Source organism: Lissotriton helveticus, chromosome 1_1 (assembly GCF_964261635.1).
Source record: "Lissotriton helveticus chromosome 1_1, aLisHel1.1, whole genome shotgun sequence".
Classification (NCBI taxonomy): domain Eukaryota; kingdom Metazoa; phylum Chordata; class Amphibia; order Caudata; family Salamandridae; genus Lissotriton; species Lissotriton helveticus.
This window is the reverse complement of record NC_136057.1, coordinates 193,520,001-194,673,433: the sequence shown is the minus strand read 5'-3', so window position 1 is coordinate 194,673,433 and position 1,153,433 is coordinate 193,520,001. Positions and strand designations below refer to the sequence as shown.

At 46.6% G+C, this 1,153,433-nt stretch overlaps 2 long non-coding RNA genes and 1 other non-coding gene across 7 annotated transcripts; 1 reads left to right on the top strand and 2 right to left on the bottom strand.

The window, feature by feature from the left end:
* Nucleotides 1–279,827: 279,827 nt before the first annotated feature.
* LOC144784384 (uncharacterized) lies at nucleotides 279,828–903,137 on the top strand. 5 transcript variants are annotated; one of them, XR_013601643.1, is made up of 6 exons: nucleotides 280,023–280,079; nucleotides 280,420–280,482; nucleotides 280,598–280,771; nucleotides 309,319–309,551; nucleotides 310,881–311,025; nucleotides 326,952–327,075. It is a non-coding gene; the product is annotated as an uncharacterized LOC144784384 (long non-coding RNA). The 5 variants fall into 5 exon arrangements; XR_013601650.1 differs by lacking the exons at nucleotides 280,023–280,079; nucleotides 309,319–309,551 and adding an exon at nucleotides 279,828–279,914; XR_013601642.1 differs by lacking the exons at nucleotides 309,319–309,551; nucleotides 326,952–327,075 and adding an exon at nucleotides 902,640–903,137.
* LOC144780037 (U2 spliceosomal RNA) lies at nucleotides 383,592–383,782 on the bottom strand. Its single transcript, XR_013600719.1, has one exon. It is a non-coding gene; the product is annotated as a U2 spliceosomal RNA (small nuclear RNA).
* Nucleotides 523,659–706,455, bottom strand: LOC144784519 (uncharacterized). Its single transcript, XR_013601671.1, has 4 exons — nucleotides 703,190–706,455; nucleotides 630,688–630,717; nucleotides 630,456–630,570; nucleotides 523,659–524,153 (listed from the first exon to the last, which is right to left on the bottom strand). It is a non-coding gene; the product is annotated as an uncharacterized LOC144784519 (long non-coding RNA).
* Nucleotides 903,138–1,153,433: the final 250,296 nt, after the last annotated feature.

The window sequence follows — 1,153,433 nt, the reverse complement described above, 5'->3', positions numbered from 1 at the left end:
GGCATACGGAGCATGCAAAGTTTGTGCTAATTCCTTTGCACGTAGTACTAGGGGGAGGACCGAGCAGATGCCTTGAACACAAAGGGCCCGATTCTCAGAACTAATTTAAGACAAAATCCTAAACTTACTACTTTTGGTATTCACAGAAGTTAGGATTTTGTCCTAAGTTTGTCTTAAGACAGACTTAAGACAGACTTAAGTTAGGATTTTGTCTTAAGTCTGTTTTAAGACAAAATCCTAACTTCTGTGAATACCAAAAGTAGTAAGGATTTTGTATTAAGTTAGTTCTGTGAATCGGGCCCAAAGAGCATAAACAAAAAGCACATTTTGTTGAACTTCAGTGGTGGTCCCATCCTCTTAGGACCACCCCAAGCACAGTTATTGCCAAAAAAAAAATCCCAACCAAAGGCCCTGCACATCATTATGGGATGAGATTAGCAGTGGGTAGTGAATATTATAGTATCCAATATCAAAATAATTCTACAAAGAGCTGCAGTTCACCTAGTCATTACTAGATGTCCCTCACGAGTCAAATGCAAAGCATTGAAATTATTCTTACATCAAGCTGCAGATCCACTAGTCGTTACTAGATGTCCCTCACGAGTCAAATGCAAAACCATTGAAACCCTTTCATCAAGCATTTGCATTTGACTTGTGAGGGACATCTAGTAACCACTAGTTGAACTGCAGCTCTTTGTAGAATTATTTTGATATTGGATACTATATAATATTCACTGCCCACTGCTCATCTCATCCCATAATACTTTGCAGGGCCTGTGGTTGGCAATGTTTTTTTGCCAATAACTGTACTTGGGGTGGTCCTAAGAGGTTAGGACCACCACCAAATCGTTCAACAAGATGTGCTTTTATATTTCCAAGGAATCTGTTTGGTACTCCCCCTAGGTTAGGGAGAATCCCAAAATCATCACCTCTCTCACAGCGTGTTAATTTTTCAGTCTGTATCTGCAGAAAAAAATATACTGTGTTAATGGATGGACCTAATCCCTCTCCCCTCCCCTCTCCTCTCCTCCCCTCCCCTCCCCTCCCCTCCCCTCCCCTCCCCTGCTCTGCTCTCCCCTCTCCTCCCAAAGAACTAGTGCGGGAGACTGTGAGTGGTTGCCATTAGGCAAGCCACCCTCCTAGCACCCATACCCAAAGCGCACCATGTCGGCGCTGTCACTATATTCTAAGCATGAGCGGATTTTGCGTATTGGCAATCCGCGGATCTGCGGATTTGCGTATTTGCGGATTGCGACAATACGCAAAATCCGCGGATCCTAGCGTATTTTTTTTTTGCGTGTTCGCACGGGTTTCCGCAAGTGGAGAAGTGTGGCTCACTGGATAGAGCAGGCAGACCCTGGAGCAGAGGTCAGACCCGGGACCAGGGTTCAATTCCCGACGCGGCAGGGTCTTGAGATCAATTGTCCACGGACTCGATAATTCTCGCTCCGGTGCCTGCCCTAATCATGGGTTCTCACTCTGCAACTCTGGGCATTAAGCTTGCTTAATCTCCACAACGGCCCCCCTGCGGCGGGATGCCTGGCTTTCACCTTGGGGATGCCCTATAGGGGCTATCTCACAGGGAAAAAAGCCAGGACGGGTTCCCAAGGCAAGCGCCGAGATGCCTCCGGGTGATTTGAGCGCTATATAAGAACATACAAAAAAAAAAAAGTTCGCGAGGGTTTTATTGTACAAAACGCTCGCGAACGTGCAGAAACCCGTGCGAACACAATGTGCCTACTCATGGCCAAACGGACGGGGCTTCCATGCGAGTGCACATGCCTCTTGTGTGTATAAAAGGTCAGAGGCCGATCAGAGCAGCAAATGAAGATACAGAGACTCCAGGTCACAGGAACAGCACAGGGATTGTGCTCGTGAAAGTCAAGGATGCAAAGGCCTCTATCCAGCATCACAGCTGACTTTCGATAAAGAAGGCACATTGCCCAGCCTCGACGACGCTCTCGATTGTTTCTGGGCTGATGAATGAGTCACTGCATTTGAGCTTCAACTAGTTCCAGCGACCATGTGTGTGTTTACAATGGCGCCAGCAAGCTGGCAGCGCCGTTGTAAAATAGTTACAAAGTTAGCTTGCACAGGAAGCACTTAGATAAAATAAAGCAGCACCTGCTTCGTTTTATCTAGTGGTTCCTGTGCAAGCTAACTTTGTAACTATTTTACAACGGCGCTGGCAGCTTGCTGGCGCCATTACATGAGTGGGTGGGGGTTCAACTTTTGAACCCGTTACATCCGCGGATTTTTTCGGATTTTGTGGAAAATACGTAAAATACACGGATTGCGCATTCACCAAAAATCCGAAAAATCTGCGGACGTAACGGATTTGCCGCCCATGCTTACTATATTCACTCAATAGGCGTCTGCTCGTTCTGTTGGGACGCTCGTGGTTGGGTGTTGCTGTTCTGGGTCCCTTGCCCAGATCGGTTGTGGGTGGACCGTCTTGAACCACTCTGACGGCCCACGGTCCGCCATCCCTCCATCCAGACGTGCGCTTCAGCCGGTGAGTGAAAAAAGTACGTCTTTTTATCATCCAGAACTGGCTCGCGCAGGGAATAGCATCATATACTTTATCCCTTGATCTCTGAGGGCTCTCTTGACACCTTCGAACGATCTGCGCTGGTGCTGTACATTGAGCATGAAATCTGGAAAGAAGCGTATTGTGGCGTTGTCCAGGTGCAGGTCTCCGGACACCCGTGATACCTGCAGGATGGCATCCCAGTCTCTATAGTTCATAATCCGGGCAATGATGGTGCGCGGAGTGGCCCCAGGCTTGGGTCTCCTCCCCAGCGCCCGGTGGGTTCTCTCCACCGTGAAGAAGTTAGATAGGTGCTTCGGCTTAAGGTGTTTAAGGATGACATCCTGCACAAAGCAGTCCATAGACGGGCCCTCCATGCGCTCCGGAACCCCTACGATGCGGATATTGTTGCCCCGCGCCCGTCCCTCCTGATCTTCAGGGTGGGCGGCAATGTCCGCCTGATTTTTCGTAAGCGTGGCCACCTGCTCCTTGAGCCTCTTTGTTTTGGATTGTAGGCTGCCAATGCCGCATTCCGCCTCCGCAACCTTGTCTGACATCTTACCAAAGTCCGTGCGGAGTAGGTTAACTTCCTCAGTTACTGAGTCCAACTTGGGTTCCATGGTGCCACACATCTTTTTAATAGCACCACGCATCTCTTTGATGGCCAACATGATGTCCCTAAGCGATGGGTCGGGCCCATCGTCAGCCGCCTCGCAATGCTGGCTCCCGCCTTGGTGGTCTTCCTCCCTCATCATGTTGACCGTGTATTTGTCAATGTGGTTTGTCTGGACCTGGGCAAGTGGTCTGTTGCGACCCATGGCCTTGGAGTCTACCTCGATGATCAATTTTGCCCGCAATTCCACTCTCCCAGGCCTATCTGATACGCCTGCGATAGGGATGCAACCGGTGCTGCACCACAAGGTCTCTTAGGGCCCGATTCACAGAATGAACTTAAGACTCAATCCTAAACTTACTACTATTTTGGTATTCACAGATTGCACTTACTACTTTTGTCATTCACAGAATGAACTTACTACTTTTGGTATTCACAGAGGTTAGGATTTTGTCTTAAGTTTGTCTTAAGACAAACCTAAGACAGACTTAAGACAAAATCCTAACTTCTGTGAATACCAAAAGTAGTAAGTTCATTCTGTGAATGCCAAAAGTAGTAAGTGCATTCTGTGAATACCAAAATAGTAGTAAGTTTAGGATTGAGTCTTAAGTTCATTCTGTGAATCGGGCCCTTAGTGTTCAACTCAATATCCGCTGGGTGGCCCTGCGCCCCACCCCGCCAATCTCGATGACTCTGGGCCGCCCGCGGCGCATATGGCTCCTGGATGAGGCAGCAATCCGGCGGCCCATGTGCACCGGGGGGCCACTGGACGTGCAGCGCCGGGGTCTCCTTGTAGCCCAGGATCAACTCGCTCTGCCACACAATTTAGGAGGCCTCAGTACTCGTTCCCACCAACGCCACTTATCCACACTATTGCAGTAGGGGTGACCCCCCACACCCCAGTCACTCAAGGTGCTGGGCTCCAATGCACATAAATGATCCTGCCGTCACTCCTCTGCCGCCGTCTCAGCCGCAGTGGGCCTGCAGTTATATGTCCTGACGTGCGGCGTGTACCACCAACCAGTGCCGCTAATGCCCCGCAGATTATACCATGATGCCTCCGAGAGCCGCCATCATGCCTGTCCCTTACGCTATGGCGTCTCTCCCAAACACTCCTGGGAGTCAGTTAGGGCCTCGCACCCATGTTGCACACTCTCCCGGCTGGGAGCGTCAGCACCAGGCCAGCTCACTCGCTTCCAGGCCCCCCAGGCTTCCCACGCCCGTGGCTCTTCGGATATTTCCTCCACCTCGCCTCCCCAGCCGCACTGTGACTTTCCCTACCGCCTACACACACTCAGCGCTACACACAGGCTGGCTGAGGCGCTCCTACCTTGGACACGCTCAGCACTTCTCGGCCCCCCCGCTCTCACCAACGCCCAAGAACGAGTAGGCCGCGCTGGGGCCACGGGGGATAGCAGCCACCAGGACATGGGGTCTACCTCTAAGTAGGTCGCGGTTACATCAGCTCCTGCACACGCGAGCCAACACAGCTCCTCACCCCCACTGCCCGTCAACAGCTTCCCGGGGTCCCCATCTGGTGCGAGGTTTCACTAGCAGAGCTCATCAATTGCGGGCGCCATTTTCCCTGTGCTGGACTTGCGGCCTGAGCTCCGATCGGCGGCCGGGGAACACCTGTAGGCAGATCTTTGCTGAGTTTGGATGCAGTCCGTCGCCTCCCCACAGCTTCAGAATTCAGTAGGTGCTGTCATTAGGACCGGATATTAACAGATTGTGAGTGTAATAGAGAAATCTGCTACCACAGCTCCTCTAGTGGGCGGCCATCTTCTTTGGCTGCAGACCATGCCCCCGTGAAACACTTTTTGAGCAGAGTGGCTCAGCGGTGTCAAAGTCCTTGTAGACACAATAACGATGCCGCTTATGTTATATGCTTTTATAGACTAAATCTATCTAGGGTCCTTCCACATAAATAGGAATCCAACCGTATCCAGTCACTTCTATGTTACTGCATAGTATGTGCTAGTAGCGTCCTCGCTCGTTTTGCATCGATGGGTCTCTATACTCAAATTTGAATCGAGACCTAATAGGTTACACTAAACTGAATGCCGAGGATACCATGCGGGTGTCTGTAAATATACACCTTGTTCTAGAATTTATGCAGAACACCACACGTCCGGCATAGCTCCCTTCTTCTTATTCTCATCTTATGGCACACCAGGGTCGATGTCTCCTTTTTCCCTACTACCAGTCGGTTTCTGGAAAACAAAAGAACATCTTTAAAACAGCACAGGAGCCTCCAGCAGCCCTGGAGGTCACCTAGTGCATGTGTGTGAGAAAGTGACATCTTTCTTGCATTGGTATGCCCCCACTTTTTGCTGAATAGCTGATGTGCTTTGACTGAGTGTGCCCTGGGTTCCTGCCAACCAGGTACCCAGGGTCTGTGTTCCTTCCCTAAAACTGTGTTGAAACCAAAACCCAATTGGCATCTCTGGCCACCTGTCAGCCGAGTAAGTAAATGGTACCCTAGGTACCCAGGGCATGGTGACCAGAGAAGACCCCTAAGGGCTGCATCACTTATTGTGCCAACCTTAAGGGCCCTGTACCCTGAAACCTACACACTGACTTTGCAGGTTGAGTGTCTAAGTACAGAACTAAACAGAGAGTCGATATGGCACACCTCCCTGTGTGCCATGCCCACAAACCCACTGCCCTGGCATACATCAGTCACCCCTCTAGCTGGGTGCCCTATACCAGTGGTGTGGGCACGGGTGCATGAGCCCTGTGCCCCTACAGTACCCATGGCCATCCCTGGGCACTATAAGAACAGTGATGCCATTAAGAGTATATGGTGCTGGGAGGTTGTCATCACAAACTCCACAGCACCATAATGGCTACACTGAAGACTGGCAAGTTTAATATCAAACTTCTCAGCACATTAAACCCGCACTGAGGCCAGTGTGGGATTTAATGTCAAATGCGCCAGAAGGCATCTTAGAGATGCCCCCTGAAACCTAACCTACAATCCAAGTCTGGTCTGAGAGGCTGCCTTGGCTGCCACACAGCAGACATGTTGCTGGACCCCTGGGTGGAGAGCACCCCGCTCTCCTGGGCCTGCAACAATGCATATCCTGGGCGAGGTGCTAGGTCTCCCCCCCAGGATGGGCAGGGGGAAGCTTCAAAGGCATGCCGCCCTTGCACTCTTGTGGGAAGACTGGCGGTAAAACCTACGTCGGAAAGGGGGGGGTGCCAGCCTGTGCCAACCCCACCCCTCAGGTGGGAGAGGCAAGGTGAAGCACGACCCCGGGCTCTGGCCATCTTGAAGATGGGGAGCCCTGCCCAATCACAGCTAGGCTCCTGCACCCTCCCACAGGAGAGGAGCAGACTAGGGGGTGTACCCACCCCAGAACAGGGACCTATTGGTCCCTGCCCTTGCCCTACCTGAAACTCCTCTAAATTTATCATTTGGGGGCACCCTTAACCTTCCTTCCTTAGATCCCGATAAGAAACCAAGAAAGAAGATCAAGAAGAAGAAGACCCGCCGTGCAGATGCTAACAACAGGACAACACCAACTGACTTGGCCCCAGCCCTACCGGCCTGTCGATCCAGGAACCTGCTCCTGTAAATCCCGGTGACTCCTGCGGACAGCAACCTTGAAAAACCCGGAGGACCTGCCTGCCTTGACCCTCTACAAGACTGGGACTCCCATGAGCGGAGACTCTGCTCCAACAGCAACACCCCTGGTGCCAGCCAGGAACCACGAATTCAGCCTACTCTGCACCCGCCGAGCCCAACCTGTGCCCGAGTGATCCAAGACCACAAGGACGTCCCCCCGGTGACTGGGACCCGAAGTCCAGTGGCCAAAGACCCTCCTCCACGAACCAGACGACGCCTGCAGCCTCAGAACCAGGGACCCCTCCAACTGCGACCAGCTGAGGGTAAGATTTCCTGACACCAAAAGACACCCCTGCACCCGGTGCCCTGTGACTCCCTGTGCCTTCCTTTGGGGTACCTACCTCTTCTCCAAGATCCCAAAATACCTCTCGAAGTGGTGGTCACTCCTGAAGAATCTCCGTCCCCGAGTCTGCAACCTTTATCCCTTTGTAACGTTCCCATTGGATAACATTGAGCGCCCGATTGCTCAAAAACACCCTGCACCCAGCCACCCGAGTGCCGCTTGAAGTGCAACTACTACTCTACTCTACTTCCCCACTTGCCCTGAGTAAGTGACCAGGAGCTCAGCTCCCACAGCCGTGTGGCCTGCTTCCTTGGAGCCACCAAACGAAGGCCCCCTACCCTCTATTGGATTGCATTGGGCCTACTCTCTCTGCATCCGGCTGCCCCTGTGCTGCTGAGGGTGTAACTACTGTACCTTTCCGAACCTGGGAGACACCTGAGTCTATACCCAGAACCTTAACTTCAGGAGTCGAGTACTCACCTGGAAACTGATAACTTACTTTCCTTCCGTAGGATAACATTGACTGGTTTGACTCAAAAAATCTTCTAAGTGTGAAGTTTTGAAACTTTAAAGTATTCATCTAAAATCAGCCTAGTAACAAATTTTGAATTACTCACATGTGATCAGGAGAGAAGCCAGTACTGTACCTTTCAGCCCAGTACTGAACCCCAAAAGTAAATATAACTTTACTTACCAGTAACCTGAATTTTTTTCCTTAGGAAACCATTGACTGTTTTTCTGTGAAATTTCTTCTGTCTATTTTTGCAAACTACAAATATTCCTTAAAACCTACTTTACCTGTGACTTGAATTTCCTTCCATAGAATAACATTGCTAGTTTTTCACTGATCTAAGTGTCAACTTTGAAAATACATTTATGTTCTTTAAAAACCACAACTGTAACCAAAACGCTTTTACTTAACTGTTTACAGCTTAGGTCCCGGGACTGAATCCAGGATCCAGTCCTGTGGTTAGAAAAGTAATCCTTAAAGTAATCAACTGCATTTATGCAGCTCAATGTTAAATTGTGTTTGGAATTGTGTTGCCTATTGCAACCACTGTAACTACTGTGCTTACAAAGTTTATTGTCTTTCTGCAAAGTAACTACCTGAAGTCACTCATATTGAGAAAAGTATATTTTGATACCTGTTGGTTCTAAAATAAAACAACTATATCTTTTGATATAAAAACAATTGGCCTAGAGTTCAGTTCTTAAGTGTATGAAACCTTTTGCTGACTGAGTGTGTACAACAAATGCTTTACACTGTCTTCTGATACTGCCTTACTGCTCGACCAAGCTACCACTTTAGAGAGTAAGGTCAGTTCTGACTTTAACCTCTGTTATACCTTTGGGGATTGTGGACTCTATACTGTACTGTATATATACTGTACCTTTCTTTGGTCCAGTATATATAGAGCCACTTTCTTACAATGTGTCCCTGGGAACAGTCCATACTTCACAGAGTCTGAGGTGATGCAGGTCGTAGGTATCCATGCCCTAATCTCCGTGCCTAGGGCCTTCAGCAGGTCCTGTGTATACGTGCACTCCCAGAAGAGATGATATGTCGACTTGTTCACAGTGCACCCTCTCGGGCAGGACTTGTATCGGTTGAGTCCTCTGTGGCTGAGGGGGGGCGCCAATCGGTTCGCTGATGTCTCTTGCACGTATCTGGCATTGGACAAGCTTTGGGGTCCATGTGACGGGGCGGCAGCCTCCAGCCCAAACTTCTTCACAAACTTCTCCACTACCTTGTAGAACCACGGAGTCTCCCAATTGTAAGGGATGGCGCTCACCCACTCTGCCCATCCGAGGTGCCGCCACGTTGGCCCCAGGAAGAAGCGTACCATCAGAAAGTCGACATGGCTCTCATCTTCGGTCCTCAGGGTGTTCCTCACACAGTGGCACACAAAGATTTCCCTCAGGATGGTGGCAATGTCTGGCAATCCCTTGCCTCCCTTGTCGTGGGTCTTGAACATTACCACCCTCTTCACTCTGGCCATCTTTGAGCTCCAGATGAAGTAGAAGATAATCCTCGCGATAGCCTGGGCCATTCTTGTCTGCACGGGCCACACTTGAGCTATGTACTGGGTCACTGGCAGGGTCTCATTCCGCAGGACCAAAGACTTCCATTCGACCATCAGCTTCCGGAGGCTCCAGAGTCCCAGCTTCTGCCTCACCTTTACCAGTCTTTCTCCCCACGTCTTCTCTGCTGCACCATCTCCCCCGAACCAGACTCCAAGGATATTCAGGAAGTCCCGCTTGATGGGGAATGACAGTGGGTCTTGGTTGAGGATCAAGTGTCCGAAGAGTAGGGTTTACGACTTGGCGCTGTTTATCTTTGCTCCTGACGCTTTCCCAAACTCTATACAAGTCCTCTCCTGCTCTTTCACAGATGGTCTGTCCGTGCAGAAGACTGAGACATCGTCCATTTAGAGGGAGCACTTCACTTGGCCCTGTCCTCCGCTTCCAGGTGCCTTCACTCCTCTGATGCTCTTGTTCTGCCAGATGCATTCGGCTAGGAGCTCGATCATGCAGATGAACAGAAGGGGGAGAGCGGGCAGCCCTGCCTCACCCCCGACAGGACGGGGAACGGGTTGGTTCTCCAGCCATTTACCAAAGCCGTGCTGGAGTTGTCTTTATAAATTGTGGTCTCCACGTCACAGAAGAATTCTCCCAGTCCCAGTGCTCTGAGTGTCCGGTTCAAGAATTAATGGGAAACGTGGTCGAACACTTTTTCCTGGTCCAGGCTGAACAAGGCAGTCAGGACCTTGTGGCCCTTATAAATTGATACTTGTATAGCGCACTACTCACCCGCAAGGGTCTCAAGGCGCTTGTACGAATACCGCTGTGGAACCCATCCTGGCTTTCCCTGTGAGGTGTTCACTCCTGGGCACCCCCAAGGTGGAGTCCAGGCATCCTTAGCGTTGTGGAGATTAAGCAAGCTATTGCCCAGAGTTGCAGAGTGGGACTCCATGATTGGAATAGGCACCGAGGCGAAAATTATCAGGCCCGTGGAATTTTGAGCCCAAGACCCGCCGAGGCGGGGAATTGAACCCTGGTCGCGGGCCAGACCTCTGCATCAGGGTCTGCCGCTCTAACCATTGAGCCACACTTCTCCACTTGATGTACTCGATCTTTTTCTGGACCAGGGCCAGGCTGTCCATGATTTGCCGACCCCGTATCCCACAGGACTGGTTCACATCACTTTATTTAGGCAGTTGGCCATCACCTTCTTCGCAAGAATCTTGTAGTCCACATTGAGGAGAGAGATGGGCCTCTAGTTCATGAGATCTTCTGTCTCTCCCTTCTGCTTGTACAAGAGTGTTATCATATTCTCACACAGGGATTGCAGCACACTGCCCTCACCCACTATTTCCTTGTAGAAGTACGACCCGATCAGCTCTTGTGTGAAAATTGAAACACAGTTTTAGCAAAACACTGAACCATTCTCACTATATTATTATGAATAACACTTACGAGAATTACAGTAACTTTATGAATATATTTACGGTAGATTGTAATGCTGTCTAAGCAAAACAAGTTCGCGGATAAAATATTTTCAATGCTAACAAAATACGGTTTTACCTATGACAAAGAAACTGAAGTGTTTGTGGGTCTCCAGTGGCTTCTGGGTTAGCAAATTATCCAGAAAAACAGCTGGCTCTTCTCAAACAGACTGCCCTCTAGTAACAGCAGATAGTACTGCACTGCTGCTTGGTGGACGTGTTCAATTTCCACGCAGGCAACATTGCGCAGTAGTGCAAATATGCCTGCAAAGACGCCTGCTATACAGGCAGGATTGTTTTTGTGCAGGAAGGGGTACCTTTCTGCACGTAAACAATCCTTTCAAACAATGGGGCAGATTTACAAGCCCCGGGCAACACTTTTGCGCCGCCATTGCGTCACTTTTGTGACGCAGCAGTGGCTTAAACATTGCAGCCAATTTACAATGTGACGCATCTCAGGAGATGAGTCACTTTGTAAAGTCCTGCATCATATTTTACCTGCGTCAGGTATAATATATGTAGGGTGGGCATTCCCACGCAAAAAGTCATGTACAACTGATGCAGTTAAATACACGTCACTCTCTACGCCTTCACTGCGTCAAAATCCCTAGGCTTGCTCAGACCAGGTGTAAGGAATGATGCAGGTCTTTTTGAATGGGACTCCCCCATCTGTTGTGGCGCATTGCTGGAGTTGCTTCACTTTCATGAGCAACTCCAGCAATGCGTCACTTTTGTGCCAACAGATGCGTCAGAATTTCTGACACATCTGTTAATCCTTGCACCATGGAGCACTGCATTGTAAATACAGCGGATCCATAGTGGCGCAAGGACATTCGGCGCTGAGGTAAAGCAACTGATGGATCTATGCAGATGCGTCAGTTCCGGTGAACAACCTTTACAACGCAACTTTTACCACGCAGTGCCTTTACGACGCAACTTTTACAATGCAAACCATTACAACGCATTGCGCTGGGGGGCGCTCTAGGATAGGGAATAGGTTTAATGTACTATCCAACACCTTCCCTACTATCCTTTTTAGTAGTAGTATACGCTTTATTCAAGATGACTTCTCATAAAAGCACAACATATAATCAAATAGTTATTAAATACAATACAAATAAAACAACTAGTACATTCATCAATATACATATACAATTTCTAAAAACAGTTGTGCAAGCAAATACGATACTATGTAATACAAGTTGTACATAAATATAAAACCAAGTTATATTAAAATCACATTAAAATTACATTAATGAACTACATTAGTAAACCCTACCTATCAACCTCCTCCTAATGGACCAAGCCCACCCCAAATATTTAGCCACTCCAAGAGCAATCGGCTCGTCAGTAGATGTACATAGAATTCTCATAGCCACTACACTACGTCGTGTCCCAAGATTTTTGCAAACTGGGGTTAGCCAAACCCTCCTTGGTAACGAATAAGCATCACAGACAAATAAAAAGTGGCCTAGACTTTCAGTAGCAGCTTTACACACTGGGCAACACTTAGAGGTCGGATTCTGCCATCCTGCAGTCAATATTTTTAAAGGGAGGGATCCAGACCTTAATTGGAAAAATAACTTCCTGTCCATTGGGGCAGTAATACTGTCCCAATAGTTTTCCAATGTTGGACAGATTTTAACTTCCAAAAAACGGCCAGCCATAGAATCAGATCTCGTGCCCCTCAAAAGGCTACTATCCACCCAATCCCAATATTGAGCCTTGAGGGTTTCTCTGCTTGGGAAGACTTCTCCCTGGGGATTATCCCACAGATTAAAAAGGCCCAATTTAATTAACATGGCCCTTAAATTTTTTAGCCAGTTGATCTTATGAAATTTGTCTTCCTTGATTATTGCCAGGATCCCATCTGCATAATGCTTAATCTCTGGAGTTGTCCAAAGACGTCTCCAGTGGAGAATGGGGCGCAATCGTGCTCTATCACTGATTGATCGTCTGCCTAGATCGGAGAGCAGTGGAATTAGGGATTGATCGTCTGCCTAGATCGGAGAGCAGTGGAATTAGGGGACTGGAGTTGGAATAGTAAATTAAACTGTTCACTATCCAGCGCCCAAAAGCATTATGCGTTGTAAAGGTATTCGTTGTAAATACCTCGTTGTAAAGGCATGCGATGTAAAAGCATGCGTTGTAATGTCATACATCCGTCAGTTCCATGTACATCTGCCCCAACAATTCCTCTTTCTAAGCGCACTTAGAAAGAGGAACCAACCAGGAGAAAAAAAAGTTATTTTGCCTCATTACGCCCCTATCGAGAACTCGTACAATTATGGTGCATTCACCGGGCAACCAGTCAATGAGTCAAATGAGTCAAAATACATGAGTGGATGCGTGGGAGCACCCATGTAACACCTTGCAGTGTAACACAAAACTGCATCTTACCCGCCTTGTGTTAATTCAGATTTGCCAAGCTACGCAGGGCAAGACCTCTGCGTGGCACAGTAAATCTAATTCTAGTTTTGGTTTCACCCTGTGTCTCCTTGCATGGCCCAAGGTCGACACAAAACCTTGATAGATCTAGGCCCAAATAACTAGTAGAAGAAACTGAAGGAGAGCTTTTGTGTCCTTATCTTTGGAAGTACTTTGAAATTAGGGCAGACCGACACACTCTCACTACAATGAATGAAAGGGGCAAAGATACCAACTAGCCCATGTTCTGAGGGAGGCTTTATGTTTTTTGGCATACATGCCAACATTTTCAACCTGGAAAGTGGGAGATTAACCTTTGTAAAATCTTAATGAGCATACAGCTTGCCCGCAAAAACAATTGTGTGGGAGATTTCACCAGCAACCATATTTGGGGTATATTTTTCATGCAAAAAGATATGTTTTTAGTGCCTGCCTAGAAAAACACCCTTTTTGTGGTGTTTTCATGTTCCGTATTTTTTAACCACATGCCCTAGACTAAGTTATCTAGCGCAAGTGGAGGACAGAAGAAAACTCAAGCAGACCCCAAAATTCTGACCCTGCATGCAGAAAGAACGCGAAGAAAGTTAGGGCGACAATGGGATGAATGGATAAATTGAATGAAAGTAGATGGAAGGTAGAGGTGAAGGATGGGTCACTCCTGGGTTGACTGCTGGGCAAATGCATGGATAGGCGGGTGAGTAGATGAATAAAAGAATGTATGAGTGCCGTGGGGCATGAATGGGTGAGTTGGTGGATAAATAGTGTATATGAAAATGTGTAAATGTATCAGTAAAAGCACATGTGAATTGGTGGGTGAATAGGTAGGTGAAGTGATGGATGTGTAAGTAATGGGTAATTTTGTACGTGGTGGGGTAGGTGAACTGATTAGGGGGCATATTATCAAGAACGGCGTTAAAATAATCTCCGCTTTAGCGGCAGGAAACTGCTGCTAAAGCGGCAATAATGGGCTTGATAATATGTTCTTGAGAATTCCAATAGAAGCCCAGGTTAACACCAGAACATGGGCTTCTATGGGAATTCACAAGGGCATATTATCAAGCCCATTATCACCGCTTTACCAGCAGTTTCCTGCTTTTAAATCGGCGATAATTGCCTATCGCCCCCCTTGGTAATATGCCCCCTTATTTTGCCATGTAATCCAATGGGAGGTGGTTTACATGGCTAAGATTGCCCTGCCCTATCAGCAAGGTTATCGCCATTTTCAATGGAATATCGCTGGAAACCAGCGATATTCCATTGAAAACGGCGATAATCCCGCTATCGCTGGGATTTTTATCTCCATGGTGTTAAGCGTTGTTAATACAACGCTAACATGGAGGTTATTGCCCGCGGTAGCGGGCGATAAATTTGCTCACGCTACCAGCGGTCAGGGATAGTTATCGCTGCCGCTTGCTAATATGCCCCAGAGTTCAGCCACTGTGTTGTGATTTCAAATGCACCATAATCACGCACAACTACAAAAGTCCCACATTGAGGACTGTGCTGTAAACAATATTGTGGAACTTGAGAGAGCACGTCTGCATTAGAGAGCCAGCGACACAGCGTGTTATTTAAAGCGCTCTATTCCAAAGAACACCTTGCTACAGCATGCAGCGCTATGGCGCTTGAAATATACGTAAATAAAGAAACACGAGGCCACTAAAAGGAAACATATGAAGGAAACCCAACTCAAATGTGCTCTTTTTCTCCACTGGGGTGTACGGAAAGGCACAGGCTGGCCGTCCTTGACTTAAATGTGGGGCCCACCCGTAGTCATACAAGAAGATGGCATGTTCAGTGAGAAGGTAGCTTGTTGACTGCATGCTGAAACATGTTATTTCGGGCACATCAGCCCACACGGTGCTAAAAGAGGAAATGTCATACCTCGGTGTAAACGTTACCATTTGTTTGAGAAATGGCAGTCACTATACCTTGTCAGCAAGTATTGCTTAAAGGCGATTTCAGATGTGCATTTTACAGAACAAGCCTTTTTTTTGTGGGTAGTTCTTCCATTTTATAATCTTGACACCGAGGTGCCTGCTTGGTAAAGTGATGGAAGGCAGCTGTTAAGGGCGCCATCACATTAATTAGATTGTTATCTTTCCCAAGAGCAAATATTACCTTTCTCTGCTTGTTTCTAAAGCAAGCACTTAAGTTCTGTGCCGCCAAGAAGCTTCCTCTTCCAAGGTCTGTTCTTTCCAATGGGAGAAGCAGGGCACGAGTTGGAGGTACACTCGGGTGGACGGCGTCCACCCACTATTTTCACAGGTTTAACGCCGTCCACCCTGCCAAGAAAGTTGGGGCCCACTGTAAAAATATGCTGAATTCGTCCCGGTGTAATTTGCAAACACCGGGACACATTAATCAGCGTGTGCACGTTGTGGACTGCTTTCGATAAGCAACAACGTGCAGGAGGGGAAGGGGCTTTCTTATATCTGATTCCCGCTGGGCCCATAACAAAGGCCGAGTCTGAGAGGCCATCAGGCCTCCTTTTGTTCAAAGTCTCCTGGCTGGCAGCAGTCAGGAGCCTCACACCTAGAAGCAAATGCAGCAGAGGGGAAACAAAGGCTCACACCTTGTTAGCACTTCACACATACTTAACAGAGGAGAAACAAAGGCTCACACCTTGTTAGCACTTCACACATACTTAACAGAGGAGAAACAAAGGTTCACACCTTGTTAGCACTTCACACATACATAAGAGAGGCAGATTTTCACTAATGTTCAGACTCTGTTTAGGTCCATATGCATGCACTCTAACAGCATCACGGGTGTTGGTCTTTCCCAGTATGTACACAAAATAAATGTAATTTATATAGTGCTTATTACCCTTGAAATAATGTAAGCAACACCATTAGGCGTTGGAATCATTTAAATACCACTATTTTACCTTTTAAAACACTATGGGTAGAGGACATTTATGCTTACAAAAGTGTGAATCTTCTGCCTAAATCAGGAGGGTTTCCCTATATACTCAAAATGTGCTCCAATGTACTCATGATATACATATATGTGAGGGCTTCAGATCTGATGTCACTTGCATTCTGATTAGCTAGGTTAGCCCCCCCACCTCTTTTTTAGGTCTCGGCTAGCGTAAGACTGGGCACATGCGCCGTCGAGCTGGCGAGATTTAATGAGATTCAGTAAGTTTCACTAGTGAGGTTAAGCCCCGCCCCTCTTTTCCATTGGCTGGCGTCACCGTTCATGCTAAACGGTGGCTAGCCATTGGAGAAGAGTTCCTAGTGACGTTCTTCTTTCTCTTTAAGCCCCGTCCTTTTCAGATTGGGTTCCTTGACTTACTGCTGGCGTAAAAGGTTTCTTATCTTCTTTATGGGTCCAGATGGCCCCATAAAGAAGATAAGGAACCTTTTATGTCAGAAGGAAAGTCAGTCTGAAAGGGACGGGGCTGTGTCATGGCGAGCGCTTGTTAGGTCTTGATCCCAGGGGAGAAGAGATTGTCTGTGGGATAAACCAAAACATTGAGAAGCAGTGTCGCTTACCAGATATCACTAACACATCGGTGTTGCAGCATGGAGCTGCTGCTGACTTCCTGGACCCCTCTTGCTGTCCCTGTGGCTCATGCATTCATCCTTCCAGGGGTGCTAGGTTTGGCCTTGTGTATTCGTCTACTCAAATATAGCAATCTATGTGGCTCATGCGCTCATCCTTCCAGAGGCGCTAGGTTTGGCCTTGTGTATTCGTCTACTCAAATATAGCAATCTACAGGGTTTCCACCACAGAATGCAATCAACATTTAACTTGTCAGCTCGTACTAAAAATGGGAAAGCAAGGGGCAGATTTATGTTGGACTTGCGCCACATTTACGCCGCCACAGTGTCACGCAACGGCGGCGTAAACGTGGCGCATCCCTAGGCAGATGCGGCACGTTGTAAAACCCTGCACCACATGTGGGCGTTCCGGCGCAGGGTGGGTGTTCCGGGGCATGTGCGCCTCGCAAAAGTGCCTGCGTGAAATCTACAAGATTTCACGCAGGCACTTTTAGGCCAATGCTGCGTCGAAACCCTGTGCCTGCTTAAAGCAGGCGTAAGGCTTGACGCAGCATTGGACAGATAGGGCCCCCAGGAGCATTGCTGGAGCTGCGTCGCACTTGCGACGCAACTCCAGTAATGCGCCCCTTCACGCATCTGTGCCGTTTTGCCCCATGGTGCGCCGTATTGTAAATGCAGCGCACCATGTGTGGCGGAGCTGCGGGGCACAATAACTGGCGCATCCCTGGCGATGCGCCAGTTATTGTAAATCTGCCCCCAAGGGTTTAGTTTATTGTTAAAGAACTAAAATATATATTAAGAAATAATGATAATAAGTGGCGCAACCGGTGCGAGAGACCATCCATAAGTAAGAAGAAAAAGCTTAGGTATTAGGCAGCTTCACATGTGCGTGTGTACACGTGTGTGCGTGTACACGTTTGTGAGTGTACAGGGCATGGGGTCTCGTATGGAGGTGCAGGAGAGTGACATTATTTGAACATTGCAGAAGCAAACGCTGTGAATGAAGAAAATCACGGACCCTGAAATTAAAACCAGTGTAGAAGCAACACAGAGGGGGAAAAGCAAAACAAAACGGGGTGCAGGAAGTAGCGAAATGGACAGGCAGGTGGGAGGGGAATAAGCCACAAGGACAGAGGGTAGACAGAGAAGAAGCAACACGGACCGTGGGCGGAGGGGGGGGACTAGTGGGGGGTGTAGAAAAATAGTTAAACAAGGAAAGAAAGTGATCCACGGAAGGAACGCACAATCTGTACAAATACCGTGACGCAATGAGGTGAAAATAACTCCTCAGCAGATAATCCCACACAGGAGAGTCTCCGGCTACAGACGCAGAGGGTGATCTGCAAAATAAAAAGAAAAAGAGGATAAATGAAAATATAAACTCTGTGTCTCCGTTTACACGAAATGCCTGTCCTTTCAGTCCTGCACTGCAATCACCCTTGCCAAAGAGGGGACAGTGCAGAGTATTAAGGCTCTATCAGTTCCAATAATGTATGTGGGGAATGCGTGTTTTCGCGCTCCACTTCCAGGTGCACTGCGCGTAGGGATTCCAGATCCCGCTTTATTTTAAACCATTCTTACTCTTCTCAATTTTTACTGCGTTTTTCACATTTATTTTTCATGCTTTTGTCGTTTCACACATCAACTCCACAAGTACATCGTCCTGTATTTCAGAAACTTCTCGTATTTCCTTGTGCCCTTCCGGACTTCTTTGAAAATAAGATCTTCATACACATAATAGTTCAGAGCAGCACTCTTTTATTTCATTTCTTTCCGACCCAATGCATTTCGGGCTACATTTTAGCCCTTCGTCAGGGGTAGCTGTAAATGGATAATTTTAAACAATACATTATTCCTACATAAAATCAATATCTTATTAAAAGTCATTTTAAAAGGACACTTTTATATACTAGCAATAACATTCCAAATCAATCAATGCTATTAAAATATACAACCAAGAAAGCTCTACGCTATACTTTGCTTGCTAAAACCATAAATCTCGACTTGGCCCCAAACCTAATCGTACACCTCTTGGGGGGTCCTTTTACTGGGCATTTACAAAACTTATTCGACACTCCATTTCTTGTATCATTGTAACAATTACGGTTACATTCGGGGGATTGTCTTTCTAATCGTATACATTTCACCTATTTTAACATCGAGTGCAGCATTCTTAAATAATCCTTTCCGTTGTTTCTATATTGCCGTGCCTCACATACCTGCTTGTTTTTCGTCATCTCTCTCAGCCCGCTGTGCACGCTGCAAATAATCTCTACTTTCACCTGTGCAAGTCTAACGTTTAAATAAGCACAACCTACTACACCCAACTCCTCCCCACTTAAACTGATTGCCCAATAAAAATCTAAACTGCATATCCCACAATGCATCCTGGTATACATGCCAAACTATGGTTCTAACATAAAATAATATAACAATACAACTCATGCTTGTTCCCAGTGTCCATTTTTTCAATGTATTTGTAATACTTCCATATACGTCTATAGTGAACATCAATAAAGATTGCGGCTCCCAACTTGTTGTTCAGCTTCTTGCGGAGTTGCGGCTCAACATCTTACGAATTTGCTTTACTGCGGGTGCAATAACCAGCGATAGGGCTAATTTTTAGTATAATGCATGTAGGTGGTCTGCACACCATTTTCTCCCATTATAAATTTTTTTACTTCAACCGAAAACTTTTGACCAATTGCGTGCTAACCAGAATTGTGCAAGCCGAAATACACTCAAGTTCAATAATGTATGTGGGGAACGCGTGTTTTCGCGCTCCACTTCCAGGTGCACTGCGCGTAGGGATTCCAGATCCCGCTTTATTTTAAACCATTCTTACTCTTCTCATTTTTTACTGCGTTTTTCAAATTTATTTTTCATGCTTTTGTCGTTTCATACATCAACTCCACAAGTACATCGTCCTGTATTTCAGAAACTTCTCGTATTTTCTTGTGCCCGATATTCAAGAGGGTGCAATAGCAATCCTGCAAAAAGACAGAGCGGTTGGGAGTTCTGGCCTTCGGTGCGTGCAGAGTATACCCACCCGTAATTTGGGTTCTCTATAAGGGTTCTTCACAGCCATTCTAGGCTCAGATACTGTCACATTGATGGACAGTGGCTTAATGACCCTTGCCTGACACTGGGGGGGCGGGGGATATTCTCAAGAAAGTGTGATAATCGTCTCAAAATTAGCTTAACAAAACTTTGCACATTGCAGTCTATCGCGACAGAATTACACTGTGTTAACGTGGTATTCTCAACCCGGTGGCACCATGCAATAGTCTCACGATAACGTGCCAAATGACCTCGTAAAAATTAACGCAATGCTGAAAAAACACAAAACACAAATGCGATAAATGTTGCGATGTGACCAATCGCGATGCAAAAATCAGTGATAACAAGCGACAGGCCTGCAATTCCCATTCGTTGTGCGTGAAAATGCACTATAAACGCAGAAACAAAAAAGGGCAAAAAAAAATAAACTATGCAACACCATGGTCATGGATGCACCCGGACCGATTGCAGAGAACAAAGCGAACCCCACAAGCCCCACAGACAACCAGCCCGGAACCCCGTGCGCAGGGAAGGCCAAGGAGAAGAGGAAGAGGAAGACACCGTGGCACTCATACTCTTAGGTTTAAGTGCCGCTTTTGACAGGGTCTCTCACACCGTGTTATTGCATGCTCTGCAATCCTTAGGAATAACTGGTTCTGCACTCAACTGGCTTGCTGATTTTCTGACTGATCGCACGTTCCAGGTCTTCTCCCCCACGGCCAGCTCCAATACTCATTTCTCACCTTATGGGGGTTCCTCAAGGGTCCATCCTTGGCCCTCTTTTGTTCAACATTCAGGTCAGACCTCTGGCGACGATTGCTGGAGATGCAGGGTTGTCCCTTTTCTCCTATGCCGATGACACCCAGATTGTTTTCTCCCTTTCTACTGAAAGGGCGTCAAAATCATATTCCCTTCAGTCTGGGCTGAGGAACATAACAGGATGGATGCAAGCCAACCTGCTCAAACTCAATGGTGAAAAGATGGAGGTGCTGATTCTGGGTAGGAACAAATACCTATGGGGACCTCAACACTGGCCGCCTGAAATGGGTGCTCTGCCCCAGCCTATTCATCAGGTCCGGAATTGAGGTGTTATAATCAATGACCAGTTATCAATGAAGCAATAAGCAGTGAAAGTGTCTTCAATCTGCTTCACTATCCTTAAATGGTTCAGGAAAATCCTTTGGATGTTGCCGTTGTCTACGCAAAGTACCGTGGTCCAGGCTCTTGTCATTTCTAGACTGGACTACGGAAACATTCTGTATCTAGGAGTCAATAAGGATGTGTTACATAAACTGCAGATGGTGCAGAATGTGGCGGCTAGGCTACTTTGTAAGGTTCCTATAACAGTTTCCATCTCAGGTTCTCTTAGGGATCTACATTGGCTCAAGGTTGAGAATCGTATTAAATTCAAAGCCCTGAGCTATATGTTCAAAATCAAAGTTGGTAAGGCATCCCAATACTTAAATGTTTTAGTTGATCCCTACCTCCCACCACGTCTCTTACGTTCCGCCACTCAGGCAAAATGTACGGTGTTTGTTCGGCACATACACTGCGTCATTGGCAACACAAACGAAAATATGGCAGTCCATCGTCAACAACGTGAATGCAGGCGGAGTGTCCATCAGGTCAATGGAGGGTGTCAAGAGGCGCTGGCATGAAATGCACAGCCAAACCAAGGATAAGCTTGCTGCCAACAGGAAGGCAGCAACAGCGACTGGAGGTGGGAGTCCTGCGCCACAGGAGGAGCTGGATGAGCTGGAGGAAATGTTGGCCAGTGTGAAGACGGTGCAAGGAGTTGGGAGTTTGGACACAACTCGACATGACCTGACCCAACAGCATCAGGGTGAGTAACGACCAGGGACTGTAGGGCTGGGGGGAGATGGGCACAATGGCACACATGCACAATCATGTGTATCACACTGCACACCCACAATGATTGTGGAACATGTTCCTGATACCCTTAGCACACTGCAGCACACATAGAAACACCAAGTAGGCCCCGGTACACTATGTGCACAAAGGGTCCCCCCTCCCTATCATCAATCTCACAACCTACCCATGCAAATGTGCTGAATCCAGCAAAGCAGCAGCTTTGTGAGCCACACTAACAATGCAAGTGGCACTGCACGACCAATTGCATGGCTGTAGTAAAAATCCATGACATGGTGCACGACACAACATGACACTGAGGTGCCCCAGTGTGGATCACATCCTCAAAGAAGCAGGTCACACTCTGACACATCCACATGCACATTCAACCCCTGATGTCAACAACACATCTGCAGACAAACAATACACAAGAGCACAAAAAATGACCCAAGTCGCCAACATCTCTGCACCCTAAAAGCACACAAGTCAAAGGCACACCGCCTCAAAGGGATAAGAGGCTGCTAATGTGAGCTGTGAGCTGTGAGCTGCAGGTGCGACCCTCCCACAATGCAGCACACACCCGAAGCAATCACAGCACATTAACATTTCCGAGGACACAACTGGTGCCGCTTGTGCATTGGAAGTGGCCATTCACATATGGCATAGCAGGAAACTATGAGATGACAATGTATGAGTACAACCTCACATCCGTCATGTAGTCGAAATGTCCACTGTCTTCCATCAAACAGCAAGCTCCTCAAAAACAGTCACAATGTACATTGTCATGCAGTCTGTATGTACACATGTACAATGCGTCAACATACATGGGACACACTATTAACCTGCATCTCCCCTTTACATTGCAGAGGGACAATCAACACCAGACCCGACATCTCTTCAGTGAAGATGAAGAGGACCCCCTGGCCATTTGCTCTGACACCCTCCAATGGCTCATGTCAGCCTCCGTACCCCACCCCCAGGAGCAGTGCAGCTCAGCTGCATCGAGGTGACCCCACCCCCTGCAAAGACCACACAGCAGGAAGCATCCACCACCACTGCTGGCTCCGAGAACCTCACGGACAGACACATGGCATTTCAACACCGTGTGTTAGCCTGCCAGAAGGAGCTGGATGAACAGGTGCGACTGGGTTTCAACCTCATGGTAGCCAAACTAGATGCCATACATGGGTGTATAAGCCCCATCAGGGACCACTTACAGTGACTAATGGACACCCACAGTCCGTTCCATGCTCTACATCAATCCTTGGCTGACCTCGCAGGAGCCATTACTTAGATACAAGAACGGTCTAGTCAGACAGGCCCCAGCAATGACAGCACAGAGTTGGCACAGATGCGGAGGACAATGGAGAACATGGAGCGGATACAGGCTGGAAGGATGGCTGCCATGGCTGAATATCAGCGAGATGTAGCTGGGATCTTCCATGCCTTGAAGATCCTCATCTGCCACAGAGGCTGTCCCAGATGACTGCTGCAGGAACTTCGACACTTACATCTCCGCCCCCTGATGTGTCAGTGGCACACAGTAATGCAGTCATACCACCTCTGCCCCCTGATATGTCAGTGGCACACAGTGATGCAGCCATACCACCTCCGCCCCTGATGTGTCATTGGCACACAGTGATGCAGCCATGACACCACCACACACACCTGACACAGAAGACATATCAGAGGACTAAGATATGGATGGTAATTACTCTGTGTGCAAAAGGAGGTTGTTGCATTCATCCCCGCCATATGGCCTGTTCCTTCTTGGTTCAGCACTCTGCATTATGCCCTGGAACAACAGCTTCCACTGTCCCCAAAAACACCCTGCGACATTTACCTGGACCCCGACATGGACTGGCATATCTGCTCTGGTTACCAATGACACAACAATCCGGCTGCAGACTGAACTCTTCCGATTAACTTATTATTCCACAAAGGACTCTGGTTGCCCCTCCACTGGGCAACCATGTAATGTGGGGTTTACATGGCCATACACTGCTCCAGCTCCGACACTCCACACAATGTGAATAAAACATTCCAAAACACACAGATGTGTCATGTCTATGTTCAATCCAGTATAAAATTAGGGATGAATGTTGGGATATTGATTGCACAAAAAGGTACACTCTGGGAAATGACATCAATGCGCATGTTTGAGCCTGAACCACATGGCCAATTAGATGACTGTGAAGGTGCGAACCAGCTGTGGCCTCATTGCTCATGAACAACAATCTCACAACCCCCCAACGTAGCCCCACATCCATGTATTATATAGGGTTGTATGTAAAAATGACAAATTCTGTAGCACGCCCAAAGTAGTGTCCCCATTACATGTGACAACAGAACATCTCTTCGCATACCCACTCACACTCAACTGTGTGGACACAGCCTGTTGTTGGGATGGATCACAATGATCCACAAGACAGGAAGTTGGACACCATACTCACATTGCTGAACACACGTAAGAGCACAGGTCTAGCAGAAAACATCCACACCACAATGTCTGACTCACAGAGGTGGAATTGGCAATAGGGACTCACTCCTAAGTGAAATGCATCAGTCAGTTCCTCCCTGTGTTCGAACAATGCTCATTGAGGCACACGATTTGTCATTCTAATCAACACTCATCACAGTTGAACACTAGTGAAGCTGCGTAGACTTTATTGGCATGTGCGTGTCAGTACGGGCAAGACAAGGGCCACAACAACATGCAGACCAATGCTTCAGACACTAACAGGCAGCATAGGAACATGGAGAGGTACAAGAAATGGGAGGTAAAATTGAACACCAATCATTACGGATGGCAACGGTATCAGCCCACCTTGCCTTGCTGGACAAGTCATGTGATGTTTGGCGTATGCTCATTGCCCCGTGTCAGGGGACAAGACTCACAGCCCATGGGATCTGCATTGTGCTGTACCACCGGACTGCCCTGACTGTCTGCTCTGAATGTGAACGCAGCTTCCTGGGAAATCAGCTCCTAGAGTACGTCGTTGTCGAGTTCAACGAACACGAGGACAAGCCAAACCATTAACTGGTCCGGACAGGTGTGCTCCATCTACGCCATTTCACCAATTTGCAACACAGATCAATAGGGGAGCGCCTCAATGTGGTCACTGCACATGAGAAATTGTGCAATCTCCCATGCCCAACTGCCAGCACATATGCCAGATATCAAGGCATCCCACGTACAGGTATCACGGTTACACTCCTGGTCGTGGGCCAAAAAGGGGGCGCACACACAAGTCATAATCTAGTTCAGCTACTGTTGTGTTGATAGGCAGACATCCATGGGCCACTCGAATGTGCATGATCGACAGTGGAACCAGGGCTGGACGCAGGTGACGTAGGCAAGACGGAAGTTCAGGCAGTAACTGATGCTCAACACTGCCAGTGGCTTGCCCCCAACAAATGCAACATACGTGCACAGTACAGTTCCACGTGACAGGGGTTGTGCATGTGCCCGGTATGTCCTGCCATTGCGTTGGTGGCTCTTGTAGTACCGGCACTCTTCTAACCTGCGGCAGTTATGTGGATGACATGCCACAGCTCGGAGCAATTAGTCGTATGGGTGTTTTGGAATTGTGGCTTGTTGTGTAAGTAAGTGTCTAGGGCATCCCATGCAGGGGTACCTCCAGCAACGACTTCTGTGTGTGGGGTGTGGATATGTTGGTCTTTCAGCTGGTGTGGGAGTCATCATCATCTGCAATGGTATCTCTCTCAGGGGGTGCCAGCAGCATCCTAGCCTAAGGTCGGAGGTGCAGAGGTCCTTCCGCCTTCTAAAATTGAGAAAAAGGAGCTTTTATCCTTGATTGTTAGTCTGACTACTGCTTGCATTCTGGAAATGTGATGTGGCTTTCGCGCTGCAATTGAGGCAAGGCCAAAGGCTCATGGTGCACCAATAGCGATACACACATAACAATTGGCATGTATGTGCCAAGAGCCTGGGTGGCCTTGTGCTCATTGTACAATCTCCCTCTCTCTCTTTCTCTCTCCCTCTCTCTTTTTCTCTCCCTCTCTTTCCCTCTCGCCCTCTCTCTCCCTCTCTCCTCTCTCTTTCTCTCTCTCCTACTCTCTCTCCTTTGATGAGCGCATGACACACCTCCTTATCTTGAATTTTGTCTTGCAGGCTGTGACTTATTGATTGTCCAGGGAGGACTGGCCATGACTCTTCTGAAAAGTTGTTTTGAGTTAAATTTGGATCTAATATTTTGTTTGGAAAATTCACAGATGAATGAATGATTCTCCTTTTTCTGACAACACATGAATGTGAATTGTTGTAATTGTGCGACAGCAAGCGAATTGTTTTGTGCATGATTTTGTTAAGGTGACGTGATATGTCTTTGTCTGGGCGGGCGGGGGGTGACCCTGGTAAGAGGGGCCTATGTGTTGTGGCTCTCTGGGGGCAACGAGATGCCTGATCAGTAGCTCCATGGCACCTGTTCTTCTTCATGTGTGGCTCTGGGCTGGGCTCCCTTTTATGGTGCAGGTTGTTGTCCAACTTAACACCAGGTATGAGCAGGTGTTAATTCCCTGCTGCTAATGCGCCTTATCGTATGTTTTGTGATCTTATCACCGATCTGGCTGGTCATTGAGAATGTTGCGAAGTGGTGTTGTCTCTGCTTTGTGAACGGGAACACCAACTCATCATATTAGCGTTAGTTGCCAGTGTCATCTGTTGCAATCATTTTTGCGGATGCTATTGATAGAGCGTAATACTATTCTGAAATTTGTTGGGGTACATCATAATCACAGATAGTCCGCACCCTCATATACATTCCGCATGATATTCATTTTGTTTAGTAGAGAGTGGCGTATTTTGGATTGTGTATTAATAGAGTGTTAGAAATTGCTTCCTTTAGGCCAAAAGAAATGTATTGTTGTTTATTCTAACATTGCTTCTCTTGATATATTGCAATTAGTAAATGAAAAGCTTATGTGATCAGTAGTAATGTGATATTAAATGCAAGGATGTATTCGATTAATGATAGAAATTTAGTCATGCTACTTGTAATGACGGATGTAACGTATAGGCGAAATAGTATTTTAAATGTTGCTTAAATGGTTTAGTTCATGTATAATGTGATGTGTTAGGTTTAAACGTGCGCCATATTAAAAGTCTGCACGTATAGATTTGCTAATCATGTATGAAATGTAACCGAACAATCCATAGTGATGCAACGTATTAACCTGAGTATACATAATGTGTAAGGCCCAATTGCATTTCATTTTAGAGAAAGGTCTATTTGTTCTTATGTTAGCTGGATATTGTAGGCTGAAATGTATTTTCCCTTGGGAACGCTCTTGTAGAATAGTCAGCAGTTTTCTGCAAATGAAAAGTTTTCTCGTTAACATGCTTCAGTTGCAGGTGCAAGGACACACGGCTTGTTAGGCAGAATAACCCTTTGCTTTAGGAGTTAGGATCGTAGGAGAAGTAGCCGTGGGAGTGCACAGGAATGCAGATATGATACTTTCATCGGAGAAGGAGCCGGGGGCCAAAGGTCGAACAAACGTGCTTGGATGAAGTCAGAGTTCCAGTGGAAACTTACGTGGAAAGAAGATCTGTCCAAAGAGGCGTGGAAAAGGCGTGTTCTACTATTTTGTGATTTTGTATTAGGGACAGTGCCCCAGAGGGAGGAGCAGTTGAGGACTAGAGGGGAAGCTAGAAGGAGCATCTTAGAACGAGCTCTATAGCTTTGGCTTCTTACCTATGCAAAGTGAGTACACTTCTAAGGAAGTCTTCACTACTGACATCTTTTTCTCTCTTGCTTGAGGATTGTGCTAAGTAGGGATGGCACCTTAGTGGTAGTGTAGGGATAGAATAATTGTTTTCCTTTCTAGGTTAATGAATACCAAATTAGAGATTCGATCAGTCATTGTGTGTTTGATGCTACTTGAACTAACTATTCTTTTTATTCTTTGGTTGAGCCTCCTTCGTAGCATGTTTGTATTAGTGCCCATCTATTTTCTCAACCTTGTGATGAGGTGGCTGTATCTACGGTTATTTTTGGCTTTGTAATAAACCCTGAAAATGTTATCCCGGAGTTAGTGGTCTTTTAGAGTTCCAAATTGACTTTTGTTTGATTATGTGCTTGGATTGGATTTTCTCCCCTTCACACTATTCAGCAGATAAAAAGTTCCTTGTGACCTGAGAGAATCCTTAGGGATGGTAAGATAAGATAAGAATCCGGCTTTATCAGTTGGTAGCACAGTATGATGGTTATCTCTGATAGTAAGGGGAGAACTAGATCAGGATAAGAGATTACTGAGCCACATAGAACCCAAGTGTTGATGATCCAGTGGATCGTGACCAGAGGATGATGGCGTTCGATGGAAACCTACGGAGAGTAACGGTGTGGCGGTAGTGGCAATTTGTGGTAGCGTGAGTATAAACAGGTTGAATGTGTGTTGGTTAGATTGCTGTGTTGTTCTGATTGTGTGTTGTCTTGTGGAGTTGGAATGAGAGTCGTGTGATTGTGAGTACTGGACTGGGAGCACGCGCAGACCAGGAGATCTTAGGCCCGACGAGTAGCTTGAGAAGTGGTGGTGTAGAAGACAACAGGAGTTGAAATGTCGACCATTGAGAGGGGAGTTGTGAAACTTCATCGATTACCCCTCCCGAGATAGGGGGAGCGAATGTGTGAGTGAGTGAGTAACCAATGCTGGTCGTGGGTTGCTGTATGTGGAACACGCGCAGACCATGAGATCTTAGGCCCGACGAGTAGCTTGAGAAGTGGTGGTGTAGAAGACAACAGGAGTTGAAATGTCGACCATTGAGAGGGGAGTCGTGAAACTTCATCGATTACCCCTCCCGAGATAGGGGGAGCGAATGTGTGAGTGAGTGAGTAACCAATGCTGGTCGTGGGTTGCTGTATGTGGAACATCGAGTGTTTGAAGCCTATCAGTTGAGGAGATTGTCTGGTCATTTTGCTTACAGACGATTGCCAGATTTGAGGTCAACAATTTCTAGAGACTGTCCAGTCGTTGGTGGACAGACAGTCAGAGAAGTGATCGTCCTGTCGTTTTGTGGACAGACGGTTACTTCAGAGTGTGAAAGGGACGCGTGTGAGAGTGAGAAGCGAATTGTGAAGGAGGGGAACTGCTGCTTGTGGAGGAAGAGTGACGTCAGTAGGTGCTGTGCTGTGATAGGTCAGTTGGTGTGAAGCCGCGCTGGTATTGGTGGATTGACATCAGGAAGTGAAAACAGAAAATATTGTGCGCGAAAAAAGTTGGTTTCATCATGAAATGTTTTAAAGTTTTACGACATATGTGTAGAGGTGATAGACAAGTGGTGGCTCGAGGAGGAGAAGAAGCCCCTCCCGGGGATACGCCAGCACATTACATGGCTAAGAATGTGGTATTGCATACTATAATTTGGCTTGAAAATTGACATAAAATGACGCAAGGAGAGGGAGAATTGACTTTCCCACATTATGGTACCTTTAGGTTGGATGTGTTGTACCAATTAAAATCTGTGATGTCTTCTTTGCAACCACTACCCTGACCAACCCAATTCGTAGCATTACATATATAGATTAGAGCAGCGTATGACAGAAAAAGAGACAGATGTCATGAAAGGGTGAAAAGCTCGATCAGGGAACTTCAAGATGCGAGGTGGGATGCACTGGAGAAAAGATGGAGGGTGGAAACAGAATGATAGGATGCCAGGAGATTGGGATCGGGATAACTCAGGACACCGATCAATCCTTAGGAACATAGCCAAAGAGAGCCGATGTAGGAAACAGAGTTGTGAGACTAGTGAATCGAGTGGCACGTCTATTCGAGAGATGTTGAGAGGTGCCATGAAGGCAAGGATGTTAGATGTGGTAAGGCTGAAAGCGGAGGTAGATTACATAATTAGCGGAAATTTACCCTTGGAAAGGATAGAACTTTATGAACAAGATGAGCTGCTCTTTGTAGCGAAGGATGTGACTCGAAAAGCAAAGCTAGCCCATGAGAAACTGGCAGATCTAGCGAGAAGGTATGAGGTGGATCTGTCCAAAACCAAGTCATTACAGGGAAGTCATAGGTTTCAGTACAGTGACCTGTCATGTATTCCTATAGGTTCTGAATCGATCCCCCTATTCCTGACCCTATTCTGGTTAAACTAACTAGCTAGTTAACTAACAGTCAGTCCATGAGGCAAGAAAAACCCCCATGATGCAGATACCGTTATCTGACGCAGTCACACTCCGGCACAGGAACGTGTTATCTGATTAGGTCATAACGCTTGAGATCTAATTAGACAAGCGACATTCCTCCAGCCCCTGATAAGGCATACGACGTTCTCATAACAAATCAAACCTATGACAACCTGGACAATCCGTGCGGCCATTGTTTTGATTTCACAGAGAACTTCAGTAAAAGAATGTGCTAACGAGCAAGTCGTATGACATCTTTATTGACGTATCTATGTCCATCCTTACGTCAATCTCGGCACCTTTAAGGTATAAATATTACCGATCTTGCCCTATGCAAACACACGCGTGGTGACGAGACGGAGCAGCCATACTTGCCGAAGCCCAGAAGCAGAGCAGACCCCGCTGGCAGCAGCCCCGCCTTCCTGACGCGCTGAGAGATGCGCTGCTATCTCCTGCCGAGAGACCCAGCACCGGCGCTTTCGGGCAGCCCTCGCAGGCAGCCTGGAATATCGAGAGCAGAGAAAGAGATACCATTCCTCATTCATCCTAACTTCCAGGTACAGAACTGAATAACCCCTCACAGAGAATTCTTTAGTTATTCACTTGGCAAAAACAAACTTAACTTAAACTGTAACTTTCTATTCCCGCCCACGCATTAGACTTAGGTCAGGTACACGGGGTAGGCGTATTTAGAAACACCAGTTGAGTACGTTTAGTCAAATGTATATGTGTATGTAAATATATTTTAATCATTTTAAACATCATATGGCTCAGAAACCATATCAATGTTTTTACAGTATTATTTTATACTATTGCTTCTAATGTATGCACTTTACTTAACTATAAGTATTGCAATAATATCGATCCATTTCTCATGTATGAGAAAAGAGACTGATCAATAAATAACACCTTTTTATTGAACACGCCCGTCTCTTCCTTTTCTCTACAATCTGATGAGACTAAGAATGCACGTACTGACTGAGTAAAATAATTGCCTTGTGCTCACACGACTCTGGAGATTGACTCTTGATTAGGGGAGAGCAAAGTTGTCATGTTCTATGGTTGTCAGAAACTAAATCCCTTCTTGTCTAATCAGGGAAGTTAATACCTACCTGAACATTCGAGAAAGTTTCTAGCGAACTCTGAGCTAAGCTGGCAAACCCAAAACTTTAAGTCTAGTATCGACAGTAGTAGACCTAGTTAACGTCTGGTCTAGGCCTTTACTGCTGTAGGTATTATTCCAATGCGCAGAGCCTATTGGGAAGATAGGAACTACACTACATGGCGCCCAACGCGTTTGGAAAGGGCGATAAAACTAACGTAAGACATTTAGAGTAACTCAGTCGTGCTTTCTCACTCAGACCCCTTTTTCCATTATACTCCAAAGACGTCTGGAGTGGGTGAAAGGTAATATCCTCCAAAACCTCGCAGGAGGGAACTCCTATGTATGGTTCTTGGTATAGTCAACGTTGAAGGATACAGTGTTCCAAAATATTGTGCATCTAATCTCTGTTTCCATAAGAAACCTGATCTGCAAACAAAAAGAATAACCTTTCTAACAGTAAAATGTCAGAAAGTGAAGACGAAAAAGAGGCATTTAGATTAGCAACTGAACTCGCAGCAGCTGATGCTACCATGCAGGCTGCAGATGGGGAAATAATACTCATCCCTGTCAACAAAAGGAGATCTATAACTCTAAAACTTATAGAAAATGGACTGACACCTAGAGGTAGCACAGTCATATTCGTAATTGAGGCACACGAATATCGGCAGACAGAGGTATACTATACATGGATACATTTTCCAGCAGCAAATGCTGTAACAAAGTACTTCCACTATTACAAAATAGAGGTACCACCTGAAACATACACTCCTTTCGAGGAGGTGGAAGTACCACTCAAATTCCAAGAGCATTTGCTCTTATTTGATGGCGCCCTAAAACATAATAATCACATAACCAGGCTCGGTCCTTTAGGTAGACCAGGAGCAACGTGGCCGGTCTTAGCCGGATACACACCACACCCAGACATCGAAGGGATGTCTACAGGAGAGCTGTTAATACAGCTAAAACAATTACTAAAAATTCACAGACAATTAGTCCAGTATGTAATGCGGACTTCAACAATTCAGCCAGCGATTAAACTTCCACAGCTGACCCCTCATCAGGGGAACACAAATAAAATCACACCACAGAACATCCAATCCTGCCTAGGTAAAGTTCCGGCTAAACGGGAACAAATACCATTCTGGTTGGCACAAAAAATAACCCAAATAGAGGCGGTGTTTCCTGACACCACCCCGCTAGAAAAACACAGGATTCTGACTATATGTCTCCCAATGGGAATCGCACCACACATAGAGGATTGTGACACTTGGGGTACAGTCTTTGCTTCTATCTACACAAAAACGCACGGTGTTCCATCCATTTCGGTAATACCAGATGTGCTAAAACAAATTCAAGACGAATACGGTCCAGAACCAGCTTTAACTCTTGGTATGAAATTACTAAAAGACTTCAAGCAGGTCTCGGCTATATTATTAGCCAACATAAAGGGTGAAGCAGCAAACGTGGCGATCCGCCAAAGGTTAAAAGAGACAGATATAGCAGACCAACCAGCAGAAATTGCCAGAATAATAGAAAAATCCTATGAGGAACTAGGTAGAGATAGTTTAGGTGGGATACCAGTAAAACCGCAACTGACTGAAAGTCCTGAAAAAATATTTTTTAATAATAATTCACCAAAAAAGAACTGGGATGGAAACAAACAATCCAATCCTAAAGAAAAGAAATTCCAGTCCAGAGGAAGGTCTCCTAGGCGAAGAGAAAAATCTCCAAACCGAAGACAGAGGTCACCGCAGAGTGACCCCTCTGGGAATAGATATAACCTTAGAAATAGGGATAATATTAAAAAACCTGATAGATATCAAGACATTGATACTCGTCCCTCTCAATCTTTTCAGACTTCCTCGCAGAAATCGGAAAGAAGAGGACGATCAGAACAAAGAGAAGAGCACGCCAAGTCCAAAGACAAGGAACCTGCTCAGCTAAAAAAGAAATTACAATTTCCAAAAAAGAAGGTAGCCAGTATCAAGGTAGTTAACAATGCCGAGAATACTGAGGACACAACTGAAAAACGGAGAGTGGGCTCAGACAATGCTAGACAGCGCAGCAGAGGTGAGCATAGCTCGCAAAGTCCTTATGAATCATCTGGAGACAGTGGACACGAATGAATATCTTCAAGTTGAAACTGCAGACACCAGAGTTAGCAAGCCCCACAAGATATACGAGATAACATTACGTATAGAGGGAGATAAGACTAGAAAAATAAGGGGACTATTTTGGGATAACCTCTCCAAGGGCTATGACATCCTTCTAGCTGAAAAAGACTGGCCTCCAGAGTTTGTTAGGCAGTGCCCTCATGGCGAAGAAATAATTATGCCTGCCTTCTCGAATCACATCCCGATTCATAAAAAATATACACTTGCCAGAAAGTGGGCAGTGGCTCTAGCACCTGCTTTATATAAAAATCATGTAGGATGGGATGAGGACTCCCCTCCTCACAAAATCCAGTTAAAATCACAACCAACTGCACAAAGGCAGTACCCAATTAAGCAAGAAGCTAAAAAACAGGTAAATGAAATACTAGATCAGCTAGAATACCAGGGGGTGATTGAAACTTGCACCTCACAAATGAACAACCCTTTGTTTCCGGTCTCCAAACCAGACAATTCATATCGTCTAGTTTTGGATTACCGACACCTTAACACATGTTGCAAAACTTTTGCAGTGCAAAACTCACACAGTGCTGCACTAATGAATAACATAGTGCGCAAAAAATACAAAACAACCTTGGACATCTCCAATGGATTCTTTTGTCAAAACATAGCACCAGAGAGCAGATATTTAACTGCATTCTCAGTAAATGGCACTCAAAAACAATTCTGTCGGTTAGCCCAGGGGTACAAGAACAGCCCGGGGGTATTCTCAGCGAGAGTAACAGAATTACTACAACTATATGATGATGAAGCATTATCTTATGTCGATGACATTTACTTAACAGATGATGACTTGGAGACTCACTTGAAAAGAGTGAACACCATAATACTTGGGTTCGCAGCAGAGGGTTACAAATTCAACTTTAAAAAATCCAGAATTGCCCATCTGACAGTCCTGTTCTTAGGATATGAATTATCAAGTGAAGGCAAAAGCCTGGCTGACAATTTCCTAGAGAAATGTGCCGTAATCCAAGCTCCTAAAACACTAAAAAACCTACAGTCAATTCTAGGCTTCCTAAATTTCGGAAGAACATACATTGCAAATTACGCAGAGAGGGTCAAACCCCTTTATGATCTGATAAAACCAGATTTTAAAAGATCCAATTGGACTCAAATTCACACAGAAATTTTGAGATCTTTACAAACAGACATGCTAATTAAAACAAAATTAGAAACACGTGATAACACACGCAACCTTGTGATCCGAGTCATCCCAGGGAGATGCGGATTCACATACCTGACCTCTAATGAGGGAGAAAAGGTACCGATTGCATTCAAATCACACTTGTACACAAAAGCTGAAAAGAAGTTCAGTAATACAGAGCAAATTGTTCATGCAGTTCAAACCGCAATAGCTAGAGAAAAAGATCAAGCTGACGGTAGACATATCACAGTCAGAACAGCAGAATCAGCCTTTGAAGCACTAACAACACCTTGTAATTTACCAACAACAACATTGAATCCGGAATGGATACAATGGGTGAATTCAATCACAACGGACAAAGTATACTACTACTTTGATCCAGAACTAGAAGAATTAAAAAATCTAAAATATGAAAAAACATATCCTCTGCCAATCGATATTCTGCCCTTACGACACTACGCTTGTGTAATCTATACAAACGGAAATGCTCAACCCTCCGTTTGGGGAGAACAAGTATACAACCCCACATGTGAGATTACAAAGGAAGTGTGGCGCGGAGGTAAACTAAGACCTCTATTAACAAAGACACACTCAGTAGAAACTAATTCAGAACAACAAACTGAAATATTAGCTTTGAAAATGGCGCTAGATAATGCGGATCACGAATTCCCGACACTTATAGTGTCAGATTCATATTACTGCGTCAAATCATATAACAAGGATTTGCAGACATGGATTCAGAAAGGTTACAAAGATGACACAACTGCACCAATAAAGCAGAAACTGCTCTGGGAACAAATAGCTCTTTTACAAAAAGAACTACCAAAGACTCACGTGACACATTCACTGAGTCACCAGCGTGATGGCGTTCACGTTGCAGGGAATTCATTGGCTGAGACAGCCACAGCGGCAGCCACTAAATCGGCTCCCGTAGTTCGAAAAAAGCGTACATTAAAATACATTGACGGTGAAACAGTGCTGGCGGTAAAAACGTCATCAAAAGGCGACTGCTCAGCGTTACCGATCAACTATCCACTCAATTACACATACATAATCGATGCAAACTCCGTCCCTTTTGCTCGAATCCCTGGAGTGGGGGATAGAGTGATTCCAAACATGGACAGGAGAAGCTTGTTAATCGCAGACGCTCATATGGGGGAGGGTCTCAGACACCTCAAACTAAAAGATTCTCTGGAAGAATTACAATCAAGGTACTGGTGGCCAGGCATGAGCCTGCATCACACCATGTTTGTAAAAAACTGCCCGAACTGCAACAGAGATCGCAGTGGGGAGAGAAACAGTTTAATACCTCGTCGTATCAAGGCAGATAATATCACCAGTAAAAAGCAGGGCTTGCCATTAACATACACAGGCTAGTTCCACTTATAATGTAGATCCTCAGCACTCGGCTGATGTCCGGACTGTTATACAAAGATTTGCGAGTCTAAATGGCATATACGCTAAGAGCATGCTACGTTTGACCATTGTTTTCACTCTAGCCCTCCGGCCGGGGGGGAAACATGGCCAAATGAGCACAGCCCAGCGGGAATCTTCTCACTTCCTTCCTGAGGGTACGGGATGGTGTAAAGAAAAAACCAAGGCAGAAAGCAATCTATAATGGAAAGGATATTAGGTTCGGGAGCTGGGTGGGTCAAACATCTAATAAGTGTCCAACGTAGTCTAAATAACTTGCCAAGAAATTCTCTGAAGGGATTCAGTCCGTACGAATTATTATTTGGAACTAGAATGATTATCTCTGACCTCGACAGTCAGACTTCAGTGGTTAAAGAAAAAAGCTTTGATGTCAAAGACCGTTTGGCTATTTTGCAGGACTTAAACAAAACAAGAAAAGACCTGAGCAACATACAGTTGAAACAACAGCCAACAACCACTGAAGAATCACCACCTGTCCCAGCAAGACCTGTCTGGATTCCAAAAGTCGGGGATCTAGTCAGGGAGAAGATCGCGGTAAAGAAGGAATTTGGGCCTTCTTACAGAAAAGCAGTTGCTGTCTTGTCTGTCAACGGGACAAGATCAGTTGTACTACCGCCACTTGCTGGTAAAAAGGAGAACCGAGTTGTATCCATCGACCTGGTAAAACCACAACATGTGGCCGATAACAAACAGTAGGCCAAGTGGACTCCCAATAAGTAGCAGAACACCAAGGTTTGCTACCAGTACAGAGGTCCTAACAAAGAGGCTCATCACATTCGAAACGCCTACAGAAGAACAACAAGGACTATGCAACAATGCAATAGAACTAAGACCTCTGAAAACCCAAATAAAAACATTTAGCAGAGACACACCAATCTACAATGAAGTACCAAGTGAAAATGCAACAAACAGAAATCCTGAAGCAATTGGAACAATTGACAGAACTGCATCCGGATACTTCATAAACTTCGATGATTCCTCTGAAGGCTTCAGTGAATCAAAGACACAGCCATCATCAAAAACCTTTAAAGACAAAGCTAAAGAACTTTTGAAACAACTGAAAGAAACATATCTGATTTCTCCATGGATTGAATTTTGGGTGGGTTTTGGTGCATTTATCCTCATACTTTGGCTCATCATGGTATTAACTTTGGGACGCTTCATTGAGGGAAAATATGCTAAAATGGACACAGCAAGTCAGAACATCAACTTGATCCTCAAACCACAAACATCTTCACACGTCGAGAAAAGAGAACTTTCTTCAGCCAACTTCACAGCCAATCCTATACTTGGTGGGGTAGCATGGGACAACACTGACTATGAAATTTATGGTCCGGTCGAGATCCTGAAATATCCACACCAAATTAAGATCTCCTTGAGTGACTTTGTGAAACCGAACTCATTTGCTGATGATTGGGACTTCGAAAGCATTAATAATATGATGTCTGATTTAGTAATGTCTGCTAAATTTACCAAACATGATTATTTGCAGGGTTCTACAAAATATGATAGTATGTATTGCTATAACCACTATGGTAACCATTTTCTACATAAATCTGCAACACCTAGAAATGTTTTAAATTATAATCAATGGGAACATTGTGCTACACCTCCAAAAGGGAGCTCAAGAACCGTTTATGACAAATATTCATATTTTTCAGGTTTTAACACAAGTAATGCTGAAACATTTTTATTTTAAATTGTCAAACAAGACAGGGATGAAAACCATGATAACCAACACAAAATTGATATATTCAGACACATTTTTCGAACAAATGAATACTTTTGGATTTGATTATTGGGACAAAAATGTTGAATTGAAAAGTGTTTGGGGTACAAAAGAATGGCAAGTACAGGGTATAGAATCACTGTTTAGAGCCTGCATGATCGCAGAACAAATGATATTTTTAAATGACACTGTCCAACAAACCACCTGTCTTGGCTTAGCCAAAATCAAAGACCTGAATAAACCGTCTATTCCAAAGCCAACAATGTTTAGCAATAGCTCTGATACAGATGAAGAGATAGACGTAAACCATATATTAAACCAAAACAGAACACATCCTGATTGGAAACAATGGTTGATCTGGCCCACAGATACTAATAACTGTCAAGACAGATTCCTGAATAAAACACAGGGGTTCAAAATGACCAGGCCAGACCCTAGATATCCCCAAAGACATCACCCAGGGATAATAACAACCTACAGTGTGGGCAAATTATGCCTTCAATGGCTACAAACCTCCACACTGGCAGAAATTAAGCAACACCTAACTTTACTTACTGATGGTGCTGACTTGCGTGATTTCATTATGGGACCACGCAAACAGCGTCAAAAACGTTTCATAGCAGCCTCTGTATATGCAGCATACAATGAGGCCTGGAAGGTTACTCAAATTGAGACAGCAGAGAGAATACGGGAAATTGACCGTATTAATTTGGAAAAATCACTTTCTGTAGTGGACAATGGGTTAATGACTCTGTCCTCCAGAATTTTTTCATTGGACAGCATTGTGTCTTCAGCAATCGATATATTATCGCAAGACTTACTGTTATTACAACACGGTCAGTCACAATTGCGTTCTATTGTACAGCTTGGCTGGACGTTACAAAATCTGCGTTCAGGCTATGTGCCTTGGCGTTTAATCAACACAACGTCACTATTCCAAATCTTTAACCTTACTGATAGACAAATCAGTATGGCGCAAAAGGGTGCTGATTATACAATCTTGAGCATTGAAAAACTAGAAAGATTACCAGTGACAATGTCAGAACGACCTGTCAGTGAATGGATAATCCATGGAATCATAAATATTCCAATCTCAACCTTCAGGTTTCAATACTGCCAAAAATATATACAGGCTGGCATGTACGAGAAATTGGGAAAGGGGTACCTTAAAACAACATGGGACCTGCCCTATTCACATGCATGTGTCAGTAATAAAGGACAGAAAGTGTTTCTTAGTGGCAACAATTGTGCTATGTCACTAAGCGGCACGCTTCTGTGTAACGGAATTAGTTTGCATGGAGCCTGTGAGGGGAATTCATACAACCTTTCATGTCACCAGCAAGGCGCACCTGCAACTGAGATAGAACCATTCTTTCAAAGACTCTATAATGGGAGTTACATTCTAATTGTAGACCGCAGATGTTGTAGTCTTACGCCCGGGACTCCTTATCTAGTAACTACGACTGCGAAGGTCAAGTGCTGTGGACGTTCTTTGTTCCCCAGCTCCCTTCCAGACAGGGAGGCAAGGGCATGACCCAGTTTGAAAATTACTTCTATTCGAATAGATACTTTAAGCAGAATGAAAACAGTGCTTCTTCAGACGCCTACAAGGCTCACGTCATCAAAAGAAACGTATGATCTACAAGTCGCAAGGACGACTGCAGAGATACATACATTATTATCAACTAATTCCCCCGTACATTTCGCGGAAATCCTGAGCGAAATCTTAAATATTTCTGATACCACTGGGGTCTCAAAGGTATTTAAGACAGTATTTTCGATGGCATTAACACCATTCAAAGCCATACTGGGTATTTTTCCAGATTTCGTCCATTCGATTTTTGGCGGACTTCCCCTGATCCTGGGACTAATTGCAGGAATCCTATTCTTAGTCCTTATTTTTCGTTATGGCAACCCATGTCACAGAACAAACTCTCGCGACAATGGAAGAAACAATCCTAGCCATTGGATACCGGGACCGGATATCAAAAATCCTGGGACTCTCCCGGCTTAGAGACTTGAACATGACTTGGTTTCTATCATTTCGACCAATGTGGCAAAGGTGTGTTTTACCTGTATTAAGGTGTCTGCTATGCGGAGAAGAATGCGTGTTAGACACCTGTCTGACGCTACAATCGGATGCGCCAGTGGATGCAGATACACTGTTGGTTCCTACCAAGGTTCACGCTTTGTGCTGCCCTCAAAGGCTGCCAATCCTGATGACGGCATTCGTGGAAGCTTCACCACTACGATTGAAGAGTAGTGAAGTTCAAGATGAAAGCAGCATCGATCAGGTACGACCTTCTGTCAGCAATGCGAATCAGAATGTCAATGGAGACAATCATGCGCATGAATGCATGGTTACACCTATTTCCGACTTAGTGGAACTTTCCCATGAAGCTGTTGACAGTTTTTTCGAAAGCCTAAATGATATGATGTTCTCTCCAGAACAGAAATAGAGACTTTTGAGCAAACTCGCACACGGCGTTCCCTGAATTCGGCCTTCAACTTTAAAAATAAAGTCACATGAACAATTTCACTCCAGTTCACGGACAGCAATTTTTTTCAGCAAGCCCCTTAAAATATTTTTCTATATATTTTTTTCCCGGGACACTGATCTTCTGCTTAAAGTAAGAAACTATTCCTAGAGAACTAAGATTTCTATTTTTAGATACTTTATAGACTTTAGCTGCCCGCTGGTATGTTCACAAATATTATGTGATGAAATGGTCTCGAAACTTTCCTTTCTGTATAGCCATATTAAGAGCCATTTCATGTGTATTTCTCATATACCAATTAAGCAATAATGTATACAAATGCGTATTTACTTTAGCATTATTATACAGCTTAAGTGCATACAATATATATGACTGCAATTTTTCAGTATATTTGAAAATTTCAAAATGCATTTATGTATTTTGGGGTGGTAAGGTATACACTATACTCTATAGTATGTTATACTATGTTATACTATGCATAGATTAGTAAATATGACCATAGTTAGCGTGGAGTGGGTGTCATGTATTCCTATAGGTTCTGAATCGATCCCCCTATTCCTGACCCTATTCTGGTTAAACTAACTAGCTAGTTAACTAACAGTCAGCCCATGAGGCAAGAAAAACCCCCATGATGAAGATACCGTTATCTGACGCAGTCACACTACGGCACAGGAACGTGTTATCTGATTAGGTCATAACGCTTGAGATCTAATTAGACAAGCGACATTCCTCCAGCCCCTGATAAGGCATACGACGTTCTCATAACAAATCAAACCTATGACAACCTGGACAATCCGTGCGGCCATTGTTTTGATTTCACAGAGAACTTCAGTAAAAGAATGTGCTAACGAGCAAGTCGTATGACATCTTTATTGACGTATCTATGTCCATCCTTACGTCAATCTCGGCACCTTTAAGGTATAAATATTACCGATCTTGCCCTATGCAAACACACGCGTGGTGACGAGACGGAGCAGCCATACTTGCGGAAGCCCAGAAGCAGAGCAGACCCCGCTGGCAGCAGCCCCGCCTTCCTGACGCGCTGAGAGACGCGCTGCTATCTCCTGCCGAGAGACCCAGCACCGGCGCTTTCGGGCAGCCCTCGCAGGCAGCCTGGAATATCGAGAGCAGAGAAAGAGATACCATTCCTCATTCATCCTAACTTCCAGGTACAGAACTGAATAACCCCTCACAGAGAATTCTTCAGTTATTCACTTGGCAAAAACAAACTTAACTTAAACTGTAACTTTCTATTCCCGCCCACGCATTAGACTTAGGTCAGGTACACGGGGTAGGCGTATTTAGAAACACCAGTTGAGTACGTTTAGTCAAATGTATATGTGTATGTAAATATATTTTAATCATTTTAAACATCATATGGCTCAGAAACCATATCAATGTTTTTACAGTATTATTTTATACTATTGCTTCTAATGTATGCACTTTACTTAACTATAAGTATTGCAATAATATCGATCCATTTCTCATGTATGAGAAAAGAGACTGATCAATAAATAACACCTTTTTATTGAACACGCCCGTCTCTTCCTTTTCTCTACAATATGATGAGACTAAGAATGCACGTACTGACTGAGTAAAATAATTGCCTTGTGCTCACACGACTCTGGAGATTGACTCTTGATTAGGGGAGAGCAAAGTTGTCATGTTCTATGGTTGTCAGAAACTAAATCCCTTCTTGTCTAATCAGGGAAGTTAATACCTACCTGAACATTCGAGAAAGTTTCTAGCGAACTCTGAGCTAAGCTGGCAAACCCAAAACTTTAAGTCTAGTATCGACAGTAGTAGACCTAGTTAACGTCTGGTCTAGGCCTTTACTGCTGTAGGTATTATTCCAATGCGCAGAGCCTATTGGGAAGATAGGAACTACACTACAGACCAAGAGTTAGAAGAGAAAGGAGTCACTGGGTTGAGGACTCGCCTCCGAGAATTGATTATAGGGCTGCATGCATGGATTATGCTTCATAGATGGGAGGAAAGGTGGTCCAAAAAAGAAGAATACCAGAAAGAGCGTGGGAGAGACGCCGCCTCCAGGAGGGGGGGTGATAGGAGTAGAGATGTATCCTTTATGAGAAGTGCATGTGCCTTGGAGTAGATGTGATTTGACAGCGTTCACAAATGATTTTCCTCGGCTGGGGGAAAAGCCAGTAGAGTGGTACAAACAGGTTGATCACTTTGTCAAAATCTCAAAGGAGTTGTGGATTGATTTGAACACATTGTTCGATATTGTAGTAGCAGGAGTGTTTTGTGGCATTTAGAGCTCTGAGTGAATTTTCCTGATTCATGCCCTTATATAGGTACAAGTCACTTTGGGCCCGATTCACAGAAGTAACTTAAGACAAAATCCTAAACTTACTAACATTTTCGTATTCACAGAAGGCACTTACTCATTTTGGTATTCACAGAAGACACTTACTCATTTCGATATTCACAGAAGTTAGGAGTCCTAACTTTAGGACTCCTAAATGCCTTCTGTGAATACCGAAAGTCCTAAAGTTATAATTTTTCTCAGTTTAGGAGTCGTAAAGTTAGGACTCCTAACTTTAGGACTCTTAAATGCCTTCTGTGAATATCGAAAGTCTTAAAATTAGGATTTTCTCAGGTTCGGAGTAGTAAAGTTAGGACTCCTAACTTTAGAACTCCTAAATGCCTTCTGTGAATACCGAAAGTCTTAAAATTTGGATTTTTCTCAGTTTAGTAGTAGTAAAGTTAGGACTCCTAACTTTAGGACTCCTAAATGCCTTCTGTGAATACCGAAAGTCTTAAAATTAGGATTTTTCTCAGTTTAGTAGTAGTAAAGTTAGGACTCCTAACTTTAGGACTCCTAAATGGCTTCTGTGAATACCGAAAGTCTTAAAATTTGGATTTTTCTCAACTTTACTACTACTAAACTGAGAAAAATCCTAATTTTAAGACGTTCGGTATTCACAGAAGGCATTTAGGAGTCCTAAAGTTAGGAGTCCTAATTTATGTGAATATCGAAATGAGTAAGTGCCTTCTGTGAATACCAAAATGAGTAAGTGCCTTCTGTGAATACCAAAATGAGTAAGTGCCTTCTGTGAATACCAAAATGGAAGTAAGTTTAGGATTTTTTCTTAAGTTAGTTCTGTGATTCGGGCCCATTGCCCTTATATGGGCATAGAAATCAGTCCCTTATTTAGGCATGGACCATGCAACCCAAATACAGGCATGGCTACTTCCACCCGTACCAAACGTCACAATGATTTCTTGGAAAATCGGCTTAAGCAGTCAGGGAACTTCTCCTTGCTTGAATATTGATTTATCCAAGAACTCATGTACTTTGCAAAGAACAGTGATTCCCTAGGGGTTCTTTCCTGACAATCATATGCCCGACAAACTGTGGCATTCCTAAACACCTTCAAGGTATAAATACACCTTCACTTGCTATAGCAAACTAAGGTGGTTGGGAGCAGTTCGACTATCTACTTGCCCGACGCAGCTCGCTACACCAAGCGCCGAAGGAAGCCGAATTTCCAGCTGACGCACTGATCAAGAGGCTGCCTTTCTCCTGCCGAGAATCCACCTAGAGAAACCTTTGGTAGATTCTTGGCAAAGAAAACAGAAAACTAAAACCTATGCTACACAATACTTACTTCTTCTACTTCTACTTACTAGACTTAGGTTAGGTACATTGGGGTATTTTAGAAGCACCAGTTGAGTATTTAGTCTATGTTATTTATGTTATTTATGTGGCTTAGAAACCATACAATGCTCTTACAGTATTATTACATATTTCCGTTTACGCTGTACACATTATACTTTGCAGTCTGCCTAACGATTGTAGCAGTTCACTTCTCTTGCATGAGAAAGAAGACTGTTCAATAAACCTTTTATTGAAAATGCCAGTCTCTCTATTTCTCTGCAACTCTGTAGAAACGAAGCAGGCACGATTGGCTGAGTGAAATACATATCTATTGTTTCCGCGACTCTGAGAGATATATTCTTATTCTTGGAAAACAAAGTTGCCATGTTTATGCGGTTGTCAGAAACTAATCCCTTCTTGTGAATTCAAGAAAGTTTCTAGTGACCTCTGAGCTAGCTGGCACTCACTATTAAGTTAAGTATATTCGATAGAGACCTAGTCAACCTCAGTCCTACGTCAAATCTATAGGATATATTATTTCAATGCGCAGAGCCTATTGGGAATATAGGAACTACACTACAGGAGATTTGTGGGCTGCTTGTAAGGTTGCAGTCGAATGGCCGACTTCAGGAACAGACAGGGATCCTGTTACGAATGCTCCATCACCTATAGTCATGAAAAAGTTTGAACAGGTAATCACAGGACTACATCTGAAGGTATCACCTCAAGACATTGATTGGGTCAAGATAGATCGAACTGTTCAAGAACTAAAAGAGACTGTGCATTAGTATTATGAAAGGCTCTTACAAGCCTTTAAACAGTACAGTGGGTTGGACACCTTACATCCTAAAGATATGGGACAGTTTGTTTTGAAATTTGTTTGGGTTTGAGACCAGAGGTTAGCCTCATGATTCAGCAACATTTGATTTGCTGGCAGAAACAAGCCAGTGGACGAAATTCTGGGGTATGCCAGGTACTGTAGTGATGAAATAGACCCGAAGCACAGGAAGTTGAAGGACAAGTTGCTGGTTCAAATGCAAACAGCTGACAAGGGATATCAGGGACAGTCTGATGGAGGGACACTAGGCAGAAGACAGGGAAATAACCAAGGAGGGAATCAGAATGTGCAAGGGCAGGGAAAAGGGAAACTGGTAGACCCTAAGACAGGAATGGATATGGCGAAACTGAAAAGGACCACTGCGTGTCATCTTTGTCACCAGATCGGGCATTGGAAACGCGTGTGTCCTTTGAACCCAGCAAATCAGGAGCAGCAGGAGGTAGAGATAGCAGAGGTACTTGTACCTGAAGTGGTGAATATCATGGTGAGACCGAGATCGAAGAAAGGGGGGACGTTGGGTCCACATGTACAAGTTCCCCAGCCACCTAGAGTCCAATAGGGAATTCGGACCTAACAGCAGATGCCTCTCTTTGAGGGGTATGACGAATACAGCCCAGACCGGTTGGCATGACTGTGCCTGGGAGGGGAGGAAGACTGCACTCTTGGGGCAGTCTTGGAGGTAGACCAGAGGGGACCGTTTGTAAAGGCGGATATTGACAGTCATCCTACCACCTTTTTGGAGTCACTGGTGCATCTCGGTCTAATTTGAGATCTGCAGTAGCTCCCAACCTACTCCTCTTGGGATAATCAATCCAAGTTGTAGGGGTGGCAAACAAGAGAATGACTAACCCATTGACTGAGTCGATTCCTGTTAGAATAGTAACCTTCCCAGAACGACACCAATTTGGGTTGTGTGACTTGAGTCCAGTGTGCTTGTGAAGAAGTGATCTATTGTACGTCGAAAGGAGTCGAAGTACCGATGAGGGATGATGATGCTACATTTAAGGTTGCACATCAGCACTTGTGTTTAGAAATGTACCCTGTGCTGACAGTGGAAGAACTTCCACTTGATATGAGCGACTCTGTCTCACTTGAAGTGTGGGACTTCAATGGAGAGGAAATTGGACTGATCAAAGGAGTTGAGCCAGTAAAGAGCCAGGTTAAGCAAGATGTTGAGTTCCCTAGGACACCCCAGTACAATTTGTCACCTGAGACTATTGCAGGGATCAAACCTGTAATTGAGTCCATGATCAAGCAGGGAATTCTGAAGGTGATAATGGGTAGCCGATGTAATTCCCCAATCAGGGGACTACAGAAGCAGAGCGGAAAGTTCAGGATCGTGCAAGACCTGCGAAAGGTCAACACAATAGTTATCCCCGGTTGTCCAGTGGTACCGAATCCATCAGTGATATTGTTTCAGATCCCATGTGAAGCTGAGTGGTTTACTGTAATTGACTTGTGCCAAGCATTCTTTTCAATACCTCTCCACGAAGAAAGCCAATTTTTATTTGCTTTCAGGCTGGAAAATCGGGTATTAACATGTTGTCATATCCCTCAAGGGTATACAGAGTCCATCGATCTTTAATCAGATCCTAAAGAAGAATCTTGAGAGTCTCGTAAGGCCACAGAACTAGGGGCCCGATTCACAGAACTAACTTAAGACAAAATCCTAAACGTACTACTTTTGGTATTCACAGAAGTTAGGATTTTGTCTTAAGTTTGTCTTAAGACAGACTTAAGACAAAATCCTAACTTAAGTCTGTCTTAAGTCTTTCTTAAGACAAACTTAAGACAAACTTAAGACAAAATCCTAACTTCTGGGAATACCAAAAGTAGTAAGTTTAGGATTTGGTATTAAGTTAGTTCTGTGAATCGGGCCCTCAGTTCTTGTGCAGTATATAGATGATCTCCTAATAGCATCAGAAACCGAGGATGCTTGCAGAATTGATACAATTGCCTTACTGAACCATCTGGCAGAGAATGGACACAAGGTGTCTCCAAACAAGCTACAGTATTGGTTGAGTTAGGTTCAGTATTTGGGTCATCGGATTGAGAAAGGCAAGAGGAAGGTGTCACCAGACCGAATTGAGGCAATTATGAATATGCCTGCACCGACCACTTAGAGAGAAGTCAGAATGTTTCTGGGAATGCTTGGGTACTGTCGCCAATGGATTCCCAACTTCTCTTTGCAAGCGAATCCTTTGTAAAGGTTGACGCACAAAGATGTGAGTAATCCGGAACCATGGGACCATGACTGACTAGTGGCATTTTTGAAATTGAGAGAGAGCACGTGTCGTGCTCCGGCATTAGGGATGCCTGATTACAACAAGGCGTTCTCACTGTTCTGTTGCGAGAGAGAAGGTTGCGCATTGTCAGTCTTGACTCAGAGTCATGGAGGTGTCCATAGACCGGATGCCTATTTCTCAGCTACTTTAGGTCCAGTAGCTTCTGCGTTGCACATGTCTCAAATCTGTTGCTGTAACAGGTGTCAGCATTGCAAGATGTGAAAGTATTGTGATGGGTCATCCTTTGACAGGGTATATGCGCACTCTGTTGAATTGTTAATGACCATGACCAAGACAACGCACCTGACCAATAATAGGTTAACGCGATATGATTAAGTCATACTTGCTGCAGAGAATGTGACAATAAAAAGGTGTTCTGTCGTGAATCCTGCTACATTGATGCCAGTACCAAATACCGATGATGAAGATTGTGAGGATCATGACTGTCTCGATGTAACTGAACTATGCACCAAGCCGAGACCTGACATTGTTGATGAACCTCTGCCTGACCCTGATGCAATTTTATTTGTTGATGGTTCATGCTTAAGAGACAATGTTGGTAAGTGGAGAGCAGCTTTTGCTGTATGTACCATTACTGGAGGGGTTGAGGCTGCTTGTCTAGAAGGAGTACATTCTACACAGGTAGCTGAAATCATTGCCTTGACTCGTGCCTGTTTGGCCGCTGATCAGATCCAAATTACTATATACACTGATAGTTAGTATAGGTTTTGTGTGGTTCACGACTTCGGAGAGTTATGGTCACAGAGGGGATTCATGACATCATCTAGTTCTCCTATCAAAAATGGGGAGTATGTAAGACATCTACTCGAGGCATTACGGTGTTCAAAATCAATTTGTGTGTGAAGTGCGCATCACATGGGAGGGGGACGGAGTTTGTCTCATTGGGAAACTATGCCGACGAAGTCCCTCGTTTTTGTGCAGAACAAGGGTGTATATTGACAGGAGATTACACAGAAGAGAGCCAAGGGAGAACCGAGCTCAACTTGATGTTAGCCATGGCAGACACTTGGAAGAAACTCAAGCGGCTGCAGGATGGGGTTTCAGAACAAGAGCGAAATGGATGGATCAGATCAGGGTGTGAGAAAGGAGATATTGATGTTTGGGTTTCAAGTGATGGCCGAGCAGTGTTACCAGAAAACCTATTGAACCCGATGGCGAGACAGATTTGTGGTTCAGTGCATTTCGGAAGAGGTGCGATGGTGCGAGTGTTTAGACAGATGTGGTACAATCCACGATTTTGCACGGTTACTGAAGCAGTGTGTCGAAGGTGTGTTACTTATCAACAGATAAATGCTGGAAAGAAAATTGTGGTCACTTTGAGTCATATTGGAAGGTTGGGATGCAGTTGGTTTTTATTGAGATGCCGCGGTGTAATGGGTTGAGGTACATTTGGTAGTGGTTTCTCACGGTGGGTGGAAGTTCAAGTTCAAGTTCAAGTTCAAAAGTTTGTATAGCGCGCTACTCACCCAGAGGGTCTCAAGGCGCTTGAGGGAGGGGGGGTACTTTACTTATCGAATATCCAAGTTTTTAGTTGCTTTCTGAAGGAGAGGTGGTTCTGTGTAAGGCGGAGGTGGGGGGGGGAGGGAATTCCAGGTTTTGGCCACTAAGTAGGAGAAGGATCTTCCCCCCATGGTGGATCTATGGATGCACGGAATTGCGGCGAGGGCTTGATTGGGCGATCGTAGTTGGCGGGTGGGGGTGTAAAAGGACAGGCGCGTGTTGAGGCATTCGGGTCCTAGGTCGTAGAGGGCTTTGTGTGCGTGGGTGAGGAGACGGACGTTATTCCCTTGCTGACGGGGAGCCAGTGGAGGTCTTTCAGGTGGCCGGAAATGTGAGCTTGGCGGGGGATGTCCAGTATGAGTCTGGCTGAAGCGTTTTGGATGCGTTGGTGTTTTTTCAGTAGTTTGGCTGTGGTTCCGGCGTAAAGGGTGTTTCCGTAATCCAGTCTGCTTGTGACCAGACCGTTTTTCTTGTTTCGGTGGTGGGGGAAGCTTTTGGGGGAGTTGCCGGTCTCCCGTGCGCTGAGGGGGACCGGGGAAGAATGATGGCGGCCGGTCGCGGGGCTCCTCTGTGCTGAGGGAGCCCCAGAGGCTCGAGAGGAGGCGGAGAGAAGATGGTGGCCGTTGCGGGGCTCCCGTGACCAAGAGGGAGCCCCGAGAGAAGGAGTGTGGCCGGCCGCTGGGGCTCCCGTGTGCAGAGGGAGCCCCGAGTGAGGAAGCTGAGCGGCCGAGAGAGGAGACGCGCTTCTCCCCCGCCGGAAGAAGCCTCAGTGAAGACGCCGCCTCACAGCAGGTATCCGGTGAGTGCGGGCGTCTCGGGCGGGGGTTTCCAATGTAAATGTAGAGCGGCCCCGTCTGGCAGCGGGCCGCTTCCCGGTAGGGACGCATTTTTCGCCATTTAGAGCCCAGAGAGGCTCATGGGCATAGTTGGAGCAGCAGGGCGGCCCCGGTTGGCAGCGGGTCGCCCCAACGTGAAGCAGAGCCTGTGTGGCTCCAACATGAGGGGGCATTGTCTGCAGAGCCTGTGGGCCTCCCACATGTGGGGCATGTGATGCCCAGAGCCTGTGTGGCTCCAGCGTTTGGCCATTTTTAGTTAGAGGGGGCGCCGGGGCATATTGCCGGTGCCCGCCCCCTCCTGCCTGCGAGGAATTTGCTTTTAGAGCCTGTGTGGCTCCAACGTGTGTCTTCAGAGCCTGTGGGGCTCCAGCTAGGGCGCAGTTTGCGCCTGAGGGTCAGTGAGGACCCTGTCGCAGTTTCTTTGATGGTTCTCCCAACTGCCCAGCAATTAGTGGGCAGCTGCACCGTTTAGGTCTTGGGATTTCACAGGTGCCCAGCAAGTAGTGGGCACCTGCTACGTTTAGGCTTATGCTGAGACTGGCGCTGCATGGCAGCGCGCCCTGACATTGAGACTCAGGGCATCTTTGCACCTACAAGGCCAGTTGGCCTAGGGACTGCCACAGGTGGTGGCTTATGTAAGGCTGTGCGCAAATGTATGGTTGTTATTCCTGCACCTCTGAATGTTTTTAGACATCATGTGACTTTTGCGCTACTCTATTGTTATGATACCTCTGAATGTATTTTTATTGCATCATGTGCTTTATTCTTAACACCGCTGAATGTGTAGGTTTATACATTATGTGTTTCTCTTTACTACTCCTCTGAATGTATATTTATGCATCATGGGTAATGTGTTCTTTCTTAGACCCCTAAACGCTGTGTGATACTTAGGTGGTTTCCCTTTACTACTCCTCTGAATGTGTTTTATGCATCATGGGTAATGTGTTCTTTCTTAGACCCCTAAACGCTGTGTGATACTTAGGTGGATTCCCTTAACTACTCCTCTGAATGTGTTTTATGCATCATGGGTAATGTGTTCTTTCCTAGACCCCTAAATGCTGTGTGATACTTAGGTGGTTGTTCTTTTTAGTACAGGTGGTCCTAGTGAGGTCCTGGTCCCCGGCGTGACATTCTCCTAAGGTGTTTAGGGATGCGTTGGAGGTACTTACCTGTTCCCAGTAGTTACTGGATGTGATCTATAACTGTTACTTTGTGTTACAGTGATTTTATACACTTTTATTCTAAGTTCTATAAGTACTATTTCTATTTCTAAAAGTGCTGATTATGACAGTGGCCCATGTGGCCCTGTCTTGTAAATAATCCCTTGTGAATATTGCCGTGTCAGTTGGCACCATGTACATGTGTGATTTCTATCTGATGTGATTTTTACAATACAAAAGTTATTTTAATATAACCTTGTGTGGAGTTCCTTTTGTGGTGTGCCTAGTATGTTGTTGCTGTTGTGCGCTGGCGCAAATGCTTTACACATCGCCTCCGAGTTTAGCCTTGCTGCTCGTGCCAAGCTACCAAGGGGGTGAGCAGGGGTTATCTTGGCGTGTGACTTCCTTGCCCTGACTAGAATGGTGGTTTCTGCCTGGCTTTGGCGTCAGCCTTAGCCTACCAGAAATAGCCAGTTCTAACATTGTTGGTCAGCGGTGCGGATTTGGACTTGTGTTTGCGCAGTGCCATAGCAACAACTGGCTACATTACAAAACTCTGCATTTTTCAGATAGTCACATGTTTGGGATTATTGTGTTGATTTTGTTTTTCTTCAAGAGTGTCATTTTCAGATGGTGTTCCTGCGCTTTATGTTTAGTGGCAGATGAGAGAAAATGACAGGGCGGGACGCCAGTAGAGAGGGGAGGTTCCCATAGATTAGGAATCCCTTGCTGGGTCCAGTGTCCAATCCCTATTCCTGTCCCTGTGTGGGTAGATGGATGAGAGGGAGTGTGGAGGAGAAATTGCTTGCTTGGGAGGGTGGTTATCCCCTGAGTGTAGTGTGTGTGTCTGTTTCCCCAGTATGGTAGGATCCAGTGGTGGCAGCTTAAATGTGTCCAGTGCGTGTAGTCCCATTCCCAGTTCCCAGAGTATGGTGCCTGGTGCTCAGTAAGAGGGTGACAGGTTGAGAGTCAGAGGCAGTGAGGAACTGTCTCACCAGTCTGGAGGGGGAGTGTGTGGATGAGTGGTGTCTTGAACTGGAGGAGTTGGTGTGAGTTTTTTTAAGGAGCTTGCAGCACGTGAGGTGTACCTCTGGTGGTGTGTAGGAGGTCCTGCAGAGGCACTGGACAAGAAGGTGGATGTCTGGCAGTGTGCTAGATTTCTTGCAGAGGCATTAGGGAGTGATTCTAAAAGTAGTGGCTTGTGTATCTGATGATCCTGTGTAGGTGAAGAGGTTCATGTGTAGCCCAGCTAGGTCCCATTAGGATGGTAGGGGTGTAGGGGCTCACGTCCTGTCTCAGTGGAGGTGGAGTGAGTGTGGGACGGTGTGTCCCACGTTGGCCTGAAACCCTGTCTCAGGGCCTGGAGGGTTCCCTAAGGGAGCGCCAGGTCAGGGGCCTAGGCTGTACTTACAGGTCATTTGAGGAGGATCTTCCTGTGTCTAGAGGATGGGGAGTGTCTGTAATCAGAACTCCGGGCGGTCCTGGTGTTGGGCAGTACCGTTCCTAAGTGGAGGGTGCAGAAGTCCTGGTTCGCTGGGCATTTGACCGTCGAGAGTGCTTGACCATTTTTTGGGGCCTCTGGAGGTCGTTCCCCGAGGAGGGGGGAGGCCAGGTTCAGGTTCGGCCTGACCTGAAGGGAAGGGCATCTGTAATCAGTGTCCTGACCGGTTTTTGGCTTCCAGGGGTACCGCTCCAAGGTGGGAGGGTGCAGAACTCTGGAGGGGGTGCAGAGGGACGGTGTCCTTACTTTTGACCCCGGTGCAACATGAGGGTTTAGATCCTAGGTTGGGAGGAAAGTGTGTTGCTGATACGCTGCTGGCGTGTGCTCTGTCTAGCCTGAGACATACTGAGAATCCCACTGTGATAGGGAGTACTGGAGGAATGTGTGTTGCTGATACGCCGCTGGCGTGTGCTCTGTCTAGCCTGGAACATACTGAGAATCACCCTGTGATAGGGAGTACTGGAGGAGAGTGTGTCGCTGATACACCGCTGGCGTGTGCTCTGTCTAGCCTGAGACATACTGGGACTCACCCTGTGATCATGGAACTGGAAGGGGGTGCAGAGAGAGGGAGTCCTTGCCTCTGACCCTGATGTAGCCGGAAGGTAGATCCCAGGTGGTAGACCAGTTGATGGAGTGAGGTCCCGATCTGGTAGGAGAATTGTGTTCTGGTGAGTGCTTCCCTGTGAGGGTACGGGAACCCAGAAGTAGAGGTAGGGTGGGGCATTCTTGCCCGTGACCTCTGGTCAGCCTGGGGGTGTGGACCCTAGGTTGTTGGATCAGTGGTAGTTGTAGCTACCCTGAGAGAGTGAGTGGAGATTGGCTATTGTGTGCCAGGGGTTACTGCCCCCCACTCTGTGGATTTGTCAGGACCTGTGGTATTCGGATGGCCTAGGGCCTGGTCCTGGCTGTGGATGACTAGAGAGTACCAGTAGGGTATCCTAGTTGTGCCAGAGAGCTTTTGTTGAGGGAAATCTATGTGGGTTCAGAGTGGCGAAAAACTGGAAGGTGTCCCTGCTCTGCGGGCCCGTGTCCGTGTTTTGTCGCCCAAAGCAAGGTAGCCCATCAGTGGAGTGATTGGTCTACCCTGCGTTTTGGCTGGAAGGGGGTTGTGTTTATTTATTTATTTATTTTGAAAGTTTTATATAGCGCGAACAAGATCTTCGCAGATATCAGAGCGCTTTACAGAGGAGGGGAGCATGTATACGCAGATACATCAATCATGTTAACAGTACATTGAAGTGATATCATAAAACAATCAAGTAAGTCAATTTCAAAGTCAAAAATAAAAATACAAGGGTTCGAACAAGTAGTACAGATGAGTATCGAGTCTTTGTAGTTTTTCCTCAGTAGTCGTTCAAGTGTATTTAGCCATGAGGATCGCTTTCACTTCTCTCTTGAAAAGTATGGTAGAGGTGATAAGCCTTGTTTCAGGGGGGAGCGAGTTCCAAATCCTGGGAGCCATTCCTGAGAAAGAGCGTTTAAAGGTTTTTTCCTTGCGGAATCTTTTAGGCTTTAGCAAAAGGTTGTTTGTGCCTCTAGTGTTTCTGGAGCCTCCAGAAATCGTCAGCTTCTGAGCGAGGTATCTAGGTGAGCTCAGGTGGACAGCCTTGTGGGTCAAACAAGCTATTTTCAGGTGTATTCTGGCTTCAAACGGCAGCCAGTTCAATGATTTGAAGTCAGGGGAAATGTGTGAGTGTTTTTTTGATCCAGTGATAAGTCTCGCTGCGGCGTTTAGAGAGGCTCTTATGGGTGCCGTAGTAGCTAGGGGGAGACCGCAGAGGGCGGTGCTGCCGTATTCTATTCGAGGTATGACTAGTGATTGTACCGCCGTCTGGAAGTCTTTGGCTGGAAGGAAAGGTTTAAGTTTCCTAAGGGTGTTGATTTGGTAGTTTGCTCCCTTAGTTGCTTTGTTGATGTGTTCCTGCATGCTGAGATTGGTGTCAAGTGTTATGCCCAAAGATTTCGCTGAATCCACGATGGTGGGTTGGACATTGAGCGCCGTTAGGTCTTTAAGCCACATTTGTGCGGTAGTGATCTTCGCTGGAGGTGAGATCAGAAGGAACTCTGTTTTTAGGGCATTGAGTTTGAGATGATTAGCGGCCAACCAAGATTGGGTGCTTCTGATCGTTGAGTTCAAGAGCGTGATGTCTTTGGGTGATTGTAGTTTGAGATAAAGTTGGGTGTCATCAGCATACATGTGGAAGTGTACATTGGATTCTTGCAGCAAGGTGGTGAGAGGTTCCATAACTAGGTTGAACAAAGTTGGGGATAGGGAGGATCCTTGTGGTACGCCTAGCGATACGGGTCTTGGTGCGGACATCAGGTTGTTGCTCTTGAATTTCTGCGACCTGTTTTGCAAAAAGGAAGTGAACCATTTGAGCACAGTTCCAGATAGGCCCATTCTTGTGTTTAATAGTTCGAGTAAGCTCTCATGTTTGACGGTGTCAAATGCGGAGGAGAGATCAAGGAGGATGAGGAGGCAGGTATCGTTATGATCTAGGATTTGGAGGGCGTCGTCGATTATGTGAATCATGGCAGTTTCCGTACTGTGATTAGCTCGGAAGCCTGATTGATGAGAGTTGAGGAGATAAATTGAGTAATGTGTTTAGTCAATTGTATTTGTGCGCATTTTTCCAGCAGTTTGGCCAGAGTCGGAATGTTGGTAATGGGACGGTAGTTGTTTAGGTCAGAGGGGTCGGCTGTAGGTTTCTTTAGCAAAGGTGTTACTTGTCCAACTTTGAGGGAGTCGGGAATTCATCCCTTGTTGAAGTGAGCTGTTGATAATTTTGGTCCAGAGTGGAAGGAGCGACGGGGTAAGGACTTTGACAGCGTTAGCAGGAAGGGGGTCCGTGAGGTGATTGGATGGTTTCAGAGTGCTGAGCAGTTTGCCAATTTCTTCTTCCGTGTAGGTGACAAAGGTTGACCAGGTTGCATTGTTTTTTGGTTTAGTGGGTGTTGGACCCGGTCCTTTGGGGAGGTTCACCCCGAGACTTTTTGCTTTTTCCTAGCCTGTTTCTGGAACCTGGGTTGGTGATTTTAGGCCTCTGCGCACTTTTTCACTGTGGTACAGTGTAAAGTGCGTGTGCTCTCTGTGTATGTGTGGTGAGTGACCTGCCCTCCCATAGGAATGAATGGGGAATATGTAAGCCCATGGTAGTTCCTGATGTGTGGGGAGTGCAGGGTCGAGTTTGATATGTGTGAACTTGTGAGAAGGAATGCTGCGTAATGGTGTATGCGGCATGGTTGTGTCTAGTCTAGAAGCGCCACTTTTAGAAGTTGGCATATTTGTGTAGTGAGTCTGCTGGCACGTGATTGGGTGGTGAGCCTGGCCCAGGAGTGCCTGGGCCTGCTTGTGGATTTATTGTCTGGTTTGAGTGGGACAGGGGCTGCAGAGCCCCCGGAGGAGGGGGTCGGAGTCAGCCCGTGGATGAAAGGCAGCATCTGCTGCCAGGGAAGCGGGAGGAGATAGCGTCTGATGGTGCAGGGCTGTGCCTGCCTGGCCACCCTGCTGGCTCCCCCTCCTGCTGGCCCACTGTCACCTCTGACCTGAGGCTGACAGGAAGAAAGAAACCAGAAACACCCCAGTGCTCCAGCAACCCCCAGAACTGGTTTAGACCGGGCTCAGGGCCCACTTGCACAAAGACTTCAAAGGACTTCAAAGACTTTTCTGTGTATAAGAAGGGGCTGTGTCCCCTTCCAAAATGTTCTTGTTCTTGTTTTTGACTTGAATCTACCAGGGGCGGGCGCTGCCCAGCTCCTGGATGCCTGGTGGACTTCTGGGGCACTAGCGCCTGAGGAGCGCTTTGATTGTACTTGTTGCTGGACTGGTGACCTTTGGCTGCCTTTTAGCGCTAGGAGCGCTTTATTTTTCTGTTGTAGCGCTTGGAAGCGCTTGACTTGCTATTTTTAGCGCATGGAGTGCTTTAAATTTCCTTTGGCGCCTGGGAGCACTCTAGCTGTGTTCTAAGCGCTTTGGAGCGCTTTGTTTCCCCCAGCGCTTGAGAGCGCTGTTTATTTGTTGGCATTTACAACGGGAGTCCACCCCGTGCTTCGGCGAAGAAACCGCCGCCGTGGCTTCGACAGCGCGACCAGAGCCAGTGGGCTCGTCAGGAGGGCCGCGCTGCCATTGGGTGGCCCAGGGAGAGTTGCCGCGCAGCCATTGGCTGTTCTCCGGAAGCAGAGGTCCGGCCCGCCGCCTGGTTGTGGGCGGGGCTGGGAGGACGTGTTGTTCCGCTTTCCCCTGCCTGGGGGAAGCTTTTGGGGGAGTTGCCGGTCTCCCGTGCGCAGAGAGGACCGGGGAAGAATGATGGCGGCCGGTCGCGGGGCTCCTCTGTGCTGAGGGAGCCCCGGGGGATCGAGAGGAGGCGGAGAGAAGATGGTGGCCGTTGCGGGGCTCCCGTGACCAAGAGGGAGCCCCGAGAGAAGGAGTGTGGCCGGCCGCTGGGGCTCCCGTGTGCAGAGGGAGCCCCGAGTGAGGAAGCTGAGCGGCCGAGAGAGGAGACGCGCTGCTCCCCCGCCGGAAGAAGCCCCAGTGAAGACGCCGCCTCACAGCAGGTATCCGGTGAGTGCGGGCGTCTCGGGCGGGGGTCGCCAATGTAAATGTAGAGCGGACCCGTCTGGCAGCGGGCCGCTTCCCGGTAGGGACGCATTTTTCGCCATTTAGAGCCCAGAGAGGCTCATGGGCATAGTTGGAGCAGCAGGGCGGCCCCGGTTGGCAGCGGGTCGCCCCAACGTGAAGCAGAGCCTGTGTGGCTCCAACATGAGGGGGCATTGTCTGCAGAGCCTGTGTGGCTCCCACATGTGGGGCATGTGATGCCCAGAGCCTGTATGGCTCCAGCGTTTGGCCATTTTTAGTTAGAGGGGGCGCCGGGGCATATTGCCGGTGCCCGCCCCCTCCTGCCTGCGAGGAATTTGCTTTTAGAGCCTGTGTGGCTCCAACGTGTGTCTTCAGAGCCTGTGGGGCTCCAGCGTGGGCGCAGTTTGTGCCTGAGGGTCAGTGAGGACCCTGTCGCAGTTTCTTTGATGGTTCTCCCAGCTGCCCAGCAATTAGTGGGCAGCTGCACCGTTTAGGTCTTGGGATTTCACAGGTGCCCAGCAATTAGTGGGCACCTGCTACGTTTAGGCTTATGCTGAGACTGGCGCTGCATGGCAGCGCGCCCTGAGATTGAGACTCAGGGCATCTTTGCCCCTACAAGGCCAGTTGGCCTAGGGACTGCCACAGGTGGTGGCTTATGTAAGGCTGTGCTCAATTGTATGGTTTTTATTCCTGCACCTCTGAATGTTTTTAGACATCATGTGACTTTTGCGCTACTCTATTGTTATGATACCTCTGAATGTATTTTTATTGCATCATGTGCTTTATTCTTAACACCGCTGAATGTGTAGGTTTATACATTATGTGTTTCTCTTTACTACTCCTCTGAATGTATATTTATGCATCATGGGTAATGTGTTCTTTCTTAGACCCCTAAACGCTGTGTGATACTTAGGTGGTTTCCCTTTACTACTCCTCTGAATATGTTTTATGCATCATGGGTAATGTGTTCTTTCTTAGACCCCTAAACGCTGTGTGATACTTAGGTGGTTTCCCTTTACTACTCCTCTGAATGTGTTTTATGCATCATGGGTAATGTGTTCTTTCCTAGACCCCTAAATGCTGTGTGATACTTAGGTGGTTGTTCTTTTTAGTACAGGTGGTCCTAGTGAGGTCCTGGTCCCCGGCGTGACATTCTCCTAAGGTGTTTAGGGTTGCGTAGGAGGTACTTACCTGTTCCCAGTAGTTACTGGATGTGATCTATAACTGGTACTTTGTGTTACAGTGATTTTATACACTTTTATTCTAAGTTCTATAAGTACTATTTCTATTTCTAAAAGTGCTGATTATGACAGTGGCCCATGTGGCCCTGTCTTGCAAATAATCCCTTGTGAATATTGCCGTGCCAGTTGGCACCATGTACATGTGTGATTTCTATCTGATGTGATTTTTACAATACAAAAGTTATTTTAATATAACCTTGTGTGGAGTTCCTTTTGTGGTGTGCCTAGTATGTTGTTGCTGTTGTGCGCTGGCGCAAATGCTTTACACATCGCCTCCGAGTTTAGCCTTGCTGTTCGTGCCAAGCTACCAAGGGGGTGAGCAGGGGTTATCTTGGCGTGTGACTTCCTTGCCCTGACTAGAATGGTGGTTTCTGCCTGGCTTTGGCGTCAGCCTTAGCCTACTAGAAATAGCTAGTTCTAACAGGTGGGGATCCAACGGAAGATTTTTTTGAGCATGCGTAGGATGTTGAAGCATGATGAAGATACGGCATTGACTTGTCTGGTCATCGAGAGGGAGGAGTCCAGGATGAAGCCTAAGTTATGTGCGTGGTCCGTTGGTATGGGTGCGGTTCCCAGGGCCGGTGGCCACCATGAGTCGTCCCAAGCAGAGGGGGATGAGCCTAAGATGAGGACTTCCGTTTTGTCCGAGTTCAGTTTTAAACTGCTGTTTTTCAGCATATCCGACACAAAGATGTGACACTCTCACAGTAGCTAAGCTAATATTGAGGGAGCTCATCCTGAGGTTCGGTTTTCCGACCTCTTTTGAGTTGGACAGAGGAACACACTTCCACAGCGAGGTCATGAAATTGCTTTGTGCCGCTTTGAATGTTGACCGGAGACTGCATTGCAGCTATCGACCAGAGGCTTCTGGGATTGTGGAACATATTAATGTGACTTTGAAAGCCCTGATGGCAAAAGTGTGTTCGTCGACATCTTTGAAATTGCCTGATGCTTTGCCTCTTATGTTAATGAGTATCCGCAGTGTCCCAGACAGGAGGACTGGGTTATCTCCTCATGAGATCTTGATGGGGAGGGTGATGCGATTTCCAGCAGTGCCAGCTATAGCTTTGATAAACATCACTGATGACTTAATTCTTGACTATTGCAAGGGACTAGCTGATGTGGTCTGTCTGTGTCCGAGCAGGTGCAGGCTGCAGCTGTCCCAGCCTTGAGTGATCTGTACCACGACTTGTGCCCAGGTGACTGAGTATTGGTCCATAAGCACATGAGGAAGAATTGTCTGGATGTCCGCTGGAAAGGCCCATACCAAGTGATACTGATCACGAACACAGCAGTGAAGTGTGGAGGATTGCCAAACTGTGTGCATGCCTCCCATACTCGCAGAGTTCCAACACCCTTGGTAGAAACAGCTCCTCTCTCGACTGAAAATCCAGCTGATGTGGCAGGGCCACAAGAGAGGACAAGTGAAGCTGTGAGGGTTGCTGACGTAGCTGGTTGTACACCAGAACGAGCTGAAGAGGGTTACATCAATCAGAACCCTAATATTGACTCGGCTGAAGGAAGTGTCACTGTAGGTGGCACAGAATCAAATTCAGTAGAAGAAAGAAGTGGTGCACAGGGTATACAGGGAAAAAGCGGGAGAGTCAGCAGAACAGAAGAGGTTTTAAATAAGTTTAAAAAGAAGATAACCTAGACCCGAGTCAAAGAAGAAGAAATTTAGGGACTTTCTGTAGAGGTAGGAGGAGGGCTAGGTAAGTCTTCGAACTGTGGGCCCGATTCACAGAACTAACTCGAGACAAAATCTTAAACTTACTACTTTTGGTATTCACAGAAGTTAGGATTTTGTCTTAAGACAGACTTAAGACAGACTTAAGACAGACTTAAGACAGAATCCTAACTTAAGTCTGTCTCAAATATGTCTTAAGTCTGTTTTAAGACAAAATCCTAACTTCTGTGAATACCAAAAGTAGTAAGATTAGGATTTTGTCTTAAGTTAGGTCTATGAATCGGGCCCTGTGTAAATACGGACTAAAGTACTGTAAATGGATTTTCCTGTTTTCCAGAGTGTTGTTTGGACTGATCTGAACTTCGCTTGAAAAGAGAGAAAGAGACTCTAAAGACTGAGTACTGAACAACTCGATAAAGACCATGGAGGCTGGAAATCCGAACCGTTGGTCTAAATATATGATAGGTACACTCTTAAGAGGAGTGATTATTTCAATCATAGGAGTGATTATAGTGTCAATAGTTGTACCACACAAGGTAGAAGATGTAGTTGTGGGGGGGAACTCCTACACCTAGGGGCAGATTTATGAGGCCCTTGCGCCACGTTTACGCCGCCGTTGCGTCACGCAAGGCGGCGTAAACGTGGCGCATCCCTACGAACGATTTACAACGTGACGCATCTAGGCAGATGCGTCACGTTGTAAAGCCCTGCGCCGCTTGTGGGCGTTCCGGCGCAGGGGGGGCATTCCGGGGCAGGTGCGCCTCGCAAAAGTGGCTGAGTGAAATCTATGAGATTTCACTCAGTCACTTTCAGGCCAATGCTGCGTCAAAAGCCTGCGCCTGCTTGAAGCAGGCGTAGGCCTTGACGCAGCATTGTGAAGATGGGCACCCCCGAGCCTTGCTGGAGCTGCGTCGCTCTTGCGATGCAACTCCAGCAATGCGCCACCTTTACGGCACAGATGCGTCACGCATCTGTGCCGTTTTTGCTCCATGGTGCGCCGCATCATAAATGCGGCGCACCATGGGTGGCGGAGCAGTGGCGCACTGTGGCGCATGTTAACTGGCGCATCCCTGGGGATGCGCCAGTTAACATAAATCTGCCCCCTAGTACTTTAACCAAGAAAGAGGGTATCATGGGAGCTGAAAAAGCTTCGCGAGCTCAAAATAGTTGTAGATTGCATGTAAATTTATCAAAAGGTGATTTTAGGCTTAATGCTTATGCCAAGCTGCTATATGAATATGTTGAGGCAATGGATGCGAAGGATTGCTATGTATGTATGCAGTTTCCTGTCTCCGCGGATGAGGGTATTAAGTGTCACCATCTTCCATTGACCTATGGGATTTTGTGTAGTTTGTTGCTAAGTGTGTTTTATGGACGTAGTCATTATGAGAATTTCTTTTCCAATTATGATGTAGTGCTTTCAGATGTTCTAGCTTCTAAGCACTTGAATAAGTATGATTATTACAAGCAGGATGATAGGCTTGGGAAGTATTTCATACCGACTTCAACGTTAGATACGTCATATGCCCACAGACACAATTTAACATGTTCACTAACTGATGTAGAGAAGAAATTTATAGGTCAGGTAGAAGATAGATATAGACAACTAACACAGACACGCCATACTGGGGAAAGTCCAGTAGATTGGACCGAGGAGGAGAGAACTCACAGAGCAAAGGGAAGCTATGGCCATATAGCTTTGGATATGGAACAGAAGGGGAAGTTGTGTGTGAAATGTGTGCAGACCTATTATGATAAGGTCTATGTGGGACAGAGTGTATGTGATCACGTTTTCACTATGGAAGAGTCTGCAAAGAACTTTCTGCAAGGATCGGTACAAGTGATACCAACCGCATATTATGTGTGTGGGAAAAATGCGTATGTGAGATTGCTTGTGAATAGGTATGCTTTATGTTATTTGGGTATTATCTTCACAAAGATCTATCATGCAGAGGATCTGGAACTTTTGGAAGGTGAAAAATATCAGAGAGATGCGAGTGCAGGAGCAGTAATTGGAGATATCTTTGGTGCAATGATTCCAAGTTTGGGAGTGACCCTGAATGATGTGAAGATTTTGTCCATACGCAGCAGGTACATCATACATCAGCAATATCCACAGATGCTGCTGATAAAGCAATTTTCCATGCTAAAATGCATATAACAAATTCAGAAAAAGTGATCTTTTGAATGAAAATTTTAGGCAATGAGAGAGTTGATGATTTTGGAATCCCCCCTAACCTAGGGGGAGGACCAAGCAGATGCCTTGAACGCAAAGAGCATAAACACAAAGCACATCTTGATAAACGATTCGGTGGTGGTCCCATCCTCTTAGGACCACCCCAAGCACAATTAATGGCTAAAAAACAATCCCAACCAAAGGCGCTGCAAAGCATTATAGGACGAGATTAGGCAGTGGGCAGTGAATATTATAGTAACCAATATCAAAATAATTCTACAAAGAGCTGCAGTTCAACTAGTCGTTACTAGAGGTCCCTCACGAGTCAAATGCAAATGCATTGAAATTATTCTTACATCAAGCTGCAGTTCTACTAGTCGTTACTAGATGTCCCTCACGATTCAAATACAAAAGCATTGAAACCCTTTCATGAAGCTTTTGGATTTGACTTGTGAGGGACATCTAGTATTGACTAGTTGAACTGCAGCTCTTTGTAGAATTATTTTGACGTTGGATACTATAATATTCACTGCCCACTGCTAATCTCGTCCCATAATGCTTTGCAGGGCCTTTGGTTGGGATTGTTTTTTTGCCAATAACTATGCTTGAGGTGGTCATAAGAAGCTGGGACCACCACCAAATCGTTCAATAAGATGTGCTTTTTGTTTTCAAGGCATCTGCTTGGTTCTCCCCCTAGGTTAGGGAGGATCCCAAAATCATCACCTCTCTCACTGCTGCTCATTTTTGAGAAAGTGCTATAAGGTCTTTAGCAATTAAAAATCTGATCCTTGAAGTGCTAAGATTGTGGCATTCCGGCTTGACAGAAGCCAGACTGTGACAATAAGAGTGAAGGCTGATTGAAGGCAGAGTCTCACATTATTTTGCTTATCAGGAGGTGATGGGTTTTGAGGAGCAGGACTGATATCTCTGAGTGTGGGAAACGCTGGGTTTACCTAAAAGTGTTGGGCTTGGGTCTGTGATTCCTGGCTTGCCTGGGACCTGGCTGATGCCTGGCTTGCCTGGGACCTGGCTGATGCGCTGAATCTGGTGGGGGATCAGCAAGGCTTTTCCTGGTGCTTGAGCTGCTAAACCTGACAAGGGATTCCTGGTTTATTCTGGTCAACCTATATTTTGCAGATTGTGTCAGCAATTTGGGCATGCAAAAGAACAGTGCTCAGGAGTGGCGTGTCCCCAAAAAATGCAATCTGTGTGGTAGCATTGACCATCTCTTTAAGGCATGTCCTAAAAGTAAGTTTTCATATGCGTCAGCTGCTGGTTCGCATGGACAATCTTCCCATATCACCCCTCCCGGTACCTCTGCCCCTGCTCCATCCTCTGCTGAGCCATCAACATCGGCACAGGCTGAAGTCACTGATTCATATATTTTGGGCATATTTGAAGGTATGGAGATCTGCAAGTGTAGTGTGCCTGAGGGGGAGAAGGAGGAGGACTGTGAGATTGCGGCTGTGCCTTCTTCCCAACCTGAAGAGCCTGACCCTGAGCAAATTCAGAAATAATTAGAACAAGCAGAAAAAGATAGACTTGAGTCAGAGCAAATGAAGCAGGTTATCCTGGAAAAACGTGCACGCTGTGAGGAGGCAAAGCTACGTGACTCATCTACTCCTTGTGCTAATGTTCCAAATCTGAGCCTATCTGTTGAGCCTTCCGCCGGTGATTCTACGAATCTCTCTAACGCCATTATTCCTCCAACAGGTCATGAATCCAGTGTGGCTGGCGCAGTCAGGGATTTGCGCAAAGTAGCGGAAGACACAACCGCCTCTTTAGCCTCAGCTGTGGTGGTCTCTAGTGCAGAGGCTGACATGGAACATAGTGGGTGGGCCACTTATAACTCAAAAAAGTGTAAAGGTTTAAAGCAGTGAACCAAATTCACAAAGTAAATACAAGACGGCGCACATCCTCCTTGGACCACCAAACAAGAAGGGGGAGTGTTGACCCCCTACTTAACCTCTCGAACTCCGAGGAGGCTATCGACAACGTTGCTCAGGTTATAGAAGTGCAAGATAGTCCGGTTATTGATTTGAAAGTTTCACCTAACTTAGAGGCTTTGCTTTCACAGGCTTCATTTGAAGGTGTCGACCAAGACACAGCTTCACAGTTTGCATGTGCTCCTCCTGTTGTAGTGCCTGAATCACAAGACTTGTAACATGGCTGTTGTTTTACTTACTATACTCATGGCAGTAACAATTGCCACTTTCAACGTTAGAGGTATGAGTGGGAAATTACGGCAACATATGATCCTTCATTATTGTAAAAATGTCCAAGCTGATGTCATTTGCTTACAAGAATGTCACCTTGGGTTTAAACCCAACTATTTTTCTTACCAATCCTTGTGGCAAAAAGGACCCTCTGCACGGTCAGGCGAGGGCAATAAGAATTATGGGGCTGTTATTCTTTTTCAAAATAAGAATTGGCAGATAATGGAAGAGAAATTCTATCTCCAGGGAGAGCAGTTCTGCTGTCTTTACATATGGATGGAATCCCTTTGAAGATATGTGTAGTTTATGCTCCAGCCAAATAAACAGAATGTGAGAATTTGTTTTCACTAATCAAGCCTTTTTTAACAGGTTCAACACCATTACTGTTAGTTGGAGATTTTAATTGCATCACCCATGGTAAAGACAGGCAAGAGGTACACACTGAGTACACTATGGATGTAACCTCAAAACTTTTAAAAGCACTAATGTATGACCTAGACCTATATGATACCCACATGAAATTGTCTCCACCAGGGACAGGTTTTACATGGGTAGCAGACCATGGAGGAGTCAAATCGCGTACTGATTATATATTTGCATCTAAGCACAACGTGGCACCGTCACTCCTGTTTCCTTTTCAGATCATCACTTGGTGTCCACGTCGCTCTCTGTTCCTGCCAGACCTCAAAGTAGTCCAGGCAAATGGAAACATAATTGTGCATTATTGGAACAAGAAGAGATTTGTGATAAATAGCCAAATGTTATGGTAAATGGCAAGCTCGCAAAAGTACCTACCCCACACTCTATCAATGGTGGCGCTGGATTAAACACCAAACACGGATTTTCTTCCAAACACAGGGACGGATGTGCACAAGTTAGAGTGGCAGGATTTTCTTAAGTTACAAAAAAGACGTATTTTATTGCAACAATTGGGTGATGCAGGAAAAGATGTAAAAGACGACGTCAGATCACTTGAGACAGCAATGAACGCATGGCTTACAAAGAAAAGCAAAAACAAAAATTTTCATTCTAGGGTGAAACATTATCAAGAAGATGAAAAGTGTACAACATTCTTTTTTTGCAAGGCAGCAACATCTCATAAACTACTCACTGCGCTTTTAAATGACAAAGGTGATAGAGTGACTGGGGTAGAACAATGCAAACAAGTGGCCTACACATTCTATTCAGCCTTATATGCCTCTCCAAGCCCTCCTCCTTCCAACGAAGACAGAGTTATACTGCGAAGCACTTCCAGAACATCTTACTGATGAACAAATGACGTTTTTGGGGGAACCTTTTGATGGAGAAGACTTTCTCGCAGCTTTGGGAGCTGCACCCAAGTTTTGGATGGGTTACCGTGGGAGTTTTATAAAAAGTTTTGGGGTGTGCTTTGTAAAGATGTTATGGACATGATTGTACATAGTTTTGAGCATGATACATTTACCATAGATTTTTCCACAGGACTCATCACCCTCCTTTATGAGAAAGAAGATGAAACATCTCTTCAGAACTGGCGCCCAATTTCTTTGCTCAACGTGGATTACAAGCTGGTTTAAAGTGTTAGCACGTAGGTTCCGCTCTGTACTGCGTACTAGTATCCACCAAGACCAAACATGTGCAATAAGGGGGCCGCACTATTGTTGACAGTCTTACGATCATTTGAGATGTTCTACATTACAATCTGGACAGAAACATCCCTTTGGGAATATTGAGTTTGGATTTTTGCAAAGCATTCAATAGTGTTTCACATGATTTCCTTTTTGCAGTGTTGTCCCATTTGCAGGTACCCCCCAATATCATGCAAATGTTACATATATTATACAAACAAGCAAGCAGCAAAGTGAGTATCAATGGTTTTCACACCGAGGCCTTTCAGATACATAAGGGGGTACGTCAAGGCTGCCCTTTGTCTCCCGCATTTTTTGTGTGCGCTTTGGAACCGTTCTTCTGTAAATTGCATAGTGATAAGGTAATTAGGGGGGCATTTGTACCCGGTGGTTCAGCCTCACAGGCCAAAGTAGTAGCATATATGGACGATGTTACAGTCCTATGCATCATTGCAGCAGCATCACGCACAGCTCTTTTGCACGCTTCATTATTTTCACCTGTTTCAGGTCTTGCACTCAATATGGAAGAAAGTGTGTGTGTAACAGCTGGCCCCTGGGACCGGTTGGAAAATCTGCCTGTGACTACCAGCTCGGAACCTACGAAGATTTTGGGCCTTTATTTTGCGTCACAAGGGCATATTCAAAAGAACTGGGCAATACTGCATGACAAAATACTAAAGAAAATATCTATGTGGTCTACACGTAAACTCACATTGGAAGGCAAAGTATTAGTTATTAAAGCTGTATCATTTCCATTATTACTTTACAATGCAATGAGTTTTCCTCCCTCCCCACAGGTGTTGCTGAAATGTGAAAAAGTGCTTTTTACCTTTTTATGGGGGTCTAAAATGGAACAATTAAGTAGAGAAAAAACCTGTAAGCATTGGAGAAATGGGGGGAAAGGTCTTCCAGATCTCAAGACTTTTTTGTATTCTAAAATATTTAGTCATACTATTTCCAGAACAGAAGAAGATGTTTCAACCACTGCTAGCTGTTTTACTCGTTATTTTACAGGTACTATGTTGCGAATGTTTGGACTTTTTACCCACTCCAATTTGCGGCCACTGGCTCAAACTGTTCCTCCTTTCTATGTGGCCCTACGGACATTTCTGCGCACAATAGACTTAACTGATCTTACCAGAGATATTTGTAAAGACTCTAAGCGCTTGAAAAATGCTTTATTTTGTAGAGAAAAACCAGTCATTATAGGGTCCCTTTCGGTAAAGCAGTCACGTGCGGTTTGGTGTATGGTGGGACACAGAGATCTTGGTCACAGCCACAAGGACATCGCCTTGTGCCAATGAAGAGGCAGTCTATCATTTGCTTTGGGGTTGCCAGTATGCACAAGACTTCTGGACATTGCTTCAGCCTTTCTTGCTTCACATTGCGAACATTTCCACTCTGACTTTTGAGACTATCTTGTATGGCTGGACATTGCCTACTTCCCGCGATTCGACCTGAAGCCTGGAGACTTATTAACGGTGGGAAAGAATCCCTTTGGGAAGCACGGAACCTTCTGTTCTATTTGCATAAGCCTTTTGATCCGAAAACGTGCAGAACTCTTTGCCTTGCAAAATTAAACACTTATGTGACTGCAGATCGTGAACTTTTGGGGGATGAACAGGCTTTGGCCACATGGCAAGTGCCTAAATGGAAAGAATGGGTTACTTGAAATTCTCGATGGTTTCTCTGTTGTACATGACCCCTGCCACCGGGGAATAAGGATTGGCACTTATATAGGTTTTTTTATGACAACATAATCTGCATCTAGGAGCGTCTGAGCTTTTATCTGTAACTCATGATCATATTGTAAAACACAATAAAGGTTTTCAAAACAGAACATAAAGATACCCGGTCCCTGAAGGGCAGATTGATTGAGGTGTTTTTAAATCGTTATTGCAGTAACATCAGGGGTGGGCAAAAAATAAAAAAACATCATTGGGATCTGGAATGGAAAATTATATAGTCATGCTTAAGGAGGATCCGGCTGGTGTAGGAGGCCTAGCAAACCCCACACAGACTTTCTCGCTGGGTGCAAATAAGGGGTTCTTAGTGTATACTGGACAGCCTCTTTTCTGCAGATTCTGCCAGCAATTTGGACATGCTAAGGAACAGTGCTCTGGCATGATTTGCAGGAATTGTGGGGGCGCGGATCATAAAGCCCATGACTGTGTAGTTCCTAAAAAATGTAACCTATCTGGCGGTACTGATCATCTGTTTGAAACCTGCCCTAAAGGAAGGTTTTCCTACGCTTCTGCTGCTAGTGTGCAGGGTCCTCCGCCTCTTTCATCTGCCCCGCATGTTGCAGCAACTACTTCTGATGGTGTTCAGGATGTTACTAACTCTGAGATCTTAGGACTCATTGATGGCATAGAAATTAGGAGATGCGGGTTGCTCAGGAGACTGCTGAGGGGGATGTGGAGGAGAATGATGAGGCATATAAGGTGGACCCTTCAGCACTGGACATAGACTTGCAGTCCCTATAGACAGAAGATGAGGAGAATGAGCGTGCTGAAACCCTGCGCCTTAAACAAGAGGCTTTGGATAGGAAGGCGCAGCACGCAGGTTTGTCCCAGACATAATCAGTTGTGGTTCATACTCCAGGTGTTGATCAGGTACCCTCAACGCCTGCAATTTCACTTACAGAGGTGCCTGAAACTGTTTTTTCTGTCATTTCTCCCACAGTGCCACCACCTCCTAAACCGCAGCGTAAAGTCAAAATGGTGGAAAAAGTAGCAGAATCCATTGTTTTGCAAGTGTGATCAAAAATCAGCCAAAGGAAATGGATCACAGTGGGTGGACCACTTATAGCACGAATAAGTGAAAATCCCGCACCACCCAACAAGTAGTGGACTCCTCTCCTTCTATCCACTCTAAGCGTCGCATTTCTTCTCTGGATCGTTTTTCTGGAGGGGAAAGGTTTGACCCCTTTCTCAGCCTCTCTGATTCAGAGGAGGCATTTCAGGAAGTTGCCCGGGTGCTAGAAATTACTGGCAGTCCAGTCCTTGACTTGGAGAGTACGCCAGATTTGGAGGGCCTGTTTTCGGCATCCACTCTCCACAGTAATGATGAAGGATCTAAGTCTGCATGTGATGTTGCGGGGGGAAAAAGCTCTCACTTAAACAGTGTTTTTATGGCGGTTTGTTTTCCTTTATCCATCATGGCCATATCCCTCGCCTCTTGTAATGTGAGAGGTTTGCCCACAGAATTGCGTAGGGGGACAGTTCTTGATTATTTTAGCAATACCACTTATGTTATTTGTTTACAGCAATGTTGGCTCTCTTATCAACCAAAGTATTTCTCCTTTCAGCAATACTGGCCCTATGGGCCCTCAGCATGGTCTGGGGGTGCCAACAAGAATGATGGTATTGTGATTCTTTTTTAAAAACAAACATTGGCAAATAATAGAGGAGAACATCCTGTAGCCAGGGAGAGCTCTTTTGCTGTCAATATTAATGGATGGCCTCCCTTTGAAATTATGTGATGTATATGCTCCAGCCACTAAGCCGGAGAGGGAACAGTTTTTTCACATCATAAAACCTTTTCTTGCAGGTGCCATGCCAACCCTCCTAGTGGGAGATTTTAACTGCATCTTGCATGTCAAAGATAGACAGGGTGCACAGGCTGCTTACACACTGGTTGTCACTTCTAAATTTTTGTTGTCTCTTCTTCATGATCTGGATTTCTGTGACACTTATAGGAAACACCATCCTCCTGGTAGCGGCTTCACGTGGAAGGCGGATCAGGGTAATGCCCGTTCCCGCCTAGATTTTGTTTTTGCATCAAAAACCATGAGTGCGGATAAATGCTGCCTTACACATGTACCTTTCTCAGATCACAATATTTTGGCAGTTTGGTTCACAACACCAGGCCGGCCTCAAAGGGGTCCTGGATTTTGGAGATTAAATAATGAACTCATTAAGGATGAGATCATTTGTGAGAAATATGTTCTACGATATCATGCATGGGCAAAGCAACAAAATAGATTTCCAAACAAGTACAAATGGTGGTGTTGGGTGAAACATCGAACCAAGGCCAGCTCAAATGCAGAGCTGAATGGGACGATTTTCAGAAACTACATCGACGCCTTATTCTTCTCAAACAATTGGGAGAGGCAGGCAAAGACGTTAAGGAAGATATTCGATTAGTCACGATAGATATGAATGATTCCATGAAACGTAAAAATAGAGCCACGATATTTCACTCTCGAGTTCAATACTATCAGGCGAATGAAAGATGCACATCCTTTTTCTTTAAAAAAGCTAAATCCTAACACAAATTACTGACAAGGTTGCGTAATGAAAAGGGGGATATCATGCAAGCTGTTCAACTTTGCCAACAAATAGCATTTGATTTTTATTCACGCTTATACGCTGCCCCACAACACCCTTCTTCTTTGCAGGTCCTTGAGGAATATTGTTCAGGGCTGGAGGGTGGTCTCGATGCGACCCAGATTGACCTCCTGGAACAGCCTTTTGATGGAGAAGACTTTCTGTTGGCACTACAGTCCTCTCCCAGAGGTTCTAGCCCTGGACTGGATGGGCTCACTTGGGAGTTTTACCGAACATTTTGGGCCCTGTTGTGTGTTGATTACATGGCAATGATTTATGCAGGTTTTTCTAATAACTTTTTTCTGCAGATTTCTCCGCTGGGGTGATCTCCCTCTTGTATAAGAAAGGGGATGAAACCTCCATGAATAATTGGAGACCAATCACGCTCCTGAATGTCGATTACAAATTGATAGCTAAGGTACTTGCACGCCGCCTTCGAGCAGTCATGCATGCTTGTGTTCAGCCAGATCAAGCGTGCGCTATCAGAAGGCTCACTATTGTGGATGGCCTTGTTACTTTAAGAGATGCGCTCTGGTACAATGAAGAAAGGGCGCTACCTCTGGGTGTTCTCAGCCTGGATTTTCACAAGGCTTTTGATAAAGATTTTCATGATTTTCTTTTTCTGGTTTTAAAAACAATGAATGTTCGCCTACTTTTATTAAAATGATACAGACCCTTTACCAAGGAGCTCGCAGCCAAGGGAGTATCAACGGCTTTTACACCGCTGTATTTCCCATTTGCACTGGGGTACGTCAGGGGTCTCCCATCCTTTTTGTTTGTGCGTTGGAACCTTTCTTGTGCAAACTTAGAAAGGACAAATTGGTAAAAGGGCTCTTTGTACCTGGGGGTTCTGGGGTCCAGAATAAAGTCGTGGCATACATGGATGATGTGACGGTATTATGTACTACTGCGGCCTCTGTGCGCAGAACTCTTTTACAATCCTCTCTTTTTCAGGAAGTTTCTGGGTTATGTTCAAACATGGACAAGAGTGTATGCTTGACCACAGGTCCCTGAGATCGGCTGGCGCATTTACAAGTAACAGTGACCACAGAACCCACGAAAAGTCTAGGAGTATACTTTGGGGGCCATGGGTATGAGGAACAAAATTGGAAGGAACTTCAGACTAAACTATTGAAAAAGCTTTCTCTGTGGTCTTTGCGAAAGCTCACACTAGAAGTGAAGGTGTTGGTAATTAAAGCTGTTTTGTTCCCCTTGTTGCTATACCATGCTATGGTGTTTCCTCATCAGCACAGCAGAATATTCAGAAAATTATTTTTACTTTCTTGTGGAATTCTCAAATGGAAAAGCTCATTAGGGACAAAGTATGTAGAACTTGGAAAGATGGAGGAAAATGTTTGCCAGACCTTAAGACATTTTTGTTGTCTAAAGTGTTATGCTATGTTGTATCACGCACAGATGAAGCTATGATTTCAGTACCTGGCTTGATTACACGATATTTTGTGGGGCAATGCTACAACATTTTGGACTCTTTACCCATTCTAACCTTTCTCCTTTGGCCCAAGTTAACGCCATACTATAAGGGGCTTTACTCCTTTTTTCAGACTTTGGACACTGAAACTTGTGACAGGGATGTATGTATTCACCCTACCTTACTGAAAAATGAGCTCCGGAAACAAGAGCAGCCGATCCTGCTGGGCATCCTGTCAGAGCCACAGTCGTTGCGAGTATGGTAGATGGTGGGCCACAGTCAATGGGACTTGGCTTGGATGGCTGCGCATGGATGCGTCCCTGTGAAAGTTTTTCAGCGTCAGCGAGGTTTGACCCCCACAGCATGTTGCCCACACAAAAGATGTGGAAATCAAGAAACTGTTTTCCATTTGCTAAGGGGTTGCCTTCATGCCAAGGCATTCTGGACTTTACTTCAGCCCTTTCTTTTGAACATTGCAGGCATTTCTACCTTGTCTTTCCATGCCCTTCTTTATGAACAGGACATTTCTGCACAATGTCCCCCCACCGTGTGGAGACTGTGGAATTGTGCTAAGGAGGCATTGTGGGACGCACGGAATCTGCTTCTTTTTCTACATAAGGACATGGATGCTAAGGCGTGCAGAAACCTTTTTCTTAATAAAATCATGACTTATGTTCATATAGATCATGCCACCTACGGACATGAGAAAGCTAACACTTTGTGGCAAATTAAAAACTGGAAAGGTTGGGTCACTTAAGACATATCTATCCATACTAATATAATAAAGAGAGAGCCCAAACCTTTGAGGCGGGTATTCTCAGGAACCAAAGCACCAATCACAACACCCAATACAGCGTTGGAAAGGGCAGTTGCAGCAGAAGGACATGGGCTATGCAGACGCCCACCATATACATTTAAAAGGTAAAAGAACCGTGCCTGCAAAGTAGTCCCTTGTGGGTGTGTCTGCGTTGTGCTGTGGGCTTGTGCTGGGGGCGTGACAAACGCTGGGGGTGTGTGGTACGTTCCGCACTTCATGCCATGTCTCATATCGTGTGCTAATCCCACCCTGCTCCCTTTAAATACCCCTGCACCCCATAATCATAACCACCCTTACTCCTTAAAATACCGCAACACCCTTAAACTCTAACCCATCTTAACCCTATAAATATACCCTGTACCCCAAAACCCAAACCTATCCCTAAACCCTAAAAATACCCCTGTACCCCAAAACCCAAACCTAGCCCTGAACCCTATAAATACCCCTGTAACTCAAAACCCAAACTTACCCCTGAACCTTAAAAATACCCCTGTACCCCAAAACCCAAACCTAGCCCTGAACCCTAAAATTACCACTGTACTCCAAAACCCAAACCTACCCCATAACCCTAAAATACCCGTGTACCCCAAAACGCAAACCTAGCCCTGAACCCTTAAAATATCCCTGTACCACAAAACCCAAACCTACCCCTGAACCCTAAAATACCCCTGTACCCCAAAACCCAAAACTATATCTGAACACTTAAAATAACCAAACACCCCAAAACATATACCTCAGTACCCCAAAACATATACCCCTATGCCCATACTTACCTTATCCAAACATTAAAAAAACATGTTTTGCCATTCATGCATTTACAACTAATTTCGTTGTAAATGTATGCGTGGTAAAAGCATGTAAAATGTAATGCCATGCGTTATAATGCATTGCGGAGTCATGGTACTTTCGTAATGAAAGTATGCGGAGTGATGGTATGCGGAAAGAAAGTTTCGGAATAATGGGTGTTTACCCTCCCCCGGTAAGTACATTGGTGGCACGGCGGCCCACATCTCCAGCAACATACTCATATTTTTTCACCACCCATTTGAAAAATGCACAGGTGTCTCTCATTGATGGCCAGCACCGACATACACTTTTAGACACACCTCCCGCAACAAGTTCTAGAATTGCGAACTTTAGAGCTCGGGATCTACGTTCGTATCTCGGCATCAGCTCAAAATCCTGTGATTCCAGGCAAATCACTTTGTCTCCCCGTGCCTACCACAAATGAATGTGTTCTTCTGTAATGTAAATTGTGCTCATGCCATGTTGTCGAGTTCGCGCTATATAATATTGCAAGGAAAAAGAAAGTAGGGAAACTCGAGTTCACACACTACTGAATGCTCACTCTTAAGTGCATCAGCAGTGCACTGTGAATCGGAGCGTTTCACAGGCCTGTCACAGATAAGAAATGCTATCCAAATGAAATCCTACAAAACAATATACTACTGGCCGGCAGCAATACATACCCGGACAACGTCGGGACGGGCTGCTAGTATATATATATTTTTTGCATATTTATATAGCGCGACTCGAACAGAAGATATTGGAGAGCTTTACATGAGCACCGCATTTACATTCCACGTTCAGGTACAGGGAGATTAAGTGATGTGCCCAGAATCACAAGGGGGCATATTATCAAGGGGGTGTATCTCCGCTTTTTTGGCTTTAAAAGCCAAGAAAGCGGAGATAAAAATATCTCCCTATTACCTAGCTGTCGCTAACACCAGTTAGCAACAGCTAGTAGGACATAGCGACCACTTTGCATGTCAGTGATATTTATCACTAATGACATGCAAAGTGGGCGTGCCAAGATGTTAGCGACTGGAAACAGTCGCTAACATCGCTATCTCCTATTACCAACTTTTGGAGATATTCGCGCTAAGCGCGAATATCTCCAAAAGCTAACACCTGCCCTGAGCAGTTCTTAGCCTTGTTATCCAATGGGAGGTGGATAACATGGCTAAGAGCAGTAGCTCGGTAATGCATGAATATCGCGGACTTTTCAGCGATATTCATGCATTGCGGCCGTTTTTTATCGCATTTGCGATAAACCTTGGTAATACCAATGTTTATCTGCGATAAAAATCGGCACAGCTCAGCGGTAAATTTTTGTCTCTAACCAAGCAATAGCGATAATTATCGCTATTGCTTGGTAATATCCCCAAGATGTGGATGCGACCCCGAGGCTCGAACCCTGATTTCCAGCAGCAAAGTCGGCAGTCTGGCCGACTGACCACAACCTTTCCCCAAATTTTGGCACAGTGCTAGCGATGTCAAAACGCAAGGGGGTATATTATCAAGGGGTTTATCTCCGCTTTTTTGGCTTTAAAAGCCAAGAAAGCGGAGATAAAATTATCTCCCTATTACCAAGCTGTCGCTAACACCAGTTAGTGACAGCTAATAGGAGATAGCGACCATCTTGGGCCCCGCTTTGCATGTCAGTGATATTTATCACTAATGACATGCAAAGTGGGCGTGCCAAGATGTTAGCGACTGGAAACAGTCGCTAACATCGCTTTCTCCTATTACCAACTTTTGGAGATATTCGCGCTAAGCGCGAATATCTCCAAAAGCTAACACCTGCCCTGAGCAGTTCTTCACCATGTTATCCAATGGCAGGTGGATAACATGGCTAAGAGCATTTGCGCGATAATGCATGAATATCGCTGACTTTTCAGCGATATTCATGCATTGCGGCCGTTTTTTATCGCATTCGCGATAAACCTTGCTAATAGCAAGGTTTATCTGCGATAAAAATCGCCGATGTGCGGCGATAATTTTTGTCTCTAAACAAGTTAGAGACAAAAATTATCGCTAGTTGTTGGTAATATACCCCAAGGTGCATTAGTGCCAAAGGGGTTATATCGATCGAGTCCTGTCGCTTGTTACTTAGACATGGTTAGTAGTTTATTCGTCAAAGGACAAAGGGGCATATTATCAAGGGGCTTTATCTCCGTTTTTTTGGCTTTAAAAGCCAAGAAAGCGAGATAAAATTATCTCCCTATTACCAAGCTGTCGCTAACACCAGTTAGCGACAGCTAATAGGAGATAGTGACCATCTTGGGCCCCGCTTTGCATGTCAGTGATATTTATCACTAATGACATGCAAATTGGGCGTGCCAAGATGTTAGCGACTGGAAACAGTCGCTAACATCGCTATCTCCTATTACCAACTTTTGGAGATATTCGCGCTAAGCGCGAATATCTCCAAAAGCTAACACTTGCCCAGGAGCAGTTCTTAGCCATGTTACCCAATGGGAGGTGGATAACATGGCTAAGAGCATTTTCTCGATAATGCATGAATATCGCTGACTTTTCAGCGATATTCATGCATTGCGGCCGTTTTTTATCGCATTTGCGATAAACCTTGCTAATAGCAAGGTTTATCTGCGATAAAAATCGCCAATTTGCGGCGATAATTTTTGTCTCTAAACAAGTTAGAGACAAAAATTATCTCTATTGGTTGGTAATATGCCCCAAAGAGTGACAGGTACGTTGTTACAGTGCAGATGGACTTTCCAGACGGGTTGGTGTCAGGCAGAACATATGCGTACTTCTCAGTGTTTAATGTGTTAATACTTTGTGTAAAAAACATTTGCTTATAAACGCCCTTATTTAAATCCTTGTTAATTGTTATTTAACTAAAGTATCCATAGCGTGCTCGTGTTGGCAACTTGTAGAGAAAACATAATTAAACAGACTGGGGCAGATTTACGTTGCCTGACGCATCTCTGCAAATCGGTAGAGATGCGCCAGGAAAGATACGGCACGCAAGTTCATCCTTGCGCTACCCATGATGCGCCGCATTTACAATGCGGCGCACCATGGCGCAGGAATGAACAGATGCGTGTCGCATCTTGGGTGTAAAGTTGGCGCAGTGCTGAAGTTGTGTTGCGTGCGGCACGTAACTCCAGCACTATTCCAACTTGCACTATCTTTAACATGGTGCGTCAAGCCTTACGCCTGCTTCAAGCAGGCGCAGGGTTTTGACGCATCAGCGTTGGGAAAGTGACTCAGTGAAATCTCGTAGATTTCACTGAGTCACTTTTCAGGGGCGTTCCTGCGACGGAACGCCCCCCCTGTGTGGACACGCCCACATGAAACCTGACGCAGGTTGCGTCACGTTGTAAATGCCTCGTAGGGATGCGCCACGTTTACGCCGCCTTGCGTGATGCAACAGCGGCGTAAACGTGGCGCAAGGGGCTTGTAAATCTGCCCAAATATGTTTTGTATTTATTTGTAAATCAGAGTTGTCCAATTCCAATTCCAATATTTCTTTATTTCGGTTGTTTCACCGTAAAAGAGCGAGCTCAAGCATATACAGACAAGGTAAAGTAATTTAAATAGTTTAAAAGAGAAAAGATTCATCTGACATAGTGCATTTTAAGTTTAAAAAACAATAAAAAGTCAACAACAATCCAGACTTAGGGGCATATTATCAACACAGGCGATAAAATTTTCGCTGCTTTTATCGGCAGAAAACTGCCGCAAAAGCGGCTTTAGCGGCAGTTTTCTGCCGCAAAAGCGGCTTTAGCGGCAGTTTTCTGCCGCAAAAGCGGCTTTAGCGGCAGTTTTCTGACGATAAAAGCAGCGATAATTTTATCGCCTGTGTTGATAATATGCCCCTTAGTGCCTAAGATTTTACATAGCTGGTCTAACAATCTCTGTGTTGCTGTGCGATATCCTGAACAAAAAAAGAACACATGGGGCCTCATTTATGAGGCTGTCCGTCACTTTTACGCTGCCGGTGCGTCACTTTTTGTGACGCACCAGTGGCGTAAAAAATGCACCTTGTTGCGCCATATTTACAAAGTGACGCATCTAGGTAGATGCGTCACTTTGTAAACCCCTGCGCCACATTATACCTGCGCCAGGTATAATGTATGCAAGGGCGGCGTTTTGACGCAAGGAAGGGTCGTAGAAGTGACGCAGTGAAATCTATGACATTTCACTGTGTCACATTTAGGACACCGTTGCGTCCAAATCTTGTGCCGGCCTCACAGCAGGCGTAAGACTGACTCAGGCCCTTTCACATGGGGCATGCCCCATGTGAAAGGACGCATTGCTGGAGTTGTGTCACTTTTGTGACACACTCCAGTAATGCGTCACTTTTGCGCTTACAGATACGTCAGAAATACTGACGTATCTGTAACTCCTTGCGACATGATGCGTCATACATTAAATATGACGCATCAGGAATGTCCCAAGGAGTGCGCACTGAAGTGACGCATCGCTGCTTTCACGCAGCGATGCGTCATTTCTCATAAATGAGATCCATGAAGTTCAGACTCATCGCACGTATTACAGGCTGGACATCCACTTAAATTACCCCCTGTCCATTTATATGTGAGCGCATGCAGGGGGAGGCAGCCGTGTAGGAACTGTACATATAATTTCCTGGCTAATTGTTATTGTTATTTGACATTTGTTAACCGCATGCGTGCGGGCGGAATTCCGCTCGCACGCTGAGATTTTTAAAACCGCACTTTACATGACGAGCTGGGCTCGTCATGAGCGTGCGAGGAGGCTACCTCATGACGAGCCCAGCTCGTAATGAGCGTGGAAGGGGTTAAGCACATATATCACCCTTAGGTCTCATAGCGCATACAAGCAATCACAGTAAGTCACAGAGAGGACGAGCTGAGGGCAAGGGGAGTTAGAATAATTCGGTTTTGCGTGACCTACGGAATTTCTTATGATCGCTCTCTGTTCTGAGGTGTAAGGGCAGCATGTTCCAGATTGTAGGGGCGATTTTGGAGAATGATCTGCCGCCATATTGGACGGTGCGGGTCTTTGGTATGGTTAGGAGATGTGTGCTGGCTGATTGGAGGGTTCTTGTGGGTTGCTACATGATTAGTTTCTGCGATAGGTAGCGGGGTCCTCACTACCACTCACCAACATTGCACCTCATTCTCTAAAGCACCTTTCTGACAAACATTTTATTTTTTTATAGCACTACTCATAGTTTACTCACACTCAGGGGCATATTACCAACAACTAGCGATAATTATCGCTATGTTGGCTTAGCAGCAATATTTTTATCGCTTAGGAACCTTGCTATTATCAAGGTTTATCTCCTAAGCGATAAAAATCGGCCGAAATGCATGAATATCGCTGAAAAGTCAGCGATATTCATGCATTACCGAGCTAATGCTCTTAGCCATGTTATCCACCTACCATTGGATAACATGGCTAAGAACTGCTCAGGGGCAGGTGTTAGCTTTTGGAGATATTCGCACTTAGCGCGAATATCTCCAAAAGTTGGTAATAGGAGATAGCGATGTTAGCGACTGTTTCCAGTCGCTAACATCTTGGCACACCCACTTTGCATGTCATTAGTGATAAATTTCACTTACATGCAAAGCGGGGCCCACGATGGTCTCTATCTCCTACTAGCTGTCGCTAACTGGTGTTAGCGACAGCTAGGTAATAGGGAGATAATTTTATCTCCGCTTTCTTGGCTTTTAAAGCCAAAAAAGCGGAGATAAACCCCCTTGATAATATGCCCCTCAGTTCTTTGATCTGCATGGTACACTTTCTTTGTAGCAGGCACATTATCCCTCTGCGCTGTGTGGGTGGCAGGAGTGCCCATGTGAGTTCACAGTGAGTGATGCATCAGTGTGAGAGTGAGGAGTGACTGCAGGGTGAGTGAGATGAGCATATGAATTTGGGTGCGGATGTAGGTGCAGAGTGGGATGAATGAATCTATGGTTAAAAATGGGCTTATTTGAGTGGGATTGCAGATTGAGCAGTGAGAGGGACAGGCGAGTGAAGTGTTACATGAGTGCAGGTTGAGTAGTGTACTTGTGTGACTGCAGGGTGAGGTACCGGGCGAACAGCGCAAGTGCATTGTAAGTGCAGAGTGATCACTGTGAGTGCAGGTCGAAGTAGTGAATGCTGTGAGTGCATGTTGATCAGTGTGAGTGAATTGTGGTCGCTGTGAGTTCAGGGTGAGCATAAAAGTGAAGGGCGAGAATGAGGAGAGAGTTGTCTGAATGCGGTGTGCATTCCCAGACGTAGTTACTCAGCATGTTATTGATAGCGGCCTAGGGTTTCAGATATGTTAAACTATTGCTATTAACCAGGGGTTGAGGGTGGAGGAAATAAATAATGTACTGATCTTGCAACAAACTTCCAGTTTTGTGATTAGGGTTGCCAGCTCATTATTTTAATGTCCCAGGCGGTACCTAAATCTGTGCATACTTTGGACAGCAAATATAAATTGAAAGCACTTTTAATTTTGTTCTAGGGCTGCCTGAATGATCCGTGCCAGACTTAAGACAGACTTAAGTTAGGATTTTGTCTTAAGTCTGTCTTAAGTCTGTCTTAAGACAAACTTAAGACAAAATCCTAACTTCTGTTAATACCAAAAGTAGTAAGTTTAGGATTTTGTCTTAAGTTAGTTCTGTGAATCGGGCCCAAGGTTTGCTGTGCTTAGAGAACGACAGAGGCACCTCCTGCAATTGTCTTTTATTATGGATTTGTAAAAATGTTCCTGCATGCTGTCGACAAATTGTTCTGCTGTGCTCAGCCAGTGATATGTTGTTGTTGTTTTTATATGTTCTCCAGAAAAAAAGATCTCTAAAGCTCATGTCTCATTGCAGATTACTATGCAAAGGCAATATACCGGACTGTATATCAGTTGGTGTTTGAAATTACTTATGGGTTTACATTCAGTGCTGTGATTGCTTTGGTTTTGCCCCCATGTGCTGAAGTTTCACTATGTCACTTTGCTAGTCTACGTAATAAGATCTGGAAGATGATTAGACTGCTCCAGGACAGTTAGCTCGTGAAATTAAAAAAGAATGAACACGTCGTACCACATCAATTTCCCCTCCCTTGCCCTTCCTACAACCCTCCGTTACTGCTGAACACCAGGCCAATTCCTCCCCAACCCTTCCCCACCCCCCTTTGAAAAAGCCTTCTTACCTGCTGGAGATTTCATTTCACAAAGTCCTTGACAGCCAGGCCACGGTAAAATACAGGAAACAAAGAAGAAAAGGCAGCAAGCAGTGGAATGCAGGAACTTTATGCACGCAAATTTCGCGGCACTTCCTACAATGTCTGCTGCTGTCCCATCATTGGTGGAACGCCAGTAGAGACGATCCTACCTGCTGATTAGCTGCTGCTTCTCAGAAGGTCTGCTATCAAAAATACCCATTTGAAATGGGTGACGACTTGCGATCGTAGCAGAGGACAGGATAAACAGATGTAGGATTTTACAGTGCAGTGCGCGCCCCCCTGAGATAGTGTTGAGCCCCCCAGGGAGGCGCGCCCCACAGATTGAAGAACTCTGATATAGAGGGAACCCTTCAGTGCACCCTTTCAGTTGTTTCCTGGGGCTGTCACTCCTCTGACGTTCCTGTTCTGTCGATGCGTTCGGCGAGTTCAATCATGCAGATGAACAGACGAGGGGAGAGTGGACAGCCTTGCCGGATGGGGGTCGGTTTTCCATCCGTTAACCAACGCTGTGCTAGAGATATCTCCATACATTGTGGTCACTACATCACCGAAGAAGTCTACCGGCCCCAGTGCTCTGAGTGCCCAGTCCATGAGCTGATGTGAATCGCGGTCAAAAGCCTTTTCCTGATCCAGGCAGACCCAGGCCGTCGGAACCCTGTGGCTCTTGTCGTACTTGATGGCGTCCCGGACCTGGGCCAAGCTGTCCACAATTTTCTGACCCGGTATCCAACAAGTCTGGTCTGGGTGGACTATCTTAGCTATTACCTTCTTTAGGCGGTTGGCCATCACCTTTGCAAGAATTTTGTCGTCCGCATTGAGGAGAGAGATGGGCCGCTAGTTCTTGAGGTCTTCTCTCTCTCCTTTCTTCAGGTACAAAAGTGTTATCATACCCTCTTGCAGGGATTGCAGCATACTGCCCTTACCCACAATTTACTCGTAGAGGTCCAGTGTTAGAGGAAGGGGACGAGCGCCTCTACTGGGGGGTCTGGAATTTGTCCACCATTTTGAAATGGTTCCTTATTACACTACAAAATATATGTTAGAGTTATGTTTACACGTTCCTCGGTCAGTTTAAAAAAAATTAATGCGGTACAGATATTGGAGACTGTCTAGATACTTGTAGGATAGTGAGGATCTTATTATAACATTGGCTGTTAGCGTGTATATAAATGTAATGGATAGAATGCTAATTAGGATGAAATTATCATAGGCCATCTTACAGAATCTGTGGTGCTACGTCTAAAGTCAAATCTCTCGTCAAATCCCTCGTGACAGTATGTGGCAATGGATGGCGGTGTGTTACATTGACGTCATAATTATGTATTAGAGGAAGAGGGATGAGTCCCTCTACTAGGGTGTCTAGATTCTATCAGCCATTTTGTAATGTTTCCTTACTATGGTACGATATGTATGTCAGAGTTATGTTTATACGCTCCGTTTAAACAACCTGTGTGCTGATAACAGTCAAACATGTGAAGTGAGAGCGTGTGTTAGAGAGAGAGTGTACGTGCATGTGAGAGAGTGTGTGTGAGAGCAAGAGTGTATGAATGAATAAATGAATGAAATAAAATTTCTATAGCGCGTTACTACCCTGAGGCTTCGTAGCGATTGTGGACCGGACAGCGAGAAGCAGATCAAATAGGGCACAGTGCTAAACAGGTGGGTTTTAAGAAGTTGACGGAAAGCCTGTATGTTTGGTTCTCCATGCAGAGTGGGGGGTGGAGAGAATTGCAGAATTTTGAGGCATTCAAGGAAAATGAACGTCCACCCCACCTAGATCGACGAACCTTCCTTGTGGTGGCAAGGAAAGCGGCACTAGAGCGAAGACTTCTAGAAGGTTGGTAAGAGATGACCAGGCAATGGGTAATGGCCGGGCCAGATTTCCAAATGGCTCTATGGACCAGGCACATGGCCTTAAATTGTATCATGTGCTGAATTGGGAGCCAGTGAAGAGTCCTCAAAGCAGGTTTTGCTGATTGTCTCTGAGGAATTTGGAGCAACTGGTGGGCCGCGCAGTTCTGGACCACTTGGAGTTTCTGGATGGTCGCCAGCGGGGCGCCTAGGTACAGCGCATTCCCGTAGTCCAAGCGGGAGAGTATGAGAGCTTGCACCATAATCCTTCTTGCCTTGAAGGGGAGCAGAGGAAGGATTTTTCTTAGGATACTCATCAAGCCGAAGCAGGCAGCGGAGAGTGTGTGTTTGTGTGTTCATGTGTGTGTGTGAGAGAGCAAGAGAATGAGTCATGAGGGAGGAAATTGAACTAAGCAACCGGTGCAGTACCTGATGTCACTAGAGGACAGTCTGCTTGACAACAACCAGCCGCTTTGGCGATATTTGCATATCCAGAAGCTTCTGCAAAGCCACAAACACTTGTGTTTCTTTGTCATGGGTACAAGAGTATATTTTAACATTGAGAATCTATATGTGCATCTGTTAGCATTACATTTCTTTTCTTTTAGTTATGTTTGTATAGTTTCAATAACTTTCCTAAGTATTTTTCGTAATACAATGCAGGGGAATAATTATCACACTACAGCAAATAAAGTCATGTCTTTCTTGTTGATGGTTATTTGCATAAATAAATGAATAAATAAATGATGTGCAGGAAGATGTCCCTTTCTGCACATAAACAATCTTTTTAAAAGAATGATGCAACGCACCTTCTATGTGTGCTGCATTTTGCAGCATACATAGAAGTTCCACAACGCCATTAGTGATTGTTTATGTGCAGGACACCTTCCTACACATAAACAATCTTCCCCTGCAATGCAGGCACCCTTGCACAATGGTGCAAGAGCGCACGTGTTGATTCTAGGCAGCTGCTACTAGCACCAGCGAAGGGTGAAATCCAGGGCTGCACCTTATTCTTGTAAATACAGTGCAGCCATGTATTAAGCCAACAAGGCTAACAACGCACTCCCTCACTTCAATGGGCCCGATTCACAGAACTAACTTAAGACAAAATACTAAACTTACTACTTTTGGTATTCACAGAAGTTAGGCTTTTGTCCTAAGTTTGTCTTAAGACAGACTTAAGACAGACTTAAGTTAGTATTTTGTCTTAAGTCTGTCTTAAGTCTGTCTTAAGACAAAATCCCAACTTCTGTGAATACCAAAAGTAGTAAGTTTAGGATTTTGTCTTAAGTTAGTTCTGTGAATCGGGCCCATTGTGAATAAGCCAGAATGGGTTTTGCTTGGAATTCCCATATCAACACCCATTGCATGACCAATTCAAGCAGATACCTGCATGAAAGGGTACCATATTTACAAAGCGGCATTAAACCATGCAAAGTGGCTTAACGCCGCATTGTAAATATGGTGCAGAGCATTGCCCCATCGGAACAAATTAAAAAGTGACATTCTGGTGGCGCAATCCCCTTGTCCATATGCCACTCAGTGTCTTCCCCCTGACACGGTTAATGCTAGTGACTCACTCACTGTGAGAAGGGATTTTTAATTTCTTTATTTTTATTTATTTATTTCTATTTATTGAAGTTTTGTATAGCGCTAGCTGGACCCGGGGGTATCAGAGCGCTTCACAGCAAATAGAGATATGCAACAGGAAAAATAAACATAGAAAAACAGGAATCAAGAACAACAGGTAGGAAATAGAGTCTGTAAGATAGCAACTTGAGCGCAATATGGGACGGAGTTCAAGAGCATATCAGTCGGCTCTGGATTCAGAAAAATATCGGACTTCACCATCAGGCGTGGGGTTCTCGTTAAGCACCGGAGCGTTCAAGGAAGAGGGCTTTGAGTAGCGATTTGAATTCGGGAAGGAGGCGGTCATTCTGATATGGAGGGGGGTGGCGTTCCAGATCCGGGTATTTACAAGTGCCTGTGGCCGCTTCGTGGTTATTTCAGTGTCTCTTCTATGTTAACAGTTGTATTAATACTCCTTACCAGGTCCTCAGCCATTAATATCTGGTTTGGGGGGCCTTGCCCCTGAAATAACAACATCAACAGAAGTTTCCGAACAGGTTGTATTGCCTTAACATTGTTTTAAACATTCTGTATTTGTATTTGTATTTGTATGTGGATTTATAGAGCGCGATTGATGCCCGGGGGCGTCCAAGCGCTAAGGAACCAGCAGATGATTTAGGCAGAGGCAGGGTTAGTTAGCAGGGATTACTGTGGAGAGTTGAAAAGAAGTGTCTTGAGCTGTTTCCGAAATGAGGAGAGATTGGAGTTAGCTCTCAGATGAAGAGGAAGGGCGTTCCACAGCTTGGAAGCGTTTTGGGCAAAGGTCCTACCGCCTGATCTGGCTCTTTTTATTCTGTGTGCGGTAGCCATAAAGGTCTGGTTTGAACGGAGGTTTCTGCTTGGATGGTAGTGGGAGACTAGGTCACGGGAGATCATAGGGCCTGTGTCCCAGAATGCCTGGTGGGCGATACACATGGCTTTGAAGTGGATTCTTTGGTGAACTGGCAGCCAGTGTAGACTGGTCAAGCCAGCTCTGACAGATTGCCGGCGTGGGAGCTGGAGCAGTGTCCGGGCTGCACAGTTCTGCACTGTTTGAAGTCTCCGCAGTGTATAATCCGGCGCAGCGAGGTACAGGACGTTGTTGAAATCCAGGCGGGACTGGATCAGACCCTGGATGGCCACCTGCTTAGCCTCCATGGGTAAAAGATGAAGAACTTTTTTAAGCATCCTAAGAAGGCCAAAGCAGGTGGCCGAAAGTTTGGTAGCTTGTATATCAAATGACAGGGATCTGTCCAGCCACACCCCAAGACTCCTGATGTTATCCTTAGGTGCTGGGGGGGTGCCCAGACAGGGTGGCCACAGGGAATTGAAGGAGCTTGGATCAGCGGGGCCTAGAAGCATCAGCTCCGTCTTGTCCCCGTTTAGCTTGAGTGATGAGGAGGACATCCAGCTCTTTACCTCCTTAAGACACTTACTGAGTCCTCCACTCATAGGCATGTTGGCCTCCTGCGCCAATGAGACCACCAGCTGGGTGTCGTCCGCATAGGAAATGATCTTAACTCCATACGGACGAACAACCTCAGCCAGTGGCCTCATATAAATGTTGAATAGCGCAGGGCTTAAAGAGGAGGCTTGTGGGACCCCGCACCTTAATGGTCTGCTGGTGGACACTGATTCACTGTCGAATACCTGAAAGGATCTGTCTTTCAGGAAGGACTCGAACCATAGCCATGCCTTGTGCTTGATACCAACGCTAGACAGACGGTTCAGCAAGATGTCATGGCTGACCGTGTCAAAGGCCGCGCTGAGGTCAAGGAGGATCACTGCCACTGATCCTTCTTGGTCCAGGATTTTTCTGGATTCCTCGGTGACTATGAGGAGGGCGGTCTCAGTTCCGTGCCTGGGTTGGAAGCCTGTCTGGGTGGGATCCAACAGTTGGTTGGTTTCTAGGAAGGTGACCAGTTGGCCGTTGATGTATTTCTCCAAAACTTTACTCAGCCAGGGAAGTAGGGAGATTGGCCGGTAGTTGCTGAAGTCTGATGGGTCCAGGCTGGGTTTCTTCAGCAGGGCTTGAACCATGGCCCGTTTCCATCCAGGCGGGACCGTGCCGGAGGAGATAGAGGCATTCAAGAGGTCCATTATGATGGGCAAAGTGACCTGAGATGCCGACATTATAATGTCTGGTGGAGCTGGGTCATTGAGGGAGCCAGATTTAACTTTCCGGGCTAGAGATTCCAGGGACACCAGATCAAGGGGGGGAAGTGATCCAGTGTGGAAGGAGGCTGTGGGGGAGGGTGTGCCAAGATTGTGTTAGTCAAGGCTGGGACGGAGGTGGCCAAGGGGGGGAAGGAGGCGTACATTTTGTTGACTTTTTGATGGAAAAAGTCTGCCACCTTGTTGCAGTGCTCTGAGGATTTGGTCTCAGGCAGGCTGGGTGGTAGCTTAGTAAGATTTTTTACAATTTGGAAGATCTCCCTTGGTTTTGATTTGGCTAAAATGATTTTGTTAGAGAAATATGCCGCTTGAGTGACTTTGATTTCTTCTTAGTACTCTTTAAGTAGCGTTCGATAATGAGTTTTTTCCATAGGTGAGAAGTCCAGATGCCATTTCCTTTCAGCTTTCCTGCATAGGTGTTTCTTTGCCCTAAGGGCCTCTGAGTACCAGTGTGCAGTTTTGTGGGAACGTTTCAGAGTGGTTTTTCTTTTGGGGAGAGAGTTATCAAGGGTTTGGGTGATCCAGTCTTCATATGTGTGGTTAGCTAGGCAGGGATCCTTATTATTATTGAGAGGAGGGCTGCTAGCGAGTTTGGTCATCCATTTATCGACTGGAAGGCGGGACCAGGCTCTGGCTATTCGACTGTGGGTCTGATGGTTGGGGGCTTAAATGTGGTCCAGGTGAAGGGGACTAGTAAATGGTCAGTCCATGGGAGGGGGATTGGTAGACTTGACAATTGCTGAACACAGGGTCCAGCAAATGGCCATTGACGTGGGTTGGAGACTTGACGATTTGGGTTAGTTGCAGAGCTGCTAAGTCATCTATAAGCATGGTTGCCGTGTGATCGGTTATGGAGTCAAAGTGAAAGTTAAGATCACCTAGCAGGGTGAAGTTCGAGGAAGTGCTGACGCGTTCAGCCACAATCGGAGCAAGAAGATTGTGGAATTGCTTGGGAGGACCTGGGGGGCGGTAGATTAGAGTTCCTGTGAAGCAGTTATTAGGGGAGAGTTCGAGGCTGAAGGCTAAGCTCTCGCAATCAGGGATGGTTTCCTGGATTACTCGACAGAGGAACTGTTCTTTATAGATAATTGCTAAGCCTCCTCCTCTGCCCTCAGGGCGGTCCTGTCTAATGATTTGGAAGCCGGGAGGGAGGGCTGTGACTACCGCAGGGTCCGAGTCTGTGGCCAGCCATGTTTCCGTCAGGAAAACGATGTCTGGCATACGTTCTTCCAGCAGCAGTGCAAACTCTGCCCTGTGTTTAGGCAGGGATCTACAGTTGAGCATGAACATGCGGTACTCGTGTGTTTGGTCTGGGGCCGGCTTAGGTTTAAGGGTTGATTGACAGGTGGGGCAAGTATGTGGGATGTTTTCTGCGTGAAACCGGGGCTGATAGCAATCCCTTCCATGGGGTCTCAATCCAAGGAGGGTTTGCGCGCTGTAATGATTGAGCTTTGTAACCTGAGATATAGGGGGGGTGGCCCTAGGCCCGATCTCGGCGCGGACGAGCGTAGACGAGCTTGCCTTAAGCGCGCCTTCGGCGCGCAATCGTCGCGCCCGCTGCGCTCGTCCGCTGCGCTTCCGGTAAATGCACATATTTGTAGTGGGGAGGAGGGGGGGCATGGCCTCAGCGTGGGCGTGTCCCGTGGCTGGGCGTGGCCAGAGGTGGCGCGAAAGAGTGAGGGAGACTCCCCGCTTCAGCGCTGAAATCCGCTGTGCGAGGCCCTCTGTGGCAAGACAACAGGAATAAGAATTGGCGAGTAAGTAGTAAAAATATGTTATCACAATCAGGTTTTAAAAGCTTTTCCAAGTCAAAATAGCTCCTACTCCCGGCTGTGCCTCAGGAGGTTCCAATATTAAGTATGGCGCTTGCAGTCAGCGTGTTTTAGTAGTGATTGCGGGGGGGCGTGGCCTCAGCGTGGGCCTGTCCCGTGGCTGGGCGTGGCCAGAGGTGGCGCGAAAGAGTGAGGGAGACTCCCCGCTTCAGTGCTGAAATCCGCTGTGCGAGGTCCTCTGTGGCAAGACAACAGGAATAAGAATTGGCGAGTAAGTAGTAAAAATATGTTCTCACAATCAAGTTTTAAAAGCTTTTCCAAGTAAAAATAGCTCCTACTCCCGGCTGTGTCTCAGGAGGTTCCAATATTCTACTGTATTAATGTCATTTCAAAGCAGATAATGTATTACAGTTTGCATTTTTTGTTATAGTATATGCTTCCTTGAGGAGTTTTGTTTAACATGTGCGAAAAATGCTGGCTTTTAAGGAAAGCTAAGTCAAAATTTAATAAATCTGTAAATCACAATTTTTCACGATGAGGCAGGATGGACAGGGTTTCCAAAAGGAGTTTTGAGGAATAATAATCTGCAGTGATGCAGCTCAGCATCATGTGATGCTGGGCAATAGCTCACTTAGGGTCTCATTTATGGGTTTTTTTTGCCACAGGGCAACGCAGCAGGCCATGCTGCTGCGCTGCCCTACGGCAAAAGAAAAGGGCGGGAATGCACTGTGTCTAGTAGATACGGTGCATTCCTGTCCTTTCTCTCTGCGCCTGCGCACTAAGGGCTGCGGTGCATCAATGCAGGCACCTTGGCACCATGGTGCAAGGGTGCCTGCGTTGTGGTGATGATTAGTTTTGTGCAGGAAGGGATACCTTCCTGCAAAAAAACATTCGCAAGAGGCCTTTTCCTCTATCTATGTGTGCTGCAGAATGCACATATAGAAAGAGAAAAAACGAGGAGAAAGGCATAGGTTTTTGGCGCTGCCTCAGACTTACGATTTCTCGTAAATCTGGGGCAGTATCAGAAAGCCATAGATGTTGATGTGAACTCCTCTAGCAACACCCATGGAACGCTTCTTTCGCGCAGTTTTTGCGTGAAAGTGGCACATATTTATAAGGCCATAAAAACCCACGTAACATGGCTTTATAAATATGCCAGTGGCACATTGCGCCACAGGAGCATCAAAACAGTGAAGTTTGGGCAGAGCAAATGTGCTGCTAGGGCCTCATAAGTGAGGCCTCAAATCTCTCTGACAGACCCCAGCGCACATTAAGGGGTTTGCGCTTTACAAAAAAGATTTATTACTATTATAATTATTACAGTGATGCATATTTAGCAAGTAAGATCAGTAACAATAATCAAAATGGTTTAAGGCAACTTTGGGCATTCCACCAAAGGAGTTTGGACTAATGTGTCAGATGATACATCACAAAGCTTATAGGAGCATTCACAAAAGCCAACCCTAGATAGAACTAAAATACAACTGTACAGGAGATTTGAGGATTCTCCTCAAAAGTAAAAATTAAAATAAATAGCCTGTTCTCTGACTGTATGTATCTGGGTTGTATGAAAGTGTAGATGTGATTGTGTTTGCGCTTATGTGTGTGCTAGTTAGTTGTCATCGTGCACAGCTCTCTCTGGCATCTCTCTAAAAGTTTACCATTTCTTAGCATCTGTTAGGATCCCTATCTCTCACACTGTTGGTTTCCTCTCCCTTGATTTAAACCTTCTGCTTTCTTTGCAATCTTCTTATATTGAAGCCTATTTTACTTTCCTGCTTCCTCTGACAAGCAAACACCTCCCACCTACTGCTCCTCTTTGAGTAAGGCTGTGTTGTTTATAAGTCAGATTCCCCACTCCCACTCCCTCTCTCTCTTATTCTCTCTTTCCACTGTCATGTGAGGTCTACCACTTCTATACATCGGGCCTGATTCACAGAATGAATTTAAGACTCAATCCTAAACTTACTACTATTTTGGTATTCACAGAATGCACTTACTACTTTTGGCATTCACAGAAGTTAGGATTTTGTCTTAAGTTTGTCTTAAAACAAACTTAAGACAGACTTAAGACAGACTTAAGACAGACTTAAGACAGACTTAAGACAGACTCCTAACTTCTGTGAATACCAAAAGTAGTAAGTTCATTCTGTGAATGCCAAAAGTAGTATGTGCATTCTGTGAATACAAAAATAGTAGTAAGCTTAGGATTGAGTCTTAAGTTCATTCTGTGAATCGGGCCCATCATTCCTGAAGTGCTATATAAGCCACCAATATATCATATCACACATCTCTTGGTCTATGTATATGGGCAACTATAGTTTTTTTAAACATGGGTGCATGTGTGCCTGGTCCTTATGCATGTGTTTTCTAGGCGTTGTGGTCTGTGTGTGCCTTGATGCCTGTGGATGTTTAGTTTTGTTTGCATATTTGTAGGTAGCCACCTATTTGCAGTTTCTAATTGAAAGTTCTGTAAGTATCTGGTATTACCATTACCCAGTTTAACCACACTTAAATTGCCATTCTTGGAGCATGAAAGACTGTATTGCCTTTGTCTGTGACTCAAACCAATGACCTATATGTTGTAGAGTTTCAAAGGGTGTTAAAAAATACTTGTTTAAAGATAGGAAAATAAAGAGATTAGCTACATTGGGGGATGTTCTGCTACCACATAATATGATTAAAAAGTCCAGGTAGACAGGCCACTATTAACCTATGTCCTCAGACACGACGTTGAACCTGTTCACCAGAACACACATGAATCCTTGGATTTCTCTCCTAAACCTGCTTCAGAAATCATGAAAATATTGCTCTTTTTATCCTTACTTTCTTCTATAATGCATAATGATGCACCAATTCCAAATAGAGGTTTTAAGATACAAAGCCCTGCTTCTGCTGTACATCAAACTGTTGTATTTCTGTTTTTAATATCATAGATTCTGTAGGCCTGCAAGTGAGCCAAGAATCACATCTACTAGGACTTCTTAGCGACCTCATAGACAGGCATCCATGTGGCCCAGCTACTTACCAGACCACAAAATACTCCCATCCATGACACTAGAAATGGCCAAGGAGAAGGAGATAGATAGGGAAAGATGGAATGACAAAGAGGAAGCAAAAGAGAGGAGGGGCTGAGGGCAGGGATAAACACAAGAGAAAGAGAGAACAATAGGGAGAGGTAAAGTCAGAAAAAGAGAGGGAGAGATGAGAAAATATAGAGACAAGGAGAGTGAGAGAAAAAGATATAAAGACAGAGAGAGACAGAAAGAAGAAGAGGTAGGGAAAATCGGGAGAGAGAAAAAGCATGTAAGGCAGAAAGAAGATGAGGTGGAGCGATACACCAGAAGATACACGGAACGGCGGAGCGAGAAAACAACAGGAAGACAAAGTGAGATAAAGAAAGTGAGAGAGTGAAAGGAAGAGGCAGAGAAAGACAGGAAGACAGAGATGAAGATCAGGAGAGACAGATAAAGGGGGAGGGAGAAATATGGGAGACCTGATGGTCAGACAGAGATGACAAGAAAAAGAAAGAAGGATGATAAAGACGGGCCAAAGACAGAAGTGAGAGGCAAAGAGAGACAGAATATGAGACCGGCAGAAATAGAAAGTGAGAGAGGGAGAGTCAAGGCATAGACAAAGAAGGGGAGGGAGAGATAACGGAAAGATTGAGGAAGAAACAGGAAGAGACATCTGTTTCTATTTTATTGAGTTATTCTACTATATATACTCCATCTACCTATCTTCACTTGCTAATATATGACCAGCAGCGGCTGGTACACAATGGCGGAGGAGTGTTGCACAAATGCCTGGCTCAGAGCCAGCAGGGGAAAAATAAAACGATGTTCTATCATCATTTTATTTTCCATTTACCGGATATGAGTCAGTGCGTGCAGGGAAGGGCGTGGCTGAGGCATTGTGGGGGAGGAGGAGTGATTTGTGCACTTCTGACTGCTCATGTGTGTTTGGCAGGCCGTCTCAGGCCGCCAAACATACACGCACTTAGGGGCAGATTTATGAAGGCCTTGCGCCGCCCGTGCGTCACTTTTTCCCATGTTAAAAATGACGCACCGGCGGCGCAAAGCCTTCATAAATCTGCCCCTTAGGTTCTCCAACCTGGCTGCATTGAACAGCCGAGCTGGAGAAACCCAACAGACTCTCTGTCCTGAGCGAAGCGTCTTTTCACCCCCTCAGGGTAATCCTTGGGCTGCTCGATTACATAGGGAGTCTGTCCCAGAGGCTGCTGGGATCAGAAAGATAACAGTAGACATGACATCACAACCACAGCAACATCCATGATACGCCCCTTTCATGCAAAGTGCTGCGTGAAAAGTGGCCGTATTTACAAGGACACAAAAAGCCATGCAGGGTATGTAAAAATGTAAATCTGGGGAAGCAAAATGTGCCACCGGTGTGTCACAAAAATTGACGCTTGTAAATATGCCCCTTAGTGCACAGGCAAGATCCAGTCAGTTCTTAATTTGTGCCAGTGATTGCAGATTGGTCCCACCAGCACCTTTTTTGAGACTGGCACTTCTTTTTCCTCAACAGATTTGGATCCAGAGCAAGAGAGAAAAAAAACACAAAAGTGCAAAAGAAGAACAAGGAGAAAGATGGAAGAACAGTAGCAAAGGGAGAAGGCAGGGATAAAACGAACTGACAAGAGTGAGATAGAAAGGAAGGGAGCGTCAGTTGGCGGATTAAAGAGGCATAACATACAATCAAAACTACACAGCCTTTCTTATTCAGCACTCCAACCTTTGGTAATGCCGGCTGTGAGTTTCAGAGCAAAACTTTGGACCCCGGAACTTATTGGTTTACAAATTATGCCCTGGATTGAGCTAATATCAAATACTTAATTCATTCAAATCTTTATTTCGGTCGATTACAACCATAAAAGATACAGTTAAAAACTTGTTACAATAAGAATATGTTCAAAGTAAGTCCAATAGTTACAGAACAGCATGGTAGGGCATTTAAATATGTGGCAATTTACATGATGCATTCCAAATACGCCAATAACACCTAACTACATCATCAATATAATAAAAAACATCTCAAAGCTAGGCATGGAGTCAAGATGGCGGGCTGACACCGCCGAGTGAAGGTTGCTGTACGGAGCCGCTCTGCCTGAGGAACGAACACTGCCTCGCACATGAAATAACTTTACTTTATCTGCAAACAAGATGCTTGGAAGAAGCTTGTAGACTGGGGACAAGAGGAATCAGTACGCGGCACTTATGAAGCATTTTACCGATGTTAGCAAACTTACAGTTGTCAGATCGGGATTGCCGACTCGGTTTTGCTTCTCTTGCTTCTCTGGCCCTGCATCACTGCATCACTATTTTGCTCTTTTTGGCGAGGTGCTCGGCGGCTGGGCTCCAGGATTTGGTCTGAATGTTGCGGGTTCTGCTTCGACACTGCGGCAGGACTCTGCTTCACTCCTGGAAGTATGCCGCGGCTAGCCTTGCTAACCTTGCTCGCACGCCAGGGGGAGTAGCCAGCTTGTCGGTTCCACTGCAGCTGGGAGCCCACCTGACACTACGCCCAATCAAGCGGAGTACGCCGCTGAGACCAAAGGAGACGGCAGCAGGGAGAGCGCCGATGTCCACGCGACAGACGAGGTCTACACGGAATCGGAAGACCTGTCAGACGCAGAGTCAAGCTCTTACAGGTACGATGGCGGCAGCAGCGGCAGCAGGGCTAGCAGTAGTAGTGGCGCCAGGCTCTAACAACGAGCCACAGCAGACTCAACAGACACACACTACGAATACTAATACTAACAATGTGAAAACTAAAAAAACTCAGCCTAACAATTCAAAAGCTGATGATACTAGCGCAGCGGACCCACGCTGTGATACGAAATGTGCTCCAATTATGAAGGGAGGTAGCTGTGCAGAGCCAAAAACTAGGTCTGAGCTAACAATAGAGGCAAAAACGAAAAAGAAAATGATCAATAAGGATGTAGCGATCAACGAGAACGCAACTACTGCTCTATCAGTCAAGATCTCAACTATGGCAGAAACCACGGCGGGGAATACTATTGGAGGAGTAGCGGACGAGGCAGTGGACGAGGCAGTCAAAACAGATAGTGCTGTGATAAAGAGTCTAAGGAAGGGATTGGATAAGCTGCCCCACACAAGCGTTAACCTGGGTTCAGATACCAATCTACTAACTCTGGATATATCGCATGGGTGCCAAATGACCATGCAGGGTGCAGAAGCAACTGAGGAATTACTTTCTATGGTACATGACCAAAGGGTGTATGTTGACGAACATAATGTTAATATTAATGCCCAATCACAGCTAGTAAATAATAAAACTAAGGAGAAACTATGCGGCGATGGTGATGGCCTATCGCAAGAATCTACGATCATATCAAAGGAAGACTCTAATGTAGAATACGATGAAATATCAGAAGAAGAGGGAGTAGACGAATCACTTAAAGCTTTAACTAAAAAAACTATAACAAGGAAAAAAAAAAGACGAAGGGCAAAACCTTGCAAAAAAATCTGCTATTAAAGACAGCTTCAAAAGAATTGCCAGGAAACAAGAAAAATCGCCTAATCGATGATAGCCCTCTGAGAAGATGGATAGAGGCAAAGGGAGGAGTCAAGACTATGGCTTTAAGACTCTCTGGCGCAAGTCCTGAGGATACGATCTGCATACAAGCTCCTAAATTAAACCACGCTATGGACCCCTCATTAGATTCTAGTCTAAGTGCTGTACCTCTAAAGCAAGTGGCACCAAGGAATACGACTTTAACAAACACCGAAAGGATTGGTGAGCCCAGAGCAGGGGGCTCCCCAACAACCCCAGGAACCCTAGTGATCTCTCCTACTCTTACTCTTATTCCTACTCCTTCTCCCACTTCCAATATTTCCTGCAATCCTCCTGTGTACATTGTAGAGGCCAATGAAGCTGAAGACCATGTTCCCGCTGTAGTAGCCAATAACCCTGATCAGTCAAGTGAAGACACGGAACCACTAATATTAAGTCTGAAGAAAACCCAACCACTTTTGGCTGAGACTCCTGACATTACCTTGGGATCAAATCTAGAGCAAGAACCTGTAGAGAAGGAGTTGGATGACTCAGATGTTAATCCTCCAAGAGCACTAGCAGGTTCCGTAACCATATCCGTACAAACACCCTCTCAAATGGCTTCACAAGATTCCTTCAACCCCCCCGGCCCATCAAACATATCAATGGTAACAATTATGCAGACGCTTCTAGAACAAAGAGCGGAGATACAACAACAATATCTGCAATTAAGAGAAGATAATACTAAACTGCATGAAACTATGAGAGATATTGGTCTAGGTTTGGGAGGAGTGACAAAGGATATTGAAGACATCAAACAACGAATTGTGGAAGTGGAAGAAGATGTGAATAAAACTACGTCCACTGCTAAACAAAACACACAAAGAGTTTCTAAACTTGAAGCTAAAGTGGAAGATCTCGAAAATCGGGCACGAAGGCAAAACCTCAGACTATTTGGCATACCAGAAGGGATGGAGGGGTCCGACCCGCGGGCATTCATGGTTAAACTCTTCCAAAGAGCCTTTATTGACCTCGCCGATTGGGACTGGGATTCCCAGTTACAGAGAGTGCACAGACTACCTCTGACTCAAAGAAGCACAAGCAGTAAATTTCCTAGACCATTTTTGATCTACTTCGGCAACTTTCTTTTGCGGCAAGCGGTATCATTTAAGGCCAGGCCCAACAATCCGGTCACCGTTGACAATTTTACTTTTTTTGTGAAATCTGACCTAAGTAAGGGCACAATGGACAAACGCTGGGAGCTTCGGAAGATGATTGATGCCTTCAAAAACTTAGGATGTATGGCCTATCTTCAAGAACCTGCTCGCCTTAAGGTCATTCGCAATGGTCAAACGTTTTTTTTCACTGATCTTTCAGCCGCTGAACAATCTTTGGAAAAATTCTCTTGGGAGAATGCAAAAGAAAATCCAAAAGAAAAAGACAAATAAGGAGATAAAATAATTGGCGCTCATGCATTAATGACTCTATTTCACTTTTCGCTTCTTTGGTGTTCAGCATATTGAACTCATATGTATTGAGCACATGGCTCACACTTTTTCTTTGTTTTGATGCACAACCATATTTATGGCTTGTATTATTAACTTTTTTTTCATGGGCGTCGCCAATCTTTTTCTCTATCCATCTCTCACTCTGTTGCTGTGTGTTTATGTATAGAGCAAGTTAAGATATGGCACGAGCGGCTCTCATGTATGCACCTTCACTACGCTGCCCTCTCACCGGCAGTAAAGATAGAGGGGTGCTCCCCCCTAAGGGACGGGCGGCTGCGAGGGTGGGGACGGGGATGTTGCAGGGGAGGGTGCGACATCCACTGTCGAGGGTGGGTGGGGGGTCTAAAAATGTGGAAAAAATTGATGGCAGGATTCGACTCTTTCTTAAATATTAGTAGGGTGGTAAATTTAAATATCTTGAAAAGAGCAATGATAGAGGGGAATTATAAAGACCAGAGAAACACTTCAACAATCAAATGCTTAAACTAAGAATATTATGTTGGAACGTAGATGGCCTAAATAGCAAAAACAAAAGGAATTTAGTACAAGAAGATATTAAAATGTACAATCCTAATATAGTTTTGGTTTCAGAGACCCATATCAAGTATCAAGATCGTAAACTACTATCACAGCTGAGATACGATTGGTTGTATGCTCTACTTTAAACGAAACCATTAGGGGGTAGCTATTTTAAAACAAAAAGGAGTTTCATTAGAAACAATTAAAACTGCCTCTGATTCTCGGGGAAGGTGGGCAATCGCACAGATGCAAGGCGACAATGCGAAACTGGTATTATGTGTAGTATACGGACCAAACATTGACGATCCCAGACTCTTCGAAGAACTAAGTATAGAACTACTCGAATGGGAGGGAGAAATCATTATTGCTGGGGATTTCAATTGTGCTATTGACTACAAAGTAGACTCCACTGGGCAAAGCAATTATAAAAGAATGCGCAAAGTAAGAGCATCAATTTTAGAATTAGCAAGATTGAACAACCTCAAAGATGTTTGGCGGTTTAAGCATCCTAAGTTGGCAGGCTTCACTCACTATTCCGTACCGCACAAATCCTGCTCTAGAATTGACATGATATGGACCTCTGATCAAATTTTAGAGAATTGCGAGATTGAAATTTGCCCCAAAGTTACCTCCGACCACAATCCCTTGCTAATAGAAGTTACCATTAAGGACCAAAATAAAAAAGTAACACGAAAATTTACCTTCCCAAGACACTTACTTGTTGATATTAGTTTTACTACATTAATTAAAAAACATATGCAGGAGTTTATCTCATTAAATATCAATTCGGCTAATATAAACACTGTATGGGATACATGCAAATGTAGTATTAGGGGGTTTGCTCAACAATATATATTTAGGCAAAATGCGGAGAGTCGTAAAAACAATAAAAAATTAACATCAAAGATACTAGATATGGAAGCACAACTCGCTGATGCTACACGGCACTCAAAAAACAATATAGAGAGGATTAGACTCAACCTGGCGGAACTGCAAGCCGGACTAAAAAAAACGTTGAGAGAAAGATTTATCTCAAAACTGCAAAAGTATAAACTAGATCAGTACGAAGGCGGCGATCGTATTGGGAAAATATTAGCTTTTAAAACTGCGGATAGGAAAGCCAAAACTAAAATCAAAGAAATAATAGGATTAGATTCAATCACTTATGAACGAGAAGACCAAATATTGAAACAATTTGTTAAATTTTACCAACAACTTTATACACCCGAGGCGATATCAACTAAAGCTGATATCTTACAATATCTTGATAGATATCTAACTCAACCTCGGGCGTTAAATATTGAAGTACTACAACAACTAAATTCAAAAATAACACTAGAGGAAATAAAACGTGCAATTGATAATTTACCCTTAGGGAAGGCGGTAGGCGAAGATAGCTTACCCGTGGAAATTTACAAACTCTGCGCGCAAGAACTCTTGCCGCTACTAGAAAAAGCGATTAATTCAATTATTGTTTCCAAGCAAGCTCCACTATCATGGAAAATTGCTAAAATAATCTTTTTTTTTAAAAAGGGGAAACCTGAAAAAGAATGTGGATCATACCGGCCGATTTCTTTACTTAATTCTGACTTAAAAATCTTTGCTAAAATCCTTGCCAATCGCTTAGCCCCTTTAATGCCGGACATTGTTAACCTTCAACAACATGGTTTTGTAATAGGCAGAGATACTACTATGCATGTCAATACTTCAATCACAGCCTTTGATGTAGCAGGAACCACCCACACCCCACTCGGTATGATTATGTTAGATGCAGAAAAAGCATTCGACCGAGTGGGGTGGGAATATCTCTGGGCAGTATTAAATAAAATGGGAATATCTGGGTCCTATTTAGATTGGGTAAAGTCACTCTATGATGAACCACAGGCTATGATAAGCTATGGCGGTAAAGATTCAGCTAACTTTAAGATTGCAAGAGGCACAAGACAAGGTTGTCCCCTTTCCCCATTACTTTTTGCTCTTTCTTTAGAACCCTTTTTAAATGCCCTTAACGACCAAGTTAATATTACCCCAGTGAACCATGGGGGCATAACTCTTAAAATAACTGCCTTCGCCGACGACATAGCAATCTATACAACAGACATTAATAACGCTATGCCAGAAATTATTAATGAAGCGCAAAACTATGGTAGAATCTCCGGGTACAAATTGAATGTGAGTAAAACTCAAATCATAGTCAATTACACCCCGGATGTCCATATCTTTGATACCTGTAAAGAGGCAGTTTATTTAGGAATTAAACTAACTGCCAAAGTGGGGAAAATTCTGGAAATAAACTATGAGACATTCCTAAAAGAAACTAGTATAAGTCTCAAGAAATGGCATAAAATCCCTCTCAGCTTACTAGGTCGACTAAATCTGATAAAGATGAAAGTACTACCTAAATTACTTTATTTGTTTAGAGCTATTCCGTTACAACCAAATAAACTTTTTTTTAAAAGGCTTAATGGTATATGTAGTAACTTTATATGGGGATACAAAAAAGCACGAAGGGCTATCAAATTCCTGGCACTACCCACTTCAAAAGGGGGACTTGCTTTTCCAGATTTTAATCTGTATTTCTTAGCTTCTTTCTTTTGTCGTGTAAGGAGTTTACTAAAAAATGAGTCATCTTTGTTTTTTCATCAATTTATGCTAGGCGCGGATTCCAATCAATTCCTACTTCGCGTCCATGATCCAAACTACTACAAGCGGGTCAAATTTAAGACTGCAAAACACGCTGTTAAAATTTGGGACAAAATCTTGCATACTAGTAAAAGTTCATTTTACAACGCCGAACTTAGATTATGGAGCAATCCTGGTCTCCCGGATATCTTTTCGGATGGGACGGGGAATCGCTGGATAAGACATGGTATAAACACGTTAGGAGATTTATATGGAATTAATGGTTTGATCGATTTTGAAAATTTGAAAATTACAAACGGTGTTACTAACGATATGCACTTTAAATATAGACAACTAAGAGACTTTTTTCTTAACAAAATGAAAATAACGGAAGTTATGCAATCAGATATTTGTGAATGTATTTATTCGGTCAAAAATAAGTCACTAATAAAACTGGGATACCAATTGTTAAGCAAAGACAAAGGGGAAAACAATACCAAAATTGCAGCCAGATGGTCCCGTAGACTAAATCTTGATGTAAACCCAACTCAGATTGGATATGCTTTAACACACCTAAGTGATATAGTACACTCTTCTAACCTTAGAATGCAATTGTATAGGACAATTACTGAGCTGTACTATACACCACAAAGAATATCTTTATGGACGCAAGGGAACTTGCCTTCAGATAAATCTAAATGCCCAAAATGCAATTTGTATGCTGCTGGCATTGATCGTATGTTATTTTCCTGTCCTGCATTCTCTACCTACTGGAATGGTATAACTGACTACTTAAAAAATATTGAGATAAAGATACCGGAACTTACTGTACATCTGGTTCTACTTGATATGCAAGAGGCTAATTACCCCAACAGGGACCTTATTACGATTTTGCTTTCATGTGCAAGATTAACTATAGCTAGGGCATGGATTTCTAAGGAACCTCCAAATGTAGCCGAATGGCTTGCTTTGGTTAGCGAAATCAGAATCATGGGACTTTCACTAGCTAAATACAGAGGCCCTAAGGCCCTTACTAGAAAAGAAAGGATCTGGAAGCATTTCTTTGAAGTACCAGAAGTGGCGACCATTTGTTAAATCTCCACTATGTTTGAAACTATTCTTTTGCTTAAATGATCAGTTTATATTTACTTCTGAATTGTCCCCATTTGCTCTCCTTATTTTCCCTCTCTACTTTTATTTGTACTTTCTAATGCTAAAAATGTATCAATTGTAACTCTATATGTACCAGATCTAAGGATAATGTATTAATGTAATACTCTGGTACTTGTCGAATCCTGTAATAAAAAACGATTAAATTAAAAAAAAAAATAATTAAAAAAAAAGGAGAAAAAAAAAAAAAAAAAGCTAGGCATTTTAGAAAGGAAAAAAATCAGAAATCCAACATTGTTATTTCCTATCATAAAATGTTTGTCTATACGTACGTTCAGTACTGAGTGTTTCATAGTTTCAGTTATATGATAACTACTAAAAAATACTACAGAACAAAAAGAGACACATAATTCCCAAAGAACGCAACCATTTTACTAAAGTACAAGTGCAGGGATCTTTACGCAGTATTTAATAGGGACGCATAAACCCTTAACAGAAAGCTTCAATCCAGCTTTATTCCTTATAAGATATACATTAAATAAAAAACTACTTATAATGAAGACGACCAATTGTGACAGGTCTGTCTTCAATATACGTTCAGCCTCACTACAGCATCTAACATCCAAGGGCCTTATTTATGAAGGACTTGCGCCACCGGTGCGTCACTTTTTCCCATGTTAAAAGTGACGCACCGGCAACGCAAGTCCTTCATAAATAAGGCCCCAAATTTTTACAAAGAGGCCAAACCCATCTTTTGCTAGCAGTGTCATATGCGGGGGAGAAGAACAATATATGTACATCATTTTCCTTAACCTCTTTTGTACATAGGACGCACCAATCACAACTACTATTTTTGTCCCATCGAGATTTGATAACATTTGTCTGTAAAACCCCATATCTAAATTTCATAAACAGGGATTTCGCTAGCTGGGGAAGTACCTCAACCACAAAGGGTTCAAACTGTGCTACATCTTTGAAAGCTAAGAATGTTAGTGTTAGAGACCCTACGGAAGAACCATGTACCACACTATTATTTACGTAGGTCCAGAAGGAAGACTTTCTTACAAGCTGAAGTCAACTGGGGTTGTTCCTCCCAACAATGGGATAAACCTAACTTTGTCATCCTTTTTGCAATGAGGCCCCCATATTTCCGTTCCATAGAGCGAGGCTGATTGGGCTTTATATTTAAATACCTCCAAGGCAGGAGAAACTGCTTTTGAAGCGCTGGCCCCATATTTTTTCAGAATTTTGGAGCAGATTAATCCTATTCTTTTCCATTTGAGGCTTCCAGGACAATTTAGTGTCCAGTGTAATCTATCCTACTATAATAAAGTAAGAACTTTCAGGCTTTGAGGCGGGTAAGCTCGGGAACCAAGGCGCCAATCTACACACCCGATACACCGTTGAAATCGTCAGGCTGTGTAGATGGTTATAGGCTATATAAATATAAAAGATAAAAGTTATTTACAAATTTTATATTAAAAAAAAAGTAGTCTCTCCAAAGTAGCGCCGGCCGCGACGTGCATGCTCTCGTCAGGAGCACGGGGAGGAGCGGCGTCCGAGGAGCGGCGGACATGGCACGGGTGAGGAGCGGTGACGTGAGGAGCAGCGGACAGGCCAGCAGCGGAGAGGCAGACATGGCGCGGGGGAGGAGCAGCAGAGGAGAGGCGGTGAGGAGCAGAGCGGCGAACTGAGGAGCGGCGGCTGAGGTAAGGCTCCGGGGACAATGTCGGGGCAGGCGGGTGTCGGGCCAGACGGGGGACGGGGAGTTACAACAGAACAGATCGGCTGAGGAAAGGCAATGTCGGGGCAGGCGGGGTGGGGGCAGGCGGGGGACAGGGACTAACAAGGTGACGGGTGGAACATTTTACACGTACTACTGTCCGACCTCCATTGACTCAGGACAGGCGGGGGTCGGACCAGGCGGGAAAACAGATCGGCTGAGGAAAGGCAATGTCGGGGCAGGCGGGGGACGGGGACTAACAAGGTGACGGGTGGAACATTTTGTCTGACCAACATTGACTCAGGACAGGCGGGGGCCGGGCCAGGCGGTAAAACAGATCGGCTGAGGAAAGGCAATGTCGGGGCAGGTGGGGGTCGGTGCAGGCGGGGGACGGGGCGGGTGGGGGCACGGGCTGCTGGGCAATGTCGGGGGAGGTAGGGGTAGGGGAAGCCTGAATGCTCCCAGACAAGGTTGGGACGGGCTGCTAGTCTATACTAATATAATAAAAAGAGAGCCCAAACCTTTGAGGCGGGTAATCTCAGGAACCACAGCACCAATCACAACAACCAATACAGCGTTGGAAAGGGCAGTTGCAGCAGAAGAACATAGGCTATGCAGACGCCCACCATATACATTTAAAAGGTAAAAGAACCGTGCCAGCAAAGTAGTCCCTTGTGGGCGTGTCTGCATTGTGCTGTGGGTGTGTGCTGGGGGCGTGACAGTCGCTGGGGGCATTCCATCACGAGTGTTGTTTTTTCTTCCCAGGTTCAATACATTCCTGCTCCCTTTAAATAGTAATTCAGTGGAGGTCCCATTCTCTTAGAACCACCCCAAGCACAGTTATGGGCAAAAATACAACTAAAAGGCCCTGCAAAGCATTATGGGATAAGATTAGCATCATTATTAGCATTCAGGAAAGGGTTTCAATGTTTTAGAATTTTACTCATCAGGGACATCTTGGGACGGCGAGATGAACTGCAGCTTGATGTATAATATTTTAAATGCTATTGCATTTGCCTCATCAGGGACATCTAGGGACGACGAGGTGAACTGCAGCTTGATGTGTAATATTTTAAATGCTATTGCATTTGCCTCATCGGGGACATCTGGGGACGACGAGGTGAACTGCTTGATCTCAAAATCATCACCTCTCTCACGGCTTGCTGGAAGCTAATTTCACTTTTGTGAAATTACTATATGCATTTTAGCATGTAGAAATACTTGTTATTTTACCTTGAATATATGAGGTTTCTGTTTTAATAATTGGAAATCTGACGGAACGAAATATAGCGGATTTATTGTACCAAGTTCGCGCCAATTCCGCCCACCCCTACTTTAAATACCCCTGCACCCCATAATCATAACCCACCCTTACTCTATAAAATACCCCAACACCCTTAAACACTAACCCATCTTAACCCTATAAATATACCCTGTACCCCAAAACCCAAACCTATCCCTAAACCCTAAAAATACCCCTGTACCCCAAAACCCAAACCAAGCCCTGAACCCTATAAATACCCCTGTACCTCAAAACCTAAACCTATCCCTGAACCCTAAAAATACCCCTGTACCCCAAAACCCAAACTTACCCCTGAAACCTAAAATACCATTGTACCCCAAAACACAAACCTAGCCCATAACCCTTAAAATAGCCCTGTACCCCAAAACCCAAACTTACCCCTGAACCCTAAAAATGCACCTGTACTCCAAAACCCAAACCTAGTCCAGAACCCTAAAATACCCCTGTATCCCAAAACCCAAACCTAGCCCTGAACCCTAAAAATACCCCTGTACCCCAAAACCCAAACCTAGCCCTGAACTCTTACAATACCTCTGTACCCCAAAACTACCCCTGAACCCTAAAAATACCCCTATACCCCAAAACCCAAACCTAGCCCTGAACCCTAAAATTACCCCTGTACCCCATAACCCAAAACTATATCTGAACCCTTAAAATACCCAAACACCCCAAAACATATACCTCAGTACCCCAAAACAGATACCCCTATACCCATACTTGACTTATCCAAACATTTAAAAAAAAAACATGTTTTTATCATTCATGCCTTTACAACTAATTTTGTTGTAAACGTATGCGTGGTAAAAGCATATAAAATGTAATGCCATGCGTTATAAGGGCATTGCGGAGTCATGGTACTTTCGTAATGAAAGTATGCGGAGTGATGGTATGCAGAAAGAAAGTTGCGGAATAATGGGTGTTTACCCTCCCCGTAAGTACATTGGTGGCACGGCGGCCCACATCTCCAGCAACACTCTCATATTTTTCACCACCGATTGGGAAAATGCACAGGTCTCTCTCATTGATGGCCAGCACCGACATACACTTTTAGACACACCTCCCACCACAAGTTCTAGAATTGCGAACTTTAGAGATGGGGAGCTACGTTCGAATCTCGGCATCAGCTCAACATCCTGTGATTCCAGGCAAATCGCATTGTCTCCCCGTGCCTACCACAAATGAATGTGTTCTTCTGTAATGTAAATTGTGCTCATGCCATGTTGTCGAGTTCGCTCTATATCATATTGCAAGGAAAATAAAGATGGGAAACTCGAGTTCACACACTACTGAACGCGCCCTCTTAAGTGCATCAGCAGTGCACTGTGAATCGGAGCGTTTCACAGGCCTGTCACAGATAAGAATTGCTATCAAAACGAAATCCTACAAAACAATATACTACTGGCCGGCAGCAATTCATTTCAATTCAATTCAATTCATAGTACAATATTTATAAAAAAGAGTCCACTAAACGTTGCAGTCCCTTAGGGGTTTGCGAAATTAAGATGATATCGTCAGCAAATATTAATGCTGGGACCAATTCACCCCCAACTGTGGAGAATCATTTTTACAGCTTTCCAAGTAATTTGGAATATCATTTACATACAATGAGAAGAGCGTGAGTGCCAGTACACACCCCTGTCGTGCTCCCCTTCTCACTGGTATTGCCTTGGTTAGTTCCCCCCTAGGTACCCATCTTACTTTAGCGAAGTTCCCTTCGTGGAGCCTAATTAATTGTACAACTAGTTCACCCGGCACCCCAGAGTGTTTTAACGAGGCCCACAACAGATACCGGGGTACAAGGTCAATTGCTGCCTTTAAATATAGAAATAGTTAACAAAAGAATGCCAATACTGTATGCTTTGGTTAGTTTGATTTTGAGCGAGACATACGAATTAAACAATATGTTTCGTTACACTTATTTTGTCTGAATCAATCTCATTTATTTATAACTAGCAGCCCGCCCCGACCTTGACCGGGAGCAATCAGGCTTCCCCGACCCCCGCCCGCCCCGACATTGGCCAGCAGCACGTGCCCCCACCGTGATCATTAGTTTTACCAGAACAAACTTTTAAAGAAAGGTTTTTCTTTTCTTTTCACAGCCTTGGTCCTGATGAGATCTCTTTAAACAGAACGAGTTCGAAACGTGTAGACCATATTTTTGAGCCATAAGACTGTTTGACCAATTCTATAATTGTTGAAATCTTCTTGAAAAATAGCCTATGGCATACTGTGAATAGTATAATTCCAGTGTAAATAAGGTGTGATGCTTGAGTATGTATGAGAGTGAATGTTTGGAGAATAAATAGATAGAGAATATGAATAGAAATGCTTTGTGGATAATGTTTTATGAATATTTTGTGTAATGCTGTATATGTTTTGTACAGATGGTGTTCGAAAAACAAAACATTGGTGAAAATATAACCAAAATAATGAAGTAAAAGTAATTATAAATAAATGAGATTGATTCAGACAAAATAAGTGTAACAAAACATATTGTTTAATGCGTATGTCTCGCTCAAAATCAAACTAAACAAAGCATACAGTATTGGCTTTCTTTTGTTAACTATTGGTCTGTTGGGAGCCCAGACTCAGTGGTGGTTTCTAGTTTACATGTAGAAAGGCAATATATAAACTGCCCTTCCTTATATTGATATATTTCCAGCATATACATGTGAATCTAAAAACTTGATAAAACGTGCTGGTTTTAATTCTAAACTAGCCTGGTATTTTGAAAGAACTTTGGTCTCTTCTATACACTCAATTAATCTATTTAAAATATGCTGGTACTGGCGCGGAGCCGAAAGCGGGAGGCACTGCCACTCGAGCGAAGGAGGCTGCACTAGAGAACTGCGCAATACAAAAGAGGACAGCGCGATATGTGGCGCTCTAACACCCCAAACTCACGCTAAAACGCTAAAACGCACCAGGTCTGAGAGGGGACAGCATCCCTAGCAGAGTGACTGAGGTGAGGCAGGACTCACCACCCCGGTGAGACAACAGGCAGCGGGGGCAGCAGGCAGAGCGAGCACCCCAAGCCCAAGCCCGAGTAGCCTTTAACACCTGCCCTGCGAGCAACACAGGGACAGCACACAGCGAAGTGGCCCGCTGAGCCATAGTGGTGTGAAATACCTCAGCTCGACAGCACACAGGCAACCCAGTACATCCCCTCTAAGAAAGCCGAGACAGTAAAAGAGCCAGTGGCCGTGCAAGCCACAAACTAGGCAGCCAGCACGCTGGCTGGGCCAAAGGCAAAAACAAGAACAAGACACATTAGAGAACCGAGCAGATACAGACAAGCTGCCCAACCACCTGCTGCAAAAGCAAAAACAACAAGCACACCAAAGGTGGCGCAAGCAGGAGGGAGGCTGATCAACATCCTGTCAAGGAGGGGCATCCGAACAATGGCAGGCAGCGATGGGAAGCTGACAGGCGATCAGCAGAAGAAACCAAAATTCGACAACCAAGGTTCCCCCACCAAAACAAGAGGTGAGCCGGTCACTCTGGAGACCATCCTGCGGAAGGTAAACGAAGGCAATGAGGTGGGGAGAGAGACGAAACTCAAGCTGGAGAACATGCAACTCGAGATGGCGGCCATAAGAGCGGACCTTCACAAAACAAATACGCGAATAGAAGCCGCAGAAAGCCGAATAAGCTCAGTAGAAGATGAAACAAGCAGGCACACCAAGGCCATAGCAGAGCTGAGAACAGCCACAAATGCTGTACAAAAACAGCTGGCGGAAAAGGACGACAGGGCAAGAAGGGGCAATGTAAGAATACTAGGAGTGCCGGAAGGGGCTGAGGATAAGGCAGGCTCCTGTGCCGCCATGCTGGAGGAGATGATCCCACAACTTACAGGCATCACCTTCCAAAGAGGCTTCGAGGTACAAAAAGCGTATAGGGTACCAGCAGGGAAACGAACCACAGGCAGAGGCCCGAGAGCGATAATCTGCAACCCACTGAGACTAAATCAAACGGAAGCCATATTCGCTTTCGCCAGGAAAAATCAGAATCTGACGTGGGCCGGCAACAAGATAGTATTGACTCAGGACTATTCAAAGCCGACAGTGGAGTTAAGGAAAGGCTTCCTGGCACAAAGAGACACCCTGCGGAGAAGGGGAGCCACGTTCAGCTTCGTCAGCCCAACAAAATTCAAGGTAACAGACAAATGGAAGACGATGTTTTTCGAATGCCCAGAGGCTCTAAAACGATACCTGCAAGGTCCAGCAGTGGAGGACATGGAGGAAAACAAAAGCCCAGGGGCAGCAAAGAGGAGCGCGTCGCCGCTGAACGAACAGTCAGAGTAAGAGGCACACGTTGAGCTTCAGCAGGGAAACACAGAACAGCGCATCTACCTCACAATGTGAAATCAAGGAATTGCCCCGGCAATAGAGAGAATGAAGGGCATAAAAGAGACTCGAGCAAAGAGACACACCAACAGCCAAAGAAGAAACCAACTCTACCTCAGGGATGATGCGAGCAGAGGAACTTTGTCGTCGCACACCCATTTAGCAAGTAAGGGAGGGAGGGGGGCGGGAAGGCGAGAGTGGGGGAGTGGGGAGGGGGGGAAAAGGGGGGGGGAGGTTCTATACATGGGCTTACTGACTATCTTTCCTTTCTCTGCAACTCTTGCATCTTTTACTTCTCTTTCATCACACTTGCATCAACTAGGAGCAAAGGCAAGCACGAAGACATGAATAGGCACATGGCGTGGAGAGCAAAAGAGCCTAAGGGTAGCCCACCAGCACAGCGAATGCAAAGCAGCATTAATGACACATAACAGCCAGAGTAGCATAGGGTCAGATATCAAAATAGTCTCCCTAAATGTCAAGGGGCTGAATAGCCCGGTAAAAAGAAGGAAGGTGCTCGAACACCTAAGGAAACTTAAAAGCGACATCTACGTGCTCCAAGAGACGAAACTAGAAGAGGCAGACATCCCGCGATTAAGAGCCAACTGGATAGGGGAGGTGGTGGGATCTCCAGCCCAGAACAAAAAGAATGGGGTAGTAACACTAATCAGCAAAAACTCGAACCTGTCTCTTACAAGCTACCAGGCAGATACCCAGGGTAGGACACTAGTGACCAGTCTCAAGAGAGCAGGAGAGACCTACCATGTCGCGAACATATATGGCCCTAACAGTGAGGATAAACAATTCTGGGAGGGGATAGGTGCCCAGCTACACAACCTACCAATGGAAGACCTATTGATCGTCGCCGGAGACTTGAACCAAGTTCTTGACCCAGCAATTGACAAACACCCATGCAGACGATACCCAACAACTAGCCCTAACATCCTTAGAAACCTGTGCTCCAAACTGAGGATTAAGGACCCGTGGCGCCTAAGCAACCCAGACGCCAGAGAATATACATTCTACTCCAACCCCCACAACTCCTACAGTCGGATAGACTACATACTAATGTCAGAAACACACACCCACCTCATAGACCACACAGAAATAGGACCCAGAACAATATCAGATCACGCACATATAAGCCTATCCCTATCGGGCAGACACAACGAAAAGCCAACACGCAGGTGGCGATTCGATGACGGCCTTCTTCAACACACATCAGCGAGGGCAGAGATAGACACAGCGATTAAAGAGTATCTGACAATCAACGATACACCAGAAACACCCAGAGAGGTACTATGGGACGCCCTAAAAGCGACCATACGGGGGACAGTAATGTCAATAAAGGGCAAAATGAACAAAGCAAGGAACAAAAGAATAGCCGACCTAGAGAAGGAGATCAAAACACTAGAGAACAGCCACATTGCTAGCCTAGAAGACAACAACACACTCACAAAACTAACCAAACTGAAGTATGAGCTCAACAGAATATTAAGCGAAAGAGCAGGGACCTGGATCAACAAATACAAATCAGTCAACCTATGCACTGCCAACAAAGCGGGGAAAAACCTAGCAACCTACCTAAAAGGGAAACAAAAGCAGCACACAATTGGGGCGATCAAAGACAAACACAACAAGGCCCAGACTGCTAATAAGGACATCTTGGAGGTCTTCAGGGACTTCTATGGGGGTCTATACACAAGAGATGACGCGCTAAAAGAGGACGGGGGCGAGGAACTCCTTAACAGCATAGCCACACCCACACTAACTGAACGAGAACGAGACGTCCTAGAGCTAACAGTTACGGAGGAAGAGATAAGGAAAGCCACGGCCAGCCTCAAAGAAAACAAAGCTCCAGGGCCTGACGGTTTTTCAGCAGGGTTCTACAAACAATACCTGACCACAATCCAACCCACATTGAAACAGGTATTTGAGGAGTGCGTCCACAAAGGACGCATGACCCCATCAATGGCTGAGGCAAACATAATAGTCATACCGAAGGAAGGGAAGGACATGACAGAGGCGAAGAACTTCAGGCCGATCTCACTCATAAATGTAGACTGCAAGATATACGAGAAGATACTAGCCAACAGACTTAACGCCTACCTACATAAACTCATACACAACTCCCAGGTAGGATACCTCAAAAACCGCATGTCCCATGACAACACCAGACTACTATGCCATATAATTAACCACTCGGCCCAGAGTAGTAAAGCTGCCGTAATGATAGCCCTAGACGCCGAAAAAGCGTTCGATAGAGTCTCATGGCCCTTTCTAGAGCGCTGCATGCGGAAATTCGGGCTAGGACCCAACTACAGGAGGATGGTGATGGCGCTATACAACAGCCCCAAGGCGCGAGTGGTAGTGAACGGCGGCACCTCAAACATACTAAACCTGGGCAGAGGTACGCGACAAGGCTGTCCACTATCACCTGGCCTCTTCCTATTGGCAATAGAACCACTCCTAACAATGATACGAACGAACGAAGACATAGCTGGGGTGCCGATAGGAGGAGAAAAATTTAAGCTAGCGGCGTATGCGGATGATGTTTTAATAATGACAGAAGACCCTGAGAGATCTGTCAAGGCACTGACAGACACAATTGAGAGGTACGCCCAGGTCTCAGGGTACAAACTTAACAAGGACAAATCAGAGTGCAAACCCCTAAACATCCACACAACAAGTGCAGTACTAGGAACGTCAGGCCTATTGTGGCAAAATAAACCTATTAAGTATCTAGGCATTCTCTTTGAGAGGAACCTGAGCACGACACTAGAACATAATGAACAGGCTACAATCCAGAAAATCAAGGCCAAAGTAGACGGGTGGTCCCCCAAGTTCACAACATGGTGGGGGAGGGTAGAAACAATAAAAATGATGCTCACACCAATGGTGAACTATATGCTAGCCATGCTACCCCTAACCAACACAGATGACTTCCACAAAAAGGTAGACAAGATACTGAACGATTTCCTATGGAGAGGGAAGAAGGCCAGAATAAGCATGCAAAAACTCAGACTAGCAAAGGAACAGGGGGGACTAAACATAACAAACTTCAAACGATTCCACGAGGCGTGCATAGCTAGACAGGGACTGCACTGGCTGGAACCAAGACAGGACTACACACCGGCATGGCTAACACTCGAACAGGGGTTGCTAAAAGGTATGAAACCCATCACCCTCCTCACGGCCACCAAACACCCGGCAATCAAAGACAACCCGGTACTCAGAAACACAAAACGAGCTCTGCTGAAAGTTGACAAACTTCTAAACACGAGCATCAAAGGAGGGCCCTTTGAATCCATCTGGCACAACCCAACCCTAAAATACAGGGGTAAGGTCCTAGACATGCACGACTGGTATAGCCAAGGGATATCCATAGCCAAGGACCCTAAGAACAAGGGCGCTGACGTAACATTCGACACCCTGAAGGGAGAGTACAGCCTAAACAGCGTAGAACTATACAACTTCCTGAAGATAAAAGTCGCAATAAGGAAGGCGAACCTCAACACCCAGACACCTTCGATAATACAGCTGGCTAACAGCCTGAACACGCTAGGACACCAGGTAGCACACCTCTATAAGATCCTAGGCCCCAAACACACCAAACTTAATGACAAGGTCATAAACTTCTGGGGGGAGGCAGCAGGTCAAGCACTCAGTGAGGACGCTAAAGCCGAGCTATGGAGGTCCACGAGTCGGAAAAAGGTGACGGCCACACTGAACCAGACAAAATTCTGGCTGATACACAAGGCATACTGGACACCAGCCCGATTAGCCACCGTAGGCATTAGAGACAGCGACGTATGCTGGAACTGCGATAAAGAAAGGGGAGATTTAGAACACCTCCTACTAAAATGCCCAAAAATCAGGGACTTCTGGGGGAAGATCAGAATACTTATCCACGAGATCACAGGCATAGACATACAAATAGACCTCACAAGCCTGGCCCTAGGGTTCACATCCCAGGCAATCACAAAGGCAGAGGATCGAGACCTCATTGATCTTCTGCTAACAGCCGCAGTCAAAATAGTCCTAACTAACTGGAAGGACACATCAAAGGCGGCTCCACAGGCGTGGCTCAACTGGGTCACGTTCCTCAGGGGGGCGGACAACATCACAGCAAAACACACACCGAAAACGCACAAGCAGGCGATCATGTGGGGGTCCTTATGTGGTAAATAAATAAATAATACCCTATTTTTGACTAGACATATATCATAACAGATAGCTCAATAAATAAGAGTCAAGATTCGAGGTAGTAGGAGTTTTTGCAGGTTTAATACAGCATAAGGACAGGAACAGGACAACCTGCATAGGAACAGGGGCCCAGCAGCTGCTGGGGCTGGGTCTGGGATGAGCGCGCTAACTTTTAATAACAATACATGAGCTTATATACAAAACGCAAACACATAGCATTACATTGCAGTAGGCGTAGCAGTGGGTGGAGCAGAAGGCGTGACGCGTAGCAGTCGCGAAAGATAAGAGTAAAAGTAGGTGTAACTGGGCGTATACATAGACATGTGGTGCAGACGTAACAGAATATGTCATGAATGGGGCGGAAACATTGGAGGGGGCTACCTAAGGAGCCGGGACCTCTAACCTGGTGGTGCGCGCAAACTGGCAATGACGTGTTACTAGGAGAAGCTGGGGGCTATGAACTCTGTGCTAGGAGCAGAGACTAAAGTCTGGAGGGTCGGAGCGACATGTACCTAAACTCTATCTAGTATCTGATGTTTAGAGAACATGTTGATATAAACTAGAAGTCAAGAGGGGAAAGGCTAACTTGATTCTAAGACTGGACCATGCATTATTCTACATGTAGTGCGTGATGGAGAATATTAAATGACCATTAAATACAGTATTTCTCTTAACATGGAGACGTGAAGGCTAGACAATGACGGAAACTATTGATGCAGTTCAGTAGCTTAGGAATGCAGAGAAGGAGGACTGAACTGATAACTGGAACTATAACATACTTTTGGCAGACTCAGAGGCAGAGCCAAGCTGCACCGGGCACTGCGAGGCAGGAAGTAAGTGAAAGGTCAAGGATACAGGTGGGGGCTGTATCGCTCCTCAGCGAGGACTTCAGGAGACAGGAGCTGAATCTGATGTCCGGGCCCTGTTGAGGCCTGGAAACGGGGACTTTATAATGGAATAACGTGCACACTGAGAAACGTGGCAACATTACTTTACATAGGCCTGATATTCGTAGTATTCACGAGGACTGGAAACTGGCATACTAGAGGTGGACACAACTGTAATTGCGTCATTAATCAAACATGGGGAATGCATATGCATATTGGTCATGCACACATAACATATGATGGATGATACGTAGGGGCACAGAACATGGCAAAATTTACTTTTCCACATTCCCTCCTTGTCACTACGTTTCCATCAGGAAACATCAATATTCATGATACCATCTATCATTTCATACAGTACCATTTGTTCATCTCGAATTGTCTTGGAACGGGATTTAGAACGGGGCTTAGGACTAGGAATACAAGAGGTAGCACAAATGCCGCAAATCGCAGGGCCACATTGTATACAGAGACAGCAGCTAAATATGATCGCTACTGCAATACCTAGAAAGGACAGGACTTTCCATCCCCATGCGGAAATTATATTCCAGAACCAACCGGACCATGTCCAGGTGCCTGGATCTTGGTGTAACAGATGGGCAATTTTATGGAGTCTGGTTATAGCTGAATAAACAGACGGCGCGTTATTTGGAATGAAAATGCAGCAACTAGATCCGATGACTCTACAGGCCCCGCCCCTATCGGCCAGTATGACGTCAAGGACGAGACGATTCTGGAGCACAACAATTCTCATAAAGGATTGCTCTTCGGTTAAGTTACCTAGAGCGGAGGCAGTCTCATCTACTACAGCTTCAAGGGTTCTTGTTAACCTACGGATTAGCTTACTATTTACAATTGTACCTAAATAAGGGAACACACCTTTATCAATATCAATGAATTGTTCTGCAGCAGTTTCAGTATAATCGACAATCGGGAGATTTCTCTTGTGTCTAGTATGTACTAGGAAGGAATTCCTATGGTAGTCAGGTGGGGCTAGAAAAACTGGTGGCAGTAGGAAAGCAATGTAACAGGTTCCCTCCCAATCGAGGGGCAGACGAACATATGCGGTCTGACCACAAACAAAATAAGAATGACGTGAAGCTTTAAAAATAGATTTCCCACTGTCACTATACTTGACAATAGTAGTACAATCACTATGTCCTACGTGTACGGAACCCTTATTTCGGACACATAATTCGCCTTTGACTGGTAGTACTGAAATAGCGGGTGAGTCTGAAGTAGTATCAGACTGAACATTCAGGACCATAAAATTCGACGAATAATTACCTAAATTATACACTTCATTTTCTAGATCTAACCCGGTTCTGTGGGGGAAACCTTGCTTGTCTGGGAAACATGTGCTGTTAAGAAAAGACATATCTGTTGAGGATGACGTTAACGTGGACCATGCTCCACACGAACCATTATGTGAGAAAGGATAAGGGAAGAGTGGCAGAACTCCCTTCGGCATCTGGAAAGGGGGGAGTCGACCACACACCCAACAATTAGTGGCATTGCTGGTCTGGTGTGAGTAATGTAACATGCGGATAAATTAGTTATTACGCATAGCGAGGCGGTATGAATATTCGTGAGGAGGCAGATCACTAAACGTGTGCTCTACTGTAACATTAGGAGGCTTATTTACATGAAGAACTGGGAAATATAGGAAAAAGGCATAACTGGTGCAGGAAATCATAATGCTGATGAATAATATGAAACTTAGAAAAACGATACATCTGATTGAGTTTTTACTAACTCTCTCACTATGGGGGTCTATTTTATACATGTCAGAAACAGTCTAACCGTTTCACCTAGGGGAGGACTTATACAATCAAACTGACTGACTTATTTTACTAGACCGTAGTTTATGCTTATACTCCTGCTGCGGAGTTTTCTCTACCAAGGGAGGGGTTATATCAATGTCATTTGCGGGACAGTCCTTAGGAACAATGTTCTGGCAAGTCTTGATATCCTGGGAAATGTTTTTAAAGACAGGTTTCAGTCCTTTAAAAAGTTTAACGTGAGAAAGGTGTATCCATCCTTTTCGGCCTTCCAACTTCACGGCTGTACGGGTGGTGAGGAGGACCTGACGGGGCTCTTTCCATCGAGGCTCCAGCGGACTTGATCTGTCAAAGTTACGGACCATCACCATGGAACCTGGAACGATTTCATGCGGTGCCACCTCGGTATTGTCTGGAAATGCGGCAGCAACCTGTGAACGACATGAGTTGAGGGCAGACATCAAGGAAGCTAGGTAATCTGTCAGCATATTACATGAAACATCGGTAATACTTCGGGTCTAGGAGTACCCCACATGTTAGGGGGGCGGCCGAATACGACCTCATACGGGGACAAACCTGATCTGGAATGTGCGACCATGCGCATATAAAACAAAGCGACTGGCAGAGCTACTAGCCAGTCCACACCCTTATCTTTACATATTTTTGCAATTCGAATTTTCAGGGTCTGGTTATGTCTCTCGACTAGACCGGCTGCTTCAGGATGGCGTACACAATGAAACTTCCACTGGTACCCTAACAACAGGGAAACGTGCTTCATCAACTCAGATGAGAATGGCTGACCGTTATCAGAATATACGACTCTAGGGAGTCCATATCGAGGGAAAAACTCACGAACCAACTGCTTGGCAGTGGTCGCGGCTGTGTAATCTGGGACTGGATATGCTTCTGTCCATCTGGACAAAGCGCATACAACTACAAGGACATACTTGAAACCTCGACATCGCTCCATCTGAATATAATCCATCTGGAGGACTTCAAAAGGGTGGTCAGGAGGCTGGAAACCACCTTGTTCCACCGGGACACTTTTACCTGGATTAAACTGACAACATATCATACAGGTACGGACTTTCTGCTTGGCTGCAGCTCGTAAATGCTTGTTGAACCAAATGTTCTGGATACTGTCTAACATAGCTTTTTCTCCTAAATGTGCTGGACTATGTGCGGTATTAATGATGACTTGAACCATAGAGTCGGGGAGAAACCATGTGGCTCTACCCTTCGTTAACCATCCTTGATCTGTCTGGACCCCTCCTTGTTCAGACCATTTCTTGATTTCTTCAGGAGTAGCATGTAACTGGATATCTATGACATCTTGTGTAGGGTCCTTAACTGTCATACATGTAGTCGGATCTGGAGTATGTGTCTGTGTCGGATTAGCTTGAATGTCTGGAGTCTGAGCTGTAAGCTTGGCTGTGCGATCTGCTAGATCATTACCTTGAGAAATAATGTCAGTAACTTTCGTATGTGCTTTGCATTTCATGATAGCAATGGATGTCGGTAAATGTATGGCATCTAACAGAGCTTGAATAAGGAGACCATGCTGAATCTTGGTTCCATGAGAAGTCATGAAACCTCTCTCCTGCCAGAGCACTCCGAAGTCGTGTACAACTCCAAATGCGTAACGTGAATCTGTGTAAATATTAACTTTCAGGTTCTTGGCGTGTATGCAGGCTTGTGTCAGAGCAACTAGCTCTGCTGCTTGAGCGGACAGGGTATCAATACGGTGTGTTTCAATAACTTCGGTGTCAGTAGTCACTGCATACGCGGCGACTAGTTCTCCTGTACTAGTTCTCATACATGAACCATCCACATAAAGTGTCAGGTCGGGATCTGGTAATGGAATATCTGTCAGATCTTGTCTTGGCTTTGTCGTAATGTTAACTACTTCCACACAGTCATGTGGGTCAGGATTTGAATTAACTGATGGTAACAGTGTAGCAGGATTCAGGACGTTGCAGCGTCTAATTTCTATGTGTGGCTGGAACAATGTCAATTCATAACCTGTTAAACGTGCAATTGTCAAGTGCTGAGTTTGTGTTCGGTTTAAAAGGACTTCCACGGAGTGTGGGACTTGTACTGTCAGGGAGTGTCCTAAGACTATGGAATCACTTTGTCTGATAGCTAGTGCTGTGGCTGCAACTGACTTGAGGCACGCAGGCAAAGCCTGGGCGACTGGATCTAATGTGCTAGAAAAATAAGCACAGGGCTTGTATTGTCCTGCTTGATCTTGTGTGAGAACAGATAATGCTGTACCTTCGCGTTCAGTAACGAAAAGTGTAAAAGGCTTATTGTAGTTCGGTGTAGCTAGAACTGGGGCTTGGCATAGGGCTTTCTTTAACTCGTTGAAACTAAGTGTATGTTCAGATGTCCAAGGGAGGACAGTCGATACGGCTGCCTCCTGTGTCGTTAACTGTATCAGTGGCTTGGCTAGAAATGCATACTGGGGAATCCATTGTCTACAATAAGAAGTAAGGCCGATAAAGGCACGTACCTCCTTCTGGGTTCTGGGCTGGGGAAGACTCGCTATTAACTGGATGCGGTCTGGTGTCAACTGCCTACCCCTCTTGGACAGCAAGTGTCCTAAGTATACCACTTGCTGGACACAGAATTGAAGCTTCGAAGGGGACACCTTGTGCCCCATCTCGGCTAGGAAATACAGAACCGTCAGTGACGCTCGCTCGCAATCACGTTCAGAACGGGCTGTGATCAGTAGATCATCGACATACTGGAGCAGGGCAGTGTCAGTTGGCATGTGAATGTTATCTAGTTGTCTCTTAAGTGCTTGACTGTAAATACTAGGGCTTTCTGTGAAACCTTGAGGAGCGCGTGTGAACATATAGCTCCTTCCATTTAAACAAAATCCGAAAAGAAACTGGCTGTCTGGATGAATTGGAACACTAAAAAATGCATTCTTGAGGTCTATTACTGTAAAGAACATGGCTTCGGAATCAATGGCTGTCAATAGGGAAGAGATGTCTGGGACAACTGGGTACTGCGGAATAATACATTTATTAAGCTCTCGTAAATCAATCACTAATCGATATACTGGGGGTGCATTTGGATCAGTACGTTTCATGACTGGAATGATCGGAGAATTACATACGTTGGAGTCAGTTTCTACAACCACTCCTTGAGCGATGAGCTCGTCAATAATTTTGGATAAGGCTGCTACAGCCTCGGGTGGCAATCTGTACTGTCTGATTCGGGGTAACACTACACCTGGTTTGAGAGTCACACGATAGGGTGTGATTTGCATGTAACCTACATCAGTTGGACCTTGTGCCCATAGATGCTGCGGAACATTAGACAGTCTGGAATCAAAATCTCGTAATACATAGTGACCCTTAAAGTCACGTAGGAACAGACGTATTCCCTCTGGGGAACAGCAAATGACTGCACCTAACTCTTTCAGTGTCTTAATGCCTAATAGGTTTTCTGGACATGACTTAGTAAGTAACAGATCAGTAGTACGGGACAATGGACCTACTTCTAGAGTAACTGGCTTTGAAATCTCATTAACGATAGGCTTTCCTGAAAATCCAAGGGAAACATTTCTTGAGCCTGAGAGCGGAGCCCCTGGAACTTCGGCGTGACTAATTGTGGTCCTACTTGCCCCTGTATCAATCAAAAACTTTCTGTCTTTCCCTAATACTTGACTGTGAACATAGGGACCTTCTTGATCTACAGGTATCTCGATGAGAGGCAAGCCTACCTCCCTCTCTAGGCTGTTTCATGAATATGGCTGGTACTCTGGATACTCAGACTGTGCATACTGGTACATCTGCGATGTAACATGCTGTGTTGCAGCGATAGGCTGCGGTACTGTAACTGTCTGTGGTGCATTCTGTGACTGAGGAGTCTGTGAAACTTGTTCTTGTCTAGGCGGACGTGGTCTTTCTTTAGTCTTACCAGTAGCTATGTTGTGTTTCAGAACTGCACACTCATTTATAAAATGACCTGGCTGTTTACAATAATTGCAATTCCCTTTAACGGGAGCTGCAGGCTGACTGGCTTGATTCGGACCCCTCTTCTGACTGTCTTGAGGAACAGATTGTGCAACTAGCACTTTCATTTTCGTGTCTTTCATACGTTTTCTCTCGTGTTCTTGCTCTTCCCTGATTCTATTCTGGTGGTACTGGAGCATCTGGAGCATCTGGGACGGAGTATTAGCTTGCCAGGTGCTTTCGACTTTCAAAACTCGATTTTTAATTGATGGACTTGAATTCTCGACTAATTTAGTAACAAAAAGGTGAGGGTATGACTCACTACTTGTCTTGAGACCACTGTTGATACTGAAACATTTTTCAAATCTAGAATAAAAATCACTAATATCTTCATCTTGCTTCTGTTTACAGGCTGAGATTGCATCCCAGTCTTCTTTTCTGGTTGTCAATAATCTGGGTAAAACTTGAATCAATAATTCTGGTAATTCTTTACATTTATCTCCAAGACCGGTACCTGGTACTCGTGCCTTGTCTTCAGCTTCTAGAACTGTCCAATCGATCTTTTTCTCTCCCACCTCCCATTCTTTTTCCTTTAGCTTTTCATACACCCCTGCGGGCAACAGGACCTTTAATATTTTAATGATATCTGGGTAAGTGTATTCTCCCATACGGAGCATGTCTTTTAATTCTCTATGGAACCCTGCTGGATCTTTGTCATGACAGGGAATTAATTTCTTCATTTCAAGGAGTTCCATCTTTGTGATTGGAGTGTATACAAACACTCGTTGCATTTCGCCACCCGTTCCTCTGACTGGGTGGACTTCTCGTAGCGGATTCTGTCTGTCTATGTAGAATGATTTACTTTCTGGGGGTGAGACATGAACAAAATGCGGGTTCAAAAACGTTCTATATTTGTGGCGCTGTTCTAGAATGACACTAATTAAATCGGTACCTAGACCTCTCCATCTGTACTGGAGTAACTCGTTCAGGACATCATGTAACGGACCTGGATCAGAGTGCTGACCCTCATACAGAGTAATGAGGTGCTGAATCATATACATACCCACCAGTCGCTGTTCGGCTGGGGGCATTTTCAGAAACATTTGTGCCACTATTTCGTCTGGAAAAGTGGTAGAATCAGTAATCCATCTGACTGCTGATCGGGCTATTTCTTGTTCATGCATAGTACTTAACTCACTATAACCAATTCGTGATTTTAGAATGTGATCGGTAGCTTGGAATACTTGTTCTAGGGAACCTTGTTCTGGTGCTGGATGATGGAAAATAGACTTGTGTTCTAGACGTAAATGGCGATCTGGAAATCTAGATTTTCCTACATACGCTATTCTGGCAGTATTCTCGTCGTCTTCCTCTTCAGGATCAGAGGTACTTTCTTTCTCGCTTACTTGTGCTGCTTTACGCTGTTCGTGTATCTTTATTATCTCTCTACGGATTTTCTTGTACATACTTTCCATGGCACTAATGGTATTGTGCTTTCCTTCGGCTATATTATCACTCCACTTTGTCAGAGTTTTCATTTCGGCTGGATCTTTAGACGGGTAATCTTGTTCTCTTATTAAACAATTAATTAAGAACTTTAATATCATACGCTGAATCTCGGCTTTCCTTTGAGACATGGCATCACTAATACTTTCTGGATCATCCCCTGTACGGATGAAACGATATATTCTGTCTAGATCTTCTTTCATATTCGGCAAGGTGACTAGATACTCGGTCACCCTCCTTACGCGTACTGAATATAAAACCATATTAAATTCGCCTGGAACTGGGTCATAGACACATTCGCCAAGGGTTTGCCTGATTTCTGCAACAGACTTATTACTTTTAGGAGTACGCTGTGATGCTTGAGCATGTAATTCGAGTGCTGATAAACGCTTGTATGGCGGCGGGGTTTGAGGAAGACCTCCCCCTGCGGCCCCTAAACTAGAATCATCAACTGATGCTTTTCGTCCTGGCAGGGTCGGTAATTGTAACGTGGGCTGGACTTGTATGGCGGGCTGACCCGGGGGGGCTGTTAAGGGCACCCCGGTGTCTGGAGGAGCAGGAATTACCTGATTTACAGGGACTGGCGGAGCGTGAACAGGATTTGCATATTCGGGGACTGTGTCGTCCAGATAGGACGAAATAAAAATATCAGCTGCGGTCGGTTTGTGACGTAGCTTGGTCGGAACTAATGGTGGCGGGAAATTACTGGATGCCTCTGGGGTCGCTTTTGGCAAGCCCTCAGCAAGAAGAGGATACATACCCTTAATAAGGGCATGCCTCTGTCTGTCTGACTGTTCAGTTCTAACTCGTTCACCTATCTCGATTAATTCTCTTTCTTGGACTCGTTCTTGGGATTCTCTACTTAGTTCTGACTTTCTGATTTCTTTTTCGGTTCTTTTATGAGCTTCTTTGCGCCATAACTCGATGGCGTCTTTCTGTGACTGTCTGGCTTTCTTTTTCCATAATGCTTCTTCTACTCGCATGATGCATTCAGCATCCCATGTACCCGATACGGGCCATCTATACTTTTCTTCTAACTGTTTGGTATAATCTACCCATAAATCTAGATACAATATGGCGCTTATGCCATGCTTCTGATACATAAAATGACCTGGACTGTCCCTGGGCGGGACAGGAACTGCTTCTTCTAACAAACCCTTTCTAGTTTTTAACTGACGTAGTCTCGAAAAGAGAGACATTGTAAACTTGAATCGGAACACAATACAATAAACGAGAAACAATAACAATTGGGAGAACAATTCAGGCATACCACGACATTGGAAATACATTGAACAACATCATAACATTACAGTTCGGACAGAAATATTACCTGGAATACTGAGAACAGAAACACAAGAATTTCTCGAGAACGGAACAGACTAGAGTTACTGGATGCACTGCTGAAACAGTACGGAACATACCGGTCCCATAAAGGGACGCATCAAGACCCGTATCCACCTAGGTGAACACTTCGTTTGTGGGCCTGGGTACCACCTACCCACGGACCAGAGTCAATTTAGATTGACCCTGTCTAGATACTACCCCAGCAATGGTACTCACCGGGCAGCAAGAACGGAAGGCCTTGGACTGGACTGGACTGCTACGACGACGGACGACGAACTTCGGACTTCAGTTACGGGTGGGCCTCCGGATACCTCGGACCTTGGACTCTTGGCTTGGGCTCTGGTCGGGACTCGCCGCGTTCCTCCACCGTCTCGTTTGGATGCTGGACCGCCTCCTCCGTCTCCTCCGTGGGCCTGAGGGATACTTGAGCAGAAATATCTGCCACTGCGCAGAAGAGTTCCGTCACGACTGCAGAGGGTCAGGGGGTCGGCGTGGCTTCACCGACGCGTGGGGAAAGGGCAAGTCCCTATTCGGGCGCCATTATGTGGTAAATAAATAAATAATACCCTATTTTTGACTAGACATATATCATAACAGATAGCTCAATAAATAAGAGTCAAGATTCGAGGTAGTAGGAGTTTTTGCAGGTTTAATACAGCATAAGGACAGGAACAGGACAACCTGCATAGGAACAGGGGCCCAGCAGCTGCTGGGGCTGGGTCTGGGATGAGCGCGCTAACTTTTAATAACAATACATGAGCTTATATACAAAACGCAAACACATAGCATTACATTGCAGTAGGCGTAGCAGTGGGTGGAGCAGAAGGCGTGACGCGTAGCAGTCGCGAAAGATAAGAGTAAAAGTAGGTGTAACTGGGCGTATACATAGACATGTGGTGCAGACGTAACAGAATATGTCATGAATGGGGCGGAAACATTGGAGGGGGCTACCTAAGGAGCCGGGACCTCTAACCTGGTGGTGCGCGCAAACTGGCAATGACGTGTTACTAGGAGAAGCTGGGGGCTATGAACTCTGTGCTAGGAGCAGAGACTAAAGTCTGGAGGGTCGGAGCGACATGTACCTAAACTCTATCTAGTATCTGATGTTTAGAGAACATGTTGATATAAACTAGAAGTCAAGAGGGGAAAGGCTAACTTGATTCTAAGACTGGACCATGCATTATTCTACATGTAGTGCGTGATGGAGAATATTAAATGACCATTAAATACAGTATTTCTCTTAACATGGAGACGTGAAGGCTAGACAATGACGGAAACTATTGATGCAGTTCAGTAGCTTAGGAATGCAGAGAAGGAGGACTGAACTGATAACTGGAACTATAACATACTTTTGGCAGACTCAGAGGCAGAGCCAAGCTGCACCGGGCACTGCGAGGCAGGAAGTAAGTGAAAGGTCGAGGATACAGGTGGGGGCTGTATCGCTCCTCAGCGAGGACTTCAGGAGACAGGAGCTGAATCTGATGTCCGGGCCCTGTTGAGGCCTGGAAACGGGGACTTTATAATGGAATAACGTGCACACTGAGAAACGTGGCAACATTACTTTACATAGGCCTGATATTCGTAGTATTCACGAGGACTGGAAACTGGCATACTAGAGGTGGACACAACTGTAATTGCGTCATTAATCAAACATGGGGAATGCATATGCATATTGGTCATGCACACATAACATATGATGGATGATACGTAGGGGCACAGAACATGGCAAAATTTACTTTTCCACACTTAGACCACTACCTGTCATCACACAAGCCACTGTAGGCGTGAACAAGATACATCAGAGGGCGCTTGCTGAAACAGTTTTGGGATAATAGAACACCGTGCACATCTCCTACTTTATCTATATCTCTCTCTACTGTTCCCCCGGGGCGCGGGGCACAAGATGATCGATCACAGAGACGTACAAATGCCATGGAACATCAAAAAGACGGAATACGAACTATGAGACTACGAACTGGCGAACAATCTCAAGAGTACGGACTATCGCTCCCCCCCCGCCCCCCCCTTCCCTCTTTCCTCCTTTCTCCTCTTTAGCCTATTCTCTTCTTTCTTCTTCCACTCATGTATAAGCCTCGTCCATGTATGTAAATTTATATTTTTTTATATACAATAAAGAATTTCGGAAAAAAAAAAAAAAAAAATATGCCTAGCAAAAACTTTTTGTAAAATATCAATTAAACTGATAGGGTGATAATTTGCTTGATCATAACGTTTGCCCTTTTTTAAAAATTGTCACGATTTCTGTCCCTTTCCATGTTTCGGGTATTGGTGTGCCTGCAACTATTGAATTACAAAAGAAGTTTATGTATGGTCCCCAAACTTCAGTGTCGTGCTTCAATAGATCTCCTGGAATTTTGTCGGGCCCAGGGGCTTTCCCCGGTTTAACGGCCTCAATTACCTTCATTGTTTCTTTTAGACTAAAATGCATATTGGCAGCCTTTGTGGTAAGCTCCAAGGGGCAGATTTATGAGGCCCTTGCGCCACGTTTACGCCGCTGTTGCGTCACGCAAGGCGGCGTAAACGTGGCGCATCCCTACGACCGATTTACAACATGACGCATCTAGGCAGATGCGTCACATTGTAAAGCCCTGCGCCGCTTGTGGGCGTTCCGGTGCAGGGTGGGCGTTCCGGGGCAGGTGTGCCTCGCAAAAGTGTCTGAGTGAAATCTATAAGATTTCACTAAGTAACTTTCAGGCCAATGCTGCGGCAAAACCCTGCGCCTGCTTGAAGCAGGCGTAGGTCTTGACGCAGCATTGCAAAGATGGGGCACCCCCGAACCTTGCTGGAGCTGCGTCGCGCTTGCGACGCTACTCCAGCAATGCGCCACCTTAACGGCCGTTTTTGCCCCATGGTGCGCCGCATTGTAAATGCGGCACACCATGGGTGGCGGAGCAGCAGCGCAAGATAACTGGCGCATCCCTGGGGATGCGCCAGTTATCATAAATCTGCCCCCAAATCTTTAGTTATTAAAAACTGGTCCCCATTTGTATCTGAATAAAGATGGGAAAAGTGTTCGACCCATGTATTTTCATCTAGGAAAAGGTCTTCCTGTTTTATTCCCTTTCGCTATTAATCTCCAAAAGCCTGCCTGGTCTTTGGACTTGGCTGCAGTTATTAGATCTGTCAAAAAATCCTCGTACCAGACTTTTTTTGCTTCTGTGAGTGTTCTCTTATAATTGTACCTTTTTTCCCTTGTTTCGGATATATTATTACATTTGATTGCCTGGATTAAATCTGTTTTAGCTACACGGCAATCTTTGTTATACCAGGGATTTCCCACCACATCATTACCTCCTCAGTTCCTCTCTTTATACATATATTACTTATAATCGGGGTTAAGGCATCTACCAAGGTGTTATGGAGGTCTAATGCTGGAATTTTTCCTACTGGAAAATTAAAAAAGGGTGTGATAGTATCAGCGAAGGTACTATAAATATTTATCATAGATTGGTTGTTACCTAGAATATAGGGCCACTTTACTGATCGCCTATTATTACTTATTATAAACTCATCCTCAGCTATGCCATTTCCTCCTTCACCCACTGAGGTAGATAAAAAAAAGTTGCAGTTTTAGTGTCAGCTGTAAAGGATGATAGTCGCTCTCGGTTCTAGGATATATTTTAAGGTCAAGAACATATTGCCAAAAATCTATTGATACCAGTATATAATCTATCTTACTCCGCGAGCTGCCTTGACAGAATGTATATGCATTTGGTCTATCTGAGGGTAAACGCCCATTACATGCCCGTTGTAAGCTTAAAAATTTGAGCCACTGCTACAGTACCTCCCTGTTGCTTTCTATAGCCGGAATGTTACTTGCCGTATCTTGTTCATAAAAAAGGTTATTAAAACCAAATACAGGTTCAAAATTGCAATTAAAATCGCCACCAACATTTATCCTTGGCCTAGGCTCTAATGCATCTAAAAAGGAGTCAAGGTGCTCTACTACTAATGATTCTTTATTAGCAGAGCTTGGCCTATTATAGATGTGAATAAAATATACATCCTTGCCATCCCGTGTGACCATTTTTAAGCCCACCAGATCCTGCGACTGTATGTACAATGGAACAATATAAATTTCGAGGGTGATCCTTATCCATATTAGGAGGCCCCCCCGATGGCCTGCCCCTTACAGACGGGCCGGCGTCCATGCTAAACGTCTTAAAAGCCCACTCTGTGAGGGGTTTTCAGTGACCAAGTTTCCCGTAGGAGAATTATGTCACTCTGTTCTATGTATTCCTTACATATCATGTCAGTTAAATTCCTGTTTAGCCCTACTACATTCCAGGAGGTGAGCTTCACTTCCAAGTTCTTACTTAATTCTATAGTTGAGCGTTGTTCGGGCCCCATATTCTTATTCAGCACAGTTAGTATATTGATGTCCATAGGGTGGTCTGAATGTAACTTTGAACAAGGAACTTGGGGAATCAAGACAAGCTCTACTCCCCCTTGCCTGAGTAACTCATTTATCCCCACCATAGAAGTACTCTGCGAGACATCTGTACTCTGTGCATATAAGGGTTGTCGAAGTTCTACAGAGGAATTTGCCTGGGGAATTGCTGAAATAATTGCTCTGTGTAGTCAGTCTAAATCATCTAGGGACGATAGTCCTTCAAATCTGTTTGAGAGTAGAACAGGTGTGACCACATTATTATTAATATTCCCAACGGATGGTTTATAGAAGTAACCTAGTGGGAGGGTACTGATACAAGTATTTTGAAGCAAAGTCTCCTCACAAACATCTAATATACTCCTGACCATCTGGGGGCATCTGACATTTATCACCACACAGTCTCCTCTTATGTTCTTTGCAGATTCACCCAACCACCCTTCTATTCGAACCATAAGAATATCTTCAGTGTTTAGTGGATGGAATTGTTTACATTTTGTTAACCAATCCACTGTTTTATTCCGTAAATTGGACCAAGTTTCTTTCTGTTCTCTTCTTAGGGCGGGGACTCCAACTAGCACTAGTACATAAGGGCAAGATGCGGGAGGTAACTGTAAGACATCAGTATTAGGTATTAGGTCTGTGCCTTTTGGGCTATGTATTACTGTCCTATCAGAATGGGTGTCTGATCTATCGGGGGCTATTTGTACTTGCGGTCTACTTATTGAGCTCCCTTGAATTATGTGGATGCTCCGTAGCCCACCCTCAGTATACCCCTCCCTATAGTGTACTGTGTTATTGAAGTTTATCTAGGGAACATTGCCCCTACTACTTATTTTATCCTTTCCAGAGGAGTCCAACCCCCCACTTGTGATTGTGGTTGCGGTTAAATTTGTATTTTGGGTCCTCCCTGCTGGACGATTGGACAGATGGGGACATCACTCTACTTCGAAGGCCCTATTATAATATTCAACTGCTCTATCTTATTGCCTAGCAGGCTTAGATTCACACTCATACAATCCTCTAACTCAGTCAGCCTTGCTTTAAACCCAGATTCTAGGGACATTTTTATTGTATGCTCTAGCCTTCCAACAATTTCCTCTATTTGCGGAATATGCGGGGCGTAGTCTACCTCGGTCTGTGTACTTACTGAATTTTTTAATACCGTTTGAAATTCTAGATTACGATCTGGTTTTGTCACTCGGGCTATCCCCCCAGCTTTCTTCACCTTTGAATTCCTCATAATAGGGTTAGCTTCTTTTTTGCCCGTTGTTCTTGTCCCTTATTCCCCATAAGCGGTCTTTGTTTTCGTAACCTAAAAGTCATACCGGGACTAGTTACGCTATTCATATCATCATGTGCCGCTAATGGGGAGATGGCGGGAGTATTAGATAGCCGTGACTCATTTAGGACTGTTATTGTAGGACTCAACGGAATTGTATGCAGGATGTCTATAGGTTTTGGGGAACACAACAACCTGCTTGTAGTCGAGTTTTCAGGTTCAAGGGATAAACTCCTTTCTACTAATTGCATTTCGTGATTCAATAGTGATTCTCCTCTAATGATGAAGGCATTCAATGTGACAGCAGGACTTTTACGTTTACTGATGATTTTATCTATGAGTGCTGAGCGTTACAAATATAAAGATGGCCTGGTGAACAATTAATAGATCACACACCCTCAGGGCAGAAGTTTACTTGAGGAATTAGGGTTACCACACAAAATATCAATCTACGAATATTACGGGGGTGGCCCCGTCCAGTCCCTGCCGGTCCCTGAAGGGCACAGAAGAGCCCGCCCTTGGTCGGAGTTTCGTCCGCGCTTCGTCCTGCGCGCGTCCCGTGCCGCGGGGTGAGAGGCAGCGCTATAAGTAGTCCTCCCCAGAGTGTGGCCGGTAGCTAGGTCTCCGTTGTTTGCACTCGGGACCCTCAGCCCTCCAAGAGATCTTCCGTATATAATCCAGCACTGTCCCCCTATGAAGGTGGCCGAATTTTGGCAGCAAAGATGCAAGCAGAAAGGCTCCCACACCGCAGGGGAGAGGCAGCGCTATAAACGCGATGACCCCGCCTCCCCCTCGCTCGCGGCACTCACAGCAGCTGTGGAAGGAGTGATGCACTCTGGGGTTAGTAGTCCTCCCCAGAGTGTGGCCGGTAGCTGGGTCTCAGGTGCGTGCCCTCGGGACCTTCAGCCCTCCAAGAGATCCTCCGTATATTCAGGCACTGTCCCGCTATGAAGGTAGGCGAATTTTGGCAGCAAAGATGCAAGCAGAAAGGCGCCCCAAATAATTACTTTTGCTACACCTGTATAGCTGTACACATCACATAAATAGGTTTTCAGCACTTTGAAGATGACACCAGTTTAAAATACAGCAGAGTAAGCTGTGGTGGGACTGGACTTCGGCAACCAGCTCAGTGAACTACTTGACGCACTACTCCACGGTGACTTTTGCTGTTGGCGCCCTATTACAGGTGCCGTACCTCTGGCTCGTGTCCACCCTGGTCGTATTTGGACCACTAACAATCAATTCTGACTCCGTGACAAATAAGTGGTATATGGCTATCCATACTGTCAAAAAACAAAACAAGTATGTGGAGGGTCAAGGGGAATATTTTATGACCTCTCTGCTCAATCCCCTACTCTAAGATACATAACACACAAGAGAGCAGACTAGGTCCGAAAAAGAGGGGGTTCAGCTGTGCTGGCAACTGTGCAACAGTGGGTGCATGTGTGAAAGTATGTTGTTGAGAACATTGGCTGGAAAAACTCCCATCAGACCACCCTTTATGGTGGATTTCGCGTCATGTGGGATGTTTTGCTGATCATTCCAAAACACATACGACCGTATAGTGCCGCTGTGATTATGGATGTCAGTAATCTAGCCATGATGTCCATTGTGGAGTGGTATGTCCTACAGTGCAGTGCTTGAGTGATAGTGATGAATTAAAAATCGACTACACAGGCGCTGTACAATATTTAAAACGCAAACTATGTCTCGCAAAATAAAAACACGCTGAGTAGTTTGACTACCCCTTGGCGCTGTGCAGAACGGTCGACATGTTTCAGCCTAAGGGGCATTGCCCCGGCTTTCTTCAGGACCATATAAAAATGCTACTGCAACAGTAAATGATGTGTTGAGTGAAAAGGACAAATGATGTACTAGAAAAGTTACATATCTACCGGGAATCATCACAATTGAATGCCCACTGGAAGAGGAGAAGAACGTCTTCTTCCTGGAAAAAATGTTAACAAAACACTAAATTACACACACGCAGCCATAAGAATGCACAGATACCATGCCAACAAAACACACCTGCCTGAATGAATTTTGCATTCAGCTTTGTATGAACAAGCATAATAGCTTAAACACCATGAAGCATTTCTCCAAGATGCTACTCACCCAGCTTTGTGTGGGTGAAGACCTCACCTCACCCGGCGACCGCTCGGGAGTATGAGGCCCCGCTCTATAGTGTAGAAAGAAGGAACACTGTAAGTACACAACTTTGCAGTGTCCATGCTAAATGCTCTACACATAAAAACCTTACAGACGTGTGATAGTCGCCCAACTGTTCAGGCCATAGTCCACCCCACAACCAGTCACTTAAAAAACAACGTACCGCTCTGGTGTAGTACATAAAAACTGTGAGTGATTTTTTGATAACTCCCAGGCACCTGCCTGATACTCGCAGTGTATACTCATTGAAAAGTGTTCTGAGAAATTAACCCAGGGATTGTCCATAATCAGGGGCTGTTGGAATGCCCGAAACTACCAAGCCAAACTGTCCTAAGCAGGCCTCTTAGTCTAAGTCAAAAGGGCTGAGGGGGCCGTCCAAACAAATCGGCTCGAATGAACCAAATTCAATTGCATCACTATCACTCAAGCACTGCACTTTAGGACATACCACTCCACAATGGACATCATGGCTAGATTACTGACATCCATAATCACAGCGGCACTATTTGGAGAAATGCTTCATGGTGTTTAAGCTATTATGCTTGTTCATACAAAGCTGAATGCAAAATTCATTCAGGCAGGTGTGTTTTGTTGGCATGGTATCTGTGCATTCTTATGGCTGCGTGTGTGTAATTTAGTGTTTTGTTAAAAAAATTTCTAGGAAGAAGACGTTCTTCTCCTCTTCCAGTGGGCATTCAATTGTGATGATTCCCGGTAGATATGTAACTTTTCTAGTACATCATTTGTCCTTTTCACTCAACACATCATTTACTGTTGCAGTAGCATTTTTATATGGTCCTGAAGAAAGCCGGGGCAATGCCCCTTAGGCTGAAACATGTCGACCGTTCTGCACAGCGCCAAGGGGAAGTCAAACTACTCAGCGTGTTTTTATTTTGCGACACATAGTTTGCGTTTTGAATATTGTACAGCGCCTGTGTAGTCGATTTTTAATTCATCACTATCACTCAAGCACTGCACTTTAGGACATACCACTCCACAATGGACATCATGGCTAGATTACTGACATCCATAATCACAGCGGTACTATACGGTCGTATGTGTTTTGGAATGATCAGCAAAACATCCCAAATGACGCGAAATCCACCATAAAGGGTGGTCTGATGGGAGTTTTTCCAGCAAATGTTCTCAACAACATACTTTCACACATGCACCCACTGTTGCACAGTTGCCAGCACAGCTGAACCCCCTCTTTTTCGGACCTAGTCTGCTCTCTTGTGTGTTATGTATCCATACTGTCGCCTTATTTAAGCGAGATTCCTTCTCGTGAAGTTTATTGGCCAATTTTTATTTCTTGTTGAATCGATTAAGAATTACAAGATAGCTCTCATTTGAATTTAAGAAGGTATTTAGGACTCTGTCATATATCTTCACTCTCTTGTGGATTCTCTGCACTTGGATTATTAGCAAACGCACTTTACCGTGGAGCCACTGCCTTAACAAAGACGAGGAGATACTAGGATCTTATTTAAGAATCTCGTAGTCAAGGACGTTCTTCTTCAGATCATCCTCCTTTTTGGCGATCTTGACTATCTGTGTTTCGGAAATTAACATATTAATGCCCTGACGAAGTTCCCACGGCACAAAAGGGAACGAAGCGCCTTGGCCGTGCCTTTTCTCACAGAGAATCTATACTCTGAATAAAAAAGAAGACATTTATAACATAATTCTTGTTCCTTTGACTTCATTGAGTGCACCTTCTGCTTTTGGTTATTCTATTGTGCTTCTGATTGTAGTGGTGAGAAAATAGATGTGGGCGAGCCACTGAAAGATTACGCCAGTTTTGTGCTGGATGACCTTTATTGTAGCTTCTACCAGCTATCCCTGCTCTAAGCAAGCCACCAAGAATTGAAGTCAAATTATTAGCCTTTACTGTAAACTGGTGAGATAAACAAATTCATATCGGGTGGCTAAGGTGAAACTACCCAACATGGAATCAATCTAAGCTTCCTCACCTGACCAAATTATGTGATCCTAGGCAAAGACTTTGCTTCACCATGCCAAATCTTTCTTTATTATCTCATATCAGAATTCCTTCAAATATGTGAGCTTAGAATGTGTGCTGTACAAAAAGCTAATGTGTTTGATTGAATAGACAGTAATGCTACTCCAAACACAATAAGACTACACGGCACACTTAAAATGGCCTGCAAAATCCTCCCTCTTCTTCTCCCTCTGGCCAAAGGTTCTGATTCAATCTCTCATACTCTCGAGACTGGACTACGAGAATGCACTTTATGTAGACTCCCCCGCCTCAGTTATCTCTAAACTCCAGGTAGTCCAGAACAGTGCAGCAAGACGACTGACAAGACAACCTAACAGACAATCATCAAAATCGACAATACGTTCCCTGCACTGGCTCCCAGTGCAGGAGCCCATCAAATTCAAGGCCCTGTGCATCACCCACAAAACTATGCAAGGGAATGGCCCCCCTATTAATTCTGCCCTGATTTGCCTCTATAAAGCTAAGAGGGAACTACGATCAGACGAACTGCGATTGGCTGACGTCACCAGAATGAAAATAGCCATAAGTGGGGGACGGCTACCTACGCACTATCTCCAGTCACCAGGTCTTCCGAAAACAACTCAAGACTTTCCTGTTCCCTTAAGCTTTTCGTCCTCTCACATGTTGGTCTTAGCGCTGGGACGCTCCCGGGTAGCCACGCACTGTATAAATGTCTTTCAATTCAATTCAGCACTTGATGCCTGACTTACTTCTTAGGGGCATATTTACAAACCCCTATCGCCACTACAATGTCACTTTCAGTGACGTGGTGATGGAGATAGGGGCCTTGCCTTATTTACAAGGCAGCGTTAAGCCACTGAACATGGCTTAATGCTGCTTTGTAAATAAGGCTGTTGTTGTTGTATAAACTTTATTTTGACAGATAATGTCATAAAAGCTGTAGAAAAACATTTTAAAAATACAAGCAGAATAAATGTAACATACAACAACCTTACAAACTTATATGAACAGACAATTCAATAGAATGGACTATCAGGCTCACGATCCATAACACAATTGTCATATTCAATTTATTAAAAATTGCTACACCACATATCAATAAAAATATACATTATATACAATAAAAATAGGGTAAAAAACTGTGCAATATTTCATCTTAATAGAAATTTTTATAGTGGGCTCTGGCAAGAGCCCCCATTGCATTTGCGTTTGGGTCTGGGCTACCCTAAAATAGCAGCAGAAATTAACAGATAAAGTGCTTGTGCATGTGGTCTAGTTTTGTACCTTGGCCAAACAACCTTAGGGTCCTACCACAATTTTGTCACAGCCTTGTTCGGTTCGTGCTGTGCCTATCTTGAGAGGGCTTTCCATCTAATAAACCATGCCTGGCTGAGGAACTTTGCCATGCAACAAGCAAGAAGAGGTCCAGGATTGGACCTGAGGATGCGCAGGCCTGCCTGGTAGTCCCGTGGGCCCAGTTGCTGACAAATCAACAGGCGAACATAACATGGGCAACACTTTCTAGCGGGGCTGTGCAGCATGGGCAATCTTTTGATGTCTCATAACTTGAGTGCCATTTTGCGGTCATCTCAAGGATAGGGAGAGTTCCAAACCTAAAATGTATATAAAACATCCTGTCCCTGGGGAGCTGGATTGTATCTAAAAAAGGCTGTTTGTGTAGGTAAAATTCTTCTGTTAATCTGCCCACATTGGGGTTGAAGCTTTCCCGTTGTTCCACCCATTCACAGTACAGACGTTTAAGCTCGTCTTTCCTTGGAGGTTCTTGCCTTCCCCAATGAGCTTGGAGCCCTATAGCTGTCTGCATTTTTCTAAAATTTGACATCCAACCTACTGCCGCCAGTATCTAACTGGATAATCTCAGTGAGAGCTTCAGGATAGGGGAGAAGCTCTGGGATCCACCTAATGTCAAATGTGAAAGCATTGAAATTATTACATCAAGATTTTGTATTTGACTAGTGAGGGATACCTAGTAACGACTAGTGGAACTGCAGCTTGATGTAATAATTTCAAAGCTTTTGCATTTGACTAGTGAGGGACACCTAGTAATGACTAGTGGAACTGCAGCTTGATGTAATAATTTCAATGCTTTTGCATTTGACTCGTGAGGAACACTTAGTAAGGACTAGTTGAACTGCAGCTCTTCGTAGAATTATTTTGATATTGGATACTATAATATTCACTGTCTACGGCTAATCTTGTCCCATAATGCTTTGCAGGTCCTTTGGTTAGGTAAATTTTCTTTTTTACTTTTGTGAAATGACTATATGCATTTCAGCATGGAACTTGTTCCTTTTTTTACATAAGGAAATCTCTGCCACTGATTGCAGGAACCTCTTCCTAAACAAACAAATGACTTATGTTTATGTTGACCGAGCACTTTGGGGGAGGGCGAGAGTGCCAGAAGCTGGTGCACTCTGGCATATGGACAAATGGAAGGGGTGGATCACTTAAAACAGGCTTCATGTTTGCTTCTTTCTGATGCATAATACCTTGCCACTGGTTTATAAGGATTGGCCCTCAAATAGTTTTTTTTTTTCTGACACCTGTGAGAAATGTAATTTTATAACAGGACTCTCACATATTATGAGCATACTGCAGGTTGTCCTTTTCCTGTATGTGTGCCTTTATATATCTTAAAGGTTTTCAAAATAAAAAAATATATAACCACAGAGTTACTTTACCAAAAGTATATGAGGTTTCTGTTTTATTAATTGGGAGTATGCCCACCCTAAACTTGGCATGAAAGGGGGCACACAGTGGGTGTTGCGGTGGGCGTTCAACTGCAACACCCATTGAAGGCACTGACACTGACACTGACACCTATTATCAAGTTTGGCGATAATAAGTGACAGCTCCGAACTTCAGTATTTCTCCTCGTTGTTGCCTTTCCCATGTGTGCTGCCTTGTGCAGCACACATGGAAAAGCAAAATGCCATGGTTTGTTCATGTTCAGGAAAGTGTCACTTCCTGTATGTGAACAACCCGTTTTTCAACGCTTAGTAACTTCCATGTGTGTTGCATGAAGCAGCACACATGAAAGGTACAAAATGGCAATTCACATAAACAAACCTCCCTGCTCAGCAAGGTTGCCAGCGCTGGCACTAAGTTGTGTAACTTAGCACTGTTGTAATTTGGCAGCAATTAGGTTAAGCATTAGCAGAAGACATCCTGTATTTAGAGACTATCTTGTCCGTTTTGTGGAACCCATTTTGTATTTCTGGCAGCCATTTTGTTTGCCATGTGCTCACCATGTGCTCTGTCCTACCTTTCTGTTAACTGCTCTTGAAATCTGCCTAGAGACGAGATATATTTAGCCTCTTCTGCTTCGCACATGCTCTGTTGATCTTGCAGCTGTTGTCAATCCATATCTGTCAGGATGTGTTTACTAGAAACTAGCCAATGTTAGATCCTCCTACTTGTCGACCCTGCATTTTCTGTGTGACCTTATATGTACCTAAAACTAGCATTTGTACTTGTACAGCCTTCATTTGAGCCCCTGTGTGGGTATAAAAGGACCAAGCTCCTTCCAGTCAGTGTACTACTTCAGGCATTACCGAAAGGTGCTGTGTGAATGTACTTCCACCTCATGAGGTTTAATAAACTCTGTCTTTTCTATTCCTATTTCTGTACCAACTTCTTCCTATTAGTCTGAGGACTCTGTGCAGAGAAGGGAGAACCCCTAAGCACTGGTAGGCCTTTCTGAGGCTCACCACCACAGCACCATCGCAAGGAGAACACCAGGCTGCACCATATCCTTGTGAATATGGTGCAGCCTAGGGTTTCCGAAGTGGTACCTCTCTCCGCTACTTACTTGAATATATGCCACTTTGTTTCTGTTTTATTAGTATGCATAACACAGAATTCACGCGTAAACTCTAGGATGAGCTATTACACCAACAACCCACTGATAAACCTATTTTATCTCTACATTCTAAAAAAGCACATACCCAATTTTAAAAAGTAAGCTTTGAAAAATATCAGGCAATGAGAGAGGTGATGATTTTGGGGTCCTCCCTAACCTAGGGGGAGGACCAAGCAGATGCCTTGAACACAAAGATCATATGATGCTCAAGGATTGTGGTGGCCCCATCCCACTAGGTCCACCCCAAGCAAAAATATGGGCAAAATACAATGCCAATCAAAGGCCCAGCAAAGCATTATTGGGCGAGATTTACGGTGCAGTGAATATTATAGCATTAGCTCTCAGCTGAGCCAGAGAGCCTGCCCCTTGAGGAATGTTTTGATATTGGATACTATAATATTCACTGCACTCTAGAATCTCATCACATGATGCTTTGCAGGGCCTTTGGTTGGGATTGTATTTTTTCCCATAAATGTGCTTGGGACGGTCCTAGGAGGATGGGACCACCACCGAATTGTTCAGCATGATGTGCTCTTTGAGTTCAAGGCATCTGCTTGGTTCTCTCCCTAGGTTAGGGAGGACACCAAAATCATCACCTCTCTTATTTTTTCATGTTAAGACAAACTTAAGACAGACTTAAGACAAAATCCTAACTTCTGTGAATACCAAAAGTAGTAAGTTCATTCTGTGAATGCCAAAAGTAGTAAGTGCATTCTGTGAATACCAAAATAGTAGTAAGTTTAGGATTAAGTCTTAAGTTCATTCTGTGAATCGGGTTCAGAGTTACTTGTTTGATCAAGTGTATGTGAGGTTTTTGTTTAATTAACGGGGATGTGATGCCAACTATGCCTATCCTTGAAAATGAGCAAAAATAGTGAACCTATGAAAAAGTAAAATATACCTAGTTGTGATATGTGTGGTTGTTTTAATTAAGTGCGAAAGGTGGATTGACTTTTTCCTAGCATACATGGAAGTTTTTGAAGAGGGCGAATGTTCATATGCTCGACAGTTGGCACTATTCAAGTTATCCTTGGGTGCAGTATGACTGAAGGAAGTTAAAGGTTTACTGGGGTGCACAATGCTGAAGATATGAATGTGTATCAGAAAGCTTTGAGTCAATTATTTATTTATTTGTGTATTTTATAAAGCGCGCAGCTACCCCAACGGGGTGTCCCGGCGCTAAAGCTCAGACAGCAGGTGGGAACAAGAAAAAGGATCCTAGCAGAAAAGAAAAGTTTTAAGGGATCTGTGGAATGCAGGTTCCGACTGGATCATGTGGAGAGAGAACGGGAGTTTATTCCATCGGTTGGTGGCACACACTTGGAATGTTTTGCCTCCCATTCGAGCTTTTTTGAATCTAGAGCGGAGAACTCTGGCGTTACAGTATGGGCGAAGACTCGATGTAAGGTAGACTGATCCAAGGCCTTTTGTGGTCCGGAAAGCCAGAGTCATGGCTTTAAACTCAATCCTTTTAAGGATGGGGAGCCAGTGTAATTTCCGCAAATACGGGGAAATGTGTTCTCTAAGTGAGATGCCGCAAACTACCCGGGCCGCGGCATTTTGAACTATCTTGAGTCTGTGGCACAGTCCTGCTGACAGGCCCAGGTACAATCCGTTGGCGTAGTCCAAGTGTGATGTTATGAGAGCCTGGACTACTGTTTTTCTGGTGTTACTGGGAAAGTAGTTGATGAATTTTTTAATCATTTTAATTTTGCAAAAGCAGGCGGCCGAAACTGTGTGAACTTGATTATGAAAGGACAGGCACTTGTCCCATCTGACACCCAGGTTTCTGACCGATTCCTTGGGGAAGGGAGCGGGACTCAGGTCTACAATTTACAACCATTATCTGGCTAATGCTAAATTGTGCCCAGTGATCAATAAGGTGTGTAACAAATGCCAAAAGAAGGGCCATTTTGGTTGTGTGTGTGTAAAGACCAATCAAGCTGAAGCGTAAATTGTGTCTTTCAAGATGAGTTGGATTTGGATGATGGAGTGGTATTGTATTGTGTGTTCAGTGTGACAGGGGTTGAGCTAAGGGTAACTGTAAGTGTTTTCCAATGAGTACGTTGACCATGGATGACATGGAGAATTGTTAAAAAAGGAAATCCTGAGTGCACCATGTCTTGAAACCTTTGTGATAAGGGAAATGTGTGTGGTTTTACTGGATGCAAGCAGGTATGGTTAGAAAGTGGTGTTAAGGCAAAGGAATGAACAAGAAGAATGACTCGTTGCCTGTGGTTCACAGGCTCTTAACCTAGCTGAAGTAAATTACTCTGTAATTGAAATTGAATTATTGGCATGTACCTGGACAATAGAGCACTTGAGGAATTATTTGTGGGGGGAAGATTCTTTTGCTCAGAAGACTGACCACAACCCTCTACAGCATTACATAGCCCCAGGTGGGGGCAAGGGGGAGATCTATGTCACCATGAATGGCCAGATTAGCTTCTAAGCTACACGCTTACCACTATGTTGTTGAATTTGTTCCTGGTGAATTGAATGGTCAAGCAGACGGGTTATCCAAATTATCATTGAATGACTGTCAAGGTGATGAGGACATGGATAATAATAATAATAATATTAAATCCACATTTGTAAAGCGCACAGGGTCTCTAGGCGCTGGTGGCCGTGGGGAAGATTAAGAAAGCCATTGCCCAGAGTCACATGGTGCTGGGCTAATCTGCCGCCCGTGCCGGGGATCGAACCATGATCCCCAGATTCCGGAGTCAGTCGCCCTAGCAGCGGTGTCACACCTCTTCCTAAATGGTTCCTGGATGGTGAATGTGAGGATGTTGTCGAAGCATTTTGGAGCAGATTTACAAGCCCCTTGCACCACATTTACGCCGCTGCTATGTCACTTCTGTGACGCAGCGGTGGCGTAAACCATGCGCCATGTTGTGCTGTATTTACAACGTGACGCATCTAGGGTGATGCGTCACGTTGTAAACCCCTGCGCCACATGAAACCTGCGTCAGGTTTCATGTGGGTGTTCCGGCACAGTGTGGGTGTTCCCTCACAGGTACGCCTTGTAAAAGTGACGCAGTGAAATCTACAAGATTTCGCTGAGTCACTTTTACGGCCATGCTGCGTCAAAACCCTGCACCTGCTTGAAGCAGGCGTAAGGAGTGACGCAGCATGTTAGGTATAGGGCACCCCCAGCCTTGCTGGAGCCGCGACGCGATTCCAGCAATGCGCCGCTTTTCCGCTGGGGGATGCGACACGCATCTGCCCATCCGTGCGCCACGGTGCACCACATTGTAAATGAAAAGGCGGGATTTCACTTCTAGAGTCTGCTTACCATTCTCCAGAATCCCGTCACAGGTCGACTGAACCTTTTTACCTGTCATAGAGTGAATTTAGGTAATCTAGTCACAGTTAACAGTTCAATCTTGAAATACCAAAATACCTTTCCCAAAGAACCACTGACTAAAGTCTGAATTTAAAGGGTTTATTACATAACCAAAAATAACTGCAGGTACAGGCACCTCAGCAAGAGGTTCAGAAGATTGGCTGCTGGCCCGATGACGTCTCCCCGGGCCGCGCTCTGATTGGCCGGCGGCCCGGGGAGCTGCTGAGAGAGAGACGAGCATGCAGGGAGCGGCGGGAGCCTACTCCGCGCCCCTGCGTCCCCCGAGATGACTGCCGCTTCCCCCCCGGGGCCCCCCAAGAGCGAGAGGGAGCCCCGGGGAGCGAGAGAGACCGGCGCGCTCGCCGACCGGTGAGTGATGCAGGAGGGGAGGCGGGGCATCGGGCCACATTGCCGGTGGCCGCCCCTCCCCTCCCGCGTGAGCACAGATGTGTTCAGAGGCCCGCGGGGCCCCCAGTGATGCCGGGTCCCCCGAGGGGGGCCCCGCCTGCCCACAGCTTCAGCCCCTGAGCCCTGAGAGGCTCCATCCTGGCCCGTGGGGCCCCCAGTGATGCCGGGTCCCCCGAGGGGGATCCCGCCTGCCATGTCTTGACCCCTGAGCCCCGAGAGGCTCCACCTCCGGCCTGAGCCCCGTGAGGCTCCTTCCGTATGTCTACCCCTGAGCCCCGAGGAGGCTCCACCACGTGTCCCTGGCCCTGCGAGCCTGCGAGGCTCCGCCCAGATATCCCCTGAGCCCCGAGAGGCTCCAGCCCTAGTCCCTGAGCCCCGGGAGGCTCCAGTTACATCTGTGACCCCCGAGCCCCGAGGAGGCTCCAACGTGTCCTTGCCCCTGAGCCCCGAGGAGGCTCCACCACGTGTCCCTGGCCCTCCGAGCCGTCGAGGCTCCCACAATGGCCCCATCCTTGCGCTACAGCTGCCCAGCACTTCGTGGGCAGCTGCCCCGTTTAGGTTTATTGTTGGCTACCCGCAGCCTGCCTTGAACATCGTGACATTGCCTGCTGGAAGTATTGATTAATGTTAATTGTGACTCTGAGAGTATTACGTATTGCCTTCTGATGACGCCTCTATTGTGTTATGTACTTTGTCATTCCTTCCCTCCTGTATAACCTTGCCTCATGTATGTTGATACTGGTTAGAGTGAGTTCTATTGCTAGTCCTGTGAAACCCCGGGGCGTGACGTATTCTAATGCTAAGCTCCTGGTGATTATGTGATCTAGTCCTAGTTCGAGGAAACTCCCAGTGGTTGTATGTTCCAAATGCCAACTCCATCATGTGCATATCCCTGGCAGTGGTCCCATGGCCCTGTCCTGTATATTCTCCCTTGTAAATCCTGCCCGTGCCTCTGGCACCCTGTAAGGTATGTGTTCCTATGTGTCCTTTTTAATATAAAAGCTATTTTCATATATGTCTTGTGTGGAGTCCGTTTGTGGGGGGCCCGGAAGGTTGTTGCTGGGGGTGCGGGCGCAAATGCTTTACACATGTCCTCCGAGATAGGCCTGGCTGCTCGCGCCACGTTACCTAGAGGGTGAGTAGCGGTTGTCTTGGTGGGTGACCCCCTGGCCCAGACGGGGGAGTGGTGGTCTCGGACTGACTCTGGCGCAAGCTCTGGTCGGCCGGGGATCCCACTTCCTACATTGGTGGCAGCGGTGGGATCCGGACTTGTGTTTGCGCAGTACCACAGCGATAACCGGCCCCACTACAACACTCTGCCGTTTTAGATTGTCGCATAGAAAAGAAACTATTGGTGCACTTTGCTAAAAAAAATGTTGTTCTGTGAAAAATGTGGTTCTGGTGCTTTTTGCTAAAAATGTCTGTTCTTGTGAAAAATGTGGTTCTGGTGCACTTTGCTAAAATGTCTGTTCTGGTGGAAAAGGTGGTTCTGGTGCACGTTTGTCAGGACTCAGGCTGTGGGTTCGGTCATTACCTGTCCAACCACATTAGGGAGAAAATCAAGACGTCCCCCAAACACGTGGACAGATAGAGTACAATCCTGGAGATGTAAGATGGCCGCCGTCGTGGCCAGCGCAAGAGACGATGGACGTTCTAGTCTTTCAGACCCCAGCTGCTGAGGTCGCTATGTGGAACGCGAGCGTTATGAGAAACTTGCACTTCACTGAAGACCCTAGCTGAGGAAGTTCGTCGTGTCAAGCTGTAGAAATTCGAGTCATAGTAGTTATTTGTTTATTATCCGGAGTGTAAGGAGAACGAAGACAGAAGCAGGCTCGGCGCATCTAGTCAAGCGCGAGCCTTCAAAACGTATGAGCGTTCGCCTTTCAAGTCGGAGCCCCTCTGACAGACTCAATCGGTCTGAGGAGCTTCCTCCATGAGAAGAGACGCTGTCACTGCCGCGTAGCTGAAGAGGAGCGGCTTCTGTGAAGGAAACGTCTTTCCGCTGTCAAGCCAGCTGTGGGAGTTTTCGTTGGTATCCTGTCAGAGTGTCCAAATCCACCCCCGAAGATAAGACCAGGCGAGAGGCGCCTGCAGCGCGAGTAGCCGAGAAGACAAAAGCTAAGTTAAAGTCTGCAATTACATTCAAATGGTATTTCCTATTACAATAAATATATATATATATATATATGTCTATTTAACCATTTTTCGAAGCTTTAGAGACTTAACCCAAAAAACAGTATACTGATTCATAAAAAACACGAGAGCAACAAACTAAGATAGACAGAAGAAAAGGAAATGAGAATACTTAGCAAACTTGCTGAGTAACAACTCTAGAACTGTGCAAAACTGAAAAAGAGAAAGAGAGAGACTGAGTTACTTATCAGCAAAACAACTATAAGTGAAAAGAGAGAGAAGAGAAGTAAAACACAGAATCCATTATAACAAGAATCTCAGAAACCAGTGAAGTAAGTGCGCTATCCCTATCCAAAAATAATTAGGTCAAGACTCGCTATCGTGATAAGGAATTAAACTAATCTATTGCTGTTTATTGTATATTAGTGACAACTGGTAGCTGAGCAGAAGCCTAATCATTATCTAAGAAGAGAGGCAAGGTCCAGCAGTACTAGGGTGGGTGAGCAGAGAAAAGACATGCATTCAGAATAGAACAGTGATAATGGATGGTAGGAGTGTAATGTTGTATTATTGTCTTTAGGTTCCACACATCTACCAAGCCACCAGAAGGCAGAGACCAGAGGGAACCAACGCTGGACCATTCTCTTCTCTGTTGTTATTTTATCCACACCCCCTTCCCTGGGAGTAATGTAGGGAGGGTTCAGAGACCTGACCCACCGACATTGCCCAAAGGGATTTGGGTTCTAGCATCTCTGTTCCCGTGCAAGACCTTGGTGAACCAGATAAGTTGTGCCCTGACAGAGTGAAGTGCCCAAGTAATCTTTGCACCTGAACAGAGATGACGGAGGGAATTGATGTCCAGTCCTTAGGTACAATCTTAGATGCTATTCAGAAGGAATTGGGAGCGGTGAGGGAGGAGAATCGGAATTTGAGGCAAGAAGTGATTAGTGCCAGAAAAGAAACTGCGGATTTGGCGTTAAGACTACGCCAACCAAGTAACTTAGAGAGAGAAGCCATGAACCCAGTTTTAGAGACAGCTAATAGGTCCACTACTCAAGTAATACATTCTCTCTCTCCGGTCATTCCACTGGCTGCTCCGGAGAGATTTAACGGGGATCCTCAGAAAGCGCAGATATTTTTATCACAGTGCTCATTACATTTTATGTGCCGCCCTTCAATCTTCCCCGACGCGCAGTCTAGAGTGGCCTTCATACTCTCATATCTTAGCGGAGATGCAGCTGCGTGGTCCATGCCCCTAGTCACAAGAGATGACCCCTTGCTACGGAATTTTGAGGAGTTTAAACAAGAGTTTCTAAGGATATTCGACCGACGGAGAATTTCCCAGGTAGTAGATAAGAAACTTTTAGATCTTCGACAGGGAAACCGAGACTTGATTGCATACCTGGCTCAATTTAATAAGCTGGTTGTAGAAACAAATTGGCCAGAGAGTAAGAGAGCCGCAGTATTCTACCGTGGGCTGAGAGATGAATTGAAAGACACCTTGGCACAGATTCTCAATCGGCCTACCGAAATCTCAGCACTGATAGATTTAGTGTTAGAGATAGATTTCCGTCAAGGAGAACGGCGTGGGGAGAAGAAAAAAGATTTTAAGACAATACCCCCGAGATTTGACCGGGCTCGGTCAGATGGCGCTAAAACCTCTGAAAATCATACAGGAGTTGAACCAATGCAAATTGGGACAATAAGGGGCCCACTGACTAAAGAAGAGAAGGAAAGAAGAAGGGCGAATAACCAATGTATGTATTGTGGGTCCGGAAACCATTTTGTCCGAGAGTGTCCGAAAAAACCCAAGGGTCCATTTAAGCCGAAGGAAAACTAATAGCACCGCCTGTGGGAGGAGTTGAACAGGTGAGTGCGACTCAGGAATTAACTCCACACGAACATCAAGTCGCAAATACACTACAGTCTGCAGAGCCGCATCTAATCTTAACAATGGAAGTAAAATTCGGACAAACCACTTTGACTGAAGTATCCGTGATGATTGACTCAGGAGCCACGGGAAATTTTTGTGATTTAAAATTTGCCACGAGGGTTGGAATTCAGGCGATCCGGAAGGCTAAGAGTGAACCGGTACGCGCTGTTGATGGGACAAATCTTTCTTCAGGTCCCATCGTGAGTCATACCGAAACTATTCAGTTAACGACCAGAGAAGGACATCAGAAGGAAGTTCAGTTCAATTTGATAGATGCCCCTCAATTCCAATTAATTCTTGGTCTCCCTTGGCTTACAGAGCATAATCCTACAATTAATTGGAGTTCCAGAACTATAGTGATGGATTCAAGCTACTGTTGTGAAAACTGTTTCAACCCTAGGAATCAACCCGAAAAGAGCACTCTAGCGCAGGCCTTGTGTACCATTGAACATTCCTTGTGTGTTATTGACGTTCAAGAAATACCAGAAGATTATAAGGAATTCGCAGAAGTGTTTAATGAAGTGGAAGCAGAACGCTTACCACCACATCGAGTGTATGACTGCAAGATTGATTTGGAGCCAGGGTCAAATTTGCCATGCAGTCGTGTCTATGCCTTGACCGAGAAGGAACATCAGCATTTAAAGGAGTACTTGGATAAGTATCTTGCCAATGGTTTTATTCGGCCGTCCCAATCGCCGGTTTCATCGCCTCTTTTTTTCGTGCCGAAGAAGGAGGGAGAATTGCGGACGTGCATCGACTATAGAGCCATAAATAAAATAACCAAGAAGAACAGATATCCTCTGCCCCTTATCTCAGTGCTTCTAGACCAAGTGAAGGGGGCTCGAATCTATACCAAGCTTGATTTAAGAGGGGCCTATCATCTAGTCCGGATGCAGGAAGGAGACCAGTGGAAGACGGCATTTCGGACAAGATTTGGGCTTTTTGAATACCAGGTGATGCCATATGGATTGTGTAATGCTCCAGCCGCTTTCCAGCATTTCATTAACGACGTCTTGAAAGAATTCATCGATCAGTGTGCAATTGTGTACATTGACGATATCTTGATTTATTCTTCCGATGTGGCAAGACATCACGAGCAAGTGAGAGGAGTGTTACGGAAGTTACAGGAAAATAAGTTGTTTGTGAAATTAGAAAAATGTGCCTTTGACGTAACCAAGGTGGAGTTCTTGGGCTTCGTACTGTCACCTTCCGGAATAGTAATGGACCAACGCAAGGTGGAAGCGGTAACAAATTGGAAATCTCCGAGAAGTGTGAAGGAAGTCCAAGGCTTCATAGGATTCGCTAACTTTTATCGGAGATTTATTAGCGAGTTCTCCAGGAAGATCCTCCCTCTCACCAAGTTACTGAAAAAAGGAACCTGGTTTGAGTGGTCAGAAGAAGCAGAAGGGGCCTTCCAATCGTTGAAGAAGAATTTTACCACAGCGCCAATTTTATTACATGCTGACCCCTCCGAGCCTTTTTATGTAGAAACTGATGCGTCCGATCAAGCAGTGGGGGGAGTGCTGTCACAGAGACACAAAAACACGGGCCAGTTGCATCCGGTTGCCTACAGATCCCGAAAACTATCTCCTGCAGAAGTGAATTATACCATCACAGAGAAAGAGCTGCTGGCAATCAAAGACGCTTTTAAGGAGTGGCGGCATTATTTGATGGGGGCTCAACATCAAGTAACGGTGTTTACAGATCATCGTAATTTAAAATTCTTGAAAACGGCCCGAACACTTACGCCACGACAGCTGAGGTGGTCGTTGTATTTTGCAGACTACGATTTCATCATCACTTTTCGTCCTGGAGCCCAAAATGGGAAAGCAGATGCGTTATCCAGAATTGGCACCGAGTTTCAGAGAACTTCCAACGATGTTCAGCCGATAATTCCCAGTGAAAAGATTGTTGGAGCCATAACCACCATTCAACTACAAGAGTCAATTGCGGATGTCATGAGCGAAGAGGCCATGCAGCAATGGGTGGAAGAAGACAGCAACAGGAAAATAATTCAACAATTACCCTATTATCAGGATGCCTTGTACCTGCCAACCATCGAGCTACGCCAACAAGTAATGCAGGATTGTCATGACGACAAACTGGCCGGCCACAAGGGAGAAGCTAAAACGGAGGAACTGGTCAAGAGACACTATTGGTGGCCAAAAATGGCATCAGATATTGAGACGTATGTGAAGTCTTATGAGATTTGCGCGCAGGGGAAGTCAGAACGGCAGGCACCAAAGGGTTTACTACAACCACTACCCACACCCCCTCATCCATGGCACACAGTTACATTAGATCTTATAACAGATTTGCCGGCAAGTCAGGGGTTCGACACTATACTAGTGGTAGTGGATGCTTTCTCAAAGATGGCCCATTTCACAGCCTTAAAAGGGGTACCTACAGCTAGACAGTTAGCAGAACACTTTAGTGCCCAGATTGTTAAAATACATGGAATTCCTAAAATAATCATTTCAGACAGAGGCCCTCAATTTGTGTCCCGTTTTTGGAGGGCTTTTATGGAAGGGTTGGGAACGGAAGTTAGGTTCTCCACTAGTTACCACCCCGAGACAGATGGGCAGACAGAGAGGGTAAATCAAGAATTGGAACAATATTTACGACTCTTCCTCTTAAAAGAAGAAGGGAATTGGTCGGAATATTTGTGGACAGCAGAGTTTGCTCATAATAATGCAAAGAATACCTCGACAGGGTTCTCTCCTTTCTTTGTGAATTATGGCAGACATCCAAATGCGACCATTCGACAAATGGAAGCAGCAGTTCCAGCAGTAAAGGAAGTCATGTCACATTTGTTTCGAATTCAGCAAGAAGTAATGAACAACCTACGATCGGCTAAAGAGAAGTACAAGGAATATGCTGATCGGAAGAGAAAAGCAGGCCCTCTTTTGGTTAAAGGTGACCGGGTTTGGTTAAGTACCAAAAATTTGAGACTCAAAGGAAACAGAAAGTTTCAACCACGATTTATTGGTCCTTACCCAATAAAAGAACAAATTAATCAGGTCACTTACCGAATTGGAACTGCCACCTAAGTTAAAAATACATCCAGTCTTCCATGTTTCACTGTTAAAAAAGGTTTCCACAAGTCTGAGGAGCCATCTCCCGCCAAAACCAATCCAGTTGGAAAATGGAACGGAGTTTGAAGTCAAAGAAATTTTGGATTCCAAGTGTTCCAAGGGCAAACTGTATTATTTGATAGACTGGAAAGGCTATGGTCCAGAGGAACGGTCTTGGGAGCAGGAAAAAGATGTTCATGCACCAAGGTTAGTGAAATCTTTTCATCAGAGATTCCCTACCAAGCCAAGAAGGGAAGGATCTACCTTGTTGGGGGGTACTGTCAGGACTCAGGCTGTGGTTTCGGTCATTACCTGTCCAACCACATTAGGGAGAAAATCAAGACGTCCCCCAAACACGTGGACAGATAGAGTACAATCCTGGAGATGTAAGATGGCCGCCGTCGTGGCCAGCGCAAGAGACGATGGACGTTCTAGTCTTTCAGACCCCAGCTGCTGAGGTCGCTATGTGGAGCGCGAGCGTTATGAGAAACTCGCACTTCACTGAAGACCCTAGCTGAGGAAGTTCGTCGTGTCAAGCTGTAGAAATTCGAGTCATAGTAGTTATTTGTTTATTATCCGGAGTGTAAGGAGAACGAAGACAGAAGCAGGCTCGGCGCATCTAGTCAAGCGCGAGCCTTCAAAACGTATGAGCGTTCGCCTTTCAAGTCGGAGCCCCTCTGACAGACTCAATCGGTCTGAGGAGCTTCCTCCATGAGAAGAGACGCTGTCACTGCCGCGTAGCTGAAGAGGAGCGGCTTCTGTGAAGGAAACGTCTTTCCGCTGTCAAGCCAGCTGTGGGAGTTTTCGTTGGTATCCTGTCAGAGTGTCCAAATCCACCCCCGAAGATAAGACCAGGCGAGAGGCGCCTGCAGCGCGAGTAGCCGAGAAGACAAAAGCTAAGTTAAAGTCTGCAATTACATTCAAATGCTATTTCCTATTACAATAAATATATATATATATATATATATATATATGTCTATTTAACCATTTTTCGAAGCTTTAGAGACTTAACCCAAAAAACAGTATACTGATTCATAAAAAACACGAGAGCAACAAACTAAGATAGACAGAAGAAAAGGAAATGAGAATACTTAGCAAACTTGCTGAGTAACAACTCTAGAACTGTGCAAAACTGAAAAAGAGAAAGAGAGAGACTGAGTTACTTATCAGCAAAACAACTATAAGTGAAAAGAGAGAGAAGAGAAGTAAAACACAGAATCCATTATAACAAGAATCTCAGAAACCAGTGAAGTAAGTGCGCTATCCCTATCCAAAAATAATTAGGTCAAGACTCGCTATCGTGATAAGGAATTAAACGAATCTATTGCTGTTTATTGTATATTAGTGACAACTGGTAGCTGAGCAGAAGCCTAATCATTATCTAAGAAGAGAGGCAAGGTCCAGCAGTACTAGGGTGGGTGAGCAGAGAAAAGACATGCATTCAGAATAGAACAGTGATAATGGATGGTAGGAGTGTAATGTTGTATTATTGTCTTTAGGTTCCACACATCTACCAAGCCACCAGAAGGCAGAGACCAGAGGGAACCAACGCTGGACCATTCTCTTCTCTGTTGTTATTTTATCCACACCCCCTTCCCTGGGAGTAATGTAGGGAGGGTTCAGAGACCTGACCCACCGACATTGCCCAAAGGGATTTGGGTTCTAGCATCTCTGTTCCCGTGCAAGACCTTGGTGAACCAGATAAGTTGTGCCCTGACAACGTTGCTCAAAATATTTGTTTTTGTGGAAAAAAAAAAAGTGGTTCTGGTGCTTTTTGCTAAAAATTTCTGTTCTTGTGAAAAATGTGGTTCTGGTGCACTATGCTAGAAATGTCTATTGTTGTGAAAAATGTGGTTCTGGTGCGCTGTGAGTTAGGTGTCCCTAGCTCGGGAGGGTAGATCATCCCCCTAAGTGCAATGTGTTTCTGGATTCACCAGAAGGGTGGGATCCAGTGGTGGCAGCGAAATTGTGTCCAATATGTGCGGTCCTTGTCCCTTCCCTAGAGTAATGGTACCTGTGCCACATGGGTCAGGTTCAGGAATCAGGGGCGGTGAAAACTGTCTTACCGGTCCGGGGGAGGGTGTGTGGATGAATGTTGAGGTGTGCTGAGTAACGGAGTGGAAGTTCTCTGGGATGGGGAGCTTGCTGAATCAACGATAATTATATCCTACCTACCCCGCTGAATGTGTTTGATGCATCATGTGTTCCGTACACCGCTGAATGTGTTTTATGCGTCAGGTGTCCTACCTTCCCCGCTGAATGTGTTTGATGCATCATGTGTTCCGTACACCGCTGAATGTGTTTTATGTGTCAGGTATCCCCCTCGTTGAATGTGTGTGAAGTTGTATCCCGGACAAGGAAGACCTGCTGGCGCTGCCGCGGCTTGCCTTGGGGAGAGCTGAACACTGAGACCTGCTGGCGCTGCCGCGGCTCATCTTGTTTGTATGTATGTTTAGTTGTATCCCGGACAAGGAAGACCTGCTGGCGCTGCCGCGGCTTGCCTTGGGGAGAGCTGAACACTGAGACCTGCTGGCGCTGCCGCGGCTCATCTTGTTTGTATGTATGTTTAGTTGTATCCCGGACAAGGAAGACCTGCTGGCGCTGCCGCGGCTTGCCTTGGGGAGAGCTGAACACTGAGACCTGCTGGCGCTGCCGCGGCTCATTTTGTTGAATGTATGTTAAGTTGTATCCCGGACAAGGAAGACCTTCTGGCGCTGCCGCGGCTTGCCTTGGGGAGAGCTGAACACTGAGCCCTGCTGGCGCTGCCGCGGCTCATCTTGTTGTATGTATGGTAAGTTGTATCCCGGACAAGGAAGACCTGCTGGCGCTGCCGCGGCTTGCCTTGGGGAGAGCTGAACACTGAGACCTGCTGGCGCTGCCGCGGCTCATCTTGTTGGTATGTATGTTAAGTTGTATCCTGGACAAGGAAGACCTGCTGGCGCTGCCGCGGCTTGCCTTGGGGAGAGCTGAACCCTGGGCCTGCTGGCGCTGCCGCGGCTCATCTTGCTGAATGAATGTTAGGTGCGGAACTGGACAGGGGTCAGAAGGAGTCTGACTCCTGGACATCCGGTGAACTTAGTTCCCAGGTGGTAGACCAGTGGAGGGAGGAAGTTCTGAAACTGGTAGGAGATCGTGTTCTGAGGGTGCTTCTCCTGGGAGAGCGCGGAACTTCAGAAGTAGAGGTAGGGTGGGGCACTCTTGCCCGTGACCTCTGGCCAGCCTGAGGGTGCGGACCCTGGGTGGAAGAGAAAATGGTAAAGTGGTACTACACGAAGAAAGGGAGTGGAGAATGGCTTTCGGGGGCCAGGGGTTACCACCCCCCACTCCGGGTTGGTATGGACCAGTGGTATCTGGGTGGCCTAGGGCCTGGTCCTAGCCGTGGTCAACTAAGGAGTACCAGTGGGGTAGCCTGGTTGGGCCTATGTTTTTTTTTTAATTATTCTTATTGTCCTTTTTTTTTGTAATTTAGTCTGTGTGTGTCGAGGAGATCAACGTGGCGTAGAACTGGATAGTGTCCCGGCAGTGCGGGCCCACGTCCATGTTTTTTTTGTCGCCCAAAGCAGGGAAGTCCACCACGGTGGTGATTGGCCTACCCTGCGTTTTGGCTGGAAGGGGGCCGTGTTGGACGGGGCCCTTCTGGCCGGTCCACCCCGGAAGATTTGCTTGATAAATGTGACCTGGGGATGGTGATTCCTCCTCTGAGTGCGTGGACATGGGTGAGGACTGGCCTCCCCTAGTAATGCATGGGGAATGGGTGTGCCCCTGATAGTTCCTGGTGCGTGAGGGGTACAGGCTCGAGTCTGGTATGTATGAACTCGTGTGATGGAATGCTGTAAGATGACGTATGCGACGTGTGTATGTCTAAAAGAGAAGTGCCACTTCTAGACATCGGTGGGTGTGTGCAGTAAGCATACTGGCGCGTGATTGGCTGAAGTGAGGGAGGGGCTGGGCCTGTATCCTGTATGGGTCTGGGCTGTCCTCCCACAATGCTGGCTCCACCCACCTGGGGTGCGTCTGGTGTCCTAACCTGGCCAGTAACAAGAAATTCCTGATAACCAGTTCTAGCTGGTTCTCCTCCTGCCTGCCCCTTTTTAGACAAAGGGGTCTCATGTATAAAAGGAGGGTGTGCCCTCTTCTCTATCTCTTTCCTGCTTGTCCTGACTGGCATCCTGCCAGGGGCATGCTGCTGCTTGGGGCTCAGGGGAAGGGCTGGCCTCCCTGAGCCCTGCCCTGCTCCTGATCTGCTGGGATCCTGGACTTCTTTGGGTCTCTGCTATCTATGGCCCTAGCGCTTGGGAGCGCTTTCCTGCTATCCTAGCGCCTTGGGGCGCTCATTCCCGCTTCTAGCGCTTGGGAGCGCTTTCCTGCTGTCTTAGCGCCTTGGGGGCGCTTCATCCCGGCTTCTAGTTTCATCCGGCTGTCCTAGCGCCTCGAGGCGCTGCCGTTCTGCCCCCCAGCGCTGGGAGCGCTCTATTCCTCCAGCCGGTGCCCACCCGGCATCTGCCTGTTCGTGGGAGGGGGCCCGAGCCCCCAGCGAGTGCCTACCTCGCTTGCGCCTTCCTGGCTGCCTTATCGAGGGAGCCGGGCCCTCGTCATTTTCCCCTGTGTTCACCGCCGCAGCCCGGGACCCCGTGTGAGGCCCGCCCCCGGGCCGTGCACTGATTGGCTGCTGGCCTGATGACGTCTCCCCGGGCCGCGCTCTGATTGGCCGGCGGCCCGGGGAGCTACTGAGAGAGAGAGACGAGCATGCAGGGAGCGGCGGGAGCCTACTCCGCGCCCCTGCGTCCCCCGAGATGACTGCCGCTTCCCCCCCGGGGCCCCCCATGAGCGAGAGGGAGCCCCGGGGAGCGAGAGAGACCGGCGCGCTCGCCGACCGGTGAGTGATGCAGGAGGGGAGGCGGGGTATCGGGCCACATTGCCGGTGGCCGCCCTCCCCTCCCGCGTGAGCACAGATGTGTTCAGAGGCCCACGGGGCCCCCAGTGATGCCGGGTCCCCCGAGGGGGGCCCTGCCTGCCCACAGCTTCAGCCCCTGAGCCCCGAGAGGCTCCATCCTGGCCCCTGGGGCCCCCAGTGATGCCGGGTCCCCCGAGGGGGATCCCGCCTGCCATGTCTTGACCCCTGAGCCCCGAGAGCCTCCACCTCCGGCCTGAGCCCCGTGAGGCTCCTTCCGTATGTCTACCCCTGAGCCCCGAGGAGGCTCCACCAGTGTCCCTGGCCCTCCGAGCCTGCGAGGCTCCGCCCAGATATCTCCTGAGCCCCGAGAGGCTCCAGCCCTAGTCCCTGAGCCCCGGGAGGCTCCAGTTACATCTGTGAGCCCCGAGGAGGCTCCAACGTGTCCTTGCCCCTGAGCCCCGAGGAGGCTCCACCACGTGTCCCTGGCCCTCCGAGCCGTCGAGGCTCCCACAATGGCCCCATCCTTGCGCTACAGCTGCCCAGCACTTCGTGGGCAGCTGCCCCGTTTAGGTTTATTGTTGGCTACCCGCAGCCTGCCTTGAACATTGTGACATTGCCTGCTGGAAGTATTGATTAATGTTAATTGTGACTCTGAGAGTATTACGTATTGCCTTCTGATGACGCCTCTATTGTGTTATGTACTTTGTCATTCCTTCCCTCCTGTATAACCTTGCCTCATGTATGTTGATACTGGTTAGAGTGAGTTCTATTGCTAGTCCTGTGAAACCCCGGGGCGTGACGTATTCTAATGCTAAGCTCCTGGTGATAATGTGATCTAGTCCTAGTTCGAGGAAACTCCCAGTGGTTGTATGTTCCAAATGCCAACTCCATCATGTGCATATCCCTGGCAGTGGTCCCATGGCCCTGTCCTGTATATTCTCCCTTGTAAATCCTGCCCGTGCCTCTGGCACCCTGTAAGGTATGTGTTCCTATGTGTCCTTTTTAATATAAAAGCTATTTTCATATATGTCTTGTGTGGAGTCCGTTTGTGGGGGGCCCGGAAGGTTGTTGCTGGGGGTGCGGGCGCAAATGCTTTACACATGTCCTCCGAGATAGGCCTGGCTGCTCGCGCCACGTTACCTAGAGGGCGAGTAGGGGTTATCTTGGTGGGTGACCCCCTGGCCCTGACGGGGGAGTGGTGGTCTCGGACTGACTCTGGCGCAAGCTCTGGTCGGCCGGGGATCCCACTTCCTACAGCCCATGCGACCGCTCTCTCTAGCTCCTCAGCCGTCTGCTCTGTCTCCTCCCTCGGGGTGCTGTCCCTAATACGAAACCCCACAATGTTAAGGTTACGCCTATAAATACGCCCCTCTAGAAGGTGTTGAGTTCTGTAAAATTCCGCACGGCATGGGTTCATCTTTGTCCGCTCAGTCGTCCTTGGGTCTCAGACTCTTCGTTCTTTGAAGCCTCTTCTGTAAATTCTTGGTCCACTCCTCCACGTCTGGGTCTAGCAACCTAACCTTCATACACAATGGGCCCTTCTACTCTACTATCTGCTCAATGAGGCACCTGCAAAAGAATACACGCAACTAGCTCACAGTCTACGAGCATTGAAACATTTCTTAAAGGTCACGTTTATAAATCCTGTCCACAATTAAATGTTTAAAACAAGACATTTCTCAACAGGCCTGCGCCGCTTCCATAAACTTAGGCCTCTGCTTGAATTATAGGCCCAACATTTACATTAACTTGTTCTTCTTATTTCACTAGGCCTCAAACCTTAAACAGTAAATGCATATTCTACTTTAAGCAAAGCATCATATAGATATATATGTAGTACGTTACGTTTCAGATAAAGCAGATCTCGAGTATACTTGCATTGTTAAACACACGTTGCATTAGGAGAAAGTTTCATTTAAAAAGCATCTATATATGTCAGCAAGCATGGATTGCACTTTGTAACGTTGGCTCTGCACATTCTTTGATACCAATTTACTTTAGCACTTCCCATACATTTGCATCTAAACATGATTAACAGGCCTCTATATATGCGGGTGCTGACTACTTGTACATATGCTGCACCCCTACAAATTTTACTTCAAATGGCGCTCTCTCATAAATGCGGCTCATCAGTGGTGGCGCATGGGTGGTTTAACGTGTCGCAACTTTTCTGGCGCATCCCTGCTGAATTGCAGAGATGCGCCAGAAGTTGTAAATCTGCCACTTTTTTTAATGCTTTATATAGCGCAAACTTCATCTGAAGGTATTAGAACATTTTACATGAGCACCAGTTGCGTTACAGACGAACACATTAATTTTGTTTGGCAGAAGGAGGTTGAGTCATTTGCCCAGAATTACTGGCTGTTGAGCGTCCCTGCCAAGACTTGAACCCGGTTTCCCAGCTTTGAGTTCGACCGCTCTAGCCATTAGACCACACCCCCTCCCTGCGTGGTTATGGGATATGCGTGCCTATGGCAAGCATTGTTCTGCTTGCGGGAAAACAGCATGTGTGGCTCTGCCGGCATTGTAAAGGCTGTTTCCATTGCTTTGTAGGTGGAATGTTAAGGGAAAGAGTAGAGAGGGTCATGATGGGGAGCACAATGTCTTCCTGGGTGTCCTTGATAAGGAGTTACTCAATGTTCTAGAATAATCATCTGGACTAAGGAACAAGGAGGAGGTTAGCAAGATTTGAGAGATGTTGGTACAAGAGTATGTAGATTACAAGTTTGTTACAAAATTGTGTTTTAAATTAGGTAATCTTTGTTTGTTTAGTTTGTAATTGTACTCTTTATAGTTGGAATGTGGAATGTATGGTGTGTGACGTTAGGGGTAATGGTGGCTCCCTGGCAATCAGGTGGTTACTGGAGAATATGCTAGAAGTTTCTGATGCTCTTTCCTCTTATTTGGACTAAAGCTTTTCAATGGAATTACAGGCTTGGATCTTCATTACAATATTTGTCCAAGAATCCAGGAGAACAAAAAAAGCCACCTACGGTCTTCATGGTGTGAGATTCCCTGGAGTCAGTGTGTGGCATGCAAGTCGCCATTTTGGTCACCATTTGAGTGGTTACCTGTGCACATGGTGACCCGGACTCTTCTGAGTAATCTTTATGCAGAGCAGCACTAAGGCCAAGATATGCGTTATTTTGTTAACAAAGACCAAACACAAAACCTTTTTGGGGATTTACGACCCAGCCCATATTGGTATTTGCGTTGGTTTGTAAGGAAATGCACCCAAACCTATGTATTTTGCAGACTACGATTTCATCATCACTTTTCGTCCTGGAGCCCAAAATGGGAAAGCAGATGCGTTATCCAGAATTGGCACCGAGTTTCAGAGAACTTCCAACGATGTTCAGCCGATAATTCCCAGTGAAAAGATTGTTGGAGCCATAACCACCATTCAACTACAAGAGTCAATTGCGGATGTCATGAGCGAAGAGGCCATGCAGCAATGGGTGGAAGAAGACAGCAACAGGAAAATAATTCAACAATTACCCTATTATCAGGATGCCTTGTACCTGCCAACCATCGAGCTACGCCAACAAGTAATGCAGGATTGTCATGACGACAAACTGGCCGGCCACAAGGGAGAAGCTAAAACGGAGGAACTGGTCAAGAGACACTATTGGTGGCCAAAAATGGCATCAGATATTGAGACGTATGTGAAGTCTTGTGAGATTTGCGCGCAGGGGAAGTCAGAACGGCAGGCACCAAAGGGTTTACTACAACCACTACCCACACCCCCTCATCCATGGCACACAGTTACATTAGATCTTATAACAGATTTGCCGGCAAGTCAGGGGTTCGACACTATACTAGTGGTAGTGGATGCTTTCTCAAAGATGGCCCATTTCACAGCCTTAAAAGGGGTACCTACAGCTAGACAGTTAGCAGAACACTTTAGTGCCCAGATTGTTAAATTACATGGAATTCCTAAAATAATCATTTCAGACAGAGGCCCTCAATTTGTGTCCCGTTTTTGGAGGGCTTTTATGGAAGGGTTGGGAACGGAAGTTAGGTTCTCCACTAGTTACCACCCCGAGACAGATGGGCAGACAGAGAGGGTAAATCAAGAATTGGAACAATATTTACGACTCTTCCTCTTAAAAGAAGAAGGGAATTGGTCGGAATATTTGTGGACAGCAGAGTTTGCTCATAATAATGCAAAGAATACCTCGACAGGGTTCTCTCCTTTCTTTGTGAATTATGGCAGACATCCAAATGCGACCATTCGACAAATGGAAGCAGCAGTTCCAGCAGTAAAGGAAGTCATGTCACATTTGTTTCGAATTCAGCAAGAAGTAATGAACAACCTACGATCGGCTAAAGAGAAGTACAAGGAATATGCTGATCGGAAGAGAAAAGCAGGCCCTCTTTTGGTTAAAGGTGACCGGGTTTGGTTAAGTACCAAAAATTTGAGACTCAAAGGAAACAGAAAGTTTCAACCACGATTTATTGGTCCTTACCCAATAAAAGAACAAATTAATCAGGTCACTTACCGATTGGAACTGCCACCTAAGTTAAAAATACATCCAGTCTTCCATGTTTCACTGTTAAAAAAGGTTTCCACAAGTCTGAGGAGCCATCTCCCGCCAAAACCAATCCAGTTGGAAAATGGAACGTAGTTTGAAGTCAAAGAAATTTTGGATTCCAAGTGTTCCAAGGGCAAACTGTATTATTTGATAGACTGGAAAGGCTATGGTCCAGAGGAACGGTCTTGGGAGCAGGAAAAAGATGTTCATGCACCAAGGTTAGTGAAATCTTTTCATCAGAGATTCCCTACCAAGCCAAGAAGGGAAGGATCTACCTTGTTGGGGGGTACTGTCAGGACTCAGGCTGTGGGTTCGGTCATTACCTGTCCAACCACATTAGGGAGAAAATCAAGACGTCCCCCAAACACGTGGACAGATAGAGTACAATCCTGGAGATGTAAGATGGCCGCCGTCGTGGCCAGCGCAAGAGACGATGGACGTTCTAGTCTTTCAGACCCCAGCTGCTGAGGTCGCTATGTGGAGCGCGAGCGTTATGAGAAACTCGCACTTCACTGAAGACCCTAGCTGAGGAAGTTTGTCGTGTCAAGCTGTAGAAATTCGAGTCATAGTAGTTATTTGTTTATTATCCGGAGTGTAAGGAGAACGAAGACAGAAGCAGGCTCGGCGCATCTAGTCAAGCGCGAGCCTTCAAAACGTATGAGCGTTCGCCTTTCAAGTCGGAGCCCCTCTGACAGACTCAATCGGTCTGAGGAGCTTCCTCCATGAGAAGAGACGCTGTCACTGCCGCGTAGCTGAAGAGGAGCGGCTTCTGTGAAGGAAACGTCTTTCCGCTGTCAAGCCAGCTGTGGGAGTTTTCGTTGGTATCCTGTCAGAGTGTCCAAATCCACCCCCGAAGATAAGACCAGGCGAGAGGCGCCTGCAGCGCGAGTAGCCGAGAAGACAAAAGCTAAGTTAAAGTCTGCAATTACATTCAAATGCTATTTCCTATTACAATAAATATATATATATATATATATATATATGTCTATTTAACCATTTTTCGAAGCTTTAGAGACTTAACCCAAAAAACAGTATACTGATTCATAAAAAACACGAGAGCAACAAACTAAGATAGACAGAAGAAAAGGAAATGAGAATACTTAGCAAACTTGCTGAGTAACAACTCTAGAACTGTGCAAAACTGAAAAAGAGAAAGAGAGAGACTGAGTTACTTATCAGCAAAACAACTATAAGTGAAAAGAGAGAGAAGAGAAGTAAAACACAGAATCCATTATAACAAGAATCTCAGAAACCAGTGAAGTAAGTGCGCTATCCCTATCCAAAAATAATTAGGTCAAGACTCGCTATCGTGATAAGGAATTAAACGAATCTATTGCTGTTTATTGTATATTAGTGACAACTGGTAGCTGAGCAGAAGCCTAATCATTATCTAAGAAGAGAGGCAAGGTCCAGCAGTACTAGGGTGGGTGAGCAGAGAAAAGACATGCATTCAGAATAGAACAGTGATAATGGATGGTAGGAGTGTAATGTTGTATTATTGTCTTTAGGTTCCACACATCTACCAAGCCACCAGAAGGCAGAGACCAGAGGGAACCAACGCTGGACCATTCTCTTCTCTGTTGTTATTTTATCCACACCCCCTTCCCTGGGAGTAATGTAGGGAGGGTTCAGAGACCTGACCCACCGACATTGCCCAAAGGGATTTGGGTTCTAGCATCTCTGTTCCCGTGCAAGACCTTGGTGAACCAGATAAGTTGTGCCCTGACAACGTTGCTCAAAATATTTGTTTTTGTGGAAAAAAAAAAAGTGGTTCTGGTGCTTTTTGCTAAAAATTTCTGTTCTTGTGAAAAATGTGGTTCTGGTGCACTATGCTAGAAATGTCTATTGTTGTGAAAAATGTGGTTCTGGTGCGCTGTGAGTTAGGTGTCCCTAGCTCGGGAGGGTAGATCATCCCCCTAAGTGCAATGTGTTTCTGGATTCACCAGAAGGGTGGGATCCAGTGGTGGCAGCGAAATTGTGTCCAATATGTGCGGTCCTTGTCCCTTCCCTAGAGTAATGGTACCTGTGCCACATGGGTCAGGTTCAGGAATCAGGGGCGGTGAAAACTGTCTTACCGGTCCGGGGGAGGGTGTGTGGATGAATGTTGAGGTGTGCTGAGTAACGGAGTGGAAGTTCTCTGGGATGGGGAGCTTGCTGAATCAACGATAATTATATCCTACCTACCCCGCTGAATGTGTTTGATGCATCATGTGTTCCGTACACCGCTGAATGTGTTTTATGCGTCAGGTGTCCTACCTTCCCCGCTGAATGTGTTTGATGCATCATGTGTTCCGTACACCGCTGAATGTGTTTTATGTGTCAGGTATCCCCCTCGTTGAATGTGTGTGAAGTTGTATCCCGGACAAGGAAGACCTGCTGGCGCTGCCGCGGCTTGCCTTGGGGAGAGCTGAACACTGAGACCTGCTGGCGCTGCCGCGGCTCATCTTGTTTGTATGTATGTTTAGTTGTATCCCGGACAAGGAAGACCTGCTGGCGCTGCCGCGGCTTGCCTTGGAGAGAGCTGAACACTGAGACCTGCTGGCGCTGCCGCGGCTCATCTTGTTTGTATGTATGTTTAGTTGTATCCCGGACAAGGAAGACCTGCTGGCGCTGCGGCGGCTTGCCTTGGGGAGAGCTGAACACTGAGACCTGCTGGCGCTGCCGCGGCTCATTTTGTTGAATGTATGTTAAGTTGTATCCCGGACAAGGAAGACCTTCTGGCGCTGCCGCGGCTTGCCTTGGGGAGAGCTGAACACTGAGCCCTGCTGGCGCTGCCGCGGCTCATCTTGTTGTATGTATGGTAAGTTGTATCCCGGACAAGGAAGACCTGCTGGCGCTGCCGCGGCTTGCCTTGGGGAGAGCTGAACACTGAGACCTGCTGGCGCTGCCGCGGCTCATCTTGTTGGTATGTATGTTAAGTTGTATCCTGGACAAGGAAGACCTGCTGGCGCTGCCGCGGCTTGCCTTGGGGAGAGCTGAACCCTGGGCCTGCTGGCGCTGCCGCGGCTCATCTTGCTGAATGAATGTTAGGTGCGGAACTGGACAGGGGTCAGAAGGAGTCTGACTCCTGGACATCCGGTGAACTTAGTTCCCAGGTGGTAGACCAGTGGAGGGAGGAAGTTCTGAAACTGGTAGGAGATCGTGTTCTGAGGGTGCTTCTCCTGGGAGAGCGCGGAACTTCAGAAGTAGAGGTAGGGTGGGGCACTCTTGCCCGTGACCTCTGGCCAGCCTGAGGGTGCGGACCCTGGGTGGAAGAGAAAATGGTAAAGTGGTACTACACGAAGAAAGGGAGTGGAGAATGGCTTTCGGGGGCCAGGGGTTACCACCCCCCACTCCGGGTTGGTATGGACCAGTGGTATCTGGGTGGCCTAGGGCCTGGTCCTAGCCGTGGTCAACTAAGGAGTACCAGTGGGGTAGCCTGGTTGGGCCTATGTTTTTTTTTTAATTATTCTTATTGTCCTTTTTTTTTGTAATTTAGTCTGTGTGTGTCGAGGAGATCAACGTGGCGTAGAACTGGATAGTGTCCCGGCAGTGCGGGCCCACGTCCATGTTTTTTTTGTCGCCCAAAGCAGGGAAGTCCACCACGGTGGTGATTGGCCTACCCTGCGTTTTGGCTGGAAGGGGGCCGTGTTGGACGGGGCCCTTCTGGCCGGTCCACCCCGGAAGATTTGCTTGATAAATGTGACCTGGGGATGGTGATTCCTCCTCTGAGTGCGTGGACATGGGTGAGGACTGGCCTCCCCTAGTAATGCATGGGGAATGGGTGTGCCCCTGATAGTTCCTGGTGCGTGAGGGGTACAGGCTCGAGTCTGGTATGTATGAACTCGTGTGATGGAATGCTGTAAGATGACGTATGCGACGTGTGTATGTCTAAAAGAGAAGTGCCACTTCTAGAAATCGGTGGGTGTGTGCAGTAAGCATACTGGCGCGTGATTGGCTGAAGTGAGGGAGGGGCTGGGCCTGTATCCTGTATGGGTCTGGGCTGTCCTCCCACAATGCTGGCTCCACCCACCTGGGGTGCGTCTGGTGTCCTAACCTGGCCAGTAACAAGAAATTCCTGATAACCAGTTCTAGCTGGTTCTCCTCCTGCCTGCCCCTTTTTAGACAAAGGGGTCTCATGTATAAAAGGAGGGTGTGCCCTCTTCTCTATCTCTTTCCTGCTTGTCCTGACTGGCATCCTGCCAGGGGCATGCTGCTGCTTGGGGCTCAGGGGAAGGGCTGGCCTCCCTGAGCCCTGCCCTGCTCCTGATCTGCTGGGATCCTGGACTTCTTTGGGTCTCTGCTATCTATGGCCCTAGCGCTTGGGAGCGCTTTCCTGCTATCCTAGCGCCTTGGGGCGCTCATTCCCGCTTCTAGCGCTTGGGAGCGCTTTCCTGCTGTCTTAGCGCCTTGGGGGCGCTTCATCCCGGCTTCTAGTTTCATCCGGCTGTCCTAGCGCCTCGAGGCGCTGCCGTTCTGCCCCCCAGCGCTGGGAGCGCTCTATTCCTCCAGCCGGTGCCCACCCGGCATCTGCCTGTTCGTGGGAGGGGGCCCGAGCCCCCAGCGAGTGCCTACCTCGCTTGCGCCTTCCTGGCTGCTTTATCGAGGGAGCCGGGCCCTCGTCATTTTCCCCTGTGTTCACCGCCGCAGCCCGGGACCCCGTGTGAGGCCCGCCCCCGGGCCGTGCACTGATTGGCTGCTGGCCTGATGACGTCTCCCCGGGCCGCGCTCTGATTGGCCGGCGGCCCGGGGAGCTACTGAGAGAGAGAGACGAGCATGCAGGGAGCGGCGGGAGCCTACTCCGCGCCCCTGCGTCCCCCGAGATGACTGCCGCTTCCCCCCCGGGGCCCCCCATGAGCGAGAGGGAGCCCCGGGGAGCGAGAGAGACCGGCGCGCTCGCCGACCGGTGAGTGATGCAGGAGGGGAGGCGGGGTATCGGGCCACATTGCCGGTGGCCGCCCTCCCCTCCCGCGTGAGCACAGATGTGTTCAGAGGCCCGCGGGGCCCCCAGTGATGCCGGGTCCCCCGAGGGGGGCCCTGCCTGCCCACAGCTTCAGCCCCTGAGCCCCGAGAGGCTCCATCCTGGCCCCTGGGGCCCCCAGTGATGCCGGGTCCCCCGAGGGGGATCCCGCCTGCCATGTCTTGACCCCTGAGCCCCGAGAGGCTCCACCTCCGGCCTGAGCCCCGTGAGGCTCCTTCCGTATGTCTACCCCTGAGCCCCGAGGAGGCTCCACCAGTGTCCCTGGCCCTCCGAGCCTGCGAGGCTCCGCCCAGATATCTCCTGAGCCCCGAGAGGCTCCAGCCCTAGTCCCTGAGCCCCGGGAGGCTCCAGTTACATCTGTGAGCCCCGAGGAGGCTCCAACGTGTCCTTGCCCCTGAGCCCCGAGGAGGCTCCACCACGTGTCCCTGGCCCTCCGAGCCGTCGAGGCTCCCACAATGGCCCCATCCTTGCGCTACAGCTGCCCAGCACTTCGTGGGCAGCTGCCCCGTTTAGGTTTATTGTTGGCTACCCGCAGCCTGCCTTGAACATCGTGACATTGCCTGCTGGAAGTATTGATTAATGTTAATTGTGACTCTGAGAGTATTACGTATTGCCTTCTGATGACGCCTCTATTGTGTTATGTACTTTGTCATTCCTTCCCTCCTGTATAACCTTGCCTCATGTATGTTGATACTGGTTAGAGTGAGTTCTATTGCTAGTCCTGTGAAACCCCGGGGCGTGACGTATTCTAATGCTAAGCTCCTGGTGATAATGTGATCTAGTCCTAGTTCGAGGAAACTCCCAGTGGTTGTATGTTCCAAATGCCAACTCCATCATGTGCATATCCCTGGCAGTGGTCCCATGGCCCTGTCCTGTATATTCTCCCTTGTAAATCCTGCCCGTGCCTCTGGCACCCTGTAAGGTATGTGTTCCTATGTGTCCTTTTTAATATAAAAGCTATTTTCATATATGTCTTGTGTGGAGTCCGTTTGTGGGGGGCCCGGAAGGTTGTTGCTGGGGGTGCGGGCGCAAATGCTTTACACATGTCCTCCGAGATAGGCCTGGCTGCTCGCGCCACGTTACCTAGAGGGCGAGTAGGGGTTATCTTGGTGGGTGACCCCCTGGCCCTGACGGGGGAGTGGTGGTCTCGGACTGACTCTGGCGCAAGCTCTGGTCGGCCGGGGATCCCACTTCCTACAGCCCATGCGACCGCTCTCTCTAGCTCCTCAGCCGTCTGCTCTGTCTCCTCCCTCGGGGTGCTGTCCCTAATACGAAACCCCACAATGTTAAGGTTACGCCTATAGATACGCCCCTCTAGAAGGTGTTGAGTTCTGTAAAATTCCGCACGGCATGGGTTCATCTTTGTCCGCTCAGTCGTCCTTGGGTCTCAGACTCTTCGTTCTTTGAAGCCTTTCTGTAAATTCTTGGTCCACTCCTCCACGTCTGGGTCTAGCAACCTAACCTTCATACACAATGGGCCCTTCTACTCTACTATCTGCTCAATGAGGCACCTGCAAAAGAATACACGCAACTAGCTCACAGTCTACGAGCATTGAAACATTTCTTAAAGGTCACGTTTATAAATCCTGTCCACAATTAAATGTTTAAAACAAGACATTTCTCAACAGGCCTGCGCCGCTTCCATAAACTTAGGCCTCTGCTTTAATTGTAGGCCCAACATTTACATTAACTTGTTCTTCTTATTTCACTAGGCCTCAAACCTTAAACAGTAAATGCATATTCTACTTTAAGCAAAGCATCATATAGATATATATGTAGTACGTTACGTTTCAGATAAAGCAGATCTCGAGTATACTTGCATTGTTAAACACACGTTGCATTAGGAGAAAGTTTCATTTAAAAAGCATCTATATATGTCAGCAAGCATGGATTGCACTTTGTAACGTTGGCTCTGCACATTCTTTGATACCAATTTACTTTAGCACTTCCCATACATTTGCATCTAAACATGATTAACAGGCCTCTATATATGCGGGTGCTGACTACTTGTACATATGCTGCACCCCTACAAATTTTACTTCAAATGGCGCTCTCTCATAAATGCGGCTCATCAGTGGTGGCGCATGGGTGGTTTAACGTGTCGCAACTTTTCTGGCGCATCCCTGCTGAATTGCAGAGATGCGCCAGAAGTTGTAAATCTGCCACTTTTTTTAATGCTTTATATAGCGCAAACTTCATCTGAAGGTATTAGAACATTTTACATGAGCACCAGTTGCGTTACAGACGAACACATTAATTTTGTTTGGCAGAAGGAGGTTGAGTCATTTGCCCAGAATTACTGGCTGTTGAGTGTCCCTGCCAAGACTTGAACCCGGTTTCCCAGCTTTGAGTTCGACCGCTCTAGCCATTAGACCACACCCCCTCCCTGCGTGGTTATGGGATATGCGTGCCTATGACAAGCATTGTTCTGCTTGTGGGAAAACAGCATGTGTGGCTCTGCCGGCATTGTAAAGGCTGTTTCCATTGCTTTGTAGGTGGAATGTTAAGGGAAAGAGTAGAGAGGGTCATGATGGGGAGCACAATGTCTTCCTGGGTGTCCTTGATAAGGAGTTACTCAATGTTCTAGAATAATCATCTGGACTAAGGAACAAGGAGGAGGTTAGCAAGATTTGAGAGATGTTGGTACAAGAGTATGTAGATTACAAGTTTGTTACAAAATTGTGTTTTAAATTAGGTAATCTTTGTTTGTTTAGTTTGTAATTGTACTCTTTATAGTTGGAATGTGGAATGTATGGTGTGTGACGTTAGGGGTAATGGTGGCTCCCTGGCAATCGGTTGGTTACTGGAGAATATGCTAGAAGTTTCTGATGCTCTTTCCTCTTATTTGGACTAAAGCTTTTCAATGGAATTACAGGCTTGGATCTTCATTACAATATTTGTCCAAGAATCCAGGAGAACAAAAAAAGCCACCTACGGTCTTCATGGTGTGAGATTCCCTGGAGTCAGTGTGTGGCATGCAAGTCGCCATTTTGGTCACCATTTGAGTGGTTACCTGTGCACATGGTGACCCGGACTCTTCTGAGTAATCTTTATGCAGAGCAGCACTAAGGCCAAGATATGCGTTATTTTGTTAACAAAGACCAAACACAAAACCTTTTTGGGGATTTACGACCCAGCCCATATTGGTATTTGCGTTGGTTTGTAAGGAAATGCACCCAAACCTTTAGCATCAAGTGGGGTGATATATGGGTAATATATGGGAATTCTGATGCAACCACCCATGATTTTTTTGTATTAAATCTGTTTTATTGACAGAATACAATACAAAGAACACATAGAAATTTGCCTACAACCCAGTGGGCTGGCCAGAAAAAGTGCAGCTGTGCAAACAAATAGTGATAATAACAGAGCTTCAGGTATTAAACACAGCAAGCCGCCTACAACCGAGCAGGGCCGGCCGCGTCTTAAAAAAGAGGGGGGCGTCGAAAGGTGCTAATTGCTAACCCTTGGGGTAAGTAAAGGATCAGAATGCCACAGGGCCATGACATGTCCTGTGGAGGCAACGGCCCCTCAATTTGCACTGTATTATTAAATCTGTGTATTATTGACAAATGAATGCACAAGCAAATATGGCACAATTCCACAAGGCCTCAGCCATGTAAAGCATCTGAAGTTGTGCAACTAGTAAACCGACAGCAACGTCTGCTGGGCCATGTACAAGGGTAAAGTCGATGCCGATGTTGAGACCACGCCCTGGGTGAACAAAGATACAGAAAAGCAAAAACCATAACCTCCCACCCATCCCCCAGACCCAACTCCCCCACGAACCACCTATCTCCCACCCACGTTCCAGGTCCAACCCCCCTACAGCAGAAGGACAGGCCACCATGATGCACCTCAGCTCTCAACCTGGGACAAGCGCAGCAAGCGTAGATATCTGGGACATGTAACCCCTCTAAATTCCGTGGCTAGTAAGGATAGAAACGGCTGCCACAGTTTCGCATACTTAGCACCTTCTCCAGCTTTAATAAACAACAGCTTTTCCATGCCTAAAACTGTCCAGAGACGATGCAACCACCCTTGAAATGTGGGAACGTGTGTGGTACGGCAGAAAGGCAAGATGTTCTGTATCGCTGACTCTAAAGCAATGGCAATCAGACGACCCCTGCGTGATCTCAATGGGTAGGTGATGGGATTAGGCAGACCCAATAAAACGTAGGAGGGGAACCGCGGGATTTCTGTATCAAAATGTGAATCTGCCTCATCGAGGACTAGTTTCCAGTACCCCTGGAGTTGGGCACAGTCCCATAGAAGATGGATTAATGTACTGTCTCTCCTCACCCAGGTCGCCTCCCTTGTGTGGTCTATCTCATGCAGCCTCTCTGGAGGGTAATACCAACAAGACATTATTTTGGTGAGGGTATCAGTCAGCCCCATGTGGTAACTTGAGTGCCGCGGACGATAATAAATGCCCTCCCATTCTTTAGTGCTAAGTGTACGCCCCAAGTCTCTTTCCCAGCGGGACCTCCCCGAGTTTTAGATGAGTGTATACCGGTCTAGGAGCATGCGGTACAAGTCCGAGATGAGTTTTTTATCCGCCGCCCGCGTGATTAGCCAATACTCAAATGGCTGCAGGCGACGATCCGCCTCCTCTCGAACCTGGCCGTTGAGCGCCCAATGCCGGGCTTGGAGGTACCTGAGCCGTTCTGATTCCGGCAGGCCATATTCCCATCGGAAGGTCTCGAACGGAATAATCCCCTCCCTCGTGTACAGATGGAATAAAAACCTGCACCTTGCTGGGCGCCACCACGCAAAAGCCACAGTATCTAGCCCGGGGCTAAAATCCGGGTTCTCTAGTAAGGGAGCGAGAGGGGACAGGAAGGTAGTCAGCTCCTGCTTGAGATTAGTGCTGTCCCACACTTCCAACGGCACCCTCGTAATGTGTGAGGCATAGAGGTTAAGGGGCCAATGCTGCCTATGAAGAGAGGGGATCTCCTGGAGCGGGCGGCCCGCCACCGCCTGGTCCTGAAAGCGCCAGTGCTTTTCAGACTCCCACCTGCTCCACTCTACAAGAGTCCGCAGTTGGGCCGCCTGGTAGTACAGCAGCAGGTCTGGTAGACCCAGTCCGCGCCCTTCTCGGGGGCAATTTCGCCAGTCTGAGCTTCATTTGTGGCTTTCTGCCGTTCCAAATGAACTGGGCAAGCTCAGATTGGGTCTGGCGGATCCAGCCGTCGGGCGGCCACAACGGAATGGCGCGAAATAAATAGAGAATCTGCGGGAGATGTCTCCTTCTGCCCAGCTCACTTCGGACCATGTGGCGCAGCCGTGCATAATTGATGCGGACCGTGTCATGCAGCGTGGGCGCCAACTGAATCCCTAAATACGGGATGGCAACCTGCGCCCAACAAAAGGGAAAGTGCTCCTGCAAGTAAGATCAAGTGTGCCCCCCCAAGGAAAGGTCCAGAGCCACCGATTTGGTCATATTGACCTTGAATCCCGACACCCGAGAGAACGCGTCCAGAATATCGACACAGGCCGGCAGTGAGGCACTGGGAGAGGATAGCAGGACATCGTCCGCATAGAGGCTTATGGTGTGTATGTAGGCCCCAAACTTAACACGCATACCTTCGGGTCGAGTCGCATCGCCTGCGCCAACGGTTCCATATACAGGGCAAAAAGCAGGGGCGACAAGGGGCACCCCTGTCTCGTACCTCGCTCAACGGAAAATCGGGGCGATGTACAGCCGTTGACCCTTACCATCGCCATAGGGCAGGTATAACAATTTAGGACCCAAGTGCGGAACTTTTCGCTCATCCCCGCCTTCACCAAAACCTGCTCCAAGTATGGCCAGTGGACTTGGTCGAACGCTTTTTCAGCGTCTATTGCGAGCATCATGTACTCGCCTGACGTCCGCGCGGCCTTCTCTATCAGATGTAATGCCCTCTTGGTGTTGTCAACTGTTTGGCGCTCCGGTATGAATCCTGCCTGATCTGGGTCAATCAATCCTGGCATCAACAGAGAAAGCTGAGCCGATAAAATGCTGGTGTAAATCTAAAGGTCGACGTTAAGAAGGGATATGGGGGCGATACACTTCACATCGCGTGTGGTCCTTCCCCGGCTTGGGGATAACCGAAATAGTGACGTCCAGGAGATCCCTCGGGATCGTTCCCGGTTCCGAGAAGGAATTAAAATGGGCGGTCAGTAACGGGGTCACCTGCGAGCAGAACGTCTTATAAAAATGGCCGAAAAGCCATCCGGCCCTGGCGCTTTTGCTAATTTGAGGCGCGAAATTGCCGTGATAACCTCCTCTGGCCTAATAGGTCATTCAACTGGTCCGCCTGCTCCAGCGTCAGGGCTGGGAGGGGAACCGACGCCAAGAACGTTTCTCCCGCAACAAGGTCAAGCAAAGAGCCAGCGTATAGGGAGGTGTAAAAATCACTAAATCTTGCTGCAATATCAGCGTCCTCCGTAACCACCCCTCCGTCTCGCGTACCGATCTCCTGTAGCGTGTGTCGTTGCTGAGCTTCCCGCAGCATGCGCTGTCTAATAGTCGCCCGCATCTATCTCCCCCAGTATAGTACATATGTTGCACCCTCAAGGCCTCATATTCTGCCCAAACCTGATCCAGCTCAGCCAACTGCTGCCTGACCAGTCGCAGCGGCCTCCATACCCTCGGCGCTCCGGTCCGTTGGTGCATGTGCTGTAATTCCCTCGTCTTTTGAGTGAGCTCTTCCCTCTTACGCGCCCTTTCCACATTCTCAGCCGCGGAAACCGCAATAAACTCGCCACGCAGTACCGCTTTAAGTGCTGCCCAGTGTGTTGCTACTGACGTGTCAGCAGTGCTATTGTGTGATAGATAGTCCCTAATGGCCACCCTAATTTTATCCACCACATCATTACAGTATAGTAGTGTGTCACGCAGTTTCCAGCAGCGCGTGGCTCGTTGCGCTGAAGGAGAACACCGCAGTCAGAGGCGAATGATCAGAAAGTGTTGCAGCGCCTATTTCTACCCCTGTCAAAAGTGCTTGAAGGGACGAGGAAGCTAAAAAATAATCCAAGCGCGCGTAGGTTTTGTGGGCGTTAGAATAAAATGTGTATTCCCGAGCACCTGGGTGAAAGCTACGCCAGAGGTCCACCATACCCATCTCACCCAGTCTGGCCAATCCGTCAGAGGAGAGAGTCCCTGCCTGAGAAGAGCACTGGCCTTATCTGTCCTGGAGATTATCCAACACTAAGTTCAGGTCCCCTCCCACCAGAATATGTCGATCGGGGGAAGCAGCCACTTCGCTAAGTGCCAAATGGAAGAACTTCTCCTGGCCTTCGTTAGGGGCATGGATAGAACAGATCGTGAAGACTGCCCCCCCCCAGACAGCAACCTCCCCCTCACTTCCACTCCCCTCTGCAGGACCTTCCCTCTGAAACGCTGGGCCACCAGTATCGCGACCCCTGCAGTTTTAGTAGAAGCAGAAGAAAAAAATTGATGCGGGAAGCAACGGGACCTCATCCTCTGGCAGTCCCTCTGCAATAGGTGCGTCTCCTGCAGAAGGCAAATATCAGCCCTAGAATGCTCCTGGAAAGAGAGGACAGCCTTTCGTTTCACAGGATTGTTAAGTCCCCGCACATTCAGCGTGAGGATTCGTAGTTCAGTAGCAGGCATAATTCACATCGAAGTCAACACTCTCTACTGCCAAGGGGTACTTAGCGCTTGCATCGGGCCCCCCCTGAAGGAACCAACCACAAGAAACTGAGCCCTCCGTCATCAAAAAGGGGTGTAGCCCTACAACTACACTGAGGGAACCCCTGGACCTGGAACCCCCCTTCCCCCATCCCCCAACCCCAACAGAACCCCTTGAAAGAAAAGCAAAAAACACCCAACCTTTCAGAAAGTACGTATTGTCCATCATCCGTAGGTGATTGGTAAATTACAGCAATGGGGTAAACTACTCACTGCATAGAGGCCCTCCCTCCCGCCAACAGCAGAATCCAAAACAAACTCTAGGACACAGCCAGATACCAAGTCCGTAGGGAGTTCAGCTAGGATGAGGCACTTCTAGTCCCGAAGAGACGGCCTCCACAGCTGCCTGCTGGCCATCCCGGACCACATCCGCAGGGGGCTTCCGGACACGGCGTCGCCTGGTCTGTTGACGCCATTGTGGTCTGCCATCCTCCGGTTCGATGCTGGGTACGTCCTCCTCAGTGACTTCTGCCGGGGGATCCAAACCTAACGGGCGACATGCCTCTTTTAATTACCGGAGCTGGTGTGGTTTATTGTCTCTCTTGAAGATCAGGCGAAACGTGTGGCCCCAACTATTAGAAATGTTATGCTGCTGGAGATAAGTCGTGACCGGCCAAAATGTCCTGCACTTCTGTAATGTGAGTGCAGATAGGTCCTGGTACAACACCGGGGATTGGCCCTTAAAAGATAAAGGATGCTGTTGTCTCGCCTTCTGTAAAATGTCTTCTTTCGTGCGAAAATCCTGCACGCAGGCCAGAATATCCGGAGGGGGAGCTGACGGTAACCTCGGAGGGCCCACTCTGTGTACCCTGTCAATCCTGGTCTCCGATCCCGCAGGGCGCCCCAAAAAGATGAAGACTTCATATCATACAAATACAACAGAAACCAGTGATACAAAACTAATTATATAAAATCATAAACAATTTTAACCAAAACAATCAATTTAAAATCAACTAGTGGCATTAATAAGTGTCATCTTTTTATATACATGTGTAAATTAAAAATTATATAAGTTTTTTATGAATTTGTGCCTTGGTTGTTCACTCTTATTGCGATCCCTTTTCCCTCTTTGTTGTTATTTTAGAATGCCTAGGTTTTATACACATATTTTGCGCCCTGGTCAGCCAGCGCTCTCCGGGGGGATCCCCGCGCTGTCCCGCTCCAACCAGCGACAGCCGTCAGCAAGTCGCGAGGGGAGGACCAGGGGGAGCCCGCTGCTTCGTATCTGTTGGACCTGGGCCTCTTGGCAGGGTCATCCCTGAACTTTTTGCCTTCCTCCAATATTCTCTCTGACCTGTTTTTGTTGGTTTAATGACTCTGGGCACTTTACCACTGCTGACCAGTGCTAAAGTGCATATGCTCTCCCTATGTAAAATGTAACTGTGATTGATTTCCATGATTAGTTCATTGGATTTACTGTCAGTCCTCAGTAAAATGCACCAGGAGTGCCAGGGCTTGTAAATACCAATACTGCTAGTGGGCCTGCAGCGCTGGTTGCGCCACCCACAGAAGCAGCCTTTTAAAATGTGTCTAGGGTCTGCCATTGCAGAACCTGCGTGCAGTCTGGTACTGTCATGCTGGCTGGGCAAGTGCACACACTTGCCAGCCCCTAAACCTTCCCTTAACTTCATATTAGTCACCCCTATGGTAGGCCCAAGGGCAGGGTGCATTGGAAGTGTAAGGTAGGACATGCCCTGATGTGTGTGGCATGTCCTAATAGTGAATTACTGCCAAATTCGTTTTTTCACTATTGTAAGGCTACCAGTTCCCTTTAGGCTAGATGGGCTGCTGGAATTATTACACTCTATAATCCCAGCAGGCTCAGGGAACATGGTAGAAATTAATGTTTAGTATGCCTGAACTCAGAATAATAAAATACTTCTTTTAGTAAAGTTTATTTTAATATCCTGTGTTTGCAAATGCTACTTTTAGAAAGATAGCATTTGCTTGCCTAACTATTTCAGCCCGCCTCTGCTTTTGTGTGTATCTGACTTTCTGAGTTGTATGAGTGACAGGGCTGGGAGGTGACAGGTGGTGAATGGCAGGATGACACCTTAGTGGGAGGTGGGAGTTTCCTTGAATGATGCATCAGGCTGTGCTCTGCCACCACAATGCTGGCTCCGCCCCCTGGGGGGCGACTGATGACTCAGCCTGCACCTGGCCCAGGAAGGACCGAAGCTTGTCAACAAAGTACTGGGGAGCGGCTGATGTGCCTGTCCTCACACTGAATGCAGAAGCCAGAAGTACCCACCACAAGTTATGCAAAGGCCCCCCTGGCCTGTAAGAACAAAAGAAACTGGGTATAAAAGTAGGAGCCCTGCTCCTTGTAAATCAGAATCCTGTTTTACCACAAAGAACCTCTGCCCGAATAGAAGGAGAAGAAGACGCTGGAAGGACTGGCCTGCTGCTTGCCTTGCTGAGGAAGGAGAGGAGAAGACTTTGCTAAAAGACTTTGCTGACTTGTGCTTGAAACTTTTCTCCAAGGGCTTGATTGAGCTTGCCCCCTGAACTGAACCCCAGTACCAGTGGGTTCTCCTGTGCTTTGGCTCGTCCCCTGCCTGAGGCCGAGTATTTCCTCCCGCCGGAGGTGAAGTCTGCCCCCTCTCGCCCCCTCCTAGGGCTGTGGTACTCGGGAGCCAGCCTGCCCTCTTGCCCTTGAGAGCCTCGCTCCACTCGGAGTCGCTCTCTGCCCCAGGGCTAAGGCCAGCCGCTCCTCTACCTCTGCCTGCTTCACGGAGCCCTTGAGGAGACTTCAGCCCCTCCCGCCGGAATCCCGGGGACACGAGCAGTCTGTAGCCTGCCTTGCTCTGCCCCCCCAGGAGAGGCCGCACCGCACTATGAAGGGAGCCCCCCCTCTGTGCTGTGCCTTGCCTCCTGGAGATCCTCCGCTTTGAGAAGTGACCCCTCTGCACTGATAAATTCCTGAAAGAAAGAAGCATTCCTGAAGACAACATCAGCCTTCCCTGTGCCTTGGCCCCAGAGGCTCCTCTCACCCCTCCCTGCTCCTCACTGCAGCTGAGAGGCCCCACCTCTGGAAAAGGTCCGGGGCTCCTCTCATCGCCTGCTTGCTGCTCTGCTCCGCAGCTCAGCCCCCACCTCTGGAAAAGGCCCAGGGTTTGTCAAGCCCCTCTCTGGTCTCCATTCCAAGCATACCGCGAGATGCGTGAGAGTTGGCAGGGGCCGAGTCAGTTTCACCCTTGAAGGCAGGAGAGGCGCTGCAAGGCGCTCCGAAGGCCGGGGAGGGTCCCAAAGCCCCAGAACAGAGAGAGACTATCCTTTGAAAGGGGATAACACAGAGAGAACACTTACAGAACTGTTTTTCTGAAGGAAAGCAATTGAATTATTTTCTTGGAACAAACAAACAACCATTGAAAGCTACAACTAAGAACCTTTGCCTATTTACAACCTGTGGTGCTACAAAAACGTTATTTGGTCTTGTGATAAGTCTGTTGAGTTACATATATATATTTTTTACATAAAGAAGCGTATTTTTATATATATTTACAGCCTGGTGTCCATTTGTGGGGGGATTGGTACATTTTACTGTGTGTGTGATTACAAATGCTTAACGGAATAACGCCTGGAGAATAGCCTTGGCTGCTCACGCCACGCACCTAGAGGGTGAGCAAGGGTAATTCTAAGGGGTCATCCTTTGCCCTGACTTGGAAGAGAGGGTCCCTGCTTGTCACAAGTGCATACTTGCGCCAACCAGAGACCCCCAATTCCAACATTGGCAGCAGCGAGAGGATTTGCGAATTTGCATTTGTAGTTGACATACAGTGAATTGCTGATCACCACATAGTGAGAGCAGACCTATAACGCAGCCACAGGTTTCCATTTCTATAATTTTGCTGGGAGATCTCCATGTGCTTTTGAAGACGTCATGCCTGGTCCAGTGAGGATGGAAAAGGCAGCAACCAGATGCCTGTCGCCAGAGGAGTTGGCAGACAGGGCAGCAGACAGGGCACATGCAATGGAGATCGCAAAGTTAGCTGGACAAATAGAATTGGAAATGCAAAAATTGGCAATGGAAACGCAAACACGCCAAAGAGCTCACTACTTCAGGATGAGAGAACTTGATTTAGAGCTTGAAGCCAGGAGGGCTTCAGCCCAACATCCAGAGATTTGTGTAGCTGGCGGATTGAGCGTTGCTGAGTTGGAGGTGGAGTCCAGCTCAGCTGGTGGCAGCAACATTCAGGTATCTAGTGCTGACAGCATAGTGCGCCCACCTAGAGATATGGCCCCTGACTTGGAGGGGGTTAACTTACACCAGGAGGTTCAAGGGCATGAGGTAGCTCCAGTAGTGCGCAGCGTCCCTGAAGGGAATAGGGTAGCTGGCGTAGGAGTTCATGGTCCTAGTGGTGGGAGGGATTCCCCCATGGTTGAGGTCCTGGTGGGTGAGAGTAAGGACCGCCCAGAAGAGTGTGGGTTGTGTGACAGAGACAGTCCACTACTGTCTGGCCAGTCTCAGGAGAATGGTGTGGAGTATGTGTGTGAGGCGCTGGATGAGGAGGTGAAGGATAGTTTGGTTAACCCTGCTAGGGGGCTGTGTAATCCAATAGTGGGAGAGCATATTGTAAGTCCCAGTTTTCCAGAGCTATGCCAACACCTGTTTGAGAGTGAGTTCTCTGACCCCAGAGGGCTCACATTGAAGGCAGACCTTGTGGTGGATTCCAGAGGGTCTGGAGAGGCATTGGGGTGTGATCCTGTGGGGAGTGGCACAGGTATCTTCCAGCCCAGAGAGGTGGAAGTGGCGCAGAGTAGCCCAGCTAGGTCCTGTAGTAGTGAGAGGGGTGTAGGGCCCCACGTCCTGTCCTTATGGGGAAGGAGTGAGAATGGGTTTTGTCCCAGTAGTGCCCCACCTCAGTCTCAGATCCTGGATGGTTCTTTAAGGGAACACCAGGTGGGTAGCCTAGGCTGTCCGGATGAGTCACCCACTGAGGGGGATCCCCCAGTGGCTAGAGAACGTGGAGGCTCTGTAAGCAGAGCTCCAGTAGTTCTGGTGTCTGGCAGTACCGCTCCAGTTGGGAGGGTGCAGAGGTCCGGAAAGAGGGGCGAGAGGGGGAAAGAGTCCCCAGTGGAAGAACCAGTGGGTCAGGGGCCAGCCAGCAGGGCTGCGTCCCCAGTGAATGACCATTCGGACACCACTTCTGTCCTGGGGATCTTCCCACACTGTCAGAGGGACAGGGTTTGGGAGATCTGCGCCAGGCAGACTGTCGCACGACACATGAGCTATGTGCCACCCTCGGGGGGGGCATGCGTGCTCCCCGGGAAGTCCTGGTGCGCCAGGCAAGTGTTCAACTGCAGGGTTGGGTCCCTGAGTTGGAGAGTCAGGTTCAGGTGTTGTCTGACCTGGAGGGTGGGACCACTGTAATCAGTGTCCTGACCCATGTCACTTCTAGGGGTACCACTCCAGTTGGGAGTGGGCAGTACTCTGGAAGGGGGTGCAGAGGGAGGGAGTCCTCGCCTCTGACCCTGATGCGGCTTGAGGGTTTAGACCCTAGGTTTAAGGGCCAGGTGCAGGTTGTCCCCCCTGACCTGGTGCCCCAGTTGCAGGATAGCACCCCTGAACTGGTGGGAGAATTGTGCAGATCACCTGCCACAGGTGCCCTGACAATTCTGGAAGGGGGTACCACTCCAGGTGGGAGGGTACAGAGCCCCAAGGAGGAGGACAGGGTGTGGGAGAGGCCACCCCCGTGTTGGGTCCAGCCGCCAGGTACAGGCCTGGGGCTGGTGGGTCAGTGGCAGGATGACATACCTGACCTGACAGGAGGGAGAGTGGACAAAGGGTGCCAAGCACCTGGGGCTACCGCCCCCCGCTCTCTGAGGCCACAGAGGTTTGGGAGCCCTGAGAGGCATGAGGCCTGGGTCTCAGCCCTGACTACTGTCAGTGGCCACTGTGATTTGATGACTATCTGTTGGGACACACCTGTGAGACAGTTAAGGCTAGAGGCTGCACAGGTGGTGTCCACAGAGGAAGAAAAGGGTGCCCCCTGGATTAGTTGGGTGGACCCTGAGAGTATGGACAGAGGATTTGAAATAGGTTCAGATTGGCGTAGAACTGGAATGTGCCCCTGCTGTTGCGGGCCAGGTCCAGGTTCTATCGCCCAAAGCAGGGAAGCCCATCACAGGGGTGATTGGTCTACCCTGCGTTTTGGCTGGAAGGGGGTTGTGTTGGACCTGGGCCTCTTGGCAGGGTCATCCCTGAACTTTTTGCCTTCCTCCAATATTCTCTCTGACCTTTTTTTGTTGATTTAATGACTCTGGGCACTTTACCACTGCTGACCAGTGCAAAAGTGCATATGCTCTCTGTTGGAACTGGGTAGCCTGGCCTAGGGCAAGACATATACTTCAGAGGCACAGTGTTAAGGTTGCAGACCACCCAAAAGTAAAACCACGCAATAGCACACAAAAGAAAACGCTACACCAAAAATGTAGGAAAATAAGTACTGCTTTATAAAAATAATATTCTCTTTGTTCTCAAGTTATACAGCTTAAGGCATATCAGATGACTTTAGAATCAGCAATAATACTTTTTGAACTGCTAAGCAAATTGTTATTTAAATTACAAGTTTCATCACATTTGTCAGGAAATCAATAAAGGCACTTTCAGGTATCAAATTACCACACTAAACAGTATTAGCAGTACACCTGTTATTAAATCAGTAATAACACTCTCAGATTTAGTAAGTGGAATCAATAATCAATAATACATTTCATTACATCAGTTTCAATTTTACTGACTTGGACTTTTCTTCAGTGCTTAAACCTCTACCTCTCTTATCTGCACTTTTATTCACAAAGTAAATGCACACCCAATGAGAGGTGAGGAAAATACTCAAATTCTATGTTAACCTCAACAACTCTTATGAGGGTCTTATTTTCTTCCCTAAGCAGCCGGTACCTTCAACATTCCCTTTACAGATTGCTTCATTCAGCTCCTCCCCACCTCCTGCATCTCATTTAAGGAGAAAACAACAATAAACCATGTCTTAAGGGTTTTGTGTACAGACCCTAGCGCCACCTTCCCACTTCAGATCATCTCCTTACTTGTGGGCAAAGCCTTGCAGCACCAGAGGTTGGGGGGGAAATTACCCGGGAGGCCAAGGGTGTCCGGCGTTGTCAAAGTTTCTCAGCCCCTCAGGCCCCTCCGCTCCCACCTCGCTCGAGCCAGCTCCTTATATAAAGCTCAAAACGGGTAAAGGCAATTACCGAAGGCCTCCCCTCCCGCTCACGCCAGCTACCGCGTGGCGCTTGAGCAGGGGAGAGAAGCAGGGAAGAAGCTCACAAGTGATTGCGGGATAGCTGGCGCTCCTCCTCATCGTCGGACGGACTAGCGCACTACTTCCCCACACATGCGCGGCTCACTCACGCTGGCGCCGCCTCTCACGTGAGCCTCCGGGCACTTCCTTAGGTCCGTCTGCACTGCGCAGCTACCGCGGAGAGACGCCGCTCCCTCCTCCTTACTCAGAAGCGGCTCAGAGACACTACCGCTCGTCGGCCTCACAGCGTCGCACACCATGCGCTAACACAGGGGCGGAACAGCCCAACTCCTCTCGTTCTCCGCTCCCTAAATCAGCGCTCAGCCACTAATCCAGCACAGCTCCTCAGACGCTGACTTGGGGAATAGACAGGCTTCTGCCCCTTCCACAGTGGACTCCTCCCCACAGCCAGAAACTATCCACCACAGGTAATGGATGACTCTCTGTGGGATTTTAGGTAGTTGGGGGTCGGGCACAGCAACCGGGGGCAGGATTCAGTAGATGACTGAACAAAGGGGGGGGGCCACAAGGTTAGCCCTAATCCTGATCAGCCCTTGTTCAGTATAAAAATCTCTCGCCAGTCTTTCTACTGGGCAGAGGACTGCGCTCTACAGCATGGCAGTCTCCTTCTCCTTTGACACCCCGCTCTTCCTAAGCTAGGGGTTGGTCAGGCGCCCAGGATCTCCCTTAAACGTCCACAGCGGGGACAGGACAAGGATCCTAAAGGAGGGGTAGAGGAGTGGTTTATTTAGGTAGCTTCCCCAGATCAGGAGATCACCCCTCACACTAGTCTCTCCCCACCTTCCAAGATAGCCTCTCCTCCAGCTGACTCTCACAGGTAGACAAAATGGCTGCCCCGCATTCCGCCTTTTATAGGCTGCCCTTCAATGGTCCAGAATGGACCAGAAGGTTCTAGAATGCCCTATGCTAGGCTATGGCCAAGTTCTAGGTGCGACAGTTGGGGCAGTTGGTGGCCACCATTTTAGGTGGTGCCAACTTTCCTGTCAGAACAGGCCTCAGGGCCTGAGGTAAAAGATTATGGGGGGAAAAAGAACACCTATCCCCTTGACCAACACCTAAAAAAATAGTAGACAGAAAAATAGTAAGGGTATGAGGGGCAAAAAGGGGACAAAATAAATAATAATGAGGAGGGACTGCGCAAAAAAATCCAGACAGGTCTAACACTCTCCCTATGTAAAATGTAACTGTGATTGATTTCCATGATTGGTTCATTGGATTTACTGTCAGTCCCCAGTAAAATGCACCAGGAGTGCCAGGGCTTGTAAATACCAATACTGCTAGTGGGCCTGCAGCGCTGGTTGCGCCACCCACAGAAGCAGCCTTTTAAAATGTGTCTAGGGTCTGCCATTGCAGAACCTGCGTGCAGTCTGGTACTGTCATGCTGGCTGGGCAAGTGCACGCACTTGCCAGCCCCTAAACCTTCCCTTAACTTCATATTAGTCACCCCTATGGTAGGCCCAAGGGCAGGGTGCAGTGGAAGTGTAAGGTAGGACATGCCCTGATGTGTGTGGCATGTCCTAATAGTGAATTACTGCCAAATTCGTTTTTTCACTATTGTAAGGCTACCAGTTCCCTTTAGGCCAGATGGGCTGCTGGAATTATTACACTCTATAATCCCAGCAGGCTCAGGGAACATGGTAGAAATTAATGTTTAGTATGCCTGAACTCAGAATAATAAAATACTTCTTTTAGTAAAGTTTATTTTAATATCCTGTGTTTGCAAATGCTACTTTTAGAAAGATAGCATTTGCTTGCCTAACTATTTCAGCCCGCCTCTGCTTTTGTGTGTATCTGACTGTCTGAGTTGTATGAGTGACAGGGCTGGGAGGTGACAGGTGGTGAATGGCAGGATGACACCTTAGTGGGAGGTGGGAGTTTCCTTGAACGATGCATCAGGCTGTGCTCTGCCACCACAATGCTGGCTCCGCCCCCCTGGGGGGCGACTGATGACTCAGCCTGCTTCTGGCCCAGGAAGGACCGAAGCTTGTCAACAAAGTACTCCTGGCTGCCCCTGTCCACACAATGCCGGCTCCGCCCCCCCGGGGAGCGGCTGATGTGCCTGTCCTCACACTGAATGCAGAAGCCAGAAGTACCCACCACAAGTGCTCAGGGGCTGGGAGCAGTTATGCAAAGGCCCCCCTGGCCTGTAAGAACAAAAGAAACTGGGTATAAAAGTAGGAGCCCTGCTCCTTGTAAATAAGAATCCTGTTTTACCACAAAGAACCTCTGCCCGAATAGAAGGAGAAGAAGACGCTGGAAGGACTGGCCTGCTGCTTGCCTTGCTGAGGAAGGAGAGGAGAAGACTTTGCTAAAAGACTTTGCTGACTTGTGCTTGAAACTTTTCTCCAAGGGCTTGATTGAGCTTGCCCCCTGAACTGAACCCCAGGACCAGTGGGTTCTCCTGTGCTTTGGCTCGTCCCCTGCCTGAGGCCGAGTATTTCCTCCCGCCGGAGGTGAAGTCTGCCCCCTCTCGCCCCCTCCTAGGGCCGTGGTACTCGGGAGCCAGCCTGCCCTCTTGCCCTTGAGAGCCTCGCTCCACTCGGAGTCGCTCTCTGCCCCAGGGCTAAGGCCAGCCGCTCCTCTACCTCTGCCTTCTTCACGGAGCCCTTGAGGAGACTTCAGCCCCTCCCGCCGGAATCCCGGGGACACGAGCAGTCTGTAGCCTGCCTTGCTCTGCCCCCCCAGGAGAGGCCGCACCGCACTGTGAAGGGAGCCCCCCCTCTGTGCTGTGCCTTGCCTCCTGGAGATCCTCCGCTTTGAGAAGGGACCCCTCTGCACTGATAAATTCCTGAAAGAAAGAAGCATTCCTGAAGACGACATCAGCCTTCCCTGTGCCTTGGCCCCAGAGGCTCCTCTCACCCCTCCCTGCTCCTCACTGCAGCTGAGAGCCCCCACCTCTGGAAAAGGTCTGGGGCTCCTCTCATCGCCTGCTTGCTGCTCTGCTCCGCAGCTCAGCCCCCACCTCTGGAAAAGGCCCAGGGTTTGTCAAGCCCCTCTCTGGTCTCCATTCCAAGCATACCGCGAGATGCGTGAGAGTTGGCAGGGGCCGAGTCAGTTTCACCCTTGAAGGCAGGAGAGGCGCTGCAAGGCGCTCCGAAGGCCGGGGAGGGTCCCAAAGCCCCAGAACAGAGAGAGACTATCCTTTGAAAGGGGATAACACAGAGAGAACACTTACAGAACAGTTTTTCTGAAGGAAAGCAATTGAATTATTTTCTTGGAACAAACAAACAACCATTGAAAGCTACAACTAAGAACCTTTGCCTATTTACAACCTGTGGTGCTACAAAAACGTTATTTGGTCTTGTGATAAGTCTGTTGAGTTACATATATATATTTTTTACATAAAGAAGCGTATTTTTATATATTTTTACAGCCTGGTGTCCATTTGTGGGGGGATTGGTACATTTTACTGTGTGTGTGATTACAAATGCTTAACGGAATAACGCCTGGAGAATAGCCTTGGCTGCTCACGCCACGTACCTAGAGGGTGAGCAAGGGTAATTCTAAGGGGTCATCCTTTGCCCTGACTTGGAAGAGAGGGTCCCTGCTTGTCACAAGTGCATACTTGCGCCAACCAGAGACCCCCAAATCCAACATTGGCAGCAGCGAGAGGATTTGCGAATTTGCATTTGTAGTTGACATACAGTGAATTGCTGATCACCACATAGTGAGAGCAGACCTATAACGCAGCCACAGGTTTCCATTTCTATAATTTTGCTGGGAGATCTCCATGTGCTTTTGAAGACGTCATGCCTGGTCCAGTGAGGATGGAAAAGGCAGCAACCAGATGCCTGTCGCCAGAGGAGTTGGCAGACAGGGCAGCAGACAGGGCACATGCAATGGAGATGGCAAAGTTAGCTGGACAAATAGAATTGGAAATGCAAAAATTGGCAATGGAAGCGCAAACACGCCAAAGAGCTCACTACTTCAGGATGAGAGAACTTGATTTAGAGCTTGAAGCCAGGAGGGCTTCAGCCCAACATCCAGAGATTTGTGTAGCTGGCGGATTGAGCGTTGCTGAGTTGGAGGTTGAGTCCAGCTCAGCTGGTGGCAGCAACATTCAGGTATCTAGTGCTGACAGCATAGTGCGCCCACCTAGAGATATGGCCCCTGACTTGGAGGGGGTTAACTTATTCCAGGAGGTTCAAGGGCATGAGGTAGCTCCAGTAGTGCGCAGCGTCCCTGAAGGGAATAGGGTAGCTGGCGTAGGAGTTCATGGTCCTGGTGGTGGGAGGGATTCCCCCATGGTTGAGGTCCTGCTGGGTGAGAGTAAGGACCGCCCAGAAGAGTGTGGGTTGTGTGACAGAGACAGTCCACTACTGTCTGGCCAGTCTCAGGAGAATGGTGTGGAGTATGTGTGTGAGGCGCTGGATGAGGAGGTGAAGGATAGTTTGGTTAACCCTGCTAGGGGGCTGTGTAATCCAATAGTGGGAGAGCATATTGTAAGTCCCAGTTTTCCAGAGCTATGCCAACACCTGTTTGAGAGTGAGTTCTCTGACCCAAGGGGGCTCACATTGAAGGCATACCTTGTGGTGGATTCCAGAGGGTCTGGAGAGGCATTGGGGTGTGATCCTGTGGGGAGTGGCTCAGGTATCTTCCAGCCCAGAGAGGTGGAAGTGGCGCAGAGTAGCCCAGCTAGGGCCTGTAGTAGTGAGAGGGGTGTAGGGCCTCACGTCCTGTCCTTATGGGGAAGGAGTGAGAATGGGTTTTGTCCCAGTAGTGCCCCACCTCAGTCTCAGATCCTGGATGGTTCTTTAAGGGAACACCAGGTGGGTAGCCTAGGCTGTCTGGATGAGTCACCCACTGAGGGGGATCCCCCAGGGGCTAGAGAACGTGGAGGCTCTGTAAGCAGAGCTCCAGTAGTTCTGGTGTCTGGCAGTACCGCTCCAGTTGGGAGGGTGCAGAGGTCCGGAAAGAGGGGCGAGAGGGGGAAAGAGTCCCCAGTGGAAGAACCAGTGGGTCAGGGGCCAGCCAGCAGGGCTGCGTCCCCAGTGAATGACCATGGGGACACCACTTCTGTCCTGGGGATCTTCCCACACTGTCAGAGGGACAGGGTTTCGGAGATCTGCGCCAGGCAGACTGTCGCACGACACATGAGCTATGTGCCACCCTCGGGGGGGGCATGCGTGCTCCCCGGGAAGTCCTGGTGCGCCAGGCAAGTGTTCAACTGCAGGGTTGGGTCCCTGAGTTGGAGAGTCAGGTTCAGGTGTTGTCTGACCTGGAGGGTGGGACCACTGTAATCAGTGTCCTGACCCATGTCACTTCTAGGGGTACCACTCCAGTTGGGAGTGGGCAGTACTCTGGAAGGGGGTGCAGAGGGAGGGAGTCCTCGCCTCTGACCCTGATGCGGCTTGAGGGTTTAGACCCTAGGTTTAAGGGCCAGGTGCAGGGTGTCCCCCCTGACCTGGTGCTCCAGTTGCAGGATAGCACCCCTGAACTGGTGGGAGAATTGTGCAGATCACCTGCCACAGGTGCCCTGACAATTCTGGAAGGGGGTACCACTCCAGGTGGGAGGGTACAGAGCCCCAAGGAGGAGGACAGGGTGTGGGAGAGGCCACCCCCGTGTTGGGTCCAGCCGCCAGCTACAGGCCTGGGGCTGGTGGGTCAGTGGCAGGATGACATACCTGACCTGACAGGAGGGAGAGTGGACAAAGGGTGCCAAGCACCTGGGGCTACCGCCCCCCGCTCTCTGAGGCCACAGAGGTTTGGGAGCCCTGAGAGGCATGAGGCCTGGGTCTCAGCCCTGACTACTGTCAGTGGCCACTGTGATTTGATGACTATCTGTTGGGACACACCTGTGAGACAGTTAAGGCTAGAGGCTGCACAGGTGGTGTCCACAGAGGAAGAAAAGGGTGCCCCCTGGATTAGTTGGGTGGACCCTGAAAGTATGGACAGAGGATTTGAAATAGGTTCAGATTGGCGTAGAACTGGACTGTGCCCCTGCTGTTGCGGGCCAGGTCCAGGTTCTATCGCCCAAAGCAGGGAAGCCCATCACAGGGGTGATTGGTCTACCCTGCGTTTTGGCTGGAAGGGGGTTGTGTTGGACCTGGGCCTCTTGGCAGGGTCATCCCTGAACTTTTTGCCTTCCTCCAATATTCTCTCTGACCTTTTTTTGTTGGTTTAATGACTCTGGGCACTTTACCACTGCTGAACAGTGCTAAAGTGCATATGCTCTCCCTATGTAAAATGTAACTGTGATTGATTTCCATGATTGGTTCATTGGATTTACTGTCAGTCCCCAGTAAAATGCACCAGGAGTGCCAGGGCTTGTAAATACCAATACTGCTAGTGGGCCTGCAGCGCTGGTTGCGCCACCCACAGAAGCAGCCTTTTAAAATGTGTCTAGGGTCTGCCATTGCAGAACCTGCGTGCAGTCTGGTACTGTCATGCTGGCTGGGCAAGTGCACGCACTTGCCAGCCCCTAAACCTTCCCTTAACTTCATATTAGTCACCCCTATGGTAGGCCCAAGGGCAGGGTGCATTGGAAGTGTAAGGAAGGACATGCCCTGATGTGTGTGGCATGTCCTAATAGTGAATTACAGCCAAATTAGTTTTTTCACTATTGTAAGGCTACCAGTTCCCTTTAGGCCAGATGGGCTGCTGGAATTATTACACTCTATAATCCCAGCAGGCTCAGGGAACATGGTAGAAATTAATGTTTAGTATGCCTGAACTCAGAATAATAAAATACTTCTTTTAGTAAAGTTTATTTTAATATCCTGTGTTTGCAAATGCTACTTTTAGAAAGATAGCATTTGCTTGCCTAACCATTTCAGCCCGCCTCTGCTTTTGTGTGTATCTGACTGTCTGAGTTGTATGAGTGACAGGGCTGGGAGGTGACAGGTGGTGAATGGCAGGATGACACCTTAGTGGGAGGTGGGAGTTTCCTTGAACGATGCATCAGGCTGTGCTCTGCCACCACAATGCTGGCTCCGCCCCCCTGGGGGGCGACTGATGACTCAGCCTGCACCTGGCCCAGGAAGGACCGAAGCTTGTCAACAAAGTACTCCTGGCTGCCCCTGTCCACACAATGCCGGCTCCGCCCCCCTGGGGAGCGGCTGATGTGCCTGTCCTCACACTGAATGCAGAAGCCAGAAGTACCCACCACAAGTGCTCAGGGGCTGGGAGCAGTTATGCAAAGGCCCCCCTGGCCTGTAAGAACAAAAGAAACTGGGTATAAAAGTAGGAGCCCTGCTCCTTGTAAATCAGAATCCTGTTTTACCACAAAGAACCTCTGCCCGAATAGAAGGAGAAGAAGACGCTGGAAGGACTGGCCTGCTGCTTGCCTTGCTGAGGAAGGAGAGGAGAAGACTTTGCTAAAAGACTTTGCTGACTTGTGCTTGAAACTTTTCTCCAAGGGCTTGATTGAGCTTGCCCCCTGAACTGAACCCCAGTACCAGTGGGTTCTCCTGTGCTTTGGCTCGTCCCCTGCCTGAGGCCGAGTATTTCCTCCCGCCGGAGGTGAAGTCTGCCCCCTCTCGCCCCCTCCTAGGGCTGTGGTACTCGGGAGCCAGCCTGCCCTCTTGCCCTTGAGAGCCTCGCTCCACTCGGAGTCGCTCTCTGCCCCAGGGCTAAGGCCAGCCGCTCCTCTACCTCTGCCTGCTTCACGGAGCCCTTGAGGAGACTTCAGCCCCTCCCGGCGGAATCCCGGGGACACGAGCAGTCTGTAGCCTGCCTTGCTCTGCCCCCCCAGGAGAGGCCGCACCGCACTGTGAAGGGAGCCCCCCCTCTGTGCTGTGCCTTGCCTCCTGGAGATCCTCCGCTTTGAGAAGTGACCCCTCTGCACTGATAAATTCCTGAAAGAAAGAAGCATTCCTGAAGACGACATCAGCCTTCCCTGTGCCTTGGCCCCAGGGGCTCCTCTCACCCCTCCCTGCTCCTCACTGCAGCTGAGAGCCCCCACCTCTGGAAAAGGTCCGGGGCTCCTCTCATCGCCTGCTTGCTGCTCTGCTCCGCAGCTCAGCCCCCACCTCTGGAAAAGGCCCAGGGTTTGTCAAGCCCCTCTCTGGTCTCCATTCCAAGCATACCGCGAGATGCGTGAGAGTTGGCAGGGGCCGAGTCAGTTTCACCCTTGAAGGCAGGAGAGGCGCTGCAAGGCGCTCCGAAGGCCGGGGAGGGTCCCAAAGCCCCAGAACAGAGAGAGACTATCCTTTGAAAGGGGATAACACACAGAGAACACTTACAGAACTGTTTTTCTGAAGGAAAGCAATTGAATTATTTTCTTGGAACAAACAAACAACCATTGAAAGCCACAACTAAGAACCTTTGCCTATTTACAACCTGTGGTGCTACAAAAACGTTATTTGGTCTTGTGATAAGTCTGTTGAGTTACATATATATATTTTTTACATAAAGAAGCGTATTTTTATATATATATTTACAGCCTGGTGTCCATTTGTGGGGGGATTGGTACATTTTACTGTGTGTGTGATTACAAATGCTTAACGGAATAACGCCTGGAGAATAGCCTTGGCTGCTCACGCCACGCACCTAGAGGGTGAGCAAGGGTAATTCTAAGGGGTCATCCTTTGCCCTGACTTGGAAGAGAGGGTCCCTGCTTGTCACAAGTGCATACTTGCGCCAACCAGAGACCCCCAATTCCAACATTGGCAGCAGCGAGAGGATTTGCGAATTTGCATTTGTAGTTGACATACAGTGAATTGCTGATCACCACATAGTGAGAGCAGACCTATAACGCAGCCACAGGTTTCCATTTCTATAATTTTGCTGGGAGATCTCCATGTGCTTTTGAAGACGTCATGCCTGGTCCAGTGAGGATGGAAAAGGCAGCAACCAGATGCCTTTCGCCAGAGGAGTTGGCAGACAGGGCAGCAGACAGGGCACATGCAATGGAGATGGCAAAGTTAGCTGGACAAATAGAATTGGAAATGCAAAAATTGGCAATGGAAGCGCAAACACGCCAAACAGCTCACTACTTCAGGATGAGAGAACTTGATTTAGAGCTTGAAGCCAGGAGGGCTTCAGCCCAACATCCAGAGATTTGTGTAGCTGGCGGATTGAGCGTTGCTGAGTTGGAGGTGGAGTCCAGCTCAGCTGGTGGCAGCAACATTCAGGTATCTAGTGCTGACAGCATAGTGCGCCCACCTAGAGATATGGCCCCTGACTTGGAGGGGGTTAACTTACACCAGGAGGTTCAAGGGCATGAGGTAGCTCCAGTAGTGCGCAGCGTCCCTGAAGGGAATAGGGTAGCTGGCGTAGGAGTTCATGGTCCTAGTGGTGGGAGGGATTCCCCCATGGTTGAGGTCCTGGTGGGTGAGAGTAAGGACCGCCCAGAAGAGTGTGGGTTGTGTGACAGAGACAGTCCACTACTGTCTGGCCAGTCTCAGGAGAATGGTGTGGAGTATGTGTGTGAGGCGCTGGATGAGGAGGTGAAGGATAGTTTGGTTAACCCTGCTAGGGGGCTGTGTAATCCAATAGTGGGAGAGCATATTGTAAGTCCCAGTTTTCCAGAGCTATGCCAACACCTGTTTGAGAGTGAGTTCTCTGACCCCAGGGGGCTCACATTGAAGGCAGACCTTGTGGTGGATTCCAGAGGGTCTGTAGAGGCATTGGGGTGTGATCCTGGGGGGGGGTGGCTCAGGTATCTTCCAGCCCAGAGAGGTGGAAGTGGCGCAGAGTAGCCCAGCTAGGTCCTGTAGTAGTGAGAGGGGTGTAGGGCCTCACGTCCTGTCCTTAAGGGGAAGGAGTGAGAATGGGTTTTGTCCCAGTAGTGCCCCACCTCAGTCTCAGATCCTGGATGGTTCTTTAAGGGAACACCAGGTGGAGAGCCTAGGCTGTCCGGATGAGTCACCCACTGAGGGGGATCCCCCAGTGGCTAGAGAACGTGGAGGCTCTGTAAGCAGAGCTCCAGTAGTTCTGGTGTCTGGCAGTACCGCTCCAGTTGGGAGGGTGCAGAGGTCCAGAAAGAGGGGCAAGAGGGGGAAGAGTCCCCAGTGGAAGAACCAGTGGGTCAGGGGCCAGCCAGCAGGGCTGCGTCCCCAGTGAATGACCATGGGGACACCACTTCTGTCCTGGGGGATCTTCCCACACTGTCAGAGGGACAGGATTTGGGAGATCTGCGCCAGGCAGACTGTCGCACGACACATGAGCTATGTGCCACCCTCGGGGGGGGCATGCGTGCTCCCCGGGAAGTCCTGGTGCGCCAGGCAAGTGTTCAACTGCAGGGTTGGGTCCCTGAGTTGGAGAGTCAGGTTCAGGTGTTGTCTGACCTGGAGGGTGGGACCACTGTAATCAGTGTCCTGACCCATGTCACTTCTAGGGGTACCACTCCAGTTGGGAGTGGGCAGTACTCTGGAAGGGGGTGCAGAGGGAGGGAGTCCTCGCCTCTGACCCTGATGCGGCTTGAGGGTTTAGACCCTAGGTTTAAGTGCCAGGTGCAGGGTGTCCCCCCCTGACCTGGTGCCCCAGTTGCAGGATAGCACCCCTGAACTGGTGGGAGAATTGTGCAGATCACCTGCCACAGGTGCCCTGACAATTCTGGAAGGGGGTACCACTCCAGGTGGGAGGGTACAGAGCCCCAAGGAGGAGGACAGGGTGTGGGAGAGGCCACCCCCGTGTTGAGTCCAGCCGCCAGGTACAGGCCTGGGGCTGGTGGGTCAGTGGCAGGATGACATACCTGACCTGACAGGAGGGAGAGTGGACAAAGGGTGCCAAGCACCTGGGGCTACCGCCCCCGCTCTCTGAGGCCACAGAGGTTTGGGAGCCCTGAGAGGCATGAGGCCTGGGTCTCAGCCCTGACTACTGTCAGTGGCCACTGTGATTTGATTACTATCTGTTGGGACACACCTGTGAGACAGTTAAGGCTAGAGGCTGCACAGGTGGTGTCCACAGAGGAAGAAAAGGGTGCCCCCTGGATTAGTTGGGTGGACCCTGAGAGTATGGACAGAGGATTTGAAATAGGTTCAGATTGGCGTAGAACTGGAATGTGCCCCTGCTATTGCGGGCCAGGTCCAGGTTCTATCGCCCAAAGCAGGGAAGCCCATCACAGGGGTGATTGGTCTACCCTGCGTTTTGGCTGGAAGGGGGTTGTGTTGGACCTGGGCCTCTTGGCAGGGTCATCCCTGAACTTTTTGCCTTCCTCCAATATTCTCTCTGACCTGTTTTTGTTGGTTTAATGACTCTGGGCACTTTACCACTGCTGACCAGTGCTAAAGTGCATATGCTCTCCCTATGTAAAATGTAACTGTGATTGATTTCCATGATTGGTTCATTGGATTTACTGTCAGTCCCCAGTAAAATGCACCAGGAGTGCCAGGGCTTGTAAATACCAATACTGCTAGTGGGCCTGCAGCGCTGGTTGCGCCACCCACAGAAGCAGCCTTTTAAAATGTGTCTAGGGTCTGCCATTGCAGAACCTGCGAGCAGTCTGGTACTGTCATGCTGGCTGGGCAAGTGCACACACTTGCCAGCCCCTAAACCTTCCCTTAACTTCATATTAGTCACCCCTATGGTAGGCCCAAGGGCAGGGTGCATTGGAAGTGTAAGGTAGGACATGCCCTGATGTGTGTGGCATGTCCTAATAGTGAATTACTGCCAAATTCGTTTTTTCACTATTGTAAGGCTACCAGTTCCCTTTAGGCCATATGGGCTGCTGGAATTATAACACTCTATAATCCCAGCAGGCTCAGGGAACATGGTAGAAATTAATGTTTAGTATACCTGAACTCAGAATAATAAAATACTTCTTTTAGTAAAGTTTATTTTAATATCCTGTGTTTGCAAATGCTACTTTTAGAAAGATAGCATTTGTTTGCCTAACCCTTTCAGCCCGCCTCTGCTTTTGTGTGTATCTGACTGTCTGAGTTGTATGAGTGACAGGGCTGGGAGGTGACAGGTGGTGAATGGCAGGATGACACCTTAGTGGGAGGTGGGAGTTTCCTTGAACGATGCATCAGGCTGTGCTCTGCCACCACAATGCTGGCTCCGCCCCCCTGGGGGGCGACTGATGACTCAGCCTGCACCTGGCCCAGGAAGGACTGAAGCTTGTCAACAAAGTACTCCTGGCTGCCCCTGTCCACACAATGCCGGCTCCGCCCCCCTGGGGAGCGGCTGATGTGCCTGTCCTCACACTGAATGCAGAAGCCAGAAGTACCCACCACAAGTGCTCAGGGGCTGGGAGCAGTTATGCTGTAAAAAGGGTCAGCCCCGATCGCACCCGATGCCCAGGCTGCTGGTGCAGGGCGACTCTTTGTTTCCTTCTTGAGTAGTTACCAAATAAAGAGACGGGCACTGGAAGTAGGAAGACAAGGAAAAAGGTTTATTACTCATGAGGAGAGCATGTCCTTTGGGACACTCAGCATGGTGTCTTCGGGAGGTGCTCTAACAAGTTTCTCTGAGGCTTCGTCTTTTATACACAGGTTTATGACACACACACATCCTTCATTATAATCAAGGCATTGTAAAGTATGGAGGTATTTCCAACACATGGCTACAGTAGGCCCTTATTCCCCCTGCAATAGGAGGGGGCTGTCATGCGGCTGAGTGTTCTGCTGATTCCATTGGAATGTGTGCTCCTGATCGAATCTCAGGGGTGGGGGTGGTCATGATCAATAGCGGCTCCTTTCAAGAGAGGCGAGTGCATACAGTAGTGGACAATGAACTGTATCCTCAGGCTAAGGGATGACCAGCGGTCCGTGCAGACATTCAGGCTCAGAGGAAGAGGTCATCAAAGGAGGGGTATTCACGGAGAGACAGGAGGTGTTGGTCAGGCGCGGGGTGCGATTCTTTAGGGACAGAGTCATGCGGGAGGGGAGGGCTCATGACTCGCGCATGTGGGAGAGGGGGCAGTCAGGAGGCATGGGGGAAGCTTGCAGGGTCAGGGAAGGGGCGCTGGCGATCGACCGCAAACTGAGAGACCATGGTACCTAAAATGGCTGTCGTGTACGTGTGTGCATGGGTCTATGCTAGTGGGACAACACAGTCAGAGTTTTAGCGATACCCATTCTATTTACACCAAGGGGTACGGTGAACATAAATGAACGCCGCTTATGTACATACACATTGCTATTTTTAACAGTCGCCGCTTTTTACATAAGCACGTTCAATTTCTACACAGTCGATGTGATAGGCAAAATATAATACATGTTAATTTACATTTGTTGAGTTCTAAATACGAGCCTAAAGATGGGCATAATATTTAGTCAGGGTTTAAAAGGACTTTTTCTCCGACGACATCAATATACAGTAAAAAGTGCCGTATGTGACCTTTGGGCTTGAGTGATCGATGAAACATTTTTGTAAGCAATAAAAATTGAGGGAGAAATGCAATTCGATGTAAACAACTAGTCAAGGGGTGAGTAGAAAGTTCTGGAAGGGGGGGTCTTAGCGAAAATGTCTTTTTCAACGACGAGCCACCACTGGTAGACTCTGATAGTCCGTTTTTCTTTTCGTTGGCGCTTTTGAGCACCGGCGGTGGAGCTATAAATCCAGCTCGGAATCATCCTTACACGTTGCAGGGTGCGATCAGTCCTCTGCTGTTAGATCACAGTCCTGTTTCCTAACTCATTTTCTTAGAGGTGCCTCATGCTGGGCACCTGCGTGTCTTTCTGTTTTTCCGTGGCAAAATCCTAGTCCATAGTCAAAGTTTATATGAAAAAAGTTTGTTGAATAACCGAGGGAAGAGAGGGCGGAGTGGGGCCAGATCTTCGAACACACCAAGGGACCAAGGGAGCAAAGGATGATGAGCAAGCAAGCCCAACAGTCGGACTCGAAAAAGGGGACGGGGACTTTCAGGCACAAGTGGGTCAGCAAGTCGAGGGCTTCAAGACAGCCCTTCATTCTTTCATCTGCCGAGATTGGGAGTTGTGCCTCGTCCCGCGTCTCGTTGCTCTGCGGCTCCACCTTTGGTTGCGGTCACGTGTGCTTCATGATCTGTGGCCAGGCTGTGCGTCGCGTCCAGCTCCTCTCCTCCGGTTATTATATCTTTAAATGAGTAGAAAACAAGTTTTTAGAACAACTGGCAGGAGAAGACATTTATACATCTTAATTCCGTCCCCAATCCTGTGTAGGTGGGGGATAAGTTCATCGGTCATAGTCAGAGGTCGTTATTTTATGGAGTCTGTAGGAGTGCATTGCTATGGAATTCATCAATGTACAGTGCTCATTCGTGACGTTCGTGGAGAGAAATTGGAACTTTACACACAGTGTAACATTATAGACAATTCAAAGTCGAGTCCTTATGTAGAGACTCGTTCTTCCCTGTAACCCAAGTATCGACAATCTTACATTTCCCTTCGGGGTTGGCTAACTCTTGTATGTGGGGCGTTATCGTCATTAAGAAAGGGGGTGGACGTAAGACATGCTCATCTTGGGGAGTGAACGTTAATCGGAGTCATTAATTTCGCTTTCGAGGGTAGATGACATGAAGCTGGGGTTAATCGGGGGAATGGGGACGTTTGGGCAGGGAGCTGGGGTCGATCGGGAGAAGTGGGATACTCTGGACATCCATGCTTAGGTGCAAGGGGGTGGGGCAATCGAGGCATTGGGGATCGCATTTTCTAACGAACTGAGAGACAGAAGACCATTGACGTTATAGTTCCCTTATAAAAGGCCAGATTAGGGGACATCCGTCGTCTTACCCGTCCTTTCCTTCATTACCAACTCGGGTTCTATTGTTTGCAGAAGGGAGAGGTAGTAATATGGCAAGTCTCAATCGTTTTTGGTTTTGGTCAATTTTGCTGAACACCTTTTGTGTTCGAGGAAACCCAATTATGTTTTGCGCCGGAGGGGCACAATGTCCTTGCATAGGGGGGGGGTTTAGAGAGAGAGAGTGAGAGAAAGAGAGAGAGAGAGAGAGAGAGAGAGAGAGAGAGAGAGAGAGAGAGAGAGAGCGAGCCCTAAATGGTCCATTCAGTACACGTATGACACAGAGAGAGAGAGAGAGAGAGAGAGAGAGAGGTGTACAATAATGGGCCGTTCAGTGCGCGCACAACACAGAACAACAGGGGTTAAGTAACCCAAAAACACAAGCAGAGGGATGACGCATATTCATGCATCATGTACACACAAATTCAGACGGGGAGACAGCACATGTATCACACACAAAGATCCAAGACAAGACATAAAACAGTTATTGGCCAAAATTATCTTTTCCTGTACGTTGTGCGCCTCTTAACATCCTAAGCTCTTTTTACCTTTTGTTCTTCTCTTTTATCGTTCGCTGTCTTCACTAGTGGCTTTCTTTGTACACACTCACGCCGTTGGCAATTGGTCACAAACTAACCTGGTCGGGCTAATGCTCACGGTGGTTTATCCGAGTCATTTTTAGCAAGTGCGTTTCCAGGCTGAGACAACAGTTGATGTCAATTGGAGAGCAAGGGGGCAGCTTTTAGTTATATGCCTATGTGGATGCGAAAAAGGAGGTAGTAGGTTTTCAAATATTGGCAATATCCCTAGTCCTCTCGGCGGGAAATACTTCTGTAACCCCTACCTCGGAATACCCTAAACTTTTCCCTATTTAGTTTAAAACGTAAGAATGCTTAATCATGTGTGTACATTATTCTTTTTGTTTTATTCGGTGTTTGTCGCGGTCAGGTACTATAATCAGACCCTTTTTCCCGTCTCTTCGTCCGCTGGATCACCATTGGCATTCCGAGGTGACCTGCAGAGAGAGGGAAAAAGAAGGGAGGGGAGAGCAGGCTACATTGATACGCACTCGCGCGCATAAACCCAGAAAGGTTTTTACTTACTGCGTACTCTGCCTATTTCCACAGGATGCAGTCACTGCAAACGGGGGCGTTTAAGCCCAGGTGGACCGTTAGTGTGATTTTTCTTATACAGGTAGCATATAAAGTGTGGGCTAAATACCTGGATCTCCAGCGGTTGCCTTTGGCTGTATAAAAAGGAAAAATACACAACTAAAATTCGACCCTTCATATTTGCAATATTTCTACGTGTTATACCTTTTCAACCCTTTATGTAATCGAGCTTGGTCATTCCACCTTACATTTCAGTTATATCGAAAAATAGGGGTTATTCATTCAAGACTTTATCAATTTACACGGACAATTATAGTTGCTTTCTCAAAAAATCTTTAATAAGAATGTCGATGCATAAATACGGGCCTACAACCCCGTGGACCGGCCACGGAGCAGGCTGGAGCGGAGTCAGTGGTCGTTTATTTCACATAAAAGGTGCGAAAAGCGCAATAAAATCATATCGAGACTCCAGTGTGAGCGAGTGTCGTAAGTGTTGGGCTTCCAACTTTCAGTAATCATGATGTGCAAAATTCAAACAACAATTCATTGTCCGAATGTTCAATTAATACCCATCTGATGTCAATTTACCGTCTGAACACATAATCAGTACCCATCCAATATCAATTCATTGTCCGAACCTATAACCAGTACCCATCCCATATCAATTCATTTCCCGAACTGACAGTACACATCTTGAATTCCTTAATTATCCGAACACGTAATTAGTGCACATCCTATATCAATTCATGCGGTTAAAAAAAACCTTCATACATAACTCATGACACCAGGGCCGAACAATCGGGGTACAACAAGGAGTTGAAAGTTTCATTTGCATCGGCGCCATTTTGAGTGCAGTCAGGCAGAACCAGGCATAGTCTAAATGTCTACTAACTCGTGGTTGGCCCAGAGCTTCCTTTGGCAGTCCAAAAGTTCCGTTAAAGGGCAAAAGAATGGATCGGTGGTTCAAACCATCAGTCAAAAAGGGGAGGGAGGCAACAATGTTCCTACCGGGTCATACTGTGCTTTCACCGGAACTGATCCAAATTGTGGTCTATAGGACTCTAGTCATTCAAACTGAGGCTGGCGCCAGCATGGGAGCGCCGACATCCTGCGGCTACATTTCCATCGTTCCGTGGGCAATCATGGCAGTCACTCCCCATCGGGGGTATTTGCGGGAGTCGGGGACTCCCGCGGCTCCTCTAGAATCTTCAAGGTTGTGGAGAACTATGACGGTGGAGTCAGTAAGTGACCGGGCCATTCCTTCATGCTGGGCCCGCTCTTGCCAGGTCGATCGCCATTTTGAGAGTTCGGCAGCTACCGGCGATCGCGGGGTAAAGCGAGCGGACGGGCTCCACCATGCCGGGCGAGGCGTTGCAGCATCGCCACAGTGGAAGAACCCTTTTCCGGGCGCCTGGAACGTTGAGGGTGCAGTTGGGAAGCCTCCACCTGAGGAGGCGGGAGAGGCCTGTTCGCACCGTCTCTCCCTCCCAGTGCACCCCACGGCGTCTTGCTTGACATTTGTTATGGCCGGTCCAGGCGATGAGGACGGGGGGGGGGGTCGGAGGCATGTGCGAGACATCCCCCCCAGTGTTGTTACAGCCATTATAAAAGAAAGAAGTGGGGTCTGGCGTGTTGTCGCCACCATTACGAAGGAGAAAAGAAAAATGGTCCCGTCCGTCTTTGGGCCGGGCTTCCGGTGGATGTCGGCCGGACGCCCCTTGCTGTGGCCCCATGAACGGGTTCCTTGGCTCATCGGCTGCAGCCGGATCCCATCGGCCCCAGCCCCCGGCCGTTGGTGGCCGGACCGGAAGAGCATGTGGCGGGACTACCTGCAACTCTCAAGGGCCACCGCGGCCGGACTGGGAGAGAGAGGGGAGGGTCGAGGACATTCCCCCCCCTGCAACTCTCCGGTGTTGTCAAGGCAATCCCCTGGCCGGGTCCCGCTGGCCTCGGCCTCTCCTCCGGCTACGCCCTACGTTAGGATCTCCTGGCCGACTGTTGGCAGCAGGACCCGCCTTATATGGGTTGCTTTCGGCTGGGCGTGGCCGAAACCCTGCTCCACTTTGGAAGGTTCCAGAGTGGAGGCGGATGTTCTGTTGACTTGCATTTTCCCCAGTTTATCGTTCTTATTGTTTTCCGGTTTCTCATTACGGGTTACTAAATAGGTTTTACCATTAAGTATTGTTATCGTTTTCCTTGTTCGTTATTTAATAAAAAGTTCATTTTTCATCAGTGGCCTACTGAATTCGTTTTCCTATTCCCTTCTTTCCAGGTTGTTTCATGCTAAAGTTTTTCTGTTAACAGGTTACAGTGATCACTTTATTATCTCATATGTCCTTTTCACTAGGGGTGCTCTCTGGTCGGGCCAGATGATCTTCCTCTAGTAAATGGTCCGGGTGAGACTGGCGTATCAGTCAGTGGGGAGTAGATAGGCATGGCAGATTACAACGGGGGACAAAGGTTCGCATTACCTACCCTTCACTACTTGCAAAGTTTTTCCTACGTTTCTTTGCAAACAGGGAATACCTCCAAAAAAAGAACCAATTCCCAAACAGTCAATGTTCGGGCAAACAATCAATCAATGAGGAACAAAACAGGTACGACGTGTTAAAGGTTTGCGTTACCTATCCTTCACTCTCTGCAAAGGGAGAGAGAATATTCCTATTCTTCCCCGTTTGTAGGCAGAGAAGATTCCTAAGAGAACCAACTTCGAACAATTCAATGCTCGATTCAATCAATCAATCAATGGGGAGAAAAAAATAGGCACGACGTGTTAAAGTTTTGCGTTGCCTACCCTTCACTATCTGCAAAGACTAAACAGAGTATGGCGACTCTGTGTTTGTTTGCAAATAGAGAATCTCCCAGAAGCAATCAATAGGCAATACTAGTATTTTCAAACAATCAATCAATCAATCAATTTCGCAATTTGTCGTGTGTCACGACCTTACCCGGACCGGACCATGTGGGCAGTTCTTCGCCTTCCTTTTTCCAGCGCCCGATCGTTCTCTTTCTTCATGTTTTTACCGCAGTATTCCTGTGGGATTCCAGTCAGGACAATAGGTCACTTGAGAGAGGTCCGTTCGGAATCGGTGAAGCTCATTCAATCGGCAGCCGGATGAGGGCCCTCTCAAGGCAGGTATACTCCAATCATTTAGATGTTCACCCCATCGTCTGGACCTCTCTTACCGGACCTTATGTCGCTGATGGGCCCCGCGTTTGGGGCGCCAATTGTAAAAAGGGTCAGCCCCGATCGCACCCGATGCCCAGGCTGCTGGTGCAGGGCGACTCTTTGTTTCCTTCTTGAGTAGTTACCAAATAAAGAGACGGGCACTGGAAGTAAACTTGTAAACTTGGGGATTTATAGAGCGCAATTGTTGCCCGAAGGCGTCCAAGCGCTAGAAGTAGGAAGTAGGAAGACAAGGAAAAAGGTTTATTACTCATGAGGAGAGCATGTCCTTTGGGACACTCAGCATGGTGTCTTCGGGAGGTGCTCTAACAAGTTTCTCTGAGGCTTCGTCTTTTATACACAGGTTTATGACACTCACACATCCTTCATTATAATCAAGGCATTGTAAAGTATGGAGGTATTTCCAACACATGGCTACAGTAGGCCCTTATTCCCCCTGCAATAGGAGGGGGCTGTCATGCGGCTGAGTGTTCTGCTGATTCCATTGGAATGTGTGCTCCTGATCGAATCTCAGGGGTGGGGGTGGTCATGATCAATAGCGGCTCCTTTCAAGAGAGGCGAGTGCATACAGTAGTGGACAATGAACTGTATCCTCAGGCTAAGGGATGACCAGCAGGCTCAGGCTCAGGATGTGCAGACATTCAGGCTCAGAGGAAGAGGTCATCAAAGGAGGGGTATTCATGGAGGGACAGGAGGTGTTGGTCAGGCGCGGGGTGCGATTCTTTAGGGACAGAGTCATGCGGGAGGGGAGGGCTCATGACTCGCGCATGTGGGAGAGGGGGCATTCAGGAGGCATGGGGGAAGCTTGCAGGGTCAGGGAAGGGGCGCTGGCGATCGACCGCAAACTGAGAGACCATGGCACCTAAAATGGCTGTCGTGTACATGTGTGCATGGGTCTATGCTAGTGGGACAACACAGTCAGAGTTTTAGCGATACCCATTCTATTTACACCAAGGGGTACGGTGAACATAAATGAACGCCGCTTATGTACATACACATTGCTATTTTTAACAATGCAAAGGCCCCCCTGGCCTGTAAGAACAAAAGAAACTGAGTATAAAAGTAGGAGCCCTGCTCCTTGTAAATCAGAATCCTGTTTTACCACAAAGAACCTCTGCCAGAATAGAAGGAGAAGAAGACGCTGGAAGGACTGGCCTGCTGCTTGCCTTGCTGAGGAAGGAGAGGAGAAGACTTTGCTAAAAGACTTTGCTGACTTGTGCTTGAAACTTTTCCCCAAGGGCTTGATTGAGCTTGCCCCCTGAACTGAACCCCAGGACCAGTGGGTTCTCCTGTGCTTTGGCTCGTCCCCTGCCTGAGGCCGAGTATTTCCTCCCGCCGGAGGTGAAGTCTGCCCCCTCTCGCCCCCTCCTAGGGCCGTGATACTCGGGAGCCAGCCTGCCCTCTTGCCCTTTAGAGCCTCGCTCCACTCGGAGTCGCTCTCTGCCCCAGGGCTAAGGCCAGCCGCTCCTCTACCTCTGCCTGCTTCACGGAGCCCTTGAGGAGACTTCAGCCCCTCCCGCCGGAATCCCGGGGACACGAGCAGTCTGTAGCCTGCCTTGCTCTGCCCCCCCAGGAGAGGCCGCACCGCACTGTGAAGGGAGCCCCCCCTCTGTGCTGTGCCTTGCCTCCTGGAGATCCTCCGCTTTCAGAAGGGACCCCTCTGCACTGATAAATTCCTGAAAGAAAGAAGCATTCCTGAAGAGGACATCAGCCTTCCCTGCTCCTCACTGCAGCTGAGAGCCCCCACTTCTGGAAAAGGTCCGGGGCTCCTCTCATCGCCTGCTTGCTGCTCTGCTCCGCAGCTCAGCCCCCACCTCTGGAAAAGGCCCAGGGTTTGTCAAGCCCCTCTCTGGTCTCCATTCCAAGCATAACGCGAGATGCGTGAGAGTTGGCAGGGGCCGAGTCAGTTTCACCCTTGAACCAAAGCCCCAGAACAGAGAGAGACTATCCTTTGAAAGGGGATAACAGAGAGAACACTTACAGAGCTGTTTTTCTGAAGGAAAGCAATTGAATTATTTTCTTGGAACAAACAAACAACCATTGAAAGCTACAACTAAGAACCTTTGCCTATTTACAACCTGTGGTGCTACAAAAACGTTATTTGGTCTTGTGATAAGTCTGTTGAGTTACATATATATATTTTTTACATAAAGAAGTGTATTTTTATATATATTTACAGCCTGGTGTCCATTTGTGGGGGGATTGGTACATTTTACTGTGTGTGTGATTACAAATGCTTAACGGAATAACGCCTGGAGAATAGCCTTGGCTGCTCACGCCACGCACCTAGAGGGTGAGCAAGGGTAATTCTAAGGGGTCATCCTTTGCCCTGACTTGGAAGAGAGGGTCCCTGCTCGTCACAAGTGCATACTTGCGCCAACCAGAGACCCCCAATTCCAACAATATCCCCCTCCGCCGTGGGCACCGTACATGCACAAAATGGCGGGCCGTCCCAGTAGCAGAGCGGGGCGGCCTCCCTCTTCTCAGCAACGCTGGCAGGGGGCCGCCTCAGGCTGCTTCCACCTCCGCTGCAGCGTTCTTCATTCCTGCTATTCCCTGGTGCCGTCGCTCAGTCGAGCACCCGTTTGCTCCCGGGTTTGCGTGCGCCCCGTCTCCACGGCCACACGTCTCCACCAGCCGCGCCGGCCCTGCATCCGCCGCAGGGCGCCTGGAGTCACCGGACCGAGGGCCTCCTCACAAAAGGCGCTCCCTGGGCGCTTAGAAGCTCAGCACACTGAACGGGCAGACCGACCGCTGCTGTGATGGCCTGTAAGCCCGTGCTGTAGCTTGCCGTCGGCGGGAGCTCCGGACTAAAGCGTCCGCTCACGCCGCCATCTTGGCCACGCCCCCTACCCATGATTTTTTTTTATACAAAACTCTATCTAATACCATTAGTAGAAAGGGCTTTGCAACAAAAAATAACAAAGCAGGCATTAAAAGGAGAAATGATTTCATTTCACTTTTCTTTCTGAATTGCATGTGTTCTGTACTGTTCAGCACACATACAAAGTAGGAGGAGTTGTAAAATGTGTCAAGTCATAATATTTTGTGTTTTAGTACAAAACCTAAGCTAGAGTCTCCCACACACACACACACACACTTGTATTATGGTGCAAAGGTGTGTGTGCGGCACTCAGCAGCAAAATTTTGTGCCGCGCTAAGGAGAGGGTAGGAGAGTGACATATCTGTAGATATATGGCGCTTTCATAGTCTCTCTGTCACGCAACGCAGTGGAGCAACTTTGGGTGTTGGGCTGTGTGGGACCTTAAATGGCCTTAACCCCTTTGATGCTCATGACGAGCTCAGCTCGTTATGAGGCACAGTAGAGCTGTGCTAATGACGAGCTGAGCTTGTCATAACAGGCACGGAACGCCCACGGGGGGCTAATTCCCCTCCTGTGCAGGCATTCTACAGGAGTGACGAGCTCAGCTCGTCATGAGCACAGCTCCACTGTGCAGCATGACGAGCTGCGCTCGTCATGAGCACCGCGGCGCCGCGCGCTCCTCACCCCCGCACCATGGGGGAATTAGCCCCGCGTGGAAGAGGTTAAAGTTCTGCTGCTGCATTATGGAAGAGAGCAAAGCTTATATAAATATGGGCCCCATCGTCTGTTTAAGGTGCAAGAAAAACACTGTACAAAAGAAAGTATACGGTTCTATGGCAGCTAGCAATGGACTTCAAAGGACCGAGCGTAAAATGTCATGTTTGTAGCAGTCATCTGGGCTCATGTCATGAGGGGACTTTAAAACAGTCTTTGCCCGTACTACTACTAAAGGCTGTGCGGGTATGATGCATGCGTTTTAGGTGTGAGGTAACAGACACTAAATTAGTTAGTAAATGTATACAATATTTTGCACTGTGACTACGAAGGGTCTTTATATTTTCATAATATTACTAGCAATGCTGTGATTTTTAGCATTTCTATGGTCAGTGCTGACAGTTAAACATACATGCCAGCAGACCCAATTCAGGTGGGAGACCCACAATTTTTTAAGACAAAATTTTTAGTTTTCTCAATTATCTCAAACCTAATAACTAGGCACACCTGTGTTTATTTGTGCCTCTCCAGAGATTTTGTCTACCTGTCCTACTTTCCTACTCTAAATCTGGGCAATTCCAAGAATTGGATGAGGTGGGCTTTCTCACGTAATGTGACATGCTTCATTATAGGCCGCCTCATTCCACCCTTGAAAGATGGTACTACGAGGGTGGACCTAACCTCAAGTGGGACTATCTTGAGAGAGTTCTTAGAAATTACTACATCTGGATAATTATCTGGGATCCTGTTATCTTTGCTAAAAACACCTTTGGTAAACCACAAGAAATACTTTATTAGGCGGTATCCTAGCTAACTTCTGTTTCAACTTAGAAATGCCCCAGATCTCTTATCCTTTTGTAAGGGCCTGAGGACATGGCTCTTTTCTCACCATTAGGTCTCAGTTTCCTCAGGTAACCAGTACTTAGTGCCAGGACACCCAAGGGTAATCGTGCGCTCTATAAGTATAAATAACATAACATAACATATAAAAAGTACTTCAGAAGAATATTCAGAGGATGTTTTTGGGTACCATGTCCCTTTCTTACTTCTGTGTTGCCAACATATTTCTGCCCTCAAATAGCCTATCTTGGTCTGGGGCATTCGTCAGGTCTTATCTTAGGATCCCTATATTAATCTATGTGGAATTATAAAGTAAAGGTACGGCAGTACACGGAGGCAGGGTAGGAATATGGAGGGCGAATCTCCTTAATGAATGTGTGACATCGGAGTTGCCCACCCCTGAACAGACCATGAGCCACAGGGTCTCTCTGGGTTAGGAAATTGCCTTTGATCTCACAGGAAGAGGTAGTTCCTTTCTCTATATTGCCACATGGATTAATACAGGGATCCTAGGGTAAGCCCTGACGAATGCCCAAGATCAAGTTAGGCTATCTGAGGCAGAAACATGTTGGCATCACAGAAGTACGTAAAAGCCATGCTACCCAATACCGCCCGCACAAAAACAATCATAAAATAATGGTGATTGGCTACTTCAATGTGTGCTGCAGAATGCAGCAGACATAGAAAAAGCAAATCACCATTATTGATTGTTCATGTGCAGGAAGGGACACCTTGCACATAAACAATTTTTCCCTGCAAACCAGGCACCCTTGCACTACAGTAGAAGGGTGTCTGTATTGGTGTTAGGCAGCTATTTTTAGTGCCAGCTCTAGGGAAAACACAGGGGTGCACTGTATTGTTGTAAATATGGCACATCCCTGCGTTTATGAAATGACGCAGTGCTGCACAATTCCTCGCAGCGCTGTGCCATTTCCTTGTAGATTTGCCCCATTGTCTGAAATAATCCCTCAGAACATGGGCAGGTTGACAGCTTTGTCCCTTTAGTTCATTGTAGGGAGATTGTGTAGGTCTGGCCTTATTTCAAAGTAGGAAGGGGTGGGAGCACGCTGCTGACCTCCCAGCACAGTTCACCCCTTAGCATTATGGTAAATGCAGTTTGCAGTGCTCGCTTACTTGGTATTTTGCTGGAGTGTTCCACCAAAGTTGGTGCAGATTAGTGCTGTCATCTCTAGACACATGTGTTTCTGGATTTTATCCTTCATCAGTAGAGATCAAAAACCATTTTCTGAGCAGGCTACCACAATTATTACAGGTCTCAGTACCTCTCACAGGCGCACAGGCGCATCTCCACTAGCTCGTCAGCTACATGACTCAAGGGAGCCTTTTGAAAAAGTACTTCGAAACATAAGAACACAAAAACACTCCTTCAGTTTCTTCTACATGTTATTTGTGCAAAGATTTATCAAGGATTTGCGTCTCCCTTGTACCAAGGCAAGGCAATGAAGGTGACGCCAAACCTAGAATTATATTTACCACGACATGCAGATACAGGGTCCTGCTTGGCTTTGTAAATCTGGTATGAGGCAAGGCAGTTCAAGTCGCTGCTTTATGAAACACTGTGCCTGGAAGGCATTACATGGGTGTAGCATGGGTGCTCCCAACCATCCAGCCATGTATTCTGACTCATTCCCGTGAGTGCTTCCACTCATCCACCCATGTATTCTGACTCATTCCCGTGAGTGCTTCCACTCATCCACCCATGTATTCTGACTCATTCCCGTGAGTGCTTCCACTCATCCACCCATGTATTCTGACTCATTCATGTGGGTGCTTCCACTCATCCACCCATGTATTCTGACTCATTCCCATGGGCGCTTCCACTCATCCACCCCGTGTATTCTGACTCATTCCCATGAGTGCTTCCACTCATCCACCAATGTATTCTGACTCATTCCCGTGGGTGCTTCCACTCATCCACCCATGTATTCTGACTCATTCCCGTGAGTGCTTCCACTCATCCACCCATGTATTCTGACTCATTCCTGTGAGTGCTTCCACTCATCCACCCATGTATTCTGACTCGTTCTCGTCGGCGCTTCCACTCATCCACCCATGTATTCTGACTCATTCCCGTGAGTGCTTCCACTCATCCACCCATGTATTCTGACTCATTCCCGTGAGTGCTTCCACTCATCCACCCATGTATTCTGACTCGTTCTCGTCGGCGCTTCCACTCATCCACCCCATGTATTCTGGCTCATTCCCATGGGTGCTTCCACTCATCCACCCATGTATTCTGACTCATTCCCGTAGGTGCTTCCCGTCATCCACCCATGTATTCTGACTCATTCCCAGAATTACCAACACAGGTAGACCTAGGAATGTGTCGGAATTGTGCAACTTCCTGTTAGGGCACAATGAGCAGAAATAGCTTCATTTCTCCTTGTTGTTTCCTCTTTGTAAATGTGCTGCATTCTTCAGCAGACTTAGAAAGAGGAAATGCCTCTAAGGGTTGTTTTTGAGCAGGAAGTTGTCAATTCCTGAAAAAAAGGAAGCACCTTTGTACCACAGCGCAATGATGCCTGAGTTGGCACCGGACTGCACCGCGTAGGTCAGCGCAAGAACACAGGAATGTGCCATATATTTATGGCTATGGTGCATTCCTGACCTCGCTCTGCTGCGCACGGCAGCGCAGTAAGTTACCTTTCTGCGTTGCGTGACATAATGATACATCTGAGCCTTTGTCTGGCATCCATGCAGTTTTTTAAAAATTTTACTTCTCTAAAAAACAGTTGTAACATTTCCAGGTCCCACTGGATTATGAGTTGCCTTGTAGAGTTTTTAACAGATTTTTTCAGTGCCCAAAAAAATCACTATGGGCCCGATTCACAAAATGAACTTAAGACTCAATCCTAAACCTACCACTATTTTGGTATTCACAGAATGCACTTACTACTTTTGGTATTCACAGAATGAACCTACTACTTTTGGTATTCACAGAAGTTAGGATTTTGTCTTAAATTTGTCTTAAGACAAACTTAAGACAGACTTAAGACAGACTTAAGACAAAATCCTAACTTAAGTCTGTCTTAAGTCTGTCTTAAGTTTGTCTTAAGATAAACTTAAGACAAAATCCTAACTTCTGTGAATACCAAAAGTAGTAAGTTCATTCTGTGACTACCAAAAGTAGTAAATGCATTCTGTGAATACCAAAATAGTAGTAAATTTAGGATTGAGTCTTAAGTTCATTCTGTAAATCGGGCCCTATAGAATTATCAAGCATTATGACATCTATCATTCCAAACCATTAGTTTGCCAGTTCCATCTGCTGGTACTAGGTGGCAGTCTACCTGACAACCACCAGCTGGTTTTTGGTAGGGTGACCAGGCGTCCCTGTATTGCCAGGATGGTCCCCGTTTTTAACCAGCTGTCCCAGTAAATTTCAAGAAATTTAGCTCATGTCCCGGTTTTTAGAGAGGGTCGACTGAAAACGGTGGGAGGTGTTTTTTATGTTTTGACTCCATTCAAAACTGGATGTCAACTCATCAATTGATTCTGAATCCCTCCAAAACTGAATATCTCCTCTTCTCCTCCTCACTCTCTCCTCCCCCGGTTCAATCATGGATGGATCAGATGAATCTACTAAACAATAAACCCATCATTGTCGACAGCGCAAAATCCCTTGGTGTCATTGTTGACAAAAAACTCAATCTAACTCCCCACATCAATTCTATTGCAAAATCTGCTCGTTACCAACTGCGCCTTCTTTGGGGAATCCGTCGCTTCTTCCCGGAGCAGGACCTTATAACCCTGGTGCAATCGCTGGTCCTCTCCAGACTAGACTACTGCAATTCTCTTCTTACTGGCCTCCCCAAATCTCCCCTGTCCCCACTTAAGTCTGTCTTCCATTCAGCAGCTCGTTTCATTTATGGGGCCAAAAGAAGCGATCACATCACACCGATGTTATCCACCCTCCGCTGGCTTCCCTTCGAGGCTAGAGCTATCTACAAGACCGCTTGTATCACCCACAAAGCCTTGCACTCCTCCTCTCCCCGCTACCTGGCGAATAAACTGAAACTCTCTGGAGGCTCTAGACCTTCACGCAATGCGGAGAATCTACTGCTTGAACCTCCCACTTTCAAGAAGGAAAGAACAATGGCCCAATCCTTTTCAGGCAACGCGGTGAGAATCTGGAACTCCTTTCCGCCTCAGCTCCGGACCACCGCCTCCTCCCAGGCCTTCAAAAGGGACCTCAAAGTTCTCCTCCTCCAGAGACACCTCCAAAAGTAATTCACGTCCTCTTGTTACTTGGAGGAAGACTTCCCACTACTGATAATTTCTACTTTCCCTGACCATGGAAGTGCCTTCCCAGTGTATTCCTGTGGTTGGAGTGTCTGCCTTTTTGCAGTATTTTCCATGTACTTGTGTTTGTTGCCCTTTTGTAACATGCACACACCACTTTGCCCTTGTAACACACGGTTTGCTACCTCTCGCATGTTTTTACCTTTGATACTTGCACAAGTGCCACCTTTGCCTACGTAACGCTTGTTCTTGTGCCTGAGTGTCTAGCACTTATTGCAGTATTATACCTCAAATTATACTTTGTTTTCTCTTGTAACTGCACACTTGTCACTTTTTCCTCTTGTGCACTTTTTACTACCTCATGTATTTTTGGTTGCTCACAATTTTTACTACCTCATGTATTTTGTTTGCTCACAATTGTCACTATTACCTTATGTAACGTAACGTATGCTTTTGTAATCTGTTCTTTTGTAATGTTTCTCATTATGTTTCATTTCTGTTCCTATTGTGAAGCGCGCCTTCGGGTAAAGTCCGCGCTATATAAAAATGCATAAATAAAGTAGGGAAAGTTAGCAGTTGTTTCAAGAAAGCAATTTAAATAACAGGCAAGCTACTGGGTTTAAAAATGACATTTTATGTATGTTCTTACTGCCTGTTCTGTAATTTTCTGCTATGGAGCGCTGTCAATGCTTGAAGAAAAAATGTAGTCCTACTTCTATTTTTGTGAAATGTCCCGGTTTTTTCGGCTTTAAAATTATGGTCACCCTAGTTTTTGGTCATTTGCATACCCAGAAGCCATTGCGAAACCACAAACGGATTAATTTCATTGTCATGGGCAAAATAGTATTTTTTAGGTTTGGGAATCGGGAATGTGTTAATGGTGTATGCGTTTAGTTTACCCAGTGCTACATTTATAACTTGGAGTTATAGTTGTAAAGTTACCATGATTTGCATAGGTGTTATTTATTATATCAGAATGAGGATATAAGTAGGTGCATGGCTTCATTTATTTAATAGTCGTTTCATTTATTTAATAGTCGTTGGACGGAGGATGGTCATACGCACTTCGTGTGGCGATGATTATCAATCGTTTGGTGAATTTTTGGAGGATCTCGCATTTAATGAGATCCATTTAAAAAATGGAATCAGCAGATGACCTGTATGAACTGGTCATAATTAATGTCGAGCAAAAAAAATGTTATGCATTTCTTAGCGGCGAGGTATTTTTCACGTGGGTGGTGGGAATCCGTTTTATTTTGTAGCAGTCCATGTCAGTGTGATCGATTTACGCGCGAAGCTCAGGAAACGCAGATAAGTGTAGCGTATGCAGTCTAGTTGTTGCACGTCACGTAGCCGTGACGTGCGACGGCCGTGTTAGCAAGCTGCGCGCGCAGCCTGCAGTGCGCGCGAAAGCCCCGAGAGTATCGGATGCGCCGGCCGGCGCTCCTCTGTTAATCTGTTGTTGCTCAATAAATAACTTTTCACTCTAACTGAGCAAAGTGCTATTATTTACCAGAGATAAACTTTACAGTGGCGACGAGGACGGGAAGACCCAACCAGAATCCAGGAAAAAAAAAAAGAAAATCGAACCCACCACCACGAGGGCTGCAGCAAAGCAGGCGACCCCTAATCCACGAGGACATAGCGCAGAGCGGCGCTACTGGGCCTGGGAGAGTGGAGAGCACAAGGGGGCAAGCTGAGCCCACCAAGTAAGACAGGCAGAGGAGCGTGGCAGTGCCACAGCAACCGGAGGGGCGGCGCAGCGGCCAGAGAGGCGGCTCTGCACACAACAGAAGACACAGTGCCACAAATACCTTCCCAGCACACCGTGGAAGGTAGGAACAGCGCTGGCTACTAAAGGGGAGGAAGAGGGGACCAGAACTAGGAGTCCCCGGGAGGACGCCTCTACAGAAGTGAAGGACAGTACCCCAGGGAGCCCCACCAGCAAGGTGACAGAGGTCAAGGAGGTGAGGATGAGCACACCGGCAGGATATGCAATTGCGCCGGTGCAGTTCCTACCAAAACCAGGCGAACCCCTGATGAAATGGGAGGATTGGAAGGAATACATCGATAATTTCATAGGGGTCCTAGAGGACGAAAATGAAGAGAAGTTCACCCCCCAAAGGAAAAAACGCATCCTGCTGCTGAACCTGGGACCGGAGGGTCTCAGGATTTACAAGAGTCTGGTGCCCAAGAAGAGAGAGGACACGGATACGGATGTCTATGCCCATGCGGTAGAAGACCTAGATGAGAGGTACCGCCCCACCATATGTGTGTCTGTGGATAGGTTCAACTTCCAGCAAAGGAAACAACGGGCTGGAGAAACCATAGAGGAATATGTAGGGGCCTTGAGAAAACTAGCGGCCCCGTGTAAATACGCACTGTGGGAGGATGAATTCATAAAGGACCAGATCGTGATGCACACTACGAGTACACAGGTCCAAGACAAGCTGTGGGCGAGCGGCGACACCACGCTCAAAGAAGTAATGGTCATCGTAAAAAGGGCCGAGCTGGCTAGGAGGTGTGCGGCAGCAACCAAGAAAGATGTGGGAACTCCTACAATGGTGAACAGGATACAAGAAGGAGACCACCGTAAGGACCAAAGAGGAAAAGACTCAGCAGCCAAAGGCACTAGCAGGTGGCAAGGGAAACAACCAGGGAGCGACAGCAAGAAATGGTGCTACAGATGTGGCAGTTGGTCCCACGATGCCCGTGACAGAAGATGCCCCGCGTTCAGAGCCAAGTGCCTACACTGCGGTATCCTGGGCCATTATGAAAAGGTGTGTAGGAAGAAACAATCGAAGGAAACGGTGAAATGCGTTGAGCAGGGTGAAGAAGATCTGGAAGAAGGAGCAGAAGAAGAGGTGATCACTGTCCCTGTATATATGACCAGGTAATGAGCATAGAAGGGAGGAAATCTACAAAACCCATCCTGGACATGTCAATGGGAGGAATCACCATCACCGTGGTGGCGGACACAGGATCCCCCTTCACCATCATCCAACAGGCAGTCTGGGAAGAAACATTCAGACCCAAGTTGGGACCGGAGTTGGAAAAGCTAGACATCAGACCGGTCACTTATAATGGGGACCGCATTCCAATGTTGGGGTTCCGCCGCCTACTGTTCGAATTCAGGGGCCGGTCAGCATGGTGCAAGCTGTACATTGCAGAAAAGGGACCCTCGGTCCTGGGATGGCTAGACCAGGGGGACCTAGGGATCAAACTGGATCCAGGAGGGAAAGAGCAAATATTACTTACTGAGCAAGAAGAATGGCCGGATCTGAACAAATGGAAGGAGAACTACCCGAAAGTATTTGGTGGAACGGTGGGACGGATGGAAAACTTCCAACACAGGATTGTGCTCAAGGAAGGGGCCATTCCGGTAGCCCACAAGGTGAGGAATGTGCCGATTGCAGTGAGAGAGGCAGTCCAAATGGAACTCCAAGAGCTGGAAAAGAAAGGAATAATCGAGCCGATAACCTGTGCAGAATGGTTGGCGCCCCTGGTGGTCGTAATGAAGCCAAATGGGAAGGTCCGGCTCTGCGTGGACCTGAGAGAACTGAATAAGAATATCGTTGTGGAGAAATTTCCCCTCCCCAGAATCGAGGAAATGTTGACCAAGACCAGAGGGGTACAGTGGTACTCCACTATCGACTTGACCTCGGCCTATCACCAAATTGCACTGCACCCGGACAGCAAACGGCTCACATCCTTCATCACCCCGTTTGGATGTTACCAATTTTGTCGTATGCCTTTTGGGCTGGCCTCAGCGGCTGCTGTTTTCCAGAAAATGATGCATCAACTGTTCAGAGACTGCAAGGATGTCCAGTATTTTCAGGATGACATCTTGGTGATGGGGCGAGACCAGCAGGATCACGATCAGAAGCTGGGAAAAGTGTTGAAAACACTAGAGAACAAAGGCCTCACGGCGGAGTGGTCGAAGTGTAGATTGGGACTGCAGTCAGTGACGTACCTAGGTCACGAGATCGGACGACAGGGTGTCACCCCCAAATTGGAGAATGTCAAAGCCATTGCTGAAGCACCGCCGCCCAGGAACAAGGAAGAGGTCAGGTCGTTCCTGGGGATGGCGGAGTACTACAGCAAGTTTGTAGTACACTTCGCTTCCAAAACCCACAATCTGAGGTTGCTGACCAGAGACAGCACGGTGTTCCAGTGGACACCAGAAGCCCAAGCAGAGTTCGAATTGATCAAAAGGGATGTTATCGGAGCTGTTCCCCTCAAGGGGTATGACCCACAAGGCACCACGGTACTGACGACAGACGCCAGCGACAAAGGCCTGGGCGCGGTACTCATGCAAGACAGAGGCAGAGGGGAGATGGAGACCATCAGCTTTGCATCCAGAGCATTGACAGATACGGAGAGCAAATACAGCGTGATCGAGAAAGAAATGCTGGCGGTCGTGTGGGCCATGATGAGATTCCGGCAATTTCTGTGGGGAACACGTTTCCTACTCAGAACAGACCACAAACCGTTGGTGAAGGTGCTGACGTCAAGTGGACATGCCAGTGCCACCCCTCGGATATCCAAGATGTCCCTAAAGTTGCTCGAGTTCAGGTATGATGTTGAGTACATTCCCGGGAGCCGGAACCGAGTAGCGGATTATCTGAGCAGGGCAGCTGCCATGGAGCCAGGAGAGGAAGACCCTGTTGGAAGTGGGGATTTGGTAGCCCTAATAGAGGACCATGAGAAACTGATCAGTCTGCAAGAATGGACAAAGTCATATGAAGAGGATACAGACGTAAAGGAAGTGAAGGGGTACATCGTACAAGGATGGCCGGACAAAAGAAGTGTGAGAGCAGGCCTCAAGCCGTACTTCGAAGTGCGGGAAGAATTGTCGTTAGGAGACAGAGGGATCTTCATATACAGAGGAGATAAGGTGATTCCCCCAAGGACCCTCACCTCAAAACTGATGGACTTGCTACACGAGGGACACCTGGGCATAGGGAAACTCAAGGCACGTGCCAAACAAAATTACTGGTGGCCAGGCATGGACATAAGGGCTGAAAGGCACGTTAGAGAATGTCCCCAATGTCAACGGGCGGACAAGACATTAAAACCATTGAGACCAGCGATAGGAAAGTTTGATCCCCCTTCAAATCCGTGGGAAGAACTATCCATAGACATCTTGGGACCGGTCCTAGACGACCAAGGCACACAGAAATATGTGTGCGTGCTTATGGACCGCTATTCAAAGTGGCCAGAATTGAGAGTAGACGAATCCATGGACACGGAGAACATCCTTAAGTTTCTGTCTGAGACCTTCACGAGGGAAGGAATACCTAAATCGATCTTGAGTGATAACGGACCCCAGTTCACGTCGGAAAAATGGACTAAGTTCATGCACAGAAATGGCATCACCGTCAAACACACCGCCATCTACCATCCGGCCGGAAACGGTTTGGTGGAAAGATTTAACAGGGTAGTGATGGGAGCCATACAAGCGGCCATATCAAGTGGACAGAACTGGGAGAAGGCGCTAGAGAACATGGTATGGGCCTACAGAATAACCCCCACTGGAACGGGGTATAGTCCATTTCAAATACTGAGAGGACGTGAACCTTTTACTCACGACAACAGGATTTGGAAGGAAAAGCTTATCACCAGTGAATGGTCCCCTGCAGTGGTGCGGGCCAACCTGGAAAAAGCACAGACAATTTACAGCAACCACTACAACAAACGAAGGAATGTCAAAGGCACAGGCCTGGAGCAAGGAGAGTGGGTAAGAGTAAGATTGGCCACCCTGCAGAAGAAGGGAGACAGCAAATACAGCAAGCCGTTGCAAGTGGTAGAAGTGTATGATCGGGCCGCCTTACTAAGCGACGGGAACGTGTGGTCCCAAGACCGCATGGCCAGGTGCAATAAAGTTTTGGACTGGGAGCCACAGAGCGCCGATTGGGAAGACAAGGAAGGCTCAGAAGTGGAGAGGAATCAAGCAGCCGCGGAACAGCAAGTTGAAGTGAGAGTTGGAACGGAAAGTGAGGAAGAAGGAGAAAATGGAAGTCAAGGATTGGAATGGGACAGGCTGGAGAGAAGCACGCATGAAGGAAGAGTTGAGAATGAAGGGACAGTAAACCCTGAGACGCAGAGTCAAGGGGCTATGGAGAACCCAGTCAGGGTTACAAGGAGTGGAAGGCAGGTGGTAAGACCTTCCAGATATCGAGATTTTGAATTGGACAATGAACTGTAAGTGACTCTTCCTTGTTTAATAAAAAGGGGGAGATATGTAGCGTATGCAGTCTAGTTGTTGCACGTCACGTAGCCGTGACGTGCGACGGCCGTGTTAGCAAGCTGCGCGCGCAGCCTGCAGTGCGCGCGAAAGCCCCGAGAGTATCGGATGCGCCGGCCGGCGCTCCTCTGTTAATCTGTTGTTGCTCAATAAATAACTTTTCACTCCAACTGAGCAAAGTGCTATTATTTACCAGAGATAAACTTTACAATAAGGACTGAGGAGCGCCTCGTTGAAGGAGCGGGAGTGCAAGATTCCTTCTAGCAGCTAGAGGTCAGGCTCCTCCAGAGCGAGAGAACAGCGTCCCCGGCAGATGTCAATTATCAGAAACAGATATTGATAAGTCGCAGCCCCTCGCGCGCTCTGTGCAGGACACAACCGGGTGCTGGTGTCAGCCTCGGGCACTGCGCCCCTGTGGTGTATACAGTGGTGCCTGGCAGGCTTGATGGCCTGTGGTAGGGCAGTCATTCAATTGTTAGGTTTCGCCTGCACAGCGGTTTTCAATATAAACTTAAAAGGGACTTACATTTGCCTCCTCTCTTTCCTGGCTTCTCATTGGTTCCTGAAAGTGCCACTTACCTTTCCTCCATTTCTGTTGGCTGGAGAATATTTTGCTTGTTCCTAGTCTGTTTTTCGTATCAGTTTCCCACAGCTAAAATACTGTTAACATCCGCTATAGTGGAACTCTATTTGCATGGTGTTTTGCATTTTACTCTTGAAGCATATTTCTATACCAATTTATAAACCGGGAGAGATTGTTGTTTGCAAAGAAGCATCTCATCGGCACCATCCAGGTGATCCCCAGCTCTGAGACAGCAGCTCTGGCCACTGCACCACATCCTTTCCCCTCCTGTGTTATATGTCAGAAAGATCTTTCCTTCTGCAGGACCATGATTGATGAAAACAGCTCTTTAGTAATTAATTAGACGAAATCGATGCATTACCAATGCTTGTTTTTTGGCAGCTTTGTATACCTAGAACTTGACCTGAAGGTACTGGAGCTCACTCCAGTTTTATTAGATAAGTTCACATAAATTTTTTTGTAGGCATGGGGCGACTGAGTGATTTGCCCAGAATCACAGGATGTTGAGAAGATGCCGAGACTCAAACCTTTTTTCGCAGTTCCAAAGTCGGCGGCCCTGGCCCTCACACACCATCCTCTCCAAATTCCGCAAAACAAATAATGGTTGGTTGTAGTCAGTGAAAAGTAGTGGGATTCACTCGGGATGATCGCATGCAGGTCTGGAGGAGAGACAGGGAAGGCGGCAGTGCAAGGACTAGGGTAACACAGGATGTAGGTGGGTAGGCCAGTGGCATCGTTTCCGTTGGTGCAGTTCGTGTAGTGGAACTGGCGCCTAGACGCTTTTGGGGGGGAGGAGAAGGGGGAGGGCAAAATCTTATTTTTGCTGTATTTTACAATTCAGACAGCAGCTAGAAGGCCCATTTCCTCCCTTGCAGTAAGGTCCATGATAGACTTGCTACATCACTGGAGTAGGCAGCAATGTTTGGTGGGGTGAAATAGTGAATAAACCAGAAAAAGGGGCATATCAGCAACAACCGGCGATAATTATCACTAACCGCACTTACCGCTAAGATAATTATGGCCGGCTATCACCGAATTTTATCGCTGAGATATCGTGTTATTTGCAACGATTATCTCAAAAGCGATAAGATTCCAGGCGCAAGCTGCCAATTGTGTGATAATCGCTGGAAATTCAGCGATAATCGCACAACGTTTGGGCGATAGCTTGCTGATAGGGCAGGACAGACTCGGCCATGATATCCACCTTCCATTGGATATCATAGTTAAGTCAAACTAAAAGCAGGCATAAGGAAAGTAGCGATAACCAAGGTTAGCGCTACTTTTCTTATCGCTATGCTTGTTAGCGTGCCCATTGATAATTGGAGAAATGTCGGTTAGCGACATTTCTCCAGTTATTTTGAGCTGGAACGCCCACTTTGCATCTCATTAGAGATGCAAAGGTGGGCGTCATGGGAAAGGGCGCTAAGGCAAGGATTCACGCGGTAGCGTGACCTTGCTGATATAGCGATAAAAGTATCACTGCTTTTTGGCCAAAAACGGCCGCAAAAGCGGCGATAATTTTTTACCGCCTTTTTATCTCGGCCTTGTTGATATGCCCCCAAGTGAGATGAAAGTTTGCTTTATTAAGACAGGTATGCAATTCTGAAACTCATTAAAACATTTTGCAATTTTGAAACTCATCCCCTCACTAGAAAAATAAACAAATCCTAACCCCCACTATTAACCTCCCCCTAACAATAAAAATCCCCAAACCATTCTTAAAACTTTCAAACTTCACAATCCCTTTTCTTTCTTCCACTGACCTTCACACATGACTCAACCATCGCTCCCCTATGTTCCCTCTGCCAAAGTCTACTCTACAATGCCCCCAACCCTTGGTTGTGCCTCAATTTCTGCCACCTGTCCTAAGCTAAAACCTAAAGCAATAGAACTTCAGACACCCCAAAAGCAAATATTTTAAAACAACTAAAATTTTTGGGACGGAGGGTGGAACAAGAATAAAAAAAACCTACCCTGACAGCATCAGATTGACACAATGAACCCAGGATACCCTCACAGCTTTCTGAACACCGTCCCAGCGCAAAAGATGAACAATAGAAGTTCCCCTATGGTCTGGACTAAACCATTTGCCGGAAGCTGCGCGGGGGTGGACATCTTTGGACAACACCCCAAGGAACGCTCATCGGGCAAAACGGTGACGCAAACAGGCCACGTGAGAGTAAAAGGCCACTTTATAAGGACAGAAATGCAGTTCGGAAACACATTAACATTGTACAATTTTGAAATTCATCACCTCACTAATACAATAAACAAATCCTAACCCCCCCCCCCACCTGTAGACCTTCCCCAACAATAAAAAATTCCCAAACCATTCTTAAAACCGTCAGGGCCTCATTTATGAGAAGTGTTGCATTGCTGCGGAAAGCAGAGATGCAACAATTTTCAGTGCGCCCTACTTGAGACACCCTTGATGCGTCATATTTACTGTATGACGCATCATGTCGCAAGGAATGACAGATACGTCAGTATTACTGACTTATCTGTCAGTGCAAAACTGATGCATTGCTGGAGTTGTGTCGGAAGCGTGACGGAACTCCACCAATGTTCCTTTCACATATGGCGCACCCCATGTGAAAGGGACTGTGTCACCCTTAAGCCTGACATGAGGCTGGCGAAAGGTTTTGATGCATTGGCGTCCTAGAAGTGGCACAGTGAAATCTTATAGATTTCACTGCACCACTCCTACAACCCTTTCTTGCGGGGGGAATGCCCATCATGCATACATTGTACCTGAAGCAAGTATAATGTAGTACAGTGGTTTACTAAGTGATGCATCTGCCTAGATGCGTCACTTCGTAAATATTGCACAACATGGCACATTATTTACACTGCTGCTGCGTCACTAAAAGAGACGCAAAGTTGGTGCAAAAGTTAGTCATAGTCACAAGATTTTATTAGGATCACATATCACCGAGGGTCTCAGACCACTAGCTAAAACCAGAGAAGGGAGGTGGAAACGACAGCAGAAGAGGAAAAAGTGATGAGAAGAGCCCGGTTTTTAGCGTTTTTCGAAACTGCCGATGGTCAGTGACCCTGCGTAACTGCAAGGGGAGTCCGTTCCACAAAGCAGGTGCGAGATGTGAGAATGATCTGCCACCGTTCCTGGCGATACATATGGGCAGGTACCAGTTGAGTCTTTTTGCTAAGTAGCTAGGCCCATTCCCGAGGATGGTCTCATGCACCAGACTGATGATCTGGAAATGGATTTGTTTCCTGATGGTGAGCCAGTGGAGGGCTCTCAAACTTGGAGCCAACAGGGACTGTGAAGGTAGATTTAGTACTAATCTGGCAACAGTATTTTGTAGCACCTGAAATTTAGTGAGTAGCTCTTTGTTAATGTAAGCCATAAGAGCGTTCCCATAATCGTGCCGGCTGATTATTAGGACCTGCACAAGCGGTTTTCTTTACTCTAGTGGAATCCATTGGAAAACCTTACGTAGGCTTCGCATTAATCCATAGCAAATGCCTGCTACATGGTTAACATGGTCTTTCATGGACAGTTTGCTGTCGACCATCATTCCTAGGTTGTGAACTACAAGTTTGGGGAACAGACAGGGGCAAAGATTCTGAGGCCACCAGTCACTAGACCAGTATTCATTAGCCTTCCCGAAGTGGATGATCTCCATTTTACTGGCATTAAGCTGGAGGTTGTTGGTTTGCATCGGGGTGCTGATAAGGACCATACAGTTTGTGTATCTGAGTTTAGTGTCGGATGGATCAGTGTCCAGGGTGATCAGTAGTTGTGTGTTGTCTACAAATGACACTGTGACAAACGCATGTGATCTAATTACCCTTAACAGGGGTGCCACATAAAGATTAAAAAGAGTGGGGTTAAGGTTAGATCCCTGGGGGACTCCCATATCTACCATGCGACTTTGAGAGATGGAGGTACCAGTTCGGACCATCGAAGTTCGGTCCGTTAGATAGTTACTGAACCAGTTTAGGGCATTTACCCTGATCCCTTTCTCCCACAGTCGATGTATTGGAGTTCTGTGGGAGATGGCATCAAACCCAGTTAACAGATCAAGTAGGAAAATCATAGCTGACTGCCTGTTGTCCTGGGCTAGTCTAATATAATATTGTCAACTACCTCGATCAGTGATGTTTCGGTGCGGTGGGCAGCCCTAATTCTGATTGAGAGGGTCCAGCACTTCATTATTCTCCAGGAAGGTTGTAAGTTGCTTGGTAATCAAGGACTCTAAAACCTTTCCCAACTAGGGAAGGAGAGAGATTGGTCGCTAATTGCTAGATTCTTTAGGATCATTAGAAGACTTTTTCAGGATGGGTTTGACCGTGGCTGCCTTCCAGATTATGGGAAAGGTGGCACCGTTTAAAGATAGATTAAAAAGGTAAGTTACACTTTTGAGGAGAACTGGGGCAATGTTGGACATGATATGAAGTAAGACAGGGTCAGTTGGGTAGCCTGATTTAATTTTGAAGAGGGCAGATGCACGTCCTCCTCGGTGAGTTCTGTGAACTCATTTAGATAATTTGAGATAGGTTCCGGAATGCTAACGGGTGCAGTCTTATGGAAATTATGAATTAGGAAAGAGGTTATAAATGGTGTTAATATTTTCCTCAAAAAATGGAGAGTTTGTTGGCCCAATCAGTTGAGGCAGGGTTTTCAGACTGGCAGGAGGGGGGACTTATGAATTCCTTTAATATTTTATACAGTTCTTTGTCTGAATTTGCGGCTTTATCGATTTGATTGCTAATATATCTTTTTAGCTAATTTTATGTTATCAATATAATGTCTGTGTATAAGGTCCCCCGCCTTATCTAGATAGGTTTAATATGCATGACTATGTTCTCTGCCCTTTAACTTCGAGCAGAAACTGGATGGCCATTCGTCTGACAGGAGCTTGCATCAAGCTATAAGGTATGCATTTTCCCTTCTCTGTCCGCACGGGTGGATGCAGTATTCATCTCTGTTGAGCTGGCATGCCTGCTCTTTGAATTCCAGTTTCATACTCCTGTCCCTGGTCTCTCTTGCTGAAGTAGGCCCCCTGCATAATATCTCGGATTACCTGCTGCAAGCGTTTATCCAGGGATCCTCTCTTTCTATTGGTTTTATAGTGGGCGACCTTGCCGGGTCTTCGTGATTTTCTGTAGATAGTTGAACTCCTTAGGCCCTGTTGAGCTTCATGTTGTTCTCTGTACACTCTTTGGAGCATATTACCAAGGGCGGCGATAGGCAATTATCGCCGGCTTAGCGCCCGTTTTCGGCCGCTAAGCGGCGATAATTCTATCGCTCTATTAGCAAGCTGTCGCTAACTGATGTTAGCGACAGCTTTTAGGCGATAGCGAGAGGTTTGGGGCCCGCTTTGCATGTCAGCGATATTTATTGCTAATGACATGCAAAGTGGGTGTACCCAACCTGTTAGCGACTGAAAGCAGTCGCTAACGTCGCTATCGCCTATTAGCAAGGTAGGCGTAGCGATGGAAATATTCCCTCTATCGCCAAAAACTAACGCCTGCTCAGACCAGTTCTTAGCCATGTTATCCAATGGGAGGTGGATAACATGGCTAAGACCATTTCGTCGCTAATGCGTGAATATTGCTGTATTCTCAGCGATATTCACGCATTTCGCCGCCGTCGCTGGATATTTTAGCACAATGGAGAAAATCGTTGCTAATAGCATGTTTTCTCTGCTCCGGCAGTGATAAAAAAATCGTCGCTAAGCCTATTTAGCTATAAATATCGCTACTTGTTGGTAATATGCCCCTTTGTGTGATCTAGGCTACGATCCTGCTATCCGGGCTACACATCCATGGAGAAGTGTGGCTCAATGGTTAGAGCTTGTTATTACTAGGGGGTAACCCAATTGGAGTCAAAGGACCTGGGTATCAAGTGTTATAGACAAAATGGTCCTAGACATTCATTTAACTCATACAGTGTAAGGTTATTTCAAAATATTCTTTTTACTTCTGATCACCATCCGATTAAATCCATTATGGTTGATACAAATCAGAAACACAACAGTTATATTAGCCCGGAATATTGATTGATGCAAGAGAAACACACTCAGAGTAAACAGCTATGTCTCCTCAAGGTCCGAGAGACTCTCTTATTTAATAAATGTTTTTAGAAAAAATGACATAATACACTTCCACAATATAATAGTATAGTTATTTACACAAGGGGTTCACTATTGAGTGACGTGCACAGAAAAGAGTGATAGTGAGTGCTCGTGAGAATAGAGTGACCTATTGGAAAATTAGAAGTTTTTCAGAGACTAAGTTTCAATCTTCAGTTTAAAACATGGGAGAGCCTGCCCTTGACGTTTTTTTTTTTTTTTGTCGCAAAAAATGTAACTCTTTCTTGCTGGCACGTGATTGAATAATCCTCCGTATTCTGATTGGCACAAGGGAAAGGGGATGTTGGGAGAATAATACAGGTAAAGGCTCGGCGGGGGGGACAAACAAAACTGTTGACGTTTCGACCCAAAAGTAAACAGGGTAATTGGTTTCCTCAGGGACGGGTCTTCATCAGGACGGGTAGGGGGTGGGAACTCAATGTGCACGAACAAAAAGCAACCCCACAATGGGTAGACACCCTTCAAAGGTATGCTACTCATGCGAAATCAATCAGCACCTAATAGCTATGGTAAGACTCAAGCTGCTCCACTTTGATCGCCAACACCACAGTGTGCTGCGCGTGAAAGCTCAGTGAATTTGATTAAAGATATATCTTGATCCAGAGACTGCGTTTAGTCAGCCTGACTCCGCCCGCACACGCTGAGACTGAAGCCTTGGTTCCAGAAAGGAACGCGGGAAACTCAATAGTGAACCCCTTGTGTAAATAATGTACTATTATATTGTGGAAGTGAATTATGTCATTTTTTCTAAAAACTTTTATTAAATAAGAGAGTCTCTCGGACCTTGAGGAGACATAGCTGTTTACTCTGAGTGTGTTTCTCTTGCATTAATCAATATTCCGGGCTAATATAACTGTTGTGTTTCGATTTGTATCAACCATAATGGATTTAATCGGATGGTGATCAGAAGTAAAAAGAATATTTTGAAATAACCTTACACTGTATGAGTTGAATGAATGTTTAGGACCATTTTGTCAATGGTAAGAGCGCCAGACCCTGATGCAGAGGTCTAGCCCGGGACCAGGGTTCAATTCCCCGCCTCGGCGGGTCTTGAGCTAAAAAATTCCACGGACCTGATAATTCTCGCTTCGGTGCCTATTCCAATCATGGAGTCCCACTCTGCAACTCTGGGCAATAGCTTGCTAAATCTCTACAATGGCCCCCACAATGCTAAGGATGCCTGGCCTCCACCTTAGGGGTGCCCAGGAGTGGACACCTCACAGGGAAAGCCAGGATGGGTTCCACAGCGGTATTCGTACAAGCGCCTTGAGACCCTTGCTGGTGAGTAGTGTGCTATACAAGTATCAATTTACAATTTACATTTACATTGAGAGTATGATGCTGCTGTCGCCCCATTAATCCTGCCAGGTGTGATATCTCCTCCGCCTTCTGTGGCCCCTCGGAGGGAGTGACTTGTTTACTGTGGAGAAGGATCTTCCTAGAAATCTTTTGGTAGGTCAACCTTTACTCCATCCTGCCGGAGGGTTGTGCTCTTAGTTCCTCATGGACCTCCTTTCTTACAGGATATCTCCCTAGTTGGTTACGATGTATGCTCTGGTTTATATTTTTTTCTCTATAGAGTCTTGCTGGGAAGTCCTATCTGACTGGGCCGTAAGTTGCCCTTTGTTTTAGAAAAACCAGCTGCCTTCAGTGCACCTTTAACTACGGGTAAGCGACTGAGTAGTATATGTGAATTTTTTGCCTTGCATGTGGGGTTGGTACATTTTATACACTCATTACTTGTCTTCTTTCCTTTTATCTTTGGCACTGGTTCTTTGTAGCATGTAAACTCCTTATACTTTTTTTCTTCTATACACCATTCTTTGGAGTTTTCTCATTTGCTGGTGTGGGACTTTTTTAAATGAGTTTTTGCCCGTTACCTTCAATTTGAGTTTTTGGGCAATGTCTACTTCTGCTCAACTATTTTCACTTGTGTTGTTAAGCACCCTATTCCAGTTTTATTGAATTTGTGTAAATATTTTGTATATATACAAACCCTGGTTTCCCTGGAGCCGATCATGTAGCTATTGGGTCTGAGTTAAGGAAGAATTGTCAGGCTGCTAGTATTGTCAATCATCTTTAATGTGTGTATTCCTTTCTGTGTTTGCAGGTGCACAGTCCCACACTCCTTGTCCATCCCCACCCTGATGAAGGTGTAGACCCGGCTGGGGCGATACAACGAAACGCGCGTTGGCGTTGTTCGTCTGGGGGCAGCTGGATTGTATTCACCCCTACCCCCCCGGATGACCTTTTCCAACTTGTCAACTAATCAATCTGTGGCTGCTGTGTATATCTTGATATAATTGTTGATGTGAAGTGCATGTGCGATGTTTTGAGTTGCAGTGATGAGTCCTGGATTGATTGACAGTATGAGTGTGATGTGTGAATCTGGTGTGTGGGACATGATCAATTGATCTATGTTTTATTTAAGTGTGGCTTGGTATTGTAATTTAATCTGTGTCTATAAACTGATGAAATGTGTCTTATAAAATTTGATAAAGAAAAAATGAAAGGATCAATTGTTTTGAATAATTCTATGTGTTTGCCTATCTTAGCTTTGGTCTGCTCCGGTGGGTTTTTACTAGTATCCGGACCCTCTCCTAAGGCCTTTTTCGAAAGTATTGGGCAGGTATTTCCTTGTTGTTGGTTGTCTTCATTTCCCCTGCTTACCTGCCTGCATCTCGTCAGCATTCCCCCATCTTATTAATAAGGTTGTACTCCTACCTATCCTCAATATTTTTGGAGCTCCTCCATTTGCGCTCGGCTTCCTGCTGGCCAATTCATAAGGTTTTAAGTCTTAGTTAAACCATGGTGATACTTTATGCTTGAGTTTAACTTTAGTTAGGGCAGCGACGCTGTCAAGTGCCTGAACGATTGCCTTCTCAAAGGCATCTGCTGCATGGTTTATATTATCGGTGTCTTTAAAGGATGGAAGGTTGAGGTGGGGTAAGAGGGTAGCTAGACTAACTTTTTTCAAGGGTCTACTCAGCTTCTGATCACTGATGCTGTTACTAAAAGTTGGAGCAGTCTGTAAACAAAATTTTAATTATTTCTCATTGAACTTCTATCTTTGCAAAAAAAGAAAAGTAGCTAGTGGATCATTATTATTTCTGTGTCAGATTCACTGCCACACCATTTTTGGCACATATATTGCCAGATTGCAGTTGCACCAGTGTGCATTGAACAAGCCTCCACATTTCTTTCATGACAGCCTGCTCGCATCGCATGCCTATTGCCTATCCTTTTTTGCATCACATAGCACTAGCAGGTATGCCCCAGAAGATCGTAGATTTAAAAACGTGCCAATACCAAATTCCAAGGTGTTGCCTGTCACAAAGATGAATACCTAATACATAAACTACCCGTACTTGGATTGGAAGAGGTAATTACAACTGAGTGAGTGATTATGTGACTGATAATGATTGATGATTCATGGGGTGCCAGACAGCAAAAGAGGGTGTTGAACTATAATTTGAGAACTTGCTTGAAATTATTTATTTGCAATGTTTAGTACCTAAGTGATGTGCGATAATTTTTTTCCTGGAGGTGATTGGCCTTTACAAATGTATTTAGCAAAAATTAATTAACCTGTACAGTCTACTCCCATGATCCTTTCTGTTTGTTCATCACCTAGGAGGGCTGCCTCAGATGAACGTTTGATTTACAAGACTGCCGAATTCCAATCTGTTGCTTGCATCAAACGGGAGATAGTGTACCTATCACCGTGCATGGAGTGGAACAGGCAACCATTGCACCAACAAGTGATCTGATTATCGAGTGATTGTGAAGGATGATTGATGATTCATGTAGTGGCAGACAGTGAGGGAGGGTGTTGAACTGTAATTTGGGAACTTGCTTGAGATGATTGGTTTGCACTTCCCCTGTGCTGGCGCAAAATTTAGCTGCCTAGCGCAAACATAGGCACCCTTGCACCATGTGCAAGAAGGAGCCCTTCCTGCACATAAACAAAATTTAATTGGCGTTTTGTATCTTCTATGTGTGCCGAAAGTGCTGAACATAGAAGTTGCAAAACTTAATTTTTCTTTAATGATTGTTTATGTGCTGGAAGGGACACCTTCCTGCACCCCCACGAGGAGCAACGCCTGATGATGAAGCATGACACTCGCAAGGGTGTGTGAGGGCACCAAGTAAAAAAGGAGGAATTCCCCTACCTTCACCACTATTCAACTTTATTGAGTGAACACCCTCACAAATTCCCCAACCATGATAGGTTGGTCTATCCTCTCTCCTTTAAGAACAGCAACCCCTCAGTGAGTATAACGATTGTCTTTGGGAGCTAGGGTACTGGACCACCTATTACAGTTTGGCTCCCTGTCCCCCCTCTTCATTGTGCTCTGTGCCTTGTTTACAAGGCAGAGTTAAGCCACGTTAAGTGGATTAATGCTGGTTTGTAAATAAGGCGAAGCCCATATCGCAAAACACAATGTCGTGACAAATGAAGATGTGGTGGTGATAGGAGCTTGTAAATATGCCCCTAAACCTTGTACTCCGCACGCACATCACACCACACCTCATAAAGCTCCAGTAGCTCCCTAGACACAAGAGAGTACAGTTCAACTTCTACACTTACACCTTCAAAAGCACTACACAACACCGGTGTAATAATCCAGTAAAGCTTGATTTTCTGAAGGGTTTATTGATTAGTATAGCATCAAGTCCTAGTACAGCAGTATCCAGGTTATAACTGACAAGCAGTGCAGAATGCTGCATGAGCAAAGCTCTGTTAAGAATGTAGAATGTATAAAGAAACATAACATGGCACATGCAGTTAAAGAGGCAAGGATACAGGTTACATAACAACTTAATTATAACAGAATATAACACATCTACCTCATTAAAATAAAAAAACAAAATTAAATTATACAAAATCTTGTAAAGCAGTAGGTCTTCTTCTGACGCGTATGTCATCTTTGACTCTTGATGCTACTGAGTCAGAAAAGACACTTGAACCAGCTCCACAATCAGAACTGTCAGATTGACCAAAATTATCTTGAGACTGGAACTGTACATCGTCTTGTGTTGGACACTTAGCAACCTTACCCACATTCCAAACCTTGCCATCTTGAGTGATGACTGAGTTACTGAAGACTGTTTTGATTTGAATTGGTCTACTAAATTTACTCATTCCCTTGCTAACTATATAGGGTTTCAAAATCCTGACCCAATCACCAACAGCCAAACTATGCTCTTTGGTTTTCCACTTCTTATTGTACCACACTGCTGACTTACTTTGTTTACAACTAACTTTATTCGCAACTTTTTTAATGTCAACCTCATCCTCTTCCGAATTTTTACACTTCTCCTTAAACCACCAAGGACATATACTTGAGGCAGGATCTCTACCTTTAAGTAATTTGAAAGGACTAACCTCCGTGGTAGTATGAGGAGTTATGCGATATGTCCAAAGCTTTTCCCTAAGAACATTTAACCAATTCCACTCTCCTTAACAGCATCAGTACCAAAACTCTTTAGTACTCGGTTAAAACGCTCAACCTGTCCGTTCTCATGTGGTTCATAAAGAGATGTCCGAATGTGTTTAATATTACAGGTCTGTAAAAATTATTTCATCTCAGATGAGACTAACTGTACTCCATTGTCCGACACTAACACAGAAGGGCATCCTTCTCTTGCAAACACTTCCTTGAAAAACGAAATAACAACCTCAGAAGTTACTTTAGACACAAATTTCACTTCTGGCCATTTAGAAAGATAATCTATCATAACTAAAGCAAAACGTGAGGCCTCTGGTAAGATATGAATAGCTTGTGCCCAGTCTGCAACAAAGTGAAAGATATGAAAAGGGCCTGAAATGTCAAAAGCTATTTTGTTCCAAGGAAACTCTGGCCATTCCACGGTCTTAAGGGGTGGAACATACAATTTCAGCATCTTATCATTGTTACAACACTCGCTACACTCTCTAACCGTACGGTCAACAAATCTATCCATCCCTGGCCACCAAAAGTTTAACCTAATCAGACGCTTCATGGCTGAGATGCCAGGATGAGTTTTGTGTGCTAACTTAAGTATCAACTCTTGTACACCACCTGGCGGAATACATTTACCAGATTTGAAAAACAACTCACCCTCACAAGACAACTCTTCTGCCACATTGTAAAAAGGAAGTAAATCATCCCTGACATTAGTTTTATTTGGCCAACCTTCTAAAAGATATGTCCTTAACATTACTAATTTCTCATCCTCCTGTTGACATTTCATCCCAAACTGTTCAGTGATATCCTGATACTGAGGAGAAACAAAATCAGCAAGACTTAAAACAAAATCAATCTCCCTAAGACAATTAACATTATCTTCTGTACTTACGCAAGGAAGACGTGACAGACTGTCAGCAGTAAAAAAAAAAATCCAGGAATGTATTCTAATGTAAAGTTGTATTCCTGCAATCTAGATGCCAAATGTGCAATTCTTGCCGTGGAGTTCCAACCTCCACCAACTGATAAAATATGTACAAGCGGCTTATGGTCGGTTCTCAGGATAAACTTGCTGCCCCAAATATAAATTCTGTAATGTTCAATGGCCCACACACAAGAAAGCAGCTCCCGTTCAATAACTGCATACCTGCGCTCCGTCTCACTCAACGTCCTAGAGGAAAACGCCACATTCCATTCAATAACACCATCTGTTTGACATAGCACACACCCCAAACCATACAAACTTGCGTCAGTGGTAATGATACATTTCCTACCCATCCTAAAAGGTTTCAGGGTTGGAGAATTTACAATATCATTTTTAATATCAGCGAATGCCTTTCTTGTTCAGCCTCCCAAATAAACGTGTTACTTTGCCTCAACAACCTTCTTAATGGCTCCATTTTTGGTAGCAAAATTAACTACAAACTTGCTGTAATATTCACACATGCCCGCAAAAGAAAGCAGTTGTTCTTTATTGCTTGGGGCTGGAGCGCTGAGAATGGCTTCCACATTCGATTTTTTAGGAATTAAACCATCTCCTGATAATGTTTGTCCCAAATACTCAACTGATTTCCTAAAAAGTTTGCATTTGTGTGCTTTGAGGGTAAGACCATACCTTTCTAGTCTACTACACACTTCATCTAAGTGTGAAGCATGTTCCACCTCATCTTTTGAAAATATCAAGATATCATCTTGAAAGCACTTTACAAACCTATCAAGGGGGCATATTATCAAGGGGGTTTATTTAAAAGCCAAGAAAGCGGAGATAAAATTATCTCCCTATTACCTAGCTGTCGCTAACACCAGTTAGCGACAGCTAGTAGGAGATAGCGACCATCTTGGGCCCCACTTTGCATGTCAGTGATATTTATCACTAATGACATGCAAAGTGGGCGTGCCAAGATGTTAGCGACTGGAAACAGTCGCTAACATCGCTATCTCCTATTACCAACTTTTGGAGATCTTCGCGCTAAGCGCGAATATCTCCAAAAGCTAACACCTGCCCCTGAGCAGTTCTTAGCCATGTTATCCAATGGGAGGTAGATAACATGGCTAAGAGCATTAGCTCGGTAATGCATGAATATCGCTGACTTTTCAGCGATATTCATGCATTGCGGACGTTTTTTATCGCATTTGCGATAAACCTTGGTAATACCAAAGTTTATCTGCGGTAAAAATCGCCGCATCTTAGCGGTAACATTTTCTCTCTAACCAAGCAATAGCGATAATTATCGCTATTGCTTGGTAATATGCCCCCAGGTCCCTAAAAATTTGGAACATAACCCGTTGAAAAACAGAGGCAGCAGATGCCAAGCCAAAAGGCATCCTTCTGTATTGAAAAAGACCCATGGGAGTGATGAAAGCTGTATACTTTTTAGATTCTTTAGTAAGCTCTATTTGATGATACGCAGACCTTAGATCTAAAGTGGAAAAAATCTGCGCACCATCAAAAAGTGAAACAAGCTGGTTAATGTTGGCAAGGGGATGACAATCAATAATGATATTAGAATTTAGAGCCCTCAAATCAATGCAAACTCTCAATTTTTGGTCAGGCTTCCGCACCAAAACTATGGTCGAAACCCATTCTCATGACTCAATAGGCTCTATAATGTTTTCTTTCAACAAATCATTTAACATTTCCTTTAATTCATCCCTAACATTTAGAGGAACCACTCTAAGCTTTTGTTTAAGTGGAAGAGCACCTTCCTTTAACACAATTTTATGTGCAAAGTTTTTCAATTTCCCTAACTGATCACAGAAAACCTTGTCAAACTTGTTGCTCCAAACTGAGATGTCATTTTTTCCTTCAACATTAGAACAAATGGAATTTATCATTTCTTGCTCACTACATAAAGAGATAGGATCTTTGGCACGTGGATTTAATTTGATGCCAAGTTCCCATTGATCATGCCACCCAAGAACATTGACTCCTTTAACAGCAATGTATAATTTGATATGAGCTAACCTTCCCCTAAAATGTAACGGAACCTTCAAAAATCCTTCAATATCAATCTTATTTCCATTGAAATCTTCTGCTAATATATCTGATGGTTGTAAGTTGGAAATATCACACACATTTTGTAGTTTTTCATTAAAATATTCCTTAGTAATTATGGTCCACGGGAAACCAGAATCCACCATAAGTTCAATAGCAATAGTAAAGATATGAAAAACACATTTGGGAGATTTCTTACTGGTTAACACTACACACCCACTTTGAACAATAGAAACAACATAACCACGATCAAGGTCCTGTTTTACTTCATCAACCCTACTAATGGCAGATACTTTCGCAGGAGTAGTAGTGTTAGTGGGTGTACGTGATTGTCCTGCTTTCAACTGGGCATTATAACATTTTTCCCTACAAACATTACTAAAATGTCCAATTCTTCCACAAATATTACATGTTTTGTTCATAGCAGGACAGCCCTGGAAAGAAGCAATGTGTGATTTGCTTCCACACCTATAACATGACACCGAACTATTAGTAAAATCCGTCCTTCTGTTATTAAGACTAAAAGTATTCTTCGCTCTCACATGTGTAGGAATAAAATTTCTGTCATCTACTTTGGGCTTAACCAGACATACTTCCTCTTCTGTATTGCTTTTACCAGAGCTAGAACTTTGTTTAACAACTATATCCATCCACTTTTCTGACATTTCAGTGGACTTGGCGATGGCAATAGTTTCTTCCAAATTAGGATCACCTATACACCATAATTTGTCCTGAACCTTTTTGTTCTTAACATGAACAATAATCTGGTCACTGATCATTTCATCAAACATGGCTCCAAAATTACAATGCAAGGATAAAGCTCTTAAAGCTGTGACAAAATCATCAAAAGATTCCTCCTGCTTTTGTGCTCTAGTATAGAATTTGAAACGGTTTAAAGCAATATTAGCTGTAGGCTTGAATATTTTTTCTAATCTGCCAAGAGCCTCAGTGTACACATTCATAGTATCACCACTACCAGAAGGCACTGATAACTGGGGTAAAGTTCTAAAAAATTCTTGCCCCTCAGACCCTATACAGTGCAATAAAATACTTTTTTTTCTTTCAGCTCCCATGCGCTCTCCATCTATAGCCCTCATATAGTTGAAAAATTCCTCCTTCCACCTTGACCAAGGCATGGGAGGATCACCCTTGATTTGTAAAAACTTAGCGGGAGGATCGAATTGCATTGTTACAGTAAAATAATTCAAAATGGGCCTACAATATACTAGAATATAACACAGTAGAATGAGCTTGCAGTGACTTCCAAAGAGAACAAGAACTCAATTACAGAACTGAAATATTTCCAGTGAGTAAAAGCTAACACACAAGAAAATAAAATAAATAAACAAATAAAGCAAATGAATTGTCAATGTACTTAAGGATGTTGAAAAGTCAGCAGAAATTCATCGATGTCAGCACATATATCAATGTCTTCAGGATCCAGTTGCTAGGAACTTCCCATTGATTCCCATGAAGAAACACATTAAAAGTGATGCTAAAATGTTCAAAAGTATTAAAATTAGCAACAGACTGTGAGCGCTATATTTTCCAATAAAGATAAAAAAAATAAGAAGCGCTGAAACACGATGAACGATCGCGTTATCTGAAGAAAATTTTCAGTGTAATGGTTGCCAGGTAACGTGTAAACAAAATGGTGGCACGTTGTACGTTGCGTGACTCACATCACGTGATGAATTCAAACGCTGCGCAATGAAGTCTTCTTCGTTCCTCCAGGCTGCGCGATGACGTTTCTTCCGTTGTGCTCGCCCGCATCAAAGGAAAACTTAACGCTGCGCGATGACATTTTTAAAGAATGCAGAGATGTTCGCGGAGCATTGAAGAGACATTCATCGAGCCCGAAGAGGTAAATGTTGACAGAAGTTACCAGGCAACAGAAAGAAAAGTTCCACAGCTGATGAAACGAACGTTGGAAGAATAAACAACGGGTTGCCAAGGGACTGGTGAGCAGCTATGACGAGTAGAATGCAGAAACAGAAAACATCGAGTTGCAGGTAACAGAAAATTAAATGATGCACACGATGTATAAATGAGTCCAAAGTACCTTAAAAATTCTGAATAAAAGGAACTCTTCATGGAAACAATAATCCAAGTAGTGGAAAGAAGAAAAGGTTCCTTTATCAAATGAACAGCCAGTAAAATCTTCAAGGATATCCAAATAGTTCCAAAAATTGCAGTAATGGGTCCAAACTCCGCTCCTGTGCTGAAGATGGCTGGAGAAAGGTTGTCCTCGTCGCCAAATTTTGTAATAATCCAGTAAAGTTTAATTTTCTGAAGGGTTTATTGATCAGCACAGCTTCAAGTCCTAGTACAGCAGTATCCAGGTTACAACTGACAAGCAGTGCAGAATGCTGCATGAGCAAAGCTCTGTTAAGAATGTAGAATGTATAAAGAAACATAACATGGCACATGCAGTTAAAGAGGCAAGGATACAGGTTACATAACAACTTAATTATAACAGAATATAACAACCGGCCCACCCTAGCTCATTAGACGCATCTCTTTTCATAAACCGCCCAGACACTTCCACTCAACTAGTCTCCTACTTGCACACATCCAACACAAAAAGCAACATCCAGATTCAATGGTCGGGCCTTTTCCTACATCACTCCTAAAGCATTGAAAAAATGTGGTTGCACATTAGAGCATTTTCCTCAATTCTTGAGTTCCACAAGAAACTGAAAAAAAACCTGGCTCCACATAATGTCCCTCTTGCTTACCCTAGGCGAGGCTATACACACAGCTGCACAGCACCAGGACACCCTTCTAGGTGATATTGTACTTTACAAATACTCATGACAAAACATCCCAGATGCAATTAAATTAAGAGGTGGGCGCAGACTTGTTATATTCCGCTTTAGGTGTCCGTATCTAGGTTTTCCTGCAACATGTCCTTATATAGGCACAATTCGCATTGCCCTTATATAGGCATAAGATCCTAGTCCTTATTTGGGCATTAGCCATGAGATCCCAATACATAGCCATACACCCAATACCTACATCCATCTACCCCAACGTCACAACGAGTTCTTAGAAACCAGACCCTTAAGCTCTTGTGAGTTCCCCTAGCACAGGATCATTGATTTCTCCAAGAACTCATTTATTATGCATGATCCACTATTCCTTAAGGGTTCATTCCTGACATCTTCCTCTGCCCCACTTTACGTCAATCCTAACATTCCTAGGCACCTACCAGGTATAAATATATCTTCCCTTGCCCAAGTAAGTAGGAGGACACCTTGACTTTAGAGGAGCCTGTGTCTCAGCCTGACACACTGACAAGAGACGCTTTCATCCCTCCTTGCAGAGAATCCAGCTTCCAGTGTTCTGACTCCCTTCGCGGGGTGTTAGAGTTCGAGACCCTGAGAGAGATTCCCACCTCTCTCATTCTCAAGGTATGGACCTGACTAACTATACCATACTATAGCCTACCATACTATGGAATACATCACCTACTTCTCACCTTGCACTGACTGGTGTCCTGACCTTGGTCTAGACGCTCCTCACGCCGCACGGCTCCTCGCGTGTGCCCGTGACCTCCTCCTGTTGGGCTCTCCAGCGCCCTTGCCGCGTTTCCTCCCCCCGATTCCCGCCGCTGCCCCCTTGTAGCCACGACCACTTTTGCCTTCTTTATCCCTTCCCATTCACCGCCCCGCTCCCGCCTCCCAGCTGCTCCTCCCTCCCACTTGGCCTCTTAAGGAGCACTCCGCACGGCAGTGAGTGTGTCCTGACCTTGGTCTAGACGCTCCTCACGCCGCACGGCTCCTCTCGTGTGCCCATGACCCCTGTCTCCTGCTGCCGCCGCGAGTTCGCGGCGCCTGCTGATTGCTGCTGCCACTTGACTGTATTTTTTCTCTCACTGTATTTCTGTTCGCCTTCTCTGTGACCCCCCCGCATTTTGTGCTGTATTGTTAGGCTTTGCCTCTCCGCTTTTTCCCCTGCCTCGCTCCTCCTGTTGGGCTCTCCAGCGCCCTTGCCGCCGTTTCTAACCCCCGATTCCCGCCGCTGCCCCCTTGCGGCCACGCCCACTTTTGCCTTCTGTATCCCTTCCCATTCGTCGCACCGCTCCCGCCTCCCAGCTGCTCCTCCCTCCCACTTCGCCTCTTATGGAGCACTCCGCCAGGACGCGCGCAGCGGGTGTGCCGTTTGCGCGCCAAAGGCAAGCCCGTCTGTGCCCGTCCGCGCCTGGACCGCGCCCAGCGCCAGGACCCCAGACCCCCGACGTGGCCAGCCAACCCGACAGAGCTACGACGCCGCCACCCTCCGTGCACTCAACACCGGCCAGACCCCCGCCTGCCACCGAGCCACCCCGAAACGCACTCACGGACCCTTCACCTGCCAAGCCTGCAAATTCACCTGTCTCTGGACCTGCACCGCTCACGCCAGACCAGGCACCAGCAACAACCACCTCAAGTGCATCCTGCTCAACACCGCTCTGTCCCCAGGCACACCGTCGAACTCTGGAACCTCCTCGACACAACGGCGCCGGACGTCGCCTTCCTCACGGAAACCTGGGGAACGCCTCCTCAGCCCACGACATCGCCATAGCCATCCCGGATGGCTACAAGATCACCCGGAGGGACCGCGCCAACCAAACCGGAGGAGGCATCGCCATCGTCCACAGAAACACCATCCGCATCACGACCAACTCCGACGACACTCGCACCCTCATCTACAGACCCCCGGGACAACGCACATAATTCAGCAAAGCCATCGCAGACTTCATCAGCCCACTTGCACTCACCTCCTCAGACTACATCCTTCTAGGAGACCTCAACTTCCACCTGGAAAACAACAATGATAACAACACCACCACCCTGCTGGACAACCTCGCCAACCTCGGACTCAAACAACTGGTGAACACCCCCACTCACTATGCCGCCCACACGTTTGACCCAGTCTTCTCCTCCAGCAACCACATCTCCTTCAGCCACTCCACCGAACTCCACTGGACAGATCACAGCTGCATCCACTTCAACTTCAGAAAAACCACGACCCACCACCACCCGCAACAGGCTCCCCGAAGACGCTGGAGCAAGATCACCACCAACCAGCTCACCACCTCGCTGAGCCAGAACCCTCCCACCACCACTACAGACTCCAACGAAGCAGCCCGCAACCTCTCGCAGTGTCTCACCAACTGTGCTGATGCCCTTGCACCACTGAAGAATCCTCCCAGCAGACCCGGCAGCAAGAAAGCCTCGTGGTTCACCAACGACCTCAAGAACTCCAAGAAATTCTGCCGCACCCTCAAGAAAGCCTGGCGTCATGACCAGTCAACAGAAAACATGACAGCCCTCAAGAACGCCATCCGCAAACACCACCAGCTGATCCGCACCACCAAAAGGACAGCATTCAGAGAACGACTGGACAACAACACACACAACAGCAAGGAACTCTTCAGCATCGTCAAAGAGCTCTCCAACCCCAGCGCCAACAACAACGACATCACGCCCTTGCAATTCCTCTGCGATTCACTTGCCTCGTTCTTCCACCACAAAATCGCCAACATACACAACAGCTTCGGCACCCAGACCACGCACCCAACCGCTGAACCAACGCCCCCCACCACCACCCTCTACACCTGGACCCTCGTCAGCACTGAAGACACCACCCACGTGATGAACACCATCCACTCCGGCTCCCTAGCCAACCCCTGTCCTCACCACATCTTTAACAAAGCCGACTCCATCATCGCACCCCAACTCCAGAACATCATTAACAACTCCTTTGCATCTGCCACCTTTCCAGAGAGCTGGAACCATGCAGAAATCAGCGGACCCCGCGGACCGTAAGAACTTCCGCCCCATCTCGCTCCTCCCATTCCCCGCTAAAGTCATAGAGAAGACCGCAGCTGACCGTCTTCCTCAAGACGAACGGCTCCCTCGACCCATCGCAGTCTGGCTTCCGAGCTAACCACAGCACCGAAACCGCCCTCATCGCAGCCACCGACAACATCAGGTCCCTGCTCGACAACGGGGACACTGCTGCACTCATCCTCCTCGACCTATCGGCCGCATTCGACACACTCTGCTACCGCACCCTAACAACCCGCCTCCACCACGACGGGATCCAAGGAAAAGCTAAGGAATGGATAACCTCCTTCCTTTCCGGCTGAACTCAGAGAGTCCGCCTCCCCCCTTCCGCTCAGCGGCCACCAAGATCATCTGCGGCGTTCCTCAAGGCCCCTCGCTCAGCCCCACCCTCTTCAACGTCTACATGAGCCTCCTCGCAGCCATCGCACGCCAACACAACCTAAACATCATCTCCTACTCTGACGACACCCAGCTGATCCTCTCCTTCACCAACGACCCGCCACCGCCAGAGCCAGCCTCCAGGAAGGAATGAGAGACGTCGCAGAATGGATGAAGCTCAGTCGTCTGAAGCTGAACTCGGACCAGACGGAAGTACTCATCCTCGGACCATCCCCCTCCGCCTGGGACGACTCCTGGTGGCCCCCTGCATTGGGCACCGCCCCCATTCCCACGAACCATGCACGCAACCTGGGGTTCATCCTGGACTCCTCACTCGCGATGACCAAGCAAGTCAACGCCGTCTCATCATCATGTTTCAACACCCTGCGCATGCTCCAAAAGATCTTCCGGTGGATCCCCACCGAAACCAGAAAGACGGTCACCCAGGCCCTCGTCACCAGCCGACTGGACTACGGGAACACCCTCTAAGCTGGAACCACAGCCAAACTACAGAAAAGACTCCAATGCATACAGAACGCTTCTGCACGACTCATCCTGGACATCCCCCGTCACAGTTACATCTCTGCCCACCTGAGAGACCTGCACTGGCTGACCTGCACAGCAAGAGGATCACGTTCAGGCTCCTCACCCACGCACACAAGGCTCTCCACGACTTGGGCCCCGAATACCTCAACAACCGCCTCACGTTCTACACACCCACCCGCCAGCTCTGATACGCCAGCCTCGCCCTCGCCACCGTCCCACGGATTTGCAGAACCACAATCGGAGGAAGATCCTTCTCCTACCTGGCGGCCAAGACATGGAACTCCCTCCATACCCACCTACGGCTGACCCAGGACCATCTCTCCTTCAGGAAGCAACTCAAGACCTGGCTCTTCGAGCAGTAGCAGCACCCCCTTTCCCCCCCAGCACCTTGAGACCCTAGCGGGTAAGTAGAGCGCTCTATAAATGTGTTGATTGATTAATTGATTGTACTACACTTAGGTTAGGTACACTGGGGTAGAACTAGTTAGAGAAGCATCATATGAGTACTCATATTTTAGCTTATGTTATTTATGTATTTGAATATATGTGTCATAGCTAAAAGATAATGGTAGCGCACAATTATATCTTTCTACTGCTTACGCTGTACATAATATATATTGCATACTGTCTTACGATTGTAACAGCTCATATCTCTTACACAAGAAACAAGACTGTTCAATAAATCCTTTTATTGAAATGTCTGTCTATTCTTTCTGTGTAACTCTGAAAAAACTAAGCATGCACGATTAGCTGAGTGAAACTATTATCTGTTGTTTCCACGATCCTGAGAGTGTTCCGATTCTAAAGGGAAACAAAGTTGTCATGTTAATGCGGTTGCCAGAAACTACTCCCTTATTGTTTACAAGGAGTCTCTAGTGGCCTTTGAGTTAGCTGGCACAAAGTAATTAAGTTTAATATACTTGATAGGGGCATACTGACCTCAGTCCTATGCCAAATCTATAGGGTATATTATTCCAATGCGCAGAGCCTATCAGGGAAATAGGAACTACACTACATGGCGCCCAAAGTTTGGTAAGGCACTAATTTAACGCTAGATACTGAGTAACTCAGTCATGCTTTTCTCAGAGACCCCTACTCACATAGTCCATAAGAGGTCTGGAGTGGGTAGGGTTAAATATCCACCAAAGCTGAATCGGACACAAATCCAATATATTAGCTGTTTGGTTTGTTCAAAGTTGAAGGATACAGCGTTCCAAAATATTGTGCACCTTATCTTTGTTTCCTTGAAAGTTGTTCTAAATTTTTCAAAAACAATGGGGCATATTACCAAGAATAAGCGATAATTATCGCTAAGCTTGGTTAGAGGCAATAATTTTATCGCAGTGCTTCGCCTATTTTTATCGCTTAGAAACCTTGCAGTTATCAAGGTTTATCTCCTAAGCGATAAAAATAGACCGAAATGCATGAATATCGCTGTAGAGTCAGCGATATTCATGCATTGCCGAGCTAATGCTCTTAGCCATGTTATCCACCTACCATTGGATAACATGGCTAAGAACTGCTCTGGGCAGGCATTAGCTTTTGGAGATAATCGCGCTTAGCGCGATTATTTCCAAATGTAGGTAATAGGAGATAGCGATGTTAGCGACTTGCATGTCATTAGCGATAAATATCGCTGACATGCAAAGTGGGCCCCAAGATGATCGCTATCTCCTACTAGTTGTCGCTAACTGGTGTTAGCGACAGCTAGGTAACATGTGGAAAAGTGAATTTTGCCTTGCCATATGTGCCTACGTGTTCCCCATCCTATGTTATATGTGCATGATCGATATGCATATATCCCCCTATGATCGATTAAAGACGCAATCATAGTTGTGTCCAACTCTAGTATGCCAGTATCCAGTCTCGTGAAAGCAACGAGTATTAGGCCTATGTTGCCACGTTTTATAGTATGCACGTTAATTCGCCGCATTGTCCCCGTTCCTAGGCCTCAAAGGGCCCGGACACCAGATTCAAGCTCCAGTCTCCTGAACACACTCCGAGGAGCGATGCAGCCCCCACCTGCATCCCTGACCCTTCACTTACTTCCTGCCGCGCAGCGCGGTGCCCGGCCTGGCTCTACCTGCCTGTCTGCCAAGAGTATGTTATGCTTCTAGTTATCAGTCCAGCTTTCCTTCTTCGCATTCCTAAGCTACTGAACCGCATAAACAGTTTCAGCTATAGTCTAGTCTTTCTGTCTCCATGTCAGAGAAATACTGCATTAATATTCATAGAAGATTCATAGCACACGCAATACATGTAGAATATATGCATGCACCAGCCTTAGTGCCAAGTAGCCTTTGCCCTGATAACTTTTAGATTCTATCAACATGTACTCCAAACACCAGATACCAGATATGATATAGGTACATGTCGTCCTGACACCGCAGACTTTAGTCTCCTCTTCTAGTGCAGAAGTCATAGCCCCCAGTTCTCCCTGGTAACACGTCATTGCCCGTTTGCACGCACCACTAGGTTAAAGGTCCCAGCTGCTCAGGTAGCCCCCTTCATGTTTCCGCCCATTCATGACACTTTTGTGACGTTCTCATCACATGTCTACGTGCACTCCCTGTGCACGCCTTCTTTTTCCGCCCATGTGTTCTTATCTTACGCTTGTCACTAGTTACGCCTACTGTATGTAATGTAATTGAAATGTCTTACTATATATATGTTAAACTGTAATGAAGCGCGCTGCAGCTGCCTCTCCATTTTATTTCAGGCTGTCCCGATCCAGTCCCTTCCCTTTTGCCTGAATAAAGCCTGTTCAACTCGGATACATCGGATCCTGCCTCTTATTTATTGAGCTATCTGTTATTGTTCATATATTCAAAAATAGTACCGGTATTTAATTATTTATTTACCACATAATGGCGCCCGAACAGGAACGAGCCCCTTCCTCACGCGCTGGCGATGCTACGCAGGTCCCCTGACCCTCTGCAGCCGTGACGGAACAATACCGTGCACGTGCAGATATTTCTGTTTCAAGTCTCCCTCAGGCCCACGGAGGAGACGGAGACTGCGGTCCGACATCCAGACGAAGCGGTGTGGAATGCGGTTTGTCCCGACCAGAGCCCAAGCCGAGAGAACAAGGTCCGAAGTATCCGGAGGCCCACCTGTTTCTGAAGTCCGAAGTTCGTAGTCCGACGTCGTAGCAGTCCAGTCCAGTCCGAGGCCTTCCAGTTTCTGCTTCCCGGTGAGTACCGTTGCGGGGGAAGTATCTAGACAGGATCATTAGTTTGTTCCTGGTCCGTTGGGTTTGGGTACGGAGATCCAGTCCGAAGTATTCACCTAGGTGAATATGGTATGACGTGTCTCTTTATGGGACCGGTATGTTCTGTACTGTTTTAGCAGTGCATCCAGTAATTCTAGTAAGTTCATTCTCGAGAAATTCATGTGTTCTGTTTTCAGTGTATCAGGTAGTATTTCTGTTCGAACTGTTATTAATGTGTTTTTATGTCGTGGTATGAGTGATTTGTATGCCATTGCATTACTGTAATTATTGTGTATTGTGTTCGGATCACTGACATAATATCGACGACACAAATATCGAGATACACAAATATCGAGTCAAAAATATCGATTGACAAAATATCGACTCCCTATCTTCAAACAGGTAAGTACCAAAATATCGACTCCAAAATATCGACTTACAAAAATATAGACTGTCAAAATATCGATTTTTTTAAATGTCTTAAAATTAAGTTAAAACTAATATAGTAATAAATATATTTAATATAAACTTAGAAATAATTAATAAAAAAATGTAATTTTAATAAATAATTTATATAATTAAAAAAATTATATCACCAAAAATTACACATATATATATATATATATATATATATATATATATATATATATATATATATATATATATATATATATATATATATATATATATATATATATATATAAACATATTATTAAATAAACATATATAACATTTTAGAAAATGTTTAAAATTTATTGTTACAACTATAGAGAGTTCAACATTAGCAAAAGTGTTGGATAGCGTAGAGGTAAAATTTACTACTCCCACTCCAGTGGGTGCAACAGTAGGGAAAGCGCTGGATAGCGTAGAGGTTAAAATTACTATTCCCACTCCAGGGATGTATGACGTTACAACGCATACTTTTACAACGCCTACCATTACAACAAAACTTTTACAACGCAAAAACTTTTACAACGCATACATTTACAACGCAAGATTTTACAACGCATATACCTTTACAACGCATACCATTACAACGTAAGTATTGGTAAGTATATAATAATTTTTTGAATATAAATTAATAACAAATATTATAATATAATTTAATATAATTTAATTTTATTAAATAAATTTAATTTAAATGTAATTTTACTTTATTTTTACAAAGTACCCCTGTACCCCAAAAACCCAAAACTGACCCTGAACCCTAAAAATACCCCTTTACCCATAAACTGAAAACTGACCCTGAACCCTAAAAATACCCCTTTACCCGAAAACTGACTCTGAACCCTAAAAATACCCCTATACCCCAAAAACTGAAAACTGACCCTGAACCCTAAAAATACCCCTTTACCCCAAAAACTGAAAACTGACCCTGAACCCTAAAAATACCCCTTTACCCAAAAACTGAAAACTGACCCTGAACCCTAAAAATACCCCTTTACCCAAAAACTGAAAACTGACCCTGAACCCTAAAAATACCCCTTTACCCAAAAACTGAAAACTGACCCTGAACCCTAAAAATACCCCTTTACCCCAAAAACTGAAAACTGACCCTGAACCCTAAAAATACCCCTTTACCCCAAAAACTGAAAACTGACCCTGAACCCTAAAAATACCCCTTCACCCAAAAACTGAAAACTGACCCTGAACCCTAAAAATACCCGTTTACCCAAAAACTGAAAACTGACCCTGAACCCTAAAATTAAAATATTTATCAATTAATCAATTATAATTAATTACCAATTATAGTTTAATTAATTACCAATTAATAATTAATTAACAATTAATTCTAAATAAATATCAATAAATAAATTAACATATTTAATTAATTATAATTAAATTACTTCCCACCCTATTCCCCTATAAACCCACAACCCGCTACAGAAAATAAATTACTAAAATTAAAATATTTATCAATTAATCAATTATAATTAATTACCAATTATATTTTAATTAATTACCAATTAATAATTAATTAACAATTAATTCTAAATATATATCAATAAATAAATTAACATAGTTAATTAATTAGAATTAAATTACTTCCCACCCTATTCCCCTATAAACCCACAACCCGCTACAGACTTATATTACACAAAAAATAAAAATTATTATTAACTTACCTTAAATTCGATATTTTTGTTGTCTATGTTATGTCTAGTCGATATTATGTCCATTCTATATTTTTGATTCGATATTATGTCCATTCTATTCGATATTAATTTTCATTAGTCGATATTTTTGTTGTCTATATTATGTCTAGTCGATATTATGTCCATTCTATATTTTTTACTCGATATTCTGTCCAGTCGAAATAAAAGACTCGATATTATGACTGTACACCATTGTGTTCACAAGTAGATTCCCGAAATGCCTCTGTTCTCGAAATTACGTCAGATAAAAACCAGAAAAGGGTTACTCGAAGAAGCAGTTCCTGTCCCTCCTAGGGACAGTCCTGGACATTTTATGTATCACAAGCATGGCTTAGATGCCATATTATATCTAGACTTATGGGCGGACTATACCAAAGATCTTGAAGAGAAATATAGATGGCCTGTATCAGGTACATGGGATGCCGAGTGCATCATGCGAGTAGAAGAAGCATTATGGAAAAAGAAAGCCAGACAGTCCCAGAAAGATGCCATCGAGTTATGGCGCAAAGAATCTCATAAAAGAACCGAAAAAGAATTCAGAAAAACAGAATTAAGTAGGGAATCCTCAGAGAAAGCCCAAGAAAGGGAATTAATCGAAGAAGGTGAACGAGTTAGAGCAGAACAGTCAGACAGACAGAGGAATGCCATTATTAAAGGCATGTATCCTCTTCTTGCCGAGGGCTTGCCAAAAGCAACCCCGGAAGCACCCCGTAATTTACCGCCGCCATTGGTCCCGATTAAGCTACGTCATAAACCGACCGCAGCTGAAATTTTTCTTTCGTCCTATTTGGACGACGCAGTCCCAGCATATGCAAATCATGTTCCGCCTATTCCGCCTGCTCACCCACAGCCTCCCGTTAATAATGTAATTCCTGTTCCTCCAGCCGCTGGTCCCGTGGGTCAAGTTAATGTGCCAGCACCCCCGGACCAGCCCACAGTAAATGTACCCGCTTTGCCAGTTACTTTACCAGCACGTACAGTATTTACCGACGATTCTAGTTTAGGAGCCGCGGGGGGAAGTGCTCCCAGCACCCCGCCTCAAGCAAGACGACTGACGCTGCATGACATAGCGTTACAGCGTACGCCAAAAGTGGCGACATACACAGATCTCAAGCGACTTCTTACTGACTGTATATATGATCCAGTCCCAGGCGAAAATCACATGATCCTATATTCAGTACGTTTAGGACGGGTTTCCAGCTTTTTGGACACCCTGCCCGACATGAAGGAACATCTAAACAGAATATATCGTTTTATCCGTACAGGAGAGAATCCAGGAAGTATTCACGAAGCTATGTCACAGAGGAAAGCCGAGGTTCAACTTATGATTTTGAAGTTCTTGATTAATTGTTTAATAAGAGAGCAAGATTATCCAGATAAAGATCAAGACGAGATGAAAGCCCTGACCAGATGGAGTGACAATATAGCCGAGGGAAAGCACAAGACACAAGGTAGTGTAGAGAGTATGTACAAGAAAATTCGTAAGGAAATAATACGTATACACCAGAAGGAGGAAGAAAAACGAGCAACCGAGAAAGAATATGACTCTTCTAGTGAAGAGGTAGACAGCGAGAATCCCTCCAGAATAGCTTATGTAGGTAGAACTAGACTTTCCGACCGACATTCACGCCTAGATTACAAGAAAGCTTTTCCTCCTCCAGCACCAGAACAGTGTTCTCTTGAGCAAGTATTCCAGGCCACCGATCAAATTCTGAAATCACGAATAGGTTATAGTGAGCTTAGTACCATGCATGAACAAGAACTAGCCCGATCAGCAGTCCGATGGACTAGTGATTCTACCACGTTTCCAGAGGAAATAGTGGCCCAAACGTTTCTGAAACTGCCCCCAGCCGAGCAGCGTCTGGTGGGTATGTATATGATCCAGCACCTCATTACACTGTATGAGGAACAGCATTCTGATCCAGGTCCGCTACATGATGTATTAAACGAGTTACTCCAGAACAGATGGAAAGGTCTAGGTACCGATTTAATTAGTATCATATTAGAACAGCGCCACAAGTACAGAACGTTTCGGAATCCACATTATGTTTCCGTCTCACCCCCAGAAAGAAAATCATTCTACATAGACAGACAGAATCCGTTACGAGAAGTACATCCAGTCAAGAAAGAGGGTGGTGGTCTAGAACGAGTATTTCTTTACACCCCTATCACGAAAATAGAACTCTTGGAAATGAAAAAGCTAATTCCCAGTCATGATAAAGATCCAGCAGGGTTTCACCGTGAATTAAAGGACATGCTCCGTATGGGAGAATACACGTATCCTGATATCATTAAAATGTTAAAGGTCCTGTTGCCTGCGGGCATATATGAAAAACTCAAAGAAAAAGAATGGGAGGTGGGAGAGAAAAAGATAGATTGGACAGCATTAGAAGCTGAAGATAATACACGAGTACCAGGTACCGGTCTTGGGGATAAAGCTAAAGCTTTGCCCGAATTGTTAATCCAAGTTTTGCCAAGATTACTAGCCACGAAAAAGGAAGATTGGGATGCCATCTCAGCCTGTAAACAGAAACAAGACGAAGATACTAGTGATTTTTATTCTAGATTTGAGAAATGTTTCATTATTAATAGTGGTCTGAAAACAAGTAGTGAGTCGTATCCCCATCTTTTTGTCACCAAACTAGTCGAGAATTCAAGTCCACAAGTTAAAAATCGAGTACTGAAAGTCGAAAGTACCTGGCAAGCTAATACTCCGTCACAGATGCTCCAGATGCTCCAGTATCACCAGAACAGAATCAGGGAAGAGCAGGAACACGAAAGAAGACGTATGAAAGACACGAAAATGAAAGTACTAGTTGCCCAGTCTGTTCCACAAGATAGTCAGAAGAGGGGTCCGAATCAAGCCAGTCATCCTGCAGTTCCCGTTAAAGGGACATGCAATTACTGTAAACAGCCAGGTCATTATATAAACGAATGTGCAGTTCTGAAACATAACATAGCTACTGGTAAAACGAAAGAAAGACCACGACCGCCTAGACAAGAACAAGTTTTACAGACTTCCCAGCCACCACAGAATGCACAACAGACAGTTACAGTACCGCAGCCTATAGCTGCCACACAGCACGTTACACAGCAGATGTACCAGTACGCACAGTCCGAGTATCCAGATTACCAGCCATATTCATGAAACAGCCTAGAGAGGGAGGTAGGCTTGCCTCTCATCGAGATTCCTGTAGATCAAGAGGGTCCCTATGTACACAGTAAAGTATTAGGGAAAGACAGAAAGTTTCTTATTGATACAGGGGCAAGTAGGACTACCATCAGTCATGACGAGGTTCCAGGGGCTCCACTCTCAGGCTCTAGAAATGTTTCCCTTGGATTTTCAGGAAAGCCTATTGTTAATGAAATATCGAAACCAGTTACTCTAGAAGTTGGTCCATTGTCCCGAACTACAGACTTGTTACTCACGAAAGCTTGTCCAGAAAACTTATTAGGCATTAAAACTCTGAAAGAATTAGGAGCAGTCATATGCTGCTCCCCAGAGGGGGTACGTTTGTTTCTACGTGACTTTAAAGGTCATTATGTATTACGTGATTTTGATCCAAGATTATTGAATGTACCACAGCATTTATGGGCGCAAGGTCCAACTGATGTAGGTTGTATGCATATCACACCCCATCGTGTCACCCTGAAGCAAGGTGTTGTATTACCACGAATCCGACAGTACAAATTGCCACCTGAGGCTGTAGCAGCCTTATCCAAAATTATTGACGAGCTTATTGTTCAAGGAGTGGTTGTAGAAACTGACTCCAATGTATGTAATTCTCCTATCATTCCGATTCTGAAACGTACTGATCCAAATGCACCTCCAGTTTATCGATTAGTGATTGACCTTCGAGAACTTAATAAATGTATTATACCCCAGTACCCAGTGGTTCCAGATATTTCTTCCCTATTGACAGCCATTGATTCTGAAGCTACGTTCTTTACAGTTATCGATCTCAAGAACGCATTCTTTAGTGTCCCCATTCATCCAGACAGCCAGTTCCTTTTCGGATTCTGTTTAAATGGAAGAAGCTATAAATTTACACGAGCTCCTCAAGGTTTCACAGAAAGTCCTAGCATTTACAGTCAAACACTTAAGAGACAACTAGACAATATTCACATGCCAACTGACACTGCCCTGCTCCAGTATGTCGATGATCTACTGATCACAGCCCGTTCTGAACGTGACTGCGAACGTGCGTCACTTACAGTCTTGTATTTCCTGGCCGAGATGGGGCACAAGGTGTCCCCTTCCAAATTGCAATTCTGTGTCCAGCAAGTGGTCTACTTAGGACACTTACTGTCCAAGAGGGGTAGGCAGTTGATACCTGACCGTATCCAGTTAATAGCACATCTTCCACAGCCCAAGACACAGAAGGAGGTACGAGCTTTTATCGGCCTCACTTCTTACTGCAGACAATGGATTCCTCAGTACGCATTTCTAGCCAAGCCACTGATACAGTTAACGACACAGGAGGCAGCCGTATCGACTGTCCTCCCTTGGACCCAGGAACATACACTTGTTTTCAATGAATTAAAGAAAGCTTTATGCCAAGCACCTGTTCTAGCAACACCGAACTACAGTAAGCCTTTTACACTTTTTGTCACAGAACGTGATGGTACTGCATTATCTGTTCTCACACAAGATCAAGCAGGACAATACAAACCCTGTGCTTATTTTTCTAGCACATTAGATCCGGTGGCCCAGGCTCTGCCTGCGTGCCTCAAGTCAGTTGCAGCCACAGCTCTAGCTATCAGACAAAGTGATTCCATAGTGTTAGGACACTCCCTGACAGTACAAGTTCCACACTCCGTGGAAGTTCTTTTAAACCGAACACAGACTCAGCACTTGACAATTGCACGTTTAACAGGTTATGAACTGACATTGTTTCAGCCACACATAGAAATCAGACGCTGCAACATTTTAAATCCAGCTACACTGTTACCGTCCGTTACTTCAAATCCTGCCACACATGACTGTGTGGAAGTTGTTAACACCATGACAAAGCCAAGACAAGACTTGACAGACATTGCATTACCTGATCCCGACCTGACACTTTATGTGGATGGTTCATGTATGAGAACAAGTACAGGAGAACTAGTAGCCGCGTATGCAGTAACTACTGAAACCGAAGTTATAGAAACACATCGTATTGACACCCTGTCTGCTCAAGCAGCAGAGCTCGTCGCTCTGACCCAAGCCTGCATACGTGCCAAGAACCTGAAAGTTAACATATACACAGATTCACGTTATGCATTCGGAGTCGTACACGACTTTGGAGTGCTCTGGCAAGAAAGAGGTTTTATGACTTCTCATGGAACCAAGATTCAGCATGGCCCCCTTATTCAATCTCTGTTAGATGCAATACATTTACCGACAGCTATCGCTATCATGAAGTGCAAGGCACATACGAAAGCCACTGATATCATTTCCCAGGGTAACGATCTAGCAGATCGAACAGCCAAGCTCACAGCTCAGACTCCAGACATTCCAGTTAACACGACACACACTCCAGATCAGACTACTTGTATGACAGTTAAGGACCCTACACAAGATGTCATAGATATACAGTTACATGCTACTCCCGAGGAAATCAAGAAATGGTCCGAACAAGGAGGGGTCCAGACAGATCAAGGATGGTTGACGAAGGGAAAAGCCACATGGTTTCTCCCCGACTCTATGGTTCAAGTCATTATTAACACCGCACATAGTCCAGCACACTTAGGAGAAAAAGCCATGTTAGACAGTATCTAGAACCTCTGGTTCAACAAGCATTTACGCGCAGCAGCCAAACAGAAAGTGCGTACCTGCATGATCTGTTGTCAGTTCAATCCAGGTAAAGGTGTCCCGGTGGAACAAGGTGGATTCCATCCTCCTGACCACCCTTTTGAAGTCCTCCAGATGGATTATATTCAGATGGAGCGATGTCGAGGTTTCAAGTATGTCCTCGTAGTTGTATGCGCTTTGTCCAGGTGGACAGAAGCCTATCCCGTTCCAGATTACACAGCTGCGACCACTGCCAGGCAGTTGGTTCGTGAGTTCTTTCCCCGCTATGGATTACCTAGGGTCGTGTATTCAGATAACGGCCAGCCATTCTCATCCGAGCTCATGAAACAAGTATCCCTTCTGTTAGGGTACCAGTGGAAGTTCCATTGTGTACGCCATCCTGAAGCAGCCGGTCTCGTAGAGAGACATAACCAGACTCTGAAAATCCGAATCGCAAAAGTATGCGCAGAGAAAGGCGTAGATTGGATGGTAGCACTGCCAGTCGCCCTTTTTTATATGAGAATGGTTGCTCATTCCCGTTCAGGTCTATCTCCGTATGAGATAGTGTTTGGTCGTCCCCCCAATATGTGGGGTACACCTAGACCCCGTACAATTACCGATGTTGACAGTAATATGCTGACAGATTACCTTGCCTCCTTGATGTCTGCACTACAATCTTGTCGTTCACAGGTTGCCGCTGCATTTCCAGACAACACCGAAGTGAAACCGCATGAGGTCGTTCCAGGTGACTTTGTACTTATAAGGAACTTTGATCGTTCAAGTCCGTTGGAGCCCCGCTGGAAGGAGCCCCGCCTTGTTCTTCTCACCACCCGGACAGCAGTGAAAGTCGAAAACAGAAAAGGGTGGCTACTTGTGAGCCACGTAAAGAAGTTTCATGGACTCAAAGCAAAGACTTTTCTCAAGGACTGCCCCGTTCTCAAGGACTGTCCAGACACTGAATCTAAACTTCCCCTGTTAGAGAAAACTCCGCAGCAGGAGTATAAATCCAAGTTGAGGTCTAGTAAGTCAGCCAGTTTAATTGTCTAAGTCCCTCTCGGGTGAAACGGTTAGACAGGTTCCTGACATGTATGAGATAGACCCACACAGTGAGAGAGTTAGTCAAAACTCTAAGAGATGTATCATTACTCTGTTCTTTCTATTGTTCCTGAGTCTTATGGTTACATGCATAAGTTATGCTTTACATTTATGTTTTCCTATTTCACATGTACATATGTTTTCTAATGTTACAGTAGAGCACACGTTTAGTGACCTGCCTCCTCACGAGTTATCCTATCGCCTTGCTATGCGTAATAATACTTTTATCCGAATGCTGCACTATTCACACCAGACCAGCAATGCCACTAATTGTTGGGTGTGTGGTCGACTCCCCCCTTTCCAGACACCGAAGGGAGTTCTGCCACTTTTTCCTTATCCGTTTTCACATAATGGTTACACCAGAATCCAGGCACCTGGACATGGTCCGGTTGGCTCTGGAGTATCATATCTGCCTGGGGATGGAAAGTATTGTCATTCCTAGGTATAGCAGTAACGATTATATTCAGTTGCTGCCTTTGTTTACAATGTAATAAACACAACAGGGATGCCAATACTGAAACAAAAAAATTATTCACTATCCTATAATGTGCTTCCTTGACCCGAAACCAGATTCAAGCAAGGGAAAATTTGCTCTTCAATAGCTTTTTATTTTAAAGTTACTTTTGTGCATTTATCAAAATCAATACATAGTACAATAGCACTCATTTTTAATACAAATGAATAATAGAATTACTACACATCCATTCAAACAATCATTCAAGAAACCACTCATATCACAGACGACCAAAAACGATTCATACGTTTTAAACCATAAACAAAGAAAATTAATAAATAGTAACAGAAAAGAGAAAGAAAAAAACAATATTTGGAGGGCAGAAGAGCCAAAGCCTACAAAAGATTTCAAAGGAAGTAAGAAATCAATAGAAAACTGTACATTCCTATGTGTCAACGTATTTGCTTTATCATTCATTAACATTTGTATTGTCCGGTAATGTACATGAGACTGGATCCCAGGTTAGATTATTTGAAACACCTGGATATCCAAGTAGACTAAAGTGGCTGGGCCTACGCGTTTCGAATCCCTTCTGGAGTCGCAAGAGGGATTCTCATCAGGGCCAGTGAAAAGAATCTGAAAGATTTAGAAGAAAACAAAAGAAAATCAGTAAGAAAACTAGTAATAATTAGTGGAGCAATACACATGGGCACACCAGGGAACACTGCTAAGTAATACAACACCAATCATCAACCCAGCTTACCGGGTTCAAGATGGAAGCGGTCGCTTTAGAATGAAAGAGGGGATGGAGGGGCCTTTGGGTATCCTGACCTAGTAGGTACAAGAACGGTAACTGCATTAAAAATGGGCCTCTAGTTCTCAAATTTCTAATGGTGGAAGGATTGGGGGTTAACTCAGGTTCTTTACCAACCTTAAGGAGTTCTGTTGACGTGCATCTTGGCTGTCAAAATGGTGGGGCTGCGTTCCTGAGTTGTTGAGTAGCCGTTATACGCGGTGCCTTCAAAACACAGGGATGAACATATGTTGAATTAATTCAAATGCAGGGGTCTTGGATAACAAGGAGAGGAGTTGCAAGCATGCCACTACTACCGCGTTTGCGTAAATGCTACTCAGGGTGTAATTCTTAGAGAACTGCATTACGCCTAAGCAGGATCCTGAAAAGTCTAAAACCGTATTTAGAACAAATGCCATGCAGCCGGGGTTTACAACAAAGATGGGCTCGGACTTACCAATTACAGTCATTTAGTGGCATCTGCCATCTCGTTTTCTCTGATTTTAGTAAGCGTTTAAAAACGGGCTGTCGAGTCTATCCCGTCTGCTTCTTAGAGGGCTGCCTTTGATTACTTTGATACCCTTAGGGGTTGAAGACAAAGAGGGCCTGCATTACACGGTCTGGAGTTCTAAAAAGCACCGCTAAAGGTTACAAGAACTCGAGGCACACACTTACTTGGGCAAGCAGCAGTCGCGTTCGAAGGCGGCGTTCCTTGGGGCGCTGATTACTCGGGCATGCGCTTCTCACTATCGGAATTCCGCGTAGTGCTGATCATTCGCGCATGCGCTGTCGCATTTAAATAGTGCCGCCTGGTGGGAACACTATCCCATGGGGCGTGCTTAGTGGCTGGTGGCGTCACGTAGGCGGTCACCCACTCTATCCATATGTGAGTTGCGGGCTAGAACTCGGCAGCCCAATCTATCATAGTTCAAAAAGGCACATATTTCTTCCGGACGCAGGCTCCTGCACTATTGTGAACTGAGGGCAAACAATGTGTACTAAAGGTCAATGGGGGCCTATTTAGGTGGAGTGAGTAGTTGAATATAAACATGTCAGCTAAAAATCCGAATAGGGGGAATAAATTGGCCTACAGGTACGTTATACATTGTATGACATATGGGAGCAACAGGGTTCACAGATTGTAAATTTCACTCAATTCATTGAGTCCAGATAGAGCTGTGTTAAATTTTACTATTAAATAGGCCTCTCGCTGTGCCAGCTTTAAGTTCTGGTCACCGCCTCTGGGGTCTTTCTCTACTTTGGAGATTATGGTCCATTTCAGGTCACTGATCTTATGATTGGCTTTGCTCCAGTGATTGACCAATGGGGCATTCTCCACTTTATTTTTTAATCTAGACTTATGCTGCGAAATGCGTTGACGCACTTCCTGGTTAGTTATTTTTTATATGAGAATGGTTGCTCATTCCCGTTCAGGTCTATCTCCGTATGAGATAGTGTTTGGTCGTCCCCCCAATATGTGGGGTACACCTAGACCCCGTACAATTACCGATGTTGACAGTAATATGCTGACAGATTACCTTGCCTCCTTGATGTCTGCACTACAATCTTGTCGTTCACAGGTTGCCGCTGCATTTCCAGACAACACCGAAGTGAAACCGCATGAGGTCGTTCCAGGTGACTTTGTACTTATAAGGAACTTTGATCGTTAAAGTCCGTTGGAGCCCCGCTGGAAGGAGCCCCGCCTTGTTCTTCTCACCACCCGGACAGCAGTGAAAGTCGAAAACAGAAAAGGGTGGCTACTTGTGAGCCACGTAAAGAAGTTTCATGGACTCAAAGCAAAGACTTTTCTCAAGGACTGCCCCGTTCTCAAGGACTGTCCAGACACTGAATCTAAACTTCCCCTGTTAGAGAAAACTCCGCAGCAGGAGTATAAATCCAAGTTGAGGTCTAGTAAGTCAGCCAGTTTAATTGTCTAAGTCCCTCTCGGGTGAAACGGTTAGACAGGTTCCTGACATGTATGAGATAGACCCACACAGTGAGAGAGTTAGTCAAAACTCTAAGAGATGTATCATTACTCTGTTCTTTCTATTGTTCCTGAGTCTTATGGTTACATGCATAAGTTATGCTTTACATTTATGTTTTCCTATTTCACATGTACATATGTTTTCTAATGTTACAGTAGAGCACACGTTTAGTGACCTGCCTCCTCACGAGTTATCCTATCGCCTTGCTATGCGTAATAATACTTTTATCCGAATGCTGTACTATTCACACCAGACCAGCAATGCCACTAATTGTTGGGTGTGTGGTCGACTCCCCCCTTTCCAGACACCGAAGGGAGTTCTGCCACTTTTTCCTTATCCGTTTTCACATAATGGTTACACCAGAATCCAGGCACCTGGACATGGTCCGGTTGGCTCTGGAGTATCATATCTGCCTGGGGATGGAAAGTATTGTCATTCCTAGGTATAGCAGTAACGATTATATTCAGTTGCTGCCTTTGTTTACAATGTGGCCCTGCGATTTGCGGCTTGTGTGCTACCTCTTGTATTCCTAGTCCTAAGTCCCGTTCCAAGACAATTCGAGACGAGCAGATGATGCTATATGAACAGATAGATGGTATCATGAATATTGATGTTTCCTGATGGAAACGTAGGGCACAAGGAGGGAATGTGGAAAAGTGAATTTTGCCTTGCCATATGTGCCTACGTGTTCCCCATCCTATGTTATATGTGCATGATCGATATGCATATATCCCCCTATGATCGATTAAAGACGCAATCATAGTTGTGTCCAACTCTAGTATGCCAGTATCCAGTCTCGTGAAAGCAACGAGTATTAGGCCTATGTTGCCACGTTTTATAGTATGCACGTTAATTCGCCGCATTGTCCCCGTTCCTAGGCCTCAAAGGGCCCGGACACCAGATTCAAGCTCCAGTCTCCTGAACACACTCCGAGGAGCGATGCAGCCCCCACCTGCATCCCTGACCCTTCACTTACTTCCTGCCGCGCAGCGCGGTGCCCGGCCTGGCTCTGCCTGCCTGTCTGCCAAGAGTATGTTATGCTTCTAGTTATCAGTCCAGCTTTCCTTCTTCGCATTCCTAAGCTACTGAACCGCATAAACAGTTTCAGCTATAGTCTAGTCTTTCTGTCTCCATGTCAGAGAAATACTGTTTTAATATTCATAGAAGATTCATAGCACACGCAATACATGTAGAATATATGCATGCACCAGCCTTAGTGCCAAGTAGCCTTTGCCCTGATAACTTTTAGATTCTATCAACATGTACTCCAAACACCAGATACCAGATATGATATAGGTACATGTCGTCCTGACACCGCAGACTTTAGTCTCCTCTTCTAGTGCAGAAGTCATAGCCCCCAGTTCTCCCTGGTAACACGTCATTGCCCGTTTGCACGCACCACTAGGTTAAAGGTCCCAGCTGCTCAGGTAGCCCCCTTCATGTTTCCGCCCATTCATGACACTTTTGTGACGTTCTCATCACATGTCTACGTGCACTCCCTGTGCACGCCTTCTTTTTCCGCCCATGTGTTCTTATCTTACGCTTGTCACTAGTTACGCCTACTGTATGTAATGTAATTGAAATGTCTTACTATATATATGTTAAACTGTAATGAAGCGCGCTGCAGCTGCCTCTCCATTTTATTTCAGGCTGTCCCGATCCAGTCCGTTCCCTTTTGCCTGAATAAAGCCTGTTCAACTCGGATACATCGGATCCTGCCTCTTATTTATTGAGCTATCTGTTATTGTTAATATATTCAAAAATAGTACCGGTATTTAATTATTTATTTACCACAAACAGGGCGATAAAATTATCGCCGCTTTAGCGGGAAAAATTACCGCTAAAGCAGCGATAAGGCTCTTGATAATGGGGAACATCCTTTACAACGCAACTGTTACAACGAAGTACCTTTACGACGCAACCATTACAACGCAACTTTTACAACGACTTGCGCTGGGGGGCGCTCTAGGATAGGGAATAGTTTCCAACACCTTCCCTACTATCCACGGGGACTGGAGTTGGAATAGTAAATTAAACTATTCACTATCCAGCGCCCCCCAACACAAGTTGTTGTAACGACTTGCGTTGTAAAACTTGCGTCGTAAAGGCATGCGTTGTAATAGCATGCATTGTAACGTCATACATCCTTGGTAATATGCCCCAATGTCCCTTAAAGGGGATACTAACACTGAGAACGGTGTCGCTGCAGCTGACCCAGTCATTACAGCTTTTAATTTTACAGGTTTAAATGAAACCGATCAGGGTGTTATAAATATCCCTCCAAACTTAAGGAGAGCCATCACTCTAAAACTTATAAAACACGGCCTAACACGAAGAGGTGTAGAGCAGTTTTCAGGATAGAGGCACATGAATCCTTTCAGACAGAGGTATTCTATTCATGGATTGTATTCCCACAATCAAATCCAGTAACATAAGTGTTTTACTTCTTTAAAAAAGATGAACCACCTGAGGAATATATTTCTTTCGAGGATATCGAAATTCCACTCACATACCAGGAGCATAATCTTTGGTTTAAAGGCGCCCTAAAACATCACAAAAACATTACCAGGCTTGGTCCACTAGGTAGACCAGGAGCAACATTGCCGATTCTAGCAGGCTACACACCTCATCCTGATACTGAAGAGATATAAGATGAGGAATTACTAACTCAACTACAAGAGTTAATAAAAATGTACAGACAATTAGTCCCGTATATCATGCGGACCTTCGCAGTCCAACCAGCAATGACCATTCCAAATAAAACCCCTCAACAGGGGAATACACAAAAAATTACTCCACAGACTTTACAACCAGTCATGGGTAAAATGCCCACAAAACGTAAACAATTTCCATTCTGGATAGCTCAAAAAATGACTCAAATCAAAGCAGTATTTTCAAATAAGACCCCTTATGAGAAACACAGAATCCTAACAATCTGTTTACCAATAGGGATCACACTACAAATGGAAGTCTGCACCACTTGGGGCACAGTCTTTGCTGCCATCCATACTAAAACACATGGTGTTCCTTCAATTGCAATAATACCAGATGTCACGAAACAAATTCAAAACGAATACGGGGCAGAGCCTGCTCTGAATTTAGGTAGAAAATTACTGAAAAACTTCGACCAGGTCTCAAAAATATTATTATCTAATATTAAAAGGGGGGCAGCATCAGTAGCGATCCACCAACGCTTAAGGAATTTGATGTAACAGAACATGAGCAAGAACTACCCAGAATAATAGAAAGATCTTATGCAGAATTAGGCAGAGACAGTCTGGGTAGAAAACCTTAGAAGCCAAAACTGTCTGAAGGTCCTGAGAAGGATTCTATTAAACAAAAACCTACATCTTCTAAAAAGAAGTGGGAAACTAATAAACAAAATTCAAAAGAGAAACGTTCTCAATCCAGAGGTAGGTCTCCTCAAAAGGAGCCCCCTGAAATGAGGTATAACCTCAGTAATAGGGATAGTTTAATAAAACCTGACAGGTATCAGGATACTGATACATGTTCCTCTCGTACCTTTCAGATATCGTCACAGACATCAGAAAGAAGAGGACGGTCAGATCACAAAGAAGAACGCGTGAACTCCAAAAACGATCAACACATTCAGAAAAATAAATCAAAACCTCAATTCACCAAAAAGAAGGTAGCAGGTCTGAAGATCAGACATGCCGAGAACACTGAGAACACAGCTCAAGAACGGGGAATGGGCTCAGACAATGCTGGGCAGTGCAGCAGAAGTAACAATAGCTCGCCAGAACCCGACGGAACTTCTGGAGATAGTGGACTTGAATGAGTACATCACAGTAGAGATTGTAGACACCAGGGTTAGTACTCCACAAAAGTTACATGAAATAACACTCTGGATGGAGGGAGACATACCAAGAAAAGTGAAAGCACTCTTTTTTGAGAAGCTCTCAAGGGATTATGATATACTTCTAGCAGAACAGGACTGGCCACCAAAATTTGTAAGGGAGCGCCCACATGGGAGGACATCATTATGCCAGCCCTCTCCAACCATATTCCAATTCACCTAAAATATAATTATGCCAAGAAATGGGCAGTTGCCCAGGCCCCAGCATTATACAAAAATCATGTAGGATGGGATGAGGACTCACCTCACCACAAAATACATCTAAAAAATCAACCTACTGCACAAAGACAGTACCCAATAAATCAAGAAGCTAAAAAAAATGGTCAGGGAGATCTTAGATCAACTTGAATACCAAGGGGTGATTGAAACATGCACCTCCTCAAAGAACAATCCTTTGTTTCCTGTATACAAACCAGACAATACATATCGTCTAGTTTTGGATTACAGACATTTGGGGCCGATTCACAGAATGAATTTAAGACTCAATCCTAAACTCACTACTATTTTGGTATTCACAGAATGCACTTACTACTTTTGGCATTCAAAGAATGAACTTACTACTTTTGGTATTCACAGAAGTTAGGATTTTGTCTTAAGTTTGTACAGCATTAATTAATAACATTGTGTGTATAATATATAAAACCACATTAGACATCTCAAATGGTTTCTTTTGTCAAAACATCGCAACTGAAAGCAGGTACTTAACAGCTTTCTCAATAATGGGTACCCAGGGTCAATTTTGTCGACATCCACAAGGGTTCAAGAACAGCCCGGGGTTATTCTCAGCAAGGGTAATAGAGTTACTACAAATTTATGATGACGAGGCATTGTCATATGTTGTTGATGACATCTATCTGACAGACGATGACCTAGATAGGCACCTGAACAGGGTGAGTACCATTATATTGGACTTCGCCTCTGAGGGCTATACATTCAACTTTAGAAAATCCAGAATTGCCCATCTCAATGTCATTTTCCTAGGATATGAGCTTTCGAGTGAAGGCAAAAGCCTGGCAGCTAAGTTTTTTAGAAAAGTGTGTGCTGCTCCAACCTCCAAAAATGCTGAAAAATGTACAATCCATCTTGGGTTTCCTAAATTTTGGAAGAACTTACATTCTAAATTACTCAGTAAGGGTTAAACCTCTCTACGAATTAATCAAACCTGAATTTTCAATAAAACATAGGACACAGGAACACACAGACATCCTGCGTTCACTCCAAGCTAACATGTTAGCAACATATCAATTACAAACACACGTAAATAAATGCAATTTTGTGATCCGAATAATTTCGGGTCAATGCGGCTTCACCTATTTAACATTAAATGAGGATGAAAAGATACTAATAGCATACAACTCACATTTGTATAAACCAGCAGAAATGTGCTCCACTTCAACTGAAAAATACTGACAGCAGTTCAAACCACTGTAGCAAAAGAAAGAGCACTAGCTCAGGGGAAACACATTATTGTTGTGACTCCAGTACCAGCCTTAGAGGTGGTTACAAAAGCGAGCATTCCAAATGCAAAAGCTTTACATCCTAGATGGATACAATGGGTTAATTCTCTTGCTGCAACAGATATTGAATATGTTTTTGATCCATATTTAAAAACACAAGCGTTCCTGAAATATGAACATGAATGTCCTCTGCCCACTGAACTTCTGCCTCTCAATCAGTACGAATTTATAATTTATACTGACGGATCAGCACAACCCGCTACAGAAAGTAAGCAAGCTTACAGTGCAGCGTGCGCAATTGTTAAAGGTCGCATGCACGATGGTAACTTCCGAACAAAGGTCACTAAAACTCATTTGCTAGGAGATTGTACAGCTCAGCGAGCTAAACTACAGACATTCAGACTGGCACTTGAAAGTACAGCTCGCAAATTCTTAACACTTATAGTGTGTAATTCCTTTTATTGCGTACAGTCATAATTAATATTTACAGAATTGGTTTCAAAACGGATGCAAAGATGCAAAAGGTGGCACAATAAAGCATAAACGCTTTAAGAACAAGTAGTTCAGTTAAGAAACGAACCACCAAAAGCTCATGTGATACACACGCTAAGTCATCAACGTGATGGCGTTCACACTGCAGGGAATTCATTGGCTGATGAAGCCGCAAAGGGGGCTGTTCGGAAGGCTTCCGTAGCTGCGATCACTCGTTCAAAAATGAGAATAGACAGTGAGCTATTGTTAGTTGTCAATGCTTCAAGCAAAGGCAGTGTTAAAGCGTTACCAAAGAAATTTCCACTCAAGTACTCCTTTGTAATGGGAAACAACCTTTACAACGCAACTTTTACGACGCACTATCATTACAACGAACCTTTTACATCGCAACATCCATTACATCGCATGCCATTACAACGCAACCATTACAACGCATGACACTACAACGCATACCACTACAATGCATGTCATTACAACTCATACCATTACAACGCATAACATTACAACGCATAGTACCCTTACACTATCCAACACTTACCCTACTGTTGCACCCCCGGAGTTAGAATAGTAATTTTTACCCCTACACTATCCAACACTTACCCTACTGTTGCACCCCCATGGAGTTAGAATAGTAATTTTTACCCTTACACTATCCAACACTTACCCAACTGTTGCACCCCCCTGGAGTTAGAATAGTAATTTTTACCCCTACACTATCCAATACTTACCATATATGCAATGTAATGTTATGCGTTGTAATGGTATGCGTTGTAAAGGTAGTATGCGTTGTAATGGATTTCATTGTAAAGGTAGTTTAAAAAAATGTGTTGTAATGGCATGCGTTGAAATGGAATGCGTTGTAATGGATGTTGCGTTGTAAATAATGCGTTGTAAAGGTATGCGTTGTAAAAGTATGCGTTGCAACGTCATACATCCCTTTGTAATTGATGCGAACAACGTTCCTTTTGCTCGAATCCCTGGAGTGGGGGATAGGGTAATTCCAAACATGGAACGTAGATTAGGACTGATCCTAGCAGCACATGAAGGGATAGCATGTGCCCATGCAGGTGTTTCTGCAACAGTATCTTTACTAAATAAAGATATTGGTGGCCTGGCATTAGGAAACAGACCAAAAACTATGTTTTGGACTGTGAAATATGCCAACAGATGAATGTCTCCACAGTGAAATGTCCTGCGCAGACACCCCTGTTGATTTCAGACAAAACATTAGCTTGTGTTTACCTGGATCACTGCTGTACCTTGCAAAGGGGTGGTAACTATAAATATATAATGGTCGCAGTGGATTCGTGCTCAAGGTTCCTATGGTTGTGGCCTCAGCGCTCGGTTGACGCTCGAACTGTTATAAAAGATTTGCGAGTTTTTATCGGCACATACGCAATTGGCACACTACATTCTGACCAGGGCCCAGCATTAAGCTCTCGGGATTACAAAGAAGCCATGGCCATTTTGGGCATAGCATTGCGGTACTCCTCTCCATTTCATCCTGAGAGAAATTCTGTAGTGGAAAGGAAAAACCGAGACATAAAGCAGTCTATAACAGCTAGAGTATTAGGTTCGGGTGATGGGTGGGTCAAACATCTTTATGGGGTCCAATGCTTATTAAATACTTTGCCAAAAAGTTCGCTAGGGGGGCACGCCATATGAGGTCCTATTTGGGACAAGAATGTGGGTTTTTGATCTCGATTGTAAAGGCACAGTGGTGGACAATAAACCCTCTGATATCAAAGATCGTTTGGCTGTTTTACAGGATCTAAATGAACTAAGATCAAAGGAAAGCAACATGTTCCTGAAGTCAACCACCACTGGGGAAAAAGCGGCAGTCCCAGCAAGGCCTGTCTGGATCCCAAAAAGTTGGGGATCTAGTCAGAGAGAAGATTGCTGACAAGAAGGAATTTGGACCTTCTTACAGACAACGAGGACCTGTGCTAGCCGTCCACGGAACAAGAACAGTACTTCTGCCGCACCTTGCTGGAAAAAAAGGAGAAATTATTTGTGTCAATCGAACTCATCAAACCACACTATGTGACCGATACTAAACAGTAGGCCTCTTGGACTCCGACCTAGTAGCAGACGCACTCCTCTCGCTACTATCCAAGAGGTTAAGACTGAAAGACTCATAACCATCGAGAATTCAGCAGTAAGAAATGAAGGACTAAGCAACAATGCTATGGGACTCATCCCTCTTGAAACTCAAGTAACAGTTCATCCAGATACACCTGTCTACACCAACGTTACATAACACGTGATCAGCTGGTTCCAGCAATTTCGGGGAATCTGATGCAAATCCAACAATTGACCGAACTGCTTCTGGCTACTTCATTAACTTTGATATGTTTTCTGAGTATCCAAGTGAGCCTGAAACGACGCCAGCCATAAAATCTTTCAAACAACAATTACAAGGCTATTTTAATTTCTGTAAGAGACTTATCTGGTTTCACTATGGATTGAACTATGGATCATTTCTGGAATATTTTTCTCTTTGCTTTTGCTAGCTTTAGTAATGACTCTTAGCGTGCTTATAAATGGCAGATAAATTTGTTTGGACACTGAAAGTAAAAAGGTGAACTTACTTTAAAGCCACACAAATCTTCCCATCGTGAACATGCCGGATGTCGCACCGCAAACAGAGATCCTTATATATTTTTGGTAAAATATCAAGTATCTATGAAGTTACATTTTTTAAAAAATTTTTATTTAAGTTATATAAAGGCACACATACAGGAAAAAGACAACGCTACAATATGCTCATAATATGTGAGAGTCCCGTTAAAAAAATTTGCATTTCTTGCAAGTGTCAGCTAAAACCTATATAAGTGCCAATCCTTATAAGCCAGTGGCAGGGTTTTATGCATCACAAAGGAGCAAATATGAAGCCTGTTTTAAGTGATCCACCCCTTCCATTTGTCCGTATGCCAGAGTGCACCAGCTTCTGTCTCCCCCAAAAGTGCTCGGTCAACATATACATAAGTCATTAGATTGTTAAGGAAGAGGTTCCTGCAATCAGTGGCAGAGATTTCTTGCAAAAAAGGAGCAAGTTCTGTCAGTCCAACAGGGATTCTTAATCTTTACCACAGTTCAAAAGTCTCCAAGCTGTGGGAGGACGTTTCTCAGAGATAGAATGTCCATACAGCACAGTGTCCCAATTCAGCACAGCAATGTCCGCGACATGGAGAAGGAATGGCTTTACTAAGGTCCAAAAGGCTTGCGCCTGCCTGCAGCCCCAGAACAGGTGAAAGACAGTTTCTTTGTGGCCGCAGAGGGGACGTTGGCATTGCGCTGATGGTGCCAATCCTCTGTGATGCTGGAACACCTTCACTAGCAGGCAGTTGTGTATGCTCATCCATGCCAAGTCCCTCTGGCTGTGTGTGAGATCTCGGTGACCCACCATTCTCCAGACACGCAAGGACTCTGGGCCCGATTCACAGAATGAACTTAAGACTCAATCCTAAACTTACTACTATTTTGGTATTCACAGAATGCACTTACTACTTTTGGCATTCACAGAATGAACTTACTACTTTTGGTATTCACAGAAGTTAGGATTTTGTCTTAAGTCTGTCTTAACCCCTTCGACGCTCATGACGAGCTGGGCTCGTCATGAGGTAGCCTCCTCGCACGCTCATGACGAGCCCAGCTCGTCATGAACAATGGGAATCAACAAATCTCAGCACAGGAGGGGAATACCATCAGCATTGATGTGGTTAAGCCTGTCTTAAGTCTGTGTTAAGTCTGTCTTAAGACAGACTTAAGACAAAATCCTAACTTCTGTGAATACCAAAAGTAGTAAGTTCATGCTGTGAATGCCAAAAGTAGTAAGTGCATTCTGTGAATACCAAAATAGTAGTAAGTTTAGGATTGAGTCTTAAGTTCATTCTGTGAATCAGGCCCTGAGACTCTGACAGGAGTCCCACTTGTTGGGGTTTTTCACGGGCAACCAAAGCCTGTTTCAGTTTTTTCGCAGGGGAGCATATCACTCTAGACAGTAAGCTGGAGTATAGAGTCTTTAGAAAGTTGCAAAGTCCATTATAATATGGGGGTACATTCAGTGCAAATGGTATTAAATTTGAGTGGGTAAACAATCCATATCCCCGCAGCATAGTTCCCAAGAAATACTTGGTGAAAAAACTTGGTACGGACATGGAATCAACATTCGTCTGTGAGACAGCATAGCATAATACTTTAGAAAAGAGAAACACTTCGATATTAGGCATACTCTTCCCCCCATTTTTCCAAATGGTGCACATCTTTTCCCTGCTCAACTTTTCCATTTTCGAACACCAAAGAAAAGAGAAGATCAATTTGGAGCATTTCTGCAATGTGCGAGCCTGTTGAGGGAAAACCATAGACAGGTATAGCCTGATAGGAAGAAGAACAGCTTTTGTTACCATGATCTTACCCTCGATAGTGAGTTTGCGCAATTTCCAGAAGGTGATCTTTTTTTCATTTTTTCCTGCACTTCTTTCTAGTTTTTCTCTATATGAGTATCAGCAGTGAAATGCACCCCTAGTATTTTTGTGGGTTCTTTGGTAACTGGAACTGGGAGATTAGTTAGCCGGTCCCAGGGACCCATAGTGAGACACACACATTTGTCCACATTTAAGCGGAGACAGATTGTGCATCCGTGCATAAGATTGTGACATCGTCCATGTATGCAACTGTTTCGGCAGGAGTACCACCCCCCCTCGATACAAGCACACCTTTAATGATTTTGTCACTTCGTAGCTTGCACAGGAAAGGCTCTAAAGCACAGACAAAGAGCGCTGGGGACAAGGGACATCCTTATTGTACCCCAGCATGGATGGGAAACTCTTGTGTGTGGAAACCATTGATGCTCACTCTGAAGCGTGCTGTGTTATACAGAGTGTGTAGGATGCTTTGGATATTTTGCGGTACATTCAAGCATTGTAGTGCATCAAAAAGGTATGGGTGAGCCACCCGGTCAAAGGCTTTCTGGAAATCCAGACTTAAAACCCCAAGTGATAGAGATCTTTCTTGAGCATACCGCAGAACATCCCTAATGGTAACCAAACTGCCAATGATGGTGCGTCCTTGAACTGCACATGTCTGGTCAGGGTGAATACATGAATGAAGAACTTTCCTGAACCTGCGCGCCAGGACTTTAGATACCAATTTGTAATCCATATTTAGTAGTGAAATTGGTCTCCAGTTTTGGAGTGATGTTATATATACAAAATTGCCATCGCAGAGTAAAAAATATAATTTTATTCTGATGTGACTGAGTCTTTAAGGTCTTCAAAGGAATTTTTACAATGATTAAGTCTCTCCTGGCCCCCTCAGTCACTGCCTAAATTGACCTCTCCAAGGACCTCTGTGACAGAATGGCAAATTTGTTCCTGTCTAAAATAACGGAAATATATTCCTCCCTGGAACTCCTCAATGTTGGGGGAATCAATGTAGGCCCCTCATCGCAGTCTTCGGTTGTGGATTATTTGGTTACTCCTGTAAAGGAAAGTCATTTATTCTCCTTCCCTCCTCTACGGCAAGAGGACACAGATTGGTTGCTACATGGAATCAAGTCTGGTTCCCGTTGAAGTCCTGCCCTTTGAAAATTCTGAAATTAGGAAGGGAGGTTATTGTTCCTCATTTAACCTCATTACTTAATACTGTTATTACTTACCCCATCTCTTGGAAAACTGCGGTGGTTAAACCCCTTTTAAAAAAGCCTTCTTTGAATCCTACTGAGTTAAAAAACTATTGTTCCCATCTCCCTTTTTTTCGGTTGCAGCTAAAATATTGGCGAAACACCTGAATTCTTATTTCAGTTCCTATTTAGAAGAACATCAGCTGCTCGATGGGTCGCAACGTGGGTTTAGAAGTGAGCACATTACTGAGACGGCGTTAACCTCGAAACTCAACAACATCCGGTGTCAGGTTGACGCAGGTCATCCAACACTACTGATCCTACTGGCCCTTACGGCGGCCTTCGATACTATTTCTCCTCTAAGATTGGTGGGCAGGCTTAAGTTAATAGGGATCAAGGGCTTGGCCCTGAACTTGCTCACCTCATTTCTTATGGACCGGTCGCAAAGAGTTAAGATGGGCCAATTCTTTTAAGGTCCTCCTAATCAGCTGGTCTGTGGAGTCCCTTAGGGAACCTCATTTAGCCCGACCCTTTTCAATGTATGATGAAACTCAAATTATGATATCTATTACTAACAGCGTAGAAGCCTCATCAAGGAATTTCAAAACCTGCATGCAAGCAGTGGCCTCCTGGATGGTTGAGAATTATCTCAGACTCAATGGGGACAAAACTGAGGTGTTAGGTTTTGGAAACCATCAGGATATCTGGTCAGAGGCCTGATGGCCAGACACGCTTGGCCCCTGACCCCGCCCCGGGTCTAGCGCTAAAAGTCTTGGTGTCATTATTGACAAGACCCTCTCCCTGGGCCCCCAGATTAGTAGAATGGCTTCCACCTGTTTTGGGATTATAAGGACTCTGAAGAAGATCTCCCAATTTCTCTCCTTCTCCTCTCCAAAACAGGCAGTTGTGTCCCTTGTGCTGTCCAGATTGGAATATTGTTATGCCCTCTACTTGGGTATCAACAAGGGGCTCGTGCATCAACTTCAGCTGGTGCAGAACGCTGCTGCCAGGCTGGTGATGAAGCTTACCAGACATGACTCAGTGTTGGGTACCATCAGGAAGCTGCATTGGCTATCCTTTGGCCGGAGAATCGCATTCAAAGCTCTCTGCCTTGCTCACAAGGCTTTCTATAATACTGGGTCTGAAGGCATCAAAAAGCTCTTTCACAGATATGTCCCCTCCAAAGAGTTAAGACCCACCAGCAAGAAATTGCTGGTAGTTCGGAGTTTTAGGAAAGTGAGATGGAGGGGCAGAGCCTTCTCTTTGGCTGCTGCCAAATTCTGGAATTTACTTCCCACCTCAATCTCTGGATTGGTAACTCATTCTCTCTTCCATAAAACCCTGAAGATTTGGTTGTTTACCCTTTCAACAGCATGACACTAGATACTTCGGTCTGTTGGCCCCTTTCCGTAGTGCCTTGATGCCCTGGGCAAAGTTTGCACTTTCTAAAGCTAATAAAATAAGAAATTAAACACAATTTAAAGAATAAGGCGGCCGAGCTGGGTCTTGGTGCGGCTTGTGGCCCGTGCCTCCCTGGAACTGTTTCCTTCCCTTCCCTAAGCAACGCCCTGCAAGCCCTGCACTGCCTCACACCAGTTTCACACCAGCAACTACCAGGTTGCCCCTCCTTCTACTTGCCATTACTCACCACTACCATCACCAGCATTTGGTGAGGCCATGGACCTCAACCACAAGCACCCCTGGAAGATCATACAAGGTGGACCCCCCAGGACATATACAGGCAAGGCTGCAGGGTGGGTGGATTACTTCTCCTAATCTTCCGCACACAATGTCGGCACCCGGCGTCCTCCACTTTCAGCTTTGTCAGTGGTCAGCCCAGTGTACAACTTACCTCTGTCCCCAGCCTTAGCCTTCATCAGAGGGGGAGCTCCCATTCTCTGGCTTCCAGGGTCAGGGGTCAGGGTTGCCTGGAACTCACCAAGCCATGAGGCAAAAGGAAATAAGGAGACTAAGCTACTGGCAGAGCAATTGGTAAGCAGCTGCTCAAACTATTACCTTTGTCGCAGCCTAAGCCTAAGGAGCAAAGCAGTAGAAGTCGCAAGGATGAGGTCAGGAAAGAACAGGGCTCTTGCTACAGACATCAAAAGTCAAAAGACTCAAAGTGACTCTGACTTGGAATCAATACCGGATGCTAAATGTTCTGCCTCATCAGCCAGTATAAAGGTCTGTCCCCCGACAGAACCTCTGAAATCTTGTTTTTCTAATAAACAGAGACAAATCTATTTTAGTTCCTTTGAAATATATGAAGTTGTTGTGCTTCCTTATTGATTAAGTGTTTAGGTTTTTTCATATTGACCAGGGAGAAATCAGGGGCATATTATCAGGAACGGAGTTCATATTATCGCCGCTTTAACAGCGGGAAACTGCAGCTAAAGCGGCAATAATGGGCTTGATAATATGCCGTAGAGAATTCCCATAGAAGCCCATGTTCACACCAGAACATGAGCTTCTATGGGAATTCACAAGGGCATATTATCAAGCCCATTATCGCCGTTTTAGGGGCAGACAGGGTATATTCCAGCCATTCTAATTATAATGGCAGATTGGTGCCTCCTGCATCTTCGAGAGAAAGTGAATGGCGTATTTGCCCTACAGTTTTTAAAAAGCTTTTTACAAAACGTTGACTCTTTGCAATCGAATGCTTTTCTTCCTGATTAAACATTCAACTTCCCTCATCCCTCAACTTCCCTCATTTTACAGTTGCAACTGGATACTCAAACTTTGACAACACGCGCTTTTCTTCATTGTTGGTCTCTTCACCTAAGTTACACTTTTCCTCCATTTTGTCATGGTAGTGCAAGTTGTAGCACAGATACCAAGAAGCTACTGTATGGTTGACACCTCTCCTGTGGCACAGCCAACCATGGTTCCATACTGTCCTGGAGTTGTCAGTAGATCCTCTCATCCTAATTCCATTTGTGTCCAGTTTGCTTCTAAGGCCTCAAGGTCAACATCACAAAATTACTCACAATCATTCCCTGGTATTGGAGGCATGGATAGTTTCATGTCAGTCTGCAGAAACTTCGAAATTTTGACAGAGGCTTCTCAGCCTATTCGCCAATCTTATTTCCCAGGGACCACCAAACTTCAAAAAAGGTTCCTTCAAGCAAGGGGACACATCACAAACCAAAGCTTCCCCTCTCCTTGGCCGCAAAGCAACAGCTGGGCAATCCAGCATAGCAACAGCTGGACAATCTTCCTTCTTCAGTTTCAGCTTTCTCCTTGGCAGAGGTTCCTTCTTCATTCCAGGATGATCTACCTTTCTGTTGTCAGGGGTCCTGTACTTATACCCCTAAAAGTCTTTGTTCCCTTTGTGCAAGTGGGCCCTGAACCCAGTCTGAACCAGTTCTGAGTGTTCCTTGAGCACTTTGTTTTCCTGGCTTCTCCTTTCTTTTCAGAGTGAGGGGCAGGGTCGTCAGCCGCCTAGCAGGAGGTGGGGCCAGCATTGTGGCAGGCAGGCACAGCCCTATTCAGGCCCAGGTGCTATCTTCTCCCACCACTCAAGTTGCAATGCAGTCATTCAGCCTAGGGCTGACTCAGCCAGCCTCCTGGGGAATGCCCAGCCCCTGTCACTCTCAAACCAGACAGTCAATACACAAACAGGCCAAGGCACACAGAAAGGGCAGACAAGAGAACATCAACTTTCTAAAAGTGCTGTTCTCAAACACAGGATTCAAAAACAACCTTTCCTAAAAGGTGTGTTATTAAATTCTGAGTTCAGGTATACTAGACTTTTATGTCCTATCGTGTTCCTATGGGAAGATATGCTGGTAGCCACTGTAGCCAGCATCCCCCATGATAGCCTATAGAGCAAGATAGATTTACAATAGTGAAAAACGAAAATGGCTATAATTCACTACCAGAGCATGTCAGCTGCACAAGTACATGCTCTACCTTTCACATACAGTGCACCCTGCCCAAGGGGGTACCTGGGGCCTTCCTTAGGGATGAACAATGTGCACAGAAAGGGAAGGGTTAGGCCTGGTCAGTGGGGACACTGACCAGGAGGACACGGCAGTTCACAGACTGCACACAGGCACTGCGGTGGCAGGCCTGAGACATCATTTTAGGGGTACTCAGGTGAGTACCGTGCTCTCCACACCACTGGAGTCAAGCTATCCTGGCTGAAGACGGCTGATAGCCAGAAGCCGGTCCTAGGATGCTTGATTCCGGTCCAGGAAAGACATGACTTGGCAGTTCGGGCTGGACTGTTCTCATGAGGCACAGGGTCATGGCTGATTTGCATAAGGCCATGTCTGAACTGGGGTGGTGTGGAGTGCAAAAAAACAATGGATTTAGGTTCAGATCTCTGTACTGGGGTGAATGTATGACATTGTTCTGCATTTTGACCATCAATTGTTGTTTTTGCATTTGTCACCCAGAGTGGGACGGGTATGCTCAGACGTGAGTCCCGTGCTCTCCACACCACGGGAGTCAAGCTATCCTGGCTGAAGATGGGTGATAGCCAGAAACCGGTCCTAGGATGCTTGATTCCGGTCCAGGAAAGATATGGCATGGCAGTTCGGGCTGGACTGTTTCCATGAGGCACAGGGTCAAGGCTGATTTGCATATGACCATGTCTGAACTGGGGTGGTGTGGAGTGCAAAAAAACGATGGATTTAGGCCCAGATCTCTGTACTGGGGTGAATGTATGACATTGTTCTGCATTCTGTCCATCAATTGTTGTTTTTGCACTTCTCAGGTGGGTGGCACAATCAGTGCTGCAGCCCCACTAGTAGCATTTGTCATCACCAGCCCTGGCACACTCAGTGCACTTTACTAGAGACTTCTTGGTAATACAAATATGCCAATCATGTATATCCAATCATAATAACAATTTACACAGAGAGCATATGCACTTTAGCACTGATCAGCAGTGGTAAAGTGCGCAGAGTTCTATTGCCAACAGCCACGGGTCAGGAAAAATAAGGAAGGAAGAAGCAAAAAGTTTGAGGATAACCCTGCAAAAAGGGCCAGTTCCAACAATCTCCATTTGACATTTGCCTTACACGCACGTACGCACGAGCAGACGCCATCTTATACCACATTACTGTAAACCCTTCTGTGTTTCCTATATATAATTTAACTTACCTTACACTATGGAATGCATTATTATTATTAATGTTTCCTGCTATGCCACTTTATAAAAAAAAGCTGTAGTGTTGCCCCCTTTTTGACAATAAATAAAAAGATGAACCAGGTGCTTTAAAAATTCACATTTTGGTGATAAGTGTAAGAGTTAGTGGTCTAGATTGCTGCCGGCGTAAACCAGACATGTCGCACCCACAGGCTCAGGCCAGGCGTGGCCCGGGGCAAAGTAATAAAAGGGGGTGTGGTCGCACAAGGCCAGTCAACCAACCGCGACACCGTGTGGCATTGTGTTTGTAGTGTTTTGCTGTCACATTGGTGTCACTACACTGGTGACGAGTGCGGAGCCGTACTCACACCCCGCAACCAGTGAAATCCCCACAGCCAGCGAGGTGCCGCAGACCCAACCCCGACATCATACACACCGTCTGTGTGAAGAAGAGAACCGAAGTGCTGTCCACGTTTCTGGGCCCCACCCCCCCGTCATCGACGCATCCCACGGGCGAAGTACCTGTGTGGGCGACAACGTGCACCAGAACAAAGATAAGGATATTGGTAAGAGTGCGCCCCCTCCTGTGTTGCACACTGTCCAGCCTGGCCCACGCACAATGAGTGCATCACTGCCTCAGGCAGCAGCTACACATACCTAGCTGATGCCCGCGCACGTGGAAAAGCAGGAAGAAGGAGATAGCACGTCTCCTACCCTCCCCAACCAAGGGGCAGATTTACAATACACTAACAGCACGGTGATACAAGTCATTTTGCTGCGCTGCGCTCCGTTAGTTTCAAAGCACAGGGATGCGACATATTTACATCAATATGTCGCATCTCTGTGCTTCCCCCTGCACTGGCGCACAAACTGCTACCATGCGCCAACGCAGGAACCTTTGCACCATGCAATGATGCCTGCGTCGTGGGGAAATTGTTTTTGTTCAGGAAGTGAACCCTTCCTGAACAAAAAAATCTGAGGTGATTTCCTCTTTCTATGTGTGCTGCAGAATGCAGCATACATAGAAACAGGAAACAAAAACAAGGAGAAATGAATGCATTTCTCCACTTTGCGCCTCCCGATGCCTCCCCTGAGGAGGCGTAGCATTCAGACTCATTTCTAGATTTACAATTTCTCGTGGGAACACTCAGAGCATCACCCATGGAACGCCCCTTTCACACGAAGTGCTGCGTGTGAAGAGGCCATATTTACAAGGACAGGAAAAGCCACGCAGGGTGGATTTTCCTGTCATTGTAAATATGAGGCTGGGAAATGCTCTTCCAGTGCAACACAAAAAGTGATGCACTGGCAGCGCACGGGGCTTGTAACTCTACCCCCAAGAGTTTTTGAAAATTGAAAGCCTGTTGAGGCCAACAGGGACCAGTGAAAGTAAAGGTCCAAGGCCACACCCCAGTATAAGCTTCCAGTAGGATTTTTTGTCAGCCCCCCGCCCCACATTGTGAGTGAAAGGGCACAGAAGACAAGGAGAAGAGTGCAGGGGATGACAGACAACGAAACACAGAAGGGGCACACTAAGATAACAAAGTGAAGGAAAGCAAACCCAAACCCCTTACTTCTAGTCAAAAGAACACCCAGGAGGTCACGATGGGCGATGACCCTGCTGGGAATCAACTGCCACTGAGAGTAATCACGCATGCCCCCACAGGGGTATTACCTCCATGCAGCGAGGCAGCCAACACTACTTCCGCATCCCCACGATGGAAGACATGGTTGGGGTGTTTGGAACTACTTCGTGGCAACAAGGGATGCGGATGGAGCGGTGAAGCGATCGCTGTTGCACCACTACACGGGAGAAGAGGTCTACCTGTTGTTCAAACACCTTCCAAACACGAGAGCGCACACCGAATATGAGGCCGTGGTGACGGCGCATAACCCACACTTTGATCCACAGCTGAACCCGGACTTCGAGAGATTCAAGCTGCGTCAGGCCCGGCAAAGGGAAGGAGAATCAATCAACACTCCGATGACCGGACTATGGAAGAAATCTGTGCCAAAATAATCCAAGGTGTTTCCAGCAAGATGCTACGTGGATTAATCCAGAGACAGCCGAACATACCCCTTAATGACATATTGGTCCTGACCAGAACACATGACCTATCGGCAGCCAGAGCAGACGAGATGGATCTAGCCCTCATGCAAGCCACAGAAAATGTCCGTAGCTGTCATGACTGAGCGAGTCAATGCAGTGAGAGCACAAGACATGGGAAGTGGGCAGGGAGGACGGCCACCACAAGCCCCCAAAGGTCAATGCAGGTATTGTGGGCGTAAAGACTACCCCGTCCAAGCGTGCCCTTCCCAAGGTTGGACATGCTCCCATTGCAGGGTTCCGAACCATTTTGCGTTGGTGTGCAGGAAACAAAACCAATGAAAAGGCAGCAGGGGGGAAAACCGATGCCGAGGATGGTGGGCCAACTGTCCAGTATCCCCATTACAGCGTCAGGCAGTGAAAAAGAGAACGAGCAAGCCACATACCAGGTGAAGGACACGTCCACAGAAGACAACGAAGTGGAGACGTATTTAGTCTCTTTTACACAAGAACTAAAGAAACGAAGAAGGCCACAACCCACGTGCACCATGAGAATAGCCGGAACGGAGGTGAAGGTGGTCATTGATATCGGAGCCTCCGTCAATGTCATGGGGATCCAACAATACAATCAATTAATACCCAGGCTGGGTATTAATTGATTGTATTGAGGGCAACACACCCCTGCCCCTATGAGGGGAGATGACCATGCCGATTCGGTCGGAGAACAAGAGAATCATGTCAACCATCCACGTGATCGACCAGGAGGCTGACACGTTACTCATCAGCCATACCACTGAGGATCTGGGCCTAGTGACTTTTGCAAAAAGCGTACAAGTAAACCAGACAGAAGTGCTGCTTAGCCAATTTTCAGACCTCTTCAAAGGATTGGGATGCATAAAGAGGGCCCCAGTGACTCTCCACATTGACCCAATAGAGGCCCAACAGCCCTGAGCCACTGACAAATCCCTTTTTATCTTGGGCCGCTATTAGAACAGGAATTACAAAAAACTAGAAGTCCTCGACTAGGTGTCCGGACCAACCCCATGGGTGTCTCCCATGGTCATCGCAGAGAAGCCACGAAAACCATTTAATATCAGGTTGTGCATTGATATATGCCTCCCTAACAAAGCGATCAGGCAGCAGCGGCATATTACACCAACGATGGACGATATAGTCGCTGACGTCAACGGGTCCAGGTGTTTTTCAAAACTGGTTCATTCTGAACGCGGGACACCACCAGTGTTATATTCCATATAGGTACCCCAATATAGGCATCACATCCTTTCACCTATATTTGTCCCTACTATACATACATAACTGCTGCTAGGACTGACCCTTTACCTAGTTACAGTACTCGTTACAGAATTTGGAGTTTTCCCTGAACAGTAGGCTCATACATATTGCATAAGGATACAGGATTCTCCGTAATTCAGCAGGACTATCATCTCCTGCATAATAACTATGTACAAGGTTAATTCCTGATGTCATTTTAAGTCAAACAGTGGCACAGCAAGGTAGAACCCCTGGGGATACCTTCAGTTATATCAACATCACATCTTGCTGAGATAGTCAGAGGAGATCATGACTTCCATGCCGACAAATTGACTCGAGACACTGAGATTTCTACATGCAGACACACCAGCTCGCAGCGGTCTGAACATCCTTTGCGGGGGGTCCAACTAGAGACGAAGACGGGGTCCCACCGTCTATCACTTCAGGTAATGTTGTGGACTTTATCCTAGAGAGATTCTTGGTTTTCACACCTACACTCATGCTAGATACACTCAGGTACATCTAGTTAGGGTAACATTGTAGGAGTACGCATTTTATTGTCATGTATTTCATATACCTGTCTGTACTCATGATTATAGCAAAATGGTCGAGATCTACCATACTTTCACTTTTCTAGTGCTTCTAATCACTTATATCTGTTACTGTCTGATGTTTGTCTCAGCACACCCATTTTACACTAGAATGATGAATGTTCAATAAATACTTATTGAAAACGTCCGTACCGTTTATTCTTTGTACATCTCTGAGACGAAGTGAGCACGAGTAACTGAGCGAAAAGTATTACACTGGTTCCACGATTCTGAGGAATCAGGGTTGTCATGTTGGATAGTTGCCAAGAACTATTCTATCCTTAACAAGAGGAGTTTCTAGTGGCACTGTGAGCTAGCTGGCATACAGGCCAACATACCCGGTGGGGATGTCTGTCTGGAATCAGTTCAGAGACCAAGTCCGCAGTGTATGTTGTCTAAGCGCGCAGATCTTATATAGATTTACAAGAACTACACGACACCAGCTGGTCCTGGTCAAAGTGTTATGTGGGAATCTAGGACCCTAGTGTATTTTTTCCCAATTCTTGCCCATATATAGGTATAAATCACCCAGTCCTTATATAGGCATAAAGAACCATTGCCTTATTAAGTTATAGCATGTGCATCCCTAGTACGGCATGGCTACTTCCACTAAATTCCGAGAATCCACATTGATTTCATGGTAAAACCAGCCTTCAGCAGTCAGGAACCTCCCCCTGCTTGAATACTGATTTATCCAAGAAATCCGGGAGTTTTCAAGGAACTGAGGCACTAGTGACGATATTATGTCCAATCATATGTCAGACTCGGCACTTTCAGGGGTATAAATATGCCTACATTTGCTCAATCAAATACACGGTGGTTCAGGAGCAGATCGACTAACTACTTGCCCGATGCCCTGCTGCTGCAAGTGCAGAAGGAAGCCGACCCCCCAACTGACGCACTGGGAGGCTGTCTTTTCTCTTGCCGAAAAATCCAGCTCCAGTGTTTCCAGGCTACCCTTGCGGGTTGCTGGGAGATCGAGTCCCGAGAGAGAGATACCAGCCCTCTTTCATCCTAAAACCAAGGTACGGAGCTGATTAGATCCCTAGAGAATTCTTGAACAGATTCTCGGCAGAGAAATACTAAAACTTAAACTACTCCTCACTTACTCCTCCCTCGTACTAGGCTTAGGTTAGGTACACCGGGGTAGGTGTATTTTAGAAGCACCAGTTGAGTACTTTTAGCCACTATTTTATCATTGTATGTATTTTATGCATGCTATGTATTTTATGTATATGGCTCAGAAACCATATAATGCTTTTACAGTACTATTTTATACTACTATTCGTATTATATGCAGTGTACTTCTTAACTAGCATTTCAATTGTAGCAGTGCATTTCTTATGCTTAAGAAATAAGACTGTTCAATAAATACTTTTATTGAAAACGCCTGTCTCTCTATTTCTAAAGCAACTCTGGTGAAATGAAGCATGCACCTCTGACTGAGTGAAATAGCTATCTATTGTTTCCGTGACTCTAGAGATACGTTTCATTCTGGGGGAACAAAGTTGTCATGTTATGTGGTTGTCAGAGACTAATCCCTTCTTGTTTATTCTAGAAAGTTTCTAGTGACCTCTGATCTAGCTGGCACTCACAATTAAGTCTAATATATTCAACAGAGACATAGTAGACCTCAGTCCTACGTCTAAGCTGCAGGGTATATTATTCCAATGCGCAGAGCCTATTGGGAATATAGGAACTACACTACAAAAGAGAGTAGATACATCACCACCTTCAGTACCCACCTAGGATTGCGACATTACAAATGCTACAATTTCGGTATATATGCTGCAGTGGAGGTGTTCCGGGAGATCCTGACAGACTTACCGGGTGCGCTGAACGTGAGTGATAATATCCTCATCGACTCCACCACCATGGACGCGCACTATCGGCATATGAGGGCCACATTAAAGCGACTCCAGGAGTTTAGGGTCACCCTACACAAAGAAAAACGCATTTTGTTTTAGAAGTAAATAGAGGGGCATATTACCAACGATTAGCGATATGTATCGCTAACTAGGCTTAGCAACTAAATTTTATTGCTAAGCATCGCCGGAAATTATCACTGAGATAACTTGCTATTAGCAAGGTTTATCTCCAAAGCGATAAATTTTCCGGCGATAGCGTGAATATCGCTGAGAATACAGCGATATTCACGCATTAGCGACAAAATGCTCTTAGCCATGTTATCCACCTCCCATTAGATAACATGGCTAAGAACTGGTCTGAGCAGGCGTTAGTTTTTGGAGATATTCGCGCTTAGCCCGAATATTTCCAACGCTACGCCTGCCTTGTTAATAGGCGATAGCGACGTTATCGACTGCTTTCAGTCGCTAACGGGTTGGGTACGCCCACTTTGCATGTCATTAGCTAAAAACATCGCTGACATGCAAAGCGGGCCCCAAACCGCTCGCTATCGCCTAAAAGCTGTCGCTAACATCAGTTAGAGAGAGCTTGCTAATGGGGCGATAGAATTATCGCCACTCAGCGGCTGAAAACGGCCTCTAAATCAGCAATAATTGTCTATCGCCCCCCTTGGTAATATGCCCCAGAGTTCTTTGGCTACCTTTTCAACCAGGGGGGGAATCCATGGCTATCAAAGATGCACCACCCCCCACGACGGTCTCAGAAGTGCTACGCTTCCTGGGGATGGCCACTTGCTGTGACCATTTTATTCTGTACCTGGCCACTATTGCAGAACCCCTACGATGCCTCACACACTCGTATGGAGATGGGAACAACAATAGGACGGAGGCGGCGTTCCAAAACGTCAAGAATGCCCTCCTTGACCATACCACCTTGGTATACTTTGACCCAGCCAAGCTCACAGAACTCCTCGTCGCCGCTAGCCCAGTGGGTCTGGGAGCAGTGCTCACCCAGGAGCAGGAACCTGGAAGGTAGGTGGCGTTGGCATACACCAGTAAATCTCTCTCTCCCACCAAAGCAAGCTGCACGCAGATTGAGCACGAGGCCCTGGCCATTCGGTGGGTCTGCCCGCATTTCCACCTGTATATCTGCGGCCGGCCGTTTGAGGTCAGGCCAGATCACCAGCCTCTTGTTTCGGTGCATCACCCCCCTCTGAGGATCAAACGAACGGCCATCGGGCTCCAACAGTATGAAATGAAAGTAGTGTATAGACCAGATGCGAAGAAACCCACTGATTTCGTCTCTCGACACCCCCGTCAAGTGAGCAGCAAGAAGAAACACAGGATGTCCAGGCACTTGAAGTCCACCTAAACATGATCTCAACAGTCGCGTGTCCCAGAGCACTAACCCTTGAGGACATCACAGGGGCTGCAGAAAGAGACCCAGTCATTGGAAAAGTGCAGTGCAGTCCAAGGAGGCAACTGGCATCAGTTTCTACAGACAGCTAACAACTTGTTAGGGCCAGAAAGAGAACACCTGGCAAAGATGTGGACGATCCGGAATGAGCTGAGTGCAACACAGGAGGGAATCTTTTTGCGAGGAGCCCACATAGTCATCCCAGTTGCTCTGCATCACCAGGTGACCCAACTGGTCCACGGCAGGAACCAAGAGATCGAGAAAATGAAGGCCAAAATGAGGGAGAAAGTCAGGTTCCCTGGACTAGAAAACCATGTGGAAGAGGTAGTGAGTAAATGTTTGTCGTGTCCGCTAACAAGCGCACTGGAGCGACCAGAGCCTGTCTAGACAGAAGACCATGGAATAGCCTTGTCGGAGAAGGTGAGCATCAACTTAGGGAGTTTCCCCGATGGCCAAAAACCCTGGTCATGGTGGACAACTACTCAAAATATCCAGTAGTGGAAGTTGTCAGCTCCACTGCATTCTCCTGGATTGCTCCAGTGCTCGAGAAGATGTTTCCGATGTTTGGGTGTCCCGAAGAACTCAACAGCGACAACAGGGCCACATTCCAAGGAGGCGAGTTCCATGATTTGATGCAACTCCATTGAGTGCATCATCGACGCATCACCCCTCAATGGCCACAGGCCAATGGAGGAATTGAAAGATTCATGTGGACCCTCAACAAAGATCCTACGCATTGCGGTGGCCAAAAACATTGATCCCGAGCATTACCTCCAACTGTTCCTTCGGGAGTACCGAAGTACACCACACTGCACCACTCACCAGGCGCCGTTGGCATTGATGTTCAATGGCCTGCGTCAAGATACCATCCCCGTCTGCCCCAGGTGGACCCCGCCACACCACAATGACGAAGAAGCACAAAGGGAGAAGCAGAACTTAGCTGCCAGCCACAAGAGAAAAGCCAAACCCTGTGATCTACAGCCAGAAGACCGAGTAATAATGAAGGACAGGAGACCAGGTGGAAATTTCTGAACCCCTTACGAACCAGGCCACTGGACCGTCACCGCTATCAAGGGCCCCATGGTCACCGTGGAGAGAGATGGGGAGAAGGTAACCAGGAACATCTCATGGTTCAAGGGGGTCAAGGAATCCTGGCCAACCTTGAGCGGAGAAGGAGCCGCCACAATGGGAGGAGGCGAAGGTGAACATGCCGGAGCGGAGCAGACAGACACTCCGAAGAACACCTGCACAAATACATCAAGTGGCTCAGTCCTGGAGAGCAGCACAACAGCGTTGAGTCGAGCAAGCCAACCCGCAACACCCTCAAGACTGTGTGGCCCACCGCTTGACCGGAGTCACCATCCCAGGTAAGGGCTAATGGAGATCCCTGCTCGTACCTGAGGCTCAAAGACTTTGCAAGCCAACTGACAAGTTCTAAACCAGCTCGTGAAGAAAAGAAAAAAGACTGGGTTGAGTGGGATGTAATGAGTTAGCGTTCTAGATTACGGGTGGCGTAAGCCAGACATTTTGCACCCAAGCGCTCGGGCCAGGTATCGCCCGGGCGAAGTAATAAAAGGGTCCATGGTCGCACGAGGAAAGCCACCCAACCGAGACACTGTGTGGCGTTGTGTTTGTAGAGGGCTACACCCCCTTTTGTGTCACTACAATGAGCATTCAGACTATACCTAGTGTAAATATTTCTCTCTGTGTTCATTAAAAGTCTGCACTACTTTTAACGAACACATATATTACCTCTCTAAAAGAATAATTATTTGTCACCCTGAAGTTGAGTGACTCCATTTATTTAAAGTTACACTCGCTCGTTAGCAGCCTTTATACTTGGTGATTAACCATTGCACACATTTACATTTCTTTCAGATAGCAGGCACGTAGGTGAGAAGACATGTTTCTTTTTTAGTTGTCTAACATCTGTTCCACAGCACAGGAGCCCCCCACCCTCTGTGAGTGGGCACTGGATGTCTAATCAAAAGGGGTACACCATGTTCCAAAAGAGGGGTGCCAGGTGTCACCCACTCACTGCAAGAAGGGAAAGAAAGAGGGGGGAAAACCCATAGTGGAGGGTATCCTAGAACCCACTTGTGAGAGGGAAGAACAAGTCTTGCCTTTTTTTGCCCTCACACACCCCGAAGGATGTCATACTTCATCATTGGACGTCAGTAGCGGCTCCTCTATAGGGGCGTTTGGGCGCCGGCCCCCTACTTTCTCGCCGTGCGAGAAGGCAGAAACAAATGGTAATGATTAACGTAATAAGTACCATTTGTTTCTGCCTTCTCGCACGGCCAGAAAGCAGAAGTTCCTGGTTGGGGGTGGGCGGTCCTGAATGAACAGAAAATAACTGGTACAACAGAGCACTTTACATACAGCCTGGGCTGCCAGCTACATCCCTTCTCTGCGCTTGAGTTTATCGCAAAAGAGAGTAGAGTGCGGCAAGTCCATCTCACTTTCCCAGACTCAGGCAAGCGAACAAGTAAAAGTAATATGTGACTTGTGACGTTTGGTTTACTCTGAACAAGGGCGTGATACATGCATATATTCCATCTGCAGTGCTAATCCATGTAGATAGTCATGGGTCACGTATGTTATGTTTACACTACACCTGCTTTTTATGTAGGCTGAATACAATCTGCTTGAACTGGCAGTTTCTGACACAGATGGGAAATGTTATGTTGTTACATATCTTTACCTAGTGCTGCATATGTTGATTCCCCTGCTGCTTGGCGCTGTACTGCTGGAGGCGCTTTATCTCTGTTCACAGGTGCCGATCCACAGAGGCATGTAAGAGTAGGTACTGGAGCACTCCTGTAGTACTGTTCACCTACTCTCACATGTTTCTGGTTCTGGACTCAATCATCTAAAATTTGGTTAAAATGGGAATATTCTTGTTATATTGGGCCCCCTTGTTTCTTGCCAATGTGCAGGCGCTGATCTGTGCAATAGACCCAACTAAAGACCAGAAGCAAAATTAACTCTGCAGAAATAAGCTGTGAAACTTAATATAGATGTGCTTGCAGACAAAGCTCCGCCTCCTTCAAAATAAATATTCACCCTGACCACAGTAGTTTGCAGTCTCAGCATTCTCCGTACTAAGACCCCCATGCCCCCAAAACCCTCTTTTGACGGTCGGGCTCGCTCGCCATCGGTGACAGGACTCATTACAAACTTTTACGCCTCACCACTTTCAAATGTCACCAGCTGCCACTGTTGGGCGTTGCTCTTCGTTGGGCCGGCGCTTCAGTGTCCTACGTGTCCCCCGAAGGGTCACTTTGACGGATATATTTTTAGAGAAATGCAGTTTGATGTATGCAGGTGTGTGCAGTGGGTCCTACATGGGGGGACCCGTAGGGCACTGCAGCGCCGGCCCAACGAGGAGCACTGCCCAATGATGAAGCATGACACCCTTCGGGCTGTGTGAGGGCAACGAGAGGCAAGACTTGTTCTTCCCTCTCACAAGTGAGTCCTAATACCTAGGATACCCTACACTATCATTTTTCCCCCTCATTCTCTACCTACTCGCACAGTGTCCCCCCCTTTTGATTAGACGTCTTACATTAGGAGCACGGGCACTGTGACTGGACAACAACTGGCGCCTGGTCCCCCTCTCTCTTTTATTGATACAGTGGGCATTGGACCCCAGTTATGGCAGTCTTACTATGGAAAAGAACATGGGGTGCACCACTGTTGAGCACAGAACAGGGCCCAAGCAATGAGGAGGGGGTCTAATGGGCTTTTTTGTTGTTTTTGGCAGAAAGCCTGCTTTGGTCAGCTGGCCTCGAAGTAACAGCCCTGTGGTGTGGACACAGCGGACGGCCTGTTTCGGAGCTGTAGGTATGATTGGTGCTGCCGCTGCATTAGAGGCCCAGGGCATGGACCAGTATTTCTTTGTGCATTGGAGCAATGGAACAAGGGAGCGGAAAATATTTATCCGGAGACGACTCCTTGAATTGGGCATCAGAGAGATGAGAGGGAGAGAGATATAGATGGAGAGAAGGAAGGGAGAGGGACTATGAGAGATAGGAGGAAGAGATATGTTGAGAGAAGGGAGGAACGATGAGAGAAGGGAGGGAGAGGGAAGATGAGAGAATGGAAGGAGAGAGATGATGAAAGATGGGAGGGAGAGGGAATCTGAGAGAAGGGAGGGAGAGGGACGAAGAGAGAAGGGAGAGAGGGGGCTGGTGAGAGATAGGAGGGAGAGGGATGCTGAGAGAAGGGAGGGAGAGGGACGGTGAGAAAAGGGAGAGAGAGGGCCGATGAGAGATGGGAGGGAGAGGGACGATGAGAGAAGGGAGGGAGAGGGACGGTGAGAAAAGGGAGAGAGAGGGACGATGAGAGATGGGAGGGAGAGAAACTATTAGAGAAGGTAGGTAGAGCGGTGATGAAGCAGGCATTGAGAGGGATGCTGAGAGAAGGGAAGGAGAGGGATGATGAGAGATAGGAGGGAGAGGGACTATGCGGATGTATGTCAGTACAACACGATCTTTTAGATCGCGGTACATGACAACGCTGCCATTACACCGCAAGTCGTTACAACGACTTGCGTTGTAGGGCATGGATTGTGGATATTATAATTTTATATTCCAACACCAGTCCACGTAACAGTAGGGAAGGTGTTGGAATATAAAATTACAATATTCCTTATACAACAGTGCCATCCAGCGCAAGTCGTAGTAACGACTTGCGTTGCAATGACATTGTTGTAAAGGCAACGCGGTGTAACACGACTATGCGAGATGGGAGGGAGAGGGAAAAAAGAGATGGGAGGGAGAGGGGCGATGAGAGATGAGAGGGAGAGGGACGCTGAGAGATGAGAGGGAAGATGAGAGATGGGAGGGAGAGGGACGATGAAAGATGGGAGGAAGAGGGATCATCAGAGATGGGAGGGAGATGGATGATGAGAGAAGGGGAAGAGGGAAGCTGAGAGAAGGGAGGGAGAGGGATGCTGAGAGAAGGGAGGGGAGGGACAATAAAAGACGTGAGGGAGAGGGATGATGAAAGAAGAGAAGGAGAGAGATGATGTGAGATTGGAGGGAGAGGGACTACGAGAGACATGAGGGAGAGGTACAATTAGATATGGGAGGGAGAGGCCCGCTGAGCGATTGGAGGGAGAGGGACGATGAGAGATGAGAGGGAGAGGGATGTTGAGAGATAGGAGGGGAAGGGACGATGAGAGATGGGAGGGAGAGGGACAATGAAAGATGGGAGTAAGAGGGATGCTGAGAGACGGGAGGGAGAGAGACGATAAGAGATGGGAGGGAGAGGGACGATGAGATATGGGAGGGAAAGGAATGATGAGAGAAGGGAGGGAGAGGTATGTTGAGAGAAGGGAGGGTCAGGGATGATGAGAGAAGGGAGGGAGAGGGATGATGAGAGAAGGGAGGGAGAAGGATGCTGAGAAAAGGGAGGGAGAGCGACTCTTTTTATTTTTTTATTTTTGTGTCCTCATACTGCTCATGATGGGATTCCTCCAATCATAAATAACAAGCAAGAACCTAGGAGGTCTATGGACCAGGCAACTAGCTGGCTAAACTGTCAAATCTATCTTTATGACAGATGGTGCTGCAGTCACCATATAGTAATATAAAAAAGAGAAGGAGAAACAAATGTGTAAGTAACCAAAGAATGAGAATGACAAAGACTTAATCAAGAACTGGTCAGACTAGATCCAGTACACATATTGTTTGTGAGTAACCATCAAAAAACCAAGTGATCAGTCCTATCATTTGGCCATTCACACTGTGACCAGGCGGGTCCTTGGATTATCTAGACCTCGTGCCACACAGTCAAGGTGAGTACTTGATATGGTCCACAGTCAAAATTGGAACTACCAATTGTTGGTCTGATAGTGATGGCTCAAAAAGGTGATAAAGTACAGTGCAACAAAACAGAAAAGGTGGTGAATCTAAAATAGGGTGATATGTCTAAACAACAACTTTAATAGAAACTAGGCACATCCCCTAACTAAAATAGGAACAGCGCAAACGACAGTATGGAACAATGACTATCGCAAAACGGGCCAACATGTTTCTGCCTACCGGGCATAGAGTCCCTTGGCATTCATCAGGGCCACTGCTCTCAAAAAGTTGCTACTGTTGGAATGTGTGTGAAAACAATAGTGAAAGCACAACAAAGTTTCAAGGTAGGAACGATAAAACCTGTACCTATTGTTCAATTACTCATCCTCCTAGTCAGTGGACGTTCAAAGTGATCTAGAAAGACACATATATTACATTCTTATGATTAAGTCATACACAAATGCTCTCTGCTTCTCTTACATCTCGAATAATTAATTCAAAAGAATCATTTCAAATTTTGCTTGCTCACCCAGCATGACAGGGGACTGGACCTCACCTCACCTGGACCGTGCTCAGGTATACGAGGCCCGCACTGTGAAACAGATAGATGTGAACAGGAACAGATATCAAAACTCAGTCATACTCACAGAGTCTAAGATAATCTATTTATTCCCCTATTCACTATATTACATCTGTCCCATAAAGAACTCCGTGGAGGAATAACAACCTTGAAATATGACTGGACACCCATTATGCAAGTAAAAGAAACCTGACTATCGGTCATCCATTCTATATACACTGTCAGACAGTACAGGTAATCATGAGAAACAAAGAATCTGAAACTGCTGACTGATTTAAAAGAAAGAGTCATACATGTCTTACTAAATGCCCCTCCTAACGTCAGTTCAAAAGAAATCCACTCCTAAACTCACCTCTCCGTCGGTGCCACCAAACTCGCCTGAGACTTGGGGGAGGCACCGAACTGGAGGGGGTGTGGGGTTAAATAACAGAACAGAGGAGCTATGGCTGAATACTTGAGGGCCAGCTGTGCACCTCCAGGCTTGATTGTTGCTAACGCTCCACGCTTGTTTTTACAAGACAAAACCTTTCTCAAGGATTGGTCATTAATAGCCTGGAGGTGCACGAGAGATTGGTTGATCCTCATTATCAGTACAGCTAAACGAATAGCTGATACTATCTTAATAGAAATTCAGGTTCTAGAGGCTTCAATTAGAGCAACAATCACGCCCACGCTGTTTAAGAGACAACAGGACGAGTCCAATAAAAATTCGACTGAATTTAAAGACTCTATCCTGCAGTCCAAGCTTGATAAGTTCAAAAAGGATCTCTCTAAATTTAAGCACGAGCGGGTATACCCGTATACTAGTGATAGTTATACCCCCCCTATGTTTAGGAACAATGGTAAAAATGTGGGTAATTATTCAGGCTCCAGTTCTGACGACAGTGATTCAGATAACACCAATCCACCACACTTTCAACAAAGGGGTCGTGGACGCGGGAACAGAGGTTTCCCACTTGGGAACCAACCATCCAATTTCCAACAATGGTGGCCACCTAATCCGTGGGGTTATCCACCGCAGCAACCATTGATGTATCCACCACCACCACCGGGACACTTTCAAGGGTTCCCCAATACATTCAATCCACAGCCTTTTTTAGGGTTTGGCACACGGAGGACCAGGGGCAGACGCCGGAACCCACAACAACCAGGGGTCCAGTGGCAGGATCAAACAGGCCCACACACAGGAACCCGCAGCCAGACAGCCAAAAACCTCCAGAAGGCAGGAACATCAGGGATTCAACCCTCATAGTTAATCTTTCCACCAAGACACTCACTCCTCTGGAGGAACAAGTTCTTAACAAGGGTTTGGGCTTCGTTATGATGAACAACGGAGACCCGTTCACACTTCAATGCGAACTAAGCCAATTCTTCAGGAAATTGAAACTCCACTACTTCTTTAAGAACAAAGTGGAGGATTGCGAAGACACTCCTGATTTGAATACAGGGTTGAGATTGAAATCTAAGTTCCTACCACCAGCACACACGGTCCCTCCACAGGTTCTAGCTTTTGAGAGAGCTGTGTGCGATGAAGTCTCCAGTTTATGGAAGACACAAGACAGATCCTTTAACAACATGTCAGGTCCAGAGCGTAAGGCTCTTAAAGGCCTAGCAGAAGACCAAACTATTACAATCAAACCTTCCGATAAAGGCGGGTCGATAGTCATTCTGAACACCGATGACTATCGATCAGAATGCCTTAGACAATTGGGTGACAGACACGCATATTTACCCTTACGGGAAGATCCTACAGATGGTCTCATGTCGAGGATAAAATCCATGGTAGAAGAAGCATTAGCAGAGGAATGGATTACTCCAAATGAAGGGGCCTATTTGGTAACAGAATTCCCGGTTATGCCTTACTTCTACCTCCTCCCTAAAGTACACAAGCCACAGAGACCGCCTCCAGGGAGGCCTATTATATCCGGCTTGGGTTCAGCTTTGGAGCCCTTATCTACCTTTGTAGACTTCTTTTTGAGGCCCATCCTGCAGAGGATGCCCACCTATCTGCAAGATACCAAGGACGTGCTAAGGGTACTCCCCGAAATTGACTTCGATCCTGAAAGAGACTTATTAGTCTCTTTCGATGTGGAGTCCTTGTACACTTCCATCCCCCAAGATGAGACTCTAAAAGTGGTTACATCCATCTTGGGGGAAAACATCGGTGACACTATCACTCCTATGACTTTTATCATGGCCTTGGCCACACTGGCCATGAAAGAGAACTATTTCCGTTTTGAGGACACAATATACCTTCAGACCTCCGGAACGAGCATGGGCAGCGTTTTCGCGCCGAGCCTGGCCAATCTCTACATGCATCATTTTGAGCAACAGCACGTGCTTACTCCTACCAACCCTTTTCAATCATCGATAATATGGTGGAAACGCTATATCGATGATGTGCTGGTAGTGTGGAGAGGGAGCCTTGAATCTGTTAGTGAATTCCATCTTTGGCTAAACGGCAGGAATCAGTTCCTCAGATTCACCTTTGAGGCCCATAGGGAGAGACTGTCCTTTCTCGATCTCTCTATCTATGTCACATCTGCAGGCTTGCAGAGTGAGTTATATAGGAAGCCTATGGCTAGAAACTCGTTACTGTTGTACGAGAGTCACCACCCTAAATCCTTGAGGGACAATCTGCCTTATGGTCTGTTTCTCCGCATCCGGAGGAATTGTTCCAGGATGGAGGATTTTAAGGCCCATGCCAATAATTTGTCATCACAACTGGTGGAGAGACACTACCCTAGACCACTTATCAAACGGTCTCTCAAACGAGCACACAACAATAATCGTGAAGCGCTCCTTGAACCGCCAGTGCCAAAAACTCCCACTGATAGACTGACACTTGTGAGCACCTTTAACACTAGAAGTAACAGCCTACAGAAAATCATTAAGAGGCATTGGCGCATCCTCAATCATGGCAATGACCAGATCGCACCGCCCTTGTTCGCTTTCAAAAGATCTAACAGCATTAGGGATCGCCTCATTCACACGCGCCCCAAAGATGTCCCTAAAAGAACTTTGGGCACTCTATGGGACTTACCACCAGCAATTGGTCATCACCCCTGTGGGAATTGTTCTGTTTGCGCATAAACAACACACTCCACCGAGATCAACATAGGCACTGACAGACCCTGGATACAAAGTCACTTCACTAACTGTAACAGTGAGAACCTTATATATCTTCTGACCTGCCCCTGTTCTCGTCAGTATGTGGGAATGACCACACGGAGGGTGCGAGTACGCATGCTTGAGCATAAGAGCTCTTTCCGGTGTAAAAAAACTATGACGCAATTAACAAGGCATTTCCTGAACGAACAACATGGAGAGTCCGACTTTGCATGGACTGTCTTGGAGAAGCCCTTCATACCCTCACATGTGAGGAATATTGCGAAATACCTGTTCCGGAGAGAACAACGATGGGTTTTCAAACTCTCCGCTGACACCAAGGGATTGAATGACCAGATACCATGGTATTCTTTGTAGAGCCCGTTGTCATTCAGAGACACTAGTATATATAGCAAGATTTGAGTCATTTCTAGCATATAGGCAGATGGCTATTGCTTTCGCCTTTAGTCACTTGCTTTTCTTTTCTATATGTACATGATAAGAGTGTTATCTGTGTGCCAATGACTTGATTTGTGCAATGTTTCTGTAAGATCTTATGGCACTTACAGGTTTTTTGATCAGGGTTTCATGGATGAGGTTATCCTTATATCCTTTTGGGCTTATCCTATATTGCTGTATCCTATACCCAACCAGCACTATCACTATGTCCTCCCTGCAGCTTCTGGGTTTTCTCCTGTATTTGAATACAGGACTGTATGTTTGGAATCAGCTACCACACATGACTGGGTTTTAGTCTCACTAACGTAATTACCTGGTGAGGACTGTTCCCAACAGCTCCCTAACATTGTTAGGGTTCGTTATATACAGTATGTTTCCAGCCCAGAGCGCTCGCACCACCAGAACTACAATAATGGCCGTTCTGACGTCCTATTGTTGTCCGGCGGAGTGATACCGGCTCTCGTTTTTTGATGTTAGTCAGTTAATGCCTGTGAGCAATCATCTTGCCATGTTTTCTGGGCATATCTCTATCTAGCATTATGCAGAAATCGAGAGGGATTGTCCAAAACTTCTGGTATACACCGTTTTTAATAATGGAAAATAACTTTTTAAAAAACGAAGGTAAAGTAGTTCCCTTCTCTGTTCTCTGCCAGAACTACAATAATGGCCGTTCTGACGTCATTTCGTAGTCCGGCGGAGTGATACTGGCTCTCGTTTTTTGTTTTTTGTTGTTTATGCCTGTGAGCAAATGCGGATGAGTCCGCTAAGGATTGAAGCATCTTGCCATGATTGCTGGACATATCTTCATCTAGCACTATGCAGAAAGAGAGAGGTATTGTCCATAACTCCTGGTATACACCGTTTTTACTAATGAAAATAACTTTTAAAATACGAAGGTGAAGTAGTTCCCTCCTCTGTTCTGTTATTTAACCCCACACCCCCTCCAGTTCGGTGCCTCCCCCAAGTCTCAGGCGAGTTTGGTGGCACCGACGGAGAGGTGAGTTTAGGAGTGGATTTCTTTTGAACTGACGTTAGGAGGGGCATTTAGTAAGAAATGTATGACTCTTTCTTTTAAATCAGTCAGCAGTTTCAGATTCTTTGTTTCTCATGATTACCTGTACTGTCTGACAGTGTATATAGAATGGTTGACCGATAGTCAGGTTTCTTTTACTTGTATAATGGGTGTCCAGTCATATTTCAAGGTTGTTATTCCTCCACTGAGTTCTTTATGGGACAGATGTAATATAGTGAATAGGGGAATAAATAGATTATCTTAGACTCTGTGAGTATGACTGAGTTTTGATATCTGTTCCTGTTCACATCTATCTGTTTCACAGTGCGGGCCTCGTATACCTGAGCACGGTCCAGGTGAGGTGAGGTCCAGTCCCCTGTCATGCTGGGTGAGCAAGCAAAATTTAAAATGATTCTTTTGAATTAATTATTCGAGATGTAAGAGAAGCAGAGAGCATTTGTGTATGACTTAATCATAAGAATGTAATATATGTGTCTTTCTAGATCACTTTGAACGTCCACTGACTAGGAGGATGAGTAATTGAACAGTAGGTACAGGTTGTATCGTTCCTACCTTGAAACTTTGTTGTGCTTTCACTATTGTTTTCACACACATTCCAACAGTAGCAACTTTTTGAGAGCAGTGGCCCTGATGAATGCCAAGGGACTCTATGCCCGGTAGGCAGAAACATGTCGGCCCGTTTTGCGATAGTCATTGTTCCATACTGTCGTTTGTGCTGTTCCTATTTTAGTTAGGGGATGTGCCTAGTTTCGATTAAAGTTGTTGTTTAGACATATCACCCTATTTTAGATTCACCACCTTTTCTGTTTTGTTGCACTGTACTTTATCACCTTTTTGAGCCATCACTATCAGACCAACAATTGGTAGTTCCAATTTTGACTGTGGACCATATCCAGTACTCACCTTGACTGTGTGGCACGAGGTCTAGATGATCCAAGGACCCGCCTGGTCACAGTGTGAACGACCAAATGATAGGACTGATCACTTGGTTTTTTGATGGTTACTCACAAACAATATGTGTACTGGATCTAGTCTGACCAGTTCTTGATTAAGTCTTTGTCATTCTCATTCTTTGGTTACTTACACATTTGTTTCTCCTTCTCTTTTTTATATTACTATATGGTGACTGCAGCACCATCTGTCATAAAGATAGATTTGACAGTTTAGCCAGCTAGTTGCCTGGCCCATAGACCTCCTAGGTTCTTGCTTGTTATTTATGTGTTGTTACTGGGGAAGTGAACCAGTAGTAGGTCTCTAAAAATCCTTTCCCTTTGACCCTATCCTCCCGGTTTGTTTTTTGATTCCTCCAATCATTCCATGCCATCCTTTTCCAGCCCTTGGGAGAGGCAATGGGAGAAAAAAGGAGCTTTCCCTCCAAGATAATACCGTTATCTTCTCCCAATCCTGTTCAAATTTCTTACGGCTCAGGGATGTTACCTAGGAGGCCAGGACTGACGGTACATTGGCTTAATCATAGGACCCGCTCTCCTTCTCCCTCCAGTTTAACAGAGCCGCCCAAATCTTGCCTTTGCTTCTTTGATCGCAAGCCATATCTGATTCACTAGTATAGGTAATATTCAAGGGAGGGAGAGGGACGATGAAAGAAGAGGAGAGAGATGATGAGAGATTGGAGGGAGAGGGACTATGGGAGACGGGAAGTAGAGGGATGAGTAGAGATGTGAGGGAGAGGCCCGCTGAGAGATGGGAGGGAGAGGGACGATGAGCGATGGGAGGGAGAGGGATGATGAGAGAAGGGAGGGAGAGGGATGAAGAGAGAAGGGAGGGAGAGGGACGATGAGAGAAGGGAGGGAAAGGGATGCTGAGGCAAGGGAGGGTCAGTGATGATGAGAGAAAGGAGGGCTATGGACGCTGAGAGAAGGGAGGGAGAGGGACGATGAGAGAAGGGAAGGAGAGAGATGATGAGAGATGGGAGGGAACGGGACGATGAGGGAAGGGAGGGAGAGGGACTCTGAGAGATGAGAGGGAGAAGGATGGTGTGAGATGGAAGCCTGTGCTGGTAGGGGAGAGGAAGGCAGAAGCTATCATTAGTGAAACTGGTGCAAACTGGTGCAGTGACACTTTTACCCAGGGGCCCTCTGCAGCACACTTATGAATGTTTTACAATAAAAAGTGGACATGGGGATTAATTTTCCGTGCTAGTCTCAGGGCAGATGGCGCTCCTGGCGCAGAAAAGGGGTTAGCATGCTGTAGCTCATTTTCTTTCAGAAAGAGACTTGTTTCAAGATTGAAGTGATGGTCCGACATGGTGGGCAAGAAGTGAAAGAAGCAGAGACAGTCTGCTTCTCAGGGCATCGGCCGTCATTAGTGCAGCAGGTGGAGTACATTGGGGCCCACAGCACCACAAGTGTGGGCAGTAGTGTTTTTGGTCAATTCTGATCTTGTTAATGCTTTTGCTTTTTTCACACATTTAGTGTGGATTACAAGCTGCATTTATTTATTTTATTTTAAGGTTTTATAGAGCGCGTAGTAACCCTAGAGCATCCCAGCGCTAGCGCAGCGCTGTAGGGGAGCACCCGTAAAATGATCTCATGAACCCACCCCCTGTGATCATCCCTCCACCTTCCACTCCAAAAACCTTACCATATAGTTTTGGAAGGAGGGGGTCTAACTTCAAAACAGTTTGATTAGGGGGGCTCAGAGCAAAACACATTGAAGACCTCTGATGTGCAGGACTGCACTGGCTCCTAGTGAGAACCTCTGGCACTGCACCCTTGGGGGTATATATGGTGCAGTGTCTCGCAGACTTAATTAGGGACCCCTAGTGACGAACCTGGCACTGCACCCCTGTGGTATACACAGTGTGGAGCCTGGCTGACTTGATTAGTGACCTCTAATAACCATCTATGCTAGTATTGCATCCCAAATCTGTATACAGTGTGGAGCCTGGCTGGCTTGATTAGATACCTCTAGTGACCATCTATACCAGTATTGCATCACTAGTCTGTATACTGTGCGTGCCTGGCTGACTTGACTGGGGGCCTCTGGTAGCCATCTATACTAGTAGTGAGTCCCGAGTCTGTATACAGTGTTGTGCCTGGCTGACTTGACTTGGGGCGTCTAGTGGCCATCTCTACTAGTAGTGCATTCCTAGTCTGTATACAGTGTTGTGCCTGGCTGACTTGATAAGGGACCTCTAGTGACTGGGGCCGTCTAGTAACCATCTATGCTAGTATTGCATCCCTAGATTGTATACAGTGCAGTGATTAGATGACTTGGCAGTAAGTTATTAGGCACTACTTGTTGTCACTGGTGAGATGTGCTGTGAATGGGTCAAGGTGGAGTGAGATAGGCCAGTCGCATCACCTCCTTTCCCATTGAACTGTTTTAAAATTCTGCAAAGGCCCTCACATGATAAAATGGTCTTTATACTTAATAGTCAGTATTCATTTTAACATTACTTTTCTTCCTTTGGTTGCTTTTATTAGCGCCAGCCATTAAAGCAGCTCTGGGGTACATTTTAAATTCCTTTATTCTTATGTTTGCAGTTTTAAATATGCACTGACGTGAGGATAAAATAAAGGCTTTAAGCGATTTTCTAGTTTTTCATGCTGGGACATTAATGTACTGTTCAAGCCAATAAACAATAGGCAGTTAGCAATACTAATGGCTGGTTCTGGTGGGTGTGCATGCACCTGGAATGGCTCGATCTGCCAGGGTTGTATGAATATTTATGGTGTGTGAGGACTGCTTTGTTCAGTTTGGGAATGGGACTGGACACCACCAGGCTGATTCAGTTTGAATGAGGCTACGAGTTGAACTGGACAGGCCATGGACAGGCCCAGGCCTGTGTTAGGGGTTAATGGGGCTAGAATGGGCGTGGCAGGGCCACACTGGTTCTGGTGAATGTGAGTGGGCTTGAAATACTTTGAACTGGATGGACAGGTTGTGATTGATGTAAGGGTCAGAGGGCATTGAGAAGGGGTAGACCTGCTGGAAGTGGGTAGGGATTGAACACTCTGAATCGGGCTAGCTGTTTTTGATTCTATTACAGGTCCGGAGGTTATGGATTATGCTATCTCTTTTTTACTGTAAAACACAGCAGCCAATGAAAACACACAATTAGTGAATATAAATGAATATAAAGTACATTGTCCATGATGCTTAGCATCTGTCATGCCTCCTTAGCTCCCCATAAGAGTCCTGAGCATAGTCTCTTCCTCCTCTCTCTTTGCTGTTCACAGCACGAGCTAAGTACCTCCTCGAATGCTTTTCACAGCGTTTTGATTGTGCTGCTTTGCCAGATTGTAATGCTAATTTGATACATGTGGATCGTTTGAGACTATTTCACTGCCTTTAATGTGCTCATATTTGCGATTTCGTGCTAAATTTGACGTTTTGATTGTTTTGCTTGTTTCATGAATGCGGAGTGATCGCGCGCCTCACGCGCTGTGATGGGATGCTCTCCCCCCTATGCCAACCAACAACCAAAATGCCAATACTGATAAAGATTTAAACAATTAAATTCAAAGGTGCAAGAATATCAAAACCGAGCAACCTTAAGCTCATTAGTAGTAATTGTTCATAATTTCTCAGTAGACATACATATACAGGGAACATATTTATACAAACAATTGTCTATACAAATATTTACAACCACCATGAAATGAATACATTCAACACATAACAATTCTCAATCACTCGCCATCCTATTTCAAAACACACTATCACATCCAATCAAACAATCCACATACATAAGACACAACAAAGTCCTTTTGGGACAATAAAAAAAAGATTTCTTTTGAAAACAAGGCCCTTACACCTACCAAACAGAGTGTTGATTTTTACCTATTCAGCTACATGCATAATATCATGACTTCCAATCAGCAAAATATTCTACTGTATTTAGCATGCTTCAATAAGATACAAATGTTTGGTGGTGTAAATTAGAAGGGTCTGCGCGTTTCAAACCCCAACCAGTAATGGGGTTCTCATCAGGACCGAGACACACTGTTAGGACCTATGCCAGCATAGCGGTTTTGCAGGCTGTCTACCGACCACGCGTTCAGCGCTTGTGTGTCCTGGGCTACCCTTTCTCCCCGCTGCCACTGAGGAAAGGAGATAATATCCTGAAACGCGTCTGGCTTTGGAGAAACATGAGATGCCTGGGTGTGAGCGAGATGACTGCTGGCAGGTTGCTCAATTAAAGAAAGCACTTCAACCATTGATCTTCTGTGTGGATTCCTCCTTTGTGCTTCCTGAAACGACGGATTTATGCGGCTTGCACGGCCGGCGAGGAAACCCACTGTTGAGAGGCGGGCCCGTTCTGGCTTCACATTGAGGTTAGGAGTGACGGGCGGAAGAGTTGCAGGAGCCTGTTCAGGGCGGGAACCTGCATCAGTGCGTTTGGACTTCTGAAAAGCAGGGCAGTCACAGTGCTTTCAAACAGGACATCAACTCACATGATTTATTATTTTGGGACAATTGAGAATGAATAGCGCACCCACAGGGGAGTTATGTACACACGGACTACAAATACCAGGAGGCTGCGAGAGCGCCACGCCCACTGTGGCAGGTGTTAGGAATATAAACTGAACGTGTGTAGCGAGCTTTTCATTTCTCCCCGCTGCCACTGAGGAAAGGAGATAATATCCTGAAACGCGTCTGGCTTTGGAGAAACATGAGATGCCTGGGTGTGAGCGAGATGACTGCTGGCAGGTTGCTCAATTAAAGAAAGCACTTCAACCATTGATCTTCTGTGTGGATTCCTCCTTTGTGCTTCCTGAAATGACGGATTTATGCGGCTTGCACGGCCGGCGAGGAAACCCACTGTTGAGAGGCGGGCCCGTTCTGGCTTCACATTGAGGTTAGGAGTGACGGGCGGAAGAGTTGCAGGAGCCTGTTCAGGGCGGGAACCTGCATCAGTGCGTTTGGACTTCTGAAAAGCAGGGCAGTCACAGTGCTTTCAAACAGGACATCAACTCACATGAGTTATTATTTTGGGACAATTGAGAATGAATAGCGCACCCACAGGGGAGTTATGTACACACGGACTACAAATACCAGGAGGCTGCGAGAGCGCCACGCCCACTGTGGCAGGTGTTAGGAATATAAACTGAACGTGTGTAGCGAGCTTTTCATTTCTCCCCGCTGCCACTGAGGAAAGGAGATAATATCCTGAAACGCGTCTGGCTTTGGAGAAACATGAGATGCCTGGGTGTGAGAGCGAGATGACTGCTGGCAGGTTGCTCAATTAAAGAAAGCACTTCAACCATTGATCTTCTGTGTGGATTCCTCCTTTGTGCTTCCTGAAATGACGGATTTATGCGGCTTGCACGGCCGGCGAGGAAACCCACTGTTGAGAGGCGGGCCCGTTCTGGCTTCACATTGAGGTTAGGAGTGACGGGCGGAAGAGTTGCAGGAGCCTGTTCAGGGCGGGAACCTGCATCAGTGCGTTTGGACTTCTGAAAAGCAGGGCAGTCACAGTGCTTTCAAACAGGACATCAACTCACATGAGTTATTATTTTGGGACAATTGAGAATGAATAGCGCACCCACAGGGGAGTTATGTACACACGGACTACAAATACCAGGAGGCTGCGAGAGCGCCACGCCCACTGTGGCAGGTGTTAGGAATATAAACTGAACGTGTGTAGCGAGCTTTTCATTTCTCCCCGCTGCCACTGAGGAAAGGAGATAATATCCTGAAACGCGTCTGGCTTTGGAGAAACATGAGATGCCTGGGTGTGAGCGAGATGACTGCTGGCAGGTTGCTCAATTAAAGAAAGCACTTCAACCATTGATCTTCTGTGTGGATTCCTCCTTTGTGCTTCCTGAAATGACGGATTTATGCGGCTTGCACGGCCGGCGAGGAAACCCACTGTTGAGAGGCGGGCCCATTCTGGCTTCACATTGAGGTTAGGAGTGACGGGCGGAAGAGTTGCAGGAGCCTGTTCAGGGCGGGAACCTGCATCAGTGCGTTTGGACTTCTGAAAAGCAGGGCAGTCACAGTGCTTTCAAACAGGACATCAACTCACATGAGTTATTATTTTGGGACAATTGAGAATGAATAGCGCACCCACAGGGGAGTTATGTACACACGGACTACAAATACCAGGAGGCTGCGAGAGCGCCACGCCCACTGTGGCAGGTGTTAGGAATATAAACTGAACGTGTGTAGCGAGCTTTTCATTTCTCCCCGCTGCCACTGAGGAAAGGAGATAATATCCTGAAACGCGTCTGGCTTTGGAGAAACATGAGATGCCTGGGTGTGAGCGAGATGACTGCTGGCAGGTTGCTCAATTAAAGAAAGCACTTCAACCATTGATCTTCTGTGTGGATTCCTCCTTTGTGCTTCCTGAAATGACGGATTTATGCGGCTTGCACGGCTGGCGAGGAAACCCACTGTTGAGAGGCGGGCCCGTTCTGGCTTCACATTGAGGTTAGGAGTGACGGGCGGAAGAGTTGCAGGAGCCTGTTCAGGGCGGGAACCTGCATCAGTGCGTTTGGACTTCTGAAAAGCAGGGCAGTCACAGTGCTTTCAAACAGGACATCAACTCACATGAGTTATTATTTTGGGACAATTGAGAATGAATAGCGCACCCACAGGGGAGTTATGTACACACGGACTACAAATACCAGGAGGCTGCGAGAGCGCCACGCCCACTGTGGCAGGTGTTAGGAATATAAACTGAACGTGTGTAGCGAGCTTTTCATTTCTCCCCGCTGCCACTGAGGAAAGGAGATAATATCCTGAAACGCGTCTGGCTTTGGAGAAACATGAGATGCCTGGGTGTGAGCGAGATGACTGCTGGCAGGTTGCTCAATTAAAGAAAGCACTTCAACCATTGATCTTCTGTGTGGATTCCTCCTTTGTGCTTCCTGAAATGACGGATTTATGCGGCTTGCACGGCCGGCGAGGAAACCCACTGTTGAGAGGCGGGCCCGTTCTGGCTTCACATTGAGGTTAGGAGTGACGGGCGGAAGAGTTGCAGGAGCCTGTTCAGGGCGGGAACCTGCATCAGTGCGTTTGGACTTCTGAAAAGCAGGGCAGTCACAGTGCTTTCAAACAGGACATCAACTCACATGAGTTATTATTTTGGGACAATTGAGAATGAATAGCGCACCCACAGGGGAGTTATGTACACACGGACTACAAATACCAGGAGGCTGCGAGAGCGCCACGCCCACTGTGGCAGGTGTTAGGAATATAAACTGAACGTGTGTAGCGAGCTTTTCATTTCTCCCCGCTGCCACTGAGGAAAGGAGATAATATCCTGAAACGCGTCTGGCTTTGGAGAAACATGAGATGCCTGGGTGTGAGCGAGATGACTGCTGGCAGGTTGCTCAATTAAAGAAAGCACTTCAACCATTGATCTTCTGTGTGGATTCCTCCTTTGTGCTTCCTGAAATGACGGATATATATATATATATATATATATATATTGCAGTACTCCATCCACCAACAATCCAATGCCACACAACGGATCAGGATAGACACGCGGACCCAATTTCTTATGTGCTTATTTATTAATTAAAGTTATTGCCCTGCATCCCATGCCGCCATGACCCGTTTCAGTCCTCACCACAGCCTTATAACCAGAATGGATGACTGGGTGAGATATGAAGATGACCAGGAGGAGATTTATTATGAAGGCCAGCAGGAGACTGTCCTTGAGGATAATATTGTGGAGGCCCTGGACGCTTCTGTCCAATCCTCGGTGAATAAGGCCATTGAGAGCACAGTCCCTCATACTGTGCAACAGGCATTAGCTGCTGCACTTAAACCTATCACTAAGCATCTTGAAAGCTTTGCAAAACGATACGGTTTTACTAAAGAAAAATCCAAGTCTACTCCTCCAACTCCCGGCACAGCGTCAGAGAGTCCATGCTGCCTGCTGTTGTACATAAATTAAGTAAGCAGCAGGACACGTCTTCCAGTAGTTAAGTTGGATTTATTAAGTTACAAGGAATAAGATAAGACAGCAGAGCACAAAGCCTCACTGCTGACCACAGACCAACTGCTAGGGCTAGAATCCCAACACACCAGATAGAACACAGCTAGGTAAGAAGATAGAAACACAAAGAAAGGACTAAAGAAATCAAGAAGCCATATAAAGCTAAGTATGAATTTACAACACATCTTCCCCCCTTACAAACAACACAAATGAAAACCTCAAAGACATAAGAAGATAAAGCATGGAAAACATGAAGAAGAAAACGTATAACACTTAGGAGGTCGAAGACCTCATGAACTTCCAGAACAGGGAGAAAAGAATCAGGATCAAGAACTGAAATAAGATGAAGATCACTATGACCACCTTCTCCCCTTCAATTGACAAAAATGAAGAGCCAGTGCACTCTCTACGTTCCATCATCGTGGCCACCAAAAACAGAAACAGAGAGTTCACTTTCTCCAATAATAATTGTCCATCGCAGATATTCACTATTTAGAAGATACAACAGTTCTGGAAGAATACTCCAGAAGAAAAATTTGGAACTAGAATTCTTTCAGTCCAAAAGTTAGTTCTGAACCAGGTGTACAGGTTCTGGATCTTTTCTTCGGGTTAAGAGCCTCAAATTGATTTTAGGCTTCCGAAATCTCTTACATTTAATTTCTCAAGCTCTAGTCCTTCACGAACCATGGTCGTGAACCCTGCCGGACTTGGGACTCTCTTCATCCACTCCCGGTACAGGTTGTAAGAGTTTTGTCCTCCACCGGTCCTGGAACGTTATCTGTCCACTCCCGGTACTCCTCCTCCAGTCCTGGCACATCCTTTGTCCTCTCCCGGTCCTAAATCTGGAAATTTTGTCCCATTCCAGTCCAGAGACATTCTTCTGTCCCCACCCAACTCTTGGTTTAGCGGGTCCTGGAATTTACTTTGTTCCCTACCAGTCCAGGGGCATTTTTCTGTCCCCACCCATCTTTTGGTTCAGCGGGTCTTGGAATTTGCTTTGTTCTCTTCCAGTCCAGGGGCATTTTTCTGTCCCCACCCATCTCTTGGTTCAGCGGGTCCTGGAATTTACTTTGTTCCCTACCAGTCCAGGGACATTTTCTGTCCCCACCCATCTCTTGGTTCAACGGGTCCTGGAATTTACTTTGTCGTCTCTCTTTTTTTTTTTAAACATATGTCCCCTTAAACCACAGGAGTCTCCATCCAGATTTACTGTGGCACTGGAGCCACCTTCACATGAGACCACTTCTGGGACCATTGTCCCCTCCTGGTTATGGGACCTCGATTTCAATATTGCAATTAGTAATTCATCTCTTTGAATCTACAGTCTTAACTCTTGCACAGGAACAACTCTTCATTCTCAAATTAGGACTGATTTTCTTCTGCCTCATTTATCTTGAAGCTTGCTTTTGCGCACTACCTTGACTTGCTTCAATGCCACTTCAAATTCCTCAATTTATGGTCAGTTTCCAAATTACCCAACTTTATTCCTTTTCCTGAGGTTAGGGGTCTAAATAGTGGCATCTCACTTAAAAACTTTCACAAACATTTTTTCCCTTCCTGCCTCACACTAACTTTCAAGCTGTTTCTTCTCCCTTCAGCACTAATCTTAAATAAAAAAAAAAATTGCTGTACCTTGAAAATCCACATGATGGCACTGTTAGTAAAGGATTAACAGACTTAATTTTGACTCATTTGTGCTTCGACACTTGACAGGTCTCTCTGCTCGAAAGAAATGACTATGCTCAGCGTATGGAAACTGTCAACATATGTGCTTAACATCGGTAGTGTTTGAGATTGACATTCAAGTTCGAAAACGCCGCATGCGTGTGAATATGAAGAGCAAGTCGAAATGACCAAATAACAAACCCGCATCTAATTCAAGCCCCTTGTGCTTCTCTCTCAATATTCGATCTATGCAGGCAGTCTTGTGATGGCAAAGGGAAGAAAGTACCTTAAAGATGTGCGAACTTGCAGCATAAGTGAATGTTTGTAAAGGCAGCCCTCCTTTCTCTCAGTCTATACGACATCGCAATCAGTCCAAATTTGTCAGTTTCCTTTTTTAGGTCGAGGGACCCGTGCTTGGCCGTAGGCCAGGCCGGAAGTCCGGAGACTTATTGTTTCTTAGAGTGGCTGCTTTATCCCGCCTCTCTTTTCGTCTCTCCTCCATTGGCTGGCTTCCTAAACGGAGGCCGGCCATTGGAGGAGAGAGCCGTCACTTCAATTTAGCCCCATCACTTTCGGATTCGGGGGCGTAAGTTTTGCTGTTCCTTAGACAGTGATGTTGTCTGTCACTCAGAACCACAAAACCACGCCCCCGATTCCGAACATTTTTGGAGCTTTGGGCCACCATTTTGTTTCCTTCGCAGTGAAGGTGAGCCGTTCCTCGCTGTCCTCTTGCCTTCTTCCCCCTGATTGTTTTGAATCCCATGCAGGGCCGCAGGCTTAGATAGGAAAGGGGCTACAATGGCTGCTCTCCGACTCAATGCTCCCCACACGTGCTCGCTGTGAGTGAAAATGGCGCAGGCACTCCGGGCCCCGCAATCCACTTCTCGAATGGCCAGATGAAGCACGCAGGTCTCAGCACCCTATTGTGGGGCGCAGCACCAGCACCAAGAGCCACCGATATGTAGGGAGGGTCTCACCACTCCAGGGCCGCTGCCCCCCAGGGCGTGATCGCCGGAGCTGCAGGCCGCGAACCCCCTCCCCGCCCAGGCCTGCAGCCGCGGGCCAGAGACAGGTCGTGCCGCCACTCACCGCAACTCGGTCGCAGCACAGTGTCTTCTTTTCGGGGGCAGTTAACGTAGGTGCTGTACGGAGCCCCTCCAGGCAGTCTCAGTACGCCAGCACATCTTCGCACTCTGCCACAGGAGGCCGCCGATAATACGGGCTGCTGAGTCTCCACCTCAGCCCTCTGCTGATGCCAGTTGTCCGATGTAGGCACGGGCAGCCTCCGGGCCCCAGTAGAAGTGGTCCAGCGCACGGTAGACGCCGTGGGCAGACCAGGCTCGCTACCCGGGAGTAGAGCAGGCAGCACCAGCCGCTATACAGTGTTGGCTGCCATGTTGCAGAGACGCAGCGGGGGCCTCAGCTGCGATGAATCGCCCACAGCTGTGACTCAGGCGATATTCAGCACCGTCACTCCCATGCCAGCACCAAGAGCCACCGGTATGTAGGGAGGGTCTCACCACTCCGGGGCAGCTGCCCCCCAGCCCACGATTGCCGGAGCTGCAGGCCGCGAACCGACCCCCCCCGCCCAGGCCTGCAGCCGTGGGCCAGAGACAGGTCAGGCCGCCACTCACCGCAACTTAAACACCCGCCAGGTCTGCTTCAACATCGGATTAGAATTCTATCGCATTATATGTCTGGATTAATGAAAAGTAGGATTGCGGAATACGTATTATCGGGTCACTGCAGGTTTGTAACACGCACTGATCACCACGGTTGACTTCACAGAAATGCAAACAAACCCGGTGGGGGGCAAAGGATAGCGCGCGTTACATCATCCGCGGCTCGGTCTGTGCTATCACCACCCTCAGGAGAGCTGCAGGACGAATGCGAGGATTGTGCCATATCCCCACTGCCTTCGGTGAGATGATGTTATGACCAGCACTGCCGGTACTGTTCTCTGTTTTCACTCCCTGTTGCTCTATCTCTGCCCCCTGCCTTGTCTCCCATTGTTCTTTCCATCCCTCTGCTGTTCAGCTCCTCTCTATCCCCACTGCCCTCGGTGAGATGACGTTATGATCAGCACCGCCGGTACTGTTCTCTGTTTTCACTCCCCGTCGCTCTATCTCTGCCCCCTGCCTTGTCTCCCATTGTTATTTCCATCCCCCTGCTGTTCAGCTCCTCTCTATCCCCACTGCCTTCGGTGAGATGACGTTATGACCAGCACCGCCGGTACTGTTCTCTGTTTTCGTGTAACATGTAACTGACTGTAGGATCCTGATTGTCCCTATCCCATGTATGTCCCAGCCGGTATCTGGCATGCTAACATGAATCATGCACTGGAACCAGAGTATCTAGGGGAGAGAAGAGATACAGTTGGAGGGAGGATAGAGCCCTGACAGGGCCTACCTGCTGTGCTGTAACCTAACGGCCTAACATGAAATAAAGAAGTTCCCTTCTACGTGGGTGGCTTATAAGAAGACTCTGCGCTTCTGCACTGACCTTTTCTTTCTTTGAAGAATGTAATGATTGTGTGTGACAACCAGAACAAACAGACGCACACAAACATACTCCAATACTCACTAACCACAGACCAACAGAGACTGGCATACATTTTCACGGGCACGTGCAGATAGTGACGCACCAACATGCACTGCTGATTGAGCATGGCACTAGCTGAGACACTGATCGCTATCACTGCACTACGCTGTTGCTCTGCAATGAAGACACATTGCCAGCTAGTGAGCGCAAGCATCTTTTTTTGGGTTTCATTTTGTAAAATTGACCCATTTCAGAATTCACACCCTCCACCCTCCTCATCATAGCTTCTGAAGTTGTGTCATAGAAACTGCGTTTGAAATGTGCACATCCTGGGAAAGCGTGTGACCCGGATCATGGCCCCACCCCTTACAGTCCCACTGCATGTCTCGTGTTTTCTTCTAATATCAGACATTTGGCACTGAGTCAGCCTGTGCAGTCACCCGCTGCCCTCTGTCAAGGCTGAGGCATACACACCTGGCACAGGTACAGCTCCTCGCCTGGATGCCTCTTGTGTTTACTCCCCTCGCAGTCTCTGCTTCCTGTCCCTCCCACAGCCAGTCTATTATTTCCCTAGACGTGTCCCTCCCTTACTTTTGTGGTCCTTCCATACCATCTTCTTATCTCTATTCTCTACCTAAGCTAATAATTACCCTGGTCCTACCTCTCTGACTTACTCTCTCTCGTTTTAACTCTTCCTCCTTTGCTCAGTCTGCTCACCCTTTCCTGCTCTTTTATTTTGTTCGCCTTGCATTGCCTCTATTGTTTATTCTTCACGGAGCTTTCCAAGGTGCTGCTGGAGCCTCGCTCAAGACAGAGTACAGCTGGAGTACTGGGGAGTTTGAGTCCAGCAAGTAAGCCCAGTCTGATGTTCTTTGCTGCAGCACACTTGTGAATTGAGCGTAGTTGAAGGCAACTAGAAATAATCGACCATGAAATATTTACATTTATTTATTTGCAGATTTGTACAGCATGAACCAGACACAACAAATTGTCAAAACGCTTTACAAACATTAAAGGTATAGAGCAAATCCACAGAAACTTTAAAAAAATATATTTTTTTAATCCTAGTTCTTACTTTCCATTTTGTACTTTCTTGCCAATTGTTTTCAGAAACAAGGGCTATTTTTCCTTTCCCCAAAAATATAACAATCACAAAAAAATCTTTATAAACCCAAAAATGTGTGGGCTGTGTGGGCTGTGAGAGCTGTGTGGGCTGTGAAAGCTGTGTGAGCTATGCGAGCTGTGCACTCATTTTTCTTGCCTTCTGCCCACTGATTCTGCCATTTTTTCTTGCCTTGTGCCCTCTGATTGTGCCGTTTGTCGTGCCTTATGTCCCCTGATTGTGCCGTTTTTCATGCCCCTGCCCCCCTGATTGTAATATTTTTGCCAGTGTTTGTTTGCTGCTGGTATTGCCTTTGCTTCTTCGCTGCCGTTATTGTCTTTGCCAGTGTTTGTTTGCTGCCGTTATTGTCCTTGTCAGTGCTTGTTTGCTGCTGGTATTAACTTTGCCAGAGCTATGTGGCCTGTGAGAGCTGTGTGGGCTGTGAGAGCTGTGTGGGCTGTGAGAGCTGTGTGGGCTGTGAGAGCTGTGTGGGCTGTGTGGGCTGTGAGAGCTGTGTGGGCTGTGAGAGCTGTATGGGCTGTGAGAGCTGTGTGGGCTGTGAGAGCTGTGTGGGCTGTGAGAGCTGTGTGGGCTGTGAGGGCTGTGAGAGCTGTGTGGGCTGTGTGGGCTGTGAGAACTGTGTGGGCTGTGAGAGCTGTGAGAGCTGTGTGGGCTGTTAGTGCTGTGTGGGCTGTGAGAGCTGTGTGGGCGGTGAGAGCTGTGTGGGCTGTGTGAGCTGTGTGGGCTGTGAGAGCTGTGAGGGCTGTGTGGGCTGTGAGAGCTGTTGGCAATGTAAATAACAATGCTATTTATTTATCATTAAAAAAAGAATAAAAATGTCATGAGCAATGCCAATAGCTCTACCTGTCTCTCACTACCTCACTCTCTATCTACCTCACTCTCTCTCACTACATCACTCTCTTTACCTCACTACTCCACACTATCTATCTCACTACCTCATAATATCACGACTTCTCTCTCCAAAACATCACTACCTCACTCTCTCACTACCTCACTCTCTATCTCACTACATAACAACTTCACTCTCTCTCTCTCTAACTCACTACCTCACTCACTCTTTATTTCACTACCTCACTCTCTCTCTTTCTATCTCACTAACTCACTTTCACTCTCTCTTTCACTACCTCTCTCTCTATCTCAATACCTCACAACATCACTCTCTGCTTATATCTCACTACCTCACAACATCCCTCTCCCTCACTACCTCACTCTTTCACTACCTAGCTCTCTCTATCTCACTACCTCACTCTCTCTCTCACTACCTCACTCTCTCTCTATTTCAATACCTCACTCTCTCTCTGCTAATGCAATAAGTCTCACATATGCAAACAATTAAGCTATTGCCAATAGAAATGACAATGCCATTTATTTAGGGATAAAAAATAAAAAAAATAAAAAAAATGCCAATAGCTCTAACTATAATATTGCCGAGACCATTGCATTGTAAATGCTTGTTTAATATGCAGTACTGAGGAAGAAACTATACACAAAATGGCCGCTTTACGTAAAACGTGAAGACGTACTGAAAGAATCTCGGGCCAAGCACTGGTAACTAAGCAACAAGGAGGAGTCTTGGAGAGTCATAACCTGTGACACGCTGACTATCCGCAAGCACCAACGGAGATTCTACTACGTCATCAGTATGAAGATGACAGCGCAGAGAGAGAGGATCACTCTGCCCAACTACGGAAAGGCAGACTCCAGTGAATTATCTAGCACAAGGCAGGCAAGCGCAGGGTAGGAATTCGCACCTGAAACGAAAAGTTATTCCTCATGCCTTGGTTTTTGTGGCTGTAGCGTCCTGTTTGTCCATATTCTCTTTCTGTTCTTCAAAGGGAAATAATTGTCAAATTTAAAAGTGTTAACAATCTCTTTACCAAGCATTAACAGTCTCTTCAAGTTGTTTGCGCTTCTGCTTATTAACACACGTTTACCAGGATTAATTTGCGGCTGATTTCTTTTACACTTGTTTTGTAGACTTTCCTTCTAGTTTGTGGCTAATTTCTTCAAACTTTCTTGCAAACACAGGTTTTAGTTACTTTTCTTCTTGTTACAAGCCGCAGTTAGGTGGGTTCTTTATTTGTGAGGTCTTGCTCATGCTGCGCTGCGCTATTCTTCTTCGGCTTCCTTCAGGTCTTGTTCTTTAGTCTGCTCCTCTGGTTTTCCTCTGGTCTGGTCAGCTTCAGATGTCGCCAAAATCGTCGCCAAAATGTTGTACATAAATTAATTAAGCAGCAGGACACGACTTCCAGTAGTTAAGTTGGATTTATTAAGTTACAAGGAATAAGATAAGACAGCAGAGCACAAAGCCTCACAGCTGACCACAGACCAACTGCTAGGGCTAGAATCCCAACACACCAGATAGAACACAGCTAGGTAAGAAGATAGAAACACAAAGAAAGGACTAAAGAAACCAAGAAGCCATATAAAGCTAAGTATGAATTTACAACACCTGCCCCAGCTGGAGAACATGAATATGCGACTGGAGGCAAGGCGAAAAGTAAGCAGAGGGTATTCCCAGATACTGACACTACCGACACCGATACGGACACTACCTCTACAGATGAAGAAGCACCTCCCAAGAAAACGGCGAAGAAGGTAGCTTCCTCCGCCCCTGAGGGGTTGGCCAATACCCCGCTCACCTTCAATCCTAATGACATAGTGCATCCAAGGTCTTCAGATTGGGCTTTGGAAGTTTCCGAATACCTTCACGGAAACATGTGCAAAGGTTTCGACAAAGTGGTCTGCAACAGGCTACGGTCAGATTGTCCTCGTCCTGATCTGCCTGATAAAGTAGCTGAGACTCCAAAGATAGATGTAAGTTTCAATGGAAAGGTCGGTGGTTCGAGTATTTGGCCCTTCCTTTTGGGCTTTCCCCAGCTCCATGGTGCTTCACCAAAGTGATGAAGCCAGTAGTCGCTCATTTACGGGAGCGAGGGGTACGCATGATCTTTTACCTGGACGACATCCTGATCATGGCTCAGAGTGCAGAACTGGTCTAGCACCATCTGCGGATGACGATGTCTCTGTTGCAGAGTCTAGGCTTTGTGATCAACCGCACCATATCTGCTTTGACCCCCATCGCAGGCGACATAGTTTCTGGGGTTTGTGATAGATTCCCAGTCAGCTCAACTAAGCCTTACCAAGGCGAAGTTGAAAAATCTCAAGAAGGAGCTCACTGCAGTTCTCAGCAAACAAGTGGTTTCTCTCAGACTTATAGCCAGAGTAGTAGGGTCATTGGCCCCGTCCATTCAGGCAATTTTCCCAGGCCCACTGCATTACATAGCACTGCAAAGGGTCAAGAATCAACACTTACAGAAGGGTCTGTCATATATAGATCTGGTACCATTATCACAAGAAGTGAGAGACGAGATGCAGTGGTGGCTGGGACATGTGGAAGCGTGGAACAGCAGAGCGATATTCGGTTCACAACCCGAGGTTATCCTTGAATCCGACGCCAGCCGTTGGGGTTGAGGAGCGCATTGTGGAGACATTTCCACAGGCGGAAGATGGTCTCCCCAAGAAATATCACTACACATCAATTGTCTAGAACTTCTAGCGGGTTCCTTTGCGATTCGGACTCTGTCACCCAAGCAAACTTCCTGTTGTATCCTTCTTCGGATGGACAACGTTTCAGCGGTGAAGTGCATAAACAAGTTAGGGGGAACGCGATTGTCCCTGTTAGTGGAGATTGTCAAGGACTTCTGGCACTATTGCCTGAATCAGTAGATCACAGTAATAGCGGAGTACATTCCGGGCCAATCCAACCTCATAGCGGATTGGAATTCCAGACACCTCAGGGATTACAGCGATTGGAAGTTGCATCCGAGTATATTCCAATGGTTACAGGAACTTTGGGGTCCTTGTCAGACTGACCTGTTTGCTTTCAGACTCAACCGGCAGCTTCCCAGCTTCTTCAGATGGAGGCAGGACCCATCGGCGAAGGTGACAGATGCCTTCCTTCAGGATTGATCGGGGGCATTGAATTATGCGTTCCCACCTTTCCTTCTAATTCCCAGAGTAACGTCACACATTCTCAAGCAACGAGGGGAGGTGATTTTGTTGACGCCCCTGTGGAGATCGCCACCCTGGTTCCCGGTGTTGTAGGAAATGAGCTGCGATCTTCCCAGGATGCTTTCATGGTCGACGTCCCTACTCCTGGGACCTGACATGGAACAGCATCTGTTGATTTCAGAAAAACGGTTGTCACTGATGGCATGGCGGCATTCCGGCAACAGTGGGATTTGCCGGGCTTTTTGGCGACAGCTTCAGCCTTCATCAAGCAGGCTTGGGCCCCTTCAACTAGGAAACGGTACTCTTCAGCCTGGAAAGGTTGGATGGGTTGGTGCTTGGAACGGCACCTGGATCCTGTGGGGGCAGGACTTCCCGATATTGTAAATTTTCTATCAGAGAAGGCAGCCGGGGGTTTGGCTTATCGTTCAGTAAATAACTTTAGATCTGCCATCCCGGCGGGTCATAGCCAAATAGATGGGAAACCATGCACCCTATGATAGGTAAACTTCTTAAGGGCATAAGGGTGGCTAATCCCCCTAAGCCCAGATACTCAGGCATATGGGATGTGTCTTTAGTCATTTCCCTCTTCAACAGTTGGCCAGAGAATAATCTTCTATCCAGGAAACAGTTGTTTGCCAAATTGGCGATGCTTCTATGCCTGTCAGCATGTAGGCGTTCCTCAGACGTGCTGTCCCTGGACATTACAGGTATAGTATTTACTCTGGAAGGAGTTTTTTTTACTATCATTGAGTATAATGCCTTTACTATCAAACCACTTCTGCGCTGGCTTGACATTCGTCGGGCGCTTTTTACTGGGAACTACAAACAGAGTACCAATCTGATCTATAGTATCAACATAGATTGTTACTGCCGCCACAGACCCAGCCACGTCCTTACATGCTGCAGAAAGCCTTAAGGTCTGCTCACTAAGGATTTCTTCCAATGCACTTAATCTTTGCTCGTCCACAGTAAACTTTGGCCACTTGAGAAACCTATTACAATTGGATGGTACAACTGTCTTGGTTAACAATCTCGAACTAGTGGAGGGGGTGTACTCCTTCCTCTGCCACAAATCCACCATTGTGAGGGACAAGGGGTTATGGTCACTGTCTACTGATGGTATAATGGCCATACCTTCCACTAACTTCCATGCCCTCCTATCCACCATTATATAATCAATTCTACTTTCACAGGAAACCCTGTTATATGTATTTGCCCCCCCCACACACCCCAGCATCAGAGGTAGTGTGCCCATTTACAGCTCTTAGTCCTGATTCTATCATTAAGGCATTCAGTTGAATGACAACCGGTGACCATCTCTTCACAGCATAAGCGACAGAGATGGAATGCCCCATCTGGCATCTTCCTCATAAACTCCAAGAATGTTGTCTGCTGCCAGAGGCTCGAACGAATAATTTAGGTCGCCAGCGACCAGAACTAAGGAATCAGAAGGACGCAACTGGAGCAAATCAGAGAGAGCAGAAATGGTGGAGGATTTCGCCCCCCCTTGGGTGCCTCTAGCATATACATTAAAAAATTCCCAAGTAATAATACCATTCATACCCTTGATGGAAAGTCTCATAACATCTAGTGTTGAACAAGTATGGTGAGAAATCTTAAGGTTAAAGTCTGCCCTTACCCATGCCATGAGTCCTCCAGAGGGACGACCTCGACCAACCGAGATAGCAGGTACATGAAAACAAGAGAAGCCTGGCTTATACAGGGGTTCGAGACACCAAGTTTCCTGAAATAAGCACATATCATACCCATCAATAAAATCATTCCAATCCGGTAATGAGAGCTTATTTCGCAGACCCGCCACATTCCACGAAACAAGTTTAAAGTTATTGATGGGATCATTACAGGGGATTAGAGCACATGGAGATTGATATAAATCCTGACTAATGATGTTATTAGCCCTCAGAGGCGCTGTAACAGGAATTGGTAACTCAGGGCCCAGAGACTGAGATGGTACAGAGGGAAAGGGGGAGCGACTACCCAGGGGATAAAAGGAACTAATCGATACTCCTACTCTATCCTGAAGTCAGTCAACAGCCTCCAAACAGTTGAAACAATTTTGGATGGGGATAGGGTCCAAGGATAAAAAAGGCCTAGGCCAACACCCCTGGGGTGGCCCCCTCCCATTCCGCTGCACTAATGTCCAGCCATCTGCTAATGGAGTGAAATGACCTGGGGGATAAAAATAAGTCAGTGGAAGAGAGCGGATGGTCGCTCCTGGGCTGGCGTATCTCCAGTTACAAATGTACTCGCCAGTTATGGGGTCATTAAAGTTAATCAGAATGCAATCCCCCCCTTATATTTTAAGCCAAATTGCCAACCCAAGGCACCCTCCGAACCATAAGTATTTTACACACTATGTGTGAAGGCAGTGGTCTGTTTATGTTTAACCAATGGACAACCCTGTTCCTCAGTGTTGTAGGGGACTCCTCATGCTTACCCAATTCTGGAACCCCTGCCAGAATTACCACAAATGGACATACTTCCGGGGGTAGATTTAAGATATTTTTCCACTTGGGAATCTGGGCTGTGGGGACCCCTCCACCCTCGCTGTCCTGAGGTACATTATGCTGGCAAGGTTTACTTACATTGGCAGCTGCTGAACCCTTGTTAAGGGGTCAACTGGAGCCTTATGGACAGCATTCAATGCTACCGCGTCCTTGAGGACAACCGGAGCATTTGTTCCTCTGGCTTTATCTAGTAATTGGGTAGCCATAGGAGTAGCATCCTTTAATAAGGAGTCAGCGATTCCCTTAAAGTCACGCTCGATCCGTTTTAAGTGCTGTTCAATCTTGCTCATTCTATCCTCCAGTGGATGTAAGAGAAGTCTAAGTGTATCATATATAACAGTTGACTCGGGGTCCGTCACCCCTGCCCTGTCGCCTTGGCTTAACCTCCCACTTGCGGCCTGATGCACCGATCTAGTGAGTGTTGGCTCAACTATAGATGAAACTAGGCTTGCAGAGTCACCCACAACGGGCTGCTCCAATGTAGCTGGAATTACTCTGATATTTTTTGGGGCTTTCTTTTTCTTTCCACCATTGTTAATTGACAGCCCTTGCTTATACTTAGGAATTGCCCCAGGGTCTCTCTCATGCAGTTGTCTAGTATTGTATACCTTAACTACATTGGGCACAGTGGGCAACTTGTGGGGAGATAGCAATAGCGATTCAGAAACTGTGGACTGTTCCCCAGAGGAAACTTGGGATGTATCACAAGGTGGTAACTGTAAAATGGGGAGTTCTATAATTGGCAATGCACCAATACCACTATTAAGGCCTTGATGGACAGGAGTCTGCGCATTGGCAATATGTCCCATTGAAGACCTTCTTGCATTGGCGAGGTCCTGGGAAACTCGTCGCTCCATTATCGTGATCCCCTCATCGATAACACAGCTCATCCTCGTTATAAACTGGTCCATGGTTCCCGTGAGGTTAGCAGTGTCCGCTCTCCCCTTGGCCTCCTTAGGGGGCATGAATATAAAAGCGGCAAGTCTGTAACAATAATTAAATACAATGTACTCACAAGTCAAGGCCACATATAAGCTTAAAGAGGGGTCGCCCGTTCCGTCCTAATCCGGGCTTGAACGGGCTTAAACGGGCCAGCCCTTGGCCCGGGCTTTGCCCAGAGACGCTCCCGCGCAGCGGGGGCCTTAGTCAGCTTTAAATTACGTATTACGTCCTGTGGGTGGGGCAGCCGGGCAGTGCAAACCAGGTGATGGCTGCCGAGCAGGGACTCCTGGGAGATTGAGTCCCTGCAGCGCCGCTCTCAAGGCTGCCTTGATGGTGGAAAAACACCCCCACAACGTCCTGAGCAGTGAGTGCTCAACACACCAGCAACTCCCGCTGACAACACACCCGAAGCGGCACCCGCGGAGCGGGTGCGGCGAGAGGTAGGCAAAAGGGCAGCAAAAAGAAGGGCAAAGGTTCCTCCAGGAGTTTTCAACAGTGTCCCGATGATGGGGGGCTGTGGCGGGTAATTTATATCCAGGTGGCATCCTGTGGGCGGGGCAGCCGGGCAGCGCAAACCAGGTGATGGCTGCCGAGCAGCGACTCCTGGGAGAGTGAGTCCCTGCAGCGCCGCTCTCAAGGCTGCCTTGATGGTGGAAAAACGCCCCCACAACGTCCTGAGCAGCGAGTGCTCAACACCCCAGCAACTCCCGCTGACAACACACCCGAAGCGGCACCCGCATAGCGGGTGCGGCGAGAAGTACGCAAAAGGGCAGCAAACAGAAGGGCAAAGGTTCCTCCAGGAGTTTTCAACAGTGTCTGCCTTTACTAGTAATGATAAGTTATGTGTTGTCCAATGTTTGAAAACATATGAGGAATGTACTCGGTCTTTGAGACCAGAAGGTGCCAATCAACTTTTAATTGCTGTACAAAAACCTTTTAAGCCTGTGTCAGCTCCGACTATAGCCAGATGGCTTCGGTACATTATGAAGGATGCTGGTATTGACACTCAAATGTTAGGAGCACATTCAGTGCGTGATGCTATGGCATCAAACTCCTATATGCTAGGATCTAATATTCAGGACATCATGTGTTGTGCTGATTGGTCGTCAGAATCGACTTTCAAACAGTTATAAGCTGGTGGGAGACATGACATCTGTTGTTTTTGATAAAAGGTTAAACTAGCATAATCCGAAGCCTCCGGTCCTGTAATAGAATCAAAAATTTACTAGCATTCGCGCCAAGAATGTTCAATTCTATTAAGGACACGGAGGGGAGGATTATCCCACCCGGCTATGTGACAATATGATTGTTCATGCTTAACCCACCCGTTGATGATAATAAAAAAATGACTTTTATAATAAGCAGATTTTAAGGGTTGTTCATATTTGTTTTTTCTAGGTGCAGATAAAAAATCTGAATAGCAAAGAAAGAGGAGGAAGAGACTATGCTCAGGACTCTTTTGGGGAGCTAAGGAGGCGTGACAGATGCTAAGCATCATGGAAAATGTAGTTTATATTCTTTGATATTCACTAATTGTGTGTTTTCATTGGCTGCTGTGTTTTACAGTAAAGAGAGAGATTGCAGAATCCTCGCCTCAGTGTCCTTAATAGAATTGAAAATTCTTGGTGCGAATGCTAGCAAATTTTTGATTCTCTCAATGGAGTTAGGATGCACTGGCTTGCGTCAGACTAACTTCTGAAGTGTGTTAATAAGTTTGTAGCCTTAGTCATAATATACAAAACGTATATTGTACGTCTCAAGTGGTCATTTATTCAAGTTTTACTTTTTTGTTTCACAATACAGCCCTAAAGGCTCATTTTCGGTTTTTTCATGCACAGGAACTCGAGGATGTCGTTGGTAACCTTTGAACCACCCTTAGCTCAAGTGAGGGAGAGGGGGCGGGGCTTTGAGCAGGAAGGACACATATCCCACACTTCCTTGTACAAGCGCTGTCCTTCCCAGAATCCATTGCGCAACAGATGCATATCTACAAAGCCTTCTGCAAAAGCTTGTCAATCATCCTTCGATACATGTGCCAGCACATTTAAAAATTGACTGTTGTCCCAGCCCCACTGGCACTAAAGGCATGGCTATATAAATCTGTAAAATAAAAATAAAAATTGAAGACCTCTGCTCTACAGGGATCTCTAATAAGAGCCTATGGTAATGTACCTTATACTCCTGACTCTACAGGGACATCTAGTAGTATCCTGCAGTACTGCACCCTTGTGTTGCTGACACTACAGTTAAATGTTACTTAAATTGTTGAGTTGGAAAACCCTCTATCTCATCTGCAGCTTATTTAGTAGTGGAGGGTTAAATGAACAAGCAATGACAAAGCCAAGAAGCCTCGACTTGTCAAATATGTATATTCAATAGTATGTAGTCATAAATAAATGTATTCAAGTGCTGAGGGCGTGACAATGAAAAGCTGAGTGCCAAACGATATGTACAGTGCAGGTAATACAGAGATGGTCAATAGATTGCTAAATCTATCACAAAAACTCGTGTCTAATAATGTTGGGATTTAAAACTTTCCAGACAATCCCCCTCCCACAGATGGTTTTGTCCTTCCTACCTACAATGGCAAACATTCCAGTTTCTCAGCAGCACATAGGAAAATAGTCGTAATAAATGTGTGATTAGTACAGTTGCTCTAAATAATGTGAATGGACCACATTTAATTTTCTGACAATTGAACCCCACAGCTGCTGAGCATTTTCCACCCTCAGTGCTGAGCACTTTTTTTTTATATTTGTGGCACTTTGCAATTAGGCCTTCATTACTGTTTGTTTGTTTTTTTACCGTAAAAGGTATCCAGGCCAAATATGGGTGCTTTTACCCACATCTTGGGGATCCTAAGGTTTGTGAATTCCCCTAGAAGGAACTGAAAAAATAGCCAAAATATAGTAATTGTTGTTGCTGTTGGTAAAATGGGAAGAAAGTGCTGTGAAAGAAAGCTTATGTTTTTATTCCTATGAACGGCATCTACAAAAGATTTGTTGTCTAAGATCGCCATCTTCCCAGCTTTCTGGAACAGGCAGCATTGTAAAAGAAAAATAATTATTTTTAACCATGATTTTTCCATTTCTCTAACTTGCAGTCTTTTGTTTTTTACGCTTTTAACCTACTTGCCGTTTGAGGCAGAAACAGGTGTGTAACCCATTGGTGAGCTTGGAAAGGCATACATTTCTGAAAACTAGAGAAAATTCTGTATTCAGCAAAAGTTCATTTGGGTACATTTCTCATGGTTTTCCAAAAGCTACTAATTATTGAACAGAAAAAATAGTGAAAATAAGTAGGAGAAAATAGCTATTGATGATAATGTTTTCATTTTTTGCTCTGGTGGTTGATTTGCAAAGTAACATACCATTGTGTCTGTCAGACCATTCTGTACTCAGGGATATATATAAGGGCAGATTTATGAAGGCCTTGCGCCACGTTTACGCCGCTGTTGCGTCACGCAAGGCGGCGTAAACGTGGCGCATCCCTACGAACGATTTACAACGTGACGCATCTAGGCAGATGCGTCACGTTGTAAAGCCCTGCGCCGCTTGTGGGCGTTCCGGCGCAGGGTGGGCGTTCCGGGGCAGGTGCGCCTCGCAAAAGTGGCTGAGTGAAATCTATAAGATTTCACTCAGTCACTTTCAGGCCAATGCTGCGTCAAAAGCCTGTGCCTGCTTGAAGCAGGCGTAGGTCTTGATGCAGCATTGGTCACATAGGGCACCCCCGAGCCTTGCTGGAGCTGCGTCGCGCTTGCGACGCAACTCCAGCAATGCGCCGCCTTTACGGCACAGATGCGTCACGCATCTGTGCCGTTTTTGCCCCATGGTGCGTCACATTGTAAATGCGGCGCACCATGGGTGGCGGAGCTGTGGCGCACTGTGGCGCACATTAACTGGCGCATCCCTGGGGATGCGCCAGTTAACATAAATCTGCCCCATAGTCTTTGTTGGTTGTCCAAGAACACATTACCCACAGCCAACAACTGAGGTGTAGCTTGTAATGATTTTTCATTGTGTTTCGACCATGCAGAAATTCATATGGTACAATCTAATGAGTGAAATGAAGGAGATCTATGTATTTTTTAAATGTCCACAAGATAGTTTAGGAACAGTGGTTATTTGCACAACTCCAAATTTGGAGTTACCCATAGTATAGTAATTCAGAGGGTATTTTGCACAATGTGATCTTTCTTGCACACTGACTTCCATTTGGAAGGCAAAAATTGAGAAAATTCCATTCATAATCATAAATGTTATACTTATAGGTATTCTGTTTACCCGCATCTCTCACGAAAGAAAAACGCTACTTCATGTGTGTTGTTGGGCCAGGAGCCCTTGAAACACAAGGGAAACTTCAGAAATCTGCAGGGATACTCAAAATTCATACCACCCACCATTGTTACGCTTCTCCCGATAAAAACAGTGCCTCACTTGTGTGGCTGGGCCTAGTGCACGTAGCAGGAATAGATTAAACCAGGGACCATGGGAATCTTGGGTGTCTAGTTTTCAGAAAGGTCTAGGGGCCTCATTTATGGGTTTTCTGCTGTGGGGAGTGCAACAGGCCTTGCTGCTGCGCTGTCCAACTGCAAAACAAAAAGGGCAGGAATACACCGTATCTGATGGATACGATTGGTATTCCCAAAATAGACCTTGGCGTTCAGCTAATGCCAATCTGATGCCGGTGGTCAGGATTAAAAAGATTATCTGGGGGGGGGAGGAGTTTCTGCTATAATACCATCAAGGAATGGAACTCCCTTCCACTATATCTCAGAAAAATTCCCTCCCTTCTTGAGTTCAGAAAACAACTGAAGACCTGTGTTTTTTTTAGCAGCAGTAGCCCTTAGCACAGTATGTAGCACTGGAAGCGCCAAGACACCTGAGGGTATACATGTGCATTTATTTAACATAAACTTAACATAACAGATTAGATGATATAAGGCCCATTACTGTCCTTTTCCCTTGTCCGGCGCACAATGGGCTACCGTGTGCCAACGCAGGCACCTTTACACCACGGTGCAAGGGCACCTGCATTGCGGGATGATTATATTTGTGCAGGAAGGAAAACCTTCTTGCACAAAAACAATCACAAGATATTTCTCTTCGTTGTGCCTCTCTTACCCCTCCCCTTGGGAGGCGTAAGTGTTTTGCACTGCCTCATACTTACGATTTCTCAGAAATCTGGGGCTGTGTCAAAAAGCACATATTTATAAGGCCATGTAAAGCCACGTAACATGGCTCTATGTGGCCTTATAAATATGCCGGTGGCACATTGAGCCACTGGAACATCAAAAAAGTGATACTCCGGCGGCGCAAATGAAGCCCTGGATCTGGTGGCCAGATCCACTAAGCTCTTCGGCTGTGCCAATGATTGCAAACTGAGAAAAGAAGGAATGCGGAAATGCAACAACATATCATGCTCAGAGTCAATGGGACAGAATCCCCTTGGGGCTTGTGCATAGTACCCATGGGCCCAGGAACTCCCCTAGTAACTTGTTTATTGGTTGGTAGCCCTTTGTGTGTGCACCCACAACATTGCAGGGAAACTACAATGCAGCCATATCTTTGTAATAGCTGATTTGGGAGTTACAATATTGTAAGGAAATTTAATATGAAAGAATGTCAAATTCTTTAAGAAAGTTTATTAATAGCTAAATACATATTTGTTGAGAAGCATATTACCATTTAATAACTATTAGAAAAATTGTGGTTATACAATATTAAAACAATGTCATTATAATAATTGGCATTTAAAAATGTATAACATTTTAAAATAGGTATTAAAAAACATTTATAAAAATATTTTATTTTTGTATACAGTCACAGAAAACAATTGGCAAGTGTTTTAGTTAAGTGAGAGAAGAGATTTTCGTAGATTTACAGAAATAAAATGTGGGGCCTCATTTATGAAAAGTGATGCATCGCTACATGAAAATAACGATGCATCACTTTTCATTGCACCCTCCTTGTGACGCCAATGATGCGTCACATTTACAGTATGACGCATCATGTCGCAAGGAGTTACAGATACGTCTGTATTTCTGACGTATCTGTAGTTGCAAAAATGACGCATTGCTGGAGTGTGTCACAAAAGTGACGCAACTCCAGCCATGGGTCATTACACATGACCATGTCCCATGTTATATGTTCCTGCATCAGTCTTACACCTGCCATGAAGCCGGCGTAAGATATTGATGCATTTACGTCCTAGAAGTGGTGCTGTAAAATCTTATAGTATTCACTGTGTCACTTCTACAACCCTTTGTTGTGTCAGAACTCCCCCCCTGCATAACTTATACCTCGAGCAGGTATAATGTGGCGCAGGGGTTTACAAAGTGGCGCATCTACCTAGATACATCACTTTGTAAATATGGCGCAACATGGCATATTTTTTATGCCACTGGTGCGTCACAAAAAATGATGAACCGGCGGCACGAAAGTGACGCAAGGGCCCATAAATAAGCCCCTTGATTTTATTGAATACACAAAGGCAAGTATTATGCATTCTTTTCTTGTGTTTACTCTATCAGCAGCCACGATAAAACATACTACATTACCCATGAAACCTAGAGAAAAAGAACTACCAATTGGTGTCACAATGCTAACTACCAGTTCTCTACAAGCTACCCTACAAACCGCTTGAGTTGGTGCAACAAGTACTCTTTTCTCATGGGAGCAGATCAAAAGTTTTGAAACATACAAGCAATAAATAGAATAACCATAAAAGCCATCTGAAAAGTAAAGAAATCTTTAAGTTCATAATAAATACTTTGTGTTGCATGTGAAAGGAGGTAAGGAAACTACACAAGGAAGATCCTGGTCAGTTCAAAACTAATCAAATCTCAAACGACAGTTGGCACCAGAAACATGATCCTCTGATAATCCATACTAAGTTGATTGATTTGTAGCTCCAATAGGTGCTAGAAAAGAGTAATGAGGGGAAACTTAGCAATTGTGGTAGAATAATCCTTATCTCAGTGTCTTTAATAAAATACTGTCTTTCACTAAAGTTAAGAAAATCTTTATTTCATTACAAGACCAGAGGCTCACATAATGCTTGTTTAAAGCATAGATATAATACAATTAGAAATATGAGGAATGGGTTTGTAACAAAAGGTTCTAAAAGTGGCAACATTAGACCAATCAGCTGGTCCAAGAATGGCCACCAACACTGCTCCAACCCAGAGGGCTTGTAAGGCTGTAGTTTCCCTTGTGGAGTGAGCCTCGAAAGGAGATGGGTCAATGCCCGCTAAATTCAGTATTCATTTAAACAAACAAGCCAAACTGGGAGAAAAAAACTGATTTGTAAGTAGTTCTCAAATAGATGATGAGTTGGGTTTGAGGAGGATGTTCTCCAATCATTGTTTTTCTGAATATACTCTTTTAAACAATTTTGAGCTTTTGTTGATGAGGAAAAGAAGGATAGAAAACTGATATTGCATTTGTTTTTTGTTCTTCTTCTGACCTGGAATAGGCACCAGAAGGAGTATATTGAACTAAAGACACATCTAAAGCTTTAGCACCAGAAAGACGTTTCAAAGGGGTGTGGCTTCGGAGCCTCGGCTGATTGCCGCTGTTCCCGGGAGCTCAAGACGTGAGGTTTCGGGATGGCTCCGGGCTCCTATTTCTTCTCCTGAACCCTGAAACCGCTTAAAACAGAGGTCGGAACCAGTGCTGAACCTAATGAGGACACAGGGAGAGCGCAGGGTGAGCCCAGTGCCTATATTTTAACCTATTTAGAGCTGTGTTTCAGCGAAACGTTGCGACTTCCATTTTGTTTTTCGGCGCGCTCGCGGTTTCCCGCCTGAACGCTGCGAGATACTATTTCCTCACAGAAAATACTCACTCCTTACAATGGCACCATTTTTTCTTTGATTTTGACCAGTCTGTTATTCTTTGGACTGCCAACATTTATTCATTTATGTTGCTGCCTCCTGGTTTCACATAGCCTCCTTATATAGCAACCAAGTTGGTTCTTAGTGTCCTGCTTTCGCCCATAAATCATATAAGGTGGTTTTCTTCTTGCTGTTCTTCATGGCAATGCCTCGCAACAACTGCAGTGGGTCCCTTTACTCCAATGAGGCGGGTTTGGAAGATTTTAACCCGTTTAACGTCCTACAAGATCCCATAGAAGATACTATTAGTGAATCTGCTGGTTCTAAGGGATCTGTTTCATCCAACTCCCATCTAGGGGCAAAACAAGGTACCAAAATCCCCTCTGCGTCCACGTCTACATCTGGCAAACGTGTAAAAGTGAATCCACCTTCTCCTGCTAATTTGTTATCTTCAATATCTATAGAGCTCATTCTTGATGAAATGTGTGCTCTCAAGCCGCATATGGAGGAAACGAATACCCGACTACAAAATTTGGAGGCCAACTGGTCGCTCACTACGCATTTATGGCCTGGCTGAAGGTCTTGAAGGCCCCAATCCAGTCTCCTTTTTTCAATCTTTCCTGCCAACCCTTCTGGGTCTCCCTGTCAACCCATCTTTGAATATTCAATGTGCACATCGTCTTGGTCAGATCTCTCGTTCTACATCATCTCCTATGAAACCTAGAGGAGGTATTCTGTATTTTCTAGAGTACACTGATTTGCTCAAAGTCCTCCATGCTGCCAAACAATGCGGAAAAATCACCTGGAACGGTTCTTCTCTATTTTTCGCCCAAGATTACACCAAGATAACTGCAGAACGTCGAAAAAGATTCTTGGAGATGAGACCTGCATTACGCAATCTGAATGCTAGATATGGCCTATTCCACCCTTGTCTCTTCAAAGTGACTTATAACAACAAAACAACTACTTACGAAGATCCTGCGCTACTACAACAATTTCTGAACAGTTGCAGAGTGGAATCCATGGAAATACCTCAGCCATGAAATACTTATACTTTACAACATGATATTGTTTGTTGTTTGTTGCGTTTCTTATTATTAGTCTCACTCCTTTTGTATTTTGTAGTATGTGTCATTTTGTATATTGGTATGTTCTTAGTATGTGCCTGGTTAAATAAGCTTCTTTCTTCTCCATTTATCAGGTTGCAGGTTTTGTGGTCCCTCACCGCTTTTCTTCAATTTCCTGGAAGTTGTCTCTCTCCTTGCCGTCTCGTTTTGGAGTCTTCCGTTCAGCATTTGATCTCCCTTATGTGGCTCCACCATCCCCGTTCGTATTGTTTTCCTGTGGTATGTCTTTTGTTACAGTATTTTTTTCATTGAATGTTTCTTCTGTTTTGTTCCTTCATTTTCTGTAATGTCTTTCCCTTTTCTTTTTTCCTGTATACTCTTGCTTCTTACCCTTTTTCTCAGTTTTTTTTCTTTTCAGGTATTCTCCTTAGCTCTTACTTCAACTTATCTAGCTTCCTGTTTTTCATTATTTAATTTTTCTTTACTTTCTCTCATTATTCTCCCTCTATTTCGTTATACTTCCTTGCAATGTACCATATGAACTTTTATTAGTTACTCATGTATATATTTGATTTTCTACACATTTTTAGATACAATTTAGAGTTTTAGATGTCACAAAAAATAGTATCTTGGAATGTTAAGGTTCTGGGTTCTCCCATTAAGCGTTCTGTCTTATCTAGCAAACCTAAAAGGTGACATAGTGACATAGTGTTATTACAGGAAATTCATATCAAAGATGCCAAAATTTCAAAATTTCGTCATAATTGGGTAGGCTATGTTTTTGCGTCTCCTGGCTCAGGGAAACATAATGGTGTTGCTATTCTCTGCCATAACGGTTAAATATCCAGCTCATAAATCAAAGATAATGACTCTGATGGCAGGTGGGTTGCAGTGTCTTTGTTGGTTAATAAAATCCCTTTAACTATTTTCAATTTGTATGCTCCCACTATACAAGACAAATTTTTTGGTCTCAGATCCTCTCTTCACTGATGCACTACACTGATGACTATTTTATTTTAGGTGGTGATTGCAATATGATTATGGATCCTTTTTTAGACAGAAAATCTAATTCTCGTTTTTCACCCTCACCCATCCACACTCAGTTTACCTCCACTATATCTCAAAGATCTCTTGTTGACTCTTGGAAGCTTTGTCACCCCACGCTACAAGAATACACATATTTTTTACATGTTCATTCTTCCCAATCCCGGATAGACTATCTTTATATTTCCAAAGCCTTGACCAGCACATCCTCCAGTCCGACATAGGTTCTATTTTAATCTCTGATCATGCTCCAGTTTCATTACATCTAGATTTACTCTCCCCCATAAAAGGTACTAGGAGGTGGAGGTTTAATAACTCTCTCCTTTTAGACACAAAATTCACGACAGCTTTCCTTGATTTTGCATCCCTGTTTTTTGCAGATAATGAATCTCCTCAGATATCCCCTCAATTGTTATCGGACACTTTTAAAGCTGCCTCTAGAGATTTCATTATTTCTTTTGTTGCCAAAAAACAACGCTTCGCTGCCCAATCTATAACAACACTTACTACACAAATTAAACAATTAGAACATTCTTATTATTTAACTAAGAGTCAATCTGATTTGACTAAACTCATTAAGGCCAAACTTTCTTTCAATAAACTCTATACAGATTCCACTAATTTATATCTACTTAAATCTAGTGCCAAATATTACAGCGCACAAAATAAAGCTGGCAACCTCCTTGCAAATTATCTCAAAGTTAAAAAAGAACGGACAAAAATAGATTCTATTGTAACCTCTTCCAACACTACAATCCATAAAGACGAGGATATTTTGTCGGAATTCACTAACTTTTATCAACAACTGTATACTCCGGAATCTCCTCCTCTATCAACTGACATTAATCACTATTTATCTCCCATCCCCTCAACCTCGTTACCAGGAGTAGACTTTTCCTCCTTGGAAAAGGATATACTTCCTAAAGACATTTAGGATTCCATTCAGACACTTAAAAAGGGTAAGACCCCTGGGCCTGATGGATTCACAATTGAATTTTACTCACATTTTTCCAATCTACTAGTTCCCAAGTTTCATCAATTATTTTCATTTTTTATAGCATCCAAGAAATCTGAAGGTTCCTTCCAGGAGGCTTTGATTTGCCTTCTTCCCAAAGAAAATAAGGATCACACTTTGTGTAAAAATTATAGTCCTATTTCCTTAATCAACCTTGATTATGCGATATTCGCGAAAATTCTCACGCTCCATCTGGATAAAATTTTACCACAATTAATTGGTAAAGAACAATGCAGTTTCATCAAGGACTGTCATCTTTCTGATAATATGCATCTCTTTTTTAATGTTCTTAGTAAATCCCATTCTTATAATCACTCATTGGCTGCTGTTGTACTAGATGCTGAAAAAGCGTTTGATAGAGTGAATTGGCAATTTATATTCTCAACTCTTGTTTGGTTTGGTTTTGGCCCAAAATTTCTTTCCTATATCTCGTTATTGTATTCCTTTCCTAGATCCTTTATCTTAGCCAATGGTCTTGTTTCTTCTTCGTTTCCTCTTTTCTGAGGTGTCCGACAAGGATGTCCTCTCTCTCCCCTCCTCTTCATTCTAGCATTAGAACATTTTCTAACAAAACTTCGAATGAATAAGACATTACTGCTTTCCCTTATGGAGATAAACATTTAAAATTTTCTGCTTATGCAGATGATATCCTTCTATTCATTTCCAACCCCCAGACATCTATTCCAGCTTTCCTATCAGAAGTTTCGAATTTTGCAGTGGTATCGGGTTACAAACTTAATGTTGATAAATGTGAAATTCTACCTCTAAATAAGTTTTACTTTCAAGCTTATTTCTTGGTTTGTCTTTTCATTGGAGTTCCACTAAAATCAAATATTTAGGTTTATGGTTCACACCCTCGATTAAGGATACTGTAGCACTTAATATAAAAAATGTACAAACAACTTTAAAAGATTCTACAACACGATGGCATCCCTTGTTCTTATCCTGGTGGGGAAGGCTGGATTCTATTAAAATGATGTTAGTCCCAATAATTTTATTTTTCCTCTCCAACCTTACAGTTAATATCCGGAACTCCTGTTATAAAAATATCTACTCTACTTTATCTCGATTTTTATGGCAAAACAAGAAAGCTAGGATGTCTTTCTCCAAACTTAAATGTCCTAAACATTTGGGTGAGGTCAATTTTCCAGATTTTTCCTCTTAACACACTTCATTTTTTCTTACTCATTCTGTTTCTTTGTTATCGGAAAGTATGTCTGATACTGCTTCTCAGCCGTTGTGGGTAGAGATTGAATCCTCCTTCATTCACCCTTTTACTTTTGAAGAGTGTGTCTCTTTATCACATATCCCAAAGAAGATGTCTCTCCCTATTCTGAAAAATTCCAGAAAAAAATGTCTTCCCCTTTTTCTAGTTGGTCTAGATGATCGTTCAAGATTCTAACAATCCCCTATTTGGTATAACCCGCTTAATAAAGTCAGAAATAGAACTCTTTTTTTGAAAGAATGGAAGGATCTTGGCCTTACTTGGACTCACCAACTTTTTCAAGAAGGTGTTTGTATTCCCTTCTCTATGCTCAAATCTCACTTTTTCCTTCCATTATCCTTCTACCCCAAATATAAGGTATTAGTACAGCAGCTCAAAATAGTTATGATACCCTCACACTTTCCATTACTCAAAGCAAATCTCCTCTTACTCTTCCTTTTTTATTCTCATCTTCCTTCGCATCCCAAATTTATAAAAAAAATACGAGATACCTCTATCACTCGAGATAAATCTAAGATATGATTGGGAATTGGACTTAGAGGATTCATTTTATATCCTAACCTGGCACAACATTTGGTCCAAAATAAGGAGGTCTTCTAGGGCAGCTTACACAACTCAAACTTTATTTTTTAATTATAATAGACTTTTGATCACTCCTGCCAAATTACATACAATAGATCCCTCTTTTCCCTCTACCTGCTGGTCCTGTTCGGCTGCAGTAGCAGATCTTAAACATATGCTTTTCACTTGTCCAATGATCCATACGTTTTGGTCCAAGGTATGGCAACAAATAAATAACATTTTCTCAACTCAGTTCCCCTTTACTTTTTCACAGATTTTTCTAGTTAGTCTTTCTGTGGTATGGTCTTCCTCTAATATTACCACTTCCATTGTTGACTTACTTATAGCTGTAGCATTTCAACAAATCACTAAATCATGGAAGAATACCTCAAATGTCTCCTTTCAAGCCTCTTGGTATGGTATTTGCTATAATCACAGATTAGACAGGACCTATGTTCACCCTATTACACTCGCTATCAAAAGAGATTTGTTATGGTTACCCATTACAAATTTCTTGGACATATCTGCTCAGTCCTTATCTTTACACACGCCTTGTATTGAAGAAGTACCCAAACCTCCTTGATATGAATAATAATTGTTTTGTTTTCTAATGTATTTTATCTCTTGGTTATTTTATAAAGGTCTATTAGAGGATCTAACATATACTACTTGTTACATTTTGAATGCAAAGATGTATTATAATATTTGACTCTCTCTCCCCCTTCCCGTCCTTTTTCTGTTTCTCTCCCCGGTTTCACTGTATCACTTTAATTTTTTGCACTATGTTGTATATTGATATTGTATTCTATTGTTATTGGGCCTGATTCACAGAACTAACTTAAGACAAAATCCTAAACTTACTACTTTTGGTATTCACAGAAGTTAGGATTTTGTCTTAAGTTTGTCTCAAAAGCGATACAATTCCAAGCGCAAGCTGCCAAAAGTGTGACTATCGCTGGAAATCCAGCGATAATCGCACAACGTTTGGCGATAGCTTGCTGATAGGGCAAGGCATACTTAGCCATTATATCCACCTTCCATTGGATATAATGGCTAAGTCAGATTGAAAGCAGGCGTAAGGAAAGTAGCGATAACCGTGGTTAGCGCTACTTTTCTTATCGCTATGCTGTTTAGCGTGCAGCTTGTTAATTGGAGAAATGTCGGTTAGCGACATTTCTCACGTTATTTAGGTGTGGCACGCCCGCTTTGAATCTCATTAGAGTTGCAAAGGGAGGCGTAGGGGAAAAGGGTGCTAACATGCGATTATTCATGTTAGCTCCCTCTTGTTAATAGGGTGATAGCTTTATCTCCGCTTTTTTGGCTTTTAAAGCCCTTGTTAATATGCCCCAAAATTTGGTTAAAAGCTTTTTAAACTGTAGGGCGAATATGTAATTCGCTTGTATCTTGAGGATGCAGGGAGCACCAATCTGCCATTGTAATTAGAATGGCTGGAATATACCCTGCTTGTACCTATATTTTCTTTTAAGTGAAATCTCCAAAAGGTTTTTGGCTACTTCTTCGGTGGGTCTCGACTTTGTTCCCCGAAATGGTTGATATACCATACATCCGAGAGATTGTCCATCCCAAAGAGGGTGGAGCAAAAGTCCAAGTATCACAATTAAAATGTGATGAATCTATTTATTAATCAGAGGCACCTTCTCTCGGGAGAGCTGAAGAACCGAGGGCCATATTATCAAGGGATGTATGACGTTACAACGCATACTTTTACAACGCATACCATTACAACGCATTTTTTACAACACAACATCCATTACAACGCATTCCCTTACAATGCATGCCATTACAACGAATATTGTTAAACTACCTTTACAACGCATTCCATTACAACGCATACTACCTTTACAACGCATACCATTACAACGCAAAAATGTACATTGTATGATTGGTAAGTATTGGATAGTGTAGGGGTAAAAATTACTATTCTAACTCCAGGGGGTGCAACAGTAGGGTAAGTGTTGGATAGTGTAGGGGTAACAATTACTATTCTAACTCCAGGGGGTGCAACAGTAGGGTAAGTGTTGGATAGTGTAGGGGTAAAAATTACTATTCTAACTCCAGGGGGTGCAACAGTAGGTTAAGTATTGGATAGTGTAGGGGTAAAAATTACTATTCTGACACCAGGGGTATGCGTTGTAATGGCATGTGTTGTAATGACAGCATTGTAATGACATGCGTTGTAATGGTATGTGTTGTAGTGTCATTCGTTGTAATGGTTGCGTTGTAAGGACATGCGTTGTAATGGATGTTGCGTTGTAAAAGTTTCATTGTAATGGTAGTGCGTTGTAAAAGTTGCGTTTGAAAGGTTGTTTCCCATTATCAAGCAAGGTCGATACATTATCTCCGCTTTTATCGGCAGGAAACTGCTGCTAAAGCGGCGATAATGGGCTTGATAATATGCCCTTGTGAATTCCCATAGGAGCCCAGGTTAACACCAGAACATGGGCTTCTATGGGAATTCACAAGGACAAATTATCAAGCCCATTATCGCCGCTTTAGCGGCAGTTTCCGACTGATAAAAGCGGCGATAATGTATCGCCCTTTCCTGATACTATGATCCTGATTTCTCCATGGTCAATAAGAAAAAACCTATAGACTCAGGTGCATATTAACAACACGTAGCGATAATTAACGCTAAACGCGCTTAGCATGGTTTTTTCTATCACCGGCTATCGCTGGATTTTATCGCCATGACAGCGCTGTATTAACAACTCTTTGCGCATTGGCGATTTAAATGCAGCGATAGCGGCCAAAAACCACTCCAACGCGAGAAATACTGAGATAAATGATCAGCGATAATGGCAGAGCTCGCTGATACTGAAGAGTGGATTTAACTTCACAATCCACCTCCCATAGGACATAATGCTGTCTGCTTTTTTGCAGACGTTAAAATCAGGCGTTAATGGGGGCTTTGCGCGAGTTCCTGCATCACTTTGCGGGCCGGCTGCCGGCTTGTTAATTTGGCGAAGCTGTGTCAGCAGGTATTGCAATGCTGTTTTCCCCAGGAATGCCTACTTTGCATCTAATTAGCAAAGCAAGACGAGGCGCTAGGAAAACTGCTGCTAACATGCGCTAATGCATGTTAGCCGCGCATTGTACATATTGCAAAATTGTGATCGCCGCAATATGTCAGTTGTTAATATGCCTCTCTGAGTCAATAAGAAAGCACAAAAACTTCAAATGTTTCAAATGAATTAAAGCATATTTGTCTATGTTTATTAGAAAACCAAGATTTCCCAGATTGTGTCGGGGGACAGACCTTTACACTGACTGAAGAGGCTGAACAATTAGCATCCGGTATTGATTCCAAGTCAGAGTCACTTTGAGTCTTTTGACTTTTGATGTCTGTAGCAAGAGCCCTGTTCCTTCCTGACTTCATCCTTGTGACTTCTACCTCTTTGCTCATTAGGCTTGGGCTGTGACAAAGGTAATAGCTTGACCAGCTGCTTGCCAATTGATCTGCCAGTAGCTTATTCTCCTTATTGCCTTTTGCGTCATGGCTTGGTGAGTGCCAGGCAACCCTGAACCCTGACCCTGGAAACCGGAGAATGGGAGGTCCCCCTCTGATGAGAGCTAAGACTGAGGACCGAGGTAAGTTGTACACTGGGCTACCCACTGACAAAGCTGAACGTGGAGGACATTGGGTGCCGAAATTGTGTGAGGAAGATTAGGATGAGTAATCCACCCACCCTGCAGCCTTGCCTGTATATGTCCTGGGGGGTCCACCTTGTATGATCTTCCTGGGGTGCTGGAGGTTGAGGTCCATGGCCTCACCGAATGCTGGTGATAGTAGTGGTGAGTAATGGCAAGTAGCAGGAGGGGCAACCTGGTAGTTGCTGGTGTGAATCTGGTGTGAGGCAGTGCAGGGCTTGCAGGGCATTGCTTTGGGAAGGGAAGGAAACAGTTCCAGGGAGGCACGGGCCACAAGCCGCACTGAGGCCTAGCTTGGTCGCCTTTTTTGTTTACATTTTGTTTATTTCTTTTTTTATTAGCTTTAGAAAGTGCAAACTTTGCCCAGGGGCGTCAAGGCGCTACAGAAAGGGCTCAACAGACCGAAGTATCTAGGGCCACGCACTTGAAAGGGTAAACAGCCAAGTCTTCAGGGCTTTATGGAAGAGAGAATGAGTTTCCAGTCCAGAGATTGAGGAGGGAAGGAAATTCTAGAGTTTGAACGCAGCCAAAGAGAAGGCTCGGACCCCTCCCCGCCCCTCTCACTTTCCTAAAACTCGGACCTACAAGCAAATTCTTGCTGGTGGGTCTTAACTGTTTGGAGGGGACATATCTTTGAAAGAGCCTTTTGATGCCTTCAGATCAAGTATTATAGAAAGCCTTGTGAGCAAGGCAGAGAGCTTTAAATGCGATTCTCCAGCCAAGGGGTCACCAATGCAGCTTACTGATGGTATCCGACTCTGAGTGATGTCTGGGTACATCCATCACAAGCCTAGCAGCAGCGTTCTGCACCAGCTGAAGTCGGTGCACGAGCCCCTTGTTGAAACCCAAGTTGAGGGCATTATAATAGTCCAATCTGGACAGCACAAGGGACACAACTGTCTGCTTTCGGGAGGAGAAGGAGAGAAATTGGGAGATCTTTCTCAGTGTCCTAAGAATCCCAAAACTGGTGGAAACCGTTCTACTAATCTGGGGGCGCAGGGAGAGGGGCATGTCAATAATGACACCAAGGGCCCGATTCACAGAACTAACTTAAGACAAAATCCTAAACTTGCTACTTTTGGTATTCACAGAAGTTAGGATTTTGTCTTAAGTTTGTCTTAAAACAGACTTAAGACAAACTTAAGACAGACTTTAGTTAGGATTTTGTCTTAAGTCTGTCTTAAGACAAACTTAAGACAAAATCCCAACTCCTGTGAATATCAAAAGTAGTAAGTTTAGGATTTTGTCTTAAGTTAGTTCTATGAATCGGGCCCCAAGACTTTTAGCGCTAGACCCGGGGCGGGGGCAGGGGCCAAGCGTGTCCGGCCACCAGGCCTCTGACCAGATATCCTGATGGTTTCCAAAAACTAACACCTCAGTTTTGTCCCCATTGGGCCCAATTCACAGAATGAACTGAAGACTCAATCCTAAACTTACTACTATTTAGGTATTCACAGAATGCACTTACTACTTTTGGCATTCACAGAATGCACTTACTACTTTTGGCATTCACAGAATGAACGTACTACCTTTGGTATTCACAGAAGTTAGGATTTTGTCTTAAATTAGTCTTAAGACAGACTTAAGACAGACTTAAGACAAACTTAAGACAGACTTAAGACAGACTTAAGACAGACTTAAGACAGATTTAAGACAAAATCCTAACTTAAGTCTGTCTTAAGTTTGTCTTAAGTCTGTCTTAAGTTTGTCTTAAGACAAACTTAAGACAAAATTCTAACTTCTGTGAATACCAAAAGTAGTAACTTCATTCTGTGAATACCAAAAGTAGTAAGTTTATTCTGTGAATGCCAAAAGTAGTAAGTGCATTCTTTGAATGCCAAAATAGTAGTAAGTTTAGGATTGAGCCTTAAGTTAATTCTGTGAATGCCAAAAGTAGTAAGTGCATTCTGTCAATACCAAAATAGTAGTAAGTTTAGGATTGAGTCTTAAGTTCAGTCTGTGAATCGGGCCCATTGAGTCTGAGATAGTTCTCTACCATCCAGGAGGCCACTGCTTGCATGCAGGTTTTAAAATTCCCTGCCGAGGCTTCTACGCTGTTAGTAATAGATATCATAATTTGAGTGTCATCAGCGTAGGATAGCACTTCCAGCCCAAAAGAACTTAGGACGCTGGCAAGAGGGACAACATCAACGTTGAAAAGGATTGGCTCAATGAGGAACCTGCATGCAAGCAGTGGCCTCCTGGATGGTAGAGAACTATCTCAGACTCAATGGGCCCGATTCACAGACTGAACTTAAGACTCAATCCTAAACTTACTACTATTTTGGCATTGACAGAATGCACTTACTACTTTTGGCATTCACAGAATGAACTTAAGGCTCAATCCTAAACTTACTACTATTTTGGCATTCAAAGAATGCACTTACTACTTTTGGCATTCACAGAATAAACTTACTACTTTTGGTATTCACAGAATGAAGTTACTACTTTTGGTATTCACAGAAGTTAGAATTTTGTCTTAAGACAGGGTCGAGTGGGAGGGGGGATAGCGATCCTTCATAAGGATCACTTGCAATGCCATATTGTACCCATACCCGACTTCCCGGATAGCTTTCAAGCACTTTACTTTACAATAAAGGAAGCGCAATGGCCCTTTTTTAATGGAATTTTAGTGTATCGACCACCTGGCTCAAGAACTCATTTTACACACAACCTTCTCCAGTCCCTGGAACCCTATTTCGGCCGGGAAAATTTTTCTATCCTGGGTGATTTTAATTATCATTTAGAACGGCAAGATCTATCTGATACATCATGTCTTATTGAGGCTCTGCAATCATGTGGACTCACGCAACGTGTTAGCGGAGCTACCCATCGTGCGGGCCACACATTGGACGGCATCTTCTCCAATGACCCTCGTTTGACTATCAAGGATCCGGTGTACCTATCTTGGTCTGATCATCTTGCGGTTCCTTTTCTTTTGGAATACCATAGGGTGGACTCCTGCAAAAAAGGGAATCACGTTATGGAAACTGCCAGAAACCTTAGGAGTATTAGCAGTGATTCCTTCGTGCCTTGGGCTGCTAGCCTTTCTACCACTGGCTTGGACAGCGTACAGACCGCACTAGGTCATTTTGAACAGGTTACTACTGAGGCCCTGAATAAATTGGCCCCAGTACAGTCCCGCCGCCGAGCCAGAAAGAGACCATCCGCCCCGTGGTTCTCGGATTCCCTCAGACTTCTCAGGCAAGAAGTGAGAAGAAAGGAGAGGCTCTGGCATGCTAGCTGGGACTTTAAGAACAAGGAAGCCCATAAACTCCTTGTTAGGAAATATAAAGATGAGATTGTGCAGGCCAAACAAGACTACTTTGTAACTCTGACAACCTCGCTTTCCTCGCCGAAGGAGCTCTTTAAAACCGTAGACTCTTTAATCAACCTGCAAGCCCTTGATCCCGTTATTCCCTCGCAGGACCTATGTGATAGGATTGCCTCCTTTTTCCACTCCAAAATACAGGATATCCACCTAGCTCTCGAGGAACAAAGAGTTTGTATCAGTGTGCCCACCGCTCGGGTTGAGATGAACATGATCACTACTGACTTCTCCCCACTGTGCACCCTGGACTCTTTTCCCCCGCTGGCCTTGCAAGATCTGGAGATCCTGCTTAATAAGATCAAGTCTGGCTCTCCCTTGGATACCTGCCCACTGAAAATCATCAAGCAGTGTAGGGAGACCCTCCTACCACCGTTGCTAGAAATTATGAATCTAGCTATTAAAGATGGTATTTTCCCTTTGGAGTGGAAGAAGGCGGTAGTAAAACCCCTGTTAAAAAAGGCCTCCCTTGATCCGGAGGTTCTAAAAAACTTCCGTCCTATCTCGCTGCTTCCTGCCCCAGCGAAGATGCTTGAGGCACATCTTAACAAGCATCTCGCTGTTTTTGTAGAAAGCTCGAGATGTCTGGACTCCTCCCAGCATGGATTCAGGAGGGAACACAGTACCGAGTCAGCCCTCACCATCGTGCTCGATAAGATCCGCACGTCAGTGGATGGGGGCCAGACCTCCCTCCTGGTCCTGTTAGATCTAACTGCGGCTTTCGATACCCTCTCCCCCTCAGTACTTACATCTCGCCTGAGGGAGGTGGGAGTGAGGGACGCAGCTTTAGATCTTTTGACCAGTGCTGTGTGGGGTCCCCCAAGGGTCGGCACTTAGCCCGACCCTTTTTAACATCTATGTGACCCCACTAGCCAGACTAATAAGATCTTTCGGGATGGAGGTAGTCTCTTATGCAGATGACACCCAAATACTCGTCTCTCTCCCCCATTCAGATGTGCTAATCGCCTCCAAGTTTAGATCTTGTATGGAGGCGGTTGGTCATTGGATGATTCAGAACTCTCTTAAACTGAATGGGGAGAAGACTGAGGTGATGGTGTTTGGGGGAAAAGAAAACATCTGGTCAGCCAACTGGTGGCCTGACTCCCTAGGCATATGCCCTTCCCCCACAACATCTGCTAAGAATCTCGGGGTGATGATAGACCCTGCCCTTGACATGGGCAGTCAGGTGAGTAGAACCGTTTCCACCTGCTGGGGCTTGATTCACACCCTGCGTAGGATCAGGAAATATCTCTCCTTACAGGCTAGAAAGCAAATAGCCGTCGCACTTATAGGTTCTCGTTTGGACTACTGTAATGCGCTGTATGCTGGGCTAAACAGGAGCCACCTGCAGCGCTTACAGGTAGTCCAAAACGCCATAGCTAGATTTGTCCTGGATATTCCTAGACGCTCCTCGGCCACTGCGGCCAGGAAAATGTTGCATTGGCTACCGGTAGAACATCGAATCCGATTTAAAGTCTTATGCATGACCTACAGAGCCATCGCTAAAAATAGCGACACGGGAATTGGGTCTATCATCTCCCACTACACCCCTGGAAGGAACTTGCGTTCCTCCAGGAAATCGCTTCTGACAGTCCCCCGCGTACGAAGAGCTAAATGGGGTGGCAGGGCTTTTTCCACTCTAGCCCCTAAATGGTGGAATGATCTTCCTTTGGACCTGAGATCCCTTCCGTCTTTACAGAAGTTTCGTACTGCCCTAAAAACTCGCCTCTTCCGGCAAGCCTATATGTAAGGACGTCTGTTGCAATTTTTGATCTCATTGTTAGGCGCCTTGATACCTGCGGGTTATTGTCTATGCGCGTTATAAATTTTTATCAAATCAGATCCCTGAGGATCTCCACAGAACAGCTGATTAGGCCCTTAATAGAATTGGCCCATCTTCACTCTTTGCGACCGGTCCATAAGAAATGAGGAGAGCAAGTTCAGGGCCAAGCCCTTGATCTATATTTCCTTAAGCCTGCCCACCAATCTTAGAGGAGAGATAGTATCGAAGGTCACCGTAAGGTCCAGAAGGATCAGTAGTGTTGGATGACCTGCGTCAACCGGACACCGGATGTTGTTGAGTACCGAGGTTAACGCCGTCTCAGTACTGTGCTCACTTCTGAACCAATGTTGCGATCCATCGAGCAGCTGATGCTCCTCCAAATAGGAACTGAAATAAGAATTCCGGTGTTTCTCCAATATTTTAGCTGGAACCGGTAAAAGGGAGATGGGACGATAGTTTTTAACTCAGTAGGATCCAAAGAAGGCTTTTTAAAAAGGGGTTTAACCACCGCAGTTTTCCAAGATATCGGGTACTGGCCAGAAGTAATAACAGTATTAGGTAATGAGGTAAGATGAGGAACAATAACCTCCCTTCCTAATTTCAGAATTTTCAAAGGGCAGGACTCCAACGGGAACCAGACTTGATTCCATTTAGCAACCGATCGGTGTCCTCTTGCCGTAGAGGAGGGTAGGAGAATAAATTACCTTCCTTTACAGGCATAACCAAATGATCCACAACCGAAGAGTGTGATGAGGGGCCTATATTGATTCCCCCAATATTTAGGAGTTCCAGGGAGGAATATATTTCCATAATTTTTGACTGGAAAAAATTTGCCATTCTATCACAGAGGTCCTGGGAGAAGTTAGTTTAGGCAGTGACTGAGGGGGCCAGGAGAGACTTAATCACAGTAAAAAATTCCCTTGGAGACCGTAAAGACCAAGGGCCAGATGTAGGTCGCCCAATACCGGTCGGTAACGGCCGAAAATCGGTAAAATCGGCCGTTACCGACCGGAATTTGGAAAATGAGATGTAGGTGCCAAAAATGTACCAAATCGGCAAATATGAATCGGTAAAATACCGAATCGGTATTTACCGAGTCCATATTGTCCGAAATCGGTATTTACCGATTCCTTATTTACCGAGCTCTTATTTACTGAATCGGTAAATAAGAATTTGTTAAAAATGCCCATCGAGATGTAGGAAAGGCCAAAAATACCGAATTCAATGAAATTCGGTATTGAAGAGTCGGTATTTACCATGGACTGAAAGCAGGTGGTAGCCAGGTGCAGGCTATAAAAAAAGGGCCCAAAATGCAACAGTGTTGCAAGAATGGCGGCATTCTATGTGACTGCAGTAGGTGGTGTGTCCCAGAGCAGTCTGTCCCGTTTTTTCAGGGAGTTCCTGGATGCCATGAAGCAGAGAATGGAACATTACATCCGGTTCCCTGACACACCTGTGGAACTCGCTAAAACAAAAACTGACTTCTATGGACTGGCACACTTCCCGCATGTGATAGGCTGCATAGATGGCACCCACATTCCACTATGCCCACCTGCAGCCACTGAACACATCTACAGAAATCGTAAGTCAACACACTCCATCAATGTGCAGGTGATATGCAATGCTGGCAACATCATCACAGACATAGTGGCCACATTTCCTGGGAGCACGCACGACTCCTACATTTTCCAGAACAGCGGAATATATACACGGCTTGTTGCTGGAGATTTTGGAGATGGATATCTGCTAGGTAAATAGGTGAAACACACCCTGAAATGAATGGCAGATGTATGTGTCATGTGTATGTAACTCATGGACCTCTCACTCCCTCCTAGGCGATAGTGTATATGCCCTTCATTCCTTTGTGCTCACACCGTACCTCAACCCAACTAACAGAGGCGATAGGCGCTACAACGTGGCACACAGGTCAACTCGCAACGTAGTGGAGCGAACATTTGGACTCCTCAAGAGCAGGTTCCGCTGCCTCCACAAGAGTGGAGGTGCACGACAGTACACCCCCATCCTGTGTTGCAAGATAATAGTAACCTATGCCATGTTGCACAATCTTGCCACCAAATAAGGCACAGAGGTGGAGGTGACACATCACGAGGACATTGATGATGACCAAAAACATGCAGCAACAGATGAAACATTGAGACGGACAGAAATTACACGTCGATATTTCTAGGTAATGTATGACACATAGGGCCTGATTCACAGAACTAACTTAAGACAAAATCCTAAACTTACTACTTTTGTATTCACAGAAGTTAGGATTTTGTCTTAAGTTTGTCTTAAGACAGACTTAAGACAGACTTAAGTTAGGATTTTGTCTTAACTCTGTCTTAAGTCTGTCTTAAGACAAACTTAAGACAAAATCCTAACTTCTGTGGATGCCAAAAGTAGTAAGTTTAGGATTTTGTCTTAAGTTCGTTCTGTGAATCAGGCCCATAGACAGGTATAGTGTTTGACGAGTGTAGTTTAATATTCACTACATCATCATTACATAGGAAAAGCCATTGCCCATCAATGTTCATGTCCATGACTGCTTGTGCTCAGTTGCCGTCACTGTGTGCAGTCCTGTGGATCTGCGGCATTGTTCAGTGCTTACGCCCATGCACTACATTGCGAGATTGATGTTCCTGGGTTTGAATATCTCGGCTGAGGCCTGACTCAGCATGGCTGTGCCTGCCGCTCCTGCGCACCTCTGGTACAGGTGTGCTGGAGCCACTCCTGCTGGTTGACCCCTCTGTCTCCTCCACACCCGTATCACCAGCATTGCCTGTGTTAGTGGCTAGCATCTGCTCCATCGCAGAGGTCACTCTTCCCATGCCCCGTGTCAAGTCTGTGCAGCAGTGCACAATTGCATCCTGCATGGCTATTGAGCGCCGGCAAAGTAGTGACGTAGCTGTAGCAAATCTGTTCATTGCCTTTGACTGCTGCCGCATATACTGCCGCTCCCTGTGACGCTGTAGGTGATCCCTGTCCAACTTATCAGACAGTACACCCATGTATGTAGAGATGTCTGTTATCCCCTTTGAAATTGCCTTCAAACTACATGCTATGTGGCCTATTCCTTTGTCCATGTTTGTCATTTTATTGTTCATGCAGTGCACCTGCCTATGCACGGCCAACAGTGCCTTGGCCTGCATGCGCAGTACTTTGACCATTGTGGCCTCCAGGCCACAGAATACGCTCCCATCTTCCTGACCATCGCCACCCTCACGTGCCCTCCTGCCTAGGACACTGGTGCGCGCAGAGCCTGCTGGAATCTGTGGTCTAGCCTTGTCAGCCACAGGTGCAATTGTTTGGTGTACAACATCCTCATCCTCTGAATCAGAGGTTTGCAGGATCCTCTGAGGGGGCACATCAGGCCTACTTGCCCTTCCCTGCATGGACAACCTGGACGTTGCTTTGGGTGTAAGCGGTGTGCTTACCAATTCAGGAGAACCAAACAACAGAGGTGATAGCGGAACAGGTGTTGAGGCTCGCTCTGGTGATGAGGCTTACTGGGTGGTGGTGTTGCCTCCTTCTACAGCGCTGTGACGTGTGCTTTCTTTGTCTTTTTCCCTTCTCTTAGTTGCTGGTGCCCTCTCCTCACTTGCTGGTGCTGGAGTGCGTGAGGACTCTCCTGTGGAATCAAATTGACATAGGGTCAATGTTGTTGTTCACCTGTGTGTAGTTCTTAAGTAAATTGTTTACACACCTTTGCACAGTGTACATTGTGTGTTTGGTGCTGTGTGTGGCATGCCTTGCTGATTCTTGTGCTGTATGCTATTGCATGTATGTACTCATGACTACGTCTACCATGATGCATTGCTGGGCCCAAGTATGATCTGTTCTGCAGTTTGATGATTCTACACTGTGGGGTACGGGTTCAGTTAAATGGTTGTGAATTCGGGGACATGCATCTTACCTTGTTTCTTGGTTGCTCTTGCTGTACTGTCCAGGTCTCCAATCCCATGGATGCATTCTGGCTCCATGGTGGTTTCAACAAGCTCCTCCATCTCAGTCAGTTTTGGTGCTTTGCTCCTGCCACCTCCTGTCACACCAGCATCCTTTTTCTGCGGAGCTATCTTCTTTTTGGTTATGATGCGCAGGTCATACCATCGCTTTTTAATGTCCTCGATCTCCCGGTGGGTCACACCAATGGCATTGACTTTGCCCTGTATGCCAAGCCATATGTTCCTCTTCACAGACTCTGCTACATGCAGAGACTGTTTACCGAATATTTGGTTGTAGTGACTTACAATTTCTTCTACAGCCACCTGAAGTTCTACTGGGCTGAACTTTATCTTTCTTTTGCGCTCCCCACCATCCTGTTGCCCTTCCTCTGACTCCATTCTGTTGCACTGCTTGGCTCTGGATGCTCAGCTCCTCTCACCTCAGCTCAATTGTTTGTTCAGTTGGTGTGCACCTGTATGGGTGTGGCCACTCCCAGGTACTGGGGAGGGGTGCTTCATTCTGATTGGTTGGATTCTCTGGGCCTCGGTTGTGGGGTGTGTAGGATGTCCCTGATTGGTTGGCAGGCTCACATGTCAATTTTCAATTTTTCCGATTCGGTATTTACCGATTCGGTAGTTACCGATTCGGTAATATCCGAATCGGTAAATTCCGATTCGGTAAGACCCATTCATTCCTATTGGCCTCCTGGCCCATTGTAATGAATGGGTTTTACTGATTCGGAATTTACCGATTCGGGATTTACCGAATCAGTAAATACCGAAATCAAATACCGAGTCATTCCGAATCAGTAACTTTTTCAGATTTTTTACCTACATACCATTTTCCGATTCTGAAACACCGATTCGATAAAGTCGGTATTTAAGAATCGGTAAATGGAAATTACCTACATCTGGCCCTTAGTCACATTAGAATAAAATAATACTTTTTCCTCTGTGATGGCAATTTTGTATGCCCTTAATTTAAACTTGCGCAAATCTCTTTCGGCAGGGTTGAGATAGCGGCGCCATTTCCTTTCTTGATGTCGGCATGCTTGTCTAAGTTTCCTCAGTCTCTCTGAGAACCAAGGGGCCGAGGGCCATTTTCTGGCCGCATAATGCTCTTTAAGAGGAGCAAGGAGGTCCAAGGCTGCTAAAAGCCAGTTGGAAAACTCGGAATAAGCTAAATCAGCATCCAAATGAGAGGACCATACATACTTGTTAAGCGTATTAAGGAGAGCCTCCTTATTAATAAGGCTAAGGATTCACCTCTTCTCCACCCTATTTTTAATATTGGGAGATATATTAGATGCTGTAATTTGCAGCTGGAATGGGATAGCATAGTGGTCAGACCAAGAGAGTTGAAAAAGTTCCTCCACCCTGATCCAGGAGTCGTTCGAAAAAATGCCTATCCAATATGTGTCCTGCTGTATGAGTAGGACTCAGAATCAGCTGGGAGAGGCCACAGCACTCCATAGTTACTTAAAAAGTTTGCGTTTCTGTGCATAGGGTCTTCTCCAGATGGAAATTAAAATCCCCCAGGAGTGTAAAATTAGATCTTGCCAAATAGGGCTCTATCAGATTACTAAAAACCTGGCTGAACATACCTCTCGGTCCTGGCGGCCGAAATGTCAGCACTCCAGTAAAGCTATCAGTTGAGATGACCTTCAAAAAGAAATATAGGGCCTGAAAGGGGTCGGAGGCAGTAGTAGGTGGCTCAGTGAGACAAGAGTAAGTATCCTTGTATAATATGGCAAGGCCTCTCCCTATCCTCCCTACCCTATCAAATCTAGAAAGGGCATAACCAGAGGGGATATCCTCATCCAGGTCTGACCCAGAGCACTCTCTGGCCCAAGTTCCGGTAATAAATATCCAGTCAGGCTTACGAAGGGACACAAAATCCCTAAATTCTACCTTGTTCTTAATCAAAGATCTAGCATTATTAAGGTAGCCCATAAAGGAATGATCAGGGAGCAAAGAGTAGGCCTGGTGTTTCTCATTCCAGGGATTGCTGACCGCGACTATCGGAATGAGTGTATTACATACAGTACACTTGTATGCCTGACATCCTGCAAGAACTTCCAGGTTCATAGGCCCACAGTACCACTCCCCCTGCCTATGTAGGTCAATGAGCTGTTCTCTAGAATAGCTAAGGGGCTTAATATGGTCAGTGGCAGATCGGCCAGGGTTCCTGGCGCAAGGCACAACCGGTGCATGGACAGGCGCAGACAGGCTCGCTTTTGGCATGTCCGCTGCATGTCTAGCCCAGCATGCCCTGAAATAGGCGGGGCCGGGAACAACTAGACCGCGACCCTGCCCCTGCAGACAGGAAGTAGGAGGGAGGGAGATTCAATCCAAGTACTCACTTCCCTCTGCAACAAACGGCAACGGGGAAGGAGTAGTGCCCCCACAGACCCTCGACCAATCAGTGAGTATGGCGGTGCGAGCTAACTGATAGAATAAACGCTCACCGTCAAAGAAGTTAACAATCACTATAAAAACCACTCAAAAAATGAAAATAAATGTTTAAAAGACTGTTAAAATAAATACAGGCAAGTAAGCAGCGAAACAGTGAGGCGCTTTAAGACTGAAGTGACACTGTAAGCCTCTACTGCATTTGTGTCCTCCCCTGGTGTGGAACTTCCATTGAGTCTAGCAGCGCTAGTAACTGCACCGCAAAGGCCCATCAACAACTGACGAGAGCTGCTCCATTCCGTACCGCGCGCCATTCCGTGTGTGTCATTCCGTACTGTGCATCATTCGTACCGCTCACCTCGCCCCCGGCCGGTTCCTTCTTCCTCTCCTCTTGCTCTTGGATACCACCGCCCGCTAGGTTAACACGCCATGCATGCATAGAGCTGTAGAAGTGGGAGTAGCAGGCCCATCCTTTGGCCTCTGACTTCTGGTGACTACTGCAGGGTCTGAGGGACCGGTGGACATCAGTGAGGCAGATAGCTAATGTCATTTATTTTACCGCAGGAGGCCGGTCTGGCCGCTTCTATTTGTACCTGTGCTGTGAGGCCGCGTCTCTTCTTCAGAATGCCTGGAAAGGGGTCTCTATGCCCATTAGGGAATTTCCGAATCTATAGACTGAGCAGAGGGATATTTTTTATGTTGTTGCTTTAAAGAAGAGGAATAATGGATATACTAGAACTTGTATGGTGTGTTATCCGCAGATCTGCCCTGCACTTCCTGGGTTTTAATTGTGTTTTTTCCCAGCTAATTACCAAACAGTTTCCTTATGCTATTAATTTTTTTTACGTTTCAAAACTTTGTTCAATATTTAAATGCTATACAATGAACATCAGATTCACTGAGTAGTTGATATTATGAGTTGAAGTGAGTCACAGATAATGCATCAGTATATTTGTTGGATCTAGGGTCAACAGTTCCCCGGGGGTAGCATGGCACGAGCGGGTAGGCATCCGAAAGCTTACGTGTAAAGTGACCATACAGCACACACATCCACGGAGACTGTAAAATGGGCACGCAATGACTGACGCCACTCCAGTGAGTATTAGTAAAAATCAAGTAACTTTTATATAGAGCAGGATCAGGGTAATCAAGAATTCACAATATTGTTAGCTTATTAGCTTTCCTTTAAAATACATGTGTTTTAATACTTGGTAATAAATACTAGATGAATAAATATTAAATATAAGATAAATATTAACTATTAGATAACTACAGGCCTGACCTTAGCCTTGCTTCTTGTCAGCACCTGCAAGGAATTCATTATAAGGACAACCAAATAACATTGCATCTCATTCAGGGTAACTTTGGCAATAAAGGCATGAATATCACCTTAAAAGCTTTTCATCAATGCATTTCAATAATCCTGTCTGGAAGGAAATAACGTTTCTTTGCACAGCGGTAAACATTTCCTATCTGCAGGAATTAAACAGTTCAACAGCAGAGAAGAACTTTTCATTAGGTATGCATCAACCTTTCATCCGGTAACACTGGCTCAGTTCACTAGGCAAGTACTCCCACCTCTTCAGGTGTTCTAACATTCCTTCTGGCCAGAATAAACATTTGAGGAATCAGGCAATGATAATAACAATCCCTTAGCCACAGTAACCATTTGCCTCAGGGGATAACAGTGGGCTTCCATTTGGCTTCTCACCAAGCAAGGGTGAGCTTTCCCTTAGTCACCGATAAAACATTTCATTAGGACAGAATTACCCATCTCATCAGGTAAGGATAACCTTTCATTAAATGTAGAACAGTTAGTTAACCAGGGTAAACCCTCTCAGTAGATAGGGACACCCCTTTCAATAGTTACCTGTAGGCCATCAAGGATTGCAGAACTAAACAGGACTAAACATTTCCTTTTGCACATATAAGCATTTCCTCATGTAAGGGAAAACATTTCATCATAACCCTCTGGTTTACCCCTTGGAGGTAAAGTAATCAACTTTTTTCAAGGTACACTCCTGCAGGAATAAACATTTCATTAATCCTGAATAACATTTCCTTCAGCATGTCTAAACAGTTCATCATAGATAATCATTCCATTGAAGACCCGACAACATATCATTAGGCCGGAATGAAACTTGGCTTATGCAAATAAAGCAGTTCCTTACTTAGGAATAACCCATTCATGGGTATAAATACCCATTTTGGTAGGTAAGAGCGACCACTTCATTTCTAGGTCCTACTAAACCAGGCCAAATTGAACATTTAAGACATTCCATTAATGGACCCCTAACGAGGGGTTAACTCAGAGCCCAACCATGGCACCTCCTCAACCTGGCATTAGGCTGAATTACAGCTCTCTGGCAGTAAGGCGATTTTAGACATTTCCTTAGATAACTGAGGGCATTCCTAAAGGCATTGCACATGCAGGATTAAACATTAAATTACCACATTGAGCCTATAGAACCCTGGTGCCGAGGGATCAATCAAGAGGTGGCACCTTTTCATTAAACCATGAAGACCTGCCTAGGGCAGGTTGGAAGAACCAGTCCCTCAACGCGGGGTTCACTTTACTATAATGCAGCCCCTCCCCCAAATAGTCTTACAGGGCTCCGGCCCAGTTCAGGTGCTTTAAGGGCTAATCGGGGCCAACAGGGCCCAACTACAGTTTCTCCCAGGGGAGGGGCGGCTCAGGGCCTCCTTCGGGGCCTTCCGCCCTCCTCCTAGGGGTTACCTTCTCTCTTCGGCCTTTCCAGGACCCTTGCGGAGGTTTCCGGTAAGGGAAAGGGCTCCTACTCCTCTCGGAGCCCTCCCTGATGATGACCGGCTGTTCCCGGGCCTTCTGCAGCCTCCACGGCCAAGGAACCACTCAGAATGCGGCGCAGGAGGGACTAGGCCGCAGCGGCCAATGACCGTGTACCAAAGGCGGGGGCACGGCCGGTGACTCGGTGCCCCCGTCACGGGACCTGAGAGGCAGGCTTCAAGTCCTGTCAGGCCTAGCGCGGCCTAACAGGAATTCCGGCGGCCCTCTCCTAACACCGGGGGCTGCCGTAACGGAACACACAACGGGGGCAGGAGAAGCACAGACGAACGCGGCGGCCTCCCCAGGGCTCAAGGAGCCGCCGCAAGGACTGCATGCGATTGGGCCTGGCGCGGCCCACAGCACCACAGCGGCGGGAATCGGGACAGTGCCCACAGGAGCCCGGGCTACAGCGGTGAGTACCCACTCCCAATCAGCGCTCCTCAGGGCACCAACAGTCTTGTGTGCCATAGCGCTGGGGGGATTCTAAGCAAGAGCGCTCTGGAAGGTATCAGCGCTTTGGCTAGCACCACATAGGGCACAGACGCAGTCTAGGCAATAGCGCTTCAGGGGACACAGCAGTTCTGAGGAGCGCAGCGCTTCCACGGGCACCGCAGTTCTGGGAGCTAGCGCTCAGACAGCAGTAGCGCTTGGGCAGTTTCCACAATAGCGCTCCTGGCAGCCACAGATCCTCAAATGACAGCGCTGGGCACTCAGGGTTAGTTAAAGCACCAGCGCTTAGCAGGCACAGCGCTTCTCAGGGGCCATTCCCATAAATAAGGCAGTTCAGGCAGTGCCAGCAGGACAGGTAGTCCAGGGTGCTAGTGCAAGGGAATAGGAGCGCTTAGCCAGCAGGCAGTTTATTTTAGTTGGAAGCAAACCAGCAGATCAGACAGGACAGGCCACACGACAGTGGCAGGGTAGCGCAGGGACCCAGATGGCGTCAGGGAACGCAGGGGGGGGTGACTCAGCGCCAATACCTGGTTGATCCCTCAATAGTCCTGTAGGTAGAAAAGTTTCTTCCTGGCGCTTTAGGTTTCTTGCGCCTTTGTAAATAGCAGATTCTTGGTTCCTTGAAGGGGGGTTGAGTTGATGGCTGGTATCAAATCTCCTCAGCCGGTCACCTCAGGTGGACTCTGGGTTCCCCTCCCGCCGGGCCAGATCAGGGGGGTAAGTTCAGGATTCCTCAACACTTGGAAGGCAACACCTAAGCCCTGTCACTCCCAGTATCATAGGTCCCTGACTAGGCCCCACTGCCTAAAACTCCTGCGTAGGTTCTCTCTCTTCTCTTCTCTCCTCAGTTCTCTCTGACAGGAAAGTTTCCCTCCCTTTCCTTTTATAGCGCCAGTTGACAAATGGCAGTGGCAGTTGGTGTCACCTCACCTGTTCCAGAAGGTTCCAGGAGGTTCCACCATTCTAACTAAGGGCAGGCTGGTATTTGCTACATTGTTTGAGGGGTCCAGCCAGCTCCTGGCTACTAGAATGCACCCACAAAGACCGTGCTGCAGTAGCAGGGGTCAGTGGCAGCCATGTTAGGGGAAGAGGGCACCTGCACCTTAATATTAGTTTAACATTACGCAGGGAATCTCCACTACACAAGGCCTATTCACTTTTGTTACAATAGGGGCACCCTAAATTAAAGGAATAAAAAGCGAAACATTTCTGGGAAAAGGGCCAAGTCCCACACATCTCCCCACCAGCCAAAATCCAGGGTAGACCGATCATCACCTTGATGGGCTTCCCTGCTTGGGGCGGAAAAAGGTGGACGCAGGCTGTTACTCCAATGGCATCCGCCAGCTCTTCGTCAATCAAACCACCCCACTGGTGTTCCCTAGTGGGATGCAGCCAGGACTGACCTCTAGACAATTCAGAAGCCTCTGGCCCTTGCTCTCTCTCAGAGTGGGGGGCAGTAGCCCCAGGCCCGTGGTACCTTTGGACCACTCTCCTTCTCAACCTAGAGTCTAAACCCTTGGGTTGTACTGGTAACAGGGGCGAGTCCTCCCTCCCCCTGCACCCCCTCTCAGAGTTCTGCACCCTCCCAACTGGATTAGTACCCCTGAGAGTCACAACCGGGGGGACTCTGATTACAGAGATCCCTCCCGCCAGGTCAGGCAAACCCTGAACCTGGCCACCCAACCCGGGATCTGCACCCTGTGGCTGGTCCGGTGCCAGAGGAGAGTCCTTCCTCCCTCCGCACCCCCTTCCAGGGTTCCGCACCCTCCCACCCGGAGAGGTCCCCCTGAAGTCACACCGGTAGGGTCCTTAGTTACCGGTAGCCCACCCTCCAGGTCAGGCAACTCCTGAACCTGAAACCTCAGTCCAGGTTCTACACCCTGTAACTGGTCAGAACCCCGATACGCTGCCACCATTAGGAGTACCTGGCACACATGATTCCAAGGCTTTCAGCTCTAACCCCTTTAGCTGAAGCTTGTGCACCAGCTTCCTTTCTTCCATTGCAAGACTCTCCCTCTCCCTCTCGTGCTCTAGCATCTTCGACGACGCACACCCCCCAGATACTCTACTCCCTGCCCCGGAACATCTTCCCGGTAGCACATAGCCAGACACAACAATGTTGAGTAGGCCTGGGTCTTCTGGTGCGCCCGCCTCCCTGGGTGTGACCTGCCGCTCCTGTTCCCCATCCCCTCTCCCCTCTGGGTGGGCTCCTACCCATGCCCTCAAAGCGGTACGGAGTTCCTTCTTGCCGGTTCTCTGCCCAACAGGCACCTCCATCCCCTGACAAAACTCCATTATGCCAGGTGGGGACTCCGAAAAATCTGGGAAAAGATACCAGGACGTGGGTGACAGGATTAGGTCAAACAGGTCTTGATACACTCTACAGGCTAGACAGTGGAGGGGTCAATTACTTAGGCTTGCACACACAATAGGTGTGTAGCCTAATTGCTGTGCACCCTGTCCCACTGGAGGGTGCTGCATGGTCACAGGTCCTGTATCCCACCGCTCGACACCAATATGTTGGAACTGGGGTCACCAGTTCCCCGGGGGTAGCATGGCACGTGCGGGTAGGCATCCGAAAGCTTACGTGTAAAGTGACCATACAGCACACACATCCACTGAGACTGTAAAATGGGCACGCAATGACTGACGCCACTCCAGTGAGTATTAGTAAAAATCAAGTAACTTTTATATAGAGCAGGATCAGGGTAATCAAGAATTCGCAATATTGTTAGCTTATTAGCTTTACTTTAAAATACATGTGTTTCAACACTTGGCAATAAATACTAGATGAATAAATATTAAATATAAGATAAATATTAACTTTTAGATAACCACAGGCCTGACCTTAGCCTTGCTTCTTGTCAGCACCTGCAAGGAATTCATTACAAGGACAACCAAATAACATTGCATCTCATTCAGGGTAACTTTGCCAATAAAGGCATGAATATCACCTTAAAAGCTTTTCATCAGTACATTTCAATAATCCTGTCTGGAAGGAAATAACGTTTCTTTGCGCAGCGGTAAACTTTTCCTATCTGCAGGAATTAAACAGTTCAACAGCAGAGAACTTCTTTTCATTAGGTATGCATCAACCTTTCATCCGGTAACACTGGCTCAGTTCACTAGGCAAGTACTCCCACCTCTTCAGGTGTTCTAACATTCCTTCTGGCCAGAATAAACATTTGATGAATCAGGCAATGATAATAACAATCCCTTAGCCACAGTAACCATTTGCCTCAGGGGATAACAGTGGGCTTCCATTTGGCTTCTCACCAAGCAAGGGTGAGCTTTCCCTTCGTCACAGATAAAACATTTCATTAGGGCAGAATTACCCATCTCATCAGGTAAGGATAACCTTTCATTAAATGTAGAACAGTTAGTTAACCAGGGTAAACCCTCTCAGTAGATAGGGACACCCCTTTTAATAGTTACCTGTAGGCCCTCAAGGATTGCAGAACTAAACAGGACTAAACATTTCCTTTTGCACAGATAAGCATTTCCTCATATAAAGGAAAACATTTCATCATAACCCTCTGGTTTACCCCTTGGAGGTAAAGCGATCAACTTTTTTCAAGGTACACTCCTGCAGGAATAAACATTTCATTAATCCTGAATAACGTTTCCTTCAGCATGTCTAAACAGTTCATCATAGATAATCATTCCATTGAAGACCCGACAACATATCATTAGGCCGGAATGAAACTTGGCTTATGCAAATAAAGCAGTTCCTTACTTAGGAATAACCCATTCATGGGTATAAATACCCATTTTGGTAGGTAAGAGCGACCACTTCATTTCTAGGTCCTACTAAACCAGGCCAAGGTGAACATTTAAGACATTCCATTAACGGACCCCTAACCAGGGGTTAACTCAGAGCCCAACTATGGCACCTCCTCAACCTGGCATTAGGCTGAATTACAGCTCTCTGGCAGTAAGGCGATTTTAGACATTTCCTTAGATAACTGAGAGCATTCCTAAAGGCATTGCACTAGGCAGGATTAAACATTTAATTACCACATTGAGCCTATAGAACCCTGGTGCCTAGAGATCAATCAAGAGGTGGCACCTTTTCATTAAACCATGAAGACCTGCCTAGGGCAGGTTGGAAGAACCAGTCCCTCAACGCGGGGTTCACTTTACTATAATGCAGCCCCCCCCCCAAATGGTCTTACAGGGCTCCGGCCCAGTTCAGGTGCTTTTATGGGCTAATCGGGGCCAACAGGGCCCAACTACAGTTTCTCCCAGAGGAGGGGCGGCTCAGGGCCTCCTTCGTGGCCTTTCACCCTCCTCCTAGGGGTTACCGTCTCTCTTCGGCCTTTCCAGGGCCCTTGCGGAGGTTTCTGGTAAGGGGAAGGGCTCCTACTCCTCTCGGAGCCCTCCCTGATGATGACCGGCTGTTCCCGGGCCTTATGCAGCCTCCACGTCCCGGGAACCACTCAGAATGCGGCGCAAGAGGGACTAGGCCGCAGCGGCCAATGACGGTGTACCAAAGACGGGGGCGCGGCCGGTGACTAGGCGCCCCCGTCATGGGACCTGAGAGGCAGGCTTCAAATCCTGTCAGGCTTAGCGCGGCCTAACAGGAATTCCGGCGGCCCTCTCCTAACACCGGGGCCGCCACAACGGAACACACAACGGGGGCAGGAGAAGCACAGACGAACGCGGTGGCCTCCCCAGGGCTCCGGGGGCCGCCGCAAGGACTGCATGCGATCGGGCCGGGCGCGGCCCACAGCACCACAGCGGCGGGAATCGGGAAAGCGCCCACAGGAGCCCGGGCTACAGGGGTGAGCCCCCACCCCCAATCAGCGCTCCTCAGGGCACCAACAGTCTCTTGTGCCACATCGCTGTGGGGAATTCTAAGCGAGAGCGCTCTGGAAGGTATCAGCGCTTTGGCTAGTACCACGTAGGGCGCAGAAGCAGTCTAGGCAATAGCGCTACGGGGGACACAGCAGTTCTGAGGAGCGCAGCACTTCCACGGGCACCGCAGTTCTGGGAGCTAGCGCTCAGACAGCAGTAGCGCTTGGGCAGTTTCCACAATAGCGCTCCTGGCAGCCACAGATCCTCAAATGACAGTGCTGGGCACTCAGGGTTAGTTACAGCACCAGCGCTTCGCAGGCACAGCGCTTCTCAGGGGCCATTCCCATAAATAAGGCAGTTCAGGCAGCGCCAGCAGGACAGGTAGTCCAGGGCTTCTAGCGCTAGGGAATAGGAGCGCTTAGCCAGCAGACAGTTTATTTTAGTTGGAAGCAAACCAGCAGATCAGACAGGACAGGCCACACGACAGTGGCAGGTTAGCACAGGGACCCAAGTGGCGTCAGGGAGCGCAGGGGGGTGACTCAGCGCCAATACCTGGTTGATCCCTCAATAGTCCTGTAGGTAGAAAAGTTTCTTCTTGGCGCTTTAGGTTTCTTGCGCCTTTGTAAATAGCAGATTCTTGGTTCCTTGAAGGGGGGTTGAGTTGATGGCTGGTATCAAATCTCCTCAGCCGGTCACCTCAGGTGGACTCTGGGTTCCCCTCCCGCCGGGCCAGATCAGGGGGGTAAGTTCAGGATTCCTCAACACTTGGAAGGCAACACCTAAGGTTCATCACTCCCACCCTCCGGATAATCACTGTCACCCTCTGGTTCATCACTGCCACCCTCTGGTTCACCACTGCCACCCTCTGGTTCATCACTGCCACCCTCTGGTTCATCACAGCACCCTCTGGTTCACCCCTGCCACCCTTTGGTTCATCACTGCCACCCTCTGGTTCACCACTGCCACCCTCTGGTTCACTACTGCCACCCTCTGGTTCATCATAGCACCCTCTGGTTCACCACTGCCACCCTCTGGTTAACCACTGTCACCCTCTGGTTCATCACTGTCACCCTCTGGTTCATCACTGCCACCCTCTGGTTCATCACAGAACCCTCTGGTTCACCACTGCCACCCTCTGGTTCATCACTGTCACCCTCTAGTTCATCACTGACACCCTCTGGTTCATCACTGCCACCCTCTGGTTCATCACTGTCACCCTCTGGTTCATCACTGCCACCCTCTGGTTCACCGCTGCCACCCTCTGGTTCATCACTGCACCCTCTGGTTCATCACAGCACCCTCTGGCTCACCACTGCCACCCTCTGGCTCACCACTGCCACCCTCTGGCTCATCACAGCACCCTCTGGTTCACAACTGCACCCTCTGGTTCACCACTGCCACCCTCTGGTTCACCACTGCCACCCTCTGGTTCATCACAGCACCCTCTGGTTCACAACTGCACCTTCTGGTTCATCACAGCACCCTCTGGTTCACCACTGTAGATTATGGGGAGAAAGCACACCTGCCCAGCCTCAAACGGGGGCTGGTTAATGTGTTACTGAATTTGACCTTCATATCCGGCACCTGCTTCCTTATCTGTAAGTGTTTCCTGTTGTGGTTTAATTTTTGTGACAGCCTGGAGCATTGTGCCATACTTGTAACTATTCTCTGACCCTGCTTCGAGGGTCAGAGCAGGGTCAGAAAATAGTTGCAAGTAGACAACAACTCTGGAGGCGCCGCTCAGGAAGCACTTACAGAGTTACAGCAGGCGCCAAGTTGAAGTTAATTTCTTTGTAACCATTTTATAAATGATTACAAAGAAATTAGCTTCAACTTGGGCACCTGCTGTAACCCTGTAAGTGCTTCATGTACTTCAGTTTTTGAAAATCCGTCCCGCACGCGATTTCGCGGATTTTTCTGCAATTTCGCGAGATTCGTGGACCGCGAAATTTCAGAAAATCCGCAAATTCCGCGAACGGAACGGATTTTACGCCCATGCTTACTATCCTTAGCCCCACTCTTTTTAATCTTTATGTGGCACCCCTGGTAAGGGTAATTAGATCCCATGGGTTTGGCACAGAGTTGTATGCAGACGACATGCAGCTACTGAACACCCTGGACGCTGATCCATCCGACACCAAACTCAGATTCACAAACTGCATGGTCCATATATGCACCCGGATGCAAACAAACCACCTCCAGCTTAATGCCAGTAAAACAGAGATCATCCACTTCGGGAAGGCTAATGAATACTGGTCTAGTGACTGGTGGCCCCAGAATCTTGGCCCCTGTCCGGTCCCCAAACTTGTAGTTCACAACCTAGGAATGATGGTCGAAAGCAAACTGTCCATGAAAGACCATGTTAACCATGTAGCAGGCATTTTCTATACATTAATGCGAAGCCTATGCAAGGTTTTCCAATGGATCCCACTTGAGTAAAGAAAACCGCTTGTGCAGGGCCTAATAATCAGCCGGCACGATTATGGGAATGCTCTTATGGCTTCCATTAACAAAGAGCTTCTCACTAGACTTCAGGTGCTACAAAATACTGTTGCCAGACTAGTACTTAATCTACCGTCACGGTCCCCGTTGGCTCCAAGTTTGAGAGCCCTCCACTGCCTCGCCATCAGGAAACAAATCAGTTTTAAGATCATCAGTCTGGTACATGAGACCATACTCTGGAATGGGCCTAGCTACTTAGCAAAAAACTCAACTGGTACCTGCCGAACAGAACCCTTAGGGCCTGATTCACAGAACTAACTTAAGACTAAATCCTAAACGTACTACTTTTGGTATTCACAGAAGTTAGGATTTTGTCTTAAGTTTGTCTTAAGACAGACTTAAGTTAGGATTTTGTCTGTCTTAAGTCTGTCTTAAGATAAACTTAAGACAAAATCCTAACTTCTGTGAATACCAAAAGTAGTAAGTTTAGGATTTTGTCTTAAGTTAGTTCTGTGAATCGGGACCTTAGATCAGGAACCTTGGGTCAGATTTACAAGCCCCTTGCGCCTCTTTTACGCTGCTGTTGTGTCACTTTTGTGACGCAGCGGCGGCACAAAAGATGCGCCATGGTGCGGGGTATTTACAACGTGACGCATCTCACAGATGTGTCACGTTGGAACGCCCTGCGCCAGAAGGAGGCGTTCCATTGCAGGAGGGGGCGTTCCGGCACAGAAACGCCTCCCAAAAGTGGCTGAGTGAAATCTACAAGATTTCACTCAGTCACTTTTGGGCCCATGCTGCGTCAAAACCCCGCGCCTGCTTGAAGCAGACGTAGGGATTGACGCAGCATTGTGGAGATAGAGCCCCCCAGAGCATTGCTGGAGCTGCCTCGCACTTGCGACGCAACTCCAGCAATGCGCAGCTTTTATGGCACAGATGCGTGGCGCATCTGTGTCATTTTTCCCACATGGTGCGCCGCATTATAAATGCGGCGCATCCAGGGTGGCGGAGCTGCGGCGCACAATAACTGGTGCATCCCTGCTGATACGCAGGGATGCGCCAGTTATTGTAAATCTGTCCCCAAGTATCTCTTTACTCCTCTTACGATACGTACCGCCAGGAACGGTGGGAGATCGTTCTCACATCTCGCACCTGATTTGTGGAACGCACTCTCCTTGCAGTTACGCAGGGTCACTGACCATCAGCAGTTTCAAAAAAGGCTAAAAACCGGGCTCTTCTCATCACTTTTTCCTCTTCTGCTGTTGTTTCCACCTCCCTTCTATGGTTTTAGATAGTGCTTTGAGACCCTCTGTGATATGCAAGCCTAATAAAATCTTGTGACTATGACTAACTTTTGCACCGCTTTTGCGTCTCTTTTAGTGACGCAGCAGCAGTGTAAATAATGTGCCATGTTGCGGAATATTTACGAAGTGACGCATATATACAGATGTATCACTTTGTAAACCCCTGTGCTAGATTTTACCTGCTTCAGGTATAGTGTATGCATGATGGGCATAATCCCGCAAGAAAGGGTTGTAGAGTGGTGCAGTGAGATCTATAGGATTTCACAGCGCCACTTCTAGGACGCCAATGCGTCAAAACCTTACGCCAGCCTCATATAGGGGTGACACAGACCCTTTCACATGGGGCGTGCCCCATGTGAAAGGAACATTGCTGGAGTTGCGTCACGCTTCTGACACAACTCCAGCAATGCGTCAGTTTTACACTGACAGATAAGTCAGTAATACTGACGTATCTGTCATTCCTTGCGACTTGATGCGTCATACAGTAAATATGACGCATCAATGGTGTCTCAAGAAGGGCTCACTGAAAAGTGTTGCATCTATGCTTTCGGCAGCGATGCAACACTTTTCATAAATAAGGCCATGACGGTTTTAAGAGTGGTTTTGGAATTTTTATTGTTGGGGAAAGGTCTACAGGTGGGGTGGTTAGGATTTGTATTAGTGAGGTGATGAATTTCTAAATTGTAAAATGTTTTTATGAGTTTCTGAACTGCATTTCTGTCCTAATAAAGTGGCCTTTTACTCTCACTTGGCCTGAATGCTTCACCGTTTTGCCCGATGAGAGTTCCTGGGGGTGTTGTCCAAAGATGACCACCCCAGTGCAGCTTCCAGCAAATATTGTAGTCCAGACCCTAGGGGAACTCTAATTGGTCATTTTTTGCGCTGGGGCGGTGTTTAGAAAGCTGTTAGGGTGTCCTGGGTTCATTGTGTCAATCTGACACTGTGGTCCTGTCAGGGTAGGGTTTTTTTATTCTTGTTCCACTCTCCCTGCCAATAATTTTTGTTGTTTTCAATTATTTGCTTTTGGGGTGTCTGAAGTTCTATGGCTTTAGGTTCTCGCCTAGGACAGGTGGCAGAAATTGAGGCAGTGACAGAAGGGTTGGGGGCATTGTAGAGTAGGCTTTGGCAGAGGGAACACAGGGGAGCGATGGTTGAGTCATGTGTGAAGGTCAGTGTAAGAAAGAAAAGGGATGGTGAAGTTTGAAAGTTTTACGAATGGTTTGGGGATTTTTATTGTTAGGGGGAGGATAATTGTGGGGGCTAGGATTTGTTTATTTTACAAGTGAGACGTTGAGTTTCAAAATTGTAAAATGTTTTAATTAGTTTTAGAACTGCATACCTGTCATAATAAAGCAAGCTTTTATCTCACTTGGCCTGGTTTACTTCACTAATTTTACCCGACCAACATTGCTGCCTACTCCAGTGATGTAGCACGCCTATCATGGACCTTACTGCAAGGAAGGAAATGGGCCTTCTAGCTGCTGTCTGAATTGTAAAATACAACAAAAATAAGATGTTGGTCACCCCTCTCGTCCCCCCAAAAGCTTCTAGGCGTCAGTTCCACTGCACCAACTGCACCAATGGAAACTATGCCACTGGCCTACTCACCTACATCCTGTGATACCCTAGTCCTTGCACTGCCGCCTTCCCTGTCTCTCCTCCAGACCTCCATGCTATCTTGCCGAGTGAATTCCACTACTTTGCACTGACTACAACAGCCATTATTGTTTTACGGAATTTGGAGAGGATGGTGTGTGAGGGCCAGGGCCGCCGACTTTGGAACTACGGAACAAGGTTTGAGTCTCTGCATCTTCTCAACAAGCTGTGATTCTGGGCAAATCACTCAATCTCCCCATGCCTACAAAAAAATGTAGGTGAATTTGTCTAATAAAACTGGAGTGAGCTCCAGTACCTTTAGGCCAAGTTTGAGGAATACAAAGCTGCAAAAAAAAAAAAGAAACGGAAAAAAACAAGCATTGGTAACGCATCGATTTCCTCTATGTAATTACTAAAGAGCTGTTTTCATCAATCATCATCCTGGAGAAGGAAAGAGCTCTCTGACATATAACACAGGAGGGGAGAGGATGTGGTGCAGTGGCCAGAGCTGCTGTCTCAGAGCTGGGGATCACCGGGATAGAGCCGATGAGATGCTTCTTTGCATACAACAATCTCTCCCGGTGATAAATTGTTATATAAATATGCTTCAAGAGTAAAAGGCGAAACATCATGGAAATACAGGGGCATATTACCGAGGAGTGCGTTGGAAAACGCACAACGCACATTCCCGTATCGCCGGCTATCGCTGGATTTCATCACCTTTTTAGCGCGCAATTATCAATGCGCATCAGGCAGGCGAATAGAAATCCGGCGATAGTCGGCGATATGGCACATTAACGCATGAAAACCATCTTTGTATTCATGCGCTAATGTGGGCCTTAATAATATGGGGGGTGGATTCAGCTTTATGATCCACACCTCCATGTTAACAATGCCTAACGCCTGGTGAGAGCAGGCATTGGGAGACCTACGATAAATGAGTTTATCGCAGGTCTTTTCCTCTCATCGCCTTCCTTGGTAATAGGGTGTTCCCACCTCCAACCACAACCTGCCGACTGACCCTGCTGTCGTTCGTTTTGTTTTCTTTTTCCAATCATTTGTGCCTGTTTTTATTTTCTAGTCTTTTTCCCGTGTTAAGCGTGTTTTTCCAATCATTTGTGCTTGTCTGCATTTCTTAGTCTTTTTCCCGTGTTAAGCGTGTTTTTCCAATCATTTGTGCTTGTCTGCATTTCATAATCTTTTTCCCGTGTTAAGCGTGCTTTGTTTACCATCTGTAATCTCTGCCCGCTCTGTTTCCCGCCTTCCTCGCCGCCCCCGCTTCCCGCCACTACCGCCGACCCCGCCCCTTTTTTCCTTCTGTTCCCTCACTGCTCCCGCCTCCCAGCTGCTCCGCCCACCCGCGCACTGCGCCTTATATGGCGACCGTGCGAACGCGCAGCGTTGACGCGCAGCGGGCGCGCCGATTGTGCGCCGAAGGCGCGCCAAAGGTAAGCCCGTCTGCGCCCGTCCGCGCCTGGACCGCGACCAGTGCCAGGACCCCTGGCCCCCACCGACGGAGGCCGACCCGACGAACCTACAACGCCGCCGATCTCATCGCTCTCAACACCGGCCGCATGCCAGGATGTCATCAAGCCGCCCCGAAGCACACCCACGGACCCTTCAGCTGCCACGCCTGCAAGTTCACCTGCATCCGGACTCACCCTGCACCAGCACTCACCAAGCCAAACACCAGCAGCAGCCACCTCAAGTGCATCCTGCTCAACACCCGCTCCGTCCACAGACACGCCGTAGAACTCTGGAACCTCCTCGACACCATCGCCCCTGACGTTGCCTTCCTCACCGAGACCTGGATGAACGCCTCCTCAGCGCCCCACATCGCCATCGCCATCCCAGAGGGCTACAAGATCATCCGGAGGGACCGCACCGCCAACCAGACGGGAGGAGGCATCGCCATCATCCACAGAGACACCATCCGCATCGCGACCAACACCGACGACACCCTAACCACCGCTGAACACCTGCACTTCCAGATCCACACCAACCCGAAGACCACCCTCAGAGGCACCCTGTTCTACCGACCCCCGGGCCCACGCACACGATTCAGCGAGGACATCGCCGACTTCGTCAGCCCGCATGCCCTCCCCTCCGCCGACTACATCCTCCTGGGGGACCTCAACTTCCACCTGGAGAACAACAACGACCGCAACACCATCAGCCTGATCGACAACCTCGCCAACCTCGGACTCAAGCAACTGGTGACCACCCCCACCCACCTCGCCGGACACACACTCGACGCCGTCTTCTCATCCAGCAACGACGTCACCTTCAGCCACGCAACAGAACTCCACTGGACGGACCACAGCTGCGTCCACTTCACCTTCAAAAGGTCGACGATCCACCACCACCAGCAACAGGTTGCCCGAAAAAGCTGGAACAAGATCACAGCCGACCAGCTCACCGCTTCCCTGAGCCAGCACCCTCCCGCCAGCTCAGCGAACCCCAGCCAGGCCGCCGACAACCTCACGAAGTGGATCAACAACTGCGCAGACGAACTCGCCCCTCTGAGAACCCCACCCAGCAGACCCTGCAGCAGAAAAACACCATGGTTCACCGACGAACTCAAGAGCTCCAAGAAGAACTGTCGAGCCCTCGAGAAAGCCTGGAGAAGGGAGCCAACCACGGACAACATGACCACCCTCAAGCTCGCCACCCGTAAACACCACCAACTGATCCGCGCCACCAAGAAAAATACATACAAGGACCGGCTGGACAACAACGCACACAACTTCAAGGAACTCTTCAACATCGTGAAAGAGCTCTCCAACCCCAACGCCGGAAACAATGACATCACCCCGTCGCAAGACCTCTGCAACTCCCTCGCGTCCTACTTCCACAACAAGATCGCGGACATACACAACAGCTTCAGCAACCAACCAACGCAAGCCACAACCGCAACAACGCCACCCACCACCACCCTCCGCACCTGGACTCCGATCAGCACCGAAGACACCATCCGCACAATGAACTCCATCTATTCCGGATCTCCGACTGACCCCTGCCCTCACCACGTCTTCAACAAGGCCGACGCTGTCATTGCACCCCACCTGCGGGACATCATCAACACTTCCTTCGACACCGCCACCTTCCCTGAGAGCTGGAAGCACGCCGAACTCAGCGCTCTTCTCAAGAAACCCACAGCAGACCCCACCGACCTCAAGAACTACCGTCCCATCTCGCTCCTCCCGTTCCCGGCCAAAGTCATCGAGAAGACCGTCAACAAACAGCTGGCCGCCTTCCTCGAGACGAATGGATCCCTCGACCCCTCACAGTCTGGCTTCCGGGCGAACCACAGCACCGAGACCGCCCTCATCGCTGCCACCGATGACATACGAACTCTGATGGACAACGGAGAAACAGCGGCCCTCATCCTCCTGGACCTCTCCGCGGCCTTCGACACTGTCTGCCACCGCACCCTAGTACAGCGCCTTGGCAACATCGGAATCCAGGACAAGGCACTGGAATGGATCACCTCCTTCCTCGACGGAAGAACACAGAGAGTCCGCCTACCACCGTACAAGTCAGAGGCCACCGAAGTCATCTGCGGCGTCCCTCAAGGATCCTCACTGAGCCCCACCCTCTTCAACGTCTACATGAGCCCCCTCGCGGCCATCGCACGCCAACACAACCTCAACATAATCTCCTACGCCGACGACACCCAGCTGATCCTCTCCCTGACCAACGACCCCGCCACCGCCAGAGCCAACCTGCACGAAGGGATGAGAGAGGTAGCCGAATGGATGACGACCAGCCGCCTGAAACTGAACTCGGACAAGACGGAGGTCCTCATCCTGGGCTCCTCGCCCTCCGCCTGGGACGACTCCTGGTGGCCCCCCGCCCTGGGCACCGCACCCAAACCGACGGACCAGGCACGTAACCTGGGCTTCATCCTGGACTCCTCCCTCTCCATGACCAGACAAGTAAACGCCGTCTCCTCGTCTTGCTTCAACATCCTGCGCATGCTACGCAAGATCTTCCGGTGGATCCCCACCGAGACGAGGAAGACGGTCACCCAGGCCCTCGTCACCAGCCGACTGGACTACGGCAACGCCCTTTACGCCGGAACCACCGCCAAGCTCCAGAAGAGACTCCAGCGGATCCAGAACGCCTCGGCCAGACTCATCCTCGACATCCCCCGACGCAGCCACATCTCCGGACACCTGAGAGATCTGCATTGGCTCCCGGTCAACAAGAGAATCACCTTCCGTCTCCTCACCCACGCACACAAAGCCCTACACGACCAAGGCCCGAGCTACCTCAACAACCGGATCAACTTCTACACTCCCAAGCGCCTCCTCAGATCAACCAGCCACGCCCTCGCCGCCGTCCCCCGCATCCGAAGAGCGACAACAGGAGGAAGGACCTTCTCCTACCTGGCCGCCAAGACCTGGAACTCACTCCCGACCGACCTACGCCTGACCCAAGACCACCTCTCCTTCAGGAAGAAGCTCAAGACCTGGCTGTTCGAGCAGTAACGGCACCCCCCCCCCCCCCAACCCAGCGCCTTGAGACCCTACGGGTGAGTAGTGCGCTCTACAAATGACCTGATTGATTGATTGATTGATTGGGAAACTGATAGGAGAAACAGACTAGGAACAAGCATTGTTAAATGCAGGAACATATTCTCCAGCCAACAGAAATGGAGGGAAGGTAAGTGGCACTTTCAGAAACCAATGAGAAGCCAGGAAAGAGAGGAGACGGGATGTATGCCCCTTTTAAATTCATATTGAAAAGTGCTGTGCAGGCGAAACCTAACAATTGAATGACTGCCCTACCACAGGCCATCAAGCCTGCCAGGGACACTGTATACACCACAGGGGCGCAGTGCCCGAGGCTGACACCAGCACCCGGTTGTGTCCTGCACAGAGCGCGCGAGGGGCTGCGACTTATCAATATCTGTTTCTGATAATTGACATCTGCCGGGGACGCTGCTCGCTCGCTCTAGAGGAGCCTGACCTCTAGCGGCTAGAAGGAGCCTTGCACTCCCGCTCCTCAGTCCTTAATTGCGTGTCCTGAGCTTCGCGCGTAAATCGATCACACTGACATGGACTGCAACAAAGTAAAACGGATTCCCCCATGTATAAAATACCTCGCCTTTTACAAGAGTATTAAGCTATGAAATCTCATTACTAACTCTTATCATCCCACATAATTATTCTACTGTTAAACAATTTAAAATGGATCTCACTTAATTAAAGATCCTCCAAAAACCTCCAAAAATTTCATTTAAACAGTTGACGGTCATCGCCACACGAACTGCGTATGATCGTCATCCGTCCAACGTAGATTAAGTAATTTGCCAATGAGGTAAAAAATCCTCCGCTTCATGTTATAAATAACACCTACGAAAATCATGGTAACTGTACAACTATGACTCCAAGTTATAAATGTAGAACTGGGTAAGCTAAATGCATACACCATTAACACATTCCCGCTTCCCAAAGCTAAAAAAGGCTATTTTACCCATGACAATGAAATGAAACTGTTTGTGGTTTCGCAATGGCTTCTGGGTATGCAAATGACCAAAAACCAGCTGGTGGTTGCCAGGCAGACTGCCACCTAGTGCCAGCAGATGGAACTGGCAAACTAATGGTTTGGAATGTTAGATGTCATAATGCTTGATAATTCTTTAGTGATTTTTTTGGGCACTGAAAAAATCTGTTAAAAACTCTACAAGGCAACTCATAATCCAGTGGGACCTGGAAATTTTACAACTGGTTTTTAGGGAAGTAAAATTAAAAAAACTGCATGTATACCAGCCAAAGGCCAAGATGTATCATTATGTCATGCAACGCAGAAAGGTAACACTGCGCTGCCATGCGTAGCAGAGAGAGGGCAGGAATGCACCATATCCATAAATATATGGCACATTCCTGTGTTCTTGCGCTGACCTACGCAGTGCAGTCCGGCGCCAACTCAGGCATCATTGCGCTGTGTTACAAAGGTGCTTCCGTTACAAGCAGGATTGGTTTTTTTTGCAGGAATGGACAACTTCCTGCTCAAAAACAACCCTAGGAGGCATTTCCTCTTTCTAAGTCTGCTGAAGAATGCTGCACACTTACAAAGAGGAAACAACGAGGAGAAATTAAGGTATTTCTGCTGTTTGTGTCCCTATCGGGAAGTTGCACAATTCTGACACATTATTAGGTCTACCCGTGTTGGTAAATCTGGAAGCACTCACGGGAATGAGCCAGAATACATCGGTGGTTGAGTGAAAGCACCCACGGGAATGAGTCAGAATACATGGGTGGATGAGTGGAAGCACTCACGGGAATGAGTCAGAATACATGGGTGGATGAGTGGAAGCACCCACGGGAATGAGTCAGAATACATGGGTGGATGAGTGGAAGCACTCATGAATACATGGGTGGATGAGTGGAAGCACTCACTGGAATGAGTCAGAATACATGGGTGGATGAGTGGAAGCACTCACGGGAATGAGTCAGAATACATGGGTGGATGGGTGGAAGCACCCACGAATACATAGGTGGATGAGTGAAAGCACCCATGGGAATGAGTCAGAATACATGGGTGGATGAGTGGAAGCACCCACATGAATGAGTCAGAATACATGGGTGGATGAGTGGAAGCACCCACGGGATGAGTCAGAATACATGGGGTGGATGAGTGGAAGCGCCCACGGGAATGAGTCAGAATACATGGGTGTATGAGTGGAAGCACTCACGGGAATGAGTCAGAATACATGGGTGGATGAGTGGAAGCGCCCACGGGAATGAGTCAGAATACATGGGTGGATGAGTGGAAGCACTCACGGGAATGAGTCAGAATACATGGGTGGATGAGTGGAAGCACCCACATGAATGAGTCAGAATACATGGGTGGATGAGTGGAAGCACCCACGGGATGAGTCAGAATACATGGGTGGATGAGTGAAAGCACCCACGGGAATGAGTCATAATATATGGGTGGATGAGTGGAAGCACACATGAATACATGGGTGGATGAGTGGAAGCACCCATGGGAAGGAGTCAGAATACATGGGTGGATGAGTGGAAGCACCCACATGAATGAGTCAGAATACATGGGTGGATGAGTGGAAGCACCCACGGGATGAGTCAGAATACATGGGTGGATGAGTGAAAGCACCCACGGGAATGAGTCATAATACATGGGTGGATGAGTGGAAACACCCACGAATACATGGGTGGATGAGTGGAAGCACCCACGAATACATGGGTGGATGAGTGGAAGCACCCAAGGGAATGAGTCAGAATACATGGGTGGATGAGTGGAAGCACCCAAGGGAATGAGTCAGAATACATGGGTGGATGAGTGGAAGCACCCACGAATACATGGGTGGATGAGTGGAAGCACCCACGAATACATGGGTGGATGAGTGGAAGCACCCATGGGAATGAGTCAGAATGCATGGGTGGATGAGTGGAAGCACCCAAGGGAATGAGTCAGAATACATGGGTGGATGCTTGGGAGCACCCACGGGAATGTGTCAGGATACATGGGTGGATGAGTGGAAGCACCTACGGGAATGAGTCAGAATACATGGGTGGATGCTTGGGAGCACTCACGGGAATGAGTCAGAATACATGGGTGGATGCTTGGGAGCACCCACGGGAATGAGTCAGGATACATGGGTGGATGAGTGGAAGCACCCACATGAATGAGTCAGAATACATGGGTGGATGCTTGGGAGCACCCACGGGAATGAGTCAGGATACATGGGTGGATGAGTTGAAGCACCCACATGAATGAGTCAGAATACATGAGTGGATGCTTGGGAGCACCCACGGGAATGAGACAGAATACACGGGATGGATGAGTGGAAGCACCCACGGCAATTAGTCAGAATACATGGGTGGATGAGTGGAAGCGCCCACGGGAATGAGTCAGAATACATCTGTGGATGAGTGGAAGCACCCACGGGAATGAATCCGATTACATGGGTGGATGAGTGGAAGCACCCACAGGAATGAGTCAGAATACATGGCTGGATGCTTGGGAGCACCCATGCTACACCCACGTAAAGCCTTCCAGGCACAGTGTTTCATAAAGCAGCGACTTGAACTGCCTTGCCTCATACCAGAATTTACAAAGCCATGCAGGACCGTGCATCTGCATGTCATGGTAAATATGATTCTAGGTTTGGCGTCACCTTCATTGCCTTGCGTAGTACAAGGGCGAGGCAAATCCTTGATAAATCTGTGCACAAATAACTTGTAGAAGAAGGTGAAGGAGTGGTTTTGTGTTCTTATGTTTGGAAGTACTTTGAAATAAGGGCAGACCTACACAATCTCCCTACAATTAACTAAAGGGACAAAGCTGTCAAATGGCCCATGTTCTGAGAGATTATTTCAGACAATGGGGCAAATCTACAAGGAAATAGCACGGCACTGCGACAAATGTGCAGCACTGCGTCATTTCATAAACGCAGGGATGCGCCATATTTACAACAATACAGCGCACCCCTGTGTTTTCCCTAGAGCTAGCACTAAAAATAGCTGCCTAACACCAACACAGACACCCTTCTACTATAGTACAAGGGTGCCTGGTTTTCAGGGAAAGATTGTTTATTCGCAGGAAGATATCCCTTCCTGCACATGAGCAATCAATAATGGTGATTTGCTTTTTCTATGTCTGCTGCATTCTGCAGCACACATTGAAGTAGCCAATCGCCATTATTTTATGATTGTTTTTGTGCGGGCGGTATTGGGTACCATGGCCCTTACGTACTTCTGTGATGCCAACTTGTTTCTGCCCTCAGATAGCCTAACTTGTTCTTGAGCATTCGTGAGAGCTTACCTTAGGATCCCTATATTAATCCATGTGGCAATATAGAGAAAGGAACTACCTCTTCCTGTGAGATCAAAGGCAATTTCCTAACCTAGAGAGACCCTGTGGCTCATGGTCTGTTCAGGGGTGGGCAACTCCGATGTCACACATTCATCAAGGAGATTCGCCCTCCGTATTCCTACCCTGCCTCCGAGTACATGCGTACCTTTACTTTATAATTCTACATCTATACTAATATAATAAAGAGAGAGCCCAAACCTTTGAGGCGGGTAATCTCAGGAACCACAGCACCAATCACAACACCAAATACAGCGTTGGAAAGGGCAGTTGCAGCAGAAGAACATAGGCTATGCAGACGCCCACCATATACATTTAAAAGGTAAAAGAATCGTGCCAACAAAGTAGTCCCTTGTAGGCGTGTCTGCATTGTGCTGTGGGTGTGTGCTGGGGGGCATTCCGTCACGAGTGTTGTTTTTTTCCCCAGGTTCTATACATTCCTGCTCCCTTAAAATAGTAATTCATTGGAGGTCCCATTCTCTAAGAACCACCCCAAGCACAGTTATGGGCAAAAATACAACTAAAAGGCCCTGCAAAGCATTATGGGATAAGATTAGCATTATTTTTAGCATTCATGAAAGTGTTTCAATGTTTTTGAATATTACTCATCAGGGACATCTTGGGACCACGAGGTGAACTGCTGCTTGATGTGTAATATTTTAAATGCTATTGCATTTGCCTCATCAGGGACATCTAGGGACGACAATGTGAACTGCAGCTTGATGTGTAATATTTTAAATGCTGTTGCATTTGCCTCATCAAGGACATCTAGGGACGACGATGTGAACTGCAGCTTGATGTGTAATATTTTAAATGCTATTGCATTTGCCTCATCAGGGACATCTAGGGACGGCGAGGTGAACTGCAGCTTGATGTGTAATATTTTAAATGCTATTGCATTTGCCTCATCAGGGACATCTAGGGACGACGATTTGAACTGCAGCTTGATGTATAATATTTTAAATGCTATTGCATTTGCCTCATCAGGGACATCTAGGGACGGCGAGGTGAACTGCAGCTTGATGTGTAATATTTTAAATGCTATTGCATTTGCCTCATCAGGTACATCTAGGGACGACGAGGTGAACTGCAGCTTGATGTGTAATATTTTAAATGCTATTGCATTTGCCTCATCGGGGCATCTAGGGACCACGAGGTGAACTGCAGCTTGATGTATAATATTATAATTGCTATTGCATTTGCCTCATCGGGGACAACTGGGGACAACGAGGTGAACTGCAGCTCTTTGTAGAATTATTTGGATACTATAATATTCATTTCCCACTGCTAATCTCGTCCCATAATGCTTTGCAGGGGCTTGATCTCAAAATCATCACCTCTCTCACTGCTTGCTGGAAGCTAATTTCACTTTTGTGAAATGACCATATGCATTTTAGCATGTAGAAATACTTATTTTACCTTGAATATATGAGGTTTCTGCTTTAATAATTGGAAATCTGACGGAACGAAATATTGCGGATTTATTGTACTAAGTTCCCGCCAATTCCGCCCACCCCTACTTTAAATACCCCTGCACCCCATAATCATAACCCACCCTTACTCTATAAAACCCTATAAATATACCCTGTACCCCAATTCCCAAACCTACCCCTGAACCCTAAAAATAACCCTGTATCCCAAAACTACCCCATAACCCTAAAATACCCCATGTACCCCAAAACCCAAACCTAGCCCATAACCCTTAAAATACCCCTGTACCCCAAAACCCAAACCTACCCCTGAACCCTAAAAATACCCCTGTACCCCAAAACCCAAACCTAGCCCAGAACCCTAAAACACCCCTGTATCACAAAACCCAAACCTAGCCCTGAACCCTAAAAGTACCCCTGTACCCCAAAACCCAAACCTAGCCCTGAACCCTTTAAAATACCCCTGTACCCCAAAACCCAAACCTACCCCTGATCCCTAAAAATACCCCTATACCCCAAAACCCAAACCCACCCCTGAACCCTAAAAATACCCCTGTACCCCATAACCCAAAACTATATCTGAACCCTTAAAATACCCAAACACCCCAAAACATATACCTCAGTACCCCAAAACATATACCCCTATACCCATACTTACCTTATCCAAACATTAAAAAAACATGCTTTTACCATTCATGCATTTACAACGAAATTCGTTGTAAATGTATGCGTGGTAATACCATATAAAATGTAATGCCATGCGTTATAATGGCATTGCGGAGTCATGGTACTTTCGTAATGAAAGTATGCGGAGTGATGGTATGCGGAAAGAAAGTTGCGGAATAATGGGTGTTTACCCTCCCCGTAAGTACATTGGTGGCACGGCGGCCCACATCTCCAGCAACATACTCATATTTTTTCACCACCGATTGGAAAAATGCACAGGTCTCTCTCATTGATGCCCAGCACCGACATACACTTTTAGACACACCTCCCACCACACGTTCTAGAATTGCGAAGTTTAGAGATGGGGAGCTACGTTTGAATCTCGGCATCAGCTCAACATCCTGTGATTCCAGGCAAATCGCTTTGTCTCCCCATGCCTATCACAAATGAATGTGTTCTTCTGTAATGTAAATTGTGCTCATGCCATGTTGTCGAATTCGCGCTATATAATATTGCAAGGAAAATAAAGTAGGGAAACTCAAGTTCACACACTACTGAACGGGCACTCTTAAGTGCATCAGCAGTGTACTGTGAATCGGACCGTTTCACAGGCCTGTCACAGATAAGAAATGCTATCAAAACGAAATCCTACAAAACAATATACTACTGGCCGGCAGCAACTCATACCCGGACAACGTCGGGACGGGCTGCTAGTAGATTAATATAGGGATCCTAAGATAAGAAATGACGAGTGCCCCAGACCAAGATAGGCTATATGAGGGCAGAAACATGTTGGAAACACAGAGTAAGAAAGGGACGTCACGTGGTACCCAAAAACATCCTCTGAATGTACTTCTGAATTACTTTTTTTTAAATAGCTAGGATACCACCTAATAAAGGATTTCTTGTGGTTTACCCTAGGTGTTTTTAGCAGAGATAACTGGATCCCAGATACTTATCCAGATTTAGTAATTTTTAAGAACTCTCTCAAGATAGTCCCACTTGAGGTTGGGTCCTTCCTCGTAGTATCATCTTTCAAGGGTGGGATGAGGCGGCCTTTAATGAAGTTTGTCATATTACGTGAGAAAGCCCACCTCATCCAATTCTTGGAATCGCCCAGATTTAGAGTAGGACAGGTAGACAAAATCTCTGGAGAGGCACAAATAAACACAGGTGTGCCTAGTTTTTAGGTTTGAGATAATTGAGAAAATTAAAACAATTTTTAGCTTAAAAAATCATGAGACTCCCACCTGAATAGGATCTGCTGTCATGTATGTTTAACCGTCAGCACTGACCATAGAAATGCTAAAAATCACAGCATTGCCAGTAATATTATGAAAATATAAAGACTGTTCATAGTCACAGTGCAAAATATAGTATACATTTACTAACTAATTTAGTGGCTGTAGCCTCATACCTAAAATGCATGCATCATACCCGCACAGCCTTTAGTAGTAGTACGATGCAAGCAAAAACAAAAAGTGGAAAAGGAGGAATAAATATATGGAAACTTCTCTAATAGGGGACTGTTAATTCTCCTATACCGGGGACACTGTCCACTCATTCAATATTATATAAATGTAAATACCATCACATATCATTGAAGACGTGATTACATATTTTATTTATAGTAATCAAAGGGTTGCCGCTCGCAGCAGTGTGGTGTTGCTTTGCTCATTTTACCGGGACATTAAGGTGCATTGAACGGGAGTGCGAGGACCAGCTGCCTCAAATCTTGACACAGCTGGGCCCTCTTCCCTCCCCTCTCTTGCCGGATTAAGACTGCTCGCGGCCCCCGCTCCGCGGGAGCCGCTCGCGGCAGTGTGGTGTTGCTTTGCTCCTTTTACCGGGACATTGAGGCACATTGAACGGGACTGCGAGGACCAGCAGCCTCCCAACTTGACACAGCTGGGCCCTCTTCCCGCCCCTCTCCTTCCGGATTAAAACTACTCACGGCCCCCGCTCCGCGGGAGCCGCTCGCAGCAGTGTGGTGTTGCTTTGCTCCTTTTACCGGGACATTGAGGTGCATTGAACGGGACTGCGAGGACCAGCAGCCTCCCAACTTGACACAGCTGGGCCCTCTTCTCGCCCCTCTCTTGTTGGATTAAAACTGCTCGCGGCCCCCGCTCCACGGGAGCCGCTCGCAGCAGTGTGTTGTTGCTTTGCTCCTTTTACCGGGACATTGAGGCGCATTGAACAGGACTGCGAGGACCAGCAGCCTCCCAACTTGACACAGCTGGGCCCTCTTCCCGCCCCTCTCCTGCCGGATTAAAGCTGCTCGCGGCCCCCGCTCTGCGGGAGCCGCTCGCAGCAGTGTGTTGTTGCTTTGCTCCTTTTACCGGGACATTGAGGCGCATTGAACGGGACTGCGAGGACCAGCAGCCTTCCAACTTGACACAGCTGGGCCCTCTTCCCGCCCCTCTCCTGCCGGATTAAAACTGCTTGCGGCCCCCGCTCTGCGGGTGCCGCTCGCAGCAGTGTGGTGTTGCTTTGTTACTTTTACCGGGACATTGAGGCGCATTGAACGGGACTGCGAGGACCAGCAGCCTTCCAACTTGACACAGCTGGGCCCTCTTCCCGCCCCTCTCCTATTCACTGTATTTAAACCACACCTATTATCAGTCCCGCGGGATGCGCGCGGGCACTCGCCGGGCGAAGCCCGGGCCAAGGGCGGGCCCTTTTAAGCCCGTTGTAGCCCGAAGGAGACTGGACCGGGCCACCCCTCTTTCATCCTGTCTGGCGCTCCCAGTGGTGTAACGAACTCCTCGTAAGTCCCCAACCCTTTTCATTTATTTAGCTGAGGGAATGGCTGGGCGGGAGAGCAGAAGCAAGACACTGACTTCAGGTGGCTCTGTGGCAGGGACATTGGATAATTTTATAATTAGAGCCAGCTCACTGGTATCGCATGAAATAACTTTGATGTAGCGGCGGCTCTCCTAAGAAATTGCTACAGCAAAGAGATCCTCGCTGAGACATATTGCGGATGCATGTACACCGGAGCGAAGACCGAACATGACTATTAATGAAGCCCCCGTGCCCCGTGATAATTTATTGACTACTGAGGTGTTGGACTTGGGCCTTAGGGCAGGTTCACCCCTAAACTTTTTGCTTTTATTTGTGACCCAGTGTTAGTGATTTTTGGGTCTCTGCGCACTTTTACCCTGTGTCCCAGAGTAAAGTGCGTGCATGTAGTATGGCTGGCCTGCCCTCCCATAGGAATGCATGGGGAATGTGTGTGTCCATGTTAGTTCCTGATGTGTGGGGAGTGCAGGCTCGAGTTTGGTATGTGTGAACTCGTGAGAATGAATGCTGCACGATGGTATGTGCGGCTTGTATGTGTCTAGTTGGGAAGTACTACTTCTGGACATTGATGTATGTGTGCAGTGAGGGTGCTGGAGCGTGATTGGCTGGAGCTGGCTGGCATGCCAGGCTCCAGGAAGTCTGGATGGGTCTGCCCGGTGGTGAGTGTGAGATCAGCATGAGTGATGTGTGGGAGGAGTATACCTGTGTCCTGGATGGGCTGGGGTTTTCCCCACACAATGCTGGCTCCGCCCCCTGTGGTTTGTCTAACGACCCAAGCCACCCCAGTGAATGAAAGGGGTGGTTGGGCCATCAAGGGTACTCCCAAGCCAGCTGCAACTGGTTCCCCCCCCACCCTGCACCTCCAAACAAAGGATTTCACAGTATAAGAAGGGGATGTGTCCCCACAGAAGTTGTTCTACTTTGGGATCCTTGCCAGAGGGGGCTGTTGCTGCTGCTGGGGCCAGGAGGACCGCCACTTGGACTGTCTCCCTGCCTGGAGACCCCGTGTGCTGGCTCTGGGCCCAGCCTTGCCCCCTGCCTGCCTCCAGACCCTGCTGGAGCTTGACTTTGTGCTTGGGGAGCGCTCTCCCTTGTCCCCTCAGCGCTGGGTGCGCTTTATTTTGATTATAGCGCCAGAAGCGCTTTATTTTCCTTATAGCGCTTGGGAGCGCTTTGCCAGGCCAAGCGAGTGCCCACCTCGCTTTATATTTTAATTTGGAGGCCGGTGCCCACCCGGCATTGCCCCGTTTTATTTAATTTGAAGGCCGGTGCCCACTCGGCATTGCCCGTGATCACCGCCGCAGCCCGGGCCGAGTGGAAGCAGCCGCTGACGTCATCGACCGGCCGCGCTGGAATTGGCCCAGCCAGCCGAGCCTCCCGCCGCGTCATCGGGGGAGGAGAGAGAGAAGCAGGAAGCAGCCTGCCGCGCCTCTGAGAGGCTACCGAGTGAAGGGGAGCCCCGCCCGCGGCCCCAGCAGAGTCGCCGAGGAGCCGTCCTGCAGCCCCAGACAGCCGGTGAGTGTCAGGAAGGGAGGGGCGCCGGGACACATTGTCGGTGTCCGCGTCCCCCTCTGCCCGGTAGCGCGAGCTCGCGCTAGTTTCTAGAGTGAAGCCACGAGGGCTTCAAAGGGGGCATTTCCTGTTTGCGAGCCTTGCGAGGCTCGATTGCCGGCACCCCTGTTTCGCGAGCCCTGAGAGGCTCGAGGCCAGTTCTTTGTTCGTGAGCCTGTGAGGCTCTTGGGGGCATTTGTTCTTGCTCTGGGTCCCCCGTGAGGGACTCCATCGTGCCTGCCATTGGGCTGACGAGTCCCGAGAGACTCGAGGGGCCAGGTCATCGTTCTTGGAGCCTGCGAGGCTCAGACCCGGCCCCATCGTTCTTTTGAGCCCCGAGGGGCTCTCCAGTTGTCCCTGTGTCCCCCGTGAGGGACCCCCCTTGCCTAGTGAGGCAGAGTTCTTGTTCTAGAGCCCACGAGGCTCCAACGTTGCCCAGCATTATTTACAACTGTCCAGCACTTAGTGGACAGTTGCTACGTTTAGGCTTTGTGTCTGGCTGTCTGCGCAGCCTTCCCTGACATTGAGACTCAGGGCATTCCAGCCCTTGCGAGGCCAGTTGGCCTGGGGGACAATTCTAGTGTTGTGCTACATGCACCCTGCGCAATTTATGATTTACTGCTTATGTGATTTCTGCGCAAATGTTCTACCTGCACCTCTGAATGTGTTTTAATGTTTCATGTGCAATTGTTTGTTAATACCTTTGCTAAAAGTGACCTGCTTAGGTGATTCTTCATGTTTATCCCCTTTGCTAAAAGTGACCTGCTTAGAGGATTGCGTATGTTATTACCTTTGCTAAAAGTGACCTGCTTAGGTGATTCTTTATGTTTTTATTCCCCTTTGCTAAAAGTGACCTGCTTAGAGGATTGTTTGATATTACCTTTGCTAAAAGTGACCTGCTTAGGTAATTGTTTATGCTTTTATTCCCCTTTGCTAAAAGTGACCTGCTTAGAGGAATGTTGATGTTTTATTGCCTTTGCTAAATGTGACTTGCTTACGTGATTATTTTAGGTTTCCTTCCCTTTGCTAAATGTGACTTGCTTAGGTGATGGTTTTCCTTCCATAGGTCCTGATGATAAGGTCTTAGTTCCCTGCGTGATTTTCCTACAGTGTTTAGAGTTGCGTAGGAGGTATTTACTTTTACCAGTAGTTACTGGTTGTATGCTACATTTACTATTTCTGTGTTACAGTCATTATATGTTTATGTGCTAAGTGTTATACCTACAAGTGTTATTTCTAAAAAGTGCATTCCCCTGACAGTGGTCCAGGTGGCCCTGTCCTGTACATAATCCCTTGTAAATCTTGCCCGTGCCTGTTGGCGCATTGTAAAGTGTGTGTCTTATCTAATGTGTTTTTATTATAATACAAAGGCAGTTTTTGAAATAACCTTGTGTGGAGTTTCCTTTGTGGTGGGCCTAGGGTGTTGTCGCTGGGGTGCGCGCGCAAACGCTTTACACATCGCCTCCGAGATTAGCCTTGCTGCTCGCGTCACGTTACCTAGAGGGTGAGCAGGGGTTATCTTGGTGTGTAACTCCCTTGCCCTGACTTGGAAATGGTGATCCCTGACTGACCTTGGCGTGAGCATTGGCCGGCCGGGGGTCCCGTTTCTAACATGAGGCTGTTGAGACTACACAGGTTTTGGGAATTGCAGCATCATCTGGTGATCTTCTGCTACCACTCATACCCCAGACTAATTTAGTATCTAATCCAGTTGATACTTTGGTAGTTGATAGTCCAGAAAGGCCTAATACTCGGCAGTTATGGGGGAAGCGGGAGGGGGCTGTACCTAAGAGGAAACGAGGTGCTCAAACCTATGGTGGGAGGAAGCCAAAGCATGCTAAACACTCTAATAATTCTGACTCTGCGGGCCTGGGTAATGCTAAGGAGGCTACCATAGTTATCACAGCACCTGCCACCCCCCCAGTACTTATCTCACCTACACCGACTCCTTGCGAGACAAATACTAGTCTCACAACACCCGGAAGGGAGGATCTCTCCAATTTGAACATGATTGCCCTTCTGAGGTCTTTACTCAATCCCTTGGAAGCTAGGCTCTCTCAGATAGAGCTGAGGTTAACGAAAATTGAAAAAGCTACAACAGCTACAGCAAACCGCCTGAAAACCGATAAGAGCATGTTGGTAGGTGAGGGGTCTAACAACACCCAGGGGGGAGCAATAATTCATAATCCCAACTCTCTATTGACTCCGGGTCACGTAGTGGCATGTACTTCCTATTGGAACCATTCCTCTCCTCTTCCTGCTAGTGCCCAAAAATCGGCTAATAAGCCTAAACTAAACGACATACCAGATGCCCAAGTGAGGTGTATTCCAACAAAGAAAGTTACAATTGACTTACCCCCAGACTCAAGCCCCTATGTAGTGGTCCTAACAGGGGTTCCTGAGTTAAATGACGCAGCCAGGGAATCCTTCATGTCCCTTAAAAATAAAGTTGCGGACTGGTTAAATAAAAATAGACCTCTTCCAGCCCACACTTGTAGTAAGATTCATTTGCTTCGAAGGGTGTCCTGGGTGGGCCACAGGCCAAAAAACATCACTGGCGACTGCATTTTGGTTAACTTCAGGGACCCAAGGACTGTAACCCATGTATACCACTGGCCGTATCGTGACTCTGGGACAACTATACAGTCACTCCCCCTATCTTACTTTTACCCACCTGCTTCTTTGTGCCCCAATGTTGTGTCGGAGGCGGACTGGGTGAGAGTGGAAGCGGGAGGGGTGCGCAGGGCGAATAGGGAATGGGCTGAACAGCCACACTTGTCCACCCACTTCTCAGACTATAATCGGTATAGCTGTCTGAATATGGTTGATTGACTGCAGAACAAGCAAGCGGTCTCTACGGTTCCCAGTCTAGCGGCTGGACTCAAGAACCTTGTTGCTATAGCTCACCAGTAATCGAGGAGACAGGACTGTAGGCAGGAGTCCGGATCCCATTGCTTTCCCACTGCCACAAGCCAGCCCACCTTCCCTTATTACAGACCAGCCTAATACGGCTGCAGGCCCAAATATCCTATCTATTCCCCTAGGCTACGCTACTATTGTAAGAGCAAATGAATTGGGTCCCAAGGCCCGGGAAGGGTTTCCTCTCACCAGTGGTAACTTAGGTGTACTAATGGTACTGTCTTGGAACCTAGCAGGCCTGCCCAACAAAATGGCTTGCCCGGAGTGAGGATCGCTTATAGATAAAAATGATGTATGTCTCTTCCAGGAGACTTGGGCTAGAGAGGACCAAATACGTGCTGGTTTTGCTTCATTTAATGTCCCGGCACGCTAGGGGGAGGGGGGGGACGCCCGTCAGGTGGCCTCATCATTTGGGTGGGTTCCCACCTGGGATGTAAGGCCAAGTCAGTGAATACCCTCTTTGAGGATGTCCAATGTGTTGTTCTAGAATGGCCTAATGCCTTTAAGCTTGCTCTGGTCAATGTAAATTCTCGACCGGTTAGCATAACTAGTGAGTCAAAAACCATTGAGGAACTGTCCATCTTTTTAAATCCCATCGCTAGTGATACTTTTTTTCTGGTTGGGGGCGATCTGAATTGCCACTTCGAGCACCTAACAGGCTTGAGGGATGGCGTATCCTCGGAAGAAGATGACTACTGGTCAATACCAGCAACCGAGGCGCCTTCGCCTAGGTCATGGACGCCTCTTGCCATTCAAATTACGGCATTAACACTCAACCACTCAATCAGGGCCTGTAATGGTCGTGTGCAATCGGACATCCCGCCCAAGTGCACGTACAATAAACCTGGACAGGAGTCACGGTTGGATTATATAATAGTCGAAACCAGACTATGGCCCAGGGTTAGAGATTTTAAGGTTTCCCCAAGAGTCGAGAGTGATCATAATGCGCTAATCTTGGAATTGTACCTGCCTGGAATTGGTAAAGATTCCTCCAACGGGTATGATGACACTGACATCAGGATGACTCTATCCAACGACAGACGTAGAGTAAGGTGGGATAAACTAGCAGCGCACCCCGAGGATGTATGCAAGCTGTACTTACGGATAATGGCAGCACTTGAAGAGGTTGGTGCTCTAATCGCTCAACCTCATCTCCCAGACTTTTATAATAAGCTTCAAGCCCTTCACGTGGATCTGATAGGCACCTTAGCAGAGGTATTTAATCCTTGCGCGACCAAACGGAACAAAAAGCGTCAAATACTTTTGTGGTACAATGCTGCCTGTAGAAAGGCAAAAGCAGAGTTAGTTACGGCTCTGAAACACAACAATAACACATCAAATATTAAAGCCACGAGATCAGAATATAAACGCCTGATTAACTGTGCTAAGGCAGAATGGGACCATGACAAGTGGGCCAATTTGACTGTTGCCCTTGCCACCAGGGATTCGCGTAATTTTTGGTCAATTGTGAATATGGGGTCCGGCGAGCCACTATCAGTTGTTGAACTAAACATAGCAGCTGAAGTGTGGGAAAAGCATTTCCGTGCCCTGTATTCGGTGGCCGATGGTGGGACAGTTGGGGACTCGGAATTCACGCTGTTCTCATCTATCCCACAGTTTGAGGAGGTTGATTTTACTACAGAGGAGGTTTGTGCTGCGATATCCAAACTCGCTTCTGGAAAAGACCCGGGTCTGGATAAACTGCCGGGCGACCTCTTCAAACATGAACCTAAGGTATGGGGCCCTTATTTATGCGTTATCTTTAATGCAGTTCTGAATAGAATGGCGGTACCCTGTACTTGGCCCGGCGCAAAGATAGGTCCTATATTTAAGAAGGGTTCTCCTCTGCTCCCAGCCAACTACAGGCCTATCAGCCTTATTGACGTGCCACAAAAGATCTTTGCGAGGCTCATTTTAGACCGCCTACAGGACTGGATAGATGACCATTCAATTCTTAGTCCCTATCAGGCAGGGTTTAGAAAAAATACTTCTACCACAGATCACATTTTTCGCCTGACCCTATTGTTTTGGAAATCGGTCAGAATAGAGAGCGGCAGCCTTTACACGGTCTTTGTGGACCTACGTGCTGCCTTTGATTTGGTGCCCCGGGGGAAATTATGGTCTGTGCTTCTTGAGCTGGGCATCCCACATCAACTTTTGAATATATTGATGAGGCTCCACGAGGCGAATTTCGCCCAGGTTAGGTGTGGGAAGAATGGAATGCTGTCATCCTGATTCCCCGTTGACAGGGGGGTAAGACAGGGGTGTGTTTTGGCACCCACCCTGTTTTGCCTCTATCTCAACGGGGTAATCGCCCATTTGAATGGAGTATCGGACAACGATGCACCTAAGCTTGCAGGTAGTAGGGTGCCTGCGATTATGTTCGCAGATGACACCCTCTTGCTGTCTAAATCTCCAATAGGGATGCAACGTGTGTTGGATGGATTTGAGGCATTCTGTGGCGAGCGGGGCTTGGAGATCAACGCCCTTAAAACCAAATGTATGATCTTTAATCCCCCCGCCACCACCCGTCCAAATCCTAGCATAGGTACCACTAGATTGGAAAGGGTCCAGGCTTTCGAGTATTTGGGGGTAACCTTAAATGAGAGCATGATGTGGGCACCCCAGCAAATTAAATCCCAACTGAAACTGGCCCAATTTGCATGCGGTATCCTCAACCTCTCCAACACGTCGACCATTAAACCCATCGGTCCAACCCTGGAGATTTATAAAATGCAAGCGAGGGGGGGGCGGTTATCTACGGTGGGGAACTTTGGGGCTATTCACTAACACTAAAAACAAATTTTTAAGGCAACTGCTGACCTTACCATCTAGCACTCCCCTCCTACCATTGAGGCTCGATTGGGGCCTCAGATCGATAGATGAGGAACTAGGCCTCAAACCGTTAAGATTCTGGCGTAGACTCTGGACAGCTCCTAAGCTTTTCAAATTACAGGCAGGAACTCCAAGAAATCCTAAGTCTACCCAATGCAGGGAAAATCCCATGGCTTATGTACATTAAGAACGAATGTGAGAATTTGGGAGTACCAGCACTGTGGTCCGACCCTGTGTCCGGCTGTAATGCGGTCTCACGTAAGCACCTGGCGAGACTGTTCTACGACAGCAAACTAACCGCCGTTCTTCACAACACCCACATCGGCACCCTATCTGAATCCTTCTTAATGGTTAAAGATTATTATCACTTTGAGTCAGTCATGGATGACATTTATCCTATTTTAACTAGAAAAGCGTACCTACAATGGAGATATGGCACCTTACCAATCAGAGCCTTTACCAGTAGATGTTCTGCAACGTTCCCAAAAAACTGCACGGGATGTAACTGTGAATTAGAAAATGATTTGCACATTCTTTTCTTTTGCCCAGTCTATAGAACGTCTAAGAGGTACTGGCTCATACCTCTGTGCAAAAATCTGGGTTTTACTCATTGCATGCAAGCATACAGAATTTTTAAAACAGAGTTAACCAGACCCATTGTATTTGCTGTCTCAAAATTTCTCACAGCTATGTGGCATAAGAGTAGGTTTTTAATTACTACTGCGTAAAACTGTTTACATTAGCACTTTATTGACAATAGTCACAGAGGACTGTCGTGTCATACTGTAAATTTTATGCTTTTATGATATAATATGTGAGGCCTTTTTTTTATATCTACTTGCCCCTAAATTGCTGCTAACTTACCCTGTTTGTTACTTGAATTTATGTGTCATCCATGCATATTGTATTTTAACTATGTCTGGAACGTCTTTTATGGCTGAATTTGCCGAAATAAAGATATATGAAATTAAATTAAATTAAATATAAATGTAAATACCATCACATATCACTGAAGACATGATTACATATTTTATTTATAGTAATCAATGATTTTTTTATCCTCTAACTTTGCATAAATTTCAAATTTACATAATACACATATATACATACATATGTACACAAATATATACAACAAGAATAAACAAATAGACAGAATTCATACAATTGAAACATAATCAAAAAGTTCCTTTTCACCCAGAAGAAATTAAAGCAAAAACTGAGTGCCCTCCAATTCATTCTAGGAAGTACACTTCGAGGTAGACAAACACAATCGGTTCGATTAGATGTAGAACCTAAATGTGAAGATTGTGTCAATGAATATAATTCCAAATTGATTTTAATAATTTGATCAGACTCCTCTTTGTGTAATGTGGTGACGCGGTCCGTTTCAGCCTTCCGACCAGTCTTGGCCTCCTCAGGACAAGGTGATTCAAGGACCTACAGAAATACATATAATCACACATGAAGTGCGCACCCTTACAACAACCTGTCATACTCTCTGTGCCACCATCATCCCAAAGTTTGTCACCGGCACCACGAAAGGTGAAAAAGCAACTCAAGCTAGGGAGGGGGAAAGGAAACTAAATAAAAATCCATAATAGAAATCAATAATTGAAAAGCGTCCAAGTGCTTCAACAACAGTAAAGCACATCCCTAGATGCTAAAAGATCTAAACAAGACATCAGTGTTCCACGACAACCACAATTGTACCCCCAAAGAAGACAATTCACACACAAACAACGTAAGGACCCCTAAGTCAGGTGTACTGTGAAGTTAGGTCGTATTTCACCCAACCTTACTGTGCCAGCAGGGAGAGAAAAGTATCAATTAAAAAGGCTACCCAGTAGCCACTCACTTATGCCACAAAGATCTGGATGAACCCTTCATATCAAGTCGCCGTATGTAAAACACTAAGGTGGGGAAACATAAGAAAAACTAAGACCTCTCCTATTGTTGTAATTTGGCAGCGATTGGGTTAGCATTAGCAGAAGCCACCCTGTATTTAGAGGCTATCTTGTCCGTTTTGTGGAATCCATTTTGTATTTCTGGCAGCCATCTTGTTTGCCATGTGCTACCACATGCATGCCATGTGCTCTGTCCTATCTTGCTGTTGTCTGCCCTTGAAATCTGCCTAGAGACAGGTTATATTTAGCCTCTTCTGCTTCGCACATGCTCAGTAGTTGAGCTTGCAGCTGTCCTTGCAGCTGTCCCTAGTCTGCAACTGTCAGGATGTGTTCACCAGAATTAGCAACTGATAACTCCTGCCACTTGTTGACTATGCATTTTCTGTATGACCTTATATGCACCTAAAACCTTCTTCTTGTACGTGTACCACCTTCTTTTGAGCCCCTGTGTGGGTATAAAAGGACCAAGCTCTTTCCATTAAGTGTGCTGCTTCATACATTACCGAAGGGTGCTGTGTGAATGTAGTTCCACATCATGAGGTTTAATAAATCATGTATTTTCTATTCCAGTTGCTGTGACAACTTCTATTCTATGGTCTGAGGACTCTGTGCAGGGAAGGGAGAACCCATAGCACTGGTAGGCCTTGCTGGGACCCACTACTACACTATGTAGTGTACAGTATACATGTGCACGCTATAAAAGCGACACTGGATGGCTGCATGGATGATAAACAACATCGCCGTCGTCTCTTACCTCCAGTACGACAAAAAACGCCTCTTGGGGGCACTGCCTCAAGCAGCTATGTTCAGTAATAAATACAGTGATTTCTATACTGTAAGAAAACAAGGGCAGGCGTCCGCTCCGACATAAGTACAACGTCGAGGCTGCCCTTCTCCCCCTCGCCGGGGCCCCAAAGATGAACAACCCCCACTCGCTATTCTCACCTTCCAAAACTCTCCTAAAGCAATCCAATCACTCCGCAAGATCTCCGACTTTCAAAGCAGCTCGCCAGCGCCCGACGCTGTGACTTCCTCTATTAAATTAAAAACACTGTGTCCCACGTGATGTGGACGCCCGTACGTCTGATTATCAAGGTAGAAAGTGGACTGAACTCACCAAGCCGGAAGGGTCGTCTACCCCTTCTAGTGAAGCATAGCGCTAATAACAGGACTAACTCCCTGGCGCCAAGGTCTACTACTCAGCACTATCGCGACAGTAAAAAAGACCCATAGCCAACTACAAGGGCACACACCTAATTCCTCGTGGGGCCAACAATGACAATAAATGTAAACAATGCATCAGAAAAGGGTAGACACAAATACTGATTGAGCAAATCCATCAAATGTAATCGAAGGAAAAAATTAAAAACTAAAAGAAAAATATAAATACAAGAAAGGTTGGGAGGTGAAGCACGAATTCCTCTATTAAACACCACCCAAGTGCATATATTCATCACAATAACCTAAAAGGCGAAATCAACACATACCCTATATACCGGTGACAAAACAACTTGGGGGCTTCAGGTAAGCACAGAGGTCGACATACAATCTAAGCAAGTTTTATCACAATGTACATCAACCTCAGTCCTCAAAGAATTGTAAAAGAGGACTGAGACTGAGACAACAAAGCAATTATATCTGTCATACAATACAAAGTCTCAACTCCAAAAATATTTTCCTAAAAACATAAAGCACAACACTTAAGTGGGGGAATAGTCCAGCTGAGTGTTATACATATTTACATCCAGGATGGAGCAACCAATATGATCTTTGTAGAGGAACCACCTCGCATCTTAAGAGCCTATTAGTGCCCATATTTCATCACCATCATTCAAACCCAATCTTGCAGTTTGATATTTTTCAATCATCCATGCCTCCAGTTTGTTTAGGGTCATCTGTAGAGTCACTTTACTTTGGGGTTTCACCTCCAAGAGTACCGACCACCTGATATCATTTTCATTATGGTTACATTCACAATAGTGTTGGACCAACGGGGCACCCTTTGTTTTGCACCTGATTCTTGACTGATGGTGCATTATTCTCATCTTAACATTTCGAGTTGTTTGTCCTATATATACTTTATCACAAGGACATGTGAGGGAATACACAAAATGTTTAGTGTTGCAGTTGGAAATACTTGTTTGGGTGTGTCTCTTGCTATTCAGCATCACAAATTTAGAATTGGTTGTATGTATACGGACCGCACAACCATTACATTTAAAATGTCCTACTACTGGTGGAAGACCGAACATGTTTCTCAGATTACCTTTCTGTGGGGAAGACCGTGTCGCTTTCACCAGGTATTGTCAGATATTTTTACCTTTGCGGAATGCAAATAGGGGCTTAGGGATATCAAACTGTTGCATTAATATCCAGTTCCTCAAGATAATCTGTTTGACTTTATTTGCCTTAGGATTGTAGGTCAAGATGCAAGTCATCCTATCCGTTACCTGTTTTTCCTTTGGGGAAAGTAGAGTTTCACGTGGCGTGAACCATGCTCTCTTTTCTAACGAGTTTTCTTGGATACCCTCTGTTGCATAGCTTAATTTGCAATTTTGCAGCATTTTCAAAATAATCCGTTTTATTTGTACAATTACGTCGGATCCTCAAAAACTGCCCATACGGCAAAATTTGAGGGTCCTAGTGTGTCCACTGGTGAAATGTAATAGGGTATTACGGTCTGTGGGCTTAGTGTAAAGACATACTTCTAGTCTCCCTCCTTATGAACTACCAGCCCGTCCCGACGTTGTCCGGGTATGAATTGCTGCCGGCCAGTAGTATATTGTTTTGTAGGATTTCGTTTTGATAGCATTTCTTATCTGTGACAGGCCTGTGAAACGCTCTGATTCACAGTACACTGCTGATGCACTTAAGAGTGCCCGTTCAGTAGTCTGTGAACTCGAGTTTCCCTACTTTATTTTCCTTGCAATATTATATAGCGCGAACTCGACAACATGGCATGAGCACAATTTACATTACAGAAGAACACATTCATTTGTGATAGGCAGACAAAGCGATTTGCCTGGAATCACAGGATGTTGAGCTGATGCCGAGATTCAAACGTAGCTCCCCATCTCTAAAGTTCGCAATTCTAGAACTTGCGGTGGGAGGTGTGTCTAAAAGTATATGTCGGTGCTGGGCATCAATGAGAGAGACCTGTGCATTTTTCCAATCGGTGGTGAAAAAATATGAGTATGTTGCTGGAGATGTGGGCCGCCGTGCTACCAATGTACTTACGGGGGAGGGTAAACACCCATTATTCCACAACCTTTTTTCCGCATACCATCACTCCGCATACTTTCATTACGAAAGTACCATGACTCCGGAATGCCATTATAACGCATGGCATTACATTTTATATGCTTTTACCACGCATACATTTACAACGAAATTCGTTGTAAATGCATGAATGGTAAAAGCATGTTTTTTTTAATGTTTGGATAAGGTAAGTATGGGTATAGGGGTATATGTTTTGGGGTACTGAGGTATATGTTTTGGGGTGTTTGGGTATTTTAAGGGTTCAGATATAGTTTGGGCTTATGGGGTACAGGGGTATTTTTAGGGTTCAGGGCTGGGTTTGGGTTTTGGGATATAGGGGTATTTTTAGGGTTCAAGGGTAAGTTTGGGTTTTGGGGTACAGGGGTATTTTAAGGGTTCAGGGCTAGGTTTGGGTTTTGGGGTACAGGGGTATTTTTAGGGTTCAGGGCTAGGTTTGGGTTTTGTGATACAGGGGTGTTTTAGGGTTCTGGGCTAGGTTTGGGTTTTGGGGTACAGGGGTATTTTTAGGGTTCAGGGGTAGGTTTGGGTTTTGGGGTACAGGGGTATTTTAAGGGTTATGGGCTAGGTTTGGGTTTTGGGGTACAGGAGTATTTTAGGGTTATGGGGTAGTTTTTGGGTACAGGGGTATTTTTAGGGTTCAGGGGTAGGTTTTGGTTTTGGGGTACAGGGTATATTTATAGGGTTTTATAGAGTACGGGTGGGTTATGATTATGGGGTGCAGGGGTATTTAAAGTAGGGGTGGGCGGAATTGGCGCGAACTTAGTACAATAAATCCGCAATATTTCGTTCCGTCAGATTTCCAAATATAAAAACAGAAACCTCATATATTCAAGGTAAAATAAGTATTTCTACATGCTAAAATGCATATGGTCATTTCACAAAAGTGAAACTAGCTTCTAGCAAGCAGTGAGAGAGGTGATGATTTTGAGATCAAGCCCCTGCAGAGCATTATGGGACGAGATTAGCAGTGGGAAATGAATATTATAGTATCCAAATAATTCTACAAAGAGCTGCAGTTCACCTCGTTGTCCCCAGTTGTCCCCGATGAGGCAAATGCAATAGCAATTATGATATTATACATCAAGCTGCAGTTCACCTCGTGGTCCGTAGATGTCCCTGACGAGGCAAATGCAATAGCATTTAACCCCTTCCATGCTCATGACGGAACGGTTCCGTCATCAGCGTCGGTGCTCCGGTGCTGATGGCGGAACATTTCTGTCATGAACCAATACGCCGTCCCTAGATGTCCCTGATGAGGCAAATGCAATAGCATTTAAAATATTATACATCAAGCTGCAGTTCACCTCGTCGTCCCAAGATGTCCCTGATGAGTAAAATTCAAAAACATTGAAACCCTTTCATGAATGCTAAAAATTATGCTAATCTTATCCCATAATGCTTTGCAGGGTCTTTAAGTTGTATTTTTGCCCTTAACTATGCTTGGGGTGGTTCTAAGAGAATGGGACCTCCAATGAATTACTATTTAAAGGGAGCAGGAATGTATAGAACCTGGGAAAAAAACAACACTCGTGACGGAATGCCCCCAGCACACACCCACAGCACAATGCAGACACGCCTTCAAGGGACTACTTTGTTGGCACGATTCTTTTACCTTTTAGATGTATATGGTGGGCGTCTGCATAGCCTATGTCCTTCTGCTGCAACTGCCCTTTCCAACGCTGTATTTGGTGTTGTGATTGGTGCTGTGGTTCCTGAGATTACCTGCCTCAATTGTTTGGGCTCTCTCTTTATTATATTAGTATAGATAACACAAAGGTCTAAAAAATTGATTTTCGAATTACTGTAAGAAATGGAAATTTTTAAATCCGCTTATCGGACATTGAGCCATTTATGAAAAACCATTAGTTGTTTTTCACTTCCTGACCATATCAGGAAGATATCGTCGATAAATCGACTCCATCGAACAATCTGTGTCTTAAAAGGTGTAGTCTAATGAAAAATAAAGTTCCTCTCAAATGCGTCCATTACCAAATTCGCAATCTCCGGGGCGAAACAACAACCCATTGCTATGCCTTTCACTTATATGAACAGCTCATCCTTAAAGGCAAAAAAGTTGTTTTTGAGGTAAATCTTGGCCACAGCGGAAATAAAATACGTAGGTACTGAATGTGGCCTGGGCCTCCTATCTAACACCATGTCTAATACTAACAAAGCCTCTTCTTGTGGTATGTTCGTATACAAGCTTTCAATATCAAATGTGACCAGCAACTGCTGGTCACTTTCGAATATTGAATATTCATTTTTAGCAATAAAGTCCATTGAGTCCCTAATGTAAGCTTTTGTCAACTGTACAAATGGTTTAAAAAAACCATATATGTATTTAGCTAATGGTTCTAACAAGGACCCACATGCTGTAATAATTGGTCGCCCCGGAGGGTGGCGTGTATCTTTATTGACTTTTGGCAAAACATAAATATTGGGGATTTTTTGTGTGGTCATATGCAGGTAGTCATATTCCTTTTTGCAAATATAGCCTTCTTCCAATGCTTGTGTGGTTAAATGCAAGATTTGGGCCTTTAGTCGTAAAGTAGGATTATCACTAATAGTAGTAGTACGGGCAAAGACTGTTTTAAAGTCCCCTCATGACATGAGCCCAGATGACTGCTACAAACATGACATTTTACGCTCGGTCCTTTGAAGTCCACTGCTAGCTGCCATAGAACTGAATGCTTTCTTTTGTACAGTGTTTTTCTTGCACCTCAAAAAGATAATTGGGCCCATATTTATATAAGCTTTACTCTCTTTCATAATGCAGCGCCACAACTTTAAGGCCATTTAAGGTATCACACAGCCCAACACCCAAAATTGCTCCGCTGCGTTGCGTGACAGGGAGAGACCATGAAAGCACCATAGCTACAGAGATATGGCACTCTCCTCCCCTCTCCCTAGCCTGGGCACAGAATCTTGCTGCTGAGTGCCACACACACCTTTGCACCATAATACAAGTGTGTGTGTGTGTGTAGGAGAGTCTAGCATAGGTTTTGTACTGAAACACAAAATATTATGACGTCACGTTTTACAACTCCTCCTTCTTTGTATGTGTGCTGAACAGTACAGAACACATGCAAAGTCAGAAAGAAAAGAGAAATGAAATAATTTCTCCTTTTAACGCCTGCTTTGCAGCCGAGTTATTTTTTGTTGCAAAGCCCTTTCTACTAATGGTATTAGATAGAGTTTTGTATAAAAAATCATGGGTGGTTGCATCAGAATTCCCATATACTACCCATGTAACACCCCACTTGATGCTAAAGGTTTGGGTTACATTTCCTTACAAACCAACGCAAATACCAATATGTGTTGGGTCGTAAATCCCCAAAAAGGTTTTGGGTTTGGTCTGTGTTGACAAAATAACGCAAATCTTGGCCTTAGTGCTGCTCTGCATTAGATCACTTCTATATATATCTGGGCCAATGGACACTCAGAAGAGTCCGGGTCACCATGTGCACACGTAACCACTCAAATGTTGCCCAAAATGGTGCCTTGCATGTCACACACCGACTCCTGTGAACCTTAGACCGTGAAAACCGGAGGTGGCTTTTTTTTGTTCTCCAGGATTCTTGGACAAATATTGTAATGAAGATCCAAGCCTGTAATTCCATTGAAAAGCTTTAGTCCAAATAAGAGGAAAGAGAATCAGAAACGTTTAGCATATTCTCCAGTTACCATCCGATTTTCCAGGGAGCCACCATTACAACCAACGTCACACACCATACATTCCACATTCCAAGTATAAAGAGTACAATTACAAACTAAACAAACAAAGATTACCTAATTTAAAACATCATTTTGTAACAAACTTGTAATCCACGTACTCTTGTACCAACATCTCTCAAATCTTGCTACCCTCCTCCTTGTTCCTTAGTCCAGATGATTATTCTAGAACATTGAGTAAAACCTTATCAAGGACACCCAGGAAGACCTTGTGCTCCCCATCCTGACCCTCTCTACTCTTTCCCTTAACATTCCACCTACAAAGCAATGGAAACAACCTTTACAACGCCGGCAGAGCCACACATGCAGTTTCCCCACAAGCAGAACCACGCTTCCCATAGGCACACATATCCCATAACTACGCAGGGAGAGGGTGTGGTCTAATGGCTAGAGCGGTCGAACTCAAAGCTGGGGAACCAGGTTCGAGTCTTGGCAGGGACGCTGAACATCTAGTGATTCTGGGCAAATGACACAATCTCCTTCTGCCAAACAAAATTAATGTGTCCGTCTGTAACGCAACTGGTGCTCATGCAAAATGCTCTAATACCTTCAGGTCAAGTTTGCACTATATAAAACTTTAAACAAAGGGGCAGATTTACAACTTCTGGCGCATCCCTGCAAATCAGCAGGGATGCGTCAGAAAACTTGCGACACGCCAAACCACCCATGTGCCACCACTGATGCGCCGCATTTACAATGTGATGCACCATGACACACGGATGAGCAGATCCGTGTCGCATACCCGGATGGAAAGGAGGCGCATTGCTGGAGTCGCATCGCAAGTGCGGCGCCTCTCCAGCAAGGCTCGGGGGTACCCTATGCCTAACATGCTGCGTCACTCCTTACGCCTGCTTCAAGCAGGCGCAAGGTTTTGACGCAGCATTGCCGTAAAAGTGACTCAGTGATATATTGTGGATTTCACTGCGTCACTTTTACGATGCGTACCTGCGAGGGAACGCCCACCCTGCGCTGGAACACCCTCATGAAACCTGACACAGATTTCATATGGCGCACTGGTTTACAACGTGATGCAACTCCCTAGAGGCGTCACGTTGTAAATACGGCACAAAATGGCGCATGGTTTACGCTGCCGCTGCATCACAGAAGTGACGCAACGGCGGCGTAAATGTGGCACAAGGGGCTTGTAAATCTTCCCCAAAATGCTTTGACAACATCCTCACATTCTCCGTCCAGGTTCTCATCACCTTGACAATCATTTAATGATAACCTGGATAACCCGTCTGCTTGACCATTCAATTCACCAGGAGCAAATTCAACAACATAGTGGTAAGCGTGTAGCTTAAAAGCTAATCTGGCCATTAATGGTGACATAGATCTCCCCCCACCCCCCTCCCCCCCCCCCACCTGGGGCTAACTAATGCTCTAGAGCAGGGGTCTCCAACCTTTTCTGTAGTGAGAGCTACTTCTGACCAGTGAAAATCGTCGTGAGCTACTAAAAGGCCAAGCAACTCACACATTTTTTTTAGAAACGCCACACGTCCAGTTTAATTGATTTTAAGCCTTTCTTTGGAGCCCTTACTGTCGTTTGAACAAAAGGGGCCGCACTTCCTCCTTTGAAGTGACAGACAGCCGCAGGCAAAAGCAAAAGCTTTTCTTGCTTTGAAGCATTCCTGGAAAGTACAACGCACTACTGCGGGATACAAGCCTATGAACTCCTTTTGTGATCCTCGATCGACTTGTTCACACACTGCAAAAGTTAAACCTCAACATATATTCCTTACCAAATGTGATTTATTGAAGTCTAACTTAGATGTGGTCATTAGTTTTTAAAAAAGAGACTCATTTTAGTAAGAAGAACCTCAGTTATTTCTCCTTCACCACATGCTGTTTTTTTAATAAAGTTTTACATTTTATACTTTGCATTGCATTGGTATGGTTTGTTGGGCCTCATCAGAACAATATAAAACCACAAATATACATTAAATAAATACCATGACCTCCACGAAGTCGATGTTCCCCGTAATGAACATGAGTGAGTGAGTGATGATATTTCTAAAGCGCACTAATGCCGAGGCGTCTTGGCGCTATGGAGGGTAACTGTCGGAAAGTGCTGGCAACTGTCCTATCGAGTGAAAAGTCACGTCTTAACTTCCTTCCTGAACCGCATGTGGTTGGAGATTTGTCTTAACTGTTATGGTAGTGAATTCCAAAGCCTCGAGGCCAGGTGGGAGAAGCTCTTCCCTCCCCAACGTCGTCTATTAAACTTGGAAACCATAGCCAGCCCATGAGAGGCAGACCTCAAAGGTCGGGTTGGGATGTACATGGTTTGATAAGTTAATTTTCTCCTCATAACACGCATTGATATTGCCCAGTCCCTTTGGTGATAAGTTGAGAACCGTGGGGGGAGGGAAGATGTGACAAGTCATTCTGAAGAATGTGTGGCGTGAGGACATGTTTGAAGGAGCAGAGTGATACAGCAGGCCTTTAGCCGGCCTTAAGTTGGAGAGAATGGACCGATTCACAGAATGAACTTAAGACTCAATCCTAAACTTACTACTATTTTGCTATTCACAGAATGCACTTACTACTTTTGGCATCACAGAATGAACTTACTACTTTTGGTATTCACAGAAGTTAGGATTTTGTCTTAAGTCTGTCTTAAGTTTGTCTTAAGACAGACTTAGGACAAAATCCTAACTTCTGTGAATACCAAAAGTAGTAAGTTCATTCTGTGAATGCCAAAAGTAATAAGTGCATTCTGTGAATAGCAAAATAGTAGTAAGTTTAGGATTGAGTCTTAAGTTCATTCTGTGAATCGGGCCCAGTGTCTTCTGGTGAAAAATTGCTAGGAGGGCAGCGACCTTTAACCCTGAGGTGGTACAGAGGGGTTTGTGGGCAGTGATCTGGGTTAATGGTCAGTGGTGGGCGCCAGCAATGAAGAGGCAGATGAATTTGGCATGATATGGGTAAAACGAGGCTGCGCCTGGGTGGCAGCTGCTATGCTTTGTTACCCCTAGTAGAGCACTCGCTGGGTTACGACAACAGCAACCGTTACTAAGAGGGGCTTGAAGAACCCTCTTAATCTCTGTAGCTTGCATCCCATACCCTTCCCTTTACACATCCTGAATGAGAGGCTGATTATAGACCAGGGGTCAGCACTGATCAAGCATTGGTTGAAGGACGTGTTACTTGATCTAACAGACTCGTGAACTACTGCCCATGAGACAATGGGTGTATCTGCACACCATGCGCCAATCAGGGACTCAGTACAACACTGCACACCTCAATGAGATGTTACTAGTAGTAGTAGCACTTTAAAGCACAGCAGAAAAGATGCACTCACAATTACCATCCACACACCTCCTGTCCCCCTGCAGTATTTTATCAAGACTATGCACCCGAGTTCAGGGAGCACCTTACAATTATGAGCTAGCAAAGCTTTTCTTTTGCGACCTTTGTACGATCATATGGACTGCTTTGCAAATGTACCTACATTATTTTTTTACTTTGGCGTTTTAGTAACACCGCACACGCAACTTTTCAGAGAAAACTATGGGGCAGATTTACAATCCCCTTGCGCCTCTTTTACGCTGCCGTTGCGGGGTATTTACAACGTGACGCATCTGCAAGATGAGTCACGTTATAAAGCCCTGCGCCAGAAGGAGGCGTTCCGGCGCGGGGGGGGGTTCCGGCACAGGAACGCCTCCTAAAAGTGGCAGAGTAAAATCAACAAGATTTCACTCAATCACTTTTGTGCCCATGCTGCGTCAAAACCCTGCGCCTGCTTGAAGCAGGCGTAAGGATTGAGGCAGCATTGGACAGATAGGGCCTGCAGAACATTGCTGGAGCTGCGTCGCGCTTGCGACGCAGCTCCTGCAATGCGCCGCCTTTATGACACAGATGCGTGACGCATCTGTGCCGTTTTTGCCCCATGGTGCGCTGCATTGTAAATGCGGCGCACCAATGGTGGCGGAGCTGCGGCGCACAATAAGTGGCACATCCCTGCTGATATGCAGGGATGCGTCACTTATACTAAATCTGCCCCTATGTGGCTTATGAAATGAAACTTATCCTGCAAGTTGGGGGAAAAAACTTCGCTCGAGAAGAGAGAAGTGGGAAAACTTGCAACCGCCACAAATTGCAGAAAGCTGGACCTGCGCAGAATTTTGCTAGTGGGAAAAATTGCAAAAATATATAAGGCTGCAGATGGGCCGATGGATGTGCAGATTTAAATAGTGTGGGACGGGTAATGTTTCATGCAATATCCATAAAAATGATTATTTTGATCGAAACAGAATATCACATATTAGAAATGGGACAGCATCACAGAGACTATTTGCAGTAATGTTAGTGAGCTGCTGCTGTGTTAAATATTGAAAACACACATCACTATCCCTGAATGTTGAATATGGTCACTCAGCTGATATGCGACTGAACCAAACATGCCCTGTGGCGCCGTGTATCACTAAAGTCAGGATTCACTTCTCTAACGCACGCCCCACAATGAGAACCAGGTGAGGGCAAAATCACTTCCCTGCAACTGCAGCTGGCTTCCCCTCCGACACGTGGAGGACAGAGCACCGCGTGTCATCACATGCGGGTAACAGAGCATGGGATTCTACGGGAGGGGGTCCTTTGTTAGACCGCATGATCCCATTGTGAATCTCCCAAGACACTGGCTAAACTGGGAAAAGGAACAACACACACCACTTTACACTCGAGACCACCACATCCAGTGCTGCCCGCCCAGCGCTCCATCATGCGGTTCCTGTCACCCGGGAGGATTATTTTTTTTACGAACAATACTATGCATGCATGCACGGATTTCAGGTCCATAATTACTATGTTAAGAGCATAACTCCTAGCAGTTAGTAACACAAGATGGTGTGATCTAAAGACCCGAGGAGTGACTGCGGCATGCAAGTGCTTACCGTTTGATATGCTCCTGATGAAATATGTTCAGAATCTAGACAGAAAAAGGCAGGCAGTGCGGGTTCGTAGCAGTTCAATACTGCTTGTGCCACCTGCATGCTAGCAGGCTTTAAGGGACGTGCTCCTCCAATCTGACCCGCCTGGCGCTTGCTCCGGCACACGTGTTGGGCAACCAAGACTGCGGGTGCCAGGCTGTGAAAGGCAGGTGGCGAGGTAACCAGTTCAGCAACAGCGTCATCATCTTTACCCCGACGTTCTTTGTAGAACCATGGGGTCTCCCAGTTGTACGGGACGGCGCTCACCCACTCAGCCCATCCGAGGCGCCTCCACGTTGGCAGCAGGAAGAAGCGTGCCATCAGAAAGCCGACGTGGCTCTCATCTTCTGTCCTCAGGGTGTTCCTCACGCAGTGGCACACGAAGGTCCCTCTCAGGATGGTGGCTATGTCCGGCACTCCTTTGCCTCCCTTGTCGCGGGTCTTGAACATCACTGCCCTCTTTACTCTGTCCATCTTCGAGCTCCAGATGAAGTAGAAGATCATTCTCGTGATGGCCTTGGCCGTTGTGGCCTGCACTGGCCATACTTGAGCGACATTCTGGAGTACTGGCAGGGTCTCGTTCCGCAGGACCAAAGTTTTCCCTTCGATCGTCAGCTTCCGGAGGCTCCAGAGTCCCAGCTTCTGCCTCGTCTTCGCCAGTCTTTCCTCCCAGGTCTTCTCTGCTGCACCTTCTCCGCCGAACCAGACTCCCAGGATCTTCAGGAAGTCCCTCTTGATGGGGAATGGTAGTGGGTCTCGGGGGGGGGGGGGGTCCAGTGTCCGAAGAGCAGGGTTTCTGACTTGGCGCTGTTGATCTTCGCTCCTGATGGCTTTCCAAACTCGATACAAGTCCTTTCCAGTTCTCTTATGGACGGTCCGTCTGCGTGCGCAGAATACTGAGACGTCGTCCATGTACAGAGAGCACTTCACTTCTCCTTTTCCTCCGCTTCCCGGTGCCTTTACTCCTCTGATGTTACTGTTCTGCCAGATGCGTTCCGCGAGAAGTTCTATTACGCAGATGAACAGGAGGGGGGAGAGGGGGCATCCCTGCCTCACCCCTGACAGGACCGGGAAAGGGTTGGTACTCCAGCCATTCACTGTTGCAGTGCTGGAGATGTCACTATACATTGTTTTCACCACGTCGCAGAAGAAGTCCCCAAGGCCCAGCGCTCTGAGTGCCCGGTCCATGAACTCATGGGAAACGCGGTCGAACGCCTTCTCCTGGTCCTGGCTGACCAAGGCCGTCGGGATCTTGCGACCCTTGACATACTCGATCGTGTCCCGGACCAGGGCCAGGCTGTCCGCGATTTGCCGTCCCGGTATACCGCAGGACTGGTCTGGGTGGACTATCTTTGCTACCACTTTCTTTAGGCGGTTGGCCATTACCTTCGCGAGAATATTGTAGTCCATTTTGAGGAGAGAGATGGGCCTCCAGTTCTTGAGGTCTTCTCTCTCTCCCTTCTGCTTGTACAAGAGTGTTATCATGCCCTCTCGCAGGGATTGCGGCATACTGCCCTTGCCCACCATTTCCTCGTAGAGGGTCAGCAAGTCCGGCCCGATCAGGTCCCACAGTTCGACATATAGTTCCACTGGGAGACCGTCGTTCCCGGGTGTCTTGCCTCTCTTGGAGGTTGTGGCGGCCAAGTGCAGTTCTTCCAGGGTGAAAGGCGCGTCTAGGCCTTCTCTCTCTTCCGGACCCAGTGTCTTTGAGATGCCCTCCAGGAAACTGTCCGCCTGGGCTCTCTCCGACGCCTTCGGTGAGTAGAGTTCGCCGTAAAAGTCCGTGACGACTCTCATGACGTCCTCTTTCTCACTTTGGAGGTTGCCCTCCGAGTCCCGAAGTTCCACCAGCGGTGTGTGAGTTGAGTGAATTTTCTTAAAGAAAAACGAGTTGCATTTCTCGCCCTTCTCTAGGTTCTCGGTTCTGGTCCTGAAGATGATTTTCTCGGATTCTTCCCTAACGTGCTCTGCGAGCCCTTTTCGGGTGTCCTCCAGGTCGTCATCCACGTCCCATCCCCTGAGCTCGAGTTCGTACAGTTGCTGCAGTTTGCTCTGCAGCCTCCTGAACGTCCTCTTCTTTTCCCGTACAGCAGCTCTGCTTGCATCCTGGAAGAAGCTCCGGAACCTGACTTTCACCCATTCCCACCACTCGCTGGCGGATTGAAAGAGGCCCTTCATGTCCTTCCACTCTATGTACGCGTCTCTGAGGTTCGCCACTAACTCCTCGTTGTCCAGCAAAGACCAGTTCAGCTTCCACGAACCTGGGCCTGCGGGGAACTTCCCTGTAAGTTCCCCCTCGAAACTGACTGCTCTGTGGTCCGAGAAGTGGACGGCGACCATGGAGCTTCTCCCAGGCTTTACTGTTGGGGAGGTGAGTAGGAGGTCGATCCGTGAACGCACGGATCCGTCCGGCTTGCTCCAGGAATAATTCCTGGCGTTCGGCCCCATGCTCCCGATGACATCCTGGAGGGACGCCTCCTTTATCATCTCCACCAACAGCCTGGACGTCACATCCATTCCTGCAGAGCCTGGCCCACTGCGTCCATCCAACTCTACTATGCAGTTGAAATCACCACCCATCAGAATGGTTCTGGAGGTCACGAGTTGCATCCTGAGCACCCTGAACATCTCGAGTCGCTCATTCTTCTCCGGGGGGGGCATAGACGTTGATGAGCCGAACGGGCTCACCGGCCCACGAGCCGTCCACGACCAGCACTCTGCCGTTGACCTGCTCGGTGACTTTGTCCACGGTGAAATGCCTTCCCCTGATCAGAATGGCCACTCCAGATGATTTGTAATCGTTCCCTCCAGACCAAAAGGATGGCCCGTGCGTCCACTGCCGTTCAAGCTGGCTGTACGACTGGGTGTACGGAATTCCGCATTCCTGCAGAAAGCAGATATCTCGGTTCTGGGTGGCCAGGAAGCGCAACGTGCCGACCCGCCTGACCTGATCCTTCATGCTTCTGACGTTTAGGGTGAGCAATGATATAGCCATTGTCTCTGTGCTATCGGTCAGTGTCTGGTTTCGGTACCTACTGGGGTTGAAGGCCCTGGGTGTCCCTACTGTGCTTGTAGGTTATCCTGTTCCTCCGTTGGCCCCCCTCCACTGAGGCGTCTCCTGTGTATTCGACGAGCTCCTCGTTTTCTACTACCAGGTCCCATTGGTCTGGTACGGCTATGGCCGCCAGGCTGTTGAGTTGGCGGTGGAGGTCCTGGAGGGTTGACTCCTCCTCTTCTTGCTTGTCTCCCTTTTCCTCCTCCATCTCCTCCTCGTCGCTCACTATGACGATGTGGGTGTCGTTTTCTGTTTCGTCATCGGTGCCCGCGTTGTTCACCTTCTTGCTCTTCAGGAAGTCCTCCTTCCCTTGTAGCTTCCTTTTCTGGGGGCCTGTCCGTTGGGTGTTTCCGTCTGGCCCCTCCACGTCTTCCAGTGTCTCCTGCTTGGATTCCGTTGGTGGTGGTTTTTGTGCTGCCGCCATCTGGATCCTTGCGCTGGAGCGTGTTTGCTCTTTGGCTTCTGCGAGTTTTATTGCTTTCTGGCGCAGCGACTGGGATTGTACTGTCACCCATGACTCCTCTATGGGCACCCAGTCCTTGCTGTCTTTCTTCTTTCCCTTTTTGTCTGTTTTCTTGGCCACCGTTGCCTTGGCAGAGTCCTTTTTCTCCTTTCTCTCCTCCTTGGTCTCTGTTACTGGCGCTGGTTCCTTTGCTCCGGTGTCCTCCTCTGGCGGTGCTGGTCCTTGCGGTGCTCCGTCCTTGGGGGGGTTCCGGTTGTTCCTTGGCTGGTGTTTCCTCAGCCGGCGTGGATTCCTTTGTGGGTTCCTTTGGCGGGGCCTTTACTGATCCTCCGTCCTCTGGGTTCCCTTTGGGGGTCCGGGGTTCCTTGGCTGGTGACGTCACAGTAGGTGGTGGTGGTCCTGTGTCCGGTCCTGCTTTGGGTCCCTCTTTGTTGCTCTGGCCTGGTCCTGTGGGGGTTGCTGTTTTTGGATCCTGGCCCTTCTGATCTACCTTCCCGGGTTTCGCTGATGTTTTTCCCGATTGGTCCCTGGCGTCCTTCAGGAGGGTGCTCAGGCTGGCGTTGGCTGTTGGCGAGAGCTTCGGCCTGGTCTGTCTCCATGGTTGGATCCAGGCTGGGCTCACTGCAGCGACCGCTGCGTATGTCTTCGGCAAGTCTGACTTGGGGCATCGGTAGTACGTGTGGCCCATCTCTCCACAGAGGTTGCACTTCCTGATCCCGTTGCATGAGCTTGCGTTGTGTCCGGACTGCTTGCATATCCAGCAGAATTTCACAGGGCAATCCCTGCCGGCATGGCCCGTGCCTTCGCACTTCCTGCAGGTGAAGGGTTGTCCTGGGTACTTGATCCTCCCCATGTCTGATCCTAGGTAGAAGCTGGCCGGTGGGTGTTTCATGCCATCTCTCCCTGCTGGGACTTTGTGGAGGTCCATCTGTGCCTGCCAGGTCGTGTTCCAAATTCCGTTGGGGTCCCTGACCTTGGTGTGCCCTGACAGGATGGTGCCGTACCTTTGGAGGAGCGACGCGATGTCCTTGTCTGGTATGTGGGGGTTGGTCATCTCAACCGTTATCCTCTTCTCTGTGGTTGCTGGCTCCATCCCTGCCGTTACACTGAATTTGCTGTAGGGTGTCTCCTCCTTCTTCCCCTGAAAGAAGTCCCAGTACTTCTTGAAGAGAGCTTGCGTGAAGAAGCTGAGGAGGAAGATCATTCCCGATGCGGATGCCTGGCAACTCAGTATCTCTTCCCCTTGGACCCCTGCTGGTTTGAGGATTGTTTTCACGAATGAAGCTCGCTCCATTCGGGGTCCGGTTTTGTCCTTTATCTCCCACCGCATGAGCTGGGTGTGCCGGTGGGTGATGCTGTACCCATTGAAGGGTTCTGGGGCTGTCCCCTGCCTGGTCCCTGCCTCACCCTTCCCTCCACTCCCTGGTTTGGCTGCCTTGGGGTTTCCAGGGGCACCTGTTTGCCCTCCTGGTGCCTTGGGCCCTGAAGCCTGGGGTACCGGGGTCTTGAGGGTGCCAGCCGTCCCTGCGCTGGTTCCCTCTTCAACGGGTGCCTCCTTACTCGCCGCCTTGCCGCTGTCCCCAGGGGGTAGAGGGTCTGGTTTCTGGGCGTCCAGCTGGGGGATGCCTTCTGTGGTGGCCACTGAGGGTTCAGTGTCCATGTCTTCCATTTGGTTGGTTGGGGGGATCACCTGGTAATTTATGGATTACCGCCGGATTATCTGGTTCACCTTTGGACCGTCCGCCTGGGGTGTCTCCCAGCAAACCTTAGAGGTCTGCAGTGCAAGAAACTCTGACCATTCACTCCCTAGAACTAAGGCAGGGTTATAGGTGTGTCCACCTAAGCATAAATCCCCTTACCAGAGCTCTGGGTGCTGTTCAGGCCTGTGAAGGATGTTAGGAGGTGTTTTAAGCCTCCAGCATTAGTCCACCCAAACGCCAGGAGAGAGAGAGTTAGAAGCGCGCAACGTTACCTGTGCTCTAGGAGCTGGCCGCAGGCCCTTGGGGGTTCTACTTTAAGTTCCTAGTGAACAAACAGGCACCAGCACGCTGGTGTCCCTCCTCCGGCTTAATTAAAAGCGCGTCGGGCCGTCTCGAAAATTTGCATAAATTTGCATAAAGCAAATTTATTCACTTCACAAGTCAAAGTCGTAGTATAATCCAAATCAACTATCAACTGCGCAGAAACCGCGCTGTGAAACTGATAAGAACAGATACTACACTTGATCTTAGCCAAAAGGCCGGGCCCGGGTTGCGCATGCGCATCTCGGACGTGAGAGCGTAGCTGGTAAAAAGGATCTGACACCGGTTAGCGACCTTGCCGTAGGACCAAAAATGATTAGAATGCAAAGTAAATTTTCAGGATGTTAGATTCAGTTAGGAACCACGCTGTATTAGCTACTTGTTAAGGTTAGCCCATCATATCATGTCCGAAATTGATGTAAATCTAATGTTCTGAAATTTGCATTTAATAATCGAGTAAAAGTTTTACTTTATTAAAATTTTTAATTTTGTTTCATATTTTAATAAATACGGCCAGGGGGTCTCAGATCCCCGGACTTCCAAAGAACTATGTGTTGACTTGTTCAATGGTCAGTTATCATTGCCACACGAAGTGCAAATGAACATCAACCACCATAAAAACAACAGTGGCTTATTTCTCATGATATCCCTCATGGTATTACGAAAAATACTGAGGAAAATTACACTGACTTTACAAACATAACTAAAAGTAACAAAAATATAATGCTAACACGTGCACATATAGAATAGATCCTGATTCTCAATGTTAAAATATTTTGCCCATGACAATAACAAATGGACGTGTTTGTGGCGTTGCAGTGGCTTCTGGGTATGCCCATTTTCTCAAAGCAGCTGGTTGTTGTCAGGCAGACTGCCCTCTAGTAAATGTTGATGACACTGCAGCTGCTGCTTAGTGGAGGAGTTCAATTGTTCCCTCCTCACTCACTCTCTCTCATACACACTCTCTCTCTCTCTCACTGTAAAAAAGAAACACTGGCAAAGCCAATGATTTGTAATTTTAGGTGTCATAGTGCTTAATAATTCTTTGGGGGGGAGGAGGGGGAGGGAATGATTACAATATCTCCGGACGAATCAGGAAATACCGATTGTAATGGGGGCGGTGGTGTTTACTTCACTTACAAAATAAGCGCATCAGCGCCTCGTTGGGTGTGTCAAGCGCTATACAAAAAGAATTACAATGCATTAAAAATCCCAGCCAGGCTCAGCTGAGGAGCCCTTGCAGGGAGGGGGGGTAGTATCGGTCCCATACTCGGTCTGATTGGGTCAGATGAGCAGGAACCCACAGGCCGAGCACAGAAGTCAGAGTTGGGGGCTTGGTCAAGGGGCTGCTGCAAGGGGGGTGGGGCACCAATGCCACCATTCCAGGCCAGGATCACACACCCACTTCTTCGCGCTTTATAAACAGTAACAGGATTAAATGGAAGAAATCCTTGTTCACTGCTGAAACCCAAGACTTCATGGAAGTGCAAAAACATAAAGGGCATGGGCTTAGTGGGGGAGAAGAAACTGGACGGGGGGGGGGGATTGAGGGGAAGAAGAAACAGAAATTTGGGAGGGAGGAGGAGATTAACACAGACTGGGGCGGGAGGGAAAAGAAGCAAAATGGACGGGGATATGATAGAAGGCCTGAAAACACGCAGAGTGCTTGCAAAACAAAAATGTTGCTATTAAATTGTGGGGCATATTACCAAGGGGGGCGATAGGCAATTATCGCCGATTTAGCGATAATTCTATCGCCCTATTAGCAAGCAGTCGCTAACTGATGTTAGCGACAGCTTTTAGGCGATAGCGAGCGGTTTGGGGCCCGCTTTGCATGTCAGCGATGTTTATCGCTAATGACATGCAAAGTGGGCGTACCCAACCCGTTAGCGACTGAAAGCAGTCGATAACGTCACTATCGCCTATTAACAAGGCAGGCGTAGCATTGGAAATATTCGCGCTAAGCGCGAATATCTCCAAAAACTAACGCCTGCTCAGACCAGTTCTTAGCCATGTTATCCAATGGGAGGTGGATAACATGGCTAAGAGCATTTTGTCACTAATGCGTGAATATTGCTGTATTCTCAGCGATATTCATGCTATCGCCGGAAAATGTATCGCTTTGGAGATAAGCGTTGCTAATAGCACGTTCTCTCAGCGATATTTTCCGGCGATGCTTAGCGATAAAAAATTCATTGCTAAGCCTAGTTGGCGATAAATATCGCTAATCGTTGGTAATATGCCCCTGAATGCGCTAAAATACCCAAGCCCTGTTCTGTAAGTTAATGTTATAAAAGCAGTGACAAGTGGTGCTGCTTTAAAATTAAGGGGCATATCAGCAACAGACGGCAATAAATATCACAAAGCGCGCTTAGCGCTATTATATTTATTGCCATCTATCGCTGGAATTTATCACTAGGTTGGCGCGTTAACAACAATACGTTACTCCAGTGCAATAATTTTCCAGCAATATCCAGGGAAAAGGACCAACTTTGCTGGAAAACCAGCAATGTTGCACTCAAAACAGCGATAGCCGTGATGATACGACCCTGTGATCGTATTACCATAATCCAACTACCATGTTAGGTATGCCTTAGTCAGGAATTTAACAGACGTTAAATTCCTGCGTTAAGGCATAGTTAACGCGATGATTATTATCGCTAAGGCTCTTTGCTAATATTGCGAAGCTGCCTTAGCGATAATTTCCCATGTAGTTTTCCCCAGCCTACTTTGCATCTCATTAGCGATGTTTATCACTGAGATGCCAGGCGTTGGGAATTCAGCAGCTAACATGCGCTAATGCATGTTAGCGCCTCCTTGTTGATAGGGCATTAAAATGATCGCCGCTTTAGTGGCAAAAAGTGCTGCTAAAGCGGCGATAATGCCCTTGATGATATGCCTCTAAATGCGTTAAAAGACACAAGACCTGTCCTGGGAGTTCAGTTTATAAATGCAGTGCTGAAAGCAGCGGGGGCAGGAGGTGAACAGCCAACAAAGACCAAATGCAGGCAGCCTTTGGTAGATTAATTGAAGAGAGGAGGACAAAAATAAAACCTCACAAAGCCACCAAATCTGCAGTCCCGAAGATGCGAGTGTCACGTAGTGATGTGTGGGGAGAAACAACCAGGTGGAGCACATTAACAATGGGGCGTGGGCTCCAGAGGCCACCAATAAACACTATAGGGCAGATTTACAAGCACCCAGCGCCACCAGTACATCAATTTTTGTGACGCACTGGTGGCGTATTTGAATGCTCCATATTTACAAGTACAGGAAAAGCCACCCTCCGTGGCTTTTCCTGTCCTTCTAAATATGTCCCTTTACACTCAGCATTTTGCATGGAAGCGGCGTTCCATGGGTTTTGCTATGGGTGTTCCCACGCAACACCCATGGAACCAGACACATTTCCAGATTTACGAGGAATCGTAAATCTGGAAATGCTTGTGAAGATGCGCAACGTGGAGAAATGTTTTCTACAGTACGCATTGAAAGAGGAAAATGCCTGTAGTGATTGTTTTTGTGCAGGAAGTTGCTCCTGCACGCACAAAAACAATCTCCCCATTACGCAGGAATCCTTGCACCATGGCGCAAGGGTGTCTGCGCCGGTGCATGGCAGTAGTTTGTGCGCCAGCGCAGGGGGAAGCACAGAGATGCAACATATTCTTGTAAGTATGTTGCATCCCTGTGCTTTGAAAGGGACTGAGTGTTGCGCAGCCAAATGGCTTACCGAATGCACAGAGTCAATTCTCGTAAATCTGCCCTAACAATTCTAAACCAGAAGCTGAGGCAATATTACAAGTAGTGCGCCGAAAGTAACGTATAAGGCCGATCGTGAGATGATCCATGAAACAGGGCCAGTCTCCAGGGCGTGAACAAAACAGCAAAAGGAGGGACAAATGTAACCTAATCACCAACCAAACCAAAGTAATTTCGAAAGGCACATGAAGGAACCAATCACTAGCCATGGGCGTGTTGCTACTCCATAGAGTATACAATGTCGAAAGACAGCGCATGCTCTGCCTCTGCTCCACTTAAAAAGAAATTTGAAAGGGTGCTGTTCCACAGATCATCACTAGGGGTCCTTCATCAAGTCTACCAGGCATGACACTGTATATACCAAGGACGACACTAGGAGCCAGCGGAGTCATATACAGAGTGCTCTGGTCACTACGACCCATATGTATTTAATTATAATAACTATAAATTGCCGGTGAAGCTGCTTGTATGCTGTATAGGAACTTGACTTTTAGTGATATGAGATAGCCTTCCAACATTAGCATATTCCACGAGATGCTTTCCACCAGGGCTTTAATTGGGGAAAAAACTGGGGGTTGCTCTAAAAGGAGCGGGGCAAACCTCAAATGGTTGTGGCCTATCTAAGTAGGGGCGTGGTCTAAATAAAGATGACTAGTGTAGCAGTACCCCCTGTTCTGACAAGCTGTCAGCTCTAGGACTCCTCAGAGGGTCATCAGATTTGGAATTCCCCGCTCAGGCTCGCTCTCTCCCCTCCTTATTACAGCAAGGCTATGTATGGATAATGCCATACACCCTCCCCAGTACCCCAAGACCGGTGTCGTCATCCCGGGAAATGCCAATGCAGACATCTCCCATATAGGGTGGCTTCGTGTGAGGCTGAGTGTTGTAGAAGCACTGCTACCAGAAGGCAACACGGGTTCACAGGGGTGAGTGTTAAAAAAGCTCCAACCCCGTCAAAACATGCCACAGAGTCTTCCTAAAATGCGGCTCACCTGGCATGGCGTCATGGCTGTAAGGACCAGTGTCCCGAATTTTGTAAAACAGGGGACCCCTATAAATTATTACGTTTGCTAATCATAGGGAAAAACTATGGTTTTTAGAGAAAGGACATTCAAGCGAACAAATGTGTATATATCCAGCCCTTAGTTTTGGTTATAGATATTCGACACTCAAAACAGCGACATCTTGTTAACCACAGAAAAAAATAATTTATGTATAACCACACTTGACACAAAATTATTTTTGGGCAATATATACCTCGTTATCTTTATTTTGTTATATTTGTTTTCCTTTTTTCCTTATTTGAAATATTTTTGGTTATTTTTTTCAATTCATTTGTTTTTATAAAAAACTTTTGGTATATTATTCACAGATCAATACATATAAAACAATATACAAACATGTGCAAAATATGTACATCACAAACAGAAAAGAGACAGAAAAAATTGTGTGCTACGAAATATTCAGTCGATGTATAATTGAGATAGGCAAAAGCGGAAGAATGGAACTACGCGCGTTTCGGCCTGTGGCCTTCGTCAGGTGACCGTCATTCGCATTTGACAAGACAAACCATTGTGACACATAAATCTAAAGAGAAAAAACATAAAAGTATATATATAAGTCGCTAACATATTCATACATTTAACTGTAAATAGTATGGCCGCCGGGCAGGAGCTCCTGGTCAGAGCTCCGAGTGCTTGGGGTTCCAATTATGGATTTAATCCCCGTTAGCACCCGCATCTTCGAGGTCACGTACATCAAAGAGTAACTGGAACAAGTAACTGGATGCAAAGCTAGTATTATTACCTGTTGGAGTCCGAGATCGCACGGAGATCGAAGGAGGGCGCCCCTTCTGTGCCGGACCTGTGGTGGTTCCACTGAGGAGCTGCACACCGCTGGACGTCGGAGGAGCTGCCTGTGATCGACTGCTGTGCGGAAGGCTGCTGCCCACTGGCGCTGGATGTTGGTGCAGCTGGAGTCGGGGAGCGCCTGGGGGTCGGAGGGCTCCTGTGCTCGCGCCAGCCAGCCACACAGTGAGTGCGTTGCTGCCTGCAGGAGGGCTCCGGACGGACTGGGGACCCGCCCTTCACCACCGGAGCGGTCCAGAGGGGTTTGAACCGCAGGAGGGCTCCCAGGGCTGCACCGGACGGAGGAGTCTCGCGAGCCATATGCTGCCCATGGGAGGGCTCCTGGCTGCGGTGGGTCTACCTGTTGCTGCAGGAACGGCACCACAGGAATCACGGCGGCATCGGGGGCTGTGAGAGCCCCCCCCCCCACCGCCCGCTCCACGGCAGTGACGCGGGCTGCTACATCGACTGCTGCAACCAGCGGAGATCGGAGGAGCGGAGCCGCCGGCTCCACAGCAGTAAGTTACGGCGGCATTGGAGGGCTGTGAGAGGCAGAGTGCAGGGGGCGATCTAGGAGGGGCGCCGCTGCCCGGAGAGCTGCCGGAGAGGAGCCCTGAGGCAGGCGGGATCAGTGCGGACGGCGGTCAACGGGAGCCTTGCCCTTGCCGCGCCGGGAGCTGGAGGTGACGCCGCCCAGGGGGTGACTGCCTGGGTGAGCCCTGGGGCGGTCGGAGATGCGCAGGGAATGGCTGGATGGGGGGAGACACACATCGGAAGGCACACTGCAGCATTCATTGAGGAGAAGGGGAATGCAGCCCCGAGACTCTGACCGTACACGTTCACTGTTCATCAACATGCCAGCTGTGTACACGGACTAGACCATCGGTGAATAACACTGCTACCAACATCGGCGCACTTGCTAAGCAGAGCTCACATGGAAGGTATTTATTTACCCCACTTGCCTGTAGACATATTTGAGAAACCCCCTTTGTGCAAAATGGCCGGGGTCATAAACCTGTAGTAATAAATCCCCTCCTTTACCTCGGGTGCTCACGAGGCTCTTCAACCTAACTCCCCCACACAAGTCCTCCACTGCAGAGATAAGACTCCCTCCCAGCAAGCCAGGATCTGGGCCTGCTCAAAGAGAAACTTCCCTGTTCTCAAAGCATCACAACAGACAGAGGACTACCGTCTCCTTCTTCCCTATTGGGCGGCCATTTTAGACTGTTTTCCCTCTCTCTTTGGCGGCCATCTTGGACTAGTCATTCCCACTATCTGGCCACTCCCTAAGACCTGGCCTTTTTAGACAGCACACTTTACATAGCTCTGTTTTCATACTCTTGGGTGATTAAGTGCCTGCCTATTTTTGCAATACTTTACCTCTACTTGTACTCTGTACATTTTACTTACATTTACTTTGTGTATTTAAACACTCGTGTGACTAAGTATCTGCCTTTAGTGCAGTATTATACCTCTATTTGTATTTTGTAAAATTTTTTTTTTGTAGCTTGCACACATCTCACTTTTCTACACGGGTAATGTACTGAGCGCTACCTCAAATTTCTCTGGTGAATCACTAGTATCAATATTGCTCATGCAGCCTTTTGGTGACACCGGTATTTGGTTTCAGTATATCAGCAATATTATTTCTTGATTTGAGTACTGTACCTCTCTGTAAGCTGCACCTAGTTCATGTCTATTCTGGATATGCACCGTTTGATACCATTTATATTTTTGTATTCTTGTTTATATCGGTACATTGTGTAAGCTGTACCATCTGCTACCTCATATATCCTTATTCAGTTGTGTACATTGTGTAAGCTGCATCCATTCTCACTGTTTATTTTTGGTTCGCACAGATTGCTACCTCTATATTTTGGCTATTTTTGTTACTCACTAATGTCACTTGTGTAACATGTAACATACTGTCGGCATTGCTCTTTGCACATGTGTATCACTATCATCCATCCTCCCACACCCACCTCTACCGCTACACACACCTATACCGCCATCCCAGCATGGAGTCCTTTGGCAAGCACATATATAAAATCAACTACCCATCCGCACTCACCAAAAAAGCTGCTAAACGCTTTAAACACAACTTCCTGAGGTCCCACCCTGAAACCCCCTTTGTCGACACCTACTTCTCACCGGTCAATGGATCCCTGAACATCGATATCATCTTCCACACCTCTCGCAGAGCTCAATGGAGAAAAACGTTCCTCACCCTACTCACTGTCTCCACCACCAGGAAATCTGCTCATGGCTTAACTCTCTCCATCACACCATCCCAACTCTTCCTAGGCAGAACCACCATTACTATCTACAATAACGGGATTGTCCTAATTCAATCCACAGACAGGAACCTGGAACTACTAGACAACCTGTTCCCCACTTTCAAAGAGAATCTCTCCAACCATCGGACCTCCACTCACATCCCTCCTGTAATACCACCCCAGACTTCACACCCCCCACCGACAAATCTTCTAACCTAGCTCAGCACCAGAACGACAAGCACCTCACCTCTTCCCTCACCACACCAGTCACTCACCCACCTGCTGTAACCACCCCACACTTCGCAATCACAGACTCAAATAACTTCCCATCATACACCAGCCGCCCCCACACTCCCATCCCGGGGACCCCCACTCATAACACTCCCACTCCTCCACTCCCCCCTGACATCACAGACCCCGCCCACAACCCCCCTAACGTAGCGCAGCACCAGAACGACACACATAGCGACAAATCCCACACTCTGTCCCCCCCTCTCTCAGCCCCCTCTCCCACACGCTAACCAACCATGCAGAGCACACCACATCCACTATCTTAACTCCCCCTCCCCACGACAGGACCATCTCCAACGCCAGCTCCCCACCCACTCCCAGCCCTCAATACCCGTCAGTCTCCCCCATCTCCACCATCATACACTCTACTTCCACCTCGCTCTCTCCGCCTGCCACGAACTCCCGCCTCCACGCCTCCAACATCCTCCGTACTTCATCCACTCCCATCGCCCCCTTACCCTCTCTCCTCCCTAACACCAACCCGTACGACGACGACAACACGGAGCCCTGCATGAACACCAACACCAACCCTCCCCCCCACCCGCACGATAAGCCCCAGGTCAGCCACTCACCCATGACTTCCACCCCCAGCACTAATACTTACCCCACACTGGACAAGATTATGTCATCCCTCCTACAACTCAAAGAAGAAATCCACACCATAAAAGAAGACATGCACACCATCAAAGAGCTACTCAGCACACCCCCTAGACTCACCTCACTCACCACCACCCCCCCTCTCAACTTGCTCCCCTCCCGTCCTATCGACGCTCCTAAGCCACGTCCCTCACACTGGACCGCGATCCATGCCCACAATCGCAACAAGCACACCCGCCGCACTCACTGGACCGCGATCCCTGCCCACAATCGCAACGACCGCCCCCGTCGTACATGCAACCCTCTCTCGGACCTCGACACTCTCTCCCTCCTCCGCTCCTACGACCCAGCTCCCCTAAACTTCACAACGGCCTCGCACCTCCCCATTCCCACAATACACTCAAATCCCTGTAGACCCTCCACTCTTAACAACAGAATATCTGTCCCGAATAACCTTAGAGAAGTCCCCCTCTCTCTAGTACCCTCCTCCTCCCCCGACACACCCCGTCTCAAATGCACTCTCCTAAACTGCAGATCGGCTTCTAAACACTCCTCCGCCATCGCTGATCTCATCCTAAAATTGGACCTTGACCTAATCATCCTGACTGAAACCTGGCTAACCGAATCATCTACACCTATAATGGACATTCTGGTCCCCCCTAACTACCACATCATTAGGCTTGACAGGTCTGGCAAGATAGGGGGCGGAATCGCATGCATTTACAGGAACAGCCTTTCTGTTCTGAAAGTCTCCGCGCTGTCCCCACCCATTCCAACTTCCTACGAATACATCTGCCTCGATATCATCAGTGATGGCAAACCGATATGCTCTCTTCATAGCATTTACCACCCTCCCAGAGACCACCTCATCTTCGCCCAACAAATGATGGACTTGATTTCTACCAACGCCGGACGACAGCTCTCCCAAATATACCTGGGTGACTTCAACCTCCATTGGAACGACCTCAATGATGCGGTGGTAAATAGTCTTAAAAGCTTCCTCAGCGCCCTGGACCTCACACAATTATGCAACAGCCCGACCCACGAGAAAGGCTCTATCCTCGACCTTATCATCGCCAAAGAGGACGCTACTCAACTTGAGTCTATTCAACCATGTGACTGGTCAGACCACCATATTGTCACATTCCACATCAATGAAAAAGTCAAACTCAACTCGGTTCAACCCCCCAGACCTAAAGTCTGGAAAAGAGACCTGAAAAAATTCAACCCATCCTCCATACCCCCGAACAGTCGCGACCTCCTACTCCCGCCTAAGGGCGTTACAGATGTCCAATCCCTGACTGACCACTATCTTAACGCCGTGACCTCAATAATTAATGAGGCGGCGCCCATGCAGCTAAAAAGAGTCTCCACTAAAAGCTCCAATCCATGGTACGACGGGAGTCTCAATGAAGATAGACGAGCCATGCGAATGGCAGAGCGCACCTGGAGGGCAGCTCCCTCTGCACTGCACCTGAAAACCCTGAAGAAAAAGAGAAACGCCTACTTCAGGAAAATAAAGCGCTCAAAAGCAAACTTCTTCAGCCTCCAGCTCGACCAAGCAAAAAATCGTCCTAGAAAACTGTTTGAGTTAATCAGAACACAAGCCAAGGAACAACCCCAACCTCTCCGTACTTTGCACGAAGCACCCTCCTGTGAAGACTTCGCCGCTTTCTTTACCCAAAAAACTGACAACATAAAGAAAGATCTCCGCGCTGACGCAAGACTCCACAACACACTCAACTGCATAACACCCACCAAACCTAAAAACAATGCAACATGGTCAACCTTTGAAACCTACTCCGAAGAAGAAATAGGCAAACTGCTCAGCACTTTGAAACCTTCCAATCATCTCACAGATCCCCTCCCTGCTAACGCTGTCAAAGACTTCGCCCACTGCTCCTTCCTCTCTGGACTAAAATCATCAACAGCTCACTCCAAGAAGGAACCATCCCTGACTCCCTCAAAGTTGGACAAGTCACACCTTTGCTAAAGAAACCTACTGCCGACCCATCTGACCTAAACAACTACCGTCCCATTACCAATATACCCACTCTCGCCAAATTACTGGAAAAATGTGCACAACTACAACTGACTAAACACATTGATCTGTTTGATCTCCTCAACCCTCATCAATCAGGCTTCCGAGCAGGACACAGCACTGAAACTGCTATGACTCACATAATTGACGACGCCCTTCAAATCCTAGATCGAGGTGACACCTGCCTCCTCATCCTTCTTGATCTCTCTTCAGCATTTGACACTGTTAAACATGAGAAGTTACTCGATCTTTTGAGCACAAGAATGGGTCTTTCTGGGACTGTTCTCAAGTGGTTCACCTCCTTTTTACACAACAGGTCGCAGAAATTCAAGAGTAACAACCTGATGTCCTCTCCAATACCTGTTTCGTTAGGCGTCCCCCAAGGATCTTCCCTATCACCAACTTTGTTCAACCTAGTTATGGAACCTATCACCACTTTGCTTCAAGCATCCAATGTACTTTTTCACATGTACGCAGATGACACCCAACTATATCTCAAACTACAATCCCCCAATGACATCTTACTACTGAACTCAACGATCAGAAGCACCCAATCCTGGCTTGCTGATAATCATCTCAAACTCAATGCTCTGAAAACAGAATTCCTGCTGATCTCACCTCCAGCAAAGATCTCCACCACGCAAACCTGGCTTAAACAGTTAACTGCACTCAATGTCCAACCCATCATAGTGGACTCAGCGAAATCCCTAGGCATAACTCTCGACTCCAACCTCAACATGCAGCATCATATCAGCAAAGCTACTAAGGGAGCGAACTTCCAAATCAATACCCTGAGGAAATTGAAACCCTTCCTACCAGCCAAAGACTTCCAAACTGCACTACAAGCACTAGTAATCCCACGAATTGAATACGGCAGCACCGCCCTCTGCGGTCTCCCGCTAACCACCACTGCACCCCTAAGAGCCTCTCTAAACGCTGCAGCCAGACTCATCACTGGATCAAAAAAACACTCGCACATCACCCCTGACCTGAAAACACTGGACTGGCTGCCTTTTGAAGCCAGAATACACTTGAAAATCGCCTGCATGACACACAAGGCCCTACATCTGAGCACTCCCGGATACCTCACTCAGAAGCTGTCAATCTCTGGCGGCTCCAGAAACACTAGAGGCACAAACAATCTGCTGCTAAAACCTCGAAGATTCCGGAAGGAAAAAACTTATAAACGCTCTTTCTCAGGAATGGCACCCAGGATCTGGAACTCACTCTCTCCTGAAACCAGGCTCATCTCCTCCATCACACTTTTTAAGAAAGAAGTAAAAGCTATTCTTATGGCCAAATACACTTGACGTATTAGCATGGAGCTGGAAAGACTCTACACAGAACTCTATGACTATGTATTTCACCTGTATGATTATTGCTACTGACTATCTATGTACGTATTCAACTGTAATATTTGTATTATTGATGTGTTGTACTACTTTGATCCCTCACGTACCTACCCTCCCCACCTAATATGTTTAATTCAACTCTCTTGTTGGTATTCCCGGCTTTGTAAAGCGCTCTGATATCTGCAAAGATCTTGTTCGCGCTATATAAAACTTTCAAAATAAAAATAAAATAAAAATCTAAACCAAACGGGGTCTGTGTTCTAAGTCATAGAATTTAGTTTCTTTTAAAAGCAGTTCGGTATTTATGATATTCAAGATTTGATCTAAAAGGATTTTATATTTACCATATTTGTTTTATACATTTTAGCATCTTCATTATAATTCATTATTTATATGTCAGTTCTTCATTGTATACATTGCTACTCAACCATGACATGCTTCCCTATATGTCCCATATTCGCTAATCTCTCAATTTTGGGGATGTGGTTGATTATGCACTGCATCCTCCAAATTTTAAGACACATGTCTTTTATTGATAAAAGCAAAACATAATTCAATATGTGATACGTTTCTTCAACACAAAAAAAGTATGAGATAATAATTAAGTGAAAAAAAGAAGAAAGAAGGGAGAGGAAAAATTAAAAAAGCCATAGAAGCATGATAGGAATTATAGAATACTGATTAGGAAAATAGTGATGGGCGATTTTAACTAAACAGTGAGGGCTTAAACTAAGAGAAAGGGATGTTCTGTATTCTTATATCCTATTTAGGTATCTCATGTTGTTTTGTTTTACGTTGAAAAAATTACTTCAAAATAGAGCTAGGAGTTATAGAGCTAGAGGACTAAACTCGACCAATTCTACCGATATCACAGTTATAATTACTCAAACACACTGTGTATCTTGTACCTTCAAAGATAATATCCAACGTAGGTAGAAATGCTCTCAAAGCACAGTTACCGAACAGTGTTCTCATCAAATATTCAAGCGTGGATGCTGTAACTGCTCTCTGCAATACCTAAGGTGAGGGGCAGTTAGATAGGAAGTGCAGGAATGTCAATGAAGGCTGTATTTGATGGATGTTCAGCTCTAAATAATATCAACTTCCTCACTGGGCAGATAGAAATTTGGTTTAAGTTGGTAATTATTATGTACCTTTAAATTTATTCTTACCATTTGTGAGATTTATCACAGTATGGATTCTTGTGGAATTTTCATTTATATAGAGGGTGGTAAGACATCATGATTCTGGTTTTTGTTACAATTAGTCTAGGGGTAAAAAATGAAAATGTATGTTCATTTACACAATAATCCAAAAGCAAAACAAGTTATTTAGTTTTCAAGGACAAAGGGTGTACAAGATATTACCTTATTTAGAGCTGTTTATATATTACAGTGTATCCAGTTGATGGTGATAAATAATGGTTGCTTTATAATGGACGCTGCGTGGCGTTATAGTAGGCCCATCTATTCTCTGACGACAATTAAAAAAGTCAGTTAGAGATCCAGTTATTTTGCAATCTAGAAAACGGCACGAGTGAATCTATTGTTAAACAATTACCTGTGATTTAAGATGGATTAAGGCAAGGATTGGACCGATTTCTTCTGGGAGGTATTTAATATTTTTCTGAAAAAGGGTACAAATGGAAGTATTTTGAGCCTTGCATGGTAAATACGCAGTCATATTGAACTAATAGTAGAGACCAGACCGAAGTGTGTAAAAACTACGCTTTATCTGAAAATATAGACTCATCCGGAGTAATGGCCAGCTAGTTTCTTTTTTTTTTATAAACTTTTATTGAAACCAAACAGACATACAACAAACAAAAAACCTCCACAAGGCAAATACACTTGAGGACATCATCGCGGATCCGTGAGTTGAGCTCCAGAGCGGGGCATAATCAATACAGTCGGGTATATCAGGGGTAGGGGCAGGTAAGGAGACATGCGACAAACATAACAACAATGGTAAATGAACGCCAATCAAGGGGACAGTGACTCATCAACAGACAGGTCGTGAGGGGGAGCACATATGTCACCCCTATACGCATCCCATTGGGACCAGATACGACCCCACTTCTTGGGACGCCCACGGGAAAGAAATACAGTCTTTTCTCGAAACATACACCAGTCCATGTTGTCTTCCCAGGCGGATATGGTAGGTGGTCTATTGGAGCCCCAAAGCTGAGCAATATCCCTCTTAGCAACCATGTTACCAAGGGTCGCCCAAGTGGCTTGCGAAGAATTGTAGTCGTTAGGCTCCCACACATTGAGCAGACAGCGCCTGGCTTCGGGCAGCAGGGACACACCCGTAACACTCTCCATAACAGCATGCACACGAGACCAGAATCGCGCCACCTCCGGGCATTCCCATAATATATGGAGAAAGGTGCCAGACATACCACAGCCACGCTTACATAACCCATCCACGGAAAAGCCCATACGAACCAAGCAAGGCCCAGTGACATACACTCTGTGGAGTATTTTCAATTGGACAAAGCGTAGGCGGGCAGGAATGGCGACCTCCTTGGGAGAAGACAAGGCAGATTGCCAATCTTCATCGTCAAGTTCCAGGCCGTCAGAGCACCACGCCTCTCTAAAACGAATCAGCAAATCCGCCCTGTTGTTAATAAGCTTCTTATAAATTTGGGAGATCGTACTGTCAGGCACATGACCATCGAGAATGCGATCTTCCAAGGGGGAGGATTCAGGGACGTCAGTGCCTACAGGGAACACAGACAACAATGCATGGCGGACCTGGGCATATCGAAAGAATTCCATGGCATTCAGTTCATATTCCTGACGCACCACTTCGAAAGACTTAATTGACCCCTTCGACCACAAGTCACACACTCTACTGATGCCAATCATGTCCCATTTGTCAAAGCCTTTCGTCCGCCACAGAGAACCAAGGCATTCCGAGGCATACAGAGGGGTGGTCAAGGTGAGTCTACCACGCCAACCCAAAGCAGCGGTCGCATTATGCCACACACTCACAGCAATCTTGGTGGGACCGGTCAGTGCTCCGCGGCATCCACCCGAGTAAAGTGCTCTACTAAAGGACCCTCCTGGAAGGATAAACTTATCCATAGCAAACGCCGGCGCAGGTCCCGGGGCGTATGTCGCGTGATTAATCGCGCTGAGCTGAGACGCCCAGTAATACCTCCTGATGTCAGGGAGGGCGATACCGCCGTCGTACCAAGGGAGTGTGAGCTTTGACAGAGCAATGCGTGCACGCCCATCCCAGATAAGGCGCCTCTGAAGATGTTCCACCTCACGGAAGTAACCGGGCGCAATCGGGTCAAAGGAGTTTTGCAGTGCATACAGGAAACGGGGCAAGGACATCATCTTAAAAAGCGCCGCTCGGCCAAGGGGTGAGAGCGGTAACTTACGCCAGCGAGCCACATCAAGTCGAAGCCTCTGTAGGGGGGGCAGTAGATTAAGTTCATAGCGAGTGGCAGAGTCCAATGAAACATAAATCCCCAGGTACTTAAAACCGGTCTGCGCCACCAGGATCGGAAATCTACGTGGCAGCGGAGGGAGAACTCCCGCCAAAACGTAGACGCAGGATTTAGCCCAATTGATGACGAGACCGGAGTTCTTGCCAAAGGAAGCAAGGACATCAAAAAGCACATTGAGGGATTTTTGAGGCGAGGTGAGATAGAGGAGAATATTGTCCGCGTACAGTGAAACGCGATCCTCAAAGTCGGGGGACCATCGAATGCCCCGCATAGACGGTTCCCAACGAAGCCACTCCGCAAGCGGTTCGAGGGCAAGAGCAAAGAGCAAAGGGGACAATGGACAGCCCTGCCTGGTGCCTCGTCCGAGTTCAAAGGTACAAGAAACCCGTCCGTTGACCACTACCTGGGCCAGGGGGTTTTCATAAAGAAGTTTCACCCATGCTATGTAGCCCGGCCCAAACCCAAATTTCGAGAGGGCAGCCCACAGGTAGGGCCATTCAATCGTATCGAAGGCCATGGTAGCGTCGAGTGAAACCAAAATGGCCGGCTCTGCAAGCGTCCCAGCTCTCGCGAGAACTCCATGGAGTCTGCGCAGATTTAAAGCGGTGTTGCGGTGCGGGATAAAGCCGGATTGATCCGGATGGACCAAGTCACCAATCACCGTGACCAATCGATTAGCCAAAACTTTCGCCAAGATCTTAGGCTCAGCATTAAGCAAAGAAATAGGCCTCTAGGAGGCGCAACGATCACGTGGTTTACCTTCCTTAGGGATAACAACGATAGTAGCAAGGCGTTGGTCAACGGGGAGGGAACCGTACTCCAGGGCCTCAAGAAACATGTTTCTGAGATGAGGCGCCATCCTGTCAGGCTGCAACTTGTAAAGCTCGATAGGCAAACCATTGGGGCCCATCGCTTTACCGGTATGGAGGGATCGAATCGCTGTTGCGATTTCATCCACTGATGGCGGGGCGTCCAAGAGGTCTCTTTCTGCGTCAGAGAGACAGGGTAAAGCAATGTCCTTCAACAGTAAACGAGAGTCCTCCTCATCTCGATCACAAACCGAGGTATACACAGTCTCAAAGTGATCCGCGAAACACTGAACGATCCCAGCGGGGTCTGTAATGCACTCACCATCCAGCTGCTCAACCACCGGGACCACACGGTTCACTCTCTCCTTCCTATCCAGCCACGCCAACAATTTACCTGCTTTATCACCCACATCATCCAATCGTCCCTGCTGCTCCCTGTTCATCATCTTTGCTGCGTCCGTGACAAGGGCCTTGTAATCCGCCTGCTTCAAAGCTACGGAATGCAGCTTGGAACTAGTTACACCAAGACGGAGGTCATCCTCCAGAGCAGCTATTTCAGACTCCATCCGAACAACCTCCTCAGTAGCGGCTCGTTTCGCAGCAGCTATTAGCGATAGAGACTGCCCACGCACAACAGTTTTGAATGCTTCCCACAATGAAACAGCCGAGGCGACAGATCCCACATTTTCAGCAAAATAATTCTCAATCGTTTTGACAAGGCCGGAGCGGGTCAGGGGATTATGGAAATGCCACGGGTTAATCGGAGCCACCCTACCCTCGACACCCACGCCAACCTCGAAACGGAGCCATAAGGGGGAGTGATCTGAAATACCCCTAGGGAGCTGACGGACTTCCTTAACAGAAGTAGACTGTACCGCTGGCAGGAGAAAGTAGTCCAGTCTAGACAAACTACCATGGGCCCCAGAGTGAAAAGTGTACTGCAGTTGTGTGGGGTGAAGCAGCCTCCAAGTGTCGACAAGCCCAAAAGTGTCAATAAAAGCAGACAACCATTGATGAGCTCTAGGTAAGTCCCTGGGTGGATACCGATCAGAAGTTCCAGAGACAACAGAGTTAAAGTCCCCACCTAGAAGCAAGGGCCCTACGGGAAGGCCTAGGAGGACACCAGACAAGTCGGCAAAGGTCGCCGATTGTAAGCCCGGGGGGACATAGATCGAAAGAATAGACAAGGTCTTCCCTTCCCATCTGCCCGTGATCACGGCATAGCGCCCCCTGTCGTCAAGTATAACCTTGTCAACTGCAAAAGGGAGAGAAGACCGAAGAAGGATGCCCACCCCCCTGGATCCTGAGGTAAACCCGGCGTGGGCCGCTAGGCGGTAGCCACGTCGATTAAGAGCCTGACAAGAATTGCCTATCAAGTGTGTCTCCTGCAACAACACAATGTCAGGGGAATGGCGTCTAAGGAATTTCAATACAATACTCCGCTTAATCCTATCACCCAAACCATTGACGTTCCAGGATAGAAGTCTCAACTCACCGCCCCCCATCCCCAATGCATGAAAGGAGCGGAAACCACACAGATCGCCACAATCAATACGCTGCCTTGTGAAAAAACATAAACACACCAACCCCCCTCCCCACCCCCAAACAAACCCAGAACTGTCCCCCCACCCTGCACCCCTGCGTTAGACTAAAAAGCCACCCCAACTTGCAGTGTGCCTGTCGCCCCATAGCTAAACTAAACTACGCTAAGAACCCAGGAGGAGGAAGAGTCCCCGAACCACCCCCCAACCCCCCCCCCCGATCCAGTACAGGGCCTAAGGAGTCCCAAGGCCAAACTCAGCTGATACATCGGGCAAAAGTCCTGGTGACGGGGTCCACGAACAATGTCCTCATTCGGCCACACCACCTTCAGCGCCGCCAGGATGTTCGGTGCGATCAAGTCCCTCAGGGAGCGAGTCCAGCCAGTCATTAACAGCTTCAGGGCGGTCAAAAAAGAATGTACGATCCCGGTATTCAATCCGCAGCCGGGTAGGGAACAATAGGGAGTACTTCAGGCCCAAGTCTCGCAATCGTCTCTTGACACCCTGAAATCCAATCCGCTGTTTCTGGACAAGTGGCGAGTAATCCGGGTAAAAGGAGATAGAAGCGTTCTCAAACTTCACCAGTCCCTTGTCTCTTGAAGCCTGCAACACTGCATCTCGGTCTCGGAAGTGGAAGAGCCTGGCAATAATGGGTCGCGGAGGGAAACCCAGCTTGGCCTTTCCGCCGGGAACGCGATGAGCTCGTTCGACCGCAAAAAACTTGGTGAGTCCCATGGGGGACAGATAATTGGTAACCAAGTCTTCAACCAGGAGATCCGCCCCCTCCGCCTCTGATCCCTCCGGAACACCAATGAGGCATACGTTGTTGCGGCGGGCCCTATTTTCATAGTCCTCAAGGCGACGAGCCAGTTGATCATGGGAGGATCGAAGAGTAGTGATCTCTGCCTGGGCGTCCGTAACATCCGTGATCAGACTAGAGGTCTTCAGGCCCAACGATTCCACCCTCTCATTAGTTTTCGAGAGATCCGCTCTAATCAGCGTGATATCGATGGCCACCGTGTCGATCTTGGTAGCCAGAGCCTCGTATTGTTGCCCCATAGAGGCCTGCATGGCAGCGATGGCTCCCATAACGTCCGCCAAAGATGGGTCCGAGGACGTCGGAAGGGGGACCTTAACAATGTCAGAGACTCTGCCAACAGGGCCAGGCGATCCCTTAGCATGAGCATAGTGGTCCATAGTGTTAGTCTGTTGCTGGCCACCACGGTGAGGCACCTTAGTCTTCCGCCTCTCGGGGGGCTGTCCGGTCGCCATCTTGAAAGTGGGACCCCGGAGGGGTCCCTGCGACCTGGTGAAAATGGCCGGGAACGAACGCCCAAACAGACAGCAAAAGAAAGTCCGAACAATGCTCACAAGGGCACACCGGGTTGCGAACAAAGCGCCAGGTAGTCCAAGAGAGGGGGGCGGTGGGCCAATCGGAGACCGCGAAAGACCGTACCTTTGCCAGAGGGGCCGGGAGCAGAAACGAAACTGAAAGTCAGAAGGGGCCGGACCATGCGACCCTCGCTGCCGTTGTTGATCAACTGCTCCACGGCCTGTTGCAAGAACCAAACCCCCGGATCGCCTCGGGGTGGGCCTCAGAATGTAGAAACAGGATAAAAGTAGATCCCGAAGTCCGAATTCGATATTTCGAAGTGCCCGATGATCAGCAAGGATAAGGGGTCAAGAGCCCGTCGACGATTTCAGGATGCAGACAGGATAATCGGAGCCAGCTAGTTTCTTAAACATGAGCTTCAAAATATTCTGAAATGGCAAAAGGATTTATTTAGCCCTTAGCTATTGGAAATGGGGTAATACTGCAGAGAAAGCCGAACATACGCCTTTTTTGTGTTGCTCGGAGGCTAACCATAACATACCTTGTTTATACAGCGAAGTCTCTCAAACGTTGTCCGGCACAGGTACAAGAAGGCCCGGCAGGGAACGGGCAAGAACAGTGCAGGCCTCCATCTGGGTGGGAGAGAGGAGCAGAGACCACTGTCCCCAGCGAGGCCATTTAGGTCCCCTTCGGGCCGTATAGGACAGCCGAATGATACGGAAAGACACCAAAAGGGCCAACATGGCATCTAAAAGACCAGCTCACAACTGGCCCTCAGTCACAGGCCCATCCCTCCCTGCCTGAGTGCCTTCCTTATCAATCTGACATTGGCCGACAGCAGGCGGGCAACTAGAGCTAAATTTGGGGGGGGGGGCTAATTCTTCCAGCCATAGGCAGAGTGGCTCCAAGAAGGGGTGAAAACACAACAAAGGCCTCATTAACAAGTAAATGGTCTTTAAAAGACCTGTGAAGTACTCGGGTGCGGCTGCAATTACACGATCGCCAGCCCGCCAAGCTGTCTCAGGCCGGGCTGACACACACGACGGGGGAGCTGAAGCCCGGTGAGCCCAATGGGTGATGCGCACCTGGACGACAGTCATTCCAGACTCAATAAGCAGCTGGAAGCCGGTTAGTTCTAATGGTACTCAGTATCCCGTTAGTCCACCTGCAGAGTGCACGGTGCACTGGGGGGGTGGGGTCTATTTCAGCCTCTGTACCAGCTGTCACCACCCCTGCGTACACATTGATGCAGCATATCCTCCCCCCGCACCCCTGGTGACTGCACCAGCCAGATAGATCCCAGGTCCAACAGAACAAGCGAGAAGCACCCCAAGAATCCGCCCCCCATTACTAGACAGGCGGTAGACACCCGGAGAGGATCGGGCGGGTGACTGGAAGAAACAGATATTTATTCATTCCCTTATAAAATAGAAACGCGCATTAGAGGGTGAAAGTTGTAAACCCTTTTATTCTGCTTTGTAAGGTACTAACAGCCCGTCCCGACGTTGTCCAGGTATGAATTGCGGCCGACCGATTGTCGCGCCCATTGGTCACACCCCTTGCTGATTGAGGCGCCCATTGTCCACGCCCCCCAGAAGAAGAAATATTGCCCAATAAAAATGACCATTACAAATGCCTAAATCCTAATATGTGAGTGCCCTCCATAATCTGCAGGAGAGTTGTTTGTATCACTGGAGGTCGCCAGTCCAGAGTGCGTTGGAAGGACCGAGGAAACCACCTGTTTTGTAGCAGTAGTATATTGTTTGGGGGGATTTCGTTTTGATAGCATTTCTTATCCAAAGTGAAACGCTCTGATTCACAGTGCACTGCTGATGCACTTAGGAGTGCACGGTCAGTAGTGTGTGAACTCGAGTTTCCCTACTTTATTTTTCCTTGCAATATTATATAGCGCGAACTCGACAACATGGCATGAGCACAATTTACATTACACAAGAACACATTCATTTGTGGTAGGCACAGGGAGACAAAGCGATTTGCCTGGAATCACAGGATTATGATCTGATGCCGAGATTCGAACCTAGCTCCCTAGCTCTAAAGTTTGCAATCGTAGAACTTCTGGCGGGAGGTGTGTCTAAAAGTGTATATCAGTACTGCCCATCAATGAGAGAGACCTGTGCATTTTTTAATTGGGTGGTGAAAAAATATGAGTATGTTGCTGGGGATTTGGTCCACTGTGCCACCAATGTACTTACCGGGGAGGGATAGTCCCTTTCTTGCTATTTCCGTGGAGGCGGGCCTTGTGTCCGGATGTGTGTGGTGCGAGGCCTGTGCGCAACAGAAGTGGAAAATCTCCAGTGGGCGCTTCAGGCGTCACCGGAAGTTAATGCGAGATTAGATTTCCTGCACAATGGCCCCTGTTTGCGCTCCTTCCGGCCATTGGGAATAGCGTCATGCCTGACCTACATACAGTAAAGCAGGTGCACGTCACTGGGAGCGCGGGGCAAGCCCACCCGGAGCTGGAATGTACAGAACCTGTGAAGAAAAAACTGTGAAATATTGTGCACAATGCTCGATTTTTTGTTTCGTAATCCCGCGCCCCGCACACGCCCACGTCCCCAGCACACGCCCACAGCACACGTTATGAGACATGGCATGAAGGGCGGAACGTACCATACGCCCGAAGCATTTTGTCACGCCCCCAGCACGCGCCCACAGCACAACGCAGACACGCCCACAAGGGACTACTTTGCTGGCACGGTTCTTTTACCTTTTAAATGTATATGGTGGCCGTCTGCATAGCCTATGTCCTTCTGCTGCAACTGCCCTTTCCAACGCTGTATTGGGCGTTGTGATTGGTGCTGTGGTTACTGAGATTACCCGCCTCAAAAGTTTGGTCTCTCTCTTTATAATATTAGCATGGAAGTGCAGGACGCAATCAGCACCTCTGGGGTCATGGCCGAGAATAATATTCAGTGAATTTCATGCTCTGATTGGTTGAAAGCCGTGATTTGTGGGTGCAGCAGCTGAAGGAAAAGCTCCCTCCGCCCGCAAATCCCGTCCCCCATTGCACCGAGCGCGAGGCTTGACATACATGAGGGTCCTAATACATTCCACTTGTCAACTTCACACGACATCTGAGCACACGAACCGACGCGCATGCTCTCGCTGCAGTCTAAGACGAAAAACAGACAACGGACTACCGCTGCCAGGCACGAAACACAGCCCCCGATAGAGACCCCTCAGGTTGAAGTACTGGAAGCCAGCCCCGGATTGGTAACGCGGGCACTCAGGCAATGCCCGAGGGGCCGGTGTCTGAGTTCCTGCTGTGGGCTGCTTTTTTGAGCAGTCTGGGGCCGATTTGGGCGCTGTCTCTATTTTCGGAATACAGCCAGCGGCCGCCCAGTGGGTGGCTGAGTGGCCTCTCTGCAGGCAGATGGACGCTCATTACAACCCCCCCCCAACCCCTCACCAACACCGCTGGTCCCCTACCCCCGGTTTAACAGGCAGAGGTATCACTCCCTTTGTCTCGCTGGCCGGCCCATTAATGTATGCACATACTGAGCGGGGCAGGGGGCCTCAGTAGAAGTGGCCTCACTTGTTCTCAGGTGTGTTTCACTTGTGTAAACTAATGCCTGCATTTCTTTTAATCCCCCCTCCTTCTTTTTAATGCAATTACGCTGAAGCAGTGATTTGAGGAAAGACATTATGCAAATGGATGCCGATTTTTTTTTTCGTGTGCCCGGGCCGATTTTTATCCGAATCCGACCCTGCTGGAAGCCCTGCTTTCCACAACGAATCTGGACCTAACATAATTAAGTATCTAACCGAGAATCTCACCTGCTTTTAACCGTATTATGTATCTGAGCACAGATCCGCCAAAAATTATTTGAGTCTATTGAACCTCATCGCCACTCAAAGTGCGCATGAAGTTCAACTAACACACCTTATGAATGAATTAGCTTCTAGGAGTAGTACTATCTATCACGAAAAATACTTAGGAACATGTAGAGATGTAGGGTCACCAATAAGGACACTGGAGCCTGTACTGTAATTAGTTACGTTTATTACTTATATTCCCTAAAGATCGCCGAGCCTCTGCTTGTGCTCCGGCTCTGCTCTTCGCTTTTCGCGCTACTCACGCGCATTGCGCGCGCAGCCAATCATGGCTGCCAGCACGTCACGTCGCCGACGTGACGTGCAAACACTAGACCGTCACTACATATCTCCCCTTTTTCCAACACATAACATTTGTGACTTACAGTCCGTCGCTCAGATCATAGTCTCTGAACCTTGTAGGCTTTACCACCACCCTGCCGCGCCGGGTCAGTCTTACCGGGGTGGTGTGCTTCTCTCCTTCGCTGCTTCTTCTGCTTCCTCGTGCCTCTACTTGTCCATTTACATCACTCAGGTCCTCTCCGGCCCTCTGCTCCTGCTCGATGCTTCCCGCCTTCACCTGTCGCTGTTCTTCTCCTCTCATTTCAGGTTCCGCCTCCAGATGTTCTTGTTGGCCGAGTTCAATCTCTCCATTCTCTTCATCTACTCCCTCATAGTTCCAAGATAGAATCTTATTGCATCTTGCCATGCAGTCCTGTGACCATACATTCCCATCACTTAACCTGGCCGCTCTGCCCATTATTTCCTTCACCTGCATGGGCTTGCTGTATTTGCTCTCTCCCTTCCTTTGTAGCATGGGCAACTTTACTCTCACCCATTCCCCTTCTTCCAGCTCATTGTCTTTCACGTTCCTCCGCTCGTTGTAGTGTTTTGTGTAGACCGCTTGTGCTTTCTCTATGTTGGCACGCACCACTGCGGGGGACCATTCGCTTACAATTGTTTTCTCTTTCCACACCCGATTGTATTGGGTAAATGGTTCGCCGCCGCGCAATATCTGGAAGGGGCTGTATCCGGTACCTGTGGGAGTTATCCTATATGCCCACAACATGTGCCATATGTCCTTCTCCCAATCTTTGTTGTCCGCGATGGCCGCTTAGATAGACCCCATCACTACTCTGTTGAAGCGCTCCACTTGACCATTCCCCGCCGGGTGGTATATAGATGTGTGCTTCGCTCTGATGCCATTTCTTTGCATGAAGTTGTTCCATTTTTCCGATCTGAACTGGGGGCCATTATCGCTGAGGATGGACTTTGGAATGCCTTCCCTCACAAAGGTGTCTGCCAAAAATTTTACGATGGTTTCTGTGTCCATGGTTTCCTCGATTTTCACTTCTGGCCACTTCGAGTATTTGTCTACTAGGACACACACATACTTTTGGACTCCTTGTGTGTCTAGGATCGGACCTAGGATGTCTACTGACAGCTCCTCCCATGGATTTTTCGGAGGTTCGAATGTACCCAGTGCTGGGCGTAGTGGTTTGAGTGTCTTGTCAGCACCCTGGCACCTTGAGCACTCTCTTACATGTCGCTCTGCTCTTATATCCATTCCTGGCCACCAATAATCTTGTTTGGACCTCAGCTTAAGTTTTCCAATTCCCATGTGTCCCTCGTGTAGCATGTCCAGCAGTCTGGGGATGATACTTGTTGGGGGAACGCGGGTGTGTCTCTTGTCAGGCCATCCTTGGGTGATGTATAGCTTCACTTCCTCTAAGGTTTGGTCTTCCGCATACGCCTGTTTCCACTCCTGAAGGCTGATGACCTTCTCGTGGTCCTCCATGAGTGCTACCCATTCTTCTGTTCCTGCCTTGTCTTCCTCACTCGGTTCCATGGCCGCCGCTCTGCTCAGATAGTCTGCGACTCTGTTCTTGCTGCCTGGGATATGCTCCACATCATACCTGAATTCGAGTAGTTTCAGTGTCATTTTGGATATGCGGGGCGTGGCATCCGCGTGCCCGCTCGACGTTAGCACCTTCAGTAATGGCTTGTGGTCCGTCCGCAATTGGAACCGTGTGCCCCACAGAAATTGTCTGAATCTCGTGGTGGCCCACACCACTGCCAGCATCTCTTTCTCTATCACGCTGTACTTCTTCTCTGTTTCGCTCAGCGTGCGTGAGGCGAAGCTTAATGTTTCCAGTCTCCCCTGTCCCCGGTCTTGCATGAGGACGGCACCCAGTCCTTTATCGCTGGCGTCTGTGGTTAGTACGGTCTTTCCTTGAGGGTTGTACCCTTGGAGCGGTATTGCTCCCGCTACTTCCTTTTTGATGATGTCAAATTCCCTTTGTGTTTCCTCTGACCAGCAGAATTCCGTGTTCTCTTTTGTCAGCTGCCTCATGTGATGAGTCTTGGAGGCAAAGTGCTGTACGAACTTGCCGTAGTACTCTGCCATTCCCAGGAATGATCTGACCTCTTCCTTGTTGGTGGGTGGTGGTGCTTCACAGATCGCTCTTACGTTTTCTGCTTTAGGAGTCACTCCTTTCACTCCTATCTCATGCCCTAGGTATGTCACCGAGTTCATCCCTATCCGGCACTTGGACCATTCCCCTGTGAGTCCTTTTCTTTCTAAGATCCTCAACACTTTCCCCATCTTCACATCATTGTCAGGTCTGTCTCTCCCCATCACCAGGATGTCGTCCTGGAAGTATTGGACGTCGGCGATATCCTTGAACAGTTGGTGCATCAGCTTCTGGAACACCGCTGCCGCAGAGGCCAGTCCAAATGGCATGCGGCGGTACTGATAGCACCCAAACGGGGTGATGAACGATGTTAGTTTCCTGCTCTCCGGGTGTAAAGCTATTTGATGGTAAGCGGAGGTCAAGTCTATGGTGGAGTACCACTTAATCCCCCTTGTGCTAGCCAGCATCTCCTCTATTCTGGGTAAGGGGAACCTTTCCACCACAATGTTCTTATTCAGTTCCCGCAAGTCGACACATAGCCGAACCTTCCCGCTGGGTTTCTTGACTACTACCAAGGGCGCTAGCCACTCAGCGCATGTGATGGGCTCGATGATCCCCTTCCTTTCCAGGTCTTGAAGTTCCTCCCGTACGGCTTCCTTCACTGCTAACGGGATATTTCCTGCTTTGTGAGCCACAGGTACGGCGTCTTCCTTTAGGACGATTTTGTGGGCGAACTTTTCCAGCCTTCCTACTGTGCCCCCGAACACCTTGGGGTATTCATTCCTCCATTTGTCGAGATCGGGCAACGCTTCCTGGTCCGTTAGTAGTATCTGTTCCTTGCCTCCCGGATCCAGCTTAATGCCCAGGTCGCCTTGATCGAGCCATCCTAGGACCGATGGGCCTCTCTCCGACACGTAGAGCTTGCAGTAAGCTGATCGGCCTCGGAATTCAAAGGTCAAAGGTCTGAATCCCGCCATTGGTATGCGATCTCCGTTGTACGTGACGGGGCGAATGTCTAGTTTTTCTAGTTCTGGGCCTAGTCGCGGTGCGAATTTCTCCTCCCACACTGCTCTCTGGACGATAGTGAAGGGCGAGCCTGTGTCTGCCACCACGCTGATTGTGACACCTCCTATTGCCATTTCGAGGACAGGTTTCATTGTCCTTCTTCCGTCTACGCCCAGGACTTGGCCTTCCGCGCTCAACACCTGATCATCGATGTAGATCACCGTGACGACATCCTCCTCTGTGTCTTCGTCTTGATCTTCGCTGCCTTGACCCACGTATCTCACCGTGCCTTTGGAGGCCTTCTTCCGACAGACCTTCTCGTAGTGGCCAATTATTCCACAGTACATGCATTTGGCGCGAAATGCGGGACACTTCCTGTCGTGCGCCTCATGCGACCAGCTCCAGCACCTGTAGCATGGCTTCTTGTTGCTCCCTGCTTGTTTTCCCGATGGGCTTGTGTTGCTCTGCCACTTGTTGGGTCCCCTCTCCATTGGCTTCTTGTTCTGATACTCTCTGCGAGGTCCTTCGTCGTCTACCTTGTTCACCATGGCGTTGGACGCTGTTTCTTTCCTCGTTACTTCTGCGCATCGTCGTGCTAACTCGGCCCTTTTGACGATGACCATCACCTCTTTCAAGTTCAAGTTCAAGTTCAGAAATTTGTATAGCGCACTACTCACCCATAGGGTCTCAAGGCGCTTGTGGGAGGGGGTGCATTATTTATCGAATAGCCAGGTTTTAAGTTCTTTTCTGATGGAAATGTGGTTCTGTGTGAGGCGGAGGTGAGCGGGGAGGGAGTTCCAGGTCTTGGCCGCCAGGTAGGAGAAGGATCTTCCTCCCATGGTGGATCTGTGGATGCGCGGGACTGCGGCAAGCGCTTGGTTGGAGGATCTTAGTTGGCGGGTGGGTGTGTAGAAGGACAGTCGTGTGTTGAGGCATTCGGGTCCTAGTTTGTAGAGGGCTTTGTGAGCGTGGGTGAGGAGACGGAACGTTATTCTCTTGTTGACGGGAAGCCAGTGGAGGTCTTTCAGGTGGCCAGTAATGTGAGCTTGGCGAGGGATGTCCAATATGAGTCTGGCCGATGCATTTTGGATGCGTTGGAGTTTTTTCTGTAATTTGGCTGTGGTTCCGGCGTAGAGGGTGTTTCCATAGTCCAGTCGGCTAGTGATCAGTGCGTGGGTGACCGTCTTTCTTGTTTCGGTGGGGATCCAACGGAAGATTTTTTTGAGCATACGGAGTACGTTGAAGCAAGAGGATGAAACTGCGTTAACTTGTCTGGTCATCGAGAGGGAGGAGTCTAGGATGAAGCCCAGGTTGCGTGCGTGGTCTGTGGGAATGGGTGCTGGGCCCAGGGCCGATGGCCACCAAGAGTCGTCCCAGGCAGAGGGTGAAGATCCTAAGATGAGAACTTCCGTTTTGGCTGAGTTAAGTTTTAGGCGGCTGTTTTTCATCCATTCGGCTACTTCTTTCATGCCTTCATGAAGATTGGTTTTGGCGGTGTTAGGGTCTTTGGTGAGGGAAAGGATCAGCTGGGTGTCGTCAGCGTAAAAGATGATGTTGAGGTTGTGTTGCCGCGCGATGGAAGCGAGGGGAATCATGTAAACGTTGAAGAGGGTGGGACTGAGTGATGATCCTTGTGGGACTCCGCAGATAACTTCGGTGGCCTCTGATTTGAATGGGGGGAGTCGGACTCTCTGGGATCTCCCGGCGAGGAACGAGATGATCCAGTCCAAGGCTTTTCCTTGTATTCCGACGTTGCTGAGGCGTTGTATGAGGGTGCTATGACAGACTGTGTCGAAGGCGGCGGAGAGGTCGAGTAAGATGAGGGCAGCAGTTTCTCCGTTGTCCAGTAGCGTTCGGATGTCATCTGTAGCTGCAATGAGGGCGGTTTCGGTGCTGTGTTTGGCTCGAAAGCCGGACTGTGAGGGGTCGAGGGAGTTGTTGGATTCAAGGAAGGCGGCGAGCTGGCTACTGACGGCTTTCTCAATGACTTTGGCAGGGAAAGGGAGGAGGGAAATGGGGCGGTAGTTCTGAAGTTCAGAAGGATCAGCTGAGGGTTTCTTCAAGAGGGCAGTGAGTTCGGCGTGTTTCCAGCTTTCTGGGAAGGTAGCAGAGTTGAAGGAGCAGTTGATGACATCACGGAGATGGGGTGCGATGATGGAGTCTGCTTTGTTGAAGATGTGGTGGGGACAGGGGTCAGTTGGCGAACCTGAATGGATGGAGTTCATTAGGCGGATGGTGTCTTCAGTGGTGATTGGGTTCCAGGCGTTAAGGTTGTTAGGGAGCGGTTCGGGTTTGGAGGTGGGTGAGGTGAGCTGTTCTTTCTAAATGTTTTTAAAGCTGTTATGTATGTCAGCGATTTTGTTGTGGAAGAAAGAGGATAACGAGTCGCAGAGGTCTTGGGAGGGAGTAATGTCGTTAGAGGCTGCGGTGGGGTTGGTAAATTCTTTGACGATGTTGAATAGTTCCTTGCTGTTGTGGGCGTTGTTGTCGAGTCGATCCTTGAAAGCTGATTTCTTGGTGGATCGGATCAATTGGTGGTGTTTGCGGGTGGCTGCCTTGAGGGTGGTCAGGTTGTCAGTGGTTGGGTTTTTTCTCCATGTTTTTTCGAGAGTACGGCATAGTTTCTTGGAATTCTTAAGGTCATCGTTGAACCAGGGGGCCTTTTTGCTACTTTGTTTGATCTGGTGGTTTTTTAGGGGTGCTAATTCATCAGCGCTGTGAGTGATCCATTGTTTGAGTTTGGTGGCAGCTTCGTTTGGGTCGGATGAGAGGGCTGGAGGGTTTTGGTTGAGCGATGTGATGAGTTGGTCGGTGGTGATTTTGTTCCAGTTTCTTCGAGGAATAGGTTGTGGGGGGTTGTGAGTCTTGGTAGTCATGTAGCTGAAGTGAACACAGCTGTGGTCCGTCCAGTGGAGAGCTGTGGTATGATTGAAGGAGATGTGTTTGCTGGAGGTGAAGATAGGGTCGAGCGTGTGTCCGGCTAAGTGGGTGGGGGTGTCAACAAGTTGTTTGAATCCGAGATTGGCCAGGTTGTCCAGAAGGGTGGTGGTGTTGCAGTTGTTTTTCTTTTCTAGGTGGAAATTGAAGTCTCCTAGTAGAATGTATTTCTCGGAGCGGAGGGTGTTTGGGCTGATGAAGTCAGTGATGTCTTCGCTGAATTGTTTACGGGTTCCTGGTGGTCTGTAGATGAGGGTGCCTCTAAGTGTGGTCCTGGGGTCGGTGTGGATCTGGAAGTGAAGGTGTTCGGCGGTCGTGAGGTTGTTGTCGGAGCTGGTCGTTATTCGGATGGTGTTCTTATGGACGATGGCGATGCCGCCTCCTGTTTGGTTGGTACGGTCTTTTCGGATGATCTTGTACGCGTCTGGGATGGCTATGGCGATGTCTGGTGCTGATGATGCGTTCATCCAGGTTTCTGTAAGGAAGGCGATGTCCGGTGACGCAGTGACAAGTAGGTCCCAGAGTTCTGTGGCGTGTTTGTGGATCGAGCGGGTGTTTAGCAGGATGCATTTCAGGTGGTTAGAGTCTGAGCTGTTTTTGGAGGTCGTGGATTTGGTGTGGGGCTTGATGCAGGCGAACTTGCAGCAGTGGCAGGCGAAGGGACCGTGGGTACGACCTGGGGCAGCTTCGAAGCATTGTGGTGTGCGTCCGGGGTTAAGGGCTAAGAGGGTGGCGGCATCATACGTTATGTGGGAGGAGTGCGGTTTGCGGGGGACAGGGGGTCTGGCGCTGGGCGCGGTCCAGGCGGGGAAGGGCGCAGACGGGCTTACCTTTGGCGCACCTTCGGCGCGCATGGGGCGCGTCCGCTGCGCGTGAACGCTGCGCGCGGAGGCATCTGTCATATGTGGATAGTGGAGGGGGAGGGGCGAGGGAGGGGCAGCTGGGAGGCGGGATCGGGGTGGTAGGCCGGTCAGGGAGTCACAAATGTAAATGTAAATGTAGTATACTTGTAAAGCGCACAGCTGCCCCAGCAACGGCGCGTCCCGGCGCTGTATAACTCTGGGGAACCCGTCCTGGCTTTCCCTGTGGGATGGTCCCTGCTGGGAGTCCCCAAGGTGGAGCCAGGCATCCCCGGAATTGGTGGGGCCGTTGTGGAGATTAGGCAAGCTAATGCCCAGAGTTGCCGAGTGTGATCCCTGATTAGAGTAAGCACCGAAGCGAGAATTATCGAGTCCGCTGACCAAGGTCCACGACCCTGCCGCGTCGGGAATCGAACCCTGGTCCCAGGCCGACTTCTGCTCTCGGGTCTGCCTCCTCTAACCAGTGAGCCACACTACTCCACAACAACAAACAATCAACAAAATGGCTGCAAGCCAAACGCCAAACACGATTGGGGCATACAGAGAATAAGCGCGACGGAAACGCTAGTGGCGCCGGCACAGTCAGGCAAAGATGAACGTTACAGGCAGATTAAATATCTAGCAATGCAATGCTAATCTATGCAATGCAAATCTAGTCAAAGCGCACTATCGTACTATAGCGCTAATATGCAAATAAGCGAGGCGATCAGGCACTAGGGATGTTTGGCAGCAATGCGAGCAAGCACACAGCAAATGGGAGGTATAGCGCTACGATACCACAAGCGCCGATCACACCAGGGAGCAGAGAGGAGCGACCGCTTCAGAGGGAGTCTGGACGGTCTGGATTGTTTCAGTGTAGTGTCTCCGCTGGCCCACAGTTTGTCCTGCACTGTCGTACACGTGGTGTGCATCACCACCTGGTCTTTAATGAACTCCTCTTCCCAGTTGTCGTATTTGCACGTGGATGCCAACCGCTTCAGTGCCGCCACGTATTCCTCCACCGTTTCTCCCTGACGTTGCTTCCTCTGTTGGAAATTGAACCTGTCCACAGAGACACACACTGCTGGCCTGAAGTGTTTGTTGAGGTCGTCGAGTGCGTGAGCGTATACGTCGTCGTCTGTGGCTGTTCTCTGTTTCGGTACTAGGCTCTTGTAAATTCTCAGACCTTCCGGGCCCAGGTTCAGTAACAAGATGCGTTTTTTCCTCGTTCTCATCTTCCAGGACTCCTATGAAATTGTCTATATATTCTCTCCAGTCCTCCCACTTCATAAGTGGTTCTCCGGGGCGGGGTAAAAACTGTACCGGCGCCATCGCGTATCCAGTTTGCGCGCTCATTTTCTCTCTCTTGACCTTGGGTTGTGCACTCCATTGGCTCCTGGGACTCCCTGGTGCGTCGTCCTGCTCTTCCTTGCTTGTTTGGGCGTGGGGACTACCTGCGTCAGCCCCCTCGCTCTTCGGCGGGTTATCCAGCGCGGTTCCCGCTGTCTTTTGGGCTACTGTGTGGGTTGGCGCTCTTTTCTGCTTGTCTCTGGGGTCTGTCCCCTCTTTGTCGTTTCCCTGTACCGCCCCTTCGGGTGCTTTTGGGCTCTGCCACGCTTTTTAGGGTACCTGTGCTGTAATTTGAGGTCCTCTTTGGCTCTCTGTCCTTTGGGGCTCTTGTTTGGTGGTCCTAGTAACACTGGTGCTCCCTGTGTTGTATTGTGGTCGCTCTGGTGGTCCTTCCTTGCTGGGGGGTCGTCATCCCATCCTCGTCGCCATTGTAGAGATGTAGGGTCACCAATAAGGGCACTGGAGCCTGTACTGTAATTAGTTACGTTTATTACTTATATCCCCTAAAGAGCGCCGAGCCTCTGCTTGTGCTCATGCTCTGCTCTTCGCTTTTCGCACTACTCATGCGCATTGCGCGCGCAGCCAATCATGGCTGCCAGCACGTCGCCGACGTGACGTGCAAACACTAGACCGTCACTACTACCGTCACTACAGAACATTATGGTAACTTTACAAATGTAAATAAAAGTAACAAAAAAATAACGCTAACACGTGCACATATAGAATAGACCATAATGTTCAATGTTACAAAAAACTATTTTGCCCATGACAATGAAATGGAAGTGTTTGTGGCGTAGCAGTGGCTTCTGGGTATACAAATTCCCCTAAGCAGCTGGTTGTTGTCAGGGAGACTGGCCTCTGGTGACAGCGGATGACACTGCAGCTGCTGCTTAGTGGACGAGTTCAATGTTTCCCTCTCTCTCTCTCTCTCTCTCACACACACACACACTGAGGAGCTGAGGAGCCCTTGCAGGGAGGGGGAAGTAGTATCGGTCCCATACTCGGTCTGATGGGTCAGATGAGCAGGAACCCACAGGCCGAGCACAGATGTTGGGGGCTCGGTCGAGAGGCTGCTGCAAGGGGAGTGGAGCACCGATGCCACCATCCCAGGCCAGGATCACACACCCACTTCTTCGCGCTTTCCTGACAGTTAACAGGATTAAAAGGAAGAAATCATTGTTCACTGCGTAAACCCATGACTTCATGAAAGTGCGCAAACATAAGGGGCATGGACTCGGTGACCAACTGGCATAGGTGCAAATTCAGGACGGTGAGTGTAAAATTCAGGACAAAGGGACTAAATTCAGGACAAAAGGTAAAAATTCAGGACAAAATTTTGGGACAAAAGGTACGTTTTACAAACACGGCAGAGGTGGTCGCGTAATAGTATATGTCAATAAATAACAACCACCTAAGTACAAGTCAAAATAAGTTTATATTAGGTTGAGACAATCGTGCACTTCATGGTTTTTCAGTATGGCTGCAGCTTGCTACTTTAGACGATTCAAAATGTGCATCTTGCTCCAGCAGGTACATTAGTCACCAGACAATGGTGAGCCGGTGTGCAGTCATAATATCGAGTTGTTTATTTCGACTGGACAGAATATCGAGTAAAAAATATAGAATGGACATAATATCGACTAGACATAATATAGACAACAAAAATATCGACTAAAATGGACATAATATCGAATCAAAAATATAGAATGGACATAATATCGACTAGACATAATATAGACAACAAAAAAATATAGAATTTAAGGTAAGTTAATAATATTTTTAATTTTTTGTGTAATATTATTCTGTAGCGGGTTGTGGGTTTATAGGGGAATAGGGTGGGAAGTAATTTAAATATAATTAATTAAATCTGTAATATAATAGTAATTGTTAATTAATTATTAATTGTTAATTAATTAAAATATAATTGGTAATTAATAGTAATTGATTAATTGATCAATAATTATATTTTCGTTAAATATTTTCTGTAGCGGGTTGTGGGTTTATAGGGGAATAGGGTGGGAAGTAATTTAAATATAATTAATTAAATCTGTAATATAATAGTAATTGTTAATTAATTATTAATTGTTAATTAATTAAAATATAATTGGTAATTAATATTAATTGATTAATTGATCAATAATTATATTTTCGTAAAATATTTTCTGTAGCGGGTTGTGGGTTTATAGGGGAATAGGGTGGGAAGTAATTTAAATGTAATTCATTAAATATGTCGATTAATAATAATTGTTTATTAATTATTATTTGGTAAATAATTAAAATATAATTGGTAATTATTCATATTTTAAGAATAAATAAATAATAATTAGTAAATTAATTTCTGTAGTGGGTTGTGTGGGGATAGGGTGGGGAGTAATTTAATAATAACTAATTAAATATGTTAATTAATTAAATTTGTTAATTAATTAATAATTGACCATTAAATAAAATGTACTTCGTAAATAAAAGTAATTTGTTTTGGAAATTAAATTTAAGTTTTGGGTTTTTGGGTAAAGGGGTATTTTTAGGGTTCAGGGTCAGTTTTGGGTTTTTGGGTAAAGGGGTATTTTTAGGGTTCAGGGTCAGTTTTGGGTTTTTGGGTAAAGGGGTATTTTTAGTGTTCAGGGTCAGTTTTCAGTTTTTGGGTAAAGGGGTATTTTTAGGGTTCAGGGTCAGTTTTTAGTTTTTGGGTAAAGGGGTATTTTTAGGGTTCAGGGTCAGTTTTCAGTTTTTGGGTGAAGGGGTATTTTTAGGGTTCAGGGTCAGTTTTCAGTTTTTGGGTGAAGGGGTATTTTTAGGGTTCAGGGTCAGTTTTTAGTTTTTGGGTAAAGGGGTATTTTTAGGGTTCAGGGTCAGTTTTTAGTTTTTGGGTAAAGGGGTATTTTTAGGGTTCAGGGTCAGTTTTTAGTTTTTGGGTAAAGGGGTATTTTTAGTGTTCAGGGTCAGTTTTCAGTTTTTGGGTAAAGGGGTATTTTTAGGGTTCTGGGTCAGTTTTTAGTTTTTGGGTAAAGGGGTATTTTTAGGGTTCAGGGTCAGTTTTTAGTTTTTGGATAAAGGGGTATTTTTAGGGTTCAGGGTCAGTTTTTAGTTTTTGGGTAAAGGGGCATTTTTAGGGTTCAGGGTCAGTTTTGGGTTTTTGGGGTACAGGGGTACAGTGTAAAAATAAAGTAAAATTAAATTTAAATTAAATTAATTTAATGAAATTAAATAAAATTAAATTATATTATATTAATATGTTCATTTAATAATATGTTTATATATATATATATATGTATTATTTTTGGTGATATAATTTTTTAATTTATATTAATTATTTATTAATATTACATTTATTTAATATTTATTTCTACGTTTATATTAAATATATTTATATATATTATTTTTAACTTAATTTTAAGACATTGAAAAAAATCGATATTTTGACAGTCTATATTTTTGTAAGTCGATATTTTGGAGTCGATATTTTAGTACTTACCTGTTTGAAGATAGGCAGTCGATATTTTGTCCCTCGATATTTTATCCTCGATATTTTGGTATCTCGATATTGTTGACGTCGATATTATGTCAGTGATCCGGTGAGCCACACCTGAATATAAGTGAGGCCGCTTTTATTGTTGATTGAAAACTACTGGATATACAAGGAACTTTGCAGTGACAGCCCCCTGTAACAAAACTGCCCCCGTCCCTTTCCAGCCGCCCAGGGAAACACCCGATGTCCGGTCCGGCCAGTCCGGTCTTGCTACCAACCTCCAATGGTGCCCCTGATCTTCGCTTAGACCGTTTCTCATGTGTATTTAATTTCTTTTATAGTGTTACTCATCCCAAGTATGTAGGGCAGGGTGTCGGAGTGTGTTACATCACACACACATTATATAGAGACAATAACTCATATTAACGTAAAATTCAATGTATAGGAAATGTTACTTAAGATAAAGGCTGCTACAAAGTGTAATCATTCTTTCATCCATCATTCAGTCTTTCTGTTATAATTGATCTATGTCTCTTTTCCTTGGCTGGGATTTCCCTGTTGCTCAGATGATGTGGCTGCTGTTATGCTTGGTGAAATTGAAATTGAAATTAAAATATTTATAAAGCGCACAACTGTCAGGCAGTTTCTTGGCGCTAGGGATGCAACCATAGGACAGTGGGAGGGAAAGACTGCTAGTGTGGGAAGGCTTGGGCAAAGAGGAATGTTTTCAGCGTTTTTCGGAACTCCAGGTAATGGGGGGAAGACCTGAGGGGTAGAGGGAGGGTGTTCCAGAAAGCGGGCGCTAGCGTAGAAAATTTGACGCCTCCTGCCTTCTTCTTCTTAAAGCGAGGGACAACCAATAGAGATGCAAAGAAAAGCGCAAGTCTCTACTAGGAAGGTAAGCCTTGACTTCAGAGAAGATAAAGCCGGGGGCTGTACCGGCCCTGGCCTGAAAAGTAATACAACCCATTTTGAACAAGGCACGTTCCCGAATGGGCAACCAATGTAACGCTTTGAGCAGCGGGGTGACATGATGCGACTTGGACAGATTGTAAACAAGTCGGGCGGCTTGGTTCTGAACCAGTTGAAGTCTCCGAAGATTGTAAGCTGGGACACCGGTATACAGAGCATTGCCGTAGTCTAAGCGGGAGATGACCATCGCAGACAGGATAAGTTTACGTGCAGAGAAAGAAAAGAAGCGTGACACCTTTCGAATAGTGCGGAGAGTAAGGAAACACAAGGGAACAACTGAGCTAATCTGAGAGTACAAGGTGAGGTGGGCATTTAGTTTTATCCCTAGAGTTTTAACTGAAAAGGAGGGGATAGGAGGAGAACCCAGGGATGGAGGCCAAAACAAAGAATTCCAGGGTGGTTAACATGTCAAAACCCACTCGGTTTTGTCAGGATTGAGTTTCAGATGGTTATAGTTCATCCAGTCCCTGATGAAAAGCATAACAGAGTGGAAATTATGAATACAATCTGGAGAGGAAGATAAATTAAAAATAAGCTGGAGGTCATCAGCATAGTTGTAAATCGTGACTTCCATCTGCTGAAGTGCCAAAAAAAGAGGGGAAATGTACAAATTAAACAACAGAGGGGACAAAGAAGATCCTTGCAGAACTCCACACTGAACCTTACAAGAGGGTGCAGAGAAGTTAGCCAGATGACGGCCTGAGTGCGGTCCCTCAGGAAAGAGGCCAACCAAACCAGAGCGGTTCCCCTGATGCCAGCCGCCCCCACACGGGAGAGAAGGATGGAATGATCCACCGTGTCGGAGGCGGCGGATAAATCAAGAAGAACCAAGGCCTGGGGTTGGTTGGTGTCCATGCCCTCTCTGAGGTTGTCCATAACAGAGAGGACTACCGACTCAGTGGAGTGCGCCGGACGAAAACCGGCCTGGCGGGAGGCCAGACAGCCATTCTCCTCCACAAAAGAGCTAAGTATTCTGGTAACATGACGTTCCAACAATTTGCCTAGGAAAGGGAGAAGGGAAATAGGGCGATAGTTTGCAAGTGAGGATGGGTCTGCACCGGCCTTTTTTAGAATAGGGATAATAGTGAAATTGAGGGACAATGCCTTGGGCGAGGGAATTATTGAGGAAAGTGAGAGGGGGGGAAGGACAGGCCAGATAGATTTGTTTTAGAACGTGTGCAGGGCAGATGTCGGATGGAGAGCCTGACTTAACCATTGAGAGAAGGGACAGGAACGTTTCTTTAGTCAAAGGGGGGAGGTGGTCGAGGTACGACCGGGGAGGTGAGGGTTATGGGTCCGAAAAAGAGGGAGAGGGAAGAGGAATGTTAGATTTGATATCTTTGATTTTCTCCAGAAAATAGCTATTAAGCGAATCGCAAAGGGCCTGGGAGGGGGAGGGTTTAAGGGTAACTCTATCCGAGTAGGCCAAGTCCTGCACAATGGAGAAGATTTCTCTCGGTTGATTTTCCGCGAGCAAGATTTTAGAAATACTCGGTCTTGGCAGAGAGAATAGCCTTCTTGTATTGGTTCAGGAGTGTGGTGTATTGAGTTTTAAGAATGGGACAATAGGCACACCTCCAAGCTCGCTCTGCTTGCCGGAGGGCCAGCTTTTTTTCCTTAAGTTCGGCGTTAAACCACCTATTGGCATCATAGTCACGCCTGGCAGTAACTCGCCTGAGTGGGGCCACCTGATCACAGCCTCTGGCGAGCCATTTGTTTAAAGAGTCCACTTGAGAGTGAGAGGGGAGGTCTTTAAGGTTGGGGCTAGAGGCTGAAAGGGAAGAACAGAGAGATGTCATATCAACATGGTTCCAGTTTCGGGCCCAGGTGTTCCTGGGGAGGGGAGGTTTCTTAACCAGACTGGGGTGCAAGGAAAACGAAATTAAGTAATGATCAGACCAGGCACATGGGGAGACCACCGGGGAGATAACGGGACAATTAAGCAACCAGACCTGGTCCAAAATGTGGCCATGGATATGAGTAGGGGTGTGAATATGGGGCAAAAAATTAAAAGAGCGAAGAGAATCCGAGAACTCTTTAGATAAGAGGTCCTCGGCAGGGTCGGAGGGCCAAAAATTAAAATCACCAAGCACCAGGATGGAAGAGTTATTCACTGCCAGAGTAGCCAGCAGGTCCTGGATAGCAGGGAGAAAATGCAGGATTGGTTGAGGGGGACGATACATAAGTAGATAGGTAAGAGGTGTGGAGAAGGAGGCAGAGCGAACGACTAGATAGTCGACCGTTGCGATGCATGGGGCTGATAATAGCTGAAAATGAAGGCCAGCACGGACAATAAGGGCAACGCCGCCGCCAGCCTTACCGACCGGTCGGTCGGCGCGGAGAGCGTAGTAGGAGGAGGGGAGGGGAGCTACGAGGGTTGGAAGGGAATCCGAACAGAACCAAGTCTCTGTGAGAAACAAAAGGTCAGGTTTATGCGTGTCAAGCAGAACAAAAAGTTCGTGGTAATGCTTGACCGCGGATCTAGTGTTCAAAAGGAAAACAGAAATTGCAGGGGTCGTAGAGAATGAAGGGGGCGACTCTGATGGAAAAGAGGAAGGAGGGACCGAGGCCAAGATGTGGGGAATCGAAGAAGTCAGCGTAAGGCCGAGTTTGGAGATATTGGCAATGATGGAATCAGCCAGGGTCCACGGACCCTGCAAAGAACGGAGCTGGGCTGACGAAAAAGTTAAAAATTGGGCAGAGTGAAATGCCCCTACTCCGGCCGGCCACGGACGGGCGCAGACGGGCTTGCCTTGGGTGCGCCTTCGGCACGCCCGCTGCGCACGTCCGCTGGCGTGCGCATGGGGCGTCCCTTTTGTAGGAATGGGAGCGCGATGGCTGCTGCGCTCACCCGCGACCCACCACTGCCCCACCAAAGATGGCGCCCGCAACCCCGTCAGCCCTCCGGAACAAGCGGCACTCAGCCGTGCCGGACCGGGGCTAGGGGAGCGGGAAAGGCAGGAGACAAGCAGCGGTGGAAGCTAAGGGACAGAACACAAAGTAATTTTAAAATTTGACAGCTAAAAATAAGAGGCAAGCCCATGCACGACCAGCGTCCGCGAACCCACTACCACTGGGTCTAGGCGTCCGCTGCGCATGCGCATGGGGCGTCCCTTTTGTAGGAATGGGAGCGCGATGGCTGCTGCGCTCACCCGCGACTCACCACTGCCCCACCATAGATGGTGCCCGCAACCCCGTCAGCCCTCCGGAACAAGCGGCACTCAGCCGTGCCGGACCGGGGCTAGGGGAGCGGGAAAGGCAGGAGACAAGCAGCGGTGGAAGGTAAGGGACAGAACACAAAGTAATTTAAAAATTTGACAGCTAAAAATAAGAGGCGAGCCCATGCACGACCAGCGTCCGCGAATCCACTGCCACTGGGTCTAGGCGTCCGCTGCGCGTGCGCATGGGGCGTCCCTTTTGTAGGAATGGGAGCGCGATGGCTGCTGCGCTCACCCGCGACCCACCACTGCCCCACCAAAGATGGCGCTCGAAACCCCGTCAGCCCTCCGGAACAAGCGGCACTCAGCCGTGCGGGACCAGGGCTAGGGGAGCGGGAAAGGCAGGAGACAAGCAGCGGTGTAAGGTAAGGGACAGAACACAAAATAATTTTAAAATTTGACAGCTAAAAATAAGAGGCGAGCCCATGCACGACCAGCGTCCGCGAACCCACTGCCACTGGGTCTAGGCGTCCGCTGCGCGTGCGCATGGGGTGTCCCTTTTGTAGGAATAGGAGCGCGATGGCTGCTGCGCTCACCCGCGACTCACCACTGCCCCACCAAAGATGGCGCCCGCAACCCCGTCAGCCCTCGGGAACAAGCGGCACTCAGCCGTGCCAGACCGGGGCTAGGGGAGCGGGAAAGGCAGGAGACAAGCAGCGGTGGAAGGTAAGGGACAGAACACAAAGTAATTTTAAAATTTGACAGCTAAAAATAAGAGGCGAGCCCATGCACGACCAGCGTCCGCGAACCCACTGCCACTGGGTCTAGGCGTCCGCTGCGCGTGCGCATGGGGCGTCCCTTTTGTAGGAATGGGAGCGCGATGGCTGCTGCGCTCACCCGCGACCCACCACCCGAACACCTGGCTCAAGGACTTTCTATTTACATTTTGGTGACAATTGAACAACCTACAGCCTATGTACAAGAGAACTAAGGAACCTACAAAGAGAGAAGAAACTGGAACTACTGAAGAGAACTTACAGCTTTGAGGAGAGATCGTGTTTAAAAGAGCCTACTGAAACTAAGCATCTTACTAAAAAGGAAACGCCTTGCTCAAACCCCACCAGTGTCCAGTGTCATCTCGGCAGCCTGCAGCCCAAAGCTTTTTACTTTCTACTGGCTCATGTGCACCTATTGCGGAGTTTGCTGCCATCTTACGGTCTTGGAAGAGTAATTTTAAAATTGGCAGCAGTAACTGGTGCTTGGGAAGTGACACTAGCGACGTGTTTTGAAGGAAACTGGCACTCATGTGAGAATTTTCATTTAAAATAAGCACAGCAGTTTGGTGAGTGGACTTCAGTAAAACAAATTTTATGGGGAGGAGAGCAGCTACACTCTGCGGGGCAGATTTATGTTGGGAATGCGCCACGTTTGCGTCACGCAACAGCGGCGTAAACGTGGTGCATCCCTACGACCCATTTACAATGTGATGCATCTAGGCAGATGCGTCACGTTGTAAAGCCCTGCGCCACTTGTGGGCGTTCCGGCGCAGGGTGGGCGTTCCGGGGCAGGTGCGCCTCGCAAAAGTGTCTGAGTGAAATCTATAAGATATCACTCAGTCACTTTCAGGCCAATGCTGCGTCAAAACCCTGCGCCTGCTTGAAGCAGGCATGGTCTTGACGCAGCATTGTAAAGATGGGGCACCCCCGAGCCTTGCTGGAGCTGCGTCGCGCTTGCGACGCAACTCCAGCAATGCACCACCTTTACGGCACAGATGCGTCACGCATCTGTGCCGTTTTTGCCCCATGGTGCGCCGCATTGTAAATGCGGTGCACCATGGGTGGCGGAGCAGCGGCGCAAAATAACTGGCGCATCCCAGGGGATGCGCCAGTTATCATAAATCTGCCCCTGCGTATTCTGCACAATTTTGTTAGGCTGAGTCTTGGAGAGACAGTGATGCTGGCGGTTGTGACTTTCGGAGTGCAAACAAAGGAGTGCAACTCCTGTCACGTTTTCTAGAACTGCTCCCTGTTCGAGGTGCCCTGCTGTGGCACTGGAGTGGTGCTGTCACAGCAATTTTAGCTGGGGTGAGTTTACTTTGCATTGTTTTAAACTTTAATGATGAAAGGCAGTGCAGACTTTCAAAACTTAAACGGCTGCGCAGACAAATTCAAACGGAACACGAGCTACTCACTGTTTCACACGCTTCAGCCGGACAGTCTTTTGTGACGTTTTCTTTGCTGCCGATACACGTTTTCCAGCGGCAGCGTGTGGAGAGCCACCCGGTACAGCGCGTGCCGCCATGTTGCTGTACTTCTACCCTGCAATTGTCGATGTGGTGCAACTTTTGCCAGTAAAGTTTTCTGAGCTTTGTAGTCCTCCGTTGGCCTGCCGTTTCTTTCGACGTTACTAATTACCTTATGACGGTGGGGAAGCATGCTGCGTGTCTTGTGTGCCCAGGTAATGAAGTCTTCTGCAGTGAACCTGCGTTCCGAGTGGCACGATCTTGCAACTATCTTCGGAAGAGAACTTGCTATACAGGCGTTTTTTTTTTGTTTGTTTTTTATAATTTTTTTTAGTCATCATCATTTCGTAGTTTCATGAATTCATTATTACACAGAGTGGATACAATAAATCATATAATTTCGACTTTAAGATCTAAGCAATAAAAATTACACACATACAGATTTAACATTCTAACACATAGATATAACTTAATCACCACATCGGATGTAATCCCACTCAACTCTCCTCCTATCAATCTTACATTCTCTCTACCTCGAGCCCAGCTCTATAGAGATATTACCCTTGTCTATTCCCTTCTAATTCCTCTCCATCCTTTGTTTCCACTCTGATACCGAAGCCCATATCCGTTTCCCCAACTGTTTTCCCTTCCATCCTTTCTTTTCATATAATGCCTTCTCTAAGTTATATGTGGCTAATAGCTGTGTCATCCATTGTTGAAATGTCGGAGGGTTTGGGTCTTTCCAAAGGGAAGCAATGCATATCCTACATATAGTCACTGCCAAAAATATAAATTCCAGATGGGTTACAGGGACCCCTTCTCTAGTGACTCCCAATACCATCACTTCGTTTGTTAAGCTTATGGGGATCTCTAGTGATCTATCCATAAACTGTTCAATTGAGCTTTTGAATGGATCTAAACTAGGGCATGAAGCAAACATGTGAATTGTATCTGCTTCCATACTTTGGCATCGCGGGCAGCTTATACCAATCGTTACCCCCAGCTTGCTATTCTATGTGGTGTGTAATATAGATCAAAAGCAGTCTTGTAGTATTGAGCCTGGAGGTTCGCTACTTTTAGTACTGTATTTGCAAGTTTAAGGGAGTTTTCAAACTCATTACCATCTGTATTTAATTTTGTTTTCCATTTTTCAGAAATTTTAGCCCGATCATCTTCCTTATAATGACTCAATTCGTCATATATCTGTGAGATTGAGCAACCATCCTTACTTTGCAATCGCTCCATCACTTCTTCTCTTTTGAAGTTCATATTACCCCCTTGTTTTTTAATCAAAACTGATCTGATCTGCAGATATTTATAGAAATCCCTACGCTCTAGGTTGTACATCTGCTGCGCCTTGTCAAATGTAAATAAACCTGTAGGGTCAATAAGATCCCCCACAGTTTTTACCCCCATCCTGTCCCATCGTTTCGTAACGTTGTCATGAAACACCTCCGGTAGCGAGGGATTCTTGAGTAGGGGAGTGTAATAGTTCATTCTCCCTAATTCCATCTTTTTCCGGACCGAGGTCCAGACTGAAATTGCAGCCCCCAGTGTCTTAAACTTCACTTTCTAATAATAATTAGCTTCGCTAAACGTTAACAACCATTGATTAGCCTCCATTATTACGAGTTCATATATATCAGGGATGCCCTCATTACCCCTCCACCTGTCTTCAGTGTTACCACCCAATAATCCTCTGGTGTAGTGGAGCACCGCTGCCCAGTAATATGCTTTAAAATCTGGTACTGTCAAGCCCCCCGATCTTTTGGTAGGGACAGAAACTTGATGGCCCTTCGCGTTTTACTTTTTGCCCAGATGAAGCAATTAGCAACTCCCTCAATTTCTATGAACCAATTGTTGTTAAATTTTAATGGAATTGTCCTAAAAAGATAAAGAACTTTAGGTAAAAGTAAAAATGTTATTATATTACAGCGACCTATTGCCATCAGGTGTAAATTGTTCATCCTATCTAGATCTTTTTTAGATTTTTGTATCAAGGGGGCCAGATTTTTTTCCACAATCTTTGTTAGGTCAGACATTATTGTAATTCCCAGATATACCGCCGAGTCTGTTACTCTGTGATCTGCCAATGTAATTTTGTTATTGATCACGATTTGCGTCTTGGCTTGATTAAGTTTGTAACCTGATAATGCCCCATAAATGTCAGCTTTGCCTTCTATTTCCACCAGGGCCGCAGCAGGATCTGATGATATAATAGCTAAATCGTCTGCATAGCCGAGTATTTTAGTATCATGACCATTCAGTATTATTGGTGGGATGTTGTTATTTAATTCTATTCTCCTGATAAAGGAGTCTATATAAAAGGCGAAGAGGAGCGGGGAACAAGGGCACCCTTGTCGAGTTCGCCGCCCAATGTTGATTATCCCGCTAAACTCGCCCATTGCTTTGAGTCTGATCTTTGGGTTTATGTATAAAGCCTGCAGAGCCCCTATGCATCCATTCCCAATATTTGCTTTTTGTAATGCGGCCCAAAAGAAACCCCACGAGACCCTATCAGCATCTAGCAATATAAGGGCCATAGGGTCTCGTGAGGCTGCTGTGCCATCAAATAACATGCATACCCTCCTGATATGGTCTGCAGTACCCCTCCCAGGAATGAACCCATGCTGCCTGGGTGAGATGATCTTGCCGATTATCAAACTTAGGCGGCTTGCTAAAATTTTCGAGTACATTTTGGTGTCACTGTTCATAAGACTTATCGGTCTATATGACCCCGGGTCTGTTGGGGGTTTGTTTTTTAAAAAATACAACCATTATGGCCTCCCCCCACGATAATGGTGGTGCTCCTCCCCTCTGTGTATGGATCATAAGTTTGATAATGTCTTCTTTTAATATTGGAAAAAATTTCTTATAAAACTCAATTGGAATAAGATCAGGGCCAACCGCTTTCCCAGCGAGGAGATCGCTGATTGCTCCCTGTATCTCCTCAGGTGTGAGACTAGCCTCCATAGCACCTTTATCCTCCATTGATAGTCTCTCTATTAGAGAAGATTCAAGATAGTGTTCTATTTCATCTCTGCTTGCCCCCCTATCTGATTGATACAACTTCTGATAAAATTCTTGGAATATCAGGCAGATTTCCTTAGGGGTGGTGGCTATTACCCCAGCCTCTGAGACTAGCTCTGATATTTCCCCTCTTGTTGCTGCCTGGCGAGTTCTAATTGCTAATGTACGCCCGATTTGCTCGCTGTATTCCTATTGCTCCTGCTTCCAGGCTAGGAATTTCCCAGCCGCCTTCGATGCGTACAATTCCCCTACTGCAGCCTTAGCTAATGCCAATGTCTGTGGGCCCGATTCACAGAATGAACTTAAGACTCAATCCTAAACTTACTACTATTTTGGTATTCACAGAATGCACTTACTACTTTTGGCATTCACAGAATGAACTTACTACTTTTGGCATTCACAGAAGTTAGGATTTTGTCTTAAGTCTGTCTTAAGTCTGTCTTAAGTCTGTCTTAAGACACACTTAAGACAAAATCCTAACTTCTGTGAATACCAAAAGTAGTAAGTTCATTCTGTGAATGCCAAAAGTAGTAAGTGCATTCTGTGAATACCAAAATAGTAGTAAGTTTAGGATTGAGTCTTAAGTTCATTCTGTGAATCGGGCCCTTCATTATCTCAGTAATATCTTGCTTCGCGCTAATTGCTTTAGTCAGCTCCTCTTCTAATCTAATGACTGATCTTATCTTCCCCTCTATCTCAGCTTTCTCTGACTTATTTCGTTTAATTGAAAAGCTCAAAGTCTCCCCCCTGATGCCAGCCTTCAGAGCGTCCCAGATCACCCCCGGCTGCGCGGACCCTCTGTTTATTTAAAAAATTCCTTGAGCCTACCTTCCATATGTAACACATAATTGTTGTCCTGTAATAAGCCTCTCTCGAATGACCAGCTGGTAAGTTGTGTCTGAGAATTTGGAACTGAAATATCTAGAATTAGGGGGTTATGATCTGACATTACCATCTTGGAGATGGATGTTAATGTTGGTGAAATCAAAAAATAATCTAGACGCGCTACAGCCTTATGTGGTGCGGAATAATATGTGCAGCCTCTCCCCAGCGCTTTCTGTTGTTCCCATATGTCGATAAGTCCATTATCTTCCATTAATTGTAATAGAGCTCTATGGCTCTTTCTTTTCCGGCCTGTAAACCTAGCTGGATCATTTTTCCATAGACCATTTAGCCCGTTTATATTCAGATCTCCACACATTATTATTGGGAGGGGCCAGTTAGCCATTTGTATATTAATTTGATTTAATATTTCCAGGTCATCGACTGTGGGAGCATATACAGAACACAAAGTAAAATTCAAACCCTGCATTTGGCATTCTAGCATAGCCCAGTGACCATAGGCATCTGCAAGCTGTCTTTTTACTGTCACCGCATTGGCCTGAGCTAATATCGCCACCCCTGTGTTCTTGTTCCTTGGGTTGTGCATACTAAAAGCTGATATCCCAGCTGATCTAACAAAAATTTGCGAGAGACCTCAATGTGGGTTTCCTGTAGGCAGATTATATCTACACGCACTGTTCTTAAATATTCCTTTACATCACTGCGTTTCTTTGTATCATTTAATCCACATATATTAATGGTAACTATCCGCATGAGGTTTCTTTAAATTCACATTTATTCCTCCTATGTACCACATTCTGGCTTTCTTTGTTACTTAATGATAATGATTTTTCTTGTCTATCAACCCCCACGCTCAACCCTCCCCATCCCAGCAACCCCTCCCCCCTCGAGCCCCTCCCCCACCCTCCCCCCTACCAAATGAAGCAAGCAGACCAAAGGTCTCTATGATGGGGTCTGGCAATCGGCTTCCTTTTGCAGTGTTTTCCGTGCTTTTAATACTTTGTGGTGTGCTGGATAATCCTTCTTGGTGTATTACCCTCTTAACTCCTGAGGTGCCGGGTTTTTAGGAACCCGGTGGTGCCAGGGGATAACACCCGAAGACCTCTGAGTTCTCCCTTGTTCCGGACCACAGAAATACTGAGTCTTCTAGTCACGGTCAAAGATCAAGTTTTATTGGTAGCTACCAAGTAACACGTGTCCCAGAAGTACACCACACGGAGAGTAGGTTCTCGGGAGACTGTTCGTTTTTACAGAACCAGCCTTCTCCTTATATACAAGATATATGGCTCCAAGCAAGAATTCTTGAGTTTATGATATGGCTATACACATATTTCTACAATAATACAAAGAGCGAAGTCATGTAAGCAAGCCCATATTTTAGATGTCCAGTTCGCTGATAGATTACCCAGTTAGATCTGGAACTCCCATCAGATATCGATGAAACACCAATAAAGAAAGGTACAACCCAGTCATAAAACTGGCCATAAACAAGGAACGTGGACAGGTGCATGTTTGCAGAAAGCATGGTCTGTATGTAGTGAATGGTTTGTGGAATGTTATGCATTGATGCTATCGTATTCGGCCACTGGGCGAGGAGCTGCCCAAACAGGTTTGGCTTAAGGCAATGGAGTCAGTTGGGACGGGTCAGGGGGAAGTCAGGGAAGGTGGACGTGTCCCTTTTGATCAAGCTCGACCTTTAATTGACTTAACATGAGGGCAAGATGTAAGATGGATGCCGTTCACAAAATGGAGTCTAAGGGATTGGGACGGAAACTACGATTTTGGGGTGTTGGCAACCCTCGATTGTGACGCAAATACATAGGAATGATGTCCTAATCATTATCGGTTCATAGACACCAAAATCGTCATGGTACGTTGAGGTTTTGTGACACGGGTATTGGACCTCGATACCGGGAAAACAACAGGGTCCAGATTTTCAGAACCACAGACCCTCCTTTTGCCCTCATATAAGGCAATAACTCATGCTAATCTGAGTCCAAATCGGTATGAAGAAATTCGTGGAGATGTTGCTGTAGCATCATTCTGTTACTCAGCTCCTCCTGTGACACAGGCTTCCGTACACACGAGGTAGCACAGAGGCCACATAGTGCAGGAGCACACTGTATACACAGGCAAAACATGAACAGAAGTGCCAAGATCATCCCAATGAAGATCAAGGTTTTCCATCCCCAGGCAGTGATCAGCTCCCAGAACCACCCCAGCAGGGACCAATCCCCTTTCTCAACGTGAAGGGAACCAGATATTTCGTGTAGTTTGGAGATGGCCTGGTATACTGTCGGTGCGTTATCAGGGATGAATATGCAACAACTGGATTGGATGACTCTACACACACCACCACGATCGGCGAGTATGATGTCTAAGGCAATTCGGTTCTGAAGGGTCATAAGTCGATCCGACTGAAGCTCGGTTGTCAGATTGCCAAGGGCTCCGGCCGTAGTAATCACGGCGGATTCAACTATCCCCGATAACTGGCGAATATTTCTGCTGTTCACCATAGGCCCCCAAAATGGCAGAAAACCCTTTGCGAAGTCAGCGAATCCCTGACCCGCGGTGTCGTCTTTACTCACGACACCCCTAGCTGTCCTTGTCCGATGGTAATCTGCTCTGGCCGTGTAGGTGGGAGGCAGCAGAAATGAGATAAAACATGTACCTGAGAAATCAGGGGGCAACCACGTGTAGGCTTGGTCGTGGCAAACGAAATACGTGCCTTTGGCTGCCAAGAGTATAGGGGAAGTTCGGGAAGCAAATACATATGTTTCCGTGCAAATGCTCTTTCCTAACTGTGCTGTGGGGTCCCTACCAATACCCTGTAAGCATAAGTGACCTCGGTGGGGCACTATCCAAACTGGGCGGGATTTCTTTGCTGCCTGGCTCTTGACCAGGTAAACCCCATGTTTAGTCACGTTCCAACGGGTGTAGGGACTGAGTTCATCTTTGGGGATTGCCAGATATGTGTCGATATCCCTACTCATATTTCTTATCCCTGCAATTAGTGCCTTGTTACTGGAATCGCTCACAGTGGAACGGGTCGGGTATGGTTCTAGGGCGAATAGGAACATGGTCTGGAAAGCCCACAGAGAACCATAGTAGCTGAATGGCAAAATGAAGTATGGGATCCCCTTATCGGTTGTGTGTGGCATAAGTCCGCATATCCAACAGTTTGATGTGTTCATTATGGACTGGTGTTGGTGTAGAAGCTGAATGAAAGAGTTGTTTACAAATTCGAGTCTTCGGGCAGACTCGTGTTCAGGTAGAGGGTGAAAGTAGTGTGGAGAAATAGTGGGAGGAGGTGGTGGCAGGGTGTCATTCGAAAAGGTAACTTTAAATACGAATAGAGTATAACCAGTAAAAAACACAAGTATGCTACATAACATTAAAACACATAGTATCAGGAATCTTCTTTTGGACAGTATCGTGCATAACTGTTTTTCGAAGTTCGTGAGTCTGATAGGTCTCTCTACCCTCGGAAACTCCATCCTCTAGTTGCTGCCCGCGGTGGTTGATTGATTCTCCCAGGGAGCGCGCTCTGCTCAGTCCGGGGTAACTCCCGTGGACCAATCAGAACCGTGGACCTAGAACTTCCCAGTTGCACTCCCCAGACTTCAACTGCGACCCTAGCAGCAAAACCGGATGGCGGTTCGAAAAATCAAAAATGAGCTAGTTCCCCTGAGACGAGGGAGCTGAAAAATCCAAAAATAGTTCTTAGGGGAAAAGGGAAATCACATTAGATCAAGCATTTATTAGTCTCTTTGTTTAGACCGTAGGTCGTACCGTCGTTTCCCAGGTACGGTGTGGTCTTCAAACAACGTCTCAGGTTCGGTAGTGTCCAATTGCATAGACGGTGACACAAGTCCTTGTAAAATATGATCACTCTCCTTTTCGGTACTAGTTTCTTTCAAACGTGCATCGCTGAAAGGGATGAAGCGAGGTACGGATTCTGTCTCAGAGTCGGCAAGTCCTTTGTTGACCCACCGGTCGTATGGAAGGGGTAGAGGGACCCGTTTACAGTGGGTCCCATGTACCCAGTTCTTCTTGCCTTCCACCCGAACAGCAGATCTCGTTGAAAGCAGCACTAGGTGCGGTCCGGTCCACCTCGGCTGTCCGTTGTTGGTGCGCTGGAAATTTCGCAACAAAACCCACGAGCCGGGTTCGATGAGGTGACCTGGATCGTCAGAGGCTGGTGGAGAGGAACTGTGAACCTGTTGGTGTAAAACACGCAATTTAGTTGTCAATTCGCACAAATAGTCAAGCAGTACGGGGTGTTCTATCTCGCTTAGTTTCTTGGGTCTTGGCACGCCCCAGACGTTGGCTGGGCGGCCAAACACGATCTCATGGGGCCTAAGTCCTAATCTGGAGTGGACAGTCATCCTGGTTGACAAGAGTGCTAGAGGCAAGGCGTCAGGCCATTTAAGACCTGTACTGGCTTGGATCTTGGCTAGTTTGAGTTTTAGAGTGCCATTGTAGCACTCTACTAATCCAGCTGATTGGGGGTGATTGGCAGAGTGGAATTTCTGGTGTATGCCTAAACACTCACACACTCTCTTCATCACGCATCCTACGAATTCACTTCCGTTATCACTCCAGACAATTCTAGGCATACCGAACCTCGGAAAGAACTCTTTGACGAGTGCTTTGGCAGTTGATAAAGCGGTATTGTCCTTAAGGGGGTACGCTTCCACCCACCTTGAAAAAGCGCAAACAACAACGAGAACATACTTCAGATTATTGCACCTCTCCATGTGGATGAAATCGAGCTGCAAAACCTCGAACGGGTACGTTGGAGGCGCAAAATGACCAGCTGGAGTTGGGGTTCCCCTACCGGGATTGTACTTCAAACACACCATACAGTTTCTGACCACGTTTTCTGCATATTTTGGGATATTACTATTCTGCCATACTGGGGCCAATAGTTTACATATTCCTTTCGAACTGATGTGCGCAATTCCATGAGCCATTGTTACTACTGCAAGTACGTATGCATTAGGTAATAGCCATCGCTGGTGTTCTGATAGTTCGACCCAACAACCATTCGCATCCAATCTACCTGTGCTTTCTCTCCATTCATTCACCTCGTTCTCAGTGGCCTCGGCTTGTATCAATTTTACGCTTTCAATGGTGTCCTCACACATTCCCACATCAGCAATCCATCTAGCGGGACCCATAACATACATTCGAGTCATTGTGTTCCTTGCAGTCTCTTTCGCAACCTCGTCTGCGAATGCATTCCCGCGGCCAACATCATCCTGAATCTTTTTGTGTGCACTGCATTTTATAATGGCGACTTGTAGGGGCAAGGTGAGTGACTCAAGGAGCTCATTGACTAGCTGGCCATGTTGTATCTTTGCACCATGGGAGGTAAGGAACCCACGTTCACGCCACAATCTCCCAAAACTGTGAGCCACGCCAAAGGCATATTGGCTGTCAGTGTACACATTCACTCGCTTTCCTTTCGCCAGCACGCATGCTCTGGTAAGCGCTACAAGTTCTGCGGCTTGTGCAGAATCGTGGGAAATACGTGCAGTCTCTACAATGGTGTGTAATGTCGTTACGGCATATGCTGTAGTCGTATCACCATTCGGCAACTTGAAACATGAACCATCAACCCATAAAGTATCATTGCATTCGGGAAGGGGAGTGTCCTGTAAGTCTACTCTCCCTTTAGTCTCTTCTTCTGTCCTGAAACAGCAGTCATGTTTGTCAATCTTGTCTGTCTCTGTCGGGATGGGTAATAACGTAGCGGGGTTGAGTGTATCACACCTCTTTATGTGGATGTGACTTGCTAGCAGGGTAAGTTCGTAACTGGATAGTCGAGCGCTAGTAAGATGTTGTGTCTTTGTCCTATTTAGCAAAATGTCTACTGCATGCGGAACCATAACGATCAGAGTGTTATTCATGACTAATCCAGCAGACTGTCGAATGCAGACAGCTGCTGCGGCGGTTGCTCTCAGACAACTTGGCAGTGCCTTAGCCACAGGATCCAGAGTTGCCGAAAAATACGCGCATGGGCGCTGTTTGTCCCCAAAGTATTGCGTTAAGACTGATAATGCACAACTTTCTTTTTCGTGGACATACAATGTAAAAGGCTTACTGTAGTTGGGGTTTCCCAACACAGGAGCCGAACACAATGCATCGCGCAACTCGTGGAAACTCGTCTGACAATCTTCAGACCAAGGCATAGGATTAGGCGTGTCTTTGCGGAGTAGTGCCAGGAAGGGTTTGGCTAGTAGTGAGAAATTCGGTATCCATTGTCTACAGTACGATGTAATGCCCAAGAAGGCTCGAACCTCTCTCTGTGTCCTTGGGGCACTTAGTTCTGTAATTGCCTGTATTCTTTCTGGTGTCAGTCTCCTTCCCTCCTTCGACAAGATGTGACCTAGGTAGGTCACTTCTTGTCGAAAAAATTGCAGTTTGGAAAGGGAGACTTTGTGCTTCATGTCACATAAGTGACGCAATAGCGACAACGTAGCTTCCTTGCAAATCTCTTCAGTGTCTGCAGCGATCAGTAGATCGTCTACGTACTGGACCAAAGTTGACCCATCTGGCAGCACAATTGTGTCTAGTTGTGTTTTCAGAGCCTGACTGAATATTGATGGGCTTTCGCAGTAGCCTTGAGGAGCGCACTTGAAGCGGAAGCTTCGTCCTCCTAAATTGAAGCCGAAAAGGTCTCTACTCTCTTCGGCGATCGGGATGCTGAAGAAAGCGTTCTTTAGGTCAATCACCGAGAACCAGGCTGCTGAAACTGGAACCATTGTCAATAAAGCAGTAATGTCGGGGACGACTGGAAACTGCGAGATAACTACCTTATTTACTTCTCGGAGGTCAATCACACACCTATACACAGGGGGCTGTGAAGGATCAGTACGTTTTAAGACCGGTAAAACTGGACTGTTACAAACGTTACCTGTTGTTTCTTCGATAACATCTTTATAGATCAAATCATAAACGATCGTTAACAACGCCCTCTCGCATTCGTTAGATATTTTGTATTGGGGAATACGTGGCAATCTGACGTTGGCTTTCAAAGTTATGACATACGGTGCTATCTCCAAACGACCTACATCATTGGAACCATTAGCCCACAGTATATCAGGAAGTGATGACAATTCGGTTGGAATACCTTCTTTTGACAAGTACATTGGAGAAATGACTTTTTCCCTAAAGTAAGTTGTACTCCCGAGGGAGAACAGTACAAAGTCGCATACAACCTCTTTAGCAAATCCAATCCTAACAAATTTTCACCGCAACCTGTTGTAAGAATGAGGGGTGCTTCTAATTCACAGGGGCCAACAGAAAGGGAAATAGGACTAGAGATCGGGTTTCTAACAGGGGCGCCAGAGAAGCCTACTGAGACATTCATTTCGCCAGACAAAGGTGCGCCAGGAAGTTTTGAGTGCATAATAGAACTTTTTGTAGCACCAGTATCCAGCAGAAATGGCTCTGACACTCCTGAGGTAATTACCTCGACATAAGGTCCATCCTGATCTACTGGAACTGAAACAACTCCCTCTCTTTGTCCATGGCTGTCCTAGCGATCGTTACCCTCATTGTCGTGTTCGGTGTATTAGTCGTCAGCATAGTACTGAGCTGACTTAGACGATGCGTTATTCTGTTGGTCAAAGCTATTCATGGAATTCTGAGGCGGAAAAGAAACTGTGTTCAGGGAGAAATTTCCACGGCCCCTACCTCTGGGGGCATGTTGAACACCTCTCCCCCTTACACCTGAAACACCGTTTTTTGCGTCGCGCAAGAGCCGGACAATTACCTTTAAAATGACCCTCTTCCTTGCAATACGCACATTGATTCGGGCCATACGGAACACGCTGATGGGAAAACTCGTTTCCTTGCGCGTCTCTAGAATACTGCTGATTCTGTTGATAATTGGGCTGGCTAGCCATACGAGGCGGATAGGCCTGTTGGAGAAGAACTTTAGTTTTTAAATCTTTCATCTTTTTGTCTGCCTTATCTAGCTCATCTTTGCGCCTGTTTTCGTAGTACTGAGCTGTTGCTAAAATCTGCGCTGACGTAGAGACAGCCCAAGCACTCTCTGAATCTTTTAGTTTAGCACACAGTTCGGGAAGCAGATTGTGTACAAACTTGTCTACAAACAATCTTTGGCCACCCTCGGTAGCCATATCCTGACCACTATGGTCAGTGAAAGTTTCCTCAAATCTCGTGAAAAAGTCAGACACATTCTCGTCTTTCTTCTGCTTGCACGCGGATAGCTTGTCCCAGTTTACGCGTACTTCAGGCATAATTGTCTTCATGTACGCAATAATTCTACCAGGAAGATCAGCTATTAACGGCTCAGGCTTGAAACCACCGACTTGTCTAGCATCTGTAGTCGCAATGTTTGCCCACGAGTCACCTAATTCTTGGTCATGATCCGTATGACGTATTTTACTCCATAAAGGATGTGGAACAACGTTCCCAAACAACATGTCTATATCCGCTAAATTCATTATACATTGAGCTTGCAGTTTGGGACAACTCCTTATAATACCCAGTCGGGTTTTTACGGGGATCGGGTAGTGCCTGCTTGAGTGCTAGAACTTCGGATCTTTTCCAGGGGACATGTACCCATACACGCTGGAAATGAGGCAGAACCGGTGGAACTGCAGTTGCGTCACCTTCCCTCCAGACCGGAGGAACCTCTCTCATGGGGTACTGTCTCGCTCTTTTCCTACTAGATGTACAACATTCAGATGATGACACAGAATTACCACCCGTACTTCGATGTGATAATAATATCTCTACTGCTCTTTCAACGTCGAGACCAACTATCATACCCTCCCCGAATTTAAATCGTAATCTACACAACTCTTGCTGGTTGCTCTTCTGACCATTATCTTCCAAATCCTCACACAGGAAAACACACATCTGCTCAAAGACGTATCTTTGTGCTGGTTCATCCCATTGACGGAAAACGTTCATGACAGACTCTACATCATATCTCGCTGTATCCATAGCCCAATTCCGTGCTAACTTATTCAATGATTCCCTTTCCTGATAATCAGGCATTTGGCTTCGTAATTGTCTTCGTTCCGTGTTAGGGGTCGTTTTAGGCGACCGAAAAAGTGGTGAAGGAAGGTTAGTAACAATGCTGGCCATTTTATGCCAGACGGAAGGTGAAAGTGGAGGAATAACTGGTGGTAGAACAGAGTCACGCAAAGCAGAAACAGAAATGTTCGTAGAACGAGTATCAGAGAGACTAGAAGGTGCGCTAGGCGAAATTTTAGAAGGAACAGTAGGAGAAGTAGATGTGATCGGTGAGCCTTGAGGAGGCTGCGCCAGAGAAACAGGAGCCAGCTGAAGAGTAGCCGGTGAGTGCGGTAAAGGAGCCTGTATAACAGCCACCAGAGGTGCAACTAAAGGTTGCGGAGGTGCTGTGGCGTTGTGTGCATAGGGTGGTGGCGAATTTAATAGGTGGGACATTAATGGATCTTTCTCGGATCCTTCCTTTTGACCTTGTCCCTTATTTGGCAGCATCGGGTAACATTTATCTATCGCTAGTTTCTTGCTCCTAAGCATCTGTTCGCTTTCCTGCTCTACCTCGTTATCTCTGTATGCAACGGCAGCTTGCACCATCGACATACCTCTTTTATTCTTTTTTGCTAATTTTATTCCTTTCTGTTTGGCTTCTTTGCGCCATAAGCGGAAAGAGTCAAACATCGCCGGCCGGGCTTTTTCCTTGAACAGTTTGACCTCTAAGTTATCTAATATTTCTGGGTCGAAACTACCGTATTGGGGCCACTTTAAAACACCATCCTTGCGGGTGTGTTTTATCCATACTTCGTTATATGTTATAGGACCTATGCCGTGCTTTACATAGAGCTCATACGTTGGAGTTCCAATTGGAGGAACCGGACAAGAATCCTCTAATCGGGAGTCCTTACTACAACCAAGACAAAACAAGTTTCCAAGTCTGCTAAAACCAGGCATCTTCGCTCACTAGTCTAGCTTCAAACTTCAAAGGATTATCTGTTACGATATTTCTCGTGAATACACGAGTCCTTCGGCTTTGGGGCTTGCAAGTACCAAATCAAAGCGTATCTCAAGGATACCAAAAATTAAGGACAAACTAAGGACTGGGAGACGCTCCACTTATACTTAACTGAAGTATTTGAAGATCTGTGACGTCGCTAGAAGACTCGTCTATCGTTTCGCTCTACCAAGGATCACTGGGTCCAAAACAAGGCGATAGTCCGGGCAGCAGTCCTTCGTAGCCGTCGGGATGCGGGGAACCTCGCAACAAAGACCTTCGGAACCACGTCGACATACAGGGGTCGCTGAAGTGGCTGGCCGTCCTCCGGAATTTTCACACGAAGCTCCTCACGAACATCTGGCTTGGACCGTCGCCGCTTGATATCGCCCCGAGTTGGGCGCCAACTGAGGTGCCGGGTTTTTAGGAACCCGGTGGTGCCAGGGGATAACACCCGAAGACCTCTGAGTTCTCCCTTGTTCCGGACCACAGAAACACTGAGTCTTCTAGTCACGGTCAAAGATCAAGTTTTATTGGTAGCTACCAAGTAACACGTGTCCCAGAAGTACACCACACGGAGAGTAGGTTCTCGGGAGACTGTTCGTTTTTACAGAACCAGCCTTCTCCTTATATACAAGATATATGGCTCCAAGCAAGAATTCTTGAGTTTATGATATGGCTATACACATATTTCTACAATAATACAAAGAGCGAAGTCATGTAAGCAAGCCCATATTTTAGATGTCCAGTTCGCTGATAGATTACCCAGTTAGATCTGGAACTCCCATCAGATATCGATGAAACACCAATAAAGAAAGGTACAACCCAGTCATAAAACTGGCCATAAACAAGGAACGTGGACAGGTGCATGTTTGCAGAAAGCATGGTCTGTATGTAGTGAATGGTTTGTGGAATGTTATGCATTGATGCTATCGTATTCGGCCACTGGGCGAGGAGCTGCCCAAACAGGTTTGGCTTAAGGCAATGGAGTCAGTTGGGACGGGTCAGGGGGAAGTCAGGGAAGGTGGACGTGTCCCTTTTGATCAAGCTCGACCTTTAATTGACTTAACATGAGGGCAAGATGTAAGATGGATGCCGTTCACAAAATGGAGTCTAAGGGATTGGGACGGAAACTACGATTTTGGGGTGTTGGCAACCCTCGATTGTGACGCAAATACATAGGAATGATGTCCTAATCATTATCGGTTCATAGACACCAAAATCGTCATGGTACGTTGAGGTTTTGTGACACGGGTATTGGACCTCGATACCGGGAAAACAACAGGGTCCAGATTTTCAGAACCACACTCCCATACCCCCAGTTGTGTGCTAAACTGTTCAGTCTTCCCCTACTCTTCCCGCTCCCCTTCCGCCACCCCCTTTTTTTTGTTTTAATTACATATAAATTCACTTCAATCAACTCAGCCTATTAATATAGGTACAGAAATCCTATTACATTTAGAGAAACTAAGAGTGAGCAGCGCTGGCTACCACCCCACCTTTTATCAGAGGGTATTATTTCCATTCCCTGACTTTAGCGTGTCCATATAGGCTTTGGCTTGAATCTCAGATGTGAAGACTCTGGTGCTATTTTTATAGATGATCTTAAGCCTTGCAGAGTTCATTAGATAGGCATGTAGGCCCATCTGACAACATGGTTCCACCAGTTCCCTTAACCGCCAACGCCTCTCGACCGTTATATGACAATAGTCCGGGGTGGTGAAAAAGGACTGGTTCTCGAAGGATCTTTTAGCATTCGGACGGGCTTTGGAGTATACCTCCTCGCTCAATAAGAAATTGCCAAAATATACTAAGATTGCTCTTGGTCTTACTGTTCCCTCTTGAGCTCTGGGCTGATTCTTCCTCAAAGCCAGCGGAAAGCGTTGGGCCCTTTGAACTTCTCTTTTCCACTCCCAGTGACTTAGTTTCGGAAAAGCGCCTTTCATCAGTTTCAGGACATAGGCCCTGATATCATCGTCTTCCGCCCCTTCCTCTATTCCTAGAACCCTGAGGTTATTCCGCCTCTGGTGATTTTCCAGATCTTCAAGCTTCCATTGCACGTCCGAAAATTGTTCGGAGTGCTGAGTTTGGCTGAGTCTTTTGCCTGACAGTCTTCCAAGAGGCTTGTCCGATCTTCCAATTGGGCCACTTTTGTGTTAGTATCTGTGCAGACTTTTGCCAATTTACTCACAACCCCTTGTAGATTCTTGGTTGCCAGCCTATTCTTTTTCCGTTCAGTTCTTGTCTCTTCTTGAAGTTGCTTAATTGAATCCAATATCATCCGGAGTGAGGGGCCTTCATCGTCTCCTCCTGCCACTGCCTGCGTCTGCACCTGTATTGTGTGCTCTGGGTAAACATTCCTGGTAGCTGAGTAGTCCCAGTTCAAAGCTGCTTCCGAGTTTACTCTCCTAACCCGGCGCTGTGCTTTATTAATTTTCTCCAGGAAATGGGAGTCTGTAGAAATCAATGACGTCTGGTAGACAGCTTTTGTAGTTGTAGTATATTCTTCAAGTTACAGCTTAGTAAGTTCCAATGTAAGTCTTAATATAAGCCCCACCAGGAGCAGCCTCCTGGCTGCTCCGCCCTTCTTCTCCAACAGCTCCACCTTCAAGTACAAACATCCATAACGTTCCAAATGACATCGTATAGCTAGAACATCAGGCAGAGAACCAGGGCCAGGGAGATGCATTACATAAAAGCAGATTACTACCGAGTCTCTCTGCTTTCTTGACAGCCTTTTTTTTCCTAATGACTGTATCTTTGTCCTTTAGTAGGGTACCAGCGCTGACCTCCGAGCTGGAGATTATGCTAGCGAGTGATGCGCTCTCACTCTCGCTCTCACTTTCCTTCTCTTCACCTTTCGAGGGGATGCCTTCCGATCCATCCGTAACCGTCCTGGCGTTTTGAGTGGCACAGTCTTGCTACTCATAAAAAAAAAAGGACTCAGTGTGGGGAGGATGGTTGAGATTTATTTTAAAGGAGGGGTGTACGTTTCATGCTGAGATTTTGCCCAAGTTATGTTTCTTAGGGTTGTGAGAACTCTTTGCTGTGAGTTGTGCCAGTTTTGCATAGAATTGTGAGGAGCTAAGTGTTAAATGACGTTATGTACTCTATTACATGTTGGCTGTGGAGCAATAATTTTGTTTTACAGGGTGATGTATACCCTGTTACATGTAGGTTGCGGGGCAGTTTATGTCCCACAACTGGTTCACAGGGTGGTATGTATCCTGTTACATGTAGGTTGTGGAGTGATAAGTGCTCACATCTTTGTTTTACAGGGTGATGTATACCCTGTTGCATGTAGGTTGTGGAGTGATAAGTGCTCCAATTTTGTTCCACAGGGTTGTGTGTACCCTGTTACATATTGGTTGTGGGGCAGTCTTTGTCCCAGTATTGGTTCACAAGGTGATATACCCTGTTACATGTTAGTTATGGTGCCATGCCTACTTATACTGGTTCACAGGGTGGTGTGTACCCTGTTACATATTTGTGGTAGGGCAGTCTTTGTCCGAGTATTGGTTCACAAGGTGATATACCCTGTTACATGTTAGTTATGGTGCCATGCCTACTTATACTGGTTCACAGGGTGGTGTGTACCCTGTTACATATTTGTTGTAGGGCAGTCTTTGTCCCAGTATTAGTTCACAAGGTGATATACCCTGTTACATGTTGGTTATAGGTGTGTGTCTGTTTTTTTACGGTTGTGTTGGGTTTTTCCCAAGGGAGTGGGATGGGGCTAATTATATGAGAATGAAATGTCAATACTTTCTTTTGCAATGTAAATGTTTTATTTTCAGAATGCATGGTGTACATTGATGTTGCTTTCCCTAACTCATTCCATGACAGAATATATAAACTGTGAACGAGGTCAAAAATTGTCTCTTTGAAAGTGTTCAAAGAATTCTTGTTCTCAAAGAATAGTTCTACTTTAAGCAGATTACTTTGTGCCCACACAAAATGCAATTTTGGATAAAGTCAAATCATAGAAAAATAGAGCTCTAAAGCTAGGAGTTTTGTTTTGAAAAGTGAAGGTTGAATTTAGAATTCATCAGGAGGCTGTGTGTCAAATCAAACATCAGTATCATTGTTTGGAGAAAACATCAAACCTTCTTAGCTACCAAATAATTTGTCTACTGACTGTAGATGATAGCTGGACTACCTCGTTTTAAGATCAATTGTACAGAGAGAAGAGGCAACCCTGGGCATAATTCTATGCTAAAAGTGCTTCATTAATTGCACATAGCACAGCAACTAAATGCACAACATCCTCAAATGCTTTGATAAAAGCAACTTTACATGCTTTAAGTCTATAACCAATTCACAAAAGTGAACTTTTACAACTAAAATATTAGGCTATGAGAGAGCTGATGATTTCCCCCCCCCCCCCCTTTAACCTAGGGGGAGGACCAAGCAGATGCCTTGAACACAAAGAGCATAAACAAAAAGCACATTTTGTTGAACTTCAGTGGTGGTCCCATCCTCTTAGGACCATCCAAAGCACAGTTATTAGCAAAATAAATCCCAACCAAAAGCCCTCTAACGCATTATGGGACAAGATTAGCAGTGGGCAGTGAATATTATAGTATCCAATATCAAAATAATTCTACAAAGAGCTGCAGTTCACCTAGGGCCAGATGTAGGTAGGGTTTTACCGGTCGGTAACGGCCGAATTCGGCCGTTACCGACCGGTATTTGGCATTTGATATGTAGGGGCAGGTAAACAGGGAAAATCGGTAATTTTACCGATTCGGTAAATATACCGGTCGGTAAATTTACCGACCGGTATATTTACAGAATCGGTAAAATTGATATGTAGGTGGGACTCTTCTGAGTCCCACAAGGCCTACAAAATCGGTATTTTACCATCAAATTGTATTTGATGTTAAAATACCGATTCAGGTGTGCATGCACATGTGTGCATGCACACCTGTGCCATATGACAGGCAGACCTGCCCTTAGGGCAGATATGCCTGCCATATGGCCCCTGAACCTTTTGTGGGGGTGCTAGAGGGTGTCAAAGTGACTTTCTTAACGATTCGGTAAATGGAACATCTGGATGTTCCTACATACCCCCACTTCTTATTTACCGATTCTTAATTACCGAATCGGTAAAATTCGGTAATTAAGAATCGGTAAATAAGTTTTACCTACATCTGGCCCCTAGTCTTTACTAGATGTCCCTCACGAGTCAAATGCAAAGCATTGAAATTATTCTTACATCAAGCTGCAGTTCCACTAGTCGTTACTAGATGTCCCTCACGAGTCAAATGCAAAACCTGAGAATCCCATCAGGTATACATGGATCATAGTCGCACCCAGGCCAGCCCGGGTACTGGTGCGTGATGATATATGGTCGCACCCGGCTGTTCCGCTCACCCACAATGAAGAGTTGCAAAATCAGTACCTTTCCGCAAATGAGGCACCACGTCAGGTGCACAGTGATCTTGGTCACATCGGAGAATCCTGACACAACGTCTGGGGCACGATGATAAGGGTTCCACCAGGCCATTCCGGTCGCACACAAAAAGTTGCAATTTTGTACCTCCCTGGAAATTAGCGTCCACGTCTGGTGCACATTGATATTGATCACACCAGACAGTTCCAGTCACAAACGCACAGGTGCAAATTCAGCAATATTTCATTAGGAAGAATGAGGCACTACTACATTTACTCCACCTCCTCCAACGGTCCAAACCTGTGAAACGGACACTGCACACAATGAGCATGCAGTCAACGTGTCACACAAGAGGGATGTTATGCAACAACAGTGTGCCTCTGACACCATAAATTCAACAAACAACTGAATACCCAAACATTTTTTTAATTAACGTTGGGATATTTGCATTTATCTTTCTTCTTTTTTCAATTTTTCAAGTTACACAAACACAACCCAATGATGAGCCTTTTAAACATTTCTTAATGTGTACAATCAAAGCAAGGCAGTGTATTCTGTAATTATATACAGTGAGAGACAACTTAGACATGTGATTATATATACATTCGAGACAGGTGTGTTCTAATACACAAAAACATACGGAAATATTAAAAAATATTTCAATGGTACATGTGGATGTGGATTTTTTACATCCACCATTAGTCCTATTACTTTGTACAAAGACAACAAGGGCAGATTATAACTTTTTGCTGTCCTCAGGCTGATGGTACTCTTTTATGCCAGGGGAGAGGTCAGGGGAGTTATTTACAACAAGAGGGACAGAGGAACCCTGGGTTCAGGGCTGGATGGATTCAGTTCGAGGTCTGTACTCTACTCGGTTTGCCTGGGAACCTCTCTCAAAGTGGACCAACGCGTTTCGACCTTCTAAGTGGCACTTCTTTGTGTGAAGGTCTTCATCAGGGGAAATATAAGTTCAAAAGGACAGGACTTGTGTACCGTATTTCTTATTGTAGCCACACTTGACGTGGGGCAAAGGGTCCTGTGGTACTACTTGTCTGTGTCTTGAGCTCGTTGTTTTGTAGGTTGTAGCTGGTCCGCTACTCTGAGTCTATGACGGGCGTTTTCTTTTCTCGTCTTGTCAGGGCGCGGACAGTTCCGCGTTGCTGATTTCAAACGCGTCCTCTCTCTTCTCTCTCCAGCGCTTTCTCCTTCCAAATATCCTTCGGATGCCGGTAAAGGGCAACGCTGTTGTTGCATAATTGTATTTTGATTCCAGCCTCTTGACAGTCCTTAACTGAATCAATCCCCCCTGTTTATGTTGACACAAGAGGGATGTGGGACGATCAACGAAGTGGGTCACTTTGGACCCTGCAAGCGATGAATCTTCTCACCACCAACAAGACGCTTATGCATGTCCAGGTCCCCACAATGCAGGCCAGCCACAGGCTTTCAATGTGGGTAAGAATCCGGGGCTCTGCACAAGGCTATCTGGTCACCAGGCACTGTTCTTAGTCTGACGCCCACGCTGTGGTACCATTTGGTTTCCAGCCGGCGATGGGATCTGCATGTTACAAGTAATGCTTTGAAGCAGGCACTTTAACTCTGTACGCTGCTTCATGATGGAACACGTGATCTGTGACGAGGCAAGGCATAGATCTAGAAACAATGTAAGGAAATTGACAGTATGTCACCGTTATTATTATTAGTATCCTCTATGAATTGCGGGGCCCACAGGGACTCTCATGCTCAGCATAGCAGGAGGCTAGTGGAAGGGCCAACCAGCCAAGCTTGACTCTATTGATCCCTTCGACAGTCAAAGCCCGGACCATGAGTGCTACTGCAGGGAAGCAGTCAAGGACTGTCAAAGCCGATAGGTCTCTGCTTAGGGTTCTATTGGTTTAGCGATGGTGTGCAGGATTGCTTTTAAAGCAAGTATTTGCAATGCAATAGGTCTTGCATTACTGAAAGTGTGAGCTGTTGGCATTGCAAATAATAAATATGTATTTATTTATTTATTTTTTTATATATCCAAGCAGTAGCATAAGTAGGGGTGCGGTACGTTATGTGGCTAATAGAGGTCCCTTTAGAACTCCACAGGGACACCTAGCCTGTGGTACTTCACCCCTTTCTTGCTTGGTGGATTTAATTTTGTTACTTATGCTACTGATGGGATATTTAAAACAAATAATAATAAATAACAAACATTATTATTTGCAACCATAGTTCAAGTTCAAGTTCAGTAATTTGTATAGCGCACTACTCACCCAGAGGGTCTCAAGGCGCTTGAGGGAGGGTGGGTGCATTACTTATCGAATAGCCAGGTTTTTAGCTGCTTTCTGAAGGAGAGGTGGTTCTGTGTAAGGCGGAGGTGAGTGGGGAGAGAATTCCAGGTTTTGGCCGCTAAGTAGGAGAAAGATCTTCCTCCCATGGTGGATCTATTGATGCGCGGGATTGTGGCGAGGGCTTCATTGGATGAACGTAGTTGGCGGGAGGGTGTGTAGAAGGACAGTCGTTTGTTGAGGCATTCGGGTCCTAGGTCGTAGAGGGCCTTGTGTGCGTGGGTGAGGAGATGTGAGCTTGACGGGGGATGTCCTGTATGAGTCTGGCTGAGGCGTTTTGGATGCATTGGAGTTTTTTCTGTAGTTTGGCTGTGGTTCCGGCGTAAAGGGTGTTTCCATAGTCTAGTCGGCTAGTGACTAGTGCGTGGGTGACTGTCTTTCTTGTTTCGGTGGGGATCCAGCGGAAGATTTTTTTGAGCATGCGTAGGATGTTGAAGCATGATGATGAGACGGCGTTGACTTGTCTGGTCATTGTCTGGTCATTGAGAGGGAGGAGTCTAGGATGAAGCCCAGGTTACGTGCGTGATCTGTAGGTATGGGTGCTGTGCCCAGAGCTGGTGGCCACCATGAGTCGTCCCATGCAGAGGGGGATGGTCCTAAGATGAGGACTTCCGTTTTGTCTGAGTTTAGTTTTAGGCGGCTGTTCTTCATCCATTCGGATACTTCTTTCATTCCTTCGTGTAGATTGGTTTTGGCGGTGTTAGGGTCTTTGGTGAGGGAGAGGATTAGCTGGGTGTCGTCAGCATAGGAGATGATGTTGAGGTTGTGTTGTCGCGCGATGGATGCGAGGGGACTCATGTATACATTGAAGAGGGTGGGACTGAGTGATGATCCTTGTGGTATGCCGCAGATGACTTCGGTGGCTTCTGATTTGAATGGGGGGAGGCGGACTCTCTGGGTTCTTCCGGCGAGGAACGAGATGATCCAGTCCAATGCTTTTCCTTGTATTCCGACGTTGCTGAGGCGTTGTATGAGGGTGTTATGACAGACTATGTCGAAGGCGGCGGAGAGGTCAAGTAGGATGAGGGCAGCTGTTTCTCCGTTGTCCAGTAGCGTTCGGATGTCGTCAGTAGCAGCGATGAGGGCGGTTTCGGTGCTGTGTTTGGCTCGGAAGCCGGACTGTGAGGGGTCGAGTGAATTGTTGGTTTCAAGAAAGGCAGCGAGCTGACTATTGACGGCTTTCTCGATGACTTTGGCCGGGAAGGGGACGAGTGAGATGGGGCGGTAGTTCTTAAGTTCAGAGGGGTCGCTGTGGGTTTCTTAAAAAGGGCGCTGAGTTCGGCGTGTTTCCAGCTTTCTGGGAAGGTAGCGGAGTTGAAGGAGCAGTTGATAACATCGCGGAGATGGGGTGCGATGATGGAGTCTGCTTTGTTGAAGATGTGGTGGGAGCATGGGTCAGTTGGTGAACCTGAGTGGATGGAGTTCATCAGACGGATGATGTCTTCAGTAGTGATTGGGTTCCAGGCGCAAAGGTTGTGAGAGTGCTGTATTGGTTCGGAGGTGGGTGGAGTGGGTTGTTCTTCGGGCAGGTTTTCAAAGCTGTTATGAATGTCGGCGATTTTGTTGTGGAAGAAGGAGGATAGAGAGTCGCAGAGGTCTTGGGAGGGGGTGATATCGTTGGTGCCGGCGATGGGGTTGGTAAATTCTTTGACGATGTTGAATAATTCCTTGTTGTTGTGGGCGTTGTTGTCGAGTCGATCCTTGAATGCTGATTTCTTGGTGGATCGGATCAATTGGTGGTGTTTGCGGGTGGCGTCCTTGAAGGTGGTCAGGTTGTTAGTGGTTGGGTTTTTTCTCCAGGATTTCTCGAGGATACGACATAACTTCTTGGATTTCTTAAGGTCATTGTTGAACCAGGGGGCCTTTTTGCTACCTTGTTTGATCTGGTGGTTTTTCAAGGGTGCTAATTTGTCCGCGCTGTGGGTGATCCATTGTGTGAGTTTGGTGGCAGCTTGGTTTGGGTCCGATGATATGGTGGGGGGGTTTTGGTTAAGCGATGTGAAGAGTTGGTCGGTGGTGATTTTGTTCCAGTTTCTGCTGGGAATTGGTTGTGGGTGGTTGTGGGTCGTGGTCTTTTTGTAGCTGAAGTGAACGCAGCTGTGGTCCGTCCAATGGAGAGCTGTGGTGTGATCGAAGGAGATGTGTTTGCTGGAGGTGAAGATAGGGTCGAGCGTGTGTCCGGCAAAGTGGGTGGGGGTGTCGACAAGTTGTTTGAGACCGAGATTGGCCAGGTTGTCCAGAAGGGTGGTGGTGTTGCTGTCGTTATTCTTTTCCAGGTGGAAGTTGAGGTCTCCCAGTAGGATGTAGTTCTCGGATGTGAGGGCATGTGGGCTGATGAAGTCAATGATGTCTTCGTTGAATTGTGTGCGGGTTCCTGGTGGTCTGTATATGAGGGTGCCTCTAAGTGTGGTCCTGTGGTCGATGTGGATCTGAAAGTGAAGGTGTTCGGCAGATGCGAGGTTATCGTCGGAGCTGGTCGTGATTCGGATGGTGTTCTTATGGACGATGGCGATGCCTCCTCCTGTTTGGTTGGTGCGGTCTTTTCGGATGATCTTGTAAGCTCCCGGGATGGCTATTGCGATGTCGGGCGCTGATGAGGCGTTCATCCAAGTTTCTGTAAGGAAGGCAACGTCCGGCGATGTAGTGTCGAGTAGGTCCCAGAGTTCAGTGGTGTGTTTGTGGACCGAGCGGGTGTTCAGCAGGATGCACTTCAGGTGGTTAGAGACGGATCTGTGTTTGGGGGAGGAGGATTTGGTGTGGGTCCTGATGCAGGCGAACTTGCAGGAGTGGCAGGCGAATGGTCCGTGGGTGTGTCCTGGGGTAGCTACGCAGCATTGTGGGGTGCGTCCGGGATTAAGGGTAAGGAGAGTAGCAGCGTCATACGTTAAGCGAGTGGAGTGGGTAATGCGAGGACCAGGGTGTCTGGCGCTGGGCGCGGTCCAGGCGCGGATGGCCGTAGACGGGCTTACCTTTGGCGCGCCTTCATCTGACATAAGTGTATAGTGGAAGGGGAGGGGCAAGGGAGGAGCAGCTGGGAGGCGTGGGCGGGGTGGAGAGGACGGGCTCCGAGACACAACAACAACAAAATGGCAGCGTAATCGAAACCGGAACCGGTTGGGGCAGCACATAGTTACAACGTTGTGGCCAGAGGCACTATCACGAATAGGCACAATTAAATATAATTTTAATCTAGCTGGGAATGCGAGCGCTACGCGAGGCGAAGTGTGTAATATATGCAAAGGCAAGAATACTCAATGAGGCAATGCGGCCAATGCAGGCGCCAGGCAACAGAATTAAACAATTAATACCAGGCAGCTGAAATAAACAAATAATGCAGAGCGAGCAGCACAGCGATATCGATATAGGCAACAGAAATAAACAATTAATGCAGAGCGAGCAGCACAGCGATATCGATATAGGCAACAGAAATAAACAATTAATGCAGAGCGAGCAGCACAATGATACCAATGCAGGCAATGGAGCAGACGTAATGTGTTGAGCAATGCGAGCAGCTCCAACTTTTAGTAAAGTGAGACCTATAAGAGAGATGGATGCTTGTCTCCCTGGCAGTGGTCTCCCTGTCCTCTGTGTGGTGGAATGCCTGTGTGGTGGAATGCCTGTGCCATGGAATGCTTTGACACACAGTCAGTTCAACAAAAAGCTTCACAGCCCGACATGAATGATGATCACGCACGTAACCTGGGCTTCATCCTAGACTCCTCCCTCTCAATGACCAGACAATGACCAGACAAGTCAACGCCGTCTCATCATCATGCTTCAACATCCTACGCATGCTCAAAAAAATCTTCCGCTGGATCCCCACCGAAACAAGAAAGACAGTCACCCACGCACTAGTCACTAGCCGACTAGACTATGGAAACACCCTTTACGCCGGAACTACAGCCAAACTACATAAAAAACTCCAACGCATCTAAAACGCCTCAGCCAGACTGATACAGGACATCCCCCGTCAAGCTCACATCTTCTCACCCACGCACACAAGGCCCTCTACGACCTAGGACCCGAATGCCTCAACAAACAAACCTGACGATGAATAAAAGCCTCCACCCCCTCCCTGCCGGGGGCAGGCGGGCAGATCAACTTCACCGAAAGCTGCTGCAGCTGAAGAGAGTCACAATGGGACAGGATGCAAATACAGAGTAAATTTAAAAAGACAGTCTCAGGTTTTTGCCATCTATCCATTGACAATAGAACTGATTTCCTGTAAAGGGTGATTGACATGAGGGACAGATGCGTGTGGGTCGCAGAGTTCAAAGTATGACTTGAATAAGGGGTGAACAGAGACGTGACAGGTAAGAGAAAACAAAAAAACACATCAAACTGCATGTTTGAAAAAATGGGCTATATTTGTGAGGGACATATATAGTCATCATTGTGAGTGCGGGGATAAAAGCCACCCAAGCTACCCCCGGGTTACAAGAAGTGTGAGTGAGTGGGGAGCGCAGCAGCAGTTTGAACTAATGGTGTTGCAAATAATAATGGGGCATATTATCAAAAACGGCATTAAAATTATCGCTGCTGTAGTCGCAGGAAACTGACGCTAAACGGCGATAATGGGCTTCATAATATGCCCTTGAGAATTCCAATAGAAGCCCATGTTCACACCAGAACATGGGCTTCCATGGGAATTCACAAGGGCATATTATCAAGTCCATTAATGCCGCTTTAGCGGTAGTTTCCTGCTGCTAAAGCGGCGATAATTTTAATGCCATTTCTTGATAATATGCCTCAATGTTTGTTAATTTTTTAAATTTTTTTATGTTTTTAAATATCCCAGCTGTAGCATGAGTAATAAAAATAAAATCCAGAATCAAGAAAAGGGTGCAGTACCACAGGCTGTTGCTAGGTGTTCCTGTGAAGTTGTAAAGGGACCTCTATTAGCCACATAACATACGGCACCCTTCAGTTATATTAATTTCAATATGACTCTTTTGGCAATAAAGCCTCTGTGCTGCTGATTTTCTAAACTTCTGAACTGCCATTATTGTTTCTGCTTTAATGTAACTTTGGAGATAAGATCCCAGCTGTGGTTAATGTGTGCCGAAGTCTTATAGATGGACAAGAGCTCACACACTTTTCCAGTGACAAGGAAGTGGAAAACATAGGGGCATATTAGCAAGGGCGATATCGCCGCTTTAGCTGGACTTTTTACCGCTAAAGCAGCGATATTTTTATCGCCCTATTAGCAAGCTGTCGCTGACAGGCGATAGCTACAGGTTTGGAGCCCGCTTTGCAGTCGCTAACACAGCTATTAGCCAGGCAGGTGAAGCGATAAAAAATCACGCTAAGCGCGATTATCGCTAGAACCTAACGCCTGCTCAGACCATGACTTAACCTGTATATCCAATGGGAGGTGGATATTCAGGTTAAGTCCCCAATAGCGTTAATGCCTGAATATTGCTGGATTTCCAGCAATATTAACGTTGCTAATAGCATGTTATCTCTGCAATAATATCCGGCGATAGGCAGAGATTAAAAAAATGTGCTAAGCGCATTTAGCAATAAATATCGCTATTTGTTGCTAATATTCCCCATAGTTCCTGGACATGTGCAGCTTTGAAGCCTGGAGCCCTTCATAGTGACAGAAGACGAGTCGCATAGCGTGTTGGGGGGAAGCCGCCAGGAGAAGGCATGGCAGGGGGATTGTGGAAGACGGAGGCACAGACGAACGGGAGCATGATCTGAGCGAGTGCACGCCGTATAATCAACCGAGCTAAGCCAGACCAAGGCATCCGGAGTGGTGATCCACAAATCTAGTTGGGACCAGCAGCCACGGGTACCAGTGACACATGTGCCCTTCCGCAATTCAGGGTGGGTATGACGCCATGCGTCGGACAGGGAATTGTCCGAGATAATGGAGCTGAGGAGTGAATCCGCATGCGGTTGGGGGGCATAACTGCCGGACCGGTCTAAAGCAGCAGACAATGTAACATTAAATCACCCCCCCAGAGGAGTGCAGCGGGGCCAAAGGATGAGATGTGGTGCCTGACTTGCGCGAAGAAGTCCGGGTTATCGCAGTTTGGGCCGTACAAGGCAGCAAGCATCAGAGGCTGGGCCCGAAGAGTGCCATGCAAAATCACAAATCACCCCCCAGTATCAATGAACACTTGGGAGGTCTGTCATGAGAGCCCTTTGCGCATTGACGGGAAAGGAGTCTGGAGGAGGTGGCGGGTAGCAGATGGGTCTCTTGTAAAAAACACATTTCCACCTTATGCCAAATTAGGTGGGCATGCACCAGTCGTGCCTTGCGGTGGTGGTTAAGCCCACGAACATTCCAGGTTCATAGTGTAATGTCAAACATAGTGCAGTATCAAAGGACGGGGAGCCGAAAAGGGGAAATGGAGAAGGCAGAAACTATGTGCAGATGCGCTGAACAGTGCAGTGAATAACATGGAAGAGCAACAGTGCAATAGCCGTGGAATCTCTGTGAGACAGTGCAATCAAAAATACAATAAGGTCTTCATGAGGAGGCAACAGATCGAACAATACAATCCCCCCAACTGGAGTTTGAACAACAGAAGAGAGGAGACTTAACATGAAAGGGCTCAATATGTGAGCCAGAAAACAGAAGAAGAAAACAGTACTGCCTCATTGGGAGGTCGCAAATCCCAAGCCCTCAACACCTAACCACCCGAGCCCACCCTCAAAACAAAAAACCCCAGAGAACCCCACAACCCACTCCCACACAACCCCCCAATCAGGCTGAGTTACCACCCATTCCCACCCCAGGGACCCACAACTAGGACGGGAAAGAACTGTGTCCAAGAAGGGAATCATCCCGTGAGGGCATGGCAGCGCTCAGCACACACCTCTGCCAGAAAGGCAGAGTGGCCAAGCCATAAGGGGTGGCAGACAGCGAAGAGTGAACATCAAGAAGTAGAGGACACTGTGCCGACGGCAAGGATATGAGCTGTGAGGGCCTAGGAGTCAACATAAATACAATAGTCCCCATTTGAACCAATAATCAGAGTAACAAAAACCCAAGAGCATAAAGAAGACAGAACGTGCCAGCAGTTCAATCATTATCACTGAGATTATCGTCAGCAGCAGCATGGGAGTTGGCAGACGAAGAGCGATGTAACCTGTCCAGTTTTTTAGCAAAGGCCAACACTTCTCTGGGGTCTGGAAAGATGAAAGTCTTGGAGCCCTGTTTGACGCGCAGTTGGGCAGGATGTGCCAATGAGTAGGCGATCTCGTGCTTCTGGAGGAGTCGTTTCACCAGAAGGAATTTACAGCGAGTCGCCTGGACTGCAGTGGTGTAGTCGGGATAGAACGACAGGGAGTTGCTCTGATACCGGATTTCCCATTTCTCCCTGGCCGCCCGTAGAATGGCTTCGCGGTCCCTGAAGTTCAAGATTTTGGCAATGATAGGGCGACAATGAAGACAGGTGAGAGGATGTCGCCAAAGAGCTCACAAACCAACTATTCCACAAAGTCCTCCATACGGGAGATGCTGGTGGATTCAGGCACTCCCGTTATGCGGAGGTTGCTCCTATGGGAGCATGCCTCCAAATCCTCGTTCTTCATCCAGATGAGGTCCAGTATTTTGTCCATTTGCAGCAGTTTCTGACGTTCTTGGGTGGCTGAGTCCTCTGCGTCCGACACCCTGGTCTCTACATGCAGGAAGCGGGCGTCGTGGGAGCCAACTCGGGACTTCAATGCGTCCAGCCGGGCTGACAATTGGCCTAGCTGGCCCGCTATGCCGGTGACAGTGGACTTGACGTCCAGCATGATGGCCTTTAGGTCGACCTCACGAGTAGGAGACATGTTGGATGGAGTCAGGGAGTACCCTCCGTCAGTGCCAGCGCCCTCCTGGCGCATCTGGCGGCGCTGATCAAAGGCAATTTTGTGTTGCTTGGGGGTCGGTTCTTTGCATGACTGAGGGAGTGAACAAGCAGCGGAATAAAGGCTATGGAGCAAGGAGAAGAACGTTGCACCCGAAGACGGTATAGCAGCTCAGGAGATGGCGGATGCACAGGGCCAGCAGGCGGTTCTGTCGGCGTTCTGAGGCAGTTAACTGGTGTGCCAGAAGCGAGTGTGGCGTGGAGGCCACCAGGGATGGAACCCAACGCCAAGGGGTCAAAGCAAAGATCAACAAGCTCACAGTCCGGGAGAGAAGCAATGGGGGCTGGCGTGTGAAGAGTGGACCAGACCGGCGTGGCGGTAGAGTTGGAAAGTTGCGTGCAGGGCTGCCAGAGAAGCAGAGGAAGCAGCAGTGCCAGCCCAGCCACAGGTATCATAGGAGGTTGCCGGCCAGGAGCAGGCAAAGACACACTGTGAGCAGTGGGTGCTCCTTCACAGCATGACGCACCGGGTAAGGGGACCCCCAAGAAGGAGGCCAATAGCACAGTCCAGTTACAGGCCAGAGGAGTGCGAGATTGTGTTAGGATGAAGGCACCTCAGGCACCTGGCATCCACTGCAGCAGGACCCAGCAAAGGGCGGAGGATGAGTGCCACACAGTAGAGCAAGTACTGGACCGGATCTGAGAGGAGAAAAACAGGAGCTCCCAGGCAATGGAACCAACCGGCGTGGGCCTGGTGGGAGCGGCGACAGGCAGTGAAAGAGGTCGGCGGCTCCCAAGAGCAGTGGCAATGAGCGGCAGGCGCGTCTCCCAAGGGCGGATGCCCAGTACACGAGCAGCCGCAGGCCGATCACCCCCGGAAGTCTTTACGATGAAGGGGCAGCGCAGCCAGCACCGAAGCTGCAGCAGGATATCTCAGGGTACCGTCGTGCTGCAGCAGGAGAGGGCGGCGCGCAGCAGGGAATCGAGGGGAGCGCGCTACCGGAGTCACCTGGCCCAAAGAGGAGAGGCCTAAGTGGTGGACACCGGTGTATGAAGCACGCCGTCCGGGCGTCAACAGGCGGGGTGGTTCAGCAAGCGCACACCAAGCCCCACCACAACGCGCCCTCACAGCAATGGCACTCTCCGGCTCAGGCAAAGAGGTTGCGAAGGCGGAGCGCCGGGAAAGGATCTGGAGCCTTGAAGCAGCCCGCCGACAGCCTCGAGGGGGCTGGGTCGGCTGCGCCATCCGCGGAGCCTAGGCCCGGGACACCCGCAGCGGTGAATCTCAGTCCAGCAGCGTTGTAGGAAGACGAAAGGGTGACCAGTCCAGGCCACTGAGTCGGGTAAGTGGCGAAGGCGCGGTGTATAGCAGCGATGGGCACTGTGTCTGCAGGATTTTGATCGGATAAGTGGCTTGGCCGGCAGAGCCCACTCAAGGTGCGGCCATCTTGCAGCCTGCTAAGCCACCCCCTGTTAAATAATGTTCTTTCGTGACCGCATACTTTCGGAGAAGTGGATCTGATTGCCTAGCCATTTTTGCCAATGCAGTACATGAGATATAGGCTCTGCAGAGCACTTTGAGTTGTATGAGGCGAAATCGGGACTTAATAGCTACTTCTTTAGGGGATGATAGGGCGTCGGACAATCAGTCCTCTTGCATGTCTGCAATGTCTTTTCCCCATTTTACCCACAGTTTTACTAGCATTGTTTACCAGCTTTTTGTATGTTAACGAGATTGCCTTTTGAGTTATGTATTCTTCAAGTAACCTGTTCTCCAGGGGGGGATTTTGTGTGATAGTTTGATAGCCTAGAGGAACAGCTTCATGGAACACTTGAGACATTTCATCTCCCAACAATGATTCGGTTATGATGAGTAGGTCATGTTGTTTATGTGTATGTTTTGTAAAGCGTATGGCTACCCGAAGGCTCCCCTACAATTGTGAGTCTTGTGCCGAGAGTAGGGCCTCTGGTACATTAACGGTAAAACAGCCATGTCTTAAGATTCTTCCTGAAGGAAATTTCATTTTCCAGTGCTCGCATACTGAGTGGAAGATCGTTCCACAACTTCGGTACTACGTGTGCAAACGATCTTCCTCCCCATCTCATCCTGTTTTTACCCTGGTTGTGCTGAGTAAATGAAGATGCGAGGATCTCAGGTGTCTAGTTGGAACATAAATGGTTACCAACTCTCTGAGCTTTAGTTGGCCCTTGGTATTTATAGCCCTATGAGCAATAAAGAGGGATTTAAATGTAATCCTTGCCTCAATTTGGAGCCAATACAGCTGTTTGAGAGGTTCTCTTGTGGAGACATAGCTAGGAACCTTTAGAAGGAGCCTTGCTGCCGCATTTTGCACAGTCTGAAGTCTCTTTATTACGTATTTGTGTGCACCTACTGTGTGTCAGTGAGAAGGTCGTAGATGTGATGCTTGTTTTCTTAGAGTGATTGTGCCTTTATTAGTAGGCAGTTTAGAGAATGTGCTTTAGTGATGGTGTGACTGTTTTGTAGAAGAGCAAGCAGTACTTTGTGGGCTTGTAGCAAGTTTGCCGTTAGTGCTGGTATTAGCTGTATCCGGATAGCAATAGTGTCGCTTTTCTATACTGTGTTGCTCATCCAGCAGGCCAAAAAGGCACATTAATGGGTCTGCGTGTGTAGGTGGTGGAGATGGTGGTTGAGAGTAAGTTGGTGAGCTGTGTTGTTTTGGAAGAGTGTTTGATTGGTTCTGATGCTCTGTCCATCACCCCCCCCTTTTGTACCGTTTTGGAAGAGTAGGCTTGTTGTGCAGTAGACATGGTGAAGGGAAGTTGTGGAGAGTGGCATGTTGCTCTTTTTGTTTGTGCGTATTTAGAGTAGAAGGTGTATGAGTTAGGGGTGGTGGTGCAGCATGTGGGTCATGTTGTAAGGTTTTAAATTGTCCAATGGATAAGAGGCAGTTAAAAGAGAGTGGCTGTGCTGCTGTATATGTGATAGGTGATAGGTGAGGGGAAAGAGAGAAAGATTAGCATTTGAGTTGGTTTAGGGTGTGTATTATCTGTTTAGTCAGGAAGGTGGAAGTGGTATATGTTTGTAGTTTGTGACAGAAAGTATTATGGCGTGTTGTATGTGAGATCTTGTTGTGCTGGTGTGTGTGTTCTGTTTTGTTTTTAAGGAGTAGTGTGAGGAGATGATGATTTTTTTTGTTTTCTGTGTAGAATTGGTATGTAAAGTATTGTTGGCCAGTGGAAATTGCAATGTAAACGGAGTGGAAATGTGTTTTAGAAAAGTGTATGTGGTGTGTGTGAGTGGATGAACAAGAGATAAGAGTGTTTGTGTTAGATTTAATTCTTAAAAGAGATAAAAATGTCCGGTTGAGTATAAGGTTTGTGTGATTGTGTTTTTGTGGTAAAAAGAGGAGAAGCGAGTTGGTGGATGAAAAGATGGAAGGCTGAGTATGGGTTTGTTGGTGACAGAAAGGGGGTTGTTAATATAAATTAGACCAGGGAGTGTGTATCTGGATGGGATATAGTAAAATATGGTGTGGATTTGGGTTGTGTTTGTGATAAGTGCAGTGGGTAATTTGAGCCAATGGTTTCCGGTGCTGGGTACCGGCACATAATTGTCAACACCGCACTTATGAGAGGCTGCCACAGGGTGAATGAATGAATTCATCTTTATTCGGTTTTACACAATAGAAAACCATAAAAGTAACATTAAAATACAGATACATTTTCAAGTCACTTTGCACGCCATTATCCATAAAATCATTGGGGATCCATAATCGTCTTATTTACTACATAGAAAAAGGAAATCATGAATATCAGGGTTAAAAAGGCTTCTGACAAATTTCTACTACATTAAAAGAGCTCATCACAAATGTCTTCTGTGTTTAAAAATACATTTCAAAAAGTTTACTATATGATTGGAAATACATTCAGACTCTAAAAACTGCAATCTCAACATGGCTGGGCGACAACGGCTTATACCCCATGCTTTTTACATCGGTATCAACCAGATCTTAAGATGGCCATGATAGAACTTACAAAACAGGACATTATGTATAGTTGACTGCTCTGAAATTCCATCACAGGGGCAGTATGAGAGAATAGGATCCCAAGTGTTTTCCACTGGGAAAGCGACTAGTCGGTGGAAGATATTTAGCCTAAATCTCGTTAAAAGAAGCCGCTCAAATATTTTAAAATCATGTGTTAAGTATGGCTGGATTAACAGGGTAGTCTGGACCGCTATTGCATGTTGAACAGAAGCCTTCGTTGCTTCACTTGTAATCCGTAGTTCTTCTAAGTGGCCCAATGCCCTGATTTTCAAGTCTTTCTTCGAGATTTCGCCAATTGACTCGGGTCTTTTATAATAGGATCCTAGCCCTAGATCGAACAAAAAGTTTCTCACATACAAGAGCCATTTATTTTTAAGTGAGTGATCTAGTGACATAGAGTTTGTCATGATTTGCTTCGTTAACTGATTTTTTCCGATAGCCAAATGCGTCGCCATAATAAAAGCGGTTGGATTTTTGCCAGATCCACCAAGTAAGGAATCCCCAACTCTGTGTAGCATGCAAACGTAGAGACACTTTTAGGGGCCGCTAATAGGAATCTTAAGAATATGTTCTCTACCACTTGCAAGGTGCCGATGTTCGCATGCCCCCACACACCCGCCCCATACCACAAAATTGCCGGACATTTTGCTTTGTAGATTTTTAGCAGTTCTACGGGGGCCTTTTACCTAGCTTCTGGGAAAAATTTATGAGTGCTACGATAGCTCTCATGAGGAGGTGTTTTCTTGCCTCAACTGCGGCTTTCCAGTTCAGTTTGTCGTCAAATAAAATCTCTAAATAGGGATACTGGGCCGTAGTTTCTAATTTTTCTTTACCAAGAATATATCTTTGACCCCTTTTTTCCCCGTGCCCGCTATCATTACATAGGTCTTTTTTATGTTTATGTGTAATTCTAGACTCCCCATGAAGTCTGCATACCTGTCCAAAGCCTTCTGCAATTCGCGGACAGTATGCGCCAATATCACGGCGTCGTCCGCGTAAAGCAGAGCTGGAATTGGACGCTTGTTTACTTGCGGTAGGTCCTGAGCCCCCCTCAACATTGCCACCTCCAAGCCATTTGTATATAGTGAAAACAGAAAGGGGGCCAGGACACAACCTTGGCGGACACCACGCTCCATATCAAACGACGCGGACAATTCACCTTTTACGCCAAATCGTACTCTTGCGGAGGCTTTAGAATATAATTCCCTTAAAAATCTACAAGAGGAACATCAACTCCCATATGTAACAGGACAGACCAGAGCTTCGCGTGGGAGACGCAATCAAAAGCGGCAGACAAATCAACGTAAACGAGGTATAACCTGCCCTGCTTTGCGTGCAAGTATTTACCCAGCAACATTGATAGGTTCAGGGCTTGCTCTGTGGTACCAAAGCCCTCCCTGAACCCAAATTGAAGGTCGGAGAGGATCCCACCATCGTCCGCCCACAGCTGGAGTTGCTCGAGCACCACTCTACCCACCACTTTGCCCAACGAATCCAGCAGTGAGATAGGGCGATAGCAGGATACCTCCTGCCGATCCTCCTTTTTAAATATGGGGACCATGATGGATTTGGTCCAGGAGTCCAGCAGCCCCTTCTCCATAACTGCCTTAAACACCCTGGTCAACATTGGGGCCCAAAGATCCATATTATATTTAAATAGGTCTACAGGGACCCCATCGGGTCCTGGGGCTTTCCCGTTTTTGCTGGCATTTAATGCCAATAACACCTCAGAGATGTCGAATTCTAACATAATGGGATATGAAATAGCAGAAAGGCTACTGGTTGCAACTACATCAGTTCCTATCTGTATTGGGCCCTTCTGAAATATTTTAGAGAAGTGGGCCACCCAAGCTGATTCTTCGATCGCTACTTCAATTCTTGGGAGGTTACTTTCATCTGCTAGAAAGGGGGACTTTACCACTCTCCAAAAAAGCCTCACTATTTTTCTCTGTGGAGCTCTTATGGAGTTGATCCCATAAGGCTTGCTTTAGTTCACTCTTCCTCTTTTTACGTGCACTGTTATATTTTTTTCTAAGGTCAATTATAGTCTGTTGATCTCTATTTGTTTTATTCAGGGCCAGTTTTAATTTTGTGTGCGCAGCCGTACAGCTGTGATTGAACCACCCTGCTTTCCTGGGTTCATCTCTTTGAATTTTTAAGAACAGTAATTCCTTGATTTTAACTAGAATTACCGCAAAATTATTTAAAACTTCCTTCTCTGAGGCTGCTAAATCTAGGCATCTAAGAATAAATGGGTAGGCTGCTCTTATCACCTTTTCTATAAAATCCCCAGGATCCACCTTTTCCCATTTTAGGAAATATCCATTTATCTTATCCAGATGCAGAGTGTTCTGAGTTAGCGCACTTAATATGCATTGTGAGGAGGGCTGGGAATGTATTAAGTACAAATCGAGACTAAGGGCAGAATGATCACTTAATGTGTTGACTAACACATCAAAACTCCTGACTCTATTAGCCAGGACATTTGATAATAAAATGTGGTCAACTGTTGTTTCATGACCCCTCCCCAGGAACGTTGGTTCAAACTGATGTAAAACCGGGTTCACTTTATTGGCTATCATAAGACCTAATGTTGTAAGTACTTCGTTCAGGAACGACCCCAGGCTAGAATGATTAAAGTGGGGGATGGGGCTATCATATTCATCCACAAACCCACAGATGTTACTACTATTTCGTGGGCAGGGGTGAAGGTTAAAGTCCCCCCCATACTATGCTTACGCTTACTCCGTTTCCATGATCCTGCGTCAGCTGCGAGAGTTTATCTCGCAGGTTAAGCAGGACCTTCAAGACCTGTGCCTCCGAAAGGTTGTTATAAAAATTAAGGAGAAGGATGATCTCTTTGTTATTAAAAGAGAGACGGAGAATCTGATAGTTTACATCCAGCTGTACTACCGTTATTTTCAGGCCTTGTATCGTATTGGCTATAAAAATGGTCAGTCCTCCTTTGGGCCTACCCATGATTCCTGCCAGTGCTGGCGTGAAGTATGTCTTAAATCCTATCAGTTGAAGCTCGGTTGTAGACCATGTCTCCTACAGACAAATAACATTATACTGCTGCAGAAAATTCAGGGCGGTTCTATCTTCAACCTTGGGGCGAAGGCCCGCTATACTCCAATAGATAATTTTTAGGAGTTGTGGGTCAGTAACTGAGGGACTGGCCGCTGGGGAGGTGGGGACAATTTGATCACAATGGTCAGTCGAGGGGCCCTTTGTTGGTGATGGTCAGTCGACCATCTCCAAACAACTATACCTGTTTGTAGTCGGGAAGGGATTCCTCTCCAGCTATCCCCGTAATCTCCCTCCCTCATGGGGTATCTGTTAAAATTACCTCCCCGCTCCTCCCAGTCTCCTCCCCTGACTCGATGGCCCCTTCCATTCCAATTCCCTTCATAAGCTGCGTCCCTGGTAGGTTTTCTATTGAAATTAACTCCCCACTCCTCCCAATCACAACGCCTATCTTGATGGTTCGGTCCCTTCCAATTCCCTGCGTAGTCTGTGAAAAAACGATTTCTGGGCGGGTAAAAGAAAGAGAGACGTTTGGTTTCTATACCTCCATTTTTTTCTAGGGTCCCCCAAGAACAAATATGATCCACCATATGAGGATCCTCGATCCACCATATGAGGATCCTCGAATCCACCATATGAGGATCCTCGACATGGTGGTGATGTTTGTCTAATTTAGAGAACACAACAACTGCTGATTATTATTACAATGTGGGCCCGATTCACAGAACTAACTTAAGACAAAATCCTAAACTTACTACTTTTGGTATTCACAGAAGTTAGGATTTTGTCTTAAGCTTGTCTTAAGACAGACTTAAGATAGACTTAAGACAAAATCCTAACTTAAGTCTGTCTTAAGTCTGTCTTAAGACAAACTTAAGACAAAATCCTAACTTCTGTGAATACCAAAAGTAGTAAGTTTAGGATTTTGTCTTAAGTTAGTTCTGTGAATCGGGCCCAGTGTGTTTAAAATGACTGATACCTGCCTCACAAGACTTTCTTATAGCTTTGGGGGCCTGGAATTGTCATAATTGTCACACTTGTAGCACTGTGATGGTCAGTAGTTGTGTTGGTACTGTCATTGGCAGCGGTAGCAGGGGCAATGGGTGGCACAAGCAGTAGTGGCCTCCTGACGAGGGCCCTGGAACTTATTTTTTTAGAAATTAAGCACTGGATAAGTGGATTGGTTAGTGGTATAGGATAGAGTGGTGTTTTGTCCGTGTGTGAAGGTACAAATATGAGGTAGTTGGGGTAGAAAGGTGTAAAGGTGTGGGTTGTGTGGTCTTTTAATGGGTATTAAGGAATTAAAATGTGTGTAGGGTTTGTTTATAGTAAACGAGTAGAGTACATTTACTGTGAGGTTGCTGTGAGCTGACAGTAGAGAAAGCAATGAATCTAGAGCCGGCCTCCTCTATAAATGCAAATAAATTGCTTGACCCTATTTAGTTTGGCTTAAGAAGCGAACATAGCAAGGAATCCAACCTAATTGTGCATTGCCTTTAAAGCACTTTATTATTCAGGCCCTGGGTATCTTAAATGCACCTTTTCTTGGTAAATCCTCTATAGGCCATTGCGCTCATCCGTAGCCAAGAACATAGGGGCATATTAACAAGATGTGCGTTAAAGAACGCACATCGCACATTTCACTATCGCCGGATTTCTTCGCCGTGTTAGCGCGTTATTATCAACGCGCAACACGTAGGCGATAGTAAATCCTGCGATAGTCGGCGATAGTGAACATTAGCGCGTGAAAACAAGCGTTGTTTTCACGCGCTAATGTGTGCCTTGATAATATGGGGGGGTGGATTCAGCTTTATGATCCACACCCCATGTTATTAATGCCTAACGCCTGGTCAGAGCAGGCGTTGGGAGACCTGCGATAAACGAGTTTATTGCAGGTCTTTTCCTCCCAACGCCTGCCTTGGTGATAGGGTGTTCCCACCTCCAACCACATTTTACATGTGGTTGGACGTGGGAACGCCCACTTTGCATGTCATTAGCGATGTTTCTCGCTGACATGCAAAGTGGGCTTGAGGCAGGCGTTGCAATGCCCTTGTTAATAGGGCGCTGGAAGTATCGCCGCTTTCTCGGCGAATTGTGCCGAGAAAGCGGCGATACTTCAGCTTGTTAATATGCCCCATCATTTTTCCCAAATTCACAAAATCCTCTTGGGGAGGCAGAAGCTTTGTCACCTTTACAGCCAAATTATGGAATACCCTACCCCTAAAACTAAAGCATTAGAAATCTTCTTCAATTCAGGAAAACCTAAAAAGCCAGGGGGCTTCTTTACAAGCCCCTTGCGCCGCTGGTGTTTCACTTTTTTTACGCAGCACAGTGTGCTGGCCCATATTTACAAGGCCACGCAAAGCCACCCTGCGTGGCTTTTCATGCCCTTGGATTTACGTCCCCTTTTCAAGCATCACTTTGCATGAAAAGTGCGTGCCATGGGTTTTGCTGTGGAACCTGACGCATTCCCAGATTTACAACGTTTCGTAAACCTGGGAATGCGTCAGAATCCTACGTCTCCCTTGGGGAAGCGTACGGAGGCACAGCGAGAAGAAATACTTTTGGGGCATGTTTACAAGGATGTGGCGGAGTGCGGAGTTAGCCTTCTTGGCTTAATGCCGCGCACTGCTACTTCTGAAACGCAGGGCTGTACCGTATTTACAAGAATATGGTGCAGCTTTGCGTTTCCCCCAGTGTTGGCGCTAATTTAGCTGCCTAGCGCCAATGCAGGCACCCTTGCACCATAGTGCACGGATGCTTGCATTTAGGGGAATGATTGCTTATGTGCAGGAAGGTGTCCCTTCGTCCGCATAAACAATCTGAAATGTGTTTTAAAATTTCAATGTGCAAAACTCCTTTTTTATATAATGATTGTTTATGTGTAGGAAGGGACACCTTCCTCCTGCACATAAAAAATCAATGGCGTTTTGGTGTTTCTATGTGTGCTGCATAAGGCTGCACACATGGAAACAGCAAAAACAAGGAGACATTAAACATTTCTCCTTGTTGCACCAGGGTAAGATGAGGTTTTACCTGGTCTTAATTTTGGTGCTGCCTCCTTTTTACGCCACCCTTGTAAATATGGGGCAGCACCAAAATTAATGGGTGTTGTGTTGGAACGCCCACCACAACACCCCTTGCCCGCGCCTTTTATGCTAAGTATAGCATGAAAAGATGCCTTATTCACAAGGCGGTGTTAAGCCACGTTAAGTAGCTTAACGCCTCCTTCTGAATAAGGCGAAGCCCATTTTGACACCATAGCGTCGAGAAAAGTTACACTGTGGTGGCGATAGGGGCTTGTAAATATGCCCCACTTTTATTTCTCCTTGTTTTTTCTTCTTTCTATGAGTGTTGCCTTCTGCAGCACACGTAGACAGAGGAAATCGCCATCAATGATTGTAGTAGGGCAGGAAGGGGAAATCACACCCGCAGCACAGGCACCCTTGCAACAACACGCATGAGTGCCTGCACTGGTGCATGGCAGCCAATTGTGCTTCAGCGCAGGGGAAAGCACAGGAATGCGTAATATTGTTGTTGATATGACTCATCCCTGTGCTCTGAAAAGAACTCAGCGTGACGCAGCAATCTGGCTTGCTCCCTGCGCTGCATCGTTTTGTTGTAAATAAGGCCCCTGGGGGCATATTTACAATAACTGGCGCATCCCTGCATATCAGCAGGGATGCGACAGTTATTGTGCACCATGGGGCAAAAACGGCACAGATGCATGACGCATCTGTGCCGTAAAAGTGGCTCATGGCTGGAGTTGCGTTGCAAGCACGACGCAGCTCCAGCAATGCTCTGGAGGCCCTATCTAGTTAATGCTGTGCCAATCCTTCAGCCTGCTTCAGGCAGGAGCAGGGTTTTGACACAGCAAGGGCCTAAAAGCGACTGAGTGAAATCTTGTAGATTTCACTCAGCCACTTTTAGGAGGCGTTCCTGCGCCGGAACGCCCCCCCCTGCGCAGGAACGCCTACATGTGGTGCAGGGCTTTACAACGTGACGCATCTTCCAGATGCGCCACGTTGTAAGTACCCTGCACCATGGCGCAGGATTTGCGCCGCCGCTGCATCACAAAAGTGACGCAACAGCAACATAAATGAGGCGCAAGGGGCTTGTAAATCTGCCCCTATGTATTTTAACCAATGGTTGCCTGACAGTCCCCCTCACTCATTGAGCCAGTCTTTTTTTCTAGCGTGTGTGTAATTCACTCCTGAGGCAGAAGCTGGGAGGTTGTGTTACTTTGTTCTATTTGTATTTTTAAACATTGTACAATTCTTGCCTGAAACTTTGCATTTCATTGCCCACTCGCTTGATTAAAAAGCGGTTTCACTTTTGTCCCCTCTGGCCCCCTGCTTGATTACGAAGCGCGACATCTTACCGACTCACTCCCACACCACTTGGTGACCCGGACCAGCATCAGCCGACTCAGGGCTGAGACAGCGGTGTCCCGGGCGGGCGGAATTCCATAGCGGCCATCTTTGCTTGGGGTAGCATCAAAACGCACCTAGCGGACAGTATAAAAAGGGAAGGGCATGTCTCCGCGCAGCGGATGCGTACAGCGGATGCACCGGATCTGCACCGGAGTCGTGCCAGAGTACTGCCCGTCTGCGCCGGTCCGCGACCAGGACGTGGTCGAGGCCATCCACTGTGTCGATCCTGTCATATATCCTACATTTAGGTATGATAAGAAAACTTTACTTAATTTAAGGCAACAGCATTGTGACTTCTTGCATTCCATTCCCTCTGACCTTACCACCTTTACCTTCCCGTGTTTGCCCTGTAAGCCCGACCAGGCAGAAAGCACTTCTATGACTCACTGCCCTCTCCAAGTTAACCCTAAATGGTCCCCAACAACTAGCAAAAACATTACCATCAAAGCGGGCCTTATTAATTGCCGTTCTCTCGTCAAACACTCGTTAGATATAGCTCAATCCCTATCAGATAACAAATGGGACATCCTCTTTCTAACAGAGACATGGTTAGGGGATGAAACTAATCCCGCTCTGTCCCTTGCCATTCCCCCTGACTACCACATTCTCTGTGCTAACAGACAAAGCCTCAACCACGGCGGAGGCATCGCCATTATTTACAGATCATTATGGACCATCTCCTCCTTTCCCTATACACAAATAGAATCCATTGAAGCTCTCCCCTTCTGCATCCATCTCTCAGCAAACACTACCCTCTCAGGTTTATTAGTATGTCGCCCCCCCAAATCCAAGGCTTCCTTCCTTCCTTCCGGATTTCTTGGAATACGTCCTCCAGGCTAGCTTCTGCTATGCCAATTTCACTCTACTCTGAGATTTTAATCTCCATGTGGAGGACGTCTCTGACCCTACGAGTACTAATTTTCTTTCCACACTTTCAGATGGTGGTCTAAAACTACTGATCTCCCGTCCTACCCATAAGGCTGGTCATACTCTCGATCTCATATGTTCCAACCTTGCTGATCTCACTACTGGTGATCCTTACCCAGTGATTTGGTCTGACCATTTCTTTATTCCTTTTTCTATCTCTTTACCCCATCAAGCAAGACCTCGAGTACAAGCTAAAACTCTCGGTCGTAACTGGAGCAAGATCTCCTCTGATAGCCTTGGAGGACACCTGGCCTCCACTGCCCCCAGGGAGGCCATCGACTTAGACTCCACGTTGAACAATTTTAACTGCTGGATCTCCTCTACTATAGATTTGATTGCTCCTATTAGGCCTATCAAAACATTTTGTTCTGCCCCCTCCACACCCTGGTACTCGGATGAACTCCGAAAGTGTAAGTCTGCCTGTAAACTCCTGGAGAGACGTTGGAGACTATCATACTCCCCAGATAGCAAACAGAAATATAAATCAGCCCTTAAAAATTACAGAAAAAGGATTATTGATCACAAAATAATTTACCTAGAGGAAAAAATCAACAGAGCCGAAGGTTCTCCGAGAGAAATTTTCAATACTGTGAAATCTTTTACTGACCCCTTGGCCCTCAAACGACAGTCCCCGGTATCACAATCCCACTGCAACCGCCTCTCAGATTTCTTTGAGGAAATAATTGCCACCATTTATGATTCCTTTCCCTGTAAATACAGTACTGACCTTACTGATAATCCCACAGTTCATCCAAAACTCTGCTCAGAACCTCCCCAGGTCTTTTCAGACTTTGAAGCAATCTCCCTTGATCGTTCTCTGGCAGAATTATCAAAGTGCAGATCTGGCTCACCGACTGACCCCTGGCCGGCCAAACAATACAAAGCCCTGGCCCCAATCCTTAATCCTGTTTTGAATAGTATCTGGAATGACTCTTTAAGAACTGGCATTTTCCCAGACTCGTGGAAACATGCACGTATTGTTCCCATCCTTAAAAAGCCAAACGCAGACCCTAATGAGCCAGCCAATTACAGGCCTATTTCCCTGTTACCAGCCCCAGCCAAGGTACTTGAAAAACTAGTACAACAGCAACTGGCGAACTTCCTTGAAGCTCATGGGTCATTCCACAACTCGGAACACGGTTTTAGACAAGGCTACAGCACGGAATCGGCACTGATTGAGATGGCCGACGCTGTCCGATGGAAACTTGACGCAGGATCGAGGGCGGTGTTGGTGCTGCTGGATCTGTCGGCAGCTTTCGACAGCGTCTCTCATCCTGTTCTCCTCGATCGTCTCCATTCCAAGGGCATCCAAGGCCAGGCCCTGAAGTGGGTGTCTTCTTTTTTGTCTAACCGTACACAGGCGGTTTTCACTCCCCCTTTTACCTCAGAAAGCCGACCACTCAAGTGGGGAGTCCCTCAGGGCTCCTACTTGAGCCCCCTTCTTTTCAATGTTTATTTCTCCCCTTTGGCCGAGCTGATTGCTCAATCTGGAATTAAAGCCACCTCATACGCGGATGATATCAAACTATTATTTTCTTACAACAGTCTTTCTCAGTCTACATTTGACCCATTAAAAGACTGCCTGCGCAAAGTCGCATGTTGGATGGACAACAACTGTCTCCGACTCAATGCTGGAAAGACAGAGGTCCTCTTCTTCCACCAATCATCTCCCCTTGACTCTAATCTGTGGTGGCCGCACGATTTAAGCATGCCCCCCACCCCTAAAGAATCTGTAAAAAACCTCGGAGTCAGATGGGACTCCAACCTCTCCTTCCACACCCAAGTTTGAACGGTTTCTGCCGCCTGTTTTTCAAAAATAAGGATGGTCAAAAAACTTATTAATTTCCTACCCAGTAATACTAGGAAAACCATTGTCCAAGCATTGATTACATCTCACTTGGACTATGCTAACGGTCTGTATATCGGACTTGCCGCAGGCCTCTGCCACCGGCTTCAAACAGTACACAATGCGGCAGTCCGACTAGTATGTGGCATTTCCCTCAGAGAACATATCTCTCCACATCACCGCTCACTTCATTGGTTACCTATACAGAAAAGGGCTGAATTCAAAGCCCTTACACTGGCTCTCAGGGCAATAAAGGGGAAGGGCTCTGCTTATCTTTCTTTCTGTCTGCGCCCCTACAAAAACATCAGATCCCTGCGATCCAGTTCCAAAAATCTCCTCACCACCCCGAGATTTAAAAAGGTGCGATCGGGAGGAAAAACTTTCCGAACATGCGCCGCATCCCACTGGAATAAACTTCCGCAGGCCATTCGTTCAATCCAGGAAGAACTCCCTTTTCGTAAGGCATTAAAAACACACCTTTTCTGCTAATACTCATGGAGTAAGAGTCATTTCACCCTCTGAAGCGCCGGGACACCCCGTTGGGGTAGCTGCGCGCTATACAAGAGACACTAAATGAAATAAATAAATAAGTCTTTCCACATTTTCCACTTTGACTTAAGTAGATTTCTCCAGGCATTCAGGCACTTTATAAATTTAGGGGCTTATTTACAAACCCCTTGCGCCGCCGGAGCGTCACTTTTAATATGGGAAAAAGAGGCGTACAGGCAGCGCAAGGGGCTTGTAAATAAACCCCATAATTTTCATTTCAAATTTCAAACCATTGGTCTTTGCCACTGTTTCTTTTTGAGAGAGAGAGTGGGGGTGTGAGAGTGAGAGAGAAAGAGGTGTGTGAGAGAAAGAATGAGAGAGAGAGAGAGAGAGAGGGAGAGAGAGAGCGAGAGAGAGAGAGCTTGTGAGAGTGAGGTAGGAGGCGGTGTAGGGATAAATTGAATTCTATGGCAGGACCGGAGGCTTCTGATTATGCTTTCTCATTTCTTTACTGCACAAACAGCAGCCAATGAAAGTAAAACTACAATGGTAAAAAACAACATTTCCCATGAGGCTTTGAACCACGCCTCCAATAACAGTAACCAACCACAGAAGTAACAAGCATATAAAGTATAGAGACACTAATCTGGCCTCCTCTTTCTTTGCTGCTCCGCAGCCCAGATAAGTGCTCCTTACTTTTATATGCTTGTACGATTTAAGGTTACAGTTTCGCCTCTGGCATATGTTTTTTCATGATCGGATCGTGATATTTATGCATTTGCTAATACGATGTACTGTTTATTGTGATGCTTCTGTTGCCTGTTTGAAGTTGCCGCGCTGTGGCGCCTTGTTTGCTAACGCCGCTGTCGGCGTCCCTTCTCCCCCGAACTCGGAGCGGTGCTGCTCTTGCCCGCTCTGTGTCCCTGTGTATCTAGGTGGAGCGCGTGTAGCGCCCGTAGGCTTCCCTTGTGTCCCTGATCGCTGCTCGCGGCTGCGGCTGCTGGGGATCGTGGTCGCGATTCGGAGGGACTTGGCCCCCCCCTCGGGGAAGGAGGCGCACGTAGGAGCCCGGCTGAGGCCCGGTGTGCGTCTTCAGGGGCTCGCGCACGCCAGTGTCCGCGCGCAGCCCGTACTTTGTGCCGATCAGACGCTCTAGCCCCGGCTGAAAGGGGATACCACGCAGTTTTGGCCAGGAGCCGAGGGGCCGTTTTTGCTCTCAAAAAAGCAGCATTTCATTCCATTTGGCAATCGAATATCTGGTACTTTAACCCCCAGCTTCCCAGTGACAGAGGAAGTGGGGTAATTTTTGGAAACCCTTTTCATACCTGATTTGGGTTGTTTTCCCTCCATTAGTCCTAGAATTGGACTTTATGCTTTGGTAACACTTGGTATTTCCGGCTCCTGCCCCTGGCACTTCCCCCAGATCGACGCCCTTGACTGGGCTAGCAATTTTGCTTCCCTCTGGGGATTTGGAGTGGGATTGAAAGGTCCCTTGTGAATATGGCAGATACTGAGTACTGCGAAGAGGAGGGTACTGTGTGCGATTACCAGGGCAATGACGAATATTACGATGAGGAGTCTATGGAGGATATCATTGACAAGAAGCTGGACGCTAAGCTTGATAAGGCTCTCTCCTCAGCCCTGCGGCTGTTAGCCAAAAAATTGGATCTGCTGGTCCCTGGTAAGCCACCCCCTCTTCCTGGGCAAGATCACTCACGTCCCCCTCCCCCTAAGAAGGTGGCTCTTGACCAGTCCTGGCCCCACGCCCAGTCCTATGATAAAATTTATAAATCCAAGGAGTCTTCCGCTGGCGACAAGACCTTACCGTCCTGCCCCCCGAAAGACACCACCACTGACACTGATACGGATACCGATTCCTCAGATGCTGCTCCTCGCAAGCGCTCTAAGAATCTAAAGCATGCCTCCCCTTCTGTCAACCCCTCGCCCTTCTCCTTTGACCCATCGGACATTGTACATCCTAGGTCCTCTGATTGGCTCCCTCCCCCGGCTGTGGCTGAATACCTGGAAACTCACCTTCGTAAAGGTTTTGATAAAGAGGTGAGAGCCCGCCTTAAGTCTGAGTTTCCCCGTCCCAACCTGGCCCACAAGGTGGCCGTCACCCCCGACATTGATCCCTCCATGACTACTTTCCTCAAGAAATATAAAAAAGACCCTAAGAAAGGGATTGATCGCGCGCTCAGAGCATGCCAAGATAAGGTCCTTGACCTTTCAGGGCCGTTGGCCAAGATCCTAGAACTTGCCCTTCAAGCTCAAGAGACGGGTGATGCCATCCATCCTGAAGTCCTAGCGGGCTGGGCACAACGTGCCATCTGCATGCTGGGGAACGCCAATTGCGCTTTGGCCTCTGAAAGGCGGAAGGCGGTCTTGCTCCGTATTGACCCTCAGTTAGTTGAACTGGCTTCATCGGAACCGGGTCCTTTGGCGGAAGGACAGTTATTTGGGGACAATTTTGTAAAAGACATTGCCCAATTCGTTAATACCTTTGCGTCCCTTGATAAATCGCAGGCCTCCTTGAAGAGGGTGTTGCACCAGGTCTCTAATAGAACCGGGCGTGGCAGAGGACGCTCGATCGTCCGCTATTCGAATACCAGTCCTCAGAGGGGATACGCCCCTAGACGGGGCAGAGGCTACACACAAGAACCGGACCAGGCTGGCTTCTATCCGTCATGATCACGCGGCTTCAGAGGCCGATATAATCGAGGTGTCAACAGAGGTTGCAAGAACTTTGACAACCAATCCTCTGGTAAGTCTGGTGTATCCATTGGTCCCTTTAGGAGGCAGATTGCGCCACTTTGTGATCAATTGGACGAGTCTCACGTTGGATGCTTGGGTCTTAAAGACCGTCCAGGGTTACCAAATAGAGATGTTAGAATGTCCCCTTTCAGCCCCTCCCCCTCAGCCTCTCCTTTTTTCCCTTCTAGAACAGAGTTTTATCGACTCAGAGCTGGAGGAATTGTTAGACAAAAAGGCTATTGCCGTAGGACCCTTCTTGCCCGAAGGATTCTGCAGCAACGTCTTCCTGGTACAGAAGAAATGAGGCGGACAACGCTTGGTTCTAAATCTGTGAGACTTCAATCCCTATGTCACTTACCGCCATTTCAAGATGGAGGGTATCCATCTTTTACAGGACCTTTTGTTGGAAAACGACTGGTTGGTCCGCTTAGATTTAAAAGATGCCTATCTGACAGTCCCCATCTGCCCCTCTCATCAGAAATTCTTGCAGTTTCCTTGGAAAGGGCAGTGGTACCGGTACAAAGTGCTTCCCTTTGGCCTGTCCTCAGCCCCTTGGGTCTTCACCAAGCTTCTAAAACCAGTGATCTCTCGCCTTCGAGAGATGGGAGTGCGTTTCATCGTCTACCTAGATGACATGCTTATTCTAGCCCAAGTTCGATCCCTTCTTCTCACCCACTTAGAGTGGACTACGTCCCTATTGCAAAATCTGGGGTTCGTTATCAATACCAAAAAGTCGGTGATGATACCGAACCAGCAGATGGAGTTCTTAGGCTTCCTGATAGACTCTGTGTCAGCTCAGCTGCTTCTCCCTCTTCAAAAGATCAGGTCCATCAAGAGGGAAATAGTATCCACCAAGGCCAAGGAGAAGATCTCATTGCGTGTGCTAGCGAGGATTGTGGGCCTTCTAGCTTCGTCAATCCAGGCCATCTTCCCGGGGCCCTTACACTACAGGGCCCTTCAGAGACTAAAGATCTTTTACTTGCAGAGGAAATTTCATTACGATCACCTTATTCCTCTTTCACCAGAGGCTCGGGGAGAGCTTCAGTGGTGGCTGGACCACATGTCAGCCTGGAATGGCCGAGCCATCTTCGGTGCAGCCCCGGATGTGGTAGTCGAATCAGACGCCAGTCAGTGGGGCTGGGGCGCTCGCTGTGGGGACTTTACCACAGGCGGACGTTGGTCGGTGGACGAACTATCACTACACATAAACTGTCTAGAGTTGTTGGCAGGGTCATTTGCCATCAGGTCTGTCTCACCACTGAAGAGTAATTGTTGTATTCTCCTTCGAATGGACAATGTCTCAGCGGTGAGATACATCAACCGATTAGGGGGGACGAAGTCCCGTATGTTGGTCCAGATTGCGAAGGAATTCTGGCACTTTTGCCTAGATCGCAAGATCTCGATGGTGACGGAATACCTTCTGGGGAAGTTCAATCATGTGGCGGATTGGAATTCCCGGTTTCTCCGAGACTTCAGCGATTGGAGACTTCATCCATCGCTGTTTGCTCAGATCATGACTATGCGAGGCCATGTCAGATGGACTTGTTTGCCTCCCGCCTCAATGCCCATCTCCCCCAGTTTTACAGTTGGAGACCGGATCCGATGGCGGTGGGGACAGATGCGTTCCTTCACCATTGGGGGCGACGGAGGAACTATGCATTTCCCCCGTTCGCTCTGATCCCGAGAGTGGCGGCATTGGTACGCCGACAGAGGGCGACAATAGTGTTGGTGACTCCGTTCTGGTCGACTCAGTCGTGGTTTCCCACAATGTTGGAGTTATCTGTGGATCTTCCCTTCCGGCTCCCAGTCTTCCCGATGCTTCTGCAGGACCCAGTGGGGGCTTGCCACCCCTTAATCCTGCAGAATCAACTGACCTTGATGGTGTGGACGCTCTCCGGAGACATGAATGCCTTGCGGGCCTTTCAAGAGAAGCTTCCGGCTTTATGCAACAGGCGTGGGCTCCTTCCACCCGGAAACGATACTCTGCTTCTTGGAAGAAGTGGGTGGGTTGGTGCCTTTCAAAACAGGTGGATCCCGTGGGATCAAATGTGACTGATGTACTGAATTTTCTGTCTGAATGTGCAGCTTCGGGCCTGGCCTACAGGTCGGTTAATAAATTCAGATCTGCAATTTCTGCTGGTCACGATCCCATCGAGGGTAAGCCTGTGGCGATGCATCCCTTGGTCTGTAAGTTACTCAAAGGTGTGCGTGTGGCCAATCCTCCTCGGCCCAGGTATTCCACAATGTGGGATGTTTCTAAGGTGCTTAAATTGTTGGAAACCTGGCCCAATAATGGTGATTTATCCTTGAAACAGCTCTCTGCCAAGCTCACTGTGCTATTGTGTCTCATTTCATGTCGCAGAGTTTCAGATGTTAGAGCATTAGATTTGGCTGGTAGAATGTTTTCCCCGCAGGGTGTCTCTTTTGTTATTACACGGCGGACTAAGACCATGTCACGCTCAGTGGAGTATCCCGCCTTTCCTCATAACAGCAAATTATGTGTATTGCAGTGTCTCAAATGCTGTGAAGAGCGTACTAGTGCACACAGGACGGACCCTTTGGGTCAGTTGCTGATCTCTTTTCAGAAACCCTTCAAACCTGTTGCTGCGGCTACTTTGGCCAGATGGGTTCGATGGATTATGTCGGAAGCTGGCATTTATATCTCTGTTTACGGTGCTCATTCAACTAGAGGTGCGATGGCTTCTAAAGCCTATACATTAGGTTCTCGCTTAGGATTGGTCTTCTGATTCGATGTTTAAAGTGTTCTATTATAAACCTATTCCTCATGTTTCTGATGCTGTGATTGATGAGCTTTGAACCAGCATAATCAGAAGCCTCCGGTCCTGCCATAGAATACAAACTTTTATTTGTTTTTATTATTTATTATTTGATTCTAATAAGGACACGGAGGCGAGTATTATCCCACCCGTTGGGACAGTTATATTAACTGTAAAGTTGTTTTGAAATGATGTTGTTTAACAACTTTGTACCCACCCTCTGACTAGAATGTAGTTTGTGGGCTTCTTTTCTCAAACTTCTTTTTCTGTTTCAGGAAATGATTCCAACAAGAGTTAATTGCCTTCTGTGGATTGTGCTGCTGTCCCTTCCTGGTGGAAGATGATTCCTCGTGGTTCTGGATTTTTTCTCCGTTGAGAATTCCTAAAGGATCTGTTCTCTCCGTTGAGAGTTAAAAGACTTTCAGCCTGATTCATGTGCGGGCCGTTTTGCGTGTCCCTAATAGCGATTAATAGCGACTCGCTATTGAGGAAACGCAAAACGGCATTCATGTACTTTTCGGGGAAAAAATAGCGACTCGCACGCGGGCGCTAAAGCCGTTAGCGACCGACAAAAAACGCAGAAAAATCGCTATTTCCGGCTACCTGCGATCGGGATAGCGACTCGCAATCCCGATCGCACGGGATAGCGAATCGCAATCCCGATCGCACGGGATAGCGACTCGCAATCCCGTGGGATCGGGAATGCGAGTCGCTATCTCGCGGGATCTGGAAAACGGGAAGACGCATTACGAGCACCGTGATGACATCACAACCAGGAAGCAGCCAAATCCCACCCCCAAACAACACAGTGACGCTATCAGTCGAGTGTTGAAGACCGAAAGCTGCCGCTAAACTGCCGTTAGCGACTCACAACCCCGCCAAAATAGCGACCGCCATGTCGGAGGAACCCCAGCCAGGCCCCAGCAACAGCGCTGCCCGCAAGCGCAAACTGAAATTCTCCGAACAGGAGCTGGAGAACCTCATCGAAGGGGTGGTGGCCAACCACGACCAGCTGTTTGGTGCCAACTCCCGGAGGGTCCCAGAGCAGGAGAAGAGGAGGATCTGGGTTGGGATTGCCTCCAGTGTGAACTCTGTGGGCGTTGCGGACAGGTCTCTGGAGGAACTCAAAAAGCGGTGGTACGACCTCCGAGGCCGTGCCAAGGAGAGGGTTGCGGAGCGCCTTGGTGAGGCATCAGGCACCGGAGGTGGTGGACCGACTGTCCCACCCAACACCCCCCTGGAGGACCAGGTAGAGGACACGTTGGAGAGGGAGGCGTGTGTTGGCGTGACCCCTCTGGACTCCTCCCGCCCCACCCAAGACACCCAAGGTAAGTGGCATGCGACTGCGACCCTGTCCCCTATGACCGCCCCTGACCAAATAGGCTCACTCATTGGCCCTTAGTCATGCCTATGTTGTGCATCAGGAAATGCCCTGAAGCATTGTGGGAGACGTAGTATGTCCACAATGTAGTAGTACCACAATGCGGCCAGAAAGGTTCCAAAGTGCGCAAATACACAGCCACCCAGGGAATGACACCCAGCATGCATGTAACATCTGCGCGTCTGACAGTCACATGCACCTAATGAGTATCCACTTACCCTCACAGGTGCGGGAGACAGCAGTGACAGTGAGAGGCTGCTGATCGATGAGGAGGACCAGGAGGAGGAATCCCTACCTGAGACACAGCCACCAGCCCCTGCAGCAGCGCCAACACCAGCAGCCAGGCCCCCCGCCTCTGCTGCATCAACACCTACAGGCCCACCGGCTGCCAAGGCCAGGCCCCCCGCCTCTGCTGCATCAACACCTACAGGCCCACCGGCTGCCAAGGCCAGGCCCCCCGCCTCTGCTGCTTCAACACCTGCAGGCCCACCGGCTGCCAAGGCCAGGCCCCCCGCCTCTGCTGCTTCAACACCTGCAGGCCCACCGTCTGCCAGAGCCAGGCACCCCACCAATGTGCCTCCAGTGGCTGCGGCACCTGCAACACCAGCTGCAACAACACCTGCAGCACGGCCAATAAGATCTGGCCCAGCCACATCCGCTACACAGCGGCCCAACAGCAGGCGGGGCAATGGGCATCTCCATGCCTGCCTGAGCGTGGAGCGGCGCATGCTCCGCATACACCAGCGGCAGTCCCAGCAGCAGGGAGCAATCCAGCTCCAGCTCCATAAGATAGGCCGCAATGTGGCTGGAGTCGGGGAGAGGATGGACCGCATGACGGCGGCCATGGACCGCATGACGGCGGCTATGGAAGACAACACTGCAGCGCTGGTGAAGCACCGCAGTGTTGCAAGCAGGCGCCACCACCAGTTGCTGAGCCGGCTGTCCACCTACAGCCGCTCCAATTATGTCTCGGTAAATGCCACCACCCTGCTTGCGCGGCGCTCCCTGACCCAGCAGCACCAACTGGTCCAGTGCTGCGAAGATATTACCCGGGTGCTGGAGCATTTGACCACCGCTGTCACCGCACTGCACGCACCTGTGCTACCGGCAATTGTGGGGGGTGATGATGCTAGTGAGGGTACCTCCAGTGTCAGCAGCCACTCTGCCACGCAGGCCCCCCCACCTAGGCGCAGCACAAGGGCTACGCCTGCTCCAGCTGCCCAGGAGGAGGAGGAGCCTCCCAGGCGCATGCAAATTGTGCGCCGGAGGCGCCAATGACATTGTGTCAGGGACACAGGCGCAGGCTGAACTTAAGCCTGCCATGGACCGTGTCATGCAGTATGCATGAATACTGCATTTTGTAAATAGTTGTTTCCAAGACCCATTATTTTTTGTGATAATAACAAATACATTTATTTTGGTGCACACATACGCCTTGTGTAATCATTACAGTTTGCATGCAATTGTGATATGTGGGGTGGGGGAAGGGGGTGGGCTAGAAATTGTTAGCTGTGATGTGGTTGCGACGTCTGGGTTCTCCCCGCGTGCATGGTGCGCATGTGCTGGTGGCCGGTCGTCCCCCTCAGATTCACTGCCTGAGATGTCAACTGGTATCCGGCGCTTGGTTGCAATGTTATGAAGCATTGCACAGACAGCCACAATGCGGCAGCACGCTGCAGGACTGTAATACATGGCCCCACCTGTCTTGTGCAGTATACGGAACCTGCTCTTGAGCAGGCCAAATGTCCTTTCAATACAGTTCCCTGTCCGGATGTGCGCAACATTGTAGCGGCGTTGCTGAGGTGTGGCAGGGTTGAGGTAAGGGGTCAGGAGGTATTCCCGTAGGGCGTAGCCACTGTCACCTGTATGAGAGGAGCAGATGTTGATTGCCTGTGCAGCGCAGTTACTTCATAGCAATGTGACATTGTCGACAAAGTGTACTTACCGAGTAGGTGTCCTTCCCCAAACTCTCCCCTGATCAGTCGTGTGTGGAGTCCGCTGTGCCTGAAGATGAAGGAGTCATGGGTACTCCCTGGGTACTGGGCCACAATGTCAGTGATGATGGTCTTGGCATTGCAGACCATCTGTATGTTGAGGGAGTGGTACGACTTCCTGTTGCGGTACATATACTCCGTGCCAGCTGGTGGGCAGATGGCTACGTGGGTACAGTCTATGCAGCCAAGGACATGGGGAAAATGGGCAACATTATAAAATTGTAGTTTTGTGAGGTCCAAATCCTGTTGGCTCGTGGGAAATGTGATGTGCCGGTGGAGCTGGGTGAGCATGGCGTCAACAAAAGTGTGGAGGCAGCGTGACATGGTGGGCTGGGATATCCCCCCAGCAGCGGCTACTATGCCCTGGAAACTGCCGGATGCCAGGAGGTGCAGGCTGCACAATACCTGCACATGTGTGGGCACAGAATTGTTTCGCCTTGTTGGGTGCTGCATGATGGGGTCGAGTTCTTGTATCAGCCAGGTGATCATTTCCCCATTCAGCCTGTATTTAGCATAAATCTGTTCTCTGGTTTGCCCCAGCAAGGTGACCCGCTGCCGGTAAATCCTTGCCTGCCTCATGCGTCTCCTCCGTGCTGCTCGCTGTAGCCTTCGCCGCCTCACCACCATGTACATCCCAGGCATTGTGGAACGCCTATTGCTGCTGCTGAATGTCCTTATGTGTGATTGGTCAGGCCTGGACCTGTTGGTGATTGGCTAACAGTTTTTCAAAATTTGGTTAATCATGGCTTTTATGGTTACCACCTGCTTTGAGTTGTCCTTAAATTGCGCCGCGCAAATGTGCGATTTAGCGCTTTTTCGCTAATGTATTTCTTTCATGAATGCCGATTGAGACAATATTGCGTTTCGCTATTCAATTCGCAGATTCCGTGGTTGGTCGCTATTTCATTATCGCTAATGCTCGGCTTCCCGGAGTCTGCGACTTTTACAGCGTAATCGCTATTCCGGTCGCTATTATTTTTTAGCGATTTCGCTATTTCGTACTTGAATGCCGATTCCGTGTTTTGCACCCGCAATTGCGTTTTCGCAGCCATTGCGGGCGCTATTTCGCTTCATGAATCAGGCTGTTTGTTCACTATGACAAGACTGTTCGCGCAAAGAAAGAGGAGGCCAGATTAGTGTCTCTATACTTTATATGCTTGTTACTTCTGTGATTGGTTACTGTTATTGGAGGCGTGGTTCAAAGCCTCATGGGACCATTGTAGTTTTACTTTCATTGACTGCTGTTTGTGCAGTAAAGAAATGAGAAAGCATAATCCTCGCCTCCGTGTCCTTAATAGAATCTAAAATTCTTGTCGCGATAGCTAGAAAATGTTGTACTATCTACCAAGCAGCAGGTGCAGTACCATCAGCTGTTACCAGAGGGCAGTCTGCCTGACAGCAACCAGGTGTCTTTTGGTGAATTTTGCATACCCAGAAGCTACTGCAAAGAAACCAAACACTTTTGTTTCATTGTCATGTGTAACAGAGTCATTTTTAACATCAAGACTGAGAAATATGGGGGGATGAGCCAGACCGGCGACCAAAATGGCCGCTTAGGCTCCCGGCTCCGCGGACCTCCTTCTCCTGCCACTATATCCTGTTAATAATCCTGCGCCCTTGCAGTGTCCCGGCACGACCGAGAAGAAATGCTGTCGATCGGTGAACCCCCGAATATCCTACCTGTCCGGTGGACGGAGTTAAGGCGTCGTGATGGAGTTCTGGACTTTTTGGTTCCGTCCAGAGGTGTCAGGGACAACACCCGAAGACCCCGGAGTTCAACCTGTCTCGGTGCACAAACAAACAGAAACACGGGCTTCTCGATGGTGGCGTCAAAGACCAAAGGTTTATTACTGCAGGGACACAGAAGTCACAGAAACTGCACACGGGCAGTGTCTAGGAGCCTGTTCAATTTGTACAAAGAGGGTTGTTCCTTATATACTAAATATTCTGCTCGGGGCAAATTCTTTACATGTTACCACAGTTCTAAACATTCGTGTCTTAAACAATAAATATTTGGCGTTTGCACAGGAATCGTCAACAGTATCTGATGTCAAAACATTACGAATGAGGGGTTCCCACTTTTCCATCATAATCCCATGTCAATTCCTCATTCAAGACCCGGACCGCCTCATCGTAAATTTCGTTACCTCCCCCTAATAAAGGCCCAGAAGGAAAGGAGCAGAGCCAGGTGCAGAAGATAGAAAGACAGGATAAGAGATTTTTGTGGATCGTAAATGGGCATGGTTACCAGCTTTGGCCGCCTAATCATGATCAGGCCAACGGACACAAGAACCAGTATAGCAGGACTGGCCTCAGGCTGGGGAGGCAGCTCTTGCCGAGTCATGCTGCCACAGCGTTGCTGGCCTAAGGTGCACGTGTCACTCGCAAGGTGAATTGCCGGCTAAAGCCTACGTGTCATTTAATGAAGAGAGATCATTGCGTGTCCATTGACTATGTGAGGGCAAGGAATACAAAATGGCTTCCGTGTTCTAAGATGGATGCCATGGGTAGAACAGAAATGTGTTTGTAACTGGAGTGCTCTTGCTCGTAGCATAGCGAAAACACCAGGATATACTAAATGGATCATTTGCGGTTCACTGATACCAAAATTATGTATTTACGACAATGTTTACAAACACGAGTAAAATCGTCACGGAACCTCAGACCCTCCTTTTGCCCTTACATAGGCAATTACTCAGTCTATGTCAGAGTCAGAGTCTAATTCTATGCTCATTAGGTCAGTGACATGTTGTTGTATCATCATCCTGTCTCGTGCCTTTTCTCCTAATGCAGGTGGTTTTCTGAAACAGGTTGCAGCACAGAGACTACACAGAGCGGGACCACATTGGATAATAAGACAGCACGAGAACAGAAATACTAGGATGACACCAATGACCATCAGAACCTTCCATCCCCACGCTGATACCAGAGTCCAAAACCACTCCATGAAGGACCAGTTTCCCTTATCTACGTGTATAGAGTCGGAAATCTTGTGTAGCTTAGAGATCGCTTCATAGACTGTTGGAGCATTATTTGGAATAAAGACACAGCAGCTCGATTGGATCATTCTGCATACCCCACCTCGATCTGCAAGTATTACGTCTAGAACCATTCGGTTCTGCAACGTCATGAGACGATCCGCCTGAAGCTCAGCTGTTAAGTTACTAAGGGCACCAGCAGTTTCTGTAATAGTAGATTCAACTACCCGTGTTAGTTGACGTAGATTTCTACTATTGGCCATAGGCCCCCAAAACGGAAGGAAACCTTTGAAAAAGTCTCCAGCTTCTTGACCAGCGGTATCTTCCTTGCTGAAGACACCTCTTGTTACTCTGGTCTTGTGATAATCTGAAGAAGCAGTGTATGTCGGAGGTAACAATCGAGCAATATAACATGAACCTGAAAAGTCAGCAGGCAGCCATGTATATGCTCTGTCCTGACAGATGAAGTAGGTACCCCTAGCAGTCAGGAAGGCAGGGGAGGAGTTAGACGGAAATACGTAAGTCTCAACGCACTCACTCCTCCCTAGCTGAGCTCTCAGATTTCTCCCATTTCCTTGCAAACAGACCTGACCTCGGTGAGGCACGACCCAAACTGAAGTGGAGCTTTTACGCTTGCTTTCTCCCAAACTAAGGCGATACTCTGTAGAGTTCCAACTCAAATACACCCGTAATTCATCTCTAGGGTAAGATGGAGTATTATTGACGTCTTTAATCATGTCAATAATTCCCTGGACTAAAGCTTTGTTGGCTGAGTTGTATTTAGTGGACCGTGGTGGACGCGGAGGATAGGTCTCAAGGGCATATGAAAAAATGGTCTGAAAGGCCTGAAATGATCCATTGTAGCTAAAAGGCAAGACTAGATAGGGAATGCCTTTATCCATAGTGTGAGGTATCAGGCCACACACCCAGCAGTCTGTAGTATTAACTACCAGTTGGTGTTGATGCAAGAGCTGTACAAATATATTGTTAATAAATTCTGAGCGTCGAGCTTGTTCGTGTTCAGGAAATGAGTGAAAAGAATGCATAGAAGAAACCGTAGAAGTAGTAGGATCAAGGGGAGGTACTGTAGTTACTGGCATAAAAATCAAATGTACACAAAAGACGATTCCACCCACCAACGTTATCAAAACAATTAAAAATGTAACTGCACATTGCATTAGAAAGCATTTGCTGTGAAGTATTCTGTACAGTCTATTTCTGCGAACATAAATTACATTTTCTCGTTGCAGCTCAGGAAGCTCCATCTTCTACGACCGTTCGCGACCACTGATGATGTGTACGTAGATGAAAATGCCTCTATCAGCCCTGGGAGTTCCCAGAACTAACAGAAAGATCGACCTTGTGTCTGACCCCCGCAGATTCAACTAGGCACACAGCCACGACCCTACGGCTACCCAGACGGCAAGGCAATTTTAAAACAAAAAGAAACAATACAAAGTATTAGCAAACTTCCTGGCTGGAGGCAATGTATAGAAAATTCAAATCTGAAAATAGGCAGTTTCCTGCTTTATTTGTCCATATTGCGAGAACGTAAGTTGTATCTCAATTTTGCAGGAGCTGTCTGGTCTGGAAACAATGTATTTTCAGCCGACGTTGCAATGTTCACGTTTTCAGATGACAAATGTTCTTTTGGTGCAGATGGCAAATGTTCGTTGGGTGTGGATGACAAATGTTCAGGGTTCAAAAGAGCAGTTTCAAGAGGAGAGTCAGAATTTGGTGAATCAGTGATCAGTTCTGCATCGCTGAAAGGTATGAACCTGGGGACTTGTTCCGTTTCAGAGGCACCGATTCCTTTCTTTACCCAGTTGTCGTAAGGAAGTGGCAGAGGCACACGTTTGACATGTGTCGTATGGATCCAGTTTTTCCTTCCGGCCACACGAATAGCAGTTCTCGTTGCTAGTAGGACTTGGAAAGGGCCAATGAATCTGGGCTGAAGATTTTTCGTTCTTGCAAAATTTCTAATGACCACCTGGTCACCTGGTTTCAGCTGATGGCCTGGACTCTCCGGTGGCTTTGGCAATGCATCGAAAACCTGTTGGTGAATAAGACTCAATTTAGCAGTCAAGTCGAAAAGGTAATCAATTAACATTGGGTATTCCAGCTGCTTGAATTCTTTTGGTCTAGGTACCCCCCAAACATTTGCAGGACGACCAAAAACTATTTCATAAGGACTAAGCCCTACTCTAGAATGTACGGTTGCTCTTGTTGATAGCAAAGCCAAAGGCAATGCGTCTGGCCAGGACAAACCCGTGGATGCTTGTATCTTAGCAAGTTTCAGTTTAAGGGTGCCATTGTAACCCTCGACTAAACCCGCGGACTGGGGATGATTCGCACTATGAAACTTCTGTCTAATCCCTAGGCCGGCACACACACTCTGCATAACTTTCCCTACGAACTCACTTCCGTTATCTGACCATACAATCCGTGGCATTCCGTATCTGGGGAAGTATTCTTTAAGAAGAATTTTGGCAGTGGATAAGGCAGTATTGTCCTTTAGCGGGTATGCTTCGATCCATCTGGAGAAAGCACAAACTACCACTAGGACGTATTTCAGGTTATTACAACGATCCATGTGAATGAAGTCTAGCTGGATCACTTCGAAGGGGCAGGAAGGAGGAGCGAAGTGACCTGCAGGTGTGGGGATTCCATTGCCAGGATTATGCATCAAGCATACCATACAATTTCTCACCACTCTCTCTGCACACTTACTAATCCCATCATTCTTCCAGACCGGAGCCAACATCTTACAAATCCCTTTTGAGCTGATGTGCGCTGTTCCATGTGCCATTGTCACTACTGCAAGCACATACGCATCAGGCAACATCCAACGCTGTTGTTCCGACAAGTCAATCCAACACCCACTCGAGTCCAATTTACCCGTGCTCTCTCTCCATGCAAGTTTTTCCTCCTCAGTCGCCTCTTTCTGAATTTCTTTCACGCTTTCCACTGTGTCTTCACACATTCCAGACTCAGAAATCCATCTTGCAGATGTTGCAACATACATTCTACTCATCATATTTCTAGCTGTCTGTTTTGCAGTCTCATCAGCAAAAGCATTCCCACGACCAACATCATCCGTGATTGCTTTATGAGCACTGCATTTCACAATCGCAACTTCAGTCGGCAAGGTTAGAGATTCCAACAAGTCATTAACTAGCTGGCCATGTTGAATCTTAGTCCCATGGGACGTAATGAAACCTCTCTCTTTCCACAAACGGCCAAAACTATGGGCCACGCCGAACGCGTACTGACTATCTGTGAACACATTCACTCTCTTTCCCTTAGCTAAAACGCACGCTCTTGTTAGCGCGATCAATTCTGCAGCCTGGGCAGAATTCTGACTCACCCTCGCAGTCTCCACGATCGTACTCAAAGTCGTTACTGCATAAGCAGCAGTCACATCACCATTCTCCAATTTGAAGCAAGACCCATCAACATACAGCGTGCCATCTGGATCTGATAACGGAGTGTTTTTTAGATCAATTCGTCCTTTGGTTTCTTCCTCAGTTTTGAAACAACAGTCGTGTGGTTCGGAATCACTCGACTCTTGGCTAGTCGGCAACAATGTTGCTGGATTCAATACATTGCATCTCTTGATCTGAATATGACTAGCTAACAGTGTCAGTTCATAACCTGATAATCTAGCACTGGTAAGGTGTTGCGTCTTGGTTCGGTTCATGAGTGTATCCACAGCATGAGGAACCATAACTACTAGCATGTTGTTCATTACTAAACCAGCAGATTGTCGAATGGAAGCTGCAGCTGCGGCTGTAGCTCTCAAGCAACTAGGCAATGCTCTGGCTACCGGATCTAACGTTGATGAAAAATACGCACAAGGGCGTTGTTTATCACCAAATTTCTGCGTCAACACACTCAATGCACAACCTTCTCTCTCGTGGACATAGAGCGTGAATGGCTTACTGTAGTCGGGTGTACCCAATACAGGTGCTGAACACAGTGCATTTCGCAATTCAGAAAAACTCTGCTGACATTCAGCAGACCATGGTACCGGACTCGGAACATTTTTCCCAGTCAAAGCTACCAACGGTTTTGCTAAAAGAGAAAAATTCGGGATCCATTGCCTACAATATGAGGTAATACCTAAAAAGGCACGTACTTCTCTCTGCGTGCTAGGAACATTCATCTGTGTAATTGCTTTTATTCTCTCTGGGGTCAACTTCCTTCCCTCCTTTGACAAGAGATGACCTAGGTAGGTCACTTCTTGGCAGCAGTATTGCATTTTTGAAGGTGACACTTTGTGATTCAAATCTGACAAGTGATGCAATAAAGAAATCGTAGCTGTTTTGCAAGTTTCCTTGTCATCAGCAGCCACTAGAAGATCATCGACATATTGTACTAAAGCAGAACCAAGAGGAAGTACGAAGGAATCTAACTGGCTTTTTAATGCTTGACTGTAAATGGATGGGCTTTCACAATAGCCTTGTGGAGCGCGTTTAAACCTGAAGCTTCGTCCTCCTAGAGAGAAACCGAAGATATCTCTGCTTTCTTCGGCTATCGGAATGCTGAAAAAGGCATTTTTCAAGTCGACAACCGAAAACCATGCTGCTGTAGCAGGTATCAACGTTAACAATGCAGTAATGTCTGGAACCACAGGAAACTGTGGAATCACAATTTTATTAACCTCTCTGAGATCAATTACAAACCTATATACTGGAGGTTTTGTTGGGTCAGTTCGTTTCAAAATAGGCAGTACAGGACTATTGCAGACATTACCTCTAGTTTCTTCTATAACGTCTTTCTCAATCAGATCCTGCACTATCAGTAGGAGCGCACGCTCACCTTCATTAGAGATTCTGTATTGTGGAATTCGTGGAAGTTTGACATTTGCTTTCAAAGTTACTACATAGGGTGGAATTTCCAATAGACCTACATCATTAGGACCAGTCGCCCAAAGAGTATCAGGGAGTGAACGCAGCTCTGGTGGGAGCGCATCCATCGACAAGTACATCGGAGAGATTATTCTTTTACCCAACGTAAGCTGTACTCCTGCTGGAGAACAGTACAATGTCGCGTACAGGCGTTTTAACAAGTCTAAACCAAGCAGATTTTCGTTACAACCTGTCGTCAAAATCAGGGGTGCTTTCAAGTGGCAGAGTCCAACAGAAATAGACAAAGGACCAGAAACAGGGTTATGAACAGGGGCGCCCGAAAAACCTACTGAAACGTTTGTTGAGCCAGACAAAGGTGCGCCAGGGAGTTTCGCATGTATGATAGAACTTTTTGCTGCACCAGTATCCAACAGAAACGGTTCGACTATACCTGATGTTGCTACTGCGACATAAGGCCCACTCTGATCTACTGGAACTGATACTACTCCCTCTCTTTGTCCATGGCTGTCCTAGTACTCACTTTGCTGAACTTCCTCACTAGCTTCATAATAGTCTTCAACATGATACTGTGGAGACCTATTCTGTTGGGCAGATTGTCCATTTCGCTGGTCGAAATAATTAGAAAGGCGATCACTCGTCTGCGGAGGCATAGCACCTCGTCCTCGACCTCTAGAGTTTTGCATGGAACTACCACGACCTCTCTGAGCTGCCGCAGCATTATTTTGTGCCCGAACTGGACACTCATTTTTGTAATGACCTTCCACTTTGCAATAAGCACATTGATTCCATTGGTATTGTGGTCTTTGAAAATTATATTCCGTTCTTTGATATGACCCTTGCTGCATATTAGTCTGATTAGTGCGAGGCGGATAAGCTTGCTGTAAAAGTACTTTAGTTTTTAAATCTTTCGTCTTTTTATCTGATTTTTCCTTCTCTTCTTTATCCCTATTTTCATAGTACTGGGCAGTCGCAAGTATTTGCGCAGTCGTAGAGACAGCCCACGCACTTTCAGAATTCTTTAATTTACCACTAAGTTCTGGCAACAGATTGTGCACAAATTTATCAACAAATAATCTCTGGCCTCCTTCTGTGCTCATATCCTGACCACTATGATCCACGAAAGTCTCCTCGAATCTTGTGAAAAAGTCTGAGACGCTTTCGTCTTTCTTCTGTTTGCACGCGGACAATTTGTCCCAGTTAACGCGCAATGCTGGCATCAAGGTTTTCATTAAATCGATTATTCTACCAGGCAAATTAGCAATTAGGGGTTCTGGTTTAGAACCACCTATTTGTTGACCATCGGCTGCAATTATAGCTGCCCAGTCACCACCTAGGGCAACTGGATGATTCTCTTTACGAATTTTAGCCCAAATTGGTTGCGGTACTACATTACCAAATAGCAGATCTATGTCAGCAAGATTCAATACACAAGCGTCAACTGTTTGAGCCAACTCTTTGTAGTACCCTGCAGGATTTTTACGCGGATCTGGCAAGGCCTGTTTCACTGCTAATACTTCAGCTCGCTTCCATGGAATATGTATCCATACTCTGGAATTGTGCCGGAGCGGCCGCAATACCAAGGTTTACATTAGCTTGCACAGCTTCACGCCAAATTGGTGGAACCTCTCTCATTGGATATTGACGATTTTGTTTCGTACTACGTTTCCCTAACTCTCTTGGTGAACGAAGGGATGAGTCGGTTCTATAACTTAGAACCAGTTCCATCGCTTCTTTTATATTTTGTCCAATTATCATACCTGCAGCAAACTCTTTCTGTACATTAATTAATTCTCCTAGATTTGATTCAGGGTCATCCTCTTCCAATTCCTCACGTAGAAGGAAACACATTTCATCGAACACATATCGTTGTGTCGGTTCATTCCATTGCATAAATGTATCTAATACATCTTGTACATTATATCTTCCAACTTTTGAAACCCATCTAAGAGCAGTGGAATCTAATATTCCTCTTTCTTCAGTACTGGGAAGCTGACTACGCCTCTGCACAGAGTCAGAGGTAGGAGTCTTAATCAGAGTTTTATAGAAGGGAGATAGAATATTAGAGACAGAATCAGTGATTCTCCGACGAACAGAAAGTGGAGTCATAATATTAGCAGAGGCAGTAAATAGAGTAGCAGTTGGGACAGATAGATTAGGAGCAGTAGGAGTAGCAGGAAAAATAGCTTGTGAACTAGCAGGTGGGAGCGACACAGGTATAGGTAAAGAAACCGGCAACCCTAGAAGAGGGGTTGTCGAAGGAACATTAATATTGACCACAGGGGGTACAGGAACTTGATTCAGGGGAGCGGGAACAGGGACACCAGGTTGTCCAGCAACCGGTAATTGAACATTCGGTATAGGTGGAGCCGTAGCACCCTGTGCATACGGTGGGGGTGATCGTAACAAGTAAGACAACAGGGGATCCTTTTCAGGGTCCTCTACTATCTTAGCCGTACTCGTTGGCAAAGCAGGATAGCACTTGTCTATCGCTAAATTACGCTCTCTATTGGCCACCTCCATCGCTTTTTCAGATTCGTTGAGTTGCAGCTGCCTAGCAGACTGTTCTAAAGTCAACTCTTGCTCTTTCTGTTCTTTCTTCAACTTTTTAATTTCTCTTTGTTTAGATTCTTTTCGCCAATAACGGAAAGAATCAAACATTGCCGGCCGGGCTTTCTTCTTAAACAACCTTCTTTCTAGATTATCGAGAACCTCAGGTTCAAAACTACCATGTAGTGGCCAACTAAGGACACCATCTTTCTCTGTGAAGCGGATCCATGCCTCGTTATAAGAGATAGGGCCCACACCAAATTTGCAATATAGATCATAAAGGGGAGTTCCAATCGGAGGAACCAGACACGAGTCCTCCAACTGGGAATCACTGTTGCAACTGAAACAAGACAACATACAATTTTTCCGACTTACCATTTTATAATCCGGAACACAAAACAAACAAGACACAAACAGAAAAGATGCGCACTCGAACCAAGAACTCGAACCAAGAACTTAGGCCTACCAGAACTGACAAATGTATCGATACCTGAACTGAACAGAATGATTATCGTAACCAGAATAACCAGTGATAATCTTACAGAACTGAACTGAACTGAGAACTAAAAGGATTAGCAACCCTCACAAAATACTTAACTGAGGTACTGAAGACGTCACCAAGGAGAAACCCGTCACGTCTCGCCGTACTAAGGACTGCACCTCGGGTCCAAGACAGGGCGACGGTCAAGGCAACGGACCACTGCAGCCGTCTGAACGGGAACCCTCGTGGAAGAGAACGTCGGGGCCACTTTTGCGATATGCCGGGATCGATGAAGTGGGGCGCCTCCCTCTGAAATCTTCACACGAAGCTCCTCGAACTCTTCAGGCTTTTGGACCGGTACCGAATGACGTCGCCCCACGTTGGGCGCCAATTGGAGTTCTGGACTTTTTGGTTCCGTCCAGAGGTGTCAGGGACAACACCCGAAGACCCCGGAGTTCAACCTGTCTCGGTGCACAAACAAACAGAAACACGGGCTTCTCGATGGTGGCGTCAAAGACCAAAGGTTTATTACTGCAGGGACACAGAAGTCACAGAAACTGCACACGGGCAGTGTCTAGGAGCCTGTTCAATTTGTACAAAGAGGGTTGTTCCTTATATACTAAATATTCTGCTCGGGGCAAATTCTTTACATGTTACCACAGTTCTAAACATTCGTGTCTTAAACAATAAATATTTGGCGTTTGCACAGGAATCGTCAACAGTATCTGATGTCAAAACATTACGAATGAGGGGTTCCCACTTTTCCATCATAATCCCATGTCAATTCCTCATTCAAGACCCGGACCGCCTCATCGTAAATTTCGTTACCTCCCGCTAATAAAGGCCCAGAAGGAAAGGAGCAGAGCCAGGTGCAGAAGATAGAAAGACAGGATAAGAGATTTTTGTGGATCGTAAATGGGCATGGTTACCAGCTTCGGCCGCCTAATCATGATCAGGCCAACGGACACAAGAACCAGTATAGCAGGACTGGCCTCAGGCTGGGGAGGCAGCTCTTGCCGAGTCATGCTGCCACAGCGTTGCTGGCCTAAGGTGCACGTGTCACTCGCAAGGTGAATTGCCGGCTAAAGCCTACGTGTCATTTAATGAAGAGAGATCATTGCGTGTCCATTGACTATGTGAGGGCAAGGAATACAAAATGGCTTCCGTGTTCTAAGATGGATGCCATGGGTAGAACAGAAATGTGTTTGTAACTGGAGTGCTCTTGCTCGTAGCATAGCGAAAACACCAGGATATACTAAATGGATCATTTGCGGTTCACTGATACCAAAATTATGTATTTACGACAATGTTTACAAACACGAGTAAAATCGTCACGGAACCTCAGTGAAGTGTGTGGCCTACACTTGATTTGAAACCGGGACCTGTGGTACTGTAGTGGCCGCCCCCGAGTTGAACAACAACGGCAGCGAGGAACGAATAAGTGCCGGTCCGGTGGACGAGATTGGGGATCCTCCCGAATTGGATTGAAGTCCGCGCGTTCTATCAGCGGCGGCACCGCCACCAGAATTGGGTGCTCTGCTTGTGACTGCAGTGGCCCCCCCATCGTCTGCCCCGCAGAACGGATTCCCCACACGCCGATTGCGAATACTCTGTATGGGAGGACTACACCCGGTCCTGGCCGACTGTATCCCGATCTTTGTGGGACTGTTCACCGACTGGCAGACCGCAGCTGCGGGTGTTTCTCTGCTTCACGGACTGAGTGCCGTGCGTAGAGTGTCTTGTAAGTGATTGCGGTTGGAAGGGGCCCGGCTACGATCATGCCTAAACCCGCCGAAGACGGCACCATGGTCCGACTGGAGGCTCCGAATGGACTCGTCTCCTCTAATGAAACTACGGCTGGCGCGCAGGGGGCCACTAATGGGGGAGAGAACGCAGACACCCAGTTGGGCGATATTGTGGTGGCTATTGTAGAACTACACCTCTTCTTGAGCCAGAAGATGAAAGCCCTGGAGTGCAGTTTTGATGTGGCTATGTCGGGGATGGGTCCTTGCATGGCGGACCTCACTGTTGTGGATGGGTCCTCGGTAGCTGTGATACATGATGCGGACTGGCAGACGGATACCGCCTATCCCCTGGAGTTCAAGGTGCGGGAATGTACAGGAAGCGGCTTGTTACCCCAAGATGGCCGGGCACACTGCATTACTGAGCGGCGCCCGGTGTCCATAGCGGGACTGGAGGGTCGGAGGGAGGGACTGTTTCCGGCATGTTACTCAGTGTCGTCCTCCCTCCGGCCTCTAACGAAGAGCTGCGGTGGCGCCAAGACACGTCTTTCTTATTTCTCCCGGACTTTGTACCATCGACCATGCGACGACGACCGGGCTTCCTGAGGGCTCTTGGATGTGCCGGGGATGTGGGGCTTCGCAGTGCTCTGTTGTATGCTGCCGGACTCCAGACTGACTTTCTCGTGCCAGCTCGATATTTTGACTTGCTTGCATTCGCAACTAATGGTGTAGATCGCATTCATACACTGGATCGGGTGGGTCTGGGTTGAGGATCATGTAACTGTTTCATCTGGTGCCTGTGCGAGCTTCTCACGTATGTTAACGGGGTACGGAAGGCAAGTTGGCGATTAATGATTCCGCTACTTGGTCGATTTTCACATTAACATTCGCCACTTTTCTACATGATGGATCGCGAGGGTCTGGGCTGCACTTGATTGGGCATTGACGCAATGCTCCTTTTGTTCTTGCTGGGTTGTATATGTGGGTGCGGGGCCGGTTGTGCATCTGCTTATTCTGATTATTGTCTATCTGATGTGCCTGAGACGGGGTTTGCTATTTCTGTGGTGCCGGGGTTGGACGGGTTGTTTCTCCTTTTTTCTGTTTGCGGCTCCCCTACAGACTGTCTCTGATTTGGTATGACTTGCTATTCTTACGATAGGGGGTGTCTGCTTTTCGCGGGGGGTTGGGAGTCTGGGAGCTCGTATCGTCTTGTAACATTCTCCTCCTCCACCTTTTTCCCTTCCTTGGGGTGTAGTTTAGGGGGCGACAGGCACACTGCTATTGGGGTTAGGTCGTAGCCATCTGCAGGGGTGTAGGGTGGGGGGTTGTGGGGGGTTTTATTTTTCTTTGTTATTTTTTATGACCATTCTATTCCCTTTTCCTTTCTTCACAAGAGCTGTGGCGTGTTCTCCTGTTTTTCACCATCATATCTGGGTGTCACTTGTATGCTTCATCAATCCTGTATTTCCGATGGGTGGGTGGTGTGGGAGGATGCCTGCGGTCATTGATATATGCCTGCTTCGATTCAGCTTTTATTGATATTAATTTCACTACTGCCCGTGACTGTATGGTGTTTCTTCACTTCATTTGCCCGTTTACAGCTGTGCTGTGTTTAGTTTAATGACACCCGTTATGTATATTTCTCCTCTTGTGCTATAATAATAAAAATATATATAAAAAAAAAAGACTGAGAAATATTTCACGCACGTGTTTTGGTGAGACAGCCGCACATTTTCTTCCACTAGTTATGATGGATATTCACCGTCACCGTAATTTTCGTAAGTGTTCTTCATAATACAATCAAAGGAGTTTCTTCGTCTATGATAATGTGCACATTTTTATCGTTGGTATTCTTTACACTTCATGTGGTGATGATAAACGATATTCGTCTAATTTTTGAAGATTTTAGTTGAAATTCTAAGATCCACAATGAGTTTGAAGAAAGATAATGATTGTATCCTGCTACGAAAGACGGCTGTACATCTGATAAACTAGTTAGAGAAAGGGATGATTTCCTTCGGTGACATTTAGGCGTTTATGGTTAATTTGGAAACGACTTTCTTTGCAATCAGATGGGCGGGGCGCATGTACATTTTTATACTTACGAAAAGAAATGTACGTGTCGTTGTGACGAGTTCTTTGGGTGTGTTCGCAGGGGGGGGGAGGGGGCTGCAATTACATTACACTGAGAGACGGAAGTAGGAGGGGATGGGGTGAGATGGAGCCCGTGTTGTCTGGTGTGAGGGAGGCAGAAGCTGTCATCGATGAAACAGGTGCAGTGACACTTTTGCCCAGGGGCCACTGCAGCACAATTAGGAATGTTTTACAATAAAGTAAGCCCTGGGGGCTCAGTTTCCGTGCTAGTCTCAGGGCAGATGGTGCTCCTGGCGCAGAAAAGGGGTCAGCATGCTGAAGATCATTTTATTTCAGAAGGAGACTTGTTTCAAGATCGGTGTGAGTGTCAGACATGGTGAGAAGGAGAGAAAGAAGAGGAGACAGCCTGCTTCTCAGGGCTTCAGCTGTCATTAGTGGAGCTGGTGGAGTATATGGGGGCCTTTTGGCTAATATCAAGTGTAGTTTCACTTGCCTCCCCTAGGGGAGGGCGGTCAGTTGGGATGTCTTCATTGAACTTCGTGGGTCAATGATATTCCCAGCACGGTGAAACGAGATTCGGAATCGGAACGGAATATGACGGTACCGGAACGAAATATGACAGATATGTCATAACGCATATGACAGCGAAGTCATAACGTTTTTAGTAGCCTGGCATGCTGGACTGTTGGGCAGTACCCGTAAGGGGGCTTACTGGCAGGCTGGCTGAATGGCGATTTTTTTCGTAGGTCAGCAGGCGAGACTGGGCTGCTGTGCCGACTGGCTTGGGCCGACAACCGGGCTGATGACCTTGGATGGAACAACAGGGCCGAACGGCATGGCTGGAAGGCTAAGTCCAGGCGAACCCTCCTAGGTCCGACCGGCACAAGGCCAACCAGCTAATGGCTGTTTGCGGATTGGTTCCCCGCTTTCAGCTGGGCTGGTTGGCTGCTGGATGGAGGTAGTAGCAGGACAGACCGGGGTTGGCGGAAATGATAAGCCATGCCTATTACCCCCTGGGCTAGTAGGCCAGGCGAGACGGCTGGGTTGAAGGGCGAGGCCAGCAGGTGTGGCAGACCGGCCCGACCGGCTGACTGAGGGTGTGACGGGTAGGATAAAAAAATAAATAAATAAATTAATAAATATGGGGGCCCACAGCACCCCAATTATGGACAGTAGTGTTTTGGGTCTATTCTGTTCTTGTTTGATGCAAGGCTCTTTTAATCACTGCAATGCACTGTTTACACAAAGCTGGCGGTTAATAAATTAAAACCCTGCCAGGGAGAAGGGGAGACCCTCACCTTGTGGAACGCCCCCCACCCCAGCCATTCTTTGGAGACTATGAAGCAGCTTCCAGCCGCGGTCCCAATTAGGCAAAATGTCCCATTGCACTGCAATAACCCATCGGCCTGCAGGCCTGCACCAATCCACACTTTATTGTCATATGAGGCTGACCTGGGGACATGTCAGGGCTGTGGGGTGACAGCTCCGCCCCACCCTTTCAGACTGGCAAATATTAGGAATTCATTGGGTTCAGGATCCCTGGGGTGTGCAAATAAATTAATAGTGTGTCAAGTGGCGGAATCCAAGTTTTGGGTCCACGTGTCATTCACGATCGGGTATCACGTTGTCAGTGTCAAGCGTTAGAGAATGTGTTGAATTTGCGTTTCTTACAGTTAAATAAACCATTTTCCAGCCCCCCTGTACAGACAGAATGGACTACATATCACTTGTTATTTTGCGTACTAATAGAGATCTACGAGGCGTAGTATGTAGAAATGTTTAGGGAGGCTATGTTCATAGTAAATGGTTATTAGACAAATAAATTAGTCATTCATTAAGTAATTAATTCTGTGCGTTTAATATCAGTAAACTCGAAAACAGCGTCCTGTGGTTCCATATACTGAGTGATGCTGACTCTACAGGGACATCTAGTAACAACCTAAGGTACTGCACCGCTGTACACCTCACTCTACAGGGACATCTAGTAACGACCTGCGGTACTGCACCCTTGTGCCGCTGACTCTATAGGGACATCTAGTAACAACCTGCGGTACTGCACCGCTGCATGCCTCACTCTACAGGGACATCTAGTAACGACCTGCAGTACTGCACCCTTGTACTGCTGACTCCACAGTTAAATATTACTTTAAATGTTGAGTTGAAAAAACCTCTATCTCCTCAGCAGCTTATCTATTAGTGCAGAATTATATGAACAAGCAATGGTAAAGCCAAGAAGCCTTGCCTTATCAAACATGTATATTCAATAGTATGTAGTCATAAACAATGTATTCAAGTGCTTGAGGGTGTGCACAATGATAAAAATGTGACAAAAGATATGTACAGTGCAGGTAATACAGTGAGGGTCAATAGATTCCTAATCTAGCACAGAAACCAGTGTATGTTAATGTTGGGATTTAAAACTCTCCATACAATCGCCCTCCCACAGTGGTTTCGACCTTTCGACCCGATAGCTGCAAACATTCCAGTTTTTCAGCAGCACATAGGAAAATTGCAGTAATAAATGCGTGGCTAGTACAATAGTTCTAAATAATTTAAATGGACCACATTTTGGGTCATATGTACAAAAAAGTGGTGGAATGAGGCGTTAGCCGTCATGGCTTAACGACTCACTCCGCCACTTCAGAAACTCAAGGCTGCACCATATTTACAAGAATATGGCGCAGCCTTGCATTTTTCCCTGCGCTGTTGCTAAGTTTAGCAGTTTAGTGCTAATGGAGGCACCATTGCCCCAAAGTGCAAAGGTGTCCGCGTGCAAGGGAAGATTGTTTATGTGTAGGAAGGTGTACCTTTCTGCACATAAGCAATCTTTAAATGCAGTTTAGTCACATCAATGTGTGTTGCTTAATGCAGCACACATGAAAGTTACAAAATGTCATTTTAAAAAAAGAATGGGTCTTGCGGTGGAGCTACAGTTAGCAGCACTTTTTCAGCATAAACATTATTCTCAAGATCGCCACTTCTGTTAGTGGGAACTTAACAAAAACGAGAAGCAAGGTGGACGTTCCTGTGCAAAAACTGCAACCAACCCCACTTTGCGATATTTCAATTCCCATCTGGCGATAACCCCCAAAACTGCTGCTAAGTCAAATTAGAGGCCGTTTTTTAAAACCAACAAATAGCTGGTCTTAAAATTAGTGAAAACACTTGGGTCCACATATAAGATGTTTGGGTGCTGGAGAGCAGCTGAAAGGAATATTTCTGCGCTACCCGGCACCAAAACAAAAGGTCAGGGATGTGCCCTATCAATAAGATAGATGCAAAACAACAGTTGATGGACAGAATGCAGAACAATGTCATACATTCACCCCAGTACAGAGATCTGGGCCTAAATTCATTGGGCCCGATTCACAGAATGAACTTAAGACTCAATCCTAAACTTACTACTATTTTGGTATTCACAGAATGCACTTACTACTTTTGGAATTCACAGAATGAACTTACTACTTTTGGTATTCACAGAAGTTAGGATTTTGTCTTAAGTCTGTCTTAAGTCTGTCTTAAGTTTGTCTTTAGACAAACTTAAGACAAAATCCTAACTTCTGTGAATACCAAAAGTAGTAAGTTAATTCTGTGAATGCCAAAAGTAGTAAGTGCATTCTGTGAATACCAAAATAGTAGTAAGTTTAGGATTGAGTCTTAAGTTCATTCTGTGAATCAGGCCCATTGTCTTTTTGCACTCCACACCACCCCAGTTCAGACATGGCCATATGCAAATCAGCCTTGACCCTGTGCCTCATGGGAACAGTCCAGCCCGAACTGCCAAGCCATGTCTTTCCTGGACCGGAATCAAGCATCCTAGGACCGGTTTCGGGGTTTCACCCCTCTTCAGCCAGGATAGCTTGACTCCAGTGGTGTGGAGAGCATGGGACTCACGTCTAAGCATACCCATCCCACTCAATAAGATAGGGCACGTTCCCGCTCCCCATTCATGAAAAGTGTTGCATCCCTGCGAAAAAACAGTGTTGCTACACCTTTCACTGTGCCCTCCTTCTGACACCATGTATGCGCCGTATTCAATGTATGGCGCTCAATGTTGCAATCAATGACAAATACATTTGGAATTCTGACATATCTGTCAGGGCTAAAGTCATGCATTGCTGCAGTAATGTTGCAAGCATTACGCAACGCCAGCAATGCATAGGGCCAGCCTATCCCTATGGCACTGCGTCACCCTTAGGCCTGCCATGAGGCAGGCTTAAGGTATTGACACAGTGGCGTGCTAGATTTTTCGCAGTGAAATCTGATATACTTCTCTACACCACACCTATGAGACTTTGTTAACTGGGAACGCCCACCCTGCATACATCATGCCTGATGAAAGGTGTAATGTGGCACAGTGCTTCACAAGGTCATGCATATGCCTAGATGGTTCACTTTGTAAAAATGACACAATGTGGTGCAAGATTCATGCTACAAGTACGTCAAGAAAATGACATACCAGCGGCGTTAAACTGTCGGAAGGGACTCAGGAATAATCTCCCTACGATGGTGCACAATGGCTGCCATGCACCGACAAAGGCAGCCTTGAGCCATGGTGCAAGGGTGACTGTGTTGCAGAGTTGATTGCTGTTGTGGCTCCATCTCTTCTTGAGCCGTCTGCACCTTTGTCTGGTCTAGTGGAGGGGGTAGTGAACCAGTTGGCCTTCTTCGAGTGTTGTTTGCCCGGTTTCTCATTGAGGGGTGCCAGGGTGTGTGGGCACTTAGAGATCCACAGTGGAGGTTGTGCCCTGCGGTGTTGGTGTCTGTGAGTATTGGTGGAGTAGTTGTGCTGAGGAAGTTGATGAGAAGTTCTTCTGTGGCCTTGATACAACTGTGATGGGGCGGTTGGCAATGATGGAGGTGGTTTACAGTAGGTGTGGTGAAGCCGTGATGTATACAATGATGGTTGGTCCAGCAGAGTTTTGTGGTCTGGCTGTAGTGAATGTTTCCGCTGGTGGAAAAGACGAGGTCAAGCATGTGTCTGGCTGTGTGGGTTTGTGTGGTGACTAGCTGCTTGAGTCTGATGTTGGCAAGGTTTTCCGGGAGGGTGGTGGTGTTCTGGTCTTTAAGGCTGCCCAGGTGAAAGTTGAGGTCTCCAAGTAGGATGTGGTCGGTGGATGGGAGAGCCTGAGGTGCGATGAGGTTTACAATGGTATTGGTGAATGGGGGGTCAAGGGCCGGGGGGCTGGAAAATGAAGGGCCAGGGGCCGGTAAACGAGGGTGCCTGCTGAGGGTGGTGTTGGGCTTGGTTCGTATCTGGATGTGGAGGTGCATCATGGTGGTGGTGGAGAGAGGCAGGAGCCACCATTGGCTATCTCTTATATGCACCACGGTGTTGTGTTGGCATGTGTTATGCACTGCAGAGCTCCCTTCGTTGGTGTACAGGAGCGCCTTTACCGATCACAGCTCCAAGGGGCATCAGGCGGTCTTCACATAAAGGTCAACAACATGTCTCCATGCAACCTGCCAGACTTCACCACCAGGTAAGGGTGATTGCAGATGCCTCAATGTCTACCACCATGGCCCAGAGGCTTGTTCCTGACGTGGCCTGCCTCCACCGTCCGGCCGCAGCAACTCCTCAGCACCTTTGCATCCCACTTTGGGTCATAGGCGCAGGCACAGCTAGGCCTACAGGCCCCAGGAGATGTCCACACTTCCAGGCTTCGGCTTCCAGGGTGTCGCAAGGGAAGCGCTATGTAAAGTGATGCATTACTGGTGTTCCCCAGCGATGCGTCTCTTTACATATGTGGAGCACTGAATCTGCATTTCCTCTCATCCTGGCTGTTGGAGGGTTTGGGGGATTTGTGCTGAACTTGGCACCTGACTGCTCCATTCTGTATCCCATTGTTTTTCTTTTCTGTTTATCATTGGTGGTGGACTTATAGTCTATTTTTGCCTCTGGAGGCAGAAAAGTGAAAGTAGGCTTCCTAACGTGAGTTTTTTGCCTCTAATTGGCCTTTCGTCACTTTTCTCTCACTACCTGCAACATTTTTATCACCGTGTCATTGGTGTTAATGACAACATTGGCCTCCGCAAGAAGGTCCTACCACCATGTAGTGACGTATTGTAAATACAGTGATTAGAAAATTGCTGCTAACTAATGCTAGCGTTAGTTAGCGGCAATTCTTTTAAATATACCCTTAAGTTGATTGATTTGTGGCTCTGATAGGTGCTAGAAAAGAGAAAAGAGGGGAAACTTAGCCTCAGTGGGCCCGATTCACAGAATGAACTTAAGACTCAATCCTAAACGTACTACTATTTTGGCATTCACAGAATGAACTTACTACTTTTGGTATTCACAGAAGTTAGGATTTTGTCTTAAGTCTGTCTTAAGTCTGTCTTAAGCCTGTCTTAAGTTTGTCTTAAGACAAACTTAAGATAAAATCCTAACTTCTGTGAATACCAAAAGTAGTAAGTTCATTCTGTGAATGCCAAAAGTAGTAAGGGCATTCTGTGAATACCAAAATAGTAGTAAGTTTAGGATTGAATCTTAAGTTCATTCTGTGAATCGGGCCCATTGTTTTTTGTTTTTATTACAGCCCTGACGAAGTCCTGTGTTAGGACGAAACGCGTAGTCTGTTTATGTAAATATTTATGAAAAATGTATGAAAAATGATGAAGAATTCTGGAAATCAGAAAATGAACAGTTGAAATGAAATGAACTGTTGAAAATAAAGAGACATTTTTTGACAACACTTAAAGGGCTGTGGATTGGATCAGTGCTCAGAATTTTCAATAATTTATTGTTATCTGGTATTTGTAATATATGTGCTCCTTTCATTGTTTTGTTGTCCCTGAAATGGTTGATATACCATACAGCCGAGAGATTGTCCATCCCAAAGAGGGTGGCGCAAGAGCCAGAGTGGGCGTCAATAAAAGGTGATGAATCTATTTAATAATTAGAATTGATTTCTCCCTGATTTTTTTTTCTTTTTTTTAAAACGTAGTGTATTGATTTTCATACAAAACATACATGTACCCATAAGTAATACAGATCATCTGATCACGGATAACAGGAAAAACAAGCAAATAGCCTCCCTATAGTCATCCTCAGTAGGGCTTGATTTAATACTGACTACTAACCTCCGTACCCTCAGCCAATCAGGCCCGTGTTGGCTTAATCCCTACGTTCTATTCTTATGAAACTAAACTCCCCCCTCTCCCCCATGATCCACCACCCACCCAGACATCCATAATTGATTCCCAGAAAAACACTGCTCCAGGAATAGCCCCATGTGAAAGTACCTAAAATGCTCGGCTTGTCACGGCTCATTGGGCACCCCTTCAGCATCCTGTTCCCCCTCCACGTTTTGAACTTCGTGGTCCAATAGTGCCTGCACTAGCACTTCCCAAGCCGCTGCCGCCTCTAACGCCTTATCATCCTGACGCCTGCGCGCTATTTGGTATCGCAGCTCGCTTTCACTGTTGGCCCATCTCAAAAACTCATTCTTCCATCTAGTGCTGGTAGGACCCACAGTTGCCTTCCAGCGTGTAGTTATTTCCCGCTTCGCCAGCAACAGGCCCATGTCTATGAACTTGCTCGTAATCCTGTGCTTGGGTGTATGCGGAAACCAATGTAGTATACAGACAGCCATGTCAAACTGTAAGTGCCTCTCTTTCACCCCATACAAAATGTCAGCAACTTCCGACCAATACCGACCCACCTCAGGGCAAGTCCAAAGCATGTGATCCAGTTCCACCCCCTCGCTCCGACACCTGGGACACGCCGCCTCTGTCGATCCGAAGTACTTTCGGATCCTCCCAGGCGTTAGGTATGCCCTGTGAAGGATGTAGAAATGCACCAATTGGAACCGTGCATTCCTCGTGCTCTTCCGGGCCCTCCACACTATCTGCATCCACGTAGTCTAAGGGATGTCCCTGCCCAAATTGGCTTCCCACTTTTTTTGAAGTGCAGTTAAGGGAGGCAAGTTTTCACGAAGCATTCTGGAATACAGGCATGTAACCACTTTGTACGTCCCAGCCGATGACATGGCGTACTGGCAGGCCATAGTTGTTTGGGGTTCCAGCAATCCCCCCTTCCAATGAGCCTGCACTGCTCTGGTGAGGGCAGCATGCAACAAATATCCTCCTCTAGGCAACTCGAATCTCTTCTGCAAGGTACGGAAGGGCAGCAAAGCCCAGTCCTCATAGAGATCTCCTATGACTGGCAACCCTGCTACCTCCCAGTCATGTAATTGAGTCCAATCACTGCCGTGTGGTAGCACTGTTAGCATCCCAATCGGTATCTCGGGTGCATATGGGTGAAGTACTCCCGCTCTACGCTGAGTGCGGTTCCAACAGAGCCGAAACGTCTTCTCCTCAGTGAGAAGTTCCCTAAGGTCCAGCTTCTGTAGCAAAGCTATATATGCAAGGACATGGTGCGGTGTGCCCCTCTCCCTTCCTTCCTCCGGGCCTCTGAACACTCTCGCCACCTCCTGCGTGAAGATCTGCAGTTGGGCCGCCAAGTAGTATATCTCAAAATCCGGGACCGCCAGACCTCCCTCGTTCTTTGGCCGCAAAAGCGTCGACTGGGCCACCCTGCATCTGCCCGAGCCCCAGAGAAACGAGGTAATCATCGACTTCAGTAGCCTAAAGGTAGCACTAGGAATCCAAACCGGTAGTGTCCTAAAGTAATACAGCAGTCTCAGGAGTGCTATCATCTTAAGGCGGGATATGCGGCCCGTTACCGATAGGGGGAGAGTGGCCCAAAAAGCCATACTACCCTTCAGAGCACGTACGGCGCGGTCCACATTACCTCCCAGCATGTCCGCTGCCGTATGATAAACATACACTTCTAAATATTTCAAGCAGGTTGGCTCCCAGCTCACATCCTGGCTCACAGTCGGTTGCACCTCCCGCCTCCGCACCGGGAAAATACACGTCTTGGACCAGTTCACCTTCATACCCGACAGCTCTCCAAAATGCGAGAGTAGTCTCCTCGCTCTCGGAAGCGCTCGTTCCGCATCTTCAAGGAACAGTAACAGGTCATCTGCATAAAGAGCTATAATTTGCTGTCCGTCCCTGCCCCACAGGCCCTCAAAGTGTTTTCCGGTCCGAATCTCAGCCGCCAGGGGTTCTACCGCCAGGGCAAATAGAAATGAGGACAGCGAACAAGCCTGCCTCGTTCCACGTTCTACTGGATACTGTGGCGAAATCAGTTATCCCAGTCTCACCCTAGCCACCGCCGAGGTGTAGAGAACTTTCATCCACAAAATATATCCCTCACCCAACCCGAAGCACCACAAAACTTTATACAAATACTCCCACTCCAAGCTGTCAAAAGCCTTCTCAATGTCTACCGACATCACCGGTGCTACCACACGGCAGCGGGGTGGGTGCCATCGGGTGGTCGTCATCCAACAATCTTATCAACCTCCTAACATTGATGGTCGTGTTCCGCGTCGGGATGAAACCAGCCTGATCGACGTGAACCAACTCGGTCATGTGCCGAAGAAGGCGGTTCGCCAAGATACTGCTCAGTATCTTGTAATCTGCAGTCAACATAGATAGTGGCCTATATGCTGCTGTATTTTCACTCTGTCTGCCAGGCTTCAACAATGGCATCACCAACGCCTCGTGCATTGATCGGGGTAGATGCCCCATCTCTTTGGCCTCCTTATAGACCTCCTGGAGCCTCGGCGCCAACAAGTCCACATACTTCCCATAGAACTCTATGGGTAGGCCATCCAACCCCGGCGTTTTATTACGGGCCATCCGTTTTATGGCACCTCTAATCTCTCCCAAGTCAACATCTTTCCCCAGGGCGTCTGCCTGTTCTTGGTCTAGACTCGGTAAGGCCAGCGCAGCCAGGAATTCGTCCATAGCAGCATCACCTATCTCCAATTTACTCCTATACAGTTCCTCATAATAGCGCCAGAAACACTGCATAATTCCGTTCTGGGAGTAAATCGGCCCACCGTCCTCGCCCACCATTGACAGGACGGGGGAACTCCTCTTCGTAGGGTTAGCCAACCAGGCCAGCAGAGGTCCCGCCTTATCCCCCTCTGCATGTACTCTTCGGGTATAGGCCTCATAATCAAAACATCGCAGGCGCTCAACCTCCACCGCCACTGCTTCCTTGGCAGCACTGAGCTCCTCCTGCAGGTCAGGACGGCCAGGTCTCGCCACCTCTAGTTCCCTCAATTTAGAGTCAACCTTATCTAGGTCCTCACGGAGCACCTTCCGTATTCCCGCCTGTTTTCCTATGCACAGCCCTCTAACGACCACCTTAAAGGCGTCCCATTCTATCGCCCTGGACGTGGCTGTGCCCGCATTCTCGGCAAAGTACTGTGTGATCCCTTCTGTAAGCGCCGCATGGAAAAGTGGGTCATCTAATACCTCAGGTCTCAATCTCCAAGTAGGAACACAGGAGGTCCCGGCCATCCAGTCCATAGTGAGCAACAGGGGGTTATGATCCGAGATCGTCCTAGTAAGATACTCAGTTCGCACTACAGTGGGCAGAACAGTTGAGGAGCACAACACCGCGTCGAGTCACACATGCAGCTCATGCATACCAGAGAAATATGAATAATCCCGGTCTCCCGGGTGTTGCGCACGCCAAACATCCGCTAAGCCGCAGCACTCCTGCCAGTCTAGCCTACCCTTCGCCAAGCGATGCATCGGAGAGTCCGCTAGGGGAGGGTGTGATCTATCTAGTGTGACATCAGTGATCGAATTAAAATCCCCCCCATCAATATCGGGCCTGCCAGATACTGCGCTATAGTGCCCGACAACTTCGAGAAGAAGTTCAGCTGGTCAGCGTTGGGTGCATATACGCTACAGATCGCCACCTCTCTGCCCCTGAGCCTACCCTCAATCGCCACGTGTCTACCCTCCGGGTCTATTGTCTGCTTGGTCAGTTGGAAAGGAACCCCCGCCCTGATCCAGATCAGCGCCCCCCTAGCAAATGCAGAGTAAGTGGTGCCATAAACCTGTCCTCTCCATCTACGCTGCAGCGCTATCCCTTATAGTTTTGTCAGGTGCATTTCCTGAAGTAGGGCTATGTGAACCCCCCTGCGCACCAGAAAAGCATGAACCTTGTGCCGTCTCGCCATAGTGTGCAGCCCCCTCACATTCCAGGTTATACATTTCAAATTATTAGTATCAGCCATTATCCCGAATCAGTGCATGGTATTGACAACAATCCTCCACTCCTACGTAGGTGGTGGACCCTAACCAAGAAACCCCCAACTGACCCCAACCCCCCTCCCGCCCCAGAACAGGTCCCAGTGAGTGCCACTTAGTCCCCATCCAAACAGTGAATTCAGTCACGTGACCGTAAATCCCAACAGTAAAACCCATGGGCGTGCCTTATGGGTAATGAGGCGGTGCCGGGTACCAACGGGTAGCTGCCCCAACTCGTATCGCTCGCAAAATAGCAACCAGGCCCCATAAAAGTAAAAGTAAACCCCCTAGTTTCCATCCCCCCAAACAGTCGTCCAATAACCAGGAAACACATTAGTTGTCCAAAGGTCCGCCATAATTATAGCTCCATAAACTAGCAGACTCGCCTGCACAACAATCCCAGTGATAACCCTCTGCCAATACCACCCCTCCACCCCTCGACCATCCAACCTGGCTTGGTGAATCAGACAGTACTAAATAAGCAACTTATACATAGGTCCACAGCTGCTTCAGCTCCCATCTATCAGTCCGTCCGCTGTGCCCGGCGTGACCACTGGGAGGTTCGTAGCGTCCACTTCGGATCCCTCGTCGTCTTACCCCTCACCGCCTTCATCCGAGTTCTCATGCTCCGGGGAGCGGAGTCTGTGCGAGATCGATATGGCCAATACTGCCTTCAGTGCACCTCTGCGTTCCGATTCCACTTGCTGCAACGGTGGGCCACTCGGGCTGCCCTGAGGTCGTCGTTGCCTCCTCGATCTCCTCTGCTGCCGGGGTGTTGTGGGTACACCCGCCCCGCGATCTGCTCCATCTTTGCCAGCTCTGTAAAGTTCCAACCAAGCCACAACCTCGTCCGGGGTACTAAAGAAGTGTGTCGTGCCATCGACAATAATGCGCAGTTTAGCCGGGAAGAGCAGGGAGTATTGCAACCCCTCCGCTCTCAGTTCTTTTTTAATAGCCAGGAAAGAGGACCGTTTACATTGGGTCTCAAATGTATAGTCCGGGAAAAGATTCACCTTACTGTTCCCCACTTGATAAGGCCGTACGTGCGTACCCTCTGAAGCAGGAGGTCTCTGTCTCGGTATTGCAGCAACCGCGCCACCACCGGTCTCGGGGGTCGTCCCTGCAGCGGAGGCCTAGCAGGCACCCTGTGAGCTCTCTCCAGCGTATAAAACGTTGATAGGCCTTCAGGCGCCACCTCATTCCTGAGCCAGTCCTCCAAATACTGCACCATGTCCGTCCCTTCCGCTTTTTCAGGCAACCCCACTATGCGAACGTTGTTCCGGCGGTTGCGCCCTTCTGCCTCCTCCGCTTGTTTCTCCAGCATTCCCACACGGTCGAGGACATCCACGATTGCTGACTTGAGGGCTTTGTGTTCCAGAGTCACGGTCTGGAGGGTTTTCTCGATCTCCACAACCCTGTCCACCAATTTCCCATGGTCCGCTCGATAAAAGGCTCAGCCCTGTAGCGACCTGTACGATGTCCTGCTGCAGCATTGCTATGGTGTCCACTATCGCTGCCAAGATCTTGTCCAGCTGTTATTGCAAGTGCGGGTCTTGCAGCCTGTCCTGTTCCTCCAGTTCACCGTGCCCTGACATTTCCGTGTCAGACTGTTGGGCTCCATCCTTCCTGCCTCTCGGTTTCCCCATCTCACGTGAGGGGGCAGCCCCACCACACGAAGTCGGGGTCTCGGGCGGGTGTCGATTCTCAGCGAAGTAGCGGCGCAGGGACTCACGGTCCACCAACAATGTTCCCCACTAGACCCCTGGAGCTATTCATTGGTACTAGACCAAGAGGCTGGAATCAATCAGTCGATCCATGCCATCCTATGTAGAGACCATACGAGAGGAGATCAGGCGTCGCCTCCCAGGCGCCGGAGATCAACGGCCTCCAGTTCACACCACGCCCTAGGCCGCACCAGTGTCTCCGTCTCCCAGCGCTGGAGGGGGCGGGGGGATTGCAGCCTTTCGCCCCCCCCGAGCTGAGCGGTACAATCTTGCGTTTAAGTTGTCCCAGCTAGTCAGGTCGTCAGGCGTCGATCTTCACGGGAGAACAGCAGTGCTCAGTCGTCCCGTTGATCTCTACAGTGGGACACCTTCAGAGCTCCACCATTTTAGGCCGCTTAGCTTCGATCTCGCAGTCGATATTTCCAGCCTTTAATCGTGGTCCGGAGGCCGCCGAATACACCAACTTCTCAGCGGCGTGATCCCCAATCACTCCCCGATCGTCTGAGCGGAATTGGGAACCCAGGGTGCTCGATTTTCAGGATAATTGCGGGCTCGGTCGCGGAGCTCACAAGCTAGGTGGCCATCTTCCGCGGCTCCAAGCTCCGCCTCCTTCTCCCCGATCAATAAGAAAACCCAAAGTCTCTGAGTCAATAAGGAAACACAAAAACCTCATATGTTTCAGGATTTGCCTCCATTTATTAGAAAACCAAGATTTCACAGGATCTGTCGGGGTACAGTCCGTTATACTGACTGATGAGTAAGATCAATTAGCATCCGGTATTGATTCCAAGTCAGAGTCACTTTGAATAAATTGACTTTTGATGTCTGTGAGAGGAGGCCCGTTCCATCCTGACCTCATCCTTGTGACTTCTGCCGTTTTGCTCCTTGGGTTTAAGCTATGACAGAGGTAATTGCTTGACGAGCTGATTGCCAATTGCCAATTGCTCTACCAGTAGCTTTGTCTCCTTATTGTCTTGTTGCCTTATGGCTTGGTGAGTGCCAAGCATCCCTTATCCCTGTGCCCGGAAGCTGGAGAATGGGAGCTCCCCCTATGACAGAGGTCTTCAAACTATGGGGCGCGCCCCCCTAGGTGGCGTGGATGGGTTCCCAGGGGGGCGCAAATGCCTCCGCAAATAAATGTAAATGAAGATGGCCTGGAAGTCCGGCGTGTATTCGCTGCATTTCCCGGCTGATCTAGTGCTTTGTGGCCCTCTGCAACTAACAGTAAACATCTTTTCAACGTACGGCATCCATTTTTAAATGGACATGAGTTGCATTTTGCAAAATCCCGGTGATTCAAACCTCTACGTCCACTTTCATGTGTGTTATCCATCACCTCCCCAGGATTATTTTTCAGTAATCTCCCAAATAGTTCCTTTTATCACAGCACCCTTTACCTCTTGTCATTATGCTATCCTTTTAAGACCGATACCTCTTAAATATGTCACGCAAAGAACTCGTTGGAGACTGAAACATAAACATATTCAGGAGAATTAAGGAACTGGGGGGCATATTTACAATAAAATGGCGAAGCGTGTCGCTAAGCCAAGAAGGCTAACAACACGCTCTGTCACTTTGCAAGAATATGGTGTCATCCTGCGTTTCCCTATGTGGACACCCTTGCACCATAGTGCAATGCTGTCTGTGTTGAAGTGAAGATTGTTTATGTCAGAGGTCTTCAAACTGTGGGGCGTGCCCCTCTGGGGGGGGCGTGGATGGGTTCCCGGGGGGGGGGCGCGCAAATACCTCTGCAGATATATGGAAATGAAAATGACCTGGAAGTACGGAATGTATTTGCAGCTTTTTCAGGCTTCATAAAGGGCCAATCATCAGTGCAGGAGGTACTGCTGTGAGGTGTGGAAGTGGCCACTGTTAGTTATCATTAATGAAGCTGATGCAGCAGGGCTGGGCCCAGGGGTTTGAGGGGCCTACTGCTTCACAATTATGATTGTCTACCATTAAAAAAAGGGGCATGGGAGCTTATTTTCCTTTCTAGCATAATGACCAAGGCCACCCTTGCAGAAAAAAGGGATACAACATGTTGGAGTTCTTTTTTTTGAACGGGACAGAGAGCCTGTTTCAAAATTGGAGTGATGGCCATGCATGATGGGGAAGAGTTAACCCCTCCTGTGCTCATGACGAGCTCAGCTTGTCATGAGGCACACTGCTCGTGTGCTCATGACGAGCTGAGCTCGTCATTAACCCACCCATTTCTATTATGATCCAGCACAGCAGACAAATATCTCAAGCAGCCAAGGTGTTAAAAGATGCAGAGGCGATAGACTGCTACTCAGGACTGCAGTTATCATTAGTGCAGTAGGTGTAGTTGCATTGGTGTCCAAGAGAGTGAGGGGCTCATGAACACCCCATTTATGGGGAGCAGTATTTTTGGGACAGTACATGTTTTTGTTTGATTAATTTGCTGTTTTATAAGTCTCATATTTAGTGTGGTTCGTGAACTATAGAAAAGTACTCCTGAAAACATCTCATAAGCCCCGCCTCCTGCACCCAGCCATGTCCCTCCCACTCTCCCAATCCTTGCCATAAAGATTGGGAGGGGGGGGCCAAACCTTAAAACATATTGCTTAGGGGGGCTCAGAGCAAAAACGTATGAAGACCTCTGCCCTATGATGGGGGCTAAGACTCAGGACAGAGGTAAGCTGTACACTGGGCTTCCCGCTGACTGAAAAAGCTGAATGTGGAGGACGTTGGGTGGCGAAATTGCATGAGGAAGATTAAGAGGAGTAATCCACCCACCCCACAGCCTTGCCATAATCTCTCCTGGGGGCCCACCTTCTATGACCAAACTGAGGTGCTAGGGGTGATGGCACCCGTGTCCTCACGGAATGCTGGAGATGGTAGTGGTGAGTAATGGCAAGTAGCAGGAGGGGCAACCTGGTAGTTGCTGGTGTGAAACTGATGTGAAGCAGTGCAGGGCTTTCAGCACTTTGATAAGGGAAGAGAAGGAGACAGTTTCAGGGAGGCACGGCCACAAGCCGCCCAAGGCCTAGCTCGGTCGCCTCCACTGCACCCGTGTCCTCACTGGTGTGAACCCCCCCTTTGAGTCAAGCACAGCTAGAAACTGCACTGCCAAGGCCCACCAGTAGCCAAGGAGAGCTGCGCCTTTCCGTACTGCTCACCTCGCCACCGGCCGTTCCTTCTGCCTCTCCTATTGGTTGAAACCGACTGCTTGCTTAATTATAATAATACAGACACTTATAGAGTGCAACAGCTACCTCAAACAGAGCTGTCCCGGCGCTAAAAGCGATCAGTAGTGCATCGATGGCATACTGGACAGCCACACTCCCGGCACAAATTATTCTGCCGTAAAGAGCCAGGTCTTAACCATTTTTCTAAAATGGGGTTCTGTATCTATGTTGCGGAAATCATTTGGCAAGGAGTTGCCTAACACACACCATACAGGCGTAGAGCGGTAGCAGTAACAGTATCAGGCCGATCCTCTGGCCTCTGACTTCTGGTGGTTCCTGCAGGGTCTGAGGGACCGGGGGACTTCATGGAGGCAGATAGCCAACTGTTGTTCCGTTTTCTACTGGATTCGTGTCTGCCCGCTGCTACATCAGCCCGCTGTGCTGGGAGACCACGTCCACTGCTCTCTGTCAGAATGCCTGGGCAAGGGGTCCCTATGGCCATTATGGTATTTCCAAATCTACTGAGAGAGCAGAGGGATATTTCTAATGTTGTTGCTTTAAACAAGAGGAATAATGGATGCACTAGACATTGTATAGTGTGTTATCTGTAGATATACCCGGCACTTCCTGGGTTTTCATTGTGTTTTTACCCAGCTAATTATTAAAGTTCCGCCCCAGTGGGCATTTGCATTTGAAGTACAGAATGCCCTTCAAATGCAAATGCCCACTGGGGGTGGAACTTTAGTATTGAAGCAGGTGTGCTACAATTTAGTTGCTGTTTCCTCTTCGAACTGGCCTGTGAGCAAGGACTAGTGAGTCCGAAACGCGTAAGGCCCTCCTGAATTTGAGGCAAAGTCGGTTGCTGTTTTCGTTTCTGTCTCCAATAAAGAAGAATACCTACCAGTGAGTGCGTTTTCATGCGAGGGCAACCTTCATTTTGGATATAAAATAATATATATACACAATGACAGGCCATGCCATACTATACAATGACAGTTTATACTATACCATACAAATACAGGCCATACTCTACCAACTAATACCAGGCAATACCATACTAAACCATGCCATACTATACAATGACATGCCATAACTTAAGTAATAAACTCTACAACGATAGACCATATCATACTACACTACACAATGACAGCCTATACCATACAATACAATGACACGCCATACCATACCATACAAAGACTGGCCATACCATACCATAATAAACTCTGCAATGATAGACCATACTATACAATGACAGCCTATACCATACTATACAATGACCGAACTGCTATATATACAACTAGCAGCCCGCCCCAGCGTTGCCCGGGGCAGAAGGGGAATGGGGGCAGCATTTCAGGCTTGCGTGCACCTTACCTCAGCGCTTGCTCCCAGTCGCACAAACTCAGGCCCACGCTCCAGTCCGCCTCACTTCATTGCCCCCCACTACTCTCAGTTAAATGTCTGCACCAAATGTGAAAGCCGTTTTAAAACCTATCATTTATTTTGCTATCCCGCTCCAGTCCGCCTCACTTCACCGCCCCACTACACCAAGCCAGTCTACACGCCCCGCTGCAGTCCGCTATCCTGCTCCATTCCGCCTCACTTACCGCTCCTCCCCGCGTACTTCACCGCTCTTCCCCACGTTTCACATACCTCATGGCGCTGCAGTCTTGCTACGTTCTCCACTCCTCCATGCGCTGTTGTCCTCCATTCCGCTCCAGTCCGCCTTACTTCACCGCTCTTTCCCGCGGTTCGCGTACCTCATTCTCTCCATTCTTGCTAAGTTTTCCACTCCTCCCCGCGATGTTGTCCGCTCCTCCTCGCGTTCCTGTCCTCCAATGATGTCAGCACGCACGTTGTTAGCACACACGGCCGGCGCTACTTCTTAGGGACTACTTTTTTTTATTGTTTATTTTTCAAATAACGTTTTTTTTTTTATAGCCTATGTCCATCTACTGGACCCCCACTTTCCAACGCTGTATTGGGTGGTGCGATTGGTGGTATACTTTTCGAGTTTACCTGGCTCAAAGGACACAGTTCTCTCTTTATAATAGTAGTATAGATAGATAAAGGTTTTTGAAACAAACATGTACCAATAGATTTTTTTATTGTTTAACTAAAGGTACGGCTTACTATATTTTCATTTTTGTGAGATGGCTATAAGTATTTTAGCATGTAACGATAATTATTTATTTTTTATTAACTAAAAGTATGTCAGATTTCTATTTAAAACATTTTTTAAAACACAACAAAATTTCTGGAATAGGCTGCTTCACCCACATTCCACTGTTAAAACATTTTTATTTTTACATACTACAAAACAAATAACTAATTCACAAAAAGTGAGCATTGAAATTAACAGTCAGTGAGAGAGGTCATCATTTTGGGGTTCCCCCTAACCTAGGGGGAGAACCAAGCAGGTGCCTTGAACACAAAGAGCATATCATGCTCAATGATTATGATGGTCCCATCCTCCTAGGACCACCCCAAGCAAAGTTATGGGCAAAAGTATAATGTCAACCAAAGGCCCAGCAAAGCATTATGGGGCGAGATTCTAGAGTTTAGTTAACATTATAGTATTAGCTCTTAGCTGAGCCTGAGAGCCTGCTCCTTGAGGAATGTTTTGATATTGGATACTATAATAGTCACTGCACCCTAGAATATTAGTACCCAAATATTTCTACAAAGAGCTGCAGTTCACCTCGTCGTCCCCAGTTGTCCCCGATGAGGCAAATGCAATAGCATTTAAAATATTATACATCAAGCTACAGTTCACCTCGTGGTCCCTAGATGTCCCTGATGAGGCAAATGCAATAGCATTTAAAATATTACACATCAAGCTGCAGTTCACCTTGTCGTCCCTAGATGTCCCTGATGAGGCAAATGCAATAGCATTTAAAATATTATACATCAAGCTGCAGTTCACCTCACCATCCCTAGATGACCCTGATGAGGCAAATGCAATAGCATTTAAAATATTATACATCAAGCTGCAGTTCACCTCGTCATCCCAAGATGTTCCTGATGAGTAAAATTCAAAAACATTGAAACCCTTTCATGAATGCTAAAAATTATGCTAATCTTATCCCATAATGCTTTGCAGGGCCTTTTAGTTGTATTTTTGCCCATAACTGTGCTTGGGGTGGTTCTAAGAGAATGGGACCTCCACTGAATTACTATTTAAAGGGAGCAGGAATGTATAGAACCTGGGAAGAAAAAACAACACTCGTGACGGAATGCCCCCAGCGATTGTCACGCCCCCAGCACACACCCACAGCACAATGCAGACACGCCCACAAGGGACTACTTTGCTGGCACGGTTCTTTCACCTTTTAAATATATATGGTGGGAGTCTGCATAGCCTAAGTTTCTATATAGTATATCTATACTAATATAATAAAGAGAGAGCCCAAACCTTTGAGGCGGGAAATCTCAGGAACCACAGCACCAATCACAACACCCAATACAGCGTTGGGAAGGGCAGTTGCAGCAGAAGGACATAGGCTATGCAGACGCCCACCATATACATTTAAAAGGTAAAAGAACTGTGCCAGCAAAGTAGTCCCTTGTGGGTGTGTCTGCGCTGTGCTTTGGATGTGTGCTGGGGGCGTGACAAAAGCTGGGGGAAGGTGGTTCGTTCCGCCCTTCATGCCATGTCTCATATCGTGAGCTAATCCCACCCTGCTCCCTTTAAAAACCCCTGCACCCCATAATCATAACCAACTCTTACTCTTTAAAATACCCCAACACCCTTAAACACTAACCCATCTTAACCCTATAAATATACCCTGTACCCCAAAACCCAAACCTATCCCTAAACCCTAAAAATACCCCTGTACCCCAAAACCCAAACCTAGCCCTGAACCCTATAAATACCCCTGTACCTCAAAACCCAAACCTACCCCTGAACCCTAAAAATAGCCCGTACCCCAAAACCCAAACCTAGCCCTGAACCCTAAATATACCACTGTACCCCAAAACCCAAATCTATCCCTGAACTCTAAAATACCCCTGTACCCCAACACCCAAACCTAGCCCTGCACCCTTAAAATACCCCTGTACCTCAAAACCCAAACCTACCCCTGAACCCTAAAAATACCCCTGTACCCCAAAACCCAAACCTAGCCCTGAACCCTATAAATAAACCTGTACCCCAAAGCCCAAACCTACCCCTGGACCCTAAAATACCCCTGTACCCCAAAACCCAATCCTAGCCCTGAACTCTAGAAATACCACTGTACCCCAAAACCCAAACCTAGCCCTGAAACCTTAAATTACTCCTGTACCCTAAAACCCAAACCTACCCCTGAACCCTAAAAATACCCCTATACCCAAAACCCAAACCTACCCCTGAACCCTAAAAATACCCCTGTACCCCAAAACCCATACCTATCCCTAAACCCTAAAACTACCCCGGTACCCCATAACCCAAAACTATATCTAAACCCTTCAAATACCCAAACACCCCAAAACATATACCTCAGTACCCCAAAACATATACCCCTATACCCATACTTACCTTATCCCAACATTAAAAAAGACCATGGGGCAGATTTATGAAGGCCTTGCGCCGCCGGTGCGTCACTTTTTCCCATGTTAAAAATGACGCACCGGCGGCGCAAGGCCTTCATAAATCTGCCCCCATGCTTTTACCATTCATGCATTTACAACGAATTTTGTTGTAAATGTATGCGTGGTAAAAGCATATAAAATGTAATGCCATGCGTTATAATGGCATTGCGGAGTCATGGTACTTTCGTTATGAAAGTATGCAGAGTGATGGTATGCGGAAAGAAAGTTGCGGAATAATGGGTGTTTACCCTCCCCCGGTAAGTACATTGGTGGCACGCCGGCCCACATCTCCAGCAACATACTCATATTTTTTCACCACCCATTTGAAAAATGCACAGGTCTCTCTCATTGATGGCCAGCACCGACATACACTTTTAGACACACCTCCCGCCACAAGTTCTAGAATTGCGAACTTTAGAGCTGGGGAGCTACGTTCGAATCTCGGCATCAGCTCAACATCCTGTGATTCCAGGCAAATCGCTTTGTCTCCCCGTGCCTACCACAAATGAATGTGTTCTTCTGTAATGTAAATTGTGCTCATGCCATGTTGTCGAGTTCACGCTATATAATATTGTAAGGAAAAATAAAGTAGGGAAATTCGAGTTCACACACCACTGAATGCGCACTCTTAAGTGCATCAACAGTGCACTTTGAATCGGAGCGTTTCACTTGCCTGTCACAGATAAGAAATGCTATCAAAACGAAATCCTACAAAACAATATACTACTGGCCGGCAGCGATTCATACCCGGACAACGTCGGGATGGGCTGCTAGTATCTATCTATACTGATATAATAAAGAGAGAACCCAAACCTTTGAGGCGGGTAATCTCAGGAACCACAGCACCAATCACAACACCCAATACAGCGTTGGAAAGGGCAGTTGCAGCAGAAGGACATAGGCTCTGCAGACGCCCACCATATACATTTAAAAGGTGAAAGAACCGTGCCAGCAAAGTAGTCCCTTGTGGGTGTGTCTGCGCTGTGCTTTGGATGTGTGCTGGGGGCGTGACAAAAGCTGGGGGAAGGTGGTTCGTTCCGCCCTTCATGCCATGTCTCATACGTGAGCTAATCCCACCCTGCTCCCTTTAAAAACCCCTGCACCCCATAATCATAACCAACCCTTACTCTTTAAAATACCCCAACACCCTTAAACACTAACCCATCTTAACCCTATAAATATACCCTGTACCCCAAAACCCAAACCTATCCCTAAACCCTAAAAATACCCCTGTACCCCAAAACCCAAACCTAGCCCTGAACCCTATAAATACCCCTGTACCTCAAAACCCAAATGTACCCCTGAACCCTAAAAATAGCCCGTACCCCAAAACCCAAACCTAGCCCTGAACCCTAAAAATACCACTGTACCCCAAAACCCAAATCTATCCCTGAACTCTAAAATACCCCTGTACCCCAAAACCCAAACCTAGCCCTGCACCCTTAAAATACCCCTGTACCTCAAAACCCAAACCTACCCCTGAACCCTAAAAATGCCCCTGTACCCCAAAACCCAAACCTACCCCTGTAACCTAAAAATAACCCTGTACCCCAAAGCCCAAACCTACCCCTGAACCCTAAAATACCCGTGTACCCCAAAACCCAAACCTAGCCCTGAACTCTAGAAATACCCCTGTACCCCAAAACCCAAACCTAGCCCTGAACCCTTAAATTACTCCTGTACCCTAAAACCCAAACCTACCCCTGAACCCTAAAAATACCCCTATACCCAAAACCCAAACCTAGCCCTGAACCCTAAAAATACCCCTGTACCCCAAAACCCATACCTATCCCTAAACCCTAAAACTACCCCGGTACCCCATAACCCAAAACTATATCTGAACCCTTAAAATACCCAAACACCCCAAAACATATACCTCAGTACCCCAAAACATATACCCCTATACCCATACTTACCTTATCCAAACATTAAAAAAGACCATGGGGCAGATTTATGAAGGCCTTGCGCCGCCGGTGCGTCACTTTTTCCCATGTTAAAAATGACGCACCGGCGGCGCAAGGCCTTCATAAATCTGCCCCCATGCTTTTACCATTCATGCATTTACAACGAATTTCGTTGTAAATGTATGCGTGGTAAAAGCATATAAAATGTAATGCCATGCGTTATAATGGCATTGCGGAGTCATGGTACTTTCGTTATGAAAGTATGCAGAGTGATGGTATGCGGAAAGAAAGTTGCGGAATAATGGGTGTTTACCCTCCCCCGGTAAGTACATTGGTGGCACGCCGGCCCACATCTCCAGCAACATACTCATATTTTTTCACCACCCATTTGAAAAATGCACAGGTCTCTCTCATTGATGGCCAGCACCGACATACACTTTTAGACACACCTCCCGCCACAAGTTCTAGAATTGCGAACTTTAGAGCTGGGGAGCTACGTTCGAATCTCGGCATCAGCTCAACATCCTGTGATTCCAGGCAAATCGCTTTGTCTCCCCGTGCCTACCACAAATGAATGTGTTCTTCTGTAATGTAAATTGTGCTCATGCCATGTTGTCGAGTTCGCGCTATATAATATTGTAAGGAAAAATAAAGTAGGGAAATTCGAGTTCACACACCACTGAATGCGCACTCTTAAGTGCATCAACAGTGCACTTTGAATCGGAGCGTTTCACTTGCCTGTCACAGATAAGAAATGCTATCAAAACGAAATCCTACAAAACAATATACTCCTGGCCGGCAGCGATTCATACCCGGACAACGTCGGGATGGGCTGCTAGTATCTATCTATACTAATATAATAAAGAGAGAACCCAAACCTTTGAGGCGGGTAATCTCAGGAACCACAGCACCAATCACAACACCCAATACAGCGTTGGAAAGGGCAGTTGCAGCAGAAGGACATAGGCTCTGCAGACGCCCACCATATACATTTAAAAGGTGAAAGAACCGTGCCAGCAAAGTAGTCCCTTGTGGGCGTGTCTGCATTGTGCTGTGGGTGTGTGCTGGGGCGTGACAATCGCTGGGGGCATTCCATCACGAGTGTTGTTTTTTCTTCCCTGGTTCTATACATTCCTGCTCCCTTTAAATAGTAATTCAGTGGAGGTCCCATTCTCTTAGAACCACCCCAAGCACAGTTATGGGCAGAAATACAACTAAAAGGCCCTGCAAAGCATTATGGGATAAGATTAGCATAATTTTTAGCATTCATGAAAGGGTTTCAATGTTTTTGAATTTTACTCATCAGGGTCATCTTGGGACGACGAGGTGAACTGCAGCTTGATGTATAATATTTTAAATGCTATTGCATTTGCCTCATCAGGGACATCTAGGGACGGCGAGGTGAACTGCAGCTTGATCTATACTAATATAATAAAGAGAGAACCCAAACTTTTGAGGCGGGTAATCTCAGGAACCACAGCACCAATCACAACACCCAATACAGCGTTGGAAAGGGCAGTTGCAGCAGAAGGACATAGGCTATGCAGACGCCCACCATATACATTTAAAAGGGAAAAGAACCGTGCCAGCAAATTAGTCCCTTGTGGGCGTGTCTGCATTGTGCTGTGGGTGTGTGCGGGGGGCATTCCGTCACGAGTGTTGTTTTTTCTTCCCAGGTTCTATACATTCCTGCTCCCTTTAAATAGTAATTCAGTGGAGGTCCCGTTCTCTTAGAACCACCCCAAGCACAGTTATGGGCAAAAATACAACTAAAAGGCCCTGCAAAGCATTATGGGATAAGATTAGCATCATTTTTAGCATTCATGAAAAGGTTTCAATGTTTTTGAATTTTACTCATCAGAGACATCTTGGGACAACGAGGTGAAATGCAGCTTATTGTATAATATTTTAAATGCTATTGCATTTGCCTCATCAGGGACATCTAGGGACGGCGAGGTGAACTGCAGCTTGATGTATAATATTTTAAATGCTTTTGCATTTGCCTCATCAGGGACATCTAGGGACGACGAGGTGAACTGCAGCTTGATGTGTAATATTTTAAATGCTATTGCATTTGCCTCATCAGGGACATCTAGGGACCACGAGGTGAACTGCAGCTTGATGTATAATATTTTAAATGCTTTTGCATTTGCCTCATCGGGGACAACTGGGGACGACGAGGTGAACTGCAGCTCTTTGTAGAATTATTTGGATACTATAATATTCACTTCCCACTGCTAATCTCATCCCATAATGCTTTGCACAGGCTTGATCTCAAAATCATCACCTTTCTCACTGCTTGCTGGAAGCTAATTTCATTTTTGTGAAATGACTATATGCATTTTAGCATGTAGAAATACTTGTTATTTTACCTTGAATATATGAGGTTTCTGTTTTAATAATTGGAAATCTGACGGAACGAAATATTGCAGTTTTATTGTACTAAGTTCGCGCCAATTCCGCCAACCCCTACTTTGAATACCCCTGCACCCCATAATCATAACCCACCCTTGCTCTATAAAAAACCCCAACACCCTTAAACACTAACCCATCTTAACCCTTTAAATATACCCTGTATCCTAAAACCCAAACCTATCCCTAAACCCTAAAAATACCCCTGTACCCCAAAACCCAAACCTAGACCATAACCCTTAAATACCCCTGTACCCCAAAACCCAAACCTACCCCTGAACCCTAAAAATACCCCTGTACCCCAAAACCCAAACCTAGCCCAGAACCCTAAAATACCTGTGTATCCCAAACCCAAACCTAGCCCTGAACCCTAAAAATACCCCTGTACCCCAAATCCCAAACCTAGCCCTGAACCCTTAAAATACCCCTGTACCCCAAAACCCAAACCTACCCCTGAACCCTAAAAATACCCCTATACCCCAAAGCCCAAACCTAGCCCTGAACCCTAAAAATACCCCATAACCCAAAACTATATCTGAACCCTTAAAATACCCAAACACCCCAAAACATATACCCCTATACCCATACTTGCCTTATCCAAACATTTTTAAAAAACATGCTTTTAACATTCATGCATTTACAACGAATTTCGTTGTAAATGTATGAATGGTAAAAGCATATAAAATGTAATGCCATGCGTTATAATGGCATTGCGGAGTCATGGTACTTTCGTAATGAAAGTATGCGGAGTGATGGTATGCGGAAAGAAATTTGCGGAATAATGGGTGTTTACCCTCCCCCGTAAGTACATTGGTGGCACGGCGGCCCACATCTCCAGCAACATACTCATATTTTCTCACCACCGATTGGAAAAATGCACAGGTCTCTCTCATTGATGTCCAGCACCGACATACACTTTTAGACACACCTCCCACAACAAGTTCTAGAATTGTGAACTTTAGAGATGGGGAGCTACGTTCGAATCTCGGCATCAGCTCAACATCCTGTGATTCCAGGCAAATCTCTTTGTCTCCCCGTGCCTACCACAAATGAATGTGTTCTTCTGTAATGTAAATTGTGCTCATGCCATGTTGTCGAGTTTGCGCTATATAATATTGCAAGGAAAATAAAGAAGGGAAACTCGAGTTCACACACTGCTGAACGCGCACTCTCAAGTGCATCAGCAGTGCACTGTGAATCGGAGCGTTTCACAGGCCTGTCACAGATAAGAAATGCTATCAAAACGAAATCCTATGAAACAATATACTACTGGCCGGCAGCAATTCATACCCGGACAATGTCGGGACGGGCTGCTAGTGTGTAATATTTTAAATGCTATTGCATTTGCCTCATCAGGGACATCTAGGGACCACGAGGTGAACTGCAGCTTGATGTATAATATTTTAAATGCTATTGCATTTGCCTCATCGGGGACAACTGGGGACGAGGAGGTGAACTGCAGCTCTTTGTAGAATTATTTGGATACTAATATTCTAGGGTGCAGTGAATATTATAGTATCCAATATCAAAACATTCCTCAAGGAGCAGGCTCTCAGTCTCAGCTGAGAGCTAATACTATAATATTAACTAAACTCTAGAATCTCGCCCCATAATGCTTTGCTGGGCCTTTGGTTGACATTATACTTTTGCCCATAACTTTGCTTGGGGTGGTCCTAGGATGGGACCATCATAATCATTGAGCATGATATGCTCTTTGTGTTGAAGGCACCTGCTTGGTCCTCCCTCTAGGTTAGGGGGAACCCCAAAATGATGACCTCTCTCACTGACTGTTATTTTTCAATGCACACTTTTGTGAATTAGTTATATGTTTTGTAGTATGTAAAAATAAAAATGTTTTAACAGTGGAATGTGGGTGAAGTAGCTTATTCCAGAGTTTTTGTTGTGTTTTAAAAAAAGTTTTAAACAGAAATCTGACATACTTTTAGTTAATAAAAATTAAATAATTATCGTTACATGCTAAAATACATATAGCCATCTCACAAAAATGAAAATATAGTAAGCAGTGCCTTTAGTTAAACAATACATAATTCTATTGGTACATGTTTGTTTCAAAAACCTTTATCTATCTATACTACTATTATAAAGAGAGAACTGTGGGGCATATTACCAAGCAATAGCGATAATTATCGCTATTGCTTGGTTAGAGACAAAAATTTACCGCTAGGCTGCGGCAATTTTTATCGAAGATAAACCTTGGTATTACCAAGGTTTATCGCAAATGTGATAAAAAACGGCCGCAATGCATGAATATCGCTGAAAAGTCAGCGATATTCATGCATTACGGAGCTAATGCTCTTAGCCATGTTATCCACCTCCCATTGGATAACATGGCTAAGAACTGCTCAGGGCAGGTGTTAGCTTTTGGAGATATTCGCGCTTAGCGCGAATATCTCCAAAAGTTGGTAATAGGAAATACCGATGTTAGCGACTGTTTCCAGTCGCTAACATCTTGGCACGCCCACTTTGCATGTCATTAGTGATAAATATCACTGAAATGCAAAGTGGGGCCCAAGATGGTCGCTATCTCCTACTAGCTGTCACTAACTTGTGTTAGCGACAGCTAGGTAATAGGGAGATAACTTTATCTCCGCTTTCTTGGCTTTTAAAGCCAAAAAAGCGGAGATAAACCCCCTTGATAATATGCCCCTGTATCCTTTGAGCCAGGTAAACTCGAAAAGTACACCACCAATCGCATCACCCAATACAGCCTTGGAAAGGGGGGGGGGGGGTCCAGTAGATGGACATAGGTTAATAAAAAATAAACAATAAAAAAAAGTAGTCCCTAAGAAGTAGCGCCGGCCGTGTGTGCTAACAATGTGCGTGCTGACATCATCGGAGGACAGGAACGCGAGGAGGAGCGGACAACAGCGCGGGGAGGAGTGGAAAACTCAACCAGACTGGAGGGAATGAGGTACGTGAACCGCGGGGAAGAGCGGTGAAGTAAGGCGGACTGGAGCGGAATGGAGGACAACAGCGCATGGAGGAGTGGAGAACGTAGCAAGACTGCAGCGCCATGAGGTATGTGAAATGCGGGGAAGAGCGTGAAGTACGCGGGGAGGAACGGTAAGTGAGGCGGAATGGAGCGGGATAGCGGACTGCAGCGGGGCGTGTAGACTGGCTTGGTGTAGTGGGGCGGTGAAGTGAGGCGGACTGGAGTGGGATAGCAAAATAAATGATAGGTTTTAAAACGGCTTTCACATTTGGTGCAGACATTTAAGTGAGAGTAGTGGGGGGCGGTGAAGTGAGGCGGACTGGAGCGTGGGCCTGAGTTTGTGCGACTGGGAGCAAATGCTGAGGTAAGGTGCACGCAAGCCTGAAATGCTGCCCCCAGCCCCCTTCTGCCCCGGGCAACGCTGGGGCGGGCTGCTAGTACTAATATAATAAAGAGAGAACCCAAACCATTGAGGCGGGTAATCTCAGGAACCACAGCACCAATCACAACACCCAATACAGCGTTGGAAAGGGCAGTTGCAGCAGAAGGATATAGGCTATGCAGACGCCCACCATATACATTTAAAAGGTAAAAGAACCGTGCCAGCAAAGTAGTCCCTTGTGGGCGCGTCTGCATTGTGCTGTGGGTGTGTGCTGGGGTCGTGACAATCGCTGGGGGCATTCCGTCACGAGTGTTGTTTTTTCTTCCCAGGTTCTATACAATCCTGCTCCCTTTAAATAGTAATTCAGTGGAGGTCCCATTCTCTTAGAACCACCCCAAGCACAGTTATGGGCAAAAATACAACTAAAAGGCCCTGCAAAGCATTATGGGATAAAATTAGCATAATTTTTAGCATTCATGAAAGGGTTTCAATGTTTTTGAATTTTACTCATCAGGGACATCTTGGGACGACGAGGTGAACTGCAGCTTGATGTGTAAAATTTTACATGCAATTGCATTTGCCTCATCGGGGACAACTGGGGACGACGAGGTGAACTGCAGCTCTTTGTAGAATTATTTGGATACTATAATATTCACTTCCCACTGCTAATCTCGTCCCATAATGCTTTGCAGGGGCTTGATCTCAAAATCATCACCACTCTCACTGCTTGCTGGAAGCTAATTTCACTTTTGTGAAATGACTATATGCATTTTAGCATGTATAAATACTTGTTATTTTACCTTGAATATATAAGGTTTCTGTTTTAATAATTGGAAATCTGACGGAACGAAATATTGCGGATTTATTGTACTAAGCTTGCGCCAACTCCGCCCACCCCTACTTTAAATACCCCTGCACCCCATAATCATAACCCACCCTTACTCTATAAAATACCCCAACACCCTTAAACACTAACCCATCTTAACCCTTTAAATATACCCTGTACCCCAAAACCCAAACCTATCCCTAAACCCTAAAAATACCCCTGTACCCCAAAACCCAAACCTAGCCCTAAGCCCTATAAATACCCCTGTACCTCAAAACCCAAAATTACCCCTGAACCCTAAAAATACCCCTGTACCCCAAAACCCAAACCTACCCCATAACCCTAAAATACCCCTGTACCCCAAAACCCAAACCTAGCCCATAACCCTTAAAATAACCCTGTTCCCCAAACCCCAAACCTACCCCTGAACCCTAAAAATACCCCTGTACCCCAAAGCCCAAACCTAGCCCAGAACCCTAAAATACCCCTGTATCCCAAAACCCAAACCTAGCCCTGAACCCTAAAAATACCCCTGTACCCCAAAACCCAAACCTAGCCCTGAACCCTTAAAATACCTCTGTACCCCATAACCCAAAACTATATCTGAACCCTTAAAATACCCAAACACCCCAAAACATGTACCTCAGTACCCCAAAACATATACCCCTATACCGATACTTGCCTTATCCAAACATTTAAAAAAAAAAACATGCTTTTACCATTCATGCATTTACAACGAATTTCGTTGTAAATGTATGCGTGGTAAAAGCATATAAAATGTAATGCCATGCGTTATAATGGCATTGCGGAGTCATGGTACTTTCGTAATGAAAGTATGCGGAGTGATGGTATGCGGAAAGAAAGTTGCGGAATAATAGGTGTTTACCCTCCCCCGTAAGTACATTGGTGGCACGGCGGCCCACATCTCCAGCAACATACTCATATTTTTTCACCACCGATTGGAAAAATGCACAGGTCTCTCTCATTGATGGCCAGCACCGACATACACTTTTAGACACACCACCCAACACAAGTTCTAGAATTGCGAACTTTAGAAATGGGGAGCTACGTTCGAATCTCGGCATCAGCTCAACATCCTGTGATTCCAGGCAAATCGCTTTGTCTCCCCGTGCCTACCACAAATGAATGTGTTCTTCTGTAATGTAAATTGTGGTCATGCCATGTTGTCGAGTTCGCGCTTCATAATATTGCAAGGAAAATAAAGTAGGGAAACTCGAGTTCACACACTACTGAACGCGCACTCTTAAGTGCATCAGCAGTGCACTGTGAATCGGAGCGTTTCACAGGCCTGTCACAGATAAGAAATGCTATCAAACCGAAATCCTACGAAACAATATACTACTGGCCGGCAGCAATTCATACCCGGACAACGTCCGGGTATGAATTGCTGCTAGTATATATATATATATATATATATATTTCCTTCACAAGGCAAACGATGCTCAGGTTTGCAGCAATGAAAAGCACACACGGAGTTCGTTATAAAGCTAAAGATGCTTTATTCGGTGCATAAGTCCTCTCCCCCGTAACCCCTTCGACAGACGCGTTTCGCCTCGCGGCTTTTAAAAAAAAAAAAAAAAAAAAAATAAATATATATATATATATATATATATATATATTTTTTTATATGTATATATATATATATATATATATATATATATATATATATATATATATATATATATATTCCACACACTCCTGGTCACGTTTCCTTTTGTGAAAAACCAGAGTCGGAGCCCAAATGTGTCACAATGCTGTCAGTTTATTTAGCAAAGCAAACCCAACGCGTTTCGAGATCCACCGATCTCTTGCTCACGGGTGGGGCTATGCAGGTACTGACAGTCATTTAAAGGAACATAGTGTTTACAAATTGTGCACGTGTGTATAAACATAAAGAAAATACCATTATAAGCTAAGTCTGTCCATTGTAAACATTGTTTCATGTAAACAATTGTAACAATTCCAAATGTGATTGGGAATTAATAAGAAGCCACATTATCTGACTTGATGCTCAAAATTATACAAACAATCTTGTATTTAATACACAGACGAAATATTTGTACTGTCTGTTTAACATGCGTCCTTACGCCAACCATGTTATGCAATACTGTGGTAAATTCACACAATTCCCAGAATCATTGTTCATGTATTATATTGCACCAGTGGGCAAAGGTCCATCAAATTGATCAGAATTGACTTCCAATAATGCCCATGTGGGCGGTGGTATCTCCCATATCCTGTAGTGGAAAAAAGAAAACAAGACTGTAGCTATACTTTTGGATATTTACATTTTTTGATCAGTGCAAAACATCTGTTTTGTTAAAACCTATTAAAATTTGAACTTCAGATACCAAAAAAGCAGCAGCATATTCTACATCGCAGGAAAACCATACTTTATGTTTGGAGGTGAATGGCTAACTCTTCACCCAAATTGTGTCCTGTGGGCTGCAAGGTATTGTACATTATAATGTACATTGATTCGAGTTTCCGTAACTCTAGCCACCTGTTACCTCCCCTCTCATTAAGCTCAACGCTGTCCAAAACACAAAATTTCATCAGGTTAGGATTTTTGTTATGTACCAGCGCAAAATGCCTCGCTACAGGATATTGCTGATTCTCGTTTCTTATTGCTCTCTGGTGCTCCAAAATTCTTAATTTTGCTTGTTTTGTTGTACAGCCTATATAAAATTTCTTACAAGGACACTCAAGAGCGTAAACCACATACTGCGTTGTACAACTGAGATGCTTAGTAATTTTGTGAGCACCTCTGTCTTTAGACAGTTCAATTGATTTCCGAGTACAACTATATTTACAGGCTTTACATCTGAAACATGGAAAAAAACCTTGAATTGAATTGGCCTTTCCACTCTCTTTTATCAGTGTACTGCTCAAAGTGTCCTTAAGAGAGTTCGCTTTCCTGTAAGTCAGTGAGGGAATTTCATGGATTGCCTCTTTGACATCATTGTCCAATTTCAGTGTCTCCCAATATTTAGTTAGGCATTTACGCAGTTTCCATGATTGGCTGTTATAGGTAGTAATAAAACGTACCTTATCATCTTCCTTACGTTCCTTGGGGATTAATAGATCTTCCCTGTCCATCGCATTGACCTTTGTTAGTGCCTGCTGTGTTATTTTTTCACTGTACCCCCTCTCAGTGAATCGCTGCATCATAAGTTTGCTTTCTTCAAGAAAACCCTCTGCAGAGCTGCAATTTCTCTTGGCCCTTATTAGTTCACCCAAGGGAATACTGCGTATCAGGCTTTGGGGATGACTGCTCCCTGCATGTAGCAGGCTATTTCCAGCCATCAATTTACGAAACAAGGTACTTGTTAGATTACCACCCTTGACTGCAAGTTTGATGTCCAAGAATTCCAATTGATCTTTACTGATTACACTCGTGAATTTTAGATTAAGAGAGTTGTCATTCAAAATAGCTTCAAATTCTTGTATTTGGTCAAAGGTACTATCCCAAACACAGAAAATGTCGTCTATGTACCTTTTCCAGAGGATGACGTGGGCACTATAGTGGGCGATCTTCTTCACTACTAGTTCCTCCCACCAGCCTAGATATAAACAGGCCAGGCTGGGGGAAAAACAAGTGCCCATTGCCACCCCCCGGATTTGTTTAAACATGACTTTGTTGAAAATGAAATAGTTGTTATTCATACACTCCCAAATCATGTCAAGTAACATGTGGGTGTGTGATAGAAGGGAGACCGATCTGTTTTTGAGATATAATTTACATGCTTCTACCCCTAGCTCCTGTGGGATGCTGGTATACAAACTGGCCACATCAAAACTAACCAGCCAATATTGAGGACTCCACACCACATCCTTGATGATACCTAGAAAATCAGATGAGTCCCTAACATATGAGGGTAAATTACTCACATAAGGCTGCAAAAAATGGTCCACATATCTGCTAGTTTTCTCATACAGACTGCCCACCGATGACACAATGGGTCTGCCGGGGGGGGGCCTGTAAACTTTTGTGCAACTTTGGGAGGAAATATAGCGCCGGTATCTTAGGATATTTTACCTGGAGGTAGTTAAACTCATCCTCCTCAAGTATACCTCTGGCTTTCCAGTCACACAATTTGTCAGCATAAATACATTTTGATGCATTATAGTCCTCTCTGGTTGCTTCCATATAACTCTGTGTATCAGATAACTGCATCAAACCTTCTTTCAGGTACATGTCAATGGGCCATACCACCACATTCCCACCCTTGTCACTATTCCTGATCACCACATCCACCCAACCTTCCATTTCCTTAAGAGCAAGAAACTGTTTTTTGTTAAGATTCCAGTTAGTTTTAGGCTTCATTCTGTCCAAACGTCTCATTTCTTGTATCATTCCACGTTCAAAGCTATCAATATAGCTGTTCGTGATTTGGGGAACAAACACTGATTTTGGTTTGAAACCACTGCCACTAGTCATATGAATTGTATCCTCAGTGTCAACCAAGTTAAGTACAGCATTGTCAATTACATCATCGCAGCCCGCCAATAATTGTACAGATTGCAGCAGTTCTGCGTCATTTACACTTAAAGTACTTGGTTTCTCTGTCATTGAATCTTTTCTGAGTCGCGGTTTGTTGGCACCTGTTGCTATTGTGGAATAGAGAAGGAGTACTGGACTGCGAGCACGTTGGAACTGCTCTTCCTGCTGTTTTAATACTTTACTTCTCGCGGAACCCGCTCCGCGGGTCCCGCATCGTCTGTTGTCACCTTGGACTGCGCTGTCTGAAGTGCGCTGTGCTACGAAGCTAAAGCGTCTTTTGAACTTTACCAATTGAACTCCTGGGGCGGTGGTGAGTGCAGGGCTGCGAGCGAGGGCAGGGGCAGGACTACTAGTCCCAGGAGCGCCTGACCCTCGGCATTTCCATCAGCTGACCCGCTCTCCCTGCCGGCTCCTCCCCCGCCTCAGCGCAGTTATATTCCAGCGTGTCAGTTTCCCTGATTGGATTGCTCACCTGTTGCTATTGTGGAATAGAGAAGGAGTACTGGACTGCGAGCACGTTGGAACTGCTCTTCCTGCTGTTTTAATACTTTACTTCTCGCGGAACCCGCTCCCAGGGTCCCGCATCGTCTGTTGTCACCTTGGACTGCACTGTCTGAAGTGCGCTGTGCTACGAAGCTAAAGCATCTTTTGAACTTTACCAATTGAACTCCTGGGGCGGTGGTGAGTGCAGGGCTGCGAGCGAGGGCAGGGGCAGGACTACTAGTCCCAGGAGCGCCTGACCCTCGGCATTTCCATCAGCTGACCCGCTCTCCCTGCCGGCTCCTCCCCCGCCTCAGCGCAGTTATAAATCTCCTATTTGGTACCGCATCGCGGGAGCGCGCGGGAGCGCGCCGGGAGAAGCCCGGGACAAGGGCGGGACCGTCTGAGGCCGTCAGAGGCTGAAGTAGGCTGGGCTGGGCCCTCTCCCTTTGATCCTTGGTATCATTTTGTTTGACATTCATTTACAGGCTTGTTGTATACTTTAGAGAGTTTAATCAATTTTATTTTATAAAATCTTTTCTCATGACGGCAAAAAAACTCCGTTCTGGTCGTGTTCTAGTAGGGAAATCCGGGTCCAAAACGAAATCTAACCCTTTACGCAACAAAATTACGTCCTCTATGCAACTTAAAGGCCAGTGTCAACTTTTCAATTTATGGGATAAAGGGAAAGACAAGTCGTTTGAGTCACAGCCCCCAAGCGAGGTACCAGATTATAATGCTCCGGAGTCTGTTAATATGGTTATTAACGTTTCCTCTACCCTGAGTTTGGTTCCTAGTCAATCCCTATTAATACCCCCTAGCCCCGTAAGAACAAGGGGTTTGCCCTTGACTTCAAACGACTTGCAACTGAGTCCGAATGCTACTTCAGAGTCTTCGGGTAATAAGGCTTTGATACCCGATAGTACTGTTCTTCCTCAAGCGTCCCCTATGGAAATTCCCAAAGTTACAGTTAACACTAGTCCTTTGTTAGTTTTGCCAGTTAATCCGCCCATCCTACAAAGGGATTTTACATTACCTGACATCGATTTAACAGCTCATAAGGATCGGATGACAGCTTTACTGGGGAAATCTAGGGGTATCCCAAATTCTAATGAAGTTATATCCATTTCAAGTGCGGGTCCATTAAGTAGTACCCCCTCTAATAAATTAGATTTTTCCCTTGCTCAATTAAACTTTACCTCTTGCTCTGGCCCTATTTTGAACAACTTAGCTGAGGGGTCTCCAAGTAATGATGGGAAGTTAATTTCTAATTCATTATTTTCTTTGGAAACAATTTTATCTTCGATTCTGAGCCTACTTGAAAAATTTGTGGGAGGTTCTGAGTGCATTTTTGACACGGTAACTCAAATTTTACAAGTTCTTTTGCAAAATAAGAATGGAGCAGTGTCTGATTGCCCGCCAACGTCTGCTACCTTGTTGGAGATCCCCAAAAAAAGTTCTCCAAGTGCTCTAATAGCACGGGATTCAGCTCAAACTCCTCACCCCATGGATAGTCTAAAAACAATGAATCCAGCCACACTTCCAGTTGAGCTTAAAATGTCCAAAGCGGTTTCTTCTGGTGTGAATTGTGTAGCTTCCATTAGTGATAAGATAGAGGAAGTTTCTATGTCCCCAGTCATCCATAAGATTGAAACACCCTCTCTTTTCCCTATATTTTCCTTACAGTCAAAAAATGAGGAGATCTGTATAGTAAATACTGGAATAGCTGACAATTTGATTCCTCCAAAACAAAAAAAGAACAGAATAAAGAAGAGAAAACCTATCCGAAGATTCTCTAAAAAAAGACAGAGAAAACTTCTATTTGATAAAAGTTTGGAACCAATTCTGGAAGATCCCCCTCAGGGTGAGCAGTCTTCTGCCTCTCAGGAAGATATGATTGCTTCCCCTAAAGTGGAACTTATGTGTACAGGACCAGGTCCCACAATTTCCACTAATCCCTTCCTCTTCAAGGTTACTTCCCCGTCCATTAATCCTCTTTTTTCCCATCTCAATCCTTTAGCAAGGTCTCTCCAAGATGTACCTAAGGTCTCCTCTCCTTCTGTTAATCCTTCCCTTTGCCCTCTTAATCCTTTAGCGAGGCCTTTCCAAGAGGCACCCTCAACTGGAACCATTCCTCCTAAAGAAAAAATAAACGTAGATACTCTGTTTCTTGATTTTTTTCCCCTATTTGAAACTGATTTGATCCTAAATAGATCTGCCTTACTTATTTGTTTCAAAGAGATTGATAGTTTAAAATTAGTTCAAACATCTGATTTGGATGTAGTATTTCTTCTTAACTCTTTGATAGGGAGATCTACAAGGGTGAAATTTCAATCTAAAATAGTATCAAATCTTATTCTACAGTGGGCAGAGGAATTACAAATCAGAGGAATAGATGTTGTGCCATTTTTTGGGGAAAAACGAAATCAATGTACTGTTCCCAATCTGTTATCTCCCTCCAATATGGGTTTGTTGTCAGCGGATTGGTCTAGTTCTAGATCGGAGGATTTAAAAATATGTGTGTCTAGGAATGAAAGGCGAGTGTCATATAAAAATCCTCCTCTTAAACAAACTGTGAAAGATGATCAGTCTAAGTGGAGTTGGTTACCTGGAGTTTTAGCAAGTACATCTGCTTCCTGCCCCAAACCGCATTCAAATTTTTAACGAAGAGTTGAAGCTCATATCGTGGAATACAGCAGGCTTTAAAGATCATAAGGAGAAATTAGGCTTTTTGTATTCCCATAAGGCAGATATAATCTGCTTACAAGAAACATGGGTGGAAGGTAGATTAGCTCTAGAAAAAGATTATTTTGTGTTGGAAAATGGTGCAATCCCTTCTAGAAGAGGCCATGCAAAGGGAGGAATAGCATGTTTGTTAACAAATAGAATAAAATGGAATTATTCACATTATCTCGATCCAGGGAAATTGTTCCAGGCAATAACCCTAAAAGATGTATTTAAGGACTCCCCTAATACATCGTTGGTAGTGATAAACATCTATATTCCCCCAAATTGTTGCTATAATGATGGTCTAAAAACACTGTTCTCCTTTTTAACTAAAATTATGGATGCTTCTCCGCCTCCTCATGTTTTAATGTTTGGTGATTTGAATTGTAATATATCCAATTGTGGGCTGGATTTATTCAGAAACAATCTCAGGGAGGAGTCTTTGAAGATACCACCGGCCCAGTTTCCTGTTAAAGTTAAAACTAACAAAAGAGGTAAACTTGTCCTAGAAGGTCTACATAAAGTTGACTGTTTAATAGTAAATGGGAGGCTTTCTTCTGACACCCCGGCTGCCTTCACGCATAAATCAAATAAGGGAAAATCTATTATTGATTATGTTATGGCAGATTATGCCTTATTTTCCCAGTTGAAAAATATGAAAGTCATAGAGTCTAATCTTAGTGACCATAATGCGTTGATGCTTTTAGTCTCTATCAGTCTTCCGAAAGTAGATTCGTGGAGTATGGATACGGATCTGGTGAATTTTGACTCCAATTCAGGGAAATGTTTCTGGAATTTTCGCACCTTTGAAATTTTGGTGTCTCTTTTGAATCAAACGGTCAAGAGTTTATCTCTTTGGGAAGGGAGAGAGCTGGTGGGATTTGCTAATTTTTTAGAATCGGTAATTTCCATAGCGGAAAAGAATCCCTATGTGAAAAAATCTTTTGCAGTCCCTCATCCTTTACGGGCTATAAACATAGAAATAAATAAAGTAATAAGGGGGCAATATTTATCATTTTCCCAAGAAGCCAAGCATAGGTTATCAATTTTAAAAAGAAGAAGAGTTAGGCTTAAGGCCCGTTTAAAGCGCAACAAGGAAGATTCTCTTTGGATACAACTGAGGGAAGCTTCCTATAACGGCCAAGCCAAGACGTTCTGGTCTTTAATTGGCAAGGGCTGTGGGACTAGAGCCAGTGCTACCCCTATTGCCATTGAGGAACAGATTTGGGTCCAATATATTGAGAATTTGTATAGTAATAATAATCCACAATTACCCATGGTGGAATCTAACCATGTTTCCCGTAGATTCGATTGTCCATCGGTAAAGGATATTGAATTTGCTATTATGAATATGCGTTCCTCTGGTGCGATGGGTCCAGATAAAGTCCCCATCTCTGTATTAAAACACCAGAGTGAACTTTGGAGCAAAATTCTCTTTCCTGTATTTAAATTTTGCTTTTCGAGTGGAACAGTCCCCCCTTCCTGGAAAGGAAGTATCATTGTTCCTTTATATAAAAAAGGGGCAAGAGATCTTCCTCAAAATTATCGTCAAATCGCTTTGCTTGACGCCATTGGTAAGGTTTTCGCAAAATGTATTCTTATTTTAATGAATCAATGGGTAACTGAGTTTAAAATCCTGCCTATTGAACAAACAGGTTTTAGACAAAATCACGGAACTCTAGATAACTTGACTGCACTCCAAGTTATCATGGAAAAATATGTGAAAGTCCGTGGTGGGCAGGTATACGGCGCCTTTATTGACTTCTCCACCGCTTTCGATAAAGTGGATAGAATATTGCTTTGGAGAAAGTTATTTGATTTAGGTATGCCCCCTTTTCTTATTAAATTAATTAGCGCACTTTACTCAGATACCTGGTGCAGAGTTCTACTGGGAGGTGAACGTGGTTTATCCAAAATAATTTTTGCCTCTAATGGGTTAAAGCAAGGTTGCCTTCTGGCTCCTTTGCTGTTTTCCCTTTATACAGTTGATTTACCTGTGGCCCTCTCAGCATGCGCTGGTATTGCCCCGTCTTTGGGTGGAGTTCCGATTGCATGCCTTATGTATGCAGATGATATCTTGATTTTGGATCTTACCCCGAAGGGCTTGAATAATCGTTTGAAAGCGCTGTCTGAATACGCCGAAAACCATTACCTATTGATAAATACGGAAAAAAGCAAAGTGATGTGTTTCTCCGGTAAGAAGAAACCCAAATTTCTTAACTTTCCTTGGGTTGTGGGGGATCAAAAATTGGAAATTGTGAAATCCTATACCTTTCTGGGTAAAATTGTCACAAATACTCTAAGTGACAAAGCACATATGGATAATAACTCCCGGAAGGCTATTTCACAGGGAAAGAGTTTAGTATCCCTATATAAAGCCACAGGTAGAAGGCATTTCTCAATTCTTCTAGATGTTTTTAGAGCAAAAGTTCCTGCCTCCCTGTTATACGGTATGGAGTTAATAGATCTAAGAAAATTTAGTTTTTTAAACACCGCAGAAGGGAAAATTCTGCGTAGTTTATTATCTGTTAGCACAGCAAATTCTACTGTTTCCCTGAGACAGGAATTGGGTTTACGCAGTAGCTGGGTCCAAGGTTTGGCCAGTGTTATACGATGGGTAGTAGGTATAGCAAAAAGTGAGTCTAACACCTTAAGAGATCTTATAAAAAATGAATTGCTGGGAACCTTTAATGACTATTCCTTACTTGTAAAAAACTTCAGATTCGCTGTGGTACAATTGAAATTGGATGAAGAGACTTTATTTTCTTTATCCTCTTATCAATTAAAAACCATCCTGAAATCTACCACATGGGAACTGGGGTTTTGTCAGGACAGAGATTCCCGGCTGCTAAAAAAAGGTGGTACTCCTGTTATTGAGTCCTGTATTTTGCGGAAAGCACAACCTTATATGCACTGGAACATCTCTCATGGCGTTCGTCGCTTAGTGTACTTAATAAGACAAAATCTGCTTCCGTTGAAAGATCTTAGTGCCAGATGGTATGGACATTCAGCACTTTGTGATCTTTGTCAGATGTATGACCAGGACTTAAATCATGTTATTTTTGTTTGTCCTGCCCTGATGCCTTTCAGGCGTAGATGGTTACGACCAATTTGCCATCAACTTAACATTCTTTCAGCTTCATCATTTCAGGCGGCCTTGATTAACCCACCTAATGAAATGTTTTGTTTTAAACTGTACGTTTTTTTAAAATGTTTTTTGGACCTGTATTAAGATGTTTATATTGTTTTTTTTTTTGTTTGCAGTGTTGATATGATATTTTATGTGCCTCTTGCTTGGTATGTATATTTTGGTTTTTATGTGGACCTCATAATGAGTTCCTTTATCATAATAAAATAAAACTTGAAAACTTGTTGGCAAACCACTTTCGCAGTTTAAGTTTCCGTGTGAAACAAAAAAGATCAATGCGAGCACTAGTGAAATTGAAGGTGGAAGTTGGACAGAATGAAAGCCCCCTGGAAAGTACTTCAATTTGTACAGGTGTGAAAGTGCGGTTAGAAAGATTTACCACTGTCATGGAGCTTATATTTTCGCCGCCTTGCCTCTGGTTACCACTCCTGTAGTACTTGGCGCCGCTTCGGATGACCTGTTGCCTCTTCCGCGCCCTCCTCTGCCGCCTCTTCCACGCCCTTTTGTTGGAGTGCCTGTCTGGCGTTCATTGGTCATCAGGGCTACTTCCTTTAAAATAAGTTCTTTTACTGGAATTTGCTCAACTGGTTCAGAAACATCACTTTCAATTGAACCAGTGTCTTCTTCCAAATTTACATTATCACTTGGTATAGTTGTTCCAGGATTTGGCACCATTGCCTTATTTCCGGGTCTAGCATGTCTTTTGGTAGTAGATTTTTTAGCGGCATCCCTGATTACCTCATACCGCTTAGCAAATGTCAGGATTTGGCCCTTGCTATAATCTACCTCGTCACGGTAAAATTTGCGTTGTTTCTTTTCCTTGATTTCATCCTCAATTTTATCAAGGCGTTTATGCATTTTCTCCATTTCAGCGGAAAATTCATTATCAGTATACTTCGCTTTTAGTTTCTCAATTATTGCTTCATTTTCTGTGTTAATTTTGGCACACTCCTTCTCAGCCTTCTTTACGAGCATTTTCAACATATTAATCGAGCAAATATGGTTATTTTCCATCCAGTCATTAATTAACTCTGGGTCTGGATCTTGAAATGTGGGTATAATGAAGATCCGCAGGCCACGCGGTATTCTGTTGCACTCTAGGTATTTTGTTAAGGCAGCCGCCTCCCACCAGCGCGACTGCTCGCGTTTTAAATTCTTCCAAAGTGCATCCCAAAGCATTTTTGCTTCATTCACATGCTTACCGGGTGGTTGTATTGTTTCCCCTTGACCGGTTTCCTTTGATGTGAACAGTTTGGCTGCTGCTTCCGCCCTTCTACTATTCCTTGAATCTGCCATTTCGTTTGACACAACAAACCAGCCGGTATGTTGTTGTTGCACCGTGTCTCTCCGTATAGCGCTGACTACTGGCTGTCACTGTTACCCAATCCAGGGCGAGAGATCGTTTTTCAAATTGTGCCTTCACTCCGACCAAATAACACTGTCGGATATCCGTTTAAGCTTTCGTAAATTCAAAGCTCACGTCTGTTTTCCAATGCGATTCCTCAGTTCAGTGCAGTCATAAATCAGGCGGGCAAAAGCAATTACTTCAAATTGCACACACAGGTTTAGCGTGCTTAAGCCTCTTTTGACGGCGGGCTCACGACGGGGTACGCCAGCCCCTAATATTCCACACACTCCTGGTCACGTTTCCTTTTGTGAAAAACCAGAGTCGGAGCCCAAATGTGTCACGATGCTGTCAGTTTATTTAGCAAAGCAAACCCAACGCGTTTCGAGATCCACCGATCTCTTGCTCACGGGTGGGGCTATGCAGGTACTGACAGTCATTTAAAGGAACATAGTGTTTACAAATTGTGCACGTGTGTATAAACATAAAGAAAATACCATTATAAGCTAAGTCTGTCCATTGTAAACATTGTTTCATGTAAACAATTGTAACAATTCCAAATGTGATTGGGAATTAATAAGAAGCCACATTATCTGACTTGATGCTCAAAATTATACAAACAATCTTGTATTTAATACACAGACGAAATATTTGTACTGTCTGTTTAACATGCGCCCTTACGCCAACCATGTTATGCAATACTGTGTTAAATTCACACAATTCCCAGAATCATTGTTCATGTATTATATATATATATATATATATATATATATATATATATATATATATATATATATATATTCGTCTGTGCATTAAATACAAGATTGTTTGTATAATTTTGAGCATCAAGTCAGATAATGTGGCTTCTTATTAATTCCCAATCACATTTGGAATTGTTACAATTGTTTACATGAAACAATGTTTACAATGGACAGACTTAGCTTATAATGGTATTTTCTTTATGTTTATACACACGTGCACAATTTGTAAACACTATCAGCCTGATTCATGTACGGGCCGTTTTGCGTGTCCCTAATAGCGATTAATAGCGACTCGCTATAGAGGAAACGCAAAACGGCATTCATGTACTTTTCGGGGAAAAAATAGCGACTCGCACGAGGGCGCTAAAGCCGTTAGCGACCTACAAAAAACGCAGAAAAATCGCTATTCCCGGCTACCTGCGATCGGGATTGCGACTCGCAATCCCGATCGCACGGGATAGCGACTCGCAATCCCGTGCGATCGGGAATGCGAGTCGCATTCTCGCGCGATCGGGAAAACGGGAAGACGCATTCCGAGCACCGTGATGACATCACAACCAGGAAGCAGCCAGTTCCCACCCCCAAACACCACAGTGACGCTATCCTTCGAGTGTGCACGTCGGAAAGCAGACGCCAAACCACCGTTAGCGACTCCAGAAACGCCAGAAATAGCGACCGCCATGTCTGAGGAACCTGTCCCTGGCCCCAGCAACAGCGCCGGACGAAAGCGTAAGCTAAAGTTCTCCGAGCAGGAGCTCGAGAACCTGATTGAAGGGGTGGTGGCCAACCATGACAGGCTGTTTGGCCCCAACTCCAGGAAGGTCCCAGAGCAGGACAAGCGGAGGATCTGGCTGGGGATAGCCTCGAGCGTAAACTCGGTGGGCGTGGCGGACAGGTCGTTGGAGGAGCTGAAGAAGCGCTGGTACGACCTCCGAGGTCGTGCCAAGGAGAGGGTGGCGGAGCGCCTTGGTGAGGCATCGGGCACTGGAGGTGGCGGACCGACTGTCCCACCCAACACACCCCTGGAGGACCAGGTTGAGAACACCTTGGAGAGGGAGGCGTGTGTTGGCGTGACCCCTCTGGACTCCTCCCGCCCCACCCAAGACACCCAAGGTAAGTGGCATGCGACTGCGACCCTTTCCCCTATGACCGTCCCTGACCAAATAGGCTCACTCATTGGCCCTTAGTCATGCCTATGTTGTGCATCAGGAAATGCCCTGAAGCATTGTGGGAGATGTAGTATGTCCACAATGTAGTAGTACCACAATGCGGCCAGAAAGGTTCCAAAGTACGCAAATCCACAGCCATCCAGGGAATGACACCCAGCATGCATGTAACATCTGCACGTCTGACAGTCACATGCAACTAATGAGTATCCACTTACCCTCACAGGTGGCGATGATAGCAGTGACAGCGAGAGGCTGCAGATTGATGAGGAGGCCCAGGAGGAGGAATCACTACCCAAAACCCAGGCACCAGCCCCTGCCGCTGCACCAACACCAGCAGCCAGGCCCCCCACCGTACCTGCTCCTGCATCTGCCGCTGCACCAACACCAGCAGCCAGGCCCACCACCGTACCTGCTCCTGCATCTGCCGCTGCACCAAGACCAGCAGCCAGGCCCCCCACCGTACCTGCTCCTGCATCTGCCGCTGCACCAACACCAGCAGCCAGGCCCCCCACCGTACGTGCTCCTACATCTGCCGGCCCACCGGCTGCCAAGGCCAGGCCCCCCACCGTACGTGCTCCTACATCTGCCGGCCAACCGGCTGCCAGAGCCAGGCACCCCACCAATGTGCCTCCAGTTCCTGCCGCACCAGCAACACCAGCTGCTACACCACCTGCAGCTCGTGCAACCAGATCTGGGCCTGCCACAGCCGCAACACAGCGGCCGAACAGCAGGAGGGGCAATGGGCATCTCCATGCCTGCATGAGCGTCGAGCGGCGCATGCTCCGAATCCACCAGCGCCAGTCGCAGCAGCAAGGAGCCATCCAGCTCCAGCTGCATAAAATTGGCCGCAATGTGGCAGGAGTTGGAGAGCGGATGGACCGCATGACGGTGGCCATGGACCGCATGACGGCGGCCATGGAGGAGAACACTGCTGCGCTCTTCAAGCACCGCAGTGTTGCAAGCAGGCGCCACCACCAGCTGATGAGCCGGCTGTCGGCCTATAGTAGGTCAAATTATGTGGCAGCAAATGCCACCACCCAGCTGTCGCGGCGCTCTCTCACCCAGCAGCACCAACTGGTCCAGTGCTGCGAGGACATAACCAGGGTGCTGGAGCACCTGACCACCGCCGTGACGGCACTTCATACACCTGTGCTACCGGCCATTGTAGGGGGAGACGATGCCAGTGAGGGTGCCTCCAGCGTGAGCAGCCACTCTGCCACGCAGGTCCCGCCACCTAGGCGCAGCACCAGGGCTACGCCTGGTACAGGTGCCCAGGATGAGGATGAGCCTCAACGGTGCCTGGGCATTACGCGCCGGAGGCGCCTTTGACACTGTGTGAGGGACACTGGCGCAGGCTGACGCTAAGCCTGCCATGAACCTTCACATGCAGTATGCAGGAATACTGTAATTTGTAAATAGTTGAAACCATAACCTTTTTCTTGTGAATGAAACAAATACATTTATTTTGCTGCACACATTAGCCTTGTGTAATCATTACATTTTGCATGCAATTGTGATATGTGGGGTGGGGGAAGGGGGTGGGCTAGAAATTGTTCGCTGTGATGTGGTTGCGACGTCTGTGGCCTTCAGCTGGGTTCTCCCCGCGTGCATGGTGCGCATGTGCTGGTGGCCGGTCGTCCCCCTCAGATTCACTGCCTGAGATGTCAACAGGTATCCGGCGCTTGGTTGCAATGTTATGAAGCATTGCACAGACAGCCACAATGCGGCAGCACGCTGCAGGACTGTAATACATGGCCCCACCTGTCTTGTGCAGTATACGGAACCTGCTCTTGAGCAGGCCAAATGTCCTTTCTATACAGTTCCTTGTCCGGATGTGCGCAACATTGTAGCGCCGTAGCTGAGGTGTGGCAGGGTTGAGGTAAGGGGTCAGGAGGTATTCCCGTAGGGCGTAGCCACTGTCACCTGAATGAGAGGAGCAGATGTTGATTGCCTGTGCAGCGCAGTTACTTCATAGCAATGTGACATTGTCGACAAAGTGTACTTACCAAGTAGGTGTCCTTCCCCAAACTCTCCCCTGATCAGTCGTGTGTGGAGTCCGCTGTGCCTGAAGATAAAGGAGTCATGGGTACTCCCTGGGTACTGGGCCACAATGTCAGTGATGATGGTCTTGACATTGCAGACCATCTGTATGTTGAGGGAGTGGTAGGACTTCCTGTTGCGGTACATATACTCCGTGGCAGCTGGTGGGCAGATGGCGACGTGGGTACAGTCTATGCAGCCGAGGACATGGGGAAAATGGGCGACATTATAAAATTGTAGTTTTGTCAGGTCCAATTCCTGTTGGCTCGTGGGAAATGTGATGTGCCGGTGGAGCTGGCTGAGCATGGCGTCAACAAAAGTGTGGAGGCAGCGTGACATGGTGGGCTGGGATATCCCCCCAGCAGCGGCTACTATGCCCTGGAAACTGCCGGAGGCCAGGAGGTGCAGGCTGCACAATACCTGCACATGTGTAGGCACCGAATTGTTTCGCCTTGTTGGGTGCTGCATGATGGGCTCGAGTTCTTGTATCAGCCAGGTGATCATTTCCCCATTGAGCCTGTATTTAGCATAGATCTGTTCTCTGGTTTGGCCCAGCAAGGTGACCCGCTGCCGGTAAATCCTTTCCTGCCTCATGCGTCTCCTCCGTGCTGCTCGCTGTAGCCTTCGCCGCCTCACCACCATGTACATCCCAGGCATTGTGGAACGCCTAATGCTGCTGCTGAATGTCCTTATGTGTGATTGGTCAGGCCTGGACCTGTTGGTGATTGGCCAACAGTTTTTCAAATTTTACTTAATCATGGCTTTTATGGTTACCACCTGCTTTGAGTTGTCCTTAAATTGCGCCGCGCAAACGTGCGAATTAGCGCTTTTTCGCTATTGTATTTTTTTCATGAATGCCGATTGAGACAATATTGCGTTTCGCTATTCATTTCGCAGATTCCGTGGTTGGACGCTATTTCCGTATCGCTAATGCTCGAGTACCCGGAGTCTGCGACTATTATAGCGTAATCGCTATTTAAATCGCTATTCTGTGTTTGCGAATTCGCTATTTCGTACTTGAACGCCGATTCCGTGTTTTGCACCCGCAATTGCATTTTCGCAGCCATTGCGGCCGCTATTTTGCTTCATGAATCAGGCTGTATGTTCCTTTAAATGACTGTCAGTACCTGCATAGCCCCACCCGTGAGCAAGAGATCGGTGGATCTCGAAACGCGTTGGGTTTGCTTTGCTAAATAAACTGACAGCATCGTGACACATTTGGGTTCCGACTCTGGTTTTTCACAAAAGGAAACGTGACCAGGAGTGTGTGGAATATTAGGGGCTGGCGTACCCCGTCGTGAGCCCGCCGTCAAAAGAGACTTAAGCACACTAAACCTGTGTGTGCATATATATATATATATATATATATATATATATATATATATATATATATATATATATATATATATATATATTACCTACTGGCGATAGCCAGTAGGTATATATAGTTAGGATTTTTTCTCAATGGGATTTCTGAAAATTCTATGTCTAATAACTTTGGCGTTTGTGGACGGAATTGGCTGAAATTTTCAGGAAAATGGCACATTTCGTTTCTGAGCAGCCCCTGAAAATTTGGGGGGGGGGGTTCGTCAAGCGGGGGCCGAGAAAAAAGGGGGGTCCCAAAATGTGTTTTTAACATTGAGTTTTCCATAGGGCGGTTGGACTCACTTTTAGCTCGAACGGCTGAATGGATTTCCACAAAACTTGGCAAAATTGTAGGGACTGGTAGCTCGATGTGCCTTTGCTATGTCTCAAGATATATGCTCCAGTGGTTTTTACGAAAATTAACTTTGAAAAATGTATATTGGGCTACATTGGGCTATATATATGTTGGAGCCCAAATGTAGCCCAATGTAGCCCAATGTAGCCCAATGTAGCCCAAAGATGGCCACCAGAGACAAAAGAGCCCAAATGTAGCCCAAATATCAGCCAGATGTAGCCCAACTGTAGCCCAGTGACAGAATGTCCCAGAGTGTTCTAAAGAACAAGTAGAGCGCGAACAGTCTTATTTATGACAAACGTATGGCACACCTGAAGTCATCTTGATTGGAATAAAGTGTTAACACTTAAAACATTTAATTTGCAAAGGAACAAAATGAGGGGTTTCATTTTGCCATAGAAATGTTATATATATATATATATATATATATATATATATATATTACCTACTGGCGGTCGCCAGTAGGTATATATAGTTAGGATTTTTTCTCTATGGGATTTTTGAAAATTCTATGTCTAATAACTTTGGCGTTTGTGGACGGAATTGGCTGACATTTTCAGGAAAATGGCACATTTTGTTTCTGAGCAGCCCCTGAAAATTTTGGGGGGGTTCGTCAAGGGGGGGCCGAGAAAAAAGGGGGGTCCCAAAACGCGTTTTTCCCATGTTAATTTCCATAGGGCGGTTGGCCTCACTTTTAGCCCGAACGGCTGAATGGATTTGCACGAAACTTGGCAAAATTGTAGGGACTGGTAGCCCGATGTGCCTTTTGTAGGTCTCAATATATGTGCTCCAGTGGATTTTGAGAAATTAACGTTTAAAAAAAGATATATATCTGTAACAGCGGACTGGGCAGCGTCCCAGGACGCGTACTTTTCGCGCAACGGAGCTTTGTGAAGCGAAGCTGATTGGTTCTCCGGCGTCTGTCAACATTCCAAACAGTCCGTAGCGGCCGCCATCTTGTCTCTCGGTAGGATCGAGAGACAAGAGGAGGCCAAAGCGAAGGGGCAAATGACCATAAGGGGGCATAGTACATTGTCGCTCACCCCCTAGGTTTGATGTGGAGGTTTTAAAAGGGCTCCGCGGGGCAAAAAAAAATAAAAATAATAATAATCGAACAGCTGAATGGATTTGCACGAAACTTGGCAAAATTGTAGGGACTGGTAGCCCGATGTGCCTTTGCTAGATCTCAATATATGTGCTCCAGTGGATTTTGAGAAATTAACGTTCAAAAAAAGATATATATCTGTAACAGCGCACCGCTTCGCGTACTTTTCGCGTTACGGAGCTTTGCGAAGCGAAGCTGATTGGCTCTCCGGTGTCTGTAAACATTCCAAACAGTCCGTAGCGGCCGCCATCTTGTCTCTCGGTAGGATCGAACAGCTGAATGGATTTGCACGAAACTTGGCAAAATTGTAGGGACTGGTAGCCCGATGTGCCTTTGCTAGGTCTCAATATATGTGCTTCAGTGCATTTTGAGAAATTAACGTTCAGAAACAAGATATATATCTGTAACAGCGCTCCGCTTCGCGGAGATAAAACTATATGTGTATTACCTAGCTGTTGCTAACACCAGTTAGCGACGGCTAGTAGAAGATAGCGACCATCTTGGGCCCCACTTTGCATGTGAGTGATATTTATCACTAATGACATGCAAAGTGGGCATGCCAAGATGTTAGCGACTGGAAACAGTCGCTAACATCGCTATCTCCTATTATCAACTTTTGGAAATATTCGAGATAAGCGCGAATATCTCCAAAAGCTACCACCTGCCCTGAGCAGTTCTTAGCCATGTTATCCAATGGGAGGTGGATAACATGGCTAAGAGCATTAGCTCGGTAATGCATGAATATCGCTGAGTTTTCAGCGATATTAATGCATTGCGGTCATTTTTTATCGTATTTCCGATAAACCTTGATAATAGCAAGGTTTATCTGCGATAATTTCTGACGGTAAAAAAATCGTTGCTAAGCATCGTTAGGGATAAATATCGCTTAACTTTGGTAATATGCCCCAACGTCTGTTAACGTTCGATTCGAAGGAAAGCAGGAAGTGTTGAAAAACATTGTCTGCGCCATCTTGTCTTTTTTCAAATGCCACACTTTTGTCGTGCACGGCAGCCATTTTAGATGCCTTGACCAGACCCACTCTGTGCACGCTGTCGATCCTTAGCATGGCTCCCCACCCTCGCAAGCATCTCCCCCAGGCAGTGGTCACCCCCGCTCTCTGTCTTATGCATGGGTAATAAACCTCCCCCCATCTGCGCTGCTCTTCCCTGAGAATCACACCCTGTGCCCGCCCGACACCTCCCTTTCGCCCTATTCACTACCGCACCCTCTGACACTCCTTTTCCTCTGTGTCCGATTGTCCAGGCTGGTCCTAGGGTATCAGCTAGCCCTGCAGATGTAGTTTATGGCCACAGCTGTAAAGAATCACCCCTCTTCAAAGGAGTTATAGTAGATCAAGGCCCACACTCGATGAGATCCGTCACAGCAGAAGCGTTGCTATTATCTGAAAACCATCCTGTATTGTGATTGGGGAGGGGACCGAGCCTGAAGCGGAAGATTCCAGGGATGACTCTTTGTACATCAAAGTTTTTACAATTATGTGTCACATTAAAAATATATAGCACTCCGACAAAGTAGTAAGATTATAAAACTTTAATAATTTATAAATATATACAAGAAAACAAAAATAGTAATAACATATAAACATTTTTAGGGAAAAACAACGAAGTAGCGGTCGGCTGTGCGAATAGTCCCAACGCAGCACAACGTCCAGATTTCCGGCGTGGGGCGTCGCGGGGGGTGGGTCATCAGTAGCAAACTGTTGTGCGAATAGTTCCAAGGCAGCAGAACGCGCTGAAATCTAGATGACACGAAAGTGATGTCTAGTAAGTTGCCACCCAGCAAATAACGGCATGGGGCGTCGCGGGGGGTGGGTCATCAGTAGCAAACTGGTGCGCGAATAGTTCCAAGGCAGCAGAACGATGGCACCAAGGTGATGTCCAGTAAGTTGCCGCACTGGTTTTGGTATCCTACAATGCTGCTCCGAATAACGGCGTGGGGCGCCCCGGGGGAGGCGGCGTGAACGGGCCTCTCCAGGTGGAGTGTCATCTGTTGTAGTGGGGCGCCCCTTTACCGTTTCAGTTGCCATTCCGTCCGTTTTTGGTCCACTGTGTCAAAAGCCGCAATTCAGCTGAGTTGCGCCCACTCTTGCGGTGCAGCGATAGGCGGCTGTCACAGGACTCTCAAAATGGCGGCAGGCTGTTTCGTTTTTGGGCTTGGTCCACTGAAATGGCCCTGGGACACCTTGGAAATCGGACGCTTGTCTGCTAGGTCTTGGACCCCATTCTCGAAAGCGTCCCCTCCACCTTGAGAATTCATCAAAAGTTTTGGGGGCTCCGACTCCTGCAGGCTTCTGGTGGGGAGCGGCTGCCATGATTGCTCGCGGAATGACCACGACTGAGCTACGAGATGGTGGTGCTCTCATGCTGACGCCAGCTTCAGTCTGAAACATCCAGAAACAAGGTGGGGCTTTCATCGTTTGGGAAAAAAAAAAAGTTTTCATCCAATGAAAAGTGTTGTTTTTAGGTCACATGATCAAGCCTTCCATCATTAGGAAACCAAAAGTAAAATGAACCAATGAAAAGTTTTATAAACAAGTCACATGACCTGTTATGCGGCATAGGGTGTAAAATGCGGAGAAAATACGTTGGCACGTGAGGCGGCATCAGTAGCGGACCGATGTGCGAATAGGCCGAAGGCAACACAACGCGCCAAGATCCGGATGGCACCGAGGTGGTGTCCAGCAAGTTGCAGCACTGGTGTGGCCATCCTACAATGCTGAAAGTCGGCGTGGGGCGCCCCGTTGGCCTGTGAGTTTGCGTCAGTAGCGGACCGATGTGCGAATAGGCCGAAGGCAGCACAACGCGCCAAGATCCGGATGGCACCGAGGTGGTGTCTAGTAAGTTGCCGCACTGGTGTGGCCATCCAACAATGCTGAAAGTCGGCGTGGGGCGCCCCGTTGGCCTGTGAGTTTGCGTCAGTAGCGGACCGATGTGCGAATAGGCCGAAGGCAGCACAACGCGCCAAGATCCGGATGGCACCGAGGTGGTGTCTAGTAAGTTGCCGCACTGGTGTGGCCATCCTACGATGCTGAAAGTCGGCGTGGGGCGCCCCGTTGGACTGTGAGATGGCGTCAGTAGCGGACCGATGTGTGAATGGGGCCGAAGGCAGCGCAACAATATTTTCGGAATAGAAGACACCACTAGGCGCTGAGATGCCAAGATCCGGATGGCACCGAGGTGGTGTGTAGCAAGTTGCCGCACTGGTGTGGCCATCCTACAATGCTGAAAGTCGGCGTGGGGCGCCCCGTTGGCCTGTGAGTTTGCGTCAGTAGCGGACCGATGTGCGAATAGGCCGAAGGCAGCACAACGCGCCAAGATCCGGATGGCACCGAGGTGGTGTCTAGTAAGTTGTCGCACTTCTGTGGCCATCCTACAATGTTGAAAGTCGGCGTGGGGCGCCCCGTTGGCCTGTGAGATGGCGTCAGTAGCGGACCGATGTGCGAATGGGGCCAAAGGCAGCGCAACAATATTTTCTGATTTGAAGACACCACAAGGCGCTGAGATGCCAAGATCCGGATGGCACCGAGGTGGTGTCTAGCAAGTTGTGGCACTGGTGTGGCCATCGTACAATGGTAAAAGTCGGCGTGGGGCGCCCTGTTGTCCTGTGAGATGGTGTCAGTAGCGGACTGATGTGTGAATGGGGCCAAAGGCAGCGCAACAATATTTTCTACAATATTTTCGGAGTAGAAGACACCACAAGGCGCTGAGATGCCAAGATCCGGATGGCACCGAGGTGATGTCTAAGTTGCGGACCGATGTGCGAATGGGGCCAAAGGCAGCTCAACAATATTTTCTGAAGAGAATACACCACAAGGCGCTGAGATGCCAAGATCCGGATGGCACCGAGGTGATGTCTAAGTTGCGGACCGATGTGCGAATGGGGCCAAAGGTAGCGTAACAAGATTTTCTGTATGGAAGATACCACTAGGCGTTGAGATGCCAAGATTCGGATGGCACCGAGGTGATGTCTAGCAAGTTGTGCCACTGGTGTGGCCATCGTACAATGGTAAAAGTCGGCGTGGGGCGCCCTATTGGCCTGTGAGATGGTGTCAGTAGCGGACTGATGTGCGAATGGGGCCAAAGGCAGCGCAACAATATTTTCTGACTGACACCACAAGGCGCTGAGATGCCAAGATCCGGATGGCACCGAGGTGATGTCTAAGTTGCGGACTGATGTGCGAATGGGGCCAAAGGCAGCGTAACAATATTTTCTGTATGGAAGATACCACTAGGCGTTGAGATGCCAAGATTCGGATGGCACCGAGGTGATGTCTAGCAAGTTGGTGTGGTCATCCTACAATGCTGAAACTCGGCGTGGGTCACCCCATTAGCCTGTGAGATGGCGTCAGTAGCGGACCGATGTGCGAATAGGCCGAAGGCAGCACAACGCGCCAAGATCCGGATGTCACCGTGGTGGTTTCATAGTTGAGAGGCACTTCATCTGCAGTGGGGCGCCGAGATCCGGATGGCACCGAGGTGATGTCTAGCAAGTTGCTGTACTGGTGTGGTCATCCTACAATGCTGAAATGTAGTGGGGCGCCCATTTACCGTTTCAGTTGCCATTCAGCTGAGTTTCGGCTGCTCTTGATGCTACAGCGACAGGCGGCTGCAAGAGGACTCTCAAAATGGCGGCCTGTTCTTTGGATTTGGGCCTGGTCCACTAAAATGGCCCTGGGACACCTTAGAACTCGGACGCTCGATTTTTTTTTCCTTTCCTGTACATGCAAAAAAAGGTAAATGCCCGGTACGTTACACGCTTCATCTGCCACGATGAACTCTCCAGAGGAACCGAAAAAAAATATAGTTGTGGAAACTATACCATGCATCGTCATATGGAGAGGTGGCACCAATTAATTATAGTGCTGCATAAAAGAGAGATTTGGAGGAGAACCCCTGACCTGCTAGTACATTCATCAAAGAAGTGGCACTGAGAGCTTCAGAGGCAAGGGAAACGGTCCCAAATATTTAGAAGAACTTTGGAAAGATTAAAATGACATGTTTAGATTGTGGTAAATTAATTTCATGTGGACAGATGAGTGTTACTCTAATAAATACAGCATATGAACATCATCATAGTCGATGGTTGGTAGAGACATTTTGACTATATCCTGGACCTGCCCGTCCTCGCCCAAAATGGCGCCGGAATAAATGGGACTCGTAACTCCTTGTTGTGTACTGGTTGCAGAACCTTGAAATCACGAGATACGTATGCAGTTTTGAAGCACATGGCGGGCGGGGACGAGAATTGATTGAATATTTCGACATCCCTATTGATATTAAGTTCTGATGTGTTATTGATTACTGTACTGTTGAAAATTCGAATTAACGTCACCCATGGTACTTGCCCGCAAATGTATATCTAGATAATTTTATTGTAACTGGCCCTGTCGTATTTTAATTATAAAATGTACGTCCACCGATTCCGTAACTGTTAGACACCTTAGTTCTTGCAACCTAATGGCCCGCCCGTTACGTTCCTCTACAGTGTAAATGTCTATTCATCATATACGATTACAGTTTGCTCCGTGGCAGGCCCACGTGGTTATAGGCTCGTATTTGTATAATGAAATTTTCACAATAAAGGTTTTTAAAAGAAAACATGGTAGTAGTATATACATTGGTAAAGTTTTTAATAATAGTCACTGTTTTAGAATCATTAAAAGGCAAGTGAAATAAAGCAGACCAATTACATGAAGGGTAAAAGGTATAATACGAAGGAACGCAGTAAAGATAAATGGTCAAGGGCTGTTGTGTTTTCTATTCCTGCAACATAAAGTGATCGATAAGAATCTCATATTCAGGCGTATCGGCGACTAAGACAGCAGGTCGACCCTCTTTTGCTCAACGGCTCCGTCATGGGACGAAGAAACGCTCTTTTTCTCGAAAAAAGAATATATTTTACTTGCAGGACAGTTGTAAAATTTCCGGGAAAGTACATTAGCCTGGAACATTATAACATATATTTAAGAAAAAATAATGTTCGGAAGTAATTAAAAGCGTAATTTTTAGGTGATATGACCAAGGCTTTCATCATTAGAATAAGAAAAGTAAAATGAACCAATGAAAAGTTTTATTAACAAGTCACATGACTTGTTATGCTTACGTTACGCGCTGCGCGCCCCGGATGACTTCCGGATGCGCTAACGCGGCGCGTCATATGACGCATTACGCGACAACGCAGGTCCAGAATATAGTCAAAATGTCTCCAACAACCAGCGGTCGAAACACAACCCCTTTCAGCAGGCTAAATAGTTCTGTTAAATGACAACAGAAGGGACAGGCAACAAGAACCATCAGTCAAAGAGGGGAGGGCTAGTTCTTCTCTACCGGGTTACATTGGGGCGCTACCGGAACTGATCGAATTGGTAGTCTACAGTGTTTCTGGATGTTTCAGACTGAAGCTGGGGTTAGCATGAGAGCACCACCATTTCGTAGCTCCGTTGTGGCCATTCCGCAACCAATCATGGCAGCCGCTCTTTATCGTTATTTTGGGCGGGGTGGGTGGCGGAGCCGAGCTGTTTTGCAGCCATCATTGTGTGGAGTTCAGTTCATCTCACTAGTTTTGTATTTGTCATGAGGGGTTGTTCCTAATGTTTCTATTTTAGCGAGGTCAAAAAGAGATCCCATTAGTGGCCTACTGATTTTGCTCGATTCCTTTTCTTTTTTTTTACACGATTTTTCGTTATCTGCAAAGACTAAACAGAGTATTGCGACTCTGTGTTTGTTTGTAAATAGAGAATGAACCAAAGAGAACTAATTCTAAAACAGTAAATACTTGGATAACAATCAATGAAATGGAGAGAGAAGCAGGCACGACGGATTACAACGGGGGCAAAGGCCTGCGTTAACTACCTTTCACTATCTGCAAAGAGAGAGTACTCCTAATAGAAATGAGGGGGGGGGGCACCATTCAAAGCAGATCAGTGTGCATAAACACGAAAATGTTTTCACTTACCACGTACTTGACATTCGACAGCTTATGATATTTGCTATTAAAAAACCATTGAAATTCACTGAAAAAAACATAGGTTATAGACCATATATAGTTAGGAATTAGCATTTACAAAACCTTGAAAATTCACTGAAAAAACCATAGGTTATAGACCATATATAGTTAGGAATTAGCATTTAAAAAACCTTATTTTACTCACACAAAACCATTGAAATTCCATATATAGTTAGTTGCACTAACTATATATCGCGCACCCGCAATCCACTGCTGATCATGTCACATATTACATCATTCATGACATGGTCAGTGACATCACTGATGACATCACTGATGACATCTCATTTGACATCATTCTTGTGCTAATACGATAAACCTCTTCAGACTCTAATATAACCTTAGATACACTCAGTGTATACAGACACTCACACACTGCCACTCATCCATGGAGTTACTCACACACCCAGTCAGTCATGCAAAGAAACAATCTCACCTCCATTTCTTCAACTATACAGTTAAACACACCTTACTTATTGAAACATATACTAACACATATTTACTCTCTTATACAATCCCTGATACAAGTTCACAATGATCGATACAACCACTCACTCATTCAGTGGCTCTCATGCACAGTTATTTATATATGCCAACTCTCACATGTACTGTGTTTTACATATGTACTTACTATGACATGTAGCATTGAGATATCCATTCACTCATCAATACACTCATGCACACAGTCAACTGCCCATGTAGCTGTTTCCACATGCACTCTTGAACTCATACACCTAGTGAATAAACTGCTCACACATCTATGCATAGAGTCACACACCTTCCAGCCACCCCCACACAAACTCAATCTGCCATAGAAATACTTGGGCAACCAATTAATAACACATATAGCCTTTCGTATAGCTAATGATCAACACATGCAGCAGTTTACAGAACAACAGACATAATGATGCACAAATTAAGACAGTTTAGTCACTAACCCATGCACTCAGTGAGACACATTTAATCACTCACTCATACATTCAGTCATGCACCTACTAAATCCTTCGTCCAGACACTTATACATCTACTCATTCTTCAATATGTAAAACATATTTAAACTTTACAGAAACACACAGTCACTGGATGACGTCATCAGTGATCTCATCAGTGATGTCACTGACCATGAAGTAGTGTGGCTCACTGGTTAGAGGCGGCAGACCCGAGAGCAGAGGACGGCCCGGGACCAGGGTTCGATTCCCGGCGCGGCAGGTTTCTGGACCAGGGTCAACGGACTCGATAATTCTCTCGCCTCGGTGCCCACTCTGATCAGCGTTCACACTCGGCAACTCTGGGCATTAGCTTGCCTCATCTTCACTAACGGCCCCACCAGACCGCCGGGGATGCCTGGTCTCACCCTGGAGATACCCATTAAGGGACCATCTCTCAGGGAAGCCAGGAAGGGTTTCGCAGCGGTCGAAGCGCCTTGGGACCCTACGGGTAAGTAGTGCGCTATATAAATGCCTATACATACATACATACATTTACCATGTCATGAATGATGTAATATGTGACATGATCAGCAGTGGATTGCGGGTGCGCGATATATAGTTAGTGCAACTAACTATATATGGAATTTCAATGGTTTTGTGTGAGTAAAATAAGGTTTTTTAAATGCTAATTCCTAACTATATATGGTCTATAACCTATGGTTTTTTCAGTGAATATATATATATATATATATATATATTCACGCTCCAAGGTTGTCCACCTTATGAGTAGCACGCAAGCAGCAGCTTTATTTATGTGTAGGTGAGGACGGGGATCCGCTCGTAGACGCCGCTCCGTAATGGATCTGCCCGACGCGTTTCGAAGCTCCATCTGCTTCTCTTCAGGGGCTTTAACGGAAGCGGTGTGCGCACCCGTTACACTTCTCCAATTTCATATAACTCACCCGCCAATGGGAGGCTCCAATGAGACTTCTGGGAAGTGTAGTGCGGAAAGCACACAATCAAGTCCTGTATGGACTCCACGAGTGGGCCCGTCCTCGATCCCATGTACGGCTGCTACTTCACTGCCGTGACCCCCACGTTAACGGGGTGGTGCATACTCTGCGGCTGGACTGCCGCATATAGATTCACGCTCCAAGGTTGTCCACCTTATGAGTAGCACGCAAGCAGCAGCTTTATTTATGTGTAGGTGAGGACGGGGATCCGCTCGTAGACGCCGCTCCGTAATGGATCTGCCCGACGCGTTTCGAAGCTCCATCTGCTTCTCTTCAGGGGCTTTAACGGAAGCGGTGTGCGCACCCGTTACACTTCTCCAATTTCATATAACTCACCCGCCAATGGGAGGCTCCAATGAGACTTCTGGGAAGTGTAGTGCGGAAAGCACACAATCAAGTCCTGTATGGACTCCACGAGTGGGCCCGTCCTCGATCCCATGTACGGCTGCTACTTCACTGCCGTGACCCCCACGTTAACGGGGTGGTGCATACTCTGCGGCTGGACTGCCGCATATAGATTCACGCTCCAAGGTTGTCCACCTTATGAGTAGCACGCAAGCAGCAGCTTTATTTATGTGTAGGTGAGGACGGGGATCCGCTCGTAGACGCCGCTCCGTAATGGATCTGCCCGACGCGTTTCGAAGCTCCATCTGCTTCTCTTCAGGGGCTTTAACGGAAGCGGTGTGCGCACCCGTTACACTTCTCCAATTTCATATAACTCACCCGCCAATGGGAGGCTCCAATGAGACTTCTGGGAAGTGTAGTGCGGAAAGCACACAATCAAGTCCTGTATGGACTCCACGAGTGGGCCCGTCCTCGATCCCATGTACGGCTGCTACTTCACTGCCGTGACCCCCACGTTAACGGGGTGGTGCATACTCTGCGGCTGGACTGCCGCATATAGATTCACGCTCCAAGGTTGTCCACCTTATGAGTAGCACGCAAGCAGCAGCTTTATTTATGTGTAGGTGAGGACGGGGATCCGCTCGTAGACGCCGCTCCGTAATGGATCTGCCCGACGCGTTTCGAAGCTCCATCTGCTTCTCTTCAGGGGCTTTAACGGAAGCGGTGTGCGCACCCGTTACACTTCTCCAATTTCATATAACTCACCCGCCAATGGGAGGCTCCAATGAGACTTCTGGGAAGTGTAGTGCGGAAAGCACACAATCAAGTCCTGTATGGACTCCACGAGTGGGCCCGTCCTCGATCCCATGTACGGCTGCTACTTCACTGCCGTGACCCCCACGTTAACGGGGTGGTGCATACTCTGCGGCTGGACTGCCGCATATAGATTCACGCTCCAAGGTTGTCCACCTTATGAGTAGCACGCAAGCAGCAGCTTTATTTATGTGTAGGTGAGGACGGGGATCCGCTCGTAGACGCCGCTCCGTAATGGATCTGCCCGACGCGTTTCGAAGCTCCATCTGCTTCTCTTCAGGGGCTTTAACGGAAGCGGTGTGCGCACCCGTTACACTTCTCCAATTTCATATAACTCACCCGCCAATGGGAGGCTCCAATGAGACTTCTGGGAAGTGTAGTGCGGAAAGCACACAATCAAGTCCTGTATGGACTCCACGAGTGGGCCCGTCCTCGATCCCATGTACGGCTGCTACTTCACTGCCGTGACCCCCACGTTAACGGGGTGGTGCATACTCTGCGGCTGGACTGCCGCATATAGATTCACGCTCCAAGGTTGTCCACCTTATGAGTAGCACGCAAGCAGCAGCTTTATTTATGTGTAGGTGAGGACGGGGATCCGCTCGTAGACGCCGCTCCGTAATGGATCTGCCCGACGCGTTTCGAAGCTCCATCTGCTTCTCTTCAGGGGCTTTAACGGAAGCGGTGTGCGCACCCGTTACACTTCTCCAATTTCATATAACTCACCCGCCAATGGGAGGCTCCAATGAGACTTCTGGGAAGTGTAGTGCGGAAAGCACACAATCAAGTCCTGTATGGACTCCACGAGTGGGCCCGTCCTCGATCCCATGTACGGCTGCTACTTCACTGCCGTGACCCCCACGTTAACGGGGTGGTGCATACTCTGCGGCTGGACTGCCGCATATAGATTCACGCTCCAAGGTTGTCCACCTTATGAGTAGCACGCAAGCAGCAGCTTTATTTATGTGTAGGTGAGGACGGGGATCCGCTCGTAGACGCCGCTCCGTAATGGATCTGCCCGACGCGTTTCGAAGCTCCATCTGCTTCTCTTCAGGGGCTTTAACGGAAGCGGTGTGCGCACCCGTTACACTTCTCCAATTTCATATAACTCACCCGCCAATGGGAGGCTCCAATGAGACTTCTGGGAAGTGTAGTGCGGAAAGCACACAATCAAGTCCTGTATGGACTCCACGAGTGGGCCCGTCCTCGATCCCATGTACGGCTGCTACTTCACTGCCGTGACCCCCACGTTAACGGGGTGGTGCATACTCTGCGGCTGGACTGCCGCATATAGATGAATCTATATGCGGCGTGAATCTATATGCGGCAGTCCAGCCGCAGAGTATGCACCACCCCGTTAACGTGGGGGTCACGGCAGTGAAGTAGCAGCCGTACATGGAATCGAGGACGGGCCCACTTGTGGAGTCCATACAGGACTTGATTGTGTGCTTTCCGTACTACACTTCCCAGAAGTCTCACTGGAGCCTCCCATCGACGGGCGAGTTATATAATCGGGGAAGTGTAGCGGGTGCGCACACCGCTTCCGTTAAAGCCCCTGAAGAGAAGCAGATGGAGCTTCGAAACGCGTCGGGCAGATCCATTACGGAGCGGCGCCTACAAGCGGATCCCCGTCCTCACCTACACATAAATAAAGCTGCTGCTCGCGTGCTACTCACATGGTGGACAACCTTGGAGCGTGAATCTATATGCGGCAGTCCAGCCGCAGAGTATGCACCACCCCGTTAACGTGGGGGTCACGGCAGTGAAGTAGCAGCCGTACATGGAATCGAGGACGGGCCCACTTGTGGAGTCCATACAGGACTTGATTGTGTGCTTTCCGTACTACACTTCCCAGAAGTCTCACTGGAGCCTCCCATCGACGGGCGAGTTATATAATCGGGGAAGTGTAGCGGGTGCGCACACCGCTTCCGTTAAAGCCCCTGAAGAGAAGCAGATGGAGCTTCGAAACGCGTCGGGCAGATCCATTACGGAGCGGCGCCTACAAGCGGATCCCCGTCCTCACCTACACATAAATAAAGCTGCTGCTCGCGTGCTACTCACATGGTGGACAACCTTGGAGCGTGAATCTATATGCGGCAGTCCAGCCGCAGAGTATGCACCACCCCGTTAACGTGGGGGTCACGGCAGTGAAGTAGCAGCCGTACATGGAATCGAGGACGGGCCCACTTGTGGAGTCCATACAGGACTTGATTGTGTGCTTTCCGTACTACACTTCCCAGAAGTCTCACTGGAGCCTCCCATCGACGGGCGAGTTATATAATCGGGGAAGTGTAGCGGGTGCGCACACCGCTTCCGTTAAAGCCCCTGAAGAGAAGCAGATGGAGCTTCGAAACGCGTCGGGCAGATCCATTACGGAGCGGCGCCTACAAGCGGATCCCCGTCCTCACCTACACATAAATAAAGCTGCTGCTCGCGTGCTACTCACATGGTGGACAACCTTGGAGCGTGAATCTATATGCGGCAGTCCAGCCGCAGAGTATGCACCACCCCGTTAACGTGGGGGTCACGGCAGTGAAGTAGCAGCCGTACATGGAATCGAGGACGGGCCCACTTGTGGAGTCCATACAGGACTTGATTGTGTGCTTTCCGTACTACACTTCCCAGAAGTCTCACTGGAGCCTCCCATCGACGGGCGAGTTATATAATCGGGGAAGTGTAGCGGGTGCGCACACCGCTTCCGTTAAAGCCCCTGAAGAGAAGCAGATGGAGCTTCAAAACGCGTCGGGCAGATCCATTACGGAGCGGCGCCTAAAAGCGGATCCCCGTCCTCACCTACACATAAATAAAGCTGCTGCTCGTGTGCTACTCACATGGTGGACAACCTTGGAGCGTGAATCTATGTGCGGCAGTCCAGCCGCAGAGTATGCACCACCCCGTTAACGTGGGGGTCACGGCAGTGAAGTAGCAGCCGTACATGGAATCGAGGACGGGCCCACTTGTGGAGTCCATACAGGACTTGATTGTGTGCTTTCCGTACTACACTTCCCAGAAGTCTCACTGGAGCCTCCCATCGACGGGCGAGTTATATAATCGGGGAAGTGTAGCGGGTGCGCACACCGCTTCCGTTAAAGCCCCTGAAGAGAAGCAGATGGAGCTTCGAAACGCGTCGGGCAGATCCATTACGGAGCGGCGCCTACAAGCGGATCCCCGTCCTCACCTACACATAAATAAAGCTGCTGCTCGCGTGCTACTCACATGGTGGACAACCTTGGAGCGTGAATCTATATGCGGCAGTCCAGCCGCAGAGTATGCACCACCCCGTTAACGTGGGGGTCACGGCAGTGAAGTAGCAGCCGTACATGGAATCGAGGACGGGCCCACTTGTGGAGTCCATACAGGACTTGATTGTGTGCTTTCCGTACTACACTTCCCAGAAGTCTCACTGGAGCCTCCCATCGACGGGCGAGTTATATAATCGGGGAAGTGTAGCGGGTGCGCACACCGCTTCCGTTAAAGCCCCTGAAGAGAAGCAGATGGAGCTTCGAAACGCGTCGGGCAGATCCATTACGGAGCGGCGCCTACAAGCGGATCCCCGTCCTCACCTACACATAAATAAAGCTGCTGCTCGCGTGCTACTCACATGGTGGACAACCTTGGAGCGTGAATCTATATGCGGCAGTCCAGCCGCAGAGTATGCACCACCCCGTTAACGTGGGGGTCACGGCAGTGAAGTAGCAGCCGTACATGGAATCGAGGACGGGCCCACTTGTGGAGTCCATACAGGACTTGATTGTGTGCTTTCCGTACTACACTTCCCAGAAGTCTCACTGGAGCCTCCCATCGACGGGCGAGTTATATAATCGGGGAAGTGTAGCGGGTGCGCACACCGCTTCCGTTAAAGCCCCTGAAGAGAAGCAGATGGAGCTTCGAAACGCGTCGGGCAGATCCATTACGGAGCGGCGCCTACAAGCGGATCCCCGTCCTCACCTACACATAAATAAAGCTGCTGCTCGCGTGCTACTCACATGGTGGACAACCTTGGAGCGTGAATATATATATATATATATATATATATATATATATATATATATATATATATATATATATATATATATATATATATAATTACCTACTGGCGGTCGCCAGTAGGTATATATAGTTAGGATTTTTTTGAATAGGGATTTCTGAAAATTCTATGTTGAATAACTTTGGCATTGATGGACGGAATTGGCTGAAATTTTCAGGAAAATGGCACATTTTGTTTCTGAGCGTCCCCTGAAAGTTTAGGGGGGTTTCGTCAAACGGGGGCCGAGAAAAACGGGGGGTCCCAAAACGTGTTTTTAACATTGAGTTTTCCATAGGGCGGTTGGACTCACTTTTAGCTCGAACGGCTGAATGGATTTCTATGAAACTTGGCAAAATTGTAGAGACTGTTTGCCCGATGTGCCTTTGCTAGGTCTCAAGATATGTGCTCCAGTGGATTTTGAGAAATTAACGTTCAAAAAAATATATATATCTGTGACAGCGTCCCGGTTTGCGCCCCGGTTCGCGTACCAGACGCGTAACGGAACTTCGCGAGGAGAAGCGGATTGGCTCTCCGGTGACTCTCAACATTTTAAACAGTCCGGAGCGGCCGCCATCTTGTCTCTCGGTAGGATCGAGAGACAAGAGGTGGAAATAAACGAAGGGGGAAATGAATGAAAGGGGCAAGGTAGACCCCTCCTGACCCCCTAGGATTGATGTGGGGGCTATTAAAGGGCCCCGCGGGGCAAAAGAATAAAATACTTTTTTTTCCGATTTTTCGCAGTGGAAGCGCTACCAGGTACGCGAACCGGGTAGCTCACCGGTAGCGTAACGGGAGTCCGCCATCTTGTGTTTCGGACGAATTTAGTCACAAGATGGAGGATAAACAATGTTGGGAATGGGTATAAGGGGGCACGGGAGACATATCCTGACCCCCTAGGTTTTCTGAGGGTGGCTGAGGAGGCCCGGAAAGCGTAACAAGGGGAAAACCAAGGGAAATAGTAAAATAATATTTTAGAGTGCTTTGAGGTAGGGTAGCTCTGAATAGAGCTGTTGTGTTGTGTGGGTGATGTAAGTACCAACATGTTGGTACCAATGAAGAGTCTAAAATTCAATGTACACCGTCTCCTCTGTAGATATTTTGTATGTTCTAATATGGGTTATTTAAATGTAAATGTGTGGAAAAGCACTTCATGCTTTAAAGCAATTGTATTTTTGAACTGATTGTTCTTTCCTCTTAGTCCTCCTCTTTGTTTTTTTTCCCCACACTCTTCTTCAGCATGATAGTTGATAAATTCGTTCCCTCAAAAAATTTATATACATAAAAAAATTATATTAAATACATATAAAATATATTTTTCCTTTAAAAGAAGAATACATTTTACAGCTTTTGATATTTGCTATTAAAAAACCATTGAAATTCACTGAAAAAACCATAGGTTATAGACCATATATAGTTAGGAATTAGCATTTACAAAACCTTGAAAATTCACTGAAAAAAACCATAGGTTATAGACCATATATAGTTAGGAATTAGCATTTACAAAACCTTTTTTTACTCACACAAAACCATTGAAACTCGCATATATAGTTAGTTGCACTAACTATATATCGCGCACCCGCAATCCACTGCTGATCATGTCACATATTACATCATTCATGACATGGTCAGTGACATCACTGATGACATCACTGATGACATCTCAAATGACATCACTGATGACATCACTGATGACAACATCCAGTGACTGTATGTTTCTGTAAAGTTAAAATATGTCTTACATATTGAAGAATGAGTGGATGTATAAGTGTCTGGATGAAGGATTTAGTAGGTGCATGACTGACTGTATGAGTGAGTGATTAAATGTGTCTCACTGAGTGCATGGGTTAGTGACTAAACTGTCTCAATTTGTGCATCATTATGTCTGTTGTTCTGTAAACTGCTGCATGTGTTGAACATTAGCTATATGATTAACTATATAGGTTATTGATTGGTTGCCCAAGTATTTGTATGGGAGACTGAGAGTGTGTATGGGTGGCTGGGAGGTGTATGACTCTGTGCATAGATGTGTGAGCAGTTGATTCACTAGATGTATGGGTTCAAAAGTGCATGTGGAAACAGCTGTATGGGCGGTTGACTGTGTGCATGAGTGTATTGGTGAGTGAATGGATATCTCAGTGCTACATGGCAAAGTAAGTACATATGTAAAACACAGTACATGTGAGAGTTGACATATATAAATAACTGTGCATAAGAGCCAGTGAATGTGTGAGTGGCTGTATGGATCATTGTGAACCTGTATCAGGGATTGTATAAGAGAGTAAATATGTGTTAGTATATGTTTGAATAAGTAAGGTGTGTATAACTGTATAGTTGAGGAAATGGAGGTGTGATTGATTCTTTGCATGACTGACTAGGTGTGTGAGTAACTCCATGGATGAGTGACAGTCTGTGAGTGTCTGTTTACACTGAGTGTATCTAAGGTTATATTAGAGTCTGAAGAGGTTCATCGTATTATCACATGAATGATGTCATCAGTGATGTGATCAGTAATGTCAAATGAGATGTCATCAGTGATGTCATCAGTGATGTCATTTGAGATGTCATCAGTGATGTCATCAGTGATGTCATGTGAGATGTCATCAGTGATGTCATCAGTGATGTCACTGACCATGTCATGAATGATGTAATATGTGACATGATCAGCAGTGGATTGCGGGTGCGCGATATATAGTTAGTGCAACTAACTATATATGCGAATTTCAATGGTTTTGTGTGAGTAAAAAAAGGTTTTGTAAATGCTAATTCCTAACTATATATGGTCTATAACCTATGGTTTTTTCAGTGAATTTTCAAGGTTTTGTAAATGCTAATTCCTAACTATATATGGTCTATAACCTATGGTTTTTTCAGTGAATATATATATATATACATACATACAATGACAGGCCATGCATACTATACAATGACATGCCATATCATATTGCACAATGACAGGACATAGCATACCATAGGACAATAGACTTTTCTTACTATACATTTACAGGCCATACCATACTATACTATACAATGAGAGGCCATACCATATCATTCCATACCATATTACTCAATGACAGGCCATACCATACTATATAATGACAGGCTTTTCCCACAGCTTGTCATATACTGATGGGCCATACTATACAATGACAAGCCATACAATAATATACCACACAATGAAATAACAGACTATACCATACCCTACTACAAAATGACAAGTCATAACACACTATACCGTAGAATGACAGGCCATACAATACAACCCCATGCAATGACAGGCCATACCACACCACAAAACAGCACAGCACTAAACGATCTTTGACAAGGCCAATAGACCCTGCGAAGCTGAGACCTATTGGCTTTGCTAAGGCTTGCTTTAATTTGACTTTCCTGAAAACAGTTGTAAGGCTCCAATCCCCCACTGAATTATGGGTTGCTTTGTAGAGTCAGAAACAGAGTTATTCATTGAACAAAAAAACACCAAAGAATTATTAGGCACTATCGGCCTGATTCATGAAGCGAAATTGCGCTCGCAATAGCTGCGAAAAAGCTATTGCGAGCGCAATTCACAAAATCGGCATTCATCACAGATTTAGCGCATTCGCTAAAAGATTCGGAGAATTCCGGAAGGAAAGCATGAGCGAATCGGAGTAAAATAGCGATTGCGCAATCCAATCGCAATCGGTATTCATGAAAAATCGCTATTAGAGAAATAGGCCAAAATAGCTAATTGCGAGGCGCAAATTAAGGACAACTCAAAGCAGGTGGTAACCATCAAAGTCATGGGAATTTTTTTTGGGAAAAACCGTTGCCCAATCAGAAACAGATGCAGGCCTGACCAATCACACATAAGGAGAGGCAGTAGCAGCATTAGGAGTTTCACAATACCAGGACTGTACATGGTGGTCAGACGGCGAAGGCTACAGCGAGCAGTACGGAGGAGATGCCGAATCCAGGAGAGGATATTCCGCCAGCGGGTCACCCTGCTGGGCCGAACCAGAGAGCAGATATATGCCAAGTACCGCCTGGATGGGGCTATGATTATCAAGCTAATACAGGACCTTGACCCCCTGATGCAGCACCCAACAAGGCGGACAAATGCCGTGCCTACACATGTGCAGGTATTGTGTAGTCTGCACCTCCTGGCCTCTGGGAGTTTCCAGGGGATAGTTGCGGCTGCTGGGGGGATATCCCAGCCCACCATGTCCCGCTGCCTACACAGTTTCCTTGACACAATGCTGACCCAGCTACACCAGCACATCAAATTTCCCACCAGCCAACAGGATTTGGATTTGACCAAGCAGCAATTCTACAGTGTTGCCCAGTTCCCACATGTGATAGGCTGCATTGACTGTACTCACGTCCACATATGCCCACCAGCTGCAACCGAGTACATGTACCGCAATCGCAAGTCCTACCACTCCCTCAACATACAGATGGTCTGCAATGCCAAGTCAATTATCACGGACATTGTAGCCCAGTACCCGGGGAGTACACATGACTCCTTTATTTTCCGCCACAGCGGCCTCCACACATGACTGGCCAGGGGAGACTTTGGTGAAGGACACCTACTTGGTAAGTACACTTGCCCCACAATGTCACACTGTGATGTAGTATCTGCGCTGCACAGGCACTCACCCTCTGCTCTTCTCATGCAGGTGACAGTGGCTACGCCCTCCGCGAATACCTCCTCACACCATACCTCAACCCTGCGACACCACAGCAAAGGCGTTATAATGTAGCGCACATACGCACAAGGAATTGCATAGAGCGGACATTTGGGCTACTTAAAAGCAGATTCCGCATACTGCACAAGACTGGTGGGGCCATGTACTACAGTCCTGATGTGTGCTGCCGCATTGTGGCTGTGTGCGCAATATTACACAACATTGCAACCAAGCACCGGATACCTGTAGAGATCTCTGGCAGTGAGTCGGAAGGGGACGACCAGCCACCATCACATGTGCGTCATGCACGCGGGGAGAACCCAGCTGAAGGACACAGACGCCGCAACCACATCACCATGAACAGTTTCTGGAGCCCCCACTCCCCTCACCCAACAAATCACAATTGCATGCCAATGTAAATAATGACAGGAGGCCCATGTATATTGCATGAATAAATATTATTGTTAAATGCACAATAATAATGTTATGTCTACATTCATCAAATGCTAGCAGTATTGCGCCATACTGCTCCTAACTAGACACTGGACATGCTTGTATCAGCAGCATTTTCCAGGAAATGTACATGAAACTCAATTGCGCCTCCGACGCGCAGCACCCAAACGCCTCTCTGGCTCTTCCTTTGGGACGGCACGTGTCCCTGTAGTGGGCCTGGTGCTGCGGCGTAACACGCCAACCACTGAGGCAGACAGGCTGCTGACACTGGAGGTGCCCTCACTGGTGTCGTCCCCCCCACATTGCCTGTACCAGTAGGATGGAGTGCCAGCACGGCAGTGGTGACCTGCTCCAACACTCGTCCAACATCCTCAATGCATTGGATCAACTGCTGCTGCTGCGCCAGGGACCGTCGTGATAGCTGGGAGGTGGCATTCACCATTATATAGTTAGAGCGGGTGTAGGCTGACAGGCGCGTAAGGAGCTGCCGGTGGCGGCGGCGGGCGGAGTTGCGCTGGGATATGAGCGCAGCAGTGTTGGCCTCCATGGCTGTCGTCATGCGCTCAATCCTCTCACCCACACTGGCCACATTGCGGCCAATGTTGTTTAGCTGCAGTTGAATAGCCCCTTGTCGTCGTGCCTGCTGTTGGTGTATGCGTAGCATCTGGCGCTCAATGCTCAGGCCTGGCATGCGCACAGCCATCCCCCTCCTGCCGCTGCGTGATGTGTTCTGCTGGCGAGCCCTGACATGCCTGCTCTGCTGGCTGCCCACAGTGGGTGTGTGCACTGTCACCACAGTAGCTGCACCAGATGTAGATGGTTCAGCTGGTGGTGGAGTTGTGGTTGTCAAAGGTTCAGCGCCGTATGGTGCTGGCGCTGTTGGTCTTGCCCTGCCTGCAGGGTTAGGTGCTGCGCCTGATGGTGCTGGCGCTGTTGGTCTAGCCCTGCCTGCAGGGTTAAGTGCTGCGCCTGATGGTGCTGGCGCTGTTGGTCTTGCCCTGCCTACAGGGTTAGGTGCTGCGCCTGATGGTGCTGGCGCTGTTGGTCTTGCCCTGCCTGTAGGGTTAGGTGCTGCGCCTGATGGTGCTGGCGCTGTTGGTCTTGCCCTGGCTGCGGGGAGAGGTGCTGCGCCTGATGGTGCTGGCACAGTTGGTGTTGCCCTGGCTGCGGGGAGAGGTGCTACGCCTGATGGTGCAGGAAGTGTCGGTGTTGGCACCTCCTCGGCATCCTCTTGTGCCTCATCAATAAGCAGCATGTCGCTGTCGCTGCTGTTGTCGGCGCCACCTGTGAGGGGAATTGGACGTGCATTAATTGCATGTATCTGTCACACGTGCAGTTGCTACATGCATGGTGGTTGACATTCCCTGCCTGGCTTTGGCATTGCTTATTTTGGGACATGTGAGGCTGCATTGGGGTACTTTTACATTATGGGCAGACTACATGTCCCACAATGCTTTTGGGCATGACCTAATGTGCATTGTTTACATGACTTGGGATGAATATTGGAGGCTACAGGCCCATGACCATTGTTAGGGGACAGGGTCGCAGTCGCATGCCACTTACCTTGGCTGTCTTGGCTGGGTCGAGATGAGTCCAGTTTGACGACACCTATGCACGCCTCTGGCTCCAGGGTGTCCTCCACACGGTCCTCCATGGGGGTATTGGGAGGGACAGTAGGTTCTCCGCCCCCAGTAGCATGTGTCTCGCCCAGCCTCTCTGCCACCCTCTCCTTGGCACGACCTCGAAGGTCGTACCACCTCTTTTTGAGCTCATCCAGTGACCTGTGTGTCACGCCCACAGCGTTCACTTTAGTAGATATCCCAAGCCAGATTCGACGTCTCTCCATCTCCGGCACCCTCCTGGAGTCCTTCCCAAATAGTTTGGAGTGGTTATCAAACACTCCCTCAATGAGGTGCTCCAACTCCTGCTCAGAGAACTTGAGCTTCCTCTTGCGCCCGGTGTCACTGGGCCCTGGTGCAGGCTCCTCTGACATTGCTGCTGTCACAAATGGGTTACTTTAGCAACTTTGGAGGTGTCCTGGAAGGAGCTCTGTTCAGCTGCAGCCTCGAGATCAGCCTCACAGTTCTGAATGGGGGTGGGAACTGCCTGCTTCCTGGTTGTGATATCATCACTGTGCTCGAAAAGCGACTTCCCGTTTTTGCGATCTCGCTACTAGCGAGATTTCGCTAATGGGGATTTGCGATGGCGCTAAATAGAGACGGATTATCTGGGTAATAGCGATTTTTCTGCGATTTTCTTTTGTCGCTATCGATTTTTGCGGCCGTGTGCGATTCGCTTTATTATATCGCTAACTATGATGTAATCCGATCTGCGACTTTCGATTTCCGATTCGCTGTGAATCGCAAATTGAGAGTCGCAGATTTCCTTTTTCATGAATCAGGCCGTATGACATCTAAAATGACCCATGTCCTCCAAAAACCATTCAGCCGGTCCCAGAAACAATATCTGACCACCTAGTTGACATCTTTAATGGAATGTTCAACTCAGGCTATTCTCCTAAGGGTTGGAAAAAAGCCTCAATCCTACTCTGAGTAAAAAAGGCCAGTCTCTCTTCTGCAGAGCACAGCAACTATCGTCCTATATCTTGTCAGCCTTTACCAGCCAAGAATGTAGTTGCATTTTTATAGTGCTTACTACCCCTGACGAGGCATCAAAGTTCTTTATTGGTGAGCAGCACACTACTCCAGAACCCAAAAACGATTCTTGGTGAATTAGTATGGAGAGATATTAAATTAATTTGAGCAGTGGACATATGAGTTTGTAATTTGGATTGAAAAGGATAGCAGAGGGATAGAAGTGGGCAGGGTTTGCATTTATGTAGCGCTTGCTTCCCCAGATGAGGTGTTGAAGTGCTTTTCGGCAGGTAGCATGCTACTCCGGAACCCAAATAGGATTAGTGGGGAATAGTATAGTGAAATATGAAATTAATTCTAGTGGTGGACATGTTAGTCTGTTAGTTGTATTGAAAAGGATAGTGAAGGGATAGAAGAGGGAAGGTCTAGGAAGAGTTTTTGTTTTTTGAGCTCATAGCAGTAGGAGGTTTGGTATTTGATATTTGATATTTGTGTGGTATTTCTAGAGCGCGACGTTCGCTCCGGAGGGAGCATCTTGGCGCTTGGGAACCTAAGTGAACCAGTCCAGGAGGTTTAGATGGAAGCTTTGGAATAAGCGTCCGGGAGTTTGAAGATCCATGTTTTTAGCAGCTTTCTAAAGGATTTTTCCTGGGTTTGATGTCTGAGGGTTTTGGGCAGTTTGTTCCAGGCTTTAGATGCAAGGAAGCTGAGGGTCTTTTCACCTTTCGTTTTCAGATTGTGTTTCGGAATAAGGATGAGGTTGTCATCAGTTGAACGAAGGTGACGGCTGGGCACGTAGTGGGGAAAGCGCCTGGTTAGGTATTTAGGGCCAGTCTTATTGTAGGCACGAAAGGCTATAATCAGTATTTTGAATAGAATCCTTTTGTGAAGGGGGAGCCAGTGAAGTGAATGAAGTGCTGCGGAGATGGAGGATCTGCGGGGTAGGCCCAGGACGAGACGAGCAGCTGTGTGAAGTACGCTCTGCAGTTTTAGGAGGGTGCTTTTTTTGACTCCTGCAAGCAAACCGTTGCAGTAGTCTAGTCGCGAGATTATGAGTGCGACTGTCACCGTCTTTCTGGCATCAATGGGGAGGAAGTCGAAGAACTTTCTCAGGGATCTGATCATTCCGAAGCATTTGCCTGCGACGGTTCTAACATGCTGATCAAAGGAAAGGTCAGAATCAAAGATTACGCCGAGGTTCCTGGCCGATGACACAGTCTGGGGGGGGGGCAACAGAATTTTCCGGCCACCATAATGCTGGACAAAAGGAGATATTTGTGCCAATAGGGAGGATCTCTGTTTTGTTTGAATTGCATTTCAGGTGGTTCGTGTCCATCCAACGAAATACTTCGGTCAGGCACTGTTTCAGGTTGAGTTCAGCTTTGGTAGATAGTTTGTCCAGTGGCACAATGAGTTGAGTATCATCGGCATACGAAGTGACAGGTATGCCGAATGATTCTATCAGATTAAGGAGAGGAATAAGGTAAACGTTAAAAAGGAGAGGGCTTAGGATAGATCCTTGTGGGACACCTGAGGAGACCAGTTTGTCTTTGGAATGGAATGGGCCCAGAGTGACCGTTTGTGAACGGTTGGAGAGAAAAGACGTAATCCAGGATAGGGCGGAGTCGGAGATCCCGATGTCCCTGAGTCTATTGATGAGGATGGTGTGGGAGACGGTGTCAAACGCCGCCGTTAGATCGAGAAGGATTAGGATGGAATTTTTTCTCTGATCTTGTAGAGTTTTTATGGTGTCAGACAGTTCAATGAGAGCGGTTTCTGTCGAATGTTTTGGGCGGAATCCGGATTGTAGGGGGTGAAGAAGGTTATTATCGTCCAGATAACGTTTCAGTTCGCAATGGACTAGATGTTCCGTAATTTTACCTAAGGCCGGGAGTAGCGAAATTGGGCGGAGATTGGTGAGATCAGTCAGGGGTTTATTTGCTTTCTTCATAAGGGGTTTGACGATCCCTTTTTTCCAGCGGCTGGGTACTGAGCCTGAGCTGAACGAGGAGTTGATTAGGTTGTTGATGGTCGGGTTGACCTCATCAATTAATTGGTGAAGTATCATGGGGGGACAGGGATCGGACGGGGCGCCAGATTTGCAGGCCAGAATGGCTTTTTTCGACTGCTCAAGGGTGACCGGGGAGAAACGGCTTAGCGTAATGCCTAGGGGAACCAGTGAGGGGGACACTGGGGGGGTAGTGGGGGGGGGGAAGTTGATTTGGAGCGAGGCAATTTTTTCCTCAAAATAATCAGAAATTTGATCGCAAAATTTCTGGGAAGGGGGGATAACTGGCTGGAGTACCTTCGGATGCGTGAATGATTTGACAATCGTGAACAGGGCCTTTTGTTTTTGGCCGGCGTTTTTTATGGCATTGACATAGTAGTTTTTTTTAGCCAGTTTAATTTCCAAAAGGTAGTTTTTCCTTGTTGCGATATAGGAGGAGCGATTTGTAGCCTCGTATGTCTTCCGCCATTTTCTTTCTGCCTTTTTACATAGCAGATGCGCTTTTGCAAGTTCTGGTGTGAACCAGGGGGCATTGGTTTTGGTTTTAGTTTTGCCCCGGGAGATACGGGGGCGCGAGGGCGGGATTCTGGATTTGATTTCTTGAAGGATCCAGTTCTGGAAAAGATCGGCGTCAGTGTCGGCGTTTGGGATGAGTGAAGGAGAGGTAGAGGGGGGGGGCGAGTCAGAGGATAGGGTTTAGAAAGGCTTGCTTGGGAGATCTGAATAGTAAAAGAGGTATGAGATGATGCAAGGAGGGGTAGATGAGGGAAGAGTCTAGAGAATGTTATTTTGGGGATAACAGTAGTAAAATGAGGCTTGAGATGAGTCAGAGAGTGGAGGTAGCGTATATATTGAGAGAGGTATAGGTTGAAATATAGGGTAGTGCATACGAGATGCTGAATTATAAGTAAAGTAATAAATATAAAGATACATAAGTACAGGAGAGGTATAGATGTATTAGGAGGGTAATATATATATATATATATATTTAAGTTGGATTCAATAAACTCAGACTTTCAAGTGTTCCTGTACTTTAAGTTATTTGTTTTTGTAATTTAATAGTAAAGCAATTGTAGATAAATGGTTATGATAAAATACTTATATATGCAGTCACTTATATACATGTTAAATCTAGAATAATGTAATTGTAAGTAATGTGTACATTTGTTAATTAGATCTAACAAATATCTATATATTTAAAACATACTTAATACACACATTTATACAAAGCAATACACATATGTGGGTACACATGGATAGTCCAAATAAATGCTATGTACAGAGGGATATGCAGTACACTTATGTTTGAGTATTGTGGTTATGTGGGGAAGAGCCAACTCTTGAGTAGTCTTCTGAAGATAAGGGTACAATCAGTGGATCATATGTTTGGGGGTAAAGAGTTCCATAGTTTGGCTACTTGTACAGAGTAGGATGTGCCACCTATGGTTTTTTTCATGAATGGTGGGATTTTGAGGCAAGGTGCTAATCTTGAGCAGCGATTCCATTGTTAAATGTATTTGATGATTTTATTCTTGATGCAGAGCAGTCATGGTCTGTGTTTCGCTTTGTGGGTGATGCAAGGCAGCTTGAATATGAATCTTCTGCCAACCGGTAAACAATGGAGGGCCTTCAAGGCAGGGGAGATGTAGGTTTGTGGCTTTATATGTAAGAGTAGTCTGGCAGCAGAGTTTATAATCCGTTGAAGTCTTTTCATGGCTGTGGTTAAAGATGATATACAAAACTTCAATAAATAAATAAATATATAAATGATCCTTGGTAGAGGCTATTGGTGTAATCAAGTTCAGACAGAACAAGAGAGATAATAGCCTGGACCTTGTGTGGATATCCCAGGTGGGGTAGATGCGTACCAGAGTTTTTATAGTAATGAAGCTTGATCGTGCTAGTTTGTCCACTTGGACATTCATTGAGAGCTTGGAGTCCATGGTCATTCCAAGGTTTCTTGCCTCCTTTGATACTTTGGGTGTCCCAGATCGTCAGGCCAGGTGGCAAGTGAGTCATTATCTTTCCAATAACCACACGTGAGTATTTCCGTTTTGTAAGCATTCAATTTGAGATGGCTTCATGACATCCACTGATCCACGGCTCTGAGGCAACTGAAAATTTGTGAGTTTCCAATGTCTTTGAGGCTTTCCAGTTGAAGGAGTATTTGTGTGTCATCTGCATAGTTGTAGCACATGAGGTGAAATTGATTGATCAATCAATCAATCATTTGTAAAGCGCATTACATACCGGCGAGGGACAACGAAGGTAACAGAAGGAAAGGGGCACAAAATTGAGGGAAAAACGAGTGGCACATAAGGGAAAAGGGCACCAAAAATGAGTGGAACAGAAGGCAAAAGGGGCACAGAAACAAGGGGAAAACGAGTGGAACAGAGGGCAAAAAGGCACAAAAAACGAGTGGAACAGAGGGCAGAAAGGCACAAAAAACAAGGAAAATACGAGTGGAACAGAGGGCAGAAAGGCACAAAAAACGAGCGGAACAGAGGGCAGAAGGGCACAAAAAACAAGTGGAACAGAAGGCAAAAGGGGCACAAAAACGAGGGGAAAGCGAGGGAAAAACGAGTGGCACAGAGGGCAGGAGGGCACAACAAATTAGGGAAAAACGAGAGGCATAGAGGGCAGAAAGGCACAAAAACAAGGGAAAAACGAGTGGAACAGAGGGCAGAAAGGCACAACAAATTAGGGAAAAACAAGTGGCATAGAGGGCAGAAAGGCACAAAAAATGAGGGAAAAACAAGTGCAACAGAGGGCAGAAAGGCACAAAAAATGAGTGGAACAGGCTTCGGGGGAAGACATATAACAGCAGTCACAGACACAACAATGAAAATACAGGCAATACAATAAAAGCAATAAAGCGGAGGATGGACAAACCTACCTACGGCCTACCATTGGCCACCAGGGATGAGGTGCAGGTGATAGCCTGCGGGTGGTGGAGGGCTTCGAACTTCCTCGGCAACGGCACCTGGGCAGGGAGGCACAGGCAGTGCTGTACAGAGGGGGAGCGACCTACCTGGTAGTGCTGGTAATGACTTCATGTAAATGTTGAAAAGCATGAGTGAGGTGATAGAGCCTTGAGCGGCACCTGCTTTTGTGAAGTGCAGTTTGTCAAAGAAGGGGAGGGTATGGAGGATATTAGTTTTGTTTTGAAAGTAGGATATGATCCAGTAGAGAGCAGTCCCCTCTTCATTGAGTCATTGTATTACAGAGTCATGGTCAACATTGTCAAAGGCAGCTGAGAGGTCCAGGAGAAGTAGTGCAGCAACCCCATTTCGATCAACGATGTTCTTAAGGTCATCCCAGATGGCACTGAGGGCATATTGTGTGAATCTTTCTGGGTGGAGTCCAGTGTGGAAGTCTGAAATTATGGCATTATTTTCAATGAATTGTGACATCTGGACGAATGCTTCTCTTTCTATCAGCGTGCCCAGGAAAGTTAACTTTTTTTTTTTTTTTTATAAATCTTTTTATTATTATAACACAAGAGGAGAAATATACATATCAGATGTCATAAACGAATATAACACAGCTATGGACGGGCAAGTGAAGTGAAGAAATACCGTAGAGTCAGAAGCAGCAAAGAAATCAATACCAGCGTAGAGCAGAAGGAAAACAATGAGATTGCAATAACCGCAGGCACCCCCCCACAGCACCCGCCCACCAGGAATACAGGATATACGAAGCAGACATATGACACCCAGATACGTTTAGGCAAAAATCAGGAGAATACGCCACATCTCTTGTGAAGAAAGGAAAAGGGAAATAGAATGGTCATAGAAAATAACAAAGGAAAAACAACCCCCCCCCCCAAAACCCCCCACCCTACACCCCTGCAGATGGCTACGACCTAACCCCACTAGCAGCGTGCCTGTCGCCCCCTAAACTACGCCCCAAGGAAGGGAAAAAGTTGGAGGAGGAGAATGTTGCAAAACGATACGAGCTCCCGGACTCTCATCCCCCCGCCAAAAGCAGACACCCCCCACCGTAGTAATAAGCAAGGTTTAGCAAATCAAAAGACAGTCCGTAGGGGAGCCACAAACAGAAAAAGGACCATCCCGCCCGACCCCCGGCACCAAAGAGGCAGCAAATCCCTTCCCGAGCATATCAGACTAATAATCAGACAATCAGATTCACATCTGGCCCTCGCTCCCACAGATACCACCCAGCAAAGACAAAAGAAACAGTGCATCAAAGTCCAATCAAGTTCAGCCCAAACCCTCGCGATCCATCACGATGACCCCGTCCAGTACAAATAGGTCGCTGCGTTTCTCCACGCAGGCTCTGTCCAGCCGAACCGCCATCACGACAAGTGTAATGGAAGATAGTAGAGTGTCAAGATCAATTCGATAGTAGTGAAAGCAGGATAGACGGGCACAGAGTCCAAAAATCAAATCAAATCCACTACCCTCCAGCGAAAAATCAGCAAAGAGGTTTTGATCACTCACAAAAAGAGGCAAAGGTGTAGTCCGATAGACGTTGGAGAAGTCACAATGGCTGACAAAGATAGTCACATCCATCTCGGGCGGGGTCGACATAGGGCTAAATAAACGTCCAGTTCTTTCGGGCTCGATAGCCGCCATCTTAGGGTCGCAGCAGATTTCCGTGTCGGTATCCTGCACAGGGTCCTCGGTAACAATCAAGGCGTTCTCCGCGGAAGAAGTATCTCGGCTCTCCAGGAACAAAGGGCCGGAATCCGGTCCCAAGCCCATATGATCGACAATTATGATCATCTCCTGGAAGGTGGTGGTGAATCGTGTGTGGAGCTCCAAAATGGCGGCCATTACAGTGCGTAGCGACGGTGTAGTTTCAGCCCGCTCCATCGGCCCTCAATGAACGACCGGGCGGGTGTCCAAACCTCGGAGGTCGACTTCTCCGGGGCACAGGGCAGAAGCAATGTAGAAACCACCGTTAACACGTCCAAAGCACGATAGCAGTACCGTCGCGGCCCACGAGGCACCAAGCCCAGAAAACCCCGGGAGCTCAACGGGGCCTCCCGGCAGCGGAACCCCGAACAAATAGTCGGTACAGTAGGCCACCGTTGGTGCTGGGTAGAGCTGTCACCAAACCACCATCCATAACGGGAGAGGAAAAACGCCACTCCTGGAGACCGGAACCGCCCACGGTCCGCGGCCGATGTTGTTCAACTCCAACCCGGCCGGGTTAAAACTCGAGGCCCCGGCTTCAAATCTGGGGTAGGCCGAGAATAGCACACGACCTATCTTCGTCGTCCGAGCAGCTAGAAATTCCTGGAGTGCACCTTTCGAGTCAGGCGCTGTTAACCTGCACGGGAGTCCGGCGGGAAATCAGGATAGGAGTCAGGATTCATGAGCTTCTGGCGGAGGTCGACGGAGCCGGGAGCTTATGCGGCCATCTTGGTTACGAGCGTAGCTCCTCCAACTTTTTTAATTAGTCTGTAGTCGTCGGGGTTAAGCGGATCTAGGTTTGTTTTCTTTAGTAACAGGCATATGTATGACTTTTTAGATCTTCTGGAAATGTTCCTGTAGTAAAGGAATTGTTGATGATTCTTTTGGAGTTTCAGCACATGTAGTTAGAAAAATGTTCTCAAAGATTCGTTGTGGACACGGGCAGAAGGGCTGCTGGCAGGCCTGCTTCCTTTGACCAGATCCGTAAATTCATTGTGTGATATTTATTAGAAGTAATAGAGAAGCTCGGTTAGCGTACCCTTGTAGTGTTTTCTTTGGAAAAGGGTCAGTGCTGGTAGTTTTTCTTTATTTTAAATAGGAGTCCAACGTACCTGCTTTGGTTGTGTAATGATTTACCAATTTTTCTGTGAATTTCTGGGTAATGGGATTAGCTCTTTCTAGGCAATTTGGTTTACGAAATTCTGTGACAATTTTATGGAAATCTTTATTTGCACATTTATTATTTTTGAATTTTGTCTGAATAGTATGTTTTCATAGCCTTTTTGATTGCTGACTTGTAAAATCTGCTACGTTTCTGTAGGTGAAGTTTGTCTTGATTGGTGGTTGCCAGTATTCAGGTACATTAAAGGTTTCTAATTTGTTGTTTTATTTAATTTAGCCCTGCTTTTCTCCAAGGTGTCTGTTTTCTTTTGTTCTATTGTGGTCCTTCCTCTTGCCACTCATAGTTTTTCAACAGAATTTATAGGGGCAGATTTATGTTGGGAATGCGCCACGTTTGCGTCACGCAACTGCGGCGTAAACGTGGCGCATCCCTACGACCCATTTACAACGTGACGCATCTAGGTAGATGCGTCACGTTGTAAAGCCCTGCGCCACTTGTGGGCGTTCCGGCGCAGGGTGGGCGTTTCCGGGCAGGTGCGCCTCGCAAAAGTGGCTGAGTGAAATCTATAAGATTTCACTCAGTCACTTTCAGGCCAATGCTGCGTCAAAACCCTGCGCCTGCTTGAAGCAGGCGTAGGTCTTGACGCAGCATTGTAAAGATGGGGCACCCCCGAGCCTTGCTGGAGCTGCGACGCAACTCCAGCAATGCTGCACCTTTACGGCACAGATGCGTTACGCATCTGTGCCGTTTTTACCCCATAGTGCCGTTTTTACCCCATGGTGCGCCGCATGGTGGCGGAGCAGCGGCGCAAAATAACTGGCGCATCCCTGGGGATGCACCAGTTATCATAAATCTGCCCCATAGTGTCTAGATTTGTACTGGATGTTAGTTGTGTTTCTAAGCGTTCCAAATTGAGGGGCATATGTACAAGCCCCTAGTGCCACCACAACGTTACTTTTTCCAACATTGTTATGGTGATAGGGGCTTAGCCTTATTTACAAGGCAGCACTAAGCCACTTACCGAGGCTTAACACTGCCTTGTAAATAAGACCCCCTTTCACGCTATGGTTAGCGTTAAAGGAGTGCAACACCCATTGTTTTTGATGACCCTCCCCCTATGTACAAGGGCAGCGTACACAGTAGGGAAAACCTGGTCTTAACTTGGCGAAACGAGGAGAAATGCATTATTTCTCCTCGTGTTTGTTTTTTCATGTGTGCTGCCTTATGCAGCACACATGCAAAAAGCAAACTGCCATGGATTGTTTATGTACAGGAAGGTCCTCCTGTTAACAAAATGCCATTGTGTGACTGTCATGTGTGCTGAATGAAGCAGCACATATAAAAGTGACAAAACGGCATTTTAGGATTGTTTATGTGCAGGAAGGGGCACCTTCCCACACATAAACAATCCTCTCCTGCACGCAGACACCCTTGCACTATGTTGCACGGGTGACTGCGTTAGCACTACACTGCTAAGTGTAGCGCCAGCACAGGGGGAACGCAAGGTGTTAGAAGCGGCTGTCTCTAGTTGGCAGAGGTATACACTTCTGACAAGTAGGGACACACCTTTTCTAGTCAGGGCAAGGGGATCACACACTTAGATAACCCCTGCTCACCCCCATGGTAGCTTGGTAAAGCAGACAGGCTTATCTCAGAGGCAGTGCGTTAAGCATTTATGACCACATAGAGTAATAAAGTGAATACACTACAAATGGGCACGACACAGTAGTATTATAAAAATAAGAATATTTATATAAGGCTTAGCACAAGACCAAATAACGACAAAAATATACCACACTCTTAATAAATACTCTTGGATTGAAAAATAATAGTTCAAGTGTAGTTTCTTCTTAGCACAAAGTCTTTAGTAACAAAAGCAACTCTTCTTCTTTAAATCACAGTTCTTGGCCACAATGTAACCCCCACAGGAGTCACACGACGTCGAGGCAAAGTTAATCCAAAGGTTCGGCATCGACCGCGAGGAGCGATACGTCGAGCCCGGTGTCGAAACAGACCCCCACAACACAGTACCTTGGAAAAGCGAAGCACACGATGATCAGCGGCGTCGAGATGTCCGGCGTCGCGTCTTCGGCGTCGATCGGGCCTCGGAGTCAGGGCGATCTGCGGCGGCGTCGACAGATGTCAGACAGGAGCAGCGCTCACGAGGTGAAGCAGGATACGGCGTCGTCGTCGATGTCGATGATGATGTTGCAAGAGTGAGCAGCGCTCACGGCGTCGAGAGGGCTCGGTGTCGAGGCGTCGGCAGCGGCTTCGCTACTAGCGTCGATCGGGCTGGCGTCCGGCGTCGAAGGTGCGGGACACTGGAGCTGCACTCACGATGTCGAGCTGGATTCGGCGGCGTTCGTCGGCGTCGAGATTGCTGGATTCTTCAGAGGTGCTGGACTTTCAGATTCCAGCAACAAGCACTTTCAGCAAATGATGAAGTCCTTCAACCCTGTGACTTCAACAGGAGGCTGGCACTCTTCCAACCCTTGGAGATTTCCTTGGCAAAGCTTGAGAGTACACACTCAGTTCCGCTCTCCTGGTTCCTTCGCAAAAATAAAGAAGCAACTGCAGGATTCCCCCAACAAACAGCACCCTGGCAGAAGGGGTAGACAAGTCCTTGCATCAGCAGGCTTCTTGTCCTTGGTTCAGGTTTCCTTGTCAGAAGTGATCTAAATTCTTAGTTCAGGGGTCCTTCTCTTATACCCCTTTTCTGCTTTGATCCCTTTGTCCATGCAGGTGAATTTCCCCCCATCCTGGGTTTGTTGTGGGTGTTGCCAGGCCGAGGCACCTGGCCTATTCACTGTGCAGGGCAGAGTCTTCAGCCGCACAGCAGGAAGTGGAGCCAGCATTGTCACTGGCAGGGGCAGGGCCATCAGTCGCCCGGTAGGAGGTGGGGCCAGGATCGTCCCTGGCAGGCACAGAGTCATCAGTCGCCTGGCAGGAGGTGGAGCCAGCATTGTGTCAGGCAGGGCAGGCTATCAGGAGCTACTCTTCCCCTACTCTCAATGCAAATGCCCCACTCACCCCACACTGACTCATTCAGACCTCTGGAGCCACCCAGCTCCTGTCACACGCACATCAAACCAGCAGAGACCAGTAGATAGTCAGACAAGAAAATAGCCACTTTCTAAAAGTGCTATTTTCAAACACAGAGTCCAAAAACCATCCACCCAAATGGATGTGTTATTAAACCCTGAGTTCAGGAATACCAAACTCGACATTGCACCATGCTCCCCTTACAATAGTGAAAAACGAATATGGCTGTAATTCACTATTAGGACATGCCAACCTCATCAGTCTTGTCCTACCTTATGCTTACAATGCACCCTGCCCTTGGGCCTACCATAGGGGTGACTAACATGAAGTTAAGGGAAGGTTTAGGGACTGGCAAGTAGGTGTACTTGCGCAGCCCGCGTGACAGTCAGACTGCACGTAGGTCTAGCAATGGCAGACCTTTAGACATACTTTTACTAGGCTGCTTCTGTGGGTGGCACAACCCGTCCTGCAAGCCCATTAGCAGCATTTGTATTTACAAGCCCTGGCACTCCTGGTGCACTCTACTAGGGACTGACAGTAAACCAAATAAGCCAAACATGGAATCCAATCAATACATCAATTTCACATAGGGAGCACTTGCACTGTGGCACTGATCAGCAGTGGCACAGTGCCCAAAGCAATATACCAGCAAAAACATCATAAACAGAGGAGCCAAACAGAAAAAAAGGAGGAGAGACTCATGCCAATGATGCCAGGTCTAACACAAGGCTACACCATATCCTTTTAAATATGGTGCGGCCTTGCGTTTCTGAAGTGGCGGAGTGAGGCGTTAAGCCATGACACCTAACGCCTAACTCTGCCACCTCATCGTACATATGCCCCTGAGTATGTTCTGCAGTCACTAGGTGGATGCATGTAAGGTGGTTTTAGGTGTGTTGCTTTGTGTTGTTTTATGTTGGGAAGCAAACAAATGGTGGTCTGACCATGTGACTAAAGTCATTGTTTGAAAGGTAACTAGTTCTGTATTTGCATAAATTACATCTAGGATGTGTCCAGCGATGTGTGTGGGTTTGCGGATGATCTGAAGTAGGTTCAGTGCGTCTAGGCCAGTGATGATTGTTGGATGGGGCATATTGAGTTTGTCAAATCAAATGTTTAGGTCACTGTAGGAACGTAGGATCTGCTTATTATGGTTACCCCCACGTTTTACTGATGTTGCACTGCTATCTGACTAGTCTGACTGGGATCCAGCTGTACAGGACCCCAGTCTATGTGCATTCTCAGTACATTGGCTATGTTGTGTATAAGGTACACTCCGGTTTGGATACTGAGGTAACCTTATCAGTCCCTAGTATGTGGTACACATGTACCCAGGGCATAGGTACCCCAGAGGCCTCCCATGGGCTGAAGCCTATATTATGGCACCCCTGAGAGGCCGTGCCAAATGTAACTACAGGTTTGCTACTGCAACCTGTGTAAGATGGTGCTTGCACCACTTACCTTAGATATAGGTTTACCATATCTATATGTCACTACACTTGAAATGTATAAGTAACTCCTGTAGCAAGCCTGAAGTCACGGAGCTGGGTTTTACGTGAGAGGGTGACAATGCATGAGCAGGGCCCCCCTGCAGCCTTCGGAGACCATTATCCCAGGTTGTCTGTGACTCAGCCAGACATATAGGTAGAGGTGCATTATAACCTTGTGGTAAATGCTCTCTCGAAAACTGCTGAGACATATTGGAATTCATACCTATACACCAGTAACTGGTGTGGGAGGTATGATTCCACCCTTCTGAAGCGAGCTTTGTGGGGTCACCAGTCTACCTGGTGCCAGCCTTCTCAAACCGGACAGCACAAAATGGATTCTGCCAACCTCAGACACATTTCTGTCCTCCTACTGCTGAGCCAAGCTCGAGAAGGGGAAGGCAGCACAATAGGCATCCTGTCACAGGGAGGTGTGACCATCTCCCAGACAAGATGTAGTGTATTGGGCCTGGGTGGGGGCACTTCCAAGTGCCTGAAAGTCTGCACCAGGGGCACACTTGGTGTCCTTGTGTATAGTCCAGCTAAAACTAGTTCTGGGAGCCATTGGCTCCTGCTCTGGTGAGAAAATGGACAAATGGACAATGGACAAAGGACAGGGAGTATCCTCCCCATTGTAACCTGAATCTGTCCAACCCTCTCCCTGTGGGCACAAAAGGCCGTACCTGGCTGTAGGTGTTTAGATTTTCCGTGGACAAGATTCTACCAAGAACAAACCACTAACTTTGACCTTCTGGACACTCTGGACTTCACGGGACCTTGACTGGGTCGACTTTGTCTCCCTCTCCGTCCAAAGCTTTGTCTGTGCCCTTCCTCCATACAGGCTCTGTGCAGGACCTGTGGTGCACTAAAGACAACCATAGGATCTTCCTTAGGGTGAAGGAGTCACTCCCCTGCAACAGCAGGCACCATAACGGCAACTGACTGGCTTTCTGCTCCTGAGCTCCCGAGGACTCTGAAGACTCCAGCAACACAGGAGGTAGGTTCCAATGTTCTGTGAGGCTGAGATTCCCTCTCACCAGGTTTGAGGTCAGTATTTCTCGTGGGGGCTGCATAACCCGAACCCTGTGCACCACATCCATTTGCAAGTGTATATGCTTGTTGGCGTTCCCCAACTTCATGCACTGGGCTGTCAATAGCCCTCACCTCTGTGCACATTTTCACCAAATGACTTTGGCCTCCTTGCTCTTCGTGCCCTGTAATCTGCTGTTCTTTCGATACTGCCTGAGATCCCCTTGCTACTCCTGTGTCTCCGGCCTGTGGGCACCTGTGAGGGTCAACTTTGCTTTTCTGGGCTACCCTGGTTTCTCCATGCTTGCCCTGACTCCCCTGCAATTGGTGAGTCCCTCGGTCCTTGCTGGGCTGAACTCTGACCTTACCCATCCTTTGTGGGTTACCGCTGCCATTGCTTTTCTGTGCTCCAGCCAGAAACTGACCACTCAGCACTTCACATCCTTCTTCGGACAGCTCGTACCTGGCTTCTGGTTGTCGTCGACACCTCCTGGTCCTCGTGGCTGAAGAGTCAAGTCTTCATCTCTTCACCTGAAGTACCCGGCATCGGTGGGCAGCCGTCTTCCGAGCCCCTGCTCACTCCCAGTGACCCACACTCTGTCCCCTCTGCTTTCAGGTTCCTTCCATCAAGAATCCATCCTTGGGTTCCACTGGACACTTTTCCTCTTCCCTGCAGTGACTATTGTTTGAAGACTCCCATTGAAATCGACGTTGGTTTCCGTCGCCACTTCAGGCCTATGCACCCAGCTTCCCTGGGATAGGTAACCCGGGAACTTAGGTATCCATGGGTGGAGTATCTCTTCAACCTCCTAACTTCCATGGGGTTTCTTCCTAGTCCTTTGGGAAGGGTCCTTAAACCTTAAAACTGCAAACGCAACTCTCCCAATGAATTGTACGGCACACGCGGTCATGTAGTCACACTGCACCCGTCCTCCGTGGGGTCCCTACGTACTCACCTTGGGTGATGAATTGGGGTCCCAGCAGTTCTACACCTGCTCGACTTTGTCTTGACTTGAGTCGTGGTTCTTATAACACTATTTTAGTATATGGTTTTGGTCCCCCTCTGGACCCACTGTGTATTATTGCTACTTACTATTATGTATCCTCGTGTAAAGGATACTAGAGAGTGTCTAGACACCCGCGGGCAATCGTGCGCTCTATAAATCCTATAATCAAATCAAATCAGTGTTATATTAAGAAATACATATTTTTAAAACTACTGTGTGGAAATCCTGTAATTTAATTAATGCTAAAGGTGATATTCTAGTCAAACATGCTGCTTTCCATTCCTTCAAGATAAAGCCTGAAGGCTGCTCTCCACAGCTACCAATAGGATAGCTTTCTAAAGGTTATCTTTGACCTTATACATCATAAGAGTCATTAGGTGCCCACTTTAATTAGTGGCCAGCATATACCAGGCCATCTTCTCACAGTCACCCTGAATGCATAGATTGGAGTGTAGTGTTAAACGGTTTGAAACTCTGTCCAGAAGTGTTTCTGGGAATGTTGCATTGCCAGGGGGAGGCCTATTGGAGCAGTAAGTTACAGGAGGGAGATGGTGCAGGGCTGCATCTGGTGAAGAGGGTCTCACAAACTTGTATGGAGACTTTGTCAGCTTTAGTGATATTTAATGTTTGCTTGAATACAATAGCTAGGCCACCTCCTCTTTTGCCTTTACAATATTGTGTGAAAGTTTTTTTTTTACTTCTTTTTATTTCAGCATTGAAGCAAGAATACATACACACGACATATTGATACATCACCATTTCGGAAAACATAGCAGCATGTTACATTAATTATCTGCATTGCTTTTTCCCAACATTGTTGTACAAAGAAAATAGAAGCTGTTCCTCTGTACTAGAAATCCCCTACCAACTAATTAGTGGTGGTGAGTTAGAAAAAGAGGTCAAGGAGGTAGTGGGATCTGGGATCCCACTTTTGCGGAACTAGGGTCCTCACACACCCAGCAAGCTAGGTGTCATGCTTCATCATATGGACCTGCTCCTCGTTGAGCCGGCGCTGCAATCCTCAAGGGGCACCCGCGAAGGAGCTCTTTGTCGGAGATCTTTTGTTCCTTTGCCGTATGATGAAGTGGGGGTGTGTGGCCCGTGTGTGTGTAGATAGTGAGTAGTGCTGTGGGTGTGATTTAAAAAAGGTTGGATATTCCAGGAAGATACGTTTTATTCTGGTTGGTAATCCACCTTGCTAAAGAGAAATATATAAAGTAGAGTGGCACCGGCCCTAACGGGGGGTGTTCATTCAATATTGTGCTCTTCTCTCTGGGTCAACATGTTTCTTGCCCTGTTGGTCAATTAGTACCGTGGCAATTCTTCAGGACCTATATATGTGTAATAAGTGAAAAAGGGGTGGTGTTGAATATCTACATTAAATGGTGTTGCTAATTAGGTGCTACCATTCAGAATGAACTACCTATCTAAGTTTGTGTGGTCAAAAGGGAAGGACCTCCCTCTTTGATGTGAGGTGCTTCAACGTGGGCTGGAGAATCGCGGAGCGCCTCAGTAGTAGGAGCCTTAACTCTGGTGGAGTCCGCGTGGGTAACCTACCCTTCGTCACCCGTCCCACGGTCGCTTGTGTGATAATTTTTTTTAACTTCTTTTTATTTTAGCATTGTAGTAAGAATACATACACACGACATATTGATACATCACCATTTCGGGAAACATAGTAGCATGTTACATTATCTGCATTGCTTTTTCCCAACATCCCCTTCAATTTCCCCCCACAATTGGCGTTTGATCATTTCCGTCTTCTAGCCCCCTTTGTGAGGCTTGGGCCATTGAGACAGTACACAAAAATCCTCGATACTCGTTCCACATTGCACAGATTCTTTCCCACTTGTGTGGACAGCCCCTATTCAGGTATGGCATTTTTTTCTGTCAACATGCTCCAGTCCATATCTTTTTTTCCAATCACTGAGTGTTGGTGTTGTTTCCACTCCCCAACTGTGTGATATGTTTCTTTTAGTGATTACCAGTGCTAAAATCACTCCAGTTCCCTCCTCGCCTCCCCAGGTCTGTTGCCTCCCATATGTTAAGGAAACATAACTTGGCCGACAATGGCACCGCCACTCCGTGTAAACTGCTTAATCAACAGGTTATGTTAGTTCAGTAGGACTGGATTTTGAGACACCCCCTTATTATGTGAAATACTGGGGCATATTATCAAGGCAGGTGAAATGTCATCGCCCTATTAGCAAGCTGCCAATAACAGCAGTTAGTGACAGCTTTTAGGTGATAGCGAGCGGTTTCGGGCCCGCTTTGCATGTCAGCGATATTTATTGCTAATGACATGCAAAGTGGGCGTACCCAAACTGTTAGCGACTGAAAACAGTCGCTAACATCGCTATCGCCTATTATCAAGTATCAACGCAGGCGTAGCGATGGAAATATTTGCGCTAAGCGCGAATATCTCTAAAAACTAATGCCTGCTCAGACCAGTTCTTAGCTATTATATCCAAAGGGAGGTGGATATTCAGGCTAAGACCCTGTTAGCAATAATGCGTGAATATAGCTATATTCTCAGCGATATTCACGGATTTTGCCGCTATTGCCGGAAATTTTATCGCTTTTGAGATAAACGTTGCTAATAGCACGTTATCTCAGCAGTAAAATCCGGCGATGCGCGGCGATAAAAAAATTGTCGCTAAGCCTGTTTAGCGATAAATATCGCTAGTTGTTTTTAATATGCCCCACTGTTCTTTCTTTTTTTTTTTCAATTTCCAAAATCCTTTTCTGATAAAGATGCACAGCACAGTTACAGGATTACACAGTTTCGAGGAAATGAGCACAACAGTACAATACAGCACAGCAGAGGCAATCTTAGCCATTATGACATTTGGAAATAGTGCCAGAAAACAATCACGTATAACCACATAGGGGGTGAAACATTGATTAGATAGAGGCGCCATAAGTGAAGTGGAAAGGCAGAGGGAGCAGGGGGGAGATGGGAGCAGAGGGGAAACAGCTCACGGACCTTCACTGGTGGCCGCTGCGGGCGGGGGCCCGGCGGGGAGCGCAGGAGATGTCGCAGGGCTTTGTGAATTATGACTTAAGAGGTGGGTCATGAGCGGGCCCTAAATGTCAATTGGGCGAGATCTGGCTGGTTGAAGGTCCCAGAACTCAGACAGGAGGGTTTGGCAGTGGGAAGCATCTTCAAGCCAGAGGGCAACCTTAGGCGAGGCTTGCAATCCCAACACATAGAAACGGTACACCGTGCGAGGACCAGTAGGATGGCAGTCAAGTGGCGGGTGGCGGCCGGACAAAATTTAACAAAGCATAAGAGGCAAAGCAGAGGGTCGGGTTGGATCAGTGACGAAGTGATTGCAGAGATGGCAGCCCAGACCTCACGCCAATATGCGGAGACCCGGAGGCACAGCCAGGCGAGGTGAGAGAAGTCCGCCGCAGGTGCAGGGCAGCGCAGACCTCTATCACTAGTAACAAGTCCCAATTTGTGAAGTTGGGCTGGGGTCCGATAAAGCCGATGTATGTACTTGAAGTGAATAAGGCTCAAGTGATTGTTTGGGGAGAGGCATTTGATCTGCTTGCAACAATATAACCAGTCTTGAGAAATTCCCGCTCCCAGATCTTCACCCCAAGCAACGCGCGCCCGGTCAGTGGAGATGGAAGATGCTGCTGGCGTGTAGGCATACATTTTGGAGACCAATTTTTTAGGAGAGGGGGATGCATAGAAAAGATCAAGGGTAGCCATCGAAAAGGGGGTTGGGGAATTGTGGAGTGAAGCTTTTTGCAAACTGCTCTGAGTTGGTAGTATAACAGGGTGTCCATGGGGCCAGAATCTACGGCAGGCGAGAAGAATGTATACAGAGGATAGAGGTCCAACACTGTGGAGGGGCCCAACCGAGTGGCGCGCTTGGCCATCCCGGAAGACTGAAGAGGGGGAAAGGCAGGGTGATGAGCGATTGGCATAGTGTTCGCGGAAAGCATATAAGAGCCAGAGAATTTGCGGAGCCATTCCCAAGCCCAACGCAGGGTCTCAAGGGTGTCCATTTCAGTGTGAAGGAGTTTCGCCGGGGCGAATAGAGCAGTCATGAGCGGCCAGGGGGCAGCAAGATCAGCCTCTACCGTTACATGAGGTTGGAACGAAGTGGGGTGGAGCAAGAAATTAAGAAAACTGGCTTGAGCACTAAGGGCATACAGCTTGAAGTCCGGGGCGCCTAGCCCGCCATGCGACATCGGAAGCCTGAGGGTGCTGTAGGATGTGCTGTAGGATCCGGGGTTGTCGACCGGCTCAGATGAGGGTGATGAGCAAAGAGCGAACCTTACGGAAAAAGTGAGTGGTGAGAGGTATGGGGATATTGACGAATAAGTATAAAAACTTCGGAAGTACCACCATTTTGGCAATGGCAATGTGCCCGGCCAACGAAAGTGGAAGCCGGATCCAGCGAGGGATCTTGGACTCAAACCAGTCCACTGCATGGCCAAAGTTAACTCTCCAAAGTTCATCCACATCCCTGCTTAACCAAATGCCCAGATATCTGGTGGGCTCCAATGCCCACACGAAGGGATAGTCATGAAAAAACGGGTGTTGTGGCGTCTGTAAGGGGGAACAGTACAGACTTATTTCAGTTGGCCTGAATTCCTGAGTAGCCACCAAAGCGTATCACTTCACGGACCAGTGTGCTGAGGTTCTCTTGGGTATTACGGACATAAAGAGTGGCATTGTCCGCATACATAGAGACTAGCAGGGCACGGGCCGCAAAGCCGATGCCTCTCTGGGTATAAATTTTCCAGAAGCGAGCCGCGAGGGGTTCCATTGCAACAGCAAATAGCATGGGGGACAATGGACAACCCTGCCTAATACCGCGACCGAGGGGATAGGCTCAGAAGTCTGTCCACTTATACGGAGACGGGCAGTAGGAAGAGGGTAAAGGAGAAGCACTTTACGTAAAAAGACCTGGCTAAAACCCAACCGGGGAAGGAGATAAAAGAGGAAAGGCTTCTCCAAGGTGTCGAAGGCCTTGGTGACATCGAGCAGGGCGGCCACTGCCGGAAGCACGGGATATTTTGATGGAGGACAGTGAAAATGGTCCGGAGGTTGTGAGAGGTCGTGCGTCCGGGGATAAAACCGGAATAGTCAGGGCGGGCAATGAGCGGCATGAGAGGAAGGAGACGGGAAGCGAGCAATTTGGCAAAGATATTATTGTCTGTATTGATGGGGGATAGAGGACGGTAGGAGTCTCATTGTTCAGGTGGTTTGTCCGTTTTTAGGTGTAGCGTCACACTGTAACACACTGTAGTAATTTATTTGTTGATTAGTTAAAATCATTACAAAAAAAGAAAATACATATCAATCATCAGGTCTGATTGACCATATACAGGTATAATGCCTTAAGATTAGTTAAACAACATGTTTAGCATTCTGCTAAAAACAAATTTGTCCATTTGTCAGTACCAGTCAACCACGACTGAATAAAGTGCGATGTGCTCCCGACACCTAAACTAATGAGCATTGTGCTAGCTGCAAATATTAGTAGAGTCAATAAGGCCTCGCGCAGCGACGGAGGGAACTGACCCGTTTCGAAAGATTCATTCTACATTGGAGGCTAAATGAGGAATCAAAAGTACGGCAAAGGCCTTGTAGGAGGCTGGCAGGCCATCTGAACCGGGGGCTTTGTCACCGGGCATACTATTGATTGCCGCTAAAAATTCTTCTTCCGAGAAGGGGTCATCTAGGAACTCCAGATGGGGATTACCAAGCCAGAGGAGCTGGAGGGTGTCAAAATATTGGTCAAGTACTTCACGCTGTGGTACCGATCCGGCCATGTAGAGTTGTGAATAAAATGTAGTGAAGCGAGTCTTAATTTCCTCTGGGGATGGAGTACGGGCAGGGTCGCCGTCCTGAAGGGCGGTGATGTAGGATGCAGCCTGAGGCTGGCGGAGGAGGTTGGCAAGAGTTTTACCAGGGTGGCCACCCTCACTAAAATGGCGTGCTCGTGCCTCCCTACCGAGAAACGCACGTTCTCTGTTAGCCTTGTCGGCGAAGTCAGTGAGTTTTCTGCGTATCTGAGCAAGCATGTCACGTGCGAGTCCCGGGCGTTAGAATCATCGAGTACCTTAATCTCTTCTTTCAGTTTACCGAGAGTGCCGTGGATGGAGCGGAGGAAGCCGGACTGCTTACAAATACATTCCCCACGGATGACGGCTTTAAACCCCTCCCAAAGCGTAGATGGAGAGTCCACAGAACCCTCGTTGAGCTCGAAATAATTCACGATTGCTGTTTGTATTTCGATACAGAAGACGAGTCGCGTAGCATGTTGGGGAAGCCACCAGGAGAAGGCGTGCAAGGGGATTCTGGAAGACAGAGGCACAGATGAACAGGGGCATGATGTGAGAGAGTGCGCGCCGTATGATCAACTTAAGTAAGCCAAACCAAGGCGTCCGGAGTTGTGATCCACAAATCTAGTTGGGACCAGCAGCCACGGGTACCAGTGACACATGTGCCCTCCCGCACAGCAGGGTGGGAATGAAGCCATGCGTCGTACAGGGAATTGTCTGAGATAATGGAGCTGAGGAGTGAAACCACACGCGGGTGGGGAGCATGAGTGCCGGACCGGTATAAAGCAGCGGACAATGTAACATTAAAATCACCCCCCTCAGAGGAGCGCAGCGGGGCCAAAGGATGAGATGTGGTGACTGACTTGCGCGGTAAAGTCCGGGTCGTTGCAGTTTGGGCCGTACAAGGCAGCAAGCTTCAGAAGCTGGACCCGAAGGGTGCCATGCAAAATCACAAATCAACCCCCAGTATCAATGAACACTTGGGAGGTCTGCCATGGGAGCCCTTTGCGCATTGATGGAAAATGAGTCTGGAGGAGGTGGCGGGTAGCAGATGGGTCTCTTGTAAAAAACAAATGTCCACCTTATGCCAAAGGAGGTGGGCATGCACCAGTCGTGCCTTGCGGGGTCGTTAAGCCCACGAACATTCCAGGTCCATAGTGTAGTGTCAAACATAGTGCAGTATCAAAGGACGGGGTGCTGAAAAGGGGAAATCGAAAAGGCAGAAACTTTGTGCAAATGCACTGAACAGTGCAGTGAATAACGAGGAAGAGCAACAGTGCAATAGCCATGGAATCTCTGTGAGACAGTGGAATCAAAAATACAATAAGGTCTTCATGAGGAGGCAACAGATCGAACAATACAATCCCCCCAACAGGAGTTTGAACAACAGAAGAGAGGAGACTTAACTTGAAAGGGCTCAATATGTGAGCCAGTGAAGACGAAAACAGTAGTGCCTCATTGGGAGGTCGCAAATCCCAAGCCCCCAACACCTAACCACCCAAGCCCACCCTCAAAACAAAAAACCCCAGAGAACCCCACAACCCACTCCCACACCAACCCCCCAATCAGTCTGAGGTACCACCCATCCCCACCCCAGGGACCCACAAATAGGACGGGAAAGAACTGTGTCTAAGAAGGGAATCATCCTGTGAGAGCATGGCAGAGCTCAGCACACACCTCTGCCAGAAAGGCAGAATGGCCAAGCCATAAGGGGTGGCAGACAGCGAAGAGTGAACATCAAGAAGGAGAGGACACTGTGCCGACAGCAAGTTATGAGCTGTGATGGCAACATAAATAAAATAGTCCCCATTTGAACCAGGAATTAGAGTAACAAAAACCCAAGAGCATAAAGAAGGCAGAACGTGCCAGTAGGTCAATCATTATCAATGAGATTATTGTCAGCAGCAGCTTGGGAGTTGGCAGACAAAGTGCGATGTAACCTGTCCAGTTTTTTAGCAAATGCCAACGCTTCTCTGGGGTCCGGAAAATGAGAGTCTTGGAGCCATGTTTGATGCTCAGTTTGGCAGGATATGCAAATGAGTAGGAGATCTCGTGCTTCTGGAGGAGTCGTTTCGCCAGAAGGAATTTGCAGCGAGTCACCTGGACCGCAGCGGTGTAGTCGGGATAGAATGACAGGCAGTTGCTCTGATGCCGGATTTCCCCTTTCTCCCTGGCCGCCCGTAGAATGGCGTCGCGGACCCTGAAGTTTAAGATTTTGCCAATGACAGGTTGGGCTGGCAGGCCAGGGGCTAGGGCCGAGGGAGTGGTGGTCCCGCTCGACAATGAAGATGGCCCGAGGCAGTCACCTGGTGTGCCAGAAGCGAGTGTGGCGCGGAGGCCAACAGGGACGGAACCCAACGCCAAGGGGTCAAAACAAAGGATCAACAAGCTCACAGTCCGGGAGAGAAGCAACGGGGCCTGGTGTGTGAAGAGTTGACCAGACCGGCGTGGCAGTAGGGTTGGTAAGTTGCGTGCAGGACTGCCAGAGAAGCAGAGGGAGCAGCAGTGCCAGCCCAGCCACAGGCATCATAGGAGGATGCAGGCCAGGAGCAGGCAAAGGTGCACTGTGAGCAGTGGGTGCTCCTTCACAGCGTGACGCACCGGGTAAGGGGACGCCCAAGAAGGAGGCCAATAGCACAGTCCAGTTACAGGCCAGAGGAGTACGAGATTGTGTTAGGATGAAAGCACCTCAGTCACCAGGCATCCACTGCAGCAGGACCCAGCAAAGGGCGGAGGATGAGCGCCACACAGTAGAGAAAGTGGAGGAAAGGCTCAGAGAGGAGAAAAACAGGGGCTCCCAGGCAATGGAACCAGCCGGCGCGGACCTGGTGGGGGTCCGACGGGCAGAGAAAGAGGTCGGCGGCTCCCAAGAGCAGTGGCAATGAGCGACAGGCGTGTCTCCCAAGGGCGGATGCCCAGTAAACGAGCAGCCGCAGGCACATCACCCCCAGAGGTCTCAACGCTGAAGGGGCAGCGCGGCCAGCACCGAAGCTGCAGCTGGATATCTCGGGGGAGCGCACCACCTGCGTCACCCGTCCCGAAGAGGAGAGGCATGAGTGGCCGACACCGGTGTATGATGCACGGCATCCGCGCATGAACAGGGCGGGCGGTTCAATGAGCGCACCCCAAGTCCCACCACAACGCGCCCCCACAGCAATGGCACTCACCAGCTCAGGCGAAGAGATTGCGAAGGCTGGACGCCGGAAAAGGATCAGGAGCCTGGAAGCAGCCCGCAGACAGCCTCGAGGGGGCTGGTTCAGCTGCGCCATCCGCGGAGCCTAGGCCTGGGACACCCGCAGCGGTGAATCTCAGTCCAGCAGCGTTGTACGAAGACGAAAGGGTGACCAGTCCAGGCCACCGGTTCGGGTAAGTGGCGAAGGTGCGGTGTTTAGCAGCGATGGGCACTGTGTCTGTAGGATTTTGATCGGATAAGTGGCTTGGCCGCAGAGCCCACTCAAGGTGTGGCCATCTTGCAGCTGGCTAAGCCACCCCCTGTGAAATAATGTTCTGTCTTGACCGCATCCTTTCGGCAAAGTGGATCTGATTGCCTAGCCATTTTTGCCAATGCAGTACATGAGATATAGGCTCTGTGGAACACTTTGAGTTGTATGAGAGAAAATCAGGACTTAATAGCTACTTCTTTAGGGGATGATAGGGCGTCGGGCAATTCGTCCTCTTGAATGTCTGCAATGTCTTTTCCCCATTTTTCCCACAGTTTTTTAATGGGTGAGGGGCATTGTTTACCAGCTTTTTGTATGTTAACAATATTGCCTTTTGAGTTATGTATTCTTCAAGTAACCTATTCTCTAGGGGTGGATTGTGTGTGATAGTTTGATAACCTAGAAGAACAGATTCAGGGAACACTGGAGCCATTTCATCTCCCAACAATGATTCAGGTATGAAGAGTCAGTTATGTTGTTTATGTTTATGTTTTGAAAAGCGTATGGCTACCCGAAGGCTTCCCCACAATTGTGAGTCTTGTCCCGAGAGTAGAGCCTCTGGTACATTAACGGGGAAACAGCTATGTCTTAAGGTTCTTCCTGAAGGAAATATCATTTTCTAGTGCTCTGAGACTGAGTGGAAGAACGTTCCACAACTTCGGTACTACGTGTGCAAACGATCTTCCTCCACATGTCATCCTTTTTACCCTGGTTGTGCTGAGTATATGAAGATGCGAGGATCTCAGGTGTCTAGTTGGAACATAAACATCTCTCTAATCTTTAGTTGGCCCTTGTTATTTAAGGCCCTATGAGCAATAAAGAGGGATTTAAACATAATCCTTGCCTCAATTTTGAACCAATGAAGCTGTTTGAGAGGACCTCTTGTGTAGACATAGCTAGGAACCTTTAGAAGGAGCCTTGCTGCCGCATTTTGCACAGTCTGAAGTCTCTTTATTACGTATTTGGGTGCGCCCACTGTCTGTCAGTGAGAAGGTTGTAGATGTGATGCTTGTTTTCTTAGAATGATTGAGCCTTTTTAGTAGGCAGTTTAGAGAATGTGCTTTAGTGATGTGTGACTGTTTTGGTGAAGAGCAAGCAGTATTTTGTGGGCTTGTAGCAAGTTTGCCGTTATTGCTGGTATTAGCTGAATGCGGATCGCAATAGTGTCGCTGTTCTGTACTGTGTTCCTCGTCCAGCAGGCCAAGAAGGCACATTGATGGGTCTGCGTGTGTAGGTGGTGGAGATGGTGGTTGAGAGTGAGTTGGTGAGCTGTGTTGTTTTGGAAGAGTAGGCTTGGTGTGCAGTAGACATGGTGAAGCGACGTTGTGGAGAGTGGCATGTTGCTTTTTTGTTTGTGCGTATTTAGGGTAGAAGGTGCATGAGTTAGGGGTGGTGGTGCAGCATATGGGTTATTTTGTAAGGTTTTAAATTGTCCAATGGATAAGAGGTGGTTAAAAGAGTTTCTGTGCTGCTGTATATGTTATAGGTGATAGGTGTGGGGAAAGAGAGAAAGATTAGCATTTGAGTTGGGTTAGAGTGTGTATTATCTGTTTAGTCAGGAAGGTGGGAGTGGTATTTGTTTGTAGTTTGTGACAGAAAGTATTATGGCGTGTTGTATGTGAGATTTTGTTGGGATGGTGTGTGTGTTCTGTTTTGTTTTTAAGGAGTAGTGTGAGGAGATGATGATTTTTTTTGTTTTCTGTGTAGAATTTGTATGTAAAGTTTTGTTGGCTAGTGGAAGTTGCAAGGTTAAGGGAGTGGGACTGTGTTTTAGAAATGAGCGTATGTGGTGTGTGTGAGTGGATGAACAAGAGTTAAGAGTGATTGTGTAAGACTTAATTGGTAAAAGAGATAAAATGTCCGGTTGAGTATATGGTTTGTGTGATTGTATTTTTGTGGTAAAAAGAGGAGAAGTGAGTTGGTGGATGAAAAGATGGAAGTCTGAGTATGGGTTTGTTGCTGACAGAAAGGGGGTTGTTAATATAAATTAGACCAGGGAGTGTGTATCTGGATGGGATATAGTAAAATATGGTGTGGATTTGGGTTGTGTTTGTGATAAGTGCAGTGGGTAATTTGAGCCAATGTTTGCGGTGCTGGGTACCGGCACATAATTGTCAACACCGCACTTATGAGAGGCTGCCACATGGTGGTGATGTTTGTCTAATTTAGAGAACACAACAACTGCTGGTAATTATTACAATATGTGTTTAAAATGACCAATACCTGCCTCACAAGCCGTTCTTATAGCTGGAATTGTCAGAATTGTCACACTTGTAGCAGTGTGATGGTCAGTAGTTGTGTTGGTACTGTCATTGGCAGCGGTAGCAGGGGCAACGGGTGGCACAAGCAGCAGTGGCCTCCTGAGGAGGGCCCTGGCACTTATTGTTTTAGAAATTAGGCACTGGATAAGTGGATTGGTTAGTGGTATAGGATAGAGTGGTGTTTTGTCCGTGTGTGAAGGTACAAATATGATGTAGTTGGGGTAGAGAGGTGTAAAGGTGTGGGTTGCTTGTGTGTTCTTGTAATGGGTATTAAGGAATTAAAATGTGTGTAGGGTTTGTTTATAGTAAAAGAGTAGAGTACATTTGCTGTGAGGTTGCTGTGAGCTCATAGCAGAGAAAGCCATGAATCTAGAGCTGGCTTCCTCTATAAATGCAAATAATCTGCTTGACCCTACTCAGTTTGGCTTAAGAAGCGAACATAGCAAGGAATCCAACCTAACTGTGCCTTGCCTTTAAAGTACTTCATTATTCAGGCCCTGGGTATCTTAAATGCAGCTTTTCTTGGTACATCCTCTATAGGCCATTGCGCTCATCCGCAGCCAAGAACGTAATTTTTCCCAAGTTCCAAAATCCTCTTGGGGAGGCAGAAGCTTTGTCACCTGTACAGCCAAATTATCGAATACCCTACCCCTAAAACTAAAGGAAATGAGAAATCTTCTTCAATTCAGGAAAACCTAAAAAGCCAGGGGGTTTCTTTCCAAGCCCCTTGCGCCGCTGGAGTATCACTTTTTTTGACGCAGCACAGTGTGCTGGCCCATATTTACAAGGCCACGCAAAGCCACCCTGCGTGGCTTTTCATGTCCTTGGGTTTACGTCCCCTTTTCAAGCATCACTTTGCATGAAAAGTGAGTGCCATGGGTTTTGCTGTGGAACCTGACGCATTCCCAGATTTACAACGTTTCATAACACTGTGGTGGCGATAGGGGCTTGTAAATATGCCCCACTTTTATTTGTCCTTGTTTTTTTCTTCTTTCTATGAGTCTTGCCTTCTGCAGCCCTCGTAGAAAGAGGAAATCTCCATCAATGATTGTTGTAGTGCAGGAATGGGAAATCATCCCGCAGCGCAGGCACCCTTGCAACATGATGCATGCGTGCCTGCACTGGTGCATGGCAGCCAATTGTGCTTCAGCGCAAGGGAAAGCACAGGAATGTGTAATATTGTTGTTACTATAACGCATCCCTGTGCTCTGAAAAGGACTCAGCGCGAGGCAGCAATCGGGCTTGCGCTCCGCGCTGCATCATTTTGTTGTAAATAAGGTCCCTGGTATTTTAGCCAATGGTTGCCTGACAATGCCCCTCACTCTCTGAGGCAGTCTTTCCACATGTTCAACTTTGACTTAAGTAGATTTCTCCAGGCATTCGAGCGCCTTATAAATTTAGGGGCTTATTTACAAACCCCTTGCGCCACCGGTGCGTCACTTTTAATATGAGAAAAAGAGGCATACAGGCAGCGCAAGGGACTTGTAAATAAGCCCCATAATTTTCATTTCAAATTCCAAACCATTAGTCTTTGCTGCTGTTTCATTTTGAGAGAGAGAGTGGGTGTGTGTGTGTGAGAGTGAGAGCGCGAGAGAGAGAGAGAGCGAGAGAGAGCTGTGTGTGTGAGAGAAAGAAAGAGAGAGAGAGAGAGAGAGAGAGAGAGAGAGAGAGAGAGAGAGAGAGAGTTAGGAGGCGGTGGAGGGATAAATTGAACATTCTACCAAGCAGCAGGTGCAGTACCATCTGCTGTTACCAGAGGGCAGGCGGCCTGACAACAACCAGCTGTCTTTTGGGGAATTTTACATACCCAGAAGCCACTGCAAAGAAACCACACTTTTCTTCCTCATTATCCAAGAAATATTAGTAAGTCCTGTTTGTCGGTATTCATCGCAGTTCGTGTGGTGATGATAATGACATCGGTGATAATTTTTGGCGAACTTAGGGGCATATTATCAACGGGGTTTATCTCTGCTTTTTTGGCTTTAAAAGCCAAGAAAGCGGAGATAAAATTATCTCCCTATTACCTAGCTGTCGCTAACACCAGTTAGCGACAGCTAGTAGGAGATAGCGGCCATCTTGGGCCCCACTTTGCATGTCAGTGATATTTATCCCTAATGACATGCAAAATGGGCGTGCCAAGAGATAGTGACCATCTTGGGCCCCACTTTGCATGTCAGTGATATTTATCACTAATGACATGCAAAATGGGCGTGCCAAGATGTTAGTGACTGGAAACAGTCGCTAACATCGCTATCTCCTATTCGCGCCAAGCGCGAATATCTCCAAAAACTAACACCTGCCCTGAGCAGTTCTTAGTCATGTTATCCAATGGGAGGTGGATAACATGGCTAAGAGCATTAGCTCGGTAATGCATGAATATCGCTGACTTTTCAGCGATATTCATGCATTGCGGCCGTTTTTTATCGCATTTGCGATAAACCTTGATAATAGCAAGGTTTATCTGCAATAATTTCTGACGATGCTTAGCGGTAAAAAATTCGTTGCTAAGCATCGTTAGCGATAAATATCGCTTAACGTTGGTAATATGCCCCTTAGAGTCACATATAAGTTCGACAATGAGTGTGAAGGAAGATCATTGCTGAATTATATCCGATGAACTACTTACAAGAGCGAATGGTTACTATCGGTGTTATTCAGGCGCATAGCATTAAATTGTAAACGACTTTCTATGCATTCAGATGGGGGGGCGCATGTACATTTTTCTCCCTCCCGCCACTGTGGGTGTGTTCGCAGGGGAGGGGGCAGCACTTACATTATGCTGAGGGAAGAGAGGGGAGGGGAGACGGGAGGGGGGAGACAGGAGGGGGTGGGGGATGGTGTGAGATCGGAGCCCGTGTTGTCTGGTGTCAGGGAGGCAGAAGATGATAAAACAGGTGCAGTGACACTTTTGCCCAGGGGCCACTACTGCGCAATTAGGAATGTTTTACAATAAAAACAAGACCTGTGGACTCGGGGGCAGATTTACAATTACTGGCGCATCCCTGCATATCAGCAGGGATGCGCCAGTAATTGTGCGCCGCAGCTCTGCCACCCATGATGCGCCGCATTTACAATGCGACAAAAACAGCATAGATGCATCACACATCTCTGCTGTAAAGACAGCAAATTGCCGGAGTTGCGTCGCAAGCGAGACGCAGCTCCAGCAATGCTCTGGGGTGCCTATTCTTCCAATGCTGCGTCAAGCCTTACGTCTGCTTCAAGCAGGCGCAGGGTTTTGACGCAGCATTGGCCTAAAGAAGGAGACTTGTTTCGAGATCGGTGTGATGGTCAGACATGGTGGGAAGGAGTGAAAGAAGAGGAGACAGCCTGCTTCTCAGGGCTCCAGCTATCATTAGTGGAGCTAGTGGAGTATATGGGGGCCCACAGCACCCCAATTATGGGCAGTAGTGTTTTGGGTCAATTCTGTTCTTCTTTGACTGCAGGCTCTTTTAATCACTGCAATGCACTGTTTACACAAAGCGGGCGGTTAATAAATTAATAGTGTGTCAAGTGGCTGAATCCAAGTTTTGGGTCCACGTGACAGAACCGGGGGGGGGGCGGGAGCATGTTTAAAAAGGACAACGGGAGGGGGGGGAGCCTTGTAAACAGGGGCAACGGGAGGGGAGGAGGGTGGTTACCTCAAGGGTCACCGCAAGTGGGGAGGGGCGGGAATAAAGGGAATGCGGACAACGGGAGGGGAGAGAAAGCACAGGAAAATACAGAGGCGTTTATGGTGCTTGTCCTATAAATTAGGATGTAATGGAGTAAAGCATTCCTGAGAAGGAAAGCGACATACCTTTTCTTGATTTTTGTTTTATATTTTGAACTAAAATGCAAAAACCAGCACTTGACTGGGAGGAGGCATGCGATGTTTTCACTTATAATTTGAGAAATACTAAGCATAATTTGCAGACGCGCACTTATCAGCATAGAGGTGTTTTTACCAATCAGCCAACCTGTCTTTAAGTTCTCCAAGTACACCCCGGTTGAGTTTGTAGAGCTGGGGCAGGTAGTAGAGGATTTGGTTAAAAAGTTTGTCCTCGATCAGCAGCTTCCCCAGCTGCCTGTATGCGTGGGCGACATCATTGCAACCGTCCTGGCGAGCGAAGTTGAGGCGTAGGCATGGCTTCCCTGCTAGCATTGGAGCAGTGACGTATGAAAGATAAGGTACAGTCTTCTGGGTGGGTGAAGTACATTTGATGCACCAAACACTGATTACTGGAGCCACCTTGAACCCACACGATGTGGAACTTAGAATAAATCTGGTTCCCTTACCGATAATCATGCACATTTGAGGAAGGCAGCAGAGCAAGTTGACCCCTCAATAAGAACAACAAGAGTCCTGCGCTGTAAACAGACACCTTCAAAGCCCCAGCCCTAGCCCCCTGACTTCTCGCAGAAGCACACATAATTGCAAGCACATAACACACATTTATTTAATTTTGAATTTTGAATCTTTATCTACATTTTAGGAAATAAATTCATGATAACAATGCGCAGACGCGGGCTCCATCTTGTTTGGCTTACATTTTGACAGCACGAGGTATCACGCTAGCAGCCATTTTAACTAGGCCCAAACACAAAGTAATGCAAAACAGATAAAAATAAGTATTAATTGAGGGATTTTTACATCTCTGTCTACCACCCACCATTTTATTAATAACTGTTAATGGTTTCCTAGCGTAAGCAGAGAACTCCAAGCATTTTTAGTAACATATGCACAACGTACAAATGTGCATAAGTAAGACTGCGGATACATAGACTAGTATGCGTTTGATGCACACACAAGTTACACATGCTTTTCACTCACATGCTTTTAGTAGTTTTATTCAAACTTTGCTATGCAAAATCTCCCCTTTGTGTTGGTTAGTATCACACAACATTTTTGTTAAAACTCACTTTAAGGAGTCTTCATGATTTGGGAAGGGTACAATTTTGTAACCCTGCTCCATCATGTGCATGCACCTAGAATGGCATAGTATAGCAGGGTTGTATGAATATTGATGGTGTGTGAACACACTGTGTGGGGCTGGCTTGCTCAGTTTGGGAATGGGACTGGACATCACCAGGCTGGCTGTGTTAGGGGTTAAAGGGGTTAGAATGGACGTGGCAGGACCACACTGGTTCTGGTGCATGTGAGTGGGGCTTGAATTGCTTTGAACTGGATGGACTGACTTTGATGAATGCAAAGGGTCAGAGGGCATTGAGATGGGGTAGACCTGCCTGAACCCTCTGAATAAGGGTATCTGTTTCTGGTGCTGTCAATGGATTAAGGATGCACTTTTGAGGGGTGTTAATAAATTTGTATCATAAGTCATAACATACAAAACGCATTTTATAAGACTTGAGCGGATATTCATTCACACCGCTTTATTTTTCGTTTGATGAAATAGGGTTAAAGGATCATTTTGGGTATGTTAACCCACAGGAACTCGGGGACGTACGTGGTAACCTTTGACCCATCCGTAGCTTCTCAAGTGAAAGAGTTGGGGGCGGGCTTTGAACAAGAAGTCAACATATCCCACAATCCTTTGTGCAAGCTCAGTTATACCCACAATCCATTGCGCAACAGCTGCATATCCGCAATGCCTTCTGTAAATCCTTGTCCTTCACAATCGGGTATCACGTTGTCACTTGTAGCGTTCTAGTTTATGCACGTCACGTAGACGTGACGTGCGGCGATGCGCGCGCATCGCATTGCGCGCTGAGAATTGTGCTGAGAGCAGCGCCGGCCGGCGCTCCTCGAATAGAGATATGTCATACCATAAATAAACGAAGTTATACTACAACGACCGGTTGCCTGTGATTATTCAGGGACTTTACAGTGGCGACGAGGTCGGGAGGCTCTTCCAGACGACCACCACAAAGAAAAAAACGGACCCTCCACGTGGGCAACCTCGAGGAAAGAAACACAAATCCAGACACAGCCATTGGGCCCGTCCAGACCCGGGCAAGGAACCCTGCACAGCCCTGCTGAGCGAGACCAATCAACAGGCCACGGCAGGACACGCATGAGGTACGGCGAATCCGAGGAGCGTGGCAGTGCCACAGAGAGCCACAGAGGCGGCGAATAGGCCAGAGCAGCGGCGCGAACCCCCGCAGCCGCAAGGACACGCACGACACCCCAGAGTAACCACGCCAGGGAGGAACAGCGCTGGCTACCAAGGGGGAGGAGGTGGGGACCAACACCAAGAGTCCCCAGAGAGAAACGAGCACAGGGTTCAAAGACAGCACCCCAGGCAGCCCCTCCGGCAAAGACGCCAACACAAAAGTCACCAGGGAGGTGAAAATGAGCGCACCGGCGGGGTATGCAATAGCCCCAGTGCAATTTCTACCGAAACCCGGTGAACCACTGATGAAGTGGGAGGATTGGAAAGAATATATTGATAATTTCATAGGGGTTTTGGAGGACGAGAATGAAGAAAAATTCACCCCCCAAAGAAAGAAACGCATCCTGTTGCTGAATCTGGGACCGGAGGGACTCAGGATTTACAAGAGTCTGGTGCCCAAAAAGAGAGAAGACACCGATGACGACGTGTATGCCCATGCAGTGGAAGACCTAGATGAACGTTATCGTCCCACTATCTGCGTGTCAGTGGATAGATTTAATTTCCAGCAGAGAAAACAACGGGCTGGTGAAAACATAGAAGAATACGTAGCGGCCTTGAGGAAGCTGGCGGCCCCGTGTAAATACGCACTGTGGGAAGACGAATTCATCAAGGATCAGATTGTGATGCACACTACGAGCACAAATGTTCAAGACAAGTTATGGGCAAGCGGCGACACCACACTCAAAGATGTATTTGTCATTGTAAAGAGGGCGGAACTCGCACGGAGGTGCGCGGACGCAACCAAGAAAGACTTAGCCACCCCAACCATGGTGAACAGGATTCAAGAGGGAGACCACCGCAAAGACCAGAGAGGCAAGGACACAGTGACCAAAGGAACCAACAGATGGCAAGGGAAGCAGACAAGCAATGACGGCAAGAAAACGTGCTACAGATGCGGAAGTTGGTCCCATGATGCACGTGATAGAAGATGTCCAGCGTTCCGAGCCAAGTGCCTACACTGTGGCATCTTAGGCCACTATGAGAAAGTGTGTAGGAAGAAACAACCCAAGGGCATGGTGAAATGTGTCGACCAAGGCGAAGAAGATCTGGAGGAGGTTGCAGAGGAAGAGGTGGTCACCGTCTTATGCATATATGACCAGGTATTGAGCGTAGAAGGGAAGAGATCAACAAAACCCGTCCTGGACATGTCAATGGGCGGGATCACCATCACGGTGGTGGCAGACACCGGATCTCCCTTCACCATAGTACAACGGGCAGTGTGGGAAGAAGTGTTCAGACCCAAGTTGGGCCCAGAGTTGGAGAAACTAGACATTCGGCCGGTCACCTACAATGGCGACCGCATTCCCATGGTGGGGTTCCGACGCCTGTTGTTCGAATTTAGGGGCCGATCAGCATGGTGCAAGCTGTACATTGCAGAGAGAGGACCCTCCGTCCTAGGATGGCTAGACCAGGGCGACCTAGGAATAAAGCTGGATCCAGGAGGAAAGGAGCAAATACTACTCACAGAGCAAGAGGAATGGCCTGACCTGAACAAATGGAAGGAGAACTACCCGAAAGTGTTTGGAGGCACGGTGGGAAGGATGGAGAAATTCCAACACAAGATTGTGCTCAAGGAGGGAGCCATCCCGGTAGCTCACAAAGTGAGGAACGTACCAATTGCGGTCAGAGAGGCAGTCCAGATGGAACTCCAAGATTTGGAAAGGAAGGGCATAATAGAACCGATCACTTGCGCAGAATGGCTGGCGCCCTTGGTGGTTGTAATGAAGCCCAATGGGAAGGTCCGGCTCTGCGTGGACCTGAGAGAACTGGATAAAAATATTGTAGTGGAGAAATTTCCCCTCCCCAGAATCGAAGAGATGTTGGCCAAGACCAGAGGAGTAAGGTGGTACTCCACTATCGACTTGACCTCGGCCTACAACCAAATAGCACTTCATCCGGACAGCAAAAGCCTTACATCCTTCATCACTCCGTTTGGGTGCTACCAGTTCTGTCGCATGCCGTTTGGGCTGGCCTCGGCGGCTGCAGTTTTCCAGAAAATGATGCACCAACTATTCAGAGACTGCAAGGGCGTCCAGTATTTCCAGGACAACATCCTGGTGATGGGGAGTGACAGGCTGGATCATGATCAGAAGCTGGAAAAGGTGCTACAAATGTTGGAGAACAAAGGCCTGACAGCGGAGTGGACAAAGTGCAGATTGGGCCTGCGATCGGTAACATACCTAGGCCACGAAATCGGACAACAGGGCGTCACACCCAAGGCGGAAAACGTAAAAGCTATCGCTGAAGCACCGCCCCCCAAGAACAAGGAAGAGGTCAGGTCGTTCTTGGGGATGGGGGAGTACTACAGCAAGTTCGTGGTACACTTTGCCTCAAAGACCCACAACATGAGGCTGCTGACCAGGGAGAGCACTGCGTTCCAGTGGACACCGGAAGCTCAAGCAGAGTTCGAAACCATCAAAAGGGACGTCACAGGAGCCGTACCTCTCAAAGGTTACGATCCACAAGGCACCACGGTGCTTACGACGGACGCCAGCGACAAAGGCCTGGGCGCTGTGCTCATGCAAGACCGAGGAAGAGGGGAAATGGAGACAATCAGCTTTGCATCCAGAGCATTGACGGACACAGAGAGCAAATACAGCGTGATTGAGAAGGAGATGCTGGCGGTGGTGTGGGCCATGACGAGATTCCGGCAATTCCTTTGGGGTACCCGATTTCTACTCAAAACAGATCACAAGCCGTTGGTAAAGGTACTAACATCGAGCGGACACGCCAGTGCCACACCCAGGATATCCAAAATGTCTCTAAAGTTACTCGAGTTCAGGTATGATGTGGAGTACATTCCTGGGAACCGGAACCGAGTAGCGGATTACCTGAGTAGAGCAGCCGCCATGGAGCCCGGAGAGGAAGACCCTGCAGGCAGTGGGGAGTTGGTAGCTCTCATAGAAGACCAGGAGAAGTTAATCAGCCAACAAGAATGGGCAGAGGCATACGAGGAGGACACCGACATGAAGGAAGTAAAGATGCACATCGTTCAAGGATGGCCAGACAAAAGAAACGTGAGGGTGAGCCTCAGGCCATACTACGAAGTGCGGGAAGAACTGTCAGTAGGAGACAAGGGGGTATTCATTTACAGAGGAGACAAGGTGATCCCCCCAAGGAACCTCACCACCAAACTCTTGGACCTGCTACATGAGGGCCACCTGGGCATAGGGAAACTCAAGGCAAGAGCTAAACAAAACTACTGGTGGCCAGGCATGGACATAAGGGCCGAAAGGCATGTCAGGGAATGTCCACAATGTCAACGAGCAGACAAGACCCTAAAACCTTTGAGGCCAGCACTAGGGAAATTTACCCCCCTCTTAAATCCGTGGGAAGAACTATCGGTAGACATTTTGGGACCCGTCCTAGATGACCAGGGCACACAGAAATACGTGTGTGTACTCATGGATCGATATTCCAAGTGGCCGGAGTTGAAAGTGGACGAGTCCATGGACACAGAGAACATCATAAAGTTTCTATCAGAGACCTTCACAAGGGAAGGAATCCCCAAATCCATCCTGAGCGACAATGGCCCCCAGTTCACGTCGGAAAGGTGGAGCAAGTTTATGCAAAGAAATAGCATCACTATCAAACATACAGCAATCTACCATCCAGCCGGAAATGGCCTAGTGGAGCGATTTAATAGGGTAGTGATGGGAGCCATACAAGCCGCCATATCCAGCGAACAAAACTGGGAGAAAGCGCTAGAGAACATGGTGTGGGCCTACAGAATAACCCCCACCGGCACGGGGTACAGCCCATTTTAAATATTGAGGGGGCGAGAACCATTCACGCATGACAACAGGATCTGGAAGGAAAAGGTCGTCACCAGCGAATGGTCCCCTGCAGTGGTACAGGCAAATCTGGAAAGAGCACAGACAATCTACACCAACCACTACAACAAACGAAGGAATGTGAAAGGGACAGGCCTGGAAAAAGGAGAGTGGGTGAGAGTAAAGCTAGCCACTCTACAGAAGAAAGGAGACAGCAAGTATAGCAAGCCCATGCAAGTCAGAGAAGTGTATGATCGAGCGGCCCTGCTGAGTGACGGAAACGTGTGGTCCCAAGACCGCATGGCCCGGTGCAACAAGGTATTGAGATGGGAACAACCTGAAATGGAAGGGGAAGATGTGGACGAATTGAATATGGAAAGGGAACAAGAAGGAAGTGAGCAAGGCGATGGAGCAAGTACAGAGCAGGTGAGAGAAAGTGAAGAATTGAGTGAGAGTCAATGAGCTGAGACGGACCGACCAGGGAGAAGTGTGAACGATGATGGAGTGGCGAGTGAAGAAACGGAAGGAACTGGTATGCAGTACCAAGGGACTCTGGGGAACCCCGTCAGGGTTACCAGGAGCGGAAGGCAGGTGGTAAGGCCTTCCAGATTTCGAGACTTTGAATTGGACAATGATCGTAAGTGACTGTTTAAAGTTCAGTAAAAGGGGGAGATATGTAGCGTTCTAGTTTATGCACGTCACGTAGACGTGACGTGCGGCGGCCATGTTGGCGGCGATGCGCGCGCATCGCATTGCGCGCTGAGAATTGTGCTGAGAGCAGCGCCGGCCGGCGCTCCTCGGATAGAGATATGTCATACCATAAATAAACGAAGTTATACTACAACCACCGGTTGCCTGTGATTATTCAGGGACTTTACATCACTGTCAAGCATTAGAGAATGTGTTGAATTTGCTTTTCATCCAGTTAAATAAACCATTTTACAGCCCTCCGGTACAGACAGAATGGACTTCATATCACTTGTTATTTTGCATACTAATAGAGATCTTCGAGGCATAGCATGTAGAAATTTTTTCGGAGGCTTTGATCATAGTAAGTGGTTATTAGATAAATAATTTTGTCATTCATTAAGTAATTAATTCTGTGCGTTTAATATCAGTAAACTCGATAACAGCGTCATGTAGCTCTATATTGAGTGTTGCTGACTCTACAGGGACATCTAGTAACAACCTGCGGTACTGCACCCTTGTACTGCCGACTCCGCAGTTAAATGTTACTTTAAATGCTGAGTTGAAAAAAACTCTGGGGCATATTATGAAGGGGATTTATCTCAGCTTTTTTCGCTTTAAAAGCCAGGAAAGCTGAGATAAAATTATCTCCCTATTACCTAGCTGTCGCTAACACCAGTTAGCGACAGCTAGTAGGAGATAGCGACCATCTTGGGCCCCGCTTTGCATGTCAGTGATATTTATCACTAATGACATGCAAAATGGGCGTGCCAAGGTGTTAGCGACTGGAAACAGTCGCTAACATCGCTATCTCCTATTACCAACTTTTGGAGATATTTGCGCTAAGCGCGAATATCTCCAAAAGCTAACACCTGCCCCTGAGCAGTTCTTAGCCATGTTATCCAATGGTAGTTGGATAACATGGCTAAGAGCATTAGCTTGGTAATGCATGAATATCACTGACTTTTCAGCGATATTCATGCATTTCGGCCGATTTGTATCGCTTAGGAGATAAACCTTGATAATAGCAAGGTTCCTAACCGATAAAAATCGCCGCAGCTCGGCGATAAAAATATCGCCACTAAACCAACATAGCAATAATTATCGCTAGTTGTTGGTAATATGCCCCTCTATCTCCTCTGCAGCTTATTTATTAGTGCAGAGTTATATGAACACGCAATGACAAAGCCAAGAAGCCGCGCCTTGTCAAAAATGTATATTCAATAGTATGTAGTTATAAATAAATGTATTCAAGTGCTTGAGGGGGTGCACATTGAAAGACTGAGTGACAAAAGATATGTACAGTGCAGGTAATACAGTGAGGGTCAATATATTCCTAATCTAGCACAGAAACCAGTGTCTGTTAATGTTGGGATTTAAAACTCTCCATACAATCGCCCTCCCACAATGGTTTCGACCTTTCGACCCGATAGCGCCAAACATTCCAGTTTTTCAGCAACACATAGGAAAATTGCAGTAATAAATGTGTGGCTAGTACAGTGGCTCTAAATAATTTAAATGGACCACATTTTGGATCATATGAACAAAGAAGTGGTGGAGTGAGGCGTTAGCCGTCATGGCTTAATGCCTCACTCCGTCACTTCAGAAACGCAAGGCTGCACCATATTTACAAGAATATGGTGCAGCCTTGCATTTTCCCTGCGCTGGTGCTAAGTTTAGCGGCTTAGTGCCAATGGAGGCCCCATTGCACCATAGTGCAAAGGTGTCTGTGTGCAGGGGAAGATTGTTCATGTGTAGGAAAGTGTCACTTCCTGCACATAAACAATCTCTAAATGCAGTTTTGTCACTTCAATGTGTGTTGCTTAATGCAGCACACATGGAAGTTACAAAATGTCATTTTAAAAAAAAGATTGTTTATGTGCAGGAATGGACACCTTCCTACACAAAAAAATCCAAGGCGTTTTGCTTTTTCCATTTGTGCTGCACAAGGCAGCACACATGGAAAAAGCAAAAACGAGGAGAAATAAAGCTTTCCTCTTTGTTTCGCCATCTTAAGACCAGGTTTTCCCTGGTCTTAATTTTGGCGCTGAACCCTTTCACGCTAAGCATAGCATGAAAGGGGGCCTTATTTACAAGGCTTCTAAATAATCCAAGCCCCTTTTGCCACAGGAACGTTGGAAAAAGTTACGTTCCCCTAGCGATACGGGCCTGTAAAGGTGCCCCTTAATATTCTGACAACTTAAACCCTTAGCCGTAGCGTCAATTTTTTGACGTTAGGGCGGCTTTTCTTTTATCACCGTATTTACAAGTTGACGCTGACTACAGTTAGCAGCACTTTTCCAGCGTAAATATTATTCTCAAGATCGCCACTTCTGTTAGTGGGAACTTAACAAAAACGAGAAGCAAGGTGGGCGTTCCCGTGCAAAAACTGCCACCAACCCCACTTTGCGATATTTAAATTCCCATCTGGCGATAACCCCCAAAACTACTGCTAAGTCAAATTAGAGGCAGTTTTTTAAAACCAACAAATAGCTGGTCTTAAAAATTAGTGAAAACACTTGGGTCCACATATAAGATGTTTGGGTGCTGGACAGCGCAGCAAGGAATATTTCTGCACTACCCTGCACCAAAACAAAAGGTTAGGGCTGCGCCCTATCAATAATATAGGGCCGGTTCTGGGGCCCCATTCATGAAAAGTGTTGCATCCCTGCGACAAAACAGTGTTGCTACACCTTTCACTTTGCCCTCATTCTGACACCATGTATGCGCCGTATTCAATGTATGGCGCTCAATGTTGCAATCAATGAAAAATACATCTGGAATTCTGACATATATGTCAGCGCTAAAGTCACGCATTGCTGCAGTAATGTTGCAAGCATGACGCAACGCCAGCAATGCATAGGGCCAGCCTATTCCTATGGCACTGCGTCACCCTTACGCCTACCATGAGGCAGGCTAAGGTTTTGACGCAGTGGCGTCCTAGAATTTTCGCAGTGAAATCTGAGATTCTTCTCTGCACCACACCTGTGAGGCTTTGTTAACTGGAAACGCCCAAACTGCATACATCATACCTGATGAAAGGTATAATGTGGCACAGTGCTTCACAAGGTCATGCATATGCCTAGATGGTTCACTTTGTAAAAATGACACAACGTGGTGCAAGATTTATGCTACAGGTACGTCAAGAAAATGACATATCAGCGGCGTTAAACTGTCGGAAGGGACTCAGGAATAATCTCCCTACGATGGAGCACAATGGCTGCCATGCACCGACACAGGCAGCCTTGAGCCATGGTGCAAGGGTGACTGTTTTGCGGAGTTGATTGCTGTTATTGCTCCATCTCTTCTTGAGCCGTTAGCACGTGGGTCGGACTAGTCGAGGGGGTAGTGAACCAGTTGATCTTCTTCGAGTGTTGTTTGCCCGGTTTCTCCTTGAGGGGTGCCAGGTTGTCTGGGCACTTGGAGATCCACGGCAGAGGTTGTGCTCTGTGGTGTTGGTGTTTGTATGCATTGGTAGAGTGGTTTTGCTGAGGAAGTTGATGAGAAGTTCGTCTGTGGCTTTGATCCAGCTGCAATGGGAGGGGGCAATGATGGCGGTGGTTTACAGTAGGTGTGGTTAAGCCGTGATGTATACAATGATGGTTGGTTCAGCAGAGTTTTGTGGTCTGGCTGTAGGTGAATGTTCCCGCTGGTGGAGAAGACGAGGTTGAGCGTGTGTCTGGCTATGTGGGTTGCTGTGGTGACTAGTGGCTTGAGCCTGATGTTGGCAATGTTCTCCGGGAGGGTGGTGGTGTTCTGGTCACTAGGGTCATCCAGGTGGAAGTTGAGTTCTCCAAGTAGGATGCAGTCGGTCGATGGGAGAGCCTGGTGTGCGATGAGGTCTACCATGGTATTGGTGAATGGGGAGGTCAAGGGCCAGGGGGCCGGTAAACGAGGGTGCCTGCTGAGGGTATAAGTAAGTAAGTAAGGGCCAGATGTAGGTAGGAATCATTTACCGATTTTTAATTACCGAATCATACCGATTCGGTAATTAAGAATCGGTAAATAAGAAGGGGGGGTATGTAGGAACATCCAGATGTTCCATTTACCGAATCGTTAATTATCTGTATTTACCGATTCGGTAAATACCGACCGGTAATGCTCCATTCATTCCTATGGGCTTTGCAGCCCATAGGAATGAATGGGGCATTACCGGTCGGTATTTACCGAATCGGTAAATACAGATTTTGCCAAGGGTGCAGGGGGTGTCACTTTGACACCCTCTAGCAACCCCAAAAAAGGTTCGGGGGCCATGTGGCAGGCATACCTGCCCTAAGGGCAGGTCTGCCTGTCATATGGCACAGGTGTGCATGCACACATGTGCATGCACACCTGAATCAGTATTTTACCATCAAATATATTTGATGGTAAAATACAGATTCGGTAAGGGTTGTGGGACTCAGTAGAGTCCCACCTACATATCAAAAATATCGAATAGGTATGACTACGGATTTGGTATTTTACAGAATCGGTAAATTTACCGATCGGTAAATTTACCGATTCTGTAAAATATGTGTCCCTACATACCAAAGCTCAAATACCGGTCGGTAACGGCCGAAAATACCGATTTTCGGCCGTTACCGACCGACCTACATCGGGCCCCAAGTCTTTATTGATTGATTAATTAAAATCTTAGCAGTCCATACAGTTATAAAAAACACGTATATAGCACAATTTCATATTTACTTAAAAACAAGGTTACTATATTCTAAAAAGAAGGGTTTTAAATGGTTAAAAATACATGTGATAAAGTTGAAGTAAACTTCTTAGTATAGCCAAAGTCTGTTTGTGAAGCCCAGGCTTGGATCATCGCTTGTGGCCATAGATCAAATGGTCGATTGCTGGGTCGTGGCTCACCAGTTTTATTGTCTATGCAGGTTAGGAATCAAGTACAGCCGCCTGACAGGAGGACATGGGCGTGCGAGGTTGGCTCAGGTTTCTGTTTGTAGTTCTTTAATAAAACGGACAAAGCTGCAAACTAGTCTGATATTGGCCCTATCAAAGCACACCTTCACTGCCTGTCTGCAGGACCGGATCTGCATTTCATTTATATGTGGCTTCAACAGCTTTCTCCTCTCCCGGTCAAGAGCCTTGCAGATACACAGAAAGTGCAGTACATCTTCTTTGTTTTCTCCACAGAATCTGCACAGGGTAGTTGGAAATTAGCGTTTCCAAGGGGGCATGTGGGTTTTAACAGGTAAAATCCCCATTCTCATTGCCAAGAAACTTTCCTTTAGCAATCTGTTGAAACTGGACCCTAGGTACAATTGTGGGGAGCATTTTGAGTAACTTTGGATCACAAACCAGCCATGTGCCCTCTTAGTTAAGTCTGCTTGGTCTTTTTCAGTGGAGACGAGTTTTATCGACTTGTTGACCAGCGCTTTAACGTTGTTAAAAGGAAGGCCAGATTCCCAGATGTTCCGTAGAGCTAGCACGCTAAGCCCTGATTGGAGATAACCCATGGTGGGGGAGTTGTTTTTCCTTGAAATTTCTTTCCATAGAAATGAGTTTAATGATCCGGTAACGGCGCTCCTTATTTTATACCAGCTTTTAGCATATGTGTCTTTCCGGTTGATTGCCTGGTTTGGTAATCCAAATTCAAGCCTTAGTTGCGATGGGGAAGTGTATTTTGGGAGCTTGAATATTATTCTTAGCGCTTTGGTGACCGTTTTGTCCAGGGTTGTCTCATCCCTCCCTCGCATGGCCTCACTGCCGTAGGTTATCGTTGGTAAGAGTTTTGCTCGGAGTACTTCGAGCAGCAGGAGGAGGTTTGGACCAGTTATTTTATTTTTAAGATTTTTTAAGGTGATCGCAAGGAGTGTCCCTCGCCTTTGAATTGCCTCTTTTTGTTGGTCGTATGTCCCCTTATTGTCAAACATTATTCCCAGGTATTTGTACTCTTTGACCACTTTGAGTTCACTCTCACCCAGCCGCCACTTCGGTCGCATTTTTGCACTTCGCTGGTTTAGTACCATAATTTTAGACTTTTCTACGTTTATTTCCAACCCATTGTTTGAGGCAAAGTTGTTAGTGGTGTTGAGTAAATGCTTTAAGCCAACCTGAGTTTGACTGATCGTAACAGATCGTCAGTGTACAATAAATTTGAAAGGGGGAGTCGGCCCAGATTTGGTGCATGATGATTACAGTTGTCTAGCTCAATTGAGAGGTCTGCCACAAAGAGGTTAAAGAAAGTTGGGGCAAGGACGCGGCCCTGCTTTAAACGTCTGGTAGTTGGAATTCGCCTAGACATGATGGAGCCACTCCCCAGTTTTATTTGAACCCATGTCTCGGTGTGCAATAGAATGAGTTGATTCAGGAGAGCGGGTCGGATTTCCTATCCAGCTAACTTTGACCATAGTTTCCCTCTGTCAATGCTGTCAAAAGCGGCTGTGTAATCAATAAAGCAAAAGAATAATGGTTGTCTCGTTTCTTTTGTGGAGTCAGCTAGGAGAGAGAGGGCAAGAATATTTGTGGTAGTTCCCATGTTTTCCTGGAACCCTGTTTGATTGATTGGGATTAATGTTTTTTCTCTGGCCCATTCCTGTAATTCGGCCAGTATGTGGCCTGCGTAATATTTGGCCTCAATGTCAATAGGAGCTATAAGTCTGTAATTTATTGGGTTGCTCTTACAGCCTTTTTTATAGCTGGGGGAGATAATTGAGCCTTTCCATGGTTCTGTGATTGATCTTGTGTCGGCGATGTTGTCAAAGAGTGACAGTAATGCGCTTGTTTGTATAATATTGGTGGCAAGCCATTGGGCCCGGGGGCTCCCTCTTGGTGGCTCTGCTTGATTCTGCTCTCAATCATTTTTGGAGAGAAACTGAGTGGTAACCCATAGTCTTCGAGGGAATGGGGTGCTTGGGCAGCGTAGTACTCAGCTCGCTTTTGCAGAATGCTGTGTGGTTCAGAGTTGAAATAGGTGTGTAAGTGTTTTGCCCAAACATCCTCCGTTATGTGTGAATTAATTCCAGATGCCAATGGGTTCTCAATGCTCTTAACCGTTTGCCAGAACCTCGCGCTGTTGTTCATTTTAGCGTCATACAATAGTTTTGCACATAGTGATTCTGCGTTGTCCTTTTTTGCGCCCCAAATGATTTTGTTTTTCCTGATCCGAAGTTTTCTTAAAGCCTCTATGGGTCCATCGATCAAGTTGTTTCGGCGAAGGGAGCGGATTGCTCTGTTTATATCTCCCATGATTTGTCTTAGTTCGGCATGCTGGCTTGACGAAAGGAGGATACACTGGCATTTTTCGATCCCAACTGTTTGTTTTTTGTGGTGTTCACTTTTGGGTAGTTGTGAGTCGACTGAAGGAGCCAATTGACCTAAGGATTTAGTGAAGATTTCCCAGAAGGGGACGATATTTCCTTGCGAGGGTTTGGTTTCCTCCCACAGGGTTTTTGCGGCAGCAGATAGCTTTTCTGGCTCAAGTATTTTGCATCTGATTCTTCTGTGCTGGTGTCTCATCATTAAATGGGAGTCCAGGTTTGCATATGCTAAGGCGGTGCCCTGGATACCAAGAGTGAGCTCTTGCGGTTGATAGTCGCTATAATCTGACACCCCAATCCTAAAGTCCTTTGTTAAGCCAAAAAGTGGTAGGGCGAGGAAGGTGTAGTCTATTACAGTGTTAACTAGGTTGCTGTGAAAAGTTGGAGCTTGGGTACTATCTCCTTGCGTGCGTTCATTTAGCGCTACCAGTGATAGTCTTTCCAGCTCTCTCAACAAGTCCTTGGAGGTCTTAGTTGGTTTGCCCCACTTGTATTCATCCTGTGAGAAGATCCCCCATGCTCGATGGTTGTTGTCTTCTGGGCTGTACTGATCTGGGCCCTCTGCAAGAAACATGTTAAAGTCCCCTGTTATAACGTAGCTCGAGTATTCTTCCTCCGTTATTAGTTTTGTCAGAGAAAGTACTTTATTCGGTTAAAAATCATTAACCATACAAGCAACAACATGAAAGAAATTACAATTTATACAGATCTATTTAAAAGAAAAACACATTATTTCATTATGTTTCGTTCGCACCAATAGATTTTCGTAGTTTAAAAACATATTTAAAAAAGCTTAAAAGTACAACAACGGTTAAAACTGTGTCCATTCTCTGACATTCTAAGAAAGCTAAACAACATCTATTTAAGTTCATGTCTTTGAGAAATGGGATTATGACTTTTCTGCGAGGTATAATATAAAATTTACAAAAGAATAAAATGTGAATATCAGATTGGGGTGAGGAATTATCACAAGGGCAGGTAGGTAAATGTCGCGACCATAAGTTCATTTCTGGGAAGGACAAGAGTCTAAAAACAAGATTTAATCTAAAACGGGTTAAGAGAAATCGATCATGATTTGTCATCAACAGGGTCAAATAGGGCTGTATTTTTCCACCAGTCAATATTAGATTATGCGAGGCAACTGTCTTTTTACTAATTTCCACTCGCCTTCTTTTGTCCTCAAGGTAATCCAAACTCAGTTTTTTCAAAAGTTTTCTGGGTATGTTTCCCATAGAGGATGGGTCCTCATAATATTCGCGGCATCCAATATCAATCATAAAGTGTTTAATGTAGGCTAGCCAGTCGACGGTACCCATATTTTCCATGTTTAATATATCCTGTAGCACAGCCCGATTGAATACACATTCATTAGTAGTCCATACCCTGTGCCACAAGAGAATAGGCTGTATTCTGATTAGATCTGATAAATGGGGGTGACCCAGTTCTATATGACAAATATATGTTGAAACACTCTGCGGTACGGCCAAGATATCCTGCAGAAATTTATTTTCAACAATTTGTAATGGTTCTATATTAGAAAACCCCCAAAGTCCCGCACCATACAGGGCTACAGATGTACATGTGGCGTTATATATGTTCAAGATTTCTCTTATTGGTTTGTTACCCAACTTTTTAAAAAAAGTCTTGATGGCCCTTATAGTTTTTTGGAACAAAAGAGTTCTGGCCTTTATGGCACTTGTCCATCCCCCCAGTTCATGGAACAAAATGCCCAGGTAAGGGAAAGAGGTGATATTTTCCAAGGGAACATTATTCAAGTACATACTTTTCATCTTTTTCCCAGATCTGGTACCACAGTTCATGGAGTATGTTTTACCACAATTGATTTTCAGGTCTAAACTCAACATGAATTTTTCAAAGGATAATACCAATTTTTGTAGGGCCAAGGGGGTACGAGCCTTTAAGACGGCGTCGTCCGCATACATGAGTGCAGGGATCATCCTCCTCCCCACCCTGGGCATATCCCTGCACTCATGCAGGAGACGACGTTCGAGTCCATTTATGTAAAGGAGAAATAAGAAGGGGGCCAGAACACACCCCTGGCGTACTCCGCGTCCCACTCCAAATCTCCTAGTACATTCTCCCCCACGGCCATATCGGACTGTGGCTGTGGCTCCTGAGTATAATTCTCTCAGAAAACAGATAATGGGAGCTTCCACACCTAGCCCTTTCAAAATTTCCCACAATTTAATAAGTGATACACAGTCAAATGCCGAAGACAAGTCTGCAAACATAAGGTATAACCGTTCACCTTTAACCCTAGTATACTTTTGTTGTACAATCATTAAATTTAAACATTGTTCAACAGTTCCCATGCCTTTCTGGAAACCATACTGTAGGTCGCTCATTATTTAATTTTCCTCCGCCCAATTCTGGAGTCTTGCCAAAATAATTCTACCAAAGATTTTTACAGCCGAATCAAGGAGGGAAATTGGCCTGTAACACGCACAATTTTGTCTGTCACCCTTCTTGTAAATCGGCACAATAATCGAGGTAAACCAGGATGGAATTAAGCCTTTGACAAGTGCGGCATTAAAAAGCTGTACCAGCACGGGACCCCAGATTTCTTTGTTTGCTTCATATAGGTCTACGGGGATCCCGTCGGGACCAGCAGCTTGCCACCCTTTGTAGCTTTCAACCCTGTTATAACTTCCTCCAGAGTTATCACTAAATTCCCCTCCCCCACTCCGCCATTAACCATCTTAGATACATTTGTAATGGAAGGATCATCTAGGGAGCTATATAAGTTTGAAAAATGTTCCACCCATTCACCTCCAAAAAGCAGATGAATCCTTCGATTGTGCGGCCTCGCGGAGGGCTTCTAAGGCCTCCTTTTTTTATAACACTTTTTCTATTTTTCAGGGCCTCATTATAGGTTTTCCTCAACCCTCTTATTACTAAACAATCCCGGGGAGACCTATGGATGGCGTGTTTCAAATTGGTTAGTGCCCTGGTACAAGCAGTATCAGACCAACTTTTGGTACGCCTAATCCTGTTTTTTGCCTCTACCCACAGACTTTTTTTGATTTCAAGAGCTATTCTATCAAAATGCTCTAATATCTGGTCACACTGAGACGTCTCCCCAAGGCAAATAGAGAAACTCTCTGAACAAACATTTAGCAACTTTGCAAGAAATATTTCTGGCGTGACCTTGCCCCATTTTAAAGTGTACCCATTTTGCCTTCCCAAAATCACGTCAGGGGCAGAGTGTGAGGCAAGAATATCTTCACAATGTTCATAAAAAGGGTTCTCAACCTCTATTAATTGGGGCAAATGATCACTTAGTGGTAAATCTAGAGACTCTGACCTGTTAATCTTGTGGCTATAACTATTTGAAACAAGAATAAAATCAATAGTTGAAGAAGCTCCTCTACCAATGAATGTAGGCCCAAAAGAAGTAGGATTCTGAGCTATTTCGTTAGCAAAACCCAGATCATACATAAACACTAATTCGTTGAGTAGGTCCCCGATCAGAGAGTGATCAAAATGTGTTAGATTTATATCTTGTTCTAACATTAGGCCACAAATCCCCTGTTTTCCCTTTGTACAGAGTAGACAGTTAAAATCCCCCCCCCATAAAATTGTCATTTCCTTACTCGATTTGTCTATTTCATGTTGTATATCTTTCCTAAATACCAAAAGGAGAAATGCCAATACTGATAATCTATTTATCTTCTTATCCCCAAAGCAAAGACATCTTATCAAAGCTCGGTCATGCTATTCAATAGCTTTTTTATTTTAACAAAATCATTTGTAAAGTACATCTTAGTCCTATACTGTCAAAAATGGAAACAGAACATTGTTTGAATTACGTAAAAGGATGGACACAAACAGTGAAGTATTAAAATCAAACATACATTCCAAACACAGTCATGTCACAATCATTCCACACGCATTCATACATGCACAACAGAATACTGAGCCCTATTGAGTATAAATAAACAAATGGGCTGAGTATTGGGTCATTTTCGGTCGGGAAAATGAATTCATCCGGCCTCGGCTGGTTCAGTAGTCGCGTCTTGCAAGGTTTCTCGGCGTCTGTAATCGCACTGATCTCTTCGCGAGAAACCTTGCAAGACGCGACTACTGAACCTGCCATAGACCCAAGTCCCTTGACGCAGCGGTCAAAGACTTCCTGACCTCTTCGTTTTTTTGCTTGACCAAGACCTCCATGGACACACAACCTGCACTGTTAAGGTGACATCTTACACTCGATCCTTGGATAATTTCCCTATTGAAGCGACCTGGCCCTGATGAGAATCCCTTTCAACCTCAAGGGATTTGAAACGCGTAGGCCTTTCCTTGCCTAGTGTCTGCTCTTTCTTCTTCCATAGTGTCAATATACTGGTACACTATTGGTTTTGACATTTTGTATTTATTTTGAAAAAAACTGTGTTACTTGATTAGTATGATTTATTGGATTTATTTTTCAAAAGTATTAGTTCACTTCATAATTTCATGTAAATAATTGTATAGCACGTAGCAGACCCAATACTCAGCCCATTTGTTTATTTATACTCAATAGGGCTCAGTATTATGTTTTGCATGTATGAATGGGTGTGGAATGATTGTGACATGACTGTGTTTGGAATGTATGTTTGATTTTAATACTTCACTGTTTGTGTCCATCCTTTTACGTAATTCAAACAATGTTCTGTTTCCATATTTGACAGTATAGGACTAAGATGTACTTTACAAATGATTTTGTTAAAATAAAAAAGCTATTGAATAGCATGACCGAGCTTTGATAAGATGTCTTTGCTTTGGGGATAAGAAGATAAATAGATTATCAGTATTGGCATTTCTCCTTTTGGTATTTAGTGATTACGGCTCAGCCTTACTGATTAGAGCCAACCCTATTTGTTTCCAGGTATATCTTTCCTAAGCATTTTTAAAATGTTAGGGATTTCATCCTGCGGAATATTATTGTATAAGTTGATCAAAACTACATTGAATCCCTTTTTTGAGCTTAGGGTTATTAGATGGTAATAACTGAATTTAGACGTAAAATGTACTTTCTCATAATTAAGCTGATCGGAGAGAAATGTCATTAGACCTCCCTTCGCACGACCATGTTTACTCCCCTCAGCCGGGGTAAAAAAGGTTCTATACCCACTTATATACACTGGGTCCATGGTCCAAGTTTCTTGGAGAGCCACAACGTCCCACCCAGTTAGGATTGTCTCCCAGGATAGATTGTTAATCTTGTTCTTTAATCCTACTACATTCCAAAATAGGAATGTACAGGATTTCCTTTTCTTATTTACTTCCATATCTACCTGAGGGATATTACAAGATATCTTTTTACATGGGGGACTTACTCCTCCATTATTATTCCCCACCTCTGCCTCCTGGGTGCTCAAAGTGTTACTGGGGTACTCTTCTATGTCTCCATAGTTTGTTTTTAGGGTCAGTTCTAATGGTAAAATAATCTTACAAACTTCCCCTGCGGTGTGCTCTTTTAGATTCTTTTTAGAGTCAGCGACTACTCCTACACTCAAAATATCTATCTGGTGTGTATCCTGTTCTTGTCAATCGACATAGTCTAACCTCGAGAAAGCATCGAATCTATTGTAGGTTGGTAGATTATAAACTAGTAGGGCAGGACCTCTATTCTCCCAAAATAGGTTATTATTTCCATAATTCAATCCAGGAGTTGTTGGAACAAATTGCCTTTGATTAAAATTATGGTGTCTCTGAGTTTGGGAGAAAGGAGTCTGACCGTATCCGCGTTGGTTTGAGGTGAACCAATTAACGGGGTACCTTACTTTATCTTTGTCTCTGGACTTTTGCCCTGGACAATAAGGATAGAAGTAGCTAAGATAGTGAGTAGTAATAAAATCGCTACTTCTTGAATCATACCAGTCTCCTATATGTCGTACCGCTCTATGGTCTTTAAAATTTACAAGAATAACATCACCTTTCTTGTCTTTCGGTCTAGAGCCCACCCAGAAAGATCGCCTCACGGTTAAAATTTCTCCATTAATATGGGCAGGCAGTGGTCTATTGTTATATAGCCAATGTATCACTTTATTTCTTAGGGCTCGATGGTCTTCCCTAGTGTCCGTAGGTAGTTCAGGTACACCCGCCATTACTATTGTGTAAGGAGCAGCCTCAGGTGGTAGGTCAACAATTCTCTGTGGATGGTAATTTCTATTCTGAGAATGTGCTGTACCTTTCTCCTTAATAGCCTTGGCGTGCGGTATTTCTGGCCTTACTTCCAGAATCAGATTTTCCCCACCTTGGACGCCTACTTTGCTTATGGCTTTAATTTCAGGGTCGGGCTTCTTTTTTTAACAAAGGTGATGGTAGAGCTTTTTTTGGAATCGGACCAGTTGTTTTTACCCCAGAGTATACCGTTTTTGTAGGGGAAGTTGAGCAAGGTAAAGCTTGTTTAATGGCTGTCATCGTTGTAGCAGATGGACCACTAGATTTTATAGTATTCAATCCCTTTGCCAGATCAGCTAGTAATAACGAATTTTTCCCTACATTTTTATCTAACTGGTCAAGTTTAGTGTTACACAAATGCATTTTTTCTAACAGGGGCTGAATTAACGCTTTTACCAAGCTTTCCAGTTTTACTAGTAAGCCACTCTCACTAAGAGAACATGGGTGAGTTGTCATTTGAGATACAGTCGGAGGAGTTAATAAAGTAACCACATCAGTCACTGCTACAATTGGGCTCCTCTTCTGTAATTTAGCTTCCCGAGTCTTCATAGGGCAACCCCCTCTTTTTTTAGTGATGTTAGTATTGGTATTAGATGATGACACGTGCATTATATTTGGAGATGAAGCTGGAGAAAATCTAGGGGAATTTGATAACCTTTCATCAACATAAGTACTACACAAGCTCGTACGGGGTACTTGCATACTAACAGAGGTATTCAAAATAGAAATCTCATTAGTAGAATAATCTAATGCTTCACCTTTTTCCCCCCTATCTCCTATACTAGATAACCCAATGTCTTCCATACTACTATGTATATGGGTTATCGACAGGGCTGTCCTTGTACATCCCAAGAAGGAACTTTTGTAAGTCGGGGTAGCCAATTGAGGGCTCTTTTTAACCATATGTACTTTTTGGTTTTGCTTCCCCCTTCTCTTTCTTAATCTTGCCTTTTTAAATATTCTTACTTGACGTATGTGGGATATAGAGTGTTCTTTTTCCACAATATCTGGGCGGTGAGTAGGTCTTGCGGCATGCACCTGTGCTATCGCAGTGACCAGTTTCCCAAAAGTAATAGGGGGGTTTGTCTGTGTAGGATTGTCAATTGACTACACCTCATCCTGGACCAAAGAAAGATTCCCATGACCTAAAGAGGCCCGTCGATTACTGTTATTCTGGGTTACTTTCTGAATTAAATAGTTATCCATAGGCCCTTTGTCTAGTTTCTCCTTAGACAGCATGCTAACTTAATTCCATACAGATTCTGAAAAATAAAATAGTTAAGATAATTTAAAAATAGCAGAACTAAAGGCCTTCAGTGATCAGCGCTCAGAACCTAAAGTTAAGTAGATACAACAAGAGTTCATGAAAGTTCACAGCGGGTACCTGTAACAAGAGTGTCCAAAAGGTACCAGCGTCTCGTGCCCAGTCCAGTCTCCTCAGGCCTCTGAGGGCCTCAGAGGGCCCGCCCTTTGCCCGGGCTTCGCTCCGCGCTTTGCCCCGCGCGCGTCCCGCTAGCGCGTCTGGGGATGACTGTAAATAACGGGAGAGGGGCGGGAAGAGGACCAGCTGCGGGGAATCTAATAGCGCAGCGCCCTCTGGTCCTGGCAGTCCCGCAGGGGTGCAGGCCTCCCTCGACGGCTCCTTAATTGATCACGGAGTCCTTTGAAGATGAAGCCTCGAGCGGCCCCCGCGAAGCGGGGGCCGCGAGGAGTGGGCAACAAGCAGCCTAGAAAGCCACGTAGGCGGAATACAACAGCAACCTCGTAGTCCCCAGCTTCTGTGGCAGCACAACACGCACCCTACCCTCAGTGCTTTAATCCAAGCGGGAGGGGGCGGGAAGAGGACCAGCTGCGGCGAATCTAATAGCGCAGCGCCCGCTGGTCCTCGCAGTCCCGCAGGGGTGCAGGCGTCCCTCGACGGCTCCTTAATTGATCACGGAGTCCTTTGAAGATGAAGCCTCGCGCGGTACCCGCGAAGCGGGGGCCGCGAGGAGTGGGCAACAAGCAGCCTAGAAAGCCACGTAGGCGGAATACAACAGCAATCTCGTAGTCCCCAGCTTCTGTGGCAGCACAACACGCACCCTACCCTCAGTGCTTTAATCCAAACGGGAGGGGGGCGGGAAGAGGACCAGCTGCGGCGAATCTAATAGCGCAGCGCCCGCTGGTCCTCGCAGTCCCGGAGGGGTGCAGGCGTCCCTCGACGGCTCCTTAATTGATCACGGAGTACCTTTGAAGATGAAGCCTCTAGCGGCACCCGCGAAGCAGGGGCCGCGAGGAGTGGGCAACAAGCAGCCTAGAAAGCCACGTAGGCGGAATACAACAGCAACCTCGTAGTCCCCAGCTTCTGTGTTTTGTCAATTTGACTATTAACTGCTTCGCACGGTTCTTTTTACTCTGAGGCGGAATATAGATGTTTACCAAAGTTACATGCTGTGGATTGCCTTGGCCCTGCGTTTCAAACCGAATTGCCATTATTTCAAGGGAAGTAACATTTTTGCTTATCAGCTCTTTACCTGTAGATATAACTTTGATCGAAGCAAAGATGGTTAGACCTCCTTTACAGTGGCCGTGGTTTGAATTACGAACTGCAGGGAGGTGGTAGGTCTTATAACCTTGGAGATGTAGGGGGTCCTCCAACCAGGTTTCCTGTAGGAGTACTAGGTCGAATTTCTGAAAATATGACTGTAGTGAGTGGGTGCTGATTTTGGTCCCGAGACCGTTTATGTTCCATGAGCAGAGTTTTATGTTCCTGTGCCTATTTCCCTGTTCAATGCTGGGTCATGGGATCTCTGTTTTTAGATTTATGGTTTTTGATATCCAGGACCAATCAGTTGGTGGATGGCCTTGTTCTTGACTCCGACGACCCCCAATTGTCGGGCTAGATGCGTCTGGACCTACTACCGAGGTGCTGCGGGCTCCCTAGAGGACTGAGATGACTTGACCACGCGCTCTCGAGCTGTTGGGTGACCTCTTGTTGGAGTCTAAATGATGTTGGAGCAGTGGGTCCAGGTAGCCAACTGGTCGGTGTTGATACACTCGTATCCCCCAAGCTTCTAACTGGGATTCTTCACTGGGAATTCTCTCTGCTAGTTCTGGTGATGCCCATTCTGTCCTAGTTATCTCTTGGTCCGAGAGATGTTTGAGGGTTTCAAATTCTACTGACAGCAGATCTTGGGTTCTGATCCCGGCGAAATTTAATATTTGAAGAATATTACCATGGTTTAGGGTATCTCTTCGTCCTTTTGACTTGTACTCTGGGACGAATAGGATTATTTTTGAAGTTGCTGGGTGACAATTGTTCACTGGGTTTCTGCTACATAGACGCTTGCAGCCTCGCTCTTCACTTGAAGATCTCATTTGTGTTTTTTCCGCTTCATTACCCTTGCTGGGTCTTCGCTCTTTGGGATTAGGGTATTCTGCGGTACTTGGTTGTTGGGGGGTGATCATTTCGGTTTTGGTTTCTAAGTTGGATTTGACAACCAAGGGTAGGTGCTGATTATTATCGCGGGCTGCTGGGTGTCCGCCCGTTATGGGGTCCTCCTTTCCATGAGTGTTAGACCGATGGCTGCAGGTCACTTTATCTTGGTGATTAATTAGGTACTGGTTATGATCGGTTGGGTGGTCCTCTACTATTCCTACTGGGCTTGTTGGGATCCGAGATTTAGTTAAGTTCTGGTCCAATTGTTGGATTTTTGACATGCCGGGTCCTTTATGTACCGGCTGAGCACCACTCTGGAGATTTGGTAAAATTTGGAAGTATAGTTTTATGAGTGAGTTCTTTTGACGCCCTTTCCTCCTTTGTTTCCTTCGCTGCTTGGAGTTTTGCCCATTGTGCTGCATAACCTTTCCTTCTTTGAAAGTTTCTTCTTGTGTTTTAGGGCTGCTAGTGGTCACTGCCTTTAGTTCGAGATTCGTGGACTCCACACACCCTGCAGAATTGGAGAGTGGCAAATTGGGTGTTCCAGGAGAACCTTTGGGGCCGGCTTTCCTGTCTCGGTCTGCCTCGTGAGGGTTTGGGGCCGTAGAGTGGGTTGCTTCGTGATTTATTCTTTTAGCTGGCCCTTTGCCGTTACCAGATGGATTAGGGGTGGTAGTTGGATTGATGTCTTGAACAGCCGGTACTTGCATCTTCATATGTGCACACTTATTCTTTTTATTATTATTTATTTATTATTCCACAATAAGAGCTTAGAGACAATCTCGAAAAAAATAAATGTAACACTCAGTAAAATCACATGACATAATTCATAATTATTAGGGTGAGTGTGTGCATAGGTTATGCATACATCCCTGCGGTGGGCACTCCGTTGGGGTTCGTATAAAACAGACTCCACTAGATTCTGAAATGCGTTTTTTTAGGAGTTCATCACAATTTTATTTGAATATCTTTATCCATTGTTATTTAACAATGCGAGTTTTTGTTTCACAATACAAATTTTCTATCGAAATAATGCTCCAATGCATTTCGGGCAACAATCGCCCTTTCTCAAGGAGCCCTGTAATTTTTAAAAGTAGTATCAGTCTCCTTCATAGCCCATAGTCATAACTTAATATGCGCAATGATCAAATCAACATATATAACATTGCAGTGTATACAAACAAGTAGTCATGCATAGTCTTCAGTGTAAGTGTTCTAAACCGGGGACCGTTCTAACCCAGGTGAAAAGTGAATTAAATGCAGGTGGCTGGGAAAGGTTTATCGTTCGTGCGTAGTGAGTGATAAACAAAATACACTTACATCGTCTTTGAATTCAATAAATTCAATGATGCTGTGGAAAAGATAAAAAGTGAACAGCGTGGGCCAATTGATGCCTCTTAGAAGTTAAAAAAAAGGTAAAGCGGGTTTGAATGGGAGACGGGCGCGCCCGACTTACTGAAATTGTTATGGATGTTCGTCTAATTTGGTTTGAGGTCCAGAGGCGTAGATAGGCTTCCGTGTGTTTGGTGCCGGTTTGGCGCGGTCATATGAAACTGATGTATAAAAATTAAATGAGGGGCTCATGGCTTGATGATCGGTAAGGGTGGAAATAAAAGGTGGACTTACATGCACCCAAAAAAGGTGTCGGCCATCTTAGAAGGGTGTTGAACGTGAGTGAATGTGGGACGATGCAGGTCATTTGAAAAAGTGTAATGCCAGATACACAGTGTGACAATGGTTTGCAATAAGTTATACATGCACAGTCGTATAATTAACAGTCATTACAATTGAACAATGTGTCCATATGTACCATCAGGGGTACTCATAGGAAGCAGCTTAATTCAATCCGGTCATTGAGCCCAGATGACTTCATGGATTGCATACGGTATATCCAAGCTGTTTCTTTCTGCAACAGTATTTTGTTGTTGTCTCTGCCTTCTTTCTTTTCAATGATTTCCAGCACCATGAATTTTAGTTGCGCCACAGTATGTTTGTGTTCTAGAAAATGCATGGCAATGTTTGATCTTTCTTGCTTGGTCCGTATATTGGATTTATGTTCATTTAGGCGGGTTTTTATTTTCCTCTCAGTTTTTCCAATATAAATTTTCCCGCATGGGCATTTCAACAGGTAAATTAAATTGGAAGAATCACATGTTGCATTCACATTGATTTTAATTTCCGTCCCTTTCATTGGATGGTTGATTTTGTTGCCCTTGATAATATTATTGCAGTTGTTGCAACTAAGGCATGGTCTGGTTCCCTTATACACAATTTGTGGAGCACTGCCTTTGGATAGAATTTCTTTGAAGTTGCTTGCCCTGGTATATGCGAAGATAGGTGGACGTTCAAACACATTTTTGAAATCCGGTTCAGTTGCAAGGATCCGCCAATGGTTGAGTATGATTTTTTGTATCTGCCACTTAGTGTAGAATATTTTGACACTAGCACCATCCTGGTGTCTTCTTTTTTGGTCGATTGTGTTAACGCCTTCTCACGAGTGATATTTGCAACTTTTTTGGTGGCATCATCAACGATGGCTTGGGGGTATCCTCTTTCAATGAATCTGATGTGCATTTCATTCATGCGTTTATTGCAAAGTTCTTGATCTGAAACAATCCGTTTGACTCGCAACATTTGGCTGTAAGGCAAGTGTCGTTTTAACGAATTTTGGTGGAAGCTTGAATAATACAGGGTATCGTTCCTATCCGTTTCTTTTCTGAATAAATCAGTTTCTAGTCCATTTTCAGTTCTCTTGATTAATACATCCAAGAAACTTATCATGTTTACGCTCATGTTCCATGTCAGTTGAATCCATGTTGTCTTTAGTATTCAGCTCTGATAGAGCCGCCTCTAGGTTCTCCTTGGTGCCTTTCCAGATGAAGAATAGGTCATCTATATATCGGACATATATGTACAAATTTTTCATCCAATTTGGGTTGTCATAGATGTACCTTGCTTCAAACTCAGCCATATATAGGTTAGCATATGTTGGTGCTGCGCAATTGCCCATTGACATTCCCGATAGCTGTTGGTACCACTGTTTCTCATAGGTGAAGTAGCTATGATATAATGTGTATATCATTAGTTCTAAAAGGAAGGTTTGCATGGGGCTCGGGATCTCACTGTGTAGTAAAGTTTTTTCAACTGCTTCAATTCCTCTGTCATGGGGAATGGATGTATAGAGGCTTTTAACATCCGCTGTACACAAAATCAGGTTATCATCTGCATTGATCACAACTTCAGATAATCTGAGTAGAAATTCAGTGGTGTCCTTTACGTAACTTCTGAGTTTCTTCACTGTTGGTTGTAGATAGCGATCTAAAAATTTCCCTATTGGTTCATGAAGAGAACCCCTCATGGAAACAATTGGTCGAAAAGGTGGATCCAACAGGTTTTTGTGTATTTTTGGTAACATTGTTATCGTCGGACCCCTCGGGTGTTCTACCACTAGGAATTTCTTAGTTCGGTCATCAATTGTCCCTTGCTCATATGCCTCCTTGTGGATGGGGCCCCTCTTTCCTTTTCTTTCTCAAAAGAATAGGAAAGAGGGGCCCCATTAACAAGGAGTACCAAAAAGGACAACAAGAAGATAGGAACTCACTAGTAATAAATATTTCCGACACAAGATAGTCAACATATGAAATTAACCTTCTGCAAAAAGGCACATCCTTCATCCCCACCACCAGCACAAACCTTCTGGAACTAGAAACAAGCACATACAAGTTAACACGAAAACTACGGCTTCGCCATTTTTTTGAGAATGTGCTTCCACCACAAACAGAAACCAAACCGGATCAACTTCTCGGTTTACGCCCTTCAAGCACATACATGCCACCAAGCAGTCACAAAAGTATTGACACTTTTGAAGCGTTAGTCAAACAAGACTTGGAAAAAATCAATTACAGAAAAAACACAAGAAGAAATATCACGTAAAAAGACCTGGACACCATGAAAAAAATTGCAGAAAACAAGGCAATAAAGTGCATTAAAGCCGACAAGGGGGGCGCCCTCGTGATTGTTAACACTACTATGTATCAATCGAAAACCCTAGAACATATTTCGGATCCAAACACCTACATGCCACTTCAAACCAACCCCACGACCCAATTCAAAGCAACCCTCATGGATTTAATCACGCAGGCATATGAGCAAGGGACAATTGATGACCGAACTAAGAAATTCCTAGTGGTAGAACACCCGAGGAGTCCGACGATAACAATGTTACCAAAAATACACAAAAACCTGTTGGATCCACCTTTTCGACCAATTGTTTCTACGAGGGGTTCCCTTCATGAACCAATAGGGAAATTTTTAGATCGCTATCTACAACCAACAGTGAAGAAACTCAGAAGTTACGTAAAGGACACCACTGAATTTCTACTCAGATTATCTGAAGTTGTGATCAATACAGATGATAACCTGATTTTGTGTACAGCGGATGTTAAAAGCCTCTATACATCCATTCCCCATGACGGAGGAATTGAAGCAGTTGAAAAAAACTTTACTACACAGTGAGATCCCGAGCCCCATGCAAACCTTCCTTTTAGAACTAATGATATACACATTATATCATAGCTACTTCACCTATGAGAAACAGTGGTACCAACAGCTATCGGGAATGTCAATGGGCAATTGCGCAGCACCGACATACGCTAACCTATATATGGCTGAGTTTGAAGCAAGGTACATCTATGACAACCCAAATTGGATGAAAAATTTGTACATATATGTCCGATATATAGATGACTTATTCTTCATCTGGAAAGGCACCAAGGAGAACCAAGAGGCGGCTCTATCAGAGCTGAATACTAAAGACAACAGGATTCAACTCACATGGAACATGAGCGTAAACATGATAAGTTTCTTGGATGTATTAATCAAGAGAACTGAAAATGGACTAGAAACTGATTTATTCATAAAAGAAACAGATAGGAACAATACACTGTATTATTCAAGCTTCCACCAAAATTCGTTAAAACGACACTTGCCTTACAGCCAAATGTTGCGAGTCAAACGGATTGTTTCAGATCAAGAACTTTGCAATAAACGCATGAATGAAATGTTATGTTATGTTATGTTATGTTTTTGGTAAAGCGCAAACAGCTGCCCCGGCAAAGAGGCGTCCCGGCGCTAGGGAACCTTGTAAACCTGCTAAGAGGGGAGGGGAACTGGGAACAGGGGCCTAACATAATGGGAACAAGTGGGTTTTAATTGCCTTTCTGAAGGCGGACAGACTGTTGATGGAACGAATAGTGGGTGGCAGGGAATTCCAAAGTTTAGCCCCTAGAACTCTGAAGGAACGACCTCCAACCCGACAAAATTTTGTTCGGGGAACAGTAACAAGGTGTTGGCCTAGGGAGCGCAAAGTGTGCTGAGGGATATAGGGTTCTAGGAGAGGACGTAGTAGTTCAGGGCATTCAGCTTTAAGAATTTTAAAGGCAATGGTGAGGGTCTTAAATTTAATTCTGGATTCAATGGGGAGCCAGTGAAGTCTTTGGATGGTAGCTCTGGCGGAGCACCTACGGGGAAGGCCCACCACAGCCCGTGCTGCTGAGTTTTGAACCCGTTGCAGGCGAGCTATCTCCACTTTATTAGCGCCCAGGAATAAGACACTAGCGTAATCCAACCTGGATAGAATAGTGGATTGGATTATCAGTTGTCGTGTTTTTGAATCAAAAAATCCAAGTATTGGATTGAGGTTCCTCAGCAGGCCCACACAGGTAGCTGCCACTTTCTTTGTGTGGGCTTGAAATGAAATGAAATGAATGAAATGAAAATGTGTTTTGTAAAGCGCAGATAGTTGCCCAGAGGCGTCCTAGCGCTGATTGCTAATAATTAGTCTCAGAGGGGCATTAAACTCAAAGGGAAAAACAGGCTATTTATTGAACAGAAAAGTTTTCAGTTGCTTCCTAAAAGAAGTAAGGTCCGAATTGGACCTTAGGTAGAAAGGCAGACTGTTCCACAACTTGGCAGCATTCAGGGAAAAGGACCGACCTCCTGATCTAGACCGTTTGATCTTTGGTACAACGGCAAGTAGAGCATTGGTGGACCTAAGCTGTCTGCTGGGTACATAGGGAGTGATTAAAGGGCGACTGATTAATGGACCGGATTCCCAAAAAGATTGGTGGGCAAAACAGAGAGATTTGAAACTGATCCTTTCCCTCACCGGAAGCCAATGCAGGCTTGTCAGTCCAGCTTTTACAGAGGTCCTCCGAGGGATTTGAAGCAATGTCCGAGCCGCACAGTTTTGGATTATTTGTAGCTTTTTTAATGTGAAATCTGGGGCCCCAAGATAGAGTGCATTTCCGAAGTCTAACCTCGAGAGAATCAGTCCCTGGACCACAATTTGTCTTGCCTCAAAAGGTAACAACGGAAGGATCTTATTCAACATTCTAATGAGGCCAAAACAAGTGGCAGATAATACGACAGCCTGATGATCAAACGTCAAAGACTTATCCAGCCAGACCCCCAGGCTCTTGATGGCATCCCTGGGGACTGGGGGAGTGCCTAAGCAGGCTGGCCAGATCTGGTCAATTGTAGATGGAGCTAGATGTCCCAGCATCATGACCTCTGTCTTGTCTCCATTAAGTTTGAGACAAGACAGGGTCATCCACCTGCTGACCTCGCTCAGGCATCCCATCCCAGGTCTGCTGTGCCCGCAGGGTCCCCATCCCGCGTAAGAGAGACCACCAGCTTGGTGTCGTCCGCGTAGGTAACGATCTTAATACCATACGGATGGACGACCCCAGCCAGCGGTCTCATATAGACGTTAAATAACGTCGGGCTTAATGAGGACCCCTGCGGGACTCCACAGTCTAAGGACCTGCTTGTGGAAATGGTCGCTCCCTCAAAGACCTGGAATGTTCTGCCAGATAGAAATGAACAGATCCACTCCAATGCTCCTCCTTGTATCCCAATCTCCCGGAGGCGCTGTATCAAGATTGTATGATTTACAGTATCAAAGGCGGCACTTAGATCGAGGAGGATGACTGCCACTGATCCTCCCCGATCCAAGATGCCCCTAGTTTCCTCCAGGACCGCCAACAGAGCGGACTCCGTCCCATGCTTGGGGCGGAAGCCAGTCTGCGAGGGATCAAGGAGACTGTTATCCTCCAGGAAAGCGGTCAGAAGGTTGTTAATATATTTTTCTAGTAATTTACTAGCCCAGGGGAGCAAAGAGATTGGACGATAGTTATTAAAATTATTAATGCTCACATTAGGCTTCTTAGCAAGTGCCTTCACCCTGGCTTCCTTCCACTTAGCGGGAACTGTCTTGGTGGAAATTGAGGCATTAAGTACCTTCAGCATAATCGGAAGGATAGTCTCACTAACAGTTCTTAAGAAGCGAGGAGGGGCCGGATCACCGGGGGAACCCGATTTTACCTGGGTCATTAGAATGGATAATAGGTCCGACTGCAGCAGAGGAAAGTTCTCCAGCACAGGTGATATATTGTTTATCACATCATGTCTGAGGTAACCAGGGGTAATTGTTGAGTTCTTTGATTGAGTGACTGGGAAGGTAGAATAAATACAATCTATTTTGTTAAAGAAATAATCTGCCAGCTCGTTACAGCGAACTTGTAAGTCTTCGCTGTTTATAGGAGGCTGGGGAAGGACAGTGAGATTTTTTATTATCCTATATATTTCCTTCGAGTTGGACCTGGCATTCTTAATCTGTTGTGTATAATGCTGAGATTGAGCTTTCTTAATCGCTAGCTTATAATCTCTAATGGATTTTCTGTATACAGCTTTGTCAAGATCTACGTAGCCTATACGCCATTTTCTCTCCAGCCGCTTGCACTTGCGTTTGATCTCCCTAAGTTCCGTAGTGTACCAGGGGGCTGACGTTCTGGATCTCTTATTCCGCGATTTTTTTACTGGGAGAATAGTGTCAAGTGACTGAGTTATCCAACTATTAAAGGTGTCATTAGCTACTATGGGATCAGTATCAATAGGAGGAATTGTGGCTAGAAGCTCCTGAACCCACTCATCCGTTGATAGTTTGGGCCAGTCTCGTGCCTCTCGAGAGCCTGTCAAAAGAGCAGGCGACTTTGGGATACCCCAAATTAGCGGGATGAGTTTATGATCAGTCCATGGGAGAGTTATAGAGGGCTCTATCACTAGACCCGGGCAATTACTTAATACCGGGTCCAATAGATGTCCTTTCATATGTGTAGGAGAGGAGACAAGTTGGATCACCTGTAGTGCAGATAAGCCAGAAATTAATTCTTGGGCGGCAAGGTCAGCGGTATCTTCAAAGTGCATATTTAAATCACCCAACAGCGTGAAATTGGCCGATGTAAGCTGAGCGAAGGGTCGAGCCACACCCCCAAGTTTTTCACCAGAGTTTTAGGGGACGGGATTGGGCCCAGCACCGAAGGCCACCAGTGGTCGCTCCAGAGGCTGGAGTTCCTTCCGAGGAGTAGCACCTCTGTCTTTCCTGCGTTCAACTGGAGACAGTTGTCCGTCATCCACTGGGCAACTGCCGCCAGGCCATCCCTAAATCTTGTAGCCGAGTTCGAGGGGCCCTCAGTAAGAGTGATGACTAGCTGTGTGTCGTCAGCGTACGACACCAGCGTGATGTCCCACTTTTTGGCTACAGCAGCTAGAGGCTGAACATAAAGATTGAAAAGGGATGGGCTGAGTGCAGAGCCCTGGGGAACTCCCTGTCCGATGGAGTGGGACCGAGAGATAAACGGAGGAGCTGAGACCCGAAAGGATCTGTCCTTCAAGAAAGAACGAAACCAGCCAAGGGCGAGGTCACAGATCCCTATAGCTTCAAGGCGTCTTAGCAGGATGCTGTGGGACACCGTGTCAAAGGCTGCGCTGAGGTCAAGCAGAATCAGCGCAGCACTCTGACCGGCATCCAGTATCCTACGAAGGTGTTCGGTGGTTGATAGAAGGGCAGACTCGGTGCTATGTCCGGGTCTGAACCCATTCTGGGAAGGGTCCAGGATGTTATTCGTGGCCATGTGGTGGGACAAAACGTTGTTGCACATCAGATTCATTGAAAGAGGATACCCCCAAGCCATCGTTGATGATGCCACCAAAAAAGGTTGCAAATATCACTCGTGAGAAGGCGTTAACACAATCGACCAAAAAAGAAGACACCAGGATGGTGCTAGTGTCAAAATATTCTACACTAAGTGGCAGATACAAAAAAATCATACTCAACCATTGGCGGATCCTTGCAACTGAACCGGATTTCAAAAATTTGTTTGAACGTCCACCTATCTTCGCATATACCAGGGCAAGCAACTTCAAAGAAAGTCTATCCAAAGGCAGTGCTCCACAAATTGTGTATAAGGGAACCAGACCATGCCTTAGTTGCAACAACTGCAATAATATTATCAAGGGCAACAAAATCAACCATCCAATGAAAGGGACAGAAATTAAAATCAATGTGAATGCAACATGTGATTCTTCCAATTTAATTTACCTGTTGAAATGCCCATGCGGGAAAATTTATATTGGAAAAACTGAGAGGAAAATAAAAACCCGCCTAAATGAACATAAATCCAATATACGGACCAAGCAAGAAAGATCAAACATTGCCATGCATTTTCTAGAACACAAACATACTGTGGCGCAACTAAAATTCATGGTGCTGGAAATCATTGAAAAGAAAGAAGGCAGAGACAACAACAAAACACTGTTGCAGAAAGAAACAGCTTGGATATACCGTATGCAATCCATGAAGCCATCTGGGCTCAATGACCGGATTGAATTAAGCTGCTTCCTATGAGTACCCCTGATGGTACATATGGACACATTGTTCAATTGTAATGACTGTTAATTATACGACTGTGCATGTATAACTTATTGCAAACCATTGTCACACTGTGTATCTGGCATTACACTTTTTTAAATGACCTGCATCGTCCCACATTCCCTCACGTTCAACACCCTTCTAAGATGGCCGACACCTTTTTTGGGTGCATGTAAGTCCACCTTTTATTTCCACCCTTACCGATCATCAAGCCATGAGCCCCTCATTTATTTTTATACATCAGTTTCATACGACCGCGCCAAACCGGCACCGAACACACGGAAGCCTATCTACGCCTCTGGACCTCAAACCAAATTAGACGAACATCCATGACAATTTCAGTAAGTCGGGCGCGCCCGTCTCCCATTCAAACCCGCTTTACCTTTTTTTAACTTCTAAGAGGCATCAATTGACCCACGCTGTTCACTTTTTATCTTTTCCACAGCATCATTGAATTTATTGAATTCAAAGACGATGTAAGTGTATTTTGTTTATCACTCACTGCGCACGAACGATAAACCAGCCACCTGCATTTAATTCACTTTTCACCTGGGTTAGAACGGTCCCCGGTTTAGAACACTTACACTGAAGACTATGCATGACTACTTGTTTGTATACACTGCAATGTTATATATGTTGATTTGATCGTTGCACATATTAAGTTATGACTATGGGCTATGAAGGAGACTGATACTACTTTTAAAATTACAGGGCTCCTTGAGAAATGCATCGGAGCATTATTTCGAAAGAAAATTTGTATTGTGAAACAAAAACTCGCATTGTGAAATAACAATGGATAAAGATATTCAAATGAAATTGTGATGAACTCCTAAAAAAACGCATTTCAGAATCTAGTGGAGTCTGTTTTATACGAACCCCAACGGAGTGTCCACCGCAGGGATGTATGCATAACCTATGCACACACTCACCCTAAGATTTACATTAGCGTAAACGGACGGTTACGCCACCTGCAGGAGCACCTTTAAACAAACAAAACCCAAAAACCAACCTCATCCAAAAACATATACATCTAACCCAGAAGCTGTGCACCGCACCCATAGTATTATTCATATAATTCATAATTATACCAAGTAAAACTACCCCATCTCCAAATGATCATGAATTACCCCCCAGATCAGCATACCAAGTTTGCTTTTTTTTGCCCCCTTCAACGCATAAAGACTCCGGGGCTGATTCACAGAACTAACTTAAGACAAAATCCTAAACTTACTACTTTTGGTATTCACAGAAGTTAGGATTTTGTCTTAAGACACAACCCAACTATGAACTCGAGCTCCAGAACAATCGTTATGGATTCGCAATACTGTCAAGAGAATTGTTTTGGCGGAAAAGAGACGGTTGAAGAATGTAATCTAGCTCATTCTTTGTGTACAACCGGAGTTTCTTTGTGCGTCATTAATGCTCAAGAGATTCCCGAAGAGTACAAGGAATTCGAAGATGTATTTAATGAGATGGAGGTTGAACAACTTCCCCCTCACCGACTTACCATGTAGTCGAGTATATGTCTTGACAGAGAAAGAGCATCACCATTTGAAAGAATACTTGGATAAATACTTGGCCAATTGGTTCATCCATCCTTCACAGTCCCCCGTGTCTTCGCCCCTGTTTTTTGTGCCAAAGAAAGAAGGGGATTTGCGGACGTGCATCGATTATCAAGCGATCAATAAAATCACCAAGAAAAACCGGTATCCGCTACCCCTCATTTCTGTCCTTTTGGACCAAGTAAAAGGGGCATGGATCTACACCAAGCTAGACCTAAGAGGTGCATATCACCTAGTTCGCATGCGCGAAGGCGACAAGTGGAAAACTGCCTTTCGGACAAGATTCGGTTTATTCGAGTACCAAGTCATGCCATACGGACTATGTAATGCCACTGCTGCATTTCAGCATTTCATCAATGACGTCTTGAAGGAATTTATCGATCAATGTGTAATTGTGTACATCGATGACATCCTCATCTACTCCTCTGAGGAGAGCGAACACCAAGGTCAAGTGAGAGGCGTGTTACAGAAGTTGAGAGAAAACAGGTTATTTGTGAAACTAGAAAAGTGTGCATTCAACGTTACTCAGGTGGAATTTTTGGGGTTAGTTCTATCCCTAACGGGAATACTGATGGATCAACGGAAAATAGAAGCAGTAACCAACTGGAAATCCCCTACAAGTGTCAAAGAAGTCCAAAGTTTTATCGGATTTGCCAATTTTTATCGGCGATTTATTAGCGAGTTTTCACGGAAAATCCTTCCTCTTACTCGACTACTTAAGAAAGGAATTCGTTTTGAATGGTCCAAAGAATCAGAAGAAGCTTTTTGATCTTTGAAAAAAGATTTCACCTCGGCTCCGATCCTTCAGCATGCAGACCCTACAGAACCATTTTACGTAGAGACAGATGCATCAGATCAAGCAGTCGGAGGGGTGCTCTCCCAAAGGCATAAAACGATCGGTCAGCTCCATCCAATTGCGTACAGATCAAGAAAATTAACTCCAGCTGAAATGAATTATACCATCACAGAAAAAGAGTTGTTGGCGATTAAGGACGCATTCAAAGAATGGAGACACCATCTTATGGGAGCCCAACACCAAGTAACTGTGTTCACGGATCATCGCAATTTGAAATTCCTGAAAACAGCAAGAACGCTTACGCCAAGACAATTGCGGTGGTCCCTGTATTTCGTGGACTACGATTTCGTAATCACTTATCGACCAGGGGCCCAAAATGGAAAGGCTGATGCGTTATCACGAATTGACACAGAATATCAGAAGATTCCCTTAGAAAATCAAACTATCATTCCAAGTGCAAAGATCATTGAAGCCACAGTTTCAATCAATTTGGAAGCACATATTTCCGAAGCCATGAGTTCAGAGGATATGCAAAATTGGGTTAAGGAAGATGTTGACAGAGAAATTATTCATCAGCTACCCTATTATAAGAAGGCCTTATACGTACCAACTAAAGAATTGGAACAGCAAGTCATGCAGGAACGTCATGATGGAGTACTGGCTGGACATAAAGGAGAAGCTAAAACGGAAGAGTTAATTAAAAGACACTACTGGTGGCCAAATATGACCAAAGATATCGAGAAGTACGTAAAGACTTGTGAGATTTGCGCTCAGGGAAAGTCAGAAAGGCAGGCTCCGAAGGGGCTACTCCAACCATTACCCACGCCTCCTTATCCATGGCACACAGTCACTCTTGATCTTATCACAGACTTACCTCTTAGTCAAGGGTTTAGCACCATACTAGTGGTTTTCTAAGATGGCACATTTTACCGCTCTAAAAGGGGTCCCCACCGCTAAAGAATTGGCTGCCCAGTTTAGTACACAACTTGTTAAGGTTCATGGAATTCCTAAAATAGTTATTTCAGACAGAGGCTCCCAGTTCATCTCCCATTTTTGGAAGGCCTTTATGGAGGGTTTTGGTACTGAGGTCAGATTTTCCACCAGTTATCATCCGGAAACAGATGGACAAACTGAGAGGGTGAATCAGGAGTTAGAACAGTATCTAAGACTTTATCTTTTGAAACAAGATGGAAACTGGTCAGATTATCTGTGGGCAGCCGAATTTGCCTACAACAATGCCAAGAATGTGTCTACTGGCTATTCTCCATTTTACTTGAATTACGCTAGGCACCCTAATGTAACAGTTAGGCAAACTGAGATTACAATCCCGGCAGTTAAGGAAATAGTTTCCCATTTAGAACTGGTCCATCAACAGGCAATAGAGAATCTGGAACTAGCGAAGGAAAGGTATTAGGGCTACGCAGATAAAAAAAGACGAGAAGGTCCTCCGTTAGAGAAGGGCGATCAAGCTTGGCTAAGTACAAAAAACTTAAGGCTCAAAGGAAATAGAAAGTTTCAACTTAGGTGTATTGGTCCCTATCAAATTGAAGAAAGAATAAACCAAGTCACTTATCGATTAAATCTACCAGATAAATTGAAATTTCATCCCGTCTTTCATGTCTCATTGTTGAAAAAGGCTCCTACTGAGTTACGAACTAATATGCCTCCAAGGCCTATTCAACTAGAAACAGGAACCGAATTTGAAGTCAAGGAAATTCTAGATTCCAAAAGGTTACGAGGAAAACTGTATTATTTAATTGACTGGAAAGGATATGGTCCGGAAGACCGATCTTGGGAGCTAAGTGTAGATGTTCATGCTACTAGGTTGGTTAAGTCCTTTCATCAACGTTACCCCACAAAACCAAGAGAGAAGGAATCTTCCTTGTTGGGGGGCACTGTCAGGACCTCAGCACGAGTCGGAGCTACAACGAGTCTAACATGGGCTCAAAAGAGTGGAAATATGCCAACAAAATCCTCCTGGTCAGAACTCACTCGAAATCGGCGCACCGAGATGGCCGCCGATCTGGAGTTCTAAGTTAGCGGTCTAGTCTCTGGGTCACAGCTGTGGAACACTCTAGGTGATGCGCGAGCGCTGAAGAAAGTGCGCACTTCACCGAGACATCGACCCGAGAAGCAGCGTTAATGAGGAGCTAGAGTTTTATTCATAGTTAAGAGTAATTTGGAGTTAAGGTGAATTTCGTTACAAGGTCTTAGAGTATATCTGTAGAAGAATTATACAAAACCTGAAGTCAGTGATGTCAGGAGAGGTCGCCGCTCGGCAGAAGAGAAGGACGGGTGTCGTGAAGCAAACGCGCCAGTCCACGAGAAGACGGTCGTCGTGAAGCTAACGCGCCAGTCCTCGAGAGAAGAAAAAAGAGAAAGAAGACGTCGAAAATATCAAGCTAAGTGATAACATTGTTCAAAGACAATAAATGACGAACTGTTAGTAACAAGAAAAATAGTGTAAATGCGTACCATGTAAAGCAGTAGACAATCAGGAGAGTCCTGCAAAAAAAAAAGAAGCATTACAGAATAGACGTATCAACTCGCAAGCACAGAATAAATAGGAAGAAGATAGAAAGACTCACAGTAATAAGAAGTAAGTGGAGAAAGGTACAGATAAATAGAATTAGGATACACATAGTTGAGAAATTCTAACCAATGTTTTGTGTTCTAGAAAATGAGAAGAATAGAACCTGAAAATAGCAAGAACCTAAAATAAAGAAAGAAATAACAGAAGTAGAAAGGCGTTCTCTAGTGAAGTACGTGGAGGAATTAAAAGACAGTAAGAGACAATAGACTCAGGTAAAGCTAAGAATATCAGGATTTAATAAGTTAATTTTCAATTGCAGAATAACTAAAGAACGCAGAAAACAATAGAAGCATTTTCAGCATAAGACAGAAGAGAAGCACAGTTCTGGAAAAATAAGGGTAGGTTAAATTGATAGACAGAATATAAGGCAAGAGTAGTTAAGGATAGAAATATAGTTGTACCTTCCTTCCTAGGTTTTAATCTACATAAGAGGTCTGCGAGACGGACTAGAAGCTAGAAGAACCTAACCAGGACCAGTCTCTTCTTGTTTGTTATTTTATCCAATTTCCCCTTCCCCCATGGAAATAGTCTAGAGGCTCATTATAAGGTTGACCTCTGGAATATTGCCGGGTACAAGTAAATGGTAAAAGGTATTCCAAGTTTTAATCGAGTCTGACACATTGTCAGTCCAATTTAAGTACAAATTAAAAATCAAATTCACATCCCACATTTGGTTGTATTTAAGTAATGGAGGTTTATTAAATTTTACTTCCTTCAAATGTCGATCCAAAGGGCAAATCAGAGGATGTTCTTTGATATGTCTATCATCCACTCCTACATGTTCTGCCAGAATTGCTGGTCTGTATGTATTTATAGTCATATATGCTTTCCCTTGAGAAGTTAAGGATGCTAAGAAATTTATGACCAGAGTCACATGGGCTGAAAAGAGATATGTACCACTGTCCCAGCACCTGCAGTGCCAGACCATCCAAGCGAATGTTTACATTTTGGTGGTTCCTGGGCTATAAGATTGATGACTGAACTGAGAAGCCTCTGTTGAAATTTCTTAGTTTTAGCAAGAGCCAGAGTGGGCGTCCTTAAAATGTGATGAATCTATTTCATAATCAGAATTGTTTTCTCCCTGATCAATAAGAAAACTCAAAGACTCTGAGCCAATAAGGAAACACAAAAACCTCATATGTTTCAAAGGAATTAAAGTAGATTTGCCTCCGTTTATAGGAAAACCAAGATTGCAAAGGTTCTGTCTGGAGACAGACCGTTATACTGCCCGATGAGGTAGATCAATTACCGTCCGGTATTAATTCCAAGTCAGAGTCACTTTGAATCTATTGACTTTTGATGTCTGCAAGAAGAGCCCTGTTCCTTCCTGACCTCATCCTTGCAACTTCTGCCACTTTGCTCCTTGGGTTTAAGCGATGGCAGAGGTAATTGCTTTGACCAGCTGGTTGCCAATTGCTCTGCCAGTAGCTTTGTCTCCTTATTGTCTTGTTGCCTTATGGCTTGGTGAGTGCCAGGCAGCCCTTATCCCTTAGTCCGAAAGCTGGAGAGTGGGAGCTCCCCCTCTGATGAGGGGTTCATACTGAGGACAGAGGTAAGTTGTACACTAGGCTGCTGACTGACTGAAAAAGCTGAACGTGGAAGATGTTGGGTGCCGAAATTGCATGAGGAAAATTAAGACGAGTATCCACCCACCCCACAGCCTCGCCATAATATGTCCTGTGGGCCCCCTTCTATGATCAAACTAGGGTGCTACGGGTGAAGGCACTCGTGGCCTCACTGAATGCTGGCGATGGTAGTGGTAAGTAATGGCTAGAAGCAAATTGGGCAACCTGCTAGATGCTGGTGTGAAACTGGTGTGAGGCAGTACAAGGCTTTCAGGGTTTTGCTGAGGGTAGAGAAGGAGACAGTTCCAGGGAGGCACGGGCCACAATCCGCACCAAGGCCTAGCTCAGTCACCTCTGCTGCACCATGTCCTCCCCTGGTGTGGACCCCCCTTTTGAGTCAAGCACAGCTAGAAACTGCCCCGCCAAGGCCTGCAAGTAGCCGACGAGAGCTGCGCCTTTCCATACTGCTCACCTCGCCCCAGCGAGTTCCTTCTTCCTCTCCTCTTGGATACCACCGCCCGCTTGCTTAATAATAATAATAATGCAGACACTTATAGAGGGCGACAACTACCTCAAAGAGAGGTGTCCCGGCTTCTAAAGCGATCAGTAGTGTGTAGATGGCGTACCGAACAGCCACGCTCCCGGCCCAAATTATTCTGCCCTAAAGAACCAGGGGGCATATATCAAGGGGGTTTATCTCCGCTTTTTTTGCTTTAAAAGCCAAGAAAGTGGAGATAAAATGATCTCCCTATTACCTAGCTGTCGCTAACACCAGTTAGCGACAGCTAGTAGGAGATAGCGACCATCTTGGGCCCCACTTTGCATGTCAGTGATATTTATCACTAATGACATGCAAAGTGGGCGTGCCAAGATGTTAGCGACTGGAAACAGTCGCTAACATCGCTATCTCCTATTACCAACTTTTGGAGATATTCGCGCTAAGCGCGAATATCTCCAAAAGCTAACACCTGCCTTGAGCAGTTCTTAGCCATGTTATCCAATGGGAGGTGGATAACATGGCTAAGAGAATTAGCTCGGTAATGCATGAATATCGCTGACTTTTCAGCGATATTCATGCATGGCGGCCGTTTTTTATCGCATTTGCGAATACCAAGGTTTATCTGCGATACAAAATCGCCGCAGCTCAGCTGTACATTTTTGTCTCTAACCAAGCAATAGCGATAATTATTGCTATTGCTTGGTAATATGCCCCCAGGTCTTAACCATTTTTCTAAAAAGGGGTTCTGTATCTATCTTGCGGAAATCATTTGGCAAGGAGTTGCTTAACACACACCATGCAGGTGTAGAGCGGTAGCAGTGGCAGTATCAGGCCCATCCTCTGACCTCTGACTTCTGGTGACTCCTGCAGGGTCTGAGAGACCGGGGTACTTAAGTGAGGCAGAAAGCCAACTGTTGTTCCGTTTCCTGCTGGATTCGTGTCTGGCCGCGGCTACCTCAGCTCGCTGTGCTGTGAGACCACGGCCACTGCTCTCTGTCAAAATGCCTGGAAAGGGGTCCCTATGGCCATTATGGTATTTCCAAATCTACAGACTGAGCAGAGGAATATTTCTAATGTTGTTGCTTTTAACAAGACGAATAATGGATATACTAGAACTTGTATAGGGCGTTATCTGTAGATCTGCTCGGCACTTCCTGGATTTTCATTGTATTTTTACCCAGCTAATTACTAAAGTTCCGCCCCAGTGGGCATTTGCATTTGAAGTACAGAATGCCCTTCAAATGCAAATGCCCACTGGGGGTGCAACTTTAGTATTTAAGAAGGTGTGCTACAATATAGTTGCTGTTTCCACTTTGAACTGGCCTGTGAGCAAGGACTCGTGAGTCCAAAATGCGGACGGCCCCCCTGAATTTGAGGCAAAGTCAGTTGCTGTTTTCATTGCTGTCTCCAATAAAGTGGAATACCTACCAGTGAGTGTGTTTTCATGCGAGGGCAACCTTCATTTTGGATATAAAATACTATAAATACAATGACAGGTCATGCCATACTATCCAATGACAGGTCATACTATACCATACAAAGGCAGGCCATACTCTACCAACTAATACCAGGCAATACCATACTATACCATGCCATAGTATACAATGACATGCCATAACTTACCATAATAAACTCTACAACGATAGTCCATATCATACTACACTACACAATGATAGCCTATACCATATTTATTTATTTAGTTATTTTGAAGGTTTTTTAGAGCGCGGACAAGATCCTTTGCGGATATCAGAGCGTTTTCCAGTGATCAAAGCTGATTATACATAACAAATAGCACACATTATACAGGCAATAATATAAGGGAAAAAACACGCATGGGATAACAGTAAGAATACACAAGAAAAGTTGTAAAGTACAGAAGTATGGGATAACAATACGAATACACAGGAAAAGTGGAAGAGTACATAATAGGAGCATCTCGATTGATTAAAGTCCAGGGCAGGATAAAGTGACTAGGATGAGTAGTTGGACCCTTAAGAAAAGAATGGGATAGTAGAAAAGGTGCTATTGATCTCCAGATTTACTTAGAGTCTAATCAAGTAAATTTTGCCATGACAATCGCTTTTACTTCCTTTTAGAAAGAGACAGTAGAATAATTCAATCTGATTTCTGGGGGAAGAGTATTCCAAATCCTAGGCGCCATCCCAGAGAAGGTTCGTTTATATGTTTTCTTCTTGTTGAATCTTTGTTGAGTCCTTGAGGACCTTGACCCACCAGAGATTGTCAGTTTCTGTGCGAGGTAACTGGGTGCCTTGTGGTGTAAGGCCTTATGTGTCATGCAAGCTATTTTTAAATTAATTCTTGCTTCAAGCGGGAGTCAATTCAAGGATTTTAGATCATGGGAGATGTGGGAACTTCTATTCGCGCCATTGTTGAGTCTTGCTGCAGCGTTTATTGAGGCTCTTAGGGGAGCTGTAATCGCTTTTGGAAGGCCGCATATAGAGGCACTTCCATATTCCACACGAGGGATAACTATAGCTTGTAGAGCCAGCTTGAAGTCGTTGACTCACAGAGAGGGATTCAACTTCCTCAAAGTGTTAATCTGGTAGTTTGCTCCCTTTGTAGCATTGCTAATGTCTTTCTGCATAGTGAGATTGCTGTCCAGAGTTAGTCCCAAGGATTTAGCTGAGTCCACAATAGTTGGTTGAATGTTAAGTGCAGTAAGATGTTGGATTAAGTCTTGCATAAAGGGTATTTTAGGGGGTGGAGCTATAAGGAGGAATTCGGTCTTTAGAGTGTTCAGTTTGAGGTGGTTTTCTGCCAACCATGTTTGGGTGTTCAGGAATATGCTGTTAAGCCGTTTCATGTCTTCTAAGGTATTAATCTTAGCATAAAGTTGGGTATCGTCAGCGTACATATGATATTGCACGGTAGACGCATGTAGAATTTCGGTGAGTGGCTCCATGAACAGGTTAAACAGTGTGGGGGATAATGAGGACCCTCGCGGGACGCCCAGCCTTACTGGTTCTGGATTGGAAAGAGTGTTGTTGATCTTGAATTTTTGTGTTTGGTTATGTAGAAAATAGGTAAACCAGTTTACCACTGATCCTGATAGACGCATCCTAAGTTTGAGAAGATCTATCAGATTCTCGTGTTTGACCGTATCAAAGGCTGACGATAGGTCTAGTAGGATGAGTAGACATGATCCGTTCTGGTCAAGGATTTGTAACGCATCATCAATAATGTAAGTCATGGCTGATTCCGTGCTGTGACCTGCTCTGAAGCCTGATTGGTGATTGTTAAGAAGGTCAAAGTGGTCAATATGTTTAGTCAGTTGGTGGTGTACACATTTTTCAAGTAATTTTGCCAAAGTAGGAATATTGGATACAGGGCAGTAGTTGTTAAGATCCGTGGGGTCAGATGTTGGTTTCTTTAGGATGGGTGAAACCTGTCCGGCTTTGAGGGAGTCTGGAATGCAGCCTTGGTGCAGTGAACTGTTGATGATTTTGGTCCATAGCGGTAGAAGCCACGGGCTTAAGTCTTTAGCAGCGTTAGCGGGGAGCGGATCGATGAGGTAGTTGGAAGCTTTCAGAACATTGAGAATCTTACCCAAAGCCTCTTCAGTATAGGGGTCAAAGGATGACCAGGCTGCTTCGTTCTTAAGGTCTAACTTTGAGGGGATTTGGTGTGGCATAGTTGGTAGTGAAGGGGAGGTTTGCGAATGCAGCAAAGAATATAATAATAGATCATTTAGGAGATCCTTCTTGATGTTGTCAGTCTTCTGATTAAAGAAGGCAGAGAATTGTTCACAGTTGGGTTGCGGTTTGGCTGCGTCTTGTAACCATTGAGGTGTGTCCTTAGATGGAGTTTTAATTAGCTCGAAAAGTTTTTTGGGGCGATTTGTAGCTTGGTCTAGTTGGTGGCTGAAGAAGTCTGCTTTGGGGGCATATGTAGGTAATCCTGATTTTGCGTTTCGGAAAATGCGAATTTTCGCTAATCGCACTTTCCGAATCGCAAAATCGTATGTAGGTAAAATTCTACGAATTTTTTGCGATTCCCAAAAATTTGCAGAATTCTTTTGTGATTACTGGAATTGCGACTCCTTATTAGCGAATTCGCTATTAAGGAAACGCAAAAAACGGGAAAGTGCAATTCAGCTGCAGGATGATGATATCACAACCAGGAAGTGCGAGTCTCCATGCTACACCTAATTGCCTGCACCTGTCCCATTGTCAGTTGCTGGCTGAGAGACAGAGTGGAGGGTGTGTGCTTTTTACTCAGAGCTCAAACTTACCAAAATGGATCCAAATGCTGCTGAAAAAGAAGGTGGAGAAAAGCAGGCTGAAGAAATTTCAGAAAAAGGAAGCAGAAATTTTCTGAAAGGGAGTTAGAGGTCCTACCAGAGGAGGTAAAGCCTCACTTCGTGTGCCTGAAGCAAGGAAGAGGAACATTTGGGGAGAAATCCAGGACAAAGTCAATGCTATTGGTGTTACCCTTAGAACCACCGACGTCCTCCAGAAACGGTGGTATGACATGAGGCAGAGGTCGAAGGAGAGGGTTGCCACGAGATTGGCAGAAGCCAAGACAACTGGAGGCGGAAGCTCCACTACACCAGAGCCGACGCCCATGGAGGAGTTGGTGGAGACAACCCTAAGGCCAGAGGCAGTGACGGGCGTGGCTGACCTGGACAGCTCTGAAGCCAGAGACACAACTGAAGGTAAGATGCATGCCAAAAACACACAATGCATTGCCATCCCACTCAATCCCCAAAACTTGCATGCACAAATAGGAATCCGGTCCATGATTTCAGTAATACCCAGTGAAGCATTTTGGGAAATGTAGTCAAATGTCATGTACATAGAGGCTGATACTCAGACAAAGGTCATGTAGGCAACAGGTCCAAATACAAAATGTAAAGTACCCAAAAAAGGCAAGCAGGCATGTAAATAGTGTCAGTTTAAATCTAATAAATAAAAAAAACCAAAAAAAAACACACAACTCATGTGTGATTATTTTCTTTACAGATGCACCAACTACCCAAGCCACTATTGCACCAGTGGAAGAGTCCAAAAAGGCGCAAAACTGTCCCTGCATTAATCCGAATGCAATCAGGATCCACAGATGCTGAAGATGAGCCACAGGCTGATGTATCGCCTAGGGCTTCTCAGGGTACATCGCAAACCACCACATCAAACATGACTGGCAGTGAAGCCAGACAGAGGGTACGGAAGGACACCAGCAATGCCACTACAATTTCGCAGTCTGTTTTTGCTGGGCTGGAGGGACAAATGCTACAAGTGCATCGCCTGCAAAGTAAAGGCATAGCGTCAATTAAACAACAACTGGCACAGCACAATAGGCACATGTCTGAGGTGAGAGTCGGCATCATACAAATTGCAACAACAATTGAGGCACATTTGAATGAAGCTAGAGCTGCTAGCCAGGCCCAGCGCAGGGAGCAATGATGCCTAACAACACAGCTAGACCAATTTGCCCGGGCTGTGAGCCGACAATCCACATCGATAGCCATGCTTTGCAGTAGAACAGTCAGCATGCAAAATGCAATGACATACTGCTGTCAGGATGTTGCCAGGAGCCTGGTGCAGGTGACACATTCTCTTGATCAGCTACGTGCAGCTGTAACTGGGGGCATTGTTACGCCAGGTAGCATTGACACAGATGGGCAATCGAGCCATAGTACACCTACTCCACCAATACCAGCTGAAAGGCGTAGGAGTGGGCGCCAGGAAAGAGGTGTGTAGCACTACACTGAAAACACAGACCAGGGTGACGGTGCAGCATCAGGGCGTTCACGCCGTAAATGAGGCAACAAGATGCACAATTGAATGTTGTGAAGCAACACATCCCATGAGGACTTTAGTAAATGACATATTGGCACTGTGTGGAAAAAAACAGGTGCAAGTTTGTGAGTTACACTCACATTGTTTGATATTACTACTCCTGCAATTAAGGAAATAAATTTAGTTTCTTAAAAACAACATTAAGCATTGTGGTGTATTCTCTTACCTAAAAGTAATTTTGTGTGATGTCATCACGTCGCATGCGCCCAGAAGCTGCCCCAGCTCCTCCTGCACGCCTCAGTTGGGGGGCTTGTCCCTCCTCATCTGATGTGTCGGAGTCAGTCAGTTCCACGGGGGTGCCCTTCTTGATGGCAATGTTGTGGAGAATAGCGCAGGCCACCACTATTTTGCAGCATGTTTCTGGACTGTACTGAAGAGTGCCTCCACTCTTGTGGATGCATCGGAACCGGCTCTTGAGTATCCCAAATGTCCTCTAAATAGTGGCTCTTGTGGATCTGTGGGCGTTGTTGTATCTCCGCTCTGCTGCATTGGTAGGATTGAGGTACGGAGTGAGAATGAACTCACGCACAGCATAAGCACTGTCTCCTACATGGGAGTAGGAAAAATATGTTTAATGAGATGCTGCAAGTTTAAAAAATTCCTACTAATGTTTGTGTGTGCCATGAAATTACCTAGCAGGTATCCCTCTCCAAATTCTCAATTAGTTAGTCTGCGGTGTAAGGCACAGTGTCTGAAGATGAAGGAATCATGGGTGCTTCCTGGGAATTTTGAAACAATATCGGTAATGAGATGTTTTGCATTGCACACTACCTGGATGTTGATTGAATGGTAAGATTTTCTGTTCCTGAAAACATACTCATTGTGGGATGGGGGGGAGAGTGCGACATGTGTCCCGTCTACACAGCCAATCACGTGTGGGAATTGGGCAATTTGATAAAAATCAAGTTTTGTCTGATCAAGTTCCTGCTTTGTGTTAGGAAATTTAATGTGGACATGGATCCTCTACATCATGGCATTGAGGAAAGCATGGAAGAAACGCGAGTGTGTGCTCTGGGACACCCCTCCCGCTGTGGCAATTACCCCCTGGATACTCCCTGACGATAGGAGGCGCAGTGAGCACAACACCTGAATGTGTGGGGGAATGGTGTGGGCCCTGTGTGTGGGGTGCTGAAGCATGGGTGTGAGCTCCTCTATCAACTCCAGAATACTTCTCTGGATGCAGCCTGTAGTGCACATGGATGTCCTCCACAGTGCGTTGGATGAGGGTGATGCGTGCTCTGTAAATCCTCTCCTGGCGTCTCCATCTCTCTTCATCCTCACGAATACGCAGCCTCCTGGCTATAACATAGAGCCCAGCGATTGAGATAAAACACAGATGCATCATGGGCCACTTTATATAGGTTGCACCTGGTTACCACCTGGCCAGAGTTGGTGGTAATTGTGAAATTCAAATTGCGATTTTCGTGAAATCGCAATTTGCAAATTTTTGCTACATATGATTTTGCGAATTTGCATTTTGGGTGACGGTATTTTTAATTTTCGCAATTACTGATACGCAGATTTGCGAATTCGCATATTTTTTCGCAAAATATTTTTTCACAATTTTGCTAATCGCAAATTTTGCAATTAGCAATTTTGCATGGAACTTTTCTTACCTGCATACCATTTCACAGATTTGCATTCGCAAACGCAGAAATTCGCAGAATTTCAGCGTTTGCGATTCGCAAATGGCTACCTACATATGCCCCTTGGTGCGCTTGATCTTTTTGTAATAGGCATGTCTCTTTTTCCTTAGTAACTTGAGGTGATTAGTAGACGGGACTGATCTCCAGTTATGTTCAAAAGCTCTGAGAGATCGTCTGTCTTCATTAAGTAGGCCATTGTATCAAGGATTTGAGGGGCATATTAGCAAGCTGAAATATCGCCGTTGTTTCGGCGAATTGTGCCGAGAAAGCGGCGATACTTCCAGCGCCCTATTAACAAGGGCATGCTAACGCCTGCCTCAAGCCCACTTTGCATGTCAGCGAGAAACATCGCTAATGACATGCAAAGTGGGCGTTCCCACGTTCAACCACATGTAAAATGTGGTTGGAGGTGGGAACACCCTATTACCAAGGCAGGCGTTGGGAGAAGAAGATCTGCGATAAACTCGTTTATCGCAGGTCTCCCAACGCCTGCTCTGACCAGGTGTTAAGGCATTGATAACATGGGGTGTGGATCATAACGCTGAATCCACCCCCCCCATATTGTCAAGGCACACATTAGCGCGTGAAAACAACGTTTGTTTTCATGCGCTAATGTTCCATATCGCCGACTATCGCTGGATTTAATTTCGCCTACGTGTTGCGCATTGATAATTATGCGCTAACACGGCGAAACAATTCGGCGATAGCCAGCGATATGGAAATGTGCGATGTGCGTTATATAACGCACATCTAGATAATATGCCCCTGAGTCTTTAGTGGAAACTTTCTTTAGTTGAAGAGGGGCTACCTCATTAATTTTCGAGGTCATAGAGTTGAGGTAGTGGTTGGTGAGATCATGGACGCCTGAGGTGCCATCAGGTGGCAAAAGAAGGTTGTAGCTTGAAGAAAGGTAGTGTGTTTGGGTTGAGTCGTTTCAGGTCTCTTTTCCAAATCGCTGGTTTTGTGGACTGAACTGAGTTAAATGTTACTGTTTCCTTGATGAAGAAGGTGACAATATGGTGATCAGACCAGTCGCAGGGTTGTATCAACTCCCACTGAATGACGTCACTTTTGGAGATTATTAGATCCAAGGTTGATCCTTTCTTATGTGTAGGGCTATTGCAAGTTTGGGTAAGGGCTAGATCATCCAGGAAGTTTTTGAGGCTGTTGACGGCTGCGTCGTTGTTGTCATTCCAGTGGAGATTGAAATCGCCAAGGAATATTTGGGTATTTTATCGTCTGTTGTTAGTTGAAAGCATATGCATGAGGTGTTTAGAGAATATGAGGTTGTCACCTGGTGGATGATAGATGATGTGAAGTGAGCAAGCTGGTGTGCCGTTGCTGCTAATGTCTAGGCAGAAGTATTAGCAAAAGAGGAAGACCGGGATGTGGCTCTATTTGCAGTGATGTTACTACGATGTATAAAGGCAATACCTCCCCTTATCTTATCGATTCTGTCCAATCTGATGATGTCGTAGTTCGGGGAAACTAGAATGTCAATAAGTGGGGTGGAGGATTCCGTTAGCTAGGTTTCGGTTAACATTAGCAGGACTAGTTCCTGTGAGATGATGAGGTCAGCTATATCCGCAGCATGTCTAGAGACAAGCAAAGAATGGCCATACCCTACCATAATAAACTCTCAATGATAGACCATACTATACAATGACAGCCTATACCATACAATACAATGACCAAACTTACCATACCATATTATATATACAGTATATTATATTATTTAAATTGTGTATGTGGTCTTCGCTATGTCGGAAGTACAAAACTTCCAGTGCAAGCACGCATTCTACAACATCTGCGAGCCACTGTTAATTCAGACCAAACTTATCCTGTCGCCAGACACGTCAAATCAGAACATGGCAATAATTTGAATGTACTCTCTTATTTTGTCATTGACAGTGTCCCCATTAACAAAAGAGGTGGAAATAGAGACAAATTGTTGCGGCAGTTGGAAACTCGCTATATTTTAGAACTTGACACTAAGAACCCGCATGGACTGAACATGTGTGAGGACATGTATCACTATCTATGAGCTATGGACTGTACATCAATATTTCGCTATTAGCTTCTTTGATGAAACTGCCTGAGTAATTGGTTGTAAAATGTAATATAATGTAATGCTGATTCTCTCTCTGACGAGCATTTATTTGTATGTTCCCGGCTGGGAACATTTTTGTATTTGAACTGCAATTGCACTTTATTCACCTTTCGCACATTTTGCACTTAAGCACTTTTTCAAAAAGGTCAGAAACAAAACTGTAAATTTGGTCAAATAGTTGGAAAGTTTAATTATATATATGAGATAGTTCTGTTATGCTATAAATATTGTTGCATTTACGCAGGTAGTTTACACATATTGATTGCAAGGGAATGTTATGTTTTTAATATTTAGCATAATATTTATGGTTTTAAACATTTACTTTTGAAATTTAATTAAGATTAATTCAAAGTACATTGCACTCTTAATATCCGATAGAAATCAAATGTTGGATATATAGGCATATATTATGTGTATTTAAACAGTTACTATCCCAAAAAATTGTTACATGGACTCTCTGAACACAGAGTAACCTTCAGTGAGTCTGTTTTCCTTATCCATTACTATGTAAAATGACCATGTGACCTATCTGAAAAGTACGGTGATTGGTAGTGGTATATTTAAATTGTTTGCACTAAATAACGCTTTCATCTGGTGAGCAAGGCGACAGGATCGCCGAAACGCGTCGGATCGCGGCACCCTTGACACTGCATTCAACATGATAAAATAAAAAAGAATTTTGCTGCAGAAATTACCGGAGTGGTGTCCGTTTCTCTGCCTGGCTGTGCTGTTTGTTCGGTGCTCCAGGGAGCGTTACACGCACAGTATATTATATATACACAATGACAGCACATGCATACTATACAATGATATGCCATATCATATTGCACAATGACAGGCCATTCTATAACATAGCATACCATAGAACAACGGGCATACCTTACTATACATTTACAGGCCACACCATACTATACTATACAATAAGAGGCCATATCATATCATTCCATACCATATTACTCAATGACAGGCCATACCATACTATACAATGACAGGCTTTTCCCATAGCATACCATAAACTGACGGCCATACCATACTATACAATGACAAGCCATACCATATTATACCACACAATGAAATAACAGACCATACCATACCATAGCCTACTACAAAATGACCAGTCATAACACACTTTACTATAGAATGACAGGCCATGCAATACAACACTATGCAATGACAGGCCATTGCATACCACACCACAAAACAGCACAGCACTAAAAAATCTTTGACAAGGCCAATAGACCCTGCAAAGCTCAGACCTATTGGCTTTGCTAATGCTTATTTTAATTTTACTTTCCTGAAAACAGTTGTATGGCTCCAATCCCCCTCTGAATTATGGGTTGCCTTGTAGAGTTATAAACAGAGTTATTCAGTGAACAAAAAAACACCAAAGAAAATTTAGGCACTATGGGGCATATTAGCAACTGCGTCTTTGCCGCTTTGGCAGCACTTTTTGCAGCTAAATCGGCAATTTTTTAATCGCCCTATCAGCAACTCTCACTAACAGCTGTTAGCGACAGCTTTCTGGCGAAAGCAAGCATTTTGGGGGCCGTTTTGCATGTCAGCGATATTTATCGCTAATGACATGCAAAGTAGGCATTCCCGACCAAAAGACCACGGAAACAGCCGCTAATAGACCTAACGCCTATTAGCAATGAGGCCCCGGCTCTGGTTAGCGATGAAAACAGTTGCTCTAATTGAGGTTATCGCAGGAATTTTTACATCTACTAAAATCTTGACTTAGCCATTATCCTCAATGGGAGGTGGATTCTAAGGCTCAATCCTTCCTTGCCTATTAGCAAGCTTTACGCTAGCGATAAAAGTTTTATCGCTGTTTTACTTGTTTTTGTGATGGATTTTGCCGCGATCGCTGGATTTTTTATCAAATTGGAGATAGACGTTGGTAATAACGCGCTAGCTCTGCAATAGGATCCAGCGATAGACGGCGATGAAAAAATATGCGCTATTTATCGCACGCTCTTGCTAATATGCCCCCATGACATCTAGAATGACCCATGTCCTTGAAAAAACCTTCAGCAGGTCCCAGAAACAATATCTGACCAGCTAGTTTACATCTTTAATGGAATGCTCAACTCAGGCTATTTTCCTAAGGGTTGGAAAAAAGCCTCAATCCTACTCTCAGTAAAAAAGGCCAGTCTCTCTTCTGCAGAGCACAGCAACTATCGGCCTATATCTTGTCAGCTTTTACCAGCTAAGATTGTAATAGCATTTTTTATAGCACTTACTACCCCTGAGGAGGCATCAAAGTTCTTTGTTGGTGAGCAGCACACTACTCCGGTACCCAAAAAAGATTCTTGGTGAATTAGTATGGAGAGATATGAAATTAATTTGAACAGTGGAGATATGAGTTTGTAATTTGGATTGAAAAGGATAGCAGATGGATAGAAGTGGGCAGGGTTTGCAGGTGTTGAAGTGCTTTTCGGCAGGTAGCATGCTACACCGGAACCCAAATAGTATTAATGGGAAATAAGTATTGTAAAATATGAAATTAGTTCTAGTGGTGGATATGTTAGTCTGTTAGTTGCATTGAAAAAGATAGTTGAGGCATACATGAGGGAAGGTCTAGGAAGAGGTTTTTTTTAGCTCATAGCAGTAGGAGGAGGTTTGGGTTGAGTGAAGGGGAGGTAGAGGGGGGACGAGTCATAGGATAGGGTTTAGAAAGGCTTGTTTGGGAGATCTGAATAGTAAAAGAGGTATGGATCATCTCTAAGGGATCATCAGTCAAGCTTATTTCCATAGACCAATGTGACTAGTCTGACCACCATGCCATTGCTTTCCTTTTACCCGGGACCCACAAGACAAAGGCACCGCAACTGGTGATTCATAAACGCTGGGTCAGAGATACCAGGAACCTTGACCACAGGTAACTGGAGGCTCGCTGTAAATCTGACCTCCCCCCTTGCATTTAACAACGGTCAGTGACCTCAATAATCACTACTCAGCGACTATATCAAACATTCTGGATGACCCAGCCCCACTAAAACTAAAAAGAACACAAATCAAAGACAGAAACCCCTGGTTCACTGGATCCCTCAACCGGGAGAGGAGATCCATCCGGCAAACTGAAAGAATATGGAGACAGCTCCCCTCTGCTGCACATCTAAAACTTCTCTGCCAGGTGAGAAATGCCTACAACAAGAACATCCTCAATTCAAAAAAAGAATTCTTCGGATCGGAACTTGGTAATGCCAAGAATAGACCCCGCAAGCTCTTTGTACTGGTCAAACACCAATCCAATAAACTGGCTAAAACACCGAAAGAAACTCCCAAGTCTCTAATATCATCTGAGGAATTCTACTCTTTCTTCGCTGATAAAATCACAGCCTTATGAAATTAACTCAGTGCCACTACATATTCTCAACCCCTTCCTGACCTGCCCCCTCTTTCTGCGCTGCCCTCACTGGCCTCAACTAAAAATCAAGCATGCTGAACTGACTTCAAGTACTGTGACGAAGACTCCATCTCTAAAATCCTCTCTACTTTAAACCCAACCTCTCTCCAGCAGGGATCGATTCCTGATTCCTTGAAAGCCGGCCAAGTTCTCCGCATTTTTTTAAAAAGTATCTGGATCCAGCCTCTCATGACAACTTCAGACCTATCTCCAACATCCCTGTTAGCCAAAGTGTTAGAGAAGTGTATACAACAGCAACTAAGTCAACACATCAACAACTTCCACCTACTTGATGACTTTCAATCGGGATTCAGACCTGGGCATGGCACTGAAACCACCATGCTCCACATTGTTGACGATGCCCTCCAAGCCCTTGACCAAGGCAAACCTGCCTTCTAATCCTCTTAGATCTATCCTCGGCCTTTGACATGGTCAACTATGAAAAACTACTCGAACCCCTCAAACTCAGGATGGGTTTGGATGGCTCTGTTTTAGAATGGTTTAGCTCCTTCCTCCATAACCGATCACAGAGATTCCAAATTAATGGCAACCTATCTGATCCCTCCCCTGTTACGGTTGGAGTCCCTCAAGGATCAACACTGTCCCCCACCCTCTTCAATCTTTACTTAGAGCCGCTTACCGAAATACTTCGCACCGCTAACATCTCCTACCATATGTACGCGGACGACACCCAAATATACATCAAAATTTCATCGCTCGAGGAGATTCTCTCCCTGAACGAGGACCTGAAACTGACCGTCCAATGGCTCGCCTCCAACCAACTCAAACTCAACGCAAATAAAACTGAATTTCTCCTAATCTCCCCTACAAAAGCCAACCCGGAGATTCAGATGTGGACCAAGGCCATCACAGCCTTAAACTGCCCACCGACCATCGTGAAGTCAGCCAAATCTCTGGGAATAGTCCGCAACTGCAACCTGAATATGCGGTACCACATCAACTCAATGGCTAAATCAGCCAGGTTCCACCTGAGCTAATAATAATAATAATAATAATCCACATTTGTAAAGCGCACAATCACCCGTAAGGGTCTCTAGGCGCTGGGGGCCGTCGGGAAGATTAAGCAAGCTATTGCCCAGAGTCACATGGTGCTGGGCTAACCTGCCGCCGGAGCCGGGGATCGAACCGTGATCCCCAGATTCCAACATCAGTCGCCCTGGCCGCGGCGCCACACCTCTCCCCTACCTAAGGAAGCTTAAACCCTTCATCGATGCTCCCAACATAAAAATGGCCATCCAAGCACTAGTCATCTATAGGCTAGAATATGGCTGTTCCACCCTCTCGGATTTACCCAAGATCTCCCTGGTACCTTTAAAAACCTGCCTCAACACGGCCGCCAGACTACTTACAGCATAAGGAAATACAACCACATCTCTCCATATCTGAAAGTTTTGAACTGGCTTCCCCTCGAGGCCAGAATACAGCTGAAACTGGCATGCATCACACACAAGGCTCTATACAAAAACTCCCCTGCTTATCTAGCACAGAAATTAGTGGTATCTGGAGGAAGCAGAAACTCCTGGTCCGCCAGAGACCTCTTGCTCCAACCTGCCCGTTTTCGGGGGAAAAACATACAATCGGGCTTTTCCCGGGGCCGCACCAAGAATTTGGAACTCTCTCCCACCCGCCATCAGAAGAATCCCTTCTCTGGCATGCTTCAAAAAGTACGCCAACACTTTCCTCATGGGTAAATTCCTCACCTAATCACTGCCTTCAACCACTACAGGGAGCCTGATTACTTTACGAGTATTGCCTTTCCCTCAGATTATCTACTCACTCCACCAAGAAACTGTGGGGTCTTGTACTGATTAACTGTAATTGTAAGCCATACACACGTGTCCCTCTATCCCCTATGTGCCCAGCACCCCTGCCCCTCTCCAATCGTTTGTAAACTGCTGTATTTCTAAGCCTTTTTTGTTCACTTCTGTAAACCTTGTAAAGCACTCTGATACCCCAATGGGTCAAGTTTGCGCTCTATAAAACACTAAAATAAATAAATACATAAATGAGATGATGCAAGGAGGGAGGAGTCGAGAGGGGGTTATGTTGGGTATCACAGTAGTAGAATGAGGCTTGAGATGAACCAGAGAGTGGAGGTAGAGTATATATTGAGAGATGTATAGGATGAGATATAGGATAGTGCATTGGAGATGCTGAATTATAAGTAAAGTAATAAATATAAAGATACATAAGTACATGAGAGGTATAGATGTATGAGGAAGGTAATATATATACATATATATATAGATTTAAGTTGGATTTAATAAACTCATACTTTCAAGTGTTGCTGTACTTTAAGGTATTTGTTGTTATAATTCAATAGTAAAGCAAGTTAGATAAATGGATATGATAATATATTTACTTTTTTATGCAGTCACTTATAGACATGTTAAACCTAGAATAATGTAACTATAAGTAATGTGCACATTTGTTAATCAGATCTAGCAACTATCTATATATTTAAAACATGCTTATTACACACATTTATACAAAGCATTACACATATGTGGGTACACATGGAGGGTCAGATTCACAGAACTAACTTAAGACAAAATCCTAAACTTACTACTTTTGGTATTCACAGAAGTTAGGATTTTGTCTTAAGTTTGTCTTAAGACAGACTTAAGACAGACTTAAGACAAATCCTAACTTAAGTCTGTCTTAAGACAAACTTAAGACAAAATCCTAACTTCTGTGAATACCAAAAGTAGTAAGTTTAGGATTCTGTCTTAAGTTAGTTTTGTGAATTGGGCCCGGAATGTCCAAATAAATGCTATGTACAGAGGGATAGGCTATATATTTATGTTTGAGTATGGTGGTTATGTGGGGAAGAGGCAACTCTTGAGTAGTCTTCTGAAGATAAGGGTACTATCCGGACAAGACTGAGGTCCTTTTTTTTAGCCAGAAGTCTACTCCACCTGCTAACTTATGGTGGCCCACTGTCCTGAACCCCCCTCCTATACCTGTGCAGTCTGCCCGTAATCTTGGCTTTTTATTCGACAGTACCCTTTCCTGTAAAGCCCAGGTTAACAAAGTATCAACGGCCTGTTTCAATAAACTTCGTATGATAAGGAAGATCTTTCCCTATCTTCCTCAGTCCTCCCGCAAAACGATTGTTCAATCACTCATTATGGCACATCTCGACTACGCCAATAGCCTATATGCAGGTGCCCCTCTATATCTTATAGAAAGATTGCAAATCGTTCAGAACGCAGCAGCAAGGCTTATTGGTAACATCCCCGCTCGCAACTCAGTCAGAAGTTACCGAGATGAGCTACACTGGCTGCCCATAGCTAGACGGATTGACTTTAAGATTCTGATCCTTGCCTTTCGGGCTATCCATGGCACTTGCCCGGCCTACCTGAGCAAAAGACTCAAGATATCTTCTTCAGTGAGGCATCTGAGATCCAATAGCCTCCGATTATTGAATGTCCCCCGATTCAGGCTGGCCCGTAGTGGTGGTAGAACTTTCACCGTTATTGCAGCCAGGCTCTGGAACAGTCTTCCTCTGGACCTTAGGTTCATCGAATCGGAACAAGTCTTTCGACGCAAACTAAAAACCTTGCTGTTTCCTAAACGTTAACTTAATTAAAGCTTCCCTGCTGGTCTTTTGGATGGCTCTGAACCTGGTAACCTCTCTTGCGATTTGACCTGTAATCTTAGCGCCGGGACACCCCCGCTGGAGGTAGCCGCGCGCTTTATAAGCTTCTTAAATAAATAAATAAATAAATCCGTGGATCTTATATTTGGGGATAAAGAGTTCCATAGTTTGGCTACTTGATACAGAGAAGGATGTGCCACCCATGGTTTTTCACTTGAATGGTGGGTTTTTGAGGCATGGTGCCAATCTTGAGCGGAGGTTCTTTTGTTAAATGTATTTGGTGATTTTATTCTTGATGCAGAGCAGACATGTTCTGTGTTTCGCTTTGTGGGTGATGCAAGGCAGCTTGAATATGGATCTTCTGGCAAGCGGTAAACAATGGAGAGCCTTCAAGGCAGGGGAGATGTGGATTTGTGGCTTTATATGTAAGAGTAGTATGGCAGCAGAGTTTATAATCCATTGAAGTCTTTTCATGGCTGTGGTTAAAGATGATCCTTGGTAGAGGCTATTGGTGTAATCAAGTTTAGACAGAACAAGAGAGATAATAGCCTGGACATTGTGTGGATATCCCCAGCGGGGCAAGATGCATCCCAGAGTTTTTATAGTAATGAAGCTTGATCGTGCTAGTTTGTCCACTTGGACATTCATTGAGAGATTGGAGTCCAGGGTCATTCCCAGGTTTCTTGCCTCCTTTGATACTTTGGGTGTCCCAGATCATCAGGCCAGGTTGCAAGTGGGTCATTATCTTTCCAATCACCACATGTGAGTATTTCCGTTTTGTAAGCATTCAATTTGAGATGGCTTCATGTCATCCACTGATCTGAGGCAACTGAAAATTTGTGAGTTTCCAATGTCTTTGAGGCTTTCCAGTTGAAGGAGTATTTGTGTGTCATCTGCATAGTTGTAGCACATGAGGTAAAATTGATTGATCAGTGCTGGTAATGACTTCATGTAAATGTTGACAAGCATGGGTGAGATGATAGAGCCTTGAGGGGCACCTGCTTTTGTGAAGTACAGTTTGGACAAGAAAGGGAGGATATGGATAACATTAGTTTTGTTTTAAAAGTAGGATGTGATCCGGTAGAGAGCAGTCCTGTCTATGCTGGCTTCATAGAGTCATTGTGTTAGAGTGTCATGGTCAACTGTGTCAAAGGCAACTGAGAGGTCCAAGAGAAGTAGTGTAGCAACCCCATTCCGATCAACTGTGTTCTTAAGGTCATCCCAGATGGCAATGAGGGAAGATTTTGTGAATCTTTCTGGATGGAATAATCCAGTATGTAAGTCTGGAAGTATGGCATTATTTTCAATGAATTGTGACATCTGGGCGAATGCTGATCTTTCTATCAGTGTGCCCAGGAAAGTTCAATTTTTAATCAGTCTGTAGTTGTCGGGGTTAAGCGGATGCAGATTTGTTTTCTTTAGTAATAGGCGTATGTACGACTTTTTAGATCTTCTGGAAATATTCCCGTAGTAAAGGAATTGTTGATGATTATTTTGGTGTGGCAGCAGTTGTAGTTAGAATAATTTTCTCAAAGATTTGTTGTGGACACGGGCCAGAAGGGCTACCGGCAGGTCTCCTTACTTTGACCAGATCCATAGATTCAATGTGTGATATTTCTTAGAAGGAATGGAGAAGCTAAGTTAGCGTAGCCTTGTAGTGTTTTTTGAAACAGAGTCGGTGCTGGTGGGTTTCCTTTATTTTAGATAGGAGTCCAACATACCTGCTTTGGTTGTGTAATGATTTACCACCATCCCCATCTGTCTACGACAGACCCAGGAACTGATGGCCTTCGGGAGACTCCTCAAGACCTGGCTGTTCGAGCAGTAGCAGCACCCCTGCCCCCCCCCCCCCAGCACCTTGAGACCCTCACAGGTAAGTAGTGCGCTCTACAAATGTACTGATTGATTGATTGCTTGAATTCCTGGGTAATGGAATTAGCTCTTTCTAGGCAATTCGGTTTACGAAATACTGTGAGAATTTTATTAAAATCTTTATTTGCACACTAGCAGCCCGTCCCGACGTATGAATTGGTGACGGCCAGTAGTATATTGTTTTGTAGCATTTCGTTTTGATAGCATTTCTTATCTGTGACAGGCCTGTGAAACGCTCCGATTCACAGTGCACTGCTGATGCACTTAAGAGTGCGCGTTCAGTGGTATGTGAACTCGAGTTTCCCTACTTTATTTTTCCATGCAATATTATATAGCGCGAACTCGACAACATGGCATGAGCACAATTTACATTACAGAAGAACACATTCATTTGTGGTAGGCACGGGAGACAAAGCAATTTGCCTGGATTCACAGGATGTTGAGCTGATGCCGAGATTCGAACGTAGCTCCCCAGCTGTAAAGATCGCAATTCTAGAACTTGTGGCTGGAGGTGTTTCTAAAAGTGTATGTCGGTGCTGCCCATCAATGAGAGAGACCTGTGCATTTTTCATTCGGTGGTGAAAAAATACGAGTATGTTGCTGGAGATGTGGGCCGCCGTGCCACCAATGTACTTACCGGGGGAGGGTAAACACCCATTATTCCGCAACTTTCTTTCCGCATACTTTCATTACGAAAGTACCATGACTCCGCAATGCCATTATAACGCATGGAATTACATTTTATATGCTTTTACCTCGCATACATTTACAACGAAATTCGTTGTAAATGCATGAATGGTAAAAGCATGTTTTTTTTTAAATGTTTGGATAAGTATAGGTATAGGGGTATATGTTTTGGGGTACTGAGGTATGTGTTTTAGGGTGTTTGGGTATTTTAAGGGTTCAGATATAGTTTTGGGTTATGGGGTACAGGGTTAGTTTTAGGGTTTAGGGATAGTTATTGGTTTTGGGGTACAGGGGTATTTTTAGGGTTCAGACTAGGTTTGGGTTTTGGGGTATAGGGGTATTTTTAGGGTTCAGGGGTAGGTTTGGGTTTTGGGGTACAGGGGTATTTTAATGGTTCAGGGCTAGGTTTGGATTTTAGGGTTAAGGGGTAGGTTAGGGTTTTGTGGTACAGGGTTATTTTTATGGTTCAGGGCTAGGTTTGGGTTTTGGGATACAGGGGTATTTTTAGGGTTCAGGGCTAGGTTTCGGTTTTGGGGTACAGGGGTATTTTTAGGGTTATGGGGTAGGTTTGGGTTTTGAGGTACAGGGGTATTTATAGGGTTCAGGGCTAGGTTTGGGTTTTGGGGTACAGGGGTATTTTTAGGGTTTAGGGATAGGTTTGGCTTTTGGGGTACAGGGTATATTTATAGGGTTAAGAATAAGATGGGTTAGTGTTTAAGGGTATTGGGGTATTTTAAGGAGTAAGGGTGGGCTATGAATATGGGGTGCAGGGGTATTTAAAGGGAGCAGGGTGGACACCCGGAGCTCGCTTTTTTTCCCCGTAATCCCGCGCAGGGCGAAACGTAAAAACAATAGTTGATGGACAGAATGCAGAACAATGTCATACATTCACCCCAGTGCAGAGATCTGGGTCTAAATCCATTGGTTTTTTGCACTCCACACCACCACAGTTCAGACATTGCCATATGCAAACTAGCCTTGACCCTGAGCCCAAGCTGCTAAGCCATGTCTTTCCTGGACCAGAATCAAGCATCCTAGGACCGTTTTTTTTTATTGGGGCAAAGACTTTTATTAAGTGCTTAAAAGTTTGTGGTACATAGTTTTCAAGGAAGTGGTACCTACCCCCTTAGGGAAGGCAGTCCACTTCAACTTTTTATTCAATGCATTAAGACATTTACAAATCAACAGTTTGGGGTTCGGAAATGTCTGCAGATAGCGCTTGCAGATTTTAATGGGGCCACTTTAAAGAGTCCAGTGGGGTGGGGGGGTAGTTACAGTTCATCCCCTTTCTCACTTTTCTGCTTGTCCATGACTGCATAGTGTCTAAGCAGGCTGAGCACCATCCTGCGGCACCCTTCTCAGTTCACCACCTCTCCATTGGTCACCAGGCGGGTCCTGGCGAACAGGAGAATGTCTTTAATACAGCAGAGGAGCCTCCAGCACCCCTGGATAGCTTCCTCTGTGTCTGTCCCTGGAAACAGCCCGTACATCATGGACTGTTCAGTAATGTTCTCGTAGGGGATAAGGGCTAGCAGTTCTTGTCGTAAGGCAGCCCTTAGTCTCTGGGCAAAGGGGCAGGCCCAGAAGAGGTGGTGTGCAGATTCCTCTGCGGGGCATCCCCTTGGGCAGTTCCTGTGTGGGCACAGGCCTCTGCTGTGAATGAAGGACCTCACTGGCAGGCCCCCCTTCACAGTCATCCATGCTATGTCCTTGTGTCTGTTTGTCAGACTTGTGGAGGATTCATTCCCCCAACACGTGCGTTGCCGTTGCTGGTGGCAGGTCGCTCACTGGTTTGGTGGTGTCCCTGGTCCTGATCAGTTTGCGGATTGTCTTGGGCTTCCAAAGGCAAGGAGTGACACAGTTCAGCCCAAATTCACCCACAAACTTTTCCTACTCCCTGAGTACCATGGGAAGTCCCAGTTGAAAGTCACTGCATTTTCCCACTTATCCCATCACACCGGGAGAAGGAAAAAGCGGAAGACTTTGTAGGCAGAGTGGTCCTTGTTCATGTTTAACAGGGTTATCCGGATGCAGCCACACACAAAGAAAGCCCTGAGGATCGTTGGGATGTCAGGGACTGCCTTCCCCCCTTTGTGGTGTTCCTTGTGCATGACCGACCGTTTCACCCTGTCCATCTTCAAGTGCCAGACGAAATGGAACACCATGCTGTTGATGGCCTGTGCTACATAGGCCAGGAGTGGCCAGGCCTGTGTCACATACTGGAGCACGGGCAAGGCTTCGTTCCTGAGCACCAGGGCCTTCCCTTCAATGCTCAGGTTCCTCAGGCTCCAGAGACCCAGTTTCTGCTTCACCTTGGCCAAGCGTTCATTTCAGCTCTTCGCTGCCGCCCCTGGTCCTCCAAACCAGACGCCGAGGGAGGGGAAAGGCTCGTTGCAGAGGTCCCATTGCCCGACTTGTCCACGTTTATTTTCGCCCCTGATGCCTTGCCGAAGTCTGTGCACGCCTCCAGCAGGGATTTAACTGATTCTCCATCCGCGCAGAAGAGGGTGACATCGTCCATGTACAGCGAGCACTTGACCTCCTTCTTCGCGTCGCCGGGTGTCTGGATCCCTCTGATGTTTGGGTTCTTCCTGATGTACTCAGCGAGAAGTTCTATAACCAAAACAAACAGAGGTGGCGAGAGCGGGACGCCTTGTCTTACCCCAGACCTGATAGGAAAGGGGTCTGTTTTACAACCATTTACAATGACTGAACTGAAGATGTCTTTATACATTACTTTAACGTAACCGCAGAAGCGCTCCCCCAGCCCAAACCCGTGCAGTACCCTCTCCATGAACTCATGGGAGACGCGATCGAATGCCTTCTCCTGATCTAAACAGACCAGGGTAGCCCGGATCTTGCGGTCCGTGATGTACTGGATCGTGTTCCTTATCAGTGCCAGGCTATCTGCGACCCTGCGCCCCGGGACCCCACAGGTTTGATCTGGGTGTACTAACTCTCCCATGGCGCCCTTCAGTCTATTCACTAGTGTCTTTGCAAGGATCTTGTAGTCTACATTCAGGAGAGACATGGGACGCCAGTTCTTTAGGTCACATCTCTCCCTCTTATGTTTATACAAGAGAGCAATCATTCCTTCCCTCAGAGTGTGGGGCATGATTCCCTCCCTCTCCATCTCCTCATACACATGCAGGAGATCCGGTCCCACTAGGTCCCACAGTGAGGCATAGAACTCAACTTGGAGACCGTCACTACCCGGTGTCTTTCCTGACTTGAAGGATTTAACTGTAAGGTGCAGCTCGTCCAAAGTCAGGGGGGCATTTAGGGCTTCTCTCACTGTTGGGGAAACAGTTCTTGGGATACCAGACATAAACTTGTCTGCCTGATCTCCCTCTGACCTCTTCTCTGAGTAGAGGTCCCCATAGAAATCTGTCACTACCTTCCTAATGTCCTCCCTTGTGTCACAGAGGGTTCCCTCCTTATTGCGCAATTGAACCAGAGGGGTGTGCGCAGAGTGGATTTTCTTAAAGAAAAAGGAGTTGCATTTCTCCCCCTTCTCCAAGTTCTCCACCTTGGAACGGAAAATGATCCTCCTGGATTCGTCATGAAAGTGCTCGCTCAGCTCTTTCTTGACTTCTTCCAGGGGGCTCATGACGTCCCATCCCCGGAGTTGGAGGTCGTGCAGTTCTTGCAGGTCTTGCTGTAGTCTACTGAACTCCCTCTTTCTCCTCCTTTCAACCTGCCTGCCCACATTCTTGAAAATATCCTGGAGCCTGCCTTTGACCCATTCCCACCATTCCCCTGTGGACTCGAATGTGTCTGTCATGGCCTGCCACTGGGTGTATGTCTCCCTCAACACCTCCATCACCCCCTCTTTCTCCAGCAGTGAGCTATTCAGTTTCCAAGTGCCTGGACCTGTCAGAAACTTGCCCGTCCGTTCCCCTTGGAAGTGGATAGCTCTGTGGTCAGAGAAATGAATTGTCACCATTCAATGTTGCTTGAGCTTCACTGATTGAGAGGTGAAGATGAAGTCTATCCTGGAGCGCAAAGAGCCATCGGGGCGACTCCAGGTGAAGTTCCTGGAGTTAACCCCCATGGACCCGATGACGTCTGTCAGGGAGGCCTCACCCACCATCTCCACCAGTAGTTTCGCAGCATCATCCATCCATCCTTCCCCAGCCCTGGCCCCACATCTACCCCCTGCTTCTAGAATACAGTTGAAGTCCCCACCCATCACAATTGTTCTGGAGGTGACCAGCTGTGGCCTGAGGCGCTGAAACAGCTCTCGTCGCTCGCCTACGTCAGAAGGGGCGTACACGTTGATGAGTCTAACTGGCTCTCCTGCCCACGAACAGTCGACGACAAGAGCCCTGCCGCCTTCCAGCTCGGTGACTGAGTCCATCGTGAAACGCCTTCCTCTGACTAAGGTAGCCACTCCCACAAACCTTCTGCTGTTACCCCCAGTCCAAAAGGAAGGCCCTAGAGTCCACTGCTGTTCTAGGTTTGTGTAGGATGTTGCAAAGGGGATGGAGCATTCCTGATTCATGTACACATCACACTCCTGACTGGCAAGGAAACTCAAAGTACTAGCACATCTGCGCCAGTCTCTAATACTTCTGACATTTACGGAAAATAATGAAATAGCCATCATTAATTAGTTTTTAAGAGTAAACTTAATACTTAAAGACTAATTATCAAGTCAAGGCTGAGCATACCCATCCCACTCGGGGTGACAAATGCAAAAACAACAGTTGATGGACAGAATGCAGAACAATGTCATACATTCACCCCAGTACATCGATATGGGCCTAAATCCATCATTTTTTTGCACTCCACACCACCCCAGTTCAGACATGGCCATATGCAAATCAGCCTTGACCCTGTGCCTCATGGGAACAGTCCAGCCCGCAGGGCGGAATGTACCACATGCCCCCAGCGTTTCTCACGCCCTAGCACATGCCCACAGCACAATGCAGACACTCCCACAAGGGACTACTTTGCTGGCACAGTTCTTTTACCTTTTAAATGTATATGGTGGGAGTCTGCATAACCTATGTCCTTCTGCTTCAACTGCCCTTTCTAACGCTGTATTGGGTGTTGTGATTGGTGCTGTGGTTCCTGAGATTACCCGCCTCAAAGGTGTGGGCTCTCTCTTTATTATATTACTAGCAGCCCGCCCTAGCGTTGCCCGGGGCAGAAGGGGGCTGGGGGCAGCATTTCAGGCTTGCGTGCACCTTACCTCAGCCCTTGCTCCCAGTCGCACAAACTCTGGCCCCCGCTCCAGTCCGCCTCACTTCACCGCCCCCCACTACTCTCACTTAAATGTCTGCACCAAATGTGAAAGCCGTTTTAAAACCTATCATTTATTTTGCTATACCGCTCCAGTCCGCCTCACTTTCACCGCCCCCACTACACCAAGCCAGTCTACACGCCCCGCTGCAGTCCGCTATCCCGCTCCATTCCGCCTCACTTACCGCTCCTCCCCGCGTACTTCACCGCTCCTCCCCGCGTTTCACATACCTCATGGCGCTGCAGTCTTGCTACGTTCTCCACTCCTCCATGCGCTGTTGTCCTCCATTCCGCTCCAGTCTGCCTTACTTCACCGCTCTTCCCCGCGGTTCACGTACCTCATTCCCTCCAGTCTGGCTAAGTTTTCCACTCCTCCCCGCGCTGTTGTCCGCTCCTCCTCGCGTTCCTGTCCTCCGATGATGTCAGCACACACGTTGTTAGCACACACCGCTGGCGCTACTTCTTAGGTACTACTTTTTTTTATTGTTTATTTTTTAAATAATGTTTTTTTTATAGCCTATGTCCATCTACTGGACCCCCCCTTTCCAACGCTGTATTGGGTGGTGCGATTGGTGGTGTACTTTTCGAGTTTACCTGGCTCAAAGGACACAGGGGCATATTACCAAGCAGAGCGATAGACAATTATCGCCGCTTTAGCGGCCGTTTTCGGCCGCTAAGCGGCGATAATTCTATCGCTCTATTAGCAAGCGGTCGCTAACAGCAGTTAGCGACAGCTTTAGGCGATAGCAAGCGGTTTGGGGCCCGCTTTGCATGTCAGCGATATTTATCGCTAATGACATGCAAAGTGGGCATACCCAACCTGTTAGCGACTGAAATCGGTCGCTAACGTCGCTATCGCCTATTAGCAAAGCAGGCGTAGCGATGGAAATATTCCCGCTATCGCCAAAAACGAACGCCTGCTCTGACCAGTTCTTAGCAATGTTATCCAATGGGTGGTGGATAACATGGCTAAGAGCATTTTGTCGCTAATGTGTGAATATCGCTGTATTTTCAGCGTATATTCACGCTATCGCCGGAAAATGTATCGCTTTGGAGATAAACGTTGCTAATAGCACGTTATCTCAGCGATAATTTCCGGCGATGCTTAGCGATAAAAAATTCGTTGCTAAGCCTCGTTAGCGATAAATATCGCTAATCGTTGGTAATATGCCCCACAGTTCTCTCTTTATAATAGTAGTATAGATAGATAAAGGTTTTTGAAACAATCATGTACCAATAGAATTATTTATTGTTTAACTAAAAGCACTGCTTACTATATTTTCATTTTTGTGAGATGGCTTTATGTATTTTAGTATGTAACGATAATTATGTATTTTTTATTAACTAAAGGTATGTCAGATTTCTGTTTAAAACTTTTTTTTAAAACACAACAAAAACTCTGGAATAGGCTACTTCACCCACATTCCACTGTTAAAACAGTTTTACTTTTACATACTACAAAACATATAACTAATTCACAAAAGTGTGCATTGAAAAATACCAGTCAGTGAGAGAGGTCATTTTGGGGTTCCCCCTAACCTAGGGGGAGGACCAAGCAGGTGCCTTGAACACAAAGAGCATATCATGCTCAATGATTATGATGGTCCCATCCTCCTAGGACCACCCCAAGCAAAGTTATGGGCAAAAGTATAATGTCAACCAAAGGCCCCGCAAAGCATTATGGGGCGAGATTCTAGAGTTTAGTTAATATTATAGTATTAGCTCTCAGCTGAGCCTGAGAGCCTGCTCCTTGAGGAATGTTTTGATATTGGATACTATAATATTCACTGCACCCTAGAATATTAGTATTCAAATAATTCTACAAAGAGCTGCAGTTCACCTCGTCGTCCCCAGTTGTCCCCGATGAGGCAAATGCAATAGCATTTAAAATATTATACATCGAGCTGCAGTTCACCTCGTGGTCCCTAGATGTCCCTGATGAGGCAAATGCAATAGCATTTAAAATATTACACATCAAGCTGCAGTTCACCTCGTCGTCCCTAGATGACCCTGATAAGGCAAATGTAATAGCATTTAAAATATTATACATCAAGCTGCAGTTCACCTCGCCGTCCCTAGATGTCCCTGATGAGGCAAATGCAATAGCATTTAAAATATTATACATCAAGCTGCAGTTCACCTCGTCCTCCCAAGATGTCCCTGATGAGTAAAATTCAAAAACATTGAAACCCTTTCATGAATGCTAAAACTGATGCTAATCTTATCCCATCATGCTTTGCAGGGCCTTTTAGTTGTATTTTTGCCCATAACTGTGCTTGGGGTGGTTCTAAGAGAATGGGACCTCCACTGAATTACTATTTAAAGGGAGCAGGAATGTATAGAACCTACGAAGAAAAAACAACACTCGTGACGGAATGCCCCCAGCGATTGTCACGCCCCCAGCACACACACACAGCACAATGCAGACACGCCCACAAGGGACTACTTTGCTGGCACGGTTCTTTTACCTTTTAAATGTATATGGTGGGCGTCTGCATAGCCTATGTCCTTCTGCTGCAACTGCCCTTTCCAACGCTGTATTGGGTGTTGTGATTGGTGCTGTGGTTCCTGAGATTACCCGCCTCAAAGGTTTGGGTTCTCTCTTTATTATATTAGTATAGACTAGCAGCCCGTCCCGACGTTGTCCGGGTATGAATTGCTGCCGGCCAGTAGTATATTGTTTCGTAGGATTTAGTTTTGATAGCATTTCTTATCTGTGACAGGCCTGTGAAAGGCTCCGATTCACAGTGCACTGCTGATGCACTTAAGAGTGCGCGTTCAGTAGTGTGTGAACTCGAGTTTCCCTACTTTATTTTCCGTGCAATATTATATACCGCGAACTCGACAACCTGGCATGAGCACAATTTACATTACAGAAGAACACATTCATTTGTGGTAGGCACGGGGAGGCAAAGCGATTTGCCTGGAATCACAGGATGTTGAGCTGATGCCGAGATTCGAACGTAGCTCCCCATCTCTAAAGTTCGCAATTCTAGAACTTGTGGTGGGAGGTGTGTCTAAAAGTGTATGTCGGTGCTGGGGATCAATGAGAGAGAGAACTGTGCATTTTTCCAATCGGTGGTGAAATATGAGTATGTTGCTGGAGATGTGGGCCGCAGTGCCACCAATGTACTTACGGGGGAGGGTAAACACCCATTATTCCGCAACTTTCTTTCCGCATACCAAAATCCCGCATACTTTCATTACGAAAGTACCATGACTCCGCAATGCCATTATAACGCATGGAATTACATTTTATATGCGTTTACCACGCATACATTTACAACGAAATTCGTTGTAAATGCATGAATGGTAAAAGCATGTTTTTTTTAAATGTTTGGATAAGGCAAGTATGGGTATAGGGGTATATGTTTTGGGGTACTGAGGTATATGTTTTGGGGTGTTTGGGTATTTTAAGGGTTCAGATATAGTTTTGGTATATGGGGTACAGGGGTATTTTTAGGGTTCAGGTCTAGGTTTGGGTTTTGGGGTATAGGGGTATTTTTAGGTTTCAGGGGTAAGTTTGGGTTTTGGGGTACAGGGGTATTTTAAGGGTTCAGGGCTAAGTTTGGTTTTGGGGTACAGGGGTATTTTTAGGGTTCAGGGCTAGGTTCGGGTTTTGGGATACAGGGGTATTTTAGGGTTCTGGTCTAGGTTTGAGTTTTGGGGTACAGGGGTATTTTTAGGGTTTAGGGGTAGGTTTGGGTTTTGGGGTACAGGGGTATTTTAAGGGTTATGGGCTAGGTTTGGGTTTTGGGGTACAGGGGTATTTTAGGGTTATGTGGTAGGTTTGGAATTTGGGGTACAGGGGTATTTTTAGGGTTCAGGGGTAGGTTTGGGTTTTGAGGTACAGGGGTATTTATAGGGTTCAGGGCTAGGTTTGGGTTTTGGGATACAGGGGTATTTTTAGGGTTTAGGGATAGGTTTGGGTTTTGGGGTACAGGGTATATTTTTTGGGTTAAGATGGGTTAGTGTTTAAGGGCGTTGGGGTATTTTATAGAGTAAGGGTGGGTTATAATTATGGGGTGCAGGGGTATTTAAAGTAGGGGTGGGCGGAATTGGCGCGAACTTAGTACAATAAATCCGCAATATTTCGTTCCATCAGATTTTCAAATATTAAAACAGAAACCTCATATATTCAACGTAAAATAACAAGTATTTCTACTTGCTAAAATGCATATAGTCATTTCACAAAAGTGAAATTAGCTTCCAGCAAGCAGTGAGAGAGGTGATGATTTTGAGATCAAGCCCCTGCAAAGCATTATGGGACGAGATTTGCAGTGGGAAGTGAATATTATAGTATCCAAATAATTCTACAAAGAGCTGCAGTTCACCTCGTCGTCCCCAGTTGTCCCCGATGAGGCAAATGCAATAGCATTTAAAATATTGTACATCAAGCTGCAGTTCAACTCATGGTCCCTAGATGTCCCTGATGAGGCAAATGCAATAGCATTTAAAATATTACACATCAAGCTGCAGTTGACCTCGTCGTCCCTAGATATCCCTGATGAGGCAAATGCAATTTATTTATTTATTTATTTGCATGTTTGTATGGCGCTATGAATCGACTCCCGGAGGAGTATCTCCGCGCCTTTGGCAGCAATTTAAGAACAGCAACTAGTCGCAGTTTAGAAACAGAGCCCTAAGCTATCTAATAGTTAAAAAGGAACGTTTTGAGCTTCTTCCTAAAAGGGAAATGTTCCCTGCATACTCTAATTTCCTTCGGGAGTTGGTTCCACAGTTTAGGACCAGCTACAGATAGGGCCCTTCCCCCCTTTCTGGCCTTCGTGGCCCTGGGAACACATAGCAGTTCCTGGTCACCTGATCTCAGAGATCTGGACGGAACATACGGGATGAATTTTTCAGTGAGGTAGCCAGGACCCCTCCCAATAAGGCACTTATGGATGACACAGCAGATCTTAAACATCATCATAGCATTTAAAATATTATACATCAAGCTGCAGTTCACCTCGCCGTCCCTAGATGTCCCTGATGAGGCAAATGCAATAGCAATTAAAATATTATACATCAAGCTGCAGTTCACCTCGTCCTCCCAAGATGTCACTGAGGAGTAAAATTCAAAAACATTGAAACCCTTTCATGAATGCTAAAAATGATGCTAATCTTATGCCATCATGCTTTGCAGGGCCTTTTAGTTGTATTTTTGCCCATAACTGTGCTTGGGATGGTTTAAGAGAATGGGACCTCCACTGAATTACTATTTAAAGGGAGCAGGAATGTATAGAACCTAGGAAGAAAAAACAACACTCGTGACGGAATGCCCCCAGCGATTGTCACGCCCCCAGCACACACACACAGCACAATGCAGACACGCCCACAAGGGACTACTTTTCTGGCACGGTTCTTTTACCTTTTAAATGTATATGGTGGGCGTCTGCATAGCCTATGTCCTTCTGCTGCAACTGCCCTTTCCAACGCTGTATTGGGTGTTGTGATTGGTGCTGTGGTTCCTGAGATTACCCGCCTCAAAGGTTTGGGCTCTCTCTTTATTATATTAGTATAGATAGAGTATGGATTTAGCATTTTTGAATTCTGTCTGAATAGTATTATTTCTTAGCTTTTTTGATTGCTGGCTTGTAAAATCTGCAAAGCTTCTGTGGGCGAAGTTTGTCTTGATTGGTGGTTGTCATTATTCAGGTACATTAAAGGTTTCTAATTTGCTGTTTTATCTCCTTTAGCTCTGTATTTCTCCAAGGTGTCTCTTTTATTTTGTTCTGTTGTGGTCCTTCCTGTAGCCACTCATAGTTTTTGAACATAATTTATTGTGTCTGGATTTATACTGGACGTTAGTTGCATTTCTAAGGGTTCCAAATTGAGGGACATATGTACAAGACCCTAGCACAACCACACCGTCACTTTTTCCGACGTTGTTACGGCGATAGGGGCTTAGCCTTATTTACAAGGCAGCGTTAAGCCACTTACTGAGGCTTATCGCTGCCTTGTAAATAAGGCCCCCTTTCACGCTATGGTTAGAGTGAAAGGGGTCGTTCCACTGCAACACCCATTGGTTTTGACAACCCTCCCCCCCATGTACAAGGGCAGCGTACATAGGAGTCAGTGCCACAATTAAGACCAGAGAAAACCTGGTCTTAACTTGGTGAAATGAGGAGAAAAGCATTATTACTCCTCGTGTTTGTTTTTTCATGTGTGCTTCCTTGTGCAGCACACATGGAAAAAGCAAACTGCCATGGATTGTTTATGTACAGGAAGGTCCCCCTTCCTGTACATAAATAATCTCTTAACAGAATGCCCGTTTGTGACTTTCATGTGTGCTGCATGAAGCAGCACACATAAAAGTGACAAACTTGCATTTTAGGATTGTTTAAGTGCAGGAAGGGACATCTTCCTACACATAAACACTATGGTGCAAGGGTGACTGCGTTAGCACTACACTGCTAAGTGTAGCGCCAGCACCGGGGGAAACGCAAGGCTGCACCATATCCTTGTAAATATGGTGCAGCCTTGCGTTTCTGAAGTGGCAGAGTGAGGCATTAAGCCATAACAGCTAACACCTCACTTTGCCACTTCCTCATACATACGCCCCTGAGTTTGTTCCGCGGTCACTAGATGGATGCGTGTAAGGTGGTTTTAGGTGTGTTGCTTTTATGTTGGGAAGCAAACAAATGTTGGTCTGACCATGTGACTAGAGTCATTTTTTTAAACTTAACTTGTTCTTTATTTGCATAAAATGACATCTAGGACGTATCCAGCGATAAGTGTGGGTTTGCAGACGATCTGAAGTGGGTTCAGTGCGTCTAGACAAGTGATGATTGTTTGTGGATGGGGCATATTGAGTTTGTCAAACCAAATGTTTAGGTCACTGTAGGAAAGTAGGATCTGCTTTTTATAGTTACCCCCACTTTTTGCTGAAGTAGCACTGTTTTCTGACTAGTCTGACTGGGATCCAGCTGATCAGGACCCCAGTCTATATGCTTTCACACTAAATTGCCTGTGTTGTGTACTAGGTACACTCCAGTGTGCATACTGAGGTAACCTTATCAGTCCCTAGTATATGGTACACATGTACCCTGGGCATAGGTACCCCAGAGGCCTCCCATGGGTGGGATCCTCCCAAAGGAATGGAGAGATCCCTCAAAGGATGTCAGGACCGTGTTTTGGATGTCCTGGGCCCACTGGCCAGAATTATTGACGCAGCTGAAGAGAGCCATGTTAATGGCACCCCCCTTAATACTGACTTAATTAGAGGCTGGAGTCAGAGAGCCCTTATCCTCCTTGAAAAGGCTAATGCCACCCTAAGTGCTGAGAGGCGTAGAGTGGTGTTAACCAAAATAAACCCTAAACTCTCTGACATGGCTGATAAAGAGACCTCCCAGGACCCTAAAGGGTTACTTTTTGGCGAGGATCTAATAAAGTCTCTTGGCAAGTACGTGTCAACTTTTACGGCTTTAGATAAAGCTCAACAAAACATGCGTAAGGTTTTTAATAATAACCTTTTTGGTCGGCCCGGAAGAAGGGGCCAATCTTCCGCCCGATTCAACCAGAGGCCCTCCTCTAGATCACGCGGATTCTGAAGAGGCTTTCAGCAATTCAATAACTCACAGTTCTATCCCCAGAGAGGACGAGGCTTGCGTTCAAGAGGATTAATATCTCGTGGTCAATCCTCCACCAACGTCACAACAAGTGAGTATTCTTGCACCTCCTTCCCCTCTTTCTTTCCCCTTAGAGGTGGGAGGCAGACTCAAGTTCTTTTTTCAGAACTGGAAGTTTGTCACCCAAGACACTGTGAGAGGTTTCAAAATAGACTTTACCGAAACTCCAACTCAGTCCTTTCTTCCAAGAAATCTTCAAATTCCCTCAGAACAACAGAAATGAATAGAAGAAGAGATCTCTTCCATGCTCAAGAAAGGTGCGATCAAAGAAATCTCTCTAGAAGATCTCAGATTCATAAGCACCCCTTTCTTGGTAGAAAAGAAAGAGAAAGGGTGGAGACCTGTTATAAATTTAAAACACCTCAACAAGTTTTTAGTGTACAGACATTTCAAAATGGAAGGGATTCATCTCTTAAGAGATCTTCTGTTGGAAGGCGATTGGCTAGTAAAACTGGATCTGAAAGACGCCTACTTCACCATTCCCATGGCCGAAATACATCAGCCTTTTCTCCAATTCCTTTGGAAGGATCGATTGTACCAGTTAAAAGCCCTTCCATTCGGACTTTCTTCAGCCCCTTGGTGTTTTACCAAGGTTATGAGACCAATCGCCTCCTTTCTAAGAGAAAGAGGAATCCGTTTGATCATCTATCTAGACGACATTCTAATTATGTCTCAGGATCTTTCTCAAATCTCTCAAGATCTAAAAACTGTTATGAACCTTCTAGAGAATTTAGGCTTCATCATCAACAAAGAAAAGTCAGTCCTGATCCCTTCGAGATCGATGGAATTTTTGGGTTTCACAGTGGACACATCCAAATGTCTCCTTCTTCTTCCCTCCAGAACTCTTCCCTCTCAGAGAACTCGCCAGACTTCTCGGTCTTCTCTCCTCCTCTATCCAAGCAATCTTTCCTGGGCCTCTGAATTATCGCGCTCTCCAGAGAGTGAAAGCGAGGGCCCTAAGATCCGGTCTTTGGTACGAGAATCACATCTCTCTAGACCTGGATGCCAAGTTGGAACTGAACTGGTGGCTAGAAAATTTGAAGCCTGGAACGGAAAGGCGATTTTTGGTTCGAAACCCAAATTTGTTTTGGAGTCAGATGCCAGTCTACATGGCTGGGGAGCCTGTCTTCTCGACCAGAACACCGGTGGAACCTGATCCCTAGAAAAATCTTCTCAACACATAAATTACTTAGAGCTCACAGCTGGTCTTTACGCTTTGATGAGTTTCAAACACTCTCTGCAAGGAAGGTCGGTCCTCTTGAAGATGGACAACATGTCTGCAGTGGCCTATATAAATTGTCTAGGTGTCACCAAGTCTGCAGACTTTTCGAATCTAGCCAAAAAACTTTGGATGTTTTGTCTAGAACACAAAATTGCTCTGAAAGCGGAATACCTTCCAGGGAAGACCAACGTTTCAGCAGATTGGAACTCGAGGTTTCTCATAGACCACAGCGATTGGAAACACAACATTTCCGTTTTCGACCATCTAAACAAGGTATTGGGACCTCAGGAATTAGATCTTTTCGCGAGTAGACTAACTTCTCAACTGAAAAAATACTTCAGCTGGATGCCCGATTCAGGAGCTCTAGCTGTGAACGCCTTTCTCCAGTCCTGGAAGGATCTAAAAGCTTATGCATTTCCTCCCTTTTCCATGATCCAGAGAGATTTACAGAAATTGAGGATCGAACATTGCTCCCTTGTTCTAATTCCTCCCTTTTGGCCTTCTCGGGCATGGTTCCCAACGGCTCTGGAACTCACTTACGACACTCCCTTCCGAATCCCTTGCAGGGATCACCTTAGACGTAGATGGCAGAATTAATCCTCTAGTCCAAACAGGAAGTTTGAACCTTCTTGCTTGGAGAGTGTCAGGAGATCAAACGAAATTTCAGGACTTTCGTCTACAGCTTCAGCACTCCTCTCAGAATCATAGTCTCCTGATAACCACTACAGATACAACAACATTTGGAGAACATGGGTTCGTTGGTGCTTGGAAAGGGACCTGTTTACCCTTAAGGCGCCTATTGTTGACATAGTTAATTTCCTCTGCGCACAGTTTGATAGAGGTCTTAGCTATAGAACTATCAATTGCCATAGATCAGCTATATCTGCTAGTCATATTCATGTGAATGGTAAAACGGTAGGTAAAGATGTTATCGTTTGTAGAGTTATGAAGAGCATCCGTCTAAGAAGGCCCCCAAAACTAAATTTATTTTAGACCTTTTCACTAGCTGGCCCGATAACGCCTTCCTTGACAGGAAATTTCTCTCTATCAAACTCGCCACTCTTTTATGTCTTATTTCCTGTCGAAGAGTCTCCGATGTTAAAGCTTTGGAGATTTCTAATAGGTCCTACAACATGTTTGGTGTAAAATTTGAAACTTTAGGAGAACTAAAACAATGTCTGATTCTATTTTCTATCCTCGCTTTGACTCATGCGGTAAACTTTGTGTGGTTGTTTGTTTAAGAGGGTACGATCACAGGATGTCTCTTCTTTGACCGCCTGATGTCAAAAAGTTGCTTATTTCCTTCGTTAGGCCACATAAAGCTATCTCTTCTACTTCCATTGCTAGATGGGTTAAACTATCATGAGTTTAGTAGGTATCGATTTACATAACTTGGCCGACAATGGCACTGCCACTCCGTATATACTGCTTAAGCAACAAATTATGTTAGTCCAGGAGGACTGGATTTTGGCACACCACCTTATTATGTGAAATAATGTTCTTTCCTGACCGCATCCCTTTCGGCAAAGTGGATCTGATCGCCTAGCCATTTTCGCCAATGCAGCACATGAGTTATAGGATTTGTGGAGCACTTTAAGTTGTATGAGGCGAAATCTGGACTTAATAGCTACTTCTTTAGGGGATGATCGGGTGTTGGGCAATCAGTCCTCTTGCATGTCTGCAATGTCTTTTCCCCGTTTTTCCCACAGTTTTACTAACGGGTGTGGGGCATTGTTTACCAGCTTTTTGTATGTTAACGAGATTGCCTTTTGAGTTATGTATTCTTCAAGTAACCTGTTCTCGAGGGGTGGATTTTGTGTGATGGAGCCATGTCTTCTCCCAAAATGATACAGTTATGAAGAGTAGGTCACGTTGTTTATGTTTATGTTTTGTAAAGCGCATAGCTACCCGAAGGCTTCCACAAGCGTGTGAGTTCTGTGCTAAGAGTAGGGTCTCTGGTACATTAACGGGGAAACAGCCATGTCTTAAGTTTCTTCCTGAAGGAAAGTTCATTTTCCAGTGCTCTGAGACAAAGTGGAAGATCGTTCCACAACTTCGGTACTACGTGTGCAAACGATCTTCCTCCACATCTCATCCTTTTTACCCTAGTAGATGCGAGGATCTCAGTTGTCTAGTTGGAACATAAATGGTTACCAACTCTCTGAGCTTTAGTTGGCCCTTGTTATTTATGGCCCTATGAGCAATAAAGAGGGATTTAAACTTAATACGGAGCCAGTACAGCTGTTTGAGGGGTTCTCTTGTTGAGACATAGCTAGGAACCTTTAGAAGGAGCCTTGCTGCCGCATTTTGCACAGTCTGAAGTCTCTTTATTACGTATTTGTGTGCGCCTCTGTGTGTCGGTGAGAAAGTCGTAGATGTGATGCTTGTTTTCTTAGAGTGATTGAGCCTTTTTAGTAGGCAGTTTAGAGAATGTGCTTTAGTGATAGTGTGACTGTTTTGTAGAAGAGCAACCAGTATTTTGTGGGCTTGTAGCAAGTTTGCCATTAGTGCTGGTATTAGCTGAATGCTGATAGCAATAGTGTCGCTGTTCTGTACTTTGTTCCACGTCCAGCAGGCCAAGAAGGCACATTGATGGGTCAGCGTGTGTAGGTGGTGGAGATGGTGGTTGAGAGTGAGATGGTGAGTTGTGTTGTTTTGGAAGAGTAGGATTGTTGTGCAGTAGACATGGAGAAGCGAAGTTGTGGAGAGTGACATGTTGCTTTTTTTGTTTGTGTGTATTTAAGGTGGAAGGTATATGAGTTAGGGGTGGTGGTGCAGCATGTGGGTCATGTTGTAATGTTTTAAATTGCCCAATGGATAAGAGGCGGTTAAAAGAGTTTCTCTGCTGCTGTATATGTGATAGGTGATAGGTGTGGGGAAAGATAGATAGATTAGCATTTGAGTTGGGTTAGGGTGTGTATTATCTGTTTAGTCAGGAAGGTGGGAGTGGTATATGTTTGTAGTTTGTTACAGAAAGTATTATGGCGTGTTGTGTGTGAGATTTTGTTCTGCCGGTGTGTGTGTTCTGTTTTGTTTTTGAGGAGTAATGAAAGGAGGTGATGATGTTTTTTGTTTTCTGTGAAGAATTTGTATGTAAAGTATTGTTGGCCAGTGGAAGTTGCAAGGTAAGGGAGTGGAAATGTGTTTTAGAAAATAGTGTAGGTGGTGTGTGTGAGTGGATGCGCAAGAGTGTTCGTGATAGATTTAATTGGTAAAAGAGATAATATGTCCGGTGGAGTATAAGGGTTGTATGATCGTGTTTTTGTGGTAAAAAGAGGAGAAGCAAGTTGGTGGATGAAAAGATGGAAGGCTGAGTATAGGTTAGTTGGTGATTGAAAGGGGTTTGTTAATATAAATTATACCAGGGAGTGTGTATCTGGATGGGATATAGTAAATTATGGTGTGGATTTGGGTTGTGTTTGTGATAAGTGCAGTGGGTAATTTGAGCCAATGGTTTCCGGTGCTGGGTACCGGCACATAATTGTCAGAACCGCACTTATGAGAGCCTGCCACATGGTGGTGATGTTTGTTTAATTTAGAGAACACAACAACTGCTAGTTAATATTACAATATATGTTTAAAATGACTAATACCTGCCTCCCAAGCCATTCCTATACCTTTGGGGGCCTGGAATTGTCTGAATTGTCACATTTGTAGTAGTGTGATGGTCAGTAGTTGTGTTGGTAATGTCATTGGCAGTGGTAGCAGGGGCAATGGGTGGCACAAGCTGCACTGGCCTCCTGACGAGGGCCCTGGCACTTATTTTTAGGCACTAGATAAGTGGATTGGTTAGTGGTATTGAACAGAGTGGTGTTTTGTCCGTGTGTGAAGGTACAAATATGAGGTAGTTGGGGTAGAGAGGTGTAAAGGTGTGCGTTGTGTGGACTTGTTATGGGTATTAAGGAATTAAAATGTGTGTAGGGTTTGTTTATAGTAAAAGAGTAGAGTACATTTGCTGTGAGGTTGCTGTGAGCTGAAAGCAGAGAAAGCCATGAATCTAGAGCCGGCTTCCTCTATAAATGCAAATAATCTGCTTGACCCTACTCAGTTTGGCTTAAGAAGCAAACATAGCACGGAATCCGACCTAATTGTGCATTGCCTTTAAAGCAATTCATTATTCAGGCCCTGGGTATCTTAAATGCAGCTTTTCTTGGTACATCCTCTATAGGCCATTGCGCTCATCCGCAGCCAAGAACGTAATTTTCCCCAATTTCACAAAATCCTCTTGGGGAGGCTGAAGCTTTGTCACCTGTACAGACAAATTATGGAATACCCTACCCCTAAAACTAAAGGAAATGAGAAATCTTCTTAATTTCAGGAAAACCTAAAAAGCCAGGGGGCTTCTTTATAAGCCCCTTGCGCCTCTGGTGCATCACTTTTTTTTATGCAGCACAGTGTGCTGGCCCATATTTACAAGGCCACGCAAAGCCACACTGCGTGGCTTTGCATGCCCTTGGATTTACGTCCCCTTTTCAAGCATCACTTAGCACACAAGGTTTCGTAAAACTGGGAATGCGTCAGAATCTTACGTCTCCCTTAGGGAAGCGTACGGAGGCAGAGCAAGAAGAAATACTTTTGGGGCATGTTTACAAGGATGTGGCGGAGTGCGGAGTTAGCCTTCTTGGCTTAATGCCACGCACTACCACTTCTGAAACGCAGGGCTGCACCGTATTTACAAGAATACTTTGCGTTTCCCCCAGTGTTGGCGCTAATTTAGCTGCCTTGCACCAATGCAGGCACCTTTGCATCATAGTGCACGTGTGCTTGCATTTAGGGGAATGATTACTTATGTGCAGGAAGGTGTCCCTTCGTCCACATAAACAATCTGATATGCATTTTAAAATTTCAATGTGCAAAACTCCTTTTTTATATAAGGATTGTTTATGTGCAGGAAGGGACACCTTCCTCCTGCACATAAACAATCAATGGCGTTTTGGTGTTTCTATGTGTGCTGCACAAGGCTGCACACATGGAAACAGCAAAAACAAGGAGAAATTAAACATTTCTCCTCGTTGCACCAGGGTAAGACGACGTTTTACCTGGTCTTAATTTTGGTGCTGCCTCCTATGTACGCCACCCTTGTAAATATGGGGTTGCACCGAAATTAATGGGTGTTGTGTTCGAACGCCCACCCCAACACCCCTTGCCCGCGCCTTTTATGCTAAGTATAGCATGAAAGGGTGCCTTATTCACAAGGCGGTGTTAAGCCACGTTAAGTAGCTTAACGCCTCCTTCTGAATAAGGCGAAGCCCATTTTGCCACCATAGCGTCGAGAAAAGTGACACTGTGGTGGCGATAGGGGCTTGTAACTATGCCCCACTTTTATTTTTCCTTGGTTTTTCTTCTTTCTATGAGTGTTGACTTCTGCAGCCCTCGTAGAAAGAGGAAATCGCCATCAATGTTTGTTGTAGTGCAGGAAGGGGAAATCACACCCGCAGCGCAGGCACCCTTGCAACATCACGCATGGGGGCCTGCACTGGTGCATGGCAGCCAATTGTGCTTCAGCGCAGGGGAAAGCACAGGAATGTGTAATATTGTTGTTACTATAACGCATCCCTGTGCTCTGAAAAAGACTCAGCGTGACGCAGCAATCTGGCTTGCGCTCCGCGCTGCATTGTTTTGTTGTAAATAAGGCCCCTGGCATTTTAACCAATGGTTGCCTGACAGTACCCCTCACTCACTGGGCCAGTCTTTCCACATTTTCCACGTTGACTTAAGTATATTTTTCTTGAGGCATCCGAGCGCTTCAGAAATTTAGGGGCTTATTTACACACCCCTTGTGCCACTGGTGCATCACTTTTAATATGGGAAAAATAGACGTACAGGGAGAGCAAGGGGCTTGTAAATAAGCCCCATAATTTTCATTTCAAATTCCAAACCATTGGTCTTTGCTGCTATTTCTTTTTGAGAGAGAGAGTGGGTGTGTGTGTGTGAGAGTGAGAGTGAGAGAGAGAGAGAGAGCGAGAGAGAGCTGTGTGTGAGAGAAAGGAAGAGAGAGCGAGTGAGAGAGAGAGAGAGAGAAAGAGAGCGAGAGTGCTTGTGAGAGTGAGTTAGGAGGAGATGGAGGGATACATTGAACTATCAAGCAGCAGGTGCAGTATCATCTGCTGTTACCAGAGGGCAGTCTGGCTGACAACAACCAGCTGCTTTGAGGAAATTTGCATACCCAGAAGCCACTGTAAAACCACCAATCACTTTTTGTTCATTGTCATGGGTAAAATATTCATTTTTAACATAAAGACTGAGTGATATTTCACGTGTGCACGTGTTTTGGTAAGACAGCCGTACATTTTTTTCCAGTAGGTATCATGGAATTTCACCGTAATTTTCGTAAGTTTTCTTCATAATACAGAGAAAGGGGACTCGTGTCGCAGCGTCATTTTTACATAGACTAATATGTCGGTATTCCTTGCAGTTCGTGTGGCTATGATAACCGACGTTAAAACCAATTTTTGGAGATCTTAGCTTAAAAGTCTAAGATTCACAATGAGTTTGAAGTAAGATCAGGGTTGCATTCAGGCACGATTCATAAGCTAGAATCGATTATTATTGCGCCGCCCGCCCCCGTGGAGGGGAAGTGACGAAGGGAGACAGGGAGGAAGAGGGATGATGAGAGACGTGAGGGAGGGAGTTAATGAGAGACGGGAGGGAGGGAACGGTGTGAGACTCTGAGAGGGAGAGGGAGGATGGTGTGGGATAGGAGCCCGTGCGGTTGGGTGACAGGGAGGCAGAAGCTGTCATTGATGAAACAGGTGCAGTGACACTTTTGCCCAGGGGCCACTGCAGCACAATTAGGAATGTTTTACAATAAAGTAAGCCCTGGGGGCTCAGTTTCCGTGCTAGTCTCAGGGCAGATGGTGCTCCTGGCGCAGAAAAGGGGTCAGCATTCTGAAGATCATTTTCTTTCAGAAGGAGACTTGTTTTGAGATCGGTGTGATGATCAGACATGGTGGGAAGGAGAGAAAGAAGAGGAGACAGCCTGCTTCTCAGGGCTTTAGCTGTCATTAGTGGAGCTGGTGGAGTATATGGGGGCCCACAGCATCTGGGAGATGCGTCACGTTGTAAAGCCCTGTGCCAGAAGGAGGCGTTCATGCGCAGGGGGGCCGTTCCGGCTCAGGAACGCCTCTTAGTAGTGACTGAGTGAAATCTACAAGATTTCACCTAGTCACTTTTGAGCCCATGCTGCGTCAAAACCCTGCGCCTGCTTGAAGCAGACGTAAGGATTGACGCAGCATTGTACAAATAGGGCCCCCAGAGCATTGCACCGCCTTTACGGCTTTATGGCTTCTGGGTACGCATCTTTGCCATTTTTGCCCCATGGTGCGCCGCATTATAAATGCGCCAGTTATTGTAAATCTGCCCCTTGGGGACAAGGTCTGAAGTCACGGGTGCTGACTGAGGTGGGCAGGGGAATGCGGTCATTGTCTTTGCGCAGTGAACTTTCTAGCGTGCCACGTGTGCTCAATACCAAACAAAGCTCTTTTAATCACTGCAATGCACTGTTTACACAAAGCAGGCGGTTAAGAAATTAAAACCCTGCCAGGGAAAAGGGGAGACCCTTACCTTGTGAAACGCCCACCCCCAGCCATTATTTGGAGACTGTGAAGCAGCTTCCAGCCGCGGTCCCAATTAGGCAAAATGGACTCTCTCCCATTGCACTGCAATAACCCATCGGCCAGCAGGCCTTCACCCATCCACAATTTATTGTGGTATGAGGCATAACAGGGCTGTGGGGTGACAGCTCCGCCACCACCCTTCCAGACTGCAATTATTAGGAAATCATTGGGTTCAGGATCCCCTTGGTGGGCAAATAAATTAATAGTGTGTTAAGTGGCTGAATCCAAGTATTGGGTCCAGGTGACACTACCGGGGGCGGGAGCATGTTCACAACAGGAGGGGGCGGGAGCCTGGTAACCATGGACAACGGGAGGGGAGGAGGGTGGTTACCTCAATGGTCACCGCAAGAGGGGAGGGGGACGGGAACAAAGGGAATGCGGACAACGGGAGGGGAGAGGGAGAGGGAACACAGGAAAATACATAAGCATCTATGGTGCTTGTCCTATAAATTAGGATCTAATGGAGTAAAGCATTCCTGAGAAGGGAAGCAACAGCGGCTTCCCCAGCTGCCTGTATGCGTGGGCGACAGTATTGCAAAAGTCCTGGCAAGCGAAGTTGAGGTTTAGGCGTGGCTTCCCTGGTAGCATTGGAGCAGTGACGTATGAAAGCTAAGGTACTGTCCGGGTGGGTGAAGTACGTTTGATGCTCCAAACACTGATTACTTGTGCCACCTTGAACCCACACGCTGTGGAACTTAGAATAAATCTGGTTCCCTTACCGACAATCATGCGCATTTGAGGGAGGCAGCCGAGCAAGTTGACCCCTCATTAAGAACAACAAGAGCCCTGTGCTATAAACAGACATCTTCAAAGCCCCAGGCCTTACCCCCTGACCTCTCCCAGAAGCGCACATAATTGTAAACAGCCTTGTTAAAGGCATCAGCTGTGGAAGCTGTAAAAAATAAATAGTACATGCACGGTGTAACAACCAAGTAAAGTGGCCAGTAGACATGGGAGGATACAAAAGATGACATGGCCGTACTAAGGAGGGACTAACAAGCCTATAAAGGTGTCATACAACAGCATTTAAAAAAGACAAAGACACAAGCCAATAAATAAAAAATATGGCGGGAGAGTGGGTGGTCCTTCTCTCACGTACTGAACAACAGCAGGTCTTCAGCAGAGCATCGCTTGCGCGCTGACTCTAGGCTCGACCTAAAAACAGGGAGTTAGCAACTAAATTAGCTGGTTCTGGTGTGTGTGTGATACAGCACAGCAAAATTTATCATATATCAAGGACCTTAAATCACTCACATTTGTGCAGTGGGGCCCATAATACTACACAACAAAACATATCAGTCATCTGGTCACTTTTTGTGACGCACCAGTGGAGTAAAAAATGCGCCTTGTTGTGCCATATTTATAGGCTGTCCCGTTTTCGGTTAAAACTGACTCTGACCGACAATACCCTACTGGATGAAAATCAGGTGACCCGGTTTAAACCGAGTGTCACTGATTTTCATAGGTGTTGCACTGTTTGGCCACATGATGGAGCCAAAGCATTGCAACACAAAACTCACAACATCGTATGGCGGAATCTGCCGCTAGAGGCACGAAGAGCGACGTGAAAGAAAATCTTGGAGAGGAGCAGCAGCAGCGCGTGAATACAGAGGCAGACTCGTGATCTAAGAGCACGCGGGTTGGAGTCTCCAAAGTACCGGGGTAGCAAAAGAGGCCGGCACCAGAGTGGGCCAGAGAAGGGGGCGCTACACATTTGAGCTCACATACACGGTAACTAGGAAAAAGGTGAGAAGAGCTGTATTTCAGCTATCCCGAGCTCACAGACAGCCAGAGAAAGGCAGGCGAGGGCAGACGCTGCAGCCGCGAGCTCCCTGACAGCTCGGGGAGGGGCCAGGCATCCTCGAGAACAGTGACATGGCAGGCAGGACAGTTATGGAGCGTACAGCGCTGCATCAAATTAAAGGAAAAGGAAAAAGAAAAACGGATCTTAATCACTCTATCTCGTAGCGGAATAGCCAATGTATTTGTCACAAAATAGAACAGAAAATGTACTTCAGAAACATTCTGGCTGGCGCTGCCTGGGGCATCTAATGGAAACTGTGGTAGCGTGAGTGGCAGGAGAATGTTACAACACAGGGGACGTAGACTAACAGGCGCTCCGGGAGGGACAAGGGAATGGGGTTAACCTCTACATAATCCTGCCCAGGGAGACACCAGGCCTTCCTTGATGTTTGATAGGAACCTTCCATGCCAGTGGCGTGAAAGCACTTGCCATGAGTCCTTAAACGGCATCTGACTCCGCAACTACCCCTTGTCTTTAACACCTATTCACTGATCGCCGCATGTGGTGGCAGAGCACTGCGTGCTCCAGGCGCTAGAATCCAGTAAGCATGAGCGGGTTGCTGGTGGTCTGCTTTATTTCCCTGGCAATGTTATTGGGGTGCTTCCTCCTCTGTCTCATAACTCTGGCCATTAAACTCTCCGAGGTAAGCGCATTCATTCAACATGGAACATATTTAGGATTCCAGGAAGGCGGCCATTAACAGTTTGTTCTCTGCAGCCTTCAGATTTTATCAGCAGTGACCTGCCCAAGCTGGCAGTGTTTAAAATACCATTGTTCAACACCAGGATCCCTAAGTGGCCGCAATTAGTAAAAAAAACTGTGGTGCAGAATCTACATATCAATTCAAGTGCTGGCCTATTTACGAAAAATGGCCCAGTTACTTAAACGCTCGCTGCTAACACCTGTGTGTGACGTGCAAGTCAGAGGGTGAAATTCCGGCATCCTTTTGATCATTCTGAGGTCGTCAAGTTGATTACCAGTACGGTGGGAAATTTGGGCTTATCTGACAAAAATGGTGCCTTGAGGCCATTCACATCGCCAAGTGGGTGTGACCTTTTTACACTTCACTTTACACTTGTTATCACTCATCAGACGAATCACTGTGGAATCTTTAGCAAAGGGCTGTGGCCTGTAGCTGTACAAACCATCAGCCGAGAGGGGCGCAGCGGGAGGCCCTGCAGAGCAGATGGTCCGCCCTGCTGTGTTTTTGATTGGTCAAAGAGACAGTGTTCAGCTAAACAAATTGGTCTCAGAAGTGCATGGGCGCTGGAGCGAGCCTTGCTGCAGGCGAGGCTGTATGTCACCATAATGCCATGACTTTGTGGGTTTTTTTTTCTTTATGAGAGGCAAAAAAAAGAAACAGGATCAGAAAGCTGTAGCCCTGACATTATGCGTGCATTGTGACCAGATAAATCCCATTGGATAGCGTTATTCCACAGATAATTTCTTTACTAGCATTTAGGCAGGCACTATCTATTGGGACAGGTGCAGGCACGTTTAAAGAACAATGCCTCACCATGGTTTGGAAAGAGGCATGGAGAAAGACACAGTGTGTAGTTAAAAGCATTTCAAAATGGGTTAAAGAAAACGGGAGCCAGAAAAGAAAGAGTATTTTGAAAGGTACAAGTTAATTTAAAAATAAGAAAGAACAAATAAAGTAAATGTGCAATTTAAAAAGTAATAAAGAAAATAAAAAGCAAAACAAAGAATCACAAGCATGAATAAAAAAGCAAAGTGTGTACAGTAACTGCAAAAAGATGACACAAGGTGCAAAGGTAGGAAATTAAAAGACGTTTAAAAGTAAAACAAAATTGATCCCACAAATATTAGTATTATCATGTTCACTAGGCAAAGAGGTACGCAGTGATACACTCATTGGCAATTATTTGTGAGTGTGATAAGAACAGCTCTCATGGGAAGCCAATGGATCTCTCACTACACATGCTCCCCTAACTCAATACCTGGTATTAGCACTCTCAATTTGAGGTACGAGGTGGAATGAAGGCCCGACATCCCTTGTATGTACACCCCCATTGGCCTGCCTGTGGTGGCCTGGCGCAGAGGTGTCAGGGGAAACCACTGCTTCTGGGCTGGTCCGGCACATGGGGAGCCGAGGTGTGACTGGCCCAAGGGCCAGAGCAACACCAGGCCCCCTGCCTGGCTCACATGGGGGAGAGAAGTTGTTGAGGTCTGCCGCACCCGAACCTGAGTACTTCACAGGTCTTTAAAAAGACCATTTACTTAACAAGGTTTCGTTGTTCTTTCATCCCTTCTTAGAGCCCCTACAGCTACACTCTGCTGATTTCGACTCTAGTTGCGCCTCTGGGAGCTATGTAAATATGTAAACTATGTAAAGTATATTTATTCACTCTGTTGTACATTTAGACTCTGTATCCTTTATTTCCTTGTACTTCTGCTCAGCTCCTGGAAGCAGCTTAGGGGCATATTCTCAAGGACTTATCGCCGATTTATCGGGACTTTAGCACGTCAAATGTGGCAATGGATTCATCGCCCCATTCCAATATTGGTGCAAACTGCCAACATTGCCAGGTTTTCAGTGATAGCTGCCGCAAAAAACATCGCCACGATGAGAGCGGCAACTAATGCTAATGAAATGCAGAGTAGGCATATAGGAAATATAGGAAAACACCACTTCACGATATTGGGAGGAAAGAGAAAGCGCAAATGACCCCAAGGACTCACTGAAGAATTATTGTATGGTGTACTACAATACGTTTGACTTGTAAAAATGTATTTGGACCTCATGTACACTGTACATACACTGTCTATATACCATGCATCTATGAAGAAAGCAAGCAATAATAAAAGCAAAGTGTTCCATAAACACCGGTAAAACACTGTTTCAGTTGTTTTTTTATAGCGCGAAAATGAGTAATCACTGAAAAGCACTGTTTTTTTGAGGTATTGAAATCACTGGAAAACACTGAAAAAACACCACCAGAATTTACCAAAAATAGAAACTGAAAACAGGAAAGCCTACATATTTACAAAGTGACGCATCTAGGTAGATGTGTCACTTTGGAAACCCCTGCGCCACATTATACCTGCGCCAGGTATAATGTATGCAAGGGAGCGTATTGACGCAAGAAAGGGTCATAGAAGTGACGCCGTGAAATCTATGTGATTTCACTGCGCCACTTCTAGGACACAAATGCGTCAATTTCTTACGCCTGCCTCACAGCAGGCGTAAGACTGACGCAGACCCTTTCACATGGGGCTTGCCCCATGTGAAAGGATACATTGCTGGAGTTGCGTCTCTTTTGTGTCACACTCCAGCAATGCGCCACTTTTGCGCCATACAGATACGTCAGAAATACTGACGTATCTGTAACTCCTTGCGCAATGATGCGTCATACTGTAAATATGATGCATCATTGGTGGTGAAAGGAGGACGCAGTGAAAAGTGACGCATTGCTGTTTTCACGCAGCGATGCGCCATTTTTCATAAATGAGGCCCGTAACCTTTAATTACCCCACCAGACCGGTCAAGAGACAAATATAGTTGAATAGTTGATGGTGATCAAGTCCTGTTTAATCTCTTGAATTACTTATGCAAATTTCTACAACAAATTTATAAGACCACAGAAACATTTATTTCATTTTGGATCTTTATCTTTATCTAAATTTTAGGAAACGATTAAATCTCAAATTATCTTTAGGGAATCATTTAAAATCAATAATCAAAATTTTAGCAGTGACTTAAGAAAGTGCAATTTATACAAATTCATTCATTTGGATTTGTGCATATTTACCTATTAGTAATGAGCTGGAAACTCACACCCCAGGCCTAGGGTGATGAGAAAAAATCCACCAGGACAGGTTGACAGACTGCAGCTCACGGGATAGGTAAAATCAATAGGTCCATCAGCTAAACCATTGCATAGCGCCGATCTCCCAATCTAACTGGCTAAACCAATCCTCCTCGGCCGAACTCCCCCCAGGCTGCACCTGCGACTTTCTCGTTCCTACTCCAAATAGTGTCTGATCAGCTCGGACAGAAATTCAATCAGCGTAGTCCTCAATAATGATGTGCTCTGATATAATCCAAAGGAAGGATTTTTTTCCTTACCAAAGGGACCGTCCTTTATACCATTCTCCTGGCTCTCTACACTCGAAACATTACAATCTCTGTAAAACTAGCGTTATGATGGGTTGGAAAGATGACAGGCATGACCTAAACTCACATCTCCTGTTCAGACGAGTTTTGACAAAAGGGGTCCTATTAGTAAAATACAGTTATTCATCATATTATAAATCTGAAACAAATACGCATGATTCAGCGATGAACTGTCCACAGCATCATTTTCTTTGCCGGTTCTCATGCTCGTAGTATACTCAATAAACGATAGCTCTGTCATTGTGAGGTTTTTCGAGGCGACCTTGGTCATAAGGACATTCTCAGGAGGCACATAGAGTTAATGATAACCATGCGCAGACGGGGGCTCTATCTTGTTTTGCTTTCATTTTGACTGCATGAGGCATCCCGCTAGCAGCCATTTTAACTAGGCCCAAACGCAAACTAATGTAAAACAGATAAAAAGAAGTATTAATTCAGGGATTTTTACATCTCTGTCTACCACCCACCATTTTATTAATAACTGTTAGTGGTTACCTAGCTTAAGCAGAGAACTCCAAGCATTTTTAGTAACATATGCACAACCTACAAATGTGCATATGTAAGACTGCGGATACATATGTTATGTTATGTTATGTTATTTAAAATTTATAAAGCGCGCATACGCCCAGGGGCTTCTTGGCGCTGGAAAGAGATAAAAAACATAACAAAGGGTGAATCAACGAAAGTCTCTATTTCAAATATGCCTGTGTGAAAAGGTGAGTCTTAAATGCCTTTCTAAAGGCGAGGAGATCCGTACACGTATACATAGACTAGTATGCTTTTGATGCACACACAAGTTACACATGCTTTTCACTCACATGCTTTTAGTAGTTTTATTCAAACTTTGCCATGCAAAAGCTCCCCTTTGTGTTGGTTAGTATCACACAAAATGTTTGTTACAACTCACTTTAAGGGGTCTTCATGATTCAGGTAGGGTACACAATTGTAACCCTGCTCCATCATGTGCATGCACCTAGAATGTCTTGGTCTGGCAGGGATGTATGAATATTGATGGTGTTTGAACACACTGCGTGTGGCTGGCTTATTCAGTTTGGGGATGGAACCAGGCTGATTCAGCTGGATAGGCCCAGGCCGGCTGTGTTAGGGGTTAATGGGGCTAGAATGGACGTGGCTGGGCCATGGTTCTGGTGCATGTGACTGGGGCTTGAATTACTTTTAACTGGATGGACTGACTTTGATGGATGCAAAGGGTCAGAGGGCATTGAGATGGCGTAGACCTGCCTGAACACTATGGGCCCGATTCACAGAATGAATTTAAGACTAAATCCTAAACTTACTACTATTTGGTATTAGGATTTTTCTCAACTTTACTACTAATTAACTGAGAAAAATCCTAATTTTAAGACTTTCGGTATTCACAGAAGGCATTTAGGAGTTCTAAAGTTAGGAGTCCTAACTTTACTACTACTAATTTGAGAAAAATCCTAATTTTAAGACTTTCAGTATTCACAAAAGGCATTTAGGAGTCCTAAAGTTAGGAGTCCTAACTTCTGTGAATACCAAAATGGTAGTAAGTTTAGGATTTTGTCTTAAGTTAGTTCTGTGAATCGGGCCCAATGTGTTTAGTCTTGCTTCGTTTTTGGCCGAGGGTGATTCCTAGTGATTTTACGGAGTTAGCCAGGGTGATATTACTGTTGAGAGCATCGATTGTTTTCTGCCACTCTACGATTTGAGGGTTTTCTTTATTGTCGGAGATGAGGAGGATTCCGGTTTTGTCTTGATTGAGTTTAAGGTGGTTTGTAGATAGCCATTGTTGAACTTCTTTAAGAGTGTTGTTGAGTCTTAGAATGTCTTTAATGGAGGAGGTTTCCAAGTAGATCTGGGTGTAGTCTACATACAGGGGGAAGGGGATGTTGTCTTTTTTCAAAATGATGGTGAGGGGCTCCATGTATATGTTGAGTACTGAGCCTTGGGGGACACCTCTGTTGACGGGGAGTAGGTCAGACGTAAAGGATTTGATTTTTATCCTTCGGGAGCGGTTGTGAAAGAAGGAGGAGAACCATTGAAGGACCACCTCGTCTGCACCTACTCGGTCTTTGAGAGCCTTGATCAGAAGATTGTGATCAACCGTGTCAAAGGCAGCCGATAGGTCTAGGCGGATGAATAGGCAGCATTGATCAGTATCAAGGGACTTGAGGATGTCGTGATGTTAAGGATCGCGGTTTCAGTGCTACAGCCTTTTCTGAAGCCCGATTGGTGGGGAGCAAGCTCATGGTGGTTTCAACTGTTGGGGATACGTTTTTGCAGGAGGGATTGAGGTTGATGTCAAGTGATAGCTCAATCTTGATGTTTTTGTCGTTGAAGAAGTTGGCGAAGTTGTCACACAGGTCTTTGAAGGCGTGGACTGGGGTTGCAGAGGTCTTGGAAGTTTGTTGCTTGATGATATTAAAGAGCTCTTTTGGCCTGTTTTCCACGTTTGCAAAAGCGGTGCAGAAAAAGTTGTTTTTTTCAATTGTTGATATGTTTTTTGTACTTTCTTCTTGCTATTTTGAGTTTCTCACAGAGGCTAGAGGAGGGATTATTTCTCCATAGATGTTCTGTAGCTCTAAGTTGCCTCCTTTCGTCTTTAATGTCCTTGTTGAACCAAAATCTGGAGGGGATGTTCCTGGATTTTTTCAGTTTCAGAGGGGCTAGGTGGTCTAAGATGGAGGACATAATTGTGTTGTAGTGGGGTGTGAGTTCTGTTGTGGAGAGACCGTCTGGCGAGATGGGCAGGAGGGTGCCTATTATTTCTTCAAAGTCACTATGTTGATCTGTGTTAGGCTTCTTGTCCATGTGGGGTGTCTTGGATGGGAGGTTGGCACATGATCGGTTGTGTGATGCGGAATAGGATTAAGTGATGGTCGACCAGTCGACCGGTAGGATGTGGTCTATTGTGATTGCGTCATGTTGGGCGTTGATGGCATCCAGGGTTGCCCCTTTGTTATGAGTTTCTTCTAAGCAGTGCTGGGTAGGGTTGTTGGAATGTAATAGCTTGTTCAAGCTTTGTATTGGTGAGCTGTTTTTATCATTCCAGTGCAGGTTGAGGTCACCCAGAATTAGGTTGTTGCTGTCTCGGAGAGAGCAGTGAGCAACCAGGTCTGACAGTTGTTTGGTGAACGTGGTGGTGTTGCCTGTGGGATGGTATAGCAGATGGCAGTCTAGTAGTTTGTTGTTGCTGGAGTTAATATTGGTGGTTAGGCATTCGAAGGAGTTATAGTTGAAGGTATCAATTTCGGTCACGGACAAGTTGTTGTTGTGAATAAATGTGTAATAAATGTGTGGCTAGTACAGTGGCTCTAAATAACGTAATGGATCTCATTTTGGGTCATATGTAAAAAGAAGAGGTGGAGTGAGGTCTTAGCCATCATAGCTTAACGCCTCACTCCGCCACTTCAGAAATGCAAGGCTGCACCATATTTACAAGAATATGGTGCAGCCTTGCATTTTCCCCAGCGCTGGTGCTAAGTTTAGCAGCTTAGTGACAACCCAGGCACCCTTTCACCATAGTGCAAAGGTGTCTGCGTGCATTGGAGGATTGTTTATGTGTCGGAAGGTGTCCCTTCCGGCACATAAACAATCTTTAAATGGTGTTTTGTCACTTCAATGTGTGTTGTTTAGTGCAGCACACATGGAAGTTATAAAATGTCATGTTTTAAAAAAAGATTGTTTATGTGCAGGAAGGGACACCAAGTCGTTTTGCTTTTTACATGTGTGCTGCAGAAGGCAGCACACATGGAAAAAGCAAAAACGAGGAGAAAGAAAGCTATTCTCCTTGTTTCGCCATCTTAAGACCAGGTTTTCCCTGTTCTTAATTTTGGCACTGACTCCTATTTACCCCACCCTTGTAAATAGGGGGCAGTGTCAAAATCAATGGGTGTTGCGGTGGAACGCCCACCGCAACACCCACTGCCCACCCCATTAACGCAAAGTATAGCATGAAAGGGGGACCTTATTTACAAAGCAGTGTTAGGCTACGTTAAGTGGCTTAACGCTGCCGTGTAAATAATACCAAGCCACAGGAAAGTTGGAAAAAGATAAGTTCCCGTAGTGATAGGGGCTTGTAAATGTGCCCCTTAATATTCTGACAACTTAACCCCTTAGCTGCTGAGCCTTTTCCACCCTCTATGTGGAGGCCTTTTTTGATATTTGGAATACTTTGCGATTAGGCCTTCATTACTGTTTTATTTTTTTTACAAAAGGTATGCAGGACAAATGTGTGTGCTTTTCAGCCACATCTTGGGGATTCTAAGGGTTGTGGATTCCCCTAGAAAGTTATAAGTCCATAATAAATACTTTGTGTTACATGTGAAAGGAGATAAAGAAAACAGTGCAAGGAATATCCTGGTTCATCAAAATTGATCCAATATTGAATGAGAGTTGGCACCAGGGACAAGTTTCCTCGGATAATCCATACTAAGGGGTATATTTACAAGAACTTAACGCCGCTGTAGCGCCAATTTTTTGACGTTAGCGCAGCTTTTTTAAATCAACGTATTTACAAGTTGCCACTAACTGCAGTTAGCAGCACTTTTCCAGCATAAACATACATTTTCAAGATTGCCACTTCTGTTAGCGGGAACCTAACAAAAACGAGAAGCAAGGTGGGCGTTCCCGTGCAAAAACCACTAATCCCACTTCGCGATATTTAAATTTCCATCTGGCGATAACCCCCAAAACTGCTGCTGCTAAGTCAAATTAGAGGCAGTTTTTTAAAACCAACAAATAGCTGGTCTTAAAATTGGTGAAAACACTTGGGTCCACATATAAGATGTTTGGGTGCTAGACTGCGCTGCAAGGAATATTTCTGCGCTACCCGGCACTAAAACAAAAGGTCAAGGATGTGCCCTATGAATAAGATAGGGCGCGTTCATGGGCCCCATTCATGAAAAGTGTTGCATCCCTGGGACCAAACAGTGTTTCTACACCTTTCACTGTGCCCTCCTTGCGACAACCTGGATGTGCCGTATTCAATGTATGGCGCTCAATGTTGCAATCAATGACAGATACTTCTGGAATTCTGACATATCTGTCAGCGTTAAAGTCACGCATTGCTGCAGTAGTGTTGCAAGCATGACGCAAGCATGAGGCAACACCAGCAATGCATAGGGCCAGCCTATCCCTATGGCACTGCGTCACCCTTACACCTGTCATGAGGCAGGCTTAAGGTTTTGACGCAGTGGCGTCCTAGAATTGTTGCAGTGAAGTCTGAGTTATTTCTCTGCGCCACACCTATGAGGCTTTGTTATGTGGGAACACCCAGCCTGCATACATCATACCTGATGCAGGTATAATATGGCACAGTGCTTCACAAGGTCATGCATATGCCTAGATGGTTCACTTTGTAAAAATTACACAACGTGGTCCAAGATTCATGCTGCAAGTACGTCAAGAAAATGATGTACTAGCGGTGTTAAACTGTCGGAAGGGACTCAGGAATAATCCCCCAGTCTTTTCCCCCTACGATTGTGCACAATTGCTGCCTCGCACCAACGCAGGCATCCTTGTGCCATGGTGCAAGGGTGACTGTGTTACAGAGTTGATTGCTGTTGTGGCTCCATCTCTTCTTGAGCCGTCTGCACATGTGTATGGACTAGTCGAGGGGGTAGTGAACCAGTTGACCTTCTTCGAATGTTGTTTGCCCGGTTTCTCCTTGAGGGGTGCCAGTGTATCAGGGCACTTAGAGATCCACGGTGGAGGTTGTGCGCTGCGGTGTTTGTGTCTGTAAGCATTGGTAGAGTGGTTGTGCTGAGGAAGTTGATGAGAAGTTCGTCTTTGGCTTTGATCCAGCTGCGATGGAGGGGCAATGATGGCGGTGGTTTACAGTAGGTGTGGTTAAGCCGTGATGTATACAATGATGGTTGGTCCAGCAGAGTTTTGTGGTCTGGCTGTAGTTGAATGTTCCCACTGGTGGAGAAGACGAGGTCGAGCGTGTGTCTGGCTATGTGGGTTGTTGTGGTGACTAGCTGCTTGAGTCTGATGTTGGCAAGGTTCTCTGGGAGGGTGGTGTTGTTCTGATCACTAGGGTTGTCCAGGTGGAAGTTGAGGTCTCCAAGTAGGATGCAGTCAGTGGATGGGAGAGCCTGGGGTACAATGATGTCCACAATTGTATTGGCAAATGGGGGGTCAAGGGCCGGGGGCTGGTAAACGAGGGTGCCGGCTGAGGGTGGTGTTGGGCTTGGTCCAGAGCTGGAAGTGGAGGTGCATCATGGTGGTGGTGCAGAGAGGACGGAGCCACCATTGACAATCTCCTATGTGCACCACAGTGTTGTGTTTGCATGTGTTATGCACTGCAGAGCTCCCTTCGTTGGTGCACTGGAGTGCCTCTACTGATCACAGCTCCAAGGGGCATCAGGCAGTCTTCTCATACAGGTCAACAAGATGTCTTCATGCAACATGCCAGACTTCACCACCAGGTAAGGGTGATCACAGATGCCTCAATGTCTACCACCATGGCCCAAAGGCTTTCTCCCGATTTAGCTTGCCTCCACCATCTGGCCGCAGCAATTACACAGCACCTTTGCATCCCACTCTGGGTCTCAGGTGCAGGCACAGATAGGTCTACAGACCCCGGGTGCTGTCCACACTTCCAGGCTTTGGCTGCCATGGTGTTGCAAGGGAAGCGCTATATAAAGTGATGCATTACTGGTGTTCCCCAGCGATGTATAGACATATGTGGAGCACTGAATCTGCATTTCCCCTCATCCTGGCAGTTGGAGGGTTTGGGGGGATTTGTTTACCTGTACTGAACTTGACACCTGACTGCTCCATTCTGTATCCCATTGTTTTTTTCTGTTTATCATTGGTGGTGGATAGTTTTTTTTTGCTTCTGGAGGAAGACAAGTGACATTAGGCTGACTAACGTGAGTTGTTATGCCTCTAATTGGCCTTTCGTCACTTTTACCTGCAACATTTTTATCGCCGTGTCATTGGTGTTAACAACAACATTTGCTGCCGCAAGATGGTCCTACCGCCATGTAGTGACGTATTGTAAATACGTCAGTACCATGGGAATAATTTTTGGCGGTACACAGGGGTTAGAAAATTGCTGCTAACTAATGCTAGCATTAGTTAGCTGCAATCCTTGTAAATATACCCCTAAGTTGATTGATGTGTGGCTCTGATAGGTGCTAGAAAAGAGAAATGAGGGGAAACTTAGCCTCAGTGCCTTTAATCAAATCAAGACCTTCTTTCACTAAAGTTAGGAAAATCTCCATTTCATTACAAAGCCAGAGGCACACATAATGTTGGTTTAAAGCAATGATACAATAAAATTAGCAACATGAGGAATGGGTCATAATAAAAGGTCCTAAAAGTGAAAACAGACCAATCAGCTAGTCTGAGAATGTCCATCAATACTGCTCCAGCCCAAAGGGCTCGTGAGACCGAAGTTTCCCTTGTGGCTTGAGCCTCGAAAGATGAGTCAATTACCGCTAAATTCATGATTATTTTCACCAAATGAGCCAACCTTGGAGAAAAACTGATTTGTAAGGAGTTCTCATTTAGATGATGAATTGGATTGAGGAGGACGTTCTCAATAATTTTGTTAGAGGGCCGATCCCAGGGGAGGACAGACTCTGCACCTGACCACCCTGTGACCCCCCTCTCCTAGGAACACAGCCGAGCACTGGCGGGAGACCCCTCCGGGCGAGGACCTCCGATCTAAGATCGTACGCGCTGCGCTAACACCACTCGACAAAGGAACACCACACCGTAGGATTAAGAGAACGTATTCTTTATATCTCCACGAAAGAGATCAATCAATCAATCAATCAGGTCATTTATAGAGCGCACTACTCACCCGTAGGGTCTCAAGGCGCTGGGTTGGGTTGGGGGGGGTGCCGTTACTGCTCGAACAGCCAGGTCTTGAGCTTCTTCCTGAAGGAGAGGTGGTCTTGGGTCAGGCGTAGGTCGGTCGGGAGTGAGTTCCAGGTCTTGGCGGCCAGGTAGGAGAAGGACCTTCCTCCTGTTGTCGCTCTTCGGATGCGGGGGACGGCGGCGAGGGCGTGGCTGGTTGATCTGAGGAGGCGCTTGGGAGTGTAGAAGTTGATCCGGTTGTTGAGGTAGCTCGGGCCTTGGTCGTGTAGGGCTTTGTGAGCGTGGGTGAGGAGACGGAAGGTGATTCTCTTGTTGACCGGGAGCCAATGCAGATCTCTCAGGTGTCCGGAGATGTGGCTGCGTCGGGGGATGTCGAGGATGAGTCTGGCCGAGGCGTTCTGGATCCGCTGGAGTCTCTTCTGGAGCTTGGCGGTGGTTCCGGCGTAAAGGGCGTTGCCGTAGTCCAGTCGGCTCGTGACGAGGGCCTGGGTGACCGTCTTCCTCGTCTCGGTGGGGATCCACCGGAAGATCTTGCGTAGCATGCGCAGGATGTTGAAGCAAGACGAGGAGACGGCGTTTACTTGTCTGGTCATGGAGAGGGAGGAGTCCAGGATGAAGCCCAGGTTACGTGCGTGGTCCGTCGGTTTGGGTGCGGTGCCCAGGGCGGGGGGCCACCAGGAGTCGTCCCAGGCGGAGGGCGAGGAGCCCAGGATGAGGACCTCCGTCTTGTCCGAGTTCAGTTTCAGGCGGCTGGTCGTCATCCATTCGGCTACCTCTCTCATCCCTTCGTGCAGGTTGGCTCTGGCGGTGGCGGGGTCGTTGGTCAGGGAGAGGATCATCTGGGTGTCGTCGGCGTAGGAGATTATGTTGAGGTTGTGTTGGCGTGCGATGGCCGCGAGGGGGCTCATGTAGACGTTGAAGAGGGTGGGGCTCAGTGAGGATCCTTGAGGGACGCCGCAGATGACTTTGGTGGCCTCTGACTTGTACGGTGGTAGGCGGACTCTCTGTGTTCTTCCGTCGAGGAAGGAGGTGATCCATTCCAGTGCCTTGTCCTGGATTCCGATGTTGCCAAGGTGCTGTACTAGGGTGCGGTGGCAGACAGTGTCGAAGGCCGCGGAGAGGTCCAGGAGGAAGAGGGCCGCTGTTTCTCCGTTGTCCATCAGAGTTCGTATGTCATCGGGGGCAGCGATGAGGGCGGTCTCGGTGCTGTGGTTCGCTCGGAAGCCAGACTGTGAGGGGTCGAGGGATCCATTCGTCTCGAGGAAGGCGGCCAGCTGTTTGTTGACGGTCTTCTCGATGACTTTGGCCGGGAACGGGAGGAGCGAGATGGGACGGTAGTTCTTGAGGTCGGTGGGGTCTGCTGTGGGTTTCTTGAGAAGAGCGCTGAGTTCGGCGTGCTTCCAGCTCTCAGGGAAGGTGGCGGTGTCGAAGGAGGTGTTGATGATGTCCCGCAGGTGGGGTGCGATGACAGCGTCGGCCTTGTTGAAGACGTGGTGAGGGCAGGGGTCAGTCGGAGATCCGGAATGGATGGAGTTCATTGTTTGGATGGTGTCTTCGGTGCTGATCGGAGTCCAGGTGCGGAGGGTGGTGGTGGGTGGCGTTGTTGCGGTTGTGGCTTGCGTTGGTTGGTTGCTGAAGCTGTTGTGTATGTCCGCGATCTTGTTGTGGAAGTAGGACGCGAGGGAGTTGCAGAGGTCTTGCGACGGGGTGATGTCATTGTTTCCGGCGTTGGGGTTGGAGAGCTCTTTCACGATGTTGAAGAGTTCCTTGCAGTTGTGTGCGTTGTTGTCCAGCCGGTCCTTGTATGTATTTTTCTTGGTGGCGCGGATCAGTTGGTGGTGTTTACGGGTGGCGAGCTTGAGGGTGGTCATGTTGTCCGTGGTTGGCTCCCTTCTCCAGACTTTCTCGAGGGCTCGACAGTTCTTCTTGGAGCTCTTGAGTTCGTCGGTGAACCATGGTGTTTTTCTGCTGCAGGGTCTGCTGGGTGGGGTTCTCAGAGGGGCGAGTTCGTCCGCGCAGTTGTTGATCCACTTCGTGAGGTTGTAGGCGGCCTGGCTGGGGTTCGCTGAGCTGGCGGGAGGGTGCTGGCTCAGGGAAGCGGTGAGCTGGTCGGCTGTGATCTTGTTCCAGCTTCTTCGGGCAACCTGTTGCTGGTGGTGGTGGATCGTCGATCTTTTGAAGGTGAAGTGGACGCAGCTGTGGTCCGTCCAGTGGAGTCCTGTTGAGTGGCTGAAGGTGACGTCTTTGCTGGATGAGAAGACGGCGTTGAGTGTGTGTCCGGCGAGGTGGGTGGGGGTGGTCACCAGTTGCTTGAGTCCGAGGTTGGCGAGGTTGTCGAGCAGGCTGATGGTGTTGCGGTCGTTGTTGTTCTCCAGGTGGAAGTTGAGGTCCCCCAGGAGGATGTAGTCGGCGGAGGGGAGGGCATGCGGGCTGATGAAGTCGGCGATGTCCTCGCTGAATCGTGTGCGTGGACCCGTGGGGTCGGTAGATCAGGGTGCCTCTGAGGGTGGTCTTCGGGTTGGTGTGGATCTGGAAGTGCAGGTGTTCCGCGGTGGTTAGGGTGTCGTCGGTGTTGGTCGCGATGCGGATGGTGTCTCTGTGGATGATGGCGATGCCTCCTCCCGTCTGGTTGGCGGTGCGGTCCCTCCGGATGATCTTGTAGCCCTCCGGGATGGCGATGGCGATGTCGGGCGCTGAGGAGGCGTTCATCCAGGTCTCGGTGAGGAAGGCAACGTCAGGGGCGATGGTGTCGAGGAGGTTACAGAGTTCTACGGCGTGTCTGTGGACGGAGCGGGTGTTGAGCAGGATGCACTTGAGGTGGCTGCTGCTGGTGTTCGGCTTGGCGAGTGCTGGTGCAGGGTAAGTCCGGATGCAGGTGAACTTGCAGGCGTGGCAGCTGAAGGGTCCGTGGGTGTGCTTCGGGGCGGCTCGATGACATCCTGGGATGCGGCCGGTGTTGAGTGCGATGAGATCGGCGGCGTTGTAGGTTCGTCGGGTCGGCTTCCGTCGGTGGGGGCCAGGGGTCCTGGCACTGGGCGCGGTCCAGGCGCGGACGGGCGCAGACGGGCTTACCTTTGGCGCGCCTTCGGCGCACAATCGGCGCGCCCGCTGCGCGTCAACGCTGCGCGTTCACACGGTCGCCATATAAGGCGAAGTGCGCGGGTGGGCGGAGCAGCTGGGAGGCGGGAGCGGGGAGGGAACAGAAGGAAAAAAGGGGCGGGGTCGGCGGTGGTGGTGGATCTGATCCGCAGATTCTTATGTACAGGCGTGCAAGGACTCAAAGAGTCTCGGTAGGGGTTAGGGTAGTGGGACAGTCTCAGGGTTCAAAGTCACTTGCGGGTGCGTATCCGGCGCACAGCTCTCAATTCTCGAGCCGGGGGATACGGGGTGATCTTGGGTCCAGCCGGACCAGGATAGTTCTCAGAGCCGCGATCGAATCAGCAGGGCTCGAGCAAGGAAGTCGCAGTTCTTACGGTCTTTGGGAGCCGCGATCAGATCAGCAGGGCTCAGGAGTTCTCAAGGTTGCAAGGGAGCCGCGACAGCGTCAGCAGGGCTCGGTGGTCTTGGGCAGAAGTCCTTCTCTGCTCAGTAGGAGCCGCAACAGCATCAGCAGGGCTCGGGTGGTTCTTTGGGTTGCAAGGGAGCCGCTACAGCGTCAGCAGGGCTCAGGTGGTCTCGGGCAGAAGTCCTTCTCTGCTCGGTAGGAGCCGCGACAGCGTCAGCAGGGCTCGGGTGGTTCTTTGGGTTGCAAGGGAGCCGCGACAGCGTCAGCAGGGCTAACGTAGTCCAGGATACAACTGACTTGATCATCCCAGAGCCACCCTTGATATAGGACTCCTCTCCTTTGATGTCCGGAGTCCTCGCAGGCGTAGGTCTTCGCACCTGGGGGCTGGTTGTTGGGGGTTCCGCCTCGGCGGCTCCTTTCATCCTTTCAAGTTGGGTCTGGAGGGATCCCAGACACTCAGCAGGCCTGGAGCCAGCCCTCAGGGAGGCCGTATGGGTGATCGAAACTCATCTCTTGAGGGGAGGTGGGAGGTGTGATCGAGCTACTCCTCCCTCTCTCGCTCACGGGGAGCGCTCTACCCCCTGGCCGGGTATGGCACCGAAGGCCGAGGTCGTGCTGGGGCCAGGGCGACCATCTTAGGTGCAGGGACATGGGCCTCGGCCTCGGGTACCAGGAAAATGGAGGGCGAGGACGGGAAAGACCTGTGTCGGGGATGTGGGCCATGGAGGGAATGGTCGGGTGAATCAGGGTCAAGGGGAGCTGCACGGGTCAGGAGGGGTTACCACGGGTCAGGAAGGACCACGCCACGAGGCCTGGTCCAACAAATTTGTTTTTAGAATATACCCTGTTAAACAATTACCTAAACAGACCTTAGTTTGAGGAGGAAAATAAGAATAAAAAACTGATGTTGGATTTGTTTTTGTTCTTTCCTGGACTTGAAAACAATCACCAGAAAGAGTATATTGGACTGAAGACACATCTAAAGCTTTAAAATCAAAGAAACCAATCACAGTAAGGCAATACATTTTTCAAACAAAATGTTAAGAGATAAGGAAGCATTGTCAGACCAATTCAAGTACAAATTAAAAATCAAATTCACATCCCACATTTGGTTGTATTTAAGTAATGGAGGTTTATTAAATTTTACTTCCTTCAAAAGTCGATCCAAAGGGCTAATAAGAGGATGTTCTTCGATATGTCTCTCATCCACTCCTACATATTCTGCCAAAATTGCTGGTCTGTATGTATTTATAGTCCTATTCGCTTTCCCTTGAGAAGTTAAGGATGCTAAGAAATGTATGACCAGAGTCACATATGCTGAAAAGAGATATGTACCCCTGTCCCAGCATCTGCAGTGCCAGACCATCCAAGCGAATGTTTAAAGTTTGGTGGTTCCTGGGCAATAAGATTGGTGACTGAACTGAGAAGCCTCTGTTCAAGTTTCATAATTTCAGCAGACTGACGTGAAACTATCCATGCCACCAATACCAGGGAGTGATTGGGAGTCATTGTGTGATGTTGACCGTGAGACTTTAGAAGCAAACTGGATAAAGACAAAATCAGAATTTCCTGACAACTCCAGGCGATAGAGAACCATGGTTGGCTCTGCCACAGGAGAGGTGTCAACCGTAAAGTAGCTTCTTGATGATGTACCTCTAGTAAAACTTGTAGTATCATGACAAATGGTGGAAAAGTGTAAGTTAGGTGAAGAGATCGATACTGATGAAAAGCATGTGTTGTCAAAGCTTGAGTATCCATATGCAACTGTAAAATTAGGGAAGTTGAGGGATGAGGGAAGGTGGATGTTTAATCAGGAAGCAAAGCATTCGATTGCAAAGAGTCCAAATTTGGTAATACGTTTTTTGAAAATTGTAGGGTGAATACGCCATTCACTTGCATATTTAAAATGCAGAGAATGCCAATCTGCTATTGCAGTTAGATTGGCTAGATGGGACCCTGCTGTTACCTATATTTTCTTTGAACAGAAAACTCCAAAAGGTGTTTGGCAACCTATGTGGTGGGTCATACTAGCGTGTGATTCGAACTAAGTTACAGTGGGATTTCATACTTGGACCAGCAGAGATTGGGTGACGAATACGTACAGCAGTTGAGGTGAAGCTCACGCAAATTTATTATTTAGGAAATAGACGCATTGAAAGTAATGGGCTGGCACAGTAATAGATATTTCAGCGCTATGGGAACTTTTAAACTAAGATTCTCAAACAATTTTTTTTCTTTTTTATATTCCGACGTTTATTGATAACAATGATTGAAATAGAGGTTGAGCTTAAAGGCAGTAGAGGAGGAATCGAATAATAGACATTAACAGTACCTGAAATTTAAATATAAATAGAATAGTAGTGTAAGATGCAGAGTAGATACAACATTAATTGATATTTCAGCTCTATGGGGATTTTTAAACTCAGATTCTCAAACAATTTTTTTTCTTTTTTATAATCCAACGTATATAGATAACAATGATTGAAATAGAGATTAAGCTTAAAGGCAGTAGAGGAGGAATAGAATAATAGACATTAACGGTACGTGAAATCTATACTAATATAATAAAGAGAGAGCCCAAACCTTTGAGGTGGGTAATCTCAGGAACCACAGCACCAATCACAACACCCAATACAGCATTGGAAAGGGCAGTTGCAGCAGACGCCCACCATATAGATTTAAAAGGTAAAAGAACCGTGCCAGCAAAGTAGTCCCTTGTGGACGTGTCTGCATTTTGCTGTGGGTGTGTGCTGGGGGGCGTGACAATCGCTGGGGGCATTCCGTCACGAGTGTTGTTTTTTCTTCCCAGGTTCTATACATTCCTGCTCCCTTTAAATAGTAATTCAGTGGAGGTCCCATTCTCTTAGAACCACCGCAAGCACAGTTATGGGCAAAAATACAACTAAAACGCCCTGCAAAGCATTATGGGATAAGATTAGCATAATTATTAGCATTCATGAAAGGGTTTCAATGTTTTAGAATTTTACTCATCAGGGACATCTTGGGACGACGAGGTGAACTGCAGCTTGATGTATAATATTTTAAATGCTATTGCATTTGCCTCATCAGAGACATCTAGGGACGGCGAGGTGATGTATAATATTTTAAATGCTATTGCATTTGCCTCATCAGGGACATCTAGGGACGACGAGGTGAACTGCAGCTTGATGTATAATATTTTAAATGCTATTGCATTTGCCTCATCGGGGACAACTGGGGAGGACGAGGTGAACTGCAGCTCTTTGTAGAATTATTTGGATAATATAATATTCACTTCCCACTGCTAATCTGCTGGAAGCTAATTTCACTTTTGTGAAATGACTATATGCATTTTACCATGTAGAAATACTTGTCATTTTACCTTGAATATATGAGGTTTCTGTTTTAATAATTGGAAATCTGACAGAACGAAATATTGCGGATTTATTGTACCAAGTTCGCGCCAATTCCGCCCACCCCTACTTTAAATACCCCTGCCCCCCATAATCATAACCCACCCTTACTCTATAAAATACACCAACACCCTTAAACACTAACCCATCTTAACCCTATAAATATACCCTGTACCCCAAAACCCAAACCTATCCCTAAACCCTAAAAATACCCCTGTACCCCAAAACCCAAACATAGCCCTGAACCCTATAAATACCCCTGTACCTCAAACCCCAAACCTACCCCTGAACCCTAAAAATACCCCTGTACCCCAAAACCCAAACCTACCCCTGAACCCTAAAATACCCCTGTACCCCAAAACCCAAACCTAGCCCATAACCCTTAAAATACCCCTGTACTCCAAAACCCAAACCTACCCCTGAACCCTAAAAATACCCCTGTACCCCAAAACCCAAACCTAGCCCAGAACCCTAAAATAGCCCTGTGTCCCACAACCCAAACCTAGCCCTGAACCCTTAAAATACCCATGTACCCCAAAACCCAAACCTACCCCATAACCCTAAAAATACCCCTATACCCCAAAACCCAAACCTAGCCCTGAACCCTAAAAATACCCCTGTACCCCATAACCCAAAACTATATCTGAACCCTTAAAATACACAAACACCCCAAAACATATACCTCAGTACCCCAAAACATATACCCCTATACCCATACTTGCCTTATCCAAACATTTTTAAAAAACATGCTTTTATCATTCATGCATTTACAACAATTTCGTTGTAAATGTATGCGTGGTAAAAGCATATAAAATGTAATGCCATGCGTTATAATGGCACTGCGGAGTCATGGTACTTTCGTAATAAAAGTATGCGGAGTGATGGTATGCGGAAAGAAATTTGCGGAATAATGGGTGTTTACCCTCCCCCGTAAGTACATTGGTGGCACAGCAGCCCACATCTCCAGCAACATACTCATATTTTTTCACCACCGATTGGAAAAATGCACAGGTCTCTCTCATTGATGCCCAGCACCGACATACACTTTTAGACACACCTCCCACCACAAGTTCTAGAATAGCGAACTTTAGAGATGGGGAGCTACGTTCAAATCTCGGCATCAGCTCAACATCCTGTGATTCCAGGCAAATCGCTTTGCCTCTCCGTGCCTACCACAAATGAATGTGTTCTTCTGTAATGTAAATTGTGCTCATGCCATGTTGTCGAGTTCGCGCTATATACTATTGCAAGGAAAATAAGGTAGGGAAACTCGAGTTCACACACTACTGAACACGCACTCTTAAGTGCATCAGCAGTGCACTGTGAATCGGAGCGGCTCACAGGCCTGTCACAGATGAGAAATGCTATCAAAACGAAATCCTACGAAACAATATACTACTGGCCGGCAGCACTTCATACCCGGACAACGTCGGGACGGGCTGCTAGTTTAAGTATAAAGGGGCATATTACCAACAACTAGCGATAATTTTTGTCTCTAACTTGTTTAGAGACAAAAATTATCGCCGCACATCTGCGATTTTTATCGCAGATAAACCTTGCTATTAGCAAGGTTTATCGCAAATGCGATAAAAAACGGCCGCAATGCATGAATATCGCTGAAAAGTCAGCGATATTCATGCATTACCGAGCTAATGCTCTTAGCCATGTTATCCACCTCCCATTGGATAACATGGCTAAGAACTGCTCAGGGCAGGTGTTAGCTTTTGGAGATATTGGCGCTTAGCGCGAATATCTCCATAAGTTGGTAATAGGAGATAGCGATGTTAGCGACTGTTTCCAGTCGCTAACATCTTGGCATGCCCACTTTTCATGTCATTAGTGATAAATATCACTGACATGCAAAGTGGGGCCCCAGATGGTCGCTATCTCCTACTAACTGTCGTTAACTGGTGTTAGCGAGAGCTAGGTAATAGGGAGATAATTTTCTCTCCGCTTTCTTGGCTTTTAAAGCCAAAAAAGCGGAGATAAACCCCCTTGATAATATGCCCCAAAGTATTTTGTGACCGAGGGCCAGCATCCTTCGATACAGCGAACCCTGTTAATCTCAGAATCCTGATTCTATAGGAATGTTGAGTCCCGGTATCCTGTGTCTTATGTCGCTACTTTCCACGATACGATACTTGTATGTATATAATTGCCTTGCACCTGATACATTCTTATTGTCATTGCTTTTTTAAAATTAATAAAAAGATTTTTAAAAAAAATAATTGATTTTGCTTGCCACAGTGTTATTTATACTTTTTGAAATGTCAATCATACACTTTCATGCTACCTTTTCAGAATCATGGGCCCTTCTTTATTTTTGAGTTCCCAGATATTAAAACAAACATGGCCTGCATTAAGCTCAAATCCATGAAGCCTTCCATACCATGCAAAACCCTTATACAATGTGGGGCATATTATCAAGGGGGTTTATCTCCGCTTTTTTGGCTTTAAAAGCCAAGAAAGCGGAGATAAAATTATCTCCCTATTACCAAGCTGTCGCTAACACCAGTTAGCGACAGCTAGTAGGAGATATCGACCATCTTGGGCCCCACTTTGCATGTCAGTGATATTTATCACTAATGACATGCAAAGTGGGCGTGCCAAGATGTTAGCGACTGGAAACAGTCGCTAACATCGCTATCTCCTATTACCAACCTTTGGAGATATTCGGGCTAAGCGCGAATATCTCCAAAAACTAACACCTGCCCTGAGCAGTTCTTAGCCATGTTATCCAATGGGAGGTGTATAACATGGCTAAGAGCATTAGCTCGGTAATGCATGAATATCGCTGACTTTTCAGCGATATTCATGCATTGCGGCCGTTTTTTATCGCATTTGAGATAAACCTTGCTAATAGCAAGGTTTATCTGCGATAAAAATCGCCGATGTGCGGCGATAATTTTTGTCTCTAAACAAGTTAGAGACAAAAATTATCGCTATTGGTTGGTAATATGCCCCGTTATGTGGGGCTACAGTTCACGACGGGCCTGAGACTGACTTAGTATGGAAGATGCAGAAGCTAAAAAGCTGCTTGGAAAATGCATTGGAAAATATGGGGCATATTACCAACAACTAGCGATAATTTTTGTCTCTAACTTGTTTAGAGACAAAAATTATCGCCGCACATCGGCGATTTTTATCGCAGATAAACCTTGCTATTAGCAAGGTTTATCGCAAATGCGATAAAAAACGGCCGCAATGCATGAATATCGCTGAAAAGTCAGCGATATTCATGCATTATCGAGCAAATGCTCTTAGCCATGTTATCCACCTCCCATTGGATAACATGGTGAAGAACTGCTCAGGGGCAGGTGTTAGCTTTTGGAGATATTCGCGCTTAGCGCGAATATCTCCAAAAGTTGGTAATAGGAGATAGCGATGTTAGCGACTGTTTCCAGTCGCTAACATCTTGGCACGCCCACTTTGCATGTCATTAGTGATAAATATCACTGACATGCAAAGCGGGGCCCAGGATGGTCGCTATCTCCTATTAGCTGTCACTAACTGGTGTTAGCGACAGCTTGGTAATAGGGAGATAATTTTATCTCCGCTTTCTTGGCTTTTAAAGCCAAAAAAGCGGAGATAAACCCCCTTGATAATATGCCCCTATGTTTGTGACAATTTTGGCTTTGTACGGTGATGCAGGGAAACATGATTAAACGATACTGTAGTTCCACACATGAGTGACACTTTGCAGGTCTTGACTGTACAGGTTCAACAGGAAGGCAGGTTACGAGGAATTTTATAGGATTGGACTTCATACAGCGATATTGATGATATCTTAAAAAGCTTTATCAATATAGATGATAAAACATCTCCATACAAGTCATGAAACAACAATCATATTTGTAAGTGCCGGAAGGCACCAAGAAAGCAAGATCAGCAATTACCCTCCTGAGCATGGCATGTTATTTTGCTCAGCCGGCAGCAGTATGTTGAGCACAGGCAGTGTCTAGACAGCAGAGTCTCAGGGAGTTCTCATGCAAATGTGCCATGTCCTGATGATGAGTTTTCCTATTTTTCACTTGTCCACTCTGAAAGTGGCAGCATACCCACTGAATACAGATAGGACTGATACAACTCAGCAGGGGAGCAGCAAGTTGGAGCGTAGGCAAAATCAGAAAAAACACCCAGCTCCTTCAAGCATCGGTCACCTGATTCAGTTACTCAGTCAGTACAATGCCCTTAATGGCACAGTTGGAGACTAGGCCACGCAGCCAGGTTAAATTAAAGTTAAAGGCCCTGCACGGCCCCTGCCTTCTCCTCCTGGCCCGGTCCTGTCAGTGGCACTGTAGATGTCAGGTGCCCCGTGCCTGGCGCCGGAGGCATGAGTGCTCAGGGCAGGCCTCGGACTCCGTCACTCGGTGGTTCACTTCACATTTCACTTCATGCGCATGAAGTGAACTGTGAAGTGCGTGAACCACCGAGAAGACTGGAAGAAGGAGTGCTGGGGGTGGAGGGGTGCACTGCAGGGCGCCTGGTCCTTTAACTTCTTCACCCCAGATTTAATTTGGAGCAGAGCGGGAGCTGGAGCTACCACGCCAATGCCGGCGACGTCACGTCATCCCATCCACGAACCACCCAAAACAAGCATTTACAATGCAATGGTCTCGGCATTATTAAAGGTAGAGCTATTGGCATTGCTCATGACTTTTTTTTAATTTTAAATCATAAATAAATGGTATTGTCATTTACATTGCCAATAGCTTAATCGTTAAATAAATGGCATTGTCATTTACAATGCCAATAGCTTAATCGCTCGCAAATGCATGATCTATTGCATTTACATCCACACAGAGCCACCCACACAAAGCCACCCACACACACATACAGAGCCACCCACACAGAGCCACAGACACACACACACAGAGACACACACACACACAGAGACACACACACACACACACACACACAGCCACATACACACAGCCCCACACACACACAGAACCCCCCACACACACACACAGCCCCACACACACACAGAGCCCCCCCCCCACACAGAGCCCTCCCCCCCACACACAGAGCCCCAGACACACACAGAGCCCCACACACACACACAGCCAGGAGGCAGGGAAGCAAGTACAGCGAGGGGGCAGAGAAGCAAGTACAGCGAGGGGGCAGGGAAGCAAGCACAGCGAGGGGGCAGGGGAGCAAGCACAGCCAGGGGGCAGGAGAGCAAGCACAGCCAGGGTGGCAGGAGAGCAAGCACAGCCAGGGGGCAGGAGAGTAAGCACAGCCAGGGTGCAGGAGAGCAAGCACATTGCGGTGATGATTCTAGATATAGCAAGGTCTAAACTGATGGTTATCACCTACTTTAAAGCATGAACCGAGTAAATATCTATGTTCTATTTAACTCGTTTCTTTTGTTGACCTCACCATTTCAATCTGAGCTAAATCAAAATTGGGCTGATCACACGAACACTCTCACATTACAACTGCAATTATGCTCCTGCAATCTGGTTCGCTCTCACAACACTCAATGCATTTCCTTTATAATTAGGGCATGATTAAACCTTGAGGCTCTGTATTAGTTCCGTCCATAGTTGCAACCACACCTAAAACATGATTCATTCCCAACACTCCCTCTATACATCTCTCTAAGATCCATATAATTCCAGCTGTTTCATTTAATATTGTCTGGGTGGGCAATACAGATACTTAATATGGAATAATAGATTAAGTGAATCCATGGAAACAATAATTCTCAGAGACCTTTCTATATCACACTTGTCATTTTGTAGTAAGTGTTGTTCTCTTACAGATGGAACTGGGGGGTATATTACCAAGGGCATTATCGCCGCATTAGCGGGACTTTTTCCCGCTAATGCGGCGATAATTTTATCGCCCTATTACCAAGCTGTCGCTAACACCAGTTAGCGACAGCTTGTAGGCGATAGCGGGCATTTAGGGGCCCACTTTGCATGTCAGCGATAATTATCGCTAATGACATGCAAAGTGGGCGTGCCAAGATGTTAGCAAATGAAAACAGTCGCTAACATCTCTAACTCCTATTAACAACTTTTGGGAATATTCGCGCTAAGCGCGAATATCTCCAAAAGCTAACGCCTGCTAAAAGCAGTTCTTAGCCATGTTATCCAATGGAAGGTGGATAACATGGCTAAGAGCATTGTCACGATAATGCATGAATATCGCTGATTTTTCAGCGATATTCATGCATTTCGCAGGATTTTTACCGCTTTTATGATAAACCTTGATAATATCAAGGTATCTCAGCGGTAAAAATCCTCGGTGCTCGGCGATATTTTGTTCCCGCTAACCAAGCAATAGCGATAATTATCGCTATTGCTTGGTAATATGCCCCTGGGTTCTTGAAACCAAAGTAGCTCTCAGCCCTCAATTTCAACGTCTAACGCTGAAAAGGAACAACTGCCTCCATCCGTTGTACAGTACTTTGTATTTATCATCAATTTAAAGCAAACTAATCTCAGACTGAAATAAACAAGTGGCAATGCTAGTCTTAGCTGACTGCCAGAGCAATCTCGTACACATCGGCAGATCCAGAAACTCTAAAAAACATTTTGAAGCTCATAACTGGACCAGATAAAGGAATTCCTCTTAAAAACCTGACTAATGCAGAAAAACCTGTAAATATTTGTAGAATGTAAAGGGGGTATATCACACCAATTGACGGCAACTGTGCTGTAGCACCAATCATTACATCAAATTTATTTCCTAAGCATCAACCTGACAAAATGTTTATTCGCACTGCTCCCGCAGGAGAGTCCATTATTAAACCCAAAACATTATCACCTGCAGGTATTTCTTGCATCCAACAAAGCACAAATATGACCTATAATAATCTATCAAGTGTCTTTCAACAACACTTACAAGCGAAGAGAGTATATTACCCATCGCATTCGGTAAACTTCTAAACATTCCTAAACCCCCATCAGCACAGCAGAAATATCTCTCAGAACTCACATGCACAAAACACTGTACCAAAGCTACATGCTAAGCATTGAGCAGCCAAACCCCACACACCAAACCCCTCTTCTCAGGAAACCGTCCCTCAATCAGTTAAGGACTTAGGCCCCATCACAACCGGAGGCAGACATCAGCATAGCAAAGCCTTACTGACGGCTATTTATTGCCTTCTAGAGGGCGCTCACCACTTCACACAAAACCTTACAGAATATGCCACTCACAGCACACAAGAGGATGCCAGTGCCCTTGGCAAACAATGCCTCAGCAGCATAGACACTACAGCCCGAATAATGATCAAACGCTCCCCTTCATGGAATGAAATAAACATCAGTCAGATGGCACAGGCATCCATACGCAAAGTACATGACACAGAACTCTGGCAGGCTCGAACATATCATGCATGGATGCGTAATGGGTGGCGGGAGCGATGACGGTGGTTCTCAGTGCAAAGGGAGTCCTCATACCTACGTTTCTGGCGGGTGTGGGAAGAGAGAGGGGGGGAAAGTTTGGAAGAGAGAAGAGGGTAAAAGAGTACAAGGAAGAGGTGAGGAGAGTCAACGTTATTGGAGGAGGGTGGAGAGGAACAGAAGGGGCATGAGCGGAGGCAGGGAGGGTGGGGGAGAGGGTAGATAGAGGAGCACACCTCCTACCCCGATATTGGGCCACAGCACGCACCGGCCTGATGGCACGGAGCCCCGCCACACCCTTTTAGGTGTCTGAGTGGTGACCCTGATGCTGGCCCCGGCCTCGGGGGGGCTCTGACCGTGGAGGGGCCCCCAGAGGGCAGGGTGTAATGTAATGCTCAGCCTACTTATGTGTCTGTTAGAATGTTATGAATTAGAATGTTAATGAGCTTAGAGAGTTGATCTAAGGGCTGAGCGAGATACAGACTGCTCCTGGTGGGGTTCCTTACTTATATACTTAAGTTTCTTATTTATGTATATTTATATTCCTGTGACCCTATCTTTAATAAATTCACATGAAGATAATCAACAACTAAATGGACAATTATTCATAACATTACATCTGGCGACGTTTTTAAACGGACCTCCGTGTCAATTACAAGAGACTTTAAAAAGGAAAACGAAACGGAACGGAAAGAAGCTATGATTAAAATAATAAAAGACAAAGATCTTTGAAACAAAGAAAACCTTCCAAGCAGCTCAAGCTTACTGGCACCGAGAACCCCACCAGTGACCTGCCACCGATCGCCCTCAACATCTAAAGTGCCATTATCAACATATCCTGCTGCCTCAGCTGCTGTTAAAATTGCCTGACTGCCACCCTGACGTATTCTTCACATAAAAGGCATGTGAGTAACCAGCTTTGTTTCTCAAGCACATAACCTGCTCACATTGCGTTTATTCAGCAATTCAGCTTCTACCCACAGTACCTTTATACCAATGACTCATACTACGAAGCAGAATGCATGCTTGATCTGATAAAGGTAGGAAAACCCATGTGGGACTCTCATTACCAACTGAAAGGAAATCTGCATAGCGGGAAAGGAGATTGTCAAAATCGGCAAATGTAATGTCTATTTGACATGACAGTTTCAGAGGGAACCGCTTCTCAGGTGAGCCCACTCTCCTCTCAAAGGCAACTGCCAGAGTGTCCTTTCGTGTGTGCTGACACCTCTTCCGAGGCAACAGATTTTCTTGGAGCACCGGACTTTCATTCCCTAATAAGATCCGGTGAGCGCTGACATTTTATTTTTAATTAATATCTTTCTCATGTTTGTCCATACTAAATGACAGTTTAACCGCTATACAAATTCAAACTACACTTGAGCTTCACAACGAGCGCACGCACTGAGAACTTACAACCTCACCTGTCTCCCGTGCCTAGCTGATCTCGTCATCCTACTCTATGACGTGAGTCAGCCTTTCTATCACCTCTGGAACTTTTTGAAGCACACTAACACCGAGAGCCACCCAGCATCTCTTACGTCGACGTGCGGCCATTTTAGATTTATCACCTCATTTACAGTCTTCATGTTTTCATCTCTATGTCATTTCAACTTCCTCAATACAGCGATAGGCACGCTTTTTTTTTTAAAATAAAATTGTCTATCGCATTTCTGCATTTTCATCGCAGCGATAGGCCCGCTATCACCGTGTCTCCAGACTTGTATTCCACAAATTACTGACGTACTTTCTATCCATTGTTTTTCGAAAGGAAAATTAGAGCGCAGATCTTCCACAGATACTGAATTCAATTTCTCTGGAAACTCATCACGACGATCTGCTGTTTATCAGTACTTTTATTTATCACAACACTGCCACCTAATGGTTATTTTCCATCATTGCACTTCAATGATGAATTTATATGCTTATGCGAAATGGAGTTTGATAATGCAGACGTCGAAAGTTCCGTTAAGTGTTACCTCGATTATGCAGATGCTATTACCTTTACCTGCTCTACACTTACATTATATTTACAGTTACTTTATTCATAAGTACTTAATGACTTAAATTTTACGATGATTTCAGAATAAGTATTTTACTGTAAACCTTTCTTGATTTGTAGGCATATATAAAATGAAATGATTTTACAGTCATAGTTAATCTCCCGTGCAAATGCACTTTTAACCACACCAATGCAAATGCATTCGTCTAAGCACTGTTCTTTAAATTTTCGGTGGTTTATTACGTGTGGTCCTTTCGAAACACAAATGCATTCGTCACTGCACTGTTAACTACACCAAGTTTTCTTTAAATTGATGAAATGTATTAGGTGTGGTCATTTAGAAATGCAAATGCATTATCTTTATACTCTTAACCACACCAAGCTTTTAAGCTCCACTGGTACAAGCTTTTTATCTCCTCAAGTTCTTTGAAATACAAAAACATTCGACTATGCACTGTTCTTTAAATTGATTATTTGAAATGCAAATGCATTCGTCAGTCTACTATTAACTACACCAAGCTTTTAAGCTCCACTGGTACAAGCTTTTAAGCTCCTCAAGTTCTTTGAAATACAAATGCATTCGACTATGCACTGTTCTTTAAATTGATAGTATTTATTACATGTAGTTCTTTAGAAATGCAAATGCATTCGTCTGTGTACTATTAACCTCACCAAGCTTTTAAGCTCCACAGGTACAAGCTTTTAAGCTCCTCAGGTTGTTTGAAATACAAATGTATTTGACTGTACACTTTTCTTTAAGTTGATGAAATGTATTAGGTGTGGTCATTTAGAAATGCAAATACATTATCTTTATATTCTTAACCACACCAAGCTTTTAAGCTCCACTGGTACAAGCTTTTAAGCTCCTCAGGTACATTTCATGTATTGCAATTTATGCACATGTTGTACTGTTTTTATGCTACTTATGTGTGATGTGTCCCCACCTATTTAATGTGTTTAACATTTTGTGTGTATATTGTTTCATGGTGTGTCCCCACTTCTACTTATGTGGTGTTTATACGGTGTCATGTTTTCTTTTCAGATTGTACTCTTGTATTATTTCATGTTAGCCCGGCCAGCTTTCATGATCTTTGTACCTGAGTCGCTTCCTGTTCGTATTGTGGGAGTACTTTGGTTGTTTGTTTTTGGAAAAAGAGAGATGAGTGATTGAGTTATCTTTAGTGCCTTCAGTCCCTCTTAATTAATTTTCCAGTCTTCTTCATTGTTTCCTCCATTCACTATTTTATCTTTTCATCTCAGTTTCTCCTTTTATCATTATAAAAATATTCACTACCTTATCTTCTCATTGAGTTGTCTTTAGTGCCTTCAGTCCCTCTTAATTAATTTTCCAGTCTTCTTCATTGTTCCCTCCATTCACTATTTTATCTTCTCATCTCAGTTTCTCCTTTTATCATTATAAAAAGAGAGATAATGTAATGTAATGCTCAGCCTACTTATGTGTCTGTTAGAATGTTATGAATTAGAATGTTAATGAGCTTAGAGTCAGTTGATCTAAGGGCTGAGCGAGATACAGACTGCTCCTGGTGGGGTTCCTTACTTATATACTTAAGTTTCTTATTTATGTATATTTAAATTCCTGTGAACCTATCTTTAATAAATTCACATGAAGATAATCAACAACGAATGGACAATTATTCATAACTTTACACAGGGGGGCACAGACTCACCTTATCTGTTGGCCGTTGATTTCACAGTGGGCAGTCTTCTGTGATAGCCGCTGGGTGGCAGCTTTCCCTGCGCTCTGTCGTTGGTTGCACTCGGGTGCGGTGACACGCTGGACTTTGCGCAGTGTTGCTTGGCGGCCGCTGGGTGGCGAAAAGGGGACACAGCTGCTCTTTAAGGCGAACAGCCGGTCCGTTTTTGTCTTGGAGGGGCTCGTCTGTTGTTTTTCTGGGGAGCCTGCGATGGGCACGGGTGCAGCTCTGTTGCCCAGGGTCTTGTTGCTGATGTGGCCTTGGCGGTGGTCACCCTTTGTGTGCAGGTGAACGGAGGTGCAAGGAGAAACTTAAAAAAGACGATGGAGAGGGTCCGTTTTATCCAGGACCTCAGTGTGGCGACAAAGGCACTCGGGGGGCGCGCAAATCCCTAGGCTGGCCAAAGGAAAAAAAACCAGGTGCTCCTAGGACCCTCGTTGTCGGGTGAGAGGGTAGGTGATGGGGGTTTCTTTCTCCGGTGCGCAGCTCTGACTTTGGCGGGAAGCTGGGACACTTTCCAGGGCTTGATCCTTCTCCGGAAAGGGGGTCCGCCGGCGGGCGGGCTCCGGTATGAGGAACCTTCTCCCCTTCTAGATGCGGGTCTGGAGGTGTGGTCAGTGCGGACCTCCGGGATCGGGATTGCAGCCTGGAGGCCGAGCTCTGCAGATGTGGTGCGTCCTTCTGCTCGCCTGTCCCCTACAACTATGTGTAGTGAGCCTGATGGAGCGAGGAGGAAAAGTGCAAAATTTTGTACACCCCTCGTGAAGTTAAAATCCCATAACACTAATTATTATTAATTGTATGCTGTGGTCAAATAATCAACATAGTTTAAAATTTACATTACATTACACGGGGATATTAACCTTTGCTTACATGTTGCAAAAATAATTAACTAAATTTGTATCGTTACTGTGTTGTGCATTAATGCCAAACCGAAATACAATTGCATGTACCGTTTATGTGCTTAATGTCCACGTTTTATGTGCAAATTTACGAATTATAGTAAAAAATAAATGCCTAAATGTGGCTTTTTGCTAGGTAACGACTAATAGGGTATTTTTAGAAAGGGGGAGAGAGACATTTGGGTCTCATTACCTTGTTTTAATATAATTTTTTTGTTTGTTTTCATGATAGTTGCAAAAAGAGGCCTCTGAGGCCTGTAAGAAAATGGCTGCGTTAGTTGTACTCGAGTGACTGACAAACTGCGCATGCGTGACTGGAAAAAGCTTCTACAGCGATGAGCGAAGCTGACTGAGTTTGGATGAAAGGTTCAAGACCACTGTGGGGCATATTACCAATGTTAAGCGATATTTATCGCTAACGATGCTTAGCAACAAATTTTTTACCGCTAAGCATCGTCAGAAATTATCGCAGATAAACCTTGCTATTATCAAGCAAATGCGATAAAAAACGGCTGCAATGCATGAATATCGCTGAAAAGTCAGCGATATTCATGCATTACCGAACTAATGCTCCCATTGGATAACATGGCTAAGAACTGCTCAGGGCAGGTGTTATTTTTTGGAGATATTCGCGCTTAACGCGAATATCTCCAAAAGTTGGTAATAGGAGATAGCGATGCTAGCGACTGTTTCCAGTCGCTAACATCTTAGCACGCCCACTTTGCATGTCATTAGTGATAAATATCACTGACATGCAATGTGGGGCCCAAGATGGTCGCTATCTCCTACTAGCGGTCGCTAACTGGTGTTAGCGACAGCTAGGTAATAGGGAGATAATTTTATCTCCGCTTTCTTGGCTTTTAAAGCCAAAAAAGCGGAGATAAGCCCCCTTGATAATATGCCCCTGTGTTCTGCCACATCAGGATGACTGCCAAGATAATCGGATGTTAACTCGAGAGAGGCGTATGGGAACTTTTCCCTATGTTGCAGAATGAGAAACTATGCACCCCAAAGTATAACAGACAATTGGACCTAACATTTTTATCAAAATTAATGTTACATGACCGGTAATGGTGGGCCGATGTTCACCCACTAAGGACTGAACCAATAAACTGGCGAGTTTATGATCAAATTGCCTAGCTAGCAAGATTTAGTTAGAAATAAGGTATACAAACCCCTTGATTTGTGCGGAAGGGATCGCTCTTTTCGATTTCCTGGGGAGATGCTGACGGACTGAGGACTGATGCCCTTTTGATGTAAGATTTGGGACTTTGTGCATTTTTCTTTGCAGGGTCTTATTCGAACTGATGAGGGTATTTAGTTAGGGTCGTTGAGAGAGGGAATTGGAACTATCTGACTTTGCTAAAAATGCAAACTTTCTTAAATTGCTATGCAAACTTCAATAAATAATTGTTTTTCTGAACATTTGAATAAAATGATCACTTTGATTATCAATTGAGAATTTGAATAAAAGAAATTTAACTTTCAGATATGCTAAAAGTTTGTTTTTGAATAAATAGAATATGGAGAATTAAAAGCTGGTCTTAACACTAACAGATCCATTGCCATAATGGTAGTGTGTCTGAATGTTTTAAAATTAAATGAAGAGTTTTAATTAAATGTTTATCCTGCAGGTGTAAATAAAATAGTACGTTTTAGATTCAGACATCCTACCAATGATACAGCAAGCACTCCTTTGTGATCGTTGTTTTCCCTGAGGTGGGTATAAATGACAGTGCTATGGGCCCCACTGTTGAATGTGCGTGTGTTTGACCACTTCAGGGTTATGGAATAAAGGTTTCCAAGGTATTTTTAGAGTGCCGCTGCATCAGTTAATAACTTGGTAGCAGAGCATAGGTTGTTATGGAAATAGCTAGGGTTAATGTATATAATATTTGATGTATAGATTTAAGACTAACATCTGTTAAGTTTGTATTGTGTTATATGTAGTCCTTAAACTTCTCATGCGACGAGAAGTTAGTTACTCTGGCTGCAGAGCAGAGTAGTGTGGCGCTGTAGTCGCACAGTGCATTGATCTGTTTCAAAATGAGTATCGTCGTATACTGTGGTGGTATTTGCATATATCACAGGTGGTGTTGTCGCGCATCACCAGTCTAGGGACTTTAGGTGTGAAAGGATGAATGTATAGTGAAGGCAGTCTATGAAATTTCAGTTGATGGGTATAGGGATAAGGCGTGTCACGCGATTAAGCTGACTGTTGGGAGAGTAGTAGGACTTAACCTGAGCTTGAAAGAAGGGTAAAGGAGCTGCGTCTACTTTGCTAACAATAGAGAAATTCTGTGGTGGGATAGAGGTAAGCGCTGCCTGCCGAAGACAGAATTGAGTATATTTGAGTAGGGTTTTCTGTATGGAAGTGCGTAAATGTAATTGCAGTATGCGCTTCTCGTGAAACTCTGGGACTGACCCCTAAGAGGAAGTCTGATACGGGCTTTCCTGGAGAACCGGGTTTTCTTATTGCCTGCTAGAAGGGTAAGGTAGCGGTCGTATTATCTTATTAATGAGTGAGAGATCCTGTGAAGGTTAAGCGTCGTCTACTTCACATTTGGGATATCTGCACAATTGAAATCTGTTATTATCATTAGCGAAACAGATTGGTGGAAATTGTTTTATTTTTGTTACTAACAATTTTGAAAATATCTTGTAAATACGAGTTTCCGACACTCCAGTGTAAGGGAGGGGTCGATCGGCGCTGCAGAAGCCAGAGCGCTGGTGACGTCAAAGTGCCGCGCTGGGATTGGTCCGCGTGACCAAAGCAAGAAGTCAGCTGATTGGTGCGTCCTAGAATACTAGTGCAGGGATTGGATAAACGTCAAAGAAACGTATTCTGTCCTGATTGGTGCGTTAGTGTGAGCCGCGCTGAGATTGGTCAGAGTTACGGGACAATAACAAGGAAGTGTACAAGCATTATTGAAGAGAGAGTTTGCAGAAAAATTGATTATTATTATCTTGAGGATGAGGAGAAAAAGAAACCTTCATGGTTTAAACGATTGAAAAATGCTTTTGCGAAAGACAAGGTGATAGCTACAAGGGAAGGAAAATTGCTTCCTCCTACTCGAACGCCTGCGTCTTATATGGCCAATAAGTATGGATATCATACGTGCATATGGTTGGAAAATTGGGTGAGATATACTCAAGATGATGGTGTATTAGCGTTTCCAGAAGAAGGATCTTTTAATATAGCTGTATTGAAAAATCTGAGAGAGACAATGATGAATCTTGAACCTAGACATAGACCGACTCAATTTGAAGCGTTGGTAGAATGGGTAGATGAAATGCATGATAGGGAACATGAAAGGTCTTTTGGATGTCATAAAGGCAGACATGTTAGACATTGGGGAGAGACTCATTAATCCAAAATGCAGAGATGGAGAAATGCACATATGCATGAGGGAATGTACCCAGTTAGACTTGTGGACGATGTAGAAGGGAGAAAGCGCAGTGAGAAGAAAAAGCATAGAGAACCAGTTCAGGGTGACAGCGAGACAGAGGATGCTGTATTGGAGGAAATATTAAATAGGAGACCACCTTCATATCAACCTAGTCCTACAGTAACCATGCCAAATGCCCCAGTAATTGAAAATGAAATTTGTGAAACCCCAAATAGATATACTGAATTACGGAAAATGTTGGAGGAACTGGAGAATAAAGAGACTCCAAAAGCTTCAGTTTCAGGACAGGGAAAAATGCGTAGGCCCAAAAGTAATGAGAAAAGAAGTGTGAGCGAAAATAGAGGAACTAGACATGACACAGAAATACCTCATAATACTGAGAGAGGCAGATCAAGTGTGCGAAATGAAGAAAGAGTTCATGCTTTTGAGAGCACTAGGTTATCCATACTAATATAATAAAGAGAGAGCCCAAACCTTTGAGGCGGGTAATCTCAGGAACCACAGCACCAATCACAACACCCAATACAGCGTTGGAAAGGGCAGTTGCAGCAGAAGGACATAGGCTATGCAGACGCCCACCATATACATTTAAAAGGTAAAAGAACTGTGCCAGCAAAGTAGTCCCTTGTGGGCGTGTCTGCGCTGTGCTGTGGGCGTGTGCTGGGGGCGTGACAATCGCTGGGGGCATTCCGTCACGAGTGTTGTTTTTTCTTCCCAGGTTCTATACATTCCTGCTCCCTTTAAATAGTAATTCAGTGGAGGTCCCAGTCTCTTAGAACCACCCCAAGCACAGTTATGGGCAAAAATACAGCTAAAAGGCCCTGCAAAGCATTATGGGATAAGATTAGCATAATGTTTAGCATTCATGAAAGGGTTTCAATGTTTTTGAATTTTACTCATCAGGGACATCTTGGGACGACGAGGTGAACTGCAGCTTGATGTATAATATTTTAAATGCTATTGCATTTTCCTCATCAGGGACATCTAGGGATGGCGAGGTGAACTGTAGCTTGATGTGTAATATTTTAAATGCTTTTGCATTTGCCTCATCAGGGACATCTAGGGACCACGAGGTGAACTGCAGCTTGATGTATAATATTTTAAATGCTATTGCATTTGCCTCATGGGGACAACTGGGGATGACGAGGTGAACTGCAGCTCTTTGTAGAATTATTTGGATACTAATATTCTAGGGTGCAGTGAATATTATAGTATCCAATATCAAAACATTCCTCAAGGAGCAGGCTCTCAGGCTCAGTTGAGAGCTAATTCTATAATATTAACTAAACTCTAGAATCTCGCCCCATAATGCTTTACTGGGCCTTTGGTTGACATAATACTTTTGCCCATAACTTTGCTTGGGGTGGTCCTAGGAGGATGGGACCATCATAATCATTGAGCATGATATGCTCTTTGGGGCAGATTTATGAAGGCCTTGCGCCGCCGGTGCGTCATTTTTAACATGGGAAAAAGTGACGCACCGGCGGCGCAAGGCCTTCATAAATCTGCCCCTTTATGTTCAAGGCACCTGCTTGGTCCTCCCCCTAGGTTAGGGGGAACCCCAAAATGATGACCTCTCTCACTGACTGATATTTTTCAATGCACACTTTTGTGAATTAGTTATATCTTTTGTAGTATGTAAAAGTAAAAATGTTTTAACAGTGGAATGTGGGTGAAGTAGCCGATTCCAGAGTTTTTGTTGTGTTTTAAAAAAAGTTTTAAATAGAAATCTGACATACTTTTAGTTAATAAAAGATATAAATAATTATTGTTACATGCTAAAATACATATAGCCATCTTACAAAAATGAAAATATAGTAAGCAGTTCCTTTAGTTAAACAATAAATAATTCTATTGGTACATGTTTGTTTCAAAAACCTTTATCTATCTATACTACTATTATAAAGAGAGAACTGTGGGGCATATTACCAACAACTAGCGATAATTTTTGTCTCTAACTTGTTTAGAGACAAAAATTATCGCCGCACATCGGCGATTTTTATCGCAGATAAACCTTGCTATTAGCAAGGTTTATCGCAAATGCGATAAAAAACGGCCGCAATGCATGAATATCGCTGAAAAGTCAGCGATATTCATGCATTATCGAGCAAATGCTCTTAGCCATGTTATCCACCTCCCATTGGATAACATGGTGAAGAACTGCTCAGGGCAGGTGTTAGCTTTTGGAGATATTCGCGCTTAGCGCGAATATCTCCAAAAGTTGGTAATAGGAGATAGCGATGTTAGCGACTGTTTCCAGTCGCTAACATCTTGGCACGCCCCCTTTGCATGTCATTAGTGATAAATATCACTGACATGCAAAGCGGGGCCCAAGATGGTCGCTATCTCCTATTAGCTGTCACTAACTAGTGTTAGCGACAGCTTGGTAATAGGGAGATAATTTTATCTCCGCTTTCTTGGCTTTTAAAGCCAAAAAAGCGGAGATAAACCCCCTTGATAATATGCCCCTGTGTCCTTTGAGCCAGGTAAACTCGAAAAGTACACCACCAATCGCACCACCCAATACAGCGTTGGAAAGGGGGGGTCCAGTAGATGGACATAGGCTATAAAAAAAAAAAACGTTATTTAAAAAATAAACAATGAAACAAAAAGTAGTCCCTAAGAAGTAGCGCCGGCCGTGTGTGCTAACAACGTGCGTGCTGACATTATCGGAGGACAGGAATGCGAGGAGGAGCGGACAACAGCGCGGGGAGGAGTGGAAAACTTAGCCAGACTGGAGGGAATGAGGTACGTGAACCACGGGGAAGAGCGGTGAAGTAAGGCGGACTGGAGTGGAATGGAGGACAACAGCGCATGGAGGAGTGGAGAACGTAGCAAGACTGCAGCGCCATGAGGTATGTGAAACGCGGGGAGGAGCGGTGAAGTACACGGGGAGGAGCGGTAAGTGAGGCGGAATGGAGCGGGATATCGGACTGCAGCGGGGCGTGTAGACTGGCTTGGTGTAGTGGGGGCGGTGAAGTGAGGCGGACTGGAGCGGGATAGCAAAATAAATGATAGGTTTTAAAACGGCTTTCACATTTGGTGCAGACATTTAAGTGAGAGTAGTGGGGGGCGGTGAAGTGAAGCGGACTGGAGCGGGGGCCTGAGTTTGTGCGACTGGGAACAAGCGCTGAGGTAAGGTGCACGCAAGCCTTAAATGCTGCCCCCAGCCCCCTTCTGCCCCGGGCAACGCTGGGGCGGGCTGCTAGTTTAGAGATAAATATGAAAAAGCAAGTACAGCTGAATATATTAAGTCAACAATTGAATTAACTCAGAAAGTGCAAGAGCTTACTAAAAATATGGAAGCAGTAACAGTTCCAGTAACTATTGGACCTGTAATTCTGGTTTTTGACAATCAGAAAATAAGAGAAACAGGATTAACCATTCCGATGGCACAGAGTATACAAAATATTCAGGGACCTGAATACAAAGAAATCAGAAAGACCAGTGACTTAATGCCACCCGAGTTAACATATAATCAGAGTATATTAAATGGATGTGGAAGGGGAGCAGTATCAGGATCAGTGACTCCTGAAAGAAGGTCAAATAAAACAGATTCAGTTCAAACTTCAATGAGTACGCCAGATCAAGAATTAAGTACATGGTTAAAGGAAATAAAATTAGCACAGGAAAATGAACCAAGAGTATTAGATGTTGCTAGATTGAAAACTGACATGGAAGAGTTGATTATTGGAACAATTGGAACAGATAAACTAAAATCATATCAAGATGATGAATTAATGTTTATATGTAAAAGCATTATGTGGAGAACGAAAACTTTACACGAGCAGTTAGAAGGTTGTGCTAGTGAAATGGATGTGGATTTTACAAAATTTAAATCATTGCAAAAGACGTATAGAGTTGATTTTACTGAGAAAGACATTGAAAACATGAACACAGCTGGAAGAATATTGCATATAATAGATTTACTTGTGTTGCTAAGAAAATGGGGTGAAGTGAGTAAATGGAGAGTTAAATGGGCAAAAAGAAAGGAAGAATTAAATGAAAAAGTTGCATTGACATGTCCGCTTATGGAAAAGGAGACAGTAGTTCAAGAGTACCCTATGAGAGAGATTCCTGGGGGAGGGTATGTATATGTTCCATGGAGTAGACAGGATATATTATCATTTACAAATGATTTCCCCAGACTGAGAGAAAAGCCTGTAGAATGGTATCGACAATTGGATAGATTTGTGAAAGTTTCAAAGGTTTTGTGGACAGATTTGGATGGATTGTTTGACATAGTTGTACCAGCAGATTTATGGACGGAATGTAAAATAGCTGTAGATTGGCCAAGAGAAGAGTATAAGCATGATAAAGCGACAGGAGCTCCATCTCCAGATGTAATGCGCAAATATGAGCAAGTAATAGTATGGCTGAAAAATAAAATACCTCCGAAAGAGACTGATTGGGTGAAAATAGACAGGACAACACAAGAGCCAAAAGAGAGTGTACATTCATTCTATAAGAGACTGTTGTTGGTGTTTAAACAGTACAGTGGTTACGAAGAGCTAAGTGAGAAGGATATGAGTCATTTCATATACAGGGTTGTGTATGGTTTGAGACCAGAAATTGCAGAGATGATTAGGCATAACATGATAGGTTGGCAGTCGAGTACTGTGGATGAGGTCCCGAGACAAGCAAAATATTGCAGTGAAGAGATAGAGGCAAAGCAGAAGAAGCTGAAAGAGAAAGCTATGTGGGCACACGTGAAAGTTGCAGAACAACAGGTGGTGCAATTGGAGAATAAAAGAGGGAATCAAGGAAACTTCCAAGGTAAACCAAAGTTTACAGGGAATATTGAAGAGCTTAAAAAGAAAATGCCTTGCCACAACTGCGGCAAGCTCGGACACTGGAAGAACGAGTGTAAATGCCCCCCAAGACTTAACTCAGAGAATACTTCATTGAATCCACAGGTGCAGAATGAGGTAATTCAGCAGCAGCAGCCACAGCCACAGCAGCAGCAGATAGTTGCTCAGCACAGTCAGGTGCCACAACCGCCACTCCCTTATTGTGTAAACCAGCAGAGATACAGTCCAGAGACAGGATTCCGTGGAAGTGAACAGGTAACTCGAGCACCAAGAGTGAATGCGAGTTCGCAGTATTGGTTGCAAGAGCAGATTGGGAGTGAGTCGGAAGATGGTTACTGACGGTGCCTGAGAGAGGAAGAAGAGTGTGTTTTGGGTGCCACTCTTGAAGTAGACCAGTCAGGTCCATTTATTGCTGGGAAGGTGAATGATGTGGAAATTAACTTTCTAGTGGATACTGGTGCTACTCCCTCTACTGTTAGATCAGTGGAGGTTCCAAATCTTCCTCTCTCGGGTGAGTCGATCCAAGTTGTAGGTGTAGCAAATCAGCAGATTAAGACGTCGTTGACTGAGCCTGTTGAACTGGAGATTGGAAATGTTAAAGATATGCATCGATTTGTGGTGTGTGACAGTAGTCCTGTGAATTTGTTGAGAAGGGACATATTGTGTAAGATGAACTGTGCTATATATTGTTCACCAGGTGGTATTGAAATGCAGATAGCAGATGAAGACAGTTTGTATAAAATGACCGTTTTTAATTGAAGCTGAAAAGAATAGATTTTTCCTGTGTTTGATCGAGAAAGGATACCTGCAGAACTGAAAAAGACAGTGAAAGAAGAGGTGTGGGATTTCACTAGGGATGAGATAGGGCTGATGAAAAGTGTGGATCCAGTAAAAGTGTCAGTGAAGGAAGGTGCTGCATATCCAAATATTCCTCAGTACAAAATGACAGCAGAAACGATTGCAGGGATACACAAAATGATTGAAAAGGGTATTTTGAGAGAAATAGAAAGTAGTCCATGTAATTAGCCAATAATGCGATTGAAGAAGCCGAATGGTACATTCAGAATTGTGCAAGATCTTCCAAAAGTGAACCAGATTGTTGTTCCATGTTGCCCCATTGTGCAAAATCCAGCAGTAATTCTGTACCAGATTCCCCATGATGCAGAATGGTATACTGTTATTGACCTAAGCAATGCGTTCTTTACAGTCCCATTGCACCCAGAGAGCCAACCAATTTTTGCTTTCAGGTTCCAAGATCGTATTTTAGCATGGTGTTGTATCCCACAGGGGTATACTGAAAGACCCTTCATTTTCAATCAGTTGTTGAAAAAGTCATTGGAAAGTTTGACTATGCCTGGAGAATCTGTGTTAGTACAGTACATTGATGATCTATTGGTAGCATCCAAAATGAGAGAAGCATGTGTGACAGACACAGTAATGTTATTAAATCATTTAGCAGAAGAAGGACACAAGGTATCACCAAGAAAACTACAATTTTGCCAGCAAGAGGTCCAGTATTTAGGTCACAAAATTGCAAAGGGAATTCATCAGGTTACAAGTGAGAGAATTCGAATGATCAAAGACATGCAACCTCCAAAAACTCAAAGACAGGTGAGAATGTTTCTGGGAATGGTAAGTTATTGCAGACAATGCATTAGTGGATTCTCACTGATTGCAAAACCACTTCAGAGATTGACAAGGTCAGACATCAGAGACCCTATAGTTTTGACAAAAACAGAAATTAAAGCATTTGAGCAGTTAAAAACAAAATTGTGTGAGGCACCGGCACTGGGAATGCCGGATTATGAAAAGGAATTTCAACTGTATTGCAGTGAACGGGAAGGATGTGCATTGTCTGTTCTCATCCAGAGGCATGGAAGACTAAGAAAACCCATTGCGTATTTCTCAGCGGTGCTGGACCCAGTTGCTATGGCGTTGTAGGTTGCTTAAAAGTGGTGGCGGCGACCAGTGTGAGTTTGGAGCAAAGTGAAGGGATAGTGATGGGATTTCCAGTAAGAGTGTATGTACCACACTCAGTGGAGATTCTCCTCACTAGGGCCAAGACACAATTTATGACCAATAGCAGGATAACAAAATATAAAAAAACAATTTTGGGAGCCGAGAATGTGACTGTTTCTAGATGTGTAAATGTTAACCTCTCTACTTTGTTACCAGATACCATTGAAGCTGAAGTAAAAGGTGAGCTGGATCATGAATGTTTAGATGTCTTAGAATATTGCACAAAACCGAGACCTGACATTAGGGATGTGCCTTTGACAGAATCTGACATAGTAATGTTCGTTCATGGATCATGTTTAAGAACTGACACTGGTGTTTTGAGTGCAGCATATGCCATCTGTACAGTATCAGAAGTGTTAGAAGCATCTTGTCTGAGAGGAATTCCTTCTGCTCAAATAGCAGAATTAATTGCTTTGATTCAAGCATGTGAACTAGGAGAGAAGGTGAAGGTAACCATAGTGACCGATAGTCAGTATGGCTTCGGGGTTGTTCATGACTATGGACAGCTCTGGTCCCAAAGAGGTCATTTAACTTCCGCAGGATCACCTATTAGAAATGCAGAATTTGTGAAAAGACTCATAGATGTAATCCAATTACCAGAGAAAATTGCCGTGATAAAATGTGATTCAGAAAAGGGGGTGGTGATGAACAGAGTGCCTGAATTAAGCAGACCACTCTTACCCAGTCCAAAGATCAGGGCTTGATCCATCACCGTTATTTAGCACACTGCCCCATCCCAGCTCAGAACCTGGCTATATGCAAATTAGTCTGTCCCTGGCCCAGTGCATCATGGGAACAGGGCAGACCAAACTACCAAGCCAATTCTTCACCAGAAAGGAGACAAGCTACCGGGGACCGGTTTCTGGCATTTCAGCCTCTTCGGCCCGGCTTGCTTGAATCCTGTTGGAGCAGTGAGAAAGGGACTCATGTCTGAGCATACCCTGCCACACCTATAGGGGCCAAAAACGATACAGAAAAGGGGGTGGTGATGAACAGAGTGTCTGAATTAAGCAGACCACTCTTACCCAGTCCAAAGATCAGGGCTTGATCCATCACCGTTATTTATCTCACTGCCCCATCCCAGCTCAGAACCTGGCTATATGCAAATTAGTCTGTCCCTGGCCAAGTGCATCATGGGAACAGGGCAGACCAAACTACCAAGCCAATTCTTCACCAGAAAGGAGACAAGCTACCGGGGACCGGTTTCTGGCATTTCAGCCTCTTCAGCCCGGCTTGCTTGAATCCTGATGGAGCAGTGAGAAAGGGACTCATGTCTGAGTATACCCTGCCACACCTATAGTGGCCAAAAACGATACAGAAAAGGGGGTGGTGATGAACAGAGTGTCTGAATTAAGCAGACCACTCTTACCCAGTCCAAAGATCAGGGCTTGATCCATCACCGTTATTTATCTCACTGCCCCATCCCAGCTCAGAACCTGGCTATATGCAAATTAGTCTGTCCCTGGCCCAGTGCATCATGGGAACAGGGCAGACCAAACTACCAAGCCAATTCTTCACCAGAAAGGAGACAAGCTACCGGGGACCGGTTTCTGGCAGGGACAGACTAATTTGCATACAGCCAGGTTCTGAAACTGGGATGGTGCAATGAGCTAAAAAACGGTGTTGGATCTAGCCCTGATCTCTTGACTGGGTGAGAGTACTCTGCTTAATTCAGAGACTCTGTCCATCACCACCCCTTGTTTGTAAATAACCCTGTTGTGGCAGCAGCACGGTGTAGATTCATAACCAGTGTGAGCTGTGCCAGTGGGAGCAGCGGCAAGGGTACAGTACTATAATCTGTATTAGATGACCCTGAGGAGGGTACAGTGAGGGTGCATTATCATTAACCCTGGGCGTAGTGGGCGTAGTGGGCGTAGTGGGGCTCCGCGGAGCTATGCAGAGAGGGCGAGAAGCTACGCCCACTCCCGCACTCCGCGTAGCCCCACTACGCACCTCCCTCCCGCTCTCCCCTACATCCATTATTTAAGCAACTAACCTTAATAAAACTGTTTTAAAGCACTTACCGTGTCCGGGGGCTCGTCCGGGGCTCCCTCTGGGAATAGCGTCGTCCTGGATACCAATGCGCATGCGCGGGCGGCAGCGCATGCGCATTTCTCCCGAGAAATGCGCATGCGCGGCCGCCCGCGCATGCGCATTGGTATCCAGGAAAGGACGCGACCCGAGGATCGAACCCGACGGACCACAAGAAGGACTGAAGAACCCATCAACATAACAGCCCGTGTACGAGCGAAGATTGTGGGATGAAGCATCTACTACACCTGTGCCGATAAAGATGAGAACTGATGAGTGAAAAACAGCTTACATTGTTCTAAATCTAATATTACCCCAAAAAAGCAGTTCTTTACCCAGCAACGATCAAACTATTATTACTTGCTCCTGCCTCACGAAGTACAGCGACAGAAAGCATGGAAAAAAAGATACATTTTGCCATAGTTACAAGTATAGCAGTAGAAGGAGGTTGAAAATACAACTTGTATCACTTTGATTTGACCATGGTTTAAATGCACCCTAATAAAACATCCTTAAATATGATAAATGAAGGGAACAATAATATTATATGATTTATTCTTAATGAATGTATGTAATCAGCCAAGAATAAAACCGTTGCTGTTCCTTCGCAAAGGATTCTGGTCATGCAAATTTCTAAGAGGATTGTGGTTCCTGCAGACGTCATTTCCTGCACGGATATGCTACTAGGGTACCCAGCCTTCTTGTTAGAGTGGCTGCATAAAGGGCGGGCCCCTTCTTTTCTCATTGTTTTGTTACTTGGCTCTGCAAAAAGGATTCAGGGGCCTCATTTATGAGGCCGTGCGTCACTTTTACGCCGCCGGTGCGTCACTTTTTGTGACGCACCAGCAGCGTAAAAAATGTGCCTTGTTGCACCATATTTACAAAGTGAAGCATCTAGGTAAATGCGTCACTTTGTAAACCCCTGCGCCACATTATACCTGCGCCAGGTATAATGTATGCAAGGGGGACGTATTGACGCAAGGAAGGGTCGTAGAAGTGACGCAGTGAAATCTATGAGATTTCACTGCGTCACTTTTAGGACTACGTTGCGTCAAAATCTTGCGCCTGCCTCACAGCAGGCGTAAGACTGACGCAGGCCCTTTCACATGGGGCTTGCCCCATGTGAAAGGACGCATTGCTGGAGTTGCGTCACTTTTGTGACACACTCCAGCAATGCGTCACTTTTGCGCTTACAGATACGTCAGAAATACTGACGTATCTGTAACTCCTTGCAACATGATGCGTCATGCATTAAATATGACGCATCAGGAATGTCGCAAGGAGTGCGCACTGAGAAGTGACGCATCGCTGCTTTCACACAGCGATGCGTCATTTCTCATAAATGTGGCCCCTTGTCTGTTCCAAGTGTCCAATGCGTTTTAAGCGCAATCTCTCTCACCTGTTGACAAATATGTCCATTTATTTGTGCTTTCTAGCTTCGCGTGTGGGGCGACCCACGAACCCCAAGTTTCCAAACTATAGTATAATAATATATTCTCATCATAATTATAATCGTCATGAATGTGGAACTGAAAACATTACAGCATTTCCTCTTCCCCCGCACCAATGATTTCTTCATCTACTCCTTTTGTTTGGAAAATGAAATTAGCACAACAGGCTGCAGCCTTGAGGGTGCAGTACCTCAGCTCGTCACTAGATGTCCCTGTAGTCAGCTGCAAAAGGTGCAGCCCACAACCAGAGGTCCCTGTAGAGCAGAGGTCTTCAAGCTTTTTTGCTTTATTTATTTATTTATTTATTTATTTATGCGTTTTTATATAGCGCGGACTTTACCCGAAGGTGTCAGAGCACTGTACTATAGGAACAGAACTGATACATGAGAACATTACAAGTGAACAAATTACAAAAGCAAACGCTAAGTTACATGAGGCAAAAATGACAATCATGAGCAAACAGTGTTTTGAGGTCTGGCCCCCCTCCAATACTTTATGGCAAGGATTGGGAGAGTGGTAGGGACATGGATGGGTGCAGGAGGCGGGACTTATGAGATGATTTCCGGAGTACTTTTTCTATAGTTTATGAACCACCCTAAATATGAGAGTTATAAAACAGCAAATTAATCAAACAAAAACATGTATGGGCAGATTTACAATAACTGGCGCATCCCTGCATATCAGCAGGGATGCTCCAGTTATTGTGCGCCACGGCTCCGCCAGCATGGATGCACCGCATTTACAATGTGGCGCACCATGGGTCAAAAACGGCACAGATGCGTGACGCATCTGTCCTGTAAAGGCAGCGCATTGCAGGAGTTGCGTCACAAGCGCGACGCAGCTCCAGCAATGCTATGGGGGGCCCTATCTTGTTAATGCTGCGTCAATCATTACACTTGCTTCAAGAAGGCGCAGGGTTTTGACGCAGCATGGGCCCAAAATGACACAGTGAAATCTTGTAGATTTCACTCAGCTACTTTTAGGAGGCGTTCCGGCGCCGGAATGCCCGCCCCCCTGGGCAGGAACGCCTACTTTTGGCGCTGGGCTTTACAACATGCGCATTTCACATCTCTGGCTCAGCTCGAGGTCCTATTGGAACCTCAAGCCCATAAGGAGCAGAGCTTTCATGTGGCTTCTACCTGCCTCTCTCCCTTTACCCAGGATCTTGCATTAGGGACAGAGCTGTATAATGCAGAAAAGGGGATCCAGGTGCAAATCTTGGTGTCGGCTCAACACCCTGTGATTCTGGGCAAATCACTTAATCTCCCTTTGCCTATAAACAATCATGTAACCTTGTGTAATGTAACTGATGCACCTTTAAAGAGCTCGGCCATCTCTGGTTGAGTTCACGCTGTATTTAAAACCTGCAGAAAAATGTGTGGGAATATTATCAAGAAATGGAGTTAAAATAATCGGCGCTTTAGCGGCAGAAAACGCCTGCTAAAGCGGCGATAATGAGCTTAATAATATGCCCTTGAGAGTTCCTATAGAAGCCCATGTTTTGGTGTCAATATGGGCTTCTATTGGAATTCTCAAGGTCATATTATCAAGCCCATTATCGCCGCTTTAGCAACAGTTTTCTCCTGCTAAAGTGGCGATAATTTTAACTCCGTGCTTGATAATATGCCCCTAAGTAAGCGGAAAAACAAACCCTTTACATACGGAAAGGCGAATAGACATCCATTTTCTGCTGATTTGCAAAAAATTTAACCAGAAAACCTGGATAAATCGTGGACTCCACTTTATATTCTCTGATCTGGAAGTATTATCGTAATTTCTATATTGACCCAGCCAGCGCACTCACTGACCCCCGCCCCCCTCCTCAGTTTTCACTTTCACTTTGAAGGCTTGGAATAAATGAAGACAGCCGGGAAATGCAGCAAATACACGCCATACTTTCTGGCCATCTTCATTTACATTTATTTGCGGAGGAATTTGCGTCCCCCCTGGGAACCCATCCACGCCCCCCAGGGGGGCGCGCCCCCCAGTTTGAAAGACCTCTGTCATAGGGGGAGCTCTCATTCTCCAGGTTCCGGGCTCAGGGATAAGGGATGCCTGGCACTCACCAAGCCATAAGGCAACAAGACCGTAAGGAGACAAAGCGTACATTGAATGCGGCACATCCATGGCGTCGCAAAGACGGTACAGTGAAAGGTGTAGCAACACTGTTTTGTTACAGGGATGCAACACTTTTCATGAATGAGGCCCACGAATGCGCCCTATCTTATTGATAGCAAAAGACACACAATTAATCGACGGAATGCAGAACAAATATAAACATTCACCCCTAGTCAAGAGATCTGGGTTAAATCCATCATTCTTTTGCTCACCATGCCACCCCAGTTTAGACCTGGCCATTTGCAAATCAGTCTTGACCCTGGGCCTCATGGGAACAGTTCAGCCCGAAGTGCCAAGCCAGGTCCTCCCTGGACCAGAAACAAGCATCTTAGGACCAGTTTCGGGCTTTCATCCCTCTTCAGTCAGGATAGCTTGAGTTCAGTGAAACAGTGAGCACAGGACCCACATCTGGGCATACCTGGCGCACATAGGGCGAGAAAGCAAAAGACACACATTTTTTGATATTGATAGGGTGCAACCCTCACCTTTTATTTTGGTTCAGGGTAGCGCAGAAATATTCCTTGCAGCGCTTTCCAGCACCCAAACATCTTATATGTGGACTCAAGTGTTTTCACAAATTTTAATACGAGCTATTTGTTGGTCTTAAAAAGCTGCCTCTAATTTGACTTAGCAGCAGTTTTTGGGGTTATCGCCAGACGGGAATTTAAATATTGCGAAGTGGGGTTAATGGCAGTTTTTGTACGGGAACGCCCACCTTGCGTCTGGTTTTTGTTAACTGAAGTGGCGATCTTGAAAATTAATGTTTTTACGCTGGAAAAGTGCTGCTAATTGCAGTTAGTGGCAACTTGTAAATACGGCGATAAAAAAAAGTCACCTTAACGTCAAAAAATGTACGCTACTGCGGCATTAAGTTCTTGTAAATATACCCCTTAGTATGGATTATCTGAGCAAACATGTCCCTGGTGTCAACTGTCGTTCAATATTGGATCAATTTTGATCCAACCGGGATATTCCTCCCACTATTTTCTTTATCTCCTTTCACATGTAACACAAAGTATTTATTATGGACTTACAACTCTCTAGGGGAATCCTCAACCCTTAGAATCCCCAAGATGTGGGGAAAAGCACACACATTTGACCTGTATAACTTTTGTAAAAAAAGAAAAACAGTAATGAAGACCTAATGGCAAAGTGCTTCAAATATCAAAAATGGCCTCCGCATTGAGGGTGGAAAAGGCTCAGCAACTAAGGGGTTAAGTTGTCAGAAAATTAAGAGGCACATTTACAAACCCCTATCGCTACAGGAACATAACTTTTTCCAACGTTCCTGTGGGGATAATGGCTTGGTTTTATTTACAAGGCAGCGTTAGCCTTTTAAATAGGTCCCCCTTTCACGCTATGCTTAGCAGGAAAAGTGTGGGCAGTGGCTGTTGCGGTGAGTGTTCCACCACAACACCCATTAATATTGACACTGCCCCCTATTTAAAAGGGTGGCGTAAATAGGAGTCAGCGCCAAAATTAAGACCAGGGAAAACCTGGTCATAAGATGAGGAAACAAGGAGAAAAGCTTTATTTCTCCTCCTTTTTGCTTTTTCCATGTGTGCTGCCTTCTGCAGCACACGTGGAAAAAGCAAAACGCCTTAGATTGTTTATGTGTAGGAAGGTGTCCCTTCCTGCACTTAAACAATCTTTTTTTTTAAATGACATTTTGTAACTTCCATGTGTGCTGCATTAAGCAACACACATTGAAGTTACAAAATGGCATTTAAAGATTGTTTATGTGCAGGAATGGACACCTTCCTACACATAAACATCTTCCTCTGCACGCAGACACCTTTGCACTATGGTGCAAGGGTGCCTGGGTTGTCACTAAGGGGCATATTACCAACAACTAGCGATAATTTTTGTCTCTAACTTGTTTAGAGACAAACATTATCGCCGCAAATCGGCGATTTTTATCGCAGATAAACCTTGCTATTTGCAAGTTTTATCGCAAATGCGATAAAAAACGGCCGCAATGCATGAATATCGCTGAAAAGTCAGCGATATTCATGCATTATCGAGCAAATGCTCTTAGCCATGTTATCCACCTCCCATTGGATAACATGGCTAAGAACTGCTCAGGGCAGGTGTTAGCTTTTGGAGATATTCGCGCTTAGCGCGAATATCTCCAAAAGTTGGTAATAGGAGATAGCGATGTTAGCGACTGTTTCCAGTCGCTAACATCTTGGCACGCCCACTTTGCATGTCATTAGTGATTAATATCACTGACATGCAAAGTGGGGCCCATGATGGTCGCTATCTCCTATTAGCTGTCGCTAACTGGTGTTAGCGACAGCTTGGTAATAGGGAGATAATTTTATCTCCGCTTTCTTGGCTTTTAAAGCCAAAAAAGCGGAGATAAAACTCCTTGATAATATGCCCCTAAGCTTCTAAAGTTAGCACCAGCGCAGGAGAAAATGCAAGGCTGCACCATATTCTTGTAAATATGGTGCAGCCTTGCGTTTCTGAAGTGGCGGAGTGAGGCGGTTAGCCATGACGGCTAACGCATCACTCCACCACTTCTTTCTGGGGAACATCCTTTACAACGCATCTTTTACCACGCAGTGCCTTTACGACGCAACTATTACAACGCAAACAATTACAACGCATTGCGCTGTGGGGCGCTCTAGGATAGGGAATAGATTTAATTTACTATCCAACACCTTCCCTACTATCCACGGGGACTGGAGTTGGAATAGTAAATTAAACTATTCACTATCCAGCACCCCTCAACACTATGCGTTGTAAAGGCATGCGTTGTAAAACTTGCGATGTAAAGGCATGCGTGGTAAAAGCATGCGTTGTAATGTCATTCATTCCTTCTTTCTACATATATGACCCAAAATGTGGTCCATTAACAGTATTTAGAGCCACTGAACTAGCTACACATTTATTACCGCAATTTTCCTATGTGCTGCTGAAAAACTGGAATGTTTGCCGCTGGTCGAAAGGTCGAAACCACTGTGGGAGGGCAATTGTCTGGAGAGTTTTAAATCCCAACATTAACAGACCATGGGTTCTCTGCTACATTAGGACTCTATTGACCCTCACTGTGTTACCTTCACTGTACATATCTTTTGTCACATTTTTGTCATTGTTCACACCCTCAAGCACTTGAATACATTTGTTTATGACTACATACTATTGAATATACATATTTGACAAGGCGAGGCTTCTTGGCTTTTTCATTGCTTGTTCATTTAACTCTGCACTAATAAATAAGCTGCAGAGGAGCAAGAGGTTTTTTGAACTCAACATTTAAAGTAACATTTAACTGCGGAGTCGGCAGTACAAGGGTGCAGTGCCGCAGGTTGTTACTAGATGTCCCTGTAAAGTCAGCAGCAGTCAGTATAGAGCCACAGGACGCTGTTATCGAGTTTACTGATATTAAACGCACAGAATTTATTACTTAATGAATGACAAGATTATTTATCTAATAACCATTTGCTAAGATCAAAGTCTCCCTAAACATTTCTACATACTACGCCTCAAAGATCTCTTAGTACACGAAATAACAAGTGATATGAAGTCCATAGTTTCCGTACAGGAGGGCTGAAAAATGGTTTATTTAACTATAAGAAACGCAAATTCAACACATTCTCCAAGGCTTGACACTGACTATGTGATACCCGATCGTGAATGACAAGGATTTGCAGAAGGCTTTGCGGATATGCAGCTGTTGCGCAATGGATTGTGGGTATACCGGTGCTTGCACAAAGGATTGTGGGATATAAAGACTTCCTGTTCAAAGCCACGGCCCCTCTCCTTCACTTGAGCAACTTGTGGTTCAAAGGTTACCACGGACGTCCGCGAGTTCCTATTGGTGGAAATCCACACCATGAGCCTTTATGCCCGTTTCATCAAACAATAAATAAAGTTGTGTGAATGAATGTTCGCTTGAGTCTTATGAAATGCGTTTTGTATGTTATGACAAAGGATACAAACTTATTAACACCCATCAGAAGTTCTCCTGCCCCACGCCACATTCTCCCATCATGGCCACCACTCGAGTTAAGGTTGGAACTAATTGCTACAAAATCATTTATCCCCCAAGCCTGACTAAAGCTGCAACAAAACGATTGAAGCACAATACTATTGAACGTTTCCCGGATTCCCTCTTTGTTGATCAATTTCACAATAGTTGTTTTGGGAGGCTCAAAAATGATTTCATTTTCTTCACTCACGACACCTCCTCTTGGTCCAACAGCTTACACAATTCCCTTAACGTCACCTCCTCCTCCTCTATCCCTCATGGGAAACAGCTAAAAATCTCCCCCTCCACGCGTTTCAACGGTTACCTCACTATCTCACTCTATAACAACGGTACTGTCATGATACAAGGCAATGACACCTGTCTTTCGCTCTTTGACCACCTCTTCCCCTCCCTACTCCCCTCTTCTGCGACTGGGCTTTCCCCGACTCTCTTTCTAGCTCCACCCAATACTCCCTCTCTCCTCCCCTGACCCCCCTACACTCCAATTGGCTGCACTCTCAAGAATCACAGGTCGGCCCTCTTCCCGCCCCTTCCCCAGTGACCTCCTCTCCTATTCCTCCCCCCTCACAATATGCCCCCTCCCACTTCACTTCAGACTCACCGCTAGCTAATGCGCTGCTCGTCCAATCTGCATCATCCCGGTACTCCAATCTCTTCTCCTCCCTCATTTTCCTTCCAGTCACCCCCCTTTTTAGTCCACCTCTCCTCCAACCTTCTCCCCAGTGAACTTTCCCTACGCTCCCCTTATTCCCTCCTCCATACCTCCTGTCCACCTCCCCCTCCCCTCGTTATTCACCCGGATTTTACCTCAATCCCACTGCATCTCTCTGCTCCCTCCCACTCCTCCAGCAATGCTATGCTACTCCCTTCCCCCCCTGGTAACCCTGTCCATTTCCCTCCCTCGGGTCCAACAGTACCACTTCCTTTCCCCAACTTCCCTTTATCTCAGCCCTCCCCCCACTCTGCCAGATGCCCGTTCCCTCACATCCTCCTCTCCTACCTAACATGCCCTCCACAACCACCTCACCTCTTTTCTTCCCAAACCTCCTTCATTCCCATGACTCCACACAGTCCTCCCCTCTCCTTTTTCCCTATCGCCGTGTTCCGCACCCTTCTCCCCCTAAAGTTATCCCTAATTCCTCTCCTTCTTGCAACACCAACAAAGGCAACTCTCCCTCAACCTCCGACTCATTAACTCCCGCTCTCAACCTCCACCTTTCCCCACTTTTGAACCTTACACCCCAACTCACCTCCTATCCTCCCACCTCTCCCTGCCTTCCACCACCAATTCCACCCCCACCTGTTTGCATCGATCCACCCAACCTTCCGTGCTCTGCATTACTCTCGCTGGAAAATAAGCTAGGTTCCCTTATCACCTCCATCTCCCAGCTTACAGCTGCAATTTCACTTCTAAGCTCTAAGATTTCCACCTTTCCTTGCACCCCCTCGTCTTCCCAACTTCCCACGAGTTGCACCTTGCCCCCTCATCTCAATTTAGCCAAGCTCAATCAGTCTGCAAACTTTGTTAACTCGCACAAGCCTTCAAACGCCGCCCTTCCTCAACCTGCATACCCTAGCAACCCTACTATCTACACTATTCTAACCATTTCCTCTGTCAGAACCAAGCATCCGCCTAAACCCTCCCGAGCACCCCCACATAAGCACAACATCCCGATCACCCTTCAGAGCCCAAGTGCTCCTGTCACCAAAACAGGCCTGACAGAGCTGCGCTGTCAGCTCCACAACTGCAGATCTGCAGTAAAACACAAACTTTAAATCTCAGATACCATCACCCACCACAATATTGACATGCTCTTCCTCACAGAGACCTGGTTCAAAGATACCTCGCATTCTATGTTTGATCTCCTATTACCTACAGGCTATTCTATACTTAGGAATGACAGAACTGACACGGGGGGAGGTGTTGCAGTCATCTTTAGAAACTCCCTTCAACTTAAGGCCTCTCCTATCAGCTCCTTCCACACCTTTGAATGCCTTTCTTTGGAGCTACAAGTGCACCACCGTTCACCCCTCAGATTCCATGTCATTTACCGCCCACCTCGTAGTGGCCCTTTGTTTTTGGAGGAACTCACTGACTTCATCAGTGACCAGTACTCGCAAAGTGACAATCAGACCTTCGTGGGTAACTTTAATCTCCACTGGGGCTCACCGCAAGACTCCTCCGCAAACTCCTTGGCCACCTTCCTCTCTGTCAACGATCTCATCCAACACTGCACAGAATCAACACACTCTAAGGGCTCACTCCTGGACCTTGTTATTTCTAAAGCAGGCATGCTTTCCATCACTACCCCTATTCACGTAGACTGGTCTGACCACCTCCTCATCCCATTCTCTATTCAACTTTCACACGCTATAACACTTGGCCAACCCAAGAGGGCTATCTCCTGGTTCCGTGATGTTAAAAATATTGATGTCGGTCCCCTCTGTGAATCAGCTTTGTTATCACTTCCAAGGCTAGACCCGAACCTAGATGTTGACGATCTCATCTCCCAATGCCTCACAGTTCTTGCAGATGAAATCAACAACGTCGCTCCACTCAAAAGAAAAAGGTTAAGGCCCACCCCCTCAGCACATCTTCCTTGGGAAAGCGGCGCACTTCAAAACCCTCCTTGACTCAGCCAAAAATAGACCCAAAAAACTATTTGATCTCATCAAGAGTCCTGACTGCTCTCCCCCTGCCTCCAAGCTGGAGGATTCTGCAAAGAGAGCAGCGGATTTCGCTATGTTCTTCGACGAAAAAGTGAAATCACTTGTAGATCAGGTCGCGCATCCTACCCCTCAAGAGGAGTGCAAATCCTTAGCCATTTGGCAAAACTTTGACCCCATTTCTGAAGATGCCCTCCTCAAGTGCATCCGCGAAACAAAGCCCTCCAACCATCATCTGGACCCCATCCCTAGTGCCATTGCCATTGACTTTTATACCATTTCCCTCTCCTACTGGACCACTCTGGTCAACATCTCCCTCTATCAAGGCTCCCTTCCTGTCTCCTTCAAAACTGGGCAGGTCACCCCGCCTCTTAAAAAACCAACTGCTGATGCGTCTGACCTCAACAACTTCCGCCCCATCACTAACTTACCCTTTCTTGCGAAGATTACAGAAAGATGTGTAGCGAAACAACTCTCTCGTCATATCAAGGACAATGATCTTCTTGACAATTTCCAGTCTGGCTTCATTCAAAACTGCAGCACTGAAACAGCCCTACAGCAAGTGGTTCATGACGCGCTGAGGATCCTTGACTCGGGGGGGTCCTGTCTTCTAATTCTCCTTGACCTTTCTGCAGCCTTTGACACTGTCAATCACAACACCCTCCTCAACATTCTTAAACAGAGAATGGGTATGGAGGGCACTGTGCTTAAATGGTTTGCCTCCTTCCTCTCTGATAGATCACAAATGATCAAAATAGCGAACAGTCTCTCATCTCCTGTGGCGGTAGGTCACGGTGTTCCTCAAGGCTCTATACTTGCACCCACATTGTTCAACCTCTATTTAGAACCACTAGGAAATCCGGGATCCACTATCATCTCTATGCTGACGACACTCAAATCTACTTCAAGGTTGCCTCCACTCACGATCTCTCTATCCTAAGCTCCACTCTCGACTCCATTCATAACTGGATGTTTACTCATCAACTCATTCTGAATCCCTCCAAAACCGAATTCCTCTTCTTCTCCTCTTCAATCTCTCCTCCCCGGTGCAATCATGGATGGATCAGTTGAATCTACTGAACACTAAACCCATCATTGCCGACAGCGCAAAATCCCTGGGTGTCACTCTCGACAAAAAACTCAATCTAACCCCCCACATCAATTCCATTGCAAAGTCTGCTCGATACCATCTGCGCCTTCTTTGGGGAATCCGTCGCTTCTTCCCGGAGCAAGACCTTATAACCCTGGTGCAATCGCTGGTCCTCTCCAGACTTGACTACTGCAATTCTCTTCTTACCGGCCTCCCCAAATCCCACCTGTCCCCCCTTAAATCTATTTTACATTCAGCAGCTCGTTTCATTTATGGGGCCAAAAGAAGCGATCACATCACACCGATGTTATCCACCATCCGCTGGCTTCCAATCGAGGCTAGAGCTATCTACAAGACTGCTTGTATCACCCACAAAGCCTTGCACTCCTCCTCTCCTCGCTACCTGGCGAATAAACTGAAACTCTCTGGAGGCTCTAGACCATCACGTAATGCGGAAAATCTTCTGCTTGAACCTCCCACTTTCAAGAAGGAAAGAACGATGGCACAATCCTTTTCAGGCAACGCGGTGAGAATCTGGAACTCCCTTCCGCCGCACCTCCGGACCACCACCTCCTCCCAGGCCTTCAAAACTAACCTCAAAGTTCTCCTCCTTCAAAGACACTTCCAAATGTAATCCATGCCCTCTCTATTAGCTGAAGGACGCCCTTCCATTATAGACAATCTACTGTACATGACTATGGAAGTGTCCTCCCAGTCTGTTCTTGCGGTTTGAGAGTCGGCCATTTATTGCGGTTGTAGGAGAGTAGGGTCTGCTATCCTATGGTCACCCCAAATTTTTGCTTTTTGCTTCACTGGTTTATGAATTAATGTGGCTGTGGGCCTACTAATCATACCCACAGCCCGCTGTTCTCTCTCTAAATTAATACCAATGTTCTGTAGGTGCATTACGAAATTGGAACTGGTTCACCTTATTGGCCCCTGTCACAGTGCACCCAGGTACCCAGGGCATAGGTGCTTCCAAGGCCTACCAGGGGCTGCAGCACGTATTGTGCCACCCCTGGCCTGGCCTCCATATTTGACACAACTGGCTGATCACTCAGCTGGGGTAAGTCGGTGTAATCACCCCTTACTTAGGTGCAGTATGCCTATACCTAATCCAAAATGGACACATATGTTCCTATCAGCCACTCCTATGGAAGGCCTCATCAATCCTAGAGGCAGAGTGCTTGGAAATATGTGAGATGGTGCTCTGGCATGAGCTGAGCCTGTCTGCAGCTTTCGGAACCATGTCCTTTAGCTGTTCCATGATACTGCCATACCATATACTCTTAAGTGCATTATAAACCTCGCAATTAAATGCTAACTTTGGTTTGGCTTTATCAAAACATGTTGAGTAAGGTGTCATACAAATTGGAATACTACCCCCTCACCAGTTCTGGCGACGGGGGTAGCATTCCACCCTTCTAGAGGGACACGACATGTACATAACCTGAACCCCGGTTAAAGTTAAACGTGAGCCTTAGCATCACAAAATGGATGCTGCCACCACAGACACAAGTCGGACCTCCTGAAGCTGGGTGTCCTTCCAGCGAAGGAGGCTTGGACAGAGGGTTTCCTGCCTTGGGAGGTGCTAGCACCACCCCAGACAGGATTTTGTGTATTGGGTAGGACAGGGCTGAATAGAATCAGACATGCCTGGGGCACACAAGGTGTCCCCGTGCATTTGCCAGTTCAAACCGGTGCTGGGGCCTTCCAGCCGCAGCCTTGGCGTGAATCTGGACAAAGGAAAGGGGGTGTAACCACCCCCCTTCCTGGTCCCACCCAGAGGAGGGACCTATCAGGTGATCCGGCCCCCAGATTTGGAATAAGAGTAGGAGCTGTGTCCTGAGACTTCAGATCATCCTGAACTCGACTTGAAACTAAGAATAAGACTGGACTTCGACATTCTGCTGCACAGAAGATGGAAGATAATCTCCCTTGTGGCCAAGGAGTGACCACCCTGTGAATACAGGCACCAACCAGCAACTCGGCGTCTGCTTTGCCGCTGCCTCCCGCCGGAGCCCCAGCCCAGAGCCTGACAAGACCCAGACTCCCAGACATCTCAGAGCCCGATCCACAGTCCCTGAAAAGAAGAGACCCGTGGAGGCACTGAGAGACGTGGGACTGGACATCTTGACAGACCCCTGAGAAGCTGACTGTGCAGCACCCGAGGCACCCTCGATGCTGTGCTTTGGGGTTTGAGAAGCCCCAACACCGATCCGCATTTGCACCGAAGATCAGCCCCCCAGCATCTCCACGATCTGCATGGGGCCCTTTTGCACTTTGCCACTCGATGCGCCATCCTGGCCACTTGCCACGTGGCTAGCGGCCATCTTGGCAATGAAAACTACAAACTACACTGCTGGTCTGGTTGCTCCAGACTGGCCCTTGCTCCCCTGAAAAGGAGCACCTGCTCTGACCTTGCTTCTCTGAGTAAGAAGCTTGAATCGATTCCTGCGTGGCTTGCTTTAGCCAAGGCCTGTTGGCTCCAATCAAGTTGCCGACATCGCCATCAGCGAGTGCCTTTGTGGGACAGCTCATGACCAACGCCTGGACGTCCTTGACCTCTTCGTGTCCACGTGGCTGCAGAGACAATCTTCACCTCATCGCCTGTTGGTACCCGACATCGCCTGGTTCCATCCTGGTTCCACGGTAGTCACTGGCTAGTGACTTTGAACATTGTCCCCTCTGCTTTCAGGTCTTCACCTCTTCAGATCCACCCTTGGATCCACCGGAACTCTCCTCGACGACCCACCTGCAGCATCTTCAGCTCCAAGCACCATCGACCTGCGTGACGAAACCCGACACTACTTCGCACCTGTGCACCCGCTTCCTGTGGGTGAGGTAACTCAGCAACGCCGGTGTTCCCACACTGGTATACACCTCTAGTGCCTGTGTCTAAAGTTTTATCCTTGTAGGTCCATCGGAAGGTTCCTAAAACACTAACTTTGTAACTTTTACGCACAATTGACATTGCATTGGTGCATGCGTGCACTTTAAGCACTGCACCCGAGTCCCGCGGCCTTTCCCGACTTCATCACTGCTAGTCCCGAACAGCTCCAGCGATTCCCCAGGCCTAGGCCTCTTTCCTTTTCCCATAGTGGTTCTTATACCACTATTTTAGTATATGGTTTAGGTGGCCCCTAGGGCTCATCCAAATAGTGCAACTTTTGTTTATTTAAACTGTGTTTTGGTTTAACGCATTTGGTTCTGTGCTCATAAAGAGTATAGGGGATATTTGTAGAAATAAATATATATATATTTTCAATATATATCTGTGTGGTGTCCTTTCATTTGGTATTCATGGGGATTGTGTATGGTAAAACAGCTTGCTTGACATGCCTTTACAGAGTTTAGCCTAAGACTGCTTTGTCCATGCTACCACTAGGATAGCTGGTCTATCAGGTTGACTTACAACCAATCATCATAAGGGTTGCTTGGCATGGTACAAGGTGATCACTAGAACTAGTGAGCAGCATATACCAGGCCAACTTCTCACATTGGTGGCAGCGGTGGGATTTGAGCTTGCTGTTGGTTTACCATTACAATCTTTAAGAGTATCATTTGAAAGATCATACAGGTTCTTGTTAGGTACATTAAAACAAGACTAGCATACTTAAGTTCTACTGAACTTAGTTGTTGTAGATGATAGGGAGTAGCACACCCTGACTACAACTACTAGATAGGTTTAGTAGGTAAACACAAGTGTAGGTAGATTGCAACATATCAACCCACACTAGAGCAATGTCTGGAGCAGAGGGGTCCACTGGACCTATCCCTGTTGAGAGTGACCCTCCAAGGGCACCATCCAGATTTGCTATCTTTAACTTTAAAGAACTGAGGCAGCTGCGTTCCATAAGAGGAATCAAAACGGGTCCTACCCCTACAGCAGACCACCTCAGAAAGCTTTTAAACAAGTCTGAAGCTCTAAATACCTCCAAACCAGGCCCCTCAGGGACTGGAGATGGAGGCTCTCCTACTGAAGATGATAACACTGATGCCCCTGTCCCTGTCATCCAGATAGACGAGGAAAACCAGAACACTGGGGATACTCAGCCTGAGGATGAGGAAGAAGAGGAAGAGGAGGAAGAAAGTGGGTCTGATGATGAGAGAAATAGTCAGGTCTTAGTCAGCAGGCTTAACCAGGCTAACTTAAGCCTATTTGGGACTGAACATGGGTCCAACCCCTTCAGACCCCCAAGTGGACTTAACCAGGAGCAAAGGAGGAGGAGGAATCACTCAGGTGAGTCCAATAACTCCCTAGCTTCTAGAGGTTCTCATGGTCACTCCAGAAGGGAGTTGACTAGCCCTCAGAGAAGGGAACATGAGGCCAAAATGGGAGAGGCTGAACTTAGGATCCAGAAGCAAGAATTAGAAGTTGCCCTGGCCAAAGAGAAACTTGCTAGAGCAAGGCAGCCTAGAGAGAGTGGATTAGGATCCACTGGTGGCAGCACTATCCCTAAGGATAAAGACAGGTCCTATGACAATAGAAACATGAGTAAGATTGTGCCCCCCTACAAAGTTGATTCAGAAAAGGGGGTGGTGATGAACAGAGTGCCTGAATTAAGCAGACCACTCTTACCCAGTCCAAAGATCAGGGCTTGATCCATCACCGTTTTTTAGCTCACTGCACCATCCCAGCTCAGAACTTGGCTATATGCAAATTAGTCTGTTCCTGTCCCAGTGCATGATGGGAACAGGGCAAACCAAACTACCAAGCCAATTCTTGTACTGGGAAGGAAACAAGCTTCCGGGGACCGGTTTCTGCCATTTCAGGCGTCTTCGGCCCGGCTTGCTTGAATCCTGATGGTGCAATGAGCAAGGGACTCACATCTGAGTATACCCTTCCACGCTTATGGTGGACAAAATGATTCAGAAAAGGGGGTGGTGATGAACAGAGTGCCTGAATTAAGCAGACCACTCTGACCCAGTCCAAAGATCAGGGCTTGATCCATCACCGTTTTTTAGCTCACTGCACCATCCCAGCTCAGAACTTGGCTATATGCAAATTAGTCTGTTCCTGTCCCAGTGCATGATGGGAACAGGGCAAACCAAACTACCAAGCCAATTCTTGTACTGGGAAGGAAACAAGCTTCCGGGGACCGGTTTCTGCCATTTCAGGCGTCTTCGGCCCGGCTTGCTTGAATCCTGATGGTGCAATGAGCAAGGGACTCACATCTGAGTATACCCTTCCACGCTTATGGTGGACAAAATGATTCAGAAAAGGGGGTGGTGATGAACAGAGTGCCTGAATTAAGCAGACCACTCTGACCCAGTCCAAAGATCAGGGCTTGATCCATCACCGTTTTTTAGCTCACTGCACCATCCCAGCTCAGAACTTGGCTATATGCAAATTAGTCTGTTCCTGTCCCAGTGCATGATGGGAACAGGGCAAACCAAACTACCAAGCCAATTCTTGTACTGGGAAGGAAACAAGCTTCCGGGGACCGGTTTCTGCCATTTCAGGCGTCGTCGGCCCGGCTTGCTTGAATCCTGATGGTGCAATGAGCATGGGACTCACATCTGAGTATACCCTTCCACGCTTATGGTGGACAAAATGATTCAGAAAAGGGGGTGGTGATGAACAGAGTGCATGAATTAAGCAGACCACTCTTACCCAGTCCAAAGATCAGGGCTTGATCCATCACCGTTTTTTAGCTCACTGCACCATCCCAGCTCAGAACTTGGCTATATGCAAATTAGTCTGTTCCTGTCCCAGTGCATGATGGGAACAGGGCAAACCAAACTACCAGGCCAATTCTTATACTGGGAAGGAAACAAGCTTCCGGGGACCGGTTTCTGCCATTTCAGGCGTCGTCGGCCCGGCTTGCTTGAATCCTGATGGTGCAATGAGCATGGGACTCACATCTGAGTATACCCTTCCACGCTTATGGTGGACAAAATGATTCAGAAAAGGGGGTGGTGATGAACAGAGTGCATGAATTAAGCAGACCACTCTTACCCAGTCCAAAGATCAGGGCTTGATCCATCACCGTTTTTTAGCTCACTGCACCATCCCAGCTCAGAACTTGGCTATATGCAAATTAGTCTGTTCCTGTCCCAGTGCATGATGGGAACAGGGCAACCCAAACTACCAAGCCAATTCTTATACTGGGAAGGAAACAAGCTTCCGGGGACCGGTTTCTGCCATTTCAGGCGTCGTCGGCCCGGCTTGCTTGAATCCTGATGGTGCAATGAGCAAGGGACTCACATCTGAGTATACCCTTCCACGCTTATGGTGGACAAAATGATTCAGAAAAGGGTGTGGTGATGAACAGAGTGCCTGAATTAAGCAGACCACTCTTACCCAGTCCAAAGATCAGGGCTTGATCCATCACCGTTTTTTAGCTCACTGCACCATCCCAGCTGAGAACTTGGCTATATGCAAATTAGTCTGTTCCTGTCCCAGTGCATGATGGGAACAGGGCAAACCAAACTACCAAGCCAATTCTTATACTGGGAAGGAAACAAGCTTCCGGGGACCGGTTTCTGCCATTTCAGGCGTCGTCGGCCCGGCTTGCTTGAATCCTGATGGTGCAATGAGCAAGGGACTCACATCTGAGTATACCCTTCCACGCTTATGGTGGACAAAATGATTCAGAAAAGGGGGTGGTGATGAACAGAGTGCCTGAATTAAGCAGACCACTCTTACCCAGTCCAAAGATCAGGGCTTGACCCATCACCGTTTTTTAGCTCACTGCACCATCCCAGCTCAGAACTTGGCTATATGCAAATTAGTCTGTTCCTGTCCCAGTGCTTGATGGGAACAGGGCAAACCAAACTACCAAGCCAATTCTTATACTGGGAAGGAAACAAGCTTCGGGGGACCGGTTTCTGCCATTTCAGGCGTCGTCGGCCCGGCTTGCTTGAATCCTGATGGTGCAATGAGCAAGGGACTCACATCTGAGTATACCCTTCCACGCTTATGGTGGACAAAATGATTCAGAAAAGGGGGTGGTGATGAACAGAGTGCCTGAATTAAGCAGACCACTCTTACCCAGTCCAAAGATCAGGGCTTGATCCATCACCGTTTTTTAGCTCACTGCACCATCCCAGCTCAGAACTTGGCTATATGCAAATTAGTCTGTTCCTGTCCCAGTGCATGATGGGAACAGGGCAAACCAAACTACCAAGCCAATTCTTATACTGGGAAGGAAACAAGCTTCCGGGGACCGGTTTCTGCCATTTCAGGCGTCGTCGGCCCGGCTTGCTTGAATCCTGATGGTGCAATGAGCAAGGGACTCACATCTGAGTATACCCTTCCACACTTATGGTTGACAAAATGATTCAGAAAAGGGGATGGTGATGAACAGAGTGCCTGAATTAAGCAGACCACTCTTACCCAGTCCAAAGATCAGGGCTTGATCCATCACCGTTTTTTAGCTCACTGCACCATCCCAGCTCAGAACTTGGCTATATGCAAATTAGTCTGTTCCTGTCCCAGTGCATGATGGGAACATGGCAAACCAAACTACCAAGCCAATTCTTATACTGGGAAGGAAACAAGCTTCCGGGGACCGGTTTCTGCCATTTCAGGCGTCGTCGGCCCGGCTTGCTTGAATCCTTATGGTGCAATGAGCAAGGGACTCACATCTGAGTATACCCTTCCACGCTTATGGTGGACAAAATGATTCAGAAAAGGGGGTGGTGATGAACAGAGTGCCTGAATTAAGCAGACCACTCTTACCCAGTCCAAAGATCAGGGCTTGATCCATCACCGTTTTTTAGCTCACTGCACCATCCCAGCTCAGAACTTGGCTATATGCAAATTAGTCTGTTCCTGTCCCAGTGCATGATGGGAACAGGGCAAACCAAACTTTCAAGCCAATTCTTATACTGGGAAGGAAACAAGCTTCCGGGGACCGGTTTCTGCCATTTCAGGCGTCGTCGGCCCGGCTTGCTTGAATCCTGATGGTGCAATGAGCAAGGGACTCACATCTGAGAATACCCTTCCACGCTTATGGTGGACAAAATGATTCAGAAAAGGGGGTGGTGATGAACAGAGTGCCTGAATTAAGCAGACCACTCTTACCCAGTCCAAAGATCAGGGCTTGATCCATCACCGTTTTTTAGCTCACTGCACCATCCGAGCTCAGAACTTGGCTATATGCAAATTAGTCTGTTCCTGTCCCAGTGCATGATGGGAACAGGGCAAACCAAACTACCAAGCCGATTCTTATACTGGGAAGGAAACAAGCTTCCGGGGACCGGTTTCTGCCATTTCAGGCGTCGTCGGCCCGGCTTGCTTGAATCCTGATGGTGCAATGAGCAAGGGACTCACATCTGAGTATACCCTTCCACGCTTATGGTGGACAAAATGATTCAGAAAAGGGGGTGGTGATGAACAGAGTGCCTGAATTAAGCAGACCACGCTTACCCAGTCCAAAGATCAGGGCTTGATCCATCACCTTTTTTAGCTCACTGCACCATCCCAGCTCAGAACTTGGCTATATGCAAATTAGTCGGTTCCTGTCCCAGTGCATGATGGGAACAGGGCAAACCAAATTACCAAGCCAATTCTTATACTGGGAAGGAAACAAGCTTCCGGGGACCGGTTTCTGCCATTTCAGGCGTCGTCGGCTCGGCTTGCTTGAATCCTGATGGTGCAATGAGCAAGGGACTCACATCTGAGTATACCCTTCCACGCTTATGGTGGACAAAATGATTCAGAAAAGGGGGTGGTGATGAACAGAGTGCCTGAATTAAGCAGACCACTCTTACCCAGTCCAAAGATCAGGGCTTGATCCATCACCGTTTTTTTAGCTCACTGCACCATCCCAGCTCAGAACTTGGCTATATGCAAATTAGTCTGTTCCTGTCCCAGTGCATGATGGGAACAGGGCAAACCAAACTACCAAGCCAATTCTTATACTGGGAAGGAAACAAGCTTCCGGGGACCGGTTTCTGCCATTTCAGGCGTCGTCGGCCTGGCTTGCTTGAATCCTGATGGTGCAATGAGCAAGGGACTCACATCTGAGTATACCCTTCCACGCTTATGGTGGACAAAATGATTCAGAAAAGGGGGTGGTGATGAACAGAGTGCCTGAATTAAGCAGACCACTCTTACCCAGTCCAAAGATCAGGGCTTGATCCATCACCGTTTTTTAGCTCACTGCACCATCCCAGCTCAGAACTTGGCTATATGCAAATTAGTCTGTTCCTGTCCCAGTGCATGATGGGAACAGGGCAAACCAAACTACCAATCCAATTCTTATATAGGAAGGAAACAAGCTTCCGGGGACCGGTTTCTGCAATTTCAGGCGTCGTCGGCCCGGCTTGCTTGAATCCTGATGGTGCAATGAGCAAGGGACTCACATCTGAGTATACCCTTCCACGCTTATGGTGGACAAAATGATTCAGAAAAGGGGGTGGTGATGAACAGAGTGCCTGAATTAAGCAGACCACTCTTACCCAGTCCAAAGATCAGGGCTTGATCCATCACCGTTTTTTAGCTCACTGCACCATCCCAGCTCAGAACTTGGCTATATGCAAATTAGTCTGTTCCTGTCCCAGTGCATGATGGGAACAGGGCAAACCAAACTACCAATCCAATTCTTATACTGGGAAGGAAACAAGCTTCCGGGGACCGGTTTCTGCCATTTCAGGCGTCGTCGGCCCGGCTTGCTTGAATCCTGATGGTGCAATGAGCAAGGGACTCACATCTGAGTATACCCTTCCACGCCTATGGTGGACAAAATGATTCAGAAAAGGGGGTGGTGATGAGCAGAGTGCCTGAATTAAGCAGACCACTCTTACCCAGTCCAAAGATCAGGGCTTGATCCATCACCGTTTTTTAGCTCACTGCACCATCCCAGCTCAGAACTTGGCTATATGCAAATTAGTCTGTTCCTGTCCCAGTGCATGATGGGAACAGGGCAAACTAAACTACCAAGCCAATTCTTATACTGGGAAGGAAACAAGCTTCCGGGGACCGGTTTCTGCCATTTCAGGCGTCGTCGGCCCGGCTTGCTTGAATCCTGATGGTGCAATGAGCAAGGGACTCACATCTGAGTATACCCTTCCACGCTTATGGTGGACAAAATGATTCAGAAAAGGGGGTGGTGATGAACAGAGTGCCTGAATTAAGCAGACCACTCTTACCCAGTCCAAAGATCAGGGCTTGATCCATCACCGTTTTTTAGCTCACTGCACCATCCCAGCTCAGAACTTGGCTATATGCAAATTAGTCTGTTCCTGTCCCAGTGCATGATGGGAACAGGGCAAACCAAACTACCAAGCCAATTCTTATACTGGGAAGGAAACAAGCTTCCGGGGACCGGTTTCTGCCATTTCAGGCGTCGTCGGCTCGGCTTGCTTGAATCCTGATGGTGCAATGAGCAAGGGACTCACATCTGAGTATACCCTTCCACGCTTATGGTGGACAAAATGATTCAGAAAAGGGGGTGGTGATGAACAGAGTGCCTGAGTTAAGCAGACCACTCTTACCCAGTCCAAAGATCAGGGCTTGATCCATCACCGTTTTTTTAGCTCACTGCACCATCCCAGCTCAGAACTTGGCTATATGCAAATTAGGCTGTTCCTGTCCCAGTGCATGACGGGAACAGGGCAAACCAAACTACCAATCCAATTCTTATACTGGGAAGGAAACAAGCTTCCGGGGACCGGTTTCTGCCATTTCAGGCGTCGTCGGCCCGGCTTGCTTGAATCCCGATGGTGCAATGAGCAAGGGACTCACATCTGAGTATACCCTTCCACGCCTATGGTGGACAAAATGATTCAGAAAAGGGGGTGGTGATGAACAGAGTGCCTGAATTAAGCAGACCACTCTTACCCAGTCCAAAGAGCAGGGCTTGATCCATCACCGTTTTTTAGCTCACTGCACCATCCCAGCTCAGAACTTGGCTATATGCAAATTAGTCTGTTCCTGTCCCAGTGCATGATGGGAACAGGGCAAACTAAACTACCAAGCCAATTCTTATACTGGGAAGGAAACAAGCTTCCGGGGACCGGTTTCTGCCATTTCAGGCGTCGTCGGCCCGGCTTGCTTGAATCCTGATGGTGCAATGAGCAAGGGACTCACATCTGAGTATACCCTTCCACGCTTATGGTGGACAAAATGATTCAGAAAAGGGGGTGGTGATGAACAGAGTGCCTGAATTAAGCAGACCACTCTTACCCAGTCCAAAGATCAGGGCTTGATCCATCACCGTTTTTTAGCTCACTGCACCATCCCAGCTCAGAACTTGGCTATATGCAAATTAGTCTGTTCCTGTCCCAGTGCATGATGGGAACAGGGCAAACCAAAGTACCAAGCCAATTCTTATACTGGGAAGGAAACAAGCTTCCGGGGACCGGTTTCTGCCATTTCAGGCGTCGTCGGCCCGGCTTGCTTGAATCCTGATGGTGCAATGAGCAAGGGACTCACATCTGAGTATACCCTTCCACGCTTATGGTGGACAAAATGATTCAGAAAAGGGGGTGGTGATGAACAGAGTGCCTGAATTAAGCAGACCACTCTTACCCAGTCCAAAGATCAGGGCTTGATCCATCACCGTTTTTTAGCTCACTGCACCATCCCAGCTCAGAACTTGGCTATATGCAAATTAGTCTGTTCCTGTCCCAGTGCATGATGGGAACAGGGCAAACCAAACTACCAAGCCAATTCTTATACTGGGAAGGAAACAAGCTTCCGGGGACCGGTTTCGGTTGGCCCAGCTTGCTTGAATCCTGATGGTGCAATGAGCAAGGGACTCAGATCTGAGTATACCCTTCCACGCTTATGGTGGACAAAATGATTCAGAAAAGGGGGTGGTGATGAACAGAGTGCCTGAATTAAGCAGACCACTCTTACCCAGTCCAAAGATCAGGGCTTGATCCGTCACCGTTTTTTAGCTCACTGCACCATCCCAGCTCAGAACTTGGCTATATGCAAATTACCTGTCCCAGTGCATGATGGGAACAGGGCAAACCAAACTACCAAGCCAATTCTTATACTGGGAAGGAAACAAGCTTCCGGGGACCGGTTTCTGCCATTTCAGGCGTCGTCGGCCCGGCTTGCTTGAATCCTGATGGTGCAATGAGCAAGGGACTCACATCTGAGTATACCCTTCCACGCTTATGGTGGACAAAATGATTCAGAAAAGGGGGTGGTCATGAACAGAGTGCCTGAATTAAGCAGACCACTCTTACCCAGTCCAAAGATCAGGGCTTGATCCATCACCGTTTTTTAGCTCACTGCACCATCCCAGCTCAGAACTTGGCTATATGCAAATTAGTCTGTTCCTGTCCCAGTGCATGATGGGAACAGGGCAAACCAAACTACCAAGCCAATTCTTATACTGGGAAGGAAACAAGCTTCCGGGGACCGGTTTCTGCCATTTCAGGCGTCGTCGGCTCGGCTTGCTTGAATCCTGATGGTGCAATGAGCAAGGGACTCACATCTGAGTATACCCTTCCACGCTTATGGTGGACAAAATGATTCAGAAAAGGAGGTGGTGATGAACAGAGTGCCTGAATTAAGCAGACCACTCTTACCCAGTCCAAAGATCAGGGCTTGATCCATCACCGTTTTTTTAGCTCACTGCACCATCCCAGCTCAGAACTTGGCTATATGCAAATTAGTCTGTTCCTGTCCCAGTGCATGATGGGAACAGGGCAAACCAAACTACCAAGCCAATTCTTATACTGGGAAGGAAACAAGCTTCCGGGGACCGGTTTCTGCCATTTCAGGCGTCGTCGGCCCGGCTTGCTTGAATCCTGATGGTGCAATGAGCAAGGGACTCACATCTGAGTATACCCTTCCACGCTTATGGTGGACAAAATGATTCAGAAAAGGGGGTGGTGATGAACAGAGTGCCTGAATTAAGCAGACCACTCTTACCCAGTCCAAAGATCAGGGCTTGATCCATCACCGTTTTTTAGCTCACTGCACCATCCCAGCTCAGAACTTGGCTATATGCAAATTAGTCTGTTCCTGTCCCAGTGCATGATGGGAACAGGGCAAACCAAACTACCAATCCAATTCTTATACTGGGAAGGAAACAAGCTTCCGGGGACCGGTTTCTGCCATTTCAGGCGTCGTCGGCCCGGCTTGCTTGAATCCTGATGGTGCAATGAGCAAGGGACTCACATCTGAGTATACCCTTCCACGCCTATGGTGGACAAAATGATTCAGAAAAGGGAGTGGTGATGAACAGAGTGCCTGAATTAAGCAGACCACTCTTACCCAGTCCAAAGATCAGGGCTTGATCCATCACCGTTTTTTAGCTCACTGCACCATCCCAGCTCAGAACTTGGCTATATGCAAATTAGTCTGTTCCTGTCCCAGTGCATGATGGGAACAGGGCAAACTAAACTACCAAGCCAATTCTTATACTGGGAAGGAAACAAGCTTCCGGGGATCGGTTTCTGCCATTTCAGGCGTCGTCGGCCCGGCTTGCTTGAATCCTGATGGTGCAATGAGCAAGGGACTCACATCTGAGTATACCCTTCCACGCTTATGGTGGACAAAATGATTCAGAAAAGGGGGTGGTGATGAACAGAGTGCCTGAATTAAGCAGACCACTCTTACCCAGTTCAAAGATCAGGGCTTGATCCATCACCGTTTTTTAGCTCACTGCACCATCCCAGCTCAGAACTTGGCTATATGCAAATTAGTCTGTTCCTGTCCCAGTGCATGATGGGAACAGGGCAAACCAAACTACCAAGCAAATCCTTATACTGGGAAGGAAACAAGCTTCCGGGGACCGGTTTCTGCCATTTCAGGCGTCGTCGGCCCGGCTTGCTTGAATCCTGATGGTGCAATGAGCAAGGGACTCACATCTGAGTATACCCTTCCACGCTTATGGTGGACAAAATGATTCAGAAAAGGGGGTGGTGATGAACAGAGTGCCTGAATTAAGCAGACCACTCTTACCCAGTCCAAAGATCAGGGCTTGATCCATCACTGTTTTTTAGCTCACTGCACCATCCCAGCTCAGAACTTGGCTATATGCAAATTAGTCTGTTCCTGTCCCAGTGCATGATGGGAACAGGGCAAACCAAACTACCAAGCCAATTTTTATACTGGGAAGGAAACAAGCTTCCGGGGACCGGTTTCTGTCGGCCCGGCTTGCTTGAATCCTGATGGTGCAATGAGCAAGGGACTCACATCTGAGTATACCCTTCCACGCTTATGGTGGACAAAATGATTCAGAAAAGGGGGTGGTGATGAACAAAGTGCCTGAATTAAGCAGACCACTCTTACCCAGTCCAAAGATCAGGGCTTGATCCATCACCGTTTTTTAGCTCACTGCACCATCCCAGCACAGAACTTGGCTATATGCAACTTAGTCTGTTCCTGTCCCAGTGCATGATGGGAACAGGGCAAACCAAACTACCAAGCCAATTCTTATACTGGGAAGGAAACAAGCTTCCGGGGACTGGTTTCTGCCATTTCAGGCGTCGTCGGCCCGGCTTGCTTGAATCCTGATGGTGCAATGAGCAAGGGACTCACATCTGAGTATACCCTTCCACGCTTATGGTGGACAAAATGATTCAGAAAAGGGGGTGGTGATGAACAGAGTGCCTGAATTAAGCAGACCACTCTTACCCAGTCCAAAGATTAGGGCTTGATCCATCACCGTTTTTTAGCTCACTGCACCATCCCAGCTCAGAACTTGGCTATATGCAAATTAGTCTGTTCCTGTCCCAGTGCATGATGGGAACAGGGCAAACCAAACTACCAAGCCAATTCTTATACTGGGAAGGAAACAAGCTTCCGGGGACCGGTTTCTGCCATTTCAGGCGTCGTCGGCCCGGCTTGCTTGAATCCTGATGGTGCAATGAGCAAAGGACTCACATCTGAGTATACCCTTCCACGCTTATGGTGGACAAAATGATTCAGAAAAGGGGGTGGTGATGAACAGAGTGCATGAATTAAGCAGACCACTCTTACCCAGTCCAAAGATCAGGGTTTGATCCATCACCGTTTTTTAGCTCACTGCACCATCCCAGCTCAGAACTTGGCTATATGCAAATTAGTCTGTTCCTGTCCCAGTGCATGATGGGAACAGGGCAAACCAAACTACCAAGCCAATTCTTATACTGGGAAGGAAACAAGCTTCCGGGGACCGGTTTCTGCCATTTCAGGCGTCGTCGGCCCGGCTTGCTTGAATCTTGATGGTGCAATGAGCAAGGGACTCACATCTGAGTATACCCTTCCACGCTTATGGTGGACAAAATGATTCAGAAAAGGGGGTGGTGATGAACAGAGTGCCTGAATTAGGCAGACCACTCTTACCCAGTCCAAAGATCAGGGCTTGATCCATCACCGTTTTTTAGCTCACTGCACCATCCCAGCTCAGAACTTGGCTATATGCAAATTAGTCTGTTCCTGTCCCAGTGCATGATGGGAACAGGGCAAACCAAACTACCAAGCCAATTCTTATACTGGGAAGGAAACAAGCTTCCGGGGACCGGTTTCTGCCATTTCAGGCGTCGTCGGCCCGGCTTGCTTGAATCCTGATGGTGCAATGAGCAAGGGACTCACATCTGAGTATACCCTTCCACGCTTATGGTGGACAAAATGATTCAGAAAAGGGTGTAGTTTGGTCTGCCCTGTTCCCATGATGCACTGGTCCAGGGACAGACTAATTTGCATATAGCCAGGTTCTGAACTGGGATGGTGCAGTGAGCTAAAAAACGGTGATGGATCAAGCCCTGATCTGTTGACTGGGTAGGAGTGTTCTGATTAACTCAGATACTCTGTCCATCACCACCCCCTTTTTGAAATAATTTTGGCCACCATGAGTGTGGAAGGGTATGCTCAGACATGAGTACCTTGCTCACTGCACCATCAGGATTCAAGCAAGCCGTGCCGAAGACGGCTGTAATGCCAGAAACCGGTCCCCGGAAGCTTGTTCCCTTTCCAGTGAAGAATTGGCTTGGTAGTTTGGTCTGCCCTGTTCCCATGATGCACTGGGCCAGGGACAGACTAATTTGCATATAGCCAGGTTCTGAACTGGGATGGTGCAGTGAGCTAAAAAACGGTGATGGATCAAGCCCTGATCTGTTGACTGGGTAGGAGTGTTCTGATTAACTCAGATACTCTGTCCATCACCACCCCCTTTTTGAAATAATTTTGGCCACCATGAGTGTGGAAGGGTATGCTCAGACATGAGTCCCTTGCTCACTGCACCATCAGGATTCAAGCAAGCCGGGCCGAAGACGGCTGTAATGCCAGAAACCGGTCCCTGGAAGCTTGTTTCCTTTCCAGTGAAGAATTGGCTTGGTAGGTTGGTCTGCCCTGTTCCCATGATGCACTGGGCCAGGGACAGACTAATTTGCATATAGCCAGGTTCTGAACTGGGATGGTGCAGTGAGCTAAAAAACGGTGATGGATCAAGCCCTGATCTGTTGACTGGGTAGGAGTGTTCTGATTATCTCAGATACTCTGTCCATCACCACCCCCTTTTTGAAATAATTTTGGCCACCATGAGTGTGGAAGGGTATGCTCAGACATGAGTCCCTTGCTCACTGCACCATCAGGATTCAAGCAAGCCGGGCCGAAGACGGCTGTAATGCCAGAAACCGGTCCCCGGAAGCTTGTTTCCTTTCCCGTGAAGAATTGGCTTGGTAGTTTGGTCTGCCCTGTTCCCATGATGCACTGGGCCAGGGACAGACTAATTTGCATATAGCCAGGTTCTGAACTGGGATGGTGCAGTGAGCTAAAATACGGTGATGGATCAAGCCCTAATCTGTTGACTGGATAGGAGTGTTCTGATTAACTCAGATACTCTGTCCATCACCACCCCCTTTTTGAAATAATTTTGGCCACCATGAGTCTGGAAGGGTATGCTCAGACATGAGTCCCTTGCTCACTGCACCATCAGGATTCAAGCAAGCCGGGCCGAAGACGGCTGTAATGCCAGAAACCGGTCCCCGGAAGCTTGTTTCCTTTCCAGTGAAAATTTGGCTTGGTAGTTTGGTCTGCCCTGTTTCCATGATGCACTGGGCCAGGGACAGACTAATTTGCATATTGCCAGGTTCTGAACTGGGATGGTGCAGTGAGCTAAAAAACGGTGATGGATCAAGCCCTGATCTGTTGACTGGGTAGGAGTGTTCTGACTAACTCAGATACTCTGTCCATCACCACCCCCTTTTTGAAATAATTTTGGCCACCATGAGTGTGGAAGGGTATGCTCAGACATGAGTCCCTTGCTCACTGCACCATCAGGATTCAAGCAAGCCGGGCCGAAGACGGCTGTAATGACAGAAACCGGTCCCCGGAAGCTTGTTTCCTTTCAAGTGAAGAATTGGCTTGGTAGTTTGGTCTGCCCTGTTCCCATGATGCACTGGGCCAGGGACAGACTAATTTGCATATAGCCAGGTTCTGAACTGGGATGGTGCAGTGAGCTAAAAAACGGTGATGGATCAAGCCCTGATCTGTTGACTGGGTAGGAGTGTTCTGATTAACTCAGATACTCTGTCCATCACCACCCCCTTTTTGAAATAATTTTGGCCACCATGAGTGTGGAAGGGTATGCTCAGACATGAGTCCCTTGCTCACTGCACCATCAGGATTCAAGCAAGCCGGGCCGAAGACGGCTGTAATGCCAGAAACCGGTCCCCAGAAGCTTGTTTCCTTTCCAGTGAAGAATTGGCTTGGTAGTTTGGTCTGCTCTGTTCCCATGATGCACTGGTCCAGGGACAGACTAATTTGCATATAGCCAGGTTCTAAACTGGGATGGTGCAGTGAGCTAAAAAACAGTGATGGATCAAGCCCTGATCTGTTGACTGGGTAGGAGTGTTCTGATTAACTCAGATACTCTGTCCATCACCACCCCCTTTTTGAAATAATTTTGGCCACCATGAGTGTGGAAGGGTATGCTCAGACATGAGTCCCTTGCTCACTGCACCATCAGTATTCAAGCAAGCCGGGCCGAAGACGGCTGTAATGCCAGAAACCGGTCCCCGGAGGCTTGTTTCATTTCCAGTGAAGAATTGGCTTGGTAGTTTGGTCTGCCCTGTTCCCATGATGCACTGCGCCAGGGACAGACTAATTTGCATATAGCCAGGTTCTGAACTGGGATGGTGCAGTGAGCCAAAAAACGGTGATGGATCAAGCCCTGATCTGTTGACTGGGTAGGAGTGTTCTGATTAACTCAGATACTCTGACCATCACCACCCCCTTTTTGAAATAATTTTGGCCACCATGAGTGTGGAAGGGTATGCTCAGACATGAGTCCCTTGCTCACTGCACCATCAGGATTCAAGCAAGCCGGGCCGAAGACGGCTGTAATGACAGAAACCGGTCCCCGGAAGCTTGTTTCCTTTCCAGTGAAGAATTGGCTTGGTAGTTTGGTCTGCCCTGTTCCCATGATGCACGGGGCCAGGGACAGACTAATTTGCATATAGCCAGGTTCTGAACTGGGATGGTGCAGTGAGCTAAAAAACGGTGATGGATCAAGCCCTGATCTGTTGACTGGGTAGGAGTGTTCTGATTAACTCTGATACTCTGTCCATCACCACCCCCTTTTTGAAATAATTTTGGCCACCATGAGTGTGGAAGGGTATGCTCAGACATGAGTCCCTTGCTCACTGCACCATCAGGATTCAAGCAAGCCGGGCCGAAGACGGCTGTAATGCCAGAAACCGGTCCCCGGAAGCTTGTTTCCTTTCCAGTGAAGAATTGGCTTGGTAGTTTGGTCTGCCCTGTTCCCATGATGCACTGGGCCAGGGACAGACTAATTAGCATATAGCCAGGTTCTGAACTGGGATGGTGCAGTGAGCTAAAAAACGGTGATGGATCAAGCCCTGATCTGTTGACTGGGTAGGAGTGTTCTGATTAACTCAGATACTCTGTCCATCACCACCCCCTTTTTGAAATAAGTGATAAAATGTGAGGCACACAAAAAGAGTGCAGATTATATAACCTGTGGAAATAACTACGTTGATCAGATAGCACGACATTGTGCAAGAAACCAAATTGCAATCAATAAACATAGAGATCCAGAACATGTTCCGAGCCCTTTGATGCTAACAACTGTAGTGGAGACATGGAAAGAAGTGAAACAAATACAGGAAGAAGCAGATGAGGAAGAGAAAGATAGATGGATAAAAGAAGGGTGCAGACAGAGAGAAGGAGATGACATCTGGGTTTACAAAGATGACAGACCAGTCATGCCAGACAGTATGATTTCAGATACGGCCCCAAAGTATCATGGTCAGGCCCACATTGGAAGAGATGCCATGGTTCACCTTTTTAGACAAACATGGTATAACCCAAAATTCAGAATAATTGCTGAAAGTCTGTGTCAGAGGTGTCTAATCTGCCAACAATTTAATCCAAACAGAAAAACTGTTGTGAGCATGGGAACCATAGGCCGGGAGGGTGGTCCTTTCACAAGAATTCAAATGGACTTTGTTGAAATGCCACTGTACAACAAGCTGAAATACATACTTGTGATAATATGTTTGTTCTCTCGATGGGTGGAGGCTTTCCCCACGAGGAGGAACGACAGATTGACTATTGCAAAATTGTTGCAGAGACAAATCGTACCTAGGTTCGGTTTCCCGGTTAAATTGAAACAGATAGAGGCCCGCATTTTCAAAATGAAATTATGCAAATGGTTTGTGAGGCCTTAGACATCAAACAGAGATTACATAGGGGCACATGCATCAACCTATTTAGGAAGTGCAAACGGTGCGAATCGGTAAATTCGGCCGTTTGCACTTCCTAAATAAGTATTTGGGATGCATCAAACACTTTTTCAATATTCGCATTTTTTTGCATTTCTTAAAAATGCGAATGCATTTAAGGAACCGCATTTGTGCGATTCCTTAAATGCAATGCATCAATTTAAAAAAAAAAATGCGAATTTTGAAATTGGAAGTGCAAATTAACACGAGGTTGACCCCCGTGTTAATTTGCGAAAATCTTTCAAAATGCAAAAAAATGCATTTTTTACACTGTCATGTTACAGACACACATGTCCTTAGGACATGTGTGTTTGAAACATGCACTTTCAAATACATTTCAGGGGTGCAGGGGGGGTCCTTTGGACCCCCCCTGCACCCTTGCAATGCATCAACAAATTGCAAATTCGTAAATGCCTCCCCATTGACTCCTATGGGCCTTTCGGCCCATAGGAATCAATGGGATTTGCGAAAAAGCAGTTAGGAATTCGGTATTTATTTGCGATTCGGTAAAAATTGCGATTTTTACCGAATCACAAATAAATACCGAAAAAAATTATGCATAGCATTTTGCAATTCTTAATTTGCGATTCGAGAATTTTCGCAAATTAAGAAATGCAAAATGTATGAATGATGCATGTGCCCCATTGTGCCTACCGACCTGAGGCTTCAGGGGTAGTGGAACTTCGGTAAATGGAACAGTGAAAAACAGGATTGCAAAAATATTTTGGCAACAGATTTGACGTGGCCTGATGCATTGACACTAGTTTTGATGACATTGAGGAGCATTCCTGATAGAACTACAGGATTGAGCCCGCATGAAATACTGATGGGAAAAGTGATGAGGCAGGCTTATGTACCATGTAATAAGCTTCTCATGATAAATGATGATATCATATTAGACTATTGCAAACATTTGTCTTATGTGGTAACTTCTGTGCTCCACCAGGTGGGAACGGATGCAGTTTCAAAAGAGAAAAGTCCAGCCCATGATCTAGTACCTGGAGATTGGGTACGGACCAAAGTACATCGCAGGAGAAATTGTTTGTGGCCCAGGTGGCAAAAGCCTCGACAGGTCATATTGGTCAGTACTACTGCAGTTAAGTGCGCCGGATTGAAGAGGTGGAGTCATGCAAGCCACACTATCCGTGTGCCAAAGCCAGATCTCGTAGACAACGGAGATACAACAACAGATTCAGATTCAGAGTCAGAGACAGATCCAGATACTGAAGCTCGACAAGAACGTCGACATCTGGAAGTTTCAGAAGCAAGTTCTGCATCTGAAGGGGAAGGTGGAAGGGAAGTTGTACAGGTACCTGGTTCTGAAGATCAGCCTAAAGATAAAGAATCTGTACAGGAAGACCCCAATGAAGCTGCAATTGAGAGCAAAGACAACACTGTGAATAAAGAAAAACTTGAAAAGCAATCTGAAGACTCTGTAAGTGGAAAACCTGAAACTCGGGAAGAGGAAAAAACTCAGGATCAGGATGAGATTCCAAGTACCAGTTATGAAGGTGACCCAAACAGAGTAGCAAGATCAGTGACTGACTCAGAAGAAGAAAACGATATCATCAAGATTGAAATTGGTGAAACAGAGCCAGATACTGAAAGTGAATCTGATGACAGTGCTGATGAAACAGCATTAAGGAGAAGTAAGAGAAAAAGAGCTTGGAGAGTGGAACAAAATACTATCGAGCCACTGAAAAAGAGAACGTGCAAAGGAGACAATTCACCTAGAGACACTGATGGTTTGAAAGTCAAACTGGTGAAAAAGGCAACTGGGTTAGAGGAGCAAATGAACGAGATTACTAGTCAGAAGGAGTCTTTGGGAAAGAAAATAGAAACTGTTCCAAGACCGAAAAGAGTGCGAAAGCTAAATCAGAGATATAGACCGCCGGAGTGGGCATATATAACTTTGCCACCCATAGAAGAAGTGAACAGCAGTCAAGAAAATGTATATTGTCCAAAACTGATTACAAAAAGTGAGTAAAAGAAAGTCTTAAAAGAAACAATTTGGAAAAGGTGCTAAAAAGTATATAAGATTAAAAGTTCTGTAGTCCTGTGAGACAGATATTCTACACGTAGATGAGGTCTGAGGTGACACAAGGTCGAAGAAAACTTGTTAGAAGTTTAAAATAGAAACTAGGTAGAATAACTGACATAAGGTCGAAGAAACACTGTTAGAGAATTAATACAGAATTTAGAAAGGGTGATTGACACAAGGTCGAAGAAACACTGTTAGAAAATGCCGAAAAGTGATCATAAAACTAAATGTTGTATCTTTAGAAAATGGTGTAGATGTTGTGCCATTAGTACAGGATTACTGGTAATGGTATGGATAGTTTTAGCAATTATTGTACCTTTTCATGACAGTCTGTTGAAAATGAAACCGAATGTAAGTTTAGGGAATCCGAGTAAAAAGGTGAATGAGCATGAAACTCATGTGTATAAACCAGAAGAGCATCAAGATATGTCATTGAGTGATTTTTCAGCGAATACCTTTTCAAAATTATTATTTGAATATGTCAAAACAATGAATGTTGATGACTGTTATTTTTGTATTAAGTTACCTGCGTCAGTGTCCGAAGGGGTGACCTATCACCACCTACCACTCACATATGGAGTGACCTGTAGTGTCATTGCAAGCTTGTTTTTATCAAACTGGAAAGCTAGAGTATCATTATTCAAATGTGGATGAGATCTTTGCAAATCTGAAGATTGATGAAACGTTGAATAAAAGAAGACAAGGGAAAGTGATGGGAGAATATTTCCTAGAATTAGATGAGCTAACACATGAGTATGCATTTAGACATAATTTAACATGTCAAATGAGAGTGGAGGAGAAAACCTTTTTAAATATGGTGGAAGAGAGAAGAATAGCTTATAAAAGAAGTGAGAAAAAACAGCATGAGAAGTCAAAATATTGGTCTGTTGATGAAAATATTGAAGACAAAAATGTGAATGCAGCTATAAGTATAGATACACCAAATACAGGAAAACTATGTATCAGTAGAGACAATTCTATATATGACTATTATTTTGTGGGTGCAAGTGAATGTCAAGCCACTTATCGAATTGAAGGGGGATGGGGATTTAAAGGAGGCGATGACCCTGTTTTCCCTGGCATCTATTTCATTTGTGGGAATAAGGCCTATTACAGGTTACCTAACCATTGGTATGGTACCTGCTATGCGGGACTGGTTTTTCCAAAAATATTTCATGTAGATAGAGGAACGAATGGAAGGCATGAGATTGGGAAAGTTTTAAGTAGGAGAAAAAGAGATAATGCTTTGGAAATAATAGGTGTTATCTTTGGAGCACTGATACCAGCAGTGGGGATTTCATTCAATGCAAATAGAATTCGCAAATTGTCCACAATTGTTGATCATTTATCAACAGATACTGCAGGAGGATTCCTGATGGTAAACACAGAAGTAATTGCTATGAGAGCTATGGTAATGCAGAATAGACTTGCCCTTGACATTATTTTGGCAAAAGAGGGTGGAGTCTGTGGAATTTTGAAGGTGCAACATTGTTGTACGTATATCCCTGATAAAAGTAAGAATATTGCGCAATATATCCCAAATATTACTGAATTACATCGAGGGCTTGAACCACTGGAGGCTGAAGGTGTTCTTGAAAAAGTGGGTAGACGTTTTGCATCTATAGCACACTGGTTTCGAGAAATAGGTAGTTTAATTATAGGTAAAATATTGATTCCAATAACCATTCTAGTGATATTGATAAGATTGGGTTGTATATGCAGATCTAGAAGAAACTTTAGATTACAAGCAGCGAAAATGTTACATGCAAAACGAGCAAGAGAAAGAGGATAGAATGACATAGAAATGGAAGAAATAAGAGATAAGGTGTTCAAAGAAACAAAAGAAAAAGAAAGCAGGTTGTAGGGAACACTGGGCCCGATTCACAGAATGAACTTAAGACTCAATCCTAAACTTACTACTATTTTGGTATTCACAGAATGCACTTACTACTTTTGGCATTCACAGAATGAACTTACTACTTTTGGCATTCACAGAAGTTAGGATTTTGTCTTAAGTCTGTCTTAAGTCTGTCTTAAGTCTGTCTTAAGTTTGTCTCAAGACAAACTTAAGACAAAATCCTAACTTCTGTGAATACCAAAAGTAGTAAATTCATTCTGTGAATGCCAAAAGTAGTAAGTGCATTCTGTGAATACCAAAATAGCAGTAAGTTTAAGATAAAGTCTTAAGTTCATTCTGTGAATCGGGCCCTCTAATATGAAAGAGTCCGAAACATGTTCTGCTAAAAGGGGTTCCAAAATTTTGGGTATGATTTGGTGATAGAGTCACCAGATGAGGGAATTGATGGAGCGAGGAGGAAAAGTGCAAAATTTTGTACACCCCTCGTGAAGTTAAAATCCCATAACACTAATTATTATTAATTGTATGCTGTGGTCAAATAATCAACATAGTTTAAAATTTACATTACATTACATGGGGATATTAACTTTTGCTTACATGTTGCAAAAATAATTAACTAAATTTGTATCGTTACTGTGTTGTGCATTAATGCCAAAACGAAATATAATTGCATGTACCGTTTATGTGCTTAATGTCCACGTTTTATGTGCAAATGTACGAATTATAGTAAAAAAATAAATGCCTAAATGTGGCTTTTTGCTAGGTAACGACTAATAGGGTATTTTTAGAAAGGGGGCGGGAGACAGTTTGGGTCTCATTACCTTGTTTTAATATTATTTTTTAGTTTGTTTTTGAATAAATAGAATATGGAGAATTACAAGCTGGTCTTTATTTTCCCTAAGTCTATTTTAACACTAACAGATCCATTGCCATAATGGCAGTGTGTCTGAATATTTGAAAATGAAATGAAGAGTTTTTATTAAATGCTTATCCTGCAGGTGTAAATAAAATAGTAAGTTTTAGATTCAGACATCCTACCAATGAAACAGCAAGCACTCCTTTGGGATCGTTGTTTTCCCTGAGGTGGGTATAAATGACAGTGCTATGGGCCCCACTGTTGAATGTGCGTGTGTTTGACCACTTCAGGGTTATGGAATAAAGGTTTCCAAGGTATTTTTAGAGTGCCGCTGCATCAAGCCAATCCACACATAATATTATCCGATGTTCGAGTGGCATGCGGGTATGCAATCCAAACCCGTAACAGACAAATCCCTTACGCCAAACCTATCCTGTCATAAAATTCAATACTGAAAGCTGTGCATATACATACCAAATTGGAAGAGGCGCTTGTAAATCCATTGTTTAAAAACCCCAATGGCAACACTTTCACAAAATTGAAGGAAAAACTGGGGATGAGAAGCAGAGCGCTAGGGAGTCGCGTCCACCATCATGGTGAGCTTTGGGCAGAAATGGCTGCCTCAAAGCATCGAAAATTTCGGAATCGGGGGCGTGATTTGGCGTTCTGAGTGAGGGATGACGTCACAGGTAGAAAGAACGCCAAAAACACGCCCCCGAATCCGAAAGAGACGGGGCTTGATTGGAGTGATGCCCCTCTCCTCCAATGGCTGACCTCCGTTTAGGAAGCCAGTCAATGGAGGACAGATGGAGGAGCGAGGCGGGTTCATGCCCCGTCTAAAAAACATTAAGGGGCAGATTTATGAAGGCCTTGCGCCACGTTTACGCCGCTGTTGGGTCACGCAAGGTGGCGTAAAAGTGGCGCATCCCTACGAACGATTTACAACGTGACGCATCTAGGCAGATGCGTCACGCTGTAAAGCCCTGCGCCGCTTGTGGGCGTTCCGGCGCAGGGTGGGCGTTCCGGGGCAGGTGCGCCTCGCAAAAGTGGATGAGTGAAATCTATAAGATTTCACTCAGTCACTTTCAGGCCAATGCTGCGTCAAAAGCCTGCGCCTGCTTGAAGCAGGCGTAGGTCTTGATGCAGCATTGGTCAGATAGGGCACCCCCGAGCCTTGCTGGAGCTGCGTCGCGCTTGCGACGCAACTCCAGCAATGCGCCGCCTTTACGGCACAGATGCGTCACGCATCTGTGCCGTTTTTGCCCCATGGTGCGCCGCATTGTAAATGCGGCGCACCATGGGTGGCGGAGCTGTGGCGCACTGTGGCGCACATTAACTGGCGCATCCCTTGGGATGCGCCAGTTAACATAAATCTGCCCCTAAATCTCCTCCCGGAGACTGTGCAAGCGCAGCCTTTCGGTCCTCGACCTAAAAAGCAGCGTTGGTAATGGCACATTATGTTATGGCTGTTACTTACAGTTACTGCTATGGTGGTGGTGGGAGGACGAACACTGGCCTGCCTTTAAATTCGATATGCTGCCTAGTCGAGGCTGCTTTTCCTACCTGCACTACGACGTCTACCACCTCAGATGCGGATGACTCGTGGCCGGGTGCGTACGTGCGGGAGTGCCGGGGCGGGGCATTTAAAAAACAATCTACGCACAGTGCCATCCCACAGCCCAACCCCAGCAGAACCAAATCCAGCCCCCTGCCATATCTGTGTCCCACCCACCGGCAACGGCTGCTGCCTGATTAACACCTTCGGCGCTTATGATGGAACCGTTCGGTCACGCGCCTCGGGTGAGCTGCGATAGTGACGGAACGGTTCCGTCACGGCACCTCGCCGCGCCTGCGTGGCGCTGATTTTGCACCTGCGCGGCGCGTTCTATTGAGCGGCCGGGGCCGTGACGGAACCGTTCCGTCACTATCGCAGCTCACCTGAGGCGCGTGACAGAGCAGTTCCGTCACACGCGCAGGTGAGCCGCGCGGCCCCCCCCCGCCCCCAAGCGCTGCGGCGGAATTGCCGCCGCAGCGAAGGGGTTAAAGACAACAAATTCAAAATGCGCACTGTGACCATCACGACTAAATCAATAGAATCTTATACGCACATTGGATTGATTAATGCATGCAGTAAATAAATTACGAGTAAAGATGGTCTGGATCGGTGTGTGATGCGCCGAGTCAGTGAGGTAATTTATGTTGTGCACAGTTGCAGAAACCTTTTGTTTTGTAGACCCGGCCCTGATAAATATGTGTCTATATTTTAGCCCAAGGTTGCATAATATGGGTTGGTGATTCAAAAGAGGGTTAATCAACCTAGATAAGATAGAGGATAAACTTTCATCTGGATATAATGGCAAGAAGGTTTTGAATGCCAATAATATAAACAGGGAACCCGAGACTATATCAAGTACAGTCAGAGACAGACTACTATGTCGAATTGAATGATTTATTCGTACTTAGACCTACATTTCTAAAAAATTCTTTCCAGATAAGACTCCCGCCGTCAAATCAAGTTGAATTTTCCATCCACATCTTCACACTAGAAATTAGGTACATAGCTTGTACTTGGCAATTTGGATTTAATACATCGAATATCAGTTGTTATTCCTTAAAATAAGACATTTTGATCGATTATGATTTAGGTCATGTACAGAAGAAGATTATATTAGTAAACAGATTGGGAGGGTCTTCGATACCGCAATCAACCCAGCACATTAGCAAAGGTAATGATTTGATATACAGGAATTCAAATGGAGTTGAGAGGTGTAAATGTAATAATCTGCTACATTAGCACCAGCACATAAATATTCAGTGTCAATCATGAACTTGTGTGCCTAATGAGGGCGGATACCCAGAGAGGGGTGATCATGAGTTAATAAATGATATCTAACAGTTTTTCATGTGTATAGCTTGTAAATTCGTTTTCCATCTTTACTATGTAACATCACCTTTGTAGAATGGATATAGGCAGGCCATTAGTTCTGAAGAGTTGTGAATAGGACAGGATGTGTTCCAATACCTGGCATATTTCTTCGAGTAATATATTTATACATATTATTTGTTGTTTTTATTACAGCCCTGACGAAGTCCTGTGTTAGGACGAAACACATAGGCTGTTTATGTTAAGATTAATGAAAAATTTATGGAAAATGATGAAAAATTATGGAAATCAGAAAATTACTATTTGAAAAGAAATGAACTGTTGAAAATAATAAAGAGACATTTTCTGACAATACTTAAAGGCCTGTGGATTGGATCAGTGCTCAGAATTTTAAACAATTTATTGTTATCTGGTATTTGTAATATATGTGCTTCTTTCATTGTTTTGTTATCCCTGAAATGGTTGATATACCATACAGACGAGAGTCTGTCCATCCCAAAGAGGGTGGAACAAGAGACAGAGAGGGCATCATTAAAATGTGATGAATCTATTTAATAATTAGAATTGATTATTCCCTGATCAATAAGAAAACCCAAAGTCTCCGAGTCAATAAGGAAACACAAAACCCTCATATGTTTCAAAAGAATTAAAGTAGATTTGCCTCCATTTATTAGAAAACCAAGATTTCACAGGTTCTTTCGGGGGACAGTCCATTATACTGGCTGATGAGGAAGATCAATTAGCATCTGTATTGATTCCAAGTCAGAGCCACTTTGAATATATTGACTTTTGATGTCTGTAAGAGGAGGCCCGTTCCATCCTGACCTCATCCTTGCGACTTCTGCCGCTTTTCTCCTTGGGTTTAAACTATGACAGAAGTAATTGCTTGATGAGCTGGTTGCCAATTGCTCTGCCAGTAGCTTTGTCTCCTTATTGTCTTGTTACCTTATGGCTTGGTGAGTGCCAGGCAGCCCTTATCCCTGAGCCCGGAAGCTGGAGAATGGGAGCTCCCCCTATGACAGAGGTCTTCAAACTGTGGAGCGCGCCTCCCTAGGGGGGGCGTTGATGGGTTCCGAGGGGGGCGCAAATACCTCCGCAAATAAATGTAAATGAATATGGCCTGGAAGTATGGCGTGTATTTGCTGCATTTCCAGGCTGTCTTCATTTATTCTGAGGCCTCGAAGTGAAAGTGAAAACTGAGGTGGGGTAGGAGTCAGTGAGGGCGCTGGCTGGGTCAATATACAGATTATGATAATACTTCCAGATCACACAATAAAAAGTGCTCTGCACAGAAAATCACTTTCTGATGAACTAGGTAGCAAATCGGAAACTTTCCACTTTCCTACTCAAGGTGGTGTGTATTTTTCAGTCTAGCAAACTAACTGGGGAGAAAATACATATCATAGACACATTCTGTTCACTGTAGATACCCTGGGAAAGCTGTACGTTTCTCTCAACTAGAGACGGTATGCCTCGCATCCTAGAGCCTGTGCAGGTGCCAAGCAATGAAAATATTTGCTAAGTTAATCATACAACAAACATCAAGTAAAATACGACGAGGCCTCCTCAAAATTCCTAAAAGTGTACTTTTTTAACCTGTCGAAGCTTTGACATTAATAAGGCACACTATAATCCGCAGTGAAAAATACTTAATAAGTGAAAGTTTTTTAAAACTGGTCGTCTGAACTCACATTTAAAAGTGCTTTCCTACGCGATAATGAAGAAAACAGTTTCGGTGAAATAAAATATTTGCCTAATATCACACAATTTGATATGCGAGGAGCCCATGATTTATCCAGGTTTTCTGGTTAAATTTTTTGCAAATCAGTAGAAAATGCATATCTATTTGCCTTTCCTTATGTTAAGGGTTTGTTTTTACTGCTTACTTCATTTTTCTGCCGGTTTTAAATACAGCTTGAACTCAACCAGAGATGGCCGAGCTCTTTAAATGTGCACCAGTTACATTACACAAGGTTACATGCTTGTTTATAGGCACAGGGTGATCTACAGCCTGATTCATCATTCTCCCATTTTGCGAGCCCCTAATAGCGATTCATAACGAATCGCTATTAAGGACTTGCAAAACGGGATTCATGTAGAAATTGCATAAAGAAATGCGATTCCTACACATTCCTTATTTGCGATTAGCAAATTGCTAATCGCAAATAAGGATTAACTCCCCATTCATTCCTATGGGCCAAAAGGCCCATAGGAATGAATGGGGAGTATTTCTTATTTGCGATTAGCAATTTGCTAATCGCAAATAAAATAGTGATTTAAAGGGTGCCAGGGGTGTCCAAAGGACACCCTGTAGCACCCCTTAAATGCAAATTGTAACAGGTGTTGCGCACACACATGTCCACAGGACATGTGTGTGTGCAACATGCAACTTAGAAAAATGCTTTTAAAAGCATTTTTCTTAGTTTTCGCTATTTACCACGAGGTTTGACCTAGCGGTAAATAGCGGGCCGAAATTGCGAATTCGCAATTTTTAAATGGATGATGAATTGCATTTAAGGAATCTCAAATAGAGATTCCTTGAATGTAATTCCTCGCAAAATAGCGAAATCGCTATTACCGATTTTTGCATTTGGGATGATGAATCCCAAATGCAAAAATAGCGCTCGCAACGGGCCAGATTCTCAGAATCTGGCCCTTTGCGAGCCGATTTCAGCTTGATGAATCAGGCTGTAAGTGATTTGCCCAGATTCACAGGGTGTTGAGCCGATGCCAAGATTCGCACCTGGATCCCCTTTTCCGCATTATGCAGCTCTGTCCCTAATGCCAAATCCTGGGTAAAGGGAGGGAGGCAGGTAGAAGCCACATGAAAGCTCTGCTCCTTATGGGCTAGAGGTTCCAATAGGACCTCGAGCTGAGCCAGAGCCTGTATTCAGACTCGAGCCTTCAGTGGCTTGCCCTTCTATAATTTCAAATCTACAAACTTGTGGGATTTGCGATGCCATAGAAGAACACACTGTTCAAGTCGATTAAATATTCTTCTGCTTTTTGGTGCACATTGTGGGCATAATTCGCAACTCTGTTATGAATCTGTACCCAACCTCGATGCAAAAAAATAAAAATAAATATCTGTTGTTTAAGTCCAAGTTTTTGTTTCATATATTGAAAATGCGCTGGCAACAGGGCGGCCATGAGCGATGTTTCTAATTTCAGACTTTTTGGGTTCGGAATTGATCTAGTGCTTTGTGGCCCTCTGCAAATAACAGTAAACATCTTTTCAACGTACGGCATCCATTTTTAAATGGACATGAGTTGCATTTTGCAACATCCCGTTGATTCAAACCTCTACGTCCACTTTCATGTGTGTTAGCCATCACCTCCCCAGGATTATTTTTCAGTAATCTCCCAAATAGTTCCTTTTATCACAGCCCCCTTTACCTCTTGTCATCATGCTATCCTTTTAAGACCGATGCCGACGAGGCTGAAATGCCAGAAACCGGTCCCCGGTAGCTTGTCTGCTTTCTGGTGAAGAATTGGCTTGGTAGTTTGGTCTGCCCTGTTCCCACGATGCACTGGGCCAGGGACAGACTAATTTGCATATAGCCAGGTTCTGAGCTGGGATGGGGCAGTGAGCTAAATAACGGTGATGGATCAAGCCCTGATCTTTGGACTGGGTAAGAGTGGTCTGCTTAATTCAGACACTCTGTTCATCACCACTCCCTTTTCTGCCTCTTAAATCTGTCACGCACAGAACTCGTTGGAGACTGACACATAAACATATTGAGGAGAATTACGGAACTAGGGGGCATATTTACAATAAAGTGGCGAAGCGTTGTCGCTAAGCCAAGAAGGCTAACAACACGCTCTGTCACTTTAGAAACGCAGGTCTGCGCCATATTTACAAGAATATGGTGTCATCCTGCGTTTCCCTATGTGGACACCCTTGCACCATAGTGCAATGCTGTCTGTGTTGAAGTGAAGATTGCTTATGTCAGAGGTCTTCAAACTGTGGGGCGTGCCCCTCTGGGGGGGCGTGGATGGGTTCCCAGGGGGGGGGCGCAAATACCTCTGCAGATATATGGAAATGAAAATGACCTGGAAGTACGGAATGTATTTGCAGCATTTCCAGGCTTCATAAAGGGCAATCATCAGTGCAGCAGGTACTGCTGCGAGGTGTGGAAGTGGCCACTGTTAGTTATCATTAATGAAGCTGATGCAGCAGGGCTGGGCCCAGGGGTTTGAGGGACCTACTGATTCACAATTATGATTGTCTACCATTAAAAAAAGGGGCATGGGAGCTTATTTTCCTTTCTAGCATAATGACCAAGGCCACCCTTGCAGAAAAAAGGGATACAACATGTTGGAGTTCTTTTTTTTGAACGGGACAGAGAGCCTGTTTCAAAATTGGAGTGATAGTCATGCATGATGGGGAAGAGTTAACCCCTTCTGTGGTCATGACGAGCTCAGCTCGTCATGAACACACCCATTTCTATTATGATCCAGCACAGCAGACAAATATCTCAAGCAGCCAAGGTGTTAAAAGATGCAGTGGAGATAGCCTGCTACTCAGGACTGCAGTTATCATTAGTGCAGTAGGTGTAGTTGCATTGGTGTCCAAGAGTGTGAGGGGTTCACGAACACCCCAATTATGGGGAGCAGTATTTTTGGGACAGTACATGTTTTTGTTTGATTAATTTGCTGTTTTATAAGTCTCATATTTAGTGTGGTTCATGAACTATAGAAAAAGTACTCCTGAAAACATCTCATAAGCCCCGCCTCCTGCACCCAGCCATGTCCCCCCCACTCTCCCAATCCTTGCCATAAAGATTGGGAGGGGGTGGCCAAACCTTAAAACATATTGCTTAGGGGGCTCAGAGCAAAAACGTATGAAGACCTCTGCCCCTCGATGGGGGCTAAGACTCAGGACAGAGGTAATTTGTACACTGGGCTACCCACTGACTGAAAAAGCTGAATGTGGAGGACGTTGGGTGCCGAAATTGCATGAGGAAGATTAAGAGGAGTAATCCACCCACCCCACAGCCTTGCCATAATCTGTGCTGGGGGCCCACCTTCTATGACCAAACTGAGGTGCTAGGGGTGATGGCACCCGTGTCCTCACGGAATGCTGGAGATGGTAGTGGTGAGTAATGGCAAGTAGCAGGAGGGGCAACCTGGTAGTTGCTGGTGTGAAACTGATGTGAAGCAGTGCAGGGCTTTCAGCACTTTGATAAGGGAAGAGAAGGAGACAGTTTCAGGGAGGCACGGCCACAAGCCGCCCAAGGCCTTGCTCGGTCGCCTCCACTGCACCCGTGTCCTCACTTGGTGTGAACCCCCCCTTTGAGTCAAGCACAGCTAGAAACTGCACTGCCAAGGCCCACCAGTAGCCAAGGAGAGCTGCGCCTTTCCGTACTGCTCACCTCGCCACCGGCCGGTTCCTTCTGCCTCTCCTCTTGGTTACCACCGCCTACTTGCTTAATAATAATACAGACACTTATAGAGTGCAACAGCTACCTCAAATAGAGGTGTCCCGGCGCTAAAAGCCATCAGTAGTGCATCGATGGCATACCGGACAGCCACACTCCCGGCACAAATTATTCTGCCCTAAAAAGCCAGGTCTTAACCATTTTTCTAAAATGGGGTTCTGTATCTATGTTGCGGAAATTGTTTGGCAAGGAGTTGCCTAACACACACCATGCAGGCGTAGAGCGGTAGCAGTAACAGTATCAGGCCGATCCTCTGGCCTCTGACTTCTGGTGACTCCTGCAGGGTCTGAGGGACCGGGGGACTTCATGGAGGCAGATAGCCAACTGTTGTTCCGTTTTCTACTGGATTGGTGTCTGGCGGCTGCTACCTCAGCCCGCTGTGCTGGGAGACCACGTCCACTGCTCTCTGTCAGAATGCCTGGGCAAGGGGTCCCTATGGCCATTATGGTATTTCCAAATCTACTGAGAGAGCAGAGGGATATTTCTAATGTTGTTGCTTTAAACAAGAGGAATAATGGATGTACTAGACATTGTATAGTGTGTTATCTGTAGATCTGCCCGGCACTTCCTGGGTTTTCATTGTGTTTTTACCCAGCTAATTATTAAAGTTCCGCCCCAGTGGGCATTTGCATTTGAAGTACAGAATGCCCTTCAAATGCAAATGACCAGTGGGGGTGGAACTTTAGTATTTAAGCAGGTGTGCTACAATTTAGTTTCTGTTTCCTCTTTGAACTGGCCTGTGAGCAAGGATTAGTGAGTCCGAAACGCGTAAGGCCCTCCTGAATTTGAGGCAAAGTCGGTTGCTGTTTTCGTTTCTGTCTCCAATAAAGAAGAATACCTACCAGTGAGTGCGTTTTCATGCGAGGGCAACCTTCATTTTGGATATAAAATAATATATATACAATGACAGGCCATCCATTCTATACAATGACAGTTTATACTATACCATACAAAGACAGGCCATACTCTACCAACTAATACCAGGCAATACCATACCATACTATACCATGCCATACTATACAATGACATGCCATAACTTAAGTAAGAAACTCTACAATGATAGACCATATCATACTACACTACACAATGACAGCCTATACCATAAAATACAATGACACGCCATACCATACCATACAAAGACTGGCCATACCATACCATAATAAAGTCCGCAATGATAGACCATACTATACAATGACAGCCTATACCATACTATACAATGACCGAACTGCTATATATGCAACTAGCAGCCCGCCCCAGCGTTGCCCGGGGCAGAAGGGGGCTGGGGGCAGCATTTCAGGCTTGCGTGCACCTTACCTCAGCGCTTGCTTCCAGTCGCACAAACTCAGGCCCCCGCTCCAGTCCGCCTCACTTCACCGCCCCCCACTCTCTCACTTAAATGTCTGCACCAAATGTGAAAGCCGTTTTAAAACCTATCATTTATTTTGCTATCCTGCTCCAGTCCGCCTCCCTTCACCGCCCCCACTACACCAAGCCAGTCTACACGCCCCCCTGCAGTCCGCTATCCCGCTCCATTCCGCCTCACTTACCGCTCCTCCCCGCGTACTTCACCGCTCCTCCCCGCGTTTCACATACCTCATGGCGCTGCAGTCTTGCTACGTTCTCCACTCCTCCATGCGCTGTTGTCCTTCATTCCGCTCCAGTCCGCCTTACTTCACCGCTCTTCACCGCGGTTCACGTACCTCATTCCCTCCAGTCTGGCTAAGCTTTCCACTCCTCCCCGCGCTGTTGTCCGCTCCTCCTCGCGTTCCTGTCCTCCGATGATGTCAGCACGCACGTTGTTAGCACACACGGCCGGCGCTACTTCTTAGGGACTACTTTTTGTTTTATTGTTTATTTTTTAAATAACGTTTTGTTTTTTTTATAGCCTATGTCCATCTACTGGACCCCCCCTTTCCAACGCTGTATTGGGTGGTGCGATTGGTGGTGTACTTTTCGAGTTTACCTGGCTCAAAGGACACAGTTCTCTCTTTATAATAGTAGTATAGATAGATAAAGGTTTTTGAAACAAACATGTACCAATAGAATTATTTATTGTTTAACTAAAGGAACTGCTTACTATATTTTAATTTTTGTGAAATGTCTATATGTATTTTAGCATGTAACAATAATTATTAATATCTTTTATTAACTAAAAGTATGTCAGAGTTCTGTTTAAAACTTTTTTTAAAACACAACAAAAACTCTGGAATAGGCTACTTCACCCACATTCCACTGTTAAAACATTTTTACTTTTACATACTACAAAACATATAACTAATTCACAAAAGTGTGCATTGAAAAATATCAGTCAGTGAGAGAGGTCATCATTTTGGGGTTCCCCCTAACCTAGGGGGAGGACCAAGCAGGTGCCTTGAACATAAAGAGCATATCATGCTCAATGATTATGATGGTCCCATCCTCCTAGGACCACCCCAAGCAAAGTTATGGGAGAAAGTATAATGTCAACCAAAGTCCCAGCAAAGCATTATGGGGCGAGATTCTAGAGTTTAGTTAATACTAGCAGCCCGTCCCGACGTTGTCCGGGTATGGATTGCTGCCGGGGAGTAGTATATTGTTTCGTAGGATTTCGTTTTGATAGCATTTCTTATCTGTGACAGGCCTGTGAAAGGCTCCGATTCACAGTGCACTGCTGATGCACTTAAGAGTGCGCGTTCAGTAGTGTGTGAACTCGAGTTTCCCTACTTTATTTTCCTTGCAATATTATATAGCGCAAACTCGACAACATGGCATGAGCACAATTTACATTACAGAAGAACACATTCATTTGTGGTAGGCACGGGGAGACAAAGCGATTTGCCTGGAATCACAGGATGTTGAGCTGATGCCAAGATTCGAACATAGCTCCCCATCTCTAAAGTTCGCAATTCTAGAACTTGTGGTCGGAGGTGTGTCTAAAAGTGTATGTCGGTGCTGGGCATCAATGAGAGAGACCTGTGCATTTTTCCAATCGGTGGTGAAAAAATATGAGTATGTTGCTGGAGATGTGGGCCGCCGTGCCACCAATGTACTTACGGGGGAGGGTAAACACCCATTATTTCGCAACTTTCTTTCCGCATACCATCACTCTGCATACTTTCATTACGAAAGTACCATGACTCCGCAATGCCATTATAACACATGGCATTACATTTCATATGCTTTTACCACGCATATATTTACAACGAAATTCATTGTAAATGCATGAATGGTAAAAGCATGTTTTTTTAAAATATTTGGATAAGGCAAGTATGGGTATAGGGGTATATGTTTTGGGGTACTGAGGTATATGTTTTGGGGTGTTTGGGTATTTTAAGGGTTCAGATATAGTTTTGGGTTATGGGGTACAGGGGTATTTTCAGGGTTCAGGGCTAGGTTGGGTTTTGGAGTATAAGGGTATTTTTAGGGTTCAGGGGTAGGTTTGGGTTTTGGGGTACAGGGGCATTTTAAGGGTTCAGGGCTAGGTTTGGGTTTGGGATACAGTGGTATTTTTAGGGTTCAGGGCTAGGTTTGGGTTTTGGGATACAGGGGTATTTTAGGGTTCTGGGCTAGGTTTGGGTTTTGGAGTACAGGGGTATTTTTAGAGGTCAGGGGTAGGTTTGGGTTTTGGGGTACAGGGGTATTTTAAGGGTTATGGGTTAGGTTTGGGGTTTGGGGTACAGGGGTATTTTAGGGTTATGGGGTAGGTTTGGGTTTTGGGGTACAGGGGTATTTATAGGGTTGAGGGCTAGGTTTGGGGGTACAGGGGTATTTTTAGGGTTTAGGGATAGGTTTTTGGGGTACAGGGTATATTTATAGGGTTAGGATGGGTTAGTGTTTAAGGGTGTTGGGGTATTTTATAGAGTAAGGGTTGGTTATGATTATGGGTGCAGGGGTATTTAAAGTAGGGGTGGGCGGAATTGGCGCAAACTTAGTACAATAAATCCGCAATATTTCGTTCCGTCAGACTTCCAATTATTCAAACAGAAACCTCATATATTCAAGGTAAAATAAGTATTTCTACATGCTAAAATGCATATAGTCATTTCACAAAAGTGAAATTAGCTTCCAGCAAGCAGTGAGAGAGGTGATGATTTTGAGATCAAGCCCCTGCAAAGCATTATGGGACGAGATTAGCAGTGGGAAGTGAATATTATAGTATCCAAATAATTCTACAAAGAGCTGCAGTTCACCTTGTCATCCCCACTTGTCCCCGATGAGGCAAATGCAATAGCATTTAAAATATTATACATCAAGCTGCAGTTCACCTCGTGGTCCCTAGATGTCCCTGATGAGGCAAATGCAATAGCATTTAAAATATTATACATCAAGCTGCAGTTCACCTCGCCGTCCCTAAATGTCCCTGATGAGGAAAATGCAATAGCATTTAAAATATTATACATCGAGCTGCAGTTCACCTCGTCTTCCCAAGATGTCCCTGATGAGTAAAATTCAAAAACATTGAAACCCTTTCATGAATGCTAAAAATTATGCTAATCTTATCCCATAATGCTTTGCAGGGCCTTTTAGTTGTATTTTTGCCCATAACTGTGCTTGGGGTGGTTCTAAGAGAATGGGACCTCCACTGAATTACTATTTAAAGGGAGCAGGAATGTATAGAACCTGGGAAGAAAAAAACAACACTCGTGACGGAATGCCCCCAGCGATTGTCACGCCCCCAGCACACGCCCACAGCACAGCGCAGGCACGCCCACAAGGGACTACTTTGGTGGCACAGTTCTTTTACCTTTTAAATGTATATGGTGGGCGTCTGCATAGCCTATGTCCTTCTGCTGCAACTGCCCTTTCCAACGCCGTATTGGGTGTTGTAATTGGTGCTTTGGTTCCTGAGATTACCCGCCTCAAAGGTTTGGGCTCTCTCTTTATTATATTAGTATGGAAATATATATATATAGTATATCTATACTAATATAATAAAGAGAGAACCCAAACCTTTGAGGCGGGTAATCTCAGGAACCACAGCACCAATCACAACACCCAATACAGCGTTGGAAAGGGCAGTTGCAGCAGAAGGACATAGGCTATGCAGACACCCACCATATACATTTAAAAGGTAAAAGAACTGTGCCAGCAAAGTAGTCCCTTGTGGGCGTGTCTGCGCTGTGCTGTGGGCGTGTGCTGGGGGCGTGACAAAAGCTGGGGGCATGTGGTACGTTCCGCCCTTCATGCCATGTCTCATATCGTGTGCTAATCCCACCCTGCTCCCTTAAAAAAAACCTGCACCCCATAATCATAACCAACCCTTACTCTTTAAAATACCCCAACACCCTTAAACACTAACCCATCTTAACCCTATAAATATACCCTGTACCCCAAAACCCAAACCTATCCCTAAACCCTAAAAATACCCCTGTACCCCAAAACCCAAACCTAGCCCTGAACCCTATAAATACCCCTGTACCTCAAAACCCAAACCTACCCCTGAACCCTAAAAATAGCCCGTACCCCAAAACCCAAACCTAGCCCTGAATCCTAAAAATACCACTGTACCCCAAAACCCAAACCTACCCCTGAACCCTAAAATACCCCTGTACCCCAAAACCCAAACCTAGCCCTGCACCCTTAAAATACCCCTGTACCCCAAAACCCAAACCTACTCCTGAACCCTAAAAATACCCCTGTACCCCAAAACCCAAACCTAGCCCTGAACCCTAAAAATAACCCTGTACCCCAAAGCCCAAACCTACCCCTGAACCCTAAAATACCCCTGTGCCCCAAAACCCAAACCTAGCCCTGAACCCTAAAAATACCCCTGTGCCCCAAAACCCAAACCTAGCCCTGAACCCTAAAAATACCTCTGTACCCCAAAAACCAAACCTAGCCCTGAAACCTTAAAATAATCCTGTACCCCAAAGCCCAAACCTACCCCTGAACCCTAAAAATACCCCTATACCCAAAACCCAAACTAGCCCTGAACCCTAAAAATACCCCTGTACCCCAAAACCCATACCTATCCCTAAACCCTAAAACAACCCCGGTACCCCATAACCCAAAACTATATCTGAACCCTTAAAATACCCAAACACCCCAAAACATATACCTCAGTACCCCAAAACATATACCCCTATACCCATACTTACCTTATCCAAACATTTAAAAAAACATGCTTTTACCATTCATGCATTTACAACGAAATTTGTTGTAAATGCATGAATGGTAAAAGCATATAAAATGTAATGCCATGCGTTATAATGGCATTGCGGAGTCATGGTACTTTCGTAATGAAAGTATGCAGAGTGATGGTATGCGGAAAGAAAGTTGCGGAATAATGGGTGTTTACCCTCCCCCGGTAAGTACATTGGTGGCACGGCGGCCCACATCTCCAGCAACATACTCATATTTTTTCACCACCCATTTAAAAAATGCACAGGTCTCTCTCATTGATGGCCAGCACCGACATACACTTTTAGACACACCTCCCGTCACAAGTTCTAGAATTGTGAACTTTAGGGCTGGGGAGCTACGTTCGAATCTCGGCATCAGCTCAACATCCTGTGATTCCAGGCAAATCGCTTTGTCTCCCCGTGCCTACCACAAATGAATGTGTTCTTCTGTCATGTAAATTGTGCTCATGCCATGTTGTCAAGTTCGAGCTATATAATATTGCAAGGAAAAATAAAGTAGGGAAATTCGAGTTCACACACCACTGAATGCGCACTCTTAAGTGCATCAGCAGGGCACTTTGAATCGGAGCGTTTCACTTGCCTGTCACAGATAAGAAATGCTATCAAAACGAAATCCTACAAAACAATATACTACTGGCCGGCAGCGATTCATACCCGGACAACGTCGGGACGGGCTTCTAGTATATATATATATATCGCCCAATCATTTCCGCATGTAACAGCATTTTGGAAAATACCAGCAAGTACGTGGATTTTTTCCTTCAAGACTCTGTAAAATCATTACCGTCCTATGTACTAGACCCGAGTGATTTCATCAAAAAGGTGTACGATGTAAAATGGAAGACAAGTTACCTGTTGATAGCTTTGGATGTGTCTGCTTTATACACCAGCATACACCACAGGGACGGTCTTAGAGCGGTGCAATATTACCTTAATTCTAGATCTGAGGGATGCACAGAACATATACGCATGGTCATCGACATGATCACTCTGTGTCTGGAGAATAATTTCTTTCTCTTTGGGAAACAATATTTCCAGCAAATAAGAGGAGTAGCGATGGTGGCCTGCTTTTCTCCCAGTTATGCCTGTTTACATATGGGATACTGGGAGGAGCAGGTCCTGTCGACTAACTTCAGGGACACAATGGCCACCAAAGTTGTTCTATGGTTAAGGTACATAGACGACCTTTTCGTGATTTGGGATGGTTCCACACAAGAGGCTGAGGAGTTCATTAACAATCTTAATGATAATTGTATGTGTAGTAACTTGGTCCAGACTGATAGTGGTATTTCAGGTAGATTTATTTAAGTTAGTTAAAGTTTAGTAGTACAGTAGATATAATAGTTATGAGCCCCACCAGGAGTACCTAACCAGGCACTCAGCCCCAATCTAACTGACATTTACTACTCCCAACATTCTATATTGCATCACTGATGCAGGGTTCCACTGACACAGCATAGCACATGTCAGGCTAGGATATTACATATCCTCCCTTGTTACAAAAATGAACAAAAAGGAATGTCCATAAATGATTAATAGGAAGGACAATACAACCCATCTAACAGGAAGAGCTGGGAGAATGAAGAAAAGAAAAGCATAAGTGAAGATATGACAAGAACAAGAATGCAAGTGGAGTAGAAAGAAGTTAAAGTAGAATACACGAGAAGGTGTGATCAGAACACTAACGCAAGAGGAGAGGAGGAGATGAAAGAACAAAGAAGCAATTGATGAGAAAAGAGCTCCTCACCAACTGAAAACGGACTCCCAGAAGCAGTTGGTCTCAATGACATTAGAAGGTAACTCTCTTTACTCGACGTTTTAACTGTCTGTAAAATTACTCAGAAGTATGAAAGCCTCAGCAAATCAACAAAATTCCTTTTTAAGTGTTTTTGTGAGATAAATGAGATGCTTTTTGCAGAGATTAATTTCTTTTACTAGAATAGTGTCTCTTTGTAATCTTTAACGCTCATGAAGAATTAAATTATTCAATTACTGAATAATACGTTTTAACTGAAGCAGAATGTCTTTTCCAAAGTATCTCTGCGCAGGTTTCATTTATAGCAGATACCCAAAAGAAAGGAATAAAAACGTGCTTACTTTTGTTGAGTGTCCATGTGAGCCAAGTACAACACGCTTGGGCAGGGCTGTCCGATCTGGGGGACACTGGTGGGGCTTCAAAGCGTGCTGATTTTCTCTTGGTGGCTCCATGGTTCTTGTTTTTTTTTTTTGTTCCTTAGTTTGTTTTCTGTAGTTTCATATAACTCACGTTTGTTGTGGCTTCTTGCTGAAATCTGCGTCAAGTCTAGTAGCTTAAATTGCTCTAACAGCTCTTTAGACGTTGTGTAGAGGTTTCCTTAGTTACTTGTATTTTGAATTAACTGCGTCATATTTAGTTGCTGTAAATTGCGCCAGTTGCTTTTAGAAGTAATGTAGAGGTTTCCTTAGCCACTTGTATCTTGAATTACGCGTAGATTCTTCTAGTCCTCGTCACCATATATTTTGTAGTAACTTGGTCCAGACTGATAGTGGTATTTCAGGTAGATTTATTTAAGTTAGTTAAAGTTTAGTAGTACAGTAGATATAATAGTTATGAGCCCCACCAGGAGTACCTAACCAGGCACTCAGCCCCAATCTAACTGACATTTACTACTCCCAAAATTCTATATTGCATCACTGATGCAGGGTTCCACTGACACAGCATAGCACATGTCAGGCTAGGATATTACAGTATGAACCTTAAATTCACTAGTCAGATCAGTGATACCTCAATATGCTTCCTAGATGTGGAAATCTTTGTGAGTGGAGGTAAACTTGAAACCAGGCTATTTAGAAAAGCAACAGCAGGTAATAGTATCCTCCACTCAGGTAGCCACCACCCCGCCCATCTAATTAAGAGCATACCTTATGGCGAAATGCTCCGTATTAGACGTATTTGTAGTACTGATGCAGGATGTTTAGCAGCGCAGTCAGAATGTGCTGTGAGATTCAGCCAGAGAGGATACAGCAAGAGTGTAATAGAGAGGGCCATGAATCGTGCGAATGGGCAAGCAAGAACCTCACTATTAGCAATTACACCCTGCAATCTCACAGAACCTACGGGAACCACACCAAGTGAAATGCAGTCAATCAACCGCAAAGATGAAAATACAACTCGCTTGATTTTCACTTACAATAATCAACACCGCACTATCAGAAATATCATCAAACGCAACTGGGCACTCATTACGAGTGACCCAGTATTAGGCAATCAAATTAAGGGGGCTACCATGATGCCTACAAGCGAGCGAGAACACTTGGTAATTGCCTGGTATCTAGTAGTCCAGAAACACGTGTAGAGACTCCATGGTTGAACAAGAGTAAAGGGTTCCTTCGTTGTTCAACCTGTAAGGCATGCAAAAATGGGGTCAGCAGGAAAGATTATGCTACGCCTTTTAATAAGATTCCGACTACCATCAGGCATAAGCTGACCTGTCGCACCGAGTACGCAGTGCATGGGCTGGAGTGTCCCTGCGGCCTCCGCTATGTTGGTAGCACGAGGCCGCATGTTTACAAGCGTATACTCCAGCACCTAAGAGCCATAACCAACGGGGACACTGCGTACCCGGTAGCTAGGCACTTCAGCTTAGTACACAACAAAAAGGCCTCTGAATTGCGCAGATTAGAAACTCGGCATATTATCCTGCTTGATACAAAGAGCCCCAATGTATTAAATGCAGGGGAAGACTGCCATACTTATCTTTGAATAATTCATATATTGCGGTACAATCCTGAATGAACATAGCAACTGCCTCATCCCAATATCACATTTTAAATTAATATTATATTGTTTTTCACATATTCGCACTGGGTTGCACGTAACAGCTCAAGAACCAAATGTAAGTCAATCACTAGTCACTTATAGGTTAAGTGGGCACACAAGCATACTTTACCTAGGGATTTATCCCTAGGACATATGGTTATTCCACTGTGGTAGGAATCTAAAAGTTAGGGAGTCCTATATGAATTACATCATAAATTCAACAGACATTTTATAGGTGTAAATACTTCATGATTTTCATATTTAAATGTGTCTTTTTTATATGTACATAGGTATAAATTAAGTTATATATTTATATATTTATACAAACAATGCCTGTTGTTTATATGACATATACTAAATTCCCCTATATTGCACTTTAGTTTTTTTACATTGCGGAATGTTGCACAAAGTTTTTAAATTTTACCTGTTGCTGCTAGTGATGTAAATTGATGAATTTGTAATAAGCTTGTATAATATGAATGTTTATTTATCTATTCAACTCCAAACTTAGTGCAGAAGTAAGATCTTAACAAAAAAACAACCATTGTACAATATCCAAATATTGTTTAAATTGTATAACCAAAAGTCACGACTATGCCCACGTGTGATAATACTATGATTGTGCATTTATGCAATTACCTTTTGTGATAGTATATTTTCTATATCTATGCAACTAGCAACTGGCTATTGGTTCTGAGCCTTTGAAATAGAGCACGCCCGCCTTGTATCGGTGTCATGTGATCAAGGTGCTGTTTGCACCGAAACGCGTCATGGCGGTATGGTGATGAGTAATTAAATCACTACTCACAAATATTGGGTTTGCCTCGTCTGTTCTGCTGCTGCATGCTGCTGCTGGACGTCTTTATGCCGAATATATATATATGTATATATATATATATATATATATATATATATATATATACAATGACAGGCCATGCATACTATACAATGACATGCCATATCATATTGCACAATGACAGGACATAGCATACCATAGCATACCATAGGACAATAGACTTTTCTTACTATACATTTACAGGCCATACCATACTATACTATACAATGAGAGGCCATACCATATCATTCCATACCATATTACTCAATGACAGGCCATACCATACTATATAATGACAGGCTTTTCCCACAGCATGTCATATACTGATGGGCCATACTATACAATGACAAGCCATACAATAATATACCACACAATGAAATAACAGACCATACCATACCCTACTACAAAATGACAAGTCATAACACACTATACCGTAGAATGACAGGCCATACAATACAACCCTATGCAATGACAGGCCATTGCATACCACACCACAAAACATCACAGCACTAAAAAATATTTGACAAGACCAATAGACCCTGCGAAGCTGAGACCTATTGGCTTTGCTACGGCTTGTTTCAATTTGACTTTCCTGAAAACAGTTGTAAAACTCCAATCCCCCACTGAATTATGAGTTGCTTTGTAGAGTCAGAAACAGAGTTATTCATTGAACAAAAAAAAACAAAGAATTATTAGGCACTATGACATCTAAAATGACCCATGTCCTCCAAAAAACATTCAGCCGGTCCCAGAAACAATATCTGATCACCTAGTTGACATATTTAATGGAATGCTCAACTCAGGCTATTTTCCGAAGGGTTGGAAAAAAGCCTCAATCCCACGCTCAATAAAAAAGGCCAGTCGCTCTTCTGCAGAGCATAGCCACTATCGTCCTATATCTTGTTAGCCTTTACCAGCCAAGATTGCAATTGCATTTTTATAGCGCTAACTACCCCTGACGAGGCATCAAAGTTCTTTATTGGTGAGCAGCACGCTACTCCGGAACATAAAAACGATTCTTGGTGAATTAGTATGGAGAGATATTAAATTAATTTGAGCAGTGGACAAATGAGTTTGTAATTTGGATTGAAAAGAATAGCAGAGGGATAGAAGAGGGCAGGGTTTGCATTTATGGTTCGCTTGCTTCCCCTGATGAGGTGCTGAAGTGCTTTTTGGCAGGTAGCATGCTACTCCGGAACCCAAATAGTATTAGTGGGGAATAGTATAGTGAAATATGAAATTAATTCTAGTGGTGGACATGTTAGTCTGTTAGTTGTATTGAAGAGGATAGTGGAGGGATAGAAGAGGGAAGGTCTAGGAAGAGTTTTTGTTTTTTTAGCTCATAGCAGTATGAGGAGGTTTGGGGTGAGTGAAGGGGAGGTAGAGGGGGGACGAGTCGGAGGATAGGGTTTAGAAAGGCTTGATTTGGAGATCTGAATAGTAAAAGAGGTATGAGATGATGCAAGGAGGGGTAGAGGAGGGAAGAGTCTAGAGAATGTTATTTTGGGAATAACAGTAGTAGAATGAGGCTTGAGATGAGTCAGAGAGTGGAGGTAGCGTATATATTGAGAGAGGTATAGGTTGAAATATAGGGTAGTGCATAGGAGATGCTGAATTATAAGTAAAGTAATAAATATAAAGATACATAAGTACAGGAGAGGTATAGATGTATTAGGAAGGTAATATATATATATATATATATATATATATATATATATATATATATATATATATATATATATATATATATATATATATATTAAGTTGGATTTAATAAACTCAGACTTTCAAGTGTTCCTGTACTTTAAGTTATTTGTTTTTGTAATTTAATAGTAAAGCAATTGTAGATACATGGTTATGATAAAATACTTATATATGCAGTCCCTTATATACATGTTAAATCTAGAATAATGTAATTGTAAGTAATGTGTACATTTGTTAATTAGATCTAACAAATATCTATATATTTAAAACATACTTAATACACACATTTATACAAAGCAATACACATATGTGGGTACACATGCATAGTCCAAATAAATGCTATGTACCGAGGGATATGCTGTACATTTATGTTTGAGTATGGTGGTTATGTGGGGACGAGCCAACTCTTGAGTAGTCTTCTGAAGATAAGGGTACAATCAGTGGATCATATGTTTGGGGGTAAAGAGTTCCATAGTTTGGCTACTTGTACAGAGTAGGATGTGCCACCTATGTTTTTTTTTTATGAATGGTGGGATTTTGAGGCAAGGTGCTTATCTTGAGCAGAGATTCCTTTGTTAAATGTATTTGATGATGTTATTCTTGATGCAGAGCAGTCATGGTCTGTGTTTCGCTTTGTGGGTGATGCAAGGCAGCTTGAATATGAATCTTCTGCCAACCGGTAAACAATGGAGGGCCTTCAAGGCACGGGAGATGTAGGTTTGTGGCTTTATATGTAAGAGTAGTCTGGCAGCAGAGTTTATAATCCGTGGAAGTCTTTTCATGGCTGTGGTTAAAGATGATCCTTGGTAGAGGCTATTGGTGTAATCATGTTTAGACAGAACAAGAGAGATAATAGCCTGGACCTTGTGTGGATATCCCAGGTGGGGTAGATGCGTCCCCGAGTTTTTATAGTAATGAAGCTTGATCGTGCTAGTTTGTCCACTTGGACATTCATTGAGAGCTTGGAGTCCATGGTCATTCCAAGGTTTCTTGCCTCCTTTGATACTTTGGGTGTCCCAGATCGTCAGGCCAGGTGGCAAGTGAGTCATTATCTTTCCAATCACCACACATGAGTATTTCTGTTTTGTAAGCATTCAATTTGAGATGGCTTCATGACATCCACTGATCCACGGCTCTGAGGCAACTGAAAATTTGTGAGTTTCCAATGTCTTTGAGGCTTTCGAGTTGAAGGAGTATTTGTGTGTCATCTGCATAGTTGTAGCACATGAGGTGAAATTGATTGATCAATCAATCAATCATTTGTAAAGCGCATTACATACCGGCGAGGGACAACGAAGGTAACAGAAGGAAAGGGGCACAAAATTGAGGGAAAAACGAGTGGCACATAAGGGAAAAGGGCACCAAAAATGAGTGGAACAGAAGGCAAAAGGGGCACAGAAACAAGGGGAAAATGAGTGGAACAGAGGGCAGAAAGGCACAAAAAACAAGGAAAAAACGAGTGGAACAGAGGGCAGAAAGGCACAAAAAACGAGTGGAACAGAGGGCAGAAGGGCACAAAAAACAAGTGGAACAGAAGGCAAAAGGGGCACAAAAACGAGGGGAAAACGAGGGAAAAACGAGTGGCACAGAGGGCAGAAAGGCACAAAAACAAGGGAAAAACTAGTGGAACAGAGGGCAGAAAGGCACATAAAAACAAGGGAAAAACGAGTGGAACAGGCTTCGGGGGAAGACATATAACAGCAGTCACAGACACAACAATGAAAATACAGGCAATACAATAAAAGCAATAAAGCGGAGGATGGACAAACCTACCTACGGCCTACCATTGGCCACCAGGGATGAGGTGCAGGTGATAGCCTGCGGGTGGTGGAGGGCTTCGAACTTCCTCGGCAACGGCACCTGGGCAGGGAGGCACAGGCAGTGCTGTACGAAGGGGGAGCGACCTACCTGGTAGTGCTGGTAATGACTTCATGTAAATGTTGAAAAGCATGGGTGAGATGATAGAGCCTTGAGGGGCACCTGCTTTTGTGAAGTGCAGTTTGTCAAAGAAGGGGAGGGTATGGAGGACATTAGTTTTGTTTTAAAAGTAGGATATGATCAAGTAGAGAGCAGTCCCCTCTTCATAGAGTCATTGTATTAGAGAGTCATGGTCAACCGTTTCAAAGGCAGCTGAGAGGTCCAGGAGAAGTAGTGCAGCAACCCCATTTCGATCAACGATGTTCTTAAGGTCATCCCAGATGGCACTGAGGGCATATTGTGTGAATCTTTCTGGGTGGAGTCCAGTGTGGAAGTCTGCAAGTATGGCATTATTTTCAATGAATTGTGACATCTGGACGAATGCTTCTCTTTCTATCAGCGTGCCCAGGAAAGTTAACTTTTTTAATTAGTCTGTAGTTGTCGGGGTTAAGCGGATCTAGGTTTGTTTTCTTTAGTAACAGGCATATGTATGACTTTTTAGATCTTCTGGAAATGTTCCTGTAGTAAAGGAATTGTTAATGATTCTTTTGGAGTTTCAGCACATGTAGTTAGAAAAATGTCCTCAAAGATTTGTTGTGGACACGGGCAGAAGGGCTGCCGGCAGGCCTGCTTCCTTTGACCAGATCCATAAATTCATTGTGTGATATTTATTAGAAGTAATAGAGAAGCTCGGTTAGCGTACCCTTGTAGTGGTTTTTTTGGAAAAGGGTCGGTGCTGGTAGTTTTTCTTTATTTTAAATAGGAGTCCAACGTACCTGCTTTGGTTGTGTAATGATTTACCAATTTGTCTGTGAATTCCTGGGTAATGGGATTAGCTCTTTCTAGGCAATTTGGTTTACGAAATTCTGTGAGAATTTTATAGAAATCTTTATTTGCACATTTAGCATTTTTGAATTTTGTCTGAATAGTATGTTTTCTTAGCTTTTTTGATTGCTGACTTGTAAAATCTGCTAAGTTTCTGTAGGTGAAGTTTGTCTTGATTGGTGGTTGCCGTTATTCAGGTACATTAAAGGTTTCTAATTTGTTGTTTTATTTAATTTAGCCCTGCTTTTCTCCAAGGTGTCTGTTTTCTTTTGTTCTATTGTGGTCCTTCCTCTTGCCACTCATAGTTTTTAACAGAATTTATTGTGTCTAGATTTGTACTGGATGTTAGTTGTGTTTCTAAGCGTTCCAAATTGAGGGGCATATGTACAAGCCCCTAGCGCCACCACAACGTTACTTTTCCCAACATTGTTATGGTGATAGGGGCTTAGCCTTATTTACAAGGCAGCACTAAGCCACTTACTGAGGCTTAACACTGCCTTGTAAATAAGACCCCCTTTCACGCTATGGTTAGCGTTAAAGGAGTGCAACACCATTGTTTTTGATGACCCTCCCCCTATGTACAAGGGCAGCGTACATAGTAGGGAAAACCTGGTCTTAACTTGGCGAAATTAGGAGAAATGCATTATTTCTCCTCGTGTTTGTTTTTTCATGTAAGCTGCCTTATGCAGCACACATGGAAAAAGCAAACTGCCATGGATTGTTTATGTACAGGAAGGTCCTCCTGTTAACAAAATGCCATTGTGTGACTGTCATGTGTGCTGAATGAAGCAGCACATATAAAAGTGACAAAATGGCATTTTAGGATTGTTTATGTGCAGGAAGGGGCACCTTCCCACACATAAACAATCCTCTCCTGCACCCAGACACCCTTGCACTATGTTGCAAGGGTGACTGCGTTAGCACTACACTGCTAAGTGTAGCGCCATCACAGGGGGAACGCAAGGTGTTAGAAGCGGCTGTCTCTAGTTGGCAGAGGTATACAGTTCTGACAAGTAGGGACACACCTTTTCTAGTCAGGGCAAGGGGATCACACACTTAGATAACCCCTGCTCACCCCCTTGGTAGCTTGGTAAAGCAGACAGGCTTATCTCAGAGGCAGTGCGTTAAGCATTTATGACCACATACAGTAATAAAGTGAATACACTACAAATGGACATGACGCAGTAGTATTATAAAAATAAGAATATTTATATAAGGCTTAGCACAGGACCAAATAACGACAAAAATATACCACAATCTTAATAAATACTGTTGGAAGGAAAAATAATAGTTCAAGTGTAGTTTCTTCTTAGCACAAAGTCTTTAGTAACAAAAGCAACTCTTCTTCTTTAAATCACAGTTCTTGGACACAATGTAACCCCCACAGGAGTCACACGACGTCGAGGCAAAGTTAATCCAAAGGTTCGGCGTCGACCGTGAGGAGCGCTACGTCGAGCCCAGAGTCGAAACAGACCCCCACAACACAGTACCTTGGAAAAGCGAAGCACACGATGATCAGCGGCATCGAGATGTCCGGCGTCGCGTCTTCGGCGTCGATCGGACCTCGGAGTCGGGGCGATCTGCGGTGGCGTCGACAGATGTCAGGCAGGAGCAGCGCTCACGAGGTGAAGCAGGATACGGCGTCGTCGTCGATGTCGATGATGATGTTGCAAGAGTGAACAGCGCTCACGGCGTCGAGAGGGCTCGGTGTCGAGGCATCGGCAGCGGCTTCGCTACTAGCGTCGATCGGGCCCGGCGGCCGGCGTGGAAGGTGTGGGACACTGGAGCTGCACTCACTATGTCGAGCTGGATTCAGCGGCGTCCGGCGGCGTCGAGATTGCTGGATTCTTCAGAGGTGCTGGACTTTCAGGTTCCAGCAACAAGCACTTTCAGCAAATGATGAAGTCATTTAACCCTGTGACTTCAACAGGAGGCTGGCACTCTTCCAACCCTTGGAGATTTCCTTGGCAAAGCTTGAGAGTACACACTCAGTTCCTCTCTCCTGGTTCCTTGGCAAAAATAAAGAAGAAACTGCAGGATTCCCCCAACAAACAGAACACTGGCAGAAGGGGTAGACAAGTCCTTGGATCAGCAGGCTTCTTGTCCATGGTTCAGGTTTCATTGTCAGAAGTGATCTAAATTCTTAGTTCAGGGGTCCTTCTCTTATACCCCTTTTCTGCTTTGATCCCTTTGTCCATGCAGGGGAATTTCCCCCCATCCTGGGCTTGTTGTGGGTGTTGCCAGGCCGAGGCACCTGGCCTATTCACTGTGCAGGGCAGAGTCTTCAGCCGCACAGCAGGAAGTGGAGCCAGCATTGTCACTGGCAGGGGCAGGGCCATCAGTCGCCCGGTAGGAGGTGGGGCCAGGATCGTCCCAGGCAGACACAGAGCCATCAGTCGCCTGGCAGGAGGTGGAGCCAGCATTGTGTCAGGCAGAGCAGGCTATCAGGAGCTACTCTTCCCCTACTCTCAATGCAAATGCCCCACTCACCCCACACTAACTCATTCAGACCTCTGGAGCCACCCAGCTCCTGTCACATGCACACCAAACCAGCAGAGACCAGTAGATAGTCAGACATAAAATAGCCACTTTCTAAAAGTGCTATTTTCAAACACAGAGTCCAAAAACCATCCACCCAAACGGATGCGTTATTAAACCCTGAGTTCAGGGACACCAAACTCGACATTGCACCATGCTCCCCGAGCCCGCTAGGATTATACCATTAATAATCCTGGCAGCCCATTCTAACTTATGGAGAGCAGGTTACCTTACAATAGTGAAAAACAAATATGGCTGTAATTCACTATTAGGACATGCCAACCTCGTCAGGCTTGTCCTACCTTATGCTTACAATGCACCCTGCCCTTGGGCCTACCATAGGGGTGATTAACATGAAGTTAAGGGAAGGTTTAGGGACTGGCAAGTAGGTGTGCTTGCGCAGCCCGCGGGACAGTCAGACTGCACGTAGGTCTAGCAATGGCAGACCTTTAGACATACTTTTACTAGGCTGCTTCTGTGGGTGGCACCACACGTGCTGCAAGCCCACTAGCAGCATTTGTATTTACAAGCCCTGGCACTCCTGGTGCACTCTACTAGGGACTGACAGTAAACCAAATAAGCCAAACATGGAATCCAATCAATACATCAATTTCACATAGGGAGCACTTGCACTGTGGCACTGATCAGCAGTGGCACAGTGCCCAAAGCAATATACCAGCAAAAACATTGTAAACAGAGGAGCCAAACAGAAAAAATGCAGGAGAGACTCATGCCAATGATGCCAGGTCTAACACAAGGCTACACCATATCCTTTTAAATATGGTGCAGCCTTGCGTTTCTGAAGTGGCGGAGTGAGGCGTTAAACCATGACAGCTAACGCCTAACTCTGCCACCTCATCGTACATATGCCCCTGAGTATGTTCTGCGGTCACTAGGTGGATGCATGTAAGGTGGTTTTAGGTGAGTTGCTTTGTGTTGTTTTATGTTGGGAAGCAAACAAATGGTGGTCTGACCATGTGACTAAAGTCATTGTTTGAAAGGTAACTAGTTCTGTATTTTCAAAAATTACATCTAGGATGTGTCCAGCGATGTGTGTGGGTTTGCGGATGATCTGAAGTAGGTTCAGTGCGTCTAGGCCAGTGATGATTGTTGGATGGGGCATATTGAGTTTGTCAAATCAAATGTTTAGGTCACTGTAGGAATGTAGGATCTGCTTCTTATGGTTACCCCCACGTTTTACTCATGGTGCACTGCTTTCTGATTAGTCTGACTGGGATCCAGCTGTACAGGACCCCAGTCTATGTGCATTCTCAGTACAATGGCTATGTTGTGTATAAGGTACACTCCGGTTTGGATACTGAGGTAACCTTATCAGTCCCTAGTATGTGGTACACATGTACCCAGGGCATAGGTACCTCAGAGGCCTCCCATGGGCTGACGCCTATATTATGGCACCCCTGAGAGGCCATGCCAAATGTAACTCCAGGTTTGCTACTGCAACCTGTGTAAGATGGTGCTTGCACCACTTACCTTAGATATAGGTTTACTCTATCTATATGTCACTACACTTGAAATGTATAAGTAACTCCTGTAGCAAGCCTGAAGTCACGGAGCTGGGTTTTACGTGAGAGGGTGACTATGCATGAGCAGGGCCCCCCTGCAGCCTTCGGAGACCATTATCCCAGGTTGTCTGTGACTCAGCCAGACATATAGGTATAGGTGCATTATAACCTTGTGGTAAATGCACTCTCGAAAACTGCTGAGACATATTGGAATTCATACCTATACACCAGTAACTGGTGTGGGAGGTATGATTCCACCCTTCTGAAGCGAGCTTTGTGGGGTCACCAGTCTACCTGGTGCCAGCCTTTTCAAACCGGACAGCACAAAATGGATGCTGCCAACCTCAGACACATTTCTGTCCTCCTACTGCTGAGCCAAGCTCGAGAAGGGGAAGGCAGCACAATAGGCATCCTGTCCCAGGGAGGTGTGACCATCTCCCAGACAAGATGTAGTGTATTGGGCCTGGGTGGGGGCACTTCCAAGTGCCTGAAAGGCTGCACCAGGGGCACACTTGGTGTCCTTGTGTATAGTCCAGTTAAAACTAGTTCTGGGAGCCATTGGCTCCTGCTCTGGTGAGAAAATGGACAAATGGACAATGGACAAAGGACAGGGAGTATCCTCCCCATTGTAACCTGAATCTGTCCAACCCTCTCCCTGTGGGCACAAAAGGCCTTACCTGGCTGTAGATGTTTAGATTTTCCATGGACAAGATTCTACCAAGAACAAACCACTAACTTTGACCTTCTGGACACTCTGGACTTCACTGGACCTTGACTGGGTTGACTTTGTCTCCCTCTCCATCCAAAGCTTTGTCTGTGCCCTTCCTCCATACAGGCTCTGTGCAGGACCTGTGGTGCACTAAAGACAACCAAAGGATCTTCCTTGGGGTGAAGGAGTCACTCCCCTGCAACAGCAGGCACCATAACGGCAACTGACTGGCTTTCTGCTCCTGAGCTCCTGAGGACTCTGAAGACTCCAGCAACACAGGAGGTAGGTTCCAATGTTCTGTGAGGCTGAGATTCCCTCTCACCAGGTTTGAGGCCAGTATTTCTCGTGGGGGCTGCGTAACCCGAACCCTGTGCACCACATCCATTCGCAAGTGTATATGCTTGTTGGCGTTCCCCAACTTCATGCACTGGGCTGTCAATAGCCCTTACCTCTGTGCACATTTCCACCAAATGACTTTGACCTCCTTGCTCTTCGTGCTCTGTAATCTGCTGTTCTTTCGATACTGCCTGAGATCCCCTTGCTACTCCTGTGTCTCCGACCTGTGGGCACCTGTGAGGGTCAACTTTGCTTTTCTGGGCTACCCTGGTTTCTCCATGCTTGCCCTGACTCCCCTGCAATTGGTGAGTCCCTCGGTCCTTGCTGCGCTGAACTCTGACCTTACCCATCCTTTGTGGGTTACTGCTGCCAAGGCTTTTCTGTGCTCCAGCCAGAAACCAACCACTCAGCACTTGACATCCTTCTTCGGACAGCTCGTACCCGGCTTCTGGTTGTCGTCGACACCTCCTGGTCCTCGTGGTCATCTCTTCACCTGAAGTACCCGGCATCGGTGGGCAGCCGTCTTCCGATTCCATGTTCACTCCCAGTGACCCACACTCTGTCCCCTCTGCTTTCAGGTTCCTTCCATCAAGAATCCATCCTTGGGTTCCACCGGACACTTTTCTTCTTCCCTGCAGTGACTATTGTTTGAAGACTCCCATTGAAATCGACGTTGGTTTCCGACGCCACTTCAGGCCTATGCACCCAGCTTCCCTGGGATAGGTAACCCGGGAACTTAGGTATCCATGGGTGGAGTGTCTCTTCAACCTCCTAACTTCCATGGGGTTTCTTCCTAGTCCTTTGGGAAGGGTCCTTAAACCTTACAACTGCAAACGCAACTCTCCCATTGAATTGTACGGCACACGCGGTCATGTAGTCACACTACACCCGTCCTCCGTGGGGTCCCTACGTACTCACCTTGGGTGATGAATTGGGGTCCCAGAAGTTCTACACCTGCTCGACTTTGTCTTGACTCGAGTCGTGGTTCCTATAACACTATTTTAGTATATGGTTTGGTCGCCCTCTGGGCCCACTGTGTATTATTGCTACTTACTATTATGTATCCTCGTGTAAAGGATACTAGAGAGTATCTAGACACCCGCGGGCAATCGTGCGCTCTATAAATCCTATAATCAAATCAAATCAGTGTTATATTAAGAAATACATATTTTTATAACTACTGTGTGGAAATCCTGTCATTTAATTAATGCTAAAGGTGATATTCTGGTCAAACATGCTGCTTTCCATTCCTTCAAGATAAAGCCTGAAGGCTGCTCTCCACAGCTACCACTAGGATAGCTTTCTAAAGGTTATCTTTGACCTTATACATAATAAAAGTCATTAGGTGCCCACTTTAATTAGTGGGCAGCATATACCAGGCCATCTTCTCACAGTCACCCAGAATGCATAGATTGGAGTGTAGTGTTAAACGGTTTGAAACTCTGTCCAGAAGTGTTTCTGGGAATGTTGCATTGCCAGGGGGAGGCCTATTGGAGCAGGAAGTTACAGGAGGGAGATGGTGCAGGGTTGCATATGGTGAAGAGGGTCTCACAAACTTGTATGGAGACTTTGTCAGCTTTAGTGATATTTAATGTTTGCTTGAATACAACAGCTAGGCCACCTCCTCTTTTGCCTTTACAATATTGTGTGATAGTTTTTTTTTACTTCTTTTTATTTCAGCATTGAAGCAAGAATACATACACACGACATATTGCTACATCACCATCTCGGAAAACATAGCAGCATGTTACATTAATTATCTGCATTGCTTTTTCCCAACATTGTTGAACAAAGAAAATAGAAGCTGTTCCTCTGAACTAGAAATCCCCTACCAACGAATTAGTGGTGGTGAGTTAGAAAAAGAGGTCAAGGAGGTAGTGGGATCTGGGATCCCGCTTTTGCGGAACTAGGGTCCTCACACACCCAGCAAGCTAGGTGTCATGCTTCATCATATGGACCTGCTCCTCGTTGAGCCGGCGCTGCAATGCTCAATGGGCACCCGCGAAGGGGCTCTTTGTCGGAGATCTTTTGTTCCTTTGCCGTATGATGAAGTGGGGGTGTGTGGCCCGTGTGTGTGTAGATAGTGAGTAGTGCTGTGGGTGTGATTTAAAAAAGGTTGGATATTCCAGGAAGATACGTTTTATTCTGGTTGGTAATCCACCTTGCTAAAAAGAAATATATAAAGTAGAGTGGCCCTGGCCCTAACGGGGGGTGTTCATTCAATATTGTGCTCTTCTCTCTGGGTCGACATGTTTCTTGCCCTGTTGGTCAATTAGTACCGTGGCAATTCTTCAGGACCTATATATGTGTAATAAGTGAAAAAGGGCTGGTGTTGAATATCTACATTAAATGGTGTTGCTAATTAGGTGCTACCATTCAGAATGGACTACCTATCTAAGTTTGTGTAGTCAAAAGTGAAGGACCTCCCTCTTTGATGTGAGGTGCTTCAACGTGGGCTGGAGAATCGTGGAGCGCCTCAGTAGTAGGAGCCTTAACTCTGGTGGAGTCCACGTGGGTAACCTACCCTTCGTCACTCGTCCCACGGTCGCTTGTGTGATAGTTTTTTTACTTTCTTTTTATTTTAGCATTGTAGCAAGAATACATACACATGACATATTGATACATCACCATTTCGGGAAACATAGTAGCATGTTACATAAATTATCTGCATTGCTTTTTCCTAACATCCCCTTCAATTTCCCCCCACAATTGGCGTTTGATCATTTCCGTCTTCTAGCCCCCTGTGTCAGGCTTGGGCCATTGAGACAGTACACAAAAATCCTCGATACTCGTTCCACTTTGCACAGATTCTTTCCCACTTGTGAGGACAGCCCCTATTCAGGTATGGCATTTTTTTCTGTCAACATGCTCCAGTCCATATCTTTTTTCCAATCACTGAGTGTTGGTGTTGTTTCCACTCCCCAACTGTGTGATATGTTTCTTTTAGCGATTACCAGTGCTAAAATCACTCCAGTTCCCTCCTCCCCTCCCCAGGTCTGTCGCCTCCCATATGTTAAGGAAACATAACTTGGCCGACAATGGCACCGCCACTCCGTGTAAACTGCTTAATCAACAGGTTATGTTAGTTCAGTAGGACTGGATTTTGAGACACTCCCTTATTATGTGAAATACTGGGGCATATTATCAAGGCAGGTGAAATGTCATCGCCCTATTAGCAAGCTGCCAATAACAGCAGTAAGTGACAGCTTTTAGGTGATAGCGAGCGGTTTGGGGCCCGCTTTGCATGTCAGCGATATTTATCGCTAATGACATGCAAAGTGGGCGTACCCAAACTGTTAGCGACTGAAAACAGTTGCTAATATCGCTATCGCCTATTATCAACGCAGGCGTAGCGATGGAAATATTTGCGCTAAGTGTGAATATCTCTAAAAACGAATGCCTGCTCAGACCAGTTCTTAGCTATTATATCCAAAGGGAGGTGGATATTCAGGGTAAGACCCTGTTAGCAATAATGCGTGAATATAGCTATATTCTCAGCGATATTCACGGATTTTGCCGCTATCGCCGGAAATTTTATCGCTTTTGAGATAAACGTTGCTAATAGCACGTTATCTCAGCGGTAAAATCCAGCGATGAGCGGCGATAAAAAAATTGTCGCTAAGCCTGTTTAGCAATAAATATCGCTAGTTGTTTTTAATATGCCCCACTGTTCTTTCTTTTTTTTTTTTCAATTTCCAAAATCCTTTTCTGATAAAGATGCACAGCACAGTTACAGGATTACACAGTTTCGAGGAAATGAGCACAACAGTACAATACAGCACAGCAGAGGCAATCTTAGCCATTATGACATTTGGAAACAATGCCAGAAAACAATCACTTATAACCACAGAGGGTGTGAAACATTGATTAGATAGAGGCGCCATAAGTGAGGTGGAAAGGCAGAGGGAGCAGGGGGGAGATGGGAGCAGAGGGGAAACAGCTCACGGACCTTCACTGGTGGCCGCTGCGGGCAGGGGGCCGGCGTGGAGTGCAGGAGATGTCGCAGGGCTTTGTGAATTATGACTTAAGTGGTGGGTCATGAGCGGGCCCTAAATGTCAATTGGGCGAAATCTGGCTGGTTGAAGGTCCCAGAACTCAGACAGGAGGGTTTGGCAGTGGGAAGCATCTTCAAGCCAGAGGGCAACCTTAGGCGAGGCTTGCAACCCCAACACATAGAAACGGTACACCGTGCGAGGACCAGTAGGATGGCAGTCAAGTGGCGGGTGGAGGCCGGACAAAATTTAACAAAGCATAAGAGGCAAAGCAGAGGGTCGGGCTGGATCAGTGACGAAGTGATTGCAGAGATGGCAGCCCAGACCTCACGGCAATATGCGGAGACCCGGAGGCACAGCCAGGCGAGGTGAGAGAAGTCCGCCGTAGGTGCAGAGCAGCGCAGACATCTATCACTAGTAACAAGTCCCAATTTGTGAAGTTGGGCTGGGGTCCGATATAGCCGATGTATGTACTTGAAGTGAATAAGGCTCAAGCGATTGTTTGGGGAGAGGCATTTGATCTGCTTGCAACAATATAACCAGTCTTGAGAAATTTCAGCTCCCAGATCTTCACCCCAAGCAACGCACGCCCGGTCAGTGGAGATGGAAGATGCTGCTGGCGTGTAGGCATACATTTTGGAGACCAATTTTTTAGGAGAGGGGGATGCATAGAAAAGATCAAGGGTAGCCATCGAAAAGGGGGTTGGGGAATTGTGGAGTGAAGCTTTTTGCAAACTGCTCTGAGTTGGTAGTATAACAGGGTGTCCATGGGGCCAGAATCTGCGGCAGGCGAGGAGAATGTATCCAGAGGGTAGAGGTCCAACACTGTGGAGGGGCCCAGCCGAGTGGCGCGCTTGGCCATCCCGGAAGACTGAAGAGGGGGAAAGGCAGGGTGATGAGCGATTGGCATAGTGTTCGCGGAAAGCATATAAGAGCCAGAGAATTTCCGAAGCCATTCCCAAGCCCAACGTAGGGTCTCAAGGGTGTCCATTTCAGTGTGAAGGAGTTTCGCCGGAGGGAATAGGGCAGTCATGAGCGGCCACGGGCAGCAAGATCAGCCTCTACCGTGACATGAGGTTGGAACGGAGTGGGGTGGAGCCAGAAATGAAGAAAACTGGCTTGAGCACTAAGGGCATACAGCTTGAAGTCCGGGGCGCCTAGCCCGCCATGCCACATCGGAAGCCTGAGGATGCTGTAGGATGTGCTGTAGGATCCGGGGTTGTCGACCGGCTCAGATGAGGGTAATGAGCAAAGAGCGAACCTTACGGAAAAAATGAGTGGTGAGAGGTATGGGGATATTGACGAATAAGTATAAAAACTTCGGAAGTACCACCATTTTGGCAATGGCAATGTGCCCGGCCAATGAAAGTGGAAGCCGGATCCAGCGAGGGATCTTGGACTCAAACCAGTCCACTGCATGGCCAAAGTTAACTCTCCAAAGTTCATCCACATCCCTGCTAAACCAAATGCCCAGATATCTGGTGGGCTCCAATGCCCACACGAAGGGATAGTCATGAACAAACGGGTGTTGTGGCGTCTGTAAGGGGGAACAGTACAGACTTATTTCAGTTGGCCTGAATTCCTGAGAAGCCACCAAAGCGTATCACTTCACGGACCAGTGGGCTGAGGTTCTCTTGGGGATTACGGACTTAAAGAGTGACATTGTCCGCATACATAGAGACTAGCAGGGCACGGGCCACAAAGTCGATGCCTCTCTGGGTATAAATTTTCCGGAGACGAGCCACGAGGGGTTCCATTGCAACAGCAAATAGCATGGGGGACAATGGACAACCCTGCCTAATACCGCGACCGAGGGGATAGGCTCAGAAGTCTGACCACTTATACGGAGACGGGCAGTAGGAAGAGGGTAAAGGAGAAGCACTTTACGTAAAAAGACCTGGCTAAAACCCAACCGGGGAAGGAGATAAAAGAGGAAGGGCCTCTCCAAGGTGTCGAAGGCCTTGGTGGCATCGAGCAGGGTGGCCACTGCCAGAAGCACGGGATAATTTGATGGAGGACAGCGAAAATGGTCCGGAGGTTGTGAGAGTTTGTGCGCCCGGGGATAAAACCGGAATAGTCAGGGCGGGCAATGAGCGGCATGAGAGGAAGGAGACGGGAAGCGAGCAATTTGGCAAAGATATTATTGTCTGTATTGATGGGGGATAGAGGACGGTAGGAGTCTCATTGTTCAGGTGGTTTGTCCGTTTTTAGGAGTAGAGTCACACTGTAACACACTGTAGTAATTTATTTGTTGATTAGTTAAAATCATTACAAAAAAAGAAAATACATATCAATCATCAGGTCTGATTGACCATATACAGGTACAATGCCTTAACATTAGTTAAACAACATGTTTAGCATTGTGCTAAAAACAAATTTGTCCATTTGTCAGTACCAGTCAACCACGACTGAATAAAGTGCGATGTCCTCACGACACCTAAACTAATGAGCATTGTGCTAGATGCAAATATTAGTAGAGTCAATAAGGCCTCGCGCAGCGACGGAGGGAACTGACCCGTTTCGAAATATTCATTCTACATTGGAGGCTGTGGGACCGATTCACACAACTAACTTAAGACAAAATCCTAAACTTACTACCATTTTGGTATTCACAGAAGGCACTTACTCATTTTGGTATTCACAGAATGAACTTACTACTTTTGGTATTCACAGAAGTTAGGATTTTGTCTTAAGTCTGTCTTAAGTCTGTCTTAAGTCTGTCTTAAGTTTGTCTTAAGACAAACTTAAGACAAAACCCTAACTTCTGTGAATACCAAAAGTAGTAAGTTCATTCTGTGAATGCCAAAAGTAGTAAGTGCATTCTGTGAATACCAAAATAGTAGTAAGTTTAGGATTGAGTCTTAAGTTCATTCTGTGAATCGGGCCCAGTATGAGGAATCAAAAGTGGGGCAAAGGCCTTGTAGGAGGCTGGCAGGCCATCTGAACCGGGGGCTTTGTCACCGGGCATACTATTGATTGCCGCTAAAAATTCTTCTTCAGAGAAGGGGTAATCTTGGAACTCCCGATGGGGATTACCAAGCCAGAGGAGCTGGAGGGTGTCAAAATATTGGTCAAGTACTTCACGCTGTGGTACCGATCCGGCCATCTAGAGTTGTGCATAAAATGTAGTGAAGCGAGTCTTAATTTCCTCTAGGGATGGAGTACGGGCAGGGCCGCCGTCCTGAAGGGCGGTGATGTAGGATGCAGCCTGAGGCTGGCGGAGGAGGTTGGCAAGAGTTTTACCAGGGCGGCCACCCTCACCAAAATGGCATGCTCGTGCCTCCCTACCTTGAAACGCAAGTTCTCTGTTAGCCTTGTCGGCGAAGTCAGTGAGTTTCCTGCGTCTCTGAGCAAGCATGTCACGTGCGAGTCCCGCGCGTTAGAATCATCGAGTACCTTAATCTCTTCTTTCAGTTTTTCGAGAGTGCCGTGGATGGAGCGGAGGAAGCCGTACTGCTTACAAATACATTCCCCACGGATGACGGCTTTAAACCCCTCCCAAAGCGTAGATGGAGAGTCCACAGAACCCTCGTTGAGCTCGAAATAATTCACGATTGCTATTTGTATTTCGATACAGAAGACGAGTCGCGTAGCATGTTGGGGGGAAGCCGCCAGGAGAAGGCGTGCAAGGGGATTCTGGAAGACAGAGGCACAGATGAACCCATGGCATGATGTGAGAGAGTGCGCGCCGTATGATCAACTTAGGTAAGCCAAACCAAGGCGTCCGGAGTTGTGATCCACAAATCTAGTTGGGACCAGCAGCCATGGGTACCAGTGACACATGTGCCCTCCCGCACAGCAGGTTGGGAATGAAGCCATGCGTCGTACAGGGAATTGTCCGAGATAATGGAGCTGAGGAGTGAAACCACACGCGGGTGGGGAGCATGAGTGCCGGACCGGTATAAAGCGGCGGACAATGTAACATTAAAATCACCCCCCCTCAGAGGAGCGCAGATGGGCCAAAGGATGAGATGTGGTGACTGACTTGCGCGGTAAAGTCCGGGTCGTTGCAGTTTGGGCCGTACAAGGCAGCAAGCGTCTGAGGCTGGACCCAAAGGGTGCCATACAAAATCACAAATCAACCCCCAGTATCAATGAACACTTGGGAGGTCTGCCATGGGAGCCGCATTGATGGAAAATGAGTCTGGAGGAGGTGGCGGGTAGCAGATGGGTCTCTTGTAAAAAACAAATGTCCACCTTATGCCAAAGGAGGTGGGCATGCACCAGTCATGCCTTGTGGTGGTCGTTAAGCCCACGAACATTCCAGGTCCATAGTGTAGTGTCAAACATAGTGCAGTATCAAAGGACGGGGTGCTGAAAAGGGGAAATGGAGAAGGCAGAAACTTTGTGCAAATGCACTGAACAGTGCAGTGAATAACGAGGAAGAGCAACAGTGCAATAGCCATGGAATCTCTGTGAGACAGTGGAATCAAAAATACAATAAGGTCTTCATGAGGAGGCAACAGATCGAACAATACAATCCCTCCAACAGGAGTTTGAACAACAGAAGAGAGGAGACTTAACTTGAAAGGGCTCAATATGTGAGCCAGTGAAGACGAAAACAGTAGTGCCTCATTGGGAGGTCGCAAATCCCAAGCCCCCAACACCTAACCACCCGAGCCCACCTTCAAAACAAAAAACCCCAGAGAACCCCACAACCCGCTCCCACACCAACCCCCCAATCAGTCTGAGGTACCACCCATTCCCACCCCAGGGACCCACAAATAGGACGGGAAAGAACTGTGTCTAAGAAGGGAATCATCCTGTGAGAGCATGGCAGCGCTCAGCACACACCTCTGCCAGAAAGGCAGAATGTCCAAGCCATAAGGGGTGGCAGACAGCAAAGAGTGAACATCAAGAAGTAGAGGACACTGTGCCGATGGCAAGGATATGAGCTGTGATGGCCTCGGAGTCAACATAAATAAAATAGTCCGCATTTGAACCAGGAATTAGAGTAACAAAAACCCAAGAGCATAAAGAAGGCAGAACGTGCCAGTAGGTCAATCATTATCAATGAGATTATTGTCAGCAGCAGCTTGGGAGTTGGCAGACGAAGTGCGATGTAACCTGTCCAGTTTTTTAGCAAATGCCAACGCTTCTCTGGGGTCCGGAAAATGAGAGTCTTGGACCCCTCTTTGACGCGCAGTTTGGCAGGATATGCAAATGAGTAGGAGATCTTGTGCTTCTGGAGGAGTCGTTTCGCCAGAAGGAATTTGCAGCGAGTCGCCTGGACCGCAGCGGTGTAGTCGGGATAGAACAGGGAGTTGCTCTGATGCCGGATTTCCCCTTTCTCCCTGGCCGCCCGTAGAATGGCGTCGCGGACCCTGAAGTTCAAGATTTTGCCAATGACAAGGTGGGCTGGAAGGCCAGGGGCTGGGGCCGAGGGAGTGGTGGTCCCGCTCGACAATGAAGACGGGCCGAGACAATCACCTGGCGTGCCAGAAGCGAGTGTGGCACGGAGGCCACCAGGTACGGAACCCAACGCCAAGGGGTCAAAGCAAAGGATCAACAAGCTCACAGTCCGGGAGAGAAGCAACGGGACCTGGCATGTGAAGGGTTGACCAGACCGGCGTGGCAGTAGGGTTGGTAAGTTGCGTGCAGGGCTGCCAGAGAAGCAGAGGGAGCAGCAGTGCCAGCCCAGCCACAGGCATCATAGGAGGATGCAGGCCAGGAGCAGGCAAAGGCACACTGTGAGCAGTGGGTGCTCCTTCACAGCGTGACGCACCGGGTAAGGGGACGCCCAAGAAGGAGGCTAATAGCACAGTCCAGTTAAAGGCCAGAGAAGTGCGAGATTGTGTTAGGATGAAGGCACCTCAGTCACCAGGCATCCACTGCAGCAGGACCCAGTAAAGGGCGTAGGATGAGCGCCACACAGTAGAGAAAGTGGAGGAAAGGCTCAGAGAGGAGAAAAACAGGAGCTCCCAGGCAATGGAACCAGACGGCGCGGGCCTGGTGTTGGGGCCGACGGGCGGAGAAAGAGGTCAGTGGCTCCCAAGAGCAGTGGCAATGAGCGGCAGGCGTGTCTCCCAAGGGCGGATGCCCAGTAAACGAGAAGCCGCAGGCACATCACCCCCAGAGGTCTCAATGCTGAAGGGGCAGCGCGGCCAGCACCGAAGCTGCAGCTGGATATCTCGGGGGAGCGCACCACCTGCGTCGCCTGTCCCGAAGAGGAGAGGCATAAGTGGCCGACACCGGTGTATGATGCACGGCATCCGCGCGTGAACAGGCCGGGCTGTTCAATGAGCGCATCCCAAGTCCCACCACAACGCGCCCCCACAGCAATGTCACTCACCAGCTCAGGCGAAGAGATTGCGAAGGCTGGGCGCCGGAAAAGGATCAGGAGCCTGAAAGCAGTCCGCAGACAGCCTCGAGGGGGCTGGTTCAGCCACGCCATCCGTGGAGCCTAGGCCCGGGACACCCGCAGCGGTGAATCTCAGTCCAGCAGCGTTGTAGGAAGACGAAAGGGTGACCAGTCCAGGCCACCGGCTCGGGTAAGTGGCGAAGGTGTGGTGTTTATCAGCGATGGGCACTGTGTCTGTAGGATTTTGATTGGATAAGTGGCTTGGCCGCAGAGCCCACTCCAGGGGCCTGATTCACAGAATGAACTTAAGACTCAATCCTAAACTTACTACTATTTTGGTATTCACAGAATGCACTTACTACTTTTGGCATTCACAGAATGAACTTACTACTTTTGGTTTTCACAGAAGTTAGGATTTTGTCTTAAGTCTGTCTTAAGTCTGTCTTAAGTATGTCTTAAGTTTGTCTTAAGGTTCTTCCTGAAGGAAATATAATTTTCCAGTGCTCTGAGACTGAGTGGAAGATCGTTCCACAACTTCGGTACTACGTGTGCAAACGATCTTCCTCCACATCTCATCCTTTTTACCCTGGTTGTGCTGAGTAAATGAAGATGCGATGATCTCAGGTGTCTAGTTGGAACATAACCATCTCTCTAATCTTTAGTTGGCCCTTGTTATTTATGGACCTATGAGCAATAAAGAGGGATTTAAACATAATCCTTGCCTCAATTTGGAGCCAATGCAGCTGTTTGAGAGGACCTCTTATGGAGACATAGCTAGGAACCTTTAGAAGGAGCCTTGCTGCCGCATTTTGCACAGTCTGAAGTCTCTTTATTACGTATTTGGGTGAGCCCACTGTGTGTCAGTGAGAAGGTTGTAAATGTGATGCTTGTTTTCTTAGAATGATTGAGCCTTTTTAGCGAGCAGTTTAGAGAATGTGCTTTAGTGATGTGTGACTGTTTTGTAGAAGAGCAAGCAGTATTTTGTGGACTTGTAGCAAGTTTGCCGTTAGTGCTGGTATTAGCTGAATGCGGATAGCAATAGTGTCGCTGTTCTGTACTGTGTTCCTCGTCCAGCAGGCCAAGAAGGCACATTGATGGGTCTGCGTGTGTAGGTCGTGGAGATGGTGGTTGAGAGTGAGTTGGTGAGCTGTGTTGTTTTGGAAGAGTAGGCTTGGTGTGCAGTAGACATGGTGAAGCGACGTTGTGGAGAGTGGCATGTTGCTTTTTTTGTTTCTGCTTATTTAGGGTCGAAGGTGCATGAGTTAGGGGTGGTGGTGCAGCATATGGGTTATTTTGTAATGTTTTAAATTGTCCAATGGATAAGAGGTGGTTAAAAGAGTTTCTGTGCTGCTGTATATGTTATAGGTGATAGGTGTGGGGAAAGAGAGAAAGATTAGCATTTGAGTTGGGTTAGGGTGTGTATTATCTGTTTAGTCAGGAAGGTGGGATTGGTATATGTTTGTAGTTTGTGACAGAAAGTATTATGGCGTGTTGTATGTGAGATTTTGTTGTGATGGTGTGTGTGTTCTGTTTTGTTTTTAAGGGGTATTGTGAGGAGATGATGATTCCTTTGTTTTCTGTGTAGAATTTGTATGTAAAGTTTTGTTGGCTAGTGGAAGTTGCAAGGTTAAGGGAGTGGAACTGTGTTTTAGAAATGAGCGTATGTGGTGTGTGTGAGTGGATGAACAAGAGTTAAGAGTGTTTGTGTAAGACTTAATTGGTAAAAGAGAAAAAATGTCCGGTTGAGTATATGGTTTGTGTGATTGTATTTTTGTGGTAAAACGAGGAGAAACGAGTTGGTGGATGAAAAGATGGAAGTCTGAGTATGGGTTTGTTGGTGACAGAAAGGGGGTTGTTAATATAAATTAGACCAGGGAGTGTGTATCTGGATGGCATATAGTAAAATATGGTGTGGATTCGGGTTGTGTTTGTGATAATTGCAGAGGGTAATTTGAGCCAATGGTTTCCGGTGCTGGGTACCGGCACATAATTGTCAACACCGCACTTATGAGAGGCTGCCACATGGTGGTGATGTTTGTCTAATTTAGAGAACACAACAACTGCTGGTTATTATTACAATATGTGTTTAAAATGACTAATACCTGCCTCACAAGCCGTTCTTATAGCTGGAATTTTCAGAATTGTAATGGGTATTAAGGAATTAAAATGTGTGTAGGGTTTGTTTATAGTAAAAGGGTAGAGTACATTTGCTGTGAGGTTGCTGTGAGCTCATAGCAGAGAAAGCCATGAATCTAGAGCCGGCTTCCTCTATAAATGCAAATAATTTGCTTGACCCTACTCAGTTTGGCTTAAGAAGCGAACATAGCAAGGAATCCAACCTAACTGTGCCTTGCCTTGCCTTTAAAGTACTTCATTATTCAGAGGCGGAAAGCCAGGAGAACACTAGGACTTGCTGTTTTTAAAATTGTATGATTACCTGTGTTTTTATCTGCACACTCGCTCCTTCCTTAGCATTTCCCCGCTCTGGGCAGCCCCGCACAGCGGATTCTATCGCTGTTGCGGACCATAATATTGCCGCCGCCATTCCCCGGAGGCCACTGGCCACGCCCACCGCTTCAGGTCACGCCCCCCCGCCGAAGGTATTTAGTAAGCATGGGCGTAAAATCCGTTACGCTCGCGGATTTTTCGTATTTTCGGAGAATCCGCAAACTCTCGCGGATGTGGCGTGAATACGCAAATCCGTGCGAAGCGGATTTTTTGTTTGTGTTCGCACTGCTCGCGGTCCGCGGCGCGGGCAGCAACAATCTCGCACTCGCGAAAGTACAAAAATTACAAGGGGAGGGGTAAAGGAAGTGGCCCAGTCTCCAACTTCCTGTTCCTGTCCAGCAAGCTCCTCCTATAGGGGTGGGGTGAAGGAAGTGCCCCAGTCTCCAACTTCCTGTTCCTGTCCAGCAAGCTCCTCCATTTCCTGGCCACTTTGATTTCGATCTTGACAGGGAAGGATTACTTTTTGTGGTTGCTGCTGGATATTTGGATTTGAGGCCTTTTGGATTACTTTTGGATTCGAAATTTGATTTCACAAAGAAGTAAGTTGATGTTGTTTGTTTGTGGTGATTTTTGTGTGTGTTGTTTTTTTTCGACTTTTTTGGGGGGAAAATCTGCAAGTTCGCGAGCTGAGGATGTTTTTGCTTGTGTTCGCACTGCTCGTGTCCCGCGCAGCAATAATCTCGCACTCGCGAAATTGTAAAAATTACAATTCTGCACATGAATTGAAAACCACCAGGCTTAGTTATGGGTGCATGCATGATACAACTGTTTTGTTGAATTTTTTTTTAACATGATTCTGGCCAGGGCCTGGATGGCATTGGATTGTGGTGATTTTTGTGTGTTTTACGACTTTTTGGGGTGGTGTTGGGGGCTTGCTATGTGGGTGGGGGCCATTTTATTGCCTGGTCCCGTGTGGGTGGGGGTCTAGGGGCCATTTTTAAGCCCGTTTGTGTGCTTTGTGCCATAGGTCTGCACCCAGTGTGCTCTGATGTCATCCATTATGCCCAGGGGGCCCAGAATCGGTCTGTTCGCGGATTTTGCTGGTTTTTCGCCACGTTCGCGCCGTGAAGCAACAATCTCGCACTCGCGAAATTGTAAAAATTGCAATTTTGCACAAGAAAACCACCAGCAGGCAGCATAAGCCTTCTGAAACTTGATGGATGGCATTGGATTGTGGTGATTTGATTTGTGTTGTGTTTTTTCACTTTTTGGAGTAGGGGTTGGGGGCTGGCTATGTTGGTGGTGGCCATTTTGAGGCATGGTCCTGGCCATGTGGATGGGGGGGTCAGGCGGCCATTTTGAAGGCAGGCAGTGAGCTTTGAGACATAGGCCTGCACCCATTGTGCCTTGCTTTCACCCATTGTGCCCAGGCGGAGTCAGGGGTACATGAAAGTACAACCCTCTCTGTGTGTGCTCTCTTGGATCAATGTTAAATTCCTGTTTCCCAAAAATTTAGCAAATCCTAATTTTGAAATTTCCATATTGTGTGGTGTGCACGTGTGTATTCATAAATGCCTACTTGCAAACTGTTTATTGAAGCGCTACATATGCAACATATATTTACTGATGTTCCTCTGTCTTCGTTTGCTTTTAGGTGCACAAAACTCCGCATCATCGTTGAGCATCAGTGCCAGGAAGAAGTCCTGCTGCGGCCTGTTGTTCCGACATCTGAAGAAGATGGCTCCAAAAAGAGGTGCCCGTAGGTCCTCTTGCAAGAAAGATGTCTCTACTAAGGAGAAGAAGAAGCAAGTGGCACCACTTACCAAGGAGACTGGTGGCTCAACCAATACATTTTTTGGGGAAAAACAACAAAAAAAACAAAGGCCCACCATGAGTGCTGCACAGGTAGCCTGTTTAGTTGTTGAATCACCAACGACCAGTGATGTTGGTTCATCGCAAGAAAGTAGCAGCACACCATCAACACAGGTTGTAACTCATCTCACAAGTACTACTCGCCGCCCTGGCCTGCATCCTCCTCCTTTGGAGCCACTGCATCCACTGTTTCTGTCCGCTTGCCCCTGGGCGGACCTGACGTACAACATGAAAGAAAGAACAGAAAAAATTGATGATTGCTGCGTGTCGATGTCCTTGTCAACCAAATCAAACATTTAGAAAGAACAAGAACCAACTATTTCAGCCAAAAAGAGGGCTACAAAGGAAGGACTGCACCTGAGCCTCTACTCTAGGGGCAGATTTACAAGCCCCTTGCAGCTCTTTTGCTCCGTTCTTGCGTCACTTTTGTGACGCAGCGCCACAACAAGAGAGGCGCCATGGTGTGGCGTATATTAACAACGTGACGCATATGGGAGATGCATCCCATTCTAAAGCCCTGCGCCATAAGGGAGCGTTCCAGCGCAAGGGAGGGCGTTCCTGCGCAGGAACGCATGCTAAAAGTGGCTATGGGGAATAGATAAAATTTCAATCAGTCATTTAGGACAATGATGCGAATCCGCAAAATCCGCCAATGATGCGTCACTGAAACCCTGCGCCTGCATGAAGCAGACTTACGGCTTGACGCAGCATTGCTGGAGCTGCGCCATCGTTGCAACGCAACTCCATCAATGAGCCGCCTTTACGGCACCGATGCGTAACGCTTCTGTGACGTTTTGGCACCATGGCGTGCCGCATTGAAAATACGGCGCACCATGGGTGGTGCTGGCGTGCCTCACACTTTGCAGGGATGCGCAGGTAATTGCTAATCTGACACTTAAAGGCATACTTACGAGTTCTGAGCTGGACACCTCCAGATGTGCACCAGAACAAATGCGTAACGCAAAACTAACCTTGCGTCACGGCAGATGCGCCGCAATTACAATGCGGCAAACCCTGGCGCAAGGGTAGGCAGATGCGTGACGCATCTCGTGACGAAAGAGGGGTGCATCTCTAGAGTCGCGTCGCAGGCGCGATGCAACTCTAGCAATGCTCAGGGCTGCCCAATACTCAACATACCGCATCAGTCCTTACGCCTGCTTCAAGCAAGCAGGCATAAAGAATTGACGCAGCAGCGTCGCGGAAGTGCCTGCGTTAAATCTTGTAGATTTCACGTAGGCACTTTTGCGAGGCACACATCTGCCTGACCGCCCCTGCGTGGGAACGCTCCCATTGTGGCGCAGGCCCAGGTCATGACTCGCAGGGATGCGCCACGTTTACGTCGCTGTGCGTCAGGTAAGGCAGCGTAAACGTGGCGCAAGGGGCTTGTAAATCTGCCCCTTTGTGTCTAGCATTACGCAGTTCTGTAAAGTACACTCATACATTACTCAGCCCAAATAAATGAACTCAAAATAGAAAACAAATAAGCAGTGGCACCGCCACAGAGAAGGAGAGCAGTGCACCTGAAATGTACAGAAGATTTTGAAATATTAATTTACCTCTCCTATCAATGTAATCAGCAGCATTATTACTCTTTGTAAAAAAGTTAAATCAAACATTTGCAATATTATATAACACACAGAGCAGGAGAAAAAACAGAGTAGTGACGAGTGATGAAAAAATTGCTACTACTCACCAAGCCTGGGGACCTCCACTCCCAGCAGGTCGAGCAGGTCGTGCTCCCGGTCCAGGATATCGGTCCAGCGGTGGGTCACCTGATTATAGGTGCGCTGGACCCCCGTGATGTTAAAAAGGGCCCGGCACACCTGCCCCCACCGCTTCCGTCGCTCCTGGCTGTTGGTGTAACCGGCAGCGATCCTGCCGCCTGCCGCGATGGTCCTGGGGAGACGGCGCTGCACATAATAAACCAGTGAGCCCACCTCCTCAGGGCTGAAGATCTCCCGGGGCACCACCATTTCCGCCCTCAAGCGGCCACACGGGAGCCGGGCACGGGCTGCGGCGCCCGTCTTGGGCAGCTTGACTGCTGTCTTCACCATGTTCTGGGCAGGTAAGGAGATAAAATGAAAAAGAATAAGAGTAGAGAAGAAGGAAATAAAAGTTTAAAAAAGTAGTTGAAAAGTAAACAAAAGTAGACTAAAACACAAAAATATAGACCTAGAAAACAAGAGGGATAGAAAAAAAGTTTAATAGATTAAAAAAAAATAAAACAAGCAAAGGATGGCAGAGATATACAGAGGATAGAAACACCATGCCCAGACACATAGGAATGAATGAAAAACAAGATGGCCGCCCGAACACGTGCGTGTAAGTAAGTTCGCTCGCGATTTCTCTCGCGAACTCGTGCGAACTTGTATTCGCAAGGCGCTCATCGCGCGAGATTACACATAGCGGGCGGAAACGGAAATACGTCACGCAAACAAAATGGCGGCGCCCATACTCAACCTTGGGGTAACTCGCACGAGTTCGCGGCTTCCACGGTCGATTTTGCACGACGCCGCGCCTCGCGAATAGGGCGAAATTACCGAAAAACGAGTTTTGCAAAAGCAAAACCAACGAGCAGGTGCAAAAGTTCGAGCTCATCATTTGTAACCATTTACCTGTAGTGCTTCCTGAAGGGGCCCTCCAGAATCCGGTTGCCTACTTGCAACTATTGTGTGACCCTGCTCTGACAGTCACAGAATAGTTACAAGTATGCCATTGCATCCTGTTAAAAAAAAATTACATTGCAACAAAAAGGAAAGGGAGCAGACAAGCAGGTGCCAGCCTTCATTAATGTCAGTTGGGGCAGGGCAGGTGTTGTTGTTTGCAAAACTTAAAGCACTTAGCAGGTGTGCTTTGCTTTGCCTCAATAATGTACACTCACTGGTCAATCAGAGGGTGTTGTGATGACACCGAGGGTGGCATGGGTGTGCCAGCCAGAGGGTGGCATGGGTGAACCAGAGTGCCAGTGTTGACAGAGGATGGCAGTGCTTTGCCCCAATAATGTACACTGGTGAACCAGAGGGTGCTGTGATGACACAGAGGGTGACATGGGTGAGCCAGAGGGTGGCATGGGTGACCAAAGAGAGTGCCAGTGGTGACAGAGGGTGGCAGTGATGAAGAAAGCCTTGCAAACAGGCTGGGCACGTAGAAACAACAAGTTCGCAAAACTGGCGACCCGACAAGTAAGTTCGCAATTTGCGAAATTGTACAAAACCCTTGCGAACTTGCAGAAACCCGTGCGTACACACCCCCCCCCAAAAAAACGCAAATCCGCGAGAATTCGCGGAATTTGCGGATTTTCGCAATCCGCAAATACGCAAATACGCAAATTCGCGGATTGCGAATCCGCAAAATCCGCCCATGCTTAGTATTTAGCGCGCTGATTACTAGCGCGAGCCAGAGGCCACACCATCTCCTGAGGCGGAAAGCCGGGAGAACGCTAGGACTTGCTGTTTTTAAAATTGTATGATTACCTGTGCTTTTATCTGCACACTTGCTCCTTCCTGAGCATTTCCCCGCTCTGGGCAGCCCCGCACAGCAGATTCTATCGCTGTTGCGGACCATAACATTGCCGCCGCCATTCCCCGGAGGCCACTGGCCACGCCCACCACTTCAGGCCACGCCCCCCGCCAAAGGTATTTAGCACGCTGATTACTAGCGCGAGCCAGAGGCCACACCATCTCCTGAGGCGGAAAGCCGGGAGAACGCTAGGACTTGCTGTTTTTAAAATTGTATGATTACCTGTGTTTTTATCTGCACACTCGCTCCTTCCTGAGCATTTCCCCGCTCTGGGCAGCCCCGCACAGCGGATTCTATCGCTGTTGCGGACCATAACATTGCCGCCGCCATTCCCCGGAGACCACTGGCCACGCCCACCACTTCAGGCCACTCCCCCCCGCCGAAGGTATTTAGCTCGCTGATTACTAGCGCGAGCCAGAGGCCACACCATCTCCTGAGGCGGAAAGCCGGGAGAACGCTAGGACTTGCTTTTTTTTAAATTGTATGATTACCTGTGTTTTTATCTGCACACTCGCTCCTTCCTGAGCATTTCCCCGCTCTGGGCAGCCCCGCACAGCGGATTCTATCGCTGTTGCGGACCATAACATTGCCGCTGCCATTCCCGGGAGGCCACTGGCCACGCCCACCACTTCAGGCCACGCCCCCCGCCGAAGGTATTTACCGCGCTGATTACTAGCGCGAGCCAGAGGCCACACCATCTCCTGAGGCGGAAAGCCGGGAGAACGCTAGGACTTGCTGTTTTTAAAATTGTATGATTACCTGTGTTTTTATCTGCACACTCGCTCCTTCCTGAGCATTTCCCCGCTCTGGGCAGCCCCGCGCAGCGGATTCTATCGCTGTTGCGGACCATAACATTGCCGCCGCCATTCCCCGGAGGCCACTGGCCACGCCCACCACTTCAGGCCACGCCCCTTCCGTTTCCCTCCCTTTATACAATGTGCTTTCCCCGGACGCGCAGCGGACGGGCGCAGCGGGCGCGCCATCAGCGCGCCGAAGGCACGCCAAATGCAAGCCCGTCTGCGCCCATCCGCGACAGACCGGGGCAAGGGGCACGCCAGTATGCCCAATTCCTAACATATACTTCCACACAACTGTGTGCTCTCAATAAAAACTGGCCACTGAACTCCGTTCAACACCTTGGTATTGCTGTCCCCAAGTCTATCACACCTGTTCCCTCCTCCCCTCCTATTGCCACTCTCCTTCTGAATACAAGGTCAGCCGTCAAACACCAGACCGAAATATTTGATCTCCTAGACTCTGACTCCCCGGACTTATTGTTTTGAACCGAAAAATGGTACAGGTCTGACTCCCTACCAAGCATCCTGGCAGCCCTCCCGCCTCATTATTCCATGCTCCGTACAGACCGCTCGGAGGCGAAAGCAGGCGGAGGGGTAGCACTGATTGCCCGTAAAGAACTCCATTTTCAGACACTTACATCGCCCACGATACCAGCAGCTGATTGTCTTGTAGTCCGCTCCACTTCTTTCAAGATCCCAATCACTTGCGTATTAACATATCGGCCACCTCAACCATCTCCAGGTTTTCTTTCTGCCTTCCAGGACCTATTGGCTACCTTAGCAGTCAATAGCGCTTCTGTTCTTATTCTGGGAGATTTTAACTTCTGGCCCACTGACCCTGCTGAGGATACTAAATCCAAGGATTTCACACAACTGCTTCTCAGCCTAAACTTCACCCAACATGTTCAAGGTCACACTCACATCCGGGGCCATATCCTTGATCAGATATGGACACTAAACATTCCGACTTCCGTCCCAACCATTTCGCCCTGCCCATGGTCAGATCACTCCCTGCTCGCGTTTGCCTTGGACTTGAGCCAAAAAACAACACCTTCCTACCCTCAAGTCTCTCAGACAAGAAATTGGAACCGAGTCGACATTCCATCTTTGTGCAATTCGCTAGCTGTCACATGCCCGGATCTATCGGGCCTAACCCCCCACTCCCAGACTTCCATCCTAGACCGCTGGCTCACCAGAGCCTGTGACCCTGTGGCCCCCCTGAAGCGGATTTCCATCAACCGCTCCCACAATGCCAACAAGTGGTTTAGCCCTGGCCTCAAAGCCAAGAAACTGGAGCTACGGCAAGCTGAACGAGCTTGGAGACGAACATACTGCCCTACCTTGAAACAAGTCTACACTACCACTCTTAGTGAATACAAACAAGCCATCTTAGCAGCCAAAACAGACTATTTTTCGGAGCGTATTCTAGCCGCGGAAAGCCAGCCGCGTGAGATCTTTGCCACCGTCCACGAGCTGGCATCTTCGGACAGAACTCTCCCTAAGATTCCACCCTCTCAGGCCCTATGTGATTCACTTAACGAATTTTTTATTGATAAAATAGTCAGTATTAAAGCCAACATCCCCTCTCCCTCGCCCACTTTCTCCCACCCCCATCCTCCTGGCAATAATTCGTCCCTCACCTCCATTCTCCCACTTACTAGAGAATCCCTGCTCCCTCTTCTTAGTCATGTCAAGTCGGGCTCTCCAGCTGACATCTGCACGGCACGCATCCTTCATCAGATTTTTGCCAATTGCCCATCCCCTGTTCTTACCCTTCTTAATGATTGCCTTATATATGGCGTCGTCCCTGCCTCCTTTAAAACTGCAACAATCCTCCCTATACTGAAAAAGCCGGGGGCCGATCCTTCCTCCCCGGCAAACTATCGCCCGATATCTCTTCTCCCCTACCTGGCCAAGGTAGCTGAGCCCTATGTCACCCAGGTACTCAGCACCTTCATAGAGGACAGTAACTACCTTGCTCCGTGCCAGGCCACTCCACTGTGAAGGTGGTCATTTCGGTCATGGACCAACTTAGGGAGGGGCTTGATACCAACAACTCTCAGGGCCTGGTCCTCCTTGATTTGTCCGCCGCTTTTGACACAGTGGACCATACCATTCTCCTGTCCCGTGTCGAGGCAGCGGGCATAGGAGGACAGGCACTGACTTGGATAGGCTCCTTCCTAGCTGACCGGACCCAGGCCGTGCATCTGGCCGAATTATTCGCCCCGCCCTGCAGGGTGCAATGCGGTGTCCCTCAGGGCTCCTCTCTTTCCCCCCTTCTATTCAACCTATATATTTTCCCTCTTATTTTCGCATTACAACAAATGGAGGTCACAGTGTACAATTACGCTGATGATCTCCAGCTTATTTTACATTTTTCCTCTCCCTCACTAGGTGTCACTGCCTTCCAGTCTGTCATGCTGTTTATCCGGGATTGGATGAACGGGAACCACCTTAAACTCAGCCCGGATAACACTGAGCTGATTCTGACGGGTGGCAGTGGCAACCCGTGGTCCCCCTCTTTCTGGCCCCCCTTCCTTGGCCCACCCCCCACTCCTGCTCATTCAGTTAAGACCCTTGGCATCACACTTAATCATCATTTGACACTTCACTCCCATATCAGTTCTGTGGTCTCTTCCTGCTTCTTTACCCGGCGTATTATCAGAAAAGTCTCTCGGTTTTTCTCTCCCTCTGCACTTAAACTGATCGTAATGGCCATGGTCTTATCTAAGATCGACTATGGGAACATTATTTACAATGGTGCTCCCGCCTATGCACTTCAACGCCTTCAGCTGGTGCAGAACCCGGCAGCCCGCCTGGTACATGGCCTATCTAAATTTCATCACTCGTCATCCCTCCTTATTGCTCTTCACTGGCTTCCCATCAAGCAACGGGCCCTGTTCAAACTTGGATGTCTTACTTATCAGACCCGGATGGGCACGGTTCCTGCCTTCATCAATTCCGCGATTATCAACTACTGCCCTCCTAGAGATCTCCGCTCATCCACTAAATCCCTACTAGTCATTCCGCGCTTCAAGAAACAAAGATCGGGCGGCCAGAAATTCTCGGTCCTTGCGCCAATCTTCTGGAATACCCTCTCTCCCCACATTAGACTCTCCCCATCTTACATGGAGTTTTGTAAGTCCCTTAAAGCTTTTTTGTTTCTGCAGGCTTTTAGTCTATAGTCCTCTGTATCCTTTCTAGCCCAGGAACCCCTCTAGCGCCATGAAACTGCATTGTGAACGTGCGCTTTATAAATTTTTAAAAATTAAAAAATTTAAAAATTCAGGCCCTGGGTATCTTAAATGCAGCTTTTCTTGGTACATCCTCTATAGGCCATTGCGCTCATCCACAGCCTAGAACTTAATTTTTCGCAAATTCACAAAATCCTCTTGGGGAGGCAGAAGCTTTGTTACCTGTACAGCCAAATTATGGAATACCCTACCCCTAAAAATAAAGGAAATGAGAAATCTTCTTCAATTCAGGAAAACCTAAAAAGCCAGGGAACTTCTTTACAAGCCCCTTGCGCCGCTGGTGTATCACTTTTTTTACGCAGCACAGTGTGCTGGCCCATATTTACAAGGCCACGCAAAGCCACCCTGCGTGGCTTTTCAAGCCCTTGGATTTACGTCCCCTTTTTAAGCATCACTTTGCATGAAAAGTGCGTGCCATGGGTTTAGCTGTTGAACCTGGCGCATTCCCAGATTTACAATGTTTCGTAAACCTGGGAATGCGTCAGAATCCTGCGTCTCCCTTGGGGAAGCGTACGGAGGCACAGCGAGAAGAAATACTTTTGGGGCATGTTTACAAGGATGTGGCGGAGTGCGGAGTTAGCCTTCTTGGCTTAATGCCACGCACTGCCACTTCTGAAACACAGGGCTAAATTAGCGCCAACAACGGGGGAAATGCAAAGCTGCACCGTATTCTTGTAAATACGGTGCAGCTTTGCATTTCCCCCGTTGTTGGCGCTAATTTAGCTGCCTAGCGCCAATGCAGGCACCCTTGCACCATAGTGCACGGGTGCTCGCATTTAGGGGAATGATTGCTTATGTGCAGGAAGGTGTCCCTTCGTCCACATAAACAATCTAAAAAGCGTTTTAAAATTTCAATGTGCAAAACTCCTTTTTTATATAATGATTGTTTATGTGCAGGAAGGGACACCTTCCTCCTGCACATAAAAATCAATGGCGTTTTGGTGTTTCTACGTGCGCTGCACAAGGCTGCACACATGGAAGCAGCAAAAACAAGGAGAAATGAACCCCTTCGACGCTGGTGACGGAACGGTTCCGTCATCAGCGTTGGTTGGGCTGCGCTAATGACGGAACCGTTCCGTCACGGCCACGCCCATTTCTTAACACCTTCAGCACAGCGCGAAAATTCGCGCTGCGCTGAAGGTGTTAAACATTTCTCCTTGTTGCACCAGGGTAAGATGAGGTTTTACCTGGTCTTAATTTTGGTGCTGCCTCCTATTTACGCCTCCCTTGTAAATATGGGGCAGCACCAAAATTAATGCGTGTTGTGTTGGAATGCCCACCACAACACCCCTTGCCCGCGCCTTTTATGCTAAGTATTGCATGAAAGGGTGTCTTATTCACAAGGCTGTGTTAAGCCACGTTAAGTAGCTTAACGCCTCCTTCTGAATAAGGTGAAGCCCATTTTGCCACCATAGCGACGAGGACAGTGACACTGTGGTGGCGATAGGGGCTTGTAAATATGCCCCACTTTTATGTGTCCTTTTTTTTTCTTCTTTCTATGAGTGTTGCCTTCTGCAGCACACGTAGAAAGAGGAAACCGCCATCAATGATTGTTGTAGGGCAGGAAGAGGAAATCACACCCACAGCGCAGGCACCCTTGCAACATGACACATGTGTGCCTGCACTGGTGCATGGCAGCCAATTGTGCTTCAGCGCAGGGGAAAGCACAGGAATGCGTAATATTGTTGTTACTATAACGCATCCCTGTGCTCTGAAAAGGACTCAGCGCAACGCATCAATCTGGCTTGCGCTCCGCGCTGCATCGTTTTGTTGTAAATAAGGCCCCTGGTATTTTAGCCAATGGTTGCCTGACAGTCCCCCTCACTCACTGAGCCAGTCTTTCCACATTTTCCACTTTGACTTAAGTAGATTTCTCCAGGCATTCGAGCGCTTTATAAATTTAGGGGCTTATTTACAAACCCCTTGCGCCGCCGGTGCGTCACTTTTAATATGGGAAACAGAGGCGTACAGGCAGCGCAAAGGGCTTTTAAATAAGCCCCATAATTTTCATTTCAAATTCCAACCCATTGGTCTTTGCTGCTGTTTCATTTTGAGAGAGAGAGGGTGTGTGAGTGAGAGAGAAAGAGAGAGAGAGGTGTGTGAGAGAAAGAAAGAGAGAGAGAGAGAGAGAGAGAGAGAGAGAGAGAGAGAGCTTGTGAGAGTGAGTTAGGAGGGCGTGGAGGGATAATTTGAACTATCTACCAAGCAGCAGGTGCAGTACCATCTGCTGTTACCAGAGGGCAGGTGGCCTGACAACAACCTGGGGCCTCATTTATGAGAAATGACGCATCGCTGCGTGAAAGCAGCGATGCGTCACTTCTCAGTGCGCCCTCCTTGCGACATTCCTGATGCGTCATACATTAAATATGACGCATCATGTCGCAAGGCGTCAGTATTTCTGACGTATCTGTAAGCGCAAAAGTGACGCATTGCTGGAGTGTGTCACAAAAGTAACGCAACTCCAGCAATGCATACTTTCACATGGGGAAAGCCCCATGTGAAAGGGCTTGCGTCAGTCTTACGCCTGCTGTGAGGCAGGCGCAAGATTTTGATGCAACAGCATCCTAAAAGTGACGCAGTGAAATGTCATAGATTTCACTGCGTCACTATTACGAGGCTTTTTGCGGGGGAACGCCCCCTCTGCTTACATTATACCTGACGCAGGTATAATGTAGTGCAGGGGTTTACAAAGTGACGCATCTGCTTAGATGCGTCACTTTGTAAATGTGGTGCAACAAGGCAAATTTTTTACTCCACTGGTGCGTCACTAAAAGTGACGCACCAGCGGCGTAAAAGTGACGCAAGGGCTCATAAATGAGGCCCCTGGTGTCTGTTGGTGAATTTTGCATACCCAGAAGCCACTGCAAAGAAACCACACTTTTGGTTCATTGTTATGTGTGAAAGAGTCACTTAACACTGAGAAATATTTCACGCGCGTGTTTTGGTGAGACAGCCGTACATTTTCTTCCACTAGTGGTGATGGATATTCACCGTCACCGTAATATTCGTAAGCGTTCTTCAGAATATAACGAAAGGGTGTTTCTTTTTTTTTTATCCAAGAAATATTTAGTAAGTCCTGTTTGTTGGTAATTATCGCATTCCGTGTAGTGATGATAACGACATCGGTGAAAATTAGTGGCGAACTTAGGGGCATATTACCAAGCAATAGCGATAATTATCGCTATTGCTTGGTAATTATCGCTATTGCTTGGTTAGAGACAAAATTTTACCGCTGAGCTGAGGCGATTTTTATCGCAGATAAACCTTGGTATTACCAAGGTTTATCACAAATGCGATAAAAAACAGCCGCAATGCATGAATATCGCTGAAAAGTCTGCGATATTCATGCATTACCGAGCTAATGCTCTTAGCCATGTTATCCACCTCCCATTGGATAACATGGCTAAGAACTGCTCAGGGCAGGTGTTAGTTTTTGGAGATATTTGCGCTTAGCGCGAATATCTCCAAAAGTTGGTAATAGGAGATAGCGATGTTAGCGACTGTTTACAGTCGCTAACATCTTGGCACGCCCACTTTGCATGTCATTAGTGATAAATATCACTGACTTGCAAAGTGGGGCCCAAGATGGTCGCTATCTCCTACTAGCTGTCACTAACTTGTGTTAGCGACAGCTAGGTAATAGGGAGATAATTTTATCTCCGCTTTCTTGGCTTTTAAAGCCAAAAAAGCAGAGATAAACCCCCTTGATAATATGCCCCTAAGAGTCATTTCTAAGATCGACAATGAGTTTGAAGGAAGATCATTGTTGAATTCCATCCGAGGAACTACTTACAAGGGCGGATGGTTTCTATAGGTGTTATTTAGTCGCATAGGATTAATTTGTCAACGACTTTCTTTGCATTCAGATGGGGGGGCGCATGTACATTTTTATTCTTACAGAAAGAAACGTACAGGTCGTTGTGACACTGACAAGTTCTTTGCTCCGCCTCCCTCCTCCCTCCCGCCACCGTGGGTGTGTTCACAGGGGAGGGGGCTGCACTTACATTACGCTGAGGGATTAGAGGGGGGGATGGTGTGAGATCGGAGCCCGTGTTATTGGGTGACAGGGAGGCAGAAGCTGTCATTGATGAAACAGGTGCAGTGACACTTTAGTCCAGGGGCCACTGCAGCGCAATTAGGAATGTTTTACAATAAAAACAAGACCCGTGGACTATGGGGCAGATTTACAATTATTAGCGCATCCCTGCTTATCAGCAGGGATGCGCCAGTAATTGTGCGCCGCAGCTCTGCACCCATGATGTGCTGTGTTTACAATGCGACAAAAACGGCAAAGATGCATCACACATCTCTGCTGTAAAGGCAGCAAATTGCCGGAGTTGCGTCGCAAGCGAGACGCAGCTCCAGCAATGCTCTGGGGTGCCTATTCTTCCAATGCTGCGTCAAGACTTACGCCTGCTTCAAGCAGGCGCAGGGTTTTGACGCAGCATTGGCCTAAAAGTGACTGAGTGAAATCTTGTAGATTTCACTCAGCCTCTTTTAGGAGGCGTTCCTGTGCAGCAACGCCCCCCCCCCCCTGCGCCGAAACGCCTCCTTAAGGCGCAGGGCTTTACAACAGGACGCATCTCCCAGATGCGTCACGTTGTAAATATCCCTCACCATGGCGCATTTTTGCGCCGCCACTGCGTCACAATAGTGACGCAACGGCGGCATAAAAGAGACGCAAGGGGCTTGTAAATCTGCCCTTCAGTTTCCGTGCTAGTCTCAGGGCAGATGGCGCTCCTGGCGCTGAAAAGGGGTCAGCATTCTGAAGATCATTTTCTTTCAGAAGGAGACTTGTTTCGAGATCGGTGTGATGGTCAGACATGGTGGCAAGGAGTGAAAGAAGAGGAGGAGACAGCCTGCTTCTCAGGGCTTCAGCTATCATTAGTGGAGCTGGTGCAGTATATGGAGGCCCACAGCACCCCAAGTATGGGCATTAGTGTTTTGGGTCAATTCTGTTCTTCTTTGACACAAAGCTCTTTTAATCACTGCAATGCACTGTTTACACAAAGCGGGCGGTTATTAAATTAATAGTGTGTCAAGTGGCTGAATCCAAGTTTTAGGTCCACGTGACAGAACCGGGGGGCGGGAGCATGTTTAAAAAGGACAACGGGAGTGGGCGGGACCCTGGTAAACAGGGTCAACGGGAGGGTAGGAGGGTGGTTACCTCAAGGGTCACCGCAAGTGGGGTGGGGGGGTAGGAATAAAGGGAATGCAGACAATGGCAGGGGGGAGAAAGCACAGGAAAATACAGGGGCATTTATGTTGCTTGTCCTATAAATTAGGATGTAATGGAGTAAAGCATTCCTGAGAAGGGAAGCGACATACCTTTTCTTGATTTTTGTTTTATATTTTTAACTAAAATGCAAAAAGCAGCACTCGACTGGGAGGAGGGGTGAGATGTTTTCACTTATAATTTGAGAAATACTAAGCATAATTTGCAGACGCCCACTTATCAGCATAGAGGTGGCTTTACCAATCGGCCAACCTGTCTTTAAGTTCTCCAAGTACATCCCGGTTGAGTTTGTAGAGCTGGGGCAGGTAGAAGAGGATTTGGTTAAAAATGTTGTCCTCGATCAGCAGCTTCCCCAGCTGCCTGTATGCGTGGGCGACATCATTGCAAAAGTCCTGGCGAGTGAAGTTGAGGCGTAGGCATGGCTTCCCTGCTAGCATTGGAGCAGTGACGTATGAAAGCTAAGGTACAGTCCGGGTGGGTGAAGTACATTTGATGCACCAAACACTGATTACTGGAGCCACCTTGAACCCACACGATGTGGAACTTAGAATAAATCTGGTTCCCTTACCGATAATCATGCACATTTGAGGAAGGCAGCAGAGCAAGTTGACCCCTCATTAAGAACAACAAGAGCCCTGCGCTGTAACCAGGGCTTAATTTGAGCCGGAGCTTGCCGGTGCTCAGCACCGGCACTTAATTATGGGGGCCGGGTCTATCACTCGGCATTAAAGTGCACCTGTTCTCTGCCTCATTTTCATTTTTTAGACTCGTGCGTGTCTCTGTTTGCGTGCGCACTGACTGGTGCGTGGTGATGACTCTCTGGCAGGCACAGAGAGTGTGGCGCTGCTGTGTATTACTATTACTGTCAGGCAGGCAGTGGCACTGACTGGAGTTACTTAGTTAAAGAAGACAGAAGAAGTCAACTCAAATGAATTCCACTTCCCCAGGCGCGGCGCGGATCAGGGCCCCAGTCGGCGCCGCCTGGGCGGGAGAGTCCGGGACTTGCCGTTGGAAATTGTAACTTTGTTACTTTTTGCAGCCTTGCAGGGGCCAGGGGCAGGCACTGGGCAGGGCTTTGCTGCGGGGGTTGGGGCTGTGCGCGCCAGAGGAAGTGACGCGTGCGCAGATGATTGCATGCAAATGCATTGCACGCGCATTTTCTCTCTGCCCGCCCCTGCATAACCGCACGTCCGCACTCCGCACCTCTTCCCGACCCTCGCCCGCCCAAACTCCAAAGTTGCTGGTGGGGGAGTCAGTCGGGGGACTGAGACTCGACTCGGAGTTGGGAGCGGCCGGCGACTGCGAGTGCTCACCGTCACTGCTAAGCAGGTGAGGGCGACCGGACCTGGGTGCGAGGCGAGCGAGGCAGGGCAGGGCGGGGGCCAGAGGCCTGCTGGCAGTGGGGTGAGAAATACATTTTGATTGAATGAACAATGAACCGTGGCGTGAAGTGAGTGAGCGTGATTAATTTACTGGTGGTGGTGGCCAGAAGACCAGTGACTTGAGTCGGGTTTTTTAACACTGTGTGTGATTGGTGATTGGTCGACCCGACCGACCGACCGACTCTACCTACCACTGCTACAGCAGCGCTGCCCTGGAGGCAGGGACAAGATGGCCTGGGGCGGTGGGGCCTGGCCCTGGCCTGGGGGTAGGCCGGCGCCGGCCGAATTTGAAATAAGGCAGGCAGGGCAGCAGCTGAGGCGGCACTGCAGGTGAGTGAGGTGAGGTGAGGCGAGGCGAGGCAGGGCCTGGGGGCGGCGGGGGCCGCAGGCGCAGGATTACGTTTTTTTTTTTAAATTATCATTAATTTACTGGTGGTGGCCAGACCAGTGAGTCAGCCAGGGTTTTAATACTTATTGGTCGACCCAACCGTCTACCTAGTACCACTGCTACACAGTGCCTCAGGCAGGGACAAGATGGCCTGGCTGGGGGTAGGCCGGCGGCGCCGGCCGAATTTCCGAAATAAGGCAGCAGGCAGCTCAGGCAGGTGAGGTGAGGCGAGGCGAGGCAGGGCTGGGCAGGGCCTGGGCTGGGGCGGCGGGGCCGGGGGCCGCAGGCGCGCAGGAAGGATTACGTTTTTTTTTAATTATCATTGTGGTTGGGAGGGAGGGTAGGGTTACCGTTATGTAACATGTTATCATTACATGATTGATTACACAACATTATCACATGAAGAAGTAGATGATTGGCCTGCTCTGCCTGGAGTCTGACCGGGCGGCGGGCACTGGTTACCAAACGGGGTTGGGCGGGGGGAGTGCCCGGAGCGGTGTTTCAGCCCCATCTTTTGTACTCGTTGCTTGGCACAATACTTTGGCTCCTGTCCTGGCAACACTTTGTGCCTGCCCTGCTGTGCCTTCTGGGGGTGTGGAGGGCGTGGGCACTGCCCGGTGGCGGGAAGAGTTGGTCGCAGATTCCAACACCCCACCCTTCCATTCTGAGGTGGTATCACCAGGCTCTGATTACCGAACCCACAGGGGTGGGGTGAGGATAGACAGATACTGCCTGAAGTGGCAGAGAAGGAGGAAGGTGGGCAGCGGTGAACCGGGTGTGCTGGCATGGGCTGGCACAACGCCTCAGACCCTGGCTCCACGGCCCTCCCCATGCCTTCCTGTCTGAGTCATAGACCCCCCCTGCACGTCCCTCCTTCTGCACATCCCCACACACACCTTCTAATTCCCAACGCACGCACACAAAGATGTTCCGTCCGTGTGCCACTCTCAATGAGTGAATGTCCGCGAATGCCCCCGAAGGAGGTCAGCCAACCAACCCAACCCTAAGGCAGTGCCCCCTCCATCACGAGGCGCGTTACCAGCTCACATTGTACATCAGTGCCCCGAACAGCCCCACCCCATCCTCCCCCCACCACCCCCAGCAAACCCGCGTCAGAGCAGGGCACTCAAGCCATCACACCGGCACCAAACGGGAGTCCACCCTGGCAGCACAGCGCAGCTACACACCCCCGAATCTTGAAGACCGCCCCCCCTCTCACAGACACCCTTTGCACCTAAGGCTGACCGAATGCATGTCTCACACAGAGGCCATGCACACCCTATCAGATCGCCCCGCAGTTCAGAGCTTCATAGCTCACCTTCCCCACAGACCATTCCCCGCAGCCACCCTGCCCACAGATCAACTTCTCAAAGGTGCGGTCCCACGCCTCCAGTCAGTGTGCACGTTTTCTGAACCCACCCAGTCTACAGACCACCATATTAAGGACTGTGCCCTCAGCACCACAGCCCACCCCACTACATAGACCATCATCTACGCCACCTTGACCACAGACCAGCACCTCAGAGGCGCACAGACCCCCCCCCCAGCTCTTTAGCCAATCTCACAGTCAGTCCAGCATCTCGAAGGCGGCATTCCCACACACCCAGCAGAGCCACTCCCCACCACACCCACCCTACTCACAGTCCAGCATGTCAAAGGCTGTCTCAACATTCACCATCTACACCCCACCCTGTCCACTGACCATCACCTCAAAGGCTCTGCCTTCAAACGCCGTCCTCCAGGTGAAACCTCACCCACCCTGCCCAAGTCTGCGCATCCTCCTATCTCACCCGACATAGATACCACGTCCCCACCCTAACTCCAGCGCATCACCTCTGTAGGCAGCCCACGGACCACTTACCACCACGATCATGTTTAGTGTGCAACTGTGCACTCAGTCAAGTCTGCCTGGCTATTTGTTACGCAGTTGTGCCGTGGGCTGCCTGTAAGCAGTAGAGGATGAGATGCAGGCCCAGGGCAGGATTCGGTTTCGTTTTCAGGCCGGGCACGCTCATAAAATTGTGGGGGTTCGGGTTGGGGCTTGGCTGTGCCAGGCAAGCTGCAGCGTGTGGTGCGCAAATCTTCTACCTCTTACTTGTTAGTTGTTGCAGTCAGTTACACTACATTAAAGGGCTGGTTTTAAGCAATCTGGATAATAAATCTGCGCAGGTGAGGCCTGCAGATTAAGTTTTTTATGTTCGGACGTCACGTCACACACTGCTTAAATGTTGTTGTTTCTAATGCCCTGCCTGGCATAGGCTAGTTGTTTAATCATCACGAATCGATTCGATGCACGATCAGGTTTGTTGTGTGTGCACTCACTGGCTATTTGTTGCGCAGTTGCGGGCTGCCTGGGTGAAATCAGTACAGGTTACAGGCCCAGGGCAGGATTCGGCTTCCTTTTCAAATATCATAAAATCTGTGGGGGTTCGGCCTGGGGCTGTGCCAGGCAAGCTGCAACATGCGCAAATGTTCTGACTGACTTAAGTTACACTACTACATTAAGGGCTGTTTTTTTTTTTTGAAGCAAATAGCAATGGATAATAAATCTGCGCAGGTGAGGCCTACAGATTAACTTTTTTGTGTGTGTGTGTGGATGGAGTGGTTGTGGGTGGAGCCAATATAGTAAGTGGGTGGAGCCAGTGGATGAAGTGGGCGGAGCCAGAGAAAGTAGGTGTGGCCTCTGACAAACATTTGAGCACCTGCACTTCATTTTTTACAAATTAAGCACTGGCTGTAACAGACACCTTCAAAGCCCCAGCCCTAGCCCCCTGACTTCTCGCAGAAGCACATATAATCGCAAGCACATAAGCCCACATTTATTTAATTTTGAATCTTTATCTAAATTTTAGGAAACAAATTCATGATAACAATGCACAGACGCCGGCTAGATCTTGTTTGGCTTCCATTTTCACAGCACCAGGTATCACGCTAGCGGCCATTTTAACTAGGCCCAAACACAAAGTAATGCAAAACAGATGAAAATAAGTGTTAATTCAGGGATTTTTACATCTTTGTCTACCCCCCACCATTTTATTAATAACTGTTAGTGGTTACCTAGTGTAAGCAGAGAACTCCAAGCATTTTTAGTAACATATGCACAACTTACAAATGTGCATATGTAAGACTGCGGATACATCGACTAATATGGTTTTGATGCACACACAAGTTACACATGCTTTTCACTCACATGCTTTTAGTAGTTTTATTCAAACTTTGCCATGCAAAAGCGCCCCTTTGTGTTGGTTAGTATCACACAACAATTTTGTTAAAACTCACTTTAAGGGGTCTTCATGATTTGGGTAGGGTACAAAATTGTAACCCTGCACCATCATGTGCATGCACCTAGAATGGCATAGTCTAGCAGGGTTGTATGAATATTGATGGCGTGTGAACACACTGCGTGGGGCTGGCTTGCTCAGTTTGTGAATGGGACTGAACACCACCAGGCTGGCTGTGTTAGGGGTTAATGGGGCTAGAATGGACGTGGCAGGGCCACACTGGTTCTGGTGCATGTGAGTGGGATTTGAAGTGCTTTGAACTGGATGGACTGACTTTGATGGATGCAAAGGGTCAGAGGGCATTGAGATGGGGTAGACCTGTCTGAACACTCTGCATCACCCTAGCTGTTTCTGGTGCTGTCAATGAAGTTAGTATGCACTGGGTTGGGTCAGGCTAACTTCTGATGGGTGTTAATAAGTTTGTATCCTTAGTCATAACATACAAATCGCATTTCATAAGACTTAAGCGGATATTCATTCACACCGTTTTATTTTTCGTTTGATGAAATAGCCATAAAGGCTCATTTTGGGTATGTTCACCCACAGGAACTCGGGGACGTCCGTGGTAACCTTCGACCCACCCGTAGCTTCTCAAGTGGAGGAGAGGGGGCGGGGCTTTGAACAGGAAGTGAACATATCCCACAATCCTTTGTGCAAGCTCAGTTATACCCACAATCCATTGCGCAACAGCTGCATACCCGCAATGCCTTCTGCAACTCCTTGTCATTCACGAACGGGTACCACGTTGTCACTGTCAAGCATTAGAGAATGTGTTGAATTTGCGTTTCTTCCAGTTAAATAAACCATTTTCCAGCCCCCCTGTACAGAAAGTGTGCACTTCATATCACTTGTTATTTTGCCTACTAATAGAGATCTTCGAGGCATAGTATTTAGAAATGTTTTGGGAGACTTTGATCATAGTAAATGGTTCTTAGATAAATCATTTCTTCATTCATTAAGTAATTAATTTTGTGCGTTTAATATCAGTAAACTCGGTAACGTTCTGTGCCTATATACTGAGTACTGCTGACTCTACAGGGACATCTAGTAACAACCTGCAGTACTGCACCGCTGTACACCTCACTCTACAGGGACATCTAGTAACGACCTTCGGTACTGCACCCTTGTACTGCCAACTCCACAGTTAAATGTTACTTTAATTGTTGAGTTGAAAAAAACCTCTATCTCCTCTGCAGCTTATTTATTAGTACAGAGTTATATGAACAAGCAATGCTTGGGCAAAGCAGACGCACGCAGCGTGCGCGCCGCTTGCGCGCCGAAGGAGCGCCAAAGGAGGGCCCGTCTGTGCCCGTCCGTGCTCTGGCCGGGCACAGGGCCATGACTTTTGGCAGTTTTCCCTCTAATTCTGCCCCTCCTGTAGTACTCCGGTACTCATCTGCAGATCTAAGGACTCTAAATGTCCCCGCTTGTGAGGCTGCGCATACTTGGGTGGTTTCTGATAGTCGGTTCAGAGCTTGCCCTTGTTGTAACTATCAACTTAATAGTCCTGAACCCCCGCCTACCCAACCCGGCTATGAAATCAAGAGCATTCAGGCGGGCTTAATCAATGCTAGATCACTGGTGGGCCACACGGCTGAGGTCTTTGACCTACTAGCAGAAAATGATTTTGACCTGCTCTTTGTCACCGAGACCTGGATGACCGACTCTTGCGCGCCAGTGGTCGAGTTGGCTTTTCCCCGTGGTTTCAAGATCTGCCGAGCAGATCGCCAACAGGGAAGGGGTGGAGGGGTTGCTGTGATCTATCGGGATCATTGGACCCTCACCCGTGAACACCTGGATGAGCTGACAGAGGCAGAACTTCTCCACTTCTGCTTGGAGCTCAGCCCGCATTTCACCTTAGGTGGCACGTTATTGTACCGTCCCCCAGGTTATGTTGGAAACTTTATTGGAACCCTGGAGGAGGTTATCGTGCCACGAGCTCTACGGTTCCCCCGCTACCTACTGCTGGGCGATTTTAACATTCATGTGGATTCCGGGAATACCACTGCAGTTACTCGTCTTGGTGAGACTTTTAGTATTGCTCACCTCACTCAATGGGTGGATGCTCCTACGCATGCGGGAGGTCACGTTCTTGATTTGGTTTGTACCAACTTTGACATCAGTTTGTCCCCCCCGATGCCTATGTTGTGGTCCGACCATTGTTTGATTAAGTTCGCTTGGCAGTTAGATAAGGATCTGAGAAAAATTCCTTCTCTGGTACATCGGCCACGAATTAATCTGGTGTCATTATCTAAGTCCCTTTCCGGCACCCGTCCGGAGCCAATGACGGAAACGGAAGCAGCGGTCGATGCATTCAATCTTTGGATTGCGAATGGTTCCGCTGCCTCCACTAATGTGGGGGGTATCCGTCGGATGCGATCAAGACCCTCACAACCATGGTTCACGCATGCTTTGCGTGAACAGAAGTTAGTTTGTAAGAAATTAGAGAGAGTCTGGAGACATGCCTATCTGCCAGCCGATAAGAAGATTTTACGGGTAGCTCAAAAGGAATATTACGCTGCGATTAAGACAGCTAAAAGCAGATATTACTCGGACAGAATCGAGAAGGCGGATAACAACAGTAAAGAGATCTTCTCGATTGTCCAAAATGTCTTATCCCCATGTGCCGCCCAATCCCTGCTCCCCTCTTCTGCTCTATGGTGTGAAGAACTGTCTTGTTACTTTACGGACAAAATTGAAAACATCCAAATGGACCTTGAAGCGGCTCAAAAGACCTTTGCGACTTCATCCGCCCTTTTATTATCAGATAGACGATGCCCAGAGGCTCAGTTTGTTGCTTTCCGGCCGGCTTCGGAATCTGATATACGGCAAATCCTGGTGGCCTTAAAATCCGGATCTCCTTCGGACCCTTGCCCGGCCAGGGTTCTGGGAGGGATAGCGGATATCATCAATCAAGAGGTGACTCTGATCATCAACCTCTCCCTTTCTACTGCCTCGATTCCGAGAAGCTGGAAGGAGGCAAAACTGCTCCCTCTATTAAAAAAGGCTGGTCTAGATCCATCTACACCATCGAGCTATCGGCCCATCTCACTGCTGCCAGCTCTGGCGAAGGTGTGTGAGAAGGTGGCTTTCAAACAGTTGGATAGTTTCATCGAGTCCTCTCACGCCCTACATCCTGCTCAGTCAGGGTTTAGGGCGGCTTACAGTACCGAGACGGCATTGGTTGAGGTCTCAGAGGCAGTTCGGGAGTGCCTGGACGGGGGTGGCAGAGCGGTCCTGATTCTATTGGACCTCTCTGCCGCCTTCGATACGGTGCCCCATGCCTTGCTTATTGCAAGACTGGGAGCCGTTGGTATTTCAGGGCTGGCCCTTGACTGGTTATCATCGTTTTTGAGCGATAGAACTCAGCAGGTCTTGATGCACCCCTACTCTTCGGCCCCGAAGAGACTGACAACTGGAGTTCCGCAGGGGTCTACGTTGAGCCCTTTATTGTTTAACATTTATATGACCCCCCTACTCTATCTGGCGGAACAGCTGGGAGCCAAAATAATGGCCTACGCTGACGACACACAGCTGCTTTTCACCTGGCCTAAGGGTGTGTCGGATCCATCAGCAATCCAGCACTGTTTGTCGGAAGTTTTTCGGTGGCTTGCACAAGTCCAACTTAAGTGCAACGAAGACAAGTCTGAGGTTCTGTTTTTTGGCTCCTTCCCTGTCAACTTCAAGGACCAGATTTGGCCCCTAGACCTGCCCTGCCCCAGTGCGATGGGAGGCCCAGCTAAGAACTTGGGGGTATGGTTCGGTCAGGACCTGAAGTTTTCGGATCATATTAAAAAACTAACTGGCATCTGCTTTGGCACCCTTCGAGCCCTGAGAAGATTTTTTCCTCTCCTTCCCAGGGCAGCCAAGGAGACTGTTCTTCGAGCCCTGATTCTGTCTCGGCTCGATTATGCTAATGCCTTATTTAGCGGCTTGCCTGGGTACATGATTCATCGCCTTCAGGTGATACAAAATGCTGCAGTACGTCTGCTTTTCTTTCTTCCCAGGAGGTCGAGCGTGCGGAGCCATTTACGAAGCCTGCATTGGCTCCCGGTGCCACACCGAATTTTGTTTAAAATTCTTGTGTTAGCATTTAGAGCAGCTCATGGCCAGGGACCGACGTATTTGCAGAAACGGTTCTCATTTTACATTCCCAATCGGGCCTTACGATCGGCCAACCAATGCCAACTGGCCATTCCCAAATACAAATACGCCCGACTGGGTGGCCAATCTATTTCAGTTAAGGCTGCTTCTGCTTGGAATGCCCTCCCCCTATCCCTCAGAGCCTCTACGTCCATTACTGTTTTTAAGAAAGAACTTAAGACTCACCTGTTCAACGCCCCACTCTAACAGACTTGCTCCAGATCTACTACTCCTGATGTTAAATTACTCACCGCGCCAGGATACCCCGTGGTAATAGAGCGCGCTATAAAAGTTTTAAATAATAATAATGACAAAGTCAAGAAGCCTCGCCTTGTCAAATATGTATATTCAATAGTATGTAGTCATAAACAAATGTATTCAAGTGGTTGAGGGCATGCACATTGAAAGACTGAGGGGCATATTACCACGGGCTTTATCGCCGCTTTAGCGGGAATTTTTCCCGCTAAAGCGGCGATACTTTTATCGCCCTATTACCTAGCTGTCGCTAACACCAGTTAGCGACAGCTAGTAGGAGATAGCGAACATCTTGGGGCCCGCTTTGCATATCAGCGATATTTATCGCTAATGACATGCAAAGTGGGCGTGCCAAGATGTTAGCGACTGCAAACAGTCGCTAACATCGCTATCTCCTATTACCTACTTTTGGAAATATTCGCGCTAAACGCGAATATCTCCAAAAGCTAACGCCTGCCCAGAGCAGTTCTTAGCCATGTTATCCAATGGTAGGTGGATAACATGGCTAAGAGCATTAGCTCGGTAATGCATGAATATCGCTGACTTATCAGCGATATTCATGTATTTCGGCCGATTTTTATCGCTTTTGAGATAAACCTTGATAATAGCAAGGTTTATCTGCGATAAAAATTGGCGTTGCTCGTCGATAAAAATATTGCCGCTAAGCAAACATAGCGATAATTATCGCTAGTTGTTGGTAATATGCCCCTGAGTGACAAAAGATATGTATAGTGCAGGTAATACAGTGAGGGTCAATAGATGCCTAATGTAGCACAGAAACCAGTGTCTGTTAATGTTGGGATTCAAAACACTCCAGACAATCGCCCTCCCACAGTGGTTTTGACCTTTCGACCCGAAAGCGGCAAACATTCCAGTTTTTCAGCAGCACAGAAAAATTGCAGTAATTTATTTGATATATTTAAGAGGTTTTATATAGCGCTGGCCAGACCCGAAGGTATCGGAGCGTTTTACAGCATAAAAGAGGAGAAATCACATAACAGAGACAATGGTAAGCATAAGTGTTCAAAAGTCCCAGTGTGCTGTGCGTCCGAGGTGCGTCATTGAGGTAGAGAGGTCCAGAGTTAGTCTCGATGCATGCACAAAGTCTTGGGCTAAATCTTCCTCCGAGAGGAGGTGAACGAGGAGGGGGTTAGGGAGCGGGGATGAGGTAGGGAGTGGTGGAACATTGCCAGGGGTCTGTAAAGTGCAGGAAGAGGTAAGGTGGTGGAACATTGCCTGGTGGATGCAGAGTGCAGGCTTGTGTGTTTCGGTACTCAGTTCGGGAAGGCACGGTTGAGGTAGAGGTCTTTTAGGAGTCTTTTGAATTTTATAAAGGAAGGGATAGTCCTGATATCGGCGGGGATGGAGTTCCAGATTTTGAGTGCGTTTCCTGCAAAGGATTGTGACGCCTTTTTTTGTTTGCGTATTAGCAAAAGGATGAGTAAGAGGGTGTTGGAGCTCCTGAGGTTTCTTGACTGGCCAACTTTCTTGTGTTTGGAGGCCATGTATTCCGGTTTCCCTGTGTGCAGAGCTTTGTGCGTGAGGCGGGTATTTCTAAAGCTGGCACGCATTCCGACTGGGAACCATTTTAGTTCTTTTAGTGCGGGAGATAAGTGGTCATACTTTTTTAACTCCATAGACCATTCTGGCAGCAGCATTGAGAGTTGTTTTGAGTAGCACTAAGTGGGAGAGAGCTGTACCGGAGAGGACTGCCTTCCCATAGTCAAGTCTTGATAACACCAGTGATTGGGTGGCTTGTTTGAGGTCCACGGGTGGGATGAAGGGTTTAATTTTGTTGAGAAGCTTCTGATTGAGGAAGGCACTCTTCGCGGGGATCTTAATGTGTTTGGTCATGCTTAGGTTTTGGTCGAGGGTGATTCCTAGTGATTTTACAGAGTTAGCCAGGGTGATATTACAGTTGAGAGCCTTGATTGCTTTCAGCCACTCTACGATTTGAGGGTTTTCTTCTTTGTCGGAGATGTGGAGGATTCCGCTTTTGTCTTGAGTTTAAGGTGGTTTGTTGATATCCATTGTTGAACTTCTCTAAGAGTGTTGTTGAGTCTTAAAATGTCTTTAATAGAGGAGGTTTCCAAGTAGATCTGGGTGTCGTCTGCATCTATGTGTAAGGGGATGTTGGCTTTTTTCAAAATTATGGTGAGGGGTTCCATGTATATGAGGAACAGTTGAGGGGAGAGTACTGAGCCTTTGGGGACACCTCTGTTGACAGGGAGTAGGTCAGACGGAAAGGATTTGGGGGCATAATACCAAGCAATAGCGATAATTATCGCTATTGCTTGGTTAGAGACAAAAAGTTACCGCTGAGCTGCGGCGATTTTTATCGCAGATAAACCTTGGTATTACCAAGGTTTATCGCAAATGTGATAAAAAACGTCCGCAATGCATGAATATTGCTGGAAAGTCAGCGATATTTATGCATTACCGAGCTAATGCTCTTAGCCGTGTTATCCACCTCCCATTGGATAACATGGCTAAGAACTGCTCAGGGCAGGTGTTAGCTTTTGGAGATATTCGCGCTTAGCGTGAATATCTCCAAAAGTTGGTAATAGGAGATAGCGATGTTAGCGACTGTTTCCAGTCGCTAACATCTTGGCACGCCCACTTTGCATGTCATTAGTGATAAATATCACTGACATGCAAAGTGGGGCCCAAGATGGTCGCTATCTCCTACGAGCTGTCGCTAACTGGTGTTAGCGACAGCTAGGTAATAGGGAGATAATTTTATCTCCGCTTTCTTGGCTTTTAAAGCCAAAAAAGCGGAGATAAACCCCCCTTGATAATATGCCCCTTGATTTTTATCCTTTGGGAGCGGTTGTGAAAGAAGGAGGAGAACCATTAAAGGACCACCTCGTCTTTACCTACTCGGTCTTTGAGAGCCTTGATGAGAAGAATGTGATCAACCGCGTCAAAGGCTGCCGATAGGTCTAGGAGAATGAGTAGGCAGCATTGATCAGTATCAAGGGACTTGAGGATGTCATACATGATATTAAGGATCGCGGTTTCAGTGCTACAGCCTTTTCTGAAGCCGGATTGGTGGTGGTCTAGCAGGTTGATGTTGTCAATCTGCTGATTCAGTTGAAGGAGAACGCATTTTTCGAGGATTTTGGCTAGGAAAGGTAGATTGGAAACAGGTCTGAAGTTGTTCAGGTCATTGGTGTCTAGGCCTGGCTTATTCAGTAATGGTGTGGCTAGGCCGGCTTTGAGGCAGTTCAGTATGATGCCGCTTTTCAAGGAGCTGTTTATGATTTCACACCTTAGTGGTGCAAGGGAGAGTTTCAGCATTTTGGTCAATTGGGTAGGTACAGGGTCGAGGGTGTAGGATCCCTGGACTGGGGTTGCAGATGTCTTGGAAGTTTGTTGCTTGATGATGTTAAAGAGCTCTTTTGGCCTGCTTTTCGGGATGGCAAGAGCGGTGCAGAAAAAGTTGTTTTTTCATTTTTGATATGTTTTTTGTACTTTCTTCTTGCTGTTTTGAGTTTCTCGCAGAAGCTAGATGAGGGATTATTTCTCCATAGACGTTCAGTAGCTCTAAGTTGCCTCCTTTCGTCGTTAATGTCCTGTTGAACCAGGATCTGGAGGGGATGTTCCTGGATTTTTTCAGTTTCAGGGGGGCTAGTTCGTCTAAGATGGAGGACATAGTTGTGTTGTAGTGGGAGGTGAGTTCTGTTGTGGAGAGACTGTTTGGGGAGACGGGCAGGAGGGTGCTTATTTTTTCTTCTAAGTCAACTATGTTGATCTGTGTTAGGTTTCTTGTCCATGTGGAGGGGTCTTGGATGGGAGATTGGCACATGATCGGTTGCGTGATGCGGAATAGGATTAAGTGGTGGTTGACCAGTCGACCGGTAGGATGTGGTCTATTGTGATTGCGTCATGTTGGGTGATGATGGCATCCAGGGTTGCCCCTTTGTTATAAGTTTCTTCTAAGCAGTGCTTGGTAGGGTTGTTGGAATGTAATAGCTTGTTCAAGCTTTGTATTGGTGAGCTGTTTTTATCATTCCAGTGCAGGTTGAGGTCACCCAGAATTAGGTTGTTGCTGTCTCGGAGAGAGCAGTGAGCAAACAGGTCTGACAGGTGTTTTGTGAACGTGGTGGTGTTGCCTGGGGGATGGTATAGGAGATGGCAGCGTAGTAGTTTGTTGTTGCTGTAGTTAATATTGGTGGTTAGGCATTCGAAGGAGTTATAGTTGAAGGTATCAATTTCGGTCACCGACAAGTTGTTGTTGTGAATAAATGTGTAATAAATGTGTGGCAAGTACAGTGGCTCTAAATAATGTAAATGCATCACATTTTGGGTAATATGTAAAAAGACGTGGTGGAGTGAGGCGTTAGCCATCATGGCTTAACGCCTCACTCCTCCACTTCAGAAACGCAAGGCTGCACCATATTTACAAGAATATGGTGCAGCCTTGCATTTTCCCCAGCGCTGGTGCTAAATTTAGCAGCTTAGTGACAACCCAGGCACCCTTACACCATAGTGCAAAGCTGTCTGCGTGCATTGGAAGATTGCTAATGTGTCGGAGGGTGTCCCTTCCAACACATAAACAATCTTTAAATGGTGTTTTGTCACTTCAATGTATGTTGCTTAGTGCAGCACACATGGAAGTTACAAAATGTCATGTTTTTAAAAAAGATTGTTTATGTGCAGGAAGGGACACCTTCCTACACATAAACAATCCAAGTCGTTTTGCTTTTTACATGTGTGCTGCAGAAGGCAGCACACATGGAAAAAGCAAAAACGAGGAGAAATAAAGCTTTCCTCCTTGTTTCGCCATCTTAAGACCAGGTTTTCCCTGTTCTTAATTTTGGCACTGACTCCTATTTACGCCACCCTTATAAATAGGGGGCAGTGTCAAAATCAATGGGTGTTGCGGTGGAACGCCCACCGCAACACCCACTGCCCACCCCATTCACGCTAAGCATAGCATGAAAGGGGGGCCTTATTTACAAAGCAGTGTTAGGCTACATTAAGTGGCTTAACGCTGCCTTGTAAATAATACCAAGCCCCTATCGCCACAGGAACGTTGGAGAAAGTTAAGTTCCCGTAGTGATAGGGGCTTGTAAATGTGCCCCTTAATATTCTGACAACTTAACCCCTTAGCTGCTGAGCCTTTTCCTCCCTCTATGTGGAGGCCATTTTTGATATTTGGAGCACTTTGCGACTAGGCCTTCATTAATGTTTTTTTTTTTTTACAAAAGTTATACAGGACAAACGTGTGTGCTTTTCACCCACATCTTGGGGATTCTAAGGGTTGTAGATTCCCCTAGAAAGTTAAAAGTTCATAATAAATACTTTGTGTTACATGTGAAAGGAGATAAAGAAAACAGTGCAAGGAATATCCTGGTTGATCAAAATTGATCCAATATTGAAAGATAGTTGGCACCAGGGACATGTTTCCTCGGATAATCCATACTAAGGGTTATATTTACAAGACCTTAACGCCGCCGTAGCACCAATTTTTTGACGTTAGGGCAGCTTTTTTAAATGAACGTATTTACAAGTTGCCGCTAACTGCATTTAGCAGCACTTTTCCAGCGTAAACATTAATTTTCAAGATTGCCACTTTTGTTAGCGGGAACCTAACAAAAATGAGAAGCATGGTGGGCGTTCCCATGCAAAAACTGCCACTAATCCCACTTCGCGATATTTAAATTTCCATCTGGCGATAACCCCCACAACTGCTGCTGCTAAGTCAAATTAGAGGCAGTTTTTTAAAACCAACAAATAGCTGGTCTTAAAATTGGTGAAAACACTTGGGTCCACATATAAGATGTTTGGGTGCTGGACTGCGCTGCAAGGAATATTTCTGCGCTACCCAGCACCAAAACAAAAGGTCAAGGATGTGCCCTATGAATAAGATAGGGCGCGTTCCTGGACCCCATTCATGAAAAGTGTTGCATCCCTGGGACCAAACAGTGTTGCTACACCTTTTACTGTGCCCTCCTTGCAACAACCTGGATGTGCCGTATTCAATGTATGGCGCTCAATGTTGCAATCAATGACAGATACGTCTGGAATTCTGACATATCTAACAGCGTTAAAGTCACGCATTGATGCAGTAGTGTTGCAAGCATGACGCAACTCCAGCAATGCATAGGGCCAGCCTATCCCTATGGCACTGCGTCACCCTTACGCCTGCCATGAGGCAGGCATAAGGTTTTGGCGCAGTGGCGTCCTAGAATTGTTGCAGTAAAGTCTGAGTTATTTCTCTGCGCCACACCTATGAGGCTTTGTTATGTGGGAACACCCAGCCTGCATACATCATACCTGATGCAGGTATAATATGGCACAGTGCTTCACAAGGTCATGCATATGCCTAGATGGTTCACTTTGTAAAAATGACACAACGTGGTCCAAGATTCATGCTGCAAGTACGTCAAGAAAATGATGTACTAGCGGCGTTAAACTGTTGGAAGTGACTCAGGAATAACCCCCTGTCTTTTCCCCCTACGATTGCGCACAATGGCTGCCATGCACCAACGCAGGCATCCTTGTGCCATGGTGCAAAGGTGACTGTGTTGCAGAGTTGATTGCTGTTGTTTGCTCCATCTCTTCTTGAGCCATCTGCACATGTGTCTGGACTAGTCGAGGGGGTAGTGAACCAGTTGACCTTCTTCGAGTGTTGTTTGCCCGGTTTCTCCTTGAGGGGTACCAGGGTAGCAGGACACTTAGAGATCCACGGTGGAGGTTGTGCGCTGCGGTGTTGGTGTCTGTAAGCATTGGTAGAGAGGTTGTGCTGAGGAAGTTGATGAGAAGTTTGTCTGTGGCTTTGATCCAGCTGCGATGGCGGGGGCAATGACGATGGTGGTTTACAGTAGGTGTGGTGAAGCCGTGATGTATACAATGATGGTCGGTCCCACAGAGTTTTGTGGTCTGGCTGTAGTTGAATGTTCCCGCTGGTGGAGAAGACGAGGTCGAGCGTGTGTCTGGCTATGTGGGTTGTTGTGGTGACTAGCTGCTTGAGTCTGATTCTGGCAAGGTTCCCTGGGAGGGTGATGTTGTTCTGGTCACTAGGGTTGTCCAGGTGGAAGTTGAGGTCTCCAAGTAGGATGCAGTCGTGGATGGGAGAGCCTGGCGTGCAATGAGGTAAATGGGGAGGGTCAAGGGCCGGGAGCAGGTAAACGAGGGTGCCTGCTGAGGGTGGTGTTGGGCTTGGTCCGGAGCTGGAAGTGAAGGTGCATCATGGTGGTGGTGCAGAGAGGCAGGAGCCACCATTGGCAGTCTCCTATGTGCACAACAGTGTTGTATTGGCATGTGTTATGCACTGCAGAGCTCCCTTCGTTGGTGCACTAGAGTGCCTCTAATGATCACAGCTCCATGGGGCATCAGGCAGTCTTCTCATACAGGTCAACAACATGTCTTCATGCAACCTGCCAGACTTCACTATCAGGTAAGGGTGAATGCAGATGCCTCAATGTCTACCACCATGGCCCGAAGGCTTTCTCCCAATTTAGCCTGCCTCCACCATCTGGCCGCAGCAATTACACAGCACCTTTGCATCCCACTCTGGGTCTCAGGTGCAGGCACAGATAGGTCTACAGGCCCCGGGGGCTGTCCACACTTTTCAGGCTTTGGCTGCCATGGTGTTGCAAGGGAAGCGCTATATAAAGTGATGCATTACTGGTGTTCCCCAGCGATGCGCCTCTTTACATATGTGGAGCACTGAATATGCATTTCCTCTCATCCTGGCTGTTGGAGAGTTTGGGGGATTTGTTTACTTGTACTGAACTTGCCACCTGACTGCTCCATTCTGCACCCCATTGTTTTTCTTTTCTGTTTATCATTGGTGGTGGATTTATAGTCTATTTTTGCTTCTGGAGGAAGAAAAGTGACATTAGGCTGACTAACGTGAGTTTTTGCCTTTAATTGGCCTTTCGTCACTTTTACCTGCAACATTTTTATCGCCGTGTCATTGGTGTTAACGACAACATTTGCTGCCGCAAGAAGGTCCTTCCGCCATGTGGTGACGTATTGTAAATACGTCAGTACCATGGCAATAGTTTTCGGCGGTACACAGGGGTGCTAGCGTTAGTTAGCTGCAATCCTTGTAAATATACCCCTACGTTGATTGATTTGTGGCTCTGATAGGTGCTAGAAAAGAGAAATGAGGGGAACTTAGCCTCAGTGGGCCTGATTCACAGAATGAACTTAAGACTCAATCCTAAACTTACTACTATTTTGGTATTCACAGAATGCACTTACTACTTTAGGCATTCACAGAATGAACTTACTTCTTTTGGTATTCACAGAAGTTAGGATTTTGTCTTAAGTCTGTCTTAAGTCTGTCTTAAGTCTGTCTTAAGTCTGTCTTAAGTTTGAAAATCCTAACTTCTGTGAATACCAAAAGTAGTAAGTTCATTCTGTTAATGCCAAAAGTAGTAAGTGCATTCTATGAATACCAAAATAGTAGTAAGTTTAAGATTGAGTCTTAAGTTAATTCTGTGAATCGGGCCCAGTGTCTTTAATCAAATCAAGACCTTCTTTCACAATTAAGGTAAGAAAATCTCCATTTCATTACTAAGCCAGAGGCTCACATAATGCTGGTTTAAAGCACAGATACATTAAAATTAGCAACATGAGGAATGGGTCATACATAATAAAAGGTCCTAAAAGTGAAAACAGACCAATCAGCTGGTCTGAGAATGTCCATCAATACTGCTCCAGCCCAAAGGGCTTGTGAAACCGAAGTTTCCCTTGTGGAGTGAGCCTCGAAAGCAGATGAGTCAATTACCGCTAAATTCATGATTATTTTCACCAAACGAGCCAAACTTGGAGAAAAACTGATTTGTAAGGAGTTCTCATTTAGATGATGAATTGGATTGAGGAGGATGTTTTCAATCATTTGTCTTTGAGACAGACTTAAGTTAGGATTTTGTCTTAAGTCTGTCTTAAGTCTGTCTTAAGTTTGTCTTAAGTCTGTCTTAAGTCTGTCTTCAGTCTATCTTAAGTCTGTCTTAAAACAAACTTAAGACAACATCCTAACTTCTGTGAATACCAAAAGTAGTAAGTTCATCCTGTGAATGCCAAAAGTAGTAAGTGCATTCTGTGAATACCAAAATAGTAGTAAGTTTAGGATTGAGTCTTAAGTTCATTCTGTGAATCGGGCCCTGTGTCTTTACAAGTTGAAAACAGCCCAAATTTACAAACATGGCCAATTTTTTTATTTTGCTTTCTGATTCTCTAATGAGGGGCTACTTTTATTTTGAACCGGGGACTTTATTCTTTCCCAGTCCGACCCTGTATAGGTACAGTTAGGAGAAAATTATTTCTCTACTGTTATTTCAGTTAAATTAACACATTTTCCTACTTCATACTTCATAATTTTCTACAGAACTGTGTTCAAAGCAGGTAACCGCGCTCGCTCTAGGGCTAATTTTCACGCATTACAACACAAATATTTCTAGTAAGAGTAGTACCATATAATACTTTCACTTAACAGTGCTCAAGCTAATGTCTCACAGTGAGAGAGTCTCAGCCAAAAGGAAGAAATGTTATGTGGGGCTACAGGTCACGACGGGCCTGAGACTGACTTAGTATGGAAGATGCAGAAGCTAAAAAGCTGCTTGGAAAATGCATTGGAGAATATGTTTGTGCCAATTTTGGCTTTGTACGGTGATGCAGGGAAACATGATTAAACGATACTGTAGTTCCACACATGAGTGACACTTTGCAGGTCTTGACTGTACAGGATCAACAGGAAGGCAGGTTACGAGGAATTTTATAGGATTGGACTTCATACAGCAATATTGATGATATCTTAAAAAGCTTTATCAATATAGATGATAAAACATCTCCATACAAGTCATGAAACAACAATCATATTTGTAAGTGGCGGAAATGTGAATGTAAATGTAAATGTTTTTGAGCTTGTAAAGCGCACTGCTACCCGCCCATAGGTCTCCTGGCGCTGTATAACTCTGGGGAACCCGTCCTGGCTTTCCCTGTGAGATGGTCCGTTGATGGGAGTCCCCAAGGTGGAGCCAGGCATCCCCGGAATTGGTGGGGCCATTGTGGAGATTAGGCAAGCTAATGCCCAGAGTTGCCGAGTGGAACCCCTGATTAGAGTAAGCACCGAAGCGAGAATTATCGAGTCCGCTGACCAAGGTCCACAACCCTGCCACGTCGGGAATTGAACCCTGGTCCTGGGCCGACTTCTGCTCTTGGGCCTGCCGCCTCTAACCAGTGAGCCACACTACTCCACCAAGAAAGCAAGATCAGCAATTACCCTCCTGAGCATGGCATGTTATTTTGCTCAGCCGGCAGCAGTATGTTGAGCACAGGCAGTGTCTAGACAGCAGAGTCTCAGGGAGTTCTCATGCAAATGTGCCATGTCCTGATGATGAGTTTTCCTATTTTTCACTTGCCCACTCTGAAAGTGGCAGCATACCCACTGAATACAGATAGGACTGATACAACTCAGCAGGGGAGCAGCAAGTTGGAGCGTAGGCAAAATCAGAAAAAACACCCAGCTCCTTCAAGCATCGGTCACCTGATTCAGTTACTCAGTCAGTACAATGCCCTTAATGGCACAGTTGGAGTCTAGGCCACGCAGCCGGGTTAAATTAAAGTTAAAGGCCCTGCACAGCACCTGCCTTCTCCTCCTGGCCCGGTCCTGTCAGTGGCACTGTAGAGGTCAGGTGCCCCGTGCCTGGCGCCGGAGACATGAGTGCTCAGGGTAGGCCTCGGACTGGTCACTTGGTGGTTCACTTCACAGGTCCCTTCATGCGCATGAAGTGAACTGTGAAGTGCGTGAACCACCGAGAAGGCTGGAAGAAGGAGTGCTGGGGGAGGAGGGGTGCACTGCAGGGCGCCTGGTGCTTTAACGTCTTCACCCCAGATTTAATTTGGAGCAGAGCGGGAGCCGGAGCTACCAGGCCAATGCCGGTGACGTCATCCCATCCACAAACCACCCAAAAAAAGCAGCGTTAGGAATGGCACATTATGTTATGGCTGTTACTTACAGTTACTGCTCAGTCCTGCCAAGTGTCACGCAACAGGTGTGACGCTCACGCATTTCAGTGCGGTGATCCGCATCACTGCACTGAAATGCAATGTCACATTTTCGACCTGTGGCAGGCACGCCAGCGGCGCTCCTGTGCCCGGGCTCTCTCTGCTGTTCTGAGGTGCTCTGCTCAGCCCGAGTGCCTAAACAGTTAACTGCAAAAACAGTAGAGTGGCTGCAGGGCACTACAATGTATCTTAGTCTCTGCCAGGAGCTGCCTGCTGTCCGACTCCTGTGTTGCACTGATAACAGTCATGCGCAAATAACGGTGCGGCGCGGCTACTCTCAGACTCGTCACAGTGTCTGCAGGGGGGCCGGGCTGCTCTCTGAGACAATGCTCAGAGCTGTCAATCACCGTGTGGCGCACCAGGGGGCTGAGATCAAATACGGATGTGCCGGCCGCGGTAGTGCCGTCACGTCCGGAGGAACTAAGTCAAGTGCAGAAGCGGCGGGGGGCATTAGAAAGTGCAGGCTGCGCACGAGACGCTGTCTCTCCCAAGCACCATGTCCGCCCGCCTGCGCCCGCTAAACTGTGCTGCAGGCCGCACCTTGACCACCTCCTGGCAGCTCAGCAGAGCTGGCAACAGATTCTGCTCTCTGGCCACCAGGAGGAGGACTGCGAGCCTGGCCCCACTGGGCCCGCGGCCGAGGAGTGTGTCCGTCGTCGGCGCGTCGACTGGAATGGACAGAGCACCCTCATGAAGCAGGCACTGGCAGAGTCAGAGTGGCCAGTGCACATCGTGGCTGCCTGGGTGGGCAGCAGCAGATCATCATTAACATAAGTAAGTGTCACAGTCAGTGTCCACTCTGCGCACGTGACGCCGGTGTCATTAGGTTTTTATTTATTTTTATGTTATGCGTCACGCAAACAGTTACGTGTCAGAGCGCTTCACAATTATAGGAACAGAGAGTACTGATACATGAGGAGAAAATTTTGAGACACAACAAATTACACAAAAAGCAAACGTGTTACATGAGGCAAAAGTGACAATCGTGAGCTAACAAAATACAAAAGATAGCAAACGCATTACAGGAGATAAAGTGGCATGCGTGCAAGTTATAAAAGCGTGCAAAGTAACAAGTAGAGCCAGCCTATAAGTTAGACGGAACTTGATGCAGAGGTACCAAGGAGCTGGAATCTAAGAAATTCCTGCTTTTAAGAGTTTAGCACCTGCAATCAGGAATGATCGTACAGATCCAGTAGTGCCGGGCCTTTTTCCATGGGACCAGAAGTCAGGTGGGGGCTCTGTCTCACTCTCCCCTGGGGCTCATTCTGTGGCCCGGATAACTGTGCTTGAGAGGGTCCGTCTTTGCACTGTGCTCTTGCTGCTTAGGAGGGGTGGAGGCAGACGTTAGGGGATCACGCCCTGACTCAGAGGTGCATTGTGGCACTTCAGAGCATGGGGTGGAGGGTGCTGATTGTTTAGAAATTAAGTAACAGCTTTAAAAGCACCTGCTGCATAGTTCGACATCCTTGTTGCTCAAATGAGGTTAATTTCTGGTATTTGTCTATTTCCTATGACTTAATTCCATGATTTTGGTCGCAAGTGAGTGCCACTCTGTATTACATATTTAGTCGTTGCGAGACTCTCTTAAATCCACTGAATCCATGAAAATGTCACACATAATCAATCTGAAACATTAGCAGCTATACTCAAATGGATGTACTTTCCGATATTTACATGATTCCCTCGTCTTCATTGCTTGATTTTGCTAGCGAGAAAGTGTCACTCATAGTTGTTGAAATGTCACTCATAATTACACTGAAATGATGAAACTGTCACACATAGCAATCTGAAACCTTGGCAGCTATGACTTCTATGGTGGTGGTGGGAGGACGACCACTGGCCTGCCTTTAAATTCGATATGCTGCCTCGTCGAGGCTGCTGTTGCTGCCTGCACTACGACATCTACCACCTCAAACGCGGATGACTCGTGGCCGGGTGCATACGGGCGGGAGTGCCGGGGCGGAGCATTTTGAAAATTATCTACCACAGTGCCTCCCTACAGCCCTACCCCAGCAGAACCAAATCCAGCCCCCTGCCAAATCTGTGTCCCGCCCACCGGCAACGGCTGCCGACTAATTAAAGCCAACAAATTCAAAATGCGCATTGTGACCATCACAACTAAATCAATAGAATCTTATATGCATATTGGATTGATTTATACATGCAGTAAATAAATTACGAGTAAAGATGGTCTGGATCGGTGTGTAATGCGCCGAGTCAGTGAGGTAATTTATGCTGTGCACAGTTGCAGAAACCTTTTGTTTTGTAGACCCGGCCCTGATAAATATGTGCCGGCCCGGTGCTAAGCACCGGAAAGCACCGGCACAAATTAAGCACTGTCTATATTTAAGACCAAGGTTGCATTATATGGGTTGGTGATTCAAAAGAGGGTTAATCAACCTAGATAAGATAGAGGATAAACTTTCATCTGCATATAATGGCAAGAAGGTTTGGAATACCGATAATATAAACAGGGAACCCAAGACTATATCAAGTACAGTCAGAGAATTGAATGATTTATTCGTACTTAGACCTACATTTCTAAAAAATTCTTTCCAGATAAGACTCCCGCCGTCAAATCAAGTTGAATTTTTCATCCACATCTTCACACTAGAAATTAGGGACATAGCTTGTACTTGGCAATTTGGATTTAATACATCGAATATCAGTTGTTATTCCTTAAAATAAGACATTTTGATTGATTATGATTTAGGTCATGAACAGAAGAAGGTTATATTAGTAAACAGATTGGGAGGATATTCGAGACCGCAATCAACCCAGCACATTAGCAAAGGTAATGATTTGATATACATGAATTCAAATGGAGTTGAGAGGTGTAAATGTAATAATCTGCTACATTAGCACCAGCACATAAATATTCAGCGTCAATCATGAACTTGTGTGCCTAATCAGGGTGGATACCCAGAGAGGGGTGATCATGAGTTAACAAATGATATCTAACAGTTTTTCATGTTGTAAGATCTGGGACCTCCAGTTCCCCGGGGGGTAGCTTGGCTCGAGCAGGTAGGCAACCAGGGGCTTACGTGTAAAGTAGCTACATAGCACACTCATCCACTAAGACAATAAGTGGGCGCAATAATGGAGACCACACCAGTACTTTTGATTGAAAATCAATATCTTTTATATAGGATTAAAATCAGGGCAAGCAATTCATCAACATGTCCTAGGATATTTTATTAAAACGTTGTTATCATGGGAGCAAGGGTAGCATTTCAGTAAATCACATAGCCTGGCACCGTAACCTTTTCATCACATAAATTGGGTACTTCCATTAATTCATGAACCAGCATTTCAGGCAGTAAGAATGAGCACTACCTCCTATAAGAATAAGCAGTTCCTTACAGGTGAATCAGTACAGTGAGGCTAACAACTCCCTTGCGCAGGGCTAATCCACTGCTAGGTAAATCAACATGTCATCAGGCATCAACAGTTAAGTACAAGCCTGTCCCCAAGTATAAACAGGTAATCAGGCCCTTAACCATTTCGTTATCAAACAGGGCCTAATCAGTTAGTCAGGGGTAACTATGGCTCCAGGTACAACAGTTAATTAGGCGTGAGCCTGTCACCCAGCATGAATAGTCAATTAGGCCATGCAACCTTGATGTCTATCAGGGCCTCTCCGTTACCGTTACCAGAAGGTTCATTGGGGGCAGAATGTGAGGGGCTCACAAACACCCCAATTATGGGGAACGGTATTTTTGGGACAGTACATGTTTTTGTTTGATTAATTTGCCGTTATATAATTCTCACTTATTGTGTAGCTCATGAACTATTCAAAAAGTACTCCTGAAATCATCTCATAAGCCCCGCCTCCTGCACCCAGTCATGCCCCTCCCGCTCTCCCATCCTTGCGATAAAGTTTTGGGGGGGGAGGAGGGTGCAGACCTCAAAACATTTTGCTTAGGGGGCTCAGAGCAAAAAAGTTTGAAGACCTCTGCTCTACAGGAACCTCACGCTGCGGGCTGCACATTTTGCAGCTGACACAGGGACATCTAGCGACGAGCTGAGGTACTGCACCCTCAAGGCTACATACAGCCTGGTGTGCTCATTTTCCTGAACAAAAGGAGCAGATGAAGAAATTATTGGTGTGGGAGAAGAGGAAATGCTGTTATGTTTTCAGTTCCACATGCATGACGATTTTTATTATGATGAGAATATATTATTATACTGTAGTCTGGAAACTTAAGGTTCGTGGGTCGCACCACACGCGAAGCCGGAAAGCACAAATAAATGGACATATTTGTCAACAGGTGAGAATGATTGCGCTTAAAACGCATTGGACGCTTGAAACAGGCACGAATCCTTTTTGCAGAGCCAAGTAACAAAACAATTCGAAAAGAGAGGGGCAGCCCTTTATGCAGCCAATCTAACAAGAAGGCTAGGTTCCCTTATAATATAGCATGTCCATGCAGGAAATGACGTCTGCAGGAACCACAAGCCTCTTAGAAATTTGCATGACCAGAATCCTTTGCGAAGGGACAGCAACGGTTTTATTCTCGACTGAATACATACATTCATTAAGAATAAATCATTTAATTTTATTGTTTCCTTCATTCATTATATTTAAGGATGTTTTAATACGGTGCATTTAAAAAACCATAATATCAGAGTTGTACAAGTTGTTTTTGTAACCTTTTTTTTTCCTATTTTCTCTCTTTTTTTTGTTGTTTTTTTTTTCCTTGATTTCTGTTGTTTTACTATGTGTGACTGTGACGAAGACCATGTAAAGAGCAAATTTTGTAGGCTTACTGTTGCGCAAGTTCTACTCAATCTATACTAATATAATAAAGAGAGAGCCCAAACATTTGAGGCGGGTAATCTCAGGAACCATAGCACCAATCACAACACCCAATACAGCGTTGGAAAGGGCAGTTGCAGCAGAAGGATAAAGGCTATGCAGACGCCCACCATATACATTTAAAAGGTAAAAGAACCGTGCTAGCAAAGTAGTCCCTTGTGGGCGTGTCTGCATTGTGCTGTGGGTGTGTGCTGGGGGGCGTGACAATCGCTGGGGGCATTCAGTCACGAGTGTTGTTTTTTCTTCCCAGGTTCTATACATTCCTGCTCCCTTTAAATAGTAATTCAGTGGAGGTCCCATTCCCTTAGAACCACCCCAAGCACAGTTATGGCAAAAATACAACTAAAAGGCCCTGCAAAGCATTATGGGATAAGATTAGCATCATTTTTAGCATTCATGAAAGGGTTTCAATGTTTTTGAATTTTACTCATCAGGGAAATCTTGGGACAACGAGGTGAACTGCAGCTTGATGTATAATATTTTAAATGCTATTACATTTGCCTCCTCAGGGACATCTAGGGACGACAAGGAGAACTGCAGCTTGATGTGTAATATTTTAAATGCTATTGCATTTGCCTCATCAGGGACATCTAGGGACCACGAGGTGAACTGCAGCTCGATGTATAATATTTTAAATGCTATTGCATTTGCCTCACCGGGGACAACTGGGGACGACGAGGTGAACTGCAGCTCTTTGTAGAATTATTTGGATACTAATATTCTAGGGTGCAGTGAATATTATAGTATCCAATATGAAAACATTCCTCAAGGAGCAGGCTCTCAGGCTCAGCTGAGAGCTAATACTATAATATTAACTAAACTCTAGAATCTCGCCCCATAATGCTTTGCTGGGCCTTTGGTTGACATTATACTTTTGCCCATAACTTTGCTTGGGGTGGTCCTAGGAGGATGGGACCATCATAATCATTGAGCATGATATGCTCTTTGTGTTCAAGGCACCTGCTTGGTCCTCCCCCTAGGTTAGGGGTAACCCCAAAATGACCTCTCTCACTGACTGATATTTTTCAATGCACACTTTTGTGAATTAGTTATATCTTTTGTAGTATGTAAAAGTAAAAATGTTTTAACAGTGGAATGTGGGTGAAGTAGCCTATTCCAGAGTTTTTGTTGTGTTTTAAAAAAAGTTTTAAACAGAAATCTGACATACCTTTAGTTAATAAAAAATAAATAATTATCGTTACATGCTAAAATACTTAAAGCCATCTCACAAAAATGAAAATATAGTAAGCAGTGCCTTTAGTTAAACAATAAATAATTCTATTGGTACATGTCTGTTTCAAAAACCTTTATCTATCTATACTACTATTATAAAGAGAGAACTGTGGGGCATATTACCAACAACTAGCGATCATTTTTGTCTCTAACTTGTTTAGAGACAAAAATTATCGCCGCACATCGGCGATTTTTATCGCAGATAAACCTTGCTATTAGCAAGGTTTATCGCAAATGCGATAAAAAACGGCCGCAATGCATGAATATCGCTGAAAAGTCCGCGATATTCATGCATTTTCGAGCAAATGCTCTTAGCCATGTTATCCACCTCCCATTGGATAACATGGTGAAGAACTGCTCAGGGCAGGTGTTAGCTTTTGGAGATATTCGCGCTTAGCGCGAATATCTCCAAAAGTTGGTAATAGGAGGTAGCGATGTTAGCGACTGTTTCCAGTCGCTAACATCTTGGCACGCCCACTTTGCATGTCATTAGTGATAAATATCACTGACATGCAAAGCGGGGCCCAAGATGATCGCTATCTCCTATTAGCTGTCACTAACTGGTGTTAGCGACAGCTTGGTAATAGGGAGATAATTTTATCTCCGTTTTCTTGGCTTTTAAAGCCAAAAAAGCAGAGATAAACCCCCTTGATAATATGCCCCTGTGTCCTTTGAGCCAGGTAAACTCGAAAAGTACACCACCAATCGCACCACCCAATACAGCGTTGGAAAGGGGGGGTCCAGTAGATGGACATAGGCTATAAAAAAAAAACATTATGTAAAAAATAAACAATAAAAAAAAGTAGTCCCTAAGAAGTAGCGCCGGCCGTGTGTGCTAACAACGTGCGTGCTGACATCATCGGAGGACAGGAACGCGAGGAGGAGCGGACAACAGCGCGGGGAGGAGTGGAAAACTTAGCCATGCTGGAGGGAATGAGGTACGTGAACTGCGGGGAAGAGCGGTGAAGTAAGGCAGACTGGAGCGGAATGGAGGACAACAGCGCATGGAGGAGTGGAGAACGTAGCAAGACTGCAGCGCCATGAGGTATGTGAAACGCGGGGAGGAGCGGTGAAGTACGCGGGGAGGAGCGGTAAGTGAGGCGGAATGGAGCGGGATAGCGGACTGCAGCGGGGCGTGTAGACTGGCTTGGTGTAGTGGGGGCGGTGAAGTGAGGTGGACTGGAGCGGTATAGCAAAATAAATGATAGGTTTTAAAACTGCTTTCACATTTGGTGCAGACATTTAAGTAAGAATAGTGGGGGGCGGTGAAATGAGGCGGATTGGAGCGGGGGCCTGAGTTTGTGCGACTGGGAGCAAGCGCTGAGGTATGGTGCACGCAAGCCTGAAATGCTGCCCCCAGCCCCCTTCTGCCCCGGGCAACGCTGGGGTGGGCTGCTAGTTGAGTAATATGGTATGGCCTCTCATTGTATAGTATAGTATGGTGAGGCCCGTAAATGTATAGTAAGGTATGCCCGTTGTTCTATGGTATGCTATGTCATGGTATGGCCTGTCATTGTGCAATATGATATGGCATGTCATTGTATAGTATGCATGGCCTGTCATTGTATATATATATATAGTACATTGTATATATAGCATGGTATGGTAAGTTCAGTCATTGTATCGTATGGTATAGGCTGTCATTTTACAGTATGGTCTATCATTGCAGAGTTTATTATGCTATGGTATGGCCAGTCTTTGTATGTTATGGTATGGTTTGTCATTGTATTTTATGGTATAGGATGTCACTGTGTGGTGTAATATTATATGGTCTATTGAGGTAGAGTTTATTATGGTAAGTTATGGCCTGTCATTGTATAGTATGGCATGGTCTGGTATTAGTTGGTAGAGTATGGGCTGTCCTTGTATGGTATAGTATAACCTGTCATTGTATAGTATGGCATGGCCTGTCGTGTATATATAGTATTTTATATCCAAAATGAACGTAGCCCTTGCATGAAAACGCACTCACTGGTAGGTATTCCTCTTTATTGGAGACAGCAACAAAAACAGCAACCGACTTCGCCTCAAATTCAGGGGGGCCTTACGCGTTTTGGACTCACTTGTCCTTGCTCACAGGCCAGTTCAAAGATGAAACAGCAACTATATTGTAGCACACCTGTTTAAATACTAAAGTTCCGCCCCAGTGGGCATTTGCATTTGAAGGGCATTCTGCACTTCCAATGCAAATGCCCACTGGCCAGGCACCCCACCATCATAATGCCGATAGCGGCACTCGCACTTTAGCTTTAAACATCTGAAGCTAAAGCACGGGTGCCGCGATTGCTTCAAAAGTAAGGAAATAGAAATTGTGTATTTTTTTCCATTACCTTACTTTTGAAGCAATTGCAGCACCTGCACTTTAGCTTCAGATGTTTAAAGCTAAAGCACGAGTACCGCAATTGAAACTAAAGTAAACAAATAGGGGAAAAAATGGCAGCCGCATATTTCTTTTCTTCTGTTTGTTTACTTTTGTTATAATGGTGCCCCATTGTAACAAAAGTTAGTAAATAGGTAAGAAAAAAAAACAAGTAATCAATTGTCCCCTTTCTGTGCTGTCCTCAGAATGAGAGGTTGTGGTTATGGGGTTAGAGCTGCTGACTCTGGAGCTTGGGGGCCAGTGCTTGAGCCTCAGGATCGGCTCAACAATGGTAATTATTAGTGGCTTAACAATTGTAAGTATTAGCAAATCACGGATCTTTCAATAATTAATAAATAAACTGGGATCTCTTAGCGGAAGGGGAGAGAGACAAAAAAAATAACTTAATCTCCCTGTGCCTATCCAAAGATGAATGTAACGTAACTGGTGTTCTTCTCGGAAAGTACTTGAATACTATCGGGTGGAGCTCGCTGCCCTTCAATAGCCAGATGGGAAGACACTGTACTGTGTGATGGCCAACTAAGGGGCATATTAGCAAGGCCCTGCGATAATTATTGCTCAGCACTTTTAGCGCGAGGATAATTATCGCAGGCTAACGCTGTATTCTATCGCAGAGATAGCGTGCTATCAGCAACGCTTATCTCCCAAGCAATAGGAATCCATGCGTTAGCAGGAAAACAGTGTGATTATCGCTGGAAATCTATCGATAATCACAGTGCAACCAGTGAAACCTTGTTGATAGGGCAGGGTGATTTTAGCCATGTAATTCCCCTCCATTGGATTACATGGCTAAGTCAGGTTACAAGCAGGCGTTAGGACAGTAGTGTTAACTGTGGTTAGAGCTACTTTTCTTAACGCTCTGCTTGTTTGCGTGCAGCTTGATAATTGGAGAAAGGTCGGTTAGCGACATTTCTCCAGTTATTTTGGCACCGAACGCCCACTTTGCATCTCATTAGAGATGCAAAGCTGGGCGTTGTTGAAAGGGGCGCTAAAACAGCAAAACATGCAATAGCATGTCTTTGCTGATAAGGCGATGAAATTATCGCTGCTTCTCTGAAAACGGCCGCAAAAGCGGCGATAATTTTCATTTCACCCTGCGTGACTTTTCCTTTCCTTGTAAATATGGCCCCTTTGCACGCAGTACTTAGCGTAAAAGGGTTGTTCCATGGGTGTTGCTGTGGGCGTTCCCAAACACCCATGGAACCAGACACATTTCCAGATTTACGAGGTATTGTAAATCTGGAAAAAATGTGTGTGAATTCTATGCCTCGCAAGGGGAGGCGTAGAGAGGCGCAACGAGGAGAGATGTATTAATTTCTAAAAAGAGGAAATCACCTCTAATTATTGTTTTATGTACAGGAAGGGTTCCCTACCTGCACATAAACAATCATTGAAACAATGCCTTTTTTTAACATCTATGTGTGCTAATGCAGCACACACAGAAGTTGAAAAACTGCATTTTAGTTTGTTTTTGTGCAGGAAGGGACCCCTTCCTGAAGAAAAACAATCTCCCCACCATGCAGGCATCCTTAAGGGTGCCTGTGCCGGTGCATGGCAGCAGTATGTGCTGAAATGCCAGAAACCGGTCCTCGGAAGCTTGTTTTGTGTGTTGTGGCAGAGTGGGCTAAAGAACGGTGATGGATTAAACCCAGATCCGTTGACTGGGAGTGAGTGTTTGATTGGTTTAGATGCTCCGTCCATCACCACCCCCTTTTGTACCACTTTGTTTGCCATAAGTTGGCCAGGGTATGCTCAGACGTGAGTCCCTTGCTCAGTTTGCCACTGGATTCAAGCAAGCTGGGCTGAAGACGGCTGAAATGCCAGGAACCGGTCCTCGGAAGCTTGTTTCCGGTCCAGGGAAGGCATGGCTTGGCAGTTGTGGCTGGACTGTTCCCATGAGGCACAGGGTCAGACTGCTTTGCATATGGGGGACAATGGACAACCCTGTCGAGTACCGCGCCCGATGGGGATAGGCTCAGAAGTCAGTCCATTTATACGGAGACGGTCAGTAGAAAGAGGGTAAAGGAGAAGCACTTTAGTTAAAAAGACCTGGCTAAAACCCAACCAGGGAAGGAGATAAAAGAGGAAGGGCCACTCCAAGGTGTCGAAGGCCTTGAGGCATCGAGCAGGGCAGCTACTGCCGGAAGCACGGGATAATTTGATGGAGGACAACAAAAATGGTCCAGGGGTTGTGAGAGGTCGCGCGTCCGTGGATAAAACCGGAATCGTCAGGACGGGCAATGAGCGGCATGAGAGGAAGGGGACGGGAAATGAGCAATTTGGCAAAGATATTATTGTCTGTATTGATGGGGGATAGAGGACGGTAGGGGTCTCATTGTTCAGGTGGTTTGTTAGGCTTTAGGAGTAGAGTCAATAAGGCCTCACGCAGCGACGGACGGAACTGACCCGTTTTGAAAGATTCAATATACATTGGAGCCCAGATGAGGAATCAAAAGCGGGGCAAAGGCTTTGTAGGAGGCCGCAGGCCATCTGAACAGGGGGCTTTGTCACCGGGCATACTATTGATTGCCGCTAATATTTCTTCTTCAGAGAAGGGCTCATCTAGGAACTCCCGAAGACGGGGGGAGTGAATAAGCAGCGAAATAAAGGCTATGGAGCAAGGAGAAGAACATTGCACCTGAAGCCGGTATAGCAGCTCAGGAGATGGTGGATGCACAGAGCCAGCAGGCAGTTCTGTCGGCGGGCCGAGGCAGTCAACTGGTGTGCCAGTAGTGAGTGTGGCCAGAGGCGCTGGAGGGTGTCAAAATATTGGTTGAGCACTTCACCCTGTGGTACTGATCCGGCCGTGTAGAGTTGTGCATAAAATATAGTGAAGCGTGCCTTAATTTCCTCTGGGGAGGGAGTTCGGGCAGGGCCGCCGTCCTGAAGGGCGGTGATGTAGTATGCAGCCTGAGGCTGGCGGATGAGGTTGGCAAGAATTTTACCAGGACGGTCTCCCGCACCAAAATGGCGTGCTCGTGCCTCCCTAACGAGAAACGCAAGTTCTCTATTTGCCTTGTCGGTGAAGTCAGTGAGTTTCCTGCGTATCTGAGCAAGCATGTCAGGGTGCGAGTCCTGGGTGTTAGAATCGTCGAGTATCTTAATCTCCCCTTCCAGTTTATCGAGAGTGCAGCGGATGGAGCGGAGGAAGCCGGATTGCTTAGAAATACATTCCCCATGGATGACGGCTTTAACCCCCTCCCAAACCGTAGATGGAGAGTCCACAGAACACTCGTTGAGCTCGAAATAATTCACGATTGCGGATTGTATTTCATCACAGAAGACGAGCCGCATGGTGTGTTGGGGAGAAGCCGCCAGGAGAAGGCATGGCAGGGGGATTGTGGAAGACGGAGGCACAGACGAACGGGGGCATGATCTGAGAGAGTGCGCGCTGTATGATCAACAGAGGTAAGCCAGAACAAGGCGTCCGGAGTGGTGATCCACAAATCTAGTTGGGACCAGCAGCCATGGGTACCAGTGACACAAGTGCCCTCCCTCACAGCAGGGTGGGAATGACGCCATGCGTCGTACAAGGAATTGTCCAAGATAATGGAGCTGAGGAGTGAAACCGCACACGGGTGGGGGGCATGAGTGCCGGACCGGTCTAAAGCAGCGGACAATGTAATATTAAAATCACCCCCCAGAGGAGCGCAGCGCGGCCAAAGGATGAGATGTGGTGCCTGACTTGCGCGAAGAAGTCCGGGTCGTTGCAGTTTGCAGCAAGCATCAGAGGCTGGGCCCGAAGAGTGCCATGCAAAATCACAAATCAACACCCAGTATCAATGAACACTTAGGAGGTCTGCCATGGTAGCCATTTGCGCATTGACGGGAAATGTGTCTGGATGAGGTGTCGGGTAGCAGATGGGTCTTTTGTAAAAAACAAATGTCCACCTTATGCCAAATGAGGTGGGCATGCACCAGTCGTGCCTTGTGGTGGTTGTTAAACCCACAAACATTCCAGGTCCATAGTGTAGTGTCAAACATAGTGCAGTATCAAAGGACGAGGTGCTGAAAAGGGGAAATGGAGAAGGCGGAAACTGTGTACAGATGCGCTGAACAGTGCAGTGAATAACGAGGAAGAGCAACAGTGCAATAGCCGTGGAATCTCTGTGAGACAGTGCAATCAAAAATACAATAAGGTGTTCATGAGGAGGCAACAGATCGAACAATACAATCCCCCCAACAGGAGTTTGAACAACAGAAGAGAGGAGACTTAACTTGAAAGGGCTCAATTTGTGAGCCAGTGAAGACGAAAACAGTAGTGCCTCATTGGGAGGTCGCAAATCCCAAGCGCCCACCACCTAACCACCGAGCCCACCCCAGAGAACCCCACAACCCGCTCCCACACCAACCCCCCAATCAGTCTGAGGTACCACCCATTCCCACCCCAGGGACCCACAACTAGGACGGGAAAGAACTGTGGGCCTGATTCACAGAACTAACTTAAGAGAAAATCCTAAACTTACTACTTTTGGTATTCACAGAAGTTAGGATTTTGTCTTAAGTTTGTCTTAAGACAGACTTAAGACAGACTTAAGTTAGGATTTTGTCTTAAGTCTGTCTTAAGCCTGTCTTAAGTTTGTCTTAAGACAAACTTAAGACTAAATCCTAACTTCTCTGAATACCAAAAGTAGTAAGTTTAGGATTTTGTCTTAAGTTAGTTCTGTGAATCGGCCCCAATGTCTAAGAAGGGAAGCATCCTGTGAGGGCATGGCAGCGCTCAGCACACACCTCTGCCAGAAAGGCAGAGTGGCCAAAACATAAGGGGTGGCAGACAGCAAAGAGTGAACATCAAGAAGTAGAGGACCTTGTGCCGACGGCAAGGATATAAGCTGTGATGGCCTAGGAGTCAACATAAATACAATAGTCCCCATTTGAACCAAGAGCATAAAGAAGACAGAACGTGCCAGTAATGTCAATCATTGTCACTGGGATTATCGTCAGCAGCAGCTTGGGAGTTGGCAGACGAAGTGCGATGTAACCTGTCCAGTTTTTTAGCAAATGCCAACGCTTCTCTGGGGTCCGGAAAGATCAGAGTCTTGGAGCCCTGTTTGACGCGGAGTTTGGCAGGATATGCCAATGAGTAGGAGATCTCGTGCTTCTGGAGAAGTCGTTTCGCCAGAAGGAATTTGCAGCTAGTCACCTGGACCGCAGTGGTGTAGTCGGGATAGAATGATAGAATGACAGGGAGTTGCTCTGATGCCGGATTCCCGGATTTCCCCTTTCTCCCTGGCCGCCCGTAGAATGGCGTTGCGGTCCCTGAAGTTCAAGATTTTGGCAATAACAGGGTGGGCCGGCAGGCCAGGGGCAGGGCCAGGGCCGAGGGAGCGGTGGGCCCGCTCGACAATGAAGACAGGTGAGAGGATGTCGCCAAAGAACTCACGAACCAACTATTCCACAAAGTCCTCCATACGGGAGTTGTTGGTGGATTCAGGCACTCCCATAATGTGGAGGTTGCTCCTACGGGAGCGCGCCTCCAAATCCTCATTCTTGTTCCGGATGAGGTCCAGTATTTTGTCCATTTTCAGCAATTTCTGACGTTCTTGGGTGGCGGAGTACTCCCCGTCTGACACCCTGGTCTCTACGGGCCCGATTCACAGAATGAACTTAAGACTCAATCCTAAACTAACTACTATTTTGGTATTCACAGAATGCACTTACTACTTTTGGCATCACAGAATGAACTTACTACTTTTGGTATTCACTGAAGTTAGGATTTTGTCTTAAGACAAACTTAAGACAGACTTAACACAGACTTAAGACAAACTTAAGACAGACTTAAGACAAACTTAAGACAGACTTAAGACAGACTTAAGACTAAACCCTAACAAGTCTGTCTTAAGTATGTTTTAAGTCTGTCTTAAGTTTGTCTTAAGACAAACTTAGGAAAAAATCCCACCTTCTGTGAATACCGAAAGTAGTAAGTTCATTCTGTGAATACCAAAAGTAGTAAGTGCATTCTGTGAATGCCAAAAGTAGTAAGTGCATTCTGTGAATACCAAAATAGTAGTAAGTTTAGGATTGAGTCTTAAGTTCATTCTGTGAATCCGGCCCTTCATGCAGGAAGCGGGCATCGTGGGAGTCTACTCGGGCCTTCACTGTGTCCAGCCGAGCTGACAGTTGGTCTAGCTAGGCCGCTATGCTGGTGACAGTGGACTTGACGTCCAGCATGATGGCCTTTAGGTCGACCTCACGAGTAGTAGCCATGTCGGATAGAGACATGGAGTCCCCTCAGTCAGTGCCAGCGCCCTCCTGGCACATCTGGCGGCGCTGATCAAAGGCAATTTTGGGCTGCTTGGGGGTCAGTTTGTCCCATGACTGAGGGAGGGAACAAGCAGCGGAATAAAGGCAATGGAGCAAGGAGAAGAACGTTGCACCCTGTTATAATGAGGAAAGAAGTGGTGACAAGTCGTGTAGAATAGGATCACAGCTTTATTAGATGTTAGTCAGATCCATTGTAATGCCCCACCAGGAGCAGGCTCTCCACAGCTCAGCCCTTCCACACTAACTGACACACTCTTCTAAACTCAACACTATCAACATTCCATTTGACATCATCAGTGGTTGAGCAGCAGGGAGAGAACTTCTGCAGGGAAGGTGTATTAAGTAAAGGTACATTATAACACATCCCCCTTTCATAATGATAGAAAACAAATAACACATGTGAGGATGATAAAATACACATTCCTATAAAAGAGGATGTAATAATAAGAAAGAGGATGTAATAATAAGAAAAATTATACATCATCTCTATGTTAAAAATGATCATAACAACAAATGTATGAAAGTTGCCAAACATACATATGAGGACAAAGGAAAATGGATGAGAACTCAGTTGCTACACCCATCTCCCTTTCATAATGATCACAACAAAAGAAAGCTAGTTAATTAAAATTTATACATCAAAACCAGTGGAACCTATCCACAAAACCTACGTCCCAAACTACGGGCACAATATGAGTAGCCAAATGCACTACAAACTAAGGCACAAACCAAGGAAAGAACCAGGTCTACCCAAAAGAAATGGAATAAGACACAACCCAAACTAAGAAAGGGTAATAAAACCTCCCAAACACTCTAAAAACCAATATGGGTATCCCTTAACCCAAAGCAAACATTTCTTGGTTTGCTAAAACCCAAAGCAATATATAGTGAGAATCTCCAAAGCAAAAATAAACTGGTTTGCTTATACCCAAAACAAATATATCAAGAGAAACTCCAAACTTAACGCGCACAACACAATGCGCAAACCAAACACATACTAAAAGGGTAAAAAAACCAAAAAGGAGAAGTTACACTAGAAGAAAACTTCCCTTGTGTGCACCCGTAACACACAGTCTGAACAAATACTCTGTGTGCGTATCTATAAAGCACAGTCTATTAAATACCCAAAAGATACACTAAAAAAAAACAGTCTCATATCAACTTGAGAATCACTAAACCCAATGTGTACAACCAAAATTGCACAATCTAAAGACGTAAATGAGACTAGGTTAAACCTAAACCTCAGAAATCTCTCATACACACTATGGATAATTCTAATCCAAGGTAAAACAAGATACAGATAAACCAAACGTTACCACAAACGCAGGAAAACCTAGAAAGAATATAGGACACATATATATTACATGGTCATAACAGAAAAGGAAACAGATAGGCTATCTTTAAACCAATTTTTTTTTTTTTTTTTTTTTCCACCCTCAAAATGACAATTTTAAAATTGTAAGATGACGAAAAATTGCACGTTAAACATGTTAAGCAAGCAATCAAAATTTAAGCAAATAATAGTATAAGTCAATTAAAGGTGAGAGAAGGTGTGCGTGTCACCGTTGACAAGCAGAAAAGATGACCCAACTGTCTTAAATTCACGAAATCACAAAAATTGTCACTCAAAAGTACCTCAACGTTTGATGTCAGTTTCTTCCCACTTAAAGACTATTTAATTACTGATTTGCAACAGTCTAGGCATGATTTTGTGGTTTTATTTCAGCTGAGTACTGCATTTCTTCTGTAACCGAATTTTAACTTCAGCTGTACCGTGTCCCTGATGAAGAGAGGATTATTTAGGAAACGACTGAATTTGTGGTTCGAGGACTATCGAACCGCCTTGTTAATTGAAGGATGTTTACCAGCCGCTGTATGTACGCCATCAAAAAAAACGTTGCTGTGGAAGCCCAAATTCTATGGCAGGACCGGAGGCTTCAGATTATGCTTCTCAATCTTTACTGCATAAAACACAGCAGCCAATGAAAATGTATATTTTCAGTAAACAATAACAATAAAACTTCATTACCCATGAACACCCATGAGTATAGGCACGCCCCCACAGTCCATAAGAACCCCTTGCGTGCTCCCATCATCCTCTTTCTTTGCTGCTCACAAGCCAGAGTTAAGTGCACCTTCCCTGTCCCCTCACTCTGCTTGCCTGTTGGGGGTGATTTGGGAGTTCATTGTATTAGCTTATGTGTTTGCTTTTGTGGATTGCAGCGGCTCAGTCCGCTCCTTGATTGAGGACGCAGGTGCTCTCTGGTGGTGTGTTAATCTGTGTAATTGGTATTTATTGCATGTTTTGGGCGAATGCGCGCGAAGGGTGCTCTCACCTCGCTGCGCGTTCGCTTTGGGGCCGTCGTCACTGGGGCAGCTTCCGCTGAGGAGCGTGTGCGCTTCGGCGCGATAGTCACGGTCTTTGACCGGCGAGGGGCCGCCGCGTCTCGCAGAGGGGCCCGTTACCGGCAGCCTGAGGGCGCGCAGAGGCTCCCTCATACGCCCTGCGTACAGGCCGGGTGGCTCACGGCCGACGCGCGCGCCCAAAAACGCTGACCATTTGGGCTTCCTTTTAGTAGGATTTGGTAGCGTTTTGGGCGGCGCGCCTCGGCACGTCTCCCTAGCTGACAGGAACGCGCGTTTTGCGCGTTTTCACACACCGGCTACCCCTCGTCTGACCGCCTGCCCTGGCAGTAAGAGAAACGAGGTCCTGAGTGCGCACACGCTCACTGTATTTGGTGGACCTGGGTCACTGGCCCTGTGGATACAGCATTGCTGAGGGGGTTTGGGTATAGTTCCGAGTTCTTGTTTGTGTGCAGTGGGCTGACCCCCCCCACCACCCCCATACCTGCCAGGGTTTATTCCCTTGTTCAACAATTAGCACCATGGAAAATTGGTCTCAGTACCCAGGTGAGGAACAGGCAGAAGGGGAGGAGACGTCAGAGGGACGGCAGGATGCAGTCCTGGAGGATACTATTGTGGAAGCACTGGATGCCTCGGTCCAGGCTTCCGTGAATAAAGCTATGGACACGAAAGTTCCCCAGACCGTGCAGCAAGCACTTGCAGTGGCCCTACGCCCCATTAAAAAGCAATTAGAAGGCTTTGCCAAACGCCATGGCTATGGCAAGCATAAGAAGCAGAAATTATCTACTCCCTCGACTTCTACTGCAGTTTCGGATGACCGCCACTTGTGGCCTCACGCCCAGTCCATGGCTTCCTTGCAGGATCGAGACGTTCCTACCCAGCCACGATCTGGGGGCAAGGCGAAGAGTAAGCGCAAAATAGTGGTGGACACTGATACCACCTCTTCCTACACTGATACCAGTACGGGCACTGATTCGTCGGAGGAACAGCCTCCACCCCCTAAGAAAGCTAAGCCGGCCTCCAAGGCGGAGGAGGTCAAGACACCCAGGGCCTTCCATTTTGATCCGTCGGACATAATCCACCCTCGATCTTCGGACTGGGTCCCGCCTACGGAGGTTTCAGAGTACATTCACGATCACCTCCGCAAGGGCTTCACGAGGGAAGTACGCAACCGGCTGCGGTCGGAGTGCCCACGCCCGGATATACCGGACTGCGTTGCCGACACTCCGGAGATTGACGCCAGTATGCTGACGTTCTTGAAAAAGTTTTCAAAAGATCCCAAAAGAGGGCTTGACAGGGCCTGGCGGGGCTGTCAGGACAAGATGCTTGACGTCATTGGGCCCCTGGCCAAGATTTTGGAGATGGCCCTTGCGGCCAAAGAAGGGGCAACTCCTGTAGACCCTGACATCCTGGCTGAATGGACTCAACGCGCGATTTGCTTTCTGGGCAACGCGAACTGCGCAGTCTCTTCGGAGAGGCGCAAGTCCTTGCTGTTACGCATGGATGGCAATTTGACAGAGCTGGCGGAAGCGGAGCCAGGTCCTCTGGCTGGTGGTTGTCTCTTCGGTGACCGTTTCGTTAAGGACGTCACAAAGTATGTTGGTACCTTCACCGCACTAGACAAAGCCCAAAGTGGGATCAAGCGAGCACTCACACAGGGTGTTTTCAACAGGGCCGGGCGAGGCGGGGGTCGCTCGTCAGGCCGAGGATTCCAGAGAGGCTCCCAGAGAGGTGACTTCGGACGAGGCCGGGGTGAGTGGGACTCGACCCGCGGAGGCACCTTCTACCCTTCCAGGAAAGGATTCAACAGAGGCCGTTTCCAGTCGGGAAACAACCGGGCGAATTTCAAGGCCCATCAAAGTTCCGGTGAGTGTCATGGATGTGTCTCTTCTTCCTTTGGGGGGTCGCACGCAGCATTGTCTTGTACACTGGCAGCTGTTGACGCAGGATGCTTGGGTTTTACAGACCATTCAGGGGTTCCACCTGGAATTCTATTCCCACCCGGCGCAAGCGTCCCCTCCGCCACCTCTCCATTTTTCCCAACTAGATCACAGTTTCATAGACGCAGAGGTGGCAGACTTGCTGAGGAAGGGCGCGATAGCTCAATGTCATCGAAGTCCTCGCGGCTTCTCCAGCAATGTTTTTATCGTTCAAAAGAAAGGTGGTGGCAACAGACTAGTGCTCAACCTCAAAGAGTTCAATCAGTATCTGATATACAACCATTTCAAAATGGAGGGTATTCACATGTTAGCAGACTTGTTGCAGGAAGGAGACTGGATGGTGCGGTTGGACTTGAAAGATGCGTATCTTTCTATTCCAATTTTCCCGCCACATCGCAGGTTCCTGCAATTTCTTTGGGACGGCCGTTGGTACGAGTACCTAGCCCTTCCTTTCGGTCTCTCCTCGGCTCCCTGGTGCTTCACCAAGGTCATGAAACCGGTGGTCGCCTTTCTCAGAGAGAGGGGAGTACGTCTAATCATTTATCTAGACGACGTCCTGATCATGGCACAGGACAGGTCGGTCTTGCAGCAACAGCTGACCATGACTACTTCACTGTTACACCGCTTAGGATTTGTGGTCAATCTGAAGAAATCCGTGATGGTCCCGTCCCAGGTGATGGATTTTCTGGGGTTCACAATCAACTCCCTCACGGCACAGCTGCGTCTTCCGCAGGCGAAACTGAGGGAGTTGAAGAAAGAGATCACAAAATTACTGGACAGTCACTCGGTCACGCTCAGGACCCTGGCCAGGATTGTAGGAGTCCTGGCGTCATCTATCCAGGCGATATTTCCAGGTCCTTTACACTCCAGAGCCCTCCAACGACTGAAGATCAGACATCTTCAGAGGGGTCTCTCGTATACGGACTCGGTTCCGCTTACGGACGAGGTTCGGCACGAACTCCAATGGTGGCTAGGCCACGTGGATGCATGGAACGGCAGGGCGATCTTCGGGTCGCGACCAGATGTGATAATAGAGTCGGACGCCAGCAGATGGGGCTGGGGCGCGCGCTGTGGAGATGTTTCCACAGGCGGCAGATGGTCGTCACAAGATCTCGAACTTCACATAAACTGTTTGGAGTTACTGGCAGGATCGTTCGCGGTCCGCACGTTATCCCCGAAGCAGACATCATGTTGCATCCTCCTGCGTATGGACAATGTGTCCGCAGTGAGGTATATCAACAAGTTGGGCGGCACGAGGTCGTCTCTGCTTGTCCAAATGGCCAAAGAGTTCTGGCACTACTGTCTGCAGAACCAGATATCTGTCATAGCGGAATACATACCGGGTCAGGCCAACCAAGTGGCGGATTGGCATTCCAGACACTTGAGGGATTACAGCGACTGGAAGCTGCTTCCCCAGGTCTTCCTCTGGTTGCAGACAGTTTGGGGTCCGTTTCGGACGGACCTGTTCGCGTCCAGGTTGACATATCAACTTCCCCGGTTCTTCAGCTGGAGACCGGATCCGATGGCGGCAGCGACGGACGCGTTTCTCCAGGATTGGTCGGTGGGGATCCAATATGCGTTTCCCCCCTTCCTGTTGATTCCCAGAGTTATGACTCATGTGATACGGCAAGCGGCGGAGATTGTCATGGTGACTCCGTGGTGGACATCACAAGCGTGGTTTCCCAAGTTGTTGCAGTGGAGCTGCGACCGCCCCCGGCTGCTGCCGGATTTGAAGTGGTTGTTGCAGGGCCCTCGTCAGGAACAGCACCCGTTGCTGTTGGAGGGCAGGTTATCCCTGATGGCATGGAGGCTTTCAGGGAACAGTGGCAAATGCCAGGAATTTCGGACAAGACTGCAGACTTTATCAAGCAGGCTTGGGCACCTTCCACCAGGAAGCGATACTCCGCTGCCTGGAAGAACTGGGTGGATTGGTGCGTGGGACGACATCTGGATCCCGTGGGGGCAGAGTTACCCCAAGTGTTGAACTTTTTATCCGAGAAGGCGACAGGTGGCCTAGCGTATCGTTCGGTCAACAACTTTCGCTCAGCCATCTCGGCGGGGCATGCCCTGGTGGATGGTAAACCGGTGGGCATGCATCCGGTAGTTTGTAAGTTGTTGAAAGGCATCAGGGTGGCTAACCCTCCCAAACCCAAGTATACGGGTTTGTGGGATGTCTCAGTTGTGATTTCTTTGCTCGACAGATGGCCGGTTAATTCTCTCCTGTCCAGGAAGCAATTGTGGGCTAAATTAGCCATGTTGCTTTGTCTATCCTCTTGCAGAAGATCTTCAGACGTCAGAGCGCTCGACGTAACAGGTAGAGTGTTTACCCCGGAAGGGGTCTCTTTTCATATTACAGGTCGTACTAAAACAATGTCTAGACATATATCTTATAATGCTTTTCCTGACAATGAAAAACTATGTGTGGTCCATTGTTTGAAGACCTACGAGGAATGTACAAAGGCCTTGCGGCCGCAGGGCTGTTCACAATTATTGATTGCTATTCAGAAGCCCTTTAAACCAGTGGCGGCTGCCACTATTGCTAGATGGCTTCGGTTCATTATGAAGGAAGCAGGTGTCGATACAAATGTTTTTGGTGCTCATTCAGTTAGAGGCGCGATGGCGTCCAAATCATATGGTTTAGGATCCAGTATCCAAGATATTATGCATTGTGCAGATTGGTCCTCTGATTCAACGTTTAAGACGTTTTATTACAAGCCGGTGGGAGACATTACTTCTGTGGTATTTAATCAGCGTTAAACTAGCATAATCTGAAGCCTCCGGTCCTGCCATAGAATCACAAATTTGCTAGCATTCGCGACAAGAATTTGCAATTCTATTAAGGACACGGAGGCGAGGATTATCCCACCCGGCTTAATGTACTGTATGTATTAAGCTTACCCACCCTTTTATGCAAGGATTACGGTGGTGTTGTTTCCTTTATTTCAGGATCTGATAAGAAGTCGGACTAATCGACTCCGGAGGTCAGGATGTTCCGCCTGAAGCTGTTCTTCCACGTTGGAGGATTGTGATTGTTCAAGTTTTGTTGGACTTGTTTCGCCTCAAAGAAAGAGGATGATGGGAGCACGCAAGGGGTTCTTATGGACTGTGGGGGCGTGCCTATACTCATGGGTGTTCATGGGTAATGAAGTTTTATTGTTATTGTTTACTGAAAATATACATTTTCATTGGCTGCTGTGTTTTATGCAGTAAAGATTGAGAAGCATAATCCTCGCCTCCGTGTCCTTAATAGAATTGCAAATTCTTGTCGCGAATGCTAGCAAATTTGTGATTCACAAAGCCAGAAATAGAAATTTTTAAAAAACGGCCTCTTTACATTGCATCCTATGACGCAGTGTCGCACACACGTTCTTCAGGGGTACAGGTTGACGTGGATGACGCAGCAACACAGAAAACCGGAAGAAGAGTCAGTTTCTCCACCATGAGCTCCGAAGGTTCCAACACGTCATCAGACCACAGAGGAATTCACCGTGAAAGGATCTGTCCGTGTATGAAGAGCATGGCAGTTGGCAGTTGGAGCAAAGTAAGATTACTCAGCAAGGTTTAAGCATAAGCTTTTTCCAGACTATTTTAGGCTTTCTCACAACAGTATTTCCTTTCAAAATCGCTCGATTTTTACTTCTGTTCCTGGCACTGTAATTTTCTTGAAAAACGAATTTTCATTTAAACTTCCTCATAACTGTATTTCCAAGAAAATCCCTCGTTTTCCAACAAAAATGACAAAAGTCTTTTACAATGCTTGGTATCAACTTTCATTTAACTGCCGACATGCTAAAACTGCTGGGTTACTTTATGAGATATGCAGACTGACACGAACCATAACGTGTCTGCAATCCAAACAGTTGATCAGTTTTCCTTTTAAACTTAAGGTTAAACTTGATGTAGACAAAACAGAAAACAGCTGGGCTTTCTTCGGGTTTGATGAAAGTAAAATCCAGACCAGTAGTCAAAACATTAAAACAGAAGGGCTCACTTAAACTTTCTTAAAGTTAAAACAGTTATAAGCTGAAATCTACTTCCAAGGCTGTAGGCAGGCTAATAGAAACTGGCACAATCTGGCTAGGGCGACCGTTGGCAGGGTCACTGGTGGGGCAATTGGGTGCCTAGTTTCATAAAATCCATAAGTTAAAGTTCACTTACTTAAGTTCCATAATTTCCCAAACAGAAGGAAAATTATTTTAAATTCCTTGCTCCTTCAAATCGGCATCATTCACTTCAGTCTTTAATAGTCAATCCATCAAGGTAGCTCCATGGGTTCTTTGCATCGTCGCCAGTGTTATAATGAGGAAAGAAGTGGTGACAAGTCGTGTAGAATAGGATCACAGCTTTATTAGATGTTAGTCAGATCCATTGTAATGCCCCACCAGGAGCAGGCTCTCCACAGCTCAGCCCTTCCACACTAACTGACACACTCTTCTAAACTCAACACTATCAACATTCCATTTGACATCATCAGTGGTTGAGCAGCAGGGAGAGAACTTCTGCAGGGAAGGTGTATTAAGTAAAGGTACATTATAACACACCCGAAGATGGTATAGGAGCTCAGGAGATGGCGGATGCACAGGGCCAGCAGGCGGTTCTGTCGGCAGGCCGAGGCAGTCAACTGGTGTGCCAGAAGCAAGTGTGTCGCGGATGCCACCAGGGACGGAACCCAACGCCAAGGTGTCAAAGCAAAGAATCAACAAGCTCACAGTCCGGGAGAGAAGCAACGGGGCCTGGCGTGTGAAGAGTGGACCAGACCGGCGTGGCAGTAGGGTTGGTAAGTTGCGTGCAGGGCTGCCAGAGAAGCAGAGGGATTAGCAGTGCCAGCCCAGCCACAGGCATCATAGGAGGATGCAGGCCAGGAGCAGGCAAAGCCCTGCTCCTGGCCTGTAACTGGACTGTGCTATTGGCCTCCTTCTTGGGGGTCCCCTTACCCGGTGCGTCACGCTGTGAAGGAGCAGTGGGTGCTCCTTCACAACGTGACGCACCGGGTAAGGGGACCCCCAAGAAGGAGTCCAATAGCACAGTCCAGTTACAGGCCAGAGGAGTGCGAGATTGTGTTAGGATGAAGGCACCTTAGTCACCAGGCATCCACTGCAGTAGGACCCAGCAAAGGGCGGAAGATGAGCGCCACGCAGTAGAGAGTGCAGGACCGGATCAGAGAGGAGAAAAACAGGAGCTCCCAGGCAATGGAACCAGCCGGCGCGGGCCTGGTCGGGAAAGAGGTCGGCGGCTCCTAAGAGCAGTGGCAATGAGCTGCAGCTGTGTCTCCCAAGGGCGGATGCCCAGTACACGAGCAGCTGCAGGCAAATCACCCCCAGAGGTCTCAACGCTGAAGGGGCAGCGCGGCCAGCACCGAAGCTGCAGCTGTATATCTCAGGGGAGCGCACCACCTGCATCACCCTGTCCGATGAGCCCGAAACAGCCATGTCTTAAGATTCTTCCTGAATGAAATTTCATTTTCCAGTGCTCGCATACTGAGTGGAAAATCGTTCCACAACTTCGGTACTACGTGTGCAAACGATCTTCCTCCCCATCTCATCATTTTTACCCTGGTTGTGCTGAGTAAATGAAGATGCGAGGATCTCAGGTGTCTAGTTGGAACATAAATGGCTACCATCTCTCTAATCTTTAGTTGCCCCTTGTTATTTATGGCCCTATGAGCAATAAAGAGGGATTTAAACATAATCCGGAGCCAATGCAGCTGTTTGATGGGTTCTCTTGTTGAGACACAGCAAGGAACCTTTAGAAGGAGCCTTGCGGCCGCATTTTGCACAGTCTGAAGTCTCTTTATTACTTACTAGCAGCCCGTCCCGACGTTGTCCGGGTATGAATTGCTGCCGGCCAGTAGTATATTGTTTTGTAGGATTTTGTTTTGATAACATTTCTTATCTGTGACAGACCTGTGAAACGCTCCGATTCACAGTGCACTGCTGTTGCACTTAAGAGTGCGCGTTCAGTAGTGGGTGAACTCGAGTTTCCCTACTTTATTTTCCTGGCAATATTATATAGCGCGAACTCGACAACATGGCATGAGCACAATTTACATTACAAAAGAACACATTCATTTGTGGTAGGCACGGGGAGACAAAGCGATTTGCCTGGAATCACAGGATGTTGAGCTGATGCCGAGATTCGAACGTAGCTCCCCATCTGTAAAGGTCACAATTCCAGCACATGTGGTGGGAGGTGTGTCTCAAAGTGTATGTTCTTGCTGGGCATCAATGAGAGAGACCTGTGCATTTTTCCAATCTGTGGTGAAAAAATATGAGTATGTTGCTGGAGATATGGGCCGCCGTGCCACCAATGTACTTACGGGGGAGGGTAAACACCCATTATTCCGCAACTTTCTTTCCGCATACCATCACTCCGCTTACTTTCATTGCGAAAGTACCATGACTCCGCAATGCCATTATAACGCATGGCATTACATTTTATATGCTTTTACCACGCATACATTTACAACTAAATTCGTTGTAAATGCATGAATGATAAAAGCATGTTTTTTTTAAATGTTTGGGTAAGGCAAGTATGGGTATAGGGGTATATGTTTTGGGGTACTGAGGTATATGTTTTGGGGTTTTGGCGTATTTTAAGGGTTCAGATATAGTTTTGGGTTATGGGCTACAGGGGTATTTTTAGGGTTCAGGGCTAGGTTTGGGTTTTGGGGTATAGGAGTATTTTTAGGGTTCAGGGGTAGGTTTGGGTTTTGGGGGACAGGGGTATTTTAAGGGTTCAGGGCTAGGTTTGGGTTTTGGGGTACAGGGGTATTTTTAGGGTTCAGGGCTAGGGTTGGGTTTTGGGATACAGGGGTATTTTAGGGTTCTGGGCTAGGTTTGGGTTTTGGGGTACAGGGGTATTTTTAGGGTTCAGGAGTAGGTTTGGGTTTAGGGTACAGGGGTATTTTAAGGGTTATGGGCTAGGTTTGGGTTTTGGGGTACAGGGGTATTTTAGGGTTCAGGGGTAGATTTGGGTTTTGGGATACAGGGGTATTTTTAGGGTTCAGGAGTAGGTTTGGGTTTTGGGGTACAGGGGTATTTTTAGGGTTTAGGGATAGGTTTCGGTTTTGGGGTACAGGGTATATTTATAGGGTTAAGATGCGTTAGTGATCAAGGGTGTTGGAGTATTTTATAGAATAAGGGTGGGTTATGATTATGGGGTGCGGAATTGGTGCGAACTTGGTACAATAAATCCGCAATATTTCGTTCCGTCAGATTTCCAATTATTAAAACAGAAACCTCATATATTCAAGGTAAAATAACAAGTATTTCTACATGCTAAAATGCATATAGTCATTTCACAAAAGTGAAATTAGCTTCCAGCAAGCAGTGAGAAAGGTGATGATTTTGAGATCAAGCCCCTGCAAAGCATTATGGGATGAGATTAGCAGTGGGAAGTGAATATTATAGTATCCAAATAATTCTACAAAAAGCTGCAGTTCACCTCATCGTCCCCAGTTGTCCCAGATGAGGCAAATGCAATAGCATTTAAAATATTATACATCAAGCTGCAGTTCACCTCGTGGTCCCTAGATGTCCCTGATGAGGCAAATGCAATAGCACTTAAAATATTGCACATCAAGCTGCAGTTCACCTCGTCGTCCCTAGATGTCCCTGATGAGGCAAATGCAATAGCATTTAAAATATTATACATCAAGCTGCAGTTCACCTCGTCGTCCCTAGGTGTCCCTGATTAGGCAAATGCAATAGCATTTAAAATATTATACATCAAGCTGCAGTTCACCTCGTAGTCCAAAGATGTCCCTGATGAGTAGAATTCAAAAACATTGACACCCTTTCATGAATGCTAATAATGATGCTAATCCTATCCCATAATGGTGTGCAGGGCCTTTTAGTTGTATTTTTGCCCATAACTGTACTTGGGGTGGTTCTAAGAGAATGGGACCTCCACTGAATTACTATTTAAAGGGAGCAGGAATGTATAGAACCTGGGAAGAAAAAACTACACTTGTGACGGAATGCCCCCAGCGATTGTCACGCCCCCAGCACACACCCACAGCACAATGCAGACACGCCCACAAGGGACTACTTTGCTGGCACGGTTCTTTTACCTTTTAAATGTATATGGTGGGCGTCTGCATAGGCTACGTCCTTCTGCTGCAACTGCCTTTTCCAACGCTGTATTGGGTGTTGTGATTGGTGCTGTGGTTCCTGAGATTACTCGCCTCAAAGGTTTGGGCTCTCTCTTTATTATATTAGTATAGATATAGATTTGGGTGCGGCCACTGTTTGTCAGTGAGAAGGTGATTGAGTCTTTATTAGAAGGCAGTTTAGAGAATGTGCGTTAGTGATGGTGTGACTGTTTTGTAGAAGAGCAAGCAGTATTTTGTGGGCTTGTAGCAAGTTTGCCATTAGTGCTGGTATTAGCTGAATGCGGATAGCGATAGTGTCGCTTTTCTGTACTGTGCTCCTCGTCTAGCAGGCCAAGAAGGCACATTAATGGGTCTGCGTGTGTAGGTGGTGGTGATGGCGGTTGAGAGTGAGTTGGTGAGCTATGTTGTTTTGGAAGAGTAGGTCTGTTGTGCAGTAGACATGGTGAAGCGAAGTTGTGGAGAGTGGCATGTTGCTTTTTTTGTTTGTGCGTATTTAGGGTAGAATGTGTATGAGTTAGTGGTGGTGGTGCAGCACATGGGTCATGTTGTAAGGTTTTAAATTGTCCAATGGATAAGAGGCGGTTAAAAGAGAGTTTCCTTGCTGCTGTATATGTTATAGGTGATAGGTGTGGGGAAAGAGAGAAAGATTAGCATTTGAGTTGGATTAGGGTGTGTATTATCTGTTTAGTCAGGAAAGTGGGAGTGCTATATGTTTGTAGTTTGTGGCAGAAAGTATTTTATATTATTATGTATATTATGTATTATGCATGTGAGATTTTGTTGTTCTGGTGTGTGTGTTCTGTTTTGTTTTTAAGGAGTAGTGTGATGAGATAATGATTTTTTTTGTTTTCTGTGTAGAATTTGTATGTAAAGTATTGTTGGCCAGTGGAAGTTGCAAGGTAAAGGGAGTGGAAATGTGTTTTTAGAAAAGAGTGTGTGTGGTGTGTGTGAGTGGATGAACAAGACTTAGAGTGTTTGTGTAAGACTTAATTGGTAAAAGAGATAAAATGTCCAATTGAGTATATGGTTTCTGTGATTGTGTGTTTGTGGTAAAAAGAGGAGAAGCGAGATGGTGGATGAAAAGATGGAAGACTGAGTATGGGTTTGTTGGTGACAGAAAGGGGGTTGTTAATATAAATTAGACCAGGGAGTGTGTATCTGGATGGGATATAGTAAAATATGGTGTGGATTTGGGTTGTGTTTGTGATAAGTGCAGTGGGTAATTTGAGCCAATGGTTTCCGGTGCTGGGTACCGGCACATAATTGTCAACACCGCACTTATGAGAGGCTGCCACATGGTGGTGATGTTTGTCTAATTTAGAGAACACAACAACTGCTGGTTATTATTACAATATGTGTTTAAAATGACTAATACCTGCCTCACAAGCCGTTCTTATAGGAATTGTCAGAATTGTCACACTTGTAGCAGTGTGATGGTCAGTAGTTGTGTTGGTAATGTCATTGGCAGCGGTAGCAGGGGCAATGGGTGGCACAAGCAGCAGTGGCCTCCTGACGAGGGCCCTCGCACTTATTTTTTTTAAAAATTAAGCCCTGGATAAGTGGATTGGTTAGTGGTATAGGATAGAGTGGTGTTTTGTCCATGTGTGTAGGTACAAATATGAGGTAGTTAGGGTAGAAAGGTGTAAAGGTGTGGGCTGTGTGGACTTTTAATGGGCATTAACCCCTTCGACGCTCATGACGAGCTGGGCTCGTCATGGCGTAGCCTCCTCGCACGCTCATGACGAGCCCAGCTCGTCACGTAAAGTGCGATTATGAAAAACCCAGCGTACGGGCGGAATTCCGCCCGCACGCATGCGGTTAAGGAATTAAAATGTGTGTAGGGTTTGTTTATAGTAAACGAGTAGAGTACATTTGCTGTGAGGTTGCTGTGAGCTCATAGCAGAGAAAGCCATGAATCTAGAGCCGGCTTCCTCTATAAATGCAAATAAATTGCTTGACCCTACTCAGTTTGGCTTAAGAAGCGAACATATCAAGGAATCCGACCTAATTGTGCATTGCCTTTAAAGCACTTCATTATTCAGGCCCTGGGTATCTTAAATGCTGCTTTTCTTGGTACATCCTCTATAGGCCATTGCGCTCATCCATAGCCAAGAACGTAATTTTTCCCAAATTCACAAAATCCTCTTGGGGAGGCTGAAGCTTTGTCACCTGTACAGCCAACTTATGGAATACCGTTCCCCTGAAACTAAAGGAAATGGGAAATCTTCATTTCAGGAAAACCTAAAAAGCCAGGAGGCTTCTTTACAAGCCCCTTGCGCCGCTGGAGTATCACTTTTTTTTACGCAGCACAGTGTGCTGGCCCATATTTACAAAGCCACGCTAAGCCACCCTGCGTGGCTTTTCATGCCCTTGGATTTACGTCCCCTTTTCAAGCATCACTTTGCATGAAAAGTGCGTGCCATGGGTTTTGCTGTGGACCTGACGCATTCCCAGATTGACAAAGTTTCGTAAACCTGGGAATGCGTCAGAATCCTGCGTCTCCCTTGGGGAAGCGTACGGAGGCACAGCGAGAAGAAACACTTTTGGGTCATGTTTACAAGGATGTGCAGAGTGCGGAGTTAGCCTTGTTGGCTTAATGCCACGCACTGCCACTTCTGAAACGCAGGACTGTACCGTATTTACAAGAATACGGTGCAGCTTTGCGTTTCCCCCAGTGTTGGCTCTAATAAGCTGCCTAGCGCCAATGCAGGCACCCTTGCACCATAGTGCACGGGTGCTTGCATTTAGGGGAATGATTGCTTATGTGCAGGAAGGTGTCCCTTCGTCCACATAAACAATCTGAAATGAGTTTTAAAATTTCAATGTACAAAACTTCTTTTTTATATAATGATTGTTTATGTGCAGGAAGGGACACCTTCCTCCTGCACATAAAAAAATCAATGGTGTTTTGGTGTTTCTATGTGTGCTGCACAAAACTGCACACATGGAAACAGCAAAAACAAGGAGAAATTAAGCATTTCTCCTCGTTGCGCCAGGGTAAGACGAGGTTTTACCTGGTCTTAATTTTGGTGCTGCCTCCTTTTTACGCCACTCTTAGAAATATGGGGCAGCACCAAAATTAATGGGTGTTGTGTTGGAGCGCTTCATAAATTTAGGGGCTTATTTACAAACCCCTTGCGCCTCCGGTGCGTACCTTTTAATATGGATAAAAAAGGCATACAAGCAGCGCAAGGGGCTTGTAAATAAACCCCATAATTTTCATTTCAAATTCCAAACCATTGGTCTTTGCCACTGTTTCTTTTTGAGAGAGAGAGTGTGTGTGTGTGAGAGAGAAAGAGGTGTGTGTGTGAGAGAAAGAATGAGAGAGAGAGAGAGAGAGAGAGAGAGAGAGAGATAGAGAGAGATAGAGAGAGAGAGAGAGAGAGAGAGAGAGAGAGAGAGAGAGAGAGAGAGAGTGTGTGTGCTTGTGAGAGTGAGTTAGGAGGCGAAGGAGGGATAAATTGAACCTTCTACCAAGCAGCAGGTGCAGTACCATCTGCTGTTGCCAGAGGGCAGTCTCCCTGTGAATTTTGCATACCCAGAAGCCACTGCAAAACCACCAGTTTTGTTTCATTGTCATGTGTAAAAGAGTCAAAAATTTGCTAGCATTCGCGACAAGAATTTTCAATTCTATTAAGGACACGGAGGCGAGGATTATGCTTCTCAAACTTTACTGCATCAACACAGCAGCCAATGAAAATATATTATTTTCTCAAGTAAACAGTAAAATTACTACATTTCCCATGAACACCATGGTTATAGGCACGCCCCCACAGTCCATAAGAACCCCCAGCGTGCACATCACATCCTCTTTCTTTGAGGCGATAAGTCCATAACGTGAACCAAACAAAACAGTCCATAACATGAACCAAACAATCCTCCAACGTGGAAGAAGAACTTCAGGTCGTCATCTCGACGTCAGTCGTCTGTCAGTCCGACTTCTTATCCGATCCTGAAATAAAGGAAACAACACCCCGTAATTCTTGCATAAAAGGGTGGGTAAGCTTAATACATACAGTACATTAAGCCGGGTGGGATAATCCTCGCCTCCGTGTCCTTAATAGAATTGAAAATTCTTGTCGCGAATGCTAGCAAATTTTTGATTCTATTACAGGACCGGAGGCTTCAGATTATGCTAGTTTAACGCTGTTTAAATACCACAGAAGTAATATCTCCCACCGGCTTGTAATAAAACGTTTTAAACGTTGAATCAGAGGACCAATCTGCACAATGCATAATATCTTGGATACTGGATCCTAAACCATATGACTTGGACGCCATTGCGCCTCTAACTGAATGAGCACCAAAAATACTCGTATCAACACCAGCCTCCTTCATAATGAACCGAAGCCATCTAGCAATAGTGGCAGCCGCCACTGGTTTAAAGGGCTTTTGAATAGAAATCAACAATTGCGAACAGCCCTGCGGCCGCAAGGCCTTCGTACACTCCTCGTAGGTCTTCAAACAATGGACCACACATAGTTTTTCATTGTCAGGAAAAGCATTATAAGAAATATGTCGAGACATTGTTTTAGTACGACCTGTAATATGAAAAGAAACCCCCTCCGGGGTAAACACTCTACCTGTTACGTCGAGAGCTCTGACATCTGAAGATCTTCTGCAAGAGGACAGACAAAGCAACATGGCTAGTTTAGCCCACAATTGCTTCCTGGACAGGAGAGAATTAACCGGCCATCTGTCGAGCAAAGAAATCACCGCCGAGACATCCCACAAACCTGAATATTTGGGTTTGGGAGGGTTGGCCACCCTGATGCCTTTCAACAACTTACAAACAACCGGGTGCATGCCTACTGGTCTACCATCCACCAGGGCATGCCCCGCCGAGAGGGCTGAGCGAAAGTTGTTGACTGAACGATACGCTAGGCCACTTGCCGCCTTCTCGGAGAGAAAGTTCAACACTTGGGGTAATCCTGCCCCCACGGGATCCAGACGTCGTCCCACGCACCAATCCACCCAGTTCTTCCAGGCAGCGGAGTATCGCTTCCTGGTGGAAGGTGCCCAAGCCTGCTTGATAAAGTCAGCAGCCTTGTCCGAAATTCCTGGCATTTGCCACTGTTCCCTGAAAGCCTCCATGCCATCAGGGATAACCTGCCCTCCAACAGCAACGGGTGCTGTTCCTGACGAGGGCCCTGCAACAACCACTTCAAATCCGGCAGTAGCCGGGGGCGGTCGCAGCTCCACTGTAACAACTTGGGAAACCACGCTTGTGATGTCCACCACGGAGTCACCATGACAATTTCCGCCGCTTGCCGTATCACATGAGTCATTACTCTGGGAATCAACAGAAAGGGGGGAAATGCATACTGGGTCCCCTCCGACCAATCTTGGAGAAAAGCGTCCGTCGCTTCTGCCATCGGATCCGGTCTCCAGCTGAAGAACCGGGGAAGTTGATACGTCAACCTGGAGGCGAACAGGTCCGTCTGAAAAGGACCCCAAATCGCCTGTAACCAGAGAAAGACCTGGGGAAGCAGCTTCCAGTCGCTGTAATCCCTCAAGTGTCTGGAATGCCAGTCCGCCACTTGGTTGGCCTGACCCGGGATGTACTCCGCTATGACTGAAATCTGGTTCTGTAGACAGTACTGCCAAAACTCTTTGGCTATCTGGACAAGAAGAGACGACCTCGTGCCGCCCAACTTGTTGATATACCTCACTGCGGACACATTGTCCAGGCGCAGGAGGATGCAACATGATGTCTGCTTCGGGGATAACGTGCGGACCGCGAACGATCCTGCCAGTAATTCCAAACAGTTTATGTGAAGTTCCAGATCCTGAGACGACCATCTGCCGCCTGTGGAAACCTCTCCACAGCGCGCGCCCCAGCCCCATCTGCTGGCGTCCGACTCGATTACCACATCTGGTCGCGACCCGAAGATCGCTCTGCCGTTCCAGGCATCCACGTGGCCTAGCCACCACTGGAGTTCGTGCCGAACTTCGTCCGTAAGCGGAACCGAGTCCGTATACGAGAGACCCTTCTGAAGGTGTCTGATCTTCAGACGTTGGAGGGCTCTGTAGTGCAAAGGACCCGGAAATATCGCCTGGATAGAGGACGCCAGGACTCCTACAATCCTGGCCAGTGTTCTGAGCGAGACTAACTGCCTGTCCAGCAGTTTCCTGATCTCCTTCTTCAAGTCCCTCAACTTCGCCCGTGGAAGAAGCAGCTGCGCCGTGAGGGAGTTGATCGTGAACCCCAGAAAGTCTATTACCTGAGTCGGGGTCACTACTGACTTCGCTAGATTGATCACAAACCCCAGTCCTTGTAACAAGGAAGTAGTCATGGTCAAGTGTTGCTGCAACACTGACCGGTCCTGCGCCATGATCAGAATGTCGTCTAGGTAAATGATCATGCGCACACCCCTCTCCCTGAGGAAGGCCACCACTGGTTTCATTACCTTGGTGAAACACCAGGGAGCCGAGGAGAGACCGAAAGGAAGAGCTAAATACTCGTACCACTGGCCGCTCCACTGAAATTGCAGGAACCTGCGGTGTGGAGGAAAAATCGGAATAGAAAGATATGCATCTTTCAGATCTAATCGCACTAACCAATCTCCTTCTTGTAACAAATCCGCTAACATGTGGATACCTTCCATTTTGAAATGGTTGTACACCAGATGTTGGTTGAAATCTCTGAGGTTGAGTACAAGTCTGTTGCCACCTCCCTTCTTTTGGACCAGAAAGACATTGCTGGCGAAGCCGCGAGGGCTTCTCTGGCAAAGAGCGATCGCGCCCTTCCTCAGCAAGTCTGCCACCTCTGCTTCTATAAAACTGTGATCTAGTTGGGAAAAATGGAGAGGTGGCGGGGGAAACGCTTGCGCCGGAGGAGAGTAGAATTCCAGCTTGAATCCCTGAACAGTCTGCAAGACCCAAACATCCTGAGTTAACATTTGCCATTGCCGCAGACAATGCTGCGTGCGACCCCCCAAAGGAAGAAAAGACACATCTGTCAGACTCACCGGAACTTTGGTGGGCCTTGAAATTCGCCCTGTTGTTTCCCGACTGGAAACGGCCCTTGTTGAAGCCTCGTCGTGAGGGATAGAAGGTTCCTCCGCGGGTAGAGTCCCACTCGCCGCGGCCGCGGCCAAAATCCCCTCTCTGGGAGCCTCTCTGGAATCCTCGGCCTGACGAGCGACCCCCGCCTCGCCCGGCCCTGTTGAAAACACCCTGCGTGAGGGCGCGTTTAATACCACTCTGGGCCTTATCCAATGCGGTGAAGGTGCCAACATACTTGGTGACGTCCTTCACGAACCTGTCTCCGAAGAGACACCCACCGGCCAGGGGGCCAGGTTCAGCTTCCGCCAGCTCCGTTAAGTTGCTGTCCATGCGCATTAGTAAGGACTTGCGCCTCTCCGAAGAGACGGCGCAATTTGCGTTACCCAGAAAGCAAATGGCGCGCTGAGTCCACTCAGCCAAGATGTCCGGATCTACAGGAGTCGCACCCTCTTTGGCCGCTAAGGCCATCTCTAGGATCTTCGCCAGGGGCCCAATGACATCCAACATCTTGTCTTGACAGCCTCGCCAGGCCCTGTCAAGCCCCCTCTTAGGGTCCTTCGAAAATTTTTTCAGGAAAGTGAGCATACTGGCATCTATCTCCGGTGTGTCCGCGACACCGTCCGGAATATCCGGACGCGGACATTCCGACCGCAGCCGGTTGCGCACCTCTCGAGGGAAGCTCTTACGGAGGTGGCTGTGAATGTAATCAGACACGTCCGCTGGCGGGACCCAGTCCGAAGACCGAGGGTGGATGATGTCTGAAGGGTCAAAGTGGAAGGCCTTAGGGGCCTTGTCCTCCACAGGCTTAGAAGCCGGTCTGGCCTTCTTAGGGGGCGGAGGATGCTCCTCCGAAGTATCAGTATCGGTATTGGTATCAGTGTTAGTGGTGGTGGTATCCGTGTCCACCACCACGGGACGTTTACTTTTCGCCTTGCCGCCAGAACGTGGCTGACTAGCGCATTCCTTAACCGGAAGGGAAGCCAAGGACTGCGCATGCGGCCACGACTGGCGCTCCTCCGGAATTGAAGTAGAGGTAGACGGAGCATCGCGCTTCTGCTTCTTGCGTTTATCGTAGCCATGACGCTTCGCAAAGCCTTCCAACTGCTTACGAATGGGGCGCAGGGCCACTGCGAGTGCTTGCTGCACAGTCTGGGGGACCTTCGTCTCCATGGCTCTGTCAACTGAAGCTTGGACCGAGGCATCCAAAGCTTCAACAATAGTATCCTCTAGAACAGCGTCCTGCTGCCCTTCATTAGTAACCTCCCCATCTGCCTCTTCCTCCTCAGGGTATTTAACCCACTCTTCCATGGTATCAAAATGGCACTGAAATATAAGGGAATAACCCTGGCAGCCTTTGGGGGTGGTGGGGGGGGTCAGCCCACTGCACACAACAGGTAAATATCACACAAACTGTACCCAAACCCCCTCAGCAAAGCTGTAGTCAGGAAGGCCAGTGGCCAAGGTCCTCAAATTTAGAGAGCGTGTGCCCACTCTGGACTCTCAATTATCCCACCCTGCACAGGCGATCCAACAAGAGGCAAGCCGGTGTGTAGAAAGCGCAAAACGCGCTTTCCAGGAAGCCAGGGGGACGTGCCGAGGCGCGCCGCCCAAAACGCGACCAAAATACTACTAAAACCAGCCCAAATGGTCAGCGTCCTTGGGCGCGCGCGTCGGCCGTGAGCCACCCGGCCTGAACGCAGGGGGCATTAGGGAGCCTCCGCGCGCCTTCAGGCAGCCGGTAACGGGCCCCAGTGATGAGCGCGGATTGCCCCTTGCCGGTCAAAGACCGTAGAAAACACGCGCTGACAGCCGCGCTCTCCACAACGGAAGCAGCGCGCCGACAGGCGCTCGCTCCAAGGCGGGAGCAGCCCCTTGTAGAAGACGGCCCAAGCAACGAAGCGCAAGGTGAGCGCTCGAATCTAGAAACACAGAAAATCACAAATGCACAAAAAACGAATATAAATGCCACCAGGGAGCACCCCCGTCCTCAATTCAGAAGCGGAACCACCCGCATTAGGCAATCAATCCAGACTTTTCCCAAGACACCCCCAAAGAGACAAGCAGAGTGAGGGGACAGGGAAGTGGCACTTAACTCTGTCTTGAGCAGCAAAGAAAGAGGATGTGATGTGCACGCTGGGGGTTCTTATGGACTGTGGGGGCGTGCCTATAACCATGGTGTTCATGGGAAATGTAGTAATTTTACTGTTTACTTGAGAAAATAATATATTTTCATTGGCTGCTGTGTTGATGCAGTAAAGTTTGAGAAGCATAATCTGAAGCCTCCGGTCCTGTAATAGAATCACTGTTAACATCAAGACTGATAAATATTTCATGCACGTGTTTTGGTGAGACAGCCGTAAATCTTCTTCCACTAGTTATGATGGAAATTCACCGTCACCGTATTTTTCATAAGTGTTTTTCATAAGTGTTTTTCATAATACAATGAAAGGGAGTTCTCTTTCCTCTTTGTTTATGTAGTACTAGTTGTCGGCATTCATTGCACTTCGTGTGGTGATGATAAACGATTTCATTTCTAATTTTTGGAGATCTTAGGAGAATTTCTAAGATCCACAATGAGTTCAGAAGAAAGATGAAAGTTGATTTCTGCTACGGAGAATGGCTGAACATCTGATAAACTGTTTGGAAGAGCGGATAATTTGTATAGGTGACATTCAGGCGTATATGATGTATTTGGAAACGATTATCGTTGCAAACAAATGGGCGGGGGCGCATGTACATTTTTATACTTACAAAAAGAAATGTACGGGTCGTTGTGACGAGTTCTTTGCTCCGTTCTCCCCTCCCCGCCACCGTGGGTGTGTTCACAGGGGGCAGGGGGGCGGGGAGGGGGAGGGGGGGAAGAGAGGCTGCAATTACATTACACTGAGAGGCGGGAGGGAGGAGATGGTGTGGGATAGGAGCCCGTGACGAAGAGAGACAGGGAGGGAGAGGGACGAAGAGACGGGAGGGAGGGAACGGTGTGAGACTTTGAGAGGGAGAGGGAGGATGGTGTAGGACAGGAGCCCGTGTTGTTGGGTGACAGGGAGGCAGAAGCTGTCATTGATGAAACGGGTGCAGTGACACTTTTGCCCAGGAGCCACTGCAGCACAATTAGGAATGTTTTACAATAAAGTAAGCCCTGGGGGCTCAGTTTCCGCGCTAGTCTCAGGGCGGATGGTGCTCCTGGCGCAGAAAAGGGGTCAGCATGCTGAAGATCATTTTCTTTCATAAGGAGACTTGTTTTGAGATCGGTGTGATGGTCAGACATGGTGGGAAGGAGAGAAAGAAGAGGAGACAGCCTGCTTCTCAGGGCTTTAGCTGTCATTAGTGGAGCCGGTGGAGTATATGGGGGCCCACAGCACCCCAATTATGGGCAGTAGTGTTTTGGGTCAATTCTGTTCTTGTTTGATGCAAGGCTCTTTTAATCACTGCAATGCACTGTTTACACAAAGCGGGCGGTTAATAAATTAAAACCCTGCCAGGGAGAAGGGGAGACCCTTACCTTGTGAAACGCCCACCCCCCCAGCCATTCTTTGGAGACTATGAAGCAGCTTCCAGCCACGGTCCCAATTAAGCAAAATGGTCTCTCTCCCATTGCACTGCAATAACCCATCGGCCAGCAGGCCTGCACCGAGCCACACTTTGTCATATGAGGCTGACCTGGCAGGGCTTTAAGTGGGCCGGGTCTGTCCGGGTCTGAGCACCGGCAGTTTTTTTTGGGGGCCCTCGAAACGGGTCTCTATCGGGCTCTATTTTCGCGGCTGGCAAAGGTAGCCCTTTCTTCATTAAATTATTATTATTATTTTTTTTTTAGAACCGTTTTGAGGGTCCCAAAATAAAACTGCCGGTGCTCACACCTGGCCCACTTAAAGCCGTGAAGGTTGCTGCTGCAATGTTTTCTCAGTTAAGGAAAAAGAATTCTGCTAAACAGTGAGAGCTCCGTTTCCTTCCTGACTTCATGCATCGGAATCAAAGGGCTTCAGCCCTCCTCGTGTGTGCCAGCTCCCGGGCACACACACAGCCGCACCGTAGCACTTGTGCATGTTAATGAGGCTTTGATATTCTTTTACACCTTCCAAGAGCCCCTGCAGCTTCACTCTGCCTAGTGCTTTAAGATTCAGCCCCCCTACCCCACCCCCTCGTGTTTGTCAGCTCGGGCTCAGACAGCCGCACCCGAGCACTTGTGCATGTTAATGAGGCTTTGATATTTTTTCACCCCTTCCAAGAGCCCCTGCAGCTTCACTCTGCCTTTAAGATTCAGCCCCCCCCTGAATTATTTTCTTAGCTATTTATGTTTTTACGTTTGAGTGACATCGCGCTGAAATTTTTCAAAGAAAGATGAACATTTGCGATGTCACTCAAACGTTCATGCAGATAAAAACGTTTGTTACATCGCGCAGAAAGGTGTGAAGTATTTATTTGTTGCAAAGTTTCTTGCGCGTCATCACGTTGCTTCCAGTAACTGATCAGCCTTAAAACGCTCTTGTCCCACAAGCAACTTGAAGGCCTATCATCTTGAACATTCCAGATGCTAGCAAACATACTCACTCCAGCGAGTGAGAACGCTTGTGTTAATTGTATAACAAAATGTCCTCATAGGTGGTGTGTGGCCAGGACTTTAAGTGGCTCGGGTCCCTGTGAGCCTCAGACCTGGTAATAATTAAAACCAGACATGAAACTTGTCCCTATCAGGCCCTAGCTTAATTTCCTTAACTGTTCTGGCAAATAACACTGATGGAGTTTTGAACAATTTGTGTGATTTTTTTTTTTAAGTAATCCATGTCACCTGTTCAAATTTTACATGTTGCGCGTAATCTTGCACTCCTTAAGAGTGTCAGCTATTTTCAGGACGTTGTTTTTCAGTTTTTTCTTTTTGTAGATTATCATAATTCTTGTATAGAACACATTTTGAAAAGTGGCTTCCAAGAGTTTATAACGAGCACTGATTGAGAGCCCTAAAGTGGAGGCTGAAGGCCTGTTTGTCTCAAAAACTGACAGTGCCTGTCAGTGTGTCAGAAAGATGTTCAGAATACATGGTCATCCAATCCTTGGCCTCTCTGATAGTGCATGGAGCAGTGATCACATAATACAGTTGCAACTGTGCGTGAAGGAGGTACACAGATGTCAAAGTATTGACAAGGGGAAAGTAAATGAAAATTTGTGTTTACTCTGGCAGTCGGATTGACCTGTAGTTTTTCAAATTTGATGTCCTCCCTGACCCATGTCAGGTGGCGAGCTGCAGTGTACCTTATCTTTCCAAGATTCTGCTTGTACTTGTAGAGATGCAGTTACTAATGCCTGTGTTTTGTCTACATTGGAACACGTGACTTTTGGGATTTCACAAATTTTCCTGCAGCAAAAGGGGGTTTTAGCATTGTACAAACTTCGAAAAACTTAGCTTTCTTAATGCTTACATTTACTTGTTTTTTAAAGTGTTTGGTATGTTTATGGCTTATACTCAATAAATATACCTTTTTGCCTATTTTATTATCCTTTGCTGGATGCGACTTCATGATTTTCTTAAGCACACCATGCTAGTTATCTTGCTTTAGACCACACCCCTACTCGGATAGGCTCCACCCCTTTAAGAGATTTACCACGCCCCTTTTAGAGCACCCCCAGTTTTTTTTTACCACTTAAAGCCCTGTGACCTGGGGACATGTCAGGGCTGTGGGGTGACAGCTCCGCCCACCCTTCCAGACTGGCAAATATTAGGAATTCATTGGGTTCAGGATCCCTGGGGTGGGCAAATAAATGAATAGTGTGTCAAGTGGCTGAATCCAAGTTTTGGGTCCACGTGTCATTCACGATCGGGTATCACGTTGTCAGTGTCAAGCGTTAGAGAATGTGTTGAATTTGCGTTTCTTACAGTTAAATAAACCATTTTCCAGCCCTCTGGTACAGAAAGGATGGACTACATATCACTTGTTATTTTGCGTACTAATAGAGATCTAGGAGGCGTAGTATGTAGAAATGTTTAGGGAGGCTTTGTTCATTGTAAATGGTTATTAGACAAATAAATTAGTCATTCATTAAGTAATTAATTCTGTGCGTTTAATATCAGTAAACTCGAAAACAGCGTCCTGTGGTTCTATATACTGAGTGATGCTGACTCTACAGGGACATCTAGTAACAACCTAAGGTACTGCACCGCTGTACACCTCACTCTACAGCGACATCTAGTAACGACCTGCGGTACTGCACCCTTGTGCCGCTGACTCTATAGGGACATCTAGTAACAACCTGCGGTACTGCACTGCTGCACGCCTCACTCTACAGGGACATCTAGTAACGACCTGCGGTACTGCACCCTTGTACTGCTGACTCCACAGTTAAATATTACTTTAAATGTTGAGTTGAAAAAACCTCTATCTCCTCTGCAGCTTATGTATTAGTGCAGAGCTATATGAACAAGCAATGGTAAAGCCAAAAAGCCTTGCCTTATCAAAAATGTATTTTCAATAGTATGTAGTCATAAACAATGTATTCAAGTGCTTGAGGGTGTGCACAATGATAAAAATGTGACAAAAGATATGTACAGTGCAGGTAATACAGTGAGGGTCAATAGATTCCTAATCTAGCACAAAAACCAGTGTATGTTAATGTTGGGATTTAAAACTCTCCATACAATCGCCCTCCCACAGTGGTTTCGACCTTTCGACCCGATAGCTGCAAACATTCCAGTTTTTCAGCAGCACATAGGAAAATGGCAGTAATAAATGTGTGGCTAGTACAATAGCTCTAAATAATTTAAATGGACCACATTTTGGGTCATATGTACAAAAAAGTGGTGGAATGAGGCGTTAGCCGTCATGGCTTAACGCCTCACTCCGCCACTTCAGAAACTCAAGGCTGCACCATATTTACAAGAATATGGCGCAGCCTTGCATTTTTCCCTGTGCTGTTGCTAAGTTTAGCAGCTTAGTGCCAATGAAGGCACCATTGCACCAAAGTGCAAAGGTGTCCGCGTGCAAGGGAAGATTGTTTATGTGTAGGAAGGTGTCCCTTTCTGCACATAAGCAATCTTTAAATGTAGTTTAGTCACATCAATGTGTGTTGCTTAATGCAGCACACATGAAAGTTACAAAATGTCATTTTAAAAAAAAGAATGGGTCTTGCGGTGGAGCTACAGTTAGTAGCACTTTTCCAGCATAAACATTATTCTCAAGATCGCCACTTCTGTTAGTGGGAACTTAACAAAAACGAGAAGCAAGGTGGACGTTCCCGTGCAAAAACTGCCACCAACCCCACTTTGTGATATTTCAATTCCCATCTGGCGATAACCCCCAAAACTGCTGCTAAGTCAAATTAGAGGCCGTTTTTTAAAACCAACAAATAGCTGGTCTTAAAATTAGTGAAAACACTTGGGTCCACATGTAAGATGTTTGGGTGCTGGAGAGCGCTGAAAGGAATATTTCTGCTCTACCCGGCACCAAAACAAAAGGTCAGGGATGTGCCCTATCAATAAGATAGATGCAAAACAACAGTTGATGGACAGAATGCAGAACAATGTCATACATTCATCCCAGTACAGAGATCTGGGCCTAAATTCATTGTTTTTTTGCACTCCACACCACCCCAGTTCAGACATGGCCATATGCAAATCAGCCTTGACCCTGTGCCTCATGGGAACAGTCCAGCCCGAACTGCCAAGCCATGTCTTTCCTGGACCGGAATCAAGCATCCTAGGACCGGTTTCGGAGTTTCACCCCTCTTCAGCCAGGATAGCTTGACTCCAGTGGTGTGGAGAGCATGGGACTCACGTCTGAGCATACCCATCCCACTCAATAAGATAGGGCACGTTCCCGCTCCCCATTCATGAAAAGTGTTGCATCCCTGCGAAAAAACAGTGTTGCTACACCTTTCACTGTGCCCTCCTTCTGACACCATGTATGCGCCGTATTCAATGTATGGCGCTCAATCTTGCAATCAATGATAAATACATTTGGAATTCTGACATATCTGTCAGGGCTAAAGTCATGCATTGCTGCAGTAATGTTGCAAGCATTACGCAACGCCAGCAATGCATAGGGCCAGCCTATCCCTATGGCACTGCGTCACCCTTAGGCCTGCCATGAGGCAGGATTAAGGTTTTGACACAGTGGCATGCTAGATTTTTCGCAGTGAAATCTGATATACTTCTCTGCACCACACCTATGAGACTTTGTTAACTGGGAACGCCCACCCTGCATACATCATGCCTGATGAAAGGTGTAATGTGGCACAGTGCTTCACAAGGTCATGCATATGCCTAGATGGTTCACTTTGTAAAAATGACACAATGTGGTGCAAGATTCATGCTACAAGTACGTCAAGAAAATGACATACCAGCGGCGTTAAACTGTCGGAAGGGACTCAGGAATAATCTCCCTACGATGGTGCACAATGGCTGCCATGCACCGACACAGGCAGCCTTGAGTCATGGTGCAAGGGTGACTGTGTTGCAGAGTTGATTGCTGTTGTGGCTCCATCTCTTCTTGAGCCGTCTGCACCTTTGTCTGGTCTAGTGGAGGGTTAGTGAACCAGTTGGCCTTCTTCGAGTGTTGTTTGCCCGGTTTCTCATTGAGGGGTGCCAGGGTGTGTGGGCACTTAGAGATCCACAGTGGAGGTTGTGCCCTGCGGTGTTGGTGTCTGTGAGTATTGGTGGAGTAGTTGTGCTGAGGAAGTTGATGAGAAGTTCTTCTGTGGCCTTGATACAACTGTGATGGGGCGGGGGCAATGATGGAGGTGGTTTACAGTAGGTGTGGTGAAGCCGTGATGTATACAATGATGGTTGGTCCAGCAGAGTTTTGTGGTCTGGCTGTAGTGAATGTTTCCGCTGGTGGAAAAGACGAGGTCAAGCATGTGTCTGGCTGTGTGGGTTTGTGTGGTGACTAGCTGCTTGAGTCTGATGTTGGCAAGGTTTTCCGGGAGGGTTGTGGTGTTCTGGTCATTAAGGCTGCCCAGGTGAAAGTTGAGGTCTCCAAGTAGGATGTGGTCGGTGGATGGGAGAGCCTGAGGTGCGATGAGGTTTACAATGGTATTGGTGAATGGGGGGGTCAAGGGCCGGGGCGCTGGAAAATGAAGGGCCAGGGGCCGGTAAACGAGGGTGCCTGCTGAGGGTGGTGTTGGGCTTGGTTCGGATCTGGATGTGGAGGTGCATCATGGTGGTGGTGCAGAGAGGCAGGAGCCACCATTGGCAATCTCTTATATGCACCACGGTGTTGTGTTGGCATGTGTTATGCACTGCAGAGCTCCCTTCGTTGGTGCACAGGAGCGCCTCTATCGATCACAGCTCCAAGGGGCATCAGGTGACCTTCACATAAAGGTCAACAACATGTCTCCATGCAACCTGCCAGACTTCACCACCAGGTAAGGGTGATTGCAGATGCCTCAATGTCTACCACCATGGCCCAGAGGCTTGTTCCTGACGTGGCCTGCCTCCACCGTCCGGCCGCAGCAACTCCTCAGCACCTTTGCATCCCACTTTGGGTCATAGGTTGATAGATTGATATTGAGTGTGCTGGTTGAATGTAAAATCGTCCTGAGGCGGAAAGCCGGGACTGTGTTAATTTACTCTGCTATTTTTTTAATAATCGCCGAATTTTAAAACTTGTTTGTACTTTTGTATAATTGGCTCCTATCTGCCCTCATAACCACCGCACCTTTAGCGGTTGTATTGCTTCCCTAAAACCGGAACTTTTGCGGTCATTTCAGGGCTGATTCAGCTGCCAGTCCCTGCCTGACCTCACCTCCAGCAGCCGATCGGACGCTGCCTGGGGGGTCGCCATCTTAGGTGAGGAGCTGGGACAGGGACACCAGGCTAGCGCTAGGACCCTCCCACCCTCCCGCCCTCGGCCACTACAAAAAGCCCTTGCTCCCTCACCTCAATGATTGATATTGAGTGTGCTGGTTGAATGTAAAATCGTCCTGAGGCGGAAAGCCGGGACTGTGTTAATTTACTCTGCTATTTTTTTAATAATCGCCGAATTTTAAAACTTGTTTGTACTTTTGTATAATTGGCTCCTATCTGCCCTCATAACCACCGCACCTTTAGCGGTTGTATTGCTTCCCTAAAACCGGAACTTTTGCGGTCATTTCAGGGCTGATTCAGCTGCCAGTCCCTGCCTGACCTCACCTCCAGCAGCCGATCGGACGCTGCCTGGGGGGGTCGCCATCTTAGGTGAGGAGCTGGGACAGGGACACCAGGCTAGCGCTAGGACCCTCCCACCCTCCCGTCCTCGGCCACTACAAAATGGAGCATTTAGCCCGGAGGCGCAGCGGACGGGCGCAGCGGGCGCGCCGGCGACGTGCCGAAGGCGCGCCAAAGGCGAGCCCGTCTGCGCCCGTCCGCGCCAGGATCGCGCCGGGCGCAGGGCATGCTGGACAATCTCCGCCCATTACTGGGTATGATAGCGGTGAATTGTTGGCACTACGTCCTAAGACAGGTGATGCATGTAAGGGCTGTCTCCCCACCGACCAACTGTGGGGCCCCTTCTCATGTTCACTTTGTAAATGGACATCCCTCTCTACGGGCCCGATTCACAGAACTAACTTAAGACAAAATCCTAAACTTACTACTTTTGGTATTCTCAGAAGTTAGGATTTTGTCTTAAGTTTGTCTTAAGACAGACTTAAGACAGACTTAAGACAAAATCCTAACTTAAGTCTGTCTTAAGTTTGTCTTAAGTCTGTCTTAAAACAAACTTAAGACAAAATCCTAACTTCTGTGAATACCAAAAGTAGTAAGTTTAGGATTTTGTCTTAAGTTTGTTCTGTGAATCGGGCCCTACATCCTTAGAGATGCCCAAAAGCACCGCTCCCCCTAAGCATAGTAGCAATAACTTCAAGGGAGGTCTCATCAATGCCCGCTCACTGTGCTGTCACAGCCACGATATACACGACTTAATTATGTGCCATGACCTTGACGCCCTCTTCATAACTGAAACATGGCTCAACGACTCCTCTAATCCCGATTTGGCTTCTGCCCTTCCCCCTGATTTTACCATCTTCAGACAGGACAGACCAATCGGGCGAGGAGGTGGGGTCGCATTCATCGTAAAAAAGTCTTTCTCGTGCCACACATTCGATCTAGGCCATCTTAAAGGAAGCGAGAGCATCGGTTTCTCTATTGGGCTAAATCCCTCCACCTCTTTCACGGGAGGCTTAATTTATCGCCCTCCAGGCAATGCCACCTCCTTTTTGGATTCCCTAGGTGAAATACTGGGGTCACTTATGCTACGCTACCCTCATTTCACTATAATGGGAGACATGAATTTGCAACTGGAGTCATGTGATGACCCACACACCACCTGTTTTCAACATACCCTCAACATCTTTGGACTGGCCCAATTAGTGACCGCACCCACCCATCTAGCCGGTCACACGTTGGACGGTATCTGTTCCAACCTAGGTACTATGTCCATATCCCCTCCCATTCCGCAAATATGGACTGACCATAGCCTCATCCCCTTCATAATTGAACAAAGAGTTCAAGCCCCATCAACTATAAAGCGTTCCCAACCCTCCTTCCCGATAAATTGGAAAAAGGTGACCGACCGTATCAAGCAGAACTCCCAACCACTGGCACAGGCACCTAAGTTGGTGGGTGATGTGTCGGTCGACTCATGTAACTTTCATCTCTGGATAAATCAAATTATCTCAGACAATTCCAATCCTAAAGGTGACCGTGTGAAGTGTTCCAGAAGGAAGCTGAACGCCCCTTGGTATACCCAGGCCTTAACTGAGAGCCACCTACTTTGCAGGATAAAAGAAAGGAAGTGGAGGAAAACATAGGATGAGGCATCCAGAGCCCTCTATGTTCAACAGAGGAAACTATACCTCTCTAGCATAAAATCTGCGAAAAAAGAGTATTATACTAAAGCCATCAACGATGCCCACCAGAAACAAAAAACGGTTTTCTCAATCGTAAAATCCTTCACCCACCCCAAAGCCCTACAGCCTGAAATCCCTCCCTCTGAAATCCTGTGCAACAATATTGCAAATTTCTTCGGGGAAAAAATAGCCAACATTCAAAAGGATTTCCCGCCCTCCCTGACCATTCCCATTCTACAACCCCAGAAGCAGGTAGCCGATAACCATCCTTCTCTCTGCAGGTTTCAACCCGTCTCCCTCCAGCAGACCCGTAAAGCGATCATGGCCTGCAAATCAGGAGCACCCACTGACTCCTGTCCCCCTCGTATACTGCATCACTTAATTGAGGCAGTCAATCCGAACATCAACGCTATCATAAATGCTTCTTTAGACTCAGGGGTAGTGCCCAACGAATGGAAGAAGGCCATCGTGAAACCCTTGATGAAAAAACAAAATAAATCCCCCACAGACCTAACCAACATGTGCCCTATCTCACTCCTACCTGCCCTAGGAAAGATCACGGAGCAGATAGTGTACTGGGAGCTGAAAGCCTTTGTGGAGGACCATAACATTCTGCATCCACAGCAATCCGGCTTTCGCCCCAGCCACTCCACTGAAACAGCCCTTATAGAACTCTCCGACTCCATCAAGTTCCTGCAGGATGAGGGGAGGAAAGCCGTCCTCATCCTGCTTGATCTCACAGCAGCGTTCGATACAATCTCTCATGCCATCCTGATTGACAGGATGCGTGAGATTGGCGTGACAGACACAGCTTTGGCATGGGTAACATCTTTCCTGACCAATAGGTCCCAATCTGTGTCACTGGGCCCCCATCTATCCAGCGTAAAAACCATTACATCGGGAGTACCGCAGGGGTCCATATTAAGTCCATTATTGTTTAACATCTACATGGCACCCCTCCTAGCTGTGATAGAGTCCCATGGGATCCTAGTCACGTCTTACGCTGACGACACACAACTTGTCGTCTCTATTGACAAAAACTGCACGGACACAGAGCTGCGTTTCCAGAATTGTCTCACGGATGTATTTCAGTGGTTGAACAAAAACCACTTGAAGTGCAACAGTGGGAAAACTGAAATCATACCATTAGGTAAAGATCTGCCCTTCTGTCCTAAGGATTGGTGGCCCAAAGACTCAGAGGCCCCGCCTAGTGCAGTGACCTCTGCACGTAATCTTGGCGTGCAATTTGATACAGCCCTATCCTTTGATGATCACGTCAGGATCACGGCAGGCTGCTATTTCGGACTTATCAAATCTTTAAAAAAATTCTTTGACTTCCTCCCCATTGCATCCAGGAAATCGGTCGTGGTCGCATTAATACTCTCCCGACTCGACTACTGCAATGGGTTGATGGCTGGAGTGAAAAAGTCCACACTGAAGAAGTTGCAAAGTGTACAGCACGCAGCTGCAAGATTAGTGTTAAAACTTCCCAGGAAATCCTCAGCCTCAGCAGCATTAAATCGTCTTCATTGGTTGCCCCTGCACAAGAGGATCCTCTTCAAACTTCTACTAACAGTTTTCAAAGCACTAAAAAACATCGGTCCGAAATACCTTATCAACCGCTTTGGTCACTATGACCCCGTACGAAGTTTGAGATCCTCTGGTGGTAACCTTACCAGGATTCCGAGGTATAAATATAAAACCAGGGGCGGAAAAACTTTCACAGTCCTAGCAGCTAGGGCCTGGAACAACTTGCCTTTAAATCTCAGACTGGTTGAGACCGAGAGTCTTTTCAGGAAACAACTGAAGACCTGGGTCTATCAGCAATCTGATGCTTATGTTATGGCCGCTATCTAGAGCTTCCTTCATCCAATCCCACCCACACACTATTTCTCAGCGCCAAGATGCTCCTTCCGGAGCGATAGGCTGCGCTTAATAAATACTCACAAATACAAATACAAAATACAAAATAGGCGCAGGCACAGCTAGGCCTACAGGCCCCAGGAGATGTCCACACTTCCAGGCTTCGGCTGCCATGGTGTCGCAAGGGAAGCGCTATGTAAAGTGATGCATTACTGGTGTTCCCCAGCGATGCGTCTCTTTACATATGTGGAGCACTGAATCTGCATTTCCTCTCATCCTGGCTGTTGGAGGGTTTGGGGGATTTGCGCTGAACTTGGCACCTGACTGCTCCATTCTGTATCCCATTGTTTTTCTTTTCTGTTTATCATTGGTGGTGGACTTATAGTCTATTTTTGCCTCTGGAGGCAGAAAAGTGAAAGTAGGCTTACTAACGTTAGTTTTTTGCCTCTAATTGGCCTTTTGACACTTTTCTCTCACTACCTGCAACATTTTTATCGCCGTGTCATTGGTGTTAATGACAACATTTGCCTCCGCAAGAAGGTCTTACCGCCATGTAGTGACGTATTGTAAATACGTCAGTACCATGGCAAAAGTTTTCGGCGGTACACAGTGATTAGAAAATTGCTGCTAACTAATGCTAGCGTTAGTTAGCGGCAATTCTTGTAAATATACCCTTAAGTTGATTGATTTGTGGCTCTGACAGGTGCTAGAAAAGAGAAAAGAGGGGAAACTTAGCCTCAGTGGGCCCGATTCACAGAATGAACTTAAGACTCAATCCTAAACGTACTACTATTTTGTTATATGTTATGTTATATGGTTTCTTGTAACGCGCACTGCTAGTCTAGACTGTCCTGGCGCGGGAGAGGATTCAGAATGCAAGAATAAATGAAAGCAGGAGGACTACACGGTTTGCCTGAATAGGTAAGTTTTGAGGTGCTTTTTGAAGAATGTTAGGTTAGTTGTGTGTCTGAGATGGTCAGGCAATTGGTTCCACATCTGAGCAGCTCTAACCACCAAGGAGTTCCCCCCCAGTCTAGCTCTCTTAAATCTGGGGGTAACCAGATGTCTCATGGTGGCAGAACGCAGCTGGCGGGGTGGATGGTAAAAAGCAAATCTGTCCCTTAGGTAGGATGGACAGGGGCCATGTAATGCTTTAAAAGCAAGTGTCAGAATCTTGAAATGAACTCTCAGCGTCACTGGAAGCCAGTGTAGCTCTGAGAGCTGCTTGCGTACGCTCAGACTCCTGGGAATGTTAAACAGGAGCCTTACTGTCGCGTTCTGAACCACTTGCAATTTATGCAGCAGATAGTCAGGTGCACCAATGTAGAGGGCATTGGCGTAGTCCAGACGCGAGAGTTTAAGGGCTCTGGCTACTGTCTCCTTTGCCTCCTGGGGGAGAAGAGGAAAGAACTTCCGAAGAGTGGTGAGGGTTCCATAGCAGGTACCTGCCAGTCGCGTGATCTGATCACGGAAACACAAATCGGCTCCAAACCAGATCCCTAGATTTTTTGCGACTCCGCTGATCCCAGAGGGACAGGGTAGTCCCCTGGGCCAAATGGACTCTTTGAAGGCCTCTGGGAAGTGGCCATACAGAAGGATCTCGGACTTATCCTCATTACATTTGAGGCAGGCCTGGGCCATCCAGGCAAACACCGAGGACAGGCACTGCTGGACTCTCTCTGTGTCAAAGTTACCCTTATCCCAGGTAAAGAGAAGTTGGGTGTCGTCGGCGTAAGCCATTGTTTTCGCACCCAAGCTCTCCGCGAGATAAACAAGTGGCGTCAAGTACACGTTAAAAAGAAGGGGGCTCAAAGTCGACCCCTGTGGAACCCCTGTGTCTACCCTGCTGTTCGAAGAATGAGAAGGGGGAGCCAGATTTGTTGGTATCGGTCCGAGAGAAAGGATTCTACCCAATTAAGGGCCGCGCCCGTAATGCCAATGTCCTCCAACCTCGAGAGAAGCTGGATGTGTGGGACCGTGTCGAACGCGGCAGAGAGGTCCAATAAAATTAGAGCCGCTCTGCCGCCTCCGTCCAGACACTCCCTAATGGCCTCAGTGACCTCCACGAGCGCGGTCTCCATACTGAATGAGGTGCGGAACCCGGATTGGGCCGGGTGTAAGGCCCCCGTGGATTCCACAAACCTTTCCAGTTGACGGAACACCACCTTCTCGCAGACCTTGGCTAGGGCCGGAAGGAGGGAGATGGGCCTGTAGTTAGAGGTAATCAGAGGATCTGCTGAAGGTTTTTTTAACAGTGGAAGGAGTTTTGCTTGCTTCCACTGGGGAGGTACTGTACCAGCTTGAAGAGACCTGTTAACCAACTCCGTCACACTAGGAGCAATAGCCCCAGCTACACCACTCAGAACTCGCGCAGGGCAAGGATCTGCCGGAGACCCAGATTTCAGCGCTTTGAGAATGGCCAAAACGTCCCACTCCTCGACCCTTTTGAAGGAACTCAACGTGTCCATCGGTTTTATACCATTAGTTGGAATAAAAGGTCGAGGAGAGTCGTCTTGGTTACAGGCATCCTGAAATGACATATCGTGCTCAGGGATGGTAGGTTTAAAACTCTCTTGAATTTTTCTTATTTTGTCTGTGAAGTAAGTGGATAGCTCCTCGCACCAGGCCTCGGAAATAGGGGCCGTCTGAGTTTCTGCCATTGGGGACGTAAAGCTTTTAACAATAGAGAAAATTTCCCTGCTATTGTTTTTAGCTTTTTGAATCCGATCAGCGTAGTAGTCTCCCTTAGCCTTCTTAATAGCAGCATAATAGGTATTTTGTGCTGCTCGAAGTTCCGACTTGGCCAGTGGACAATACTCCCGCCTCCAAATTCTTTCTTTCTCTTTACAGCCTATTTTTAATATTTTAAGATGTTCTGTATACCACGGGGAAGGGGGAGAGGCTCTAGACTGTTTTGTAACAGTAGGCTGAGGTAAGAGATTAACCGAGGATCTAATCCATGACGAAAAATTCTCAACCATTTCTTCCAGATTTTCTGCCCTGTCCGGAAGAGAATGGGAAAGAGATGTTGTTAGGGCTGGAATGCTGATTTTCTGGGGCAAGGGAGCCCGCTGCTCTTTGCCTAACGCACGAGCTCTATTCGTTTCCCAGGAGAAACCTACCAAGTAATGGTCCGACCAGGTAACTGGGCAAGGAATATCTGATGTAATACTGAAGTTGGAATAGACCAGATCGAGGCAGTGTCCTCTGAGATTGGTGGTGACATGATCCTGTGTCCTAAGATGCGCTAGGGCGCATAGTTCGTCCAGGTCTCTTGCCCCCAGGGCTGTGGGGACATCCATGTGTATATTAAAGTCCCCCAGGAGTAAAAATCTGGGGAACCTCAGTGCTCTCTGGGCTACCAGCTCCTCTAATGATTTAAAAAAGGAGCCTAGTGGGCCCGGGGGGCGATAGATCAGTAGTCCACCAAGGGTAAACTGCGGAGAGAGAGCAATTGAAAATTCTAGTACTTCCCCATCCTCCATGCCCCCTGAGCATTCCTTTATTAGGGACCATTTGTCCCTATAGATTATCGCTAGTCCCCCCCCTCTGCCCAAACTACGATCTAGCCTTGCTATCTTAAAACCCCTGGGTATAGCCAGCTCAATCGTGGGAGCACAGAAAGTATGCAGCCAAGTCTCTGTAACGAATAAGAGGTCAAGTGAATTATCGATTATCAATTCACGGATCTCCTCTGTATGCTTGACTAGAGAGCGTGCATTAATAAGGGCAGCGCGAATTCTAGAATCAGTATCACCTCTAACCAGCTGAATAGGGGTAGAATGGAATGTTCTGAATTGAAAATAACATAAAGGGCAAACCCTGTCCAGGGAGTGTTGAACTTCCCATGATGAACCATGGTCGCACGGATTTTTATTAAGGGAGAGGAGTAGATTTCTGCTATATGTGGTAGGGGGGGTTAAAAAGGAGGGGTCCTAAACAAATAGCCCCTCTGGCCCTGGGCGCTGCCGGGGCGCGGACGGGCGCAGACGGGCTTACCTTTGGCGCACCTTCGGCGCGCCATCGTCGCGCCCGCTGCGCCCGTCCGCTGCGCTCCCGGAAACACATTTGCTTTTTATGCCCTGCCTCCCCAACAGCGCTAGACCGCTAACTCCGGCCAGGCTTCAGGGACAACACAGCCCAAGATGGCGCCTCTCCCTCCACTCAAACAGCACTGTCAGCTGCGGTGGAACGGGGCGTGGGAGGCCGCAGAAGGAGCAAAATGTGCAAAGCAGCAGTAAGAAAATGCAAGTATTAAAAATCAGTGCTCAAACATGAAAAGTGACAATTTTTAAAATGGGTTAGGCGCCAGCATTTAATTCATGCCTGCGCACACTGAGTGGTCTGACAAGCTAATCGTTGTAGCTAGCGAGCTCTTAGATGGAGAATCAGCTCACACAACTCAGAATCTCTCCAGCAAACGTCAGGCGCTGCCACCGACCTGAGCGTTCACAGTGAGCCCTGCGCTGCTTGTCTTTTTATGCCCTGCCTCCCCAACAGCGCTAGACCGCTAACTCCGGCCAGGCTTCAGGGACAACACAGCCCAAGATGGCGCCTCGCCCTCCACTCAAACAGCACTGTCAGCTGCGGTGGAACGGGGCGAGGGAGGCCGCAGAAGGAGCAAAATGTGCAAAGCAGCAGTAAGAAAATGCAAGTATTAAAAATCAGTGCTCAAACATGAAAAGTGACAATTTTTAAAATGGGTTAGGCGCCAGCATTTAAATCATGCCTGCGCACACTGAGTGGTCTGACAAGCTAATCGTTGTAGCTAGCGAGCTCTTAGATGGAGAATCAGCTCACACAACTCAGAATCTCTCCAGCAAACGTCAGGCGCTGCCACCGACCTGAGCGTTCACAGTGAGCCCTGCGCTGCTTGTCTTTTTATGCCCTGCCTCCCCAACAGCGCTAGACCGCTAACTCCGGCCAGGCTTCAGGGACAACACAGCCCAAGATGGCGCCTCGCCCTCCACTCAAACAGCACTGTCAGCTGCGGTGGAACGGGGCGAGGGAGGCCGCAGAAGGAGCAAAATGTGCAAAGCAGCAGTAAGAAAATGCAAGTATTAAAAATCAGTGCTCAAACATGAAAAGTGACAATTTTTAAAATGGGTTAGGCGCCAGCATTTAAATCATGCCTGCGCACACTGAGTGGTCTGACAAGCTAATCATTGTAGCTAGCGAGCTCTTAGATGGAGAATCAGCTCACACAACTCAGAATCTCTCCAGCAAACGTCAGGCGCTGCCACCGACCTGAGCGTTCACAGTGAGCCCTGCGCTGCTTGTCTTTTTATGCCCTGCCTCCCCAACAGCGCTAGACCGCTAACTCCGGCCAGGCTTCAGGGACAACACAGCCCAAGATGGCGCCTCGCCCTCCACTCAAACAGCACTGTCAGCTGCGGTGGAACGGGGCGAGGGAGGCCGCAGAAGGAGCAAAATGTGCAAAGCAGCAGTAAGAAAATGCAAGTATTAAAAATCAGTGCTCAAACATGAAAAGTGACAATTTTTAAAATGGGTTAGGCGCCAGCATTTAAATCATGCCTGCGCACACTGAGTGGTCTGACAAGCTAATCATTGTAGCTAGCGAGCTCTTAGATGGAGAATCAGCTCACACAACTCAGAATCTCTCCAGCAAACGTCAGGCGCTGCCACCGACCTGAGCGTTCACAGTGAGCCCTGCGCTGCTTGTCTTTTTATGCCCTGCCTCCCCAACAGCGCTAGACCGCTAACTCCGGCCAGGCTTCAGGGACAACACAGCCCAAGATGGCGCCTCGCCCTCCACTCAAACAGCACTGTCAGCTGCGGTGGAACGGGGCGAGGGAGGCCGCAGAAGGAGCAAAATGTGCAAAGCAGCAGTAAGAAAATGCAAGTATTAAAAATCAGTGCTCAAACATGAAAAGTTACAATTTTTAAAATGGGTTAGGCGCCAGCATTTAAATCATGCCTGCGCACACTGAGTGGTCTGACAAGCTAATCGTTGTAGCTAGCGAGCTCTTAGATGGAGAATCAGCTCACACAACTCAGAATCTCTCCAGCAAACGTCAGGCGCTGCCACCGACCTGAGCGTCTTAAGTCTGTCTTAAGTCTGTCTTAAGACAAACTTAAGACAAAATCCCAACTTATGTGAATACCAAAAGTAGTAAGTTCATTCTGTGAATGCCAAAAGTAGTAAGTGCATTCAGTGAATACCAAAATAGTAGTAAGTTTAGGATTGAGTCTTAAGTTCATTCTGTGAACCGGGCCCAGTGTATTTAATCAAATCAAGACCTTCTTTCACTAAAGTTAAGAAAATCTCTATTTAATTACAAAGCCAGAGGCACACATAATGCTGGTTTAAAGCACAGATACAATACAATTAGCAACATGAGGAATGGGTCGTAATAAAAGGTCTTAAAAGTGAAAACAGACCAATCAGCTGGTCTGAGAATGTCCATCAATACTGCTCTAGCCCAAAGGTCTTGTGAGGCCGAAGTTTCCCTTGTGGAGTTAGCCTCGAAAGCAGATAAGTCAATGACCACTAAATTCATGATTATTTTCATCAAGCGAGCCAAGCTTGGAGAAAAACTGATTTGTAAGGAGTTCTCATTTAGATGATGAATTGGATTGAGTAGGACATTCTCAATCATGTATTTTTAGAATATATTATTTTAAACAATTTTCTAAACAGAGCTTAGGTTGAAGAGGAAAATAAGGATAAAAAACTGATGTTGGAATTGTTTTTGTTCTTCCCTGGACTTAGAAACAATCACCAGGTAGAGTATATTGGGCTGTAGACACTTCTAAAGCTTTAATATCAAAGAAACCAATCACTGTATGGCAATTCATTTTTCAGACAAAATGTTAAGAGACAAAAAAGCATTGTCAGACCAATTCAAATACAAAGTAAAAATCAAATTCACATCCCACATTTGGTTGCATTTAAGTAATGGAGGTTTATTAAATTTTACTACCTTCAAAAGTCGATCCAAAGGGCGAATCAGAGGATGTTCTTCGATATGTCTCTCATCCACTCCTACATGTTCTGCCAAAATTGCTGGTCTGTATGTATTTATAGTCCTATATACTTTCCCTTGGGAAGTTAAGGATGCTAAGAAATTGATGACCAGTGTCACATGTGCTGAAAAGAGATATGTACTCCTGTCCCAGCATCGGCAGTGCCAGACCACCCAAGCGGATGTTTAAAGTTTGGTGGTTCCTGGGCAATAAGATTGGTGACTGCACTGAGGAGCCTCTGTTGAAATTTCTTAGTTTCAGTAGACTGACATGAAACTATCCATGCCACCAATACCAGGGAGTGATTGGGAGTCATTGTGTGATGTTGACCTAGAGACTTTAGAAGCAAACTGGATAAAGAATGGGGAGATTTCCTGACAACTCCAGGCAGTAGAGAACCATGGTTGGCTCTGCCACAGGAGAGGTGTCAACCGTAAAGCAGCTTCTTGATGATTTACCTCTGGTAAAACCTGTACTATCATGACAATTGGAGGAAAATTGTAAGTTAGGTGAAGAGACCAACACTGAGGAAAAGCGTGTGTTGTCAAAGCTTGAGTATCCATATGCAACCGTAAATTTAGGGAAGTTAAGGGATGAGGGAAGTTGGATATTTAATCAGGAAGAAAATCATTCGATTGCAAAGAGTCCAAATTTGGTAAAAAGCTTTTTAAAAATTGTAGGGTGAATACGCCATTCATTTGCATATTTAAAATGCAGAGAACGCCAATCTGCTATTGTAGTTAGATTGGCTAGAAGGGACCCTGCTGTTATCTATATTTTCTTTGAAGAGAAAACTTCTAAAGGTGTTTGGCAACCTATGTGGTGGGTCATACTAGCGTGTGATTTGAACTAAGTTACGGCGTGATTTCATACTTCGACCGGCAGAGGATGGGTGACGAATACGTAAAGCAGTTGAGGTGAGGCTCACGCGAATTTATTAGTTAGGAAATAGACGCATTGAAAGTAATGGGCTGGCACAGTAATAGATATTTCAGCGCTATGGGGATTTTTAAACTAAGATTCTCAAAAAAATGTTTTTCTTTTTTATATTCCAACGTTTATAGATAACAATTATTGAAATAGAGATTGAGCTTAAAGGTAGTAGCGGAGGAATAGAATAATAGACATTAACGGTACGTGAAATTAAAATATAAATAGATTATTAGTGTAAGATGCAGAGTAGATAGAACATTAATTGATGTTTTTATTAATACAGGATTGAAATTGACCCTGCAACTCACCTAGGTAGTGAGGAATTTGGACTTTGACCGGAGAAAAAGAGTATAGATCTTAATTAGCAGGGGCCCGATTCACAGAATGAATTTAAGACTCAATTCTAAACTTACTACTATTTTGGTATTCACAGAATGCACTTACTACTTTTGGCATTCACAGAATGAACTTACTACTTTTGGTATTCACAGACGTTAGGATTTTGTCTTAAGTTTGTCTTAAGACAGTGTCGCAGGGTTTCTGTACTCACACAGAACTGTGCACAGAGGAGTGGAACCTCAGCAAATTAGGGTGTCCCAAAACTTACCTTAGCAACCAACTCACCCCTTACCGAGCTAGCTACAGTGTCTCATTGGACATATCAAACTCCCAATGTTTAGACAAACCAGAACATGAACTTACAGTACCTCAGGGTACGTGGAACTCATGAACACTCTTTCGTTATATTATCATTACAAACCAGAACATGGAGTAAAGAAGACACATGTGCATTTGAAATGTTTATTTACTAATGCCGTCTTCTCAGGCGCAGTATCTTAGATAATACAAGTATACTTATTATCAGTAGCAAAATTACCAGCATAGTTACCACGGCATAAAAAGCGAATGGTGACAGCATGTTAACATACCATAATGAATATGAGCTAACAACACTTATATCTCACCCACCCTAACACATATATTATATTATTAGCTAAGAAGGTCCCTTTGGGTTGTTTTAGGGCGGGCCCATACCTTAGTGTCCTAGCATGAAGGAATCACATCAGCATACACCAGCTCTCTCTGCATGTGCACCGCATCAAGTCTGTTAACAATTCTCGTGCAAAGCAATATCAATCCCACCTCAAGCCCAAGTTGGCAAAGGCTGCACTTGTGTTATGATTATGAAGGCGTGGAGATCAGACCTCATAACAATTCCATATCGTGTTGCTCCTGAAACTTCAGCACTCTCCGTGCAGACATGGTTTATTAAACAAAGCTGATATCAGAGCAATAACATATTATTCTCACATACACCACGGCAAACCACTAGGTTGAAAGCTAAGTCAACAATTAAGGGTCGTGTGCAGAAGTTGCAAGAAAGGAAAAATGGCGTTTAAATCTCAAATGTACCTATGCTAACTTAACACGATATAAGGATATATAGGAGCTATATAACACCCCCCCATGATCCGAGAACGGACTAAATAAGAGAACAGAAGTGCCATCACATGAGAGCAGAACTCAATAATAAACGAGCATGAATAAAAATCAACTTTAAAAAGTAATGCTAAAAAATAGCCCAAAAGTATAATGTGGCTCAAGCCAATAGGCAATCAAAAAATAAAATGTCTTGACCAAAAGTCAATAGAATCAATGAAATGCTATTAATCAGCATGTCAATTCGAGGCAATGTTTATGATAAAACTGTATAAGAAAAGTAAGCCGCAACGGCCTCCAGGAGGAAGTCACTGTCATCATCCGAAAACAGTTCAGCCATCCAATTTAAAAGATGAAAGGAACATACGTGATCTCCCAGCACCGGATCCTCTATAACCATCAGAGGACAGCTCGGTGGGTTTTCAAGAAAACTCCGTTCCAAGAAATTCTGCGCTGCCGACAACACATCCCATGGACCCATTAGTCCATGCGCCACTGCTAAGGCCATAATCCTCTCGTCGGAACAAACCAACTCGTGAGCAATGATAGGACTCATCAGCTGATTAAAATCGACGTCAGAAGAAATCGGTCCGCAGAGACACAAATCAATGGCCCAAAGGAAATCACAGGTCAGGCAGCGAAATACAGGCTGGACACAGGTGAAATAGGAGAACCGAAAAGATAATCCAAACGCCGTGCTTAGAGTCGCCAACGGCAGTGTGCCATAATAATCAAGCATGCGGTTGCGAAACCGCGTCAGTAGCAGCTGCGCGTGGTCTTGCACAGGAAGGGCATCCATATTTAAAAAGGCAGAAAACCACCAAAGCGCCAGCCGCTAATGCAAGAAAAAACGGGAACCCTCCAAACAAGGATGAAAAAATAGAATGGAAGAAGGCAGGGATGACTCCAAAAATCTTCTCAAAGGAAGTCACGAGACCACTGCTAACAACTTTAAAAAAATGTGCTAGGCCCGTTGTGGAGGATGCGTTAAAGATAGAACGAACCATAGCTCCGAAATGCAAAGGCAAATCAGTATTTAATAGAGCCTGAACCTCCGTACGGGTGTTGGCAATGTGAAGCACGAAAGTTTCACGGGCCGAGCTCAAGGCCACCTCTTTCTGGGACAAAAGAGCTCTTATTCTAGCCATGCCGCTGAATTCTGCTCCCAAGGTCGGTATCTGTGGCCAAATGGAAGACTCCCTATGTTCATGTGTGGGAGGATAAAGAACATTTCTGCAGCAAATAACTCGCTCACTTACTGTTACTATGAAAGCTATACCTTTAATTAACCCACAACAGTTTTCATTATTGAGCATTAAATAACTACCATTCTCTAACAATTTAAACGTGGGGATGATAGCAGGAACTGGTGTGCCCTGTAAAATGCAAGCCATATTCGGACGGTCCTTGTTGCATGAACCGTGTAACTGTATGTGTCTGCACATTAAAGAATGATCTGGCGTCTGAGTACACTCCTCCCCTGTTAGATAAACCTCCTGTTCATCCTTGAAACATCTGTATGTGTATGGGAGTGACCAGACTTCATGAAGAAAACCGCTACCTAAAGGCTCATACCTACCTATGGGCACATATTTCATACAATTAGAAAACTTATATAAAGCAAAAGGCAGCGTTATTAAACCGTGGATAAGCCACGTAGCAGCAGTGGCTTCTGCCACAGAAAAAGGTAAAGATTCTAACCTTTCAATATGTAACATAGAAAAGGAAGCATCACGCATAGAAAGCAAGCGTTGTTTGTCAGTCAAATTAAACGGTGCAAATAAAGAGGAAACGTTCATGTATCCCCAGGGAACTTTACCCATTTTCAGAGTTTGAAGGGTCCATGCAAACTGCATGATTGACCGTAATTGATTTTGACCATGGTATAATACTGACACTTCATCATGCACAATATCAACAACAGACGACACAATATTATCCAATGTGTAAATTCTAGAGGAAAGCACGTTAATGCTATTGTCAACAACCGCAAGCACTTTCTCAAGATTCGCCTGATCAATAGCCCTAAGGCGTGTAGCAGCCTCAATCTGTGACAGTTTCCAAATTTCATTGTAAACCCCATATAACCATCTTTTCGACCTGCTACTAGCTGGGCCTTTAATGAAATCATTCAAATCCACGTCAGCATTTAGTTTGGAAAGGTGATACTTAACCGCAGGTAAAGTTGAATGCTTCAGCCAAGCTTGACATAACTTTCCTACAGAGTAAGAGGTGACAGTATGACTCAAGTCAAACCGGGGATCAGATCTAACAGTCCTAAAACCGTCAGTTATGTTTAAAAATCTTTTTTGGCAAGAATCAGCACTACGGTGCCAAAGTAGCCAACCCTTAGGATTCACACTGGAAATGTTAAAGGAGGAATTAAGAAGCAGAGCCTGTAATTCTGTAATGGACAATTGAGTAAAATTACCCCAACCTTCATATTCCTCCAACTCCGGGAAAGATGGAGTGTTCAATCTTTTAGAAGTAGCTAATCCAAAGCATGTGGTCTGGGAAATCGTTTCATTTAAAAACAACATATGATTCGGGATGAGACATGCACGATGCAAAGCCTCAATGCCTTGTACCTGCCAGGCCCTCGAACCCCAAACCGATTTAAGGTCGATTGTTTGCTTCCATAGCTCATAGCCTTCAGTAACTAAATGATCTAGAAAGGCCTTTGAATACAACAATTTAGTATCGGTAAGTCTAACCTTGGACATTGGCTGTTTGTGAAATTTAAAATAAAAGGACTCGGGATTGGACTGATTAAAGTCAGTGAAATAAGTATATTTTTTCAGAAACGTCTCTGAACTTCCTTGTGTAGGGGCTGGGCAATGTTCCCACTGAGTGAAATTAACAGTTTCCCTTCGGGATGACGTTTTGTGTAAGAAGTGATTGCCATAATGTTGGTAACAGAACAATTCACCATAATTAGCAGATTCCAAATATAAATCTTCAGCATCAAAAGCAGCATAGTATTTTAAATCAGAAAACAAACTTTCCACAGCATTAACATCCCAATCATCAGAACGAATGTTTTGTTTCACCACATCCCCCATATTCACTCTAAGTACATTAGGAACATTAACGACTTCCGTTGGGCCATGAATCTGAAAACGAACTGCATCCCACACGATTCCATCCAGGACAGGCCATGCTGTGATGTTAACCAAAGTCAAGTCTCTTTTTAATCTGTGTGCAGAATGTGAAGAGGAAAGTGGGGCCAAAGTTCCATTTAAATGAGTAATGCATGTTCTTTCCTCGACATAATGTCCATTGATGATTCGAAAAAAATAAAACACAAAACCAATTGACATAAAAAGGTAAATCGAAATAAGGACTAGCCAAATGTAAGTCCAAGGTGGTATCAAAAAATGTTTTTTGAACAGGCTTGCATAAACCGCAACACGAGAGGGTTTCTTTGAGGTAAGAGAAACAGAGTCAAAGGAAAATCTGGATTCTGTGGCTAAACGTGTTTGCAGGTCAGGTATGGACAAATCAGTGGGATAGGCATAGTCTGTCTCATCAATGTTAGTTCCTGGTAAATTATTTAATAAAGGACTGGAAACAGCAGGTAATTCGATGGCCACTTCAGGTTCAATAATAGAAGCAGTGGGCACAACTGAATTTCTCACAATGGAAGGACAGGAAACAGCTGGTGTCATGCTAAGAAGAATCGGCCACTCTGTGTATCTTGACATTGTCAATAGAAATAAACCTGTTTTCCTTACGACCTGGAAGTGGTGGTAAAATGACTGTTCTTGTGCCCTTCACTCCAAGCACTGGCACTGGAGCTCGATAGGAGGGACCAAACTCTTTCTTGTTGTCGATCTTCTCTCGAACCAGTTCTCCAACCTGGGGTAGCCAGCCAACTACCGGGATCTGTAACGCATCATCCGATGTGGAGGGCAAATGTTCCTTTGCAAGACTGTCTCTGGTCTTTTGTAGATTCTGTAAAACATTGCAATGTTCATCTGCGTCAAAGGAAGTGGCGCGAACCACCGAGTCTAGACCGTCAAGGTCAGGGACGTACATCTTGATGCCAAAGAGCATTTCGTATGGGGTCCGCCCACCCAGAGACCTTCTAGGGAGATTATTAAGAGCACGCTGCACGCCATAGAGGTGAGCCAGCCAGTTTCTGCCAGTGCCTATAACTCGGGCTGTCAAAGATTGCTTTAAATCACGGTTCATTCGTTCAACTACACTATTACCCTCAGGTCTGTAGGGAGACGAAAACTTGACTTGGACCCCCATCGAAGTCATGGCATCCTTATACGCCTTAGAGGCGAAAGCCGGACCCTGATCCGAATGGAAGGTACCACAGGCAAAAATCCCTATAAAGATACGCAAATCTCTAATGACAGTCCGTGAATCAGCGCTGCGATGTGGCCATACCCACACAAAGCGTGTGCATGAGTCAACTGCTACTAAGATGTACTTATACGCAGTATCAGATGAAAAAGGACCGCAGTGATCTAAATAAACACAGCCTAGCGGTTTATTAGAAATGTACAACTGAGTCTGTGGCGGACGCGTAGCAGTTGAAGGTTTAATCTGCTGGCATATGTCACAAAGAAGGACATAATCACGCGTCTGTTTGTACAGTCCCCGCCACCAGAAACGTTGTTGCAATTGAGTTACAGTGGCCGAGACGCCCGCATGCGCAGACGCCACACCTTCATGAGCCGCTGTAATCAAGTCTGCTCTGCGATCCGAGTTGGGAATCAGCCGTTCCCCAACATCAGGAATTGTCACAAAAGGAACCTTTTCGGGACTTAAGTGGTATTTATACTTCGAAGGGAATCCCGCAGGATGTTTATTTCCCTTCTCAGAGGCAGCAATCGCTGCCAAGATGTCGCTATCAATCTTGGTTTTAGACCTAGTAACTGCTGCAACTAAGTATGTAGATACTGCTGATTTCGCTGCTTCATCAGCAAGCGAGTTGCCAACAGCGTTAACTCCTACGCGCTGATGACCGAGAGTATGAATTACATAAACGAGAGGCAAATTAGCCTTAAGCTCTGCCACTCGAACCCAGATCAGTTTATGTTTTATTGTGCTACCCTTTGAATCATGAAAATCATTTTGGATCCAAAAGAACAAGTTTCCATTGTAAGACTGGACACAGTAGTAAGAATCACTTACAATCAAAGTAGTAACACTAGGATCCGCGTACTCTAACGCTAGTAATAGAGCACGAAGCTCTGCCAATTGTGCGGTGCAATCACCCAGGGGCAACGTGTGTACTTCCCTGGAAATGAACACATCATTCAACATAGCACCGACCACAATGGCGCATGCGGAAACGTAGGCATGTTTAGAGCCATGCGCAACCTGCGCCGACCCATCAGTGTAAATGATGCAATGGAAGTCCTCCAAAGGTCGCATAGCCAGAGGAGCAGGATGCACGAATTCATACTGCAAGTACTCTTGCGACCGTAAGGAGGCGTCAAAAATAAACATGACATCCGTGGATGACAATGACGCAGCCCACTGAATCCACCGAGGGTGCAAAGCTTTTGAATTTGGTACACTGGCTTTCGTGACTGCCTCCAAATGAGGACAGGGTGTTACCACTAACATGCGTTTCCCCTGCGACAGTGCTCGTTCTTTAAGAATCGCCATCTGTACAGCAGTTAAAACCTTTTCCACAGTGGGAAACCGCAATTCAGCCGAAGTGTACAAGTGTGACTTGTAAGCAATAGGAACTGTGTCACCTTCATTAAAAGTGAGGTATGTGAAACCCACCGTCCCAGGAATTATTCTTATTACCAGGTTGGTGCGGTTATCACGAGTCAGTAAATATTTAGAAGCGAGCAGATCAGCCTGCAAGGATTGCAAAATGGCTGAATGCTCAGGCAGCCAGCATGATTTTGAGAAAGTTGGTTGTATCAAAGCATACAAAGGCTTGATACGCTGGGCATATTCCGGAATGTAAGTTCTGCCGAAATTCAAGAAGCCCAGCAAAGACTGTAATTTTTTCAGTGTTGTAGGAGCGCGCAATTGTGCGCATTTCTCCAAGAAGTGAGGAGCCAAACCTCTACCTTCATTGTTCAGCTCAGAGCCTAGGAACAACACTGTGTGTTCTGCAATGTGCGATTTTGCAAAATTAAATTTGTAACCCATGTCTGCAAAGGTACAGATGATGGAATTCACTCGACACAGATGCATCCAAATTTCGTCGTCTGTGAGATAAATATCATCCACATAAGAACATGCTTCTGGATCGATAGCCTCCAATAGTGTTACTATTCTGGAGGTGAAGACTCCAGGACTATTTTTATAGCCCATTGGGAGTCGCAGGAAGCGTTTCTGCACCCCAGCGGACGTAAAACTTGTCCATTGGGAGCTGAACTCATCCAGTCTGTGGGCATAAAAACCATTGGAAATGTCAAGCGTTGTCTTAAAACGCTTACGCACTAGACTATCCACTAGGGCAGAGCCGTGAGTATTCTGTACTGCACATTTACGGCAATGCGAGTTCAAATGCCGATAATCCAATACCAAACGATATGATCCGTCAGGTTTGGTCACAGTAAAAAGGGGATTATTCATCGGTGACACACACGTTTCAATAACTCCCTGATATTCCAATTGTTCAAGGATTTCTGCGACGGCTGCTTTAGCTTCACGCCGTATGGGATATTGAGGCTGTGGCTGTGGCTCAGACCGCAAAGGAATTTCGTGGCATGGTGACAATTTATCCCATCCACATTGGTTGCGGTACAGAGCCGGCGCAAGAGCCCGAGCCCACTCTTCTGCAAAATGCTGCGCATGCTCAGTCGAGACTGTGTGCGCGAAACTGGGCAGGATTACCTCCTCCCCTCGCGGCGCTGCGAGCACAAAAGGCGGGGGCCAGTCAGCCTCCGAAAGCAAAATATCATAAGTAGACGAAAGGTTCTCCCAAAACACCCCTCTGACAGTACGTTGTATGTCACCTTCAATTAACAGGACAATTTCAAAAAGTCTTTCAGGGGGAGCTAATCTCGTATCGGCTGTTTCTATCACAACGAACACTTCAGTCGCTGTCACCCTCAGTAGTGGACGGAGCGCCTCTCTGACTATGGTAATCTCCGCCGCGCTGTCCAGCAAGGTCAGAGCCCACGTCAGATTCCGAAGCCGCGTTCTCACTATCTGTGGCATATCTATGCGCTGTTAAGGCTGCGACTTTCTTCTTCGCAAACTGCGGACGCTTAGGCGTAGAATCCCCCTGCTTCACTGCGCCGTCCGTCTGGCGGGACTGACCACGTCCTTGTTGGCCACCACGTCCTCGTCCACCCACTCCTCCTCCACCGGTCTTCGGGGCCGATGTTTCCTGAAAGGAACGAGGAGAGCGTTGGTCAGAACCCTGAAAACGATCAGGTGATTTAATCATCGCGCGATCGCGCAAATCATAAACTTTTTCGGTTGGCGCAGGAGCCTGTATTGCAGGAAAAGAATCCTGAGTCTGCTTAGTCTGCTTCCCCTGTGTCTGTTTCTTAGGCCAATTCTGTTTTTTGGACTTGGGCTGGGCATCTGTCACTGCAGATTGTCCCAGTGGTTGTTTTTTCTCCTTCACTGGAAAATATTTCAGACCTTTACTTGTGCGGCCAATTGTCTTATAAGCGGCCACTACAATCTTTGCTAACTGGCGGGGTTTGTCGGCATCGGGCAGAGCAGCCAAAGCATTCGACACCTGAAAGTTAACTGCATCTCCTTTAACATTGGAGATTATGAGATCACATACAATCTCAAATGAACCACACAGGCGCATACCCAATTCAACCGCTGCCTCTGGACCGTGATCATTCTGAACACGTCTAATGATGTCAGGCAGGGCGGTCATAGACGGGGTGCCGAAGCACCTTGTATAAACCGCCGCAAATGTTTTTCCCCAGCTATCACAGTCAACAAGCTCAGGAGTTAAATCCTTTGGTAGAGTAATCGTTAACATTCTATGTTTATCAGCAGGAGTAGAATTCGGAAAAACCGCCTCTAGTTGATCAAACTTCTCTGCTAGCCAGAATGGGAAGTCATCGTTGTCAACAGGACGCGCACCAAAAACCGAATTTACCATCACTGGGTTGAGACGCATTCCGCCTCGATCCATGGGAACGGCCGCACCCCCCTGGGGACCACCAGGCAGGTGGCGACCGATGTATTGCACTAAAGCACGAATCACGGATATGGAAACAACATGTAGCCTGCGAATTTCTGCTAGGGTACAAGCCCCGTGATTCGGGTGCGGGGTAAAGCCACCTAACGCAGGCCAATTTGTACCTGGAATTGAGAGTGGACCTAACCTCGCTGCGGACAAAGAGTGGGGGAGGGCGCCATCAAACCAAACTCGATGCTGCCAATGATCAATAGGTATTTCCAATGCCCTGTACGGCGTATACTCAGCCGGGACATCCGAGGCGGTGTAGGAGTGGAACAAACCAGAATTAGCGTCCACAGCCGGAAACGTAACCCAAGAGTAAAACAACTCGTAAGGAAACGCCGGATCTGCACATACCACGAAAATCACAGCCATCCCATCTACTGGGACCTGGTACGTCTGAAGATGGTTGCGTACCGCTACGCGACTATGCTGCGCAATAGCCACCGCCGCCATGACAGTACTGGAAACAAGAAAACACAAAGAATACTTTGTAGCACAACTGGGTAGTAATTCAAAGAAACCGTTTAAGAAAGAATCAAGCCTGAAAAAGACCTACTTCAAAAAATAGGTAGGTTTCACCGACACCCCGTTTTCCGGAAACGGAAGCGAAGGGGTTAAGGTTTGAACGATATACTACTCGAGTGTCATGAGATAAGACCACCGAAACCGTTGGGCGCCATGTCGCAGGGTTTCTGTACTCACACAGAACTGTGCACAGAGGAGTGGAACCTCGGCAAATTAGGGTGTCCCAAAACTTACCTTAGCAACCAACTCACCCCTTACCGAGCTAGCTACAGTGTCTCATTGGACATATCAAACTCCCAATGTTTAGACAAACCAGAACATGAACTTACAGTACCTCAGGGTACGTGGAACTCATGAACACTCTTTCGTTATATTATCATTACAAACCAGAACATGGAGTAAAGAAGACACATGTGCATTTGAAATGTTTATTTACTAATGCCGTCTTCTCAGGCGCAGTATCTTAGATAATACAAGTATACTTATTATCAGTAGCAAAATTACCAGCATATTTACCACGGCATAAAAAGCGAATGGTGACAGCATGTTAACATACCATAATGAATATGAGCTAACAACACTTATATCTCACCCACCCTAACACATATATTATATTATTAGCTAAGAAGGTCCCTTTGGGTTGTTTTAGGGCGGGCCCATACCTTAGTGTCCTAGCATGAAGGAATCACATCAGCATACACCAGCTCTCTCTGCATGTGCACCGCATCAAGTCTGTTAACAATTCTCGTGCAAAGCAATATCAATCCCACCTCAAGCCCAAGTTGGCAAAGGCTGCACTTGTGTTATGACTATGAAGGCGTGGAGATCAGACCTCATAACAATTCCATATCGTGTTGCTCCTGAAACTTCAGCACTCTCCGTGCAGACATGGTTTATTAAACAAAGCTGATATCAGAGCAATAACATATTATTCTCACATACACCACGGCAAACCACTAGGTTGAAAGCTAAGTCAACAATTAAGGGTCGTGTGCAGAAGTTGCAAGAAAGGAAAAATGGCGTTTAAATCTCAAATGTACCTATGCTAACTTAACACGATATAAGGATATATAGGAGCTATATAACAACAGACTTAAGACAGACTTAAGACAGACTTAAGACAAAATCCTAACTTAAGTCTGTCTTAAGTCTGTCTTAAGTTTGTCTTAAGACAAACTTAAGACAAAATCCTAACTTCTGTGAATACCAAAAGTAGTAAGTTAATTCTGTGAATACCAAAAGTAGTAAGTGCATTCTGTGAATGCCAAAAGTAGTAAGTACATTCTGTGAATACCAAAATAGTAGTTAGTTTAGGATTGACCGAAGCACCACAAAACTTTATACAAATACTCCCACTCCAAGCTGTCAAAAGCCTTCTCAATGTCTACCGACATCACCAGCGGGGTGGGTGCCATCGGGTGGTCGTCATCCAACAATCTTATCAACTTCCTAACATTGATGGTCGTGTTCCGCATCGGGATGAAACCAGCCTGATTGACGTGAACCAACTCGGTCATGTGCCGAAGAAGGCGGTTCGCCAAGATACTGCTCAGTATCTTGTAATCTGCAGTCAACATAGATAGTGGCCTATATGATGCTGTATTTTCACTCTGTCTGCCAGGCTTCAACAATGGCATCACCAACGCCTCGCGCATTGATTGGGGTAGATGCCCCATCTCTTTGGCCTCCTTATAGACCGCCTGGAGCCTCGGCGCCAACAAGTCCATATACTTACCATAGAACTCTATGGGCAGGCCATCCAACCCCGGCGTTTTATTACGGGCCACCCGTTTTATGGCACCTCTAATCTCTCCCAAGGGCGTCTGCCTGTTCTTGGTCTAGACTCGGTAAGGCCAGCGCAGCCAGGATTCGTCCATAGCAGCATCACCTATCTCCAATTTACTCCTATACAGTTCCTCATAATTGCGCCAGAAACACTGCATCATTCCGTTCTGGGAGTAAATCGGCCCACCGTCCTCGCCCACCAGTGACAGGACGGGGGAACTCCTCTTCGTAGGGTTAGCCAACCAGGCCAGCAGAGGTCCCGCCTTATCCCCCTCTGCATGTACTCTTCGGGTATAGGCCTTATAATCAAAACATCGCAGGCGCTCAACCTCCACCGCCACTGCTTCCTTGGCAGCACTGTGCTCCTCCTGCAGGTCAGGACGGCCAGATCTCGCCACCTCTAGTTCCCTCAATTTAGAGTCAACCTTATCTAGGTCCTCACGGAGCACCTTCTGTATTCCCGCCTGTTTTCCTATGCACAGCCCTCTAACGACCACCTTAAAGGTGTCCCATTCTATCGCCCTGGACATGGCTGTGCCCGCATTCTCGGCAAAGTACTGTGTGATCCCTTCTGTAAGCGCCGCATGGAAAAGTGGGTCATCTAAATCCTCCGGTCTCAATCTCCAAGTAGGAACACAGGAGGTCCCGGCCATCCAGTCCATAGTGAGCAACAGGGGGTTATGATCCGAGATCGTCCTAGTAAGGTACTCAGTTCACACAACAGTGGGCAGAACAGTCGAGGAGCACAGCACCGCGTCGAGTCGCACATGCAGCTCATGCATACCAGAGAAATATGAATAATCCCGGTCTCCCGGGTGTTGCGCACGCCAAACATCCGCTAAGCCCCAGCGCTCCTGCCAGTCTAGCCTACCCTTCTTCAAGCGATGCATCGGAGAGTCCGCTAGGGGAGGGTGTGATCTATCTAGTGTGACATCAGTGATCGAATTAAAATCCCCCCCATCAATATCGGGCCCGCCAGATACTGCGCTGTAGTGCCCGACAACTTCGAGAAGAAGTTCAGCTGGTCAGCGTTGGGTGCATATACGCTACAGATCGCCACCTCTCTGCCCCTGAGCCTACCCTCAATCGCCACGTGTCAACCCTCCGGGTCTATTGTCTGCTTGGTCAGTTGGAAAGGAACCCCCGCCCTGATCCAGATCAGCGCCCCCACCCCCAGCAAATGCAGAGTAAGCGGTGCCATAAACCTGTCCTCTCCATCTACGCTGCAGCGCTATCCCTTCTAGTTTTGTCAGGTGCGTTTCCTGAAGTAGGGCTATGTGAACCCCCCTGCGCACCAGAAAAGCATGAACCTTGTGCCGTCTCGCCATAGTGTGCAGCCCCCTCACATTCCAGGTTATACATTTCAAATTATTAGTATCGGCCATTATCCCGAATCAGTGCATGGTATTGACAACAATCCTCCGCTCCAACGTAGGTGGTGGACCCCATCCAAGAAACCCCCAACTGACCCCAACCCCCCTGCCCCCCAGAACAGGTCCCAGTGAGTGCCACTTAGTCCCCATCCAAACAGTGAATTCTGTCACGTGACCGTAAATCCCAACAGTAAAACCTGTGGGCGTGCCTTATGGGCAATGAGGGGGTGCCGGGTACCAACGGGTAGCTGCCCCAACTCGTATTGCTCGCAAAATAGTAACCAGGCCCCATAAAAGTAAAAGTAAACCCCCTAGTTTCCATCCCCCGCATCCCCACAAACAGTCGTCCAATAACCAGGAAACACATTAGTTGTCCAAAGGTCCGCCATAATTATAGCTCCATAAACTAGCAGACTCGCCTGCACAACAATCCCAGTGATAACCCTCTGCCAATACCACCCCTCCACCCCTCGACCATCCAACCTGGCTTGGTAAATCAGACAGTACTAAATAAGCAACTTATACATAGGTCCACAGCTGCTTCAGCTCCCATCTATCAGTCCGTCCGCCGTGCCCAGCATGACCACTGAGAGGTTCGTAGCGTTCACTTCGGACCCCTCACCGCCTTCATCCGAGTTCTCATGCTCCGGGGAGCTGAGTCTGTGCGGGATCGATATGGCCAATACTGCCTTCAGTGCACCTCTGCGTTCCGATTCCACTTGCTGCAACGGTGGGCCAATCGGGCTGCCCTGACATCGCCGTTGCCTCCTCGATCTCCTCTGCTGTCGGGGTGTTGTGGGTACACCCGCCCCGCGATCTGCGCCATCTTTGCCAGCTCTGTAAAGTTCCAACCAAGCCACAACCTTGTCCGGGGTACTAAAGAAGTGTGTCGTGCCATCGACAATAATGCGCAGTTTAGCCGGGAAGAGCAGGGAGTATTGCAACCCCTCTGCTCTCAGTTCTTTTTTAATAGCCAGGAAAGAGGACCGAGTCCGGGAAAAGATTCACCTTACTGTTCCCCACTTGATAAGGCCCGTACGTGTGTGCCCTCTGAAGCAGGAGGTCTCTGTCTCGGTATTGCAGAAACCGCGCCACCACCGGTCTCGGGGGTCGTCCCTGCAGCGGAGGCCTAGCATGCACCCTGTGAGCTCTCTCCAGCGTATAAAACGTTGATAGGCCTTTAGGCGCCACCTCATTCCTGAGCCAGTCCTCCAAATACTGCACCATGTCCGTCCCTTCTGCTTTTTCAGGCAACCCCACTATGCGAACGTTGTTCCGGCGGTTGCGCCCTTCTGCCTCCTCCGCTTGTTTCTCCAGCATTCCCACACGGTCGAGGACATCCGCCATTGCTGACTTGAGGGCATTGTGTTCCAGACTCACGGTCTGGAGGGTTTTCTCGATCTCCACAACCCTGTCCACCAATTTCCCATGGTCCGCTCGTAAAAGGCTCAGCCCTGTAGCGACCTGTGCGATGTCCTGCTGCAGCGTTGCTTTGGTGTCCACTATCGCTGCCAAGATCTTGTCCAGCTGTTATTGCAAGTGCGGGTCTTGCAGCCTGTCCAGTTCACCGTGCCCCGACATTTCCGTGTCAGACTGTTGGGCTCCATCCTTCCTGCCTCTCGGTTTCCCCATCTCACGTGAGGGGGCAGCCCCACCACACGATGTCGGGGTCTCGGGCGGGTGTCGATTCTCAGCGAAGTAGCGGCGCAGGGACTCACGGTCCACCAACAATGTTCCCCACTAGACCCCTGGAGCTATTCATTGGTACTAGACCAAGAGGCTGGAATCAATCAGTCGATCCATGCCATCCTATGTAGAGACCATACGAGAGGAGATCAGGTGTTGCCTCCCAGGCGCCGGAGATCAACGGCCTCCAGTTCACACCACGCCCTAGGCTGCACCAGTGTCTCCGTCTCCGTCTCCCAGCGCTGGAGAGGGGGGGGATTGCAGCCTCTCGCCCCCCCGAGCTGAGCGGTACAATCTTGCGTTTAAGTTGTCCCAGCTAGTCAGGTCGTTAGGCGTCGATCTTCACGGGAGAACAGCAATGCTCAGTCGTCCCGTTGATCTCCACAGTGCGACACCTTCAGAGCTCCACCATTTTAGGTCGCTTAGCTTCGATCTCGCAGTCCATATTTCCAGCCTTTAATCCGTGGTCCGGAGGCCGCCGAACACACCTACTTCTCAGCGGCGTGATCCCCAATCACTCCCCGATCGTCTGAGCGGGATTGGGAACCCAGGGTGCTCGATTTTCAGGATAATTGCGGGCTCGGTCGCGGAGCTCACAAGCTAGACGGCCATCTTCCGCGGCAAGCCAGGGGCGACGATCTGCCTCGCATCCTAGAGCCTGTGCAGGTGCCAAGCAATGAAAATATTTGCTAAGTAAATCATACAACAATCATCAAGTAAAATACGAGGCCCCCTCCAAATTCCTAAAAGTGTACTTCCTTAACCTGTCGATGCTTTGACATTAATAAGGCACACTATATTCCACAGTGAAAAATACTTAATAAGTGATAGTTTTTTAAAACTAGGCGTCTGAACTCACATTTAAAAGTGCTTTCCTACGCGATAATGAAGAAAACTGTTTTGGTGAAATACAATATTTGCCTAAGATCACACAATTTGATGTGCGAGGAGCCCACAATTTATACAGGTTTTCTGGTTAAATGTTTTGCAAATCAGCAGAAAATATGTAACTATTTGCCTTTCCTTATGTTAAGGGTTTGTTTTTACCGCTTACTTTATTTTTCTGCAGGTTTTAAATACAGCGTGAACTCAACCAGAGATGGCGGAAATCTTTAAATGTGCACCAGTTACATTACACAAGGTTACATGCTTGTTTATAGGCATGGGGTGATTAAGTGATTTGCCCAGATTCACAGGGTGATGAGCCGACGCCAAGATTCGTACCTGGATCCCCTTTTCCGCATTATGCAGCTCTGTCCCTAATGCCAGATCCAGGGTAAAGGGAGGGAGGCAGGTAGAAGCCACATGAAAGCTATGCTCCTTATGGGCTCGGGGTTCCAATAGGACCAATAGGACTTCCTGTATTCAGACTCGAGCCTTCAGTGGCTCGCCCATCTATACTTTCAACTCTACAAACTTGTGGGATTTGCAATGCCATAGAAGAACACACTGTTCAAGTCGATTAAATATTCTTCTGCTTTTTGGTGCACATTGTGGGCATAATTCGCAACTCTGTTATGAATCTGTACCCAACCTCGATGCAAAAAAATTAAAATAAATATCTGTTGTTTAAGTCCAAGTTTTTGTTTCATATATTGAGAATGCGCTGGCAACAGGGCGACCATGAGCGATGTTTCTAATTTTAGACTTTTTGCGTTCTGAATTGATCTAGTGCTTTGTGGCCCTCTGCAAATAACAGTAAACATCTTTTCAATGTACGGCATCCATTTTTAAATGGACATGAGTTGCATTTTGCAACATCCCTTTGATTCAAACCTCTACGTCCACTTTCATGTGTGTTATCCATCGCCTCCCCAGGATTATTTTTCAATAATCTCCCAAATAGTTCCTTTTATCACAGCCCCCTTTACCTCTTGTCATTATGCTATCCTTTTAAGACCGATACCTCTTAAATCTGTCACGCAAAGAACTCGTTGGAGACTGAAACATAAACATATTGAGGAGAATTAAGGAACTAGGGGGCATATTTACAATAAAGTGGCGAAGCTTGTCGCTAAGCCAAGAAGGCTAACAACACGCTCTGTCACTTTAGAAACGCAGGTCTGCGCCATATTTACAAGAATATGGTGTCATCCTGCGTTTCCCTATGTGGACACCCTTGCACCATAGTGCAATGCTGTCTGTGTTGAAGTGAAGATTGTTTATGTCAGAGGTCTTCAAACTGTGGGGGGCGTGGATGGGTTCCCAGGGGGGCGCAAATACCTCTGCAGATATATGTAAATGAAAATGACCTGGAAGTACGGAATGTATTTGCAGCATTTCCAGGCTTCATAAAGGGCCGATCATCAGTGCAGCAGGTACTGCTGCAAGGTGTGGACGTGGCCACTGTTAGTTATCATTAATGAAGCTGATGCAGCAGGGCTGGGCCCAGGGGTTTGAGGGGCCCACTGCTTCACAATTATGATTGTCTACCATTAAAAAAAAGGGGCATGGGAGCTTATTTTCCTTTCTAGCATAATGACCAAGGCCACCCTTGCAGGAAAAAGGGATACAACATGTTGGAGTTCTTTTTTTTGAACGGGACAGAGAGCCTGTTTCAAAATTGGAGTGATGGCCATGCATGATGGGGAAGAGTTAACCCCTTCTGTGCTCATGACGAGCTCAGCTTGTCATGAGGCACACTGCTCGTGTGCTCATGACGAGCTGAGCTTGTCATGAACCCACCCATTTCTATTATGATCCAGCACAGCAGACAAATATCTCAAGCAGCCAAGGTGTTAAAAGATGCAGAGGAGATAGCCTGCTACTCAGGACTGCAGTTATCATTAGTGCAGTAGGTGTAGTTGCATTGGTGTCCAAGAGTGTGAGGGGTTCACGAACACCCCAATTATGGGGAGCAGTATTTTTGGGACAGTACATGTTTTTGTTTGATTAATTTGCTGTTTTATAAGTCTCATATTTAGTGTGGTTCGTGAACTATAGAAAAAGTACTCCTGAAAACATCTCATAAGCCCCGCCTCCTGCACCCAGCCATGTCCCTCCCACTCTCCCAATCCTTGCCATAAAGATTGGGAGGGTGGGGGGCCAAACCTTAAAACATATTGCTTACGGGGGCTCAGAGCAAAAACGTATGAAGACCTCTGCCCTATGATGGGGGCTAAGACTCAGGACAGAGGTAAGCTGTACACTGGGCTGCCCACTGACTGAAAAAGCTGAATGTGGAGGACGTTGGGTGCTGAAATTGCATGAGGAAGATTAAGAGGAGTAATCCACCCACCCCACAGCCTTGCCATAATCTCTCCTGGGGGCCCACCTTCTATGACCAAACTGAGGTGCTAGGGGTGATGGCACCCGTGTCCTCACTGAATGCTGGAGATGGTAGTGGTGAGTAATGGCAAGTAGCAGGAGGGGCAACCTGGTAGTTGCTGGTGTGAAACTGGTGTGAAGCAGTGCAGGGCTTTCAGCACTTTGATAAGGGAAGAGAAGGAGACAGTTTCAGGGAGGCACGGCCACAAGCCGCCCAAGGCCCAGCTCGGTCGCCTCCACTGCACCCGTGTCCTCACTTGGTGTGAACCCCTTTTTTGAGTCAAGCACAGCTAGAAACTTCACTGCCAAGGCCCACCAGTAGCCAAGGAGAGCTGCGCCTTTCCGTACTGCTCACCTCGCCACCGGCCTGCTTGCTTAATAATAATAATACAGACACTTATAGAGTGCAACAGCTACCTCAAACAGAGGTGTCCCGGTGCTAAAAGCGATCAGTAGTGCATCGATGGCATACCGGACAGCCACACTCCCGGCACAAATTATTCTGCCCTAAAGAGCCAGGTCTTAACCATTTTTCTAAAATGGGGTCCTGTATCTATGTTGCGGAAATCATTTGGCAAGGAGTTGCCTAACACACACCATACAGGCATAGAGCGGTAGCAGTAACAGTATCAGGCCGATCCTCTGGCCTCTGACTTCTGGTGGTTCCTGCAGGGTCTGAGGGACCGGGGGACTTCATGAAGGCAGATAGCCAACTGTTGTTCCGTTTTCTACTGGATTCGTGTCTGCCCGCTGCTACCTCAGCCCGCTGTGCTGGGAGACCACGTCCACTGCTCTCTGTCAGAATGCCTGGGCAAGGGGTCCCTATGGCCATTATGGTATTTCCAAATCTACTGAGAGAGCAGAGGGATATTTCTAATGTTGTTGCTTTAAACAAGAGGAATAATGAATGCACTAGACATTGTATAGTGTGTTCTCTGTAGATATACCCGGCACTTCCTGGGTTTTCATTGTGTTTTTACCCAGCTAATTATTAAAGTTCCGCCCCAGTGGGCATTTGCATTTGAAGTACAGAATGCCCTTCAAATGCAAATGCCCACTGGGGGTAGAACTTTAGTATTTAAGCAGGTGTGCTACAATTAAGTTGCTGTTTCCGCTTTGAACTGGCCTGTGAGCAAGGACTAGTGAGTCCGAAACGCGTAAGGCCCTCCTGAATTTGAGGCAAAGTCGGTTGCTGTTTTCGTTTCTGTCTCCAATAAAGAAGAATACCTACCAGTGAGTGCGTTTTCATGCGAGGGCAACCTTCATTTTGGATATAAAATAATATATATACAATGACAGGCCATGCCATACTATACAATGACAGTTTATACTATACCATACAAAGACAGGCCATACTCTACCAACCAGGCAATACCATACTATACCATGCCATACTATACAATGACATGCCATAACTTAAGTAATACACTCTACAACGATAGACCATATCATACTACACTACACAATGACAGCCTATACCATACAATACAATGACACGCCATACCATACCATACAAAGACTGGCCATACCATACCATAATAAACTCTGCAATGATAGACCATACTATACAATGACAGCCTATACCACACTATACAATGACCGAACTGCTATATATACAACTAGCAGCCCGCCCCAGCGTTGCCCGGGGCAGAAGGGGGCTGGGGGCAGCATTTCAGGCTTGCGTGCACCTTACCTCAGCGCTTGCTCCCAGTCGCACAAACTCAGGCCCACGCTCCAGTCCGCCTCACTTCACCGCCCCCCACTACTCTCACTTAAATGTCTGCACCAAATGTGAAAGCCGTTTTAAAACCTATCATTTATTTTGCTATCCCGCTCCAGTCCGCCTCACTTCACCGCCCCACTACACCAAGCCAGTCTACACGCCCCGCTGCAGTCCGCTATCCCGCTCCATTCCGCCTCACTTACCGCTCCTCCCCGCATACTTCACCGCTCTTCCCCGCGTTTCACATACCTCATGGCGCTGCAGTCTTGCTACGTTCTCCACTCCTCCATGCGCTGTTGTCCTCCATTCCGCTCCAGTCCGCCTTACTTCACCGCTCTTCTCCGCGGTTCGCGTACCTCATTCTCTCCAGTCTGGCTAAGTTTTCCACTCCTCCCCGCGCTGTTGTCCGCTCCTCCTCGCGTTCCTGTCCTCCGATGATGTCAGCACGCACGTTGTTAGCACACACGGCCGGCGCTACTTCTTAGTGACTATTTTTTTTTATTGTTTATTTTTCAAATAACGTTTTTTTTTTTTTATAGCCTATGTCCATCTACTGGACCCCCCCTTTCCAACCCTGTATTGGGTGGTGCGATTGGTGGTGTACTTTTCGAGTTTACCTGGCTCAAAGGACACAGGGGCATATTACCAACGTTAAGCGATATTTATCGCTAACGATGCTTAGCAACGAATTTTTTAACGCTAAGCATCGTGAGAAATTATCGCAGATAAACCTTGCTATTAACAAGGTTTATCACAAATCCAATAAAAAACTGCCGCAATGCATGAATATCGCTGAAAAGTCAGCGATATTCATGCATTACCGAGCTAATGCTCTTAGCCATGTTATCCACCTCCCATTGGATAACATGGCAAAGAACTGCTCAGGGCAGGTGTTAGTTAGCGCGAATATCTCCAAAAGTTGGTAATAGGAGATAGCGATGTTAGCGACTGTTTCCAGTCGCTAACATCTCGGCACGCCCACTTTGCATGTCATTAGTGATAAATATCACTGACATGCAAAGCGGGGCCCAAGATGGTCGCTATCTCCTGCTAGGGAGATAATTTTATCTCCGCTTTCTTGCCCACCATATACATTTTAAAGGTAAAAGAACCGTGCCAGCAAAGTAGTCCCTTGTGGGCGTGTCTGCATTGTGCTGTGGGTGTGTGCTGGGGGCGTGACAGTCGCTGGGGGCATTCCATCACGAGTGTTGTTTTTTCTTCCCAGGTTCTATACATTCCTGCTCCCTTTAAATAGTAATTCAGTGGAGGTCCCATTCTCTTAGAACCACCCCAAGCACAGTTATGGGCAAAAATACAACTAAAAGGCCCTGCAAAGCATTATGGGATAAGATTAGCATAATTTTTAGCATTCATGAAAGGGTTTCAATGTTTTTGAATTTTACTCATCAGGGACGTCTTGGGACGACGAGGTGAACTGCAGCTTGATGTATAATATTTTAAATGCTATTACATTTGCCTAATCAGGGACATCTAGGGACGGCGAGGTGAACTGCAGCTTGATGTATAATATTTTAAATGCTGTTGCATTTGCCTCATTAGGGACATCTAGGGACGACGAGGTGAACTGCAGCTTCATGTATAATATTTTAAATGCTATTGCATTTGCCTCATCAGGGACATCTAGGGACGGTGAGGTGAACTGCAGCTTGATGTATAATATTTTAAATGCTATTGCATTTGCCTCATCAGGGACATCTAGGGACGACAAGGTGAACTGCAGCTTGATGTGTAAGATTTTAAATGCAATTGCATTTGCCTCATCGAGGACAACTGGGGAGGACGAGGTGAACTGCAGCTCTTTGTAGAATTATTTGGATACTATAATATTCACTTCCCACTGCTAATCTCGTCCCATAATGCTTTGCAGGGGCTTGATCTCAAAATCGTCACCACTTGCTGGAAGCTATTTTCACTTTTGTGAAATGACTATATGCATTTTAGCATGTATAAATACTTGTTATTTTACCTTGAATATATAAGGGTTCTGTTTTAATAATTGGAAATCTGGCGGAACAAAATATTGCGGATTTATTGTACTAAGTTTGCGCCAACTCCGCCCACCCCTACTTTAAATACCCCTGCACCCCATAATCATAACCCACCCTTACTCTATAAAATACCCCAACACCCTTAAACACTAACCCATCTTAACCCTTTAAATATACCCTTTACCCCAAAACCCAAACCTATCCCTAAACCCTAAAAATACCCCTGTACCCCAAAACCTAAACCTAGCCCTAAGCCCTATAAATACCCCTGTACCTCAAAACCCAAACCTACCCCTGAACCCTAAAAATACCCCTGTACCCCAAAACCCAAAGCTACCCCATAACCCTAAAATACCCCTGTACCCCAAAACCCAAACCTAGACCATAACCCTTAAAATACCCCTGTACCCCAAAACCCAAACCTACCCCTGAACCCTAAAAATACCCTTGTACCCCAAAACCCAAACCTAGCCCAGAATCCTAAATTACCCCTGTATCCCAAAACCCAAACCTAGCCCTGAACCCTAAAAATACCCCTGTACCCCAAAACCCAAACCGAGCCCTGAACCCTTAAAATACCCCTGTACCCCAAAACACAAACCTACCCCTGAACCCTAAAAATACCCCTATACGCCAAAACCCAAACCTAGCCCTGAACCCTAAAAATACCCCTGTACCCCATAACCCAAAACTATATCTGAACCCTTTAAATACCCAAACACCCCAAAACATATACCTCAGTACCCCAAAACATATACCCCTATACCCATACTTGCCTTATCCAAACATTTTAAAAAAACATGCTTTTACCATTCATGCATTTACAACGAATTTCGTTGTAAATGTATGCGTAGTAAAAGCATATAAAATGTAAGGCCATGCGTTATAATGGCATTGCGGAGTCATGGTACTTTCGTTATGAAAGTATGCGGAGTGATGGTATGCGGAAAGAAAGTTGCGGAATAATGGGTGTTTACCCTCCCCCGTAAGTACATTGGTGGCACGGCGGCCCACATCTCCAGCTACATACTCATATTTTTTCACCACCGATTGGAAAAATGCACAGGTCTCTCTCATTGATGGCCAGCACGACATACACTTTTAGACACACCTCCCAACACAAGTTCTAGAATTGCGAACTTTAGAGATGGGGAGCTACGTTTGAATCTCGGCATCAGCTCAACATCCTGTGACTCCAGGCAAATCGCTTTCTCTCCCCGTGCCTACCACAAATGAATGTGTTCTTCTGTAATGTAAATTGTGCTCATGCCATGTTGTCGAGTTCGCGCTACATAATATTGCAAGGAAAATAAAGTAGGGAAACTCGAGTTCACACACTACTGAACGCGCACTCTTAAGTGCATCAGCAGTGCACTGTGAATCGGAGCGTTTCACAGGCCTGTCACAGATAAGAAATGTTATCAAAACGAAATCCTACGAAACAATATACTACTGGCCGGCAGCAATTCATTCCCGGACAACGTCGGGGCGGGCTGCTAGTATATATATATACTAGCAGCCCGTCCCGACCTTGTCCAGGAGCAATCAGGCTTAAGGGCCCCCGCCCGCCCCGGCCCCCGCCCGCCCCGACATTGTCCGTGGGTCCCCCGGAGTAGCAGCCCATCCCGACCTTGGCTTCAGGGCCCCCGCCCGCCCCGACATTGTCCGTGGGTCCCCCGGAGCCTTACCTCATCTGCCCCACCTCCCCGCGCTCCTGAGTTCACCGGTCCGCCGCTCCTCGCCGCTCCTCCCCTCTCCTCCCCGCCTGTCCGCCGCTCCTCTACGCTCCTCCCAGCCTGTCTGCCGCTGCTCACCGCTCCTCCCCGCCTATCCGCCGCTCCTCCTCGCCCTCATGTCCGCCGCTCCTCTTCGTGCTCCTGGACGTCGCTCCTCCCCGCGCTCCTGATGTCAGCACGCACGTCGCTGCCGGCGCTACTTCCATGAGACTATTTTTTTTTTCGCGTAAATTTTTTAAATAACGTATATTTTTTACATTTATATAGCCTATGTCCATCTGCACACCCTGACAATTTCAACGATGTATCGGGTGTGTGGCTTGGCGCTGTGGTTCCCGAGTTTACCCGCCTCAAATGTTCAAAGTTCTTCCTTTATAATAGTAGTATAGATTTCTTTCCTATTTTATTTCTCTCTCCTCTTCATCTTTAATATTAAATCCTTTCATTTCCACACACTCTTCATGTTACTTAGGTTGATGGTGAGGTGTCCTTTTCTTCTTTTCCTTGGACCCTCGTCGCCAATGAAAAGTTCTCAATAAACATACAAAGATGAGAGAAGTTGTTCAGAGGTTTATTCATTGACACCCCATCCATCAGGTACCTCAGGTTTAACTGACTCTTGAAGAACATCCATAACCACAGCATTCTAGGTTCCACAGAACCTTCACAAATGTAGAAGATAGAGAGAGGACACTACACACAGTGCACCAGCACAAGGAGAGAGCAGAAATGCTCCAAATATTTGTAAATGTGGAACATTTCTGCTCTCTCCCTCTGCTTTGCTTGCTGCCTTGTTTTGTGTGAAAGATTAGCAAATCTGCCAATTGTGAAGGAGAACAGGAGAAGTTCTGGTTTTCTTTCTGTTGATTTATTTGTAGTCCAAAGCACCCACGACCGGAGCCATCCAGCCACCGAGGATCCAACCACCGTCCGGCGTTGCTAGGATTCTCGGCAACCTGGTGGCAACGCTTGAGTATGTAGGAAGGAACATAAGGAACAATAGCAATGACTACGGGCCCGATTCACAGAACTAATTCAAGACAAAATCCTAACTTCTGTGAATACCAAAAGCAGTATGTTTAGGATTTTGTCTTAAGTTAGTTCTGTGAATAGGGCCCCATGAGTCTCGTGGAAGCACGTGACTCATGGTGAAACATAAGGTAATAGCACTGAAAAATAAGGTAAAAACATTACAGATATATGATGGCATTACAACACTGCCCCTAAGCGTATTGCTCCTAGGATTTTAAGGGCAGATTTACAAGACCCGTGCGCCACTTTTGCGTCGTTTTTCCCATGTTAAAAATGACGCAAAAGTGGCGCAGTGGTCTTGTAAATCTGCCCCTTAGTACTTTCTCTCTATGTGAGTGATTTTCAGTGATTACATGGTTAAAGATGCATGGCCTGGTTAGGCCAGGGCTCAGTGGGGCGTTTAATTTGAGGCACTGGTTGCTGGCGGGGTCCACTGGCGCTCATTATAGGGACTGGCATGTATCATCAAACTTTCATCCAGAGCAAAATAGAGAAAACCAGAGCAAAATACTGAAGAGCTAAAATTGGTGAATATGAAAGGGAGACAAATTAATTTACAATAAAGCAAAGCAAAGATAGTCATGCAATTCTTTATGATTCCCCCACTCTCGCTGCACAAACACACACGCCAACATTCAAGGGACTTTATGACGCTATTGTTGATTTTTACATTATACCATGAAAACGGATGGTTTGCTTGCAAAGCGGTTCAAACAATCCTCCCAGAATTCCCAAGTGTTTGCAGGCGCCTCACTGTCACCCGAGGTGCAATTAATTAAAATCGGTGCAATTAATTAAAATCCTATGCGCATCGGCAATTATACTTTTACTTCAATGAGACTTTCCGTATTTTAGATTTTACTTCAATGAGATTTTCCGTATTTTAAGTGAAAAATATATACCCTGGAAAGATAAAACGACTAACAAAACAAGTTTAGTAAGCAGATACACTTATTATAAAACACATGCGCTTTTATGAAAAAGAAAGTCTACGGAAAATAAATGGTGAAAATCTAGTAAATGCATCCTAGGTATGCAGACATAGCCCAAAGGATTGTGGGTATGACGATTAAAAGGCTATAAGACCCACGCATGCTCAATGGAGAAGGCGTGATCTCGTAGCCCTCCCCACCTCTAAACATAAACATTGGACTCCGATGTGGCCTTTGTGCCCGCTTCAGGGTCGAAAGGATCCCGCTCCTTTGATCTGAGCTCAGGCGCACGTGCGGCTGCTGAGGCCAAGCTCCCGGTCCAGGATCTTGCACCTCTGTGGAAGTGGATGGGAAATAACGTACCAAAGCTGCAGTCCCACCGACAGCCGACAGAGGGCCTACGGCTGCACCCTCCAAACACAGCAAATGTACCATTCATTTGGTGATGATGCAGATATCGGCAGGACACGCAGGTATGTCCAAAGTGGATTCATGTTTGTGCGGAAACAGATCCCACATGGAGTGTCCTGCTGGACACGTTCTAGTCTTTTTGCAAATCTGAATGGAGCGTGAATGGTGTTGGAAGAATGTGTGTGCGAGTGAATATTGCGGCTTTGAACAATGCACTGCAATTACGCTGTAATACTGTTTGGTTTAGCACCATCTCCTCCATCGCGGACAATGTTAACGCCCACATCTTGCCCCTCTGACAATGTTAACGCCCACATCTTGCCCCTCTAAATGTTAACGCCCACATCTAACGCCCACATCTCCTCGCATCGTGGACAATGTTAACGCCCACATCTTGCCCCTCTGACAATGTTAACGCCCACATCTTTTCACATGTTAACGCCAAACGCCCACAAGGGACTACTTTACAACTGAGGGCGCCCCCCCCTTTTTTAATGTATATGGTGTCCATATATATAGCCTATGTCCATCTCCTGGACCTCCCCTTTCCAACGCTGTATTGGGTGTTGTGATTGGTGGTGTACTTTTCGAGTTTACCCGCCTCAAAGGACACACAGCCTGATTCATCAACGGGCCGTTTTGCGAGCCCCTAATAGCGATTCATAGCGAATCGCTATTGAGGACTCGCAAAATGGTATTCATGTAGGAATTGCTAAATAAATAGCGATTCCTACACATTCCTTATTTGCGAGTAACAAATTGCTACTCGCAAATAAGGAATAACTCCCCATTCATTCCTATGGGCCAAAAGGCCCTTAGGAATGAATGGGGAGTATCCCTTATTTGCGAGTAGCAATTTGCTACTCGCAAATAAGATAGCGATTTTAAGGGTGCCAGGGGTGTCCAAAGGACACCCTGTAGCACCCCTTAAATGCACATTTGAACAGGTGTTGCGCACACACATGTCCAAAGGACATGTGTGTGTGTAACATGCAAAAGAAAAAAATGCACTACAGTGCTTTTTACACTATTTTCGCAATTTACCACCAAGTCAGACTTGGTGGTAAATTGAGACCAAATATTGCGATTTGGCTATTTCTAATTGGTTGATGAATTGCATTTAAGGAATCTCTATTAGAGATTCCTTAAATCCAATTCCTCTCAAATATGCGATTTCGGTAATAGTGATTTTTGCATTTGGGATGATGAATCCCAAATGCAAAAATCGCACTCGAAAAGGGCCAGATTCTCAGAATCTGGCCCTTTGCGAGCGCAAATCAGCTTGATGAATCAGGCTGACAGTTCTCTCTTTATAATAGTAGTATATATATATATATATATATATATGGGCAATCTTCGAGAGTAACCAAGGTATTGGACTAAACTCCGTGACCCGCCACGATCACTAACCTGATGCCCTCAAGGTGCGGTTGTACTGCGGACCCGGACATCTGGGTGAGACGTTATTGGAACATTATCAGAGCATCTGGTAAAGCTCGTGGCAGGAAGATAGGGACACAGAAGGACAATAACAAAATAAAACAACATGCGACTTCCCTGAACACCGGACCACCGTAATGTTGCACTGTGGAACTAGTAGTCTCCTGAATTGGCACAAGTCGGTTGAATGGGAAACAGGTGAGGCTCCTACACCACTGTGAGGAGGAGCCAACTTAAACAACGCGAGATGGGAAGTACGCCATTGTGGACAGGTGCATCTGATGAAAGCACACGCTGAAACCGGTCATGCGAAATCCATTAAAGCAACCTTTCTGAATCCCGCAGTGTCCTTTGGTTTTCTTTCGCCGTTTGGGAAGGAGAAGTGGATTGAATTTAAAGCGCACTGCCTGTGAGCGCACAGAGGACCCTTCCGCTAAAAGATGGTCACGGATACATGGGCAATCTTCAAGAGTAACCAAGGTATTGGACTAAACTCCGTGACCCGCCACGATCACTAACCTGATGCCCTCAAGCTGCGGTTGTACTGCGGACCCGGACATCTGGGTGAGACGTTATTGGAACATTATCAGAGCATCTGGTAAAGCTCGTGGCAGGAAGATAGGGACACAGAAGGACAATAACAAAATAAAGCAACATGCGACTTCCCTGAACACCGGACCACCGTAATGTTGCACTGTGGGACTAGTAGTCTCCTGAATTGGCACAAGTCGGTTGAATGGGAAACAGGTGAGGCTCCTACACCACTGTGAGGAGGAGCCAACTTAAACAACGCAAGATGGGAAGTACGCCATTGTGGACAGGCGCATCTGATGAAAGCACACGCTGAAACCGGTCATCCGAAATCCATTAAAGCAACCTTTCTGAATCCCGCAGTGTCCTTTGGTTTTCTTTCGTCGTTTGGGAAGGAGAAATGGATTGAATTTAAAGCGCACTGCCTGTGAGCGCACAGAGGACCCTTCCGCTAAAAGATGGTCACGGATACATGGGCAATCTTCGAGAGTAACCAAGGTATTGGACTAAACTCCGTGACCCGCCACGATCACTAACCTGATGCCCTCAAGCTGCGGTTGTACTGCGGACCCGGACATCTGGGTGAGACGTTATTGGAACATTATCAGAGCATCTGGTAAAGCTCGTGGCAGGAAGGTAGGGACACAGAAGGACAATAACAAAATAAAACAACATGCGACTTCCCTGAACACCGGACCACCGTAATGCTGCACTGTGGGACTAGTAGCCTCCTGAATTGGCACAAGTCGGTTGAATGGGAAACAGGTGAGACTCCTACACCACTGTGAGGAGGAGCCAACTTAAACAACGCGAGATGGGAAGTACGCCATTGTGGACAGGCGCATCTGATGAAAGCACACGCTGAAACCGGTCATGTGAAATCCATTAAAGCAACCTTCCTGAATCCCGCAGTGTCCTTTGGTTTTCTTTCGCCGTTTGGGAAGGAGAAGTGGATTTAATTTAAAGCGCACTGCCTGTGAGCGCACAGAGGACCCTTCCGCTAAAAGATGGTCACGGATACATGGGCAATCTTCGAGAGTAACCAAGGTATTGGACTAAACTCCGTGACCCGCCACGATCGCTAACCTGATGCCCTCAAGCTGCGGTTGTACTGCGTACCCGGACATCTGGGTGAGACGTTATTGGAACATTATCAGAGCATCTGGTAAAGCTCGTGGCAGGAAGATAGGGACACAGAAGGACAATAACAAAATAAAACAACATGCGACTTCCCTGAACACCGTACCACCGTAATGTTGCACTGTGGGACTAGTAGTCTCCTGAATTGGCACAAGTCGGTTGAATGGGAAACAGGTGAGGCTCCTACACCACTGTGAGGAGGAGCCAACTTAAACAACGCAAGATGGGAAGTACGCCATTGTGGACAGGCGCATCTGATGAAAGCACTCGCTGAAACCGGTCATGCGAAATCCATTAAAGAAACCTTTCTGAATCCCGCAGTGTCCTTTGGTTTTCTTTCGCCGTTTGGGAAGGAGAAATGGATTGAATTTAAAGCGCACTGCCTGTGAGCGCACAGAGGACCCTTCCGCTGAAAGATGGTCACGGATACAGGGGCAATCTTCGAGAGTAACCAAGGTATTGGACTAAACTCCGTGACCCGCCACGATCACTAACCTGATGCCCTCAAGCTGCGGTTGTACTGCGGACTCGGACATCTGGGTGAGACGTTATTGGAACATTATCAGAGCATCTGGTAAAGCTCGTGGCAGGAACATAGGGACACAGAAGGACAATAACAAAATAAAACAACATGCGACTTCCCTGAACACCGGACCACCGTAATGTTGCACTGTGGGACTAGTAGCCTCCTGAATTGGCACAAGTCGGTTGAATGGGAAACAGGTGAGACTCCTACACCACTGTGAGGAGGAGCCAACTTAAACAACGCGAGATGGGAAGTACGCCATTGTGGACAGGCGCATCTGATGAAAGCACACGCTGAAACCGGTCATGTGAAATCCATTAAAGCAACCTTCCTGAATCCCGCAGTGTCCTTTGGTTTTCTTTCGCCGTTTGGGAAGGAGAAGTGGATTGAATTTAAAGCGCACTGCCTGTGAGCGCACAGAGGACCCTTCCGCTAAAAGATGGTCACGGATACATGGGCAATCTTCGAGAGTAACCAAGGTATTGGACTAAACTCCGTGACCCGCCACGATCACTAACCTGATGCCCTCAAGCTGCGGTTGTACTGCGGACCCGGACATCTGGGTGAGACGTTATTGGAACATTATCAGAGCATCTGGTAAAGCTCGTGGCAGGAAGATAGGGACACAGAAGGACAATAACAAAATAAAACAACATGCGACTTCCCTGAACACCGGACCACCGTAATGTTGCACTGTGGGACTAGTAGTCTCCTGAATTGGCACAAGTCGGTTGAATGGGAAACAGGTGAGGCTCCTACACCACTGTGAGGAGGAGCCAACTTAAACAACGCGAGATGGGAAGTACGCCATTGTGGACAGGCGCATCTGATGAAAGCACACGCTGAAACCGGTCATGCGAAATCCATTAAAGCAACCTTTCTGAATCCCGCAGTGTCCTTTGGTTTTCTTTCGCCGTTTGGGAAGGAGAAGTGGATTGAACATATATATATATATATATATATATATATATATATATATATATATATATATATATATATATATATATATATATATATATATACAATGACAGGCCATGCATACTATACAATGACATGCCATATCATATTGCACAATGACAGGACATAGCATACCATAGCATACCATAGGACAATAGACTTTTCTTACTATACATTTACAGGCCATACCATACTATACTATACAATGAGAGGCCATACCATATCATTCCATGCCATATTACTCAATGACAGGCCATACCATACTATATAATGACAGGCTTTTCCCACAGCATGTCATATACTGATTGGCCATACTATACAATGACAAGCCATACAATAATATACCACACAATGAAATAACAGACCATACCATACCCTACTACAAAATGACAAGTCATAACACACTATACCGTAGAATGACAGGCCATACAATACAACACCATGCAATGACAGGCCATACCACACCACAAAACAGCACAGCACTAAACGATCTTTGACAAGGCCAATAGACCCTGCGAAGCTGAGACCTATTGGCTTTGCTAAGGCTTGCTTTAATTTGACTTTCCTGAAAACAGTTGTAAGGCTCCAATCCCCCACTGAATTATGGGTTGCTTTGTAGAGTCAGAAACAGAGTTATTCATTGAACAAAAAAACACCAAAGAATTATTAGGCACTATGACATATAAAATGACCCATGTCCTCCAAAAACCATTCAGCCGGTCCCAGAAACAATATCTGACCACCTAGTTGACATATTTAATGAAATGCTCAACTCAGGCTATTTTCCCAAGGGTTGGAAAAAAGCCTCAATCCTACTCTCAGTAAAAAAGGCCAGTCTCTCTTCTGCAGAGTATAGCAACTATCGTCCTATATCTTGTCAGCCTTTACCAGCCAAGAATGTAGCTGCATTTTTATAGTGCTTACTACCCCTGACGAGGCATCAAAGTTCTTTATTGGTGAGCAGCACACTACTCCGGAACCCAAAAACGATTCTTGGTGAATTAGTATGGAGAGATATGAAATTAAATTGAGCAGTGGACATATGAGTTTGTAATTTGGATTGAAAAGGATAGCAGAGGGACAGAATTGGGCAGGGTTTGCATTTATGTAGTGCTTGCTTCCCCTGATGAGGTGCTGAAGTGCTTTTCGGCAGGTAGCATGCTACTCCGGAACCCAAATAGGATTAGTGGGGAATAGTATAGTGAAATATGAAATTAATTCTAGTGGTGGACATGTTAGTCTGTTAGTTGTATTGAAAAGGATAGTTGAGGGATAGAAGAGGGAAGGTCTAGGAAGAGTTTTTTTTTTAGCTCATAGCAGTAGGAGGAGGTTTGGGATGAGTGAAGGGGAGGTAGAGAGGGACGAGTCAGAGGATAGGGTTTAGATAGGCTTGCTTGGGAGATCTGAATAGTAAAAGAGGTATGAGATGATGCAAGGAGGGGTAGAGGAGGGAAGAGTCTAGAGAATGTTATTTTGGGAATAACAGTAGTAGAATGAGGCTTGAGATGAGTCAGAGAGTGTAGGTAGCGTATATATTGAGAGAGGTATAGGTTGAAATATAGGGTAGTGCATAGGAGATGCGGAATTATAAGTAAAGTAATAAATATAAAGATACATAAGTACAGGAGAGGTATAGATGTATTAGGAAGGTAATATATATATATATATATATATATATATATATTTAAGTTGGATTTAATAAACTCAGACTTTCAAGTGTTCCTGTACTTTAAGTTATTTGTTTTTGTAATTTAATAGTAAAGCAATTGTAGATAAATGGCTATGATAAAATACTTATATATGCAGTCACTTATATACATGTTAAATCTATACTACTATTATAAAGAGAGAACTGTGTCCTTTGAGGCGGGTAAACTCGAAAAGTACACCACCAATCACAACACCCAATACAGCGTTGGAAAGGGGAGGTCCAGGAGATGGACATAGGCTATATATATGGACACCATATACATTAAAAAGGGGGGGCGCCCTCAGTGGTAAAGTAGTCCCTTGTGGGCGTTGGGCGTTAACATGTGAAAAGATGTGGGCGTTAACATTGTCCACGATGCGAGGAGATGTAGGGCCCGATTCACAGAATGAACTTAAGACTCAATCCTAAACTTACTACTATTTTGGTATTCACAGAATGCACTTACTACTTTTGGCATTCACAGAATGAACTTACTACTTTTGGTATTCACAGAAGTTAGGATTTTGTCTTAAGTCTGTCTTAAGTCTGTCTTAAGTCTGTCTTAAGTTTGTCTCAAGACAAACTTAAGACAAAATCCTAACTTCTGTGAATACCAGAAGTAGTAAGTTCATTCTGTGAATGCCAAAAGTAGTAAGTGCATTCTGTGAATACCAAAATAGTAGTAAGTTTAGGATTGAGTCTTAAGTTCATTCTGTGAATCGGGCCCGTAGTTGTTAGATGTGGGCGTTAACATTTAGAGGGGCAAGATGTGGGCGTTAACATTGTCCACGATGTGAGAAGATGATGCTAAACCAAATAGTATTACAGCGTAATTGCAGTGCATCGTTCAAAGCCGCAATATTCACTCGCACACACATTCTTCCAACACCATTCACGCTCCATTCAGATTTGCAAAAAGACTAGAACGTGTCCAGCAGGACACTCCATGTGGGATCTGTTTCCGCACAAACATGAATCCACTTTGGACATAACTGCGTGTCCTGCCGATATCTGCATCATCACCAAATGAATGGTACATTTGCTGTGTTTTGAGGGTGCAGCAGTAGGCCCTCTGTTGGCTGTCGGTGGGACTGCAGCTTGTGTACATTATTTCCTATCCACTTCCACAAAGGCGCCAGATCCTGGACCGGAAGCTTGGCCTCAGCAGCCTCACGTGCGCCTGAGCTCAGATCAAAGGAGCGGGATCCTTTCGACCCTCGAGCAGGAACAGAGGCCACATCCGAGTCCAATGTTTAAGTTTAGAGGTGGGGGAGTGGGGGGGGGGGGCTACAAGATCACGCCTTCTCCATTGAGCATGCGTGGGTCTCATAGCCTTTTAATCGTCATACCCACAATCCTTTGGGCTATGTCTGCATACCTAGGATGCATTTACTAGATTTTCACCATTTATTTTCCGTAGACTTTCTTTTTCATAAAAGCGCATGTGTTTTATAATAAGTGTATCTGCTTACCAAACTTGTTTTGTTAGTCGTTTTTATCTTTCCAGGGTATATATTTTTTACTTAAAATACGGAAAGTCTCATACTGTGTAAATTCGCATAGGCCTTAATTACTTGCACCTCTGGTGACAGTGAGGCGCCTGCGAACCGTTGGGAATTCTGGGAGGATTGTTAGTACCTTTTCGCAATCAATCCATCCGTTTTCACGGTATAATGTAAAAATCAACAATAGCGTCATAAAGTCCCTTGAATGTTGGTGTGTGTGTGTGTGCGCGCAGCGAGAGTGGGGGATCATAAAGAATTGCATGTCTATCTTTGCTTTTGTTTATTGTAAATTAATTTGTCTCCCTTTCATTTTCACCAATTGTAGCTCTTCAGTATTTTGCTCTGGTTTTCTCTATTTTGCTCTGGATGAAAGTTTGATGATACATGCCAGTCCCTATAATGAGCGCCAGTGGACCCCACCAGCAACCAGTGCCTCAAATTAAACGCCCTAGTGAGCCCTGGCCTAACCAGGCCATACATCTTCAACCATGTAATCACTGAAAATCACTCACATAGAGAGAAAGTACTAAGGGGCAGATTTACAAGACCACTGCGCCACTTTTGCGTCATTTTTAACATGGGAAAAACGACGCAAAAGTGGCGCACGGGTCTTGTAAATCTGCCCCTAAAATCCTAGGAGCAATACGCTTAGGGGCAGTGTTGTAATGCCATCATATATCTGTAATGTTTTTACCTTATTTTTCAGTGCTATTACCTTATGTTTCACCATGAGTCACGTGCTTCCACGAGACTCATGGGGCCCGATTCACAGAACTAACTTAAGACAAAATCCTAAACATACTACTTTTGGTATTCACAGAAGTTAGGATTTTGTCTTAAATTAGTTCTGTGAATCGGGCCCGTAGTCATTGCTATTGTTCCTTATGTTCCTTCCTACATACTCAAGCGTTGCCACCAGGTTGCCGAGAATCCTAGCAACGCCAGACGGTGGTTGGATCCTCGGTGGCTGGATGGCTCCGGTCGTGGGTGCTTTGGACTACAAATAAATCGACAGAAAGAAAACCAGAACTTCTCCTGTTTTCCTTCACAATTGGCAGATTTGCTAATCTTTCACACAAACCAAGGCAGCAAGCAAAGCAGAGGGAGAGAGCAGAAATGTTCCACATTTACAAATATTTGGAGCATTTCTGCTCTCTCCTTGTGCTGGTGCACTGTGTGTAGTGTCCTCTCTCTATCTTCTACATTTGTGAAGGTTCTGTGGAACCTAGAATGCTGTGGTTATGGATGTTCTTCAAGAGTCAGTTAACCCTGAGGTACCTGATGGATGGGGTGTCAATGAATAAACCTCTGAACAACTGCTCTCATCTTTGTATGTTTATTGAAAACTTTTCATTGGCGACAAGGGTCCAAGGAAAAGAAGAAAAGGACACCTCACCATCAACCTAAGTAACATGAAGAGTGTGTGGAAATGAAAGGATTTAATATTAAAGATGAAGAGGAGAGAGAAATAAAATAGGAAAGAAATCTATACTACTATTGTAAAGGAAGAACTTTGAACATTTGAGGCGGGTAAACTCAGGAACCACAGTGCCAATCCACACACCCGATACATCGTTGAAATTGTCAGGGTGTGCAGATGGACATAGGCTATATAAATGTAAAAAATATACGTTATTTAAAAAATTTACGAGCAAAAAAAAAGTAGTCTCATGGAAGTAGCGCCGGCAGCGACGTACGTGCTGACATCAGGAGCGCGGGGAGGAGCGACGTCCAGGAGCGCGAGGAGGAGCGGCGGACATGAGCGCGGGGAGGAGCGGCGGATAGGCGGGGAGGAGCGGTGAGGAGCGGCGGACAGGCTGGGAGGAGCGTAGAGGAGCGGCGGACAGGCGGGGAGGAGAGGGGAGAAGCGGCGAGGAGCGGCGGACCGGTGAACTCAGGAGCACGGGGAGGTGGGGCGGATGAGGTAAGGCTCCGGGGGACCCACGGACAATGTCGGGGCGGGCGGGGGCCCTGAAGCCAAGGTCGGGATGGGCTGCTGCTCCGGGGGACCCACGGACAATGTCGGGGCGGGCGGGGGCCGGGGCGGGCGGGGGCCCTTAAGTCTGATTGCTCCTGGACAAGGTCTGGACGGGCTGCTAGTCTAGAATAATGTAATTGTAAGTAATGTGTACATTTGTTAATTAGATCTAACAAATATCTATATATTTAAAAAGATACTTAATACACACATTTATACAAAGCAATACACATATGTGGGTACACATGGATAGTCCAAATAAATGCTATGTACAGAGGGATATGCTGTACATTTATGTTTGAGTATGGTGGTTATGTGGGGACGAGCCAACTCTTGAGTAGTCTTCTGAAGATAAGGGTACAATCAGTGGATCATATGTTTGGGGGTAAAGAGTTCCATAGTTTGGCTACTTGTACAGAGTAGGATGTGCCACCTATGTTTTTTTTTCATGAATGGTGGGATTTTGAGGCAAGGTGCTAATCTTGAGCAGAGATTCCTTTGTTAAATGTATTTGATGATTTTATTCTTGATGCAGAGCAGTCATGGTCTGTGTTTCGCTTTGTGGGTGATGCAAGGCAGCTTGAATATGAATCTTCTGCCAACCGGTAAACAATGGAGGGCCTTCAAGGCATGGGAGATGTAGGTTTGTGGCTTTATATGTAAGAGTTGTCTGGCAGCAGAGTTTATAATCCGTTGAAGTCTTTTCATGGCTGTGGTTAAAGATGATCCTTGGTAGAGGCTATTGGTGTAATCAAGTTCAGACAGAACAAGAGAGATAATAGCCTGGACCTTGTGTGGATATCCCAGGTGGGGTAGATGCGTCCCAGAGTTTTTATAGTAATGAAGCTTGATCGTGCTAGTTTGTCCACTTGGACATTCATTGAGAGCTTGGAGTCCATGGTCATTCCAAGGTTTCTTGCCTCCTTTGATACTTTGGGTGTCCCAGATCGTCAGGCCAGGTGGCAAGTGAGTCATTATCTTTCCAATCACCACACGTGAGTATTTCCGTTTTGTAAGCATTCAATTTGAGATGGCTTCATGACATCCACTGATCCACGGCTCTGAGGCAACTGAAAATTTGTGAGTTTCCAATGACTTTGAGGCTTTCCAGTTGAAGGAGTATTTGTGTGTCATCTGCATAGTAGTAGCACATGAGGTGAAATTGATTGATCAATCAATCAATCATTTGTAAAGCGCATTACATACCGGCGAGGGACAACGAAGGTAACAGAAGGAAAGGGGCACAAAATTGAGGGAAAAACGAGTGGCACATAAGGGAAAAAGGCACCAAAAATGAGTGGAACAGAAGGCAAAAGGGGCACAGAAACAAGGGGAAAACGAGTGGAACAGAGGGCAAAAAGGCACAAAAAATGAGTGGAACAGAGGGCAGAAGTGCACAAAAAACAAGTGGAACAGAAGGCAAAGGGGCACAAAAACGAGGGGAAAGCGAGGGAAAAACGAGTGGCACAGAGGGCAGGAGGGCACAACAAATTAGGGAAAAACGAGTGGCATAGAGGGCAGAAAGGCACAAAAACAAGGGAAAAACGAGTGGAACAGAGGGCAGAAAGGCACAAAAAACAAGGGGAAAACGAGTGGGACAGAGGGCAGAAAAGCACAAAAAATGAGGGAAAAACAAGTGTAACAGAGGGCAGAAAGGCACAAAAAATGAGTGGAACAGGCTTCGGGGGAAGACATATAACAACAGTCACAGACACAACAATGAAAATACAGGCAATACAATAAAAGCAATAAAGCGGAGGATGGACAAACCTACCTACGGCCTACCATTGGCCACCAGGGATGAGGTGCAGGTGATAGCCTGCGGGTGGTGGAGGGCTTCGAACTTCCTCGGCAACGGCACCTGGGCAGGGAGGCACAGGCAGTGCTGTACAGAGGGGGAGCGACTTACCTGGTAGTGCTGGTAATGACTTCATGTAAATGTTGAAAAGCATGAGTGAGATGATAGAGCCATGAGGGGCACCTGCTTTTGTGAAGTGCAGTTTGTCAAAGAAGGGGAGGGTATGGAGGATATTAGTTTTGTTTTAAAAGTAGGATATGATCCAGTGGAGAGCAGTCCCCTCTTCATTGAGTCATTGTATTACAGAGTCATGGTCAACCGTGTCAAAGGCAGCTGAGAGGTCCAGGAGAAGTAGTGCAGCAACCCCATTTCGATCAACGATGTTCTTAAGGTCATCCCAGATAGCACTGAGTGCATATTGTGTGAATCTTTCTGGGTGGAGTCCAGTGTGGAAGTCTGAAAGTATGGCATTATTTTCAATGAATTGTGACATCTGGACAAATGCTTCTCTTTCTATCAGCGTGCCCAGGAAATTTAACTTTTGTAATTAGTCTGTAGTTGTCGGGGTTAAGCGGATCTAGGTTTGTTTTCGTTAGTAACAGGCATATGTATGACTTTTTAGATCTTCTGGAAATGTTCCTGTAGTAAAGGAATTGTTGATGATTCTTTTGGAGTTTCAGCATATGTAGTTAGAAAAATGTTCTCAAAGATTTGTTGTGGACACGGGCAGAAGGGCTGCCGGCAGGCCTGCTTCCTTTGACCAGATCCGTAAATTCATTGTGTGATATTTATTAGAAGTAATAGAGAAGCTCGGTTAGCGTACCCTTGTAGTGTTTTCTTTGGAAAAGGGTCAGTGCTGGTAGTTTTTCTTTATCTATACTAATATAATAAAGAGAGAGCCCAAACCTTTGAGGCGGGTAATCTCAGGAACCACAGCACCAATCACAACACCCAATACAGCGTTGGAAAAGGCAGTTGCAGCAGAAGGACATAGGCTATGCAGACGCCCACCATATACATTTAAAAGGTAAAAGAACCGTGCCAGCAAAGTAGTCCCTTGTGGGCGTGTCTGCATTGTGCTGTGGGTGTGTGCTGTGGGTGTGTGCTGGGGGCGTGACAATCGCTGGGGGCATTCCGTCACGAGTGTTGTTTTTTCTTCCCATGTTCTATACATTCCTGCTCCCTTTAAATAGTAATTCAGTGGAGGTCCCATTCTCTTAGAACCACCCCAATCACAGTTATGGGCAAAAATACAACTAAAAAGGCCCTGCAAAGCATTATGGGATAGGATTAGCATCATTATTAGCATTCATGAAAGGGTTTCATTGTTTTTGAATTTTACTCATCAGGGACATCTTGGGATGACGAGGTGAACTGCAGCTTGATGTATAATATTTAAAATGCTATTGCATTTGCCTCATCAGGGACATCTAGGGACGGCGAGGTGAACTGCAGCTTGATGTTTTTAATATTTTAAATGCTATTGCATTTACCTCATCAGGGACATCTAAAGGTCACGAGGTGAACTGCAGCTTGATGTATAATATTTTAAATGCTATTGCATTTGCCTCATCGGGGACAACTGGGGACGACGAGGTGTACTGCAGCTCTTCGTAGAATTATTTGGATACTATAATATTCACTTCCCACGGCTAATCTCGTCCCATAATGCTTTGCAGGGGCTTGATCTCAAAATCATCACCTCTCTTACTGCTTGCTGGAAGCTAATTTCACTTTTGTGAAATGTCTATATGCATTTTAGCATGTAGAAATACTTGTTATTTTACCTTGAATATATTAGGTTTCTGTTTTAATAATTGGAAATCTGACAGAACAAAATATTGCTGATTTATTGTACCAAGTTCGCACCAATTCCGCCCACCCCTACTTTAAATACCCCTGCACCCCATAATCATAACCCACCCTTACTCTATAAAATACCCCAACACCCTTAAACACCAACCCATCTTAACCCTATAAATATACCCTGTACCCCAAAACCCAAACCTATCCCTAAACCCTAAAAATACCCCTGTACCCCAAAACCCAAACCTACCCCTGAACCCTAAAAATACCCCTGTACCCCAAAACCCAAACCTACCTCTGAACCCTAAAATACCCCTGTACGCCAAAACCCAAACCTAGCCCATAACCCTTAAAATACCCCTGTACCCCAAAACCCAAACCTACCCCTGAACCCTAAAAATACCCCTGTACCCCAAAACTCAAACCTAGCCCAGAACCCTAAAATACCCCTGTATCCCAAAACCCAAACCTAGCCCTGAACCCCGAAAATACCCCTGTACCCCAAAACCCAAACCTAGCCCTGAACCCTAAAAATACCCCTATACCCCAAAACCCAAACCTAGCACTGAACCCTAAATATACCCCTGTACCCCATAACCCAAAACTATATCTGAACCCTTAAAATACCCAAACACCCCAAAACATATACCTCAGTACCCCAAAACATATACCCCTATACCCATACTTGCCTTGTCCAAATATTTTTAAAAAGACATGCTTTTATCATTCATGCATTTACAACGTATTTCGTTGTAAATGTATGCATGGTAAAAGCATATAAAATGTAATGCCATGCGTTATAATGGCATTGCGGAGTCATGGTACTTTTGTAATGAAAGTATGCAGAGTGAAGGTATGCGGAAAGAAAGTTGCGGAATAATGGGTGTTTACCCTCTCCCGTAAGTACATTGGTGGCACGGCGACCCACATTTCCAGCAACATACTCATATTTCTTCACCACCGATTGGAAAAATGCACAGGTCTCTCTCATTGATGCCCAGCACCGACATACACTTTTAGACACACCTCCCACCACAAGTTCTAGAATTGCGAACTTTAGAGATGGGGAGCTACGTTCGAATCTCGGCATCAGTTGAACATCCTGTGATTCCAGGCAAATCGCTTTGTCTCCCCGTGCCTACCACAAATGAATGTGTTCTTCTGTAATGTAAATTGTGCTCATGCCATGTTGTCGAGTTCGCGCTATATAATATTGCAAGGAAAATAAAGTAGGGAAACTCGAGTTCACACACTTCTGAACGCGCACTCTTAAGTGCATCAGCGGTGCACTGTGAATCGGAGCGTTTCACAGGCCTGTCACAGATAAGAAATGCTATCAAAACAAAATCCTACGAAACAATATACTACTGGCCGGCAGCAATTCATACCCGGACAACGTCGGGACGGGCTGCTAGTTTTAAATAGGAGTCCAACGTACCTGCTTTGGTTGTGTAATGATTTACCAATTTGTCTGTGAATTTCTGGGTAATGGGATTAGCTCTTTCTAGGCAATTTGGTTTACGAAATTCTGTGAGAATTTTATAGAAATCTTTATTTGCACATTTAGCATTTTTAAATTTTGTCTGAATAGTATGTTTTCTTAGCTTTTTTGATTGCTGACTTGTAAAATCTGCTAAGTTTCTGTAGGTGAAGTTTGTCTTGATTGGTGGTTGCCATTATTCAGGTACATTAAAGGTTTCTAATTTTTTTTTAATTTTATTTAGCCCAGCTTTTCTCCAATGTGTCTGTTTCCTTTTGTTCTATTGTGGTCCTTCCTCTTGCCACTCATAGTTTTTTAACAGAATTTATAGTGTCTAGATTTGTACTGGATGTTAGTTGTGTTTCTAAGCGTTCCAAATTGAGGGGCGTATGTACAACCCCTAGCGCCACCACAACGTTACTTTTTCCAACATTGTTATGGTGATAGGGGCTTAGCCTTATTTACAAGGCAGCACTTAACCACTTACCGAGGCTTAACACTGCCTTGTAAATAAGACCCCCTTTCACGCTATGGTTAGCGTTAAAGGAGTGCAACACCCATTGTTTTTGATGACCCTCCCCCTATGTACAAGGGCAGCGTACATAGTAGGGAAAACCTGGTCTTAACTTGGCGAAACGAGGAGAAATGTATTATTTCTCCTCGTGTTTGTTTTTTCATGTGTGCTGCCTTATGCAGCACACATGGAAAAAGCAAACTGCCATGGATTGTTTATGTGCAGGAAGGTCCTCCTGTTAACAAAATGCCATTGTGTGACTGTCATGTGTGCTGAATGAAGCAGCACATATAAAAGTGACAAAATGGCATTTTAGGATTGTTTATGTTCAGGAAGGGGCACCTTCCCACACATAAACAATCCTCTCCTGCACGCAGACACCCTTGCACTATGTTGCAAGGTGACTGCGTTAGCACTACACTGCTAAGTGTAGCGCCAGCACAGGGGGAACGCAAGGTGTTAGAAGCGGCTGTCTCTAGTTGGCAGAGGTATACACTTCTGACAAGTAGGGACACACCTTTTCTAGTCAGGGCAAGGGGATCACACACTTAGATAACCCCTGCTCACCCCCATGGTAGCTTGGTAAAGCAGACAGGCTTATCTCAGAGGCAATGCCTTAAGCATTTATGACCACATAGAGTAATAAAGTGAATACACTACAAATGGACACGACACAGTAGTATTATAAAAATAAGAATATTTATATAAGGCTTAGCACAAGACCAAATAACGACAAAAATATACCACAATCTTAATAAATACTCTTGGAAGGAAAAATAATAGTCCAATGGTGGCCTTCAGAGCTGGGACCCACTCCGATTCCGGTGTCGGAGGTGAAAAATCTCGGGGTATGGTTGGATGCCGGCCTCTCTTTTGTAGGGCACACACAAAAGACTGCGGCCTGTTGTTTTGGACTTCTAAGAGGCTTGAGACCAGTACTCAAGTTCTTTGATGCCCCAACCAGGCAACTGGTGATCCAGGCTACTGTCATCTCTCGCCTGGATTATGCCAGTTCTCTCCTGGCTGGGGCTAACCAGGCCGAACTAACCCGTTTGCAACGGGTTCAGAATGCCGCGGCGAGAGCGATTGTTGGCCTGCCCAGATTCAGTTCTGTGGCAGGTGTCCTTCGCTCTTTACATTGGCTTCCGGTTAGGAAGCGCATTCTTTTTAAGATCTTATGTCTTGCTTTTAAGATTCTGAGAGGTATCGGCCCGGAAATTCTGTCGAGCTGCCTTTCCTTTTATGTCCCCACCCGCAGTCTCCGTTCCCAGGGTCTGGCTCTTGCAGTGGTCCCCAGATTTAGGCTCAGTCGTATGGGAGGCCGTTCATTTAGGGTCATGGCTGCACCAGCATGGAACTCCCTCCCCGTTGAAATCCGTCTGATGGAGGACCTTTTGACCTTCCGGAGGGCGATAAAAACTTTCCTGTTTTAGCTGTTCTGATTTTATTTTTTGTTGTGTTATGTTCTGCCTTGTCTTTGCGCCGGGACGCTCCTTGGCTGGAGTATCTGTGCGCATAATAAATCACCCTAACATAACATAACATAACAAGTGTAGTTTCTTCATAGCACAAAGTCTTTAGTAAAAAAAAGCAACTCTTCCTCTTTAAATCACAGTTCTTGGCCACAATGTAACCCCCACAGGAGTCACACGACGGCGAGGCAAAGTTAATTCAAAGGTTCGGCGTCGACCGCGAGGAGCGCTACGTCGAGCCCGGAGTCGAAACAGACCCCCACAACACAGTACCTTGGAAAAGCAAAGCACACGATGATCAGCGGCGTCGAGATGTCCGGCGTCGCGTCTTCGGCGTCGATCGGGCCTCGGAGTCGGGGCGATCTGCGGCGGCGTTGACAGATGTCAGACAGGAGCAGCGCTCACGAGGTGAAGCAGGATACGGCGTCGTTGTCGATGTCGATGATGATGTTGCAAGAGTGAGCAGCGCTCATGGCGTCGAGAAGGCTTGGTGTCGAGGCGTCGGCAGAGGCTTCGCTACTAGCGTTGATTGGGCCCGGCGTCCGGCGTCGAAGGTGCGGGACACTGGAGCTGCACTCACGATGTCGAGCTGTATTCAGCGGCATCCGTCGGCGTCGAGATTGCTGGATTCTTCAGAGGTGCTGGACTTTCAGGTTCCAGCAACAAGCACTTTCAGCAAATGATGAAGTCCTTTAACCCCGTGACTTCAACAGGAGGCTGGCACTCTTCCAACCCTTGGAGATTTCCTTGGCAAAGCTTGAGAGTACACACTCAGTTCCTCTCTCCTGGTTCCTTGGCAAAAATAAAGAAGCAACTGCAGGATTCCCCCAACAAACAGCACACTGGCAGAAGGGGTAGACAAGTCCTTGGATCAGCAGGCTTCTTGTCCTTGGTTCAGGTTTCCTTGTCAGAAGTGATCTAAATTCTTAGTTCAGGGGTCCTTCTCTTATACCCCTTTTCTGCTTTGATCCCTTTGTCCATGCAGGGGAATTTCCCCCCATCCTGGGTTTGTTGTGGGTGTTGCCAGGCCGAGGCACATGGCCTATTCACTGTGCAGGGCAGAGTCTTCAGCCGCACAGCAGGAAGTGGAGCCAGCATTGTCACTGGCAGGGGCAGGGCCATCAGTCGCCCGGTAGGAGGTGGGGCCAGGATCGTCCCTGGCAGGCACAGAGCCATCAGTCGCCTGGCAGGAGGTGGAGCCAGCATTGTGTCAGGCAGGGAAGGCTATCAGGAGCTACTCTGCCCCTACTCTCAATGCAAATGCCCCACTCACCCCACACTGACTCATTCAGACCTCTGGAGCCACCCGGCTCCTGTCACACGCACACCAAACCAGCAGAGACCAGTAGATAGTCAGACAAGAAAATAGCCACTTTTTAAAAGTGCTATTTTCATACACAGAGTCCAAAAACCATCCAGCCAAACGGATGCGTTATTAAACCCTGAGTTCAGGGATACCAAACTCGACATTGCACCATGCTCCCCGAGCCCGCTAGGACTATACCATTAATAATCCTGGCAGCCCATTCTAACTTATGGAGAGCAGGTTACCTTACAATAGTGAAAAACAAATATGGCTGTAATTCACTATTAGGACATGCCAACCTTGTCGGGCTTGTCCTACCTTATGCTTACAATGCACCCTGCCCTTGGGCCTACCATAGGGGTGACTAACATGAAGTTATGGGAAGGTTTAGGGACTGGCAAGTAGGTGTACTTGCGCAGCCCGCGTGACAGTCAGACTGCACGTAGGTCTAGCAATGGCAGACCTTTAGACATACTTTTACTAGGCTGCTTTTGTGGGTGGCACAACACTTGCTGCAAGCCCACTAGCAGCATTTGCATTTACAAGCCCTGGCACTCCTGGTGCACTCTACTAGGGACTGACAGTAAACCAAATAAGCCAAACATGGAATCCAATCAATACATCAATTTCACATAGGGAGCACTTGCACTGTGGCACTGATCAGCAGTGGCACAGTGCCCAAAGCAATATACCAGCAAAAACATCGTAAACAGAGGAGGCAAACAGAAAAAATGGAGGAGAGACTCATGCCAATGATGCCAGGTCCAACACGTGTCCCCTCCAGCTGAAATGTGGGGAGAACTACCCTTACCTAGGGAGTCCTCATCACTAAGGTGGAAAAATCTGGACAGACCATCAGCATTGGCGTGATCTGTACCAGGGCGGTGTTGCACCCGTGAAGTCCATCCCCTGTAGGGAAATGGACCACCTCAACAGCTTTGGATTCTCATCCCTCATCTGCATGAACCATCTGAGGGGCCTGTGGTCTATCTGAACCCGGAAGTGAGTCCCAAACAGGTAGGGTCTTAGCTTCTTCAGCGCCCAGACCACAGCAAATGCTTCTCGCTCTATCGCACTCCACCTCTGTTCCCTGGGAAGTAACCTCCTACTGATGAAGGCTACAGGTAAGTCTCGGCCCTCTTCATTCACCTGAGCCAGAACAGCCCCCACGCCATGCTCTGAAGCGTCCGTCTGGACAACAAATTCTTTAGAAAAGTCGGGTGCCTGGAGTATAGGTGCTGTCCACATTGCAGTTTTCAGGGTGTCAAAGGCCGTCTGACAGGCGTCAGTCCAGATCACAAGTCTTGGCTGCTTCCTGGAAGTCAGCGAAGTCAAGGGGTGCACAATGTTGCCATAATCCTTGACAAACCTCCTGTAGTAACCCGTGAGACCTAGGAAGGCTCTCACCTGAGTCTGGGTTTTGGGCGGTGCCCAAGCCAGGATGGTATCAATCTTGGGTTGCAGGGGGGCCACCTTGCCACTCCCTACTTGGTGCCCCAAGTACACCACTGAACCCTGCCCAATCTGGCATTTGCTGGCTTTGATTGTGAGGCCTGCTCTGCGCAGGGCAACAACACTTCCTGGAGGTGGCGCAAGTGTACCTCCCAGCTGGCGCTGAACACTGCTATGTAGTCCAAGTAGGCGGCACTGAAATCCTCCAGTCCAGCCAATACCTGGTTGACCAACCTCTGGAAGGTGGCAGGTGCATTCTTCATCCCAAAGGGCATAACCCGGAACTGGTAGTGCCCATCTGGTGTGGAGAATGCTGACCTCTCTTTTGCCCCATCAGTCAAGGCGATCTGCCAGTACCCAGATGTTAGATCAAACGTACTAAGGTACCGGGCAGCCCCTAACCAATCTATGAGCTCATCAGCTCTGGGGATGGGGTGCGCGTCAGTCTTGGTGACAGAATTGAGTCCTCGGTAATCCACACAGAAGCGAAGTTCTGGTGAAGCACCAGGTGCTGCAGCTTTCGGGACCAAGACCACCGGGCTGGCCCAAGGACTGCTAGAGGACTCAACCACCCCTAAGGCAAACATTTTGGAGACCTCCTCCTTGATGTATGCTCTGACCTTGTCAGTCCCTCTGTAGGCCTTGTGCTTCACAGGAGTGCTGTCCCCGGTGTCCACATCATGGACACACCACTGAGTGACACCAGGAATCAAGGAGAACAGATAAGGGAATTGTCCCAACAGTTGGCGACAATCTTTCTGCTGCTCAGGGGTCAGTGTGTCAGAGAGGACAACACCATCCACTGACCCATCTTGCTCTTTTGCATACAGGAGGTCAGGAAGAGGATCACTCTCCTCCTCCATTCCAGCATCTGTAGCTAGGAGCAGGCCCACTTCGGACCTTTCTAAGTGGGGCTTTAAACGGTTGACATGCAGGACCCGCAAGGGGTTCCCGGGAGACTTCAAGTCCACCATGTAGGTGACATCGCTCTTTTTCTCCACAACCTCAAACGGTCCAGTCCACCTGTCCTTGAGCGCACAAGGTTCCACAGGGGACATGACCCAAACTTTCTGACCCGGCTGAAGCTCCACCAGAGTGACATTCCGGTCATACCACCGCTTCATCTATTCCTGGCTGGCCTCCAGATTTGCCTGAGCAAGATCTCTGAAGCGCCTAGTCTGGTTCCTAAAGGCCAGCATGTAACTGTATACATCCTGGGGAGGTTTCCTGGGAGATTGCTTCCAGCCTTCTTTGACCAGACTCAAAGGTCCTCTTACCGGGTGTTCATACAAAAGCTCAAAGGGGCTGAACCCTAGAGACTTCTGTGGCACCTCACGGTAAGCAAACAGCAGGCAGGGCAAGAGGACGTCCCATTTACGCCTCATTGGTTCTTCAAGACCCATAATCATGCCTTTAAGCGTACGGTTGAATCTCTCAACCAACCCATTACCTTGAGGGTGGTAAGGAGTGGTGAACTTGTAGGTTACCCCACACTCCTTCCACAGAGACTTCATATAATTGGAAATGAAGTTGGTGCCCCGGTCTGATACCACCTCCCTGGGGAACCCCATGCGGGAGAAAACACCCATCAGTGCCCGTCCCACCACGGGGGCCGTCACTGTTCTGAGAGGGAGGGCTTCCGGGTACAGTGTGGCATGGTCCACCAAGACCAGGATGAACCTGTTGCCCATGGCTGTCTTGGGGTCCAGGGGCCCAACAATGTCAATCCCCACCCGGTCAAAGGGGGTACTGACCACGGGAAAAGGTTGGAGGGGAGCCTTCTGCTTCCACCCGCTTTTCCCACTTGCCTGGCAAGTTTGACAGGTTTTGCAATGGATATCTGTATTCCTTCTCATCTGAGGCCAATAAAAATGGGTGACAAGCCTGTCATAGGTCTTGTCCTGCCCCAGATGTCCAGCTAACGGAACGTCATGAGCCAAACCCAGTAAGAAGGCTCTGAAGCGCTGGGGTACCACCAGCACACGGGCTGACCCAGGCTCAGCAGCCTTAGGCTCGCTATACAGGAGGTCGTTCTCCCAGTAGACCAAATGTGACCCTGACTGATCACCTGATGTCTGGGCTGAGACCTGCTGCCTCATACCCACAAGAGAAGGGCACACCTTTTGTTTAGCACAAAATTCTTCCCTGGAGGGACCACCATCCTGCTGCCAGTGGGTCAGCTCGGGCAGGTCTCCCAGTTCAGCAACTTGTTCCCCTGTGGGTTCCAGGGCATCCCCCTCAAGGTCTGCCTCCTCCTGGACCACGGGAACTATGGGGGCTGGTTTCCCGCGCCTCCTGCCACTTCTCTTCACAGCTGGGTCCTGGGCCATACTTTCAGGCTCCGGGACCCCATCAACACCCTTACTTGCTGTCATTGATCGAGTGGTTGCACACACCCACTCTCGCACACCCAACATTTTCAAATGTGTCTCCCTCTCCACCTTAGCCCAAGGGGAGTCTTCCAAATCATTGCCCAGGAGACAATCAACAGGCATGCTGGGCCTTACAGCAACCTGAAGAGTACCTGAAACCCCCCCCCCCATTCAAAGGGAACCTGAGCTACCTCACACTCTCTCTGGGAGTTGTCAGCAGCTATCACGGGGTAGAATGCATGAGGGACCACCTGCTCTCTGGACACCAAGTGACACTTGACAGCTGTCACACTCGCTCCGGTGTCTCTGAGAGCTTCCACCCTATGGCCATTAATGGTCACCCACTGCATATATTTCTTAGTGTTACTAGGCAGAGGCGGTGGAGGGACCATTTCCATGTCTCCTAAAGAGACCAGGGACAACTCTGCGGGACCCTCCCCACCAGGGGCAACCATCTCCTCCCCTCCCAGGGCTACACTCGCCAACTGATGGGGGGTGCACGTGGTGGTGCATTTGAGTTCTTCATGGGACACTGGGGATCATAATAACGGTGTCCCACCTGCTTACAAACATAGCAGGTCATTGGGCCCCTATGAACAGGTTTACCTGTCGGGCCTCTGGCTTCTTCACAGGGGGAGGCTGGGAACCCTTCCCTTGGTTCCCTTGGGGATTACTTTGGGGCCCTTTCTGGAACTCCCTCTGTTTACCCTTGTCCCCCCCACTCTTCTGCTGGGGACCCTGCCCACCTTTGGCTGAGTCTCCCACTGGACCCTTGTGGACCCTGGTACTGACCCAGCGGTCCGCTTCCTCAGCAAGTTTTCTAGGGTTAGATATCTTGCTATCAATAAGGTACTGGCGCAGCTCTGGAAAACAGTTATTAGACAAGTGCTCCCAAGCAAACAAATCATAAAGAGCATCATAACTTTCCACTTTGCTGCCCTTTACCCAACCATCCATGGCTCTGCAAAAAAATGACACATATTCAACCCACGTAGTACCAGGCAATTTCTTACATTCTCTAAAGGCTTGTCTGTACTTTTCTGGGGTTAGGCCATACCTTAACATTAAAGCATCTTTCATATGAGTATAAGACATCCTATCCTCAACAGGCATCTCTAACAGGAAATCTCTGCCCTCATTCACAACCCCGCTCCCCAATCCTTCTCAGGGACCCGGTGGGCCAACAATGCTAACTCATATGCTTTAAACCATTGGCCAATATCTTCATTCTTATGAAAATCTTTGATAACATCTTTGGGAAAATAAAATCTACTTTCTGCAGGCAGAGATGGAATGCTGCCACCAGAGGGATTCAATTCTAAATTCTTAGCCTTGAGCTCCATTTCCCTCACCATTTTCTCACGCTCAAAAGCTAACTTTTCTCTCTCAAACTCCAACCTTTTGATCTCCATATCAGATTCTCTCCTGCTTCTTGCATTTTCTAACTCCAACTGCCCTTCTATCTTAAGTTTTGCCATTTCTAACTGGTATGCTCGCTCCTTTGCCCTGTCTTCCAATTCTTCAGGAGAAAGACCTTTAGCGGAAACACTACTGCCGGGAGAGGACCCAGGCCCATTCACGGGCACTTCCTCTTCCCCTTCCCCTTCCCCTTCCCCTGACGGTACCACCACCAGATCAGAGGGATTTCTGGCCTCTAACCAGGCCTCCAATGCTTTGAGAACTTCCTCTTTGTTTTTGCAGCCTGTGGTAGGAACTTTCAACTGCTTGCAAAAATAGTCTAATTGCTTCCTCTTGTAATCTTTGATCTTGCTTCTATCAAATTCCTCCACAACAACAGGGGTAGTGACTTCGGCATCACTCATGGTCAAAACTGGCAGTTTCAAAAATCAAGCTCCAGGAAAGCGGAGAACAAAAATAGGATATCCAACCAAAACAGATTGTGGATGCGCTATGGTCTGCTTTCACTATGTAACGCACACTAATCACTGCACATGGGTCATAAATGCAAAGTTCAAATCCTCACCGCTGACCCACCAATGTTAGAAGCGGCTGCCTCTAGTTGGCAGAGGTATACACTTCTGACAAGTAGGGACACACCTTTTCTAGTCAGGGCAAGGGGATCACACACTTAGATAACCCCTGCTCACCCCCTTGGTAGCTTGGCAAAGCAGACTTATCTCAGAGGCAGTGCGTTAAGCATTTATGACCACATACAGTAATAAAGTGAGTACACTACAAATGTACACGACACAGTAGTATTATAAAAATAAGAATGTTTATATAAGGCTAAGCACAAGACCAAATAACGACAAAAATATACCACAATCTTAGTAAATACTCTTGGAAGGAAAAATAATAGTTCAAGTGTAGTTTCTTCTTAGCACAAAGTCTTTAGTAACAAAAGCAACTCTTCTTCTTTAAATCACAGTTCTTGGCCACAATGTAACCCCCACAGGAGTCACACGACGTCAAGGCAAAGTTAATCCAAAGGTTCGGCGTCGACCGCGAGGAGAGCTACGTCGAGCCTGGAGTCGAAACAGACCCCCACAACACAGTACCTAGGAAAAGCGAAGCACACGATGATCAGCGGCATCGAGGTGTCCGGCGTCGCGTCTTCGGTGTCGATCGGGCCTCGGAGTCGGGGCGATCTGCGGCGGCGTCGACAGATGTCAGGCAGGAGCAGCGCTCACGAGGTGAAGCAGGATACGGCGTCGTCGTCAATGTCGATGATGGTGTTGCAAGAGTGAGCAGCGCTCACGGCGTCGAGAGGGCTCGGTGTCGAGGTGCCGGCAGCAACTTCGCTATTAGCGTCGATCGGGCCCGGCGGCCGGCGTCGAAGGTGCGGGACACTGGAGCTGCACTCACGATGTCAAACTGGATTCGGCGGCGTCCGTCGGCGTCGAGATTGCTGGATTCTTCAGAGGTGCTGGACTTTCAGGTTCCAGCAACAAGCACTTTCAGCAAATAATGAAGTCCTGTAACCCTGTGACTTCAACAGGAGGCTGGCACTCTTCCAACCCTTGGAGGTTTCCTTGGCAAAGCTTGAGAGTACCCACTCAGTTCATCTCTCCTGGTTCCTTGGCAAAAATAAAGAAGCAACTGCAGGATTCCCCCAACAAACAGCACACTGGCAGAAGGGGTAGACAAGTCCCTGGATCAGCAGGCTTCTTGTCCTTGGTTCAGGTTTCCTTGTCAAAAGTGATCTAAATTCTTAGTTCAGGGGTCCTTCTCTTATACACCTTTTCTGCTTTGATCCCTTTGTCCATGCAGGGGAATTTCCCCCCATCCTGGGTTTGTTGTGGCTGTTGCCAGGCCGAGGCACCTGGCCTATTTACTGTGCAGGGCAGAGTCTTCAGCTGCACAGCAGGAAGCGGAGCCAGCATTGTCACTAGCAGGGGCAGAGCCATCAGTCGCCCGGTAGGAGGTGGGGCCAGGATCGTCCCTGGCAGGCACAGAGCCATCAGTCGCCTGGCAGGAGGTGGAGCCAGCATTGTGTCAGGCAGGGCAGGCTATCAGGAGCTACTCTTCCCCTACTCTCAATGCAAATGCCCCACTCACCCCACACTGACTCATTCAGACCTCTGGAGCCACCCAGCTCCTGTCACACGCACACCAAACCAGCAGATACCAGTAGATAGTCAGACAAGAAAATAGCCACTTTCTAAAAGTGCTATTTTCAAACACAGAGTCCAAAAACCATCCACCCAAATGGATGCGTTATTAAACCCTGAGTTCAGGGATACCAAACTCGACATTGCACCATGCTCCCCGAGCCCGCTAGGATTATACCATTAATAATCCTGGCAGCCCATTCTAATTTATGGAGAGCAGGTTACCTTACAATAGTGAAAAACTAATATGGCTGTAATTCACTATTAGGACATGCCAACCTCATCAGGCTTGTCCTACCTTGTGCTTACAATGCACCCTGCCCTTGGGCCTACCATAGGGGTGACTAACATGAAGTTAAGGGAAGGTTTAGGGACTGGCAAGTAGGTGTACTTGCGCAGCCCGCGTGACAGTCAAACTGCACGTAGGTCTAGCAATGGCAGACCTTTAGACATACTTTTACTAGGCTGCTTCTGTGGGTGGCACAACACGTGCTGCAAGCCCACTAGCAGCATTTGTATTTACAAGCCCTGTCACTCCTGGTGCACTCTACTAGGGACTGACAGTAAACCAAATAAGCCAAACATGGAATCCAATCAATACATCAATTTCACATAGGGAGCACTTGCACTGTGGCACGGATCAGCAGTGGCACAGTGCCCAAAGCAATATACCAGCAAAAACATCGTAAACAGAGGAGGCAAACAGAAAAAATGGAGGAGAGACTCATGCCAATGATGCCAGGTCTAACACAAGGCTACACCATATCCTTTTAAATATGGTGCAGCCTTGCGTTTCTGAAGTGGCGGAGTGAGGCGTTAAGCCATGACAGCTAACGCCTAACTCTGCCACCTCATCGTACATATGCCCCTGAGTATGTTCTGCGGTCACTAGGTGGATGCATATAAGGTGGTTTTAGGTGTGTTGCTTTGTGTTGTTTTAAGTTGGGAAGCAAACAAATGGTGGTCTGACCATGTGACTAAAGTCATTGTTTGAAAGGTAACTAGTTCTGTATTTGCAAAAATTACATCTAGGAAGTGTCCAGCGATGTGTGTGGGGTTGCGGATGATCTGAAGTAGGTTCAGTGCGTCTAGGCCAGTGATGATTGTTGGATGGGGCATATTGAGTTTGTCAAATCAAATGTTTAGGTCACTGTAGGAACGTAGGATCTGCTTCTTATGGTTACCCCCACGTTTTACTGATTTTGCACTGCTTTCTGACTAGTCTGACTGGGATCCAGTTGTACAGGACCCCAGTCTATGTGCATTCTCAGTACATTGGCTATGTTGTGTACTAGGTACACTCCGGTTTGGCTACTGAGGTAACCTTATCAGTCCCTAGTATGTGGTACACATGTACCCAGGGCATAGGTACCTCAGAGGCCCCCATGGGCTGAAGCCTATATTATGGCACCCCTGGGAGGCCATGCCAAATGTAACTCCAGGTTTGCTACTGCAACCTGTGTAAGATGGTGCTTGCACCACTTACCTTAGATATAGCTTTACTCTATCTATATGTCACTACACTTGAAATGTATAAGTAACTCCTGTAGCAAGCCTTAAGTCACGGAGCTGGGTTTTACGTGAGAGGGTGACAATGCATGAGCAGGGCCCCCCTGCAGCCTTCGGAGACCATTATCCCAGGTTGTCTGGGACTCAGCCAGACATATAGGTAGAGGTGCATTATAACCTTGTGGTAAATGCTCTCTCGAAAACTGCTGAGACATATTGGAATTCATACCTATACACCAGTAACTGGTGTGGAAGGTATGATTCCACCCTTCTGAAGCGAGCTTTGTGGGGTCACCAGTCTACCTGGTGCCAGCCTTCTCAAACCGGACAGCACAAAATGGATGCTGCCGACCTTAGACACATTTCTGTCCTCCTACTGCTGAGCCAAGCTTGAGAAGGGGAAGGCAGCACAATAGGCATCCTGTCACAGGGAGGTGTGACCATCTCCCAGACAAGATGTAGTGTATTGGGCCTGGGTGGGGGCACTTCCAAGTGCCTGAAAGTCTGCACCAGGGGCACACTTGGTGTCCTTGTGTATAGTCCAGCTAAAACTAGTTCTGGGAGCCATTATCTCCTGCTCTGGTGAGAAAATGGACAAATGGACAATGGACAAAGGACAGGGAGTATCCTCCCCATTGTAACCTGAATCTGTCCAACCCTCTCCCTGTGGGCACAAAAGGCCTTACCTGGCTGTAGGTGTTTAGATTTTCCATGGACAAGATTCTACCAAGAACAAACCACTAACTTTGACCTTCTGGACACTCTGGACTTCACTGGACCTTGACTGGGTTGACTTTGTCTCCCTCTCCGTCCAAAGCTTTGTCTGTGCCCTTCCTCCATACAGGCTCTGTGCAGGACCTGTGGTGCACTAAAGACAACCAAAGGATCTTCCTTGGGGTGAAGGAGTCACTCCCCTGCAACTGCAGGCACCGTAACGGCAACTGACTGGCTTTCTGCTCCTGAGCTCCTGAGGACTCTGAAGACTCCAGCAACACAGGAGGTAGGTTCCAATGTTCTGTAAGGCTGAGATTCCCTCTCACCAGGTTTGAGGCCAGTATTTCTCGTGGGGGCTGCATAACCCGAACCCTGTGCACCACATCCATTTGCAAGTGTATATGCTTGTTGGCGTTCCCCAACTTCATGCACTGGGCTGGCAATGGCCCTCACCTCTGTGCACATTTCCACCATATGACTTTGACCTCCTTGCTCTTCGTGCCCTGTAATCTGCTGTTCTTTCGATACTGCCTGAGATCCCCTTGCTACTCCTGTGTCTCCGGCCTGTGGGCACCTGTGAGGGTCAACTTTGCTTTTCTGGCTACCCTGGTTTCTCCATGCTTGCCCTGACTCCCCTGCAATTGGTGAGTCCCTCGGTCCTTGCTGGGCTGAACTCTGACCGTACCCATCTTTTGTGGGTTACCGCTGCCAAGGCTTTTCTGTGCTCCAGCCAGAAACCGACCACTCAGCACTTGACATCCTTCTTCGGACAGCTCGTACCCGGCTTCTGGTTGTCGTCGACACCTCCTGGTCCTCGTGGCTGAAGAGTCAAGTCTTCATCTCTTCACCTGAAGTACCCGGCATCGGTGGGCAGCCGTCTTCCGAGCCCCTGCTCACTCCCAGTGACCCACACTCTGTCCCCTCTGCTTTCAGGTTCCTTCCATCAAGAATCCATCCTTGGGTTCCACCGGACACTTTTATTCTTCCCTGCAGTGACTATTGTTTGAAGACTCCCATTGAAATCGACGTTGGTTTCCGACGCCACTTCAGGCCTATGCACCCAGCTTCCCTGGGATAGGTAACCCGGGAACTTAGGTATCCATGGGTGGAGTATCTCTTCAACCTCCTAACTTCCATGGGGTTTCTTCCTAGTCCTTTGGGAAGGGTCCTTAAACCTTAAAACTGCAAACGCAACTCTCCCATTGAATTGTATGGCACACGCGGTCATGTAGTCACACTGCACCCGTCCTCCGTGGGGTCCCTACGTACTCACCTTGGGTGATGAATTGGGGTCCCAGCAGTTCTGCACTTGCTCGACTTTGTCTTGACTCGAGTCGTGGTTCTTATAACACTATTTTAGTACATGGTTTGGTCCCCCTCTGGGCCCACTGTGTATTATTGCTACTTACTATTATGTATCCTCGTGTCAAGGATACTAGAGAGTGTCTAGGCACCCGCGGGCAATCGTGCGCTCTATAAATCCTATAATCAAATCAAATCAGTGTTATCTTAAGAAATACATATTTTTATAACTACTGTGTGGAAATCCTGTCATTTAATTAATGCTAAAGGTGATATTCTGGTCAAACATGCTGCTTTTCATTCCTTCAAGATAAAGCCTGAAGGCTGCTCTCCACAGCTACCACTAGGATAGCTTTCTAAAGGTTATCTTTGACCTTATACATCATTAGAGTCATTAGGTGCCCACTTTAATTAGTGGGCAGCATATACCAGGCTATCTTCTCACAGTCACCCAGAATGCATAGATTGGAGTGTAGTGTTAAACGGTTTGAAACTCTGTCCAGAAGTTTTTCTGGGACTGTTGCATTGCCAGGGGGAGGCCTATTGGAGCAGGAAGTTACAGGAGGGAGATGGTGCAGGGCTGCATCTGGTGAAGAGGGTCTCACAAACTTGTATGGAGACTTTGTCAGCTTTTGTGATATTTAATGTTTGCTTGAATACAACAGCTAGGCCACCTCCTCTTTTGCCTTTACAATATTGTATGATAGTTTTTTTTTTACTTCTTTTTATTTCAGCATTGAAGCAAGAATACATACACACGACATATTGATACATCACCATTTCGGAAAACATAGCAGCATGTTACATTAATTATCTGCATTGCTTTTTCCCAACATTGTTGTACAAAGAAAATAGAAGCTGTTCCTCTGAACTAGAAATCCCCTACCCGGGGGAGGAGCCAAGCTCGCGTCCGAGATGGCCGCGTTTTAGCTCGGCTCCGCTCACTCTCCTGTCTACAACAACTATCCTGTACTTTATCCTGCCCCGGGAAGTATTCTACGATTTGCAGTGGAACGACGATACCTCACAGGCACTTACCGTTTTCTCCGGTGGTTCCTGGGTGTCACGGATCCTGAGTTACGCCCCTGTCTGCTTCGGGGCCTCCGGAGCGGCCGGGCCTGGCACTCCTTGGCGGCGCCCGGGCTGGATGGGGCGCGGTGGCCGGCCCTTGGTGGTGGTGTGGAGTCGGTCGGAGAGGCAGATGTGCTAATGGACTGATTGCGGCCCCCCGGGCCTGATCCGGCGATCCTGCGGCCTGGTTTTGGGGTGCTGCCTTCCGTGGACGGGGTTCACCGTACATCTGGCTCGTCTCCCCTTTGTTCTCCGGCCCGGCCATTTTGAGTTCCTCCACCCGGGCTCGGAGAACGGTGCCGGCGGCGTGTGGGGTGCCGGCGTATCGCCTTCTTCTGGTGGCCCCCCTTCCTGCTCTGGTGGCGACTCCGCTGGTGGCTGCCGGTATCCTGTTTTGCCCCACTGGTATCCGAGCGGGGGTCAGTGTTCGTAGCGGCCTCGCCGGGCCTCTAAGATGGCGGCCGGCCCCATGACTCTCGGCCTTGCTGGGACCGGCGATGCGGGTCCGCCGCACGGCACGCCTTCTGAATACTGCAAAGGTGAGCCTACACTTGGCGACATCTTCGCCGCCCTGCGCTCCTGGGGGGCGCCCATGACCGCACCTGTCGCTATCCTGGAGAGAGGTCCCTTGGCTGGGCCTGCCGGCCCCCCCCCGGTTTGTGCGGCTTCATCTCTGTTGTGTGCTGCTAGAACTTTCCTTGGGGTCGTAGACCTGGAGGCTGCCGTTGGTGTGGATGTACGGAAGTCTGCGGCCTTTCTTCATCCTGTGCCTCCTTCTGCTCCGAAGGTTCGCCAGCCGGATCCAGTCTGGACCGACCTCGATGGGTCTGCTTTTCCTCCTTTGCCTCACATGGCCGAACGAAGATCCTGTGACTGTGCCGCTGGACCGGCTTTCTCCGTGTTCTCATCGGAACTGTGCCTGCTTTGCCTGAGGTGGTTGCTGTTCTTTCTGGATCATCCGGATCGCGATCGCTATGACTTGAGTGTATTTTTGATTCGACTCCCTGTTATTCACCTCCGGCTCCATGTGATCTGGTTCCTGGTTCTCTGGTCTACTACGGTTTTCGAAAGACGAGGACAGGGTTGAGCTGATCTTGCCTCTGTGGACTGTTACTTTGTGGTATGGTTGGGCGATCCGTCTATCATTGTGTGATTATGTTTGATACTTCTTTACGTTCCCGGAGCTTGTCCGTGGGTTTACTGTCTTCCCGTGGGCTTTGAGGATTTTCGGGCGGGGGGTGGGAGCTGTAGGGGTTTTGATTATGTGGCTCCTCTCCCGCTGTTTTTCCTTGTTTTCCCTTCCCTCCCCCTTTTTTGTCTCAATGATTCTTTCCTTTCATTTTCTTCTATATTTCGGGTTCTAATTAGGGCGACAGGCACGCTGCTGGGGGGTAGGCCATAGCCTTCTGCAGGGGTGCAGGGTGGGCTGTGCGGGGTGGTGGGGGGGTCTGTTTTATTGTATCTTCTCTTGTTCCTTTTTTGGTTCTATGGCTCTTATGTATCCCCTTATTTCGTGGCGCGGTGTCGGCACGCCGCCCCCCGGGGTGTTTGTGCTGGCGTGGCCCTTTTGGTATGTCGCTGTCACGGTTTACTACTCATTCATTTCTCCTGTTGCCACTGGCTCCTTGTGCCGACTTAGTATTGGGTGCTTTGTTAGCCGTGGGGGGCGTGCACTCACGCTGCGCCCTCACTTTCTCCCTCCTTTTTTCCGATGTCCTTTTCCTCCCTTATTTTCCCTTTCCCCCCCTCATTTTTCTTTTCCTCTTCTGGGTTGTTGTGACGGAGGGCTTTTAGTTTTGTAAGCGTACTTTTCGCTATTTTACTATTATGTGCCATGGTAGTGGTGGGAGGGCGTTGAGCAGCGATTGTGATTGTTATTGATGTGGGACTCACGTTCTGCCTTAGTCAAAATGTGACTGTTCTTTTGGTCTTTTCCTGTATTTGAAACTTGGCTTGCTCACGGCCCACCGCGGCCCTCTGGACTTTACAGACTGTTATTATCCTGCGAAAACCCTTTTTTCATTATAAAATGAACCTACGCTTATCCTGTCCATGATGGCGGCTCGAAGATTTGTTACCATTGCCTTTATATGCTTTATTTAGAAATCCTGTCGTCGCTCCTGTATTGCCTCGTATGTCTCTTTATTGTGGTGGCCGGCCCAGTGGGTTGTAGGCCCGTATTTGTGAGCGCCTTTTATACAATAAAGGTTTTAAAAAAAAAAAAAAAGAAAGAAATCCCCTACCAACTAATTAGTGGTGGTGAGTTAGAAAAAGAGGTCAAGGAAGTAGTGGGATCTGGGATCCCGCTTTTGCGGAACTAGGGTCCTCACACACCCAGCAAGCTAGGTGTCATGCTTCATCATATGGACCTGCTCCTCGTTGAGCCGGCGCTGCAATGCTCAACGGGCACCCGCGAAGGGACTCTTTGTCGGAGATCTTTTGTTCCTTTGCCATATGATAAAGTGGGGGTGTGTGGCCCGTGTGTGTGTAGATAGTGAGTAGTGCTGTGGGTGTGATTTAAAAAAGGTTGGATATTCCAGGAACATACGTTTTATTCTGGTTGGTAATCCACCTTGCTAAAAAGAAATATATAAAGTAGAGTGGCCCCGGCCCTAACGGGGGTGTTCATTCAATATTGTGCTCTTCTCTCTGGGTCGACATGTTTCTTGCCCTGTTGGTCAATTAGTACCGTGGCAATTCTTCAGGACCTATATATGTGTAATAAGTGAAAAAGGGGTGGTGTTGAATATCTACATTAAATGGTGTTGCTAATTAGGTGCTACCATTCATAATGAACTACCTATCTAAGTTTGTGTGGTCAAAAGGGAAGGACCTCCCTCTTTGATGTGAGGTGCTTCAACGTGGGCTGGAGAATCGCGGAGCGCCTCAGTAGTAGGAGCCTTAACTCTGGTGGAGTCCGCGTGGGTAACCTACCCTTCGTCACCCGTCCCACTGTCGCTTGTGTGATAGTTTTTTTTAACTTCTTTTTATTTTAGCATTGTAGCAAGAATACATACACACGACATATTGATACATCACCATTTCGGGAAACATAGTAGCATGTTACATAAATTATCTGCATTGCTTTTTCCCAACATCCCCTTCAATTTCCCCCCACAATTGGCGTTTGATCATTTCCGTCTTCTAGCCGCCTTTGTCAGGCTTGGGCCATTGAGACAGTACACAAAAATCCTCGATACTCGTTCCACTTTGCACAGATTCTTTCCCACTTGTGAGGACAGCCCCTATTCAGGTATGGCATTTTTTTCTGTCAACATGCTCCAGTCCATATCTTTTTTCCAATCACTGAGTGTTGGTGTTGTTTCCACTCCCCAACTGTGTGATATGTTTCTTTTAGCGATTGCCAGTGCTAAAATCACTCCAGTTCCCTCCTCCCCTCCGCAGGTCTGTCGCCTCCCAAATGTTAAGGAAACATAACTTGGCCAACAATGGCACCGCCACTCCGTGTAAACTGCTTAATGAACAGGTTATGTTAGTTCAGTAGGACTGGATTTTGAGACACTCCCTTGTTATGTGAAATGCTGGGGCATATTATCAAGGCAGGTGAAATGTCATCGCCCTATTAGCAAGCTGCCAATAACAGCAGTTAGTGACAGCTTTTAGGTGATAGCGAGCGGTTTGGGGCCCGCTTTGCATGTCAGCGATATTTATCGCTAATAACATGCAAAGTGGGCGTACCCAAACTGTTAGCGACTGAAAACAGTCGCTAACATCGCTATCGCCTATTATCAACGCAGGCGTAGCGATGGAAATATTTGCGCTAAGCGCGAATATCTCTAAGAACTAATGCCTGCTCAGACCAGTTCTTAGCTATTATATCCAAAGGGAGGTGGATATTCAGGCTAAGACCCTGTTAGCAATAATGCGTGAATATAGCAATATTCTCAGCGATATTCACGGATTTTGCCGCTATCGCCGGAAATTGTATCGCTTTTGAGATAAACGTTGCTAATAGCACGTTATCTCAGCGGTAAAATCCGGCGATGCGCGGCGATAAAAAAATTGTCGCTAAGCCTGTTTAGCGATAAATATCGCTAGTTGTTTTTAATATGCCCCACTGTTCTTTCTTTTTTTTTTTCAATTTCCAAAATCCTTTTCTGATAAAGATGCACAGCACAGTTACAGGATTACACAGTTTCGAGGAAATGAGCACAATAGTACAATACAGCACAGCAGAGGCAATCTTAGCCTTTATGACATTTGGAAACAATGCCAGAAAACAATCTCGTATAACCACAGAGGGGATGAAGCATTGATTAGATAGAGGCGCCATAAGTGAGGTGGAAAGGCAGAGGGAGCAGGGGGGAGATGGGAGCAGAGGGGAAACAGCTCACGGACCTTCACTGGTGGCCGCTGCGGGCAGGGGGCCAGCGGGGAGTGCAGGAGATGTCGCAGGGCTTTGTGAATTATGACTTAAGTGGTGGGTCATGAGCGGGCCCTAAATGTCGACTGGGCGAGATCTGGCTGGTTGAAGGTCCCAGAACTCAGACAGGAGTGTTTGGCAGTGGGAAGCATCTTCAAGCCAGAGGGAAACCTTAGGCGAGGCTTGCAACCCCAACACATAGAAACGGTACACCATGCGAGGACCAGTAGGATGGCAGTCAAGTGGCGGGTGGCGGCCGGACAAAATTTAACAAAGTATAAGAGGCAAAGCAGAGGGTCGGGTTGGATCAGTGACGAAGTGATTGCAGAGATGGCATCCCAGATCTCACGTCAATATGCAGAGACCCGGAGGCACAGCCAGGCGAGGTGAGAGAAGTCCGCCGCAGGTGCAGAGCAGCGCAGACATATATCAGTAGTAACAAGTCCCAATTTGTGAAGTAGGGCTGGGGTCCGATATAGCCGATGTATGTACTTGAAGTGAATAAGGCTCAAGCGATTGTTTGGGGAGAGGCATTTGATCTGCTTGCAACAATATAACCAGTCTTGAGAAATTTCAGCTCCGAGATCTTCACCCCAAGCAACGCTCGCCCGGTCAGTGGAGATGGAAGATGCTGCTGGCGTGTAGGCATACATTTTGGAGACCAATTTTTTAGGAGAGGGGGATGCATAGAAAAGATCAAGGGTAGCCATCGAAAAGGGGGGTTGGGGAATTGTGGAGTGAAGCTTTTTGCAAACTGCTCTGAGTTGGTAGTATAACAGGGTGTCCATGGGGCCAGAATCTGCGGCAGGCAAGAAGAATGTATCCAGAGGGTAGAGGTCCAACACTGTGGAGGGGCCCAGCCGAGTGGCGCACTTGGCCATCCCAGAAGACTGAAGAGGGGGAAAGGCAGGGTGATGAGCGATTGGCATAGTGTTCGGGGAAAGCATATAAGAGCCAGAGAATTTGCGGAGCCATTCCCAAGCCCAACGCAGGGTCTCAAGGGTGTCCATTTCAGTGTGAAGGAGTTTCGCCGGAGGGAATAGGGCAGTCATGAGCGGCCACGGGCAGCAAGATCAGCCTCTACCATGACATGAGGTTGGAACGGAGTGGGGTGGAGCCAGAAATGAAGAAAACTGGCTTGAGCACTAAGGGCATACAGCCTGAAGTCCGGGGCGCATAGCCCGCCATGCGACATCGGAAGCCTGAGGGTGCTGTAGGATGTGCTGTAGGATCCGGGGTTGTCGACCGGCTCAGATGAGGGTAATGAGCAAAGAGCGAACCTTACAGAAAAAGTGGGTGGTGAGAGGTATGGGGATATTGACGAATAAGTATAAAAACTTCGGAAGTACCACCATTTTGGCAATGGCAATGTGCCCGGCCAACGAAAGTGGAAGCCGGATCCAGCGAGGGATCTTGGACTCAAACCAGTCCACTGCATGGCCAAAGTTAACTCTCCAAAGTTCATCCACATCCCTGCTTAACTAAATGCCCAGATATCTGGTGGGCTGTGTGGCATCCTGGTTCTCTGTGTCTGTGCTTCATGACATAGCTGCGCTGATGTCATGAAGCACTAGAATCACCTACACATCTCATGGAATGATATGCTTTGTTCAGCAGACAGTTACAACCAGGCTTGGATACTGACTGGATGTTCACCTGTGGATGGGATCTTTATTCTTAATAAACCACTACTTATAATCATCATCTTGTGGATGTCTATCTTACATTTGGCGACGAGGATGGGATTCGAACCCACGCGTGCAAAGCACAATGGATTAGCAATCCAGCAAAACTGGATGAGCATTATCTTCCTAGAGTCAGTACTATTCTAGAGAGATATCATTTTGGTCGAAGAACACAAATGGAAGAAGAGACAATTGAAAATTATATTACAGCTTTAAGGAAGCTTGCTTCCTCGTGTAAGTTTGGTGCAAGTCTTGATGAACATATAAGAGATCAGTTCATGCTTGGATGTTATATTGAAAAGGTGAGGGAAGAATTATGGCAAAAGGACGAACCTTCTCTAGAAGAAGTTCTTACTATTGCAAAGAGGATAGAGCATTCTATCAAATGCGTAGAAGTCATAAAGAAAAATGGTGAGAACAAAACTTCTAAAGAAACAGTGAATATTGTAAAATCTACTCCTAGAGTAGGTGAGAATCACCAGAAAGAGTCTAGAAATGAAAATGTTTTAAGCAAAATTCCCTATAAGAAAAAGGAGAACGGTTTGGACTTCTCCCAAGTAAGGTGTTACAGATGTGGTAAAATGGGGCATTTTGCTACAGATAGACAATGTCCAGGCTGGAAAGCTTATTGTGGTAAGTGCAAAAGGAAAGGACACTTTACCTCGTGTTGTAGAGGGGGAAACTACAAAGGTAAAGTGAATGAAATATTTTATGATTTTGAAAGTGAGAGTAATTTTGATGAACACCTAGATTGTGGACAAATCTGTATACAGACTGTGAGTGCTGAAGAAGCAAAGAACTCTCCTTGCGATGAGATTATCGTAGAAGGTTTTCCCACTAAAGTTTTGTTTGATTCTGGAGCTAAAATCACTATTGTAGCAAAAGATTTTTTTTTGAGTAAGTTAGGACAAAAACTTGAGCTATCCCGCCCAGATATAAGACCATTTGGCTATGCTGGACAACCCATTAAACTACTTGGGGTTTTTGAAGGAGTGATTAATTATAAGAATAGGTTAACCAAAGCAAAGATTTATGTTTCTCAAAAAGGAGATAGCATAATAAGCTGGTTCGCTCTCAAGGATTTAGGCGTAATGCTTGATCCAAACTCGACACCTCCTATTGTTCTAAAAGAACCTTTTCCCTGCACCTCTCAAAGTGTTTCACTAGTTTCTCATGATTTCACTAGTGAACTCAAAATGAAATTTCCTAAAGTTTTTTCAGAAAACTTGGGGTGCCTTAATGATTATTGTCATCGTATCATTTTGAAAAAGGATGCTGTACCTGTTTGCTGCAAGGTACAAAATGTACCTGTAGCAGTCAGAGAACAAGTTAAAGATGAACTTGAAAAGCTTGTTAAGGGAGGCATAATAGAAACAGTAGAGGGAACGGAGTGGGTTGCCCCGATTGTCGCAGCCAAGAAATCGGACAACTCTCTCCGTCTCTGTGTTGATCTAAGAGAGCTTAACAAGTGTATTGTTACAGATCATTATCCTCTACCCAAGATTGCAGACATGCTTATGCTACTTAAAGATGCTAAAATTTTCAGCACCATTGATCTAAGGTCCGCCTACCATCAGATTAGGTTAGAAGAAGATTCAAAAGATTTGACCTCTTTTGTGACTCCTTATGGCACTTTTAGATTCGTCAGACTACCATTTGGTTTAGTGTCAGCCGCATCGGTTTTTCAGAGGGCATTAGAAAAAGTCTTAAAAGGTTTACAAGGTGTCAGGATCTATCAGGATGATATTCTTGTGTTTGGCATAAATAATTCACAACATGATTCTAGGCTTTTTGCTGTTTTAGAAAGACTGTGTGATGCAGGTTTAACTGTCAAGATTGAGAAATGCAAGTTCAGAAAAACTTCCATTGACTATCTAGGTCACACAATCACTGAAGGAGGAATTTTACCCAAAGAGAATTTGATCTCCACCATCTCTAAGTTGTCTACCCCGCAGAATAAAGAAGAATTGATGAGTTTTTTAGGGCTTGCCGAATATTATAGTAAATTTGTGAAGGATTTTGCCTCTTTGTGTGTCAACATGAGGTATTTATTAAAGAAAGGAGTGGAGTTTATTTGGGAAGAAAAATGTCAGCAAGAATTTGAGATCATCAAGGAGAGACTAGCCTCCGCACCTAAATTAAGCAGTTTTGATCCTTCTGAAAAATCCATTTTGATTACTGATGCAAGCTTGAAAGGTTTGGGAGCGGTACTAGTACAGAAGTTTGAGGGCACTGAGAGGGTCATTCTTTTCTTGTCAAGGAGTTTGAAGGGAGCTGAAACTCGATACTCCGTGATTGAGCGTGAAGCCCTCGCTGTTTATTGGTCTGTCAAGAAGCTCAAAAACTTATTATGGGGAACCACCTTTGAAGTTAGGACAGATCACAAGCCGCTTTGTGAAATTTTAAAGAAAAAGGGAATTGATGCAGTGTCAGGTAGGATCACGAAATGGGTTGTTAGTTTACAAGATTATGATTTTGATGTAAAATACCTACCTGGAGTGGAAAATAAAGTGGCAGATGCTTTGTCTCGCCTTGTTCCTGCTTGTGAGGCTGATGGTAAGGATGATTTGGATGATGATGATGATGAAATGGTTTGTGTTGTTGAGGAAGCTATTATTGATAAAGAAAGGTGGTTGAAGATGGTTCAAGAAGATTTAATTCTTGTGGAAGTACTTAATCTATTAATGACTGGGTGGAAAGTTAAACCGAAGCCTAATGAAGGGATTGAGAAGTTTTGGCATGTCAAAGATCAGCTCTCAGAACAAGATGGCTTACTTTTTAGGGGCACTAGGTTAGTTCCACCTGTAACTCTTCGGAATGAGCTTATGTCTTTAGCACATATAGGACATCTAGGAGTTTCAAAAACCAAGGAGATTTTGAGGAGATCTTATTGGTGGCCAAATATGGATTTGGAAGTGGAACGTAAGGTTAGAGATTGCATTGACTGTGCTCTTAGTGAAAGAGTAGCGAAACCCAAGGTTCAGCCCATGGTAATTAGAGACAGACCGAATACACCATGGGAAGAGGTTGGTTTGGATATTTTGGGGCCCATAGTTTCAGGAGGTTGTGAGTGGTATGTTCTTGTCCTTATTGATTTCTTTTCCAGATGGCCAGAAATTGCCATTACTCGAGGGATTGAGACTAAAAATGTGATGGCATTTTTAACCAAACTATTCGCAAGAGAAGGCATTCCTAACACCATTCTCACTGATAATGGTCCTCAGTTAGTATCTAAGGACATGGAACAATTCCTCTTAGAACATGGTATCAAACACAAAAAATCATCCCTATACCACCCAGAAACCAACGGTACCGTTGAGAGATTCAACCGAGTTCTTAAAGAAACCATTAGGATGGCTAAGTCTGCTGGCACGGATTGGAGGGAAGATATCTTTAAGAAAGTTAAGGTTTATAGGATATCTCCCCATGCTGTTACTGGGAAAACCCCCTTTGAACTTTTTAGAGGACGTACTCCTAATACACTTGTGGTACCCGCATGGGTCAATGACTTACAGCCATATCCTCATGATGTCCGGAATGATTGGAGGGTGCGTGAATCTTCTAGGATTGAAAATAGAAAAAGAAATTTTGATACAAAGAATTCTGTAAAACTCACTCCTGTCAAGGTGGGCGATTGGGTACTTATAAAAAATCCCTGCAAAAACAATAAAGCCCTTTCTGCTACTTTTAAAAAACCTATCCGTGTCATCAAGGTTTTTAAGAACGCCATCAAAACTGCAGACCATCGAGTTTGGAATTTGAACAGGGTGGTGGTGGTTAGTAATGATATTGTGGAAGCTTCTTGTAATCGTTATTCACAAACTAGTAATCAATCTTCCTCACTTCCTCGGAAATCTACAAGGATTTGTCATTCTCCTGAGTATTTAAAGGACTACATAACTGTATGATTTATGTTTTCATTTTAACTTATTACTCTTTGTAATTTTGTTCCTCTTGTTAGAAGGGAGATGTGTGGCATCCTGGTTCTCTGTGTCTGTGCTTCATGACATAGCTGCGCTGATGTCATGAAGCACTAGAATCACCTACACATCTCATGGAATGATATGCTTTGTTCAGCAGACAGTTACAACCAGGCTTGGATACTGACTGGATGTTCACCTGTGGATGGGATCTTTATTCTTAATAAACCACTACTTATAATCATCATCTTGTGGATGTCTATCTTACAGGCTCCAATGCCCACAAGAAGGGATAGTCATGAACAAACGGGTGTTGTAGCGTCTGTAAGGGGGAACAGTACAGACTTATTTCAGTTGGCCTGAATTCCTGAGTAGCCACCAAAGCGTATCACTTCACGGACCAGTTTGCTGAGGTTCTCTTGGGGATTACGGACATAAAGAGTGACATTGTCCGCATACATAGAGACTAGCAGGGCACGGGCCACAAAGCCAATGCCTCTCTGGGTATAAATTTTCCAGAGACGAGCCGCAAGGGGTTCCATTGCAACAGCAAATAGCATGGGGGACAATGAACAACCCTGCCTAATACCGCGACCGAGGGGATAGGCTCAGAAGTCTGTCCACTTATACGGAGACGGGCAGTAGGAAGAGGGTAAAGGAGAAGCACTTTACGTAAAAAGACCTTGCTAAAACCCAACCGGGGAAGGAGATAAAAGAGGAAGGGCCTCTCCAAGGTGTCGAAGGCCTTGGTGGCATCGAGCAGGGCGGCCACTGCCGGAAGCATGGGATAATTTGTTGGAGGACAGCGAAAATGGTCCGGAGGTTGTAAGAGGTCGTGCGTCCGGGGATAAAACCGGAATAGTCAGGGAGGGCAATGAGCGGCATGAGAGGAAGGAGACAGGAAGCGAGCAATTTGGCAAAGATATTATTGTCTATATTGATGGGGGATAGAGGACGGTAGGAGTCTCATTGTTCAGGTGGTTTGTCCGTTTTTAGGAGTAGAGTCACACTGTAACACACTGTAGTAATTTATTTGTTGATTAGTTAAAATCATTACAAAAAAAAGAAAATACATATCAATAATCAGGTCTGATTGACCATATACAGGTACAATGCCTTAACATTAGTTAAACAACATGTTTAGCATTGTGCTAAAAACAAATTTATCCATTTGTCAGTACCAGTCAACCACGACTGAATAAAGTGCGATGTGCTCACGACACCTAAAGTAATGAGTATTGTGCTAGCTGCAAATATTAGTAGAGTCAATAAGGCCTCGCGCAGCGACGGAGGGAACTGACCAGTTTCGAAAGATTTATTCTACATTGGAGGCTAAATGAGGAATCAAAAGTGGGGCAAAGGCCTTGTAGGAGGCTGGCAGGCCATCTGAACCGGGGGCTTTGTCACCAGGCATACTATTGATTGCCGCTAAAAATTCTTCTTCAGAGAAGGGGTCATCTAGGAACTCCTGATGGGGATTACCAAGCCAGAGGAGCTGGAGGGTGTCAAAATATTGGTCAAGTACTTCACGCTGTGGTACCTATCCGGCCATGTAGAGTTGTGCATAAAATGTAGTGAAGCGAGTCTTAATTTCCTCTGGGGATGGAGTACGGGCAGGGCCGCCGTCCTGAAGGGCGGTGATGTAGGATGCAGCCTGAGGCTGGCGGAGGAGGTTGGCAAGAGTTTTACCAGGGCGGCCACCCTCACCAAAATGGCGTGCTCGTGCCTCCCTACCGAGAAACGCAAGTTCTCTGTTAGCCTCTGTTAGCGAAGTCAGTGAGGTACCTGCGTATCTGAGCAAGCATGTCACGTGCGAGTCCCGGGCGTTAGAATCATCGAGTACCTTAATCTCTTCTTTCAGTTTACCGAGAGTGCCGTGGATGGAGCGGAGGAAGCCGGACTGCTTACAAATACATTCCCCACGGATGACGGCTTTAAACCCCTCCCAAACCGTAGATCGAGAGTCCACAGAACCCTTGTTGAGCTCGAAATAATTCACGATTGCTGTTTGTATTTCGATACAGAAGACGAGTCGCGTAGCATGTTGGGGGGAAGCCGCCAGGAGAAGGCGTGCAAGGGGATTCTGGAAGACAGAGGCACAGATGAACAGGGGCATGATGTGAGAGAGTGCGCGCCGTATGATCAACTTAGGTAAGCCAAACCAAGGCGTCCGGAGTGGTGATCCACAAATCTAGTTGGGACCAGCAGTCACGGGTACCAGTGACACATGTGCCCTCCCACACAGCAGGTTGGGAATGAAGCCATGCGTCGTACAGGGAATTGTCCGAGATAATGGAGCTGAGGAGTGAAACCACACGCGGGTGGGGAGCATGAGTGCCGGACCGGTATAAAGCGGCGGACAATGTAACATTAAAATCCCCCTCCCTCAGAGGAGCGCAGCGGGGCCAAAGGATGAGATGTGGTGCCATGCAAAATCACAAATTTACCCCCAGTATCAATGAACACTTGGGAGGTCTGCCATGGGAGCCCTTTGTGCATTGATGGAAAATGAGTCTGGAGGTGGTGGCGGGTAGCAGATGGGTCTCTTGTAAAAAACAAATGTCCACCTTATGCCAAAGGAGGTGGGCATGCACCAGTCGTGCCTTGCGGTGGTCGTTAAGCCCATGAACTTTCCAGGTCCATAGTGTAGTGTCAAACATAGTGCAGTATCAAAGGACGGGGTGCTGAAAAGGGGAAATGGAGAAGGCAGAAACTTTGTGCAAATGCACTGAACAGTGCAGTGAATAACGAGGAAGAGCAACAGTGCAATAGCCATGGAATCTCTGTGAGACAGTGGAATCAAAAATACAATAAGGTCTTCATGAGGAGGCCACAGATCAAACAATACAATCCCCCAACAGGAGTTTGATCAACAGAAGAGAGGAGACTTAACTTGAAAGGGCTCAATATGTGAGCCAGTGAAGACGAAAACAGTAGTGCCTCATTTGGAGGTCGCAAATCCCAAGCCCCCAACACCTAACCAAAGGAGCCCACCCTCAAAACAAAAAACCCCGGAGAACCCCACAACCCGCTCCCACACCAACCCCCCAATCAGTCTGAGGTACCACCCATTCCCACCCCAGGGACCCACAAATAGGACGGGAAAGAACTGTGTCTAAGAAGGGAGTCATCCTGTGAGAGCATGGCCGCGCCTAGCAATCACCTCTGCCAGAAAGGCAGAATGGTCAAGCCATAAGGGGTGGCAGACAGCGAAGAGTGAACATCAAGAAGTAGAGGACACTGTGCCGATGGCAAGGATATGAGCTGTGATGGCCTCGGAGTCAACATAAATAAAATAGTCCCCATTTGAACCAGGAATTAGAGTAACAAAACCCCAAGAGCATAAAGAAGGCAGAACGTGCCAGTAGGTCAATCATTATCAATGAGATTATTGTCAGCAGCAGCTTGGGAGTTGGCAGACGAAGTGCGATGTAACCTGTCTAGTTTTTTTGCAAATGCCAATGCTTCCCTGGGGTCTGGAAAATGAGAGTCTTGGAGCCCTGTTTGACGCGCAGTTTGGCAGGATATGCAAATGAGTAGGAGATCTCGTGCTTCTGGAGGAGTCGTTTCGCCAGAAGGAATTTGCAGCGAGTCGCCTGGACCGCAGCGGTGTAGTCGGGATAGAATGACAGGGAGTTGCTCTGATGCCGGATTTCCCCTTTCTCCCTGGCCGCCCGTAGAATGGCGTCGCGGACCCTGAAGTTCAAGATTTTGCCAATGACAGGGTGGGCTGGAAGGCCAGGGGCTAGTGCCGAGGGAGTGGTGGTCCCGCTCGACAATGAAGACGGGCCGAGGCAGTCAACTGGTTTGCCAGAAGCGAGTGTGGCGCGGAGGCCACCAGGGACGGAACCCAACGCCAAGGGGTCAAAACAAAGGATCAACAAGCTCACAGTCCGGGAGAGAAGCAACGGGCCTGGCGTGTGAAGAGTTGATCAGACCGGCGTGGCAGTAGGGTTGGTAAGTTGCGTGCAGCGCTGCCAGAGAAGCAGAGGGAGCAGCAGTGCCAGCCCAGCCACAGGCATCATAGGAGGATGCAGGCCAGGAGCAGGCAAAGGTGCACTGTGAGCAGTGGGTGCCCCTTCACAGCGTGACGCACCGGGTAAGGGGACGCCCAAGAAGGAGGCTAATAGCACAGTCCAGTTACAGGCCAGAGGAGTGCGAGATTGTGTTAGGATGAAGGCACCTCAATCACCAGGCATCCACTGCAGCAGGACCCAGCAAAGGGCGGAGGATGAGCGCCACACAGTAGAGAAAGTGGAGGAAAGGCTCAGAGAGGAGAAAAACAGGAGCTCCCAGGCAATGGAACCAGCCAGCGCGGGCCTGGTGGGGGGGCCGACGGGCAGAGAAAGAGGTCGGCGGCTCCCAAGAGCAGTGGCAATGAGCGGCAGGCGTGTCTCCCAAGGGCGGATGCTCAGTAAACAAGCAGCCGCAGGCACATCACCCCCAGAGGTCTCAACGCTGAAGGGGCAGCGCGGCCAGCACCGAAGCTGCAGCTGGATATCTCGGGGGAGCGCACCACCTGCGTCACCCGTCCCGAAGAGGAGAGGCATAAGTGGCCGACACCGGTGTATAATGCACGGCATCCGCCCGTGAACAGGCCGGGCGGTTCAGTGAGCGCACCCCAAGTCCCACCACAACGCGCCCCCACAGCAATGGCACTCACCAGCTCAGGCGGGATGCCGAAAATGGATCAGGAGCCTGGAAGCAGCCCGCAGACAGCCTCGAGGGGGCTGGTTCAGCCGCGCCATCCGCGGAGCCTAGACCCGGGACACCCGCAGCGGTGAATCTCATTCCAGCAGCGTTGTAGGAAGACGAAAGGGTGACCAGTCCAGGCCACCGGCTCGGGTAAGTGGCGAAGGTGCGGTGTTTAGCAGCGATGGGCACTGTGTCTGTAGGATTTTGATCGGATAAGTGGCTTGGCAGTCAGAGCCCACTCAAGGTGTGGCCATCTTGCAGCTGGCTAAGCCACCCCCTGTGAAATGATGTTCTTTCTTGACCGCATCCTTTCAGCAAAGTGGATCTGATTGCCTAGCCATTTTCGCCAATGCAGTACATGAGATATAGGCTCTGTGGAACACTTTGAGTTGTATGAGAGAAAATCAGGACTTAATAGCTACTTCTTTAGGGGATGATAGGGCGTCGGGCAATTCGTCCTCTTGCATGTCTGCAATGTCTTTTCCCCATTTTTCCCACAGTTTTTCTAACGGGTGAGGGGCATTATTTACCAGCTTTTTGTATGTTAACAAGATTGCCTTTTGAGTTATGTATTCTTCAAGTAACCTATTCTCTAGGGGTGGATTGTGTGTGATAGTTTGATAACCTAGAAGAACAGATTCAGGGAACACTGGATCCATTTCATCTCCCAACAATGATTCAGGTATGAAGAGTCGGTCATGTTGTTTATGTTTATGTTTTGAAAAGCGTATGGCTACCCAAAGGCTTCCCCACAATTGTGAGTCTTGTGCCGAGAGTAGAGCCTCTGGTACATTAACGGGGAAACAGCCATGTCTTAAGGTTCTTCCTGAAGGAAATATCATTTTCCAGTGCTCTGAGACTGAGTGGAAGATCGTTCCACAACTTCGGTACTACGTGTGCAAACGATCTTCCTCCACATCTCATCCTTTTTACCCTGGTTGTGCTGAGTAAATGAAGATGCGAGAATCTCAGGTGTCTAGTTGGAACATAACCATCTCTCTAATCTTTAGTTGGCCCTTGTTATTTATGGCCCTATGAGCAATAAAGAGGGATTTAAACATAATCCTTGCCTCAATTTGGAGCCAATGCAGCTGTTTGAGAGGACCTCTTGTGGAGACATAGCTAGGAACCTTTAGAAGGAGCCTTGCTGCCGCATTTTGCACAGTCTGAAGTCTCTTTATTACGTATTTGGGTGCGCCCACTGTGTGTCAGTGAGAAGGCTGTAGATGTGATGCTTGTTTTCTTAGAGTGATTGAGCCTTTTTAGTAGGCAGTTTAGAGAATGTGCTTTAGTGATGTGTGACTGTTTTGTAGAAGAGCAAGCAGTATTTTGTGGGCTTGTAGCAAGTTTGCCGTTAGTGCTGGTATTAGCTGAATGCGGATAGCAATAGTGTCGCTGTTCTGTACTGTGTTCCTCGTCCAGCAGGCCAAGAAGGCACATTGATGGGTCTGCGTGTGTAGGTGCTGGAGATGGTGGTTGAGAGTGAGTTGGTGAGCTGTGTTGTTTTGAAAGAGTAGGCTTGGTGTGCAGTAGACATGGTGAAGCGGCGTTGTGGAGAGTGGCATGTTGCTTTTTTTGTTTGTGCGTATTTAGGGTAGAAGGTGCATGAGTTAGGGGGTGGTGGTGTAGCATAAGGGTTATTTTGTAAGGTTTTAAATTGTCCAATGGATAAGAGGTGGTTAAAAGAGTTTCTGAGCTGCTGTATATGTTATAGGTGATAGGTGTGGGGAAAGAGAGAAAGATTAGCATTTGAGTTGGGTTAGGGTGTGTATTATCTGTTTAGTCAGGAAGGTGGGATTGGTATATGTTTGTAGTTTGTGACAGAAAGTATTATGGCGTGTTGTATGTGAGATTTTGTTGTGATGGTGTGTGTGTTCTGTTTTGTTTTTAAGGAGTAGTGTGAGGAGATGATGATTTTTTTGTTTTCTGTGTAGAATTTGTATGTAAAGTTTTGTTGGCTAGTGGAAGTTGCAAGGTTAAGGGAGTGGAACTGTGTTTTAGAAATGAGCGTATGTGGTGTGTGTGAGTGGATGAACAAGAGTTAAGAGTGTTTGTGTAAGACTTAATTGGTAAAAGAGATAAAATGTCCGGTTGAGTATATGGTTTGTGTGATTGTATTTTTGTGGTAAAAAGAGGAGAAGCGAGTTGGTGGATGAAAAGATGGAAGTCTGAGTATGGGTTTGTTGGTGACAGAAAGGGGGTTGTTAATATAAATTAGACCAGGGAGTGTGTATCTGGATGGGATATAGTAAAATATGGTGTGGATTTGGGTTGTGTTTGTGATAAGTGCAGTGGGTAATTTGAGCCAATGGTTACCGGTGCTGGGTACCGGCACATAATTGTCAACACCGCACTTATGAGAGGCTGCCACATTGTGGTGATGTTTGTCTAATTTAGAGAACACAACAAATGCTAGTTATTATTACAATATGTGTTTAAAATGACTGATACCTGCCTCACAAGCCGTTCTTATAGCTGGAATTGTCATAATTGTCACACTTGTAGCAGTGTGATGGTCAGTAGGTGTCCTGGTACTGTCATTGGCAGCGGTAGCAGGGGCAATGGGTGGCACAAGCAGCAGTGGCCTCCTGACGAGGGCCCTGGCACTTATTGTTTTAGAAATTAGGCACTGGATAAGTGGATTGGTTAGTGGTATAGGATAGAGTGGTGTTTTGTCCGTGTGTGAAGGTACAAATATGAGGTAGTTGGGGTAGAGAGGTGTAAAGGTGTGGGTTGCTTGTGTGTTCTTGTAATGGGTATTAAGGAATTAAAATGTGTGTAGGGTTTGTTTATAGTAAAAGAGTAGAGTACATTTGCTGTGAGGTTGCTGTGAGCTGATAGCAGAGAAAGCCATGAATCTAGAGCCGGCCTCCTCTATAAATGCAAATAATTTGCTTGACCCCACTCAGTTTGGCTTAAGAAGCGAACATAGCACAGAATCCGACCTAATTGTGCATTGCCATCGAAGCACTTCATTATTCAGGCCCTGGGTATCTTAAATGCAGCTTTTCTTGGTACATCCTCTATAGGCCATTGCGCTCATCCGCAGCCTAGAACGTAATTCTTCGCAAATTCACAAAATCCTCTTGGGGATGCAGAAGATTTGTCACCTGTACAGCCAAATTATGGAAATGAGAAATCTTCTTCAATTCAGGAAAACCTAGAAAGCCAGGGGACTTCTTTACAAGCCCCTTGCGCCAATGGTGTATCACTTTTTTTACGCAGCACAGTGTGCTGGCCCATATTTACAAGGCCACGCAAAGCCACCCTGCGAGGCTTTTCATGCCCTTGGATTTACGTCCCCTTTTCAAGCATCACTTTGCATGAAAGGTGCGTGCCATGGATTTTGCTGTGAACCTGACGCATTCCCAGATTTACAATGTTTCGTAAACCTGGGAATGCGTCAGAATCCTGCGTCTCCCTTGGGGAAGCGTACGGAGGCACAGCGAGAAGAAATACTTTTGGGGCATGTTTACAAGGATGTGACGGAGCGCGGAGTTAGCCTCCTTGGCTTAATGCCACGCACTGCCACTTCTGAAACGCAGGGCTGCACCGTATTTACAAGAATACGGTGCAGCTTTGCGTTTCCCCGTTGTTGGCGCTAATTTAGCTGCCTAGCGCCAATGCAGGCACCCTTGCACCATAGTGCACGGGTGCTTGCATTTAGGGGAATGATTGCTTATGTGCAGGAAGGTGTCCCTTCGTCCACATAAACAATCTGAAATGCGTTTTCAAATCTCAATGTGCAAAACGTATTTTTTATATAATGATTGTTTATGTGCAGGAAGGGACACCTTCCTCCTGCACATAAACAATCAATGGCGTTTTGGTGTTTCTATGTGTGCTGCACAAGGCTGCACACAAGGAAACAGCAAAAACAAGGAGAAATTAAAAATTTCTCCTCGGTGCGCCAGGGTAAGACGAGGTTTTACCTGGTCTTAATTTTGGTGCTGCCTCCTATTTACGCCTCCCTTGTAAATATGGGGTAGCACCAAAATGAATGGGTGTTGTGTTGGAACGCCCACCACAACACCCCTTGCCCGCGCCTTTTATGCTAAGTATAGCATGAAAGGGTGCCTCATTCACAAGGTGGTGTTAAGCCACGTTAAGTATCTTAACGCCTCCTTCTGAATAAGGCGAAGCCCATTTTGCCACCATAGCGTCGAGAAAAGTGACACTGGGGTGGCGATAGGGGCTTGTAACTATGCCCCACTTTTATTTGTCCTTGTTTTTTCTTCTTTCTATTTGTGTTGCCTTCTGTAGCACACGTAGAAAGAGGAAATCTCCATCAATGATTGTTGTAGTGCAGGAAGGGGAAATCACACCCGCAGCGCAGGCACCCTTGCAACATGACGCATGCGTGCCTGCACTGGTGCATGGCAGCCAATTGTGCTTCAGCGCAGGGGAAAGCACAGGAATGCGTAATATTGTTGTTACTATAACGCATCCCTGAGCTCTGAAAAAGACTCAGCGTGACGCAGCAATCTGGCTTGCGCTCCGCGCTGCATCGTTTTGTTATAAATAAGGCCCCTGGGGCCTCATTTATGAGGCCTTGCGTCAGTTTTGCGCCACCGGTGCGTCACTTTTTGTGACGCACCAGCGGCGTAAAAAATGCACCTTGTTGCGTCATATTTAAAAGTGACGCATCTAGGTAGATGCGTCACTTTTTAAACCCCTGTGCCACATTATACCTGCTTCAGGTATAATGTATGCAGAGGGGGCGTTCACCCGCAAAAAGCCTCGTAATAGTGACGCAGTGAAATCTATGAGATTTCACTGCGTCACTTTTAGGACGCTGTTGCATCAAAATCTTGCACCTGCCTCACAGCAGGCGTAAGATTGACGCAACCCCTTTCACATGGGGCTTTCCCCATGTGAAAGGAAGCATTGCTGGAGTTGCGTGACTTTTGTGACACACTCCAGCAATGCGTCACTTTTGCGCCTACAGATACGTCAGAAATACTGACGTATCTGTAACTCCTTGCGACATGATGCGTCATATTATAAATATGACGCATCAATCATGTCGCAGGGAGAGCGCAGCGAAAAGTGACGCATCGCTGTTTTCACGCAGCGATGCGTCACTTTTCATAAATGAGGCCCCTGGCATTTTAACCAATGGTTTCCTGACAGTCCCCCTCACTCACTGAGCCAGTCTTTCCACATTTTCCACGTTGACTTAAGTAGATTTCTTGAGGCATCCGAGCGCTTCATAAATTTAGGGGCTTATTTACACACCCCTTGTGCCACTGGTGCATCACTTTTAATATGGGAAAAAGAGACGTACAGGGAGGGCAAGGGGCTTGTAAATAAGCCCCATAATTTTCATTTCAAATTCCAAACCATTGGTCTTTGCTGCTATTTCTTTTTGAGAGAGAGAGTGGGTGTGTGTGTGTGAGAGTGAGAGCGAGAGAGAGAGAGAGAGCAAGAGAGAGCTGGGTGTGTGAGAGAAAGAAAGAGAGAGAGCGAGTCAGAGAGAGAGAGAGAAAGAGAGCGAGTGTGCTTATGAGAGTGAGTTAGGAGGAGATGGAGGGATAAATTGAACTATCAAGCAGCAGGTGCAGTACCATCTGCTGTTACCAGAGGGCAGTCTGCCTGACAACAACCAGCTGCTTTGAGGAAATGTGCATACCCAGAAGCCACTGCAAAACCACCAATCACTTTTTGTTCATTGTCATGGGTAAAATAGTCATTTTTAACATAAAGACTGAGTGATATTTCACGTGTGCACGTGTTTTGGTAAGACAGCCGTACATTTTTTCCAGTAGGTATCATGGAATCTCACCGTAATTTTCGTAAGTTTTCTTCATGAGAAAGAGGACTCGTATAGCAGCTACATTGTAACATTCAAATAATGTGTCGGTATTCATTGCAGTTCGTGTGGCTATGACTAAGATCAAGTGTAGTTTCACTTGCCTCCCCTAGGGGAGGGCGGTCAGTTGGGATGTCTTCATTGAACTTTGTGTGTCAATGAAGGCCAACCAGCTAATGGCTGTCTGCGGATTGGTTCCCCGCTTTCAGCTGGGCTGGTTGGCTGCTGGATGGAGGTAGTAGCAGGACAGACCGGGGTTGGCTGAAAAGATAAGCCATGCCTAGTACCCCCTGGGCAAGTAGGTCAGGCGAGACGGCTCGGTTGAAGGGCGAGGCCGGCGGATGTGGCAGACTGGCCAGACCTGCTGACTGAGGGTGTGAAAACCGACGTTAAAACGAATTTTTGGAGATCTTAGCTACATGTCTAAGATTCACAATGAGTTTGAAGTAAGAACAGACTTGCATTCAGGCGCGATTCATAAGCTAGAATCGATTATTGTTGCGCCGCCCGCCCCCGTGGAGGGGAAGTGACGAAGGGAAACAGGGAGGAAGAGGGATGATGAGAGACGGGAGGGAGGGAGTTAATGAGAGACGGGAAGAGACGGGAGGGAGGGAACGGTGTGAGACTCTGAGAGGGAGGGGATGGTGTGGGATGGAGCCCGTGCTGTTGGGTGACAGGGAGGCAGAAGCTGTCATTGATGAAACAGGTGTAGTGACATTTTTGCCCAGGGGCCACTGCAGCACAATTAGGAATGTTTTACAATAAAGTAAGCCCTGGGGGCTCAGTTTCCGTGCTAGTCTCAGGGCAGATGGTGCTCCTGGCGCAGAAAAGGGGTCAGCATGCTGAAGATCATTTTCTTTCAGAAGGAGACTTGTTTTGAGATCGGTGTGATGATCAGACATGGTGGGAAGGAGAGAAAGAAGAGGAGACAGCCTGCTTCTCAGGGCTTCAGCTGTCATTAGTGGAGCTGGTGGAGTATATGGGGGCCCACAGCATCTGGGAGATGCGTCACGTTGTAAAGCCCTGTGCCAGAAGGAGGCGTTCATGCGCAGGGGGGCCGTTCCGGCTCAGGAACGCCTCTTAGTAGTGACTGAGTGAAATCTACAAGATTTCACCTAGTAACTTTTGAGCCCATGCTGCGTCAAAACAATGCGCCTTCTTGAAGCAGGCGTAAGGATTGACGCAGCATTGTACAAATAGGGCCCCCAGAGCATTGCACCGTCTTTACGGCACAGATGCGTCACGCATCTTTGCCATTTTTGCCCCATGATGCGCCGCATTATAAATGCGCCAGTTATTGTAAATCTGCCCCTTGGGGACAAGGTCTGAAGTCACGGGTGCTGGCTGAGGTGGGCAGGGGAGTGCGGTCATTGGCTTTGCGCAGTGAACTTTCTAGCGTGCCACGGGTACTCGATACCAAACAAGGCTCTTTTAATCACTGCAATGCACTGTTTACACAAAGCGGGCGGTTAAGAAATTAAAACCCTGCCAGGGAGAAGGGGAGACCCTTACCTTGTGAAACGCCACCCGCCCCCAGCCATTATTTGGAGACTGTGAAGCAGCCGCGGTCCCAATTAGGCAAAATGGACTCTCTCCCATTGCACTGCAATAACCCATCGGCCAGTAGGCATTCACCCATCCAATTTATTGTGGTATGAGGCTGACCTTGGGACATGACAGGGCTGTGGGGTGACAGCTACGCCCCCACCCCTCCAGACTGCAATTATTAGGAAATCATTGGGTCCAGGATCCCCTTGGTGGGCAAATAAATTAATAGTGTGTCAAGTGGCTGAATCCAAGTTTTGGGTCCAGGTGACAGTACTGGGGGGGGGGCGGGAGCATGTTTAACACAGACAACAGGAGGGGGCATGGACAACGGGAGGGGAGGAGGGTGGTTACCTCAATGGTCAACGCAAGTGGGGAGGGGGGCAGGAATATAGGGAATGCAGACAACGGGAGAGGGAGAGGGAGCACAGGAAAATACATAAGCATCTATGGTGCTTGTCCTATAAATTAGGATCTAATGGAGTAAAGCATTCCTGAGAAGGGAAGCAACAGCGGCTTCCCCAGCTGCCTATATGCATGGGCGACAGCATTGCAAAAGTCCTGGCAAGCGAAGTTGAAGTTTAGGCGTGGCTTCCCTGCTAGCATTGGAGCAGTGACGTATGAAAGCTAAGGTACTGTCCGGGTGGGTGAAGTACGTTTGATGCTCCAAACACTGATTACTTGTGCCACCTTGAACCCACACACTATGGGACTTAGAATAAATCTGGTTCCCTTACCGACAATCATGCACATTTGAGGGAGGCAGCCGAGCAAGTTGACCCCTCATTAAGAAAAACAAGAGCCCTGTGCTGTAAACAGACATCTTCAAAGCCCCAGGCCTTGCCCCCTGACCTCTCCCAGAAGCGCACATAATTGTAAACAGCCTTGTTAAAGGCATCAGCTGTGGAAGCTGTAAAAAATAAATAGTACATGCACGGTGTAACAACCAAGTAAAGTGGCCAGTAGACATGGGAGGATACAAAAGACGACATGGCCGCACTAAGGAGGAACTAACATGCCTATAAAGGTGTCATACATCAGCATTTAGAAAGGACAAAGACACAAGCCAATAAATAAAAAATATGGCGGGAGAGTGGGTGGTCCTTCTCTCACGTACTGAACAACAGCAGATCTTCAGCAGAGCATCGCTTGCGCGCTGACTCTAGGCTCGACCTAAAAACAGGGAGTTAGCAACCCTATTAGCTGGTTCTGGTGTGTATGTGATACAGCACGGCAACATTTATCATATATCAAGGACCTTAAATCACTCACATTTGTGCAGTGGGGCCCATAATACTACACAACAAAACATATCAGTCATCTGGTACCTGATTATGAGGTGCTGGATCAGTTAAGGGTAAATCAATAAATCATACTCTTATAAATGTAGGGCCTCATTTATGAGGCTGTAGGTCACTTTTACGCTGCTGGTGCGTCACTTTTTGTGACACACCAGTGGAGTAAAAAATGCGCCTTGTTGTGCCATATTCACAAAGTGACGCATCTAGGTAGATGTGTCACTTTGTAAACCGCTTCGCCACATTATACCTGCGCCAGGTATAATGTATGCAAGGGAGCATATTGACGCAAGAAAGGGTCGTAGAAGTGACGCCGTGAAATCTATGTGATTTCACTGCGCCACTTCTAGGACACAAATGCGTAAATTTCTTACGCCTGCCTCACAGCAGGCGTAAGACTGACGCAGGCCCTTTCACATGGGGGTTGCCCCATGTGAAAGGATACATTGCTGGAGTTGCGTCACTTTTGTGACACACTCCAGCAATGCGCCACTTTTGCGCCATACAGATACATCAGAAATACTGACGTATCTGTAACTCCTTGCGCAATGATGCGTCATACTGTAAATATGACGCATCATTGGTGGTGCAAGGAGGACGCAGTGAAAAGTGACGCATTGCTGTTTTCACGCAGCGATGCGTCACTTTTCATAAATGAGGCCCGTAACCTTTAATTACCCCACCAGACCGGTCAAGAGACAAATATAGTTGAATAGTTGATGGTGATCAAGTCCTGTTTAATCTCTTGAATTACTTATGCAAATTTCTACAACAAATTTATAAGACCACAGAAACATTTATTTCATTTTGAATCTTTATCTTTATCTAAATTTTAGGAAACAAATAAATCTCAAATTATCTTTAGGGAATCATTTAAAATCAATAATCAAAATTTTAGCAGTGATTTTAGAAAGTGCAATTTATTCAAATTCATTCATTTGGATTTGTGTATATTTACCTATTAGTAATGAGCTGGAAACTCACACCCCAGGCCTCGGGTGATGAGAAAATATCCACCAGGACAGGTTGACAGACTGCAGCTCACGGGATAGGTAAAATTAATAAGTCCATCAGCTAAACCATTGCATAGCGCTGATCTCCCAATCTAACTGGCTAAACCAATCCTCCTCGGCCGAACTCCCCCCAGGCTGCACCTGCGACTTTCTCGTTCCTACTCCAAATGGTGTCTGATCAGCTCGGACAGAAATTCAATCAGCGTAGTCCTCAATAATGATGTGCTCTGATATAATCCAAAGGAAGGATTTTTTTCCTTACCAAAGGGACCATCCTTTATACCATTCTCCTGGCTCTCTACACTCGAAACATTACAATCTCTGTAAAACTAGCGTTATGATTGGTTGGAAAGATGACAGGCATGACCTAAACTCACATCTCCTGTTCAGACTAGTTTTGACAAAAGGGGTCCTATTAGTAAAATACAGTTATTCATCATATTATACATTTGAAACAAATACGCATGATTCAGCGATGAACTGTCCACAGCCTCATTTTCTTTGCCGGTTCTCATGCTCCTTGTATACTCAATAAACGATAGCTCTGTCATTGTGAGGTTTTTCGAGGTGACCTTGGTCATAAGGACATTTTCAGGAGGCACATAGAGTTAATGATAACCATGCGCAGACGCGGGCTCCATCTTGTTTTGCTTCCATTTTGACTGCATGAGGCATCCCGCTAGCAGCCATTTTAACTAGGCCCAAACGCAAACTAATGCAAAACAGATAAAAAGAAGTATTAATTCAGGGATTTTTAGGTCTCTGTCTACCAACCACCATTTTATTTATTTCCGGCCCGAGTGCGGACGTAAAGTTAGTAGTGTTAAATCTATTCTGTGAATACCGAAAGTAGTACGTTCATTCTGTGAATCCCGAAAGTAGTACGTTCACTCTGTGAATCCCGAAAGTAGTAAGGGCATTCTGTGAATACCAAATAGTAGTAAGTTTATGATTTAGTCTTAAATTCATTCTGTGAATCGGGCCCTATGAATCGGGCTAGCTGTTTCCGGTGCTGTCAATGGAGTTAGGATGCACTGGGTTGGGTCAGGCGAACTTCTGATGGGTTTTAATATGTTTATATCCTTTGTCATAATATACAAAACACATTTCATAAGACTTAAGTGGACATTCAGTCACACAGTTTTATTTTTCGTTTGATGAAACGGTCATAAAAGCTCATTTTCGATATGTTCACCCACAAGAACTTGGGGACATCCGTGGTAACCTTTGACCCACCCGTAGCTTCTCAAGTGAAGGACAGGGGGCGGGGCTTTGAACAGGAAGTCAATATATCCCACAATCCTTTGTGCAAGCACCGTTATACCCGCAATCCATTGCGCAACAGATGCATACCAGCAATGCGTTCTGCAAATCCTTGTCATTCACGATCGGGTATCACGTTGTCAGTGTCAAGCGTTAGAGAATGTGTTGAATGTGCTTTTCTTCCAGTTAAATAAACCATTTTCCAGCGCCCCGGTACAGAAAGGATGGACTTCATATCACTTGTTATTTTGCGTACACCTCCTCTGCAGCTTATTTATTAGTGCAGAGTTATATGAACAAGCAATGACAAAGCTAATAAGCCTCGCCTTGTCAAATCTATATATTCAAAAGTATGTAGTCATAAACAAATGTATTCAAGTGCTTGAGGGCGTGCACATTGAAAGACAAAAGATATGTACAGTGCAGGTAATACAGTGAGGGTCCATAGATTCCTAATGTAGCATAGAAACCAGTGTCTATTATTATTGGGATTCAAAACTCTCCAGACAATCACCCTCCCACAGTTTGACCTTTCAACCCGATAGTGGCAAACATTCCAGTTTTTCAGCAGCACATAGGAAAAGTGCAGTAATTTATTGAATTTTTTTAAGAGGTTTATTATAGTGCTGGCCAGACCCGAAGATATCGGAGCGCTTTACAGCCGAAAAGGGGAGAAATCACATAAAAGAGACAAAGGTAAGCATAAGTGTTCAAAAGACTCCAGTGTGCTGTGCGTCCTAGGTGCGTGATTGAGGTAGAGAGGTCCAGAGGTAGTCTCGATGCATGCACAAAGTCTTGGGCTAAATCTTCATCTGAGAGGAGGTGAACGAGGAGGGGGGTAGGGAGCAGGGATGAGGTAGGGAGTGGTGGAACATTACCAGTGGTCTCTAAAGTGCAAGAAGAGGTAAGTTCAAGTTCAGAAATTTGTATAGCGCATTACTCACCCAGAGGGTCTCAAGGCGCTTGAGTGAGGGTGGGTACACTATTTATCGAACATCCAGGTCTTTAGCTGCTTTCTGAAGGAGAGGTGGTTCTGTGTAAGGCGGAGGTGAGTGGGGATAGAATTCCAGGTCTTGGCCGCCAAGAAGGAGAAAGATCTTCCTCCCATGGTGGATCTATTGATGCGCGGGATTGCGGCGAGGGCTTGATTGGATGAACGTAGTTGACGGGTGGGTGTGTAGAAGGACAGTCATTTGTTGAGGCATTCGGGTCCTAGGTCGTAGAGGGCCTTGTGTGCGTGGGTGAGGAGACGGAACGTTATTCTCTTGTTGACGGGAAGCCAGTGGAGATCTTTCAGGTGACCGGAAATGTGTGCTTGACGGGGGATGTCCAGTACGAGTCTGGCTGAGGCGTTTTGGATGCGTTGGAGTTTTTTCTGTAGTTTGGCTGTGGTTCCGGCGTAAAGGGTGTTTCCATAATCTAGTCGACTAGTGACTAGTGCGTGGGTGACTGTCTTTCTTGTTTCGGTGGGGATCCAGCGGAAGATTTTTTTGAGCATGCGTAGGATGTTGAAGCAGGGTGATGAGACGGCGTTGACTTGTCTGGTCATCGAGAGGGAGGAGTCTAGGATGAAGCCAAGGTTACGTGCGTGGTCCATTGGTATGGGTGTGGTTCCCAGGGCCGGTGGCCACCATGAGTTGTCCCATGCAGAGGGGGATGATCCTAAGATGAGGACTTCCGTTTTGTCCGAGTTTAGTTTTAAATGGCTGTTCTTCATCCATTCGGCTACTTCTTTCATTCCTTCGTGTAAGTTGGTTTTTGGCGGTGTTTGGGTCTTTGGTAAGGGAGAGGATCAGCTGGGTGTCGTCTGCGTAGGAGATGATGTTGAGGTTGTGTTGTCGTGAGATGGAAGCGAGGGGACTCATGTACACGTTGAAGAGGGTGGGACTGAGTGATGATCCTTGTGGTACGCCGCAGATGACTTTGGTGGCCTCTGATTTGAATGGGGGGAGGCGGACTCTCTGGGTTCTTCCGGCGAGGAACGAGATGATCCAGTCCAACGCTTTTCCTTGTATTCCGGCGTTGCTGAGGCGATGTATGAGGGTGTTATGACAGACTGTGTCGAAGGCGGCGGAGAGGTCAAGTAGGATGAGGGCAACTGTTTCTCCGTTATCCAGAAGCTTTCGGATGTCGTCTGTAGCAGCGATGAGGGCGGTTTCGGTGCTGTGTTTGGCTCGGAAGCCGGACTGTGAGGGATCGAGTGAGTTGTTGGATTCGAGGAAGGCGGCGAGCTGACTATTGACGGCTTTCTCGATGACTTTGGCCGGGAAGGGGAGGAGTGAGATGGGAGCGGTAGTTCTTAAGTTCAGAGGGGTCCGCTGTGGGTTTCTTCAGAAGGGCGCTGAGTTCGGCATGTTTCCAGCTTTCTGGGAAGGTAGCGGAGTTGAAGGAGCAGTTGATGACGTCGCGAAGATGGGGTGCGATGATGGAGTCTGCTTTGTTGAAGATGTGGTGGGGGCATGGGTCAGTTGGTGAACCTGAGTGGATGGAGTTCATCAGGCGGATGGTGTCTTGAGTAGTGATTGGGTTCCAGGTGCAGAGGTTGTGAGAGTGCTGTTTTGGTTCGGAGGTGGGTGGAGTGGATTGTTCTTCGGACAGGTTTTTAAAGCTGTTGTGAATGTCGGAGATTTTGTTGTGGAAGAAAGAGGATAGAGAGTCGCAGAGGACTTGGGAGGGAGTGATGTCGTTGGAGCCGGCGGTGGGGTTGGTGAACTCTTTGACGATGTTGAATAGGTAAGGCGGTGGAACATTGCCTGGTGGCTGCAGAGTTCAGGCTTGTGCGTTTCGGTACTCAGTTCGGGAAGGCATGGTTGAGGTAGAGGCCTTCTAGGAGTCTTTTGAATTTTATAAAGGAAGGGATAACCTGATATCGGCTGGGATGGAGTTCCAGATTTTGAGTGTGTTTCCTGCAAAGGATCGTGACGCAGTTTTTTTTTTGCGGGTTTACAAAGGGATGAGTAAGAGGGTGTTGGAGCTCCTGAGGTTTCTTGATTGGCCAGCTTTCTTGAGTTTGGAGGCCAGGTATTCTGGTTTCCCTGAGTGCAGGGCTTTGTGCGTGAGGCAGGTAGTTCTAAAGCTAGCACGCATTTCGACTGGGAACCAATTTAGTTTTCTGAGTGCAGGAGGTAAGTGGTCATATTTTTTAACTCCGGAGACCATTCTGGCAGCAGCATTGAGAGTTGATTTGAGTGGCACTAAGTGGGAGAGAGCTCTACTGGAGTGGACTGCCTTCCCATAGTCAAGTCTAGATAACAGCAGTGATTGGGTGGGCTGTTTGTGGTCCACGGGACAAACTTAAAACAAAATCCTAACTTCTGTGAATACCAAAAGTAGTAAGTTTAGGATTTTGTCTTAAGTTAGTTCTGTGAATCGGGCCCCTAAAGTTAGGAGTCCTAACTTCTGTGAATACCAAAATGGTAGTAAGTTTAAGATTTTGTCTTAAGTTAGTTCTGTGAATCGGGCCCAGTGTCTTTAATCAAATCAAGGCCTTCTTTCACTAAAGTTAAGAAAATCTCCATTTCATTACAAAGCCAGGGGCACATTTAATGCTTGTTTAAAGCACAGATACAATAAAATTAGCAACATGAGGAATGGGTTCCTAATAAAAGGTCCTAAAAGTGAAAACAGACCAATCAGCAGGTCTGAGAATGTCCATGAATACTGCTCCAGTCCAAAGGGCTTGTGAGGCCGAAGTTTCCCTTGTGGAGTGAGCCTCGAAAGTAGATGAGTCAATGACCGCTGAATTCATGATTATTTTCACCAAGCAAGCCAAACTTGGAGAAAAACTGATTTATTTATTTATTTACTAGCAGCCCGCCCCAGCGTTGCCCGGGGCAGAAGGGGGCTGGGGGCAGCATTTCAGGCTTGCGTGCACCTTACCTCAGCACTTGCTCCCAGTCGCACAAACTCAGGCCCCCGCACCAGTCCACCTCACTTCACCGCCCCCCACTACTCTCACTTAAATGTCTGCACCAAATGTGAAAGCCGTTTTAAAACCTATCATTTATTTTGCTATCCCGCTCCAGTCCGCCTCACTTCACCGCCCCCACTACACCAAGCCAGTCTACATGCCCCGCTGCAGTCTGCTATCCCGCTCCATTCCGCCTCACTTACCGCTCCTCCACGCGTACTTCACCGCTCCTCCCCGCGTTTCACATACCTCATGGCGCTGCAGTCTTGCTACATTCTCCACTCCTCCATGCGCTGTTGTCCTCCATTCCGCTCCAGTCCGCCTTACTTCACCGCTCTTCCCCGCGGTTCACGTACCTCATTCCCTCCTGTCTGGCTAAGTTTTCCACTCCTCCCCGCGCTGTTGTCCGCTCCTCCTCGCGTTCCTGTCCTCCGATGATGTCAGCACGCACGTTGTTAGCACACACGGCCGGCGCTACTTCTTAGGGACTACTTTTTTGTTATTGTTTATTTTTTAAATAACGTTTTTTTTTTTTATAGCCTATGTCCATCTACTGGACCCCCCCTTTCCAACGCTGTATTGGGTGGTGCGATTGGTGGTGTACTTTCCAATCCAACAGCGCATGGAGGAGTGGAGAACGTAGCAATACTGCAGCGCCATGAGGTATGTGAAACGCGGGGAGGAGCGGTGAAGTACGCGGGGAGGAGCGGTAAGTGAGGCGGAATGGAGCGGGATAGCGGATTGCAGCGGGCGTGTAGACTGGCTTGGTGTAGTGGGGGCGGTGCAGTGAGGCGGACTGGAGCGGGATAGCAAAATAAATGATAGGTTTTAAAACGGCTTTCACATTTGGTGCAGACATTTAAGTGAGAGTAGTGGGGGGCGGTGAAGTGAGGCGGACTGGAGCGGGGGCCTGAGTTTTTGCGATTGGGAGCAAGCGCTGAGGTAAGGTGCACGCAAGCCTGAAATGCTGCCCCCAGCCCCCTTCTGCCCCGGGCAACGCTGAGGCGGGCTGCTAGTAATAGTAGTCTAGCATTTAAAATATTATACATCAAGCTGCAGTTCACCTCGTGGTCCCTAGATGTCCCTGATGAAGCAAATGGAATAGCATTTAAACTATTACACATCAAGCTGCAGTTCACCTCGTCGTCCCTAGATGTCCCTGAAGAGGCAAATGCAATAGCATTTAAAATATTATGCATCAAGCTGCAGTTCACCTCGTCGTCCCAAGATGTCCCTGATGAGTAAAATTCAGAAACATTGAAACCCTTTCATGAATGCTAAAATGATCCTAATCTTATCCCATAATGCTTTGCGGGCCTTTTAGTTGTATTTTTGCCCATAACTGTGCTTGGGGTGGTTCTAAGAGAATGGGACCTCCACTGAATTACTATTTAAAGGGAGCAGGAATGTATAGAACCTGGGAAGAAAAAACAACACTTGTGACGGAATGCCCCCAGCGATTGTCACGCCCCCCAGCACACACCCACAGCACAATGCAGACACGCCCACAAGGGACTACTTTGCTGGCACGGTTCTTTTACCTTTTAAATGTATATGGTGGGCGTCTGCATAGCCTATGTCCTTCTGCTGCAACTGCCCTTTCCAACGCTGTATTGGGTGTTGTGATTGGTGTTGTGGTTCCTGAGATTACCCGCCTAAAAGGTTTGGGTTCTCTCTTTATTATATTAGTATAGATTTATACCATTTATAGAGCGCGCTGCAACCCTACGGGCATCCTGGCGCTTTGGAGAAGGTTCGACTAAGAAGTGATCAGCAAGGGGCAGGATGGAGGAATGACATGTTGCTCCTAGGGTGGTTATACTTTAGGGAAGAGCCAGGTCTTGACCTTTTTGCGGAAAGGCAGCAGTTCACTGGTTTTCCTAATCGCAATTGGAAGGCTATTCCAGAGGTGGGCTGCTGCTATGCTAAAGGCTCTGCCACCCTGGGTTGCTTTCCTGATTCTAGGTATTCTGATAAGGTTAGTGGATGAAGAGCGAAGGGTCCGTGTGGGCTCATACCATTGGAATTTGTTTTGTAGTGGTTTAGGACCCAGACCATGTACTGCTTTGAAAACAGTACATAGATATTTAAAGAGGATCCTCTGAGGCACGGGCAACCAGTGTAACTCGGCCAGTGCTAGAGTAGTGGAGGATCGGCGAGCTCGAGAGAGTGCCATTTTAGTTGCTGCCGATTGGATACTCTGGAGTCTGGAAATCAGATATGCAGGGGATTCCAGTAGCAGAGCGTTGCAGTAATCCAGGCGGCTAAAAATGGTGCTCCTGACTACAGTTGCTCTAGTCTGTGCTGGAAGGAGAGGCAGCAGCTTTCGGAGGCCCCCATTAGGGTGAAGCAGCTGCTCACCTGTTTGTTGACGTTGGTCTCCAGGTTTAAGTTTTCATTGAAGCTGACCCCCAAATTCTGCACCGTTTTTACTGGTGTAATTGGTCCATCTGAGGCTAAGGGCCAGAAGTCAGCAGGCAGGCTTCTGGCAATTCTCCCCACTTTACATTGCATGATCTCTGTTTTGCCGCTATTAAATTGTAGCGAGTTTCTTTTTAGCCAAGTTGCCATTTCCTGCATGCAGGTGTGGAAGGTCTCAAGTGATTCTGCATGGGCGCCATTAAGGGAGATCATCAGCTGCGTGTCATCCGCGTAGTTGATCACGCTAATATCATAGGCCTTGATGATGCCCATCAAGGGTTGCATGTAGGCGTTAAAAAGGATTGGACTGATGGCGGACCCCTGTGGGACCCCGTGTGGGACTTTAGCAAATTCAGACTGGTATGGAGGGAGTGCCACTGCCTGCCATCTATCTGCCAGGTACGAGCGCAGCCAATTGAGCGCCGTTCCTTCTACTCCAAAGGTTTCCAACCTTGTCAGTAGGATGTCATGGCTCACCGTGTCGAATGCGGTGGACAGGACTTTGTAAGGGGTTCTCAATTAGATGATGAATTGGATTGAGGAGAACGTTCTCAATCATTTGTTTTTAGAATATAGGGCCCGATTCACAGAATGAACTTAAGACTCAATCCTAAACTTACTACTATTATGGTATTCACAGAATGCACTTACTACTTTTGGCATTCACAGAATAAACTTACTACTTTTGGTATTCACAGAAGTTAGGATTTTGTCTTAAGTTTGTCTTAAGACAGACTTAAGATAAAATCCTTACTTAAGTCTGCCTTAAGTCTATCTTAAGACAAACTTAAGACAAAATCCTAACTTCTGTGAATACCAAAAGTAGTAGGTTCATTCTGTGAATGCCAAAAGTAGTAAGTGCATTCTGTGAATACCAAAATAGTAGTAAGTTTAGGATTGAGTCTTAAGTTCATTCTGTATTTGTATTTTGTGTATTTATAAAGCGCAAAAAATCGCTCTGGAGGGAGCATCCTGGCGCTAACTACAAAGTGTGCATACAAAATTCTCAGAAACAGAAGAAAAACGAACTAGATGAGGGACATTACATAATCGTCAGAAAGGGAGTAGATCCATGTTTTAAGTTGTTTTCTGAATTGTTTTTCCTTGGTCAAAAATCTGAGGTGGGTAGGAATAGAATTCCATGCTTTCCCAGATAAAAACGACAGAGACTTGCCTCCTTTGGTCTTAAGTTTAAATTTTAGTGGCTTAATAAGATTCTGACCTGAAGATCTTAAAGACCTTACAGGATTATAGTGCGGAAACCGTTTAATGGGATAAGCCGGGCCGATGCCGTTGAATGCGCGGAATACTGTTATTAAGATTTTAAACAATATTCTTTTAGGGAGTGGTAGCCAATGTAAGGTTTTTAAAGCTGCCGAGGCAGATGATCTCTTGGGAAGCTTGAGCACAAGTCTGGCCGCTGCGTGTTGCACGCTTTGGAGTTTTCTAAGGGTGTTTTTCGTTTTAGCGCCTGCCATCAAACCGTTGCAGTAGTCAAGACGTGCAAAAATTAAGGCCACGGCCACTGCCTTTCTTGAGTCTATGGGAAGAAAGTCAAAGAACTTCTTCATGGACTTAATGATATTAAAACAGCTTCCTGCAACATTCCTGACATGTTGGTCAAAAGACAATTCGTTGTCGAAAAGGACGCCTAGATTTCTTGCTGATGTAACTACTTGTGGTGGCGCAGGGATGTTCTCGGGCCACCATTGTCTAGGACAGAATTGGGAATTTCTGCCCATGGGCAGAATTTCCGTCTTACTGGTGTTACATTTAAGATGGTTTTCCTCCATCCAGCGAAAGACATCTTTTAAGCATCTCTTAAAATTGACCTCAGCATTTGTAGGATTGTTCTCCAGAGGAACAATCAGCTGTGTGTCGTCGGCATATGATGTTACTAATATGCCATATGACTCAATTAAAGAGATGAGAGGGACCATGTATATATTGAACAATAAGGGGCTCAATATAGATCCTTGGGGAACTCCAGAATGTACCTTCTTCTCTTTAGAAAGAAAGGAGCCCAAGGAGATAGTCTGGGACCTGTCTGTCAGGAAGGAGATTATCCAATTCAATGCAACATCCGTAATTCCTATCTCCCTAAGTCTATTGATCAATATGGGATGGGAGATGGTATCGAACGCCGCCGTGAGATCTAATAAAATTAGGACGGCGTTCTTTCCCTGATCTTGCAATAGTTTTATTGAATCCGTGAGTTCAATCAGGGCAGATTCCGTGGAATGTTGTGAACGGAAGCCCGACTGCTGCCGATGAAGAATGTGATGTGTGTCTACATAGTTTTTTAATTCTTTATGAACCATTTGCTCAGTGATCTTGCCCAGCACTGAAAGGAGTGAGATCGGTCGTAAGTTGGTAAGATCCGTAGGAGATTTGTTCTCTTTTTTCATGAGGGGTCTCACGATAGCATGTTTCCATTCACTTGGCACCACACCTGTGCTCAAGGAAGCATTAACAATCTCGTTAATGATAGGATTGACAACCTCAATAAGCTGGTTAAGGATTCTGGGAGGACATGAATCCGAGGGAGCACCCGATTTACATGACATAATAGCCTCCCGGGTCTGGAGGAGCGTGACCGGGGTAAAGGTTCTAAGACATACCCTCAGATTCTTTTCACAATCCAATGAGGTGGCGGACAGGACATAACAAGGAGTTTGGAAGTCCTTTTTTATCAGTGAGATTTTTTCTTCAAAGAAGTCCGCAATCTGGTTGCAAAATTCTAGCGAGGGCGGAATTTCTATTTGAAGAGCTCTAGGGTGTGTGAAAGACTTGTCAATGGCAAATATTATTTTTTGCTTTTGCTTAGCTGTGTTAATCGCATTGGTGTAATATGTTTTTTTCGCTAATTTAATTGCCGTAAGGTAAATTTTTCTCTGTTGAATATATAAGTTTCTTTCTGTTGGGTCATACGTTTTTCGCCAGCTACGTTCCTTCTTCCTGCACAATAGATGCATTTTTGTTAGTTCCACTGTGAACCAGGGGGCATTGATCTTTCCTTTTTTCATTTTGCTTTCGGGGTGCTTTTGTGGGACTCTGTCCTTTATCTCTTGACACATCCATGCGTGAAAGCATTTTGATCCCTGGGTAGCATCCCCAGGCAGGGTGGAGGTAGGTCTGTGAATCGAGCCCATACTCTTTTAAACAATTTCCTAAACAGAGCTTAGGTTGAAGAGGAAAATAAGGATAAAAAACTGATGTTGGATTTGTTTTTGTTCTTCCCTGGACTTGGAAACAATCACCAGAAAGAGTATATTGGACTGAAGACACATCTAAACCTTTAATATCAAAGAAACCAAGCACAGTAGGGCAAAAAAGTTTTCAGGCAAAATGTTAAGAGATAAAAAAGCATTGTCAGACAAATTCAAGTACAAATTAAAAATCAAATTCACATCCCACATTTGGTTGTATTTAAGTAATGGAGGTTTATTAAATGTTACTTCCTTCAAAAGTCGATCCAAAGGGCTAATCAGAGGATGTTCTTCGATATGTCTATCATCCACTCCTACATGTTCTGCCAAAAGTGCTGGTCTGTATGTATTTATAGTCTTATACACTTTCCCTTAAGAAGTTAAGGATGCTAAGAAATTTATGACCAGAGTCACATGTGCTGAAAAGAGATATGTACCCCTGTCCCAGCATCTGCAGTGCCAGACCATCCAAGCGGATGTTTAAAGTTTGGTGGTTCCTGGGCAATAAGATTGTGACTGAACTGAGAATCCTCTGTTGAAATTTCTTAGTTTCAGCAGACTGACATGAAACTATCCATGCCACCAATACGAGGGAGGGATTAGAAGTCATTGTGTGATGTTGACCGTGAGACTTTAGAAGCAAACTGGATAAAGACAAAATCAGAATGGGGACATTTCCTGACAACTCCAGGTGGTAGAGAACCATGGTTGGCTCTGCCAAAGGAGAGGTGTCAACCGTAAAGTAGCTTCTTGGTGATGTACCTGTGGTAAAACCTGTACTATCATGACAAACGGAGGAAAAGTGTAAGTTAGGTGAAGAGACCAATACTGAGGAAAAGCGTGTGTTATCAAAGCTTGAGTATCCAGTTGCAACTGTAAAATTAGGATAGTTGAGGGATGAGGGAAGTTGGATGTTTAATCAGGAAGAAAAGCATTCGATTGCAAAGAGTCCAAATTTGGTAAAAAGCTTTTTGAAAATTGTAGGGTGAATACGCCATTCACTTGCATATTTAAAATGCAGGGAGCACCAATCTGCTATTGTAGTTTGATTGGCTAGAAGGTACCCTGGGCCCGATTCACAGAACTAACTTAAAACAAAATCCTAAACTTACTACTTTTGGTATTCACAGAAGTGAGGATTTTGTCTTAAGTTTGTCTTAAGACAAACTTAAGACAGACTTAAGACAGACTTAAGTTCGGATTTTGTCTTAAGTCTGTCTTAAGTCTGTCTTAAGACAAACTTAAGACAAAATCCTAACTTCTGTGAATACCAAAAGTAGTAAGTTTAGGACTTTGTCTTAAGTTAGTTCTGTGAATCGGCCCCCCTGCTTTTATCTATATTTTCTTTGAAGAGAAAACTCCAAAAGGCTTTTGGCAACCTATGCGGTGGGTCTCAACTTTGTCCCTGAAATGGTTGATATACCATACAGCCGAGAGATTGCCCATCCCAAAGAGGGTGGAGCAAAAGCCAGAGTGGGTGTCATTAATATTGTGATGAATCTATTTAATAATTAGAATTGATTTCTCCCTGATCAATAAGAAAACTCAGGGGTATATTACCAACCAATAGAGATAATTTTTGTCTCTAACTTGTTTAGAGACAAAAATTATCGCCGCACATCGGCGATTTTTATCGCAGATAAACCTTGCTATTAGCAAGGTTTATCGCAAATGCGATAAAAAACGGCCGCAATGCATGAATATCGCTGAAAAGTCAGCGATATTCATGCATTATCGAGCAAATGCTCTTAGCCATGTTATCCACCTCCCATTGGTTAACATGGCTAAGAACTGCTCAGGGCAGGTGTTAGCTTTTGGAGATATTCGCGCTTAGCGCGAATATCTCCAAAAGTTGGTAATAGGAGATAGCGATGTTAGCGACTGTTTTCAGTCGCTAACATCTTGGCACGCCCACTTTGCATGTCATTAGTGATAAATATCACTGACATGCAAAGCGGGGCCCAAGATGGTCACTATCTCCTATTAGCTGTCGCTAACTGGTGTTAGCGACAGCTTGGTAATAGGGAGATAATTTTATCTCCGCTTTCTTGGCTTTTAAAGCCAAAAATGCGGAGATAAAGCCCCTTGATAATATACCCCTCAAAGTCTCTGAGTCAATAAGGAAACACAAAAACCTCACATGTTTCAAAAGGAATCAAAGTAGATTTGCCTCCGTTTATTAGAAAACCAAGGGGTATATTATCAAGGGGTTTTATCTCTCCTTTTTTGGCTTTAAAAGCCAAGAAAGCGGAGATAAAATTATCTCCCTATTACCAAGCTGTCGCTAACACCAGTTAGCGACAGCTAATAGGAGATAGCGACCATCATGGGCCCCACTTTGCATGTCAGTGATATTTATCACTAATGACATGCAAAGTGGGCGTGCCAAGATGTTAGCGACTGGAAACAGTCGCTAACATCGCTATCTCCTATTACCAACTTTTGGAGATATTCACGCTAAGCGCGAATATCTCCAAAAGCTAACACCTGCCCTGAGCAGTTCTTAGCCATGTTATCCAATTGGAGGTGGATAACATGGCTAAGAGCATTTGCTCGATAATGCATGAATATCGCTGACTTTTCAGCGATATTCATGCATTGCGGCCGTTTTTTATCGCATTTGCGATAAACCTTGCTAATAGCAAGGTTTATCTGCGAAAAAAATCGCCGATTTGCGGCGATAATTTTTGTCTCTAAACAAGTTAGAGACAAAAATTATCGCTAGTTGTTGGTAATATACCCCCAAGATTTCACAAGATCTGTTGGGGTACAGACCGTTATACTGGCCGATGAGGAAGTTCAATTAGCGTCCAGTATTGATTCCAAGTAAGAGTCACTTTGAATATATTGACTTTTGATGTCTGTAAGAAGAGGCCTGTTCCTTCCTGACATCATCCTTGCGACTTCGGCCATTTTGCTCCTTGAGTTTAAGCTATGACAGAGGTAATTGCTTGACGAGCTGGTTGCCAATTGCTCTACCAGTAGCCTTGTCTCCTTATTTTCTTGTTGCCTTATGGCTTGGTGAGTGCCAGGCAGCCTTTATCCCTGAGCCCGGAACCTGGAGAATGGGAGCTCCCCCTATGACAGAGATCTTCAAACTGTGCGGCGCGCCCCCCCTGAGGGTGCACGGATGAGTTCCCGGGGGGAGGAGGGGGCGCAAATGCCTCCGCAAATAAATGTAAATGAAGATGGCCTGGAAGTACGGCGTGTATTTGCTGCATTTCCCGGCTGTCTTCATTTATTCCGAGCCTTAAAAGTGAAAGTGAAAACTGAGGTGGGGCGGGGTAAGTGAGTGCGCTGGCTGGGTCAATATAGAAATTACGATAATACTTTCAGATCAAAGAATATAAAGTGCTCTGGACAGAAAATCACTTTCTGATGAACTAGGTAGCTAATCGGATTCTTTCTGCTTTCCTACTCGAGGTGGTGTGTACTTTTCAGCCTAGCAAACTAACTGAGGAGAAAATACATAGCGTAGAAACATACTGTTCAATGTAGATACTCTGGGAAAGCTGTACATTTCTTTCAACTAGAAGCGAGCCAGGGCTCGCATCTTGAGCCTGTGCCGGTGCCAAGCAATGAAAATATTTGCTAAGTAAATCATACACCATACATCAAGTAAAATATGATGAGGCCGCCTCGAAATTCCTAAAAGTGTATTTCTTTAACCTATCGAAGCTTTGACATTAATAAGGCACACTAAATTCCGAAGTGAAAAATACTTAATAGCTGATAGTTTTGTAAAACTGGTTGTCTGAACTCACATTTAAAAGTGCTTTCCTACGCGATAATGAAGAAAACAGTTTTGGTGAAATAAAATATTTCCCTAAGATCACACAATTTGTTATGCGAGGAGTCCACGATTTATCCAGTTTTTCTGGTTAAATTTTTTGCAAATCATCAGAAAATGTGTATCTATTTGCCTTTCCGTATGTAAAGGGTTTGTTTTTTCCCCTTACTTAGGGGCACATTATCAACCACGGAGTTAAAATTATCGCCGCTTTAGCGGCAGAAAACTGCCGCTAAAGCGTCGATAATGGGCTTGATAATATCCCCTTGAGAATTCCAAAGGAAGCCCATGTTGACACCAAAACATGGGCTTCTATTGGAACTCTCAAGGACATATTATCAAGCCCCTTATCGCCACTTTAGCAGTAGTTTTCTGCCGCTAAAGCTGCGCATATTTTAACTCCGTTTCTTGATAATATTCCCCCAAATTTTTCTGCAGGTTTTAAATACAGCGTGAACTCAACCAGAGATGGCCGAACTCTTTAAATGTGCACCAGTTACATTACACAAGGTTACATGATTGTTTATAGGCAAGGGGAGATTAAGTGATTTGCCCAGAATCACAGGGTGTTGAGCCGACGCCAAGATTCGCACCTGGATCCCCTTTTCCGCATTATGCAGCTCTGTCCCTAATGCCAGATCCTGGGTAAAAGGAAGGAGGCAGGTAGAAGCCACATTAAAGCTCTGCTCCTTATGGGCTCGAGGTTCCAATAGGACCTCGAGCTGAGCCAGATAAGTGAGATGCGCACGTTGTAAAGCCCTGCACCAGAAGTAGGCGTTCCTGCCCAGGGGGGCGGGCATTCCGGCGCCGGAATGCCTTCCAAAAGTAGCTGCGTGAAATCTACAAAATTTCACTCTGTCACTTTTAGGCCCATGCTGCGTCAAAACCCTGCGCCTGCTTGAAGCAGGCGTAAGGATTGACGCATCATTAACAAGATAGGGCCTCCCAGAGCATTGCTGGAGCTGCGTCGCACTTGTGACGCAACTCCAGCAATGCGCTGCCTCTACGGCACAGATGCGTCACGCATCTGTGCCGTTTTTGCCCCATGGTGCGCTGCATTGTAAATGCGGTGCATCCATGCTGGCAGAGCCGTGGCGCACAATAACTGGAACATCCCTGCTGATATGCAGGGATGCGCCAGTTATTGTAAATATGCCCCTACATGTTTTTGTTTGATTAATTTGCTGTTTTATAAGTCTCATATTTAGTGTGGCTCATGAACTATAGAAAAAGTACTTCGGAAATCATCTCATAAGTCCCGCCTCCTGCACCCATCCATGTCCCTCCCACTCTCCCAATCCTTGCCATAAAGTATTGGGGGGGGCCAGACCTCAAAACACTGTTTGCTCATGATTGTCATTTTTGCCTCATGTAACTTAGCGTTTGCTTTTATAATTTGTTCACTTGTAATGGTCTCACGTATTAGTTCTGTTCCTATTGTACACTGCTCTGACACCTTCTGGTAAAGTCCGCGCTATATAAAAACGCATAAATAAATACATAAATAAATAATTAGAATAGAGCAAAAAAAAAGTTTGAAGACCTCTGCCTACAGGGTCCTCAGGCTGTGGGCTGCACCTTTTGCAGCTGACTACAGGGACATCTAGTGACGAGCTGAGGTACTGCACCCTCAAGGCTGCAGCCTGTTGGGCTCATTTCATTTTCCAAACAAAAGTAGATGATGAAGAAATCATTGGTGCAGGAGAAGAGGAAGTGCTGTAATGTTTTCAGTTCCACATTCATGACGATTTTAATTATGATGAGAATATATTATTATACTGTAGTTTGGAAGCTTGAGGTTCGTGGGTCGCCCCACACGCGAAGCCAGAAAGCACAAATAAATGGACATATTTGTCAACAGGTGAGAGAGATTGCGCTTAAAACGCATTGGTCACTTGGAACAGGCATGAATCCTGAATCCTGTTTGCAGATCCAAGTAACAAAACAATTCGAAAAGAGAGGGGCAGCCCTTTATGCAGCCAATCAAACAAGAAGGCTAGGTTCCCTTATACCATATCCGTGCAGGAAATGACATCTGCAGGAACCACAATCCTCTTAGAAATTTACATGACCAGAATCCTTTTCGAAGGAACAGCAACGGTTTTATTCTCGGCTGACTACATACATTCATTAAGATTAAATCATAAAACATTATTGTTCCCTTCATTTATTATATTTAAGGATGTATTATTAGAGTGCATTTAAACCACCGTCATATCAAAGTGATAAAAGTGTTTTTAACCTCCTACTGCATGATTAGTCATAGCAAGATTTATCTCTACTCCTTACTTTCTGTCGCTGTGCTTCGTGTGGTAGTAACATATTCAAATAGTAATAATAGTTGAATTATTACTGGTAAATAACTGCTTCTTGAGGATAATATTAGAGATAATATAACATCAGATGTAGAATAATGCAAGCTGTTTTTCATACATTAGTTCTCATCTTTATTGGGGGTGTAGATGCTTCTTCCCACATCATCAATCGTACAGTCCATGTTTCACCCAATTCACAGAAGAATTTAAAACTCAATCCCAAACTTTCTACTATTTTGGTATTCACAGATTGCATTTACTACTTTTGGTATTCACAGAATGCATTTACTACTTTTGGCATTTACAGAATGCATTTACTACTTTTGGTATTCACAGAAGTTAGGACTTTGTCTTAAATTTGTCTTAAAACAGACTTAAGACAACCTGAAGACAGTTTTAAGTCTGTCTTAAGTTTGTCTTAAGTCTGTCTTAAGTCTGTTTTAAGTCTGTCTTAAGTTTGTCTTAAGACAAATTTAAGACAAAATCCTAACTTCTGTGAATACCAGCCACTTTTGGGAGGGGTTCCTGTGCTGGAACGCTCCCCCTCCGCCCCTCCTTCGATGGAATGCCTCCTTTTGGCGCAGGGCTTTACAACGTGACGCATCTAAAAGATGCTTCACGTTGTAAATACCCCGCACCATGGTGCATCTTTTGCACCGCAGCTGCGTCACAAAATTGACGCAACGGCGGCGTAAAAGAGCCGCAAGGGGCTTGTAAATCTACCATGGAAGGTAAAAAAAAGTTATTGTTTCAATGATTGTTTATGTGCAGGACAGGAACCCTTTTGTGCTGTTTTAGACATAGAAGCTGCACACATATCTGGTAATGAGATGTGACTTAATAGGGTCGGAGTAGCAATGTATCATTCGAGTGAGCCAATCAATATAGTAATATACAAGATACTTTTGAAGACGTCTACTTTCTACTACATATTAATAAATTGAGGTATGCATAGCAAATAAAGGAACTCTTATGAATCATAATGTAGCACAGAAATACAATTGACAGTTCAAATAATGAGTAAATACACAAAAATATCTTGAATACCTATTCCATAAGACTAGTATATTGGCAAATCTTTTTGACTAGTGTACAAGGTAGCAGCTCGACTGCTTTCTTATGCCCCTCACAAAAATGCAAGATGGCTGCGGCCTACTCATGCTAACTTAATCTGACCTGAATTCGGCATTACCTTCTAATTAATAAAAAATACCCACGTTGTTGTATCATACAGAATATAGCACTGTACCCTTGCTGCTGCCTCCACAGGGCAATCTCATCCAGGTCACAGTCGTGGATCACTGTCGCATACCCCACAGGTTTATCTAACGTTGATTATTTCACTACACCCTGCTGCTGCCTTCACAGAATCACCTAATACAAACTATACTACTGCACCCTCGCTGTTGCCTCCACAGGGTCACCTCATGCAGGTTATAGTACTATAGCCTTGTTGGTGCCTCCACAGGGTTACACATACAGGTTATGATGCTGCACCCTTGCTGTACACTCCTCAGGGTCATCTAATACAGATTATAGTACTGTACCCTTGTCTCTGCCCCCACTAGCACAGCTCACACTGGTTATGAATCTACACCGTGCTGCTGCCACCACAGGGGAATAGCATTTTAGTGGTCCACTTTGCTGCTACCACTACTGCCACAACTTGTAAATGATTATGAGCCTACACAGGGCCGGCTCTAGGGCAGTGCGATCGGTGCCACCGCACCGGCCGCTTACTTGGTGTGGGGCGTCAGTTTGCAAATATATTCTTGTTTTAAAAGCACCTGCTGACGCGTTCCTTGCATCCAGCTATTTGCAGGCATCAATTAAAATGTCAAGATAACTCTGGTGATCAATCATCTTCCCGGAGAGAGACCGGCCGATCATCAGTGCAGCAGGTACTGCTGCGAGGTGTGGAAGTGGCCACTGTTAGTTATCATTAATGAAGCAGATGCAGCAGGGCTGGGGCCCAGGGGTTTGAGGGGCCTACTGCTTCACAATTATGATTGTCTACCTTTAAAAAAGGGGCATGGGAGCTTATTTTCCTTTCTAGCATAATGACCAAGGCCACCCTTGCAGAAAAAAAGGGATACAACGTGTGGGAGTTCTTTTTTTTAACGGGACAGCGAGCCTGTTTCAAGATTGGAGTGATGGTCATGCATGATGGGGAAGAGTTAAAAGATACAGAGGTGATAGCCTGCTACTTAGGACTGCAGTTATCATTAGTGCAGTAGGTGTAGTTGCATTTAGGTCCAAGAGTGTGAGGGGCTCACGAACACCCCAATTATGGGGAGCGGTATTTATGGGACAGTACATGTTTTTGTTTGATTAATTTGCTGTTTTATAAGTCTCATATTTAGTGTGGTTCATGACCCATAGAAAAAGTACTCCTGAAATCATCTCATAAACCCCGCCTCCTACACCTAGCCATGTCCCTCCCACTCTCCCAATCCTTGCCATAAAGTTTTGGAGGGGGGGCCAAACATCAAAACATTTTGCTTAGGTGGACTCAGAGCAAAAAAGTTTGAAGACCTCTGCCCTATGATGTGGGCTAAGACTCAGGACAGAGGTAAGTTGTACACTGGGCTACCCACTGACTGAAAAAGCTGAATGTGGAGGACGTTGGGTGGCAAAATTGCATGAGGAAAATTAAGAGGAGTAATCCACCCACCCCACAGCCTTGCCATAATCTGTGCTGGGGGCCCACCTTCTATGATCAAACTGAGGTTCTAGGGGTGATGGCACCCGTGCCCTCACCGAATGCTGGTGATGGTAGTGATTCGTAATGGCAAGTAGCAGGAGGGGCAACCTCGTAGTTGCTGGTGTGAAACTGATGTGAAGCAGTGCAGGGCTTTCAGGACTTTGATAAGGGAAGAGAAGGAGACAGTTTCAGGTAGGCACAGCTTTAAAAACGATCAGTAGTGCATAGATGGCATACCGGACAGTCACACTCCCGGCCCAAATTATTCTGCCCTAAAGAGCCAGGTCTTAACCATTTTTCTAAAATGGTGTTCTGTATCTATGTTGCGGAAATCATTTGGCAAGGAGTTGCTTAACACACACCATGCAGGCGTAAAGCGGTAGCAGTGGCAGTATCAGGCCCATCCTCTGGCCTCTGACTTCTGGTGGCTCCTGCAATGTCTCAGGGACCAGGGGACTTCAGGGAGGCAAATAGCCAACAGTTGTTCCGTTTCCTGCTGGATTCATGTCTGGCCGCTGCTACCTCAGCCCGCTGTGCTGTAAGACCACGACCACTGCTTCTGTCAGAATGCCTGGGCAAGGGGTCCCTATGGCCATTATGGTATTTCTAAATCTACAGACTGAGCGGAGGGATATTTCTAATGTTGTTGCTTTAAAGAAGAGTAATAATGGATATACTAGAACGTGTATAGTGTGTTATCTGTACATCTGCCCGGCACTTCCTGGGTGTTCGTTGTGTTTTTACCCAGCTAATTATTAAAGTTCCGCTCCAGTGGGCATTTGCATTGGAAGTGCAGAATGCCCTTCAAATGCAAATGCCCACTGGGGGCGGAACTTTAGTATTTAAGCAGGTGTGCTACAATATAGTTGCTGTTTCTTCTTTGAACTGGCCTGTGAGCAAGGACTAGTGAGCCCGAAACGCGTAAGGCCCTCCTGAATTTGAGGCAAAGTCGGTTGCTGTTTTTGTTGCTGTCTCCAATAAAGAGGAATACCTACCAGTGAGTGCATTTTCATGCGAGGGCAACCTTCATTTTGGATATAAAATACTATATATATACAATGACCGGTCATGCCATACTATACAATTACAGTTTATACTATACCATACAATGACAGGTCATACTCTACCAACTAATACCAGGACATACCATACTATACTATGCCATACTATACAATGACAGGCCATAACATACCATAATAAACTCTACAACGATAGACCATATCATACTAGACTACACAATGACACCCTACACCATACAATACAATGACAAGTCATACCATACAATACAAAGACTGGCCATACCATACCATACCATAATAAACTCTGCAATGATAAACTATACCAAACAATGACAGTCTATACCATACTATACAATGATCAAACTTACCATACCATACTATATATATACAATGACAGGCCATGCATACTGTTAGACCTGACACCTTTTGGCGTGGTTCTTCCCCCATCTTTTTGCCTCTGACTCATGTGTTCTGATGCTGTGCTGGATTTCGTTTTTGCTGATTTAGATGTTTTGGACACTCTGCCACTGCTGATCAGTGTCAGAGTGTAAGTGCTCCTTCTGTAAATTGTGATATTGATTGAGTATACCTAATTGGCATATTTGTATCACCACGAAGTCCCTAGTAGAGGGCACTGTGTGTGCCAGGGCTGGTGATGACAAATGCTACTAGTGGGCCTGCAGCGCAGATTGCGCCACCCACATGAGTAGCTTTTAAAAGGTGACTCAGGCCTGCCAGCGCAGGGCCTGTGTGCAGTCAGTGACTGCCATGTCAGCCTGGCCAGTGTCCCCACTGGCTAGGCCTAATCCTTCCCTGTCTGTGCACATCAGTCACCCCTATGGAAGGCTCAAGGTACCCCCCTGGGCAGGGTGCAGTGTATGGATAAGGTAGAGCATGTGCTAGTGCAGGTACTATGCTCTGGTAGTGGGCTACAGCCATTTTGTGTGCTCACTGCTGTAAGGCTATCTTGCTCCATAGAGTAACATGGAGGGGGGCTGGGCCCATGTGATACCAGCCTATCTCCCCATAGGAACAAGATGGGACATAAGTGAAAGATATCCCTGGACTCAGAATTTAATGACACATCTTTTAGTGAAGGGTGTTTTTAAATCCTGGGTTGGAGAATAGCCCTTTTAGAAAGTGGCTGTTCTCTTGTCTAAACCTTTCTGTGTGCCTGGGTTTGTGGAATGCCTGCCTGGTCTGGATGTGACAGGAAGGGGCTGCAGAGCCCCAGAGGAGAGGGTCGGAGCCATCCCGGGGATGAAAGGGCACATCTGCCTGCTTGGGAGGAGGAAGGAATGCCAGATAAGTGCAGGGCTGTGCCTGCCTACCTCCCCCACATTAGCTCTCTCCTGGTGGTCAACTGACCCCACTGGCCCTGAAGCTGACAGGAAGAAGAAAGCCAGAGACACCTCAGTGCTCCGCAACCCCCAGAACTGGTTTAGACTGGACCCAGGGCCTCCATGCACAAAGAACTTCAAAGACATTGGGGGGTATAAGGAAAGGACCCCTGTCTGCAGAGAATTAGATTCTGAAATTCTGCAAGCAAGAAGGAACCCTCGCTGGAAGGAGGACAGCTAGAGAACTGAAGGAAGACTGCCTTGCTGTGTGCTCTAAGGGCTGACTTGTTCTGCTGTCCACCTGGAAGCTAAGGAGAAGAAAGGGACTTTGCTGGTGCTGTGACCCTGCCTACTTGAAACTGCCAAGACTCTGCTGTGTGCTGTGTCTACAATCTTGAATCTCCAAGGGCCTGAGAAGAGCTGGCCCCCTGTCTGCAACCCAGGAACATAAAGGTTGCCCAAGGAAACAAGACTCTGCGGTGCCCCCTGAAGCTGCTGTGTGGCAAGGAGATCGTGAAGCTGCTGTGTGCACGGAAACTCGGGGACTGCTGGACTAAGCCCTGCTGATTGCCCCGTGTAGCGCGCTGGCTGCTCTCTGTTCTGCTTGAGAGCGCCGCGCTGTCTACTAACTGCTGCATCTCAAGATCGACGTGTTCATTGACACGTGCTTGTGGGGGCCAGAGGGTTCTGAAGCGCTCCAGCGTGGTGAGGGCTAAATACGCTTGACCCGCCTCAGCATCGCCGCGGGCCCGGGCCCTGAAATCACCCCCAAGGGTCTGCTCGCAGCCACGAAGGGGCCGCGCTGTGGTTGGCTGCCGCCGTAGGCTGAGGGAGAAACGCCGCAACCGGATTGGTCGATTTCCCCAGAGCAGGCGGTGACGTCACGGGAGGCTCGGCAGAAGCGCCGCGACCGGATTGGCTGATTCCCCCTGAGTGGCGGTGTCGTCACGGGAGGCTCGGCTGAAGGGCCGCGACAGGATTGGCTCCCGTCGTCAAGGACCTCGTCTGCCTGCGTAATCACCGCCGGGACCGGGGAAGACTGACCCGACCTCGCCGAGGGAATTGTAGGAGTGCTCGAGCCCCCGGCCTGCCGTCTCTGCTCCTCGCCGCCCCCGAGAGACTGGGAGCGGGCGGAGGACCTGCTGAGACCGGCCGGGCCCAAGCGCGAGTGAGCGCTGGCAAGGGAGGCTCGCCTGAGGCATAAAGAAGTGCCGGGGGAAGGAAAAGGAGTCCCCCCAGCCTTCGGGTGAGACGCGCTGCCGCGCTTGGCATTCCTGGTATTAGGGGCAGATCAACCTGGCTATTTGTAAGCGCTGACATTGTTTTCCTGGTTCGTTTTGAGAGCGAAGTGCATAGAAATCAGGGGCATATTTTTAAGTGCTGATTTGAGAGACTATTTTTATTTTTATGCTAAGAACTGCCTATTCACAAGACCTACTAAGAATTAAGTGCAACCTTGTTCTAAATGAAGTGTTTAACGTGCAACCTTTAAGTTAGAAATGCTATCTGTTCTAAAGAAGTGATTATCATGCAACTGCTTCATTTACATGCTGAAACTAGATAAAGTTATATTTGATATATACTTACCTGTGTGGTCTCAGTTTGTGGTGGATTGGGAATTGCTGTTGTGTTAAGTGCAAATGTTATCCACATTGCCTCCGAGTTTAGCCTAGACTGCTCGCGCCATGCTACCTAGAGGGTGAGCAGGGGTTATCTCAGAGGGTTATTCCGTCGCCCTGACCGGAGCTAGGGGTCCCTACTTGGGCCAAGGTACTTACCTTTGCCAACCAGAGACTCCCGGTTCTAACATTGGTGGCTCGCGGTGCGGATTTTGAACTAATGATTGCACTTGACCTGCAGTGATTTCTTGTACATCACTAGTCTAGTTTAGCGGAACAGGTTGCGCAGGATTTTTTCTTTTTGGTGAAACCTTTTTAGTTGAAAAAGGGTAGGAGGTAACATGTCTCAGAACGCGCAAAGCATGAATGCAGAAGGGGAAGTGGAATTTGAAATCCAGGAGTTGCTCACCTATAACAAGGAGCAACTGAGAAAATTCTGCAGACAGCTGGAATGCCCAGTAAGGGGCGGCGCAAATAAGGAAGAGCTACGGACAGCTCTGAGGGCCTGGTGGGAGGCCAAACATGGTGACCCAGAAGCTACTATTGAAGAGGGTGGCGCACAGGAGATTGGGTTTTTGCCCAGTGAATTGCCAGTGGCGAAGCCAGCGTCTAGGGCCGGCAGCACCCACTCCAGTAGGATTATTTCTCCAGAGGAGTTGGAGGAGAATCAGAGAGCTAGGGCCCATGAGATTGAGCTTTTGAAGCTCAAAGCGGAAGCCGACGAGAAGAGACTGCGCCTAGAAGTTGAGAAAGAGGCGCAGGAGAGAGCGGCACAGGAGAGAAGGCATGCTCTCGCTTTGGAGGAAAAGAAGCTCCAATTGGCTCATGAGAGGAGCATGAAGGAGTTGGACTTCAAATATAAAGAGAGGGGGTCCAGTTCTAATGGTGGCAGCGCACAACCAGTACAGGCGGGTAAGGTATACATACCAAAGGATCTGGTACAGAATTATCAGAGGGGTGAGGATATTTATGCGTGGTTCAGAGCGTATGAACTTGCCTTAAAGATGAATGAGGTGCCTGAGAAGAATTGGGGAGCAGGGTTGTGGAAGCATTTTGAGGCCTCTGGGAGGGATGTTTTGGCACCCTTAGAAGCAAAGGATGCTTTGTCCTACTCCGCCATGAAGGAGGCTTTGTGCCTCAGGTATGGGCTCACTGCTGAACAGTACCGCCAGAAGTTTAGGAACTTCAAGAAGCTTGATTCAAGTACTTGGGTGGAGTGTGTGAGTATGTACACGCGTGCACTGGAAGGTTGGATGAAGGGCAGCAAAGTTACTGATTATGTGGGGTTGTGTCACTTGATTAGTAGGGAGCACTTAAGTAGTTTGTGTGTCCCAGAGCTGCGCCAGCATCTTTTGGATAGTAAGTTAACTGATCCCAGTGAGCTTGCTAAAGAGGCGGACCGGTGGACTAGCACCAGGGTCCACAAGGGGGTGGTAAGTACCCCAGCCAAAGGTGGACAGGGTCCCCAGCAGAAGAGTGGGGGGGACACGGGTAATCAAAAGGAGTCTTCTAAAGGGCCCCAAAGTAGTTCCCAAGAGAAGGTGTCTCAACCCCCCAAGTCTAAGAAGTCCTGGCCCCATAAGGGCCCGCAGGACAAGAAGACCCTCACTTGCTATGCATGTAGGGAGGTGGGGCACATTGCTCCAAACTGTCCAAAGAAGAAATCTGCACCCACTGGTGCTCCAGCTCCAGCTCTGGCGATAGCCAGTGTAGCTTTGGGAGGGGATTTGATTTCTAGTGGGGAGGAGGGGTTAGCATTGATGACCCTTGTCTCTCTAGGAGACCAAGAGATGGCCCAGGAAACCTTGCTGCCCCAAAACACTAAGAAATACGGGCAGAAGGTGACCATCAATGGACAGGTGGTGGAGGCTCTGAGAGACACAGGGGCCAGCGTGACATCTGTTAGGTGTCAGTGGGTGTCTGAAGAGCAAATTGTTCCCCAGGTACTCCGGCCTGTGGTGGCAGCTGACAGTTCGGTGCGCTACTGCAGGCTGGCGAAAGTTCCATTTGAATGGGGAGGAGTCTCCGGTATTTTGGAGATTGTAGTAAGTGATGCCTTGCCTGTAGATTGTCTATTAGGTAATGACCTGGAGAGCTCCCCATGGAAAGAGGTGGAGCACCGGACTCACTTGGAGATGTTGGGTTTGCCGGCGTGGATCTGTGTGTCCACCCGTGCAATGACAGCAAGAGAGGGCGGTCTAGTAGAACTGGAGCCTGGAACAAGGGCCCAGGGACCTGTCAAGAGAGGAAGGGGTAGAGGGCGCGGGAAACCAGCCCCCACTGTTCCCACGGTCCAGGAGGAGGCAGACCCGGAAGGGGATGCCCTGGAACCTACAGGGGAGCAGGTGGCCGAACTAGGGGAATTGCCTGAGCTGTCCCAGTGGCAGCAAGAGGGTGGTCCCTCCAGGGAGGAATTCTGCCAGTCTCAGAAGGAGTGCCCTTCTCTCATTGGTGTGCGGCAGCAGGCTGCCGACCAGGCCGCAGGCCTGGGGTCCAAGGAGCATTTGATCTATTGGGAGGATGACTTACTTTATAGTGAGCCTAAGTTCGCTGAGCCCGGCGCAGCCCGTGTGCTGGTGGTACCGGAGCGCTTCAGGAACTTCCTACTGGGTCTGGCTCATGACGTGCCTCTCGCAGGACATCTGGGGCAGGACAAGACCTATCACAGGCTTGTCACCCATTTCTACTGGCCCCAGATGAAGACGCACGTCTCTGCCTTTTGTAAGTCTTGTCAGACTTGTCAGGCCAGTGGCAAGAGTGGAGGGAAGCGCGTGGCACCCCTCCAACCCTTTCCCGTGGTGAGCACCCCTTTTGAGCGGGTGGGCATTGACATCGTGGGGCCCCTGGATCCCAAGACGGCCCTAGGCAACAGGTTTATCCTGGTCTTGGTGGACCATGCCACTCGGTACCCGGAAGCCCTTCCGCTCAGGACAGTCACCGCCCCAGTGGTGGGCCGTGCCCTGATGGGGATCTTTTCCCGGGTGGGATTTCCGAAGGAGGTCGTTTCGGACCGCGGGACAAACTTCATTTCTAAATATATGAAGTCCCTGTGGAGTGAGTGTGGGGTGACATACAAATTCACCACTCCTTACCACCCTCAAGGAAATGGTTTGGTTGAGAGATTCAACCGCACCTTGAAGGGCATGATTATGGGCCTGGAAGAGCCCATGAGGAGGAAATGGGATGTCTTGTTGCCATTCCTGTTGTTTGCCCACAGGGAGGTGCCTCAGAAATCATTAGGGTTCAGTCCCTTTGAGTTGCTGTATGGCCACCCTGTCAGAGGACCTCTGGCTCTGGTGAAGGAGGGGTGGGAGAAATCCCGTGGGAAAATCCCTCAGGATGTGTTCAGCTATGTGCTGGCCATTCGCAACCAGACCAAGCGCTTCAGGAAGCTCGCTCAAGAGAACCTGGAGGCTAGCCAGGAGGAAATGAAGAGGTGGTATGACCAGAACACTTCTCTGGTTGAGTTCCAACCTGGTCAGAAGGTGTGGGTGATGGCGCCAGTGGAGCCTTGTGCGCTCCGTGACAAGTGGTCTGGCCCATATGAGGTGGTGGAGCGCAAGAGCGAGGTTACCTATTTGGTTAACCTGAAGACTCCCAGGCAGCCCCTGAGAGTGCTACATGTGAACCGCCTCAAACCCCACTTTGAAAGAACTGAAGTGACTATGCTCATGGCTACAGATGTTGGAGGGGAGGAGGATAGTGATCCTCTCCCTGACCTCCTGGCAGTCAAGGAGCAAGATGGGTCAGTGGATGGTGTGGTCCTCTCCCCCACCCTGACCCCAGAACAGCAGGAGGACTGTCGCCAAGTCTTGGGTCAGTTCGCCCCACTGTTCTCCCTGACCCCAGGTGTCACCAAATGGTGCGTCCACGACGTGGACACTGGAGACAGCATGCCTGTGAAACAGAAGTTTTACAGGGTGGCTGACAAGGTCAGAGCTAGCATCAAGGAAGAAGTTTCCAAGATGTTGGCGCTTGGGGTTATTGAGCCCTCCAGCAGCCCCTGGGCTAGCCCAGTGGTCTTAGTGCCTAAGAAAGCTGCTACCCCCGGTGGCCCCCCGGAACTTCGGTTCTGCGTGGACTACCGTGGGCTCAATGCGGTCACGAAGACTGACGCGCACCCCATCCCCAGAGCTGATGAGCTGGTGGATCGGTTGGGAGCTGCCCAGTACCTGAGTACTTTTGATTTGACTTCAGGGTACTGGCAGATTGCCTTAACTGACGGGGCAAAGGAGAGGTCAGCATTTTCAACGCCAGAAGGACACTTCCAGTTTCGTGTCATGCCCTTTGGGTTGAAAAATGCCCCCGCCACATTTCAGAGATTGGTCAACCAGGTACTGGCAGGGCTGGAGCAATTCAGCGCAGCCTACCTGGATGACATTGCGGTGTTCAGCTCCACTTCGGAGGAACACCTGCAACACCTCACTGAAGTGTTGAAGGCTCTGCAGAAGGCAGGCCTCACTATCAAGGCCAGTAAATGCCAGATAGGGCAGGGATCTGTGGTATACTTGGGACACCAGGTGGGGAGCGGCAAGGTGGCGCCCCTACAGGCAAAAATTGATACCATTCTGGCTTGGGAACCCCCCAAGACCCAGACTGAGGTGAGAGCCTTTCTAGGTCTCACCGGGTATTACAGACGGTTTGTCAAAGGCTATGGCACCATTGTGGCCCCTTTGACAGAGCTGACATCTAGGAATCAGCCCAGGAAAGTGAATTGGACTGAGGCCTGTCAAACTGCTTTTGACACCCTCAAAACTGCCATGTGCACAGCACCGGTGCTTAAGGCACCTGACTTTTCAAGTGAGTTCATTGTGCAAACTGACGCTTCAGAGCAAGGCGTGGGAGCAGTGCTCTCACAGATCAATGATGAGGGAGGAGACCAACCTGTGGCTTTCATTAGCCGGAGGCTAATCCCCAGGGAACAAAAATGGAGTGCCATTGAAAGAGAAGCTTTCGCTGTGGTCTGGGCTCTGAAGAAGCTGAGGCCCTACCTGTTTGGGACTCACTTCCGTGTTCAGACCGACCACAGGCCCCTCAGATGGTTAATGCAGATGAGGGGTGAGAATCCAAAATTGTTGAGGTGGTCCATTTCCCTACAGGGGATGGACTTTACGGTGGAGCACCGCCCTGGTACAGAACACGCCAACGCTGACGGTCTGTCCAGATTCTTCCGCCTTAGTGATGAGGACTCCCAAGAGGTTGGGTAGTTCTCCACACTTTCAGCTGGAGGGGACACGTGTTAGACCTGACACCTTTTGGCGTGGTTCTTCCCCCATCTTTTTGCCTCTGACTCATGTGTTCTGATGCTGTGCTGGATTTCGTTTTTGCTGATTTAGATGTTTTGGACACTCTGCCACTGCTGACCAGTGTCAGAGTGTAAGTGCTCCTTCTGTAAATTGTGATATTGATTGAGTATACCTAATTGGCATATTTGTATCACCACGAAGTCCCTAGTAGAGGGCACTGTGTGTGCCAGGGCTGGTGATGACAAATGCTACTAGTGGGCCTGCAGCGCAGATTGCGCCACCCACATGAGTAGCTTTTAAAAGGTGACTCAGGCCTGCCAGCGCAGGGCCTGTGTGCAGTCAGTGACTGCCATGTCAGCCTGGCCAGTGTCCCCACTGGCTAGGCCTAATCCTTCCCTGTCTGTGCACATCAGTCACCCCTATGGAAGGCTCAAGGTACCCCCCTGGGCAGGGTGCAGTGTATGGATAAGGTAGAGCATGTGCTAGTGCAGGTACTATGCTCTGGTAGTGGGCTACAGCCATTTTGTGTGCTCACTGCTGTAAGGCTATCTTGCTCCATAGAGTAACATGGAGGGGGGCTGGGCCCATGTGATACCAGCCTATCTCCCCATAGGAACAAGATGGGACATAAGTGAAAGATATCCCTGGACTAAGAATTTAATGACACATCTTTTAGTGAAGGGTGTTTTTAAATCCTGGGTTGGAGAATAGCCCTTTTAGAAAGTGGCTGTTCTCTTGTCTAAACCTTTCTGTGTGCCTGGGTTTGTGGAATGTCTGCCTGGTCTGGATGTGACAGGAAGGGGCTGCAGAGCCCCAGAGGAGAGGGTCGGAGCCATCCCGGGGATGAAAGGGCACATCTGCCTGCTTGGGAGGAGGAAGGAATGCCAGATAAGTGCTGGGCTGTGCCTGCCTACCTCCCCCACATTAGCTCTCTCCTGGTGGTCAACTGACCCCACTGGCCCTGAAGCTGACAGGAAGAAGAAAGCCAGAGACACCTCAGTGCTCCGCAACCCCCAGAACTGGTTTAGACTGGACCCAGGGCCTCCATGCACAAAGAACTTCAAAGACATTGGGGGGTATAAGGAAAGGACCCCTGTCTGCAGAGAATTAGATTCTGAAATTCTGCAAGCAAGAAGGAACCCTCGCTGGAAGGAGGACAGCTAGAGAACTGAAGGAAGACTGCCTTGCTGTGTGCTCTAAGGGCTGACTTGTTCTGCTGTCCACCTGGAAGCTAAGGAGAAGAAAGGGACTTTGCTGTGTGCTGTGACCCTGCCTACTTGAAACTGCCAAGACTCTGCTGTGTGCTGTGTCTACAATCTTGAATCTCCAAGGGCCTGAGAAGAGCTGGCCCCCTGTCTGCAACCCAGGAACATAAAGGTTGCCCAAGGAAACAAGACTCTGCGGTGCCCCCTGAAGCTGCTGTGTGGCAAGGAGATCGTGAAGGTGCTGTGTGCAGGGAAACTCAGGGACTGCTGGACTAAGCCCTGCTGATTGCCCCGTGTAGCGCGCTGGCTGCTCTCTGTTCTGCTTGAGAGCGCCGCGCTGTCTACTAACTGCTGCATCTCAAGATCGACGTGTTCATCGACACGTGCTTGTGGGGGCCAGAGGGTTCTGAAGCGCTCCAGCGTGGTGAGGGCTAAATACGCTTGACCCGCCTCAGCATCGCCGCGGGCCCGGGCCCTGAAATCACCCCCGAGGGTCTGCTCGCAGCCACGAAGGGGCCGCGCTGTGGTTGGCTGCCGCCGTAGGCTGAGGGAGAAACGCCGCGACCGGATTGGTCGATTTCCCCAGAGCAGGCGGTGACGTCACGGGAGGCTCGGCAGAAGCGCCGCGACCGGATTGGCTGATTCCCCCTGAGTGGCGGTGTCGTCACGGGAGGCTCGGCTGAAGGGCCGCGACAGGATTGGCTCCCGTCGTCAAGGACCTCGTCTGCCTGCGTAATCACCGCCGGGACCGGGGAAGACTGACCCGACCTCGCCGAGGGAATTGTAGGAGTGCTCGAGCCCCCGGCCTGCCGTCTCTGCTCCTCGCCGCCCCCGAGAGACTGGGAGCGGGCGGAGGACCTGCTGAGACCGGCCGGGCCCAAGCGCGAGTGAGCGCTGGCAAGGGAGGCTCGCCTGAGGCATAAAGAAGTGCCGGGGGAAGGAAAAGGAGTCCCCCCAGCCTTCGGGTGAGACGCGCTGCCGCGCTTGGCATTCCTGGTATTAGGGGCAGATCAACCTGGCTATTTTTAAGCGCTGACATTGTTTTCCTGGTTCGTTTTGAGAGCGAAGTGCATAGAAATCAGGGGCATATTTTTAAGTGCTGATTTGAGAGACTATTTTTATTTTTATGCTAAGAACTGCCTATTCACAAGACCTACTAAGAATTAAGTGCAACCTTGTTCTAAATGAAGTGTTTAACGTGCAACCTTTAAGTTAGAAATGCTATCTGTTCTAAAGAAGTGATTATCATGCAACTGCTTCATTTACATGCTGAAACTAGATAAAGTTATATTTTATATATACTTACCTGTGTGGTCTCAGTTTGTGGTGGATTGGGAATTTCTGTTGTGTTAAGTGCAAATGTTATCCACATTGCCTCCGAGTTTAGCCTAGACTGCTCGCGCCATGCTACCTAGAGGGTGAGCAGGGGTTATCTCAGAGGGTTATTCCGTCGCCCTGACCGGAGCTAGGGGTCCCTACTTGGGCCAAGGTACTTACCTTTGCCAACCAGAGACTCCCGGTTCTAACATTGGTGGCTCGCGGTGCGGATTTTGAACTAATGATTGCACTTGACCTGCAGTGATTTCTTGTACATCACTAGTCTAGTTTAGCGGAACAGGTTGCGCAGGATTTTTTCTTTTTGGTGAAACCTTTTTAGTTGAAAAAGGGTAGGAGGTAACATGTCTCAGAACGCGCAAAGCATGAATGCAGAAGGGGAAGTGGAATTTGAAATCCAGGAGTTGCTCACCTATAACAAGGAGCAACTGACAACATTCTGCAGACAGCTGGAATGCCCAGTAAGGGGCGGCGCAAATAAGGAAGAGCTACGGACAGCTCTGAGGGCCTGGTGGGAGGCCAAACATGGTGACCCAGAAGCTACTATTGAAGAGGGTGGCGCACAGGAGATTGGGTTTTTGCCCAGTGAATTGCCAGTGGCGAAGCCAGCGTCTAGGGCCGGCAGCACCCACTCCAGTAGGATTATTTCTCCAGAGGAGTTGGAGGAGAATCAGAGAGCTAGGGCCCATGAGATTGAGCTTTTGAAGCTCAAAGCGGAAGCCGACGAGAAGAGACTGCGCCTAGAAGTTGAGAAAGAGGCGCAGGAGAGAGCGGCACAGGAGAGAAGGCATGCTCTCGCTTTGGAGGAAAAGAAGCTCCAATTGGCTCATGAGAGGAGCATGAAGGAGTTGGACTTCAAATATAAAGAGAGGGGGTCCAGTTCTAATGGTGGCAGCGCACAACCAGTACAGGCGGGTAAGGTATACATACCAAAGGATCTGGTACAGAATTATCAGAGGGGTGAGGATATTTATGCGTGGTTCAGAGCGTATGAACTTGCCTTAAAGATGAATGAGGTGCCTGAGAAGAATTGGGGAGCAGGGTTGTGGAAGCATTTTGAGGCCTCTGGGAGGGATGTTTTGGCACCCTTAGAAGCAAAGGATGCTTTGTCCTACTCCGCCATGAAGGAGGCTTTGTGCCTCAGGTATGGGCTCACTGCTGAACAGTACCGCCAGAAGTTTAGGAACTTCAAGAAGCTTGATTCAAGTACTTGGGTGGAGTGTGTGAGTATGTACACGCGTGCACTGGAAGGTTGGATGAAGGGCAGCAAAGTTACTGATTATGTGGGGTTGTGTCACTTGATTAGTAGGGAGCACTTAAGTAGTTTGTGTGTCCCAGAGCTGCGCCAGCATCTTTTGGATAGTAAGTTAACTGATCCCAGTGAGCTTGCTAAAGAGGCGGACCGGTGGACTAGCACCAGGGTCCACAAGGGGGTGGTAAGTACCCCAGCCAAAGGTGGACAGGGTCCCCAGCAGAAGAGTGGGGGGGACACGGGTAATCAAAAAGAGTCTTCTAAAGGGCCCCAAAGTAGTTCCCAAGAGAAGGTGTCTCAACCCCCCAAGTCTAAGAAGTCCTGGCCCCATAAGGGCCCGCAGGACAAGAAGACCCTCACTTGCTATGCATGTAGGGAGGTGGGGCACATTGCTCCAAACTGTCCAAAGAAGAAATCTGCACCCACTGGTGCTCCAGCTCCAGCTCCGGCGATAGCCAGTGTAGCTTTGGGAGGGGATTTGATTTCTAGTGGGGAGGAGGGGTTAGCATTGATGACCCTTGTCTCTCTAGGAGACCAAGAGATGGCCCAGGAAACCTTGCTGCCCCAAAACACTAAGAAATACGGGCAGAAGGTGACCATCAATGGACAGGTGGTGGAGGCTCTGAGAGACACAGGGGCCAGCGTGACATCTGTTAGGTGTCAGTGGGTGTCTGAAGAGCAAATTGTTCCCCAGGTACTCCGGCCTGTGGTGGCAGCTGACAGTTCGGTGCGCTACTGCAGGCTGGCGAAAGTTCCATTTGAATGGGGAGGAGTCTCCGGTATTTTGGAGATTGTAGTAAGTGATGCCTTGCCTGTAGATTGTCTATTAGGTAATGACCTGGAGAGCTCCCCATGGAAAGAGGTGGAGCACCGGACTCACTTGGAGATGTTGGGTTTGCCGGCGTGGATCTGTGTGTCCACCCGTGCAATGACAGCAAGAGAGGGCGGTCTAGCAGAACTGGAGCCTGGAACAAGGGCCCAGGGACCTGCCAAGAGAGGAAGGGGTAGAGGGCGCGGGAAACCAGCCCCCACTGTTCCCACGGTCCAGGAGGAGGCAGACCCGGAAGGGGATGCCCTGGAACCTACAGGGGAGCAGGTGGCCGAACTAGGGGAATTGCCTGAGCTGTCCCAGTGGCAGCAAGAGGGTGGTCCCTCCAGGGAGGAATTCTGCCAGTCTCAGAAGGAGTGCCCTTCTCTCATTGGTGTGCGGCAGCAGGCTGCCGACCAGGCCGCAGGCCTGGGGTCCAAGGAGCATTTGATCTATTGGGAGGATGACTTACTTTATAGTGAGCCTAAGTTCGCTGAGCCCGGCGCAGCCCGTGTGCTGGTGGTACCGGAGCGCTTCAGGAACTTCCTACTGGGTCTGGCTCATGACGTGCCTCTCGCAGGACATCTGGGGCAGGACAAGACCTATCACAGGCTTGTCACCCATTTCTACTGGCCCCAGATAAAGACGCACGTCTCTGCCTTTTGTAAGTCTTGTCAGACTTGTCAGGCCAGTGGCAAGAGTGGAGGGAAGCGCGTGGCACCCCTCCAACCCTTTCCCGTGGTGAGCACCCCTTTTGAGCGGGTGGGCATTGACATCGTGGGGCCCCTGGATCCCAAGACAGCCCTAGGCAACAGGTTTATCCTGGTCTTGGTGGACCATGCCACTCGGTACCCGGAAGCCCTTCCGCTCAGGACAGTCACCGCCCCAGTGGTGGGCCGTGCCCTGATGGGGATCTTTTCCCGGGTGGGATTTCCGAAGGAGGTGGTTTCGGACCGCGGGACAAACTTCATTTCTAAATATATGAAGTCCCTGTGGAGTGAGTGTGGGGTGACATACAAATTCACCACTCCTTACCACCCTCAAGGAAATGGTTTGGTTGAGAGATTCAACCGCACCTTGAAGGGCATGATTATGGGCCTGGAAGAGCCCATGAGGCGGAAATGGGATGTCTTGTTGCCATGCCTGTTGTTTGCCTACAGGGAGGTGCCTCAGAAATCATTAGGGTTCAGTCCCTTTGAGTTGCTGTATGGCCACCCTGTCAGAGGACCTCTGGCTCTGGTGAAGGAGGGGTGGGAGAAATCCCGTGGGAAAACCCCTCAGGATGTGTTCAGCTATGTGCTGGCCATTCGCAACCAGACCAAGCGCTTCAGGAAGCTCGCTCAAGAGAACCTGGAGGCTAGCCAGGAGGAAATGAAGAGGTGGTATGACCAGAACACTTCTCTGGTTGAGTTCCAACCTGGTCAGAAGGTGTGGGTGATGGCGCCAGTGGAGCCTTGTGCGCTCCGTGACAAGTGGTCTGGCCCATATGAGGTGGTGGAGCGCAAGAGCGAGGTTACCTATTTGGTTAACCTGAAGACTCCCAGGCAGCCCCTGAGAGTGCTACATGTGAACCGCCTCAAACCCCACTTTGAAAGAACTGAAGTGACTATGCTCATGGCTACAGATGTTGGAGGGGAGGAGGATAGTGATCCTCTCCCTGACCTCCTGGCAGTCAAGGAGCAAGATGGGTCAGTGGATGGTGTGGTCCTCTCCCCCACCCTGACCCCAGAACAGCAGGAGGACTGTCGCCAAGTCTTGGGTCAGTTCGCCCCACTGTTCTCCCTGACCCCAGGTGTCACCAAATGGTGCGTCCACGACGTGGACACTGGAGACAGCATGCCTGTGAAACAGAAGTTTTACAGGGTGGCTGACAAGGTCAGAGCTAGCATCAAGGAAGAAGTTTCCAAGATGTTGGCGCTTGGGGTTATTGAGCCCTCCAGCAGCCCCTGGGCTAGCCCAGTGGTCTTAGTGCCTAAGAAAGCTGCTACCCCCGGTGGCCCCCCGGAACTTCGGTTCTGCGTGGACTACCGTGGGCTCAATGCGGTCACGAAGACTGACGCGCACCCCATCCCCAGAGCTGATGAGCTGGTGGATCGGTTGGGAGCTGCCCAGTACCTGAGTACTTTTGATTTGACTTCAGGGTACTGGCAGATTGCCTTAACTGACGGGGCAAAGGAGAGGTCAGCATTTTCAACGCCAGAAGGACACTTCCAGTTTCGTGTAATGCCCTTTGGGTTGAAAAATGCCCCCGCCACATTTCAGAGATTGGTCAACCAGGTACTGGCAGGGCTGGAGCAATTCAGCGCAGCCTACCTGGATGACATTGCGGTGTTCAGCTCCACTTGGGAGGAACACCTGCAACACCTCACTGAAGTGTTGAAGGCTCTGCAGAAGGCAGGCCTCACTATCAAGGCCAGTAAATGCCAGATAGGGCAGGGATCTGTGGTGTACTTGGGACACCAGGTGGGGAGCGGCAAGGTGGCGCCCCTACAGGCAAAAATTGATACCATTCTGGCTTGGGAACCCCCCAAGACCCAGACTGAGGTGAGAGCCTTTCTAGGTCTCACCGGGTATTACAGACGGTTTGTCAAAGGCTATGGCACCATTGTGGCCCCTTTGACAGAGCTGACATCTAGGAATCAGCCCAGGAAAGTGAATTGGACTGAGGCCTGTCAAACTGCTTTTGACACCCTCAAAACTGCCATGTGCACAGCACCGGTGCTTAAGGCACCTGACTTTTCAAGTGAGTTCATTGTGCAAACTGACGCTTCAGAGCAAGGCGTGGGAGCAGTGCTCTCACAGATCAATGATGAGGGAGGAGACCAACCTGTGGCTTTCATTAGCCGGAGGCTAATCCCCAGGGAACAAAAATGGAGTGCCATTGAAAGAGAAGCTTTCGCTGTGGACTGGGCTCTGAAGAAGCTGAGGCCCTACCTGTTTGGGACTCACTTCCGTGTTCAGACCGACCACAGGCCCCTCAGATGGTTAATGCAGATGAGGGGTGAGAATCCAAAATTGTTGAGGTGGTCCATTTCCCTACAGGGGATGGACTTTACGGTGGAGCACCGCCCTGGTACAGAACACGCCAACGCTGACGGTCTGTCCAGATTCTTCCGCCTTAGTGATGAGGACTCCCAAGAGGTTGGGTAGTTCTCCCCACTTTCAGCTGGAGGGGACACGTGTTAGACCTGACACCTTTTGGCGTGGTTCTTCCCCCATCTTTTTGCCTCTGACTCATGTGTTCTGATGCTGTGCTGGATTTCGTTTTTGCTGATTTAGATGTTTTGGACACTCTGCCACTGCTGATCAGTGTCAGAGTGTAAGTGCTCCTTCTGTAAATTGTGATATTGATTGAGTATACCTAATTGGCATATTTGTATCACCACGAAGTCCCTAGTAGAGGGCACTGTGTGTGCCAGGGCTCGTGATGACAAATGCTACTAGTGGGCCTGCAGCGCAGATTGCGCCACCCACATGAGTAGCTTTTAAAAGGTGACTCAGGCCTGCCAGCGCAGGGCCTGTGTGCAGTCAGTGACTGCCATGTCAGCCTGGCCAGTGTCCCCACTGGCTAGGCCTAATCCTTCCCTGTCTGTGCACATCAGTCACCCCTATGGAAGGCTCAAGGTACCCCCCTGGGCAGGGTGCAGTGTATGGATAAGGTAGAGCATGTGCTAGTGCAGGTACTATGCTCTGGTAGTGGGCTACAGCCATTTTGTGTGCTCACTGCTGTAAGGCTATCTTGCTCCATAGAGTAACATGGAGGGGGGCTGGGCCCATGTGATACCAGCCTATCTCCCCATAGGAACAAGATGGGACATAAGTGAAAGATATCCCTGGACTCAGAATTTAATGACACATCTTTTAGTGAAGGGTGTTTTTAAATCCTGGGTTGGAGAATAGCCCTTTTAGAAAGTGGCTGTTCTCTTGTCTAAACCTTTCTGTGTGCCTGGGTTTGTGGAATGTCTGCCTGGTCTGGATGTGACAGGAAGGGGCTGCAGAGCCCCAGAGGAGAGGGTCGGAGCCATCCCGGGGATGAAAGGGCACATCTGCCTGCTTGGGAGGAGGAAGGAATGCCAGATAAGTGCTGGGCTGTGCCTGCCTACCTCCCCCACATTAGCTCTCTCCTGGTGGTCAACTGACCCCACTGGCCCTGAAGCTGACAGGAAGAAGAAAGCCAGAGACACCTCAGTGCTCCGCAACCCCCAGAACTGGTTTAGACTGGACCCAGGGCCTCCATGCACAAAGAACTTCAAAGACATTGGGGGGTATAAGGAAAGGACCCCTGTCTGCAGAGAATTAGATTCTGAAATTCTGCAAGCAAGAAGGAACCCTCGCTGGAAGGAGGACAGCTAGAGAACTGAAGGAAGACTGCCTTGCTGTGTGCTCTAAGGGCTGACTTGTTCTGCTGTCCACCTGGAAGCTAAGGAGAAGAAAGGGACTTTGCTGTGTGCTGTGACCCTGCCTACTTGAAACTGCCAAGACTCTGCTGTGTGCTGTGTCTACAATCTTGAATCTCCAAGGGCCTGAGAAGAGCTGGCCCCCTGTCTGCAACCCAGGAACATAAAGGTTGCCCAAGGAAACAAGACTCTGCGGTGCCCCCTGAAGCTGCTGTGTGGCAAGGAGATCGTGAAGCTGCTGTGTGCAGGGAAACTCGGGGACTGCTGGACTAAGCCCTGCTGATTGCCCCGTGTAGCGCGCTGGCTGCTCTCTGTTCTGCTTGAGAGCGCCGCGCTGTCTACTAACTGCTGCATCTCAAGATCGACGTGTTCATCGACACGTGCTTGTGGGGGCCAGAGGGTTCTGAAGCGCTCCAGCGTGGTGAGGGCTAAATACGCTTGACCCGCCTCAGCATCGCCGCGGGCCCGGGCCCTGAAATCACCCCCGAGGGTCTGCTCGCAGCCACGAAGGGGCCGCGCTGTGGTTGGCTGCCGCCGTAGGCTGAGGGAGAAACGCCGCGACCGAATTGGTCGATTTCCCCAGAGCAGGCGGTGACGTCACGGGAGGCTCGGCAGAAGCGCCGCGACCGGATTGGCTGATTCCCCCTGAGTGGCGGTGTCGTCACGGGAGGCTCGGCTGAAGGGCCGCGACAGGATTGGCTCCCGTCGTCAAGGACCTCGTCTGCCTGCGTAATCACCGCCGGGACCGGGGAAGACTGACCCGACCTCGCCGAGGGAATTGTAGGAGTGCTCGAGCCCCCGGCCTGCCGTCTCTGCTCCTCGCCGCCCCCGAGAGACTGGGAGCGGGCGGAGGACCTGCTGAGACCGGCCGGGCCCAAGCGCGAGTGAGCGCTGGCAAGGGAGGCTCGCCTGAGGCATAAAGAAGTGCCGGGGGAAGGAAAAGGAGTCCCCCCAGCCTTCGGGTGAGACGCGCTGCCGCGCTTGGCATTCCTGGTATTAGGGGCAGATCAACCTGGCTATTTTTAAGCGCTGACATTGTTTTCCTGGTTCGTTTTGAGAGCGAAGTGCATAGAAATCAGGGGCATATTTTTAAGTGCTGATTTGAGAGACTATTTTTATTTTTATGCTAAGAACTGCCTATTCACAAGACCTACTAAGAATTAAGTGCAACCTTGTTCTAAATGAAGTGTTTAACGTGCAACCTTTAAGTTAGAAATGCTATCTGTTCTAAAGAAGTGATTATCATGCAACTGCTTCATTTACATGCTGAAACTAGATAAAGTTATATTTTATATATACTTACCTGTGTGGTCTCAGTTTGTGGTGGATTGGGAATTGCTGTTGTGTTAAGTGCAAATGTTATCCACATTGCCTCCGAGTTTAGCCTAGACTGCTCGCGCCATGCTACCTAGAGGGTGAGCAGGGGTTATCTCAGAGGGTTATTCCGTCGCCCTGACCGGAGCTAGGGGTCCCTACTTGGGCCAAGGTACTTACCTTTGCCAACCAGAGACTCCCGGTTCTAACACATACTATACAATGACATGCCATATCATATTGCACAATGACAGGCCATATTTTTTATTTTTTTATTTTTTTATTTGTGGGTTTATACCGCGCTTGAATCGACTCCCGAAGGAGTATCTCTGCGCCCAACGCCAGTGATAGATGGAGGAGGAGAGTGACAATCTGATTAAGATGCTAAGACTGAAACAGGAGTGTTTTCAGCCTTTTCCTAAAGGTTAGATGGTCCGTACACTGCCTAAGCGAGATGGGAAGTTTATTCCATAGTGCTGGTCCGACAACAGACAAGGCTTTACCACCCTGTCTTGCCCTTTTTACAGTAGGCACTTGGAGAAGAAGCTGATTGCTGGACCTAAGGGTACTGATGAAGCAAAGCTTCGCATTTTGCGACTTGCCGTATTCATGAACCTCGCTTATGTGTAACCAAGTAATAATTTGTACGTCTTACTAATCTTTATTTCATGTTTGAAACGAGGTGAATGAAGCTTGCATATGTGTATTTCTAATACGATTAATTTGAGTCCATAAAATGGCCGCTGCTTTGAAATAACGTCTGCGCATGCGTCAGTCACACTCACGTGTCCTGATGTGTCTGCAGGTTTGGAGGGAAATAGTTGCGCATGCGTAATACATAGCTTTGGCAGTAACGTGGTACTGCTCGTGCCATTGCTCTTGTGCCCGTGTATATGTAGCTAACATTTAAATGCATAAGTATAATTTTATAGTGATAAGTTGAAAGTACAAAACAAATGATGTGTTTTCATACCGATATTTCTATGTATTAATTTGTTCTCGCTTACTTTTCATGTACCGCGGGAAATGGGGGTCTGACTGAGCCGAAAGCCATCTTGGAGGTCCTTACTGCGCAGGACCGTCCGCCTGGGGAGAAGTCAACCTTGGCTGGTGGAACTCAGCCAGCTGGCAGGGATGGGCAAGATGCTCCTGAGAAACTGACCTGCGAACTCAGCAGGACAGAGTCATGTGTCCATATTCTGAAACAATGTAAATTGTCATTGTATTTCACTGGACTTTTCTCACGAGAACCCCAATCTCGCTAGGCGGTACCCAGAGATGCAAAATAGGCATCCTAATAGTGTGTTCTGATTGGGGTGTTACCCAAATCCTACCTTAGGACCAATCCAAATTGAGGGATTCTGACACTTTGCAACATTGGGGGGTGGTACACCGTCCCCAAACTGTATATCTACCCTGGGTTCACCTAGGGAAATGGTCCGACTTGTCTGGTTTAGCTGACCTGTCACTGACCCAACGCACTCAATAGGTGACTGAAGATACAGAGCGCTGCGGAGCACTCTGTCCGAAATTGACCATAGACTAAGGTTTTACTAAACCTTAAAAGTGCTGGCGGAGCACTTTGCTGGGAGTTCGCTGACCCAATCGGGGTCTTGATCGATAGCTGCAGAGAGGGTGGAGCGCAGGCGTTGCTTCCGAACTGCGGGTGCCGGTCCTGTCCAGAGGGTCCTGTCCTGAGGGTTTCCTGTCCTATCCTGGGTGTCCATTCTGCACCTGCTGTCCTTTGAAGGGTATCCTTTTTGAGGGTTTCCTGTCCTTAACTGACCCGTGGCCAGGGTTTGGTTTCCACACCAGTCTAGGTAAATATTGCTCTGAAAATTCTGAATCTTGCACCTTTCTATTTTTCTGTCTTTTGCTTTAATAAAGACACATCTTTGCACATGTTTGATTTTCCATGCTTTCCGCAAACTACTGAAACGTAAAGGCATTTGCATTTATTTTCTAACGTGTTCCTATGTTACCCTACTTGCTAGAAATTATATTTTGCATTGCGGTTTGTCATTTCCTGATATGGTCTAGAACGGCCCTACTTAAACTGTCCAAAGAACTTTTGCCTTAAATGCATAGCGTTTCCTGTTGCATCTCATATTAGTATTTCAATGATTACCCTGACTTTATTTCTCTATAGTTATGTACTTTTCATTATCTTGGTTATTGATTGCCTTATTCTTGTGAATTTAATGCTTTCCGAGAACGAACTTTAGATAAAGATTTTAAAACTTCCAGTTGTCCGTGGTCATTTTACAAAGGATTTGTGAATGTTATTTGGGTTGGTATTTTGCTGCCTTTTCCTTTACAGCTAGCTCCCTGATCCATTGTGGTCATAGGTACCCGTGGCGGTGGATGGTAAGTCGGGTACGCTGAGGTATAACAGTAGGGAATTTCACACAAATTGGTAGAGCCTGTGAAGTCACCTGATCAATGTATATGGTGAATTGAAATATATGGGCCCGAAGCCGGAAGCGGCGAAATTATTGGTCGGGTGACCTCGCGCGCTCTATCAGTTTTTCTGGTAGCAGAGGATGGTTAGGGACTAGTTAAAGGATAGGTAGAACTGGATAGGCTAGTCAAGTCGGTAGCTGCTAGTATATTGATGCTGCTATAAGAGCGGCCATTCCGAGGGACCTGATCAATCTCTTGAAATGTGTTGCTTTTGATTTTATGAACTGTTTAAAATTTGTTATTCTTGTTCTTATACTGTTATATGTATTAATCCATGCGTTTGTAAAACGTCTTGTCAGGTGTTGTCAGAACTCCCCGGGGAGTTGAATGGCAAAGTGGTGAATAGAATCCATTTGCCTTGAGGTCACAGGCTCAAGGAAAGTTAGGTGCAGGTTAGGTACAACCGGGAAGCACTAACTAGGGTTTTTCTGAATACATGTGTGAATAAATGTTAGTAACGAGGTTCATTGGCAAAATTCCAATAGTGGCGTAACCTAGTAAGGGTCACATCGGAAGAGTAGCGGGTTCATCGGAGCTTGGGTGAAAGCAAAGGGGTCCGCTGGGAAACCTTAGACTCGGATATATCCCGGAAAGTGGATGGGTCTAGGGAAGTAACAGGTTCACTGATGCTAGAGTGAAGGGTAGGCGGAAGAGATCTACCCGCAGCGTGTGAAAAGTAAATGGAAGTAGTTTACTTGCAGTAAAATAACTCTTTCTCTGTCTAGACACTTGAGCACTGTGGCGAATGTGTATTTGTTGTAAAATAACCAAGCACTGAGCACTTTAGAAAGAAAGAAAGTTTCCGTTACCTTGTGAAGGGAGGGAGTCAGCCGCGAAGCGCCTCTGACGTCACTCCGTGCCGCGCTGGGATTGGTAGAAGCAGCGGGCGGGTAGCGGGGCTGGAATTGTAAAGGAGGGGTGAGCGCCGGAGCGTGAGAACTGTCTCGCGAAGGGGCCGCGCACCCATTGGCCGAAAATATTTGAACTCGTGCACACATTGGTCGCACGGAATTGCAAGACGCGTTTTGATTGGAGGTGATTTTGTAAACAAAGTTAAGCGTAGAAATCGTATGTGGCACTCGTATTGTCCAGAGACTAGACCCGATCCAAGAAACCAAGGGTTTGAAAGGGATCAGTGGAAAGCCAATAGATACGATATTATGTACGGAACTAAGAGAAAAATGTCCCTTGTAAGTAAGGTGAAGAATTATTTCAAAACGGACAAACCGATTAAATCTAGAGAGGGCGTTATTGTTCCGCCACCCAATACTCCCGCCTCTTTCATGATGTTTGACCGAGGGTACAATACCTGTGTGTGGTTGGAAAATTGGGTAAAGTACATAAAAGATGACGGAATATTGGCTTTTCCGTTAGACGGTACTTTCAATGGTAGGATTTTATTTAATTTGAGAACCCGAATGAATGAATTGCATCCCAGACCGAGACTAACGCAGTATGAGGCATTAGAGGAATGGGAGATTGAGGCTTTCGAAAGAGAAAAACCCCGAATGGACAAAGGTCTGACCAAGTGGTACCCAAAGCTGAAACAAGAAACCAGGGATAAAAAGATGAAACAGTGGAGACAGAGTATGATTGTTGAGGGTCTGTTTCCCATGATGCCCTCATGTCACCCTTCTGCGGGAGAGAAAAGGACAGAAAAGAGTAAGCATTGGGGAGCCCTTGGGGAGTCAGACGATGAATTTCTAGATGACATCTTTACGAGAAGTCCGCCTCCTTATAATGAGGGAGCACGACCTTCCAGTGCAGGAGAAAATCCCCAACGTCCCTCTATTAAGGAGGAAGACAGAGCCATAAGTAGGGGGGGAGGTTGTCAGATACCGCCCTATTTTGAGAATCCCGGACCCGCGGAAATGAGAGATATATATCCTAGACTGCCCGCGAGCAAGGAAGAAAAATATTCCAGTGAGAGAGTGTTTTACCCCAGACCTCTTTATGAGAACGAAGAAAAACCATCAAGTTCAGGAATGCCTTTTTTACAGCCTCCATATGAGGAAGAGCGCAGGTCATTTGGCACCGGAACTTTGTTCCCGAAACCAAATTATGGTGGGGGACCAAGTGAAACGCATCCTACTGCCCCGAGTTTTACCCCTCACCTGACCCCACAGATAATGCCTGACCGAACATTAGGAAGGATACTGGAAGAAAGGGAGCAAGAGGTTCTAGCTAAACAGAGAACAGAAATAATTCAGAAAATCTCCCAGTTAAATACCAGTCCTGAGGCTTTGACTATCCCGGTAACTATAGGACCAGTAGTTCCGTTATATGGGAATAATCAGGGAAGTCCAAACCCTCCAGTTATTACCCCAATCATGGCACCACCGAGACAGGAACCCATAATCATAGATGATCAGTCCAGTGAGTGTGAGTCTGAAGTTGCGTTCTTGGACCTGCCGAACAAACAGACAGGAAAGGGAATGCAGAAGAGGCCTAATCCTTTTAATACGAAAGAAATTAAAATGGAGTCAGCGTCAGGTACTAGGAGTGTCTCTCTGGTAACTCCGGAAGAAATTGAAAATTGGAGTCGTGAATTAGAAAAACAGACTCCGCAGACGAAACCTTTAGACCTTTACAAACTGAGGATAGAAATAGAGGAATTAATGGCAGGAAATGTGGGATTTGACAGATTAAATACCTACTCAGAAGAAGAGTTGCTGTTTATGTGTAAAAGCCTTACCAGAAGTACCAGAGTGCTCCACGAAAAGTTAACAGACACTGCAGCTAGTATGGGGGTAGATATTTCAAGATCCAAGCCCTTGCAAAAACCTTACCGAGCTGATTTCTCAGACAAAGATATAGAGAACTTGAATGTGTCAGGGAAAAAGTTGCAGATTAAAGAGTTGTTAGCAATTCTGCAAAAATGGGGAGATGTGGAAAAATGGAAAAACAGGTGGGCACGAAAGAAAGATGAGGCTCGATCCAGACAAGCGACCCCTGAGTTCCCTTTGAGAGAAGTAGACAAACCTGAGCAGTTGTGCCCCATGCGGGAAGTACCAGGTGGGAGGTATGTGCACGTTCCATGGTCCAGACAGGATATTGTGTCCTTTACTAACGATTTCCCGAAATTGCGTGAAAAGCCAGTTGACTGGTACAGACAAGTGGAAAGGTTTGTAAAGGTGCAGAAATGCCTGTGGAAAGACCTGGATGGATTTTTCGACATTGTGGTCCCGGTAGATCTATGGACCGAGTGTAAAATAGCCATAGCCTGGCCTAGTGAAGAATACCCGAGGGACTCTAACACAGGGGAGCCATCGATTGAGGTGATGAAAAAATATGAACAAGTAATTCAGCATTTGAAAGCAAAGGTGCCAGCAAAGGAAACTGATTGGACCAGGATAGATAGAACAACGCAAGAAAGAGACGAGACAGTGCACTCCTATTATGAAAGGCTGTTGCAGGTGTTTAAAACATACAGTGGTATAGATAACATCGAGATGAAGGATATGACGCATTTTATTTACATGTTTGTAAATGGTTTAAGGCCTGAAATTTGTCAGTGGATAAAGGATAACAAAATTTGTTGGCAGTCCAAAAAGATAGACGAGGTCCTGCGGTATGCAAAATACTGCGAGGACGAGATGGCAGAAAAGAAAAAGGCACTCAAGGAGAAGGTTATGTGGGCTCAAGTGAAGCTCGCAGAACAGCAGGAAAAACAGTTGAGTAATATGGCCCAAAACACTCAGAACCAAGGTCCTGGGGGTGGGGGAGGAGGTAAGCCCCGGCCCAAAATGAGCAGGGAAGAGGCTATGAAGAAATTTCCCTGCCACCAGTGCGGAGAAATTGGACACTGGCGAAACGAGTGTCCTTATCTGCCAGACGATAACCCCAAAACACCTGATTTAACTCCACAGACGCAGAAAGAAAGACCAAGAAAGACTCAACCACAGGTAAAAACGATTCAGGTGCCCCGAGCACCAAAGCAAGTGTACAAGGGAAAATCCACGGAGGGTGATGAGGTAGAAGTCTGGGAGAGAAATGAGAACAGAAATGCAGCAACTTCGCAGTATTTGTTAAAAGATACCTTCCTTTGTGATGACCAGTACTGACGGGGCCTGAGAGGGGAGGACGAGGAGTGCGTACTTGGCGCCTCCTTGCCGGTAGACCAGTCCGGACCATACATTGAAGGAAAGGTTGACGGAAATGATGTCACTTTCCTGTTGGACACTGGCGCTACCCGTTCTACTGTGAGAACAGTGGACGTTCCAAACCTACCCCTCTCGGGAGAAGCCATCCAAGTAGTGGGTGTATCTAATCAATTGATTAGTACTCCTGTTATCGAGCCCATGGAGATCTCAATTGGAAACTTTAAAGAAATGCATAGATTTGTCGTTTGTGACACCAGTCCAGTGAACTTACTGAGACGTGATTTGCTGTGCAAAATGAACTGTACCATCTTTTGCACACCAAAGGGTGTTGAAATTCAGACCCCAGATGAAGATGGCATTTATAAATTAATGTTAATCAGACCTGACTCAGAAATTAAACGAATGACTATGCAGGACTTGCCCCAAGAACTCCAAGAAGCAGTGAAGCCAGAGGTATGGGACTTTACTGGGAAAGATGTAGGGTTAATGAAAAACGTGGACCCCATACAGATAGCAATAAAGGACAATGCAGTGTACCCAAATACTAAACCCTACAGAATGAATGCAGAAGTAAGAGCAGGTGTTACCTTGGAAATACAGAAATTGCTGGAAGGCAACATTATACAGGAAGTAATGAGTAGCCCATGTAACTCACCGATTATGGGCATCAAGAAGCCTAGTGGCAAGTACAGAGTAGTGCAGGACCTAAGAAAGGTAAACAAGATAGTGGTTCCCTGCTGCCCTATTGTCCCAAACCCAGCAGTGATTATGTATCAGATTCCCTGGGATGCTGAGTGGTTCACTGTGATAGACCTATGTCATGCATTCTTTTCCATTCCCTTGCATCCAGATAGAAAATTTCTTTTCTCATTTGCCTTCAACGGTCACGTGTACGTCTGGAATCGGGTCCCTCAAGGGTACACCGAGAGCCCCTCTATCTTTAATCAGATCTTGAAAAAATGTTTGGAAACTTTGGTCTTACCTGGAAACTCTGTCCTAGTGCAATACATTGACGACCTCTTGGTGGCGTCTAAAAGTCATAGGGATTGTGTGATTGACACCATTGCCCTACTGAATCACCTGAGTGAGAAGGGACATAAAGTGGCCCCTGAGAAATTACAGTTCTGTGCAAAATCAGTGAAATATCTGGGGCACCAGATAGAAAAAGGCGTCAGGAAAGTAACATCAGAAAGAGTGAGAATAATTCAAAAGATGCAGTTACCCCGTACTCAGAAGGAAATCAGAATGTTCCTGGGAGTGATAGGATACTGCAGGCAATGGATTCTGGGATTTGCAGTCCTAGCTAGGCCCTTGATAAAAATGACCAAGAGAGGAACACCAGATATCGTAGAATGGGATGATGAAAGCTTAACAGCCTTCACAAAACTGAGAGATTGTCTGTGTACAGCCCCTGCGTTGGGAATGCCAGACTATACCAAGGAATTTGCCCTGTTCTGTGACACTCGAGATAATTGTGCATTGTCAGTCCTAACACAAGAACATGGCACAACCAGAAGGCCTGTGGCATATTTCTCTGCCACCCTGGATCCAGTGGCTGCTGGATTACCAGGATGTCTGAAAGCAGTAGCTGCTACCTGTGCAAGTTTAGAGCAAAGTGAGTGTCATTGTCATGGGACATCCTGTAACTGTGTATGTTCCACATGGAGTGGTAATTTTACTGACCAGAACGAAAACTCAGTACCTCACCCCTAGTCGGCTGACTAAATACGAGAGGATTCTTGTGGGTGCTGCAAATGTAAACATTGTCAGGTGCAGTATTCTGAACCCTGCCACTTTGCTCCCCGACCCAATGGATATGGAAGATGGGGTGGATGATGAGCATAACTGCATTGATTTAACAGAATTCAGCACCAAACCACGCCCAGACATTAAAGAGACACCTTTGCCTGTACATGACAAGGAATTGTTTGTGGATGGTTCATGTCTAAGACATGAGCAAGGAGGCCTGAGTGCTGCCTATGCGGTAGTCTCCTTAACAAAAATTGAAGAAGCAGGTTATCTATTTGACGTAAAGTCTGCACAAGTAGCCGAATTGATAGCTATGATAAAAGCTTGCAAAATTGGGAAAAACCTACGCATAACAGTGTACACTGACAGTCAGTACTGTTATGGGGTTGTGCATGACTTTGGCCAATTGTGGCTACAGAGGGAGTTCCTGACTTCATCAGGTACCCCTATTCGAAATGGAAAAGTTGTTCAAGACCTTTTAGAGGCAATCCAGTTACCAAAGGAACTGGCAGTGGTAAAGTGCGTTGCTCATAAGAAGGGCATTGACACTGTATCATTGGGAAATGATTTTGCTGATCGAGTGGCCCAATGGTGCGCCAGAGATCGATATATCATAAATCCAAAACGAGGGGGGCCTGGAACCAGCTGCCAACTTCAAGTGTTTGAAGAAGTGCCTACATGGGATGAAGTGAAAGAGTGGCAGCAGGCGGCACCTTGGCAAGAAAGAGAGAAGTGGAAGGAAGATGGGTGTAGACCAAGACGTGTGGATGGTGTCATCTTGGGCCCAACTGGTATGCCTGTGTTACCTAGACACTTACTTGGCACAATGGCGAGATTGATACATGAAGGATCACACATTGGTAGGGACGCCATGATTCTAGTGTTCCAACAGACTTGGTACAGTAAAAAGTTCAGGAAAGTAGCAGAGTCCCTCTGCCAGAGGTGCCTGTCATGTCAAAAGATGAACCCAGGCAAGAAAACAATGGTGGAACTGGGAAAAATTGGGAGGTCAGGGGGTCCCTGTGTGAGAATACAGGTTGATTTCATCACCATGCCACATTGTGAAGGGAAGCGATATGTCCTTGTCATGGTCTGCCTGTTTTCAAAGTGGGTGGAGGCTTTCCCTACTCCCCAGAATGACGCACTGACAGTAGCTAAGTGTCTATTGAAAGAACTGATACCTAGGTTCGGGGTTCCAGTCACTATTGAATCAGATAGAGGCCGACATTTTCAGAATGAGGTAATCGACGAACTCTGTAAGGCCTTTGGAATCTCACAAAAACTCCACTGTGCATATCGTCCAGAGGCTTCTGGAATAGTGGAACAAGTAAACGGGACTATCAAAAACAGACTAGCAAAACTGTGTGATGCATCTGGCATGACCTGGGTGAAGGCCCTGCCCTTGGTCCTGATGGGACTCCGAAGTATTCCAGACCGAAAAACAGGCCTGAGCCCCCATGAAATCCTGATGGGAAGAGTGATGAGACAAGCATGGGTACCAGGAAGCAAACTGTTGAGTATTACTGATGATTTGGTGCTTGAATACTGCAAAAGATTGGGTGACCAAGTGCGTTATATCTCTCGCCAGATCGGAGAAGACGCCATCCTCAATCCAACGACTCCTCTCCACAAACTGGTCCCTGGGGACTGGGTCAAGATAAAGAAGCATACTCGGAAGAGCTGCCTGGAACCGAGGTGGGGAGAGAAGCGTCAGGTGATCCTGGTGACAACCACAGCAGTAAAGTGTGCAGGGGTTCCACATTGGATACACGCCAGCCACACCCAGAAGGTATTACCAGACGGAGAGCCTGAAGAAGAAGGGCGTCCAGCAGAGGACTCTGCAGGAGTCAGACCAGAAGTAGCTGACGACGTACAGCCCAGTACCAGTCAAGCTGCAGGATCAGCAGCCGTTGGCCCAGGAGTAGTTGATAACGAACTACCAAGAGTCCAGCCTGCGGAAGGGGTCCAAGAAGTTGAGCCAGAAGCAGCTGAAGACGAGCTGCCGAGCATATGGCCAGAAGAGTGGATACCATTGATTGATCTCACCGAAGATCCCATCAGAACAAGAGAGCGACTTTGTGAAGGTAGAGAGTGGACTAGTGAGGAAAAGCAAGGCACAGGCGAAGAACCTCAGGATCTTGAGATTCACATCAAAACTGAGGAAGGAGAAGGTCAGACAGGGACAGAACAAGTTATTGATACTCCTCCACTGACTCCTGATGTCGAGAAGGGACAGACTAGACATAGTGTAATAGTTCGAGCGGAAGAAAATCAAGAAATCGAGGTGCTCGAACAGGATCAGACAGAATTAGAAGAACGTGTTCAGGAAACAGAAACAGAGACATTTGAAAAGCAAACACAAAACTGTCCTGAACAAGGCCAGATTAGTAACCAGGCAGAAGAAATAGATGCTAGCCCTGGAACTAGTCAGATAGAAGAGGGAGAAACTGAAACAGAATTGCCACAAACTAATGAAAACAAGAGGGCAAGAGAAGAAAACGAAATCCAAGTGCCAACTAAAAGACTTAAGAAAAGGAAGCACATTGAGCCTGGCTTCGTAAAGAAATTGAGGCTGAGGATAAAAACGGTGGAAGAAAAACGTGCAGAAGAAAGGAGAAGTGCTCGCATAGCTGAGCAACAAGAAGGTACTTCCAAAAGAAGGAGTGATCGAATAAAAAGACAAAACAAAAAGTACAAGTCTCCTGAATGGACGCTCGTTTTGGAAGAATTTGAGGATCTTGATATAACTGACGAAAGCGACGGAGAGCCCGTCCCTGAGTACTCTGCCGAAGAAGAAGACGAGCCACCGTGAATTTGCACGAAGTAAGCTACTTGTGTAAAGACACAAAGAGGGGTCGAGAAACTTCTTCTGAGCCAAAATGTCTGATTCAAGCGTGAATGGTAGACCTAGTCGCAGTTGTTGCAAAACATGCTGCAAGGTATGTGTATGTAGTATAGTTATACTGATATTGGTTTGGATAGGACTAACAGTGTTCATTCCCTTTGCGGTGAGCAAAAATACTAATATTTACCCTACTGAAATTGTAAATACTGACAGTGAGGAGCTGACAACACAGAGTGTAGCCAGACATGAGAGAGCACTGAAACAAACAAAACGAGACCTAGAAGCATCAGATGAGGGAGGACTACATTATCATGGAGTTAAGAACAGGACACATTTAAATGTTTTCGCAAACTTGTTAATACATTATGTAGAGACTATGGAAATTGAAGATTGCTATGTCTGCATGAAGCTACCTACCTCTGTAGCTGAAGGCGTGACATACCATCACCTGCCCCTTACCTATGGAATCTCCTGTAGCATTTTAGCAAGCTTATTTTACAAAAGAGGACCGTTACAGTACTATTACTCTAACAATGACGTGATCTTTTCTGAACTTCCTATACGTGGGAACCTGAATCCTGTACATACCAAAAGTGACGTTACTCACTATATGGGCGAATACTTTCTGACTATAGGTAATATCGACATAGGTGACGCACACAGAGATAACTTGACCTGTTCTTTGCGTGAGCAGGAAAAGATGTTCCTGAACATGGCAGAGAAGAGGAGAATAAAAATACAAAGAAAGGCAGATGACGAAAAACAGAAAAGGCCAAAATGGGCGGAAAACATGGAAGGCACCTCAAATGGTGGGGCGGGACCTGCTCTGTTGCTGGATTTTGAAAAGAAAGGCAAGCTATGTCTTCACCGCGAGAAGACTAGCTATTATAATAACATTTTCATTGGTTCCAGTGAATGCGAACATAATTACAAGGTAATTGGAGGATGGGGTTTCAAAAATGGGTCAGAGCCTGTGTTTCCTGGAATTTATTATATTTGTGGGGACAAGGCTTATTTCAAATTGCCGGATCACTGGTATGGAAGCTGCTATTTTGGCATTGTCTTCCCGAAAATATACCATGTGGACAAAGTTGCTGGAAGCAGTGAAAATACTAATGGCTTAGTGCGTAGTAAAAGAGAAAGTGTAGGTGAAATAATGGGTAGTATTTTCAGTGCACTGATACCTGGAGTGGGAGTGGTTCTGAACACTCACAGAATTTGCAAATTGTCTACTATAGTGGATGTGTTGTCTACTGACACAGCTCATGGATTTCTGCTGGTCAATACTGAAATGGTTGCGATCAAATCAATGGTTTTGCAGAACAGACTTGCTCTTGACACCTTATTAGCGAAAGAGGGCGGAGTCTGCCGGATGTTGAAGGCGCAACATTGTTGCACTTACATTCCGGATAAAAGTGTACAGCTCAAACGATACGTGAAAAACATTACTAATTTGGAAAAGGAACTCAAACCACTCGAGGTTGACAGTGCCTGGAAGAGACTGGTAGATGGTCTCTCAAATGTAGGTCATTGGCTTGCTAGTTTAGGTAAAAGCTTATTGTTCAAGGTACTGATGCCAATTGGAATTATAGGTCTTATCCTATTCTTCATATTTGTCTGTTGCAAATGTCGTAAGCACACCAGAAAGCATCAAGTGAATGCCAGAGGAGTGAAACGAAGTGTGGATGAGCTTGAATTGGAAGAAATGAATAATCAGATATACAAAAGGGTGAAGAATTCTCACCCTACCAAAACTGAAAGAGAGAAGCTGAATCGCTTGCTGGAAGAGATAGAGTTGTATAAAGTGTGATAAGTTGGCATCTGGTTCCATTTATTTTGTGATGGTAGTAAATATCATAAAAGACGGGATTGATGAAGCAAAGCTTCGCATTTGCGACTTGCCGTATTCATGAACCTCGCTTATGTGTAACCAAGTAATAATTTGTACGTCTTACTAATCTTTATTTCATGTTTGAAACGAGGTAAATGAAGCTTGCATATGTGTATTTCTAATACGATTAATTTGAGTCCATAAAATGGCCGCTGCTTTGAAATAACGTCTGCGCATGCGTCAGTCACACTCACGTGTCCTGATGTGTCTGCAGGTTTGGAGGGAAATAGTTGCGCATGCGTAATACATAGCTTTGGCAGTAACGTGGTACTGCTCGTGCCATTGCTCTTGTGCCCGTGTATATGTAGCTAACATTTAAATGCATAAGTATAATTTTATAGTGATAAGTTGAAAGTACAAAACAAATTATGTGTTTTCATACCGATATTTCTATGTATTAATTTGTTCTCGCTTACTTTTCATGTACCGCGGGAAATGGGGGTCTGACTGAGCCGAAAGCCATCTTGGAGGTCCTTACTGCGCAGGACCGTCCGCCTGGGGAGAAGTCAACCTTGGCTGGTGGAACTCAGCCAGCTGGCAGGGATGGGCAAGATGCTCCTGAGAAACTGACCTGCGAACTCAGCAGGACAGAGTCATGTGTCCATATTCTGAAACAATGTAAATTGTCATTGTATTTCACTGGACTTTTCTCACGAGAACCCCAATCTCGCTAGGCGGTACCCAGAGATGCAAAATAGGCATCCTAATAGTGTGTTCTGATTGGTGTGTTACCCAAATCCTACCTTAGGACCAATCCAAATTGAGGGATTCTGACACTTTGCAACATTGGGGGGTGGTACACCGTCCCCAACCTGTATATCTACCCTGGGTTCACCTAGGGAAATGGTCCGACTTGTATGGTTTAGCTGACCTGTCACTGACCCAACGCACTCAATAGGTGACTGAAGATACAGAGCGCTGCGGAGCACTCTGTCCGAAATTGACCATAGACTAAGGTTTTACTAAACCTTAAAAGTGCTGGCGGAGCACTTTGCTGGGAGTTCGCTGACCCAATCGGGGTCTTGATCGATAGCTGCAGAGAGGGTGGAGCGCAGGCGTTGCTTCCGAACTGCGGGTGCCGGTCCTGTCCAGAGGGTCCTGTCCTGAGGGTTTCCTGTCCTATCCTGGGTGTCCATTCTGCACCTGCTGTCCTTTGAAGGGTATCCTTTTTGAGGGTTTCCTGTCCTTAACTGACCCGTGGCCAGGGTTTGGTTTCCACACCAGTCTAGGTAAATATTGCTCTGAAAATTCTGAATCTTGCACCTTTCTATTTTTCTGTCTTTTGCTTTAATAAAGACACATCTTTGCACATGTTTGATTTTCCATGCTTTCCGCAAACTACTGAAACGTAAAGGCATTTGCATTTATTTTCTAACGTGTTCCTATGTTACCCTACTTGCTAGAAATTATATTTTGCATTGCGGTTTGTCATTTCCTGATATGGTCTAGAACGGCCCTACTTAAACTGTCCAAAGAACTTTTGCCTTAAATGCATAGCGTTTCCTGTTGCATCTCATATTAGTATTTCAATGATTACCCTGACTTTATTTCTCTATAGTTATGTACTTTTCATTATCTTGGTTATTGATTGCCTTATTCTTGTGAATTTAATGCTTTCCGAGAACGAACTTTAGATAAAGATTTTAAAACTTCCAGTTGTCCGTGGTCATTTTACAAAGGATTTGTGAATGTTATTTGGGTTGGTATTTTGCTGCCTTTTCCTTTACAGCTAGCTCCCTGATCCATTGTGGTCATAGGTACCCGTGGCGGTGGATGGTAAGTCGGGTACGCTGAGGTATAACAGTAGGGAATTTCACACAAATTGGTAGAGCCTGTGAAGTCACCTGATCAATGTATATATTGAATTGAAATATATGGGCCGAAGCCGGAAGCGGCGAAATTATTGGTCGGGTGACCTCGCGCGCTCTATCAGTACGAACAGGGTTGTAGGGAATGAATTTTTTCAGCCAGATACGAGGGGCCCAGGCCATGTAAACCCTTGTGGACCACGCAACAGGTCTTAAACTTTACCCTTTGACGGATTGAAAGCCAGTGTAATTTTTCTAGAAGGGGTTGTGAAGGGGATCTGGGAGGAGCATTTAGGATCAACCTTGCAGCGGTGTTCTGTACCACTTGAAGTCTACTAAGTACTCCAATGCCAACAGCCCGTTGCAATAATCCAGGCGACTAAGCACCAGGGCCTGCACCAGAGTTTTTCTAGTCGTATCTGGGAGTAGGGGGAACACTTTACGGAGTAGTCCGATTACATGAAAGCAGGACCCTACTGTGTTGTTTGCGTGCTCCTTTAAAGATAGATCTTGGTCCAATCGTACCCCCAGGTTCTTTACCACCTGTTTAGGCCTGGGAACAGGACCTAGATCGAAAGGCCACCAGTCATGGGTCCATAGCATCCCCGAAGAGCATAACCTCCGTCTTTCCCACATTACACTGTAGGAAATTCGAGGTCATCCACTGTGAGACCGCCTTCATGCCTTCGGAAAAGGATTTAAATGGAAAAAGGAGCGGAGTGTCATCAGCATATGACACTGGGGTAAAGCCAAAAGCTTTCATGATCCTGGCCAGGGGGGCCACATAGATATTAAAGAGAGTAGGGCTCAAACAAGAGCCCTGTGGCACCCCCTTTGTAATATCTACCGCAGCAGATCGAAATGCGCCCATATTGACACACTGAGTGCGACCAGATGGGAAGCTCCTCAACCAGGCCAGTGCCAAACTCTCAAGCCCAATCTCTGCAAGAAGCCTGAGCAAGATGTCATGGGATATAGTATAGAACGCTGCCGATAAATCCAATAGCACCAGAACTACCAAGTGTCCCTTATCCTGGTACACGCGGAGATCATCTGTCACTGAAAGAAGTGCAGATTCAGTGCTGTAATTTGGCCTGAAGCCGGACTGTGAATAGTCTAGACTCCCTGTTCGTTCGATAAAGCTCGAGAGATGTATATTAACGTGTTTTTCCGTTAGTTTGCTCTGGTACGGAAGCAGAGATATTGGTCTGAGGTTGGACAAGTCTGTCCAAGGAATGGAGGAGTTCTTCCGAATGGGTCTCACCAGTGCCTTTTTCCACTCCCGTGAGACTCGGCCCTCGGCGAGCGAGAGGTTGACAAGGGACTGGATCACAGGACCGAGCGCCTTGCCAACCACTGGCATAATTCTGTCCGGGATGGAATCAGATGGACAGCCACTCTTAATTTGACCTATAAGGTCCTCTACCTCATTCAAAGAGACAGCAGGAAACTTGGTGAGCACAGCGGAGTTAGCTACCCTCTTTACCTGAGGCAATTCTACAGGCTGACTTATGGATAGTCTAGTGTCAGTGATTTTGTCATAAATCCTGTCAATCTTATTGGTGAAATGGAGGGAAATATCGTCACATAATTGTTGCGACGATAGGTAGGGACTCTCACAGGCTACCGGTTTAATAAAAGTTTGAAGAATCTGGTACAAAACCTTATGGGCATTGCCTGCCTCTGTGAGTTGGGAGGCAATGTGAGTTGGGAGGCAATGTGGTTCTTACGTGCCGCTCTAATGTCCTTACGATAGGAAGTCAGAGCAGTGTGGTAGTAATTTTTATCAGCTTCCAAATGAGACGATCTCCAGACCTTTTCTAGCTTCCTACAAGCCTGTTTGAGAGACCGTAATTGATCAGAAAACCATACTTCCTGCCGTTGTGCAGGGCGTAGTTTACAAGATTTCAAGGGTGCAATGGTTTCTACCGCCAGTTGGATGGCAAGATTATATTTGGATAGGGTTTTCTCGATATTCTCAGTGGATGTAATGTGGGGTTCCACAAATGTCTCTTGAAAAACTTCCTGCGACACTTTGTGCCATTGACTCCGCCACGGAGGTAGAGGTAGTGGCTGGCTAGGGGGTTTGGCAAGATTAGGCATCACAAATTCTATAATAGAATGATCTGTCCAATTGACCTGCTTAGGAGGGTGACATGCAATCTTAGGCAAATTGGAGAGGATTAAGTCTAATGTATGTCCTGCCTGATGAGTGGGGCCCGTATTATGCTGCGTTAGCCCTAATAAAGAGAGATCGGTCAGTAGAGACTGGGCCTCCACATCATCCTGTAGTTCACTATGGACATTAAAATCCCCTAGGAGTAGAAAATCATTGCCCGGGTTAATATGTGGGGCCAGTACTTCCACTAAAGAGATGGAAACGTTTGTACAAGGGCCAGGGGGGAGATAAACCAAAACCCCTTTCCAACTGGTCCTTGCCGAGATATTGATCTTAAAGATCATCAATTCCATATCCGTGGTGCAACAATGATCCAGTATGGAGATGGTTATGCCACCTCTATGAACTATGTCAATACCACCACCCATCTTTGTAGGACGATCCAACCTTACTATTTTGTACCCTTCTGGAATACCAAGGGTGATGGCAGGAACTGAATGGGGTTTTAGCCATGTCCCCGTTAGGAAACATAATCTGGTTGTAAAGTTGAAATAAGGTCCCAGACCTCAGTGTAATGTTTAGGCAGGGATCTAATATTACAAAGCAGATTCTTCCACCCCAATTGCGTGTTAGAGGCAGCCCCAGAAAGCGTTCCTGATTGGTAAAAATCATCGTATGGCGCCTGAAACTGACAGTGCCGACAGGAGAACGGTCCTTCCGGGAGTGACCCAACCTCCCTAGCACAGCCCAACAAAGGGGCCATCTGTAGATCTAATAGTGCTTGGGATGAGTTACTAACCCGTTTAGGAGTACAGCAGCCTCTGTCAGAAGATGTAGAGATCATGGCACCTGGCCACGTCCGGTCGAAGGACGGACGCAGACGGGCTTCTCTTTGGCTTGTCTTAGGCGCACCCTTAGGCGCTCCCCTGCGTGTGACTGCTGCGCGCTCGTAGCGACGCGAGGGCTAAGTAGCCCTTCCTGTCCAACAGCTAGAGCGCTAACCGCTCCAGTGGGCGGAAGTACCTGGCTCCCCCTGTCCCGCCCTCCACTCAACGGTACTGGTTACCGAGTCGGACCGGGGCGGGCAGGATACATTATCGAGCACAGGCTTCCCTCAGGTAAGTGTGGGCCCCCCTAATTCCCCTTGTGGCACAAATGATTTTAAAAGCAACCAAAAGTGAAAATGCAGTAGGCTCTTAATTAAAAAAGTTGATTCAGCAAAATTATTTAAAATCAGGAATTCAGGAAAGCATCATTAGATTGAGCTCTAGAATGACTCACAATACATGAAGCGGGTCGGGGAGACTCTGCCACCGTCCTCCCTACCGCCATAACATAGCATACCATAGAACAAATGCCATACCTTACTATACATTTACAGGCCATACCATACTATACTATACAATGAGAGCAAATACCACATCATTCCATACCATATTACTCAATGACAGGCCATACCGTACTATATAATGACAGGCTATTCCCATAGCATGCCATAAACTGATGGGCCATACCATACTATACTATGACAAGCCATGCCATATTATACCACACAATGAAATAAGAGACCATACCATACCCTACTACAAAATGACAAGTCATAACACACTATACTATAGAATCAAAGGCCATACAATACAACCCTATGCAATGACAGGCCATTGCATACCACACCACAAAACATCACAGCACTAAAAAATATTTGACAGGACCAATAGACCCTGCGAAGCTGAGACCTGTTGGCTTTGCTAAGGCTTGTTTGAATTTGACTTTCCTGAAAACAGTTGTAAAACTCCAATCCCCCACTGAATTATGGGTTGCCTTGTAGAGTCATAAACAGAGTTATTCCGTGAACAAAAAAACACCAAAGAATTATTAGGCACTATGACATCTAAAAATGACCCATGACCCATGTCCTCCAAAAAACCCTTCAGCAGGTCCCAGAAACAATATTTGACCACCCAGTTGACATCTTTAATGGAATGCTCAACTCAGACTATTTTCCTAAGGGTTGGAAAAAAGCCTCAATCCCACGCTCAATAAAAAAGGCCAGTCTCTCTTCTGCAGAGCATAGCAACTATCGTCCTATATCTTGTCAGCCTTTACCAGCCAAAATTGTAATTGCATTTTTATAGTGCTTACTACCCATGACGAGGCATCAAAGTTCTTTATTGGTGAGCAGCACACTACTCCGGAACCCAAAAACGATTCTTGGTGAATTAGTATGGAGAGATATGAAATTAAATTGAGCAGTGGACATATGAGTTTGTAATTTGGATTGAAAAAGATAGCAGAGGGCTAGAAGAGGGCATGGTTTGCATTTATGTAGCGCTTGCTTTCCCTGATGAGGTGCTGAAGTGCTTTTTGGCAGGTAGCATGCTACTCCAGAACCCAAATAGGATTAGTGGGGAATTAGTATAGTGAAATATGAAATTAATTCTAGTGGTGGACGTTAGTCTGTTAGTTGTATTGAAAAGGATAGTGGAGGGATAGAAGAGGGAAGGTCTAGGATGAGTGAAGGGGAGGTAGAGGGGGACGAGTCAGAGGATAGGGTTTAGAAAGGCTTGTTTGGGAGATCTGAATAGTAAAAGAGGTATGAGATGATGCAAGGAGGGGTAGAGGAGGGAAGAGTCTATTGAGGGTTATTTTGGGGATAACAGTAGTAGAAGAGGCTTGAGATGAGTCAGAGAGTGGAGGTAGCGTATATATTGAGAGAGGTATAGGTTGAAATATAGGGTAGTGCATAGGAGATGCTGAATTAAAAGTAAAGTAATAAATATAAAGATACATAAGTACAGGAGAGGTATATATGTATTAGGAAGGTAATATATATATATATTTAAGTTGGATTTAATAAACTCAGACTTTCAAGTGTTCCTGTACTTTAAGTAATTTTTTTTGTAATTCAATAGTAAAGCAATTGTAGATAAATGGTTATGATAAAATACTTATATATGCAGTCACTTATATACATGGTAAATCTAGAATAATGTAATTGTAAGTAATGTGTACATTTGTTAATCAGATCTAACAAATATCTATATATTTAAAACATACTTGTTACACACTTATATACAAAGCAATACACAGATGTGGGTACACATGGATAGTCCAAATAAATGCTATGTACAGAGGGACATGCTGTATATTTATGTTTGAGTATGGTGGTTATGTGGGGACGAGCCAACTCTTGAGTAGTCTTCTGAAGATAAGGGTACAATCTGTGGATCTTATTTTTGGGGGTAAAGAGTTCCATAGTTTGGCTACTTGTACAGAGTAGGATGTGCCACCTATGTTTTTTTTTCAGGAATGGTGGGATTTTGAGGCAAGGTGCCAATCTTGAGCGGAGATTACTTTGTTAAATGTATTTGATGATTTTATTCTTGATGCAGAGCAGTCATGGTCTGTGTTTTGATTTGTGGAGAAGTGTGGCTCAATGGTTAGAGCGGCAGACCCTGATGCAGACGTCTAGCCCAGGACCAGGGTTCAATTCCCCGCCTCGGCGGGTCTTTGGCTCAAAATTCCACGGGCCTGATAATTCTCGCCTCGGTGCCTATTCCAATCATGGAGTCCCACTCTGCAACTCTGGGCAATAGCTTGCTTAATCTCCACAACGGCCCCCACAACGCTAAGGATGCCTGGCCTCCACCTTGGGGGTGCCCAGGAGTGGACACCTCACAGGGAAAGCCAGGATGGGTTCCACAGCGGTATTCGTACAAGCGCCTTGAGACCCTTGCGGGTGAGTAGTGCGCTATACAAGTATCAATTTATTTACAATTTGCAAGGCAGCTTGAATATGAATCTTCTGCCAACCGGTTAACAATGGATGACCTTCAAGGCAGGGGAGATGTAGGTTTGTGGCTTTATATGTAAGCTTTATATGCAGCAGAGTTTATAATCCGTTGAAGTCTTTTCATGGCTGTGGTTAAAGATGATCCTTGGTAGAGGCTATTGGCGTAATCAAGTTTAGACAGAACAAGAGAGATAATAGCCTGGACCTTGCGTGGATATCCCAGGTCCGGTAAAATGCGTCCCAGAGTTTTTATAGTAATTAAGCTTGATCGTGCTAGTTTGTCCACTTGGACATTCATTGAGAGCTTGGAGTCCATGGTCATTCCAAGGTTTCTTGCCTCCTTTGATACGTTGGGTGTCCCAGATCGTCAGGCCAGGTGGCAAGTGAGTAATTATCTTTCCAATCACCACACATGAGTATTTCCGTTTTGTAAGCATTCAATTTGAGATGGCTTCATGTCATCTACTGATACATGGCTCTGAGGCAACTGAAAATTTGTGAGTTTCCAGTGTCTTTGAGGCTTTCCAGTTGAAGGAGTATTTGTGTGTCATCTGCATAGTTGTAGCACATGAGGTGAAATTGATTTATCAATCAATCAATCATTTGTAAAGCGCACTACATACCGGCGAGGGACAACGAAGGTAACAGAAGGAAAGGGTCACAAAATTGAGGGAAAAACAAGTGGCACATAAGGGAAAAGGGCACCAAAAATGATTGGAACATAAGGCAAAAGGGGCACAGAAACGAGGGGAAAACGAGTGGAACAGAGGGCAAAAAGGCCCAAAAAACGAGTGGAACAGAGGGCAAAAAGGCACAAAAACAAGGAAAAAATGAGTGGAACAGCGGGAAGAAAGGCACAAAAAACGAGTGGAACAGAGGGCAGAAGAGGGCACAAAGGCACAAAAAATGAGGGAAAAACGAGTGGAACAGAGGACAGAAATGGGGGTGTGGCCAGACCAGCCAAGATGGTGGACGTCTCTCCGTGCGACTCTGGCTGCCGGCCGGCGACCGTGGCCTCTAGTGCCCATCCCAGGTGTCCTCACAGGTTGCAGTGCCCATCATCAGATCCTGGAGACGCTATGTCCAGAAAACTGGACCAAGTCTTAGCGGCCATAGAACACTCCAGAGTGGCGATGGAACACAAGTTCGACACCCTGGCCACAGACCTTAACATCTTGCGGGACGATCACAGGAAGCTCGCCAACAGGATGAACCAGGGCGCAGCGACAATACAAACAATGGAGCCGCAGGTGCGACAACATCACCAAACCCTGAAAGATCTCCAAACCCGGATCCAGAACCTTGAGCGAAAGACGGACGACCTGGAGGGACGCTACCGCAGGAGCAACATCCACGTCATGAATCTGCCGGAGGGGGCAGAGGGGGCCGACCCTGTCAAGTACATCACACAGTGGATCACAATATTCACGCCCACTTCTCCATCGAACAGGCGCACCGAGTACCAGTGCGGAAGCCCAGGGAGGGCCTCCCCCCAAGACCCTTCATGAAAAAACTACTACACTTCCGGGATAGGGACACCATTCTCCGCGCAGCCAGAGTTCGGGGTCGACTGCAGGAAGAAGACAAGCAAGTGATGTTATTTCCCGATTACTCCCAAGCGGTACAGCTTCAAAGAGCCACCTTCCAAACGTACCCTGCATCAACAGAATATTCAATATGCTCTTCTATTCCCGTCTCGCCTCAGGATAGTCCACGACTGAAGCACACACTTCTTCTCTGACCCGAAGGAAGCGGACACCTGGATACAGCAACATCTTCCACGCCGAGCTAACACCTCACCCACACGAAGCGACTCTGGAGCACGTAGAGGGGGCCTATGACCTAGAAAACTCACCCAAACACAACTGGAGGTACAGTCCAGACCCTCGGGAACAGGCTCCCCAGACCTGACGCAAATTATCGATGAACGCCAGAAGGCGCTGAGGGTGGTGGCTGCCCTGGACGCTGGGAGGAGAGGCTCGGACATAGAGGAGGTCCCCCACCTGTTCAGCTCGGAGGATGAGGGCAGTGAGGCACCTGAGTCCCCGGAAGGCTCTGTGACACCTCCCATGGTGACCCCCCAAACTGCGGACACTTTGATCTAACAAGGTAGTGGCAGGCACAGGATACTCAGCAAGATCGATGACTTCTGAAGCCGGATCATGGCCTGAGGCAGACCCGTCCCGCTGGTTGAGCTCAGAGGCCCACTAACTGTTGACCTACATTGTGGAGGCCGTCAAGACCAGGGGCTTCCCAACCCAACTGACCCCGGAGAAGGATCGCAACGCCTCCAAAGGACACTCCACTGCAGCTTTCAAAGACCGCGAAGCCGAGCCGGCGGTGGCGGGAGAGATGTTCTTCCACGACCCCAGGATAACGAACTAAAGTTTCATGCAAACCAGTTTGGACGCGTTGCCTCGTGCAACGGGTCCCCGATGTTGAGACTGTTCCACGAAGTTGCAGTTTTGTATTCCCTTTCACGTTCTACCTTTCTCAGTTAGTCCCGGGTGAGCAAGGGGCGCACAGAGCAAACTGCGTAGACTTCTAGGAGACGGGGCGGCGGGAGGTGGGCAGGGGCGGGCGGGTAAGAGACACACTCGAGACAGACGCTCAGATCGTACAGACGCCACATGACACACAAAATGTCAAAAACGGACTTCAAGGTCCTCACGCTCAATGTCCGGGGCATGCACACGGCCAGCAAACGATATTCGATATACGCATATGTTAAACGTCAACAAGCCCAGATGGCCCTCCTACAGGAGAAACACTTGACGGCACAATAGGTCGGCCGATTGCATAAAAAATGGCGTGGCGTGATATGCGTCACTGGGTACTCCGCTTTTGCTAGAGGCACACTCATATGGATTCTGCCGGGGGTTCCCTTTAAAGAACACGCCAGGATTATCGACAGGGAGGGCCGTTATGCAATACTGATAGGCCTGCTAGAGGGTCAGTCAATCCTTATAGGGTGCATGTATGCCCCCAACCCGGATCAGGAACAATACTGGAACACCCTTACTGGGGTACTGGCCCGCCATGCAGACACACCTTGGCTCCTGGGAGAGGATTACAATTGTGCTCTAGACTTACACCTTGACAGATCACAACCCCACCACTCCACTCACCAGCACACAAACAAACAGAGCGCTTCCGCCGGTGGCTAGATAAATGGTCCCTGCTGGACGCATGGAGAGCACTACACCCGAGCGAGAGGCTCTATTCTTTCCATTCCATTCCACACGACCTGCGCGTAAGACTAGATAGGTTCCTATGCATCACAAGCCTGATACCCAAGGTACAGCATGCAGATTACATGGGGCGAAAACTATCAGACCATGACGCACACATAGTGATCCTTCGCTGCGGCCACCTCACCCCCCGGTCCCAACGTGGAAACTCCCCTAGGAGTGCCTCACCAATCAAGCCTTTCACCACACGCACGGCGAGTTCATCAGGGACCACTTTCTGCACAACGCTGGCACAGCCTCTTCTAGGGCAATAGAGTGGGACGCGTACAAAGTTAGTGCCAGGGGTCATTGCATTCAGCAGGTGGTGGGAGTGCGGCGCACACTAGAGCAGGCACTGAGTGGAGCGGAGAAATCGCTGGCGGATCTCTCCCGGGACACAGATCAAGGGAAATCCACACCTGTACAACTCTCAGCAGCGAAACTCGCACACGCGGAGGCTATGAGAGACTTGCGCAAGTTTAACTTCCGCGCCTATGCAGCCCGAGCACATAGAGAGGGCAATAGAACGGGCGATCCTAGCTTGGCTGACCAAACAGGACACGATGGCTCACGCCGTCACGGAACTTATGGACTCACACGGCCACCTTAAACACGACCAACTAGACATCTTACACATATTCCACGACCACTATGCCACGGTGTACCGCGCCCCGATGCTGACGACACTGCGCAAATTACCCCAATTCTTAAGCCCATTGTGCATGCCTGTCATATCTCCAGCAGATAGGAAAGAACTAGACGGTACCATTACGCCCCATGACATAAAGTGCGCCATAAACTCGCTAGCAAAAAAGAAAGCGCCAGGCCTGGACGGCTTCCCCCTGGAATACCTCAAAACCTACGCGGCTGACCTATCGCCCCACTTGGCATCCATATACGGGGAGGCCCTGACTAAGGGAATCCTACCAGCCTCGTTTCGCGAGTCGCTAGCCGTAACGTTCCCAAAACAGCACAGGGACCCCACACTCCCGGCCTCTTATAGACCTATTACACTACTAAACGCAGGCTGTAAACTTCTAGGGAAGTTGTTAGCCGACCGCTACAGTCAAATCCCGCCAGCGCTGGTACATCCCGACCAGTGCGGCTTTGTTCCCCGCCGCAACACCTCCCATAACTTACGCCGGCTATTTCACATACAACATGAGAGTGCGGACCATTTCCCGTGAGCAGCCTGCCTGATCTTCGATCTGGAATAGGCGTTTGACACCCTGACCTGGCCCCACCTTTTCGCTGTCCTACGGGACATCCAGATAGGTCCCACTCTGATGGCATACACCCAGCTTCTATATAGAGGCCTAACATCCAGGATTCGAGTAGGGAAACTAATCTCAGCCCCGTTTCCAGTGGAGAGGGGAACCAGGCAGGGATGTCCCCTCTCTCCCCTTCTATTTGCACTGGCTGTGGAGCCCTTGGCCATCCGGTTGCGGCAGGAGGGTGAGGGATGGGGCACCCCGATCACGGATGCGTTTCACTGCGTCTCACTATACGCAGACGATCTGCTGATCTACATCCGGGACGTAACGGGCGATCTCACCCCCATCTGCCTTACCCTTCAGGAGTTCGGAGAAATGTCAGGTCTCAAAGTAAACTGGGACAAGTCAGAAAATATACCCACTTAGCCAAGACCTGGCACCCCACAATCTACAGGTAGGCGCGCACACCCTAAAATGGAGTGCAGCTGGCCCCAGATATCTGGGCGTGCGGTTATACCATTCTCCGGAAGACCTCTACGAGGGTAACAACCTCAGCGCACTAGCCGGCCTTCGGTCCGCAATAGGCTTCTGGAAGACACTTCCGGTGGCACCTATAGGGAAGATAGCCATTGCCAAGATGATAATGATACCCAGACTACTGTATCATTTCACTAACCTCCCGGTGATTCAGCCTAGATCCTTCTTCCGAGAGCTAGACACGCTCCTCACAACGTTGATCTGGGGGGACGGGCGACGCAGAGTAGCCCTACGCACTCTGCAACTACCCACTACGAGTGGAAGTCTGGGCGCCCCATCAATCGAATCATACTTTCTAGCTGCGCAGCTCCAGTGGCTGTCTTATTGGACAGCGGCGAGGCAGATGGGAGAGACGGTCACCGAAAAACGGGGGGCTGCCTCTACCCCTCCTTCGGCGAATCTTGATGCCAGGCTCCAAGCCAGACCGTACGTATCCGGTGCAAGTCGCCACAGCCCGCAAATGCATGATGCGCATCCACAGACTATCCAAGGAGCGGCCGCTATACTCCCGCTGTTCCCCCTAGTAGGCTTCCCCCGGAAAGAGGGATATTACATTGATAGGGACCTGCAGACTTGAACGGATAGTGGGCTGTCCGAAATGGAAGCTCTGTACCAGGAGGGACAATTTAAGATATTCGAACAACTGATCGAGTGGTACGACCTCCCCCCTGGGCAATTTCTAGCGCATAGACAACTGATAGACACCAGTTGAGCATACTGGGACTCGCGGGCAGGAGAGCCCCCAACGCACCCGGTGTTGCACACAATACTGCGTATGGGGACGGGCAGGCACCTGGTGACATGGCACTACAAGGCCATCCGGGAACTCATTGAAAACCGTCTAGATAGGCTACGTCAATCCTGGGAGGATGACATAGGGCGAGTCCTCCACGACTCAGAGTGGACACGGGCGCTTGAGTACCTAAAAAAAGTTTCCCGGAACGCCCGCTTCAAAAATATACAATTTAACATGTTACACCGAGCTTATCTAACGCCCGACAAGCTGCATAAATATTATCCCGACACTGAATTCCGCTGTCCCCGATGCCAGCTGCTGAACGCAACCTTCCAACACATGTTCTGGGACTGCCCGTCCCTGCAAGCATACTGGAATAAGGTACACCGAACGCTTCACGCGCTGGTACACTTACAACACATAACCACTTGGGAGGCTTGCGCCCTAGGTATTTATAAGAAGAAGAAGTCCGAGAAACTACAGTGGAGATTCGCATCCTTAGCCATCCTCCTGGCCAAACGAAACATAGCCATGCACTGGAGGGCCCCTACGGGACTGCCAGAAGCGGCCTGGGTGGGAGCCATAAATAAGTGGGGAGCAGCGGAGGAAGAGATCCTCAGAGAGGAAGAGGTAAGAGGTACATGCATGCACCCTATCTCTATGGAGTGGGCACACCTACTGATACAATTTAAACACGAAACGGCAGTTCAAGAAACCCCAGAGCCAACGCAGTCCCAACCTGACGGCCCCCCTCGGGACCCCAGCCCAAGGGCCCTACCACTATTGCACACATAGTGCCCCTGATGGGAAGTCGACCCACCACGATGCCCACCCCTGTAGATAGGATCGTTTGATGCGGCCGCGGATCTTCCCCCTCCTCCCTTTGTCTTGTTTGCCCCCCCACGACACACGCTACCAGTTTCCACCGGCTGGTGTCTGCCAGGGCACCGCCCGGAAACGCCGCGCCCCCCTCTGCTCGCCGTTATCCCTTCCTCACACTATCTTCCGTCCCCTTCTTCCCTTTCGCCTCCTCGAGGTTTAAGTCTGATATGTTTACATACAACATTGCTGTTAGCACAAGTCAAGTAGGGTAGAACACTAACGGAGGGGTAACAGCTTCACTAGACCCCGCAATCATATCGTCCAAGGGATCAGGTAGACTAAGACATGACACTCTGCAACACTGTAGCCCACTGATGAGTTCAGGGGACTCCTCGCACAATTGTCGCGTCCAAGAGACAAGGGCCAACCGGTTGCCATTGAACCACGATTATAAGTGTCATGTGATGATAACATCTATGTTAATTGATTTGTGACCTATCTTGGAAATGTAAAAAAAAACAAAGAAAAAAATGTAAACAACAGAGGGCAGAAAGGCACAAAAAACAAGTGGAACAGAGGCAGAAGGGCACAAAAAACAAGTGAAACAGAAGGCAGAAGGGGCACAAAAACGAGGGAAAAACAAGTGGCACAGAGGGCAGGAGGGCACAAAAAACGGGAAAACGAGTGCGGAGGGGGTGCGACCTACCTGGTAGTGCTGGTAATGACTTCATGTAAATGTTGAAATGCATGGGTGAGATGATAGAGCCTTGAGGGGCACCTGCTTTTTTGAAGTGCAGCTTGGCAAAGAAAGGGAGGGTATGGAGGACATTAGTTTTGTTTTAAGAGTAGGATCTGATCCAGTAGAGAGCAGTCCCCTCTTCATAGAGTCATTGAATTAGAGAGTCATGGTCAACCATATCAAAGGCAGCTGAGAGGTCCAAGAGAAGTAGTGCAGCAACCCCATTCCAATCAACGATGTTCTTAAGGTCATCCCAGATGGCACTGAGGGCAGATTTTGTGAATCTTTCTGGATGGAGTCCAGTGTGGAAGTCTGAAAGTATGACATTATTTTCAATGAATTGTGACATCTGGACGAATGCTGCTCTTTCTATCAGTGTGCCGAGGAAAGTTCAATTTTTGAATCAGTCTGTAGTTGTCGGGGTTAAGCTGATCTAGGTTTGTTTAACAGGCGTATGTATGACTTTTTAGATCTTCTGGAAATGTTCCTGTAGTAAAGGAATTGTTGATGATTCTTTTGGAGTGGCAGCAGATGTAGTTAGAAAAATGTTTTCAAAGATTTGTTGTGGACACGGGAAGAAGGGCTGCCGGCAGGCCTGCTTCCTTTGACCAGATCCATAAATTCATTGTGTGATATTTATTAGAAGTAATAGAGAAGTTTGGTTAGTGTACCCTTGTAGTGTTTTCTTTGGAAAAGAGTAGGTGCTGGTTGTTTTTCTTTATTTTAAATAGGAGTTCAACATACTTGCTTTGGTTGTGTAATGATTTACCAATTTGTCTGTGAATTCCTGGGTAATGGGATTAGCTCTTTCTAGGCAATTTGGTTTACGAAATTCTATGAGAATTTTATAGATATCTTTATTTGCACATTTAGCATTTTTGAATTTTGTCTGAATAGTATGTTTTCTTAGCTTTTTTGATTGCTGACTTGTAAAATCTGCTAAGTTTCTGTAGGCGAACTTTGTCTTGATTGGTGGTTGTCGTTATTCAGGTACATTAAAGGTTTCTAATTTGCTGTTCTGGCTCCTTTAGCTCTGCATTTCTCCAAGGTGTCTTTTTTCTTTTGTTCTATTGTGGTCCTTCCTCTAGCCACTCATAGTTTTTTAACAGAATTTATTGTGTCTAGATTTGTACTCGATTTTAGTTGTGTTTCTAAGCGTTCCAAATTGAGTGGCATATGTACAAGCCCCTAGCGCCACCACAGTGTCTCTTTTTCCATCATTGTTGTGGCGATAGGGGCGTAGCCTTATTTACAAGGCAGCACTAAGCCAATTACAAAGGCTTAACACTGCCTTGTAAATAAGACCCCCTTTCACGCTACGGTTAGCGTGAAAGGGGTCGTTTAACTGCAACACCCATTGTTTTTTACGACCCCCGCCCCTATGTACAAGGGCAGCGTACATAGGAGGCAGTGCCACAATTAGGACCAGGGAAAACCTGGTCTTAACTTGGCGAAACAAGGAGAAATGCATTATTTCTCCTCGTGTTTGTTTTTTCACGTGTGCTGCCTTATACAGTACACATGGAAAAAGCAAACTGCCATGGATTGTTTATGTACAGGAAGGTCATCCTGTTAACAAAATACCATTTTGTGACTGTCATGTGTGCTGAATGAAGCAGCACATATAAAAGTGACAAAATGGCATTTTAGGATTGTTTATGTGCAGGAAGGGACACCTTCCTACACATAAACAATCCTCTTCTGCACGCAGACACCCTTGCACTATGGTGCAAGGGTGACTGCGTTAGCACTACACTGCTAAGTGTAGCGCCAACACAGGGGGGAATGCAAGGCTACACCATATCCTTTTAAATATGGTGCAGCCTTGCGTTTCTGAAGTGGCGGAGTGAGGCGTTAAGCCATGACAGCTAACGCCTCCCTCTGCCACCTCATCGTACATATGCCCCATTGTTTGAAAGGTAACTAGTTCTGTATTTGCAAAAATCACATCAAGGATGTGTCCAGCGATGTGTGTGGGTTTGTGGACGATCTGAAGTAGGTTCAGTGCGTCTAGGCCAGTGATGATTGTTTGTGGATGGGGCATATTGAGTTTGTCAAATCAAATGTTTAGGTCACTGTAGGAACGTTACGATCTGCTTCTTACGGTTACCCCCACTTTCTACTGATGTTGCACTGCTTTCTGGCTAGTCTGACTGAGATCCAGCTGTACAGGACCCCAGTCTATATGCGTTCTCACTAAATTGGCTATGTTGTGTACTAGGTACACTCCGGTTTGGATACTGAGGTATCCTTATCAGTCCCTAGTATATGGTACAAATGTACCCAGGGCATAGGTACCTCAGAGGCCCCCAATGTGCTGAAGCCTATATTACGGCACCCATGAGAGGACATGCCAAATGTAACTCCAGGTTTGCTACTGCAACCTGTGTAAGATGGTGCTTGCACAACTCACCTTAGATATAGGTTTACTATATCTATATGTCACTACACTTAAAATGTATAAGTAACTCCTGTAGCAGGCCTGAAGTCAGGGAGCTTGGTTTTACGTGAGAGGGTGGCAATGCATGAGCAGGGCCCCTCTGCAGCCTTCGGAGACCATTATCCTAGGTTGTCTGTGACTCAGCCAGACATATAGGTAGAGGTGCATTATAACCTTGCGGTAAATGCTCTCTCGAAAACTGCTGAGGAATATTGGAATTCATACCTCTACACCAGTAACTGGTGTGGGAGGTATGATTCCACCCTTCTGAAGCGAGCTTTGTGGGGTCACCGGTCTACCTGGTGCCAGCCTTCTCAAACCGGACAGCACAAAATGGATGCTGCCGACTTTAGACACATTTCTGTCCTCCTACTGCTGAGCCAAGCTCGAGAAGGGGAAGGCAGCACAATAGGAATCCTGTCACAGGGAGGTGTGACCACCACCCAGACAAGATTTAGTGAATTGGGGCGGGGTGGGGGCACTTCCAAGTGCCTGAAAGTCTGCCACAGGGGCACATTTGGTGTCCTTGTGCATAGTCCAGCTAAAACTAGTTCTGGGAGCCATTGGCTCCTACTCTGGCATGAAAATGGACAAATGGACAATGGACAAAGGACAGGGAGTATCCTCCCCATTGTCCAGAACATCCACTGGGATGGTACCCTGAATCTGTCCAACCGTCTCCCCGTGGGTACAAAAGGGTTTACCTGGCTGTAGGTGTTTAGATTTTCCATGGACAAGATTCTACCAAGAACAAACCACTAACTTTGACCTTCCGGACACTCTGGACTTCACTGTGCCTTGACTGGGTTGACTTTGTCTCCCTCTCCGTCCAAAGCTTTGTCTGTGCCCTTCCTCCATACAGGCTCTGTGCAGGACCTGTGGTGCACTAAAGACAACCAAAGGATCTTCCTTGGGGTGAAGGAGTCACTCCCCTGCAACAGCAGGCACCATAACGGAACCTGATTGGCTTGCTGCTCCTGAGGACTCTGAAGACTCCAGCAACACAGGAGGTACGTTCCAATGTTCCTTGAGGCTGAGATGCCCTCTCACTGGGTTTGAAACCAGCATTCCTCGTGGGGGCTGCATAACCCGAACCCTGTGCACCACATCCATTTGCAAGTGTATATGCTTGTTGGCGTTCCCCAATTTCATGCACTGGGCTGTCAATAGTCCTCACCTCTGTGCACATTTCCACCAATGGACTTTGACCTCCTTGCTCTTCGAGCCCTGTAATCTGCTGTTCTTTCGATACTGCCTGAGATCCCCTTACGACTCCTGTGCCTCCGGCCTGTGGGTACCTGTGAGGGTTAACTTTGCTTTTCCAGGCTACCCTGGTTTCTCCATGCTTGGTCTTACTCCCTTGCAATTGGTGAGTCCCTCAGTCCTTGCTGGGCTGAACTCTGACCGTACTCGTCCTTTGTGGGTTACTGCTGCCAAGGCTTTTCTGTGCTCCAGCCAGAGACCGAAAAGTCAGCACTTGACATCCTTCTTCGGACAGCTCGTACCCGGCTCCTGGTTGTCGTCGACACCTCCTGGTCTCGTGGATCAAGAGTCAAGTCTTCATCTCTTCACCTGAAGTACCCGGCATCGGTGGGCAGCCGCCTTCCGAGCCCTTGCTCACTCCCAGTGACCCACACTCTGTCCCCTCTGCTTTCAGGTTCCTTCCATCAAGAATCCATCCTTGGGTTCCACCGGACACATTTATTCTTCCCTGCAGTGACTATTGTTTGAAGACTCCCATTGAAATCGATGTTGGTTTCCGATGCCACTTCAGGCCTGTGCACCCAGATTCCCTTCAACCTCCTAACTTCCATGGGGTTTCTTCCTAGTCCTTTGGGAAGGGTCCTTAAATTATTACGTATTTGGGTGCGCCCACTGTGTGTCGTTGAGAAGGTCGTAGATGTGATGCTTGTTTTCTTAGAGTGATTGAGCCTTTAGTAGTAGGCAGTTTAGAGAATTTACAGAATGTGCTTTATTGATGGTGTGACTGTTTTGTAGAAGAGCAAGCAGTATTTTGTGGGCTTTTAGCAAGTTTGCCGTTAGTTCTGGTATTAGCTGAATGCGGATAGCAATAGTGTCACTGTTCTGTACTATGTTCCTCATCCAGCAGGCCAAGAAGGCACATTGATGGGTCTACGTTTGTAGGTGGTGGAGATGGTGGTTGAGAGTGAGTGTGTTGTTTTGGAAGAGTAGGCTTGTTGTGCAGTAGACATGGAGAAGCGAAGTTGTGGAGAGTGGCATGTTGCTTTTTTTGTTTGTGTGTATTTAGGGTGGAAGGTTTATGGGTTAGGGGTGGTGGTTCAGCATGTGGGTCGTGTTGTAAGGTTTTAAATTGTCTGTGAGAAGTTGGCCTGATGTGCAGTGCTCACTATTCTAGTGATCACTATATATCAGTCCAAACAACCCTTATTGATGATTGGTTGTAAGTCAACCTTATAGACCAGCTATCCTAGTAGCATGGATACGAGCAGTCTAAGGCTAAGACTCTAGAGGGCGTGTTAAGCCAGCTGTTTTACCATCACATTACCCCTTGAACACCCAGTGAAAGGACACCACACAAGTGTTATGAAAATAAACAATGTATTTATTAGAATCACAACAACCCTGTACTCTTTATGAGGACAGGGTGCTAGGCACACAACAAAACTCTTACGAAAATACTTAAGTTAGCACAGTATACACAAATGCCCGAGGGGCACGAAAAACCATATACTCTAAAAGTGGAATGCGAAATTACTAGCAGGTAAGTACAAGACTAATAGGCTTTGGAATCGCTAGGACTGGACTAGGGAATCGTTAGATTACTTCTAGGAGGCCCAGGGGACTCGGGTGCAGAGTGTGCACTCTCACGCGGGATGCGGGACAAAGTCTATGGAAGCTAGTAAAGTTAAAGTTAGTGTTCACGGGCGAACCCGACCTGGTAGAGAGAAAACGACAGTGGATCCTGACCCTTGGATAGTGAGGCTATGCTGGGGCACCGAAATGCCGAAGTTACCTAGCCAAGGGGCTGCAGCTGCATAGGTCTCAAAAGACGTCGGGAATTCACGTTGACGGACCAGGAGCCTGGAAGAAAGATGCTGGCAGGCGACCAGTGAAGAGAGTTCGAAGTTGAGGAAAATTGAATTTTGCCTTGTCATGTGTCCCTACGTGTTCCCCATCGTATGTTATATGTGCATGATCGATATGCATATTTACCCCTTTGCCCGAATAAAGACGCAATTATAGTTGTGTCCAACGTTAGTATGTCAGTTATCCAGTCTTCCTGAAAGCAACAAGTATTAGGCCTATGTTGCCAGCGTTTTACATTGTGCACGTTAATTCATCGAGTTGTCCCCGTTTTCTAGGCCTCAAAGGGCCCGGACACCAGATTCAAGCTCCAGTCTCCTGAAACTGCTCTGAGGAGCGATGTAGCCCCTCCCGCATCCCTGACCCTTCACTTACTTTCTGCCAAGCAGCGCGGTGCCTGGCCTGGCCTGCCTGCCTGTCTGCCAAGAATATGTTATGCCTCTAGTTATCAGTTCAGCTCCCCGTCTTCACATTCCTAAGCTAACGAACCGCATAAACATCTTCAGCTATAGTCTAGTCTTTCTGTCTCCATGCAAGAGAATTACTGAATTAGTATCCATAAGAAGATTCATAGCACACACAATACATGTAGAATATATGCATGCACCAGCCTTAGTGTCAAGTAGCCTTTGCCCTGATAACTTCTAGATTCTATCAACATGTTCTCCAAACACGAGATATCAGATATGCTATAGGTACATGTCGTCCTGACATCCCAGACTTTAGTCTCCTCTTCTAGTGCAGAAGTCATAGCCCCCAGCTCTCCCTAGTTACACGTCATGGCCCGTTTGCGCGCACCAGTAGGTTAAAGGTTCCAGCTGCCCAGGTAGCCCCCTCCATGTATCCACCCATTTATGACACTTCTGTGACGTTCTCATCACATGTCTTCGTGCACGCCCTGTGCACGCCTTCTTTGTACGCCCATGTGTTCTTATCTTACGTTTGTCACTTGTTACGCCTACTGTATTCAATGCAATTGTAACGTTTTACTATATATACTATGTACTGTTAATGAGACGTTGCAGCTGCCATTCCATTCTGTTACAGGCTGTTCCGATCCTGTCCCTTCCCTTGTGTCAAATTAAAGCCTGTTCAACTCAGATACCCCGGATCCTGCCTCTTATTTATTGAGCTATCTGTTTTAGTTAATGTATAGAAAAATAGTACCGGTAATTAATTATTTATTTACCACAAAAATGGCGCCCGAACAGGGACGAGCCCCTTCCCCACGTGCCGGAGATGTAACGCAGGCCCCCTGACCCTTCTACAGCCGTGACGGAACTCTACCGTGCACGTGCAGATATTTCTGCTTCATCAAGTCTCCCTCAGGCCCACGGAGGAGACGGAGACTGCGGTCCGGCATCCAGACGAGGCGGTGAGGAATGCGGTTCGTCCCGACCAGAGCCCAAGCCGAGAAAGCAAGGTCCGAGGTATCCGGAGGCCCACCTGTTTCCGAAGCCCGAAGTTCGAAGCGCATGCGTAGTAACCAGACGTCGTAGCAGTCCAGTCCAGTCCGAGGCCTTCAGTTCTGCTTCCCGGTGAGTACCGTTGCTGGGGGAGTATCTAGACGGGGTCATTAGTTTGTCTCCGGTCCGATGGGTTTGGGTACGCAGATCCAGTCCGACGTGTCCATCTAGGTGGATACGGTATGACGTGTCTCTTTATGAGACCGGTATGTTCTGTACTGTTTTAGCAGTGCATCCAGTAATTCTAGTAAGTCCGTTCTCGAGAAATTCAAGCGTTATGTTTTCAGTGTATCAGGTAGTATTCTGTTCGAACTGTTATTAATGTATTTCTATGTCGTGGTATGAGTGATTGTTTTGCTATTCATTACTGTGTTTATTGTATATTGTGTTCAAGTTCAAGTACAAGTTCAAGATGCCGCTATTCTCTAAGTTACGTCAGATAAAAACCAGAAAAGGGTTACTCGAAGAATCAGTTCCTGTCCCTCCTAGGGACAGTCCTGGACATTTCATGTATCACAAGCATGGCTTAGATGCCATATTGTATTTAGATTTATGGGTGGATTACACCAAACATCTCGAAGAGAAATATAGATGGCCTGTTTCAGGAACGTGGGATGCCGAGTGCATCATGCGAGTAGAAGAAGCATTATGGAAAAAGAAAGCCAGACAGTCCCAGAAAGATGCCATAGAATTATGGCGTAAAGAATCTCATAAAAGAACCGAGAAAGAATTCAGAAAAGCAGAATTAAGTAGAGAATCCTCCGAAAAAGCCCTAGAAAGGGAATTACTAGAAGAAGGTGAACGAGTTAGAGCAGAACAATCAGATAGACAGAGAAATGCCCTTATTAAAGGTATGTATCCCCTTCTCGCCGAGGGTTTGCCGAAGGCGACCCCGGAAGCACCCTGTAATTTACCGCCACCATTGGTCCCGACTAAGCTGCGTCATAAACCGACAGCAGCTGAAATCTTCCTTTCGTCCTATTTGGACGATACAGTCCCAGAATATGCAAATCCTATTCCGCCTGCTCAACCTCAGCACCCTGTTAATAATGTAATTCCTGTTCCTCCAGCCACTGGTCCCGGGAACCCCGTTAATGTGCCAGTACCCCCGGACCAGCCCACATTACGTGTGCCCGTTTTGCCAGTCACTTTACCAGCATGTTCAGTATTAACTGACGATTCTAGTTCAGGAGGAGCGGGGGGAGGTGCTCCTACCACCCCGCCTCAAGTAAAACGACTGACACTGAGAGACGCAGCGTTACAGCGCACGCCAAAGGTGTCTACACATGCAGCCCTCAAGCAATACCTTACAGACTGCATATATGATTCAGTGCCAGGCGAAGATCACATGATATTATATTCCGTACGTTTAAGACGAGTTGCCAACTTTTTGGCCACACTGCCCGAGATGAAGGAACATCTAGACAGAATATATCATTTTATCCGAACAGGGGAGAATCCAGAGAGTATTCACGAAGCTATGACACACAGAAAGGTCGAGATTCAAAGTATGATTTTACAGTTCTTGATTAACTGTGTAATAAGAGAGCAGGATTATCCTGATAAAGACAAAGACGAGATGAAAGCCCTGACAAGGTGGAGTGACAATATAGCCGAGGGAAAACATAAGACACAAAACAGTATAGAAAGTATGTACAGGAAAATTCGTAAAGAAATTCTAAGTATACACGAGAAGGAGAAAGCAATAAGAACAACCGAGAAAGAGAATGACTCTTCAAGTGAAGAGGTAGACAGCGAGAATCCCGCCAGAATAGCGTATGTAGGTAGAACTAGATTTTCCGACCGACATTCACGTCCAGACTACAAGAAAGCTTTTCCTCCTCCCGTACCAGAACAGTGTTCTCTTGAACATGTATTCCAGGCTACTGATAAAATTCTGAAACTACGAATAGGTTATAGTGAACTTAGTACCATGCATGAACAGGAACTAGCCCGATCAGCAGTCCGATGGACTAGCGATTCTACCACGTATTCATACGAAGTAGTGGCTCAAATGTTTCTGAAACTGCCCCCAGCCGAGCAGCGTCTGGTGGGTATGTATATGATCCAGCACCTCATTACACAGTACGAGAGTCAGCATTCTGATCCAGGTCCATTATATAATGTACTGAACGAGTTACTCCTAAACCGATGGAAAGGTCTAGGTACCGATTTAATTAGTGTCATTTTAGAACAGCGCCACAAATACAGAACGTTCCTGAATCCACATTTTGTTCCTGTTCCACCCCCAGTAAGAAAATCATTCTACATAGACAGACAGAATCCGTTGCGAGAAGTACATCCAGTTAAGGGAGAGGGGGGTGAGCTCGAATGAGTATTTGTTTACACCCCTATCACGAAAATAGAACTTCTAGAAATGAAAAAGTTAATACCCTGTCACGATAAAGATCCAGCAGGGTTCCACCGTGAATTAAAAGACATGCTCCGTATGGGAGAATACACGTATCCTGATATCATCAAAATGTTAAAGGTCCTGTTGCCTGCGGGCATATATGAGAAACTCAAAGAAAAAGAATGGGAGGTGGGAGAGAAAAAGATTGATTGGACCGCATTAGAGACTGAAGATAACACACGAGTTCCAGGTACCGGTCTTGGGGAAAAAGCTAAAGCATTGCCCGAGTTGTTAATACAAGTCTTGCCAAGATTACTAGCCACGAAAAAGGAAGACTGGGATGCCATCTCAGCCTGTAAACAGAAACAAGACGAAGACACTAGTGATTTTTATTCCAGATTTGAGAAATGTTTCATTATTAATAGCGGTCTGAAAACAAGTAGTGAATCGTATCCACATCTTTTTGTTACCAAACTAGTTGAAAATTCTTTACCACAAGTCAAGAATCGAGTATTGAAAGTCGAGAGTACTTGGCAAGCTAATACCCCATCACAGATGCTCCAGATGCTACAATATCACCAGAACAGAATCAGGGAGGAGCAGGAACATGAAAGGAGACGTATGAAAGACACGAAAATGAAAGTACTGGTTGCACAGTCTGTTCAACCAGATAGTCAGAAGAGGGGTCCGAACCAGACTAGTCATTCTGCAGCTCCCGTTAAAGGGACATGCAATTACTGTAAACAGCCAGGTCATTATATAAACGAATGTGCAGTTCTGAAACACAACATAGCTACTGGTAAGACGAAAGAGAGACCGCGCCCTCCTAGACAAGAACATGTTCCGCAAAACACGCAACCGCCGCAGAACGCACAACAGACAGTTACAGTACCGCAGCCTATAGCTGCCACACAACACGTTACACAACAGATGTACCAGTATGCACAGTCAGATTATCCAGAATATCAGCAGTATTCATGAAACAGCCTAGAGAGGGAGGTTGGCTTGCCTCTCATCGAGATTCCTGTAGATCAAGAGGGTCCCTATGTACACAGTCAAGTATTAGGGAAAGACAGAAAGTTTCTGATTGATACAGGGGCAAGTAGGACTACCATCAGTCATGACGAGGTTCCAGGGGCTCCACTCTCAGGCTCAAGAAACGTTTCCCTGGGATTTTCAGGAAAGCCCATTGTTAATGAAATATCGAAACCAGTTTCCCTAGAAGTTGGTCCATTGTCCCGAACTACAGACTTGTTACTCACGAAATCCTGTCCTGAAAATTTACTAGGTATTAAAACATTGAAAGAATTAGGAGCAGTAATCTGCTGTTCTCCGGAAGGAGTGAGATTGTTTTTACGTGATTTCAAAGGTCATTATGTGTTACGTGATTTTGATTCAAGATTATTGAATGTACCACAGCATTTATGGGCGCAAGGTCCAACTGATGTAGGTTGTATGCACATCACACCCTATCGTGTTACTTTGAAACAAGGTGTTGTTTTACCACAAATCAGACAGTACAAATTGCCACCTGAGGCGGTAGCAGCCTTATCCAAAATTATTGACGAGCTCATAGCTCAAGGAGTAGTTGTAGAAACTGACTCCAATGTATGTAATTCTCCAATCATTCCGATTCTTAAACGTACTGATCCAAATGCACCTCCAGTTTATCGATTAGTGATTGACCTTCGTGAACTTAATAAATGTATCATACCACAGTACCCAGTGGTTCCAGATATCTCTTCCCTATTGACTGCCATTGATTCCGAAGCAGAGTTCTTTACTGTTATTGATCTCAAGAACGCATTCTTTAGTGTCCCCATTCATCCAGACAGCCAGTTCCTTTTCGGTTTCTGTTTAAATGGAAGAAGCTATAAATTTACACGAGCTCCTCAAGGTTTCACAGAAAGTCCTAGTATTTACAGTCAAGCACTTAAGAGACAACTAGACAGTATTCACATGCCAGCTTACACTGCCCTGCTCCAGTATGTCGATGATCTATTAATCACAGCCCGTACAGAACGTGACTGCGAGCGTGCGTCACTTACAGTCCTGTATTTTTTGGCCGAGATGGGGCACAAGGTGTCCCCTTCGAAACTACAATTCTGTGTCCAGCAAGTGGTATACCTTGGACACTTACTGTCCAAGAGGGGTAGACAGTTGACACCAGACCGTATCCAGTTAATAGCACATCTTCCACAGCCCAAGACTCAGAAGGAGGTACGAGCTTTTATCGGCCTCACTTCTTACTGCAGACAATGGATCCCTCAGTGCGCATATCTAGCCAAACCACTGATACAGTTAACGACACAGGAGGCAGCCACATTGGCTGTCCTCCCTTGGACCCAAGAACATACACTTGTTTTTAATGAGTTAAAGAAAGCTTTATGTAATGCACCTGTGTTAGCGACACCAAACTACAGTAAGCCTTTTACACTTTTTGTCACTGAATGTGATGGTACTGCATCATCTGTTCTCACACAAGATCAAGCGGGACAATACAAGCCTTGTGCTTATTTTTCTAGCACATTAGATCCAGTAGCCCAGGCTCTGCCTGCGTGCCTCAAATCAGTTGCAGCCACAGCCCTAGCTATCAGACAGAGTGATTCCATAGTGTTAGGACACTCCCTGACAGTACAGGTTCCACACTCCGTGGAAGTTCTTTTAAACCGAACACAGACTCAGCACTTGACAATTGCACGTTTAACAGGATATGAACTGACACTGTTTCAACCACACATAGAAATCAGACGCTGCAACATTTTAAATCCCGCTACACTGTTACCCTCAGTTACTTCAAATCCTGCCACACATGACTGTGTGGAAGTTGTTAACACCATGACAAAGCCAAGACAAGACTTGACAGACATTGCATTGCCTGATCCCGACCTGACGCTTTATGTGGATGGTTCATGTATGAGGACAAGTACAGGAGAGTTAGTAGCCGCCTATGCAGTGACTACTGAAACTGAAGTTATAGAAACACATCGTATTGACACCCTGTCTGCTCAAGCAGCAGAGCTCATCGCTCTGACACAAGCCTGCATACGAGCCAAGAACCTGAAAGTAAACATATATACAGATTCACGTTATGCATTCGGAGTCGTACACGACTTTGGAGTGCTCTGGCAAGAGAGAGGTTTCATGACTTCTCATGGAACCAAGATTCAGCATGGCCCCCTCATTCAAGCTCTGTTAGATGCAATACATTTACCGACAGCTATCGCTATCATGAAGTGCAAAGCACATACGAAAGCCACTGATACCATTTCCCAAGGTAACGATCTAGCAGATCGAACAGCCAAGCTTACAGCTCAGACTCCAGACATTCCAGTAAACTCGACAAAAATACATATTCCAGTTCAGACGACTTGTATGACAGTTAAGGACCCTACACAAGATGTACTAGACATACAGTCACATGCTACTCCCGATGAAATCAAGAAATGGTCGGAACAAGGAGGGGTCCAGACAGATCAGGGATGGTTGACGAAGGGAAAAGCCACATGGTTTCTCCCCGACTCTATGGTTCAAGTCATTATTAATACCGCACATAGTCCAGCACACTTAGGAGAAAAAGCCATGTTAGACAGTATTCAGAACCTCTGGTTTAACAAGCATTTACGAGCAGCAGCGAAGCAGAAAGTGCGTACCTGTATGATCTGTTGTCAATTCAATCCAGGTAAAGGTGTTCCGGTGGAACAAGGTGGATTCCATCCTCCTGACCACCCTTTTGAAGTCCTCCAGATGGATTATATTCAGATGGATCGATGTCGAGGTTTCAAGTATGTCCTCGTAGTTGTATGCGCTTTGTCCAGATGGACAGAAGCATATCCAGTCCCAGATTACACTGCCGCGACCACTGCCAGGCAGTTGGTTCGTGAGTATTTCCCCCGCTATGGATTACCGAGGGTCGTGTATTCAGACAACGGCCAGCCATTCTCCTCCGAACTCATGAAACAAGTATCTCTTCTATTAGGGTACCAGTGGAAGTTCCACTGTGTACGACATCCCGAGGCAGCTGGCCTCGTCGAGAGACATAATCAGACCCTGAAAATCCTCATTGCAAAGGTATGCGCAGAGAAAGGCGTAGATTGGATGGTAGCACTGCCAGTCGCCCTTTTTTACATGAGAATGGTCGCTCACTCCCGTTCAGGTCTGTCCCCTTACGAGGTAGTTTTCGGTCGTCCCCCAAACATGTGGGGTACACCTACGCCACGTACAATTACCGATGTTGACAGTAATATGCTGACAGATTACCTGGCTTCCTTGATGTCTGCACTACTCTCTTGTCGTTCACAGGTCGCCGCTGCCTTTCCAGACAACACTCAAGTGAAACCGCACGAGGTCATACCAGGCGACCTCGTTTTGATTAGAAATTTTGATCGTTCAAGTCCGCTGGAGCCCCGCTGGAAAGAACCAAAGCTCGTTCTGATGACAACAAGGACTGCGATTAAAGTGGAGGGCCGCAAGGGATGGTTGCACTCCAGCCACGTTAAACGATTCCATGGACTCCATCCAAAGACTTTTTTCAAGGACTGCCCCGTTCTCAAGGACTGCCCAGATACTGACTCTAAACTTCCCCTGTTAGAGAAAACTTCACAGCAGGAATATAAAGAAAAATTAAGGTCTAGTAAGTCAGCCAGTTTAATTGTCTAAGTCCCTCTCGGGTGAAACGGTTAGACAGGTTCCTGACATGTATGAGATAGACCCTCATAGTGAGAGACTTAGTCGAAACTCTAAGAGAATACGTTATCGGAAAAATCTTCGAAGTCGATGCATTGTTGCTCTATTAATTATGTTATTTCTGAGTCTTACGATTACAGGCATAAGTTATATTTTACATATATGTTTTCCTCCTATCGTTTCACATGTAAATGTTTCCTCTAATGATACAGTAGAGCACACTTTTAGTGAACTACCTCTTCACGAGTTATCCTATCGTCTTGCCATGCGCAATAATACTTTTATCCGAATGTTACACTATTCACACCAGACTAGTAATGCCACTAATTGTTGGGTGTGTGGTCGACTCCCCCCTTTCCAGACACCAAAGGGAGTTCTGCCACTCTTTCCCTATCCGTTTTCACACAATGGTTCGTGTGGAGCATGGTCCACGTTAACGTCATCCTCAAACGATATGTCCCTTCTGAATAGAACATGTTTCCCAGACAAGGAAGGTCTCTCCCATAGAACAGGGATAGATCTAGAAAATGAAGTATATGATCTAGGTAATTATTCCTCGAATTTCATGGTTTTGAATGTTCAGTCCGAGACTACTCCAGATTTGCCTGCTATTACAGTTCTACCAGTGAAAGGCGAATTATGTGTCCGAAAGAATGGTTCAGTACATCTAGGACACAGTGATTGTACTACTGTGGTCGAGTATAGTGACAGTGGGAAGTCTACTTTCAAAGCCTCACGTCATTCTTATTTTGTATGTGGTCAGACCGCATATGTACGTCTGCCCCAAGATTGGGATGGAACATGTTACATTGCCTTCCTACTGCCACCAGTTTTCCTAGCGCCATCCGATTATCACAGAAACACACATCTAGTACACGTTAGACATAGAAGGGAGATCGAGTCCCCAATTGTCGATCAGACTGAAACTGCATTAGAACAGTATACAGACTTCAATAAAGGTTTCTTTTTCTTCATAGGTCCTGTCCAGAATAGTAAGTTAATACGTAGACTAACTAGAACCCTTGAAGCAGTAGTGAATGAGACTACTTCCGCTCTAGGTAACTTAACTGAAGAACAATCTGCTATGAGATTTGTTGTCCTTCAAAATCGTCTTGTTCTTGACGTCATACTGGCCGATAGGGGCGGAGCTTGTAGAGTCATCGGATCTAGTTGCTGCATTTTCATTCCTAATAACGCACCGTCTCTATATTCAGCTATAACCAGACTTCATAAAATAGCCCATCAGTTACACCAGAATCCAGGCACCTGGACATGGTCCGGTTGGCTCTGGAGTATAATATCTGCCTGGGGATGGAAAGTACTGTCATTCCTAGGAATAGTAGTAATGATGATATTCAGTTGTTGCCTGTGTTTACAATGTGGCCCTGCGATTTGCGGCTTGTGCGCTACCTCTTGTATTCCGAGTCCAAAGTCCCGTTCCAAGAAGATTCGAGACGAGCAAATGATGCTCTATGAACAGATAGATGGTATCATGAATATTGATGTTTCCTGATGGAAACGTAGGGCACAAGGAGGGAATGAGGAAAATTGAATTTTGCCTTGTCATGTGTCCCTACGTGTTCCCCATCGTATGTTATATGTGCATGATCGATATGCATATTTACCCCTTTGCCCGAATAAAGACGCAATTATAGTTGTGTCCAACGTTAGTATGTCAGTTATCCAGTCTTCCTGAAAGCAACAAGTATTAGGCCTATGTTACCAGCGTTTTACATTGTGCACGTTAATTCATCGAGTTGTCCCCGTTTTCTAGGCCTCAAAGGGCCCGGACACCAGATTCATGCTCCAGTCTCCTGAAACTGCTCCGAGGAGCGATGTAGCCCCTCCCGCATCCCTGACCCTTCACTTACTTTCTGCCAAGCAGCGCGGTGCCCGGCCTGGCCTCCCTGCCTGTCTGCCAAGAATATGTTATGCCTCTAGTTATCAGTTCAGCTCCCCGTCTTCACATTCCTAAGCTAACGAACCGCATAAACATCTTCAGCTATAGTCTAGTCTTTCTGTCTCCATGCAAGAGAATTACTGAATTAGTATCCATAAGAAGATTCATAGCACACGCAATACATGTAGAATATATGCATGCACCAGCCTTAGTGTCAAGTAGCCTTTGCCCTGATAACTTCTAGATTCTATCAACATGTTCTCCAAACACGAGATATCAGATATGCTATAGGTACATGTCGTCCTGACATCCCAGACTTTAGTCTCCTCTTCTAGTGCAGAAGTCAGAGCCCCCAGCTCTCCCTAGTTACACGTCATGGCCCGTTTGCGCGCACCAGTAGGTTAAACGTTCCAGCTGCCCAGGTAGCCCCCTCCATGTATCCACCCATTTATGACACTTCTGTGACGTTCTCATCACATGTCTTCGTGCACGCCCTGTGCACGCCTTCTTTGTACGCCCATGTGTTCTTATCTTACGTTTGTCACTTGTTACGCCTACTGTATTCAATGCAATTGTAACGTTTTACTATATATACTATGTACTGTTAATGAGACGTTGCAGCTGCCATTCCATTCTGTTACAGGCTGTTCCGATCCTGTCCCTTCCCTTGTGTCAAATTAAAGCCTGTTCAACTCAGATACCCCGGATCCTGCCTCTTATTTATTGAGCTATCTGTTTTAGTTAATGTATAGAAAGATAGTACCGGCAATTAATTATTTATTTACCACAAAGTGATCCAAGCCTGGATCTCGAAGATAGATGACACCTGAAAGCAGAGGGGACCAAGTTCGTGACTACTAGCCAGTAGTCAGTGGGCACCAGGAGGGCACCGGATGGTAGTCACCTCGACTAGGTGAGTGGGCGACGCTGGGCTCTGCAGATCTCACGGACCAGGAGGCGTTTGTGGGCGACCAGGATGGAGAGGCGAGCTGTCCCACGATGGATGAAGCTGTCGGCGTCGAAGAACCCAGGATTGGGCAACAAAGCCTTGGCTAATTCAAGCCCACGCGGTGGACTCAAAATGGCGTCTGGAGTGGACCAGGAGGGTCCGGGGTGCCCCTCTTCTGGAAGGGAGCAAGGGCCAGTCTGGAGCAACCAGACTAGCAGCAGTGATGTCGTCGGGCGTCATTCGGAAGGCCACAAGCCAACGGGCTAGTAGCCAAACAACGCGGTGAGCAGCAAAAAGCAGAAGGGCCCCACGCCGATCGTGGAGATGCTGGGGGGCTGCTCTTCGGTGCTGGAGCTGCTCAGGGTCGGGGCTTCTCGGACCCCAAAGCACTCACCAGAGGATACCTCGGCGGTCGTGCTGGAAAGAAGTCGTGCAGTCTTGAAGATGGCCGGTCCCTCAAGGTCTCGTCGCACCCACGGTTCTCAGCTGGGCTGTAGAGGTGGGTAGAGGTCAGAGGTGCCAGGGAAGCCGGTTCTCGTCGAGCTGGGCAGTCGGATTCCGGAGGAAGGACTTGCAGCAGACCGCAGTGTTCTTAAGATGGTGCCTGCGGATGCAGGGTGACTACTCCTTAGCCATAAGGGAGAATCTTGAAGAAGAAATCTTGATGTCCTTTCGTAGAAAGTCGTGTCTTGATTCCAAAGATGATCTGATTTGGAAGGGGGCCAGTCCCTACCTTTATCTGGGAAAAGGGGGCTGGCACGCGACTAAGTCCTGCCCTATGGGTGGGACCAGGAGGGGGGTGGTTACACCCCTCTCCTTTGGCGGGCTTTCCCCAGGCCAGGGTCTGGTGTGCCCCTGGAACTGGTTCTGGCCGGCCTATGCACAGTGAGCACCGGGGTGCCACGTGCAGTCACCTTCCTCTGAAGCCCTGCCTACCTAGAATACACAAAATCCTGTCTGGGACGGTGCTGGCACCGCCCCTGGCAGGAAACCCTTTGTCCTTATCTCCTGCTCTGGGAGGACTCCCAGCAGCAGGAGGGCAGACTTGTGTCTCGGTGGCAGCATCCATTTTGTGGAGCTGAGGCTCTGTTTGACTTTAACCGGGGTTACAGGCTACATGCATGTCGTGTCCCTTTAGAAGGGTGGAATGCTAACCCCGTCGCCAGAATTGGCGAAGGGTTAGTATTCCAATTCGTATGACACCTTACTCGACATGTTTTGATAAAGCGATACCAGAGTTGGCATATAACCGCGAGGATTATAATGCACTTAAGAGTATATGGTATGCGATATCATGGAAACGGCTAAGGGATGGATCCCGAAAGCCGCAGACAGGCCCAGCTCATGCCAGAGCACTATCTCACACGATTCCAAGCACTCTGCCTTCAGGATTGTTAAGGCCTGCCATAGGAGTGACTGATAGGAGATCTGTGTGTCCATTTTAGGGTTAGATATAGGTATACTATATCTAAAGCAAAGGGTGAGTACACCACCTTGCCCCAGCTGTCGTGCAGCCAGTTGTGTCAGTTTAGTTAGTCAGCCCAGGGGTGGCACAATACATGCTTCAGGCCCTGGGAGACTTCTGGGTGCACCTCAGCCCTGGGTACAGGGACTTGGAGAGGGCCCAGTGCCAATTCAGTACCTGAGTACAATTTTGGATAGAGAGAACAGCTAGGCTGTGGGTCTGATTAGCAGGCCCACAGCCAGGGAAAGTCGTAAACCAGTGCAGCAAAAAGCAAAAATCTGGGTGATCATAGGATTGCAGACCCTACTCTCCTGCATGACCCCCCCCCCCCCCAAACTTTGGGACAATAAACTAACCTTGACCAGGTGAGTCTTCTTGCTCTAAGTGGAAATACCTGGAGAGCCCATCAGCATTGCTGTGATCAGTACCAGGTCTATGCTCCACTGTAAAATCCATCCCCTGTAGGGAAATGGACCACCTAAGCAGTTTGGGGTTTTCACCCTTCATCTGATTTAGCCACAAGAGGGGCTTATGGTCTGTCTGAATGGTGAAGTGAGTGCCAAACAAGTAGGCCCTCAGCTTCTTCAGGGCCCAGACCACAGCAAAGGCCTCCCTCTCAATAGCTGACCAATTTTTCTCTCTGGGGGTCAGCCCCCTACTAATGAAAGCAATAGGCTGATCATTACCATCAAAATTCAGTTGAGACAGAACAGCCCCCACACCCAACTCAGAAGCATCTGTTTGGACAATGAATGGCTTGGAGTAATCTGGGCTCTTTAGGATAGGTGCTGTGCACATGGCCTGCTTTAGGTCATTGAATGCTTTCTGACAGCTTGCTGTCCACTGAACTTTCTTTGGCATCTTTTTGCTTGTCAGGTCATTAAGAGGGGTCACTATGGACCCATAATTTCTGACAAACTTCCTATAGTACCCAGTCAGGCCCAAGAAAGCTCGAACCTGAGTCTGGGTGATTGGAGGAGTCCAGTCCTTGATGGCCTGTATCTTACTCTCCAGTGGCTGAACCTGGCCTCCACCTACAAGGTGGCCCAGGTATACAACCTGTGTCTGCCCTATCTGGCACTTAGTGGCCTTGATAGTGAGGCCTGCCTTTTGCAGAGCCTCTAACACTTTCCTCAGGTGGACCAGGTGATCCTCCCAGGTGGAGCTAAAGACAGCAATATCGTCAAGATATGCTGCACAGAAGTCATCCAGCCCAGTGAGGACTTGATTCACCAACCTTTGGAAGGTGGCAGGTGCATTTTTCAAACCAAAGGGCATTACCACAAATTGATAATGCCCACCAGGGGTAGAAAATGCTGTCTTGGGTTTGGCCTCCTCAGCTAACCTGATTTGCCAATACCCAGCTGTCAAATCAAATGTACTTAAGAAGTTGGCAGAAGCCAATTTATCTATAAGTTCATCTGCTCTTGGTATTGGGTGGGCATCAGTCTTAGTGACTGCATTGAGGCCTCTGTAGTCTACGCAAAACCTCATCTCTCTCTTACCACCCTGGGTGTGAGGCTTTGGCACTAGAACTACTGGGCTAGCCCAAGGGCTATCTGAGGGCTCAATGACTCCCAGCTCCAACATTTTCTGCACTTCTGTTTTGATGCAGTCTCTAACATGATCAGGCTGTCTGTAGATTTTACTCTTGACAGGCAGACTGTCTCCAGTGTCAACATCATGGGTACACCAATCAGTTTGGCTGGGTGTCAGAGAGAACATATGTCTGAAGGATTGCAGAACTTGCCTGCAATCCTGTTGCTGATGTTCAGTGAGGCTGCCACAAAAGACAACACCATCTACTGATCCATCATCAGGATTCTGAGTGAGCAGGTCTGGGAGAGGGTCACTCTCTTCCTCCTGTCCCTCATCTGTGGCAATGAGCAAGCTCATGTCCTTTCTGTCAACATATGCCTTGAGCCTGTTAACATGGAGCACTCTGAGAGGGCTCCTGGGAGTTCCAAGGTCCACCAAGTAGGTAACCTCTCCCTTTTGCTCAATGATGGTGTGGGGCCCAGACCATTTGTCTTTCAGAGCTGCTGGGGCCACTGGCTCCAGCACCCACACCTTCTGTCCTGGCTGGTACACAGTCAGTACAGCCTTTTGGTCATGCCAAGCTTTTTGAAGTTCTTGGCTGGCCTCCAGGTTTTTAGATGCCTTCTCCATATACTCAGCCATCCTGGAGCGGAGACCAAGTACATAGTCCACTATGTTGGTTGCAGGCTTTTTGAGAGGTCTCTCCCATCCTTCCTTCACCAAACACAGGGGTCCTCTTACAGGATGCCCATACAGAAGCTCAAAAGGGCTGTAGCCAACCCCCTTCTGTGGGACCTCTCTGTAAGCAAACAAGAGGCAGGGGATCAGGACATCCCATCTTCTCCTAAGAGTTTCAGGTAGTCCATGAATCATCCCTTTGAGGGTCCTGTTGAATCTCTCAACAAGCCCATTGCATTGTGGGTGGTAGGGTGTGGTGAACTTGTAGTTCACACCACACTCCTTCCACATTGCAGTCAGATACCCTGACATGAAGTTTGTACCTCTGTCAGAAACGACCTCCTTAGGGAAACCCACTCTGGAGAACACTCCAACTAGGGCCCTTGCCACTACAGGTGCTGTAGTGGTCCTAAGTGGAATAGCTTCAGGATACCTGGTGGCATGATCCACCACCACCAGTATAAACTTGTGCCCTGATGCTGTCTGGGGTTCCATTGGACCAACAATGTCAACCCCCACTCTTTCAAAGGGAACCCCCACCACAGGTAGTGGTATGAGGGGGGCCTTTGTTGTGCCACCTGACTTACCACTGGCTTGGCAAGTGACACAGGAGCGACAAAACTCCTTGGTATTCTCATTCATATGGGGCCAGTGAAAGTGTGAGACAAGCCTGTCCCAAGTCTTTGTCTGACCTAAATGACCTGCAAGGGGAATCTCATGGGCCAAGGTGAGAAGGAAACCTCTCAGAGACAAGGGGATGACCAGCCTCCTGGTTGCACCAGGCTTGGGGTCTCTTGACTCAGAGTACAGGAGTCCATCTTCCCAGTATACCCTGTGGGCACCTGTGGCATTCCCTGCAGCCTCAGCAGCAGCCTGCTGTCTGAGGGGTTCAAGGGAAGGGCAGTCTAACTGTGCCTTCCCCAGGTCTGCTCTGGAGGGTCCCCCTGAGCCCAGAAACTCAACTTGATCAAGTTCAAGCTCTTTAGGCTCAGTTTCCCTCAGTTCTCTCAGATCAGCCTCCTCAGAGACTTGATCCTCAACCTGGGGCAAGGGGGAAGGCAAAGCCTTAACCCTACTGCTCTTCTTCTTGGAAGGTGTCTGGTCCATACTTTCAGGATCCAGCACCTGTTCAGTGGGGCATCTTCTGGCCTGTGACCTAGTCACAGCAAGCACATGTGCTGGCAAGCCTAACATTTCCATGTGAGTCCTCTGCTCCACTTCTGACCATTGTGATAACTCCAAATCATTGCCCAACAAACAATCAACTGGGAGGTCTGAACTGACTACAACTTTCTTTTGTCCCTTCACTCCACCCCATGAGAAAGCTACAATTGCCGCACTATGACTAGTAGTGACATTGCTGGCATTGGTCACCAGGAAATCAGTACCTGGCATGATCTGTCCAGGGTCCACAAAGTTAGGTGTCACCATGGTGACACTGGCACAAGTGTCCCTATAGGCCTGAGCCATTTTGCCATTAATCAAAGGTGTCTGCCTGTATTTGCCCAAAGTATTGGGACTTATGTCAGGGGACATATCTATATCCCCTGTACAGACAAGGACATCCTGAGTGAGTGTGCCAACTAAGTTGTCAGACCCCTCAGTTCCCAAGGTTAGCCCAACTAATGCCTTGGGAGGTACACTACCACTACTGACTGTACTAGGGGGTGCAGTTGCCTTAGGGGCTGTAGTGGCAGGAGTTTGTCCTCCTCTTTTGGTGCACTCACTAAACCAGTGAGACTTACTTTTACAGTACTGGCACCACCTCTTTGACTGGCTTTCTTGAGTCTTCTTCTTCTGGGAAGCCTGACCCCCACCCTCTTTGGTTTGTTGGGGACCTGGGGAAGACTTCTGGTCATTTTGTTCACTCTTAACATTACCCTTCTGGTCTGCTTTCTTCTGACCACCCTGGTTCTGGTTCTGGTTCTGCTTGATCCTTGTCCTGACCCATTTGTCTGCCTTCTTTCCCAATTCTTGGGGAGAGGTCAGATCTGAATCAACAAGGTGCTGGTGCAACAACTGGTTCTGACAATTGTTTAAAATTTGTTCTCTCATCATCAGATTATACAATCCTGTGTAATCTGTAACCTTGCTACCCAGCAACCAGCCCTCCAAAGCCTTAGTGGCACAATCCACAAAGTCAGACCAGTCCTGAGACTGAGTTTTCTGGGTGTCTCTGAACAGCAACCTGTACTGCTCAGTGGTTAAAGCAAACCCATCAACCAGTGTATTCTTCAGGACCTGGTAATTGTTAGCATCCTCCACTCTTGTAGTGAGGAGCTTATCTCTACCTTTACCATCAAAGGAGAGTCACAGTATAGCTGCCCACTGACTCTGGTGAATGCACTGCACAGTGCAGGCCTTCTCCAAAGCAGCCATCCATTTCTGGATGTCATCCCCTTGTTTAAAGGGGGGCACTATCTTAGTCAGGTGTTTAGTATCTAAACCCTTCTCTCTATCTCTTGGGAGATTGCTGCCACCAGTGGGAGCTAGCCCACTCATCTGCTGCTCTCTAGCAAAGGCAAGCTTTTCTTTGGCCAGGGCAAGTTCTTCCCTTTCAATCCTCAGTTCAGCTTGTCTCATCCTAGCTTCATGCTCCATTCTCTGAGGGGAAGTAAATCTCCTCTGTGGAGGATTCCTTCTCCTCTGGGAAGAGGCATTAGAGTGCAGAGATCCATTGGAGTCCCTAGAAAGAGATCTATCTCTCCTAACTCCAAGGTTAGGCCCACTTCGGTTTAGTACTGGGGGTCCCCCAGATCCTAGCCCAAGTAAGTCTATGTTGGCCCTAGTTAGCCTTCTGACTACCTCAAGACCTTTGTCTACCTCATCCCCAGAGAGTTCCTCAACTGCATCGACAATGTTGGGGAGGTCTGGATCCCCAGAGGTACCCTCTAAGGCTGGCATATTCCCATCTAACTGAGAAAGCTTTCTCGCATCATAGGTTTCTAAGAGACCTATTAGAAAGGGAATGGTGGGGTTAGACCCCTGCTTCAGTTTCCTGGAGACACAGACTTGTCTCATCTCCTGGAAACTGAGAGCTGCATATCTTGAAGTGACCTGTGGAGGGTCAATAACCACAAGGGGGGTCTCAGTAGACTCTCCCTGGGTAGACATGCTTTTCTAGTGAGGTGTAAGTGGTGCACTTACCTACACTATATGTTTGCCTACTGATCCCTTGCTAGAGTTGTAGTTTAGGGTGTGCTAGGCCCTAGGAGCTACAACAGCTGGTTCAGTAGAACTCAGAGTATTCTAAGCTAAGTTATATGTACCTTAGTACTTATGTGATCTTTCACAAGATATTCTTAGGATATGTGTGGCAAAACAACAGCAAGCTCAAATCCCAAACGCTGCTCACCAATGTGAGAAGTTGGCCTGATGTGCAGTGCTCACTATTCTAGTGATCACTATATATCAGTCCAAACAACCCTTATTGATGATTGGTTGTAAGTCAACCTTATAGACCAGCTATCCTAGTAGCATGGATACGAGCAGTCTAAGGCTAAGACTCTAGAGGGCGTGTTAAGCCAGCTGTTTTACCATCACATTACCCCTTGAACACCCAGTGAAAGGACACCACACAAGTGTTATGAAAATAAACAATGTATTTATTAGAATCACAACAACCCTGTACTCTTGATGAGGACAGGGTGCTAGGCACACAACAAAACTCTTACGAAAATACTTAAGTTAGCACAGTATACACAAATGCCCGAGGGGCACGAAAAACCATATACTCTAAAAGTGGAATGCGAAATTACTAGCAGGTAAGTACAAGACTAATAGGCTTTGGAATCGCTAGGACTGGACTAGGGAATCGTTAGATTACTTCTAGGAGGCCCAGGGGACTCGGGTGCAGAGTGTGCACTCTCACGCGGGATGCGGGACACAGTCTATGGAAGCTAGTAAAGTTAAAGTTAGTGTTCACGGGCGAACCCGACCTGGTAGGGAGAAAACGACAGTGGATCCTGACCCTTGGATAGTGAGGCTATGCTGGGGCACCGAAATGCCGAAGTTACCTAGCCCAGGGGCTGCAGCTGCATAGGTCTCAAAAGACGTCGGGAATCCTCGTTGACGGACCAGGAGCCTGGAAGAAAGATGCTGGCAGGCGACCAGTGAAGAGAGTTCGAAGTGATCCAAGCCTGGATCTCGAAGATAGATGACACCTGAAAGCAGAGGGGACCAAGTTCGTGACTACTAGCCAGTAGTCAGTGGGCACCAGGAGGGCACCGGATGGTAGTCACCTCGACTAGGTGAGTGGGCGACGCTGGGCTCTGCAGATCTCACGGACCAGGAGGCGTTTGTCGGCGACCAGGATGGAGAGGCGAGCTGTCCCACGATGGATGAAGCTGTCGGCGTCGAAGAACCCAGGATTGGGCAACAAAGCCTTGGCTAATTCAAGCCCACGCGGTGGACTCAAAATGGCGTCTGGAGTGGACCAGGAGGGTCCGGGGTGCCCCTCTTCTGGAAGGGAGCAAGGGCCAGTCTGGAGCAACCAGACTAGCAGCAGTGATGTCATCGGGCGTCGTTCGGAAGGCCTCAAGCCAACGGGCTAGTAGCCAAACAACGCGGTGAGCAGTGTTCTTAAGATGGTGCCTGCGGATGCAGGGTGACTACTCCTTAGCCACAAGGGAGAATCTTGAAGAAGAAATCTTGATGTCCTTTCGTAGAAAGTCGTGTCTTGATTCCAAAGATGATCTGATTTGGAAGGGGGCCAGTCCCTACCTTTATCTGGGAAAAGGGGGCTGGCACGCGACTAAGTCCTGCCCTATGGGTGGGACCAGGAGGGGGGTGGTTACACCCCTCTCCTTTGGCGGGCTTTCCCCAGGCCAGGGTCTGGTGTGCCCCTGGAACTGGTTCTGGCCGGCCTATGCACAGTGAGCACCGGGGTGCCACGTGCAGTCACCTTCCTCTGAAGCCCTGCCTACCTAGAATACACAAAATCCTGTCTGGGACGGTGCTGGCACCGCCCCTGGCAGGAAACCCTTTGTCCTTATCTCCTGCTCTGGGAGGACTCCCAGCAGCAGGAGGGCAGACTTGTGTCTCGGTGGCTGCATCCATTTTGTGGAGCTGAGGCTCTGTTTGACTTTAACCGGGGTTACAGGCTACATGCATGTGGTGTCCCTTTAGAAGGGTGGAATGCTAACCCCGTCGCCAGAATTGGCGAGGGGTTAGTATTCCAATTCGTATGACACCTTACTCGACATGTTTTGATAAAGCGATACCAGAGTTGGCATATAACCGCGAGGATTATAATGCACTTAAGAGTATATGGTATGCGATATCATGGAAACGGCTAAGGGATGGATCCCGAAAGCCGCAGACAGGCCCAGCTCATGCCAGAGCACTATCTCACACGATTCCAACTACTCTGCCTTCAGGATTGTTAAGGCCTGCCATAGGAGTGACTGATAGGAGATCTGTGTGTCCATTTTAGGGTTAGATATAGGTATACTATATCTAAAGCAAAGGGTGAATACACCACCTTGCCCCAGCTGTCGTGCAGCCAGTTGTGTCAGTTTAGTTAGTCAGCCCAGGGGTGGCACAATACATGCTTCAGCCCCTGGGAGACTTCTGGGTGCACCTCAGCCCTGGGTACAGGGACTTAGAGAGGGCCCAGTGCCAATTCAGTACCTGAGTACAATTTTGGATAGAGAGAACAGCTAGGCTGTGGGTCTGATTAGCAGGCCCACAGCCAGGGAAAGTCGTAAACCAGTGCAGCAAAAAGCAAAAATCTGGGTGATCATAGGATTGCAGACCCTACTCTCCTACATTGTCCAATGGATAAGAGGCGGTTAAAAGAGAGTTACTGTGCTGCTGTATCTGTGATAGGTGATAGGTGTGGGCAAAGAGAGAACGATTAGCATTTGAGTTGGGTTAGGGTGTGTATTATCTGTTTAGTCAGGAAGGTGGGAGTGGTATATGTTTGTAGTTTGGGACAGAAAGTATTATGGCGTGTTGTGTGTGAGATTTTGTTGTGCCGGTGTGTGTAATCTGTTTTGTTTTTGAGGAGTAGTGAGAGGAGGTGATGATGTTTTTTGTTTTCTGTGAAGAATGTGTATATAAAGTATTGTTGGCCAGTGGAAGTTGCAAGGTAAAGGGAGTGGAAGTGTGTTTAAGACAAGAGTGTATGTGGTCTGTGTGAGTGGATGAACAAGAGTTAAGAGTGTTTGTGTTAGATTTAATTGGTAAAAGAGATAATATGTCCGGCGGAGTATAAGGGTTGTGTGATTGTGTTTTTGTGGTAAAAAGAGGAGAAGGGAGTTGGTGGGTGAATAGATGGAAGGCTGAGTATAGGTTTGTTGGTGACATAAAGGGGTTTGTTAATATAAATTAGACCAGGGAGTGTGTATCTGAATATGATATAGTCAAATATGGTGTGGATTTGGGTTGTGTTTGTGATAAGTGCAGTGGGTAATTTGAGCCAATGGTTTCCGGTACTGGGTACCGGCACATAATTGTCAGCACCGCACTTATGAGAGGCTGCCACATGGTGGTGATGTTTGTTTAATTTAGAGAACCCAACAATTGCTGGTTATTATTACAATGAGGGGCATATTACCAAGGCAGACGAAATGAAATTATTGCCGCTTTTGCGGCCCTTTTCGGCCGCAAAGCGGCGATAATTTCATCGCCCTATTAGCAAGCTGTCACTAACATTAGTTAGCGACAGCTTTCAGGTGATAGTGATCGGTTTGGGGCCCGCTTTGCATGTCAGCGATATTTATCGCTAATGACATGCAAAGTGAGCGTACTCAACCTGTTAGCGACTGAAAACAGTCGCTAACATCGCTATCGCCTATTATCAACGCAGGCGTAGCGATGGAAATATTCGCGCTAAGCGCGAATATCTCCAAAACCTAACGCCTGCTCAGACCAGTTCTTAGCCTGTATATCCAATGGGAGGTGAATATTCAGGCTAAGACTCTATTGGCGATAATGCGTGAATATCGCTGCATTTCCAGCGATATTCACACATTTTGCCGCTATCGCCGGATATTTTATCGCTTTAGAGATAAACGTTGCTAATAGCACGTTATGGCTGCGATAAAATCCGGTGATGTGCGGCGATAAAAACATTGTCGCTAAGCCCATTTAGTGATAAATATCACTATTTGTTGATAATATGCCCCTATGTGTTTAAAATGACTAATATCTGCCTCCCAAGCCATTCTTATAGCTTTGGAGGCCGGGAATTGTCAGTATTCTGACACTTATAGCAGTGTGCTGGTCAGTAGTTGTGTTGATACTGTCACTGGCAGCGGTAGCAGGAGCAAAGGGTGGCACAAGCAGCAGTTGCCTCCTGACGAAGACCCTGGCACCAATTTATTTTAGAAATTAAGCACTGGATAAGTGGATTGGTTAGTGGTATAGGATAGAGTGGTGTTTTGTCTGTGTGTGAAGGTACACATATGAGGTAGTTGGGGTAGAGAGGTGTAAAGGTGTGGGTTCTGTGGACTTTTAATGGGTACTAAGGAATTAAAATGTGTGTAGGGTTTGTTTATAGTAAAAGAGTAGAGTACATTTGCTGCGAGGTTGCTGTGAGCTACAAAATGCAAATAATCTGCTTTACCCCACTCAGTTTGGCTTAAGAAGTGAAGATAGCACGGAATCCGACCGAATTGTGCATTGCCTTTAAAGCACTTCATTATTCAGGCCCTGGGTATCTTAAATGCAGCTTTTCTTGGTACATCCTCTATAGGCCATTGGCTCATCTGCAGCCAAGAACGTAATTTTTCCCAAATTCACAAAATCCTCTTGGGGAGGCAGAAGCTTTGTCACCTGTACAGCCAAATTATGGAATACCCTACCCCTGAAACTAAAGGAAATGAGAAATCTGCTTCAATTTAGGAAAACCTAAAAAGCCAGGGGGCTTCTTTACAAGCCCCTTGCGCCGCTGGAGTATCACATTTTTAATGCAGCACAGGGTGCTGGCCCATATTTACAGGGCCATGCAAAGCCACCCTGCGAGGCTTTTCATGCCCTTGGATTTACGTCCCCTTTTCAAGCATCACTTTGCATGAAAAGTGCGTGCCATGGGTTTTGCTGTGGAACCTGACGCATTCCCAGATTTACAATGTTTCGTAAACCTGGTAATGCGTCAGAATCCTACGTCTCCCTTGGGAAAGCGTACGGAGGCACAGCGAGAAGAAATACTTTTGGGTCATGTTTACAAGGATGTGGCGGAGTGCGGAGTTAGCCTCCTTGGCTTAATGCCGTGCTCTGCCATTTCTGAAACGCATTGCTGTACCGTATTTACAAAGTACTTTGCAGCCTTGTGTTTCCCCCATCGTTGGCGCTAATTTAGCTGCCTAGCGCCAATGCAGGGACCCTTGCACCATAGTGCACGGGTGCTTGCATTTAGGGGAATGATTGCTTATGTACAGGAAGGTGTCCCTTCGTCCACATAAACAATCTGAAATGCGTTTTAAAATTTCAATGTGTGCTTCTTAATGCAGCACACTGAGGTACTGGGTTTTTAAGAACCGGCACAGAACCGGTAACCCAGTGGTGCCAGGGGATCAACACACCAGAGACCTCGGGTTCTCCTGAGTCAGACCGACAGAAACTTCAGAGTCTTCCAGGTGAAGTCAAAGATTCGTTTATTGGCTGCAACCAAGGTGACAGGGTCCTAGAAGTATGATACAAGTATATTCAGGAGACTGCACACTTTCACAAAGTCAGGCTTCTCTTCTTATACCTAATATTCAGCCTTGAGCAAAACATTCCTTGGATTCGTGGTATTTCATTTATGGTTACTGATTACAAAAGAAAAGCAGAGTCATGATGACATGTACATATTTCACGTTGTGCTGCTCATAACAAATCATCCGGCAAGGCCCAACATTTCATCAGATATCGCTGGACCCCTAATAAAAATGGTCATCTCCCCATCATAAAGCAAGTGAAGAAAAGGAGTGGAGAAAGATGTGAGCGAGATATGGCAGGTGTGCGCGCTGAAATGGTTTTATGGCTGGTTGAGCCTAGATGCTATCTTGCTCGGCCACTGGGAGGGAACTGACCTAACGAGCTCGGCCTGGGGCAATGGTTCTAACTTGTACTGGGGTCAGGGAGAAGTCGATTAAGGAGTATGTGTCCTTGTGGAATCAAATTCAACTGGATTAAGGCCTATGTAAAGGGCAACATGCAGCTAAGGGTTTAGAAGGTAAATGACGATTTCGAGGTGAAATCGTCACTCGAATATGCCGAAAATACATGTACTTGATGTACTCGTCATTCTCGGTCTTTTGATACCAAATTCGTCCTATTTTGACGAAGTTTTTATTCTCGAGTCTGGTACTATAATATGAATCCAGATTTTTCAGAACCACAGATCCTCCTTTTGCCCTTACATAGGCAATTAATCTATCCTCATGTTAATCTGAGTCCAGATCTATATTCCTAAAGTCATTGAGATGTTGCTGCAACATCATTCTAGTGCTGAGCTCATGTCTTGACACAGGCTTCCTTACACATGATGTAACACAGAGGCCACATATTGCAGGAGCACACTGTATGCATAGACAGAACAGGAAAAGAATGGCTAAGACCATCCCAATGACCATCAGAATTTTCCATCCCCAGGCAGATATCAGTCCCCAGAACCATCCCATTAATGACCAATCTCCTTTATCCACATGAATAGATTCGGAAATCTTATGTAGTTTGGAGATGGCCCCGTACACTGTTGGAGCATTATCTGGAATAAAAATGCAACAACTGGACTGGATCAATTTGCATACTCCACCACGGTCCGCCAGTATTACATCCAAAGCGACCCGGTTCTGAAGGGTCATCAGTCGATCCGACTGGAGCTCAGCAGTCAGGTTACTAAGGGCACCAGCAGTTTCAATCACGGTGGATTCAACTACCCTTGTCAATTGCCTTATGTTTCTGCTGTTAACCATGGCTCCCCAGAACGGCAGAAAGCCCATTGCAAAGTCACCAAATTCTTGACCTGCAGTGTCTTCTTTACTCAAAACACCTCTAACTACCCTTGTCCGATGGTAATCCGCCGCTGCTGTGTAGGTGGGAGGTAACAGGAATGAAACAAAACATGAGCCCGAGAAGTCAGGGGGCAACCATGTATAGGCTCTATCATGGCAGATGAAATAAGTACCCTTAGCGGCTAAAAAGGCAGGGGAAGTCTGAGATCCAAAAACGTACGTTTCTGTACAGACACTGTTCCCTAGCTGAGCTCTTGGATTCTTACCAATACCTTGCAGACACAGGTGACCTTGATGGGGTACGATCCAGATAGGGGACGGTCTCTTGGCTTGCTGTTTCTCACTTACTGTAGTGCCATATCCGGTCACATTCCAACCTACATATGCGAGTATCTCATCATCCGGGGTATCTTCGTAAGAAGTTACTTCCTTGATCATGTCAACTATACCCTTGACTAAGGCGCTAGTCTTGAGGTTGTCTTTTACAGAACGTAGGGGTTTGATTTCTCGTGCATATATGAACATTGTCCTATATGCCCATACTGACCCATTGCGACTAAATGGCAGGACCAAATAGGGGATACCTCTATCCGTGGTGTGGGGCATGATACCACACACCCAACAGTTGGTTGTGTTCATTACAAGTTGGTGCTGGTGTAATAGCTGAACGAAGGAGTTATTAATGAACTCTAATCTCCTATTTGATTCGTGGTCAGGCAAAGGGTGGAAAGAATGAGGGGAAACAGTAGGGGGAGGTATGGGCGATGTAGTGGGCGTGAATGTCACATGAAAAGAGAATAAAACATAGCTTATCAGAAAGACCATTACGCTAAATAGCATAAAAATACACATTATTATAAAAATTCTCTACCTCATTGTTTTCAAAAGTCTCTGCTTAAAGTTCATTTGTTTGGCAGTTCTCTCCACATCAGGAAACTCCATTCTCTCTAAGGTGCTGCCCGCGGCGGTAGGTTGTTTCTGCTAAAGGATGCTTCCGTCAGTCTAGGGTGGCTCCCTTGGACCAACTGGAACCAGCGACCTATTGTCGTCAGCTGCACCCAAAAGTCTTTAATCAACCGCGACCCTAGCAGCGGAACCCGGATGGCGGTTCGAAAAAAACAAAAATAAGCAAGTTACCTAGATGGGAGAATCTGTATTTTCAAAAATAGGATTTTGGGGAAAAAAACAAATTCTTTTTATTAGTCCACAGGTTTTTCTCTCGGATCATAAAAATAAGTCACTTTTACTTTAGTCTGTTTTTCTAGGTCGTAAATTGTAGCGTCTTTTCCCGGGTACTGTCTGGTCCAGAAATAGTAGCTCAGGTTCCACAGAGTTCAATTGTTCTGATGGCGGCATAGTTTCTTGAAAAATGTTCCCACTTTTACAATCACGTTTAGCTTCTTTTACACGTTCATCAGTTGTGCGCTCTGAGTCAGTGCCTCCTTTTCGGACCCATTGGTCATGTGGCAGAGGGAAGGGTATCTTCTTACATTGGATCCCGTGGACCCAATTGGCCTTCCCCTCCACTTTAATAGTCGACCTTGTAGACAGGAGGACGAGGTGAGGCCCGGTCCATCTGGGCTGGTCGTTCTTTGTCCTCTGGAAATTGCGGACCAATACCCAGGAACCGGGGTCAATGGAGTGACCCGGTGTCTCAGAGACCGGAGGCAAGGTGTTGTGGACCTGTTGATATAAAACACGCAATTTAGCCGTCAATTCATACAAATAGTCAAGCAAAATAGGGTGTTGCAGCTCGCTAAACTTCATGGGCCTAGGCACGCCCCATATGTTGGCTGGCCGACCAAAGATTATTTCATAGGGGCTGAGTTTCATTCGCGAATGCACAGTCATTCTGGTTGGATAGGAGTGCTAAGGGTAGAGCGTCAGGCCATTTAAGACCTGTGCTCGCTTGGATTTTGGCCAATTTAAGTTTAAGCGTGCCATTGTAACATTCCACTAATCCAGCTGATTGGGGGTGATTTGCAGCGTGGAACTTCTGCCTAATGCCTAGCCCTTCACACACTCTTTTCATCACACAACCCACAAATTCACTTCCGTTGTCCGACCAGACCATTCTAGGCATTCCGAACCTGGGGAAGAACTCTTTCACAAGGGCTTTCGCTGTGGACAAGGCAGTATTGTCCCTTAGGGGATAGGCTTCTACCCATCTTGAGAAGGCACAAACAACCACGAGCACATATTTTAAGTTGTTGCACCTCTCCATGTGTATGAAATCTAGCTGCAAAACCTCAAACGGATACGTAGGAGGTGCAAAATGACCAGCTGGAGTTGGGGTTCCCCTACCAGGATTGTGCTTCAGACATACCATGCAATTCTTGACAACATTCTCTGCACACTTGGGAATCCCTGAATTCTTCCACACTGGGGCCAACAACTCGCAAATCCCTTTCGCGCTGATATGGGCCATCCCATGAGCCATTGTAACCACTGCAGGCACATATGCATCGGGTAACAACCATCTCTGTTGCTTTGTCGATTCAATCCAACAACCATTTGCATCCATTCTCCCTGTACTTTCTCTCCACATGCTTAACTCTTTCTCCGTGGCCTCAGCTTGGATGGACTTCACACTTTCTATCGTGTCTTCACATATTCCAACATCACCAGTCCATCTCTCTGGGCTCGCAACATACATTCGGCTCATCATATTCCTTGCCGTTTCCTTAGCAGCTTCATCAGCAAATGCATTTCCACGACCAACATCATCAATCACTTTCTTGTGTGCACTACATTTCACGATCGTTACTTTCAGGGGCAACGTCAGTGATTCAAGAAGCTCATTCACCAACTGACCATGCTGAATCTTAGCTCCATGTGAAGTCAGGAACCCACGTTCTCTCCACAATCGTCCAAAACTGTGAGCCACTCCAAAAGCATACTGGCTGTCGGTATAGACAGTCACTTTCATTCCTTTGGATAACACACATGCTCTCGTCAATGCCACGAGTTCAGCGGCTTGAGCTGAACCATGTGATATTCGCGCAGTTTCAACGATTGTGTGCAAAGTTGTGACAGCATATGCTGTAGTCACGTTACCATTTGGGAGTTTAAAGCATGAACCATCCACCCATAATGTACCATCACATTCAGCAAGAGGAGTGTCGAATAAATCAACTCTCCCTTTCGTCTCTTCCTCCGTTCTGAGGAAACAATCGTGCTGTTCTGAAGCATCCGATTCCTCAGCAATTGGTAGCAATGTGGCTATGTTCAAGGTACTGCACCTTTTGATGTGCACATGGCTCGCTAGTAGCGTCAATTCATAACTGGACAGTCGAGCACTAGTTAAGTGCTGTGTCTTGGTCCTATTTAACAACGTGTCTACTGCATGCGGGACCATCACGATTAGTGTATTATTCATTACTAGACCTGCAGACTGTCGAATAGAAACAGCTGCTGCTGCTGTGGCCCTTAGACAACTTGGCAATGCTTGTGCTACCGGATCCAAAGTTGACGAAAAATAGGCGCATGGCCGCTGTCTATCTCCGTATAACTGAGTCAGCACGGACAATGCACAACCCTCCTTCTCGTGGACATATAATGTGAAAGGTTTACTGTAGTTGGGGTTACCCAACACAGGGGCCAAACATAATGCTGTGCGTAATTCGAGAAAACTTTTCTGACACTCATCAGACCAAGGAATGGGATTGGGTGTATTTGTACATGTTAATGCCAATAAGGGTTTGGCTAATAACGAAAAATTTGGAATCCACTGTCTACAGTACGATGTAATGCCCAAGAAAGCGCGTATTTCTCTCTGCGTTCTTGGCACATTCAATTTAGCTATTGCCTGAATTCTTTCTGGGGTCAGTTTCCTTCCCTCCTTCGATAAGAGATGACCTAAGTAGGTCACTTCTTGTCGACAATATTGAAGCTTGGAAAGTGACACCTTGTGGTGCAGATCACATAGATGGCGCAGTAATGTCAACGTGGCCATTTTACATATTTTCTCAGTATCTGCAGCTATGAGCAAATCGTCCACGTACTGTACGAGAGTGGAACCTTTGGGCAAAACCATTGCGTCGAGCTGACTTTTCAGAGCTTGACTGTATATTGAGGGGCTTTCACAGTAGCCTTGAGGGGCGCGTTTAAAGCGGAAACTGCGACCACCTAAACTAAAGGAAAAAATATCCCTGCTTTCCTCAGCAATCGGGATACTGAAGAAAGCATTCTTCAGGTCAATCACTGAAAACCAGGATGCAGAGGCTGGAATCATAGTCAATAATGTTGTAATGTCGGGGACAACTGGGAATTGCGGCACCACTATCTTATTCACTTCTCTAAGATCAATCACGAATCTATACACAGGTGGCTGAGAAGGGTCAGTTCGTTTTAAAACAGGCAGAACAGGACTATTGCAAACATTGCCTCGTGTTTCTTCAATTACGTCTTTTTCAATCAACTCGTAAACAATCGCTAGCAAAGCTTTTTCGCCCTCATTGGATATTCTGTATTGGGGAATTCGTGGCATTTTGACATTCGGTTTCAATGTTACAACATACGGTGGAATTTCTAAAAGACCTACATCATTTGGACCAGTAGCCCAAAGAATATCTGGAAGAAGTGCCAATTCTGCTGGAAGCGTATTTCTCGACAAATGCATGGGAGAAACCACTTTCTTACCTAAAGTCAGTTGTACTCCTGAAGGAGAACAGTACAAAGTCGCATACAATCTTTTTAGCAAATCTAATCCTAGCAAATTTTCACCACAACCTGTTGTCAAAATAAGGGGTGCTTCGAATTCACAAGGACCAACAGAAAGAGATAAAGGGTCAGAAATCGGATTTCTAACCGGGGCGCCAGAAAAACCTACGGAAACGTTCATTTCGCCAGACAAAGGTGCGCCAGGGAGTTTGGAGTGCATAATAGAACTCTTTGTAGCACCAGTATCCAACAGAAAAGGTTCTGACACACCCGATGTAATCACCTCAACGTAAGGTCCACTCTGATCTACTGGAACTGAAACAACTCCCTCTCCTTGTCTAAGGCTGTCCTAGCAATCATTATTCTCCCACTGCTCATTTTCTGTGTAATATTCATCAACGTAGTATTGAGCTGTCCTGTCAGATACGTTATTTTGCTGGTCAAACCTGTTCATAGAGTTTTGTGGTGGAAGGGGACGTGCGTCCTGAGGGGCGTTTCCACGCCCTCTACCTCTAGGCGCTTGCTGACTACCACGACCTCTTACGCCAGAGAATCCATTCGCACGTTGTGGCAGGGCAGGACAGTCATACTTGTAATGACCCTCTTGTTTGCAGTATAAACACTGGTTGGGACCTACGCGGTTTTGGTTGTAATCGAATCTCTGCAAATTTCTCTGAGGCTGCTGAAAAGTGTTCTGATAGTGATTCGGACCATTATTATGTTTATTACCACCACCACGTGGAGGATAGGCTTGCTGTAGCAAAACCTTCGTTTTGAGTTCTCTAGTTTTCTTCTCTACTTTATCTTTCTCATCTTTGTCTCTATTCTCGTAGTACTGTGCGGTAGCTAATATCTGGGCTGAAGATGAGACTGCCCAAGAACTTTCCGAATCTTTTAATTTTCTACACAAGTCTGGAAGTAAATTGTGCACAAATTTATCGACAAACAATCTCTGGCCACCTTCTGTGGTCATATCTTGACCGCTGTGGTCAATGAATGTTTCTTCAAATCTGGTGAAGAAATCTGAAACAGTTTTTTCTTTCTTTTGCTTGCATGCAGATAACTTATCCCAATTTACGCGTATCGCAGGCATTATCGTTTTCATGTAATCTACTATTCTACCAGGTAGTTCCGCTATCAGGGGCTCAGGCTTGGCACCACCAACTTGTCGTGCATCTGCAGCAGTAATATTAGCCCACGTGTCACCTAATTCCTGGTCATGATCTACATGGCGAATTTTTCCCCATAAAGGCTGTGGAACAACGTTCCCGAATAACATATCGATATCGGCCAAATTCATTATACATGACCCAGCAGTTTGCGACAATTATTTATAGTACCCTGCAGGATTTTTACGCGGATCTGGTAGTGTTTGTTTGAGTGCTAAAACTTCAGCTCGCTTCCATGGAACATGTACCCATACTCGGTGAAAGTGGGGCAGGACAGGTGGGACAGCTGTCGCGTCACCCTCTCTCCATTGTGGGGGAACTTCTCTCATAGGGTATTGTCGTGCCTTTTTCCTACTAGATGCACTAGATTCCAATGGTGACCCAGAACTACTTCCCTTACTTCGATATGATAATAGCATTTCAACTGCTTTTTCCACATCGGGACCTACAATCATACCCTGACTAAATTTAAACCTTATACGACACATCTCTTGTGGGAGGCAATCCTGATCATTGTCTTCTAAATCCTCGCAAAGAAAAACACACATCTGTTCGAACACATATCTCTGTGTCGCTGTTTCCCATTGGTGGAAAACTTCCATGACAGACTGTAAATCATATTTTGCAGTGTCCAAGACCCATTTTCGAGCTAAACTATTCAGGGAATCTCTCTCTTGATAATCAGGCAGTTGACTTCGCAACTGTCTTCTACTTATGTTAGGGGTCGTAGCAGGCGACCCGAAAAGGGGTAAAAGAAGATTAGTAACAGTGCTGGCCATTTTCTGCCGAAGGGAAGGTGAAACGGAAGGACAAACAGATGAAAAAACGGGGTGAGATAAGGCGGGGGTAGAGATGGCAGAAGAGGTATGAGGAATAATAGATGTGGTACTAGGCAAAATCATAGAGGGGGCATTAGGAGATGTAGAAAGTACAGTAGGCAAAATCGTAGAAAACACAGGGGAAACAGAAGTGGTCGGTGGGCCTGGAGGAGGCTGCACCGAAGAAGTAGGAGCCAGCTGAAGAACAGCTGGTGAGTGCTGTGGAAGAGCCAGAGGCGCAGTTTGTGCAACTAAAGGTTGCGGGGGTGCTGTAGCATTCTGCGCATAGGGGGGTGGCGAAGTTAATAATTGCGACATTAATTGGTCTTTTTCACGCACTTTTGCTGTCCCTTGCTGAAGAGACGGCAAAACTGGATAACACTTATCTATTGCCATTTTACGTTGCCTGTGCAACTGCTCATTTATCTGCTCTTCCTCATTATCTTTAAACTGCACGGCAGCTTGCATTACTGAAAGTCCCCCTTCTCTCATTTTTCTTAGCTAATTTAATTTCTTTTTGTTTGGCTTCTTTGCGCCATATGCGGAAAGAGTCAAACATCGCCGGCCGGGCTTTCTTTTTGAAGAGTTTAACTTCAAGGTTGTCTAAGATTTCAGAATCAAAGCTACCATATTGGGGCCATTTTAAAACACCATCTTTCCTAGTGTATTTAATCCATACCTCGTTGTAAACGATGGGGCCTACCCCATGTTTAACGAACAGCTCGTAAGTCGGAGTTCCAACTGGAGGAACCGGACATGAGTCCTCCAATCGGGAGTCCCTATTATTACTACCAAGACAAAACCAATTCCCGAGTCTAAGACTAGGCATCCTAGCTCTCTAGTCTAGTTCCAAAACTTCAAAGGATTTATCGATTACGATATTTCTCGTGAATACACGAGTCCTTCGGTTATGGTGCTTGCAAGTACCAATAAAAACCTTTATGTATCTCCAAGATACCACAAAGTAAGTCCAACTAAGGACTGGGAGACGCTCCACTTATACTTAACTGAAAAATATCGATGGCTTCACCAGAAGACTCGTCTCAGCGTTTCGCTCTACCGAAAATTTCAAGGGTCCAACATCAGGGCGATAGCCAGGGCAGCAGTCCTTGTAGCCGTCGGGAAGCGGGGAACCTCGTAGTAAAGACCTTCGGACCACGTCGACATGCAGGGGTCGATGAGGTGGTGGGCCCTCCTCCGGAATTTTCACACGAAGCTCCTCACGATCTTCAGGCTGATTGGTACCACTGGAATCGCCCCAAACGCTGGGCGCCAAATGAGGTACTGGGTTTTTAAGAACCGGCACAGAACCGGTAACCCAGCGGTGCGAGGGGATCAACACACCAGAGACCTCGGGTTCTCCTGAGTCAGACCGACAGAAACTTCAGAGTCTTCCAGGTGAAGTCAAAGATTCGTTTATTGGCTGTAACCAAGGTGACAGGGTCCTAGAAGTACGATACAAGTATATTCAGGAGACTGCACACTTTCACAAAGTCAGGCTTCTCTTCTTATACCTAATATTCAGCCTTGAGCAAAACATTCCTTGGATGCGTGGTATTTCATTTATGGTTACTGATTACAAAAGAAAAGCAGAGTCATGATGACATGTACATATTTCACGTCGTGCTGCTCATAACAAATCATCCGGCAAGGCCCAACATTTCATCAGATATCGCTGGACCCCTAATAAAAATGGTCATCTCCCCATCATAAAGCAAGTGAAGAAAAGGAGTGGAGAAAGATGTGAGCGAGATATGGCAGGTGTGCGCGCTGAAATGGTTTTATGGCTGGTTGAGCCTAGATGCTATCTTGCTCGGCCACTGGGAGGGAACTGACCTAACGAGCTCGGCCTGGGGCAATGGTTCTAACTTGTACTGGGGTCAGGGAGAAGTCGATTAAGGAGTATGTGTCCTTGTGGAATCAAATTCAACTGGATTAAGGCCTATGTAAAGGGCAACATGCAGCTAAGGGTTTAGAAGGTAAATGACGATTTCGAGGTGAAATCGTCACTCGAATATGCCGAAAATACATGTACTTGATGTACTCGTCATTCTCGGTCTTTTGATACCAAATTCGTCCTATTTCGACGAAGTTTTTATTCTCGAGTCTGGTACTATTATATGAATCCAGATTTTTCAGAACCACAACACAAAGACGGTGCAAAGCGTCTTTCTTTTTTTAATGATTGTTTATGTGCAGGGAGGGACACCTTCCTCTTGCACATAAAAAAATCAATGGGGTTTTGGTGTTTCTATGTGTGCTGCACAAGGCTGCACACATGGAAACAGCATAAATAAGGAGAAATTAAACATTACTCCTCGTTGTGCCAGGGTAAGACGAGGTTTTACCTGGTCTTAATTTTGGTGCTGCCTCCTATTTATGCCACCCTTGTAAATATGGGGCAGCACCAAAATTAATGGGTGTTGTGTTTGATCGCAAACCACAACACCCATTGCCCACGCCTTTAATGCTAAGTATAGCATGAAAGGGTGCCTTATTCACAAGGCGGTGTAAAGCCACATTATGTAGCTTAACACCGCCTTCTGAATAAGACGAAGCCCATTTTGCCACCATAGCGTCGAGAAAAGTGACGGTGTGGTGGCGATGGGCAGAGGCTCCTGTGGACACTTAATGAAGTAATCTCAAAGTATATGAGCACAATGGCAATATATTGGGTTATAGCGATATTGGAGAGAGAAGGACGCAAATACACCTATGATTTGTTTTTCAATCACAAATATTTATATAATCCTTGAGATGAAATACTGTTACAAAGTAATACATTTGAACATATAGTTCTGAGTGAAAGGTGTCCCAGTGGAAAACGGAACCTAGAAAATTTGTGACATATACGTGAAATATATACAAGGTTTCCAATGCTTGATATAAACGACCATTTACATGGTGGTTCTTTCATGCAACTTGACAACAGCGTTTCGACACTGGGTGCAGTGTAAGGTCTCTTCAGGACCTATGATCGTAGGGACACCTATGAGAAGATGAGGGATAATGTCAGTATGTGGCTCATTTTAAGCAACTATACCATACTATTACCAATGCACATTTGTGCTCCTCACTGTGTTGCTGCAATTTCTCCCCGCGTTTTCTTACCTGTACTACGTTTCTTTTGCCAGCGCCCCGGTCCACCACGGGATTTCCCGTTTGTTGTGGAGTGCGCCGGCAAACATTTGCTCCCCCTGCCCTGATTGGCTGCATAGGGTCACGCGGGGCTTGACATGTAGGTCCACCCCTATTTAGGCTCGCTGGCTGGAATTGTAGCCTGTTTGTCTTATCGTACTGAGTGCATGATTGCGATGCCTCGGTTTTAACACTGCCACAGAATCATCGTTTCTAGCTGCATGAATACTATGTTGCTGGGATTTGTGTTGCTCTTTTAAATTTTAATTTGTGCTCCTCACTGTGTTGCTGCCATTTCTCCACGCGTTTTCTTACCTGTAATACGTTTCTTCTGCCAGCGCCCCGGTCCACCACGGGATTTCCCGTTTGTTGTGGAGGGCTCCGGCAAACATTTGCTCCCCCTGCCCTGATTGGCTGCATAGGGTCACGTGGGGCTTGACACATAGGTCCACCCCTTTTTAGGCTGGATGGCTTTCTCCGCACCCAGTGGACGCGCGCAGCGGGTGCGTGCCGAAGTCGCGCCTAAGTCCAGCCCGTCTGCGCCCGTCCGCGCTGTGGACACCCCGTTGCCAGGGAGGCTGGCTCTACTTTGAATTGCCCTAAAGTAAGTCCTCTTTATTCCTTCAATGGGCTAATGGCTCTTAAGCCCCGTAGAATGCCCTGTCTTTACTCGCAACCTCCAGTGGCGCTCCTTGGGAACCTTAGCTGGAGTTGCATCATCAAAAGGCAGTCGCTGTAAAATCCCTGACAACTCAAATAAGCAGCCTATCCCTAGAGGCAAAAAGACGCCTTCACTAATCACTGAATAGGGTTTTATCGTTAATGCTAGATCTCTAGTCAAAAATAATATTGCCTTTAGGGATTTTGTCTCCGCTAGGAAGCCCTCATGGGTCTTCATCACGGAAACCTGGGCATCGGAATCCACTGGTCCTGAGCTCGTTATTGCCATCCCGGAGGGTAAGGCTCTAGTTCGGATGGATAGAGTTGGACGTAGGGTAGGAGGACTGGGTATACTGTATAAGAGTTCCTCCATCTGTCGCATTAAACCCCTTTCCTCCCCCTCAGATCCCTTCCTGGCTCTGTATTTTTCTCTCAACTCTTCTCCCACGGTCTCCTTTTCTGGCCTTTTATTTTATAGGCCACCGGAACCCAGATCTGTTTTTAGCCATGATCTGCTGAAAGTTCTACAACCGTTTATTGACAGACCCAGCCTGACCGTACTGGGAGACTTTAATTTCCATCTGGAAAATACTAGTTCCACCGACACTTCTTCTTTGGTGGATTCAATGGCCTCGTGTGGCCTGCTGCAACTTGTGGATAGCCCTACCCATCTAGCTGGTCATACGCTGGATGGAGTATTTTCTAATGACCCGATATTAAGGATAGGCTTCCCCATTCCCCTTGCTTGGTCAGATCATATGGCTGTTCCATTTGAACTAAAATCTCACCATCCCTCCACTTCCCTCTTCGTTCTTAGGAAGTGGGAACTAAAAAGGAACTATAGGACGATTAAAAATGAGACACTTGCTCCACTCATGACCAGTTCCATGTCACCCATCTTGAGGGATACTAACACAGCTGCCCTTGAGCTTTCCAATACTATTGCAAGAGCAGTGGACATTCTGGCTCCTGCTAAACAGCATTACTCTGCCAGAAAGAGACCCTCAGCTCCCTGGTTTTCCGATTCGCTTAGGCTGCTAAGGTAGGGCTGTAGGAAACAGGAGAGGCTTTGGCGGACTCTGCTAGACCCTAAGGAAAAGGAAAAACATAAACGCCTCCTTAAAGAGTATAAATCGGCGGTAATTGAGGAACAGAAGGCCCACTTTTCTAACCTGACGGCCTCCCTCAATTCCCCGAGGGAACTGTTTAAGATTGTTGATTCTTTGTCCACCCTCCCACTTGTTTCCTATCCAGCAATCCTAAATATGTCACACAAGCTTTCTGTCTTTGCCTATCTTCGGAACAACACAGCGCGGAGATATCTCCTCGGAGATCGAATTCCTGCGCTATACAAGAAACATAAATAAAATAAATAAACAATGCCGGACCCCATAGTGGGCTCTCAGGAGCTGTGTGACAAGATTTCGACCTTTTTCATACGAAAATAGTGGATATTCATACCGCTCTTGAATCTCTTAACTGCGATCTGGGTGTTTCATCCCCTCCTGTTCCCCCCCCTCTGAACGGAAGGTGAATGAACCCCATAGCAGCCTCCTAAACTTCCCTCTTCTGACCTCCTAACAGCTAAATCTGCTCCTTGACAAAATAAAATCTGGATCCCCTCTGGATCCCTGTCCTCTTAAGATCCTCAAGGATTGCAGGGAGGTAGTGCTCCCGCCCCTCGTAAAGGTGATGAACCTTGCAATCACTGAAGGTATTTTTCCATCCTCCTGGAAAATAGTGGTGGTCAAGCTCCTTTTGAAAAAGCCCACACTGGATCCTGGGGTTCTGAAGAACTTCCGTCCTATATGCCTGCTGCCCGCCCCAGCAAAAATGCTCGAGGCGCACCTCAATCAACATCTGAGCGCCTTCTTGGATGCCTCTAGCCTGTTGGATCCATCTCAACATGGCTTTCGAAGGGCCCATAGTACCGAATCTGCCCTTACGGTAGTTATCAATAACATCCGCTCGAATGTTGACAGGGACCAGACCACTCTTTCTGGTCCTGCTCGACCTGACAGATGCCTTCGATACCCTGTCTCCCTCAGTCTTGGTAACTCGCCTCAGGGAGATGGGAGTTGAGGGCCCAGCACTGAGTCTCCTGACCTCTTTTCTTAATCAGAGAGAACAGAGGGTCAAGCTGGGTCAGTTCCTTTCCCCCACCAAACCTGTGCAGTGTGGGGTCCCTCAGGGATTGGCCTTGAGCCCTACACTCTTTAACATCTGTGTGGCCCCACTTGCCAGGTTAGTAAGATCTTTTGGGTTGGAGGTGTTATCATATGCTGACGACACCCAAATCATGGTCTCCATCTCCCACTCGGTGAGTATCTCCGCCCTTAACTTCAGGAACTCATTGGAGGCAGTTTCTCAGTGGATGATCCTGAACTCCCTGAAGTTAAACGGAGAGAAAACCGAGGTTCTGATCTTCGGGGGCAAACAAGACATCTGGTCGAGCGACTGGTGGCCTCCGTCCCTTGGAGTGTGCCCCCTCCCCTCTCAATCCGCCCGGAATTTGGGTGTGCTGATAGACACCACGCTTTCCTTTGACCGTCAGGTCAGTAGGACTGTTTCCACCTGCTGTGGTGTCATCAGGATTCTGAGAAAGATTACACACTAGCTTTCCCCAGGTACTCGAAAGCAGGTTGTTGTGGCTCTTGTCTCTTCAAGACTAGAATATTGTAATGCGCTCTATTTAGGCATCAACAAAAAGCTCATCCAGCGCTTACAGATAGTACAAAACGCTGCGGCCAGACTTGTCCTTGATGCCCCCAGCCGGTCCTCTGCCTCGCTAGCCAGGAAGAACTTGCACTGGCTACCCATCCAGGCTAGGATCTCTTTTAAGATCCTGTGCCTTATCCATGGGGCTCTGTATGGAGCAAGCTCAGAAGGCATAAGGTCTCTCCTATCCCCCTATTCGTCTAGCAGAGCTCTTCGCTCCTCCAACAAAAACCTTTTGTCTGTTACCCAGGTTTTTAGGGTCAGGTGGGGAGGGAGGGCCTTTTCCGATCTTGCCCCGAAGCTGTGGAACACCCTCCCCCCGGAATTGAAAGGGCAACCATCCACCATGATTTTCCGTAAAACACTGAAAACATGGCTCTTTGTAGAGGCCTATCTGTAGTCTTGCATCGGTTTATATCACAAGCTGTACCATCTTTTAGGCGCCTCGATGCCCCTGGGCTAAGTTGCGCAATACAAGTCTCTATTCATTCATTCATACATGCTCCCTCCCCCTCTCTACAGACCCATCCTGACAGCGCTTTGATCGTGCCATCTTCCACACACGTGGATCCTTACATTGTGCCTTCATTCACATAATAGCCTGCTCACCACCCACCTCACACTTGGGGTAAGTTCCAGGTCTGTTCCAAGTTGCAATACTTTGTCATGCCTCCAACCCCCACTTTTTGAATGCTAATTACTCGTTTTTCTCACCTGTGTAGCTCCCGGCTGGGACCCATGTGAGTATCTCTTTCTTATACATTGCACGGTGCCACACCCTCCACACGAGCCAGTCCATTACCCTACAGGTACTATACAAACAAAACCTTAGTTCCACCACATAATACCAGTTGCTTAAATTGAACCACATACTGACATTATCCCTCATCTCTCATAGGTGTCCCTATGATCATAGGTCCTGAAGAGACCCTACACTGCACACAGGGTCGAAACGCCGTCGACAAGTTGCATGAACGAACCATTGTTCACCAGCACTGATCACTGTATCTAGTGCTGTATACTGTACATATATATGTAAATGGTCATTTATATGAAGCATTGGAAACCTTGTATATATTTCACATATATGTCACTAATTTTCTAGGTTCTGTTCTCCACTGGGACACCTTTCACTCAGAACTATGGGGCAGATTTACAATAAGTGGCGTATCCCTGCATATCAGCAGGGATGCGCCATATATTGTGTGCCATGCCTCCGCCCCCATTGATGCGCCGCATTTACAATGCGGTGCAACATGGGGCAAAACCGGCACAGATGCGTCACGCATCTGTGTCGTAAAAGTGGCACATTGCTGGATTTGCATCACAAGCGTGATGCAGCTCCAGCCATGCTCTGGGGGCCCTATTCTTTCAATGCTGCGTCAATCCTTACGCTTGCTTCAAGCAGGCACAGGGTTTTGACGCAGCATGGGCCCCAAAGTGACTGAGTGTAATCTTGTAGATTTCACTCAGCCACTTTTAGGAGGCGTTCCTGCACCGGAACGCCCCCATGCTCAGGAACGCCTCCTTCTGGTGCAGGGCTTTACAACGTGACGCATCTCCCAGATGCGACACGTTGTAAATACCCCGCACCATGGCGCATCTTTTGCGACGCCGCTGCGTCACAAAAGTGATGCAACGGCAGCGTAAAACAGGCGCAATGGCCTTGTAAATCTGCCCCTCTATGTTCAAATGTATTACTATGTAACAGTATTTAATTTCAAGGATTATATCAATATTTTTGATTAAAAAACAAATCATAGGTGTATTTGCTTCCTTCTCTCTCCAATAGTACTATAACCCAATATATTGCCATTGTTCTCATAGACATTGAGATTACTTCATTTAGTGTCCACAGGATCTTTTGTCTTTTGATAATAAGTTTATTACCCTGGTTCTGCGTGAGTAGGGTTCCTGTGTTCTTGTCCTACTGTGGTGGCGATAGGGGCTTGTAAATATGCCCCACTTTTATTTCTCCTTGTTTTTTCTTTTTTTATGAGTGTTGCCTTCTGCAGCATACATAGAAAGAGGAAAACGCAATCAATGATTGTTTAAGGGCAGGAAGGGGAAATCATTCCCGCAGCGCAGGCACACTTGCAACATCACACATGGGTGCGTACACTTGTGCATGGCAGCCAATTGTGTGCCAATGCAGAGGAAAGCACAGGAATGCGTAATATTGTTGTTAATATGATGCATCCCTGTGCTCTGAAAAGGACTCAGCGCGATGCAGCAATCTGGCTTGCGCCCACGCTGCATCGTTTTGTTGTAAGGGCTAGGTTTGGGTTTTTGGGGTACAGGGGTATTTTTAGGCTTTAGGGATAGGTATGGGTTTTGGGGTACAGGGTATATTTATAGGGTTAAGATGGGTTAATGTTTAAGGGTGTTGGGGTATTTTATAGAGTAAGGGTGGGTTATGATTATGGGGTGCAGGGGTATTTAAAGTAGGGGTGGGCGGAATTGGCGCGAACTTAGTACAATAAATCCGCAATATTTCGTTCCGTCAGATTTCCAATTATTAAAACAGAAACCTCATATATTCAAGGTAAAATAACAAGTATTTCTACATGCTAAAATGCATATAGTCATTTCACAAAAGTGAAATTAGCTTCCAGCAAGCAGTGAGAGAAGTGATGATTTTGAGATCAAGCCCCTGCAAAGCATTATGGGAAGGAGATTAGCAGTGGGAAGTAAATATAGTATCCAAATAATTCTGCAAAGAGCTGCAGTTCACCTCGTTGTCCCCAGTTGTCCTCGATGAGGCAAATGCAATAGCATTTAAAATATTACACATCAAGCTGCAGTTCACCTCGTCGTCCCTAGATGTCCCTGATGAGGCAAATGCAATAGCCTTTAAAATATTATACATCAAGCTGCAGTTCACCTCGCCGTCCCTAGATGTCCCTGATGAGGCAAATGCAATAGCAATTAAAATATTATACATCAAGCTGCAGTTCACCTCGTCGTCCCAAGATGTCCCTGATGAGTAAATTCAATAACATTGAAACCCTTTCATGAATGCTAAAATTGATGCTAATCTTATCCCATAATGCTTTGCAGGACCTTTTAGTTGTATTTTTGCCCATAACTGTGCTTGGGGTGGTTCTAGGAGAATGGGACCTCCACTGAATTACTATTTAAAAGGAGCAGTAATGTATAGAACCTGGGAAGAAAAAACAACACTCGTGATGGAATGCCCCCAGCGATTGTCATGCCCCCAGCACACACCCACAGCACAATGCAGACACACCCACAAGGGACTACTTTGCTGGCACGGTTCATTTACCTTATAAATGTATATGGTGGGCGTCTGCATAGCCTATGTCCTTCTGCTGCAACTGCCCTTTCCAACGCTGTATTGGGTGTTTTGATTGGTGCTGTGGTTCCTGAGATTACCCGCCTCAAAGGTTTGGGCTCTCTCTTTATTATATTAGTATAGATAGTCAGTATTCATATTTAACACTGCTTTTCTTTCTTTAGTTACTTTATTTTATTAGCTACAGACCATTAAAGCAGCACTGGGACACATTTTAAAGTGCTTAAATCTCATGTTTGCGGTTTTAAATGTGCACTGACATGAGGATAAAATGAAGGCTTTAAGTGATTTTTTATTTTTTATGCTGGGACATTAATATACTGGTCAGGCCTATACAACAAGCATTTGCAATGCACTAGGTCTCGCAGTTTCGCAAGTTTGAGCTATTGGCATTGTAAATAAAAATGCCTTTTATTTTGGGATTGTTTTTTAAAACATAAATAAAAGGCATTGTCATTTACATTGCCAATAGCTTGTAAACTCAATCAAATGTTGCCTTCATTTAAAATCATTTTTAGTTGCCCTAATTTAAAATCATTTTAATTGAATGGTCAGGGAGGCAAGAAGGTGGCAAGCATGAACCGAGTATGCTTGCAGCTAAATATAAAAGAAAATATCTCGCAAATGAAGGCACCACTCGGTGACACTGTGTGATCTTAGACAGGTGCAAGACTAAGAAAGTTGTCATCCTTGACCCTGCCCATGCACCCACATGACCCCTTACATCTTCACGGCCAGGCTTCGGCTGTCTTCTGCACTCCCCTTCAGATGACGTTTACAAGGGTGACTTAAACACGCACTCTGAAGTTCTTGCTTACCAGTAATTTAAACACTCTTCCACGCACACACAACGTGAATATTTTATAAATATAGAGGCATATTATTAAGAACGGCGATACAATTATCGCTGCTTTAGCGGCAGGAAACTGCCGATAAAGCGGCGATAATGGGCTTGATAATATGCCCTTGTGAATTCACATAGCAGCTCAGGTTAAAACCAGAACCTGGGCTGCTATGGGAATTCACAAGAGCATATTATCAAGCCCATTATCGCCGTTCTTGATACTATGCCCCATAGATTGCATATAACGAAGTAAAAATGGCACGTACCTTGGTAACCACACCCTACTGTCACCACATGTCGGCATTTGTTTGTTAGTTTTTCATCCAAAATTTTAGCCTTTTTTTTGTTGCTTTGCTTATATTTGCAACAAAAGTAACATAGATCGCACGCTAGACACAAGCGAGGATTCCAGGCGCATCCCTTCTAATGAAACACTTGGTGCCCGATTCACAGAATGAACTTAAGACTCAATCCTAAACTTACTACTATTTTGGTATTCACAGAATGCACTTACTACTTTTGGCATTCTGTGAATACCAAAATAGTAGTAAGTTTAGGATTCAGTCTTAAGTTCATTCTGTGAATCGGGCCCAAGGGGAGAAGGTCTGAAGTGACGGGTGCCGAGGTGGGTGGGGGAGTGCGGTCATTGTTTTTGCGCAGTGAACTTTCGGGCGTGCCACGGGGGCTCGAGTCGATACCAAACAAGGCTCTTTTAATCACTGCAATGCACTGTTTACACAAAGTGGATGGTTAAGAAATGTAAATCCTGCCAGGGAGAAGGGGAGACCCTCACCTTGTGAAAGGCCGCCCACCCCCAGCCATTATTTGGAGACTGTGAAGCAGCTTCCAGCCGCGGTCCCAATTAGGCAAAATGGACTCTCTCCCATTGCACTGCAATAACCCATCGGCCAGCAGGCCTGCACCGAGCCACACTTTATTGTCAAATGAGGCTGACCTGGGGACATGACAGGGCTGTGGGGTGACAGCTCCGCCCCACCCTTCCAGACTGCAATTATTAGGAATTCATTGGGTTCAGGACCCCCGGGTGGGCAAATAAATCAATAGTGTGTCAAGTGACTGAATCCAAGTTTTGGGTCCACGTGACAGAACCGGGGGGGCGGGAGCATGTTTAACACAGACAACAGGAGGGGGCAGGAGCCTGGCAAACATGGACAATGGGAGGGGAGGAGGGTGGTTACCTCAAGGGTCATCGCAATCAGAGAGGGGGGCGGGAATAAAGGGAATGCTGACAACGGGAGGGGAGAGGGAGCACAGGAAAATATAGAGGCCCTTATGGTGCTTGTCCTATAAATTAGGATGTAATGGAGTAAAGCATTCCTGAGAAGGGAAGCGACATACCTTTTCTTGATTTTTGTTTTATTTTTTTAACTAAATGCATAGAGCAGCACTCGACTGGGAGGAAGGGTTGAGATGTTTTCACTTATAATTTGAGAAATACTAAGCATAATTTGCAGACTCCCACTTATCAGCATAGCAGTGTTTCTACCAATAGGCCATCCTGTCTCCAAGTAGATCCCAGTTGAGTTTGTAGAGCTGGGGCAGTTAGTAGAGGTTTTGGTTAAAAATCTTGTCCTCAATCAACGGCTTCTCCAGCTGCCTTTCTGCATGGGCGACAGCATTGCAAAAGTCCTGGCGAGTGAAGTTGAGACATAGGCATGGCTTCCCTGCTGGCATTGGAGCAGTGATGTATGAAAGCTAAGGTACAGTCCGGGAGGGTGAAGTACGTTTGATGCACAAACACTGATTACTGGAGCCACCTTGAACGCACACGCCGTGGAAGTTAGAATAAATCCAGTTGCATTACCGATAATCATGCACATTTGAGGGAGGCAGCCGAGTTATGTTTACAGTTGTAGACCTGAAATGTCTGGCAAGTTGACCCCTCATTAAGAACAACAAGAGCTCTGTGTTGTAAACAGACAGCTTCAAAGCCCCAGCCCTGGGCCCATGACCCTCCCAGAAGCGCCCATATTGGTAAACAGCCTTGTTAAAGGCACCGGCTGTGGAAGCTGTAAAAAATAAATAGTACACACATGGTGTAACAACCAAGTAAAGGGGCCAGTAGACATGGGAGGATACAAAAGACGACATGGCCATACTAAGGAGTGACTAACAAGCCTATGAAGGTGTCAGAAGACAGCATTTAGGAAGGACAAAGACACAAGCTAATAACAAGCATTGGCTGTGCAGTGTTTCCGGGACCTGTACTCCGGAGTTGGGTCCTTTAAAGGCTTCGAGGCGCTAAGTGGAAGTGCTTCCAGGTTACACAAGGATTCCAGGCACTGCGGGCGAGGCGCTTACACACTTTGAGAAGTTGCACGCTGCATCGAGGTGCTATTCACCAGTGCCTCAGGTCTCTGTGTAAACGTCCAAGTGCTGCCTGCCCACAAGGGCTGTGTAGCTGCTTTGAGGCGCTCTTTCTATGCCCAGTGCTGGATGTCTCTAGTAGAGCGCTTGCTGCCATGCGGCCTGGTTAGAGACAGGGCAGAGCGAAAGGAAAGAGAGAAAGAAAAAGCAGCCCTGAAAACGATCGCTTTCACGATCGCTTTTGTAAATAAAAAATTTTTAAAAACGGCGAGTGGTGCACATGCGCGCGCCACTGCCACCATATGTTTTGAAATATTGCGGCTGTCAAGCCGCGATAATTCAAAACATATGGGGCCTGATTCACAGAATGAATTGAAGACTCAATTCTAAACTTACTATTATTTTGGTATTCACAGAATGCACTCACTACTTTTGGCATTCACAGTATGAACTTACTACTTTTGGTATTCACAGAAGTTAAGATTTTGTCTTAAATCTGTCTTAAGTTCTGTCTTAAATTTGTCTTAAGACAAACTTAAGACAAAATCCTAACTTATGTGAATACCAAAAGTAGTAAATTCATTCTGTGAATGCCAAAAGTAGTAAGTGCAATCTGTGAATACCAAAACAGTAGTAAGTTTACGATTGAGTCTTAAGTTCATTCTGTGAATCAGGCCCATGGCCTCTGGTGCACATAACAGACACCAATAGGCCATGGGCGGAGCTACGCGTGTTCTGTTACAAAACAGCACGCACCCAAAGGTCAATGAAATTGGACCTTGGAAATCCACACGCACGATTTATGTGGAATCCAAGGTCCAATTTCAAAACGCCGGGAAAAGGACTCTGGGCTACGCCCACACTGCTTACGCAGTGTGTAGGCTAGGCCCGAGACCTAAAAAATATGGAGGGAGAGTGGGTGGGCCTTCTCTCACGTACTGAACAACAGTAGATCATCACCAAAGCAGCGCTTGCACGCTGACAATAGGCTAGACCTAAAAACGTGGAGTTAGCAACCCTACAGGCTGGTTCTGGTGGGTGTGCATGCACCTAGAATGGCTTGGTCTGGCAGGGTAGTATGAATATTGATGGTGTGTGAACACACTGCGTGGGGCTGGCTTGTTCAGTTCGGGAATGGGACTGGACACCACCAGGCTGATTCAGTTTGAATGAGGCTACAAGATGGACTGGCTGTGTTAGGTTTTAATGGGCGCTAGAATGGACGTGGCAGGGCCACACTGGTACTGGTGAATGTGAGTGGGGCTTGAATTGATTTGAACAGGATGGACTTAGTCTGATGGATGTAAAAGGACACAGGGCATTGTAAATGTCAATTGATACTTGTATAGCGCACTACTCACCCGCAAGGGTCTCAAGGCGCTTGTACGAATACCTTTGTGGAACCCATCCTTGCTTTCCCTGTCCACTCCTGGGCACCCCCAAGGTGGAGGCCAGGCATCCTTAGTGTTGTGGGGGCTGTTGTGGAGATTAAGCAAGCTATTGCCCAGAGTTGCAGAGTGGGACTCCATGATTGGAATAGGCACCGAGGCAAGAATTATCAGGTCCGTGGAACTTTTGAGCCCAAGACCCGCCGAGGTGGGGAATTGAACTCTGGTCCCGGGCTAGACCTCTGCATCAGGGTCTGCCACTCTAACCATTGAGACACACTTCTCCACACATTGAGATGGCGTAGACCTGCCTGAACACTCTGAATCGGGCTAGCTGTTTCTGGTGCTGTCAATGGAGTTAGGATGCACTGGGTTGGGTCAGGCGAACTTCTGATGGGTGTTAATAAGTTTGTATCCTTTGTCATAACATACAAAACGCATTTCATAAGACTCAAGCGAACATTCATTCACACAACTTTATTTATTGTTTGATGAAACGGGCATAAAGGCTCATGGTATGGATTTCCACCAACAGGAAATCGCGGACATCTGTGGTAACCTTTGAACCACAAGTTGCTCAAGTGAAGGAGAGGGGGCGGGGCTTTGAACAGGAAGTCTTTATATCCCACAATCCTTTGTGCAAGCACCGTTATACCCACAATCTATTGGTCAACAGCTGCATACCCGCAATGCCTTCTGCAAATCCTTGTCATTCACGATCGGGTATCACATTGTCAGTGTCAAGCCTTGGAGAATGTGTTGAATTTGCGTTTCTTATAGTTAAATAAACCATTTTCCAGCCCCCAGTACAGAAAGTATGGACTTCATATTACTTGTTATTTCGTGTACTAAGAGATCTTTGAGGCGTAGTATGTAGAAATGTTTAGGGAGGCTTTGATTTTAGCAAATGGTTATTAGATAAATAATCTTGTCATTCATTAAGTAATGAATTCTGTGCGTTTAATATCAGTAAACTCGATAACCGCATCCTGTGGCTCTATACTGAGTGCTGCTGACTCTACAGGGACATATAGTAACAACCTGCAGTACTGCACCGCTGTACGCCTGACTCTACAGCAACATCTAGTAACAACATGTGGTACTGCACCCTTGTACTGCCGACTCCGCAGTTAAATGTTACTTTAAATGTTGAGTTCAAAAAACCTCTAGCTCCTCTGCAGCTTATTTATTGGTGCAGAGTTAAATGAACAAGCAATGACAAAGCCAAGAAGCCTCGCCTTGTCAAATATGTATATTCAATAGCATGGACCACATTTTGGGTCATATATGTAGAAAGAAGGAATGTCTGACATTACAACGCATGCTTTTACCACGCATGCCTTTTTATCGCAGGTTTTACAACGCATAGTGTTGAGGGGTGCTGGATAGTGAATAGTTTAATTTACTATTCCAACTCCAGTCCCCGTGGATAGTAGGGAAGGTGTTGGATAGTAAATTAAATCTATTCCCTATCCTAGAGCGCCCCCCAGCGCAATGCGTTGTAATAGTTGCGTCGGAAAGGCATTGCGTGGTAAAAGTTGCGTTGTAAAGGATGTTCCCCAGAAAGAAGTGGTGGAGTGATGCGTTAGCCGTCATGGCTAACCGCCTCACTCCGCCACTTCAGAAACACAAGGCTACACCATATTTACAAGAATATGGTGCAGCCTTGCATTTTCTCCTGCGCTGGTGCTAACTTTAGCAGCCTAGTGACAACCTAGGCACCCTTGCACCATAGTGCAAAGGTGTCTGCGTGCAGAGGAAGATGAGCAAAAGATCTGGGTTTAATCCATCACCATTCTTTAGCCCACTCTGCCACCCCAGTTCAGACATGGCTATATGCAAATCAGTCTGACCCTGTGCCTCATGGGAACAGTCTAGCCCGAACTGCCAAGCCATGTCTTCCCTGGACCGGAAACAAGCTTCCGAGGACCAGCCGTCTTCAGCCCGGCTTCCTTGAATCCAGTGGCAAAGTGAGCAAGGGACTCACGTCTGAGCATACCCTGCCACACTTATGGCTGCCAAAAGCGGTACAAAAGGGGGTGGTGATGGACCGAGCATCTGAATCAATCAAACACTCACACCCAGTCAAAAGATCTGGGTTTAATCCATCACCGTTCTTTAGCCCACTCTGCCAACCCAGTTCAGACATGGCTATATGCAAATCAGTCTGACCCTCTGCCTCATGGGAACAGTCCAGCCCAAACTGCCAAGCCATGTCTTCCCTCGACCGGAAACAATCTTCCGAGGACCGGTTTCTTGCATTCCAGCCGTCTTCAGCCCGGCTTGCTTGAATCCAGTGGCAAAGTGAGCAAGGGACTCATGTCTGAGCATACGCTGACACACTTATGGCGGCCAAAGGGGTACAAAAGGGGGTGGTGATGGACGGAGCATCTGAATCAATCAAACACTCACACCCAGTCAAAAGATCTGGGTTTAATCCATCACCGTTCTTTAGCCCACTCTGCCACCCCAGTTCAGACATGGCTATATGCAAATCAGTCTGACCCTGTGCCTCATGGGAACAGTCCAGCCCAAACTGCCAAGCCATGTCTTCCCCGGACCGGAAACAAGCTTCTGATGACCGGTTTCTGGCATTCCAGCCGTCTTCAGCCCGGCTTGCTTGAATCCAGTGGCAAAGTGTGCAAGGGACTCACGCCTGAGCATACCCTGCCACACTTATGGCGGCCAAAAGCGGTACAAAAGGGGGTGGTGATGGACGGAGCATCTGAATCAATCAAACACTCACACCCAGTCAAAAGATCTGGGTTTAATCCATCACATCCCCCTTTTGTACCATCAATAAGATAGGGTGCATTTTTGGGCCCCATTCATGAAAAGTGTTGCATCCCTGTAACAAAACAGTGTTGCTACACCTTTCACTGTACCGTCTTTGTGACGCCATGGATGTGCCGCATGCAATGTACGACGCTCAATGTTGCAATCAATGACAGACACGTCTGGAATTCTGACATTTCTGTCGGCGCTAAAGTCACGCATTGCTGCAGTAGTGTTGCAAGCATGACGCAACTCCAGCAATGCATTGGGCCAGCCTAGCCCTATGGCACTGCGTCACCCTTAGGCCTGCCATGAGGCAAATGTAAATGTAAATGTACAGGAATTTATATAGCGCAAATCACCAAGCGGTTTCTAAGCGCTTGCTTAGGGAACCCGTCCTGGTATTCCCCTGTGAGATAACCCCGGCAGGGTGTCCGCAAGGTGAAAGCCAGGCATCCCGCCGCGAGGGGCCGTTGTGGAGATTAAGCAAGCTATTGCCCAGAGTCGCAGAGTGTGAACCCATGAATCGAGTAGGCACCGGAGCCAGAATTGTCGAGTCCATGGACATTTTAGGACTCAAGACCCCGCCGAGCCGGGAATTGAACCCTGGTTCCGGACTGACCTCTGCTTCCAGGTCTGCCTCCTCTAACCAGTGAGCCACACTTCTCCACAGGCAGGCAGGCTGAATGTTTTGTCATAGTGGCCTCCTAGAATTGTCGCAGTGAAGTCTGAGTTACTTCTCTGCGCCACACCTATGAGGCTTTATTACATGGGAACGCCCACTCAGCATACATCATACCTGATGCAGGTATGTGACACAGTGCTTCACAAGGTCATGCATATGCCTAGATTGTTCACTTTCTAAAAATGACACAACGTGGTGCAAGATTCATCCTGCAAGTATGTCTAGTAATGATGCACGAGCGGCGTTTAACTGTCGGAAGGGGTTCAGGGAAAATCCCCCTGTCTTTTCCCCCTACGATGGCGCACAATGGCTGCCATGTGCCAACGCAGGCAGCCTTGCGCCATGGTGCAAGGGTGACTGTGTTGCAGAGTTGATTGCTGTTGTGACTCCATCTCTTCTTGAGCCATTTGCACATGTGTCTGGACTAGTGGAGGAGGTAGTGAACCAGTTAGCCTTCTTCGAGTGTTTTTGCCTGCTTTCTCCTTGAGGGGTACCAGGGTGTTGGGGCACTTAGAGATCCACGGTGGAGGTGGTGCGCTGCGGTGTTGGTGTCTGTAAGCATTTGTGTAGTGGTTGTGCTGAGGAAGTTGATGAGAAGTTCTTCTGTGGCCTTGATCCAACTGTGATGGGGATGGGGCAATGATGGCGGTGGCTTACGATCGACCGATAACTTTATTTCGGCCACGAAGGGCCATAAAAGCACATATAAAATCACATAAACACATACAATACAAGAATAAATAGATTAAAAGTTTCACGCTAGAATTGGGTCTATACTTAATATTAATTAAACATTTTGAGATTTTAAAAACATTTACGACATTAAGATCTTATTAAACCAAACAATTAGTTATTGATATAATACCGTAGTTATTAAGAAGATGCAATAGCAAGGATTTCATCAGATAATCAGGCCTTAAGGAAGTTACGGCACTTCAGCCACACTGCATGTAAGAAGCGGGACATTGCAAAAACTATCGGTGGACATGGGGAGGGGGCAATGATGGCGGTGGTTTACAGTAGGTATGGTGAAGCCGTGATATATACAATGATGGTTGGTCCAGCAGAGTTTTGTGGTCTGGCTGTAGTGAATGTTCCCACTGGTGGAGAACATGGGGTTGAGCATGTGTCTGGCTATGTGTGTTGGTGTTGTGACTAGCTGCTTGAGTCTGATGTTGGCAAGGTTTTCTGGGAGGCTGGTGGTGTTCTGGTCACTAAGGTTGCCCAGGTGAAAGTTGAGGTCTCCAAGTAGGATGCAGTCGGTGGATGAGAGAGCCTGGGGTGCGATGAGGTCTACAATGGTTTTGGTGAATGGGGGGGCCTGGGAAACGAAGGGCCAGAAGCTGGTAAATGAGGGTGACTGCTGAGGGTGGTGTTGGGTTCGGTCTGGATCTGGAAGTGGAGGTGCATCATGGTGGTGGGGCAGAGAGGCAGGAGCCCCAATTTGCAATCTCCTATGTGCACCACAGTGTTGTCAGCTCCAAGGGGCGTCAGGCGGTCTTCTCATAAAGGTCAACAACATGTTTCCATGCAACCTGCCAGACTTCACCACCAGGTAAGGGTGATTGCAGATGCCTCAATGTCTACCACCATGGCCCAGAGGCTTGGTCCTGCATTGCCGCCTCTACCGTCTGGCCGCAGCAACTCCTCAGCACCTTTGCATCCCAGTTTGGGTCACAGGCGCAGGCACAGCTAGGCCAACAGGCCCCGGGGGATGTCCACACTTCCAGGCTTCGGCTGCCATGGTGTCGGAAGGTAAGAGCTATGTAAAGTGATGCATCACTGGTGTTCCCCAGCGATACGTCTCTTGTCGAGCACTGAATCTGCATTTCCTCTCATCCTGGCTGTTGGAGGGGTTGGGGGATTTGTTTACCTGTACTGAACTTGGCACCTGACCGCTCCATTCTGCATTCCATCTAATTGGCCTTTCGTCACTTTTCTCTCACTACATGTAACATTTTATTGCTGCGTCACTGGTGTTAACGACAACATTTGCCATCGCAAGAAAGTCCTACCGCCATGTAGTGACGTATTGTAAATACGTCAGTACCATGGCGATAGTTTCCGGCAGGACACAGCTGTAAGAAAATTAGCACTAACTAACGTTAGCGTTACTTAGCAGCAATTCTTGTAAATATACCCCTCAGTTGATTGATTTGAGGCCCTGATAGGTGCTAGAAAAGAGAAATGAGGGGAAACTTAGCCTCAGCGGGCACGATTCACAGAACTAACATAAGACAAAATCCTAAACTTACTACTTTTGGTATTCACAGAAGTTAGGATTTTGTCTTAAGTTTGTCTTAAGACAGACTTAAGACAGACTTAAGACAAAATCCGAACTTAAGTCTATCTTAAGTCTGTCTTAAGGTTGTCTTAAGACAAACTTAAGACAAAATCCTAACTTCTGTGAATACCAAAAGTAGTAAGTTTAGAATTTTGTCTTAAGTTAGTTCTGTGAATCGGTCTCAGCGTCTTTAATAAAATCAAGACCTTCTTTCAGTAAAATTAAGAAAATCTCCATTTCTTTACAAAGCCAGAGGCTCACATAAAGCTTGTTTAAAGCATAGATATAATAAAATTAGCAACATGAGGAATGGGTTCATAATAAAAGGTCCTAAAAGTGGAAACAGACCAATCAGCTGGCCTGAGAATGTCCATCAATACTGCTCCAGCCCAAAGCGCTTCTGAGGCCGAAGTTTCCCTTGTGGAGTGAGATTCGAAAGCAGATAAGTCAATGCTCGCTAAATTCATGATTATTTTCACCAAGCGAGCCAAACTTGGAGAAAAACTGATTTGTAAGGAGTTCTCAATTTGATGATGAATTGGATTGAGGAGGACGTTCTCAATCATTTGTTTTTAGAATATACTCTTTTAAACAATTTCCTAAACAGAGCTTAGGTTGAAGAGGAACATAAGGATAAAACACTGATGTTGGATTTGTTTTTTCCTGGACTTGGAAACAATCACCAAAAAGAGTATATTGGACTGAAGACACATCTAAAGCTTTAATATCAAAGAAACCAATCACAGTAGGGCAATACATTTTTCAGACAAAATATTAAGAGATAAAAAGCATTGTCAGACTATTTCAAGTACTAATTAAAAATCAAATTTACATCCCACATTTGGTTGTATTAAAGTAATGGAAGTTAATTAAATTTTACTACCATCAAAAGTCGATCCAAAGGGCAAATCAGAGGATGTTCTTCGATATGTTTATCATCCACTCCTGCATGTTTTGCCGAAATTGCTGGTCTGTATGTATTTATAGTCCTATACGCCTTCCCTTGAGAAGTTAAGGATGCTAAGAAATTTATGACCAGAGTCACATGTGCTGAAAAGAGATATGTACCCCTGTCCCAGCATCTGCAGTGCTAGACCATCCAAGCAGATGTTTAAAGTTTGGTGGTTCCTGGGCAATAAGATTGGTGACTGAACTGAGAAGCCTCTGTTGAAATTTCTTAGGGGCATATCAACTAGGGGCGGTAAAAAACTTATCGCCGCTTTTGCGGCCGTTTTCGGCCGAAAAGCGGCGATATTTCTAACGCCCTATTAGCAAAGACACGCTAACGCGTGAATCCATGCTTCTTCACACTTTCCCTCAAAGCCCAGCTTTGCATCTCTAATAAGATGCAAAGTGGGCGTTCCTCCCCGGGATAACGGGACAAATGACGCTAAGTGACATTTCTCCTATTATCAAGCATCACGCAAAGCAGCATAGCGACAAGAGAAGTAGCGATAACCTCTGTTATCGCTACTTTCCTTACGCCTGCTTTGACACTGACTTAGCCATGATATCCAATGGAAGGTGGATATCATGGCTAAGTATGTGTGGCCCTATCAGCAAGATATCTCCTAAAGTTGAGCGATTATTGCTGGATTTCCAGCGATTATCGCTGGATTTCCAGCAATAATCACACAGTTAGGCAGCTTGCCTCTGAATGTTATCGCTGTGGAGATAAGCGTTGCTGATGGCACGCTATCTTCGCAATAAAATTCAGATTTGGGTGGCGATAAATAATTATCCTAGTGCTAAGTGCACTTAGCGATAATTATCGCCCTCTCTTGATGATATGCCCCTTAGTTTCAGTAGACTGACATGACACTATCCATGCCACCAATACCAGGGAGTGATTAGGAGTCATTGTGTGATGTTGACCGTGAGACTTTAGAAGCAAACTGGACAAAGACAAAATCAGAATGGGGAGATTTCCTGACAACACAAGGCAGTAGAGAACCATGGTTGGCTCTGCCACAGGTGAGGTGTCAACCGTCAAGTAGCTTCTTGGTGATGTACCTGTGGTAAAACTTGTACTGTCATGACAAATGGAGGAAAAGTGTAAGTTTTTTTTTTTTAAACTTTATTTTTGTCGGAAACAGTCATAGCATACAAACAGTTGCGCCGACAGTCCCATTAAAATAACGACATTCCGTCAAGCAACATGTTACTGTTCACACGGCCCATCAGCCCACATCCCGAAGGCCGGGCGGTGGTAGGTAGTAGCATGCCAGAACTGGCCATGAACCTAGCAATGCAACTGTACGGCAGGATATTCTGGTCTGCTTTTATTTTTCTTTTATGCAGGTTACCCCCCAACTCCCCAATAGAACCCCCCCCAAAACCTTGGCATCAATGACTAAGACATGTGAATGCAGTTCATTCACCTCATTATGGCACTCCTAGTGGCAGATAAGACAGCAATAATTACCTAGATTAGTAATGAAACCTTCAGGGATCAAAACATAACTTCTCCAAAATGTATCATACACGCGCGTGAACGGCCAGGCACTCCCCCAAATCACTGCCCTCCCTCACCCTCCCCTCCACCCTCATCCTCAGACCCTGTATCCTCAGGGGTGAACAACTCCGCACTCGTGCCATCCGAATCCTCGGCGGTCGCTCCCACCACTCGCATCATTCTCCACGCAAGCAGGTCGTCTTGTAGCTTTACATCTCTACGCACGCTCTGCATGAAGGTTTCTTCCGCTAGGGACCATTTCCCCACATCCCTAAGCCACTGCGACACCTCTGGGGCCCTCTGTCCCATCCATGTAATCGCTACCCTTCTCCTCGCCAACACCAAAAGTAGTTGCAACATTTTGTAGGACAGATTACACTTCTTGGGTTTGGGGACCAATGCTAATAAACAATGAAGGGGGGTCAGCTCCATCCGGAGATCAGTAACTGTGCGAACGTGCGCCACCACAGACTGCCAGAAGGCTTTAACTAACGGGCAGTCCCACGCCAGATGGAGGAAGGATGCACCTGCCGCGCCACATCTAGGGCAATCATCCCGTTTGTCCGGGGAGATACGTCTCAAGTTAACCGGGGTCACATATGTGCGATGTAGAAAGTTAAAATGTGTCAATTTAAACCGTGCATTGCACGACACCTTTCGGGTGAGAGTGCCTATGCGTTTGCGCTGTTCCGGTTCCAGAGCGATCTCCAGGTCAGTCTCCCAGGCTGCCAAGGCCGGAGGGACTGGTGGGGTGGAGTCCTGCCGCATGGCCGAGTATAATAGGAAAAGTGTAAGTTAGGTGAAGAGACCAATACTGAGGAAAAGTGTGTGTTGTCAAAGTTTGAGTATCCATATGCAACGGTAAAATTAAGGAAGTTGAGGGATGAGGGAAGTTGAATGTTTAATCAGGAAGATAAGCATTGGATTGCAAAGAGTCCAAGGGCCCGATGTAGGTAAATCTCATTTACCGACTCTAGAATACCGAATTTTACTGATTCAGTATTTTAGATTCGGTAAATGAGATGTAGGAAATAATTTGGTAATTTTTGGTAAATGAGATGTAGGAAATAATTCGGTAATTTTTACTGAATCGGTATGATTCGGTAATTACCGAATCGGTATTTACCGATTCGGTAATTGCCATTGATTCCTATGGGCCTTGAGGCCCATAGGCATCAATGTCAATTACCGAATCGGTAGATACCGATTCGGTAAAATTACCGAATTGTCAAGGGGGACAGGGTGTCACTTTGACACCCTGTTGCACCCCTGATTCTGGCTTGTGTGACATGTGACACACATACCTGCCCTCAGGGCATGTATGTGTGCCACATGGCACAGGTGTACATGCACAGATGTGCATGTACACAGGAATTCGTTATTTACCACCAAATAGTATTTGGTGGTAAATAACAAATTCTTAAGGGCCTGTGGCACTGTTTTCAGTGCCACCTACATCTAGATTTACCGATTTGGTAAATTTACCGATTCGGTATTTTACCAAATAGGTAAATTTACAGAATCTCTAAATTTACTGATTCTGTAAATTTAGGCCCCCTACATGTCACAAACCAAATACCGGTCGGTAACGGCCAAAATCGGCCGTTACCGACCGGTATTTGGTGTCCTACATCTGGCCCCAAATTTGGTAAAAAGCTTTTTGAAAATTGTAGGGTGAATACGCCATTCACTTGCATATTGGAAATGCAGGGAGCACCAATCTGCTATTGTAGTTAGATTGGCTAAAAGGGACCCTGCTGTTATCTATATTTTCTTTGAAGAGAAAACTCCAAAAGGTTTTTGGCAACCTATGCGGTGGGTCTCAACTTTGTCCCTGAAATGGTTGATATACCATACAGCCGAGAGATTTTGGTGTTCACAGAAGTTAGGATTTTGTCTTAAGACAGACTTAAGACACACTTAAGACAGACTTAAGACACAATCCTAACTTAAGCCTGTCTTAAGTCTGTCTTAAGTCTGTCATAAGACAAAGTTAAGACAAAATCCTAAATTCTGTGAATACCAAAAGTAGTAAGTTTAGGAGTTTGTCTTAAGTTAGTTCTGTGAATCGGCCCCTTTGTTTTTATAATTCAATAGTACAGCAATTGTAGATAAATGGTTATGATAAAATATTTACTTTTTATGCAGTCACTTATATACATATTAAACCTAGAATAATGTAACTATAAGTAATGTGTACATTTGTTAATCAGATCTAGCAAATATCTATATATTTAAAACATGCTCATTACACACATTTATACAAAGCATTACACATATGTGGGTATACATGGATTGTCCAAATAAGTGTTATGCACAGAGGGATATGCTGTATATTTATGTTTGAGTATGGTGGTTATGTGGGGAAGAGCCAACTCTTGAGTAGTCTTCTGAAGATAAAGGTACTATCCGTAGATCTTATGTTTGGGGGTAAAGAGTTCCATAGTTTGGCTACTTGTACAGAGAAGGATGTGCCACCTATGGTTTTTTACTTGAATGGTGGGTTTTTGAGGCAAGGTGCCAATCTTGAGCAGAGGATCCTTTGTTAAATGTATTTGGTGATTTTATTCTTGATGCAGAGCAGACATGTTCTGTGTTTCGCTTTGTGGGTGATGCAAAGCAGCTTGAATATGGATCTTCTGGTAACCGGTAAACAATGGAGAGCCTTCAAGGCAGGGAAGATGTGGATTTGTGGCTTTATATGTAAGAGTAGTCTGGCAGCAGAGTTTATAATCCGTTGAAGTCTTTTCATGGCTGTGGTTAAAGATGATCCTTGGTAGAGGCTATTGGCGTGAAGAAGTTTAGACAGAACAAGAGAGATAATAGCCTGGACCTTGCGTGGATATCCCAGGCGGGGCAAGATGCGTCCCAGAGTTTTTATAGTAATGAAGCTTGATCGTGCTAGTTTGTCCACTTGGACATTCATTGAGAGCTTGGAGTCCATGGTCATTCCAAGGTTTCTTACCTCCTTTGATACTTTTCCAGATCGTCAGGCCAGGTTGCAAGTGAGTCATTATCTTTCCAATCACCACACATGAGTATTTCCGTTTTATAAGCATTCAATTTGAGATGGCTTCATGTCATCCACTGATCCACGGCTCTGAGGCAACTGAAAATGTGTGAGTTTCCAATGTCTTTGAGGCTTTCCAGTTGAAGGAGTATTTGTGTGTCATCTGCATAGTTGTAGCACATGAGGTGAAATTGATTTATCAGTGCCGGTAATTACTTCATGTAAATGTTGAAAAGCATGGATGAGATGATAGAGCCTTGAGGGGCACCTGCTTTTGAGAAGTACAGTTTGGACAAGAAAGGGAGGGTATGGATATCATTAGTTTTTTTTTAAAGTAGGATGTGATCCAGTAGAGAGCAGTCCCCTCTATTCCTGCTTCATAGAGTCATTGTATTAGAGAGTCATGGTCAACCGTGTCAAAGGCAGCTGAGAGGTCCAAGAGCAGTAGTGCAGCAACCCCATTCCCATCAACTGTGTTCTTAAGGTCATTCCAGATGGCAATGAGGGCAGATTTTGTGAATCTTTCTGGATGGAATCCAGTGTGGAAGTCTGGAATTATGGCATTATTTTCAATTAATTGTGACATCTGGGCGAATGCTGCTCTTTCGATCAGTGTGCCCAGGAAAGTTCCATTTTTAATTAGTCTGTAGTTGTCGGGGTTAAGCGGATGCAGATTTGTTTTCTTTAGTAATAGGCGTATGTATGACTTTTTAGATCTTCTGGAAATATTCCCATAGTAAAGGAATTGTTGATGATTATTTTGGTGTGGCAGCAGTTGTAGTTAGAATAATTTTTTCAAAGATTTGGTGTGGACACGGGCCAGAAGGGCTGCCGGCAGGTCTCCTTCCTTTGACCCGATCCATAAATTCATTGTGTGATATTTTTTAGATGGAATGGAGAAGCTGAGTTAGCGTACCCTTGTAGTGTTTTGTGAAACAGTCAGTGCTGGTGGTTTTCCTTTATTTTAGATAGGAGTCCAACATACCTGCTTTGGTTGTGTAATGATTTACCACCATCCCCATCCGCCTACGACAGACCCAGGACCTGCTGGCCTTCGGGAGACTCCTCAAGACCTGACTGTTCGAGCAGTAGCGGCACCCCTGCCCATCCACCCCCCCCCCCCAGCGCCTTGAGACCCTCACAAGTAAGGAGTGCGCTCTACATATGTACTGATTGATTGATTGATTGCTTGAATTCCTGGGTAATGAGATTAACTCTTTCTAGGCAATTCCGTTTATGAAATACTGTGAGAATTTTATTAAAATCTTTATTTGCACATTTAGCATTTTTGAATTCTGTCTGGATAGTATTATTTCTTAGCTTTTTTGATTGCTGACTTGTAAAATCTGCTCAGTTTCTGTAGGCGAAGTTTGTCTTGATTGGTGGTTGTCGTTATTCAGGTACATTAAAGGTTTCTAATTTGCTGTTTTATCTCTTTTAGCTCTGTATTTCTTCAAGGCGTCTCTTTTATTTTGTTCTGTTGTGGTCCTTCCTGTAGCCACTCATAGTTTTTGAACATACTTTATTGTGTCTGGATTTCTACTGGATGTTAGTTGTGTTTCTAAGGGTTCCAAATTGAGGGACATATGTACAAGACCCTAGCACAACCACAATGTCACTTTTTCCGACGTATGGCGATAGTGGCTTAGCCTTATTTACAAGGCAGCGTTAAGCCACTTACCGAGGCTTAACGCTGCCTTGTAAATAAGGCCCCCTTTCACGCTATGGTTAGAGTGAAAGGGGTCGGTCCACTGCAACACCCATTGATTTTGACGACCCCCCCCCCCTATGTACAAGGGCAGCGTACATAGGAGTTAGTACCACAATTAAGACCAGGGAAAACCTGGTCTTAACTTGGTGAAATGAGGAGAAAGGCATTATTTCTCCTCTGGTTTGTTTTTTCATGTGTGCTGTCTTGTGCAGCACACATGGAAAAATCAAACTGCCATGGATTGTTTATGTACAGGAAGTTCCCCCTTCCTGTACATAACTGATCTGTTAACTGAATGCCCGTTTGTGACTTTCATGTGTGCTGCATGAAGCAGCACACCTAAAAGTGACAAAATGGCATTTTAGGATTGTTTAAGTGCAGGAAGGGACACATAAATAATCCCTCCCCTGCACACAGACACCTTTGCACTATGGTGCAAGTGTGACTGCGCTAGCACTATACTGCTAAGTGTAGCACCAGCACAGGGGGAAAAGCAAGGCTGCATCATATCCTTGTAAATATGGTGCAGCCTTGCGTTTCTGAAGTGGCGGAGTGAGGCGTTAAGCCATAACAGCTAACGCCTCACTTTGCCACTTCCTCATACATATGCCCCTGAGTTTGTTCCGAGGTCACTAGATGGATGCATTTAAGGTGGTTTTAGGAGTGTTGCTTTGGGTTGTTTTATGTTGGGAAGTAAACAAATGGTGGTCTGACCATGGGCCCGATTCACAGAACTAACTTAAGACAAAATCCTAAACTTACTACCATTTTGGTATTCACAGAAGGCACTTACTCATTTTGGTATTCACAGAAGGCACTTACTCATTTCGGTATTCACAGAAGTTAGGAGTCCTAACTTTAGGACTCCTAAATGCCTTCCTTGAATACCGAAAGTCTAAAAGTTAGGATTTTTCTCAATTTATTAGTAGTAAAGTTAGGGCTCCTAACTTTAGGAGTCCTAAATGCCTTCTGTGAATACTGAAAGTCTTAAAATTAGGATTTTTCTCAATTTAGTAGTAGTAAAGGTAGGACTCTTAACTTTCAGACTCCTAAATGCCTGCTGTGAATACCAAAAGCCTTAAAATTAGGATTTTTCACAACTTTACTACTACTGAACTGAGAAAAATCCTAATTTTAAGACTTTCAGTATTCACAGAAGGCATTTAGGAGTCCTAAAGTTAGGACTCCTAACTTCTGTGAATGCCGAAATGAGTAAGTGTCTTCTGTGAATACCAAAATGAGCAAGTACCTTCTGTGAATACAAAAATGGTAGTAATTTTAGGATGTTGTCTTAAGTTAGTTCTGTGAATCGGACCCACAGTGACTAGAGTCATTTTCTGAAAGTTAACTTGTTCTATATTTGCATAAAATTACATCTAGGATGTGTCCAGCGATGTGTGTGAGTTTGCGGGCGATCTGAAGTGGGTTCAGTGAGTCTAGGTCAGTGATGATTGTTTGTGGATGGGGCATATTGAGTTTGTCAAACCAAATGTTTAGGTCACTGTAGGAAAGTAGGATCTGCGTTTTATGGTTACCCCCACTTTTTGCTCAAGTAGCACTGTTTTCTGACTAGTCTGACTGGGATCCAGCTGATCAGGACTCCAGTCTATATGCTTTCTCACTAAATTGCCTGTGTTGTGTACCAGGAACACTCCAGTGTAGGTACTGGGGTAACCTTATCAGTCCCTAGTATATGGTACACATGTACCCAGGGCATAGGTACCCCAGAGGCCTCCCATGGGCTGAAGCCTGTATTATGGCATCCATGAGAGGCCATGCAAAATGGAACTCCAGGTTTGCTACCGTAACCTGTGTAAGATGGTGCTTGCACCACTTTCCTTAGATATGGATTTACTATATCTATATGTCACTACACTGAAAGGGCCTGATTCACAGAATGAACTTAAGACTCAATCCTAAACTTACTACTATTTTGGTATTCACAGAATGCACTTACTACTATTTTGGTATTCACAGAATGCACTTACTACTTTTGGCATTCACAGAATGAACTTACTACTTTTGGTATTCACAGAAGTTAGGATTTTGTCTTAAGTTTGTCTTAATACAAACTTAAGATAAGACAGACTTAAGACAGACTTAAGACAAAATCCTAACTTCTCTGAATACCAAAAGTAGTAAGTGCATTCTGTGAATACCAAAATAGTAGTAAGTTTAGGATTGAGTCTTAAGTTCATTCTGTGAATCGGGCCCATAATGTATAAGTAACTTCTGTAGCAGGCCTTAACAATCCTGCAGGCAGGGAGCTGGGTTTTACATGAGAGGGTGGCGATGCATGAGCAGGGCCCCTCTGCAGCCTTCGAAGACCATTATCCCAGGTTCTCTGTGACTCAGCCAGACATATAGGTAGAGGTGCATTATAAACTTGCGGTAAATGCTATTTTAAAAACTGCTGAGACAAAAAATATTGTGTTTGGTATCAAACACCTTGGAATCATACCTCTACCTCAGTAACTGATGCGGGAGGTATGATTCCACCCTTCTGAAGCGAGCTTTGTGGGGTCACTGGTCTACCTGGTGCCAGCCTTCTCAACCCGGACAGCACAAAATGGATGCTGCCAACCTCAGACACATTTCTGCCCTCCTACTGCTGAGCCAAGCTCGATCAGGGAAAGGCCGCACAATAGGCATTCTGTCAGAGAAAGGTGTGACCATCTCCCAGACAGGATTTAGTGTATTGGGGCTGGGTGGGGCACTTTCAAGGGCCTGAAAGTCTGCACCAGGGGCACACTTGGTTACTTGTGCATAGTCCAGCTCAAACCAGTTCTGGGAGTCATTGGCTTCTGCTCTGGCGCGAAAATGGACAAAGGACACGTGAGTATCCTCCCCATTGTTCAGAACATCCACTGGGTGGGTCCCCTGAATTTGTCCAACCCTCTCCCGTGGGAACAAAAGGGTTACCTGGTTGTAGGTCTTTAGATTTTCCATGGACAAGAGTCTACCAAGAAGAAACCACTAACTTTGACCTTCTGTTCACTCTGGACTTGGCTGGACCTTGACTGGGTCAACTTCGTCTCCCTCTCTTTCCATGCTCTTGCTCCATACAGGCTCTGTGCAGGACTTATGGTGCACTAAAGAGAACCAAATGATCTCCCTTGGGGTGAAGGAGTCACTCATCCTGCAACTGCAGGCACTGTAACCGCAACTGACTGGCTTGCTGCTCCTGAGTTCCTGAGGACTCTGAATACTCCAGCATCACAGGAGGTAGGTTCCAATGTTCTGTGAGGCTGAGCTGCCTTCTCAACAAGTTTGAGTCCAGTATTCCTTGTGGGGACTGCATAACCCGTGTGTGCACCACATCCATTTGCAAGTGCATATGCTTGTTGGCATTCCCCAACTTTATGCACTGGGCTGTCAATAGCCCTCACCTCTGCACACATTTCCACCAATGGACTTTGGCCTCCTTGCACTTTGTGCCCTGCAAACTGCTGTTATTTCGATACGGCCTGAGGTACCCTTGCAACTGCTGTGCCTCTGGCCTGTGAGTCCCTGTGAGGGCCAACTTTGCTTTTCTGGGCTTCCCTGGTTTCTCCATGCTTGCCCTGACTCCTCTGCAATTGGTCCCTCTGTCCTTGCTGGGCTGAACTCTGACCTTACGTGTCCTTCTTCATGGGTTACCACTGCCAAGGCTTGTTGGTGTTCCAGCCAAAAACTGACCCCTCAGCACTTGACATCCTTCTCCGGGCAGCTTGTGCCTGGCTCCTGGTTGTCGTCGACGCCTCCTGGTCCTCGTGGCTGAAGAGTCAAGTCTTCATCTCCTCACCTGAAGCACCCAACATCGGTGGGCACCCGTCTTCCGAGACCCTACTCACTCCCAGTGACCCAGACTCTGTCCCCTCTGCTTTCAGGTTCCTACAATCAAGAATCCATCCTTGGGTTCCGCCGGACACTTTTCTTCTTCCCTGCAGTGACTATTGTTTGAAAACTCCCATTGAGATTGACGTCGGCTTCTGACACAACTTCAGTCCTATGCACCCGGCTTCCCTGGAATAGGTAACCCGGGAACTTGGGTATCCATAGGGGGAGTGTCTCTTCAAGCTCATAACTTCCATGGGGTTTCTTCCTAGTCCATTGGGAAGCGTCCTTAAACCTTAAAACTGCAACCGTGACTCTCCCATTGAATTGTACAGCGCACGCAGTCATGTAGTCACATTGCACCCATCCTCCGTGGGGTCCCTATGTACTCACCTTGGGCGGTAAATTGGGGTCCCAGCAGTTCTACACCCGCTAGACTTTGTCTTGATTCGATCCTTGGTTCTTATACCACTATTTTAGTACATGGTTTGGTCCCCCTCTGGGCCCACTGAGTATTATTGCTACTTACTAGTATGTATCTTCGTGTAAAGGATACTAGAGAGTGTTATACTATGAAATACATATTTTTATAACTACTGTGTGGTTCTCCTTTCATTTAATTAATGCTAAAGGTGATATTCTGGTAAAACATGCTGCTTTACAATCCTTCAAGATTAGGCCTGGAGGCTGCTCTCCACAGCTACCACTAGAAAAGCTTTCTAAAGGTTATCTTTGACCTTATACATCATAAGAGTCATTTGGACAGGTGAAAGGTGCCCACTTTAATTAGTGGACAGCATATACCAGGCCATCATCTCACAGTCACCCAGAATGCATAGGTTTGAGTGTAGTGTTAAACGGTTTGAAACTCTGTCCAGAATTGTGTCTGGGAATGTTGCATTGCTTGGGGGAGGCCTTTAGGAGCAGGAAGTTACAGGAGGGAGATGGTATAGGGTTGATTCTGGTGAAGAGGGTCTCACAAACTTGTATAGAGACTTTGTCAGCTTTAGTGATATTTAATGTTTGCTTCAATACAACAGCTACACCACCTCCTCTTTTGCCTTTACAATTTTGTGTGATAGTTTTTTTAAACTTCTTTTTATTTCAGCATTGTAGCAAAGAATACACACACACAACATATTGATACATCACCATTTTGGAAAACATAGAAGCATGTTACATTCATTATCTGCATTGCTTTTTCCCAACATTCCCTTCAATTTCCCCCCACGAATGGCGTTTGATCATTTCTGTCTTCTAGCCCCCTTTGTCAGGCTTGGGCCACTGGGACAGTACACAAAAATCCTCAATACTCGTTCCACTTTGCCCAGATTCTTTCCCACTTGTGAGGACAGCCCCTATTCATGTATGCTGTTTTTTTCGGTCAACATGCACCAGTCCATATCTTTTTTCCAGTCACTGAGTGTGGGTGTTGTTTTTTACTCCCCAACTGCATGCTATGTTTCTTTTAGTGATTACCTGTGCTAAAATCACTCCAGTTCTCTCCTCCCCTCCCCAGGTCTGTCGCCTCCCATATGTTAAGTAAACATAATTTGGCCTACAACGCACCGCCACTCCGTATAAACTGCTTAAGCAACAGATTATGTTAGTCCAGGGGGACTGGATTTTGGGGCACTCCCTTATTATGTGAAATAATGTTTTTTCTTGACCGCATCCCTTACGGCAAAGTGGATCTGATCGCCTAGCCATTTTCGCCAATGCAGTACATGAGATATAGGCTCTGTGGAGCACTTTAAGTTGTATGAGGCGAAATCGGGACTCAATAGCTACTTCTTTAGGGGATGATAGGGCGTTTGGCAATCAGTCCTCTTGCATGTCTGCAATGTCTTTTCCCCATTTTTCCCACAGTTTTCCTAACAGGTTAGGAGCATTGTTTACCAGCTTTTTGTATGCTAACGAGATTGCCTTTTGAGTTATGTATTCTTCAAATAACCTTTTCTCTAGGGGTGGATTTTGTGTGATAGTTTGATAGCCTAGAGGAACAGCTTCATGGAACATTTCAGCCATGTCATCTCCCAAAAATGATTCAGTTATGAAGAGTAGGTCACGTTGTTTATGTTTATGTTTTGTAAAGCGCATCGCTACCCGAAGGCTTCCCCAAGCTTGTGAGTTCTGTGCTAAGAGTAGGGCCTCTGGTACATTAACGGGGAAACAGACAAGTATTAAGTTTCGTCCTGAAGGAAAGTTCATTTTCCAGTGCTCTGAGACAAACTTGAAGATCGTTCCACAACTTCGGTTCTACGTGTGCAAACGATCTTCCTCCACATCTCATCCTTTTTACCCTGGTTGTGCTGAGTAAATGAAGATGCAAGGATCTCAAGTGTCTAGTTGGAACATAAATGGTTACCAACTCTCTGAGCTTTAGTTGGCCCTTGTTATTTATGGCCCTATGAGCAATAAAGAAGGATTTAAACTTAATCCGGAGCCAATGCAGCTGTTTGAGGGGTTCTCTTGTTGAGACATAGCTAGGAACCTTTAGAATGAGCTTTGCTGCCGCATTTTGCACAGTTTGAAGTCTCTTTATTACGTATTTGGGTGCGCCTCTGTGTGTCAGTGAGAAGGCCGTAGATGTGATGCTTGTTTTCATAGAGTGATTGAGCCTTTTTCGTAGGCAGTTTAGAGAATGTGCTTTAGTAATGGTGTGACTGTTTTGTAGAAGAGCAAGCAGTATTTTGTGGGCTTGTAGCAAGTTTGCCGTTAATGCTGGTATTAGCTGAATGCGTATAGCAATAGTGTCGCTGTTCTGTACTGTGTTCTTGGTCCAGCAGGCCAAGAAGGCACATTAATGGGTCTGCATGTGTAGGTGGTGGAGATGGTGGTTGAGAGTGAGTTGGTGAGCTATGTTATTTTGGAAGAGTAGGCTTGTTGTGCAGTAGACATGGAGAAGCGAAGTTGTGGAGAGTGGCATGTTGCTTTTTTCGTTTGTGTGTATTTAGGGTGGAAGGTGTATGTGTTAGGGGTGGCAAAGCAGCATGTGGGTCATGTTGTAAGGTTTTAAATTGTCCAATGCATAAGAGGCAGTTCAAAGAGAGTCGATGTGCTGCTGTATATGTGATAGGTGTGGGGAAAGAGAGAAAGATTGCCATTTGAGTTGGTTTAGGGTGTGTATTATCTGTTTAGTCAGGATGGTGGGAGTGCTATATGTTTGTAGTTTGTGACAGAAAGTATTATGGCATGTTGTGTGTGAGATTTTGTTGTGCTGGTGTGTGTAATCTGTTTTGTTTTTGAGGAGTAGTAAGAGGAGGTTTTTTGTTTTATGTGAAGAATTTGTATGTAAAGTATTGATGGCCAGTGGAAGTTGCAAGGTAAAGGGAGTGAAAATGTGTTTTAGAAAAGAGTGTATGTGGTGTGTGTGAATGGATGAACAAGAGTTAAGAGTGTGTTAGATTTATTTGGTAAAAGAGATAATGTGTCCGGTGGAGTATAATGGTTGTGTGATTGTGTTTTTGTGGTAAAAAGAGGAGATGGGAGTTGGTGGATGAAAAGATGGAAGGGTGAGTATAGGTTTGTTGGTGACAGAAAGGGGTTTGTTAATATAAATTAGACCAGGGAATGCGTATCTGGATGGTATACGATAAAATATGGAGTGGATTTGTGTCGTGTTTGTGATAAGTGCAGTGGGTAATTTGAGCCAATGGTTTCCGGTACTGGGTGCCAGCACATAATTGTCAGCACCGCACTTATGAGAGACTGCAGCATGGTGGTGATGTTTGTCTAATTTAGAGAACACAACTACTGCTGGTTATTATTACAATATGTGTTTAAAATGACTAATACCTGCCTCCCAAGCCATTCTTATAGCTTTGGGGGCCTGGAAGTGTCAGAATTGTCACACTTGTAGCAGTGTGATGGTCAGTAGTTGTGCTGGTACTGTCATTGACAGCGAGAAGAAACATTTTTGGGGCATGTTTACAAGGATGTGGCGGAGTGCGGAGTTAGCCTTCTTGGCTTAATGTCACGCACTGCCACTTCTGAAACGCAGGGCTGCACCGTATTTACAAGAATACGGTTCAGCCTTGCGTTTCCCCCAGCGTTGGCGCTAATTTAGCTGCCTAGCGCCAATGCAGGCACGCTTGCACCATAGGGCACGGGTGCTTGCATTTAGGGGAATGATTGCTTGTGTGCAGGAAGGTGTCCCTTCGTCCACATGAACAATCTGAAATGCGTTTTAAAATTTCAATGTGCAAAACGTCTTTTTTTATGTTTGTTTATGTACAGGAAGGGACACCTTCCTCTTGCACATAAACAATCAATTGCGTTTTGGTGCTTCTATGTGTGCTGCATAAGGCTGCACACATGGAAACAGCAAAAACAAGGAGAAATTAAAAATTTCTCCTCGTTGCGCCAGGGTAAGACGAGGTTTTACCTGGTCTTAATTTTGGTGCTGCCTCCTATTTACGCCTCCCTTGTAAATATGGGGCAGCACCAAAATGAATGGGTGTTGTGTTGGAACGCCCACCACTACACCCCTTGCCCGCGCCTTTTATGCTAAGTATAGCATGAAAAGGTGCCTCATTCACATGGCGGTGTTAAGCCACGTTGAGTAGCTTAACGCCTCCTTCTGAATAAGGCGAAGCCCATTTTGCCACCATAGCGTCGAGAAAAGTGACACTGTGGTGGTGATAGGGGCTTGTAACTATGCCCCACTTTTATTTGTCCTTGTTTTTCTTCTTTCTATGAGTGTTGCCTTCTGCAGCTCTCGTAGAAAGAGGAAATCTCCATCAATGATTGTTGTAGGGCAGGAAGGGGAAATCACACCCGCAGCGCAGGCACCCTTGCAACATCACGCATGGGTGCCTGCACTGGTGCATGGCAGCCAATTGTGCTTCAGCGCAGGGGAAAGCACAGGAATGCGTAATATTGTTGTTGCTATAACGCATCCCTCTGCTCTGAAAAGGACTCAGCGTGACGCGGCAATCTGGCTTGCGCTCCGCGCTGCATCGTTTTGTTGTAAATAAGGCCCCTTGCATTTTAACCAATGGTTGCCTGACAGTCCCCCTCACTCATTGAGCCAGTCTTTCCACATTTTCCACGTTGACTTAAGAAGATTTCTTGAGGCATCCGAGCGCTTCATAAATTTAGGGGCTTATTTACACACCCCTTGTGACACTGGTGCGTCACTTTTAATATGGGAAAAAGAGACGTACAGGGAGAGCAAGGGGCTTGTAAATAAGCCCCATAATTTTCATTTCAAATTCCAAACCATTGTTCTTTGCTGCTATTTCTTTTTGAGAGAGAGAGTGTGTGTGTGTGTGTGTGTGTGTGAGAGTGAGAGCGAGAGAGAGAGAAAGAGCAAGAGAGAGCTGGGTGTGTGAGAGAAAGAAAGAGAGAGAGCGAGTGAGAGAGAGAGAGAGAAAGAGAGCGAGTGTGCCTGTGAGAGTGAGTTAGGAGGAGATGGAGGGATAAATTGAACTATCAAGCAGCAGGTGCAGTACCATCTGCTGTTACCAGAGGGCAGACTGCCTGACAACAACCAGCTGCTTTGAGGAAATTTGCATACCCAGAAGCCACTGCAAAACCACCAATCACTTTTTGTTCATTTTCATGGGTAAAATAGTCATTTTTAACATAAAGACTGAGAAATATTTTATGTGTGCACGTGTTTTGGTAAGACAGCCGTACATGGGGGTGAGACTCTGGGAGGGCGGGGGGGATGGGGTGGGACAGGAGCCCATGTTGTCTGGTGTCAGGGAGGCAGAAGCTGTCATTGATGAAACAGGTGCAGTGACACTTTTGCCCAGGGGCCACTGCAGCACAATTAGGAATGTTTTACAATAAAATAAGAACTGCGGGCTCAATTTCCGTGCTAGTCTCAGGGCAGATGGTGCTCCTGGAGCAGAAAAGGGGTCAGCATGCTGAAGATCATTTTCTTTCAGAAGGAGACTTGTTTCGAGATCGATGTGATGGTCAGACATGGTGGGCAAGGAGAGAAAGAAGAGGAGACAGCCTACTTCTCAGGGCTTCAGCTGTCATTAGTGGAGCTGGTGGAGTATATGGGGGCCCACAGCATCTGGGAGATGCGTCACGTTGTAAAGCCCTGTGCCAGAAGGAGGCGTTCATGCGCAGGGGGGCCGTGCGCAGGGGGGCCGTTCCGGCTCAGGAACGCCTCTTAATAGTGACTGAGTGAAATCTACAAGATTTCACTTAGTCACTTTGGGGCCCATGCTGCGTCAAAACCCTGCGCCTGCTTGAAGCAGGCGTAAGGATTGACACAGCATTGTACAAATAGGGCCCCCAGAGCATTGCACCGCCTTTACGGCACAGATGCGTCACGCATCTTTGCCGTTTTTGCCCCATGGTGCGCCGCATTATAAATGCGCCAGTTATTGTAAATCTGCCCCTTGGGGACAAGGTCTGAAGTCACGGGTGCTGACTGAGGTGGGCAGGGGAGTGCGGTCATTGTCTTTGCGCAGTGAACTTTCTAGCGTGCCACGGGTACTCGATACCAAACAAGGCTCTTTTAATCACTGCAATGCACTGTTTACACAAAGCGGGCGGTTAAGAAATTAAAACCCTGCCAAGGAGAAGGGGAGACCCTCACCTTGTGAAATGCCACCCGCCCCCAGCCATTATTTGGAGACTGTGAAGCAGCTTCCAGCCGCGGTCCCAATTAGGCAAAATGGACTCTCTCCCATTGCACTGCAATAACCCATCGGCCAGTAGGCCTTCACCCATCCACAATTTATTGTGGTATGAGGCTGACCGTGGGACATGACAGGGCTGTGGGGTGACAGCTCCGCCCCCACCCCTCCAGACTGCAATTATTAGGAAATCATTGGGTTCAGGATCCCCTTGGTGGGCAAATAAATTAATAGTGTGTCAAGTGGCTGAATCCAAGTTTTGCGTCCAGGTGACAGTACCGGGGGGGCGGGAGCATGTTTAACACAGACAACAGGAGGGGGCGGGAGCCTGGTAACCATGGACAACGGGAGGGTAGGAGGGTGGTTACCTCAATGGTCACCGCAAGTGGGGATGGGGGCAGGAATAAAGGGAATGCAGACAACGGGAGAGGGAGAGGGAGCACAGGAAAATACAGAGGCGTCTATGGTGCTTGTCCTATAAATTAGGATCTAATTGAGTAAAGCATTCAGGAGAAGGGAAGCAACAGCGGCTTCCCCAGCTGCCTGTATGCATGGGCGACAGCATTGCAAAAGTCCTGGCAAGCGAAGTTGAGGTTTAGGCGGGGCATCCCTGCAAGCATTGGAGCAGTGACGAATGAAAGCTAAGGTACTGTCCGGGTGGGTGAAGTACGTTTGATGCTCCAAACACTGATTACTTGTGCCACCTTGAACTCACACGCTGTGGAACTTTGAATAAATCTGGTTCCCTTACCGACAATCATGCACATTTGAGGGAGGCAGCCGAGCAAGTTGACCCCTCATTAAGAACAACAAGAGCCCTGTGCTGTAAACAGACATCTTCAAAGCCCCAGGCCTTGCCCCCTGACCTCTCCCAGAAGCGAACATAATTGGAAACAGCCTTGTTAAAGGCATCAGCTGTGGAAGCTGTAAAAAATAAATAGTACCTGCACGGTGTAACAACCAAGTAAAGTAGCCAGTAGACATGGGAGGATACAAAAGACGACATGGCCGCACTAAGGAGGGCCTAACATGCCTATAAAGGTGTCATACAATAGCATTTAGAAAGGACAAAGACACAAGCCAATAAATAAAAAATATGGCGAGAGAGTGGGTGGTCCTTCTCTCACGTACTGAACAGCAGCAGATCTTCAGCAGAGCATCGCTTGTGCGCTGACTCTAGGCTCGACCTAAAAACAGGGAGTAAGCAACCCTATTAGCTGGTTCTGGTGTGTATGTGATACAGCATGGCAACATTTATCATATATCAAGGACCTTAAATCACTCACATTTGTGCAGTGGGGCCCATAATACTACACAACAAAACATATCAGTCATCTGGTACCTGATTATGAGGTGCTGGATCAGTTAAGGGTAAATCAATAAATCATACTCTTATAAATGTAGGGCCTCATTTATGAGGCTGTACGTCACTTTTACGCTGCTGGTGCGTCACTTTTTGTGACGCACCAGTGGAGTAAAAAATGCGCCTTTTTGTGCCATATTCACAAAGTGACGCATCTAGGTAGATGTGTCACTTTGTAAACCGCTTCGCCACATTATACCTGCGCCAGGTATAATGTATGCAAGGGAGCATATTGACGCAAGAAAGGGTCGTAGAAGTGACGCCGTGAAATCTATGTGATTTCACAGCGCCACTTCTAGGACACAAATGCGTCAATTTCTTACGCCTGCCTCACAGCAGGCGTAAGACTGACGCAGGCCCTTTCACATGGGGGTTGCCCCATGTGAAAGGATACGTTGCTGGAGTTGCATCACTTTTGTGACACACTCCAGCAATGCGCCACTTTTGCGCCATGCAGATACGTCAGAAATATTGACGTATCTGTAACTCCTTGCGGAATGATGTGTCATACTGTAAATATGACGCATCATTGGTGGTGCAAGGAGGACGCAGTGAAAAGTGACGCATTGCTGTTTTCACGCAGCAATGCGTCACTTTTCATAAATGAGGCCCGTAACCTTTAATTACCCCACCAGACCGGTCAAGAGACAAATATAGTTGAATAGTTGATGGTGATCAAGTCCTGTTTAATCTCTTGAATTACTTATGCAAATTTCTACAACAAATTTATAAGACCACAGAAACATTTATTTCATTTTGAATCTTTATCTTTATCTAAATTTTAGGAAACGAATAAATCTCAAATTATCTTTAGGGAATCATTTAAAATCAATAATCAAAATTTTAGCAGTGATTTTAGAAAGTGCAATTTATACAAATTCATTCATTTGGATTTGTGTATATTTACCTATTAGTAATGAGCTGGAAACTCACACCCCAGGCCTCGGGTGATGAGAAAATATCCACCAGGACAGGTTGACAGACTGCAGCTCACGGGATAGGTAAAATCAATAAGTCCATCAGCTAAACCATTGCATAGCGCCGATCTCCCAATCTAACTGGCTAAACCAATCCTCCTCGGCCGAACTCCCCCCAGGCTGCACCTGCGACTTTCTCGTTCCTACTCCAAATGGTGTCTGATCAGCTCGGACAGAAATTCAATCAGCGTAGTCCTCAATAATGATGTGCTCTGATATAATCCAACGGAAGGATTTTTTCCTTACCAAAGGGACCATCCTTTATACCATTCTCCTGGCTCTCTACACTCGAAACATTACAATCTCTGTAAAACTAACGTTATGATTGGTTGGAAAGATGACAGGCATGACCTAAACTCACATCTCCTGTTCAGACTAGTTTTGACAAAAGGGGTCCTATTAGTAAAATACAGTTATTCATCATATTATACATTTGAAACAAATACGCATGATTCAGCGATGAACTGTCCACAGCCTCATTTTCTTTGCCGGTTCTCATGCTCCTTGTATACTCAATAAACGATAGCTCTGTCATTGTGAGGTTTTTCGAGGCGACATTGGTCATAAGGACATTCTCAGGAGGCACATAGAGTTAATGATAACCATGCGCAGACGCGGGCTCCATCTTGTTTTGCTTCCATTTTGACTGCATGAGGCATCCCGCTAGCAGCCATTTTAACTAGGCCCAAACGCAAACTAATGCAAAACAGATAAAAAGAAGTATTAATTCAGGGATTTTTAGGTCTCTGTCTACCAACCACCATTTTATTTATTTCCGGCCCGAGTGCGGACGTAAAGTTAGTAGTGTTAAATCTATTCTGTGAATACCGAAAGTAGTACGTTCATTCTGTGAATCCCGAAAGTAGTAAGTTCACTCTGTGAATCCCGAAAGTAGTAAGTGCATTCTGTGAATACCAAATAGTAGTAAGTTTATGATCTAGTCTTAAATTCATTCTGTGAATCTGGCTCTATGAATCAGGCTAGCTGTTTCCGGTGCTGTCAATGGAGTTAGGATGCACTGGGTTGGGTCAGGCGAACTTCTGATGGGTTTTAATACGTTTATATCCTTTGTCATAACATACAAAACACATTTCATAAGACTTAAGTGGACATTCAGTCACACAGTTTTATTTTTCGTTTGATGAAACGGTCATAAAAGCTCATTTTCGATATGTTCACCCATAAGAACTTGGGGACGTCCGTGGTAACCATTGACCCACCCGTAGCTTCTCAAGTGAAGGACAGGGGGCGGGGCTTTGAACAGGAAGTCAACATATCCCACAATCCTTTGTGCAAGCACCGTTATACCCGCAATCCATTGCGCAACAGATGCATACCAGCAATGCGTTCCGCAAATCCTTGTCATTCACGATCGGGTATCACGTTGTCAGTGTCAAGCGTTAGAGAATGTGTTGAATGTGCTTTTCTTCCAGTTGAATAAACCATTTTCCAGCGCCCCGGTACAGAAAGGATGGACTTCATATCACTTGTTATTTTGCGTACGCCTCCTCTGCAGCTTATTTATTAGTGCAGAGTTATATGAACAAGCAATGACAAAGCCAAAAAGCCTCACCTTGTCAAATCTATATATTCAAAAGTATGTAGTCATAAACAAATGTATTCAAGTGCTTGAGGGCGTGCACGTTGAAAGACAAAAGATATGTACAGTGCAGGTAATACAGTGAGGGTCCATAGATTCCTAATGTAGCATAGAAACCAGTGTCTATTATTATTGGGATTCAAAACTCTCCAGACAATCACCCTCCCACAGTTTGACCTTTCAACCCGATAGTGGCAAACATTCCAGTTTTTCAGCAGCACATAGAAAAAGTGCAGTCATTTATTTAATTTTTTTAAGAGGTTTATTATAGTGCTGGCCAGACCCGAAGATATCAGAGCGCTTTACAGCCGAAAAGGGGAGAAATCACATAAAAGAGACAAAGGTAAGCATAAGTGTTCAAAAGACTCCAGTGTGCTGTGCGTCCTAGGTGCGTGATTGAGGTAGAGAGGTCCAGAGGTAGTCTCGATGCATGCACAAAGTCTTGGGCTAAATCTTCATCTGAGAGGAGGTGAACGAGGAGGGGGGTAGGGAGCAGGGATGAGGTAGGGAGTGGTGGAACATTACCAGTGGTCTCTAAAGTGCAGGAAGAGGTAAGTTCAAGTTCAGAAATTTGTATAGCGCACTACTCACCCAGAGGGTCTCAAGGCGCTTGAGTGAGGGTGGGTACACTATTTATCGAACAGCCAGGTCTTTAGCTGCTTTCTGAAGGAGAGGTGGTTCTGTGTAAGGCGGAGGTGAGTGGGGATAGAATTCCAGGTCTTGGCCGCCAAGAAGGAGAAAGATCTTCCTCCCATGGTGGATCTATTGATGCGCGGGATAGCGGCGAGGGCTTGATTGGATGAACGTAGTTGACGGGTGGGTGTGTAGAAGGACAGTCGTTTGTTGAGGCATTCGGGCCCTAGGTCGTAGAGGGCCTTGTGTGCGTGGGTGAGGAGACGGAACGTTATTCTCTTGTTGACGGGAAGCCAGTGGAGATCTTTCAGGTGACCGGAAATGTGTGCTTGACGGGGGATGTCCAGTACGAGTCTGGCTGAGGCGTTTTGGATGCGTTGGAGTTTTTTCTGTAGTTTGGCTGTGGTTCCGGCGTAAAGGGTGTTTCCATTATCTAGTCGACTAGTGACTAGTGCGTGGGTGACTGTCTTTCTTGTTTCGATGGGGATCCAGCGGAAGATTTTTTTGAGCATGCGTAGGATGTTGAAGCAGGGTGATGAGACGGCGTTGACTTGTCTGGTCATCGAGAGGGAGGAGTCTAGGATGAAGCCAAGGTTACGTGCGTGGTCCATTGGTATGGGTGTGGTTCCCAGGGCCGGTGGCCACCATGAGTTGTCCCATGCAGAGGGGGATGATCCTAAGATGAGGACTTCCGTTTTGTCCGAGTTTAGTTTTAAACGGCTGTTCTTCATCCATTCGGCTACTTCTTTCTTTTTTTTTTGCGGGTTTGCAAAGGGATGAGTAAGAGAGTGTTGGAGCTCCTGAGGTTTCTTGACTGGCCAGCTTTCTTGAGTTTGGAGGCCAGGTATTCTGGTTTCCCTGAGTGCAGGGCTTTGTGCGTGAGGCAGGTAGTTCTAAAGCTAGCACGCATTTCGACTGGGAACCAATTTAGTTTTCTGAGTGCAGGAGATAAGTGGTCATATTTTTTAACTCCGGAGACCATTCTGGCAGCAGCATTGAGAGTTGATTTGAGTGGCACTAAGTGGGAGAGAGCTCTACTGGAGTGGACTGCCTTCCCATAGTCAAGTCTAGATAACAGCAGTGATTGGGTGGCTTGTTTGTGGTCCACGGGCGGGATGAAGGTTTTAATTGTGTTCAGAAGCTTCAGATTGAGGAAGGCACTCTGTGCGGGGATCTTGAAGGGCCCGATTCACAGAACTAACTTAAGACAAAATCCTAAACTTACTACCATTTGGTATTCACAGAAGGCACTTACTCATTTCGGTATTCACAGAAGTTAGGACTCCTAACTTTAGGACTCCTAAATGCCTTCTGTGAATACCGAAAGTTTTAAAATTTGGATTTTTCTCAATTTAGTAGTAGTAAAGTTAGGACTCCTAACTTTAAGACTCCTAAATGCTTTCTGTGAATACCAAAAGTCTTAAAATTAGTTTTTTTTCTCAACTTTACTACTAATTAACTGAGAAAAATCCTAATTTTAAGACTTTCGGTATTCACAGAAGGCATTTAGGAGTCCTAAAGTTAGGAGTCCTAACTTCTGTGAATACCAAAATGGTAGTAAGTTTAAGATTTTGTCTTAAGTTAGTTCTGTGAATCGGGCCCAGTGTCTTTAATCAAATCAAGGCCTTCTTTCACTAAAGTTAAGAAAATCTCCATTTCATTACAAAGCCAGGGGCACATTTAATGCTTGTTTATAGCACAGATACAATAAAATTAGCAACATGAGGAATGGGTTCCTAATAAAAGGTCCTAAAAGTGAAAACAGACCAATCAGCAGGTCTGAGAATGTCCATCAATACTGCTCCAGTCCAAAGGGCTTGTGAGGCCGAAGTTTCCCTTGTGGAGTGAGCCTCGAAAGCAGATGAGTCAATGACCGCTGAATTCATGATTATTTTCACCAAGCAAGCCAAACTTGGAGAAAAACTGATTTATTTATTTATTTACTAGCAGCGCGCCCCAGCGTTGCCCGGGGCAGAAGGGGGCTGGGGGCAGCATTTCAGGCTTGCGTGCACCTTACCTCAGCGCTTGCTCCCAGTCGCACAAACTCAGGCCCCCGCACCAGTCCACCTCACTTCACCGCCCCCCACTACTCTCACTTAAATGTCTGCACCAAATGTGAAAGCCGTTTTGAAACCTATCATTTATTTTGCTATCCCGCTCCAGTCCGCCTCACTTCACCGCCCCCACTACACCAAGCCAGTCTACACGCCCCGCTGCAGTCTGCTATCCCGCCTCACTTACCGCTCCTCCACGCGTACTTCACCGCTCCTCCCCGAGTTTCACATACCTCATGGCGCTGCAGTCTTGCTACGTTCTCCACTCCTCCATGCGCTGTTGTCCTCCATTCCGCTCCAGTCCGCCTTACTTCACCGCTCTTCCCCGCGGTTCACGTACCTCATTCCCTCCTGTCTGGCTAAGTTTTCCACTCCTCCCCGCGCTGTTGTTCGCTCCTCCTCGCGTTCCTGTCCTCCGATGATGTCAGCACGCACGTTGTTAGCACACACGGCCGGCGCTACTTCTTAGGGACTACTTTTTTGTTATTGTTTATTTTTTAAATAACGTTTTTTTTTATATAGCCTATGTCCATCTACTGGACCCCCCCTTTCCAACGCTGTATTGGGTGGTGCGATTGGTGGTGTACTTTCCAATCCAACAGCGCATGGAGGAGTGGAGAACGTAGCAAGACTGCAGCGCCATGAGGTATGTGAAACGCGGGGAGGAGCGGTGAAGTACGCGGGGAGGAGCGGTAAGTGAGGCGGAATGGAGCGGGATAGCGGATTGCAGCGGGGCGTGTAGACTGGCTTGGTGTAGTGGGGGCGGTGAAGTGAGGCGGACTGGAGCGGGATAGCAAAATAAATGATAGGTTTTAAAACGGCTTTCACATTTGGTGCAGACATTTAAGTGAGAGTAGTGGGGGGCGGTGAAGTGAGGCGGACTGGAGCGGGGGCCTGAGTTTGTGCGATTGGGAGCAAGCGCTGAGGTAAGGTGCACGCAAGCCTGAAATGCTGCCCCCAGCCCCCTTCTGCCCCGGGCAACGCTGAGGCGGGCTGCTAGTAATAGTAGTATAGCATTTAAAATATTATACATCAAGCTGCAGTTCACCTCGTGGTCCCTAGATGTCCCTGATGAAGCAAATGGAATAGCATTTAAACTATTACACATCAAGCTGCAGTTCACCTCGTCGTCCCTAGATGTCCCTGAAGAGGCAAATGCAATAGCATTTAAAATATTATGCATCAAGCTGCAGTTCACCTCGTCGTCCCAAGATGTCCCTGATGAGTAAAATTCAGAAACATTGAAACCCTTTCATGAATGCTAAAAAAGATCCTAATCTTATCCCATAATGCTTTGCAGGGCCTTTTAGTTGTATTTTTGCCCATAACTCTGCTTGGGGTGGTTCTAAGAGAATGGGACCTCCACTGAATTAGTATTTAAAGGGAGCAGGAATGTATAGAACCTGGGAAGAAAAAACAACACTTGTGACGGAATGCCCCCAGCGATTGTCACGCCCCCCAGCACACACCCACAGCACAATGCAGACACGCCCACAAGGGACTACTTTGCTGGCACGGTTCTTTTACCTTTTAAATGTATATGGTGGGCGTCTGCATAGCCTATGTCCTTCTGCTGCAACTGCCCTTTCCAACGCTGTATTGGGTGTTGTGATTGGTGTTGTGGTTCCTGAGATTACCCGCCTAAAAGGTTTGGGTTCTCTCTTTATTATATTAGTATAGATTTATACCATTTATAGAGCGAGCTGCAACCCTACGGGCATCCTGGCGCTTTGGAGAAGGTTTGACTAAGAAGTGATCAGCAAGGGGCAGGATGGAGGAATGACATGTTGCTCCTAGGGTGGTTATACTTTAGGGAAGAGCCAGGTCTTGACCTTTTTGCGGAAAGGCAGCAGTTCACTGGTTTTCCTAATCGCAATTGGAAGGCTATTCCAGAGGTGGGCTGCTGCTATGCTAAAGGCTCTGCCACCCTGGGTTGCTTTCCTGATTCTAGGTATTCTGATAAGGTTAGTGGATGAAGAGCGAAGGGTCCGTGTGGGCTCATACCATTGGAATTTGTTTTGTAGTGGTTTAGGACCCAGACCATGTACTGCTTTGAAAACAGTACATAGAGATTTAAAGAGGATCCTCTGAGGCACGGGCAACCAGTGTAACTCGGCCAGTGCTAGAGTAGTGGAGGATCGGCGAGCTCGAGAGAGTGCCATTTTAGTTGCTGCCGATTGGATACTCTGGAGTCTGGAAATCAGATATGCAGGGGATTCCAGTAGCAGAGCGTTGCAGTAATCCAGGCGGCTAAAAATGGTGCTCCTGAATACAGTTGCTCTAGTCTGTGCTGGAAGGAGAGGCAGCAGCTTTCGGAGGCCCCCATTAGGGTGAAGCAGCTGCTCACCTGTTTGTTGACGTTGGTCTCCAGGTTTAAGTTTTCATTGAAGCTGACCCCCAAATTCTGCACCGTTTTTACTGGTGTAATTGGTCCATCTGAGGCTAAGGGCCAGAAGTCAGCAGGCAGGCTTCTGGCAATTCTCCCCACTTTACATTGCATGATCTCTGTTTTGCCGCTATTAAATTGTAGCGAGTTTCTTTTTAGCCAAGTTGCCATTTCCTGCATGCAGGTGTGGAAGGTCTCAAGTGATTCTGCATGGGCGCCATTAAGGGAGATCATCAGCTGCGTGTCATCCGCGTAGTTGATCACGCTAATATCATAGGCCTTGATGATGCCCATCAAGGGTTGCATGTAGGCGTTAAAAAGGATTGGACTGATGGCGGACCCCTGTGGGACCCCGTGTGAGACTTTAGCAAATTCAGACTGGTATGGAGGGAGTGCCACTGCCTGCCATCTATCTGCCAGGTACGAGCGCAGCCAATTGAGCGCCGTTCCTTCTACTCCAAAGGTTTCCAACCTTGTCAGTAGGATGTCATGGCTCACCGTGTCGAATGCGGTGGACAGGTCTTTGTAAGGGGTTCTCAATTAGATGATGAATTGGATTGAGGAGAACGTTCTCAATCATTTGTTTTTAGAATATAGGGCCCGATTCACAGAATGAACTTAAGACTCAATCCTAAACTTACTACTATTTTGGTATTCACAGAATGCACTTACTACTTTTGGCATTCACAGAATGAACTTACTACTTTTGGTATTCACAGAAGTTAGGATTTTGTCTTAAGTTTGTCTTAAGACAGACTTAAGATAAAATCCTTACTTAAGTCTGCCTTAAGTCTGTCTTAAGACAAACTTAAGACAAAATCCTAACTTCTGTGAATACCAAAAGTAGTAAGTTCATTCTGTGAATGCCAAAAGTAGTAAGTGCATTCTGTGAATACCAAAATAGTAGTAAGTTTAGGATTGAGTCTTAAGTTCATTCTGTATTTGTATTTTGTGTATTTATAAAGCGCAAACAATCGCTCTGGAGGGAGCATCCTGGCGCTAACTACAAAGTGTGCATACAAAATTCTCAGAAACAGAAGAAAAAGGAACTAGATGAGGGACATTACATAATCGTCAGAAAGGGAGTAGATCCATGTTTTAAGTTGTTTTCTGAATTGTTTTTCCTTAGTCAAAAATCTGAGGTGGGTAGGAATAGAATTCCATGCTTTCCCAGATAAAAACGACAGAGACTTGCCTCCTTTGGTCTTAAGTTTAAATTTTAGTGTCTTAATCAGATTCTGACCTGAAGATCTTAAAGACCTTACAGGATTATAGTGCGGAAACCGTTTAATGAGATAAGCCGGGCCGATGCCGTTGAATGCGCGGAATACTGTTATTAAGATTTTAAACAATATTCTTTTAGGGAGTGGTAGCCAATGTAAGGTTTTTAAAGCTGCCGAGGCAGATGATCTCTTGGGAAGCTTGAGCACAAGTCTGGTCGCTGCGTGTTGCACGCTTTGGAGTTTTCTAAGGGTGTTTTTCGTTTTAGCGCCTGCCATCAAACCGTTGCAGTAGTCAAGACGTGCAAAAATTAAGGCCACGGCCACTGCCTTTCTTGAGTCTATGGGAAGAAAGTCAAAGAACTTCTTCATGGACTTAATGTTATTAAAACAGCTTCCTGCAACATTCCTGACATGTTGGTCAAAAGATAATTCGTTGTCGAAAAGGACGCCTAGATTTCTTGCTGATGTAACTACTTGTGGTGGTGCAGGGATGTTCTCGGGCCACCATTGTCTAGGACAGAATTGGGAATTTCTGCCCATGGGCAGAATTTCCGTCTTACTGGTGTTACATTTAAGATGGTTTTCCTCCATCCAGCGAAAGACATCTTTTAAGCATCTCTTAAAATTGACCTCAGCATTTGTAGGATTGTTCTCCAGAGGAACAATCAGCTGTGTGTCGTCGGCATATGATGTTACTAATATGCCACATGACTCAATTAAAGAGATGAGAGGGACCATGTATATATTGAACAATAAGGGGCTCAATATAGATCCTTGGGGAACTCCAGAATGTACCTTCTTCTCTTTAGAAAGAAAGGAGCCCAAGGAGATAGTCTGGGACCTGTCTGTCAGGAAGGAGATTATCCAATTCAATGCAACATCCGTAATTCCTATCTCCCTAAGTCTATTGATCAATATGGGATGGGAGATGGTATCGAACGCCGCCATGAGATCTAATAAAATTAGGACGGCGTTCTTTCCCTGATCTTGCAATAGTTTTATTGAATCCGTGAGTTCAATCAGGGCAGATTCCTTGGAATGTTGTGAACGGAAGCCCGACTGCTGCGGATGAAGGATGTGATGTGTGTCTACATAGTTTTTTAATTCTTTATGAACCATTTGCTCAGTGATCTTGCCCAGCACTGGAAGGAGTGAGATCGGTCGTAAGTTGGTAAGATCCGTAGGAGATTTGTTCGCTTTTTTCATGAGGGGTCTCACGATAGCATGTTTCCATTCACTTGGCACCACACCTGTGCTCAAGGAAGCATTAACAATCTCGTTAATGATAGGATTGACAACCTCAATAAGCTGGTGAAGGATTTTGGATGGACATGAATCCGAGGGAGCACCCGATTTACATGACATAATAGCCTCCCGGGTCTGGAGGAGCGTGACCGGGGTAAAGGTTCTAAGACATACGTTCAGATTCTTTTCACAATCCAATGAGGTGGCGGACAGGACATAACAAGGAGTTTGGAAGTCCTTTTTTATCAGTGAGATTTTTTCTTCAAAGAAGTCCGCAATCTGGTTGCAAAATTCTAGCGAGGGCGGAATTTCTATTTGAAGAGCTCTAGGGTGTGTGAAAGACTTGACAATGGCAAATAATTTTTTTTGCTTTTGCTTAGCTGTGTTAATCGCATTGGTGTAATAAGTTTTTTTCGCTAATTTAATTGCCGTAAGGTAAATTTTTCTCTGTTGAATATATAAGTTTCTTTCTGTTGGGTCATAAGTTTTTCGCCAGCTACGTTCCTTCTTCCTGCACAATAGATGCATTTTTGTTAGTTCCACTGTGAACCAGGGGGCATTGATCTTTCCTTTTTTCATTTTGCTTTCGGGGTGCTTTTGTGGGACTCTGTCCTTTATCTCTTGACACATCCATGCGTGAAAGCATTTTGATCCCTGGGTAGCATCCCCAGGCAGGGTGGAGGTAGGTCTGTGAATCGAGCCCATACTCTTTTAAACAGTTTCCTAAACAGAGCTTAGGTTGAAGAGGAAAATAAGGATGAAAAACTGATGTTGGATTTGTTTTTGTTCTTCCCTGGACTTGGAAACAATCACCAGAAAGAGTATATTGGACTGAAGACACATCTAAACCTTTAATATCAAAGAAACCAAGCACAGTAGGGCAAAACATTTTCAGGCAAAATGTTAAGAGATAAAAAAGCATTGTCAGACAAATTCAAGTACAAATTAAAAATCAAATTCACATCCCACATTTGGTTGTATTTAAGTAATGGAGGTTTATTAAATGTTACTTCCTTCAATAGTCGATCCAAAGGGCTAATCAGAGGATGTTCTTCGATATGTCTATTATCCACTCCTACCAAAAGTGCTGGTCTGTATGTATTTATAGTCTTATACACTTTCCCTTAAGAAGTTAAGGATGCTAAGAAATTTATGACCAGAGTCACATGTGCTGAAAAGAGATATGTACCCCTGTCCCAGCATCTGCAGTGCCAGACCATCCAAGCGGATGTTTAAAGTTTGGTGGTTCCTGGGCAATAAGATTGTGACTGAACTGAGAATCCTCTGTTGAAATTTCTTAGTTTCAGCAGACTGACATGAAACTATCCATGCCACCAATACGAGGGAGTGATTAGAAGTCATTGTGTGATGTTGACCGTGAGACTTTAGAAGCAAACTGGATAAAGACAAAATCAGAATGGGGAGATTTCCTGACAACTCCAGGTGGTAGAGAACCATGGTTGGCTCTGCCACAGGAGAGGTGTCAACCGTAAAGTAGCTTCTTGGTGATGTACCTGTGGTAAAACCTGTACTATCATGGCAAACGGAGGAAAAGTGTAAGTTAGGTGAAGAGACCAATACTGAGGAAAAGCGTGTGTTGTCAAAGCTTGAGTATCCAGTTGCAACTGTAAAATTAGGATAGTTGAGGGATGAGGGAAGTTGGATGTTTAATCAGGAAGAAAAGCATTCGATTGCAAAGAGTCCAAATTTGGTAAAAAGCTTTTTGAAAATTGTAGGGTGAATACGCCATTCACTTGCATATTTAAAATGCAGGGAGCACCAATCTGCTATTGTAGTTTGATTGGCTAGAAGGTACCCTGGGCCCGATTCACAGAACTAACTTAAAACAAAATCCTAAACTTACTACTTTTGGTATTCACAGAAGTTAGGATTTTGTCTTAAGTTTGTCTTAAGACAAACTTAAAACAGACTTAAGACAGACTTAAGTTCGGATTTTGTCTTAAGTCTGTCTTAAGTCTGTCTTAAGACAAACTTAAGACAAAATCCTAACTTCTGTGAATACCAAAAGTAGTAAGTTTAGGACTTTGTCTTAAGTTAGTTCTGTGAATCGGCCCCCCTGCTTTTATCTATATTTTCTTTGAAGAGAAAACTCCAAAAGGCTTTTGGCTACCTATGCGGTGGGTCTCAACTTTGTCCCTGAAATGGTTGATATACCATACAGCCGAGAGATTGCCCATCCCAAAGAGGGTGGAGCAAAAGCCAGAGTGGGTGTCATTAATATTGTGATGAATCTATTTAATAATTAGAATTGATTTCTCCCTGATCAATAAGAAAACTCAAAGTCTCTGAGTCAATAAGGAAACACAAAAACCTCACATGTCTCAAAAGGAATCAAAGTAGATTTGCCTCCGTTTATTAGAAAACCAAGATTTCACAAGATCTGTTGGGGTACAGACCGTTATACTGGCCGATGAGGAAGTTCAATTAGCGTCCAGTATTGATTCCAAGTAAGAGTCACTTTGAATATATTGACTTTTGATGTCTGTAAGAAGAGGCCTGTTCCTTCCTGACTTTTTAAGACACAAGGGGGACCCAACGGATAGCTAAGTACCATGGGTATAACAACGTTATAGTGAACAAGGGTCCTTAGCTTATTTCAGAATCAAAAAACAATACTGTATAGAAACACAATGGAAAGCTATACGTTATAAAATTTCCAAACCCAGCCGGGAGAGGAGTTTATTTTATCAAGAAGCAATGTTCAATCCAACAATACAAACGTAATCACGAGACACAAGCCTGTGCCGTACATAAAAGGGGGAAAAAGAAAAATAGAATAAGGGTGAAAGCGGTGTCTATCAGGCATAGAAAGAGAGCAAAGACAGGGCACTGTTGATAAGTAAAAAATCAATAACAGTATCGCCTGGAGTGGAATATAAACAATCTTATTGGTCAATATTGTAAATATAAACCCACTCATGGGTGTCGACGTTTCGATCCCTATTGCTCAATTAGATACATGGGATCATCATCAGGACATTTGTAATGAACAAGACATGCCTGATTGTAAGGAAGCCACGTAGTAAAATGTCGTTGTGGTCTCTTTGGGGGTCCAGGAGGATTTTATAATCGAAATTTTTATTACAAAATTTTTGGTTTCCAACCGCATACGATGGCGCTCAAATAGCTCATCAGGGGAGCCGGATAAGAAGTTTAAAGAGTTTCGGTGTAGGCAGCAGTGGCCGTACACGTGGGGTGCCAGCGGTGTGGCTTTCAGACGATAGTCCAGGTGAGGACTCGTCTTTCCCGTGGCTTCTCGGTCAGTGCCGGATGCAAGTGCCGTGACTTGCATCCGGCACTGACCGAGAAGCCACGGGAAAGACGAGTCCTCACCTGGACTATCGTCTGAAAGCCACACCGCTGGCACCCCACGTGTACGGCCACTGCTGCCTACACCGAAACTCTTTAAACTTCTTATCCGGCTCCCCTGATGAGCTATTTGAGCGCCATCGTATGCGGTTGGAAACCAAAAATTTTGTAATAAAAATTTCGATTATAAAATCCTCCTGGACCCCCAAAGAGACCACAACGACATTTTACTACGTGGCTTCCTTACAATCAGGCATGTCTTGTTCATTACAAATGTCCTGATGATGATCCCATGTATCCAATTGAGCAATAGGGATCGAAACGTCGACACCCATGAGTGGGTTTATATTTACAATATTGACCAATAAGATTGTTTATATTCCACTCCAGGCGATACTGTTATTGATTTTTTACTTATCAACAGTGCCCTGTCTTTGCTCTCTTTCTATGCCTGATAGACACCGCTTTCACCCTTATTCTATTTTTCTTTTTCCCCCTTTTATGTACAGCACAGGCTTGTGTCTCGTGATTACGTTTGTATTGTTGGATTGAACATTGCTTCTTGATAAAATAAACTCCTCTCCCGGCTGGGTTTGGAAATTTTATAACGTATAGCTTTCCATTGTGTTTCTATACAGTATTGTTTTTTGATTCTGTTCCTTCCTGACATCATCCTTGCGACTTCGGCCATTTTGCTCCTTGAGTTTAAGCTATGACAGAGGTAATTGCTTGACGAGCTGGTTGCCAATTGCTCTACCAGTAGCCTTGTCTCCTTATTTTCTTGTTGCCTTATGGCTTGGTGAGTGCCAGGCAGCCTTTATCCCTGAGCCCGGAACCTGGAGAATGGGAGCTCCCCCTATGACAGAGATCTTCAAACTGTGGGGCGCGCCCCCCCTGAGGGTGCACGGATGAGTTCCCGGGGGGGGGGGGGCGCAAATGCCTCCGCAAATAAATGTAAATGAAGATGGCCTGGAAGTACGGCGTGTATTTGCTGCATTTCCCGGCTGTCTTCATTTATTCCGAGCCTTCAAAGTGAAAGTGAAAACTGAGGTGGGGCGGGGTAAGTGAGTGCGCTGGCTGGGTCAATATAGAAATTACGATAATACTTTCAGATCAAAGAATATAAAGTGCTCTGGACAGAAAATCACTTTCTGATGAACTAGGTAGCAAATCGGATTCTTTCTGCTTTCCTACTCGAGGTGGTGTGTACTTTTCAGCCTAGCAAACTAACTGAGGAGAAAATACATAGCGTAGAAACATACTGTTCAATGTAGATAATCTGGGAAAGCTGTACATTTCTTTCAACTAGAAGCGAGCCAGGGCTCGCATCTTGAGCCTGTGCCGGTGCCAAGCAATGAAAATATTTGCTAAGTAAATCATACACCATACATCAAGTAAAATATGATGAGGCCTCCTCGAAATTACTAAAAGTGTATTTCTTTAACCTATCGAAGCTTTGACATTAATAAGGCACACTAAATTCCGAAGTGAAAAATACTTAATAGCTGATAGTTTTGTAAAACTGGTTGTCTGAACTCACATTTAAAAGTGCTTTCCTACGCGATAATGAAGAAAACAGTTTTGGTGAAATAAAATATTTCCCTAAGATCACACAATTTGTTATGCGAGGAGTCCACGATTTATCCAGTTTTTCTGGTTACATTTTTTGTAAATCATCAGAAAATGTGTATCTATTTGCCTTTCCGTATGTAAAGGGTTTGTTTTTTCCCCTAACTTAGGGGCACATTATCAAGCACGGAGTTAAAATTATCGCCGCTTTAGCGGCAGAAAACTGCCGCTAAAGCGTCGATAATGGGCTTGAGAATATCCCCTTGAGAATTCCAAAGGAAGCCCATGTTGACACCAAAACATGGGCTTCTATTGGAACTCTCAAGGACATATTATCAAGCCCCTTATCGCCACTTTAGCAGTAGTTTTCTGCCGCTAAAGCGGCGAATATTTTAACTCCGTTTCTTGATAATATTCCCCCAAATTTTTCTGCAGGTTTTAAATACAGCGTGAACTCAACCAGAGATGGCCGAACTCTTTAAATGTGCACCAGTTACATTACACAAGGTTACATGATTGTTTATAGGCAAGGGGAGATTAAGTGATTTGCCCAGAATCACAGGGTGTTGAGCCGACGCCAAGATTCGCACCTGGATCCATTTTTCCGCATTATGCAGCTCTGTCCCTAATGCCAGATCCTGGGAAAGGGAAGGAGGCAGGTAGAAGCCACATGAAAGCTCTGCTCCTTATGGGCTCGAGGTTCCAATAGGACCTCGAGCTGAGCCAGATAAGTGAGATGCGCATGTTGTAAAGCCCTGCACCAGAAGTAGGCGTTCCTGCCCAGGGGGCGGGCATTCCGGCGCCGGAATGCCTTCCAAAAGTAGCTGCGTGAAATCTACAAAATTTCACTCTGTCACTTTTAGGCCCATGCTGCGTCAAAACCCTGCGCCTGCTTGAAGCATGCGTAAGGATTGACGCATCATTAACAAGATAGGGCCTCCCAGAGCATTGCTGGAGCTGCGTCGCACTTGTGACGCAACTCCAGCAATGCGCTGCCTCTACGGCACAGATGCGTCATGCATCTGTGCCGTTTTTGCCCCATGGTGCGCTGCATTGTAAATGCGGTGCATCCATGCTGGCGGAGCCGTGGCGCACAATAACTGGAACATCCCTGCTGATATGCAGGGATGCGCCAGTTATTGTAAATCTGCCCCTACATGTTTTTGTTTGATTAATTTGCTGTTTTATAAGTCTCATATTTAGTGTGGTTCATGAACTATAGAAAAAGTACTTCGGAAATCATCTCATAAGTCCCGCCTCCTGCACCCATCCATGTCCCTACCACTCTCCCAATCCTTGCCATAAGGTATTGGAGGGGGCCAGACCTCAAAACACTGTTTGCTCATGATTGTCACTTTTGCCTCATGGTACTTAGCGTTTGCTTTTATAATTTGTTCACTTGTAATGGTCTCACGTATTAGTTCTGTTCCTATTGTACACTGCTCTGACACCTTCTGGTAAAGTCCGCGCTATATAAAAACGCATAAATAAATACATAAATAAATAATTAGAATAGAGCAAAAAAAAAGTTTGAAGACCTCTGCCTACAGGGACCTCAGGCTGTGGGCTGCACTTTTGCAGCTGACTACAGGGACATCTAGTGACGAGCTGAGGTACTGCACCCTCAAGGCTGCAGCCTGTTGGGCTCATTTCATTTTCCAAACAAAAGGAGTAGATGAAGAAATCATTGGTGCAGGAGAAGAGGAAGTGCTGTAATGTTTTCAGTTCCACATTCATGACGATTTTAATTATGATGAGAATATATTATTATACTGTAGTTTGGAAGCTTGAGGTTCGTGGGTCGCCCCACACGCGAAGCCAGAAAGCACAAATAAATGGACATATTTGTCAACAGGTGAGAGAGATTGCGCTTAAAACGCATTGGACACTTGGAACAGGCATGAATCCTGAATCCTGTTTGCAGATCCAAGTAACAAAACAAGAACATCCTCCCAGAGAGGAGGAGCTTGGCGGGCATCCGTGATGGCCGCGTGAGCACAGCGCTCTCCGGACCCCCGCCACTCCCGGCATGATATCCTGAACATATCCTGATTCTTCCGGAGGATTCCTGTAGAGGACACTGGGCTGATCTTCCTGTGGTTTTTGGATTTTGATTTGGACCAGGGGCACCGAAGATACGACGACTCGAACTTTTGGGGCCCACCCTGGAGGTGCGCCCGGGTCTGGGTGAGGCGCTGTGGCCGTGTCTGAGTTGAACAACAGCGGCAGGGAGATTCGACTTGTGGGTCCCCCTCTTAAGTTTCGGTTTCGATTCTGCCTCAGACTGCGATGTCTGGTAGAGGAGTCTGGCCCTTGCTGGGTCCAGCGGCACGAGACTGCTGTTGTGCCTTTGGCTAGCTTATTGTCCTTCCAGGCTGGTTCACACCTAGCGGTACCCTCGCCGCTGCTTCTTGGCCACAACGCCCTGCTCTCCTGCGGCCATTTTCACCGGGTCGAGTGAGTCCCCTGAGACGTGGTCTCCAACATGGCGGGCAGAGGGGACCGAGAGACACGGAAGACCAAAACGCCACTTCGTGGGGGCCCGGTCCAGTCTAACGTCATGGACCGGTACACCCATTCGAAGGGGTCCCCTGGAGCCGCCTTGCCTGGCCCGAGTGCAGTTGACCACACTGTGGAAGCGTCGACGGAGCCTTCCTTGCAGGACATCATGGGCGCCATTTCTGGCATGAAGGAAACAATAGGCCAACAGTATGAAGCTTTGGCCCACAAAATCGACACCGTGGCCATTGATGTGAACTTGATTCGGGCCGACCTGTCTAAAACCAATGAGAAGGTGAAGTCATTGGATCTCAAGTCATCCAGCCTCACGACCGACGTCTCGGAGATACAGACGGAGATTGGCAATCTCCGAAGGGTGAACGATTTCATGACCCGGCGCTTGGAGGACTTTGAAAACAGAGCACGTCGTTGTAACGTGCGTGTGGTTGGCGTTCCGGAAAATCCGGACCCACATTCTGTTGATCTCCTGGTCGAGGACCTGATACAGAACTACCTCTCTCCGTCTGGGTTGAGTAAATTCTTCGCAGTGGAACGTGCCCATCGTGTTCCGGGAGGCCAGGGCAAGCCGGGCGCCCCGCCGAGGCCTATTGTTGCGAAGCTCTTTCACTATAGAGACCGGGACGCTATCCTGCAGGCATCACGAGTAAAGGGCCCGGTGGCCTTTGAGAATGCCACGGTGAACTTCTACCCGGACTTTTCTCAATTGGTGCAGAAACAGCGTATGGGCTTCCGTGGGGTCAAGAAGCGGCTCCGGGACTTGGGACTGCGCTACGCTATGCTTTTTCCAACCAGGCTGCAAGTTGAATGCAATGACCGGACCTTTTTCTTTGATCGGCCTGATTCCGTGAATGACTGGCTGGACTCTCTGCCGGACCGACCTCCTGGGACTGAGCCCGCCGAACACCTGGGTGGTGCCGAGGGTGGTGTGGAGAGCTGAACTTGTTGTCTAAGCCCCGGTCACCGTGACACGTAACTTCTTTCGGGATTTTATGCCTAAGTGCCTCTATTTTCTGTGTGTTCTCCTCTTTCTTTATCTTGATCGGGGTGGCGGGTGGGACAGGGCCTTTCCTCCTCTGGGGTCTTTTTGTAGAGTGGGGGTTCTTGGGCGACAGGCACACTGCATGTTGGGGTGGCTTTTTAGCTTCTTGCAGGGGTGCAGGGTGGGGGGTGTTTTCTTGGTCGTTGGGGGGTGGGTTGATGGGAAGTTTGATGTTTGTGTTTTGTTTTTTCAAGGCGATTCTATCTTGCTAATGGTATTTTCGATGTCATGCTCATTGGGGGAGGGTTCCGGCATTACTGTGTGGGATGGGGGGTAGCGGGTTGAGGTTTATTTCGTGGAATGTCAATGGTCTGGGGGATCGTATAAAGCGGGGTGTGGTGTTGCGATGTCTGCGACGTTTGTCTCCTGATATTGTCTTTCTGCAGGAGACTCATCTAGTGGGCAATACTTGTCGTGCAATGAACAGGTGGGGCTGTCGCCTTGTCGCACATTCGGGGTTTACCACGGGTTCCAGGGGGGTGGGCATCCTTGTTCGGGCTTCCCTCCCCCTGGCAATTGATGATGTGATCCTTGATGATCGGGGGCGTTACGCCGTCCTCGTGGGGCGCTATGAGGGTCGGACCCATTCCCTGTTTGCCGTTTATGTGCCCCCCGGTCTGCAGACCTCTACCTTTTCCGATTTGGGCCGAGTGTTGTTGAGACTCCCAGATAGTAATCTTTTCATAGCAGGTGACTTTAACTCTGTGTTCTCCGGTCTATATGATCGTCACCCCCCTAGGGACACTCCTTCGGCCCAACAATGGCTGGGTGGGTTTCTGGATACTTTTGGTTTGGTGGACTGTTGGAGACTCATGCACCCTACTCAGCTTCAATACACTTTCCATTCCGGGGCCCATGGGAGTCTGTCTAGACTGGAATATTTCCTGATGCCTGCGGCGCAGTCGTCGGCTGTTCGGGAGATTAGACACCTCCCCCGGGGCATCTCTGACCATTCTCCGCTTTGGCTTTGTTTTGAGGTGGGGGTGGAGGCGGCGGGCCGGGTGGCTCCTATCAATCCATGGTATCTGACCTCCCCCGAGACCCGTGGTCTTGTGATGTATTCCTATAGGTTCTGTATCGATCCCCCTATTCCTGACCCTATTCTGGTTAACAAACTAACAAGTTAACTAGCAGTCAGCCCATGAGGCAGAAAACCCCCATGATGCAGGAACCGTTATCTGATAAAGCCACACTACGGCACAGGAACGTGTTATCTGATTAGGTCATAACGCTTGCAATCTAATTAGACAAGCGATATTCCTCCAGCCCCTGATAAGGCATATGGAGTTCTCTAAACAAATCAAACCTATGACAACCTGGGAAAAACCCTGCGGCCATTGTTTTGATTTCACCGAGAACTTCAGCAAAAGAATGTGCTAACGACCTGGTCGTATGACATCCTTATTGACGTATCTATGTCCATCCTTACGTCAATCTCTGCACCTTAAAGGTATAAATATTACCGATATTGCCCTATGCAAACACACGCGGTGGTGACGAGACGGAGCAGCCATACTTGCCGAAGCCCAGAGCAGACCAGACCCCGCTGGCGCAGCCCCGCCTTTCTGACGCGCTGAGAACGAGACGCGCTGCTTTCTCCTGCCGAGAAATCCAGCACCGGCGTTTCTGGGTAGCCCTCGCAGGCAGCCTGGAATATCGAGACCAGAGACGAGAGATACCATCCCTCATTCATCCAAGACTCCAGGTACAGAACTGAATAACCCCTCGCAGAGAATTCTTTAGTCAGACACTTGGCAAAAACAAACTTAACTTAAACTGTAACTTTCTATTCCCGCCCACGTATTAGGCTTAGGTCAGGTACACGGGGTAGGCGTATTTAGAAACACCAGTTGAGTACGTTTAGTCAAATGTATATGTGTATGTAATATATTTTATTCATTTTAAAACATCTTATGGCTTAGAAACCATATCAATGTTTTTACAGTATTATTTTATACTTCTGCTTTTAATGTATGCACTTTACTTAACTATAAGTATTGCAATAATATCGATCCATTTCTCTTGTATGAGAAAAGAGACTGATGGGGGGCGTGGCTAAGCACGCGATGTGACAAGCCGTGCTTCGTCTGAGCTCCGGGTGAAGCTCCCCAAACACGGGCCATTTATCCTGTATTTTCTGGCAGAACCGGGCCCAAACTCAAACCGAGTGAGCCCGGATACCCGACCCACCTCCGGAGCGATTTCCAGGAGGATCGGAGCACTTGATCCTCCGACCGGCAGCAACCCTCGCGGCTAACCGCCCAGCACGCACTTCCGGCCGGCGGCCTCAACTAACTGAGGCCGGGGATCCGGCCTTGCGGAGTAGGCCGCGAAACGAGTGGCCTGCAGCGCGCAGTCCAGCGCAGAGCCGGGACCGTGTCCCACACCCTGGACCCCCGTTGGCGAAGATACTCAGCGGGGGCCTCGGACCCCAGTGGGAGGTCCGCCACCTGGGCTCATGAAGATCACGGATCGGCCCGCCTCGCCTACCACTGATGGGACTGCCCGGCCGGGCTTCATGACCGCCAGGGGGTGAGTGCACGAGGCTACCCAGAGACCCGCGTTGGCGACAACGACCCAGGGCCCCTCCGGCCCAGAGCGCCTGCTACCTGGCACAGCCTACTGGACACCCCCTGGCCCTTCTGCCGCCCAGCCGTAGGCCCAGCCCAGGTATAGGACCTGCGACGCACTGCCGGGCATCTCCAGCGCCCCACCCGCACGAGGGCCCCAGGCGCTACAAAACCCTGCATCGCGACGGCCCGTGACGGGCTGAATTACCGCCCAACTGACGCGGGACCGCACGTCCCAACAGGACGGACACCGGTGGACCACCGTGCTGGGCCGCCGCGAGGCCCGCTTAGACACTGTCACTCCTGGCCTCGGACGACTGACCCCGGAGACAACGCGGCCCTCTCTCCCGGGCCCCTGCACATACCCGCCACGCGGTAGGAGCTTCGAAACATCACCGGACCCATTTGGCGCAGGGGAATCGGAACTACGCCACGTGCAAAATGAAGCAGCAGCATATCGGCCCTCGCAGACAACCAGCCCAACGCTGAGAGACTCTCCCGGCCGGGTACAGGAGCGCAGAATTCCCGACTTGCATCCCCCCCCCCCTCTACCGGGCGTGGACCAGACAACGTGGACCCCCATGTGGCACTAGGTGACGCCTGGCATCGCCCGACGGAGTGCATCTTCCCGGGCCCAGTGAACAGGCTCGCTGAGAGAGACCTGTCGTTCCAGCCCGTCGAGCCGCCGCGAGGCGCAGTCAGGAAGCGACCAGCCGGCGGGTCCAGCACGACGCTGACCGCAACGCCTGTGAGCTCTTATAACAATTGCTACACGGTCATCTCGTCTTCCCCAGTCGGCAGTGTCACACGATACCCTAGGGCCCTGCGGTGAGACGATCCTCCTCCTCCCGCCTGCAGCCACACGCCATTCACCGCGAGTGCGACGGAGGCCCTGACCAGGGAACTAACGCACACCGGTCCCTCCATCACGCGCTGTGAGACCGTACCCACCCGCTTGACCGACCGCGATGACCTCCTACATGTCCGGGGGGACCAGGGCGACGACTGGCACGGGAGGGACACTAAACAAGGGGAAAATGGTGAAACATATGGAGGCGGACCAGACTGCATCCAAACTAGACACTATGCTGGCAGCCATGGAACGACTGGAGGAGTCCATGCAGCTGACCCGTACGTCGCTGGAGAACAGAATCGACAAAGTGGCCGTAGACCTGACACTCCTCCGGACCGACCACAAGAAACTGGCCGACCGCACCACATCCCTGGAACACGCGATGGCGGAGGCCACACCTAAACTGGCGCAGACGGACAAACACGTCCAGGACCTACTCAATCGGGTGGAGTTCCTTGAGGATAGAGCAGAGGACGCGGAAGGAAGGGCCAGAAGGAACAACGTGCGCATAGTGGGCCTGCCGGAACGATGGGAACGGAGAGAGACGGCGGAGCATATGGAGACCTGGCTCAGAGAGCTACTACCAGAGGGCACGCTGTTGCCGCACTTTGTGGTGGAACGGGCGCACAGAGTTCCGTCTCGCCCACCCCCGGAGGGCTCCAACCCGAGGCCAATGCTCATGCGAGTGCTGAATTACCGCGACCGAGATGCCATCCTCCGCGAAACGCGGAAATTGCCGGATATACAAGTGGACAATGCCAAGGTGATGTTCTTCCCTGATTACACTATTCAAGTTCAGAGACGACGCCAATCCTTCCTCGTGGTGAAGCAACGACTTAGGCGCTTGACTCTCAAATACTCACTGTTGTTTCCGGCGCTCCTCCGAGTGGTGGCGCAGGACAAGACCCACTTTTTTGACACCCCAGAGGCGGCCATGGCGTGGCTGGATTCGGGAGTGGACACGAACCCTGGACCGGTGCCGAGGGAACAACGCCGGAATCGAGGCGCACGCAGACGGAGACAACGACACACCTCGAGGGCTGAGTCACCGACCATGGACGCGGAGATCGGCCCGACCCCGGAACAAATTCAAATTGAACAACAGGAAGCCGTCCGCAAAACTGCTGAGATCAGCGGGTCACAATCACCTATCCTGCTTTCCAACACTAGCCCGCGCTCTCACGGGAGCGAAGAAGACGACTACATATTCGGCCTACCGGATGGCTCGAACCCAGAGGGCCTACCTGACGTCACGCCCCAAACATCAGACTTGATATCATGAACGATCTTCCCCTGCCCAGCCCTCGCTGGACCGTCGTGTCTTACGTATTGGAACAGTCAACACACCCTCAGGGATGGCTCGATCAAGGGCTCACATTGACATTCCTAGAGGCCCTGGCAACCATGATCGCCGTCTTCTGTGGGGCCTGTACTTTGCTATCGAACACCACCCCCCCCCCTCCCCCGTCCGCCGGACTGCCACGGAACTGCCGCGGCGCCGAGAGGGGGGCCGGGGCTCTCCTGCCAGAGTGCCACCGGAAGCATGACTTTAAAGGGGTGGACCGACCCCTAGAGGTGAGTGCCCCTCCCCCCAGGGGACTGGCGGAGACACTCCTGCCTTGGGATCGATTGTTCGGATCAAGTGACACTGGGAATTGGTCCTAGCCACGGACTCTATCACTGTCTCCTGGCGCCCTTTTGGCCCTCTGCCCGTGGAAGGGAGCCACTACGGCTCTACAGACGTAACGAACTACCCTGTTTGATCCAAGTGCTGTAATTAGTCATCCCCCCATTGACCTTACGGATTGATTGAGCTCGATAGAGCGTTTGGGCAGCGACTTGTTTTTTGTTGTTGCCCTTTTGGCATTATGTTTATGTTCATGTTATACCTTCTGAGACTAGTGTTGGTACTGTCCTGCTACTGCGTGCATCCTTGGGTACCGGGGTGGGGCTGTGGGGTGAAAATGCTTCTTGTTCGCTGCTGCTGTTTGGGTACGGGTGGGGCGGGTGGGGGGCTGGTGGGGGGAGGATGGGTCCTTAACTGTGATCAGCACTGTGATGGCTACGTTTAAATTTTGTACCTGGAATGTCCGAGGCATGCACACACCCTCACGCAGATACCAGGTTTATTCCTACCTTAAAAGGCACCAGACTCAGATTGCACTGCTCCAAGAGACACACCTAGTTGCCACTGAGGTGGCCACACTTCGCCGTAAGTGGAGGGGTCAGATATTTGCTACAACCTTCTCGGCATTTGCGAGAGGGACCTTAATCTGGGTCCGGCCCGGGGTTCCATTTGCACTAACACACAGCAATATTGACACTGAGGGACGCTACGTCTTCATACAGGGCAGACTTGACGGGCAGCAGGTAGTCATAGCCTCCATCTACGCACCTAATGTGGAACAGGGGAAATTTTTCACACGACTGTCGGCAACGATGGCGTCATGGCCGGGCGTACCCTTGATAATAGGCGGGGATTACAACTGCGTGCTTGACGCTTCCCTTGATCGCTCATCCCTCCCGGTAGCGATCGCCCCGGTGCAGGCGACTTCCAGAGCCCTCCTTGACTGGGCAACACAATGGAACTTACTGGACGCGTGGCGCGTCCGGAACCCCACCGCCCGGGTGTATTCTTACTACTCGGGAGCCCATTCACTACATGTCAGGTTGGACAGATTCATGCTGTCCCGTGACCTGCTCCCCTCTGTGTCTGACACTGACTACCTAGGCCGGACACACTCAGACCATAACCCGCACACACTGATGTATGGATGGAAGCGCCCGCGCCCGCCCATACCAACGTGGCTCCTGCAACCAGATCTCCTGCTTGATACTCCATTCCGAGAGGAAATCTCCGGGAAGATCTTACAGTACTTCGAGGACAATGGCGACTCGGCCTCCTCCCCGAGAACCGAGTGGGACGCCTTTAAGGCGGTGACCCGGGGTAACTGCCTCGGCGTCCAAGCTGGCTTGCGTAGACAGGTGGAGAAAGATCTGCTACAAGCGGAAGAGGCTCTGTTGGATAAGGAACAGGAGGCAGCGGAGGGTGATGATGCACAACTCATTTCGGCTAGAGCGGGCCACGCTGCCTTGCTGGAGCGCCTAAAAAATATCAACTTCGCTGCACATTCCGCACGCACCCACAACACAGGCGACAAACCTGGCAGGCTACTGTCCTGGTTGGTACGGCAGGACACGCACTCTGCATCGATCCTATCCATCCGCACGACCCAGGGCGATGAGGTCTATACCCAGAAACAGATCCATGATGCGTTCACGTCGCATTACGAATCCCTATACAGCTCGCGGCTACGGGCCACGGTGGTGGAAATCACGGACTATCTGGCGCCTTTACAACTCCCGACTGCTACCGCTGCCCAACAGGCCGAACTAGGAGCTGCGCTCACTGGTGAGGAGCTACGAGAGGTGATTTTCTCCCTCTCCAATTGCAAGGCGCCGGGCCCGGACGGGCTCCCGGCGGAGTTTTACAAGGCCTACTCCCTGGTATTAATACCGGAACTGCTGAAGATGTATGGGGCGGCACTGGAAGACGCTGAACTCCCGGCGCCCCTGAACGAAGCCAACGTGGTCTCCCTGCTGAAACCGGGTAGAGAAGCAAGCGACCTCGGCTCCTACAGGCCGTTGGCGCTCCTCAATACCGATTACAAAATTCTTGCAGCGGCCCTGGCTCGGAGACTAGCGCCACTAGTCCCCACTCTGGTACACTCTGATCAGAATGGCTTCGTACCCACACGGAGCACGTCCTACAATTTACGCCGTTTTTTCAGAGTCCAACGTTATGCGACCTTAGCCTGGCCGCGCTCGGGTTGCATTGTACTTGACTTGGAAAAAGCGTTCGACTCGGTGGAATGGCCATATCTCCTCCAAGTCCTCGAGAAATACGAACTGGGGGACGCTTACGTACAGATGGTGGGACTCCTTTACCAGGCCCCAGAGGTCCGGGTCCGGACTGGACGGTTGTTCTCGGACAGGATTCGCATCGGGAGAGGTACAAGACAGGGCTGCCCCCTCTCCCCCATATTATTCGCCTTAGCGATGGAGCCGTTGGCCTAGATGCTCCGCAACTCCGGAGACGCCTGGGGCATACCGCTGGCGGATGGCGTCCACTCGATGTCTCTGTATGCCGACGATTTGATGCTATATGTCAGAGATCTCACGAACATACCGGCGGCGATCACGGATATATTTCAGATGTTCGGCGACAGGTCGGGGCTCCGTGTCAACTGGGCCAAGTCGGGGACCTATGCGTTCGGTAGCGAGATGCCACAGTGTGATGTGTGCATGATGGGAGAGACGCTCCGATGGCACCCGACGGTATTTCGGTACCTTGGGATATTCATATATCGAGACCCTGTGGACCTCCTGGAGGGGAATCTGGTACGGGCCATCTCTTCGCTTACGGCCCAGGTCACGTTCTGGAACTCCCTCCCGTTAAATGTGCCCGCCAGAGTGGCGCTGACCAAGATGATAATGCTTCCCCGGCTTCTCTATTACTACACCAATCTGCCGGTGTATGTGCCGGCGCGCATCTTTAGAGAACTGGACTCCCTCACCAGACGTCTCATCTGGAATAAGGGGAGACCCCGGGTAGCACTACGGACCTTGTTTGCACCCACAGACGCTGGAGGCCTGGCGGTTCCCAATCAGGAACTCTATTACTTGGCAGCACAGCTACAGTGGGTTGCCTACTGGCTGAGCGGTAAGAACCTAGTGGACACAGCCACGGCTGATGACATCCTCTCTCCCGTACAGGCGCTCGCACTCTTCCACCCGCTGGCGCGGGGCCGCCCCCCCACGCAGGTCCTTGTGGCAGTGGCGAAACGGTGCTTCATACGGAGCCTCCGGCTCACCAAACTAACGGTGCCCTATGCCCCAAACCTGCCTCTACTGGGGACGCCCCTGGGTACAGGCACGCTGTCTTCGGCCGAACTGCGCAGCTGGACTGCGGCAGACTTGGACGACCTGGGCGGCCTGTACAGCGACGGGGAGCTGTTACCCTTCGAGACCCTAGCCGCGGACACAGGACTACCGGTGGGTCAATTTCTGACACACGCCAGACTCCTACATGAGTTAACGAAGACGTGGGGTGACCTCAGCCACGAGCCGTCCACGCACCTACTCATCCAATACCTACACGTGATGGGGGATGGTTCGCACCTTGTACATTGGCTTGCACAAGCCTTACACGGCCACACGCAATTTTCTTCTCGGAGATTGAGGGACAAATGGATGGCCGACCGTGGCACAGACTGGACAGACAAACAGTGGAATGCTATTTTAGCAGGCGCCAGGGTCGTCCCCCGCAATGCACGGTTCAAGATTATACAGTATTACATCATCCACCGTGCATATCTATCTCCAGACAAACTGAACCGTTACTTCGGACTCACTTCCTCGGCGTGTCCCAGATGCGGTCTCCGAGACTCGGACTTCCTGCATGCACTCTGGAGCTGCACACATCTTACCTCGTACTGGTCCGCGGTCGCGGACATGCTGACGGCAGCCACAGGCGAAACTCTTCCCAAGACTTGGGAGGTGTGCCTATTGGGACTCTACAAGAGGACCAAACAGACCAAGCTGCAGGCGCGCTTTTGGGATTTAGGCCTTATCACGGCCAAGCGTCACACGACGTTGGAAGAGTGCCGACTCACCGCGACCTGCGGATTGGCGCCGCTCTTTTGCCGCCTGGGCCTGTGCGGAGAGTGTGTCACTCCACAGGGAGGAAACCGCTGGACTCCGGAAATACCCGATCGCCCAGGACTGGGACGTTGCTCTGATTGCGTATCACCACGCATGCACACAAGCCGAAATAGAGTGCTGCCCCGTCGCGACATAGGGGGGGCTCCCTTGACTGCTGTCCGCACCTAACGCGAGCTCCGCCGGCCCTCTCCTTCTCCCCCCCCCTCCCCCCTGCCCTCCCCCCTTCCCCCCCCCCATGTCTTTCCCCCCCGCTCCACGCGACCCCCCCCCCCACTCCCCTTCCCCCCCCCGGTGATCGAGACCGCGTGTGACGGAGACGTCCCCTACCGCATTTGCCCTCCTGCCGCCTGCGACACCCGCCCCCCCCCCTTGTCCCGCAGCTGCGACGACGCCGCCTCCTCACATGTCCCCGCCCCTGCATGACCCATATCGGATGCACCACACACAGTTAGGATCCTGGGTACACTACCACACACACGAATACTAGTCCAACAGTTTTTTGGTATGTTTTTCCCTCCCCCCTGTACTAGACTTCCCAGTTCACTCTTTGGTTGACACGGAGGCCGATCATACAGTACCCCTAATCATGCCCGACCACACTTCCTCATCTGTATCTCGCATGGAGCTGCTTAGATACGTCCGGGACTAGGAAGCGGGCACCCAGCAATTCATGGGCCACGAGAAGGTATGCTGTTGCCTATATTCTCTGCTACATTGTACAGGGAACTCAATTTCATGTACTGACTGTTGACTTTTCTTTTTGAACGCTCTGGACCCTTTCTGCAGTGCTGCAGACTGCGGGCACTACATCATGAGTCACTCCCTGGCACGGTCACTTATGTACCAATGCATTTCTACCAGCGACTGTTTATTTTCACTCATGTATAACTGCTGTGTTCACATGTGCAATCTGCTAGGTACTGTTGTGGCGATAATCAGTTGTTATGACACTGTATGTACGCTTACTGGCTTATCTGTGAATTTAAATAAAGTTTGGGACCATTGGTCTTAAAAAAAAAAAAAAAAAAAAAAATCAAACAGGTAGCTTGTAGAGCTTAGTATCTATTGAAAAGAAATGATTAGAGCCAATTAATTATGGGGTATTTAATGCCCAGCTGGAATAGGTGAGAGCACAGTGTTGTTCAATATGGTGTTGAAAGCTGCCGCGAGGTTAAACACGATAAGGGCTGCTTTGCATCAATGATAAAAAACGCATCTGAAATGACCAGTTACTATAAGAAGTGCAGATTCCTTCCCATGAAGGGAATAGTAACATAATTAAACAAGATTAAGAAGTTTGTCTGTTTCAATAAAGGCAGAGAGCTGAAAAAAAAAAAAAAAAATGAGAAAAGAGACTGATCAATAAATAACACCTTTTTATTGAACACGCCCGTCTCTTCCTTTTCTCTACAATCTGATGAGACTAAGAATGCACGTACTGACTGAGTAAAATAAATTGCCTTTTGTTCACACGACTCTCGAGATACACTCTTGATTAGGGGAGAGCAAAGTTGTCATGTTCTATGGTTGTCAGAAACTAAATCCCTTCTTGTCTAATCAGGGAAGTTAATTCCTTCCTGAACATTCGAGAAAGTTTCTAGTGAACTCTGAGCTAGCTGGCAAACCCAAAACTTTAAGTCTAATATCGACAGTAGTAGACATAGTTAACGTCTGGTCTAGGCCTATACTATTGAAGGTATTATTCCAATGCGCAGAGCCTATTGGGATGATAGGAACTACACTACATGGCGCCCAACGCGTTTGGAAAGGGCGATAAAACTAACGTAAGACATTTAGAGTAACTCAGTCGTGCTTTCTCACTCAGACCCCTTTTCCCATAATACTCCAAAGACGTCTGGAGTGGGTGAAAGGTTATATCCGCCAGACCTCGCAGGAGGGAACTCCTATGTATGGTTCTTGGTATAGTCAACGTTGAAGGATACACTGTTCCAAAATATTGTGCATCTAATCTTTGTTTCCATAAGAAACCTGATCTGCAAACAAACAAAATAACCATCCTGTCGGTAAAATGGGAGACAGTGATGAAGAAAGAGAGGCAGTTAGATTAGCAACTGAACTCGCAGAAGCTGATAATACCATGCAGGAAGCAGACCCGGATATAATACTCATCCCGGTCATCAAAAGGAAATCTATAACCATAAAACTTATAGAAAATGGACTGACACCTAGAGGTGGCACAGTCATATTCGTAATTGAGGCACACGAATATCGGCAGACAGAGGTATACTATTCATGGATAAACTTTCCAGCAGCAAATCCTGTAACAAAGTACTTCCACTATTACAAAATAGAGGAACCTCCTGAAATGTACACTCCTTTCGAGGAGGTGGAAGTACCACTTAAATTTCAAGAGCATTTGCTCTTATTTAATGGCGCCCTAAAACATAATAATCACATCACCAGGCTCGGTCCTTTAGGTAGACCAGGAGCAATGTGGCCGGTCCTAGCCGGATACACACCACATCCAGACATCGAAAGGATGCCTGCAGCAGAGCTTTTAACACAGCTAAAACAATTAATAAAAATACATAGACAATTAGTCCAGTATGTGATGCGGAGTTCAACAATTCAACCAGCAATTAGAATTCCACAGCTGACCCCTCACCAAGGTAACACAAATAAAATTACACCACAGAACATCCAGTCCTGCCTAGGTAAAGTACCGGCTAAACGGGAACAAATACCATTCTGGCTAGAGCAGAAAATTACCCAAATAGAGGCGGTGTTTCCAGACACCACCCCGTTAGAAAAACACAGGATTCTGACTATCTGTCTTCCAATGGGAATCGCACCACACATTGAGGACTGTGACACTTGGGGTACAGTCTTTGCTTCCATCTACACAAAAACGCACGGTGTTCCATCCATTTCGGTAATACCAGATGTGCTAAAACAAATTCAAGACGAATACGGTCCAGAACCCGCTTTAACTCTTGGTATGAAATTACTGAAAGACTTCAAGCAGGTCTCGGCTATATTATTAGCCAACATAAAGGGAGAAGCAGCAAACGTGGCGATCCGCCAGAGGTTAAAAGAGACAGATATAGCAGACCAACCAGCTGAAATTGCCAGAATCATAGAAAAATCCTATGAGGAACTAGGTAGAGATAGTTTAGGTGGAATACCAGTAAAACCACAACTGATTGAAAGTCCTGAAATTTTTTTTTTTAATAATAATTCAACATCACCAAAAAAGAACTGGGATGGAAACAAACAATCCAATCCTAAAGAAAAGAAATTCCAGTCCCGAGGAAGGTCTCCTAGGCGAAGAGAAAAATCTCCGAACCAAAGACACAGGTCACCCCAGAGTGACCCCTCTGGGAAAAGATATAACCTTAGAAATAGGGATAATATAAAAAAGCCTGATAGATATCAAGACATTGATACACGTCCCTCTCAATCTTTTCAGACTTCCTCGCAGAAATCGGAAAGAAGAGGACGATCAGAACAAAGAGAAGAGCACGCCAAGTCCAAAGACAAGGAACCTGCTCAGCTAAAAAAGAAATTACAATTTCCAAAAAAGAAGGTAGCCAGCATTAAAATAGTTAACAATGCCGAGAATTCTGAGGACACAACTGAAAAACGGAGAATGGGCTCAGACAATGCTAGACAGCGCAGCAGAAGTGAGCATAGCTCGCAAAGTCCTTATGAATCATCTGGAGACAGTGGACACGAATGAATATCTTCAAGTGGTAACTGCAGACACCAGAGTTAGCAAACCTCACAAAATATACGAAATAACATTACGTATAGAAGGGGATAAGACTAGAAAAATAAGGGGACTATTTTGTGATAATCTCTCCAAGGGCTATGACATCCTTCTAGCTGAAAAAGACTGGCCACCAGAGTTTGTCAGGGAGTGCCCTCATGGCGAAGAAATAATTATGCCTGCCTTCTCAAATCATATCCCAATTCATAAAAAATATACACTTGCTAGAAAGTGGGCAGTAGCTCTAGCTCCTGCTTTATATAAAAATCACGTAGGATGGGATGAGGACTCACCTCCTCACAAAATCCAGTTAAAATCACAACCTACTGCACAAAGGCAGTACCCAATTAAGCAAGAAGCTAAAAAACAGGTAAAAGAAATACTAGATCAGCTAGAATACCAGGGGGTGATTGAAACTTGCACCTCACAAATGAACAACCCTTTGTTTCCGGTCTCCAAACCAGACAATTCATATCGTCTAGTTTTGGATTAACGACACCTTAACACATGTTGCAAAACTTTTGCAGTGCAAAACTCGCATAGTGCTGCACTAATGAATAACATAGTGCGCAAAAAATACAAAACAACATTAGACATCTCTAATGGATTCTTTTGTCAAAACATAGCACCAGAGAGCAGATATTTGTCTGCGTTCTCAATAAATGGCACTCAAAAACAATTCTGTCGGTTAGCCCAGGGGTACAAGAACAGCCCGGGAGTATTCTCAGCAAGAGTAACAGAATTACTACAAATATATGATGATGAAGCATTATCTTATGTCGACGACATTTACTTAACAGATGATGACTTGGAGACTCACTTGAAGAGAGTGAACACCATAATACTTGGGTTCGCAGCAGAGGGTTACAAATTCAACTTTAAAAAATCCAGAATTGCCCATCTGACAGTCCTGTTCTTAGGATATGAATTATCAAGTGAAGGCAAAAGCCTGGCTGACAATTTTCTAGAGAAATGTGCCGTAATCCAAGCACCTAGAACACTAAAAAACCTACAGTCAATTCTAGGCTTCCTAAATTTCGGAAGAACATACATCGCAAATTACGCAGAAAGGGTCAAACCCCTTTATGATCTAATAAAACCAGATTTTAAAAGATCCAATTGGACTCAAATACACACAGAAATTCTGAGATCCTTACAAACAGACATGCTAATTAAAACAAAATTAGAAACACGTGATAACACACGCAATCTTGTGATCCGAGTCATCCCAGGGAGATGCGGATTCACATACCTGACCTCTAATGAGGGAGAAAAGGTACCAATTGCATTCAAATCACACTTATACACAGAAACTGAAAAGAAGTTCAGTATTATAGAAAACATTGTTCATGCAGTTCAAACCGCAATAGCTAGAGAAAAAGACAAAGCTGACGGTAGACGTATCACAGTCAGAACAGCAGAATCAGCCTTTGAGGCACTAACGACCCCGTGTAATTTACCAACAACAACATTGAATCCGGAATGGATACAATGGGTGAATTCAATTACAACGGACAAAGTATACTACTACTTTGATCCAGAACTAGAAGAATTCAAAAATTTAGAATATGAAAGAACATTCCCTCTGCCAATCGACATTCTGCCCTTACGACACTACGCTTGTGTAATCTATACAAACGGACATGCTCAACCCTCCGTTTGGGGAAAACAAGCATACAACCCCACATGTGAGATTACAAAAGAGGTGTGGCGCGGAGGTAAACTAAAACCTCTATTAACAAAAACACACTCAGTAGAAACTAATTCAGAACAACAGACTGAAATAATAGCATTGAAAATGGCGCTAGATAATGCGGATCGCGAATTCCAGACACTTATAGTGTCCGATTCATATTACTGCGTCAAATCATACAACAAGGATTTGCAGAAATGGAATCAAAAACGGTTACAAAGATGACACAGATGCAACAATACAGCAAAAACTGCTATGGGAACAAATAGTTCTTTTGCAGAAAGAACTACCAAAGACTCACGTGATACACTCACTGAGTCATCAGCGTGATGGCGTTCACGTTGCAGGGAATTCATTGGCTGAGACAGCCACAGCGGCAGCCACTAAATCGGCTTCCGTAGTTCGAAAAAAGCGTACAGCGAAGTATATTGACGGTGAAACAGTGCTGGCGGTGAAAACGTCATCAAAAGGCGACTCCTCAGCGCTACCGATCAACTATCCACTCAATTATACATACATAATCGATGCAAACTCCGTCCCTTTTGCTCGAATCCCTGGAGTGGGGGATAGAGTGATTCCAAACATGGACAGGAGAAACTTGTTAATCGCAGACGCACATATGGGCGAGGGTCTCAGACACCTCAAACTAAAAGATTCTATGGAAGAATTACAATCAAGGTACTGGTGGCCAGGCATGAGCCTGCATCACACCATGTTTGTAAAAAACTGCCCAAACTGCAACAGGAATCGCAAGGGTGAGAGAAACGGTGTAATACCGTGTCTTTTCACTCCTGAAAAAATCAACAGTAAAAAGCGAGGCTTGCGATTAACATATACAGGCTAGTTTGCACTTATAATGTAGATCACCAGCACTCGGCTGACGTCTGGACTGTTATACAAAGATTTGCGAGTCTAAATGGCATATACGCTAAGAGCATGCTACGTTTGACCATTGTTTTCACTCTAGCCCTCCAGCCTGAGGGGAAACATGGCCAAATGAGCATAGCCCAGCGGGAATCTTCTCACTTCCTTCCTGAGGGATACGGGATGGTGTAAAGAAAAAACCAAGGCATAAAGCAATCTATAACGGAAAGGATATTAGGTTCGGGAGCTGGGTGGGTCAAACATCTAATAAGTGTCCAACGTAGTCTAAATAACCTGCCAAGAAATTCTCTGAGGGGATTCAGTCCGTACGAATTATTATTTGGAACTAGGATGTTAATCTCTGACCTTGATAGTCAGACTTCAGTGGTGAAGGAAAAAAGCTTTGATATCAAAGATCGTTTGGCTATTTTACAGGACTTAAACGAAACAAGAAAAGACCTGAGCAACATAAAGTTGAAACAGCAGCCAACTACCACTGAAGAACCACCACCTGTCCCAGCAAGACCTGTCTGGATTCCAAAAGTCGGGGATCTAGTCAGAGAAAAGATCGCGGTAAAGAAGGAATTTGGGCCTTCTTACAGAAAAGCAGTTCCTGTCTTGTCTGTCAACGGGACAAGATCAGTTGTACTACCGCCACTTGCTGGTAAAAAGGAGAACCGAGTTGTATCCATCGACCTGGTAAAACCACAATCATGTGGCCGATAACAAATAGTAGGCCAAGTGGACTCCTAATAAGTAGCAGAACACCAAGGTTTGCTACAAGTACAGAGGTCCTAACAAAGAGGTTAATCACATTCGAAACGCCTACACAAGAACAACAAGGACTATGCAACAATGCAATGGAACTTAGACCTCTGAAAACCCAAATAAAAACATTTAGCAGAGACACACCAATCTATAATGAAGTACCAAGTGAAAATGCAAGAAACAGTAATCCTGAAGCAATTGGAACAATTGACAGAACTGCATTCGGCTACTTCATAAACTTCGATGATTCCTCTGAAGGCTTCAGTGAATCAAAGACACAGCCATCATCAAAAACCTTTAAAGATAAAGCTAAAGAACTTTTGAAACAACTGAAAGAAACATATCTGATTTCTCCATGGATCGAATTTTGGGTGGGTTTTGGTGCATTTATCCTCATACTTTGGCTCATCATGGTACTAACTTTGGGACGCTTCATTGAGGGAAAATATGCTAAAATGGACACAGCAAGTCAGAAAATCAACTTGATCCTCAAACCACACACATCTTCACACGTCGAGAAAAGAGAACTTTCTTCAGTCAACTTCACAGCCAATCCTATACCGGGTGGGGTAGCATGGGACAACACTGACTACGAAATATATGGTCCTGTTGAAATCCTGAAATATCCACACCAAATTAAGATCTCATTGAGTGACTTTGTAAAACCAAGCTCATTTGCTGATGATTGGGACTTCGAAAGCATTAATAATATGATGTCTGACTTAGTAATGTCTGCTAAATTTACCAAACATGATTATTTGCAGGGTTCTACAAATTATGATAGTATGTTTTGCTACAACCACTATGGCAACCATTTTAAACATAGATCTGCACAACCTAGAAATGTTTTAAATTATAATCAATGGGAACATTGTGCAACCCCTCCAAAAGGAAGCTCAAGAACCTTCTATGACAAATATTCATACTTTTCAGGTTTTAACACAAGTAATGCTGAAACATTTTATTTCAAATTGTCAAATAAGACAGGGACAAAGACCATGATAACAAACACGAAATTGATATATTCAGACTCATTCTTTGAACAAATAAATACTTTTGGTTTTGATTATTGGGACAAAAATGTTGAATTGAAAAGTGTTTGGGGTACGAGAGAATGGCAAGTACAAGGTATAGAATCTTTGTTTAGAGCCTGCATGATCCCAGAACAAATTATATTTTTAAATGACACTGTTCAACAAACCACCTGTCTTGGCCTAGCCAAAATCAAAGATTTAAATAAACCGTCTATTCCAAAACCAACCATGTACAGCAATAGCTCTATAGATGGAGAGATAGACGTAAATTATGTATTAAACCAAAACAGAACACATCCTGATTGGAAACAGTGGTTGATCTGGCCCACAGATACTAATAACTGTCAAGACAGATTCCTGAACAAAACACAGGGGTTCAAAATGACCAGGCCAGACCCTAGATATTCCCAAAGACATCACCCAGGAATAATAACCACCTACAGTGTGGGCAAATTATGCCTTCAATGGCTACAAACTTCCACACTGGCAGAAATTAAGCAACACCTAACTTTACTTACTGATGGTGCTGACTTGCGTGATTTCATTATGGGACCACGCAAACAGCGTCAAAAACGTTTCATAGCAGCCTCTGTATATGCAGCATACAACGAGGCCTGGAAGGTTACTCAAATTGAGACAGCAGAAAGGATACGGGAAATTAACCGTATTAATTTGGAAAAATCACTTTCTGTAGTGGACAATGGGTTAATGACTCTGTCCTCCAGAATATTTTCTTTGGACAGCATTGTGTCTTCAGCAATCGACATATTATCGCAAGACTTACTGTTGCTACAACACGGTCAGTCCCAATTGCGTTCTATTGTACAGCTTGGCTGGACGTTACAAAATCTGCGTTCAGGCTTGGCGTTTAATCAACACAACGTCACTATTCCATATCTTTAACCTTACTGATAGACAAATCAGTATGGCACAAAAGGGTGCTGATTATACAATCTTGAGCATTGAAAAACTCGAAAGATTACCAGTGACAATGTCAGAACGACCTGTCAGTGAATGGATAATACATGGGATAATTAATATTCCAATATCAACCTTTAGGTTTCAATACTGCCAAAAATATATACAGGCTGGCATGTACGAAAAATTGGGAAAGGGGTACATTAAAACAACATGGAACCTGCCCTATTCACATGCATGTGTCAGTAATAAAGGACAGAAAGTGTTTCTTAGTGGCAATAATTGTGCAATGTCACTAAGCGGTACACTTCTGTGTAACGGAATTAGCTTGCATGGAGCCTGTGAGGGGAATTCATATAACCTTTCATGTCACCAGCAAGGCGCACCTGCAACAGAGATAGAACCATTCTTTCAAAGACTCTATAATGGGAGTTACATTCTAATTGTAGATCGCAGATGTTGTAGTCTTATGCCCGGGACTCCTTATCTCCTAACTAGGACTGCGAAGGTCAAGTGCTGTGGACGCTCATTGTTCCCCAGCTCCTTTCCAGACAGGGAGGCAAGGGCATGGCCCAACTTGAAAATTACTTCTATTCGAATAGATACTTTGAGCAGAATGAAAACAGTGCTTCTTCAGACGCCTACCAGGCTCACGTCATCAAAAGAAACATATGATCTCCAAGTCGCAAGGACGACTGCAGAGATACACTCCTTATTATCGACTAATTCCCCCATACATTTCGCAGAAATCCTGAATGAAATCTTAAATATTTCTGATACCAGTGGGGTCTCAAAGGTATTTAAGACAGTATTTTCGTTGGCATTAACACCATTCAAAGCCATACTGGGTATTTTTCCAGATTTCGTCCATTCGATTTTTGGCGGACTTCCCCTGATCTTGGGACTAATTGCAGGAATCCTATTCTTAGTCCTTATTTTTCGTTATGGCAACCCATGTCACAGACAAAACTCCTGCGACAAGGGAAGAAACAATCCTAGCCATTGGATACCGGGACCGGATATCAAAAATCCTGGGACTATCCCGGCTTAGAGACCTGAACATGACTTGGTTTCTATCCTTTCGACCAATGTGGCAACGATGTGTTTTACCTGTATTAAGGTGTCTGCTATGCGGAGAAGAATGCGTGTTAGACACCTGTCTGACGCTACAATCGGATGCGCCAATGGATGCAGAAACATTGTTGAGTCCTATCAAGGCTCACGCTTTGTGCTGCCCTCAAAGGCTACCAATCCTGATGACGGCATTCGTGGAAGCTTCACCACTACGATTGAGGGGTAGTGAAGTTCAAGATGAAAGCAGCATCGATCAGGTACGACCTTCTGTCAGCAATCCAAATCAGAACGTCAATGGAGACAATCATGCGCACGAATGCATGGTTACACCTATTTCCGAGTTAGTGGAACTATCCCAGGAAGCTGTTAACAGCTTTTTCGAAAGCCTAAATGATATGATGTTCTCACCAGAGCAGAAATAGAGACTTTTGAGCAAGCTCGCACTCGGCGTTCCCTGAATTCGGCCTTCAACTTTAATAATAAAGTCACATGAACAATTTTCCCTCCAGTTCACGGACAGCAATTTTTTCAACAGCCGCAAAATATTTTTGCATATTTTTCGGGACACTATCTTCTGCTTAAAGTAAGAACTATTCTTAAAGAACTAAAATTTCTAATTTTAGATAGCTTATAGACATTAGCTGCCCGCTGGTATGTTCATAAATATTTTATTCTGTGATGGAATGGTCTCGAACTTTTTTTCTGTATTAAGAGCCATTTCATGTGTAATTCTCATATACCAAATAGCAATAATGTATACAAATGCGTGATTACCTTGGCATTATTCTACAGCTTGAGTGCATACAATACATGTAACTGCTTTTTTCCGTATATTTGAAGATTTCAAAATGCATTTATGTATTTTGGGGTGGTAAGGTATACACAATACTCTACAGTATGTTGTACTATGTTTTACTATGCCTAGATTAGTAAATATGTCCATAGTTAGCGTGGAGTGGGTGTGATGTATTCCTATAGGTTCTGTATCGATCCCCCTATTCCTGACCCTATTCTGGTTAACAAACTAACAAGTTAACTAGCAGTCAGCCCATGAGGCAGAAAACCCCCATGATGCAGGAACCGTTATCTGATAAAGCCACACTACGGCACAGGAACGTGTTATCTGATTAGGTCATAACGCTTGCAATCTAATTAGACAAGCGATATTCCTCCAGCCCCTGATAAGGCATATGGAGTTCTCTAAACAAATCAAACCTATGACAACCTGTGAAAAACCCTGCGGCCATTGTTTTGATTTCACCGAGAACTTCAGCAAAAGAATGTGCTAACGACCTGGTCGTATGACATCCTTATTGACGTATCTATGTCCATCCTTACGTCAATCTCGGCTCCTTAAAGGTATAAATATTACCGATATTGCCCTATGCAAACACACGCGGTGGTGACGAGACGGAGCAGCCATACTTGCCGAAGCCCAGAGCAGACCAGACCCCGCTGGCGCAGCCCCGCCTTTCTGACGCGCTGAGAACGAGACGCGCTGCTTTCTCCTGCCGAGAAATCCAGCACCGGCGTTTCTGGGTAGCCCTCGCAGGCAGCCTGGAATATCGAGACCAGAGACGAGAGATACCATCCCTCATTCATCCTAGACTCCAGGTACAGAACTGAATAACCCCTCGCAGAGAATTCTTTAGTCAGTCACTTGGCAAAAACAAACTTAACTTAAACTGTAACTTTCTATTCCCGCCCACGTATTAGGCTTAGGTCAGGTACACGGGGTAGGCGTATTTAGAAACACCAGTTGAGTACGTTTAGTCAAATGTATATGTGTATGTAATATATTTTATTCATTTTAAAACATCTTATGGCTTAGAAACCATATCAATGTTTTTACAGTATTATTTTATACTTCTGCTTTTAATGTATGCACTTTACTTAACTATAAGTATTGCAATAATATCGATCCATTTCTCTTGTATGAGAAAAGAGACTGATCAATAAATAACACCTTTTTATTGAACACGCCCGTCTCTTCCTTTTCTCTACAATCTGATGAGACTAAGAATGCACGTACTGACTGAGTAAAATAAATTGCCTTTTGTTCACACGACTCTCGAGATACACTCTTGATTAGGGGAGAGCAAAGTTGTCATGTTCTATGGTTGTCAGAAACTAAATCCCTTCTTGTCTAATCAGGGAAGTTAATTCCTTCCTGAACATTCGAGAAAGTTTCTAGTGAACTCTGAGCTAGCTGGCAAACCCAAAACTTTAAGTCTAATATCGACAGTAGTAGACCTAGTTAACGTCTGGTCTTGGCCTATACTATTGAAGGTATTATTCCAATGCGCAGAGCCTATTGGGATGATAGGAACTACACTACACGCTATGAATCGCTATTAGGGGCTCGCAAAACGGCCCGTTGATGAATCAGGCTGATAGTGCCTAATAATTCTTTGGTGGTTTTTTGTTCACTGAATAACTCTGTTTATGACTCACTCTACAAGGCAACCCATAATTCAGTGGGGGATTGGAGTTTTACAACTGTTTTCAGGAAAGTCAAATTGAAACAAGCCTTAGCAAAGCCAACAGGTCTCAGCTTCGCAGGGTCTATTGGTCTTGTCAAATATTTTTTAGTGCTGTGATGTTTTGTGGTGTGGTATGCAATGGCCTGTCATTGCATAGGGTTGTATTGTATGGCCTTTGATTCTATAGTATAGTGTGTTATGACTTGTCATTTTGTAGTAGGGTATGGTATGGTCTCTTATTTCATTGTGTGGTATAATATGGCATGGCTTGTCATAGTATAGTATGGTATGGCCCATCAGTTTATGGCATGCTATGGGAAAAGCCTGTCATTATATAGTACGGTATGGCCTGTCATTGAGTAATATAGTATGGAATGATGTGGTATTTGCTCGCATTGGATAGTATAGTATGGTATGGCCTGTAAATGTATAGTAAGGTATGGCCTTTGTTCTATGGTATGCTATGTTATGGCGGAAGGGAGGACGGTGGCAGAGTCTCCCCGACCCGCTTCATGTATTGTGTGTCATTCTAGAGCTCAATCTAATGGTGCTTTCCTGAATTCCTGATTTTAAATAATTTTGCTGAATCAACTTTTTTAATTAAGTGCCTACTGCATTTTCACTTTTGGTTGCTTTTAAAATCATTTGTGCCACAAGGGGAATTAGGGGGGCCCGCACTTACCTGAGGGAAGCCTGTGCTCGATAATGTATCCTGCCCGCCCCGGTCTGACTCGGGATCCAGTACCGTTGAGTGGAGGGCGGGACAGGGAGAGCCAGGTACTTCCGCCCACTGGAGCAGTTAGCGCTCTAGCTGTTGGACAGGAAGGGCTACTTAGCTCTCGCGTCGCTACGAGCGGGCAGCAGTCACACGCAGGGGAGCGCCTAAGGGCGTGCCTAAGACAAGCCAAAGAGAGCTGTACAATAGAACGCAATTGAGACTGACCGTGTTGTAATAACAGTAAGTCTTGCGATAATATGTTGATTGCTGAAGACACAATGCTGTCCAAAGAAAAAATTCTGGAGGACAGAGTCATTAACCCATTGTCCACTACAGAAAGTGATTTTTCCAAATTAATACGGTCAATTTCCCGTATTCTCTCTGCTGTCTCAATTTGAGTAACCTTCCAGGCCTCGTTGTATGCTGCATATACAGAGGCTGCTATGAAACGTTTTTGACGCTGTTTGCGTGGTCCCATAATGAAATCACGCAAGTCAGCACCATCAGTAAGTAAAGTTAGGTGTCGCTTAATTTCTGCCAGTGTGGAAGTTTGTAGCCATTGAAGGCATAATTTGCCCACACTGTAGGTGGTTATTATCCCTGGGTGTTGTCTTTGAGGATATCTAGGGTCTGGCCTGGTCATTTTGAACCCCTGTGTTTTGTTCAGGAATCTGTCTTGACAGTTATTAGTATCTGTGGGCCAGATCAACCACGTTTCCAATCAGGATGTGTTCTGTTTTGGTTTAAATACATAGGGGCAGATTTATGAAGGGCTTGCGCCACGTTTACGCCGCCGTTGCGTGACGCAACGGCGCGGAAACGTGGCGCATCCCTGCACCCTATTCACAACGTGACGCATCTAGGAGATGCGTCACGTTGTACAGCACTGCGCCATGAGGAGGCGTTCCTGCGCAGGGGGGGGCGTTCCTGCGCAGGAATGCCTCCTGAAAGTGGCTGAGTGAAATCTATGAGATTTCACTCAGTCACTTTCAGGGCAATGCTGCGTCAAAACCCTGCGCCTGCTTGAAGCAGGCGTAAGGCTTGAGGCAGCATTGAAAGAATAGGCCCCCCCAGAGCCTTGCTGGAGCTGCGTCGCGCTTGCGACGCAACTCCAGTAATGCGCCACATTTCCGGCACAGATGCGTCACGCATCTCTGCCGTTTTTGCCCCATGGTGCGCCGCATCATAAATGCGGCGCACCATGGGTGGCGTAGCTGTGGCGCACTGTGGCGCATGTTAACTGGCGCATCCCTCGGGATGCGCCAGTTAACATAAATCTGCCCCATAGTTTACGTCTATCTCCTCAGCTGTAGAGGTATTGCTGTACATTGTTGGCTTTGGAATAGACGGTTTATTTAAGTCTTTGATTTTGGCTAGGCCAAGACAGGTAGTTTGTCATTTAAAAATATAATTTGTTCTGGGATCATGCAGGCTCTAAACATGGATTCTATACCCTGTACTTGCCATTCTTTTGTGCCCCAAACACTTTTCAATTCAACATTTTTGTCCCAATAATCAAAACCAAAAGTATTCATTTGTTCAAAGAATGTCGTGTTTGTTATCATGGTCTTTGTCCCTGTCTTATTTGACAATTTGAAATAAAATGTTTCTGCATTACTTATGTTAAAACCTGAAAAGTATGAATATTTGTCGTAAACGGTTCTTGAGCTTCCTTTTGGAGGGGTTGCACAATGTTCCCATTGATTATAATTTAAAACATTTCTAGGTTTGTCCCTGTCTTATTTGACAATTTGAAATAAAATGTTTCAGCATTACTTATGTTAAAACCTGAAAAGTATGAATATTTGTCGTAAACGGTTCTTGAGCTTCCTTTTGG